The sequence below is a fragment of the Eurosta solidaginis genome, chromosome 4 (genome assembly GCF_040869045.1).
Source record: "Eurosta solidaginis isolate ZX-2024a chromosome 4, ASM4086904v1, whole genome shotgun sequence".
Lineage (NCBI taxonomy): Eukaryota > Metazoa > Arthropoda > Insecta > Diptera > Tephritidae > Eurosta > Eurosta solidaginis.
The window spans coordinates 140,664,372-141,817,804 of NC_090322.1; the positions used below are offsets into that span (position 1 = coordinate 140,664,372).

The 1,153,433-nt window shown below is 39.1% G+C and overlaps 15 protein-coding genes and 1 pseudogene across 34 annotated transcripts in view; 9 read left to right on the forward strand and 7 right to left on the reverse strand.

Annotated features, from left to right (window-relative positions):
* Positions 1-1,233: 1,233 nt before the first annotated feature.
* On the reverse strand, positions 1,234-687,498 carry LOC137250407 (uncharacterized). The gene is made up of 5 exons (XM_067783140.1): positions 686,514-687,498; positions 677,452-678,069; positions 188,233-188,287; positions 5,970-7,803; positions 1,234-2,173 (listed from the first exon to the last, which is right to left on the reverse strand). The coding sequence occupies exons 4-5, from the start codon at positions 6,122-6,124 to the stop codon at positions 1,984-1,986; spliced, it is 345 nt and encodes a 114-aa protein (XP_067639241.1). The 5' UTR covers positions 6,125-7,803; positions 188,233-188,287; positions 677,452-678,069; positions 686,514-687,498; the 3' UTR covers positions 1,234-1,983.
* LOC137248690 (uncharacterized) lies at positions 85,867-153,615 on the forward strand. Its single transcript, XM_067779605.1, has 14 exons — positions 85,867-85,887; positions 89,840-89,928; positions 90,026-90,464; positions 90,528-90,685; positions 90,753-90,839; positions 93,450-93,649; positions 93,701-94,048; positions 94,108-94,264; positions 94,365-95,364; positions 132,462-133,009; positions 146,244-146,365; positions 149,086-149,161; positions 152,785-153,163; positions 153,256-153,615. Exons 1-14 carry the CDS (start codon positions 85,867-85,869, stop codon positions 153,493-153,495), a joined length of 3,864 nt encoding a protein of 1,287 aa, XP_067635706.1. The 3' UTR covers positions 153,496-153,615.
* Positions 171,683-174,198, forward strand: LOC137248213 (toll-like receptor Tollo). Its single transcript, XM_067779085.1, has one exon. It carries the CDS (start codon positions 171,799-171,801, stop codon positions 174,037-174,039), a length of 2,241 nt encoding a protein of 746 aa, XP_067635186.1. The 5' UTR covers positions 171,683-171,798; the 3' UTR covers positions 174,040-174,198.
* Positions 687,499-719,890: 32,392 nt separating the features above from the next.
* Positions 719,891-721,241, reverse strand: scu (scully). Its single transcript, XM_067779086.1, has 2 exons — positions 721,070-721,241; positions 719,891-720,879 (listed from the first exon to the last, which is right to left on the reverse strand). The coding sequence occupies exons 1-2, from the start codon at positions 721,076-721,078 to the stop codon at positions 720,121-720,123; spliced, it is 768 nt and encodes a 255-aa protein (XP_067635187.1). The 5' UTR covers positions 721,079-721,241; the 3' UTR covers positions 719,891-720,120.
* A 4,828-nt stretch (positions 721,242-726,069) lies between these two features.
* On the forward strand, positions 726,070-730,856 carry Swt1 (Swt1 RNA endoribonuclease). Its single transcript, XM_067779088.1, has 6 exons — positions 726,070-726,409; positions 726,470-727,399; positions 727,462-727,632; positions 729,414-729,704; positions 729,888-730,043; positions 730,240-730,856. The coding sequence occupies exons 1-6, from the start codon at positions 726,208-726,210 to the stop codon at positions 730,437-730,439; spliced, it is 1,950 nt and encodes a 649-aa protein (XP_067635189.1). The 5' UTR covers positions 726,070-726,207; the 3' UTR covers positions 730,440-730,856.
* A 17,368-nt stretch (positions 730,857-748,224) lies between these two features.
* Positions 748,225-757,939, forward strand: LOC137250401 (tRNA (guanine(26)-N(2))-dimethyltransferase-like). Of its 7 annotated transcripts, XM_067783127.1 has the most exons (8): positions 748,225-748,289; positions 748,532-749,209; positions 749,266-749,699; positions 749,764-750,108; positions 750,179-750,285; positions 750,432-751,095; positions 756,537-756,892; positions 756,952-757,938. In XM_067783127.1, the coding sequence occupies exons 2-6, from the start codon at positions 749,180-749,182 to the stop codon at positions 750,515-750,517; spliced, it is 1,002 nt and encodes a 333-aa protein (XP_067639228.1). In that variant the 5' UTR covers positions 748,225-748,289; positions 748,532-749,179; the 3' UTR covers positions 750,518-751,095; positions 756,537-756,892; positions 756,952-757,938. The 7 variants fall into 7 exon arrangements, with proteins under 7 accessions (XP_067639228.1, XP_067639233.1, XP_067639232.1 ...); XM_067783132.1 differs by lacking the exon at positions 748,225-748,289 and having other exon boundaries at positions 748,417-749,209; positions 750,179-750,340; positions 750,397-751,095; positions 756,952-757,939; XM_067783131.1 differs by lacking the exon at positions 748,225-748,289 and having other exon boundaries at positions 748,417-749,209; positions 750,179-750,340; positions 756,952-757,939.
* A 1,067-nt stretch (positions 757,940-759,006) lies between these two features.
* On the forward strand, positions 759,007-763,677 carry LOC137250400 (uncharacterized; annotated as a pseudogene).
* Positions 763,678-830,439: 66,762 nt separating this feature from the next.
* LOC137248216 (uncharacterized) lies at positions 830,440-832,349 on the forward strand. 3 transcript variants are annotated; one of them, XM_067779091.1, is made up of 3 exons: positions 830,440-830,709; positions 831,038-831,257; positions 831,320-832,349. In XM_067779091.1, exons 2-3 carry the CDS (start codon positions 831,194-831,196, stop codon positions 832,249-832,251), a joined length of 996 nt encoding a protein of 331 aa, XP_067635192.1. In that variant the 5' UTR covers positions 830,440-830,709; positions 831,038-831,193; the 3' UTR covers positions 832,252-832,349. The 3 variants fall into 3 exon arrangements, with proteins under 3 accessions (XP_067635192.1, XP_067635191.1, XP_067635190.1); XM_067779090.1 differs by lacking the exon at positions 830,440-830,709 and adding an exon at positions 830,814-830,968; XM_067779089.1 differs by lacking the exon at positions 830,440-830,709 and adding an exon at positions 830,830-830,980.
* Positions 832,350-833,543: 1,194 nt separating this feature from the next.
* On the reverse strand, positions 833,544-835,361 carry LOC137248217 (uncharacterized). Its single transcript, XM_067779092.1, has 4 exons — positions 835,206-835,361; positions 834,992-835,145; positions 834,416-834,928; positions 833,544-834,352 (listed from the first exon to the last, which is right to left on the reverse strand). The coding sequence occupies exons 1-4, from the start codon at positions 835,214-835,216 to the stop codon at positions 833,765-833,767; spliced, it is 1,266 nt and encodes a 421-aa protein (XP_067635193.1). The 5' UTR covers positions 835,217-835,361; the 3' UTR covers positions 833,544-833,764.
* Positions 835,362-836,759: 1,398 nt separating this feature from the next.
* On the forward strand, positions 836,760-933,192 carry LOC137250408 (solute carrier family 53 member 1-like). Of its 5 annotated transcripts, none has more exons than XM_067783142.1 (10): positions 858,509-858,658; positions 858,737-858,846; positions 916,095-916,186; positions 916,256-916,651; positions 924,389-924,650; positions 927,360-927,730; positions 927,803-928,145; positions 930,923-931,089; positions 931,152-931,285; positions 931,362-933,192. In XM_067783142.1, the coding sequence occupies exons 3-10, from the start codon at positions 916,118-916,120 to the stop codon at positions 931,639-931,641; spliced, it is 2,022 nt and encodes a 673-aa protein (XP_067639243.1). In that variant the 5' UTR covers positions 858,509-858,658; positions 858,737-858,846; positions 916,095-916,117; the 3' UTR covers positions 931,642-933,192. The 5 variants fall into 5 exon arrangements, with proteins under 5 accessions (XP_067639246.1, XP_067639242.1, XP_067639243.1 ...); XM_067783144.1 differs by having other exon boundaries at positions 858,519-858,652; XM_067783145.1 differs by lacking the exons at positions 858,509-858,658; positions 858,737-858,846 and adding an exon at positions 836,760-836,870.
* On the reverse strand, positions 848,299-850,048 carry Ada3 (transcriptional adaptor 3). Of its 2 annotated transcripts, XM_067779094.1 has the most exons (2): positions 849,838-850,048; positions 848,299-849,771 (listed from the first exon to the last, which is right to left on the reverse strand). In XM_067779094.1, exons 1-2 carry the CDS (start codon positions 849,965-849,967, stop codon positions 848,513-848,515), a joined length of 1,389 nt encoding a protein of 462 aa, XP_067635195.1. In that variant the 5' UTR covers positions 849,968-850,048; the 3' UTR covers positions 848,299-848,512. The 2 variants fall into 2 exon arrangements, with proteins under 2 accessions (XP_067635195.1, XP_067635194.1); XM_067779093.1 differs by having other exon boundaries at positions 848,299-850,047.
* An 18,975-nt stretch (positions 933,193-952,167) lies between the features above and the next one.
* On the forward strand, positions 952,168-1,024,582 carry LOC137248219 (solute carrier family 53 member 1-like). 2 transcript variants are annotated; one of them, XM_067779095.1, is made up of 9 exons: positions 952,168-952,283; positions 965,935-966,119; positions 966,203-966,625; positions 982,552-982,813; positions 984,346-984,713; positions 984,782-985,124; positions 1,023,509-1,023,675; positions 1,023,736-1,023,869; positions 1,023,947-1,024,582. In XM_067779095.1, the coding sequence occupies exons 2-9, from the start codon at positions 966,051-966,053 to the stop codon at positions 1,024,170-1,024,172; spliced, it is 1,992 nt and encodes a 663-aa protein (XP_067635196.1). In that variant the 5' UTR covers positions 952,168-952,283; positions 965,935-966,050; the 3' UTR covers positions 1,024,173-1,024,582. The 2 variants fall into 2 exon arrangements, with proteins under 2 accessions (XP_067635196.1, XP_067635197.1); XM_067779096.1 differs by lacking the exon at positions 952,168-952,283 and adding an exon at positions 959,088-959,233.
* A 14,558-nt stretch (positions 1,024,583-1,039,140) lies between these two features.
* LOC137248220 (solute carrier family 53 member 1-like) lies at positions 1,039,141-1,047,075 on the forward strand. Its single transcript, XM_067779097.1, has 8 exons — positions 1,039,141-1,039,209; positions 1,039,289-1,039,681; positions 1,039,762-1,040,023; positions 1,040,092-1,040,462; positions 1,043,385-1,043,727; positions 1,043,795-1,043,961; positions 1,046,687-1,046,820; positions 1,046,874-1,047,075. The coding sequence occupies exons 1-8, from the start codon at positions 1,039,141-1,039,143 to the stop codon at positions 1,047,073-1,047,075; spliced, it is 1,941 nt and encodes a 646-aa protein (XP_067635198.1).
* Positions 1,047,076-1,049,067: 1,992 nt separating this feature from the next.
* Dhc16F (Dynein heavy chain at 16F) lies at positions 1,049,068-1,126,601 on the reverse strand. Its single transcript, XM_067779606.1, has 39 exons — positions 1,126,297-1,126,601; positions 1,112,827-1,113,173; positions 1,110,828-1,110,935; positions 1,110,605-1,110,749; positions 1,107,752-1,107,935; positions 1,107,627-1,107,688; positions 1,107,459-1,107,563; positions 1,099,118-1,099,213; positions 1,098,154-1,098,284; positions 1,097,708-1,097,882; positions 1,089,138-1,089,537; positions 1,088,956-1,089,066; positions 1,088,591-1,088,890; positions 1,078,211-1,078,598; positions 1,077,414-1,077,690; positions 1,077,018-1,077,361; positions 1,076,683-1,076,956; positions 1,070,448-1,070,900; positions 1,069,565-1,070,388; positions 1,068,916-1,069,510; positions 1,068,706-1,068,855; positions 1,066,517-1,066,828; positions 1,066,321-1,066,443; positions 1,066,181-1,066,264; positions 1,064,226-1,064,943; positions 1,063,982-1,064,158; positions 1,063,657-1,063,923; positions 1,062,138-1,062,323; positions 1,061,729-1,062,078; positions 1,061,512-1,061,653; positions 1,061,108-1,061,449; positions 1,059,869-1,060,171; positions 1,059,445-1,059,803; positions 1,055,275-1,055,455; positions 1,054,652-1,055,212; positions 1,054,396-1,054,589; positions 1,053,247-1,054,315; positions 1,049,507-1,049,977; positions 1,049,068-1,049,424 (listed from the first exon to the last, which is right to left on the reverse strand). The coding sequence occupies exons 1-39, from the start codon at positions 1,126,599-1,126,601 to the stop codon at positions 1,049,068-1,049,070; spliced, it is 11,970 nt and encodes a 3,989-aa protein (XP_067635707.1).
* A 9,049-nt stretch (positions 1,126,602-1,135,650) lies between these two features.
* Positions 1,135,651-1,153,433, reverse strand: part of LOC137250409 (uncharacterized) — a 224,014-nt gene continuing 206,231 nt past the window's right edge. For 5 of the 6 annotated variants that reach the window (XM_067783150.1, XM_067783149.1, XM_067783148.1 and 2 more), the window contains exons 9-12: positions 1,147,028-1,147,129; positions 1,146,815-1,146,973; positions 1,140,301-1,140,368; positions 1,135,651-1,140,231 (exon numbers count right to left, since the gene is read on the reverse strand). In XM_067783150.1, coding sequence (XP_067639251.1) covers positions 1,140,116-1,140,231; positions 1,140,301-1,140,368; positions 1,146,815-1,146,973; positions 1,147,028-1,147,129 — 445 coding nt within the window. In that variant the 3' untranslated portion in view covers positions 1,135,651-1,140,115. Of the gene's footprint in view, positions 1,140,232-1,140,300; positions 1,140,369-1,146,814; positions 1,146,974-1,147,027; positions 1,147,130-1,153,433 lie in introns of those variants that run through there. The other variant, XR_010952937.1, reaches the window with a different exon arrangement.
* Positions 1,140,434-1,146,036, reverse strand: LOC137247726 (uncharacterized). The gene is made up of 3 exons (XM_067778686.1): positions 1,146,017-1,146,036; positions 1,145,008-1,145,914; positions 1,140,434-1,140,451 (listed from the first exon to the last, which is right to left on the reverse strand). Exons 1-3 carry the CDS (start codon positions 1,146,034-1,146,036, stop codon positions 1,140,434-1,140,436), a joined length of 945 nt encoding a protein of 314 aa, XP_067634787.1.

Consider the following 1,153,433-nt stretch of genomic DNA (forward strand, 5'->3'; position numbering starts at 1 on the left):
ATGCATATTTTTGAATTTTCACATACTACATTTTAGCAGTTAAGAAAAGGGCGACCCCTTTCTTACATTTTTATTTACGAAGCACTGGCGTGCGGAAATTTCTAGCGGTAGTAGCAAAAATTTTTGAATATAAAGATATTGCATGCGCAAACTTCGGTGGAAAGCAGCGGAGCGTAACACAATTCTAGTAGGTCACTTTCACCACACCAACAACTTTAACACAATTTTTAACATAATTTAAGCACAGAAATACACTGATTGGAGTTTTAGTGAGTAAAAGTTAAAATTCTGAACACATTAGCTGAATAAAAAGTGTACAAATAATTATTAAATAACAAATACAGACAGTGGTAGCTTAACAAATTCTGCTGTGGTAAGTGGTGAGTGTGACCTACTAGAATTTTGGGAAGCTTGCCTCACACGATTTTTCGTCTATGCAATGTCTCTATATTATATTGTTTCTGGTAGTAGTCACATAGAAGTAAAGTTTGTAAAATAACATAAGAATACGAAGCAAAGTATAAGAGGAAATATTCTTGCATATATGTAAATATGTATGTACACATATTTGTAGAGTAGGAGAAACCTTTTTTTGTTTTTTTTTACGTTTCCAGCTCTTCGACGCAGCTCACCAGTCGCCTGCTGACATCGTTCGAGACAATGTAAGTGCTCTTAATTTTCATACTCTTTACCTATTATATTGATATCAAGAGAAAAGCAATGCGATTGCAAAAAAGTGCATAACTATGTACATTTGTATGTATGTTTGTTTACATTCTTAAATTAATCAGCACAATCACGTAATCCATCGTAGACTGTTTTTTCGGGATTCGTACCATTGCTATGATGGATTGCGTGATTGGGCTGTTTATTTTAAATATTTTTCGCGTTTCGTAAATTTTCTCCGTTGGCAGGAGCTTGTCGTAGAAAATTACAAATAAACGTCAAAAGTTTACGTTCCGAGTGAATTCAGTGATGCCACTGTACGAATTTCGAATTTACTTATTTTCTTTCGGAGACGTTCGGAAACACGGTCGAATTGCATGATAGCAATTTCGTAACTTTCCCGAAAAAACAGTCTACGATGGATTGCGTGATTGAGCTGATACAGCCCTATTCTTGAATCCATCGTAGAAAATCTACGAATACAACCCTCCGCTACGAATACGAAGAATTTGCTATCACTGAACTCATGTGAAACCGAAAAAAGTGCTGCCAACATAAAATGTCAAATTTTGGCTATTCAAAGTCAGCTGAGCGATTGTAAATAAAAAATTTCAACTTAAATTTTAGTTTAAAATTGCATTATATCATTTATAATAAAACTTTAGTGCTTAAAATGGATTCCATATCATTTGCAGCTTTGTTAGAAGAAAATGAGCAAGAAAGGCGTGATTTTAAAATTGCGAGGAGTCTTGAAATTAGAAGAGGCTATGTATGTGAAAGGATCCGTGTTTTATGAACTAATAAAGGTTTTAAAAAATTGTGTTTTATAAAAACTTTCCACCTAAACAAGGCTGTGTTTACCTACGTGCTCGGTGTTATAAATGAAGGAAGTACATCGTTGGGTGGGTCATCTTCAATGACTCCTATAATACGCTTAGCATCGGTATTACGTTTTTTTTTTTTGCGGAAGGTAGCTATTAGCACGGAGTTGGAAAAAATTTTGACTCTCCGATGTGTCAGACCACATTTTCCAAAGTTTTGAAAGATGCCTTATTAATTTTCCAAACGCGGCTATGTCCACAAATGATACACTTAGATATGAGCAACGAAGAGAAACGTAGCGTAAAAAGGGATTTCTACGAAAAATATAGGTTTCAGGGTGTAATCATGTTTTATAGTTTTTGTAATAATTGTCATTATTATAAGACCCTTAAAAATTTAAATAAATATTTTAGTAATTTAATTTTAATTTAATTCTTTTAAGCTTTCTTCCAAATCTGTGAAGCTCTGTTGCCGATATGCATACATGCATACATATTACAAACCCATTACTTTTTTCCAGGTAGTTGCATCTTTTGTTGGTGGCGCAATACTATTTGCAATGTTTTCCCAAAATTTGTTAACCGCCTCCTTTGGGCACTTTGTAAAGCCTAGCACCATTTCAGGGGGCTGCTGAAATAGGTCAAGTAAGCGGGAACATTGTTGGCGAGTTGTGACAATTTTTGACCTATTATAACAATAGATTGTAATTAAATTAGTATGCATATCACTTTTAATAATACCTATACTTATATTTTATTTGTTTAATATCCCTTTTTATTCTAAATTTTTAATGATTTTACTTTTTCCCGCAAACTGATACGCGTCGTAGAAAATTTGTACGAAACTCTACGATTTCACAGTTCGAGTGTGTACAGTGAAGGCTTTCTACGAATTTCGAACTTACGATGGATTCAGTACACGTACTTTCGTAGAACTTACGAAAATCGAGTATACGATGGATTCAAGAATTGGGCTGATAATTAAATTTACGTTCAAAAAATATAAAATGTTACTCTGAATGAGGTAACATATGTTACATTAGGGTGTCCTAAATAGTTGTGAGCTTACTGCAGAATATACTTACATATGTTGCTTAAAAGAAAATTGTAGAATAGGGCTGATAGGCGTAATTAAGATTTGAAAAATGTACAAAATTTTAAATTTAATTAATAAATGAAATATTGTCAGCGTTTAATATGAAAAGATAGAATTGTTCTTTAGTGGGATGATTGCGCCGTAAATCTGTGGATATGGTTGGGATTGGTGATACGGAAAGTATCTCTGTTGGGTAGGGGAGATTGGAGAAGCGGCTATATTGCGGATTTGAGCTTGGAGTTTTCTTTGCTATGGAGTTTTCTTTGCTATGGAGTTCGTCTGTTGAATAGAAAAAGGGTTGTTTTTTGGGGAATTCATTTCATTTTTTTTTTTTTTGGTCTGGCTATACTTAGCTACATTCTGCATGAATATTTTTTTATTGTACGGTCGTTTGTTTGCACAAAAGTAGTGAGCAAGAACGCAACCCAATCCGACGAGCTTTTATCCCGGCTAAAGCCAGCATGCACAGCTCGACTACTAGCAAGCTGGGTGATTGCATTGAAGCTAAAAATAGCTCCCAGGTACGACATTATGACAACTATAAACAAAACCAATATATTTATCACATCTATTTCCTGTTTTTGTTACTTGACATGCTTAATGTATATAAGTGCATTTAAAATTGTATGACATACGACAACTGTATTCTTAACAAAATAAATCATCAATTTGAATATAAAAATGTCGTATATTCGTTATTTGTTTTAAAAGGAAGAAACTAATGGTACCGTTCGATATAGCATGAGGAGTATACTATGAAATTGCATTAATCCTAAAATCGAAAATTTTCACATTCGACATCGGTATTCTCAGGTAGCGATATGTAAATGTCAACACTATTGCCGCAAAATCCTGCAAGGAGAAAGTGCTGATTTGACATACATACATACATACGTCAGCATGCATTTTAAATTACAGCTCTCAATTGATTTCGTGTTGGAAATAGCAAATCATCTCGTTAATTTTATTACAACATACAAGGGATTTGAATTAATATTACAACGTATGATTTATATTCCGTTTCTAGAGATGAGAAATCATTCGCTTGGGAAAGGCAAATTCCCCAGCTAATTAATATTTTTAATGACCCAACATCTTAAGTGTGGTGTGGTTCTAGAATCGCAATTATGTTACAATTCTTGTAAGTATAGCCAAAATACTTGATATCCAGTTTGTCACGTATCTCAAAACCGTAATTACTTAGAGGAGAAGAGATAGACCCACCAATAAGTACACCGAATTGATCAGGTTGACAATCTGGTTTGATTAAGCCATGTCCGTATGTCTGCTTGAACGCAAATTAGTCCCAAAATGTTTGAGATATTTTGATAAAATTTGGTGGGTGAGTGGGTATATTTAGGTGTCCGATTAGATATTTGTCGGAACCGGCCTGATCGGACCACTATAACGTATATTCACTATATTCACTATACAACCGATTTTTCAGAAAAAAAGGTTTTGGTCATTTCTTCCCCAATTCATGAGATATCAGCTCAAAACTTCACCAGATGCTTTCCTATATGGCATGTATCAGATCAGAAAATTATCCTAACTTCTGCCGCATCTAAGCAGCTATACACTTAAAATTTTACCAAATGATTACGTATACGGTATATAGTTTTGTCCAAAAAAAATTTTAAAGATCGGTCATATAGATAGCATATATCCCCTACAACGATAGCTCGCATCATAAGTTTTTCATAGTTTCCGCCACATTTTAGCAGCTAGAAGCTTCAAATGACACCGTAGAGATCAGTCGTATGTTCATCTAGATGTATACCTTCTTCTATAAATCTTTTAAAATGAAGTCGCTAAATATCGTTGTACGCCCATCACCTCACACAGAATGCTCAGATTTTAAATAGTTTTTTGCATTTGAGAGCAAAGCTACGTGAGAAGACATTTTTAATAGGTATAAATTGATGATATTATTTATAGGGGTGTGGCAAATTGACCAAATGTAGTTAAAGGTCATACAATTTTTGTTTCAGCTGCTATAAATTCAAAACGGATGGATCGATTTTAATATTTCTTCTTCACAGAAAAACTTTGAAATATTTACCTTCATTCTGCATGAAAAAAACATAGGTCCTCTCCAAAATGAGCAAAATTGTTTAAACAAAATTAACGTTTTTTCAACAAAAAGGGTGAGCGTGTGTTTTTTTGCTGTGAACTGTAAGAGTGAACTTGCTTTGAGTGGTACTTTCACCACATCACATTATGTACAACATTCATGTTGAATTAGAATGAATGGTGAAAAAAGCAAACATTCGCTAGCGTTGTTTAACCTCGGAAGTGCATTTATAGGTATGCATGCATGCATGTATGTATGTATTTTCAATTAATGTGTGTTGCAAAGTGAGTGCACCATAAATGGTTAAGAATACGCACATTTCGCATACCCTTTCATTAAAAATTTAAAATATTTCTTTAAAATTCTTAAACAAAAGTTATATTTGTTGGTATGTTTGTATGTAAATGCTTGAAGAAAGGAAAGAGCAAGGCAGAGGGAGAAGGGAATAAAAGGATAAAGAAAGGAGGGAGATTAAGAGGTAAAAAACATCTTAAAATTTATGTAAAAAGACCAAAGTGCAAAGGGCAGCACAACGTCTGACGGGTCTGCTAGTATATTATATATCCCATACAACTGATTTTTCAGGAAATAAGCTTTTCATAGCTTTTATCCCATTTTAACACCTATCAGCTACAAATTTCACCAAATGTTTAGGTACATGGCATATATTGAATGGTCGTATATGTAAAACATATCCCATATAACCTCATGTTTACATAAGAGATTCATAGTTATAGCCATCTCATGCAGAGAACACGAAATGCTAGATTTTATGCGATAATTACCGGCCTAATATTAATTTCATATATATTGAAAATGCTTATGTAGTTTTGTCCTCTACATTATTATTCGGATATTACGAATTAGATTGTTTTCATGGCTCACAGAGGTACCAGAAAGTATAAAAATTAAAAAAAGATTGCCAGGCGCTGGCGTGACATAGTCGTTATTTCAATTCATTCCTTGTACTCTCCAGATGATCCTACACACACTGATGCCATAGAAACAAGAGTAACAAGTAAGAAGGGGACTGTATTCAGCAGTGTCTTTCATGAATGGAGCTGAGCCATAATCTTATTCCATTCGCAATACCCGAATAATCGGTTTTATAAGATGTGTGACATATAGAGAAAAGATGTACATTATAAACATGAAAGAAAAACTAAAAAAGGAGTAAAGTAAAATCTCTTGCCACTGTATTCTCCTAAACTGTTCCCTAAATTGATCAAATTTTATTGCTGCATATAGATTAGTCTAACTTCAGCTATTAATTCAATAAGTAAATATTTTTTAAACTTTTGTTTGTACTCACTGATTTAAATTCCGTTCGTTTGAGCCACTTTGCGATTGAACATTTTCTGCATGTCGACGCTCCTTATGAACGATGCCCATTAATTTCATCCATGGATTATTCTGGGAGCCATGGCCACCACCGCCACCCATGCCGCCACTCTGCCACATCGTCATTTTGCTGGCTGTTGTTGTTGTTGACGGTGAATTTGTACAATGACAAAAATGTAATTCAACAAACAACAAACAACCTGAAAATTGGTGGTAATGGCGAGTTCAGTGCGTTGATTTTTAAGTAGAATTAGAAGTACGAAAACAACGAAAAAAATTAAAAAAAAAAAAAAACAAACGAACTTAATTCACTTTATATGCGACGCTAGCATGCTAGAATTTAAAAATCCCATTTAACAAGGTTGCATTTTTTTTTATTTTTTTTTTTCACTTTATATCCGTTGTTAGTGTGATGAAATTTGAGGTCGTAGATTTTAGTTGTTATAGCGAGTTTTGGTACAATTTGCAGGAATCAGTGAGAATGCGTAACGATTTTTCTTTAGACTTTTGGTAGAGCTCTTGGTTTTAGCTTTAATTTAGCTTATTGATCTTAAAGGAAGCAACTGTTATAAGGCAACTAATAAATTTGGCCGCGAAACAAAATTAACCGATTCCTTCTGAGAGAAAATTTGCGTTGTCTCTTTGACAGTCGTTAGTTTTTTTTAATTTTTATTTATATGCAGAAGCAGTGCTTTAAACTCTCTTAATAGCTTGAGAAACTTTGATTTGTTTGAATGACCTTCGATTTTAAAAACCAACGCTTATTTCATATATTAGCTCCTGGTTCTCTGCTGCAGCCGAGTTGTCTCAAGTAAGCGCTTCACGTGCATTTTGTATTAGCTGATTCCATATATTATTAATTATGTTATTATAATTTATTTTCGTTTAAGTAGTTGAGATATTCCATTTGATGTATATGTATGATATACATATGTATATATATATATATTTTTTTTTTTGTATGTTGGGAAGTATTTGGATTTATGATATATTTTTATTCTTTTATTTTTATTTTTGAATTATTATTATTTTTTTTTTTTCAATTAACTACGAAGCAGAGGCATATAATATACGGGCGGCTGACGTTACGCTGGATAAATTTTTTTAATTTCAAGCATTACTCTAAAAATTTAGTTTTATCATTCCGAAGCCAAATAAAAACATATTTTTAGTTTGATTAAACGAATTTTACTGTTGCTTAGTACGTTTTTTATTTATACTTTTTTATAATTTTTTTTTTTTTAATTTGCACCGACGTATTTGCTACTAATTGATATCTTTTCCCAAGACTTACGCTATTCTTTGTTTCAGATATTAAGTTTTGTATGATGATTTTACGAAATGTTAGCATAACGAAGTTCGATAAATTTCTGCGCAATTTTTTTTAATAATATACTTAGCTCTTTATTATAATAATTTTATTGCTTTCCATAAATTTTTTTCTTAAATTTTTTTTTTTTCGTTTACACTTAATTAGATATTATTATTTTTTACTTTTATTAAGTTAAGAATCACAATGTCATATATTATCTACGTTAAATTACGTAAATTAAAAATTATTTCTAATTTGTTTCCTTATTACGACTCTTTTTTATTAAAATTTTTTTTCGTTTTGTATAATTATAATTATATAACAATAAATTATTCTAGCTAAGTTAATCTCACTATTTTTAATTGCTTGACTTTCATCTGACTTCCATAAACTACACAAATTCATAATTGATTAACCGCGGTTTTGCGTAATTTTCCATTGCCTTTTTGTTGCACTAAAATTAATTGGTGTTGTTGTTTTAAAGATCCTTAAACTGCAAAAAATAGGTAAAAAAAAATATTGCTTTAGATTATGTTTTACTATATTTTTAAATTGTATAAAATGTATAATTTTAAATAAATGCATAAAAAATTTTGAATAGAGGCAGTCAGGTTATTTTACAAAAAAAAAAATAACTTTCTATTTAGTTTTTAGATAATAACTAATAATTATATCTTACTTTGTCCTGTCCAAGATATAGATAAATTCTTGGACGTGACAAGTGCAACATTCTCCTGCCTGATAATATTTTGGCCACTTAAACGCCGTTTGGAAAAATTCAACATCTACGATCTAAAATCTCCCAACGTGGTGAGGCTGATGGACTTCGCTACGGTTCGAAGTATTGTCATCTGCCGTACCAGGTTCCAGTAAAAAAAGATACATCAAGCTACTTGGCAGCTGCTAAATCGAAAAACACGAAATCAACTCGATGATATCGTGCTCACCCTACGAGGTCCCAATATCGACTTGGATCATTACTGTATGGCAGGCAAAAAATTATTGCCACTGCCAAAAGGGGGTACTGGTCTGAAGTAGTTGACATTGGTAGTACTATAGTTCAAAATTCCTTAAGACGCAATAGTTTCGAAATGATACACAAACAACCTAAACAAGTAAGGAAGGTTAAGTTCGCGTGTAACCGAACATTACATACTCAGTTGAGAGCTATGGTGACAACATAAGGGAAAATAACCATGTAGGAAAATGAACCGAGGGAAACCCTGGAATGTGTTTGTATGACATGTGTATCAAATGGAAGGTATTAAAGAGTATTTTATGAGGGAGTGGGCCATAGTTCTATAGGTGGACGCCATTTAGGGATATAGCCATAAAGGTGGACCAGGGGTGTCCCTAGAATTTGTTTGTACAATATGGGTATCAAAGGGTTTAAAGGGAGTGGTGGTTGTTGTATAGGTGGACGCCGTTTCGAAATATCGCCATAAAGGTGGACCAGGGGTGACCCTAGAATTTGTTTGTACAATATGGGCATCAAACGAAAGGTGTTAATGAGTATTTTAAAAGGGAGTGGGCCTTAGTTCTATAGGTGGACGCCGTTTCGAAATATCGCCATAAAGGTGGACCAGGGGTGACTCTAGAATGTGTTTGTATGATATGGGTATCAAATTAAAGGTATTAATTAGGGTTTTAAAAGGGAGTGGTGGTTGTTGTATAGGTGGTCGCATTTTCGAGATATCGCCATAAAGGTGGACCAGGGGTGACCCTAGAATTTGTTTGTACAATATGGGCATCAAACGAAAGGTGTTAATGAGTATTTTAAAAGGGAGGGGCCTTAGTTCTATAGGTGTTCGCCTTTTCGAGATATCGCCATAAAGGTGGACCAGGGGTGACTTTAGAATATTTTTGTACGATATGGGTATCAAATTAAAGGTATTAATGAGAGTTTTAAAAGGGAGTGGTGGTAGTTGTATATGTGAAAGCGTTTTCCAGATATCGACCAAAATGTGGACCAGGGTGACCCAGAACAGCATCTGTTGGATACCGCTAATTTATTTATATATGTAATACCTGTCAAGATTTTAAGGGTTTTTTATTTCGCCCTGCAGAACTTTTTCATTTTCTTCTACTTAATATGGTAGGTGTCACAATTTATAAAGTTTTTTCTAAAGTTTTTTCTAAATTTATATTTCGCGTCAATAAACCAATCCAATTACCTCACCATGTTTCATCCCTTTTTTCGCATTTGGTATAGAATTATGGCATTTTTTTAATTTTTCGTAATTTTCGATATCGGAAAAGTGTGCGTGGTCATTGTCGGATTTCGTTCGTTTTTCATACCAAGATAAAGTGAGTTCAGATAAGTACGTGAACTGAGTTTAGTAAAGATATGTCGATTTTTGCTCAAGTTATCGTGTTAACGGCCAAGCGGAAGGACAGACGAACGACTGTGTATAAAAACTGGGCGTGGCATTAACCGATTTCGCCCGTTGCAACAGACAACAGTTAGCATCATAAATTCTATGCCCCTACCAAATTTCAAAAGGATTGGTTAATTTTTGTTCGACTTATGGCGTTAAAAGTATCCTAGACAAATTAAATGAAAAAGGGCGGAGCCACGCCCATTTTGAAATTTTATTTTATTTTTGTATTTTGTTGCACCATATCATTACTGGAGTTGAATGTTGACATAATTTACTTATATACTGTAAAGATATTAAATTTTTTGTTAAAATTTTACTTAAAAAAAAATTTTTTTTTAAAAGTGGGCGTGGTCCTTCTCCGATTTTGCTAATTTTTATTGAGTGTACATATAATAATTGGAGTAACGTTCCTGCCAAATTTCATCATGATATCTTCAATGACTGCCAAATTACAGCTTGCAAAACTACTAAATTACCTTCTTTTAGAAGTGAGCGGTGCCACTCCCATTGTCCAAAATTTTACTAACTTTCTATTCTGCGTCATCAGCTCAACTCACCTACCAAGTTTCATCGCTTTATCGGTCTTTGGTAATGAATTATCGCACTTTTTCGGTTTTTCGAAACTTTCGATATAGAAAAAGTGGGCGTGGTTATAGTCCGATATCGTTCATTTTAAACAGCGATCTGAGATGAGTGCTCAGGAACCTACGTACCAAAATTTACTCAAGTTATCGTGTTAACGGACGGACGGACGGATATGGCTCAATCAAATTTTTTTCGATCCTCATTATTTTGATATATGGAAGTCCATATCTATCTCGATTCCTTTATATATGTACAACCAACCGTTATCAAATCAAACTTAATATACTCTGTGAGCTCTGATCAACTGAGTATAATAATACAAAAAATTTAAAAACCGAAAAGCTATAAGAGGTAAAGAACCTCATATTAGAAAAAGCAAACAAGCAACCAAAAATATATAGAAGCTAGCTCTTCTTATGAAAAAACAGTGTACACGATATAACACCACTTATGAACCTAGTGGTGCTGTAAATATAGAACTTAACCAATAATTATACTCAATAATTATACCGAAAGAACTTTGTATCAGATCATCTTTCCTATGACGAAATCATGGTTGAATACTTCGGCAGCCATAGTTGCAAACAGCTCAAAAGAGGAAAGCCTGTTGTTGTTGTTGTTGTTGTAGCGATAAGGTTGCTCCCCGAAGGCTTTGGGGGAGTGTTATCGATGTGATGGTCCTTTGCCGGATACAGATCCGGTACGCTCCGGTACCACAGCACCATTAAGGTGCTAGCCCGACCATCTCGGGAACGATTTATGTGGCCACATTAAACCTTCAGGCCATTCCCTCCCTCCCCACCCCCAAGTTCCATGAGGAGCTTGGGGTCGCCAGAGCCTCGTCTCTTAGTGAAACAGGATTCGGCGCGGATAAGTGAGGTTGAAAATTGGGTTTGGAGAAGCTGTCCACGGCGCAAATTTAAAGATAAAGCCAGAACACATCGACCAACGGCACCGTTCTTTTGTATGGACGGCAAATTTTATGAAGAGATCAAACATTATCTTTTTCAATCCATTTCAACAAATTCTTTACGAATTTAAACGTTCTTGAGGACTGAAGTATAGAAGCTACAAAAGTACAGGAGCAATTCGTAAAAACTATATTCTGAAATCGTATAATCTTCTATTCAAAAAGGAACTCATGAAGATGAAAGGTGAAGGTGGGCGTCTAAAATATATTGCATTCATCCTATAGCTACTATCCCAAGATACTACCGTGAAGTCCATAAATAAAATAATTTAAACAAGTAAGGAAGGTTAAGTTCGGGTGTAACCGAACATTACATACTCAGTTGAGAGCTATAGTGACAACATAAGGGAAAATAACCGAGAAAATGAACCGAGAGAAACCCTGGAATGTGTATCAAATGAAAGGCATTAAAGAGTATTTTATGAGGGAGTGGGCCATAGTTCTATAGGTGGACGCCATTTAGGGATATAACCATAAAGGTGGATCAGGGTTGACTCTAGAATGCGTTTGTACGATATGGGTATCAAATGAAAGGTGTTAATGAGCATTTTAAAAGGGAGTAATCCTTAGTTCCATAGGTGGACGCCGTTTCGAGATATCGCCATAAAGGTGGGCCAGGGGTGACTCTAGAATTCGTTTGTGCAGTGAGTGGGCCTTAGTTCTATAGGTGGACGCCGTTTCGAGATATCGCCATAAAGGTGGACCAGGGGTGGCCCTATAATTTGTTTGCACAATATGGGCATCAAACGAAAGGTGTTAATGAGTATTTTAAAAGGGAGCGGGCCTTAGTTCTATAGGTGGACGCCGTTTCGAGATTTCGCCATAAAGGTGGATCAGGGTTGACTCTAGAATGCGTTTGTACGATATGGGTATCAAATGAAAGGTATTAATGAGTATTTTAAAAGGGAGTGGGCCATAGTTCTATAGGTGGACGCCATTTAGGGATATAACCATAAAGGTGGATCAGGGTTGACTCTAGAATGCGTTTGTACGATATGGGTATCAAATGAAAGGTGTTAATGAGCATTTTAAAAGGGAGTAATCCTTAGTTCCATAGGTGGACGCCGTTTCGAGATATCGCCATAAAGGTGGACCAGGGGTGGCCCTATAATTTGTTTGCACAATATGGGCATCAAACGAAAGGTGTTAATGAGTATTTTAAAAGGGAGTGGGCCTTAGCTCTATAGGTGGACGCCCTTTCGAGATATCGCCATAAAGGTGGGCCAGGGGTGACTCTAGAATTCGTTTGTGCAATATGGGTATCAAATGAAAGGTGTTAATGAGTATTTTTAAAAGGGAGTGGGCCTTCGTTCTATAGGTGTTCGCATTTTCGAAATATCGCCATAAAGGTGGACCAGGGGTGCCTCTAGAATGAGTTTGTACGATATGGGTATCAAATTAAAGGTATTAACGAGAGTTTTAAAAGGGAGTGGTGGTAGTTGTATATGTGAAGCCGTTTTCCAGATATCGACCAAAATGTGGACCAGGGTGACCCAGAACATCATCTGTTGGATACCGCTAATTTATTTATATATGTAATACCTGCCAAGATTTTAAGGGTTTTTTATTTCGCCCTGCAGAACTTTTCATTTTCTTCTACTTAATATGGTAGGTGTCACAACCATTTTATAAAGTTTTTTCTAAAGTTATATTTCACGTCAAGGAAACAATCCAAGTACTTTACCATTTTTCATCCCTTTTTTCGTATTTGGTATAGAATTATGGCATTTTTTTCATTTTTCGTAATTTTCGATATCGAAAAAGTGGGCGTGGTCATAGTCGGATTTCGTTCGTTTTTCATACCAAGATAAAGTGAGATCAGATAAGTACGTGAACTGAGTTTAGTAAAGATATATCGATTTTTGCTCAAGTTATCGTGTTAACAGCCATGCGGAAGGACAGACGGACGACTGTGTATAAAAACTGGCCGTGACATCAACCGATTTCGCCCATTTTCACAGAAAACAATTAATGCCATAAAATATATGCCCCTACCAAATTTCAAAAGGATTGGTTAATTTTTGTTCGACTTATGGCGTTAAAAGTATCCTAGACAAATTAAATGAAAAAGGGCGGAGCCACACCCATTTTTAAATTTTCTTTTATTTTTGTATTTTGTTGCACCATATCATTACTGGAGTTGAATCTTGACATAATTTACTTATATACTGTAAAGATATTAAATTTTTTGTTAAAATTTTACTTTAAAAAAAATTTTTTTTTAAAAGTGGGCGTGGTCCTTCTCCGATTTTGCTAATTTTTATTAAGCGTACATATAGTAATAAGAGTAACGTTCCTGCCAAATTTCATCATGATATCTTCAACAACTGCCAAATTACAGCTTGCAAAATTTTAAATTACCTTCTTTTAAAAGTGGGCGGTGCCACGCCCATTGTCCAAAATTTTACTAATTTTCTATTTTGCGTCATAAGTTCAACTCATCTACCAAGTTTCGTCGCTTTATCGGTCTTTTGTAATGAATTATCGCACTTTTTCGGTTTTTCGAAATTTTCGATATCGAAAAAGTGGGCGTGGTTATAGTCCGATATCGTTCGTTTTAAATAGCGATCTGAGATGAGTGCTCAGGAACCTACATACCAAATTTCATCAAGATACCTCAAAATTTACTCAAGTTATCGTGTTAACGGACGGACAGACGGACGGACGGACGGTCATGGCTCAATCTAATTTTTTTTCGATCCTGATTATTTTGATATATGGAAGTCTATATCTATCTCGATTCCTTTATATATGTACAACCAACCGTTATCCAATCAAACTTAATATACTCTGTGAGCTCTGCTCAACTGAGTATAAAAAAAATTTTAAGTTAAACGGTTTTATTGAAAACAATACTTACATGAAATAATAATAATACGAGAAGCTAGAAAATAATTAGGTAGGTCCCAGGTACTAGTCATCACACTCCTCATCAATCTAGGGCGTTGATCCGACAATTAAATAAAAGCATTGGGCGCGTGAAATTTCTAAAAATGTGAGGCGTAGCATAACCTTAAGGTTCAGTTGGTTTTACTTTATGACTATCAATAGAAATATGACGCGTCCAACGCTTTTATTTAGTTGTCGGATCAACGCCCTAGATTGATGAGGAGTGTGATGACTAGTACCTGGGACCTACCTAATTATTTTCTAGCTTCTCGTTTTATTATTATTTCATGTAAGTATTGTTTTCAATAAAACCGTTTAACTTAAAAATTTTTTTTTAATTATTTTATTTTCAAGTTTTTAGTCTTTATTTAATTGCCTATTCTTTCTCATTCTATTTAGTTCATTTAGTGACTCATTATCACAAGGACTCTTTCCTGACAATTTGTTACAAACTAAGTCCTCAATACATAATCCTTCCAAAGACTTTACTCGACTCTGCGCCACGTATGCTTGTCCCTCCTCCAACTACAAAATATTTTGATGTCACTTCTACTGGACTGTATGCAATATTTGTTCCAAATTGGAGCCAAATCGGGCATCATAGGTCGCTTTCTATTCATGTATGTATTATGTGTTCCAAATATGGACCAAATCAAATCGGACCACAAATACGATTTTTGTGAATATTTCGATCCTTGCGCCACCTAGCGGCGATTTTTTTTGATAGGTCGCTTTCTATTCTTGTATGTATTATGTGTTCCAAGCATGAGCCAAGTCGCACCACAAATACGATTTTTGTGAATATCTCAATCCTTGCGCCACCCAGTGGCGATTTTTTTTTTTTCATAAGTCGCTTTTTATTCTTGCATGTATTATGTCTTGCAAATATGAAACAAATCGGACCACAAATACGATTTTTGTGAATATCTCGATCCATGCGCCACCTAGCGACGACAAATGCGAATTTTCATCGGGTTCTGAACTATATTCCAAGTTTCAAGCTTATAGCTTATCGGGAAGTTACTTAAATTTCAATTACAAGATTCGTTCACAACGGCCGTGCAGCCTGTCAACTCAAGCTAAATAAAACCGTTTAAAAATAGATGATCCACGCCCCTGAGAAATCAGTCGTTATAATAGCTTCATGCGCGGAACAGACTGAATTGACCAAAACGTGATCGGTGGTACCTATTCGGCGAAGCGCTGCTACAACAACAACAATCAAAACGTAACTACTCAATGCATATCAGCCAAAGTAAGAGAAAAGTTTCACTGCCAGGCAGATTTCATTGCAGTGTAACGAACTTACTGCAATTCCCCTTATTTGCAACCTTCTTCTAACGTTCGAATCGCTAAACTGTTGAATAAATAACTCCACTGTTCAATAATGCAAAATAGTCTCTATTAAAGTACTTCAGAATGACACTATTATTGCTCGCCAGATAGCATTTTAAATCAAACTGATTGTCGTGCCTCTACTGTCGCTGCCTTTTATACTCTGTGATTTCTCTTCGCATACTTCAGGCACTTCCAGAATTTACTAAGTTATTGCTATAAAATTATAACTACAGATGCACGTATATAGCATATGCGCGTGGATTTGTGACCGACACTTCCACAATTATAACTGCCTACTTTTGGGAGCATCTCAGATAAGATATCTGCATGTATTTGTGCGTCTCTTCTCCGCTGCGTGCACGTACATAATGATTGATTTATTGATGTGCATACAAGTCACTGCTTAGCATCGGCTTAGAGATGATAGTATCCCTAAGTGTTGCTAATATTCGTCACAGTAGGTTTCACAAGAAAAAAAAACGAAAAAGTTACAAAAGCTTTTTATACATTAAATCACAGCACGTTATGCAAGACCTGGAAGGCTTTCCCCTTCCTCCCATTCTCAAAAGGTAGACTTCAAATTATCTGTCTGGTCGGCAAGCATCGGTGTAATTCAAGAACGTAACAGCTAAACCCAGAAAAATTAAACAAGGAATGCCACAGGGTGTGTCCTATCCCCGCTTCGCCAAGGAGCAATTGGTCGGCCTTTTGCATGCTACGCGCCCCAATATGAACATCGGGCCTAAAGGATACACACGGGAAAAAACTGCAAACCTATCAAAGCAACGCTCTCTGAATCGCCACGGGTTGCCTTCTTATTTCCCCAGGACACCATTTACACAATGAGGAGGGGTAGTACTTCCCATAAGGGAGAGAAATGAAATGCTGAACTAACAGTTTCTACTGAGTTCCCAGAAAACTGGGCACCCGAACAGACATCTGATTGAAGAGCCCCAGCTGCCCAGGTACTTAAGAAGTCATCTCCGCAAGTATTATTAGGAAATACGGCATGTGAGAACTAAGCCGTATGTAGAAAAAATAGCAGAGAGGTCCCCAGAGATTTGCAAAGCCTGCGATAGTAGACTCACAAAGGGGCTCGTATCTCTGAAGAGAGAAGAATTAAGGCTCACAAATGGCATACTGACTGGACTCTTCCTTCTGGCGTCACATACTTATAAGTTAGGTCTCATCAGTAACAGCAAGTGCGGGAAGTGTGAACTGCAGGAAGAAACGATTGAGCACGTTCTGTGTTCATGTCTTGCGCTCGCCAGGTCAAGGCTCCGGCTATTAGCGGCGGTAGAGTTGTCAAATCTCGAGGCAATAATTAAGCTGGGTCCTAGAAAACTGCTAGTATTTTCCAAGAGGATGGAGCTATTATATAACATATGTCCTGGCACCTGATTGGGGTTCTTCCGTTTGGTCGTCAACCAAATTCTGGTAACGCTATGGACACATTTAGTCTATGTGAGGTCTTTGTTGACCGGCCAGTTCCACCTAACCTAACCTCAGAGGTATCCAACAAAACCCGTAGAACCTCTATGCCAGGAATTTTCCGGCGAACCCAGTTTTTAAAGTCAAATACCTCAAACCTGAAGTAAAGGAAAACAACCTCCCTAGGGAGACACGCGTCACTCCAGCTCAATCTCCATCTGAATACTGTAACAGTTTAAGCTCTTACCTATCCAGAATCAACTCCGACATACATATAATGTAATTCCTCCTTGTAGCGTGTACCCACATGACTCCAACCATCTTTTCAATTGCAATGTGGAACTAACGCCTCTAACACTCCTTTCTCTCTCGTACACCATTGCTAAAACTGTAAGTTTCGTCGAAGTCCGGTTAGAGGATATTGATAACAATATCTGAGTATTGTATTGTATTTTCGAAGAGCTACTTTGCCCACTCGGTTCTTGCATGTGCTCACTGAGAGCAATCTTCACACCACATTTCTTTCGCATTACTTACAATCACTACTGACACCATATGTTTCTAGCGAGCCCGCAAAATTACTGGTGGACTAATATGCTCACATATGTGGAATTAGGGGAAGGGCGGGCTTCACTTAGAGGTAGGTGGAAGAGGACTTGATCTCCTTTGGTGTCCCTTATTGGCGTAAATTGTTATGCAACGGTCAAAGTAGCCTGTGCGGTTAAACGACAACAACAACGTAGGCACTATATATCTAAACTATATAACCAAAAGAATTCAGTTCAAATCAATATGGAATGTAAGAATATCATATAAGTACACAAATTTTAGTGTGACATCCATATATAGAAAAGTACTTTGCTTTAAAATGCTTGTAAAAAATTCCTTTAATCAATTTATGGCAAATATCTGCGGAAAAGTCATGTAAATACTTAAATTTTTTTGCATCATATTTTCCGCACTGCCACTTCCGATTCGTAACATAAATAAATAAATGTAAGGCGTTATAACCTCCGAAGGGATTTTAGACCGACCATCTCTTTTAATTTGCGTAGTGCTCCTTTTTTAATTCGCCCTACAAATTGGCGGGATGGGACCTACTTGTTTTATGCCGACTCCGAACGGCATCTGCGAGGCGGATGAGTTTTTACTGAGAAGCTTTTCATGGCAGATATACACTCGGAGTGCTTACCAAACACTGCCGAGGGGCGACCCCGCTTAGAAAAATGTTCTTCTAATTGAAAAAACTAGTTTCTAAAATTTTGACGTTGCTTTGCCCGGGGCATGAACCTAGGATCTTTGGTGTGGTAGGCGGAGCACGCTACGTACTTTAAGTAACAAAACGGCAATGGAGAGTAAGATAATAATCTGTCAAAGTCAAATATGTACAATTTCTAGCAATGTAAGTGACATATGTTATTATTTCATATGTTTGTGGTAGAAATGTGCTAGACAGACTTACAAACTTTGTGGTTACTCTTAAATATTTTTGCAAAACTTTTCAGTACACTTGACAGTGACAAGTGCAACAACAACTATATATGCTCTTTAACAAATTTGGAACATTCTAGAATCTATATTATCTTGTAAGAGCTAATGACAAATTGTGGTTGAAGAAAAAGAATTTTAAGGATTTATCATTGAATTTTTTCAAGTAAAAAAAACCACAATCTCGTCTAATTTTCGACAACAAAACATACAAAGCTTGTTTGAGTGAGATTATTTTCTCCGGAAAATTACTACGTCCACCAAAAAATATGAATAACCTGAAAGGTATTAATAATGGGCAATTAAAGGGTGGTTTCCAATTTCCATCCGGTTTCCGAGATATCGACCAAAATATCGATCAATAAAACTAAATTTCGTAACTAATACTAATAGGATTTGGTTGGTTCGTGTCCCGCCCAAATACCAAAGACAACCCAAGTAGCGCGCGGGGCATCATTTTTTTGCACATTTCTCCTGGAATCAATTTCTTTATTTTAGTGCTCCGTTCAAACCAATTGGCGCGGAAAATTAATTTTCTGATATCTCTTGCAGAGGCTTTGGCTAATTTTTGAAGTTCCGGCAGCATATAACTGCTTATAGTTAAATACCAAGTGTAAACGGTGGCTGAGCATTTACACAGGTAGTGCGCGACTGTGTCTTTGCTGCCTTCCTCGCCGCAGCTCCTGCAAATGCTATTGAAAAGGTTTCCCATTGTCTCATTACATTTACATTGTCACAGCTGTCAAAACCTAAAACTGGTGTGTAATAATCTGATAACAGATCCATACCGGGAAGCCTTCTGAGGATACTACTGTAGCAACTGGTTTAGGAGCATATTGATTGCATCATTTCGAACCGACCTTAGTGCACCAATTACCCTTTAGAAGGCTTCCCCCTGTACTCCAAGGATGACTTTTAATATTGTAGTGCTAATCCATCATGCTATTGCTTCATATGTCAGTATGGGTCTGACGACGGCCTTATTTAGTCACATCACAAGTTTGGATTTTAGACCCCAGTTTCCACATACATAACCATCGTTGACAGAGTACGGGCATTACCATTAAGAGAGCAGTCGATACTGTGGTATTTTGTTCTTGTTAATAAACAGTATCAGCTCCGCTTTTGGCTGCCCATAAGTAAGGCCTTTGAAGCGCCTATTCTAGTATTTCACCTAAAGTCAAGGGGAACGGAACTACTACACTGATTACGTCTGCTTATGCTACTACTTTCACTTCATTTTTATTGAGTTGCAGTTGAATCACATTCAGCGCGACCACCCATAAAAGCGGTGAGATAGCTCCACCCTGGCGAGCTCCTCTGCTCACGAGCGAGTAGTTCCAACCGAACCCATGTTGGTGTTCATACAACTCAATTTAACATACACAAAAGTAATTGACAGCTGGTGCTGTTTGAATTTAAAATTTATTTATGAAAAAATAATAACAATAATTTTAAAAATATGGAAAATTCTAAACGTGTGTTGCTGTTTAAAGCCATAGAATCAAGTTTGGATTCACGATTTGCTTTTAAAATTTCAAATTTACTCACCATTTATACTATGTACAAACACACACCAAATTGGCAATTTATAACGCAATTTTTCATATAGTAAAATGTAATAATAAATTGCAAATTTAAAAAAAAATTGCGTAATCAATTGATTCAAACTGCAAATGCAACCTTCTAAAGTATGTTTATTGAGTAGGTTTAAACGTCAGTTTTACGCATGGCTGAACTATATGGTTGGCTCTTCTCATCAGCTGATTTTATTTTTTTCATTTCACTGTAGTAGGGATTGTCAAAAGAAGATGGAAAACTCAAAATGAAACCAAACATTAAACACATTTTCTTACAACACACAAACATTTCAAAGTTTTATGTTTTCATTCCATTCCATTCCATTCGCCATTTTGACATTTTGACAGTCTGAACAAAAGTATGTGGTTGCTGTCTAGATGCGCCAACCAGCTATCAAATTACTATTGTGTAAACTAAATTGAGTTGTATGAACACCACTCAATTTAAACCGAAATTGCCTCAATTTATTTTTCTGTTCGAACATAGTATTACGTTGTTCGCCGTCATTTTTAACAAAATTTTGATTTATTTTGTTTTTATTTGACGTTTTTTTTGCTTTCGACATTTGGGTTTTTTCGTAAAACTGGCCTTTAAATCTACTCAAAAAACGTACTTTACAAGGTTGCATTTGCAATTCGAGACAATTTATTACGCATTTTTTTTTTTTTAAATTGGCAATTTATTATTACATTTTATTATATGATAAATTGCATAATAAATTACCCAAATGATATAAATTGCCAATTTGGTGTGTGTTTTAAAGACTTAATTCAATTTACAAAACTCGATGGTGGTACTTTAGCTGCTCGACAGGCTTAGCAGATATCAACTTTAAACCCTCCTTTATAGATCAATTAGCAAAGATCAAATGTTCCTACTTGAAGAAAAATTTTAAAAGGTAACTTAAAATAATACAAGTAAGGACGGGACTATCTGTCTTCAGCTGTGCCACGAACTACTTATCTGAACAATATATGACGTATACATAAGTATTTGAGGAAATTTAAAGTTTCTGGCTGTTAAATGGCGAAAATCTCCTTATCTCAGCAATCGGTTTGTATAGGGTATATACTTTACATACGACCAAATCTCTACGACTTTGCAACCAACAATAAAGGCTGTATATGAAAGCATTTGGTGAAATTTTAAGCTTCTATCTATTAAAATGGGGTAGAAATTACGAAAGATTCTAATCTGACGATCGATTGTATGGGATATATGCTGTATATACAACCGATTTTGTGATTTTTCCGAACAACCATATGAGTCATATGCGAACTCATTTGGTGAAATATTGAGCTTCTAATTGATAAATTGAGGGAGATATGACAAAAAACCTCTTTTCTGAAAAATCGGTTGCATGAGGTGCTGTAGTGGTCCGATCTGGTCGGTTCCGACAAAATTTAATGTCTAATCCGACACCATATCGGGTAAGACACAATTTCATTAAGATATCTGAATTTAGGGACTAGTTTGCGTTCAAAAAGACAGACGGACTTAACTAACTCAACTCAACTTGTTATTCTGATCATTTCAGTATACTTATTGGGGAATTAATCTCCTCTCTTTTAAGGACTTACAATTTTGGGATTCGTAACTAACGTAATATACTATTTCATTTTCATGAAAGGTGTAAAAATGGCGCACTAGAACTAAATTCTTAACAATCTGCCTTTTTTGGGCGTGCACGTGTGCGAATTTATTTAGTGAGTTTCAATTACAGTTATTTATCGCAATACGTAGTATGACACTTGAACCCCAACAAATGCCTTATTGACTTATTGCTATAATAAAATAACAATTAATGTTCTTTTCGCCAACAACAATTGCTGAGTCGCATGTCTACACATTTATAAATAACGAACAATTGGCAAGAAAACACTACAATCGCATTGAATTTTAAATTAACGTGACAACAAGAAATTACTTCATTGCATTAGCTTGCTTTTTGCAACGAAAATTGCATGCCAGCATTTGTACACATTAGGGTGTATGTATAGTAAAAATATTCTTCAGGTCACCAAAAAAAATGTCTTGTAAAAATTCCAGCTTTCTATTTTAGTGTGTAGAGGTGCCTTATCGCGACCTAAAGTTTTTCAATACCGCGAGAAAAGTTGTTCACACCTCCAAAATACATGTGATAGTTTCGACTCAATTCCTACAGTAGGAGAGCAAATTTGACTTATGGATAAAATTTAATTTGAACGACTAAATCTATGAAGATTTTTCTCTCATTTTCAATTCATAGAACTAACTAGGGAAACTTTCTTAAGACATAAACATGTTGTCCCAAATACATACATTTCAAGGTGTTAGAGAAACTCCGTACCACGCGTTCTTGTCTCTGAACACAAATACTGCTCCCTCTTTCAAAGCCACAATGCTTAGGCTGACGCATGGTGCAATTAAACCAAGCAGATGAAGTCAGTACTACAGCAACACAAATTTGAAGGTACTCAAAATCCGGCCACGAGTTTAAAAGAAGTAAAGAAAAAATCTTTGGAAATATTTTTCTACTTTTTTCTACTTTACACTGAAAGAAAAATACTGGTAAAATCAACCGGAATACGAGTCAATTCAACCGAAATTTCAGTAAATTTTTATCCATCTCAACAAGATGTTGAATCAACTGCGCACAAATCGTTGATTCGTAATTGACCGTTTTAGTAGTCAAATGAACAAAAAACTGTTGCCATATACATACATACGTAGGTAGGTTGAACTGGCCGGTCCATGAGGACCACACATAGACTGATTGAGTCCGTAGTGTTACCAGAAGTTTGTTTTAACGACCAAACCGAAAAACCCTATCAAAAACCAGGTCCTATGTTATAAAATAACTCCGTCCTCTTGGCAAATACTAGAAGCTTCCTAGGACTTAAGCCACTTGCTGCTTCTAGATCTGACAGCTGTATCACTCCTAATAGCTGGAGTCTTAGCCTGGCAAGTGCAGGGCACGAGCACAGAACGTGCTCGATCGTTTCCTCCTCCAACCCGCACTTCCTACATCTGCTATCACTGACCAAGCCTAATTTAAAGGCATGTGACGCGAGAAGGCAGTGTCCAGTCAGAATACCCGTCATGAGTCTACAGTCCTCTCTTTTTAATGATAGGAGCAACTGTGTTAGTCTAAGGTTGTAAGACCTACACATAATCTTCGACACTTTACAGCCCCGCGCTTGAACCCACGCCTTTCCCGCTTGGTCGATCATGTGCACCTCTCACCTTCGCTTAATCTCGCCCAATTTAATTGGGACATCTACGGAACAAGCTTCAAGGGATGCGCCCTTTTTAGCTAGTTCGTCCGCTTTTTCATTCCTATCTATTCCCATATGCCCTGGAACCCAATATAGATGTATGCTTCTCCCTGTCCCGATTCTCTCCAGAGACTGCTTACACTCTAACACGCATTTAGATGATGTGCTATGCGAGATTATTGCCTTAATTGCTGCTTGACTGTCAATATAAAAGTTAACACGGTTGCAGCTTAAGCTATTCTCTTCCAGGGTTTCTACTGCTTTGGTTACGGCTAATATTTCCGCTTGGAAAACGCTACAGTAATCCGGCAGCCTGTAGGATCTGCTTATTTCCGGATCAGCGCAGTATACCGCAGACCCTACTCCTTCCACTACTTTGGAACCATCGGTGTACACACGTATCGCCTCGTCCGCCATTTGCGCACCCTTGCGCCAACCGTCCACCTCTATTGTGGCCTTAAGATCTCCCTCGAAGCGCAGATAGGGAATCATGTAGTCTGTTCGTCTTGTGATTGATGACGCTATACTACTATGGCCATATGGTCGGCGCTCAAGCTGCCCCGAAGCACCGAGCCTGGTTGCGGTCGTTAACGCTTTGTTCTTTGCTCATACATACGTAAATATGTGAATATATAAATACGCATGCTTGCTACATATACATACATATGTACGCACTTACTAACCGAACTTTAATTGGGCTTACATCAAATATGCTGGCACACATTAAATATTATATACTTTTTTATTTTGTTTTATTAAACGCACTTTCACCAATTTTGTATATTTTATAATATATTTAATTTATAGTTTTGAACTTCGCTTTGCAAATAGAAACGAAAATAGTAGTCACAAAACTGATTCTCAATTCTTTCAGTTGCAGCTAAGCTCATTCTCAATTTCTTCTCTCGCATGTAGTTGCCACACTTGTAATATAAATGTTTGACGTAACATTTTAAAAAGAGAACTTGTAAGTTATAGAAAAGTAAAGAATCAAATCGCAGGAAGGTAATTCATCACTGGAGTAACTTAACATGTAATTCGGCAAGTTTAATTTTCATAACATTTTAAGTTGAAAGGATTCCAAGACAACTCAAACTTTTATGTTGTCGGAAACATCAACATTAAAAAAGGATGTTTTTTATTATCTTATTAGACTCGTTCGCGTAAGTGAAAATTCGTAAACTGTAAATTCGTAATTGTCCCGGCATCTCATAATTTTTTGCACAGTAAATTCAAAAAGGGTTTTTAATTTTGTATTGATAACTGAAAAACTAGTTTTTTGTTGTTTTCCCATTTTGTGTGTGTTTTCGATTTGGTGGTTTTCTTATTTTAGTGGTTTTTTTAACAAGTGACACCATTGTCATAAGTACAAAGTAGAGAGCGCAGTGGGCATAAAATTCTCTTTGAAATTTGCTCATGTATTGACTGTTGATCGCTGTAAAAATGACCAGTGAAATCAGTTGTGTTAACAGAAAAATCAGTTAGATTGATTAGGAATCTGTCAATTTTACAGAATTTTGTTAACTTAAGAGCGACAATTTCTCTTCTGTTGAAATGACTAAACTAATTTGTTCGCTTGACAAAGAACTCGGTCGAATTAACCATAATTCGATCAATTTCACTGGATCTGCGTTAAGTCAAGAACAACAAACCCGGTTTTTGATTTTACTAGCACCATTTCTTTCAGTGTAGTAATGCGATGCGTAAAAAAAACAATGCTCGATATATCTCCACGTTGGAGAAGGGAAATCGAGAAAAATTAAAATAAACAAGTAAGGAAGGTTAAGTTCGGGTGTAACCGAACATTACATACTCAGTTGAGAGCTATGGTGACAACATAAGGGAAAATAACCATGTAGGAAAATGAACCGAGGGAAACCCTGGAATGTGTTTGTATGACATGTGTATCAAATGAAAGGCATTAAAGAGTATTTTATGAGGGAGTGCTCCATAGTTCTATAGGTGGAAGCCATTTAGGGATATAGCCATAAAGGTGGATCAGGGTTGACTTTAGAATTTGTTTGTACAATATGGGCATCAAAAGAAAGGTGATAATGAGTATTTTAAAAGGGAGTATTCCTTAGTTCCATAGGTGGACGCCTTTTCGAGATATCGCCATAAAGGTGGACCAGGGGTGACTCTAGAATGAGTTTGTACGATATGGGTATCAAATTAAAGGTATTAATGAGAGTTTTAAAAGGGAGTGGTGGTAGTTGTATATGTGAAGGCGTTTTCCAGATATCGACCAAAATGTGGACTAGGTTGACCCAGAACATTATCGGTTGGATACCGCTAATTTATTTATATATGTAATACCTGGCAAGATTTTAAGGGTGTTTTATTTTGCCCTGCAGAACTTTTTCAATTTCTTCTACTTAATATGGTAGGTGTCACAACCATTTTATAAAGTTTTTTCTAAAGTTATATTTCGCGTCAATAAAACAATCCAATTACCTTACCATGTTTCATCCCTTTTTTCGTATTTGGTATAGAATTATGGCATTTTTTTAATTTTTCGCAATTTTCGATATCGAAAAAGTGGGCGTGGTCATAGTCGGATTTCGTTCATTTTTCATACCAAGGTAAAGTGGGTTCAGATAAGTACGTGAATTGAGTTTAGTAAAGATATATCGATTTTTGCTCAAGTTATCGTGTTAACGGCCATGCGGAAGGACAGACGGACGACTGTGTATAAAAACTGGGCGTGGCATCAACCGATTTCGCCCATTTTCACAGAAAACAGTTAACGCCATAAAATCTATGCCCCTACCAAATTTCAAAAGGATTGGTTAATTTTTGTTCGATTTATGGCATTAAAAGTATCCTAGACAAATTAAATGAAAAAGGGCGGAGCCACGCCCATTTTTAAATTTTCTTTTATTTTTGTATTTTGTTGCACCATATCATTACTGGAGTTGAATCTTGACATAATTTACTTATATACTGTAAAGATATTAAATTTTTTGTTAAAATTTTACTTTAAACAAAATTTTTTTTTAAAAGTGGGCGTGGTCCTTCTCCGATTTTGCTAATTTTTATTAAGCGTACATACAGTAATAAGAGTAACGTTCCTGCCAAATTTCATAATGATATCTTCAACGACTGCCAAATTACAGCTTGCAAAAGTTTTAAATTATCTTCTTTAAAAAGTGGGCGGTGCCACGCCCATTGTCCAAAATTTTACTAATTTTATATTTTGCGTCATAAGTTCAACTCATCTACCAAGTTTCGTCGCTTTATCTGTGTTTTGTAATGAATTATCGCACTTTTTCGATTTTTCGAAATTTTCGATATCGAAAAAGTGGGCGTGGTTATAGTCCGATATCGTTCATTTTAAATAGCGATCTGAGATGAGTGCTCAGGAACCTACATACCAAATTTCATCAAGATACCTCAAAATTTACTCAAGTTATGGTGTTAACGGTCCTGATTATTTTGATATATGGAAGTCTATATCTATCTCGATTCCTTTATATATGTACAACCAACCGTTATCCAATCAAACTTAATATACTCTGTGAGCTCTGCTCAACTGAGTATAAAAATAAGAATTGGAGAAGGAAAAGTAGTGATAGTATTTGTTGGCAAGTGGGAAACGCATAGGGAGCAAGAGGAAGAGGGAGAGTGAGCGAAAAACTAGAAATAAGGGTAATGGTTTGAGAAAAAGTAATGCCCTAATGATTAAACCGCCCATCCCCCGCAGCTCGGACTGAGCGGAGGGCGCTGGTATGGCGCGGGTCACCCTTCACCTGGGCTGGACGGCGAGTGTGGTGTCTTCGGACTATCTCCCTCCGTCGCCCACCCAGGTGTCGAGTAGCGCGACGCCGAATGACCAAGCGACCCCTCCCCCTCTGCTCTGGTATAATAAGCTGGTCGGAGCGGGTTTAACCACTCCCATTAGCGAGCTGGGGAGAAGAGGGTGCGGCCGTGGCGCATGTCACCCCCTTGCAACGCCGGATGACGAGAGTGGTGTCTTCGGACTATCTCCCCCCGCCGGTCTGGTCATTCAGGGGATGGCTCGTTGCCCGAACGACCACACGACCTCCTCTCCACAGCTCTGGTTTCGGCCCTGAGCCGATGCGTGTGCACAAGGGGCTACCGCTGTGCCGTTAAGGTGCACTTCCCCTCCGCGCACGGATCGATCCACGGTGTCTCGGCTGGTACAGCCCCGCCCCCTTACGCACCTTCTATTTGCGTGCAAGTAGGAAGGCGGGGGTGTCCAGCTGTGAAACCAGCACAAATCCGAGTCCTCGCAGTTTCTCCCGCATTTGACCGACCCCGCCGACTATCGTGCCTGCCGAAGACGACCGATCAGCCCGATCCTGCCGAAGCCGACCGACCAACACAAGCTCGCCGGTGCGCTCATCCTACGCATCCTACGGAACACGCAGCCGCTGTCCAGGTAAACCCGGTGGCCAGCCTGCTTCCCCTCTCACCGCGGTCCTGGTACGCGCTCCGTAGCCCACCACATTTGCCGTGGCATCGTCGCCCTCTGGTGCCGCCGCTGCTTCCATCCCGCCGGTGCTACGCCGACCGTTGGCCGTCTACAATACTACCGCCGTGCCGATCCCGCCGCTCCGCCCCCTCGCCATCTTGCGACGGAAAGCTGCTGCCCGCATAATACCTCCAGCTGCGTGTGCGTATGTTCGTAACACACAAATATTGTGTCTTTATTCAGTAGCGGTTTGTGGGACTTTTACTCGACCCTGGATTGACTGAGCGTTTCCCCATCCTTAGACAAAACCCACCTCATAAATTGCGGCCGAGGAGAGACCCTCCTCCGCAGATGACAGTGGAAAAACAAATACAACAACCACCAACACTGCCGGGGCGGGTTCGACGAACACACCACCAGAAACAACAAATACACCGGCTCCGAAGGTACGATGCTGAACACAGACTCATTCAACTGGATCTACTTACTGAAAAGGGAGAGGCTGATAGAAGAGTGTAAGAAGCATAGCATTCCCGTGGAAGGCTAAACCGTAGCCGATCTACGCCGCGCACTGAGCACGTACGTGCAAGCAAAACGCACGAGGAAATCAAGCGAAGACCTACTGAAGGAGTTGGAGAAGGAAGTAGAAGAGGACGAAGGGAAACCAGCTAAACTACCAACACCGACACTAAATATCACCCCAAACACAACCGCCCAAGTCAATACCCGCAACCCAGGTACAAAATCGCGAGGGGACATGCGCATGAGAGAGAACGCACGCAACCGAAACGAAACAAAATGAGCACCGGTGAGCTAATGAATACCGTCCGCCACTGGGATCTGCATTTTTCGGGAGAGGAGTCGCTGCAAGAATTTCTGGAGAGGATAGAGTAGCTCGCCGATTGTTACCGCATCCCCGTCGACCGGCTCCTCCTAACGCTGCCGGAACTACTACGTGGCAAAGCACTCCAATGGTACCGCATCCGTAAGCAACAAATCAACCACCGGAGCGATTTTCGAAGGGAGGTGAAAATTTTTTTCCTGCCTAAACATCATCTTCAACATTTAGAAGAGGCCATCCGACAACGCAGGCAACAAGGCCGAGAAAAAGCCAAGGACTACGTCCTCGCATTGGAAACGCTGATCCGCCAGCATCCGACAATACGATGGACTACGCGTTGAATACCGCCTCTTCGTTAAGCGCAGCGAGTTTAAGAAGATCGATGAGCTCCTGGAAATAACGGAGGAATATGAGCTGCTAAAAAGCGAGGAAGCGAAACAGGGCAAGGCGCGATCCACAGTCTGTATCATCTTCAAACGGAGTACGATAGCAAGTAGTGCTGCTGGCGCTGCAAGGAACGCGGACACTGCCGCTTCCAATACAGGGGACGCTGGAGAATGTTCTGCTCCAGGTGTGGACAAGACAACATCCTCTCCACGGACTGCCTATGCCCTTCGACCAACCAATCCACCGACAAAAACACATCCAGGATGCCGTCAAACTGTGTGAGAGGAAGCCGCCAAGCATTATTTGTTCGGCCACAGAAGCCAATGGAACCACCATGCTGCGAGCCCGCTGCCGAAATGCAAGTAGATGACCGTTTCTACATACCGATAACCATCGAGGGCATGAGCGTGCGCGGGCTAGTGAACACCGGCGCCACCCTATCATACGTCGATGAGTCAATACGAAATCACCTGGGAGGAACAACATCAAACCACGTATTAACAAGCGGAGCGTTCAATTGGCAGACCAGACGTGTGTCTATAGTTCGAATTCTTACCCAGCAAGGATTACGTACCTAGGACGAACGACTAACACAATGATGTCCGTCATTCCGAACCTGGCAGAACAGATGATCTTAGGAATGGACTTTCTACGGGAAAGGGGAATCACCCTCACGCTAGATGGCCAGCCGTTAGAAGTCACCCTGACCAGGAGATCAGCCGAGCTAGACACACTATGTGCAATGACCAGCCGAGAACATGTGAACAATGGTCAAAATCCGGAGCAGTACCACAAGCGATTGAGCAAAACCGTTAGCCCAATGACCGCAGCCGAACGTTCGACCATCCGTAAACATAACCGACCGCTGAAACAACGCTTCTATAAAGAGTACCAAAAAAGAGCGCCGAGCGCGATATGCAATGCGCTCTCCTGCTGCCCGTTACAAAACACCGAGCCAGACATATTATACAAAATAAAAAGCGACAGAGAAGAGCCCGGTAATATTATTGGCAACCATGCAATATCCGCAGCCATGGGAAATAGCAACTACCGCCTTCGTGCAACCACTACCACGTTCCAAGCAAAAAAGCGCTTACGTCCTCGCCATTATCTACAAATTGTTCAAGTGGGTGGAGTTAATCCCGGCGCGCCAAGCAAAAACGGCAAGCGTGCTCAAAGCGCTACAAGAAAAGGTCATATACAGACTTGGCTGTCCGAAAACCTTCCTCAACAACAATGGAAAGCAGTTCGGCGGAAAAGCGTTAGCACCGTTCCTGAGCGACCACCGCGCATGGGATTAGGAGATTCCACAAATGGCACTTGCAGTAAATATTGTCAACAAAAAGTGTACAAAGGCATCTTCAGCATACATACACTTAGGTAAAATAAAGCGTCGTCAGAGCGGGTGCACTCGGATGGAGCAGTACCAGTGGCCAATCAACCGAGCGGAAGTTCAAAGGGCATCAATTGTTTTTCGGGGCGCATTTTACCGAACACCTGGTGGTGAAATCACAACCCGAGGAAGATGGAAATGCAGAAGAAGAAGATTATGTATTATAATAAATTGTATGAAATTGAAATATACTCTGTTGGTTGTAAGAACAATGAAATGTAATTATTCTCCGTTATACAACTGAATTAAAAAGGTGACATGTAAACAGTAACTCTGTTTGATATAAGTGCAATGACTCTGTATATTGTTGAGAGAAAAGAAAAATATAATTAATAATGTGCTTCGCCCACACGCACACCGGCATAAGACCTAGGCCTTGCCTGGAGATCCATATTTCCTCATCGCAGCTTTCCGTCAACTGAAGTGGGAGGGGGACTGCTTAGCGTTACAATAACACAACCCCCCTGTACTTCAACTTCTTCACTCAGTTTGAACCCCTCCTCCCCCCCGTACTTCTTTTTCGATAGCATAGCCAACAACCACTATGGTAAATAACCACACGCTACCAACGACTGATGGCAAACCAATGGTGTATTTCGTCAATAAGATCATCACACGAGACAATCGCAATAGTGCCGTATTAATTTCTCAAGCAGTTTGCGGCACCACCCGTATAAAAACGGCGAAATTGAATTTTTAAAGACAAAACTGCCACTCCGGCTAGCTAGCTGAGTGGAAGGGGCGCTGTCATGGTGCTGGTCACCCTCCACCTGGGCTGGACGGCGCGAGTGGTGTCTTCGGACTATCTCCCTCCGTCGTCCACCTAGGTGTTGGGGGGCACAACGCCCTAATTACTAAACCGCCCCTCCCCGCAGCTCGGGCTGAGCGGAGGGGGGCGCTGGTATGGCGCGGGTCACCCTTCACCTGAGCTGGACGGCGAGAGTGGTCACCAACCCAGGTGTCAAGTAGCGCGACGCCGAACGACCAAGCGACCCCTCCCCCTCTGCTCTGTTATAATAAGCTGGTCGGAGCGGGTTTAACCACTCCCACTAGCGAGCTGTGGAGAAGAGGGTGCGGCCGTGGCGCGGGTCACCCCCCTTTCTACGCCCGGAGGGCGAGAGTGGTGTCTTCGGAAAATCTTCCTCCGTCGCCCTGGCCAGGCAGGAGATGGCTCGCCGCCCGAACGACCGATACATGGATCACGAAATGTGCAAAAATTCTTAGTCAAAAAAGGGGCGATGCGACGACAATTTCTAAAAAAATTTATTTTTTTTTTGTCATAAGTTCGATTTATGAGTGAAAAAACATTGATATAAAAATGTTTTTCACAATAATATTGCCTATTTCATTCGCTTAAGATCTCTTTCAAAATGTTTAATTTAAAAGTGGGTGTGGCCATCGTTGCCACTGATGGTCCATTTGGACCAAAAATGGTCCCTTCGAACCCCATTGGGTCCGCTGATTTCTTTTTCGAAATTTTGGTCCTTTTTCGGTACGGTTTTGGCACTTTTATTTCTTTTTTACTGAAACAAAAATTCAAAATACTGCTCATATAGTTTGCCACAATTTATTAACCCCATATATGTAATACCAAAGAGGATAAATATAATAAAAGACGTCACTCGTTAGTTTGTATAATGTTTTCGTTATGGCAGTCGTAGGTTTTTTTTACGAGATGTGCATAAATGTCTTCTATACATTTTCGTGGGGTATCTGTGTTTATTTTTCCGACTGTATTTAATTAATTAATTCTCTTTCCATAAATCACATTTCCATACGGTGCATACACGGCATGGATAAATGCAAGGCAATTGAAAATGTCCCTCTTGGAAAACATTAGGCATAATTTTTTTTAATTTCCAGCGAGTTACTCGCCACTCGTAGCAGACTGGTGGCTCCTATTATATTTTTCTACTTTGGCAATACTCCTATATTTCTACAAAAGGCTACATAGGTACATTCCCAAACATCAGAGTGCCGATATATTGCTGTTTAAACGTTTTTGTTTTTGTATTCAGTAATCGAATGTACGAAAATCGCTCCGTCAATAGAATGTAGCAGAACAATGACATTTCACCTGGAAGATAACTTAGGCGAGGCATTAGAAAGAGAAGTGCTAAATTTTCGGGCAAATACAATGTCATTACTTTTTGAGGAAACAACGGACTTAACAGAAAAATACTTGTTTTAGTGGTTAGATATTTCAATCGGTTATCAAACTCTTTTCGTGATATATTTTTTTGACTAGTCGAGCAAAAAAAAAATGTATCTCAAATACACGTGTGTATCTAAGAAATATGACAATGAGCTGAAAACTAAGTAAAAGAATGAAACTAATTTGTTCCAAACAAACAGTAATACCTTTAAAGTTTTTTACAAAAAAATTCTACGCAAAAATTTTTAAATGGTTACCCTTCGTTTGAAACGTCGATATTTAAGTCTTTCTCACCCTGTTCAAATCAGCTCAGTGGGTTCAAGGAATTCCAGGACTATTGTTGTGTAAAGCCACTTAAGATACTTGAAAACTTAGTACTTGTGCCAAGAAATATTTTAACTGGAAGGCAGAAATACTTTTTGAAAGTGATAGCTTTATAAATGTGGAACGAATTGTGATTAAAAAAATGTATTTTTGAAGCTAATGCAAAAGAGATTTGATTTCGGAAGAAGTTTTTTGTGTGAAATTATTCCCGTAGGTGCTTGCAAAACCCATAAATCCGGTTCGGTTATAACAAAGTTGAAACTTTTAAGACGCTTAATTTTTAGTCTGAAATCCAAACTCACACTTACTGAATCTGGGCTCTGGTATGGAGTTTAAACTCTTAGGGAAAAAGTAAGCATATATAAAAATAGCATCAGCACAATTGCTTAGTTTCATTTACGATTTACTGAGTTTGTCACAACGCAAATTATTTAACCGTTCCTTACTAAAACCTAACTGCCCAACACATTTTATTTCATTGCAATCAAGAAAAACTAGGTTCACAACGTTTGGTTAGTGAAATAAATATATAACATAGACTTAACCTAGAAACGTGAAAATGTAATACCTAAAGGTACACTTTATTTTTGTTTGTGCAGTTTGAAATAAAGGCAAGTGTCTCCTTTCTTAAAGTTTTATATAGGAAACCACGGAAACATCCTAAAATGTTTCCCTTTTACAACGAATACGACACTCTAGTAATTTGCCGAATTGTTTGTATACCAATAAAATAAAACTAAAATTTGGTCCTTTTTTTTCGATGAATTTTGGTCCCAAATGAAAACATCGTGTGGCAACCGTGGGTGTGGCCCTTTACCGCTCTGTGCACTTTGATCAGCTGATTATAAAAACGAGTGATACCTCATTTTTAAATGTTTTCATAATGTTACCTTTCCACAACCAAAATTTCTGTTTTAACAAGTATGACCTCATGGCAAATTTTAGTTCCTTCCCCTAGTACTACTCTGAGCCCGGAAAGCTATCTTCTTGGAGTGTTAACCTGTCGGGCGCAGAACTCGAACACAGGACGTTCTTAACCGTTTTTTTTTTGCAGCCCGCACTTTCTGTTTCCCTTCTTCTAAGAAATTCAAATTGACGCAGTAAATAATTAAAAATCTTTATATTTAATTCTATAATCTATCATCACTTTAGGTAAAATAAAATTTATTTCCTCTTGCCTTTAAATAATTCTGAAAGTTGAAATTATGGAATGGTATATTTTGCGGCCATCATGGTGTGATGGTAGCGTGCTCCGCCTATCACACCGTATGCCCTGGGTTCAACTCCCGGGCAAAGCAACATCAAAATTTTAGAAATAAGATTTTTCAATTAGAAGAAAATTTTTCTAAGCGGGGTCGCCCCTCGGCAGTGTCTGGCAAGCGCTCCGATTGTATTTCTGCCATGAAAAGCTCTCAGTGAAAACTCATCTGCCTTGCAGATGCCGTTCGGAGTCGGCATAAAACATGTAGGTCCCGTCCGGCCAATTTGTAGGGAAAAATCAAGAGGAGCACGACGCAAATTGGAAGAGAAGCTCGGCCTTAGATCTCTTCGGAGGTTATCGCGCCTTACATTTATTTTATTTATTTTTTATTTTTATATTTTTCACATAAATCGAACTTACAGAAATCAAAACTTTTCCATTTGAAGCTGAGCGAAATAAGTGATGTGAGCTCATTAAAACTACAACATCCTTTAACAAGGAAGGCATAAATATTGACTTTGAGTATATGCTTTTTTCCAATATAAATTACTAGCAGCCCGTGTGCAATAGTGGTGGAACGATATTTCGCTACTGGTGATTGCATCGCCGCTATTGACAAATCGCTAATAGATATAGCTATTGCAATCCAAATATAGTGGTGGCGATTTTCCTTCATTCGATTCTTTTGAATGACAATCACCTCTGGCAAAATATCGCTAATAGCGATTGGCGATTTTCCTTCAGCATGAAATTCTAATACTACCCTTCAAAAAACGCGAGTACTCTATAAATAATGTAAGGATTACTCCTTTGGGAGTATAGGACTGCTCCAAATCTAATCTGTATTCATACAAAAAATGTGCTCCAATTAACATTGCGATTTCCTAGGAGAGGAGTAGGTGATCACACTCTCGCTTTGTTTGTGAGTATTCCATAGAGTACATACGTGAGAGTACTTTCCAAAGTACTTTCACTGTAGTGCTCCATGGAGCACCCACAGAGGATCATATTCCAAAGTACTAAAGAGGAATTGTGTCGGAAAGAATTATCGAAGTGAATTTAATTTAAAATGAAAGTAAATGAGGAGGGCAATACAACTTTTATATTTGATAATACGATTATTCTTATGTTATTTAGCATTTGCGTGAATAAAGAAACTAATATTTCTCTATACATACTTTAGTATGTATACATAAAATTTCAATGCAATTTGCATTTTATCAGAGTTGCCAAAGTAAAATTTTATTATTAGTTATTTGCATGCAATATTTTACTTTTGGCAACTCTGTTCGATCGTCATTGTGTCGTGATCACTGTCGTTAAAAAACGAGCAATGATCGGCTGATGGTGGTCCGCAAGCGCACTGCAAAGGAGTATTGTTAGAGTACTCCAACATGAAGAAAATGGAACACGTAATCCAACAATTTTTGCAGGGTAATAGTGATAGCGGGGATACAATCATCAATAGTGAAATATCGTTCATCACTACTCATCTGTGTGCTTTACTTTCCGATTGAGTAAAAAAGTTTATTGGATACAAAAAGGAATAATTTTCTCGAAAATTGGAAAAAATATACTTTTACAAAAGTTTGCCAGCTATTATCGAAAAACGGGGATAGTTGTCTTAAGAACTGCACAACGAAAACAATATCTTGTCAAGAGATAGTGGTAAATAAGGGCGAAAAAAGTGTGCTTTTGGTGCAGAGAAATTGTGGAAACGGCAAACGGAACAAAGCAAACTTGTGCAACAACAATTTCGACGACGAAGTATTGTGCAATAATTGCATAAAATCGGTTGTCAATGGGCGTGGAAGCACATCTGGATCCCAAATTGTTAATCTTTCGGTGAGAGCTAAACATAGGGAAGTCACCCTACATTCTGAAGGTCCACTTGGAGAAACAGTACTAAAATGTTACTCGTGTGGCGTATGTAGGGTATTTGTATTAGGATTCATTCCAGCACAGGCTGATTCTATTGTAGTGTTGTTAAGCCGGTAAGCTGAAAATGGAGTAAATATTAAAAGGTGTATTTAAATGAATAAATTTAAATTTAAGTCAACCATGTGCAGCGCAAAACTCTTTGAAAGATATGAATTGGGATCAAGAACAATGGAAGCTACTTATAACAGATCGTTCGTTTTTCCCGTGGCTGGTTAAGTTGCCTACCGAGCAAGAGCAGTGGCGTGCATGACAAATATCAGCAGCACAAATAAACAAATTAGAAGAATTATGGAAGGAAAATATTGATGCAACATTTCAGGATTTAGAGAAGCCAGGTATATATACTGAACCATTACAAGTGCTATTGCGTTATGAAGATGGTTATCAATACGCGAAAGTTTTTGGTCCACTTGTGCGCCTAGAAACAGAATACGATAAAAAATTAAAAGAATCGCAAACACAGGAAGGTATAGAAATAAGATGGGACGTTGGCCTAAACAAAAAAACAATAGCATATTTTACGCTTGCTAAAACTGATTCGGACATGAAACTAATGCATGCGTTATTCATAAGTTAAATCTTCTAGGCTATAGCCTTAACAGTTTTATAAAATTTGTGTTTTTGATGGAAAAATAAAAGAATTATAGAAACATATATGACTCGTCTTATTGTAAACAGATTAACTAAACATTTAATTTTTTTGGGATAATGCAATTCAAGCTTTGTCATATGGTTTGTATATGGTTGAATTCTCCGTCTAATTTCTAGGGCACTGAAGTGGGTGGCTAATTTTTTGCTAAAGAATATTTTTATAATAGTTTGAAGAATTTGCTACAGTTTTCATTAAAAATTTATTCACTTTACTATAAAAACGTTATGCAGCCAAATACAACTTTCAGAATAAATTCATACGGAGTATTTCTGAATACATCGGTATGGTATAAAAATAATAGTAAATAAAAAATGTTTTCATGGTGTTACATATACAGATTTATTTCGGGTTGATTCATTTTACATTTAAAATTCAAAGCATTTTCAATTAGCAAAATTTATAAAACAAAGATGCATAGACATCTATTTCAGATAGTTTCATCTCATTGAGTGTAATACGAGACGGAACATATTATCGTAAGCCAGTTAATAATATATATCATAACATCTCAGAAAACTAGAATTTCACATTATATCAGTTTACAATAAAAGGTACATATTTTTGTCTTTTTATTCCAATTTTGGTTCATATATTCTGTATACTAAATTAAATTAATATATAACATTCAACCTACTCCGGTAAACAAACTTAAACATTCATTTTTTACATCCAAGTATATAAATAATTGCAGATTCGCTTATCCAAGATAAATGAAAGCGATCGCCATAGCTGTAAAAAATAGCCATATCTGTATTCACTGATAGCTCAAAATCGCTGTATCGCCCATCATATCTTCTGTATAGAATCGCTTGTTAAAATAAAGTGATCGCTATAGCTATAAAAAATAGCCGTGATTCAAAAATAGCCATATCTATTTTCACTGATAGCTCAAAATAGCCATATCGTCCATCACTATTGTGCAACGTTGCTCGCAAAACGTATGTTTATTGTTGTACAAATTAATAACAAATTATACGTGAGATATGTTATTGATATTAGGAAAGAGACTTTCTCTAAATATACATATGTGGTATTTATTTTATTCTATGACTTAAAGTACTTCCAATTGCACTACATTTTTAGTTTTATTATCTGAAGGTAGCAGCATAGTTTGATTCTGAGGGTTCCCAGTTCTCGGTATTGCAAAATACAACTACGCATGGTAAACCATTCTGCACACAAGTCAATACCAACATTGTGGGAAGTTTGGCCTTGTAATTTGTTGATTGTGACTGCAAAGGAAACCTTCACAGCAAATTGTAACCGTTTATATTGGAAAGGCATATCCGTTGGAATCATAGGTATGCGGGATATGAACGATATCTCTCCCGCCGCAGGACCCGTGAGGGTCATTGCCTCGAGGATATTTTATGCATTCGTTGTATTTGTAATCTCGTTCCATTGCATAGAGTTGGTGGCTTGAGGTTACACAGCAAAATAATTGGAATATCATTTTTCAACTTCAAATTATGGGGCGGTATGCCAGAGGGATTAAGCGAATTTAAAAATTGAATCGGATAGTGTACGGCATCTTCATTATTAAAAACATTCGCCAGGAACTCTATCTACAATTGGTTTATTTATTTCGTCTACATTCTTATTCCTTGGTGAAATAATAGCCCGTTCGCATAGCCAAGTATATGGCATGCTGAATAGCTAAACTTCTGATATTGATTCGCTCACGTTATGTACCACATTCCCAAGCCTTGAATCTACTTTAAAATAGCCGCTCTCAGTGAAACTTTTACCATCTCCAAGATCTAATAAATCCTGGGGAAATGTACTAATAGTTCCGTTAAGATGCGCTCTCATGTTTTTTGAGGTGAATTCATAATAACTATGATTTGAAGCACGATTTAACAATATCAGCTCGAGTTCCTTTCGCCACTACTGGCAAAGTCTGACGAAACTCCCCTGCACAAAGGATTGTTGTGTCAGCAAAGGGTTTTTTGTCTGATCTTAGGTCCTTCAATGTACGATCTACTGATTCACTGCCGTTAGTCATTGTGCACTCATCCCATACTATAAGAATTGCATCTTGTGTTATTTTATCCAGTGACCCGTTCTTTCGAATGGCGAAAACCTTTTATTCTTGGAGGGACACGTTTAAGGGTAATTTAAAAGCGGAGTGAGCTGTTCGGCCACCAGATAAAAGAGTGGCTGCAATTCCCCCGATGATGCTACAACCAACGCCACGTGAACTTTACATCTGGCATATGCGAGATGAAGATTAAGTAAAAAGGTTTTTCCACAACCAGCAGGAGTATCTAAGAAAAATTCTCTTTTGTTTTCAAATCTGTCAACGACTTTATCTTATGTCCGCTGCTGATCCGAAACCATTTCATATATATTAGCTTAAAGGTAGTCATTTAAATAACTTAAGTCACACGGGCGCCTCAGAATTGTCTCCAAAGAGCATTCCGGTCATCGCGATTTGGGGAAGGCAACCCAAAACTGGATAAATGTTTTTCGCAAAGGCCTATTACTTTGTCCTCGATGCCAATCAAACCTTAAAAGAAATGTTAACTACGTATTCAATCATTATCGTAATAGTCGTAACATTTTTTTAAACCTTGATTTATTAGATCTTCAGAAATTTGTAGATCGGGATCGTTACGCCTTCTGCGTTCGTTGAAAAGGAAGTCTTCACAGAAGTCATCCTTGAACGTGTTCCACAATAACTCAGCATTTAACGGCTGACAATAAACTTTTAAAATGGAAAATAACTCTTTTAGCCTTGGCGGCGAATGAAAAGAGCTGCCTCAGCTATGGCATTTTTCCAATGGTCGTCGTTTTCCAAAAGTTGTAGTTCTCTGCAAGCGGCTTGAAAAGTTGGGAAAAGTACACCATTTACAGTCCTGAAGCTTTCAAAAGATTGGGGTGTACATTGTAAACTCTACCAAGCGCCGAATCCTTTTTAATCCCTGGGTTACCTTCAAAAGATATTCCGCGCTTCCTTTTGGAAAATTTATTATTACTCCGCGTATAATAAGACGGCACTTCATGATAAAGAAGTGTTTTCGCAAAAGAATCGGTAACGCATAGTTCAAAAATGGCATCAACGTAGTTTTACGGGGGTTTTCCAGAACTCTGTGTACATTATCTTCCGAGAAGTACACTCGTTGCCCATTATCTAAATGCACTGCTAAGTGTACAGCAGTTGGATGTCGCTCATGGATGGGAAAATTAAAAAAAAAAAAGGCTAGAAAGACTCTGCAGTGCTTATATACCGACCGTTGAGATATTTTTGAATCTCATCCGAAGTATTTTGAAAAGAAAATGTAGCTTGATCTGTGCTCTTATTAACATATTTGCAAATGTATTGTTACAAATATTAGCAAAACTAAGGGATGCTGCCATCTCTAAGCCGATGCTAAGCAGTGCCTTGCATTCACATCCATAGATCAATCATTATGTATCTTTTTTTTTTTTTTTTTTTGCGGGGAGGCTGAAAAATGCCTAATGCACCATAATTGCTGCCGTCGCAGCAACCGTGTGTCCGTAGACTAAAAAACAGCCCCGTTCTGGAACCGTCGCCCACCCCGGCACCACTTTCGCATTACTTCAGGGTGGCGTTCCATATTTCTCATTTTTTAAGAGCCTACTGTTGTCCCTGCATCCAGGTTCCCGCTATTTGCTCTGAGTGTCCATTTAATCACCACTGCTTCGCATGCGCATTTCTCTGCGCTCCCTCTCAACATCCATCAGGCGTGTCATTACTATAAATGCCATTTTGCTCACTGCAGTCCAGCATTCTTTCCTGCTGCACATATGTGAAACTAAATTTCTCGTGGTAGGTTCCTCCCCAAAGACTCCATGCAAGGTGAGTCTTTCTTCGTGGAAACGGGGGCAGTAGAACATGACGTGTTCTGCGTTTTCTAACTCTGTGGTACACATTGGGCAATGAGGATCTTCCTCTATCCTACGCTTCCATAAATACTCTTTGAAACCGCCATGTCCACTCATTATTTGCGTGAGATGGTAGTTCAGTTCGCCGTGCTTCCGCTCATTCCATTGAGCTACGTTCCAAACTAGTGTGAAAGTCCAACGCCCTTTACTCGAGGCCTCCCACCGTTCTTGCCACTTAGCTATTGTTTGTGTCCTTGCTCTTTTCTTGTCTTCTTCAGATGGTCGCTCGATATTAGTGTTATACAGATCGGCCATTTCGCTTGCCAGTAAGTCCACTGGGATTTTCCGGGTTAGAACCAGGATCGCGTCGTCGGACACCGTCCGATAAGCACTTGCTATTCTTAAAGAAGCAAGTCGGTACGCTGCTAATATACATTTTTGATGGGTCTGTTTAGATCCATACCACACTGGTGCTGCGTATAGTATTATTGAGCTGGTTACTGTGGACAATAGCTGACGTATAGCTTCGCTCGGACCACCAATGTTAGGCATTATTCGCATAAGTGATCCATTAACTTTGGTAATTTTCTCCCCCACCGCTCTGAAGTGCTCTTTGAAAGTTAACTTAGAGTCAATGTGCACTCCTAAGTATTTTAAGGAATCCTTTGAGGTGATTTGATGATCCCCGACAGTTAAGACTAACTCGTTCGCCGACCGTTTGGAGCTTACTAATAACACTTCCGTCTTTTGGCTAGCCAACTCCAGTCCTGTATTGGTCAGCCATTCCTTTATTCTTGCTACGGCGTCATTACATAATGCTTGAAGCAGGTCCAGTTTCTTGGCCACTACTACCACTGCAATATCATCAGCATATCCCACAATTTGCGTGTTTTCTGGTAGATCAATCTTTAGCACCCCGTCATACATTACATTCCAAAGCGTTGGACCGAGAACAGATCCCTGTGGGACGCCTCCTGTGATTTTGTACTCTTTAGCTCCTTGATCCGTGTCAAAAAGAAGTACTCTGTCTTTAAGATAGCTACCTATAACTCTGCGTAAGTAAGCTGGAGTGCCGAAGCTTTGCAGCGCTGCCATTATCTGCATCCAGTTCGCAGTGTTAAAAGCATTCTTGATGTCCAACATAATCAGTGCACAGAACTTCCTTTTATTTTGGCCTCCAGAGATAGCTTCTCTAGCTATATTGACGACTGTTTGTATTGCATCTACGGTGGATCTTGATTTGCGAAATCCATATTGACTATTCGATAAGCCACCTGGTCTTTCTAGAGTCAGCTGTAGGCGCTCACTAATTATACGCTCGAAAATCTTCCCTAGGGAATCCAGCATACAAAGTGGCCTATATGAGGATGGTTGGTCCGGCTGTTTACCACGTTTCAGCAATAGGACAAGTCTTTGTCGTTTCCACGGGCGAGGGAACACGCCTTCTTGCATACAGGCATTAAAAAGATCATTATGTATCTACATAAACGAATCAATCATTATGACACATATGTAGGTACACGCAGCTGAGAGCAACGCACAAGCACATGGAGATATCTTATCTGAAATGCCCCTAAAGGCATGCAATTGTGATTGGTGAAGTGTCGCTCACACATACAAGCGCATGGGGTATGAGAGAAACTATAAAAATTATACATCTGTAGTTGTAGCTGAGAAATTTATAACTAAATAAGTAAATTGTGGAAGCGCCTAGAAGTTGCCACGAGGAAATCACAGAGTATAAAAGTACCAGCGGTAGGGGCGCTGTAATCAGTTTCAGCTAAGCACGCTATCTGTCGGGCAATAGATCAGTTTCATTTAAGCTATCAGTCAGTTTGGTTGTTAAGCAAGCTAGTTGCAAAGTATAAGTGTTATTGTGAAGTACTTTAATAAAGGTCATTTTTCCATTATTCAATATTGGAGTTACTTATTCAACAGTTTAGTGATATGAACTTAGCAAAAGGGCAAATAAGAGGATTTGCAGTAAATTCGTTACAGTATTTAATAGCTTTAACGGAATGACAGTATTCAATGTTAATATGTGCCGTCTCAGCGCTATAATTTCGAGGAAATCTCTTCCCACACTTACCATCTGATGGGTATTTCAGCACAAATAATGCTATATATTTCGTGTGGTTGAATTTTCGTCTGCAGCCAAAGCATTATATGACAATGAGGTAACCCACGGGGGATTCAAGGGGTTGTGTAGCGCAATATATAGCTTCTCCAACCCAATTGTCAACCTCACTTCGAGCGGCGAATCCCGTTTCAGTAACAGACGAGGCTCTGGCGACCCCAAGCTCCTCATGGAACTTGAGGGTGGGGAGGGAGGGATGGCCTGAATGTTCAATGTGGCCATATAAATCGTTCCCGAGATGGTCGGACCAGCACCTTAATGGTGCTGTGTTACCGGAGCGTATCGGATCTGTATCCGACAAAGGACAATCACATCGATAACACTCCCCCAAAGCCTTCGGGGAGTAACCTAATCGCTACAACAACAACAACAACAGGTAACCCACGTTTTTGCCATTCTACTGAGACCATGTGGCACCTAACTTCTCCAAATATGCATTTTTTGGTTAAAATCAACATTAGCTTTCTTGAGTTATTTCTGGCCATGAGCATAGAAGTGCATGCAAGATATATATTTTGTTTGATCACAATTTGCAATGTTCAAACAGTATCCGTCTTCCCCTTTTACAAACATGGTCGGATACTGAAGAGAATCATACGCTCGATGTAGCTCAGAGACTCGTTCGAGTTGCCCTGTGCGACAGTGCAATACAATATCTCTAGGCCCCTTGTTTTCGCCTATCAAAAGGAGGGCTACTGTATTTACTAACGGTGCATTATATCGTCCTCTGTGATCATTAGCCGGTAATTTGTCCGCATATATAACTAACCGTAAATCATTCGCGGACTCGGGCGTGGACATACGTTCTATATTGCAATTAAAGCTTGAAATTAATGAATTATACATGTGCAATAAATTTTGAAGCATTTCAATAACTTCGACATTTAACGAAGGATTCATGTCTGAGCGAATAGATGTTTGGTCAGCTTCAGAAATAAAATAAATTTTTTAGTATTTAGCAAGTACATCCGGTTCTGGCAATAATGATCCAATGAGATGGTATACCTGCCCTTGAATTTTGTATGTCGGCATGAAATTGCCTTCTCTTATCTCATGTGTACCAAAAGACGTTATTTGAAATAAGCTATTGTACTTTCTGCATTATTTAGAAAATGCTTTGATAATGGGTGATTACCAAGAATTAGTGACTTTAGCGGATCCGATGGCTCCTGGAGATTAGGAATAATAACTTTACCTCCCGCAGAACAAAGACCTGACGACTCGCTACTCCATTTTTTCGCACCGCAATGTACACAAACTACATTCATTCTTACTATTTGAAAGTCTTTTGAATTAGGATAATCCCGAAAATCGCCACAAATTCATCGTCAGGAAATTTCGTAATGTTATCAAAGGTTTCACCGAGATTTGAACCGCGAATCACACGGTGAAACTGCAGTTGCCTTAACCATAACCATTAAAGCAAACAAACATAAATATGCAAAACTGAGCCCGAGTTTACAAAGCTTCCCATTCGCAACGAAAAGAAACTTTACAAAAACAAATCTACATACACACAAAATTAATAGAGGAAGAATGTATCAGTTGTGTTGTTAGTGTGGAAATAAGATAAACTGAATTAAGCAAGGAGACAAATACAAGCACAATAGCCTAGTGGTTAAGGCAACTGCAGTTTCACCGTGTGATTCGCAGTTCGAATCTCGGTGAAACCTTTGATAACATTACGAAATTGCCTGACGATGAATTTGTGGCGATTTTCGAAATGGTACCATCGCAATATGCCAGTAAAAGTTTCTTCCTTTCTTTTCAGTTTCTCTTAGAAAACATAATAGTTGAATATTCAATTATTATAAGCGGGTGTTAAGCTCATGAATTCTTAATAATAAGTATAAATTGAACACACCATTAAAACAAACAAACATAGGATAATCTATATTTGCATGGTAATCAAACGCTCATCTATTGTAAAACAAATAAACCCACACCCGTTCTACTAAACGATATGAAGCAGCCGCTAACGTATAGTGTGGTGTTTTCCGGGATAGTCTCGTTGGCATTTTCGGCATTTTTCAATTCGTAAAAACTAACTTTCACTAATTTTAATTATTTTAAGTTATTTTTCAAATGCACACACATTCGCTACATAATCTTTCACAAAAGTAAAAAAATACTTATACGCAAATATTAACTTTCAAACAAACCGAAAATCGTAACGACTTGTCTAAAACTAAATTCATATTTTTTAAATAACAGCTGATAAAGTGACATTATAGTTAATGATATAACGATTAGAAAGCCAAAAAAAATTGCAATCCCCATCGCAAGTACATAAATGCAGGTGTGCGATTTAACAACTCCTTTCCCGACGCTTTTGATTCCTCTCCCCCCTGCTGCATCCCCTAACTCCCATTCTCATTCTACTCCACCCTCACCCTCACCCTCACCTTCACCCTCATATTTGGATTAATATCCCAAAAAATAAATATTCAAATAAAAACGGGTTTGTATAGATGTAACCGTCAATACCTTTTCTTTGATACCCATAATATTTTGTTATGCACTAAGGGGTACTGCCATCTCTAGGCCTTTGCTAAGCAGTGACGTGAACTCACATCAATAACTCAATCATTATGTCTACACACACGCACAAGCACATGCATATATCTTATCTGAAATGCTCCTAAAGGTATGCAATTGTGATTGTGGAAGTGTCGCTCACACATACAAGCGCATGGGGTATGAGAGAAGCTATAAAAATTATACATCTGTAGTTGTAGCTGAGAAATTTATAACTAACTAGTAAGTTCTGGAATTAGAAAAGCCTAAAAATATGCAACAAGGAGGTCGGACAGTATAAAAGGGCGACAACAGTGGAGACGAAAAATCAGTTTCATTTGAGCTATCAATCAGTTTGGTTGTTAAGCAAGCTAGTTGCAAAGTATAAGTGTTATTGTGAAGTACTTTAATAAAGGCCATTTTTCCATTATTCAATATTGGAGTTATATATTCAACAGTTTAGTGATTCGAACTTAGCAGAAGGGCAAATAAGAGGATTTGCAAGTAAATTCGTTACCATTGGTGTTAGAAGAGGAATTGTTGACATGGACAACAAGGACATGGCAAAGTTCAGTGAATTGAAGATCCAGCAACTGAAGAAAGAGTTGGACAGCCGTGGATTGAATAAAACCGGCAATAAACTCGAACTTCAGGCACGACTACGAGAGGCAATGGAATTAGAGGGAATTAACATGGAAGAGTATGTCTTTCATCTTGATGGCGATGAGACAACAAAAATTGAAGAGAAAAATGAAACATCGAAGACAGTTACCAGCACAGTCTTGAACATGATATTGGCTGTAATAACTGTTCAAACATCGACAGTGGCATCTCAGCTGGAATCGCAGGAGACACGTTTAACATCCAAGATGGAAGAACAGAAGACATATATGACATCCAAGATGGAAACTCAACTGGAAGAACAGAAAACATATATGGCATCCCAACTGGCAGAACAAAAGACAAATATAACATCACAATTCGAAGAACAGAAGACATATTTGGCATCTTAACTGGAAGCACAAGAGACACGTATATCCGAAATGTCGGCACGAATTTCAGCGCAAATATCATCTCATATATCTACACAACTTGAAGAGCAGGAAGTCCGTATATCATCAAAGCTGGAAGCACAGGATACAAAAATCGCTCAATTTCAGGCAGAAGTCGATGATTTGAAAGGTCGTATGGAGCAATTGCAACTTAATCGCCCAGCAGTTTCAGCAAGCAATCCGAAGGTAAAAACACCATCCTTTGACGGTTCTGTTCCTTTCCAGGTCTTTAAGCTACAATTTGAGAAGACCGCAACAGTGAACAACTGGAATGCTGAAGATAAAGTTGCTGCACTCTTCGTAGCATTGAAAGGACCAGCTGCCGAAATCTTACAGACTATTCCAGAGTACGAAAGGAACAGCTATGAAGCATTGATGGCCGCTGTAGAGAGACGTTATGGAAGCGAGCATAGAAAACAGATATTCCAAATTGAGTTGCAAAACCATCACCAAAGAACGAGTGAGACTTTGCAGGAGTTTGCCTCGGATGTTGAAAGGTTGGCACATTTGGCAAATGCGGACGCACCCGTGGAGTACACCGAGAGGGTAAAAATCCAGACTTTTATAAATGGCATACGGGACGTAGAAACGAAGCGAGCGACATATGCAAACCCAAAACCAACTTTCGCAGAAACGGTATCCCATGCACTGACTCAACAAACAGCGTCGCTTTTGAGTAAGCCCGCATACAATGCTCATCGCGTGAAAGTGGAAAGGCCAGACTGGGTAGACACAATTTTGGAAGCATTGAAGGGTACGCCGCAGAAGAATAATGATGCAGTCAAGTGCTTTAAGTGTGGAAAGCCAGGGCACATTGCGCGTTATTGCAAAACCGACCCTAACAGGTCAAACAATGTGGGTGGTCGTAAACGCAGAGTTGAAGGAGATGAGCAGATCTCCAAGACCAATCAATCGTTAAAATAAAGCGAGTCAGCCGCAAGGGGCGACAGCTGGCTCCCTCAATTGAATGCCCCATAATCTCTATCTCGCAAATTGGAAGAAGGTCAAGCAATCTTACTGTCGGAGGACATGTGGATGGAAAGGAACGTTTACTAACTGTAGATACGGGTGCATCCCATTCCATCATTCGATCAGATTTAGTCAACAAGAAGATAAGACCACTGCTTGGACCAAGATTACGTACAGCCACGGGAGAGGACACCCAGGTAATTGGAGAAGTAGAATGTGAAGTAGCAATTGGGAACGCCAAGGTACTTCACAATTTTATAGTGGCAGGTATTGTTGATGGAATCATAATTGGAGTGGACTTCTTAATCAACCAAGGCATCAAGATCGATATGCAAAGCAAGACGATGCGATATAAGAACATGGATGTGCCACTTAATCTCGGCTACGAGAGAGGCTACAGCAGTAAACGAGTGCTGGTGGAAGAGAGTCAGCAAATACCACCAAAATCAGAAGCAGTCATCTGGGCAAAGGTAGATTGAGATTGTGGGACAAACAAATTGTGGGTTGTCGAAGCAGCAAATAAATCAGCACTGAACATACTTGTAGGAAACCCTGGCTATGACAAAACAAGATGGACGTATTCCGGTAAGAGTACTCAATGAGTTCAAGTCACCATTCAATTTGACCAAAGGAGCTATTTTGGACAGATGCCAAGAGGCCGAAGTAGTTATTAACTGTGACATCACGGCATGGAAGCAGGGGCTAGAGGAAGCCTATCAGAGTAAGGCAAAACAATTGCTCCTAAAGTACGCGAACATATTTGACCAGGATGGTGCCAAACCAGGCCGCACAAATGTTGTGAAACATCAAATTGACACTGGAGATGCGAGGCCGATCCGTCAGACTCCACGTAGTGTTCCACTGGCGAAGCGGGAAGTTGTGAGTCAAATCATACAAGAAGTGAGCGACAGCGGCGTCATCGAACCATCAGCTAGTCCATGGACCTCACCGCTAGTACTTGTTAAGAAGAAGGATGGAAAAATGAGGTTTTGCGTGGACTACCGGAAGTTGAATGACGTTACGAAAAAGAATAGCTACCCATTTCCAAGAATTGACGACACTCTGGACTCGCTATCTGGTACGAAATGGTTTTCTACGCTGGATTTGAAAAGCAGCTACAAGTTGAGGTGAAGGAGGAAGATAAATAGAAAACAGCCTTCAGTGTAAGTGATGGTCTTTGGCAATTTACAGTGATGCCTTTTGGACTTTGTAATGCACCAGCTACTTTTGAGAGACTCATGGACCAGGTACTGAAAGGACTACATTGGAAAACATGCTTGGTGTACCTGGACGACATCATCGTATTGGGCAAGTTTTTTGATGGACATCTTAAGAACTTGGAGGAAGTTTTCCAGAGAGTAGCTGGCGCTGGTTTGAAGCTAAGTCCCAAAAAGTGTGCGCTGTTTAAAAAGGAAGTAAATTAGTTGGGTCACAAGGTAGCGACAGAGGGCATCTGCACTGCGAACGAAAAGATAGAGACTGTAAAGGATTGGCCAAGACCACAGAATCTACATGAATTCAGAAGTTTCCTTGGGCTGAGCACATATTACCGCCGATTTGTACCAAATTTTTCCAGCGTAGCCCATAGCCTCCATGAGCTTACAAGAAAAAATAAAGCTTTTAAATGGAAGAAGGAGCAAGAAGTGGCTTTCCAAATATTGAAGGAGCGTTTGTGCACTGCCCCAATGTTAGCATATCCGATTCCAGGAGCAACATTTATTCTAGATACAGATATGCTATAGGAGGCGTTTTATCACAACTGGTCGATGGACAGGAGAAGGTAGTTGTATATTACAGCCGTTCGATTGGAAAACCAGAGAGGAACTACTGTGTTACGCGGAGAGAGCTGTTGGCATTGGTAGAGTGCATTAAACATTTTCACAAATACCGTAGAGCAGCGATTCCGTGTCAGGACAGCTCACGCAGCGTTAAAATGGCTTCTTCAGTTCCGTAATCCGGAAGGACAATTGGCACGTTGGATCGAGCGACTACAAAGCTATGACTTTTCCATTGAGCATCGAAAAGGTAGTACCCATGGAAATGCCGATGCAATGTCACGAAGACCATGTAGTTTGGAATGCAAGCACTGTTCAAAGGCCGAGGCTAAAGAAGATATTATAAATGTCCGGCTAATGACTATAACGTGTACGGATGAATGGGACGGGGAACAACTAAGAAAGTGTCAGCTAGAAGATACAGATCTGTCACATGTTATGCAAGGGCTCGAAAGAAACGAAAGACTAAGCAGAGAGGAGATGTCAGCAGAGAGTCCCATTGCGAAGTCATATTGGGCACAGTGGAACAGTTTAGAATCGATATCCGGTTGCTTGCATCGAGTATGGGAGAGTGAGGATGGTAAAAAAAAAAAGAAACTGATAGTTGTTCCCAGAAGGATTCCTGACGTGCTCAGCGAGCTGCATAATGGTCCAAGCGGAGGTCATCTTGGAATCACGAAGACGCTCGAGAAGATTAAACAGAGATTATATTGGGTTGGCTGCCATCAGTCGGTCACTGAGTTGATTGAGAACTGCGAGGTTTGCAGCAGAGCGAAAGGGCCCAAAACCCGAAGTCATGGCCAGATGAAGCAATATAACTCAGGTGCGCCATTTGAAAGGATCGCTATGGATGTCGCAGGTCCCTTTCCTACTAGCAACTGCGGAAACAAATATGTACTGGTGGTTATGGATTATTTTAGCAAATGGCCAGAGGTATACCCAATCCCAAATCAATAAGCGGAAACAGTAGCAGATGTGTTTATAAACAATTGGGTTGCAAGGTATGGTGTACCAATAGAGTTACATTCTGACCAAGGCAGGGATTTCGAATCAGCTGTGTTCCAGGAAATGTATAAATCATTGGGCATTCGAAAAACACGGACAACTGCATTGCATCCTCAATCAGATGGTATTGTAGAACGATTCAATAGAACATTGGAGGAGCACTTAAGGAAAGCAGCAGACAAGTACCATAAAGAGTGGGATACCCGCATACCATTATTCTTGATGGCTTACCGATCAGCAGTGCATGAGACAACGGGCCAAACCCCTGCAAAAGTAATTTTTAGCCATGACCCTAGACTGCCAGCTGATTTGAAATTTGGGATAGATGCCAATGCTGAGAGAAATGTCAGGAAATCCACTGGTGATTTGAAAGAAGAGCTAAGAGAAATACATGATCTGATAAGGCAACGAACAAAGATGAAAGCCAGATACGATAAAGGAATTAATTCGGAAGGTTTTCAGGAAGGAGATTTGGTGCTGTTATACAACCCACAACGTAAAAAAGGTTTGTCCCCGAAATGGTAGTGTAATTGGGAAGGCCCATACAAAGTTGTAAAACGGATCAACGATGTAGTGTACCGCATACAAACCATTGGCAAACCACGAACCAAAATGAAAGTGGTTCATTTGGAGAGGCTAGCAGCGTTTATATCGAGAGATTTGTCTGATCGGGACGAAATATGCAACAAGGAGGTCGGACAGTATAAAAGGGCGACAACAGTGGAGCCGAAAAATCAATTTCATTTGAGCTATCAATCAGTTTGGTTGTTAAGCAAGCTAGTTGCAAAGTATAAGTGCTATTGTGAAGTACTTTAATAAAGGCCATTTTTCTATTATTCAATATTGGAGTTCTATATTCAACAGTTTAGTGATTCGAATTTAGCAGAAGGGCAAATAAGAGGATTTGCAAGTAAATTCGTTACAATATGTATATAAACCTTCTGAGGTTACCCCTGAGGTCCACATTTCCGATTTCTCCCAAACCAACTAAGGTAACAGAATTAAAACTACCTTGCACTAATATCCTCGTCAATACCTATCGTTTGATACCCTTATAGATAGATGTTAAGTTATATCTATCTATGGTAAGTTATATCTTAGCGTATCAATAATACTTCACTTACAAAGTTTTATTGTAAGAGGAAATTAGGAGACATTGTTTTTTAAAAGGCCGTGCAACGGCTATATTACGACCAAGCATTACACAACATTTCTGGAGCCTCAAAAAAACGAAATCCGTTGTAACAAAAATCTTAAATGAACTGTACAATTGAAACTCACGCTGAGTATATAATGTTCGGTTACACCCAAACTTGACAGCTTTACTTGCTTTTTATTTTACCTTAGCAATACGGCTTATTTGTAGCATAAATTAGCCTAAAACAAGGCTTTACTATAAAGCGTATGATGTACTCTTGTTGCCTTATTCTGAGGTTTATGTGTCAGGGATGAAACCAGTGTTACTCATTGCTTACCACCGCCTGTGCCAGTTTTTGCTGGGTAGCTTTGTATCCATAAAATAACATTATTCACAAACCGCATGTACACAAGACCTAAAAATATGCGGGGCTGCGGTCGGAATACAAAATGGGCCTCTTTTTTGCTTAACTAAATTAAGTACAAGGTTCGGTATACCTCTGAAAGGAGTTTGGACCGAGCTTCTTTTCCAATATGCGTCGTGCTCATTTTAATTTTTCAGTCAAGTTAGCGGGGCGGGACGTCAACTCCGAAAATATCCCTTATCTGTGTTCCGGAACATAAGGGAATCAATGGAAATGAGATGACTGATGAGCTTGGGCTAAACGAAAAGAAGTGAGGGAATAATTGGCGTCAAAATAGGCATACTTCTGAGGGGGGCCATGGGGGAAATATGAAATTTTTACCTGAACAGAGAATCGCAAACGCGGAAGAGCACAACGATCCCTACAATTTCAACTGATACATGGCCAGAGTACAATTAATGGAGGAGACCAAGTCTACAGGGCAGATTTAAGGCCGACATTGACTGTCTACACGCACTTTTCTTTCTTAATCTCTGCAAATGGCGCACCACGCCGTCATGGCGTTAAGAAAAAAAATGCCATGTCATCATAGCGAATGCGCTATGAGGAAAAACAGTTATATGGCCTGATTTAACTGTGGCTGCCGTTATTGCATGGCTGAAAAATATGGTTGGCTCATCTCTACCGCAACACATACCTTGTTCAGATTGTCAAAATCTTCGTGCTGATGTTAGGTGAAAGGAATGGAGAAAAAGCATACATCTTGCAACTCTTGTGTGTTGTGGGAAAATTATGTGCTAATTTAGCTGAATTTACTTAAAGGAATGACTTAAAAGTGCTGTGAAACTATTTCTTCAATAAACAAGTAAGGAAGGCTAAGTTCGGGTGTAACCGAACATTACATACTCAGTTGAGAGCTATGGAGATAAAATAAGGGAAAATCACCTCGTAGTAAAATTAACCTAGGGTAACCCTGGAATGTGTTTGTATGACATGTGAATCAAACGAAAGGTGCTAATGAGTATTTTAAAAGGGAGTGGGCCTTAGTTCAATGGGTGGACGCCTTTTCGAGATATCGCCATAAAGGTGGACCAGGGGTGACTCTAGAATTTGTTTGTACGATATGGGTATCAAATGAAAGGTGTTAATGAGTATTTTAAAAGGGAGTGGGCCTTAGTTCTATAGGTGGATGACTTTTCGAGATATCGCCATAAAGGTGGGCCAGGGGTGACTCTAGAATTTTTTTGTACGATATGGGTATCAAATGAAAGGTGTTAATGAGTATTTGAAAAAAAAGTGGGTCTTAGTTCTATATGTGGACGCCTTTTCGAGATATCGCCATAAACGTGGACCAGGGGTGACTCTAGAATTTGTTTGTACGACATGGGTATCAAATTAAAGGTATTAATGAGGGTTTTAAAAGAGAGTGGCCCTTAGTTGTATATGTGAAAGCGTTTTCGAGATATCGACCAAAATGTGGAGCAGGGTGACCCAGAACATCATCTGTCGGGTACCGCTAATTTATTTATATATGTAATACCACGAACTGTATTCCTTCCAAGATTCCGAGGGCTTTTGATTTCGCCCTGCAAAACTTTTTCATTTTCTTCTACTTAGTATGGTAGGTGTCACTCCCATTTTACAAAGTTTTTTTCTAAAGTTATATTTTGCGTCAATAGGCCAATCCAATTACCATGTTTCATCCCTTTTTTCGTATTTGGTATATTATTATGGCATTTTTTTCATTTTTAGTAATTTCGATATCGAAAAAGTGGGGTGGTCACAGTCGGATTTCGGCCATTTTTTACACCAATATAAAATGAGTTCAGATAAGTACGTGAACTGAGCTTAGTAAAGATATATCGATTTTTGCTCAAGTTATCGTGTTAATGGCCGAGCGGAAGGACAGGCGGTCGACTGTGTATAAAAACTGGGTGTGGCTTCAACCGTTGTCGCCCTTTTTCACAGAAAACAGTTATCGTCCTAGAATCTAAGCCTCTACCAAATTTCACAAGGATTGGTAATGTTTTGTTCGACATATGGCATTAAAAGTATCCTAGCCAATTAAATGAAAAAGGGCAGAGCCACGCCCATTTTGAAAATTTCTTTTATTTTTGTATTTTGTTGCACCATATCATGACTGGAGTTGAATGTTGACATAATTTACTTATATACTGTAGAGATATTAACTTTTCTTTTAAAATTTGACTTAAAAAAAATTTTTTTTTAAAGTGGGCGTGGTCGTTCTCCGATTTTGCTAATTTTTATTAAGCATACATATAGTAACAAGAGTAACGTTCCTGCCAAATTTCATCATGATATCTTCAACCACTGCCAAATTACAGCTTGCAAAACTTCTAAATTACCTTCTTTTAAAAGTGGGCGGTGCCACGCCCATTGTCCAAAATTTTACTAGTTTTCAATTCTGCGTCGTAGGTTCAATTCACTTACCAAGTTCCATCGCTTTGTCTGCATTTGGTAATGAATTATCGGACTTTTTCGATTTTTCGAAATTTTCGATATCGAAAAAGTGGGCGTGGTTATAGTCCGATATCGTTCATTTTAAACAGCGATCTGAGATGAGTGCCCAGGAACCTACGTGCCATCAAGATACCTCAAAATTTACTCAAGTTATCGCGTTAACGGACGGACGCACGGAAGGACGGACATGGCTCAATCGAATTTTTTTCGATACTGATGATTTTGATATATGGAAGTCTATATCTATCTCGATTCCTTTAAACCTGTACAACCAACCATTATCCAATCAAAGTTAATATACTCTGTGAGCTCTGCTCAACTGAGTATAAAAAATGTACCACCACGCAGTAAATAATTGTCAATATGTTGGCTACATTTTGCGTTTGCCATCTCCTTTTGACAATCCCTATGCCAGTGAAATAAAAAGAAATAAACTCAGCTGATGAGATGAGCCACCTATAAAATTGAGCCATGTGTTATTGAAAGTTTGCAGGCGGAGGATATTTTGTACACGCAGCTTGGTAAAATGTCCTTTGGCACTGGCAAAATTTACATGCGACTCAGGAAAAGAAGTCCCGAGGATAAAAACCCTAACACGCTAGAGGTGGGCGAAGTCGAAAAGGACCTCAAAAGCCTAAGGGAAAAAAGACAGGTGAAGGTCCCCGACGTCACCACGAACGTGCTAGAAGAGGACCAACCGCTAAATGGTGCTGTGACTCGCACAGAGGAACACACTTCACAACAGTCACGAGAGGCTGAAGGGGGCCTCGAATACTCTAAACCAAAAGGGCAAGGGGAGGACGACGACGTCAAGACGAAGGTGCTGGAGGGGGACAAACAGCCCAATGGTGCTGCGAGTCCTACAGATAAACCTCCAACACAGTAAAGTGGCGTCGAGCGAACTCCTCCTAACCCTGGAGGGGCGTGGCGCTGATCCAGGAGCCGTGGCTCTCATCGGGAGGAAAGGTTTCTGGACTTAGTGCGCGCGGGTTTAGCGTTTACTACTCGAAAACGGAAGGACGGGTGCGAGCTGTAGTAATGGTAAGGAAACAGCTGCATTCATATATGCTGCCTAATTACACCACTGAGGATCTCGTAGTGGTGGCCGTTGAGCAAAAGAATAAGCAGGCATTTATCCTGGCGTCCTGCTACATGGCCCATGCTGCGGAGGTCCCACCGATGGAGTGCAAAAGGCTAGTACAGGAGGAAGGGCGCAAAGGGCGGTTAGTCATAGGCGCAGATGCAAATGCGCACCACAATGCGTGGGGAAGAGCAGATACTCTCACCAGATCTCTGTTTTGTTACATCCTGCAAACCAATTTGCAGATAGCCAACAGGGGAAATGTCCCTACATACATTGGTCCAACATCCAGCAAGTTTCTGGATATTACATTGAGCTCCGAGCGTGATATATCAAGGTATGATTGGATGGTTCTTGATAGACCATCCTTCTCCGACTATGCGTATATCAGCTTCAACGTCCCCCTAAAGAGGGTAGAGAAGGGAGGAACCTTTAGAAACCCTAGTTCAACGAACTGGACTAAATTCCAGAAACATATAGAAACAAAACTGGGACAACCCAAAGAGGTTGCTAATGTAGAGGAACTGGAGGAGTCGAATGAATTCCTAACAAGGACGCTTATGACTGCGTATAACAAAGCTTGCCCTCTAAGAAGATTCAGAGGAAAAGCAAAGACGCCATGGTGGAGCAATAAGCTGAGTCTTCTAAGAAGCCAGGTTAAAGAAATGTTTAAGCTCGCAAAGACCGCGGAAAGCGAAGCGTGTCGGGACGAGTACAGGGATCTACTGAGGATCTACAAGCGTGAAATTACCAGGGCGAAGAGAAACTCGGACATAGAGTGCTCCAGCAAAACAGCACGGTTGAAAAAAGTCCTAGCAAAGGGAAACATAGTCCAGGGACTAATAAACAAAGAGAACGGGGAATGGTTACGGAATATTGAGGAATGCCTTGAGGTGCTTCTCGATACACATTTACCATCGGGAGACGGTTTAGAGGAGCCAGCAGACATCACTCACACTTCGATCACGGAGCTAGTAGTGCCGGGCCCAGATGGTATATTCCCGGCCATGCTACAAGTCTCAAGTAGGGCGGTCGTGGAATGGTTTAAAATAATATTCGATGGGTGCATACGACTGAATCATGTACCGCACTCTTGGAGAACTGCTCGTGTAGATTTTCTACCAAAGGCGGGGAAGATCGGTCACATGTATTCCAAAGACTATAGACCCATTAGCTTAACATCATTTCTGCTCAAAACCTTTGAGAGGCTGATAGATGTGTACATAAAGTCCAATGTGGATGAAAAGCTGCTCTCCACAACACAGCATGCGTACACCAAAGGCAAGTCGGTAGACACCGCATTGCATAGGGTGGTAATAAGCATAGAGAAATCCCTGGAATATAAGGAGTATGATCTAGGAGTCTTCTTGGACATTGCCGGGGCTTTCAATAATGTTGCAAAATGGGCAATTATGGATGGTCTTAATTACATTAAAGTACATCCTGCCTTAATCAGATGGATCGGCTGCATGTTAAATTGCAGAAACATTACATCACAATGGGGATTCTACGAGGCCACGAAATCAGTGGACAGGGGTACGCCGCAGGGAGGGGTGCTATCACCTCTGCTGTGGACGCTGGTCATCAACCAACTGCTCAGGCAATTCGATGAGGAACCCGTAAAACTTACGGCTTACGCAGATGACGTTGCAATTGTCATAAGTGGAAAGTGCCTTCCAACGATCAGTTCTTTGATGGATCGGGCGCTACGCAATATTCGTACCTGGGCATCTAATGTCGGGTTGAAAGTCAATGCGGAGAAGACAGATATGGTCTTGTTTACAAAGAGGTACAAGGTCCCAAATTGGACCAGGCCTAAGTTAGGAGGGGTGACCTTACAGGAGAAACCTTGCACAAAATATTTAGGAATCATCCTAGACAGTAAGCTGTCATGGAAGCTCAAGGTGGAGGAGAGGGTCAAGAAGGCCTCAACGGCACTCTACGCATGTAAAAGAATGCTGGGGTGTACGTGGGGCCTATCGCCCTCTCTTTCTGATTGGGTTTTTACGGCGATTGTAAGCCCTATTCTATACTATGGAGTTCTTGTTTGGTGGAAAGCCACACAAAAAACAACATACCTAAAAAAATTAGAGGGGGTATGCAGACTATCGATGCTTAGCTTACGGGAGCCCTGAAAACAACCCCGACGGCTGCACTGTATGCCATTTTTCACATCCCACCTGTAGACCTGGTAGCAAAGAACAAAGCGTTAACGACCGCAACCAGGCTCGGTGCTTCGGGGCAGCTTGAGCGCCGACCATATGGCCATAGAAGTAGAGCGTCATCAATCACAAGACGAACAGACTACATGATTCCCTATCTGCGCTTCGAGGGAGATCTTAAGGCCACAATAGAGGTGGACGGTTGGCGCAAGGGTGCGCAAATGGCGGGCGAGGCGATACATGTGTACACCGATGGTTCCAAAGTAGTGGAAGGAGTAGGGTCTGCGGTATACTGCGCTGATCCGGAAATAAGCAGATCCTACAGGCTGCCGGATTACTGTAGCGTTTTTCAAGCGAAAATATTAGCCGTAACCAAAGCAGTAGAAACCCTGGAAGAGAATAGCTTAAGCTGCAACCGTGTTAACTTTTATATTGACAGTCAAGCAGCAATTAAGGCAATAATCTCGCATAGCACAGCATCTAAATGCGTGTTAGAGTGTAAGCAGTCTCTGGAGAGAATATGGACAGGGAGAAGCATACATCTATATTGGGTCCCAGGGCATATGGGAATAGATGGGAATGAAAAAGCGGACGAACTAGCTAAAAAGGGCGCATCCCTTGAAGCTTGCTCCGTGGATGTCCCAATTAGATTGGGCGAGATTAAGCGAAGGCGAGAGGTGCACATGATCGACCAAGCGGGAAAGGCGTGGGTTCGAGCGCGGGGCTGTAAAGTGTCGAAGATTATGTGTAGGTCTTACAACCTTAGACTAACACAGTTGCTCCTATCATTAAAAAGAGAGGATTGTAGACTCATGACGGGTATTCTGACTGGACACTGCCTTCTGGCGTCACATTCCTTTAAACTAGGCTTGGTCAGTGATAGCAGATGTAGGAAGTGCGGGTTGGAGGAGGAAACGATCGAGCACGTTCTGTGCTCGTGCCCTGCACTTGCCAGGCTAAGACTCTAGTTATTAGGAGTGATACAGCTGTCAGATCTAGAAGCAGCAAGTGGCTTAAGACCTAGGAAGCTTCTAGTATTTGCCAAGAGGACGGAGTTATTTTATAACATAGGTCCAGGTTTTTGATAGGGTTTTTCAGTTTGATCGTTAAAACAAACTTCTGGTAAAACTACGGACTCAATCAGTCTATGTGAGGTCCTCAAGGACCGGCCAGTTCAACCTACCTACCTATTGAAAGTTTGTCAATGACATTGGAATCCTTGGCGATTCCACCCGCACCAAATTAAAATAAATTGTTTAACCACCCTAGGCAGACCATGAGTGAGGGTGAATCCTAACCCGTTCACCTATTAACTAACTAACCAATAACAGTCATCCGAACATGCAAAATGAGAACCTCACAAGTAAACCATAATACAATTGAACTACAACGTACGTAAGCAAGAGGGATTGGCTAGAACGTCTAAACGTAAATAACTTCATACATATGACAGCACAACGAGCACTAACGAGCTAAAGAACAAATCGAAAAACAAAGTAATTCACAAAAAGTAGGCAAAATCATATGCCGATGAATACGCGGCGGACCCCATTCTCAATATCAAATACCAGGAACTCGCAATAGATAAAAGTAGACTTCCCATAGAGACGAGAGTCACCTTAGCACAACTTTGGTCTGGATACTGTAATATGTTAAACTCTTTCTTAACCAGAAGCAATACCGACATTCGTATACAATACGTCCTGCATGTGATAAGTTCCCACATGAACCGAAGATATTTTCAATTGTAATGTGGAACGAACGCTTCTAATACTATTTCTTTGGTTCTATCCTTCTGAAGCTGCAAGTTTCCTTGAACTCTCTCTAGTGTTCTGAAATAAGTGTCATTTTACGAACCAAAGTTAATGTGTTCATATTCACTCTGGTAGCATGAAATGTCATCATGTCAGCTAAATTCAAACGGTTAAGATGGATGTCTACGTCAAAGAGTGAATTTCCATCGTATCCTTATACCATATGTTTTCCTGCATAAATGTTACAATAAAAACAGGCGTGTGGCACTATACACTATAGAAGATGACTTGTAAAAATTACGGACAATACCTCACATATAACTTGTTACATAGAAATAAAACACACTCCATTTTTATACTCATCGCGCTTTCCACACAGTGTATATTAACTTTTATTGCATAACGGTTGGTTGTACAAGTATAAAGGAATCGAGATAGATATAGACTTCCGTATATCAAAATCATCAGTATCGAAAAAAAATTCGATTGAGCCATGTCCGTCCGTCCGTCCGTCCGTCCGTTAGCACGATAACTTGAGTAAATATTGAGATATCTTCACCAATCTTGGTACACAAGCTTATCTGGACCCGGAATAGATTGGCATTGAAAATGAGCGAAATCGGATGATAAACACGCCCACTTTTTATGTATATAAACTTTTTGAAAACACAAAAAAATTTAGTAAATAATACACCTAGAATGTTAAAATTTGACATGTGGGCTGATATTGAGACTCTTGATACAAATTTTGAAAAGTTTTTCAAAATGGGCGTTGCACCGCCCACTTATGATAAAATCAATTTTACAAATATTTTTAATCATAAATCAAAAATCGTTAAACCTATCGTAACAAAATTCGGCAGAGAGGTTGCCTTTACTATAAGGAATTATCTGAAGAAAAACTAACGGAATCGGGTTAAGGAACCCGCCCACTTTTATACAAAATATTTTAAAAAGGGTCGTGGACGAATAAAATAAGCTATATCTTTGCAAAAAAGAGCTTTATATCAATGGTATTTAATTTCGCAAGTGGATTTATAACGGTAAATAGGAAAAACTTAAAATTTAAAAAAATGGGCGTGGCACCACCTCTTTTATTACTAAGCAATTTTCTATGTTTCGGGAGCCATAACTCGAAGAAAAATTAACGGATCGTAGTAAAATTGGGTACACAAATTTTCCCTATAGCAGGAAATATTTCTAGGGAAAATGGACGAGATCGGTTAAAGACCACGCCCACTTTTATATAAAAAAAAGTTTAAAAGGGTCGTAGACTAGAATAATGAGTTATAACTTAGCAAAAAAAATAGTTTTGAATCAATGATGTTTCACTTATCAAGTTTTATTGTAAGAGCAAATGGGGTGACATTTTTTTTAAACAGGCGTTGCCACGTGTTATGTAGAAAAGTAATTTATCTGAAATGAAATGTACAATTGAACTCACGCTGCGTATATAATGTTCGGTTACACTCGAACTTAGACACCTTTACTTGTTTAATTATGCTTACTAACTTTTCTTTGCTACTCATATTGTATGCAAATGATTATATTTTAATGCAACCATATATGACAGATATTTCACATATCGGTTGAGATTTAGAAATTAAATCTCTCAAACAATGGAGGTCAAGTCTTCCCCCACCTACCTCTCCCAACTCAGTGGAGGCCTACCTCTTCCTACGACTTCAAACTGCAGTGCCGACTGAAATACTCCCTTTCTTAATGCATGTACAGTAGACTGGGTTGGTTCACATACAAAAAAAAAGTTGCTGATGTCCGCCCCTAAATTTGAAGATTATGTTGAGAGGGTTTCGGAAAATTTTTTTTAAATTTTTTTGATCCTTCGAAATACAGCCAAAAAGGGTTTTTCGTTGTAACTTGGTTATTTGAAGTCCGATTTTAAAAATTGATATGTCATTATTTTGGCCTTGAGAAGCTTCACATTTCCGTTTAATTTCCTTTTAAGCTATGAAGTCGTTTTCACATGTATGTAAACAAAGTACTATCTCCGTACTATCCCCCCCCCCCCCCCCCCCACCTAATGTATGTAAACAAAGTACTATCTCCGTTTTTCGAAGTTAGCCTCCAAAAAAATAGATATCGGCTTACGAAGTTTGAAGTTCGAAATTCTACATTTCGAAATTTTATTTTATTGTTTTGTTAACGCGTTCAGCAAATTGAACAAGCAAAAATGTGGGCGTGGTCCGCCCTTTTCCCTTATTAGAAGTGCTGGATTATTTTTTTGAGAAATTTAGTATAACAGCTGTTATACGAGGTGAAAAGTCAGACTCTGACTTCTGAATACAGTCAGACTCTGACTTCTGACTTTTCACCTTTACTTTTTCAATTTGCTGAACGCGTTAACAAAAAAATAAAATTTCGGCTCAAAACACGGAGATAGTACTTTGTTTACTTAAGGCTCAATCTCTACAAAAAAGTGGGTTTTGTCCAATACCCAGAAAAAAAGTTGATTTTGTCGCATAGCGTTATTATTATAAATACGAAACTACAGGTTTGACTCACTTATTTACTTTAATTTCCCCTATTCCTGATATTTGGCATATCTTTATTAACTTTTCAATGCAAACTCTGCAATCTTTCATCCAAAAATATCATGAGTTTCAGGTCTAAGTATAATAAGAATCAGGTAAAATAACAGTTGCAATAAATATTGAAAGTGCTATAAAATTTTGTTAGCTGACCTAATCATGTGAAAACGACTTCATAGCTTAAAAGGACATTAAACGGAAATGTGAAGCTTCTCAAGGCCAAAATAATGACATATCAATTTTAAAAATCGGTCGGAAAATAACCAAGTTACAACGAAAAAACCTTTTTGGCTGTATTTCGAAGGATCAAAAAAAAATTAAAAAAAAATTTCCGAAACCCTCTCAACATAATCTTCAAATTTAGGGGCGGACATTAGCAACTCTTTTTTCGACCCAGTCTAATGTACAGTCAAGTATAAACAAAATTAACAATATATCTAACAACAAACAATAAGAACAAATTTCCAAATCATCTTCTTGCTATTTTTGTTGTTGTCGCCAAGTATGAGGGTAGCGGGATGTTCGCTGTCGTATCATGAACACTGCTCAATTCACATTGTATGTTGTTGTTGTTTCAGCACTAAATTTCGATAGACGTGCGCACAGCCTTCTATGTCAGATTTATAATTCATTCGCTTCTCATTAGGGGTGTTCATAATATGTAGCATTTCTAAAATAAAACGCTTCTTATAAAATTTTTCCTTGCCCAGATTGACGACATTTTCAAAATCAGGGAAATATCCAGTATCATTGCAATGGGATGACAAGGCCGTGTTATTGTCCGAGACGTTGTTCCTTAACCTTAGACCTGTTGAAAGGTACTAAAATAAAAGAAGTGAAGACTTTGGTTGTCCAACATTAAAATCTCGCTTTATTAATTAATTTCTCGTCTTTTATAGTAATTTGCTTAACCTATACATTCATAAATATCTTAATACTAATAACTAAAAATAAGTACATAGGAAATGGGTTATGCATACATGTACGTTTGTATGTAGTTTTGTATGTATGTAGTATGTAGTTTTGTATGCATAACTCCATACATGTAGTTTTGTACATTTAGCAGCGTCAGCAAATCAATTTGAGTGTTTTGATATTTTCCCACCATGGGTTGTATGTTTGTATGTATAGTTTATTAACTGTGAATGGATATGGGTCTCATATTCGGCATTCCATTGATGTTGGTTAGCCGTCTGGGTTAGTTCAATAATTTATGTTGGAAAATATTGTAATATGATTATTACTAAAATATATTTGGGATTTGTTATGCGTAATGCCGCAAGTATGTTACAGTGGGTGTGACGTATAATGATACAATACAGTGGGTGTGACGTATAATGCTATACTGTGTTCGGAAATCCTTGTCTTTAATTTTCGTTTAGTTGTCCCAACATATACCTTTTTGCATACGTTGGACCCGTCGCCATTGCATGAAATTTGGTAGATTATGTCGGATCTCTCATATTTTGGGATTCAGTCTTTCGTATTGCTGTAAATTTGTCTCAATGTGTTGCTATATGAGAAAGAGATTTAATACTTTTCCCGGACGTATAAATTAGATATTTTTATCCTCTCTGCTATTCCTGGAATATATGTGACAGATTTGTATATTTTGGCATTTCTATTGCTAGTACTTTCTTGCGAGATTGTCTTATAAAAGTTTCGGATCAGATTGTCCAGGGTTGCCTTGATGAAAGCAATGTTTTTCTTGTGATATATTTTATCGCTTATTTTAAGTACTCAGGATATAAAATTCTTCGCGGTTTTCAAAATGGTTCTTTTTTCGTGCTTCGAGTTGTAGTTAATTAGCTTTCCGGACGCTGTAGTCTTCTTATACCAGTCGATAAATCACTTATTATCATTTGTGATTATCAGGGTGTCCAAATATGGCAAGCACTCATCTTTTTCGACCTCTGTTGTAAATTGTATGAACTTGTTGTAACTATTGAGCTTCGTGAGCATGTTGTCGATTTCATCCGTTCTGACAACAGCGAAAAGTGAAATGTTTGGAGAAAATGAAAAGAAGTTACGACTTCGATGTGCAAACATTAAATCTCTGTTTATTCAATAAATTCTTTGTCTTATATAGTAATTTACTTAACCTATACATTCACAAATATCTTAATACTAATAACTAAAAATATGTACATTTAAAATGGGGTATGAGTACATGTAAGTTTGTATACAATCTTTGTATACATGTAGTTTTGTATGCATGACTCTATACATGTAGTTTTGTATATGTTATTTAGCTACGTCAGCAGATCAATGTGAGTACTTTGGTTAATGCTATGCATACACGTAAGTTTGTAAGTTTGTATGCCTGTTCGCAACGTTGGAATATCGATGTGAGTATTTTAGTTAGTTCCCATAATGGGTTGTATGTAATAAGTAATTTATTAGCTGTGAACGGATAAGGGTTTCATATTCGGCATTCCATTGATGTTAGTTAACCGTCTGGGTTAGTTCAATAATTTATGTTGGAAAATATTGTAATACGATTATTACTAAAATATACTTAGAGTTCATGATACGTATTATTGCAAGTGTGTTACAGTGGGTATGAAGCATAATGCTACATTACAGTTGGTATGACGTATAATGCTACACCATCCGCCTTAGAAAAAAGAGTGTTATATAGTTGTTTTGTGGACAATTGTATAAGACTCTTTGTCGTATTTTCAATGATTTTGATATTTTATTGTTACTTGATATTGTAGTGAAAGAGGTTGTTTGCTTTGCTTTTGATCTGCTGACCTTGATGTTTTTATTGTTTATATTTTAATGCATATCCCTTTTTTTCAAAATTTTTTTGTTTTTGTGTACGTCCTTTTTTCAAAATTTTAAATTTTTAGATATAGAATTTTTAAATTTTACTTATTTTATTTATTTAGTTTATTTTATTTATTTTATTATTTTATTGCCGGATTTTAAATGTGTCGACCCATCAAAACTCGCTTGTTTTTAGAATTTACTTTTAATATTTGTATGGAAATATGAAGCAGAAGAAAAAAAAATTGTTTTCAATTGTTTAGATATAAATTATTAAGAAATTGAATAAATTGGAATATTTCTTTTTAGATTCTTTCTAAGAGATAGTTAAGTGGACTATTAATTATTTTTATTGTTCCTACAATTTTTATCATGCAACCTATTTTCCTATCGAAATATTTTCCTATTAATATTTTCTAATTTATTGAGAAATTTGAAGTAAGAATATTTCTTACTACTATTCAATTCTATTTAGCGTAAAAGATATTTCCTATTATTATTTCCTATTCTATTTTATCGGATTTAAGAAAAAAAATATTTTTCCTAAAATTATGGTTTCTATAAAAGCGAGTTTTTATAGCTGAAACACCTCATATTTATATATATTTCTTTAATTATTTTTATTAAATAACACCTTTTCATAGTTATATCATTTTATTAGGGTTACATTAAACTTAAAACCAATAAAAAATTGTATAGCTAATTATTTGGAAAATTTAGTAGCTGTAGTTGTTGGAAGAGCGAGGTAGCTATGTATCGATAGTAGTTCTATTAACGGATGAGTGGAAGGTACAGTGGGTGCAAAGAAAAATGTTTCGTATCTTTTAAATGTTATTTTTATATTTTTTCGATAATTTCCCTATTGTCCAGCAACATTTTTGATCTTATGTGTCATGCGATTTCTGCGGCGGCCACCAAGACAGAATCGTTATAACATTTATGAAGAATATTTTTATTTATATACCGGGATTGTCACATGCACAACTTCTTTGGTTAGTGCAATTATTTGATCTTAGACAACTTGGGTACCAATTATTATTTTATAAATTCGCCTACTGCAGTAAATATTCAATTATTTTCACCAATTTGTCCCTCAGGACAACTGTGTTTTCCTTTTTTAAATTTCAAGTCCAGGATTGCCGGCATTTCTTTTATGCCTGGTCGAATATTGTCCTAAGTCAATAACTTCCTCAACAATCTGGTTGCTTGAAAATTTTTCTACGCTACCATTTTTCTATCCTAAGATGAAAATGAGCGCGACTAGTCTTTTATTGCAAATTTATATAGCGCTTTATTATATATATATGTTCTCTTTGTGACTTTTTCTTCATGCTTGTTGTTATGGGCTGGTTGTAAAATATTAGTATTTTTTTTTTTAAGCTTTTATTTAGTTTCACTTTTGTTGTCTGTAATGGAATCTTGCAAGTTAAATTTGATACACTTCCCGGTGTCCGATTGAGCTGAAATTTTGCACACATGTATAACTCCGATGACAATGCAATATTACTTTGTTAGAATTCGATAAATTAATCGATAACACAGTTATCGGTAAAGATTTGTATTTACTTTGGCATAACAGCCTAAGTCCCATACAAACCCGCCGGTACCTATCCGTGGATTGTGATATTTGGACGTGGTGAATCACGCGTATCACGCGTGGTGAATCTCAACGCTTGCGAAAAGCGGAGACACAACTCTCTGTTGTATTTCTGTGTATAACCAACATAGCTGAATTTTTAAGGCTGTTTAACTCTGTAATCTTTTCTGTAATTTATTTTGCTTTTGGAAAAATTACGTATTTGAAAAAAACTGGCAGAAAAATATTGGCATGACAGCTTAAGTTAAATCAAGAATGGAAAAACTTGGAAAAATTGAGCAGATGTGGCAATTACGCGTGCCCGTTGTACGAAATATTGACAATCTATTGATAATCGCTAGGAAATTAGCGACATTCCATCAACTTAGCAGCACTTTAGCAATACTACTGTTATTATTTGGCCGCTCAAACACACCCATATTAATTGTGCATTAAATTTAAAATATACAACTCAAAAGCTGAACTACCAGCGCTACCGCCATCAGCTCTTTGTCATCATTGCCAGTAACGCCAATAACACCAAACTCGTGCCTGACACACAAAACTCGTTTCACTCAATAGCGCAAGTGAAATGTACTACGCACTCACTACTAAGTAACGTCAAATATTCGATTGGAGTCATTTCGTCAATGAGCTACTATTGAGCTGGCACCGCATTGGCGCTGGCGCCATGCAATTTACATCACTAAAATTGCACGAATGTCCAGGCTCATGACTTTGTTAATCCATATGGTGAAAACGAAGACTCAAAGGAATGCAACCTTGCAAACAACAGCCGTCATTTTCAAAGTGTAAAAATTCTGTGATACAACGAACGCTAACGCCGTTAGGCTGTTATCGGTAAGTGTTGCATACTTTTCTGCGCACTTAATTTTGTTTTACAGATTTTTGGCGATGGAATTTTAGCTAAGCGAAAGTAGAATTTTATTTTAAAACAGATTTAACCCACAGATGAGAGATCTGCAATAAGTAGTTGTAAACTGAACGCGGCATAGGCAAAGTTAAGTTATTTAACACTGTTTGACATAATTTTATATGTGCTCTCTGTCAAAAATGCTTCAACTAACTTAGTCACATTTTATTTCGATTATGAATATGCCCCAATATATTCGGATTATGATATAATAAAATTAAAGAAAAAAATAAAATTAAAGAAAAAAAAACTTTTTTAAAAATAAGCTTTTATTATTGGCTAATAAAATTAACTAAAAAGTAAGTTGATGCATTAAAAGAAATGGATAGAATGAGAAGCGTTACAAATAACTAAGTAAAGATTACGTAACTAATTTAAACAATATTTTACCCTACCAAAAATTTAAAAAAATTCCTATTTAAATTTAGGAAAAAGGCTTTTCTAAGAACAAGCTTCTATTACTTGTTAATAAAACGAACTAAAAAGTAAAAAATAAAATTAAAGAAAAAAATACTTTTTTAAAAATAAGCTTTTATTATTGGTTAATAAAATTAACTAAAAAGTAAACAATAAATTGACTCTAAAGAAATATAACACTTTATAAGTTCATTGTAAGCTTTAACGATGATTAGGCTTTTTCGTCTGCGACAAAAGAATTCTATATTGTGCATAATTATATATTTTTAACATTAAAACTTTACACCTAAATTATTAAAGCTTACAGTTTATATCACAGTCCTAATTGTTCTAATAAAAGCGTGTTACATTGCGATAGCAAGAAAAGGAGATCCTAAATGTTCTTAATTATACCATCAAAATTCAACACGTTTTTTATTAGAACAATTAGAACTGTGATATAAACTGTAAGGTTTAATAATTTAGGTGTAAAGTTTTAATGTTAAAAATATATATTTATGTACAATATAGAATTCTTTTGTCGCAGACGAAAAAGCCTAATTATCGTTAAAGCTTACAATGAACTTATAAAGTGTTATATTTCTTTAGAGTCAATTTATTGTTTACTTTTTAGTTAATTTTATTAACCAATAATAAAAGCTTATTTTTAAAAAAGTATTTTTTTCTTTAATTTTATTTTCGTTAGGTCTTGCTTACTTCCACTGTCCTAGAATTTCCTATTGCTTCATGACCATGTTTGTCAGGAGCATTCACAGGAATTATGCAAGTTTTTTATTTGCTATTTATTTTAGGCAGAACTCTCGAAGCTGCGTTTGCTGTCGATTTTTACATTTTGAAATTTATGTGAAGTATTTATTGCTCTTCCCCGGTTTTAAGTTTGGAAATTTGGGTAGAAAAAATTTTAGACGCGCTGTTGCACGTTATTCATTTGCCTATATCTGATGTTCATATATTTTCTTAGTATTGTTGCCATTGCAATGATCAATAGCCCGACTACGCAAATCATTGCGCCTAGCCCAACATCTGGAATTTTTGGGGTGCTTTTTGTTTCTACCTCGGCTGGTGGTTCATATTTTGTTATCCTGTTCTCTGACGTTTCAGAGTTTCCTTTTCCTACCTCGTAGCCAGCTATGGCTATCATAATGCCTTGGGCTATTTTTGTCCACCAAGACATTTTGAAATATAATTATTTTCCTGCTTCTATGAGTAATGAACTAAATTTAATTTTTAATAAAATTTTTCGGTTTTATTCTCTTATCCTATGCGTTCCATTTTACTCTTGATATTGATAAATTTATCTTATTTAATTAATTGATATTTTAACAATTTACTTCTAAAATTGTAATTTTTGTTTTACTTTAGAATTATTCATTTCCGATTTAAGTATTTTACATTTTTCCTTAAAGAAAATTTTAAAATTTTAATTTTCTTTTGTTTACATAATTTTACAAAGTAACTAATATTTTTCTTTAATTTTTAGAAATAGTAATTTTTCTTCAAAATATTTTAAAATTAAATTTTGTTGATTTAGTTTTCTTGATTTAAATTTAATATTTTTGACATTTCTTAAAATTGAAAGGAAAAAAAATTTCCAAGTATTATTTATTGTTATTATTTTTTTTTCTCTATGTCACATTGGGTTTCAATCTTTTTCCTAAATTTAGGTTGAAAACGAGCTTTTTTTTTTCAGATGCTACTTAGCATTTGGCATTGTTGGGGAACACTCTCCTCATCATACGCATTATTTCTTCCACCGTGGTAGTGGGGTTTAAAATGTTCTCAATTGTGGGTTCCCTTTTCATACCTATTATCTTCCACAATTTCTTTAAACCCTCTAATTCTGTGGGTACGTCCCTAGTGTGTCGGGTATTTTCGTCCACCAATAGAGAGGAATGTCCGAGGAGTCTCTTTGCATTTTTATTTATTATTAACAGAGTAATTTTATTTTTAAATCTATAAAAATATCCTATAGGCTTTCTCCAAAGGAAAGGTGAAACTTAACTGACTATTTTAAAGAAGTGTCCTAAACATTTACTTTAACATTTAAAAAATTTAAGTAAAGTTTTTTTTTTGAATTTAAGAAATTTTAATTTTCCTGCTACTTCTTTTTTTCCATAAAAAAATTTTGCTTTAAATTTTAACAAGGTAAATCCCTCACTAGGGTAGGCACCTTGTCGTTGGTGTGAGGGCTTAGCCGAACTCCATAGCGCCCGACTATGAGGCGGAGCTGTTTAGGACTGACATCTACGCCATTTCGCCTCATAGGAGGGCGGCGGGATGTCGGTGACCAAGAACTGCCAACCCCCTAATCCAGGGTGTTATGCGGACCGTGCCTATTGGACGATTTGCAGCCAGGGGATAAATTCGGCTGTATTCGAACGGAGCCTTCCCGATACCGAGCCATCTCGGGAAGTAGTTATGGCCTTACCGCAGTAAGGGGCGCTGCTGTGGCGGACGGTTCTTTCCCCGTATATAATACTGGACCGCTGAGCCCGCCTTGTCGGGCAGGTGGTCGTACGACCAAGATGAACAACTCATTACCTGAATGTAATAAGGAGGATGTAAAGAGGAGGACTGAGTCGCAATCCAAGGACGACAAATACGAATTAAGCGATGCGTCGGACTCGGGGAGCGAGAGTAGTGCTGATTCAATGAACTCCGTGTTGGAGAAGCACACAAATGAAAACGGAGTAGAAGAGTGGAGAAGGGTACGGAGCAGAGGAAGTAAAAGAGCTCTCTCGCAGTACCGTGCAGCACTAAGAATTGTACAACGCTTGGGAGCAGTGGTCGACCCAACAGAAGTGGAGATCGAGCGCTTGGAATGGGCCCATGAAGCGGTAGAAGTAGGTCGAAGGCAGTTCAAAAGGTTTGCTGCGAGAAACCCTCGGTTCTGCAACCGGTACGAGGAGGAAGAAGCGTCGAATGGCAGAATGAAGAGGCAACGTTCGGCAGAAGGCGACAAGCCTGCTTTCAAGAGGCAGAAAGGACCCAGTCCTAGAGCCGCGAGGCAGGGCAGTCGCATAGACAAGACAAGTAGGCCCAAAGCTGTAAGACAGATGGGTTCCAATAGCGAGGTAGCAACTACCTCGAAAGCTGCCAGTCAGAGGGAAGTTCCAACTACGGAAGTAGGAGATAAGCCAAAGGGAGATAACGCTAAGACTCCGGCTTTCTCGGAGGCGCTAAAGGGAGTTAACGCGAAGACTCCGGTGTTCTCGGAGGTTCCAAAGGGAGATAACACTAAGACTCCTGCTTTTCCCGAGAAGATGAGTGATGTGGCAAAGCAGTCACTGACTGTGGCACTGGTTGATCGTAGCAGTCCGTTCGGACAAATGACTACTGAAAGGTGGAGATCTGTGGAAAGGGAGCTTATTAGCTTAATGCTTAAGATGATGCGGGAACAACCAATTAAGCCCCTTCCAACCTTTGATTCGGGGGGATGGTATAATGGTGTGAAGATGATAGCGTGCGACAACATCGCGAGCTTGCGGTGGCTGGAGGAAGTCGTTCCAAACCTCCAAAGGCAAGGCACGAACGCGCGGTTTGAGGTGGTGGATAAAGCGCAAATCCCCACGGTACCAAAAGTTAAGGTATGGATACCATGCGTGATGAAGTCGGAGGATACACTGCGACTTCTGCAGAATCAGAATCCGAACATACCGACACAGGATTGGAAGGTACTTACTGTATCTCGGCCTACCGAGGATGGTCAGTTCTACATCTTCCAAATAAACAAGCAGGCGGAGGATATTTTGTACACGCAGCTTGGCAAAATGTCCTTTGGCACTGGCAAAATTTACATGCGACTCAGGAAAAGAAGTCCCGAGGATAAAAATCCTAACACGCTGGAAGTGGGCGAAGTCGAAAAGGACCTCAGAAGCCTAAGGGAAAAAAGACAGGTGGAGGTCCCCGACGTCACCACGAACGTGCTAGAAGAGGACCAACCGCTAAATGGTGCTGTGACTCGCACAGAGGAACACACAGCACAACATTCACGAGGGACTGAAGGGGGCCTCGAATACTCTAAACCAAAAGGGCAAGAGGAGGACGACGACGTCAAGACGAAGGTGCTGGAGGGGGACAAACAGCCCAATGGTGCTGCGAGTCCTACAGATAAACCTCCAACACAGTAAAGTGGCGTCGAGCGAACTCCTCCTAACCCTTGAGGAGGGTTCGTTTGACGTGGCGCTGATCCAGGAGCCGTGGCTCTCATCGGGAGGAAAGGTTTCTGGACTTAGCGCGCGCGGGCTTGGCGTTTACTACGCACAAACGGAAGGACGGGTGCGAGCTGTAGTAATGGTAAGGAAACAGCTGCATTCATATATGCTGCCTAATTACACCACCGAGGATCTCGTAGCGGTGGCCGTTGAGCAAAAGAATAAGCAGGCATTTATCCTGGCGTCCTGCTACATGGCCCATGCTGCGGAGGTTCCACCGATGGAGTGCAAAGGGCTAGTACAGGAGGAAGGGCGCAAAGGGCGGTTGGTCATAGGCGCAGATGCAAATGCGCACCACAATGCGTGGGGAGGAGCAGATACGAACGAGAGAGGCGAATCTCTATTTTGTTACATCCTGCAAACCAATTTGCAGAAAGCCAACAGGGGAAATGTTCCTACATACATTGGTCCAACATCCAGCAATGTTCTGGATATTACATTGAGCTCCTAGCGTGATATATCAAGGTATGATTGGATGGTTCTCGATAGACCATCCTTCTCCGACCATGCGTATATAAGCTTCAGCATCCCACTAAAGAGGGTAGAGAAGGGAGGAACCTTTAGAAACCCTAGGGCAACGAATTGGACTAAATTCCAGAAACATGTAGAAACGAAACTGGGACAACCCAAAGAGGTTGCTAATGTAGAGGAACTGGAGGAGTCGAATGAATTCCTAACAAGGACGCTTATGACTGCGTATAACAAAGCTTGCCCTCTAAGAAGATTCAGAGGAAAAGCAAAGCCGCCATGGTGGAGCAATGAGCTGAGTCTTCTAAGAAGAGAGGTAAAAGAAATGTTTAAACTCGCGAAGACCGCGGAAAGCGAAGCGTGTCGGGACGAGTACAGGGATCTACTGAGGATCTACAAGCGTGAAATTACCAGGGCGAAGAGAAACTCATGGAAAAGTTTCTGTACGGACATAGAGTGCTCCAGTGAAACAGCACGGTTGAAAAAAGTCCTAGCAAAGGGAAACATAGTCCAGGGACTAATAAAGAAAGAGAACGGGGAATGGTCACGTGAAAGTGAGGAATCCCTTGAGGTGCTTCTCGATACACATTTCCCATCGGGAGACGGTTTAGAAGAACCAGCAGACATCACTCACACTTCGATCACGGAGCTAGTGGTGCCGGGCTTGGTGACCGATACCAAGATCGAGTGGGCAGTGAAGACGTTTTCTAAGTTTAAATCGCCGGGCCCAGATGGTATATTCCCGGCCATGCTACAAGTCTCAAGTAGGGCGGTCGTGGAATGGCTTAAAATAATATTCGATGGGTGCATAAGACTGAATCATGTACCGCACTCTTGGAGAACTGCTCGTGTAGCTTTTCTACCAAAGGCGGGGAAGATCGGTCACGTGTATCCCAAAGACTATAGACCCATTAGCTTAACATCATTTCTGCTCAAAACCTTTGAGAGGCTGATAGATGTGTACATAAAGTCCAACGTGGATGAAAAGCTACTCTCCACAACACAGCATGCGTACACCAGAGGCAAGTCGGTAGACACCGTATTGCATAGGGTGGTAATAAGCATAGAGAAATCCCTGGAATATAAGGAGTATGCTCTAGGAGTCTTCTTGGACATTTCCGGGGCTTTCAATAATGTTGCAAAATGGGCGATTATGGATGGTCTTAATTACATTAAAGTACATCCTGCCTTAATCAGATGGATCGGCTGCATGTTAAATTGCAGAAAGATTACATCACAATGGGGATTGTACGAGGCCACGAAATCAGTGGACAGGGGCACGCCGCAGGGAGGGGTGCTATCACCTCTGCTGTGGACACTGGTCATCAACCAACTGCTCAGGCAATTCGATGAGGGACCCGTAAAACTTACGGCTTACGCAGATGACGTTGCAATTGTCATAAGTGGAAAATGCCTTCCAACGATTAGTTCTTTGATGGATCGGGCGCTTCGGGATATTCATACCTGGGCATCTAATGTCGGGCTGAAAGTCAATGCGGAGAAGACGGATATGGTCTTGTTTACAAAGAGGTACAAGGTCCCAAATTGGACCAGGCCTAAGTTAGGAGCGGTGACCTTACAGGAGAAACCTTGCACAAAATATCTAGGAATCATCCTAGACAGTAAGCTGTCATGGAAGCTCAACTTGGAGGAGAGGGTCAAGAAGGCCTCAACGGCACTCTATGCATGTAAAAGAATGCTGGGGTGTACGTGGGGCCTATCGCCCTCTCTTTCTCATTGGGTTTTTACAGCGATTGTAAGCCCTATTCTATACTATGGAGTTCTTGTTTGGTGGAAAGCCACACAAAAAACAACATACCTCAAAAAATTAGAGGGGGTATGCAGACTATCGATGCTTTGCATTACGGGAGCCCTGAAAACAACCCCGACGGCTGCACTGTATGCCATTCTGCACATTCCACCTGTAGACCTGGTAGCAAAGAACAAAGCGTTAACGAGCGCAACCAGGCTCGATGCTTCGGGGCAGCTTGAGCGCCGACCATATGGCCATAGTAGTATAGCGTCCTCAGTCACAAGACGAACAGACTACATGATTCCCTACCTGCACTTTGAGGGAGATCTTAAGGCCACAATAGAGGTGGACGGTTGGCGCAAGGGTGCGCAAATGGCGGACGAGGCGATACATGTGTACACCGATGGTTCCAAAATAGTGGAAGGAGTAGGGTCTGCGGTATACTGCACTGATCCGGAATTAAGCAGATCCTACAGGCTGCCGGATTACTGTAGCGTTTTCCAAGCGGAAATATTAGCCGTAACCAAAGCAGTAGAAACCCTGGAAGAGAATAGCTTAAGCTGCAACCGTGTTAACTTTTATATTGACAGTCAAGCAGCAATTAAGGCAATAATCTCGCATAGCACAGCATCTAAATGCGTGTTAGAGTGTAAGCAGTCTCTGGAGAGAATCGGGACAGGGAGAAGCATACATCTATATTGGGTCCCAGGGCATATGGGAATAGATGGGAATGAAAAAGCGGACGAATTAGCTAAAAAGGGCGCATCCCTTGAAGCTTGCTCCGTAGACGTCCCAATTAGATTGGGCGAGATTAAGCGAATGCGAGAGGTGCACATGATCGACCAAGCAGAAAAGGCGTGGGTTCAAGCGCGGGGCTGTAAAGTGTCGAAGATTATGTGTAGGTCTTACAACCTTAGACTAACACAGTTGCTTCTATCATTAAAAAGAGAGGACTGTAGACTCATGACGGGTATTCTGACTGGACACTGCCTTCTGGCGTCACATGCCTTTAAATTAGGCTTGGTCAGTGATAGCAGGTGTAGGAAGTGCGGGTTGGAGGAGGAAACGATCGAGCACGTTCTGTGCTTGTGCCCTGCACTTGCCAGGCTAAGACTCCAGATATTAGGAGTGATACAGCTGTCAGATCTAGAAGCAGCAAGTGGCTTAAGTCCTAGGAAGCTTCTAGTATTTGCCAAGAGGACGGAGTTATTTTATAACATAGGTCCTGGTTTTTGATAGGGTTTTTCAGTTTGGTCGTTAAAACAAACTTCTGGTAACACTACGGACTCAATCAGTCTATGTGAGGTCCTCATGGACCGGCCAGTTCAACCTACCTACCTAACAAGGTAAATTATATATATTTTTTTTTTTAAATTTTTTTTTTTTTTAAATTTGTTCAATGTTTAATACAAATGTGTTTCTAAAAACTTTTATTTTTTATTTTTTAACTAATTTTCTTTCATATCTCAATTCCTACTTAAAGAGGACAAAAAAAAATCCTAAGCAAAAACTTTAGTTTTTGCTCATTGTTTAGCATCCATAAAGGCCGCCCAATTTGTTTCTAAATTTTATACCTACTAATATTTATATAGCCTTTTCGAGATATCGCCATAAAGGTGGACTAGAGGTGACTCTAGAATGTGCTTGTACGATATACATTGGTATCAAATGAAAGGTGATAATGAGTATTTTAAAAGGGAATGGGCCTTAGTTTTATAGGTGAACGCCTTTTCGAGATATCGCCATAAAGGTGGACCAGAGGTGACTCTATAATGTGTTTGTACGATATGGGTATCAAATGAAAGGTGATAATGAGTATTTTCAAAGGGAATGGACCTTATTTCTATAGGTGAACGCCTTTTCGAGATATCGCCATAAAGGTGGACCAGAGGTGACTCTATAATGTGTTTGTACGATATGGGTATCAAATGAAAGGTGATAATGAGTATTTTAAAAGGGCATGGGCCTTAGTTCTATAGGTGAACGCCTTTTCGAGATATCGCCATAAAGGTGGACCAGAGGTGACTCTATAATGTGCTTGTACGATATGGGTATCAAATGAAAGGTATAATGAGTATTTTAAAAGGGCATGGGCCTTAGTTCTATATGTGAACGCCTTTTCGAGATATCGCCATAAAGGTGGACCAGGGGTGACTAGAATGTGTTTGTACGATATGGTTATCAAATGAAAGGTGATAATGAGTATTTTAAAAGGGCATGGGCCTTAGTTCTATAGGTGAACGCCTTTTCGAGATATCGCCATAAAGGTGGACCAGAGGTGACTCTATAATGTGTTTGTACGATATGGGTATCAAATGAAAGGTATAATGAGTATTTTAAAAGGGCATGGGCCTTAGTTCTATATGTGAACGCCTTTTCGAGATATCGCCATAAAGGTGGACCAGGGGTGACTAGAATGTGTTTGTACGATATGGGTATCAAATGAAAGGTGATAATGAGTATTTTAAAGGGGCATGGCCTTAGTTCTATAGGTGAACGCCTTTTCGAGATATCGCCATAAAGGTGGACCAGAGGTGACTCTAGAATGTGCTCAAATGAAAGGTGATAATGAAAGGTGATAATGAGTATTTTAAAAGGGAATGGGCCTTAGTTTTATAGGTGAACGCCTTTTCGAGATATCGCCATAAAGGTGGACCAGAGGTGACTCTATAATGTGTTTGTACGATATGGGTATCAAATGAAAGGTATAATGAGTATTTTAAAAGGGCATGGGCCTTAGCTCTATATGTGAACGCCTTTTCGAGATATCGCCATAAAGGTGGACCAGGGGTGACTAGAATGTGTTTGTACGATATGGGTATCAAATGAAAGGTGATAATGAGTATTTTAAAGGGGCATGGGCCTTAGTTCTATAGGTGAACGCCTTTTCGAGATATCGCCATAAAGGTGGACCAGAGGTGACTCTAGAATGTGCTTGTACGATATACATTGGTATCAAATGAAAGGTGATAATGAGTATTTTAAAAGGGAATGGGCCTTAGTTCTATATGTGAACGCCTTTTCGAGACATCGCCATAAAGGTGGACCAGAGGTGACTCTAGAATGTGTTTGTACGATATGGGTATCAAATGAAAGGTGATAATGAGTATTTTAAAAGGGCATGGGCCTTAGTTCTATAGGTGAACGTCTTTTCGAGATATCGCCATAAAGGTGGACCAGGGGTGACTAGAATGTGTTTGTACGATATGGGTATCAAATGAAAGGTGATAATGAGTATTTTAAAAGGGAATGGGCCGTAGTTCTATAGGTGAACGCCTTTTCGAGATATCGCCATAAAGGTGGACCAGAGGTGGCTCTAGAATGTTTGTACGATATGGGTATCAAAAGAAAGGTGTTACTGAGCATTTTAAGAGGGAGTGGGCATTAGGTCTATAGGTGGACGCCTTTTCGAAATATCGGCATTAGGGTGGACTAGGGGTGACTCTAGAATGTGTTTGTACGATATGGGTATCAAATGAAAGGTGGTAATGAGTATCTTAAAAGGGAGTAATCCTTAGTTCTATAGGTGGAAGCCTTTTCGAGATATCGCCACAAAGGTGGACCAAGGGTGACTCTAGAATGTTTGTACGATATGGGTATCAAAAGAAAGGTGTTACTGAGCATTTTAAGAGGGAGTGGGCATTAGGTCTATAGGTGGACGCCTTTTTGAGATATCGCCATTAGGGTGGACCAGGGGTGACTCTAGAATGTGTTTGTACGATATGGGTACCAAACGAAAGGTGTTACTGAGCATTTTAAGTGGGAGTGGGCATTAGGTCTATAGGTGGACGCCTTTTCGAGATATCGCCATTAGGGTGGCCAGGGGTGACTCTAGAATGTTTGGACGATATGGGTATCAAACGAAAGGTGTTACTGAGCATTTTAAGAGGGAGTGGGCATTAGGTCTATAGGTGGACGCCTTTTCGAAATATCGCCATTAGGGTGGGCCAGGGGTGACTCTAGAATGTGTTTGTACGATATGGGTATCAAATGAAAGGTGGTAATGGGTATCTTAAAAGGGAGTAATCCTTAGTTCTATAGGTGGAAGCCTTTTCGAGATATCGCCATAAAGGTGGACCAAGGGTAACTCTAGAATGTTTGTACGATATGGGTACCAAACGAAAGGTGTTACTGAGCATTTTAAGAGGGAGTGGGCATTAGGTCTATATGTGGACGCCTTTTCGAGATATCGCCATTAGGGTGGGCCAGGGGTGACTCTAGAATGTGTTTGTACGATATGGGTACCAAACGAAAGGTGTTACTGAGCATTTTAAGAGGGAGTGGGCATTAGGTCTATATGTGGACGCCTTTTCGAGATATCGCCATTAGGGTGGGCAGGGGTGACTCTAGAATGTGTTTGTACGATATGAATATCAAATTAAAGGTATTAGTGAGGGTTTTAAAAACGAGTGGCCTTTAGATGTATATGTGAAGGCGTTTTCGCGATATCGACCAAAATGTGGACCAGGTGATCCAGAAAATCATCTGTCTTGTACTGCTAATTTATTTATATATGCAATACCACTAACAGTATTCCTGCCAAGATTCCAAACGCTGTTGATTTCGCCTTGCAGAACTTTTTCATTTTCTTCTACTTAATATGGTAGGTGTCACAACCATTTTACAAAGTTTTTTCCAAAGTAATATTTTGCGTCAATAAACCAATCCAATTACCATGTTTCATCACTTTTTTCGTATTTGGTATAGAATTATGGCATTTTTTTTATTTTTCGTAATTTTCGATATCGATAAAGTGGGCGTGGTTATGGTCGGATTTCGGCCATTTTTTATACCAAGATAAAGTGAGTTCAGATAAGTACGTGGACTAAGTTTAGTAAAGATATATCGGTTTTCGCTCAAGTTATTGTGTTAACGGCCGAGCGGAAGGCCAGACGGACGACTGTGTATAAAAACTGGGCGCGGCTTCCACCGATTTCGCCCATTTTCACAGAAAACAGTTACCGTCATAGAGTCTATGCCCCTATCAAATTTAAGAAGGATTGGTATATTTTTGTTCGACTTATGGCATTAAAACAATTCTAGACAAACTAAATGAAAATGGGCGGAGCCCCGCCCATTTTGAAATTTTCTTTTATTTTTGTATTTTGTTGCATCATATCATTACTGGAGTTGAATTTTGACTTAATTTACTTATATACAGTAAAGAAATTAAATTTTTTGTTAAAATTTGAATTTAAAAAATTTTTTTTTTAAAAGTGGGCGTGTTCTTCATCCTATTTTGCTAATTTTTAGTTAGCACATATATAGTAATGGTAGTAACGTTCCTGCCAAATTTCATTATGATATCTTTAACGGCTGCCAAATTACAGCTTGCAAAACTTTTAAATTACCTTCTTATAAAAGTGGGCGGTGCCACGCCCATTGTCCAAAATCTTACTAATTTTCTATTCTTCGTCATAACGTCAACTCACCTACCAAGTTTCATCGCTTTATCCGGCTTTGGCAATGAATTATCTAATTTTTTCTGTTTTTCGAAATTTTCGATATGGAAAAAATGGGCGTGGTTATAGTCCGATATTGTTCATTTTAAATAGCGATCTGAGATGAGTGCCCAGGAATCTACATACCAAATTTCATCAAGATACCTCAAAATTTACTCAAGTTATCGTGTTAAGGGACAGACAGACGGACGGACGGACATGGCTCAATCAAATTTTTTTTCGATACTGATGATTTTGATATATGGAAGTCTATATCTATCTCGATTCCTTTATACCTGTAATACCAACCGTTATCCAATCAAAGTTAATATACTCTGTGAGCTCTGCTCAACTGAGTATAAAAAGCCTCGGTCACCTGTTCAATCGCTGTTCGATTACTTAAATCTTTTGCTCAATAGTTGCAGTCTTTCAGTGAGTTTTACAGCTCCGGCTCACGCTCAATTCTCACGAGAATGCTCTGGATCATTGAGAGACTTGAGAAACAGATGTCGTGAAATTTTCGCACACGTGAAATGTGATAGGCAGATGTCGCCGCTGTTTTTCATTTAACTCATACGGCGAAAGGCTGAGCAGCGATATCTATTTTTGAATATTTGGCCGCGTTGCCAACCTAAAAAGAAGTAATTAACAAATTATCTGGCTCACAAATTGACCCAGACTTCTATCTGGATTTATCTGGCTCAAATCGTTGTTGTTGCATTTACATGCAAAATTATTTATCTGGCTCAGGATTTTGCCACCGGATGATAGCTAGTGTCTTTCAAAAATTTTTGTAAACGACTGGTATATTGCATTATTTACATATTTTAAAATGTTTGCTTAACTGGTTGCTCACATTTAATCTATTAACTAGATTTTAGAAGTTAATATTAATATGTGGTCTGATTCTCTGTATACACATTTAAAAGAAAAGCTGATTTGAAAAACAAATGAGCAATTCATGGCACTTCAATTTAATAACCGCGAGCAAAAAACAAACCTTTCTTCCATTCTCTGGCCATTCGCGACATCCGTTCTCCCTGTCAGTTATTATTTGACACGTAGGTATGGCAATGGAGGAATAGAAAGATTTTTCACTTGTATGTATTCACAATGCAGGCAATTAAGCAGAAAAAAATTTTTTATTTTTTTTTATTTTAACTTATATTTTATTTGCAATCTATCTTACATGAGACATTCAGCAAATTGGATCTTATAAGATAATGACAGCGGTAGGTTTGCCTTGTACAAATCTACATAGAGAAATATGTATAAAATTTGATATATTTACATACATTCTTAAGTTGAATTAATTTCAAAATTACTTCAAAGTTGCTTAGCTTCATTGTTGAATTCATTTCTTAGTTAAAATAAAAAGAAAAAAAAAGGTTCTTACTTATATTTAACTTAAGTTTTCTAGCTTTTTATTATAGTTATTAAAACTTTTTAGTTTATTTTTGTATATAAGTATATATATATAATATATATATGTATATAAATATATAAACATCTATATATATATATATGTTTATACATTTATATATATATATATCTTTATTCTTAGAGAGATTTCAAATTTAGAAGAATGGCAGGTCTACGATATGGCGGCGCTTTAGCCGTATAGTTTCGTTAGTGGTGTCTAATAAACAAATAGCAGTTGGGTTTATGTGGTTAGATAGGCGTGTAAGATATCTAGCACTGTATTTTGATATTTCACACTTTATGAAAGAAATGCTTAGATCATTGTGAATAGCTTCATTAGTGACAAACCAAGGCGCATTAACCATTGATCGTAATGTTTTAGATTGATACCGTTGCAGGATCTCCACATTGGATTTGCTAGCAGTACCCCAAAGCTGTATGCCGTAGGTCCAAATAGGTTTAAGTATAGCTTTGTAAAGCCGTACTTTGTTTTCTAGACTTAGTTGAGATTTGCGACCCAAGAGCCAGTACATCCGTTTTGTTTTTATTTTTAGCTGTTGTTGCTTAGCCTTAATATGGGGTTTCCAGGTAAGGCGTCGATCAAGATGCATTCCTAAATGTTTGACCTTATCACTAGTAGGAATCTGATTATTGTTTAGAAATACAGCGGGACATGGATTTCTTCTTAATGTAAAAGTGACATGTGTGGATTTTTCTGTGTTAACTTTAATTTTCCATTTTATAAGCCAAGATTCGAAAAGGTCAAGTTGATTTTGAAGAATAGAAGAAGCTTCTACAGGGGACTCACTACAAGCGATAAAAGCGGTATCATCAGCAAAAGTCGCCACTTCTACTTCTTCTGATGTTGGCATATCCGATGTAAATATAGTATATAGGACGGGACCTAAAACACTACCCTGAGGTACACCAGCATAAATTCCGTGAATTTGTGATGTCGCATCCTGGTGACTTACGTAAAAGTGTCTGTAACTTAAATAGGACTTGAGTATTAAGTAGAAATGTGCTGGCAAAAGCTTTTTTATCTTAAAAAGAAGTCCCGGATGCCATACTTTGTCAAAGGCTTGTTGAATATCTAGAAAAGCTGCAGAACAGTATTTTTTCCCCTCAAGTGCATCTGTTATAACATTTGCAATTCTATGGTATTGCTCTGGTGTACCATGCTTCACTCTAAACCCAAACTGATGTTCAGGTATGATGTTGTGATCCTCAATTACTGGCAACATTCTTTGCAAAAATATTCTTTCGAATATTTTCGAAAATGTTGCCAGCAGACTAATAGGACGGTAAGACTTGAGACAGTTTTCGGGTTTATTCGGTTTAGGTACCATGATAACAGCAGCACATTTCCACTGAGTTGGGTAGTGGTTTGTATTAAGAATAGCATTGTAAATAATAGTTAGAAATTCGATAGCTTTCTCAGGAAGAGCCATCACAACTTTGCTATCAATATAGTCGTATCCAGGCGATTTGCCATTACTTAATTTAAACACTTCTGCCGAAACTTCACTATTTAATATCTTACTGATTGGCAAGTCCATTTGACATGGACATTCTAGAAAACTTAGTACCTCTGTAGCGTCGCTGTTGCTATTCAAAGAATTAGGCTGGAATGTTTGATATAGATGTTTAGCAAAAGCCTCTGCTTTGGTTTCATCACTCCTACACCATACACCATCTAAATCCCTTACGGCGGCGTTACGCTTGGTTGGCCGTTTTAAGTACTTTGTAGCTCTCCAGAAACTGTGTTCGTCATTTTTAGTGGGCTCAAGGTTTTTAATGAATGAACTGAAAGACTTATTTTTAAAATCAGATAGCTTTAACTTTAGTTGCTTCGTCGCTCTATTCAGAGCTCTCTTTTCTGCAGGATATCTATTTTCCTGCCAGGCTTTTCTTAATCTTCTCTTGGAAGCAATAAGCTGAAATATTTCAGCTGGGAGTTGAAAGTTATCATTAGACGTAGGTTGATCCTTAGGGCTTTATAGATGTGCAGCCTCATGGATAAGATTTGTAAAAGATTCTATTGCTTCGTCCAGGTCAACGCCTGTTTCCACCGATACATTTAAGTCAATATGTTCAGTAATCCACTGTTGGAAGTATTCGATGTTAGTTTTTGGGGTAAGGATCTTATATTTCTTAGAAATGTTATGAACATTGCCACAAAATCAAGAAGATCCGGGATTTTTCTGGGATCACTTGGCCAGTACGTTGGCGTGCCTGTTGATAAAATGTCATAATTTCTTTTACTGATGCATCTTTGAAGCTCTCTGCCTTTAGGGTTAACGAGCCTAGATCCCCACCATGGGTGCTTAGCATTAAAGTCCCCACCTACAAAGAATTTGGAGCCAAAATTTTTAAAGATGTCATCATACTGATCAGTTTTTATACTGAATCGTGGTGGAAAGTATACTGAGTATATGGGTAAATCGTAAGCATCACATTTAATTTTAACACCGGCCGCTTGTAAATATTCTTCCCTCACTTCTTCCAAAACTTCATATTTGATGGTAGTTCTGATTAAGATAGCAGAGCCGCCATGAGCTCTGTCGTGGGGATGATTGGCGCAAATAAGGTTGTAACCTATAACTTTAAAGTAGAATTTACTAGTGAAATGAGTTTCGGACACTAAGAAAATATCAATATTGTTTGAATTGAGAAACATTTTTACTTCATCTAAATGGCTGTTCAAGCCGTTGGCGTTCCAAATCGCTATTCGCAGGTTTACTTGCATAATTTTTCCAACAACAGGGACATAATTTTAAATAAACTTTGAGTCATTTCAAGTTGTTTAGAAAGTAAGTTTTCAATCTTTTCAAGGAGATTATTATTTTGATTGGAATTATTTTGAACACATTGTGCATAAGACATATTTGGGTTGGAATTAACATTTTCTCTTTGTGTAGAGTTATGCAATTGAGGGAAATGTTGATCTGCATGAGAATAAGTTAAAACATTTCGTCTTTTGTCGGAAAAAGCTGGTTTTTTGGCAAGGCTCTGATACACCTTACATCCCTTATAGTTCGCTGGGTGGTTTTGAAAGCAATTAATGCATTTGGCTGGTGTATCTTTGCTTTTACCACATTCCACTGTTGCGTGATCTAGACCACATTTAACACATCTATACGGTTTTGTGCAATATGATTTAGTATGACCGAACTCTTGGCATCGATGACACTGTACAATATCAGTTACCCTCTTTGGTGGGTCAACCTTTACAATAGCATTACCGAGATATTTTAATTCAAATATATTTTTATTGTTATTGTTTGGTTCTAGGTCAACGAAATGCATACATAAAGGCATGTTTGTGAATCTACTTCGTATGTTACTCACATTTCTTACCTGAAAACCCAACGCTTCTATTTCTTTTTTTATTTCGTCTACTGGAGTAGAGAAGTGTAAATTTTTTAACACAATTATATACGCACGCTCCTGCTTAAGTTGATATGTATGGAAGTTAATTTCTTTTTCTTTAATAGCTTTTATCAAAGTTCTGTATGAATCTATAGACTTCACCATTATTCGAATTTGACCATCTCTCAGAGACTTATAACTAAACTCGGATTTATTTATAACACTTTCAAAATACTTAATCATACCGCTAATGTCTGTAATATTTGGTATAATAATTGGTGGTGGTTTTGGTGTAGTCTCTTCGAAGTTCTGTTGATTTCCATTATTACCATCTGACTCGTCTTGTAAGCCGGCAAACATGTTTGTGCTGCTGGAATTGCTGATTATGTTATTGTTGTTGTTGTTATTTGGAATATTGTTAATATTTTCTGCTAAGTTTTTATTGTTGGCTATCTTAGTTCTCTTATGATCAATAGTGGGAGAGCCTAACTGGCGTCTTTTGTTTGTCACAGTTTGCCATTCCACTTTGCTGTCATTTTCGTTGCTCATATCAAAGTCCACGATAGCAGCATTATCATTAGTTGTGCTCAAAGATGTCATATTGATTGAGTTGCCTTGCAACGCAGCATTGAGGTTTGTTGTTTGTGCTGAGTATTGGTTAATTGGAGACGCAGTTTCATCGGTTGTTGATGTTAACATTGGGCTGCCACAAGGCTCAGTACTTGCTCCGATATTGTTTATAATTTACATCAATGATATAAAAACTTGCTTGAGAAATTTTAAAATAAGTCTTTTTGCGGATGATGCATTAGTTAGCATTAGTGACAAAAATGTAGATTGCGCTGTCATGAAAATACAAGAAGACTTAAATAATTTATTTAAGTGGCTATGCAGTAGAAAGCTAAAACTTAATATTGATAAAACTAAGTATATGATATTTAACAAGAACCATAATAACTTAATCCAGTCTAGTCTGAAAATAAAAACCAATGCAATTGAAAGAGTAGGTCAAATGAAGTACCTAGGTGTAATAATTGATGAGAAACTAAGCTTCACAGAACACATGAATCATTTAGAAAAGAAAATTGCACAGAAAATAGGATTTATGTATCGAACATGTAAGCATATTAGCCAGCATCATTAAATATTTGTATATAGATCAATTGTAGAACCACATTTTATTTACTGCCCATCAATACTACTAGTAACAAATGATACGTTAATTAATAAGCTCCAAATACAGCAAAACAAAGCAATGCGTTTGATACTAAAATGCTCTTATAGAACATCAAAAAGTATTATGCTTCCTATGTTAAATTGGCTTAGTATTAAGCAATTAATCTGTTATTACTCTTTGAAGTTTATACATTACATAACACAGGGAATGTTACCAAATTATCTGAGTGATAGGATACAGTACAATTATGAGATCCATAACTATGGAACTAGGAGTAGCAGAAATTTAAGACTGCCCAAAGTAAGAACCGAGTTCGCAAAAAAGACCTTAGAATACGTAGGCTATAAAATGTATAATGAACTACCAGCAGAGACAAAAGACTGTGAAAACGTTGTTAAGTTTAAAGAAAAACTATTTCTATATTGTAAAAATTTAAATATTTAATACTAGTTAAATAATAAATTTACTCATTTCTTTTTAATGAAATAGTCTTAAGAAAAAATTATGAATTTTGTAAATTGTACTATACAATGAATTAGGCTTTTTTGGCCGTAATAAATAAAATAATAATAATAATAATAATAATTAAAGCATTTAACTCATTGACTATGTCTGCTGATCTCTGCACAGTGTGACCTTGCTCAGAAGGTGAGCGTTGGTCACTCATTTGTTCACGTGTTAATTTTTATTGTGATAGTTTTATTAACAAAACTTTACTTTGGAATAATAACACTCTTGAACTTAAATATGTTAAGCTTTAAATAGATATTGTCTATTGTTTTTATATTGTAATATTTATTTGGTTATTGTTGTAACAATAACTATTTCGAAACACTTAAAGTTTCTGATCCACATGTGCACTTGTTCACTACCTCAACGCGACCATAAGCAGAAAAAATGAATGCGAACATATTTAAGGCATAAAAATATGGAGCATGATGTTCAAAAGGTTCGTGCATAAAAATTCACATCCAGCTACATGGCTGTCCCCCGAACGAAATACATGTAATCAGATCGACCACGTTATGATAAACGGACGGCATACCGCCAGTGTTTAACCGGGGACCTAACATCGACTCGTCGCAGCCAAAATACGTGCCCGCCTCTGAAAGGCAGGAAGAAAAAAGCACAGGCTGTAAGAACGAAAACGGCGATTTTGTAGCCTACGTCCAGAGAGAACTTAGATTACGGAGGGAACACTTCTAAATGGAGACAGCGATTTGCTGCACAGCAATGACGAACCCGATTCCACAATCGATAATGATGGAATTAATGTAACCCACCTGATTATTAGGAAGTCGGAATAGCAAAAATCAGATTAAACACAACAAGGCCACGGGCGCTGATGATTTTCTGCGGGGCTATTCAAATAATGCGACCAGGAATTGGTAAGACGCATGCATCAGCTTTTTGCAAAATGTTACAGGACGAGTGCATGCCTCACGATTAGATTCTAAGTGTTCTTTGCGCAGTCTACAAAAAAAGGGAAGTCCTGAAAACTGCGACAACTAAAGCGGAATCAGCCTTCTTCATATTGTATATAAGGTCCTATCAAGCGTTGTGCGAAAGATTGAAGCCCACCCTGAATCGTCTGATTGGACCTTAACAGTGCGGCTTCAGACCTGGTAAATCTACAATCGACCAGATATTCACAATCCTCCAAATCTTGGAAACACCCGCGAAAAAAGAATTTACACACATCACCTCTTCGTCGATTTTAAAGCCGCCTTCGACAGCACGAAAAGGAGCTGCTTATATGCCGCTATGTCTGAATTTGGTTTTCCCGCAAAATGTATACGGCTGTGCAAAATGACGTTGAGCAACACTATCAGCTCACTCAGAATTGGGAAGGACCTCTCCGAGCCGTTCGAAACTAAACGAGGTTGCAAACGGATTGACCCCCTATCGTGCGATTTCTCTAAGTCGATGCTGGAGAAAATGTTCTGGAACAATATTTTATAAAAGCGTGCTATTACTGACGTATGCTGATGAAGTTGATATCATCGGCCTGAACAACCGCGCCGTAAGTTCTGGTTACTCCAAATAGGTAGGCAGTTAAAAGTAAAGTCCTCTCTCGGCAAACGAAAATCATACTCTCCAAGTCAATTATAGTATTCGTCCTGCGATATGATGTAGAAGCATGGGCCATGACAAAAACAGATGAAGCGGCTCTGGGAGTGTTCGGGAGAAACGTTGTTCGAAAGATTTATGGACTTCTACGCGCTGGCGACGGCGAGTACTGAAAGAGATTTTATGATGAGCTGTACGAGCTTTACGCACACATCAACATAATCCAGCGAATTAAAGCGCAGCGGTTATGCAGGCTAGGCCATGTTATGCGAATGAAAGATGACGCTCCGGCTAAGAAAGTATTTTTATTGCAACTCGCCTATAGAATCAGAGAAAGAGGGCGGCCCCACTGGCGTTCGATAATGGCCTGCATTTTGGGGAGTATGCATCCGCAATTGCACTTAAATATCTAAGCCTAAACAAAATCCTCAAGTCCCTCTCTGGCAGTAGTTGGGGCAAAAACAAAGAAACAGTCATATTTATTTTTGAACTGGCTAGCTGTTTCTGTTAGAAAACTTTACCACGGCAAGTAACAATGCCTCTCGTCTGTCCTGTCCGATCAATAATTACAATTGTACGTACAAGCCGCGCTGGTGGCCTGATTCTCTTGACAACATTAGTGAGTCCAGAAGGCGACTCTTCAATAGAGCCAGGGCTAGGAGCTTTATATGGAGAGTCTAGGAATTTATAAATATGAAGTAAAGATAGCCAAGCGAGTTTAGAAAAATACTTTCAAAAAAATCCTGCCTTATTAGGGCATCTGTGGGTTGATAATGGGGCTGATCGGTGAGTAGCGAGGAATTTCAAAGGCATTATTGAGTAATCATTTCCCCGATTTCCCAGTTGTGCAGGAATCTCCGCCTGCGAAGTCGGTGATTGTTGGCTATGCAGGAATGCCTGCCCCATCCCCTACCAGAAAGTCATATTGCCCTATAAGACTCCGTGCCGGGTTGGCATCATTCTTGCGCACCTTCAAAGTTATTTAGGGATTTACTGCCGCTGGTTAGCCTAAACTAACTGCCTTAGGCTTAGCTATATTCCAAGTCAAGGTGATATTTTAAAGGTTGTCAGAAGTTTTCATGTATCACCTTAGGATTTCAGGCCAATCCGTCTCCGTCCTTTCTTCTTGAAACGTTGGACCTATTATAAAATTAGATCAAAGGAAACAGCTTTCCGTTCGATTGTAAAGCAAATAGAGGGGTATCTAGAATACAACGAGTGTGCTCTGGGTACCTTCCTAGATATTGAAGGTTGGTTTAAAAATGCCTTACCTGGAGCCAACGAAAGTGCTCTGGTTGGTTTAATAGACGAAGGGGTTCTGGTTGAATTCGTTGACAAACTTCTTTTCAGCAGAACTGTTGCATGGAGGGGCCGTAATCAAGAAAAATGTGTGGATTGGCAGGGCACACGGGGGTGTTCTATTTTCTTTGCTTTGGGTTGTGGTAGTCAGCGAGTCTGGCTGTCCTAGTCAAGGTCAAATTTCTGGCATGCTGTGCGATATTCTGCAGGGCTACTTGGACACTGGTTAGGTGGGCTGAATGATGTAGGCTTTCGCCAAAGTAGTACACTGGCATTACGAGGTGGCAGTCGAAACGATTCTGCTCTATGAGGTGCTGGTCTGTTGGAATTCCTTGGACACGCGAACACCACCAAATTATTTGTCAGTACAACGAACGGCAGCGGCGCTCGTAGAACAACACCTACCTATGGGCTTCCTGACTACTGGCACTTCAGCCTTCTTACCAGGTTCGAATTTATCCCTAAGAGGACGGACTATTGTGTGCCAGTAATTGCTCCCTGTGCAACCTTCATCTCAGTTATTCCACCGAGAGAGGAAGGGGACTCATCTGGGGCAGGGGCCAGCTAACTTTTGCAAAAGTCAAATGTAAGCCGCAAGTTTAAGATGGCTGATCACTGCATGGTAGAAAGATCCTTCTGGCCGGAAGTGGTTGCCAGGAGATCTGCCGAAATGATTGGGTTCTCTAAGGCTCATCTATCAATGGTGAATGGGGTTTTTACAGGGCACTGTTCAATGGAAAAGCATGCGGTACGCCTCAGTATACTGGAAACCCCATCCTTCATCTGCTGTATGGAGGATGATGATCTGGAATCATCGGGTCATTTTATGCTTGATTGCCCCTCCAGAACTATATCGAGGCTACGCAATGATTCTCTAATTAGCTATAGCTACGTGACCGTAATTTTATGTAGTCTCACAACGGACCTTTATTATATCAAAGTGAGCTTCCCCTACCAGAGCAGCTACCACTAAGCCTTGCCTAACCAAGGTTAAGCAAAAGAAAGCAAACTATTTGCTAGTTTTAGGCTTAGAGAACAAAACTTTAAGCAATTGGTAATTTTTTTTTTTTATAGGTAAGTCATTACTTATGCCTACAGTGAATGTAAGTCAAGTATTATTATAGCACAGCATGAACAAGAATCAGCATTACTATTAAGGCAGCTCGTTATTCACAGTAAAAATGTTAGTTTTGCAACGGAAGCGGAAGTACTTGGTAACGGCTTAAATGGATGGTATGGGAATGCATGGAAGTGTGAACGTGAAGTAATTACAAATGAATACAAATTGTTTAAACATACATATGTATGTATGTATATAAATATGTACCCGGCTCCCTAAATAAGCTGTAACAAAGCAACACGGTCGCTATGGACAGCCCAGCGGTTAGCGTTGGATCGATATGAGTGCCAGAGGTCATACTTAAGAGAAATTTTATTCAGATAATACAACACAAGTTTGAACTTAAAGGATGGTAAGTAAAATTAGAACAATGAATATAAATGAATAGAAAATTACGCCCTTTTAATTACAGCCACCAAAAAAGAAACTTTCCAAGAAGGAAAAAGCGCGCTTGGAAGCTGAACAGGCGGAATTGCTACGCATCGAAATGGAGAAAGAGAGGTAATTTAATTATTTAATTATAGGAACATTGTTGCAAACAAACGTAAGGCCCAATATCCTCTATGGTATCCAATTAATTTCTATTTTGCTTTAAAAGGCAGCGAAAACTGGAGGAGGAACGCCAACGCCGACAAATTGAACATGAACAAGCCAAAAGGCGACAACAAGTTGAAATCCAAGAGAATAAAAAGCGCCGCGCTCAGTTACGCAATAGCATGACCTTTTTCGCAGAGGTGCGCGATTTGACAGCAAGCATAAGAGCGCTCGAACAAGAGGAACGTGATTGGGAGCGTTTTATGCGTTGCAATGGTTTGCCCAGCGCTAATACCCCAAGCGACTTGCGTCGCTATATACATCAATGGCGTAGCGATATGGAACGGCGTGAACGTGAAGCACGTAATTGGCTATTGGACACTGATGAACGTACACTGCTAACACAAGATCTTGATGCGCCGAATTTATCACGTAAGAGTTTACGTTTGCGTCAGGGTAATGCTGGTGATATGTATGCACGACGTATACGCGAGGTGTTGGGTGTGAGTTGCAAGACAATTTTAGAAATATGGAAATGAAATAAATTAGCGTTTCTTCATCTTCAGGTGCTTTCCGAACTAGATGAGGCTGTTACCGACAAAAAGAAGCCACCTTATATTATAGCTGATCTCATGAGTCTTAAAATGGAAATACGTATGCTTTTGAGTGAACATTTAGATGAGTTTACGTATAAGACGATGTCGCACATCGATCGTGATATGGAGTACGTATTGTGCTTTATATTTTGGTCGTGAATATCGTTGTAATATTTTGATAATTATTTCTTTCAGAAACGATCGCCCAGGAGTTTTCAAACATATTTACGAATCAGAAGTTTTCAAAAGTCACTTTTGGACCTTCTCAAAAGATACACAAATGTGAGTTTAAATCAATCGGGTAGACAACCCAGGTTAGGTTAGGTTGAATTGGACGGTCAATGACTGAATGAGTCCGTAGTGTTACCAGAAGTTTGTTTTAACGACCAAACTGACAAACCCCATCAAAAACCAGGACCTATGTTATAAAATAACTCCGTCCTCTTGCCAATTACTAGAAGCTTTCTAAGACTTAAGCCACTTGCTGCTCCTAGATCTGACATCTGTATCACTCCTAATAACTGGACATTAGCCTGGCAGGCGCAGGGCACGAGCACAAAACGTTCTCGATCGTTTCCTCCTCCAACCCGCACTTCCTACATCTGCTATCACTGACCAAGTTTAATTTAAAGGCATGTGACGCCAAAAGGGAGTGTCCAGTCAGAATACCCGTCATAAGTCTACAGTCCTCTCTTTTTCATGATAGAAACAACTTTGTTAGTCTAAGGTTGTAAGATCTACACATAATGTTTGACACTTTACAGCCCCGGCAGACCATAGTCCTTCCACTACTTTGGAACCATCTGTGCACACATGTATCACCTCGTCCGCCACTTGGGCACACTTGGGTCAACCATCCACTTCTATTGCGCCCTTAAGATCTCCCTCGAATCGCAGATAGGGGATTAGGTAATCTGTTCGTTTTGTGATTGACGACGCTATACTACTGTGTCCGTATGGTCGGCGCTCAAGGTATCCCGAAGCACCGAGCCTGGTTGCAGTTGTTAACGCTATGTTTTTTGCTACCACATGGAATGTGCAAAATGGCATACAGTGCAGCCGTCGGGGATGTTTACAGGGCTCCCGTAATGCTAAGCGTTGATAGTCTGCATGCCCCCTCTAATTTTTTGAGGTAGGTTGTTTTTTGAGTGGGTTTCCACCAAACAAGAACTCCATAGTATAGAATAGGGTTTACAATCGTTGTAAAAATCCAATGAGAAAGAGAGGGCGATAAGCCCACATACACCCCAGCATTCTTTTACATGCACAAAGTGTCGTTGAGGCCTTCTTCACTCTCTCCTCCACATTGAGCTTTCGTGACAGCTTACTGTCTAGGATGATTCCTAGACATTTTGTGCAAGATTTCTCCTGTAGGGTCACCCTCCTAACTTAGGCCTGGTCCACTTTCGGACCTTGTACCTCTTTGTAAACAAGACCATATCCGTCTTCTCCGCGTTGGCTTCCAACCCAATATTAGATGCCCTTGCCACGAAAACTTACCAAACAGCTGACTTTTGTTTACACTGTTTACTTGGAATTAACTGAGACGCGAAGCTTCAGTTAGCAGGGTATAACGAAAATATCGATAACTTATAGATACGTGACTAACTGAAGAAACTCACGGAGATCTTAGCTCCCACTACCGAGGGTCAACAAATTTGTATGAGTTTTAGGAAATAATTGTAAGACTTAACATATGGCAAAGCTCTAAGACTAGTCCATACAGGACCATAGAACAAATAGTTTTTACATGAAAAGCGATTCCACCAAGGCACTGGAGGGATGGCGATCCCATGTCTACGGAAATGATGTCTGTTATCATAACCAGAGAAGCACTTGCAATTAAATTCCACATGCAAGTAATTAATCGTCCTCCTGCTTGGCCACTTTCCGAGATAGAGTCACATAGTGATGCATAGTTGAAAACAGAAAATTTAAATGTCAAACAGCTTTCCGCAAGGGTATTAGGGAAGTTTTTTAACATGTCACAGTGCCAATATCGGTTGAACCTCTCGTGTGTTCCACATGGCATGCGTAAGAATCCTATATACCAAGAAGGAAGGCAATATTGTGCGAATTCACTCTGAGCTTTGGAACAGGTCACATTTTTAGACTATGTTTTTTTTTTTTGGCTGAGGGTAAGGTTGCACACTGAGCCAATTTAGGTTGCAGAAGTGGTAGCAAAAGTCGCCACTGAATCAAAACCCAGAATTAATCTAGTTATATCGAATAAACAATTACAAAAACAACCAGCATGAATGCAGCAGGTTTCTAGCGGAGTAGTTGAGGATGGACAGCATCAAACATTACTCCTTACTGTTGCCGAAGCGAGTGCCGGTGTGCTCAAAAGGGACAATTATTCCCTCCCACTTATAGTCCTTATGACAAAGTTAGAGCTAAGGTGAGAAGGCCACCTTATCCTAGAGAAGGCCACCACGTCGTGGAGAAGGCGGGCGCTTTCATACCTAGCTGGGGTCGTCTTTATCCATTTAAGGGTAATACACCGCGTGACAGCGCCTTTCATATGTCTAAAAGTGACAAACAACTGCGAGTAAGTTTCCTACCTGGTGATATCCCGCCAATCTCCTTCCTGCTCATTCAGTAGTTTTCAGCCTTCACAGACTTAACCTGTTTCGGCTAAACTTCGAAAGAGTCAACATCAAGTCAATACAGATTCCTTCGTATTAACGACTCTATCCTGAAAGCTTCTCTTTGCTTTGATATCTCTGAGCACTCTAGGGAAAGTCTTCCAAGGTTTCTTCTTTTTCGAAAATACATAAGTTCGACATCTGGGATAAAGAAATCCGTACGTCAGAATCCTGCATGTTACTAGCCAACAAAAATATAAAACTTGGATATCCAGGACAATAAACGAAACATTTTCATCCACAGATCTGCCAATCCCAAACCACGCATCGGTGAGCAGGCCACTAGCAATAACATCGATTTTCCTGCCTTGGCACTTCAAATCTCTCTTCCGATTTCAGTTGAACTGCCAAACTCTGCAATCCGTGGACTCTGGTTGAATTACGACCATTTTAGCGACTACTGCGCAAGCTTTAATCCGAAAAGACAAATGCCGGAGAACATAAGTAAAAACGTTTTTTTGAAACAAAAAAAATCCTTATTTTCTTTGCTTCTAGGCATTCTGCGTTACACTAAAAAAGAATGGCGTAAACGAAAAGATATTCTACAAAACATGCTTGAGGACTGTACCAAAGATAGTCCATTGTCCACTGGTGTAGCTGATCAGGATAGCTCAGTCATCACAAAGCGTGAGTCTACATCCGATGTGGATAGAATCTATGCAGAATACGAGGAGGAAGTAAATAAAGCACGTCGTCGTGTAATCGGACCCGAAAGTTATGGTTTAGCCGACACCGATGTAAATTTACGTAAATATCGCATTATAGGTGGCGTCTATCGCATTGATTATCTGGAAACACCACAACAGGATAAGAGACTTAATGAGCGTTGCTTTATTCGAACTAGTAAGTTGAAAGTTTTTACAAAGGGAACATTTGTGCAAAAATATATCAAACATTTACAGTTCTCTCACCTGATCATCTAAGTTACAAGGTATTTTACCAAAGCTATAAGCCACCACCACCACCAAAGCCCGGTGTACGTCGTTTGCCAGAGGAAATTGAAGCAGAAATGCGCATGGTTGAGGCGGCGCTTGACAAATTGGCACTGGTCGGCTTGAGGTAAGTGCAGGAACAATCTATCAATTCTGCACTAAATCAATATTAAACGGTTTTACAATCTCTACTTTCCTTTGCGCACTTCATCTAACTCACCGCTTAGTTTGCCTGACTCAGTCATTTGGTTTGAGCCGCCCATTGTTTGCCGCTGGGAGACGCAATTAGAAACGTTGGAATCAAATTTGACTAATGGCACAAAGCTGCCACTTGGGCATACCACAAAAGACGCGCCCATCACGTCCACTGAAGTAACACCACTTTCAACCACAGCCAACACTAGTCCACTTAAAGGCTCACCACGTTTTCCAGCAAAGTTACGTAAAAGCAACTCCCAAAAGTCGCAGCTTACAGAATCAGAATTTTTGAGCGGTACAGCAAAAGTAGAGGGTGCTGTGCGTGAGGTTACAGACTTTGATCTATTTAACATACCACGCGGTACCGACATCTATGGTTTGTTAAAAGATTTTGTTGTGCCACGTTTGCCGCCGGGCTTCTGTTTGCACTGGGAAAAGTCAGCACCGGCATTGAGTAGCAAAGTGATAGCACGTCGACAACGCAAACAAAGGAAAAGACGTCAACGTGAGGGCTGTGGGCAACGTTTAGTTTTGCTAGCTCGACATGAAAGTGTCAATAGAGCAGACGAAATAGACATTTGGTCTGAGGATAGAGTAACGGAAGTTAAAAGCATTGAGGGCGCATTTCAAAAGCGTCAGGAATACATCACAAATGAATTTTTAGATTGGGATGAGCCGCGTGAACTTTTTCCACAAATTGAACCGAAAAGATTGATTAAGTTTCGAGCGCACACAACAGACAAAGGCGAGACTGATTTTGTGTGTGAAGATGGCAAATCAACAAATGCTGGCAATAAAAAGGATAATCTAAATAAGGAGAATGCGAATGGTAACAATGCTGCTGAAGCAAAACGTGTGAGCATAAATGGTGCTTGTTTACGAAATTGTACAACAACATATAAGGACAATGACAGTGTAAATGGAAAGAATCGATGCAATGGTAGCACGTCCAGACGCAGCTCCAAGGAGGCGACAGAAACAAACATAGAGCCAGAAAATAGAAGTTATATGTTTTCCAAGTTACTTGAAGTGAGTATGCTCAAACGATATTCCTAAGGAAAATTTTGACATAAGCATAGTCAAACAAATTCAATTGCAGTGACGTAGCCAGAATTCCTCAGCGTGATGATGCATTTTTTTACTTTCTTTATATTAGTGGCCAGATTATGTATGCCAAAAATTTTCACAAATGCATCCAGGTTTACTTTCACTCACTGAAAAGAATGAATGGTCTCAAATCATAGGAGCTTTGTTTCATACGAGAAATAAAATAATTAAAAAAAATTAAACAGTTTTATTGAAAACAATACTTACATTAAGTAATAATAAATAAAATTAAAGAAAAACAAGTAAGGAAGGCTAAGTTCGGGTGTAACCGAACATTACATACTCAGTTGAGAGCTGTGGAGACAAAGTAAGGGAAAATTACCATGTTGTAAAAAGAACCTAGGGTAACCCTGGAATGTGTTTGTATGACATGTGTATCAAATGGAAGGTATTAAAGTGTATTTTAAGAGGAAGTGGGCCATAGTTCTATAGATGGACGCCATTTAGGGATATCGCCATAAAGGGTATCAAATGAAAGGTGGACCAGGGGTGACTCTAGAATTTGTTTGTACTATATGGGTATCAAATGAAAGGTGTTAATGAGTATTTTAAGAGGGCGTGGGCCTTAGTTCTATAGGTGGACGCCTTTTCAAGATATCGCCATAAAGATGGACCAGGGGTGACTCTAGAATTTGTTTGTAAGATATGGGTATCAAATGAAAGGTGTTAATGAGTATTTTAAAAGGGAGTGGGCCTTAGTTCTATATGTGGACGCCTTTTCGAGATATCGCCATAAAGGTGGACCAGGGGTGACTCTAGAATTTGTTTGTAAGATATGGGTATCAAATGAAAGGTGTTAATGAGTATTTTAAAAGGGAGTGGGCCTTAGTTCTATAGGTGGACGCCTTTTCAAGATATCGCCATAAAGGTGGACCAGGGGTGACTCTAGAATTTGTTTGTACGATATGGGTATCAAATGAAAGGTGTTAATGAGTATTTGAAAAAAAAGTGGGCCTTAGTTCTATATGTGGACGCCTTTTCGAGATATCGCCATAAACGTGGACCAGGGGTGACTCTAGAATTTGTTTGTAAGATATGGGTATCAAATGAAAGGTGTTAATGAGTATTTTAAAAGGGAGTGGGCCTTAGTTCTATATGTGGACGCCTTTTCGAGATATCGCCATAAAGGTGGACCAGGGGTGACTCTAGAATTTGTTTGTAAGATATGGGTATCAAATGAAAGGTGTTAATGAGTATTTTAAAAGGGAGTGGGCCTTAGTTCTATATGTGGACGCCTTTTCGAGATATCGCCATAAAGGTGGACCAGGGGTGACTCTAGAATTTGTTTGTAAGATATGGGTATCAAATGAAAGGTGTTAATGAGTATTTTAAAAGGGAGTGGGCCTTAGTTCTATATGTGGACGCCTTTTCGAGATATCGCCATAAAGGTGGACCAGGGGTGACTCTAGAATTTGTTTGTAAGATATGGGTATCAAATGAAAGGTGTTAATGAGTATTTTAAAAGGGAGTGGGCCTTAGTTCTATAGGTGGACGCCTTTTCAAGATATCGCCATAAAGGTGGACCAGGGGTGACTCTAGAATTTGTTTGTACGATATGGGTAACAAATGAAAGGTGTTAATGAGTATTTGAAAAAAAAGTGGGCCTTAGTTCTATATGTGGACGCCTTTTCGAGATATCGCCATAAACGTGGACCAGGGGTGACTCTAGAATTTGTTTGTACAATAGGGGTATCAAACGAAAGGTGTTAATAAGTGTTTTAAAAGAGAGTGGGCCTTAGTTCTATGGGTGGGCGCCTTTTCGAGATATCGCCATAAAGGTGGACCAGGGGTGACTCTAGAATGTATTTATACTATATGGGTATCAAATGAAAGGTGCTAATGAGTATTTTAAAAGAGAGTGGGCCTTAGTTCTATGGGTGGGCGCCTTTTCGAGATATCGCCATAAAGGTGGACCAGGGGTGACTCTAGAATGTATTTATACTATATGGGTATCAAATGAAAGGTGTTAATGAGTATTTTAAAAGGGCGTGGGCCTTAGTTCTAAAGGTGGACGCCTTTTCGAGATATCGCCATAAACGTGGACCAGGGGTGACTCTAGAATTTGTTTGTACAATAGGGGTATCAAACGAAAGGTGTTAATAAGTGTTTTAAAAGGGAGTGGGCCTTAGTTCTATGGGTGGGCGCCTTTTCGAGATATCGCCATAAAGGTGGACCAGGGGTGACTCTAGAATGTATTTATACTATATGGGTATCAAATGAAAGGTGCTAATGAGTATTTTAAAAGAGAGTGGGCCTTAGTTCTATGGGTGGGCGCCTTTTCGAGATATCGCCATAAAGGTGGACCAGGGGTGACTCTAGAATGTATTTATACTATATGGGTATCAAATGAAAGGTGTTAATGAGTATTTTAAAAGGGCGTGGGCCTTAGTTCTAAAGGTGGACGCCTTTTCGAGATATCGCCATAAACGTGGACCAGGGGTGACTCTAGAATTTGTTTGTACAATAGGGGTATCAAACGAAAGGTGTTAATAAGTGTTTTAAAAGGGAGTGGGCCTTAGTTCTATGGGTGGGCGCCTTTTCGAGATATCGCCATAAAGGTGGACCAGGGGTGACTCTAGAATGTATTTATACTATATGGGTATCAAATGAAAGGTGTTAATGAGTATTTTAAAAGGGCGTGGGCCTTAGTTCTAAAGGTGGACGCCTTTTCGAGATATCGCCATAAACGTGGACCAGGGGTGACTCTAGAATTTGTTTGTACAATAGGGGTATCAAACGAAAGGTGTTAATAAGTGTTTTAAAAGGGAGTGGGCCTTAGTTCTATGGGTGGGCGCCTTTTCGAGATATCGCCATAAAGGTGGACCAGGGGTGACTCTAGAATGTATTTATACTATATGGGTATCAAATGAAAGGTGTTAATGAGTATTTTAAAAGGGCGTGGGCCTTAGTTCTAAAGGTGGACGCCTTTTCAAGATATCGCCATAAAGGTGGACCAGGGGTGACTCTAGAATTTGTTTGTACGATATGGGTATCAAATGAAAGGTGTTAATGAGTATTTTAAAAGGGAGTGGGCCTTAGTTCTATATGTGGACGCCTTTTCGAGATATCGCCATAAAGGTGGACCAGGGGTGACTCTAGAATGTATTTATACTATATGGGTATCAAACGAAAGGTGTTAATGAGTATTTTAAAAGGGCGTGGGCCTTAGTTCTAAAGGTGGACGCCTTTTCAAGATATCGCCATAAAGGTGGACCAGGGGTGACTCTAGAATTTGTTTGTACGATATGGGTATCAAATGAAAGGTGTTAATGAGTATTTTAAAAGGGAGTGGGCCTTAGTTCTATAGGTGGATGACTTTTCGAGATATCGCCATAAAGGTGGGCCAGGGGTGACTCTAGAATTTTTTTGTACGATATGGGTATCAAATGAAAGGTGTTAATGAGTATTTGAAAAAAAGTGGGTCTTAGTTCTATATGTGGACGCCTTTTCGAGATATCGCCATAAACGTGGACCAGGGGTGACTCTAGAATTTGTTTGTACGACATGGGTATCAAATTAAAGGTATTAATGAGGGTTTTAAAAGGGAGTGGCCCTTAGTTGTATATGTGAAAGCGTTTTCGAGATATCGACCAAAATGTGGACCAGGGTGATCCAGAACATCATCTGTTGGGCACCGCTAATTTATTTATATATGTAATACCACGAACAGTATTCCTTCCAAGATTCCAAGGGCTTTTGATTTCGCCCAGCAAAACTTTTTCATTTTCTTCTACTTAATATGGTAGGTGTCACTCCCATTTTACCAAGTTTTTTTCTAAAGTTATATTTTGCGTTAATAGACCAATACAATTACCATGTTTCGTCCCTTTTTTCGTATTTGGTATATAATTATGGCATTTTTTTCATTACACTTAGTTGAGCAGAGCTCACAGAGTATATTAAGTTTGATTGGATAACGGTTGGTTGTACATATATAAAGGAATCGAGATAGATATAGACTTCCATATATCAAAATAATCAGGATCGAAAAAAAATTTGATTGAGCCATGTCCGTCCGTCCGTCCGTTAACACGATAACTTGAGTAAATTTTGAGCTATCTTGATGAAATTTGGTATGTAGATTCCTGGGCACTCATCTCAGATCGCTATTTAAAATGAACGATATCGGAATATAACCACGCCCACTTTTTCGATATCGAAAATTTCGAAAAACCGAAAAAATGCGATAATTCATTGCCAAAGGCAATTAAAGCGATGAAACTTGGCAGATGGGTTGACGTTATGACGCAGAATAGAAAATTAGTAAGATTTGGGACAATGGGCGTGGCACCGCCCACTTTTACAAGAAGGTAATTTAAAAGTTTTGCAAGCTGTAATTTGGCAGTCGTTGAAGATATCATGATGAAATTTGGCAGGAACGCTGCTACTATTACTATATATGTGCTAAATAAAAATTAGCAAAATTGGATGAAGAACACGCCCACTTTTTAAAAAAAAAAATGTTTAAATTCAAATTTTAACAAAAAATTTAATATCTTTACTGTATATAAGTAAATTAAGTCAAAATTCAACTCCTGTAATGATATGATGCAACAAAATACAAAAATAAAAGAAAATTTCAAAATGGGCGTGGCTCCGCCCATTTTCATTTAGTTTGTCTAGAATACTTTTAATGCCATAAGTCGAACAAAAATTTACCAATCCTTCTCAAATTTGGTAGGTACATAGATTCTATGACGGTAACTGTTCTCTGTGAAAATGGCCGAAATCGGTGGAAGCCACGCCCAGTTTTTATACACAGTCCACCGTCTGTCCTTCCGCTCGGCTGTTAACACAATAACTTGAGCAAAAACCGATATATCTTTACTAAACTTAGCCCACCTACTTATCTGAACTCACTTTATCTCGGTATAAAAAATAGCCGAAATCCGACCATAACCACGCCCACTTTATCGATATCGAAAATTACGAAAAATGAAAAAAATGCCATAATTCTATACCAAATACGAAAAAAGGGATGAAACATGGTAACTGGATTGGTTTATTGACGCAAAATATAACTTTGGAAAAAATTTTGTAAAATGGGTGTGACACCTACCATATTAAGTAGAAGAAAATGAAATGGTTCTACAAGGCAAAATCAACAGCCCTTGGAATCTTGGCAGGAATACTGTTAGTGGTATTGAATATATAAATAAATTAGCAGTACCCGACAGATGATTTTCTGGATCACCTGGTCCACATTTTGGTCGATATCGCGAGAACACCTTCACATATACATCTAAGGGCCACTCGCTTTTAAAACCGTCATTAATACCTTTAATTTGATATCCATATCGTACAAACACATTCTAGAGTCACCCCTGGCCCACCCTAATGGCGATATCTCGAAAAGGCGTCCACCTATAGACCTAATGCCCACTCCCTCTTAAAATGCTCAGTAACACCTTTCGTTTGATACCCATATCGTACAAACATTCTAGAGTCACCTCTGGCCCACCCTAATGGCGATATCTCGAAAAGGCGTCCACCTATAGACCTAATGTCCACTCCCTCTTAAAATGCTCAGTAACACCTTTCGTTTGATACCCATATCGTAAAAACATTCTAGAGTCACCCCTGGCCCACCCTATTGGCGATGTCTCGAAAAGGCCACCTATAGACCTAATGCCCACTCCCTCTTAAAATGCTCAGTAACACATTTCGTTTGATACCCATATCGTACAAACATTCTAGAGTCCCCCTGGCCCACCCTAATGGCGATATCTCGAAAAGGCGTCCACCTATAGACCTAATGCCCACTCCCTCTTAAAATGCTCAGTCACACCTTTCGTTTGATACCCATATCGTACAAACATTCTAGAGTCACCCTTGGTCCACCTTTATGGCGATATCTCGAAAAGGCGTCCACCTATAGACCTAATGCCCACTCCCTCTTAAAATGCTCAGTAACACCTTTCGTTTGATACCCATATCGTACAAACATTCTAGAGTCACCCTTGGTCCACCTTTATGGCGATATCTCGAAAAGGCGTCCACATATAGAACTAAGGATTACTCCCTTTTAAAATACTCATTACCACCTTTCATTTGATACCCATATCGTACAAACACATTCTAGAGTCACCACTGGCCCACCCTAATGGCGATATCTCGAAAAGGCGTCCACCTATAGACCTAATGCCCACTCCCTCTCAAAATGCTCAGTAACACCTTTCGTTTGATACCCATATCGCACAAACATTATAGAGTCACCCCTGGCCCACACTAATGGCGATATCTCGAAAAGACGTCCACCTATAGACCTAATGCCCACTCCCTCTTAAAATGCTCAGTAACACCTTTCGTTTGATACCCATATCGTACAAACACATTCTAGAGTCACCCCTGGCCCACCCTAATGACGATATCTCGAAAAGGCGTCCACTTATAGACCTAATGCCCACTCCCTCTTAAAATGCTCAGTAACACCTTTCGTTTGATACCCATATCGTACAAACATTCTAGAGTCACCCTTGGTCCACCTTTATGGCGATATATCGAAAAGGCGTCCACCTATAGAACTAAGGATTACTCCCTTTTAAGATACTCATTACCATCTTTCATTTGATACCCATATCATACAAACACATTCTAGAGTCACCCCTGGCCCACCCTAATGGCGACATTTCGAAAAGGCGTCCACCTATAGACCTATTGCCCACTCCCTCTTAAAATGCTCAGTAACACTTTTCGTTTTATACCCATATCGTACAAACATTCTAGAGTCACCCCTGGCCCACCCTAATGGCAATATCTCGAAAAGGCGTCCACCTATAGACCTAATGCCCACTCCCTCTTAAAATGCTCAGTAACACCTTTCATTTGATTCCCATATCGTACAAACACATTCTAGAGACACCCCTGGTCCACCTTTATGGCGATATCTCGAAAGGGCGGCCACCTATGGACTAATGATCACTCCTTTTCAAAATACTCATTAACAGCTTTCCTTTGATACCCATATCGTACAAACATATTCTAGAGTCACCCCTGGTCCACCTTTATGGCGATTTCTCGAAAAGGCGTTCACCTATAGAACTAAAGCCCATTCCCTTTTAAAATACTCATTACCACCTTTCATTTGATACCCATATCGTACAAACACATTCTAGAGTCACCCCTGGTCCACCTTAATGGCGATATCTCGAAAGGGCGTCCACCGATAGACCTAAGGCCCACTCCCTCTTAAAATGCTCAGTAACACCTTTCATTTGATACCCATATCGTACAAACAAATTCTAGAGTCAGCCCTGGTCCACCTTTATGGCGATATTCCTAAATGGCGTCCATCCATAGAACTATGGCCTACTCTCTCTTAAAATACTCTTTAATACCTTCCATTTGATACACATGTCATACAACCACATTCCAAGGTTACCCTAGGTTCATTTTCCTACATGGTGATTTTCCTTATTTTGTCTCCATAGCTCTCAACTGAGTATGTAATGTTCGGTTACACCCGAACTTAGCCTTCCTTACTTGTTTTTCGTAATTTTCGATATCGAAAAAGTGGGCGTGGTCATAGTCGGATTTCGGCCATTTTTTACACCAATACAAAGTGAGTTCAGATAAGTACGTGAACTAAGTTTAGTAAAGACATATCGATTTTTGCTGAAGTTATCGTGTTAACGGCCGAGCAGAAGGACAGACGGTCGACTGTGTATAAAAACTGTGCGTGGCTTCCACCGATTTCGCCCTTTTTCACAGAAAACAGTTATCGTCCTAGAATCTAAGCCTCTACCAAATTTCACAAGGATTGGTAAATTTTTGTTCGACTTATGGCGTTAAAAGTATCCTAGACAAATTAAATGAAAAAGGGCGGAGCCACGCCCATTTTGAAATTTTCTTTTATTTTTGTATTTTGTTGCAACATATCATTACTGGAGTTGAATGTTGACATAATTTACATATATACTGTAAAGATATTCAATTTTTTGTTAACATTTGACTTAAAATTTTTTTTTTTTAAAGTGGGCGTGTTCGTCATACGTTTTTGCTAATTTTTATTAAGCATACATATAGTAATAGGAGTAACGTTCCTGCCAAATTTCATCATGATATCTTCAACGACTGCCAAATTACAGCTTGCAAAACTTTTAAATTACCTTCTTTTAAAAGTGGGCGGTGCCACGCGCATTGTCCAAAATTTTACTAGTTTTCTATTCTGCGTCATAAGTTCAACTCACCTACCAAGTTTCATCGCTTAATCCGTATTTGGTAATGAATTATCGAACTTTTTCGATTTTTCGAAATTTTCGATATCGAAAAAGTGGCCGATATCGTTCATTTTAAATAGCGATCTGAGATGAGTGCCCAGGAACCTAAATACCAAATTTCATCAAGATAACTCAAAATTTACTCAAGTTATCGTGTTAACGGACAGACGGACGGACAGACGGACGGACGGACATGGCTCAATCTAATTTTTTTTCGATACTGATGATTTTGATATATGGAAGTCTATATCTATCTCGATTCCTTTATACCTGTACAACCAACCGTTATCCAATCAAAGTTAATATACTCTGTGAGCTCTGCTCAACTGAGTATAAAAAAACTTTTTTAAAAATAAGCTTTTATTATTGGTTAATAAAATTAACTAAAAATTTAAAAATAAATTGACATAACACTTTATAAGTTCATTGTAACCTTTGACAATAATTAGGCTTCGTCGTCTGCGACAAAAAATTCCATATTGCTAATAATTATATATTTTTAGCATTAAAACTTTACACCTAAATTATTAAATTTTACAGTTTATATCCCAGTCCTAATTGTCCTAATAAAAAGCGTGTTAAATCTTGATGGTATAATTAGGAACATTTAGGACCTCCTTTTCTTGCTATCACAACGTAACCCGCTTTTTATTAGAAGCATTAAGACTGTGATATAAACTGTAGGTAGGTTGAACTGGCCGGTCCATGAGGACCTCACATAGACTGATTGAGTCCGTAGTGTTACCAGAAGTTTGTTTTAACGACCAAACTGAAAAACCCTATCAAAAACCAGGACCTATGTTATAAAATAACTCCGTCCTCTTGCCAAATACTAGAAGCTTCCTAGGACTTAAGCCACTTGCTGCTTCTAGATCTGACAGCTGTATCACTCCTAATAGCTGGAGTCTTAGCCTGGCAAGTGCAGGGTAAGAGCACAGAACGTGCTCGATCGTTTCCTCCTCCAACCCGCACTTCCTACCTCTGCTATCACTGACCAAGCTTCAAGGGATGCGCCCTTTTTAGCTAGTTCGTCCGCTTTTTCATTCCCATCTATTCCCATGTGCCCTGGGACCCAATATAGATGTATGCTTCTCCCTGTCCCGATTCTCTCCAGAGACTGCTTACACTCTAACACGCATTTAGATGCTGTGTTATGTGAGATTATTACCTTAATTGCTGCTTGACTGTCAATATAAAAGTTAACACGGTTGCAGCTTAAGCTATTCTCTTCCAGGGTTTCTACTGCTTTGGTTGCGGTTAATATTTTCGCTTGGAAAACGCTACAGCAATCCGGCAGCCTGTAGGATCTGCTTATTTCCGGATCAGCGCAGTATACCGCAGAATCTACTCCTTCCACTACTTTGGAACCATCGGTGTACACATATATCGCCTCGGATATAAACTGTAAGATTTTATAATTTAGGTGTAAAGTTTTAATGTTAAAAATATATAATTATGTAAAATATGGAATTTTTTGTCGCAGACGACAAAGCCTAATTATCGTTAAAGGTTACGATGAACTTATAAAGTGTTATGTCAATTTATTTTTTAATTTTTAGTTAATTTTATTAACCAATAATAAAAGCTTATTTTTGAAAAAGTTTTTTTTGCTTTAATTTTATTTTTTACTTTTTAGTTCGTTTTATTAACAAGTAATAGAAGCTTGTTCTTATAAAAACTTTTTCCTTAAATTTAATTTAAATATAAATTTTTTTAAATTTTTAGTATGGTAAAATATTGTTTAAATTAGTTATGTAATCTTTAGTTACTTATTTGTAACGTTTCTCATCCTATCCATTTCTTTTAATGCGTCAACATTACAAGGTTTCTTCGAAGTCAACTTTGAGCAGTCAAGTTCTTCGATTCGAGTGTTAACTAACTTAAAATCATATTTTGTTGTGACTTTGGCTATGTCGCGTTCAGTCTACAACTACTGATTCCACATCTCTGCTCTGTTTTAACAGAGAATTTAAACACAATGAGAAGGCGTTTTTTTGGCATCCACTGCTTACGATCCATTTGCATGTGACACGTCTTGCACTTCACCACTATTCCTCAAATTCATGTTAACTTAACAGGGTGCAAGACGTAACAGAAAATTCTCTTACCGATTTTCTCTGTTCGTCTGTTACCAAAAAATTCTCTGATAGGAGCAAGTATATTGCAAATTTAATTCTCTGATTTTTTGTAAATAAATTATGATGGTTGGAAGGTTGAAGTCTTCGGCACAGCCGAAGACAGTTCTGTCCTTACTTGTTTTTTTTTATACTCAAAGTGTGAATTTGAATCTGTGCCTATGATTCAGGGCGAAACAAAAACAAAAGTGCTACAAGTGTATAGGGGTTGAGCAGCTCCGATGTAAAGAAATATTTTGACAAGTATAAAATACATTATTCAGTCAACAAATATAGTCAAAAAAGATTCAGAAAGCTGAATTAAAAATTATTATAAATTTATGATCTCCTAAAGTAAACACATTTGATTCAAATATGATTCCAAAATGTGGTTGAAAAAATATATTCAGTGTTTGATCATCTAAAGTATTCATATTTGATTATTTATTTTGTTCAATTGTATGGTAACTCATTATTTTGTCAGAAAGAGTAATCAAATTATATTGATATGTAGGGAAATTGAAAATTTAATCACCTAAATGGTGAGTGGGTATAAACAAATCTAGATTGGTATATATGTACACACATATATTCCTAAACTAAAGATCAGCCTACACCCCCATTTCCCACCCACTTCATTGATACCAATATATCCATGCATAAGCTAACAAATGTTTGTACATTCACATGTTCAAATAAAAGACAAACTGTTTCAATCAACCACTTCCAACAAAAATTATTCTTACGCACAAGCATATGTACAAATCTATGTTCATATGTAAGCTAAGAAATATTTTTATATTCGCATGTTGACAAAGAAAACAAAATTCACTTCAACCATCCAACCATACGCACAAGCACACATACATATTTACATATGTATGCTCATGTTTTGTATGTAAATAAATCACAAAATCCTGAAAACTAGCTTCCTCTTGATTTTTCATTCATAAATTCTTCTTCTTAAGTTGTCCAAATTGATGATAGAATTTTGCAATTCGGCAACATGGCATTTGATAAAATCGTCAAAAGATAAATTTTTGCGATTTTATAAATTCCAACTTCGATGCATATTGGGGGTATTCATTATGACGAGCATAACTACTTTCATAACCCCGCACTTTTCCTTTGAAATAATACCAAACTATTTATAAGCCTGTATGAAAGTACTAATATGGTAGTAAACAAGTAAGGAAGGCTAAGTTCGGGTGTAACCGAACATTACATACTCAGTTGAGAGCTATGGAGACAAAATAAGGAAAATCACCATGTAGGAAAATGAACCTAGGGTAACCTTGGAATGTGGTTGTATGACATGTGTATCAAATGGAAGGTATTAAAGAGTATTTTAAGAGAGAGTAGGTCATAGTTCTATGGATGGACGCCATTTAGGAATATCGCCATAAAGGTGGACCAGGGCTGACTCTAGAATTTGTTTGTACGATATGGGTATCAAATGAAAGGTGTTACTGAGCATTATAAGAGGGAGTGGGCCTTAGGTCTATCGGTGGACGCCCTTTCGAGATATCGCCATTAAGGTGGACCAGGGGTGACTCTAGAATGTGTTTGTACGATATGGGTATCAAATGAAAGGTGGTAATGAGTATTTTAAAAGGGAATGGGCTTTAGTTCTATAGGTGAACGCCTTTTCGAGAAATCGCCATAAAGGTGGACCAGGGGTGACTCTAGAATATGTTTGTACGATATGGGTATCAAAGGAAAGCTGTTAATGAGTATTTTGTAAAGGAGTGATCCTTAGTCCATAGGTGGCCGCCCTTTCGAGATATCGCCATAAAGGTGGACCAGGGGTGTCTCTAGAATGTGTTTGTACGATATGGGAATCAAATGAAAGGTGTTACTGAGCATTTTAAGAGGGAGTGGGCATTAGGTCTATAGGTGGACGCCTTTTCGAGATATTGCCATTAGGGTGGGCCAGGGGTGACTCTAGAATGTTTGTACGATATGGGTATAAAACGAAAAGTGTTACTGAGCATTTTAAGAGGGAGTGGGCAATAGGTCTATAGGTGGACGCCTTTTCGAAATGTCGCCATTAGGGTGGGCCAGGGGTGACTCTAGAATGTGTTTGTATGATATGGGTATCAAATGAAAGATGGTAATGAGTATCTTAAAAGGGAGTAATCCTTAGTTCTATAGGTGGACGCCTTTTCGATATATCGCCATAAAGGTGGACCAAGGGTGACTCTAGAATGTTTGTACGATATGGGTATCAAACGAAAGGTGTTACTGAGCATTTTAAGAGGGAGTGGGCATTAGGTCTATAAGTGGACGCCTTTTCGAGATATCGTCATTAGGGTGGGCCAGGGGTGACTCTAGAATGTGTTTGTACGATATGGGTATCAAACGAAAGGTGTTACTGAGCATTTTAAGAGGGAGTGGGCATTAGGTCTATAGGTGGACGTCTTTTCGAGATATCGCCATTAGTGTGGGCCAGGGGTGACTCTATAATGTTTGTGCGATATGGGTATCAAACGAAAGGTGTTACTGAGCATTTTAAGAGGGAGTGGGCATTAGGTCTATAGGTGGACGCCTTTTCGAGATATCGCCATTAGGGTGGGCCAGTGGTGACTCTAGAATGTGTTTGTACGATATGGGTATCAAATGAAAGGTGGTAATGAGTATTTTAAAAGGGAGTAATCCTTAGTTCTATATGTGGACGCCTTTTCGAGATATCGCCATAAAGGTGGACCAAGGGTGACTCTAGAATGTTTGTACGATATGGGTGGACCAAGGGTGACTCTAGAATGTTTGTACGATATGGGTATCAAACGAAAGGTGTTACTGAGCATTTTAAGAGGGAGTGGGCATTAGGTCTATAGGTGGACGCCTTTTCGAGATATCGCCATAAAGGTGGACCAAGGGTGACTCTAGAATGTTTGTACGATATGGGTATCAAACGAAAGGTGTGACTGAGCATTTTAAGAGGGAGTGGGCATTAGGTCTATAGGTGGACGCCTTTTCGAGATATCGCCATTAGGGTGGGCCAGGGGGACTCTAGAATGTTTGTACGATATGGGTATCAAACGAAATGTGTTACTGAGCATTTTAAGAGGGAGTGGGCATTAGGTCTATAGGTGGCCTTTTCGAGACATCGCCAATAGGGTGGGCCAGGGGTGACTCTAGAATGTTTTTACGATATGGGTATCAAACGAAAGGTGTTACTGAGCATTTTAAGAGGGAGTGGACATTAGGTCTATAGGTGGACGCCTTTTCGAGATATCGCCATTAGGGTGGGCCAGAGGTGACTCTAGAATGTTTGTACGATATGGGTATCAAACGAAAGGTGTTACTGAGCATTTTAAGAGGGAGTGGGCATTAGGTCTATAGGTGGACGCCTTTTCGAGATATCGCCATTAGGGTGGGCCAGGGGTGACTCTAGAATGTGTTTGTACGATATGGATATCAAATTAAAGGTATTAATGACGGTTTTAAAAGCGAGTGGCCCTTAGATGTATATGTGAAGGTGTTCTCGCGATATCGACCAAAATGTGGACCAGGTGATCCAGAAAATCATCTGTCGGGTACTGCTAATTTATTTATATATTCAATACCACTAACAGTATTCCTGCCAAGATTCCAAGGGCTGTTGATTTTGCCTTGTAGAACTTTTTCATTTTCTTCTACTTAATATGGTAGGTGTCACACCCATTTTACAAAATTTTTTCCAAAGTTATATTTTGCGTCAATAAACCAATCCAGTTACCATGTTTCATCCCTTTTTTCGTATTTGGTATAGAATTATGGCATTTTTTTTCATTTTTCGTAATTTTCGATATCGATAAAGTGGGCGTGGTTATGGTCGGATTTCGGCTATTTTTTATACCGAGATAAAGTGAGTTCAGATAAGTAGGTGGGCTAAGTTTAGTAAAGATATATCGGTTTTTGCTCAAGTTATTGTGTTAACAGCCGAGCGGAAGGACAGACGGTGGACTGTGTATAAAAACTGGGCGTGGCTTCCACCGATTTCGGCCATTTTCACAGAGAACAGTTACCGTCATAGAATCTATGTACCTACCAAATTTGAGAAGGATTGGTAAATTTTTGTTCGACTTATGGCATTAAAAGTATTCTAGACAAACTAAATGAAAATGGGCGGAGCCACGCCCATTTTGAAATTTTCTTTTATTTTTGTATTTTGTTGCATCATATCATTACAGGAGTTGAATTTTGACTTAATTTACTTATATACAGTAAAGATATTAAATTTTTTGTTAAAATTTGAATTTAAACATTTTTTTTTTTTAAAAAGTGGGCGTGTTCTTCATCCAATTTTGCTAATTTTTATTTAGCACATATATAGTAATAGTAGCAGCGTTCCTGCCAAATTTCATCATGATATCTTCAACGACTGCCAAATTACAGCTTGCAAAACTTTTAAATTACCTTCTTGTAAAAGTGGGCGGTGCCACGCCCATTGTCCAAAATCTTACTAATTTTCTATTCTGCGTCATAACGTCAACCCATCTGCCAAGTTTCATCGCTTTAATTGCCTTTGGCAATGAATTATCGCATTTTTTCGGTTTTTCGAAATTTTCGATATCGAAAAAGTGGGCGTGGTTATAGTCCGATATCGTTCATTTTAAATAGCGATCTGAGATGAGTGCCCAGGAATCTACATCCAAATTACATCAAGATAGCTCAAAATTTACTCAAGTTATCGTGTTAACGGACGGACGGACGGACGGACGGACGGACGGACGGACATGGCTCAATCAAATTTTTTTTCGATCCTGATTATTTTGATATATGGAAGTCTATATCTATCTCGATTCCTTTATATATGTACAACCAACCGTTATCCAATCAAACTTAATATACTCTGTGAGCTCTGCTCAACTGAGTATAAAAATGCAAATAAACATTCACAGATATTGCCTAGTAAATGTCCACTAACATATTAGCAATATAATCTAAAAATTTCCATCCATTGTTCATATAAATTATTGCAAATAATTTTCTCATATCCTGAATTGCCGAGTTGTCACAGCTTATGGACATTTTTATTTGCTATTTGAAATCCCCTATGATATTCTGCCGAAAAATTGTGTTTAAATTCTCTGGTTTTAAAATAAAATTCCAACTTTCGCTTAGCTAAAATTCCATCGCCAAAAATCTGTAAAACAAAATCAAGTGCGCAGAAAAGTATGCAACATTTAGCGATAACAGCCTAACTTCTACGTTCGTTGTATACAAAAACAAAGCGAAATTACCTGCATTCCTAAGCCGCTGTAGGTTATTCATGGCATGGAATTGCTACAGCGGTTCGTGTCCGTGGTTCTCGCAGTTCGTTAATATTCAATATAAATATCTATGGTTACAAGCAACAATCTCCTAAGTCTCAGACTCCACGGATAGGTACCGCTATAGCTAGGCCGGGTTTGTCTGGGACTTTTATTGCTTGTGAGCACATAAGTTTACCGATAACTCTGTTATCGATTTATTTATCGAATTCTCACAAAGTAATATTGCATTGTCATCGGAGTTATACATGTGTGCCAATTTTCAGCTCAATCGGACACCGGGAAGTGTATCAAATTTAACTTGCAAGATTTGATTACAGACAACAGTCAAGTGAAACTAAATAAAAGCTTATAAATTAGAAAATAATTAGGTAGGTCCTAGGTACTAGTCATCACACTCCTCATCAATCTAGGACATTGATCAGAAAATTAAATAAAAGCGTCGGACGCGTAAAATTTCTATTGATAGTCATAAGTAGACCAACTGAACCTTAATCAGCTTATGTTACGCCTCACATTTTAAGAAAATTCACACGCCCACCGCCTTGAAAGCGCATTTAAAGATTCAGTCCTGATGATGACTTCAGAGTGAAGTCGAAATATTGACGATTAATTAAAATAAAACAACTTAAATAAAAAGTGTTTTATTTAATCCGGCCTTGAGCACAAAAATATAAAATAATGTATGTATTATTTTCAATAAAACCGTTTAACTTAAACATTTTTTTTTAATTATTTTATTTTCAAGTTTAGTTTCTCCTTCCATTAAGTTCATTTAGTGACTCATTATTACAAGGACTCCTTCCTAACAATTTCCTACAATATAAGTCCTCAATACATAATCCTTCCAAAGACTTTACTCGACTCGGCGCCACGTATGCTTGTCCTCGAACTCCAAAGTATTTTGATGTCACTTCTACCGGACTGTATGTAATATTTATTCCAAATGTGAGCCTAATCGGAGCACAAATACGGCTTTTGAAATATTTCGATCCGTGCGTCACCTATCAGAGTTTTTGTTTCTTATTATTGCATTGTCATCGGGTTCCGAACTACATATATTCCAAGATTAAGGCTTGTGGCTTATCGGGAAGTTACTTAAATTTGAATTACAAAATTCGTGTCGGCCGGCCGCACAGCGGTGTGGATATGACTTTCAATGGACTTAGGGAAATGAAAAAAATATTAGTTAATAACACAAAAACTTTGATGGGGTCCGATTTAAAATCTCATTACATGACGTTTTTACAAATGAGTATTTTTTCATAAAGTCTTAAACAAAAAAGTTATAGCAAATAAAAAAATTTAATATATGGGAAAAATCACATTTTTACCGTTAACTCATTTTCCTCACATTTCCTCAAAACTAGAATAATTTATTTATATAGTTTGGTTATATACTATGCAATGTACTAGGTTTCATGGTTCGAAGGGGTTCGCGTTTTTTTATTTTTTGTTTTTTTTTTGTTTGTTTTTTTATTTTAGTTTTGCGAATCACTTTTTAATTATGGGTAGAATTTAAAAACAAAAATATTTTTTTTTGTTCTTTGTTTTTTTTTTTTTTATTGCTTTTTTTAATGTTAGTATTGCAAAACACTTTTTAATGCTGGGTAATATTTAAAAACAAACATATTTGATAATTCATATTATACATTTAATTTTTTATATTGAGTTTACATTTAACAATCCAAAAAAGGTTCAATAAAAAATTTTACTATTCCAGCTTGATCGTTAAGACCAAAATATTAATTAAAAGCAAAATTTTTTCGATCGGTCCATGAAATCTCCAAATATACATATAGGTAGATGACAAAACAAAAAAAAAAAAACTAAAAAAACCATTTTTATTATTTTAAGTAAATATTGCGTTTCATATGTAGTATGTATATTCGTACCCAATTAAAATTGAGAAACTAAAATATTTAGTTTTCTGTATCATAGTCGAAGTTTTGCGGTAGGAGTAGTAGAGACTTCACTTCTTCGGATATTTCCTCATGCTTACTAGGTAATTTCTATCTCCTTGATGAAATAAATGGGTCAGAAGTAACTAACAAATTATATAAAATGTCCTCGTTTATGGCTTTGCGGCTAATTTTTCTTGCATTAAGATGTATAAAAATATTTTATTGCCACATTCTTTAAATTTTTCAAATGAATCAGAATTTGTCACAAATCACAATCCATTTCGAAAACAGCGAGTCGTCGATAGTAAATTAATAAGGTAGCCTTAAGCTAATGACTAATAATTGATTTGATTCTCTGTAGCAAAAAAATATATGTCGCAGGATTAGGATCCTTTATTGCAATTTAAGTTAGTTTGACGCGCACTGCTTACTTTTGCTTCCACTTCCACAAACTTAATGCCCAAAAACTTCAATAATTTTCTCAACTTTTGTTTCATGGCTCTCTTTGTAACCTTTTTTATAGCAAGTAAATTTAAGCGTCACTTTGATTTCGAGCCCAACTATTAACTCTGTATAACCTTTAAGATTCGTTGAGTTTTCGCGAATTTCGCACACATTTTTAAAATAAAATTGAAAGCTTCTGGGTTTGACCTTGATACATATTTTTATTGAGCAAGAGTAAAAATTATTTTAGTGAAGCCAACATTGCTGGAAATTGGAAAAAATGTCGATATGAAACCCGGTTACTAAAAGTGTCATAACTTTTTATACCTTTCATGAAAATGAAATGGTATATTAATTTCGTCACGAAACCGAAAATTGTAAGTCCTTAAAGGAAAATAGATAGACCCACCATTAAGTATACCGAAATAATCAGGTTGAAGAGCTGAGTTGATTTAGCCATGTCCGTCTGTCCGTCTGTCTGTTTGTATGCAAACTAGTCCCTCAATTTTTGAGATATCTTGATAAAATTTGGTGAGCGGGTGTATTTGGGTGTCCGATTAGACATTTGTCGGAACCGACCGGATCGGACCACTACAGCATATATCCTCCATACAACCGATTTTTCAGAAAAAGAGGATTTTTGTAATATCTTACCCAATTTAACAGATTGAAGCTTCAAACTTCACCATATACTTTCGTATATTGCACATATTGTTGCCTGAAAAAATTGATGAGATCGGTCGTATATATAGTATATATCCCCCACAACCGATTGTTCAGATAAGGAACTTTTCGTAATTACTGCCCCATTTTAAGAGCTAGAGGCTTCAAATTTCATCGAATGCTTATGTATATAGCATATATTTTTGTCTGAAAAAATCATAAAGATCGGTGGTATATATAGTATATATATGGTGGTATATATAGTATATATATATATATATTTTCGCAAATTTTAGCCCCATTTTAACAGCTAGAAGCTTAAAATTTCACCGAATACTTACGTATATAGCATATATTGTTGTCTGAAAAAATCATAGAGATCGGTTGTATATATAGTATATATCTCATACAACCGATTGTTCAGATAAGAAACTTTTCACAATTTCTACCCCATTTTAACAGCTATAAGCTTCAAATTTCACCGATTGCTTACGTATATAGCATATATTGTTGTCTGAAAAAATCATAGAGAACGGTTGTATATATAGTATATATCTCATACAACCGATTGTTCAGATAAGAAACTTTTCGCAATTTCTACCCCATTTTAACAGCTATAAGCTTCAAATTTCACCGATTGCTTACGAATATAGCATATATTGTTGTCTGAAAAAATCATAGAGATCGGTTGTATATATAGTATATATCTCATACAACCGATTGTTCAGATAAGAAACTTTTCGCAATTTCTACCCCATTTTAACAGCTAGAAGCTTCAAATTTCACCAAATGCTTAAGTATGTAGCATACATTGTTGTCTGAAAAAATCATAGAGATCGGTTGTATAAATAGTATATATCTCATACAACCGATTGTTCAGATAAGAAACTTTGCGCAATTTCTGCCCCGTTTTAACAGTTAGAAGCTTCAAATTTCACAAAATGCTTACGTATATAGCATATATTGTTGTCTGAAAAAATCATAGAGATCGGTGGTATATATATTATATACTTCATATAAACTGTCATTTTTGCCCCTTTTTTACGGCTAGAAGCTTCAAAATTCATAACATTTCATCAAATAGTTACGTTTACGTCATATATTGTTGAAATACGTGATTCGTAGTCATAGTTTTTACACGCAGACCACAAAAAACCTGAAACTGCATCCTCACACAAAGTACCTACCTATTTTTTATTTTATATTTATCTTAAAAATCGTTAAGGTATGCAGATCTGTTCACTATATATTTCTTATCTTATACATCCGATTATTCGGAGATTACGAACGGGATAAGATTATTGTTCAGCCCCATTCATGAAAGGTATGAAGTCTTCGGCACAGCCGAAGACAGTCCCGTTCTTACTTGTTTAAATTAGGTTTTAAGAAAAAATGTTATATAACAATAAATTATGGAAAAGATCAAAGAACACGAAAATGTACATTTAAAGTCCTAAGTCCCAACTTTTCAATTTCGGTCCACTGTGGGCCAGCCGGCATGTCTAGTCAAGCTAAATGAAACCGTTTAAAAATTACTCGTTTTGTTATATATATTATAACTAGCCTTTACCCGCGGCCCCGTCCGCAAGGAGATAATGAAATGTGTGGGCTATTCACGTTAGCCTGCTTATAAAGTTATATGTTTAAAAATTTTTTTTTCTGTCTAATGCATTTTATTTTTGTAATTGAGTAAAAAAAAGAACTTTATGAGCTGATAACCTGATAGGATCCCAAAATGATAACGAAATTATCCAGAAAAAGCCACGAAATGACCCCGACGCTATCGCGGACGGATCCCGAAAACCATCCAGAAACGCCCCGTAAGTGTCTCCAAAAGTTCCCGAAGTAGTCCCAAAAAACCTGAAATGACAACGACACGATTCTAGACTTATACAGAGAACCACACAGAAATGATCCCTGAAGGGTACCAAATTGATCCCGAAATAGTCCCGAAAAAGTTCCGAAATTACCCTGACGGGCTCCCAGACGGATCTCAAAACCCATCCTGGAAGGGTTCCTAAATTATCCCGACATAGTCCAGAAAAAGCTCCGAAAAAGTTCCGAAATGACCCCGAGGGATCCACAACGGATAGCGAAAACCATAAAGAAATGATTCCGGAAGGGTCCCAAAATGATTCCAAAATAGGCCGAAAATGACCCCGATGGAATCCCGCACGGATCCAAATGTGATCCCGGAAGGGTTTCAAAACTATCCCGAAAAATTAACAAAAAAATCTCAAAATGAATCTTACGGCATCCTGGACGGATCCAGAAATGATCCCAACATGGTCCCGAAATGACCCTGATGGATCCGGCAAACGATCAAGAATTGATGCCGGCAGGTCCTCAAATGATCCCGAAATAATACAGATAAAGTCATGGAATGACCCCTAAATGGTCCCCAAATGATCCCGAAATAGTCCCGAAAAAGTCCCGAAATTACCCTGATGGGTTCCCGTACAGATCCCAAAATCCATCCAGAAGTGATGCCGGAAGGGTCCAAAAATGATCCCGTATTGTACCCGAAAAAGCCCCTAAATGACCCCGACGGGATCCCGGACGGATCCCCAAAACTATCTAGAAATGATGAAGGAAGGTACCCAAAATGATTCCGAAAAAGTCGTGAAATAACCCCGACGGAATTCCGGACGGATCCCGAAAACCATCCAGAAATGATCCCGAAGAAGTACCGAAATTTCCCTGACGGGATCTCAAACGGCCCCCTAACTGACCCCGCCGGGATCCCGGACAGATCCCGAAATCCATTCAGGAATAATTAGGGCCCAAAATGATTCTGAAATAGTTTCGGAAAAGTCCACAAATTACCCTGACGGGATCCGGACGAATCCTGAAAACCATGCTTAAATGATCCCGAAAAAGTTCCGAAATGACCCCGACGGGATCTCGGACGGATCCCCAAAACTATCTAGTAATGATGATGGAAGGTACCCAAAATTATTCCGAAAAAGTCCTGAAATAACCCCGACCTGATTCCGGACGGATCCCGAAAACCATCCAGAAATGATGTCGAAAGGTACACCAAATGATCCCGAAATGATCCCGACGGGATCCCTTACGGATTCCGAAAACCATGCAGAAATGATGCCGGAAAGGTCCTCAAATGATCCCCTAATAGTCACGAAATTACCCTGATGGGATTCCGGACGGATCCCGAAAACCATCCAGAAATGATGCCGAAAGGGTTCCCAAATGATCCCGTATTAGTCGCGAAAAAGTCCCGAAATGACCCCGACGGGATCCCGGACGGATTCCTGATAGGATCCCAAAATGATAACGAAATTATCCAGAAAAAGCCACGAAATGACCCCGACGCTATCGCGGACGGATCCCGAAAACCATCCAGAAACGCCCCGTAAGTGTCTCCAAAAGTTCCCGAAGTAGTCCCAAAAAAACCTGAAATGACAACGACACGATTCTAGACTTATACAGAGAACCACACAGAAATTATCCCTGAAGGGTACCAAATTGATCCCGAAATAGTCCCGAAAAAGTTCCGAAATTACCCTGACGGGCTCCCAGAAGGATCTCAAAAACCATCCTGGAAGGGTTCCTAAATTATCCCGACATAGTCCAGAAAAAGCTCCGAAAAAGTTCCGAAATGACCCCGAGGGATCCACAACGGATAGCGAAAACCATAAAGAAATGATTCCGGAAGGGTCCCAAAATGATTCCGAAATAGGCCGAAAATGACCCATTTGGAATCCCGCACGGATCCAAATGTGATCCCGGAAGGGTTTCAAAACTATTCCGAAAAATTAACAAAAAAATCTCAAAATGAATCTTACGGCATCCTGGACGGATCCAGAAATGATCCCAACATGGTCCCGAAATGACCCTGATGGATCCGGCAAACGATCAAGAATTGATGCCGGCAGGGTCCTCAAATGATCCCGAAATAATACAGATAAAGTCATGGAATGACCCCTAAATGGTCCCCAAATGATCCCGAAATAATCCCGAAAAAGTCCCGAAATTACCCTGATGGGTTCCCGTACAGATCCCGAAATCCATCCAGAAGTGATGCCGGAAGGGTCCAAAAATGATCCCGTATTGTCCCCGAAAAAGCCCCTAAATGACCCCGACGGGATCCCGGACGGATCCCCAAAACCAGCCGGAAATGATGCCGAAAGGGTTCCCAAATGTTCCCCTATTAGTCGCGAAAAAGTCCCGAAATGAACCCGACGGGATCCCGGACGGATCCCGAAAAACATCCAGAAATGATGCCGGAAGAGCCCCCAAATGATCCCGAAAAAGTCCCCAAATTACCCCGACGAGATCCGGGACGGATCCCGAAAACCATCCAGAAATGTTGCCGGAAGAGCCCCCAAATGATCCCGAAAAAGTCCCCAAATGACCCCGACGAGATCCCGGACGGATCCCGAAAACCATCGAGAATTGATGCCGAAAGGGTTCCCAAATGATCCCGTATTAGTCGCGAAAAAGTCCCGAAATGACCCCGACGGGATCCCGGACGGATCCCGAAAACCATCCAGAAATGATGCCGGAAGAGCCCCCGAATGATCCCGAAAAAGTCCCCAAATGACCCCGACGAGATCCCGGACGGATCCCGAAAACCATTCAGAAATGATGCCGGAAGAGCCCCCAAATGATCCCGAAAAAGTCCCCAAATTACCCTGACGAGATCCCGGACGGATCCCGAAAACCATCCAGAAATGTTGCCGAAAGGGTCTCCAAATGATCCCGTATTAGTCGCGAAAAAGTCTCGAAATGACCCCGACGGGATGCCGGACGAATCCCGAAGATCATCCAGAAATGATGCCTAAAGGGACTCAAAATAACCCCGAAAAAGGTCCCGTAATGATCCCGGAAACCATCAAGAATTTATCTCTCGAAGGTACGCAAATGATCCCGAAAGTACCCCGACGGGATCCCGGACGAATCCCGAAAACCATCCAGAAATGATGCCGGAAGGGTCCCCAAATGATCGCGAAATAGTCCCGAAATGATTCCGGAATAGTCCCGAAAATGTCTCAAAATAACCCCGACGGGATCACGGATGGATCCCGAACACTATACAGAAATGATTCCGGAGGGGTCCCAAAATGATCCCGAAATAGTCCCGAAAAAGCCCCGAAATTACCCCGGCGGGATCCCGGAACGATCCCGAAAACCATCCAGAAATGATCCTGGAAGAGCCTCGATATAAGGGTTATACAATAAGGTGAAGCTAATTATAAAACCATGTTAATAAGGCAGCAGGCGCATTGGAGCGAATAAAAAGTTAGATAGAAACATACAGGTAAAGCTAGTAAAAGCGTGCTAATAAAAACAATTGATGGAGGGCGGATGGCGGGAGTAGAGGAGAGGACCACTGATCGTTCCTCCAAAATTGTCTAGATCTCGTTCTGTATGTACCAGATACCAAAAACTATTGATTTAGGAGAAAATTTTGATTGAGTTATAACAATTTATGGATTTTACACCAGAGGGGGAGATAAAGGAGGGCGGGCGGAGGGTGTCACTGCTTACTTTGTAAGCCCTCGACTTATTTGACCCCTTGAGTCTGTGATATTGGTGAAGGCCAGTATACGTAAAGTTATAATGTGTAAAAATTATGAAAAATAATTTCTCGAAGGGGTCGTGGGACCCCCACCCCTCTTTCCATGTTCGAAAAAAATTTCGCTAGTAGACTACTGTCTGTGTCCCAAATTTCATCAAAATCCGTGTAGCCATTCTGGCGTGATTCAGTCGCAAAGACGAAAAAATATAATAATTAAATTATAACTGTTCCTAGAGGGCGGAGACCACGCCCCGTTTGAAAAATATATAGCTAGTAGATCCTTCTAGACTATTGGCTATATGTGTGCAAAATTTCATCCAAATCGGTCCAGCCGTTCTTGCGTTATTGAGTCACAAAGACAAACGTCTGGACAAACATCCAAACATCCAAACATCCAAACATCCAAACATCCAAACATCCAAACATCTTAACATCCAAACTTTCCCATTTATAATATACTAGCCTTTACCCGCGGCCCAGTCCGCAAGGAGAAAATAAAATATATGTGCTATTCACGTTAGCCTGCTTATCAAGTTGTCTGTTTAAAAATTTTTTCTGTCAATGTATTTTATTTTTTAATACAGTAAAAAAAAAAGAACTAACTGAGCTGATGGGCACGCTTACATGAATAGTACAATACACTTTTTTCGAATTAAAAAAAATACATTTTGTTTCTAAGTTAAATTAATTGATATGACAGGGGTGAAAGAATTACTACTCATAGAACAAAGGAGTGAAACTACAATTAGCTAAAACCAAAAAGAAGTTTTTAAATGAAAGCAGTGTTGCTTTTTCGGGTATTTAGTTGGTTAAAATATTACAAAATTTTAATTATAGTTGTAATAGTTCGTTACAGGATTCATTTAAAAATAGAACGAAAAAGCTGTGATATATTAAAGATAAAACATACCGAATTTTAATTACGAATAATTTGCCGTAAATCCACGGCCATGTGTGCTGAATTACCGGTTTCGAAGAGACCTAAAATGTTCCCTGAAGTGTCCCTAAATGACACCAAATAGTCACGAAATGATGCCGACGGGATCTTGGACAAATCTCGAAAACTATGCAGAAATGATGCCGGAAGGGTCCCAACATAATCCCGAAGTAGTCACGAAAAGTCCCGAAATGACCCTGACGGGATCCCGGACGGATCCCGATAACCATCCAGATTTGATTCCTGAACGGTCCGCAAATGATCCCGATATAGTCCGAAAAAGTCCCGAAAAAACTCTGACGGGATCCCGGACAAATCCCGAAAATCGCCCAGAAATTATCCCGGAGGAGTCTCAAAAAGATTCCGAAATAGTAGTCACGAAAAAGGCCCGAAATGACCCTGACGGGATCCCGAAAACCATCCAGAAATGCCTCTGGAGGGATCCCCAAATGATCCCGGAAAAGTCCACAAACCATCCAGAATTGATCTCTGAAGGTTCCGCAAATGATCCCGAAATAGTCCCGAAAGTCACGAAAAACTCAGACCCATCCCGAAAATCATGAAGAAATCATCCTGGAAGGGTTCCAAAATTACCCCGAAATAACTCTGACGGGATCCCGGACAGATCCCGAAAATCATCCAGAACTGAGCTCTGAAACATCCCCAAATAATCCAGAAATAGTCCGGAAAAAGTCCCGAAAAAACTCCGTCGGGATTCCGGACAGATCCCGAAATTCACCCAGAAATTATGCCGGAGGGGTCCCAAAATGATTCCGAAAAATTCCCGAAATTCCCCCGATGGGATCCCGGACGGATTCCGGACCAACCAGAAATGATGCCGGTTGGTACCCCAAAATGATCCCGAAATAGGCCAGAAATGACCCCGTCGGGATCCCGGACGGATCCCCAAAAGTATACAGAAATTATGCTGGAAGGTGAAATGATCCCCTTAAAGAAAGCTGAAAAATGAAATGATCCTCTTATAGTTCCGAAATGATCCTGACGGGATTCCCGACGGATCCCGGAAACTATCTAGAAATGATGCCGGAAAGGTTCCCAAGTTATCCCCAAATAGTCCCGAAATTACCCTGACGGTATCCCGGACGGATCACGAAAACCGTCCGGATATGATGGCGAAAGGGTCCCCAAATGAACCCGCATTAGTCGCGGGTTCCGAAATGACCCTGACGGGATCCCCGAAGGATCCCGGAAACTATCCAGAAATGATGCCGGAAAGGTTCCCAAGTTATCCCCAAATAGTCCCGAAATTACCCTGATGGTATCCCGGACGGATACCGAAAACAATCTAGAAAAGTGGCCGGAAGATACCCCAAATGATCACGAAAAAGTCCTGAAATGATCCAGACGGGATCCCGGACGAATCCCGAAAACTATCCATCTAGGTACCACAAATGATCCCGAAATAGTCTCCGCCGGGATCACGGGCGGATCCCGAAAAAGTCCTGAAATGACCCCGACGGGATCCCGTACGGGTCCCGTAAACCATCCAGAAATGATGCCGAAAGGGTCCCCAAATGATCCTGTATTAGTCGAGAAAAAGTTCCGAAATGACTCCGACGGGATCCCGGATGGATCCCGAAAACCATCTAGAAATGATGCCGGAAGAGACCCCAAATGATCCCGCAAAGGTCCCAAAATGACCCCGATAGGATCCCGGACGGATCCCGAAAATCATCCAGAAATGATGAAGGTAGGTACCCAAATGATCCCGCTAAAGTCACAAAATGACCCCGACAGGGTCCCGGACGGATCCCGTAAACCATCCAGAAATGATGCCGGTAGGTACCCCAAATGGTCCCGATATGACCCTGTCGGGATCCCGAACGGATCCCTAAAACTATCCAGAAATGATGCCGAAAGGGTCCCCAAATGATCCTGTATTAGTCGAGAAAAAGTTCCGAAATGACTCCGACGGGATCCCGTACGGGTCCCGTAAACCATCCAGAAATGATGCCGAAAGGGTCCCCAAATGATCCTGTATTAGTCGAGAAAAAGTTCCGAAATGACTCCGACGGGATCCCGGATGGATCCCGAAAACCATCTAGAAATGATGCCGGAAGAGACCCCAAATGATCCCGCAAAAGTCCCAAAATGACCCCGACAGGATCCCGGACGGATCCCGTAAACCATCCAGAAATGATGCCGGAAGAGAACCCAAATAATCCTGCAAAAGGCCCAAAATGACCCCGACTGTATCCCGGACGGATCCCGTAAACCATCCAGAAATGATGCCGGAAGAGACCAAAAATGATCCCGCAAAAGTCCCAAAATGACCCCGACAGGATCCCGGACGGATCCCGAAAATCATACAGAAATGATGCCGGAAGAGACCCCAAATGATCCCGCAAAAGTCTCAAAATGACCCCGACAGGATCCCGGACGGATCCTGTAAACCATCCAGAAATGATGCCGGAAGAGACCCCAAATGATCCCGCAAAAGTCCCAAAATGACCCCGACAGGATCCCGGACGGATCCCGAAAACCATCCAGAAATGATTCCGGAAGAGACCCCAAATGATCCCGCAAAAGTCCCAAAATGACCCCGACAGGATCCCGGACGGATCCCGAAAACCATCCAGAAATGATGCCGGAATGGACCCCAAATGACACCGACGGGATCCCGGACGGATACCGAAAACCATCCAGAAATGATGCCGGCAGGTACCCCAAATTATCCCGAAAGAATCCCGAAATGACCCTGACGGGATCGCGGACGGATTCCGAAAACCACCCAGAAATGATGCCGATAAGGTCCCCAAATGATCCTGTATTAGTCAAGAAAAAATTCCGAAATGACTCCGACGGGATCCCGGACGGATCCCGAAAACCATCTAGAATTGATACCGGAAGGTACCCCAAATGATGCCGAAATAGTCCCGAAATGACATTGACGGGATCCCGGACGGATCCCGAAAACCATCCAGAAACGATGCCGGAGGAGACCCCAAATGATCCCGCTAAAGACCCAAAATGACCCCGACAGGGTCCCGGACGGATCCCGTAAACCATCCAGAAATGATGCCGGAAGAGACCCCAAATGATCCCGCAAAAGTCCCAAAATGACCCCGACAGGATCCCGGACGGATCCCGTAAACCATCCAGAAATGATGTCGGAAGAGACCCCAAATGATCCCGCGAAAGTCCCTAAATGACCCCGACAGGATCCCGGACGGATCCTGAAAACCATCCAGAAATGATGCCGGGAGAGACCCCAATTGATCCCGCAAAAGTCCCAAAATGACCCCGACAGGATCCCGGACGGATCCCGTAAGCCATACAGAAATGATGCCTCAGGAGACCCCAAATGATCCCGCTAAAGTCCCAAAATGACCCCGACAGGGTCCCGGACGGATCCCGTAAACCATCCAGAAATGATGCCGGAAGAGACCCCAAATGATCCCGCAAAAGTCCCAAAATGACCCCGACAGGATCCCGGACGGATCCCGTAAACCATCCAGAAATGATGCCGGAAGAGACCCCAAATGATCCCGCAAAAGTCCCAAAATGACCGAAAACCATCCAGAAATGATGCTGGAAGAGACCCCAAATGATCCCGCAAAAGTCCCAAAATTACCCCGACAGGATCCCGGAGGGATGCCGTAAACCATCCAGAAATGATGCCGGAAGAGACCCCAAATGATCCCGCAAAAGTCCCAAAATGACGCCGACGGGATCCCGGACGGATCCCGTAAACCATCCAGAAATGATGCCGGAGGAGACCCCAAATGATCCCGCAAAAGTTTCAAAATGACCCCGAGAGGATCCCGGACGGATCCCGAAAACCATCCAGAAATGATGCTGGAAGAGACACCAAATGATCCCGCAAAAGTCCCAAAATGACCCCGACAGGATCCCGGACGGATCCCGTAAACCATCCAGAAATGATGCCGGAAGAGACCCCAAATGATCCCGCAAAAGTCCCAAAATTACCGCGACAGGATCCCGGACGGATCCCGTAAAGCATCCAGAAATGATGCCGGAAGAGACCCCAAATGATCCCGCAAAAGCCCCAAAATGACCCCGACAGGATCCCGGACGGATCCCGTAAACCATCCAGAAATGATGCCGGAGGAGACCCCAAATGATCCCGCAAAAGTCCCAAAATGACCCCGACAGGATCCCGGACGGATCCCGTAAACCATCCAGAAATGATGCCGGAAGAGACCCCAAATGATCCCGCAAAAGTCCCAAAATGACCGCGACAGGATCCCGGGCGGATCCCGTAAACCATCCAGAAATGATGCCGGAAGAGACCCCAAATGATCCCGCAAAAGTCCCAAAATGACCCCGACAGGATCCCGGACGGATCCAGTAAACCATCCAGAAATGATGCCGGAAGAGACCCCAAATGATCCCGCAAAGGTCCCAAAATGACCCCGACAGGATCCCGGACGGATCCCGAAAACCATCCGGAAATGATGCTGGAAGAGACCCCAAATGATCCCGCAAAAGTCCCAAAATGACCCCGACAGGATCCCGAACGGATCCCTAAAACTATCCAGAAATGATGCCGGAGGAGACCCCAAATGATCCCGCTAAAGTCCCAAAATGACCCCAACAGGGTCCCGGACGGAGCCCGTAAACCATCCAGAAATGATGCCGGAAGAGACCCCAAATGATCCCGCAAAAGTCCCAAAATGACCCCGACAGGATCCCGGACGGATCCCGTAAACCATCCAGAAATGATGCCGGAAGAGACCCCAAATGATCCCGCAAAAGTCCCAAAATGACGCCGACGGGATCCCGGACGGATCCCGTAAACCATCCAGAAATGATGCCGGAAGAGACCCCAAATGGTCCCGCAAAAGTCCCAAAATGACCCCGACAGGATCCCGGACGGATCCCGTAAACCATCCAGAAATGATGCCGGACGAGACCTCAAATGATCCCGCAAAAGTCCCAAAATGACCCCGACAGGATCCCGGACGGATCCCGTAAACCATCCAGAAATGATGCCGGAAGAGACCCCAAATGATCCCGCAAAAGTCCCAAAATGACCCCGACAGGATCCCGGACGGATCCCGTAAACCATCCAGAAATGATGCCGGAAGAGACCCCAAATGATCCCGCAAAAGTCCCAAAATGACGCCGACGGGATCCCGGACGGATCCCGTAAACCATCCAGAAATGATGCCGGAAGAGACCCCAAATGGTCCCGCAAAAGTCCCAAAATGACCCCGACAGGATCCCGGACGGATCCCGTAAACCATCCAGAAATGATGCCGGACGAGACCTCAAATGATCCCGCAAAAGTCCCAAAATGACCCCGACAGGATCCCGGACGGATCCCGTAAACCATCCAGAAATGATGCCGGAAGAGACCCCAAATGATCCCGCAAAAGTCCCAAAATGACGCCGACGGGATCCCGGACGGATCCCGTAAACCATCCAGAAATGATGCCGGAAGAGACCCCAAATGATCCCGCAAAAGTCCCAAAATGACGCCGACGGGATCCCGGACGGATCCCTAAAACCGTCCAGGAATGATTACGGAAAGGACCCAAACTGACCCCGAAAAAGTCCCGTAATGATCCCGGAAACCATCAAGAATTTATCTCTCGAAGGTACGCAAATGATCCCGAAAGTACCCCGACGGGATCCCGGACGGATCCCGAAAACCATCCAGAAATGATGCCGGAAGGGTCCCCAAATGATCGCGAAATAGTCCCGAAATGATTCCGGAATAGTCCCGAAAATGTCCCAAAATAACCCCGACGGGATCCCGGACGGATCCCGAAAACTATACAGAAATGATCCCGGAAGGGTCCCAAAATGATCCCGAAATAGTCCCGAAAAAGTCCCGAAATTACCCCGGCATAATCCCGGACCGATCCCGAAAACCATCCAGAAATGATCCCGGAGGGTCTCGATATGACCCTTACGGGATTACAAATAAGGTGAAGCTAATTATAAAACCATGTTAATAAGGCAGCAGGCGCATTGGAGCGAATAAAAAGTTACATAGAAACATACAGGTAAAGCTAATAAAAGCGTGCTAATAAAAACAATTGATGGAGGGCGTATGGCGGGAGTAGAGGAGAGGACCACTGATCGTTCCTCCAAAATTGTCTAGATCTCGTTTTGTATGTACCAGATACCAAAAACTATTGATTTTGGAGAAAATTTATATTGAGTTATAACAATTTATAGATTTTACACCAGAGGGGGAGATAAAGGGGGGGTGGGCGGGCGGAGGGTGTCACTGCTTACTTTGTAAGCCCTCGACTTATTTGACCCCTTGAGTCTGTGATATTGGTGAAGGCCAGTATACGTAAAGTTATAATGTGTAAAAATTATTGAAAAATAATTTCTCGAAGGGGTCGTGGGACCCCCACCCCTCTTTCCATGTTCGAAAAAAATTTCGCTAGTAGACTACTGTCTGTGTCCCAAATTTCATCAAAATCCGTGTAGCCATTCTGGCGTGATTCAGTCGCAAAAACGAAAAAATATAATAATTAAATTATAACTGTTCCTAGGGGGCAGGGACCACGCCCCTTTTCAAAAATATATAGTTAGTAGATCCTTCTAGACTATTGGCTATATGTGTGCAAAATTTCATCCAAATCGGTCCAGCCGTTCTTGCGTGATTGAGTCACAAAGACAAACGTCTGGACAAACATCCAAACATCCAAACATCCAAACATCTTCACATCCAAACTTTGCCATTTATAATATATATTAGATATTAGATATTAGATGTAATTTACCGCTAAGTCGCGTTTATGTTTACCCATAAAACCTTTATTAAAATAGTAAACTCCATAATCCCATAACAATGCAAGATAAGGCAAAAACCTATAGCTTGGTGGCGTAGCTGTCGCGATATAATTTCGTCGTGAAGTTTTAAGTAACTTTATGATAACCTTTGGACCTTAAAGTTTGAACAAAGCATAGTTCCCTATGAAACTTCTATATTTAGAATAAGAATTGTTTCAATAAGTACGACCACATCTAAGAGTTTCAATAGAGTTGGACTAGAGAAATGCTGCTGTTAAAAACTAGGTTGCATTTAAAAGATTGTTTGTTGCCAAGGACAAGTAAGAGTTTAACCTGTTACATTATCCACAAGGAAGTTGGAGCAAAGTTACCCGTGTCTCCCTTTCTGCTTTCTAGTCTGCTTTCTTCCCGTGCTAGTAACGGATAGTGTTTACTGATGAACACGCAAAGGGTCACCAGCGGGTTAAGAGGCTTAGAATATAACCGCGGCAGGTATACCAAATTTATTCAAGGGGCTGCCAGCGCAATATATAGCTTCTCCAACGCAATTGTCAATCTCACCTACCCGCGGCGTATCCTGTTTCTTTAACAGCCGAAGAACTGACGACCCAAATTTCCTCATGTATCCAGGGGATGGGAGGACGTTATGGCCTAGAAGGTTTCATGTGGTCATACCTAATCGTTCCCGAGATGGTCGGCCTAGTCCTTTAATGGTGCTTGTTACCGGAATGTACCGGATTTGCAACTGGCAAAGGACCATCAAAATCAATTCCCGAAGGCCTTGTGGTATATCCTTATCGCTACAAAAGCAACAACAACCTAGCAAAGGTGTTTACCGATCCAGTGTGGACTATGCAGAGAGTCTCCACAGGCTAGTGGGTACGTGGCGCATGTCACCATTGTGCTTGCGGATATGTCTTTGTTATCACCCTTTGAGGCAACGCTAGGTCGAGAGGTTTTTGCTGGGATGACCAGGTTTTTGGCAATTCAGCAAAAACTGTCTCTTCAGCATTTCATTATACTCTTTTATTTTGCCTTTTGCCTCACTACGTAAATGATATTCAGGTGTCATAAGAAAACATCCCGTGGCATTACCATTTCTTCATCCGTCGGCTTCCGGCAGCGTCTTAAGGATTTTGTTGCGGCGTTGTACTTAAGATACAATACGAAATGTGACTTGAGCGTAAAGGTGCTGTCGAACATTACAACTAAGATATTTGGATTACTGATGCTGGGTAGAGTATGCATCGAAGTGAACGTCCAATATTTGCGTCAGCTGTAACTTCCACGGCGTAAAAAGAGTGGCCATGGACTTGGTCAGTATAAGTGTCAGATCGCGCAATGTGAAATAAACAGAAAGACTGGGTGGGTAACTATTTACTTTGGAAACCAATTCTTCTATTGAAGGGCCAGATCCTGCCGCCCTTGTCGTACAGCTGTCTGCATAGGAAATGGTGGGCAAGGCAGCTTTGATATTGTAACAAATTTACTGCAATTCCTCTTATTTGCAACCTTCTACTAACGTTCGTGTCGCTAAACTGTTGAATAAATAACTCCAATATTTAATAATACCAAATGGACTTTATTAAAGTACTTCACAATAACACTGATACTTCACAACCAATAACTTGCTTAAATGAAACTGATTGTCGTGCCTCTACTGTTGCGGCCTTTTATACTCTGTGATTTCTCCTTTGCATACTTTCAGGCTATTCCAGAATTTACTTAGTTACTGCTATATAATTATAACTACAGATGCACGTGTATAGCTCTCATATGCGTGTATTTGTGAGTGACACTTTCACAATTATAATTGCATACTTTTGGGAGCATCTCAGATAAGATATCTGCATGTGTTTGTGCGTTGATTCTCCGCTGCCTCTACGCGCATAAATGTATAGACATAATGACTGAATTATTGATGTGCATACAAGTCACAACTTAGCATCAGCTTAGAGATGATAATATGCCTTAGTGCTGCTAATATTCGTTACAATATGAAGAAATTAAACAGAAGTGGAGATGAGACACCACACTTCCCCTCCCCTGTTTTATTCCCCTAGTTTTTTGATACAACCAGGAATGAGTGAACCTGTTATGTCTTGGAGTAGTGTGCCATGGTTCACTGTGTCAAAAGCTTTTGAAAGGTCAAGTCCCACGAGCATTGTTCTACGATAGCATTTCGGTTTCAGTTAATAATTTATCTGGGTGTTAATCGCGTTTACAGTGTTGGTAATGCTGTGCATTTTGCAGAAGATTCGCAGTAGAATGCGGAAGAAAGACGATTTCCTACGTCTTTGCTACTGGCGAAAGGAGTGAGACCGGTCGGTATGGCTCACCATAGGCATGAATGAGAAGGGACTTCAACAAAAAATACCGCTTAAGCTGGATAAGCAGCAAAATGTTTAGTTATCGTGCAAAGTGGCAAGGTTGAAATCTAGTCAACGTTAACTGGAGTTTAAACTCACACCACAAATCGGGGCACTGATTTGACACCGGCTTTACCGCGGGTACGAAAGGGCAGGAGAAATCTTCACTTAGAAACAGGAGATGTAAGTACAAAGTCCGTGGCTTTTGGAGCTTGAAATGCTGGCTGATCCAATCTTTGCCAAAAATTCACCAGAAAGTACTACCAATTCTATTCAAATATGTAGGCGAAGACTACATTATGCACCAAATGCTTTTTGATTCAAACTCAATTAAGATCTGATCTGCTTATTCCCAAATGGGAATACACTAGTTCCGAAAGATTATCATCAGTAGTCATAAATTACAAGCTACTATGGGAGTCTCTTTTTGAGTAGAAGACTTTACAGACATTAAATGCGTTTGGCAACAAAAAAAGTTACGGTTAAATGTTGGATCTATCTCCTAGAGCGATCAACACCTCTATCGTCAAATCCCAATCAAACAATGAACACTGTGATGTACAGTAGCTTTCTCTACAATGCCCGGTAAAGCTCTGAATGTAATGCGGTAACTCCTTCTCTTTGGCGAGATTAATACTTCTGGAGACTGCAATATAGACACCTGTGTCTTATCAGTGCCACAAGATTATATGCAACTATTTATTTTACTAAGCAGAATCTTTAATGTTGAGGGCCCTGAGGTACAATGATCACACATTCCAGAATTTTTACTAAAGTCTTCAAAACTTTTGTTTGAAGTAATATACTTCAGTTCTACAGGCAGGAAGAATAGATAGATAGACAGCAGTATATTCGCCTGCAGTGACAACCAAACTAAAGGCGTTGCCGCTCTAACCACCTTAAAACTGATTCGTAATTATGCTAAACTCTGTCCGGCTACGTAAGGCTCTGAACAGGCATGACTGTATCCACATATTGTTAGCTTAATACCTGATAGTGCCATCGAAGCGAACGGAATAAATGGTTCCATGTCTGAGCTTCGAAAGAGATATTGGGCCACAATTGAACCGGTGGGTTGGTGCCGGGGGGCAGAAATGGCAGAACATGCTATACACTTGTATATGGATGGTTCTAAATTAATGGAAGGGGTTGGGTCTGCTGCTTACTGTGTCGATCCAGAAATAAGTAGAACCTTCGGGCTGCCATATTACTGCAGCTTTTTCAAGCGGAAATTATGGCAGTGAAGAAAGCAGCAGAAATTCTGGAGGAAGTGTGTTTAAGCTGCAGTCGCGTCAATTTATATATTGATAGTCAGGCTGCGATTAAGGCAATAATCTCACACAGTACTTCATCAAGAAGTGTTCTGGAAAAACTTCGCTCAAGCTGGACCATACATCTCTACTGCGTTCCCCGTCATAAAGAGATAGAAGGTAACAAAAAGGCCGATGAGTTGGCAAAGGAGGATGCAACACTCGCTGAGGCGAAGATAGACCTCCCAATACATTTGGGAGAAATCAAAAGGAGACAGGAGTAGCATATGATCCATCAAGCAGGAATGGCATGGACAAAAGCGTGGGGCTGTCAAATTTCTAAGATCATGTACAAAACCTACGATATTAGATTCACAAAGTGGCTCATATCTCTGAAGAGAGGGCTTACTGATTGGACACTGCCTTGCTGGCGTCACATGCTTATAAGTTAGGTCTCGTCAGTAACAGCAAGTGTAGGAAGTGTCAGCTGCAGTAAGAAACGGTTGAGCACGTTCTGTGTTCATGTCCTGTGCTCGTCAGGTCAAGTCTTCAGCTATTAGGGGCGGCAGAGTACCCAAATCTTGAGGCAGCAATTAAGCTGGGTCCTAGAAAACGACTAGTATTTGCAGAGAGGGCGGAGTTATTCTATAACATATGTCCTGGCACCTGATTGGGTTCTTCAGCTTGGTCGTCAAACAAATTCTGGTAACACTATGGACACATTCAGTCTATGTGAGGTCCTTTATTCTTTTTTCAACCGAACCTAGGCATAGAATCCAAGGTCAAAAACTTTGAAAATATTGTGATAGCAGAGGTTGATACTAGGTAGCACAGATACGCTACAGTTTGGAAAACTAATGATGCCATAAACATCGTATCAGAAGATGGGGCTTCACATCTGCTCTAATTAAGTTGAAAGATTGCAGAAAACTTTTTAGATTGCTGATAGATGTAACATGTTGAGACGGCTAATCATTTTTTGTGCTGCCTTCTCGTATTTGCCTAGAATACAAGGCTTTCAGAATAGAAGTACTAGGAGAGGAACAACGGAGCTCTTTGGCAACCGAAAATATTTTTTAATTTATGTATTGCTATTCCACCCAAAGGCGTTAGCTGACATCTGCAGAAGGCCAACGAAGTTAATGATGTCCCTTTTGAATTACGAGTTAGTTCATTGCAGGTTAGCCAGGGGCACCTTCCTTCCGCATAAGCCTTCAAAGTGTCATGCAAAATACGTACGTGTCGATAAACTTGTAACATTTTTCAGCCTCTTTTCTGGCTACCTGTAAATTTCTATTCTAGGCATGTGAAGATAAATTCTTTGCGTAAAAAATCAGCAGCCTTCTGACCAAATTTGAATAACAACCAACCAGTTGACATATTACAATTTTTGCCAGTTCGAGCTTGTTTCCTTAATTAACACTAGTCAAATTATATTCTAAATTAGTCAAATTATCTTCTAAATGCCAGCTGGGTTTCCTCAAAAACTAAAGTTTTGTTCGCATATGCCAAAGATATGCATGCCTTTTGTTATATTTATATTTGGCTTTACGTACGTGTCATCTTTTATTATATTCTAAGGATTTAGATCGACTTGGCGAACTAAAACTCTCACTGCGAACAGAAGCATTGGAACAAATTTCAGCGAAGCTCTCCTCTCCACCCACTAGTGGTTCAGCTGACACACAGGATGCCGAAGCTGTGGCTGCTGGAGCAAAAGCTGATGCTAATGTGGAAAACGCTGGCGTTCAAGCGGAAGCACAACAACCCGCTTACACATACTACCCAGGATTTTCATTTCTACGTGATCTGGATGTTAAAAATTGTGCAGAAAATAAAGACGAAGTTGGTGAAATTGAAGAAGAGGACGACGATGAAGAAAGTACTACAGATGAATTTGATGATGATGATGAGTATGATAGCGATAGCTGGGATGATGAAGCATTTTTAGAAGATATTCAAGGAAGTATTAGAATTGGTGATGTGTCCGCGGTAAATTTGAATTCACTGCTAAGTGGCGATGGCAAGTCTTTGAAAAAAGTTCAGTCAAATATTGGCGCTGCATTAGGCGGTCTGCAACATATGCTTGGGAAGGAAACTATGAGTGAGAGAGGAGACAGCATTGAAAGGTGAGTGGCATACGAATTTTTGCGTTCTTCACTAATAACTGTAGTCTCAAGCGCTAGCAACTTAAGTCTACTTTGTGACTGTGCACTTATACAAATACTCTTTTCATGAGCTTTTGAACAAATTTTGCTGGCCTTATCTGTGAAAATTGACTACAAAAATAACAGCAAAGCCAAGAGCGAAGAAAATATTTCATATACATATAATCAACAACTAAAAGCGAAGAAGAAAGAGAAACAGTCGCACATTATGTAATCACCAAATAAAAGCGCAGAAGTTTTACTCACACATATACACGCATATAACTAGAAGACATTAATATCAGATACAGAAATGAGAAATAAATAATATTTTTTCGAGAAGGCTGTTCTTGAATAGTCTAGATCCTAGCAGAAATAGGCAAATGACGCAAATAAGAGTATAAAAGCAGCGCAAGCTGAGGAAGAACCCATTAGTTCGATTTTGACACGCCATAAGTGAAGTACGCGAGTAAATTTAGTGTGTAATACTACTACCATATTAGTGTTGTAAATAAAGAACAATTTGCTATACTGAATATTTGAGTTATTTGTGCGACAGTTTAGCTATCCGAACGATAACAGAAGTTGCAGAGTAATCAAGAATTTCTGAAATTCGTTACATTATAATAACTGTAAGGCATTATAGATGGTTATAGCCTAACTTAATTTTCGGCTTAAATTTGTTGACTAGTAGCTAGGTGATTAATAATGTCATTGTATATAGAAGTAGTTAGCTTTTTCACAGAATCTAAATAGATAAAAATGCACATTAGTTTATTGGTAACCTACTTATAGTTAGCTCGTAGTTAGCATAGTTAGCTGACAAATTTTTCATGACGATGGCCGAAAAAAGTCAAAGTTGTTCACCCCTACATAACATGACAACCAAAATGTGGTGAGCGAAGGTTCATTTTGTGGCAACTCTGCATAACTTTACACCCAACAGCTTACTTTTTTTGAATTAACTGATAGTGCATTATTTAATTATTCTTGTTATAAGTCAACGACTGATAGCTTGTTTTTAGCTTTTTTCTATAGGGAAACTATGGAGTGTAGGGAAACTGGTATTGTAGTTGCATACCATAAACAAATTGCATATTTTGCTAAGATTACGACTTTGAGCAACTTTTTTTTAAGTAAGCATGGCCGTCAAACGGTTTTGTTCTTTATAAATATAATTCCACGAGCACACATTCTGTCAGTTTGCAAAATCAGATCAACGGCTTTTAGTTTACGGCTTCTAAAATTTAGAAATTGTTTTGTCATAAATGTGGCCGTTTCCACACTAATTTTCCAAAATTTTACTAAATTTATATCAGTATTTGTTAATGCATTATCCTATTGCACTTTGTTACTTTTCGAAATTTTTTCCATCGAAGAAGTGAGCGTGTTTAACGTTTTAGTTGGCTCATTTTCAACACCAATCTATATAATTTAATACTATTAAGGCTATTTACACCTAAAACTTAAACTACTAAATATTATAACGAATTTCGGGGAATTCCGATTATTGTTCACCTTCTGCTAATGTTCGAATCGCTACACTATTCAACAAATCACTCCAATATTCAGTATTGCAGAATAGTCCTTATTTGTATTACTTTGGGAGTAGTACTTCACAATTATACTTCACAACCAATAGCGTGCGTAAATCAAAACTGATTCTTTATTACTCAGCTTGCGCTGCTCTTATACTCTCTGTTGCCTCGTCCTCATATTTCTCCAAAAGTCTAGACGATTCACCTTCTAGAATTGTTGTATCTTCTGTAAGAACCTCGGCTCATGACAACATGTGTATGTGCGAGATACCTCTTCACTTCGAGCTGTGGGTTATGTGTGTGCATGTACTTCTCGTCGCCTTCCATGTATGTGTGTAAATGATGATTGAAGTGTTCATGTACACAAGTGTGGCTTGTTTTAATGTTTTTGTTGTTGCGTGATTATTTACTAACAGCCTAGTGATGTCAATATTCGCCACAATATAAGTCATTATTAAAACTCATAACATAATTTGATTGAATATGCTGTTGAGATGCCAATTGATTCCAATCCGCATATTGACTAGCATAACAAGCCGACGAGCTTAGGAGCCATTTTTTCTAGGGAGGTAGAAAAGGACGCGATTCCGTTCCTCTATTGCTCCCAGATTAAGGTAACAAAATTTGGAACATTTCAGCATATGTTGGAAGTATAGAAAGAACATGTTTCCAATCCTCACCTGCTCTTGTTTTTGTTTGGCCTTTAATTCGATTTTGCGTTATATTATTTCAATACTGTCGTAAGTCAAATTATACCTATCAGAACAGCAAATATGGGCTGAAAATGCCAAAATAAAACTAAAATAGCTGTTGGAAGGCGCTAGTTTCCAATCTAACTCTATGAAAGACAGCTGGCGACTAATTTTCTTTTCTTTTTTGTTGGAACCTAATATATTGCGCTTCGCTGCTTCTGCGATAAGTGTTCCCGCCTTGCGCTCCAGTATCGGATGTCATGCAAAAATAAAGAAAAAGTTGTTTATTTCTATAATGGGTCTACATCAGATACCTAAATTTTTACTCAAGCCATCGTGTTAACGTAAGAACCAACGGGAATGGCCAAATCAAAATCTCTCTCGATGCTGATAATTTTAATATAAGGAAGTCTACATCTATATCGCTTTATTTATGCCCTTACATACAACCGTTGGCGGCCACGATGGTGTGATGGAAGCGTGCTCCGCCTACCACACCGTATGCCCCAGGTTCACACCCCGGGCAAAGCAAAAATTTTAGAAATAAGGTTTTTCACTTAGAAGAAAATTTTTATAAGCGGGGTCGCCCCTCGGCAGTGTTTTGCAAGCGCTCCGGGTGTATTTCTACCATGAAAAGCTCTCAGTGAAAACTCATCTGCCTTGCAGATGCCGTTCGGAGTCGGCATAAAACATGTAGGTCCCGTCCGGCCAATTTGTAGGGAAAATCAAGGGGAGCACGACGCAAATTGGAAGAGAAGCTCGGCCTTAGATCTCTTCGGAGATTATCACGCCTTACATTTATTTATTTTATTTTACATACAACCGTTATCAAAATTAGTAATAGGCGTTTTAGATCACGACTCTGACAAATTCCTGCCTCTATAGTACTTGGCGCCATGCGGATGCGCTCGTGTCGTCTCAGCGGGATATGTGATCTGTTGGGTATTATCTGTCTTATTTTAACGGTAGACAAGCAAACTCGGCAGACGTTGCTCTGCCCTAATTTTGGTCTATATGCATGAGTTTTAAGAAGCTTTTACCTCTTATTCTTTTTCCTCCTCTCTCCCCCTTTTCCTAATCCTTTTATTCACTCCTTTCTCTGCCTTTCTCCTTCTCTGCCTCTCTTTCTCACTCTCCGTCTTTGCCCTCACTTTTTCCGCTCTATCTACCCCTATCTCTCTATCTTCGTCTAACTATATACCTTTCTCTCTCTCCTTCCCTCTTTTCTCTTCTCTCTAGTTCTTTTTATTATACTCAGCTGAGCAGAGCTCACAGAGTATATTAATTTTGTTCGCATAACGGTACCCCGTAGCGGCATAAACTAATCGAGATAGATATAGATTTCCATATATCAAAATGATCTGGGCGAAAAAAGAAATTCATTTAGCCATGTCCGTCCGTCCGTCCGACCGTCCGTCTGCCCGTAAACACGATAACTTGAGTAAATTTTGAGGTAACTAAATGAAATTTGGTATGTAAGTTCCTGGACACTCATCTCAGATCGCTATTTAAAATGAACGAAATCGGACTGTAACCACACCCACAAAAAGTGCGCTAATTCATTACCAAAGACGGATAAAGCGATGAAACCTGGTAGGTGGGTTGACCTTATGACGCAGAATTGAAAATTAATAAAATTTTGGACAACGGGCGTGATATCGCCCACTTTTAAAAGAAGGTAATTTAAAAGTTTTTCAAGCTATAATTTGGCAGTAGTTGAAGATATCATCATGAAATTTGGCAGGAACGTTACTCCTATTAGTGTATGTGTTCTAGATAAAAATTTGCTAAATCTGCTGACGAACACGCCTACTTAAAAAAAAAATTTAAAAGTAAAATTTTTACAAAAAATTGAATATATTTACAGTATAAAAGTAAATCATGTCAAAATTCAACTACAGTAATGATACGGTGCAACAAAATACAAAAATAAAAGAAAATTTCAAAATGGGCGTGGCTCCGCCCTTTTTCATTTAATTTGTCTAGAATACTCTTAATGCCATAAGTTGAACAAAAATTTACCAATCCTTGTGAAATTTGATAAGGTCATAGCTTCTATGACGATAACTATTTTCAGTGAAAATAGGAGCAATCTGTTTAAGGCACGCCCAGTTTTTATACACAGTCAACCGTTAACTCGAGCAAAAATCGATATATCTTTGCTAAACTTAGTTCACGTACTTATCTGAACTCACTTTGCTTGGTATTAAAAATGGGCGAAATCCGACTGTGACCACGCCCAATTTCTCGAAATTTCGAAAAATCGAAAAATGCCATAATTCTATATGAAAAAGGGATGAAACATGGTGATTGGATTGTTTTTTGACGTAAAACATAATTATAGAAAAAACTTTGTAAAATGGTTGTGACACCTACCATATTAAGTAGAAGAAAATGAAAAAGTTCTTCAAGCCCTTGGAATCATATATATATTACATATATAAATAAATTAGCGGTACGCGACAGATGATGTTCTGTGTCACCCTGGTCTAAATTTTGGTCGATATCTCGAAAACGCCTTCACATATACGACTAAGGGCCACTCCCTTTTAAAACCCTCATTAATACCTTTCAAACACATTCTAGAGTCACCCTTGGTCCACCTTCACGGCGATATCTCGAAAAGGCGTCCACCTAAAGAACTATGGCCCACTCCCTTTTAAAATACTCTTCAATACCTTCCATTTGGTATGTGATATAGAATTAAAATCCACTTATAAACTATCTACGAGACCCTACGAAACCAACGCAGTAAAGCTCTCAGCTGAGTATGTACTGTTCGGTTACACCCGAGCTTAGCCTTCCTTACTTGTTTTTCTTTATCCCTTATTCCCACTCCCAGTTCCAGTTACAGTCCCAGTCGGTCCCTGGTGCATTTCCCGAAAAAAATTTCTTAAATACTAATCTATACTAATATGTATATACCAAGTCTCAGGCAAATCTAACCATGACTAGAATTTGATCGAAAAGATCGGTCCCTGGACCGTAAATACTAATCTAGGAAAAGGACTACCCACACATCAAATTTCAGGTAAAAAGAATCGGGAATAGAACTTGTTCGAAAAGATAGGTCCGTGGACCACTTCCCTGATAGAAGCTTAACAGGAACAATCTCCTTGTTTTTTTTATATTTAACTCCTTTTCCCGGTCTCCAGTTCAAATATATTGATGCTTTCAATGAATAAATATGTTCACCTTTGCTTTCTAATGTTAGTTTTATTGTTGGATATTCATTGCTTTGTGTTGACTCATTGAACTAAATTGACTAAAAACCAAAACCTCTACCATTTAACGTACCCACTTCACCCGCTATGTTTTATCGCCTTTGTAATATCTTGCACAAAGATTTGCTAAATGTTCGTAAATGACAGCTGTTCTAGATTATTTCATTCATCTCATTTTCCTATTCCTTTTCCTATCATCCTTTTTATTTCATTATTCATATGCCTAAGTCAACAATGGTCGTTAAACCATCATTATATTTGATTTGTAACAAACTGCCGTCCTTTCACTAAAAATGGTGCTTGCTTGAATTTTATAAATAAAATTTAAGGGACGAAAAAGGGGGTTAGGAAAAGGGTAAATGTAAAAGGCACTTCTAAAACATGAATGCTCAACTCCTATGTTAATAATGTTGGTAAACATTTGGCAATTGACGCCAATTGACTTTTAGTTATTAAAAGTGTCAGCCTCCATTCATTGCTTATTTCGGTCACTTTTGATGTGCTTTAGTTATTTTCTGATTTGAAATTACTAAGATTTGATGTTTGTGTCATCCTTTTGACTTTTAACATATTTGAATAAATTTATGCATGGTATAAGTATACAGGGTAAGCTTAAGGGCCCATTACTACTGATACTTAGCACAGACTTGACTTGACTTGAGAACTGTCATTTACAGTTATGTTAAATGCACATTGCATGTTACTGATTACTCAAAACTTAGCAACACTTAACTTGGCTTAGAAGTCTGTTGAATTTTGATTTTCTATGTAAGTTCTAAGTGACTTTACACATGAGATGCCATTTGTTTGTTTCCATTTCATTTTGACATTTTGTCATACAAATTGACATTTATTGATTATGATGCCAGATTGCATGCGCTAAGTGGAGTATAATCGTGACTAAGTTGCCAAGTTTACACCAAGTCAAGTCAAGTCTATGCTAAGTATAAGTAATGGGCACTTTACTCTTTGACGTAGGCAGCCATCTTAATTGTTTGACTTTAGCTGGAATGATGACATTTTATGCTACCAGAGTGAATACCAACACATTAATATTGGTTCGTACATTGATGTTAGGTGCTAGGTTGAACTGACCGGTAACAAACACGTTTCTATTATGTCACACTACTGACTCAAGGTCGATAAAGCAGTGCTTGAACAAACCCACGCTGAAATTTTGTTTCACTTTATTATTTCCCATTGCCAGGCCCGACGAGAGGGGAGGGGGAATGGGGGATTCCCCCGGGCCCGTGGTCTGGGGGGCCCGCGATTTAGAAGTATTAAGAAATTTTTTTTAATTCAGGAGAGTCTTTAGTTGTTCAATTGTGGAATTTTTAAGCCGAATTTCAAAAGCAACGAATATTTGCGTTTCGTTTTAATATTATAGTGAAATGTGAAAAATCAAAATGTATATATTGTAACGAATTTACTGCAAATCCTCTTATTTGCAACCATCTGCTAAGTTCGAATCACTAAACTGTTGAATAAATAACTCCAATATTTAATAATGCAAAATGGCCTTTATTAAAGTACTTCACAATAAATAACTCTACTATTGCCCGACAGATAGCGTGCTTAATCGAAAACTGATTGTAGCGCCTATATTATTGAGCCCTTTTATACTCTTTGATTTCCTCGTTACATCTTCTAGGCGCTTCTGTTCTAGAATCCACTAGTTGGTTATATGTTATAATTATAACTACGGATGTACGTGTATAGCTCTCATATGCGCGTGTGTTTGTGAGCGACACTTCCACAATTATAATTGCACATCTCAGATAATATATCTGCATGTGTTTGTTGCTTCTCCGCTGCGTGTACGTACATATTTGCAGGCAAAATGATTGAATAATTGATGTGCATTCACTTCACTGCTTATCATCGGCTTAGAGATGGCAGTACCCCTTAGTGTTGCTAATATTCGTAACAATATATAAAAAGAAAGGCTAAAATGTGTGTTAGTTGGTTGCCGGTGTTTGTACAGATGCGTAGGTTGATTTTATTTAAACTTTCACATAAGTTGCGCATAACTCACGCAATGGTTATTACATAGGTTTGGTTGCGATCGACGTACAGGGTCTCGAGATATAGGCCGAAATGTGGACCCGGGTACCCCTAGAATGTGTTTATAGAATATGGATAACAAATGAAAGCTGTTGATGAGTGCTTTAGTACAGGATATTTTCATACCTATTGGTGACTAGGGTCTCGAGATATAGGCCAAAGCGTGGATCAGGGTAACACTAGGATGTATTTTTACATTATGGGTATCAAATTGAAGCTGTTGATGTGTGCTTTAGTACAGAGTAATATATTATAACGATGGGTGACTAACGTCTCGAGATATAGACCAAAACGTGCACCCGGATACCCCTAGAATGTGTGGGTAATATGGATATCAAATTAAAACTTTTGCTGAGAGCTCCAAAGTAATTTTCATTGTGATATTCGATTTAGTCGCATCAACCTGGCAAAACTGATAAATATGCATGCGAAGCCAAAATAAAGACATGAATTAATATTACCCACATACCTATTTACATACGTCCTATTCGATTTGCCTGAAATTTGGTATATAAATTTTCCTATATTAGTATTTACGATCCTTTTTTCCGGGAAGTAGACCAGAGGCGGACTGATACTGGGATTAGGACTAGGACTGGGACTAAGACCCGGAGTGAGACTGTGACTGGAACATAATACATACCACCCTCTGGGACAGGCAATAAGGGATGAAGAAGAATGAGATGAACTTGAGAGAAGAGAAAATAGAGAAGGAGACTGAGTAAGAGATAGAATGAGACGAAGATGGAGATAGATTAAGCGTGATCGTTATGACGAGGCATGCCAGTAGCAATTCTTTTTATTGCCTACCATGTCGTCTGTTAAGCACCAATACTTTAAATCGACCTAAAATTTGTTGCCCTGGCGGATATTCGAAATTGCAGGTGTGAAAGAAGCTATACGATATACTGCCAGCACACGAAAATAATCAAAATCACATTAAATGTTATATTCAATGGAGATCTCTACAAAAACCAAATTCAAAAGGAGGCTACAACTGACACACTTATCAATGAACAGCTAAATACTGAAACTCAAAAGTGGAAAGAAATTTTATATAGAATTTTGGACACTATTTTATTTTTGGGTGAAAGAGGCATAGCTTTCTGAGGCGAAAGTATATATATTGGTGAACGAAACAATGGAAATTTGTTGGGCATCTTAGAACTCATAAGCCATTATAATCAGATACTTAGAGATCATTTGGAGAAAGTTAGGATTTCAAAACAGCAGCACAAACGTTTACAAGTTCACTATCTTTCCCCAGACATTCATAACGAGTTTATAGAAATGTGTGCATAACACGTGAGGGAAACTATATTAGATCAACGCAAGAAAGCCAAGTATTTTGCCATTATCGTTGATGCTACGAATGATGCTAGTCACTTTGAACACACTACGTTCATTTTACGCTACCACCATTTCAATTCGAAATCAACAAATTTTACAATTCAAGAACGGTTTTTGGCTTTCGTGGATTGTAACAAAAACCTGGTCAAGAAATCGCTAATTTAGTTTGCCATACTCTAGGTAAACATGAAATCCCATTAAAAGATTTTCGTGCACAAGGTTACGATAACGGTGCCAATATGAAAGGAGCTTACAACAGAGCACAACGTCGCATTATCGACAAAAACTCGAGTATTGATTACTCGCCTTGTGCAACCCACATTCTGAATTTATGTGGTGTTGATGCTGCAGAATTTTGTACGGCTGCAGAATTTTGTACTGCTTTTTCGGCAGCAGTCTACAACGATGGAATATCCTCAAAAAGGTACCCAGCTCTATTCACAGTATTTCAGAACTAGGAGGTCGGCTAGAATTGAGGCACTCAGACCATTCGCAAACCATGTTCCTAGATTAACGCAAGCACTAAACGCATTACTTAAGCTAAATTTGACTGCACAAGCACACGGAGATATTCCCGGAATTAAGTAAATCAACAATTTCGAATGTATCTTGCTGTCCTCAATTTGGTTCAAAATACTGACTACCATTGATGAAAGAAACATCATACTCCAAGATAGAGACGCCACCATAATTGTCGAGGTCAAAATTCAGAAATAAAAATTCAGAAATTAATATTCAGAAGTCAAAATTAAGAAGTCTAATTTCAGAAGTCGAAATTCAGAAAATAATCAGAGAGCAAAAAAACATTAAATTTTGCACAAAATTTTATGTTTTTTTGCTCTCTGATTACTTTCTGAAATTTGACTTCTGAATTTTGACTTCTGAATTTCGACTTCTGAAATTTGACTTCTGAATTTTGACTTCTGAATTTTGACTTCTGATATTTGACTTCTGAATTTTGATTTCTGAACTTTTGTATCGGAGTTGTAACTTCTTGGCTTTCTAAAAAAATTTCGACCCATAAAAACCGCGGGCAACTATCATACAAATAGAGCCTTTGATACTGTATAACTCTGGATTTAGTAATGGTAGACGTGAAGTCCTAACAGCACCAGTAGGGTACGTAGGCTATTTTAACACCCAAAGTTTGACTGCAGAGTTGGGGTTGGCTGCAATTTCTTTTAAACGTATAGAAATCTTTTGGGGTTTATAATCTTTAGGGTTGATGTTTGGAATGTGCCTGGGAAACCAGAAAAACAAGCTTAATTTAAATCTCCTGATGTAAGAGCAAAGATAGAAATCGCTGTGGCAGTTGCTTCCGCAGAAATCGTGGAAATCCTATTTTGTCGTGGACTTTCAGCTCACTGCGCACTTGAATTACCACTGTCTCTGCAAACATCTCATACATCGATGTGCAAAATAAACAAAAGGTCAGACCAAATAGAAGTTCTATATACATGTAAGCTTATCGTGTTGGATGAGTGCTCCATGGCTCATAAAAAGTCGCTGGGAGCTTTAGAACGAACGCTTAAAGAATTGAGAGGTAATGATCCTCCCATTAGTGATGCTTTCCTTTTATTTGTTGGATACTTCCGACAAATTCCAAAAGTTATTCCGAAAGGAACACCCGCAGATGAAGCGAATGCGTGTTTAAAATCGTCTTATGTATGGCATTACCTACAAAAATTAGCTCTCTCTACATAAATAAAACCGCATTTGGGCGCGGGGACACTTCTAAAAACCCTTGAAATTGGTGATGGCTCTTTGTACCCATCAGAAGGTCTTCCTAATCGATTACGGGTCAAAAATAATTATGCTTCATAATTTGGATCTTCGGCGCTTATGTAGTGGGGCAAGGCTTATCATCACAACACTTTTAACCAATGTCATTGAAGCAATTAATTTTATCGGGAAACTTCGAAAACAAAAAAGGTTTCCATACCAAGGATTCCAGTAATACCTACATATATGCCCTTCCATCTTAAACGTCTCTAATTTTCTCTTCCTATCAATAAAGCTTAAGGACAGTCATTAGCTGTAGCAGAAGTCAACCTTAGTAACTCATGTTTCACTCATGGCCAATTATACGTAGCCTAATCTAGAGTTGACTCATCCAAAAATCTTTTTATTTGTACTACAAATAATATTACAAAAAATTTCGTGTATCCTTTATTTTTCAGCAATTTGCGATTAAATAACCTTAAAAAGTTTAAAATTTGTTTTTTTATTTTTCATATTTTTGTACAAAATTGCGGTAGAACCCACGGACATAAGTGCTTTATAAGTACCATATGATAGTCTCTTCTAATTTAGATTTTTATCAGGCCAAAACAATTGACAAAACCTTGCAAAAATAAGCTGAGATATTACTAAAAGTTTAGCTATCCAAATATTTATTATGCTGACAAGAAATGTTAGTCAGATTTTTCTAACGCCTGGTTTTCACTAGGTAAAATTTGACCACAAATTTGGCCATATCAATTAAAACCGCTTGTCATACAACATCAAATGCGTTTGCTGACCGCTTTGACTACAAAGTAACAATGAAATAGAGCAAAGTGAAAACGTCAATTGCCCAATGATAAGGAAAGTTTTAATATTCAAATTTCATTTGGTAACATGCTGGTAATCTATTTTCGTTTGCCAACTAGCGTCCCATTAATCAACAATGTCACACCGAATGAAGCAATGGGCAGGGCCGTAGAGAGAAAATCCGGGCCCGGGACTAAACAATTTACGAGCCCCCTATAAAAAATCCACGAATTCATTTGATTAATTTGAAGTAATAACGTCTCATTAATGACTCATTATTGATGGATTACATCAAAAAACATTTTTGCCGCAACAACTAAATGATGTTGGACTAAGAGCTGAAAATAAATTTAACACAGAATATTTACTATTTATCATATATGTCATACTCCTATATTTTTACAACATGCTACACTCACAAACATCAGAGTGCCGATATATTGATTCCACCCATAAATTCAGAAAACAAAAATTCAGAAATACGTTCTTTCAGAAAACATTAGTCAGCGCTCTTTTTTTAGAAAGCCAAAATTCAGATCCGTAATCGATTAGGAAGAGCTTCTGATGGGTACAAAGAGCCATCACCAATTTCAAGAAGTTTTTTAGAAAAATCTTACGCTGAAGTGTCTCTGCGCCCAAATGCGGTTTTATTTATGTAGAGAGAGCTAATTTTTGTAGGTAATGCCATACATAAGACGATTTTAAACACGCATTCGCTTCATCTGCGGGTGTTCCTTTCGGAATAACTTTTGGAATTTGTCGGAAGTATCCAACAAATAAAAGGAAAGCATCACTAATGGGAGGATCATTACCTCTCAATTCTTTAAGCGTTCGTTCTAAAGCTCCCAGCGACTTTTTATGAGCCATGGAGCACTCATCCAACACGATAAGCTTACATGTATATAGAACTTCTATTTGGTCTGACCTTTTGTTTATTTTGCACATCGATGTATGAGATGTTTGCAGAGACAGTGGTAATTCAAGTGCGGAGTGAGCTGTAAGTCCACGACAAAATAGGATTTCCACGATTTCTGTGGAAGCAACTGCCACAGCGATTTCTATCTTTGCTCTTACATCAGGAGATATTAAATTAAGCTTGTTTTTCTGGTTTCCCAGGCACATTCCAAACATCAACCCTAAAGATTATAAACCCCAAACGATTTCTATACGTTCAAAAGGAATTGCAGCCAACCCCAACTCTGCAGTCAAACTTTAGGTGTTAAAATAACCTAAGTTTGTACGGCAGCCATACTTTCGTATTTTACTGGTGCTGTTAGGACTTCACGTCTACCATTACTACATCCAGAGTTATGCAGTATCAAAGACTCTATTTGTATGATAGGTGCCACGCCCTTTTTATGGGTCGAAATTATTTTAATCCTGTGACCATCCTTGGCAGGTTCCTAGTCGGTGTTTTAAATTTGGTTGTGATCGGTCGTTCCGTTAAGGATGCAACTTGATCTATACCTACATACATATGTACATACATAACTTGAATTTTATATATATAGAAGATTGCTGCGCTTACTTAAACAGTACCATACCTAAACTAAAACGAGCTTTATCTGATTATACATTTCCATTCTATATAGTAAATGAATCAAAAAATTGAGCAAATACCATGAACTCAAATTCGGTACAAACACATATCGGAAACATATTTGTGTTTACCTTTAAAATGTTTTTCAGTACAACTGAGTCAACAAAACACACAGTAATATCTACAAAACTTGTTTTCAATCCAGTAAACTCAACTTTATTTATTTAGTTAACACTTTTGTGTACACATTTTTGTTTGGTTTTCTATGTTTTACAGCAAAAAGTACAAAGAGTTGAATCAAATTGGACTAACCCAAGGCAAATGGAGTACACGGGATGTTCACGATACTAAATTTAATGAGGAAAAACTATCATTACAATTCCGTACGGGTCGTTTAGGTCAGTATTACGTTATACATTAGAGTATTCCTTAAAAATCATGCTGAGCAAAGCTCACATATACCCCGTAACAGCATAAACTAATCGAGATAGATAAACTTCTATATATCAAGATGATCTGGGCGAAAAATGAAATTCATTTAGCTATATCCGTCCGTCCGTTCGTCCGTCCGTCTGCCCGTGAACACGATAACTTGAGTAAATTTTGAGTTATCTTAATGAAATTCGGTATGTAAATTAGACGCAGAATAGAAAATTAGTAAAATTTTGGAAAATGGGCGTGGCACCGCCCACTTTTAAAAGAAGGTAATTTAAAAATTTTGCAAGCTGTAATTTGGCAGTCGGTGAACATATCATGATGAAATTTGGCAGGATCGTTACTACTGTTACTATATATGTGCTAAATAAAAACTAGCAAAATCGGATGAAGAACACGCCCACTTTTTAAAAAAAATTGTTTTAAGTTTAACAAAGAATTTTATTTCTGTATAGTACTTATATAAGTAAATTATATTCAACTCCAGTAATGATATGGTGCAACAAAATACAAAAATAAATGAAAATTTCAAAATGAGCGTGGCTCCGTCCTTTTTCATTTAATTTGTCTAGAATACTTTTAATGCCATATGTCGAACAAAAATTTACCAATCACTATGAAATTTGGTTAGGGCATAGCTTCTATGGCGATAACTATTTTCTGTGAAAATGGGCGAAATAGGTTGAAGCCACGCCCAGCTTTTATACACAGTCGACCGCGTGTCCTTCCGCTCGGCCGTTAACACGATAACTTGAGCAAAAATCGATATATCTTTACTAAACTTAGTTCACGTACTTATCCGAACTCACTTTGTATTGGTATAAAAATGGCCGAAATCCGACTATGACCACGACCACTTTTTCGATATCAAAAATTACGAAAAATTAAAAAAAAATCAATAATTCTATACCAAATACGAAAAAAGGGATGAAACATTGTCCAATACACTGTTTTTTGGCGCAAGATATAACTTTAGAAAAAACTTTGTAAAACGGATGTGACACCTACCATATTAAGTAGAAGAAAATGAAAAATTTGTGCAGGGCGAAATCAAAAGACCTTGGAATCTTGGAAGTAATACTGTTCGTGGTATTACATATGTATATAAATAAATTAGCGGTACCCGACAGATGATATCTCGAAAACGCCTTCACATATATAACTAAAGGAAATCCCTTTTAAAACCCTCATTAATACCTTTAATTTGATACACGTATCATACAAACACATTATAGAGTCACCACTGGTCCAACTTTATGGCGATATCTCGAAAAGGCGTCCACCTATAAAACTAAGGCCGACTCCCTTTTAAAATACACCTTAATGCCTTTAATTTGATACTCATGTCAAACAAACACGTTCCAGACTTACCCTAGGTTCATTTTCGTACATGGTGATTTTCCCTTATTTGACAAAAGATGAAGGAAAATCGTTCCAAAAAACGTCACCCTTGGTCTACAATTTCGGATTCTTATCGGACTCATAATTAAGAGCGCTTCGAAAATATTTCAGGGGTGATTTAAAAAGAATTATAAAGAAATGCGTTCAAATTTAACCAAATTTTCCTATTTAAAAAAAATATTCAAATAAAACGAATTGATAGCTGAAGAAAGATAGCAAAGGCAAGTCGCTCCACTTTTTAGTATTAACATTTTTATGTATCCACGAAAAAGACAATTTTCTTTCTAAAGCTCTCAGCTGAGTATGTAAAATTCGGTTACACCTGAACTTAACCTTCCTTAATTGTTTTCACTTTCTGTTAAGTTTTTCGCATTTATATAGCAAATTGTTAAATTTCTCGCAGCTTTTGACAGTAGGCCGCCTACTTAAACCCCATTTTAAAGAATAAAAATCGAGCTCACGCCAATTTTAATTTAAATTGCATTTTAGGAGATAAATTAGTGTTTAATTTGACTATCATTCCTCGCGTTCCAATGAAACGTGATCTATATACCCATAGAGATTTAACATGCAAATGCAACAACAATGTGATCCATATTAGTCGAGCTTCTCTTCCGATTTCCGTCATGCTCCTTTAAATTTTTCCTACAAGTTGGCGGAACGGGACCTACTTGTTTTTTTATGCCGACTCCGAACGGCATCTGCAAGGCAGATGAGTTTTCACTGAGAGCTTTTCATGGCAGAAATACACTCAAAGTGCTTGCCAAACGCTGCTGAGGGGCGACCCCGATTAGAAAAACTTCCTTCTAATTGAAAAAACTTGTTTCTAAAATTTTGATGTTGCTTTGCCCGGGGCGTGAACCCAGGATCTTGATAAATAGATTTGGGGTGTTAAATAAAAAATTTATATGAATTTTTTATTAGTTCATGTAGCTAAAACTTCATTTTGACATCTTATTTGTTTATTTTATATCTTTGTCCGTGGTATGATTATTTGATGGATTAAGACTGAAAAAGCTTATTCATTTGATTTTTTAAAGACCACCCTCATGCACATAAATATTTCTGGCACTATTAAATAACCTTTCGTATTTTCGCCTTTTTTTTTGTAACCACCGAAATGATTTGCAAATGATTAACAAATGCAAATGAATGAACTCCAATTTGCAAATGGCATGATGGGCTTTTACAATCGGCCTACATTGATCCATGTGGGCATACCCAATTCACGATGTGACTAAGCCATGGCGGGCATGATTAATAATTTCGTTTTCGAATGAAGGCATATTTGGGCTAGCACTAAATCGCTATAGCAATATGCCTTATCAGACTTGGGAAATAAAACCGGACTTTAAAAGGTAGGTAAGGTACATAAATAAATTTGTACATATGTATGTTTGAAATCAAAATTCTATGGTGATTCGTAAACGCTGAAAAATGCTGAAACAACCTAAATGATTGCTGTTCAAGAGCTAAGGGTTGCAGATATTGTTATAATCAAATTGTTTGAAAAGAGAAGATGGATGTTATTTTGTTTCGAAATTTATCACGGCAACCTTTTACTTAGTTCATAAATATTAAATATCAATTCGCTTACTAAGACCCGATTTTTCAGTGCAAGCCTTAACTCCAGTCAACGTTGACTAGAGTTTACCTTACCACTTTGTTCGATGACATAAAATTTTGCCGCTCATCTCAGCTTAATCGGCCGAAATGACAGGGTTAATCTCTAATCACCTAGAGTTAAAGCTTGCACTGAAAAACAGAATCTTAATATAAAAAAAATTGGTCTTCAACTGTGGTTTGACAACGAATTTTCGTTTAGGGCCAGGTTATGTATGACGCTTTGACTCTTTGCGTTGCAGTCCCCCTATATATACCAAAAATTTCATAGAGGCATTCAGGTTTACTGTCACTCACTGAAGTGAATGAACGCTCTTATAGGAATTTCGGTTCACACGAAAAAAAATTTATCACTGCTTTATACATAAGTCGCCCCTTAGTATTAAAGGCACCTCACATACAATTTTTGATACAGCATCGTGCACTGACAGATAAAAATATTTCACAAAATCTTGCGCGATTGTGACGACGTTCGCTTCTGCATCAAATTTCATGACCCTAAGAAATTTCATTGTGCCACGGTCATTATGACACTCATTCAGTGCATACAGTGAATTTAGATAATATTGCAACGAATTTACTGCAATTCCGCTTATTTGCAACCTTCTGCTAACGTTCGAATCACTAAACTGTAGAATAAGTAACTGTACTAATCAATAATGCAAAATGGCCTTCTTAAAGTACTTCACAATAATACTTCTATTGCTCGCCAGAGAGCGTCTTAAATCAAACTGATTGTCGTGTCTCTACTGTTGCTGCCTTTTATACTGTCTGGTTTCCTCGTTACATATTTCTAGGCTTTTCTATTCTAGAATTTATCAACTATAAAATTACTAGCTATACTACGTTTATAGCTACTCATATGCGCGTGTGTATGTGAGTAATACTTGCACAAATTATTGCCGTCTTTTGCGAGCATCTCAGATAAGATATATGCATGTGTTTGTGCGTCTCTTCTCCGCTGCTCGCATGGACATATGGGTAGACATAATGATTGATTTAATGATATGCATACAAGTCACTGCTTAGCATCGGCTTAGAGATGATAGTATCCTTAGTGTTGCTAATATTCGCCACTTTGCCCTCCACCTAAGTCTGATGGTCCCGATCAGACAAATTTCCTGATCTAAACGCCGCTAGCATCTCCAAATGTACCACTCTTCTACTTCTTGGTTTCCCAATGGTTTGTATGCGGTAGATGGTATCACTGATCTTCTTCACAACTTTGTATGGGCCTTCCCAACTGCACTGAAATTTGGATGGAACACCTTTCTGCCGGTGAGGTTTGTATAACAGTACCAAATCTCCCTCCAAGAAACCTTCCGAATTATTGTTCTCATCGTACCTGCGTTTCATTTTACTACTCATTATCCTGGATCGTTCCCTCGCACTCTGTTGTGTGGCCAATGAAGAACTACTTCGCAGAGCTTGATCTTGACGGATTGACTTTGCATCATCAGTATCGTCTTGACGTTTCACAACAGTAGTGCGCGCTGGCTTGAAACCACCCTTGCATTCTGTTGGCAACCCTTAATTGTAGATTAAATTCCGAAAATGTTCACTTGTCAAATGTATTTGTATAAGTATCTACTATTGTATTGTGCCGTTCATTTAAATATGTATGTGACAACGCTAATGTATAAATAAGTGTCAAAGGACATAACGTTACATATTCCTTTTCTGTCTGCCGAACATCCAACCAATGGTAATTAAATACGCGGTAAGACTTTATATATTTATTTGTTTTTTATGTAATTATGACCTGTAAATTGTATGTTATTTTATGTTTAATAAAGATTGAGCTACGGCTAACACCCGACAAACATAACACATTCTTTTTGGAAAATTCCTTCAGTCGTTTTAGTGCGTCCCTTAGGGTTTGTCAATGCAGTGTTTTTCTCGCAGGTACCTTTTGTTTTGATTTGTTTGGCCCATTCCTTCCATCAACCCTTGCCCAATCTGCTGCCTTTGACTTTTGTGGTTTTTGTCGAATCTCTTTCACCAGCACTCGATTACTGCTGAACCCTTTTTCCAAACTGAAGTTAAGTGGCACATCTTGATTCTCATAGCGAATAATCCTTCTCCGCATATCGATCCTGATGTCTTGATCAACTAAGAAGTCCACTCCCAATATGACTTCATCAACAAAGAACAGCTCTCCGAGCCACTCGTGACTAAACTATACTACAGAATAGGCCATTCAATTTCGTGTGATTTCTTTAACCTGCTGCTGGATAATTCTAACAGCACTTAACTAATTTGCTGGCCTATGCTAATTATATTGATTTCATTGACCTTTACAAACGAACCGTGAGTTCCACCTTCCCTGGATAAGATAAAGAGAGAGGGTTTTGCTGTAAATAACAACGAGACGAGCATGTCACTATTGGCGGATATAAATTTGAGGCTGTGAAGGATTTCGTCTATGTGGGAACCAGCATTACCAGCAAAAGCAATGTCAGGTTAGAAATCAAACGGAATATAACTTTTGCCAACAAGTACTACTTTGAACTGAGTAGGTAATTGAAAAGTAAAGTTCCCTCTCGACGAACAAAAATCACGCTCTACACGTCTCCCATCATCCCTGTTCTGATGCATGGCTCGGATTCATGGGCGGTGTTGAGAGACAACTATTACACTCCAGAAAATTTCACCCAGTTGGCATGACGCAATAAAACCCACCAGGTGAAGTCAGTAAAATGTGAGGGTCCTCATAATCCGGTCATGCATTTTAAAGTAGTAGGGAAGGAAAATTGTTGGTACAATTTTACTACCTTTGCAATGGAATGTGCGAAAAAGAGTCAAACTCGATATATCTTCACATTGGAAACAGCAAAATGAAAACAAAAGACCTCAGAAACCACAGGAAATAGGAAGAAACAGCAGAGGAAACTGGAGCGAAGACGAAAAAGTAAAGAGAACAAGAGGAAGATGGAGAGTAAGAGTAAACGTAAGAATATGGGTAATGGCTTTAGGCAAAATAGTAAAAAGAGGCTAACAGTAAGATATAAAAAATGGATAACATTAAGAGTTATAGTGAGAGTTGGACTTGCATAGGAGCAAGAGCGGGAAGAGCTAGAGGAATATCGGGCAGATTTATGAAAGAACGAATGGGACCATTAAGGTAAACTAGAAAGTACAGACGGGAGAGGAAATAAGAGGAAGAAGGCTAGACGGAAGAGAGGCGGGTGGAAAAGTATAAAAAATATGAGTGAGAGGATTGTCAAATGCGACCACATTTCGAAATATTGACTTCAGCTGTCTGGTTTATTGCATCATGCCCAATTGAGATATCATGATATTTATTTTCTGTATTTATAATTAAATTTTTTGTTTTTTTTTGTTTTTTCATTCACAGCCGCCCTGGAACTATTTTCTTTAGCTTCACAGCTTCCATTATCAGTTTGGATTTGAACATAACTGCTTCGGGTTATTGTGTAAATAACTTTCAAGGTGGCAGTACACCTGCACTTGATGGCATGATCGGCAAAACCTTATCATTGGCCGAACTTAAAGCGATACTTATTGCAGCAGCCGTTGACATTTTCCCAGAGCCAGATACATTTTGCTACACTGAGGGCACTTGTGAGAAAAATTTCGTCATGGAAATGCATTTATACGCATGTATGTCGACTTTGGTACAGTCGCACAATTTCAGTTGGTCACGTTGGAATTTGCTGGCGGGTAGCAGGACTATTGTTTTGCTGATGCGCGAGCTAATCGAGGGCAAGAAAGTGGTTAGTTCACAAAAGAAATATGCAGTTGTTTAATTTTTCAAACATATTCATAAATTATCTATATCGTTCTCTTTCTTAACGTACATATCTAGCCATATCACTCTACTTTACACGTGACTCCTCTGAAGACCGCCATAATAGAATGCACCGAAGTTTCACCCAGTTTAAACTCAGCAGGCATTGCTGGTATGGATTATTATGCTGATTTATATCAACTTTCGCAGGTATACGCGCTTCCTAGCAGTCTAAAAAAGCAGCGAAATATGGACCCAATTCTACGTGAAAATGTGGCTCGCATTTTGATGGCTATAAGACCATTGAGTTTTTGTTGAAAAAGAATCGTAAGATATTAAAACAAAAACAAAAATTGCAACGATTTCTTGCAACAATAATAGTTTTTTAAATAAAGTTTTTTAATTTTCTCGAACTTAAAAACGAACTACATATGTGGTTATGGGAAATTCAAAAAAAAATATTTTTAAATAATAAATTGTAATTTACAAATAACAAATTGTAAATTGTATACAAAAACTAACAAACCCGGCATACATTGTTCTGCCCTAACTTGGGTGTATCTGCATGGCTTTTAAGCGGTCTATATCTCTAACCCTATTCCCTCCCTTTCCCCTCTTAAGTTAAAAGATTCAACAAAAGGGTGTGTTTCAAAAGATGTAATCGGCCTAAGTCTTTTATCATATATATGTATGGAAGTCTGAATACAAGACGAATGTTCAATGTTTGTTTTACGACGAACAAGCGCACAAACTTTTTCTTTTTATTTATTTTTTTTTTTTGGTAAAATTTAATTTTTTAAACAATTTTAGTTGTACTACATAGAAAGTTATCACTTTTTTATCGATAATATTTCAAACTTTATTTTTAGGTAAAAAATATTCTAATGGAGTGATTTGTTTTTGATTTATAGCTATAGATCCTACGTTCAGATTGGGGTTTTGCCCTTTGGCAAACATTCCGAGTGTATTTTTGACGTGAACAACTTCTCAATGAAAATTTATTTGCATTGCAGATATCATTCGGTTATGTTAGATTATGTTGAACTGGCCGGTCCGTGAGGACCTCACATAGACTGAATAAGTTCGTACTGTTACGAGAAGTTTAACGACTAAACTGAAAACCCCTATCAAAAAGCAGGGCCTATGTCATAAAATAACTGCGTCCATTTGGCAAATACTAGAAGATTTCTAGGACAAATGTATCTTGGTGCTTCTAGATCTGATAGCTGTATCACTCATGATAACTGGATTCTTAGCCTGGCAAGCGCTGAACACGAGAAAAAAACGTGTTGGATGGTTTCCTCCACCATCCCACTACATCTGCTTTCACTGATTTCTGACACACGTCTTTCCCGTTTGGTCGAACATGTGCACATCTCGCCTTCTCTTAATCTCGCCCAATTATGGACATATGCGTAGGCAGATTCAAGGGATGCGCCCTTTTTACCAACTTCATCCGCTCTCTTATTCCTATATATTTCCATATTCCCATATATTTCAATATGACCCAATATAGATGTATGTTTCTCCCTATCCCGATTCTCTCTTGGGTTTGCTACACATTCCAAAACACTTTTAGATACTGTGCTATTCGATATTATTGCCTTAATTGCTGCTTGGCTGTCAATATAAAAGCTGACGCGGATAAGATTTTTTTCCAGCGTTTCTTCTGCATTGTTTACGGCTACTAATTCCGCCTGCAAAATACCTTAGTCTTCTGGTAGCTTGTAGGATCTGTTTATTTCCGGATGAGCACAGTAGCCCGCAGACCTTACTCCTTTGGAACCATCGGTGCACACGCGTATATCCTTTGCCATGTGAGCATCCTTTCGCTAAACATCCTTCTCCATTGCGGCTCTAAGAGCCCCTCCGAAGCGCAGATACGGACATAGGTAATCTGTTCATCCAATAATTGATGATGTTTTACTACTACGACCGTATGGTCTGCGTTCAAGGTGCTCCGAGGCAGTTGTTATCGCCATGGTCTTTGCCACCAGGTCAATAGGTGGGATGTGAAGAATGTCAGGGCTCTTATTAGCATTAATAACCTGCATACCCCTCTTATTAGACAGGTTCTCTTTTGGGTGGCTGTCCACCAAACAAGGACTCCATAGTATAGGATAGGCTTGAAAATCGCTGTAAATCACCAATGATAGAGAGGGCGATAAAACCTACGTACACCTCAGAATTATTTTACATGCATGAAGTGCCGTCGATGGTCGCTATCTCCTCGTTCGGATTCGGCGTTATACGCGTAGATCTCGTTCAGCAAAAATTGTATTGTCATCGGACATTTGCACTTTGGTGATACCAAAGCACAAAAATTGACGTCAATACCCAAGGGTTATTTTAATATTCATTTCATCAAAGGGAAGTCCAATGAACACAAAAAATACAGCTTTTTCGATTATACTTTGTAAATTTCTTTAAAGCCTCTGCTGCCTGGAAAGGCATTCGGACACGCACTTCTGCTGTGATCGATCTGTTGACAAACAAGTTCGTCCAAAACCACGTCTTGTTGTTATACAAGGTTTTTCCAATTGCCTTCCTGCTCTAAATATTCGTACTCTCATAGAGAACATAATTCGTTAGTATACTTGTGTGAAAGACATGAAGACCTGGGCAAATATACATGGTTAGTTATTTATATTCTCAACAAGATAGTATTACTTGAATCATTTTAGCCTTATAAAATTGCCAATTTCTTTTCAGTTCTCCCCCATTACTTCTCTTCAGATTTCCCTTTGAAGATTCAAAAAGCTGATCTTACATTTTTAGCTAATGCCTAAAATCGATAGTAGTTTACCCGGCGGTGTCGATTAAGATGTACCTTTATGGGGTAGTCAGAATTTCGGGCTTTGTCCATAATGATTTAACACTCATCAATCATCAAAGATCAAAAGTTGTGTGTGATTTTCTTTACAGTCTAATGCTCGGTTTTTCAGTACGAGTTTGAACTACAGATAAATTTGACTAGAGTTTAACCTTGCCACTTTGTTCGATAACATACAATTTTTGCTGCTCATCTCAGCTTAAGCGTCCGAAGTGGCTGGGTTAAACTCTAGTCAACATTTGCTGTAGTTTAAACTCGCACTGAAAAACCGGGCATAACTGTTTGATAAGAATGAAAACGTCTCGCATTTAACTTTTTAATGACCACCCTTATATGCATACACCACGACAACATTGAGCCACGTTTATAGCTGTGCAAGATGGCAATCTCTTCTCATTCATTCTGCAATTTCGCGTAACGTGACTTCCTAGCGTAGAATTTGGCACAGCTGCGACACTTAATTGCTGGCCTTCTATGTTTGGTCTGATGTGATTGCCATTGCAACTGTCTATTATAGTTAACTAACTAATACTTATTTTTGGTCGTTGCTTCTTCTATGAGTTCAGCTTAAAGCTGTCAATGTGGTTTAGATAGCTAGCAAGGGTTTAGTTATGGATATGAAAGGTAAAAGCGGCTGGCACGCGACATGCAGACATAACGTGAATGCATAATTAATTCCACCTAAAATGCTTTCGTTATTGTTGGTGTCATTATAGCTACTGTTGTCGCCTTAGTTAACATATAGCCCACAATATCTATAGCTACACACTATAAGCTTTCGTGTCACTTGATTTGCTATGTTTTTAACATCATTTAAATTTGAAGCGCTGCGCTATCTGGGTGTGTTTTCATAGCTAAATATATAAGAAAACCCAGAAACTAAAAGGTACAACGGGACAGGCATTCGCTTTTAATTCGTTTTTAATATTGGGTCTTAGATATCTGCTGTCAATCAGTTGTCTGTGCGAAAGACTGAATCGTCTGAGTGTACCTTATCCGTACGACTTCAGATCTAGTAAATCTACCATCGAACAGACTTTCAAAATGCGCCAAATCTTGCAAAAAACCCACGAAAAAAGAATTTACACACATCTCTCTTTGTCGATTTTAAATCCGCTTTTGCCTCATACAAACATAGAAATATATATACATACAAATATACATACATACATACATCCTATTTTATATATATAGATAACAAGTATATTTGTTACAAGTAGATAACTCTACATATACTCCATAAATAGGTAACTCTACACCGTTACCAAATTTCACAAGGATTGGTAAATTTTTATTGGATTTATGGCATTGAAAGTATTCTAGATAAATTAAATGAAAAAGGGCGGAGCCACGCCCATTTTGAAATTTTCTTTTATTTTTGTATTTTGTTGAACCATAACATTACTGGAGTTGAATGTTGACATATTTTACATATATACTATAAAGATATTAAATTTTTTGTTGAAATTTGACTTAAAAATTTTTTTTTTTTTAAGTGGGCGTGCTCGTCATCCGATTTTGCTCATTTTTTATTTCTGTCTTAGGACAGGCTTTGATTGACCTAATATTGCTTTTAGTGCAAGTAAAACTTCACTCTTGCGTCCCAAGGTTTCGCTAAACACCTTAGCTTCCTCAATGGAGAAACTGCATTTATTTATATATTTTTTCCAATTAACCAACGTAAATTGACATGAAATTATAAAAATTATTGTTTGAAATTTCAATAATGCCCAAAATTGAAAAACAAACCAAAACCAATAAACGAAAATGGACTTACATACATATACATATATATATATATATATATATATATTCAATTTCTTGGTCTAAAAACATATCGCTGATACCATCTATATGTGGTACAATTGTCAACTAAACAATAGAATTTAAAGGCATAACAAATAAGCCGCGGAAATGCAATCCGTGTCTTCTTTTGTGTTTACTGTTTTGTCCCTTTTCTCCATTATTCGTAAACTCTCTATGGTGTATCTAATCTTTGTTCGTTTCTCTTTGTCTAATATTTTGACATTTTGCATATCAGCTGAGTGGCCGCTTGATGTGGTGTGTTGCGATAGCGCTGTGCTGATTTTCTTTTTCCTTATGTCTGCTTCGTGCCCATTTAGGCGTACTCCTAGGCTTCGCTTAATCGTGCCTATGTATATTTTATAGCAGATTTCGTTTTCTGTACCTTTGCATGGTATTTCATAAACAATATTAGCCGTGTTTTTTTTTTACATCTATAGATTTTTACGCTTAAACTTTATATGGACTGCTAAGCGTCAAACTTTAAATACACCTCTGAAATTGCTGCGCATAAAATTTGTCCTACTAAATTTCAATACGCATTATACTCAGATGTAACTGAAATATGTGTCTATTTTTCACCTCTAAAAATTGTGTGTATCCACTATTCATCGCAACTGATTCAGCTATATGTTATACATTTTGGCCACCAGAGGTTTGTATCTCCGATTTTAGGTACACCCTGTTCTGTAGCTAGTTATTTAACCACTGCCACTAGATGGGTCTCCTAACCATTATCTTAGCGAGCATAAGCGTTTTTTTACGCGCAAACGTAAACGTATATGCGTGCAAAAAAAAAACACGGCTATTATTTTGTTGTGAAGTTTTGAGAGGGGTTTGGTTTTATTGAATATGCTAGATAATGTATTGTAACGGATTTAGGGAAACTCCGCTTATTTTACACCTTCTACTAACGTTGGTATCGCTAAATTGTTGATTAAATAACTCCAATATTCAATAATGCAAAATGGCTTTATTAGACTACTTTGAAAATACTTCACAATAACACTTATACTTCGCGCCCGATAGCGTGCTTAAATCAAACTGTTTGGTCATGCCTCAGCTGGTGCTGCTTTTATACTCTTCGGTTTCCTCGTTGGCATATTTCTAGGCGTTTCTATTTCCAGAATTTACTACTTATTTACCAGCTATAAACTCACCAACTATAAACTACAGATGCATGTTTATACCTTCTCATGTGCACGTGTATATGTGAGTGATACTTGCGCAAATAATTGCCTACTTTTGTGAGCATCTCAGATATATGTATGTGTATGTGTGAGAAATACTTTGCTGATGATTGAATACTTTTGTGAGCATCTTTCCGCTGCTGGCATGTACACATGTGTAGACAATGATTGATTTGTTTATGTACATACAAGTCACTGCTCAGTATCGGCTTAGAGATGCTATTATCGCTTAGTGGTGCCAATATTCGTCACAGTATTATTCGATATGTATGCTAAACATATGTTACTGTTGTTAGACGTGATGTGTTTTTCGAAGTATTCGGTTAATCTAGGTATGCACCTAACATTGTAATACTGTTTGAGTTGATCAGTTGTAGTTCTTGTTGTATTTGTATTGATATAATTTTCAATATTTAACATTTTCCCTCGAATTAGGCTGTCTATAAGTGTTTTTGGAAAGTTATTGGTTCTAAGAATTTGTTTAATTTTTCGTATGTTTGCTTCCCAAAAGTTTCGATGGCTAATAGCTAAAACTTTGTTGATCCCATTTTTTGCGGTATTCATTTTATATTTGAAAGGTTGGGCTGACAAGAAGTTTATCAGGCGGCCAAACGAGGTGGGCTTTGTGTACCAATCCAGTTTTTCTCCCCAAACGAAGTAGTTGTTGTCCTTAAGACAGAACTCTAGCATTTGTTGGAAATTTCTCTTTTGTATGTTTGTTGGTTTTTCTATTTCCCCCCACTTTTTATACCTTTGATGAAAATGAAATGATATTGTAACGAATTTGAGGAAATTCCGCTTATTTGCAACCTTCTGCTAACGTTCGAAACACTAAATAACTCCAATATTCAATAATGCAAAATGGTCTTTATTAGACTACCTTCACAATAACACTTCTACTTCTCAACAGATAGCGTGCTTAAGTCAAACTAATTCCATGATTGCTCAGCTTGTGCACTTTTATACTCTTCGATTTCCTCGTTCGCATACTTCTAGGCGTTTCTAGAATTTACTACTTAGTTACCAGCTATAAACTACGTTTGTATATGTGAGTGATACTTGCACAAACGATTGCCCACTTTTGTGGGCTTCTCAGATAAGATATATGCATGTGTTTGTGCGTTTCTCTCCGCTGCGTGCACGTACATATGTGTAGACATAATGATTGATTTGTTTATGTAGATACAAGTGACTGTTTAGTATCGGCTTAGAGATGATAGTATCCCTTAGTGTTGCTAATATTCGTCACACTGCCCTCTAAGTCTGATCGTCCCGATCAGACAAATTTCCGGATCTAAACGCCGCTAGCCGCTCCAAATGAACCACCCTTCTATTTCGTGGTTTCCCAATGATTTGTATGCTGTAGATGGTATCACTGATCCTTTTCACAACTTTGTATGAGCCCTCCCAACTGCACAAAAATTATGGAACACCTTTCCGCCGGTGAAGGTTGTATAATAGTACCAAATCTCCCTTCAAGAAATCTTCCGAATTTTTGTTCTCCTCGTACCTGTGTTTCATCTTACTTCTCATTACCCTAGGCCGTTCCCTCACACTCTTTTCTTTGGCCAATGAACTACTTTACAGAGCTTGCGATTGACGGATTGGCTTCGCATAAACAGTATCGTTCCGACGTTTCACAACAGTAGTGCGCCCTGGCTTGAAACCACCTTCGCATTTATTCTGGGAAATTCTTTCCTTCGTTTTTGTGTGTCCATTTGGTTTTGTCAATGTCAGTGTTTCTCTCGCAGGTATTCTTGATTTCGCTTTATTTGACCCATTCGATTCATCAACTTTTACCTTTGACTTTCGTGGTATTTGTCGAGCCTTCTACACCAGCACTCGCTTTCTGCTAAACCCTTTGTCGAAACTGACGTTAACGTGGCACTGCCTGGTTCTTATAATGCATCACCTTTCTCTGCATATCGATCTTGATGTCATGGTTAACTAAGAAGTCCACTCCAATTATGATTTCATCAACAATCTCTGCCACAACGAATTTGTGTTGAACCATGACCTTCCCAATTAAGACTTCGCAGATCACTTCTCACCGCGCTTGTTTATACTCGCCAGTGACCGTACGCAACCTTGCTCCAGGTAATGGCTTTACTCTCCTGTTGACCAAATCAGATCGAATCGAGGAATGAGATGCGCCCGTATCTACAGTCAGTACACGTTCTTTACCATCCACATGCCCTCAGACGGTAAGACTGCTTGATTTCCTTCCAATTTGCGACACAGATATCACAGGATATTCAATAGTTGGGGCAAGTTTTCGATCTTTACATCTCGCACGCTCTTGCTCTTCTCCTCCAGCTTTGCGTTTACGGCCACCCAAGTTGGAACTACCAGGACCAAGATCGCAATGACGTGCAATGTGACCGGGCTTCCCGCATTTGAAGCATTTGATAACTCTCTCCGCTTTTGCGATCTCTTCAGCGCCTCCAATATTGTGTTCACCCAGTCTGGCCTTTCTACCTCCACACGGCGTGCTTTGAACGCTGGCTTACACAGAAGCGACGCTGTTTCCTGAATCAGAGCTTGCTAACCCGTTTCTGCGAATGCTGACTTTGGGTTTGCGTATGTAGCTCGCTTTGTTTCACTGTCCCGTATGCCATTTGTAAAGCTATCGGTGTATACGACGGGTGCGTCCGCATTCGCTAAATGTGCGAGCCTTTCAACGTCCGACGCAAACTCTTGCAATGTTTCACTAGCCATATGGAAGCGGGTCTCCTATGATCGGTTCCGTATCGTCTCTCTAGAGCGCCCATCAATGCTTCATAACAGTTCCGTTCGCCCTCTGGAATGGTTTGTAAGATCTCAGTTGCAGGCCCTTTCAATGCCACGAACAGAGCTGCAACTTTATTTTCAGCATTCCAGTTGTTCACTGCGACCACCGTGGTGTGATGGTAGCGTGCTCCGCCTATCACTCCGTATGCCCTGGGTTCAACTCCCGGGCAAAGCAACATCAAAATTTTAGAAATAAGATTTTTCAATTAGAAGAAAATTTTTCTAAGCGGGGTCGCCCCTCGGCAGTGTCTGGCAAGCGCTCCGATTGTATTTCTGCCATGAAAAGCTCTCAGTGAAAACTCATCTGCCTTGCAGATGCCGTTCGGAGTCGGCATAAAACATGTAGGACCCGTCCGGCCAATTTGTAGGGAAAAATCAAGAGGAGCACGACGCAAATTGGAAGAGAAGCTCGGCCTTAGATCTCTTCGGAGGTTATCGCGCCTTACATTTTTTAGTTGTTCACTGCTGCGGTCTTCTCAAACTGTAGCTTAAAGACCTGAAAAGGAACAGAGCCGTCAAAAGATGGAGTTTTTAAATTCGTATTGCTTGCTGGAACAGCTGGGCGATTTAATTGCAACTCCTGCATACGACCTCTCATAGCATCCACCTCTGCTTCGATTTTTTCCTCAAACTGCGTTATTTCCTCGTCCATACGCGCTTCGGGTTTTTATGATATACGCGCTTCGAGTTGTACTGTTATTCGTGCCTCTTGTTCTTTCAGTTGTGTTTCGATCTTTGATGTTATACGTGTCTCCTGTGAATTAAAAAATACTGCAACGTGACCCCAATGGATGTAGAGCCTAGTATTCAACCAACCCCGCAACGGAATATTTGGCGGTAGTATCGGGGGAAAATTGTACTTAGACGGTAGTAGGCTTAGTGCGGTTAAAGACCCACACTGACCATAAAGCTTTCAATGCTTCCCCCTCGACAAAAAAAAACATATCATAACACAAAAAAACCGTCAGAAAGACTTCATTCATCACTTCGCAAGGAAGTAAGTCTTCGTTTCCTCTAAAACGATAACATTTAACTTGCTGACCTCTCAGTTTAGTTACACGTCAGCTTTAACCCACTTTCACCTTATTCACCTCATTATCATCATTGACGTTCTCCACGGCATTTGCTTTCACATTGACGTTGATGCTAATGACATCTGGCATTAGTTGATATTTGACTTATCGTTAACCGTTCATACTTTGGCTTCCTCCATTGAGCTTGTTGTTGTTGCATACTGCTGCGTCTGTGCATTTTAATAAGACAGCAACAGCCTATTTCCGCGAACGGAATGTGTAAACGCCTTCGTATGCAAAATACGTAATATTATGCTAATTATATTCTTAATAGAGCGTTCCTCATACATACCTTCAAGCCTTCACAATAGTCGACCACTTGTCCTCAATGTCACCTTCTTCTTACACTTACTTCTTCTTCTTACACTTACTATCTCTCTCTCGTTTTAATCATTTTTTTTTTTTTTGTAAGAATGTCGCAGTTAAGCCCACTTGTCTTTTGGCATTAAAATGAATTGGAATTCCTAATAAGAACTAGTGAAAGAAGAAACTTGAAAGTGAATGTGAAAGAAAGTGGGTGTTAGATTTTTTTATTCGCCTACATGATTTTTGAACACACGAACTTTGTTTTATTAGCTGCGGTTCTAACGGGCAAATGTTGTTCAACAGTTAAGGCTTCAGATCCAGAATAAGGATTTGACAGAACCATTTTTACTATGTCTGCTTGATACAATTAGATACATAGCAATATTAATGGTTTCGGAATCGATGCAACCTGTCTACACCACTAGACGATACTGCAACGTGCAGTGTGTGATGAATACTAAAACACCAACATTTCTCCTTCCTTAACATTTCTGGCGGTCCTTATACGCGGTAGAAGGTAGGGTATCCTAACTGAGCTTTTTGTTTGGATTGCGACAGTGTGAACGTTGTGCTGAGTTCTATGATATAGGAATATGAGATAAAAACGAAGCATGAAAGGCGTGGAAGCAACACGAGGGGCTGCAACGTATCGAACAGTATGCGCAAGTTTATAACATTATGCTAACAAAGTTAGTCGTTGTGATATTTAATATATAAATCACTATTTAATAATAAGCACTATTTATTTTTATAAAATATTTTTATTTAACCGCTCCTAAAAGTATGTTACAAAACGTTTTTAAATATTTCAACCGAATGAAAATTTTTGAAAGACAATATTTTACATTTGAAAAATAAAAATTAACAAGAACAAAAAAATTCAATTTATTTAAAGTAGGTACATTTAAAGTTGAATATAAATATAACCCTACAATACTCCCCCTTCCGGAGATTTAATGTTAAATAAATTAAAAGTAACTTTCTTTTTTGTTTTTGTGTTAGGTATCTGTATTTTATCAATCATTGCTGGTTTTAAACGATCAATAGGAATAGATTTAATTTCATTGTTTATTTCAATTTTAAAGTTTTTAATATCTTTTTCAATAACTCTATAAGGACCTTCATACGGATGTTGCAAGGAATGTTTGTTTATTACACGTACAAAAACAAAATGACAATCTTTTAAATCTTTTGGAACAAAAATACCACTAGAATTTTGATGATGTTCCAAATTTGATTTAAAATTTTTAAAATGTTCACGCAAACTACTTAAAACATCCGTTGAAGTTATATTCTCTGTAGTTGAAACAAATAATTCACCAGGTAATCTTAAATTTTGTCCATAAACCATTTCAGCCGGTGTTGCTGAAATATCTTCTTTAAAAATCGATCGCAAACCCATAAGTACTATTGGTAACTCTTCATACCAATCTCTGGATCCATTCCTAGCCATTATTGAAGATTTAAGCTGTCTATGAAAACGTTCTATCATTCCATTAGCTTGGGGATGATAAGGAGAAGTTGTTATTTGATGACTTCCAAGAAGTTTCGTTAATTCTCAAAACAAGTTTGAAGTAAATTGAGATCCCTGATCTGTTGTTATTTCTAATGGAACTCCAAAACGTGAAATATATTCTTTAAAAAATTTATTTACAATCGTAACTGCAGAAATATCTCTTAGTGCGAATGCCTCTGGCCAACGTGTAAATCTATCAATTATAGTTAATATGTAACGATATCCTTTTGAAACAGGTAAGGGTCCAACAATATCTAAGTGAATGTGTTCAAATCTAGATTTTGGAATTGGAATTTTCATAACTGGAGATTTTGTATGACGATGTACTTTCGATTTTTGACAACTTATACATTCTTTAGACCAAGTATTAATATCTTTATTCATTTTAGGCCAAAAATATTTCTTAACTATCAAACGATGTGTAGCTCTACTACCAGGATGTGAAATCCCATGTAACATATCAAATATTATTTTTCTTAAATTGTTTGGAATGAAAGGCCTAGGATTTTCTCCTGACACTTCGCACCATATATTAAAGTTAAGAACAGGAATTTTTATTAGTTTCAAATTTAAAAATGTTTGCTCTGAGGTAAGTTTGCTTAATTCACTGTCTTGTTGTTGTTCACATTGTAAAATTTTTAAATTAATGTCCGAATTATTAATTGCTTCTACTTCAAACGCACGAGATAATGTATCAGCTACAACATTTTCTTGTCCTTTAATATACCTAATGTCATTCATAAACTGAGCAATGAATTCCATATGTCTAGTCCGTCTTGGACTGCGTTCTGTTTTTGAATTTAACGCAAATACAAGAGGCTTGTGATCTGTGAAAACTGTAAATTCACGTCCTTCTAGAAGGTAACGAAAATGTTTAATGTTCAAATAAATAGCTAATAGTTCCCTATCAAATGCACTATATTTAATTTCGGATGGAGACAATTTCTTTGAAAAGAATGCAAGTGGTTCTGACTTATTATTAAACGTTTGATGTATGACACCACCTATTGCCGTATTGGATGCATCTACATTTAAAGAAAGTTTTGCATCTTTGTTAAAATGTTTTAACAATGTCGCAGATGCAAACTTTTCTTTAATGCATTCGAAAGCTTTATTAGATGTATCGTCCCAAATTAAAATCTTGTCTCGTTTCTTATTTGTTCTATTAATTAAATCATAGATAACTGTCGTAAACTCTGCTAATTTTGGTATATATCGATGGTAATAATTAACCATACCAATAAATTTTTGTGCCTGCTTAATAGATTTTGGACGATCAAAATTTCGAATGGCTAAAACTTTTTCTTCTGAGGGTCTAATTCCCGTTTCAGAAATATTATGTCCTAAAAAGTCAACATTTGTTACGCCAAAAGTACATTTACTTGGTTTTATATTTAAACCGTACTCCGTTAGGCGCTGAAATAGTACGCGAAGATCTTTGAAATGTTGTTCTTCATTTTCGCTTGCCACTAAGAGATCATCAATATACGTAAAAACAAAGTCTAAATCATTAACTACTTCATTAAAAAATCGTTGAAAAGTTTGCGCGGAGTTCCTAAGCCCGAAAGGCATTCGTACAAATTCAAACATGCCAAAAGGCGTAGTGATTGCAGTTTTACAGATATCCTCTTCTGCCATTGGAATTTGGTGATAAGCTCTTACCAAATCTAATTTAAAAAAAAAATATTTTCTTATTTCTTAGATTCATGTTGAAGTCATGAACATGGGGCAAAGGATAACGATCAGGAACTGTTACGACATTTAATCTTCTAAAATATCCACAAGGACGCCAGTCATTTAACTCCTTCTTGGGTACAAGATGTAAAGGAGATGCTACTGCTGAATTAGAAGGTCTACATATCCCTGTCTTTACTAAAAAATCGAACTCAGTTTTAGCTACTTTGAATTTAATGGGGTCTAAACGTCTTGGTTTAGAAAATGGCAAATTTCCTTCAGTGACTAATCTGTGAACTGTTGTATGTCTAACTGGTTGTGAATAATCTGGTTCAGAAAATAAAGAAAGAAATTCTTTTAGTAACTTTGTAAATTTGTTATCAACAGCGAAAACTTTTGGTAGCGAAACATTACAAACACATGAAATTGTGTTAACTGAAAGACTTGTTATCGGATCTACTAAGCATTTGCGTTTAACATCAACTAAGAGACAATATTTACACAAAAAATCAGCACCGATAATTGGTTTAGCTATATCCGCTATTAAAAACGTGAACGGAAATTCGCGACGCAGTCCTAAATTAATATTTAAAAGTTTTTTACCGTATGTCGAAATCGTTTAACCGTTAGCTGCAGTTAGATTTAGAAACCGGAAGCACTGAAATTTCTGCTCCACTATCTATTAAAAAATTAAGTTTGTTTGTTTTATCAAAAATAAATAAGCGACGTGTAAAGGTGTCTAAATGTCCGTTGTTTGTCGCCGTAACAACGGATAACTTTAGTTTGACGAACTATTATTTTTAAAAGCGCATGGTTGTTCGCACTTCAAAGCCTGATTACCAAACTTATAATGATTCCTACAGAGCCAATTTGGGTTGTCACGAGACTTTGATCGATATCTAGAAGGACTTCTAAAACGATTCCTACTAAAAGATCGGGACCTTGAATAATTTTGACTCATCTGATTTTTAATTTCACTGATCTCTAATGACAATTTTTCAAAATTTTTGCACATCATGTTAGTTGTTTGATCCAAATTTGAAATAACTGCATTTTCGCTTTTAGAATTTGGAAAATTACTAACTGAGGCTATTTCATTTTTATTATAAACTTCCCAAACATTATCGGCTAATTTAACTAATTCACTTATTTCATTCAAATTCGAACTAGTAAGAATAATACTTAAATTTTTGGGCAACTTCCTTATCCAAAGCTTTTTAAGAATTTCTTTGCTAAAATTGTTTCCAGAGAGTAGCACTAGAGACCAATAAAACTCAGAAGGTTTACGATCTCCCATTTCTGAATCGGATAACACTCGATCTAATTTGGCATTCTCACTTAATGAGTGCCGTTCAATTAAAATTTTCTTTAATGCAGAAACTTTGTCATTTTCAGGAGGATTTTGAATAAAATCAAGAATTGTCATAATTACATCCTGTGGAAGTGCAGTTATGACATATTCATATTTTGTCCCTTCCTGAGTAATGTTCTTTCGACTAAATTGCATTTCAGCATGGATGAACCATGCTTCAGGGCAATTAGTCCAAAATTGGGGAAGTTTTACCGATGTAGCAAAAATTTCATTATTTTGATTCACATATGGATTTGGTAAATCATTTTGATAATTTTCATTATCCAAATCAATAAGTGAATCGTTTACTTGATTTCGTGGTGTAGATGTACGTATATTATTTGATGGTGAATGAAACATTGTTAATAGAAATAACTACAAAAATTATATTATAGGAAGAAATAAAAATGTCCGGAAAGGAGCGTTTACAAAACCCAAATTATTAATCTATTTTGATACATATACAGATACATATAAATAATATTAATACTAGATGCAGCGGCCACCGTGGTGTGATGGTAGCGTGCTCCGCCTATCACACCGTATGCCCTGGGTTCAACTCCCGGGCAAAGCAACATCAAAATTTTAGAAATAAGATTTTTCAATTAGAAGAAATTTTTCTAAGCGGGGTCGCCCCTCGGCAGTGTCTGGCAAGCGCTCCGATTGTATTTCTGCCATGAAAAGCTCTCAGTGAAAACTCATCTGCCTTGCAGATGCCGTTCGGAGTCGGCATAAAACATGTAGGTCCCGTCCGGCCAATTTGTAGGGAAAAATCAAGAGGAGCACGACGCAAATTGGAAGAGAAGCTCGGCCTTAGATCTCTTCGGAGGTTATCGCGCCTTACATTTATTTATTTTTTTTTTAGATGCAGCTCACCAAATATTTGTCGCAATGGTTTTAAAATTGATTGATGAATTTGGACAATGTATTGTGCAATGGCTTTAAAATTGATTGATGAAATTAGACAATGTATTGTGCAATGGCTTTAATTGTTTTGTATTTGTAGCTTTTGTTGTTGTTGCTCTTGCAATGTTTGATTGAAAGGCTGATGTTAATGATGCAGCGGTAACGTCTGAAATAATGACAATCCAAAAATACGACGAAGACGACGTCGTGCAGTTGAAAATAAACTAATTTTATAGAAGTGAATCTAGTTTTTGGACCACCACGTATACGTCAAATACGCGTTAGAGAGGGCTCTTGTGATGTTCACGATATATTTGGTATATATTTTCAACTTGTTTTTCAGATAATTCTTCGAGTAGTGAGGACACTTCACACTAGTTTAAAGGTACGAATTACAAAACTTTTAGCGAGTTAGAGCTGGACGTTGCAAGATGTTACGCACTTTATTTGAAAGTGAATTTAAATAAATCTCTTCACTGGTCTTTTGTAAATCAATTAAAGTTTGTTCAAGTGCACCACCTTTAACAATTTGTTTAAGAATTTGCTGATAAAAAACGTAATAAGTTGGATATAGTAAACAGAACTATGGTATCGTTTTCGGAAGTCAATATGGTTTCCACTCGCATAATATATAACTAGGAAGAGAATAAATCGATTTTTGCTGAACATCAACTGGTGGCGTTATTATTTCATACAGCATACAAGAATTAAAATTTGATTCGTTGTTTTTGAAGGACGGTTTTTATGTTTGGCTGGCTAGATCGCCAATGTGGTATTTAATATATAAATCACTATTTAATAATAAGCACTATTTATTTCTATAAAATATTTTTATTGTACCGCTCCTAAAAGTATGTTACAAAACGTTTTTAAATATTTCAACCGAATGAAAATTTTTGAAAGACAATATTTTACAATTGAAAAATAAAAATTAACAACAACAAAAAAATTCAATTTATTTAAAGTAGGTACATTTAAAGTTGAATATAAATATAACCCTACAGTCGCATCACTAAAAATAGAACACTGATGGATTCTTATAGAGTTGTGCACCGCCCTCCCCCCATCGCATTGACATCATGCGCAAAAAAATAGGTTGAATTAGGATTAAATATACCTAAGGCTTCAGCTATTGGGAGAACTACAGCTGCCAGGTTTGGAAGCAGCCATATCGCTGTAGGTTGAGTTGAACGGACCAGTTCATGAGTACCTCACACAGACTGATTAAGTCTATAGACGCATAGACCAAACTGAAGTAATATATAAAAATCTGAACCTATGTTATAAAAAAGTTCGTCCTCTGGAGTCTTATCCTGGCGAGCGCAGACCATGACTACAGTACTTGCTGTATAATTTCCTCCTGCAATCTGCACCTCCTACATCTCTTATCACTGACGAGGACTATTTTAAAAGCATATGACGGCAGAATTTAATGTCAAGTTAGAACAATAATCCTGATCCTATAGTCCTTTTTTTTAGTGATAAGAGTAATTTTGTTAGTCCTAGGTTGTAAGACCACAACAATATCAGATGAAGCGGCTCTGTACTCGTGAGAAAAGTTCTTCGAAAGATTTACGGAACTCTACGCGTTGACGACGCCGAGGACCGAAGAAGATTTAATGATGAGCTATATGAGCTTTACGCAGACATCAACATAGTCCAGCGAATTAAAAATCAGCGGCTACTCTGGCTAGGCCATGATATGCGAATGAATGATGACGCTCCGGCTAAGAAAATATTTTTATTTTTATCAAAACCTGCCTATGGATGCAGAGGAAGACGACGGCCCCCACTACACTGGAAGGACCATGTGGAAAACGATTGAAATTCCCTTGACGTAACCAATTGGTGTCAGTTAACTCAGAAAAGAAGCGAATGGTACGCTTTATTGGACGGATATAACTGCTTATGGGATCGCTCGTTTGTGGCCCGCTTAGCTTGGTCCCAATCGATGATGTGAGTGAACATACCATCACCTTGGTGGTGCTGGAGGCCTATCTAACACCTCTTCCATTCTAACGATCATGGCAGCCAATTGCAATGCATCTCCACATTCGAGCTAACCATTTCCTACTGCATTCGGATATCAACCACAGCCACCACTTCTTCTGAAGGGTCTACCGTGAATGAGCAGAAACGGAGCAAGCTCGGTAGGTTATCTGCTCCCCAAGTGCCACCTTCGAGTCTCGGTCTGATTTCCGCAGTCGCGTATCCACGTAGTCCGGACCGGCCGCCTAGGATCCATAGAGCAGTTTTGGAACCTTCCTATCGATTTTTGCGTTACTTACCATTGAGCAAGGAACATAGTTAATAGCGCACAAATTTCCGCTAGGTGGTGCTCACAGTAAGGTAATCTAACATTGACAATTGTTTTCAAGAAAGCACTTGCAATTTATTTACTAATTTGGGAAAAACTTAAACAACGTGACAAGACGACAACTGTTTCGATTATACCTTGTAAATCTCTTCAAAGCCTTTTCTAACGGGAGTGGGATTTGAACCCGCACTCCTGCGATGGCTGAAGTGTTACAAACGCATTCAGCCACGTCATAACTTAGTAGTTGCAAAACTTATCCCAATTGCCTTCCTTGCATATTTTATTCTCTTGCACAGTACATACTTTGTATGTAATCATGTGTTAAAGTTATGCTTGTTGTTTGTGGCGGTTTCGAAGAAACTGGTATTTTTTCTGTTGTTCTATTTATAGAACTACAAAGAATTAACCAATGTTGTCTATTTATATATTTAAAAAAACACATTTCTACTTTGAGGCACAACTGATCTTAGTATGATATTAGTTCCACCCGAACGTAAATTTCCCTACCTAACACATTGTGCTTTTCTATGTGTATTTGAATAGACATTTTAGTTGATTTAATGCAACGGGATCGTCTCAATCAATCAACTGCCCCATCAGTCACGCAAAGATGATAATAATTTAATATCAGAAAAATGTATATAAACGCAATTAGTCAATGGGCGTTGTGAGGAATCTAGCATCACAGCGCCAAGCACGGCAGCACTTTGTACATCAATGGGATTGCTTTAAAAGCATCTATACAAAAATAATCATTGTACTGTATGGAACTAGGCTGAGACGTTTTAAAATGTGATCAGAGACATTCAGTTTATTGTTAAGCTGTGTAGAGATTAGTAAAACGCATTCACCGTCACAGAGAATGGGCTTGTCAAAACTTTATAAAAAATTCTTCGGTATCCGTATGTTAGCTCTTATGTGCTTTCCGTTTATTGTGTATTTACCATGCACGCGCGCTGACGTCATGGATGAGTATCCACCTGAAGTGGGTAAATTCAACACTGAAGATTGCACACAAATTGCAACAAATGGCAGCTGCAGCTGTAAACATCAATCAAGCAACAATGCGACACTAATTGAATGTGCTTCCGGCAAAGTGCATATAACTCTTAACAATGAAAATGGTGTCGAGATCACTTGTAAAGATCACTTGGAGCCGCATGTGCTAGCGACCTTACCGCAACTTGGTGCACTACGAGAAACCAACTACATTGCCACCTTCAAGTGTAAGTCTATTACAGAGATATTCGCACAAATGGCTTTGACACCACGTCATACACTTCAAATCCATGGGCTAGAGGCGTTGGATGGAATAACACCCCAAACATTTGGACACGATCTTGAACGCTTGAAAAAGGTTATTGTGCTAGAACTGCGCGCCAAGCACAAGACAACAGCGGAAAACTATACACAGCATAAAACGCAGCAGCTATGCTCGGATATACTGCAATCGATGCCATCGCTTTTTCGCCTTACCGTTGATTTGAAGTTCACAGAATTACCTGCTGACCTATTCAAACCCGTAGTAGACGTTAACGACGTCAGCCTTATAGGCGATCTCGTTGCATTTCCCCGCTCAACATTTCGTGTTCTACGACGGCTACGCGAGCTCAGCATGCGCCAACATCGATTTTTTAATAATTTACGCAATGATGATTTCCAAGTTTTGACTACGATTAGAGGACTTTATCTAGCGAATTGTAGCATAACAGAACTACCGCCGCATATATTTGCACCTTTGAAAATGTTACAAAGACTCAATTTGATGGACAATAACCTGCGCCTGCTGCCAGTCACGCTGTTGGCAAAACAACAACGGCTGCAGATTTTAAACTTGAGCGGCAATCTACTGGAATCATTGCCTATTGGTCTCTTCGCAGTAACTACTAAACTGCTGAAGTTAATTTTAAGTCGCAATCGTTTGCGTCATTTAGATTCAAAAATACTACCGCCACTAACTGCCATGATCGAGCTATCCGCGTACAGCAATGAATTACGTACGATTGCTTTAGGTACGTTTGCCCAAGCCAATCGCTTGCAGGGTCTCGACTTGCGCAACAACAAACTTGATTGGGCATCAGCTGACGATTGTGACATCTTTGAAGGTTTGAAACGTTTGGAGCGCCTACTGTTAAGCAATAATTCCCTACATTATCTCTGCGATAAATTGGGCTCTGGTAATCATTCGACCAGCGCACTTTCCTACATAGATGTTCGTCAAAATAAATTGAAATTGGTCAGTACACAATTGATCAAAACTCTTAATACGAGCGCGACAATGGCAATTGCTTATTTATCTGAAAATCCCTGGGCTTGCAACTGCAGCGCCCAACCATTACTCAATTTCGTTAAGAACAATCGCAAAAGGTTGAAGGATGAACGTGACATGCGTTGCGCAAATACTAGGTTGCCTCGTCTCAGAGAACTGTCCTTTCGCGATTTTTGCCTGCCGGAGATTGGTGTACAAACAGTGGTGGTGGTCATACTTGTTTGCGCAAGCGTTTTGGGTTTATTATTAACCACAACCGCACTTTGCTACTACAAATACAACATTGAGTTGAAGATATGGCTTTATGCACATCAATTGGGTTTGTGTTGTGTGAGTGAGAGAGATGTTGATCGTGATCGTAAATGGGATGCTTTTATTTCTTATTCGCATCATGACGAAAAATTCGTAGAGAAGGAGTTGGTGCCTGGCTTGGAGCAGGGTTCACCGTCGTTTAAGGTCTGCATTCATGTGCGTGATTGGTTGGCTGGCGCTTATATACCCGAGCAAATTATTGATTCTGTAGAGCAATCGCGTCGTACAATTATTGTTTTATCACAACATTTCATTGTATCGGATTGGGCACAAATGGAGTTTCGCACGGCTCATCAATGTGCCGTAAATGAGGGACGTTCGCGTATTATTATTGTGGTCTACGGTGAAATTAAAGATACTGAACTGCTAGATCAAGAATTGACGGCATATTTAAAGACAAATACTTATTTGAAGTGGGATGATCCATGGTTTTGGAGGAAGCTACGCTATGCCATGCCTCATGAGCAACGCGATATGTGGGCGCGCAAAAGGAACACCAGCGACATAGAGAACAATGTATAAGTTTCAGCGGTTGTGCCTTCAATAACAAAAAAACAATAATAAGTTATTATAACGACCTATTCGGTATACGTTTTTTCATTAACACTTTTATAAACCACAAGACTTCTTAACAAACAACTGTCTTTCAATGTACTAACTACTGGGGAAAAATAAATTTATAAGTACAGACAAATTCTACCACTTAATTGCATTTTTAAGGAGAGCTGTTTTCAGCTTGTTAATTAAATTAAAAATCATATATGTATATACATATATTCAGCTGGGTCGATTTATTAACCAATATCGCGCCATCGATTTTTCGATATGTTTTGGGCTCAGAAAAAAAATTTCCACTAAGCATACCCAAAAAAATAATTTTCGAGCCTGCAAAATTTGAGTTTTTTGACTTTTTTCTTTGATATTTAATGTTTTTTTCATGACCTACTTAAAAAATTTTCATTTGATTTTAAAATTTCCATGAATACCCTGTCCGACTCAAAATTATCCGCTAAAAACTTTGGCGATAACAGTTTTTTGAAAAAAAAAAATATTTTTTGGGTTTTGAGGAGCGTTTTGGTGAAAAAATTTATTTTTCGCATTCTTTTTTAAGGGTTTCTTCAGAAACGTGCCAAAGTGTTGCCGATGGAAACGATTTTGTCTTATAGTTCTTATCCCACTTAAAATTATGCGATAAAAACGTTGGCATTAACAGTTTTTTTTAAAAATTTTTTTTTTGGTTTTTGGGACTTGTTTTGGTCGAAATCGATTTTTTTCATTTTCAAGGCTTTTATGTATATGTTTTCGTTAGAACCACCAATAAGTATCCCTAAATGATCATCAAGATATCTCAAAAATTGAGGGACTAGTTTGCGTTCAAACAAACAGACAGACGGACGGACGGACGGACAGACGGACAGACGTACATGGTTAAATCAACTCAGCTCGTCCCCTGATCATTTTGGTATACTTATTGGTGGGTCTAACGGAAACATATACATAAAAAATGATTTGGAGCCTTAAAAATGAAAAAAATCGATTTCGACCAAAACAAGTCTAAAAAACCAAAAAAAAAATTTTTTTTTTAAACGGTTAATGCCAAAGTTTTTATACTCAGTTGAGCAGAGCTCACAGAGTATATTAACTTTGGTTGGAAAACGGTTGGTTGTACAGTTATAAAGGAATCGAGATAGATATAGACTTCCATATATCAAAATCATCAGTATCGAAAAAAAATTCGATTGAGCCGTGTCCGTCCGTCTGTCCGTTAACACGATAACTTGAGTAAATTTTGAGGTATCCTGCTGAAGTTTGGTATGTAGGTTCCTGGACACTCACCTCAGACGGCTACTTAAAATGAACGATATCGGACTATAACCACGCCCACTTTTTCGATATCGAAAATTTCAAAAAATCGAAAAAGTGCGATAACTCATTACCAAATACGGATAGAGCGATGAAACTTGGCAGCTGAGTTGAACTTATGGCGCAGAATAGAAAACTAGTAAAATTTTGGACAACGGGCGTGGCACCGCCCACTTTTAAAAGAAGGTAATTTAGAAGTTTTGCAAGCTGTAATTTGGCAGTCGTTGAAGATATCATGATGAAATTTGGCAGGAACGTTACTCTTATTACTATTTGTATGCTTAATAAAAATTAGCAAAATCGTCGAACGACCACGCCCACTTTTTTAAAAAAAATTTTTTTTAAGTCAAATTTTAAAAGAAAAGTTAGTATCTTTACAGTATATAAGTAAATTATGTCAACATTGAACTCCAGTAATGGTATGGTGCAACAAAATACAAAACTAAAAGAAATTTTCAAAATGGCGTGGCTCCGCCCTTTTTCATTTAATTTGTCTAGGATACTTTTAATGCCATATGTCGAACAAAACATTACCAATCCTTGTGAAATTTTGTAGAGGCTTAGATTCTAGGACGATAACTGTTTTCTGTGAAAACGGGCGTAATCGGTTGAAGCCACGCCCAGTTTTATACACAGTCGACCGTCTATCCTTCCGCTCGGCTGTTAACACGATAACTTGAGCAAAAATCGATATATCTTTACTAAACTCAGTTCACGTATTTATCTGAACTTACTTTGTATTGGTGTAAAAAATGGCCGAAATCCGACTAAGACAAAAAATGCCATAATTATATACCAAATATCAAAAAAGGGATGAAACATGGTGAGGTAATTGGATTGGTTTATTGACGCGAAATATAACTTTAGAAAAAACTTTATAAAATGGTTGTGACACCTACCATATTAAGTAGAAGAAAATGAAAATGTTATGCAGGGCGAAATATAAAACCCTTAAAATCTTGACAGGTATTACATATATAAATAAATTAGCGGTATCCAACAGATGATGTTCTAGGTCACCCTGGGCCACATTTTGGTCGATATCTCGAAAACGCCTTCACATATACAACTACCACCACTCCCTTTTAAAACCCTCATTAATACCTTTAATTTGATACTCATATCGTACAAACGCTTTATAGAGTAACCCCTGGTCCACCTTTATGGCGATATCTCGAAAAGGCGTCCACTTATAGATTTAAGGCCCACTCCCTTTTAAAATACTCATTAACACCTTTCATTTGATACCCATATCGTACATAAAAATTCTAGAGTCACCCCTGGTCCACATTTATGGCAATATCTCGAAAAGGCGTCCACCTATAGAACTAAGGCCCACGCCCGATTAAAATACTCATTAACACCTTTCATTTGATATCCATATTGTACAAACGCATTCTAGAGTCACCCCTGGTCCGCGTTTATTTTGATATCTCGAAAAGGCGTCCACGAATAGAACTAAGGCGAATTCCCTTTTAAAATACTTATTAACACCTTTCGTTTGATACCCATATTGTACAAAAGCATTCTAGAGTCACCCCTGGTCCACGTTTATGGCAATATCTCGAAAAGGCGTCCACCTATAGAACTAAGGCCCACGCCCTTTTAAGATACTCATTAACACCTTTCATTTGATACCAATATTGTACAAACGCATTCTAGAGTCACCCCTGGTCCACCTTTATGGCAATATCTCGAAAAGGCGTCCACCTATAGAACTAAGGCCCACGCCCTTTTAAGATACTCATTAACACCTTTCATTTGATACCCATATTGTACAAACGCATTCTAGAGTCACCCCTGGTCCACCTTTATGGCAATATCTCGAAAAGGTGTCCACCTATAGAACTAAGGCCCACTCCCTTTTAAAATACTCATTAACACTTTTTATTTGATACCCATATCGTACAAACAAATTCTAGAGTCACCCCTGGTCCACCCTTATGGCAATATCTCGAAAAGGTGTCCACTTATAGAACTAAGGCCCACTCCCTTTTAAAATACTCATTAACACTTTCTATTTAATACCCGTATCGTACAAACAAATTCTAGAGTCACCCGTGGTCCACCTTTATGGCGATATCTTGAAAAGCCGTCCACCTATAGAACTAAGGCCCACGCCCTTTTAAAATACTCATTAACACCTTTCATTTGATACCCATATTGTACAAACGCATTCTAGAGTCACCGATGGTCCACCTTTATGGCAATATCTCGAAAAGGCGTCCACCTATAGAACTAAGGCCCACTCCCTTTTAAAATACTCATTAACACTTTTTATTTGATACCCATATCGTACAAACAAATTCTAGAGTCACCCCTGGTCCACCCTTATGGCAATATCTCGAAAAGGTGTCCACCTATAGAACTAAGGCCCACGCCCTTTTAAGATACTCATTAACACCTTTCGTTTGATACCCATATTGTACAAACGCATTGTAGAATCACCCCTGGTCCACCTTTATGGCAATATCTCGAAAAGGCGTCCACCTATAGAACTAAGGCCCACGCCCTTTTAAGATACTCATTAACACCTTTCATTTGATACCAATATTGTACAAACGCATTCTAGAGTCACCCCTGGTCCACCTTTATGGCAATATCTCGAAAAGGCGTCCACCTATAGAACTAAGGCCCACGCCCTTTTAAGATACTCATTAACACCTTTCGTTTGATACCCATATTGTACAAACGCATTGTAGAGTCACCCCTGGTCCACCTTTATGGCAATATCTCGAAAAGGCGTCCACCTATAGAACTGAGGCCCACGCCCTTTTAAAATACTCTTTAACACCTTTCATTTGAATTCCATATTGTACAAACGCATTCTAGAGTCACCCCTGGTCCACGTTTATTTTGATATCTCGAAAAGGCGTCCACGAATAGAACTAAGGCGAATTCCCTTTTAAAATACTTATTAACACCTTTCGTTTGATACCCATATTGTACAAAAGCATTCTAGAGTCACCCCTGGTCCACCTTTATGGCAATATCTCGAAAAGGCGTCCACCTATAGAACTAAGGCCCACGCCCTTTTAAGATACTCACTAACACCTTTCATTTGATACCAATATTGTACAAACGCATTCTAGAGTCACCCCTGGTCCACCTTTATGGCAATATCTCGAAAAGGCGTCCACCTATAGAACTAAGGCCCACGCCCTTTTAAGATACTCATTAACACCTTTCATTTGATACCCATATTGTACAAACGCATTCTAGAGTCACCCCTGGTCCACCTTTATGGCAATATCTCGAAAAGGTGTCCACCTATAGAACTAAGGCCCACTCCCTTTTAAAATACTCTTTACACTTTTTATTTGATACCCATATCGTACAAACAAATTCTAGAGTCACCTCTGGTCCACCCTTATGGCAATATCTCGAAAACGTGTCCACCTATAGAACTAAGGCCCACTCCCTTTTAAAATACTCATTAACACTTTTTATTTGATACCCGTATCGTACAAACAAATTCTAGAGTCACCTCTGGTCCACCTTTATGGCGATATCTTGAAAAGCCGTCCACCTATAGAACTAAGGCCCACGCCCTTTTAAAATACTCATTAACACCTTTCATTTGATATCCATATTGTACAAACGCATTCTAGAGTCACCGATGGTCCACCTTTATGGCAATATCTCGAAAAGGCGTCCACCTATAGAACTAAGGCCCACTCCCTTTTAAAATACTCATTACCACTTTTCATTTGATACCCATATCGTACACACAAATTCTAGAGTCACCCCTGGTCCACCTTTATGGCGATATCTCGAAAAGGCGTCCACCTATAGAACTAAGGCCCACGCCCTTTTAAGATACTCATTAACACCTTTCATTTGATACCAATATTGTACAAACGCATTCTAGAGTCACCCCTGGTCCACGTTTATGGCGACATCCCGAAAAAGGCGTCCACCCATAGAACTATGCCCCATTCCCTTTTAAAATACTCATCAACACCTTTCATTTGATACCCATATTGTACAAAGGCATTCTAGAGTCACCCCTGGTCCACTTTTATGGCAATATCTCGAAAAGGTGTCCACCTATAGAACTAAGGCCCACTCCCTTTTAAAATACTCATTAACACTTTTCATTTGATACCCATATCGTACACACAAATTCTAGAGTCACCCCTGGTCCACGTTTATGGCGATATCTCGAAAAGGCGTCCACCTATAGAACTAAGGCCCACTCCCTTTTAAAATACTCATTAACACTTTTCATTTGATACCCATATCGTACACACAAATTCTAGAGTCACCCCTGGTCCACGTTTATGGCGATATCTCGAAAAGGTGTCCACCTATAGAACTAAGGCCCACTCCCTTTTAAAATATTCATTAACACTTTTTATTTGATACCCATATTGTACAAACGCATTGTAGAGTCACCCCTGGTTCACCTTTATGGCAATATCTCGAAAAGGCGTCCACCTATAGAACTGAGGCCCACGCCCTTTTAAAATACTCTTTAACACCTTTCATTTGATACCCATATTGTACAAAGGCATTCTAGAGTCACCCCTGGTCCACTTTTATGGCAATATCTCGAAAAGGTGTCCACCTATAGAACTAAGGCCCACTCCCTTTTAAAATACTCATTAACACTTTTCATTTGATACCCATATCGTACACACAAATTCTAGAGTCACCCCTGGTCCACCTTTATGGCGATATCTCGAAAAGGCGTCCACCTATAGAACTAAGGCCCACTCCCTTTTAAAATACTCATTAACACTTTTCATTTGATACCCATATCGTACACACAAATTCTAGAGTCACCCCTGGTCCACGTTTATGGCGATATCTCGAAAAGGTGTCCACCTATAGAACTAAGGCCCACGCCCTTTTAAAATACTCATTAACACCTTTCATTTGATACCCATATTGTACAAAGGCATTCTAGAGTCACCCCTGGTCCACCTTTATGGCAATATCTCGAAAAGGTGTCCACCTATAGAACTAAGGCCCACTCCCTTTTAAAATATTCATTAACACTTTTTATTTGATACCCATATCGTACACACAAATTCTAGAGTCACCCCTGGTCCACGTTTATGGCGATATCCCGAAAAAGGCGTCCACCTATAGAACTAAGGCCCACTCCCTTTTAAAATACTCATTAACACTTTTCATTTGATACCCATATCGTACACACAAATTCTAGAGTCACCCCTGGTCCACGTTTATGGCGATATCTCGAAAAGGCGTCCACCTATAGAACTAAGGCCCACGCCCTTTTAAAATACTCATTAACACCTTTCATTTGATACCCATATTGTACAAAGCCATTCTAGAGTCACCCCTGGTCCACCTTTATGGCAATATCTCGAAAAGGTGTCCACCTATAGAACTAAGGCCCACTCCCTTTTAAAATATTCATTAACACTTTTCATTTGATACCCATATCGTACACACAAATTCTAGAGTCACCCCTGGTCCACGTTTATGGCGATATCCCGAAAAAGGCGTCCACCCATAGAACCATGCCCCATTCCCTTTTAAAATACTCATCAACACCTTTCGTTTGATACCCATATTGTACAAAGGCATTCTAGAGTCACCCCTGGTCCACGTTTATGGCGATATCCCGAAAAAGGCGTCCACCCATAGAACTATGCCCCATTCCCTTTTAAAATACTCTTTAACACCTTTCATTTGATACCCATATTGTACAAACGCATTCTAGAGTCACCCCTGGTCTACCTTTATGGTAATATCTCGAAAAGGCGTCCACCTATAGAACTAAGGCCCACGCCCTTTTAAAATACTCATTAACACCTTTCGTTTGATACCCATATTGTACAAACACATTCTAGAGTCACCCCTGGTCCACCTTTATGGCAATATCTCGAAAAGGTGTCCACCTATAGAACTAAGGCCCACTCCCTTTTAAAATACTCATTAACGCCTTTCATTTGATACCCATATTGTACAAACGCATTCTAGAGTCACCGATGGTCCACCTTTATGGCAATATCTCGAAAAGGCGTCCACCTATAGAACTAAGGCCCACTCCCTTTTAAAATACTCATTAACACTTTTCATTTGATACCCATATCGTACACACAAATTCTAGAGTCACCCCTGGTCCACCTTTATGGCGATATCTCGAAAATGCGTCCACCTATAGAACTAAGGCCCACGCCCTTTTAAGATACTCATTAACACCTTTCGTTTGATACCCATATTGTACAAACACATTCTAGAGTCACCCCTGGTCCACCTTTATGGCAATATCTCGAAAAGGTGTCCACCTATAGAACTAAGGCCCACTCCCTTTTAAAATACTCATTAACGCCTTTCATTTGATACCCATATTGTACAAACGCATTCTAGAGTCACCCCTGGTCTACCTTTATGGTAATATCTCGAAAAGGCGTCCACCTATAGAACTAAGGCCCACGCCCTTTTAAAATACTCATTAACACCTTTCATTTGATACCCATATTGTACAAACGCATTCTAGAGTCACCGATGGTCCACCTTTATGGCAATATCTCGAAAAGGCGTCCACCTATAGAACTAAGGCCCACTCCCTTTTAAAATACTCATTAACACTTTTCATTTGATACCCATATCGTACACACAAATTCTAGAGTCACCCCTGGTCCACCTTTATGGCGATATCTCGAAAATGCGTCCACCTATAGAACTAAGGCCCACGCCCTTTTAAGATACTCATTAACACCTTTCATTTGATACCAATATTGTACAAACGCATTCTAGAGTCACCCCTGGTCCACGTTTATGGCGATATCCCGAAAAAGGCGTCCACCCATAGAACTATGCCCCATTCCCTTTTAAAATACTCATCAACACCTTTCGTTTGATTCCCATATTGTACAAACGCATTGTAGAGTCAGCCCTGGTCCACCTTTATGGCAATATCTCGAAAAGGCGTCCACCTATAGAACTGAGGCCCACGCCCTTTTAAAATACTCTTTAACACCTTTCATTTGATACCCATATTGTACAAAGGCATTCTAGAGTCACCCCTGGTCCACCTTTATGGCAATATCTCGAAAAGGTGTCCACCTATAGAACTAAGGCCCACTCCCTTTTAAAATACTCATTAACACTTTTCATTTAATACCCATATCGTACACACAAATTCTAGAGTCACCCCTGGTCCACCTTTATGGCGATATCTCGAAAAGGCGTCCACCTATAGAACTAAGGCCCACGCCCTTTTAAAATACTCATTAACACCTTTCATTTGATACCCATATTGTACAAACGCATTCTAGAGTCACCGATGGTCCACCTTTATGGCAATATCTCGAAAAGGCGTCCACCTATAGAACTAAGGCCTACTCCCTTTTAAAATACTCATTAACACTTTTCATTTGATACCCATATCGTACACACAAATTCTAGAGTCACCCCTGGTCCACCTTTATGGCGATATCTCGAAAAGGCGTCCACCTATAGAACTAAGGCCCACGCCCTTTTAAAATACTCATTAACACCTTTCATTTCATACCCATATTGTACAAAGGCATTCTAGAGTCACCCCTGGTCCACCTTTATGGCAATATCTCGAAAAGGTGTCCACCTATAGAACTAAGGCCCACTCCCTTTTAAAATACTCATTAACACTTTTCATTTGATACCCATATCGTACACACAAATTCTAGAGTCACCCCTGGTCCACCTTTATGGCGATATCTCGAAAAGGCGTCCACCTATAGAACTAAGGCCCACGCCCTTTTAAAATACTCATTAACACCTTTCATTTGATACCCATATTGTACAAACGCATTCTAGAGTCACCGATGGTCCACCTTTATGGCAATATCTCGAAAAGGCGTCCACCTATAGAACTAAGGCCCACTCCCTTTTAAAATACTCATTAACACTTTTCATTTGATACCCATATCGTACACACAAATTCTAGAGTCACCCCTGGTCCACCTTTATGGCGATATCTCGAAAAGGCGTCCACCTATAGAACTAAGGCCCACGCCCTTTTAAAATACTCATTAACACCTTTCATTTGATACCCATATTGTACAAAGGCATTCTAGAGTCACCCCTGGTCCACCTTTATGGCAATATCTCGAAAAGGTGTCCACCTATAGAACTAAGGCCCACTCCCTTTTAAAATACTCATTAACACTTTTCATTTGATACCCATATCGTACACACAAATTCTAGAGTCCTCCCTGGTCCACGTTTATGGCGATATCCCGAAAAAGGCGTCCACCCATAGAACTATGCCCCATTCCCTTTTAAAATACTCATCAACACCTTTCGTTTGATACCCATATTGTACAAACGCATTGTAGAGTCACCCCTGGTCCACCTTTATGGCAATATCTCGAAAAGGCGTCCACCTATAGAACTGAGGCCCACGCCCTTTTAAAATACTCTTTAACACCTTTCATTTGATACCCATATTGTACAAAGGCATTCTAGAGTCACCCCTGGTCCACCTTTATGGCAATATCTCGAAAAGGTGTCCACCTATAGAACTAAGGCCCACTCCCCTTTAAAACACTCATTAACACTTTTCATTTGATACCCATATCGTACGCACAAATTCTAGAGTCACCCCTGGTCCACCTTTATGGCGATATCTCGAAAAGTCGTCCACCTATAGAACTAAGGCCCACGCCCTTTTAAAATACTCATTAACACCTTTCATTTCATACCCATATTGTACAAACGCATTGTAGAGTCACCCCTGGTCCACTTTTATGGCAATATCTCGAAAAGGCGTCCACCTATAGAACTGAGGCCCACGCCCTTTTAAAATACTCTTTAACACCTTTCATTTGATACCCATATTGTACAAAGGCATTCTAGAGTCACCCCTGGTCCACCTTTATGGCAATATCTCGAAAAGGCGTCCACCTATAGAACTGAGGCCCACGCCCTTTTAAAATACTTTTTAACACCTTTCATTTGATACCCATATTGTACAAAGGCATTCTAGATTCACCCCTGGTCCACCTTTATGGCAATATCTCGAAAAGGTGTCCACCTATAGAACTAAGGCCCACTCCCTTTTAAAATACTCATTAACACTTTTTATTTGATACCCATATCGTACAAACAAATTCTAGAGTCACCCCATGGTCCACCTTTTTGGCGATATCTTGAAAAGCCGTCCACCTATAGAACTAAGGCCCACGCCCTTTTAAAATACTCATTAACGCCTTTAATTTGATACCCATATTGTACAAACGCATTCTAGAGTCACCCCTGGTCTACCTTTATGGTAATATCTCGAAAAGGCGTCCACCTATAGAACTAAGGCGCACGCCCTTTTAAAATACTCATTAACACCTTTCATTTGATACCCATATTGTACAAACGCATTCTAGAGTCACCGATGGTCCACCTTTATGGCAATATCTCGAAAAGGCGTCCACCTATAGAACTAAGGCCCACTCCCTTTTAAAATACTCATTAACACTTCTCATTTGATACCCATATCGTACACACAAATTCTAGAGTCACCCCTGGTCCACCTTTATGGCGATATCTCGAAAAGGCGTCCACCTATAGAACTAAGGCCCACGCCCTTTTAAAATACTCATTAACACCTTTCATTTGATACCCATATTGTACAAACGCATTCTAGAGTCACCGCTGGTCCACCTTTATGGCAATATCTCGAAAAGGCGTCCACCTATAGAACTAAGGCCCACTCCCTTTTAAGATACTCATTAACACTTTTCATTTTATACCCATATCGTACAAACAAATTCTAGAGTCACCCCTGGTCCACCTTTATGGCGATATCTCGAAAAGGCGTCCACCTATAGAACTAAGGCCCACGCCCTTTTAAAATACTTATTAACACCTTTCATTTGATACCCATATTGTACAAACAAATTCTAGAGTCACCCCTGGTCCATTTTTATGGCGATATCTCGAAAAGGCGTCCACCTATAGAACTAAGGCCCACTCCCTTTTAAAATACTCATTAACACTTTTCATTTGATACCCATATCGTACAAACAAATTCTAGAGTCACCCCTGGTCCACCTTTGTGGCGATATTTCGAAAAGGCGTCCACCTATAGCACTAAATCCCACGCTCTTTTAAAATACTCATTAACACCTTTCATTTGATACCCATATTGTACAAACGCATTCTAGAGTCATCCCTGGTCCACCTTTATGGCAATATTTCGAAAAGGCGTCCACCTATAGAACTAAGACCCACTCCCTTTTAAAATACTCATTAACACTTTTCATTTGATACCCATATCGTACACACAAATTCTAGAGTCACCCCTGGTCCACCTTTATGGCGATATCTCGAAATGGCGTCCACCTATAGAACTAAGGCCCACGCCCTTTTAAAATACTCATTAACACCTTTCATTTGATACCCATATTGTACAAACAAATTCTAGAGTCACCCCTGGTCCACCTTTATGGCGATATCTCGAAAAGGCGTCCACCTATAGAACTAAGGCCCACTCCCTTTTAAAATACTCATTAACACTTTTCATTTGATACCCATATCGTACACACAAATTCTAGAGTCACCCCTGGTCCACCTTTATGGCGATATCTCGAAAAGGCGTCCACCTATAGAACTAAGGCCCACGCCCTTTTAAAATACTCATTAACACCTTTCATTTGATACCCATATTGTACAAACAAATTCTAGAGTCACCCCTGGTCCACCTTTATGGCGATATCTCGAAAAGGCGTCCACCTATAGAACTAAGGCCCACTCCCTTTTAAAATACTCATTAACACTTTTCATTTGATACCCATATCGTACAAACGCATTCTAGAGTCACCCCTGGTCCACCTTTATGGCAATGTCTCGAAAAGGCGTCCACCTATAGAACTAATGCCCACGCCCTTTTAAAATACTCATTAACACCTTTCATTTGATACCCATATTGTACAAACAAATTCTAGAGTCACCCCTGGTCCACCTTTATGGCGATATCTCGAAAAGGCGTCCACCTATAGAACTAAGGCCCACTCCCTTTTAAAATACTCACTAACACTTTTCATTTTTTTTTTTTTTTTTTTTTTTTTTTAATGGACGTTGTGGCAGCGCGCTGCACTCAAGTGGCCCAATGAAACCAGGCTAATCCTGTTCACGCGATCGATTTATATATATATATAATAACTTTTTTTTTTTTTTTTTTTTTATTTTGCCGAGGCTTTGATGGGCAGCGGTTTGTCAAGCGTCACGATCTGAGACTGCTCAGCTACAGAAGAAATTTCATCAGCCAAGCGTAATACTTAAAGAGAACAGAAGCAAATGATACCCATATCGTACAAACAAATTCTAGAGTCACCCCTGGTCCACCTTTATGGCGATATTTCGAAAAGGCGTCCACCTATAGAACTAAGTCCCACGCTCTTTTAAAATACTCATTAACACCTTTCATTTGATACCCATATCGTACAAACAAATTCTAGAGTCATCCCTGGTCCACCTTTATGGCGATATCTCGAAAAGGCGTCCTCCTATAGAACTAAGGCCCACTCCCTTTTAAAATACTCATTCACACTTTTCGTTTGATACCCATATCGTACAAACAAATTCTAGAGTCACCCCTGGTCCACCTTTATGGCGATATCTCGAAAAGGCGTCCACCTATAGAACTAAGGCCCACGCCCTTTTAAAATACTCATTAACACCTTTCATTTGATACCCATATTGTACAAACGCATTCTAGAGTCACCCCCCTGGTCCACCTTTATGGCGATATCTCGAAAAGGCGTCCTCCTATAGAACTAAGGCCCACTCCCTTTTAAAATACTCATTAACACTTTTCATTTGATACCCATATCGTAGAAACAAATTCTAGAGTCACCCCTGGTCCACCTTTATGGCGATATCTCGAAAAGGCGTCCACCTATAGAACTAAGGTTCACGCTTTTTAAAATACTCATTAACACCTTTCATTTGATACCCATATCGTACAAACAAATTCTAGTGTCAGCCCTGGTCCACCGTTATGAAGATATCCCTAAATGGCGTCCATCTATAGAACTATGGCCCACTCCCTCTTAAAATACTATTGAACACCTTCCATTTGATACACATGTCATACAAATACATTCCAGGGTTACCCTAGGCTCATTTTACTACGAGGTGATTTTCCCTTATTTTGTCTCCAAAGCTCTCAACTGAGTATGTAATGTTCGGTTACACCCGAACTTAGCCTTCCTTACTTGTTATTGCATAATTTTAAGTGGGATAGGAACTATGAGACAAACTCGTTTTCATCGGCAACACTCTTGCACGTTTCTGAAAAAACCCTTAAAAAAAATGGCCTCAAAACTCAAAAAAAAATTTTTTTTTTTTTCAAAAAACTGTTATCGCCAAAGTTTTTAACGGACAATTTTGAGTCGGACAGGGTATACATGAAAATTTTAAAATCAAATGAAAATTGTTTAAGTAGGTCATGAAAAAAATCTTAAAAATCAAAGAAAAAAGTGAAAAAACTCAAATTTTGCAGGCTCGAGAATAATATTTTTGGGTATGCTTAGTGGAACTTTTTTTTCCTGAGCCCAAAACGTATCGAAAAATCGATGGCGCGATATGGGTTAACTTTCAGCCATGCAAATCAACCCAGCTTAATATATATAGAGGTAGAAATTGAGGGAGAATTAGAGTGGAGTGGGAGGTAGAGGAGTAGGGAGAGTGGTAGGGAAAGGAAAAGGAATAGGGAAAGAGAGATGGAGATGGAGAGTGCGATGAAATAGCAGAAGGAGAGGAGGGAGACGAGCAGGAGGGGGAGGAAGAGAAGAAGGGAAAAACGGAAAGGGGAAGGGACACAGAGAGTGAAAAGCAGAGGGACAGAGAAAGTGATAGAGATTAAGAACTTTCACGATATCAGATGTAAAATAGTACCTGCAAAAAAGATGTTATGACGCTGAAGATCGGAACAAAACAATTTTGCGCGTACCTGAAAAGAGGAAAAATATTTACCTTATTAATAGTTAATATGACTATTTGTACATTAGAAATTTTTCTAAGCCAAAAATCATTTTTATACTCAGTTGAGCAGAGCTCACAGAGTATATTAACTTTGATTGGATAACGGTTGGTTGTACAGGTATAAAGGAATCGAGATAGATATAGACTTCCATTTATCAAAATCATCAGGATCGAAAAAAAATTTGATTGAGCCATGTCCGTGCGTGCGTCCGTCCGTCCGTCCGTCTGTCCGTTAACATGGTAACTTCAGTAAATTTTCAGGTATCTTGATGAAATTTGGTATGTAGGTTCATGAGCACTCATCTCAGATCGCTATTTAAAAAGAACAATATCGGACTATAACCACACCCACTTTTTCGATATCGAAAATTTCGAAAAACCGAAAAAGTGCGATAATTCATTACCAAAGACCGATAAAGCGATAAAACTTGGTAGGTGAGTTGAGCTGATGACGCAGAATAGAAAATTAGTAAAATTTTGGACAATGGGCGTAGCACCGCCCACTTTTAAAAGAAGGTAATTTAGAAGTTTTGCAAGCTGTAATTTGGCAGTCATTGAAGACATCATGATGAAATTTGGCACGAACGTTACTCCTATTACTATATGTATGCTTAATAAAAATTAGCAAAATCGGAGGACGACCACGCCCACTTTTAAAAAAAAATTTTTTTAAGTCAAATTTTAACAAAAAATTTAATATCTTTACAGTATATAAGTAAATTATGTCAACATTGAACTCCAGTAATGATATAGTGCAACAAAATGCAAAAATAAAAGAAAATTTCAAAATGGGCGTGGCTCCGCCCTTTTTCATTTGATTTGTCTAGGATACTTTTAATGCCATAAGTCGAACAAAAATATACCAATCTTTGTGAAATTTGGTAGGGGCTTAGATTCTAGGACGATAACTTATTTCTGTGAAAAAGGGCGAAATCGGTTGAAGCCACGCCCAGTTTTATACACAGTCGACCGTCTGTCCTTCCGCTCGGCTGTTAACACGATAACTTGAGCAAAAATCGATATATCTTTACTAAGCTCAGTTTACGTACATATCTGAACTCACTTTATATTGATATAAAAAATGGCCGAAATCCGACTATGACCACGCCCACTTTTTCGATATCGAAAATTACCAAAAACGAAAAAAATGCCATAATTCTATACCAAATGCGAAAAAAGGGATGAAACATGGTATTTGGATTGGTTTATTGACGCAAAATATAAATTTAGAAAAAAACTTTGTAAAATTGGTGTGACACCTACCATATTAAGTAGAATGAAATGAAAAAGTTCTGCAGGGCGAAATAAAAAGCCCTTGAAATCTTGGCAGGAATACTGTTCTTAATATTATATATATAATTAAATTAGCGGTATCCAACAGATGATGTTCTGGGTCACCCTGGTCCACATTTTGGTCGATATCTGGAAAACGCCTTCACATATGCAACTACCACCACTCCCTTTTAAAAGCCTCATTAATACCTCTAGTTTGATACCCATATCGTACAAACACATTATATAGTCACCCCTGGTCCACATTTATGGCGATATATCGAAAAGGCGTCCACCTATAGAACTAAGTCCCACTCCCTTTTAAAATACTCATTAACACCTTTCATTTGATACCCATATTGTACAAACAGTTTCTAGAGTCACCCCTGGTCCACCTTTATGGCGATATCTCGAAAAGGCGACCACCTATACAACTACCACCACTCCCTTTTAAAACCCTCATTAATACCTTTAATTTGATACCGATATCGTACAAACACATTCTAGAGTCACTCCTGGTCCACCTTTATGGCGATATCTCGAAAAGGCACCCACCTATAGAACTACGCCCCACGCCCTTTTGAAATACTCATTAACACCTTTCGTTTGATACCCATATTGTACAAACGCATTCTAGAGTCACTCCTGGTCCACCTTTATGGCGATATCCCGAAAAGGCGTCCACCTATAGAACTAAGGCCCACTCCCTTTTAAAACCCTCACTAATACCTTTAATTTGATACCCATATCGTACAAACATTTTCTAGAGTCACCCCTGCTCCACCTTTATGGCGATATCTCGAAAAGGCGTCCACGTATAGAACTGAGCCCCACGCCCTTTTAAAATACTCATTAACACCTTTCGTTTGATACCCATATTGTACAAACACATTCTATAGTCACCCCTGGCCCACCTTTGTGGCGATATCTCGAAAAGGCGCCCACCTATAGAACTAAGCCCCACGTCCTTTTAAAATACTCACTAACACCTTTCGTTTGATACCCATATTGTACAAACGCATTCTAGCGTCACCCCTGTTCCACCTTTATGCCGATATCTCGAAAAGGCGACCACCTATACAACTACCACCACTCCCTTTTAAACCCCTCATTATTACCTTTAATTTGATACCCATATCGTACAAACACATTCTAGAGTCACCCCTGGTCAACCTTCATGGCGATATCCCTAAATGGCGTCCATCTATAGAACTATTGCCCACTCCCTCATAAAATACTCTTTTAACACCTTTCATTTGATAAACATCTCATACAAACACATTCCAGGGTTACCCTAGGTTCATTTTACTACACGGTTATTTTCCCTTATGTTGTCACCATAGCTCTCAACTGAGTATGTAATGTTCGGTTACACCCGAACTTAACCTCCCTTACTTGTTTTTGTTAAAAAAGTTTTTGCGTCTGTTCGCTGTGAACCAAACTTTCAAACATGCTTTCAGTATTCAGAGTATTCCACTGCATCACACACATATTGATTTAGATACATTGGTGACTAAAGCTAACTAAAAGTGTTCAGAACCATTGAGAGCTTGTCATGCTGCTCTTTTTCAAAATTGTGTTAATAACTTACGTGAATGGAGCATCAAGAACAAACTACGCTGAATTCAAGACTAAGGGATTCCAGGGGCTGATAAGCGCAGTTCAGAGATTCAGCAACACAATGGTCTACTTCACCTACGCGAAGGGGATCCTGTTACAAAATGAATGTATCATACACATATTAAGCAGGCGAGGCTCTGGCGATACTAAATTGCTCATGGAATTAGTGGATGTACGGACGGTATGGCCTAGAAGATTCAATGCGCCATAGTAAATGTTTCCCGAGATGGTCCCACTAGTAAATTAGTTGTGGTTGTTACCGGAACGTACCGGATCTATATCCGGCAAAGGACTATGGCAACAACAACGCTTGAATATCAAGAAGTGTTTTCATATGAAGCTTCTTGAGGTAGAGTTTGGTTCGGGCTATACTATTAAATTTTCCTTTTTCGAAATCCGCTTTATTCCATGTATACAACAGTGCCTAGATGAGTTCAGAAAAGTTCCGTTTGATTTGCTCTTTAACTCCTTTACTTTTCTGAGCTCATGCCATCTTCATAGTGCTCGTTGTGCCCTCATATGCATGAAGTTACTTACGTTTTGCGTTCTAGCCAATCTCTCTTTATACTCAGCTGAGCAGAGCCCACAGAGTATATTAATTTTGTTCGCATAACGGTACCACATAACGACATAAACTAATCGAGATAGATATAGACTTCTATATATCAAAATGATCTGGGCGAAAAAAGAAATTCATTTAGCTATGTCCGTCCGTCCGCAAACACGATAACTTGAGTAAATTTTATTTATTAATGAAATTTCGTATGTAAGTTCCTGGGCACTCATCTCGGATCGCTATTTATTTAAATGAACGAAATCGGGCCACGTCCACTTTCCGATATCGAAATTTTCAAAAAACCGAAAAAGTGCCATAATTCATTACAAAACACGGATAAAGCGATTAAACTTGGTAGGTGGGCTGACCTTATGACGCAGAATAGAAAATTAGTAAAATTTTGGACGATGGGCATGGCACCGCACACTTTTAAAAGAAGGTAATTTAAAAGTTTTGCAAGCTGTAATTTGGCAGTCGTTGAAGATATTATGTGCTTTGAACACAGAGTATATCATCTTTGATCGGATAACGGTTGGTTGTAGATATAGATATAGACTTCGATGTACCAAAATCATCAGTATCGAAAAAAAATTTGATTGAGCCATGTCCGTCCGTCCGTCCGTCTGCCCGCTAACATGATAACTTGCGTAAATATTGAGATATCTTCACCAAATTTGGTACGCGAGCTTATATGGACCCAGAATAGATTGGTATTGAAAATGAGCGAAATCGGATGATAACCACGCCTAGTTTTTATATATATGACATTTTGGAAAACACAAAAAACCTAATTATTTAGTAACTAATACACCTCGAATGTTGAAATTTGACGTGTGGACTGATATTGAGACTCTTGATAAAAATTTGAAAACAATATGGGCCTGACACCGCCCACTTGTGATAAAATCAATTTTACAAATATAATTAACCATAAATCAAAAATCGTTAAACCTATCGTAACAAAATTTGGCGGAGAGGTTGCCTTTACTATAAGTAATGCTGCGAAGAAAAATTAACGAAATCGGTTAGGGACCACGCCCACTTTTATATAAAAAGGACGTGTGGCACTCGGGGACTGCCGCGGTAAAACTATTGCATATTATCAACTTATGCAATTATAATATTTATGCAACATTTTGTTTTCTTTGATATTAATTCAAGTTTTGTCTTTGATATTAATTCAAGTTACACTTTTTAAGCGTGGTGTCCGATAAGAAAACAAATTTTTTACTTTTATTGAATAAATGAGAAGTTAATATTGGTTAAAAAATGTTTATTATTATCTTACAAGATATGTACATACATAGGTTATTCAGGAATATTTATAATTGAAATTATAGGTTTTGGTAACTGAAATAGGAAACATACGTTTGACACTTGATCTCCTCTAAATATCTTGAAAATATCGCGTCAATGGTGGTCCCATATTTTGTTGTGGATTCTTTTGGATCATTATTTATTTTCAAATTGAATTTTTCAAAAAGAAAACTTGTCAACCCCTCTGATTTTTAAACGGTTTTATTATCAGCGAAATTGATGTTGAAATCGCCGGCCAAGATAACTAACGAAACTTTCACTTTAACTTTAACTTTCATTTTAACTTTAACTTTAACTTTAAATTTAACTTTATTTTTAACTTTAACTTTAACTTGAACTTTAACTTTAACTTTAACTTTATCTTTAACTTTAACTTTAACTTTAACTTTAACTTTAACTTTAACTTTAACTTTAACTTTAACTTTAACTTTAACTTTAACTTTAACTTTAACTTTAACTTTAACTTTAACTTTAACTTTAACTTTAACTTTAACTTTAACTTTAACTTTAACTTAAACTTAAACTTAAACTTAAACTTTAACTTTAACTTTCACTTTCACTTTACTTTTTTTGTTTTTTGCGGGGAGGCTGAAAATTCCTAATGCACCATAATTGCTGCCGTCGCAGCAACCGTGTGTCCGTAGACTAAAAAACAACCCCGTTCTGGAACCGTGGCCCACCCCGGCACCACTTTCGCATTAATTCAGGGTGGCGTTCCATATTTCTCATTTTTTAAGGGCCTACTGTTGTCCCTGCGTCCAGGTTCCCGCTATTTGCTCTGAGTGTCCATTTAATCGCCACTGCTTCGCATGCACATTTGTCTGCGCTCCCTCTCAGCATCCATCAGGCGTGTCATTACTATAAATGCCATTTTGCTCACTGCAGTCCAGCACTCTTTCCTGTTGCACATATGTGATACTAAATTTCTTGTGGTAGGTTCCTCCCCAAAGATTCCATGCAAGGTGGGTCTTTCTTCGTGGAAACGGGGGCAGTGGGACATGACGTGTTCTGCGTTTTCTAACTCCGTGGTCCACATTGGGCAATGAGGATCTTCCTCTATCCTACGCTTCCATAAATACTCTTTGAAACCGCCATGTCCACTCATTATCTGCGTGAGATGGTAGTTCAGTTCGCCGTGCTTCCGCTCATTCCATTGAGCTACGTTCCAAACTAGTGTGAAAGTCCAACGCCCTTTACTCGAGGCCTCCCACCGTTCTTGCCATTTAGCTATTGTTTGTGTCCTTGCTCTTTTCTTGTCTTCTTCAGATGGTCGCTCGATATTACTGTTAATCAGATCGGCCATTTCGCTTGCCAGTAAGTCCACTGGGATTTTCCGGGTTAGAACCAGGATCCCGTCGTCGGACACCGTCCGATAAGCACTTGCTATTGTTAAAGAAGCAAGTCGGCACGCTGCTAATATATATTTTTGATGGGTCTGTTTAGATCCATACCACACTGGTGCTGCGTATAATATTATTGAGCTGGTTACTGTGGACAATAGCTGACCTGTAGCTTCGCTCGGACCACCAATGTTAGGCATTATTCGCATAAGTGATCCATTAACTTTGGTAATTTTCTCCCCCACCGCTCTGCAGTGCTCTTTGAAAGTTAACTTAGAGTCAGTGTGCACTCCTAAGTATTTTAAGGAATCCTTTGAGGTGATTTGATGATCCCCGACAGTTAAGACTAACTCGTTCGCCGACCGTTTGGAGCGTACTAATACCACTTCCGTCTTTTGGCTAGCCAACTCCAGTCCCGTATTGGTCAGCCATTCCTTTATTCTTGCTACGGCGTCATTACATAATGCTTGAAGCAGGTCCAGTTTCTTGGCCACTACTACCACTGCAATATCATCGGCATATCCCACAATTTGCATGTTTTCTGGTAGATCAATCTTTAGCACCCCGTCATACATTACATTCGAAAGCGTTGGACCGAGAACAGCTCCCTGTGGGACGCCTCCTATGGTTTTGTACTCTTTTGCTTCTTGATCCGTGTCAAAACGAAGTACTCTGTCTTTAAGATAGCTACCTATTATTCTGCGTAAGTAAGCTGGAGTGCCGAAGCTTTGAAGCGCTGCCATTATCTGCATCCAGTTCGCAGTGTTAAAAGCATTCTTGATGTCCAACATAATCAGTGCACAGAACTTCCTTTCATTGTGGCCTCCAGAGATAGCTTCTCTAGCTATATTGACGGCTGTTTGTATTGCATCTACGGTGGATCTTGATTTGCGAAATCCATATTGACTATTCGATAAGCCACCTGGTATTTCTAGAGTCAGCTGTAGGCGCTCACTAATTATACGCTCGAAAGTCTTCCCTAGGGAATCCAGCATACAAAGTGGCCTATATGAGGATAGTTGGTCCGGCTGTTTACCACGTTTCAGCAATAGGACAAGTCTTTGTCGTTTCCACTGGCGAGGGAATACGCCTTCTTGCATACAGGCATTAAAAAGATCAGTAAATAGTGTAGCCCTAGTTGTGATCGCTGCTTTAAGGGCTACGTTTGTTACTTCGTCGGGTCCTCTTATCAGCAACGGGGATTTCTTATCAGCAACTCTTTTTGCAGCGTCCAGCACCTCTTGCTCTGTAATTTGCGGAATTTCCGTACTTTCTAGATCCTCGCTTGGATAAGTCCAGCGATCTTGCGCCGGAAAAAGTGTTTCAACAATAATATTCATTAGTATCGGGCACGTAGGTTGCTGTGATATCGGTCCTTTAACTTTGGCCATCACAGTTCTGTAGGCTGGTCCCCGAGGATCTAGGTCGACATTATCCAGCAGTTCCCTAAAGAATAACTTCTTGCTCTTTTTTATGGCATTTTTAAGTGCGTTTCTTTGTGCGACATAGGTGCTGTGTAACTCCGCATATCGTGGTGATGAGCGTGCTCTCTGCGCTATTATTCGTGCTTTGTGACATTTTCTACGCTCTTCCGCAATTTCGTCATTCCACCAATATACCGGAGTGCGCTGTGCTTTTCCGCGACTTCTGGGCATGGCAGCATCACATGCCATACATAGCAACTTAGTGATTTGAACCGACTGGTCTTCCGCATGCGATTCTCGTACTATGGCGTCCTTCCAGATAATTTCAAATATTTGTGGGTCGAAAAGGTGCTCTTTCCATTTCCTACTTTGTCGATGTCTTGCTGCTACCGTTCGTGGAGTTTCAAACAGCTCTACGCTAATAGCTTTATGGTCGCTGTGTGTGTAGACGTTGCTTATGGACCAATTTGCTCGTCTTGCTATTTCGCTGCTAGCGATGGTGAGATCTATAATGGATCGTCTGGTACCTGTATCGAAGGTATATATCCCTGGTTCATTTAGGAGTTCTAGCCTCAAAGAAGTAAGGCTTTCGAGAAGAACTCTCCCTCTTTCGTTGGTTTGTCTACTTCCCCACACAGATGGCCATGCATTGAAGTCTCCACACACTAAAAGCGGGTGTTTACCTCGTGCTTCAATGGTGATCCCGTATATCATGTCTTCGAACTCGGCGATGGTCATGCTCGGAGGGGCATAGCAACTGAAGACGTATATACCGTTGATTTTTGCCAACGTGAATCCTGCTACCGTTGGCGTCATATTTTCCTGTCGGGGAAATTTCCCTGGTGCCCAAATTGAGGCTTTCCCTGCTGAATCTGAGTGCCAACCCTGCTCCTGGCGATTTTTGTATTATTCAGAGAGTACCACTATGTCATATCCTCCTTCATAGACTGTTTGGGATAATAGCTCTGGGGCTGCCTCGCAATGGTTTAAATTGAGCTGCATGAGACAGTCATTTTGCTGCCCTCTCGTTGTGGGCATTTAAAACTGCCTGCTGAATGTTGTCCCCCACATAGCGCGCATTTCGGTGCGTTTTCGCAACTTGCAGCCTTATGACCTTCCTGGCCGCATTTTCTGCATAGGCTAGACCTATCTACAGTCTCCTTACATTTCTGAGCTATATGCCCGTAGCCCCAGCACCTATAACAGCGTTTCTCTTGCTTGAGCTCTCTAGTTCGCCAGGAAACACATACTACCCGCATTCTTTGCGTATTAAGAACCGCCTTGGCATCATCCGCTGTAAGGCTTATAAGTGCCGACCTCGTGCGACTGTAGCCTGTGCGTATGCTTTTAATGGCAGCCACATGTGGAAGTTTGATGTTGCATTGAAGTTTAACTTTAAATTTAACTTGAACTTTAACTTTAACTTTAACTTGAACTTTAACTTTAACTTTAACTTTAACTTTAACTTTAACTTTAACTTTAACTTTAACTTTAACTTTAACTTTAACTTTAACTTTAACTTTAACTTTAACTTAAACTTAAACTTTAACTTTAAATTTAACTTTAACTTTATTTTTAACTTTCACTTTAACTTTAAAATTCACTTTAACTTTAACTTTAACTTTAACTTGAACTTTAACTTTAACTTTAACTTTAAATTTAACTTTAACTTTATTTTTAACTTTCACTTTAACTTTAAAATTCACTTTAACTTTATGATAGAGATCCAATTTTATGTATTTGGCCTGTTGTTAACACCGAACCTTTTTCGAACCTTTTTTCACAAATATCCGTTACGGTTTTTGATTTAGTCGCCAATCCCGCGATAAAATCTATGCAATAGCTTAAAAATATTTAAAAGTGTCGTCGACAAATAAAATAAGCTATTACTTTGCAAAAATGAGCTTTATATCAATGGTATTTCATTTCCCAAATGGATTTATAACAATAAATAGGAAGAACTTCAAATTTTAAATAAATAAAAAATGGACGTGGCACCACCCCTTTTATGACTAAGCAATTTTCTATGTTTCGGTAGCCATAACTCGAAGAAAAATTAACGATCGTAATAAAATTGGGTACACAGATTGTCCCTATAGCAGGAAATATTTCTAGAAAATGGACGGGATCGGTTAAAGATCACGCCCACTTTTATATAAAACAAGTTTAAAAGGGTCGTCTAGAGTAATAAGCTATAATTTAGCAAAAAAATAGTTTTGGAATCAATGATTTTTCACTTATCAAGTTTTATTTTAAGAGGAAATGGGGAGACATTTTTTTAAACGGGCGCACAGTGTTTCGTGTAGAACAAGCTAGCTGGACAAAAACGAAGTTCTTATTCCAAGAAAAGTGTAATGATAAATGAAAGAAAACAAACAAAATAACGGGATTTTTGCTTTTTTTTGATATTTTTTCTCATATATATTGAGTAATTGAAGTAAGAAGGTAGGAGTGGCCGTAAAATGCATTGATTAATTTGAAAAATTCTTGTTGAATATTAAGCTTCATATTTCTTTTAAGTGAACACTTTTATATAACTTTTTTAATGTATTCTAAGCTCGAAGGTAAGTAAAAATTTTTAATAGTAGTTCTTTCGCAATTAGAGTATTTTCAATATATTTAACATTCCGTTATTAAGAATTTTTTCTCTATATTTTTAAATTTAGGGACAAAAAGTTACATACATCCGCCGACATCCGGGCTAAATTTTTCATATGTTATAGCCGCAAGTATTCTCTAATAGTCCAAAGAAAAAATCATTGCGAATTCTTTGCACATCTATTTTTAATTTTTTTTTTGTAGATTTAGTTATCTCTACATATAAAATAGGATGTATGTACGTACCAGCTCCGACGAGATATTTGAACCTTTAAAGCTGATCTACAAACGGCAAAACCAATCCCCAGGTACAGGGAACAAACACGTAGCCATAAAACACACAAAAATATACGCGCAAGGTCAACAAGAGCACACCAAAAGCAAAAAGGCGAAGATCACTGACTTCAACCTGCCACAACCTACCGCACCAGTCACCAAGGCATAAAAACAGGTACATACAATGGATTGATGAAGATAAACCAAAACCAGGTTTCGGCAATACCAATGACGGCAACACTGCTCGTAGGTTTTTCGAAAATTCTGAGGCTAGTGCTGAGATTACGGGATTGGATGTAACGCTCATCAAAAGATTCGACACACTCCTTCGCGCATTAGCATCTGGGTACAATATAAATATCCGAAGATTGGAAAAATTTGCGGTCGAGACTAAAAAACTATACATAGATATCTATCCATGGTTTAATATGCCTGTTACAGTTCATAAATTCTTAGTGCATAGTACTGAAATTATAAAATCACCAATTTTACCTATTGGTCAACTTTCCGAGGAAGCACAGGAAGCCCGTAACAAAGATTTGAGACGATTCAGGGATTATAACACACAAAAGCAGACGCGTGAAGCCACGAATAGAGATCTTATGAATATGTTGCTTATAACATCGGATCCTTTAGTTAATAGTTTTAGGGAGATACCTAAGAAAAAATTTAAAAGTCCGACTTCAGAAGTCTTAAATTTACTGTCCCCCGATAATGTTGAGGAGTCAATAAATACCCCAGTTGTTTCAAGCTTTCAGAGTAGTGTTGCTGATGTTCATGACTATTCAACAAGTGACTCATCCAATGAAAGTGATGATAGCGAATAATAACATAAATATAAAAGATAACCTACCCTATAACTTTTTGTTGGATAAGGTTTTATTCAATTTAAATCTATTGTCTTTTCTATTTTGTATGACACTTTAATTTTAAGTTTTTGTAATAAGTAATTTTGACATAATTAATTTAATTATTTACATTGTTATTATTATTATTGTAATTCACTTTTACATTCCTGACTGGTACTATAAAATAATTCTGTAAAAATTGTAGTGCCAGGAAAAATACTCAAATAAATACAAAATATGTATGTACAGTCACGCACATAAATAAGTAGACACCCCTTTTTGGATAATTCTTACAATTTTCGCAAATTTATTTTAACTAATTTCCCATAAGAAAATTTGTCAAAAACTAAATTATATTTAAAAAATTCGACGAATTTTCATAAAAAATTTTAATTTTTTTTTCCGAATTTTTAGAATTTTTTAGGGTATTGAGATTTGTATTCCATTCAATTTAAGTACAATAAAGTAATATTCTTAAGTCCTTTAAATTTTATTAATTACACGTGTTATGTAGTAAAATAATTTATCTGAAATGAAATGTGCAATTGAAGCTCACGCTGAGTATATAATGTTCGGTTACACCCGACACACGACATACTTAGACACCTTTACTTGTTTGTTATGAGATTTAAAAGGTATAATCAAAGCAGCTGTCGCCTTGTCCGTCCTGATGTCACGTTGTTTAAATTTTTTCCAAATTATTAAATAAAATACTCTTTAATACCTTTCACTTGATACCCATGTCATACAAACACATTCCAGGGTTGCCCTAGGTTCATTTTCCTACATGGTGATTTTCCCTTATTTGACAAAGGATGAAGGAAAATCGTTCCAAAAAACGTCACCCTTGGCCCACAATATGGTAGATATTTCCCAAACGTATGTGATATGGAATTAAAAACCACTTAAAAACCATCTACACAACCCTACTAAACCAACGTAGCTATAAATATACTCAGATGAGCAGAGCTCACAGAGTGTACTAATTTTGTTTGCATAACGGTATTCTGTAACGGTATAAACCAATCGAGATAACTTTAGACTTCCATATATCAAAATTATCAGGGAGAAAAAGAAATTCATTAAGCTATGTTCGTCCGTCCGTTCGTCCGTAAACACGATTACTTGAGTAAATTTTGAGGTATCTTAATGAAATTTGGTATGTAGACCCTTGACACTAATCTCAGATCGCTATTTAAAATGAACGAAATTAATTATGAATAAACAAAATAATTAAGAGCGCTTCGAAAATATTTCAGGGGTGATTTAAGAGCAACTTAGGGTGTAACCGAACATTACATACTCCGCTGCCAAAATACAGCTTGGAAAACTTTAAATTACCTTATTTTAAAAGTGGGCGGTGCCACGCCCATTGTCTAACAGTTTACTAGTTTTCTATTCTGCGTCATAAATTCAACCCACCTACCAAGTTTCATCGCTTTATCCGTCTTTGGTAATGAATTATCGGAATTTTTCAGTTTTTCGAAATTTTCGATATCGAAAAACTGGGCGTGATTATGGTCCGATTTCGTTAATTTTAAAAAGCGACCTGAGATGAATACCCAGAAACTTACATACCATATTTCATTAAGATACCTCAAAATTTACTCAAGTTATCGTCTTTACGGACAGACGGACGGACATGGCTAAATTAATTTTTTTTTTCGCCCAGATCACTTTGATATATAGAAGTTTATATGTACTCGTATTTCGATTAGTTTATGCCGTTATGGGATACCGTTATGCGAACAAAATTAATATACTCTATGAGCTTTGCTCAGCTGAGTATAAAAAATGATAAAGAAATGCGTTCAAATTTAACCAAATTTTCATATTAAAAAAAATTATTCAAATAAAACGAATTGATAGCTGAAGACAGATAGCAAAAGCAAGTTGCTCCACTTTTTAGTATTAGCATTTGTATGTATCTGTGGTTTGGGCGGCAGCTGTCAATACTGACGTCACTAGGTGCTATGGGTATAGAAAATCGACCGCTATATTCCGTAGTCAAAAATAGACTAACTCTTTATTCACATTCCTTCTTACTATCTATATGTAATTACAGCTAGGTATAATGTATGTAAGTTTGTGTTATGTGGTGGCCTGATTTAACAGGGAAATTCCAAGAGAGTTTGTATTCAGTATTTATGTAAATTTGTATGTGAGAGCATATAGAGTAAAGTTAATATAATACAGTGTTGCATTAAAGCGTATGTACTATACCTAAGATAAGCTGTATACATTCTTCGGGATTAGGTACATGTATTTCCTGTTATGCGCGCCACATATCCATGAAAAAGAAAATTTTGTCTCCAAAGCTCTCAGCTGACTATGTAATATTCGGTTACACCCAACTTAGCCTTCCTTACTTGTTTTTGCTTGGAAATCGATCCAACGATCCACCTGCCGTGACCACCGACTCACAGGAATCCCCCGGTCATATTCACCAACCCGCCGTAATCCGCCAACTTGTCAACCAGGGACTTGTATCGGTTTCACCGACCCAACGATCCACCAGCCATATCCACCGTCCCGCTGAAATCCACCAGCTGCCCACTTGTGACGTGCATCGATTCCACCGACCTCCGGTCATTTGGGGAAATCCATCCACCGATTCACCAACCTTCGGTTACAGTCCACCTTCCATTCCTCGGCCTGGTCTTCCTCTCTGCTATGGTGTGTGTGCGTTTTACCAAAATGCCAACAACAAATCGACGTGTGTTCATTTCAAAAGGAAATAGGTGTCCTGTTCGACTCTGGATTGGCTGAGGGCTACCCCAGTCTTCGACGAAACCACTTTACAAATGGCGTTGTAGTTCAATTAACTGCCCGGAACTTTTAGGGAAAAATAAGTTTCAATGCTTCATGCACAACAGTTCGTGCGCAATATATTTATTTTATATCAAATTAATAAGAGATCAAATTGAATGTCGAGAAGCTTGTGAGCTTTACGAGTATTACGAACTCTCCTAGAAAATTTATGTTTTAGAAAAGTAATAGGGCTTGTCTATGTATTGTGTTTTATACAGCGTGTAGACTCCAAAGCCACTCCGCTGATTTTAATCACATTTGAAGGTAGGTAGGTAGGTTGAACTGGCCGGTCCATGAGGACCTCACATAGACTGATTGAGTCCGTAGTGTTACCAGAAGTTTGTTTTAACGTCCAAACTGAAAAACCCTATCAAAAACAAGGAGCTATGTTATAAAATAACTCCGTCCTCTTGGCAAATACTAGAAGCTTCCTAGGACTTAAGCCACTTGCTGCTTTTAGATCTGACAGCCGTATCACTCCTAATAGCTGGGGTCTTAGCCTGGCAAGTGCAGGGCACGAGCTCAGAACGTGCTAGATCGTTTCCTCCTCCAACCCGCACTTCCTACATCTGCTATCACTGACCAAGCCTAATTTAAAGACAAGTGACGCCAGAAGGCAGTGTCCAGTCAGAATACCCGTCATGAGTCTACAGTCCTCTCTTTTTAATAATAAAAGCAACTGTGTTAGTCTAAGGTTGTAAGACCTACACAAAATCTTCGACACTTTACAGCCCCGCGCTTGAACCTACGCCTTTCCCGCTTGGTTGATCATGTGCACCTCTCGCCTTCGCTTAATCTCGCCCAATCTAATTTACACATCTACGGAGCAAGCTTCAAGGGATGCGCCCTTTTTAGCTAGTTCGTCCGCTTTTTCATTCCCATCTATTCCCATATGCCCTGGGACCCAATATAGATGTATGCTTCTCCCTGTCCCGATTCTCTCCAGAGACTGCTTACACTCTAACACGCATTTAGATGCTGTGCTATGCGAGATTATTGCCTTAATTGCTGCTTGACTATCAATATAAAAGTTAACACGGTTGCAGCTTAAGTTATTCTCCACCAGGGTTTCTACTGCTTTGGTTACGGCTAATATTTCCGCCTGGAAAACGCTACAGTAATCCGGCAGCCTGTAGGATCTGCTTATTTCCGGATCAGCGCAGTATACCGCAGACCCTACTCCTTCCACTAATTTGGAACCATCGGTGTACACATGTATCGCCTCCTCCGCCATTTGCGCACCCTTGCGCCAACCGTCCACCTCTATTGTGGTCTCGAAGCGCAGATAGGGAATCATGTAGTCTGTCTGAAAAGCACCTAAAGGGATTCCCCCCTATTACGTGACCATTCCCCGATCTCTTTCTTTATTAGTCCCTGGACTATGTTTCCCTTTGCTAGGACTTTTTTCAACCGTTCTGTTTCGCTGGAGCACTCTATGTCCGTACAGAAACTTTTCCATGAGTTTCTCTTCGCCCTAGTAATTTCACGCTTGTAGATCCTCAGTAGATCCCTGTACTCGTCCCGACACGCCTCGCTTTCCGCGGTCTTTGCGAGCTTAAACATTTCTTTTACCTGTCTCCACCATGGCGGCTTTGCTTTTCCTCTGAACCTTCTTAGAGGGCAAGCTTTGTTATACGAAGTCATAAGCGTCCTTGTTAGGAATTCATTCGACTCCTCCAGTTCCTCTACATTAGCAACCTCTTTGGGTTGTCCCAGTTTTTTTTCCACATGTTTCTGGAATTTAGTCCAGTTCGTTGACCTGGGGTTTCTAAAGGTTCCTCCCTTCTCTACCCTCTTTGGGGGATGCTGAAGCTGATATACGCATGGTCGGAGAAGGATGGTCTGTCAAGAACCAACCAATCATACCTTGATATATCACGCTCGGAGCTCAATGTAATATCCAGAACATTGCTGGATGTTGGACCAATGTATGTAGGGACATTTCCCCTGTTGGCTATCTGCAAATTGATTTGCAGGATGTAACAAAACAGATATTTACCTCTCTCGTTCGTATCTGCTCCTCCCCACGCATTGTGGTGCGCATTTACATCTGCCCAACCGCCCTTTGCACCCTTCCTCCTGTACAAGCCTTTTGCACTCCATCGGTGGAACCTCCGAAGAATGGGCCATGAAGCAGGATGCCAGGATAAATGCCTGCTTATTCTTTTGCTCAACGGCCACCGCTACGAGATCCTCAGTGGTGTAATTAGACAGCATATATGAATGCAGCTATTTCCTTACCATTACTATAGCTCTCACCCGTCCTTCCGTTTGCGCGTAGTAAACGCCAAATCCCCGCGCGCTAAGTCCAGAAACCTTTCCTCCCGATGAGAGCCACGGCGCCACGTCAAACGAACCCTCCTCAAGGGTTAGGAGGAGTTCGCTCGACGCCACTTTACTGTGTTGGAGGTTTATCTGTAGGACTCGCAGCGCCATTGTGCTGTTTGTCCCCCTCCAGCACCTTCGTCTTGACGTCGTCATCCTCCCCTTGCCCTTTCGGTTTAAAGTATTCGAGGCCCCCTTCAGCCTCTTGTGACTGTTGTGCCCGGTGTTCCTCTGTGCGAGTCACAGCACCATTTAGCGGTTGGTCCTCTTCTAGCACGTTCGTGGTGACGTCGGGGACCCCCATCTGTCTTTTTTCCCTTAGGCTTTTGAGGTCCTTTTCGACTTCGCCCACCTCTAGCGTGTTAGGGCTTCTATCCTCCGGACTTCTTTTCCTGAGTCAGATGTAGATTTTGCCAGTGCCAAAAAACATTTTGCCAAGCTGCGTGTACAAAATATCCTCAACCTGCTTGTTTATTTGGAAGATGTAGAACTGACCATCCTCGGTAGGCCGAGATACAGTAAGTACCTTCCAATCCTGTGTCGGTATGTTCGGATTCTGATTCTGCAGAATTCGCAGTGTATCGTCCGACTTCATCACGCATGGTATCCATACCTTAACTTTTGGTACCGTGGGGATTTGCGCTTTATCCACCACCTCAAACCGCGCGTTCGTGCCTTGCCTGTGGAGGTTTGGAACCACTTCCTCCAGCCACCGCAAGGCGGGCTCAGCGGTCCAGTAATATATACAGGAAAGAACCGTCTACCACAGCAGCGCCCCTTACTGTGGTAAGGCCATTAATACTTCCCGAGGTGGCCCGGTATCGGGAAGGCTCCGTTCGAATACAGCCGAATTTATCCCTTGGCTGCAAATCGTCCAATAGGCACGGTCCGCATAACACCCTGGATTAGGATGAAGGTAGCTTCACATCAACTCGGAGAGTGTTCCTGTGACCAAATTCTATTCATTGTTCGATTTGTCTGAAATTTGATATAAAGGTAGCCCTTTACTTTGATTAGTATTCATGACTTAGAAAGCTGTAGAGATAGAGATAAATTTACCGGAAAAGAAGTGAGGAAAAAGACGCAGAGGGAGAAAGAAACACAGAGAAAAAGAAAGGCAGAGTGAGAGGCGAACAAAGGATAAGGAAAAGGGGGAGGGGGATGACGAGTAAAAGGTAAAAACTTCCTAAAAGTTATGGAAATAGACCTAACTTAGGGCAGAGCAGCTACTGTCTGTCAATAAAACAAAAGCTATTGAAATTGGTATTTATTACAAACTTTTGTAACTTAATCAATGAGGTCGGTTTTTTACGTTATATTAACATCAGCATTTCTGCAGCCACAAAAACACAGATCCATCGTCTAAATCTCCATGTTTATAGTACAAAAAATTTGTCCCATTCAAATAATAAAAAACATATATACACAAATATATATGTATGTATGTTCACATTCTCTTTTGAAACTCATATCTCTTTTGAAGCTCAGGCACGGGACCATATATTCCGTTTGCCCGATATTAGATGGCGCTGCACTGCTATGGCCATAAGGCCAGTACGTAGACTGCCCCGAAGACTTAAGCCTTGTTGTAGTTGCATACGCGATATATTTCGCCATTACTTCTGCAGTCGGGATGTGACGAATGGCATGCAAAGCTGCTTTTGGGGTAGTTTTAGGGCTTCCGATATTCTAATCAACGATTATCTGCATACCCCCTCAAGTTTATTGGCATACGTACTTTTTTGTGTAGTTGTCCACCAATTTTGCCGTAAATACCCAATGAGAGAGTGGGTGATAGGCGTTTCGTGCATTCTGGCATCTTCTTGCATGCATACAATGCCGTGGAGGCTTTCATCGCACTGTATTCCACATGGAGTTTCACACGAAAACTTAATATTTAGTATAACTCCTAGATACTTTGTGCTATATCTTTCTTGTGAGGTTATCCCTACAAGCTTAGGCTTAATCCAATAAGCTACCTTATACGACCTACTTAGTATTAGTAAAACGGCGTTTTCTGCGTTGGCGGTTAGCTATGTTTACATTTGATTTTTTTGTTTTCCGTAAAACTTTCACTTGCGTTCCTTGCATGTATACACATCTTTTTACGGCTAAGAGTCTTAAAGTGATTTATATTCGAAATACGAATTTCCCGTACGCTGCATTACAGAAACCTCCTCCTTTAATTTTTGCCACAACAAGGTGCCATACTTCGACCTTACAGCGTGCGAGAGACCAATTGCAAAGCGAGCAGAGGGGCATTCATAAGGCATCTGCCTTTACACTAGTACGAATGTTGGAGATTCGGGTTCAATTCTAAGCTCCCGAGAAGCTAGCTGTTGAAGAAGTGAAATTCAGAAACATGTCTTAGTAACCATCGCCGCTTGTAAACTTTGCAATTTTTTTCCCTAATATCAAGTGCGCTATTTATTTATGCACTTTCGAAATGATTTAAAAGAGAAGTCTCGGTAAACGGAGAATTAAAATTTTTTTTTATAATAGATGGGCTAAATTCGTTTATGGGATGAACATTGATGTGTTGATTCGAAACATGAAGATTAAGCCGTATTGATGAGAGTAAAATCTTCATAAGAGTGCTAAATTGAAACTGTGACATAAAATAGAGCCTGTTGCAATTTATTTAGTTTTTCAGATAAGTGATTCATGGTCATAGCCTTTTCATACAGACCACAAAAAATGTGAAACTTTGTTTCCTCTTAAAAAGTACCGATCTTTTTTTATTTTATATTTATCGAAAATGTCGCTTAAGTTTGTATATATGTTCTCCATATATAACATATTTTATGTAGCCAATTACTCGGATATTACGAATAGAATAAGATCATTGCTCGGCTACATACACGAAAGGTATGAAGTCTTCGGAACAGCTGAAGGCAGTTCTTCTTCTTTTTTTTGTCTAGTGAAAATTGAGACTTCTATGAATTAAAATTGAAACCCAGTTCTGCACACCTTTTTTCACGGAAATAGGTGCAATCTAAATTTTAAACCAAATTTTCTTTGCTGCTCAAAAAAGTTTAAGATTTAGGCTCAAACTTTTAACCATGTATTTCAATTAGCACACTCATTTTAATTTTCACAAATCGTATGGCAGAACATCAACCTTATTGAAAAAGTTAAATCAGCGCCTTATTTTAAAAAGAATGAAAGAAATTGAAAATTGTTAAAAGGTTAAATTCAATTTTTTGTATACCTAGTGTAGGGTACTTTTATTGTATTGTTTTTGCTATTTTAAATTTAATACAACTTAACTCATGTTTCACTTTGTACTGTTTTAATGTTTGTCAAGTTGTTTAAATATTTATTTTTCAAATTATTCTTTCAAAAATTTTAATTTTAACATATGGAAAAAATAAAAATAACATAATTTTAGGAGTTGTAAAATAAAAATTTCTTTTTATTGAAATAAAAATAGTGGTAAATTTATTAATTACTACACCCAGTTTTATAAGATAAATTTTTCTTGCACCAAAGTTCACTTTCTCATGGAACCTCCCTTCAGTATTTTATTCCGCCCTATATCAGTTTAAATGAAATATATTTTGACGTGAGCTGAAACGTTTATGAAATAAAACTAAAAGTGTTCAGCCGAGATAGAGTAATAATTTACTAAGCACTAATACAACTTGGAAACTTATTTTTAACCAATCCTTTTATGAAACGCCGAACTTTTTTGTCAGCGGCATTTACATAAATGTGCAGACTTTCTATGCCCACATCAGCCGTAAATATTTGCACCCCACAAAGTTCTCCATTCACTACGCCCGGTGCTCCAATATCCGTTTCATAAATTCCACAGGAATCTTTAGCACAATACATATTATCATTTATATCGTATCTCGCACATTCCCGTGATTGTACTATAGTTACTTCAGTTTCTGTGAGTTGAAAAGGATATGGCGTTTGTGGCCCGTGTAATTGTGGTCTCCATACACTAGTTTTCATCTTTTCGTCCTCTGAAAGTTGTTCGTTGTAAAGTGGTATTGGCTTCACTCCCTCATTTTCGTTAAAGGGTCCATCTAGTTCAATTCCAATTATATCCGTAAATTTATGTACTTTATTCACTCCTCGACGTGGTCCGCAGAAAGTTGGGGCATTAGCTACATTAGCTGCAACGTTGATTGAAGCCCGAGTTTTACTTGCCAGGCATAACTCAGCTGTGATCACTATTTGCCAACTGACTAATGAACCAACGCAAATATATCTTTCTTTCAAAAGTAATGCTACCAAATAACGCCGATCGTCAGTTTGTGAATTTATATTGGTCATAAGACAGCAAAGGACGAACACCAGGATCACGATATGATTTTGTAAGTTCATTTTTTATTTTTTGACTTTATGCTGCTTGTTAAAACGTATAAAATAACTAAAGCAAGAAAGGTTTTGTGGGCGCAATTTATATACAGTGGTGAAGCTTGATAAAATTTTCGGGTGCAAGTACACGGTTAGAAATCTGAGTCCATATTTTTAACCATTCATCGGTTTAAACAATTTTTGAAAATTTTTGCTACTAAATTGGAAACCTCTCAATTTGCTATAGTCCCTTTTAATTTTATTTCAATTTAAAACTTGTTTAAACAATATTTTTAAAATATTAAAATTGTTTCAAAAAAACCAGTGGCTCGATTTGCATTAACTTTTCTATAGTACCGGACTAGATATAAATTTCTACTTTAGAACTAGTTGGTTTATTGGAGCCATTTCGGTAGTTTTAAACTAGTGTAAATAATATACTAACGTTATTTCCGAACCGAAAAGGAATTCTAGATGCTGCTTCTGGTTCGATATTAGAGCATTTATCGATACCTCCGAGCCAGTGGGAAAGTTTGGGTAAAGAAATCATACTCATAGTCGAAGTTACTTAAAGCTGGCAGCTCTTTTGAAGATAGCATATATCTCAAATTAAATATTAACTACTTGTACTTATTTTGCAATTTAGGTCTGGTTCCGAACCAGAAATGTGTATCACAAGAATTTCAGGGAACAGTCCACTATTTTTTTTTATAACTCTAAGTGTAAACATTTTCAGTTTCAAATTGAAACCCAGTTCTATGCCCTCCATTTCAGTAAGACCGGTATAATCTATATTTTATACAAAATTTGGTTTGGTCATTTGTCTTAAATGTTTCAGATTTAGGCTCAAACTTTTAACCGTGTACCTGCCAAAATCTCAAACCACTTATTGATAAAAAGTGGCCGCCGTGGTATGGTGCGAGCGTGCTGCGCCTACCACACCGTAGGTCTTGAGTTCAATTGCCGGCCAAAGCAACATGAAAAATTCAAAACAAATTCTTCAATTGGAAAAAAGTTTGTCTTAGAGCGGTCGCCCCTCGGCAATGGTTTGGCATGCACTTCAAGCGTATTTCTACTATGAAAAGCCTTTTGGTTAAAATACGTCTTCCTTGCCACAGCTTCCGCTTAGAATTGGCACAAATCATGTATGTCGGAACATCCAGTTTGTATGGAAAATCAAAAGGGAGCAAGACGCATATTCGAAGAAAAGTTCGGCCTAAATCGTCTTCTTTACAGGGAAAATCAAAGTGAGCAATACGCAAATTCGAAGAGAAGTTCGGCCTAAATCTTCTCGGAGTTAATTCCCCCCAAGCATTAATTCATTTGTTTTTCTTTTTAACTTGTTATGGCTAATGCGTCAAGCGTAATGTAAATTCTGAAACAGTTAAACAAACAGCTTTTGCTTTACCAAAATAACAAATTAAAGGTTGTTATGTTTGTTCCAGCTAAATGAAATTAGTGCGTATTTGGTTAAGTATTTTTCTATTCTTTTTATACTCAGTTGAGCAGAGCTCACAGAGTATATTAACTTTGATTGGATAACGGTTGGTTGTACAGTTATAAAGGAATCGAGATAGATATAGACTTCCATATATCAAAATCATCAGTATCGAAAAAAAATTTGATTGAGCCATGTCCGTCCGTCTGTCCGTTAACACGATAACTTGAGTAAATTTTGAGGTATCCTGGGCACTCATCTCAGATCGCTATTTAAAATGAACGATATCGAACTATAACCACGCCCACTTTTTCGATATCGAAAATTTCGAAAAACCGAAAAAATGCGATAATTCATTGCCAAAGGCGGTTAAAGCGATGAAACTTGGTAGATGGGTTGACGTTATGACGCAGAATAGAAAATTAGTAAGATTTTGGACAATGGGCGTGGCACCGCTCACTTTTACAAGAAGGCAATTTAAAAGTTTTGCAAGCTGTAATTTGGCAGTCGTTTGAAGATATCATGACGAAATTTGGCAGGAACATTACTACTATTACTATATATGTGCTAAATAAAAATTAGCAAAATTGGATGAAGAACACGCCCACTTTTTAAAAAAAATTTTTTTAAATTCAAATTTTAACAAAAAGTTTAATATCTTTACTGTATATAAGTAAATTAAGTCAAAACTTAACTCCAGTAATGATATGATGCAACAAAATACAAAACTAAAAGAAAATTTCAAATTGGGCGTGGCTCCGCCCATTTTCATTTAGTTTGTCTAGAATACTTTTAATGCCATAAGTCGAACAAAAAAATCCTTCTCAAATTTGGTAGGGGCATAGATTCTATGACGGTAACTGTTCTCTGTGAAAATGGGCGAAATCGGTGGAAGCCACGCCCAGTTTTTATACACAGCCCACCGTCTGTCCTTCCGCTCGGACGTTAACACAATAACTTGAGCAAAAACCGATATATCTTTACTAAACTTAGCCCACGAACTTATCTGAACTCACTTTATCTTGGTATAAAAAATGGCCGAAATCCGACCATAACCACGCCCACTTTATCGATATCGAAAATTACGAAAAATGAAAAAAATGCCATAATTCTATACCAAATACGAAAAAAGGGATGAAACATGGTAACTGGATTGATTTATTGACGCAAAATATAACTTTGGAAAAAACTTTGTAAAATGGGTGTGACACCTACCATATTAAGTAGAAGAAAATGAAAAAGTTCTACAAGGCGAAATCAACAGCACTTGGAATCTTGGCAGGAATACTGTTAGTGATATTGCATATATAAATAAATTAGCAGTACCCGACAGATGATTTTCTGGATCACCTGGTCCACATTTTGGTCGATATCGCGAGAACACCTTCACATATACATCTAAGGGCCACTCGCTTTAAAACCGTCATTAATACCTTTAATTTGATATCCATATCGTACAAACACATTCTAGAGTCACCCCTGGCCCACCCTAATGGCGATATCTCGAAAAGGCGTCCACCTATAGACCTAATGCCCACTCCCTCTTAAAATGCTCAGTAACACCTTTCGTTTGATACCCATATCGTACAAACATTTTAGAGTCACCCCTGGCCCACCCTAATGGCGATATCTCGAAAAGGCGTCCACCTATCGACCTAATGCCCACTCCCTCTTAAAATGCTCAGTAACACTTTTCTTTTGATACCCATATCGTACAAACATTCTAGAGTCAACCCTGGCCCACCCTAATGGCGATATCTCGAAAAGGCATCCACCTATAGACCTAATGCCCACTCCCTCTTAAAATGCTCAGTAACACCTTTCGTTTGATACCCATATCGTACAAACATTCTAGAGTCTCCCCTGGCCCACCCTAATGACGATATCTCGAAAAGGCGTCCACCTATAGACCTAATGCCCACTCCCTCTTAAAATGCTCAGTAACACCTTTCGTTTGATATCCATATCGTACAAACATTCTAGAGTCACCCTTTGTCCACCTTTATGGCGATATCTCGAAAAGGCGTCCACCTATAGACCTAATGCCCACTCCCTCTTAAAATGCTCAGTAACACTTTTCGTTTGATACCCATATCGTACAAACATTCTAGAGTCACCCCTGGCCCACCCTAATGGCGATATCTCGAAAAGGCGTCCACCTATAGACCTAATGCCCACTCCCTCTTAAAATGCTCAGTAACACTTTTCGTTTGATACCCATATCGTACAAACATTCTAGAGTCACCCCTAGCCCACCCTAATGGCGATATCTCGAAAAGGCATCCACCTATAGACCTAATGCCCACTCCCTCTTAAAATGCTCAGTAACACCTTTCGTTTGATACCCATATCGTACAAACATTCTAGAGTCACCCCTGGCCGACCCTAATGACGATATCTCGAAAAGGCGTCCACCTATAGACCTAATGCCCACTCCCTCTTAAAATGCTCAGTAACACCTTTCGTTTGATACCCATATCGTACAAACATTCTAGAGTCACCCCTGGCCCACCCTAATGGCTGTAACGAACTTTCTCCTAAATTCAGCTGCTTAGAAAAATATTCAGGGATTAGGGTAGGTGCTTTTACTCGAGGCGGGTCTGCATACTTTGCTGTGCTACAACTTAGCTCAGGGAAAAGGGGTGGGCTTGCCTCGGTACTTACAGCGAAAGCGTTACTAAAAATTTAAATGTATGCAGAGAGAGATAATTCAACAAAACAAAAGAAAACCAGCGAAATAAAAAAAATTACCGCAGCCTTGTACACAATTGTATACCTATCATCATGGGATACGTCTACACTGGCGAGGAATCACGCAGCAACAACAATAATCGAAAGAGGGAGGTGAAAGGTGGAATTTCCCCCTCTGTCTTTACCCACCCAACCTGTTAATGAATTACGTAAATTTTTGTTCATTAACCCAATATCATACTTACTCAGTTTACCATGACCTAACCCTACATTTCGTCATTCAATAAAGGCAACTCAGCAATTCATTTTGGAAATTGTATACAAAAACTTTAATAATTTCATAATAGTAATACTTTACATATAATTGTGATTACGACTACCCTAATAGAGAATTCTTATCCCTCTTTTTTTTCTTTCTTCATCTCAATAATAACTTACAAGGATACGGTATCATTTATTTTGTTCTTATTCTATTAATTACGTATATATCAAAATCCTTAAGCCAAGTTTTGTTTTCTACTCTAAACAAAAGTCTAAAAAAAAAAAATCCAACCCGTTGAAATCCGTTTCCCAACTTTTGACTCAGGATAAGAATCAAATCAAAAAAAATAATTTCAAAATTATGTAATTATAATTACTTCCACCTATGTATATGTATCATTAAACAAAAATAAAAGTTCCAATTAGGTATATTTACATAGGTAAGGATGCTAAAATCCATAACAAAAGCTATATAAAAAGAATATATGCATGTAATTGTAAATAAACATTTACGTTATAATCTGCTGCATCGATGCGACGATGGGCCCAGCGACATCGATGAAGTTCGATGTTGCGTTGCGTTTATGATGTTGCTGTTGGCAAAATTTAGCGAGTATATGTTTGATGCGCGGCAAAAGAAAAAACACCAACAAAAACCGTTTGATATAATCAAAGGGAGTATATGTAACCATTTGTATGCTTCAACCAAATGTGGCAAAAATTTGCTGTTCAGATAACAACAAGCCAGAGTTTAAGCCTTCTGAGGCCATCCAAATGGTAAAACGATGTTCGAAGACTTTGTTTACACATATGTACATATTTGAATGAAATTATTTAGTTTAAAGTTTATTGGTGTTGTGCTTTTAACTATAAAGTGATTCCATTCAAAAACATTCGGAAAATGATAATTACGACAAAAAAATAAAAGGTTAACAATATTGAAAAATTTTAATTAATTTTTTTTTTTTGTCATAAAGAAAAATAAGTATAAAAACAAAATTCTATGCGTATTTGAACATAGCCAAAAATATTTCTAATTCCAATTCATTTGTAGAAATAAAATTTTTTTATTTTTTTCTTTTTTTTCCTACCGATCACCCTTTTTAACTTATTTTAGATAACCTAATCTACACTAATCCGCCTTCGGAAGGTTTCTCGGGAACGGGAACTGGGCCTGAATCCTCTGCTCATAATGAAGCTGCAACGATGCGCGTGGAACAGGATTTTATTTTGATTTGGCTGCACAGCACTATGCAACTATTTGTGGCATATAGGAGATGATAAAACGTGGATTTCGTTTTAAATTCCTATTTCTTCGTTTATTCATTCAAAATTAAATTTATAATCGTAAAAAAATCAAATTTTTTTTTTCACTTGCGAAAATTAATTGTAATTATTTTACGGTGATAATTATATGACGTAACAGTCCTTCTATATTTTTAACATCCTTAGTAATTTCACCCCTTTTCTTTTGTGGTTTATTCAGCAAAAATTCGAATTTTCGGACTTTTTCGAAACGTTTTAATTTTTGTAGGTTTTCTAACAGTTTTTTTTTTCTAGGTATAAAATTTGAAATTTTTATTCGAGTTTTTTTTTTTTTTTTTTTTTTTTTTAAAGCATTCACGTCCTTTCGACTTTTTTGCGAAATTTTTAAACATTATTCAGATGTTCCTTTTTTTTTTTTTGAAAACGTTATGCAATTCGCATAATATGTATAATTTTCGTCTTGTACATTTTTTTTGTACATCGAAATTTTTATGAGAGATTTTAGAATTCAGTAAATTAAACAACCTGTCCAACATATAATCACGATTTTTAATTCTTTTCCAGTTTTTGGCATTCCTTCGAAAACGTTTTTGAAAATTTGGAACTTTTAATGAATATTATTTTTCGCTACGAATTTTCAAATTTTTTTTTGTTTCCAACAAAACACTTGGGACTACATCTTTTTTGTTTTTGGTTTTTTCTTTTGAAACATTGCACAATTTTAATTTCTCCCTTTTTTTCGCAGTTCTTAAAGATTTTTGAAACTTTTTAGCTCTTTCAACTATGAAGCATTTTTCAACTCAAAAAACAGAATTTTAGCGTTTTTTTTTTTTTTTGGAAATTTCTATTTTTTTACTTTTTTTTTTAACTTTCAAAATTTGTTTAGTTTTTTTTTCGTAACTTTTAAATAATTTGTTCGTTTTCTTTTTAAACAGCTCATATAATCAATGGGCCTTTGCCAACAGTTGCATAAAAACTTGTGTTTTTTTTTTATACTCAGTTGAGCAGAGCTCACAGAGTATATTAAGTTTGATTGGATAACGGTTGGTTGTACATATATAAAGGAATCGAGATAGATATAGACTTCCATATATCAGAATATTCAGGATCGAAAAAAAATTTGATTGAGCCATGTCCGTCCGTCCGTCCGTTAACACGATAACTTGAGTAAATTTTGAGGTATCTTGATGAAATTTGGTATGTAGGTTCCTGAGAACTCATCTCAGATCGCTATTTAAAATGAACGATATCGGACTATAACCACGCCTACTTTTTCGATATCGAAAATTTCGAAAAACCGAAAAAGTGCGATAATTCATTATAAAAGACAGATAAAGCGACGAAACTTAGTAGATGAGTTGAACTTACGACGCAGAATAGAAAATTAGTAAAATTTTGGACAATGGGCGTGGCACCGCCCACTTTTAAAAGAAGGTAATTTAAAATTTTGCAAGCTGTAATTTGGTAGTCGTTGAAGATATCATAATGAAATTTGGCAGGAACGTTACTCCTATTACTATATATACGCTTAATCAAAATTAGCAAAATCGGAGAAGGACCACGCCCACTTTTAAAAAAAAAATTTTTTTAAAGTAAAATTTTAACAAAAAATTTAATATATTTACAGTATATAAGTAAATTATGTCAACATTCAACTCCAGTAATGATGTGGTGCAACAAAATACAAAAATAAAAGAAAATTTCAAAATGGGCGTGGCTCCGCCCTTTTTCATTTAATTTGTCTAGGATACTTTTAACGCCATAAGTCGAACAAAAATCAACCAATCCTTTTGAAATTTAGTAGGGGCATAGATTTTATGACGTTAAATGTTTTCTGTGAAAATGGGCGGAATCGGTTGATGCCACGCCCAGTTTTTATACACAGTCGTCCGTCTGTCCTTCCGCATGGCCGTTAACACGATAACTTGAGCAAAAATCGATATATCTTTACTAAACTCAGTTCACGTACTTAACTGAACCCACTTTATCTTGGTATGAAAAATGAACGAAATCCGACTATGACCACGCCCACTTTTTCGATATCGAAAATTACGAAAAATGAAAAAAATGCCATAATTATATACCAAATACGAAAAAAGGGATGAAACATGGTAAGGTAATTGGATTGTTTTATTGAAGTGAAATATAACTTTAGAAAAAACTTTATAAAATGGTTGTGACACCTATCATATTATGTAGAAGAAAATGAAAAAGTTCTGCAAGGCGAAATAAAAAACCGTTAAAATCTTGGTAGGTATTAGATATATAAATAAATTAGCGGTATCCCACAGATAATGTTCTGGGTCACCCTGGTCCACATTTTGGTCGATATCTGGAAAACGCCTTCACATATACAACTACCACCACTCTCTTTTAAAACCCTCATTAATACCTTTAATTTGATACCCATATCGTACAAACACATTCTAGAGTCACCCCTGGTCCACCTTTGTGGCGATATTTCGAAACGGTGTCCACCTATAGAACTAAGGCCCACTCCCTTTTAAAATACACATTAACACCTTTCGTTTGATGCCCATATTGTACAAACAAATTCTAGGGTCACCCCTGGTCCACCTTTATGGCGATATCTCGAAACGGCGTCCACCTATGGAACTAAGGATTACTCCCTTTTAAAATACTCATTAACACCTTTCTTTTGATACCCATATTGTACAAACAAATTCTAGGGTCACCCCTGGTCCACCTTTATGGCGATATCTCGAAACGGCGTCCACCTATGGAACTAAGGATTACGCCCTTTTAAAATACTCATTAACACCTTTCATTTGATACACATATTGTACAAACAAATTCTAGGGTCACCCCTGGTCCACCTTTATGGCGATATCTCGAAACGGCGTCCACCTATGGAACTAAGGATTACTCCCTTTTAAAATACTCATTAACACCTTTCTTTTGATACCCATATTGTACATACAAATTCTAGGGTCACCCCTGGTCCACCTTTATGGCGATATCTCGAAACGGCGTCCACCTATGGAACTAAGGATTACTCCCTTTTAAAATACTCATTAACACCTTTCATTTGATACCCATATCGTACAAACGCATTCTAAAGTCACCCCAGGTCCACCTTTATGGCGATATCTCGAAAAGGCGACCACCTATACAACAACCACCACTCCCTTTTAAAACCATCATTAATACCTTTAATTTGATACCCATATCGTACAAACACATTTTAGAGTCACCCCTGGTCCACTTTTATGACGATATTTCGAAACGGCATCCACCTATAGAATTAAGGCCCACTCCCTTTTAAAATACTCATTAACACCATTCGTTTGATGCCCATATTGTACAAACAAATTCTAGGGTCACCCCTGGTCCACCTTTATGGCGATATCTCGAAACGGCGTCCACCTATGGAACTAAGGATTACTCCCTTTTAAAATACTCATTAACACCTTTCATTTGATACCCATATTGTACAAACAAATTCTAGGGTCACCCCTGGTCCACCTTTATGGCGATATCTCGAAACGGCGTCCACCTATGGAACTAAGGATTACTCCCTTTTAAAATACTCATTAACACCTTTCTTTTGATACCCATATTGTACATACAAATTCTAGGGTCACCCCTGGTCCACCTTTATGGCGATATCTCGAAACGGCGTCCACCTATGGAACTAAGGATTACTCCCTTTTAAAATACTCATTAACACCTTTCATTTGATACCCATATCGTACAAACGCATTCTAGAGTCACCCCTGGTCCACCTTTACGGCGATATCTCGAAAAGGCGACCACCTATACAACAACCACCACTCCCTTTTAAAACCATCATGAATACCTTTAATTTGATACCCATATCGTACAAACACATTTTAGAGTCACCCCTGGTCCACTTTTATGACGATATTTCGAAACGGCATCCACCTATAGAACTAAGGCCCACTCCCTTTTAAAATACTCATTAACACCATTCGTTTGATGCCCATATTGTACAAACAAATTCTAGGGTCACCCCTGGTCCACCTTTATGGCGATATCTCGAAACGGCGTCCACCTATGGAACTAAGGATTACTCCCTTTTAAAATACTCATTAACACCTTTCATTTGATACCCATATCGTACAAACGCATTCTAAGTCACCCCTGGTCCACCTTTATGACGATATCTCGAAAAGGCGACCACCTATACAACAACCACCACTCCCTTTTAAAACCATCATTAATACCTTTAATTTGATACCCATATCGTACAAACACATTTTAGAGTCACCCCTGGTCCACCTTTATGACGATATTTCGAAACGGCATCCACCTATAGAACTAAGGCCCACTCCCTTTTAAAATACTCATTAACACCATTCGTTTGATGCCCATATTGTACAAACAAATTCTAGGGTCACCCCTGGTCCACCTTTATGGCGATATCTCGAAACGGCGTCCACCTATGGAACTAAGGATTACTCCCTTTTAAAATACTCATTAACACCTTTCATTTGATACCCATATTGTACAAACAAATTCTAGGGTCACCCCTGGTCCACCTTTATGGCGATATCTCGAAACGGCATCCACCTATGGAACTAAGGATTACTCCCTTTTAAAATACTCATTAACACCTTTCTTTTGATACCCATATTGTACAAACAAATTCTAGGGTCACCCCTGGTCCACCTTTATGGCGATATCTCGAAACGGCGTCCACCTATGGAACTAAGGATTACTCCCTTTTAAAATACTCATTAACATCTTTCATTTGATACCCATATCGTACAAACGCATTCTAGAGTCAACCCTGATCCACCTTTATGGCTATATCCCTAAATGGCGTCCACCTATAGAACTATGGCCCACTCCCTCATAATATACTCTTTAATGCCTTTCATTTGATACCCATGCCATACAAACACATTCCAGGGTTTCCCTCGGTTCATTTTCCTACATGGTTATTTTCCCTTATGTTGTCACCATAGCTCTCAACTGAGTATGTAATGTTCGGTTACACCCGAACTTAACCTTCCTTACTTGTTTTATAATTGTTCCACAATTAGTTATCTTATTTCAATTTTGTCATTTTAATTTGTCCACCTTTTTAATTTAATTTTCGGACGAATATGCTTAATACAGCGGAACTGATATACCGCGACATACTTTATATTTGGCTCTAGCCACAGACACGACCATCCTCAATCAACATCATCGAAAAACTGCCTTTTTCCCAAAACGACTCATCGCGCTCTACCCTTTTGTTAGCTATAGCCTCCTCATATCATACTTGATCAACGGGATAATCGGATGATCAATAAGCCGTTAAAATTGGTCACCTGATCTGCATTTTAAGCCTTTGCTAATTCACTCTTTTTTTTTGTACGGGCGAAGAAAAGAAAAGCATAAAGAACATTATGAAATTCGACGTCGGAATAAGCTGCGGTAGGGACTCCAATCCCGAAAATCCTAAGTCCCGGAAATCCTTGATTTGCCTATCAGTTGAGATGAACTTAGCCCTGCCTCGGCTTGCTGGTTGAAGGCGGGCTGTTGCAGCTGAGCTTTGAAGAAGATGACAAACAAATTCTTATATATTGTTGACTTAAGACCCGTTCGAGCTTTTCACGGAGATAGCGTCGCCTTCAATGGTTTCGGCGTTAAGCAAATTAAAGTTAAAAAAAACAAATATAATGCTCATATTATAGTATTGTAAACATATTTTTTCAAATAAAATGTACGAAACTTTGAGAGCTAAACTGTTGAAAGAAAAACAAAATTCCTAAATCTCGGGACTAATCCCGATCTTGGGATTAAAATTAGATTGGATCTATATCACTGATCACCTGATATTACGGTTGAGCTTGGCTTAGCATATATAAGTAGGTATGCGTGGTACATACATAGTGGATGTTGTGTTATCATCCCGTCTTATGGGATATGGTAATGAGCTGATCGAGACTCGAACTTCCCAGTGGTAAATTCATCTGGTCATCATCATAAACTCCCCCACCCCAGACAAATGCAACGATGCTATGCGGAAGTTACATTTGAAAATATATATGTGTAGGCACCAGCATCCGATCCGTTTGACAGTATATCCATGGTCCTTATGGTTATTGCCAAATATCTTTTGCGTGATATCTTCCTTTATGATTGCCGTCAATGTCTTCCAGCTCGTAATATGCGTTTCCTATCCTCTTTATTACTCTGGCCTTAATACCCCTAGCAGCTAATTTAGCATTAAAATGTTTTACTAAATTGCTTTGTACGAAATTTCGACGTATCACTTCTTGACCAGGCTGAAATTCTCTCATACGTGATCGCAAGTTATACGTGCGTGTATTCTTTTCGTGATCTGCCTTAATTTTATTTTTGGTGCATTCACGGATAACGGCAAACTGATCTTCCCTTAAAGGTTTAACACTGCCTTCCGCCAATAAACCTAAATTCTTCAATAACTTATAGTCTCCACCGTGGGTGATCATGTGTTGGCCAAAAACTATGTAATATGGTGCGTTTCCGATTGTATGATGTAAACTGTTCCTCAGAGAGCAATTTATACTGCTTATGTACTTATCCCAATCTCTTTGATCTTTTCAAATAAAGGATCTTAGCGCCTCATTTATAGCACGGTTAACACGCTCAGATGCATCAGACTGTGATGAATAAACTGCTGTCCTCACATGACTGATGCCGTGGTTTTTCAAAAAGTTCGTAAACTCTTTGCAGGTGAACTGGGTGCCGTTGTCGGAAACAATAGTTTCTGGTACACCAAAACAGTCGAAAATATTTTCCTTAAGGTATTGAATAAGGAGATTTGCACTGAATTTCTTCACAGGTTTTAGAAAAGTAAATTTTGAGAAATGGTCCAAGATAATAAATACTCCAATATTCCCCGCTTTGGATCTAGGAAAAGGTCCAATTAGGTCAACATATAGGCGTTGAAATGGCCGGTCAGTTTCAATAAGTTCACCCATGGGCGGTCTTAATATATAAGTCGGTGTCTTAGATGTTTTGCACAAATCACATGTCACTACATAATTGCGTATATCCGTAACCATTCCAGGCCAATATAAATTCCTTCGTACACGTTCAATGGTTTTCGCTATTCCCCCATGTGCAGACGTAGGCGTGTTATGAGCGGCATATATCACACTTTTTCGCAATTCCCTTGGTACGAATAGCTTCCAGACATCATCGTTGTCATTATGCTCATTTTCAAATGAAGACCGATAGTAAATATATTTATCTATTACCTTATAATCTGGAATTGAGCTGGCTAGAAATTTTTCCCTTAGCGCTTTATATTCATCCGAATCGAAATACTCTGACTCTAAATCTATTTCTACCATACTTCCTTGTTCTATCTCGGCGATGTGTGCGTCTTCGCCATCGTAGACCCTCGACAATGCATCTGCCACTTTATTTTCACTACCTTTACGATGCTCTATCAAGAAATTAAATCCTTGCAACTTCAGTGCCCACCTCGCTAACCTTCCATTCAAATCTTTTTGGTGCATAAGCCACTTAAGACTGGCATGATCTGTAACGACCTTAAATTCATGCCCTTCGATATATGGCCTAAACTTTTTAATGGCTAAAACCACCGCTAAACAGTCGAGTTCAGTCACTGTATAGTTCCTCTGAGCTCTGTTCAATTTATGAGACATGTACGCTATAGGTTTTTCAATTCCCTCTTCATCTGCCTGTGCCAAGAGAGCCCCTACCATATACTGGCTTGCATCGCATTGCACTACGAAAGGCTTCGAGTAGTTGGGATGAATTAGTAAAGGAGCTGTCGTAAGTTTCACTTTAATCGCATCAAACGCTTGTTGAGCATCCGAGTTCCACTCAAACTTACGTTTCTTAGTGAGCAATTCGGTCAACGGAAAGGTCAGGCTAGCATAATCGGAGATAAATCGACGATACCATCCTGTCATACCAAGGAATTGTCTAATGTGGCGGACATTTTTGGGTATCGGATACTCCGTAATAGCTTTAACTTTCTCGTCATCGACTGCTAACGATCCATTTCCAACAATAAATCCTAAATACTTGACTCTGTCGAGACCAAATTTACGTTTGCTAATATTTATAGTTAAACCAGCCTTCCTTAGTTGGGCGGCCACTTCCAATAGATGAGTAAGGTGTTCTTCAAACGTTTGCGACATTATCAATAGATCATCAAGGTAGACGAATACATGAAATTTGAGGTGGTATGGAATCACTTTATCCATTAGTCGGCACATGGTTTGGGGAGCATTGCATAACCCAAAAGGCATACGCTTAAACTGATATAAAGGACGATTGGGAACCGTGAAAGCTGTTTTAGGGCGAGACTCTGGAGAGAGGCTTATTTGCCAAAAGGCATCCTTTAAATCAATTTTAGATATACATCGCACTGGCGGAAGTCGTGAAAGTAGACCTTCAATATTCGGCAAAGGATACGCATTCTTGACTGTCACTTCATTCAACTTTCTAGAGTCTAAACAAAATCTAGCTTTACCTGGCTTAACCACTAACACACCTGGAGAAGACCAGCGCGAACCTTCAGCTTCTTCAATCACTCCTAGCTCGAGCATCCTATCAATCTCTTGGCAAAGAACTTTTTCCATTGCTGGAGAAATTGGGTAATATCTCTGTTTAATAGGGATGGCAGTGCCGGTATCTATAGTATGCTCTATCAATTTAGTTGATCCTAGCCCTTCTTTCTCGAATGATGGGAAGGCAACTAGAACATTTTCTAAGCGAGATCTCTGAGGTGACGTCAGCGCATCAAAATCTACTTCAGAAGACAATGTATTAATATTAGGTTCTGGTGTCACTTTTAACCCAAAAGCTTGCCAAAAGTCCATTCCACATATTACATCATTCACCACTGTCGGCACTAACAAAAATTCAAACTCCTTCTCGCAGTGGTTAAACGATAATAATATCGAAATAGAACCTAGAATATTTTGTTTCTTACCATCTGCGGTCCTAACGCTACCTAAAACTTTTCTATATCCGTACTTACGACCATCAATAATTGATTTGGCTAAATTTGACCCTATACAGCTCTTATTAGCTCCACTGTCCAATAGAGCCAGATAATTGTTTCCGAAAATATTTAGGTTGGCATATGGACGTATGTCAGCCCGTTTGTAAACGATGGCTGAAATAACCATTTTTCGTAACTTTCTCTTCAGCTGCCAATAGTCATGCATACGCCTCGCTGATCTACTTTGTAAGGATTTCCTAGTAGTATCTGAAAATATTCTTGCCCGAACACGTTGATAGTCGGCTAACCTAACATGGTAAGGTCGATAGCGAGGTGATGGGTGTATGGATTGCTTTGCAAGGTTATGAGGACCTCGAATCTCCATCTCGTTTGGCGCTAGTCTAGGTGTTTCGTTACGTTTCAACAATTTAGGTGGAATATTATCAATCGATTTAGTTGGTAATGGGTTTAGTTCCGAGGCGGGTTCGATGGACGTCCGTCCAATGTACGACGAACATCCCTCGTCCTGTTTTCCGACGGTTGGTTACACTTAGCACAATTCGGTTTGTAAGTGTTTACTTCCCCGCAACCATAACAAAAAATTCTCCTGCTCTTTAGGCAGTCATGATACCGATGGCCAATTTCTTCACAGTTCCAACATTTAAGGGAATTGATTGCTAACGCATCGATATCGGTCGTTATCTCTTCAATTTCTACATTCACATTACTTGTATCGCCGATGTTGTGTACCACTTCATAAAGATTTTTGCGGACTGGGTTCGCCCGAGGTACAGACGCTTGTAAGTCTCTGAAAAACTTTTCGTATTTTCGAACTTCTTTACGCAACGTGTGTATGTCCTCTATTTCCAAATGTAATAACTCATGTCGCAATTCCGGTTTCAGGTTTCGTAATAGAATTTCGACAAGCTCAGATTCGCTTATTTGAAATCTTAAGCGATCGCTCATCATCATTACGGCATCAAAGAATTCGTCAAATAACTCTGTCGGTTTTTGCTTTCGTCTCCTAATCTCATCTCGAATTTCTGAATCGGTTGAGTAATCTTTGAACTGACGGCACAGAGCGTCGCATAACTCAAACCATTCGAGATTATCTACGTGCTGCCTATACCTCCAAAACCATTTAAGTGCTTTTCCATCAAATATGGAGTGTATATGTTTACATAAAACCTCAAAATTACCATTCAGATGTAAAGACGTTAGGGTATTGATACGATAGATGAACTGGTCCGTCGTCATACTATCCGTTGAACCATTAAATCTTGTTTGCCAATTTCTAATAAGATTCGATATTTTTTCGTTTGCCAAAGTAATATTACCTATGCCGATCGAATCCGTTCTTCGTGGGTTAGTAAATAGACGTCTCGAGTTTCTTTCTTCGTAAGGAACTTCCCGTGGCCATTCGACTGCTTCCTCATGTCGACGCTGGACTGGAGAAGGTGTTCTACTGCGATTTAAATTGATATTATGTAGCAAGGTTTGCATTTCATTCGTGATGGTACTAGTTATTTCATTACGAAAATCACTCAAAGACTGACTAATAATTTCCTGTACTCTACGTTCATTGACACTACCTACATGATTCGCTGAGGTCATACGAGGATTTCTCGGACTCTGCGATTGACCACCGACGTGAGTGCTCGCAGAAGTAACTCGAGGTTGAGGATTTTCTAGGCCCTGCCTACGTGTATTTCGTCGCACTCGAGGTACAGTTCCCGTTCCTCGACTGTTCGAATCTCCGATCGTTTTAAGATCTGAGAGGGCGCATGTTTGCCTACAAACCGGGCATGTTTGGGTGCTATCTAACCAGGTACTAATACACGATAAATGAAACTTATGCTTGCATGCCGTTTCGACTTTTTCGGCATTAGTCAGAAAATTGTCACTACATACGGTGCAAATAGTGTTATTCATACTATGGGCTCCTCCGCTGGCCGAAGCCCTATCTGGACTATGAGTAATAGGCATATCGGTTGATTTATACGCAAAAAAAAATAAAATAAAAATTAGCTAGTTAGTCAGTTCGGCAATATCAACTATATATCTTTCGCAAAAAAAAAGTTATTATGAATTAAAGTTAGTTTTGTATCTTATAGGCTTACAATCAAAAATAAATAATAATAGAAAGACTACTCTGTAGGGTATGTCATGGCGGATAACCTACTGAGAAAGGAAAATGTTTGTTAATAAGACGTTGTTGTTGTTGCTTCGCTTATCCCTGCCATGCTGGTATAAAATTACTAATTTACCAATTTACTTCTTCGGTTTGATAACCCTATTTGGTCTATGAGGATTGATCAACATCCTCAGGAGAAGTATTTAGGTGAAACCCGATTTTACATAACGATATATGTATATAAAACCTTTTTAAATTTTATTATTATTTTTTTTTTCAATATGAAACGAAGGGTAAGATTAAGCGAACAGCTAAATCAGAATTATCCTCTAAGTTCGACTGAAAAAATAGTATTAATATCGTATTATCTATGGAAACGTTAAACCAACGGTATGAAATCAGGTATTCCCCGAATTAAAAAAATCCTGTTTTATAACCTTTCCACTTCAAGTATAAAAAGAAACTAGAAAAATCCTTAGTAAAATCCGCGGAAAGAATTCGAAATGATACAAATTCAATAAGTCCTCCTTCTTTTACTAAGGCAAAAAAAAAATTTTCAAAAATATAGGAGCTTAGACAAGGGTGTGATGATTTTAATTTTTACACTACATAGGTAGGTTGATTTCGGGTGAAAACCAACTTACTCAGAGATAAACTTTCAACCGAAATTTGCAATTCCTGAAAGATTGTTTAAACACCTTGTCTGGCCCCACGTTGGGCGCCAAAATTTTCTGTAACGAACTTTCTCCTAACTTCAGCTGCTTAGAAAAATATTCAGGGATTAGGGTAGGTGCTTGTACTCGAGGCGGGTCTGCATACCTTGCTGTGCTACAACTTAGCTCAGGGAAAAGGGGTGGGCTTGCCTCGGTACTTACAGCGAAAGCGTTACTAAAAATTTAAATGTATGCAGAGAGAGATAATTCAACAAAACAAAAGAAAACCAGCGAAATAAAAAAAATTACCGCAGCCTTGTACACAATTGTATACCTATCATCATGGGATACGTCTACACTGGCGAGGAATCACGCAGCAACAACAATAATCGAAAGAGGGAGGTGAAAGGTGGCATTTCCCCCTCTGTCTTTACCCACCCAACCTGTTAATGAATTACGTAAATTTTTGTTCATTAACCCAATATCATACTTACTCAGTTTACCATGACCTAACCATACATTTCGTCATTCAATAAAGGCAACTCAGCAATTCATTTTGGAAATTGTATACAAAAACTTTAATAATTTCATAATAGTAATACTTTACATATAATACTTTACATACTTTACATATAATTATCCCTCTTTTTTTTCTTTCTTCATCTCAATAATAACTTACAAGGATACGGTATCATTTATTTTGTTCTTATTCTATTAATTACGCTTATATCAAAATCCTTAAACCAAGTTTTGTTTTCTACTCTAAACAAAAGTCTAAAAAAAAATTATCCAACCCGTTGAAATCCGTTTCCCAACTTTTGACTCAGGATAAGAATCAAATCAAAAAAAAAGAATTTCAAAATTATGTAATTATAATTACTTCCACCTATGTATATGTATCATTAAACAAAAATAAAAGTTCCAATTAGGTATATTTACATAGGTAAGGATGCTAAAATCCATAACAAAAGCTATATAAAAAGAATATATGCATGTAATTGTAAATAAACATTTACGTTATAATCTGCTGCATCGATGCGACGATGGGCCCAGCGACATCGATGAAGTTCGATGTTGCGTTGCGTTTATGATGTTGCTGTTGGCAAAATTTAGCGAGTATATGTTTGATGCGCGGCAAAAGAAAAAACACCAACAAAAACCGATTTGATATAATCAAAGGGAGTATATGTAACCATTTGTATGCTTCAACCAAATGTGGCAAAAATTTGCTGTTCAGATAACAACAAGCCAGAGTTTAAGCCTTCTGAGGCCATCCAAATGGTAAAACGATGTTCGAAGACTTTGTTTACACATATGTACATATTTGAATGAAATTATTTAGTTTAAAGTTTATTGGTGTTGTGCTTTTAACTATAAAGTGATTCCATTCAAAAACATTCGGAAAATGATAATTACGACAAAAAAATAAAAGGTTAACAATATTGAAAAATTTTAATTAATTTTTTTTTTGTCATAAAGAAAAATAAGTATAAAAACAAAATTCTATGCGTATTTGAACATAGCCAAAAATATTTCTAATTCCAATTCATTTGTAGAAATAAAATTTTTTTATTTTTTTCTTTTTTTTCCTACCGATCACCCTTTTTAACTTATTTTAGATAACCTAATCTACACTAATCCGCCTTCGGAAGGTTTCTCGGGAACGGGAACTGGGCCTGAATCCTCTGCTCATAATGAAGCTGCAACGATGCGCGTGGAACAGGATTTTATTTTGATTTGGCTGCACAGCACTATGCAACTATTTGTGGCATATAGGAGATGATAAAACGTGGATTTCGTTTTAAATTCCTATTTCTTCGTTTATTCATTCAAAATTAAATTTATAATCGTAAAAAAATCAAATTTTTTTTTTCACTTGCGAAAATTAATTGTAATTATTTTACGGTGATAATTATATGACGTAACAGTCCTTCTATATTTTTAACATCCTTAGTAATTTCACCCCTTTTCTTTTGTGGTTTATTCAGCAAAAATTCGAATTTTCGGACTTTTTCGAAACGTTTTAATTTTTGTAGGTTTTCTAACAGTTTTTTTTTCTAGGTATAAAATTTGAAATTTTTATTCGAGTTTTTTTTTTTTTTTTTTTTTTTTTTTTTTAAAGCATTCACGTCCTTTCGACTTTTTTGCGAAATTTTTAAACAATATTCAGATGTTCCTTTTTTTTTTTTTTTTGAAAACGTTATGCAATTCGCATAATCTGTATAATTTTCGTCTTGTACATTTTTTTTATACATCGAAATTTTTATGAGAGATTTTAGAATTCAGTAAATTAAACAACCTGTCCAACATATAATCACGATTTTTAATTCTTTTCCAGTTTATGGCATTCTTTCGAAAACGTTTTTGAAAATTTGGAACTTTTAATGAATATTATTTTTCGCTACGAATTTTCAAATTTTTTTTTGTTTCCAACAAAACACTTGGGACTACATCTTCTTTGTTTTTGGTTTTTTCTTTTGAAACATTGCACAATTTTAATTTCTCCCTTTTTTTCGCAGTTCTTAAAGATTTTTGAAACTTTTTAGCTCTTTCAACTATGGAGCATTTTTCAACTCAAAAAACAGAATTTTAGCGTTTTTTTTTTTTTTTGGAAATTTCTATTTTTTTACTTTTTTTTTAACTTTCAAAATTTGTTTAGTTTTTTTTTTCGTAACTTTTAAATAATTTGTTCGTTTTTTTTTTTTAAACAGCTCATATAATCAATGGGCCTTTGCCAACAGTTGCATAAAAACTTGTGTTTTTTTTTTTTTTATAATTGTTCCACAATTAGTTATCTTATTTCAATTTTGTCATTTTAATTTGTCCACCTTTTTAATTTAATTTCCGGACGAATATGCTTAATACAGCGGAACTGATATACCGCGACATACTTTATATTTGGCTCTAGCCACAGACACGACCATCCTCAATCAACATCATCGAAAAACTGCCTTTTTCCCAAAACGACTCATCGCGCTCTACCCTTTTGTTAGCTATAGCCTCCTCATATCATACTTGATCAACGGGATAATCGGATGATCAATAAGCCGTTAAAATTGGTCACCTGATCTGCATTTTAAGCCTTTGCTAATTCACTCTTTTTTTTTTTGTACGAGCGAAGAAAAAAAAAGCATAAAGAACATTATGAAATTCGACGTCTGAATAAGCTGCGGTAGGGACTCCAATCCCGAAAATCCTAAGTCCCGGAAATCCTTGATTTGCCTATCAGTTGAGATGAACTTAGCCCTGCCTCGGCTTGCTGGTTGAAGGCGGGCTGTTGCAGCTGAGCTTTGAAGAAGATGACAAACAAATTCTTATATATTGTTGACTTAAGACCCGTTCGAGCTTTTCACGGAGATAGCGTCGCCTTCAATGGTTCCGGCGTTAAGCAAATTAAAGTTAAAAAAAAACAAATATAATGCTCATATTATAGTATTGTAAACATATTTTTTCAAATAAAATGTACGAAACTTTGAGAGCTAAACTGTTGAAAGAAAAACAAAATTCCTAAATCTCGGGACTAATCCCGATCTTGGGATTAAAATTAGATTGGATCTATATCACTGATCACCTGATATTACGGTTGAGCTTGGCTTAGCATATATAAGTAGGTATGCGTGGTACATACATAGTGGATGTTGTGTTATCATCCCGTCTTATGGGATATGGTAATGAGCGGATCGAGACTCGAACTTCCCAGTGGTAAATTCATCTGGTCATCATCATATGGCGATATCTCGAAAAGGCATCCACCTATAGACCTAATGCCCACTCCCTCTTAAAATGCTCAGTAACACCTTTCGTTTGATATCCATATCGTACAAACATGCTAGAGTCACCCTTGATCCACCTTTATGGCGATATCTCGAAAAGGCGTCCACCTATAGACCTAATGCCCACTCCCTCTTAAAATGCTCAGTAACACTTTTCGTTTGATACCCATATCGTACAAACTTTCTAAAGTCACCCCTGGCCCACCCTAATGGCGATATCTCGAAAAGGCATCCACCTATAGACCTAATGCCTACTCCCTCTTAAAATGCTCAGTAACACCTTTCGTTTGATACCCATATCGTACAAACACATTCTAGAGTCAACCCTGGCCCACCCTAATGACGATATCTCGAAAAGGCGTCCACCTATAGACCTCATGCCCACTCCCTCTTAAAATGCTCAGTAACACCTTTCGTTTGATATCCATATCGTACAAACATTCTAGAGTCACCCATGGTCCACCTTTATGGCGATATCTCGAAAAGGCGTCCACCTATAGACCTAATGCCCACTCCCTCTTAAAATGCTCAGTAACACTTTTCGTTTGATACCCATATCGTACAAACATTCTAGAGTCACCCCTGGCCCACCCTAATGGCGATATCTCGAAAAGGCATCCACCTATAGACCTAATGCCTACTCCCTCTTAAAATGCTCAGTAACACCTTTCGTTTGATACCCATATCGTACAAACATTCTAGAGTCACCCCTGGCCCACCCTAATGACGATATCTCGAAAAGGCGTCCACCTATAGACCTAATGCCCACTCCCTCTTAAAATGCTCAGTAACACTTTTCGTTTGATACCCATATTGTACAAACATTCTAGAGTCACCCCTGGCCCACCCTAATGGCGATATCTCGAAAAGGCATCCACCTATAGACCTAATGCCTACTCCCTCTTAAAATGCTCAGTAACACCTTTCGTTTGATACCCATATCGACAAACATTCTGGAGTCACCCCTGGCCCACTCTAATGACGATATCTCGAAAAGGCGTCCACCTATAGACCTAATGCCCACTCCCTATTAAAATGCTCAGTAACACCTTTCGTTTGATATCCATATCGTACAAACATTCTAGAGTCACCCTTGGTCCACCTTTATGGCGATATCTCGAAAAGGCGTCCACCTGTAGACCTAATGCCCACTCCCTCTTAAAATACTCAGTAACACTTTTCGTTTGATACCCATATCGTACAAACATTCTAGAGTCACCCCTGGCCCACCCTAATGGCGATATCTCGAAAAGGCGTCCACCTATAGCTAATGCCCACTCCCTCTTAAAATGCTCAGTAACACTTTTCGTTTGATACCCATATCGTACAAACATTCTAGAGTCACCCCTGGCCCACCCTAATGGCGATATCTCGAAAAGGCATCCACCTATAGACCTAATGCCCACTCCCTCTTAAAATGCTCAGTAACACCTTTCGTTTGATACCCATATCGTACAAACATTCTAGAGTCACCCCTGGCCCACCCTAATGACGATATCTCGAAAAGGCGTCCACCTATAGGCCTAATGCCCACTCCCTCTTAAAATGCTCAGTAACACCTTTCGTTTGATACCCATATCGTACAAACATTCTAGATTCACCCCTGGCCCACCCTAATGACGATATCTCGAAAAGGCGTCCACCTATAGACCTAATGCCCACTCCCTCTTAAAATGCTCAGTAACACCTTTCGTTTGATACCCATATCGTACAAACATTCTAGAGTCACCCCTGGCCCACCCTAATGGCGATATCTCGAAAAGGCATCCACCTATATACCTAATGCCCACTCCCTCTTAAAATGCTCAGTAACACCTTTCGTTTGATACCCATATCGTACAAACATTCTAGAGTCACCCCTGGCCCACCCTAATGGCGATATCTTGAAAAGGCGTCCACCTATAGACCTAATGCCCACTCCCTCTTAAAATGCTCAGTAACACCTTTCATTTGATACCCATATCGTACAAACACATTCTAGAGTCAATCCTGGCCCACCCTAATGACGATATCTCGAAAAGGCGTCCACCTATAGACCTCATGCCCACTACCTCTTAAAATGCTCAGTAACACATTTCGTTTGATATCCATATCGTACAAACATTCTAGAGTCACCCTTGGTCCACCTTAATGGCGATATCTCGAAAAGGCGTCCACCTATAGAACTAAGGATTACTCCCTTTTAAAATACTCATTACCACCTTTCATTTGATACCCATATCGTACAAACACATTCTAGAGTCACCCCTGGCCCACCCTAATGGCGATATCTCGAAAAAGCATCCACCTATAGACCTAATGCCCACTTCCTCTTAAAATGCTCAGTAACACCTTTCGTTTGATACCCATAACGTACAAACATTCTAGAGTCACCCCTGGCCCACCCTAATGGCGATATCTCGAAAAGGCGCCCACCTATAGACCTAATGCCCACTCCCTCTTAAAATGCTCAGTAACACCTTTCGTTTGATACCCATATCGTACAAACACATTCTAGAGTCAACCCTGGCCCACCCTAATGACGATATCTCGAAAAGGCGTCCACCTATAGACCTCATGCCCACTCCCTCTTAAAATGCTCAGTAACACCTTTCGTTTGATATCCATATCGTACAAACATTCTAGAGTCACCCTTGGTCCACCTTTATGGCGATATCTCGAAAAGGCGTCCACCTATAGACCTAATGCCCACTCCCTCTTAAAATGCTCAGTAACACTTTTCGTTTGATACCCATATCGTACAAACATTCTAGAGTCACCCCTGGCCCACCCTAATGGCGATATCTCGAAAAGGCGTCCACCTATAGACCTAATGCCCACTCCCTCTTAAAATGCTCAGTAACACTTTTCGTTTGATACCCATATCGTACAAACATTCTAGAGTCACCCCTGGCCCACCCTAATGGCGATATCTCGAAAAGGCGTCCACCTATAGACCTAATGCCCACTCCCTCTTAAAATGCTCAGTAACACCTTTCATTTGATTCCCATATCGTACAAACACATTCTAGAGACACCCCTGGTCCACCTTTATGGCGATATCTCGAAACGTCGTCCACCTATGGAACTAAGGATCACTCCTTTTCAAAATACTCATTAACAGCTTTCATTTGATACCCATATCGTACAAACATATTCTAGAGTCACCCCTGGTCCACCTTTATGGCGATTTCTCGAAAAGGCGTTCACCTATAGAACTAAAGCCCATTCCCTTTTGAAATACTCATTACCACCTTTCATTTGATACCCATATCTTACAAACACATTCTAGAGTCACCCCTGGTCCACCTTAATGGCGATATCTCGAAAAGGCGTCCACCGATAGACCTAAGGCCCACTTCCTCTTAAAATGCTCAGTAACACCTTTCATTTGATACCCATATCGTACAAACAAATTCTAGAGTCAGCCCTGGTCCACCTTTATGGCGATATCCCTAAATGGCGTCCATCCATAGAACTATGGCCTACTCTCTCTTAAAATACTCTTTAATACCTTCCAGTTGATACACATGTCATACAACCACATTCCAGGGTTACCCTAGGTTCATTTTCCTACATGGTGATTTTCCTTATTTTGTCTCCATAGCTCTCAACTGAGTATGTAATGTTCGGTTACACCCGAACTTAGCCTTCCTTAATTGTTCAATGTAATATTTAATTGTGCTTGCTCCTTTCTATATTTGTACAGTTGAATTGTGTTATTAAGTTCAGATAGGTTAATTGATACGTGTACAATATGACCGTATTTTTAAACCTTTCCCGCATATGGGACACCGCAAGAAGGCTAGCAATATTTTACTAGTTTTTTCGTTATAAATTGCTTAATCTTATCTCAATGTATACATCCGAACCGATTTTAATTTAAAGTGTTTATCTGGCAACTCTGCCGCCTCTAATAGCTAGAGCCTTGATCTGGCGCCCGCGGGACACAGAACGTGGTTCTTCTTGCAGCTCGCACTTTCTACATCTGCTGTTACTGATGAGGCCTGACTTATAAGCATGGGACGCCAGGAGCCATTGTCCGGTAAGTATGCCCGTCGTGAGCCTTAAGTCTTCTGTAATCAGAGATATGAACCACATTGTAAGTCTAATATAGTAGGATTTGCAAATGATCTTATAAACTTTGCAGCCTCGCTGCACGTCCACGCCTTACCTCTTTTTGATTCCTTCCAAAGGAAAAGGGATGTTTTCCGTCGATAAACGAGTGTTGCACCCTCCTTTACAAACTCATTGGCCTTTCCCTTACCTTTCATCCTTTTATCCCCGGAAACCCAGTACAGATGTATGGTTCGGCCTGAGCGTAGTGTTTCCAATGCTTATTTGCACAAATGTATAAAGCAGTTGTTCGGCCAATGGCTAAAATACAAGGGTAAACTAAGGACCTACAAAAAAGTCCTGAGACAAGCGAAAAGAGGTAGGTAGGTAGGTGAAATGGCTGCGACCCTTGTCGCCCAAGTAGCTATTTAAAGCCGTCTTGATGCCATATAACTCGTCTAAAACCTACGGAATGTTAGGTTAGATTAGGTTGGGTGGTAGCTTCCCTGATAGGGGAAGCTCACTTGTAAATCATGAAGGTCCGTTGTGATACCACGTAGATATAACTACTTAGAGAATCGTTGGGTAGCAACGATAAACTTCCTAATGATCCCGATCTCAACCTTGGATAGCTCCTCGGGAGATGCAAGTGAGTCGCGACCGAAATACTTTCGCCTAGTTCTGGCAAATCAAGCATAAAGTGATTTGGTGATTCCACCTCATCATCCTCCATACAGCTGCAGCAGGATGGAGTTTCCAATATATTGAGACGTACCGCATGGATACCCATGGGACAGTGCCCTGTCAAAACCCCAATGACCATTGATAGGTAAGCCTTAGTGAACCCAATTATTTCAGCAGACCTCCTGCCATCCACTTTCGGCCAGAAAGTTCCTTCTACCCTGCAAGACGTAGTGTCCGCCCAACGTTTGCTGAGCTGACTCGAGGCCCAGCTATGGAAGAGCAATCCACAGGTGGCCAGCGGAATCCCGAAATCCCTACAGCCATCTTCATCCGGTTCAGTTGTACCGTTTCGGGCTAAGAGATCCGCTTGACAGTTACCCGGAATATCACTATGGCCAGGGACCCAGATAATCTTAATTTTAAAATAATTCGATGCAATCGCAAGTGAGGTCAGATACTCCCAGACCACCCTCGATCGCACTGTAGTTGAGCTCAAGGCCTTTGTAGCCGCTTGGCTATCAGAGTAGATGTTAAGCTACCTAACCGTAGTAGATCTGGATAGCATTTCATCCACCACATCCTTAATCGCAGCAACTTCCGCTTGGAATACACTGCAGTGATCAGCCAACTTAAACTTGCGGCTTAGATTTAGCTCTTGACAAAAGACCCGCCAACCTTTCCGTCCAACTTCGACCCATCCGTGAACATGTTAACCGGTCCCATGCCCCGGATAATTCCTCTTCCCCACTCCTCCCTCGGGGGAAGGACTGGGGTGAAGGTTGCATAAGGAGCGGCCATCAGCATGCAATAGTCCGTCCTGTCCGGGATAAAGTCGAAACTAGTAAGAAGGCTAGAGTGTCCGAAATCAGAAAGTATATAACCCATATCACGAAGCCTGACCAACGACCGGGCCGCGGCTGCCTTTCCCGCAATATCTACAGGATGTATATTCACCTTGAAATTCAGCGCCAAGGTAGGTGTTGTTCTCAGAGCGCCACTGATACCAATAAGCGCCGTCCGTTGCACTGACACTAATATTTTGGAGGTGCTCGCCGTGTCAAGTGCTTTCCACCAGACCAGCACCCCATAGAGCAGAATCGGTTTGACCACCATCTCATAAATCCATGTGCTACTCCTGACGAGAGCCCCCATCCCTTTCCGATAGCCCCCCTGCAGCAGTACAAGGCAACGGCGGCCTTCCTGGCCCTATCTTCCCTATTGGGCCTCCAGGACAGCTTCTTGTCCAGAACAATTCCCAAATATTTAACCCTGTCAGTAAGTACCAACGGTACCCCTCCATTTGAAGGAGTTCTGGAGTCGGGTATCTTATGTCTCCTTGTAAAAAGAACCAATTCTGTTTTTCCCGGGTTGACCGGCAATCCACATGATTTAGCCCATCTAGCCACAGTATCCAGGAAGCCCTGCAAAACATCGCCCAGAAATTTGCCTCTGACTAGGATAGTGAGGTCATCTGCATAGGCAACCACCCGACAACCATTGGCTTCCAGCTCCACAAGAAGCTCGTTGACTACCACAACCTAGAGCAGAGGAGATAGGACACCTCCCTGTGGCGTGCCCCTGCACACCTTCTTCTTAATTATGGCCCCTCCCCACTCCGCTGCGACAATTCTGCCGCATTAGAAGTTTGCTAATAAATTCAACCAGAGCCGTTTCGACTCCTAAACCCACCAGAGCTCTTTCGATTGCCCTCGGTAAGACATTGTTAAAAGCCTCCTCGATGTCTAGAAAGGCACCCAGAGCATACTCTTTGTGTTCTAGGGACCCCTCTATTTGCTTTACAATCGAATGCAGCGCCGTTTCCGTCGATCAGCCCTTGCAGTACGCATGCTGTGAAGCTGACAGTAACCCCCAGGTATCGTTTCCCGTAGGTACAGGTCAATCAGCCGCTCAAACGTCTTAAGAAGAAACGACGAGAGACTGATTGGCCTGAAATGCGGAATGTTACGGTCAATGTATTACAACCAGCCAGAGTTGTTGATAAAATTAAGAATATTCGGGATTGCTATCACAGATAGACCTCTGAGGTCTTCTAGAAACGGGGTTCCAAGGAACATTAGTCGGGCTCTAGCTAGAGCCTTGGCACTTGGATTTTTGCAGCTTCTGCAGTAGTCGTTATACGGAATGCCCATCTTTTCTGCATGCGTGCCTACTGCCCAATGACCGGTGCATACTCCTATCAGTTTGCGTGTGTTGGCCCTGGATTTGTTCAGAAGACTATTCGTACTCCTTCCATCATAGTTTGGCCAAATGGATTTTTATATTGCACAGGGGGTGATGTTATTCCACTTTGTTTGTGCTTTCTTCAAGTAGAAGCTTTGGATATTCCCCTTGGCTACTGCTAAGGGTATGCCTACTTCAACACTCGTGATTTCCTCGCTCATCTCCGATGAGCCCCTGAGTGCCAGCTCGTCGGCCTTCTCGTTACCCTCTATCACCCTATGACCCGGGACCCAGATAGCGCATAGTTCTAGATTGGTGGATAACTGGAATATGAGTCGCTTACAAGCCCACACTAATTTTAAGTTAATGTGTGGCGAGGAAAGCGCTTTTATCGCTACTTGGCTATCCGACAGGATGCAAACTTTACCAGCTACATTCAAGCCCTCCAGTGATTTGCAGGCTTGCCAAATCGCGAGGATTTCTGCTTGAAACACGCTGCAGTGCGATGGGAGTCTGAATGATGCAGACAAATCTAGGGACTCAGAGTAGACTCCGGCCCCACCCCAGATTCCATCTTGGAGCCGTCAGTGTAGATTTGGATGTCGTCGACCCTTATGCCCGGGTTTCTCTTCCACTCGTTCCTGCTTAGAATGGCGGTATTACAACCGTACTCAAACTTCAGTTTGCGAGGGTAGTAATCTGTCGCGGTACTACATGTACCATCCGGTAGTTTATTTAGGATACTACTATGCCCTTGCTGAGTATCCTTCCAACACCCAGACTCCCTGAGTCTCAGTGCGGTTTGTGACGATGTACAAAGTATATGCAAGTCGATCGGAAGCAGGTGCTTGGGTCTACAGCAGCTGTGGGGCAAGTGCGTCCGGCGCTATGGCACCAGCAAACGCAGTGCGCTAGAATTTTTGCAGGCTGGTGAGATTGTAGCTCTTACTTAGAGCTTCCCACCAGACTATGGAACCATGGGTAAGCACCGGTCGCACCACCGCCTCGTACATCCAAAGTATCATGCTTGGCTTGAGTCCCCATTTCTTACCAAACATTAATTTGCAGGCATAGAAGGCGATGCAGGCCTTCCGTACCCGCTCTTCGATGCATACTTTCCAATTCAACTTGCAGTCAATTGTTAGTCCCAGATACTTGGTACTCGATGACAGGGTTAGTTGCTGGCCGTTTAAGAATGGTAGTCTGAAGGCAGGTGGCTTGTACTTCCTCGTGAAGAGAAGCAGGTCCGTCTTGTCGGGATTTAACCTAAGGCCACATCCCTGTGCCCACCTGCTGAGTTTAGCCAAGGCCCTTTCCATGTTTTGCTCATTACTGAGGGGAAAGGACCAGAGACCAAGATCGCCACGTCGTCAGCATACGCCACGATATTAACCCCCCCTGCGTTAAGTTTTCCTAGGATTTCATTTATGGTGATCAACCAAAGCAGAGGTGAAAGCACCCCACTTTGTGGTGTGCCTCTGCATACCTGCTTGCCGACACTAGCTCTGCCTAGCTCTGCTGTTATTTCAAAGTTGCGAAGCAGGGTCGAAATCCAAGGATGTAGTGGTTATTCAACCCCTGCCCTACCGAGGGCAGTCTCAATCCCGTCAGCTCTTAAATTGTTAAACGCGCCTTCCACATCAACAAACGCAGCCAGAGTGAACTGCTTGTGATGAAGGGACTTTTCCCCCGTTCCAACTACCTCATGTAGCACGCTTCCTATGGATTTCCCTCTCAGGTATGCGTGCTGTGCCCTGGAAAGTGGAGCCTCGCCTAGAAGCTCCCGTATATGTATATCTAGTAGTCTTTCGAATGTTTTCGGAACAATGGACTTGAGACTTATTGGCGAAAAGTCTTTGGCTACTTCATGCCCCCTTCTGCCGGCCTTAGGGGTGAAAACCACCCTTGTTTTCGTCCACGAGACCGGAATGTGGTTGAGACGAATGCATGCCTCGAAGATCTCCTTTAGTTCCTTAACCAAAGATTTCTGAATCTTCTGCAGCATAATAGGTAGAATACCATCCACGCCCGGTGATTTATATGGAGAGAAGCTATCTATTGCCCAGGCAATTTTGTTCTCCGCTAAAAGGTTGTTTATGAGGCCAGCAGGTACTTCCTGATGTGCCGTCTTTGTATCGCGTACTCCCTCCACCGATCCATCAGGGAAGTGAGCATCTACAAGGATGTTTAGAGTCTCAGCCGCCGATTCTACCCATGTTCCATCGGCGCGCTTGACAAATGTCTTGTTTGAATGACTCTTGGCAAGAATCTTTCCCAGCCTGGTTGAATCCTTCGTGGACTCAATCGACTCGCAGTATTCTCGCCAGGAGCTTGATTTTGCTGTCCAAAGGGCTTTCTTATACTCCCTCAGAGCCGTCCTGTACTCCTGAAAATCGTTCATGAAGTGACAGTCGTTGAAGACCCTCCTCAGCTTTGACCTCAGGTCGCTGAGATTTTTGTCCCAACACGGCCTTTTTGCTCATCGAAATTGAACAGGCGACTTTAAAGGCCACCTGAAAACTTTTCTCCAGAGACCGAACTCGGCCGTCAAGACTGTCTGTATATTGTATAAGCGTCCTACTTCTATGGAGCCTATCGCTGACTATCTTGTCAAATAGGCTCCAGGACATCCGTTTAGGGTTTCTGTGCGGCTGACTTATTTCTTTTTCCCAGTCTATGTTGAAAAGGATCAACCGGTGATCCGACAGGGAAAGTTTTTTCGAAACCTCCCAGTTTCTTACCGTAAGCTCCCGGGAGTCAGATGTTAGTGTTATATCAAGGACTTCCTCCCACCCTGGATAGTTCGCCGTACTCGGAAAACTAAAAGTGGGAGAGCTGCCCTTGTTACATATGTAAAGGTTGTTAGCTAATATAAATTCAAACAGAGACTCACCCCGTTCGTTTATCTCGCTGCTACCCCAAACCGCGTGCCTTGCGTTGGCGTCGCAACCCATCACGACCGTTTCCTTCTTGTTTATTTGTGCTATCATTTGCGCGATCTCCTCTAGAGGAGCGGGTCGATCGTGGGCCATATAAGCCGAGGCGACCGTCATGCTTCGGCCGTTTCTTGACTCGACCTTGACCACAGCAATGTCGTTACTATTGAAATTAGGTAAAAAGAACGCATTAATAGTATTCCTAACGAGGATACAAGCCCTCGGTTTACCTTCTCCATGTGTGTAAAAGAGGTTATAGTTTCGAGTCTTTAGGCCCATAATCTGTGACCGCCAGACCCATGGTTCTTGCACTAGGCAGACATCAATGTCCTCCTCCCTGAGGAGGACCAGCAGGTTATCCGAGGTGACTTTTGAGTGCTGCAGGTGAAGAGAACTTCGTGGGGAAATTTTTGCACTGGGGTCGAAAGTGTTTCCGACACATCAAGGCTGCTGTGCGTGCTTTCAAAGACGCAAGCAGCTATTAGCTTCCTGTGGAGACCAAATTGTACCTGGACCAGCACAGAAGGAGAAACCCTAGAGCTGCCCCTGGACACACATTTCCCGGGAAACATGACCAACGCACCGGAAGTACCTGCAGCAAACCAAGCTGTGAAAATACCCATCACTGAGGAGAAGGTTAGGTGGGCAGTTAAAAGTTTTAAACCTTTTAAGGCTGCTGGACCAGACGGGACTGTCCCCGCTCAACTTATCTACTCTTTGGAATTATCAGCCAACTGGCTGCGGCACATATGTACCACTTGTTTGGCTCTAAACTATATTCCGTGTGCATGGAGGAGCACCATGGCCATACTCATTCCTAAGACAAAGCCTCTCACTACGAGCCGAAGGACTACAGACCTATCAGTCTTTCATCCTACGTACTCAAGACCCTAGAGAGAATAATTAGCGATTTTCTCACTACCATCATTGATAGGAACCTCATTTCGGGCTATCAACACGCGTACACCAAAGGGAAATATGCGGAGACTACGCTACGCAGCCTAGTCTCTACTATCAAAACATCCTTGTTCTAAAAGGATTATTGTCTTGTGGGTCTCCTAGATACTGAAAGAGCATTCGACAATATAAAGCCAGACGCCGTTAACAATGCCTTAACTGGTCTGGACGTAAATTGATCCCTAGTGGGAATGATTGATCAACTGCTCAGGGGAAGGAAAGAGCTTTCCTCACTGGGGAAGGTTGATATAACACGATTTGGCGCAAGGGACACGCCCAATGGTGGGCCATCCCATGTGGACTCAGCGTTAATTCCGATAAAGCCAAGTTTGTCTTATATACCAAGCGATACAGAATACCATCGTTAAACCTACCAGAACTAAATGGGGTGCGCCTAAGCCTGGCAGATAAGGCCAAATTTCTAGGCGTGGTTTTAGGCAAAAAGCTGAACTGGAAGGACGACTTAATTCAGTTACAAAAGAAAGCGTACATTGCATTATATACATGTAAAAGAGCCATTGGCAAAAAATGAGGACTTACCCCCAACACATGCAGATGGATTTATACCGCGATTATCCGACCCATTCTGCTATGTGCGATAGTCGTATGGTGGCCAGCCTTGAGCAAGGCGTCAAACATAAACTTCTTGGGTAAAGTCCACAGATCTAGCATGAAAAGCATAAGTGGGGCTCTAAGAACAACGCCTAGCGAAGCCCTTCAGGCCATTCTTGACGTCCTCCCATTGGATCTAGCTGGTTATCGAGCGGCGGCAACGTCAGTCCTGCGACTAAGGGAGTTGTCGTGTTGGAACAATAAGACCACAGGACACTCAAGTATACTAAACAAATACAGTTTTCTTCCTCCTAGCACGGATCGCTGTGCGACCACAACAGTTGCGGAAACCAACTTTAAGATAAACATCCCCAGCAGGGATGACTGGACGGAGTCAGATAGGTGCCTTGTTTTTAACAGCAGCATTTCCATATACACGGACGGCTCTAAGCTTGGAGGTGGACTATACTCATTCTACCTTGACATCCAGCTCTCTTTCAGACTATCCGACCACTGCAGTGTATTCCTGGCAGATGGTGCAGCCATAATGGAAGCCGCAGCTAGGATAGGGACACACGCCGTCGGCAAAGAAATTTTTATTTTCAGCGACAGCCAAATTGCCATAAAATCCCTTGGCTCCTACTCATTCAATTCTGAACTAGCACTAAACTGTCGCCGATTTCTTCAAGAGATGGCTCATCAGAACCGCGTACACCTCACATGGGTCCTTGGACATAGGGACATCGAGGGAAACTACATTGCAGATGATCTCGCTGGGCAGGGTACAACCAGGCAGGTTCTTCCTGGCCAAAAACGCTTAGGTGTGCGCCTGTCCACAAGCAAGCTAATGCTAAAAGAGCACATCCACCGTCAAGCCCACGAAAGATGGCTACAAACACCGGGGTGTCGAACAGCGAAAGAAGCCTGGCTTAAATGGGATCGTAAAAGATCCCGACACGTGTACAACCTAAGAAGGGGTACAATTTCCTCACTTGTGGGGGCACTAACTGGTCTTTGCCTCATAGGTAGGCATGCAGAAAGGTTAGGAGCGCCTTATCGTCGATGCTGTAGGAGTTGCAAAGAGGTTGAGGAGGAGGAAACGGTAGTTCACCTCATTTTCAACTGCCCAGCACTAAGCGGAGCACGGCAATGCTTTCTGGGAGCTCCATTTCTTGATAATCTGAGCCAGGTTGTGGAGCATGACGTCGAGGACCTGGTAGTTTTCATCAGGTCCTCAAAATGGTTCGAAGAGGAAAGGTAACGGTGTTTTTTCGTGGTATTACAACGGGCCTAATACTACTGGCCTAAGTGTGCCCTCGGGCAGCCACCTCAACCTAACCTAACCTAACCTAATTTACTTGATAAACCAAATGCAATAATATCATGTTCAAGTATATGTGATAAAGTGGATTCAGATGATATAGAAGGATTTGTTTCATCCATTTTAAATTTAAATACAAAAATCTGTAAAGAAAAAAGTTTCAATAAGAAATTTGTTAAAAATTATAATATAGTAGCTAAAAGTTAATTTTAGGCTAATTTGTCATAATTTAAGCCTGATATCTCTACAAAAAATCAAAAACACTATAGATATTAATACAGATTTTAAAATGTACGTAAAATACCTTTAAAGTAAGCCCAATATATTTTTCCTATAATTCTATCAGAAGCTATGAAGATTTTTTGGCCAAACCCACATTCATATGGTAAAATATCTATTTTTCAAAAAAGTGCGACTCGTAATCCGACTTAGAGCTATGGTCTATTCAGCAATTTTTCTTAGAATCATCTGTAGATTACGTGTTTGCTATACTCCTGGTGGAAAAAAAATTTGACCCGCTCTAATATATATGTATATATGTATACAACTCAAAGGTTAAAATATAAATACATCAAAATTTCAACAATGTTATATTAGAAATATAGAAATATATTATTTAAAAATACAACTTAATTTCAGAATACAATAGTAAGAAATAAGAGCAATAATAAGATCATATACTGGCGGAATGCATCAGATTCCAATCGACTTGCTGTTGGAATGCAATAAGATTCCAGTCAGCATGTCGTGCGAATGCGGCAGAACTCCGAGTAGTGTAATGTGTTATGCCATCACAATACATAAAAAAGTAATATGACTTGCTTTGTCGGAAAGCACCGGATACCAATCAACTCGATGCCTGACCTATAAAATTATACTGCCGGAATGCATACGATTCCGGTCATTATCTCGTGAGGAAATATGTTTTTAACGTTGTTGGATTGCACCAGATTCCAATCAACACAGTACCGTCTTGTTTCTTTTTAATGATTCAGGTTGAAGAACCCATGTATCCAATCCATCCTTATACGATATCGTGCCTGTTTTTTACGGAAGAAATAATGCCGGCATATCAAACAATAAATTAGCTTGTATCTCTTAGTTTGGATGGGCGAGTATTGCATTACGTATAGTGGCAAAAGTACATTCCAGACTGATACAGCTATACAAGTCATTGTAATGCGAGCATCAGATAAGCATAGAGCTGCAAAAGTATCGATATTCGGCTTACTCGATATTTTCGATATTTAAGAGGGAGGGTATGGATATATCGCGATATATATCGATTTTTTTTTGTAGTGAAAAGCGCTTACTCAATTTAAAAGCAATATCAGGTATATATCAAACATTTATGTAAATACAATATGTACATGTATATATGGGGTATTCCATCCCATTTCGACCAATTTTGAACCAGACCCCTTTAGAATTGGCTGAAAGTTTTTCTTCTTTTTCTAGCTTACGAAAGACGTTTTTCAGAATTTTTTCATCCAACTCAAAAAAAGTTATGAATTTTTAAAAAAAACACCGTTTTTGTTTTCACAATGCTATAACTTTTTCAAAAATTGACCATTTGGGATCTTTTTTTTTTTAATTTGTTTTTAAATGTACTTTTCGGAAAAAATACAAACAAATTTTTAAAGTTTTTTTTTTTAATTTTTCAGTTTTTCGAGATTTTTCGAATTTCGCCATTTTTTTTCTCATAAAAAACTTCAATCAATTCTGCAATCATCCCCACTAATCCCGGAGTGGGCCGATTTTTTTTTATATTTTTTTTTATTTAATTGAAAAAAAAATTTTCTAAAATAAATTTTTTTTTATCAATTTTATGTATATAACAAAAAAATGTAAGAAAATGATTTTTAAGTATTCTTTTCTTTATATATTATGGTAATCTACGATTAAAATGACTCGCTTTCGCTATCCAGCAACTGCATTAGGCCGGTATACACATACATTCGTAATCTATACTTATCTACGTATCATTTTCTTCCATTTTTTTGTTATATAAATAAAATTGATAAAAAAAAATTATTTTAGAAAATTTTTTTTTCAATTAAATAAAAAAAAATATAAAAATAAATCGGCCCACTACGGGATTAGTGGGGATGATTGCAGAATTGATTGAAGTTTTTTATGAGAAAAAAAATGGCGAAATTCGAAAAATCTCGAAAAACTGAAAAATTACAAAAAAAAACTTTAAACATTTTTTTGTATTTTTTCCGAAAAGTACATTCAAAAACAAATTTAAAAAAAAAAAGATCCCAAACGGTCAGTTTTTGAAAAAGTTATAGCATTTTGAAAACAAAAACGGTGTTTTTTTTAAAATTCATAACTTTTTTTGAGTTGGATTAAAAAATTCTGAAAAACGTCTTTCGTAAGCTAGAAAAAGAAGAAAAACTTTCAGCCAATTCTAAAGGGTTCGGGTTCAAAATTGGTCGAAATAGGATGAAATACCCCATATATATGTAATATTTTCTTCATAACTTCGAAACGATCATAAAACACATTCTGCAAAGTCGTCCGCGATGTTAGCTTATACGCGAGGGTATATACGAAGTTACAACACCCTTTGTCATCCACTGTGGGAAAAGGTCGAACGTCTGCGGTGACTAAACCCTAGTAGGGTGCTGTCAAAAGCCTTCTTACGTGATGGTGGATCTTCATATGATTTTTTCATATAAAAATCAATCTTATTTGGCGAGCTATGTTAATCTAAATTTGCATTTGTATGCGGTCGTTCTAGATGGTGAAACAAATTGGACGTATTACCACTAGTTTTATAACATTTTTTGCAATAGTGGCATATTGCAAAAACATTACTGATTTTGTCAAAATGGATCCAAATGCTTGAGTTTGTACTTCGTAGCTTTTTGGCAGCACAATTTTCGTCTTTCAACTCTATGATATCTTCTATATCTACATATATGAATACATTTATACATATATGTGTATATAATATGAAAAAATAAGGAACCTTTCACAATGAACTTTTGTAAGAATTTTCCAATGTTCAGAGCCCCCAACTTGTTAGGTATTCATCTAAAATAAACACAAATCTGACATAATGTAGGTAATTTCATTTATTCATGTTTTATTTGTCTTACCAAAGTTTTAGACGCTGGTAATTCTGCCGCTAGGAAAAGGAATAAGAAATGGGAATATAGTACTCGATATTTAGAAAAAAGCATTGATAATCGCACCATGAACCCAGTGCTCGATGTACCGATATTTATATCAATACTTTTGCAGCTCTAGATAAGCAGAGGATTATTTTTAGCAAATTTTCGACGACGAAGGGGTAAATAAAAAGGAATATAGTGTCTGGAAACCCTAGCAGGAACCACAAAAAACAATCGGCTGAGAAGGGCAGCAGAATCAATTTCTCCAATAATGAGCTTATGGATGAACAATACCCCCAGTAATATTCTCCTGTTTTCCAGAGTGGGTAAGCTTATAAGAAGAAGTCTACTCCTGTATGGAGGAAGGTGGAGTTTTGAGTCCCAATTAAGGCAACGTAATGCAAATATCAAAAATTGATTTTGAACTGACTCAATACGCTTTATATGATTTTGAGAAACAGGGCACCAAACGCATGAGCAATACTCGAGTATTGGACGGACCAGCGATGTGTACAGAATTTAAGCGAGGTACGTATTATTGAACTCTTAGCCCATCTTTTAACAAATCCAAGTACACCCAACGCTTTGCTGCCAGTAGATGAAATATGCATGTTAAAACTCAGTTTTGGATCAAAAATGACTCCTAGATCACTTTCAATAGATATACGCTCCAAAGGGATACTATCTATTACACAAGGTTTCAAAACTGGCTTCACTCTGGCAATGTCATATGCTTACATTTAGAGCAATTTGAAGCTAGTGAATTTGTTGTGCACCAACATTGGAGCGAGTCCATATCGGCCTGAAGAAGATCCCAGGAAATCAAATTGGTAGGTTATTAAGTGTAGCAAAGTCTTACATCATCCGCATACCTTATAGTATGGGCAAGTCATTTATCAATAGGGTAAGGAGCAAAGGGCCTAGATGACTTCCCTGAGGTACACCGGAGGAAACTACGTACGATTCTGAGGGATTGCACTTGAACAGGACTTTCTGGGTCCGGTTAGAAGGATAGCTTTTCAGTCACATTAATAGGTGAAACGCAAAGCCCAATAAATCAAGCTTATTAATAAGTACTAGTATCGCCTGTGGTCGAAATTCGACCAATTTGTATTTTTTTCAATTTTCGATTCATTCAGGTTGCATTTAAATAATAATAAACTAAGTTGAAATAAAAGAATATATAATAAAATAAAATAAGACATAAAATAAATTGGCATAAATGACAATATACAAATTTTAATGTAATATCTTTTTAGCAAATTTATTTATTTTTTATTTTTTTTCAGTATATCTAAAATGATGCAAAAAACATTTTGGGTCAAATTTGCAATTAATTGGTATAAATAAATAAATTTAGTGAGTTTGAACAAAAGCTGACTCATTATTTGTGATTTCATGTTTTTTTAAAAGCAACTAAAATAAAAAACAAAGAATCTGTGAAATAAAGACCTATGCTTTTACATGTAAGTAAAATTTGTCCAAAAAATATGCTGGTTAAGATATTACTTCTCTTTAAAGTTTTTTTGTGCGCTAACAATTATTTTAGAACAATTCTTTAAGGATTTTGGTACAGACCAATATAGGAAAGTGGCAACAATGGGAAACAATATTTTATTTGAACTGAAAATGAGTGAGGCAGTAGTTCTCTCACCGTTTGCCGCGTACGAATATGTACATATGTAGATGAGCAACGCGACTATAGTGTTAACTACTTTGTACTCTTTACTTTAATTATACTCAGTTGAGCAGAGCTTGATTGTATAACGGTTGGTTGTACAGGTATAAAGGAATCGAGATAGATATAGACTTCCATATATCAAAATCATCAGTATCGAAAAAAAATTCGATTGAGCCATGTCCGTCCGTCCGTCCGTCCGTTAACACGATAACTTGAGTAAATTTTGAAATATCTAGATGAAATTTGGTATGTAGGTTCCTGAGCACTCGTCTCAGATCGCTATTTAAAATGAAAGATATCGGACTATAACCACGCCCACTTTTTCGATATCAAAAATTTCGAAAAATCGAAAAAGTGCGATAATTCATTACCAAATACGGTTTAAGCTATGAAACTTGGTAGGTGAGTTGACCTTATGACGCAGAATAGAAAACTAGTCAAATTTTGGACAATGGGCGTGGCACCGCCCACTTTTAAAAGAAGGTAATTTAGAAGTTTTGCAAGCTGTAATTTGGCAGTCGTTGAAGATATCATGATGAAATTTGGCAGGAACGTTACCTTATTACTATATGTATGCTTAATAAAAATTAGCAAAATCGGAGAACGACCACGCCCACTTTTTAAAAAAAAATTTTTTTGAAGTCAAATTCTAAAAGAAAAGTTAATATCTTTACAGCATATAAGTAAATTATATCAACATTCAACTCCAATAATGATATGGTGCAACAAAATAAAAAAATAAAAGAAAATTTAAAAATGGGCGTGGCTCCGCCCTTTTTCATTTAATTTGTTTAGGATACTTTTAATGCCATAAGTCGAACAAAAATTTACCAATCCTTGTGAAATTTGGTAGAGGCTTAGATTCTAGGACGAGAACTGTTTTCTGTGAAAAAGGTCGAAATCGGTGGAAGCCACGCCCAGTTTTTATACACAGTCGACCGTCTGTCCTTCCGCTCGGCCGTTAACACGATAACTTGAGCAAAAATCGATATATATTTACTAAACTCAGTTCACGTACTTATCTGAACTCACTTTGTATTGGTGTAAAAAATGGCCGATATCCGACTATGACCACGCCCACTTTTTCTATATCGAAAATTACGAAAAATGAAAAAATGCCATAGTTATATACCAAATACGAAAAAAGGGATGAAACATGGTAGTTGTATTGGTCTATTGACGCAAAATATAACTTTAGAAAAAAACTTCGTAAAATGGGTATGACACCTACCATATTAAGTAGAAGAAAATTAAAAAGTTTTGCAGGGCGAAATCAAAAGCCTTTGGAATCTTGGCAGGAATACTGTTCGTGGTATTTCATATATAAATAAATTATCGGTACCCGACAGATGATGTTCTGGGTCACCTTGGTCCACATTTTGGTCGATATCTCGAAAACGCCTTCACATATACAACTACCACCACTCCCTTTTAAAACCCTCATTAATACCTTTAATTTAATACCCATATCGTACAAAAAAATTCTAGAGTCACCCCTAGCCCACCTTTATGGCGATATCTCGAAAAGGCGTCCACTTATAGAACTAAGGTCCACTCCCTTTTAAAATACTCATTAACACCTTTCATTTCATACCCATATTGAACAAACAAATTCTAGAGTCACCCCTGGTCCACCTTTATGGCAATATCTCGAAAAGGCGTCCACCTATAGAACTAAGGCCCACTCCCTTTTAAAATACTCATTAACACCTTTCATTTGATACCCATATCGTACAAACAAATTCTAGAGTCACCCCTGGTCCACCTTTATGGCGATATATCGAAAAGGCATCCACCTATAGAACTAAGGCCCACTCCCTTTTAAAATACTCATTAACACCTTTCATTTGATACCCATATCGTACAAAAAAATTCTAGAGTCACCCTGGCCCACCTTTATGGCGATATCTCGAAAAGGTGTCCATCTATAGAACTAAGGCCCACTCCCTTTTAAAATACTCATTACCACCTTTCATTTGATACCCATATCGTACAAACAAATTCTAGAGTCACCCCTGGTCCACCTTTATGGCGATATCTCGAAAAGGCGTCCACCTATAGAACTAAGGCCCACTCCCTTTTAAAATACTCATTAACACCTTTCATTTGATACCCATATCGTACAAAAAAATTCTAGAGGCACCCCTGGCCCACCTTTACGGCGATATCTCGAAAAGGCGTCCACCTGTAGAACTAAGGCCCACTCCCATTCATTTGATACCCATATCGTATAAACAAATTCTAGAGTCACCCCTGGTCCACCTTTATGGCGATATCTCGAAAAGGCGTCCACATATAGAACTAAGGCCCACTCCCTTTTAAAATATTCATTAACACCTTTCATTTGATTCCCATATCATACAAACACATTCTAGAGTCACCCCTGGTCCACATTTATAGCGATATCTCGAAAACGCGTCCACATATAGAACTAAGGCCCACTCCCTTTTAAAAAACTCATTAACACCTTTCATTTGATACCCATATAGTACAAACAAATTCTAGAGTCACCCCTGGTCCGCCTTTATGGCGATATCTCGAAAAGGCGTCCACCTATAGAACTAAGGACCACGCCCTTTTAAAATACTCATTAACACCTTTCATTTTATACCCATATTGTACAAACTCATTCTAGATACTCATATCGTACAAAAAAATTCTAGAGTCACCCCTGGCCCACCTTTATGGCGATATCTCGAAAAGGCGTCCATCTATAGAACTAAGGCCCACTCCCTTTTAAAATACTCATTACCACCTTTCATTTGATACCCATATCGTACAAACAAATTCTAGAGTCACCCCTGGTCCACCTTTATGGCGATATCTCGAAAAGGCGTCCACCTATAGAACTAAGGCCCACTCCCTTTTAAAATACTCATTAACACCTTTCATTTGATACCCATATCGTACAAAAAAATTCTAGAGTCACCCCTGGCCCACCTTTATGGCGATATCTCGAAAAGGCGTCCACCTGTAGAACTAAGGCCCACTCCCTTTTAAAATACTCACTAACACCTTTCATTTGATACCCATATCGTATACAAAATTCTAGAGTCACCCCTGGTGCACCTTTATGGCGATATCTCGAAAAGGCGTCTACATATAGAACTAAGGCCCACTCCCTTTTAAAATACTCATTAACACCTCTCATTTGATTCCCATATCATACAAACACATTTTAGAGTCACCCCTGGTCCACATTTATAGCGATATCTCGAAAACGCGTCCACATATAGAACTAAGGCCCACTCCATTTTAAAAAACTCATTAACACCTTTCATTTGATACCCATATAGTACAAACAAATTCTAGAGTCACCCCTGGTCCGCCTTAATGGCGATATCTCGAAAAGGCGTCCACATATAGAAATAAGGACCACGCCCTTTTAAAATACTCATTAAAACCTTTCATTTTATACCCATATTGTACAAACTCATTCTAGAGTACCCCTGGTCCACGTTTATGGCGATATCCCGAAAAGGCGTCTACTCATAGAAATAAGGCCCACTCCCCTTTAAAATACTCATTAACACCTCTCATTTGATTCCCATATCATACAAACACATTTTAGAGTCACCCCTGGTCCACATTTATAGCGATATCTCGAAAACGCGTCCACATATAGAACTAAGGCCCACTCCTTTTAAAAAACTCATTAACACCTTTCATTTGATACCCTTATCGTACAAACAAATTCTAGAGTCACCCCTGGGTCACCTTTATGGCGATATCTCGAAAAGGCGTCCACCTATAGAACTAAGGCCCACGCCCTTTTAAAATACTCATTAACACCTTTCATTTGATACCCATATCGTACAAACAAATTCTAGAGTCACCCCTGGTCCATCATTATGGCGATATCTCGAAAAGGCGTGCGCCTATAAAGCTTAGGCCTACGACCTTTTAAAATACTCATTAATACCTTTACAAACCCATTCTAGAGTTACCTCTGGTCCACCTTTATGGCGATATCCCTAAATGGCGTCCATCCATAGAACTATGGCCCACTCCCTCTTAAAATACTCTTTAATGCCTTCCATTTGATACACATGTCATACAAACACATTCCAGGGTTACCCTAGTTTCTTTTTACTACATGGTGATTTTCCCTTATTTTGTCTCCACAGCTCTCAACTGAGTATGTAATGTTCGGTTACACCCGAACTTAGCCTTCCTTACTTGTTTTTAAAATAATTTTTAATTAAGTTTTCGTGTAACTTAAAATTTTTAAATATCTTCAAAAAAAGAAAATTCTAATTAGTTTGAAAATATGTAAACTCAAAAATAAATAAAATAATATTTTTAAAAAATAAATATTTAAATATTTGGTTAACCACCAATATATTGGCGATCTTACCAACGATCCTACGAACCTAAGTGGTAGTTTGCATATTTAAAACAAAAGAAAAATAAATACGAAAAAATTAAAATCTGCGAACAGATGAACTGCTTTAACAGTGTTGTAACAAACTAGAAAAGTGGCGAGACTAATGTAATTTTATCCTGCGATCCTACATTTTCAAACTTACAAAAAACATATAAAATATAAAAAAGTTTTGGTGACCTTTTTATCAGCATATTAAATATATATTGAAAAATATAGACTTGAGAATTGAATTGAAAGTGACTAAATTTTTTTTTTGCTTATATTGCAATTTTTTTTTTGTGTGGTTATTTGATTGACTTTTTAACTGCAACATTATATTTTAAATTAATATTCCTGTGCTACGATAATTTGTGTACCACGACAAATTTTAACGACTCAATTTTAAAATAAACATTTTTAGTTAAAATAAACTGCATCGTGCAAATTACTTACTTGAATATACATTATATATCGTGCACATACATTATACATTGTTCTAAATTTTTCAAGTGAATTTAACAAACTGTATTATTATCGATATTGACGCCTTATTCGAAGATTTTGAAATACAACAACAAATATTCAACTACAAGAAATTTTAAATATATCAACATAATGTAGCGACAATACAACAGAATATCAACCATCAATTATAACAACGTTATAGCATCAACAACAGATTTTTTTTTTCGACCTTTTTACAATAACATCAATGTCCATTAAAGAAAAGAGCAATAAAAACTCTAAAAAACAACATACTACGCTTAAAAACAATGGTTGAGTTATCCGCTTCACTACAACAAGAGCTATTACAACAATTTTACGCACAATACACACAAGAACGGATTTAAAGTATAAGGCATGACGATGAAAATGAAGAGATTTATAAAGAAAACAACAAAGCCATTGCATAAATAACAACAACGATGTATTTAATTGTTATCACATCCAAAAAACGCAATTTATTCCCTTAAAATCTCTACAATCATCAATCAACTACTTATTAATTTTAATATTTTTTATTAAATTTAATTTTATGTAAGTATAATTTTTATTTTAATATTAAATTAAAAATTTTTCAATTATAATTTAAATTAAAATTTTAAACCTTTTAAATTTTCAAATTTATTTTAAGATTATTTTATAAATTATGAAGTACCATACTACACGTCAGACAAAGCAGACGTGTTAATAAAATTGCTACAATCCTGAAGATGATTGCCGTTGAGCAATCGAAATATATCGATTTAAAAGAAGAATCAAAGGGTGTTTTTAATTTTTCAATTATAAAACACGGACCTAAAGCGAGCTATAGATACATATTTTAGATTATTTTTATATTTTAACAATTTTAATATAATTTATTTAAATTTATTATTTTTTTTTATATAAAAATAAATATTTTATCTAAATTGTTAACTCCCTTTCCAAAAAAAATTCTTAAATATTTTCTAATTTTCAAATTTTTCATAAAAAAAATTTTTTTTTTCATATGGTTCTACGTTCACCAATACGAACCCGTAAATTTAAAAATTCGGAAAATCAAAACAACAACTATACAAATAACATAATGACTCACAATACAACTCAAAATTCTAACATTAATACAACACAAAACAACATCTCTAATATAACACAAGATACTTCAACACAAAATAACTTTACAAATATTTCTTCTACTAAATCTATTAAATTACCACAATTTTGGCAAGAATCTCCCGATGCCTGGTTTTTAGTTGTTGAAGGACAATTTGAAATTAACAATATCAATGATGATAATTTAAAATTTCAAAATGTTCTAATTACTCTTCAACGAGATACTATATCTAAAATTTTAGATGTTATTAACCCTCCTCCTCTTTTTAATAAATATGATACAATCAAAAAAATTCTATGTGAAAGATTTTCTCTTAGCGAAGAAAAACGATTAGAACAATTATTTTCATAAACTGAACTTGGTGATCGTTCACCATCTGAATTAATCAGATTTATGAAATCACTTATAGGTTCTGACTCCATAGTTAGCCAAGAATTACTCTGTAAATTGTGGATTCGTAAATTACCACAAGAAATACAAATTCATTTGACTTCCAATAATAATCAAAACAGAGATGAAATTATTATTTTAGCTGACAAACTTTTTGATTTAATCAATAAACCTCATTCTTCCAAATCTCCTGTAGTCTCAAGTATAAATAATAATATTTTAGAACAATACGTTAAAAATTTAACTAAATTAACTACGGATATTTATCAAAATTTAAATAAAATTTCTAATGATATTAATCAATTGCAAATCCGTTCAAGATCTAAAGATAGAAATAGATCTAAATCTCGAAATTTTTCAAGATCAAGAAATTTTTCAAACAATCGTAATTTTAGTTCACAAACAACTATTTGTTGGTATCACAAAAAATTTAAGAATAACGCTGTTAAATGTATACCCCCATCCAATTTTAATCAAAATCATAATTCAAATTACCAACAAAATTTAAACTGAAACGATCCATTATGACGGTGACGGATGATGGAACTATTATTAAACCTACTCGTCGCCTATTCATATTTGATAAAGTCAATAAACTTAATTTTCTTATCGATACCGGCGCAGTTGTATCAGTTATTCCTTTTTCTAAATTTAAAATTTATAAAAGAAATTCGGATCTTACTTTGACTGCAGCAAACGAAATATAGTTTTCGAAAATAAGTTTTCAAAATTACTTAATGAATTTCCATCTATTACCTGCGAACCAGATTATACTAAAAAAGTTAAACACCATACGGTTCACAGGATAGAAACAAAAGGTATTTTACCATTTTCGAAACCCAGACGTCTTGATCCAATCAAACTTAAAATTGCGAAAGCTGAATTTGAATTTTTAGTTAAAACGGGTATATTCAGACCCTCAAATTCTCCTATTGCATCTCCACTTCATCTCGTTCCTAAAAAAGAACCAAATGATTGGAGACCTTGCGGACACTATCGAACACTTAATTTTATTACTACACCAGATCGGTATCCTTTACCACATATTCACGATTTAACAATTGATTTAAAAAACAAACAATTTTTTTCCAAAATTGATCTTGTGCGTGCTTACCACCAAATTCCAATGGCAGAAGAAGACATTCATAAAACTGCAATAACTACCCCTTTTGGAATGTTTGAATTTGTAAGAATGCCTTTCGGGTTACGAAACAGTGCTCAAACTTTCCAACGCTTTATTAATGAAGTATTTTCTGATTTCGATTTTGTATTTACATACATTGATGACATTCTTATTGCCAGTGATAATGAAGATCAACATATAAATCATTTAAAATCAGTTTTCAAAAGAATTGAAGAATATAATTTAAATATCAAACCTTCAAAATGTACTCTCGGTGTAAATAAATTAAATTTTTTAAGTTACGAAATTTCAGGCGAAGGTATTAAACCATCTTTAGCTAGAATTGAAATCATAACAAATTTTGAAAAACCAATTTCTATAAGAAAATTACAAAAATTTTTAGGTATGATAAATTACTATCACAGATATATTAAAATGTTAGCAACAGAACTTAGTCCTCTGCATGAAATGTTAACACATGCAATTAAAAACAAACTCAAACAATTAAATTGGACAAATGAAATCACAACAGCTTTCGAAAATGTTAAAAAAATGTTTGCTAAAAATATTTTACTTACACATTACGACAAAAATGGTACTTTATCATTAGCAGTAGATGCATCAAATGTTGCTATTGGAGCAGTTCTTCAACAAACTAGCAATAATATACTAGAACCCTTAGCTTATTTTTCAAGAAAATTAACTACAACAGAAACTAAATATTGAACATTTGATCGTGAACTTTTGGCAATTTATAATTCAATTAAACATTTTAAACATTTTCTTGAAGGTAGAACTTTTACAATTTATACTGATCATAAACCTTTAATTCATGTTCTAAATTCTAAAGTAGATAGATATCCTCATCAACTACGTCATCTTGAATATATTGCTCAATTTACAAATGATATTCAATATATACGTGGAAAAGACAACATAGTTGCCGACACACTTTCCCGTATTCCAGAAATAAATGCAATTTCAACTCAAGATATAAATTTAGAAACTTTATATAAAGAACAGCAAACTGATACATTTTTACAAAAAACCATTTCTGATCCAAATTCTAAAAAATAATTTAAAAGAAATTCATATTCCAGTTATTAATTTAAACATATGGTGTGATGTTTCTCTGCAACCTTTTCGACCTTATGTTCCACATTTTATGAGAAGAATTATATTTGACAAAATTCACTCATTATCTCATCCAAGTATAAGAACAACTAGAAAATTAATTCAAAATAAATATTATTGGCCTAACATGCGTAAAGAAATTAACGATTAGACTTCACCTTGCATCAATTGTCAAAAATCCAAAATTTCAAGACATACTAAATCTCCTATCCAAAAAATTCAAATACCATCAGGCCGTTTTGAACATATTCATATGGATATTGTTGTACCTCTTCCAGTTTCAAATGAAAATTGTTATATTTTAACAATTATTGACAGATTTTCACGTTGGCCTGAAGCTTATCCGCTTAAAGATATTTCACAAATACTATAGTAAAAACTTTTATTCAAAATTATATACCACGATTTGGTATACCACTAAATATTACAGTAGATCAAGGTTCACAATTCACTTCAAAATTTTTTACGGAATTAACTAAACTTTTAGGTCATAAAATTCATACATCTCCTTACCATCCCCAAGCAAATGGCATGATGGAGAGATTTCATCGAACTTTAAAAGCAGCAATTATAGCATCAAACGACTCGGTTCGTTGGTCTGACATTTTACCATTCATTCTACTTGGTTTACGAAATTCTATTAAAGAAGATTTAAAATGTTCATCTGCTGAACTTGTTTATGGCCAAACACTTAGAATACCTGGTGAATTAGTTATTTCAAATAGTAATAAAAAACATGATTTTTCTAATGACGCTCTTCATAAAATAAGAGATTATTTTTCGCTTGTTCGTTCTAAAGTTTTTCATCATAACAAACAAAATTTGTTCGTTCCTAAACAATTAGAAAATTGTGAGTATGTTTTTGTTAAAGTTCTTCGTAAATCTAATTTAGAATCACCTCATGAAGGACCTTTTAAAGTTATCTCTAAGAAACAAAAAACATTTACAATTTAATACAAAAATACTATTAAAAATATTTCAATTGATTTACTTAAACCAGCAAACATACTTATTAACACTAATTTAAATACAAATACATTAAACAACAAAAAACAAAAAAAGGTTACATTTAATATTAATTAATAATTTGTTTGTTTCAAATTTTCTTGGAGGGGGAGTATATATAGTGTTAACTACTTTGTACTCTTTACTTAAATTTTTAAAATAATTTTTAATTGAGTTTTCGTGTAACTTAAAATTTTTGAATATCTTCAAAAAAGAAAATTCTAATTAGTTTGAAAATATCTAAACTCAAAAATAAATAAAATAATATTTTTAAAAAATAAATATTTAAATATTTGGTTAACCACCAAAGCGACAATGCAATTTTTGGAATTTCGAATTCAGGGGGATTTGTGAACATAATGGGTCCTACAGATGGCAATTTGATATTTGCACAGATTTTCGAATTTACAAAAAAATTGTCTATTAATTATAAACAAATAGAGTAATATTTGTTAACAAAAATAGGCCTATGCACTGCGGCTGATCAAAACGAATCGATTCATATAACTTTTATATGATTTTACGTATGGTAAGTATGCGAAACAGCCTGTCAATTGATTGTATGGAGATTCTGTTAGCGTATTAATATATAGATAAGAAAATGGTTGGTTGTACAGGTGTAAAGGAATCGAGATAGATATAGAATTCCATATATCAAAATCATCAGTATCGAATGCTTAAGCCATGTCCGCCCGTTTATCTGTCCTTCCGTTAACACGATGACTTGAGCAAATAAAAAAAAACAAATTTTATTTGTGAATAGTGCTGCAAGTTTTCGAATCTTTTCCAATAAATTGTGTTATAGATATAAGGTGTTATGAAATGATTTCTTACACGGTAGAGCACCGCTGTAGGAAAAACTCTCTAGTTCAAAACTGGTGCGTTTCTATTATATTCGGAATCTCTACTAGTTCGTCCTCTATATCTTTTATATGCTTCCAATTGGCGAATTTAACATGGCGATGTCCTAGTTGGTTCGAGTTGTTTAACTTTTCTATAGTTCCAGACTAGATACACATTTCCACTTTAAACTAGTTGTTTTATTGGAACTATCTCGGTAGTTCCAAACTAGTGTAAAAATTACAGATAAATTGTTTTCTTGGGCCTAATACGTTGGCTTCGAATCGAAAAGAAATTCTAAATGCTGCTTCTAGTACGATATTAGAGGATATTTCCCAAATTAAATATGAAAAATAAGGACCCAAGCTGTCGACTGTATAACTGGGTAAAATGTAGTTAGTACCGAATTTGTATTTATTTGTCAATTTAGGACTAGTTCCGAACCATAAATGTTTATCACATGTTACTGACTAAAAGGATTTCAGGGAACCCCCACTATTTTTTTACAACTCTTTGATTTGGTCATATGTCTTAAATGTTTCAGATCTAGGCTTTTACCCGTGTACCTTCCAAAATCTCAAACCACTTACTGATAAAAAAGCGACCGCCGTGGTGTGGTGCGAGCGTACTGCGCATACCACACCGATGGTCTTGAGTACAAGTGCCGGCCAAAGAAACATGAAAAATACAAAACAAATTCTTCAATTTGAAAAAAATTTACCTAAGCGCGGTCGCCCCTCGACATTGATTTGGCATACACTGCAGACGACGATTTCTATATGAAAAGCTTTTCAGTGAAAATGAATCTTCCTTGCCACAGCTTCCGCTTGGAATCGGCGTAAATCATGTAGGTCCGATCCCGCCACTTTGTAGGGAAACCAAAAAGGGACCAAGATGCAAATTCGAAGACAGGTTCGGCCTAAATCCCGCCAAGCATTAATTTATTTGTTTTTCTTTTTATGGTTAATGCGTCAAGCGTAATGTAAATTCTAAAACAGTTAAACAAACAACTTTTGCTCAACCAAAATAACAAATTCAAGGTTGTTATGTTTGTTCCAGCTAAATGAAATTAGTGCGTATTTGGTAAAATATTTTTCTATTCTTTTTCAATGGAAAATTTAATTGTGCTTAATTGCTCGTTTCTATATTTGTACAGTTGAATTGTGGTATTAAGTTCAGATAGGTTAAGTGATACGTGTACAATATGACCATATTTTTTAACCTTTTCACGCATATGGGACACCGGTCCCAAAAATATTTCCTTGTACAGCAAAAAGTCTAGCAATATTTTACTAGTTTTTTCGTTATAAGTTCCTAAATCTTATCTGAATGGATACATCTGAACAGATTTCCAATTAAAGTGTTTATTAACAAAAGGAAAGTTCATGGCTATTTACTAAATATCTAGGAAAATTACCAATGAAATACCATTTCGAAAAGTCCTTCATATTACGAGTTTAAGCTACATAGGGAATCGTAGATATCTTACTAATTAAAATTTTAAATTTTTTTAAGCTGAAGTATTTCATTTAAAGACTGGTACAGAAAGTGCTGCAAATTTAGAACTCCCTATATATTTTTTAGTAATGACATGGTAGGTTAGGTTAGGTTGACCTGGCCGGTCAATAAAGACCTCACATAGAATGTGAATGTGTCCATAGTATTACCAGAATGTTTTTGACGACCAAAGAACCCCAATCAGGTGCCAGGACATATGTTATAGAATAACTCTGTCCTCTTGGCAAATACTACAAATTTTCTAGGACCCAGCTTAATTGGAGCCTCAAGATTTGGCAACTCTGCCGCCCCTAATAGCTGGAGCCTTGAACTGGCGAATGCAGGAGATGAACACAGAACGGGCTCAACCGTTTCTTCCTGCAGCTCGCACTTTCTACATCTGCTGTTACGCCAGAAGGCAGTGTCCAGTAAAGCGTTATCTCTTCATAGATATGAGCCACTTTGTAAGTCCAATATCGTAGGATTTGCAAATGATCTTATAAATTTTGCAGCCCCACGCTTCTGTCCACGTCTTATCTACTTGATGGATCATATGCAACTCCAGCCTATTTTTGATTTCTCCCAAACGACCGTCGACTTAGCGAGCGTTGCACACTCCTTTGTCAACTAATTGGCCCTTTCCTTACCTTACATCCCTTTATAACCGGAAACCGAGTGCAGATGTATGGTTCGGCCTGAGCGAAGTGTTTCCAATGCTTTTTTGCACGAATGTATAAAGCATTTGTTCGACCAATACCAACATCCATGTACCACGGATGTAATTGGAACACAATACTTAATGTCGCAGCTGATATCTCTCAAGGGAAAATTTTTTTTGTTTCTGTAATTTTCCATTTTGCGTTTGTTTTCTCCACTCTAGATAAAATGGATCCTTGTAAAATTTAAATAAAAACATATTATGTTTTTACCGCTTATCGTTTATTATTTTTTATGGTTTTCATTGTTTCATTGAGTCAAGTGTCTGAAGCAATAAAAGTGTCTGGGCATTATTTATGGAGACTAGCTAGAATAACGAAGCCATGGTTTAGGACAATAAAAAGAGTTAAGTAAGACAAAGTTCTTTTTTCGTGTATATGATAGCGAATCAGTGAGGTACGGTACTTGGAAAGGTCAAAGTAATATCCTTAGTATACTTCTGGCGAGCACAATTAGTTCCGAAATATATTGTTATTAGCTTCCACACTATCCTCCTTAGTAGGAATGACTGGAAGAAGGGTACGGTCTTAGTCTTCAACTTACCTACTTTACTAAATTAACTGTCGCTTAATCGTTCAAACGGTTTTGACTCTCCAACAACTCGCCAGCCGCTTCTTCGCTGTGCTAAGCGACGTCAATTGATAACACAAAAGTAATTTAAATCGTTTTCCAACGGCTAATTCCAGCGGAGTGTATATGCGCCCCGCGTCGTTTGCTTCTTCAGGCGGTTTCCGGACCGCTTGTATACCCGTTGAGTAAAGCAGATGCCTATCACTTGTCGATAACAATTGGCAGTTGGAAGAGTTGGGTTAGTGCCCACTCTTCTTTTTGAGATGTTTGAAACTGCTTCAGGCTATTCAGAAATTGTTGCGTCGAATTTTGAAAATATGACTAGTAGGTGATCAGTTGCGCGGTAGACGTAAAAGAACATTTTGATTCGATGTGACGAAAAGGTTGCAGTAACATCCCTCAATTGTAACTCGGCAGTGATTTGGCATACACTCCAAACGTGTTTCCACAATGAAAAGATTTTCAGTGAAAATGCATCTTCCGTGCCACAGCTTCCGCTTGGAATCGGCATAAATCATATATGTAGGTCCCGTACCGCCAATTTGTAGGAAAAATCAAAAGGGAGCAAGACGCAAATTCGAAGAGAAGTTCGGCCTAAATCTTCTCGGAGTTAAATCCCGCCAAGCATTAATTAATTTGTTTTTCTTTTTATTTTTTTATGGCTAATGCGACAAGCGTTACGCAAATTCTAAATTAGTTAAACAAACCACTTTTGCTCTACGAAAATAACAAATTCAAGGTTGTTATGTTTGTTCCAGCTAAATGAAATTAGTGCGTATTTGGTAAAGTATTTTTCTATTCTTTTTCAATGGAAAATTTAATTGTGCGTAATTTCTCGTTTCTATATTTGTACAGCTGATTTGTGGTATTAAGTTCAGATAGGTTAAGTGATACGTGTACAATATGACCGTATTTTTAACACTTTCCCGCATATCGGACACCGGTGTCCCAAAAATATTTCCTTGTACAGCAAGAAGGCTAGCAATATTTTACTAATTTTTTTATTATAAGTTGCTTAATCTTAAATGAATATATACATCCGAACCGATTTTCATTTGAAGTGTTTGTCTGGCAACTCTGCCGCCTCTAATAGCTACAGCCTTGATTTGGAGGCCGCAGGACACAGAACGTAGTCAAGCATTTCTTCCTGCAGCTCTCACTTTCTACATCTGCTGTTAGTGATGAGGTCTAACTTAAAGGAATGTGACGCCAGAAGCCAGTGTCCAGTAAGTATGCCCGTCGTGAGCCTTAAGTCTTCTATCTTCAGAGATATGAGCCACTTTGTAAGTCTAATATCGTAGGATTTGCAAATGATCTAATAAGTTTTGCAGCCCCGCGCTTCTGTCCACGCCTGACCTACTTGATGGATCATATGCAACTCGAGTCTCTTTTTGATTTCTCCCAAACCGATTTGGTCGTTTACCGGCGATTTAGCGAGTGTTGCACCCTCCTTTGCCAACTCATTGCCCTTTTCCTTACCCTTCATCCCTTTATGACCGGAAACCTAGTAAAGATATATGTTTCGGCCTGAGCGAAGGTTTCCAATGCCTCTTTGCACGAATGCATAAAGCAGTTGTTCGACCGATACCAACATCCATGTACCACGGATGTAAATGAAACACAATACTTTATGTCGCAGCTGATATCTCCCGGGAGCGGGGTAAAACTTTTTTTTTGTAATTTTCTAGTTCGCATTTGTTATACCTAGCTGTACTTGTACACAGGGTGTTATAACTTTGATTGGATAACGGTTGGTTGTACAGGTATAAAGGAATCGAAATAGATATATATATCAGTAGCGAAAAAAATTTGATTGAGCCATATCCGCCCGTCCGTCTGTCCGTCTGCCCGTTAACACGATAACTTGAGTAAATATTGAGATATTTTTACCAAATTTGGTACACGAGCTTATCTGGACCCAGAATAGATTGGTATTGAAAATGAGCGAAATCGGATTATAACCATGCCCACTGTTTGTATATATAACATTTTTGAAAACACAAAAAACCTGATTATTTAGTAAACAATACACCCAGAATGTTGAAATTCGACGTGTGGACTGATATTGACACTCTTAATAAAAATGTGAAAAAAAAATTTTTAAATGGGCGTGGCACCGCCCACTTGTGATAAAATTAATTTTGCAAATATTATTAATCATAAATCGAAAATCGGTGTATTTTCTTGCTATAGACAAATTCAGCTGTATGTAAATAATGATGTGTATATATATTTGTTGAGTACATTTGTTACTCGAGTTCTGTCATATTACGAGATCTCTTTTATGATACAAAAAATAAAGTCGTAAGCACTTAGCAAATAAGAAAGAAGATTCACTTGAATAAACGAAATAGCAACTTAAACATCGCGGGAAGTGTGTTTTTCTTTGGCTGCAACAATTTGGCGACCGTGACAGGACAAGTCAAAGGTAATACTTGTCGATAATAAAGCCAAAGAAAACACATTCCATTACTGGACATTAACCAAGCGGAATTTCAATCATCGCTCCTGGAACTCCAAACACCACTTGTGCATAGTCAACATTATTCGACTAGCTGCTGTGTTACTGGAGTACTAACTCGCTAATCATCGTTCGTTCTTTTGTCGCTGTTACTCCAAATATCAACTTGGCAGAACTATCATTATTCGACCAGCGGTTGGAAGCATACTGGAGCATATACCAACTGCACATCATCAACTCTCGCAAACTATCGGCCATCAACATTCAAAAAGCATCAACACTCGTAAGCGTAGCATCAAATTTTGATATATCATCGATTTTTTGTAAAGTATATATTAACTTTAATACACAATTGTCGTCTAGGCTCAACTGCCGGTACATAAGTTAGCAATCGTACTTACTATTGTCAGTCAAAATAAACGCCTAAATAAAATAGGAATATTTTTGTGATTCATCCACATTTACAATACTTACTATCGTTGCTTCAAAGTTTATGACCTATCAAACATTGAGGCCTTAGTCCCTACCGATATTTCGAGAGCGGAAATTGAAGAAACTTATATTTCAACCAAGTCAAAAATCTTGTCGCTAATCAACTCTAGAAACCGCGTCAGTGACTTGAACACTAGTCTTTTTAATGCTACATCATTGGGACTCAATCCTAACCATAAACGTCTACCCACACTAAAACTACCAAATTCGATGGAAAGTATGCGGAATATAAGCGTTTTATCAGCACATTTTCCAATATGGTGCACGAAGACCCATTAATACCAAAAGTTGATAAATTTAACTACCTTTTGAACTATCTATCAGGACCTGCCTTAAGTGTTATTGAGCCTTCCCAGGTAACCGCCGAAAATTATCCGAAGGCGTTGCAACGACTTAGGGAGCGGTATGATAACAACGTTCTAATTTTTCCCGATTATATCGCATCACTTTTCAGCATTCCAGTAATGAAAAGTTCAGAGGCCGTAAGCTTGCGACACGTTATCGAAACCGTTGCTGCACTTCGGGGTTCCCTTCTTCCGTTAGGCTCTGAAAAAGACATAATAAACTCGATTCTTATATATATCGTTTTATCCAAAATATATTCAGATTCGAAGGCAGCTTATAATCAGAAGCAAGGATTTGAAACTGTACCATCATGGAATAATTCCTACAAATGGTAAAGTCGTCATTGCCAATATTTAGAAACCTGTTCCAAAAAAGAAAATTTGAAGGTATCCCCTCTAGAAAGCAACCCAAATGATAAGCGAACTGCTAATTCTTTTGTTAGTGCTAAATCTAGCTGTCTGCGTAGCAAAAACGTTGACCACCATGTCAACCGGTGTCCATCATTTATAGCCTTGTCACCTAAGCAACGGTTTGATTTTGGGAAGCAATCCCGAGCTTGTATCAATTGTTTGCGTAACGGACACATCGTGTCTAAATGTACATCAAACTCTCCTTGCCGTGTATGCCAACAGTTACATCACTCTAATTTACACTTTCCCTCGGTTTCAGCAACAACTTCAGAATCGACGCAATTAACAACAACAAATCAATCCACACCATTATCAACTTCAACCAAGTCGTCAGACAAATCCGGAACCAGTTCAGCAATTTCATTAATTGCTCGCTCACATAAAACAGCTATAATACCCACCGCTTTAATCTACATCCAAGACAAATTTGGTAAAATGCAACCTGCTCGTGTTCTTTTGGATTCCTGCTCAGAACTGAACTTCATTATAGAAGAGACGGCTAGACGTTTGCAACTCAAAAGGATCACATCATCTGTGGAATTGTCAGGTATATTCGATATACAAACTAATCTAAAATTTGAACTAAACGCAACCATCAAATCTCGTATTGGAGATATTATCTGGTCATGAAATTTTGCGATAACAAAACATATTTCGTCGCAACAACCATACGAGTCCTTTGATACATCTCAATGGCGTATACCCCCAGGAATCCAGCTTGCAGACCCATTGTTCCACAAACCGCAACGTATCGATCTTTAATTGAACACCGAACTATTTTTTTAATGTCTACAAGATGGCACTTGTACGCGCTCTTAATTCTCGTCCTCTCGCATGCAATGTTGCATTACGCTCGAAGCCATCTAACATCTACTCATTTCTACAGCGATTTTGGGAGATCGAGGAATTTGCCAAACCGTCATCTACATTGTCAGAAGAACACCGTTTAAGTGAGCAGCATTTCAGTGAAACCGTCAAGGTAGAAAACAATGGACGCGTTCAGCTGAGGTTACCATTTAAATGTTCGCCAAACAGTTTAGGAAATTCTTTCGATAACGCAAAACAGCGTTTTTTCTCCCTTAAACGTCGCTTATTACGCGACAAAACTTTAAAGAGCGTGTACTCGGAATTTATAAAGGAATATGTGGAACTTGTCCACGTGTCTCCCAATGATCTCCTTCGAATTTTCCTGAAGCACTGAGACTCTATTTGCTACAAAGCAATTTAAAGTTGACGAGAGTGTTTGAAGCCATTGAAGCACTATCTCGGAATCTGTCCAGAAATAAACTTTAGAAGCGTATTGTATTAATTTATTTTGAACTTGGAGTGCGACTAAATAAAAGCGCTACACATAACTCCAGTCGTGGAAGTGATTGTGCCTTAATGGGGGCTACCTTGGATTTAGATATAAGCAATATTGTTTTGTATATGCCCCTACGCTTGAACGGGCATAAATACAACATCCATATGCCCGAGTAGAAGCGCCTGCAAACCCATGCAATTCCCTAAACGAATGTGTTGATGTGAAAACGTGACGAGGTATTTCTATTTTATTTATAAATTGTAGGTCAGATTTGATTTGCAGCCAAGTGTTTTGCAAATCTGTGGAAGAGTTTCATCTCTCCAGAGGATAAGTTGATAGCGCCGGTCTTTCTCGGCAACTAAAAACTGTCGATACATTTTAGACACATCCGCCGTTAGTACATACCTATGTAAACGAAATGATAAAAGTGTAATTATTATCTCTGGTTGGATGATAGGTCCAACCATAAGTATATCATTCAATGAATAGTTTGATGTGGTACGTGCAGAAGCGTCAAAAACTACACGAAGTTTGGTAGTTATACTCTGTTGTCTGAGAACACAGTGATGTGGAATAATATAATGCGAATTTTTAAAATCGAAATCATTAATTCCGACCAAGGATAACCCTACTGACATTGTTTCGCATGGGTCAAGTGCCATCAATCTTTTGGAAACCATATATATAGTTCACAGGACCAACTTTTTTATATAAAGAATACACAGATCGGCCTGTTAAACGTCGGAAAGTGGTATCGTTTAAGGTAGTAGTAGCAGCACCGAGGGAGTCATCATTAATGCAATAATCAATCGTAGCTCATCATATTATCGTCTACTTCGCACAACATCATACGTCTATCGTGTTTTCAACAAGGTTCCAGCTGACAAGCATCTTCGCGCAACCCCATTCATTCATGAAATGAAAGTGGGCGATCTTACGATTCCCATTTTAAGAGTTGGAGGTCGTCTATCTAAGGCACCAATACCTTTTCAGACAAAGTTTCCAGCTATACTGCCTAAGGAACATCGTTTCACTACACTTTTTGTTGAATACCTTCATCGCAAGAATCTACACGCCGGCCCACTGGTATTGTTGAATTTAATGCGTGAAAGGGTCTGGGCAACAAACGCTAGACAAATCGTAAGGAAGACAGTAAGGCACTGTGTCCATTGCTTCCATTATAAGCCAAGGCTTGTGAATCAAATACTGGCAGATCTTTCTGCCGATCGTCCACATGGGCAAACACCCTTTGTCATAACTGGGGTAGATTTTTGTGACCCATTCGCTACAACTTATCGCATTCGAGGAAAACCCCCTTATAAAACTTACATAGCAATTTTTGTCTGTTTTGCATCGAAGAGAATTCATGCCGAGCTCGTATACGGTCTATCTACTAATAACTTTTGCTTTGTTTGAAACGTTTTATAGGTCGGCGAGGCATTCCTCAACACCTTTATTGTGATAATGCAACCAATTTCATTGGAGCTCAGGCCAAATTGAAAGAACTTCAACAATAATTTTTCTCTACGACAGCAGTCGAAACATCGTCAGCTACAGTAACACCACTGGTTTCGAATTTTGTTTCATTCCACCTCGCGCCCCTCATTTCGGTGGATTATGGGAGGCACCAGTGAAATCTATGAAAACAATTCTGATCAAAAACATTAGCAAAGCTAACCTTACGTATGAAGAATTTCTAACCGTCATAATAGAAATCGAAGCGATTCTTAATTCTCGACCGTTAACCACTCTATCTACCGATCTCAATGATATGAATCCATTGACACCAGGTCATCTTCTGATTGGCAAACCTTTACTATCAACTATGGGTAAGCATATTGAGGCCCAAAGCATGACCTCTTTAACACAGTGGCAGCGAGTATCATACTTGAAACAACGATGATAGGAAGTCTGGGTGCGCGACTGTATTAGCTGTGTTTTTTTTTTTGACATCTTTATACGTTTACGCTTAAACTTTATACGGACTGCTAAGCGACAAACTTTAAATACACCTCTGAAATTGCTACGCATAAAATTAGTACTACTAAATTTCAATACGCATTATACTCAGACGTAACTGAAATATGTGTCTATAGCCATCATCCGGTGGCCAAATCCTGAGCCAGATAAATAATTTTGCATGTAAATGCAACAACAACGATTTGAGCCAGATAAATCCAGAGAGAAGTCTGGTTCAATTTGTGAGCAGCTTTGTTTAATAGGTTTTTCGATGTTCACTTGGCTGTTTTGAGAGGTAGAACTGTCAGTTTGATGTATGCATAAACAATCTGTTAGCCATATTTAAAAGCAATTTGTTCAACTAGAAAAGAGAAAATGGACAACTTTAATAAAATGTATGTATAAAAAAATAAAATTTATAAAATTTTAACATATATTAACTATGTAAACTGTTTTAGTGAAAGAAGAACTTGGTCTAGAGAGGAGACAAGAGCTTTTTTAAATGCGTACCTTGCTAGGAAGGAAAAGTTTGCCAGCATTAGGAGAAAAAAATATGCCATGGAGAATGTGCTGATGGATTTGGAGAGCCAAGGTGTATTGGTGAGTTTGATGTTAGCCCACGATAGATGTTTACAAAGTTTATTAATAATTTCTTCTTGCTATATCTGTATCTTAACACAGAGTCAACCAACGACGGTGGAGATGCTTTCGGCAAAACTAAAAAATTTAATAAGGGCATATAAACAGAGTGTGGACAATAATGGCAGGACAGGAGCAACGCCATGCAATGCTCCGTTTGCTGATTTGATGGAGGAAATATTTGGTGATTATCCAGTTATATCCAATAACCACTCCATAAATTTATTCGGCCAGCCTCTAAATCTTCCACCACAGGATGGCACACCTAGCTGTTCCAACGAAGGCGGAAACCAAAAAAAATTGCCAAAATGTTATAGAAAACAAAGAAGCTATAGACCTCCATTGAAAGAAAAAATAATGGAAATGAAAATTCAGTGCAGAAAGGAGCTTGCTGCCAACAAAATAAAGGTCTTCGAAGAGTATGCTGCAAAAAAAAATTTAAAAGATGGAGCAGGCGCAACAATTAAAGCAAAAGCGGCATGAAGAAAAAATGACCATGCTCAAAGCGTTTATGGATGCAAAAAAAACAATGTGATATATTTATTATTAGTATTTATTATGAATTACCTTTTGTTCAACATGTGCTATTTTAAGCATGTATGTATAGTTATAGTTAGGAATATGAGTGAAGTCTGTATATATTTATAAACCTAGATTAGTTGTAAGTAGGAATGAACTTTGGAGTATTTTCGCGACACTTTTTAGTTTGAAAAATGTGAAGTCAACTTCTTTGTGATATTTTATAAGTACTTTTAACAATGGAGTGTTTTTTTGTTTTTGAATATATAATGATGTAGCCTAGATTTAAGAAATATAATAGACGAATTTTCCTTACACCTGTACCTGGATTGGATGTTAGTGTTTTTTAATTTATCTGAAACAACAAATAATAAATAAATAAATTTATATGAATATAGGAACTTCAATCCAAATAAAATTTTTATTTCGAAGAAAATTTCAGTTCGACAAGTATTTTAGAACTAGAAACCTAAGCGTATAAGTAAGTATAACCTACGACGGCGTGCTAGCAACATTTGTATCGATTATGTTTTGTAGAACAATACCACGCCTACTTCTAGAAGCCGCTTTGCTCCCTTGCAGATGCATATTGCTTACATGTTCTTCATCCTCTATCAAATTCTCGTCTTCAATGCTGTCGTGTTCCAAACAACAAATGTTATGAAGAATGCATCCACATATAATAATCCGAACGATCGATTGCAGGTCTGTATTTTCAGTGAAATGAAGCAGTCGTCTGAATCTCATTTTCAATAATCCAAAAGCATTTTCAACGACAATTCTGCGAATGTAAATAATTGAATTGCCTCGGGGCTGATGTCAAAAATCCATTATCTCGAAATGGACTTATCAACCATTCAGTATTTGCGTAAGCTGAGTCTCCAAGCAAACATGAGTTGAATGTCATATCATCTAACGCTCGTTGGTATAAACTTGATCGTCTCAAAACTCAACTGTCATGTAACGAGCCCGGTTCACAAGCGAATATATCTATAAACATTTTATCTGCGTCTACAACAGCTTGCAATTGCAGGCTATAAAAATTGTTCCGATTGAAATACGCTTCTTTGTTTGATACTGGGGCTTTAATTTTTATGTGCGAGCAGTCGATACAACCAATCGCATTTGGAATGCTCTTCATGGCATAAAACTTGCGTATATTGTCCCTTGCTTTGGACAGAGAAGGCCACTGAACATATTCATGGCCAATTGACAATAGCCATTCAATCACTCGCCTTATTATTCTCCATGCAGTTGACTCAGCCATGTTGAAACGATTCGCTATTTCACGAAACGTACTGGTATTTGCCATGTACCACAAAAGCATATATATCTCTTTTGCAGCTCCAACTTTGCAAAATCCTCCATGTTCCTTTTTAGAATAAAGTGCGCTTGTATTATACCGTTCTACAAAATGGTAAAAGACATATTTTTATAAACGACTAAGAAGGGTTAATTGATGTGAAATTCTTACCAATTAAAATAAGCGCAGTGGACCGATTCATTCTAAAATGTTTTCTGAAGTCCTGATCTTGGAACATGTTCCTCTTCATTTTCCGAAGTGCTTCCAGATAAATTCTTGAATTCTTCAGTCAAGCCGCTTGTATTTGCCGATTCCGATGACGATTCATACATAAACTGCAATATATTTAAATGATAGACATGAAGGAAAACACTAAAAAACAGCAATGAGTTCAAAAAATGTGTAAACTTACTTCAAACAAATGTTCATTCATGTTTTTCGTTTAATTTTTCACAACGCTTTAATTATATCGGTTTGTTTACCTTTCTTCTTCGTACAACGAAAATGACGCTTTTGGTAGTACTGCCGACTCTCACAACAATGATCCGGACCATTCCCGTGAGAATTGAGCGTGATCCGGAGCTGTAAAACTCACTGGATGACCACATATGTTTCACTCTAATTCCATGTATTCTATGCGCGTCCACTATTTATCTCAACTGATTCAGCTATATATTATACACAGAAATACAACAGAGGGTTGTGTCTCCGCTTTTCGGTACACCATGTTGCTGTAGCTAGTTGTTTAACCACAGCCGCTAGATGGGTCTCCTAAGCATTATCTAAGCGAGGATAGGCGTGTTTTTCACGCCCAAACGAAACGTATACGCGTATAAAAAAAAACACGGCTATTATTAGTTTACAACATCGGTCCAAATGGATAAAACCAGAAACTAACATAAAGGTCGGAGAAATGGTCATTATACACGAAGAAAATTTGCCCCCGCAGCAGTGGCTTCTTGGAAAAATTGTAAACACCGTTCCAGGTTCTGATGGCAAGGTTCGAGTTGTAGACATCAAAACCACAAAGGGTACCATACATCGCCCAATACGCAAAATAGCACTATTACAAATTTCAGACTGAAACGCAAGCATTTCAATGTGGGGAGCATGCTTGGTCAGATTCAGCCCACTGTGTCAGCGCATCATACTTATTTCCATATCTACATACATTATCTCCAATTTAATCATTTACTTACGCTGGCTAATTACATAGCTATGCTCAATCGCATCATATATATACTTAGGTTAGGTTAGGTGGTAGCTTCCCTGATAGGGGAAGCTCACTTGGACAACATGAAGGTCCGTTGTGATACAACATATAATAAACTAAAATAACGGTGACGTAGATATAACTACTTAGAGAATCGTTGGGTAGCAACGATAAAGTTCCGAATGATCCCGATCTCAACCTTGGATAGCTCATCGGGAGATCCAAGTGAGTCGCGACCGAAATACTTTCGCCTAGTTTCGGCAAAAGCTGGGCAATCAAGCATAAAGTGATTTGGTGATTCCACCACACAGCTGCAGCAGGATGGAGTTTCCAATGTATTCAATGTTCCAATGTACCGCGTAGATACTCATGGGACAGTGCCCTGTGAAAACCAATGACCATTGATAGATTAGCCTTAGTGAAAACAATTATTTCAGCAGACCTCCTGCCATCCAGTTTCGGCCAGAAAGATCTTGCTACCATGCAAGACGTAGTGTCCGCCCAACGTTTGCTGAGCTGACTCGAGGCCCAGCTATGGAAGAGCAATCCACAGGTGGCTAGCGGGATCCCGAAATCCCTACAGCCATCTTCATCCGGTTCAGTTATACCGATTCGAGCTAAGAGATCTGCTTGACAGTTACTCGGAATATCACCATGGCCCGGGACCCAGATAATCTTAATTGTAAAATAATTCGATGCAATCGCAAGTGGTCAGACACTCCCAGACCACCCTCGATCGCCCTGTAGCTGACCTCAAGGCCTTTATAGCCGCTTGGCTATCAGAGTAGATGTAGTAGCATTTCATCCACCGCATCCTTAATCGCAGCAACTTCCGCTTGGAATACACTGCAGTGATCAGCAAACTTAAACTTGCGGCTTACATTTAGCTCTTGACAAAATACCCCCCCCCCTCCCCCCCAAAAATCCCTTCCATCCAACTTCGACGCATCCGTGAACAAGTTAACCGGTCGCATGCCCCAGATAATTCCTCTTCCCCACTCCTCCCTCGGGAGAATGACTGGGGTGAAGGTTGCATAGGGAGCGGTTATCGGCATGCAATAGTCCGTCCTGTACGGGATAAAGTCGTAACTAGTAAGAAGGCTAGAGTGTCCGAAATCAGAAAGCATATAACCCATATCACGAAGCCTGATCAACGACCGGGCCGCGGCTGCCTTTCCCGCAATATCAACTGGATGTATATTCAGCATGACATTCAGTTCTCAGAGCGCCACTGAATCCAATCAGCGCCGTCCGTTGCACTGACACTAACATTTTGGAGGTGCTCGTCGTGTCCAGTGCTTTCCACCAGACCAGCACCTCATAGAGCAGAATCGGTTTGACCACCATCTCATAAAGACAGTGTACTACTCCTGGCGAGAGCCCCCATCTCTTTCCGATAGCCCCCCTGCAGCAGTAAAAGGCAACCGCGGCCTTCCTGGTCCTATCTTCCACATTGGGCCTCCAGGACAGCTTCTTGTCCAGAGCAACCCCAAATATTTAACCCTGTCAGTAAGTACCAACGGTGCCCCTCCAATCGAAGGAGTTCTGAAGTCGGGTATCTTATATTTCCTTGTAAAAAGAACCAATCCTCTTTTTCCCGGGTTGACCGCCAATCCACATGATTCAGCCCACCTAGCCATAGTTTCCAGGTAGCCATGCAGAACATCGCGAAGGGTGCCCAAAAATTTGCCTCTGACTAGGATAGCGAGGTCATCTGCATAGGCAACCACCCGACAACCATTGGCTTCCAGCCCCACAAGAAGCTCGTTGACTACCACAACCCAGAGCAGAGGAGATAGGACACCTCCCTGTTGCGTGCCTCTGCACACCTTCCTCTTAATTATGGCTCCTCCCTCTGCGACCATTATGCCGCATAGAAGTTTGCTAATAAATTCAACCAGAGCCGCTTCGACTCCTAAACCCACCTGAGCTTTTTCGATTGCCCCCGGTAATACATCTTTAAAAGCCCCCTCGGTATTCTATGGACCGTCGATCTGCCCTTGCAGTACGCATGATGTGAAGCCGACAGTAACCCCCGAGGTATCCTTTCCCGTAGGTACAGGTCAATCAACCGCTCAAACATGTTAAGAAGAAACGACGAGAGAGTGATTGGCCTGAAATCCTTGGGTGATACATGAGAGTTCCTGCCGGCCTTCGGAATGAAGATGACCCTAACCGTGTGCCACGACTTAGGGATATAGTTAAGCCTGAGGCAGTTAGCATAGATGATGGCCAACCAACGGCAGGAAATCCCTAAAGACTTTTGAAGTTGCGCAGGAATGATGCCATCCAGGTCGGGAGACTTATAGGGCTTGAACGAATTTATAGCCCAGGATATTTGACTTTCCCGTAGTGGAATGGCAGGCATTTCTGCATGGCCAGCGACCGCCGACCATGCAAGCGAAGATTCTTGCGCAACTGGGACAACGGGAAAATGATTGTCCAGTAAAAGTCTTAGGGACTCCTCGCTACTCATCGACCAGTCCCCACCATAATCTCTCAGATACCCCCCAGGGGCGGGATTCCTAGAGAGTATTTTTCTAAGCCTCGCGGATTCATTGCAGCCTTCCCGTTTTCGCAGAAGCTTCGCTTGGCTATCTCTATTTTATATTTATAAATCCCCAGACTCGCCTTATAGAGCTCCCATTCCGAGGGTAATTTACTCCTCCTGGCTCTGTTAAATACCCGCCTACTAGACGCCCTTAGGTCGTCAAGAGAATCAGACTACCAGGGCGATTTGCCCTTCCCCCTGTAAGTTTTCAATGAGCAGGACAGTTGAAAGGAGCTATTGCTTGCCGAGGTGAAGTTTTCCACCAGACCTTCTATCTCAGATTCGGACAAGTCCGAACCAACGATAAGCGCCACAGGCAAGAGCTCTCCCAGCTTCCTACAATACAAGCACCAGTTGGTACTTTTAGGGTTCCTAAAAGATATTTTACCGGGACGTTCTTCGTTCACCGAGAACTGAATATATCGGTGATCAGAGAAGGAGTGCTCGTTGAGAACCCTCCAGCCAGATATCCGATCTTCCAGTTCTCTGCTAACCCCCTATTACATATACAAAGTCCCTCATTTACAATAAAAGTAAATAAAGACTCACCTCTGGTGTTCGTATCCGAGCTACCCCATATGCTATGGTGTGCATTAGCATCGGTACCTATGATTACGCCAACGCTCCGCCTTGCTTCAGCGGTGATTTCGCCCAGTATCACAGGTGGTGGTCCCGTTACGTCCCCATGGGGCATGTACGCTTAGACCACCCACATTTCGTTACTTCCTCGCTCGAGGCAGACCGTGGTTATTTCAGCATTACTGAAATTAGAGAGAATAAAAGCTTTAAATCGTTTTTAATAAGCACACAGGATCTAGGCCTACCTGCCTCCCCATGCACCAAGGTGTTGTATTTTCCCGTCTTTAATCCAGAAATTTTTCCGCCGTTACTACTCAGCAGCGGCTCCTGGACAAGGACTATATCCGCTCCGCCTTTTTCAAGACAGAGCACTTCTTCTGCACCCCATCCTTGGCGGATTCGCCCTCGGAGACTAGGAGATCCTCTTCCCCCAAACAGACGATTTACACTGATGACGGATCCCGCTATCGATGATTCGCCCTCGGAGGCTAGGAGCATCTCCTCTGCCCAATCAGCCAGACGACTAGCACTGATGACAGATCCCGCTATTGACGGGTCGTCAACAGTGCTTTCGCTGTACAAATTAGCGGGGTCAGCATCCACAACCATGGGTACTGGCTCCCCTGCGGACGCCTCCACCTCCCGAACAATCTCTTTCTCTTTTGAGAATCACATGCTCGAGACCATAGGAGATAAACCCCTCGTGTCAGAGAGAGGACCGGTGGACTCTGGGTTTAGCAGAATCAGCACTTGCCGACGTGGCCCAACAGCCTCCTCTACTCTGAGAACCCTCCAGTTATGCGTCGGAAAGTTCGGGTTGCAATAACGCATCAACTCCAGTATTTCCTCCGGCTGAGAGGGCCCGGGTGGCAAACACACTCGAGCCCTCGGTTGAAGGGGGAGATCCCTCCGTTCCACGGCCTCGAGCCAGGCTCCCCTCTAAACCTCACCAACCAAATAAATTATTGTCTTAAAGATACAGGCCGACCGCTCGTCAGCACAAATAATCAGTCTAAATCCATGATACCACCCCGAGTATTCGAAGCATGGCCGCGGACCTGGGCTCTCCATAACAGCGGTCATATAGGCCGCTAATAGGGCGCTGGCGACCCACGGCCACTCCTCTCGGGAGATGGCACCACCCTCCCTACTCCTATCCAGGATCCCGAGGTTGATGTAGCCCGCTCGTTTAGAAATTTCGCTAAACGCAATTGCGTCCCCTCCTCCTCGGGCCCTCTTTGTCGTTGAGGTATTCCGCTCATCCACCTTTGCCGCTTCCTAGCCCCCAGACCCTGCTGCTCACCAGCATCGTTCGGGGTGAGTTCGTCGCAAGCTACGGCTCTTCTGGCCCACTTCAGCGTCCGGGAATTCTTCTCAGAAATCTGAGCTGCATCCCTTCCGCCGTAGCGCTCTAAGATCTTCTCAGCCAGGCGCCGATCACCCAGAGCTTTCCTACGCGGCGTCGATCGTCTACCTTTCCTGGCAGGCTTCGACTTCAGGGCTCCCGTTAGGAAAGCTCCTCGCGACAGGGCTTCCTTACTGGTACTGGGCTGGTCCGTCGCATTCGCCGGATCTCTACCTTTCGCAGTCACAGCCCCATATGGGCCTGCATTGGGTATCGGTTTCGACACCCCTCCACTACCCGAACTACGCGTACCTACGGGGTTTGAAACCAAACTCCTGCGCTGAGCCGTCTGATCAGCCCTTTTGATCCGCCAGCTACCTGCTTCGAAGCGCTCTCCGCACCTGTCGCGTCCCTCGCATCATGACGACCTTCGCCGTCGCTGCTACCCTCCTTTTTGTTTGTGTTCGTGTCCATTCTAAGAAGTCCCCCCTCAAGGTAGCTATCCGGGGCCGATTGTGTAGTCGCCCTTCAACGGTCCCGTGGTTATCTATGCTGCGCAGGGAGGCCACGTGTGGGTTGGCGCGTTACCTTATGGGTAATGCGTTCAGAGCCAGATAGGACGCAAAGCGGGAAAATCTTCAACCGCAGCTACACCACCAACTTAACGGCGACGGAGCCGGAACGTACCTTGAGGCCCCCCACGGTTTTAACGGGAAGTGGGCAGGTGCAGCATTAGCCTACCAGCCGTTTCGATAGGGTTTCACCCCGACCTACTAAGGTGGCAGAATACCGCACCAACAAGCCCACAGTCATCAATTCCCAAACAAAGTCAAAATCAAAGTCCCTAACAATCCAGTTCGTCACCGTTGTGTACCGATCTTGACCCTTAACAGGGTCCTCCCACCCCTGAGCTGGGCACAATGACTCAGGGGTGCGGGTTTTATCTAGTTGTCCTCTCTAGATCAGCCATTATCAGTAGAAGCAGGGACACCTCGTGCAGGACGTGATAACTAATCACGTGTGACAATTCGTCACTGTGGTCGGTCTTAGACTGATACCAGTCCCTGATCCAGAACCTGGAACCACGTATGATATCCAAGCCAAGTATCTTACCCCCATTATGTACTGACGCGTCCAACGCTTTTATTTAATTGTCTGATCAACGCCCTAGATTGATGAGGAGTGTGATGACTAGTAGGTACCTAGGACCTACCTAATTATTTTCTAGCTTTTAGTATCATTATTCAGTATGTAATATTTGTTCCAAATATGGACCAAATCGGACCACAAATACGATTTTTTTGAATATCTCGATCTTTGCGCCACCTAGCGGCTATTTTTTTCATAGGTCGCTTTCTATTCTTGTATGTATTACGTGTTCCAAATATGAGCCAAATCGGACCACAAATACGATTTTTTGAATATCTCGAGACTACACCTAAAATATTAAATCTTACATTTTATATCACAGTCCTAATTGTTCTAATAAAAGCGCGTTAAATTTTGATGATATAATTAAAAACATTTAGGACCTCCTCTTCTTGCTATCGCAATGTAACACGCTTTTATTAGAACAATTAGGACTGTGATATAAACTGTAAGATTTAATAATTTAGGTGTAAAGTTTTAATGTTAAAAATATATAATTATGTACAGTATGGAATTTTTTTGTCGCAGACGAAGAAGCCTAATTATCGTTAAAGGTTACAATGAACTTATAAAGTGATATATTTCTTTACAGTCAATTTATTTTTTACTTTTTAGTTAATTTTATTAACCAATAATAAAAGCTTATTTTTAGAAAAGTTTTTTTTTCTTTAATTTTATTTTTTACTTCTTAGTTCGTTTTATTAACAAGTAATAGAAGCTTGTTCTTAGAAAAGCTTTTTTCTTAAATTTAATTTAAATATGAATTTTTATTTTTATTTTTAGTAGGGTAAAATATTGTTTAAATTAATTATGTAATTTTCACTTAGTTATTTGTACGGTTTCTCATCCTATCCATTTCTTTTAATGCATCAACATTACAAGGTTTCTTCGAAGTCAACTAGAACACTCCATTTCTTCTGTTCGAATGTTAACTAACGTAAAATCATATTTTATTTTGATTTTGCATATGACGCCTTCAGTTTACAACTACTCATTGCAGATCTCTGCTCTTTTCTATCGCCAAAAATCTGTAAAACAAAATCAAGTGCGCAGAAAAGTATGCAACAAAAAGTATGCAACATTTAGCGACAACAGCCTAGCTTCTACGTTTGTTGCACACACAAATAAAGCGAAGTTACCTGCGTTCTTGAGGACTTAGGATTTTATTCCCTTATGAATACAATCTTTACCGATAAATCTGTTATCGATTAATTTATCTAATTCACGCAAAGTAATATTGCATTGTCATCGGAGTTATACATGCGTGTAAAGTTTCAACTCAATCGGACACCGGGAAGTGCATCAAATTTAACTTGCAAGATTTGATTACAGACAACAGCCAAGTGAAAGTAAATAAAAGTTTATAATAAATATAATAAAAAATAAGAAAGAAGATTCACTTGAATAAATGAAATAGCCACTTAAACATCGAGGGAAATGTGTTTCTCTTTGGCTGCAACATTATGTGTTTATAGCTTATTGTTTTTTTTTTATACTCAGCGTGCTTTGCACACAATCAATTAGATATGTTATTAATCATAAATCAAAAATCGTTAACCTATCGTAACAAAATTCGGCAGAGAGGTTGCCTTTACTATAAGTAATGCTTTGAAGACAATTTAAGGAAATCGGCTAGGGACCACGCTCACTTTTATATAAAAGATTTTTAAAAGGTCGCGGACGAAAATAATAAGCTATATCTTAGCAAAAAGAGCTTTGTATCAATAGAATTTTACTTTCTAAATTGAATTATAACATTAAATTGGAAAACACTAAAATTTTTGAAAATGGGTGTGGCACCACCCCTTTTATGACTAAGCTATTTTCTATGTTTCGGGAGCCATAACTCGAAGAAAAATTAACGGATCGTAATGAAATTTTGTACACATATTTTCCTTATAGCAGAAAATATTTCTAGAAAAATGGACGGGATCGGTTAAAGACCACGGCAACTTAGATATAAAACAAGTTTAAAAGGGTCGTAGAATAGAATAATAGGCTATAAATTAGCAAAAAATAGTTTTGAATCAATGATAATTTACTCATCAACTTTTACTGTAAGAGGAAATGGGGAGACATTTTTGTTTTAAACGGGCGGTGCCACGCGTTATGTAGAAAAGTAATTTATCTGAAATGAAATATACAACTGAAGCTCACGCTGAGTATATAATGTTTGGTTACACCCGAACTTAGACACCTTTACTTGTTTTTTATTATTTTTTATGAGTTTCATTGTTTACTTCTTTCAGATGTGAACAGGCTGTAATGAGATTATGTTGTTGGAAAATGTTAATGACGAATTTTTATGATTCAAGTATCTGAAGCAATAAAATATGAAAGTGTCTGGGCATTATTTATCGAGACTAGCTAGAACAATGAGCCAATGGTTTAGGACAATAAAAGGAGATAAGATAAGAAATTGGTGAGAAAAGTAATTTTTACGTTTATATGATAGCGAATCAGTGAGGTGCGGTACTTGAAAAAGTCCAAGTAGTATTCTTAGTACACTTCTGGCGAGCACAATAAGTTCCCAAATATATTAGATATTATTAGCTTTCACACTATCCTCCTAAGTAGGAATGACTAGAAGAAGGGTGCGGTCCTAGTCTTCAACTTACCTACTTTACTAATTTAACTGTCGCCTAATCGTTCAAACGGTTTTGACTCTCCAACAACTCGCCCAGCCGCTTCTTCGCTGTGCTAACGGATGTCAATTGATAACACAAAAGTAATTTAAATCGTTTTCCAACGGCTAATTCCAGCGCAGTGTATGCGCCGTGCTTCCTCTGCTTCTGCAGGCGGATTCCGGTAAGAAAACCTTCCCGACCGGATTACAATCCTTCATTCACTTAACATGACTTAGCCGGTTTATGTCTACATAAAGCTCGTACAGCTCATGACAAAGGCTTTCTCGGTACTCTCTGTTGACAACTCGTAGGGGTTTGTAATTCTTTCGAAGCATTTTTCTCTTGAAAACTCCCAGAGCCGCCTAATCACATGTTGCCTGTGTCCATGCCGGACGGGTACGATAAGTGACTTGTGGAGCATCGTTTTGGTTGATAAATCAGTAACTTCATTTTTTCTGGGTATGCTTGAACTGTGCTATTGAAGGGTTCATCGCATCCCTAAATTGTGACCGCTTGTATACCCGTTGAGTAAAGCAGATGCCTATCACTTGTCGATAACAATTGACAGTTGGAAGAGTTGGGTCAGTGCCCACCCTTCTTTTTGAGATGTTTGAAACTGCTTCAGGCTATGCAGAAATTGTTGCATCGAATTTTGTAAATATGACTAGTAGGTGATCAGTTGTGCGGTAGACGCAAAAGAACATTTTGATTCGATGTGACGAAAAAGTTGTACTAACATCCCTCAATTGTAACTCGGCAGTGATTTGGCATACACTCCAAGCGTGTTTCCATAATGAAAAGATTTTCAATGAATATGCATCTTCTTGCAACAGCATCCGCTTGAAATCGGCATAAATCATGTAGGTCCCGTCCCGCAAATTTGAAGGGAAAATCAAAAAGGAGCAACACCGAAATTCGAAGAGAAGTTCGGCCTATATCCCGCCAAGCATTAATTAATTTGTGTTTCTTTTTAACTTTTTATGGTTAATGCGTCAAGCGTAATGTAAATTCTAAAACAGTTAAACAAACAGCTTTTGCTCTACCAAAATAACAAATTCAGGGTTAAATTTTAAACCAAATTTTCTTTGCTGGACAAAAAAGTTTAAGATTTAGGCTCAAACTTTCAACCGTATATTTAAATTAGCTTCATTAAATACAAATGAGTTAAGTTAGTTATTTTTCCTATTAAATCACAAATCGTATGACAGAGCATCAACCTTATTGAAAAAGTTAAATCAGCACTTTATTTTAAAAAGAATAAAAGAAATTGAACTTCAAAGAAGACGTCGACAACATAAACTGAGCTTATGCTACAACGATCACAGTCAATGCAAAAGATTGACGAATAAATATGCGTCGAAACGCGTTGATTGAAACAAAAAAGTAGATGTTTGAGATAAACCGGCCGAAAAGCTCCAAATAAAACAACAAGAAATTGAAAATTGTTAAAAGGTTACATTTAATTTTTTGTATACCTAATGTAGGGTACTTTTATTATATTGTTCTTGTTATTTTAACTTTAATGCAACTTAACAAATGTTTCACTTTGAACTGTTTTAATATTTACTATATCAAGTTTTAAAATTTAATATATCAAGTTGTTTAAATATTTATTTTTCAAGTTATTCTTTCAAAAACAACTTCGAGATTTTTTCTTTTTAATCAATCCTTCTATGAAGTGCAGAACTTCTTGATCAGCTACATTTGCATAAAGGTGCAGACTTTCCTCGGGCTCATCAACCGAAAATATTTCCACCGCACAAAGTTCTCTATCCACGACGCCTGGTGCCCCAAGACCTCCATTACAGTTTCCATGTAAACCTTTAGCACAATACATATTCTCTTCTTTTTTTTTCGTAATTCACACATTCCTCTAGTGTTACTATAACTGCTTCCCCTTTTACGAGCTCAAAACGATGTGGGCTTTGTACTTGTGGACTCCATCCACTAGTTTCTATCTTCTCGTTCACCGAAAGCTGTTTTTTGCAAAGTCGTATTGCATTAGCTGCAACTTTGATTAAATTTTTATTTACATCTTTCAGGCATATCTCTGCTGTGATGACTATTGTCATACTGACTAATGAACCACAACATTTATATTGTTCTTTTGTAAGTAATGCTACCAAATAACGCCGGTCGTCAGTTTGTAAATTTATATTGGTCATAAGACAGCAAAGGGCGACAACAAATATCGCGATATAATTATGTAAGTTCATTTTAATTTCTGAATTTACGCTGCTTGCTAAAAAGAATAAAGTAACTAAAGCAAGAAAGGTTTTGTGGGCGCTATTTATATACAGTGGTGAAGTTTGATAAAACTTTCGGGTGCAAGTACACTGTTAGAAATCTGAGTCAAAATTTTTAACCAATCGCCGCACAGGATGCCAAAAATCCAAAAAACAATGTTCTCCAATCTCAAAAATATTTTGGCATGCAACAGATTAATAACCAACTGTTAAGAAAATGTATAAAGAGCAAAGTAAAAACCCACGATCACCATGATAAGCATTGTGAAACTTGGATAATTGAAACAAGTGTAAAAATCATTTCACAGTCCAAAATTTGTGGCCACGTGGTGGATTTTTCGATAACTGTTTTGACTTCAAACTATTTTATTTAACATACTTGGATAGTTTATAACGGCATTGGTAAATTTCAGCCACATAGGCATTTTTTAAATTTTTTTTTTTTTAGACAGCCACTGAAAGTTTGGTCAATAGAATAAAACTTGCATGATTCCGCCCAATTCCATTGAACGAATACATACACATTAAAGGGAATTTCATATAATTTCAGATAAAACAAGTAAGGAAGGCTAAGTTCGGGTGCTACCAAACATTATATACTCAGCTGAGAGCTTTGGAGACAAAATAAGGGAAAATCACCATGTAGGAAAATGAACCCTGTATAGGTGGAAGCCTTTTCGACATATCGCCATAAAGTTGGACCAGGTGTGACTTTAGAATTTGTACGATATGGGTATCAAATGAAAGGCGTTAATGAGTATTTTAGAACGCAGTGGGCCCTAGTTATATAGGCGGACGCTTTCCAAGATATCGCCATAAAGGTAAACCAGGGGTGACTCTAGAATGTGTTTGTACGATATGGGTATCAAATGAAAGGTGTTAATGAGTATTTTAAAAGGGAGTGGGCTTTAGTTCTACTGGTGGACGCCTTTCGAGATATCGCAACAAAGGTGGACCAGGGGTGCCTCTAGAATTTGTTTGTACGATATGGGTATCAAACGAAAAGTGTTACTGAGCATTTTAAGAGGGAGTGGGCATTAGGTCTATAGGTGGACGCCTTTTCGAGATATCGCCATAAAGGTGGATCAAGGGTGACTCTAGCATGTTTGTACGATATGGGTATCAAACGAAAGGTGTTACTGAGCATTTTAAGAGGGAGTGGGCATTAGGTCTATAGGTGGACGCCTTTTCGAGATATCGCCATAAAGGTGGATCAAGGGTGACTCTAGCATGTTTGTACGATATGGGTATCAAACAAAAGGTGTTAATGAGTATTTTAAAAGGGAGTGGGCCTTAGTTCTATTGGGGGACGCCTTTTCGAGATATCGCCATAAAGGTGGACCAGGTGTGACTTTAGAATTTTTACGATATGGGTATCAAATGAAAGGTGTTAATGAGTATTTTAGAACGCAGTGGGCCCTAGTTCTATAGGTGCACGCCTTTTCCAGATATCGCCATAAAGGTGGACCAGGGGTGACTCTAGACTTTGTTTGTATGATATGGGTATCAAATGAAAGGTGTTAATGAGTATTTTAAAAGGGAGTGGGCCTTAGTTCTATAGGTGGACGCCTTTTCGAGATATCGCAATAAAGGTGGACCAGGGGTGCCGCTAGAATGTGTTTGTACGATATGGGAATCAAATGAAAGGTGTTAATGAGTATTTTAAAAGGGAGTGGGCCTTAGTTCTATTGGTGTACGCCTTTTCGAGATATCGCATTAAAGGTGGACCAGGTGTGACTTTAGAATTTGTTTGTACGATATGGGTATCAAATGAAAGGCGTTAATGAGTATTTTAGAACGCAGTGGGCCCTAGTTCTATAGGCGGACGCTTTCCAAGATATCGCCATAAAGGTAGACCAGGGGTGACTCTAGAATTTGTTTGTACGATATGAGTATCAAATGAAAGGTGTTAATGAGTATTTTAAAAGGGAGTGGGCCCTAGTTCTATAGGTGGACGCCTTTTCGAGATATCGCAATAAAGGGGACCAGGATTGGAATAAAATGAAAGGCGTTAATGAGTATTTTAAAAGGGAGTGGGCCTTAGTTCTATAGGTGGACGCCTTTTCGAGATATCGCCATAAAGGTGGACCAGGGGTGACTCTAGAAATTGTTTGTACGATATGGGTATCAAACGAAAGGCGTTAATGAGTATTTTAAAACGCAGTGGGCCTTAGCTCCATAGGTGGACGCCTTTTCGAGATATCGCAATAAAGGTGGACCAGGGGTGCCTCTATAATGTGTTTGTACGATATGGGAATCAAGTTAAAGGTATTACTGAGTATTTTAAAAGGGAGTGGGCTTTAGTTCTATAGGTGGACGCCTTTCCAAGATATCGCCATAAAGGTGGACCAGGGGTGACTCTAGAATTTGTTTGTACGATATGAGTATCAAATGAAAGGCGTTAATGAGTATTTTAAAAGGGAGTGGACGCCTTTTCGAGATATCGCCATAAAGGTCGACCAGGGGTGACCCTAGAATTTGTTTGTACAATATGGGTATCAAAAGAAAGGTGTTAATAAGTATTTTAAAAGGAGTAATCCTTAGTCTCATATGTGGACGCCGTTTCGAGATATCTCCATAAATGTGTACCAGGGGTGACCCTAGAATTTGTTTGTACAATATGGGTATCAAATTAAAGGTATTAATGATGGTTTTAAAGGGAGTGGTGGTTGTTGTATAGATGGCCGCATTTTCGAAATATCGCCATAAAGGTGGACCAGGGGTAACTCTAGAATTTTTTTTTTACGATATGGGTACCAAATGAAAGGCGTTAATGTGTGTCATAAAATTGAGTGGGCCTTAGTTCTATTGGTGGACGCCTTTTCGAGATACCGCAATAAATGTGGACCAGGGGTGACTCAAGAATATATTTATACGATATGAGTATCAAATGAAAGGTGTTAATGAGTATTTTAAAAGGTAGTGGGCCTTAATTCTATAGGTGAACGCCTTTTCGAGATATCGCCATAAAGGTGGACTAGGGGTGACTCTAGAATCTCTTTGTACGATATGGGTATCAAATGAAAGGTGTTAATGAGTATTTTAAAAGGGCGTGGGCCTTAGTTCTATAGGTGGCCGCCTTTCCAATATATCGCCATAAAGGTTGACCAGAGGTGACTCTGGAATGTGTTTATACGATATGGGTATCAAATGAAAAGCCTTAATAAGTATTTTAAAAGGGAATGGACGCCTTTTCGAGATATCGCCATAAAGGTGGACCAGGGGTGACTCTAGAATTTTTTTTTTACGATATGGGTACCAAATGAAAGGCGTTAATGAGTGTCCTAAAACTGAGTGGGCCTTAGTTCTATTGGTGGACGCCTTTTCGTGATACCGCAATAAATGTGGGCCAGGGGTGACTCTAGAATTTGTTTGTACGATATGGGTATCAAATGAAAGGTGTTAATGAATATTTTAAAAGGGAGTGGGCCTTAGTTCTATAGGTGCACGCCTTTTCGAGATATCGCCTTAAAGGTGGACCAGGGGTGACTCTAGAATGCGTTTGTACAATATGGGTATCAAACGAAAGGTGTTAATGAGCATTTTAAAATGGAGTGGGGCTTTGTTCTATAGGTGAACGCCTTTTCAAGATATCGCCATAAAGGTGGGCCAGGGGTGATTATAATGTGTTTGTACGATATGAGTATCAAATGACAGGTGTTAATAAGTTTTTAAAAGGGCGTGGGCCTTTGTTCTATAGGTGGACGCCTTTTCGAGATATCGCTATAAAGGTGGACCAGGGGTGAATCTAGAATTTGTTTGTACGATATGGGTATCAAATGAAAGGTGTTAATGAATATTTTAAAAGGGAGTGGGCCTTAGTTCTATAGGTGCACGCCTTTTCGAGATATCGCCTTAAAGGTGGACCAGGGGTGACTCTGGAATGCGTTTGTACAATATGGGTATCAAACGAAAGGTGTTAATGAGCATTTTAAAATGGAGTGGGCCTTTGTTCTATAGGTGGACGCCTTTTCAAGATATCGCCATAAAGGTGGGCCAGGGGTGATTATAATGTGTTTGTACGATATGAGTATCAAATGACAGGTGTTAATAAGTTTTTTAAAAGGGCGTGGGCCTTTGTTCTATAGGTGGACGCCTTTTCGAGATATCGCTATAAAGGTGGACCAGGGGTGAACCTAGAATTTGTTTGTACGATATGGGTATCAAATGAATGGTGTTAATGAATATTTTAAAAGGGAGTGGGCCTTAGTTCTATGGGTATCAAACGAAAGGTGTTAATGAGCATTTTAAATTGGAGTGGGCCTTTGTTCTATAGGTGGACGCCTTTTCAAGATATCGCCATAAAGGTGGGCCAGGGGTGATTATAATGTGTTTGTACGATATGAGTATCAAATGACAGGTGTTAATAAGTTTTTTAAAAGGGCGTGGGCCTTTGTTCTATAGGTGGACGCCTTTTCGAGATATCGCTATAAAGGTGGACCAGGGGTGAATCTAGAATTTGTTTGTACGATATGGGTATCAAATGAAAGGTGTTAATGAATATTTTAAAAGGGAGTGGGCCTTAGTTCTATAGGTGCACGCCTTTTCGAGATATCGCCTTAAAGGTGGACCAGGGGTGACTCTAGAATGCGTTTGTACAATATGGGTATCAAACGAAAGGTGTTAATGAGCATTTTAAAATGGAGTGGGCCTTTGTTCTATAGGTGGACGCCTTTTCAAGATATCGCCATAAAGGTGGGACAGGGGTGATTATAATGTGTTTGTACGATATGGGTATCAAATTAAAGGTATTAATGGGGGTTTTAAAATTGAGTGGTGGTAGTTGTATATGTGAAGGCGTTTTCGAGATATCGACCAAAATGTGGACCAGGGTGACCCAGACCATCATCTGTCGGGTGCCGCTAATTTATTTATATATGTAATACCACGAACAGTATTCCTGCCAAGATTCCAAGGGCTTTTGATTTCGCCCTGCAGAACTTTTTCATTTTCTTCTACTAAATATGGCAAGTGTCACACCCATTTTACAAAGTTTTTTTCTAAAGTTATATTTTGCGTCAATAAACCAAGCCAATTACCATGTTTCATCCCTTTTTTCGTATTTGGTATAGAATTATGGCATTTTTTTCATTTTTCGAAATTTTCGATATCGAAAATGTGGGCGTGGTCATAGTCGGATTTCGGCCATTTTTTATACCAATACAAAATGAGTTCAGATAATTACGTGAACTGAGTTTAGTAAATATATATCGATTTTTGCTCAAGTTATCGTGTTAAAGGCCGAGCGGAAGGACAGACGGAAGACTGTGTATAAAAACTGGGCGTGGCTTCAACCGATTTCGATCATTTTTACAGAAAACAGTTACCGTCATAGAGTCCATGCCCCTGCCAAATTTCACAAGGATTGGTAAATTTTTGTTCGACTTATGGCATTAAAAGTATTCTAGACAAATTAATTGAAAAAGGGCGGAGCCTCGCCCATTTTGAAATTTTCTTTTATTTATGTATTTTGTTGCACCATATCATTACTGGAGTTGAATGTTGACATAATTTACTTATATGCTGTAAAGATATTAAATTTTTTGTTAAAATTTGACTTTTAAAAAAATTTTTTTTTAAATGTGGGCGTGTTCGTAACCCGATTTTGCTAATTTTTATTTAGCACATATATAGTAATAGGAATAACGTTCCTGCCGAATTCCATCATGATATCTTCAACGACTGCCAAGTTAGAGCTTGCTAATCTTTGAAATTATCTTCTTTTAAAAGTGGGCGTTGCCACACCCATTGTCCAAAATTTTACTAATTTTCTATTCTGCGTCATAAGGTCAACCCACCTACCAAGTTTAATCGCTTTAGCCGTCTTTTGTAATGAATTATCGCACTTTTTGGGTTTTTCGAAATTATCGATATCGAAAAAGTGGTTGTGGTTATGTTCCGAATTCGTTCATTTTAAATAGCGATCTGAGATGAGTGCCCAGGAAACTACACACCAAATTTCATCAAGATACCTCAAAATTTCCTCAAGTTATCGTGTTTACGGACGGACGGACATGGCTAAATGAATTTTTTTTTTGCCCAGATCATCTAATATATAAAATTCTTGTGTCACGGTGTTAGAGGCTTAACTCCTCCGAAACGGCTGAACCGATTCTCATGAAATTTTGTGAGCATATTGGGTAGGTCTGAGAATCGGCCAGCATTTACCTTTTTTCGCTACGTGCTTAGGGTCTTGAGATCACAATGTGGACCCGGGTACCCCTAGAATGTGTTTATACAATATGGATATCAAATGAAAACTGTTGATGAGTGCTATAGTACAGGATAATTTTCATACAACTGGGAGGCTAGGGTCTCGAGATATAGCCCAAAACGTGGACCCGGTTACCCCTAGAATGTGTTTATACAATATGGATATCAAATGAAAGCTGTTGATGAGTGCTTTAGTAGAGGGTAATTTTCATACCCCTGGGTGACTAGGGTCTGGAGATATAGGCCAAACTTTGGCCCGTGAATGCCTAGACAATATTTTTACATTGTGGGTATCAAATTGAAGCTGTTGATGAGTGCTTTAGTACAGGGTAGTTTTCATACCTATTGGTGACTAGGGTCTCGAGACATAGACCAAAACGTGGATCAGGGTAACACTAGGATGTGTTTTTACATTATGGGTATCAAATTGAAGTTGTTGATGTGTGCTTTAGTACAGAGTAAGTTTTACACCGCTGAGTGACTAGGGTCTCGAGGTATAGGCCAAAAGATGGACCCGGATACCCCTAGAATGTGTGTGTATTATGGATATCAAATGAAAGCTGTTGCCGAGAGCCCTAAAATTCATTGTGATATTCGATTTAGTCGCATCAACCTGGCAAAACTGATAAATATGCATGCGAAGCCGAACTAAAGACAAGAATTAATAATACCCACATACCTATTACATACGTACTATTCGATTTGCATGAAATTTCGTATATAAATATGCCTATATTAGTATTTGCGATGCTTTTTTCCGGGAAGTATACCAGAGACCGACTGGGACTTGGATTAAGACTAAAACTGGGACTGAGGCTGAGACTCGGAATGGGACTGGAACAAAATACATACCGCCCTCTGGGACTAGCAATAAGAGATGAAGAATAATGAGAAAAAATTGAGAGAAGAGAAAAGGAGACTAAGAAAGGAGAAGGAGAGAAGGATACTGAGGAAGAGATAGAATGAGACGAAGATGGAGATAGATGAAGCGAAAAAGACGGAGGGAGGAGTGAATAAAAAGATTAGGAAAAAGTGTAGAGGGGTAGGGCAGAGCTAGACGGAAAAAGCTTATTAAAATGTATGCAGATAGACCAAATTTAGAGCAGAACAACGTCTGCCGGGTCTGCTAGTTTTGATATATGGAAATCTATATCTATCTCGATTAGTTTATGCCGTGACGGATTACCGTTATGCGAACAAAATTAATATACTCTGTGAGCTGTGCTCAGCTAAGTATAAAAACAAGCCATTGCGAAATTTTGCGTATTTCTTTGTAATCGCCAACTTAAGGTCCCTATGCCCTCGCTCACGTATGAAGCGCAGTGACCTAACAATGGAATGTCCTCAATTCAAGTCTACAAAACTAGATTCCAAAAAAGACAGTTATAGGTGAAATGGTAAAACCCCAGAAAAAGGATACTTGTGCACTGAACAGCCTTCATTGTTTGCCATATGAGTTTTCCCATAGTTAACTAGTTGTGCACTTATCCCATCAATTTATGTTATGTATGCTCGCCTACCTGAGGGTCGTCTATTATGGATGATACTTCTAAGCAATTGAGTGCTTCGGGAATATACATATGTATGTATACATCACATAAACGTCTACCTAACGCTCTGTCGGCATATACATGATCGCAAAAGTGCTACATATGTGGGGCTTCTCCAAAAGATATGAACAATATGCGAGCCCGTCAGAGTGAAATGTTGACAAAAGCATGCTTGCTTTCGGAATTTCCCTTTTACATTCTTGGATACGATGCATGGAATGTATGCTACACATCGCTTATCGAATTGAAATGAAGACCTGGTGTGTACGGGGCGAAGAAAATAAGGAAAAGATGAAAAAGAAGGAAGAACATATCCAAAATAGATTCAGGAAAGAAGTTGGTCTTTTGGTTGATATGCCAAAATAAAAAAACCGGCAACACAAATGATGACAACACTGCGAGAAGATTCTTTGGAGATCCTGAAATAACATTAGGCATAACCGGCATAAACATCAATCTTTTGAAAAGGTTTCATACAATACTTTCATGCATAGGCTGTGGGTTTCAAATAAATTCTGAAGCTTTTGACCACTATGTGACAGAGACAAGGGTACTTTATTTATCGGAATTTGCTTGGTTCAATATTGTGGAAGTTTTAGTGGAAATTATATTAAAACACGTCTTACTAAGTTGAATAGTTTGCCAAGAAGAAAGATTTATTTAAGAAGAACAGACAAAGTGCACACAAAAGAAAAAGGGTTGCCAAGTGTGTAAATTGTATCTCTCACTCTCAAAGTTATATTACAACACACTCACTAGAGATTCAATTAATTTTTCTTTTCAATTAACAATTTCAAAATTCATTAATAATGCTAACAATTCGATATTACATTAAGTATATGTATGTAAGTGATTCAAATAGTAATGTATGATAAATTAAGTTTTGCCTAAACCATATTGTTTAGTGAATTTAGATAATTTTGAAGAGCTTATTGGCTTAGTCATTATGTCAGCAATCATTTCATTTAATTAGCGAGCTTTGCTCATATTGCTTTATAAAATGGTTTTTGTAATTGATATTAGAGAAAAATTGTAAGTTTACAAACGGCGATGGTTACTAGGACATGCTTCTGAATTTCACTTCTTCATCAACTAGCTTTTCGGGAGCTGAGCGTTGATCTCCAACATTCAAATCAGTGCAGGCCTCTTAGCTGCTAAGCCATATGAATGTCCCGTTGTTCGCTGTACAATTGGTCTCTAAGAGTTGCCTTTTTGTTTATATTCCTTTTGATCACCATGTAGGCACATACCCTCTGTATGTAGTTTATTCCTAATGGTGTGGATATGATTTTTAGGCGCGCTTTTGAAAGCTTAGTAACATTTGTTCGGATTTTTTCAGTATATGTTTTTAATACTTCCGCTGTTACTATTATATCAATATGATCATATGTATTTAATTAGCGAGCTTTGCTCATATTGCTTTATACAATGGTTTTTGTAATTGATATTAGAGAAAAATTGTAAGTTTACAAACAGCGATGGTTACTAGGACATGTTTCTGAATTTCACTTCTTCATCAGCTAGCTTTTCAAGAGCTGAGAGTTGAACTCGAATCTCCAACATTCATATCGGTGCAAGCCTTTTAGCTGCTAAGCCATATGAATATGATCATATTGATATAATAGTAACAGCGGAGGTATTAAAAACAAATACTGAAAAAATCCGAGCAAATGTTACTAAGCTTTCAAAAGCGCGCCTAAAAATCATATCCACACCATTAGGAATAAACTACATACAGAGTGTATGTGCCTACATGGTGATCAAAAGGAATATAAACAAAAAGGCAACTCTTAGAGACCAATTGTACAGCGAACAACGGGACATTCATATGGCTTAGCAGCTAAGAGGCTTGAACTGATTTGAATGTTGGAGATTCGAGTTCAACGCTCAGCTCCCGAAAAGCTAGCTGATGAAGAAGTGAAATTCAGAAACATGTCCTAGTAACCATCGCCGTTTGTAAATTTACAATTTTTCTCTAATATCAATTACAAAAACCATTGTATAAAGCAATATGAGCAAAGATCGCTAATGAAATACATATGATCATATTGATATTGTAACGAATTTGCTTGTAAATCCTCTTATTTGTAATCCTCTGCTAAGTTCGAATCACTAAACTGTTGAATAAATAACTCCAATTTGTAATAATGCAAAATGGCCTTTATTAAAGTACTTCACAATAACAAACTGTGCAACGAATAGCTTGCTTAATAACCACACTGATTGATAGCTCAATGAAACTCTACTATTCAAAATAGCACTGCTATTGCTCGCTAGATATCGTCTTAATCAAACTGCTTGACAACTCAAATCAAACTGAATTACTTCTTACTCGCTGGCGCCGCTTTTATAGTTTACGCTGCATACTTCTAGGCTCTTCGATTTCCAGAACTTACTAGTTGTTTCGGCTACAAAATCGCCAGCCACAACTACGTGCACAAATTATTGCTCACTCTTGTGACAACTCAGATAAGGTATATGCATGTGTTTGTAGTTTACAGTCTCCCGCACACACATAAGCGTATAAGTAAATTCATCGGTGTGTGACATCTCATCTCTTGCTGCCTTGTATGTAAATGTTGCTCGACGGAATGTGTACATATGTGTAGACGCAATTATTTATTCCTTTATGTAGATACATAATGATTGAATTATTGATGTGCATTCACGTCACTGCTTAGATCGGCTTAGAGCTGGCAGCACTCATTAGTTTTGCTAATATTCGTAACACTGCCCTCCACCTAAGTCTGATCGTCCCGATCAGACAAATCTCCCAATCTAAACGCCGCTAGCATCTCCAAATGTACCACTCTTCTAATCCGTGGTTTCCCAGTGGTTTGTATGCGGTAGATGGTATCACTGATCTTCTTCACAACTTTGTACGGGCCTTCCCAACTGCACCGAAATTTGGCTGGAACACCTTTCCACCGGTGAGGGTTGTTTAGCAGTACCAAATCTCCCGCCAAGAAACCTTCCGAATTAGAGTTCTTGTCATGCCAGTGTTTCATCTTACTACTCATTACCCTGGGCCGTTCCTTCACACTCTGTTGTTTGGTCAATGAACCACTTCGTAGAGCTTGCGCTGGACGGATTTGCTTTGCATAATCGGTATCGTTCCCACATTTCACAAGAGTAGTGCGCTCCGGCTTGAAACTACCCTCGCATTCTTTCTCGGAAATTCGTTGCTTCGTTTTCCTGCGTCTTTTAGGTTTTGTCAATGCCAGTGTTTCTCTCGCAGGTACTTTTGATTTTGATTTATTTGGCCCATTCGATCTATCAACCTTTGCCTTTGACTTCCGTGGTCTTTGTCGAGTCTTTTCCACCAGTACCCGATTACTGCTGAACCCTTTTTCCAAACTAAAGTTAAGTGGTATGTCCTGGTTCTTATAGCGCATAATTTTCCTCCGCATATAGATCCTGACGTCATGGTCAACCAAGAAGTCCACTCCCAATATGACTTCATCAACGATCTCCGCCACAACGAATTTGTGTAGAACCATGACTTTTCCAATTAATACCTCACATACCACTTCGCCTTGGACTTGATTATATTCGCCTGTTACCGTACGCAACCTTGCTCCAGGTAATGACTTTACTCTCCTGTAGACCAAATCAGATCGAATCAAGGAATGAGATGCCCCCGTATCTACAGTCAGTACACGCTCTTTACCATCCACATTCCCTCTGACGGTAAGACTGCTTGATTTCCTTCCAATTTGCGACACAGCTATCACAGGACATTCAATAGCCGGGGCAAGTTTTCGTTCTTTACATTCGACACGCTCTTGCTCATTTCTGCCAGCTTTGCGTTTACGGCCACCCACATTGTTGGAACTATTAGGACCAAGATCGCAATGACGTGCAATGTGACCTGGGTTGCCGCACTTGAAACATTTAATAACTCCGGCATTTTTCTGTTGTGATCCCTTCAGTGCTTCCAAAATAGTGTCTACCCAATCTGGTCTTTCCACTTCTACACGATGAGCTTTGTATGCTGGTTTACTCAATAGTGAGGCCGTTTCCTGAGTCAATGCATGTGATACCGTTTCAGCAAATGTCAGTTTTGGGTTCGCGTATGTAGCTCGCTTCGTTTCTACGTCTCGTATGCCATTTATAAAACTCTGGATTTTTACCCTTTCGGTGTATTCCACGGGTGCGTCCGCATTTGCGAGATGAGCCAACCTTTCAACATCTGAAGCAAATTCCTGCAATGTCTCATTTGCTTTTTGGTAGCGGTTTTGCAACTCAATTTGGAATATCTGTTTTCTATGCTCGCTTCCATAACGTCGTTCTACAGCAGCCATCAATGCGTCATAACTGTTCCGTTCGTACTCTGGAATAGTCTGTAAGATTTCGGCAGCTGGTCCTTTCAATGCTACGAAGAGCGCGGCAACTTTATCTTCCACATTCCAGTTGTTCACTGCTGCGGTCTTCTCAAACTGTAGCTTAAAGACCTGGAAAGGAACAGAACCGTCAAAGGATGGTGTTTTTACCTTTGGATTACTCGCTGAAACTGCTGGACGATTTAATTGTAACTGCTCCATACGACCCTTCAAATCATCGACTTCTGCCTGAAATTGAGCGATTTTTGCATCCTGCGCTTCCAGCTTTGATGTTACCCTTGCTTCCTGTGCTTCTAACTGTGAAGACATTTGTGCCACCTGTAATGATAAGCGCTCTTCTTGTTCTTCCATCTTTGATGTTATGCGTATCTCCTGCGATTCCAGTTGGGATGCCATATATGTCTTCTGTTCGTCCAATTGCGTTTCCATCTTGGATGTTATACGGGTTTCCTGCGACTCCAGTTGGGATACCATATACGTCTTCTGTTCTTCAAGTTGTGCTTCAATCTTCGATGTTAGTCGGCTCTCCTGCGATTCCATATATGTTTGCTGTTCTGCCAGTTGAGATGACACTGTCGATGTTTGAGCAGATATTGCAGCTAAAATCATGTTCAAGTCTGTACTGGTAACCGTCTGCGATGTTTCGTTTTTCTCTTCAATTTTTGTTGTCTCCTCGCTATCAAGATGAAAGACATGCTCTTCCACATCAATTCCTTCTGCTTCCATTGCCTCTCGTAGCCGGGCCTGAAGTTCAAGTTTAACGCCGCTTGTATTCAATCCACGGGTCTCCAACTCCTTCTTTAGTTGCTGGATCTTCAATTCACCGAACTTTGCCATGTCCTTGTTGTCCTTTGGAATTTATTCAACAATTCCTCTTCTGACACCAAGTGTAACGAATTTGCTTGTTAATCCTCTTATTTGTAATCCTCTGCTAAGTTCGAATCACTAAACTGTTGAATAAATAACTCCAATTTGTAATAATGCAAAATGGCCTTTATTAAAGTACTTCACAATAACAAACTGTGCAACGAATAGCTTGCTTAATAACCACACTGATTGATAGCTCAATGAAACTCTACTATTCAAAATAGCACTGCTATTGCTCGCTAGATATCGTCTTAATCAAACTGCTTGACAACTCAAATCAAACTGAATTACTTCTTACTCGCTGGCGCCGCTTTTATAGTTTACGCTGCATACTTCTAGGCTCTTCGATTTCCAGAACTTACTAGTTGTTTCGGCTACAAAATCGCCAGCCACAACTACGTGCACAAATTATTGCTCACTCTTGTGACAACTCAGATAAGGTATATGCATGTGTTTGTAGTTTACAGTCTCCCGCACACACATAAGCGTATAAGTAAATTCATCGGTGTGTGACATCTCATCTCTTGCTGCCTTGTATGTAAATGTTGCTCGTCGGAATGTGTACATATGTGTAGACGCAATTATTTATTCCTTTATGTAGATACATAATGATTGAATTATTGATGTGCATTCACGTCACTGCTTAGATCGGCTTAGAGCTGGCAGCACTCATTAGTTTTGCTAATATTCGTAACAATATTATATCATATAGATTATAGTAACAGGGGGAGTATTAAAAACAAATACTGAAAAAATCCGAACAAATGTTACTAAGCTTTCAAAAGCGCGCCTAAAAATCATATCCACATCATTAGGAATAAACTATATACAGAGTGTATGTGCCTACATGGTGATCAAAAGGAATATAAACAAAAAGGCAACTCTTAGAGACCAATTGTACAGCGAACAACGGGACATTCATATGGCTTAGCAGCTAAAAGGCTTGCACTGATATGAATGTTGGAGATTCGAGTTCAACGTACAGCTCCCGAAAAGCTAGCTGATGAAAAAGTGAAATTCAGAAACATGTCCTAGTAGCCATCGCCGGTTGTAAACTTACAATTTTTCTCTAATATCAATTACAAAAACCATTGTATAAAGCAATATGAGCAAAGCTCGCTAATTAAATATATATGATCATATTGATATAATAGTAACAGCGGAAGTATTAAAAACAAATACTGAAAAAATCCGAGCAAATGTTACTAAGCTTTCAAAAGCGCGCCTAAAAATCATATCCACACCATTAGGAATAAACTACATACAGAGTGTATGTGCCTACATGGTGATCAAAAAGAATATAAACAAAAAGGAAACTCTTAGAGACCAATTGTACAGCGAATAACGGGACATTCATATGGCTTAGCAGCTAAAAGGCTTGCACTGATATGAATGTTGGAGATTCGAGTTCAACGCTCAGCTCCCGAAAAGCTAGCTGCTGAAGAAATAAAATTCAGAAACATGTCCTAGTAACCATCGCCGTTTGTAAACTTACAATTTTTCTCTAATATCAATTACAAAAACCATTGTATAAAGCAATATGACCAAAGCTCGCTAATTAAATACATATGATCATATTGATATAATAGTAACAGCGGAAGTATTAAAAACAAATACTGAAAAAATCCGAACAAATGTTACTAAGCTTTCAAAAGCGCGCCTAAAAATCATATCCACACCATTAGGAATAAACTACATACAGAGGGTATGTGCCTACATGGTGATCAAAAGGAATATAAACAAAAAGGCAACTCTTAGAGACCAATTGTACAGCGAACAACGGGACATTCATATGGCTTAGCAGCTAAAAGGCTTGCACTGATATGAATGTTGGAGATTCGAGTTCAACGTACAGCTCCCGAAAAGCTAGCTGATGAAGAAATAAAATTCAGAAACATGTCCTAGTAACCATCGCCGTTTGTAAACTTACAATTTTTCTCTAATATCAATTACAAAAACCATTGTATAAAGCAATATGAGCAAAGCTCGCTAGTTAAATACATATGATCATATTGATATAATAGTAACAGCGGAAGTATAAAAACAAATACTGAAAAAATCCGAACAAATGTTACTAAGCTTTCAAAAGCGCGCCTAAAAATCATATCCACACAATTTTTTTTCTCTAATATCAATTACAAAAACCATTGTATAAAGCAATATGAGCAAAGCTCGCTAATTAAATACATATGATCATATTGATATAATAGTAACAGCGGAAGTATTAAAAACAAATACTGAAAAAATCCGAGCAAATGTTACTAAGCTTTCAAAAGCGCGCCTAAAAATCATATCCACACCATTAGGAATAAACTACATACAGAGTGTATGTGCCTACATGGTGATCAAAAGGAACATAAACAAAAAGGCAACTCTTAGAGACCAATTGTACAGCGAACAACGGGACATTCATATGGCTTAGCAGCCAAAAGGCTTGCACTGATATGAATGTTGAAGATTCGAGTTCAACGTACAGCTCCCGAAAAGCTAGCTGATGAAGAAGTGAAATTCAGAAACATGTCCTAGTAACCATCGCCGTTTGTAAACTTACAATTTTTCTCTAATATCAATTACAAAAATCATTTCATTTCTACTTATATAATTTAGTTTAATTATTCCATCAGCGAGCTTTTCACGAATAAAATAATTCTTCACATCAATGTGTTTAGTGCGAGCATGATAGTTGTTGTTTGAGGCTAATTTGATTGCTCCTTGATTGTCGCAGTAAAGTTGCATTGAAGTTGCTGCAGTCTCAAAAAGTTCGTTTTCAAAGCGTTTCAGCCAAAGTGCTTCTTGTATTGCAGCTACCATTGACATAAACTCTGCCTCTGTCGATGACAATGCCACAGTGGGTTGCTTACGTGTGGCCCACGAAATTGCACCACTTTGCAAGACAAACACGTAACCGGTGGTAGAACGGCGTTCATCTTGGTCGCCTGCCCAATCCGCATCACAAAATCCCACCATTTGATCATTATACATCTTCTTGTATGTTAATTTAAAATCTAAAGTACCTTTCAAATAGCGAAGAACTCTTTTCACGGCGGTCCAATGAGCTTTGCCGTAATTTGAATTAAAACAACTTAATGTACTCACGGTGTAACTAATGTCCGGGCGACTAATTTGTGCAGCATATATGAGGCAGCCTATGGCTTCTTGATATGGAATCGAAGACATTTCTTGTCGCTCTTCATTTGACTTCGGACTCATATTCTTTGATAAATGCTGATTTGGGTCCACCGGCGAGCCCACAGGAGTACATTCAGTCATGTTAAATCGCTGTAACACATCCAGTATATACTGCTTCTGATCTATAGAGATCGATCCATCATTGTTGCGCGTGACATTCATGCCAAGTACCGATGTGGCGGGTCCCAAGTCCTTCATTTTGAATTGGCTTCTTGATATGGAATCGAAGACATTTCTTGTCGCTCTTCATTTGACTTTGGACTCATATTCTTTGATAAATGCTGATTTGGGTCCACCGGCGAGCCCACAGGAGTACATTCACTCATGTTAAATCGCTGTAACACATCCAGTATATACTGCTTCTGATCTATAGAGATCGATCCATCATTGTTGCGCGTGACATTCATGCCAAGTACCGATGTGGCGGGTCCCAAGTCCTTCATTTTGAATTGGGTAGATAAATCATCTTTAAGTTTCTTAATTATTACAATATTGCTTCCAAAAATCAAAATATCATCAACGTATACAGCCAGTATCAGGATATTTTGCGCTGAGTTCTTGAAATAAATGCATTGATCAAAGTTTGACCTTTTAAACCCAAGTTTGCTTATCAAGACCGAATTCAGCTTCATGTTCCACATCCGACTGGACTGGTTTAGTCCATATAGGGATTTGCGAAGTCAACATACCCTAGTAGTTTGATCTTTAAAGCATTGTGGTTGGCGCATGTAGATTTGCTCATCTAATTTGCCCTGTAGGAAAGCTGATACTGCATTCATCTGATGCACAATCAGGTCACATTTAACGGCGGTAGCCAAAAGAAAGCGGATCGAAGAATATCGCGCGACTGGAGAGTACGTCTCATCGTAGTCGATGCCTTTAACTTGCGAGTAGCCTTTCACGACTAGACGTGCCTTGTATCGGTTAACTACACCATCCGAGTTCTTTTTGATCTTAAAAACCCACTTAGACTCAATAGGCTTTCTTCCAGGTGGAAGATCTGTTAGCTCCCAAGTGCTGTTTTGTATCAAAGCATTATATTCGCTTACCATAGCATCTTTCCATTCTTTACTATCTGCGCCATCCAGCGCCTCCCGAACGGTCAATGGCTCGTTACCGCAACCTGCTGTTGCTAATAGCACTAGTTGCGTTTCTGCATCGTTCGCCACGTTGCTTTCACCGTCAGATATTTGAATAGTGGATATCTCACCTGGTGATTGATGTTGAGGATTCGCCACCTCACTGCTATCGTCATCACCCTCACTGAATCCGATAAAATCAGATTGATCACCAGATATATTATACTCAGGATAGTTCAATACTTCTTGTCGTTGTTGTATTGCGCCCCTCTGATTTGTTCTGGGATTCGTATCCCTCAAGGCGAGATAAGCCCTCACTTATTCCAATAGATTAATCTTCATCCGAATAGTCCGTGTCTTCGTTATCATTGATGATTTCGATCCGTTCAGCATTTTTATTTCGTGTTACTGGTTTCTGTGCATATTGATCATCGGTATAACTATTTACATTTGATGTTGGATCTTCAAAAAATATAACGTTACGACTTACCACAGTCTTCTTTGTATATCTGTTATACAATTTGTAAGCTTTTGCTGTGTCACAGTAGCCCAACAAAATGCAATTTTGTGACTTTGAATCTAGCTTGCGCCGCTTTTCTTTTGGTATATTGTAACGACAGCCTTTGAGAATTTCTCTGACGACACGCAAGCGGGTATATGAACAGATGTATAAGCAACCGCTAACCAAATCTCCTTCTCCGCTTTACGATATTAACAAAGCGGATGTTTGATTGTGTGAGTGGGTTGAACTGTTGCTAGTTATATATTATCGTTGTTGTAAGCCGCTCTCACATTATTAGATTTAATTTCATTTCGTACCTTTCTTATATTTTAAGCTTTATACTGTTTTCACACAGACGGCTTATTGAATAATAAAGGCAGTTTTCTACATTAAGACGCTTATTGAGCTCAATCTTCCCTACACAATTCGAATCTATTATTTAGGGGACTCATGTAACCGTATAAATGCCTTATAAAGTGTGTAAACGTATAAATTTATCTAGTTTACGCACGAGCTGTCAAATTTTGTATGAAAAATCATTTACACAATTTGTATAAATTTACGCGCACATTTCATTGTGAAAACGCGATAAACTCAAAGGAATGCAACCTTGCAGACATTACAGCAGGCATTTTCATCAGAAATCTCCAACACCAGCAAGTAATTTACAAGAATATCTTAGTAAAGACGTTTTAGTTTTGATTTTTCACTTAATCTTGGTATTTTTTAATTTGTATAACAATCAAAAAAATTTTTTTGGAAATAATACAGCTGAAAAACAATCAAGTTTATCAAGAGTATTACTAGGTGCGTTCATATAACCGCGTGTGTAAATGGATATAATTTTACACCTTATAAGTTTATATGCTATCATGAGTCCCCCTATTATTTCATTAGTAGCTAATCGAATGCCTAATGAAGTCAAAAGCACAATGCAACTCTGTTGGCAGCGTTCCGCTTCCGTTTCTGTTTCTTAGTTTTCAAAGCAAATGTCATTGTCTGCATGGCGGAACGATACAAGGTGGCCGCATCGAACAGCTGATTATAACTTTTTTATTTGATTTAATACATCAACTACCGGCGCAGTACGATTTTGACATTTGTCCATCGAATTTACAAGTACATGGAATTTTTTTTTTTTGTAGGTATGTCACCATGCTCCCACCTTGTATCGTTCCGCCATGATTGTCTGTATCATCCTTCATACTAATCGAGCAGTTACTTCTGTGTGAAAGCAAAAAATTTACGATTTCATTAGCAGGTGAAATGAGATCATTAAGTTTCTGTGTGAAAACAGCATTAGTTTAAGATAACGTGATTGTTAAAAATTAGTCTTAAGTTGACAGCTTGAAGCGCAAGTAAAGAATCCTAAAATTAAATCAAGTGGAATTTAAACAAAAAGTCTTCAGAGTATTCTTTATGCATTAAAAATATTAGTGGCGACGAGGATGGGATACGCATAGTATTTATATCGTATCCAGTGAGCGAACATTTCGCGTGTAACACAAATACTTTTCGTATAAGAAAAGAAAATTAAATACTAAGTAAATTTTTTCTTAATAAGTTCCTATTACAACAAATAAACATTCTATTAAAATTAACTTTTGCGGCTGTGATGTTCGTTTAAAAACTGATCAAAAAAATAAATAAAAGAGGATTAGAACGTACGTATGTGAGTGAGATCCAGTGTGCAAAATAAAATTATAAGAAAAACAAATTAAAAACTTAATTGATTTGACCAATTAAATGGTGAAATAAAAATAACAGAAAAAATTACATATTTTTTTTCACTATCCCGTGAACATTTTTTTCATTATACCGTTTATTACAAAAATTACAAAAAATTCCACTCTGAGAACAAAATTAATTGAGAGATAATACATTTTTCATACGATCAAAAACAAATGGAATCGAAACCAACATTTTAACGCCATGACAGTGCAGCACAAGAACTACAAAAATTATATATAGTATAAGTGTTCTCGTTCAAATTGAAGTGATACGCACTAAAAGACAAAAAAAAAAAAAAACATAATAATAATAATGAAACAAAGTGAGTGAAAGAACTTATTACATACATCTTTGTAAACTTACACAAAAACGAGAAAAACAGCAACAAACACACATTTCTGAATTCTCAATTACTCAATAACATAGTAAAAACTAGAGTAATACGATTGCTACAACAACAACATCTATTGGACAATTTGGTGCTGCTTAATAAGACGACTACGATTTTACAACAACAACACTATGGCCCTAACATTATTCGAAAGCTTGCGTGAGGCAAGAAGCTTACCAGCATTTACTGGAACTAGTGAATATAGTTTAAGCAATTATTTGAGAGACGTTCGTACTGTGTTGCAGTTTACACCTGCTGAACATCTAGTTACGCTACAACTTGTATTGAGCAATAGGATTCAAGGTAAAGCTTTAAGAGCAGTGGAAACTCTAGTCAACCCAAGTTGGGAGAAGTTATTAAATAAGCTTATAGAAGAGTTTGGAGTAAAGAGAACTTATTTTAATTTAAGAAGCGATGCAATGAACGTTGATGTTAAGAGCATTGATGAATTACACGAAAAGTTAAGAAAAATATTAAGCCAAATGAATATTAAATATAGTTTAGGACCAGATAAGTTGTATACTCCCGACAATAATGAAAAGATGATATTTGATATTTATGTAAACTTTTTGCCTCTTTATATTAAATCTTTATTATTACAAAATCACATAAACTCAATTAATACTGCGTATACATATTACATAGAACATAATATACTAAAAGACATAATATTAGTGAATAGAAGACAAGTGCATAATTTTCCATATAACAATTTGCAAAACAATTTGCATTTTCCAAATGAAAGTAAATCGTTTAATAATAATAATTTTACTATGAATAAGTCTCAAAATAAAAATAATTTTGCAAGTGGGAATACAAATTTTAAAAGAAATTTTCAAAATTCAAATAATCGTTACAGCAACAGTTTTCGCAATTATGATTATCAATATAACAACATTAATAGAGGAAATAACTATGCTCAGAATAATATAAATAATAGCGAAAACTACAGATCTCCCCTTCTAAGAGGCCATCCAGATAGTTATAATGGAAATAATAATAATTTACTTCTTTTGTTGGTTTTTTGGCCTTTAGTTTGTAAAAATGTTTGTAAATTGTCGAGCTCGAGGCCATACAATATTAAATAACAAACAAATAAAACTGTTTATTTGTATATGTTATATATTGTCGTTTTTTATTTATCGATATTTCGACTTCAATTAGAAGTCATCTTCAGGACTAGAAATACAAAAATACAAGTATTATAATAAAAAACATAAAAGTACATGTATACATTTGACTTACATCGTTGGATGTACCAGATCGACTAATTTAAAATTTGATATGACAAAAACGAAAATAAACATAAAAAGTAAACAAATAAAGAACCGTAATTATAAACAAAATTCTTAACTAACAACAATATAGCATAAAAAGTTAAACTGTGAGCGACACCCATAGCATAAGTATTTATGAAATTCCCACCAGGTAAATGTTGTTGTATAACACTCTCAGCATTAATTTTTGCAATTTTGCTTTACCAATTGTCGGTATGCGTGAGCGCATTGGTCTGTGTCTGACTTAAAATTCATTCTTTTATCGTTGGGTGTGCCGATGATGTGAAGCATCTCCAAAATATAGCGTTTCGTATAATGTTTTTCTTGTTGTAGAATTTCTACCTCATCAAAATCCGGAGAGTGTCCAGTTGTTTTGCAATGCTGAGTGAGGGCCGTTTTGTTATCATTAGTGTGGTCCCTATTTTTTATGTTTGATTTGTGAGCGGAAATCCTTGTCTTTAGTTTGGATTTAGTTGTCCCCACATATACCTTATTGCATACGTGGGACCCGTCGCCGTTGCATTTAATTTTATATATAACGTCAGATTTCTCATATTTTCCGATTTTGCTTTTTGTATTTGTAAATATTTTTTGTAAAGTGTTATTATATTTGAAGGCAATTTGAAATTTTTCCCTGTCGTACAAATTCGAATGCTTTATCCTATTCGACAAACCTGGTACAAAAGTGGTGGATTTATATATTTTATCTGGTTTGGCTTTCTTGTCTCTAGTCGTCTTGAAATGGCTATGTATGAATTGTTTTGTAAGTTGAGCAGGAAATTCATTATTTTCAAGAACTTTTTGAATTATTTCAACATTTTTCTTATGGTACATCGCGTCACTAATTGTGAGAACACGTCTTACGAAATTTTTGGCCGTATTTACAATTGCAGACTTGTCGTGTTTCGAATAAAAGTTTAATAATCTACCGGAGGCAGTAGGCTTTCTATACCAATCGAACGTGAGGTGGTTGTTGTTTTTTATTACCAGAGTGTCCAGAAATGGCAATTCTCCATCTTTCTCAACTTCTAACGTAAATTTTATAGATCTGTTGTATTCATTTAAGTTAGCCAGCATTTTCTCAATATGGTCCGTTCTTGCAATGGCAAACAGATCGTCTACATATTTAGTGAGGAGGCGTGGTTTATATGGTGTATCTTCCTCAAATTTAGTTAGCAGTTCTTCCATCACAATATCTGCTATGACCGGAGATGCCGGTGACCCCATAGGCATTCCTGCACGTTGTTCCTAAATCTTATTGTTGTAGTTGAAGTACCTGTTTTCTTTAATACAAAATCGTACTACCTCAAGGAAGAGATCTTTGGTTAGATTTGTATGCTTTTTAATTTGGTTCCATTTCGACGAAATGATTTCCAAAGCATGGTCTACTGGAATGCTAGGGAATAATGAGACAACATCGAACGAAACTAGGCTCTCATCATCAAAGACATATGTATCCTTAATTTTATTTTTAAACTCAACGGAATCTTTTACATTGTATTTTGATTCTTTGGTTACATTCATCAAAATATTTACAACGAATTTACATAGGTTGTACGAAGGCGAATTGATGGAAGAACATATAGGCCTCAATGGGATACCTTCTTTATGAATCTTCGGTAGACCATACAGTCTTGGTGCATTAGCGGTCTTACTCAAGAGTCGGTATTTTTCTTTCAAGTCTATCATATTGTTTTTAAAGAGCTTTTCCACGATCGCATTGTTTCTGTCTTGGAGCTTGGTAGTTGGATCTCGTTTTAATACTCGATATGTGGAAATGTCATTGACGATGCGTTGTAATTTTGTTTCGTAATCGTCCCTTTGCATTAAAACTGTCGCACTTCCTTTGTCCGCGTTTAGAACTAACAATTCTTTATTATTTCTAAGAAATATTTTTGTCGACTGTAGGGTATCTAGAACAAACCTGTCCCTCGCGCTAATGTCTGCTTTGTTTTGGTGATCTCGTATAATTGTTGTAAAATTATTTCTCTCTATTTCTTGCTGTTCTTTGTCTTTGATTGTATGTATGCAATCTTCGCCATCTGCTATAATTTGAAAAAGGGGGAGGCTATTCTTTGTTGTTGGTAAAGAGTATTTTGGGCCTAGTGAGAGAATCCACTGAACGTCTGGTGGTATGGTAGTACTTGTTGTATTATGAAACCACTGCGGTACGTTTTTTATGTTAAGTAATTGTTTTTGTTTTTCCCTAAGCTTCTCATATTTGTTCGTTTGTGTTTTCTTTATTTTTGCGGTAATATTTTGAGCTAACACTTTTTCGCTCTCGAAAAATATGTTGGAATCATCCTCACTAAGTTTTTGTTGTAATTTATAATTTAATGTATTTACCTCTTTTATTTTTTGTTGGTGCAGTTCATGTTTTATTTGTATTATGAGATTCAGGAGCTTCTTACGCACATTTTCTAAATACCTCGATGTTGAGTTGGTGATTTTCTTTGATATTCTATTTTTGCCGATGTTGCAGTTGACAATATAAGAAATAGTCTTAGTAGCGTTGCTGATAAAACTTGGTATAACTCCACTCTTTCTACATCTCATTAAATTCCTTGGGAGATGTAGAAAGAGTGGAGTTATACCAAGTTTTATCAGCAACGCTACTAAGACTATTTCTTATATTGTCAACTGCAACATCGGCAAAAATAGAATATCAAAGAAAATCACCAACTCAACATCGAGGTATTTAGAAAATGTGCGTAAGAAGCTCCTGAATCTCATAATACAAATAAAACATTAACTGCACCAACAAAAAATAAAAGAGGTAAATACATTAAATTATAAATTACAACAAAAACTTAGTGAGGATGATTCCAACATATTTTTCGAGAGCGAAAAAGTGTTAGCTCAAAATATTACCGCAAAAATAAAGAAAACACAAACGAACAAATATGAGAAGCTTAGGGAAAAACAAAAACAATTACTTAACATAAAAAACGTACCGCAGTGGTTTCATAATACAACAAGTACTACCATACCACCAGACGTTCAGTGGATTCTCTCACTAGGCCCAAAATACTCTTTACCAACAACAAAGAATAGCCTCCCCCTTTTTCAAATTATAGCAGATGGCGAAGATTGCATACATACAATCAAAGACAAAGAACAGCAAGAAATAGAGAGAAATAATTTTACAACAATTATACGAGATCACCAAAACAAAGCAGACATTAGCGCGAGGGACAGGTTTGTTCTAGATACCCTACAGTCGACAAAAATATTTCTTAGAAATAATAAAGAATTGTTAGTTCTAAACGCGGACAAAGGAAGTGCGACAGTTTTAATGCAAAGGGACGATTACGAAACAAAATTACAACGCATCGTCAATGACATTTCCACATATCGAGTATTAAAACGAGATCCAACTACCAAGCTCCAAGACAGAAACAATGCGATCGTGGAAAAGCTCTTTAAAAACAATATGATAGACTTGAAAGAAAAATACCGACTCTTGAGTAAGACCGCTAATGCACCAAGACTGTATGGTCTACCGAAGATTCATAAAGAAGGTATCCCATTGAGGCCTATATGTTCTTCCATCAATTCGCCTTCGTACAACCTATGTAAATTCGTTGTAAATATTTTGATGAATGTAACCAAAGAATCAAAATACAATGTAAAAGATTCCGTTGAGTTTAAAAATAAAATTAAGGATACATATGTCTTTGATGATGAGAGCCTAGTTTCGTTCGATGTTGTATCATTATTCCCTAGCATTCCAGTAGACCATGCTTTGGAAATCATTTCGTCGAAATGGAACCAAATTAAAAAGCATACAAATCTAACCAAAGATCTCTTCCTTGAGGTAGTACGATTTTGTATTAAAGAAAACAGGTACTTCAACTACAACAATAAGATTTATGAACAACGTGCAGGAATGCCTATGGGGTCACCGGCATCTCCGGTCATAGCAGATATTGTGATGGAAGAACTGCTAACTAAATTTGAGGAAGATACACCATATAAACCACGCCTCCTTACTAAATATGTAGACGATCTGTTTGCCATTGCAAGAACGGACCATATTGAGAAAATGCTGGCTAACTTAAATGAATACAACAGATCTATAAAATTTACGTTAGAAGTTGAGAAAGATGGAGAATTGCCATTTCTGGACACTCTGGTAATAAAAAACAACAACCACCTCACGTTCGATTGGTATAGAAAGCCTACTGCCTCCGGTAGATTATTAAACTTTTATTCGAAACACGACAAGTCTGCAATTGTAAATACGGCCAAAAATTTCGTAAGACGTGTTCTCACAATTAGTGACGCGATGTACCATAAGAAAAATGTTGAAATAATTCAAAAAGTTCTTGAAAATAATGAATTTCCTGCTCCACTTATAAAACAATTCATACATAGCCATTTCAAGACGACTAGAGACAAGAAAGCCAAACCAGATAAAATATATAAATCCACCACTTTTGTACCAGGTTTGTCGAATAGGATAAAGCATTCGAATTTGTACGACAGGGAAAAATTTCAAATTGCCTTCAAATATAATAACACTTTACAAAAAATATTTACAAATACAAAAAGCAAAATCGGAAAATATGAGAAATCTGACGTTATATATAAAATTAAATGCAACGGCGACGGGTCCCACGTATGCAATAAGGTATATGTGGGGACAACTAAATCCAAACTAAAGACAAGGATTTCCGCTCACAAATCAAACATAAAAAATAGGGACCACACTAATGATAACAAAACGGCCCTCACTCAGCATTGCAAAACAACTGGACACTCTCCGGATTTTGATGAGGTAGAAATTCTACAACAAGAAAAACATTATACGAAACGCTATATTTTGGAGATGCTTCACATCATCGGCACACCCAACGATAAAAGAATGAATTTTAAGTCAGACACAGACCAATGCGCTCACGCATACCGACAATTGGTAAAGCAAAATTGCAAAAATTAATGCTGAGAGTGTTATACAACAACATTTACCTGGTGGGAATTTAATAAATACTTATGCTATGGGTGTCGCTCACAGTTTAACTTTTTATGCTATATTGTTGTTAGTTAAGAATTTTGTTTATAATTACGGTTCTTTATTTGTTTACTTTTTATGTTTATTTTCGTTTTTGTCATATCAAATTTTAAATTAGTCGATCTGGTACATCCAACGATGTAAGTCAAATGTATACATGTACTTTTATGTTTTTTATTATAATACTTGTATTTTTGTATTTCTAGTCCTGAAGATGACTTCTAATTGAAGTCGAAATATCGATAAATAAAAAACGACAATATATAACATATACAAATAAACAGTTTTATTTGTTTGTTATTTAATATTGTATGGCCTCGAGCTCGACAATTTACAAACAATAATAATTTACAAAATCCAAATATGGATCTACAACAAAATCAGAAAATAAGTTTTAATGATGTCCCATATCTTGAACCAATGGATATTGGAGCTATTAATACCACCCAAAATTTTCATTTACCGCCTCTGGAACCACATTACCCATAATAATTTTAACAATAAATAACATAAAACCTAGGTGCCTTGTAGATAGCGGGGCTGCTACAACGCTAGGAAGTTATGTTTTTTCTCTAATATAGGCGTAAAAAGAAATCTGAAAAAACCCATCTTATTAAATACACTAATAGGAAATAATATTATAACAGAAGAAGTAATTGTAAATGTGCCAAGTGAGTTTAATGCAAAAGACGAAACAATGTCTGTTAAATTAACTCACTTTATTGATAAGTCATTTGATTGCATATTAGGCATCAATGTTTTATACCCGATGAGCTCAATAATTAATTTCAAAACCAAAATAATGACAGTTAATAATAATGATATTCCGCTTTTTAATCCTATTTTTAATCCTGCGTATGAGGAAATCAACTACTTAGAAAAGGCTGAAGTTGCAGAATTTACAAATCTATTTCCTCCTGATTTGAATGAAGAAGAACATAAAATTTTTAAAAAATTCCTTTATAAAAATAAAAGAACATTTTACATTGAAGGCTTAAATCTGACTACAACCGATTGTGTGAAACACAAAATAATTACTACATCGCATAAGCCTATATACTGTAAAAATTATAGGCACCCTCAAATTTTAGAAAGCGAAATAAATCGTCAAATAAACGAAATGCTAAGAGAAAATATAATCAGACATAGCAAGTCGCCGTATAATTCACCGTTGTGGATTGTTGAAAAAAAATCAACTTCTCCAAGCGAGAAAAAATGGCCTTTAGTCATTGATTTTAGAAAGTTGAACGAAATCACGGTAGACGATAAGTTTCCACTTCCGAATATTAAAGCATTATTCGACAAGTTGGGAGAGCGCAATACTTTTCATCATTAGACCTTGCAAAAGGTTTTCATCAGATACTAATGGATGAAAATGATATAGAAAAGACAGCCTTTTTAACATCTCAAGGGCATTTTGAATTTATTAGAATGCCGTTTGGCCAAAAAAACGCACCATCTACGTTTCAGAGGATGATGAACTGCGTATTGTCCGATTTTATTAACAACATTTGTATCATTTATATGGACGACATATTAGTTTTTTCAACTTCTCTTACTGAGCACATGGAAAGTTTGCAAAAAATATTCACAAGGCTCGATAATTATAATTTGAAAGTGCAAATAGATAAGTGTAAATTCTTATCAAAAGAAACCCATTTCTTGGGTCACATCATAACCAATAAAGGCATAAAGCCAAACCCAGATAAAATTAATGTAATACAAATTTACAACTTCCTTTTTAGGCTTGACCGGATACTACCGGAAATTTATAAAAAATTATTCTCTCATAGCCAGCCCTATAATAAAGTATTTGAAAAAAGACTCAAAAATAAATCTTCATGGTCAGCTTTACATAGAATCATTTCAAAAATTAAAAAATATTTTAACGAACCCGCCCCTGCTTAGTTACCCAGACTTCAAGAAAAAGTTTATTTTAACTACTGATGCCAGCAATGTAGCCATAGGAGCTGTTCTGAGTCAAGAGGGTAAGCCAGTGTGTTATGCTAGCCGAACCCTTAATGGACATAAAAAAACTACTCAACCCTGGAAAAGGAATTGCTGGCAATAGTGTGGTCTATAAAATACTTTCGTCCGTACCTTTACGGGAGAAAGTTTTTAGTACAAACTGACCACCAACCATTGAAATGGTTGTACTCGATGAAAGACCCTAACTCAAGAATAATTCGATGGAAGATACTACTGGACAAGTTTCAGTTTGATATTGAATTTCTTAAGGGTAAAGTGAGTAAAGTGGCTGACTATTTATCAAAATTCGGTAAATAGGATTCAGTGTGAGAAAGAAAACCTAGGTAATAAATTTCATATCTCGGACAGGATATTAAATAAATATATAACTTAAATAAGGATAGTAAAAAATAAAAACAAAGAAACTGATTTACTATTCAGAAAATATAAAATAATTTATGTCGCAGAAAATGATTTGAACAGTTCGCATTATTTGAATGATTTATTTAGACGAGAAATTAAGAAAGGCACTATTGGCATATTATCCGAGCTTCCAGATGATAAATATGAGCAAATAGAGAAAAAGCTATTTGAACTTTTTTCCGTTAACGTTAGTTTAAAATTTATTAAATGTACAAAAATAGCCACTGATATAGAATCTGAGGAGGCTTTGCTGAATATTATTGATGATACTCACGTAAAAGGAAACCATAGGGGTATTCATGAAAATTATGACCAATTAAAAGAATTGTATTTTAATCCTAAATTGTTCAAGTATGTAAATAAATACTGCAATAATTGTAGAACATGTATTGAAAATAAATACGATAGAAACCCAATTAAAAAAAAATTTGAAAACACGTATACTCCCGGGAAGCCAAACGAAGTGGTACACTTAGATATATTTCATATTCATAAAGCCTATTTTCTTACTACAATAGATAAATTTACTAAGCTTGGATCGGCCCATAAATTAACAGATAAAAATATGATAACAATTAAATTGAAATTAGAGGAAAGAATTGCACATTTAGGTAAACCATGTAAATTAATAATGGATAATGAATTCAATAATGCTTTAATTCAATTATTCTGTCAAGAAAATAACATAGATACGCATTTTACGACGCCGCATTCTCATACGGGTAATTCCGATATTGAGCGATTACACTCCACACTTCTCGAGCATATCCGAATATTGAAAAACTCAGATAATATTGAAAACGTAGAGGAACTTGTTTTGAAAGCAATTACCTTTTATAATAATTCGATACATCGAACAAGTGGCTTCATATTGCGTCGTTTTTGCCATCCGTTACAGAGGAAAATATTATTGAATACGTCTCTAAGTATTCTGGGATACGAAGAGAGTTGCTTTCTTGTCACGGGCTTATTAGGAAAGGTACTGCCGTTGAATCATTGAAGCGAATTACATTCAAGCTTGGTGTTCCCGATTCTTGGTTTGATAAGATGCTCAACCCTGAGCTTTGGCCTGTCGGTGTAACGGTTTGCCCTTTTCGGTTTGGCCGAAAAAGGTTCGAACCGAAGACATAGTCGCTAGTTCTTACTTAGAAATTAGTAGATCCATTAATAGATCAAAATCGAGTTATGCGATTTATTATCAAAATGTTAGTGGTATGCGTACCAAATCGTCACAATTCTATTGTAACGTTAGTTCACACGAATATGATATATTAGCTCTGTCAGAGACCTGGTTGAATGAAAATTTTTCATCTAACGAATTTTTCGACGGCTATTATAACGTATTTCGCAATGATCGGTGCCCGAACGCCACCGGTCTTGAGAGGGGTGGTGGTATTTTAATTGCTATTAGAGCAGATCTATGTAGTAAACTGATTACTAATGATTTGATAGATGGTGGCGTTGAACAAATCTGTGTAAGCGTTAAGTTTAATGACAATAAAACAATAATAATCGTTTTGTCTTATATTCCGCCAAGTAGTGAAATTGCTGTCTATCGAAAACATTTAGATAATATAAATAGTGTCATAAGTACTGCTAATCCGTCTGATGAGATTATATATCTAGGCGACTTTAACTTAAGTAATATCTCCTGGTCAAGTGGCTGTAATAATTTACCCACAAATATCAGATCCGATATCGATGTGCTTGTTGTTAGCACCTTGTTCTCGTATGGCTTAAAACAATATAATACTCAACCAAACAGTAATGGTAGGTTCCTTGATCTCTTTTTTGGATCTGATGATTTAAGAATATCTTGCCTGGAGTGTCTATCTCCAATCTTGGAAAACAGTTTACATCACAATGCTTTGATTGCAAATTTCGAGTTTTATAGCTTTGATAAAAACCCAGTTGTAAATATTTCAGAATATAACTATTTCAAGGCTGATGCTCCAGCGATAAACGAGTTTATCCTCGACACTGATTGGTCCTTCTTGGACTCCGCTAATGGGCCTGAGGCTTCTTATGAACTCTTAAAGCAAAGGCTTTCATTAGTAGTCTCGAACTTTGTTCCGCGAAAACGGAAAATTCTGAACAACAGGCCACCCTGGTTCAATACTAAACTTAATAATATTAAAAATAAAAAACGTAAGGCCTTTAAGAAACAAAAAAGGAGCAGGAGTGAATCTGATCGTCTTACCTTTGTCAGGCTTAAATCGAATTTTAACTGTCTCAATAAGTTCTTGTTTAGACAATATATGAATAATCTGGAATCAAAACTGAAGACGAATCCATCTAGTTTCTGGTCGGTGATTAATTCCAAGAGGCAGACTAACGGATTTCCGACGTGCATGGAGTATGACGGTGTATCGTCCAGTAATACGGTAGATATTTGTAACTTATTTGCCAAATTATTTCAGAAGGTATACTCAGATCCTACCTCTTCACCTAGTCCGACATTCTACTCTGGTTCTCTGCGTCAAATTTCTTCTTTTGATATTACAGCCGAAGATGTATTTCTGTCAATTTCAAAATTGAATAATAGTCCGAAATCAGATAGCGAGGGATTTTCTCCGTTATTCTTCAAACTAAGTTCAAATACAATTTCTGAACCCCTGGCAATTCTTTTCCAAGGATGCTTGAACCATGGGATATTTTTAGACTCTTGGAAGTTATGCTCCATAAATCCGGTATTTAAGTCTGGTGACCGCAATGATATTCGCAACTACAGACCTATTGTTAAGCAGAGTACTCTGGCAAAACTATTCGATAGTATCCTTCATAGCAAATTGTTTCACTACATAGTCAAGGCTATTGTTGAGTGTCAGCATGGGTTTTTTCCTGGCAGGTCTACTTCTACCAATCTGGCTTTAGTCACTAGCCAAATTGTAGATTCCTTTGAGAACCATGCGCAACTAGACGTCATCTATACTGACTTCTCGAAAGCATTTGACAAGGTCGACCACTCTATACTCTTGCAAAAACTGGGGATGTACGGAGTGACCGGAAGTTTGCTGAAGTTCTTCTCAAGTTTCTTATCGAATAGAAAGCTTTTTGTGTCAATCGGAGCCAACCAGTCTACTGCGCTTATTAACGCTTGGTCTGGAATCCCACAACTGTGGCCCTCTGTTTTTCCTAATTTTTATTAATGATCTACCTCAAAAATTCAAATTTGCTAAATGTTTAATGTTTGCAGACGACGTCAAACTCTTTCTAACCGTACGGGATACTTCTGACTGCATTAACTTGCAATATGATCTCGATTCTTTTAATGAATGGTGTTCAAGTAATAACCTACTTTTAAATACTAACAAATGCTGCGTGGTTTCCTATTCTAAAAGGGTCACTACCACCTTTTTCAACTACAAATTAAATGCTGGATCTTTAAACCGTTGTCGAGAGATAAAAGATCTGGGTGTAATGTTTGACAACCAACTTTCTTTTTCTGGTCACATCGACTTTATTATTTCCAAATCTTTTGCAATGGTTGGGTTTATTAGACGTAATTCCAGGGACTTCAAGGATCCGATGACTTTGAAGGCACTTTTTACGGCATTGGTAAGAAGTCGTCTGGAATATTGCTCGATTATATGGAGTCCATTCTATGAAGGTAGCTCACATAAAATTGAGAGAGTTCAAAGAATTTTCACCAAAATTGCTTTGCGTATGCTTCACTGGCCCGATGGCCTCCCATCATATATCAGCAGGCGTAAATTGCTCGGACTCCAGGCTTTGTATGACCGTAGAACTTGTATTTCACTCATGCTTGCCTATAACGTTATCAACGGTAATATAAACTGCCCTGATTTATCTAATTTATTCGTTTCATATATTCCACCACGTGATCTAAGGCACACCAGACTATTTGTTGAAGTAACTCATCGAACGAATTACGCGTTGAATGAACCCATATCCAAGGCTTTACACCTAGCAAATCGATATAGTGGTCTTCTTAACTTTAATAATAGCATTTATAAATTTAAGCTTGAACTTTTCTCTATTTTTAACTAGTCTGTAAGGAAGTTTGTACTTTTTAGACTGAAATATAAATATAAATAAATAAATAAATAAACAAATTTAAAACCAATCGATTTTATAAACAAGCTAGATATAAGTTGCGAAGAAATAAAAAATAGAGCTGAATTAAATAAACAAAACGCTATTAACAAGGCAAATTTTAACAGAGAAAATATAAAAATTGGCTTTGATATAATTATCATATTTTACATTTAAATAAATAAAAGGTTAATTATGCGCAAACATTTCTATGGATTAAGAAATATATTTGGGGTATACACAAAAAAAAAAAAAATTTATTTACTACTTTTATTTTATTGATAAATTAGGGGCATCATAATAATTATGAACATATCTAGATAATTCGATGGGACTCGAATTTTAAGGAGGAGCGAGTTATATATTATCGTTGTTGTAAGCCGCTCTCACATTATTAGATTTAATTTCATTTCGTACCTTTCTTATATTTAAAGCTTTAGTTTAAGATAACGGAATTGTTAAAAATTAGTCTTAAGTTGACAGCTTGAAGAGCAAGTAAAGAATACTAAAATTAAATCAAGTGGAATTTAAACAAAAAGTCTTCAGAGTTTTCTTTATGCATAAAAAATATTAGTTGCTTGCAAATATGTGTATATACGTGCCGCTCAAGGGGCGTATGCGGATTGGTTCAACCAAAGCAGGAAGGCGATTCGTGACTTACGGTGTCCTAAATGCCGCAAGGCTTAGTGGGTATACAAGCGGGTCCCGCTGATCAACAGCGTTTAAAATCGAATAGTCGCGGTCTTAACTAGTGCCAAAAGTGAAGTGAAAAGTTCTATATTCAAAGTGCGTTTTGTTCACCTTAAAGTGTGGGTGCGCGAGTGACAAAGTTTTTTTTCTAAAGAGCGGTTTCACGCCAAAAGTCAACGCGAGCGAATAAAATAAAAGTGAACGTGGATACCGAGGAAGGAGTACCGCCACCACTGGGCGTGGAAAAATCCCTTCAAGAAAGCAGCAAAGTCACAGTAAGCCAAAGTGTGAGATTTGAAATTCCTTTTTTTTTTGAGAAACCTTTGTGTTTTTTTACCCGCGATTTTTTTACACCTTTTTTCTTTTATTAGAACATCTTTTTTTATTTTTTTTTTGAACCTTGGTTTAAATAATTATGTTTGAAATGTACATTTTTTTTTGGTAAATTTTGTGAAACAGGAGAGTCGTTAGTGAACCATTTTTTTTTTTTGAGAATTTTTTTTTATAAAAAAAAAAAAATTAATTGAGTTCAAAATAGTTTCGAATCGTTAGATCGGATCAACCTAAAGTCCACTTTGCGAAGGTAGAGTCTTTCATAAATTTTTCTTTGGCGCCTTTACGCAAAAATCATTCCTCTGTTATCAAGCTAAACATTTTTGACCCAAAATTCCCTTTGAAATTTTGAACGTTTTCGTTGTGAAAAATATTTTTCATTGTATTCCCGTCAAAATATTTGTTGTGAACTTTTATTTTATTGGATTTTTATTCGATCGAATTTGGTGTGAATTTATAATTCATTAATATTAAAATATGCATAAGTGCACTTACATGTACATATGTATATACATATATATGTACACGAGCACATATGCAAACAAAAAGGTAGATTAAAAGAAGAAGAGGAAGAAAATATCGGAGATAATTGAAATAGTTTTTGTTAAATCATTTTAAATTGTGAAGAGAAATAGCTAACTTTAATTTTTAATACAAAAAAAAATGTTTAAGCAAAAATTCTTAAAAATAAAAATATTTAAAATAATATATACGTTCTCTTGTTACAGCGCAAGAAGCCAGCCGAAGGCCGCGACTTCTTATCACATAAAATTTACACAAAATCACATGGAAAAACATACAAAAAGATACAAATTATTTGGTCGAAGAAAACACGCAAAACAACAACAAACACCAACCACACATACAAAAGGGGTCAATTGTCAAATTAAGGGATTGGGTTCTGGCCAAAAGGGCAGCCAACGAGGCTATATTGGCCAAGAGCATCCGAACGAATTCGCGCCAGAATTTCGCAAACACATACACAAACACGATTTAAGTTTCGGGTTTCTGGCTTTATGTCGGAAATGAAACTATTTTAATTTTAAGGTCAATTCTTTAATTAAGAACATTATGTATTTATTATCAAATATTCAGCTTTTTGATCTTTATCCACATTTACTTTAAAAGTCACATAAAAATAGCAATAGCACTTGTTACATATATTAAACAAAAACAATACATTATTTGCACTTGTTTTATTAATTATTATTTAAATGTTGACATCGACTTATTCCGACAAAGTTAGACAAAGACTGACTCGACTTGTGAGTCTCTAGCATTCTCTAAGCGAATGATTTATTTTTATTACATTGAGAGTGAGAATGAGTAGATATAAAATAAGTAGATTGAAACCCAATATATTTAGAGTACACTAATGAGCTGTTTAGTAGCATAAGAGGATAATACATAACTCGCCCTCCACATAAATTAAATCGAGTCCCTGCGATTTATCTTAGGGTGTAAAATTATATACATGTATACGAAAATTTTAAATATTAGTTACATGAATAAATGAAAAATGAACAATGCTTGTGCATTAAATGAACGTAGATACTACATTGATACTACATTAAAAATTATAATTTTTTTTTTTTGTTTTTGTTTTTCTTATAACTCAAATCAATACTTGCTGTTTACATACGTAATATGTTTTAAACATTTTGCATTTGGGTTTATGTACGTATATGTCAGTTGTAATAAAATATATATTATTTGTATTATAATATTTAAGAAAACTTCGGAAGGTATATTTATGTTAAGTTTAAAAACTATATATACATATGTATACATAAAATTATGTAAAATTGTTTATTTTTCAAGTTTGTACGCTGAAGCCACCAGTGATAAATTTTACCATTAGATACATTTTTTTTTTTTTTTTCAAATATTGAAAATTCACACTTTGTACTTTTAATTTGTAATTTATGAGTAAATGTTAAAATCTTTTATAAAATTCGCATAAGCACATTTACGTTATTTTATGCGGCCTCTTGATATTTGCCATGTCAACTTTATTAGGAAAACTTTTTGGCAATTGTACAAACCTTTTTGCAACTTTATTTCTATCAGCAACAGGATTCTTCATGTAAACTTTGCTGTTGTTGAAGTATGGAACCCTTTCTGTATGAACCTTTTCCGCTACCTCTAAAATTTCCTCCTCTGTTTTCAAATCTAAAGCTTTGTTACAGCATTTAGTAAATTTAATGTTATTGTCGTAAAAAAATAAACTAAGCTTTTCTTGTACAACATTGTACGCACTGTCAGGCAACTCTGAATGAATTCCTGTTGTTCCTTTTTTAATATATTTCCCAAAAAGATCTGTAAGATAAATGCTATTTTGTAAGTCGCCTTCGGCTACATAGACTATTCTATATTTGTTATATAATATTTCGCTTTCGATGAGTTTGTTCCTTACTATACGAATTTGAGTGGTGTATCTGTTTACTATGGACTCGGATATAAGAAAGTGTTCATTTAGGTTTTCGCATGCTGAATGCACCGTTTCTAAAGAATTTTCGAACAAGGATTTTATATCGATGTTTTCTTCCTTATCCATAAAGTAATTATTATCGTTTTGTCGGTTTAAAAAAAAAATCAGCGACATTGTTTTCCCTACCTTTAATATATTCCGCAACAAATTCGTATTCGCCTAGTAAGGTTTTCCATATTGTTTAAATTATTTTGCAATAACAAAATTTTACATGAAATGGCAAAAATTGTAAATAAACTTCAAAAATTAATTTTGTATTATTTTGTGGGGTGTATAAAACATCAATACTCCCTTCTAAAATATATTTCGTATTCATTTTCTGTAAAATGGATCCTAGTTTATTATGCAAATTTTCAATATTTGAGGCCCTAACATTCATAGCTTCGTTTCTTAGATTCAAATATGTGGACTTAACACCAAATTCCTCTTTTAACCTATTTAATATAACATCGAAACTCGGCTCGTTGAGATGTTGTATAACGTGTAATGCTCGTCCTTTCAATTTGTTACATAAGACATTGGATATAATAGGCCTTTGTTCTTCAATTGTCAGCGACAAAATTGTAGATACATCTCGCAAGTAATGTGTTATGGTGTACTCACTTTGACCATCAAAAAAGGGAATACTCCGTGCCTCCCTCAACCCCTCTGCTAATGTTAGTGCCATTTTGTGTTATTTCTTTGTGTTTTGATTAGTTTACGTTTTCGTTTATATTTTTAATTTTTAATTTTTTTGTTGTCATAAACATTTATATTTTGAGATTTTCTGTCACGCAACATGTGCTAAAAATTTCTAACTTGCTACAGTCAACATTTACTTTAACACAACATGTTTGATATGAACGCAGCACAGTTGGGCAACTTTTACCGCGAGATGGCTTTGTTTCGCAGCAATTTTTCGTTGGCAACAATGTATATAAACTTCATGTCTGTTAGTAGTTTTGTTCAGCACCATTTATCTGGCGCAACATATACACTATATCTATACACTTAACAACAATCTCGCTGTATGTTTTGGCAGAGTTGAGAGCGAAAAGAGTGTGCTTTAATTTTTAGAACTGTTTCTCAGATTTTGTGTTGCTTTTCTTTGACTTGATTTTAAGTACAGCTATAGCAGGTCATAACTTTTTCGTTTTGAAGTCAAGTGCACTTTTAAACGATTTTTTAGTTGTTGTAATTTATGAGCACTTAAGTGATTTGCGGTATATTTTTGAAAGTATGTTATGCGTACGTATGTAATACCACTAATTTCGGTATAATATTAAGTTTTTATTTTCGTCTTCACAATTTTTCGAGATTTTCGCTTTAATGTAAAAACTATATCCACTGAGGTTTAAATATTTTTGAAAGTCAAGGTTGCTTAGTTAAATTTTTTGCACATTTAACATATATTTACTTATATCACGCATAGTTTTAGGGCCTAAGAGGCTTTATCCAATTTCGATTTCATAAAATTTTTTTACTTTTTAAATGTTTTTTATTTTCACGCATGTAAAGGACTTAACAAGATCTTAATGTTCTTATTTTTTGCCGATTTTTTCCCTCGTCGCCATTTAAGTTTCGGGTTTCTGGCTTTATGAAATGAAACTATTTTAATTTTAAGGTCAATTCTTTAATTAAGAATATTATGTATTTATTATCAAATATTCAGCTTTTTGATCTTTATCCACATTTACTTTAAAAGTCACATAAAAATAGCAATAGCACTTGTTACATATATTAAACAAAAACAATACATTATTTGCACTTGTTTTATTAATTATTATTTAAATGTTGACATCGACTTATTCCGACAAAGTTAGACAAAGACTGACTCGACTTGTGAGTCTCTAGCATTCTCTAAGCGAATGATTTATTTTTATTACATTGAGAGTGAGAATGAGTAGATATAAAATAAGTAGATTGAAACCCAATATATTTAGAGTACACTAATGAGCTGTTTAGTAGCATAAGAGGATAATACATAACTCACGCACACACAACATAATCAAAAAGTCACCAATATCACACCAACAAGAAAATAAGACCAAACCCGAACATCAAAGACAATGCACGCAACATCAAACCACCACACAAAAAGGTAACAGAACCTAGTTAACACCGACTTCGCAACCGAGGTCAGCCTGATGTAGATAGCAGCAGAAATAACATTGCACGCAACCGCAGCAACATACAACGTGTTGCTAAACATTTAGTGGCGCAACCACCCCACGCACTTGGCAACATTTGTTTAAAGCAAGCACGGCTACACAAACAGCACTCATCAACATTTGCTTACCCCACCTCCACACGCCAACTCAAAACACAAAAATACCACGATCACAACACTGATAAAAGGAGAGAGAGAGAGCAGTAAAGCGCGGCTTACTGGAAGCGCGCTCACCAACTTGAAATCTTATCTCTTGTCACCACCACCACTTACACTTTTTATAATATTAGGGTACCCCACCCGAAAATTTTTGTCGAAAAGTTTTTAATAATTTTTGAAACGCTAGCCTTGCCGTTCCGAAGATTATAGCTCATAGGATTGGCAGGGCCAACAATTCCTTATTTTTGTTGTAGCGACCGCGTCTACTCTTCCAAATGGACCTGTCCAATAATTAGGACGACAGTCGCACACAGAATTGTAGACAATCGAATAAAAACGCGTGTACTAATATTTCGTTTGTATGTATGCTTTATTAATGCTAGTTGACCCAAGCAATATTGGACGAACTAACATGTAAGGCAGTCAAACGAGAATCACCCTCAATTACATTACTTACACAGTATTTATAGGCGATCATGACGATGCTGATCGTCAGTGATGCATTTTTAAGGTATTACTGTGCGCAGCACAGAGTGGTATTTTCACAAAACATTACATCGAGTATACATGTAAAACATTGAACATAGCATTTATGGTATACTACAAGTAAAATGAAACAGATATCATTGATGACATTAATCGTGGTTGTTACAGTCTTATCATGTTTACCGGAGCTTCGGGAACGTTGTCAGAACTACGATGTGGTGTCAGTGATGATGCATGGTATGTACCCAGTTGTCGCTGGTTATTCGTCTAGGGACTCCATAGCGTAGGAATACCTCGTCTATAAGCGTTTTTGCGCAGCTCTCGGCAGAAGCTTCTTTTAGTGGAAAGAGCTCCACCCAACGGCTAGCGACATCTTCCACAATATAAATCCACTGCATTCCGTTCGCATCCGGTGGTAATGGTCCAAACAGATCAATGGCTACGGCTTCAAAACGTTGTTTACTGGAGTTTGTTTGGTATAGGCCCATTGGCTTCAGGTTCGTTATCTTATAGCGCTGGCATTCAATGCATTTTTTGACATGATTCTCAATATCCTTCCGCATACCTGGCCAATAATAACGCGATGATACCTTTGACATAGTCCGGTCGATTTCATAATGACCAGCAGTGTCTTTGTTGTGATACGTATTTAAAATATCTGGAACTTCGGACTTCGGAACAACCAGCTGTGCATCCTCGCTATCTTCGTCGCTGTAGCAATAGAGCACGCCATCGTTCATCGTGTATCCTCTCTTGGCCCAATGTACCGCATCATCAGTCTCACCCTCGAAACAATCAATAATACAATTACCTCAATGGCAAATGAGCATATATGACACAGTTCTTTGGTTTCGTGTCTATCTTCACAAGGTGGCCTTGACAACATGTCTGCCACAACATTTATATTTCCAGGCTTATAGTCAATATTTAAATTGTATGGTTGGAGGAGTAATGCCCATCGGGCTAGGCGTCCAGTTGGTGACTTTAGCGTCAGTAACCATTTAAGCGGCCGATGGTCCGTGATGAGTTTTACCTCTGATCCTTCAATGCTATACTTTTTGACAGCCCACACTATGGCAAGAGCTTCCCTCTCAATGGTAGAGTAATTTTGCTCTGCTTTTGTTAAGAGTCTACTCGCGTATTCTACGGGGTGTTCATCCGGACCCTCCCCCTGGATCAAAACTGCTCCTAATGCGTAGCCGCTAGCGTCGGTTTTTATGATATATGGCATGTTTTCGTCCATTTGTTTTAGGATAGGCGATGTTATCAACAGCTGCTTTAGCTTGTCAAACGCAGCTTGTTGTTCATCTGTCCATACCCAAGATGCATTCTTTTTAATCAGCTGTGAAAGTGGTTTTGCAACATCCGCGAATTGGGGTACGAAACACCTGTACCATGAACACGCTTGGAGGAACGATAGTAGCCATTTTACATTTTTAGGAGGATTACGCAGAGATATTGCGGCGACCTTTTCTGGATCTACTCGTATGCCATCTGACGTTAAGATGTGCCCTAGGTACTTAACTTCGCGGCAGGCAAACCGGCACTTCCTTTTATTGACCTTAAGACCAAATTGCTTAATTCGATCGAAAAGCATATTGAGCTCTCGAAGATGCTCTTCGAAACTGACCGAGCATAGAATTATATCGTCCAAGTATGCAAATAAAGTTACGTTGTTTAAAGACGTTTTGACTCGATCAATCAACCGCTGAAACGTTGCTGGCGCATTTCGTAAATCAAAAGGCATGCGTGTGAACTTGTACATACCAAACTGCGTAACGAACGCGGTCTTGTCCTGGTCTTCTTTCTTCACACCGATTTGCCAATAGCCAACCTGTAGATCCAACCTTGACATAAAATTGGTAGCTTTTGCTTCATGCAGCAAGTCGTCAACCCGTGGAAGAGGATACCGATCCGGCTTGGTAATGGCGTTTAACTCTCGGTAATCGATGCAAATACGTATGTCGCCTGATTTCTTGGGCACGATAACCACAGGTGCTGCCTATGGCGATTCGCACTCTACGATAACACCAACCCTCAGCATTTCGGCTATCTCTTTCTTTAATAGAGCCTTTCGGTGCGGTGCCAATCGATATGGTGGCAAAGCGATTGGCAGATATTCGCCTGTATCGATGCTGTGCACGGCAAATTGTGTTGCGCATGTTGACTCTTCGAATACTTCATTATGCTGAGATAGTACCTTTTCAAGCTCAACGCTCTGTTGCATAGTTAGATCGCAAACATCTATCTTACTTTTCACACTCAATTCACCTTTATCGGAGGTGCAAATAGACGAGATGTATTCTCGGGCGTAGATTCGCCAACTGGGAGTGAATTCTGAAATATTCGCTGTACTAAACGTGGAGAGTAGTCGTTGGAATTTGAACGTTTCTCTTTTACTGATGGCCCATAGCTTACTTCTGGACATATTTCTGGAGAATCGGCATCGTCGATGTTAGTATCACGCCTTATGACGTAGCTTACGAAATTTGAATATTCGTTTAGAGCCTTGGTTCGAGGCGATTGCCGATTGCTCGTTACCACATGCGCACCAGCTATGTCTATAGCAAACGGTAGACTACTCCCACTTGGAGCGGCGAAATCATATTTTGTTCTGGGTTCATCTTCGAAATACCAGTATCGTTGTGCCATATTCAGCACAATGTGTGCTTGTTCCAAAAAGTCCGATCCGATTAAGGTCCGATTCTTTGTAGCATTTGGAAGCGATATCATTCGAATTTTCCGAACCCTGTTGCCGATAGTAATGTCGCAAATGGTTGATAACACTTTTTGCGTGGTCGTGCTTCCATCTGCCAATATGACGTCAGCCAAGACATCTTGGAAAACACACCCCTTGCTCGATAATACTTTCTTTAAATTAGCGCTGGCAACAGAAGTTTTCGCTCCAGTGTCGAAGAGAGCTTCACCTGTCATCCCAAACATCTCTATGTGAACTAGCGGACTGGATCTTCCAACAATGGTAGTGTTCACCGTATTAAACGCTAGATATTGAGGACTGTCTTTACTGTGCCCGCTATATTTTGTGCAATTCGCGCGGTACACTCCCGGTGCTCCAAAGCCGTAGCATGCAAACGCAGGTGTACGTTTGATTTGCGGCGCTGTTCCGCTTGAGCTTGCCACTGTTGATTGTTGCTGAGCCTGCTGCTCCTTTTTCTTTTTTAAACACACCTCCACTGTATGCCCGCGTAATCGGCAGAAAGAGGACCTCTTGGGCCCATACGCGCGTTCCGCCTTCTCACCTGGTGCCGTCGGAAGTTGATTGGATTCGGCCGGAAACAATTCCGCATCACGGCAACGCGATATAAGTTGACCAAATGTCGAGAATGCATCACGATGCACACGATTTCTAATTTTCATGGATAAGAGGCCGTAGATCATATTCAACTGCACCACTTCGCTGATGCTATCTTTGAGTTGAGAGAACAACAGCCGCTTTTTGCAGATAAAGCTGTCGGTAGCTTCGCGTACTTGCTGCTTATGCTCAAAAATATTTAAGTAAATCTTCCAGTCGGGTGTTGGAGGAGAAAATGTTGCTCGTATCAATTGCATGGCGTCGTCGAATGTTGAAACGGATTCTTTTATTCCCATCCACCAAGTTGCTGCATAGTCTTCGAGCAATAGCGGCATCCCACGAAATGCATCGGCGTCAGAAATTTTTTCTATATCTTTGTATACTGTTACAGCAGCAACAAATTCCTCTACCGTTGCTGGATCCCGTTGCCCTTTAAAGCGTTATGTACACTTTGTAAAAGAACCGCTTTTACCGCCGCTTGAAATCGCCTCCAGTATTTGGGAAAATTGTTCGGGTGAAAATGTTCCATTTTGTGCACGCTAGTCGGTTCGTTGTCGAGATTCGAGGCCACTAAGTTGGGCGCAATGAAACGCTGGCCTTGCCGTTCCGAAGATTATAGCTCATAGGATTGGCAGAGCCACCAATTCCTTATTTTTGTTGTAGCGACCGCGTCTACTCTTCCAAATGGACCTGTCCAATAATTAGGACGAGAGTCGCACACAGAATTGTAGACAATCGAATAAAAACGCGTGTACTAATATTTCGTTTGTATGTATGCTTTATTAATGCTAGTTGACCAAAGCAATATTGGACGAACTAACATGTAAGGCAGTCAAACGAGAATCTTCCTCAATTACATTGCTTACACAGTATTTATAGGCGATCATGACGATGCTGATCGTCAGTGATGCATTTTTAAGGTATTACTGTGCGCAGCACAGAGTGGTATTTTCACAAATCATTACATCGAGTCTACATGTAAAACATTGAATATAGCATTTATGGTATACTACAAGTAAAAAGAAACAGATATCATTGATGACATTAATCGTGGTTGTTACATTTTTAATTTGAACTTTTTTAATTTTGGATTTATTAATTCCCTTTGCTTTGCCTAGTTATGAAATCAGTTTTATTATTTAATTAGCATAAGTTTACGGAATTACGGATTTCCTTATATTCTGAATATTTTCCTTACCTTTAAGTTTTTTTAACATTTTTTTTTTTTTGCATTCGGGCCTACACGTATACAGGCATATGCATAACCAGAAGGGTGTATGCTGCCACTCTCAAAATTAAATCCTAGTTGTGGATTTTTCTGGCTGTCTTAGCCCGTACACACTATCCACATCACATTTTATAATCCTTTTGTTCTAGGACTGAAAAATTTCCTTTTTTGATCTTTCCTTAAATCTACACTTCACTTCCACTTTTTTCTTTACGCGCCGCGATCCGGTTTAGTTCCGTTAATTTTTAATTTTTATATTTAATTTAATTTATATTTAATTTTTACTAAACACATAATTTTTTTGCATATGCATGAAATAATGCACATGCACCGAACCGCCGCGTTAAACTAACATTAAAAGACATTAGCTCCTAATAATTAGCCTTGACCACGGTCAAGCGGCCAAAGCCCGTAACAGTATCAGGGATAACTCATTGATCTACATACATATGTTGTTTGGGTGTTGTTTTTGGTACCAAAATCATACGGATAAGCGAGGTAAGTTTTTTTTGAAGAAAACATATGCACATACCTTTATTTATGTAGAGTGGTTCTCTGAGTAAGGGCACATCTTCCTATACAGATATTTCTGTTGACATATTTTTGAGAGTGAAAGCACACACGTACGTGCATTTTTACATATGTTTATACGTGTGCTTGTGCATAAATGATTAGATAGACATTAGGCCGTTGTTGAATTTTTAATGTTTCTTTGTAATAATAATTATTAATATTCCTTTGTAAATTTTCCTTTCAAACAAAAATTAAAAGTTTGAGATTTGGATTAGGGAAGAAGTAATGAAACAGGAGTTATAATTTTTGATTAGCTGTAAGGAGTCATTTATAAATTATTTTAATAAATATTGTTTATTAATTTGAAGTTGGAATTCCTTGGAATCAGGCTCTTTATATTGTGTTATATGGGTTGAGGAGTATTATTTTTCATACATAGGTAATTTCAGCAACAACATGTCTGGCTAAAGGCAATTTCTTTGTTGGTGTAGGTGTTGCCCTTGCGGCAACTGATGGTAAGTTTGGGTAGTTGAGGGGAAAGATAGAAGATACGTAGGTACCTAAAGACGGACATTAGTCAGGTTCAAGGGGACTCTACTCGGGAAACGAAGCCATAGTAGAGTCCAAGGGCTGTTCATATCTCGTGAGCAGGAGGGGTGGGAAGGCTCCACCTGACTCGGACAGGTTTTCTCCCGCATTCCTATATTTATTTTTCTTTAGTTTGTTTAGATACTTTCCCTCCAGGCATGAACTCAATTTTGCTATGTAACTGTTGGGAAAGGAGAAGTGGCAAGAACCGCGCCTCAAAGCCGACGAGCCTCAGCCTGGCTACTACCATGCCACTCCGCCACTCCTCCACTCCCGCACCAGGCAGTTACGTAACAATATGTACCATGACCTTGCATCCAAAGACCCTAACATACGACAAGTTTTGTTTTTGTTTTGTCCAAATTTCTTCTGGAGTGGTAGATTTCATATCTCTACAGGGAATTCGATTTATTAAATACGCTGCAGTGGCTGCTGCCTCTGCCCAAAATTGTTTATTTAAATTCGCATCGAATAACATACATCGTACTTTTTCTATTAACGTTCTATTCATACGCTCGGCGACACCATTTTGCTCAGGCGTATAAGGCGACGTATGCTGATGTATAATTCCATGCTTTTTGATAAATGTTTCAAACCTCCCATTACAGAATTCCCTGCCATTGTCAGATCGCAATATTTTTATAGTCGCGTTTTGTTGATTTTCAACTAATTTCTTGAAATTTGTAAATATATCGAAAACCTCATCTTTACTTTTCATTGGATAAACAAATACTTTGCAACTGAAGTCATCAACGAATGTCAGCATATATCTCGAACCCCCGAGTGATTTTGTTGACATGGGCCCACATACATCTGTATGTATAATTTGTAAAACTTCAGTGGCACGGTTACCCTTCTCTTTAAATGAAGCACGAGTTTGCTTACCTTGCGTACATACCGTGCACGAATCCAATTTTTCATTTTGTAACTCAAAACCTTCGGTCGACTCTTTTATACGATTCAAATTTGATTCACACGCATGTCCCATGCGTCTATGCCACAAGTTGCGAGTCGGCGCTGTCAACGCCGTTGCACGTTGTTCCGTAGTACAGCTTATGCGGCAATTACCCACCGACGTGTGCCGTACGTACGGCCGTTTGTCGTACGAAGCACGTTTGACCGAACTCTCAAGCCCGTAGGAATCATTGTGTGCGTCTGTGTACATGTACATAACATATTTGTGTGTGTATTGTTTACAGATAAGCACTGTTGCCATTGACCATTTTGCATGCATGTTTATGGAAACATCAACTTTTTCCAATTTAATTTTTGATGTTGTAAAAGGCTGGAATTAATATTAATTAAATATAAATAGATTACATATTTGTAATCTGCACTTTTACATAATTATTTCGAACTATTTTCACAATTTTTCAAACTTTAATTACGTGTTTTTGTATAAGACTGCAAACGGTCAAAAATTAGCGCACAAAAGTTTACTGGGCAACCCTGTCTAGTGAGAGAGCGATCAGCTGACACGTTCTTACGGAAAAAATCAAAATTGTTTTGATTTCTACGTTCCGGGCTACGTACGTGCGGGCGTTGCACATCGGTGAGTTTTCGTTTACATTGCACACTCATAAGATAGGTCGTGTCAGCTGACACGTTTTTTCTACGTACGTTCGTGAGTAACCACGGCTTTAGTCGATATAAATCGTCGACTAGCGGAGCAGTAGCCAATAATTTTCCATTTTGGTCGAAAATACGACAGTTTGCACTATTAAAAATCAATGTTTTACCTTGCTTGGCCATTTGACTTAAAGATTAAAGATTAAAATATGCAAAAAGAAGGCAATTGGGAAAAACTTTACACAGCTAAGGCATGACGTAGCTGAATGCGTTTATAACCATTTCAACTATCGTAGGAGTGCGAGTTCGACTCCCACTCCCGGGAGAAAAGGCTTTGAAGAGATTTACACGGTATAATCGAAACAGCTGTCGCCTTGTCCGTCCCGATGTCACGTTGTTTAAATTTTTCCCAAATTATTAAATAAAATATAAAATTAAAAAATTTCTTCATCTTTAAAAAATCAATATGGGCAATCCTCGATTATTAAACTCATATAAACAATTTTTATTTATATTGGCACCGGAAAATGCTTTTAAAGTAGAAAATATGATTATGTGAAATTTCACCTTATATGAGGGCAAGGAGAAAAACTGGGCGGATCACGCCCATTTTTGTTCTCAAATCAGATTTAGATATCCGCAACCACAATGCAAAATTTCAAATGAATTGCCGCATTGGTTTGGCTGTTATTAATTTTGGCATCCTAAAAGTGGAAAAAGTTACACTGAGCGTCGGTTTGAACACTCTTTGAAACATTTTGCTACTAAATTGGAAACATCTCAATTTACTATTGCATTTTTTAATTATATTAAATTTCAAATTAAAACTTGTTTAAACAATAAGTTTAAAATATTAAAATTGTTTAAAACAAAACCAAAAAATTTATAAATTCCAAAAATACAAACTTGTTGTTACTTCTGGGTTTGAAACAAAAGCAAAAGGTTTCAAAAATCTGAAAATAGAAACTGGAATAGAAATGTCTGGTTTTAAAACTTATCCTAAGAGTTTAAATTGGTTCTAAAAATTCAAAAATAATAAACTTTATTTGTGAATAGTGCTGCAAATTATCGAATCTTTTTCAAAAACTCAAACTTTTAACCGTGTGCCTGACAAAATCTCAAACCATTATTGATAAGAAAGTCGCCGCCGTGGTGTGGTGCGAGCATACTGTGCCTACAACACCGAAGGTCTTAAGTTCAAGCGCCAAGTTCAAGCAATATCGAAAATTTAAAACAATTTCTTCAATTGGAAAAAGGTTTGTCCAAGCGCGGTCGCCCCTCGGTCATGATTTGGCATACACTCCAAGCGTCATTCCACTATGAAACGCTTTTTCGTGAAAATGCATCTTCCTTGCCACAGCTTCCGCTGGGAATCGGCATAAATCATGTAGGTCCCGTCCGGCTAATTTGTAGGAAAATCAAAAGGGAGCAAAACGCAAATTCGAAGAGAAGTTCGGTCTAAATCTTCTCGGAGATAAATCCCGCCAAGCATTAGTTAATTTGTTTTTCTTTCTAACTTTTTATGGCTAATACGTCAAGCGTAATATAAATTCTAAAACAGTTAAACAAACAGCCTTTGCTCTACCAAAATAACAAATTCAAGGTTGCTATGTTTATTCTAGCGAAATGAAATTAGTGCGTATTTGGTAAAGTATTTTTCTATTCTTTTTCAATGGAAAATTTAATTGTGCGTAATTTCTCATTTCTATATTTGTACAGCTGATTTGTGGTATTAAGTTCAGATAGGTTAAGTGATACGTGTACAATGTGACCGTATTTTTAACCCTTTCACGCATATGGGACACCGGAGTCCCACAATATTTTCTTGTACAGCAAGAAGGCTAGCAATGTTTTACTAGTTTTTTCATTATAAGTTCCTAAATCTTATCTGAATATATACATCTGAACAAATTTCCAATTAAAGTGTTTATTAACAAAAGGAAAGCTCATGGCTATTTATTAAATATCAAGGAAAATTACCAATGAAATACCATTTAGAAAAGTCCTTCATATTACGAGTTTAAGCTACATAGGGAATATCTTATCTAATTAAAATTTTAATTTTTTTAAGCTGAAGTATTTCATTTAAAGACTGGTACAGAAAGTGCTGCAAATTTAGAACTCCCTACACATTTTTTAGTAATGATATGGTAGGTTAGGTTAGGTTGAACTGGCCGGTCAATAAAGACCTCACATAGACTGAATTAGGGTTACCAGAATGTGTTTGACGACCAAAGAACCCCAATCAGGTGCCAGGACATATGTTATAGAATAACTCTGTCCTCTTGGCAAATACTACAAGTTTTCTAGGACCCAGCTTAATTAGTGCCTCAGGATTTGGCAACTCTGCCGCCCCTAACAGCTGGAGCCTTGACCTGGCGAGCGCAGGAGATGAACACAGAACGTGCTCAACCGTTTCTTCCTGCAGCTCGCACTTTCAACATCTGTTGTTACTGATGAGGCCTAACTTATAAGCATGTGACGCCAGAAGGCAGTGTCCAGTAAGGCGTTATCTCTTCATAGATATGAGCCACTTTGTAAGTCCAATATCGTAGGATTTGCAAATGATCTTATAAATTTTGCAGCCCCACGCTTCTGTACACGTCTTACCTACTTGATGGATCATATGGAACTCCAGTCTCTTTTTGATTTCTCCCAAACGGAGTGGGACGTTTACCGTCGACTTAGCGAGTGTTGCAGCCTCCTTTGCCAACTAATTGGCCCTTTCCTTACCTTACATCCCTTTATAACCGGAAACCGAGTGCAGATGTATGGTTCGGCCTGAGCGAAGTGTTTCCAATGCTTTTTTGCACGAATGTATAAAGCATTTGTTCGACCAATACCAACATCCATGTACCACGGATGTAATTGGAACACAATACTTAATGTCGCAGCTGATATCTCTCAAGGGAAAATTTTTTTTGTTTTTGTAATTTTCCATTTTGCATTTGTTTTCTCCACTCTAGATAAAATGGATCCTTGTAAAATTTCCTTTTGTTTTACCACATATTATGATTTTACCGCTTATCGTTTATTATTTTTTATGATTTTCATTGTTTTCATTGTTTACTTCTTACACGCTGTAATGTGATAATGTTGTTGGGGGATGCTGATGACCAATTTTTATAAGTCAAGTATCTGAAGCAATAAAATATGAAAGTGGTTGGGCTTATTTATGGAGACTAGCTAGATCAATGAACCAATGGTTTAGGACAATAAAAAGAGTTAAGTAAGATAAAGTTCTTTTTGCGTTTATACGATAGCGAATCAGTGAGGTACGGTACTTGGAATGGTCAAAGTAATATCCTTAGTGTACTTCTGGCGAGCACAATTAGTTCCGAAATATATTATTATTAGCTTCCACATTATCCTCCTTAGTAGGAATGACTGGAAGAAGGGTACGGGCTTAGTCTTCAACTTACCTACTTTACTAAATTAAGTGTCGCTTCATCGTTCAAACGGTTTTGACTCTCCAACAACTCGCCAGCCGCTTCTTCGCTGTGCTAAGCGACGTCAATTGATAACACAAAAGTAATTTAAATCGTTTTCCAACGGCTAATTCCAGCGGAGTGTATATGCGCCCCGCGTCGTCTGCTTCTCGAGGCGGGTTCCGGTAAGAAAACCTTCCCGACCGGATTACAATCCTTCATTCACTTAACATGACTTAGCCGGTTTATGTCTACATAAAGCTCGTACAGCTCATCACTAAATCTTCTACGGTGCTCTCTGTTGTCAACTCGAAGGGGCTTGTAATTCTGTCGAAGCATTTTTCTCTTGAAAACTCCCAGAGCCGCCTAATCACATGTTGCCTGTGTCCATGCCGGACGGGTACGATAAGTGATTTGTGGAGCGGCGTTTTGGTTGATAAATCAGTAACTTCATTTTTTTTGGGTATGCTTAAACTGTGCTATTGAAGGGTTGATCGCATCCCTAAATTGTGACCGCTTGTATACCCGTTGAGTAAAGCAGATGCCTATCACTTGTCGATAACAATTGGCAGTTGGAAGAGTTGGATTAGTGCCCACTCTTCTTTTTGAGATGTTTGAAACTGCTTCAGGCTATGCAGAAATTGTTGCGTCGAATTTTGAAAATATGACTAGTAGGTGATCAGTTGTGCGGTAGATGCAAAAGAAAATTTTGATTCGATGTGACAAAAAGTTTGTAGTAACATCCCTCAATTGTAACTCGGCAGTGATTTGGCATACACTCCAAGCGTATTTCTACTATGAAAAGCTTTTCAAAATGCGTCTTCGTTGCAACAGCTTCCGCTTGGAATCGGCATAAATCATGTAGGTCCCGTCCCGCCAATTTGTAGGGAAAATCAAAAGGGAGCAAGGCGCAAATTCGAAGAGAAGTTCGCCCTAAATCTTCTCGGAGTTAAATCCCGCCAAGCATTAATTTATTTGTTTTTATACTCAGTTAAGCAGAGCTCACAGAGTATATTAACTTTGATTGGATAACGGTTGGTTGTACAGGTATAAAGGAATCGAGATAGATATAGACTTCCATATATCAAAATCATCAGGATCGAAAAAAAATGTGATTGATCCATGTCCGTCCGTCCGTCCGTCCGTCGGTACGTACGTTAACACGATAGGTTGAACTGGCCGGTCTGTCCTTCCGCTCGGCCGTTAACACGATAACTTGAGCAAAAATCGATATATCTTTACTAAACCAAGTTCACGTACTTATCTGAACTCACCTTGTATTGGTATACAAAATGGCCGAAATCCGACTATGACCACGCCCACTTTTTCGATATCGAAAATTACGAAAAATGAAAAAAATGCCATAATTCTATTCCAAATATGAAAAAAGAGATGAAACATGGTAACTGGATTGGTTTATTGAGGCAAAATATAACTTTAGAAAAAACTTTTTAAATGGGTGTGACACCTACCATATTAAGTAGAATAAAATGAAAAAGTTCTGCAGGGCGAAATAAAAAAACCCTTGAAATCTAGGCAGGAATACTGTTAGTGGTATTATATATATAAATAAATTAGCGGTACCCGACAGATGATGTTCTGGGTCACCCTTGTCCAGATTTTAGTCGATATCTCGAAAACGCTTTCACATATACAACTCAAGGCCACTCCCTTTTAAAACCCTCATTAGTACCTTTAATTTGATACGCATATCGTACAAACACATTCTAGAGTCACCCCTGGTCCACCTTTATGGCGATATCTCGAAAAGGCGACCACCTATAGAACTAAGGCCCACTCCCTTTGAAAAAGACTCATTATCACCTTTCATTTGATACCCTTTTCGTGCACACAAAGTCGAGAGTCACACCTGGTCCACCTTTATGGAGATATCTCGAAAAGGCGACCACCTATAGAACTAAGGCCCACTCCCTTTGAAAAAGACTCATTAACACCTTTCATTTGATACCCTTTTCGTGCAAACAAAGTCGAGAGTCACACCTGGTCCACCTTTATGGAGATATCTCGAAAAGGCGTCCACCTATAGAACTAAGGCCCACTCCCTTTTAAAATGCTCATTAACCCCTTTCATTTGATACCCATACCGTACAAACAAATTCTAGGGTCAACCCTGGTCCGCCTTTATGGCGATATCTCGAAAAGGCGACCACCTATAGAACTAAGGCCCACTCCCTTTTAAAATACTCATTAACGCCTTTAATTTGATACCCTTTCCGTACAAACAAAGTCTAGAGTCACCCCTGGTCCACCTTTATGGCGATATCTCGAAAAGGCGTCCACCTATAGAACTAAGGCCCAATCCCTTATAAAATGCTAATTAACCCCTTTCATTTGATACCCATATCGTACAAACAAATTCTAGGGTCAACCCTGGTCCGCCTTTATGGCGATATCTCGAACAGGCGACCACCTATAGAACTAAGGCCGACTCCCTTTTAAAATACTTATTAACACCTTTCATTTGATACCCTTTTCGTACAAACAAAGTCTAGAGTCACCCCTGGTCCACCTTTATGACGATATCTCGAAAAGGCGCCCACCTATAGAACTAAGGCCCACTCCCTTTTAAAATGCTCATTAACACCTTTCATTTGATACCCTTTTCGTACAAACAAAGTCTAGAGTCACCCCTGGTCCACCTTTATGGCGATATATCGAAAAGCCGTATATAGAACTAAGGCCCAATCCCTTTTAAAATGCTCATTAACACCTTTCATTTGATACCCTTTTCGTATAAACAAAGTCTAGAGTCACCCCTGGTCCACCTTTATGGCGATATCTCGAAAAGGAGTCCACCTATAGAACTCAGGCCCACTCCTTTTAAAATACTCATTAACACCTTTCATTTGATACCCTTTTCGTACAAACAAAGTCTAGAGTCACCCCTGGTCCACCTTTATGGCGATATCTCGAAAAGGCGTCCACCTATAGAACTAAGGCCCACTCCCTTTTAAAATGCTCATTAACACCTTTCATTTGATACCCTTTTCGTACGAACAAAGTCTAGAGTCACCCCTGGTCCACCTTTATGGCGATATCTAGAAAAGGCGTCCACCTATATAACTAAGGCCCACTCCCTTTTAAAATGCTCATTAACCCCTTTCATTTGATACCCATATCGTACAAACAAATTCTAGGGTCAACCCTGGTCCGCCTTTATGGCGATATCTCGAAAAGGCGACCACCTATAGAACTAAGGCCCACTCCATTTTAAAATACTCATTAACACCTTTCATTTGATACCCTTTTCGTACAAACAAAGTCTAGAGTCACCCCTGGTCCACCTTTATGACGATATCTCGAAAAGGCGCCCACCTATAGAACTAAGGCCCACTCCCTTTTAAAATGCTCATTAACACCTTTCATTTGATACCCATATCGTACAAACATATTCTAGAGTCAACCCTGGTCCGCTTTTATGGCGATATCTTGAAAAGGCGAACACCTATAGAACTAAGACCCACTCCCTTTGAAAAAGACTCATTAACACCTTTCATTTAATACCCTTTTCGTATAAACAAAGTCTAGAGTCACCCCTGGTCCACCTTTATGGCGATGTCTCGAAAAGGCGTCCACCTATAGCACTAAGCCCCACGCCCTTTTAAAATACTAATTAACACCTTTAATTTGATACCCATATCGTACAAACATATTCTAGAGTCAACCCTGGTCCGCTTTTATGGCGATATCTTGAAAAGGCGAACACCTATAGAACTAAGGCCCACTCCCTTTGAAAAATACTCATTAACACCTTTCATTTGATACCCTTTTCGTATAAACAAAGTCTAGAGTCACCCCTGGTCCACCTTTATGGCGATATCTCGAAAAGGAGTCCACCTATAGAACTCAGGCCCACTCCTTTTAAAATACTCATTAACACCTTTCATTTGATACCCTTTTCGTACAAACAAAGTCTAGAGTCACCCCTGGTCCACCTTTATGGCGATATCTCGAAAAGGCGTCCACCTATAGAACTAAGGCCCACTCCCTTTTAAAATGCTCATTAACACCTTTCATTTGATACCCTTTTCGTACGAACAAAGTCTAGAGTCACCCCTGGTCCACCTTTATGGCGATATCTAGAAAAGGCGTCCACCTATATAACTAAGGCCCACTCCCTTTTAAAATGCTCATTAACCCCTTTCATTTGATACCCATATCGTACAAACAAATTCTAGGGTCAACCCTGGTCCGCCTTTATGGCGATATCTCGAAAAGGCGACCACCTATAGAACTAAGGCCCACTCCATTTTAAAATACTCATTAACACCTTTCATTTGATACCCTTTTCGTACAAACAAAGTCTAGAGTCACCCCTGGTCCACCTTTATGGCGATATCTCGAAAAGGCGTCCACCTATAGAACTAAGGCCCACTCCCTTTTAAAATGCTCATTAACCCCTTTCATTTGATACCCATATCGTACAAACAAATTCTAGGGTCAACCCTGGTCCGCCTTTATGGTGATATCTCGAAAAGGCGACCACCTATAGAACTAAGGCCCACTCCCTTTTAAAATACTCATTAACACCTTTCATTTGATACCCTTTCCGTACAAACAAAGTCTAGAGTCACCCCTGGTCCACATTTATGGCGATATCTCGAAAAGGCGTTCACCTATAGAACTAAGGCCCAATCCCTTTTAACCCATATCGTACATACAAATTCTAGGGTCAACCCTGGTCCGCTTTTATGGCGATATCTCGAAAAGGCGACCACCTATAGAACAAAGGCCCACTCCCTTTTAAAACACTCATTAACACCTTTCATTTGATACTCTTTTCGTACAAACAAAGTCTAGAGTCACCCCTGGTCCACCTTTATGACGATATCTCGAAAAGGCGTCCACCTATAGAACTAAGGCCCACTCCCTTTTAAAATGCTCATTAACACCTTTCATTTGATACCCTTTTCGTACAAACAAAGTCTAGAGTCACCCCTGGTCCACCTTTATGGCGATATCTCGAAAAGGCGCGTACCTATAGAACTAAGGCTCAATCCCTTTTAAAATGCTCATTAACACCTTTCATTTGATACCCTTTTCGTACAAACAAAGTCTAGAGTCACCCCTGGTCCACCTTTATGGCGATATCTCGAAAAGGCGACCACCTATAGAACTAAGGCCCACTCCCTTTTAAAATACTCATTAACACCTTTCATTTGATACCCTTTCGGTACAAGCAAAGTCTAGAGTCACCCCTGGTCCACCTTTATGGCGATATCTCGAAAAGGCGTCCACCTATAGAACTAAGGCCCAATCCCTTTTAAAATGCTCATTAACCCCTTTCATTTGATACCCTTTTCGTACAAACAAATTCTAGGGTCAACCCTCATCCACCTTTATGGCGATATCTCGAAACAGCGTCCACCTATGGAACTAAGGAACACTCCCTTTTAAAATCTATATATTAATATGCTAACAAAATTTCCATACAATCAATTGACAGGCTGTTTCGCATACTTAGCATACGTAAAATCATATAAAAGTTATATAAATCGATTCGTATTGATCAGCCGCAGTGCATAGGCCTAAGTTTGTTAACAAATATTACTCTATTTGTTTATAATTAATAGAAGAAGTTTTTTGTAAATTCGAACAATTCATACAAATATCGTAAGTCATTTTCGTGCACAAGCGCGCCATCTTTAGGAACAATTATCTAAATGTTCTAATGCGAATTTCAAAGATCTAAACCTTTATGCACAAGCGCGCCGTCTTTTGGAACAATTATCTAAGCTTTCTAATGTGAATTTCAAATTTTATGTATACTCGCTACATTCGAAAGCACAAATGTTTCACCTACATACAAATATGGTTCCCCATTGTTGCCGCTTACCTATAATAGTCTCTACCAAAATCCTAAAAAATTGTTCCAAAATAATTTGTAGCGTACCAAAAAATCTTAAATAGAATTAATTTTCGACCGGCCCATTTTTTGTGGCAAATTTCACTTAAACGTAAATACATAAGTCTTTATTCTTTGTTTTTTATTTTAGTTGTTTTCAAAAAAACATGAAATCACAAATAATGAGTTAACTTTTGTTGAAACTAACTAATTTATTTATAACAATTAATGTCAAATTTGCCCGAAAATGTTTTTGCATTTGCAGATTTAATCCTTATTTTAGATAAAGTACGCCGTATACTGAACAAAAAAAAAGTTACAAAAATATAACATTAAATTTTTTATATTGCCTTTTATGCTAATTTATTTTAGTTCTTATTTTATTTTATTATATATTCTCTTATTTCAAATTGGTTTATTATTATTTAACTGCAAATTGACTGAATCGGAAAATTTCACGTTGTATACTAAACGAAACAAAAAAATGTCCCAAAAACGTCTTTGATTTTAGGTGAAAACGGCAACCGTTATCCATAGCGTGCATAGTGAGTATATTACCCACTATCTATATATTAATACGCTAACAAAATTTCCATACAATCAATTGACAGGCTGTTTCGCATACTTAGCATACGTAAAATCATATAAAAGTTATATAAATCGATTCGTATTGATCAGCCGCAGTGCATAGGCCTATTTTTGTTAACAAATATTACTATATTTGTTTATAATTAATAGAAGAAGTTTTTTGTAAATTCGAACAATTCATACAAATATCGTAAGTCATTTTTATGCACAAGCGCGTCATCTTTAGGAACAATTATCTAAGCTTTCTAATGTGAATTTCAAATTTTATGTATACTCGCTACATTCGAAAGCACAAATGTTTCACCTACATACAAATATGGTTCCCCATTGTTGCCGCTTACCTATAATAGTCTCTACCAAAATCCTAAAAAATTGTTCCAAAATAATTTGTAGCGTACCAAAAAATCTTAAATAGAATTAATTTTGGACCGGCCCATTTTTTGTGGCAAATTTCACTTAAACGTAAATACATAAGTCTTTATTTAACAGATTCTTTGTTTTTTATTTTAGTTGTTTTCAAAAAAAACATGAAATCACAAATAATGAGTTAACTTTTGTTGAAACTAACTAATTTATTTATAACAATTAATGTCAAATTTGCCCGAAAATGTTTTTGCATTTGCAGATTTAATCCTTATTTTATATAAAGTACGTCGTATACTGAACAAAAAAAAAGTTACAAAAATATAACATTAAATTTTTTATATTGCCTTTTATGCTAATTTATTTTGGTTCTTATTTTATTTTATTATATGTTCTCTTATTTCAAATTGGTTTATTATTATTTAACTGCAAATTGACTGAATCGGAAAATTTCACGTTGTATACTAAACGAAACAAAAAATTTTCCCAAAAACGTCTTTGATTTTAGGTGAAAACGGCAACCGGCATCATAGCGTGCATAGTCAGTATATTACCCACTATATTTATTATTAGGCTAACTTTATTGGATTATATATCCATTAATCGGATGCTTACATCCCATAACCCTAATTTTTTTATGTCGCTTAAAGTTATGAAATCAATTTTATTTTAGTAAATATGTTTCCGAGAATAAATTTTATGTTTTTGTTTGTTCTTCTTTTCTTTCTAATTTATTCTGCTTTGTTATATCTTAGTATTGTATTGTTCACAGACGATATTTTATGGTAGATATGGTCATATATATTCATGAAACGGAGTGTTAACAAATTTAATACAAATTAATTACGTACATGGATCTCAATGGGAATCCCAACATTAAATATCCGAACATTAGAATCTTCATATTTCCACAATAATCACATTAAACCCCGGAAAAGTCTAAGTGCACTTATTGCGTTTTTATATGGAACTGTTTGTTCACTTCACTTAATTTTTTCGCAATTTAAGAACTTTATTTTTTTCTTTAATTAAAAATTTTTTAGTAAACTCTGCTTTCTTTCTCATTGCATAATTTTTTTATATTTTTATTTTATTTTTTATGAAGGTATCCTCTATTCTACTCGAAATTTTTGTTTTGTGTCGCACTTACATATTATATATGTATTTATACAAAATTAAACGGGTGGCGTGAAATAGGCTAAATTCCTTTAGCAAAATTCTTCGTTTTTAACTAAAAGTTCGTGATTTTTGAATTATGACACTATTGAAGTAAATGGGCGATATATGTATATGGGTTATATAGGCCTACTGGGGAACCGAGCTCCCAAAACTAACTTCGGTAGCGCGCCAACGGGGAACTTCCGGGTGGTATGGAAAAGCCTATTTTTTAATTCAATTTCAAGTAATTTCACCATAATTCTATGTCAATTTCATTTTATTTTACATAATTTTTATATTTTTGTTTAAGGAGCTCCAATTTGCCCGAAAATGTTTTTGCATTTCCAGATTTAATCCTTATTTTAGATAAAGAGCGTCGTATACTGAACAAAAAAAAGTTACAAAAATATAACATTACATTTTTTATATTGCCTTTTATGCTAATTACGGAACAAAAAAATGTTCCAAAAACGTGTTTGATTTTAGGTCAAAGCGGCAACCGGCATCATAGCGGCCGTCTTGCATAGGCAGTATATTACCCATTATCTATATATTAATACGCTGACCGGCCCATTTTTTGTGGCAAATTTCACTTAAACGTAAATACATAAGTCTTTATTCTTTGTTTTTTATTTTAGTTGTTTTCAAAAAAACATGAAATCACAAATAATTAGTTAACTTTTGTTGAAACTAACTAATTTATTTATAACAATTAATGGCAAATTTGCCCGAAAATGTTTTTGCATTTGCAGATTTAATCCTTATTTTATATAAAGTACGTCGTGTACTGAACAAAAAAAATGTTACAAAAATATAACATTACATTTTTTATATTGCCTTTTATGCAAATTGATTTTAGTTCTTATTTTATTTTATTATTATTCTCTTATTTCAAACTGGTTTATTATTATTTAACTGCAACTTGACTGAATCGGAAAATTTCACGTTGTATACTAAACGAAACAAAAAAACGTCCCAAAAACGTCTTTGATTTTAGGTGAAAACGGCAACCGGCATCATAGCGTGCATAGTCAGTATATTACCCACTATATTTATTATTAGGCTAACTTTGTTGGATTATATATCCATTAATCGGATGCTTACATCCCATAACCCTAATTTTTTTATATCGCTTAAAGTTATGAAATCAATTTTATTTTAGTAAATATGTTTCCGTGAATAAATTTTATGTTTTTTGTTTGTTCTTCTTTTCTTTCTAATTTATTCTGCTTTGTTATATCTTAGTATTGTATTGTTCACAGACGATATTTTATGGTAGATATGGTCATATATATTCATGAAACGGAGTGTTAACAAATTTAATACAAATTAATTACGTACATGGATCTCAATGGGAATCCCAACATTAAATATCCGAACATTAGAATCTTCATATTTCTACAATGATCACATTAAACCCCGGAAAAAGTCCAAGTGCACTTATTGCGTTTTTATATGGAACTGTTTGTTCACTTCACTTAATTTTTTCGCAATTTAAGTACTTTATTTTTTTTCTTTAGTTAAACATTTTTTAGTAAACTCTGCTTTCTTTCTCATTACATAATTTTTTATATTTTTATTTAATTTTTTATGAAGGTATCCTCTATTCTACTCGAAATTTTTGTTTTGTGACACACTTACATATTATATATGTATTTATACAAAATTAAACGGGTGGCATGAAATAGGCTAAATTCCTTTAGCAAATTTCTTCGTTTTTAACTAAAAGTTCGTGTTTTTTGAATTATGACACTATTGAAGTAAATGGGCGATATATGTATATGGGTTATATAGGCCTACTGGGGAACCGAGCTCCCAAAACTAACTTCGGTAGCGCGCCAACGGGGAACTTCCGGGTGGTGTGGAAAAGCCTATTTTTCAATTCAATTTCAAGTAATTTCACCATAATTCTATGTCAATTTCATTTGATTTTACATAATTTTTATATTTTTGTTTAAGGAGCTCCATACCAATACGTTATAATTACACGTGAAAAGTTTGTAGAAAATTTAAGAAAATACAATCAAAAAGTACAAAGTCTTAGATCAAATTCAAAATTTTAAAGAAAAAGTTAAGTATGTTAGACCAGTTTGCTACATTTCCAACACCTTTCATTTGATACCCTTTCCGTACAAACAAAGTCTAGAGTCACCCCTGGTCCACCTTTATGGCGATATCTCGAAAAGGCGACCACCTATAGAACTAAGGCCCACTCCCTTTTAAAATACTCATTAACACCTTTCATTTGATACCCTTTTCGTACAAACAAATTCTAGGGTCAACCCTCATCCATCTTTATGGCGATATCTCGAAACGGCGTCCACCTATGGAACTAAGGAACACTCCCTTTTAAAATACTCATTAACACCTTTCATTTGATACACAAGTCATACAAACACATTCCAGGGTTACCCTCGGTTCATTTTCCTACATGGTTATTTTCCCTTATGTTGTCACCATAGCTCTCAACTGATTATGCAATGTTCGGTTGCACCAGAACTTAACCTTCCTTACTTGTCCTTTTTAATTTTTATGGCTAATGCTTCAAGCGTAATGTAAATTCTAAACTGATTTAGCTCTTTTTCTCTCACAAAATAACAAATTCAACGTTGTTATTTTTATTCAAGCTAAATATAATTAGTGCGTATTTGGTAAAATATTTTTCTATTCTTTTTCAATGGAAAATTTAATTGTGCTTAATTGCTCGTTTCTATATTTGTACAGTTAAATTGTGGTATTACGTTCAGATAGGTTAAGTGATACGTGTACAATATGACCGTATCTTTAACCCATTCACGCATATGGGACACCGGTGTCCCAAAAATATTTCCTTTTACGACAAGAAGGCTAGCAATATGGTAGGCTTTGAATTTATTATTTCTCACTTAGTGTTTTATAGCCTTTTTATACCCAGCTGCACTTTGATGGGACAATTTATTTATTTATTTTTATTTTTTTATTTCAATTTCAATTTCAACAATGTTATATTAGAAACATAGAAATATATTAATTAACACTACAACTTCATTTCAGAATACAATAGTAAGAAATAAGAGCAATAGTAAGATCAGATACTGGCGGAATGCGTCACATTCCGCTCAGCATGATTTCGGAATGCCCTGGTTTCCAATCGACTTGCTGTTGGAATTCAACAAGACTCCAATCAGCATGTCGTGGGAATGCGGCAGTACTCCGAGTAGTGTAATGTGGTATGCCATCACAATACATAAAAAAGTAATATGACTTGCGTTATTGGAAAGCACCGGATTCCAATCAACTCGATGCCTGACCCATAAAATTAAACTGCCGGAATGCATACGATTCCGGTCATTATCTCGTGAGGAATAATGTTTTTAACATTGTTGTAATGCACCAGACTCCAATCAACACAGTACTGTTATGCTTGTTTTTAATGATTCAAGTTGAAGAATCCATGTAGCCAATCCATCCTTATACGATATCGTGCCTGTTTTTTACGGAAGAAATAATGCCGGCATAGTGAATCCAAGTACACACAACGTTTTGTTGGCAATAGATGAAATAGTTATGCATGTTAAAACTCAATTTCGGATCACAAATGACTCCTAGATCACTTTCAAAAGATATACGCTCCAAAGGGGTACCATCTATTACATAAGGTTTCAAAACTGGCTTCACTCGGTGAAATGTCATATGCTTACACTAGAGCAATTTAGAGCTAGTAAATTTGTTGTACACCATCATTGGAACGAGTCCAAATCGGCATGAAGAAGATTCAAGGAACTCAAATCGGTTTGACAGTAAGTGTAGCAAAGTCTTACATCATCCGCATACATTATAGTATGGGAATGTGATATTATCTTTGCCATTAATGAATAGGGTAAAGAGCAAAGGACCTAGATGACTTCCATGAGGTACAACGGAGAAATCTTCCAACGATTCCAAAAGATTGCCCTTGAACACGACTTTTTGAGTCCGAAAAATAGGCTTTCAGTCACATTAATAGGTGAAACGGAAATCCCAGTAAAACAAGCTAATGAATAATTATTAGATAATGGCTGGTTGTACAGGTATAAAGGAATCGAGATCGATATAGAATTAAATATATCAAAACCATCAGTATCGAATGATTAAGCCGTGTCCGCCCTTCCATCTGTCCGTCCACTAACACGATGACTTGAACAAATAAAAAAAAAAAATTTTATTTGTGAATAGTGCTGCAAGATATCGAACCTTTTTCAAGAAATTTTGTTATACATATAAGGTGTTATGAAATGATTTCTTACACAGTAGGTAGAGCAACGCTGTAGGAAAAACTATTTAGTTCAAAACTGGTGCGTTTCTAGTACATTCGGAACATCTTCTAGTTCGCCCTCTATATCTTTTACATGCTTCTAATTGGCGAATTTAACATGGAGATGTCTTAGTTGCTTCGAGTTGCTTAACTTTTCTATAGTCCCGGACTAAATAGATATTTTCACTTTAGAACTTTTTGGTTTATTGCAGCTATTTCGATAAATATAAAAATAAAAAAAAAAAATTACACTTTAGTTGTTTTTTTTTTTTGGACTAATACGTTGGTTCCGAACCAAAAAGAAATTCTAGATGCTGCTTCTAGTACGATATTAGAGCATTTATCGATACCTCCGAGCCAGTGGGAAAGTTTGGGTAAAGAAATCATACGAAGTTACTTAAGGTTGCAGCAGTTCTTTTGTAGATAGCCTATTTCTCAAATTAAATATAAAAAACTTGTACTTATTTTGCAATTTAGGTGTAGTTCCGAACCAGAAATGTGTATCACAAGGATTTCAGGGAACAGCCCACTATTTTTTTTTATAAATCTAAGTGTAGACATTTCCAGTTTCAAACTGAAACCCAGTTCTATGCATTCCATTTCAGGAAAACCGGTATAATCTATATTTTATACAAAATTTGGTTTGGTCATATGTCTTAAATGTTTCAGATTAAGCTCAAACTTTTAACCGTGTACCTGCCAAATCTCAAACCACTTATTGATAAAACAGCGGCCGCCGTCATCTATTTTTGTATTTTGTTGCACCATATCATTACTGGAGTTGAATGTTCACATAATTTACTTATATACTGTAAAGATATTATGATGTATATTGGAATGATTTTCCGTCATCCCTTGTCAAATTTGGTTTTGAGACAAACCGGTTTCGGCGTTGTGCCATCATCAGTGTCGATTTTCGTTCTGATCTGTTGTTGTCGTTTGTCCTGTATTTATAGTTCGTAGGTATATGAGCAGGTATTGTCAAATTGATGCTTGTGTATATTTAGTTATGTGTATGTGCTGTGTGTTCATTCAGAACCGAGGGTGGTTTACTAATCGATTTGTGTGGCTGACTGGGGTAGGTAGAAATCTGTGATTTTAGTCGTTTGACCTTCTTTGTCGGTTTTTTGTTTTGGTGTGTTAATTATTTTGTGTTAATTTGTTGTTGTGTGTTTGTCTGTTGTACCTGTGTGATTAAGTTGTTTCCTGTAAACAATTTTTAAAGGCTCGAATATTGTGTCAGAAATTGTGTTTATCTGCTCGTTTATTATTCTACCGTCGAATGTTTTCTGTTTGTAGATTTCCATGTTTTCGAGTACGTTGAGACATTGGCCCTTTTCCTGTATGTGAAGAACCCTAACTGTTTTATTGATGTTTGCTGGGGAACATTCATTCTCGACCATGTGACTCGCGTAGTTAGACTCGGGTATAATGTTTGGATTCAATATTTTTTTTTTGTAATCTCTAATATGTTCTCTGAACCTCGTTCTTATTTGCCGTCCTTTTTGTCCTATGTAACTATGCTGGCATCCGCAGGTAAGCTTGTATACGCCGTGGCTGCTAAACGGATCCTCTGAGTTAATGTTAGTTCTTAGTTTTCGCCCTAGATTGTTCGATGTTTCGAATGCTATGTTAATCTTGTATTTTTTAAAGAAGTTTGTCAATTTATATGTTGCTTTCCCAGTATATGTCATAGTCGTCCAGCTATTATTTTCCTTTTCATTATTTCTTTTTGGTTCTCCATTTGTCCTTCTGAGCTTATCTACTAGTGCTTTTTTATATCCGTTGTTTGCAGCGATATTATATATGACCTCAAGTTCTCTCTTATATGCCTCTTGTGTAAGAGGTGTTCTTTCAAGTCTATGTACCAAGTGCCTTAATGCTGCATTTTTATGCTGTTGAGGGTGATTTGAGGTATTGTGTATTATTGTGTCGGAGAACGTTGACTTTCTATATATGTCATAGTTAAATCTTTTGGCTTCTTTATCAATATTTATCGTGAGGTCTAGATAGTTGATTCCTCCGTCTTTATTGGTTTCCATTGTAAATTTTATATTTCCGTGCTGCTTGTTGAGGTACTCCAGTACAAGCTCTTTGTTATTATACTCAGTTGAGCAGAGCTCACAGAGTATATTAAGTTTGATTGGATAACGGTTGGTTGTACATATATAAAGGAATCGAGATATATATAGACTTCCATATATCAAAATAATCAGGATCGAAAAAAAATTTGATTGAGCCATGTCCGTCCGTCCGTCCGTCCGTCCGTCCGTTAACACGATAACTTGAGTAAATTTTGAGGTATATTGATGAAATTTGGTATGTAGGTTCCTGAGCACTCATCTCAGATCGCTATTTAAAATGAACGATATCGGACTATAACCACGCCCACTTTTTCGATATCGAAAATTTCGAAAAACCGAAAAAGTGCGATAATTCATTACAAAAGACCGATAAAGCGACGAAACTTGGTAGATGAGTTGAACTTATGACGCAAAATAGAAAATTAGTAAAATTTTGGACAATGGGCGTGGCACCGCCCACTTTTAAAAGAAGGTAATTTAAAATTTTGCAAGCTGTAATTTGGCAGTCGTTGAACATATCATGATGAAATTTGGCAGCAATGTTACCCTTATTACTATATGTACGCTTAATAAAAATTAGCAAAATCGGAGAAGGACCACGCCCACTTAAAAAAAAATTTTTTTTAAAGTAAAATTTTAACAAAAAATTTAATATCTTTACAGTACATAAGTAAATTATGTCAAGATTCAACTCCAGTAATTATATGGTGCAACAAAATACAAAAATAAAAGAAAATTTAAAAATGGGTGTGGCTCCGCCCTTTTTCATTTAATTTGTCTAGGATACTTTTAACGCCATAAGTCGAACAAAAATTAACCATTACTTTTTGAAATTTGGTAGGAGCATAGATTTTATGGCGTTAACTGTTTTCTGTGAAAATGGGCGAAATCGGTTGATGCCACGCCCAGTTTTTATACACAGTCGTCCGTCTGTCCTTCCGCATGGCCGTTAACACGATAACTTGAGCAAAAATCGATATATCTTTACTAAACTCAGTTCACGTACTTAACTGAACCCACTTTATCTTGGTATGAAAAATGAACGAAATCCGACTATGACCACGCCCACTTTTTCGATATCGAAAATTGCGAAAAATGAAAAAAATGCCATAATTCTATACCAAATACGAAAAAAGGGATGAAACATGGTAAGGTAAGGATTGTTTTATTGACGCGAAATATAACTTTAGAAAAAACTTTATAAAATGGTTGTGACACCTACCATATTAAGTAGAAGAAAATGAAAAAGTTCTGCAGGGCGAAATAAAAAACCGTTAAAATCTTGGCAGGTATTACATATATAAATAAATTAGTGGTATCCAACAGATGATGTTCTGGGTCACCCTGGTCCACATTTTGGGCGATATCTGGAAAACGCCTTCACATATACAACTACCACCACTCCCTTTTAAAACTCTCATTAACACCTTTCATTTGATACCCATATTGCACAAACGAATTCTAGAGTCAGCCCTGGTCCACCTTTATGGCGATATCTCGAAAAGGCGTCCACCTATAGAACTAAGGCCCACTCCCTCTTAAAATACTCATTAACTCCTTTCGTTTGATACCCATATTGCACAAACGAATTCTAGAGTCAGCCCTGGTCCACCTTTATGGCGATATCTCGAAAAGGCGTCCACCTATAGAACTAAGGCCCACTCCCTCTTAAAATACTCATTAACTCCTTTCGTTTGATACCCATATTGCACAACCGAATTCTAGAGTCAGCCCTGGTCCACCTTTATGGCGATATCTCGAAAAGGGGTCCACCTATAGAACTAAGCCCCACGCCCTTTTAAAATAATCATTAACACCTTTCATTTGATACCCATATCATACAAAAAAATTCTAAAGTCACCCCTGGTCCACCTTTATGGCGATATCTCGAAAAGGCGAATACCTATAAAACGAAGGCCCACTCCCTTTTAAAAATACTCATTAACACCTTTCATTTGATACCCATATCGTACAAACTCATTCTAGAGTCACCCCTGGTCCACCTTTATTGCGATACCTCTAAAATGCGTTCACCTATAGAACTAAGGCCCACTCCCTCTTAAAATACTCATTAACTCCTTTCGTTTGATACCCATATTGCACAAACGAATTCTAGAGTCACCCCTGGCCCACCTTTATGGCGATATCTCGAAACGGCGTCCACCTATAGAACTAAGGCCCACTCCCTTTTAAAATACTCATTAACACCTTTCGTTTGATGCCCATATTGTGCAAACAAATTCTAGGGTCACCCCTGGCCCACCTTTATGGCGATATCTCGAAACGGCGTCCATCTATAGAACTTAGGTCCACGCCCTTTTAAAATACTCATTAATACCTTTCATTTGATACCCATATCGTACAAACGCATTCTAGAGTCAACCCTGATCCACCTTTATGGCTATATCCCTAAATGGTGTCCACCTATAGAGCTATGGCCCACTCCCTCATAAAATACTCTTTAATGCCTTTCATTTGATACACATGTCATACAAACACATTCCAGGGCTTCCCTCGGTTCATTTTCCTACATGGTTATTTTCCCTTATGTTGTCACCATAGCTCTCAACTGAGTATGTTATTGTATGTATTACTCTTGTTACTATATGTCTGCTTACTAAAAATTAGCAAAATCGGAGAACGACCACGCCCACTTTTTAAAAAAAAAAATTTTTTAATTCGAATTTTAAAAGAAAAGTTAATATCTTTAGAGTATATAAGTAAATTATGCCAACATTCAACTCCAGTAATGATATGGTACAACAAAATACAAAAATAAAAGAATATTTCAAAATGGGCGTGGCTCCGCCCTTTTTCATTTAATTTGTCTAGGATTCTTTTAATGCCATAAGTCGAACAAAAATTTACCAATCCTTGTGAAATTTGTTAGAGGCTTAGATTCTAGGACGTTAACTGTTTTCTGTGAAAAAAGGCGAAATCGGTTGAAGCCGCGCCCAGTTTTTATACACAGTCGGCCGTCTGTCCTTCCGCTCGGCCTTTAACACGATAACTTGAGCAAAAATCGATATATCTTTACTAAACTCAGTTCACGTACTTATCTGAACTCACTTTGTATTGGTGTAAAAACGCCCACTTTTTCGATATCGAAAATTACGAAAATTGAAAAAAATGCCATAATTATTTACCAAATACGAAAAAAGGGAGGAAACATGGTAATTGTATTGGTCTATTGACGCAAAATATAAAAAAAAAAAAAAATGTAATGCGCGATAACCTCCGAAGAGATCTAAGGCCGAGCTTCTCTTCCAAGTTGCGTCGTGCTCTTCTTGATTTTTTCTACAAATTGGCCGGACCTACATGTTTTATGCCGACTCCGAACAGCATCTGCAAGGCAGATGAGTTTTCACTGAGAGCTTTTCATGGCAGAAATACCAAACACTACCGAGGAGCGACCCCGCTTAGAAAGTTTCTTCTAATTTAAAAACCTTATTTCTAAAATTTTGATGTTGCTTTGCCCGGGGTTCGAGCCCAGGGCATACGGTGTGGTAGGCGGAGCACGCTACCATCACACCACGGTGGCCGACAATATGGACGCAAAATATAACTTTAGAAAAAAACTTGGTAAAATGGGTGTGACACCTACCATATTAAGTAGAAGAAAAAGAAAAAGTTTTGCAGGGCGAAATCAAAAGCCCTTGGAATCTTGGAAGGAATACTGTGCGTGGTATTACATATATAAATAAATTAGCGGTACCCGACAGATGAAGTTCTGGATCACCCTGGTCCACATTTTGGTCGATATCTCGAAAACGCCTTCACATATACAACTAAGGGCCACTCCTTTTTAAAATACTCATTAACACCTTTCATTTGATACCCATATCGTACAAAAAAAATTCTAGAGTCACCCCTGGTCCACGTTTATGGCGATATCTCGAAAAGGCGTCCACATATAGAACTAAGGCCCACTCCTTTTTAAAATACTCATTAACACCTTTCATTTGATACCCATATCGTACAAAAAAAATTCTAGAGTCACCCCTGGTCCACCTTTATGGCGATATCTCGAAAAGGCGTCCACCTATAGAACTAAGGCCCACGCCCTTTTAAAATACTCATTAACACCTTACAACTAAGGGCCACTCCCTTTTAAAACCCTCATTAGTACCTTTAGTTTGATACCCATATCATACAAACACATTCTAGAGTCACCCCTGGTCCACGGTTATGGCGATATCTCGAAAAGGCGTCCACATATAGAACTAATACTCATTAACACCTTTCATTTGATACCCATATCGTACACAAAAATTCTAGAGTCACCCCTGGCCCACCTTTATGGCGATATCTCGAAAAGGCACCCACCTATGGAACTAAGGCCCACTCCCTTTTAAAATACTCATTAACACCTTTCATTTGATACCCATATCGTACAAACGCATTCTAGAGTCACCCCTGGTCCACGTTTATGGCGATATCCCGAAAAGGCGTCCACCCATAGAACTAACGCCCACTCCCTTTTACAACACTTATTAACACCATTCGTTTGATACCCATATTGTATAAACGCATTCTAGAGTCAACCCTAGTCCACTTTTATAACGATATTGAGAAAAGGCGTCCACCTATAGAACTAGGGTCCACTGCGTTCTAAAATACTCATTAGCACCTTTCATTTGATACCCATATAGTACAAACAAATTCTAGAGTCACCCCTGGTCCACCTTTATGGCGATATCTCGAAAAGGCGTCCACATATAGAACTAAGGCCCACGCCCTCTTAAAATACTCATTAATACCTTTCGTTTGACACCCATAGTGTACAAACGCATTCTAGAGTCACCCCTGGTTGAGGCTGAGCTCAGGCCAAGGGGGTCACTGCTGGCGGACAGTGAACGGCCTATTAATTAGGTTAGCTGCGAATATCAAATAAGCAGCCCTCGATCAAGAGCGGCTGGTGAGGAGGGTTTGGCTTAAAAGGCCTAAAGCACCCTGAGAACCTCCAGTGACAGGGCGAGTAGATGCCGCCCTGAATTAAGCATCCACAGCCTAGTGCGGGGTTGCTTCGAGGGAATACCTACCCAAGATAGGGAGGCAACTATACGACGTGGGATACACACTCAGGAAGGTAAAGAGGTAAATTATTTGTAAATTTAAGGTGATTGTCACATTAAGACTGAGCCCAGTAAGGTCTTAATTAAGGTATACTGGAATCAACGACTCGGATATGTTTGTTAAGGGCTGGCGAATGTGGCATTCGGAAATCTCAGTACACGGCTTGACACACCGTCGAAATGACTTTCCGGTTAATGTCCCATTCGTCTCCGTCCCGTTAAAACCTTGGCAGGCCTTGGGGTACGTTCAAAGTCCGTCATCATTAAGTTGGTGGTGCAGGTTCGGTTGAGATCCTCCCGATTAATACTGATCTGGCTCTGAACGCAGTCTTCATGAGGGACTGCGTCAACCTTCACGTGGCCTCCCTGCCTTCGCATAGACAACCACGGGATCTATATAGGTAACTGCACACTCGGACCAAGATAGCGGCCTCAAGTGGGGACCCAATTAAATAAATGATGAGCAACAACAATACTAAAATAAAAAACCAAACACAGGAGAATGAAATGGCGTTCAATCCATTTGTAGGAAGGAAGCTAGCTCGCTCTCCAGAAGGGCGTGGCCCATCGGTTGGGGGCCTTAACATTTCGTCGCAAGTGGTAACGAAACCCAAAGGAGCGGAGGCCGAAAGCAAGCAAGGAGCGTTGTCGCCGGGTGCTACACCGAAGCTTTGCAAAAAGAACTCCGACAGCAAGGCTCGAACGGGCACACCATTATTAAGTGAGCTAATTAAGCAGGCGTCAGCTGCGTTAAATCAGCAAAACCCCCCTGGAGAGAAAAAGATGACGAAGCTAGGCAAGGCGATTGAGGACTTGATGCAGTTCTTCATAGGGCGTAATAATATACACGCGGAAATCAAGCGCTTGGCCTCCGTAATAAAAGTGCTGTACATCGAGTCGGCCCTAGAGGTAAAGAATTTAGAACATAAATTGCGTGCAAGCGAATGCGCCAAGGATAGAAGTCCATCACCCCCAGGAAAGCGACCGAGGAATAATTCGTACTCGACCAAGGAGAACAACGTGGTAAAACCCACTACTACTCTAAAAGATGTCTTACCAGGGCACGTGGGTGGACACAAACGACGGCAAGAAACGCAAGGGAAGACGGAGCGGAAAGAGGAAACTGCAGCCCAAAAGACGGGAGAGTGGCAGTTAGCCAAAAAGAAGAGCAAGAAAAAATCACTTAAGGCTAGGCCGGATGCAATCATCATTTCCAAGGCGGGGGATGCGACGTACGCCGACATATTACGTAAAGTGAGAAGATGCGACGAATTAAAATCCCTGGGTGATGACGTCAAAACGATTAGAAGAACGGCGAAAGGAGAGCTGTTACTAGAGCTGAAAAAATCGCAAGATGGGAAAACAAGCGCGTACCAAGCAGAAATTGAAGCGGTACTAAAGGACTCGGCTAAAGTTATAACAAAGTCCCAAATGGTCACGCTACAGTGCAGAGATCTCGATGAGATTACTACGCCCGAGGAGATTTGCAACGCCCTCCACCAGCAATGCAACATCAAACTTCCAGATGTGGCTGCCATAAAAAGCATACGCACAGGGTACAGTGGCACGAAGTCGGCACTTATAAGCCTTACAGCGGATGATGCCAAGGCGGTTCTTAATAAGCAAAGAATCCGGGTAGGATGGGTTTCCTGCCGAATTAGAGAGCTCAAGCAAGAAAAACGCTGTTATAGGTGCTGGGGCTACGGGCATATAGCTCAGAAATGTAAGGAGACTGTAGATAGGTCTAGCCTATGCAGGAAATGCGGCCAGGAAGGTCATAAGGCTGCAAGTTGCGAAAATGCACCGAAATGCGCGCTATGTGGGGGACAACATTCAGCAGGCAGTTTTAAATGCCCACAACGAGAGGGCAGCAAAATGACTGTCTCATGAGGGTATTGCAGCTCAATTTAAACCATTGCGAGGCAGCCCAAGAGCTATTATCCCAAACAGTCTATGAAGGAGGATATGACATAGTGGTACTCTCTGAACAATACAAAAATCGCCAGGAGCAGGGTTGGCTCTCAGATTCAGCAGGGAAAGCCTCAATTTGGGCACCAGGGAAATTTCTCCCACAGGAAATTATGACGCCAACGGTAGCAGGATTCACGTGGGCAAAAATCAACGGTATATACGTCTGCAGTTGCTATGCCCCTCCGAGCATGACCATCGCCGAGTTCGAAGACATGATATACGGGATCACCATTGAAGCACGAGGTAAACACCCGCTTTTAGTGTGTGGAGACTTCAATGCATGGTCATCTGTGTGGGGAAGTAGACGAACCAACGAAAGAGGGAGAGTTCTCCTCGAAAGTCTTACTTCTTTGAGGCTAGAACTCCTAAATGAACCAGGGATATATACCTTCGATACAGGTACCAGACGATCCATTATAGATCTCACCTTCGCTAGCAGCGAAATAGCAAGACGAGCAAAATGGTCCATAAGCAACGTCTACACACACAGCGACCATAAAGCTATTAGCGTAGAGCTGCTCGAAACTCCACGAACGGTAGCAGCAAGACATCGACAAAGTAGGAAATGGAAACAGCACCTTTTCGACCCACAAATATTTGACATTATCTGGAAGGACGCCATAGTACGAGAATCGCATGCGGAAGACCAGTCGGTTCAAATCACTAAGTTGCTATGTATGGCATGTGATGCTGCCATGCCCAGAAGTCGCGGAAAAGCACAGCGCACTCCGGTATATTGGTGGAATGACGAAATTGCGGAAGAGCGTAGAAAATGCCACAAAGCACGAAGAATAGCGCAGAGGGCACGCTCATCACCACGATATGCAGAGCTACACAGAACCTATGTCGCACAAAGAAAGGCACTTAAAAATGCCATAAAAAAGAGCAAGAAGTTATGCTTTAGGGAACTGCTGGATAATGTCGACCTAGATCCTTGGGGATCAGCCTACAGAACTGTGATGGCCAAAGTTAAAGGACCGATATCACAGCAACCTACGTGCCCGATACTGATGAATATTATTGTTGAAACACTTTTCCCGGCGCAAGATCGCTGGACTTATCCAAGCGAGGATCTAGAAAGTACGGAAATTCCGCAAATTACAGAGCAAGAGGTGCTGGACGCTGCAAAAAGAGTTGCTGATAACAAATCCCCAGGACCCGACGAAGTACCAAACATAGCCCTTAAAGCCGCGATTACAACTAGGGCTACATTATTTACTGATCTTTTTAATGCCTGTATGCAAGAAGGCGTGTTCCCTCGCCCGTGGAAACGACAAAGACTTGTCCTATTGCTGAAACGTGGTAAACAGCCGGACCAACCATCCTCATATAGGCCACTTTGTATGCTGGATTCCCTAGGGAAGATTTTCGAGCGTATAATTAGTGAGCGCCTACAGCTGACTCTAGAAAGACCAGGTGGCTTATCGAATAGTCAATATGGATTTCGAAAATCAAGATCCACCGTAGATGCAATACAAACAGTCGTCAATATAGCTAGAGAAGCTATCTCTGGAGGCCAAAATAAAAGGAAGTTCTGTGCACTGATTATGTTGGACATCAAGAATGCTTTTAACACTGCGAACTGGATGCAGATAATGGCAGCGCTGCAAAGCTTCGGCACTCCAGCTTACTTACGCAGAATTATAGGTAGCTATCTTAAAGACAGAGTACTTCTTTTGGACACGGATCAAGGAGCTAAAGAGTACAAAATCACAGGAGGCGTCCCACAGGGATCTGTTCTCGGTCCAACGCTTTGGAATGTAATGTATGACGGGGTGCTAAAGATTGATCTACCAGAAAACACGCAAATTGTGGGATATGCTGATGATATTGCAGTGGTAGTAGTGGCCAAGAAACTGGACCTGCTTCAAGCATTATGTAATGACGCCGTAGCAAGAATAAAGGAATGGCTGACCAATACAGGACTGGAGTTGGCTAGCCAAAAGACGGAAGTGGTATTAGTAAGCTCCAAACGGTCGGCGAACGAGTTAGTCTTAACTGTCGGGGATCATCAAATCACCTCAAAGGATTCCTTAAAATACTTAGGAGTGCACATTGACTCTAAGTTAACTTTCAAAGAGCACTTCAGAGCGGTGGGGGAGAAAATTACCAAAGTTAATGGATCACTTATGCGAATAATGCCTAACATTGGTGGTCCGAGCGAAGCTATACGTCAGCTATTGTCCACAGTAACCAGCTCAATAATACTATACGCAGCACCAGTGTGGTATGGATCTAAACAGACCCATCAAAAATATATATCAGCAGCGTACCGACTTGCTTCTTTAAGAATAGCAAGTGCTTATCGGACGGTGTCCGACGACGCGATCCTGGTTCTAACGCGGAAAATCACAGTGGACTTACTGGCAAGCGAAATGGCCGATCTGTATAACACTAATATCGAGCGACCATCTGAAGAAGACAAGAAAAGAGCAAGGACACAAACAATAGCTAAGTGGCAAGAACGGTGGGAGGCCTCGAGTAAAGGGCGTTGGACTTTCACACTAGTTTGGAACGTAGCTCAATGGAATGAGCGGAAGCACGGCGAACTGAACTACCATCTCACGCAAATAATGAGTGGACATGGCGGTTTCAAAGAGTATTTATGGAAGCGTAGGATAGAGGAAGATCCTCATTGCCCAATGTGTACCACAGAGTTAGAAAACGCAGAACACGTCATGTTCTACTGCCCCCGTTTCCACGAAGAAAGACTCACCTTGCATGGAGTCTTTGGGGAGGAACCTACCACGAGAAATTTAGTTTCACATATGTGCAGCAGGAAAGAATGCTGGACTGCAGTGAGCAAAATGGCATTTATAGTAATGACACGCCTGATGGATGTTGAGAGGGAGCGCAGAGAAATGCGCATGCGAAGCAGTGGTGATTAAATGGACACTCAGAGCAAATAGCGGGAACCTGGACGCAGGGACAACAGTAGGCTCTTAAAAAATGAGAAATATGGAACGCCACCCTGAAGTAATGCGAAAGTGGTGCCGGGGTGGGCGACGGTTCCAGAACGGGGCTGTTTTTTAGTCTACGGACACACGGTTGCTGCGACGGCAGCAATTATGGTGCATTAGGCATTTTTCAGCCTCCCCGCAAAAAAAAAAAAAAAAAAAAAAAAAAAGAGTCACCCCTGGTCCCCTTTATAGCGATATCACGAAACGGCGTCCACCTATGGAAATAAGGATCACTCCCTTTTAAAATACTCACTAACACCTTTCATTTGATAAACATGTCCTACAAACACATTCCAGGGTTACCCTCGGTTCATTTTCCTACATGGTTATTTTCCCTTATGTTGCCACCATAGCTCTCAACTGAGTATGTAATGTTCGGTTACACCCGAACTTAACCTTCCTTACTTGTTCTGTTTAACTTTTTATGGTTAATGCGTCAAGCGTAATGTAAATTCTAAAACAGTTAAACAAACAAATAGGTTGCTATGTTTAGTCTAGCGAAATGAAATTAGTGCGCATTTGGTAAAATATTTTTCTATTATTTTTCAATGGAAAATTTAATTGTGCTTAATTTCCCGTTTCCATATTTGTACAGTTGAATTGTGGTATTAAGTTAAGATAGGTATCTTTAACCCTTTCACGCATATGGGACACCGGTGTCCCAAAATATTTCCTTGTACAGCGAAAAGGCTGGCAATATTTTACTACTTTTTTCGTTATAGAATGCTTAATCTTAACTTTATGTATACATCCGAACCGATTTTCATTTAAAGTGTTTTTTATTATAACAAAAGGAAATCTCATGGCAATTTATTAAATATCAAGGAAAATCACCAGTGAAATACCGTAACGAAAAGTCCCGTAAATTACAAGTTTAGACTACATAGGGACCAGATTTCTTATTGGATCTGTAAGATATTTAATTAGACTTTTAAATTTTTTTAAGCTGAAGTATTTCATTTAAGGACTGGTACAGATAGTTCTGCAAATTAAGAATTCCCTATAAATTTTTTAGTAATGACTTGGTAGGCTTTGAATTAATTATTTCTCAATTGGTGTTTCATAGCATTTTTATACCCAGCTGCACTTGTAAATAGGATATTATCACCCTTATCGCCCTTGTTGCTTTTTAGATGTATGAAAACATTTATTTGAAGCAATTTTTAATTTATTAGTTTAGTTAGGTTCGTTGGCGGGTCAATAAAGACCTCATATAGGCTTAAAGTGCCCATTGTGTTACCAGAATTTGTTTGATGACCAAACGTTAGAACTCCAAGTTGTAGTTGCTGGGCATGATTTATGGAGACTAGCTAGAACAATGAGCCAATGGTTTAGGACAATAAAAGGAGATAAGATAAGAAATTGGTGAGAAAAGTATATTTTACATTTATACAATAGCGAATCAGTGAGGTACGGTACTTCGAAAGGTGATAGTAGTATCCTTAGTATACATACTTCTGGGGAGCAAATTAGTTCCGAAATAGATTATTATTAGCTTTCACACTATCCTCCTAAGTAGGAATGACTGGAAGAAGGGTACGGTACTAGTCTTAAACTTACCTACTTTACTAACTTAACTGTCGCTTAATCGTTCAATCGGTTTTGACTATCCAACAACTCGCCCAGCCCCTTCCTCGCTGTGCTAACGGACGTCAATTGATAACACTTAAGTAACTTAAATCACTTCCGACCGGATACTTCCAGCGGAGCGTATGCGGCTTGCTTCCTCTGCTTCTGTATGCGGGTTCCGGTAAGAAAGCCTTCCAGGCCAGATCACACTCTTTCATTTACTTAACATGGCCTAGCCAGTTTATGTCTATGACTCTCTGTTGTCAATTCGTAGCGAATTGTAATTCTTTCGAAGGATTTTTCCCTTGAAAACTCCCAGAGCTGCCTCATCAGATGTTGCCAGTATCCAAGCCGGTAAGTGACTTGTGGATCATGATTTTGATTGGTAATAAAGCTTTCCCTTAGCCGCCTACAAGGATAAAGAAGTAGCTTTCTCTTTTCTGGTTATGCTTAAATTGTGCAACTGAAAATGTTGATCGCATCCCTAAATTGTGGCCGCTTGTATACCCGTTGAGTAAAGCAGATGCCTATTGCGGATAGCAATTGATAGTTGGAAGAGTTGTGTTGGTTCCTGTCTTTTGTTTTTGAGATGTTTGAAACTGCTTCAAACTATGCAGAAATGTTGGCATCGAATTTTGTAAATGTGATTAGTAGCTGATCAATACCGGTTTGAGGTATAGACTAGTTATCGAAGTGTCGTAACCTTACTGTCGATTACAAGGCCTATCGATAATTTATCGATTTATTATCCAAAAACCATAGAATATTTTTCGAAAAAATCTCTATAAGTTATCAAAAAATTATCTATGTTTGACCTAAAATATATCGTATTTTTATTGGAAGTTTTTCCATTATTTATAGAAAAGTCATCGATATGTTATCAGAAAGTTATCGATTTATTATGGAGAATGTATCGGTTTGTAATCGAAAAGAGTTTGACCACGAACGCCTTACACTTTAGTGCCTTCTCGATATCTCCAAGGCGTTTGACAACCATAGCCTTCTCTGTGTAAAACTTCTAGACTACTTTGGATTTGATGAAGGTAAGTACTGTAACGCTCCTAAGTGACAGAATGCAAAAAGTTAAAGTCGGCAACATATATCCAGATGAAGGGCACTCTAATTCCGTAGTGCCACATAGCTCCGTCCTAGATTCTTCTCTTTAGTATGTTTTTAAATGATATTTTAAACACCTGCTCTCACGTTGGATTACACGCATATGCTGATGATGTACAATTATACTTATCGAATCATATTGGTATGGTAGAAGATTTAGCTTCCAGGCTAAATGAGGACTTGCGACTGATTCTTGAGTGATCCACCGTAAGCCTCCTGTCTCTAAATCCAAAAAAATCTTTTATGCTTCCAATATACAAAGATAAGATCCAGCTTTCTGATACCGTTCACCTTTATGTTGGTTCTGAAAAGCTCCAGGTGGTAGAGAAAATAAGAAATATGGGTTTCATTATCAATTCGAAGCTGCCCTGTGAGGACCACGTCAATGAAGTTGTGGGAAAAATTTACCTTACTTTGCGGTGCTCAAGAACCTCCTCGCTTTTTGTACCCTCTGACACGAAAAAGAAACTTGTTTTGAACTTGATTGTTCCTCTTATTACTTACTTCGAGGTAGTATACAGTAAAGTCGATTTACGTTCTCTCCACAAATTCAATGCTGCATTCAACCTTGCCACTAGGTTTGTTCAATGCTTAAAGAAATTCGATCACTTATCCAAGTTGACAAACTCCATTCTTGGATGTGACCTAATAACCTTCACTAATGCTCGTAATTGTATTTTTATGTTTAAATTGCTTGTCCACAAAAAACCGGAATATCTATATGAAAAGCTTAGGTTTTCGCTCCTCGAATTTATTGTTGCCAAAATTCAATTACTTGAGCTGTTCTAGGCTTTTTTTGTAATCTGTGTTAGATTATGAAACTCCATTCCACAGCCTTTAAGAAATTCGCGATAAAAGTTTTAAGAACATCATATAAAATATTTTATAGATAAAACAGCATAAGACGGTGGTTATAAATTTTCTTCGGAGGTTTTCTAAGTTCTATGTTTTAAGTACTTTTTAAATACATATTTGTAATATAGCAATAGATAGGTTTATTCATAACTGCGATGTATCCACTCATTTTTGTTTATTTGAATTGTGATACGCGTTCAAATGTTCTTTTTGCAATTTTTACCTTATTTTAAATCCTAGATATACCATATCAACTAAACTATACTGTACTATATTATACTGTGACGAATATTAGTAACACTTAGGGATACTATCATCTTTAAACCGATGCTAAGCAGTGACTTGTACGCACATCAATAAATCAATCATTATGTCTACATATATGTACGTACACGCAGCGGAGAAGAGACGCACAAACACAATATATAATCTTATCTGAGATGCTCCCAAACGTAGGCAATTATAATTGTGCAAGTATCAGTCACATCTACACGCGCATATGAGATGCTATAAACGTAGTAATTTTATAGCTGATAACTAACTAGTAAATTCTAGAAATGGAAGCGCCTAGAATTATGCGAACGAGAAATCACAGAGTATAAAAGGCAGCAACAGTAGAGGCACTACAATCAGTTTGGTTTAAGCAGTTGCGAAGTATAAGTGTTATTGTGAAGTACTTTAATAAAGGCCATTTTTGCATTATTCAATATTGGAGTTATTTATTTACCAGTTTAGTGATTCGAACGTTAGCAGAAGATTTGGAATAAACGGAATTTCAGTAAATTCGTTACAATACTACACATATTACATATTTAAGTCTGCTGCTTGTATTGTACAATAAAAGACTAAGCCTTAATGCGCTAATGTATCTTAAATAATAAATAAATTGAAATTGAATTAAAATTGAAAAGTTACCAATTACCCATTTTGATGAAAATAAAAATAAACAATTGCAGGGATTTATCTCTGAAAAGATTTAGACCGAGCTTCTCTTCCAATTTGCGTAACACTCCTTTTAATTTTCCTACTAATTGACTTCAATTAAAATAAATGCAAGGCGCGATATACGTCGTGTTCCTTTTAATTTTTCCTACAGATCGGCGGGACGGGACCTACATGTTTTACGCCGACTCCGAACGGCATCTGCAAGATGAGCTTTCACTGAGAAGCTTTTCATGGCAGAACTACACTCGGAGTACTTGCCAAATTACTGCCAAGGGGAGACCCCGTGAAATTTTCTTCAAAATGAAAAGGCCTTTTTGGCACTTTGTTGTGTGGTAGGCGGAAAACGCTACTACAAGACATGATAATAAGACGATTATAGATCAAATCAAGTCGGTATCTGTTACTATCGTTAAGAAGCCAACGAAGCTCTTGTCAAATAGCCCAAAATTATTTGTTTCCCATAAAGTTACCTATGTTGTAGTTTAACTTCAACGCATGGCCATGCCCTTGTATATTTAAAAACTATAATGTTTAATATGTTCACCTGTGATTTTACACATTGATCTTCGCAAAGTACTTGGTACCCAGCCAACCCACCTTAGGCAATTATAGGTTTAATATCCCTCGACAGGACCATATACCCTGTTTTCTTAGAATTTTAATGCAGAATCCAGATCTAATCCACCACCTGTAGTTGATAGTGTAATTTATACGATGTTGCATGACCAGTAGATCAAGTGCAGTGGAACAGACAACACATATGCTCTTGTATGTAAAGAGGTAACTAATCCCAGCAGTGTTTTTAATAAGTACACTTCGGTGCCAAACGTAAAGGATTGTATAAAAAAAATTTAAGTATCCTACGCTGTTGTACATAAGACTTGCGCTGCAAAAAGCAAAGATGCTTCAGGAATATTTTACAGATCCCTCTTGGTATATGTAGTTGGCTTTCATCAGATATGAATAAGCGATTCCTTGTGCTTAGTTATAGTCTCACGTACTCTTATCTAGTACTGCTTTCAGCGAATGTTGTTTAGTTTAAGATTTCACACCAAGTAAAACTGGGCTTTATTTTATTCTTACTTGTACTATGTATTTGCCAAGAGGACGGAGTCGTTCTACAACATATGTCCTGACACCCGATTGCGCTTCTTCCGTTTGGTCGTCAAACAAATTCTGGTAACACTATGGACACATTCAGTCTATGCGAGGTCTTTATTGACCGGCCAGTTCGACCTAACCTATACTATGTATTGAAATGATGTTTGTAATATGTAAATTTTCCTTTTGGGTTTACAAGGACGCAGACTTTGTTGTTGCCTCCATAGTTTATGTAGAATTGCAAATCAGACTTATGTCGCTAGTGCATCAGCCATTCTGTGTCATGTGACCTTGTGTATCTGTAATACAGTAAACTGACTTATGAGATTAAATATTTTTCTCTAGCGTAAAGCTGTTATAGTTTTCTAACATAAGCCACTACATAAGTAGCACAGAAAATATAGTATTAGCTAGTGAGTCATATATATATGCATATACCTACTTTAAAGGCATCTGCAATGAGATACAACTAAATTCCCTTTTAGTACATTACCATTTATTTAATGCAAAGTTAATGTAAATTCATGGAAACATTATTTCAAGGCAGCCAGAAAAAGTGGTAAGTACTTTTACTGAGTTAACGTATCAGATAGTAGCTTGAGTATACTCACTGTCTGTAAACTACAAAGGAATAATCGAAAGCATCGTACATAGTTTTCGAATAAACTCCCTTTATGCAGTAGATGTACTTTTTACCGATGTATATTGGAACGATTTTCCGTCATCCCTTGTCAAATGTGGTCTCGAGACAAACCGGTTTCGGCGTTGTGCTATCATCAGTGTCGATTTTCGTTCTCTCTCTTTTTACCCCCAAGGTTACTCTAGTTAAATATTCTGTAAGGAGAAGAGCCTAGCACTCTTTGGCAAAGTACAGTTATTTCAGCACAACAAAATTTTGGAAAGATAATAATAAAGAAGCAATATATTAGAGCATCGTCAATCACTCCTTTGACTTTTTGTCCATATAAATTCCTTGAAAACAATGGGCAGGAAGCATTTCAAAAACATGAGATTTTGAGCTATGATAAATAGTAGGGCTCTTAAAAATATTCGATTAAGTCGATTAATCGAACATCCGTTTATTCGATTTTGGAGTTTTGTACGTTTATGAAACGAATTTCACTATTCGAATAGTTGATTTATTTCAGTTATTCGAATAATCGCAACTCAGCGATTATTGAATTTTCAAAATCGAACGTCCATTTTGTATTAAATGTTTTTTTGGGATTTGGTTTCGTGGATGGGTCTATATATAATAGTCTCAGTTCCAGGTTATTATCAATAGTAAACGGTGTTGTTTAATTAGTGGATTAAATTTCCAGTGTTGTACTGAAGAACGTTGAGCTCCACCAGTACACAATGGTAATACCAATGAGGCCAGAAGCATGTGTAGTAGCTTGCTACTAAGTTTTTACATTTTATTGTTTTTGTAATATTTATTTAAAGATTATAAAAATATGTCAAAGATTTTGAATCTCTATTTGCCAGGTTATTACAAGATGAAATTAGTGAAGTTCTAAATTTTTTGGAGTTATTATTATGATGAATGAAAATTGCATTTAATTGATGGTAGATAGGTAGGTAGGTGAAATGGCTGCGACCCTGGTCGCCCAAGTAGCTATTTAAAGCCGTTTCGATGCCATGTAACACGTCCAAAAACTTACGGAATGTTGCGGTCAATGTATTACAACTAGCCAGAGTTGTTGATAAAATTAAGAATATTCGGGATTGCTATCACAGATAACCCTCTGAGGTCTTCTAGAAACGGGGTTCCAAGGAACGTTAGCCGGGCTCTAGCTAGAGCTGGGCACTTACACATAAAGTGTTCTACTGTCTCCCTGGCATTTGGATCTTGCAGCTTTTGCAGTAGTCGTTATACGGAATGCCCATCTATTCCGCATGCGTACCTACTGCCCAATAATCGGTGCAGACTGCTATCAATTTGCGTATGTTAGCCCTGGATTTGTTCAGAAGACTTCTCGTCCTCTTTCCATCATAGTTTGGCCAAACGGATTTTGATATTGCACTGGTGGTGATGTTATTCCACTTTGTTTGTGCTTTCTTCAAGTAGAAGCTTTGGATATTCCCCTTGGCTACTGCTAAGGGTATGCCTACTTCGACACTGGTTATTTCCTCGTTCATCTGCGATGAGCCCCTGCGTGCTAGCTCGCCGGCCTTCTCGTTACCCTCTATCCCCCTATGATCCGGGACCCAGATAACGCGTAGTTCTAGGTTGGTGGATAACTGGGATATGAGTCGCTTACAAGCCCAAACTAATTTGGAGTTAATGTGTGGCGAGGAAAGCACTTTTATCGCTGCTTGCCTATCCGACTGGATGCAAGCTTTACCAGCTACATTCAAGCCCTCCAGTGATTTGCGGGCTTTCCAAATCGCGAGGATTTCTGCTTGAAACACGCTGCAGTGCGATGGGAGTCTGAATGATGCAGACAAATCTAGGGACTCAAAGAAGACTCCGGCCCCACTTCCGATTCCATCTTGGAGCCATCAGTGTAGATTTGGATGTCGTCGACCCTTAAGCTCGGGTTTCTCTTCCACACGTTCCTGCTTGGAATGGCGGTATTACAACCGTACTCAAACTTCAGTTTGCGAGGGTAGTAATCTATCTCGGTACTACATGTACCATCCGAAAGTTCCTTTAGGATAATACTATGCTGAGTATCCTTCTAACACCCAGACTCCCTGAATCTCAGTGCGGTTTGTGACGATGTACAAAGTATATGCAAGTCGATCGGAGGCAGGTGCAAAATGGGGTCTAAAGCAGCTGTGGGGCAAGTGCGTCCGGCTCCTATTGCAATTGTTAGTCCCAGATACTTGGTACTCGATGAACCTGTCATTTATTTGATGATTACAATAAAAACTGCAGTTTGATGTATGCAATGAGAATTGAAGAGTATATAAAACGATCTGCTTTTCAGCATAAAATATATATTTGCAATCAAATATCTTTTATACGCCGTTAATTTGTCCGTTAGTTTGCGTTACAATTATGAAAACTTTCTTTTATTATAGTATATAAATGTATGTTAAATTTCAATATGTAGATTGTCGCCATGTGTTTTTCACTGTCACGTTACATTCCGTTAAGTATACAAAACGAGTTTGGTTTTTAAATGGCACCACGTCAGTTTTTAAATCGCCCTGATTCCTGTTAGGAGTGGAAAAAACTAGAGGTCAGGGAAGCATTGATCTCCCAACTCCGCCAAAACACCAGAATGGAGCACGGAACCCAACCTTGAGGATGAGCCGATGATGACAATGCATATCCACTCAGCCGAAGAGAGCGGAAGAACGGAATGTGTATGAAATGTTCTTCTTCTTTGTTAAAACTTTGGTAATTTGATCGATTAGTATTGAAATTTTTGAATACTGCGTCTAAAAATTAAGTCCTTGAGTAAAATCTTCCGATCTTTTCGATTCTGATGAGAACAACAAAAGTAACGCTACAAAAATTTCATAAAAAATCAGTATTTTGGTAAGAATGTAAAAAAAATTGTCAAAAATCGGTTTTGGACTGAGAACTATTTGGGGTCCTTAAAAAACCATTTCATCATTATTTGAGGGTCCGAAACAGAATTCACAGTCATCGTAAAATTACTCTGGGCGAACCCCGAAATAAACCGAAAGATCATCCAAAAAGAACCAAAAATAGACCTCGAAGTGATTCCGAAATTACTTTCAAAGGATCTCGAAGTAACCCTGGAAATGCCTTGAAATAATTCCCAAAGATCATAACGAAATGACCACAAACTTATCCCGAAATAAGCTCGTAAGAGTTCTGAAAAAACACCGAAGTGATCCCTAAATAACCTCGGGAGAATCCTGCAACGGTTCCTAAGATTATCAGGAAATTACCACAAATTGACCTCGAAATTACTCCGGAAAAACCACGAAATAGTCCCTAAGGTTAGGTTAGGTTGAACTGGCCGGTCCATGAGGACCTCGCATAGTCCCCAAACTATCCCCAAAATGAACCACAAATTACCACAGATTGATCTCGAAACAGACCCAAAAATGATCCCGACAGTCCCTACAAACATACCGATATGACCCCAGATGACTCCAAAAAGAATACCGAAATGAAAACGAGAAGTTCCTAAAGCTTTCTGGCAGTGATCAAAATGATCCCGAAATAACCACGTAAGGCAATTCCCTGCCGCTCTGCTATAAAAAGCTTATCGTTCGTAGATAATATTTTGCTATTTTCTGCGCTCTAAAACACGACGTAGCTCATAGTAGAGGTTTACGCAGATCACTTTATCGGTGGTGGCGGCGTTCTTTATCGGCGGTGACGGCATTCTTACTTTTAAAAGCGTAATTTTTCTATTTCAAAAAGGTTTTGTTTGTATGTATTTAAGGAAATCAATGTTTTGGTAATTTCGGAAAGATCCTGGGTTTTTTCCTCAAAGTCGCGTGGATTGTTCCAAAAATTTCAGGAGTAGCTCCTTGCGGAGAGACTGTTCTTCGTCCATTTACTTCAGGGAGCCTTCGAACCTAACCCCGGTCTAAGGGACTGGTACTGCTGCGTCTGCTGAAAAAATTCAAGTACTTAAAATGGTCACACTTTTTCTGTATGGCTCGTGCAAAGCGTAGTTTCACCGAAGGAGATGTTCTGGGCTAGTTGCTAACGCTCGTTGTTGGCACGATTTCTTTACATCATTTGCGGCTCCTTGCTAGTCACGCACAAAGGGGACTTACGGTTGCTATTAATGGTCTTTCAATACTCATGACTTTCGTGGCACATTTTTAACGATTAGCTCCAACGCTGGCCTATTGATGAACGCTCCAAACTATTTTTTCGGCTGTTTTAAGAACTATAAATCCCGATGTGCGAACAGTAGCAATCCTGTCTACTACCAGTCGCTACCACGCCTCCTGGCCCTCACATAACATGCCATCGCAGAAGCTATAGGACTACGACTTCGAACTCATACCTTCGCCGACCTCACTTTCCTAGAAACTCTAGGTGTAGCTCCGAAGACTTTCTAACGATTTTTTTTCGCGCTATGCTGCCGAGCTCTACCAGAGAAACACCTTGAAACGTTAGGGAGTAACTATTCGGCCAAGGATGCCGCCCTCGAAAGCATAAGCAGTCCAAGTGGATGTCATTGCTTAACTCGTGGGTGAAAATATTATAATCCTACATAATTTAAATAAACGGATAAATTTTTTTAAATGCAGACCAAAATTTGCAGATGTTTGCGTTTGAAACATTGATCTCAACAGCCTTCGTTAAACCAAAACGTCATTTTAGAATGAAAGTTGAAAGGAGTTAAGGATAAATGCCCAGTCCAAACTGTTGTTTTCCGGCCTTTTGATACAAAGATTCATTAACAGTGTAGCTTCAGTTTTTAGACTAGTTCGACTATCCTCTACATTAAGGTAGTAGAACACCACTTTGAGTTTCTTGCGAAGGACAAAGCCTCACCTGGAAAAATTTATTGTGGCGAATGTTGACATCACTAGGCTGTTAGTAAATAATCGCAACAACAAAACACAGCAGGCAGCGACACTTATGTAGAAGGCAGCGAAGAGATATCTCACCCACACAGACGTAGTCATCAGTAGTTACTCACACATACACACGCATATGGCTATAAGAAAAGCATCAACTACAAATATACATGTATATAGCTGGTAACTAAGTATGGGATACAAATGTTCTCGAACTGTTCGCGAAATGACTAGACCTTAGGAAAATGAGTGAACGAGAAAACCGAGAGTATAAAAGCAGCGCAAGCTGTGGAATTAGTAACCAGTTTGATTTAAACACGCTATTAGATTGCGAATTGAAGTATAATTGTAGTACTCCCAAATAGGATAATAAAGACCATTTTGCAATACAGAATATTGGAGTTATTTATTCGACAGTTCAGCAATTCGAAGGTTAGCAGAAGGTTTCAGATAAGCTGAATTTCCCAAAATTCTTTACAATTTATACCTACGTATTCACATTTGGCGGCCACCGTGGTGTGATGGTAGTGTGCTCCGCCTACCACACCGAATGTCCTGGGTTCACACCCCGTGCAAAGCAACATCAAAATTTTAGAAATAAGGTTTTTCAATTAGAAGAAAATTTTTCTAAGCGGGGTCGCCCCTCGGCAGTGTTTGGCAAGCGCTCCGAGTGTATTTCTACCATGAAGAGCTCTCAGTGAAAACTCATCTGCCTTGCAGATGCCGTTCGGAGTCGGCATAAAACAAGGAGCACGACACAAATTGGAAGAGAAGCTCGGCCTAAAATCTCTTCGGAGGTTATCGCGCCTTACATTTATTTATTTTTTTTATTCACATTTGCAACAGGAGCCGTGTCGTGAAGGTGATATTTAAACTTGGTTGATAGGCTAGAATCAATGTGATTCACTCCAAGTGACTAGTTGGGATAGGGCCGCCAACTTTAGAAAATGTCAAACCGGGAGACTTGGGTGTTGAATGATGAAGTGTTAAAATCAAAATTAACATTTCAGACGCTTTTTCAAAGTTTCGCAAATAAACAACAGATTTTTGAATATAAGGCCAAGTGTTTTTTCAAACCCTTCTCATACGTGCATATATCTTCAACTTAAGTTTGAGGTGGGAATCATTCCAAAAGAGCGTTTAAGCCCCTGGAACCTACTAAAGGATTTTGCATTACTGATTTCGCTTATTCTTTCAGCCAATTGCAATATACAATTTTTTTTAAAAATCGGCACCTTCTTTGGGTAATTTGCTTTTTTAACACCTTGAGGACAATTTGAAAACATGTTCGCTTGGGTCATTTTATTTGAATTCAATGTTCATTATTAATTTTTTGAAAAAAAAATATGCAAAGTGAGCATATAAATCTAATATATAAAATTCTTCTGTCACGGTGTTAGAAGCTTAACTCCTCCGAAACAGCTGAACCGATTCTCATGAAATTTCATGAGCATATTGGGTAGGTCTGAGAATCGGCCAACGTCTACCCTCTTTTTCGCTACGTGCATAGGATCTTGAGATCAAAACGTGGACCCGGGTACCCCTAGAATGTGTTTATACAATATGGATATCGAATAAAATCTGTTGATGAGTGCTATAGTAAAGGATAATTTTCATACCCCTGGGTGACTAGGGTCTCGAGATATAGGCCAAAACGTGGACCCGGGTACCCCTAGAATGTGTTTATAAAACATGGATATCAAATGAAAGCTGTTGATGAGTGCTATAGTAGAGGATAATTTTCATACAACTGGGAGGCTAGGGTCTCGAGATATAGCCCAAAACGTGGAAAAGGGTACCCTTAGAACTGGGAGACTAGGGTTTCGAGATATAGCCCAAAACATGGAAAAGGGTACCCCTAGAATGTATTTATACAATATGGATATCAAATGAAAGCTGTTGATGAGTGCTATAGTACAGGATAATTTTCATACAACTGGGTGGCTAGAGTCTCGAGATATAGCCCAAAATGTGGAAAAGGGTACCCCTAGAATGTGTTTATACAATATGGATATCAAATGAAAGCTGTTGATGAGTGCTATAGTACAGGATAATTTTCATACATCTGGGAAGCTAGGGTCTCGAGATATAGCCCAAAACGCGGAAAAGGGTACCCTTAGAACTGGGAGACTAGGGTCTCGAGATATAGCCCAAAACATGGAAAAGGGTACCCCTAGAATGTGTTTATTCAATATGGATATCAAATGAAAGCTGTTGATGAGTGCTATAGTACAGGATAATTTTCATACAACTGGGAGGATAGGGTCTCGAGATATAGCCCAAAGCGTGGACCCGGATACACCTAGAATGTGTGTGTATTATGGATACCAAATGAAAGCTGTTGCTGAGAGCGTTAAAGTAATTTTCACTGTGATATTCGATTTAGTCGCATCAACCTGGCAAAAGTGATAAATATGCATGCGAAGCCGAAATAAAGACAACTAATAATACCCATATACCTATTTACATACGTCCTATTCGATTTGCCTGAAATTTCATATATAAATTTGCCTATATTAGTATTTACGATGCTTTTTTCCGGGAAGTATACCAGCGACGGACTGGGACTGGGATTAGGACTAGGACTGGGACTGAGACATACATACCACCCTCTGAGACTGGCAATAAGAGATGAAGAAGAAGGAGAAAACCTTGAGAGAAGAGAAAAGAGAGAGGGAGACTGAGAAAGGGATAGAATGAGACGAAGATGGAGATGAAGCGAAAAAGGCGGGGGGAGGAGTGAATAAAAAGATTAGGAAAAAGTGTAGAGGGGTAGGGCAGAGTTAGACGGAAAAAGCTTATTAAAATGTATGCAGATAGACCAAATTTAGGGTAAAACAACGTCTGCCGGGACTGCTAGTTTATTATATAACTTTTCTTTTAGTGTTTTCTTTTATTAACTTGGTGAATTGGGTGATGCAAAATCCGTGATAAGCCTGCATGGAAAGCGCCCGTTTTTTTAAATAACTTTTAAATGGTTAGAACGAGTTAAGTTTCGCAATTGGATTCTTATAACTGGCAGTGATGCGCATCCGTTGATACCCATTTCGACTATATCGGACCAATTTTCGACATGAACAATAAACGGCCTAGACAGTCTTAAATGAATAGAAAATATAGTAAAGCGCCGGACGCCGCCGCCGTCACCGCCGCGCCGCCACCGCCGCGCCGATACTTTCGACGGCGGCATGCGAAAATCGGCGGCGTATATCTCTACCTCATAGCACTGAGAGAGCATTGCTACCACTTTTTATGCAATGGCTCTACTCTATAATCTGGAGTAGCAAATGTAAACATTGGTTTAAAATGAGAAATATTCAGTTTTTATGCTCAAGGTTTAACTATGTATATTTGAACATTCGAATAATCGTTCAGCAGCGACCAGTTTTTTTAAAAAATATGGGTTTTCCCTACTTCCTAAATTTATTTATATATATTTAAAATCATAGAGATCGTTCGTATATATAGCATATATCCCGTACAACCAAGAAGCTTGAAATTTCACCGAGTGCTCACGTGTACGGCATACATCATTGTCTGAAAAAATTTTATAGATCGGTTGTATACATGACATAAGTATGTACATACATATATCCCATATAACCCATTGTTCAGATATAATACTCATCGTCAAAGCTATCTCCTGTAGACAACAAGAAACGTGAAACTTCGTGTGGGGATTACCTATCTATTATTTATGTGATATTGATCGTAGATTTCGTTTATATATATCTATTCTCCATACATTTCACATCTTATACAACCGATTATTCGAATATAACGCATGAGATAAGAATATTGCTCAGCTCTATCCATGAATGGTATCAGGTATTCGATGCAGATGAAGACGGTCACGTCCTTTTTTGTTTTAATGATGTTATTATAGTGAGTTTTACGCAGACATGAAAGTTGTTCAGTGACAAAAAGGGAGTATTTCAGTCGGCACTGCAGTTTGAAGTCGTAGGAAGCGGTAGGCCTCCACTGAGTTTGGAGAGGTATGTGGTGGAAGACTTTACCTCCCTTGTTTGAGAGATTTAATTTCTAAATCTCAACCGACATGTGAAATATATGTCATATATGGTTGCACTAAAACGTAATTATTTACATACAATATGAGTAGCAAAGAAAAGTTAGTGAACATAATTCAAAAATGGAGTATGTTTTATTTCTATGAATCAAGTTATATGTGAGGTATTGTCCATAATTTTTACAAGTCATCTTCGAACGTGTACCGTGCCACACGCCTGCCTTTATACTCAGCTGAGCAGAGCTCACAGAATATATTAATTTTGTTCGCATAACGGTACCCTGATAGATATAGACATATCAAAATGATCTGGGCGAAAAAATGAATTCATTTAGCCTTGTCCGTCCGTCCGTCCGTAAACACGATAACTTGAGTAAATTTTGAGGTATCTTGAAATGATGATGAAATTTGGTATGTACGTTCCTGGGCACACATCTCAGATCACTATTTAAAATGAACGAAATCAAACTATAACCACGCCCACTTTTTAGACATCAAAAATTTTGAAAAACCGAAAAAGTGCGATAATTCATTACCAAAGACGGAAAAAGCGATGAAACTTGACAGGTGGGTTGAACTTATGACGCAGAATAGAAAATTAGTACAATTTTGGACAATGGGCGTGGCACCGCCCACTTTTAAAAGAAGGTAATTTAGAAGTTTTGCAAGCTGTAATTTGGCAGTCGTAGATATCATGACGAAATATCATGACGAAATTTGGCAGGAACGTTACTCGTATTACTATATGTGGTCTAAATAAGAATTAGCAAAATCGGATGACGAACACGCCCACACTTTAAAAAAAAATAATTTTTTAAAGTCAAATTTTAACAAAAATTGAATATCTTTACAGCATATAAGTAAATTATGTAAACATTCAACGCCAGTAATGATATGGTGCAACAAAATAAAAAAAGAAAAAACATTTCAAAATGGGCGTGGCTCCGGCCTGACCCCCTATCGTGCGATTTCTTTAATTTGGTGCTGGAGAAAATTATACTAGCTGCAGAACTTAACAGCACTGGAACAATATACTATAAAAGCGTGCAATTACTGGCATATGATGATTTAATTGATATCATCGGCCTAAACACCCGCGCTGTGAGCTCTGCTTACTCCAAGCTGGAAAAAGAAGCGGTAAAAATGGGTTTGATGGTGAATGAGGACAAAACGAAGTACCTGCTGTCATCGAGCAAAGAGTCAGCGCATATGCGCCTTGGCAACCACGCTACTGTTGGCAGCCATAATTTCGAAATAGTAAAAGACTTCGTTTATTTGGGAACCAGCATCAATACTAGCAACAACATCAGCACTGAAATCGAGCGAAGAATCAATCTTGCCAATAAATGCTACTTTGGACTAGGTAGGCAACTGAAAAGTAAAGTCCTCTCTCGGCGAACGAAAATCATACTCTACAAGTCATGTATCGTACCCGTCCTGCTATATGGGGCAGAAGCATGGACCATGACAACAGCAGATGAAGCGACTTTGGGAGTGTTCGAGAGAAAAGTTCTTCGAAAGATTTATGGACCTCTACGCGTGGGCGATCGCGAGTACCGAAGAAGGTTTAACGATGATATACGCAGACATCATTATAGTCCAGCTAATTAAAACGCAGCGGCTGCGCTGGATAGGCCATGTTATGCGAATGAAAGATGATTCTCCGGCCAAAAAGTGTTTCTATCGGAACCCGCCTATGGAAGCAGAGGTAGAGGGCGGCCCCCACTCCGTTGGAAGGACCAGGTGTAAAACGATTTAAACTCCCTTGGTGTGACCAATTGGCGCCAGTTGGCGGAGCGAAGGAGCGACTAGCGCGCCTTGTTGGACGGCCATAACCGTTTAGACGGTTAAGCGCCAATTAAGTAAGTAAGTAAGGAATCATGACAGGAATACTGTTCGTGGTATTACATATATAAATAAATTAGCGATACCCGACAGATGATGTTCTGGGTCACCCTGGTCCACATTTTGGTCGATATCTCGAAAACGCCATCAGATATAAAACTAAGGGCCACTCCCTTTTAAAACTTTCATTAATACCTTTAATTTGATACCCATATCCTACAAACACATTTTAGACTCACCCCTGGTCCACCTTTATGGCGATATCTCGAAAAGGGGTCCACCTAAAGAGCTAAGGCCCACTCCCTTTTAAAATACTCATTACCACCTTTCATTTGATATCCATATCATGCAAACACATTCCAGGGTTACACTAGGTTCATTTTCCTACATGGCGATTTTCCCTTATTTTGTCTCAAAGCTCTCAACTGAGTACGTAATGTTCGGTTACACCCGAACTTAGCCTTCCTTACTTGTTATTGTAACATTTATAAAGGAAACTCTATGGTATAAGAATACGAGGGAAATTCACAATTTGACATAGGCATTCATCTTAACCGTTTGACTTTAGCTGACATGATGACATTTTATGCTACCAGAATGAATATGAACACAGTAACTACTCATCGGCATATGACTTTGCCGTCTTTTTGTGAATGACCCTGTCGTTCGATTTGCTCTTTAACTCCTTTACTTTTCTGAGCTCATGCCATCCTATAGCTCTCGTTGTGCTCTCATATGCATAAGTTACTTACGTTTAGATGTTCTATCCAATCCCTCTTGCTTACGTATGTTGTAGCTCAATTGACTGCCCGGAACTCTTAGGGAAAATAAGCTTCAATTCTACATACAGAACAGTTCGTGCGCAATATATTTATTTTATGTCAAAGTAATAAGAGATTAAATTGAATATCGACAAGCTCGTGAGCTTTACGAGTATTACGAGCTCTACTAGAAAATTTATGTTTTAGAAAAGTAATAGGGCTTGTCTATAAATTGAAAGAAGGATATGTTTTTTATACAGCGTGTGGACTCCAAAGGCACTATGCCGATTTTATTCAAACTTGCAGGATAGCCTCACAGCAACCCGGAGAGTTTTTCTGTGACCAAATTCTATTCATTGTTCAATTTGTCTGAAATTTGATATATAGTTAAAAACTTCTTAAAAGTTATGAAAATAGACCGAACTTAGAGCAGAGCAACATCTGCCTGGTCTGTTAGCAAATAAAATAAAAGCTACCGAAACTGGTATTTATTACAAACTTATGCCACTTAATTAATGAGGCCGGTTTTTAGGCTATATATTAACATCTTTGGTGTCAGTCAGCATTTCTGCAGCCGCAAAGACAAAGATCCTTCGTTTAAATATCCATGTTTATAGTACGAGAAATTAGTCGTTTTCCAGTAATAAAAAACATATATACATAAATATATATGTATGCATGTTCACATTCTCTTTTGAAGCTCAGATCTCTTTTGAAGCTCAGGCGCGGGACCATATATTCCGTTTTCCCAATATTAGGCGGCGCTACACTGCACGCAGACTGCCACAAGGCCTTAAGCCTTGTTGCAGTTGCTAAAGCGATATATTTCGCTATTACTTCTGCAGTCGGGATGTGACAAATGGCATGCAATGCTGCTGTCGGGGTAGTTTTAGGGCTACCGATATTCTAATCAATGATTATCTGCATACCCCGTCAAGTTTTTTGGTGTAAGTACTATTTTGTGTGGTTGTCCGCCAAGCAGGGACCACATAGTAAAGTACGAGTTTGACAATTGTCGTAAATACTCCATCAGAGAGTGGGTGATAGACGCTAGGTGCATTATAGCATCTTCTTGCATGCATACAATGCCGCGGGGCTTTCCTCGCACTGTCTTCCACATGGAGTTTCACACGACAACTTAGTATCTAGTATAACTCCTAGATACTTTGTGCTATATTTTTCTTGTGAGGTTACCCCTCCAACCACTATCTGCGCTTCGAAGGAGATCTTATGGCCACAATAGAGGTGGACGTTTGGCGAAAGGGTGCGCACATGGCAGACGAGGCGATACATGTTTACACAGATGGTTCCAAAGTAGTGGAAGGAGTAAGGTCTGCGCTATACTGTGCTGATCCGGAAATAAGCAGATCCTACAGGCTGCCGGATTGCTGTAGCGTTTTCCAAGCGAAAATATTAACCGTAACCAAAGCAGTAGAAACCCTGGAAGAGAATAGCAACCGTGTTAACTTTTATACTGGCATTCAAGCAGAAATTAAGGCAATAATCTCGCATAGCGCAGCATCTATATGATTGTGTAACGAATTTTACTTGCAAATCCTCTTGTTTGCAATCCTCTACTAAGTTCGAATCACTAAACTGTTGAATAAATAACTCCAATATTGGATAATGGAAAAATGACCTTTATTAAAGTACTTCACAATACACTCAACTGTGCAACGAATAGCTTGCTTAATAACCACACTGATTGATAGCTCAATGAAACTCTACTATTCAAAATTATACTGCTATTGCTCGCTAGATATCGTCTTAATCGCAACTGCTTGACAACTCAAATCAAACTGAGTTACTTCTTACTCGCTCGCCCCGCTTTTATAGTTTACGCTGCATACTTCTAGGCTCTTCGATTTCCAGAACTTACTAGTTGTTTCGGCTACAAAATCGCCAGCCACAACTACGTGCACAAATTATTGCTCTCTCTTGTGACAACTCAGATAAGATATATGCATGTGTTTGTGCATTGCCGCTCCGCTGCTCGTATACGTACATATGTGTAGACGTAATTATTTATTCGTTTATGTAGATACATAAAGATTGAATTATTGATGTGAATGTTTGTAGTTTACAGTCTCTCGCGAGCACATAGGCATATAAGTAAATGCATCTGTGTGTGACATCTCTCTGGGCTGCCTTATATATTTGTATACTTGATTTAATTATTAACGTATATACTGCATGGCCTTAGCATCGCCTTAGTGATGGGATAATTTAGTGATGCTAATATCCGTGACACTGCCCTCCACCTAAGTCTGATCGTCCCGATCAGACAAATCTCTCGATCTAAACGTTGCTAGCCTTTCCAAATGGACCACCTTCATTTTGGTTCGTGGTTTACCGATGGTTTGTATGCGGTACACTACATCGTTGACCCTTTTTACAACTTTGCATGGGCCTTCCCAATTACACTGCAATTTCGGGAAAAATCTTTTTTACGTTGTGGGTTGTATAACAGCACCAAATCTCGTTCCTGAAAACCTTCCGAATTAATTGCTTTATCGTATCTGGCTTTCATCTTGTCACTCATAATCTTTGTTCGTTGCCTTATCAGATCATGTATTTCTCTTAGCTCTTCTTCCAAATCACTAGTGGATTTCTTGACATTTCTCTCCGCATTGGCATCTATCCCAAACTTCAAATCAGCTGGCAGTCTAAGGTCATTGCCAAAAATTACTTTTGCAGGGGTTTGGCCCGTTGTCTCATGCACTGCTGATCGGTAAGCCATCAAGAATAATGGTATGCGGGTAATCCATTCTTTATGGTACTTGTCCACTACTTTCCTTAAGTGCTCCTCCAATGTTCTATTGAATCGTTCTACCATACCATCGGATTGAGGATGCAATGCAGTTGTCCATGTTTTTCGAATGCCCAATGACTTGCACATTTCCTGGAGCACAGCTGATTCGAAATTCCTGCCTTGGTCAGAATGTAACTCCATTGGTACACCATACCTTGCAACCCAATTGTTTATAAACACTTCTGCTACCGTTCCGCTTCTTGATTTGGGATTGGGTATACCTCTGGCCATTTGCTGAAATAATCCATAACTACCAGTACATATTTGTTTCCGCCGTTGCTAGTAGGAAATGGACCGGCGACATCCATAGCGATCCTTTCAAATGGCGCACCTGAGTTATATTGCTTCATCTGGCCATGACTTCGGGTTTTGGGCCCTTTCGCTCTGCTGCAAACCTCGCAGTTCTCAATCTACTCAGTGACCGACTGACGGCAGCCAACCCAATAGAATCTCTGTTTAATCTTCTCGAGCGTCTTCGTGATTCCAAGATGACCTCCGCTTGGACCATTATGCAGCTCGCTGAGCACGTCAGGAATCCTCTTTCTGGGAACAATGATCAGTTTCTTTTTTTTTGACCATCCTCACTCTCCCATACTCGATGCGAGCAACCGGATATCAATTCTAAACTGTTCCACTGTGCCCAATATGACTTCGCAATGGAAATCTCTGCTGACATCTCCTCTCTGCCTGGTCTTTCGTTTCTTTCGAGCCCTTGCATAACATGTGACAGATCTGTATCTTCTAGCTGACACTTTCTTAGTTGTTCCCTGTCCCATTCATCCGTACACGTTATAGTCATTAGCCGGACATCTATAATGTCTTCTTTAGCCTCGGCCTTTGAACAGTGCTTGCATTCCAAACTACACGGTCTTCGTGACATTGCATCGGCATTTCCATGGGTACTACCTTTTCGATGCTCAATGGAAAATTCATAGCTTTGTAGTCGCTCGATCCACCGTGCCAATTGTCCTTCCGAATTACGGAACTGCAGAAGCCATTTCAACGCTGCGTGATCTGTCCTGACACGGAATCGCTGGCCGTAGAGGTATTTGTGAAAATGTTTAATGCACTCTACCAATGCCAACAGCTCTCTCCGCGTAACACAGTAGTTCCTCTCTGGTTTTCCAATCGAACGGCTGTTATATGCAACTACCTTCTCCTGTCCATCGACCAGTTGTGATAAAACGCCTCCTATAGCATATCCACTCGCATCTGTATCTAGAATAAATGTTGCTCCTGGAATCGGATATGCTAACATTGGGGCAGTGCACAAACGCTCCTTCAATGTTTGGAAAGCCACTTCTTGCTCCTTCTTCCATTCAAAAGCTTTATTTTTTCTTGTAAGCTCATGGAGGCTATGGGCTACGCTGGAAAAATTTTGTACAAATCGGCGGTAATATGTGCACAGCCCAAGGAAACTTCTTAATTCATGTAGGTTCTGTGGTCTTGGCCAATCCTTTACAGCCTCTATCTTTTCGTTCGCTGTGCAGATGACCTCTGTCGTTACCTTGTGACCCAAATAATTTACTTCCTTTTTAAACAGCGCACACTTTTTGGGACTTAACTTCAGACCAGCGCCAGCTATTCTTTGGAAAACTTCCTCCAAGTTCTTAAGATGTTCATCGAAATTCTTGCCCAATACGATGATGTCGTCCAGGTACACCAAGCATGTTTTCCAATGTAGTCCTTTCAATACCTGATCCATGAGTCTCTCGAAAGTAGCTGGTGCATTACATAGTCCAAAGGGCATTACTGTAAATTGCCAAAGACCATCTCCGACGCTGAAGGCTGTTTTCTCTTTGTCTTCCTCCTTTACCTCCACTTGCCAGTAGCCGCTTTTCAAGTCCAGTGTGGAAAACCATTTCGTACCAGAGAGCGAGTCCAGAGTGTCGTCAATTCTTGGCAATGGGTAGCTATCCTTTTTCGTAACGTCATTCAACTTCCGGTAGTCCACGCAAAACCTCATTTTTCCATCCTTCTTCTTTACAAGTACTACCGGTGAGCTCCAGGGACTAGCTGATGGTTCGATGACGCCGCTGTCGCTCATTTCTTGTATAATTTGACTCACAACTTCCCGCTTCGCCAGTGGAACACTACGTGGAGCTTGACGGATCGGCCTCGCATCTCCAGTGTCAATTTGATGTTTCACAACGTTGGTGCGGCCTGGTTTAGAACCATCCTGGTCAAATATGTTCGCGTATTTTATGAGCAGTTGTTTTGCCTTACTCTGATACGCTTCCTCTAGCCCATGCGTCCATGCCGTGATATCATTTGAAAGATCAGTATTACTAGATGAAACGTGTTCCTGGAGCTATTCACAGTTAATAACTACTTCGGCCTCTTGGCATCTTCCCAAAATAGCTCCTTTGGTCAAATTGAATGGTGACTTGAACTCATTGAGTACTCTTACCGGAATGCGTCCATCTTGTTTTGTTATAGCCAGGGTTTTTCCTACAAGAATGTTCAGTGCTGATTTATTTGCTGCTTCGACAACCCACAATTTGTTTGTCCCACAATCTCCATCAACCTTTGCCCAGATGACTGCTTCTGATTTTGGTGGTATTTGCTGACTCTCTTCCACCAGCACTCGTTTACTGCTGTAGCCTCTCTCGTAGCCGAAATTAAGTGGCATATCCATGTTCTTATATCGCATCGTCTTGCTTTGCATATCGATTTTGATGCCTTGGTTGTTTAAGAAGTCCACTCCAATTATGATTTCATCAACAATACCTGCCACTATAAAATTGTGTAGTACCGTGACGTTTCCAATTGCTACTTCACATTCTACTTCTCCAATTACCTGGGTGTCTTCTCCAGTGGCTGTACGCAATATTGCTCCATGCAATGGTCTGATCTGCTTGTTGACTAAATCCGCTCGCATTATGGAATGAGATGCACCCGTATCTACAGTCAGTAAACGTTCTTTTCCATCCACATGTCCTCCGACAGTAAGATTGCTCGACCTTCTTCCAATTTGTGAGATAGAGATTATGGGGCATTCAATTGAGGGAGTCAGCTGTCGCCCCTTGCTGCGGACTCGCTTTAGTTTAACGTCCTCCGACAGTAAGATTGCTCGACCTTCTTCCAATTTGTGAGATAGAGATTATGGGGCATTCAATTGAGGGAGTCAGCTGTCGCCCCTTGCTGCTGACTCGCTTTAGTTTAACGATTGAGTGGATTTGGAGATTTGCTCGTCTCCTTCAGCTCTGCGTTTACGGCCACCCACATTGTTGGAACTATTGGAATTGCTAATGCAATGACGTGCAATGTGACCTGGGTTACCGCACTTGAAACATTTCATAACTCCGGCATTTTTCTGTTGTGATCCCTTCAGAGCTTCCAAAATTGTATCTACCCACTCTGGCCTTTCTACTTCCACACGATGAGCTTTGTATGCTGGTTTACTCAATAATGACGCCGTTTCCTGAGTCAATGCATGGGATACCGTTTCAGAAAATGTTTGCTTTGGGTTCGCGTATGTGGCTCGCTTCGTTTCGACGTCCCGTATGCCATTTATAAAGCTTTGAATCTTCACTCTTTCCGTGTATTCCACGGGTGCGTCCGCATTTGCAAGATGAGCCAATCTTTCAATATCTGAAGCAAACTCCTGCAATGTCTCATTTGCTTTTTGGTAGCGGTTTTGCAACTCAATTTGGAATATCTGTTTCCTATGCTCGCTTCCATAACGTCGTTCTACAGCAGCCATCAATGTTTCATAACTGTTCCGTTCGTACTCTGGAATAGTCTGTAAGATTTCGGCAGCTGGTCCTTTCAATGCTACGAAGAGTGCGGCAACTTTATCTTCCACATTCCAGTTGTTCACTGCTGCGGTCTTCTCAAACTGTAGCTTAAAGACCTGGAAAGGAACAGAACCGTCAAAGGATGGTGTTTTTACCTTTGGATTACTCGCTGAAACTGCTGGACGATTTAATTGTAACTGCTCCATACGACCCTTCAAATCATCGACTTATGCCTGAAATTGAGCGATTTTTGCATCCTGCGCTTCCAGCTTTGATGTTACCCTTGCTTCCTGTGCTTCTAACTGTGAAGACATTTGTGCCACCTGCAATGATAAGCGCTCCTCTTGTTCTTCCATCTTTGATGTTATGCGTGTCTCCTGCGATTCCAGTTGGGATGCCATATATGTCTTCTGTTCTTCCAATTGCGTTTCCATCTTGGATGTAATCTGTGTCGACATTTCTGACATTCGCGTTTCTTGTGCTTCAATCTTCGATGTTATTCGTGTCTCTTGGGATTCCATCTGTGATGACATATACGTTTTCTGTTCTTCCAATTGTGATGACATGTTGGTAGATATTTGTGATGACATTTCGGACATTTGTGCCGATATTGCAACCAATATCATGTTCAGGTCTGTGTTCGCCATTGTCTGCGGTGTTTCATTTTTCTCTTCAATTTTTGTTGTTGTCTCGTCCTCATCAGGATAAAAAACATACTCGTCCACATCAATTCCTTCTGCTTCCATTGCCTCTCGTAGCCGTGCCTGAAGTTCGAGTTTAACGCCGCTTGTATTCATCCCACGGGCTTCCAACTCCTTCTTTAGTTGCTGGATCTTCAATTCACTGAACTTTGCCATGTCCTTGTTGTCCTCTGGAATTTATTCAACAATTCCTCTTCTGACACCAATTGTAACGAATTTTACTTACAAATCCTCTTAATTGCAATCCTCTGCTAAGTTCGAATCACTAAACTGTTGAATAAATAACTCCAATATTGGATAATGGAAAAATGCCCTTTATTAAAGTACTTCACAATAACAAACTGTGCAACGAATAGCTTGCTTAATAACCACACTGATTGATAGCTCAATGAAACTCTACTATTCAAAATTATACTGCTATTGCTCGCTAGATATCGTCTTAATCGCAACTGCTTGACAACTCAAATCAAACTGAGTTACTCCTTACTCGCTTGCCCCGCTTTTATAGTTTACGCTGCATACTTCTAGGCTCTTCGATTTCCAGAACTTATTAGTTGTTTCGGCTACAAAATCGCCAGCCACAACTACAACTAAAACTACAACTACAAATTATTGCTATCTCTTGTGACAACTCAGATAAGATATATGCATGTGTTTGTGCATTGTTGTTGTTGTTGTTGTTGTAGCGATACGGTTGCTCCCCGAAGGTTTAGGGAGTGATCGATGTGATGGTCCTTTGCCGTTTACAGATCCGGTACGCTCCGGTAACACAGCATCATTAAGGTGCTGGCCCGACCATCTCGGGAACGATTTATATGGCCACATTAAACCTTCAGGCCAATCCGGTATTTTAGTCGCCTCTTACGACAGGCATACCTACCGCGGGTATATTCTAACCCCCTGACCCGCTGGGTTGTGTTTGTGCATTGCCGCTCCGCTGCTCGTATACGTACATATGTGTAGACGCAATTATTTATTCGTTTATGTAGATACATAAAGATTGAATTATTGATGTGAATGTTTGTAGTTTACATTCTCTCGCGCGCACATAGGCATATAAGTAAATGCATCTGTGTGTGACATCTCTCTGGGCTGCCTTATATATGTGTATACTTGATTTAATTATTAACGTAAATACTGCTTGGCATGGCCTTAGCATCGCCTTAGTGATGGGATAATTTAGTGATGCTAATATCCGTGACACTTGTTAGAGTGTAAGCAGTTTCTGGAGAGAATGGGGACAAGTGGATGCATACATATATATTGGGTCCCAGGGAATATGGAAATAAATGGGAATGAAAAAGCGGACGAACTAGCTAAAAAGGGCGCTTTCCTTGAAACTTGCTCCGTAGACGTCCCAATAAGACTTGGCGAGATTAAGCGAAGGCGATAGGTGCACATGATCGACCAAGCGGGAAAGACGTGGGTTCAAGCGCGGGGCTGTAAAGTGTCGAAGATTATGTGTAGGTCTTACAACCTTAGACTAACAAAGTTGCTTCTATCATTAAAAGGAGAGGACTGTAGGCTCATGACGGTTATTCTGACTGTACACCGCCTTCTGGCGTCACATGCCTTTAAATTAGGCTTGGTCAGTGATAGCAGATGTAGGAAGTGCGGGTTGGAGGAGGAAACGGTCGACCACATTCTGTGCTCGTGCCCTGCACTTGCCAGGCTAAGTCTCCAGCTATTAGGAGTGAAACAGGTGTCAGATCTAGAAGCAGCAAGTGGCTTAAGTCCTAGGAAGCTTTTAGTATTTGCCAAGATGACGGAGTTATTTTATAACATAGGTCCGCGTTTTTGATAGGGTTTTTCAGTTTGGTCGTTAAAACAAACTTCTGGTAACACTACGGACTCAATCAGTCTATGTGAGGTCCTCATGGACCGGCCAGTTCAACCTAACCTAACCTACCCCTCCAAGCTTAGGCTTAACCTTATAAGGTACCTTATACGACCCTCTTAGTATTAGTAAAACGACGTTTTTTGCGTTGGCGGTTAACCTGGTTTCCATTTGAATTTTTTGTTTTCTGTGAAACTTTCACTTGCGTTCCTTGCATGTATACACATATTTATACGGCTAAGAGTCTTAAAGTCATTTATATTCGAAATACGAATTTCCCATACGCTGCATTACAGAAACCTCCTCCTTAAATTTTTGCCACAACAAGGTGTCATATTTCGACCTTATAGCGTGCGAGAGACCAATTGGAAAGAGAGCAGCGGGACATTTATAAGGCTGAGTGGTTAAAGGCATCTGCCTTTACACTAGTACGAATGTTGGAGATTCGAATTCAATACTCAGCTCCCGAGAAGCTAGCTGATGAAGAAGTGAAATTCAAAAACATGTCCTAGTAACCATCGCCGTTTGTAAAGTTTGCAATTTTTTCCCTAATATCAAGTGCGCTATTTATTTATGCACTTTCGAAATGATTTAAAAGAGAAGTCTCGGTAAACGGAGAATTAAAATTTTTTTTATAATAGATGGGCTAAATTCGTTTATGGGATGAACATTGATGTGTTGATTCGAAACATGAAGATTAAGCCGTATTGATGAGAGTAAAATCTTCATAAGAGTGCTAAATTGAAACTGTGACATAAAATAGAGCCTGTTGCAATTTATTTAGTTTTTCAGATAAGTGACTCATGGTCATAGCCTTTTCATACAGACCACAAAAAATGTGAAACTTTGTTTCCTCTTAAAAAGTACCGATCTTTTTTTATTTTTTATTTTTCGAAAATGTCGCTTAAGTTTGTATATATGTTCTCCATATATAACATATTTTATGTAGCCAATTACTCGGATATTACGATAAGAATAAGATAATTACTCGGCTACATTCATGAAAGGTATGAAGTCTTCGGATCAGCTGAAGACAGTCCTGGCCTTTCTTCTTCTTTTTTTCTAGTGCAAATTGAGACTTCTCTGACTTAAAATTGAAACCCAGGTCTGGGCACCTTTTTTTACGAAAATAGATGCAATCTAAATTTTAAAACAAATTTTCTTTGCTGTACAAAAAAGTTTAAGATTTAGTCTCAAACTGTCAACCGTATATTTAAATTAGCTTCATTAAATACAAATGAGTTAAGCTAGTTATTTTTCCTTTTAAATCACAAGTCGTATGACAGAACATCAACCTTATTGAAAAAGTTAAATCAGCACTTTATTTTAAAAAGAATAAAAGAAATTGAAAATTGTTAAAAGGTTAAATTTAATTTTTTGTATACCTAATGTTGGGTACTTTTATTGTATTGTTCTTGTTATTTTAACTTTAATGCAACTTAACTCATGTTTCACTTTGAACTGTTTTAATATTTACTATATCAAGTTTTAAAATTTAATATATCAAGTTGTTTAAATATTTATTTTTCAAATTATTCTTTCAAAAACAACTTCGAGATTTTTTCTTTTTAATCAATCCTTCTATGAAATGCAGAACTTCTTGATCAGCTACATTTGCATAAAGGTGCAGACTTTCCTCGGGCTCATCAACCGAAAATATTTCCACCGCACAAAGTTCTCTATCCACGACGCCTGGTGCCCCAAGACCTCCATTACAGTTTCCATGTAAACCTTTAGCACAATACATATTCTCTTCTTTTTTTTTTTCATAATTCACACATTCCTCTAGTGTTGCTATAACTGCTTCCCCTTTTACGAGCTCAAAACGATGTGGGCTTTGTACTTGTGGACTCCATCCACTAGTTTCTATCTTCTCGTTCATCCAAAGTTGTTTTTTGCAAAGTCGTATTGACTCCACTCCATCATTTTCTTTAAAGGATTCCTTCAGTTCAATTCCTGCTATATCCCTATTGCTAAATTTGGTTTTTGAACTATCTTGATAAAATACTTTCTTCACCTTGCGAGGTCGTCCGCGGAAAGTTTCTGCATTAGCTGCAACTTTGATTAAATTTTTATTTACATCTTTCAGGCACATCTCCGCTGTGATGACTATTGTCATACTGACTAATGAACCACAACATTTATATTGTTCTTTTATAAGTAATGCTACCAAATAACGCCGATCGTCAGTTTGTGAATTTATATTGGTCATAAGACAGCAAAAGACGACAACAAATATCGCGATATAATTATGTAAGTTCATTTTAATTTCTGACTTTACGCTGCTTACTAAAAAGTATAAAGTAACTAAAGCAGGAACGGTTTTGTGGGCGCTATTTATATACAGTGGTGAAGTTTGATAAAACTTTCGGGTGCAAGTACACGGTTAGAAATCTAAGTCAAAATTGTTAACCAATCGTCGCACAGTGTAACTTTTTTCACTTTTAGGATGACAAAAATCCAAAAAACAATGTTCTCCAATTTCAAAAATATTTTGGCATGCAACAGATTAATAACCAACTGTTAAGAAAATGTATAAACAGCAAAGTAAACAAGTAAGGAAGGTTAAGTTCGGGTGTAACCGAACATTATATACTCAGTTGAGAGCTATGGTGACAACATAAGGGAAAATAACCATGTAGGAAAATGAACCGAGGGAAACCCTGGAATGTGTTTGTATGATATGTGTATCAAATGAAAGGCATTAAAGAGTATTTTATGAGGGAGTGGGCCATAGTTTTACAGGTGGACGCCATTTAGGGATATAGCCATAAAGGTGGATATGGGTATCAAATTAAAGGTATTAATGAGGGTTTTAAAAGGGAATGGTGGTTGTTGTATAGGTGGTCGCCTTTTCGAGATATCGCCATAAAGGTGGACCAGGGGTGACTCTAGAATGCGTTTGTATGATATGGGTATCAAATGAAAGGTGTTAATGAGTATTTTAAAAGGGAGTAATCCTTAGTTCCATAGGTGGACGCCGTTTCGAGATATCGCCATAAAGGTGGACCAAGTGTGACCCTAGAATTTGTTTGTTCAATATGGGTATCAAAAGAAAGGTGTTAATAAGTATTTTAAAAGGGAGTATCAAATGAAAGGCATTGAAGAGTATTTTATGAAGGAGTGGGCCATAGTTTTATAGGTGGACGCCATTTAGGGATATAGCCATAAAGGTGGAACAGGGTTGAGTCTAGAATGCGTTTGTACGATATGGGTATCAAATTAAAGGTGTTAATGAGTATTTTAAAAGGGAGTAATCCTTAGTTCCATAGGTCGACGCCGTTTCGAGATATCGCCATAAAGGTGGACCAGGGGTGACCCTAGAATTTGTTTGTACAATATGGGCATCAAACGAAAGGTGTTAATGAGTATTTTAAAAGGGAGTGGGCCTTAGTTCTATAGGTGGACGCCGTTTCGAAATATCGCCATAAAGGTGGACCAGGGGTGACTCTAGAATGTGTTTGTACGATATGGGTATCAAATTAAAGGTATTAATGAGAGTTTTAAAAGGGAGTGGTGGTTGTTGTATAGGTGGTCGAATTTTCGAAATATCGCCATAATGGTGGACCAGGGGTGACTCTAGAATTTGTTTGTACAATATGGGAATCAAAAGAAAGGTGTTAATGAGTATTTTAAAAGGGAGTAATCCTTAGTTCCATAGGTGGAAGCCGTTTCGAGATATCGCCATAAAGGTGGGCCAGGGGTGACTTTAGAATTCGTTTGTGCAAGATGGGTATCAAATGAAAGGTGTTAATGAGTATTTTTAAAAGGGAGTGGGCCTTCGTTCTATAGGTGTTCGGCTTTTCGATATATCGCCATAAAGGTGGACCAGGGGTGACTTTATAATATGTTTGTACGATATGGGTATCAAATGAAAGGTGTTAATGAGTATTTTAAAAGGGAGTGGGCCTTAGTTCTATAGGTGGACGCCGTTTCGAAATATCGCCATAAAGTGGACCAGGGGTGACTCTAGAATTTGTTTGTACGATATGTGTATCAAATTAAAGGTATTAATAAGAGTTTTAAAAGGGAGTGGTGGTAGTTGTATATGTGAAGGCATTTTCCAGATATCGACCAAAATGTGGACCAGGGTAACCCAGAACATCATCTGTTGGATACCGCTAATTTATTTATATATGTAATACCTGCCAAGATTTTAAGCGTTTTTTATTTCGCCCTGCAGAACTTTTTCATTTCCTTCTACTTAATATGGTAGGTGTCACAACCATTTTATAAAGTTTTTTCTAAAGTTATATTTCGCTTCAATAAAACAATCCAATTACCTTACCTTGTTTCATCCCTTTTTTCGTATTTGGTATAGAATTACGGCATTTTTTTCATTTTTCGTAATTTTCGATATCGAAAAAGTGGGCGTGGTCATAGTTGGATTTCGCTCATTTTTCATACCAAGATAAAGTGAGTTCAAGTAAGCACGTTAACTAAGTTCATTAAAGATATGTCGATTTTAGCTCAAGTTATCGTGTTAACGGCCATGCGGAAGGACAGACGGACGACTGTGTGTAAAAACTGGGCGTGACATCAACCGATTTCGCCCATTTTCACAGAAAAGAGTTAACGCCATAAAATCTATGCCCCTACCAAATCTCAAAAGGATTGCTTAATTTTTGTTCGACTTATGGCGTTAAAAGTATCCTAGACAAATTAAATAAAAAAGGGCGGAGCCATGCCCATTTTGAAATTTTCTTTTATTTTTGTATTTTGTTGCACTATATCATTACTGGAGTTGAATGTTGACATAATTTACTTATATACTGTAAAGATATTAAATTTTTTGTTAAAATTTTACTTTAAAAAAAAATTTTTTTTTTGAAAGTGGGCGTGGTCCTTCTCCGATTTTGCTAATTTTTATTAAGCATATATATAGTAACAGAAGTAACGTTCCTGCCAAATTTCATCATGATATCTTCAACGACTGCCAAATTACAGCTTGCAAAACTTCTAAATTACCTTCTTTTAAAAGTGGGCGGTGCCACGCGCATTGTCCAAAATTTTACTAATTTGCTATTCTGCGTCATAAGTTCAACTCATCTACCAAGTTTCGTCTCTTTATCTCTCTTTTGTAATGAATTATCGCAATTTTTCGGTTTTTCGAAACTTTCGATATCGAAAAAGTGGGCGTGGTTATAGTCCGATATCGTTCACTTTAAATAGCGATCTGAGATGAGTTCTCAGGAACCTACAGACCAAATTTCATCGAGATACCTCAAAATTTACTCAAGTTATCGTGTTAACGGACGGACGGACGGACGGACGGACGGATGGACATGGCTCAATCAAATTTTTTTTCCATCCTGCTTATTTTGATATATGGAAGTCTATATCTATCTCGATTCCTTTATATATGTACAACCAACCGTTATCCAATCAAACTTAATATACTCTGTGAGCTCTGCTCAACTGAGTATAAAAAAATCCGTTAGGTGGCGCACAGATCGAAAAAATTAGGTAATAACTTGGAAATTTGAAACAGGGTTTTGAGTAACTTTTCGATGAGCTAGAGATTAAAAATTTAGAGGTTAATTCAGAGGTCGATGACAGCCGATGACACAATACAAAAAATTCGCTAGGGGAGCACTGACTGAGATATTTAGAAAAATCAATCTGAACGGAGCGAATTTTGGGATTGATTTCTCATTGAGCTACAAGCATAAAACTTATCAGATAGGTTAAGACACCGAGAAAATGTAAGAAAAGGAGGAAATAAAAATAAAATAAAAAAATTTTAAACATTTCCTTTATATAAATGGACGAAAATCAGCAAAAAATGTTTCCTTATATAAAGACATATTCTTGCTAAACTTTGATTTTTAAATTTTGATATAGAAATTGCACAACTGTTTAAGAGAAGTAAAAAGAAGGCAGTCGATTCTATGTATCGGAGCGACTAGGGATTTTTCCCGACCAAGGACTGTCATCTCAGTGTAACCCCATTTAATTTGTTGCGTCCCTCCCACAAATTGTCATCCTCCCAGCATCTCCTTGCGGCGGGATTGCTCCATATTCTCTTGCTCCGGGAAGGTATCGAACCCAATCGGGGTCCGTCTCCTGACCACGGTCCTGACAAATGGTTTTGCTGCCTCTGGCGGAAAAGTATCTTTTTAGGACTGTCATACTCTTGTCAGTGTGTCTCGTGTAAGGGATGGTGGCATCGGACAGGTAGTTCTGGGCTAGATCCCAAACCAGACGTCTACGTAACTTCTAAAAATATTTTGTGGCTCCCTGCTGTTCACGGCCAAGGGCGTTCCGTAGTCTACGCCTTAGTGCCCCACTACCTTCCAGCAGCCCCGCTGCTCAGAAGGCCACAACAAGTACCCGCTGCTGCTCGCGCCTCACTGCGCCAACAACTCATACGTCTGCTCCCACTCACACCTATAATCTCCATAGTAGAGTCGGTAGCAATGCCGAACATCAGCCCCTGCCCCCGTCTTCTCCCCCTCTTTTCCGCCAGCAATTGTGTAGGTCAGGGAAACAGACTCTTAGTCCCTACCTTCTTTTGCACCGTTTGCCAGCACAGAATATATATGTTTGCGACATACACCCAATGCAGTTCCTGCCTTGGACGGTTCCACTTTCCTATATGTTCTGGTCTCCGCGACGGCAACCCCCCGACGGGTTTCATTGCGCCTTGTTGCCAGGCCGCAAACCCAAATACCCCGGGTAGACCAATTCTTACCCAAGGACGTCCAGTCCCAGAGCCACAGCAGCAGTTGCGTCATAGCCTTTCACAACCCAGGCGTAGTCACCCGTCACTTACTCCTAAAGTGACGACGTCTCCCCCGTTGCACTTCAGAATTCTGTAATTAAACTGTAATGGATTATCTGGGAAAATTACGGAGATAGTCGATTTCATTAAGCGGCACAACATCCGCATTGCTGCGATTCAAGAGACATAACTCACAGCAAGATCTGCTCTGCAGACCTGTTCTGGGTATAATGTCCACAGAAAAGATCGCGAGAGCGGAAATGGAGGCGGCCTCGCGTTTGTCATACACCACTCTGTGCAATATCATATATTTGATCCCGACATCGGCCGCAGGGACAGTGTCTTAGAACGTCAAGGCCTATCTGTCCGGTCAGGCGATACAAACCTAGAACTCATCAACATCTACATCCCTCCTGCCACCTGTTGCCCCAATGGATTCCGCCCTAATATTAGCGCCTTACTCACTGGCAATAATCGCATTATTTTAGGCGATTTCAATGCCCATCACGATTTATGGCATTCAAACTTGCAGGCAGACAGTCAGGGCGAGATGGTGGCGGATCAAATAGAAGAAACGACGTGATGCACAATAAACGGAGACGCCCGCACACGTATGGCAGGAAGCTGTCACAGTTCGCCGGATATACATATTTCGCTCGAGCGTACCGCCGACTTTATCGTCACAGAAAAACGCACTTTAATAAACTTTAAAAAAGGAAAGTGGGACGAATACAAATCCTTTACAGACAACCGCTTTGCTGTCCTCCCTATCCCTATCAATGGGAGCGTGGTTTCCGCAAGGTCGTCGAATCCGTCTCGGCTCGCTTCATTCCCGCCAGTAGAATTCCAGAAATTCGGCCTCACTTTACGGCGGAGACCGCAAATTTAGCGAGAGAATGTGACCTTATAAGACAGCTCGATCCCGGCGACCTCCAAATGAGGGACATAAACCAACGCATCAGATTGCTTATGGATGAACACAAGCGGGCGAAATGGGAGGAGCACCTAAGCGGTTGTAACCTCTCTGCCGGTGTTGGTAAACTTTGTTCCACCGTAAAGTCCCTATCGAATCCATCTAAGCACAGTGACAAAATTTACATCGCTTTTGGCGATAAAGTGCTGTCGGATGCGAAAAAATGCGCGAGCGCTTTCTGCCGACAATATATAATGTATTCTACTGTCTACGAATATAGACTGAGAGCCAACAGACGTGCACATAAACATAAATTCAGCGCGTCTCCAATTACCATCGCCGCCGAAGAGGTTGAAGACGCCATCGGTCATGCTAAACCATCCAAAACAGTGGGCCGAGACGGCATAGCCATGCCGATGCTTAAAAGCTTAGGGAAAGAGGTTTCAAATATTTAGCGCATGAAATGGAAAACGGCCAAGGTGGTTCCGCTACTAAAGCCTGGGAAACCAGCCAACATGGGAGAGTCATATCGCCCGATATCTCTCCCACCGCCAGTAGCCAAGACGCTTGAATCCATCTTTCTACCCTACATCAAAGCAAATTTGCAGTAGCCTGTCATCAGCATGGCTTCAGAAAACTCCATAGCACCACCACGGCGCTAAATGCCATTAGCACCCGGATAAATTGCGGTTTAAATCAAAATCCCCACCACAGAACAGTACTCGTTGCGGTAGACCTATCAAAAGCTTTTGATACGGTCAACCATGGCACGCTGCAAGACCTGGAAGGGTCTACCCTTCCCCCATGTCTTAAAAGATGGACCGCAAATTATCTGGGTGGTCGGCAGGCATCGGTGCAATTCAGAAACGAAACATCAATACCAAGAAAAATTAAACAAGGGGTGCCACAGGGTGGTGTCCTATCCCCACTTTTGTTTAGCTTCTACATATCAAAACTACCTTCGCCACCAGAAAGAGTTACTAACGTTTCCTACGCCGATGACTGCACAATAATGGTCACAAGCCCACGCTCACAGATCGATGAGCTTTGCAATAGAATAAACGGCTACTTCCCTGTCCTCTCCAGTTCTATCGCCTCGCGAAGCCTGGCATTATCGCCGAGTAAATCCTCCGCGACCTTATTTACAACATGAGCGTCCCAAATGTCGACCATTTTGGACATCCACTTCGGTGGCACTATGCTCCCGACTGTCCCACACCCCAAAATCTTGGGTGTTACATTTTATCAGGATCTACGCTTTGGTGAGCATGCAGCCGCAATTGCACCGAAAATCCAGACCCGTAATAAAATGGTCAAATCTCTTGCTGGTAGTACTTGGGGAAAAGACAAAGAAAAGCTCATTACCACTTACAACGCAATTGGCCAGCCGATTGCATGCTACGCGTCCCCTATATGGTCGCCAAGCCTAAAAACTACTCACTGGTAGAAGCTACAGGCCTGCCAAAATACTGCTCTCAGAACCGCCACGGGCTGTCTTCTTATGTCCCCAGAACACCGTCTACTTAATGAGGCGAGAATACTCCGCATCAGGGAGAGAAATGAGATGCTAACCAAACAGTTCCTGTTAAATACCCAGAAACCTGGGCATCCCAACAGCCATCTGCTTGATTAGCCAACACCGCTTAGGGACTTAAGGAGCCATCTCCGTACGTATTACGAGGAAATACGGCACCTGAGAGCTCAGCCGTATGAAACCAAAAAACACAAGCAAGTCCTCGGCGAACTCCACAAACAGGCGTCGGACCTTCATGCCAGGAATTACTCGGTGAACCCAGTACTCAAAGAACAGTATCCAAAACTTTCGGAAGAGGAACGCATATTCCCCAGGGAAACGTGAGTCACTCTAGCTCAACTTCGATCTGGATACTGTAACAGGTTAAACTCTTACCTATCCAGAATCAACCCCGACATACAAAATGTATGGCCCGCTTGCAATGTGTCCCCACATGACACCAACCATCTCTTTAATTGTAGTGTGGAACCAAGGCCTCTAACACCCATCTCATTATGATCCACCCCTGTTGAAACTGCAAGTTTCCTTGGACTCCCGTTAGAGGATATTGATGACAATTTGTGATCGGTAGCAGCCTTTGTATGGGGCGAAGCACTGCTACAACAACAACATAAGTAAAAATATAAAGGTGGAGCCAATTGATTGACTAATAATATCTCCTTTCCAACGCACTTTCCAATAATGTGCGCTCCACTTTTATATTTTTACTATGTCAAAAATTAAAAATCAAAGTTTAGCAAGAATATATCTTTATATAAGGAGACAATTTTCGCTGATTTTTGTCCATTTATATAAAAGAAGTGCTTAACATTTTTTTTTTTTTCAAAAATGTAATTCATATGTAAAAAGTAAAAGTAAGAATAGGACTTGTAAAATAAAATTTTCTTTTTATTAAAATAAAAATAGTGGTAAATTTATTAACCACTACACCCAGTTTATAAGATAAATTTTGCTCGCACCAAAGTTTACTTTATCATGGAACTTCCTTTCAGTATTTTATTCCGCCTTTTATCAGCTTAAATTCGATATATTTTGGTCTGAGCTGAGACGTTTATGAAATAAAACTGAAATGGAGCGTTCAACCGTGATAGAGTAATAATTCACTCAGCACGAGTAATAATTCACTTAGTACAAAAACAATTTAGAGATTTCTTATTAGAGATTTTCTTATTAATCAATTCTTCTATGAAACGCAGAACTTCTGGATCAGCCGCATTTACATAAAAGCGCAAACTTTCGTCGTGCTCATCAATCGAAAATATTTCCACCCCACAAAGTTGTCCACCCACGACGCCCGGTGCTCCAAAATCTCCATCACAAACTCCACTTAAACCTTTAGCACAATACATATTTTGTTTTATTGGTTGTTGGTAATTCGCACATTCCTCTGCTGTTACTATAGTTACGTCTTTTTCTACGAGTTTAAAACGATATTGGCTTTCTTCTTGTGGACTCCATCCACTAGTTTCCATCTTTTCGCCCACCGAAAGTTGTTTTTTGCAAAGTGATATTGGCCACACTCCATCATTTTCGTTAAAGGATTTAACCAGTTCAATTCCTGCTATATCCGTACTGCAAAATACTTCTTTTACTTTGCGATGTGGTCCGCGGAAAGTTTCTGCATTAGCTACATTAGCTGCAACTTTGATTAAATCCATGTCTAAACCTTTCAGACATATCTCAGCTGTGATCACCATTTGCATACTGACTAATGACCCGGCGCAATAATATTTTTCTTGCCAAAGTAATGCTACCATATAACGCCGATCGTCGGTACTTGAAGGTTCGCCATTATAAAGTCGAAATTGCGAATTTATATTGGTCGTAAGACAGCAAAGGACGGTAACCAGGATCGCGATATAATTGTGTAAGTTCATTTTAATTTCTGACTTAACGCTGCTTATTAAAACGTATAACTAAAGCAGGAGAGGTTTTGTGGGCGCTATTTATATACAGTGGTGAAGCTTGATAAAATTTTCGGGTGCAAGTACACGGTTAGAAAACTGAGTCCAAATTTTTAACCATTCATCGGTTTAAACTCTTTTTGATTTGCTAGTAAATTGTAAACATCACAATTTACTATTGTCATCTTAACTTTATTCGATTTCAATTTAAAACTTTTTAAAAAAATCAGTTTAAAATATTAAAATTGTTTTAAAACAAAACCAAAAAAGTTTAAAAAAAAATATAAAGGTACAAACTTGTAGTCACTTCTGTGTTTGAAACAAAAGCAACAGGTTTCAAAAATCTAAAACTGGAATAGAAATGTCTGGTTTAAATCTTATCCTAAGAGTTTAAATTGGTTCTGAAAATTCAAAAATAATAATTTTATTTGTGAATAGTGCTGCAAGTTATCAAATCTTTTCCAAGAAGGTAGAGCAACGCTATAGGAAAAATCTCTTTTTCAAAACTGGTCCGTTTGCAGTACATTCGGAACCTCTAATAGTTCGTTCGAGGTAGTTGCTGCCCTGCCTCGCGGGTCTGCTTCTTGAAAGCAGGCTCGTCGTCTTCCGCCGAACTTTTCCTCTTCATTCTGACATTCGACGCGTATTCCTCCTCGTACCGGTTGCTGTACCGAGGTCTTATCGCAACAAACCTTTTGAACTGTCTTCGGCCTACTTCTACCACTTCATGAGCCTAATCCAAGTGCTTGATCTCCACTTCTGTTGGGTCGACCACTGCTCCCAAGCATTGGACCGTTCTTAGTGCTGGCGGTACAGCGATAGAGCTTTATTACTTCCTCTCCTCCATACCCTTCTCCCCTCTACTACTCCGTTTTTATACTCTGCTAAGCAGAGCTCACAGGGTATATTAATTTTGTTCTAAAAATGGTACCCCGTAACGGCATAGACTAATCGAGATAGAAATGGACTTCTATATATAAAAATGATCTGGGCTGTAAATTTAGCCATGTCCGTCCGTCCGTCCGTCCGTCTGTCTGTCCGTTAACACGATAACTTGAGTAAGTTTTGAGGTATCTTGATGAAATTTGGTATATAGGTTACTGGGCACTCATCTCAGATCGCTATTTAAAATGAACGAAATCGGACTACAACCACTCCCCCTTTTTCGATATCGAGAATTTCGAAAAACCGAAAAAGGGCGATAATTCATTACCAAAGACGGATAAAGCGATGAAACTTGGTAGGTGGTTTAACCTTTTGACGCAAAACAGAAAGTTAGTAAAATTTTGGACAATGGGCGTGGCACCGCCCACTTTTAAAAGAAAGTAATTTAAAAGTTTTGCAAGCTGTAATTTGGCAGTCGTTGAAGATATCATAACGAAATTTGGCAGGAACGTTACTACTATTACTATATGTGTGCTACATAAAAATTACCAAAATCGGATACGAACAAACCCACTTAAAAAAAAAAAAAATTTAAGTGATAGGGGGGGGGGGGAGGGGAATAGGGGGCATTACCCCTCCCAAAAGGTCGAGAAATTTTATTTTTCAAATACTTTACAGAACGAAAATGAAATAGGTTTGGAAATGAAAATATCTAGCATGAATATTGCGGGCCATTTTTTTCTCAACGGAATATCATAGAGAGTAAAATTTGGCGTATGTGGTTTTCCTTTCGTGCAAAAATGTGCTCCAGAACAATTTTTTTGCACGGTTTTTGCAACAATTTTAAAAATAGAAATTTATTTCACAGAAATAAAAAATGGCGGCCACCGTGGTGTGATGGTAGCCTGCTCCGCCTATCACACCGAATGCCCTGGGTTCACACCCCGGGCAAAGCAACATCAAAATTTTAGAAATAAGGTTTTTCAATTAGAAGAAAATTTTTCTAAGCGTGGTCGCCCCTCGGCAGTATTTGGCAAGCACTCCGAGTGTATTTCTGCCATGAAAAGCTCTCAGTGAAAACTCATCTGCCACGCAGATGCTGTCCGGAGTCGGAATAAAACAAATAGGTCCCGTCCCGCCAATTTGTAGGAAAAATTAAAAAAGGAGTACGACACAAATTGGAAGAGAAGCTCGGCCTAAAATCTCTTCGGAGGTAATCGCGCCTTACATTTATTTATTTATTTTTTATAAAAAATGTGCTCTTAAAGAGTTTTTAGTTACAAGCAAATTGGTGTTTGATTTGTCGGTAATAGTCTTGTTGACGCGTATTGCCTCGACAAGAATAATCCGAAGGCGGAAAAGAAAAATTGTATCTCTGCCGGGAGATATTTGCAGTTGAAGTTGGCTATTTTCATGTGGTTGTTTTAATGTTGTTGTACCCACAAAAACAAAAATGTAAACATAAGTGTTTTGCGCGGATATAGTTTTGATCTCCAAGCCGGTGTTGGACCCACCCAGGGTAATTTTTTATAAGGTCTGTGTATGAGGTCATATACGCGTCGTATGACACCTCTCTGGATATTTTGGTAGCGTATTAGCAATCGACCCCTCAACTAAACCTTTTCCATTTTAAGTTCACAAATTTACAATTCAAGTACAGAAAATAACAATTCAAGTTCAGAATTTCCAATTTAAATACAGAAATTTACAATTCAAATTCAGAAATTTACAATTTAAGTTCCGATTTTCCAATTCAAGTTCAGAAAATTACAATTCAAGTTCAGAATTTCCAATTTAAATACAGAAAAATACAATTCAAGTTCAGAAAATTACAATTCAAGTTCAGAAAATTACATTTCAAGTTTAGAAAATTACAGTTCGAATTTAGAAATTTTTAAGCAGGGTGTTAATTTTCAAAAGTTATTTTAATTAATTAGATTTATACTTATATGTTACTTGCGGAAGTGTTGATGCTTCGTTGACCATGTTGCCAAAATGGTGGCTGTGGTATAGTGTACCCCAAGTTTTCTTCAAGGTCTGTACATCCCGAACCTTGAAATCAAATGGAGGATAATTCTTTCCAACAAGTGCATGATGACGCTACGGCCAAGAAAGTACTTCAGTCGAAACAACAGTGGAAGGGAGAGACCTCCACAGAGTTGCGAAGGTGGAGGAAGACTTGACCTCTAATTGTGCTACCAATCACCATCAGTTACCGTGAAACAGGGAAAGCTGGCATGATTTGTTACGAAACTGCCAAAATCGCGATTAAGTGCCAATTCATGATGAATGATGGTGTTGGCAGATAAGTTGAGATATTTTGACATTTGGCGCCAAGATCTATGCAGACAGTACCTATACGTTACTTCCGGGAGTGTGGACGCTCCGTTGACTGTTCAAGTGGTCATATCTTCGTCATCACTGATGTCATACTCAGTGCAGATCAATGGTTGTGACGCTAAGAATATAGCTGGATGGCATTGCAATTGCTTCTTATGAGCGAGAGTTTTTTCTTCGCTATCTCGCAAAATTGATTTAAATGAGTTAAGATGTCCAATGCTTCCTTAACACATAAATACCATCTTACATACCTTTATTTCCATTGGATGAAAAAAAAATACCCGACAAATTTTCTGAACTTGAATTGTAATTTTCTGAACTTGAATTGCCATTTTCTGAATTTGAATTGTAATTTTCTGAACTTGAATTGTAATTTTCTGAACTTAAACTGAAAAATGTGTATACCTTTACCGAACTGTCAAAATCGTTGGAGCCTATCGGCTGCTGGTCAACTTTAAAAGAAAAAGGATAATATTTGTATGTTTAATGGCGTGTTCAATTTTACTTAAGATTTTTTAAGAATTAATGAGCTTAACACCGATAAATGATAATTATTATCCAATTATTCCTTCTTTTCAGTTTTTCCGAACAAAACCAAAATAATAATTGAATAACAATTATCGTTTATCGGTGTTAGGCTCATTAATTCTTAAAAAGTCTTAAGAAAAAGGACAAAGAAAATTCAAATGGCGATAATTAAGGATACAGTATTTTTTGGAAAAATAGAAGACGAGCATTTGTTTGTATTATCGATAGCTATCAAATAATATCTTTGTTGCTCAAAAATAAATTACGACGTTTTTCGGTGATCACTTTCAGAAATCTTCACTCTGTGTCTTTAAACATAACATTTATTTACATTGTTATTATTACATTGTTTTATTAAAATTATATAAGTATGGCATGTGCACACCCAGTGATGAAAAAAGAACCAAATAAAAAAAATACAAAAAGTATTTAAAAACAGAATACATACATACTTTGGAAAATACTTTGAAATCGAAAGCTTACAATTTGGTATTATTAAGCGCTATACGCAGATCAAAAGCAAACATTCAGGAAAATTTTTGCATTTTTCTTGAGCATGAAAATAGCAGTAGGCACAAAATTTTGGTATTTCACGATGCATGGCAATTTATACATGAATACCGCTTTTATAAAAATAAAACAAAATTTACGAAACTTTTTGATATCACTTCCTCCCACCACAGCCAAGCTCACGATCCGCCACTGAATGTAGTTCACGTACTTATGCGAACTCACTTTATCTTAGTATACAAAATGGCCGAAATCCGACTATGACCACGCCCACTTTTTCTATATCGAAAATTACGAAAAATCAAAAAACTGTCATAATTCTATACCAAATATGAAAAAAGGGATGAAACATGGTAATTGGATTGGTTTATTGACGCAAAATATAACTTTAACAAAAACTTTGTGAAATGGGTGTGACACCTACCAAATTAAGTAGAAGACAACGAAAAAGTTCTGCAGGGCAAAATCAAAAGCCCTTGGATTCATGGCAGTAATACTGGTCCACCTTTATAGCGATATCTCGAAAAGGCGTCCACCTATAGAACTAAGGATCACTCCCTTTTAAAACACTCTTTAATATCTTCCATTTGATACCCATATCATACAAACACATTCCAGGGTTACCCTAGATTCATTTTCCTACATGGTGATTTTCACTTATTTTTTCTCCAAAGCTCTCAGCTGAGTATGTAATGTTCGGTTACACCCGAACTTAGCCTTCCTTACTTGGTATTTGTATGTTTTTCCAACACGCAGTTCATTGAATCAGCACTACTCTCGCTCACCGAGTCCGACGCATCGCTAATCCTTTTTTGTCGTCCTTGGCTTGCGACTGAGTCCTCCCCTTGTCATCGTCCTTACTAAAATTAGATATAAAGTCGTTCGTCTTTGCCGCACGACCACTTGCCCGACAAGGCAGGCTCGGCTGTCCAGTATTAAACACGTGGAAAGAACCGTCCACCACAGCAGAGCCCCTTACTGTGGTATGGCCATCAATACTTCTAGAGGTCGCCCAGTATCGGGAAGGCTCAATAAGGCGAATACAGCCGAATACATCCCCTGCCTGCAAATCGCCCAATAGGCACGGTCCGCATAACACCCTGGATTAGGGGGTTGGCAGTTCTTGTTCACCGATACCCCCTGCCCTACTGTGAGGCGAAATGGCGTAGATGCTAGCCCTAAACTGCTCCGCATCATAGTCGGGCGCTATGAGTTCGGCTAAGCCCTCACACCAACGACAAGTTGCTTACCCTAGTGAGGAAACATTTACTTAAATGGATATCTTCCCACGAATGGGATGTCCTGTTGGTTCGAGTGCATTAAGTTTCCTATAGTTCCGGACTAGATACATTTTTCCACTTTAGAACTAGTTGGTTTATTGGAACTATATCAGTAGTTCCAAACTAGTGTACAGATTACAGATAAGTTGTTTTCTTGGAACTATCTCGTTGATTCTCCCTGCTTCTTGTACGATATTAGAGCATTTATCGATACCTCAGAGCCAGTGGGAAAGTTTGGATAAAGAAATCAAGCTCGTAGTCGAAGTTACTTAAGGTTGCAGCAGTTCTTTTGTAGATAGCATATTTCTCAAATTAAATATAAAAAACTTGTACTTATTTTGCAATTTAGGTGCAGTTCCGACTCAGAAATGTTTATCACCAGGATTTCAGGGAACAGCCCACTATTTTTTTTTAAGTGTAAACATTTCCAGTTTCAAATTGAAACCCAGTTCTATGCACTCCATTTCAGTAAGACCGGTAAAATTTATATTTTATACAAAATTTGGTTTGGCCATATGTCTTAAATGTTTCAGATTTAGGCTCAAACTTTTAACCGTGTACCTGCCAAAATCTCAAACCACTTATTGATAAAAAAAAGCGGCCGCCGTGGTGTGGTGCGAGCATACTGCGCTTACCACACCGAAGGTCTTGAGTTCAAGCAACATTAAAAATGCAAAACAAGTTCTTCAATTGGAAGAAAAGTTTGTCTAAGTGCGGTCACCCCTCGGCCATGATTTGGCATACACTCCAAGCGTATTTCTACTATGAAAAGCTTTTCCCATGAAAACGCATTTTCCCTGCCACAGCTTCCGCTTGGAATTGACATAAATCATGCCAATTTGTAGGAAAAATCAAAAGTGAGCAATACTCAAATTCGAAGAGAAGTTCGACCTAAATCTTCTCGGAGTTAAATACCGCAAAGCAATAATTAATTTGTTTTTCTTTTTAACTTTTTATGGCTAATGCATCAAGCGTAATGTAAATTCTAAAACAGTTAAACAAACAATTTTTGCTCTACCAAAATAACAAATTCATGGTTGTTATGTTTGTTCCAGCTAAATGAAATTAGTGCGTATTTGGTAAAATATTTTTCTATTCTTTTTCAATGGAAAATTTAACTGTACTTAATTGCTCGTACAGTTGAATTGTGGTATTAAGTTCAGATAGGTTAAGTGACAGGTGTACAATATGACCGTATTTTTAACCCATTCCCACAAATGGGACATGGGTGTCCCAAAAATATTTCCTTGTACAGCAAGAAGGCCAGCAATATTTTACTAAGTTTTTTGTTATAGGTTTCTTGATCTTATCTGAATGTATACATACGAGCCGATTTTCATTTAAAATGTTTATTATTATAACACAAGGAAAGCGCATGGCAATTTATTAAATATCAAGGAAAATTACCAGTGAAATACCATAACGAAAAGTCCCGTATATTACGAGTTTAAACTGTATCTGTTTACTGGATCTGTAAGATATCTAATTAGAGTTTTAAATTTTTTTAAGATCAAGTATTTCATTTATGGACTGGTAGAGAGAGTTCTGCAAATTTAGAACTCCTTATAAATTTTTTAGTAATGACATGGTAGGCTTTGAATTAATTATTTCTCAATTGGTGTTTTATAGCATTTTTATACCCAGCTGCACTTTTACATAGGGTATTATCAGTTTGATTGGATAATTGTGGCTTGTACAGATTTAAAGGAATCGATATACATATAGAATTCCATATATCAAAATCATCAGTATCGAATTATTAAGCCGTGTCCGTCCGTTAAAACGGTGACATGAGCAAATATAGAGATATATTCACCAAATTCGGTAAACGGGCTTATCTGGTATCACAGGTTACATACTCCGTTTACTTAACAGAAATTTGGTTATAGTAGAGACCTACGCGGGAGGGGAATGAATGGGCAGATAATGCAAGAATTAGTAAAATTCCCAAGAAGTTAAATGGCTAGGAATATTTCCGCGGTAAGCATACCTATCGTACGAGGCGAGTTAAATAAAAATCCCGAAGGTTCTATCAGTCGCAACCATCGTTAGCATTTACACTAGAACTAGAACGTTTTTGATTCAAACAGGCAAAGGACTGCCCATATTGGTCAGAGCAAAAATTTAATTAGCTTATCATCTGTTAATGGGTATGAACACTTTCAAAAAGTCCTAAATATCTACAATTGTTTCGAAGGTGAACACACAACATAGAATGTATGCTTAGTAAGCATTGCCATCTCCCCACGGACATTTTTTTTTTGTTTTTGTAATTTTCCATTTTGCATTTGTTCTCGACTCGATTTTTTATGAACAGGCTGTAATGTGATAATGTTGTTGGGGGATGTTAATGACCAATTTTTATAAGTCAAGTATCTGAAGCAATAAAATATGAAAGTGGCTGGGCATTATTTATGGAGACTAGCTAGAACAATGAACCAATTGCTTAGGACAATAAAAAGAGTTAAAATAAGATAAAGTTCTTTTTGTGTTTATACGATAGCGAATCAGTGAGGTACGGTACTTGGAAAGGTCAAAGTAATATCCTTAGTATACTTCTGGCGAGCACAATTAGTTCCGAAATAGATTATTATTAGCTTTCACACTATCCTCCTAAGTAGGAATGACTGGAAGAAGGGTACGGTCCTAGTCTTCAACTTACCTACTTTAGTAACTTAACTGTCGCTTAATCGTTCAAACGGTTTTGACTCTCCATCAACTCGCCAGCTGCTTCTTCGCTGTGCTAACCGACGTCAATTGATAACACAAAAGTAATTTAAATCGTTTTCCAACGGCTAATTCCAGCGCAGTGTATATGCGCCCTGCATCCTCTGCTGCTGCAGGCGGGTTCCGGTAAGAAAACCTTCCCGTCCGGATTAGAATCTTTCATTTACTTAACATGATCTAGCCGGTTTATGTCTACATGAAGCTCGTACAGCTCATCACTAAGGCTTCTTCAGTACTCTCTGTTGTCCAATCGCAGAGGTTTGTAATTCTTTCGAAGCATTTTTCTCTTGAAAACTCCTAGATCCCCCTAATCACATGTTGCCTGTGTCCATTCCGGACGGGTACGATAAGTGTGGAGCATGATTTTGATTGCAAATAAAACTTTCCTTTAGCTGCCTATAAGGATGAAGCAGTAACTTCATCTTTTCTGGTTATGCTTAAATTGTGCCACTGAAAAGGTTGATCGCATCCCTAAATTGTGACCGCTTGTATATCCGTTGAGTAAAAGATCTTTATCACTTGTGGATAACAATTGACAGTTGGAAGAGTTGGGTTGGTGCCCACTCTTCTTTTTGAGACGTTTGAAGTTGCTTCAGGCTATGCAGAAATGGTGGCATCGAATTTTGTAAATGTGATTAGTAGCTGATCAATTGTGCGGTAGACGCGAGCGAACATTTTGATTCGATGTGACGAAAAAGTTGTAGTAACATCCCTCAATTGTTACTCGGCTGTGATTTGGCATACACTCCAATCGTATTTCTACAATGAAAAGCTTTCCAGTGAACATGCATCTTCCGTGCCACAGCTTCCGCTTTGAATCGGCATAAATCATATATGTAGGTCCCGTCCCGCCAATTTGTAGGGAAAATCAAAAGGGAGCAAGACGCAAATTCGCAGAGAAGTTCGGCCTAAATTCCGCCAAGCATTAATTAATTTGTTTTTCTTTTTAACTTTTTATGGTTAATGCGTCAAGCGTAACGCAAATTCTAAAAGAGCTAAACAAACAGCTTTTGTTCTACCAAATAATAAATTCAAGGTTTTTATGTTTGTTCCAGCTAAATAAAATTAGTGCATATTTGGTAAAGTATTTTTTTATTCTTTTTCAATGGAAAATTTAATTGTGCCCGTGTACCTAAAATATTTCCTTGTACAGCAAGAAGGCTAACAACATTTTATTAGTTTTTTCGTTATAAAATGCTTAATTTTATCTGAATGTATACATCCGTGTTTATTATAATAACAAAAGGTAAGCTCATGGCAATTTATTAAATATCAGGGGAAATTATGAGTGAAATAGCATATCGAATAGTCCGTTATATTACGAGTTTAAACTACATAGGAACCCGATTTCTTATTGGATCTGTAAGATATCTAATTAGAGTTTTAAATTAAGGACTGGTAGAGAAGTCCTATAAATTTTTTAGTAATGACATGGTAGGCTTTGAATTGTTTATTTCTCACTTGGTGTTTTATAGCATTTTTATACCCAGCTGCACTTGTACACAATAACTTTGATGGGATAATTAATTAATTATGCCCCTATTACAATTTGGTATTATAGATTACAACTCAACCTGTCAAAAAAATGTCGGTTGAGTTGTTTAGTCTAATAACTTTTTGTGGCATTACCGTTTACAACATTGTGTTGGTGTAGTAGTCAAAGACGTGAAAATCTTACAACTGATTACGAGCAGTTGTCTCATACAATTTTGCAGTTGTTTTGCAAAAAAGGTAACGTTTTACAAGACGGTTCACCACCTAATTTTTAACAAAAATTCTCAAAGGTGGTATCAAAAGACACATTTCTACCTCCGATTTTAGAATCCGAAAACAAAAATTAAAAGTTTAGTTTCTGTCATATTACTTCGGTTCAAATTTTCACGTGGTTGCTGTATTTTGCCAGATTTTTTGTACACACTAATGCAGAAAGGCGTTGGATGCACCAGGGTTATTTTTACAAATCGCGGCCGAAGGCCCCCAACGCAGGAAGATGTTCTGTGCAAAAATACTATGGATCGGGCTTCATATTTCGGACCCTCTCGGGCCATTTTGTGGGCTTTTGTAAATATTTTTCGACAGAAATAAAATTTTTAATTTCCGCTTTCGAATCCTAAAAACGGAGATCACGTCTTTTGATACCACCTGTGATAAGAGTTAGATGGTGCACGGTGTCATAAAACGTTTCCGAAAAAAAAAACGAAAAATTGAAAGCCGGTAGTTAAACCCTTTTTAATCAAACAATAATCAACACAACACAATAATGTACACATTTATAAAAAAGCAACGTTTAAACGAAGGATTTCATTGAATAATTTTTTGACTTTATGGAGCGTGTGAGGACCAAATATAACACCATTAATTTGGCCCAGACAAAACGACCCCACATCATATTCGATAGAGCACTAACACAACAGCCAGTCACAAAAGGCTATAGCAACAGACCAACCAACAAGTTCAATACAGCATACATCATATTCGATAAAGCACTAATACAACAGCCAGTCACAAAAGGCTATAGCAACAGACCAACCAACAAGTTCAATACAGCATACGTCATACTCGATACAGCACTAACACAACAGCCAGTCACAAAAGGCCATAGCAACAGACCAACCAACAAGTTCAATACAGCATACATCATATTCGATACAACACTAACACAACAGCCAGTCACAAAAGGCTATAGCAACAGACCAACCAACAAGTTCAATACAGCATTGACACAACAGCCAGTCACAAAAGGCTATAGCAGCAGACCAACCAACAAGTCTCAGCAACACAACGGGCAAGCACAACACTTTAATGCCAACACAACAAACTAACAAATCTCAGCAACGCAACGAGCGTTCGCAACATCGAACAGCAACCATGGCAACGCAACCATTTGAGCCAGCAATACCAAACAAAGCAATAAAAGGAACAACACAGTAGGACAGAAGTTAGTTAGCACGCAGCTGTGGCCGTAACCAGAGCTACTTGTGGAGCGTCCCTTGCAGTTGTCGGTTCTACCATGCGGACAGGTCGTTTCACAGGAGTAAGTCGTGGCCTCAAGTGGTGAATGTGTCGGTTATACCACCAAACACCGCTTGAGACTTCGCCAGCAACGGCACTACCACAATAACGCACACCCGCGAACAGGCAGCGTCCGACCGCCTGCGCCGACAGTGACAGCGCTACGCAAGCACGTACGTTGGCCGCAGCAACACTACATACAACGCTAGCCGCAACAGCACCATAGCTAATATATACTCTGGCCATACCATTACGCCAATCTACTACGCTGGCCGCAACAGCACCATAGCTAATACACTACGTTGGCTTCAGTACCTCGCCGATCTACTACGCCGACCACGACAGCGCCCCGATAATATACTGCGTTGACACAGCAAAGTTACGCAAACCTGCTATGTCAACTGTACCAGAGTTACCCTCGTGCCGAAGCACGGAGCTGTGGTCGTGACCAGAGCTACTTGTGGAGCGTCCCTTGAAGTTGTCAGTTCTACCATGCGGACAGGTCGCTTCACAGGAGTGAGTCGTGGCCTCAAGTGGTGAATGTGTCGGTTATACCACCAAACACCGCTTGAGACCTCGTGAGCAACGGCACCACCACAGTGACGCGCCCCGCGAGCAGGTGACATTCGCCAGCCAAACTACCACGCTGGTCACAATCGCAAACTTACTACTTTGGCCATAGCATTACGCCAATCCACTACCCCGGCCACAATCGCACACACACTACGTCAGCCACAGCGTTACGCCAGCCACTACGCTGACCGCAACCGCACCACGCTAACGTATTACGTGGACCACATCACTACGCAAACATACGACGTTGGCCACAGCATTGCGCCAACCCACTACGCTTACCGCAAGCGCCAACATACGACGCGGGCCACAACAGCGCTACGCAAGCACATTACGTTGGTCACAGCACCACGCTGGCCACAACAGCACTACGCACACATACTACTGACCACAGCAGAGTCACGGAAATACACGACGTCAACTATACTAGTGTTGCGTACATACACGCCAACGCAAGGCGTCACCGAAACACGTTTTACACCACTCAGGCAACGACCAGCCGGGCGTCCTAACGGGACGTTCCTAACGGGACACGCACGCCGACGCAGGGCGTCACAGAACACATTTACACACACAAGCAACGACCATCGAGGCGTCATAACGGGACACGAGTACCGTTGGCCCACCACGTAGTATAGAGCAAGCATACAGTGAAACGAAAACAACAAATATTTCTTCTTTTGATTACGTAGAATTTTTCATTTTAATTATAGTGTACATACATATATAGAATTAGAGAAATAAAGTGAATTTATATGAAAGCGATTTGCACGGTGTCCCAAATCTACAAATCTATTGTAAGCGAACCTTGGACACGGCGAGTATACCCCTAGCACTTATTGAAGAAGCGTCGGGACGGAAAAAAGCTTCGTTACGATTGGCGCCCGATCAGGGACCCTGCAAATCGTTACCACGTCAGAAGGAACATTCCTGACGAGAAACCTAACCACAAAATGGTCGACCAGATCGATACCACGTGGTTAGACATAATTTCAAAGGAGCAGCTGATATCCACCGCACAGGAATTGGGTATTGAGCAGACAGGTACCACCCGAGAAATCCGAAAGCGCATAGCAGCACTGGCCTCAAAGGCAAATACGGACTCGGAAATTCACGAAAAATTTTTATCCCTACAAGCCACCTACAAGGAAACTACGCACACGAGCAACAACAACAACAACGTAAATGAGGTTAAGACACCGACTCCGTCGAACGGAGGAGGCACACCGAAGGTTGCCGCTACAACAGTAGAACAAACTCAATTCGCGTTTCCTCTCAGGAATACAGTACCCACACAACAGTACTTACCATCAGGAATAGCGGTACCACCCAACGGTACATCTCAGGCACCTCCCAGGAGTACAGTACCCACACAACAACACGTACCATCAGAAATTACGGCATCATCAACCGACACATCTCAACCCACGCAACCGTACTTATCAGCGGGAATGACGGCACCAGCCATGAACTATACATGCCAGGTAACTCAAACACCGACCGTGGTGTTCGCGCCCATCATCGACCAGGTAAGAAAGTGGTCCGTAAAGTATGGAGGTGGACGGGACCCGTTAGCGTTCATCGAACGGTTAGAGGAGTTAGCCGAAGTATACGCGCTAAACGTGGACCTTCTGCCAAAAACCATGCCCGAGCTAATAGGGGGCGCCGCGCTACAATGGTACCGCAATAACAATGCGCACTGGGGAGAGTGGACAAGCTTCAAAAAGGATTTTTTACGTTTCTTCCTACCAGTCAGGTACTTCGAGCGGCTCGACGACGACATACGCCAACGAAGGCAGCACAACAAGGAGAGGTATAAGGACTACGTACTAGGTATCCAGAGCTTGATGAGACGCGCAGGGTACACCAGCGAACAGCGGCTGGAACGAATCTTCCGTAACAGCCACCCCGATTACCAACTTTACATCCGACGGAGGGACTTCACTAATCTCGCAGAGCTCCTGACACTTGCCGAAGAATACGAGAACATACGCGAGGACTATCGAAGATCATCAGGCAGACATCACCGCGAAGTTACGCGACACATCGCCAGTGATACAACCCGGGTGTCACCATCAAAACCTGTAACACAGCCACCACCACCACCGAACCTAACGAACCGCACGCCTCCAGGCAATCAGAGATACGACCCCAACGGCGTATGCAGGAGATACGGCGAACGAGGACATGACACCAATAGGTGCCGAAACTCACAGAAAATTTTTTGCTGGGAATATGGCCGCAACGATATACGAACCATCGAATGCTGCCGCCGACGTCAGGGAAACGACAGAGGGCTCCACGAAGAAGAAGGCGCCGTGAGCCCAAGGGACCTAGCGCCGAAACGGCAGTAACGATACCCAAGGAACCCAGCGCTGAAACGGCAGTAACAATGTACCAAGAGCATGGTCGCCTCTACGCCGTAGCCAAGCTCGGCGCGGAATCAGCCGAGGCGGTCATCGACACAGGGGCATCAAGGAGTTTCGTCTCGAGCAGCTTAGCAGAACGTGTGGTGAACTCGGGAAGCGGAGAAATGGTGAGAGTGGCCATCAAAATAACGATGACAAACTGGACTAGCACTACCATCTTCGACGCCATAAGGACTGAGGTACGCCTCAGAGAAGCGTCACTCCAAACAATTTTACACGTCATGCCCGGAGCGATCGACGACATAATACTGGGTCTATATACGCTAGGAAGCATGGGAGCCACCATATCATGTGGAGAAGGCCACCTCGTGCTAACCAGACCCCTTGCCCAGCACACACCGCATCCTGGAGCCGCGCCAGAAACTATTCAGAGAACAACACCAGCAAGAACGAATATCGCCAGGTACGACAGCCCTGGGACTTTCAATATCATCAAGAAAGGATATCGCCAGGTACGACAGCCCTGGGACTATTCAAAGTACACCATCAGCCAGAACGGATATCGCCAGGTACGACAGCCCTGGGACTATTCAAAATTCAACATTATCAAGAACGGATATCGCCAGGTACGACACCCCGGGGACTAATCAGAGTATAACACGAGCGATAAAGGGTAGCGCCAGGTACGACACCCCTGGAGCCCCATCTGGAACCATTCAGAGTGTAATAGCACCGAGCAGTAGTAACTTCAAGCACGACGGCATTATGCAAAACAACGACGACGACATACAAGAAGAAGCGGACCGAGTGCGCGGTTTTCTGGCAAAGGAACTCCGAAAATTCGATAGCACGAGTGGAGTGACGACAATAGCCGAGCACAAGATTGTCCTGACGAACGAACGCCCCATCAAGCAACGTTACTTCCCACGCAACCCAGCCATGCAGACAATCATCAACAGCGAAGTTGACGAATTGCTCCAGAAAGGATGCATCGAGCCATCCTGTAGCCCACACAGCGCACCGATCGTACTGGCCAAGAAGAAAAACGGGAAGTGGAGGTTATGCGTGGACTATCGGCAGCTCAACGCCCGATCCGTACCCGACGCATACCCCTTACCCAGAATACAACACATCCTGGACAAGCTACAACGAGCGAAGTACATCAGCAGCTTAGACTTGAAGAACGGCTACTGGCAAATACCACTGGAGCCCAAGAGCCGGCCCTACACAGCTTTCACAATACCGGGACACGGATTATTCCAGTGGCGCGTTATGCCTTTCGGCCTACACTCTGCACCCGCAACGTTTCAAAGAGCACTAGATCAGGTTATTGGGCCTGAAATGGAACCCCACGATTCACACCGACCCCGAGAAAGTCACGGTCATCAAAGACTTGAAGCCACCAACGAACGTGAAAGAGGTACGCCAATATCTCGGTATAGCATCCTGGTACCGACGTTTCGTACCCGACTTCGCCAAGATCAGCCAACCACTCACAACCCTGCTGAAAAAGGGCAAACACTGGAAGTGGGGGGCCGAACAACAGGAGGCCTTCGAGGTCTTAAAACAAAAACTCACGGAAGCACCGATACTTGCCTGCCCGGACTTCACCAAGACTTTCACCTTACAAACGGACGCCAGCAATTTCGGGCTGGGTGCCGTATTGATACAGGACCCGGAAGGCGGAGAACGCGTGACGCCTACGCCAGCAGGAAACTCAACAAGGCGGAAACCAAATACTCGCCCACCGAGAACGAGTGCCTCGCGATAGTCTGGGGAATACGCAAGATGAGGCCATACTTGGAAGGATACCGATTCAAGGTAATCACGGACCATATGTCTCTAAAGTGGTTCAACTCCATCGAAAGCCCTTCAGGCCGTATAGCACGATGGGCCTTGGAGCTTCAACAACACACTTTCGACATCGAGTACAGGAAAGGGAAGCTGAACCTGGTAGCGGACGCACTATCACGGCAGCCACTAGCAACGACAACAGAGCCACAATGCAAGTGGTGGCACAAGGGCGTCGGCGAAGTACGCACTAACCCCGAGAAATTTTCTGACTACATGATACAAGATGGGCAACCGTACCGCCATATTCCCTGCCGGTCAAACGATGAGGAAACGGTCCCTGTTTGTGTACCAACACCACTGCGACAACGAGTGTTAGAAGAAAACCACAACATCCCAAGCGCTGGACACATGGGCATCCGCCGAACGGTAGCACGGATTGCCAACCGGTATTACTGGCCCGGCATGTTTCGGGACATCAGTCGATATGTACGGCAGTGCGTGTCTTGCCAGAAATACAAGGAGGCACAGCAAAAACCAGCAGGAAAGATGCTCACACAGGTGGCCCACGAACCATTCGCCACGGTATGCGTCGATTTCGTCGGACCACTCCCACGATCCACACACGGGAACACGATGTTATTAGTATTTTTCGACCGCTTCAACAAATGGGTGGAATTGGCCCCCATGAGGCGTGCGAAAGCAGAGCGCCTTCGCCGCGCGTTCAGAGAACGCATCCTAGCAAGATTTGGTGCTCCCAAGATACTGATATCAGACAACGGCGTTCAGTTCACCAGCACAATGTGGCAGCGTTACCTCAAGGAAATGGGGATACGACAACAATTCACGGCGCCCTACACACCGCAAGAAAATCCGACGGAACGGGCGAACAGAACGGTAAATAGGATCATAGCGCAACTCACCAAATCACAACACAACAAATGGGACGACTTTCTCCCAGAGATCGAGCTGGCCATCAACACCAGTGTAACCGCGTCCACAGGGTACAGTCCAGCCTTCCTCGTAGAAGGACGGGAACCGCGATTACCAGGGGCATTGTTTGACGAGGTCAACCGGGGGACGGGCACAGCCACCACCACGGCAGAAGAAAAATCCGACAGAATGCAAGAGGCATTCAGAATAGTGAGGCAGAACATGGAACGAGCAGCGGCAGACCAAGCACGGCATTACAATGTACGGCGGAGAAAATGGACCCCCGTAGTCGGCGAACTAGTGCTCGCAAAGGAACACCATCTCCCCAAGGCCGGGGAAAATTTCGCGGCAAAGTTGGCCTCCAAATATGACGGACCCTACCAAATCCTAGGATATGTATCCACAGTGATACTCAAAATACGAAAACCCAACGGAGGAAAGGAAAAAACTGTCAACATCGCGGAACTAAAAGCATATCATACAGCAGAGATCATCGCGTGAAACCAAACAAATTCAGGGAGAACAATTTTTTATATTATTAATTAATATCAAGGACAATCAAGCGCCAGTCATTCCAACGCAAACCACCGAGGTGACGACATCGTTTTCTTTTGCTACGAATTTTTTTCACAAACCAATAATCTACAATGCAGAGCTATAACGCTAGACTAACCAACAGCGTCAAGCGTATGCGCCAGCGCTACTAGGAGGGGGAAGCAAAACGCCCGAGGGCCGTATTGCTGGAAGGAGTTACAGGCGCCGACGTCAGCCACACGCATGCAACTATACGCGCAAACAGGTACCCTGACGTCGAACACATCATTACACCATTAAACACTACTGGGGCCGACGTCAGCCACACGCGTGCAACTATACGCGCAAACAGGTACGCTGACGTCGTACACGGCATTACACCATTAAATACTACAGGCGACGACGTCAACAACACGCGTGGAACTATACGCGCAAACAGGTACGCTGATGTCGCACACATCATTAAACTACCACACATCACGGGCACCAATGACAACACCACGAACACCGAACCAGTCACGGCCAAGGCCCACAATAGAACCGGAGCATCGCCGATAACATTCACACTCGGTAGGATAGAAGTGAAGGCAGGGCAGTTGCCGGCAGCCATCGAGTTCCCCTCCAATGAGGACACAGCTCCACCGGAAAAGCCACAGTCGCCGAAAATTATCGAGCTCTCCTCGGATGAGGACACAGCCCCACCGCCGAGAGACACGCCTAAAATAATATTCCCGGCAGGACCAGGCGGCATACCCCTCTATACGACTGACCTCGACACTCTCAGAGAATCGAAATGGTTGACCGACATCGTCATTGACGCTGGGCAAAGGGACTAGAAGAGCAATTTGAGCAACAAAATACGACTCTCAGTCCGTTCGTGATCTGGCAGCTGACCCAGAAGAGTAACACGGAGGAAGACTACCAACGCATACGCCGATGGGTCCGGAACGTCGACCTGTTTGGCAAGAGTGTGGTCCTAGCACCCCACAACACAGCTAACCACTGGTTCCTGCTCGGTCTGGCAAACGCAGCAGTCACCCACCACGTCACCGACACGGAATGCTGGCAGGAACGATATATATGGGTAGCAGACTCAATGCACAGGGCCAGAGTCCCCCACGCAACCCAGGTTTGGGCAGATTTCCTCCGGTGGGAATACATACAGCGGTACGGACACGACGGTTTTAAACCGCAGGAACTAATACTCGAGGTGCCCCAACAACTCAACAACAACGACTGTGGCGTCTACGTAGCCGAGAATATGGAGAGGGTTTTATGATACACAGGGAGCGGAGAAGGAATGCCCGGACTGTGTAAACAGTTGTTCACGGAGGAAATGGCGAGCAAGAAGCGCACAGAAATGCTGGAACGGTTCCTACGAGACGGCCGAAAGCCCAAGGAAACCATACAAAACACTACCACCACATACCACTCTCACGCAGCTCCACAACTAAGCACCGAGGACAACACCCACCCCATAATACCGTACACCAAAACGAAGCCACACACGACAACAGAAGACCTCCAAGTAATAACCATCGAGGCTAAAGACGCAGATGGACCGATTCCCGGAGATAGCAGGGGAGGTACGGGACAAACTCCGACGCATCGCCGAAGGCAGAACCTACTCCCGAACACGATTCGTGACAGAGAAATACCGGGTCACCGTAATGAAAAGCAAGGCGCGCATACGACTACTGAATACAAGTCTCAGCAACACAACGGGAAAGCACAACACTTTAATGCCAACACAACAAACTAACAAATCTCAGCAACGCAACGAGCGTTCACAACATCGAACAGCAACCATGGCAACGCAACCATTTGAGCCAGCACTACCAAACAAAGCAATAAAAGGAGCAACACATCAGGACAGAAGTTAGTTAGCACGGAGCTGTGGCCGTGACCAGAGCTAATTGTGGAGCGTCCCTTGAAGTTGTCGGTTCTACCATGCGGACAGGTCGTTTTACAGAGTAAGTCGTGGCCTCAAGTGGTGAATGTGTCGGTTATACCACCAAACACCGCTTGAGACTTCGCCAGCAACGGCACTACCACAGTAACGCGCACCCGCGAACAGGCAGCGTCCGAACGCCTGCGCCGACAGTGACAGCGCCACAAACAGCGCTACGCAAGCACATACGTTGGCCGCAGCAACACTACATACAACGCTAGCCGCAACAGCACCATAGCTAATATATACGCTGGCCATACCATTACGCCAATCTACTGCGCTGGCCGCAACAGCACCATAGCTAATACACTACGTTGGCTTCAGTACCGCGCCGATCTACTACGCTGATCACGACAGCGCCCCGATAATATACTGCGTTGACACAGCAAATTTACGCAAACCTACTACGTCAACTGTACCACAGTTACCCTCGTGCCGAAGCACGGAGCTGTGGTCGTGACCAGAGCTACTTGTGGAGCGTCCCTTGAAGTTGTCGGTTCGACCATGCGGACAGGTCGCTTCACAGGAGTGAGTCGTGGCCTCAAGTGGTGAATGTGTCGGTTATACCACCAAACACCGCTTGAGACCTCGTGAGCAACGGCACCACCACAGTGACGCGCCACGCGAGCAGGTGACATTCGCCAGCCAAACTACCACGCTGGTCACAATCGCAAACATACTACGTTGACCATAGCATTACGCCAATCCACTACCCCGGCCACCATCGCACACACACTACGTCGGCCACAGCGTTACGCCAGCCACTACGCTGACCGCAACCGCACTACGCAAACATACGACGTTGGCCACAGCATTGCGCCAACCCACTACGCTGACCGCAAGCGCCAACATACGACGCGGGCCACAACAGCGCTACGCAAGCACCTTATGTTGGTCACAGCACCACGCTGGCCACAACAGCACTACGCACACATACTACGGTGACCACAGCAGAGTCACGAAAATACACGACGTCAACCACACTAGGGTTGCGTACATACACGCCAACGCAAGGCGTCACCGAAACACGTTTTACACGCACTCAGGCAACGACCAGCCGGGCGTCCTAACGGGACGTTCCTAACGGGACACGCACGCCGACGCAGGGCGTCACAAAACACATTTACACACACACAAGCAACGACCATCGAGGCGTCATAACGGGACACGAGTACCGTTGGCCCACCACGCAGTATAGAGCAAGCATACAGTGAAACGAAAACAACAAATATTTCTTCTTTTGATTACGTAGAATTTGTCATTTTAATTATAGTGTACATACATATATAGAATTAGAGATATAAAGTGAATTTATATGAAAGCGATTTGCACGGTGTCCCAAATCTACAAATCTATTGTAAGCGAACCTTGGACACGGCGAGTATATCCCTAGCACTTATTGAAGAAGCGTCGGGATGGAAAAAAGCTTCATTACAAGCGACATTCCGAACTTGGACGAGGCTGGCCGCAGTTCGGATACATCCAAAATAGTTGAAATTTTGCAAACGTGAGTCCCGTTGATGCTGTAAGGAATTTAATGCAATTGCTCTTATTTTCAACCTTATACTAACGTTCGAATCACTAAACTGTTGAATTAATAACTCCACTATTCAATAATGCAAAATGGCCTTTATTAAAGTACTTCACAATAACACTTCTACTGCTCGACAGATAGCGTGCTTAAATCAAACTGAATCGTCGTGCCTCAGCTGCTGGTGCTTTTATACTTTTTGGTTTCCTCGTTTACATATTTATAAGCGTTTCTGTTTCTAAAATTTGCTACCAGCTAAAACATAACTACAGATGCAGGTTATAGCTTCTCATATGCGCGTGTATATATGAGTGATACTTCCACAGATAATTGCCTACTTTTTGAATCATCTCAGATAAGATATATGCATGTGTTTGTGCATCTCTATCCGCTGCGTGTACGTACATATGTGTAGACATAATAATTGATTCGTTTATGTAGATACAAGCGACTGCCTGCTTTATTGTTGTTGTAGCTTCATTTACTTAGCATCAGACTAGTGATGTGAGTATCAATTAGTGTCACTAATATTCGTCACAATACTAATCACTACTCCTGGGAATCCTGTTTTATAGTAGAGGGTTTTAATCCACTTCGCACAAATATGCTCCTCAATAATATCTAAAACCAGAACAACACCAAAATCATTTCTACAGCATTTTCGATAGCTGCCATCAGCAAGGAATTTGAGTGTGGCGCATAATTTTAAAATAATTGTGTTTAGTAATGAGCAAAATGCTCATCATTTGTCACTTAAACATTTTCTTACTTGATGCTTGGTAGTTCCAAGGGATTTGAATGATCACGCGAATGTTTTTAGTATTCGCGACATATCAATCGCCAACATTTTCGCCATTATAAAATAGATTTCATATAATATCCGTTTTGCTTTAATAACAAAATCACTTTTGCAAATGCTTAAATTTCGGCCACAAATTGATCAGCTGTTCATTTATCTGTCAAATCAACACTTTCTTAGGTTGGCAACATCAATTCAACTTCAACTGAAATAAGTTTTAATTCGTAATACCAAACAGGAGTTGAGTTGTCTTAAAGTTGAGTTGTTTTAATTACAACCCAACTAAGTTGAGTTGTAAACGGTAATAGGGGCATTAGTTTATTATACTCAGTTGAGCAGAGCTCACAGAGTATATTAAGTTTGATTGGACAACGGTTGGTTTTACATATATAAAGGAATCGAGATAGATATAGACTTCCATATATCAAAATAATCAGGATCCAGAAAAAATTTGATTGAGCCATGTCCGTCCGTCCGTCCGTCCGTTAACACGATAACTTGAGTAAATTTTGAGGTATCTTGATGAAATTTGGTATGTAGGTTTCTGAGCACTCATCTCAGATCGCTATTTAAAATGAACGATATCGGACTATAACCACGCCCACTTTTTCGATATCGAAAATTTCGAAAAACCGAAAAAATGCGATAATTCATTGCCAAAGGCGGTTAAAGCGATGAAACTTGGTAGATGGGTTGACGTTATGACGCAGAATAGAAAATTAGTAAGATTTTGGACAATGGGCGTGGCACCGCCCACTTTTACAAGAAGGTCATTTAAAAGTTTTGCAAGCTGTAATTTCGCAGTCGTTGAAGATATCATGATGAAATTTGGCAGGAACGTTACTACTATTACTTTATATGTGCTAAATAAAAATTAGCAAAATTGGATGAAGAACAAATCAAATTCAAATTTTAACAAAAAATTTAATATCTTTACTGTATATAAGTAAATTAAGTCAAAATTCAACTCCAGTAATGATATGATGCAACAAAATACAAAAATAAAAGAAAATTTCAAAATGGGCGTGGCTCCGCCCATTTTCATTTAGTGTGTCTAGAATACTTTTAATGCCATAAGTCGAACAAAAATTTACCAATCCTTTTGAAATTTGGTAGGAGCATAGATTCTATGACGTTAACTGTTCTCTGTGAAAATGGGCGAAATCGGTGGAAGCCACGCCCAGTTTTTATACACAGTCCTCCGTCTGTCCTTCCGCTCGGCCGTTAACACAATAACTTGAGCAAAAACCGATATATCTTTACTAAACTTAGCCCACGTACTTATCTGAACTCACTTTATCTTGGTATAAAAAATGGCCGAAATCCGACCATAACCACGCCCACTTTATCGATATCGAAAATTACGAAAAATTAAAAAAATGCCATAATTCTATACCAAATACGAAAAAAGGGATGAAGCATGGTAACTGGATTGGTTTATTGGCGCAAAATATAACTTTGGAAAAAACTTTGTAAAATGGGTGTGACACCTACCATATTAAGTAGAAGAAAATGAAAAAGTTCTACAAGGCGAAATCAACAGCCCTTGGAATCTTGGCAGGAATACTGTTAGTGTTATTGAATATATAAATAAATTAGCAGTACCCGACAGATGATTTTCTGGATCACCTGATCCACATTTGGTCGATATCGCGAGAACGCCTTCACATATACATCTAAGGGCCACTCGCTTTTAAAACCCTCATCAATACCTTTAATTTGATATCCATATCGTACAAACACATTCTAGAGTCAACCCTGGTCCACCCTAATGGCGATATCTCGAAAAGGCGTGCACCTATAGACCTAATGCCCACTCCCTCTTAAAATGCTCAGTAACACCTTTCGTTTGATACCCATATCGTAAAAACATTCTAGAGTCACCCCTGGCCCACCCTAATGGCGATATCTCGAAAAGGCGTCCACCTATAGACCTAATGTCCACTCCCTCTTAAAATGCTCAGTAACACCTTTCCTTTGATACCCATATCGTACAAACATTCTAGAGTCACCCCTGGCCCACCCTAATGGCGATATCTCGAAAAGGCGTCCACCTATAGACCTAATGCCCACTCCCTCTTAAAATGCTCAGTAACACCTTTCGTTTGATACCCATATCGTACAAACATTCTAGAGTCACCCCTGGCCCACCCTAATGGCGATATCTCGAAAAGGCGTCCACCTATAGACCTAATGCCCACTCCCTCTTAAAATGCTCAGTAACACCTTTCGTTTGATACCCATATCGTACAAACATTCTAGAGTCACCCTTGGTCAACCTTTATGGCGATATCTCGAAAAGGCGTCCACCTATAGAACTGAGGATTACTCCCTTTTAAAATATTCATTACCACCTTTCATTTGATACCCATATCGTACAAACACATTCTAGAGTCACCCTGGCCCACCCTAATGGCGATATCTCGAAAAGGCGCCCACCTATAGACCTAATGCCCACTTTCTCTTAAAATGCTCAGTAACATCTTTCGTTTGATACCCATATCGTACAAACATTCTAGAGTCACCCCTGGCCCACCCTAATGACGATATCTCGAAAAGGCGTCCACCTATAGACCTAGTGCCCACTCCCTCTTAAAATGCTCAGTACCACCTTTCGTTTGATACCCATATCGTAAAAACATTCTAGAGTCACCCTTGGTCCACCTTTATGGCGATATCTCGAAAAGGCGTCCACCTATAGAACTAAGGATTGCTCCCTTTTAAAATACTCATTACCACCTTTCATTTGATACCCATATCGTACAAACACATTCCAGAGTCACCCCTGGCCCACCCTAATGGCGATATCTCGAAAAGGCGTCCACCCTCTTAAAATGCTCAGTAACACCTTTCGTTTGATACCCATATCGTACAAACACATTCTAGAGTCACCCCTGGCCCACCCTAATGGCGACATTTCGAAAAGGCGTCCACCTATAGACCTAATGCCCACTCCCTCTTAAAATGCTCAGTAACACCTTTCATTTGATTCACATATCGTACAACTAGAGACACCCCTGGTCCACCTTTATGGCGATATCTCGAAACGGCGTCCAACTAGGGAACTAAGGATCACTCCTTTTCAAAATACTCATTAACAGCTTTCATTTGATACCCATATCGTACAAACATATTCTAGAGTCACCCCTGGTCCACCTTTATGGGGATTTCTCGAAAAGGCGTTCACCTATAGAACTAAAGCCCATTCCCTTTTAAAATACTCATTATCACCTTTCATTTGATACCCATATCGTACAAACACATTCTAGAGTCAGCCCTGGTCCACCTTTATGGCGATATCCCTAAATGGCGTCCATCCATAGAACTATGGCCTACTCTCTCTTAAAATACTCTTTAATACCTTCCATTTGATACACATGTCATACAACCACATTCCAGGGTTACGCTAGGTTCATTTTCCTACATGGTGATTTTCCTTATTTTGTCTCCATAGCTCTCAACTGAGTATGTAATGTTCGGTTACACCCGAACTTAGCCTTCCTTACTTGTTTTTTTATTTATTTATTTAAAGTCGACAACAAACTTAAAATGATCGACTATATGATATAAAAGATATATATATATATATATATATATATATATATATATTGCAACGAATTTACTGCAATTCCCCTTATTTGAAATCTTCTGCCAACGTTCGTATCGCTAAACTGTTGAATAAATAACTCCAATATTTAATAATGCAAAATGGCCTTCATTAAAGTACTTCACAATAACACTCAAACTTTGCAACGAATAGCTTGCTTAATAACCAAACTGATTGATAGCTCAAATGAAACTCTGCTATTCAAAATAATACTGCTCTTGCTCGCTAGATAGCGTCTTAATCGAAATCTCAAATCAAGCTGAATTCCAGCGCCTCTACAATTGCCGCCTTTTATACTCTCGGATTTCCACGTTCGCATCTTCTAGGCGCTTCCAGAATCTACTAGTCCAGCAGCTCTCAAACTTCTCAGCTGTAACTACAATTGCATGATTTTATAGTTTCTCATTGCATACTTTCAGGAGTATCTCAGATATATGCATGTGTTTGTGCATTGACTCTCCGCAACTCGTATACGTACATGGTACATATGTGTAGACGCAATTATTGTTTCGTTTATGTAGATACATAATGATTGAATTATTGATGTGAATTCACGTCACTGCTTAGCATTGGCTTAGAGATAGCAGGACCCCTTAGTTTTGCTAATATTCGTAACACTGCCCTCCACCTAAGTCTGATCGTCCCGATCAGACAAATCTCTCGATCTAAACGCTGCTAGCCTCTCCAAATGAACCACTTTCATTTTGGTTCGTGATTTGGTAATGGTTTGTAGGCGGTACACTACATCGTTGATACGTTTTACAACTTTGTATGGGCCTTCCTAGTTACACTGCAATTTCGGGGACAAACCTTTTTTCGTTGTGGGTTGTATAGCAGCACCAAATCTCCTTCCTGGAACCCTTCCGAATTAATTGCTTTATCGTACCTCGTTTTATCTTGTCACTCATAATCTTTGCTCGTTGCCTTACCAGACCGTGTATCTCTCTCAGCTCTTCTTCCAAGACACCAGTGGATTTCTTGGCATTCCTCTCCGCATCGACATCTATCCGATACTTCAAATCATCTGGCAGTCGAAGGTCATTGCCAAAAATTACCTTTGCGGGAGTTTGGCCCGTTGTGTCATGTATTGCCGATCGGTAGGCCATCAAGAATATTGATATGTGTGTATCCGTCCTTATGGTACTTGTCTACTACTTTCCTTAAATGCTCCTCCAATGTTCTATTGAAACGTTCTACCATACCATCGGACTGAGGATGCAATGCAATTGTCCGTGTTTTTCGAATGCCCAACTTCTTGCACATTCCTTGGAACACAGCTGATTCAAAATGTCTGAGTACGTCGCCGTGAACAGTTGTGTTTTTTCCGTGCTCTGAGTTTTTCTTCTATTTTTAATTTAATTTTTGAGTTTTTAACTTTTTTAGTTAATGCTGCTTAACAATCAATAATTGTGTTAGAGACATTGACTCTTGTTTGCCTTTTTTTCTGTGCATATCATATTTTAACATTTGATTTAATATGCCTTGTTTCTGTGGCCACAGAGTTGAGCGCGCTCAAACTTCAGTGCAGTGTGAAAATTGCAGAGAAATTTATCATATGAATTGTTTTGTTGGTAACATGCCTGCCGAGTTCAATCATCTTAATAATGCTGATAATATATACATCTGTGGTTTGTGTGCTCCCGCTCAGCAAGACGAGTCGTCGTTACAACAACAACAAGCCACACAAGTGCAAATGCCAATTCCGCGCTCTGATTATTTTGCTGAGTTAAAAATTGTCAATACTCAACTTCTTTCTGCTGTGACTGCTTTGCGTGAAGATAATGAGTGCTTACGTCATAAAACCGATTCTCTTCAAGCTGAAGTTAGTGACTTGCACTGTAAGCTCAACGAAAATAATTCTTTATTATCTCAATTGCTCACGCAATTTGAAAGTTTTTGTAGTGTAAACAAAAAAAACTTTGCTACATCAATGCAGCCAGCCTCTGCGTGCGCCACAACGGTTGCTACTGGCTCTGTCGACGTCGCTGCTATTGCCGACGTATTATCCGCTGGTATTTGTAATGCTGCTCAACCATCGTTGTTGTTGTTGCCTAATGATGCTGCTGTTGTTAACAATGTTTCAACTGTGACGCCAATTTCTAACGCCATTGCTTTGCAATCTCCTTCGCCTTCTTCGTCTCCTGCAGTTGTTGGTAATCAAAACGAATGGAAGACAGTGCAAAATAAAAAAAATTCAAACGAAGAAATAAAACTCAACATAACAAATAAAGTGCTTCTAACAATGATAATGCTGATGCAGGTACCACAAGTACTAGTTTATTGCCGGATAGTGCTGAAAACAACAATAATGCTGGCATTGCTAATGTTAACATTAGACCCAGTCCCAGTAATGATAATTCTGATGCAGGTACCACAGGTACTAGTTCAATTCCGAATAATGCTGTAAGCAACAATAATGCTGCCAATGCTATTGATAACATTAGACCCTCCCCCAATTATGGTAATAAAATTAATTCGCGCTTGCTAGCGCCACCTTTAGTTGTTGGGTCGGGCATTAATAGTGACTTAAGTGCTGTTTCTAAAAGGAAGTGGTTGCATATTTCGCCTTTCTCTGCCTCGGTCACATCCGATAAAATAAAACTTCATATTTCTCAACATACTGGCATTGATGTTAACTCCATTGTTTGTTTTCCGTTGGTGAAGATTGGCGTGGATCCTAATTCTATGCGTTATATTAATTTTAAATTGGGTGTTGAGGAAAGTGTACTACCTAAGCTATTGGTGCCTGACTTATGGCCTTCAAACATTGCCGTGCGTCCTTTTAATTTTCGTTCAAAAAACGACGAGGTCCAATCGATGTCCAATGGCAATCGGTTGGGTCAGATGGTACAAAGAACCGTTTAAACATTTCTATACAAACCTCGACGCGGGATGTAGCTAATATTCATTCTTACAAGGATCTTAAAATTTATTTTCAAAACGTATCTGGCCTAAGAACCAAGTCTGACTCACTATATACGATGAGTTCAAACTTGGATTTTGACATCTTTGTTATTGTCGAGACCTGGCTAAATGACACTTTTATGGATGGTGAATTTTTCGATGAAAATTTATTCTGCGTTTTTCGAAAAAATCGCGATGCATTAAAACTGGTCTGTCTAGAGGAGGAGGCGTTTTAATTGCGATTCGGCGAAAATATCGAGCGACTCTGGTGCCATTGCCGAATGCTGATTCTCTTTTAGATATGCTTTGCGTTTCTGTACATGGAGTTTCTAAACTTTTAATTTGTGTTTCTTATGTACCGCCTACTAGTAGCGATTTACTTTATAAAGAGCATGTTGATAATATTTTATAATATTTTGGGGCTCTTGAACTCTCGTTAGATGATATTGAACTTGGGATTCGTCAAATCAACATGTCGTCACAGACTGATGTCGATGGGTTGTCTTCTCACCTTTTTAAAAACTGCGCAGCTCTCGCCTACCCGATCTGGCTGCTTTTCAATAAATCCCTTGAGCAAGGCGTCTTCATTGATGCATGGAAAATCTCCTTTATTACGCCAGTTTTTAAATCTGGCAATAAAAACGATATTTCCAATTATCGCCCTATTTCTAAAATTTCCACTGGCTCAAAACTTTTTGAATGCATAGTGAAAAATAAAATTCTTTTCTCCATTCATCGTCTCATCTCTGTTGATCAGCATGGATTCATGTCTGGGAGATCAACCACTTCTAATTTAGCAGTTTTCTCCGAATACTGCATTGAAGCCTTTAGTAACCGCGCCCAAGTTGACACAGTGTATACGGATTTTTCGAAAGCGTTTGATAAAGTTAACCATCGTATTTTGTTATCAAAGTTACAAAGTTTTGGTTTTCATTCAAATTTTTTAAATTGGATTAAATCATATCTTTCTAATAGATCATGTGAAGTTGTAGTTGATGGGGTGTCCTCGTATTCTTTTATTCAAATGTATTCAAATGTCTAGTTGTGAGCCACCAATAAAATATGAAGTAGGGATAAGAGTACGGGACTTGGAATAGGAGACATGGGAGCATTTTTTAATATTAAAGGGAAGCATATTTTTGTGACACCAAGCTACAACATTGTCAAGATCACTCTGAAGTTTCGTCGAGTCAGAGGAACACGTTATTTTTCTAAAAATCTTCATGTCATCAGCATACAAGAGAAATTTTGAATATTTAAAACAAGTAGTAATATCATTGATGAACATCACAAAAAGAATCGGACCCAATATACTTCCCTGAGGAACCCCAGAGGAGGCAATAAAAGAATACGAGGACACCCCATCAACTACAACTTCACATGATCTATTAGAAAGATATGATTTAATCCAATTTAAAAAATTTGAATGAAAACCAAAACTTTGTAACTTTGATAACAAAATACGATGGTTAACTTTATCAAACGCTTTCGAAAAATCCGTATACACTGTGTCAACTTGGGCGCGGTTACTAAAGGCTTCAATGCAGTATTCGGAGAAAACTGCTAAATTAGAAGTGGTTGATCTCCCAGACATGAATCCATGCTGATCAGCAGAGATGAGACGATGAATGGAGAAAAGAATTTTATTTTTCACTATGCATTCAAAAAGTTTTGAGCCAGTGGAAATTTTAGAAATAGGGCGATAATTGGAAATATCGTTTTTATTGCCAGATTTAAAAACTGGCGTAATAAAGGAGATTTTCCATGCATCAATTTGGACTGCCCCTTTTTACTTGAACGTATTTTCTTTGTTATTCCTAATATTTGTTTAAGGAATCATGCCACATTTTATGTGGGGCTGGCGAGGACTAATTATGCTGCCAATGCTCCTGTTGTCAGAGCTCTTAAAGAGTTTAATTTGCTTCCGAAATCTTCAGTTTTGGATTACTCCTTTTGTGAAAATAGGTTTAAAATGCTACTTAATGACCAGTTAAGTTAGTTGGTATTTGCATACATTTGTAATTAGTCTGTAAGAAATGTAACAATCTCAAGATTAAATAAATAAATAGATTAAATAAAAAAAAAAAAAAATTCCTGCCTTGGTCAGAATGTAACTCCATTGGTACACCATACCTTGTAACCCATTCGTTTTTAACCACTTCTGCTACTGTTTCTGCTTCTTGGTTTGGGATTGGGTATATCTCTGGCCATTTACTGAAATAATCCATAACCACCAGTACGTATTTTTTTCCGCGGTTGCTAGTAGGAAATGGACCTGCGACATCCATGGCGATCCTTTCAAATGGTGCACCTGAAATATACTGCTTCATCTGACCATGACTTCGGGTTTTGCGCCCTTTCGCTCTGTTGCATACCTCGCAGTTGGCAATCCACTCGGTGACCGGCTGACGGTAACCAACCCAATAGAATCTCTGCTTACTTTTCTCGAGTGTCTTCGTGATTCCAAGATGACCTCCACTTGGACCATTGTGCAGCTCGCTGAGCACGTCAGGAATCCTCTTTCTGGGAACAACTATCAGTTTCTTCTTGCGTTAACCATCCTCACACTCCCATACTCGATGCAAGCAACCGGATTTCTAAACTGTTCCACTGTGCCCAATATGACTTCGCAATGGGACTTTCTGCTGACATCTCCTCTCTGCTTGGTGTTCCGTTTCGTTCGAACCTTTGCATAACATGTGACAGATCTGTATCTTCTAACTGACACTTTCTTAGTTGTTGCTTGTCCCATTCATCCGCACACATTATAGTCATTAGCCGGACATCTATAATGTCTTCTTTAGCCTCGGCCTTTGAACAGTGCTTGCATTCCAAACTACACGGTCTTCGTGACATTGCATCGGCATTTCCATGGGTACTACCTTTTCGATGCTCAATGGAAAATTCATAGCTTTGTAGTCGCTCGATCCACCGTGCCAATTGTCCTTCCGAATTACGGAACTGCAGAAGCCATTTCAACGCTGCGTGATCTGTCCTGACACGGAATCGCTGGCCGTAGAGGTATTTGTGAAAATGTTTAATGCACTCTACCAATGCCAACAGCTCTTTCCGCATAACACAGGAGTTCCTCTCTGGTTTTCCAATCGAACGGCTGTAATATGCAACTACCTTCTCCTGTCCATCGACCAGTTGTGATAAAACGCCTCCTATAGCATATCCACTCGCATCTGTATCTAGAATAAACGTTGCTCCTGGAATCGGATATGCTAACATTGGGGCAGTGCACAAACGCTCCTTCAATGTTTTGAAAGCCACCTTTTGCTCCTTCTTCCATTCAAAAGCTTTGTTTTTTCTTGTAAGCTCATGGAGGCTATGGGCTACGTTGGAAAAATTTTGTACATATCGGCGGTAATATGTGCACAGCCCAAGGAAACTTCTCAACTCATGTAGGTTCTGTGGCCTTGGTCAATCCTTTACAGCCTCTATTTTTTCGTTCGCAGTGCAGATGCCCTCTGTCGTTACCTTATGACCCAAATAATTTACTTCCTTTTTAAACAGCGCTCACTTTTTGGGACTTAACTCCAGACCAGCGTCAGCTATTCTCTGGAACACTTCCTCCAAGTTCTTAAGATGTTCATCAAAGTTCTTGCCCAATACGATGATGTCGTCCAGGTACACCAAGCATGTTTTCCAATGTATTCCTTTCAGTACCTGGTCCATGAGTCTCTCAAAAGTAGCTGGTGCATTACAAAGTCCAAAAGGCATCACTGTAAATTGCCACAGACCATCACCGACACTGAAGGCTGTTTTCTCTTTATCTTCCTCCTTCACCTCAACTTGCCAATAACCGCTTTTCAAGTCCAGTGTGGAAAATTATTTCGTACCAGATAGCGAGTCCAGAGTGTCGTCAATTCTTGGCAATGGGTACCTATCCTTTTTCGTAACGTCATCCAACTTCCGGTAGTCCACGCAAAACCTCATTTTTCCATCCTTCTTCTTTACAAGTACTACCGGTGAGCTCCATGGACTAGCTGATGGTTCAATGACGCCGCTGTCGCTCATTTCTTGTATAATTTGACTCACAACTTCCCGCTTCGCCAGTGGAACACTACGTGGAGTTTGACGGATCGGCCTCGCATCTCAAGTGTCAATTTGATGTTTCACAACATTAGTTTGGCCTGGTTTGGAACCATCCTGGTCAAATATGTTCGCGTACTTTAGGAGCAGTTGTTTTGCCTTACTCTGATAGGCTTCCTCTAGCCCCTGCGTCCATGCCGTGATGTCATTTGAAAGATCAGTATTACTAGATGAAACGTGTTCCTGGATCTGTTCACAGTTAATAACTATTTCGGCCTCTTGGCATCTTCCCAAAATAGCTCCTTTGGTCAAACTAAATGGTGACTTGAACTCATTGAGTACTCTTACCGGAATACGTCCATCTTGTTTTGTCATAGCCAGGGTTTTTCCTACAAGCATGTTCAGTGCTGATTTATTTGCTGCTTCGACAACCCACAATTTGTTTGTCCCACAATCTCCATCAACCTTTGCCCAGATGACTGCTTCTGATTTTGGTGGTATTTGCTGACTCTCTTTCACCAGCACTCCTTTACTGCTGTAGCCTCTTTCGTAGCCGAAATTAAGTGGCACACCCATGTTCTTATATCGCATCGTCTTGCTTTGCATATCGATCTTGATGCCTTGGTTGATTAAGAAGTCCACTCCAATTATGATTTCATCTACAATACCTGCCACTATAAAATTTGGAGTACCGTGACATTCCCAATTGCTAATTCACATTCTACTTCTCCAATTACCTGGGTGTCCTCTCCCGTGGCTGTACGTAATCTTGCTCCAAGCAATGGTCTTATCTTCTTGTTGACTAAATCTGATCGAATGATGGAATGGGATGCACCCGTATCTACAGTCAGTAAACGTTCCTTTCCATCCACATATCCTCCGACAGTAAGATTGCTTGAACTTCTTCCAATTTGCGAGATAGAGATTATGGGGCATTCAAATGAGTTTAACGATTGAGTGGATTTGGAAATTTGCTCATCTCCTTCAGCTTTGCGTTTACGGCCACCCACATTGCTGGAATTGTTAGGATTGGTACTGCAATAACGTGCAATGTGCCCTGGCTTCCCACACTTGAAGCATTTGACGGCACCATCGTTTTTCTGCTGCGTTCCTTTTAATGCTTCCGAAACTGTGTCTATCCAGTCTGGCCTTTCCACTTCCACGCGATGAGCTTTGTATGCGGGCTTACTCAAAAGTGACGCTGTTTCCTGAGTCAGTGCGTGGGATACCGTTTCAGCAAATGTTAGTTTTGGATTCGCATATGTAGCCCGCTTCGTTTCCACATCTCGTGTGCCATTTATGAAGCTCTATTTTTACCCTTTCAGTGTATTCCACGGGTGCGTCCGCATTTGCCAAATGAGCCAACCTTTCAACATCCGAAGCAAACTCTTGCAAAGTCTTATTAGCTTTTTGGTAACGGTTTTGCAATTCTATTTGAAATATCTGTTTCTGTGTTCGCTTCCGTATCGCCGTTCTACAGCAGCCATCAATTCGTCATAACTGTTCCGTCCGTACTCTGGAATAGTCTGCAATATTTCGGCAGCTGGTCCTTTCAATGCTACGAAGAGTGCGGCAACTTTAACTTCCACATTCCAGTTGTTCACTGCTGCGGTATTCTCAAACTATAGCTTAGAGACCTGTAAAGGAACAAAACCGTCAAAGGATGGTGTTTTTACCTTCGTATTGCTTGCTGAAAGAACTGGGCGATTTAGTTGCAGCTCCTGTATACGACCTTTTAAAGCATCTACCTCAGCCTCGATTTTGTTCTCAAACTTCATTATTTTTTCGTCCATACGGGCTTCTAGTTGTACAGAGATCTGCGATGATACCTGTGCTGAAATTTGTCCCGACATTTCGGATATACGTGCCTCCTGTGCTTCAATCCTGGATGCTATTTGTGACGACATTTCGGATATACGTGCTTCCTGTGTTTCAATCCTGGATGTTATTTGTGACGACATTTCGGATATACGTGTCTCCTGTGATTCAATCTTCGCTGTTGTACGGTTCTCCTGCGATTCTAGTTGTGATGCCATATATGTCTTCTGCTCTTCCAGTTGTGATGACATTTGTGACGACATTTCTGACATTTGCGACGACATTGATGCTACTGTCGATGTTTGTGCAGATATTGCAGCCAACATCATGTTCAAGTCTGTGCTGGTAACCGTCTGCGATGTTTCGTTTTTCTCTTCAATTTTTGTTATCTCCTCGCCATCAAGATGAAAGACATACTCTTCCACATCAATTCCTTCTGCTTCCATTGCCTCTCGTAGCTGTGCCTGAAGTTCAAGTTTAACGCCGCTTGTATTCAATCCACGGCTCTCCAACTCCTTCTTTAGTTGCTGGATCTTCAATTCACTGAACTTTGCCATGTCCTTTTTGTCCTCTGGAATTTATTCAACAATCCCACTTCTGACACCAATTGTAATGAATTTACTGCAATTCCCCTTATTTGAAATCTTCTGCCAACGTTCGTATCGCTAAACTGTTGAATAAATAACTCCAATATTTAATAATGCAAAATGGCCTTTATTAAAGTACTTCACAATAACACTCAAACTTTGCAATGAATAGCTTGCTTAATAACCAAACTGATTGATAGCTCAAATGAAACTCTGCTATTCAAAATAATACTGCTCTTGCTCGCTAGATAGCGTCTTAATCGAAATCTCAAATCAAGCTGAATTCCAGCGCCTCTACAATTGCCGCCTTTTATACTCTCGGATTTCAACGTTCGCATCTTCTAGGCGCTTCCAGAATTTACTAGTCCAGCAGCTCTCAAACTTCTCAGCTGTAACTACAATTGCATGATTTTATAGTTTCTCATTGCATACTTTCAGGAGTATCTCAGATATATGCATGTGTTTGTGCACTGACTCTCCGCTGCTCGTATACGTACATGGTACATATGTGTAGGCGCAATTATTGTTTCGTTTATGTAGATACATAATGATTGAATTATTGATGTGAATTCACGTCACTGCTTAGCATCGGCTTAGAGATAGCATTATTAGTTTTGCTAATATTCGTAGCAATATATACATATATCTACAACTCACAGGTTAAAATTTAAATACATCAAAATTTCAACAATGTTATATTAGAAACATATGTAGAAATATATTATTTAACATTACAACTTAATTTCGGAATATAATAGTAAGAAATAAGAGCAATAATAAGATCATACACTGGCGGAATGCATCAGATTCCGCTCAGCATGATTTCGGAATGTCCTGGATTCCAGTCGATTTGCTGTTGAAATTCAACAAGATTCCAATCAGCATGTCGTGAGAATGCGGCAGAACTCCGAGTAGTGTAATGTGGTATGCCATCACAATACATAAAAAAGTAATATGACTTGCGTTGTTGGAAAGCACCCGCTTCCAATCAACTCGATGCCTGACCTATAAAATAATACTGCCGGAATGCATACGATTCCGGTCATTATCTTGTGAGGAATCATGTTTTTTAACGTTATTGGAATGCACCAGATTCCAGTCAACACAGCACTGTCTTTGTAGTGAACCGACATGATAGGCTTCAACTCGTGCGCGCTGAAATCATGAACAATATATGTACACACTTCTTTTTCTTCGCTCGAAAAGTTCTTTTTGGATTTGGCGATCGGGAGCAGTTCATCTTTAAGTATATCTCTGCCGATAAAGTATTTTTTTCAAAGTTTAAACTTAAATAAAGTAAACTTTTGAAATAACTAAGTTTTAAAGAAATAAAGCTGATACGTTTCAATTATTGTGAATCAAAATTATTACCAATTGCACAACGTATGTATTCGAGGAGGCAGGTGGAGGATTTCGCTTTTTAGCCTATAATCAAAAATATTTGCATCGCAAATAACATTTTTCTGCTCCAGAGAAGGAATATATATATATACCTAATTTATAGCTCTTTTCGAAGAGAACACTAAAGAATGCAGGAAGTTTGACATTTCAAAAAACAAAAATGTCTATCAAAAAAAGAAAACCAACTTTTTGCAACAATTTTGAGAGTCAGCCAAAGTTTCCGAACTAAACTATGAATTAATTAATACATAAATAATATTAAAAGTGAAGTGAGGAATATATTAAGAAATAAATAAGTAAAAAAAGGGTATTTGAATGAGAAAAAAAATCTTATTGTTAAGTATTTTCAAACAAAACAAAATTATTAATATAAGAAAAGTTTTGCGTAATCAACGAAAAGAAAAATTAAAGTTAAAGAAAGAAATTCCCTAAATAAATACAGTATTATAATACAGTCTTAGAAAAAAAAGAGAGAGGGAAAAGTCAAACGAGAGGAAGTTAAAAGATTAATTGTGTGCGGGTTTGTTTTTAACTAAATGTGCACGAATTATTTAATCGACTTGATAAAATCAAAATAGGTGCTACTATCAAAAATCTTAACTCATCGACATACGCTTAATATGCTTAAAATAGCATATCTACACTGTGCGGAATCTACGAAGGCCTTCGACAGATCCAGTATCTCTGTAAGTATTAATCATTGTTTATTTATTTATAAGAGCTTTTTGGTCGTTCAATTTAAAGCAAAAACATTAGTTTTTTTCTCCGACGCGTTTCGACACGTTATTGTGTCTTCTTCAGGGAGACTATGTACTTATTTTGAGAAGAAACATAATTAGAAAATATTTTCTAAATTATAGTACATACAAAACCATAACATAAATTGCAGACTGCGAATTAACTACACTTTTTTACAAAAATATATACACTTAACATAAACAAAATTTTTTTACATTAAAAAACCTCTACACTCTATCCCAGCTGTTCGTCAATTGTTAGTTATCACACATTTGTATGCACAGCTGATATTATCTACATCCTCTTTGTAGTTCATTGCATTATTTATCTGCTGTTGGATTCGAAGCCCTTCCAACGTTTACCTTTTCTTTATTTTGCTTTCCACAACTATTATTCGTGCATTGTCGAAATCAGCTGAGTGATCGAATTTGTTGATGTGCTGCGCCAAGGCTGTTGTCATCTTTCTATTTTTTGTGTCTGCTTTATGTTCGCCTATTCTCAATCCCAAAGCTCGCTTCGTTATTCCTATATATATTTTATCGCTGGGCTCGCCTTCTTTTCCATTACATTTAATTTCATAAATAACGTTGTGTTGTTGTTCCTTTTTATACTCAGTTGAGCAGAGCTCACAGAGTATATTAACTTTGATTGGATAACGGTTGGTTGTACAGGTATAAAGGAATCGAGATAGATATAGACTTCCATATATCAAAATCATCAGTATCGAAAAAAAAATCCGATTGAGCCATGTCCGTCCGTCCGTCCGTCCGTCCGTCCGTCCGTCCGTCCGTCTGTCCGTTAACACGATAACTTGAGTAAATTTTGAGGTATCTTGATGAAATTTGGTATGTAGGTTCCTGGGCACTCATCTCAGATCGCTATTTAAAATAAACGATATCGGACAATAACCACGCCCACTTTTTCGATATCAAAAATTTCGAAAAAGTGCGATAATTCATTACCAAATACGGATTAAGCGATGAAACTTGGTAAGTTAGTTGAACTTATGATGCAGAATAGAAAAATAGTAAAATTTTGGACAATGGGCGTGGCACCGCCCACTTTTAAAAGAAGGTAATTTAGAAGTTTCGCAAGCTGTTATTTGGCAGTCGTTGAAGATATCATGATGACAGGAACGTTACTCTTATTACTATATGTCTGCTTACTAAAAATTAGCAAAATCGGAGAACGACCACACCCACTTTTTAAAAAAAAAAATTTTTAATTCAAATTTTAAAAGAAAATTTAATATCTTTACAGTATATAAGTAAATTATGCCAACATTCAACTCCAGTAATGATATGTTGCAACAAAATACAAAAATAAAAGAAAATTTCAAAATGGGCGTGGCTCAGCCCTTTTTCATTTAATTTGTCTAGGATACTTTTAATGCCATAAGTCGAACAAAAATTTACCAATCCTTGGAAATTTGGTAGAGGCTTAGATTCTAGGACGATAACTGTTTTCTGTGAAAAAGGGCGAAATCGGTTGAAGCCACGCCCAGTTTTTATACACAGTCGACCGTCTGTCCTTCCGCTCGGCCTTTAACACGATAACTTGAGCAAAAATCGATATATCTTTAATAACTCAGTTCACGTACTTATCTGAACTCACTTTGTATTGGTGTAAAAAATGGCCGAAATCCGACTATGACCACGCTCACTCTTTCGATATCGAAAATTACGAAAAATGAAAAAATGCCATAATTATATACCAAATACGAAAAAAGGGATGAAACATGGTAATTGTATTGGTCTATTGAAGCAAAATATAACTTTAGAAAAAAACTTGGTAAAATGGGTGTGACACCTACCATATTAAGTAGAAGAAAATGAAAAAGTTTTGCAGGGCGAAATCAAAAGCCCTTGGAATCTTGGAAGGAATACTGTTCGTGGTATTACATATATAAATAAATTAGCGGTACCCGACAGATGAAGTTCTGGATCACCCTCGTCCACATTTTGGTCAATATCTCGAAAACGCCTTCACATATACAACTATGGGCCACTCCCTTTTAAAATACTCATTAACACCTTTCATTTGATACCCATATCGTACAAACAAATTCTAGAGTCACCCCTGGTCCACCTTTTTGGCGATATCTCGAAAAGGCGTCCACCTATAGAACTAAGGCCCGCGCCCTTTTAAAATACTCATTAACACCTTTCATTTGATACCCATATCGTACAAACAAATTCTAGAGTCACCCCTGCGTCCACCTATAGAACTAAGGCCCTCGCCCTTTTAAAATACTCATTAACACCTTTCATTTGATATCCATATTGTACAAACGCATTCTAGAGTCACCCCTGGTCTACGTTTATGGCGATATCCCGAAAAGGCGTCCACCCATAGTACTAAGGCCCACTCCCTTTTGAAATACTCTTAAAATACTCATTAATACCTTTCGTTTTACACCCATATTGTGCAAACGCATTCCAGAGTCACCCTTGGTCCCCTTTATGGCGATATCACGAAACGGCGTCCACCTGTGGAAATAAGGAGCACTCCCTTTTAAAATACTTATTAACACCTTTCATTTGATACCCATATCGTACAAACAAATTCTAGAGTCAACCCTGATCCACCTTTATGGCGATATCCCTAAATGGCATCCACCTATAGAACTATGGCCCACTCCCTCATAAAATACTCTTTAATGCCCTTCATTTGATACACATGTCATACCAGGCATGCTTAACCAACGAAACGATATCATTTCGTTACGATAATCAACGCTAATAAACGAAACGAAGTCATTTCGTTTCGTTTATTAACGTTAAGATCGTCAAATTAACGAAATGATTTCGTTTCGTTTTCTGCCATATCAAAACGAAATCAAATCGTTTATGTTGATTATTAATTTCAAACTATGCTGGCAAAGCTGATTGATGGCGGAGTCATTAAAGGTGAAAGCATTAGCCAAGCTGATTGCAACTTTTCTCATGAATTTTGACAGTACAAACATTTCTCAGAGTATTTTTGACATTACCACCAACGAATTACACAAACAAATTACATAGAGTTTGTGTGTGTATGTGCGCTCGTTGTTGCCACCTTACGGCTTCACAATGGCTATAGCATTGCCAGCACAATTCAAACATAAAGTATCACGTTTTTGTTAACGTTTTTAACGTTAACGAAAGCTTTTCGTTTCGGTTAAAAACGAGATACAATTTATCTTGATAATTTCTTTATCGATAATATTTCGAAGTGTTTCAACGGAAACGGTGGAAATTTTTTGATAAACGATTAGCTTAACGTTAAGGTGCATCCCTGTGTCATACAAACACATTCCAGGGTTACCCTCGGTTCATTTTCCTACATGGTTATTTTCCCTTATCTTGCCACAATAGCTCTCTACTGAGTATGTAATGTTCGGTTACACCCGAACTTAACCTTCCTTACTTGTTTGTTCTATCTTTAGTTTTTGTAAATATTGTATTAAGTGTTTGATGTGGTCGATGAGCAAAAGCTATAGTGTTGTTGGGTATGTATGTGCCTAACGTTTTCATGTCTGTTAGTCCTGGTACATATGCTATGCTGGTATATATTTTCTTTTGGTTATGTGTTTTTGTGTTCTGATTTGAATGTTTGCTATTGTTCATTTTTTTTTGTGATCCATTTTTGTATTAGAGTGCTCGGAAATCCGTTTTTATATATAATGTACTTGATTTTGACATTGTTTTCTTTTCTGAAATCCTGGTCGCTGAGATTATAAATTTTTTCAATCAGGTTCAACGCAGTGTTTCCTTTTTGAGTCCAGGGATGATTCGAGTTAAAATTAATCGTCCTGGACGAGGCTACAGACTTGGCATACCAGTTTGTTTTTATGCCATTGTTGAATCTGTGGAGTTGAATATCCAAAAACGCCAACTTTTTATTTTCTTCTTCTTCACAAGTAAATTTGATTTTTGTATGTTGGTTATTGAGGGTTTTCAATACCATTTCTACGTCCGTTTTCTTAATTATAGCAAATGTGTCGTCTACATATTTCTTTATGTATTTTATATAGATTCATTTTGATCTTAATTCAGTATTTTGTCTAAGACAATGTCCGCTACAGTCGGGGATAGAGGATTCCCCATTGGCATTCCAAATATTTGTTGGTATATTATTTCGTCGCTAACAAAGTAGTTGTTGTCTCTCAAACAAAATTCTAGGACCGCTTTTTACGAACATCCCAATCCACTTAGCAATCCGAACAATTATGCAAAAGTGGCCAACTCCAGAGAACCAAACAACTCTTACGAGGAAGCAATTTTTATCGGTCATAGAATTTTGTTTGAGAGACAACAACTACTTTGTTAGCGACGAAATAATATACCAACAAATATTTGGAATGCCAATGGGAAATCCTCTATCCCCGACTGTAGCGGACATTGTCTTAGACAAAATACTGAATTAAGATCAAAATGAATCTATATAAAATACATAAAGAAATATGTAGACGACACATTTGCCTAATTAAGAAAACGGACGTAGAAATGATATTGAAAACCCTCAATAACCAACATACAAAAATCAAATTTACTTGTGAAGAAGAAGAAAATAAAAAGTTGGCGTTTTTGGATATTCAACTCCACAGATTCAACAATGGCATAAAAACAAACTGGTATGCCAAGTCTGTAGCCTCGTCCAGGATGATTAATTTTAACTCGAATCATCCCTGGACTCAAAAAAGAAACACTGCGTTGAACCTGATTGAAAAAATGTATAATCTCAGCGACCAGGAGTTCAGAAAAGAAAACAATGTTAAAATCAAGAACATTTTATATAAAAACGGATTTCCGAGCACCCTAATACAAAAATGGATCACAACAAAAATGAACAATCAAATGAACATTCAAATCAGAATACAAAAACAGATAACCAAAAGAAAATATATACCAGCATAGCATATGTACCAGGACTAACAGACATGAAAACGTTAGGCACATACATACCCAACAACACTATAGCTTTTGCTCATCGACCACATCAAACACTTAATACAATATTTACAAAAACTAAAGACCCCTGCAGTCAAACCAACTAGTTGTATAGTAGAAGAATACTAGTTCGCCAAAAATCCCAACTAGTATGAGTTCTGTGTTTTTTCCATATTAGAAACTGGTATTTTTAATACGGCGATGTCCTACGAAATATCAATTACCAGTCTCTGCATCAGCATCATACCAGATGGCATACTAGTCAGTGTATTCAACATCAACATACCAGTTGGCACACTACTCAGTCTATGCATCATTGTAATAACACTTGACATACTATTCGATATTTGCATCAGCATCCTACTATTTAATATACTAGTCTCAGTTGGGTTGAAAAATTACTTGAAAATTGATAAATTAGCTCAAATTTATGTTAATCATTATATTTCATATATATAAAAGGGATGTATATATATACGTATGTATATAACTTTAAAATTTATCATTTCAATACATTATATATAATTATATATATGAAAAATAAAAAGTAACGGAATAACACATGAATGTGACGCAATCTCAAGACGCAGGGCTAAGTTTGTGGGTTCACCATGGCCAGAACATTCCCACATTAAATCCCTCAAGCCAAGAGAACTGCTAGGGTTTATCATTGAAGTCGGATGGGATGAGGTGCTGACCAATGGTCGCAGTGCAATCCTCAATAAATTATCTATCTATCTAACGGAGAAGGAACAAACCAGTCGTGGTTGACTGTGTCAAAATAGGCCAAGCTGCACTAGCGCCGTCCTGTTATGAGTGTAAATGGAGTTCAGAATGGTGGTAGTGATGTGCACTTTACGGAAGTCATGCTGATGGCTGGATGACCGAACAATTTCATTTAATTGAGGGAATCATAACGGCTTTAAACGTTTTCGTTACTGACTAAAGGGATAATATCGGTAGATACCGGCTGGGTTTCCGGTCTTTCTCTGTTATTCTGGAAAGGCATAGGCTTTTAACGACAAGTAGAAAAAATGTCCTAGGCTAATGATGCCCTCATGGCCAAGGTGTTTTGGCATCGGTATAGGTCTTCCTTCTGGGACTGTTGATATGGAAGGCTTGGCCTTTTCAATAATTTCTTTAACCTCTGTTGAGGTAACGGTGAGGGTTGACTCGTCATGCTTGTGTTTATGTGCCCGTTGATTTGGACGATATCTAGCATTGTCAACTGAAGCATGCATTGCAAATTGGCTACAGAAAGCACTCGCGCATTTCCTCGAGCCGACAGACGAAATTCTAGTCAAATGAATTATTTAAATACTAACTTGTATGAATAACACCACAAAATTTAGTCAATGAACTAGAATGTTTGCTGACTACTTTGGCTTTTGACTGCAGGGATGCATTCACACTGTTAGCAACAACAGAGGCAAACGATTGAGCACCAGTCGAAGCAATAACAGTCCCATCGGCAGAAGGTACGTTGCTTACGATAGCATTATTAGCAGACATTGCATGACCCTTAGTAACATCTGTTAAAGAACACATTTGACAGTACGGATGGCGAAGTGCCGTTGACATTGCAAAAAATAGGTGATGACATTGTAGGTATAGGGTAAACAGAAGATGTAAAAGACAACGGCAAAGAGGAAAGCGCAGCTGCAGCAGACCCGTGGTTATTGTTGTTTGCATTTTCCATCACACTAACACAAGATGGACTGACAGCACTATGTAAGAATTGTTGGCCATTGGCATTGTTGATGTTATCATTGTTAAAATTTTGAGGTTGGTTATCTGATTTGATAAGCGATTTCAGCCCCTCAACTTCCTTCATCAAATCCTCGAATTTAGAGCTGAACAGATCTTTTAAAAAATCTATGCCAAGCTTTTGCGAAGCAGCAATAGAGTCTAAAGAAGATATAAAGCGTTCAGGCAGGATACACACCCTTGACATAAGTATACGATGTTACGATAAATTGGAACACAATACTTCATGTAATAGGTTATACCTCCCGGGAGCGGGTGACAACTTTTTTTTGTAATTTTCTATTTTGCAGTTGTTTTCTCTACTCTAGACAAAATGGACCCTTGTAAATTTTTCTTTTGCTTTATCACACAAAAAATGTGATAATGTTGTAGTGGCTGGGCATTATTTATGGAGACTAGCTAGAACAATGAGCCAATGGTTTAGGACAATAGAAAGAGCTAAGATAAGAAATTGACGAGAAAAGTACCTTTTACGTTTAAACGACAGCGAATCAGTGAGGTACGGTATTTCGAAAGGTCATAGTAGTATCCTTATACTTCTGGCGAACACAATTAGTTCCGAAATAGATTATTATTAGATTTCACACTATCCTAAGTAGGAATGACTGGAATAAGGATACGGCCCTAGTTTTCAACTTACCTACTTTACTGACTTAATTGTCCTTAATCGTTCAAACGGTGTTGACTCTACAACCACTCGCACAGCCGATTCTTCGCTAACGGACGTCAATTGATAACACTTAAGTAATTTAAATGGTTTTCCACCGGCTAATTCCTCTGTTTCTGCAGGCTGGTTCCGGCAAGAAAACCTTCCCGTCCGGATTAGAATCTTTCATTTACTTAACATGATCCAGCCGGCTTATGTCTACATAAAGCTCGCACAGCTCATCACTAAGGCTTCTTCAGTACTCTCTATTGTCCACTCGCAGGGGTTTGTAATTCTTTCGAAGCATTTTTCTCTTGAAAACCCCTAGAGCTGCCTAATCACATGTTGCCGGTGTCGATGCCGGACGGGTACGATAAGTGACTTGTGCAGCATGATTTTGATTGCAAATAAAGCTTTCCTTTACCTGGCTACAAGAATGAAACAGTAGCTTCATCTTTTCTGGTTATGCTTAAATTGTGCCACTGAAAAGGTTGCTCGAATTCCTAAATTGTGACCGCTTGTATTCCCGTTGAGTAAAGCAGATGCCTATCACTTGTGGATAACAATTGATAGTTGGAGGAGTTGGGTTAGTGCCCACTCTTCTTTTTGAGACGTGTGAAACTGCTTCAGGCTATGCAGAAGTCGTGGCATCGAATTTTGTAAATGGTAAAACAAAGGAACAAAAAACACTAGGAAAGCTAGACGTCGAAAAGCTTCAATCACAACAGACTGCCAATGATGTCGCAACTCGACTCTCACACCTGCTCTCTGAGAGCACAACTCATCCTGAAGGAATACAGGAGTAGTGGGAGCATATTTCCAAAGCACTTCGTACTGCCGCCGAGGAAAAAATTGGTTACTGGCGGCCACGAAAAAATAACTGGTACGATGAAGAATGCCGCGTTGCAACCGAAAGAAAAGACGCTGCCTACAGGGCTACGTTAAAAGCGAGCTCGACAAGAGGTGTGTGTGAACGCTATCGCGAGTTGAAAAGGGAAGTGAGACGCCTTTTCAGGGAGAAAAAAGCAGAAGCACAAAGGCGTGAGTGCGAGGAGCTTGAGCTGCTAGCCACCAGGAATAACGCCCGAAAATTTTACCAAAAAATACGGTGACAGATGGAAGGTTTTAAGACCGGGGCAAACTCCTGTAGGAACGAAAACGGCGACCTTGTAACTGATGTCCAGAGAGTGCTTAGATTATGGAGGGAATACTTCTCTGCTCTCCTAAATGGAGGCAGCAATTCATCGCGCAGAGATGAAGAACCCGATCCCGCAATCGATGATGACGGAATATATGTCCCCCCGCCCGATTATGACGAAGTTAGAATAGCAATAACCAGATTGAAAACAGCAAGACCGTGGGCGGTGATGGATTGCCTGCGGAGCTATTCAAGTACCGCGGAGAGGAGTTGGTAAGGCGCATGCAGCAGCTTTTTAGAAAAATATGGGCGCACGAGTGCATGCCCGACGGTTGGAATCTAAGTGTTCTTTGTCCAGTCCACAAGAAGGGGGATACTGCAAAATACACCAACTATCGTGGAATCAGCCTTCTTAATATCGCGTATAAGGTCCTTTCAAGTGTATTGTGCGAATGATTGAAGCCCACCGTGAACCGGCTGATTGGCCTTATCAGTGCGGCTTGAGACCTGGTAAATCTACCATCGACCAGATTTTCACAATGCGCCAAATCTTGGAAAAAATCCGTGAAAAGAGAATCAACACACATCACCTCTTCGTCGACTTTAAAGCTGCCTTCGACAGCACGAAAAGGAGCTGCCTATATGCCGCTATGTCTGAATTTGGTTTCCCCGCAAAACTTATACGGCTGTGCAAAATGACGTTGAGCAACACCATCAGCTCAGTCAGAATTGGGAAGGACCTCTCCGAGCCGTTCGAAACTAAACGAGGTTTCAGACAGGGTGACCCCCTATCGTGCGATTTCTTTAATTTGATGCTGGAGAAAATTATACTAGCTGCAGAAATTAACCGCACTGGAACAATATACTATAAAAGCGTGCAATTACTGGCATATGCTGATGACATTGATATCATCGGCCTAAACACCCGCGCTGTTAGTTCTGCTTACTCCAAGCTGGAAAAAGAAGCGGTAAAGATGGGTTTGATGGTGAATGAGGACAAAACGAAGTACCTGCTGTCATCGAGCAAAGAGTCAGCGCATATGCGCCTTGGCAACCACGCTACTGTTGGCAGCCATAATTTCGAAATAGTAAAAGACTTCGTTTATTTGGGAACCAGCATCAACACTAGCAACAACATCAGCACTGAAATCCAGCGAAGAATCAATCTTGCCAATAAATGCTACTTTGGACTAGGTAGGCAATTGAAAAGTAAAGTCCTCTCTCGGCGAACGAAAATCATACTCTACAAGTCACTTATCGTACCCGTCCTGCTATATGGGGCAGAAGCATGGACCATGACAACAGCAGATGAAGCGGCTTTGGGAGTGTTCGAGAGAAAAGTTCTTCGAAAGATTTATGGACCTCTACGCGTTGGCGATGGCGAGTACCGAAGAAAGCTTAATGATGAGCTGTACGAGCTATACGCTTACATCAACATGGTCCAGCGAATTAAAACGCAACGGCTGCGCTGGCTAGGCCATGTTATGCGAATGAAAGATGATGCTCCGGCCAAGAAAGTGTTTCTATCGGAACCCGCCTATGGAGGCAGAGGTAGAGGGCGGCCCCCACTCCGTTGGAAGGACCAGGTGGAAAACGATTTAAACTCAATTGGTGTGACCAATTGGCGCGGGTTGGCGGAGCGAAGGAGCGACTGGCGCGCCTTGTTGGACGGTCATAACCGTTTATACGGTTAAGCGCCAATTAAGTAAGTAAGTAAGATCTGCGATAGACGCGAAAGAACGTTTTGATTCGATGTGACGAAAAGGTTGTAGTCAATTGTAATTCGACAGTGATTTGGCATACACTGCAATCGTAATTCTACAATGAAAAGCGTTTTGGTTAAAATGCATCATGTATGTAGTTCCCGTCCCGCTAATTTGTAGGGTAATCAAAAGGGAGCAAGACGCAAATTCGAAGAGAAGTTCGGGTTAAATCTTCTCGGAAAAAAATCCCGCCAAGCATTAATTAATTTGTTTTTCTTTTTAACTTTTTATGGTAACATCAATTATGGTAATGCGTCAAGCGTAATGTAAATTCTAAACCAATTATTATTTATTTGTTATCCATAATTAAAGTTATAAAATAACTCATAAGCACAAGCTACCAAGGCTATCGGCTTAGTCATAATCTAGAATACTTATGTTTATGTGTGCGTATCTATTGGTAAATATTTAAATTAAGTGAAATATGTTAATGCCTTTTAAGAATTTTCCAATTAGATTTACATTTGTTTCGGAAGGATTCGGGAGGATAAGTTGAAGTGGATTTTGTCCTTGAAACGATTGAGTGCGATGAGCGTGCAGAGCTGGGCAATCTACTAGAATATGTTAAATAGTTAGGTTGTAGTTGTTGCAATAATGGCATATGGGCTGAGATGTTGATTGAAGAAGGTGTTCATGAGTTATAAGTGTATAGCCTAGTCTAAGGCGTACAAAGCATTTGTTGGCCCAAGTAGATGTGTTAGTTGGCAGTTTGATCGGAACACCGAGGGGGTTTATATCTTTGTATGGGTGTCTGTACGTTGACCATTCCTCTTTAAGACTTTTATGAAGAGCGTTAGAAAAGTAGTTTTTTATTGATTTTACACTAAATGGCATGTGGAAATGAAGACAGTCTTTAAAAGCGGATTTTACAGCTTGGTCCCCTTTTTCATTACCCGGGATACCTGAGTGAGATGGGATCCACATCAATTTTATTTTCGGTGACATACTCATAAGTAGCTGTTGGATTGAGTTAAGGGGGCTCTCCCTTAATTTGAACTTTTTTGTAGCTGTAAATACTGATTTACTGTCTGTGCATATCACATGTTTTTTGTTTGTTTCTTTGGCTAGTTGTAGTGCCGAAAGTAATCCCTGTAGTTCAGCGTCAAATATGTTTGCATACTGAGGTAGTAAGTCGTGGGCCTGCGTTAGACCGTTATCGTCTGTCACAGCAAATGAGACGCCCACATTTTGTTTGGATCCGTCAGTAAACAGAAATTTCCAGCCTTCCTGTTTCAGTGGAGAAACGATGCTTGTATATAGTTTTTGAAAGGCCGATTGCGATGTACTGCCCTTACGTCGGAGTGTCAGCTCGTTGATAAATATATTGCTGTGAAGTTTCCATGGTGGTATTTTAGTTTTGGAAAGTTTTGGTGGAGAAAACTTAGGTTGAGATATTCTGCAAGTTCTTTTACCTTGCACAGAGCCGATTTCCTTTTTATGACAGTTTTCCTTTTATTCAGAAGCTGAATTTCATGGTTTAGAATGTTGGGTGAGTAGGAATAAAGCTTGTAACTTATACGCCTTCTAAGATATTTTATTCTAGGTTCGATCGCCAGAAAGCCTCCTTCGACTAGCAGGTTCTTAATCGGGGTAGTCCTAAATGCTCTTAGGCTCCTTTTTATGGCGGCGTGATAAGGGCCCTGAATCATCTTGAGGTGATTTTTTGCACAGTTTCCATAGATTTGAAGCCCGTAATCAATTTTGCTCTGAATTGTTAGTTTAGTAATATCAATTAAGGTGTTAGTATGTACAAAGCTTTTTTTGAGGATAAATATTTGATGATGTTCAGCCTGGTAGCTAGGTCATTTTTTAAATTAGAACAATGGTACTTAAAACTATGTTTACAATCGAATGTTAGACCTAAAAATTTCATGTTATTTACATTAGATATAGTATAATTATTATTTTTTACATTTATATCGTTGCAATTATGTTTATTGCAGATATGCAAGTGTTTACTTTTATCTAAAGAAATAAGGGCCCCTGAATGCTGTGGCCAGGTGTTTATAGTATTTATAGCATTGTTGAATGACTCTGCAATTTCTGAGTTGTTTTTATTAGTGCCAATAAGGTAAAGGTCATCGGCATATAACCAATATTTAATATTATTTTGTTTGCTCATGAGTCTGCTAATGTCGTCAAATGCTATCAGAAAAAGTGTGACAGATAGTGGGGAACCTTGGGGAATTCCATTGTGTAGGGGAAACGTGTTAGAAAATGTGTCGTTTATTTTGCATCGAAATTTTCTGTTTGTAAGGAATGATTTAATATATTCAAAAATTTTAGGGCCAATTCGCCATTCCTGTAATTTTTTCAAGACCAGGTGTGCCCCGATTTTGTCAAATGCTTTAGCAAAATCGATCGAAAGGATGGGGATGTGATTTTTGTTTGACAGAGTTTTACATATGTGATGATCAAGGAAAAGAAGAGCATCTAAAGTGCTCGTACCAGATTGAAATCCTACTTGGAATGGGGATAGGAGCTTTTTATTGTGTAAAAACCACATCAGCCTGGTAGCGATTATTTTCTTCATTATTTTGCTCATGCAGGGAATAAGTGATATAGGTCGAAAGCTTTTTAAATCGTCTGGCTCTTTATGTGGTTTAAGTATTGGGATGATAGTTGCTGTCTTGAAACTCTGAGGAATTACACCGGATTCGAATATGGCATTGTAAAGCTTAAGTAGCATCAGTTTCATGGATTTTGGGGTTTGTTTTAGCATTTGGTAGTTAATTTTATCAAAACCCGGAGTGGTACCTTTGACAGAGTGTAAGGCATGCTCCAACTCCATGTAATTAATATCGATTTCTAGATGTTTTGCTAGACAATCTGTGTTATCGTTTGCTCGAAGAAAGGGCAGATTGCTTGATGCCTGAATGAATTGCGGTGGAAAATTGGACGTTTCAGAGGATTTTGTAAAATGTTGGGCAAACTGGAAAGATATATCGCTACTGTTAGTTATGATGGAGTTGTTGATATTAAGGGATAGAATTATATTTGGATTGTAGGTGCCTGTAAGGGTTTTAATTCTTTTCCAAATGGCCGCTGTTGAGGAACTCGGGCTAATTTCTTTGGTGAAGCTTTCTAGGCACTTACGTTTAGCAAACTTTTTTTCCCTATTAAATAGTGCATTCCTTTTTTAAAGTTAATTTAAGAGTCGATACTCCTTAATCGTTGATATTCCCTCCAAGCAGTCACTTTTTCCTTGCGGAGATTACTTAAGACTGGGTTCCACCATGGGACTTGTCTTGATCTTTTATGGTGGAATGTTGTTGGTATAGCTAGATTTGCTGCCTGTCTAATAGCTTTGGATAGTGTAGCTGCTTCTTTGTTAGTGTTGCCTTGCATGAACTGCTCTAACTCGATGGAATTAAGCGTCGCTTGGTACTTTTCCCAATTGGCCTTAGCAGTGTTGAATATCACAGGTTTGGGATTTTTATAAGTATTATTTGAGGGGAATGAAATTGTACAAATTATTGGGTAATGGTCGCTGTTATGTAAGTCTTCCAGCGTGTACCAAGATGCAAGGGGAAGTAGTTGGGGAGATACCATTGTTACATCTACGTGAGTGAAAGTGTTGTGTGTAGAGAAGTGTGTTGGATTATTGTTGTTAAGTACACATAGGCTAGATTTTAATATAAAATCTTCCAATATTATACCCCTGGGGTTAGATTTTGGTGATCCCCAGAGAGGGATCCAGCTGTTAAAATCGCCAGCTAGAATTATGTGTGTGTTAATAGAGGAAGTGATTGTTTCTAAGTCCGAAGCGGAAAATTTTTGAAGTGGTGGAATGTATATTGATACAATAGTAATTGGATACTTAAAATTAATTTCAATTGCAACAGCTGATATACATATTTGAGGTGATGTTTATAAACTTATGTGGGATACTATTGTGTACTAGTATCCCACAGCCTTGCTTTGAGTTGTTTATGTGAGTGAAATTATGAAAGCGAGCTGAGTATTGTTTAGGTGGATGGGGTGAATAATTGTGTTTAAGGTGGCTTTCTTGAATGCATATAATGTACGGTTTGCGATCTTTTATTAGGATTTCTAGTTCTGAATAATTATTATGATATCCATTAATATTCCATTGTAGAATATTAAGAATCATAATGTGTTACTATATTAATTTTAATCACTATTAAAGCTGTTTTATGGAAAAAGAGCTTATAGTGCAGGCTCGTCGTGATCTATTTCTAGATCGTCGACTTGCGTTTGAGAAAATGCCGATGAGTGAAGTTGATTGTGTACATATTTCATAAGGTTATTGTAGTCTGTTGGTATTTGAGAATTTGAGAGTATGACTGATGCGTTGGCAGCAGCCATATTATGATCAAGTTGATCAGCAGTTGATGATGAGAGGTTTAAGTTATGTCGTTGGCTATACGCTGTGAATGTATGGGAATTGACATCGGAGTTGTTTAGTGAGGATGAGTGAGAATTTTGTGTTGATACAATAGGAGAAGTTGCAGAAGGAGAGAGAGTAGTAATTGAATGTGGAACGGTTAACTTTTGTACTGCAGTGGTTTTGAGATTATTTTGGATATCGAGAGAAAGAGGTGCGGAAGGTAAAGTGTAATTAGGTGAAAAAGCAGATTGCAGCTCAAAGGAGGGCCTTGGTGAAGGGAGAGTTGGAGGGTTGAGGCAGGGAGAGTTATCAGGCCGGTTCTGAATTCCGACTCGGAATGAAAAGTAAAACGACATTGATTTCGATTCGGTTTCTATTTGGTGTTCTCAATTCCGATTGTAAAAAATCGATTCGAAGTCGATTTCGAATCGTTTTCATTCCGATTCGGTAACCAGTTTAATCAGCTGTTTTTGTTTATGTGTTTTGGTTTAAGTATCATGAAATTTTATTTTAAATAAAAAATGCCTGCAGATATGGGTTTTGATGCGCAGACGCAAGAATACGTGCTATTGTGCGTGCGAATCTTAAAAATGCGCTGGATCGAAATTCAGAACAGGTCGACTTCATTTCGATCAGCATCGATTTGTTTGCCTAATAGATTTCTTGATAGAAGTTTTTAAAGAAAGATTTATTATGCAAATTTAACTCAAATTTAAACAAAAAATACACACAACTCTTCCAAATAAAATGAAGAATTTAAAAAAAATTATTTGAAAGACAATTATCGCAACATTTGTGTATAATCTGCCAATTAATTTTCATTCCGACTGCTCAGAGGCAATACTTTTCAAACCGATAATTTTTGGTCGGAATCGAAATTGAGAACACCAATCCATTTCGATTCCGAATAAATTGGTCGGAATCGAAATCCAGAACAGGCCCGTATTGTTGGTTTTGTTTATAATATTGTCAGGAGGAAGGCGCGGAGTGTATTGCAGATGCGTATGTTAGCTTCTCATTTATGGAAAACGGGTTTTGTATTTTGAATAGCCGTTTGGCTTCGCTGAAGGTACACTTGTTTTGAGTTTTTATTTTAAGTATTTCTTTTTGTTCTAGGTATTTAGGGCAGTCTCTTTGTGGTGCGGGGTCTTGTCCGAAACAACTGGCACACATTGTGCGTTGACATGGTTCGGGGGTATGGGGAGGAAGGTTGCAGGTCTCACACGTGGTGTTGCTGTTGCATTTTTTGATGGTATGTCCGAGAAGCTGACATTTACGACAACGCATAGGTGTGGGGAAATATTCTTCAACTTTGAGGGAGTACCATGCGATGTCGATATTGGCGGGAACTTTGTATAAATTAAATGTAAGGACCATTCTATCGGTTGGCATGGGTTTACCATTTACTATTTTTGTAAATTTGTAAACATCGACAACTCCTTGTGATTTGAGGCCTTCGAGGAGTTCCTCTACGTCGGTATCGGCAAGGTTTTTGTCATAAATTGTGCCTTTGCATGTGTTTAGCGTTTCATGGAGGGACACGGATATTGGGCATAAGCCACCAATATTTTTACATTTTAAGAATTTCTCAGCCACTTTTTTTGTATTTGTGAGTACTAACAGGCTGCCGTCACGAAGAGTACTTAAAGAATTGTACTCCGTACTTATTCCGTCAAGGGCCTTCTTTTTCGCGAACACACTATGTTTGGCAATTTGGTTGCTTTCGTCGGTCGATTTTATAATGATGAATTTTGGATCATTATTGTAAACACTTTTACTAACATGTGGCGGTAGGGGAGGGTAAAGATCTTTTTTTGAGTTAGTTGCTTTTTTTCGTTTTGATTTGGGGTGAATTAACATACTATCAGATAGTATATCAAATCGGTTCCCCGAAAGGAACAAAATATTATTTTCCATGAGGAACTAACACTTCAAGTTTTTTTTTTTTTACTTTGCAATAAGTAAAGTTAAAAATAAAGAAAACGCACTGCACGTTAAGTACCAGAGCTCTCTGAGAGAGAATTAACATAGCGAAATTAAACACAACTATACGGTTTGGAGTTCAGTCAACGACTGCTAAACCAATTAAACAAACAGCTTTTGCTCTACCAAAATAACAAATTCAACGTTCTTATGTTTGTTCCAGCTAAATGAAATTAGTGCGTATTTGGTAAAATATTTTTCTGTTCTTTTTCAAAAGAAAATTTAATTGTGCCTAATTGCTCGTTTCTATATTTGTACAGTTAAATTATGGTATTAAGTTCAGATAGGTTAAGTGATACGTGCACAATATGACCGTATTTTTAACCCTTTCGCGCAAATGGGACACCGGTGTCCCAAAAATATTTCCTTGTACAGCAAGAAGGCCAGCAATATTTTACTAGTTTTTTGTTATAAGTTTCTTTATCTTATCTGAATGTATACATCCGAACCGATTTTCATTTAAAGTGTTTATTATTATAACAAAAGGAAAGCTCGTTGCAATTTATTAAACGACATAGGGACCCGAATTCTTATTTGATCTGTAAGATATCTTAATTAGATCAAGTATTTCATTGAGGACTGCTAGAAAAATTCAATAAATTTTTTAGTAATGGCATGGTAGGCTTTGAATTGATTATTTCTCACTTGGTGTTTTATAGAATTTTTATACCCAGCTGCACTTGTACACAATTAATTTGAAATGATAATTTATTTATTAATTAATTTATTTATTCTTTTATTTATTTATTTATTTAAAGTCTACAACAAACTTAAAATGGTCGACTACGTGATATAATATATATATATATATATATATATTGGAGCGGGACAAATTGTATGGATGATTTTTTTTTTCATCAGAGGTATAGCAAAACCGTAATCTACAGATGATTCTAAGAAAAATTTCTGGAGACACCATAGCTCTAAGCCCGATTTCGAGTCCCCCACTTATCATATTGGTCTTACTTTAAAAGTATTGTACGTACCTTTCAGAATCTGTATTAATATCTATAGTGTTTTTGAATTTTAGTATAGATATCAGGCTTAAATTATGAGAAATTAGCCTAAAATGAACTTTTAACTACTATATTATCATTTTTAATAAATTTCTTATGGTAAATTTTTCCACCAGATACTTCCAGCGGAGTGTATGCGACCGGCTTGCACTGCTTCTGTAGAGAGGTTGCAGTAAGAAAACGTTCTCGGCCGGATCATCATCTTTCATTCGCTTAACATGATCTAGCCAGTGGGTGTTTGCATAAAGTTTGTACAGCTCATCATTAAATCTTCTCCGCTACCCCTGTTGCCAACGTGTAGGCTCTGCTGAATCTTTGAAAGCATTTTTCTTTTGAAAACTCCCAGAGCCGCCTTATCAGATGTTACCAGTGTCCACGCCGGACGGATACGATAAGTGCCTTGTGGAGCATGGTTTTCTTTCGCCGAGAGAGGAATTCACTTCTCAATTTCCTACTCAGTTCAATGGAGCATTTATTGGCAAGAGTAATTCATCGCTGGACTTCAAATCTGTGTTGTTGAAGTCTTTTACTATTTCGTAATTATGGCTGCCAACAGTTGCGTGCTTTCCCAGGCACAAATGCGCTGACTCTTTGCTTGCTGATAGCTGGTAAAAGGCGACTAAGATACTATTACTATCCAATTCAGAGTGATGTTTTACGCTCTGTATGGCTTTCGCGGTCCTATCGCGGGTGTAAAAACTGCACCGCGGTGATCTGTATTCGAAGTACACATCTCAATTCTTGGCCTTGGGCTCGGCCCCTAGTGGGAGAATCGCGGGGGCTGTGGTTTGGCATTAAATGCGAGAATGGTTTATCTTTTATCTATTCTGGGTCCAGATAAACGCTTATACCGAATTTAGTGAAGATATCTCAATATTTGCTCAGGTCATCGTGTTCACGGACGGACGGACAGAGAAGGTTTTATCAAATTTTTTTTTCCATACTGATGATATGGGAGTCCATATCTATCTCGATTTCTTTATACCTTTTATCCAAACAAAGTTAATATGCTATGTGTGCAAAGTACGTTGAGTACAATAAAAAATAAATGTTAATGCAATACAGTAAAAAACAAGTAAAGTTGTCTAAGTTCGTGTGTAACCGAACAGTATATACTCAGCGTGAGCTTCGTTTCATTTCAAATAAATTACTTTTCTACACACGTGCCACGTCCGTTAAAAAAAATTTTTACTATTTTCTGTTACAATAAAACTTGATAAGTGAAATATCATTCATTCAAAACTATTTTTTGCTCAGTTATAGCTTATTATTCTAGTCTACGACCCTTTTAGAAATATTTTATACTAGCCTTTACCCGCGGCCCCGTCCGCAAGGAAAATTTTAAATATATGGGCTATTCGCGTTAGCCTGCTTATTATCTGTTTAAAATTTTGTTTTCTGTCTAATGCATTTTATTTTTGTAATTGAGTAAAAAAAGAACTAAATGAGCTGATAACCTGATAGGATCCCAAATGATCCCGAAATTATCCAGAAAAAGCTACGATATGACCCCAACGCTATCGCGGACGGATCCCGAAAACCATCCATAAATGCCCCGAAAGGGTCTCCAAAAGTTCCCCGAATAGTCCCAAAAAAACCCGAAATGAGAGCGACACGATTCTAGACGTATCCAGAGAACCACACAGAAATGATCCCTGAAGGTGTTCCAAAATGATCCCGAAAAGGTTCCGAAATGACCCTGACGGGCTCCCGGGCGGATCTCAAAAATATCCAGGAAGCGTCCCTAAATTATCCCGACTAACTCCAGAAAAAGTTCCGAAATGGCTCCGAGGGGATCCACGATGGATCGCGAAAACCATATAGAAATGATTCCGGAAGGATTCCAAAATTATCCCGAAATAGTCCGGAATTGACCCAGATGGGATCCCGCACAGATCCAGAAATGATCCCGGAAGGGTGCAAAAACTATCCCGGAAAAGTAACAAAAAATCCCGAAATGGCTCCTACGGCATCCCGGACGGATCCAGAAATGATCTCGGAAGGGTCCCCAAATGATCCCAAAATGGTCCCGAAATGACCATATGGATCCGGCAAACCAATAAGAAATTATGCCGAAAGGGTCCCAAAATGATCCCGAAATAATATAGAAAAAGTCACGAAACGACCCCTAGAGGATCCCCAAATGATCCCGTATTAGCCCCGAAAAGGTCCCGAAATAACCCCGACGGTATCCCGGACAAATCCCGAAAACCATCCAGAAATGATGCCGGAAGGAATCCCAAATGATTCCGTAAAAGTCCCGCATTGATTCCGACGGGATCCCGAACGGATACCGAAAATCATCCAGAAGTGATGCCGGAAAGGTCCTCAAATGATCACCTAATAGTCCCGAAATGACCCTTAAGGGGTCATGGACGGATCCCATAAACCATCCAGAAATGATCCCGATATAGTCCCGAAGAAGTCCCGAAATGACCCTGACGGGATCTCGAACGCACCCCTAAATGACCCTGACGGTATCCCGGACAGATCCCGAAATCCATCCAGAAATGATCTTGGGAGGGACCCCAAATGATCCCGAAAAAGTCCCGCAATGATTCCGAGGGGATCCTGATCGGATACCGAAAACCATCCAGAAGTGATGCCGGAAAGGTCCTCAAATGATCACCTAATACCAAAATGACCCTGACGGCATCCCGGACTGATCCCAAAGTCCATCCAGAAATGATCTTGGGAAGGTCCCAAAATTATCCCGAAATAGTCTCGGAAAAGTTTAGAAATTACCCTGACGGGTCCCGGACGAATCTTGAAAGCCATCTCTAAACGATCCCGAAAAAGTCCCGAAATGACCCTGACTGGACCCCGAAAGGATCCCGAAAACTATCCAGAAATGATGCCGGAAATGTCCTCAAATGATCACCTAATAGTTCCGAAAAGACCCTGACGGGATCCCGAACGGATCCCGACAACTATCTAGAAATGATGCCGAAAGGGCCCGCAAATGATCCCGTATTAGTCGGGAAAAAGTCCCGAAATGAACCCGACGGGATGCCGGACGACCATCCAGAAATGATGCCGGAAGGGACACCAAATGATCCCGAAAAAGTCACGCAATAATTCCGACGGGATCTTGAGCGGATACCGAAAACCATCCAGAAGTGATGCCGAAAAGGTCCTCAAATGATCACCTAATAGTCCCAAAATGACCCTGACGGCATCCCGGACAGATCCCGAAATCCATCCAGAAATGATCTTGGGAGGGTCCCAAAATTATCCCGAAATAGTCTGGGAAAAGTCCAGAAATTACCCTGACGGATCCCGGACGAATCCTGAAAACCAATCTTAAATGATGCCGAAAAAGTCCCGAAATGACCCTGATGGGACCCGGAAAGGATCCCGAAAATTAACCAGAAATGATGCCGGAAAGGTCCTCAAATGATCTCCCAATAGTTCCGAAAAGACCCTGACGGGATCCCGAACGGATCCCGACAACTATCCAGAAATGATACCGAAAGGGCCCGCAAATGATCCCGTATTAGTCGAGAGAAAGTCCCGAAATGACCCCGACGGGATGCCGGACGAATCCCAAAAACCATCCAGAAATGATGTCGGAAGGGACCCCAATGATCCCGAAAAAGTCCCGCAATTATTCCGACGGGAATCTGAACGGATACCGAAAACCATCCAGAAGTGATGCCGGAACGGTCCTCAAATGCTCACCTAATAGTCCCAAAATGACCCTGAGGGCATCCCGGACAAATCCCGAAATCCATCCAGAAATGATCTTGGGAAGGTCCCAAAATGATCCCGAAATAGTCTCGGAAAAGTCCAGAAATTACCCTGACGGGCTCCCGGACGAATCCTGAAAGCCATCCTTAAATGATCCCGAAAAAAAACAGAAATGACCCTGACGGGATCCCGAAAGGATTCCAAAAACTATCCAGAAATGATGCCGGAAAGGTCATCAAATGATCCCCTAATAGTCCCGAAATTACCCTGATGGGATCCCGGACGGATCCAAAAACCATCCAGAAATGATGCCGGTAGGTATCCCAAATGATCCCGAAATAATCCCGAAATGACCTCGTCGGCATCCCGGACGGATACCGAAAATTATCCAGAAATGATGCCGGAAAGGTCCACAAATGATCCCCTAATAGTCCCGAAATTACCCTGATGGGATCCCGGACGGATCCAAAAACCATCCAGAAATGATGCCGGAAGAGCCCCCAAATGATCCCGAAAAAGTCCCCAAATGATCCCGACGATATCCCGGACGGATCCCGAAAACCATCCAGAAATGATGCCGGAAGAGCCCCCAAATGATCCCGAAAAATTCCACAAATGACCCCGACGAGATCCCGCACGGATCCCGAAAACCATCCAGAAATGATGCCGGAAGAGCCCCAAATGATCCCGAAAAAGTCCCCAAATGACCCCGACATACTCCAGAAAAGGTTCCGAAATGGCTCCGAGGGAATCAACGACGGATCGCGAAAACCATACAGAAATGATTCCGGAAGGATCCCAAAATGATCCCGCAATAGTCCGGAAATGACCCAGATGGGATCCCGCACAGATCCAGAAATGATCCCGGAAGGGTCCAAAAACTATCCCGGAAAAGTAACAAAAAATCCCGAAATGGCTCCTACGGCATCCCGGACGGATCCAGAAATGATCTCGGAAGGGTCCCCAAATGATCCCAAAATGGTCCCGAAATGACCCTGATGGATCCGGCAAACCATCAAGAAATTATGCCGGAAGGGTCCCCAAATGATCCCGAAATAAAACAGAAAAAGTCACGAAACGACCCCTAGAGGATCCCCAAATGATCCCGTATTAGCCCCGAAAAAGTCCCAAAATGACCCTGACGGGATCCCGAAAGGATTCCGGAAACAATACAGAAATGATGCCGGAAAGGTCCTCAAATGATCCCCTAATAGTCCCGAAATGACTGTGACGGGATCCCGACAACTATCCAGAAATGATGCCGAAAGGGTCCGCAAATGATCCCGTATTAGTCGAAAAAAAGTCCCGAAAGGACCACGACGGGATCCCGAACGAATCCCAAAAACCATCCAGAAATGATGCCGGTAGGTATCCCAAATGATCCCGAAATAGTCCCGAAATGACCTCGTCGGCATCCCGGACGGATCCCGAAAATTATCCAGAAATGATGCCGGAAAGGTTCCCAAATGATCCCCTAATAGTCCCGAAATTACCCTAATGGGATCCCGGACGGATCCCGAAAACCATCCAGAAATGATGCCGAAAGGGTTCCCAAATGATCCCGTATTAGTCGCGAAAAAGTCCCGAAATGACCCCGACGGGATCCCGAACGGATCCCGAAAACCATCCAGAAATGATGCCGAAAGGGTTCCCAAATGATCCCGTATTAGTCGCGAAAAAGTCCCGAAATGACCCCGACGGGATCCCGGACGGATCCCGAAAACCATCCAGAAATGATGCCGGATGAGCCCCAAAATGATCCCGAAAAAGTCCCCAAATGACCCCGACGAGATCCCGGACAGATTCCGAAAACCATCCAGAAATGATGCCGGAAGAGCCCCTAAATGATACCGAAAAAGTCCCCAAATGACCCCGACGATATCCCGGACGGATCCCGAAAACCATCCAGAAATGATGCCGGAAGAGCCCCTAAATGATCCCGAAAAAGTCCCCATATGACCCCGACGAGATCCCGCACGGATCCCGAAAACCATCCAGAAATGATGCCGGAAGGGTCCCCAAATGATCGCGAAATAGTCCCGAAATTATTCCGGAATAGTCCCGAAAATGTTCCAAAATAACCCCGACGGGATCCCGGACGGATCCCGTAAACTATACAGAAATGATCCCGGAAGGGTCCCAAAATGATCCCGAAATAGTCCCGAAAAAGTCCCGAAATTACCCCGGCGTGGGCGTGGTTCTTAGCCGATTTCGTTAATTTTTCTTCAAATCATTCCTTATAGTAAAGGCAAACACTCTCCCGAATTTTGTTAAGATAGGTTTAACGATTTTTGATTTACGATTAATAATATTTGTAAAACTTATTTTATCAGAAATGGGCGGTGCCACGCCTATTTTAAAAAGTTTTTTAAAATTTTTATCAAGAGTCTCAATATCAGTCCACACGACAAATTTCAACATTCCATGTGTATTATTTGCTAAATAATATATAATAGCGTCTGAAATGTTAATTCTGATTTTCACACTTCATCCTTCAAGACCCAAGTCTCCCGTTTTGACATTTCCTAAAGTTGGCGGCCCTAACCAAAACTAGTACCTTGGAGTGAATCCCATTGATTATAGCCTGTCAACCAAGTTTAAATATCACCTACACGATACGGCTCCTTTTACAGATGTGAAGGCACATATATTTACCAGATCAGGCTTTGTCCTTCGCAAGAACACTCAAAGTGGTGAACAAAAGCCCAAAACAGTCGAACTAATAACCGTGTGTGCTACTACCCCCACGTAGTGGACAGTCGAACTAGTCTGAAAAATTAAGCTACGCGACCATCCACAATGAGCTCATATATCATAAAGCCGGAAAACAGCAGTTAACATCTTTCAAATTAAAATCGGTTGACTTTCATTCTAAAATATCGTTTTGATTTAACGAAGACTATTGAAATCAATGTTGTGAACACAATGTCTGCAAACTTTAGTCTACATTTAAAGAATTTTATTCAGAGTCCTTGTAAATTTTTAATTATATAGATGCGCCGAGGATTATACGATTTTCACCTATGAGTTACGCAATGACATCCAACTAGACTGCTTATGATTTCGATGGCGGAATTCTTGGCCGAATAGTCATTCCCTAACGTTTCAAGGTGTTTTTCTGTGCTGACATATGGTGTGAGGGTCAGTGGTAGCGACTGGTGGTCGGGATTGCTACTGTTTGCACATCGGTAATTGTAGCTCTTAATCATCGGGGATTGTAGCTCGAAAAAACTGGATTCGCACTGTGCCACGAGAGTCATGAGTATTAATAGACCATTAATAGCAACCGTACGTCACCTTTGTGCGTGACCGCCAAACAGACAAATGATTTAAAGAAATTGTGTTCGCGACGATTATTAGGAGTTAACCCCAGGTGAAACTACGCTTTGCAGGAGATATACAGACAAAAGTGTGACCATTTTATGTATCTATTTCTCTTCAGCAGACGCAGCAGTACCAATTCCAAAGACCGGGGTTAGATTCGAAGTCTCTCTGGAGTAGGTGAACGAGGGACAATCCTTCCGCAAGGAGCTACTCCTGAAAATTTTTGAACGGCTTGTGAGATCTTGAGGCAAAACCCCCGGATCTTTCCGAAATGGCCAACACGTTGATTTCCTTAAATATTTACAAACAAAACCTTTCTTAAATATTATTTTTTTATATAGAAAAAATCAAGCTCTTTAAAGTAAGAACACCGGCGTATGCCGGCGCGCCGCCGCCGCCGGTATGTAATAGAGTCTACGCCGGCGCCGCCGATAAAGTAATCGGCGTAAACCTCTAGTCACTATACACATACAAAATTATATGTACACTGAAACTTTTTTAAATTAAAAAAAAACATAATTATTTATGAATGAATAAATTTTGAATTAAATTTTTTCTCAGTGCTAAATGAACCGAATTTATATGTGAGGGCATATGGGAGTGCTATGAAAATGTTTGTTTATATTCAAAGTATGAATTTGTATCTGTGCCAATTCTTCAGGGCAAAACAAAAACAAAAGTAAACTTAATGCCTAATGACATAAGTACATAAAAGTATTATAAGGAATACGCCATACAACTAATATTCCTTATAGAACTAAGGCCTGAAGCCATGCGCCTTCTGGCGTATGCAATGAACCTTATATAAGGTTAGATTTTTTTGCTGGGTTATGTACCAATAACCAAAGAGCTCAGCTGTGGTTAATCTTTTGATGTTGTTGCGGTATGTTCAACAATATTTTTGGTACAGCGTGTATGCCCTAAATCTAATGTGATTTTTGTATTGTGAGAGTTTAGGTATATTAGGTTTCCTTATGCAATGCATAAAATAAATGTTTATTGTAAGTAGAAGTTCAAAAAGGCAAAAAAAATATAGTTCTGGTATATAACTTCAGCATTTTGTCAGACACTAGTTTGTATGAATACTTGTCACAAACAATATTCTCGGAAGTTAGTACAGTAGAATCGCGTAAAAGTTAACCAAAACGTCCCAAGGGTAGTTTACTTTTTCGAAATATTAACTTTTCCAAGCGGTTTTCAAATTTGAAAAAATGCAATAATAAACATAGTTTTTGGAATATAGCACATTGGCGCATAGCCATAGTCAAAATAAAATAGGTTTTAAATTTAGTTGCAGTTTTTTTGACAGAAAGCTCATAGAAAATTATGTCAAAAAGCTGCACCTAAATTTAAAATCTATTTTATTTTAACTATGACTATGCGCCATTGAATTTATAATGAAGCTACGGGACTAAGCCTGATGCACACGAGTAGTTATGATAAGCCTCCCCTCATCAGAAAAAGTAAAATCTTTAAAACCCAAAAAAGTAACCCAGTAAGAAGAGTTACATAACTAACATCTTGTTTCTTTTTAATGACCAGGTTGAAGAATCTATGTATCCAATCCATCCTTATACGATACCGTGGTTGTTTTTTGCAGAAGAAATGACGACGGCATGTCAAACAATAAATTAGCTTGTATTTCTTAGTTTGGTTGGGAGAGTATTACATTACGTATAGTGGCAGAAGTACATTCAAGACTGATACATCTATACAAGTCATTTTAAGGCGGGTACCAGATAACGAGAGGATTATTTTTAGAAAAGTTTCGACGCCAAAGAGGTAAATAAAAAGGAACGTAGTGTCTGAAAACCCTAGGAGAAACTGCAAGAAACAATCGGCTGAGGTCAGTAGAATCAATTTATCCAATAATGAGCCTATGGATGAACAATACCCCCAGTAATATTCTCCGGTTTTCCAGAGTGGGTATGCTTATAAGAAGACGTATACTTCTGTATGGAGGAAGGTGGAGACTTGAGGCTCAATTAAGGCAACGTAATGAGAATATCAAAAATTGCTTTTGAACTGACTCAAGACACTTTATATGATTTTGACAAACAAGGCACCAAACGCATGAGCAATACTCGAGTATTGGACGGACCAGCGATGTGTAAAGAATCTAAGTGAGGTACGGATTATCGAATTCTTTAGCCCATCTTTTAACAAATCCAAGTACACCCAACGCTTTGTTGGCAATAGATGAAATATGCATGTTAAAACTCAGTTTCGGATCAAAAAGGACACCTAGATCACTTGCAATAGATATACGCTCGAAAGGGGTACCATCTATTACATAAGGTTTCAAAGCTGGCTTCACTCGGTGAAATGTCATATGCTTACACTAGAGCAATTTAGAGCTAGTAAATTTCTTGTGCACCAACATAGGAACGAGTCCAAATCGGCCTGAAAAAGATCCAAATAACTCAAATCGGTAGGACGGTAAGTGTAGCAAAGTCTTACATTATGCGCAAACATTATAGTATGGGAATGTAATATTATCTGTCGCAAGTCAATTATAAATAGGGTAATGAGCAAAAGGCCGAGATGACTTCCCTGAGGTACACCGGAGGAAACTCCGAACAATTTCGAGAGATTGCCCTTGAACACGACTTTTTGGATCCGGTTAGAAAGATAGCCTTTCAGTCACATTAATAGGTGAAACGGAAAGCCCAGTAAATCAAGCTTATGAATAAGTAAAAGATAATGGTTGGTTCCACAGGTATAAAGGAATCGAGACATAAAAATCATCAGTGTCGAATGATTAAGCCGTATCCGTCCGTCCATCTGTCCGTCCGTTAACACGATGACTTGAGAAAATAAAAAAATAACAAATTTTATTTGTGAATAGTGCTGCAAGATATCGAACCTTTTTCAAGAAATTTTGTTATACATATAAGTGTTATGAAATGATTTCTTACACAATAGGTAGAGCAACGCTGCAGGAAAAACTCTTTAGTTCAAAACTGGTGCGTTTCTAATACATTCGGAACCTCTACTAGTTCGCCATCTATATATTTTACATGCTTCTAATTGGGGAATTTAACATGGCGATGTCCTAGTTGGTTCGAGTTGCTTAACTTTACTATAGTTCCGGACTAGATACATATTGGCACTTTAGAACTTTTTGGTTTATTGCAGATATTTCGATAAATATAAACAAGTGTAAAAATTACACTTTAGTTGTTTTCTTGGGACTAATACGTCAGTTCCGAACCGAAAGGAATTCTAGATGCTGCTTCTAGTACGATCTTAGAGCATTTATCGATACCTCCGTTCCAGAGAGAAAGTTTGGGTAAAGAAATCATACTCATGGTCGAACTTACTTAAAGCTGGCAGCCGTTCTTTTATAGATAGCATATTTCTCAAATTAAATATGAAAAATAAGGACCCAAGCTGTCGATTTTATAACTGGGTTAAATCTTGTTAGTACCGAACTTGTAGTTATTTGGCAATTTAGAATGTGTATCACAAATGTGTATCACAAGTTTTCCCGACTGAAAAGATTTCAGGGAACCGCCCACTATTTTTTTTATTACTCTAAGTGTAGATATCTCCAGTTTCAACTTCAAACCCAGTTCTATGCACTCCATTTCAGGAAGACCGATATAAGCTATATTTTGTACAAAATTTTGTTTTGTCATATGTCTCAAATGTTTCAGATTTAGGCTCAAACTTTTAGCCGTGTGACTTACAAAATCTCAAAACACTTATTGATAAAAAACGCGGCCGCCGTGGTGTGGTGCGAGCGTACTGCGCATACCACACAGAAAATCTTAATTTCAAGTGCCGGCCAAAGCAACATCAAACATTCAAAACAAGTTCTTCAATTGGAAAAAAGGTTTGTCTAACGCGGTCACCCCTTGGCCATGATTTGGCATACACTCCAAGCGTATTTCTACTATGAAAAGCTTTGTAGTCAAAATGCATCTTCCTTACCAAAGCTTCCGCTTTGAATCGCATAAATTATGTAGGTTCCGTCCCGCCAATTTGCAGGGAAACCAAAAGGGAGCAAGACGCCAATTCGAAGAGAAGTTCGGGATAAATCTTCTCGGAAATAAATCCCGCCAAGCGTTAATTAATTTGTTTTTCGTTTTAACTTTTTATGGTAAATGCATCAAGCGTAATGTGGATTCTAAAACAGTTAAACAAATAGCTTTTGCTATACCAAAATAACAAATTCAAGGTTGCTATGTTTATTCCAGCTAAATAAAATTAGTGCGAATTTGGTAAAGTATTGCAACGAATTTACTTTAATTCCCCTTATTTGCAATCTTCTGCTAACGTTCGAATCAATAAACTGTTGAATAAATAACTCCACTATTCAATAATGCAAAATGGCCTTTATTAAAGTACTTTCAAAATAACACTACTATTGCTCACCAGATAGTGTCTTAAATCAAACTGATTGGGGAGCCTCTACTGTTGCTGCCTTTTATACTCTGTGATTTCTCGTTCGCACACTTCTAGGCGCTTCCAGAATTTACCTAGTTACTGCTATAAAATTATAACTACAGATGCACGTGTATAGCTTCTCATATGCGCTTGTATTTGTGAGCGACACTTCCACAATTATAATTGCCTACTTTTGGCAGCATCTCAGATAAGTTGTCTGCATGTGTTTGTACGTCTCTTTTCCGCTGCGTGTACGTACATAATGATTGATTTATTGATGTTCGTACAAGTCGCTGCTTAGCATCGGCTTAGATATGATAGTATCCCTTAGTGTTGCTAATATTCGTCACAGTATTTTTCTACCTTTTTTTTCAATGGAAAATTTAACTGTACTTAATTGTTCGTTTCTATATTTGTACAGTTGAATTGTGGTATTAAGTTCAGATAGGTTAAGTGACACGTGTACAATATGACCTTATTTTTAACCCTTTCCTGCAAATGGGACACCGGTGTCCCAAAAATATTTCCTTGTACAGCAAGAAGGCCAGCAATATTTTACTAGTTTTTTGTTATAAGTTTCTTAATCTTAGCTGAATGTATACATCCGAACCGATCTTCATTTAAAGTGTTTATTATTATAACAAAAGGAAAGCTCGTGGCAATTTATTAAATATCAAGGAAAATTACCAATGAAATAACAAAGTCGGCAAAGAAGCGACAGGAGTGCCTTGTTGGACGGCCATAACCGTTTTAACGGTTAAGCGCCAATTAAATTTGTAAGTAGTTGTACTTTCCCACAAATAATTTTTTGAACTTAATGGAATTTAAAATTACCTTTGCTCGGGACGAAAAAAAGTCCGCCTTATCAGTTTCCCATCATGCCTGTCTTGATAAATGGCTCAGAGTCGCGGACGGTATAGGGGATTATGAGATGGCTTTTGGAGTCTTCGTGTGAAAAGTTCGGTGGAAGATTTATTTACCTACTCGTGATGACAGCGGTGTGTATGGAAGGGGGGTAAACTGTAAGCCCTTCTATTTCGCGGTTTCCCAATTGTTTGTATGCGGTAGATGGTATCACTGATCCTCTTCACAACTTTGTACGGGCTTTCCCAACTGCACCAAAATTTGGATGGAACACCTTTCCGCTAGTGAGGGTTGTATAGCAGTACCAAATCTCCCTCAAATAAACTTTCCGAATTATTGTTCTTGTCGTACCTGTGTTTCATCCTACTACTCATTATCCTTGACCGTTCCCTCAAACTCCGTTGTTTGGCCAATGAACTGCTTCGTAGAGCTTGCGCTTTACGGATTGGCTTCGCATAATTAGAACCGTTCCGAAGTTTCCCAACAGTAGTACGCCCTGGCTTGAAACCACCTTTGCATCCAGTCTGGGAGATTGTTCGTTCATTTTAGTGCATTCATTAGTTTCTCAATGCCAGTATTTTTCTCGCATGTATCTTTGATTCGCTTACTGCTGAACCCTTTCTCCAAACTGAAGTTAAGTGGTATATCCTGGTTCTTTTGGCGCCTCCTTCTTTGCATGTCGATCCTTATGTCATGGTCAACTAAGAAGTCCACTCCCAATATGACTTCATCCACGATCTTCGCCACAACGAATTTGTGTAGAATCGCGACATTTCCAATTAAGACCTCATATACCTATTAGCTACCTTCCTCCGCAATCTGACCTACAGTTATACAACAAACTCGCTTTGATTTTAATGTCTGTGACTTCTTTGGCTACTTCTTCTGACTTGATTGTAGTTTTTATACTCAGTTGAGCAGAGCTCACAGAGTATATTAACTTTGATTGCATAACGGTTGGTTGTACAGGTATAAAGGAATCGAGATAGATATAGACTTCCATATATCAAAATCATCAGTATCGAAAAAAAATTCGATTGAGCCATGTCCGTCCGTCCGTCCGTCTGTTCGTTAACACGATAACTTGAGTAAATTTTGAGGTATATTGATGAAATTTGGTATGTAGGTTCCTGGACACTCATCTCAGATCGCTATTTAAAATGAACGATATCGGACAATAACCACGCCCACTTTTTCGATATCGAAAATTTCGAAAAATCGAAGAAGTGCGACAATTCATTACCAAATACCCATTAAGCGATGAAACTTGGTGGGTGAGTTGAGCTTATGACGCAGAATAGAAAACTAGTAAAATTTTGGACAATGGGCGTGGCACCGCCCACTTTTAAATGAAGGTAATTTAGAAGTTTTGCAAGCTGTAATTTGGCAGTCGTTGAAGATATCATGATGAAATTTGGCAGGAACGTTACTCTTATTACTTTATGTCTGCTTAAAAAAAATAGCAAAATCGGAAAACGACCACGCCCACTTTTTAAAAAAATTTTTTTTTAATTCAAATTTTAAAAGAAAAGTTAATATCTTTACAGCATATAAGTAAATTATGCCAACATTCAACTCCAGTAATGATATGGTGCAACAAAATACAAAAATAAAAGAAAATTTCAAAATGGGCGTGGCTCCGCCCTTTTTCATTTAATTTGTCTAGGATGCTTTTAATGCCATAAGTCGAACAAAAATTAACCAGTCCTTGTGAAATTTGGTAGAGACTTAGCTTCTAGGACGATAACTGTTTTCTGTGAAAAAGGGCGAAATCGGTTAAAGCCACGCCCAGTTTTTATACATAGTCGACCGTCTGTCCTTCCGCTCGGCCGTTAACACGATAACTTGAGCAAAAATCGATATATCTTTACTAAACTCAGTTCAGGTACTTATCTGAACTCACTTTGTATTGGCGTAAAAAATGGCCGAAATCCGACTATGACCACGCCCACTTTTTCGATATCGAAAATTACGAAAAATGAAAAAAATGCCATAATTATATACCAAATACGAAAAAAGGGATGAAACATGGTAATTGTATTGGTCTATTGACGCAAAATATAACTTTAGAAAAAAACTTGGTAAAATGGGTGGGACACCTACCATATTAAGTAGAAGAAAATGAAAAAGTTTTGCAGGGCGAAATCAAAAGCCCTTGGAATCTTGGAAGGAATACTGTACGTGGTATTACATATATAAATAAATTAGCGGTACCCGACAGATGATGTTCTGGATCACCCTGGTCCACATTTTGGTAGATATTTCGAAAATGCACATATACAACTAAAGGGGCACTCCCTTTTAAAACCCTCATTAATACCTTTAATTTGATACCCATATCGTACAAACAAATTCTAGAGTCACCCCTGGTCCACCTTTATATTGATATCTCGAAAAGGCATCCACCTATAGAACTAAGACCCACACCCTTTTAAAATACTCATTAACACCTTTCATTTGATACCCATATCGTATAAACAAATTCTAGAGTCACCCCTGGCCCACCTTTATGGCGATATCTCGAAAAGGCATCCACCTATAGAACTAAGGCCCACTCCCTTTTAAAATACTCTTTAACACCTTTCATTTGATACCCATATCGTATAAACAAATTCTAGAGTCACCCCTGGCCCACCTTTATGGCGATATCTCGAAAAGGCATCCACCTATAGAACTAAGGCCCACACCCTTTTAAAATACTCATTAGCACCTTTCATTTGATACACATATCGTACACAAAAACTCTAGAGTCACCCCTGGCCCACCTTTATGGCGATATTTCGAAAAGGCATCCACCTATAGAACTAAGGCCCACTCCCTTTTAAAATACTCATTAACACCTTTCATTTGATACCCATATCGTACAAACAAATTCTAGAGTCACCCCTGGTCTACCTTTATGGAGATATCTCGAAAAGGCATCCACCTATAGAACTAAGGCCCACTCCCTTTTAAAATACTCTTTAACACCTTTCATTTGATACCCATATCGTATAAACAAATTCTAGAGTCACCCCTGGCCCACCTTTATGGCGATATCTCGAAAAGGCATCCACCTATAGAACTAAGGCCCACACCCTTTTAAAATACTCATTAGCACCTTTCATTTGATACACATATCGTACACAAAAACTCTAGAGTCACCCCTGGCCCACCTTTATGGCGATATTTCGAAAAGGCATCCACCTATAGAACTAAGGCCCACTCCCTTTTAAAATACTCATTAACACCTTTCATTTGATACCCATATCGTACAAACAAATTCTAGAGTCACCCCTGGTCCACCTTTATGTCGATATCTCGAAAAGGCGTCCACCTATAGAACTAAGGCCCACGCCTTTTTAAAATACCCATTAACACCTTTCATTTGATACCCATATCGTACAAACAAATTCTAGTGTCACCCCTGGTCCACCTTTATGGCGATATCTCGAAAAGGCGTCCACCTATAGAACTAAGACACACGCTCTTTTAAAATACTCATTAACGACTTTCATTTGATACCCATATCGTACAAACAAATTCTAGAGTCACCCCTGGTCCACTTTATGACGATATCTCGAAAAGGCGTCCACCTATAGAAGTAAGACCCACGCCCTTTTAAAATACTTATTAACACCTTTCATTTGATACCCATATCGTACAAACAAATTCTAGAGTCACCCCTGGTCCACGTTTATGGCGATATCTCGAAAAGGCGTCCACCTATAGAACTAAGGCCCACTCCTTTTTAAAATACTCATTACACTTTTCGTTTGACACCCATATTGTACAAACGCATTCTAGAGTCAACCCAGGTCCACTTTTATAACGATATTCCGAAAAGGCGTCCACCTATAGAGCTAAGGCCCACTCCCTTCTAAAATACTCATTAACACCTTTCATTTGATACCCATATAGTACAAATAAATTCTCAAGTCAGGCCTGGTCCACCTTTATGGCGATATCCCTAAATGGCGTCCATCTATAGATCTATGGCCCACTTCCTCTTAAAATACTCTTTAATACCTTCCATTTGATATACATGTCATACAAACAAATTCCAGGGTTACCCTAGGTTCCTTTTACAACATGGTGATTTCCCTTACTTTGTCTCCACAGTTATCAACTGAGTATGTAATGTTCGGTTACACCCGAACTTAGCCTTCCTTACTTGTTGATTTTAATTTACCGTGTGTAACGTGGAATAAAATTGATGGTTGCTTTGTTCCCTGTTCTTCTCGAGAAACCTTTAACGAGTTCTTAAACAATCTTGCAGATAGTGGGATTTTCATGTTAACGGCATTCCGAATAAGTTTGGTAAATGCTTGGACATAATATATATCAGTGATAATACTAGATTCTTTTTAGTCCGAACTGACAAGTTGGTACTGCCTGAAGATGTATGTCACCCTACATTGGAGTTAATTGCTGAAACTTTTAGCCTTCCAAAACAACGTAACACCTATAATAATTTGTCTGCTGCTAGGATTTTTTATAGGAAAACTGACTTCAGGAAGTTAAGAAATGAGCTTTCCGTTATAGTTTGGCCCGATTATAGTGGAGATGTTGACGAGAGCGTTCATCATTTTTCAAGTGCTTTACACCTCATATTCCGTGCTTGTACCCCCAAGCTAATAGCGTTAGAGTTTCAGTAAATACTGGTTGCTGCACCAAGGAACTAAACTGCTTAAAAAATCAGAAAACGCGTTGGTTTAAGATATATAAAAAATCTGGACTTCCAAATGACTATAGCAGATATTCTATTCTACGTCATAAATATAATTCTTTGAACAAAAAGTGTTACAAAGACTACACTAATAAAATTAATTAATTAAGGACATCGCATTGTTAATTGGACCATATTTTTTGTATGAATTGTGGTTAATTTTGGAGCAATCGGTTGGTCCATAACGAGTACTCCATACATGCATGCATGGAGTACTTGCGAATTTTTAAGGGCTGTAACGACGTGTTTTTACACCAGAAAACCTAAAAACTTCTTATGCTAGTGGTCCCGACAGCATTCCTTCTATTGTTCTAAAAAGTTGCGCGGAATATTTGTATTGACCCTTAACGAATATTTTTAATGCTTCTCTAAAGCAAGGTTTTTGTTTTTTTAAAGCAAGGTGTATTTCCCTGTTTCTGGAAAGAGTCTTTTATTATACCACTGTACGAAAGTGGCAGTAAATCATGTGTTGCAAACTATAGAGGCATTGCAAAACTTAGCCAAAATACCTAAACTTTTCGAATCCATTATAACTAAACAACTAGCTCATTCAGTTTCTCCTATCATTAACCCAGCTCAGCATGGCTTCTGCAAAGGCAAGTCAACTGAGTCGAACCTGTTGGAATTTACTACTAATGTCTCCAGAAACTTTAGAAAAAACCTACATACCGATGTAATTTACACGGATTTCAGCAAAGCTTTCGATAAGGTTTCCCACACTATTCTCACCTATAAACTTAATGTTTTAGGGTTTCCACCTCAACTTCTGAGTTGGACATCCTCTTACTTAAAAGGAAGGAAACAAAAGGTGTTATTTAAAAACAGCGAATCTCAATTCATTAGGGTTACTTCTGGCGTACCGCAAGATAGTCACCTTGGTCCTTTGCTATTTTTGCTATTTATTAATGATATTCCAAGCACGTTAACTCATTCCAATATTTTGATGTATGCTGACGATGTAAAGCTTTTTAAACCTTTACTCACTCCGGAAGACAGATTGCTCCTTCAAGAAGATCTCGATACTTTAGTCAAGTGGTGCAATATTAATGGTATGAGCCTCAACCTAAATAAATTTAAATTCATGGGTTTTGGTAGAAAATCATTTCAAGTGCACAATTACAATTACTACCGGCTGAAGCAAGTCACTAGATTTATTGACCTGGGTGTTACATTGGACCCAAAACTTGACTTTAAATTTCATATTGAAACTTGCGTGACCCGATCGAAAGGAGTTCTTGCTTTTGTTAAACCATGGTCTAAGGAATTTAATGACCCCTACGTTACAAAATCTCTCTTTACTGCTTTAGTGAGACCTATATTGGAGTATGCATCAATCATTTGGAACCCGCGGTATCGTGACAAGCTTGAATCGGTCCAAACACAATTCTCACTTTTTGCTTTAAGTTATTTGGCGTGGGATCCAACAAGAAATCTTCCCTCTTACAACAGTCGGTTAAAGCTTATAAACCTACCTTCTCTCGAGGGTCGCAGGCAAATGCTTGGTATGTCGTTTATGGTGAAATTATCGAGAGGAACGGTGACCAGCCCGTTTTTACTTAGCGAAATCAAATTTAATGTTCCCATAAGGATATCAAGGCATTTCCATCCGCTTTTTTTAAGCACATGTAGGTCCAATTTCGAAATGCACGAAGCACTTCGTTGTTTGTGCCTGGATTTTAACAAGCTTTTCAAAATAAAAACGTGTATTTTATTTGAGTTAAATTAGTATATATGTATACATATTTCAAATAACAAATAACTAACTATAACTTACTGTTTCTCCATTTGATGTATGTATAATATAGCAGCTCTTTTTGAGCGGTTCGCGTCAGCTCCCTTCTGAGCACCTCTCGTTGGCCCCTACTCGGCAATCAGCTTCATTCTGAGCACTTCGCGTCAGCTCCCTTCTGAGCACCTTCGCCCGCCACTTACTGGGCATACGTATACAAAACTCAAACCATCTTGTAAAGTTAAGTTATTTATTTGAATTATCGCGCATATAATTATACATGTCACTTCTTAATATCAAATATGTAACTATATCTCTTAAGATTGTTTACTTAATATTTTACACTGTACATTCGTTTTGTATAAGACATACTATTTTTAAATGTACTGCTATTTGCTATTTAGTCTGTTTAAATTGCTCAATTTGTAGACTATTAAATAAATAAATAAATAAATTAACAATTTTTGTTGTTATATCGGCCTACTGATTTTTTAAGAATAAAATAAATAAATACCACTTCTCCTTGGACTTGGTTATACTCGCCAGTGACCGTACGCAATCTTGCTCCAGAATGAGATGCGCCCGTATCTACAATCAGTACAAGTTCTTTGCCATCCACATTCCCTCTTACGGTAAGACTGCTTGATTTCCTTCCAATTTGCGACAGAGATATCACAGGACATTCAATAGCTGGAGCTAGCTCTCGATCTCTACATCTGACTCTCTCTTGCTTATCCCCTCCAGCTTTGTTATTAAGACCACCCATGCTGTTGAAACCACTAGGATCAAGATCGCAATGGCGTGCAATGTGGCAGGGCTTCCCGCATTTGAAGCATTTCATAACTCTTTCACTCCGCTTTTGCGATCCTTTCAGCGCCTCCAATATTGTGTTCACCCAGTCTGGCCTTTCTACCTCCACACGACGTGCTTTGAACGCTGGTTTACACAGAAGCGATACTGTTTCCTGAATCAGAGCATGTGATACCGTTTCTGTGAATGTAGGTTTTGGATTTGCGTATTTCGCTCGCTTCGTTTTGATATCCCGTATTCTATTAATAAAGCTCTGGATTTTTACCCTTTCGGTGTATTCCACGGGTGCGTCCGCATTTGCTAAATGTGCCAGCCTTTCAACATCCGGCGCAAACTTTTGCAATGTTTCACCAGGTCTCTGGAAGCGGTTCAGTAACTCCATTTGGTATATCTTTAGCATTTCGGTTGGTCGCTGCTGACACCTTCTCAAATTGGAGCTTAAATACCTGGAAAAGAACAGAATCATCACACGTTGGGGATCTTACCTTCATAGTAGACGTTGAAGTGATTGGACGGTTCATTTGTAACTCCTGAATACGATCTTTTAAAGCGTCTATCTCCGCCTCCATTTTATCTTGTCCACCACTGAACCCTTCCTGAAACTGCGTTAGTTTCTCTTCCATTCGCGCTTCCAGTTGTGCAGAGATCTGCGATGATACCGTTGCTGAAATTTGTGCCAACAGTTCTGATATACGTGCCTCTTGTGCTTCAATTTTGGATGTTATTTCTGACGACATCTCTGAGATATGTGTCTCCTGTGATTCCAGTTGGGATGATATTTGAGACGACATTTCTGAAATACGCGTTTCTTGTGCTTCAATCTTGGATGTTATACGTGTCTCCTGTGATTCCAGTTGAGATGACACTGTCGATGTTTGAGCAGATATTGCAGCCAAAATCGTGTTCAAGTCTGTGCTCGTAACTGTCTGCGATGTTTCGTTTTTCTCTTAAATTTTTGTTATCTCATCGCAATCAAGATGAAAGACATACTCTTCCACGTTAAATCCTTCTGAATCCATTGCCTCTCGTAGTCGTGCATGAAGTTCGAGTTTATTGCCGGTTGTATTCAATCCACGGCTCTCCCACTCCTTCTTCAGTTGCTGGATCTTCAATTCACTCCACTTTGCCATGCTCTTTTTGTATTCGAAATCTTCTGAATTTATTCAACAATTCCTCTGCTAACACCAATTGTAACGAATTTAGGGTATTTCTGCTTATTTGCAACCTTCTACTAACTATCGCTAAATTGTCGAATAAATAACCCCAATATTCAATAATGCAAACAGGTCTTTATTATACTACTTTGAAAGCACTTCACAGTAACACTTATAGTTCGCAACCAATAGCGTGCTTAAATGAAACTGTATACGGACTACTCAGCTTGCGCTCTTTTATATTCTCTGCTGCTTCATTCGCATATTTCTACTACAACTTAGACGGTTCGCCTGCTAGAACTGCTGTACATATCCCCTACTTAGCTATATACATGTATATTTGTAGTTTATGCGTTTCTCTTAATCATATTCGTGTGCGTGTGTAGTAACTCTTCAGCTGATGACTACAAGTGTGTGCGCATAATATCTCTTCGTTCCTTATATATATGAGTGTAAATGATGTACACAGTGTGGCTCCCCTGCAAAAATCGCGAGTACTCCATGCATGCATGTATGGAGACTCGCTATGGACCAAGCGAGTGCTCCAAAATTAACCACAATTCATACAAAAAATATGGTCCAATTAACATTGCGATGTCCTAGGAGCGGACCATATTCTCCAGCTCCGCATTACATCAGAGTAATCCATGGAGTACCCACAGTCCAATAAACATCGTGTAGTGATTACAATCGTTAAAAACGAGCAATGATCGGCTTACAACATGTTCGTGTAGAAAAATGAGTTGGTCCATCGCTGCATTACAGTGGAGTAGAATGGTAAGTACTCCAGTGGACCACATGGTCCAACGATTTTTGCAGGGTCGCTTCATGTTTTTGTGTTAAGACTTTATTACTAGTGATGGTAATATTCGTCACAATATATATATTGGAGCGAGTCAAATTGTATGGATGAATTTTTTTTTCATCAGGAGTATAGCAAAAGCGTAATCTGCAGATGATTTTATGAAAAATTGCTGAAGACACCATAGCTCTAAGTCCGATTTCGATATATATTTTGCCATATGAATGTAGGGTTTGGCCAAAAAATCTTCATAGCTTCTGATAGCATTATTCGTATTGGGCTTAGCTTAAAGGTATTGTACGTACATTTCCGAATCTGTATTAATATCTATAGTTTTTTTGAATTTTAGTATAGATATCAGGCTTAAATTATGAGAAATTAGCCTAAAATGAACTTGTAACTACTATATTATTATGAATATTAGCAAAACTAAGGGGTACTGTAATCTCTAAGCGATGCTAAGCAGTGACTTCTATGCACATCAATAGATCAATCATTATGTCTACACATATGTACGTACACGCAGCGGAAAAGAGACGCACAAACAAATGCAGATATATTATCTCAGATGCTCCCAAAACTATGCAATTATAATTGTGGAAGTGTCGCTCACAAATACACGCGCATATGAGAAGCTATACACGTGCATCCGTAGTTATAATTTTATAGCAGTAACTAAGTAAATTCTGGAAGCGCCTAGAAGATCCAACGAGGAAAACACAGAGTATAAAAGGCAGCAACAGTAGAGGCGCGACAATCAGTTTCATTTAAGCAAGCTATTGGTTGTGAAGTATCAGTGTTATTGTGAAGTACTTTAATAAAGGCCATTTTGCATTATTAAATATTGGAGTTATTTTTTCAACAGTTCAGCGATACGAACGTTAGCAGAGGGTTGCAAATAAGAGGAATTTCAGTAAATTCGTTACAATTGCATACTTTTGGGAGCATCTCAGATAAGATATCTGCATGTGTTTGTGCGTCTCTTCTCCGCTGCGTGTAGGTACATATGTGTAGACATAATGATTGATCTATTGATGTGCATACAAGTCACTGCTTAGCATCGCTTAGAGATGGCAGTACCCCTTAGTGTTGCTTATATTCGTAACACTGCCCACCACCTAAGTCTGATTGTCCCGATCAAACAAATCTCTCGATCTAACCGCTGCTAGTCTCTCCAAATGAACCACCCTTCTATTTCGTGGTTTCCCAATTGTTTGTGTGCAGTAAATGACATCACTGATCCTCTTCACAACTCCGTACGGGCCTTCCCAACTGCACCGATATTTAGATGGAACACCTTTCCGCCGGTGAGGGTTGTATAGCAGTACCAAATCTCCCACCAAGAAAGCTTCCGAATTAAAGTTCTTGTCATGCCAGTGTTTCATCTTACTACTCATTACGCTGGACCGTTCCCTCACACTCTGTTCTTTGGCCAATGAAGAACTACTTCGCAGAGCTTGACCTTGACGGATTGAATTTGTATCATCAGTATCGTCTTGAGGTTTCACAACAGTAGTACGCGCTGGCCTGAAACCACCCATGCATTCTTTCTGGAAAATTCGTTCCTTCCTTTTTGTGCGTCCATTTGTTTTTGTCAATGCCAGTGTTTCTCTCGCAGGTACTTTTGATTTCGCTTTATTTGGCCCATTCGATCCATCAACCTTTGCTTTTGACTTTCGTGGTCTTTGCCGAGTCTTCTCCACCAGCACTCCATTACTACTGAACCCTTTCGCCAAACTGAAGTTAAGTGGTATATCCTGGTTCTTATAACGCATAATTCTTCTCTGCATGTCCATCCTGATGACATGGTCAATTAAGAAGTCCACTCCCAATATGACTTGATCAATAATCTCCGCTACAACGAATTTGTGTAGAACCATGACCTCCCCAATTAAGACTTCACATACCACTTCTCCCTGGGCTTGGTTACACTCGCCAGTAATCGTACGCAATCTCGCTCCAGCTAATGGCTTTACTCTCCTGTTGACCAAATCAGATCTGATCAAGGAATGAGATGCGCCCGTATCGACAGTCAGTACACGTTGTTTGCCATCCACATTTCCTCTGACGTTAAGACTTCTCGATTTTTTCCAATTTGCGAGACAGGTATCACAGGACATTCAACAGGTGGAGCTAGCTCTCATTTTTAAATCTGGCATGCTGTTGCTTATCTAATCCTACGTGCAATGTGACTTGGGTTACCGCACTTGCAACACTTCATAACTCCGGCATTTTTCTGTTGTAAACCCTTCAGTGTATGTCAGTAGCTCGAAATTTCGCTTTGCGTAAACGTCTTTAATTTTTGCTGCAGGGAAATTGTTTTCATCCCAGTTAACAGGTTACTTTTCTTGCCATATATTATGAATCTAATTTCATTTTCATTATAATTTTGTTTTGCCGCTGTCTTAATATTCCAGATTAATTGTGAATTTTATATCCTCTATCCGATCAAAGGAAGAAACTTATTTGCAAAGTGGGATGATTTCGTCCCCCTAATATCCAGCTATTATAAAATATACATAAAGGACAAATCCTCCCGAGAAAAACTTACGATACTCGAAAACGAAAAATTAAATACAGGTAATGTACTATATGTATATTTATTTATTTTAACACACACGTACACTTACATATAATTTCAGGCTCTAAAGACTACATAATTTCTCTACTACTGAATGCAGTTATTACACCAGTCGCCAGATTTAAAAGCAAAAAGGCGATAAAAAGGGTAACCATTCAGGAAGGGATGGACAGTTACTGGTAGTACTATTAAATCAATAGATAATTATTTTGTTTATATAGACGGAACTAAGCTCAAGTTCTTTTTCCCCAGCACTAGACATATGCTTTAAAATTTTTCAAGTTTTCGATTTACAATATCCCTTATATTGCAAAGGTGTTTGGCTTTTTATTCAAAAGCTTTTTTTTTGAAATTGAAACAAAATACGACGAACATCAGCCAAAAGTTAGTAGGCTTATATCTCATTTGAATTCGTTATTAAATAAAAATAAAAATGTATTTCTTCTCCCTTTACAAATACAGCATTGAAACGGTTAAGAAGTTAATATCTCACTTTAAGGACAAACATAAATTGGAAAATTTTGGTGTACAAATGTGCGCAGAAAAATTGTTTCCAGCATTTTTCAAGCAAATGGTCATTTGCAAAACATCTTAATAGACATGAAAAAGATGCCCGTGACGATAACTTGAGCTTTAGTTCTGTTAAACCAAAATCGGTAAATTCTAGCAACACAGCCCTATCATTGAATAATAGTCAAGATATTCAAACAAAATATACAAATTGTAAAATGCAAAGTGATCCAAAAGATGAAATTATCGAAACTGCCTTGCTGTTTTCATCTGAACTCTGTTCAAAAAATAATCTAAATCGTAAGGATGCTCTTAGTCTTCAAAAAAGTGTCAGGAATATATGTAAAGTTGTAGTTACTAATATCAAAGACTTACTTAAAAATGAAATGAATTTTTCCTTCACAACCAAATTAAATGAGTGTTTTGAAATTAGTTGAGATCCATTACAACATGTAAACACGGAATATAAATTTTGTAAATACATTCAAAACAAAAACTTGTTTAAAACTTTTCGGGAGCATACTATAAACAATGAAAATGTACCACGAATCCGACTTGGAAATCCCTCTTTGGCGGAAAGTAGTTCTAAAGCTTATATAATGCCATTACGCTTCCAATTTCAAAAAATATTCGAGAAGCATTGAAAAACACACAATTTTTACAAAACCAGTTGATTATACCATATTTTCTTACTCCGATGACTTTGAAACAAACAATCCCTTAGGAAGCCATACAAATAAAGATTCAATATGCGTTATCTATAATTCTTGTCCGACTATGCCGCAACATTTACTATCTAGTTTAAAATTTATTTTCGTGGCAGCACTTATCAAAAGTTGTTACGTGAAAGATTTTGGTAGTAACTCAGCTTTATATGGTCTCGTCGATGAAATTAAAATTTTAGAAGAAAGGGGCATTGAAATATGTAAATGACAATGGATATATTTATCATGTTTTTTTACATTAGGACTTGTTCTAGGAGATAACTTAGGGATGAATACAATACTTGGAATTTGTAAATCATTTTGTTCTGAAAAATTACGTCGTCTTTGTAGAAGATCTAAGGCAGATATACGAAAATATTGTATCGAAGTAAAAGATTACATTAGAAATATGCAGAATTATTCAGAAGACCTTGAGTTAAATAATTACAAAGTTACTGGAATAGTAGGAAACACCTTTCATGTTACTAATAACTTTAGCGTTGTTGTGATGGATGACATTTTTGAGGGAATTTGTCGATATGAAATAAGCAAATCACTATTATACTTCATTGAAAAAAAAATATTTTTCTTTTAAGTTTTTTAATATACGCAAACAAAATTTTATGTACGGGGAAATCGAAGTAGGTAATTTCTCGTGTCAGTTGAAAATGTTCTGCCTTCGTAAGTCAAATTTAAAAATGACAGCAAGTGAAACTCGTACATTCGCACATTTCCTACCATTAATTATAGCAGATAAAATACCAAGAACTGATGAAGTATGGAAGCTTATCATTTTATTAATTAAAGTAATTGATATTTGCCTGTATCCTACTGTCACTGTAAAAGATATTGAACTTTTAATAGAAATCATATCTCGTCATCACGAATTATACTTAAAATTATGTGGACATCTTATGCCAAAGCATCATTTCTTGGTTCACTATGGCTCAGCAATCAAAGCAGCTGGACCTTTGAAATATACTTGGCGTTTAAGGTTTGAGGCGAAACATAAAGAATTAAAAAAATACATGTCGGTTAGTTATTCTCGGAAGAATATTTCTTATTCACTGGCAATGAAAATATCTTATCGGTTTTTAAACATTCTTTTGAAATATAATGATTCAACAACATATTTAGTATATATTGAAGATAGAGTACACGAAAATGATACTATTGATTCTTTCTTTATGACTAGTAATTTAACCGCAGAGGGATTTGTTTTTGCTAAATCAGTGACATTTAAAGGTAGTGTCTATAAAAAAAGTTTTATCTAACGAGTTTTTCATAAAATTTAAATTTACACAAAATTAAGGGATTACTAATCGACAAAGAAAATAATTTTTTTATAATTTCTTCTAAAATCCACTTGAAAGAATTTGATGTACATTACCAGTCATTTGTTGTTGGAGCTAATACTCAAGAAATCCGTTTGAATGTAATTGAATTTTTTACTAGTCCGCCGATGCATATATACAGTATGGCTGACGGTTCAACATATCTAAGAAATAAAATGCTGTAAAAACTTCAGTTTTATCATTATTAACGGGTTATTTAATGCAATAGTGCAAATGCAGTCTATTAAAAACTTATTATTTATTTAAGTATTCTAAATCTAAAATGAAATTTTAAAATTAATACAAGTTTTTTGTAACTATTGACCCATTGTGTATAAGTTATTTTAAACATAGTTTTGCATTATTTTTAAATATAAATATTTAATAACTAAAAATATATAAAATAAATGAGTGAAATAAAAGTTAACAAATATATCCATCCCGTTTTTTTTAATTATTTTGGAAACTAAATTGTTTATGAAAAGAACCAGTTTTGACTTTCCACAAAAACACATTTTCTCTTACTGAACTGCATTTTGTGGCAAAATAACCGTCTAAACTGTTAACAATTACCAGATGAACTGTTGAACCAACTAGTTACAAAAAAGGTAAGTGGACAGTAAATTTGTGAATTCAACAGTAAAATGGTTGAAGAAATATGGTAAATCAACTGTCGCGTTCGTTAACAGTTAACAGAAAACTTGTTGAACCAACGAATTAATAAAAGTTGATTGAACAGAAATGTTGAAAATTCAACAGCGAAACTGTTGTGCTGTGGGCAGCCGATAAGAATCTGTTGTTTTAACAAATAAATCCTTTGGATGTAATTTACCTGTGAAATCTGTTGTCTCAACCCCTAATTTGGTTAATATTACAGTATTGTTTCTCTGAGTGTACATGCCCCTGCTTCATGTACACAGCCTGCGGTACATGAAGTTGTCCACAAGGTGAAGTAAGCTCTTTAGAACAAAGAGGTGTTAACTCTGCTAAAACATAGAGGAAGCCCTTGAACGGCTCAATGGAACAAAAGGCTCCATATATACCCTTGCCTTTGGTGATCCTATTGCAAACTGGATACAATATTCTCTACAGTTTTCAATGATTGGCACTAAGATGGCCGCTACTGAGGGCATATAACATGCTTTGAAGGATGCTCCACAGGATGGTGCCCAGTCACCAATGCTCTTGCTTTATGTCTTATTTAGTTCCTATCACAATCTGTTCTTTTCTGTATATAACTGTTGTAGGTATGCATAGAGAGATAGCCTATGAAATGGAGCCAGGCACTTTCGAAATGATTTAAAATAGAAGTCTTGGTAATAGGAGAATTTAATATTTTTATAATAGATAGGCTAGGTTCGTTTATGGAATGAACATTGATGTGTTGATTCGAAACATAAAGGTTAAGCCGTATTGCTGAGAGTAAAATCTTCATAAGAGTAATAAATTGAAACTGTGACATAAAATTGAGCCTGTTGGAATTTATTTACTTTTTCAGATAAGATTCATGGTCATAGCCTTCTCATACAGACCACAAAAAGTGTGAAACTTTGTTTCCTCTTAAAAAGTACCGATCTATTTTTATTTTATATTTATCGATAAATCGCTTAAGTTTGTTGTTGATTTTGTTGTTGTAGCAGTGTTTTGCCCTATCCAATAGGTGCGACCGATCAAAAATTTTCATCAATATCCTCTAACTGGAGTCCAAGGTATCTTGCTGATTCAACAGTGGTGGACCATAATGAGTGGGGTGTTAGAGGCGTTGGTTCCACTATACAGTTGAAGAGATAGTTGGTGTCATATGGGGACACGTTACAAGCAGAACATCAGCCCAATTCTAAACGAAAATTCCGTGCGAGTTTTTTCCCTTCTCCCATTCCTCGTATTCTAAATAAAAATTCCTTGTGAGTTTTTTCACTTCTCCCTTTCCTCCTATTCTGAACAATGTTAGAAAAAGCAGTAACCGGTTATGGGAGAAAAGTAGGTATTATGAATGTGAGGGAGAGGGAGATTTCTCTGCCATTTCATAGGAGTTTTTTCACTAGTTAAATTAAAGGGAATGTATCAAAATAGTTAAAGGAAATTGGTTATTTTAAGAAAGGACACTTATTTGTACAAATTTGTGCTAAAATATGTATCTACATTCTACCACAATATTCTCACTGTTAATACAACAACAACAACAACCACAATATTCTTTAAGTCGAAAAATATATCATAAGCAACGGAAGAGCTCTTCGCATATTTGATGCAGCCATCCAGAAATTGCGCAAGGACTTTTTAAGAAGGCTTAAATAGATTTTGGCATTTGGCGAAAGGCGAACTCAACTCGACTTGGCCGCCAGAAAATTGCTTTGCAGGATGAATGCAGGCAACTCCGGCGGATTTGTGTTATCCCGCCGGTCTTCTTCTTATGCTCCTCTGCTGATGTTGCTGTGGCACCAATTCATGACTCATTTCAGTGAATACCACATGAAATGCAATAATGTGCATTGTTTATACCTTATTTCTTAATTTAAAACAAATTGGCAACAATAATTAAACTTTAAAATTTTTTAAACTAAATAAGAAATGCGCAACGAAATTTCAATTGACAAAACAGCTAACTTCGAAAATTCGAAATTCATATTCCCCAATTATTCTTCTCCCTAGGAGAAAAGAATTGGAGGAATTTTTCCGCGGGAATAAAAAAATCCGCGAGAATATTTAGAATTGGTCTGCATATGTTTTGTATATCGGGGTTTATTCTGGATAGGTAAGAGTTTAACCTGTTACAACATCCAGATCGAAGTTGAGCTAGAGTGACTCGCGTTTCCCTAGGGAGTGTGCGTTCCTCTTCTGCTAGTTTAGGGTATTTTCTTTAACTACAGAATTCACCGGACAATTCCCGGTATAGAGGTCCGACGCATGTTTGTGGGGTTCAACGAGGACCTGCTTGTGTTTTTTGGCTTCATACGGCTGTGCCAATTACTGGCAGCAGGAGATTTGAGGATTTTATTACGACTCTAGATTTTCGGTACAATTGCGGCTGCATGCTTACCAAAATATAGGTCCTGATCAAATGTCACACACAATATTTTGGGGTGTAAGACAGTCAGTAGCATAGTGGCATTGACGTGGATGTTCAAAATGGTAGACATTTGGGACAAGCATGTTGTAAATAAGGTCGCTGATGATTTAAAAAAAAATGTAAGGCGCGATAACTTCCGAAGAGGTCTTAGGCCGAGCTTCTCTTCCAATTTGGGTCGTGCTCCTTTTAATTTTTCCTACAAATTGGCCGGACGGGACCTACTTGTTTTATGCCGACTCCGAACGGCATATAAGTTTTCACTGAGAGCTTTTCATGGCAGAAATACACTCGGAGTGCTTTCCAAACACTGCCGAGGGGTGACCCCGCTTCAAAAAATGTTATTTAATTGAAAAAACTTATTTCTAAAATTTTGATGTTCCTTTTCCCGGGGCGTGAACCCAGGATCGTCGGTGTGGTAGGCGGAGCACGCTACCATCACACCACGGCGGCCGCCGATGATTTAGTCGGTGATAATGTCAGGTTTCGCCAGGCGAAAAAACTGGAGATATCAGGGAGCTAGCCGTTTATTTTGTGGCCATTGTTGCGCAGTCATCGGCGTATGAAATGATAGTAACTCCTTCTGGTGGCGAAGGTAGCTTTGATATGTAGAAGTTAAATAAAAGTGGGGACATGACACCACCCTGTGGCACTCTTTGTTTAATTCTTTTTGGTTTTGATGTTGTGTTTCTAAATTGCACCGATGCCTGCCGACCAACCAGATAATTTGCGGTCCTCCTTTTAAGACATGGGGGAAGGGTAGACCCTTCCAAGTATTGCAGTAACGTGCCTTGGTTGACCGTATCAAAAGCTTTTGATAGGTCTAGCGCAACGAGTACTGTTCTATGGTGGGGGTTTTGATTTAAACCACAATTTATCTGGGTGCTAATGGCATTTAGCGCGGTGGTTGTGCAATGAAGTTTTCTAAAGCCATGCTCATGACAGGCTAATTGCAAATTTGCTTTGAAATAGGGGAGCAAAATGGCTTCAAGTGTCTTGGCTACTGCCGATAGCAGAGATATCGGATGATATGAATCTCCTATGTTAGCTGGTTTCCCATGCTTTAGTAGTGGGACCACCTTGGCCATTTTTCATTTTTCGGGAATAACAAAGATGTAAAGGGACAGGTTGAAGACATGTGCTAAATATTTGAAACCCTCTTTTCCTAGGATTTTAAGAATCGGCTTGGCTATGCCGTCTAGGCCCACTGTTTTAGATGGTTTAGCATAACCGATGGCATCCTCAACCTCTTTGGCGGGGATGGTAATTGGGGACGCGCTGAATTTATGTTTATGTGCGCTTCTGTTGGCCCTCCCTCTAACTTTGTCAACCGTAGAATGCATTATATATTGTCGGCAAAAAGCGCTCGCGTATTTTTTCGCATCCAACACGAAATGCGATGGAAAATTTGTCATTGTGCATATACGGATTCGATAGGGACTTTACGGTGGACCAAAGATTACCCATACCGGCAGAGAGGATAAAACTACTTAGATGCTCCTCCCATTTCGCCCGCTTGTGTTCATCCACAAGCAATCTGATGCGTTGGTTTATATCTCTTATTTGGGGGTCGAGCTGTCTTATAAGGTCACGTTCTCTCGCTAAATTTTCGGCCTCCGCCGGAAAATGAGGCCGAATTTCGGGAATTCTTCCAGCGGAAATAAAGCGAGCCGAGGCGGATTCAATGACTTTGCGGAAAGCACGCTCCCCTTGGCGATCATCAGTCGGGATAGGGAGCGGAAGCAAAGCGGCTGTTTGTAAAGGATTTTTATTCATCCCACTTCCCTTTTTTAAGTTTATGTAAGTGCGTTTTTCGGTGACGATGAAGTCGGCGGTACGCTCGAGTGAAATAAGTATTGGCAGGTGGACGGATGCCAATGTTACCATCGGCTGCCAGTTGACGCAGTTTACGAGTCCTGCGTTCGCGATTGATATATCTGACAAACTGTGACAGCTTCCTACCCAACGAGTGGGGGCGTCTTCTATTTTTTTTTTGAATGTCATAGATCGTGATGGGCATTGAAATCGGCTAAGATAATGTGATTATCGCCAGTGAGTAAGGGGCTGATATAAGGGCGGTATCCACTGGGGCAACAGGTGGCAGGACGGATGTAGATGTTGATGATTTCTAAGTTTATATCTGAACACAATTGGCGCGAATGAAGCCAATTGTGGTTTGCGAAAAGAAATAAAAACACAATAATTAGTAATTGTACATAGAAATATGTAGATATAGTAATTATAAAATGTCTTTATTTCGTCAACTATGGATTAATAAAATATCACAATAAAAGTATTGCAGGAACTTACGTTTTTGGTTTTATGAAATGCTCCAAAATCGAGCCCTGGATCAGTTGGTGATTCGTTGGCAGGCAAACTAAATCAGTCCCGACGGCAACTTCCAAATCGCCACCGAACCTCAAATTTTCTCCCTTAACGAAAAAAATTCTGGATCAAGAGGACGATTGGAAGTTAGCCGTTGCTTGCTGACTAACGTAAAAATAGTTAAGTCGAGGGTGGCTACCTGGTAGGAAATTAATTAGGCCACTGGCCTAAACATGCCTGCCCCTTGCCATAGGCAATATTAGAAATGCCAACACCAGCCGGTTCAACGTTTGACTTGAAATGATGCAATAAACATTAAATTGAAAAAATGAAAAATCTACCATACGAAGTTATGAAATGAACATTTGCATAAATTAAAATTTAACAATTTGAAAATTTGAAAACAGCAAACTTGACTTATACTATGTTCAAACAGAAAAATAAATTGAGGAAATTTCGATTTGAATTGAGTGCTGTTCATACAACTCGATTTAGCTTACACAATAGTAATTTGATAGCTGGTTGGCTCATCTCTGCAGCAAGAACATACCTTTGTTCAGACTGTCAAAATGTGCGTGTTGGTATTAGGCGAATGAAATGGAATGAAAACATAAAACTTTGAAATTTTTGTGTGTTGTAAGAAATTGTGTTCAATGTTTTGGTTTCATTTTGAGTTTGCCATCTTCTTTTGCCAATCCCTACTCCAGTGAAATGAAAGACATAAAATCAGCTGATGAGATGAGCCAACCATATAGTTCAGCCGTGCGTAGCTGACGTTTAAATATACTCAATAAACACACTTTACAATGTTGCATTTGCAGTTTGAAACAATTTATTACGCAATTTTTTTTAAATTGGCAATTTATTATTACAATTTATTATATGACAAATTGCGTAATAAATTGCCCAAATAGTATAAATTGCCAATTTGGTGTGTGTTTGAACATAGTATTACGAAACTAGTCAACTAAAATTTGTACATATTTAAGTATTTGAAATTTAAATAACAAATTTAAAAAGACAATTCGTAAAAAATGAAAGATGTTGGTGTTGGGGACTCTGTAATGATTGCGACGTTTGGATGGTCGGAAAGTATTTGATGTCGAGCCGCCCTGTCGACAATTTTTCTGCGGAGCAGAACGAGATACTGAGCTTCCCAAACGTTGGAGGACTGGTGTGCAAAAGCCTCTACCTGTAAGGTTTCGTGGAATCGGCGATTGGCAAGTTTTTAATGTCAAGGCGCACGACCGCCTTTCGTGTTGGAGCAGCGGGCGGAAAGTATTTAATGCCGCGCCACTGCCTTCTATTGTAAGAATGCCAACTGCCTCATTTTGCCTCAGTTCTTCTTCCTCAACCTGCTGAGCCCACGATTTGGCTTCCTCGGTGAAATGTATCGACAGTGCGTCATCGGACTCGTCGTCGTGGCGGTTTGACTGCTCCGTTGGAGCCGATATGGTACCCGTTTCACCCTCTATATGTAGCGTGGTGATGTTTCTCACCACAATATAGGCAGCGAGCGGAGCTCGAACAGATCTCCATACGGTGGAAGGGCGACAGACAATTCGGGCAGTACTTCTGTATCAATACAACACACAATCTTTCTTCTGGTAGCTTTGCTAGGTATCGGGGGCAAAGCCTGATGCCGTTATGGTTGTTGCAGATGCGGTATGATATTGGAAAAGCGTCTGAACCATTTTCGGACCTCTTGCGTGCTGCGACAAAGCGAGACCTTCTGTAATGAAAAGAAGTCGTTTTAATCGAGTAAAAAATGTATTTGAAAGTAGAGGCGACGGGTGGGTGATGAGCATTGAGGCGAAGTATTTTGTAAACTAATTTCCGGTTTCGTTCGATGGTAGTGGGACCAGTTTCACGATTGGTCTGGTGACTAGTCCTTTCTCGGTCCGAACTTTCACTACTCGGACGCGATTGCCCAAACCGCGATGTATATCGACGACTCGGCCAAGTCGCCATTCGTTTGGAAGCACGTTATCTGCACGGATCACGACGAAATCATCCGCTTTCATGTCCGGCTGCTGTCGCTTCCACTTAGTCCTCTTCTGCAGCTCCGTAAGGTATTCTTCTTCCATCGTTCACGGAATTAATGATGCAATGCTTTCATCTTTTGCCATCGGTTGATCACTGATGCTGGATTCTCGCTAACCTCAATCTCCGGGGCGACTATAAGAATTTCCCATGGTTCTAAGCTCGATGGGTCATTTGAACCGGGAATTAGGGGTCTTGAGTTAAGACAAGCCTCAATTCTACATAAAAGTGTCGAAAACTCCTCAAACATATATTTGAGTCCAGATGCTTCTTTTCGAAAATGGGTTTTAAAACTCTTCACGCCAGCCTCTCATAAGCCCCCCCATGTGAGGAGCTGATGTGGGTATGAAATGCCAAGAAAGCTCTTGATAGAAGTACGTCGAAAGAAGTACAGTACGAGAATCAGATAGAAAAGCCTTAAATTCAGACTTAAAAGATCTTGAGGCTCCATCGAAATAAGTTCCGTTGTCTAAATATATGTTTTAAGGACATCACCTAAGCGAAATAAATCTAGAAAAGGATGCTAGAAAGGTGGCAGTGCTAAGGTCATTTATGGGTTCTAGATGAATGGCCTTCGTTGCGAAGCAGACGAAAAGACATACGTACCCCTTTGTAATAACACAAGCCCTACCTCTATAGTTTTTATCTCGAAAGGTCCGGCGAATTCAACGCCGGTTATTGTAAAGGCCCTAGAGAAAGTCGTGCGTTCTGAAGGAAGGGACGCCCTGATTTGAGATTGCGTTTGCTTTTTGTATATAATGCATACCTTGCAATTGTGAATGACTGACTTGATCATAACCTTGATCCGAGGGATCCAATATTGTGCTCGAATAAGTCGCAACATTAATTGATGTTCTCCATGAAGTGATATTTTATGGATAAACTTCCCTAACAAGCGTGAATAATGGCAGTTATACGGCAGAAGGATTGGGTGCTTTTCCTTGTAACTGAGGTCTCGCGATGCTCCGAGACGACCTCCGATTCTTAGAACTCTGCTTGAGACGATAAATGGGTCTAAGGTTAGAATTTCGCTTTTAGGGCTTATCGCAAGTCCAGATTTTAACTTCGAAACCTCCGCGGATAGCCGGGTCAAAAATGTTGTTGCTGGCAGAGGGCAAATATTCGCTGCGGTGTACCTTTTATTTCCTCCGGAGGGATAGATACAGAAGCTGCTTGGAACATTGATTTCTGAGAGGGGTGGGTCCTTTGGATGAAACGAAAGACTTACGATAGAACTCGTAGAGCCCTTGGAAGCGAAGAGAAGCGTTGGAGTATATCCGACACTTCAACGACTTTCGTTGCGTGGGAGAGCACGCGCTTTCCCTCTTCGTCGGTTTGGAAGACTGACTCTTGTTTTGGCCATTCTGACTTGCCTTCTTGCAGCCAAAAAGGACCCTGCCACCACAAAGAATTGTCAATTAAATCCAGAGCTGTTACTCCACGGCTGGCTAAATCGGCTGGATTCGAGGATGAGTCCACGTGATACCAGTGATGCTGCCCCACCTCGTCGATGATTTTGGTAACCCTGTGGGATACAAAGGTTGACAGGAGCATGGTGGTTTTCTCAGCCAAGCGAGCACGAGATTGGAGTCAGTCCAGAGATAAACCTGCAGGAATCGAAGATCGAGTTTAGTGACGACTAATTCCATCATTTCGGCCAAGAGTACTGCTCCGCACAATTCCAAGCGCGGAAGAGATATCGTTTTCACTGGAGCTACTCGAGTCTTGGCTAACAGCAGATTTATGTGGACCTCCTCGCCTTCTTCCACGCGCATATAAATGGCGTCACAAAACCCGTGGAGTTCTATTTTGTAGGATGGAGAGAACTGGATCCATCGTGGGTACAGATGTTGTCAATTGCAGAATACTCCGTGGAGAATTTATGCCAACACTTTAATGTGGTCGAAGACACTTGTTCATCCCAAGCTGTTCCCTCTAACCAGACATTTTGCATCAACATTTTCGCTACTATAATTATAGTTTCGCGATGGCCGACAGAATCTTGCGTTTTGTCACTTCTTTGCATTGATCGGCGTCTGAAGCGGTGAAATAGAACTGGTCTTGAACAGGCATTCCACCGGATGCCAAGGGCTTTAACGCCGCTTGCATTTTCGAAATCCAAAAAATTTTGGTTAAGTAAGTGGGCAACAGGAATGTCGCGCAAAACTTGCTTGCAATTGGCAGTCCACTTTCTAAGTGGGAAACCTGCCGAACTTAAAGCCCCGGAAATTTGATCCCGAGCTTTAATGGTGGATTCTAAGTCGTGCCCACCTGCAAGTACGTCGTCGATGTACATATGTCGCGTTAAAATGGTGGAGGCGACCGGATGTGAGCCTTGAACATCGTCCGCCAATTGAAGCAATGTTCTTATTGCTAGGTGGGGAGCGCAACTTACGCCGAAGTTGACCGTATTTAATTGGAATTGACGGATAGGTTCATCTGTGGACTCACGTAAAAGAATCATTTGAAAGTTCCTCTATTGATGATGGACAAATATTTGGCGATACATCTTCTCGATGTCGCTACAAAAGATGAATTTAAACAGTCTTCATCTAAGAATCAAGATCATAAGATCGCTTTGAAGGATGGGACCGGGTTCGTTCAAACTCACACCATTGTCCGAGGGACACGAAGCATTACTCGGACGGATTTTCGGACAGGCTTGGTTGGATTTCAGACATATGACCTAACTGATCATAAATGATCATATTCTTTAAGAACTCTCGTATACTCCTTTCGTAAAGAGGGGTTTTTGGCGAGAACGCAGTTTTACGTGAACACCCTAAGGAAATATCTGCTGGGAAATTCTTTCGAAAGGGTAGAGAGACCATTTACCTCCTCGTATCCGTTCGCGTCGTAGTTGCTTTGTAAATCTCCTCAGCGGCCGTACGGATCGCCTTCCTTGGGATATCTTCCAATTCCCAAAATGCTGCCAGTTGTTGATCTAAAGAGATTTCATTGTAGAAAGAGACACACGATGTCGCCTCTTTGTTGGGGTTGGTCCGTGCCGTAAGTATCCATCCGAATACCGCTTCCTGGGCGAGAAGATTACTCGTAAATTCCTTCCGAATACCCTCCAACATGATTTGCGGATAGACATCACCTCCAAGCACAAGATCAACTGGTTCGTTCGCAAAGAATCTGCTGCCTGCTAGTTTAATTCCCGGGAAGCTTCGTTGGATAGCCGGGTCAATATCGACGGTTGGCAGATTGCCTGTTAATTGAGGTAACACTAAAGCCGTATTGCTGATGGACACCGTTGTGTCAAGGGGTGAGCCTATATGGATAGGGCAAGCTAGGGTGGAATGAGCAGACACCGCATTGTTGATACCTGACACTGTAGCGTTCACTTTTTTAGCTGGCAGCACGATACGTCGGCGAAGCCGTTCCGTAATAAATGAACACTGGGAGCCGGAGTCTATTAAGGCTCGGACCGAGTATATGGCATCACTATATCGAAGGTGGATTTAAGCAGTTCCCAGTAGGATCACTTTATGTGTGTTCGAAAAACACCATTGGACTTGGCTCGGAGAGTAACTGTTGGCCTGATTGCGACTATATTCAGAAGTGGACCGTTTGGAAGTAGTTCCGGTACCACTCCACGTTGAACTCGAAGAGTCCTGTTTGGGCGAGAAGGTTGCCTGAACTGGATTCAAATGCAGGATATAGTGATATCGCGCGTGGCAAGTTGAACAGTTGTAGGCGCTGTTGCATGTCGCCACACCATGTCCGGAAGACAAACAGTTCAGACACAAATTGTTTCTTCTCATATGCTTACTGCGGTCAGACGGAGTCATCTTTAGGAAGCATGAGCAGGATCGAATATGGTGAGCGTCTCGACTGTAGAATTTGCATTTCGCATTTGATACGCTTGTCTGAAAAGTATTCAATTTCTTGCTGTTCCCCTCGTTATGTGATTTGGTGGGTTGAGATTTGGTCGGCTGTGAGCTTCGCAAATCAAAAACAGTTTCCACAGTCTGGAACCGACTTGTCAGAAACTTGTCCATGTCACTCCACTTTGGGATCTCGGTTTTATATTGAACACATTGCTCCCACAAGGAAAGCGCAGCTTCCGGAAGTTTCGTGGAGCAGAGGTACGTAATGATTGCATCACAATGTGATATGTCAACTTTATGAATCTGGAGTGCCGAAATGCAATTATTTATTCCCCGCTGAAGCTGTTTGATTTTACTTCCAGATTCAGTTCCTAGGGGGGGTGGGGGGGGGTTTGAAGAGGATCTTCAATTGGCTATTAACTAGAATTAGTTTATTCTCGTAGCGATCGGCCAGGTTTTTCCAAGCGGTTTCAAAACCTTCATTTGTAAGAGGACATTTGCTTACTATTTCTCTTGCTTCACCCTCAGTTTTTTTTTTTTATTAAATGGCATAATTCTTCTACTGAGGCGACCCCTTGATTCTTTATGTAAATGGCCGTGAATAAGTCACGGAATGTTGGCCATGACAAATAATCTCCCTTAAAAACTTCGGTCTCACAAGGCGGACGCCTAATATTGCGTGCCCTAACCGACTCTTCGCTTGATTTTTCAGGGGCTTTAACCTTTTGCTTTGTAGCTAGGTCACCTATCAACTCTATGCACTTCGTATAAGTCGCGTACGCTAACTTATACTTTTTCCTCGCTGCACTAGCGTCTTTAGAAGATGTTGTAGCCTCTGACCCCTGAAACTCACTACAGCTGCGTTTTGTTTTGTTCCACAGCTCTTTAGCCTCCTCCCTTTGGGTTTAGATGACGGACTGATTGGTGTTTTGATTTCACAAAAGCCCGACTCGAGATCTATCAAAGACTCAACCAATTGATTGAAACTTGCGATTTCTTAATAGTTTGTTGGATGAAAAAATTTACTTTGGATTATTAAAGACTTGGACGAAATCCGAAAAATGCACGTAGTGCTGAAGTTTTTTTATACTCAGCGTGCTTTGCACACAGAGTATATTAACTTTGATTGGATAACGGTTGGTTGTACAGGTATAAAGGAATCGAGATAGATATAGACTTCCATATATCAAAATCATCAGTATCGAAAAAAAAATTGATTGAGCCATGACCGTCCGTCTGCCCGTTACCACGATAACTTGAATAAATTTTGAGGTATCTGCCATGAAAAGCTCTCAGTGAAAACTCATCTGCCTTGCAGATGCCGTTCGGAGTCGGCATAAAACATGTAGGTCCCGTCCGGCCAATTTGTAGGGAAAAATCAAGAGGAGCACGACGCAAATTGGAAGAGAAGCTCGGCCTTAGATCTCTTCGGAGGTTATCGCGCCTTACATTTATTTTTTTATTGATGATGAAATTTGGTATGTGGGCTCCTGAGCACTTATCTCAGATCGCTATTTAAAATGAACGATATCGGACTATAACCACCCCCACTTTTTCGATATCGAAAATTTCGAAAAACCGAAAAAATGCGATAATTCATTGCCAAAATCCGGATAAAGCGATCAAACTTGGTAGGTGGGTTGACCTTATTACGCAGAATAGAAAATTAGTAAAATTTTGTGCAATGGGAGTGGCACCGCCCACTTTTAAAACAAGGTAATTTAAAAGTTTTTCAAGCTGTAATTTCGCAGTCGTTGAAGATATCATTATGAAATTTGGCAGGAACGTTCCTAATACTACTACCACTCCCTTTTAAAACCCTCATTAATACCTTTAATTTGATACCCATATCGTACAAACACATTCTCGAGTCACCCCTGGTCCACCTTTATGGCGATATCTCGAAAAGGCGTCCACCTATAGAACTAAGCCCCACGTCCTTTTAAAATTCTCATTAACAACTTTCGTTTGATACCCATATTGTACAAACGCATTCTAGAGTCACCCCTGGTCCACCTTTATGGCGATATCTCGAAAAGGCGACCACCTGTAAAACTAAGGCCTACTTCTTTTTAAAAATATTCATTAACACCTTTCTTTTGGTCCAAATTTTTTCCGATATTTGGAAAACGCCATTACATATAAAAATACCACCACTCCCTTTTAAAACCCTCATTAATACCTTTAATTTGATACCCGTCTCTTACAAACTCATTATGGAGACACCCCTGGTCCACCTTTATGGCGTTATCCCTAAATGGCGTCCACCTATAGAACTATGGAACACTCCCTCTTAAAATACTCTTTAATACCTGCCATTTGATACGCATGTCATACAAACACATTCCAGGCTTACCCTCGGTTCATTTTCCTACATGGTTATTTTCCCTTATGTTGTCACCATAGCTCTCAACTGAGTATGTAATATTCGGTTACACCCGAACTTAACCTTCCTTACTTGTTTTAATTCAGGAGAGTCTTTAGTTGTTCCATGTGCAATTTTTAAGCCGAATTTCAAAAGCAACGAAAATCTGCATTTCGTTTTAATATTATAGTGAAGTGTGAAAAATAAAAATCTATATATATATAACAAGTAAGGAAGGCTAAGTTCGGGTGTGACCGACCATTACATACTCAGTTGAGAGCTTTGGAGACAAAATAAGGGAAAATCACCATTTAGCAAAATTAACCTAGGGTAACCCTGGAACGTGTTTGTATGACATGTGTATCAAACGAAAGGTGTTAATGATTATTTAAAACGTAGTGGGCCTTAGTTCTATTGATGTACGCTATTTCGAGATATCGCAATAAGGGTGGACCAGGGGTGACTCTAGAATGTGTTTGTACGATATGGGTATCAAATTAAAGGTAGTCGTGAGGGTTTTAAAACGGAGTGGCCCTTAGTTGTTATGTGAAGGCGTTTTCGAGATATCGGCCAAAATGTGGACCAGGGTGACCCAGAACATCTTCTGTCGGGTACCGCTAATTTATTTATATATGTCATACCACGAACAGTATTCCTGCCAAAATTCCAAGGGCTTTTGATTTCGCCCTGCAGAACTTTTTCATTATCTTCTACTTAATATGGTAGGTGTCACACCCATTTTACAAAGTTTCTTCTAAAGCTATATTTTGCGTCAATAAACCAATCCAATTACCATGTTTCATCTCTTTTTTCATATTTGGTACAGAATTATAGAATTTTTTTTTTTTTTCATTTTTCGTAATTTTCGATATCGGAAAAGTGGGCGTGGTCTTAGCCGGATTTCGGCCATATTTTATACCAAGATAAAGTGACTTCAGATAAGTACGTGAACTAAGTTTAGTAAAAATATATCGTTTGTTGCGCATGTTATCGTGTTAACGGCCGAGCGGAAGGACAGACGATCGACTGTGTATAAAAACTGGGCGTGGCTTCAACCGAATTCGCCTATTTTCACAGAAAACAGTTATCGTCATAGAATCTATGTCCCTACCAAATTTCAGAAGGATTGGTATATTTTTGTTCGATTTGTGGCATTAAAAGTATTCTAGACAAACTAAATGAAAAAGGGCGGCCCACGCCCATTTTGAAATTTTCTTTTTTTTTTTTGTATTTTGTTGCACCATATCATTAATTGAGTTGAATGTTGGCATAATTTACTTATACACTGTAAGATATTAAATTTTTTGTTAAAATTTGACTTTAAAACAAAAAAAAAATTTTTAAGTGGGCGTGTTCGTCATCCGATTTCGCAAATTTTTTTTTAAGAATTCATGAGCTTAACACCGGCTTATAATAATTGAATTTCAATTATTATGTTTTCTAAGAGAAACTGAAAAGAGACAAACATTTACTGGCATATTGCGATGGAACCATTTCGAAACCCGCCAACGTAATCATCATCAGGCAATTTTGTAATGTTATCAAAGGTTTCACCGGGATTCGAACCGTGAATCACATGGTGGAACTGCAGTTGTCTTTAACCACTAGGCTATCCTGCTGGTATTTGTTTTCATGCTTAATTCAGTTTTTCTCATTTCTACACTAACAACACAATTGAAACATTTTGCCTCTATATTAATTTGTTTGCCATGTAGATTTGTTTTTGTAAATTTATTCTTCGTTGCGAATGAGAAGCTTTGTAAACTCGGGATCAGAGCTAATTTTTATTTAGCACACATATAGTAATAGGAGTAACGTGCCTACCAAATTTCATCATGATATTTCAACGACTGCGAAATTGCAGCTTGCAAAACTTTTAAATTACCTTCTTTTAAAAGCGGGCGGTGCCACGCCCATAGTCCAAAATTTTTCTAATTTTCTATTTGGCGTCATAAGGTGAACGCACCTACCAAGTTTCATCGCTTTATCCGTCTTTGGTAATGAATTATTGCACTTTTTCGAAATTTTCGATATCGAAAAAGTGGGCGTGGTTGTAGTCCGATTTTGTTCATTTTAAAAAGCGATCTGAGACGAGAGCCCAGTAACCCACATACCAAATTTCATCAAGATACCTCAAAATTTAATCAAGTTATCGTATCACCCAGATCATTTTGATATATAGGAGTCTATATCTATCTCGATTAGTTTATGCCGTTACGGATTACCGTTGTGCGAACAAGGTTAATATACTCTGTGAGCTCTGCTCAGCTGAGTATAAAAAGAAAGGCTAAAATGTGTGTTAGTTGGTCGCCGGTGTTTGAAGAGATGCATTGGTCGATTTTGTTCAAGCTTTCACACAAGTTGCGTAAACCTCACGCGGAGGTTACTACAAAGGTTTGGTTGCGATCGACGTACAGGGTCTCGAGATATAGGCCAAAACGTGGACCCGAGTACCCCTAGAATGTGTTTATAGAATATGGATATCAAATGAAAGCTGTTGATGAGTGCTTTAGTACAGAGTATTATATTATCCAGAGACGGACTGGGACTGGGATTAGGACAAGGACTGGGACTGAGACTCGGAGTGGGACTGGGACTGGGACTGGAATAAAATAAATACCGCCCTCTGGGACAGGCAATAAGGGATGCAGAAGAATGAGAAGGAATTGAGAGAAGAGAAGAGAGAGAAGGAGATTGAGAAAGAGATAGAGCGAGACGAAGATGGAGATAGATGAAGCGTAAAAGACGGAGGGAGGACTGAATAAAAGGATTAGGAAAAAGTGAAGAGGGGGGAGGGCAGAGTAAGACGGAAAAAGCTTATTAAAATGTATGCAGATAGGCCAAATTTAGGGCAGGACAACGTCTTTCGGGTCTTCAAGTATATAAATAAATTAGCGGACCCGACAGATGATGTTCTGGGTCACTCTGGTTCACATTTTGGTTGATATATCGAAAACGCCTTTACATATACAACTAAGGGCCACTCCCATTTAAAACCCTCATTAATACCTTTAATTTGATACCCATCTCTTACAAACGCATTCTAGAGTCACCCCTGGTCCAACTTTATGGCGATATCTGGAAAAGGCGTCCACATATAGAACTAAGGCCCACTCCCTTTTAAAATACTCAATAACACCTTTCACTTCATACCCATATCGTACAAGCACATTCTAAAGTCACCCCTGGCCAACCTTTATGGCGATATCTCGAAAAGGCGTCCGCCTATAGACCACTGCCTTTTAAAATACTCATTAGCACTTTTCATTTGATACCCATATCGTACAAACACATTCTAGAGCCACCTTTATGGCGATATCTCGAAAAGGCGTCCACCTATAGAACTAAGGCCCACTCCCTTTTAAAATAGTCATTAACACCTTTCATTTGATACCCATATCGTACAAACCCATTCTAGAGTCACCCCTGGTCCACCTTTATGGCGATATCCCGAAATGGCGTCCAGCTATAGAACTATGGCCCACTCCCTTTTAAAATACTCTTTAATACATTCCATTTGATACCCATGTCATACAAACACATTCTAGGGTTACCCTAGGTTTATTTTCCTACATGGTGATTTTCCCTTATTTCGTCTCCAAAGCTCTCAGCTGAGTATGTAATGTTCGGTTACACCCGAACTTAGCCTTCCTTACTTGTTATAATCCAAATTTACTAAAAATGGCGTAAAACTTAAGTAGCCTACAGGTATCGTAAACTTTTTGCCGCTAAAAATTTCAAACTTGTTAACGAAATAGCATTGCGGTGCTCGAAACTCCCTTTTTCTTTTTGTAAATGGGGTGAATTTGAAAGAACCTATGAATTTCACTAAGAATACCAACCATAATCCCAAAAAACTCACCAAAATCTAGAAATATTAGTATAATACAACAAAATAAGTGAGGAGAAAAATGAAAAACCTGAAATTTAGGTACAAAAATATTTATTTATTATTTCAAAAAAGACCAAAAATTATTTAAAAAAAATTGCACACTTTAATTAAAATAAATACCAGTAAAAATGTATATTTAAACTTCCTTTTTGTGGTTTCGGGATTCGCAGTACTAATTTCGGGATTTGCACTCCTATATCGAAGTTGCTCACCACCCACCCGTATAATGCATGTAGATACGCAAATTCGCCGTGTTTTGTTTTCTTCTTTCCTTTGCTTTTCTTTACACATGTTTTTAGTAATGCAATCGCAAATCGCTATTATTTTTAACTTAAATTGTTTTTTCAACAATAATAATTACAGAAATAAACTCGATGGGAGTGATTTTGGTGTTTTTTTTAACTAAGTGGTAATAAATTAATTCAATTGAAATGAATAGTGCAGTGCTGTGTTGTTGGAAAACAGTGTCCAATGGGCGATTTAGGCCGTATGTTGGCGCCGCCAAAAAAACGTAATTGGCAAACAATGCAGCGCGTTAAAACGATTATGAAAACTATTAATTTGGACACTTGTTCACATATTTAATTGAATTAATTTGGAAAAATCCTATAAGCACTCACTACAAAATAATTAATTACCACGTTTTGTTTTGTTTATGTCCGTTCGGACGGACACTATAAAGATGGCGCTAGCCGAAGTTCTTTACATACGAATTGGTATTGGAAGGCAAAAAAACAAAAAACACCAAATCACTCGCGCACAATTTGAAAAGATATTTTTTGGAAAATCCAAGGAAATAACTTAAACACCTTTTATTTCGTTTTCTCATTTTATTCAATTATACAATAAAACAGAAAAACTCACCTGTATTTTAATTTTTTGTTGTATGTGGGTGTAGGATGGATGGGTATGTATATATGTATTTTGTATGTTTGGCACCTGCTGGCTTGGCTTTTCTTGACATTATTTTTTCGTCAATTATGGATTAATAAAATATCACAATAAAAGGATTGCAGGATCTTACGTTTTTGGTTTTATGAAATGCTCCAAAATCGAATGCTGGATCAGTTGGTGATGCGTTGGCAGGCAAACTAAATCAGTCCCGACGGCAACTTCCAAATCGCCACCGAACCTCGAATTTTCTCCCTTAACGAAAGAAAATGCTGGATCAAGAGGACGATTGGAAGTTAGCCGTTGCTTGCTGAAAAACTTAAAAATAGTTAAGTCGAGGGTGGCTACCCGGTAGGAAATTAATTAGGCCACTGGCCTACACAACATCGCCTGACCGGACAGATAAGCCGTGACGTTCTAAGACACTGTCCCTGCGGCCGATGTTGGGATCAAATATATGATATTGCAATGAGTGGTGTATGATAAACGCGAGGCGTCCTCCATTTACGCTCTCGCGATCTTTTCTGTGAACATTGTATCCAGAACAGGTCTGGAGAGCAGATCTTGCTGTGAGTTTAGTCTCTTGAATCGCTGCAATGCGGATTTTGTGCCGCTTCATGAAATCGACTATCTCCGTGATCTTCCCAGTTAATCCATTATAGTTTAACTGCAGAATTCTGAAGTGCAGCAGGGGAGACGTCGTCGCTCTAGGAGTAAGTGACGGGTGACTACGCCTGAGTTGTGGAAGGCTAGGACGCAACTGCTGTTGTGGCCCTGAGACTGGACGTCCTTGGGTAAGCATTTGGGTACCCGGTGTATTTGGGTATGCGGCCTGGCAACATGGCCCAATGAAGCCCGTCGGGGGGTCGCCGTCGCGGAGACCAGAACATCTAGGAAAGTGGCACCATCCAAGGCAGGAGTTGCATTGGGCGAATGTCGCAAACATATACATATATTCTGTGCTGGCAAACGGTGCAAAAGGTGGTAGGGACTAAGAGTCTGTATCCCTGATCTACACGATTCCTGCCGGAAAAGAGGGGGAAGAAGACGGGGGCGGGGGCTGATGCTCGACATTGCTACCGACTCTACTACGGAGATTGTAGTTATGAGTGGGAGCGGCCGTATGAGCTGGTTGCGCTGTAGGGCCAGTCTCTATATATATATTAGACTGGGTCGATTTATTAACCGATATCGCGCCATCGATTTTTCGATAGGATTTGGGCTCAGGAAAAAAAGTTCCACTACGCATACCCAAAAAAAAATAACTTTCGAGCCTGCGAAATTTAATTTTTTACCTTTTTTTTAAAGGTCATGAAAAAACCCATAAAAATTCAAGTCGAAAAAAAGTAAAAAAATGAAATTTCGCAGGCTCGAAAATTATTTTTTTGCATATGCGTAGTGGAACTTTTTTCCAGAGCCCAAATCCTATCGAAAAATCGATGGCGCGATATCGGTTAACTTTCGTCCATACAAATCGACCCACTAATATATATATATATCTATATATATATATATATGTTCTCCATATATAACATATTTGATGTAGCCGATTTTTCGCATATTATGAATAGAATATGATTATTGCTCAGCTACATTCATGAAAGGTATGAAGTCCTCGTAACAGCTGAAGACAGTCCCGGCCTTTCTTCTTCTTTGTTTTTTAGTGCAAAGCTTAAGCTTAGGATTAAGGTTTAGGCTCAAACTTTTAACCGTGTATTTAAATTAGCTTCATTAAATACAAATGAGTTAAAGTAGTTATTTTTCCTATTAAATCACAAATCGTATGACAGAATATCAACCTTATTGAAAAAGTTAAATCAGCACTTTATTTTAATAAGAATAAAAGAAATTGAAAATTGTTAAAAGGTTAAATTTCATTTTTTGTATACCCAGTGTAGGGTACTTTTATTGTATTGTTCTTGTTATTTTAACTTTAATACAACTTAACTCATGTTTCACCTTGAACTGTTTCAATATTTATTTTTCAAATTATTCTTTCAAAAATTTAATTCATATGTAAAAACTAAAAATAAAAATAACATAATTTTAGGAGTTGTAAAATAAAAATTTCTTTTTATTAAAATAAAAATAGAGGTAAATTTATTAACCACTACACACAGTTTTATAAGATAAATTTTTCTTGCACCAAAGTTTACTTTCTCATGGAACCTCCCTTTACTATCTTATTCCGCCCTATATCATTTTAAATGCAATATATTTTGAAGTGAACTGAGATGTTTATGAAATAAATGTGAAATGGAGCGTTCAGCCGAGATAGAATAATAATTCACTCAGCACGAGTAATAATTCACTTAGTACGAAAACAATTTAGAAGTTTGTTATTATTAATCAATCCTTCTATGAAATTCAGAACTTCTTCATCAGCTGCATTTACATAAAGGCGCAGACTATCGAGGCCCACATCAACCGAATTTATTTCCACCGCACAAAGTTGTCCCCCCACGACGCCTGGTGCTCCAAAATCTCCCTTACAAACTCCACGTAAACCTTTACCACAATACATATTTGTTCCTATTGGTTTTTGTATCTTCTCACATTGCACTGGTGTTACTACAGTTACCACACTTTCTACGAGCTTAAAAGGATGTGGCCCGCTTAATTGTGGAGCCCATGCACTAGTTTTCATCTCCGCGAGCACCGAAAGTTGTTTTTTGCAAAGTGGTATTACCTTCACTCCATCATTTTTATTAAAGGATTTTTTCAGTTTAACTCCAATTATATGCGTATTGCCATATATTTCCTTCACTTCGCGACTTGGTCCGCCGAAAGTTTCTGCATTACCTACATTAGCTGCAACTTTGATTAAATCTTTATTTACATCTTTCAGGCATATCTCCGCTGTGATCGCTATTTTCATACTGACTAATGAACCAGTGCATTTATATTGTTCTTTTATAAGTAATGCTACCAAATAACGCCGTTCGTCAGTACTTGCAAGTTGACCACAGCTAAGGACGAACAGCAGGATCGCTATATGATTTTGTAAGTTCATTTTAATTTCTGACTATACGCTGCTTTTTAAAACGTATAACTAAAGCAGGAGAGGTTTTGTGGGCGCTATTTATATACAGTTGTGAAACTTGATAAAACTTTCGGGTGCAAGTACACGGTTAGAAATCTGAGTCCATATTTTTAACCATTCATCGGTTTAAACACTTTTTGAAAATTTTTGCTATTAAATTGGAAACCTCTCAATTTCCTATAGTCCTTTTTAATTTTATTCGATTTCAAATTAAAACTGGTTTAAACAATAAGTTTAAAATATTAAAATTGTTTCAAAACAACCAAAAAAGTTTCAATAAATTAGAAAATACAAAATTGTAGTCACTTCTGGGAACAAAAGCAACAGGTTTCAAAAATTTTAAAATAGAAACTGGAAGAGAAATGTCTTGTTTAAAAGTTATCCTAAGAATTTAAATTGGTTCTGAAAATTCAAAAATAACAGACTTTATTTGTGAAAAGTGCTGCAAGTTATCGAATCTTTTTCGAGAAATTTTGTTATACATATAAGGTGTTATGAAATAATTTCTTACACAGTAGGTAGAGCAACGCTGCAACGCTGCAAGAAAAACTCTGTAGTTCAAAACTGGTGTGTTTCTAGTATATTCGGAACCTCTACTGGTTCGCCCTCTATACCTTTTACAAGCTTCCAATTGGCGAATTTAAAATGGCGATGGCCTAGTTGGCTCGACTGGCATTAACTTTTCTATAGTTCCGGACTAGATACAAATTTCTAGTTTAGAACTAGTTGGTTTATTGGAGCTATTTCGGTAGTTCTAAACTAGTGTAACGTTATTTCCGAACAGAAACGAAATTCTAGATGCTGTTTCTAGTTCGATATTAGAGCATTTATAGAAACCTCCGAGCCAGTGTAAAAGTTTGGGTAAAGAAATCATACTCATAGTCGAAGTTACTTAAAGCTGACAGCATTCTTTTGTAGATAGCCTATTTCTCAAATTAAATATAAAAAACTTGCACTTATTTCGCAACTTAGGTGTAGTTCCGAACCAGAAATGTGTATCACAAGGATTTCAGGGAACAGCCCACTATTTTTTTTATAATTCTAAGTGTAAACATTTCCAGCTTCAAATTGAAACCCAGTTCTATGCCCTCCATTTCAGTAAGACCGGTATAATCTATATTTTATACAAAATTTGGTTTGGTCATATGTCTTAAATGTTTCAGATTTAGGCTCAAACTTTTAACAGTGTACCTGCCAAAATCTCATACCACTTATTTATAACAAAGTGGTCGCCGTGGTGTGGTGCGAGCGTGCTGCGCCTACCACACCGAAGGTCTTGAGTTTAATTGCCGGCCAAAGCAACATGAAAAATTCAAAACAAGTTCTTCAATTGGAAAAAAGTTTGTCGGCCCTCGGCAGTGGTTTGGCATAGACTTCAAGCGCATTTCTACTACGAAAAGCTTTTCAGTTAAAATTCATCTTCCTTGCCACAGCTCCCGCTTGGAATCGGCATACATTATGTAGGTTCGGTCCCGCCAGTTTGTAGGGAAAATCAAAAAGAAGCAAGACGCAAATTCGAAATCGTCTTTTTTATAGGGAAAAGCAAAGTGAGCAATACGCAAATTCGAAGAGAAGTTCGGCCTAAATAAATCCCGCCAAGCATTAATTAATTTGTTTTTCTTTTTAACTTTTTATGGTTAATGCGTCAACCGTAATGTAAATTATAAAACAGTTAAACAAACAGCTTCTGCTCTAACAAAATAACAAATTCATGGTTGTTATGTTTGTTCCAGCTAAATAAAATTAGTGCGTATTTGGTTAAGTATTTTTCTATTCTAATGGAATATTTATTTGTGCTTAATTGCTCCTTTCTATATTTGTACAGCTGATTTGTGGAATTAAGTTCAGATAGGTTAAGTGATACGTGTACAATATGACCGAATTTTTAACCCTTTCCCGCATATGGGACACCGCAAGAAGGCTAGCAATATTTTACTAGTTTTTTCGTTATAAATTGCTTAATCTTATCTGAATGTATACATCCGAACCGATTTTCATTTAAAGTGTTTATCTGGCAACTCTGTTGCCTCTAATAGCTAGAGCATTGACCTGGCGGCTGCAGGACACAGAACGTGGTCAAGAATTTCTTCTTGCAGCTCTCACTTTCTACATCTGCTGTTACTGATGAGGCCTGACTTATAAGCATGTGTCGCCAAGAGCCAGAGTCCGGTAAGTATCCCCGTCGTGGGCCTTAAATCTTCTGTAATCAGAGATATGAACCACTTTGTAAGTCTAATATCGTAGGATTTGCAAATGATCTTATAAATTTTACTGCCCCGCGCTTCTGTCCGCGCCTTACCTACTTGATGGATCATATGCAACTCCAGGCTCTTTTTGATTTCTTCCAAAGAAAAAGGGATATTTACCGTCGATAAACGAGTGTTACATCCTCCTTTGCCAACTCAATGGCCTTTCCCTTACCTTTCATCCCTTTGTCCCCGGAAATCCAGTACAGATGGTTGGGTCGGCCTGAGCGAAGTGTTTCCAATGCTTCTTTTTACGAATGTATAAAGCAGTTGTTCGGCCAATATCAATATCCATGTACCACGGATGTAATTGGAACACAATACTTAATGTCGGAGATGATATCTCCCGGGAGCGGGGGAAAACTTTTTTTTGAAATTTTCCATTTTGCATTTGTTTTCTCCACTGTAGACAAAATGGATCCTTGTAAAATTTCCTTTTGTTTTACCACATATTATGTTTTTACCGCTTATCGCTTTTTATTTTTTATGATTTTCATTGTTTACTTCTTTCAGATGTGAACAGGCTGTAATGAGATTATGTTGTTGGGGGATGTTAATGACCAATTTTTATAAGTCAAGTATCTGAAGCAATAAAATATGAAAGTGGCTGGGCATTATTTATGGAGATTAGCTAAAACAATGAACCAATTGTTTCGGACAATAAAAAGAGTTAAAATAAGATAAAGTTCTTTTTGCGTTTATACGATAGCGGTACTTGGAAAAGTCAAAGTAAAATCCTTAGTATACTTCTGGCGAGCACAATTAGTTCCGAAATAGATTATTATTAGCTTTCACACTATCCACCTAAGTAGGAGTGACTAGAAGAAGGGTACGGTCCTAGTTTTAAACTTACCTACTTTACTAACTTAACTGTCGCTTAATCGTTCAAACGGTTTTGACTCTCCAACAACTCGCCCAGCCGCTTCTTCGCTGTGCTAACGGACGTCAATTGATAACACAAAATTGTAACATCGGCTAATTCCAGCGGAGTGTATGCGCCCTGCTTCTTCTGCTTCTGCAGGCGGATTCCGGTTAGAAAACCTTCCCGACCGGATTACAATCTTTCATTCACTTAACATGACTTAGCCGGTTTATGTCTACATAAAGCTCGTACAGCTCATCTCAAAGGCTTCCTCGGCACTCTCTGTTGACAACTCGTAGGGGTTGTAATTCTTTCGAAGCATTTTTCTCTTTAAAACTCCCAGAGCCGCCTAATCACATATTGCCTTGTGGAGCATCGCTTTGGTTGATACAGCAGTAACTTAATTTTTTCCGGTTATGCTTGAACTGTGCCACTGAAAAGTTGATCGCATCCCTAAATTGTGACCGCTTGTATACCCGCTGAGTAAAGCAGATGGCTATCACTTGTGGATAACAATTGATTGTTGGAAGAGTTGAGTTAGTGCCCACTGTTCTTTTTGAGATGTTTGAAACTGCTTCAGGCTATGCAGAAATAGCGGCATCGAATTTTGTAAATGTGATTAGTAGCTGATCAATTGTGTGGTAGACGCAAAAGAACATTTTGATTCGATGTGACGAAAAGGTTGTACTAACATCCCTCAATTGTAACTCGGCAGTGATTTGGCATATACTCCAAACGTATTTCTAGGATGAAAAGATTTTCAGTGCAAATGCATCTTCTTGCAACAGCATCCGCTTGGAATCGGTAGAAATCATGTAGGTCCCGTCTCGCCAATTTGAAGGGCAAATCACAAGGGAGCAAGACGCAAATTCGAAGAGAAGTTCGGCCTAAATCCCGCCAAGCATTAATTAATTTGTTTTTCTTTTTAATTTTTTTATAGCTACTGCGTCAAGCATTATGTGAATCCTAAAACAGCTAAACAAACAGCTTTTGCTCTACCAAAATAACAAACTCAATGATCTTACCTGAATGTATACATTCGAACGGATTTTCATTTAAGGTGTTTATTATAATAACAAAAGGAAAGCTCCCTATCGAAAAGTTCTCTATATTACGAGTTTAAACTACATAGGGATCCTATGTCTTATTGGATCTGTAAGATATCTAATTAGAGTTTTAAAATTTTTTTAAGATCAAGTGTTTCATTTAAGGACTGGTAGAGAAAGACGTATAAATTGTTTAGTGATGACATGGTAGGCTTTGAATTGATTATTTCTCACTTGGTGTTTTATAACGTTTTCATACACAGCTGCACTTGTACACAATAACTTTGATGGGATAATTTAATTATTTATTTATTTAAAGACGACAACAAACGTAAAATGGTCGACTACATGATATAAAAGATATACCTACAACTCAAACGTTAAAATTTAAATACATCAAAATTTCAACAATGTTATATTAGGGGGCTAAGATTCTTGACTTGGATATCATACGTGGTTCCAGGCTCCGGATCAGGGACTGTTATCAGTCTTAGGCCGGCCATAGTGACAAATTGTCAGTGATCAGTTATTACGTCCTGCACTATGTGCCCCTGCTTCTACTGATAATGGCGGATCTAGAGAGGACGACTAGATAAAAGCCGCACCCCTGAGTCATTGTGCCGAGCTCAGGGGAGGGGGACCCTGTTAATTGTCAAGATCGGTACACAATGGCGACGACCTGGATTATTAGGGTTTTTGATTTAGACATTGTTTTTCGACTTGATGAGCTGGTAGGTGCGGTATTCTGCCACGTTAGTAGGTCGGTGCTGCACCTGCCAACGTCCCGTTAAAACAGTCTCGGACCTCCAGGTATGTTCTCGCTCCGTCGCCGTTAACTTGATGGTGTAGGTATGGTTGCAAATTTTCCCTCTTTGCGCCCGGTCTGGCTCTGAACGCATTACTCCCTGCCTAGCACAGATAACCACGGGACCGTTGAAGGGCGACTACACAATCGGCTCCGGAAAGCTGCCTTGAGGGGGGACTTCTTAGAATGGACACGACCAACAAAAATAAAAAGGAGGGTAGGAGTGACGGCGAAAGTCGTCATGGTGCGAGGGACGCGACAGGCGCAGACAGCGCTCCGAAGCAGGTCGCTGGCAGCAGGGATAACTCCCGGTAGATGAAAAGGGCTGATCAGACGGATGAGCGCAGTGGTTTGGGTTCAAACCACGTAGGTACGGGTAGTTCGGGTAGTGGAGCGGGTTCGAAACCGACACCCAATGCAGACCCATATGTGGCTGAAACTGGGAAAGGGAGAGATCCGGCGAATGCCACGGATGAGCCCAGTACCAGTAAGGAGGCCCTGTTGCGAGGAGCTTTCCCAAAGGGAGCCCTTGGGTCGAAGCCATGAAATGTAGACGATCGACGCGCATTGGAAAGCTCTGAGTGATCGGCGCCTAGCCGAGAAGATCTTGTAGCTTACGGTGGAAGGGATGCAGCTCAGATTTCTGAGAAGCATGTCCGGACGAGCCCAGGAGCATCGTACCTGCCAACGATCACACAACGATGTCGAACGATGCGGGTGAGCATTTGTCAAGAGCTAAATGTAAACCGCAAATTTAAGTTGGCTGATCACTGCAGTGTATTCCAAGCGGAGGTTGCTGCGATTAAGGATGCGGTGGATAAAATGCTATCCAATGTTACTACGGTTAGGGAATTCAACATCTACTCTGATAGCCAAGCGGCTATCAAGGCCTTGAATTCAACTACAGTGAGATCGAGGGTGGTCTGGGAGTGCCTGACCTCGCTTGCGATTGCATCGAACTATTTTGTAATTAAGATTATCTGGGTCTCGAGCCATAGTGATATCCCGGGAAATGGTTAAGCAGATCTCTTAGCCCGCATCGGTACATCTGAAACGGCCGAAAATGGCTGTAGAGATCTTGGGATTCCGCTGGTCACCTGTGGTTTGCTCCTCCATAACTGGGCCTCGAGTCAGCTCAGCAAATGTTTGGCGGACACCACTTCTGGCATGGTAGCAAGATCTTTCTGGCCGAAAGTGGAAGGCAGGCGGTCTGCCGAAGTACTTGGGTTCACTAAGGTTCACCTATCAATGGTCATTGGAGTTTAGACAGGGCACTGTCCCATGGGTATCCATGCGGTACGTCTCAATATACTGCAAACTCCATCATTCTGCAGCTGTATGGAGGATGATGAGGTGGAATCATCACACCACTTTATGCTTAATTGCCCAGCTTTTGCCATAACAAGGCGAAGGTACTTCGGTCGCGACTCACTTGGATCTGCCGAGGATTTATCCAAGGTTGAGATCGGTATTATTCGGAACTTTATCGTTGCTACCTAACGATTCTCTAAGTAGCTATATATACGTCACCGTAATTTTATTTTATTTTATTGTATGTGGTATTACAACGGACCTTCATGTTTTCCAATCAGGGTAGCTACCACCAAACCTAAGCTAACATATATTAGAAACATAGAAATATATTATTTAACATTACAACTTAATTCCAGAATACAATAGTAAGAAATAAGAGCAATAATAAGATCAGATACTGGCGGCATGCATCAGGTTCCGCTCAGCATGATTTCGAAATGCCCTGGATTCCAATCGACTTGCTGTTGAAATTCAACAAGACTCCAATCAGCATGTCGTGGGAATGCGACAGAACTCCGAGTAGTGTAATGTGGTATGCCATCACAATACATAAAAAAGTAATATGACTTGCGTTTTTGGAAAGCACCGGATTCCAATCAACTCGATGCCTGACCCATAAAATTATACTGCCGGAATGCATACGAATCCGGTCATTATCTCGTGAGGAATAATGTTTTTAACATTGTTGGAATGCACCAGACTCCAATCAACACAGTACTGTCATGCTTCTTTTTAATGATTCAGGTTGAAGAACCCATGTATCCAATCCATCCTTATACGATATCGTGCCTGTTTTTTACGGAAGAAATAATGGCGGCATAGTGAATCCAAGTACACCCAACGCTTTTCTGGCAATAGATGAAATATGCATGTTAGAACTCAATTTCGGATCAAACAGGACACCTAGATCACTTGCAATAGATATACGCTCCGAAGGGGTACCATATATTACATAAGATTTCAAAACTGGCTTCACTCGGTGAAATGTCATATGCTTACATCAAGAGCAATTTAAAACTAGTAAATTTGTTGTGCACCAACATTGGAACAAGTCCAAATCGGCCTGAAGAAGATTCAAGAAACTCAAATCGGTAGGACAGTAAGTGTAGCAAAGTCTTGCATCATCCGCATACATTATACTATGGGAATGTGATATTACCTGTGGCAAATTATTAATGAATAGGGTAAAGACCTAGATGACTTCCCTGATGTACACCGGAGGAAACTTCCAACGATTCCGAGAGATTGCCCTTGAACACGACTTTCTGGGTCCGGTTAGAAAGATAGCCTTTCAGTCACATTAATAGGTGAAACGGAAAGCCCAGTAAATCAAGCTTATGAATAAGTAAAAGATAATGGTTGGTTCCACAGGTATAAAGGAATCGAGACAGATATAGAATTCCATATATCAAAATCATCAATATCGAATGATTAAGCCGTGTCCGCCCGTCCATCTGTCCGTCCGCTAACACAATGACTTGAGCAAATAAAAAAAAATAACAAATTTTATTTGTGAATAGTGCTGCAAGATATCGAACCTTTTTCAAGAAATTTTGTTATACATATAAGGTGTTATGAAATAATTTCTTACACAATAGGTAGAGCAACGCTGCAGGAAAAAATCTTTAGTTCAAAACTGGCGCGTTTCTTTACATTCGGATCCTCTACTAGTTCGCCCTCTATATCTTTTACATGATTCTAATTGGCGAATTTAACATGGCGATGTCCTAGTTGGTTCGAGTTGCTTAACTTCTCTATAGTTCCGGACTAGATATTGGCACTTTAGAACTAGTCGGTTTATTGGAGCTATTTCGATAAATATAAACTAGTGTAAAAATTACAGTTTAGTAGTTTTTTTTTTTTTTACTAATACGTTGGTTCCGAACCGAAAAGAATTTCTAGATGCTGTTTTTAGTACGATATTAGAGCATTTATCGATACCTCCGAGCTAGCGGGAACGTTTGGGTAAAGAAATCATACTCATAGTTGAACTTACTTAAAGCTGGCAGCCGTTCTTTTATAGATAGCATATTTCTCAAATTAAATATGAAAAATAAGGACCCAAGCTGTCGATTTTATGATCTTGTTAGTGCTGAACTTGTACTTATTTTGCAATTTAGGTGTAACTCCGACTCAGAAATGTTTATCACAAGGATTTCAGAGAACAGCCCACTATTTTTCTTTATAACTCTAAGTTTAGACATCTCCAGTTTTAATTTCAAGAAGACCAGTATAATCTATATGTTATACAAAATTTAGTTTGGTCATATGTCTTAAATGTTTCACATTTAGGCTCAAACTTTTAGCCGTGTGCCTGACAAAATCTCAAACCACTTATTGATAAAAAAAAGCGGCCGCCGTGGTGTGGTGCGAGCATACTGCGCTTACCACACCGAAGGTCTGCTGGCCAAAGCAACATCAAAAATTCAAAATAAGTTCTTTAATTGGAAAAAATTTGTCTAAGCGCGGTTACGCCGCGGCCATGATTTGGCATACACCCAAGCGTGTTTCTACTATGAAAAGCTTTTCAGTGAAAATGCACCTTCCTTGCCACAGCTTCCGCTTGGAATCGGCATAAATCATGTAGGCAAAATCAAAAGGAAGCAAGACACAAATTCGAAGAGAAGTTCGGCCTAAATTTTCTCGGAGTAAAATCCCGCGAAGCATTAATTCATTTGTCTTTCTTTTTAACTTTTTATGGCTAATGCGTCAAGCGTAATGCAAATTCTAAAACAGTTAAACAAACAACTTTTGCTCTACTAAAATAACAAATTCAAGGTTGTTATGTTTGTTCCAGCGAAATGAAATTAGTGCGTATTTGGTAAAGTATTTGTTTATTCTTTTTCAATAGAAAATTTAACTGTACTTAATTGCTCGTTTCTTTATTTGCACAGTTGAATTGTAGCATTCAGTTCAGATAGGTTAAGTGATACGTGTACAATATGACCGTATCTTTAACCCTTTCACGCATATGGAACACCAATGTCCCAAAAATATTTCCTTGTACAGCAAGAAGGCTATATTTTACTAGTTTTTTCGTTATAAGTTCCTTAATCTTATCTGAATGTATACATCCGAACCGATTTTCATTTAAAGTGTTTCTTATAATAACAAAAGGAAAGCTCATGGCAATTTACTAAATATCAAGGAAAATCACCAGTGAAATACCATATCGAAAAGTCCTTTATATTACGAGTTTAAACTACATAGGGACCCGATTTCTTTTGGATCTGTACGATATCTAATTAGAGTTTAAAATTTTCATTAAATTGAAGTATTCCATTTAAGGACTGGTACAGAAATTTTTGCAAATTAAGAATTCCCTATAAATTTTTTTAGTAATGACATGGTAGGCTTTGAATTAATTATTTCTTAATTGGTGTTTTATAGCATTTTTATACCCAGCTGCACTTGTGCACAGGGTATTATAACCTTGATTGCATTATGGTTTGTTCTACAGGTATAAAGGAAGGTTGGTTGTACAGGTATAAAGGAATCGAGATAGATATAGAATTCCATATATCAAAATCATCAGCATCGAATGATTAAGCCGTATCGCCCTTATTGCGTTTTAAATGTGTGAAAACATTTATTTGAAGAAATTTTTAATTTATAATTTATTAGTTTAGTTAGGTTCGTTGGCCGGTCAATAAAGACCTCATATAACTTAATGTGTCCATTGTGTTACCAGAATTTGCTTGATGACCAAACGTTAGAGCTCCAAGTTGTAGTGGATGGGCATGATTTATGGAGACTAGCTAGAACAAAGTCCCAATGGTTTAGGACAATAAAAGGAGTTAAGATAAGAAATTGGTGAGAAAAGTACATTTTACGTTTATACGATAGCGAATCAGTGAGGTACGGTACTTCGAAAGGTAATAGTAGTAGTTTCTCTTGGAAACTCCCAGAGTTGCCTCATCAGATGTTGTCAGTGTCCATGCCGGTAAGTGACTTATGGAGCATGATTTTGATTGGTAATAAAGCTTTCCCTTAGCTGCCTACAAGGATAAAGCAGTAGCTTCCTCTTTTCTGGTTATGCTTAAATTGTACAACTGAAAAGGTTGATCGCATTCCTAAATTGTGACCGCTTGTATACCCGTTGAGTAAAGCAGATGCCTATTGTGGATAACAATTGATAGTTGGAAGAGTTGGGTTAGTGCCCACTCTTCTTGTTGTGATGTTTGAAACTGCTTCAGGCTATGCAGAAATGTTGGCATCGAATTTTGTAAATGTGATTAGCAGCTGATCAATTGTGCGGTAGACGCGAGCGAACATTTTGATTCGATGTGACGAAAAAGTTGTAGTAACATCCCTCAATTGTTACTCGGCTGTGATTTGGCATACACTCCAAGCGTATTTCTACTATGAAAAGCTTTTCAAAATGCATCTTCCTTGCCACAGCTTCCGCTGGGAATTGGCATAAATCATGTAGGGCCCAATTTGAAGTGAAAATCAAAGGGGAGCAAGTTACAAATTTGGAGAGAAATTCGGCCGAAATCCCGCCAGGCATTAATTAATTTGTTTTTCTTTTTAATTGTTTATGATTAATGCGTCAAGCGTAATGCAAATTCTAAAACAGTTAAACAAACAGCTTTTGCTCTACCAAAATAACAAATTCAACATTGTTATGTTTATTCTAAATGAAATTAGTGCGTATTTGCTAAAATATTTTTCTATTCTTTTTCAAAGGAAAATTTAATTGTACTTAATTGCTCGTTTCTATATTTGTACAGTTGAATTCCTCTATTACGTTCAGATAGGTTAAGTGATACGTATTAATTATGACCTTATTTTTAACCCTTTCATGCATATGGGACACCAGTGTCCCAAAAATATTTCCTTGTACAGCAAGAAGGCTACATTTTACTAGTTTCTTCGTTATAAGTTGCTTGATCTTATCTGAATGTACACATCCGAACCGATTTTCAATTAAAGTGTTTATTATAATAACAAAAGGAAAGCTCCCTATCGAAAAGTCCTTTATATTACGTGTTTAAACTACATAGGGACCCGATTTTTTATAGAATCATCTTACAGATCTAATTAGAGTTTTAAATTTTTTTAAACTGAATATTTCATTTAAGGACTGGTACAGAAAGTTCTGCAAATTAAGAACTCCCAATAAATTTTTTAGTAATGACATGGTAGGCTTTGAATTTATTATTTCTCACTTGGTGTTTTTAGCGTTTTTATACCCCCGAAATAAACCTAAAGATCATCCAAAAAGAACCAAAAATAGACCTCGAAGTGATTCCGAAATTACTCTCAAAGGATCTCGAAATAACAGTGCCTTGAAATAATTCCCAAAGATCATAACGAAATGACCACAAACTTATCCCGACGTAAGTTCGTAAGAGCTCTGAAATTACCCCGAAGTAATCCCTAAAGGACCTCGGGAGAATCCTGAAACGGTCCCTAAGATTATCAGGAAATTACCACAAATTGACCTCGAAATTACTCCGGAAAACCACGAAATAGTCCCCAAACTATCCCCAAAATGAACTAGAAATTACCACAGATTGATCTCGAAACAGACCCAAAAATGATCCCGACAGTCCCTACAAACATACCGATATGACCCCGGATGACTCCAAAAAGTATCCCGAAATGACAACGAAATAGTCCCTAAAGCTTTCTGGCAGTCATCAAAATGAGCGATTCGAACGTTGGCAGAAGGTTTCAAATAAGGGGAATTTCCCAAAATTCTTTACAATTTATACCTACGTATTCACATTTGCTCCGCCTACCACACCGAATGCCCTGGGTTCGCACACCGGGCAAAGCAACATCAAAATTTTAGAAATAAGGTTTTTCAATTAGAAGAACATTTTTCTAAGTGGGTCGCCCATCGGCAGTGTTTGGCAAGCACTCCGAGCGCATTTCTGCCATGAAAGGCTCTCAGTGAAAACTCATCTGTCTCGCAGATGCCGTTCGGGGTCGGCATAAAACAAGTAGGTTCCGTCCCGCCAATTTGTAGGAAAAATTAAAAAAGAGCACGACGCAAATTGGAAGAGAAGCTCGGCCTAAAATCTCTTCGGAGGTTGTCGCGCCTTACATTTATTTATTTTTTTTATTCACATTTGCAACATGAGCCGTAACGTGTAGGTGATATTTAAACTTGGTTGATAGGCTAGAATCAATTTGATTCACTCCAAGTGACTAGTTGGGATAGGGCCGCAAACTTTAGGATATGTCAAACCGGGAGACTTGGGTGCTGAATAATGAAGTGTTAAAATTAACATTTCAGACGCTATTGTACAGTTTCGCAAATAAACAACGGATTTTTGAATATAAGGCCAAGTGTTTTTTCAAACCCTTCTCATACGTACATATATCTTCAACTTAAGTTTGAGGTGGGAATCATTCCAAAGGAGCGTTTAAGCCCCTGGAACCTACTAGAGGATTTTGCATTACTGATTTCGCTTATTATTTGAGGCAATAGGAATATAAAATTTTTTGTGAAAATCTGTGCTTTTTTGGAGTAACTTGCTTTTTTAACAACTTAAGGAAAATTTGAAAACATGCTCGACTTGGGTCATTTTATTTGAATTCATTGTCCTCTATTCATTTTTTGAAAACAATTATACAAAGGGATCATTTACATTTTTTATATAACTTTTCTTTTAGTGTTTTGTTTTAATAAATAACTGAATTTGGTGATGCAAAATCCGTGATAAGCCGGCATGGAAAGCGCCTGTTTTTTTTTTATATAACTTTTAAACGGTTAGAAAGAGTTAAGTTTCGCAATTGGATTCTTATAACGATGCGCATCCGCTGATTTCCTTTTCGACTATATCGAACCAATTTTCGATATGAACAATAAATGGCCTGAGTAGAAAATATAATACCGCGCCGGACGCCGCCGCCGCCGCGCCAATACTTTTGACATCCGGCGGCGGCGTATATCTCTAGCTCATAGCACTGACAGAGCATTGGAACCACTTTTTATGCAATGTCTTTATAATCTATTCATTTATAGAGCAGCAGCAGAGCATATTTTTCGTTGCAACTGCTGCTCTGTAGTAGCAAATACAAACATTGGTTTAAAATGATAAATATTCAGTTTTTATGCTCAAAGTTTACCTATGTATATTTGAACATTCGAATCATCGTTCAGCAGCGACCAGTTTTTATACTCAGTTGAGCAGAGCTCACAGAGTATATTAACTTTGATTGAATAACGGTTGGTTGTACAGGTATAAAGGAATCGAGATAGATATAGACTTCCATATATCAAAATCATCAGTATCGAAAAAAAAATGTGATTGGGCCATGTCCGTCCGTCCGCCCGTCATCGATAACTTGAGTATATTTGGAGGTATCTTGACGACATTTGGTATGTAGGTTCCTGGGCACACATCTCAGATCGCTGTTTAAAATGAACGATATCGGACTATAACCACGCCCACTTTTTCGATATCGAAAATTTCGAAAAATCGAAAAAGTGCGATAATTCATTACTAAAGACCGATAAAGCGACGAAACTCGGTAGATGAGTTGAACTTATGACGCAGAATAGAAAATTAGTAAAATTTTGGACAATAGGCGTGGCACCGCCCACTTTTAAAAGAAGGTAATTTAGAAGTTTTGCAAGCTGTAATTTGGCAGTCGTAATTCTCCAGTCTCTTTTTGATTTCTTCCAAATGGATAGGGATGTTTACCGTCGATTTAGCGAGTGTAGCACCCTCCTTTGGCAACTCATTGGCCTTTTCCTTACCTTTCATCCTTTTATGGCCGGAAACCCAGTACAGATGTATGGTTCGGCCTGAGCGAAGTGTTTCCAATGCTTCTTTGCACGAATATATAAAGCAGTTGTTCTACCAATCCATGTACCATGGATGTAATTGGAAAATACGTACAATTTTTTTGTTTTTCTAATTTTCCATTTTGCATTTGTTTTCTCCACTCTAGACAAAATGGATCCTTGTAAAATTTCCTTTTGTTTTACCAAATATTATGTTTTTACTGCTTATCGTTTATTATTTTTTATGATTTTCATTGTTTACTTCTTTCAGATGTGAACAGGCTGTAATGTGATAATGTTGTTGGGGGATGTTAATGACCAATTTTTATAAGTCAAGTATAAAATATGAAAGTGGCTGGGCATTATTTATGGAGACTAGCTAGATTAATGAACCAATGGTTTAGGACAATAAAAAGAGTTAAGATAAGATAAAGTTCTTTTTGCTTTTATACGATAGCGAATCAGTGAGGTACGGTACTTGGAAAAGTCAAAGTAATATCCTTAGTATACTTCTGGCGAGCACAATTAGTTCCGAAATAGATTACTATTAGCTTTCACACTATCCTCCTAAGTAGGAATGACTGGAAGAAGGGTACGGTCCTAGTCTTCAACTTACCTACATTAGTAGCTTAACTGTCGCTTAATCGTTCAACCGGTTTTGACTCTGCAAGAACTCGCCAGCTGCTTCTTCGCTGTGCTAACCGACGTCAATTGATAACATATAAGTAATTTAAGTCGTTTTCCAACGGCTAATTCCAGCGGAGTGTATAAGTTAACCCAAGCTAATGCTTCTCAATAATTCTGTCCGCGCATGGCCTGTGTCAGCGAATATCCATTCTCACGCTGACGGAGAAGCCACAACGATTGCATAACATGAGCAGTGCTATGAAACAGCAATTTGGCCTGTGTCAGCGAATATCCATTCTCACGCTAGCAGGTGCAGCTCAACGCTGGCAGCGATTAAGAACGCAAGCGTTTGTGTCGCTTTGGCTGCCTTCAAGACTAAGGTGCAGGGTTTTTAAGTAGGCACTTTAGAATGTAAGTTCAGTTAGTTTTTGGCATGACAATGAATAAAACGTATTATTGTAATAAACTCTAAACTGCAAATGACTTTTAATGGATTACCATGAAACAGTAAAACTTATATGCGCCCTGCATCCTCTGCTTCTGCAGGCGGGTTCCGGTAAGAAAACCTTCCCGTCCAGATTACAATCTTTCATTTACTTAACATGATCTAGCCGGTTTATGTCTACATGAAGCTCGTACAACTCATCACTAAGGCTTCTTCAGTACTCTCTGTTGTCCAATCGCAGAGGTTTGTAATTCTTTCGAAGCATTTTTCTCTTGAAAACTCCAAGATCCCCCTAATCACATGTTGCCTGTGTCCATTCCGGACGGGTACGATAAGTGTGGAGCATGATTTTGATTGCAAATAAAACTTTCCTTTAGCTGCCTATAAGGATGAAGCAGTAACTTCATCTTTTCTGGTTATGCTTAAATTGTGCCACTGAAAAGGTTGATCGCATCCCTAAATTGTGACCGCTTGTATATCCGTTGAGTAAAAGATCTTTATCACTTGTGGATAACAATTGACAGTTGGAAGAGTTGGGTTGGTGCCCACTCTTCTTTTTGAGACGTTTGAAGTTGCTTCAGGCTATGCAGAAATGGTGGCATCGAATTTTGTAAATGTGATTAGTAGCTGATCAATTGTGCGGTAGACGCGAGCGAACATTTTGATTCGATGTGACGAAAAAGTTGTAGTAACATCCCTCAATTGTTACTCGGCTGTGATTTGGCATACACTCCAATCGTATTTCTACAATGAAAAGCTTTCCAGTGAACATGCATCTTCCGTGCCACAGCTTCCGCTTTGAATCGGCATAAATCATATATGTAGGTCCCGTCCCGCCAATTTGTAGGAAAATCAAAAGGGAGCAAGACGCAAATTCGCAGAGAAGTTCGGCCTAAATTCCGCCAAGCATTAATTAATTTGTTTTTCTTTTTAACTTTTTATGGTTAATGCGTCAAGCGTAGTGTAAATTCTAAAACAGCTAAACAAACAGCTTTTGCTCTACCAAATAATAAATTCAAGGTTGTTATGTTTATTCCAGCTAAATGAAATTAGTGCGTATTTGGTAAAGTATTTGTTTATTCTTTTTCAATGGAAAATTTAGTTGTGCTTAATTGCTCGTTTCTATATTTGCGCACTTGAATTGTGGTGTTAAGTTCAGATATTGGACACCGGTGTACCTAAAATATTTCCTTGTACAGCAAGAAAGCTAGCAATATTTTACTAGTTTTTTCTTTATAAAATGCTTAATCTTATCCGAATGTATACATCCGAACCCATTTACTTTTAAAGTGTTTATTATACTCAGCGAGGTTTGCAATCAGAGTATATTAACTTTGATTGGATAACGGTTGGTTGTACATGTATAAAGGAATCGAGCTAGATATAGACTGCCATATATCAAAACCATCAGTATCGAAAAGAAATTTGATTGAGCCATGTCCGTCCGTCCGTCCGTCCGTTAGCACGATAACTTGAGTAAATATTGAGATATATTCACCAAATTTGGTACACTAGCTTATCTGAACCCAGAATAGATTGGTATTGAAAATGAGCGAAATCGGATGATGACCACGCCCACTTTTTATATATATAAAATTTTGGAAAACACACAAAACCTGATACACATAGAATGTTGAAATTTGAAGTGTGGACTAGCGTTGCCAAATGTCCCGTATTAGCCGGGACATCCCGTATTTTTCACAAATTTTAAAGTGTCCCGGCGGGAAATGTTATGTGCCGGAATTTTCACAATACCAAAATTAATAAATTATAACCTGCTACGAAACATGGCCATATTTGCGGCTTCGATTGTATTCAGCTCATTAGCATATTACATGCAACTCTGTAAAGAAGAAAAATTCATCCCTACTGTGGTTCTGAATATTGTCAATGTTTGACATTTCGCACACCTAAATATTAATTTTGTATGGGGAAGTGTTGTGTTGAACTTATGACGCAGAATAGAAAACTAGTAAAATTTTGGACAATGGGCGTGGCACCGCCCACTTTTAAAAGAAGGTAATTTAGAAGTTTTGCAAGCTGTAATTTGGCAGTCGTTGAAGATATCATGATGAAATTTGGCAGAAACGTTACCCTTGTTACTATATGATTGCTTAATAAAAATTAGCGAAATCGGAGAACGACCACGCCCACTTTTTAAAAAAAAAATGTTTTTAATCCAAATTTTAAAAGAAAAGTTAATATCTTTACAGCATATAAGTAAATTATGCCAACATTCAACTCCAGCAATGATATGGTGCAACAAAATACAAAAATAAAACAAAATTTCAAAATGGGCGTGGCTCCGCCCTTTTTCATTTAATTTGTCTAGGATGCTTTTAATGCCATAAGTCGAAAAAAAATTTACCAATCCCTGTGAAATTTGGTAGCGGCTTAGATCCTAGGACGATAACTATTTTCTGTGAAAAGGGCGAAATCGGTTGAAGCCACACCCAGTTTTTATACACAGTCGGCCGTTAACACGATAATATGAGCAAAAATCGATATATCTTTACTAAACTCAGTTCACGTACTTATCTGAACTCACTTTGTATTGGTGTAAAAAATGGCGGAAATCCGGCTATGACCACGCCCACTTATCGATATCGAAAATTACGAAAAATGAAAAAATGCCATAATTGTATACTAAATACGAAAAAAGGGATGAAACATGGTAATTGTATTGGTCTATTGACGCAAAATATAACTTTAGAAAAAAACTTGGTAAAATGGGTGTGACACCTACCATATTAAGTAGAAGAAAATGAAAAAGTTTTGCAGGGCGAAATCAAAAGCCCTTGGAATCTTGGAATGAATACTGTTCGTGGTATTACATATATAAATAAATTAGCGGTACCCGACAGATGATGTTCTGGATCACCCTGGTCCACATCTTGGTAGATATTTCGAAAATGCACATATACAACTAAGGGTAACTCCCTTTTAAAACCCTCATTAATACCTTTAATTTGATACCCATATCGTACAAACAGATTCTAGAGTCACCCCTGGTCCACCTTTATGGCGATATCTCGAAAAGGCGTCCACCTATAGAACTAAGGCCCACACCCTTTTAAAATACTCATTAACACCTTTCATTTGATACCCTTATCGTACAAAAAAATTCTAGAGTCACCCCTGGCCCAGCTCTATGGCGATATCTCGAAAAGGCATCCACCTATAGAACTAAGGCCCACTCCCTTTTAAAATACTCATTAACACCTTTCATTTGATACCCATATCGTACAAACAAATTCTAGAGTAACCCCTGGTCCACCTTTATGGCGATATCTCGAAAAGGCGTCCACCTATAGAACTAAGGCCCACACCCTTTTAAAATACTCATTAACACCTTTCATTTGATACTCATATCGTACAAACAAATTCTAGTCACCCCTGGTCCATCTTTATGGTGATATCTCGAAAAGGCTTCCATCTATAGAACTTAGGACCACGCTCTTTTAAAATTCTCATTAATACCTTTCATTTGATACCCATATCCTACAAAATAAATTATAGAGTCACCTCTGGTCCACCTTTATGGCGATATCCCGAAAAGGCGTCCACCCATAGAACTAAGGCCAACTCCCTTTTAAAACACTTATTAAGACCTTTTATTTGATACCCACATAATACAAACAAATTCTAGAGTCACCCCTGGTCCATCTTTATAGCGATATCTCGAAAATGCGTCCATCTATAGAACTTTGGACCACGCCCTTTTAAAATACTCATTAACACCTTTCATTTGATACCCATATCGTACAAACAAATTCTAGAGTCACCCCTGGTCCACCTTTATGGCGATATCTCGAAAAGGCGTCCACCTATAGAACTAAGGCCCACACTCTTTTAAAATACTCATTAATACCTTTCATTTGCTAACCATATTGTACAAACGCATTCTAGAGTCACCCCTGGTCCACGGTTATGGCGATATCCCGAAAAGGCGTCCACCCATAGAACTAAGGCCCACTCCCTTTTAAAACACTTATTAACACCTTTCATTTGATACCCATATCGTACAAACAAATTCTAGGGTCACCCCTGGTCCACCTTTATGGCGATATCTCGAAAAGGCGTCCATATATAGAACTAAGGCCCACGCCCTCTTAAAATACTCATTAACACCTTTCATTTGATACTCATATCGTACAAACAAATTCTAGTCACCCCTGGTCCATCTTTATGGTGATATCTCGAAAAGGCTTCCATCTATAGAACTTAGGACCACGCTCTTTTAAAATTCTCATTAATACCTTTCATTTGATACCCATATCCTACAAAATAAATTATAGAGTCACCTCTGGTCCACCTTTATGGCGATATCCCGAAAAGGCGTCCACCCATAGAACTAAGGCCAACTCCCTTTTAAAACACTTATTAAGACCTTTTATTTGATACCCACATAATACAAACAAATTCTAGAGTCAACCCTGGTCCATCTTTATAGCGATATCTCGAAAATGCGTCCATCTATAGAACTTTGGACCACGCCCTTTTAAAATACTCATTAACACCTTTCATTTGATACCCATATCGTACAAACAAATTCTAGAGTCACCCCTGGTCCACCTATATGGCGATATCTCGAAAAGGCGCCCACCTATTAAATTAAGGCCCACACCCTTTTAAAATACTCATTAACACTCATTGATACCCATATTGTACAAACGCATTCTAGAGTCAACCCAGGTCCACTTTTATAACGATATTCCGAAAAGGCGTCCACCTATAGAACTAAGGCCCACTCCCTTTTAAAATACTCATTAACACCTTTCATTTGATACTCATATAGTACAAACAAATTCTAGAGTCACCCCTGGTCCATCTTTATGGCGATATCTCGAAAAAGCGTCCATCTATAGAACTTTGGACCACGCCCTTTTAAAATACTCATTAACACCTTTCATTTGATACCCATATCGTACAAACAAATTCTAGAGTCACCCCTGGTCCACCTTTATGGCGATATCTCGAAAAGGCGTCCACCTATAGAACTAAGGCCCACACTCTTTTAAAATACTCATTAATACCTTTCATTTGCTAACCATATTGTACAAACGCATTCTAGAGTCACCCCTGGTCCACGGTTATGGCGATATCCCGAAAAGGCGTCCACCCATAGAACTAAGGCCCACTCCCTTTTAAAACACTTATTAACACCTTTCATTTGATACCCATATCGTACAAACAAATTCTAGGGTCACCCCTGGTCCACCTTTATGGCGATATCTCGAAAAGGCGTCCATATATAGAACTAAGGCCCACGCCCTCTTAAAATACTCATTAACACCTTTCATTTGATACTCATATCGTACAAACAAATTCTAGTCACCCCTGGTCCATCTTTATGGTGATATCTCGAAAAGGCTTCCATCTATAGAACTTAGGACCACGCTCTTTTAAAATTCTCATTAATACCTTTCATTTGATACCCATATCCTACAAAATAAATTATAGAGTCACCTCTGGTCCACCTTTATGGCGATATCCCGAAAAGGCGTCCACCCATAGAACTAAGGCCAACTCCCTTTTAAAACACTTATTAAGACCTTTTATTTGATACCCACATAATACAAACAAATTCTAGAGTCACCCCTGGTCCATCTTTATGGCGATATCTCGAAAAGGCGTCCATCTATAGAACTTTGGACCACGCCCTTTTAAAATACTCATTAACACCTTTCATTTGATACCCATATCGTACAAACAAATTCTAGAGTCGCCCCTGGTCCACCTTTATGGCGATATCTCGAAAAGGCGCCCACCTATAAAATTAAGGCCCACACCCTTTTAAAATACTCATTAACACTCATTGATACCCATATTGTACAAACGCATTCTAGAGTCAACCCAGGTCCACTTTTATAACGATATTCCGAAAAGGCGTCCACCTATAGAACTAAGGCCCACTCCCTTTTAAAATACTCATTAACACCTTTCATTTGATACCCATATCGTACAAACGCATTCTAGAGTCACCCCTGGTCCACTTTAATAACGATATTCCGAAAAGGCGTCCACCTATAGAACTATGGCCCACTTTCTCTTAAAATACCTTCCATTTGATACACATGTCATACAAACACATTCCAGGGTTACCCTAGGTTCCTTTTACAACATGGTGATTTTCCCTTACTTTGTCTCCACAGCTCTCAACTGAGTATGTAATGTTCGGTTACACCTTACGCACGAACTTAGCCTTCCTTACTTGTTTTTGCTGCAATTGATTCGAGTTTTTCTGATTTTCGTATTCATTGCTTTATTTTTCTGATTTCGGATAGTCATATATCGCGTATCACAACCACAAGCGGTACAAGTATTACGATCAATTGAAATTCCATTCCGATATTTATCAATTCGATCATTAAGAAAATAAGTTTGCGTGTAAAAAGTGAGGTTATCTTCTAGAACTGTGATCACATATTGCGATACATTCATTCCGTAAGTATTTTTTTTTAAGAATTTTCTTTTTAATAGGATTAGTAAAAAATTACTTTATTGCATTTTAGCTAGAGTTATTTGCTTGACTAATGCCTCCTATTAGACGATCAAACCTTGGACGACGTACACGCCGTGCAATAATTAGAATGTCCGTGATAATCAAACGCAAGAGGGACGTGCAGAAGAAAATGAATGGAGACGTTCCCATATTGCACAAGTTCGCGCTGTACAATCACCACCACAAATTCAACAAAATGTTGTTAGAACACCAGTCATAAATGCAGGCTTTAATCGCGCTGCTTTCGAATACGATTCCGCAATAGCATACAAAGATCTTCGCTGCGTTTCAATCAGAAACCCCAGGCTTACGCTGCACTGGTGGCAAAGTGAAATTACCCGTTTTAACCCACCCGCCAGAGCCATTGTATTCGTTACTCTATGGAAATACAATCCAATGAAAACATTTTCTAGAGAATACACAAAAATATAACGGATGCTTTCAAATGACATCATTTGGAGCCCAAGTTTTTGATGTACCCGGATACAATCCCACCTTTAAGGTAATGATGTCCCATTATTATCAAAATGAGGAACTATTGTTATATTTTTTCGAAATTGCTTCCAAACATTCAGATTGAAGGGCAAATTCACCATCGAGCGGGCGCTTTGTTACCACTACCGAACGAAGATCATAAGTTCCTTCAGATCTATTTCGTTGGTGATTCGGCAATTGAACTAGATCAGCGTTGTGCAATTTTTACTGCGACTAAACGTGAAATTATCGAACAATTACAAAATCTTCTGCATGAGTATAATGGATTGGTCAGATTGTTCAAAACAGCATTGGATATGATGCCTTCAGAAGACCACAAAATCATTATTAGAGCAGACAAAAGACCCGCTGGAGGCCATGCAAGACAATTCAATTCTCCCAATATCAATGAATTCGCAGTCGTGATTGTTGGCGAGAATAAGGAATCACGCGATATTGTTCTTTACCGTCGGGATGGTGGACAATTGAAGCGCGTTTACGAGACGCATCGGTCATATGATGCACTTCAATACCCGTTGATGTTCTGTCGTGGAGAGGATGGATATCACTTCAATATAAAGATGGTTAATCCAACGACAGGTTTGTTTACAAGTCATCAATTCTATTTTATTTTGCAACCGAGTTCGAGTTCATATTTCAGGAGAAGAAACGAATAAGAAGGTCAGCTCAATGAATTTTTATGCGTATCGTTTGATGATTCGGCGCGATGTTGACAATCATCTGTTGAGATATCGCCGGTTGTTTCACCAGTACTTCGTTGACATGTACGTCAAGGTCGAAACGGAGCGCCTCAGTTTCATTCGTTTCAATCAGTCCAAGTTACGATCAGATGAATACATACACTTGCGTGATGCCATGGCTACTGAAGAAGACGCAACCAACATCGGTTGTTTGACCATTCTTCCAGCTACTTACGTTGGAAGCCCCCGCCACATTCATGAGTACGCTCAGGATGCGATGACGTATGTGCTGAATTACGGACGGCCGGATTTATTGATCACGTTCACTTGCAATCCGAAATGCCCTGAAATTACGAATCTCTTGCTGACAGTGGTGGCTGACACTATCTCTGGATATCCATTGTATCGGCGTCGTTCTCCAGATGACAATGGCAGATCAATCGTGATGAAAGTGATAACCGTTGGATCGTTCCATATTGTCCGCTTTTGTCGAAAACGTTCCCAACTCTCTGCAATGTTGAGTACTGCAATTCCATTAAATAAATCAAATACGTTTGCAAATATGTGAACAAAGGCAGCGAATGCAAACGACGAGGTAACGAAATTTCAACTTGAACCTTACGTGAGTTGTAACGAGGCAATTTGGCGGCTGTTTTCGTTTCCGATTCATGAACGTCACCCGACTGTGGTACGTTTGGCAGTACACTTGGAGAACGGCCAGCGTGTCTACTTTATGGACGCAAGTGCAGTGCAAAGAGCAGAACACCCACCAGCTACAACGTTGACAAATTTCTTTTCGACATGCGTCCGTTCGCAAGGACTTTACTATATTCGGAAATGCCACGCTATTATACATTTAACGCTGCTTCAAAGAGGTTTCAACGCCGGAAAAAAGGTATATGTTGTTGCCGGCTTTACTGATTTCTATTCCACCGATGCTCTCGGACGAATATACACAGTTCATCCACGCCGAGACGAATGCTTCTATCTTCGCTTGCTTTTGGTTACCTTAGAGGCCCTACATCCTTCGATTCCCCGCGTACTGTGGATGGTGTGCTATGTGCCACTTTTCGAGAGGCTTGCCAACGTTTGAATTTGCTTGAAAACGATAGACATTGGGACTCCACTCTCGCCGATGCAACTGTTTCTTCGCCAGCGAATCAAATTCGTACATTGCTTGCGATCATCATAGCCGCATGTCATCCATCGAACCCGACCGCATTGTGGGGAAAATATAAGGACGAGATTGCTGACGACATTTTACGCAGATTTCGCGTGACAACTTTGAATTTCGATTTTCAAATTAATGACGAGATGCGCAGCGAAGCGTTACTTCTGATCGAAGACATGTGCATCCTCATATGCGGCAGTCTGGTGTCGACATTGGGAATGCCAGCGCCAAATCGTTCGATAAACGATGCATACAATCGGGAACTGCAACGGGAGCAAGCCTGTGATCGAGATGAGCTCGCCGAAATAGTTCGAGCAAATGTGCAGCTGTTGAATGCACAGCAGAAGAACGTGTACGAACTCCTGATGAAGGCTGTTGACGATGCAACGGGAAGCATTTACTTTCTCAATGCTCCCGGTGGGACAGGAAAAACATTCGTCATTTATTTGATTCTGGCTACAATTCGGGCAAGATATCAAATTTCGTTGGCTGTTGCTTCCTCTGGCATTGCTGCCACATTGTTGGAAGGCGGTCGAACTGCACATTCAGCTTTAAAACTGCCGATGAATCTACTCACGGTAGACAAGCCAACGTGCACAATGACCAAGAATTCAGCGACAGCGAAATTGATGCGGGAATGCAAAATCATTATTTGGAATGAATGCACGATGTCCCATAAACGAGCTTTTGAGGCAGTTGACCGAACGATGAAGGATTTACGAGGTGATTCGAGACAATTTGGTGGGGCTATGATATTGCTCTCCGGAAATTTTCGCCAAACACTACCTGTCATCCCGAAATATACTGCTGCCGATGAACTTAATGCATGCCTAAAATCGTCGTCTTTGTGGCGGCATGTCAAGAAGTTGAAATTGACCACGAACATAAGAGTTGCGTTGCAGAACGACTCATTGGCTCTTGAATTCTCGAGACAACTGCTGGCGCTTGGCAATGGTCAAATACCCGTTGATGTTTCCACTGGATAAATATCGTTCCCGGCAAATTTTTGCGAGTTCACATCGTCGAAAGAAGAACTCATCACCAAAGTGTTCCCCGGCATTGCACAAAATTATAAAAATCTCGATTGGATTAGTGAATGGGAATACTTGCAGCGAAGAATAAGGACGTCGATAGCTTGAATTTGATTATTCAAAGTCCAATAGCTGGAGAACTGCATTCGTACAAATCCGTTGACAGCGTGCCCGACGAGGATGAAGCGACAAACTATCGGACAGAATTTTTTAACTCGCTTGATGTGCCAGGAACTCCGCCGCATAGTTTACAGTTGAAAGAGGGATCGATAATAATCATGTTGCGGAATCTGAATCATCCGAAATTGTGCAAGGGTACGCGGTTGTCCGTCAAGAAACTGATGAACAATGTGATTCAAGCTACGATCATCAAGGGCAAATTCAAGGGAGATGAAGTCCTTATCCCACGAATTCCGATTATTCCATCTGATCTTCCATTCCAATTCAAGCGGATTCAATTTCCCGTTCGATTGGCTTTTGCGATGACAATCAATAAATCGCAAGGCCAATCGTTGGAAGTCTGTGGGATTGATCTCGAATTTCCCTGTTTTTCGCACGGTCAGCTGTACGTTGCCTCTTCGCGTGTTGGGAAACCGTCTTCGTTCTTTGTTTTTGCGCCGGAAAACAAAACAAAAAACATTGTTCATCATATGGCTCTCTACTGATTTCGACTCCGTTGAAATAAATAACATTGAAATTTGAAGTATTTGTGTTTTATTATCCTTGAAGTTTATCTGAAGGCGTTAAATTGGGGGGTTCCACACTGTTTTCTAAATGTAAGGAAAAGGGAAAGGAAAAGGGGGAAAAAGGGAAAGAGGAGGGGAAATGGAAAAGGAAATGAATAGGAAGGGGAAAGAGAAAGGAAAAATAAAGAAATATTTAAAGGGAAAAGAGGGAGAAAGCGAACGGAGAGGTAAAGCTTGAGATAGGAAGCGCGGTGCGGAATTTGTTATAGTGGCTTATAAATGACAAATGCTTCCGTTTCCAGGAAAAGTTTGTAAACCACTGGAAGGAATATTACCGGGCAGGATAACATATGCCGGGCCAGCTATTACATATATGTATATATGTGTCTACAGCTCAAAGGTTAAAATTTAAATACATCAAAATTTCAACAATGTTAGATTAGAAACATAGAAATATATTATTTAACATTACAACTTATTTTCGGAATATAATAGTAACAAATAAGAGCAATAATAAGACCAGATACTGGCGGAATGCATCAGATTCCGCTCAGCATGATTTCGGAATGCCCTGGATTCCAATCGACTTGCTGTTGAAATGCAACAAGATTCCAATCAGCATGTCGTGGGAATGCGGCAGAACTCCGAGTAGTGTAATGTGGTATGCCATCACAATAAATAAAAAAGTATGATTTTATCATGGCGGCCACCGTGGTGTGATGGTAGCGTGCTCCGCCTATCATGCCGTATGCCCTGGGTTCAACTCCCAGGCAAAGCAACATCAAAATTTTAGAAATAAGATTTTTCAATTAGAAGAAAATTTTTCTAAGCGGGGTCGCCCCTCAGCAGTGTCTGGCAAGCGCTCCGATTGTATTTCTGCCATGAAAAGCTCTCAGTGAAAACTCATCTGCCTTGCAGATGCCGTTCGGAGTCGGCATAAAACATGTAGGTCCCGTCCGGCCAATTTGTAGGGAAAAATCAAGAGGAGCACGACGCAAATTGGAAGAGAAGCTCGGCCTTAGATCTCTTCGGAGGTTATCGCGCCTTACATTTATTTTTTTATTTTTATGATTTTATCATTTTTCTATTTATTTAAGCCTGCTGTAATTTCGTATTTCGGTTGGCAATGTGTTTTTTTATGAAGATTTCTCGTTAACTATTGTAAAATAATTAATCTATTAATTGGATAGTAATTAAACATAAATCTAGTTTTGGTTTTCATAGAATTTCTTTCTTGTCATGCAATATATTTATACAATGAGAATAACATAAATTTGCCTACTCAGAAACTCATTTGCGATCCGTGTCTCTTTGACTTTTCTTGTACACACCTACATCAGTGTTGCCAGAAAAAAAGTCTTTGGGGCTAGAATCTAAAAAAAGAGCTAAAAGTATATGTATACTTTTATACTCAGTTGAGCAGAGCTCACAGAGTATATTAACTTTGATTGGATAACGGTTGGTTGTACAGGTATAAAGGAATCGAGATAGATATAGACTTCCATATATCAAAATCATCAGTATCGAAAAAAAATTTGATTGAGCCATGTCCGTCCGTCCGTCCGTCTGTCCGTTAACACGATAACTTGAGTAAATTTTGAGGTATCTTGATGAAATTTGGTACGTAGATTCCTGGGCATTCATCCCATATCGCTATTTAAAATGAACGATATCGGACTATAACCACCCCCACTTTTTCGATATCGAAAATTTCGAAAAACCGAAAAAATGCGATAATTCATTGCCAAAGGCGGTTAAAGCGATGAAACTCGGTAGATGGATTGACGTTATGACGCAGAGTAGAAAATTAGTAAGATTTTGGACAATGGGCGTGGCACCGCCCACTTTTACAAGAAGGTAATTTTAAAGTTTTGCAAGCTGTAATTTGGCAGTCGTTGAAGATATCATGATGACATTTTGCAGGAACGTTACTACTATTACTATATATGTGCCAAATAAAAATTAGCAAAATTGGATGAAGAACACGCCCACTTTTTAAACAAAATTTTTTTAAATTCAAATTTTAACAAAAAATTTAATATCTTTACTGTATATAAGTAAATTAAGTCAAAATTCAACTCCAGTAATGATATGATGCAACAAAATACAAAAACAAAAGAAAATTTCAAAATGGGCGTGGCTCCGCCCATTTTCATTTAGTTTGTCTAGAATACTTTTAATGCCATAAATCGAACAAAAATTGACCAATCCTTCTCAAATTTGTTAGGGGCATAGACTCTATGACGGTAACTGTTCTCTGTGAAAATGGGCGAAATCGGTGGAAGCCCCGCCCAGTTTTATACACAGTCCACCGTCTGTCCTTCCGCTCGGCCGTTAACACAATAACTTGAGCAAAAACCGATATATCTTTACTAAACTTAGACCACGTACTTATCTGAACTCACTTTATCTTGGTATAAAAAATGGTCGAAATCCGACCATAACCACGCCCACTTTATCGATATCGAAAATTACGAAAAATGAAAAAAATGCTATAATTCTATACCAAATACGAAAAAAGGGATGAAACATGATAACTGGATTGGTTTATTGACGCAAAATATAACTTTGGAAAAAACTTTGTAAAATGGATGTGACACCTACCATATTAAGTAGAAGAAAATGAAAAAGTTCTACAAGGGAAATCAACAGCCCTTGGAATCTTTGAAGGAATACTGTTAGTGGTATTGCATATATAAATAAATTAGCAGCACCCGACAGATGATTTTCTGGATCACATGGTCCACATTTTGGTCGATATCGCGAGAACGCCTTCACATATACATCTAAGGGCCACTCGCTTTTAAAACCCTCATTAATACCTTTAATTTGATATCCATATCGTACAAACACATTCTAGAGTCACCCCTAGCCCACCCTAATGGCGATATCTCGAAAAGGCGTCCACCTATAGACCTAATGCCCACTCCCTCTTAAAATGCTCAGTAACACCTTTCGTTTGATACACATATCGTACAAACATTCTAGAGTCACCCCTGGCCCACCCTAATGGTGATATCTCGAAAAGGCGTCCACCTATAGACCTAATGTCCAATCCCTCTTAAAATGCTCAGTAACACCTTTCGTTTGATACCCATATCGTACAAACATTCTAGAGTCACCCCTGGCCCACCCTAATGGCGATATCTCGAAAAGGCGTCCACCTATAGACCTAATGCCCACTCCATCTTAAAATGCTCAGTAACACCTTTCGTTTGATACCAATATCGTACAAACATTCTAGAGTCACCCCTGGCCACCCTAATGTCGATATCTCGAAAAGGCGTCCACCTATAGACCTAATGCCCACTCCCTCTTAAAATGCTCAGTAACACCTTTCGTTTGATACCCATATCGTACAAACATTGTAGAGTCAACCCTGGCCCACCCTAATGGCGATATCTCGAGAAGGCGTCCACCTATAGAACTAAGGATTACTCCCTTTTAAAATACTCATTACCACCTTTCATTTGATACCCATATCGTACAAACACATTCTAGAGTCACCCTGGCCCACCCTAATGGCGATATCTCGAAAAGGCGTCCACCTATAGACCTAATGCCCACTCCCTCTTAAAATGCTCAGTAACACCTTTCGTTTGATACCCATATCGTACAAATATTCTAGTCACCCTTGGTCCACCTTTATGGCGATATCTCGAAAAGGCGTCCACCTATAGAACTAAGGATTACTCCCTTTTAAAATACTCATTACCACCTTTCATTTGATACCCATATCGTACAAACATATTCTAGAGTCACCCCTGGCCCACACTAATGGCGATATCCCGAAAAGGCGTCCACCTATAGACCTAATGCCCACTCCCTCTTAAAATGCTCAGTAACACCTTTCGTTTGATACCCATATCGTACAAACATTCTAGAGTCACCCCTGGCCCACCCTAATGACGATATCTCGAAAACGCGTCCAACTATAGACCTCATGCCCACTCCCTCTTAAAATGCTCAGTAACACCTTTCGTTTGATACCCATATAATACAAACATTCTAGAGTCACCCTTGGTCCACCTTTATGGCGATATCTCGAAAAGACGTCCACCTATAGGACTAAGGATTACTCCCTTTTAAAATACTCATTACCATCTTTCATTTGATACCCAAATCATACAAACACATTCTACAGTCACCCCTGGCCCACCCTAATGGCGACATTTCGAAAAGGCGTCCACCTATAGACCTAATGCCCACTCCCTCTTAAAATGCTCAGTAACACTTTTCGTTTGATACCCATATCGTACAAACATTCTAGAGTCACCCCTGGCCCACCCTAATGGCGATATCTCGAAAAGGCGTCCACCTATAGACCTAATGCCCACTCCCTCTTAAAATGCTCAGTAACACCTTTCATTTGATTCCCATATCGTACAAACACATTCTAGAGACACCCCTGGTCCACCTTTATGGTGATATCTCGAAACGGCGTCCACCTATGGAACTAAGGATCACTCCTTTTCAAAATACTCATTAACAGCTTTCATTTGATACCCATATCGTACAAACATATTCTAGAGTCACCCCTGGTCCACCTTTATGGCGATTTCTCGAAAAGGCGTTCACCTATAGAACTAAAGCCCATTCCCTTTTAAAATACTCATTACCACCTTTCATTTGATACCCATATCGTACAAACACATTCTAGAGTCACCCCTGGTCCACCTTAATGGCGATATCTCGAAAAGGCGTCCACCGATAGACCTAAGGCCCACTCCCTCTTAAAATGCTCAGTAACACCTTTCATTTGATACCCATATCGTACAAACAAATTCTAGAGTCAGCCCTGGTCCACCTTTATGGCGATATCCCTAAATGGCGTACATCCATAGAACTATGGCCTACTCTCTCTTAAAATACTCTTTAATACCTTCCATTTGATACATTTGTCATACAACCACATTCCAGGGTTACCCTAGGTTCATTTTCCTACATGGTGATTTTCCTTATTTTGTCTCCATAGCTCTCAACTGAGTATGTAATGTTCGGTTACACCCGAACTTAGCCTTCCTTACTTGTTGAGTGTAAGTTTTCACATTTATTTCAAATCAAATTTAAACTAAGTTATAACAAGAAGGAAGGTTAAGTTCGGGTGTAACCGAACATTACATACTCAGTTGAGAGCTAAGGGAAATATACCATATAAAATAACCATGTAGGAAAATGAACCGAGGGTAACCCTGGAATGTGTTTGTATGACATGTGTATAAAATGAAAGGTATTAAAGAGTATTTTATGACGGAGTGGGCCATAGTTCTATAGGTGGACGCCATTTAGAGATATCGCCATAAAGGTGGATCAGGGTTGACTCTAGAATGCGTTTGTACAATATGGGTATCAAAGAAAGATGTTAATTAGTATTTTAAAAGGGCGTGGGGCTTAGTTCTATAGGTGGACAGACGGTGGACTGTGTATAAAAGCTGGGCGTTGCTTCAACCGATTTCGCCCTTTTTCACAGAAATAAATTATTGTCGTAGAATCTGAGCCCCTACCAAATTTCACAAAGATTGGTAAATTTTTGTTTGACCATTTTGAAATTTTATTTTATTTTTGTATTTTGTTGCACCATATCATTACTGAAGTTGAATGTTGACATAATTTACATATATACTGTAAAGATATTAAATTTTTTGTTAAAATTTGACTTAAAAAAAATTTTTTTTTAAGTGGGCGTGGTCGTTCTCCAATTTTTCTAATTTTTATTAAGCATACATATAGTAATAGGAGTAACGTTCCTGCCAAATTTCATCATGATATCTTCAACGACTGCCAAATTACAGCTTGCAAAACTTTTAAATTACCTTATTTTAAAAGTGGGCGGTGCCACGCCCATTGTCCAAAATTTTGCTAATTTTCTATACGGCGTCATATGTTCAACTCACCTACCAAGTTTCATCGCTTTGCCCGTCTTTGGTAATGAATTATCGCACTTTTTCGGTTTTTCGAAATTTTCGATATCGAAGAGTGGGCGTTCATTTTAAATAGCGATCTGAGATGAGTGCTAAGAACCTACATACCATATTTCATCAAGATACCTCAAAATTTACTCAAGTTATCGTTATATATGGAAGTCTATATCTATCTCGATTCCTTTATACCTGTACCACCAACCGTTATCCAATCAAAGTTAATATACTCTGTGAGCTCTGCTCAACTGAGTATAAAAAAGGTACAGTTAAATAAACAAAAAAAATAAGGTAGAAAAGTGGTACATAAATAATACTGTTTTTATATCTTTCATGAACATGAAATGGTATACATATTAACTTTGGTCCGATGTTTGTAACGTTGAGAAATATAGAAGATAGACTCGCCATTAAGTATACCGAATTGATCAGGGCGACGAACTGAGTTGATATAGCCAAGTCCGTCTGTCCGTCCGTCTATCTGTTTGAACGCAAACTAGTCCCTCAAATTTTGAGATATCTCAATAAAATTTGGCACAAGGACGTATTTTTGTATTATATTAGACATTTGTCGGATCCGTAGGATCGGACCACTATAACACATACATATCTCCCATACAACAGATCGTTCAGATAAGACGATTTTGGTCATTCCTGCCGCAATTTAGAAAGTATAAACGTGAAACTTGGTGATATTAATTCCAATACATCATAGAAGATATCCTGAAAAAATCACTTTGATCGGAGCTATATATAGTATATATCCCATACAACCGATCGTTCAGATAGAAAGATTTTTGGTCATATCTCCCTTAATTTAGAAAGTATAAACGTGAAACTCGGTGATATATATTTTAATATATCATAGAAGATTTCATGAAAAATTATTTCGATCGGAGCTATATAATATATATCCCATACAACCGATCGTTCAGATAAGGGGGTTTTTTGCCATATTTTATTTTATATTTATCTTAAAAATTGTTTAGGTATGTACATCTGTTCACTATATATTTCTTATTCTATACGTCCGATTATTTGGAGACTACGAACGGGATAAGATTATTGTTCAGCCCCATTCATGAAAGGTATGAAGTCTTCGGCAGAATACGTTTTTTTTATAAATTTAGTTTTGCTATTTTGCGGTAAGGTATCCTTAAAATGTAAGAAGTATTTTTCACACTACTACAATGACGGCACGGCGAAAAATACGACTTTCCAAAATTTTGGCCGGTGAAAATTAATTTAAATTTTTTTATTAAATTTTTAACGTCATACGGGTGTACGAATCACTATTAAAATACACGTGCGCGATATTCAAGTTTTGTTGGGACGAAAAATGTTTGAAGGGCCTTAGACTTCAAAATCTATGATTTCGTCCTCAGAAGATGAATTAGTATTTTTGCTACACTCATAGATATTTTTTGTGTTCATTAACTTTAAGAGATCGTTGTTTATTTCAAGGTTATGACAGCATTTATTCAGCCGTTTAAGACCACTTCTTATTGTCAGAAGCGAACTCGACATAACTAAATTCATTTTGTTTCTGTATTTTCTTCTAATTAATCTCATGCTTGAAAACGTTCTTGCAACTTCAGCATTACTTAGTGGCAGCGCAAAATCTACAAGCTTTTGGAATTATACTGTTTAACATCAAACCAAAAACTTTATGTTGAAGTCACATTTTCCAATTTTGGAGATAGATATTTTTCCAATGCATTTGTAATCTCGTTATTTCATCAGTGCTATACTTTTTTTTTTCATTTGTGAAATATGAAAACCTTTGAGGTTTTACAATTCTCAATGTGTTTTGAACCGAAGAGAAATCTATTTTGCTAAGCGTTTTTATATTGTGCGGCAAGCGTTGCCTTAATTGCTCTATTAATTTAATTATGAAGTCGCGACATATATCTTTCTTTCAATGAATTCGTCTATACATTTCCCTTATTTTTTAATTCGTATAATGAAATAAGGTACGGGAGACAAAATTTTATTATAATCTGAAGTTAAAGGGTAGAAACCCTTAGAATGTACTACTATGCTGTTGCACAAGCTGGAAAGCAAATATACAACCTCATTACACAGTTAATCGATTAAAGTTTTTGTTATCAGTTGAGTACCGAGTTGCCACATCATACTTAACAAAACAAATAAAATAAAACTTCGACACACATAAAACACATTACAAATTTCACAATACGTATTGCCGAAATAGATTTGGAGCCAAAAATGGGCAAACATTTTAAAGAAGGCCAAAAAAGAGCTAGGGGCTAAACCGGAATTTTTGGAGCTAAACGCAAAAAAAGGGATAGATCTGGCTCCAAAAGCACCAAAATGGCGACACTGACCTACATACATAAGTATGAAAATCTCTCATTACATTTGCTTCTCTCGCATGCGACTAATTAATAATATGCATTCTTTCATTAGACTATGATTCTCTCCTGTTTTAACGAGTAGTTAAGAAATCTAATTTGGTCGGGAATTTAATGGAAATATATTATAAGTATAATAAAAATGTAGAAATATATATTCATGCTATATGATAATGAAATAAAGAAATGAATTGTTAGATAAGGCATATCTGCAAATCAGTTGTTATTTATTGGGACTTTTAAGAGCATCAACAAAAGTCATGGAGGGAGGGTATACAGCGGCTAAGGGAACGCAGAGTATAGCCGCCAATCTTGGAGAGTTTTCTTTGTTGTTTTCTTCGAATACGAATATCTAAGTACGGTAATGTAAATCAGTGCGATAGTGTTTAACCCTAGTGTGCATACACATTTTTCTGATTTAAACTCACTGGTCTTTTAAAGTGATGAGAATATCATAGTTACTTTTTATGAATTCACGACAACTGAAGCTACGGGACTAAGTCTGATGCAAACGAGTAGTTATGATAAGCCTTCCTCTCATCAAAAAAAGTAAAATCTTTAAAACCCAAAAAAATAAGCCAGTAAGAAGAATTACATAACTAACATCTTGTTTCTTTTTAATGATTCAGGTTGAAGAACCCATGTATCCAATCCATCCTTATACGATAACGTGCCTGTTTTTTGCGGAAGACATAATGGCGGCATATCAAACAATAAATTAGCTTGTATCTCTTAGTTTGGATGGGCGAGTGTTGCATAACGTATAGTGGCAAAGGTACATTCAAGACTGATACGGCTATACAAGTCATTGTAATGCGAGGACCAGATAAGCAGAGGATTATTTTTAGAAAAGTTTCGACGACAAAGGTGTAAATAAAAAGGAACGCAGTGTCTGGAAACCCTAGGAGGAACCGCAAAAAACAATCGGCTGAGAAGGTCAGCAGAATCATTTCTCCAATAATGAGCTTAAGGATGAGCAATATCCCCAGTAATAATCTCCGGTTTTCCAAAGTGGGTAAGGTCATAAGAAGAAGTCTACAACGTAATACAAATATCAAAAATTGATTTTGAACTGACTCAATACGCTTTATATGATTTTGAGAAACAGGACACCAAACGCATGAGCAATACTCGAGTATTGGACGGATCAGCGATGTGTAAAGAATCTAAGTGGGGTAGAGATTATCGAACTCTTCAGCCCATTTTTTAACAAATCCAAGTACATCCAACGCTTTGCTGCCAGTAGATGAAATATGCGTGTTAAAACTCTGTTTCGGAGCAAAAAGGACACCTAGATCACTTGCAATAGATATACGCTCCAAAGGGGTACCATCTATTACATAAGGTTTCAAAACTGGCTTCACTCTGTGAAATGTCATATGCTCACATTAAGAGCAATTTAAAGCTAGTAAATTTTTTGTGCACCAACATTGGAACGAGTCCAAATCGGCCTGAAAAAGATCCAAGGAACTCAAATCGGTAGGACAGTAAGTGTAGCAAGGTCTTACATCATCCGCATACATTATAGTATGGGAATGTAATATTATCTGTCGCAAGTCAATTATAAATAGAGTAATGAGCAAAAGGCCGAGATTACTTCCCTGAGGTTTACCGGAGGAAACTCCGAACGATTTCGAGAGTTGGCACTTGAACATGGCTTTTTTGGTCCGGTTAGAAAGATAGCCTTTCAGCCACATTAATAGGTGGAACGGAAAGCCCAGTAAATAAAGCTTATGAATAAGTAAAAGGTAATGGATGGTTGCACAGGTATAAAGGAATCGAGATAGATATAGAATTCCATATATCAAACTCATCAGTATCGAATGATTAAGCCATGTCCGCCCGTCCATCTGTCCGTCCGCTAACACGATGACTTGAGCAAATAAAAAAAATAACGAATTTTATTTTTGAATAGTGCTGCAAGATATCGAACCTTTTTCAAGAACTTTTGTTATACATATGAGGTGTTATGAAATGATTTCTTACACAGTAGGTAGAGCAACGCTGTAGGAAAAACTCTTTAGTTCAAAACTGGTGCGTTTCTAGTACATTCGGAACCACTACTAGTTCGCCCTCTATATATTTTACATGCTTCTAATTGGCGAATTTAACATGGCAATGTCCTAGTTGGTTCGAGATGCTTAACTTTTCTATAGTTCCGGACTAGATACATATTTCCACTTTAAAACGTTGAGCAACACCATCAGCTCAGTCAGAATTGGAAAGGACCTCTCCGAGCCGTTCGAAACTAAACGAGGTTTCAGGCAGGGTGACCCCTATCGTGCGATTTCTTTAATTTGATGCTGGAGAAAATTATACTAGCTGCAGAACTTAACCGCACTGGAACAATATACTATAATCGCGTGAAATTACTGGCATATGCTGATGACATTTATATCATCGGCCTAAACACCCGCGCTGTTAGTTCTGCTTACTCCAAGCTGGAAAAACAAGCGGTAAAGATGGGTTTGATGGTGAATGAGGACAAAACGAAGTACCTGCTGTCATCGAGCAAAGAGTCAGCGCATATGCGCCTTGGCAACCACGCTACTGTTGGCAGCCATAATTTCGAAATAGTAAAAGACTTCGTTTATTTGGGAACCAGCATCAATAGTAACAACAACAACAGCACTAAAATCCAGCGAAGAATCAATCTCGCCAATAAATGCTACTTTGAACTAGGTAGGCAATTGAAAAGTAAAGTCCTCTCTCGGCGAAAGAAAATCATACTCTACAAGTCACTTATCGTACCCGTCCTGCTATATGGGGCAGAAGCATGGACCATGACATCAGCAGATGAAGCGGCTTTAGGAGTGTTCGAGAGAAAAGTTCTTCGAAAGATTTATCGACCTCTACGCGTTGGCGATGGCGAGTACCGAAGAAGATTTAATGATGAGCTGTACGAGCTATACGCAGACATCAACATAGTCCAGCGAATTAAAACGCAGCGGCTGTGCTGGCTAGGCCATGTTATGCGAATGAAAGATGATGCTCCGGCCAAGAAAGCAGAGGCAGAGGGCGGCCCCCACTCCGTTGGAAGGACCAGGTGGAAAACGATTTAAACTACCTTGGTGTGACCAATTGGCGCCGGTTGGCGGAGCGAAGGAGCGACTGGCGCGCCTTGTTGGACGGCCATAACCGTTTAGACGGTTAAGCGCCAATTAAGTAAGTAAGTAAGTTAGACGCAAATTCGAAGAGAAGTTCGGCCTATTTTTCGGAGATAAACCGCGACAAGCATTAATTAATTTGTTTTTCTTTTTAATTGTTTATCATTAATGCGTCAAGCGTAATGTAAATTATAAAACAGTTAAACAAACAGCTTTTGTTCTACCAAAATAAAAAACTCAAGGTTGTTATGTTTGTTCCAGCGAAATGAAATTATTGCGTATTTGGTAAAGTATTGTTACGAATACACTGGTCGACGGCCAAAATTTACCAGAGACGCCGTTATGAAATTCGTATGTAAAACCAGCCCCTGATTTCGAAAATCGAGTTCATTTTTGATTCTATGGTACCGTTTTTGAGATATTTACAATTTACCGTTATTCGAAAAAACCAAAAAGATGGCTCCATTTAATTACGTATATCTCATGAACGGGCAAAGCAATTGCATAATTTGCTATAAATGCATCATACATTGTTTTTTGCTCAACCATATAGTTTTCGAGATATTAGCTCATCATTTCAGATTTTTGTTTTTTTTTATGAAAAAATATGAAAAAAATTACTCTTTGCGAAGGCAGCATTCCAAAACCACAACTTTTTTTCCAGATATTTTTTCTTTGCATAAAGCTCTGTTTAATAAGGAAAAAGATAAGCTATCACTGAAGAAAATCGATGTAAAACTACGTAGGTTATAAACGATCAAATAAAAATACCCAGGTTGCGCAACTTCAAAATATGTATACATACATATATAAAAGGTATAAAGTGCAAATGGGATATTATCCGGATAAACGGATAACACCATAGCAATGATAATACTTTTTCTTTAAATAAATCAAATAGTACTTTTAATACTCGAATTGTTTTATAGTAGGTAGAGTGGTTGCATCGAAAGGAAGAGTGGCTGGGTTCGAAACCTGCTGTAGGCATGTAGTTATAAACATGTATTTCCGTCACTTATAGGTAAATATGCAGGTAGATTTTCAAAATTATTAGACACAGAAAGTTTTTAAAGCCTACATCTAAAGCAGGTAGTATTTTCTTTTCCCGACTTCGTATAAAAAGGAACCTTTCTGTCTAGGTAAGATTTAATTTTTTCAATTTTATTCTTGTTCCGAGTATAAATATGAGTTAATGCGCCTTTAAACTTCATAACATCTGCAAGGCTCGCCGGAGATAGTTCAGTTCATAAGTCAAATTACAAAACCGTGATTTATTAAAAAAAATAAATAAAATGAGTAAAAGGACGCGAGAATTTGAGTGTAATAACGATCCAGATATGTTCTGTTTCATGTGTGGCCAATATACTATCATAAGGCGACGACGAGTGTTCTCAGATCATATCAAAATTTTATACTCCAAGTATTTTGCCATTGAGCCTAAAAATGCTGAAAAACCATGGACACCGAACACTTTGTGTACATAGTGTCGAGTAGAATTGATTCAGTCGGAATCAGGACAACAAATAAAATTTGACACACCAATGATATGGAGAGAACCTACTTGCCATTCAATAGAGTGTTATATTTGTCAAACAAAAGTACTTGGCGTTGGAAGATCAAGAAGAGTAACCTATGCCAGCGTACCTACAGTGACATTACCAGTACTACATTCAACGGCAGTTGCGGATCCAGTTCCATTGTCAACATTAATATCTGAGTGCGGGGAATCAAGTTGTACTGAATTTCGCATGGGAAACGAGAGAAACGTTCTGTCACAAGCACAACTTAATGATTGGATAAGAGATTTGGAACTATTCAAGGAAAAGGCCGAGATCCACACTTCTCGTATGCAACAATTTAAATTTGTGTCATCCGATGTTAAGGTGATATATTGTAGAACTCGTCACGAACCATTTTCCAAACACTATACCAAGAAAGACAGTATATGCTACTGCAACGACATTCCTGGTTTATTCAAAGAGTTTGGTCAAATATATGATTCAAAAGAGTGGCGATTGTTCATAGACAGAAATAAACTGAGTTTGAAATTGCATATTGGTAACAAAAAGCCTTCTATCCCGATCGCACATGCAGTAAATACAAAGGAATCCTACGAGGAAATGCAAAAACTACTCAAATTTATCAAATATGAAGAGCATGATTGGAAAATATGTTCTGATCTCAAAGTCGTTGCAATGCTATGCGGTCTACAAAGTGGCTACACCAAGCACAGCTGCTTCCTCTGCAAGTGCGATAGCCGAGCTCGTAAGGACCACTACGTCAGAAAGGATTGGCCGGAAAGAGTCGAGTTTACCGTTGGTGTGGATAACATCAAATACACCCCTCTTGTCAAGAAAGAGAAAATCATACTTCCACCCTTACACATCAAGCTCGGTCTCATTAAAAACTTTGTTAAGGCTTTGGACAAAGAAGGCGAAGCATTCGACTATTTGAAAACAATTTTTCCAGATATTTCTCAAGCCAAGATAAAGGAAGGTATTTTTGTTGGACCACCAATAAAAAAGTTGATCAACAATAATCAATTCAAAGGACTACTCTCATCAGTTGAGGCAGCAGCGTGGGAATCCTTTGAAAAGTCGTTGCTTCTTTTCTCGGTAGACACAGAAGCCCTAACTACGAGCAGATAGTGAATGACTTAATCAATAATTATGCGAAAATGGGTAAATATTAAAGGCCTATTAAAATTAATTTCCCAAAATTCTATAACTTGTTTACCTAACTAATATTTTCTTTCCAGGCGTAAATATGTCGTTAAAAATTCACTTTCTGCACTCACATTTGAGCGTTTTTCCGGCAAATCTTGGCGACGAAAGTGACGAACATGGCGAAAGGTTTCATCAGCAAATGAAATTAATTGAAAATCAATATCAAGGATTCTGGGACGTCGCAATGATGGGTGATTACTGCTGGTTTCTCATAAGAGAAACCGATTCTAAACTGAATAAGCGTCAAAGTCGAACACATAATTATTTCGACTACATAGTAAAATAAAATTAAGATAAAGATTGTTAGAATATAGTACAAACATAAATAAATTTAAAAAAAAAAGTTAAAAATATGGGTAATTTCATTCATAAATTGAACTTTTAACTAAATAGAAACAGAGCATAGCTAGATATTTCACTCTTCTTATACCATACATACGTTTTGAGGTATACGTTGAAATTGCGCAACCTGGGTATTTTTATTTGATCGCTTCTAACTTACGTAGTTTTGCATCGCTTTTCTTCGATGATAGCTTATCTTTTTTCTAATTAAACAGAGCTTTACGTAAATAAAAAATATTTGGAAAAAAAGTTGTGGTTTTGGAATGCTGCCCTCGCAAAAAGTAAATTTGTTCATATTTTTTCATAAAAAAAAAACAAAGATATGAAATGATAAGCTAATATCTCGAAAACTATCTGGTTGAGCAAAAAACAATGTATGATGCATTTATAGCAAATTTTATCGTCTTTCCGACTATTTAAACTTATTTGCAATTGCTTGGCCCGTTCGTGAGATATACGTAATTAAATGGAGCCATCTTTTTGGTTTTTTCGAATAACGGTAAATTGCAAATATCTCAAAAACGGTACCATAGAATCAAAAATGAACTCGATTTTCGAAATCAGGGGGTGGTTCTACATACGAATTTCATAACGGCGTTTCTGGTAAAGAGAAAAAGTTGAAATTCGTGGTCCAGTGATATTAGCAAAACTAAGGGGTACTGCCATCTCTAAGCCGATGCTAAGCAGCGCCTTGTATGCACATCCATAAATCAATCATTATGTATCTACATATACGAATCAATCATTATGTCTACACATATGTACGTATACGAGCAGCCGAGAATCAATGCACAAACACATGCATATATCTGAGATACTCCTGAAAGTATGCAATGAGAGAGCTATAAAATCGTGCAATTGTAGTTACAGCTGAGAAGTTTGAGAGATGATGGCAAATAGTAGATTCTGAAAGCGCCTAGAAGATGCGAACGTTGAAACCAGAGAGTATAAAAGGCAGCAAATGTAGAGGCGCTGGAATTCAGTTTGAGTTGAGCTATCAAGCAGTTATTGATTAAGCACGCAATCTGGCGGGCAATAGTAGAGTTTCATTTGAACTATCGATCAGTTTGGTTGTTAAGCAAGCTAGTTGCAAAGTATAAGTGTTATTGTGAAGTACTTTAATAAAGGCCATTTTTCCATTATTCAATATTGGAGTTATTTATTCAACAGTTTAGCGATACGAACTTAGCAAAAGGGCAAATAGGAGGATTTGCAAGTAAAATCGTTACAGTATGTTATTTCCTTTATATTAGGTCGGTTGAATGTTTGTCCGCTTTTCATACAAATTATGGAATCGATTTTTAAGTAACATCTCATTGAGCTACAAACTGGAAACTGTACACATAGATTAGAACACCGTGATAATACAACAAAGGGAAAACAATACGTTAGGTGGCGCACGGATCGAAATAATTAGATAAGAATTTAAAAATTTTCAAACCAGCTTTTAAGTAACTTCCCAATGAGCTAGAGACTTGAAATTTCAAACTTAATTCAGAGATCGATACGGGATGAGATATTTTGAAAAATCGTACGAAACGGAGGGAATTTCGGGATTGATTTTTATGTAAGTTCTAATTGAGCTACAATTGTAAAACTTCAGAGATAGGATAAGACGCTGAGAAAATTTAAGAAAAGGAGAAAAAATTCCTTTAAGTGACGCACGGATCGATATATTTAGATAAGAATTTGGAAATTTGAAACTGGGTTTTAAGTAAATTCTCCATGAGCTAGAGGCTAAAAATTTAGAGCTTAATGCAGAAGTCGACACAAAAAAAAAACGGAGGGAATTTTGGGATTGATTTTTATGTAAGTTCTTATTGAGCTACAACCGTAACACTTATCAGATAGGTTAAGATACCGAGAAAATGTAAGAAGAGGAGAAAATAAAAATAAAATAAAACATTTTAAGCACTTCCTTTATATAAATGGACAAAAATCAGCGCAAAATGTCTCCTTATGTAAAGACATATTCTTGCTAAACTTTGATTTTTAAATTATATCATAGAAATTGCTAAAATATTTATGAGAAGTAAAAATATAAAAGTGAAGCGCAATTGATTGACTAATAATATTGTCTTGGCCGATCCACAGCTCAGGGATGGTGCCGGTCAAGATATAGTGTAGAAAATAACAAGAAAAGTTGGTATTAGTATTGATAATCACAAATAGTCTTTATTGAAGATAAAGATTAAACACAAAAATTTATATATATATATATTTGCAGGTTACCTTTTGGTTGAAGCTGGAAACTGCGGCGGGATACGTCCTTTCTCCTTGATGTGTGAAAACAAGTAAAGTAAAAGAACATAACAGGTCAATACCGCTTGCCAGTCAAACTGTTTATTTATTCCAGCGATGTTCATTTGTATGGTTAACATAAACAATTGGACTGGCACTGTTAACTAATATAAGAAAAATGCGAGGGCGACCTTTTATATATGTTTGGAGTTTGGGCTGTCGGCCTAAACATGCCGGCCCCCTTGCGACACGCAAGATCTATTTGGACATATTCCGCCGCTGGTTCGCAGAATTTTCTTAAATTAAGTTTAAAACTATTTTCAGATTAGGTTCCGCATGAGCCACCTAAAAGAGAAAATTGCAAAATAATAAATGAAGGTACACATGGTTCTAATTCAGTGGCACATTTATTTTCAAGTTTCATGTATGTATGTAGGTATAAAAATATATCATTGCTTATGTATATGCATAAGCAGTATTTAAAATTCATTTTTTTTCTTGTAAAAAGTATATGTAAAAAAGTATATATGTATAAAAAGTATTTACACTTCATCATTTTGCAAAACATATTTATTTATATAAAAAAGTATTCAAATTTACTATAAATTCAATTATGTTTTTTGTGTAAGAAAAGTATAGTATGTATAGTATGAAATGCAATTTAGCAGGCGCCAGACAACACCCACCCAAAGATGGTATTCTGTGCCAACAGGGGCCCCAAAGTTCCGGCCGGTAATTTTTATTTCGATAAAAATGGGTGTATGCAATGGAATTGGCAGCGATTTTGTTAAATTTAAGTAACGTTGCATTTGCATTTGTACTATCCTTTTCTTCGTTTCTTCGCAACAAAAATAAAAATTATGTTTATGTGAGCACCCTTATATATAATGCATTAGGCAAAAAGAACAAAGGAAATATTTATTTGAGGGAAATTTCATGATTGAATATGTGGTGTGCGAACCCATGATTTTTTTTTTTTCTTTTTTTTGATTGCCTAAGCAGACCCGAAAATTTTTCCTTCATGATTCCATGCACTCCAATGCATTTAGTCATTATGTACATGTTTGTGCACATGTTTTCGGTGGAGACTACTCAGATATAACTTCACTTTGTAGTGAGTGTGTAAAAACGCATTAAAAATTGAACATTTAATAATAAAATGTGTTCATCAATTTTAGCAAAATATTGTTGCCTTTGTAAATGTAAACCATACCACCCATGTGCGCAAGCATGCACATGTACGTATGTAACATTAGGCTGGATCAAAAAGGATATTTTTGTTTCCACTATGAGTTTTGTTGAAGTTGATTAGTTTTGGTTAGAAGTTTTTTTTTTTTTATGTGTGGAGATTTTGTAACTCCGATTGTAGCGTTACTGCTGAATATTAGGGTCTGTCGTGTTGTCGGTTTCCGCGGTATATGGTGGTAGTAATATTAGTTTGACAGGTGGTCTTGTGACTTGCCCCCTCTCAGTTCTTATATCCACATTATAACCCGGTTGTCTGATCCAGGGTGTAACCTTATCACACGCCCCAATCTCCATTCGTTGGGAGGAATATTGTCTTCACGTATAACCACCATATCTCCGACTTGCATATTTGATTTAGGATGCTTCCATTTTATCCGTATCTCTAGTTCCGAAAGATATTCTGATTTCCATCTTCTGCAGAAGTTTTGATGTAATGCCTTGAGTTTCTGCCAGCGATTGACTATTGAGGCAGTATTTTCATCAACGCTGATTTCCGCTGGTGGTAATAGGTGTCCTCCAATTAGAAAGTGTCCTGGTGTTAGAGGCTCAAGGTCAGATGGTTCACTTGAAGCGGGGCTAAGAGGACGAGAATTGAGACATGACTCAATTCTACATAACAATGTGTTAAATTCCTCAAAAGTGAATTTGTTGATTAAGGCCACTTTTCTGAAGTGGCTTTTAAAGCTTTTTACTCCCGCTTCCCATAGTCCTCCCATGTGTGGAGCTCCTTCTGGAATGAAATGCCAATTTAATGCCTGATGGGAATATTTTGACAGGGTTTGGTTTCTTGCATCCTTAAATTCAGTTTTTAATGCACGTGATGCCCCGACAAAGTTTGTTCCATTGTCCGAATAAATGTTTCTTGGACATCCTCGTCTAGCTACGAGTCTTGAAAGAGCGGCTAGAAATGAGGAAGTGCTCAAATCACTAGTGGCTTCTAAATGTATGGCCTTAGTAGAAAAGCAAACGAACAGACAAACGTAACCCTTTGAGGTACGACACCCGCGCCCACTGTAACTCTTAATATCGAAAGGCCCTGCGAAATCTACCCCTGTATTGGTAAATGCACGCGAGAATGTGGTGCGTTCTTGAGGTAGAATTCCCATGAGCTGATTTTGAGATCGTTTCTTGAAGATCGTGCAGATCTTACAATTATGAATTACGGATCGTATCATGGTTTTAACTTTTGGAATCCAGTATTGAGTTCTAATGATGCGCAGCATTAATTGGTTTTCACCATGGAGAGACATTTCATGGACAAACTGAACATACAGACGTGTAAACCTACAATTGTACGGAAGTGTTATGGGATGGCGTTCAGATTCGGTAGTATCTTTGGATGCACCAAGTCGTCCACCCGTTTTCACTACTTCGTCTTCATCAAGATATGGAGTGAGCGAAATTATTTCGCTTTTAGATCCAATTGGTGTTTTGGATTGCAAACTTGAAATTTCTGATCCGTAATATTGCTTCTGAGCAAGTTTTATTAAACGGGTTGTTGTAGCTTTAATTTCATCTGAGTAAATTAAATAAGATTCATGTTGACTACAATCTTTCGTTTTAGAATGCGTTCTATGAAAAAACCTGAGTATATATGAGATAACTCTTAAAGCCCTAGGAAGATTTGAAAACCTATCGAGAATATCATTAATATTGCTTGAAATTGCGGTTGCATGTGCTTGTACGCGTTTTTCTTCAATATTCGTGTTAAAAGCCAAATCTTGTGTTGGCCACTTTTCCTTCTCTTCTTGGAGCCAAGAAGGACCCTGCCACCAGAGAGAATTGTTGACTAAATCCTCGGCTAGTATTCCTCTACTGGCTAAATCTGCTGGGTTTGTACCTGAATCCACATGATACCATGAGGAACTTCCAACTTTGTCGATGATTTTTGTAATTCGATGCGCAACGAAAGTTGACCATGAGCACGGAGGTTTTCGTATCCAGGCCAGCACGATTGTCGAATCTGTCCACAGGTGAATGTTTTGTTGACCTAAATCAAGGTTAGCGCAGATAGATTCGGTTATCTCCGCTAATAATACAGCACCGCAAAGTTCCAGTCGAGGAAGTGAGATGGTTTTGACTGGAGCTACTCTTGTTTTTGCCAAAAGCAGATTCACAAATATGCCGTCGTTGGTTTTCACTCTCAAATACACGGCTGCACCATACGCTTTCTCGGAGGCGTCGCAGAATCCGTGGATTTCGAACTTTTCTGTTGGAGAAAAGGCTACCCATTGCAGTATTCGAATTTTGTCGATCTCCTTGTACGTATTGGTAAAATTTTTCCACCTGTCTAATGTTGAAGACGAAACGGCTTCATCCCAGCCAGTACCCTCTAACCAGATATTTTGCATGATCATTTTTGCCACGATAATTGTTGGAGCTAGCCACCCTAATGGGTCAAAGAGTTTTGCGATAGTAGATAGTATCGCTCTTTTTGTGGGCTCGGTGTTTTCTTCTATAGGGTTTGCTATGAAGTAAAACTGATCGGAATGAGCATTCCACCTAATACCGAGCGCCTTTACACTACTTGAATCTTCAAATTCTAAGAAATCTTCGCTCAGTAGATGAGCTTTGGGAATACCCTGTAATATTTTACTGGAATTTGAAGTCCATTTTCGTAATGGAAAACCAGCTGAACTTAAAACCCTGGAAATTTCATCTCTTGCTCTGATCGCAGATGCAATAGTATGCCCTCCCGAAAGAACGTCGTCGACATACATATTTTTTCGTAGGATGTTTGAACCGATTGGATGAGATTTTTCGGAATCATCAGCCAGTTTAAGTAAAGTCCTTATTGCTAGATAAGGAGCACAATTGATACCAAATGTCACTGTTTTGAGCTCATACAGACTGAATTGATCATCTGGACTTGAGCGGAAAACTGTTCTTTGGTATCTTGTATGATTATGATCTACTAGGATTTGCCTATACATCTTCGCAATATCGCTATTGAAGACGTATCTGAAAAGTCGCCAGCGAAGAATTAATGTTGGTAGATCAGCCTGAAGCACAGGACCAGGAAGAAGAACATCGTTCAGGCTGACACCATTCGAAGAGCGTGATGAAGCATTGAAAACAACTCTAACTTTGGTAGAGATGCTTTCTTCTTTTATTACTGCATGATGTGGTAAATAGTAATTATCGACCGCATTGGCCGATTGAATTGAATCTAATTTTGACATATGCCCCATAGTCTCGTATTCTAGTATGACTCTATTGTACTCCTTCTGTAAATCGAGATTTTTTCTAAGTCGGGTTTCATTTTCATAGAATTGAGAGCACGCTATTCTTTATGATGGACCTAGATTTATCTCTCCTGGGAATTCTGACCTGAACGGAAGCGACACAATGTATCTTCCGTCAGAATTCCGCTGCGTTGTACGTTGATACAATTCCTCACAAAATGAATCTTCTAATGTGGAGGCTTTAGCTTTCGGCGTGTCTTCGAGCTCCCAAAATGACCTTAGCTGCTTGTCTAAAGCCACTTCATTGTGAAAGGATACCCGATTATGATTGGTTGGACTGGCTGCATCAGCACGACCAGTCAGTATCCAACCAAAGACAGTTTCTGGAGCTAAAAGAGTGCTAAGAATATTTTTTTTGATACCGTCTAATATGATTTGCGGATAAATATCCCCGCCCAGAACAAGATCAACTGGCTCATTCACGAAGAAACGTTTATCCGCAAGCACTAGATCAGGGAATGATTGTTGTGTTAATGCACTAACATCGCATGTTGGCCAATTAAATTACCTGTCAAATGTGGTAGAACTAAAACTAAAGCGTCAATAGAAATTAGTGGGTCAACTGGGGAGCGCAACTGAATGGCGCATGCCTCTTTTACCTGCGCAGAAACTGAATTATTGATACCCGAAACTTGAGCATGCATCTTTCGAGTTGGCAGGTTGATTCTTCGTCTGAGTCTTTCAGTGATAAAAGAGCATTCAGATCCCGAATCTATGAGAGCTCTAGCCGAAAAATCTGTACCATTATAATGAATGGTGACGCGAGCTGTGCCTAGTAAAACCCCTTTACTGGTATTAATAAAATTAGATTTTACAGTAGTTTTATTTTGCTGCTTTTTTTGTTTTGCAGATTCATTTTGAGATTGAGCTTGCTTTGAAGTGCACGGTTGCTCATCCGATAAATCTGCAGAATTATTAGCCTGTTTGGGTTTTTCCTTACTTGTCTGTAAATGCAGAAGGGTATTATGTCTTAAATGGCAGTTGCTGCAATTGTGCGCACTTGTGCATTTTGACACTGAATGCCCCGATGATAGACAGTTTAGGCAGAAGTGATTTCTTTTTATGAAAGCAAGTCTTTCATTGATGTTCAAATTTTTGAACTTTGAACACGCATAAATTTTGTGGTCATTGCTTTGACACATTTTACAAGTGCCTTTAGCTACACTTGCTTGGAAAGCGCCAAGTTTCTTTGGGGGATGTTCAGAGGCCTGCTTTAAGTTTTGTACCTTTTGAGGTTTTGTACTCTTTGTACCTCTTAAACCTGAGACTGATTCTAACGTTTGAAAACGATTTGTCAGAAATCGGTCCATATCCGCCCACTAGGAAGTTTCTGTCTTGTTTTCTACGGACTGTTCCCATAGCGAAAGGGTCACATCAGGAAGCTTAGTTGAACATAAGTATGTAATAATTGGATCCCAATTAGATATGTCAATATGATGACTTACTAACGAGGATATGCAATTATTTATGTCCCTTTGTAATCTTTTTTTTAATGAATTGCCGCATTCAGTTTCGACTGATTGAAGGTTGAAAAGAATCTTTAATTGAGTGTTGACTAATATTCTTTTATTTTCATACCTGTCGCACAAATTTTTCCAAGCTATATCAAAACCATCATTCGTCAGTTCGCATTTCTTAACGATTTCTCTGGCTTCACCTTGGGTTTTTTGTATGAGATAATATAATTTTTGTACTGGCGACAGGCTTCTTTTTAGAATATAAATGGCCGTGAACATGTCACGAAAAGTTGGCCATGACAAATAATCACCTTTGAATATATCAGTATCACAAGGTGCTAAATGCAAATTGCGTGGCGTGAAGGCAGCATCGTTCTCCTTCTCTGCCTTCTCAAATTTTTCCGACAGGTCATTAATTTTTGTTATGCACCGCACAAAAACGGTATAGCATGATTTATTTTTCTTTCTAATTGCAGTAACGTCTTTAGCGGTAATGTCCTCGGCCACTAGCAGATCATCGAAAGCAGCTTTGGCTTTATCCCACATGGACTTCAACTCCTGCTGCTGAATTTTCAGCGAATTTTTGGAGTACTCGCTTGTGGGTTTGCTTAAGAATTCGATGTCGAATTCAATTACGGTGTCTGCTAGGCGGTTATATGCTTCCATATTGAAAATATTTTAAATATTACAAACAATGAATATTTTCAAAAATATTAAATGCACAGAGTCAGTGTCTGTGGAATTACCCAATTTGCTAATATAAATTAGTTAACGCTTTCCACCAACAAAATCAACCCAACAAATTAAATTAATTTCTGACAAATGTTGTGTAAAATTACAAACGTAAATATTTATTTTGAAACGAGTAAACTGAAATTTAATAATTTTCAGAGTAAAAAACCAGTGGACTGTATATACGTGTTAAAAAAAAATTATTGCTCGCCAACCAAATATATTTATGTATGTGCGTGTATATATGTATGTAGCACAGTATATTCAAATCAAACGCAAGTGAAAAACTGAGCAAAGTTGGAGGAAAAATGTTCCGTCCACTAAATAAACGCTCAAATTATATTTTATTTGATTTAAAAAAGTGAATTTAATTAAAAACCGAGTGACTTTTGTGAAATTAATTTTTCTCAAATTCAACTGTGACGAACCAAACCCAAAGTGAGGTTAATTACACAGCGCAGTGTTGTTGTTGTGGGCTGTTAATAACAGAGAAGTGCAAGTCATATAAATGTGAATTGAATTAATTAAATTTTGAAAAATTACTTGCACTTTCCTATTAAAATATTCCCAAACACTGTTTGTACAAATATTTGTGTGCAATAATGCAACCGCGATGACCCTTAAGCCGTGTCAAATATTATTTACCGTCGGCGGCAAGCAATATTTGATGGTCAAAAAGGCTATTTGTACAAATCAAATTTAATTTTGTATTTTATTTTTCACAAAATCCCTCACGCACTTTCCACTTTCACTAATTTATAATTAAATTGTGCACACTGAATAACCACGTACCTTTTTATAACTTGTAGAATTTCCAAACTGATGAAATCAATATGAAGTTGTTGTTGCTTGTAGCACAAAAAAATCTCCGCAAATCAAATACTATAATTGTTGATGGAATTCACGTTTTAGTCCTCGCAAAAATGAAAATCCGCTGCTATTGGCACGCAATCTAATATTTACACAGTGAGTTGTTGGTTCGCAAAATCCGCTTCTTTAATAATATATAAACAGTGGAATTGATGTGGTTCGCAAAATGGTCGCTGGATGAAAAAACGGTTTAAGGACCAATGTCTTGGCCGGGCCACAGCTCAGGGATGGTGCCGGTCAAGATATAGTGCAGAAAAGAACAAAAAAAGTTGGTATTAGTATTGATAATCACAAATAGCCTTTATTGAAGATAAAGATTAAACACACAAATTTATATATATATATTTGCAGGTTACCTTTTGGTTGAAGCTGGAAACTGCGGCGGGATACGTCCTTTCTCCTTGATGTGTGAAAACAAGTGAAGTAGAAGAACATAACAGGTCAATACCGCTTGCCAGTAAAACTGTTTATTTATTCCAGCGATGATCATTTGTATGGTTAACATAAACAATTTGACTGGCACTGTTAACCAATATAAGAAAAATGCGAGGGCGACCTTTTATGTTTGGAGTTTGGGCTGTCGGCCTAAACAGCGGCTACAATTTCCTTTTTGCAAAACAGGAAATCCCTCTATCCAGGGCCCTGATCAACGCAAGGCCTACATATACTGCCTGAGAGACTGTCCGCCTCTACATGCATGCGTTTTAAAGCTGTAGCAAGCACACATTGCGATAGTGTTGATATGAAGATATGTATTTTTTGTTTTTTATTTGTTGTTGTTACCACATTGGACACATTACATGCATTTGATTTCCGTTGCTGATACTTGGTACTGTTGCGGCTTTTGCCAACAATAATTCAAAACGTTTGTCTACGCATGAATTTTCTCACAGAAATTATTTGTAATTTTTGTTTTTGTTTTTTTTTTCTTTTTTTCTAAGTTCAACTCAACTGCATTAGAGGAACAATCTGTGGTTGAAGAACTTTGCAATTAGAATGACTGCAGATGTGTGTGAGAGAAATTATTGCTGTTTTATGCTGCAACAGCACAAACAGCCGAGAGCCCCATGAAACGTAGATTTCACAGCTGAATTCCTGTGTGAAACTGCAAAATATGAGGGGGTCACCAACTTACGTAAGGCCTATAGATAAAATATAGTGTGCGCCAAAACACGCCTGAAGAACTTTTGCCATTAAACACGAGCCATGTGGAACCACATCTGGAACCATCAAACTGCAAATATATGTCTAGAGGTAACACTGCGTATGTAGAATGCATGTCTTAGGGAACGAATATTCCCAGATATTTTAAAAGCAACAGTTTAAGTTAATTGTGAAAGGCAAAGGGGGAATGTATTCGATAACACCATCGCCTCCGTTATACATGCTCGACACAGCCGGAAAGTTTCCTAAGACAACGTGGTGCTTACGCCATAGGACAGACTGGAGGACTATCACACAAGAAACCCTGGTTCAGAACTGTAAAATGTATTCTAGGTTTAATCGAAAATGGGCCTTTTTGCACTATCACTAAAATGCACTAACCGCTAAAAATTTAGTGATAGAGACTAGAAGATAAGGCGTAGGAAACGTATTTCAGATAGGCGGACATCTTGGCTGCCTTAGAGTAGCAATTTCTTATATACCAAACCTCAAATGGTCCGAAAACTATTAAAGTCACATCCATGCAGAGTGAGCAGAACGATAACAGAAAAAAAGTCGCATAATTTTAGAAGTTGGATTTTAAACCTTTAGAATAAAGATTTCTACGAAAATAATCAACTATTTAGGCGTAGAACTAGATTCCGGACTAACGTACTGGATATAATAATCTGGTGGTATTATTTTTACGCTTAAAGTATTACCAAAATATTAGTGCCAGTGGTTGGTATTAGGAGAGCTCTTAGAAAATAAATTGACTTGGCTAATGGCTAGACGGCAGCACCCCTAACACTGATCACGCTTCGCGAAACGACTTTAACCCTTCTACTCAAGCAACAACTACCCCTATGCAACCGTCAGAGTTATCGCAGCCTTGAGAGAGGAAAGAAATTAATGTGGGCAGTGGCTGATTAGCTAGTTTAGGGATAGATCCAAGTTGGACGTAAGAGTTTGAGGAGATATTTTCTGTCAGGAACTTAATGTAAGTCACGCGTTTAGGTTTCCCGATAATTCCAAGCGGAATTGCCGTTAAGAATGGAGCGGGGTTTGATTATAAGGAATAGAGAACTCAACATCTACTCCGATAGCCAAGAGCCTATTAAACTGTGATGCGATCGAGGGTTGTATGTGAATGCTTGACCTAGCTTGCGGTTGCTTCGAGCTACTTAAGATCATCTGTGTCTCGGGTCATAGCAATATTCTTGGACATTTTCACTCAGATCTCCTAGCGTGCATGAGTACAACTGAGCCGAATATATATGGTAGGAAATTTGGAGTACACCCTGCCACCAAGTTCAAGTAAGCTCACCCTTCCGGGTGGCTATTATAATATCTAACCCAGCAGGTTAGGAGGCTTAGAATATACCCGTGGCCATTATGCCAGTCGTAAGAGGCGACGGGAAAACCCAATTGATTGGAGGGGTTGTGTAGCGCAATCAACCAACCCAATTTTCAGCCTCACCTACCAATAGCGAATCCTGTTTCTTCCGCAGCCGAGGTTCTGGCGACCCAAAACTCCTTATGGAACTGGCGGAGTGGGTTTCGGGATGGCTTAGAGGGTTAAATGTGTTCATCGTTGCCGAGATGGTCAGGTTTATACCATTATGGTGCTTGTTACCGGAATGTACTGCATCCATATCCGGAAAAGGACCATCAACCATCAACCTTCAGGGAGTGTCGTGAACGCTACACAAATAACATCACATTATCCACGTACGCCATCACGGCTCCAAACTGCTGTATGCTCTTATCTTTTGTACAGCGAGCAACAGCTCTGAGATAAGTAAGTACCGGAACAACCCCCATCGACCCATTGGGAGACAGACAAGAAGAAGGAAAAAACATGAGTAGGCTGTGGCAAGTCCTAGCTTTGGTGAGTTAAAAAGGATAAAAAAATTAAAAGAGTCGAAGATCCAAACTGTATTTACGACAACGTAGAAGAGAACGATGCTGAACTCATCTGCTTGAAATGCTTGCAATAGATACATAATGGAGAACCAGGTTGGCCAAGTCACTGTCGAATATGGTACATAAAAATGTGGAGCAACTCAGAGTAATGACAACTTAGTAGAAATTACACTCAGAGAAATAACACAAAACTAGACGGAAAGACAACTTAAGGCTTTTAAAAAATAAGAAATATGGAGCAGCACTGAAAAGTGATGGAAAAGATGTGACAGGATAGGCGACAGTTCCAAAATGGAGTCGCTTTTAGTAGAAAGATACACGGTAGCAGATCAATTTAAAGGAGCAGAATGATATTATGACCAAACAGCTTTCGCTGAACTTTCACAAACTGAGACTTCTTAGCAAGCAACTGCTAGATACAGCCCTGCCTCCTAAGGGAATAAGAGAACATCTCCGTAAGCATTACGATGGAATTCTGCACTTACCAACTCAGCCGTTGGATCCATATAAGCACATATATAAGCACAAGAGTCCGGGTGGCACCTGGTGAACCCCGATTATAATATACGTTGCCCAACAGACTACCAGGGAGACCCGAGCCACTCTAGCCTCACTTCGTTTTGGGTATTCTAGACGGTTAATTTCTTACTTATACAGCAACAGCCCCGACATACGTAATGTATGCTCTACATGCGATGTGTGCCCACATGATATCAATCAATTCCAGTTGAATCAGTTCCATTTGTAATGTGGAACCAACGCATGTAACAGCAGCATCCCTATAGTCCAGCTCAATTGAAACTGTGGAGTTTTATCGATGTTGATGTTCTTTACCATATATCTATCGTTTACGTTCCGAAAAAATAGCACCAATAAGGTACTAGCCCGACCATTTGGAAACACATGGATATGACCATGTAAACCTTCTAGGTCATCCAAACCCCTCCTTCCGTGAGTAACTTCAGATTCCCAGAGACCCGCCTGCAATTGAGGCTGGTCTCAAATCTGGAGCCCCAAACCGACGAGAGCATGACCGAACACAGGGCATGCTTAACAGTTTCTTCCGGGAACCCGCACTTTCATTATCTGCTCTCACAGGCAAGCCCTAATGATGATTATTAACATCACCAGCCTGCGACCCTTTCTTTTTAGAGAAAGTTTGATAATCGAATATCTTTAACCTTGCACATGACATTAGAGTTTCTACAGTTCCGCAAATAATCAAACTTTCCTGCTCCATTGATCATATACAACTCATGTGTTCTTTGTCATTCTCCCAAAGGATTTGTATCGGCTATCATATGTATGTATGTCAAGTGATGCGCCCCTTGCTAACTCATCATCCTTTGAATTACCTGCAGTACCGTTGTGAGCTGATGATGAATACACCTTCCTCTCTGAGCAAGTTCTTTTTTAAGTGGCTGCGTATTTATTTTTAAACGTTTTTATTTAGGCTGACTTGGCAGGCTGCACGGCTGCACGGCCTGCCATTGTGAACGAATTTTGTAATTAAAATTTAAGTAACTTCCCGATAAGCTACAAGGTTGAAACTTGGAATATAGTTTAGAACCCGATGACAATGCATTAATACGAAAAAATCGTCGCTAGGTGGCGCAAGGATCGAGATATTCACAAAAATCGTATTTGTGGTCCGATTTGGCTCATATTTGGAACTTATAATACATACAAGAATAGAAAGAGACCTATGAAAAAAATCACCGCTAGGTGGCACAAGGATCGAGATATTCAAAAAATTGAATTTGTAATCCGATTTGGTCCATATATGGAACACCTAATACATACATGAATAGAAAGCGACCTACATGTGATGCCCGATTTGGCTCATATTTGGAACAAATATTACATACCGTCCGGTAGAAGTGACATCAAAATATTTTGGAGTTCGAGGAGGGACAAGCATACGTGGCGCAGATTCGAGTAAAGTCTTTGGAGGGATTATGTATTGAGGACCTAGATTGTAACAAATTGTCAGGAAAGAGTCCTTGTAATAATGAGTCACTAAATGAACTAAATAGAAAGACAAATAATAGGCAATTAATGAAGACTAAAAACTTGAAAATAAAATAATAAAAAAAAATGTTTAAGTTAAACGGTTTTATTGAAAACAATTCTTACATTAAATAATAATAATACTAAAAGCTAGAAAATAATTAGGTAGGTCCTAGGTACTAGCAATCACACTCCTCATCAATCTAGGGCGTTGATCAGACAATTAAATAAAAACGTTGGACGCGTAACTGAACCTTAATCAGGTTAAGCTACGCCTCACATTTTTAGAAATTTCACGCGCCCAACGCTTTTATTTAATTGTCTGATGAACGCCCCAGATTGATGAGGAGTGCCTAGTACCTAGTAGAGATATACGCCGCCGATTCACGCCGCCGCCGCTGATTTGAGACGTTTTTCGCACGCCGCCGCCGAATGTCAAATATATCGGCGCGGCGGCGGCGGCGTTCGGCGTATTACTATATTTTCAACTGTTGTTGTTGTAGCAGTGCTATTTTCAACTCTTTTAAATTTGTCTAGGCCATTTATTGTTCATCTCGAAAATTGGTCCGCTATGGGCGAAAGGGGTATCAAGGGATGCGCATCACTGCCAGTTATAAAAATCTAATTGCGAAATTTAACACTTTCTAACCGTTCAAAAGTTATTTGAGAAAGCAGGCGATTTCAATGCCAGCTTAACACGGATTTTGTATTTTCGAATTCACCAAGTTATTAAAACAAAACACTTAAAAAAAGTTATATAATAAATTTAAATGCTCACTTTGCATAATTTTTTTTTAAATTAATAGAGTACAATGAATTTTAATAAAATGTCTCAAGTCGAACATATTTTCAAATTGTCCTCAAGTTGTTAAAAAAGCAAGTTACGCGAAAAAGGTGCCGAATTTTATATCCTGATTGGCTGAAAGAATAAGCGAAATTAGTGATGCAAAATCCTTTAGTAGGCTCCAGTGGTTTAAATTCTCCTTTGAAATGATTCTCAGCTCACACTTAAGTTGCATATATCTTCAACACGTATGAGAAAGGTTTGAAAAATCACTTTACATATTTGCTTAATTATAAAATAGCATCTGAAATCTTAATTTTGATTTTCACACTTCATCATTCAACACCCAAGTCTCCCGGTTTGGCATTTCCTAAAGTTGGCGGCCCTATCCCCAAATAGTCCCTGGAGTGAACCACATTAGATATAGCCTATCAAACATGCTTAAATACGACCTACACCTGACGGCTCCAGTTACAAATGTGAATACGTAGGTGCATTTTTTAACCAGGTTAGGCTTTGTCCTTCGCAAGAACACTCAAAGCTTTCTCAAGACAGTCGACCAAATTACCAGTTGTTCTCCTTTCCTAACGTAGGGGATAATCGAACTTGTCTGAAAACTGAAGGCGCTCATCCATAATGAGCTCTTATATCATCAGGCCAGAAACGAAGACTATTGAGGTCAATGTATCGAACACAAAAGTCTGCAAATTTTGGTCTACATTTATAAACTTTTATCCACGGTCCTTGTAAAGTTTATATTATATAGATGCGCCAAGTATTATACGATTTTCACCCATGAGTTAGGTAATGATATCCATTTAGACTGCTTATGATTTCGAGGGTGGCTTCCTTGACCGAATAGTTATTCCCTGACGTTTCAAGATTTTTTTTTTTTAATGCAACTCGGAAGCATAGCGCAACAAAAACATCCGTCAGAATGTCTACGGAGTTACACCTAGAGCTTCTAGGAAAGTGACGTCGACGAAGGTATGAGTTCGAAGTCGCAGTCCTATGGTTTCTGTGATGGCATATGGTATAAGAGCCAGGGTGCGTGGTAGCGACTGGTGGTCGGGATTGCTACTGTTCGCACGTCGAGAATTGTAGCTCTTAATAACAGCCGAAAAAACTGAAGGCGCCCTTTGGCACGATCAACAATGAGCCAGCATTGGTGCTGATCGTTGAAACTGTGCCACGAGAGTCACGACTATTAGTAGATAATTGATAGCAACCGTAAGTCGCCTTAGTGCGTGACCAGCATGTAGCCATGAATGATTTAAAGAAATCGTGGCGACGTCGGGTATTAGAGTTAGCCCAGAACATCTCATTCGGTGAAACTACGCTAAAAAATTGTGACCATTTTAAGTATTTCCCCTCTCTCCGCTAGCATAGCTCCCGAACTTTTTTGAACGATCCACGAGATTTTGAGGCAAAAACCGCGGATCTTTCCGAAATGGCCGAAACATCGACTTCGTTAAATACATATAAACAAAACCTTTCTAAGTATTATTTTTTTTAATTTTCGCTTTACAAGACTCCCAGATACTCATCCGCAAGTTAATGATATAGTTCCAGATCGTCAAATATACCACTGACGACAGCAGTTTGTTTCCATATTCATAAGTTGTGCATAATATGATACTCTGAAATCCAGTCATTCAATTCAGAGGTTTACGCCGATCACTTTGTCGGCGCGCCGGCCACGCCGCCGCCGGTATATAATAGAACCTACGTCGCTGCCGCCGATTAAGTGACCAGCGTAAACTTCTAGTACCTAGGACCTATCTAATTATTTTCTAGATTTTAGTATTATTATTCAGCCCAATCACACAATCCATCGTAGACTGTTTTTTCGGGATTCGTAACATTGATACGATGGATTGCGTGATTGGGCTGATTATTTCATGTAGGTATTGTTTTCAATAAAACCGTTTAACTTAAAAAAAATTTTTTTTAATTATTTTTTTTTTTTCAGCTTAATTCAACTATATCAATTTTGTATCAGAGTTTTCCACCATCCAGTTATGGAATGATGATATCTTTACATAGCCATCTGGGTTTGGAGAACCGCATCCGTCAACAACGAAATTGGCAACACCTACCAATGTATTATTATAAACGCCAGGACCACCAGAATCACCTTGACACGAGCCATTACCTCTTCGGTGAGCCAAGCACAGCAGCGATGACGGCACAATGGTGATACTACGTCTGCACTGTTCGTTGCTGATGGTACGTAATATATTGGACTTCAATTGTTTGGTTAAGGTCCCACCATTACGTGTACGACCCCAACCCGATATAGTGACTGCCACACCGACGGGCAGTGCTTGCTAATGTTATGGCTTTAATACGATTGGAAAAAGTAAAAGGCGAGTTAAATCGCAACAAAGCAATCTCATTTTCAAATTTCACGTACTGTGAATGCCGAATAATTTCCGAGATCCGTTTAACCACACCGCCAGCGTTGCCTTACTTGGAGTGAGACTTGATAAGGAAATTGGCCTTCGATAGCATATTTACCACCAATAATACGTGCAGAGGGCAAATCTTTCAGCGATCCTATCCTCCCTCGTTACGCTGCGTTAGCACGACCTAAACAAATTAAGTCAAAAACTAGCCACACTAAGGATACTATCATCTCTAAGCCGATGCTAAGCAGTGACTTGTATGCACATCAATAAATCAATCATTATGTCTACACATATGTACGTACACGCAGCGGATAAGAGACGCACAAACACATGCAGATATCTTATCTGAGATGCTCCCAAAAGTATGCAATTATAATTGTGGAAGTGTCGCTCACAAATACACGCGCGTATGAGAAGCCATAAACGTAGTAATTCTGGAAATGGAAGCACCTAGAAGATGCGAACGAGGAAATCACAGAGTATAAGAGGCAGCAACAGTAGAGGCGCGAGAATCAGTTTGATTTAACACGCTATCTGGCGAGCAATAGTAATGTTATTTTGAGTAGTCTAATAAAGACCATTTTGCATTATTGAATACTGGAGTTATTTATTCAACAGTTTAGTGATTCGAACGTTAGTAGAAGATTGCGAATAAGAGGAGTTCTAGTAAATTCGTTACAATTGGTGTCAGAAGAGAAATTGTTGAATAAATTCCGTAGACTTCGAATACAACTTGGACATGGCAAAGTGGAGTGAATTGAAGATTCAGCAACTGAAGAAGGAGTTGGAGAGCCGTGGATTGAATACAACCGGCATTAAACTCGAACTTCAGAGGCAATGGCATTAGAGTATGTCTTTCATCTTGATGGCGATAAGACAACAAAATTGGAGGAGAAAAATGAAACACCGCAGACAATGGCGAACACAGACCTGAACACGATATGGGCTGCAATATCGGCACAAATGACCGAAATGTCATCACAAAATCCACCAACATGTCATCGCAACTGGAATCATAAGAGACACTCATAACATCCAAGGTGGAATCACAAGAAGCGCGTATTACAGAAATGTCGACACAGATTACATCCAAGAGGGAAGCACAAGAGGAGCGCTTATCATTGCAGGTAGCACAAATTTCTTCGTAGTTAGAAGCACAGGAAGCAAGGGTAACATCAAAGCTGGAAGCGCAGGATGCAAAAATCGCTCAATTTCAGGCAGAAGTCGATGATTTAAAAGGTCGTATGGAGCAGTTGCAACTAAATCGGGCAGCAGTTTCAGGGAGTTATCCAAAGGTAAAAATACCATCCTTTGACGGTTCTGTTCCTTTCCAGATCTTTAAGCTACAGTTTGAGAAGACCGCAGCAGTGAACAACTGGAATGCTGAAGATAAAGTTGCAGCTCTATTCGTAGCATTGAAGGGGCCAGCAGCCGAAATCCTATAGACTATTTCCGAAGGAGAGCGGAACAACTATGAAGCATTGATGGCCGCTGTCGAGAGACGTTATGGAAGCGAGCACAGAAAACAGATATATCAAATAGAATTGCAAAACCGCTACCAAAAAGCTAATGCGACTTTGCAGGAGTTTGCGTCAGATGTCGAAAGGCTTGCATATTTGGCAAATAAAAAAAAATAAATAAATAGACAGTCGGAGTCAACCAATTATTGAATTAGTTTTGTTTTAAGAAGAAAACCAAAAAAAACTCCAAAAACAAAAGAACCAAAAAAAAAAAAAACCACAAATCTAATTACCAACGCTAAGAAGAACGAAACTTTAAATATCTATCGTATTTTGCTGCAACGAAAAACAAAACAAAAGTTGTTTAATGTCCCAGTTTTGTTGATATTAAAAGAGTGCCACTATTTATTATAATTTGTATATAATAACAATAAGTAAGAAATTATAATTGTTGCAGAACGAATGTTGCTAAACTGTTGTTGCTAATTCTACATATATATATTCAACAGCTCAGCAGTTATCATGTAAGGCCTTTCTTCATGCTGCCGAAAATGTTGCCGTAAGTTTAAAACTTGAGTACATAAGTAATTATTTATAAACATACATATATATATAATTTCATTCTCTTTCTAGTAGTTTTATATTTTTGTATGATTTTTTTGGTTGAGTAAGAAAAAGCGAGAGCGCGAAATTTGAAGTTACCATTCGAGTTCTCTCTCTTTCTCTTGTTCTCGATGGCAAAACAATTTACTATGGATTCTTCTTGTTTTGCCAATAAGCATTCTCAATGAACTTTAGGCATATAAACAGTAAATATTAATTACTTCTAGCTTTAGATTTTTTGTTGTAAACACCAGTTCTTTTTAAGTGAAGAAGGTGTAATTCCAATGGCTGTGATCTCGCCATATTCTTTAAACCTTGAAAACTCTTAAAGAATTTTTTTGTGTAAATAAATCAAAAAAATATGGAGTAAAAATTTTGTTTCCTTTTGCGATGGGAGATGTAGAAGTTTTATGTGTACATGGGATCCTCATTTTAGCGCCCTAGAGGATAAATAGAGGGTGGGCTTGGTCCCTGCAATTGCGCTAACATCAACACCATATCCATAGCATGCATGTGAAGGAGATCATAGAAGAGGTTTAGGGGGTATCTAAATTTTTTTTGTCTTCATTCGTTAGGAATGATATATTCTAGTCCTCATTTTTTTTTTTGCCTAACATTGTAGTTGTCTTCTTCAGCAACTCCGCAGGAACTCGATTAAAGTTATGGACCAATTATAAGGCGTAGTTGTATAGTTAAATAAACCTCCCCCCCCCCCCCACAGGCTGATTGCTAGCTGCTACCAGGAGTTCCGCCCAACTATCAAACTAGCCACAAGCAGGCATGCAAAATAAAAGCTTTGCTACTTTGAATGTTGGTTACACAGTCTTGCCGTGAAAGGAAAGCTGGATGGCAAGGAGCGTGTACTGACTGTAGATACGGGCGCATCTCACTCCTTAATCCGATCTGATTTGGTTAATAGGAGAGTAAAGTCATTACCTAGAGCAAAGTTGCGTACGGTCAGAGGCGAGTATAACCAAGTCCAGGGAGAAGTAATATGTGAAGTCTTAATTGGGAGGTCATGGTTCTACACAAATTCATTGTGGCGGAGATTGTTGATGAAGTCATATTGGGAGTGGACTTCTTAGTTGACCATGACATCAAGATCGATATGCAGAGAAGGGTTATGCGTTATGAGAACCAGGATGTACCACTTAATATTAGTTTGGAGGAATGGTTCAGCAGTAATCGAGTACTGGTGGAAAAGACTCGACAAAGACCATGGAAGTCAACGGTAAAGGTTGATGGATCGAATGGGCTAAATAAAGCGAAATCAAAAATACCTGCGAGAGAAACACTGGCATTGACAAAACCAAAGGGACGCACGAAAACGAAGGAAAGAATTTCCCAGAAGGAATGCGATTGTAGTTTCATGCCAGCGCGCACTACTGTTGTGAAACGTCTAGACGATACTGATGATGCAAAGTCAGTACGTCAAGATCAAGCTCTGCGAAGTAGTTCTTCATTGGCCAAACAACAGAGTGAGACACAGGTACGACGAGAAAAAAAAATTCGGAAGGTTTCTTGGAGGGAGATTTGGTACTGCTATACAACCCTCACCGGCGGAAAGGTGTTCCATCCAAATTTTGCTGCAGTTGGGAAGGCCCGTGCAGAGTTATGAAGAGGATCAGTGATGTCATCTACCGCATACAAACCATTGGGAAACCACGAAATAGAAGAGTGGTACATTTGGAGATGCTAACGGCGTTTAGGTCGAGAGATTTTTCTGATCGGGACGATCAGACTTAGGTGGAGGGCAGTGTAATGAATATTGGCCACACTAAGGGATACTATCATCTCTAAGTCGATGCTAAGCAGCGACTTGTATGCACATCAATAAATCAATCATTATGTCTACACATATGTACGTGCACGCAGCGGAGAAGAGACTGACAAACACATGCATATATCTTATCTGAGATGCTCCCAAAAGTATGCAATTATAATTGTGGAAGTGTGGCTCACAAACACACGCGCGTATTAGAAACTATAAACGTAATAATTTTATAGCTGATGGCCAACTACTAGATTCTGGAAATGGAAGCGCCTAGAAGGTGCAAACGAGGAAATCACAGAGTATAAAAGGAAGCAACAGTAGATACGCGAGAATCAGTTTGATTTAAGTCGCTATCTGGCGAGCAATAGTAGTGTTATTTTGAAAGTAGTCTAATAAAGACCATTTTGCATTATTGAATACTGGAGTTATTTATTCAACAGTTTAGTGATTCGAACGTTAGTAGAAGATTGCAACTAAGAGGAATTCTAGTAAATTTGTTACAATAGTCTGAGCAATCGCCGTTTGAAGGTGACACTTAAATACTATGTATTATAAACTTTCTGGGTAGTTTTTTTGTTATCACGTAGCGATCTTACCAGGAGAGGGTTGTTTTGAAACAATGTAGAAAGCTTTCTATGGGCCATGCGTTCGTTGCAGCTAATAAGTGAGGGGTCTGCCGATGGATTGTGAAACGGTGAGTAGTTGATTAATGCTAATGTTCTCCGAAATGGTTGATTGGTGACTGCTAATCTGATGCCCAAAAACCCGTTGGGTAGTTGAGCTTCCAGCCGATGTCATATTTACCGATGGTAATGATCGGCCGAAACCCAAAAGAGCCTGGAGATTGGATTCACGGTGTAAATAACCGCAGGAATGGCATGCAAATAAAAGATAGATCAATATCAAAATAAACCAGAGGGTCACTGAGCTCACATCACCAGAGAATGTAGAGAGCGGAGTAATATCGCTTACACTCTCTGGAAGGATGAATATCTCGATATTTTACTTAAGAGGAAGTTGTTCTAAACAATCTTTTAAAGATCTATTTGTCAGACGCTTCTGAGGAAGAGCTTATAACTAACATTTAGTACTGCCAAGATGTTGGGAACCTGGCTTTCGAGAAGTTCTAGGTGGAGTCATCGGGCAGTAGAAATGGTACGCACAGAGGACGTGCCACGGGGTTTTATTAGCATAAGTTTATCGACTTGGTCTATTAACTTAAGGACTACAGGCACAGCGCAATTCGCACGGCAGGGAGAATGGCACAAGGAATGTAGCAAACCAACAATGAATGGCGAAAAAGGATTCCAATATGAGTCAGTTTTTGGTTCATCCCTCCAAAAGCTCATCACTGTCCGGCCAGTAAAGCTTGCTTTTACTATCTTCCAAACTTTCAAACGTACCTACCATAGAGGAGTAGAGTAGAGAACTTCTTTGAATCATGTATTTGTGATTTACGGAGACGTGAGTGCTGGACAAAAGCGTTAGTGGAAGGGTTATATTCGTTTTAATCTAGTCAGCTGAGGAAGCCTGGCCTGAAAACATCTATTGTAACGTAATAACGTTCCTCTTTGCCCTATGTCGTCATAGGCTCTTAGACAAATTACTTAGGTTCACAATGGTGCTTCCCTTATGACAGTCTGCAGTCTTATTTGAAGCTATTGTAACTAATCAATCAAGATATTCACGACACGCATAAACTGTGAGACGGTTCACCGAAGGGGTTCCACTTGAGACCATCGAAGGAGCTCTTTAGAACCACTTTCCTTCAAAAACTTAAACGGCGGTGCCAAGTTTTTTATTGTTAATATTATTTTGAGCAACTTCTAAATTGACCAATTCCACTCATGGTCTCATCAATTACTCAACTTATTTACTTGTACTATTGGATAATTATATCTATCCAAAGCTTTTTTCCTAATTGTGCCTGAGTTCAAGAAAAAAAATTCCCAACTCATAAGTACTTATTTACATAAATGCAACGGAAGTAAATGACTCGGTGACTATCATAACTGGTCTAGCGCTTCAACTTTTAAAAACCCTTTCAGTTGGGTTTTTTCGCTCATTCAGTAGTGATGACATTTGAATAAATATATACGACTAGCTTATGCCAGTAGAAATGTGTAACACAACCCCACCCCACTAGCTTATGCCCGTGGGTTTCACCCCACATTTTTATAAATATATAAATAAAACAAACTTTAAACTTCATTTAAGATTGTGTATTTGCGAGTTTAGATATTTCGACGATATCGCGGTTTTGTTAAAATTACCTAAGTTTGTATGACAATCATAGCTCTGAAAACTCTCATTTGTAGGGAAGGTGCCACGCCTACTTTTACCCAATTTCTCATTTTAGTGGAGGGTTTAGGACTTAACGCCATATAGCTCCCTACCAATTTTCATTATTCTACCATTTCTTCATCTAGAGATATACAATAGGAAATATTAAATTTGTATGGGAGGTACTGAATTTCAATTTTCGAGCATGAATACTATCAGAGCTATGCAGTATTAGAGATTCCATTTTTATGGGAAATTCTATGCCCCTTCTTTGTCTCGAAATTATTTTTAGCCTACGACTATCCTCGGAAGGTTTATAGTGAGTGTTTCAAATATGGATGTGATTGGTTCATACGTTTAGGACGCAACCACATCTATACCTACATGCATAGTTTGAATTTTATAAATAAAGAGTTCCTATAGAATATAGGTCTGCAACAGAAGAACGAATAGGAAACGGAAAATGATGAGCAAGATGAGCGGAAGAGGAATACGAATCGCTTAGCAAATTTTTTTGACGGTGGGGCAGCCACTGAGGTGTTCGAAAATGTGACACACGTAGATTTTACGGTGCGACTGAACAGGTATTAAGAAGCTGAGACGACTGTGTTCGAAAGTATGGCTCAGACTTTGAATGATTTTTGTTATGGTAGTTGAGTCCGCAAAAACTCTTTGTAAATTATTACTTCCGTGAGTTAAGCGAAAATGTTTAGGCGCAGGAACGAGGCTGAGTGTTGATGCTCCCAACTGCCTGATTTGACGCGCTGGGGATTTGTCTGCGTTTTGGCAAAACGCATAGATAAGCAGTTTTGACCGGTTCTATAAATTCACCACGATCAACCCAGTTACGGAATTTTTTGAAGCCGCGGCACAATGATATTTTTCATATAAATGCGTTTAACACAAGCTTATGCATTCCAGTAACATCGCCAGTATCAACCAAGATATTGCGTTTATAAATATGAAGGAACTTCAGACTTGGCAATTGAAGTTCATTTCGTCTTGCCAATTCACATACAAAATTTAGCGAAGCACTGTTATAAACATTCTTCCTATATAACCAAAATACTTTCTAACATATTTTGTGTCGTATTCATTTGTTTTACTGAGGTTTTTAATTGTGAAAAATGTTATAAAAGTTAGAAACGTGTGGGAAAAATAATTTCACTTGCAAAGTGTGTCAGCACCCTTGTTCAAATTCTTCTTCTTATGCTTTGCTTGCAACAAAAGTTGAAAGTTGGCTGCTTTTTCAAATCAGATGGCGCCAGTGTCGCTAAATCTACCGTTCTCCACAAATATACGTGCAATCTACTCATTATGCAAAGGATTGCGTTAAACGCATCTATATAAAAAACTGCTTATGTGACGGGCCTTTAATCCGTAGCATGAATTTAACGTAGTCTTAAAGCATCATATGGACGCTTCCAACGAACACAAGTGTTGATCAATCGCGAGTGATAATTTTCCGCACGCACCGTTGAGGATTTTACATCCACTCAATGGTTAAGACTTTACGTTAAATTTGTTCACTACATTCCGACAGTGCTTTGACTGCTTAAAGCGTTGGTTATGAACAAAATGTGTCCTCTTAATATTATAGTGTGAACAATAATTGAAGAAATCCTTTCACTTGAAAATTTTGGTATAATTATTTCATTTGGCATTTGACTCAACTCGCCGTTTAGAAAAAAAAGTTTTTATCACCCGACTGATGGAAATGTGTTTGTACCGTATCAACAAAAATAGTATTCGCTTAGAAAATTAAATTAACTTTAAAAAAAAAATGCTCATAGATAAATCTCTACAATTATACACACACAAAATATTCTGACAAATTGTTTATCGATTATCATTTCAGCATATCACATTTTATTACATAAAATGTTCATAAATTCGAAAATTTTGCGATTTCATAAATAATTTATTATTTCATAATCTACTCAGTGAGTGACCCACTCTGTACGAATCGCGTGTTGCAATCTACTATCTGCAGCTAAAAATCGAAACCAAATAATTTTCCACTAACTTCTCGGCTATGTGTGTGTGTTCTTTTGCAGCTAAAAAGCTTTTAATGCAATTAAAAACTAAAATTAAATATTGAAATGACCAAGGCGGCTGAATAAAAAAATTCTAAAATTTGCCTACGACCTAGTCATGTTTTTTATCTGATTGAGCAATATTTATAGACATACATCACATTTGTACATAGTACATTAGGGAGGGTCGATTTAAAAATCGCCCATTGCTCTGTGAAAATCATATTCTGGGGATCAAAATAAGAAACTTTGCCGAAGGAACCATACCTCTAAAACGAATTCTGATGTCCCCCCCTTTGGGGCGAACTTTTGGGTAGGGCAATTTCAATTCTACCTGCTGTGTCTTGTGTTGGCTTAAAAAAAACAACACAAGCAATTTTACGATCTGCAATTGTGTCACAGTGATGCCTTGGTTTTAAAAGGGGGGTTGTAAAAACGCTAATTTCTAATAATTTTTTTTTTATTTCTTTTCTATTACTAAGTAAAATTCATTTTTTTATTTACATATGTTCTGACTAAATAAATTTCTAAAGAGAAAAATAAACTCCAAAAAGAAAAAAACATAGGCATTTCAAAGTGGGATTTTTCAAAATTTGCCCCTACGACCCAAAGGAGGGACATCAGAATTCGTTTTAGAGGTATGGTTCCTTCGGAAAAGTTTCTTATTTTAATCCCTAGAATATGATTTTCACAGAGCAATGGGCGATTATTTTACCTCCCCACAAATCGACCCGGCCTATAGTACATGCATATGTATATTCAAATATATATGTATGAATATCGTCAATTTGGAGTGTACACCTGCTTAGTCCAATTTTAATCAAACTCCCGTTTTGATGCCGATCTAAAACCAGGAGACCTTGAATCGTCCAAACAAGAAGGTTTCATCCATACTAGTCTTTCAAAAAAGTAAACCCACTTAATGTTAAGCTAACTTCCTAATATTTTAATGGTAAATTTATGTAGTATTTGTGCCCAGTGTGAAATTTATTTATTTTAACTTAGGAGCTTTTGCACTATTAAGAGATGATATAGTAATTATACTCAGTTGAGCAGAGCTCACAGAGTATATTAACTTTGATTGGATAACGGTTGGTTGTACAGGTATAAAGGAATCGAGATAGATATAGACTTCCATATATCAAAATCATCAGGATCGAAAAAAAATTTGATTGAGCCATGTCCGTCCGTCCGTCCGTCCGTCCGTTCGTCCGTCTGTCCGTTAACACGATAACTTGAGTAAATTTTGAGGTATCTTGATGAAATTTGGTATGTAGATTCCTGGGCACTCATCTCAGATCGCTATTTAAAATGAACTATATCGGACTATAACCACGCCCATTTTTTCGATATCGAAAATTTCGAAAAACCGAAAAAATGCGATAATTCATTGCCAAAGGCGGATAAAGCGATGAAACTTGGTAAATGGGTTGACGTTATGACCCACAATAGAAAATTAGTAAGATTTTGGACAATGGGCGTGGCACTGCCCATTTTTACAAGAAGGTAATTTAAAAGTTTTGCAAGCTGTAATTTGGCAGTCGTTGAAGATATCATGATGAAATTTTGCAGGAACGTTACTACTATTACTATATATGCGCTTAATAAAAATTAGCAAAATTGGATGAAGAACACGCCCACTTTTTAAAAAAATTTGTTTAAATTCAAATTTTAACAAAAAATTTAATATCTTTACTGTATATAAGTAAATTAAGTCAAAATTCAACTCCAGTAATGATATGGTGCAACAAAATGCAAAAATAAAAGAAAATTTCAAAATGGGCGTGGCTCCGCCCATTTTCATTTAGTTTGTCTAGAATACTTTTAATGCCATAAGTCGAATAAAAATTTACCAATCCTCCTTAAATTTGGTAGGGGCATAGATTCTATGACATTAATTGTTTTCTGTGAAAATGGGCGAAATCGGTGGAAGCCACGCTCAGTTTTTATACACAGTCCACCGTCTGGCCTTCCGCTCGGCCGTTAACACAATAACTTGAGCAAAAACCGATATATCTTTACTAAACTTAGGCCACGTACTTATCTGAACTCACCTTATCTTGGTATAAAAAATGGCCGAAATCCGACCATAACCACGCCCACTTTATCGATATCGAAAATTACGAAAAATGAAAAAAATACCATAATTCTATACCAAATACGAAAAAAGGGATGCAAAATGGTAATTGGATTGGTTTATTGATGCAAGATATAACTTTGGAAAAAACTTTGTAAAATGGGTGTGACACCTACCATATTAAGTAGAAGAAAATGAAAAAGTTCTACAAGGCGAAATCAACAGCGTTTGGAATCTTGGCAGGAATACTGTTAGTGGTATTGCATGTATAAATAAATTAGCAGTACCCGACAGATGATTTTCTGTATCACCTGGTCCACATTTTGGTCGATATCGCGAAAACGCCTTCACATATACATCTAAGGGCCACTCGCTTTTAAAACCCTCATTAATACCTTTAGTTTGATATCCATATCGTACAAACACATTCTAGAGTCACCCCTGGCCCACCCTAATGGCGATACTCGAAAAGGCGTCCACCTATAGACCTAATGCCCACTACCTCTTAAAATGCTCAGTAACACCTTTCGTTATTTACCCATATCGTACAAACATTCTAGAGTCACCCCTGGCCCACCCTAATGGCGACATCTCAAAAAGGCGTCCACCTATAGACCTAATGCCTACTCCCTCTTAAAATGCTCAGTAACACCTTTCGTTTGATACCCATATCGTACAAACATTCTAGAGTCACCCCTGGCCCACCCTAATGGCGATATCTCGAAAAGGCGTCCACCTGTAGACCTAATGCCCACTCCATCCTAAAACGCTCAGAAACACCTTTCGTTTAATACCCATATCGTACAAACATTCTAGAGTCACCCCTGGCCCACCCTAATAGCGATATCTCGAAAAGGTGTCCACCTATAGACCTAATGCCCACTCCCTCTTAAAATGCTCAGTAACACCTTTCGTTTGATACCCATATCGTACAAACATTCTAGAGTCATCCTTGGTCCACCTTTATGGCGATATCTCGAAAAGGCGTCCACCTATAGAACTAAGGATTACTCCCTTTTAAAATACTCATTACCACCTTTCATTTGATACCCATATCGTACAAACACATTCTAGAGTCACCCCTGCCCACCCTAATGGCGATATCTCGAAAAGGCGTCCACCTATAGACCCAATGCCCACTCCCTCTTAAAATTCTCAGTAACACCTTTCGTTTGGTACCCATATCGTACAAACATTCTAGAGTCACCCCTGGCCCACCCTAATAACGATATCTCGAAAAGGCGTCCACCTATAGACCTAATGCCCACTCCATCTTAAAATGCTCAGTAACACCTTTCGTTTGATACCCATATCGTACAAACACATTCTAGAGTCACCCCTGGCCCACCTTTATGGCGATATCTCGAAAAGGCTTCCACCTATAGAACTAAGGATTACTCCCTTTTAAAATACCCATTACCACCTTTCATTTGATATCCATATCGTACAAACACATTCTAGAGTCACCCCTGGCCCACCCTAATGGCGATATTTCGAAAAGGCGTCCATCTATAGACCTAATGCCCACTCCCTTTTAAAATGCTCAGTAACACCTTTTTTTTTCTTTTTTTTTTTTTTTGCGGGGAGGCTGAAAAATGCCTAATGCACCATAATTGCTGCCGTCGCAGCAACCGTGTGTCCGTAGACTAAAAAACAGCCCCGTTCTGGAACCGTCGCCCACCCCGGCACCACTTTCGCATTACTTCAGGGTGGCGTTCCATATTTCTCATTTTTTAAGAGCCTACTGTTGTCCCCGCGTCCAGGTTCCCGCTATTTGCTCTGAGTGTCCATTTAATCGCCACTGCTTCGCATGCGCATTTCTCTGCGCTCCCTCTCAGCATCCATCAGGCGTGTCATTAATATAAATGCCATTTTGCTCACTGCAGTCCAGCATTCTTTCCTGCTGCACATATGTGAAACTAAATTTCTCGTGGTAGGTTCCTCCCCAAAGACTCCATGCAAGGTGAGTCTTTCTTCGTGGAAACGGGGGCAGTAGAACATGACGTGTTCTGCGTTTTCTAACTCTGTGGTACACATTGGGCAATGAGGATCTTCCTCTATCCTACGCTTCCATAAATACTCTTTGAAACCGCCATGTCCACTCATTATCTGCGTGAGATGGTAGTTCAGTTCGCCGTGCTTCCGCTCATTCCATTGAGCTACGTTCCAAACTAGTGTGAAAGTCCAACGCCCTTTACTCGAGGCCTCCCACCGTTCTTGCCACTTAGCTATTGTTTGTGTCCTTGCTCTTTTCTTGTCTTCTTCAGATGGTCGCTCGATATTAGTGTTATACAGATCGGCCATTTCGCTTGCCAGTAAGTCCACTGGGATTTTCCGGGTTAGAACCAGGATCGCGTCGTCGGACACCGTCCGATAAGCACTTGCTATTCTTAAAGAAGCAAGTCGGTACGCTGCTAATATATATTTTTGATGGGTCTGTTTAGATCCATACCACACTGGTGCTGCGTATAGTATTATTGAGCTGGTTACTGTGGACAATAGCTGACGTATAGCTTCGCTCGGACCACCAATGTTAGGCATTATTCGCATAAGTGATCCATTAACTTTGGTAATTTTCTCCCCCACCGCTCTGAAGTGCTCTTTGAAAGTTAACTTAGAGTCAATGTGCACTCCTAAGTATTTTAAGGAATCCTTTGAGGTGATTTGATGATCCCCGACAGTTAAGACTAACTCGTTCGCCGACCGTTTGGAGCTTACTAATACCACTTCCGTCTTTTGGCTAGCCAACTCCAGTCCTGTATTGGTCAGCCATTCCTTTATTCTTGCTACGGCGTCATTACATAATGCTTGAAGCAGGTCCAGTTTCTTGGCCACTACTACCACTGCAATATCATCAGCATATCCCACAATTTGCGTGTTTTCTGGTAGATCAATCTTTAGCACCCCGTCATACATTACATTCCAAAGCGTTGGACCGAGAACAGATCCCTGTGGGACGCCTCCTGTGATTTTGTACTCTTTAGCTCCTTGATCCCTCTCAAAAAGAAGTACTCTGTCTTTAAGATAGCTACCTATAATTCTGCGTAAGTAAGCTGGAGTGCCGAAGCTTTGCAGCGCTGCCATTATCTGCATCCAGTTCGCAGTGTTAAAAGCATTCTTGATGTCCAACATAATCAGTGCACAGAACTTCCTTTTATTTTGGCCTCCAGAGATAGCTTCTCTAGCTATGTTGACGACTGTTTGTCTTGCATCTACGGTGGATCTTGATTTGCGAAATCCATATTGACTATTCGATAAGCCACCTGGTCTTTCTAGAGTCAGCTGTAGGCGCTCACTAATTATACGCTCGAAAATCTTCCCTAGGGAATCCAGCATACAAAGTGGCCTATATGAGGATGGTTGGTCCGGCTGTTTACCACGTTTCAGCAATAGGACAAGTCTTTGTCGTTTCCACGGGCGAGGGAACACGCCTTCTTGCATACAGGCATTAAAAAGATCAGTAAATAATGTAGCCCTAGTTGTAATCGCGGCTTTAAGGGCTATGTTTGGTACTTCGTCGGGTCCTGGGGATTTGTTATCAGCAACTCTTTTTGCAGCGTCCAGCACCTCTTGCTCTGTAATTTGCGGAATTTCCGTACTTTCTAGATCCTCGCTTGGATAAGTCCAGCGATCTTGCGCCGGGAAAAGTGTTTCAACAATAACATTCATCAGTATCGGGCACGTAGGTTGCTGTGATATCGGTCCTTTAACTTTGGCCATCACAGTTCTGTAGGCTGATCCCCAAGGATCTAGGTCGACATTATCCAGCAGTTCCCTAAAGCATAACTTCTTGCTCTTTTTTATGGCATTTTTAAGTGCCTTTCTTTGTGCGACATAGGTGCTGTGTAGCTCTGCATATCGTGGTGATGAGCGTGCCCTCTGCGCTGTTCTTCGTGCTTTGTGGCATTTTCTACGCTCTTCCGCAATTTCATCATTCCACCAATATACCGGAGTGCGCTGTGCTTTTCCGCGACTTCTGGGCATGGCAGAATCACATGCCATACATAGCAACTTAGTGATTTGAACCGACTGGTCTTCCGCATGCAATTCTCGTACTATGGCGTCCTTCCAGATAATGTCAAATATTTGTGGGTCGAAAAGGTGCTGTTTCCATTTCCTACTTTGTCGATGTCTTGCTGCTACCGTTCGTGGAGTTTCGAGCAGCTCTACGCTAATAGCTTTATGGTCGCTGTGTGTGTAGACGTTGCTTATGGACCATTTTGCTCGTCTTGCTATTTCGCTGCTAGCGAAGGTGAGATCTATAATGGATCGTCTGGTACCTGTATCGAAGGTATATATCCCTGGTTCATTTAGGAGTTCTAGCCTCAAAGAAGCAAGACTTTCGAGGAGAACTCTCCCTCTTTCGTTGGTTCGTCTACTTCCCCACACAGATGACCATGCATTGAAGTCTCTTCACACTAAAAGCGGGTGTTTACCTCGTGCTTCAATGGTGATCCCGTATATCATGTCTTCGAACTCGGCGATGGTCATGCTCGGAGGGGCATAGCAACTGAAGACGTATATACCGTTGATTTTTGCCCACGTGAATCCTGCTACCGTTGGCGTCATAATTTCCTGTGGGAGAAATTTCCCTGGTGCCCAAATTGAGGCTTTCCCTGCTGAATCTGAGAACCAACCCTGCTCCTGGCGATTTTTGTATTGCTCAGAGAGTACCACTATGTCATATCCTCCTTCATATACTGTTTGGGATAATAGCTCTTGGGCTGCCTCGCAATGGTTTAAATTGAGCTGCAATACCCTCATGAGACAGTAATTTTGCTGCCCTCTCGTTGTGGGCATTTAAAACTGCCTGCTGAATGTTGTCCCCCACATAGCGCGTATTTCGGTGCATTTTCGCAACTTGCAGCCTTATGACCTTCCTGGCCGCATTTCCTGCATAGGCTAGACCTATCTACAGTCTCCTTACATTTCTGAGCTATATGCCCTTAGACCCAGCACCTATAACAGCGTTTTTCTTGCTTGAGCTCTCTAATTCGGCAGGAAACCCATCCTACCCGGATTCTTTGCGTATTAAGAACCGCCGTGGCATCATCCGCTGTAAGGCTTATAAGTGCCGACTTCGTGCCACTGTACCCTGTGCGTATGCTTTTTATGGCAGCCACATCTGGAAGTTTGATGTTGCATTGCTGGTGGAGGGCGTTGCAAATCTCCTCGGGCGTAGTAATCTCATCGAGATCTCTGCACTGTAGCATGACCATTTGGGACTTTGTTATAACTTTAGCCGAGTCCTTTAGTACCGCTTCAATTTCTACTTGGTACGCGCTTGTTTTCCCATCTTGCGATTTTTTCAGCTCTAGTAACAGCTCTCCTTTCGCCGTTCTTCTAATCGTTTTGACGTCATCACCCAGGGATTTTAATTCGTCGCATCTTCTCACTTTACGCAATATGTCGGCGTACGTCGCATCCCCCGCCTTGGAAATGATGATTGCATCCGGCCTAGCCTTAAGTGATTTTTTCTTGCTCTTCTTTTTGGCTAACTGCCACTCTCCCGTCTTTTGGGCTGCAGTTTCCTCTTTCCGCTCCGTCTTCTCTTGCGTTTCTTCCCGTCGTTTGTGACAACCCACGTGCCCTGGTAAGACATCTTTTAGAGTAGTAGAGGGTTTTACCACGTTGTTCTCCTTGGTCGAGTACGAATTATTCCTCGGTCGCTTTCCTGGAGGTGATGGACTTCTATCCTTGGCGCATTCGCTTGCACGCAATTTATGTTCTAAATTCTTTACCTCTAGGGCCGACTCGATGTACAGCACTTTTATTACGGAGGACAAGCGCTTGATTTCCGCGTGTATATTATTACGCCCTATGAAGAACTGCATCAAGTCCTCAATCGCCTTGCCTAGCTTCGTCATCTTTTTCTCTCCAGGGGGGTTTTGCTGATTTAACGCAGCTGACGCCTGCTTAATTAGCTCACTTAATAATGGTGTGCCCGTTTGAGCCTTGCTGTCGGAGTTCTTTTTGCAAAGCTTCGGTGTAGCACCCGGCGACAACGCTCCTTGCTTGCTTTCGGCCTCCGCTCCTTTGGGTTTCGTTACCACTTGCGACGAAATGTTAAGGCCCCCAGCCGATGGGCCACGCCCTTCTGGGGAGCGAGCTAGCTTCCTTCCTACAAATGGATTGAACGCCATTTCATTCTCCTGTGTTTGGTTTTTTATTTTAGTATTCAGTAACACCTTTCCTTTGATACCCATATCGTACAAACATTCTAGAGTCACCCCTGGCACACCCTAATGGCGACATCTCGAAAAGGCGTCCACCTATAGACCTAATGCCCACTCCCTCTTAAAATGCTCAGTAACACCTTTAATTTGATTCCCATATCGTACAAACACATCTACAGTTACCCTGGCCCACCCTAATGGCGATATTTCGAAAAGGCGTCTACCTATAGACCTAATTCCCACTCCCTTTTAAAATGCTCAGTAACACCTTTCATTTGATTCCCATATCGTACAAACACATTCTAGAGTCACCCCTGGTCCACCTTTATGGCGATTTCTCGAAAAGGCGTTCACCTATAGAAGTAAAGCCCATTCCCTTTTAAAATACTCATTACCACCTTTCATTTGATACCCATATCGTACAAACACATCTACAGTCACCCTGGCCCACCCTAATGGCGATATTTCGAAAAGGCGTCCACCTATAGACCTAATGCCCACTCCCTTTTAAAATGCTCAGTAACACCTTTCATTTGATTCCCATATCGTACAAACACATTCTAGAGTCACCCCTGGTCCACCTTAATGGCGATATCTCGAAAAGGCGTCCACCGATAGACCTAAGGCCCACTCCCTCTTAAAATGCTCAGTAACACCTTTCATTTGATACCCATATCGTCCAAACAAATTCTAGAGTCAGCCCTGGTCCACCTTTATGGCGATATCCCTAAATGGCGTCCATCCATAGAACTATGGCCCTACTCTCTTTTAAAATACTCTTTAATACCTTCTATTTGATACACATGTCATACAACCACATTCCAGGGTTACCCTAGGTCCATTTTCCTACATGGTGATTTTCCTTATTTTGTCTCCATAGCTCTCAACTGAGTATGTAATGTTCGGTTACACCCGAACTTAGCCTTCCTTACTTGTTATACCTTTCATGAAAATGAAATGGTATATTAATTTCGTCACGAAACCGAAAATTGTAAGTGCTTAAAGGAAAATAGATAGACCCACCATTAAGTATACCGAAATAATCAGGTTGAAGAGCTGAGTTGATTTAGCCATGTCCGTCTGTCCGTCTGTCTGTTTGTATGCAAACTAGTCCCTCAATTTTTGAGATATCTTGATAAAATTTGGTGAGCGGGTGTATTTGGGTGTCCGATTAGACATTTGTCGGAACCGACCGGATCGGACCACTATAGCATATATTCTCCATACAACCGATTTTTCAGAAAAAGAGGATTTTTGTAATATCTTACCCAATTTAACAGATTGAAGCTTCAAACTTCACCATCTTCTTTCTTATATTGCACATATTGTTGCCTGAAAAAATTTATGAGATCGGTCGTATATATAGTATATATCCCCCACAACCGATTGTTCAGATAAGGAACTTTTCGTAATTACTGCCCTATTTTAAGAGCTAGAGGCTTCAAATTTCAACGAATGCTTACGTATATAGCATATATTGTTGTCTAAAAAAATCGTAAAGATCGGTGGTATATATAGTATATATATGGTGGTATATATAGTATATATATATAGTATATATATATATATTTTCGCAAATTTTAGCCCCATTTTAATAGCTAGAAGCTTTAAATTTCACCGAATACTTACGTATATAGCATATATTGTTGTCTGAAAAAATCATAGAGATCGGTTGTATATATAGTATATATCTCATACAACCGATTGTTCAGATAAGAAACTTTTCGCAATTTCTACCCCATTTTAACAGCTATAAGCTTCAAATTTCACCGATTGCTTACGTATATAGCATATATTGTTGTCTGAAAAAATCATAGAGATCGGTTGTATATATAGTATATATCTCATACAACCGATTGTTCAGATAAGAAACTTTTCGCAATTTCTACCCCATTTTAACAGCTATAAGCTTCAAATTTCACCGATTGCTTACGTATATAGCATATATTGTTGTCTGAAAAAATCATAGAGATCGGTCGTATATATAGTATATATCCCCCACAACCGATTGTTCAGATAAGGAACTTTTCGTAATTACTGCCCTATTTTAAGAGCTAGAGGCTTCAAATTTCACCGATTGCTTACGTATATAGTATGTATTGTTGTGTCAAAAAATCATAGAGATCGGTGATATATATAATATATATATGATGGTATATATAGTGTATATATATAGTATATATATATTTTTTTTTACGATTTCGGCCCCATTTTAACAGCTAGAAGCTTCAAATTTCACCAAATGCTTACGTGTATAGCATATATTGTTGTCTGAAAAAATCATAGAGATCGGTTGTATATATAGTATATATCTCATACAACCGATTGTTCAGATAAGAAACTTTTCGCAATTTCTACCCCATTTTAACAGCTATAAGCTTCAAATTTCACCGATTGCTTACGTATATAGCATATATTGTTGTCTGAAAAAATCATAGAGATCGGTTGTATATATAGTATATATCTCATACAACCGATTGTTCAGATAAGAAACTTTTCGCAATTTCTACCCCATTTTAACAGCTATAAGCTTCAAATTTCACTGATTGCTTACGTATATAGCATATATTGTTGTCTGAAAAAATCGTAGAGATCGGTTGTATATATAGTATATATCTCATACAACCGATTGTTCAGATAAGAAACTTTTCGCAGTTTCTACCCCATTTTAACAACTATAAGCTTCAAATTTCACCGATTGCTTACGTATATAGTATGTATTGTTGTGTCAAAAAATCATAGAGATCGGTGATATATATAATATATATATGATGGTATATATAGTATATATATATAGTATATATATATTTTTTTTTACGATTTCGGCCCCATTTTAACAGCTAGAAGCTTCAAATTTCACCAAATGCTTACGTGTATAGCATATATTGTTGTCTGAAAAAATCATAGAGATCGGTTGTATATATAGTATATATCTCATACAACCGATTGTTCAGATAAGAAACTTTTCGCAATTTCTACCCCATTTTAACAGCTATAAGCTTCAAATTTCACCGATTGCTTACGTATATAGCATATATTGTTGTCTAAAAAAATCATAGAGATCGGTTGTATATATAGTATATATCTCATACAACGGATTGTTCAGATAAGAAACTTTGCGCAATTTCTGCCCCGTTTTAACAGCTGCAAGCTTCAAATTTCACAAAATGCTTACGTATATAGCATATATTGTTGTCTGAAAAAATCATAGAGATCGGTGGTATATATATTATATACTTCATATAAACTGTCATTTTTGCCCCTTTTTTACGGCTAGAAGCTTCAAAATTCATCAAATTTCATCAAATAGTTACGTTTACGTCATACATTTTTGAAAGACGTGATTCGTACTCATAGTTTTTACATGCAGACCACAAAAAACGTGAAGCTTTGCATCCTCACACAGATTACCTACCTATTTTTATACTCAGTTGAGCAGAGCTCACAGAGTATATTAAGTTTGATTGGATAACGGTTGGTTGTACATATATAAAGGAATCGAGATAGATATAGACTTCCATATATCAAAATAATCAGGATCGAAAAAAAATTTGATTGAGCCATGTCCGTCCGTCCGTCCGTCCGTCCGTCCGTTAACACGATAACTTGAGTAAATTTTGAGGTATCTTGATGAAATTTGGTATGTGGATTCCTGGGCACTCATCTCAGATCGCTATTTAAAATGAACGATATCGGACTATAACCACGCCCACTTTTTCGATATCGAAAATTTCGAAAAACCGAAAAAATGCGATAATTCATTGCCAAAGGCGGTTAAAGCGATGAAACTTGGCAGATGGGTTGACATTATGACACAGAATAGAAAATTAGTAAGATTTTGGACAATGGGCGTGGCACCGCCCACTTTTACAAGAAGGTAATTTAAAAGTTTTGCAAGCTGTAATTTGGCAGTCGTTGAAGATATCATGATGAAATTTGGCAGGAACGCTACTACTATTACTATATATGTGCTAAATAAAAATTAGCAAAATTGGATGAAGAACACGCCCACTTTTTAAAAAATTTTTTTTTTAAATTCAAATTTTAACAAAAAATTTAATATCTTTACTGTATATAAGTAAATTATGTCAAAATTCAACTCATGTAATGATATGATGCAACAAAATACAAAAATAAAAGAAAATTTCAAAACGGGCGTGGCTCCGCCCAGTTTCATTTAGTTTGTCTAGAATACTTTTAATGCCATAAGTCGAACAAAAATGTACCAATCCTTCTCAAATTTGGTACGGACATAGACTCTATGACGGTAACTGTTCTCTGTGAAAATGGGCGAAATCGGTGGAAGCCACGCCCAGTTTTTATACACAGTCCACCGTCTGTCCTTCCGCTCGGCCGTTAACACAATAACTTGAGCAAACAACGATATATCTTTACTAAACTTAGCCCACCTACTTATCTGAACTCACTTTATCTTGGTATAAAAAATGGCTGAAATCCGACCATAACCACGCCCACTTTATCGATATCGAAAATTACGAAAAATGAAAAAAATGCCATAATTCTATACCAAATACGAAAAAAGGGATGAAACATGGTAAATGGATTGGTTTATTGACGCAAAATATAACTTTGGAAAAAACTTTGTAAAATGGGTGTGACACCTACCATATTAAGTAGAAGAAAATGAAAAAGTTCTACAAGGCGAAATCAACAGCCCTTGGAATCTTGGCAGGAATACTGTTAGTGGTATTGCATATATAAATAAATTAGCAGTACCCGACAGATGATTTTCTGGATCACCTGGTCCACATTTTGGTCGATATCGCGAGAACACCTTCACATATACATCTAAGGGCCACTCGCTTTTAAAACCCTCATTAATACCTTTAATTTGATATCCATATCGTACAAACACATTCTAGAGTCACCCCTGGCCCAACCTAATGGCGATATCTCGAAAAGGCGTCCACCTATAGACCTAATTCCCACTCCCTCTTAAAATGCTCAGTAACACCTTTCGTTTGATACCCATATCGTACAAACATTCTAGAGTCACCTCTGGCCCACCCTAATGGCGATATCTCGAAAAGGCGTCCACCTATATACCTAATGTCCACTCCCTCTTAAAATGCTCAGTAACACCTTTCGTTTGATACCCATATCGTACAAACATTCTAGAGTCACCCCTGGCCCACCCTATTGGCGATGTCTCGAAAAGGCCTCCACCTATAGACCTAATGCCTACTCCCTCTTAAAATGCTCAGTAACACATTTCGTTTGATACCCATATCGTACAAACATTCTAGAGTCACCCCTGGCCCACCCTAATGGCGATATCTCGAAAAGGCGTCCACCTATAGACCTAATGCCCACTCCCTCTTAAAATGCTCAGTAACACCTTTCGTTTGATACCCATATCGTACAAACATTCTAGAGTCACCCTTGGTCCACCTTTATGGCGATATCTCGAAAAGGCGTCCACCTATAGAACTGAGGATTACTCCCTTTTAAAATACTCATTACCACCTTTCATTTAATACCCATATCGTACAAACACATTCTAGAGTCACCCTGGCCCACCCTAATGGCGATATCTCTAAAAGGCGTCCACCTATAGACCTAATGCCCACTCCCTCCTAAAATGCTCAGTAACACCTTTCGTTTGATACCCATATCGTACAAACATTCTAGAGTCACCCTTGGTCCACCTTTATGGCGATATCTCGAAAAGGCGTCCACATATAGAACTAAGGATTATTCCCTTTTAAAATACTCATTACCACCTTTCATTTGATACCCATATCGTACAAACACATTCTAGAGTCACCCCTGGCCCACCCTAATGGCGATATCTCGAAAAGGCGTCCACCTATAGACCTAATGCCCACTCACTCTTAAAATGCTCAGTAACACCTTTCGTTTGATACCCATATCGTACAAACATTATAGAGTCACCCCTGGCCCACACTAATGGCGATATCTCGAAAAGACGTCCACCAATAGACCTAATGCCCACTCCCTCTTAAAATGCTCAGTAACACCTTTCGTTTGATACCCATATCGTACAAACACATTCTAGAGTCACCCCTGGCCCACCCTAATGACGATATCTCGAAAAGGCGTCCACTTATAGACCTAATGCCCACTCCCTCTTAAAATGCTCAGTAACACCTTTCGTTTGATACCCATATCGTACAAACATTCTAGAGTCACCCTTGGTCCACCTTTATGGCGATATCTCGAAAAGGCGTCCACCTATAGAACTAAGGATTACTCCCTTTTAAAATACTCATTACCATTTTTCATTTGATACCCATATCATACAAACACATTCTAGAGTCACCCCTGGCCCACCCTAATGGCGACATTTCGAAAAGGCGTCCACCTATAGACCTATTGCCCACTCCCTCTTAAAATGCTCAGTAACACTTTTCGTTTGATACCCATATCGTACAAACAAATTCTAGAGTCAGCCCTGGTCCACCTTTATGGCGATATCCCTAAATGGCGTCCATCCATAGAACTATGGCCTACTCTCTCTTAAAATACTCTTTAATACCTTCCATTTGATACACACGTCATACAACCACATTCCAGGGTTCCCTAGGTTCATTTTCCTACATGGTGATTTTCCTTATTTTGTCTCCATAGCTCTCAACTGAGTATGTAATGTTCGGTTGCACCCGAACTTAGCCTTCCCTACTTGTTTATTTTATATTTATCTTAAAAATCGTTTAGATATGTTCAAATTTCACCAAATGCTTACGTGTATAGCATATATTGTTGTCTGAGAAAATCATAGATACCGGTGGTATATATAGTATATATCTCATACAACCGATTGTTCAGATAAGAAACTTTGCGCAATTTCTTCCCCATTTCAACAGCTAGAAGCTTCAAATTTCACCAAATGCTTACGTGTATAGCATATATTGTTGTCTGAAAAAATCATTGAGATCGGTGGTATATATAATATATATCTCATACAACCGATTGTTCAGATAAGAAACTGTGCGCAATTTCTGCCCCTTTTTAACAGCTAGACGCTTCAAATTTCACCATATGCTTACGTATATAGCAGATATTGTTGTCTGAAAAAATCATAGAGATCGGTGGTATATATATTATATACCCCATATAAACTCTAATTTTTACCCCCTTTTTACGGCTAGAAGCTTCAAAATTCATCAAATTTCATCAAATAGTTACGTTTACGTCATATATTTTTGAAAGACGTGATTCGTACTCATAGTTTTTACATGCAGACCACAAAAAACGTGAAGCTTTGCATCCTCACACAGATTACCTACCTATTTTTTATTTTATATTTATCTTAAAAATCGTTAAGGTATGTAGATCTGTTCACTATATATTTCTTATCTTATACATCCGATTATTCGGAGATTACGAACGGGATAAGATTATTGTTCAGCCCCATTCATGAAAGGTATGAAGTCTTCGGCACAGCCGAAGACAGTCCCGTTCTTACTTGTTTTTATAATAACTTGTGTTCTGTTGACATATTGCCTGCGAAAACTTATCATTGTGGACAAAACAAGTGCGATATCTTAAGGGCTAATTAAACTTCCTTAACCCTAACGCCATAGTCGTAATCATACCCACATCCGTAACCATCTCCAATGTGATCGATTAATGGTGCCTTAACCTAAAAATCTTGAAAATTTCCTAAAAATAAAGAAAACGAAAAAATTACAAACATATTCCACAAAAAATAAGCCTCTTAGTCATAACGTATGCAAAACAATGAATAAAATATACAAAAAGTTATTAAATCCACCAACTCAAATATTTTTAGGTTATGGATATGGCGAGAAACCAAAAACCAATTGGTTGGCTATGGAATGGTTATGGCGTTAGCGTTATTGTATGGCACCATTATTCGATTACATTGATTTCCATAAGGTAGGTTCGATCAGCTGTTTCATCTGGTCATGGCTTTATGGTTATAAGTGACCATTAATTGGCCCTTTATCCTTCAACTGCCTGACAGGATGTTCAATATGGCGACGCACATGGTCGGTTATCTTCAGTGGGTGATAGAAAGAGATACAGGATAAAATCACGATGGTCAATTTATAAATCAGGTGATCCATTCTATTTGAATTTTGCGTCTATGCAGAAGATATCACACTTGTCTTATCCACAATGAAACTTATGTTAAGCGGATAAAAAAGGAACATATGTACAAATATGTGTATAAGTGGCGGCCGCCGTATTGTGGTGGTAGCGTGCTCCGTCTGCCACCCCGAGAATGCTGACTTCAGTTCACGGGCAAAGGAGTATTAAAAATTTAGAAACAAGTTTTTGAATTATAAAAAAATGTTTCTAAGTGAGGCCGCCCATCGGCAGTGTTTTGTCAAACATTCCGAAAATATTTCTGCCATAAAAGGTTTCTCAGTGGAAAATCATCTGCTTTGCAGGTGCATTTCGGAGTCGGCGTAAAACATATAGGTCCCGTAACACCAATTTGTAGGAAAAACTAAACGAGCACGCCGTAAATTGGAGAAGAAACTTGTCTCATAATCTCTTCGAAGGTTATTTGACCACCAAACGGAAGAACCGCAAAGAGAAGGCAGGACTTATTTTATAGGATAACTCAATCCTCTTAGCTAATACTAGAAGATTCCTAGTACCTAACTTAATTGCTGCCTCGAGATCTGTCAGTTCTGGCGAGCGCAGGACAAGAACACAGAACATGGTCAACCGTTTCTTTCTGCAGCTCGCACTTCCTACATCTCCTGTTACTGACGAGGCCTAACTTATAAGCATGTGACGCCAGAAGTCAGTGTCCAGTTAGTGTGCCCATCGTCAGCCTAAAGTCTACTCTTTTCAGACATATGAGCCAGTTTGTGAGTGTAATATCGTAAGCTTTGCACATGATATTAGAGGTTTTTCAGCCCCGCGCTTTTGTCCACGCCTTTCCTGCTTGATGGATCATATGCAAGGCCTATCCCTTTTGATTTCTCCCAAACTGATTGGGACGTCTATCGTCGTTTCAGCAAGGGTGCATTATTGGCCAACACATCGGAATTTTCGTTACTTTCTATCCCTAATCCTATCCTTCACCGGGAACCCAGTATAGATGTAAGGTTCGGCCTAAGCGAAGTTTTTCCAATGCTTCTTTGCATTCCAGAACTCTTCCTGATGAAGTACTGTGTGAGATTATTGCCTTATTCGCCGCCTGACTATCAATATATTGTAACGATTTTACTTGCAAATCCTCTTATTTGCAATCCTCTGCTAAGTTCGAATCACTAAACTGTTGAATAAATAACTCCAATATTGAATAATGGAAAAATGGCCTTTATTAAAGTACTTCACAATAACACTTATACTTTGCTACTCGCTGGCTTAATAACCAAACTGATTGATAACTCAAATGAAATTCTACTATTGACCGCCAGATCGCGTGCTTAATCAAACTGATTGATAGCTCAACTCAAACTGAATTACAGCGCCTCTACATCTGTTACCTTTTATACCCTTTGGTTTCCTCGTTCGCATTTTTCCAGAATGTACTAGCATTGTCCATGAGCTCTCAAACTTCTCAGATATATGCATGTGTTTGGGTGATCGGCGCTTAGCTGAGAAGATCTTGGAGCGCTACGGCGGAAGGGATGCAGCTCAGATGTCTGAGAAGCATTCCCGGACGCTGGAGTGGGCCAGGAGCGTCGTAGCTTGCGACGACCACACACCGGTGTCGAACGATGCGGGTGAGCAGCAGGGTTTGGGGGCTATGAAGCGGCAAAGGTCGGATGAGCGGAATGCCTCAACGACAAAAAGGGCCCGAGGAGGTGGGGACGCAATTTCGTTTAGCGAAATCGCTAAACGTGCAGGCTCCATCACCCTCGGGGTCCTGGATAGGAGTAGGGAGGATGGTGCCATCTCCCGAGAGGAGTGGCCGTGGGTCGCCAGCGCCATATCAGCGGCCTATATGACCGCTGTTATGGAGAGCCCAGGTACGCGGCCATGCTTCGAATACTCGGGGTGGTATCATGGTTTTAGACTGATTACTTGTGCTGACGAGCGGTCGGCCTGTATCTTTAAGAAAATAATTTCTTTGGTAGGGGAGGTCTGGAGGGGGGCCAGACTCGAGGCCGTGGAACGGAGGGATCTCCCCCTTCGACCGAGGGCTCGGGTGTGGTTGCCTGCCGGGCCATCTCAGCCGGAGAAAATACTCGAACTAATGCGTTACTGCAACCCGAACCTTCCGACGCATAACTGGAGGGTCCTCAGAGTAGAGGAGGCTGTTGGGCCACGTCGGCAAGTGCTGATTCTGCTAAACGCAGAGTCCACCGGTCCTCTCTCTGACACGAGGGGAGTTATCTCCTATGGCCTCGAGCGTGTGGTTCTTAAAATCTACCACGCCGATTCCAGGGGGGATGGTTCCTCTCCCACAGAGACTGTTCGGGAGGTGGAGGCGTCCGCAGGGGAGCCAGTGCCCATGGTTGTGGATGCTGACTCCGCTAATTTGGACAGCGAAAGCACTGTTGACGTCCCGTCAATAGCGAGATCTGTCATCAGTGCTAGTCGTCTGGATGATAGGGCCGAGGAGGAGCTCCTGGCCACCGAGGGCGAATCATCGATGGCGGGATCCGTCATCAGTGTAAGTCGTCTGTTGGGGGAGGAGGAGGACCTCCTAGTCTCCGAGGGCGAAGCCGCCAAGGATGGGGTGCAGAAGAAGAAGAGTGGTGTTGATGGAAATCCGTCAAATCAATCTTCAGCATTCTAAGGCGGCTTCCGCAAACTTGTTGCTCTGTCTTGAGAAAGGCGGAGTGGATATTGTCCTTGTCCAGGAGCCGTGGCTGAGTAGTAACGGCATAAAAATTTCTGGATTAAGGACGGGAAAATTCAACACCTTGGTGCATGGGGAGGCAGGTAGGCCTAGATCCTGTGTGCTTATTAAAAAGGAATTTAAAGCTTTTATTCTCTCTAATTTCAGCAATGCTGACGTAACCACGGTCTGCCTCGAGCGAGGCAGTAGCGAATTGTGGGTGGTCTCAGCGTATATGCCCCATGGGGACGTAACGGGACCACCGCCTGTGATACTGGGCGAAATCACCGCTGAAGCAAGGCGGAGAGGTGTTGGCGTAATCATAGGTGCCGATGCTAATGCACACCATAGCATATGGGGGAGCTCGGATACGAACACCAGAGGTGAGTCTTTATTTACTTTTATTGTAGATGAGGGACTTTGTATATGTAATAGGGGGAATGACCCGACTTTTATTACTGCGGTAAGGGAGGAGGTCTTGGACCTCACCCTGGTTAGCAGAGAACTGGAAGATCGGATATCTGGATGGAGGGTTCTCAACGAGCACTCTTTCTCTGATCACCGATATATTCAGTTCTCGGTGAATGAAGAACGTCCCAGTAAAATATCTTTTAGGAACCCTAAAAGTACCAACTGGGACTTGTATTGTAGGAAGTTGGGAGAGCTATTGCCTGAGGCGCCTATCGCTGGCTCGGACTTGTCCGAATCTGAAATAGACGATCTGGTGGAAAACTTCACCTTGGCAGGCAATAGCGCCTTTCAACAGTCCTGCCCACTGAAAACTTACAGGGGGAAGGGCAAGCCGCCCTGGTGGTCTGATTCCCTTGACGACCTAAGAGCGTCCAGTAGGCGGCTCTTTAATAGAGCCAGGAGGAGTAGTCTACCCTCGGACTGGGAGCTCTATAAGGTGAGTCTGGGGATTTATAAATATGAAATAAGGTTAGCCAAGCGGGATTCATGGCGAAGCTTCTGTGAAAACGTGGAGGGCTGCAATGAATCCGCGAGGCTTAGAAAAATACTCTCTAGGAATCCCGCCCCTCGGGGGTATCTGAGAGATGATGGTGGGGACTGGTCGATGAGTAGCGAGGAGTCCCTGAGACTTTTACTGGACAATCATTTTCCCGATGTCCCAGTTGCGCAGGGATCTTCGCTTGCGTGGTCGGCGGTTGCTGGCCATGCAGAAATGCCTGCCATCCCACTACGGGAAAGTCAAATATCCTGGGCTATAAATTCGTTCAAGCCCTATAAGTCACCCGGTCCGGATGGCATCATTCCTGCGCAACTTCAAAGGTCTTTAGGGATTTCCTGCCGCTGGTTGGCCATCATCTACACTAACTGCCTCAGGCTTAACTATATCCCTAGGTCGTGGCACACGGTTAGGGTCATCTTCATTCCGAAGGCCGGCAGGGGCTCTCATGTAACACCTAAGGATTTCAGGCCAATCAGTCTCTCGTCGTTTCTTCTTAAGACGCTTGAGCGGCTGATTGACCTGTACCTACGAGAAAGGATACCTGGGGGGTTACTGTCGGCTTCACAGCATGCGTACTGCAAAGGCAGATCGACGGAAACGGCTCTCCATTCGATTGTAAAGCAAATAGAGGGGTCTCTAGAACATAAAGAATATGCTCTGGGTGCCTTTCTAGACATCGAGGGGGCTTTTAACAATGTTCTACCGGAGGCAATCGAAAGAGCTCTGGTGGGTTTAGGAGTCGAAGCGGCTCTGGTTGAATTTATTAGCAAACTTCTATGCGGCAGAATTGTCGCAGCGGAGTGGGGAGGAGCCATAATAAGGAGGAAGGTGTGCAGGGGCACGCCACAGGGAGGTGTCCTATCTCCTCTGCTCTGGGTTGTGGTAGTCAACGAGCTTCTTGTGGAGCTGGAAGCCAATGGCTGTCGGGTGGTTGCCTATGCAGATGACCTCGCTATCCTAGTCAGGGGCAAATTTCTGGGCACCCTGCGCGATGTTCTGCAGGGATACCTGGATACTGTGGCTAGGTGGGCTGAATCATGTGGAGTGGCGGTCAACCCGGGAAAAACAGAATTGGTTCTTTTTACAAGGAGATATAAGATACCCGACTTCAGAACTCCTTCGATTGGAGGGGTACCGTTGGTACTTACTGACAGGGTTAAATATTTGGGAATTGTTCTGGACAAGAAGCTGTCCTGGAGGCCCAATGTGGAAGATAGGGCCAGGAAGGCCGCGGTTGCCTTGTACTGCTGCAGGGGGGCTATCGGAAAGAGATGGGGGCTCTCGCCAGGAGTAGTACACTGGCTTTATGAGATGGTTGTCAAACCGATTCTGCTATATGGGGTGCTGGTCTGGTGGAAAGCACTGGACACGGCGAGCACCTCCAAAATGCTAGTGTCAGTGCAACGGACGGCGCTTATCGGCATCAGTGGCGCTATGAGAACAACACCTACCTTGGCACTGAATGTCATGCTGAATATACATCCAGTAGATATTGCGGGAAAGGCAGCCGCGGCCCGGTCGTTGGTCAGGCTTCGTGATATGGGTTATATGCTTTCTGATTTCGGACACTCTAGCCTTCTTACTAGTTTCGACTTTATCCCGGACAGGACGGACTATTGCATGCCGGTGGCCGCTCCCTATACAACCTTCACCCCAGTCATTCCCCCGAGGGAGGAGTGGAGAAGAGGAATTATCTGGGGCATGGGACCGGTTAACTTGTTCACGGATGGGTCGAAGTTGGACGGAAAGGTTGGCGGGGGGGTCTTTTGTCAAGAGCTAAATGTAAGCCGCAAGTTTAAGTTGGCTGATCACTGCAGTGTATTCCAAGCGGAAGTTGCTGCGATTAAGGATGCGGTGGATGAAATGCTATCCAGCGCTACTACGGTTAGGGAATTTAACATCTACTCTGATAGCCAAGCGGCTATAAAGGCCTTGAGCTCAACTACAGTGCGATCGAGGGTGGTCTGGGAGTGCCTGACCACACTTGCGATTGCATCGAATTATTTTACAATTAAGATTATCTGGGTCCCGGGCCATAGTGATATTCCGGGTAACTGTCAAGCGGATCTCTTAGCCCGAATCGGTACAACTGAACCGGATGAAGATGGCTGTAGGGATTTCGGGATTCCGCTAGCCACCTGTGGATTGCTCTTCCATAGCTGGGCCTCGAGTCAGCTCAGCAAACGTTGGGCGGACACTACGTCTTGTAGGATATCAAGATCTTTCTGGCCGAAAGTGGATGGCAGGAGGTCTGCTGAAATAATTGGGTTCACTAAGGCTCACCTATCAATGGTCATTGGGGTTTTGACAGGGCACTGTCCCATGGGTATCCATGCGGTACGTCTCAATATATTGGAAACTTCATCCTGCTGCAGCTGTATGGAGGATGATGAGGTGGAATCACCAAATCACTTTATGCTTGACTGCCCAGCTTTTGCCAGAACTAGGCGAAAGTATTTTGGTCGTGACTCACTTGGATCTCCCGAGGAGCTATCCAAGGTTGAGATCGGGATCATTCGGAACTTTATCGTTGCTACCCAACGATTCTCTAAGTAGTTATATCTACGTCACCGTTAGTTTAGTTTATTATATGTGGTATCACAACGGACCGTCATGTTGTCCAAGTGAGCTTCCTCTCATCAGGGAAGCTACCACCCAACCTGACCTGACCTGTGTTTGCGCATTGACTCTCCGCTGCTCGTATTCGTACATGGTACATATGTGTAAACGCAATTATTTATTCGTTTCTGTAGATACATAGAGATTGAATTATTGATGTGAATGTTTGTAGTTTACAGTCTCTCGCGCGCACATAGGCGTATAAGTAAATGCATCTGTGTGTGACATCTCTCTGGGCTGCCTTATATATGTGTATACTTCATTTGATTATTAACGTAAATATCGCTTAGCATCGCCTTAGTGATGGTATAGATTAGTGATGCTAATATCCGTGACACTGCCCTCCACCTAAGTCTGATCGTCCCGATCAGACAAATCTCTCGATCTAAACGCTGCTAGCATCGCCAAATGTACCACTCTTCTACTCCGCGGTTTCTCAATGCTTTGTATGCGGTAGATGGTATCACTGATCTTCTTCGCAACCTTGTACGGGCCTTCCCAACTGCACCGAAATTAGGATGGAACACCTTTTCGCCGGTGAGGGTTGTATAACAGTACCAAATTTCCCTCCCGGAAACCTTCGGAATTATTTTCCTTGTCGTACCTGTGTTTCATCTTACTACTCATTATCCTCGATCGTTCCCTCGCACTCTGTTGCTCGGCCAATGAAGAACTACTTCGCAGAGCTTGCGCTGGACGGATTTGCTTTGCATAATCAGTATCGTTCCGATGCTTCACAACAGTAGTGTGCCTTGGCTTGAAACCACCCTTGCATTCTTTCTTCGTTTTAGTACGTCCGTTAGGGCTTTTCAATGCCAGTGTTTCTCTCACAGGTACTTTCGGTTTTGATTTGTTTGGCCCATTTGTTCCATCAACCTTTACCTTTGAATTTCGTGGCCTTCGTCGAGTCTTCTCCACCAGTACCCTATTATTGCTGAACCCTTTTTCCAAACTAAAGTTAAGTGGCACATCTTGGTTCTCATAACGTATCACCCTTCTCTGCATATCGATCTTGATGTCATGGTCAACCAAGAAATCCACTCCCAATATAACTTCATCAACAATCTTCGCCACAACAAATTTGTGTAGAACCATGACCTTCCCAATCAATACTTCACATATCACTTCTCTGAACTTGGTTATACTCGCCAGTGACCGTACGCAACTTTGCTCCAGGTAACGGTTTTACTCTCCTGTTGACCAAGTCAGATCGGACCAAGGAATGAGATGCGCCCGTATCTACAGTCAGTATTCGTTCGTTGCCATCCACATTCCCTCTGACGGTAAGACTGCTCGATTTTCTACCAATTTGCGACACAGATATCACAGGGCATTCAATAGCTGGATCTAGCTCTCTACCTCTTACTCGCTCTTGCTCATCTCCTCCAGCTTTGCGTTTACGCCCACCCACGTTGTTGGAACTATTAAGGCCAAGATCGCAATGACGTGCACTGTGACCGGACTTCCCGCATTTGAAGCATTTGATAACTTTTTCACTCCGCTTTTGCGATCCCTTCAGCGCCTCCAATATTGCGTCTACCCACTCTGGCCTTTCTACTTCCACACGGCGTGCTTTGAAAACTGGCTTACACAGAAGCGACGCTGTTTCCTGAATCAGGGCTTCTGACACCGTTTCTGCGAATGTTGGCTTTGGGTTTGCGTATGTAGCCCGCTTCGTTTCCACATCTCGTATGCCATTTATGAAGCTCTGGATTTTTACCCTTTCAGTGTATTCCACGGGTGCGTCCGCATTCGCTAAATGTGCTAGCCTTTCAATATCCGACGCAAACTCTTGCAATGTTTCACCAGGCCTCTGGAAGCGGTTCAGCAACTCCATTTGGTATATCTGTTTCCTATGCTCGCTTCCATAACGTCGTTCTACAGCAGCCATCAATGTTTCATAACTGTTACGTTCGTACTCTGGAATCGTCTGTAAGATTTCCGCTGCAGGCCCTTTCAATGCCACGAACAGTGCAGCAACTTTGTCTTCAGCATTCCAGTTGTTCGCTGCTGCGGTCTTCTCAAACTGTAGCTCAAAGACCTGGAAAGGAACAGAACCGTCAAAGGATGGTGTTTTTACCTTTAGATTACTCGCTGAAACTGCTGGACGATTTAATTGTAACTGCTCCATATGACCCTTCAAATCATCGACTTCTGCCTGAAATTTTTCGATTTTTGCATCCTGCGCTTCCAGCTTTGATGTTACCCTTGCTTCCTGTGCTTCTAACTGTGAAGACATTTGTGCCACCTGCAATGATAAGCGCTCCTCTTGTTCTTCCATCTTTGATGTTATCGGGTTTCCTGCGATTCCAGTTGTGAAGAAATTTGTGTCGACATTTCTGAAATACGTGCTTCTTGTGCTTCAATCTTCGATGTTATTCGTGTCTCTTGGGATTCCATCTGTGATGACATATACGTTTTCTGTTCTTCTAGTTGAGATGACATATACGTTTTCTGTTCTTCTAGTTGAGATGCCAGTTGAGATGTTATATCTGTCTTTTGCGATTCCAATTGAGAAGCCACTGTCGATGTTTGAGCAGATATTGCAGCCAAAATCATGTTCAAGTCTGTGCTGGTAACCGTCTGCGATGTTTCGTTTTTCTCTTCAATTTTTGTTGTCTCCTCGCCATCAAGGTGAAAGACATACTCTTCCACATCAATTCCTTCTGCTTCCATTGCCTCTCGTAGCCGTGCCTGAAGTTCGAGTTTAACGCCGCTTGTATTCAATCCACGGCTCTCCAACTCCTTCTTCAGTTGCTGGATCTTTAATTCACTGAACTTTGCCATATCCTTGTTGTCTTCTGGAATTTATTCAACAATTCCTCTTCTGACACCAATTGTAACGATTTTACTTGCAAATCCTCTTATTTGCAATCCTCTGCTAAGTTCGAATCACTAAACCGTTGAATAAATAACTCCAATATTGAATAATGGAAAAATGGCCTTTATTAAAGTACTTCACAATAACACTTATACTTTGCTACTCGCTGGCTTAATAACCAAACTGATTGATAACTCAAATGAAATTCTACTATTGACCGCCAGATCGCGTGCTTAATCAAACTGATTGATAGCTCAACTCAAACTGAATTACAGCGCCTCTACATCTGTTGCCTTTTATACCCTTTGGTTTCCTCGTTCGCATTTTTCCAGAATGTACTAGCATTGTCCATGAGCTCTCAAACTTCTCAGATATATGCACCCAACCTGACCTGACCTGTGTTTGCGCATTGACTCTCCGCTGCTCGTATTCGTACATGGTACATATGTGTAAACGCAATTATTTATTCGTTTCTGTAGATACATAGAGATTGAATTATTGATGTGAATGTTTGTAGTTTACAGTTTCTCGCGCGCACATAGGCGTATAAGTAAATGCATCTGTGTGTGACATCTCTCTGGGCTGCCTTATATATGTGTATACTTGATTTGATTATTAACGTAAATATCGCTTAGCATCGCCTTAGTGATGGTATAGATTAGTGATGCTAATATCCGTGACAATATAATTTGATGCGACTGCAGCTTAAGCAAGCTTCCTTCAGAATTGCTGCTGCTTTCTTCACGGCTATGATTTCCGCCTGAAAGATGCTGCAAAAATATGGCAGCCAGTCGAAACTTCTTATTTCTGGATTGACACAGTAAACAGCAGATCCGAGCCTTTCCATTAATTTGGAACCATCCGTATCTTACATACATATATATATAAAATTCTCGTGACACTATGTTTTGTGGTTGAACTCGTTCGAAACAACTCTACCTATTATCATGAAATTTTGTGAGCATAGTGGGAGGCTGATCTTATCTATTTTTCATAACCCAAAATGATAAGGACGGTCAAAAGAAAAAAAATGTGCATGTAACAGCATTCAAAAATACATACAACTCTCTGGGACTGGTTCTGGAAGTGGGGCAAATAGGAGATGGAGAAGAATAAAAGGAACAAGAGAGATAAAAAACATGGAAAAAGAAAGAGACTGATAAAGAGATAAAGAGTTAGTCGAAGATAGAGACATAAGGGTAGATGAAGTGAAAAAAGTGAGGGAAAACACGGAAAGGGAAACAAGGGACGCGGAGAAGGAGAAATGCATAGAGATAAGTGAATAAAAAATTAAGGAAACGTGGAAAGGGTGTGGAGGGGGAGTAAGACCGGGGACAAAAGCTTCCTAAAATGTTTGCAGAAAGACCAAATTTAGGGCAGGACAACGTCTGTCGGGTCTGCTTGATTTAGATAACCCATTACACCCTGAATGTATTTAGTTTTAAAAATTTTCAAATGCAACGTGGCAGTTTTAAGAGATTTTCAATTTGGCTAAAGTTTTGCCCGGGTTATTTTTAGACCATAAGTTATTATATTCTGCCAGGCTAACCAAACTTTTTTTGACGGGCAGCTTAATGTGAATAATACATATGTAGTATTGTTCCTTATAGCTTATAGTTACAGTTTTTGTCAACAAAATGAAATTTGGCGAGCGTTTAATCAAATGCCAAAAGCTATTTATATGCGTTGATACTTTGATTCTATCTTGGTATTTCGTTTATTTTTTAACATAATAAATAATAGAAAGCGCATAAATACCAAGTAAGGAAAGCTAAGTTCGGGTGTAACAGAACATTACATACTCAGCTGAGAGCTTTTGAGACAAACTTGTCTTTTTCGTGGATACATACAAATGGTAATACTAAAAAGTGGAGCAACTTGCCCTTGTTATCTTTCTTCAGCTATCAATTCGTTTTATTTAAATATTTTTTTTTTTTTTAAATATGACAATATGGCTAAATTTTAACGCATTTCTTTATCTTTTTTTTTAAATCACCCCTGAAATATTTTCGAAGCGCTCTTAATTAAGAGTCCGAAATATGTGCCTCGAGAAAATCTAAATTTATAATCATAAAAGACTCAGATATGACTCCTATAAGGTGGAAATAAGGAAATAAGTGAAAATCACCATGCAGGAAAATGAACCTTGGGTAACCCTGGAATGTGTTTGTATGACATGGTTATCAAATGGAAGATAGTAAAGAGTATTTTAAAAGGGAGTGGGCCATAGTTCTATAGGTTGACGCTTTTCCGAGATATAGCCATAAAGATGGACCAGGGGTGAATCTATAATGCCTTTGTACGATATGGGTATCAAATTAAAGGTATTAATGAGGGTTTTAAAAGGGAGTGGTGGTAGTTGTATATGTGAAGGCGTTTTCGAGATATCGACCAAAATGTGGGTGACCCAGAATATCATCTGTCGGGTACCGCTAATTTATTTATATATGTAATACCACCGTGGTGTGATGGTAGCGTGCTCCGCCTACCACACCGTATGCCCTGTGTTCACACCCCGGGCAAAACAACGTCAAAATTTTAGAAATAAGGTTTTTCAATTAGAAGAAAATTTTTCTAAGCGGGGTCGCCCCTCTGCAGTGTTTGGAAAGCGCTTCGGGTGTATTTCTGCCATGAAAAGCTCTCAATAAAACTCATCTGCCTTGCAGACGCCGTTCGGAGCCGGCAAAAAACATGTAGGTCCCGTCCGGCCAATTTGTAGGGAAAACTAAGAGGAGCACGGCGCAAATTGGAAGAGAAGCCCGGCCTTAGATCTATTCGGAGGTTATCGCGCCTTACATTTATTTATTTTTTTTTAATACCACGAAGAGTATTACTTCCATGAATCCAAGGGCTTTTGATTTTACCCTGCAGAACTTTTTCGTTTTCTTCTACTTAATATAGTAGGTGTCACACCCATTTTACAAAGTTTTTTCTAAAGTTATATTTTGCGTCAAAAAACCAATCCAATCACCATATGTCATCCCCTTTTTCGTATTTGGTATAGAATTATGGCATTTTTTTAATTTTTAGAAATTTTCGATATCGAAAAAGTGGGCGCGGTCATAGTCGGATTTCGCCAATTCTTAATACCAATTTAAAGTGAGTTCAGATAAGTACGTGAACTAAGTTTAGATATATATCGATTTTTGCTCAAGTTATCGTTCTAACGGACGAGCGGAAGGGCAGACGGTCTACTGTGTATAAAAACTAGGCGGGGCTTCGCCCATTCTCACAGAAAAAAGTTATCGTCATATAAGCTATGTATGCCCTTACCAAATTTCACAAGGATTGTTAAATTTTTGTTCGACTTATGGCATTAAAAGTATTCTAGACAAATTAAATGAAAAAAGGCGGAACCACGCCCATTTTGAAATTTTCTTCTATTTTTTTATTTTGTTGCACCATATCATTACTGGAGTTGAATGTTGACATAATTTACTTATATACTGTAAAGATATTAAATTTTTTGTTAAAAGTTGACTTTTAAGTTTTTTTTCAAGTGGGCATGTTTGTCATCCGATTTTGCTAATTTTTATTTGGAACACATATAGTATTAGGAGCAACGTTCCTGCCAAATTTTATCATGATAACTTCAACGACTGCCAAATTACAGCTTGCAAAACTTTTAAATTACCTTCTTTTAAAAGTGGTCGGTGCCACGCCCATCGTCCAAAATTTTACTAAGTTTCTATTCTGCGTCATAAGGTCAACCCACCTACAGAGTTTTATCGCTTTATCCGTCTTTGGTAATGAATTATCGCCCTTTCCGGTTTTACGAAATTTTCGATATCGAAAAAGTGGGCGTGGTTATAGTCCCATTTCTTTCATGTTAAATAGCGATTTGAGGTGAGTACCTAGGAACTTACATACCAAATTTCATTAAGATACCTTAAAATTTACTCAAGTTAGCGTGTTTTCGGACGTACGGACATGGCTTAATGAATTTCTTTTTTCGCCCAGATCATTTTGATATATAGAAGTCTATATATCGATTAGTTTATGCCGTTACAGGGTACTGTTATGCGAACAAAATTAATATATTATGTAAGCTCTGCTAAGCTGAGTATAAATATGTTGAATTTAGATTGTATTGGCTGACAGCAAATAAACAAACACAAAGTCGGCTACTTAAATAATTTGTTTGTGTATTTTCTTATATTTGATTATGACTGATGCAAAGATATGTAAATGTGAGATGTCTTTTTTGGTTTTGATTAAAAAATTGAGCTTTTGCTTAAGAAATACATATTGTAACGAATTTACTGCAATTCCCCTTATTTGCAATCTTCTGCTAGCGTTCGAATCACTAAACTGTTGAATAAATAACTCCAATATTGAATAATGGAAAAATGGCCTTTATTAAAGTACTTCACAGTAAATAATACTACTATTGCTCGCCATGGTTGCCTTTTATACTCTTTGATTTCCTCGTTGCATCTTCTAGGCGCTTCCATTTCTAGAATTTACTAGTTGGTTATCTGTTATAATTATAACTAGAGATGTCGTGTATATCTACCATATGCGCGTGTGTTTGTGAGCGACACTTCCTCAATTATATTGCATATCTCAGATAAGATATCTGCATGTGTTTGTGCGTTGTTTCTCCCTGCGTATATGTGTAGTCATAATGATTGAATTACTGATGTGACTTGAATCACTGCTTAGCATCGGCTTTGGGATGATAGAATCCCTTAGTTCGTTACAATATTTATATTTAAATAGCTGTCATAGTTGGATATGAAAATACCAATAAGTAGATCGAATGTCCCAATCAGATGAGTAGAATTTTGTGAACACTCCACATGTAGTCTTAATGGCCAGCAACATACGGTCATAATAGTATAGCGTCATCTTAAGTGGACAGATTACCTAATTACGTGTCTGCCCATCTATGGAGATATCAGAGCCATAAAACGGGTAGAAGGTTGGCTCTAGGGTACGGAAATGATACAAGACATGATAAATGTGTGTACCGATGGTTCGATGAAGGAAGATGAGTCCCCATCTGGGGATGGGTCGAAACTGGACGTAAAGGTTGGTGGGGGGTCTTTTGTCAAGAGCTGAATGTAAGCCGCAAGTTTAAGTTGTCTGATCACTGCAGCGTCTTCCAAGCGAAAGTGGCTGCGGTTAAGGGTGCGGTTATGAAATGATATCCAGTGCTTCTATCGTTATTGAATTTAACATCAATTCGGATCGCCAAGTGGCTATCAAGGCCTTGAGTTGAACTATAGTGCGATAGAGGGTGGTTCTGGAGTGGCTGACCTCGCTTGCGATTACCCTGAACTATTTTATGATTAAGATTATCTGGGCCCCGGGCCATAGTGATATGCCGGGCAACTGTGAAGCGGATCTCTTAGCCCGCATCGGTACAATTGAACCGGATGAAGATGGCTGTAAAGATTTCGAGATTCCGCTGACCAGCCGTGGTCTACTCCTGCATAGATGGGCCGCGAGTGAGCACAGCAAACGTTGGGTGTACACCACCTCTTGCAGGGTAGCATGATCGTTCTTGCCGGAAGTGGATGGCATGAGGCATGCCGAAATGATTCAGTACACTAAGACTCATATATCAATGGTCATTGGGGTTTCAACAGGGCACTGTCCAATGGGAGTCCATGCGGTACGTCTAAATATACTGGAAACCCCATCCTACTGCAGCTGCATTGAGGATGATGAGTCACTCTATGCTTGATTGCCCAACTTTTCCCAGAACAAGGTGAAAGTACTTCGGTCGCGACACACTTGGATATCCGGAGAATTAATCCGAGCTTAAGATCGATATTAGAAACTATATCGTTGCTCTACGCAACGATATTTTAAGATGCTATAGCTACGTCACCGTTATTTTATGGTAAGTGAGCTTCCCCTACAAGGGCAGCTAACACCTAATCTAACCTAACTATCTTTCATTGCTCAAATATCAATACCTTGGTTTGCGATAAGTTGAAAAATTTACAAGAAACTCTAATAATTATGAATTCCTTTTTTTTTGCCTTTTTTGAAAAGTGATGCTGATAATCTAGATAAACGTAAATCATTATCTCTCTTGATACGTTTCTGCTACTAAAATCTACGATTGGCCTGCCAAAGTTATAATAGTTCGCGAAGTAATGACAAGAGGGCAGAATTGCGAACGGAAATTGCAATAAAAAGCTCATATGCAAAAGCTAACACCATTTCATGCTGATATACTTACATATGCGAAGCACATTAGGGTGTTCGTTTTGTTGTATGGAGAGAAAGAATTAAAAAAAAAAATACGAATGACGCAAAAGTGAATATATACAAAGTATTACGGCAAATCTAAAAAGATTTAGAGGTTGCGCAAGGAACTTGAAGTCCTGAAAAAGGACGAATTTTAACCATGTGTCCATATTCCTTTAACCAAGAAACGTTTACTCCTTTTCAAAGCAATTTTCAACTTCTTTGCTTTGTAAAAAGTACTACAATTTTATAAATACGTTCATAAATAACAGAGCCACATACCAAAATATAATACAAACAAAAATATATTTTTTTATTGATTTTATAAAACGAATGACCAACCCCCATCACAAAAAAACATTCTCAACATTAAACGGAAGTAGATAGCATTTTTAAACTTAAAAGTCGTTAATGAACTCTTGGCACTTCTTCTATTTTATAAATTTTAGATATGTTTGAAAGCAAAATCTGTAGAAGTTATTATTCACAGTCGATTCCGCCTACAGTAAATGAATTAAGTTGATCCAAAGAAATGTAAAACATTGCCCTTTTTACGATTTCAGGCTCCTTGCGGAACCCCTAAATCTTTTTTATTGGTCTAAAACGTTGCGCAGACACATTTAAGGCATATTCGAATATATCTGGGGGCGAGATCGAGAATCGAAATACTTTACATGCCACCCTAATGTACGTGTGTAGAATGTTGTTAACAAAAAATGCTCGATAATAGGCGTGTTGATAATAGTAAACACATGCATATAATTTCCAATATTTCATATTTTTTTTTGCATAAATCAACGAACCTTCACAAACACGCAAGTACAATAGTAGAAGAGACGTGACACATATGTATGTATACATCGAGACACAAAAGTAACCGACTCCAAAAAGTTCGTCATTCTTAATAATTCGATATGACTTTTGTACCTTAAACAACATTTCGTGACTTGTTACTTTAAGCAACAGCACTTCAAGTTTCTTAGCAAAACATGAAAAAACCCGATGAATTATTATAAAAAAGTCAAAGATATCGGAGGTGTTGCCAACTTGCATTTAACAGGAATTTAAACGCTTTTAGTTACCCAATTCCACTGTGCTTGTTGACAGTCAAAAAAAATAACCATACAGCTTATGCATATTGCATACATTTTGGCGCGTTACCATGCCCAACCCGCATTTTTTAAAAGCCAAACACGCAGAGTTAAACATTTTTGGAATGTCTGTCAGATGATATATGGTATTTGTTTTTTATATTAAGTAACACAGCGACAGAAAGGATTAATATTTCTTTTGGAACTCGATAGAATTGCAAAGAAATTAATGTTTGAATGCTCAAAAACGGCCTTGAAATATATTTTTGCAACAAAGAAACTAAATGACCTCAAGTGGAAATAAAACAGCAGAGTAAATTTCTGTTATTATAAAAACTTAATTGCATGCTCTCTCTAAAAGCGCTGTAAGGGGCTTTAATTTTTTAGAGCTACAAACTCTGTATGTAGGAAGAGCACAATCAACTTTATTGAATGGTTTTCGCCACTCTGGTATCCTCAATTTCCTAGATTGTGAATTATGAACGAAAACGGCTAAAGTCCAACATTTAACTATTACAACCTGGCAACAACGGGCTAGGGAGCATCGACAATCGTTTTGCTGCTTTCCCTATCGCGACTGATGCCCGTCAAGGAAGGGTGCTTTCCTCAAGGTCATCGAATCCGCGTCGGCTCGTTTCATTCCCGCCGGAAGAATCTCGGAAATCCGGCCACATTTTCCAGCAGGGGCCGTAACTCTAGCGAAAAACGTGACCTTATAAGACAGCATGACACCGGCAATCTCTAAATAAGGCACGTCAACCAACGCATCTGATTGCTTGTGGATCATTGCAAATGAGTGAAATGGAGAACGATATGGTCGCCAAGCCTAAAGGGTACTGACTGGAAGAAAATTCAGTCCCCAGAACACGACTTACACAATGAGACGAGAGTCTTCCCTCTTAAGGAGAGAAATGAAATGCTGAATAAACAGTTTCTGTTGAATACCCAGAAGCCTGGGCATCCCAACAGACATCTGATTGAAGAGGTCACACATCACAGGAGCTTAAGAAGTCATATCCGCAAGCATTATGAGGAAATACGGCTCCGGAGAACACAGCCGTATGAAGTAATAAAAAACAGGTCCTGAGTGATATCCAAAAACAGGCGTCAGACCTCCATGTCAGGAACTGTCCGAAAAACGCGGTTCCTAAAGAAAAATACCCAGAACTCGCAGAAGAGGAACGCGCTATCCCTAGGAAGACGTGCGTCACTCTAGCTCAACTTCGATCTGCGTACTGTAACACATTAAACTCTGATATATCCAGAATCAACCCCGAGATACAAAATGTATGCCCTGCTTGCAATGTTTTCCCATATGACACCAACCATCTCTTCAATTGCAATATGAAACCAACGCCTCTAACACCCCTCTCACTATCGCCCACCCCTGTAGAAACTTCAAATTTGCTTGGACTCCCGTTAGAAGATATTGATGACAATATGGCGAAGCACTGCTACAACAACAACAACAACATGCAATCGCAAGCGAGGTCAGAAACTCCAGGACCACCCTCCATCGCAATATATTTGAACTCAAGACCTTTATAGTCGCTTGACTATTTGAGTAGATGTTAAATTCCCTGACCGCAGTAGCACTGGATAGCATTTCATCCACCGCATCCTTAAACGCGGCAACTTCCGCTTGAAAGACGGTGCAGTGATCGGCCCACTTAAACATGCGGCTTCAATTTCGCTCTTGACAAAAGACCACTCCCCACCAAACTTTCCATCCAACTTCGACCCATCCGTGAACAATTTAACTGGTTCACTGCCCCAGATGAGGTTCATTCTCCATTCATCCCTCGGGGGATTGGGGTTGCACAAGGAGCAGTTATCGGCACATAATAATCCCTCCTGTCAGTGATAAAGTCGAGCCTGGTAAGAAGGCTAGAGTACCCGAAGTAATAAAGCTCATGGTCCATATTACGAAGCCTGAAGAACGACTGGGCCGTGGCAGACTAAACGGAAGCTCGCAAATAATTGCCAATCCTGTCCTTTATTTTTTAATATGCATAACGGCACTGCAATAAAACAGCAAACAAACCATTTTGTACAAATGTCATTTGCTACTCTTCGGACAGCCACAAAAACAACAATGTCAACACATATCATACCATAACGACAGATATTTCCTTTCAATTAGGAGAAAGTACATAAAAATACTGAGGAACAATTCAGGGAGAATATGAAATGTGTGGCAGCATCTTTAAGATTAAAAAGAATAACTTTCTAACGACTCGATTGACACTTTTCCACACACTGAAAGTTCTATTTGCTTGTCATCTCGTTTGTTTATTTGTTTTGTTTACACGCTTTACTTGCTATTTTATGTAACCTCTGTGTAGTGATAGAACGATACGAGTACTCAGCAAGTAGTATCGATACTTATCCAAAATATACTCAAGTATTTCGTACTCGATACTTTTTTCCAAGTACTGAGTTAATTATCGATACTTTACCTCGATCCTTTTCCCCGATACTTTACCTAGTGCCAATGGTCTACATGTTTAAGATCAACAAAGTTCAGTCCATTAACACCATAACGTGAGCATAAAATGAGACGCCGATAATGCGGTAAAAGCTCTGCACTCAATTTAAACCAACTTTTTGATAATGGTTGAATGGGGTATGATTTCTGCATACCGTGGTAAAAGGAAAGTACGTGTTTATTGTCCAGAATCACTAGCCCAACAAAATAATTAAAAGCTGCTAATTCCATAAAATTTCAATACATTTAAAATTGTCATGCAATAGAGCTTTTTCATTCTTCTACGAAACTTTAGTGGATGGAGTTAGCCGCTTTTACAGCATCTTCGACGATATATTGGTATTGAAAATGGCCAAAATCAGATTATATCCACGCCCACTTTGACAAATGGAAACAGGGAACAATACTTTACCAAATATTGATGAAGTGGGGGAACTTGACGAATGGATAAAAAAAGTTACGGGATACAATATAAGTTTATTACAATTTTGTAAAATGGAAGTGGCGCCGCTCTCATTAAGCAGAAGAAAATTTAAAAGTTTTGTAAGCCGTAAATCAAAATCTATTGATACCTTTTTGCAATATGGCGGAAATATGGTTCTTGCTATTATAAATAGATCCGATCAAAAGCGGATAAGGACCACGCCTACTTCAAAGAAAAGGGGCTTGATGTTTTAATCTTAACAAATTTTTCAATATATATGTGGTACCTAAAAATACTACCAGAAGAGATAGACTTATCAAAAGCTTTTGATATAGTCAACCACTTTACGTTAGTGAAAGACTTGTAAGGGTCCCATCGTCCTCCTAGTTTCAATAGGACGACCGCATATTATCTGCCTGGTCGGCAGGCATCGGTGCAATTCAGGAACGTAACATCTAAACCCAGACGAATTAAACCCGATGGTGTTCTATCGCCGCTTTTGTTTGACTCTACATATCGAAGCTTTCTTAATCGCCAGAAGGAGGTAGGGATTATTTCCTATGCCCAGGACTGACAATAATGGCTACAGGTACCGGCCTAACCATCGATGACCTATGTAGTAAAAAAACAACTATCGCCTCGCCAGACCTAACATTGTCGCCGGCCAAATTATAGACGACCTTATTTACAACACACACAAAACAAATGTCGACCATATTGGACATACTGACTACCAAAAATACTGGGGGCAACATTCGATCAGGATCTACATTTTGCGGCATGCATCCGCTATTGTACCTAGAACGTAACAAAATCCTCAAATCTCTTGCAGGTAGCACTTGGGGTAAAGATAAAGAGACACTCATTACCACTTAAAAATCGATTGGCCGGCCGTTAAGGTTACTCACTGGAAAAAAATATAGACCTGTCAAAACACCGCTCTCAGAACCGATACGAGCTGTCTTCATATGCCCCCAGATCCCCAGCTACATAGTGAGGCGAGAGTACTCCCCATTAGGGCGAGAAATGAAATGCTGAACAAACAGTTTCTGTTGAATACATAGAAACCTGGGTATCCCAACAGACATCTAATTAAAGAACTCGGCCCCAGGGTCAAATGCCATAAAAACATAAAAAGCTCCTCATTGAAATCCACGAAAAGGCGGAGGGCCTATATGCCAGGAACTGCCCTGAGCTCGCAGAAGAGGGAAGCGATCTCCCTAGCGAAATGCGCGTCACTTTAGGTCAACTTTGATCTCGATACTGTAACAGGCTAAACTCTTACCTATCCAGATCAACCACATGACACCAACCATCTTTTCAACTGCAATGTGGAATCAATGCATTTAACACCCCTTTCTCTGTGGTCCACCCCTGTTGTTAGAGGATATTGATGACTATTTGTGAGTGGTCGCACCTATTGGACGGGTAGAAGCACTCTTACAACAACAACAACAACAGTATAGACATGACAGTGCAATGTACATAAGTTCTATCTGAAGTTCTAGTTAGTTAATCTCTCCACAAAACGTTTAATGACATAAAAATATACTTGACGCGATTTACCTTCGAGGAGATTTAGACCCGGCTTCTCTTCCAATTTGCCTCGTGCTACATATTTCATGACGATTCCGAACGGCATCTGCAAGGCAGATGAATTTTCACTGGAAAGCTTTTCATTGGAGGAACACACTCGGAGTGCTTGCCAAACCACTGCGGAGGGCGACTGTTGTTAGAAAAAAATTGTTCTAATTGAAAGTTTTGTTTTTAAGCGCTATAAGTCGCTCAAAAATCTTTCAAATCATTTAATGTTCGTAATTTTCTCTTTAAAGGTATACTTAAAATATATGTAAGAGCATACAAATGGGTATATAATGTTCGGTTTTGTCTAACCTTTTAACTTCCTTACTTGTTTTCTACTAAATTCAAAACATACGATATCGTTTTAGAAAAAAGTTTCTTCACTTTTGGTAAAAATTCCGAAGTAGTCACTTGGATCGAGTATACTCGATACCTTTTATTGAGTATGAGTACTAGCATCGATACTTTGATCCGAGTATTTTATACGAGTACCGGTATCGATACTTTTTCTTAAAGATCTAACACTACCTCTGTGACGTGCGTTAACTCGGTGCGTTTGCATATTTCAACAAAACAAAAAAAAAATTACTCATACGACATGACAAACAAACAACTCACAAGCTGTCCACCCACCATGTCAAAGCGCATAAATGTTTATGCGAATTTTATATATTTTTTATATCATTAATGCGAAAGTATGTACGCATGTGAGGAGGTATGTACACACATTAGGGTGGTTAAAAAAATGCACTTTTTGGAAAATTCGCAAACGTTACACCACAATATTACTCCTTGTGAAAATAGTTTTTTTTTTTTTGTAAAAATGTTATTTTAGAGGTCGCGCTCGTCGTTTTTATAAAAATCGAGATGCTCCAAATTTTCATATTTTCTTTACAAACAATTTTTTTTGCATTTTAGAATTCGTGTTTCATACGGAAATATCCTGAAAGTTCACAACTACTTTGGATGCTTAGAATGGACTTAACCCCTAAAAATATGTTGCGAAATTTATATTGGTGCAACTTTAACGATAATTCTGACAACATCGCGTATTATTTTGGACCCAAATTCATCATTACGGGGTACATCATATCGCTGGTGATGAATTCGATGTCAGTTTTTTAAAATTCAAAACCGCGAACCCAATATGACGGTAAATTTTTTTTCAAAGTGTTTTTATTCCCTTGAAACTCTGTATACGGGGTTTTTGATATTGATTTCGAATTCGATGTCAAAACGTATCTAATTAGTTGCTTCTTGGCGATGTACGATAAAATTATCTGAAAATTTCTGATGCAGACCCTATTTTCTGAATTTAATATAATAACCGCCGTTTTCTCATATGAACTTTAAAATTATTCCACTTGGGAAAAGAAATAACATATATATAAAGCTCTTTCTTGCAAAAATATGACTGATTTTATTCGTCCACGACGCTTTTAAAGATCTTTTATATAAACATGAGCGGGGACGTCACACTGCCCTCCACCTAAGTCTGATCGTCCCGATCAGACAAATCTCTCGATCTAACCGCTACTAGCCATTCCAAATGAACCACCACCCTTCTATTTCGTGGTTTCCCAATTGTTTGTATGCGGTAGATGACATCACTGATCCTCTTCACAACTCTGCACGGGCCTTCCCAACTGCACCAACATTTGAATGGAACACCTTTCCGCCGGTGAAGGTTATATAGCAGTACCAAATCTCCCTCCAAGAAACCTTCCGAATTATTGTTCTTTTCCTACCTGTGTTTCATCCTACTACTCATTCTCCTGGTTCGTTCCCTCACACTCTGTTGTTTGGCCAATGAACTATTTCGTAGCGCTTGCGCTTGCCGGATTGGCTTCGCATAATCAGTATCGTTCCGACGTTTCACAACAGTAGTGCGCCCGGGCTTGAAACTACCTTCGTTTTAGTGCGTCCATTTGGTTTCGCCAATGCCAGTGTTTCTCTCGCAGGTATCTTTGATTTTGCTTTGTTTGGCCGATTCGTTCCATCAACCTTTGCTCGATATACTGCCTTTGACTTTGGTAGTCTTTGTCGAATCGCCTCCACAAGCACTCGCTTACTGCTGAACCCTTTCTCCAAACTGAAGTTAAGTGATATATCCTGGTTCTTTAAGCGCATAATCCTCCTCTGCATATCGATCCTGATGTCATGGCCAACTATGAAGTCCATTCCCATTATGACTTCATCAACAATCTCTGCCACACCTAATTTGTGTAGAATCGTGACCTTTCCAATTAAGACCTCACATACCCCTTCTCCTTGGACTTTATTATACTCACCAGTGACCGTACGCAACCTTGCTCCAGATAATGGCTTTACTCTCCTGTTGACCAAATCAGATCGGATTAAGGAATGAGATGCGCCCGTATCTACAGTCAGCAAATGCTCCTTGCCATCCACATTTCCTCTGACGGTAAGATTGCTGGATTTTCTTCCAATTTGCGAGATAGATATCACAGGACATTCTATAGCTGGAGCAAGTTGTCGATCTTTACATCTGACTCGCCCTTGCTTATCTCCTCCAGCTTTGCGTTTACGACCAGCCAAGTTGGAACTACAAGGACCGGTGCTGGAATGACGAGCAATGTGAACTGGGTTACCGCACTTGAAACACTTCATAACTCCGTCATTGTTCTGTTGTGATCCCTTCAGCGCCTCCAATATTGTGTTCACCCAGTCTGGCCTTTCCACTTCCACACGGCGTGCTTTGAACGCTGGCTTACACACAAACGATGCTGTTTCCTGAATCAGAGCATGTGATACCGTTTCTGTGAATGTAGGTTTTGGGTTTGCGTATGTCGCTCGCTTCGTTTCGATATCCCGTATTCCATTAATAAAGCTCTGGATTTTTACCCTTTCGGTATATTTCACGGGTGCGTCCGCACTCGCTAAATGTGCCAGCCTCTCAACATCCGACGCAAACTCTTGCAATGTTTCACCAGACCTCTGGAAGCGGTTCAGTTGATATATCTGTCTCCTATGCTCGGTTCCGTATCGTCTCTCTAGAGCGCCCATCAATGCTTCATAACAGTTCCATTCTCCCTCTGGAATGGTTTGTAAGATCTCAGCTGCAGGCCCTTTCAATGCCATGAACAGTACGGCAACTTTATTTTCAGCGTTCCAATGGTTCACTGTTGACGTCTTCTCAAATTGAATCTTAAATACCCGGAAAGGAACAGAACCGTCAAAGGATGGAGTTTTACCTTCGTATTACTCGCTGAAGCAGCCGGGCGATTAAGTTGCAACTGCTCGATACGTCCTCTCAAAGCATCCACCTCGGCCTCGATTTTTTCCTCAAACTGTAAAATTTTTGTATCCTGGGCCTCCAGCTTCGATGATATCCTTATCTCCTGTGCCTCCAGCTGCGAGGATATGCGGGCCTCCTGTGCTTTCGACTGCTCAGCCAACTGAGATGTCATATATGTCTTCTGCTCTTCCAGTTGAAATGCCATATATGTCTTCTGTTCTTCCAACTTGGATGTTATACGGTTCTCCTGCGATTCCAGTTGAGATGACATTTCTGTTGGTATTTGTGACGACATTTGCTTCAACACTGCTAGTATCGCGTTAGTGTCAACACTTGCCAATGTATTCGGAGTCTCTATCTTCTCCTCCATTTTAGTCGCTGGCTCTTCCACATCAGGACAAAAGCCATACTCGTCCACATTAATTCCTTCCAACTCCAATAGCTCTCGTATCCGTGCTTGAAGTTCGATCTTATTGCCGGTTGTATTCAATCCACGGTTCTCCAACTTCTTTTTCAGTTGCTGGATCCTTAATTGACTTAACTTTGCGATGTCCATGTTGTATTCGAAATCTCCAGAACTTATTCAACAATTCCTCTTCTGACACCGATTGTAAAGAATTTAGTGAAATTCCGCCTATTTGCAACCTTCTGCTTACGTTCGTATCGCTAAATTGTTGAATAAAACACTCCAATATTCGTATTACAAAATGGCCTTTATTAGACTACATTGAAAGTACTTCGCAATTAAACTTCACTTCGCAACTGATAGCGTGGTTAAATCAAACTGAATACGGACTACTCAGCTTCTGCTGCTTTTATACTCTCTGCCCAAATGTCTAGACGTTTCTTCTTCTAGAATCCTCTACTTGGTCACCAGCGATACGAGCGTGCATTTGTAGTGTGATATGCGTGTGTATATGTGAGCAAAGTTGTAGCTGATGATGACATGCGTTTGTGATTATCTCTCTGCTGCTTTTATGTATGTATATTAGGGCGGGTCGATTTGTGGGGAGGCAACAAAATCGCCCATTGCTCTGTGAAAATCATATTCTATGGATCAAAATAAGAAACTTTGCCGAAGGAACCATACCTCTAAAACGAATTCTGAAGCCCCCCCTCCCCCTTTTTGGTCGTACTTTTGGGTAGGGGCAAATTTTGAAAAATCCCACTTTGACCCATTTAGAGTGCTCCAATCGAGTCCAAATGTATGACCGACCCCCACTAACTTTGGAGGCCCGACCCACCGATGCCAGTGGCACACCCCCTGGAACCCCCCTGGGGGTTCACCATACAAACATCCCTAGAATACGATTTTCACAGAGCAATGAGCGATTTTTAAATCGACCCGCCCTAATGTGTATACATGATGATTAATTTGTTTGCGTACATACAAGTGCGGCAGCTTGTTTTTTTGTTGTTGTGGCGTTATTTACTTAGTATAAGCTTAGTGATGTGAGTATCACTTAGTGTTACTAATATTCGTCACAATATATAGCGATGAAAGATGAGTGCCAAGGAACCCATAGACTAAATTTCAATAAGATATCTAAATATTTACTTCAGTTTTCGTGTGCACAGACAGATCAACGGACAAACGGACGGGCGGACGGACATGGCTAAATCACTTCCTTTTTTCATCCTGAGCATTTTGGTATATGGAAGTCTATATTTATCTCGATCCGTTTATGCCGTTACGATATCAAAGTTAATATACTTTGTGTACAAAACACGCTGAGTATAAAAATATGAAAATTCAGAGTATCTCTATTTATTTTATAAAAATTTCCAAAAACACAAATTTTTTAACCACCCTACATACATACATACATACATACGCACACTCTACAAAAATATTACGTGTGGCATAAAATTGTCGCAGCATTTCGTTAATTTAATGTGTTGTTAAAAATAGCTGCCGCTGTCTTTAGTTTCGTAACGAGTTGCAATCGCGTCCCATTAAAAGAGACTGCAGCATAACCACACACACATACACTAACATAGATATACGCACTAGCCCACATTCATACAAAACTACGCGTGTGTTTACCAGCAACGCGTCAAAGCATTAGAGCAGCAAAAAAATTTTTATCTACAACAAATTCTATAAAAATAGCTTACTGTAACGCATTTCAACGTCAATACAACAAAGTTGAAGCAATTGCAATAAATATGCTAACAACAACTGCATTTCATATGTGTTTTGTCCAAATTTATTTGCTGCATTTTAAATGAAAATGTCTTTAATCATCTCACTGCTGCATAGTGGGCGATTTGATATCCCTAGCGGCGTTAAACTAATAAGTCAGTTGTTTCTTGTCGGATCAAAATAAAACTTGGCAGGATAGAAGTATTCATAAAAGGGAAGGTGCAAAATGCAAAAGTGTATACATTTTTGGAAATAAAAGTGACACCGCCTGTTTTATAAATATATCTCCGGGAAAATCCATTATATATTTAGATATTTTTACAAAACAAAATTTTAAAAATTAATATTCACAGACCAAAATATCATTATTCTGAATCTGAGCTATCAGAGTCAGATAAATCTGTTTCAGGATTCTCTATTAATGGCAAGTTCATAACATCCTCGTCAAACATACTATTTTTTGCAGAGGAAACTAAAAAGCTATTGGACAGTGAAGTTATTAAAGGATCGGAAGAAACTAGACGTGCATTAATGGAATCCTCCATTGTGTTTTTCCTGGAGTTTTTTCTTGTGCTGTGCTCACGTATATATCGGTAGTTTTTGTTTCTGCCTTCAAGGGCTTCCTCTGACATCATACCAAGTGGAAGAGATAAATGGGATATAATGTCTTTTCCATGAATCAAAATTCTATGAACAGAGGAAGGCATGTAAAACCAGGGGTACAATCGAACAAAATGTTCGGCAGTGTCCAACGCGTATGACCCAAATGCTTCCGGGTTAATGTCACTCCCGCAGACCAATGCAGGTAGGATTACACTGAATTGGCGAATCAAAAGTTCGTCCACTCCTGTTGTACGAGCAGCCAAATGTGGTTGTTGGAAAAATCTTCTTGCGGTGTTTCCATTCTTGGTATTACCAGAACTAGGCAACGATATGTCCACCAATAGGCCCATTTCTTTTCGTATGTTTTCCTGTCCGCGTTTTTTATTTTCTTCAACAACATTTTTGTCAGTACCGCGAACTTGCCACTTTTTAGTGGAAGCCTATAAGAAATGTGCAAGACACACTCGAAAAACCTAATCCAGGCATGAAGACTTGATAATCCATATTCAAGGAGACTACAATGAATTGGAAAATTTTGAACCAAATTCAAGTCATTCATATTTTTTGGTGTGGCTCTGCATATTCCGCATGTTTGGGAAGAAGACTTCAAGATAACGCTAAAAGTTTTTCCATCCAGCATAGTCATGTGAAACTGGTGATGAATACTTAAAAAGTTTATTTGTGTTGGTACAATATATAAAATCTGGCTTTTAATATTTTCAATTTCTCTACGAGTCAAGTCAGCCGTTTCTTTTTCGCAGAGAATTTTTATTGGTCCTCAATATCTAGTTGAGGAAAGTCGGTTGATTATCCGTAGAATTTTCAATCGCTGCTTTATTTGCAGTGGTACAATACAAACTGAAAATAAATACTGATCGATCATATTTCCTTCACAATCGCTGAATTTTTGCCTATACGTTGAATGTCCGCTGCTGCCATCACAGCCCCATTTGTAAACGGCAATTATATTAGTATTGTTATTTCCAGTCTGCTTTTCAAAAATTTGTAGATAGGCTTGAATGATCCTACCAACAGTATGGTCCACTAAACTTTGCAATGACACTTCAGCGGAATAATCAGTGACCGTTATTTCACTCGGATAGCAATCTTTTTTCGCAGAGCGTAGTTTATCGTAGCCTGGGTATATATCGGCGTCTTGACTTTTCGCAGATTTCTTTGACAAATTCCACGTATATTTAGTATGACCTATATCTATATATAACGCTATTGCTTTTTCAGCTGAATATTTTATTGGAAGGAGCGGGGGGTTTTTTATCGATTTCATAACTTGTCCGCAAAATTTACTTTCAGAATTAAGCATGGATACAACCTTTGAAGCACTGCGTTGTCCAGCTTTGTACAAACTAGAGCTTGCAGCTACCAGCAACGCTTCGGATAATACTTCCTGTACAAGGTCAGACACTTTGTCAACTTGTGTCTTACTAGAAAGTTCTGCAAAATCTTTTTTTGTACGACCAACATTTACTTTAATTAACGATAGTGGCGTATCTAACCATTCCTGGTGTCGTTTCTCAAAATACATTTTATTTTGAGCACAACTCTTCCACCTTTCAACAAGCCTGCTATTAAAATTTCGTAGTTTCCTACCAACTTCGCAACGCTGCTGAATACTTAGGTTATTATTTTTAAGAACTGTGCTGAAGGTGTAGTTTTCGATAGCAAGAAACTTCTTCCTGGGTATTTTTTCGTCTAGCCATACTAAGTAAAAATTGCGTTTTGGTACTGAGGTCATTGTGTCTAAAAAATGATAAATTGATGGGTAGTGGGTAATAGCGACTAAACTAAGACATTTTGAACACACAATAAAACACGCTTTCACAAAATTTTAAACTTAACTTGAATACGCTTGAATTTTATTAATTTCTAATCAACGAAATACAGGTGTTGGCTACCAATATCATGTTGTTAATACAATTAAATTCAACTGAGTTTTATAAGTAACACATACATAAACAGATCAACTAAACATATTGTCACGGATATTAGCATCACTAAGTTATCCCATCACTAAGGCGATGCTAAGGCCATACCAAGCAGTATTTACGTTAATAATCAAATCAAGTATACACATATATAAGGCAGCCCAGAGAAATGTCACACACAGATACATTTACTTATACGCCTATGTGCGCGCGAGAGACTGTAAACTACAAACATTCACATCAATAATTCAATCTTTATGTATCTACATAAACGAATAAATAATTGCGTCTACACATATGTACCATGTACGAATACGAGCAGCGGAGAGTCAATGCGCAAACACATGCATATATCTGAGAAGTTTGAGAGCTACTGGACTAGTAGATTCTGGAAGCGCCTAAAAGATGTATAAAATTGTGCAATTTTAGTTATAGCTGAGAAGTTTGAGAGCTCATGGACAATGCTAGTACATTCTGGAAAAATGCGAACGAGGAAACCAAAGGGTATAAAAGGCAACAGATGTAGAGGCGCTGCAATTCAGTTTGAGTTGAGCAATCAATCAGTTATTGATTAAGCACGCGATCTGGCGGCCAATAGTAGAGTTTAATTTGAGTTATCAATCAGTTTGGTTATTAAGCCAGCGAGTAGCAAAGTATAAGTGCTATTGTGAAGTACTTTAATAAATGCCATTTTTCTATTATTCAATATTGGAGTTATTTATTCAACAGTTTAGTGATTCGAACTTAGCAGAGGATTGCAAATAAGAGGATTTGCAAGTAAATTCGTTACAATATTCTACATATAGTACTTACCTTGATGTAAGCTATAAAGTAAACTTTTAATAGGAAAAAATGTTATTATTTACAGCGAAATTAAAAGAACATTCTATAAGGCAAAAAAAAATCGTAAAGCTAAAAAATATGTTGTGTTTGATAGGTAACAGCTGTTCGTATTTGCTTGGAAGTGGTAATTAACTATCGATTATTAACTAATTGAAGTATGCGTTATCGATAGGAAATGCAAAATTTCTGCATTATTAAACTTGAAAATTCCAAAATTCTTAAGGAAAGCGTTCATTCTCCGCATGAAATCGAAAATTTATAACTGAAAGATTTTTTATTTCTTTTCGAAATATTTCCGCTAAGAAGATTTTGTTTATAAGCCTTGATATTGTCGTTATAAAATATACGGATTCGGAACGTATTACATATAATTATAAAGAAAACAAATTAGAAAGTCTAAGTTCGAACAGTATGTACCCAGTTGCGTGGTGTCTATGTTTGAAGGGTGGATTCATGTGTAGCAGTCCACGTAAGTGCACCGTTCTCCTGGGACTCTTTTGCACGCAGTTCAAGCAGCTCACTACTTCCGGTCAATTTCGGCCAAGTATCACCTGGATAGCCACTGAACATCCTTTTGGTGGTGAGCATATCGAAGCAGGTGAAAACCTCGCTAACATCATCGGTCTAAGGGATAGCTGGTGGGTTTCATCGATATCATCTGATCACCATAAGGGGCGGCTGCAAGCAGGGCAGTCTTGAATCAAGCTGTTCGCTATACAAACGTGTACAATTCCCTCCGAGCGGGAGTTGTGCGCTGAGCTAGAGACCCCACACATGAAATGACACTCTAATAGAAACTCCAACAACGCTTGCGATAATTAGACAGTCCTTTTACAATGAGGACCGTGGCACACGTTCAAATGATAATAATTTTAGGGGATTCACTGGAATATCCATTGCTTAATGGGATTGGTGCAGCTGGTTCATTTCCTCGTGGAAGCAAAAACTGGCATCACAGCAAAGCTAGAGTTGCGATGGACGAAGCATGGAAAAAGACAATTAAAATTTGTGACAAGTCGTGGTGGCAGAGAGACTTCGTCGCCAAGTACTGCTATTCACGCATGCGGAAAAACGTCTCGCCGATATCCGCATAAAAACGAAATTCTTTTGTACATCATTCATCAACCATACGCCAAAACAGGAGAGACACCATGAGGTGTAAACGCATTCTACAAGCGCCTACAATGCACATACGAGCCCTCGCCATGATACAAAAGCCGTGATAAGCAACTTCAACGCGAAAGTTGTCATGGACCATTAGACTCGCTGGGGGGCTCGGAGCGGGCGTGCATGCTAGCATTATCCAGGCTATGCCAGTCGGAAATGTCGTGGTTCTTGCTCCTTGCACCCTAGTTATGGTACATCTACATAAAACAAAATTCATGCACTGTATCAACAAATGAAAATAAATTGCACTAGACCGAAACCGAAACCGGATCTAATATTCAAAAGAATAAATTCGTGGCTGCACCAATTGCTATTCTTATACCTGCTCGGACGGACATACCATAATGGGTATTCCGCAGTATGAGGCGGACGGACTTCATTGACAAACAAACGAATAAAATAAGAACATAATCTCTTCAAAGATCTATTAATGATCATCATAATCTCTTTATACCGCGTGACAACCTACAAGCATATGATAACAACTAATGAACGTTACTATAAGTGGAGAATATTGCTGGTGTTATATCTCCATGTCGCTCTCGTTCCCGTCCCTACCATTAGTATTCGAGAGTCTAACTTAAGCTCTCCCATACCCAACCAAAATGAACCCATCACTTCATATAGCTAACAAGATTTTATTAATTACTTTAAACTCTATTCATTGTTATAAGTACAACAATTCCATTTCAAATATAAGAGAGCATAGTATGCTCTTATTCGCTTTCTGTTTTTATGAATGAATAATTGAGCGTGTTTAGCTTCTTACATAATGCTCATATTTATGAAAGCCAATTTAACAACAACAAAAAATAATAGCAAAAATGTTCTGCGTGAACGTATACATACTTATATATGATATAATTTAATAAAATACTATAATAAAGAAAAGTGCAGGGAAGTTACTTACATTTCAATAGGGTGTCCAACGATGTTTGCGCAAACAGCGGAGAACGCAGATGATTTCGATTGACAATTTTCCATTTCTTATGGTTGTGCATGCATATTAGTTTGTTTAATATTTAGGGAAATTTAGTTTTCACCTCTTCATACAAATAAATTTAACTTATATAATGCCTCAAAGGTCTTTTTTTTCTCTTACGTTACGCGAATTAAAAAACATTCACATGATTCTCTTTACTTCAAGCGAGAACATTTTACCAATACTATGTTTGATTTAAATTATAAACATTAATTCATTATTTGTTTTAATTTTATATTCCTTTTTTTTTTCTGGTTATTTAACTTTACTTTACTAGGTCTTCTGCCGGATGCATAAGTATATATATTTATATATACATATGTAAATTAATGCATATGCATTTATATGTATGTATACTTATATATATAAGTCTGGCCTTTATTCGCGCGCTTAAGCGTAGGAATGCTGTCCAAAAACAATGATCAATGTAATTTTGGAAAAAAAAGAATTATATTCCCTGATGCAATGGTCGAAATCTTATGACGCGTTGAGATTCTCGACTTAATTTGGGAACTCTGCCGGACGTTCTACTTTGGCCAGGTAACCTCCGCTTCGCTGGGAACTTTTTTAGATTTCTTGCAAACGCTGGTTTCGACATGCTATGTTAAGCGGGTGTGAGGCCTATGGTAGGCTACGAAGGTCAGCTAATCCTTGGGCTGGTGGTTCAACCATGTGGAATCGTAAGATGATTTAAGTTAAAATTGTTAAAATTGTTTCTGCTCAAATATGTCGCGTTCAGAGATAACCATTAAATTCGTCACGAAATTGCTTTTAAGCTAGAACCGCGTACATTTTTAATAAAAACTTTTACGGATTTCAATTATATTTTCCGATTTAAGATCTTCCACGAGGATGTAATTACGGGTACCTTTTTAAGGGTTTTTTTTTTTTTTCAAAGTTACACTTGTAGCTCACTCTCGATCCCAAAATGAAATGCCAGAGCCAATCTAAAAGTCAGACGGCGAGCAGCCAGTTCCGGTTTTTCTCTCTCATACTACAGTGTTTGGAATCTCAAAAGAAGAAGAAAATTGAAAACTTGTATCAGCTGTATGTAATCCGTGGTGAATTTGAGTTATGTAGTAGAGTGCTCCCTCTGAGATGCATTAATACTACGGACTTTTTGATCGCCGTCACAAAGTCCGCAAAGAAGGTATTTTTGGCCCCACAGACCGACAATGAAATTTTCCCTAATGGACTGAAGCTCAGCATAAAAATGTACATCAAGTTACATGGCTGTCCGATCGGAATACACGCAATCAGATTAACCAGAAATAGATGGGCGGATGGCTTAGAGCATAGGTATCCTTTAAAGTGATTGCCCTTTCGCTTGCGCATTAAGAGCACTATTGTTTTCTACTAGCCTCAACTCACCTTGCTTGTCTGATTTCCAGGGCTTGTTTGAGGTTACAGTGCTAACGGACGTTAATTCATGCAGGAGATTGATAATGTAAGGCAACAGTCAACAGATAAACCAAAGAGTTTGGGTCACTTACATTTGATTGCTAGGAAATGTGTATATCGATTTAAGTTTTCCGAGAAATTCGCTAACCTCAACCGAGGAAATATCGATGGGATTTGCCTTAACTTGACCAGTTTTGAGCATATCAGTAAAAGGTTGTTGTTGTTGTTGTTGTAAAAGGTCATTCATAGTAGTATTATATCGTAACTATTTGAGACATTCCACCGATATAAGGAAGGAAGAAACTTGTTTGTGTTTACAAATCGTCTTTTCTGAGCTCGCGTTGCTCTTTGAATGAAGCGGAGAAAGCCCGCCCAGTCCAAATCGATATGTATGTAAGTTTAGTTCAAGAAAGTTTGCAAAGCCATAAAGATTTTTCTTAGAAGCCAAATTTAGATATGTATAAGCAGCTCAACTTTAAAAACGTCTCTGGAGATCTAATTAAAACATAATTCATATTGAGGTGCTGTTCGTAGATCCTCTTCAATATTTAAAAGTTTCGTGAAAATCTGATTTATATCTTAGGCTTATCGAGGCAAGTCCATTGATTTTGCGCCTAGGCATTTCGCAAAGCACGCTAGATAGAACAATATATGTGACATTTTGGAGACCGAATCCACCACTGTCATACAATTTAGGATATTTTCCCTCTTGGGGCTCTTAGGAAAAAGGTTCATAGTCTCTCTCTCTCAATGTAGTATTGATGCTTAGCAGTAGCCACGAATTTCTGTCTTTTCTTTCTCTCCTATTCGTCAAGATACTTACTTACTTACTCAATTGTCTTTTACCCCTTTAGACGGTTATGGTCGTCCAACAAGGAGCGTCAGTTGCTTCTTCGCTGTGCTAGCTGGCGCCAATTGGTCAAGATAACACTGAGATAAACTGCGCGCTGTGATCATAGTATTCATTAGAAGCAAACCCCAGCGGGTTAGGGGGCTTGGAATATATCCGCGGCAGGTATGTCTGTCGTAAAAGGCGACTAAAATACCAAATTTATTCAAGGGTTTGCCAGCGAAATATATAGCTTCTCCAACCCAATTGTCAACCTCACCTACCCGTGGCGAATCCTGTTTCTTTAACAGCCGAGGCTCTGGCGTCCCCAAGTGCCTTATGGATCTAGAGGGTGGAAGGGTGGTATGGCCTAGAAGGTTTCATGTGGTCATACCAAATCGTTCCCGAGATGGTCGGGCTAGTAACTTAATGGTGCTTGTTACCGGAACGTACCGGATCTGCTCCCGGCAAAGGACCATCAACATCGATAACACTCCTCAAAGCCTTCGGGGATTATCCTTTTGTATTGGAATTTTTTTGTGTAAAGAGTTGACTTTACAGAAACCCTTGGTGGATTTGCTGTTCTTGTAATAATTAACATAATCCTTCTCTTTTAGTCTTTGTAAATATTTTAAATTTTAGTGTTTGCGGTTTTGGCTTCGCTTAAATTATGAAATCATTTTTTTCTTATATTTTATGTTAAAAACGAATCTATCACACACATACATTTGCATTTTTTTTTAAGTTTCATCTACTTTGCAATTTTCTGAAATTTCCCGTGATTTACAGCCAATTTGCTTTTCCACGAAATGTCAGCGATAGAAAATAAGAGATAAAATGAAAAGAATATATGGCACGGTATGTTGTTATTGGCTTCGCTTCTGTACTTTCACTTGTAAGATAGGAAGAACATTGCATTTCATAATTCATTGAATTTGTTTTTGTTGTAGACTTGCAAATTTGCAAGAAAGTGTTGCAGAAACGATAATGCAGTAAATTTTATATGAGAAAGAACTATTGGAATTTGAAATAAATTGCAAAAAAATGGAAAGATAATTAAAACAAGTAAGGACGGGACTAAGACTTCATACCTTTCATGAATTGGGCTGAATAATAATCTTATCCCGTTCGTAATCTCCAAATAATCGGATGTATAAGATAAGAAATATAGCGTGAACGGATGTACATACCTTAACGATTTTTAAGATAAATATAAAATAAAAAATAGGTAGGTACTTTGTGTGAGGATGCAAAGCTTCACGTTTTTTGTGGTCTGCATGTAAAAACTATGACTACGAATCACGTATTTCAAAAATATATGACGTAAACGTAACTATTTGATGAAATTTGGTGAAATTTGAAGCTTCTAGCTGTTAAAATGGGGCTGAAATTGTGAAAATAAATATATATACTATATATATATACTATATATACCACCATATATATACTATATATACCACCGACCTTTATGATTTTTTCAGAAAACAATATATGCTATATACGTAAGCATTTGTTGAAATTTGAAGCCATGAAAGGTATAATGAATTGAAAGAAACTAGAAAAATAAATAACTTAAAGGCAGTGGCGCATAACAACCGAAAAAGTAATTGCGAAAAAATTGGTTGTAACCATTAATATTGAAGTACTTCTTAGAATGGTTATAATTAATCTTTATCAAGAGAGATATTGCAGTTTAGATAAATACTGTAAGACCAGTAGAGGTTGTTCTGCCCTAATTTTGGTTCAACAGCATAACTTTTAAGAAGTTTTTACCTCTTACTCTCCCTTCGCCTCTTTTCCACTCTTCCTTATCGCTTCATTAACTCCTACTTCTGCCTTTTTCTTTCTCTGTGTCTCCTTCTCCCTCTCCGTCTTTTCCGTCGCTTATTTTCCACTTAGTCCCACTCAAAGCAAGTTTGCTTGTACAGTTCAAAGCGAGCAAACAAACGAACAACATTTTTTGGAAAAAATGTTACAGCGGCCGCCGTGGTGTGATGGTAACGTGCTCCGCATACCACGCCGAGGATCCTGGGTTCTCGCCCCGGCCAAAGCAATATCAAAATTTTAGTAGCAAGCAATTATAAGAAAATTTGTCTAAGCGAGGTCGCCCCTCGGCAGTGTTTGGCAAACACTCCGAGTTATTTCTGCCATGGCGATTTGCCACGCCCGTACATTATATACTGTGGCGGATCTTGACATCACTAAATACATGCACAACAACAAAAACATTAAAGCAAGCTACATAAACACATTAATGATCATTTACCAAATACATACTAGGCAACGAAGAGATAACTCACACACTGATGTAATCATCAGCCGAAGTAGTACTAACATATACACACGCATATGGCTAAAACTACAAATATACATGTATATATATGGCTAGTAACCAAGCATGAATTTCGAGAAGTTACTAGACCTTAGGAGAAATGGGTGGACGAGACAACAAGAGTATAAAAGCAGCGAAAGCTGAGTAGTCAGGAATCAGTTCGATTTAAGCACGCTATTGGTTGTGAAGTAGAAGTGTTATTGTGAAGTACTTTCAAGGTAGTCCAATAAAGTCCATTTGGCGTTATTGAATATTGGAGTTATTTATTCAACAGTTTAGCGATTCGAACGTTAGCAGAAGGATTGGAATAAGCGGAATTTCCCTAAATTCGTTACAATACCTTCATATTATATTGAAAATTACCATCTCACGAAGCTAAGCTTACAAATCCAAAAAACCGTCTCAATATCGAAGCATTCTATGTGACGTTATGCCATTTTAATTGTATTTACCGACTTTCTTTTATAAGTTTTATATATATAGATATAGATTTTCCTTTCCTCCTTTCTCTTCTCTCTAGTTTTTCTTTTCAATCCCTTATTCCTAGTACCAGTTTCAGTCCCAGTCCCAATTCCAATCCCAGTCCCAGTTCCAATCCCAGTCCCAGTACCGGTCCCAGTCCCCGTCTCAGTCTCATTCCCAGTCCCAGTCGGTCCCTGTTCCACTACCCGGAAAGAAATGTGAAGCTATCCTGCAAATTTGAAGAAAGTCGCCGAAGTGGTTTCGGAACACATAAGCTACATACAAACCCTCATCCTTCTTTATTTATATAAATAGATATTTTATGAAAGTAATCTTTCGCTGAATCCCTACTGACTTTCGTTAAATGACGTTGTTGGGCAAAACAAATTTAATCATTTCCGCGATACTTATACACACGCACAAAATATATTTGTATTCTCATAAATTGAACTCAAGGAAATTAATGTCACAACTAGCCTGAATTAGGGTTTTGTTGTGGTGATTTTTTTATTAAATATTAATTGCTATTCTAAATTGTATCAGCAGTAAATAATTGTTTTCAACTCGCTGCAAATAAGCCAAACAAATTCAAGCGATATTAACAGGGGCATAATCGTTGCTTCAAAATAATAACTATTCCCATATCTAAGTAATTATTTCGGATTTGCGATTGAATGTTCTCATTTCTATATTACTTATTCCCATTTCAAAAGCCTATTCTCTATCGAAACTCGCCTATGGAAGCAGGGGTAGAGGGCGGCCCCACTCCGCAGGAAGGACCAGGTGGAAATTGGCGCCGGTTGACAGAGATAATAAGCGACTGGGCGCCTTGTTGCACGGCCACAACCGTTTCGACGGTATAGCGCCAATTAAGTAAGTAAGTAAAAGCCTATTCTCATTTACAACTTACTTAATTCTAAAATACAATTGATGCTTTCTAATAACAAGTGACTGACAATTTTTCGAAGAGCTTTTCTCTCGAGCATTCCCAGAGTCATCTTATCTTCTCCCGACACAGTGTATAATTCCGTGACATATATTAGGACAGGTCAGATGAGTGGCTTGTAGAGCGTGATTTTGCTCGCCAAGAAACGATTTTAATATTCAATTGCCTACTCAGTTCCAAGTTATCGACGGGAATGCGCCGATTCATTCTTCTTCGTCTTTTCCCCATCTACCGCAAGACCAGCCTTTTTTGCTTATAGTTAACAGGAGGCAGAACTCACGGCGTGTATATAAATATTTTGCTGTTGAATTTATTCGTTTCGATAGGCATCTCTACAAAAATTACATTCGCTACGCTGAGGCGAGCATACACATTTTCTTGATTATCAGCTTGCGGAAGGTATCATAGACATAGCTAATCTCTTCGGCGGTAGACCTTTTTTCGAGCTACATCTCTCATCTAAATTTTGACTCTGAAGATATTACGATGGAGCTGAACTCGCTAAAGCCCTCATCTGTAACAGATATTGACGCAGTATCGGCCACCCTTCTGAAGAAATATCCTCATCTTTTAACTTTTATCAATGATTGGAAAGCATCGATCTTAAAACCTGGTAGAAAAAATTTTGTCCGGAACTATATGCCCAAATCGAAGCTCTCTATAGTTTCTATACTCGTTAAGTGCGTCGTTGATTATAACTGTAAGAGCAAGTCACTTATTTGTCATAACCAACATGGGTTTGTAACTGGCCTGTCAACAGCCTCGAATTTAGCGATGTTTACAGACTACTACAATACTGCCTTCCCGGCTGAACTGCAGGAGGTTGATTGTGTGTACACAAACTTCTCGAAAGCGTTTAGTAAAATTTGTTATAGAGTTCTACTAGCATAACTACTATCCCTGGGTTTCTATTCCAGATATTTGGAGTGGTTAAATTCTTATCTATCTGATAGGCGTTGATTAGTAAACAATTATGGAATATTCTATGAACCGTTTATTCATCTTCATCTAGGGTCCGGCAAGGTAGCATTTTAGGTCATCTGTTATTTATTAGGCCGTATGATCAACTTTTGATAGAAAAAAATTGTACGTCATATACAGAGGGTAATCCTTAATAGTCCCATTCCATCGCGTGCTTCCAGCCTCATGCTAATTAACTTACAAACTCTGGAAATGCGTAGGTCCATCTTGTCTATAACCTTAATGAATTATGTGATGCAAGGTGTTATATAAAATATCTAGGAATCATACTAGACAGTAAGCTGTCATGGAAGCTCAACGTGGAGGAGAGGGTCAAGAAGGCCTCACGGCACTCTATGCATGTAAAAGAATGCTGGGGTGTACGTGGGGCTTATCGCCCCCCTTTCTCATTGGGTTCTTACAGCGATTGTAAGCCCTATTCTATACTATGGAGTTCTTGTTTGGTGGAAATCTACACTAAAAACAACATACCCCAAAAAATTAGAGGGGTATGCAGACTATCGATGCTTAGCATTACGGGAGACCTGAAAACAACCCCGACGGCTGCACTGTATGCCATTCTGCACATTCCACCTGTAGACCTGGTAGCAAAGAACATAGCATTAACAACCGCAACCAGGCTCGATGCCTCGGGGCAGCTTAAGCACCGCCCATATGGCCATAGTAGTATAGCGTCATCAATCACAAGACGAACAGACTACCTGATTCCCTATCTGCGCAAAGGTGCGCAAATGGCGGACGAGGCGATACATGTGTACACAGATGGTTCCAAAGTAGTGGAAGGAGTAGGGTATGCGGTATACTGTGCTGATCCGGAAATAAATAGATCCTACAGGCTTCCGGATTACTGTAGCGTTTTCTAAGCGGTAATATTAGCCGTAACCAAAGCAGTGGGAACCCTGGAAGAGAATAGCTTAAACTGCAACCGTGTTAACTTTTATATTGATAGTCAAGCAGCAATTAAGGCAATAATCTTGCATAGCACAGCATCTAACTGCGAGTTAGAGTGTAAGCAGTCTCTGGAGAGAATCGGGTCAGGAAGAAGGATACATCTATATGGGGTCACAGGGCATATGGGAATAGATGGGAATGAAAAAGCGGACGAACTAGCTAAAAAGGACGCATCCCTTGAAGCCTGTTCCGTAGACGTCCCAAATAGACTGGACGAAATTAAGTGAAGGCGAGAGGTGCACATGGTCTACCAAGCGGGAAAGGCGTGGGTTCAAGCGCGGGGCTGTAAGTGTCGAAGATTATGTGTAGGTCTTACAACCTTAGACCAACAAAGTTGCTTCTATCATTAAAGAGAGAGGGCTGTAGACTCATGACGGGTATTCTGACTGGACACTGCCTTCTGGCGTCACATGCCTTTAAATTAGGCTTGGCCAGTGATAGCAGATGTAGGAAATGCGGGTTGGAGGAGGAAATGATCGAGTACGTTCTGTGCTCGTGCCCTGCACTTGCCAGGCTACGATTCCAGCTATTAGGAGTGATACAGCTGTCAGATCTAGAAGCAGCAAGTGTCTTAAGTCCTAGGAAGCTTCTAGTATTTGCCAAGAGAACGGAGTTATTTTATAAAAGAGGTCCTGGTTTTTGATAGGGTCTTTCAGTTTGGGCGTTAAAACAAACTTCTGGTAACACTACGGACTCAATCAGTCTATGTGAGGTCCTCATTGACCGGCCAGTTCAACCTAACCTAAGGTGTTATAGAAGGTCCTTATGTTCTGGAAATAATTACGTTCAAATTGCCCAGACGCAATATTCGCGTCTCTTACCTTTTTAATTGCAAAAACATTCGTCTGTACACACAGGTAGCTACATATGTAGTTTGTAACTCGAATACAATGCGAAAAAGAGACGATAATCATCTAAAATAGACCAAAGCTTACTAGTTATTGTCATGATGTTGCTGCAGAATTTTCGTAGTTTTGAGGAAAAGTACAGCATTTAAATCTTTAAATTATTTTTATTTTTGGCCTCTTTTAACAATTATGTCAATATGACTCAGTGTTAACAGAGATATGGATTGGAATGCATGTTCCAGTTTATTATAAAGAAGCTATTAACTAGTTTTGTTCTTTGTTCCGAAATTTGCTATGAATCTAAAAAGAATACTTCTTAGCAGCATACTTAATGCGCCGTGTGAATAAAAAAACGCGAAATCTTTATCTTCGGGATTTCAAAAATTTTACACAAACAAATTTGTATGAGAGAAACTACGAAATTTTATTCAATTTCCATCAAATGTGGTCGCGCTATCGTTCCCTCTTCGACCTTGTGAATTGCCTAAATATCTTTGTTAACTTTTAAGCAAATTTTAAAAGCCCCCAAAGTTGCCACTTCATATTAAAAATCAGAAAGTCAAACAAAAATATGAGGAAACCCCTTCATAAAAAAATATAAATATTCATCCGGCAGCTTTGTCTTGTCTGTTATTAGCATAATGTGGACGATAGCAACGTAAGAGATGAACGACAGGGATACATGATGGCAATTCGTTCATCTAAGCTATCGTTCGAGATACACAATTAGGCTGTAAATTTGCCAGCAATGCTTGGTCTATGCGTGAATTTAATATTCTATCTAAAAGTGCTACCTTTGACTTTTCAATGACTAAACAAGCTTTTTTGAATCGTTAACACTATTTTAATTTAGATATGTTGTTGCACTTTATTACACATCTACATTTGCGAGTAAAAGAATACGCTTATCATTACTTACATAACGGTTTAGGGAAACCCATCTAGCGACAATTATGAAGACTCGCGCCAGTGGTAAATAGCTCGCTACAAAACGGGTTGTGCTTAATGGCGAGGACACGAACCTCTGTTCGGCATTGTGTATAACCTTTAGCTCAATCGGTTGCGATCAATCGTGGATACACACGTTTTCCAGTTATAGGAGTGGAGCAGAGTGTAGATACAAAATGGAGAGACGCATTTCAGTTGTAACTGGGTATAATGCGTACTGAAACTTAGGCCCGGTTTTTCATTAGTTGGTTAAGCTAAGCTTAAACTAATTTTGCTTAAACTCTAGTCAAATTTAAACTCCATTTAAACTGATGAGCAGTTTTTCAGTTACTGTTTAAGGCCGCCTTTGAGGTATACTTTTTTGTACGGCAACATTGGTTTTTTATTATCTAGATAATTTGTAAATACGACAACAGCTGGATTTTGCTTACCCTACAAACATTTAAAAGATATTGCTTCATCGAAATATATATATATCTAGTTCCGGAGGTGATATCCAACATCATTATCTAGTTATTCTTAAACAGATAGTTCTCAAGTTGATATCAAACTTCATTCTCCAATCACTATCCAACCTTTGAGACTTTTTGTAAAGTTCTCGAGTTGATCTCCAACGTCATTAGCATTTTCAAATTATTATCCAACCTTTGAGAGATTTTGTGAAATGTACAGTTATCAAATGATTATTGAACACGTTTTTCCTCTTGGATATCGAGTTGAGGTGAAGTTGAAAAAAATTTCTTGTGAGAAATAAACACTTGATTGATAGCAGTAACGAAGTGTAATTTATCAAACATAAATTATATATATTTTATTTTATTGTCGTGAAGCTTGAACTTCAGTTAAAGTAGACTGAAAAACTACAGAATAAGTTTAAGCGTAGTTTAACTAACAAACTGAGTTGAACTTGTACTTAGCTGTACTAATTTTCTGCGCAACAATTTCATAAGTGTGGATAAAGTTACACACATAACAGTACATATAAAAGATATTACGATACAATATTTGCTCTAGAAGCATTCGTATGATATTTCGTCGTACACACATAAAAATGGAATGTTAATTTACGCCCTTGTACAAATTAAAGTTAATGTTCGCCATTAATTTTTGCTTATCATGAATGTTATTATGTTTATTATACTCAGTTGAGCAGAGCTCACAGAGTATATTAACTTTGATTGGATAACGGTTGGTTGTACAGGTATAAAGGAATCGAGATAGATATAGACTTCCATATATCAAAATCATCAGTATCGAAAAAAAATTTGATTGAGCCATGTCCGTCCGTCCGCCCGTCCGCCCGTCCGTTCGTCCATCTGTCCGTTAACACGAGCACTCATCTCAGATCGCTATTTAAAATGAACAATATCGGACTATAACCACGCCCACTTTTTCGATATCGAAAATTTCGAAAAACGAAAAAGTGCGATAATTCATTACCAAAGACGAATAAAGCGATGAAACTTGGTAGGTGAGTTAAACTTATGACGCAGAATAGAAAATTAGTAAAATTTTGGACAATGGGTGTGGGACCGCCCACTTTTAAAAGAAGGTAATTTAAAAGTTTTACAAGCAGTAATTTGGCATTCGTTGAAGATATCATGATGAAATTTGGCAGGAACGTTACTCCTATTACTATATGTATGCTTAATAGAAATTAGCAAAATCGGAGAACGACCACACCCACTTTTAAAAAAAAATTTTTTTTAAGTCAAATTTTAACAAAAAATTTAATATCTTTACAGTATATAAGTAAATTATGTCAACTTTCAACTCCAGTAATGATATGGTGAAACAAAATGCAAAAATAAAAGAAAATTTCAAAATGGGCGTCGCTCCGCGCTTTGTCTAGGATACTTTTAATACCATAAGTCGAACAAAAATTTACCAATCCTTGTGAAATTTGATAGGGGCTTAGATTCTGGGACGATAACTTATTCCTGTGAAAAAGGGCGAAATCGGTTGAAGCCACGCCCAGTTTTTATACACAGTCGACCGTCTGTCCGTCCGCTCGGCCGTTAACACGATAACTTGAGCAAAAATCGATATATCTTTACCAAACTCAGTTCACGTACTTATCTGCACTCACTTTGTATTGGTATAAAAAATGGCCGAAATCCGACTATGAACACGCCCACTTTTTCGATATCGAAAATTACCAAAAACAAAAAAATGGCTTAATTCTATACCAAATACGAAAAAGGGGATGAAACATGGTATTTTGATTGGTTTATTGACGCAAACTATAACTTTAGAAAAAAACTTTGTAAAATGGGTGTGACACCTACCATATTAAGTAGAATGAAATGAAAAAGTCCTGCATGGCGAAATAAAAAACCCTTCAAATCTTGGCAGGAATACTGTTCGTGGTAATATATATATAAATAAATTAGCGGTATCCAACAGATGATGTTCTGGGTCACCCTGGTCCACATTTTGGTCGATATCTGGAAAACGCCTTCACATATACAACTACTACCACTCCCATTTAAAAGCCTCATTAATACCTTTAATTTGATACCCATATCGTACAAACAAAGTCTAGAGTGCCCCTGGTCCACCTTTATGGCGATATCTCGATGCGGCGTCCACCTCTGGAGCTAAGGATCACTCCCTTTTAAAATACTCATTAAACCCTTTCATTTGATACACATATCGTACAAACAAATTCTGGAGTCACCCCTGGTCCACCTTTATGCCGATATCTCGAAAAGGCGACCACCTATACAACTACCACCACTCCCTTTTAAACCCTTATTAATACCTTTAATTTGATACCCATATCGTACAAACAAATTCTAGAGTCACCCCTGGCCCACCTTTATGCCGATATCTCGAAAAGGCGACCACCTATACAACTACCACCACTCCCTTTTAAACCCTCATTAATACCTTTAATTTGTTACCCATATCGTACAAACAAATTCTAGGGTCACCCCTGGTCCACCTTTATGGCGATATCTCGAAGCGGCGTCCACCTCTGGAGCTAAGGATCACTCCCTTTTAAAATACTCATTAAACCCTTTCATTTGATACCCATATCGTACAAACAAATTCTGGAGTCACCCCTGGTCCACCTTTATGCCGATATCTCGAAAAGGCGACCACCTATACAACTACCACCACTCCCTTTTAAACCCTTATTAATACCTTTAATTTGATACCCATATCGTACAAACATGGTCCCATGGTCCACCTTTATGGCGATATCTCGAAAAGGCGTACACCTATAGAACTAAGGCCCACTCCCTTTTAAAATACTTATTAACACCTTTCATTTGATACCATATCGTACAAACAAATTCTAGAGTCACCCCTGGCCCACCTTTATGCCGATATCTCGAAAAGGCGACCACCTATACAACTACCACCACTCCCTTTTAAACCCTCATTAATACCTTTAATTTGTTACCCATATCGTACAAACAAATTCTAGGGTCACCCCTGGTCCACCTTTATGGCGATATCTCGAAGCGGCGTCCACCTCTGGAGCTAAGGATCACTCCCTTTTAAAATACTCATTAAACCCTTTCATTTGATACCCATATCGTACAAACAAATTCTGGAGTCACCCCTGGTCCACCTTTATGCCGATATCTCGAAAAGGCGACCACCTATACAACTACCACCACTCCCTTTTAAACCCTTATTAATACCTTTAATTTGATACCCATATCGTACAAACATGGTCCCATGGTCCACCTTTATGGCGATATCTCGAAAAGCGTACACCTATAGAACTAAGGCCCACTCCCTTTTAAAATACTTATTAACACCTTTCATTTGATACCATATCGTACAAACAAATTCTAGAGTCACCCCTGGCCCACCTTTATGCCGATATCTCGAAAAGGCGACCACCTATACAACTACCACCACTCCCTTTTAAACCCTCATTAATACCTTTAATTTGTTAATTCTAGAGTCACCCCTGGCCCACCTTTATGCCGATATCTCGAAAAGGCGACCACCTATACAACTACCACCACTCCATTTTAAACCCTCATTAATACCTTTAATTTGTTACCCATATCGTACAAACGCATTCTAGAGTCACCCCTGGTCCACTTTTATGGCGATATCTCGAAAAGGCGTAAGCCCCACGCCCTTTTAAAATACTCATTAACACCTTTCGTTTGATACCCATATTGTACAAACGCATTCTAGAGTCACCCCTGGTCCACCTTTATGGCGATATTTTGGAAAGGGTCCACCTATAGAACTAAGGCCCACTCCCTTTTAAAATAATCATTAACACCTTTCGTTTGATACCCATATTGTACAAACGCATCCTAGAGTCACCCCTGCACCACCTTTATGGCGATCTCTCGAAAAGGCGTCCACCTATAGAACTAAGCCTCACTCCCTTTTAAAATAATCATTAACACCTTTCGTTTGATACCCATATTGCACAAACGCATTCTAGAGTCACCCCTGGTCCACCTTTATGGCGATATCTCGAAAAGGCGTCCACCTATAGACCTAAGCCCCACGCCCTTTTAAAGTACTCATTAACACCTTTAGTTTGATACCCATATTGTACAAACACATTCTAGAGTCGCCCCTTGTCCACCTTTATGGCGATATCTCGAAAAGGCGTCAACCTATTGAACTAAGGCCCACTCCCTTTTAAAATAATCATTAACACCTTTCGTTTGATACCCATATTGTACAAACGCATCCTAGAGTCACCCCTGCTCCACCTTTATGGCGATCTCTCGAAAAGGCGTCCACCTATAGAACTAAGCCTCACTCCCTTTTAAAATAATCATTAACACCTTTCGTTTGATACCCATATTGTACAAACGCATTCTAGAGTCACCCCTGGTCCACCTTTATGGCGATATCTCGAAAAGGCGTCCACCTATAGACCTTAGCCACATGCCCTTTTAAAGTACTCATTAACACCTTTCGTTTGATACCCATATCGTACAAACACATTCTAGAGTCACCCCTGGTCCACCTTTATGGCGATCTCTCGAAAAGGCGTCCACCTATAGAACTAAGCCTCACTCCCTTTTAAAATAATCATTAACACCTTTCGTTTGATACCCATATTGTACAAACGCATTCTAGAGTCACCCCTGATCCACCTTTATGGCGATATCTCGAAAAGGCGTCCACCTATAGACCTAAGCCCCACGCCCTTTTAAAGTACTCATTAACACCTTTCGTTTGATACCCATATTGTACAAACACATTCTAGAGTCACCCCTGGTCCACCTTTATGGCGATTTCTCGAAAAGGCGTCAACCTATTGAACTAAGGCCCACTCCCTTTTAAAATAATCATTAACACCTTTCGTTTGATACCCATATTGTACAAACGCATTCTAGAGTCACCCCTGGTCCACCTTTATGGCGATATCTCGAAAAGGCGTCCACCTATAGAACTAAGCCCCACGCCCTTTTAAAATACTCATTAACACCTTTCGTTTGATATCCATATTGTACAAATGCATTCTAGAGTCACCCCTGGTCCACCTTTATGCCGATATCTCGAAAAGGCGACCACCTATACAACTACCACCACTCCCTTTTAAAACCCTCATTAATACCTTTAATTTGATACCCATATCGTACAAACACATTCTAGAGTCACCCCTGGTCCACCTTTATGGCGATATCTCGAAAAGGCGACCACCTATACAACTACCACCACTCCCTTTTAAAACCCTCATTAATACCTTTAATTTGATACCCATATCGTACAAACACATTCTAGAGTCACCCCTGGTCCACCTTTATGCCGATATCTCGAAAAGGCGACCACCTATACAACTACCACCACTCCCTTTTAAAACCCTCATTAATACCTTTAATTTGATACCCATATCGTACAAACACATTCTAGAGTCACCCCTGGTCCACCTTTATGGCGATATCTCGAAAAGGCGTCCACCTGTATAACTAAGGCCCACTCCCTTTTAAAATACTCATTAACACCTTTCGTTTGATATCCATATTGTACAAATGCATTCTAGAGTCACCCCTGGTCCACCTTTATGCCGATATCTCGAAAAGGCGACCACCTATACAACTACCACCACTCCCTTTTAAAACCCTCATTAATACCTTTAATTTGATACCCATATCGTACAAATACATTCTAGAGTCACCCCTGGTCCACCTTTATGGCGATATCTCGAAAAGGACTAAGAACTAAGCCCCACGCCATTTCAAAATACTCATTAACACCTTTCGTTTGATATCCATATTGTACAAATGCATTCTAGAGTCACCCCTGGTCCACCTTTATGCCGATATCTCGAAAAGGCGACCACCTATACAACTACCACCACTCCCTTTTAAAACCCTCATTAATACCTTTAATTTGATACCCATATCGTACAAACACATTCTAGAGTCACCCCTGGTCCACCTTTATGGCGATATCTCGAAAAGGCGTCCACCTATAGAACTAAGCCCCACGCCCTTTTAAAATGCTCATTAACACCTTTCGTTTGATATCCATATTGTACAAATGCATTCTAGAGTCACCCCTGGTCCACCTTTATGCCGATATCTCGAAAAGGCGACCACCTATACAACTACCACCACTCCCTTTTAAAACCCTCATTAATACCTTTAATTTGATACCCATATCGTACAAACACATTCTAGAGTCACCCCTGGTCCACCTTTATGGCGATATCTCGAAAAGGCGTCCACCTGTATAACTAAGACCCACTCCCTTTTAAAATACTCATTAACACCTTTCGTTTGATATCCATATTGTACAAATGCATTCTAGAGTCACCCCTGGTCCACCTTTATGCCGATATCTCGAAAAGGCGACCACCTATACAACTACCACCACTCCCTTTTAAAACCCTCATTAATACCTTTAATTTGATACCCATATCGTACAAACACATTCTAGAGTCACCCCTGGTCCACCTTTATGGCGATATCTCGAAAAGGCGTCCACCTATAGAACTAAGCCCCACGCCCTTTTAAATACTCATTAACACCTTTCGTTTGATATCCATATTGTACAAATGCATTCTAGAGTCACCCCTGGTCCACCTTTATGCCGATATCTCGAAAAGGCGACCACCTATACAACTACCACCACTCCCTTTTAAAACCCTCATTAATACCTTTAATTTGATACCCATATCGTACAAACACATTCTAGAGTCACCCCTGGTCCACCTTTATGGCGATATCTCGAAAAGACGTCCACCTGTATAACTAAGGCCCACTCCCTTTTAAAATACTCATTAACACCTTTCGTTTGATATCCATATTGTACAAATGCATTCTAGAGTCACCCCTGGTCCACCTTTATGCCGATATCTCGAAAAGGCGACCACCTATACAACTACCACCACTCCCTTTTAAAACCCTCATTAATACCTTTAATTTGATACCCATATCGTACAAACACATTCTAGAGTCACCCTTGGTCCACCTTTATGGCGATATCTCGAAAAGGCGTCCACCTATAGAACTAAGGCCCACTCCCTTTTAAAATAATCATTAACACCTTTCGTTTGATACACATATTGTACAAACACATTCTAGAGTCACCCCTGGTCCACCTTTATGGCGATATCTCGAAAAGGCGTCCACCTATAGAACTAAGCCTCACTCCCTTTTAAAATAATCATTAACACCTTTCGTTTGATACCCATATTGTACAAACGCATTCTAGAGTCACCCGTGGTCCACCTTTATGGCGATATCTCGAAAAGGCGTCCACCTATAGAACTAAGCCTCACTCCCTTTTAAAATAATCATTAACACCTTTCGTTTGATACCCATATTGTACAAACGCATTCTAGAGTCACCCCTGGTCCACCTTTATGGCGATATCTCGAAAAGGCGTCCACCTATAGAACTAAGCCTCACTCCCTTTTAAAATAATCATTAACACCTTTCGTTTGATACCCATATTGTACAAACGCATTCTAGAGTCACCCCTGGTCCACCTTTATGGCCATATCTCGAAAAGGCGTCCACCTATAGAACTAAGCCTCACTCCCTTTTAAAATAATCATTAACACCTTTCGTTTGATACCCATATTGTACAAACGCATTCTAGAGTCACCCCTGGTCCACCTTTATGGCGATATCTCGAAAAGGCGTCCACCTATAGAACTAAGCCTCACTCCCTTTTAAAATAATCATTAACACCTTTCGTTTGATACCCATATTGTACAAACGCATTCTAGAGTCACCCCTGGTCCACCTTTATGGCGATATCTCGAAAAGGCGTCCACCTATAGAACTAAGCCTCACTCCCTTTTAAAATAATCATTAACACCTTTCGTTTGATACCCATATTGTACAAACGCATTCTAGAGTCACCCCTGGTCAACCTTTATGGCGATATCTCGAAAAGGCGTCCACCTATAGAACTAAGCCTCACTCCCTTTTAAAATAATCATTAACACCTTTCGTTTGATACCCATATTGTACAAACGCATTCTAGAGTCACCCCTGGTCCACCTTTATGGCGATATCTCGAAAAGGCGTCCACCTATAGAACTAAGCCTCACTCCCTTTTAAAATAATCATTAACACCTTTCGTTTGATACCCATATTGTACAAACGCATTCTAGAGTCACCCCTGGTCCACCTTTATGGCGATATCCCTAAATGGCGTCCATCCATAGAACTATGGCCCTACTCTCTCATATAATTCTCATTAATACCTTCCATTTGATACACATGTCATACAAACACATTCCAGGATTACCCTCGGTTCATTTTCCTACATGGTTATTTTCCCTTATGTTCTCACCATAGCTCTCAACTGAGTATGTAATGTTCGGTTACACCCGAACTTAACCTTCCTTACTTGTTTTATTTATATAGTCATATACTAAAAGTACGTAAACAATTCTTGTATTTATCATACCACTTATGTAATATTGTTTTGTTAATACTAATTTAGGCAGCCCTATTTTTATTTCATATCCTTGGATGCAATGAATTCCCATAATAAGCAAAAGATGACTGAGCAAGAAAATGGGAAATTTCCCGAGAACTAATTTAATTTAATTTTAATTGAAAGTCAGGTGAATTTTCGGCTGAGAAAATAAGTGAACTTATAAGTTAGAATAATTAAAATAGGTGCGGATTTAACTGCGTTTATTTTGTTTGTGGTGTGCCAGCTAATTTTTGATGATATTTTGAAGTTTGTACAAAAGTTGGAGTATGTAGAATTATAGGCTGGGCGAGACCTGCAACGTAGCTGATCCTCCAACAGTAAAGTCCTCTCCCGCAAACGAAAATCATGCTCTTCAAGTCACTTATTGTACCGAGAGTGTTCGAGAGATTTACGGGCCTCTACGCATTGGAGACGGCGTGTACCGAAGAAATTTTAATGATGAACCTTACGAGCTTTACGCGACATCAACATAGCTAGGCCATGTTGTGCGAATGAAAGATGACGCTCCGGCTTAGAAAAAATTTTTATCGGAACCCGCCTATGTAAGCAGAGAAAGAGCCTTTTTGACAGTTGCAGTAAAATGAAGGTTAAAGTTAATTTTGCTGTCCGTATTAATCGCAAGCTCTATGAAATTGTATACCTGTTCAAGATTATAATTGTAGAGAGTGTAGGAAGCACATAAATTTGTATTTTTGAATATTAAATGGCATTTAGTTAATATCCCACCAGTTAGCCATGTGTCCAAGTCGGACAGTAGAAGGAACCTTTTTCCGGAATTTACATAAATGACATCGGACAACGCATTTCGGGGTAGAAAATTTTCCAAACATGTGCCGATTACATACTTGGGCATCTAATGTTAGGCTGACCGCTAACGCGGAGAAGACGGATATGATTTTCTTACCTTAGTTAGTTGTCGTGGAAGCTTAATGTGGAAGAGAGAGTGAAAAAGGCCTTCATGGCACTTTATGGTTATAAAACAATGATGGGATGTACGTGGGGTCTATCGTCCTCTCTCTCTCTCTCATTGGGTATTATTAAGGGTGCACACCGATGGCTCCAAAGTAATGGAAGTTGTAGGGCCTGCAGTATGCTGCGCTCATCCGGAAATAAACAGGTACTACAAGCTGCCAGATCATTACTATAGCATTTTTCAGGTGAAAGTAGTAGCCGTAAATAAAGCAGTGGAATCACGGGCTGAAACAAGCTTAAACTGCAACCGCGTCAACTTTTGTATTTACAACTAGGCAGCAATTAAAGCAATCTTAAAGTGTGTTATAGTGCAAGCAAACCCTGGAGAGAATCAACATAGCGAGAAGCATTCATCAATACTGGGTCCGAGTGCATATAGTTATGGATGGGAAAGAAAAAGCGGTTGAACTAGCTAAAAAGGGCGCATCCTTCGAAGCTTGCGTCGTAGGCGTCACATTAAATTGGACAAGAGTAAAAAAAGCGAGAGCTGCACATGATCCACCAAGCGGGAGAAAAGTGGGCCCAAGCGTGGAGCTGTAAAGTGACGAAAATCATGTGTATTCTGACTGAACACTGCCTTCTGGCGTGACATGCCTTTAAATTAGACTTTGTCAGTTATAGCCCGTTTTGTGCTGTTGTTGTAAAGATAAAAACATTGCCCGAAGGTTTTGGGAGTATTATCGATGTTGATGGACATTTTTCGGATATAAATCCGGTACGCTCTAGTTACAAGCCCGACCAACTCGGAAACGATTAACACATTGAACCTTCTAGGCCATCCCGCTCCACCCCCTACTCGACTGCTAAAGAAACAGGATTCGCCACGGGAAGGTGAGGTTGGTAATTCAGTTGGAGAAGCTAAAAATTGCGCTGGCAACCCTTTCAAAAGGTTGCACTGCACAATCATACCAGCCTCAGTTATATTCGAAGCCTACCAATCCGCTGGAGGTCACTATTGCAGGCACCTTGTCGTTGATGTGATGACCAAGAACTGCCAACCCCCTAATCCAGGGTGTTATGCGGACCGTGCCTAAAGGACGATTTGCAGCCAGGGGATATGTTCAGAAGATCGCCAATTAAATAACTTTCTGTAAAACTAAATTGCACAAGCAGTACTTTTCTATATATAGTTACACTTACTACGCTTTCAGTTGACCTTTCACCTTAAAATAGGTTTTGGTATATGTATGTATGTATGTAAATGTTTACTTATATCACTGTTTGCTTTCACTCATTTCTTTGCGCAGAAACTTCAACCGCTGTCACAGGCCTTTATTGTTTGTTTGTTTTGTGTTTTGTTTTCGCAAAGGCCTCCGCTTCACCAGAACGACCATTAAGTGCACCCCCATTCTGTTTTGCTTTCAAGCTCATAAAATATTCAATACTAGCCGAGTAAAATAAATAAACAAAAGAAATGTTGAATTGGGAAAATATTAAAGTAGCAAAATTATGCAAACTTAAGAGGTCCTGGCTTGGAAATAAATTGAAGCTAACGAAATTTTTTTTTTAATTTATTCTACTGCTTGTTTTGAAATGTATCTTATTATTGAAGTAGTTTTTATCAGCATAATTTAATTAGATTTAAGATTTTAAGCAATTTTTAGTGCACGTTGAGAGTTCAGTAACTACGTCATTATTCGAAAAAAATAACCAATATTTAACGTTGACAAAGCACTTCCCTTCTCAGAAACTTTCGTCGTAGGGTACCAAACAGGTCTTTAGTGGAACTCTTCGAGATGCTGTTAGTGGGCTGTTTCTTGAGCAGCCTCACGACGCCAATTTTCCTTGCATGACTATGTTCACTTACTTCACTCACAAGAGGTTTACGCGAGGCGATTTTTAGGCCTTCGTAGAGTCTGCTTATCCAGTACGTCAACGGTAGGCCAATCGTCGATGATGATGATGGGTTAGGCTAGGTTGAACTGGCCGGTCAATCAAGACCTTACATAGGCTGAATGTGTTCATAGTGTTATCAAAATTTGTTTGACAAACAAACGGAACAACCCAAATCAGGTTCCAGGAATTATGTAAGAGAATAACTCCGTCCCCTTGGTAAATACTAGATGTTTTCTAGGACCTCGCATAATTGCTGCCTCGATATTTGGCGGCTATGCCGCACTCCTCCCACATCTGCTATTACTTACGAGCCCTAACTTATAAGCATGCCACGCCAGAAGGCGTTATTATGCCCATCGTGTACCTTCGGTATACTCTCTTCAGAGATAAGGCCATTGAGTTTTGAATTTTGCAGCCGCGCGCTTCTGGATATGGTCTTCTATCGTCAATTCTGCGAGTTCTGCACCCTCCTTTGCCAACTTGTCGCCCCTTTGTTTATCTTCTATCCCTTTATGCCCGGGAACCCAGTAAAGACGTATGGTCCGGTCTGAGCGAACTCTTTCCAATGCTGCTTTTCATTCCAGGACACTTCTTAATAAAGTATTGTGTGAGGTTATTGCCTTAATCGCCGTCTGGCTATAAATATATAAATTGACGCGACTGCAACTGAGCCACGCTTCATTTTATATCCGCCTAAAAGACTTTGCATTTATCTGGCAGCCTATAGGATCTACATATTTCTGGATGTACACAGTAAATAGCAGACCCAACCCCTTCCGTTAATTAAAAACAATAAATCATCAGGCAAATTTTACTCTGTAATCACTGTGATGAGATCCTACATCTTATGGATTTCGTGCAGGTTCCAAACTCCATCCATTGCCATCGAAGCCAATTTCCTATAATTGTAGAAGAGGGCAGCTCACACTCCTTGGGAAGTGGAAAAAAACAGATACAAGAAGGAAAAGAAGACGAAGATGTGCCGCATGTGGTGAGTCTCCACACGTCAGAAATTATCTTTTCAATTACAATGCAGAACAAATGTCTCTAACAGCTATTTCCCAACAACTCAACCCTGTTGGAACTGATATTTTTCTTTGTCTTTGGTTAGAATATTTTTCGTTTTTATTTTTATTTAAGGGATACTGTTACAACAACAACAACAATAGTAACAATAGTATATGTGAGAGTAGTTGCCAGCCAGCTAGCAGGGAGGCACATTTAGGCCAGCTGGCCCATTGTGTCAGAACAGGATGAGCTAAATCCACCCCATTTGAAATATGTCTCATTTAGCGCATATCATCGCTGATTTCAGTTAAACTAATCTCCGCTAGACGTTCAAAAAAGCGCCTATTCAAACAATTATGTCTGGACATCTATCGGTGAAAACATCTTTATCGGTGAAAACATCTTTATCGGTGAAAATAGAACTCAGCCAGTATTTTCGCGCAGCTAAAGAAGGCACAATAACGCTCAGCTAGTTAAACTGGATATGTTCAGTAGTCTTTCTCGCTAGTTCCTCGGTAGAACGGTTCCTACCCTACATAGGAAACGGAAAGTGTTGACTAAAAGCACTACCAGGGGACAGAATTAGAGCTAGTACCGTTGTTGTTGTTGCTGTTGTTGTTGTAGCAGTGCTTCGCCCCACCTAACAGCTGCGACCGATCACAAATTGTCATCAATATCCTCTAACGGGAGTCCAAGGAAACTTGCTGTTTCAACAGGGGTGGACCATAATGAAAGGGGTGTTAGAGGCGTTGGTTCCACATTACAATTAAAGAGATGGTTGGTGTCATGTGGGGACACATTGCAAGCGGGGCATACATTTTGTATGTCGGGGTTGATTCTGGATAGGTAAGAGTTTAACCTGTTACAGTATCCAGAACGAAGTTGAGCTAGAGTGACTCGCGCTTCCCTGGGGAGTAAGCGTTCCTCTTCCGCAAGTTTTGGGTACTGTTCTTTGAGTACTGGATTCATCGGGCAATTCCCGGCATAAAGGTCCGACGCCTGTTTCTGAAGTTCACGAAGGACCTGCTTGTGTTTTTTTTGCTTCATACGGCTGAGTTCTCAGGTGCTGCATTTCTTCAAAATGCTTACGGAGATGACTCCTTAAGCCCCTAGGCGGTGTTGGCTCATCAGTCAGATGTCTGTTGGCATGCCTAGGCTTCTGGGTATTCAACAGGAACTGTTTGGTTAGCATTTCATTTCTCTCCCTGATGGAGAGTATTCTCGCCTCATTATGTATATGGTGTTCTGGGGACATAAGAAGACAGCCCGTGGCGATTCTGAGAGCAGTATTTTGGCAGGCCTGTAGCTTCTTCCAGTGGGTAATTTTTAGGCTTGGCGACCATATAGGGGATGCGTAGCACGCAATCGGCTGGCCAATTGCTTTGTATGTGGTAATGAGCGTTTCTTTGTCTTTTCTCCAAGTACTGTCAGCAATGGATTTGAGGATTTTATCACGGCTCTGGATTTTGGGAACAATTGCGGCTGCGTGCTCACCAAAATATAGATCCTGATCAAACGTCACACCCAAGATTTTGGGGTGCAAGACAGTCGGTAGCGTAGTGCCATCGACGTGGATGTTCAAAATGGTCGACATTTGGGACGTCCATGTTGTAAATAAGGTCGCGGAGGCCTTAGTCGGTGATAATGCCAGGTTTCGCGAGGCAAAAGAACTGGAGAGATCAGTCTAATATTACAATAGATTCACGCTAGTTCGGAACCAATGCGATTTCTTCGAGGATAGTTCGTTTATACACCATTTGTAGCCTATTGTTAGGCTGTCAGAGTAAGTTACCATGGATGTGATTTTTTTTCATAGCAGCCAACGAGCGGGCTGCTTTATGGTTGTTGATTCCACCTGAAAGACGCTACAATGTATCGGAAACTTTATAGTTGCCATTATTAAGGGTCTTAAGTCGAGACATCGTCCCACTAGTGCCTGTTTGGGAGTTATTGCCTTGAGAAAGGTTCAGTGTAGCATGAACTACAAACATTTTCAACATCAACCTCCCTGGCAGGGCATGTTCTGTAAGACACTGACATTGCAACAAACGTTTGCCATGATTGTCGTTAGAAGATAGAGGCATTGTCCGAGGCTTTGCATATTTAACTTTCATTGGAGGTATTTTTTAGTCGCTTGTCTCACTCACTTCAAGACAGACACCACAAATATCAGTAAAGCTGGCTTTGCCGAAATGGAACAATCAAGGTTACATTTCTTCCTGTCCTTATCTACGGGTTGGTTAACGCTTTTTTTAGCTATTTTTCTTAGGTTTACCACGAAACGAAATTCGCTTAAGATATAGCAGATTTTGCTCAATTTATTACTAACAGATGAACAGATAGCAGTTCGACGACTACTTTTCTAATGCTAATAATTTCAATGTAGGGGAGTCTATAGTTCAATTAAAACTGTTTAGTGGAACCGTTGTACGCTGCTTGGTTTTCTCTACTGCAAGTTCAAAACTTGCTCTTAGACCTAAAAACCCCTATTAGCCTACAATATGAGGACTTCTACGTATGTTCCATGTACTCGCAAGTTTGCCGGTACAAAATTTAAGAAAAATCGATTTATTTACCACTTAAACTGGGGAGTAGGCGGAATACAATTAACAATGTCGCAACTTGCAATGTTTTTTTTTTTTGGTGTTGAAAAAGCTTTTAAGTCGCAATGCGTGAAAACTTCATCCAATCAACTTCCGTAATAACGCATTCAGTCAATGAATATGTATTTGAGTGGCACTGATTGCTTTAATTTACATACATACATACAATACAAATGTAGATGAACTTTTGAACCAAAATAAAACGAGACTTTGTGTCAAGTGTTTGCTTAAAGTCAAAAAAAATATTGATTACGCTCGTTAAGAATTTCAAGTACGTTTCAAATTTTATAAATAAACTTCTGCTATTTCGTCTACTATTATTTTTGTTTTATTTTCTATTATTTATTTTAACGGCCTTTTAGTCATCTCTATCCCTTTATGACCTGGAACTCAGTATAGATATATGATTTGCCCTAAGCGAAGTCTCTCCAATGGATGTTTGAATTTCAAAACACTTCTTGATGAAGTATATATTGACGCGACTGCTGCTTTCTTCACGGCTACATATCAAATCTACTTATTTCTGGATCGACACAGTAAAAAGCAGACTTGATCCCTACCGTTAACATGATATAGTGGTGTATAGTATGTGGTGCCAAGGCCTTAAGTATTGTTGCAATTGTTAACGCTATATTCTTGGTTATTAAGTCTGCAAATGCAGATGTGCAGACAAATCGGAAAGTTATCAAAAATGTATAGAAAAATTATAGCTTTGTTGCAAAAACGTTATCAACGGCTTATTTGTCTGCTACCAATTTTTTATCGGTCTATCATTGATTTGTTATCGTCGAGGTATTGTTTTAAGAGAGATATCGCGAAAACTTCAATATAAAATTGTTATTCGTCCATCGATAAGCCAATAGGAAACTCATAAGATGTCGATGACTCACGATAAGAAGCCGATAACAAACCGATAACACGAGGACAATAATTCGCTGTCGATAATAAGCCGATAATAAAATAACAATTTCTCAGTATCAGTTGCTACCGATAAGAAACCTACGAAGTTCTGCTCAATAATAGCGAAATTATTTATTTCTGATTATGCTACCATTTTTTATACTCAGTTGAGCAGAGCTCACAGAGTATATTAAGTTTGATTGGATAACGGTTGGTTGTACATATATAAAGGAATCGAGATAGATATAGACTTCCATATATCAAAATAATCAGGATCGAAAAAAAATTTGATTGAGCCATGTCCGTCCGTCCGTCCGTTAACACGATAACTTGAGTAAATTTTGAGGTATCTTGATGAAATTTGGTATGTAGGTTCCTGAGCACTCATCTCAGATCGCTATTTAAAATGAACGATATCGGACTATAACCACGCCCACTTTTTCGATATCGAAAATTTCGAAAAACCGAAAAAGTGCGATAATTCATTACAAAAGACAGATAAAGCGACGAAACTTGGTAGATGGGTTGAACTTATGACGCAGAATAGAAAATTAGTAAAATTTTGGACAATGGGCGTGGCACCGCCCACTTTTAAAAGAAGGTAGTTTAAAACTTTTGCAAGCTGTAATTTGGCAGTCGTTGAAGATATCATGATGAAATTTGGCAGGAACGTTACTCCTATTACTATATGTACGCTTAATAAAAATTAGCAAAATCGGAGAAGGACCACGCCCACTTTTAAAAAAAATTTTTTTTTAAGTAATATTTTAACAAAAAATGTAATATCTTTACAGTATATAAGTAAATTATGTCAACATTCAACTCCAGTAATGATATGGTGCAACAAAATACAAAAATAAAAGAAAATTTCAAAATGGGCGTGGCTCCGCCCTTTTTCATTTAATTTGTCTAGGATACTTTTAACGCCATAAGTCGAACAAAAATTAACCAATCCTTTTGAAATTTGGTGGGGGCATAGATTTTATGACGTTAACTGTTTTCTGTGAAAATGGGCGCAATCGGTTGATGCCACGTCCAGTTTTTATACACAGTCGTTCGTCTGTCCTTCCGCTCGGCCGTTAACACGATAACTTGAGCAAAAATCAATATATCTTTACTAAACTCAGTTCACGTACTTATCTGAACACACTTTGTATTGGTATAAAAAATGGCCGAAACCCGACTATGACCACGCCCACTTTTTCGATATCGAAAATTACCAAAAATGAAAAAAATGCCATAATTCTATACCAAATACGAAAAAAAGGATGAAACATGGTAAGGTAATTGGATTGCTTTATTGACGCGAAATATAACTTTAGAAAAAAACTTTATAAAATGGTTGTAACACCTACCATATTAAGTAGAAGAAAATGAAAAAGTTCTGCAGGGCGAAATAAAAAACCATTAAAATCTTGGCAGATATTACATATATAAATAAATTAGCAGTATCCAACAGAAGATGTTCTGGGTCACCCTGGTCCACATTTTGGTCGATATCTGGAAAACGCCTTCACATATACAACTACCACCACTCCCTTTTAAAACTCTCATTAATACCTTTAATTTTATACCCGTATCGTACAAACTCATTCTAGAGTCACCCCTGGTCCACCTTTATGGCGATATCTCGTAAAGGCGTCCACCTATAGAACTAAGCCCCACGCCCTTTTAAAATACTCATTAACACCTTTCATTTGATACCCATATCGTACAAACATATTCTAAAGTCACCCCTGGTCCATCTTTATTCCGATATCTCGAAAAGGCGAACACCTATAGAACGAAGGCCCACTCCCTTTTAAAAATACTCATTAGCACCTTTCGTTTGATACCATATCATACAAACAAAGTCTAGAGTCACCTCTGGTGCACCTTTATTGCGATACCTCGAAAAGGCGTCCACGTATAGAACTAAGGCCCACTCCCTTTTAAAATACTCATTAACTCCTTTCGTTTGATACCCATATTGCACAAACGAATTCTAGAGTCACCCCTGGCCCACCTTTATGGCGCTATCTCGAAACGGCGTCCACCTATGGAACTAAAGATTACTCCCTTTTAAAATACTCATTAACACCTTTCTTTTGATACCCATATTGTACAAACACATTCTAGAGTCACCCCTGGTCCACCTTTATGGCGATATCTCGAAAAGGCGACCACCTATACAACAACCACCACTCCCTTTTAAAATACTCATTAATACCTTTAATTTGATACCCATATCGTACAAACACATTCTAGAGTCACCCCTGGTCCACCTTTATGGCGATATTTCGAAACGGCATCCACCTATAGAACTAAGGCCCACTCCTTTTTAAAATACTCATTAACACCATTCGTTTGATGCCCATATTGTACAAACAAATTCTAGGGTCACCCCTGGTACACCTTTGTGGCAATATCTCGAAACGGCGTCCACCTATGGAACTAAGGATTACTCCCTTTGAAAATACTCATTAACACCTTTCTTTTGATAACCATATTGTACAAACAAATTCTAGGGTCACCCCTGGTCCACCTTTATGGCGATATCTCGAAACGGCGTCCACCTATGGAACTAAGGATTACTCCCTTTTAAAATACTCATTAACTCCTTTCGTTTGATACCCATATTGCACAAACGCATTCTAGAGTCACCCCTGGTCCACCTTTATGGCGATATCTCGAAAAGGCGACCACCTATACAACAACCACCACTCCCTTTTAAAACCCTCATTAATACCTTTAACTTTATACCCATATCGTACAAACTCATTCTAGAGTCACCCCTGGTCCACCTTTATGGCGATATCTCGAAAAGGCGTCCACCTATAGAACTATGGCCCACTCCCTCATAAAATACTCTTTAATGCCTTTCATTTGATACACATGTCATATAAACACATTCCAGGGTTTCCCTCGGTTCATTTTCCTACATGGTTATTTTCCCTTGTGTTGTCACCATAGCTCTCAACTGAGTATGTAATGTTCGGTTACACCCGAACTTAACCTTCCTTACTTGTTTGGTTTGATTTCAACTCCTGCTCGAGCTTTAGTTTACCTAAAGAAATTCCTTTCTAGACGTACTTACTCCACTATCTAAACACATCCAAACTCAAGGTGTTCATAGTTAAATGCGATTTCTTATGAAAACAAGTATATAACTAAGTATGTATGTCTGTAATGTACATCTGAAAAACACTAAATGAATTTACTACGCACAGGTGTTAATTAATACTTTCACGTTTAACTAAGCAGACCTTTCTTGAGTTTGAAGTACTAATTAATTGATGATGTCTATGCATTCAACTAATTTAGTTTACTCGCAAGCACTCTATGCATCTACAACAAATAACTGGTGAAGTGCCAAAATTTCATTTGAATTTATGTCATTATCAATTAATAGGTTACTCATACCCGCCTGTGCAAAGCAAATAATAGATTGACCCACTTAGTGTGTAGACGGCGTAGAAGGTATCGAGTGTTAACTTTTCATTATACGATAATCTCACAACTAATTAATGGTCTGCTAAATTAAATTACAATTGTACTACCCAAGAACGCATTAATTATAAAGAGCAACTGATTTAAATGATACTGTGACGAATATTAGCAACACTAAGGGATACTATCATCTCTAATCCGATACTAAGCAGTCTTTTTTATCTACATAAACAAATTAATCATTATGTCTACACATATGTACGTACACGCAGCCGAGAGAAACGCACAAACACATGCATATATCTTATCTGAGATGCTCACAAAAGTAGGCAATCATTTGTGCAAGTATCACTCACATATACACGCGCATATGAGAAGCTATAAACGTGCATCTGTAGTTATAAAAAATAATATAGCTGGTAATTTTAAAGCTGGTAACTAAGAAGTAAATTCTAGAAACGCCTAGAAGTATGCGAACGAGGAAATCGAAGAGGAATAAAAGAGCGCAAGCTGAGCAATAATGGAATCAGTTTGATTTAAGCAAGCTATCAGTTGCGAAGTATAAGTGTTATTGTGAAGTACTTAAATAAAGGCCATTTTGCATTATTGAATATTAGAGTTATTTATTCAACAGTTTAGCGATACGAACGTTAGTAGAAGGTGTAAAATAAGCGGAATTTCACTAATACAGTGAAGCTGAAGTGAAAGAAATTTAAATAAAGAGCTGAGAAGTGTGGGAACAATTGATCCAAATAAAGATAAAAGCTGTTGTATGCAGTAAAACTTGTATTAAAATTTGTGAGTTTTCTTGGTAAATGGTTTTAACAATTTGCTTCTACAAAAAAAATGAATGTCTCCCTCTCATAGCCCAAATATCTAACGAATCAAATCCTTAAGCAATTTTAACCTTTATCTTATTTCAATAAGATAACCAAATATTTCAAAAAAATTTAAGTAAAATTTTGACATAAATTTAATATCATGGTGACTTAATTTTTTTTTTTTGCATTGGGTGTTGGCTAATTTTTGTTGCTTTCCGTTTGAGTGTGGTTTGGCGTAGCGTGCCCAAGCCCAGTGCACAACCCACGCAGCGGGGATGAAAATATAATTTTTCCACGTTTATAAAGTTAGCCGCTTAATCCACTAGAGGTGCCCGCTTACAGCCCCACTTCGTGGTGGACAGACACTGCCGATGGAAAATCCCCTAACCCTTAAACCGAGTAAGCCAGAGTGGCCCAGCCAGGCTGTCGCTTTCTCACATTAGCTAAACGGATGGTTCAATGGCTACCCAGAGGATACTTGGCCGCAAACGCCCGGAAGTATTGAGCTACTTCAACCGTAAGAAAACGAATCGCTCTGGTCATTCCCAGGTGAATGGCGGTTAGAAGCTTTCCCCAATTTCGTGGGCTTCTAAACACGACTCCATCCTACTATATGATGCAGAAACATGAACCATAACAACATCAGATGAAGCGGTTCTAGGAGTGTTCGAGAGAAAAGTTCTTCGAAAGATTTATGGACCTATACGCGTGGGCGATGGCGAGTACCGAAGAAGATTTAACGATAATATACGCAGACATCATTATGGTCCAGCGAATTAAAACGCAGCGGCTGCGCTGGCTAGGCCATGTTATGCGAATGAAAGATAACGCTCCGGCCAAGAAAGTGTTTCTATCGGAATCCGCCTATGGAAGCAGAGATAAAGGGCGGCTCCCACTCCGTTGGAAGGACCAGGTGGAAAACGATTTAAACTACCTTGGTGTGACCAATTGGCGCCGGTTGGCGGAGCGAAGGAGCGACTGGCGCGCCTTGTTGGACGGCCATAACCGTTTAGACGGTTAAGCGCCAATTAAGTAAGTAAGTAAGTTAGACGCAAATTCGAAGAGAAGTTCGTCCTATCAAAAGTGGTGCCGTTATAAAGCAGTCGTAATATAGCGGTGAAGTGAAGTGTAAAAATATGTAGCCACGGTAAAGGACTTGTCGCAATTAAGAAAACTGTAAAGTTGGCCGGAATGTAATATAGCGGTAAGCCATGATGATACAAAATCTGGCATCAATGTTTTTTTTCACCGTCATATTCAAAACGGTGAATAATTATACAAATATTTGAATTTTATCTATAAAAATATTGAAAATAAAACATTAAAAACAAAAAAGGAAAAAACTGAAAATAAAAACCAAGTTTACAGAAACGACGTTCTGCCAATCACGCTGTAAATAGCACCCACTCTTTTGTTGCCGTAATATAGCGGCACCGTTTTCCGAGGATACCAAACCTTAAGTGGACCCAAATATACTACCGCTAATATTTAGTTGCATCAAAAAAATGTGAAATGTCATGACCCATGATGCAATAAATCAGACAGATGAAATCAATATTACAAAATGGAGTCGCGTTTGACAACACTCGCCCTATTTTTGGTGTTGTAGCGATAAGTACACTCCCAAAGAGTTAACACAACAACAACAAGAACTTGAGGAGTGTTACGTGTGTGTAGTACGTTCCGGTAACAAGCACCATTAAGGAACTTGGGATGGCCAGAGCCTCGACTGTTAAAGCACAGGATTCGCCACGGGAAGGTGAGGTTAACAATTGGGTTGTAGAAGGTATATATTGCACTGGCAACCCCTTGAAACAGTTGTGCTACACAACCGCTTGAATGAATTTGGTATTTTAGTCTATTCTAAGCCCCCCACCCGCTGGGGTTCGCCGTCTGGTTGGATTTCGTCATGATCATGACCTAAATTTTATAAAATTGTCAGGACACTAGCGATGAAGGCGCCTCAACCACAAAATTTGTCTCAAAGTCGCGAAAAAATCATTTTTTTAGATTTAAAAACCAATTTGATATTTTTTTAATTTTTTTAATTAAATTATTTTTAAAACGAAATTGATTGAATAGCTGATAAGGAACTGCAAACGTTTAGAAAAACCGATAGCACTTCTATACCAAACCGACAACAAGTCGATAAAACACACATATCCCTTCTATAAAAAGAATATAATGATAAGACGCCAACGTCGATAAGAAACCGATGATTCGTCGGTGTTGGTTGTTATCAATAATAATCGATAGCAGATCGTAAGAAGCTAGTCGATAACAAATCGATATCTTATCAAGAACAAACTACAAAACTTCGATTAGAAACCAATAACAAACTGATAACTCAGCAATATCGGTTGTTACTGATAACAAGCGCCAAAATCGTCCTTATTGGATGCGAGAGAGTCCCACAGTAGTTCCGAAATTGCACTAAGTGGTTCTGAAATTATCCCGAAATGGTTCCAAATTATAACTGAAATAAGCTCGCAAATATCCGAACTGATCCCGAAGTAGTACCCACACATTACAAAATTTCCCGGTTTCCCCAAAGTCATTCAAAAAAGATCGCAAAATAATCCCAAAACAGTAAAAAATTATAATTATTTGGAGCTTTTCGGCCGATAAAATAAAGACAAAACACAAGGTTTCTCTTTTTCTTTCTTATTCCGAAAATATCTCCAACTGTTCTCTTAGGCATCCAGACATCATTCTAAGCAGCTAGAATATATTCATAAACTCATGAAGTAATAGTCTCCTCATTTAGAAAACGCCACCGAAACGTTTGCGTACCCTCCAACTATTTTCTTCCCTACATTTCACCGTCTGTTTCGCTTATTTCAGTATATAGTGCAGGTTTAGTACAGTGTAAAAATCAAAAAACAATAACCAACAAACGTGCCGAAGTATTTTACTATTATGTGTTGTATGTTTTGTATGAATCTTAACTTTAGCTACGCCCAACCCTGTTCCAAAGCACAGATTGCTTATGTATATTTCTAGTACTTTCTAACCGACATACTTTGAAGTTATCAGCACAGCCTGGGAGAGTACAGAAGGAAAAAGTTAAAAATAACAAATAGAAAGAAAAATGAAAATACTAAATGGACCGCAAAAAACCACAAAACCAATGAAAGTAATTTACTGCCTGTAGAAAAAAAGTAATTCAGGCAGAAAACTCCTAAAACTGATGTGACTTCTGCGCCAAATGCAGCCAAAAGAATGTAAATATTTTTACAGCTACGAACATACATATAAACGTATTTTTAATATAAATAAAATACTTCGGCAAACATATATTAAGATTTGGCTTTATTTACTACGTATACATGACATTACAAGGGGTTACCCTTAACTGGTATTTATTTTGTTTTATTTCATATATATTTTTACACTGTTATTGCAACTTACGACAGAGCAAGGATTTGTGTCAACATTAGCGGGATCATAGATAGATATTACACGAATTACGGAGGTCGATTTTTTCTTCTTAACTACAATGCCGGGATCCCGAATTGCAACAGTGCGATAAAGATTTATCATTATTCAACAATTTAATTATCGATCATATACTCGTGGGATTGGTAGGACCTCCTTGTGAAGCAAATGAACTTGCATTTCGGCAGGTTTAGTGAAATTACATTTGCGTTACACCATTCAACTAGGCTATTCAAATCTTTCCACTCGTGAGCGGATATGCATAACGAGTTTGACATCATCAACGTAACTTAGCGTCTTGCAGTACCTCAAAACATTTGGAAGATCGTTAATGTACATCAGAAAAACAAAAACACGGGACCAAGGTGGCTGTTCTGAGGAACACCAAACATCAATTGATTCTGATCTACAATTATTAAATATAACTGTTTGTTTTCTTTTCTTCAAATATGAAGAAACCCAGGATAGTAACAAAAGCGGGAAGCCAAATTGATCGAGTTTGAACAGAGGAAGTGAATGGGACACTTTATCGAAAGCTTTACTAAAATCAGTATAAATGACATCAAGTTCGCTGTTAGCCTTAAATCCGTCCTGTACATGAGATGTGAACTCTAGCAAGTTAGTCACAGTAAATTTACCCATGCAAAAACCATGTTGATACAAGTCAATGGTTGAGGATATCCTATGATCTAGTTGCTTTGTGACGATCGATTCAAAGTGCTTGGGAATAGCACTAAGCTTTGCTACTCCTCTAACCTAAAACACCATTTTTTAAAGTGATATTATAAATGACTCTTTCCTATTCCCGGAAAATATGCCTTGCTATAAGGATGCGTTAAAAAGTTATGTAAGAGGTCTACATGGGAATTCAGCGCACATTTGTAGCACAATAGATGAAATTTCGTCAGGCCCGCTAGAATAGGAAATTTTTCGATTTTCCAGATGTCTTGTATGAATATACGCTGAATTCAGATAAGTAAATAAAGGGACGTTAGCTTGAAGGCTGCTACGCACACGAAATGCAACTTTGATAAGTTGGAACGCGTTTTCGGACTTAACTTCGAATTTTCATAGATTTACGTGCGAGTACGTGGATGCCTATGCAGTCCATACCGTAAGAATATTGTGGCAAATATTAGCATCAATATGCTGTTAGGAAATAATCACAACAACACAAACAGCAAGCAGCCACTCTTATGTACATGTACACATTCAAGGCGACGAAGAATATCTCACATACACGTATGTAGTCATCAGCTAAGAGCAGAAGTTATTACTCACACATACGCGCGCATATAGCTAAATTACCAAGCAGGAGATACAACCGTTTTAGAAGGTGAAACGTCTAGACCTTAGGACAAATATGCAGACGAGGCAACAGAGAGTATTAAAGCAGCGCAAGTTGAGGAATAACTAATCAGTTCGATTTAAACACGCTATTAGTTGTGAAGTATAAGTGTGAAGTACTACTCCCAAAGTAGTCTAATTAAAGACCATTTTGCAATACTGAATATTGGGGTTATTTATTCGACAATTCAACAATTCGAACGTTAGCATAAGGTTTAAAATAAGCGGAATTTCCCAAAATTCATTCTCATGCTATGACAGTTCACCTTAATTTATTTCACGTTCACGTGCGTTACAAACTACTGATTTATTTACAGACAACGCAACACTTAATAAAATTATAACTTGACAAAATATATTTCAAGGGAGAGTATGACCGAGTTTTTGCAAACTTGAGCCGCAGAAGAGATTTTGCTAAGAAGTTTTTTGTTGCTACCTACCCTGGAATCATAGACTTACTAAAATAATTAAGGTTTATAAAATTCTTATAATTGAAAATTTTTATGTAAATTCATGCTATCAGCTTTATAAATCTTTTTTTTTTTTTTTGAATAAGGGGGTAAATATACAAATACATATTGTGGAGAGTATTAGGAAGTCCCCCAGCGGATTAGTGGCTTAGAATATACCCGCGGCAGCTTCTTCGTCCCAATTGTTAACCTCACCTATACGAACCTGGCGAATACTGTTTCTTTAGCTGCCGAGACTCTGGCGACCGCAAGTTTCTTATGAAACTAGGGGGTGGTGGGCGGAATGGCCTAGAAAGTTCAATGTGGTAAAATTAAATCGTTCCCGAGATGGTCGGGCCTGTACCTTAATGGTGCTTGCTACCGAAACGTACCGTATCTATATCCAGCAAACATCGATAACACCGCCAAAAACATTCGAGGAGTGTCTTTATCGCTACAACAACAACAACAATATGTGCAAGTTGGGCACATCAGAATGCCGCTAATAAACAAACAATAACAATCTATGAGGGCGCAATACTAAGAGCTACACACACATCCACACTGCAGCGATGCCATGCATGTACACAACATCAACAAGCGCAACTAGTTTCCCTGCAAAAAATGCAATTAGTTTAGGATGAATCCGGAAAGAGTCGCAATGGAGTGTGCGACTACAGCCCGATTTGATATCTTTATATGGGTTGAAGTGATTGTTTGAACGTATCCTATAGAAGAACCAATTTTACCTGTTAATGCCTGAACGGGTAGTTTCGGACTGGTCCTCTTCTCCATTTTCTACTCTCGAGAGCTGAGAGTAACATGACCCAATATTGGCTGCCGTTTCGAAGATGCCGTATCTATGAAAACTTTTGTAGAATGCAGAATTTGTTCCAAGAACGTCCTGTCTGAGTTTAAATAAAATATATTTTGACACTAGCTAAGGTGTTTATAAAAAAATTCTGAGATAGGGCGTTTTCGAAACGACAGCCGAGATAAGGTGATATTCCACACAGCAGTCGATACGGTAATAGTATTTTAGTCTCCGTAAAGGGTTTTTCTTAACTGATTCGTTTCAATTCAATTGTTTTTTTAATTTTGTTTAAATTTCAAACTGACAAGTCACAATTGTACCTAAGGGGCTAGAGGCGAACAATTGTAACCCAGTGTAAGCAAAAAAGATCAATTGCAGGCTACTTCCTTTAGAGACTAATCGCACGATTTGTTGCAGTATTAAGACGACAAAATACCCACACGCGCATGCATTCCGACAAGTAATAAAAAATACATACATATACATAGAAGACAAGAGCGAATATGAGAGGTAAATAAGCAAACGTTCGGGAAGGCGAAAGACCTAAACCCTGATAAATATAAATTAATATATTTAATTATATATTTCCTAGCTTAGCATTAAATCATCTTCGGTACATATATGTAGGTACTCCTGAAAGTATGCAATGATAGAAGCTATAAAATCGTGCAATTGTAGTTACAGCTGAGAAATTTGAGAGCTCATGGACAACTAGTAGATTCTGGAAATGGAAGCGCCTAGAAGATGCGAACGTTGAAAGATAAAGAGACAAAGAAAGAGAGTATAAAAGGCAGCAAATGTAGAGGCGCTGGAATTCAGTTTGATTTGAGCTTTCGAGCAGTTTTGATTAAGCACGCAATCTGTCGGGCTATAGAGGAGTTTCATTTCGTTTCAAGCTATTCGTTGCAAAGTATAAGTGTTATTGTGAAGTACTTTAATAAAGGCCATTTTTCCATTATTCAATATTGGAGTTATTTATTCAACAGTCTAGCGATACGAACGTTGGCAGAGGATTGCAAATAAAGGGAATTTCAGTAAAATCGTTACAATATGAAAGAACTTCAGACTTGGCAATTGAAGTTTATTTCGCTTTGCCCATTCACATAAAAAATTTCGCAAAGCACTGGTATAAATATTATCCCTATACAACAAAAATACTTGCTAACATTTTTTGTGTCGTATTCATTTGTTATATTACAGTTTTTACTTGCGAAAAATGTTAGAAAATTTACCAACCAGTGGGAAAAATAATTTCACTTGCAAAGTGTGTCAACACCTTTAACCAAAACAAATGTCACATTCTTCTAATGCTTTGCTTGTAACAAAATTTGGGAGATGGCTACTTTTCAATATCAGGTGGCGCCAGTGTCGCTCATTTTACCGTTCTCCATAAAAATGCGTGCAATCTACTCATAATGCATAAGCTTGTGTTAAACTCATCTATATGAAAAAGTGCTTATATGTCGGGCTTTTCAAGGCTTTGACTAAGAGTGGGAGAATTATCAGATATCGATGCAACAATGGAACAGTCATATGCGAGGTCTGTTTTGACCAACCAGTTCAACTTAACCTAACATACCAAAATGGTAATGGTGGGCGCAACCAGTAAATAAGTTTACGCCTGTATATCAAACAATAATGATATCAAACGGTATTTCCATCTTTAAATATAAAATCAAGATTCAGGTCGTGCACAAGTAATACTACTAAAGAAGCCCTTCCGACGCTGTGCACATTTGATATAAACGTATGCCACCTATGCCATCTTTATTTGGCTTTCACGAAATGCCACAAGAATATATTATAATTTATTCAAGAGCAAAGTTATGTACTCCTAAGCACTGAAGTTTTCTCATGCTTTAAGTCCTCCACAATCCTTTCCTTTACACACTTCGAGTTGAACATTCTACACATCATACAACATCAAATTTAAATATATTATTGCCTTATGTTGTATTTGTATGTACTATGTTGCTCAAAATTTGCAACACCGAGCATAATATGTAGCTTTGTCTTGTCAACAATTAAAGGACGAAACGCCAAAACATATTTACATATAAATTATAGTAAAGCCTTTAACAGATGCACTGGGATGTTCTACCAAAAAGTTGACCCCCGCGGGTGAGGGGACTTAGAATATACCGTGGCAGGAATGCCTGTCGTGAGGGGCGACTAAAATACACAAACGATTCAAGAGATTGTGTAGCGCAACCCTTTTCAAGGGTTGTCAGCACAAATTATAGTCAACCTCACCTACACGTGGCGAATCCTGTTTAGCAGCCGAGGCTCTGGCACCCCAAGTTCCATGGAACTAAGGGGTGGGGGACGGATGGCCTTGAAGCTTCATTGTGGACACATTAAATCGTTACCGCGATGGTCGGTCTTGTACCTTAATGTTGCTTGTTACCAGAACATACCGGATCTATATTCGGCAAAGGACCATCAGCATCAATAATACACCCCAAAACCTTTGTGGAGTGTCTTTATCGTTACAACAACAACAATAACAAAAAAAATTGACTTTGCAACGTACCGGTACTCATACCAATCGAATTAAAAAGACTCGATACTAAAAGTATCAATGCTGACCTGACAAGGCAGGTGTGCGGATCAATAATGCACCTTAAAATGAAATCTCATTAAATCTTTGGATGCATAAAATACATGTTTCAATAAGGCCATATATTAAAGAAATGCTCTTCCAAGAGCTTCAACTTTGTCAAAAGAGCTCTTAATTTTTAAACGGTTTTATTTAGGTTGACTTGACAGGCTGGCTGGTTGGATGCCTAGCACGAATTTTGTAATTGAAATTTAAGTAACTTCCCGATAAGCTACAAGCTTGAAACTTGGAATATAGTTCAGAACCCGATGACAATGCAATAATAAGAAAAAATCGCCGCTAGATGGCGCAAGGATCGAGATATTCACAAAAATCGTATTTGTTGTCCGATTTGGCTCATATTTGGAACACATAATAAATAAGAGAATAGAAAGCGACCTATGAAAACAATCGCCACTAGGTGGCGCTAGGATCGAGATATTCACAAAAATCGAATGTGTGGTCCGCTTTGGCTCATATTTGGAACACATAATAAATAAGAAAATATAAAGAGACCTATGAAAAAAATCGCCGCTAGGTGGCGCAAGGATCGAGATATTCACAAAAATCATATTTGTAGTCCGATTTGGCTCATATTTGGAACACAAAATAAATACGAGAATAGAAAGCGACTTATAAAAAAAATCGTCGCTAGGTAGCGCAAGGATCGAGATATTCACAAAAATCGTATTTGTGGTCCGATTTGACTCATATTTGGAACACATAATACATACAAGAATAGAAAGAGACCCATGGAAAAAATCGCCGATAGGTGGTGCAAGGATCGAGATATTCACAAAAATCGTATTTGTAGTCCGATTTGGCTCATATTTGGAACAAATATTATATACAGTCCGGTAGAAATGACATCAAAATATCTTGGAGTTGGAGGGGGGTTAAGCATACGTGGCGCAGAGTCGAGGAACGCTTTTATTTAATTGTCTGATCAACGCCCTAGGTTGATGAGGAGTGTGATGACTAGCACCTATTACCTACCTAATTATTTTCTAGCTTTTAGTATTATTATTACTTCATATGTAAGTACTGTTTTCAAAAAACCGTTTAACTTAAAAAAAATTTTTTTTTATTATTTTATTAACTCATATGTCAAAGCAAAGCACTACGTAAGCGTTTTATGTAGTTTCGGGTTTACATAGAATGCTTTGTTCGCCTTATATGTAGATGAGTTGAATGTATGGCCGCATGTGTATCCTGCTGCACAAAGTTTTTGGAAGTTAAAGCGAGGCGAAAGGTCAAGATGTTCCTTCTTATGGCGCTATAAAAGCAAAGCAACGCCGCTTGAGTTCTATGTTAATCCGGCAAAGGAATAATCAATGAAAATTTTAATTGTGTAATAAACCGTGGTGGAACATCGAATGCTACACATAATAAAGACCTAAAATGTATTATTTTCAGTATTATAAGGTCTTGATACACTATTTACACCTATTTTGTTTGACCTTCGAGCCTCTTACTTCATGTCTAGGCTTTTGATGTATTTATGATACTGCCTTGCCAGACCGGCGCATTCGTTGTGAACGTGAACTAGCGTTTCATCCTTCAGCTCACAAAAACGACTGGTTTGGGTATCCAATGGATTTAATTTACTTAGGTTATATATCGTAGACCACAGTGTATCGTATAGTACCAAGTGAGAGTTCGTAGGTGCGCTCTAAACTGTATGAACTGTTTTGTTGCCCAGTTACTTATGATTTACCCAGTGTGTGCTCTTATGAGTCCACAGATCGGCTCAGGACTATAAAGTGTGCCTGATTACAATTTTTTTTTTTTGGTTCCCAGATTATTTTAGACTCGAATGCATTCATCAACTACACTGAAAGAAATGGTGCTAGTAAAATCAACAAAGCGGTTCTGTTGTTCTTGACTTAACGGAGATTCGGTGAAATTGATCGAATTAGGTTTAACTCGACCGAGTTCTTTGTCAAGCGTACAAATTAGTTTAATCGTTTACACAGAAGAGAAATTGTGTCTCTTAAGTTAACAAAATTCTGTAAAATTGACAGATTCCTAATCAATCTAACTGATTTTTATGTTAACACAACTGATCTCACTGGTCATTTCAACAGCGAACAACAGTCAATGCATGAGCAAATTTCAAAGAGAGATTTACGCCCACTGCACTTTGTACTTATGACGATGGTGCCCTTGTTAAAAAAAACACCAAAATAAGAAAACCACCAAATCAAAAAAACACACAAGTTGGGAAAACAACAAAAAGACTAGTTTTTCAGTTATCAATACATAACGAAAAACCCTTTTTTTAATTTACCGTGCATTACACTGCAAAAAGTTATGCGATACCGGGACACCTAGTTATCGCGTACAATTTTGCAACTTCTCCTCCAAGCGAAATGCAAAATTGCGCCCTCTTGTTGCAAAAGTTTTGTTTGAACGAACAGGATTTTTCTAAAGTTAGTACATTTTGTTCAAGTTTTTACGAATTTTCACTCATGTGAACGAATCTAATAATATAATAAAAAAACATCCTATTTATAAGCTTTTATTTAGTTTCACTTGGCTGTTGTCTCTAATCAAATCTTGCAAGTTAAATTTGATACACTTCCCGGTGTCCGATTGAGCTGAATATTTGCACACATGTATAACTCCGATGGCAATGCAATATTACTTTGTGAGAATTCGATAAATTGATCGATAACAGAGTTATCGGTAAAGATTTGTGTTCATGAGGGAATAAAAGCGTAAGTCCTCAAGAACGCAGGTAACTTCGCTTTATTTGTGTATGCAACAAACGTAGAAGCTAGGCTGTTGTCGATAAATGTTGCATACTTTTTGTTGCATACTTTTCTGCGTATTTGATTTTGTTTTACAGATTTTTGGCGATGGAACAGAGCAGAGATCTGCAATAAGTAGTTGTAACCTGAACGCGGCATAGGCAAAGTCACAATAAAATATAATTTTAAGTTAGTTAACACTCGAATAGAAGAACTTGACTGTTCAAAGTTGACTTCGAAGAAACCTTGTAATGTTGATGCATTAAAAGAAATGGATAGGATAAGAAACGTTACAAATAACTAAGTAAAGATTACATAACTAATTTAAACAATATTTTACCCTACTAAAAATTAAAAAAAATTCATATTTAAATTAAATTTAAGAAAAAAGCTTTTCTAAGAACCAACTTCTATTACGAACTAAAAAGTAAAAAATAAAATTAAGGAAAAAAAACTTTTTTAAAAATAAGCTTTTATTATTGGTTAATAAAATTAACTATAAATAAAAAATAAATTGAGTGTAAAGAAATATAACACTTTATAAGTTCATTTTAACCTTTAATGATAATTAGGCTTTTTCGTCTGCGACAACAAAATTCCATATTGTACATAATTACATATTTTTAACATTAAAATTTTACACCTAAATTATTAAATCTTACAGTTTATATCACAGTCCTAATTGTTCTAGTAAAAGCGTGTTACATTGCGATAGCAAGAAAAGGAGGTCCTAAATGTTCTTAATTATACCATCAAAATTTAACATTTTATATCAAATGTGCGTACACAAATATAACTATAATTATAATATAATAATATGTGAAAATGTTTGAAGAAAAAGTTGAAATAAAGTTCTTGAAACCAACGCCAATGTGGTTCGCTAGAGCATGTACTAACGCGTGTAAGAATATGTATGTAGCAAATATCTATACATGTAGCAATCATGCGTACTTATGTATTCACATATTCGCGTATATATATGGCAACATACTTTCGTACAAAGCTGTCGATAGTAATTCGGAACAAGTTTTGTTTATTTGAATTCAGATATAAGTTTTATTAGGTGTTTTTTTTTGTGCAAGCGAGCTTGAAAAAAACGCTTAACTAGTCAAACAGTTTCATTATGGCAAAACCATACAGATGGTTACTTTTTTTAGCTGCTTTGACATTTCTACCTCTAGGGCAGTATGTTTTTGATACTCAACCAGAGAATTACAAAAACAAAATACATGAAATGCGTGTGTTTGTTTGTATGTATGTCACCCTGCCGCCACGCTGTTATTTTGTTATTTTTGTTTATCTGCACATTCGTATGTTCATTTCGTTCGCTCGTTCACGATAGTGCCCTATTTTTGAATATGCAACACTAGACAACACTATCAATCAGGTCGACAATTACCTAAGCAGTTTCAGTTGAAACCGCTTAGCCAACTCAACTCGATTACTTCTTATTGTTGCTTTCCATGCAATTCGGTAAGCTAGCTAGTGTTTTAATTGTAATAGTTTGCAACGAAATACTGCTATTATTTTAATTAATATTACTAAATATAGCAATAAAATTATTAGAAATGAAATGTTCTTATGTGCAATTTATACAAATAAAAAAACTATGTAAGTATAAATATATATTTATCCGGCTTTTATTTTAATGTCATATGAACAGAAAACTCTGTTGATGTAAAAGTTTACGCTATTAATCTAGAAAAAACAGAAATATCTCTTATTTCAATAGATTTCACTGGTAGTGTCATTTCGACAATAAACTCTGTTAGTTTAACAGTTCGCATTGGTAATTTCAAAAGAACAGAAATCCCTTTCATATTAACAGTTTTGATTGGTATTCCTAGAGCGACAGTAATAATTGTTAATTTAACAAAACTATGGGTAAAGTATAATGAAACAACTTTTTTTGTTTATTTGACTACTAAAGCGGTCAAATACGGATCAACGATTTGTGCGCAGTTGATTCAACATCTTGCTGCGATGGATAAAAATTGACAGAAATTTCGGTTGAATTGACCCGTATTTCGGTTGATTTTACCAGTATTTTTCTTTCAGTGTAACTTAAAAGTAGTTGCGTAAGACTTCAAGGTGCGCAAGACTACCTGGCTGTGTCATATAATAATGAGCATACTCCTGGAGGATAAGCCTCTCAGTGGACATTTTCTACTGCAAACTTTTATTGCATGGATTTCTACCTGAAAACAATTTTCATAAATTTCAAGTTCGGCCAATAGAAACTAATTCCCACTTATTCGTCATCTAATTTTGATCTATTCGTGAACCAGACCTTTGAATCAGGCTCAGTATATGGATTCCCTGTTTCCTAATGAGTTTTATGCACAATGTACACCTCGACTATCCATGAGTTCTGAGGGTAGGAGCCATTGCAACTCGAAGGCATAAGATTGAGTTTTTACAATTTTTCTTAGTTTAATAAGATTTTACCGCTCTGTACTTCTAGTGCTATTTGTAGGTACATATGTATGTACATTAATTTAATTACGATATACAAAACTGTTTTTTTGTACACTCTTATACAGTTATCCAGTATTGTCATTAGTATATAGATATATGTATGTACATATATACATACATATATAGAAACATTCGACCCTTTTTATGTGTACAGCACATTCGCATGCAAAAAATATCTTGTTGCTTCATTTGAGTGTAAGCTCCTTTTGGCCCGAAAGTAAAACACGCCCAGATAAAATCACAATCTTGCATCCTTCAACAGTAATTTTTCTTTTTTCGTCTACTTAGAGCAATGAATGTGCTTAAGGATTCGAGATATACGCCGCCGATAAACGACGCCGCTGCCGCCCATTATTGTCGTTTTGCGCACGCCGCCGCCGAATGTCAAAAATATCGGAACGGCGGCGGTGTCCGGCGCGTTATTATATTTTCTACTAGTTTAAGACTGTTTAGGCCGTTTACTGTTGATGTCAAAAATTGGTCGGATATGGTCGAAGGTAGTATCAACGGATGCGCATCACTGCCAGTTATAAGAAACTAATAAAATTTAACTATTTCTAATTGTTCAAAAGTTATTTAAGAAAAACAGGCGGTTTCGATGTCAGCTTAAGACGGACTTTGCATCACCTAATTCACCAAGTTATTAAAAGAAAAGTTGTATAATATATTTATGTGCTCACTTTGCATATATTTAAAAAAAAATTAATAATGAACAATGAATTCAAATAAAATGACCCAAGGCGAACATGTTTTCAAATTGTCCTCAAGTTCTTAAAAAAAAGCAAATTACCCAAAAACGATGCCGATTTTTTTTAAATTTTATATTGCGATTGGCTGTAAGAATAAGCGCATTTAGTGATACAAAATCCTTTAGTAGGATCTAGGGGCATAAACACTCCTTTGAAATGATTCTTACCTCATACTTAAGTTGAAGATATCTGTACGTATGAGAAGGGTTTGAAAAATCACTTCGGCTTACATTCAAACATCTGTTGTTTATTTGCGAAACTGTACAATAGCGTCTGAAATGCAAATTTTGATTTTCACACTTCATCCTTCAATACCCAAGTCTCCCGGTTTAACATTTCCTAAAGTTGGCAGCCGTATCCAAAACTAGTCGCTTGGAGTGAATCACATTGATTATAGCCTATCAACAAAGTTTAAACATCAACTACACGTTACGGCTCCTTTTACAAATGTGAATACGTAGGCATATATATTTACCAGGTGAGGCTTTGTCCTTCGCAAGAACACTCACAGTGGTGAAGCAAAAGCTTTCCCTAGACAATCGAACTAATGACCGTGTGTGCTACTACCCTAATGTAGTGGACAGTCGAACTAGTCTGAAAACTGAAGTCACGCGGTAATCCATAATGAGCACTTATACCATAAGGCCGGAAAACAGCAGTTAACATATTTCAACTTAAAATCGGTCGACTTTCATTCTAAATTATCGTTTTGATTTAACGAAGACTATTGAAATCAATGTTGTGAACACAAACGTCTGCAAACTTTGGTCTACATTTTAAAAATTTTATCCAGGGTCCTTGTAAAATTTTAATTATGTAGATGCGCCGAGGATTATACGATTTTCACCCATGAGTTACGCAATGATATCCACTTAGACTGCTTATTGTTTCGAGGGCGGCATCCTTGGCCAAATAGTCATTCCCTAACATTTGAAGGTGTTACTCTGGTGTAGCTCGGTAGCATAGCGCGACAAAAACATCCACTAGACAATTTTCGGAGCTACACCTAGAGCTTCTAGGGAAGTGACGTCGACGAAGGTATGAGTTCGAATTCGCAGTCCTATAGCTTCTGTGCTGGCATATGGTGTGAGGGGCAGGAGGCGTGGTAGCAACTTGCGGTCGGGATTGCTACTGTTCGCACATTGAGAATTGTAGCTCTTAAAAGCAGCCGAAAAATCTGGAGGCGCCCTGTGCCACGAGTGTCAAGAGTATTAATAGAGCATTAATAGCAACCGTAAGTCGCCTTTGTGCGTGACCGCCAAGGAGGCAAAAATAATTTAAAGAAATTGTGTTCACGACGATTATTAGGATTTAACCCTAGGTGGAACCACACTTTGTTACAACATATGTAACTATAACAAATAGACATGGAACTCAGCTAAACGCCCTTTGAGACCTGACACACTTAGGTTCTATGGCAATTTTTTTCTTATTTCATTTTCATATTTGCTTTTTGGTTTTTTTTTTTCTCCTTCCTTTGACTGTTTTTATTCATAGCTTTAGCTTTGAATTTATTTTACTTAATGTAATTCGTTAAAGCGGCAACATTTTTCTCTTATTTTTGTTTGTTTTTCTCCCACCCACACAACCTTTCCCCGATCATACCGTTAAAGCAGCATTTTGCACCTTTCGGCAATGTCGCATTTATCTATTAGCTTTGGTATGTCTACCTTAATGCTATTATTATTCTATTTAGTTTGCTTTTAGCCCCAGAGTTGAAAGCAATTACGAATCTAAGATATTATTCTCGACTATCAACTAATTTTCTCCCCAGCCAGCCTTGTCTCTACTCTGTCGACTTTCATTAGATGCCTACAGCTTGTTGTTGGCATCTTTACCTGGATTTGCACGTTTGTATGTATGTATGTATGTATGCATTTGTGTTACCACAAGGTCAATTTATTTCCGCTTGACTGCTGTTGAGTTGTTGCGAATTTAGTAGTTTAGCCTGCCATGGAAACTCGTCCGTTTTAAATTTCTTAGTTGTACAGGAGCAAAAATAGCACGTTTATGCAAGTATGCGCACATAACAAAGTGTATACTTTATTATTGTTTATATTTGGTAGATGCTGCATCTGTTGACAACCAAAACAAGACACACGTAAGGTCACTTTGGGGATGTTTATATTTTACTTTTTATTTATTTGTATATTCGTGCAGCGTTTGTGCTAGTTTATAGCAGCATAGCTACGTTTAGTCTGGAAAAGTAGTTGTATGTAAATTTGGTATTTTATACACCCATACAGTGAGGAAAGTTTGGAAAACACAACTCGGCCATAAAAATGCTCTAAGTTCAAACATGGTCAAAAATGTCAACGATTTTACACCTGCTCGAAAAATCTTTTATCTGCAGGTTAGAGTTGCTAGCAGCCGATATTTTAACGTTAATGAGATGTGTGATCTTAAATAAATTGGTTACAACCTGGGCGTATTAAAGAAATTTAATGATAAAGTTGTTGATACGAATATCTAGCCAGTCAAATATCCCCAGCCAGCCAAATTATCCCTCTCCGGTTTTGGATGTGTAACCATCTTTCTTCAGGATATGCGGAATCCAGAATGTAAGTGTAAGCGTAATGTCTGTAGGTGGTATGATGTATGGAGAAATGTGGGAATGGCAAGGAAAAAAAAAGAGAGAAGAAAGGAAACGTGGAAACCAAAACCGAGACCGGAACCGAAACCTGACGACGTGCTAAAAAAAAAAACAAAATAGCAAGGCTCGATATACCGAGCTTATCTTCCAATTTGCGTCGTGCTTCTTTTAATTTTCCCTGCAAATTGGCGGGACGGGTCCTACATGTTTTACACCGACGCCAAACGAAATCTGCAAGGCAGAAGAGTTTTCACTGCCAAGCATTTCATGGCAGAAATACACTCGGATTGTTTGCCGCATCATTGCCGAAGGGTGACATCGCTTTCATTCTTCTAATTGAAAACAATATGTCTAAATCTTTAATGTTTCTTTGGCCGGGACTTCAACCCATGATCTTCGGCGTGGTTGGCGGAGCATGCTAACGTCACACCATCGCGGCCGCAACGGCGTGTTATCGATTTGTTATCGAAGGGTAAACGATTAGCCATACTTGACAACCGTTATCGAAAAGTTAATGGTATGTTATCGATGTTATCGAAGAATTGATAAATACTAATAAATATTTGTTGATACATTCATACTTGCCATCGAAAGTTATCGATGAAATGTGCTATCAACAACGATCGATATCGATGAACTATCATTTTTTATCTACAGTGCATCAATAGTGATGACTTGATTTTTATCCGAAAAAGTATCGAAAAGTAATCGATTTGTTATCGAAGTGCTACCGGTTTGTTGTCGACGCTTTATCAGCGTGTTATCAATCTGTTATTTACAGTTTATTAATTTTTTTTTACAGATGGGTTGTCCGTGTGTACCGATGTCAACGTTATTGAGTGCTAATCTCTTTGTACTCAAACAGATACGTAAAACTTTCCAAAACATAACCATTGATGATCCCTTAATGGCACCCCAGCGGGTTAGGGGTTAGAATATACCCGCGGTAAGTATGCTTGTCGAAAAAGGCGACTAAAGTACCAAATAGATTCAAGGGGTTACCAGGGCAATATATAGCTTCTCCAACCCAATGGTCAACCTCACCTATCCGTGGCAAATCCTGTTTCATTAGCAGTGGAGACTCTGGCGACCCCGAAATCCTCATGGATCTAGAGAGTGGCGCGGGATGGCTTTGAAGGTCGCATGTGGTCATACCAAACCGTTCCCGAGATGGTCGGGCTTGGTACCGGAACGTACCGGATCTGCATCCGGCAAAGTATCATCAACATCGATAACACTCCCCAAGACCTTCGGGGAGTGTCCTTACCGCTACAACAACAACAACATCCTTTAATAGCTCAGACAACATTACGAAAAGATCCTATACGAACCTCGAATAAGACAAATGAACTTTACCAAAAACCTATACTATTCCCTCTCTCACATATTCTGACATACAATTCAAGTTTTAGCGGTTTCGTACAAAGTACAAACAGTGTAGCTCAACGGGGTGGGGAACACTTATGGCATGGGGACCCAGTAACGATGAACAGCTAGCCGCTGGGCACGGTCTTTTGGGGAAAAAAAATTAAGATTAGCTATCAATATCCTTGCCTCCCCTGTCGATTAAGTGGCTTAGCATAGCTTTGAGGTCATGGCGGAGGCAGTGGGCAAATGTATTTCTTGTTTTATATCATAGAAGGAGGTCCTTATCCTTGTCGGTCACAAATCTACGCTTACATATTTTGTTGTGCTTTTCTTTTTAATGAGTTTCCTTCGTCTTGGCCACTATTTCCTCACTGGCGGTGATATCCGCAACTATTTTCATTCTTTGCAACATCAAACACTCGGCACTTTCGTTTAAAAGGATCCGAATATATATATACATATGTATATAGCACATACGGAATTGAGACGTTACTAATTTATAAAGCAAGACAGATGCTTGATTTTGGCCGCACTTCCTTATTTACAGACGCTGCAAACCGCAGTGAGCTCTTAAAGCAAATATGCAGAAGAAGCCCCACTGAGGCCCGCTCTTTTGCATCTGGTGGCAAACGTTGTAATTTGTTGACTTATAAAAAAAAATGCACTTTGTATTTTCAATACCAGAATGGTTTGTTTGCTAAATAACACGTAAGCCAAATTTCGTGGTAATATCTCAACGGAAATGGTGTAAATTGTTCTCATTTCAATCCTTTTAATGTAAATATATATGAATGTAAGGACTCGCCGGATAAACCTAACCTACTGTCTGTCAATTGTCTTTTAAATAGGCTTGGTCATGAATTTACGACACTTCAATCTCATTACGTATTCTAATGAGATAATCTCATCAACCAGTTTGGGTTCATCATCAAATCTTTAAAAATGAAAACTTTTCGTTACATTTGTTCAAATCATTTCGAAAACAAGTCATCGCTCAGTTCCTAGACGTTGTTTTTTTATGTGTGGTATACATATTTCCATCAACCGCTATTTAGCCATTATTGCAGATTATTTCATTCGCCCCATAGAAAGGAATGTTGTCTGCAGGCATGTTTTTTCCAGCTGCGTGACACCACAATATCTACTTTCGCACTAACCCAGTCAACACGGTTTACCAAAAGAATCCTCATCATCATGCTTAATGCGAATTTATTGCTTCTCATTATCACCAACAGTTGTCATCAAAATGTTTGGTAATTCAATTTATTGCAAAGCTGTAGGCAAAAGCAATGCTAAATTTCTCTAGTTTCTTCTTCTTTATTGTTAATGTAAATATGTATGACTTTATGCAATAAATACATCGTTGTACATACATATAGCTTTACCTTTCTGTTTAGGTTATCTTTGTTTTTTTTTTGTTTTTTTTTTTTGAAAGTTTACAGGTACTTATGTACGAAAAAGCTGCCGTGTATATATACCGACACACATATATAGCGATGTGGCTGTTTACCAATGTTGGCTTCGCTCAACCGATCTCTGTTTGAGAGACATAAAAACGCGAACTTTATGCACAGGTAAGAGGTACAACCAACACCGCTTTATCCGATGCTTGGAAATCTGACCCCTGAATCTAAACATCATCACTCTCTTGTGAGAGCCAGCATCATTACACAATTTGCCCGACTGTCACCGCTACTAGTTCCGCTGTCATGACTCTCTGGTGAGGACCAACGTCGTTAATATCCCCTCTCGGAGCGTTCTCGTTACTAACAGTAATCCGTCATCGCTATCCGAAGCAATAGCGTTAGATACTAATTCCGCCGTCGTCGTTCAATCCTTTATTTTGCTGTATATTTATTCAGGTGGGGGAAGTGAGACCTCCAACAGACTCTGGATCGACTGAGCATACCTCCTGCTAGATCATTTGTACAAAATCCTGAACTCCCCTATAGTGTTTTCAAATAAAACTATCAGACTCCCTGATGAAGACGTGAAAGCATCCAAACGCGTAGGACAGCAAAGCCAAATTTAAAATAAAAATAAATAAATGTAAGGCGCGATAACCTCCGAAGAGATCTAAGGCCGAGCTTCTCTTCCAATTTGCGTCGTGCTCCTCTTGATTTTCCCTACAAATTGGCCGGACGGGACCTACATGTTTTATGCCGACTCCGAACGGCATCTGCAAGGCAGATGAGTTTTCACTGAGAGCTTTTCATGGCAGAAATACACCCGGAGCGCTTGCCAAACACTGCCGAGGGGTGACCCCGCTTAGAAAAATTTTCTTCTAATTGAAAAACCTTATTTCTAAAATTTTGATGTTGCTTTGCCCGGGAGTTGAACCCAGGGCATACGGTGTGATAGGCGGAGCACGCTACCATCACACCACGGTGGCCGCCAGAAAGCCAAATTTACCGTTTCCTTATTAATTCTCGGGCGAAAAGCAAAGTCAAATTATTGGATTTAAATTTAATTGGCATATTTTAATGCTCTTAATGCTTTTCAATGAGTACGAGGTTGCTATATGTTTTGAGATCTTCAAGAATGTTTTGCTTGAAAAATGTGGCGATTTTGTACCAGCTAAGAAAGAAGCTTTTGGCTGAGTTTCAGGGTTCATAAAGAAGTTGAAGAAATTGAACAATTTGAGAACCAAATTTAACAAAAATTTTAAGTCTTCAAATTTCTCTTGTTTTAAGGAAATGTATTTGAGGTATGCAAAAAAGGTCGTGTCCCCCAACAAACCTCTTTACAGAAATTACGTTCACATATTTGAACGCGATTTTAAAAAGTCTTTTTGCCGATATGTTAACGCGAAGAAAGCTCGATCAAGTATTCCTTCGCGCGTGTTTTATAAAGAGAGTAAGGCGTATTCGATGTCTGGAAGATCCATTGTTTCAAGTCTGGCGGTCTTCTCCGATTATTGTACGTCCGCTTTCAATAATCAGCTTTCGGTTGACACTGTCTATACCGACTTCACAAAAGCTTTTGACAAAGTTTGTTCTGCATGAAATCGTCTTTTACGCTACGAAAGTGTGTAGTTGTTGTTGATGATTGTGGGTCCGTTCCTTTGATTGCCTTCTCAGGATTGCCGCATCTTAGGCAATCTTCGCAGTCTTTATTAACGAAATTACCTCTTGTTTTGTCTCCTCTAAGTTCTGGTGTATGCAGATCACTTGTAAATTTTCTCAAAAGTCTCCTGTACAACTGATGCGACAAGCCTTCAAAAAAAATCTAAATAGGATTGCTGGTTGGTACAAAAAACATCACCTGCATCTGAATATTAGTACATTTTTATACTCAGTTGGGCAGAGCTCACAGAGTATATTAAGTTTGATTGGATAGCGGTTGGTTGTACATATATAAAGGAATTGAGATAGATATAGACTTCCATATATCAAAATAATCAGGATCGAAAAAAAATTTGATTGAGCCATGTCCGTCCGTCCGTCCGTCCGTCCGTTAACACGATAACTTGAGTAAATTTTGAGGTATCTTGATGAAATTTGGTATGTAGGTTCCTGAGCACTCATCTCAGATCGCTATTTAAAATGAACGATATCGAACTATAACCACGCCCACTTTTTCGATATCGAAAATTTCGAAAAACCGAAAAAGTGCGATAATTCATTACAAAAGACAGACAAAGCGACGAAACTTGATAGATGAGTTGAACTTATGACGCAAAATAGAAAATTAGTAAAATTTTGGACAATGGGCGTGGCACCGCCCTCTTTTAAAAGAAGGTAATTTAAAATTTTTGCAAGCTGTAATTTGGCAGTCGTTGAAGATATCATGATGAAATTTGGCAGGAGCGTTACTCCTATTACTATATGTACGCTTAATAAAAATTAGCAAAATCGGAGAAGAACCACGCCCACTTTAAAAAAAAAATGTTTTTAAGTAAAATTTTAACAAAAATTTAATATCTTTACAGTATATAAGTAAATTATGTCAACATTCAACTCAAGTAATTATGTGGTGCAACAAAATACAAAAACAAAAGAAAATTTCAAAATGGGAGTGGTTCCGCCCCTTTTCATTTAATTTGTCTAGGATACTTTTAACGCCATAAGTCGAACAAAAATTAACCAATCCTTTTTAAATTTGGTAGGGGCATAGATTTCATGACGTTAACTGTTTTCTGTGAAAATGGGCGGAATCGGTTGATGCCACGCACAGTTTTTATACACAGTCGTCCGTCTGTCCTTCCGCATGGCCGTTAACACGATAACTTGAGCAAAAATCGACATATCTTTAATGAACTTAGTTCTCGTGCTTTCTTGAACTCACTTTATCTTGGTATGAAAAATGAACGAAATCCGACTATGACCACGCCCACTTTTTCGATATCGAAAATTACGAAAAATGAAAAAAATGCCATAATTCTATACCAAATACGAAAAAAGGGATGAAACATGGTAAGGTAATTGGATTGTTTTATTGACGCGAAATATAACTTTAGAAAAAACTTTATAAAATGGTTGTGACACCTACCATATTATGTAGAAGAAAATGAAAAGGTTCTGCAGGGCGAAATAAAAAACCCTTAAAATCTTGGCAGGTATTACATATATAAATAAATTAGCGGTATCCAACAGATAATGTTCTGGGTCATCCTGGTCCACATTTTGGTCGATATCTGGAAAACGCCTTCACATATACAACTACCAACACTCCCTTTTAAAACTCTCATTAATGCCTTTGTTTTGATACCCATATCGTACAAACTCATTCTAGAGTCACCCCTGGTCCACCTTTATGGCGATATCTCGAAACGGCGTCCACCTATGGAACTAAGGATTACTCCCTTTTAAAATACTCATTAACACCTTTCATTTGATACCCATATCGTACAAACAAATTCTAGGGTCACCCCTGGTCCACCTTTATGGCGATATCTCGAAACGGCGTCCACCTATGGAACTAAGGATTACTCCCTTTTAAAATACTCATTAACACCTTTCTTTTGATACCCATATTGTACAAACAAATTCTAGGGTCACCCCTGGTCCACCTTTATGGCGATATCTCGAAACGGCGTCCACCTATGGAATTAAGGATTACTCCCTTTTAAAATACTCATTAACACCTTTCATTTGATACCCATATCGTACAAACACATTCTAGTCACCCCTGGTCCACTTTTATGGCGATATTTCGAAACGGCGTCCACCTATAGAACTAAGGCCCACTCCCTTTTAAAATACTCATTAACACCTTTCGTTTGATACCCATATTGTACAAACAAATTCTAGGGTCACCCCTGGTCCACCTTTATGGCGATATCTCGAAACGGCGTCCACCTATGGAACTAAGGATTACTCCCTTTTAAAATACTCATTAACACCTTTCATTTGATACCCATATCGTACAAACACATTCTAGAGTCACCCCTGGTCCACTTTTATGGCGATATTTCGAAACGGCGTCCACCTATAGAACTAAGGCCCACTCCCTTTTAAAATACTCATTAACACCTTTCGTTTGATACCCATATTGTACAAACAAATTCTAGGGTCACCCCTGGTCCACCTTTATGGCGATATCTCGAAACGGCGTCCACCTATGGAACTAAGGATTACTCCCTTTTAAAATACTCATTAACACCTTTCTTTTGATACCCATATCGTACAAACACATTCTAGAGTCACCCCTGGTCCACTCTTATGGCGATATTTCGAAACGGCGACCACCTATACAACAACCACCACTCCCTTTTAAAACCCTCATTAATACCTTTAATTTGATACCCATATCGTACAAACACATTCTAGAGTCACCCCTGGTCCACCTTTGTGGCGATATCTCGAAACGGCGTCCACCTATGGAACTAGGGATTACTCCCTTTTAAAATACTCATTAACACCTTTCTTTTGATACCCATATTGTACAAACAAATTCTAGGGTCACCCCTGGTCCACCTTTATGGCGATATCTCGAAACGGCGTCCACCTATAGAACTAAGGCCCACTCCCTTTTAAAATACTCATTAACACCTTTCTTTTGATACCCATATTGTACAAACAAATTCTAGGGTCACCCCTGGTCCACCTTTATGGCGAAATCTCGAAACGGCGTCCACCTATGGAACTAAGGACTACTCCCTTTTAAAATACTCATTAACACCTTTCATTTGATACCCATATCGTACAAACACATTCTAGAGTCACCCCTGGTCCACTTTTATGGCGATATTTCGAAACGGCATCCACCTATAGAACTAAGGCCCACTCCCTTTTAAAATACTCATTAACACCTTTCGTTTGATACCCATATTGTACAAACAAATTCTAGGGTCACCCCTGGTCCACCTTTATGGCGATATCTCGAAACGGCGTCCACCTATGGAACTAAGGATTACTCCCTTTTAAAATACTCATTAACACCTTTCATTTGATACCCATATCGTACAAACACATTCTAGAGTCACCCCTGGTCCACTTTTATGGCGATATTTCGAAACGGCGTCCACCTATAGAACTAAGGCCCACTCCCTTTTAAAATACTCATTAACACCTTTCTTTGGATACCCATATTGTACAAACACATTCTAGAGTCACCCCTGGTCCACTTTTATGGCGATATTTCGAAACGGCGTCCACCTATAGAACTAAGGCCCACTCCCTTTTAAAATACTCATTAACACCTTTCATTTGATACCTATATCGTACAAACACATTCTAGAGTCACCCCTGGTCCACTTTTATGGCGATATTTCGAAACGGCATCCACCTATAGAACTAAGGCCCACTCCCTTTTAAAATACTCATTAACACCTTTCATTTGATACCTATATCGTACAAACACATTCTAGAGTCACCCCTGGTCCACTTTTATGGCGATATTTCGAAACGGCATCCACCTATAGAACTAAGGCCCACTCCCTTTTAAAATACTCATTAACACCTTTCGTTTGATACCCATATTGTACAAACAAATTCTAGGGTCACCCCTGGTCCACCTTTATGGCGAAATCTCGAAACGGCGTCCACCTATGGAACTAAGGATTACTCCCTTTTAAAATACTCATTAACACCTTTCATTTGATACCCATATCGTACAAACACATTCTAGAGTCACCCCTGGTCCACTTTTATGGCGATATTTCGAAACGGCATCCACCTATAGAACTAAGGCCCACTCCCTTTTAAAATACTCATTAACACCTTTCGTTTGATACCCATATTGTACAAACAAATTCTAGGGTCACCCCTGGTCCACCTTTATGGCGATATCTCGAAACGGCGTCCACCTATGGAACTAAGGATTACTCCCTTTTAAAATACTCATTAACACCTTTCATTTGATACCCATATCGTACAAACACATTCTAGAGTCACCCCTGGTCCACTTTTATGGCGATATTTCGAAACGGCGTCCACCTATAGAACTAAGGCCCACTCCCTTTTAAAATACTCATTAACACCTTTCATTTGATACCTATATTGTACAAACACATTCTAGAGTCAGCCCTGGTCCACTTTTATGGCGATATTTCGAAACGGCATCCACCTATAGAACTAAGGCCCACTCCCTTTTAAAATACTCATTAACACCTTTCGTTTGATACCCATATTGTACAAATTCTAGGGTCACCCCTGGTCCACCTTTATGGCGATATTTCGAAACGGCGTCCACCTATGGAACTAAGGATTACTCCCTTTTAAAATACTCATTAACACCTTTCATTTGATACCCATATCGTACAAACACATTCTAGAGTCACCCCTGGTCCACTTTTATGGCGATATTTCGAAACAGGGTCCACCTATAGAACTAAGGCCCACTCCCTTTTAAAATACTCATTAACACCTTTCTTTTGATACCCATATCGTACAAACACATTCTAGAGTCACCCCTGGTCCACCTTTATGGCGATATCTCGAAACGGCGTCCACCTATGGAACCTAGGGATTACTCCCTTTTAAAATACTCATTAACACCTTTCATTTGATACCCATATCGTACAAACACATTCTACAGTCACCCCTGGTCCACTTTTATGGCGATATTTCGAAACGGCATACACCTATAGAACTAAGGCCCACTCCTTTTTAAAATACTCATTAACACCTTTCATTTGATACCCATATCGTACAAACACATTCTAGAGTCACCCCTGGTCCACTTTTATGGCGATATTTCGAAACGGCGTCCACCTATAGAACTAAGGCCCACTCCCTTTTAAAATACTCATTAACACCTTTCTTTTGATACCCATATCGTACAAACACATTCTAGAGTCACCCCTGGTCCACCTTTATGGCGATATCTCGAAACGGCGTCCACCTATGGAACTAGGGATTACTCCCTTTTAAAATACTCATTAACACCTTTCATTTGATACCCATATCGTACAAACACATTCTACAGTCACCCCTGGTCCACTTTTATGGTGATATTTCGAAACGGCATCCACCTATAGAACTAAGGCCCACTCCTTTTTAAAATACTCATTAACACCTTTCATTTGATACCCATATCGTACAAACACATTCTAGGGTCACCCCTGGTCCACTTTTATGGCGATATTTCGAAACGGCGTCCACCTATAGAACTAAGGCCCACTCCCTTTTAAAATACTCATTAACACCTTTCGTTTGATACCCATATTGTACAAACAAATTCTAGGGTCACCCCTGGTCCACCTTTATGGCGATATCTCGAAACGGCGTCCACCTATGGAACTAAGGATTACTCCCTTTTAAAATACTCATTAACACCTTTCATTTGATACCCATATCGTACAAACACATTCTAGAGTCACCCCTGGTCCACTTTTATGGCGATATTTCGAAACGGCGTCCACCTATAGAACTAAGGCCCACTCCCTTTTAAAATACTCATTAACACCTTTCTTTTGATACCCATATCGTACAAACACATTCTAGAGTCACCCCTGGTCCACCTTTATGGCGATATCTCGAAACGGCGTCCACCTATGGAACTAGGGATTACTCCCTTTTAAAATACTCATTAACACCTTTCATTTGATACCCATATCGTACAAACACATTCTACAGTCACCCCTGGTCCACTTTTATGGCGATATTTCGAAACGGCATCCACCTATAGAACTAAGGCCCACTCCTTTTTAAAATACTCATTAACACCATTCGTTTGGTGCACATATTGTACAAACACATTCTAGAGTCACCCCTGGTCCACTTTTATGGCGATATTTCGAAACGGCATCCACCTATAGAACTAAGGCCCACTCCTTTTTAAAATACTCATTAACACCTTTCATTTGATACCCATATCGTAAACAAATTCTAAAGTCACCCCTGGTCCACCTTTATGGCGATATCTCGAAACGGCGTCCACCTATGGAACTAGGGATTACTCCCTTTTAAAATACTCATTAACACCTTTCTTTTGATACCCATATCGTACAAACACATTCTACTGTCACCCCTGGCCCACTTTTATGGCGATATTTCGAAACGGCATCCACCTATAGAACTAAGGCCCACTCTATTTTAAAATACTCATTAACACCTTTCGTTTGATGCCCATATTGTACAAACAAATTCTAGTGTCACCCCTGGTCCACCTTTATGGCGATATCTCGAAACGGCGTCCACCTATGGAACTAGGGATTACTCCCTTTTAAAATACTCATTAACACCTTTCTTTTGATACCCATATTGTACAAACAAATTCTAGGTTCACCCCTGGTCCACCTTTATGGCGATATCTCGAAACGGCGTCCACCTATGGAACTAAGGATTACTCCCTTATAAAATACTCATTAACACCTTTCGTTTGATGCCCATATTGTACAAACAAATTCTAGTGTCACCCCTGGTCCACCTTTATGGCGATATCTCGAAACGGCGTCCACCTATGGAACTAGGGATTACGCCCTTTTAAAATACTCATTAACACCTTTCTTTTGATACCCATATTGTGCAAACAAATTCTAGGGTCACCCCTGGTCCACCTTCATGGCGATATCTCGAAACGGCGTCCACCTATGGAACTAAGGCCCACTCCCTTTTAAAATACTCATTAACACCATTCGTTTGATGCACATATTGTACAAACACATTCTAGAGTCACCCCTGGTCCACCTTTGTGGCGATATTTCGAAACGGCGTCCACCTATAGAACTAAGGCCCACTCCCTTTTAAAATACTCATTAACACCTTTCGTTTGATGCCCATATTGTACAAACAAATTCTAGTGTCACCCCTGGTCCACCTTTATGGCGATATCTCGAAACGGCGTCCACCTATGGAACTAGGGATTACTCCCTTTTAAAATACTCATTAACACCTTTCTTTTGATACCCATATCGTACAAACGCATTCTAGGGTCACCCCTGATCCACCTTTATGGATATATCTCTAAATGGCGTCCACCTATAGAACTATGGCCCACTACCTCATAAAATACTCTTTAATGCCTTTCATTTGATACGCATGTTATACAAACACATTCCAGGGTTTCCCTCGGTTCATTTTCCCACATGGTTATTTTCCCTTATGTTGTCACCATAGTTCTCAACTGTGTATGTAATGTTCGGTTACACCCGAACTTAACCTTCCTTACTTGTTTTACATAATTTTTTCTAAATCCCCTACTTTAATCTCCACATTCTATTATATTAACGATCCTGGACTGACTACGCAGCCTGAAATTCGAGATTTAGAAGTAATCTTTGACTCCAAGTTCATGTCTCCATCTTAATCTATACATATATTTCTTCTGTACGTGTGTTTGTGACTGAGCTCCTCCCAAGCGACTGACCCGATTTTGATAACATTTTGTGTGTGTATTCAAGGGGATTTGAAAATCCTTTAGATTCACAATTTAGTTCGGGAGGTCGAACAGGTACCGACCTATGACAAAAAATCTATACTATGGTGCGATTCACTTAAAATTCCATACAGTTGACCAAGATAATATTTGGGAAACTTTTCATTCCGGGTAGTGAATCAGGGGACTATCTATTCTAAATAAAAATAGTGTAAAGTGCAATTCAGGAGAAAAGGAAGGTGGAGATGAAGAAAGTGGAAGTAGGGAATTGAGATACAACTAGAGAAAAACGAGAGAAAGATATGAAGATAATAAGAAGAAAAATGGAAGATAAAGTGGAAAAGAACGGAATAGAGAGTGAAGAAGAGAAGCTGAGTCCACTTTTTAAATGTAGGCAAACCAAATTTTCGGGCACAAAGACTGTTGCGTACTCTACTATCATACAAATAATACAATTTCTAAATCTTATTCAATGCTTGCTTTCATCCGTCGCTGCAGTACAGACTTTACTGACCCAAACACTTTAAAGCTTCTATATATGTACTTCTTTAGTGCGTTCTAAGCTAGGATACGCAGTTTTTATATGGAGGCCATATTACGATTGCCATATAAACAGACTAGAGAGGATGCAAAATACTTTCGACTCATTGTCTGCCTTAGATGCAATTAAGAACCTATCCAACAGTGACTACTACCCTTATACTATAAGAGAATCTCTTTACAAACACTCGCCAAAAATTATCCTAATATGGTTACCGAGCCACAATGGTATTGCAGGAGATGAATTAGCTGACGAAACTGCCAAATACGCATCTTTAGCTCCTCTTATTATGCATACGAACTTTCACACAATGGACATAAAAAATATGTAAATAACCGATGCAAAACAAACTCAACAAATCATACATGGAACTTGTCGTCACACTGGTACAATTTAACTAATCCACACAAGCAACCAATTACAAACTTTTTCAAAACAACAAAGAATATTGAGAAATGTCCAAATAGATTAGATCTAGTGAAATATGAAAGACTTCGCCTAGGTCATAGCCGTCTTACCCACGAACATCTTCTTGATTGCAGCCTTAGCAACAACTGTCAATACTGTAGTAACAATACAATTAGTATTAGCCATGTTTTAACTGAATGCCCGGCATTCAGTGCTCATAGAAATATCCTTTTCCCCAACAACTTCATAATGCAATCCCTTTCTAACCCTACCACAGAAAACACAGAAAACATTATTTCATTTTTGAAACTAACAAAACTTTATTCAACAATATAATTTGAAAGTACCTGTATAGTAAAAACATACATTATGGTTAAAAAAAAAAAAACAAATCTAATTGTAAAACTAATAATAACAGTAACCCTGGCCCTGGCAGCCATAGCTCCTACCAAGTCTATAATTTTAAATTATTAGGCGAAGGTTTACAAAAAAAAATAAACAAGTAAGGAAGGTTATGTTCGGGTGTAACCGAACATTACATACTCAGTTGAGAGCTATGGTGACAACATAAGGGAAAATAACCATGTAGGAAAATGAACCGAGGGAAGCCCTGGAATGTGTTTGTATGACATGTGTATCAAATGAAAGGCATTAAAGAGTATTTTATGAGGGAGTGGGCCATAGTTCTATAGGTGGACGCCATTTAGAGATATATCCATAAAGGTGGATCAGGGGTGACCCTAGAATGCGTTTGTACGATATGGGTATCAAAAGAAAGGTGTTAATGAGTATTTTAAAAGGGAGTGGGCCTTAGTTTTATAGGTGGACGCCGTTTCGAAATATCGCCATAATAGTGGACCAGGGGTGATTTTAGAATGTGTTTGTACGATATGGATATCAAATTAAAGGTATTAATGAGGGTTTTAAAAGGGAGTGGTGGTAGTTGTATAGGTGGTCGCCTTTTCGAGATATCGCCATAAAGGTGGACCAGGCGTGACTCTAGAATACGTTTGTACAATATGGGTATCAAACGAAAGGTGTTAATGAGTATTTTAAAAGGAAGTGGGCCTTAGTTCTATAGGTGGACGCCTTTTCTAGGTATCGCAATAAAGGTGGACCAGGGGTGACTCTAGGCTTTGTTTGTACGATATGGGTATCAAATGAAAGGTGTTAATGAGTATTTTTAAAAGGGAGTGGGCCTTCGTTCTATAGGTGGTCGCCTTTTCGAGATATCGCCATAAAGGTGGACCAGGGGTGACTCTAGAATATGTTTGTACGATATGGGTATCAAATGAAAGGTGTTAGTGAGTATTTTAAAAGAGCGTGGGGCTTAGCTCTATAGGTGGACGCCTTTTCGATATATCGCCATAAAGGTGGACCAGGGGTGACTCTAGAACCTGTTTTTACGATATTAGTATCAAATTAAAGGTATTAATGAGAGTTTTAGAAGGGAGTGGTGGTAGTTGTATATGTAAGGCGTTTTTCAGATATCGACCAAAATGTGGACCGGGATGACCCAGGACATCATCTGTTGGATACCGCTAATTTATTTATGTATGTAATACCTGCCAAGATTTCAAGGGTTTCTTATTTCGCCCTGCAGAACTTTTTCATTTTCTTCTACTTAATATGGGAGGTGTCACAACCATTTTACAGAGTTTTTCTAAAGTTATATATCGCGTCAATAAACCAATCCAATTACCATGTTTCATCCCTTTTTTCGTATTTGGTATAGAATTATGGCATTTTTTTCATTTTTCGTAATTTTCGGTATCGAAAAAGTGAGCGTGGACATAGTCGGATTTCGTTCATTTTTTATACCAAGATAAAGTGAGTTCAGATAAGTACGTGAACTAAGTTCAGTAAAGATATGTCGATTTTTGCTCAAGTTATCGTGTCAACCGCCATGCGGAAGGACAGGCGGACGACTGTGTATAAAAACTGGGCGTGGCTTCAACCGATTTTGCCCATTTTCACATAAAACAGTTAGCGTCATAAAATCTATGCCCTACCAAATTTCAAAAGGATTGGTAAATTTTTGTTCGACTTATGGCATTAAAAGTATCCTAGACAAATTAAATGAAAAAGGGCGGAGACACGCCCATTTTGAAATTTTCTTTTATTTTTGTATTTTGTTGCACCATATCATTACTGGAGTTGAATTTTGACATAATTTACTTTTATACTGTAAAGATATTAAATTTTTTGTTAACATTTGACTTTAAAAAAAAATTTTTTTTTAAATGGGCGTGGTCCTTCTCCGATTTTGCTAATTTTTATTAAGCGTACATATAGTAATAGGGGTAACGTTCCTGCCAAATTTCATCATAATATCTTCAACGACTGCCAAATTACAGCAAGTTTTAAATTACCTTCTTTTAAAAGTGGGCGGTGCCACGCCCATTGTGAAAATTTTACTAATTTTCTATTCTGCGTCATAAGTTCAACGCATGTAATGGTAATGAATTATTTCACTTTTTCGATTTTTCGAAATTTTCGATACCGAAAAAGTGGGCGTGGTTATAGTCCGATATCGTTCATTTTAAATAGCGATCTGAGATGAGTGCTCAGGAACCTACATACCAAATTTCATCTAGATATCTCAAAATTTACTCAAGTTATCGTGTTAACGGACGGACGGACGGACGGACGGACATGGCTCAATCAAAATTTTTTTCGATCCTGATGATTTTGATATATGGAAGTCTATATCTATCTCGATTCCTTTATACCTGTACAACAAACCGTTATCCAATCAAACTTAATATACTCTGTGAGCTCTGCTCAACTGAGTATAAAAAGGACGTGTGGCACTCGGGGACTGCCGCGGTAAAGCTATTGCATATTATCAACTTATGCAATTATAATATTTATGCAACATTTTGTTTTCTTTGATATAATTCAAGTTTTGTCTTTGATATTAATTCAAGTTAACCTTTTTAAGCGTGGTGACCGATAAGAAAACAAATTTTTTACTTTTATTGAATAAATGAGAAGTTAACATTTAACTTTCACTTTAACTTCAACTTTAACTTTCACTTTAACTTTAACATTCACTTTAACTTTAACTTTAACTTTAACATTCACTTTAACTTTAACTTTAACTTTAACCTTAACTTTAACTTTACCTTTAACTTTAACTCTTACTTTAACTGTAACTTTAACTTTAAATTTAACTTTAACTTTAACCTTAACTTTAACTTTAACCTTAACTTTAACTTTAACTTTAACTTTAACTTTGACTTTAACTTTAACTTTAACTTTAACCTTAACTTTAACTTTAAAAAAAAAACTTTAACTTTAACTTTTACTTTAACTTTAACTTTAACCTTAACTTTAACTTTAATTTTGACTTTAACTTTAACCTTAACTTTAACTTTTACTTTAACTTTAACTTAATTTTTTACTTTAACTCTACCTTTAACATTCACTTTAACTTTAACTTTAAGTTTAACTTTAACTTTCACTTTAACTTTAACTTTATTTTTAACTTTAACTTTAACTTTCGCTTTAACTTTAACATTCACTTTAACTTTAACTTTAACTTTAACTTTAACCTTAACTTTAACTTTAACTTTAACTTTTACTTTAACTTTAACTTTATTTTTAACTTTAACTTTCGCTTTAACTTTAACATTCACTTTAACTTTAACTTTATGATCCTAATATAAACGCACGCAAGTCATTTTCTGTCAAAAATGTCTCATGCACATATAACTTATATGAGAGCAACTCAAATTGAATTTGCTGCGTGAAAACCTAACTCGATTTCCAATTTTTGTTCTGCGTGACATTTAGATTTGACGTTTGCACACATGCTTTACATTGTCGCAACGCATGCTTATTTGGGTTAGAGCATAGCGGAATGATACAGGTGGCAGCATGGTGACATACCTACAAACATAAATAAAAATTCCATGTACTTTGTTTTTGTAAATTCGATGGACAAATGTCAAAATCGTACTGCGCCGGAAGTTGACGTATCAAATCAAATAAAAAAAGTTTATAATCAGCTGTTCCATGCTGCCACCTTGTATCGTTGCGCCATGGGTTAGGGCAAAAAACGCCGGTTGTTTGCGTCATAGATGACTTGATACGAAACATTTGTTTACGCTCTCAATTTTTTCGCTCTCACGAGGGATTTAGCTCAAATTTGAGCTGGCAACAATCACAGATAAATCCCTCGCGCCAGCTGAAGCGGGTGCCAGAACAAAAAATGTGCCAGCTAAAATGAAAAACGGGCCAAAAATTTCGGTAAAATATAGTTTGACCTACAAATGTAGAATAGCGTTCAAAAATTATGGGAAAAAGATAAAAATACTTATTTTAGTATAAATATTATAAGTTCGAAGCGGAGGGTAAATATTATTTCCCATTCAGAAGTTATCACTAAAAACAGGTTTGGTAAATATGAAGTCCCGATGCAACCAGTCCATTTCGATTACAGAACCTAAAGTTAACTATTATGTCTTAGGTCCGATTTACTGAAATTTCAAAAGAATATATGGTTTTCACTTTGAGTTAAATGCGTTACAATATTTGACTAATTAATTTAATCAAAATGTAAATTTTACTTAGATTTGTTTATATTTGACTTTATCTAGTCGTATTATTGAAAAATAAGTTTAAAGAAATGAATATCTTACGGGTATCATTTTATTAAATGATTGAAACTATAATCGCCGAAATGTATGTTTAAAATCCCCATATTCAGATCTATTCATTTTTGTTTGGAGTGGCATCATTGACAAATGTTATAAAAAATGTGCATTTTGACAGCGCTCTCTGCAAACAAAGAATTGCAAATCCATTCACCTATGGTTTGCGTCCACTAAAAAAACGCAGTGCGGTTTTATTAGGTTGGCTTGTAAGCGACCATATATGTATACGATAAGCGATAGCACAATGGCTACTTCGTGAAAATCAACGACAGCTCTTTTGGTTTGATTTCGATGGTCGTACGGTGAGGAAGTGTCGCACGCGCGCTTAAAACAGAGTACCCGAGAGTGCGTGTGACACGTGTTCACAATTCAAGCATTGAAATCAAACTAAATAAATAATTGATTTTGCTTTCGTGCTCGTTCGTGTTTACTAACCCATTCTCAATTTGGTAACCGTGTAAATGTAGTGGTGCCCACCGCTGTTTATGATAGAGATCCAATTTTATGTATTTGGCCTGTTGCCAACACCGAACCTTTACGAATCTTTTCGAACCTTTTCGAGCTTTTTCGGATCTTTTTTGACAAATATCCGTTACGGTTTTTTTTGATTTAGTCGCCAAGCCCGCGATAAAATCTATGCAATAGCTTAAAAACTTTCGTAAATTTTTCCGTTTGCACTTTAAACTTTGTGGATCATATTTCTCCATATAATTCAAGATGCCTCCTTATTATTATTAGCATTAACAGCAGCCAAAAAATATCAGCGTAGAAACCAAACGGAGAATAACAATAACAAGTGCTACTTTGGACTGAGTATGCAATTGAAAAGTAAAGTTCTATCTCCAGGAACAAAAAATACTCTCTGCAACTCGCTCATCATGCCAGTCCTGATGTATGGCCCGGAATCATGGACGGTGTCGAGAAAAGATGAGATGGCTCTTAGAGCGTTCGAAAGAAAGGTTCACCGGAAGATTTAATGGTCTGTTCGTGACGCCGGCGGCGAGTATGAAAGGAGGTATAATGATGAGCAGTATGAGCTCTACGCAAATATGACGTTGGTGCAGCAAAGGGCAGACCTCCACTGAGTTAGGAGAGGCAGGTGGAGGAAGACTTGACCCCACTTGGTGCTCCCAATTGGCGTCAACTATCGCGAAACAGAAATAGTTGGCGTGACTTGTTACGAATCGGCCAAACCCGTTTGGCGGTTAAGCACCAATTAATGATGATGATGATGTTATAACGGATTAACTTCTTGCTTCTTCACAGGAACCTTAAAAATAATGACATATTTTTCCTTGAGCGCATGAGCACCAACTACGCATATCATGCCCCTCTCATTAGCACGTTACGAGAGTTCAATTTTCAACACAATAAGTCCGACTTTAAATTACAACTTAATGAAGTTTTAACTTAAACTATAGTGGTAATTGTACTTAATTTGTTACGGAGTCTGTAAAAATACGTGTATTTCATAGGTTACAATATTGGAGTAAATAAATAAATAAATAAATAAATAATAAATTATGTATTTCGTCACTCACCTTAAACCGCAATTTAATGTCTATGTATTAATACGCGTGTATGTACGTTGTTGTAATAATATATGTATGTTCGATATGCCGTTAAGATAATTTATGAATTCGAAATTTGTAATTATTTTGTAATAACTTTTAGTTTTACTTTATTTTTTTTATTTACATATTTTATGCAGACTAACTAATTTGCACAGAGTTTTTTGTTGTTATTGACACTATTTGAGTAGAGATATTATTTTTAGCTAAATTGATTCACCATCGCGAATTATTGCAATTAACTTTTAAGTTACCAAATATTTATTATTTAATATATATTTTTTATAATTTTTTATTCAAATTTACTATTCCGATTTGGTAAACACTTTTTTTTATTGCTTTTGCATACAATTTCTCACAATTTCACTTTTTACTTTTGCACTGTGCTTGCGCGCTTCTTTTTTTTGTTGATATGCCTTGTTGCAATGATTAAGGTATTTGATTTTATTTACATACATAAGTTATACAAATAGACTATTTAGGGTTATAACTAACACTTCGTCGCGTTTAGCTAGTGGTTACAAATTATTTATCTTTATTGTTATCAAGTTGTGTGGAATTTTTAACACCCACGACGTTGGCGTTGCACTGCAAAGAAAAGAAAATAAAAAACGGATTAAAGAAAGTTCTGGAATATTATGTAATAAACGGAAAAATAAACTTTATAAGCACAACATTTTTGCCTCAAAATACATAATCACAAGTCTTCTTACTTTCTTTTATTTCACATATTTCTGCTGCAACATTTTCTCTTTCTGCATTATTCAAGCCTTTTTTTATTTTTTTATTTGTAAATACATACATACATACAAAACATGGAAGGAAGGCTAAGTTCGGGTGTAACCGAACATTACATACTCAGCTGCCAAATTAAAGTTTGCAAAAAACTTTTAAAATGCCTTCTTTTAAAAGTGGGCGGTACCACGCCCACTGTCCAAAACTTTACTAATATTCTATTCTGCGTCATAAGGTCAACCCACCTACCAAGTATCATCGCTTTATCCATCTTTGGTAATGAATTATCGCACTTTTTCGGTTTTTCGAAATTTTCGATATCGAAAAAGTGGGCGTGGTTATAGTCAAGTTATCGTGTTTACGGGCAGATGGACGGACGGAGGGACATGGCTAAATGAATTTCTTTTTTCGCCTAGATCATTTTGATATATTGGAGTCTATATCTATCTCGATTAGTTTATGCCGTTACGGGGTACCGTTATGCGAACAAAATTAATATACCTTGTGAGCTCTGTTCAGCTGAGTATAAAAAACAGTGACAAACACTTGGCATTGCCGGCAGATAATAAAAACCTTTGAGAATTGGAAAAGTTCTCAAATGAATGTTTTGCCACACCCACTCGACCCGGAAACCACTACACGTTCAGTTGGCGCAATTGCAGATACTTCACACTTACGCTTCTCAAGTTATTCTTAGTCTTGTGGATTGCACAAAAAGCTGCACAACATAAACATATTTGTTTTTGTATGTACTTGTATTCATATGTACATATGTATGTAGCATCTAGCTTGTATTAAGTATACTCTTATGTATTTATACATATGTATATCTTTGAGCAAATAGATTTTTATAAGTTCTTGTAAAATAGATGCATGTGATTTTTATGTAAGGCATTCTAACTAACTTCCGTTTGCTTGCACTTGGATTTTGTTTTACGAAAGAATCAGCACGATTTCGGTAAAACACCAGAATTAAAAAAATAAAAAAATTAGGACTCCAAGTTCAAAGGGGTACTATTTTCATTAAGGACGCCAATGACCCATCGATTTACTAGTTTCTTTGAAATGATATACTGAAAAGATATAGCGACATTTATATGGTGTGTGTGGCCCCAGCAAAACCTATGTACTCATATGGGAACTTAAGTTTCACAAACTACTCGATGTAAGAACTCTATAAATCTATTTTTCGGTACAGTCTCGCCCTTTGACCCGAAGATATTGGTCAAAGTAAGCATATGAGTGACTTTTATTCAAAAAATCATATCTCCAATACTAATAACGCTAGGGTGATCAAATAGACGGCATGCTTTTTGGCATTTTGCAGGCCGTATTATCATATTTTTTTTTTTATTAAAACGAAACTACTTGTCGACACGGCTGTAACAAATAGGGTAACGTACTCATAAAACGGTACACACTCTTTTTTAAACGTTAACCCCACCCTCCCCTCCCTCTTTCTAACACACTGCCGTTTGACACTGACCGAATTGAACCCAGTGGAACCTGCGTGGAACACGAGTTTGGCACTGAACGAATTGTCCTGGTATGAATAATCTAAAGGTGAAAATGTATTCGGATTACTGAAACCGTGCCCAAAACGCGCCTAGTAATGTCTCAAGCGACGGTTTTGGTAGTATTTTAGCAATGGTCCCCGGCAAAAAATTACCACAATTTGATAACTAAAATTGTCCAAAACATATGGATTTTAAAGAGTGCTCGTTTGAAAGCAAATAAGGGTATATCATTATAATTTTACAATCAAATTTTTACGCAGTTTTCGTTAGCAGCTACTACACTTTTTTTGGACCGAAGAAGTACAACAGTGCCTTGACTAATTGTTTCATTAACTCTCTGTATGAAATTGGTATGAGATAATTTTTACCATAAACTATGTTTATCGGCCTTCAAAAATTTTAAGCATAGCTGCAAAGAAACTATTATGACTTCTGAAACCCAAATGGAACTTAGTCAGGAAATCGTTCTTTTTGAAGTGTCAGGAGATTTGTGGAGCCAAGCACCGTTATTTGATTTATAATATCTATTGTGCATGTATAGCTGGGTATTGAGAATACAGCTAATTTGTTTTAGGTTTAGACTATGAAAACTGTTTATGAAATAATGTTCTTGCTTTGTGGCAATTGTATTAGGTGAGAGGCTAGAGTTCGTAGAATAACGGCACCGTTTACATTACTAAGGTTAAAATCACCTAGACGGACAGATATGGCTTTTAGTCTGGTTAAGATAAAGCGCCATTACATTATCATTCCTTTAGATTAGGTTGAACTGACTGGTCAAGAAAGACCTCACATAGACTGAATATGTTCATAGTGTTACCAGAATGTGATCGACGACAAAACGGAAGAGACACAATTAGGTGCCACGCCCCAGCTAAAGAACAACTCCATCCTCTTGGCAAATATCAGAATCTTTCTAGAACCTAGCCCAATTGCCGCCTCGAGAACCAGCAACTTTGCCGCCCCTTATATCTGGAGCCTAGATATGGAGAAAATTGCAGGACACAAACCGTTTCTTCCTGCAGCTCGAACTTCCTACATCTGATGTTACTGACGATGCTTAGATTATAAGCATGCGACCCCAGAAGCCAGTGTCCAGTTAGTATACCCATTATGAGCCTTAAGTCTTCTCTCTTCAGAGATAGGAGATATTTTGTTAGTATAACATCATAGGATTTGCACATGAGCTTAGACATTTCGTAGCCCCTCGCTTTTGCCCACACTTTTCGTGCTTGACAGACCATATGCAGCTCCTGTCTCTTTTTGATTCCTCATGTTGATTCAACGAGTGCTGCACCCTCCTTTGCCCACTCAGCAGACTTTTCGTTACCTTCTATCCCTTTATGACCGGGAAGCCAGTATAGATGTATGGTTCGGCCTGAGTGAAGTTTTTCCAATGCTTTTTTGCATTCAAAGTCATTTCTTGATGAAGTACTGTGTGAGATTATTGCCTTAATCGCTGCCTTGCTATCTATGTATATCTGTTGATCGATTGCAGCTTAAACAATCTTCCTCAAAAATCTCTGCTGCTTTCTTCACGCTTCACGGCAGTAATTTCTACATGGAAGACGCTGCAGTAATCTTACAGCCTGTATATCATTCCTTTGATTCAAACACAATTTTAAAAGAGCAAAGGGTCTTCCTCACTAAGGATCATAAAAGAAGCCCCCAATTTTCAGCTAATAGCAATTAGAAAACGAATTAGCAAATGTGAAAGATTTCAAAAAATTCTCATGATTTCAGGAAAATTTTTTTGCGAAAGATGTTTTAGACTTTCTTCCTTAGGTACGAAAAAGTCATCTATATGGGCAGACATTGGAAATAACAAGAAATCTGATTATCTGCATGGTTTGTTTTCCGTCAGCAGATGGAAGACATATTCTTGATCTTAGATACTGTAATATTTCACAGCCCTAAAGTCTGGATTTCTATTCAGAGATACGCTCATATCTCGTTAGTCCGTGCACATACCTAAAGACTTTATTGAGCACCGCTTCAATTTTATAAGCAGATGGAGAGTTCAGCTTGCTTTTGATGAGCTTGGGATAAGTTGGTTGTATAGCTAATTATTTTCTAATATTAACTGGAGTGTATGAAACTGAAAATCGTAGCTTACGTAAGACACAATAAACTTAACTTGTCGTGGAATTGAGATGGCTAGTACATTTTAGGCTAGAAGTAATGATACAACCAAGATTTGTAGCCTTTGATGCAAATAGTATTTTTTTAGTATACGCGTCTGTTACATACGAGTACGGGAGCACATAGGACTTGGTGCAGTTCAGACTCTTTAGAACGCCATTATGCGAAGCCCACGCTGCGGTAGAACACAGGTCACAGCCCACTTTTACTTATTTTTCTTTTTATTTTCTAACTCTTGATTGAACAACACAGAAATAATCTGCATTCAACAGGGAAGCTCTGAACCAGAGCGCCATTCATTTTGCACATTACCCGAAGTCTGGTCGAATAAAATAAAAAATAAATGTAAGGCGCGGTAACCTCCGAAGAGATTTTAGGCTGAGCTTCTATTCCAATTTTCGTCGTGCTCCTTTTTACTTTTTCCTACAAATTGAAGGGACGGGACCTACTTGTTTTATGCCGACTCCGAACGGCATCTGCGAGGCAGATGAGTTTTCGCTGAGAGCTTTTCATGGCAGAAATACACCCGGAGCGCTTGCCAAACACTGCCGAGGGGCGACCCCGCTTAGAAAAATTTTCTTCTAATTTAAAAACCTTATTTCGAAAATTTTGATGTTGCTTTGCCCGGGGTGTGAGCCCAGGGCATTCGGTGTGGTAGGCGGAGCACGCTACCATCACACCACGGTGGCCGGTGGTCATATACTTAGGCAATTTAAAAGACCTCTTATTCGTCGCGCGTGTTATGTTTTATTCAAATTTTATATTTATGAAAACAGCTTAAAACATAAGACTTTGCAATGAATTCGACACTGTTGTGAACTGTCTAAATGTACAGCAGCATAGAGAATAATAGCAGTGGCAATTTTTGTTAAATTTCGTCAGTTAAATTCCTCTTTTATTTCCATATTTTAAGAAAAACCGTTTATGAATTTTTTAAAGGTTTAATGTGGTCAAATTAACTCATTTCAGATATGGTCCGGCTTGTACCTTTATGGTACTTGTTACCGAAACGTACCGTATCTATATCCAGCAAAGGACCTTTAACAACGATAACACTGCCCAAAACCTTCGGCGAGTGTCTTTATCGTTTCAACAACAAGAACAGGGCAATCACCTATTATTAATAGATAATAAATAGATATTATTTAATAATTCTGTGTGTTTTCACAAATAGAAAAAAGCAAACCAGTTCTTAAAATGAGCTGCCAACAACAAAGCGTAGCTTTGGTACAAGCTAACATACAAAGTATGGCTATCCAATGAAGAAATCTATTCAAAGGATACTATTGGAAAAAGTTTCACAACAACAAAGCCATGACTTTGGCTGAATGTGTTTGCCAACAATTCAATTAGCGGGTTCATATGCCACTCCCGGAAGAAAAGGCTTTAAAGATATTTTCAATGTATAATCGAAACAGCTGTTGCCTTACCCGTCCTGATGTAACGTTCTTTAAATATTTCCTAAATCAGCAGGTCAATCTCGAAAACGTTGTAGCCCAATCAATTTAAGACTAACAGAATGATGCAATAAAACCAGACAAGTGAAGTCAGTCGTACAACAAAAATTTGACGGCCCTCATAATCCGGCCATGAATGTTAGAGTAGTAGACAGGGAAAATTTTTGTAACAAATTCGCTACTCTTTTAGTTACTACTTCAGTAATGAAGTAATCTAAATAAAGACCAGTTGGCAATACTGAATATTGGAGTGATTTATTCAACAGTGCTTCGAACGTTAGCAGAAGATTTGGAATAAGCGGAATTCCCCCAAAATTCGTTACAATACATATATTGGAAAAAGTAAATCGTAGACCAGTAGAGAAAGTTGGAGGAAAGTCGGAAAAGTAAATGGAAAAGGAAACAAGAGGAAAGGGAGAGTGAGAGTAAATGTAAAAAAATGGATAATTAGTTGACGAAAACTACGAATACATTTCTTAGTTGTGGGCAATGAGATTCCCCAAAGATCTAGCCACTACGTTTCGCTGCCCAAAACCTTTTAATTGTCTTTAAGGAGCTTCGTAATTCTGATGATCCTGGAGTCTGGGGCCTTATTTTATGTACGAAAATAAAATATCGCAGGTCGACAAAAGGAAATACAGACCGCAGGCGGTATTTTCCTGCACGTTACTTCAATGTCTCAGATAGACATGAATGTAGTAAAATCAACATTGGAGACAGGTCATGAAGCAACACTTTAATTTATAAGGGAAGTAATGTCAAATGCAACTCCATTGTGTAATATTGACTTGAGCTGTCTGGTTGATTTTTGACAATTTTTTATGCAAACTCAGATTTTCTTCCATATAAAGAAATAAATATTCACACTTTGTATGGAGGGAGATTTTTAAGTTGACAAAAGTAGCGGAAAGCGATGAGTGCTGGGACGAATACAGAGATCTGTTGAGCATTTATAAACGTAAAATCACCAGGTCGAAGAGCGTTTCATGTAAAATTTCGGCGCGGATATAGAATGCTTCAGAGACACGCTGAGGCTGGGAAAAGTCTTATCCAAGGGTGATGCCGTCCACGGACTGACAGACGGAGAATGGTCTCACGAAAGACATCTGCATCCTAAAGACTAGTTTAATATCTTTTCTGTTTACACCGAAGGCAAGTCAGTCGATACTGCATTGCATAGGGTAGTCATGAATATAGCGCAAGCCCTGTAACACCAGGAGTATGCCTTAGGTGTTTTTCTGGACACTGCCAGAGCTTTCAACAATGTCTCGGAAAGAGCAATAATGACCAAACTCGACTGAAGTTCATCCAGCCTTAAAAAATTGGATCGGTTCCATGCTAAGCTGCAGAATAAACACGTCGCAATGGGGTCTATGCGATGCAACAAAGTCTGTAAACAGAGGAACGCCACAGTGATAAAACACTAATGCTGTGGACGCTGTTTATCAGCCAATTGCTTAGGAGGTTCGACGGAGGACCAGTCAAACTTACGGCATATGCAGATGACGTTTCAGTCATCATAAGCGGCAGATGGCTAACAACAATCAGCCCTCTAATGGATGAGGCACTTACCTGGGCATTTAGAGTTGGATTAACAGCCAACGCGGAAAAACCCGATCTAATCTTATTAGCTTGGAAATATAAAGTCCCTTTTTTAACAAAGCCCAAGCTTCGAGAGGTAACCCTAAAACAAAAATAAAGCATAAATATCTAGGAGTCATCCTAGATAAACAGTTGTCTTGGAAACTCCATGTGGATGCTAGGATGCACGCGGAGCCTATCACCCAAATTCTCTCATTGGGTATTAACCGTGATTGTTACTTTACTATGGGGTCCTTGTTTGGTGGACACCCACACAAAAAATTATATATATATATATATATATGTAAGGCGTGATAACCTCCGAAGGGATCTAAGGCCGAAAAAATTAAGTCTGCTAAAAAGCTATAGGGGGTTTGCAGACTATCAATAATTAGCATAAAGGGAGCCCTAAGAGCCCCCATTTCTTTGAAGAGATAAGATTTAAGGCTCGATATGGGCATACCAACTGGACATTGCCCACTACTTATAAGTTAGGCCTCGTCAGTAACAGCAGATATAGGAAGTGCGAGCTGCAGGAAGAAATGGTTGAGCACATTCTGTGTTCGTGTCCTGCGCTAGCCAAGTCAGCTCGCACTCGCTGTTAGGGGAGGCAAAGTTACTAGGTCTCGAGGCAGCCATTAAGCTAGGTCATAGAAGGGACCTAAAACTTGTATTCCAGTTGTTGTTAAATTTTTTGTGATTTAAAAGCTCTGAAATGCTGAACCAGATTAAAGACATATGTTAACAAGTGACTACTCGTCCTCATTACATCTATAATTCATTATCACTTTTAAGTTTGACGGATTCATATTTAGCGTTTAAGTGAAATTTTTATTCGATACGTGATTGTAAAACACAATTCGGGCCCAGGGAGCATCAAATAAAAAGTTCGAAATTTCGTAAAGTTACCTCAAAAACGTTTTTGAGATTAGTTTGCACAGCTTCAGTTACAAAATTCCAAGAAGTTTTTTTTAAATATCGAAAATAAATAAGAAGAATTTAATTGGCGTAATTTGATAAAAATTACCACTGATATTTTTCTGTTCGCTGCTGATGTTTCTAGCAGCCCTATTCTGTGCACTTGACAAATTCACCATCTTGCTTATTTGTCAAGTTTGACAATTTATCAAGTAATTGCTATTCTATGTAAAAAATAAAAAGCTTTTTCGCTGACAATTTGTCAATAAGTCAAACGCTCTTGATAATTTAGTTTATACGGATAAATTTAAATTAGAATTCTGTTATACTGTAAATAGTATCGATATTATTTTTTGCTTTTGAAAAATTTTTAATATATGTACTTTTTTTTTATTTCACGCGCATCTCTCTAATTCATGTCCTTTGAAGTTGAAATGCACAAAAAGTAAAAATAAAACAGTAGTGCACATACACACACGCAAATTTACCTGTCGAGCACAAAACATCTGAGCACTTCAAGGACATTGTCAAAAGCGAACTGACTGAAATACGCTAAACACACACACTCTCACACACATTGACTCGAATGCATAACTAACGAAGTGAAGAAATTTACGTTTTGGTTTTTCTTAAACTTTTAAACGAACAACTTAAACACTTTTCTAACAATTGGCTTAATTACCTCAAGCAATCAAACGCACCAACTGCCGGAACACGAAATATTGCGAATCAAAGTAAACGAGTTGTCAGTGACGGAGGAAGTAGTACTGGAGTATTACGTTTAGACAATCACTTATTTTTCAAACACTGCGTAATACAGACATTTGGACTATGAAAAGTATAAAGGGGTGTTGCTAATTGCTATTGAAAAGAATTAACGAAGCATTACGATTTTTTGTAGATATGTATGTATGCATATTCTAATAGATTTTACTATTAACACCAAAATTTTTAAGTTTCACACTTTTGACCTTGTTTAAAGGTTTTGCCCACTGATTCTTAATGAACGATCCACATACGAAATCATTTTCCCACTTATATTTCATGGTAAGAGTCAACGAAACTGCACACACACCCGCACAAAAGAGGATGCCTGCTGCAGTGCGCAGCGACGCACTGCACCGTTGCTTAAAACAACAATTAATGGTGCATTGATAAATTTTTTTCACTGCTGATCGAAAAAGTGATATTTGATAGAATTCACAACACTTTTTGGCTCAGCTAATCTCACCAAAACTGAGTCTTTTTTCGTATTAAAAGCGCAACCCCCAATCCCTGTTTAGTATCGCATCGTGTGAACTAAGTGGTCACACACTGCAGAGGGTGGGAAATCAAAAGTGGCTCGTAGCCTTAATTTCACTTCCACTTTCATATGAAACTGCACAATTTCGCACTTGATTTAACTGCCTTGTTTTCCTTGATTCCTTCTTTTTCTATTTTCCGTTTTTATAACTTCCGTTATTTCGTGTTTCGTTTGCACCACTACGTTTAAAGTGTCGGAATTGCCAAAGGTGACGACGAAGTCGTTGAAAGCGAATACAACAACAACGACAAAAAAAATAACGACAGCGACAACGACAATAGCTGCGGCGACAAATTCATTAGCGTACGCGGTCCTTAGCATCGCGGCGTATACCCAGCGACTATCGGCCTAAAGCACGCTGAGATTTCTGGAGACCGACCAACCAAACAGAGCAACTAAAAACGAAACAACCACCGAGTAATGTCGAATCTAATGCTGTACGCTGTTTGCTTCTATTTTTTTATTCATTCAACACGAGGAAAAAACGAACTCGCCTAAAATGCAATTGACTGTGGATATTGTTTGATTTAAAAAATCGCTTTGGCATTGTTGATACAGTTCGTGTAGTGATTCGGGAGATGTGTTTACCTTGAGCTTTTTTTAATCGACGCAGCTTCTGTTGGATGCCTGCACAAAGAAGCATAGGAATAATTGAAGAGCAACCGAAGAACTTCGAGAGTAGGCGAGCGACTTTTCATTCTCTTGACTTTGTAGCAACATCTTTAGTTGAAGGTAGAGAGCACAATGTTTTTGTGTACTTCGCTTTGTAAGAGCGCGCAAAATTACTAGAGCAAGCTTAGTGTTAACGAGGGCGACATGCCTAATTTTGGGGGTCAAGCAGCCAGGACGTCATTGTGCGTAAAACGTCATCACTTGCAAAAGCAATTTGTATACAGTGGAACGAAGCAAGCAAATACATCAAGAGAGCACTTCAAACTTCAGACTCTTAAAATTCAGACAAGATGGAATACGATTGTTGTTTAAAAACCTAAAAAATTAATTAGAACCACCTTTGAGGATAAGACTTCCTTAAGCTGCAGACATTGGTGCTTTATCGGTAACCTTATAACAGCTGATTCGACCAACCTTATGGGAATCAATGCAATCGATTATTGGTGCCGCTAAGGTCGTAACAGTATCGTAGCCAACCAATTGGTTTTTGGTTTACCGTCGTAACGATAAACAGCTGATTACGTTAGGGATACGACTACAGCGATACAACATACGGCACCAATGATTCCCGCTTTACATATATTAAAACTACCAGCATCGAAAAAGGGTTTAAAATTTTCCCGTGGTAGGCATGCCGTTCGTAATCGGTGACTTAAATCCACAGACCTAGAAGGTTCGACATAGTCATATCAAATCGTAACTGAGATGGTCGGACTAATGATGCAAGTCATGTATCACCTAAGGATTTGCGGTCAACCAGTCTCTCGTCATTTCTTCTTAAAAAGTTGGAGTGCCTGATTGATCTGTACCTACGGGAAAGGATTCCTCGAGGGTTACTGTCGGCTTCAAAACATGCCAGGTAGATCAACGGAAATGGCTCTCCATTCGATTGTGAAGCAAATAGAAGAGTATGTATAACACAAAGAGTTGATTCTGGATGCCCTCCTAGACATCGAAAGGCGTTTATCAATGTGTTCGCTGGGGCCATTCATTAACTGTCTGAATTCATTAAAAAACTACTCCGCAGCAGAGCTGTCGCAGCGAAGTGGGGGAAGGTGTGCAGAGGCACGTCACAGGCGGTCGTTCTAGCTCCTCTGCTCTGGGTTGTAGTAGTCAACGAGCTTTTTGGAGAGCTGGCAGCCACTGGGTGTTTGTCTACGCAGATGACCTAGCTATCCTAGTGAGGGCTAAATTGTTGGGCACCCTGTGTGATGTTTTGCAGCGCTACTTGAACACTGTGGCTAAGTGGGCTGAATCCTGTGGACTGGTGGTCAACCCGGGAAAACGGAACTGGGTCTTTTTACAAGGGGATATGAGACGCCCGCTTTCAGAAATTCCTCGACTGTGCGGTACCGTTGGTACTTTCTGATAAAGTTAAATATTTTGAGATTATTTTTGACAAGAAACTGTCTGGAAACCCAATGTGGAAGATTTTACTGCTGTAGGTGGTCTATCGGCAAGAGATGAAAGCTCGCGCCAAGCGTAGTACGCTGGCTTTATAAGATGGTAGTCAAACCGATTCTGGTCTATGGCGTGCTAGTCTGCTGGTTGCTACCAGCGGCGCTCTTAGAACAACACCTACCTTGGCATTAAATGTCATGCTGAACATACTTTCAGTAGATATTGCGGGAAAGGCGGTAACGGTCGGCTATGTGCTTTTTGACTTTGGCCACTCTAAAATTCGTACCATGTTCGACTATATCCCTGACAGGACAGCCTATTGTGTGCCGATAACTGCTGCCTGTGCAAGCTTCACCCCAGTCATTCCCCCGAGAGACAAATTCTACCAAAGTTGATTCGGCTCCCAGTGTTGAGAGAGCGTTTTCAATGTCCGATGATAGGACTTGGTTGGAGGTTCCTATGTCAAGAAAGGCACCCAGCAAATATTCTTTGTTCTCGATTGACAACCGAATAAAGAGCTGCTTCTGTAGACCTTTACAATTGCCGTGTTGAGATGGTTTCAAATTCCGGAATAATAATAACAGCAAAAATTCAGAAACTTGTTTTAATTAGAAAAGTTTTTCTAAGCGGAATCGCCCTCGGTAGTGCTTTAGCAAACATCCCGAGTGTATATTTGCATTTATGAAAAGCTTCTCAGTGAAAATTCTTCCAGATTCTGTTCGAAGTCGACATGACGCCAATTTGCAGGAAAAATAAAAAAGGAGCGCGACGCAAATAGGAAGAGAAGTTCGGCCTTAATCTCCTCGGAGGTAAATCGCAGCAAAGCGTTCAAGTCGCTTTTAAATGGGTGCTACTTGCTTTCGGTGTTTGAAAGTGGCAATTACCTCCTCAATTCTCATCAATTCAAATACTTCAACTCACATAGGTACTATATTTAAAAAGCTAAAGGAATCTACTTTTGCAACTTACAAAAGCTACACCAACAACAAAAAGAGAAGCTTTAGAAGAATCGCAGAAAGCACTGAGCAAAAAATGTGCGTTACTCAACAAGCACTCAATGAATTGTACGAGAGTTTTGGAGAAACTGCTACATGTCGGGAGTTCTCTAGAATGAACTTGTGCTCAATTTCATATTACGCTTTGTCTTTGTATTTAAATGGCACTGTTGCTATTCTATGCAAATTTATCGCAGCTTCTAGGTACTGCTCTCGTATCCTTGAATGCCAGGATTTCATTGGGAAACTCGTAAATCTGCTACGTTAAAAATGTAGGGCAGTGATAGCATACGAATGAAAGCTTGAATAAACAAACAAACGATTTTCAATTTTTACTACATAGTACTTTTCTTCTCTGCAAGCAGATAATATGCTGCTAAAGTGTTGGTCAAAAAGAATGCCGAAAGTTTTACAATGCAAACTTTTCGACTGTTAGTTAAAGTTATGCTAAGGTACAAATTTTCGGGAACTCGATTTGGTCGTCTAATATTTATTCACGTATTTTGCTTGCTTGTGTATGAGTGTTTGACACTACACAGTACATTTGATGAATTTGCGTACGGCTTGTGGTTTTGCGATGATACCAAAGCGGCTTTCCGCTCTGGGGATTGTGGGTGTGTAAAGCAACAACAGCTATATCAACACCAAGTTATGTATGTATGTACATTAGGATGGTTGGAATTTGAGTAAAAGATATTTTTAGCGCCACCCTTCAAATGGTAGTACTTCGATCAAATATATCACATCTAAATGTTGGTCTTGATTGGCGACCCCTTAACTTCGTACTACACAATGATTACACAACTCGCCTACAGTCGGGACCAAAATGGACATGTGATACCTTCGGCGTTTTTATTACTCTATTCAAACCACTTATGAAAATTGGAGTAAACAAATTTATTTGAAGAGATTGATCTACAAGCAAACAATATTTGTGGATCCATTTTGCATGCATTTTGATTGGGCTAAATCCGGATCCGCTATCAGAACTGCACCAGTGGGTCCTGGTTCGACCTTAACCTCAAAAAACGCTCAATTTTTTTATGTAGCTTTGTAATTCATTATTTTTTCGAAGATCTGGCTTTTGGCTTATTACAACACCTGTTATAAGCAAAAGATTATACAGTGCAAATAAGAAAAGAAGGCAGATCGCGCCTACATTTTCACTTTTTTTAACTTTCTAAACACAATAAATAAAATAATGTATATTAAGGTGGGTCCAATTTTGAACTTCGCAAGCCAATATTTATGTTTTGGAGGCTATCTTCGATAACGAGGAAATCACTTTTTTAAATTTGTTTGTCTCAATACCAAGAAAAAAGTGATTTTGTCTTTGTGGTCGTCGATTTTAGTGGTTAGATACATATAAAACATTCTTTATTTTTCGAGTCTCCATTGCTAAATGTGATCTTCCTATATGATACGAAAGCACTGTGGCGTAATGGTAGCGTAGAAGAGAAGCTCGGCCTGAAGCTCCTCGAAGACACATACATATATATATCGCGCTTTGTATTATTTTGTTTTCATACGACACGCCTTAACCGTCTTAGATCGGGACCAAAAGTTATATGTTATATCCATACCATGATATTGCCATTTGAAGGAGTGAGAAATATTTCATATTTACGGACCACCCTAATGTACAAATGTATGTATGTGTGTGTATGTATGTATATAAGCGAAAACCCTTAAAATAAAAGGAAATTAAAGTAAGAGCTACCGTGAACATCAGCATTTCAACTAAAACGAAAATATCGATGAACTGGAATAACCGAGAATATCTGCAATCAATGCGAATTAGGTAGCAAGAAACCATACACACTCATACTAACTAATTAACAATCATACGTACATATACATGTATCTATAGAAATTCACATACTAACAAGCAATGGTGGGAAATTTATTACAATTTGAAATGAGTTTGTGGGAGAAAGCTCGAAATTTGCAATCTCAAGTGCAAGCTTTGTACTTTACTCTACACATACTATTACATTTCAGATGGCTTTGTGATCAGTGTTGCCAGGTTAGCCTTTTCGAGGCTAGATTTAGCCTTTTTTTTTTTTGCCTTTAGCCTCGAAATTTTGTGTTTAGCTTCGAGCCTTTTTTCTAGCCTTTTTTACTCCGAATGTATTTTTAAAAATTTCTAAAATAAAATAATTTCAATAGTTCCTGTGAACACCTAATACCTAATAATATGAGTTCTCTACAAAAGATTAATTCTTTTTCTGCTTAAAATTCGTTGAAAATTTCAAAGCCAGATGTATTTTCTTACTTTGAAAGAGAGAAGTATAGTTATTCTTCAAGTCAAATAGCATTAATAGAGCTGCAGTGGCGAAAACTTATAACTATACAATGGAAAAATGTAGACTACACCATGGAATTTACATAAAAATGCATTAAACGAACCTCCTTTTTTAGAACTTGTCGCATTCATATTTAGTTTTTTAGTATTACCACTCAGTAACACGGAGGTGAAAGAGTTTTTAGTGGCATGAAAATTCTGAAAACTAAATTAAGGAACAAACTAAAAATTAAAATGCTTAATGCGCTGCTTAATATTAGACGCTCGTTAAAACGATTATTTAAATGTTGTAATGACTTTGAAATTACCGATGATCTCATATCTATGGTAGATAGCCAAACTTTATACCCAGACTTAAGCTCTTCTGATTCTTCAGACGGGGAATATTTTATATAAATAATTAGTTTGTAATATTTTTTTTATGTATATACACATATGCAATGATTTAAAGTAATTCCATGTGCTAGTCAAAGAAAATGTGACTGATATGTTTTGAAACAGGAAGTTATGCTTAAGTTATGTTTATAAGTTTTTATTTACAAATGTGTAAACTAAAATATAAAAAAAATTTTATGAATTAACCAAAAAATTTCTGGCCTTTTTTTAGCTTCTTTTTTTTCTAAATTTAGCCTTTTCTAACCTTTTTTTTTGCGCCAATCTAGCTTCTTTTTTTTTGCATCACCTGGCAACACTGTTTGTGATACGTCTGGCTAAAATCTATTTACGACATTTTTGAATGTGTGTGTTTTCAAGACAAAAATATAGCTCAACCACTTGTCTATGCTCTTGTTTAAACCAATTAGATTTAATTAATACAGCGGGTAATGGATAAATATTGGTCTTTCACGAGCTATTTCTAAATTATTGTAAATAGAAGGCATGTTAAGCTCATTCCTCCACACTTTGTCTCTTAAGCGAGTGCTTAGCCGAAGCCCTTAGCGTCCAAGTATATAATTAAGTTGTTTACCCTTGCGGGACATTTGAAAGTGCTGGAAGCTCAGTGGTCATGAATTGCTACCTGGGGCATAACAAATTGTGCCTATTGAATGTTTTCTAGCCGGTGGGTATATTTAGCATCATTTGAACGGAGCCTTCCTGACACTGTGAGGTAATTCTGTAACACCGGTCTTCCTCGAAGAGGATTAGCGATGAGAGGAAGAAGTTGCTAACTGTGGCAACAATATATCGCATCAATCCTTTTGGGCGGATGTATTCTGTCAAAGTTCTGGGAACCCTCGTTAACCTGAAATTGCCGGACAAAAAGCAATTGGAATAAGAAGTGCAATATACTAAAGTATTGTAACGAATTCACTTGCAAATCTTCTTATTTGCAATCCTCTGCTAAGTTCGAATCACTAAACTGTTGAATAAATAACTCCAATATTGAATGATGGAAAAGTGGCCTTTATTAAAGTACTTCACAATAACACTTATACTTTGCTACTCGCTGGCTTAATAACCAAACTGATTAATAACTCAAATGAAACTCTACTATTGGCCGCCAGATCGCGTGCTTAAGCAAACTGATTGATAGCTCAACTCAAACTGAATTACTTCTTACTCGCCTGCCCCGCTTTTATAGTTTACGCTGCATACTTCTAGGCTCTTCGATTTCCAGAACTTACTAGTTTGTTTCGGCTACAAAATCGCCAGCCACAACTCCGTGCACAAATTATTGCTCTCTCTTGTGACAACTCAGATAAGATATATGCATGTGTTTGTGCATTGCCGCTCCGCTGCTCGTATACGTACATATGTGTAGACGCAATTATTTATTCGTTTATGTAGATACATAATGATTGAATTATTGATGTGAATGTTTGTAGTTTACAGTCTCTCGAGTACATATAGGCGTATAAGTAAATGCATCTGTGTGTGACATCTCTCTGGGCTGCCTTATATATGTGTATACTTGATTTGATTATTGACGTAAATACTGCTTGGCATGGCCTTAGCATCGCCTTAGTGATGGTATAGCTTAGTGATGCTAATATCCGTGACACTGCCCTCCACATCTCTCGATCTAAACGCTGCTAGCATCCCCAAATGTACCACTCTTCTACTCCGTGGTTTCTCAATACTTTGTATGCGGTAGATGGTATCACTGATCTTCTTCACAACCTTGTACGGGCCTTCCCAACTGCACCGAAATTTGGATGGAACACCTTTCCGCCGGTGAGGGTTGTATAATAGTACCAAATCTCCCTCCCGGAAACCTTCCGAATTATTTTCCTTGTCGTACCTGTGTTTCATCTTACTACTCATTATCCTGGATCGTTCCCTCGCACTCTGTTGCTCGGCCAATGAAGAACCACTTCGCAGAGCTTGCGCTGGACGGATTTGCTTTGCATAATCAGTATCGTTCCGACGCTTCACAACAGTAGTGTGCCTTGGCTTGAAACCACCCTTGCATTCTTTCTTCGTTTTAGTACGTCCGTTAGGGCTTTTCAATGCCAGTGTTTCTCTCACAGGTACCTTTGGTTTTGATTTGTTTGGCCCATTTTTTCCATCAACCTTTACCTTTGAATTTCGTGGCCTTCGTCGAGTCTTCTCCACCAGTACCCGATTACTGCTGAACCCTTTTTCCAAACTAAAGTTAAGTGGCACATCTTGGTTCTCATAACGCATCACCCTTCTCTGCATATCGATCTTGATGTCATGGTCAACCAAGAAATCCACTCCCAATATAACTTCATCAACAATCTCCGCCACAACAAATTTGTGTAGAACCATGACCTTCCCAATCAATACTTCACATATCACTTCTCCCTGAACTTGGTTATACTCGCCAGTGACCGTACGCAACTTTGCTCCAGGTAACGGTTTTACTCTCCTGTTGAGCAAGTCAGATAGGTTCAAGGAATGAGATGCGCCCGTATCTAGAGTCAGTATTCGTTCTTTGCCATCCACATTCCCTCTGACGGTAAGACTGCTCGATTTTCTTCCAATTTGCGACACAGATATCACAGGGCATTCAATAGCTGGATCTAGCTCTCTACCTCTTATTCGCTCTTGCTCATCTCCTCCAGCTTTGCGTTTACGCCCACCCACATTGTTGGAACTATTAAGGCCAAGATCGCAGTGACGTGCAATGTGATCGAACTTCCCGCATTTGAAGCATTTGATAACTTTTTCACTCCGCTTTTGCGATTCTTTCAGCGCCTCCAATATTGCGTCTACCCACTCTGGCCTTTCTACTTCCACACGGCGTGCTTTGAAAACTGGCTTACACAGAAGCGACGCTGTTTCCTGAATCAGGGCTTGTGACACCGTTTCTGCGAATGTTGGCTTTGGGTTTGCGTATGTAGCCCGCTTCGTTTCCACATCTCGTATGCCATTTATAAAACTCTGGATTTTTACCCTCTCGGTGTATTCCACGGGTGCGTCCGCATTTGCGAGATGAGCCAACCTTTCAACATCTGAAGCAAACTCCTGCAATGTCTCATTTGCTTTTTGGTAGCGGTTTTGCAACTCAATTTGGAAGATCTGTTTTCTATGCTCGCTTCGATAACGTCGTTCTACAGCAGCCATCAATGCTTCATAATTGTTCCGCTCTCCTTCGGGAATCGTCTGTAGGATTTCCGCTGCTGGCCCCTTCAATGCCACGAACAATGCAGCAACTTTATCTTCCGCATTCCAGTTGTTCACTGTTGCGGTCTTCTCAAATTGTAGCTTAAAGACCTGGAAAGGAACAGAACCGTCAAAGGATGGTGTTTTACCTTTGGATTACTCGTTGAAACTGCTGGGCGATTTAGTTGCAACTGCTCGATACGTCCTCTCAAAGCATCCACCTCGGCCTCGATTTTTTCTTCAAACTGTAAAATTTTTGTATCTTGCGCCTCCAACTTCGAGGAAATACGTTCTTCTTGCTCTTCCAGTTGAGCAGAGATCTGCGATGATATCTGTGCTGAAATTTGCGCCGACATTTTGGATATCCGTGTTTCTTGTGCTTCAATCTTTGATGTTATACGTGTCTCTTGGGCTTCAATCTTCGCTGTTATACGGCTCTCCTGCGATTCCAGCTGAGTTTCCATCTTGGATGTAATCTGTGTCGACATTTCTGACATACGCGTTTCTTATGCTTCAATCTTCGATGTTATGCGTGTCTCCTGCGATTCGAGTTGAGATGACATTTGTGACGACATTTCTGACATACGCGTTTCTTGTGCTTCAATCTTCGATGTTATGCGTGTCTCCTGCGATTCCAGTTGAGATGACATTTGTGACGACATTTCTGAAATGCGTGCCTCCTGTGCTTCCATCTTGGATGTTACTGTCGATGTTTGAGCAGTTATTGCAGCCAATATCATGTTCAAGTCTGTGCTCGTAACTGTCTGGGATGTTTCGTTTTTCTCTTCAATTTTTGTTGTTGTCTCGTCCCCATCAGGATAAAAGACAAACTCGTCCACATCAATTCCTTGCGATTCCATTACCTCCCGTAGCCGTGCTTGAAGTTCGATCTTATTGCCAGTTGTATTTAACCCACGGTTCTCCAACTCCTTTTTCAGTTGCTGGATCTTCAATTCACTGAACTTTGCCATGTCTTTGTTGTTTGCTGGAATTTATTCAACAATTCCTCTTCTGACACCAATTGTAACGAATTCACTTGCAAATCCTCTTATTTGCAATCCTCTGCTAAGTTCGAATCACTAAACTGTTGAATAAAAACCTCCAATATTGAATGATGGAAAAATGGCCTTTATTAAAGTACTTCACAATAACACTTATACTTTGCTACTCGCTGGCTTAATAACCAAACTGATTAATAACTCAAATGAAACTCTACTATTGGCCGCCAGATCGCGTGCTTAAGCAAACTGATTGATAGCTCAACTCAAACTGAATTACTTCTTACTCGCCTGCCCCGCTTTTATAGTTTACGCTGCATACTTCTAGGCTCTTCGATTTCCAGAACTTACTAGTTTGTTTCGGCTACAAAATCGCCAACCACAACTACGTGCACAAATTATTGCTCTCTCTTGTGACAACTCAGATAAGCTACATGCATGTGTTTGTGCATTGCCGCTCCGCTGCTCGTATACGTACATATGTTTAGACGCAATTATTTATTCGTTTATGTAGATACATAATGATTGAATTATTGATGTGAATGTTTGTAGTTTACAGTCTCTCGAGTACACATAGGCGTATAAGTAAGTGCATCTGTGTGTGACATCTCTCTGGGCTGCCTTATATATGTGTATACTTGATTTGATTATTGACGTAAATACTGCTTGGCATGGCCTTAGCATCGCCTTAGTGATGGTATAGCTTAGTGATGCTAATATCCGTGACAGTATGTATTTTGGTGGTAATTGCCCCATCGCTCGTGCCGTGGAGTAGTGATAAATTAGGCCAGCACACTACGACTACATGACGGTTGCCCCCCATCTGCCAGAGGCGGGATATATCAGTTATTTTTACTCCAAAGACTACAGGTGCTTTCTCCCAACATCTATTCAAAACTTTGGAAAGACAAATAGATGTGCAATGAGAAAGGTCTGAACCAGATGGGGCAAACCTTCAGGATGCGCATAGAATAATATGTCTAGAAATATTTCTAGCAGCATATTCTCATAGGAGAGAGTGAAGAACGTTCTTGCGGTGCTGTATGCAAGTTAAGGAATGCTGGGGTGTACATAAGGCCTATTTACATTTTGAATTTATTGCAATTGAGAATCGTATGCTTTCCGATACTGTCCTTCTTCGGTGTATCGCTACACAAAAAATAAGGTATACTACAGCTTCAGCGCAGGCTGTTCGTCCCGTGCCTGCGCATCATTGATGGTAATCTTGACACACAATAAAGTTAAAGAAACCGGTATCCATTGCGTTCCTTGTCGTATGTGCATTGATGGTAAAGAAAGGGCGGATGCGCTCTCAAAAGAGGGTGCAAAATGATGGCATTGATGGTTGCACATTATCACGCAATGGCGTGGAATCTAGCGCGTGGCTGCAACATGTCAAAGATCATATGCAAATCTTGTGATATTAGATGAATAAAGTCAGTCTTATCACTAAAAAAGATTGTTCCGTATGCTCATGGTGGCATTTCTTAAAGGGGACTACATATTTTATCTTCATGATTCACTCATCTCTACGAGAACAGAAAAGAAGACTTGGGCATTTGTATTTCAGTCGCTCCTATCTACATAAGAGCTCATGTTGCATGTTCCACACGAAGGTACTTCTATAGAACGTCGATTAGACTGCTGCAGGACAGTACAGTTTCATAACATAAAGATCCTTGTCGACAGCCTTAAAGGCATCACAACTCATTTTCAAATTAACTTTTCAGTGGCCATGCCAAAACTCTACGAGCCTTAAAGAACAAAATTTTTCTTTTTCAGTTGGTGCCCACACCGAGTTTCCACGATAGTTTAATTTGCAGGTTGACATTACATATCTATGCATGTATGCATGTGTATTAGATTGCAGCATTTAATTGTAGTAACAATTCCAATTACATACTGAAAGTGATGTAAAGCTATGCTCGTTGACGTATTTGTTGACATTAGACTTATGTGTAGTCTTAAGTTAGCAATAAGGTGACATGCTGTGTAACATAGGCATAAAAATGAGTGGCATATTGATTAGGGCTCTTAAGAGTATTCGAATAATTCGACTAATCAAGTATTCGATTTTTGATTTTTGTACGTTTATTAATGTTTTTGTTGTTGCTACCGAAGGCTTTGGGGAGTGTTATCGATGTGATGGTCCTTTGCCGGATAAAAATCCGGTACGCAGCATTAAGGTGCTAGCCCGACCATCTCGGGAACGATTTATGTGGCCACATTAAACCTTCAGGCCATTCCCTCCCTCCTTACCGCCAAGTTCCATGAGGAGCTTGGGGTCGCCAGCGCCTCGTCTGTTAGTGAAACAGGATTCGCCGCGGATGGGTGAGGTTGACAATTGGGTTTGGAGAAGCTATATATTGCGCTGGCAACCTGAAAGGTTGCGCTACACAGCCCCTTGAATCTGGTATTTTAGTCGCCTCTTACGACAGGCATACCTACCGCGGGTATATTCTGATCCCCTAACCCGCTGGGTGATACGTTTATTAATCGAATTTCACTATGCGAAAAGTTGATTAAATTAGATTATTCGAATAACCGCAACTCATTATTCTATTTTCAGAATCGAACTTCGATTTTGTACGAAGTGTTTACATCAAAAAACAAGTGATGTGTGTTCAAACTTCAAGAATTCATAAACTCTGAACAATCAGTTGTATGGTATATACATTATATATACGACCGATCTTAACGATTTTTTCAGACAACAATGTATTCCTTATATGTAAACATCCTGTGAAATTTCAATCTTCTAGCAGCTAAATTGAGGAATAGATGACAAAGACCCTCTATTTCGAGAAATCGGTTTTATGGGGGATATATGCTATAGTTAGCCGAACCGGTCTGTTCCGATAAATGATTAAGCGGGCATCCAAATATACAAGCTCACCGAATTTCATCAAGGTATCTCAGAAATCGGGGGACTAGTTTGCGTTCAAAGAGACAGACAGACGGACAAAGCTAAATCAACTCAGCTCGTCATTCTGATAATTTCGGTATGCTTATTGGTGGGTCTGTCTCTTCTCTTTTAAGGACTTTCAATTCGTAACAAATTAATGTACCATTTAATTTTCATGAAAAGTATAATTATGTATACGCCATGTATGTACCACATACTTCTTCTCTGTTAAATCTTTGTTAGTTTGATCGATTAGTAGATATCGATAGAAATCTTGGAATGGTATGTCTTAAAAATGGTGTCCCCAAGTAAAATGTTCCAATCCTTCCGATCCCGGTGAGAAGACCACAAGTAAGCACACAAAGGTTAGGTTAGGTTGAACTGACCGGTCCATGAGGACCTTACATACACTGAATGAGTCCGTAGTGTTACCAGAAGTTTGTTTAATGACCAAACTGAAAAAACCCTATCAAAACCCAGGACCTATGTTTTAAAATAACTTCGCCATCTTGGCAAATACTAGCTTTCTAGGGCCTATACCACTTGCTGCTTCTAGATCTGAAAGTTGTACCACTCCTAATAGCTGGAGTCTTAGCTTGGCAAGCGCAGGGCACGAGCACAAAACGTGCTCGATCGTTACCTCCCACAACCTGCACATCCTACACATCCTACATCACTTGCCAAGCCTAATTTAATGGAATGTGACGCCAGAAGGCAGTGCCCTGTCAGAATACCCGTCATGAGTCTACTGTCCTCTCTTGTTAATGAAAGGAGCACCTTTGCTAGTCTAAGGTGGTACGAGCTACACATAATCTTCGATACTTTACAGCCCCTAGCTTGGACCCACGCCTTGGTCGATCATATGCACCTCTCGCCTTCTGTTAATTTCGCCCAATCTCCTTGGGACGTCTACGTAGCAAGCTTCAAGGGATGCGCCCTGTTTAGCTACTTCATCCGCTTTTTCATTCCCATCTGTTACCATATCCCATGGTACCCAATATATATGTATGCTTCTCCCTGTGCCGATTCTTTCCAGGGATTTCTTACACTCTAACACACTTTTAGGTGCTGTGCTATGCGAGTTTTTGCCTTAATTGCTGCTTGGCTGTCAATATAAAAGTTGACGCGGCTGCAGTTCTTCTTCCAGTGTTTCTACTGCTTTGGTTACGGCTACCACTTACGCCTGCAAAACGCTACAGTGATCTTACAGCCTGTAGGACCTGTTAGTTTCCGGTAAGAAAGTCAAAAAATGGTCAAAAATGGTAATTTTTAACAATGTTTGGGAACCTATTTGTGATCATTGCAAACATCTTTCTTTCTTTGCTTTCAAAATAAGAAAGACGTCCGTACTTTTACAACGTGTCCTGATCTTAATTAATTTAACTTTTCAAAGTTTGATAAAGCAACTGCTGTACTATGTGGGTATAAAAATGTGACACTGTCGTTAGTTCGTCGTTTGGTTCACACAAAATATTGCGTTATCCCTAGAAGATGATGCAAATTTGTTTAAATTTAAAGAAACTGCGCGTAACTCTCTCTTCGATAAATTCTATATGGGTTGCGTTATATGACATGAAATTTGAGTTCCCTTAAATGCAACACTCCTATATCCTCGATTTAAGAAAGTACTTATAAAGACTTCGGTGTAAATTCGTGATGATAATGGGAAATATTTTTGGTTCCTGACGGGGCCGTTTCTTGATCATATGAAATTCCCGGCAGTCATCTTAAAACTACTACGGGAGGACCCTGAAATTAACCTCAAATTCATCGAAAAATTACCACAAATTCATCCCGAAGTGATCAAGGAAGAACCACAAAATATTCTCCAAAACCATCCCGAAATTACCCCAAGTTGAGCCCTAAATATCCTCGGGAGAATCCTAAAATAGTGTCCATGAGCATCGAGGAAATCGCCACAAATTTACCTCGGAATGACAGCGGAGGAATCACGAAATATTCCCCAAATCATACCGAAATAGCCCAAAAATGATCCAGAGATGACCTAGAAATAGTCTCCAAAACCATCCCGAAACTATCCCGAAGTGACTCCTTATGACCTCAGGAGAATAGGAGAATTATGAAATAGTCAGCAAGACCATCGGGAAATTACTACAAATTGGCTTCGAAATGGCCCCGGAAGAGTCCCGAAAAAGTCTCCAAATGCCGCTGACAGTACATCCGATATGACCCCGAATTGCTTCTAACATAATACCGAAATGACAACAAAATGGTCTCTAAAGCCTTCTGGGAGTGACCGAAATGACCACGGAAGCCAATCCTTATCATATCGTTCGTAGCGTATTATTTTGTTATTTTCTGCGCTCTAAAACACGACGTCGGTCATGGGACTTCCATAGCATTACTATCACTTCTTATGCAATAGATCTACTCTATAATCTATTCATATATTTAGAGCCGGAGCAGTAGCAAGCAGGCGAAGGAAATACTGTACACGTAGCTTGGGAAAATTTTTCGGGGAACAGACAAAATTTATATGCGACTCAGGAAAAGAAGTCCCAAGGATAAAAATCGACCTCGAAACCCAGGGCGAGAGGAGAAAGTAGATTCCACCACGAAGGTGGGAGAAAAGGTTTCTGGTCTCAGCGCGAGCGGATTTGGCGTTTACTGCGCGCAAACGAAAGGAAGGGTGCGAGCTGCAGTCATGGTAAGGAAGTAGCTGCATTCATATACGCTGCCTAAATATACTACCAAGGACGTTGCAGTTGTGGCCGTCCAGCAGAAGAATAAGTAGGCATTTAACCTGACAAAGACTACGGAGGCACCATCGCGAGATTAAGAGAAGGCGAGAGTTCCACATGATCGACAAAGCGGGAAAAACGTGGGCCCAAGCGCGGGGCTGCAAAGTGTCGAAGATCGTGTGTAGGTCTTACAATCTTAGACTAACAAATTACTTCTATCATTACAAAGAGAGGACTCTAGACGCCTGACGGGTATTCTGACTGGACACTGCGTTCTGGCATTAGGCTTGGTCAGTGATAGATGTAGGAAGTGTGGGTTGAGGGAGAAAACGATGTAGCACGTTTTGTGTCCGTAGCCTGCGTTTGTAAGGCTAACACTCCAGCTATTAGGAGTGATAGAGCTGTCAGATCTAGTATTTGCCAAGAGAACGTAGTTGTTTTATAATATTGGTCGTGGTTTTTGATAGGGGTTTTCAATTTGGTCTTTAAGCAAACTGCTGGTAACACTACGGCCTTACTCAACCTATATGAGGTCCTCGTAGACCTAACCTAAGCTAACCTAGCTTACAATTTACCAATTGAACCTCAATTTATATTTTGAACCTTATGGTCAGTAGGGTCTTGATACCAACAAAATAAAAATAAAATACTAAAAGGAATATTGGCACATGCGTATTCGATTGTGGGAAAATTAAACGATTTGATTTCCCATAAATTTCAATTAAATTTTGGCTTTGAACTCTACAAAACCAACAAAAAAAATTCGACTTGTTGCTTCGTAACGCAATATAAAAAAAAACACATTTTCCATTCCATGGCTATAACAACGTCGTTAAATTTCCACAACAAAGCAATTTGCCATCAAAATAGTGGCGTCATAAAACAGTCATAACTAAAGACATTTTTTATGACATTGATTGTTTTGAAAATTTGCCAACAATGAATTTTTGTTTAGGCAGCTAAGAAACTGGCACGCGACAACGAATTCAACAAGTTTCCGACTGGGTGTTGCGTTTATTGGGCAACTGCCAGTTGCTAATACACCTCATTAAGGGGGAAACGCCTCTAAAAAATAAAAATGATAAAATAATAAAAAGAAAATTTTTAATTAAATAAAAGCGTTGGGCGCGTGAAATTTCTAAAAATGTGAGGCGTAGCATAACCTCATTAAGGTTCAGTTGGTATTATATATAATTATCAATAGAAATTTGACGCGTCCAACGCTTTTATTTAATTGTCTGATCAACGCACTAGATTGATGAGGAGTGTGATTACTAGTACCTAGGACCTACCTAATTATTTTCTAGCTTTTAGTATTATTATTACTTCATGTGAGTATTGTTTTCAATAAAACCGTTTAACCTAAAAAAAGCTTTTTAATTATTCTATTTTCAAGTTTATTTAATTGCCTATTATTTCTCATTCTATTTAGTTCATTTAGTGACTCATTATTATCTAAGTCCTCAATAAATAATCCTGCCACGTATGCTTGTCCCTCGAACTCCAAAATATTTTGATGTCACTTCTACCGGACTGTATGTAATATTTGTTCCAAATATGAGCCAAATCGGACATCATAGGTCGCTTTCTATTCATGTATGTATTATGTGTTCCAAAAATACGATTTTTTTTAATATCTTGATCCTTGCGCCACCTAGCGGCGTTTTTTATAGGTCGCATTCTATTCATGTATGTATTATGTGTTCCAAATATGAGCCATATCGGACAATAAATACAATTTTTTTGAATATCTCGATTCTTGCGCCACCAAGCGGCGATTTTTTGCATAGGTCTCTTTCTATTCTTGTATGTATTATGTGTTCCAAATATGAGCCATATCGGACCACAAATACGATTTTTTTGAATATATCGATCCCTGCGCCACCTAGCGGCGATTTTTTCATAGGTCGTTGTCTATTCATGTATTATGTGTTCCAGATATGAAAAAAATCGGACCAAAAATACGATTTTTTGAAATATTTCGATCCATGCGCCACCTATCAGGGTTTTTTTCTTATTATTGGGAAGTTACTTAAGTTTCAATTACAAAATTCGTGCCAGCCAGCCAGCCAACCAACCAGCCTGTCAAGTCAAGCTAAATAAAACCGTTTAAAAATAACTGCATCGCGCGATTTACCTTCGAGGAGATTTAGGCCGAGCTAACAGTTAACAACACGGACTCATTCAGTCTATGTGAGGTCCTCACAGACCAGCCAGTTCAACCTTCTCTTCTAATTTGCGTCGTGCTCCTTTTTAGTTTTTCCTTCAAATTGGCTGGACGGGACCTATAAGTTTTTTACGGTAGTTACCATGCGAAAGAGTTTTCTGAGAGACTTTGTATGCTGAAATACATACATTCGGATTGCTTGCCACTGCCGATGGTTGACCCTTATTAGAAAAGCTTGTTTCTAATTAAAAAAAACTTTTTTTTTTAATGTTGCTTGGCGCAGCACTTGAACCTAGGACCTTCGGTGTGGTAGGCTGATCGCGCTACCACCACACCATGGTGGTAGCCAAAGAAGGAGGAAAACGCTTCTAAGTTGTTTATATTTCGATTTCGACATGCGGCAGCTAGCCCTTGATGGAACAGTCATTACTTACTTACTTAATTGGCGCTTAACCATCTAAACGGTTATGTTTGTCCAACAAGGCGTGCCAGTCGCTCCTTCGCTCCGCCAACCGTCGCCAATTGGTCACACCAAGTGAGTTTTGTTTCCCACCTGGTCTTTCCAACGGAGTGGGGGCCGCCCTCTGCCTCTGCTTCCATAGGCGGGTTCCGATAGAAACACTTTCTTGGCTGGAACAGTCATAGCAGGAGGAAATTCGGTTAGAGGGATCGTTAAGATCGCTAGTTCACCAAGGGGTGTGGACGCAAACAGGCGTCTGATTTGGAACAGAAATATATTTCGACCCCACAGCCTGAACTGTGTCTGCATACCACCACGTAAAATCCCTTCGACTAAAATTTAAAATAAAAAGGTCTTTAATAAAAGTCTGTTTCTTTTCTGACCATGGGTTGAAGGATTGTAATTTGACCGTACAGGTACCCATTTGTTTGTTTTGCTCGGTGAATAAACATAAATGCTGTTGCATGGCGGGGTTGGTAGAAATGCAACAGACGAGGCAGGGAAAGCACTAATGAAGCCTTGGCGCGTCTTCTATATTGTACATGTAAAAACCAAAAAAGCGAAGTAATTTCTGCACTTAGATATTCGCGGGAAAGAGACTACGCCTTTAAGATCTGTAATTCAAGCCTGTGAAGAAGCGTATCACCACATCTATACGTAGTTCTTGAATAGAGGCCACTGCCTCCGGAATGAAGTTGCATTTCTTCTAACGGTAGGAAAATTCAGTATACACTAACACTAACTATGGAAGACTGATTGAATTCAAAATTAATGTAGTACCAGGTTCCATCCTCTCACTAGGTTAAGCACCTCGTCAAAGTTTTGAGGGCTTAACCTAACTCCAAAGCGCCCGACTACGTGGCTGAGCGGTAAGGTGCGTGCGGCTACTACCGTTTAGCTTCATAAGAGGGCGGCGGGATGTCGGATACCAATGACTGCCGACCTCCCATTACAGGGTGCGGGATGGTTTGCAACCAGGGGTCATAGGCCGTTGTATTCCAACGGAGGCGTGATAGAAAGGCAGGTAAATCCGAACGGAGAAGTAGAGTGGAGATGGCTACGAAATGGAGAGAGTAAGAGAGCATTTTTACAGTAGAGTGCGGCACTAAGATTTGTCCAACGCTTAGGAGCAGTGCTCGCCCCAAAATACGTGAAGAATGAGCAGTTAGAATGGCCACATTTCTCTCTCCGTATTTTCCCTCACTTCATTCTATCCCTATCTCTCTACCTTCGTCTAAATCTATCCCTTTCTCCCTACCTTTTTTCTCTTCTCTCTAGTTCTTATTCTTCTCCCTATCTTATTGCCAGTCCTAGTTACAGGGATTCAAGGGGTTGATAAGCGCAATACAAAGCTTTATAGCTTCAAAGCTTCAGCAACCCAATTGTCAACCTCACCTACGCGAGGGGAATCTTGTTACAAATATGAATGTATCATACACAATTTTAGCAGGAGATATTCTGGCGACCCCAAGTTCCACATGGCCTAGAAGGTTTAATGTGGTCCAGTTTTGTTTATAAATTTTCCTGGAATTTGGTCGAGTTCGTTGACCTAGTGTGCTCCTCTGTGGTTATTCTCAGCATATTTTCTGAAACCCTACTGATTAATGGCAAGCCGTATATTTGCAGTAAAATTACGGAGCGTGTCGGTTTCCAGTGTTTTTGTTGAAACGAAAAAGCACTCCACGAAGCTCTATGGATAGTTGAGCTTCTATATAAACACTTTCCGACTGCCTCTTAAACGAACCCTCACCCCTCGAACCCTCTTTAACCTGCGGAGGGCCCGGTTTTCAGTGTATTCTGTCTACTGGCTACAAGGGGTGCCAAGGGTGGTGTCCTATCCCCACTTTTGTTTACCTTCTACATATCACAGCTACCTTCTCCACCAGAAGGAGTTACTATCGTTTCCTATGCCGATGACTGCACAATAATGGCCACAGGCCCAGGCCCATAGATCGATGAGCTCTACAACAAAATAAACGGCTACCTCCCTGATCTCTCCAGTTTTTTCACCTCGCGAAACCTGACATTATCACAGACTAAATCATCGGCGAAATTATTTACAACATGGACGTCCGAAATGTCGTCCATTTTGAACATCCACGTCAATGGCACTACGCTACCGGCTGTCTTACACCCCACAATCTTGGGTGTGACGTTCGATCAGGATCTACATTTTGGTGAGCACGCAGCCGCAATTGTACCGAAAATTCAGAGCCGTAATAAAGTCCTCAAATCCTTTGCTGGCAGTACTTGGGGAAGAGATAAAGAAACGGTCATTACCACTTACAAAGCAATTGGCCAGCCGATTACATGCTACGCGTCCCCGATATGGTCGCCAAGTCTAAAGACTACTCACTGGAAGAAGGTACAGGCCTGCCCTCAGAACCGCCACGGGTTGTCTTCGTATGTCCCCAGAACACCATCTACATAATGACGCGAGAATACTCCCCATTAGGGAGAGAAATGAAATGCTAACCAAACAGTTCCTGCTGAATACCCAGAAACCTGGGCATCCCAACAGACATCTGATTGATGAGCCAACACCGCTTAAGGAGTCATCTCCGTAAGCATTATGAGGAAATACGGCACCTGAGAACACAACCATATGAAGCCAAAATATACGAGCAGGTCCTCAGTGAACTCCACAAACAGGCATCGGACCTCTATGTCAGGAATTGCCCGGTGAATCCTGTACTCAAAGAACAATACCCTAAACTTGCAGAAGAGGAACGCACACTCCCTAGGGAAACGCGAGTCACTCTAGCTCAACTTCGATCTGGATACTGTAGCAGGTTAAACTCTTACCTATCCAGAATCAACCCCGGCATACAAAACGTATGCCCTGCTTGCAATGTGTCCCCACATGACACCAACCATCTCTCCAATTGTACTGTGGAACCAACGCCTCTAACACCCTCTCTCGTTATCGTTGAAACAGCAAGTTTCCTTGGACTCCCGTTAGAGGGTATTAATGACAATTTGTGATCGGTCGCACCTATTGGATGGGGCGAAGCACTGCTACAACAATAACAACAGGGGAGATCGCTTTATATGACTCTCCTTGGTTAGATGGCTTCCCTGGCTGGAGCCATTAGATGGCTTTAGGAGCAATACCACTCAGTAGCCATTTTCCAGAGATGACGATAAGGACTTTCCCTGAAGGCCTTGGGGAGTGGTATCGCTGTTGATGGTCCTTCGCCGGATGCAGATCAGGAACGTTCCGGTACCAAACCCGACCATCTCGGGAACGATTTGTTATGACCACATGCGACCATCTAGGCCATCCCGCCCTCCCACCTCCTAGATCCATGAGGAGTTTGGGGTCGCCAGAGCCTCGGCTGTTAATGAAACAGGATTTGCCACGGATAGGTGAGGTTGACAATTGGGTTTGGAAAGGTTATATATTGCGCTGGCAACCTGAAAGGGTTGCGCTACACAATCCCTTGAATCTGTTTGGTATTTTCGTAGCCTCTTACGACAGGCATATCTACCGCGGGTATATTCTAACCTCCCTAACCCCGTGGGGTCCATTTTTAAACTCTTTACCGGTTATGCTACCGAAAGACGCACTACGTTTGTGATTATACGCGGGTCTGTTGACTCACCATCTTGATATGTGCATTACATATTGTCCCCAGAAAGCGCTTGGGAATTTTTTTGAATCCGAGAGAATTTTTTCGCGATTGGATATTTTATTTACCCATTCTTGCCACTGGTGTTCACCATTCGATGATATCTATTTTGACTTTCCTTTGAGACTCTCCAGGGTCGAGCTGTCTCGCCAGCCGATGTTCTCTCGCTAGGGCTGCAGCTTCGACCGGGAAATGAGGTCTGATTTCGGAAATCCTACCAACCAACATAAAGCGAGCCTAAGCAATGATATTGCAAATGCGCCCTCGCACTGCCGGACATCAGTTATGACAAGAATATCACAGTCAAAAATAAATTATCATCTTGAAAATACAGTGGTTGTTCTAGAATGAAGGGCCAGAGATGAATTTATGCTGCTAACAACTTATAGAACAGTTCGTGTTGTTGTCGTGGTTGTAGCCGCAAAACAGAACAGAACCTTCTGGTACTAGCTTCAATACCTCGGTTTTTTACCCCTGGAACCGTTTTTTTTTTTTGTGACACATGCAATAGGCGGGATCACTCTCAAACTGTCATCGACATCCTTTAACGGAAGTCCTAGAAAACTTTTAGTTTCTATAGAGTTGAACCAAAGAGTCATGGAGTCGGGGTTCATTCTAGATAAGTTAGAGTTTAAGTTATAACAGTGTCCTGATCGAGTTCCTGCCAGTGTGGCGCACGTCTCCCTGGGACGTCTGCTTTCCTCTGAAACATTTGGGTTGGAAGATAATTCCTTTGCCGAGTTATGCCCGGTTCTCAGAGTACAATACCCAATTCTTGGAGTGGAGAGAAGAAAATTTTCGAAGGGCTCGCGCGTTATTCTAGGTCGACTTCCTACTGAAAGTTTCAATAGGTTAAAATCTTCAGTTCCCAACCCCGACATATGCAATACAGGTCCCGCATCTAATAAGGACTCAAATGCAAGTTCTTTTCAGTTAAGGGGAGTGTTATCGATCTTGGTGGTCCTTTGCCGGAATAGATCCGGTAACAAACGCCATTAAGGTACTATACCGATCATCTTGGGAACGATTTAATATAACCACATTGAACCTTCTAGGCCATCCCGCCCGCACCTCCTAGTTCCATAACGAACCTGCGGCCGGCACAGCCTCGCCTGCGCTTCGCAAGGCAGTCGGTTCTATGTACCGGAGCGACTCGGGATTTTTCCCGACCAAGAACTGTCAATTCAGTGTAACCCAGCAGCTCCTTGCAGCGGGGCTGCTCCATATTCTCTTGCTCCGGGTAGGTATCGAACCCAATCCGGGTCCGTCTCCTCACCCCGGTCCTGAGAAATGGTTTTGCTGCGTCTGCCGGAAAAGAATCTTTTTAGGACGTCATACTCTTGTCAGTGTGTCTCGTGTAAGGGATGGTTGCATCGGACAGGTTGTTCTGGGCTAAATCCCAAAACCAGACGTCCACGTAACTTCCATAAATCTTTTGTGGCTCCTTGCTGTTCACGCCCTAGGACGTCCCGTAGTCTGCGCCTTAGCGCCCCCCCCCCTACCTTCCAGCAGCCCCGCTGCTCAGCAAGCCACAACAAGTACCCGCTGCTGTTCGTGCCCCACGGCGCCACCAACTCATACGGCTGCTCCCACTCATACCTACAATCTCCGTAGTAGAGTGGGGAGCAATGCCGAGGATCAGCCCCTGCCCCGTCTTCTCCCCCTCTTTTCCGGCAGCAATTGTGTAGGTCATGGAAACAGACTCTTAGTCCCTACCTCCCTTTGCACCGTCTGCCAGCACAGAATATATATGTTTCCGACATCCGCCTAATGCAGCTCCTGTCATCGACGATGCCACTTTCCTAGATGTTCTGGTTTCCGCGACGGCAACCCCTGACGGGTTTCATGCCAGGCCGCATACCCAAATACACAGGGTACCCCAATGCTTTCCCAAGGACGCAAGTCACAAGGCCACAACAGCAGTTGCGTCCTTGCCTTCCACAATCCAGGCGTAGTCACCCGTCACTTACTCCCAGAGTGACGACGTCTCGCCCTATGCACTTCAGAATTCTGCAGTTGAACTGTAATGGATTAACTGGGAAGATCACGCAGATAGTCGATTTGATGAAGCGGCACAACATCCGCATTGCTGCGATTCAAGAGACTAAACTCACAGCAAGATCTGCTCTGCAGACCTGTTCTGGGTAAATGTCCACAGAGAAGATCGCGAGAGCGGAAATTGAGGCGGCCACGCGTTTATCATACACCACTCTGTGCAATATCATATATTTCATCCCGACAGGGACAGTGTCTTAGAACGTCAAGGCTCATCTGTCCGGCCAAGCGATGCAAACCTAGAAATCATCAACATCTACATCCCTTCTGCCACCTGTTGCCCCAGTGGATACCGCCCTAATATCAGCGCCTTACTCACTGGCAATAATCGCATTATCTTAGGCGATTTCAATGCCCATCACGATCTATGGCATTGAAACTTGCGGGCGGACAGCAGGGGTGAGATGTTGGCGGATCAAATAGAAGAAACGACGTTCTGCACAATAAACGGAAACCCCCCACACGTATGGCAGGAAGCTGTCACAGCTCGCCGGATATTTCAATCGTGAGCGCAGAACTCGTAAACTGCGTAAAGTGGCAGCCGATGCACAGTGTTTCGTGTAGAACAAGCTAGCTGGACAAAATTATTTTATGAGATTTTCCGTTTCATATGCAGTCATTTATTACAACTACGTCATTTTATTCAGCCATATGTTCTTTTTTTTATTTTTTTCCAAAATTTTACTTCATATGCATACATTTGCTTATTTCATATACAGTAACTCATGTGAATAAGTGACATAGATCCCAAAAAATTTAAAGGACTTAAGAATATTTCTTTATTATACTTAAATTGAATTGACTACAAATCTCAATACTCTAAAAAATTCTAAAAATTCGGAAAAAAAATTAAAATTTTTTATGAAAATTCGTCGAATTTTTCAAACATTTTTTAAATATAATTTAGTTTTTGTTACAGATCGTGACAAATTTTCTTATGGGAAATTAGTTAAAATATGAAAATTCGTCGAATTTTTCAAACATTATTTAAATATAATTTAGTTTTTGTTATAGATCGTGACAAATATTCTTATGGGAATTAGTTAAAATAAATTTGCGAAAGCGAAAATTGTAAGAATTGTCCAAAAAGGGGTGTCTACTTATTTGTGTGAGTGACTGTACATATGTACATACATATTTTGTATTTATTTGAGTATTTATCCTGGCACTACAATTTTTACAAAATTATTTTATAGTACCAGTCAGGAATGTAAAAGTGAATTACAATAATAATAATAACAATGTAAATAATTAAATTAATTATGTGAAAATTACTTATTACAAAAACTTAAAAGTAAAGTATTATCCAAAGTAGAAAAGACAATAGATTTAAATTAAATAAAACCTGCTCCAACAAAAAGTTATAGGGTAAGTTTTCTTTTATAATTATGTTATTATTCGCTATCGTCACTTTCATTCTATGAGTCACTTGTTGAATAGTCATGAGCATCAGCAACACTACTGTGAAAGCTTGAAACAACTGGGGTGTTTATTGACTCCTCAACATTATCGGGGACAGTAAATTTAAGACTGCTGAAGTCAGACTTTAAAATTTTTTCTTAGGTATCTCCCTAAAACTGTTAACTAAAGGATCCGATGTTATAAGCAACATATTCATAAGATCTCTGTTTGTGGCTTCACGCGACTGCTTTTGTGTGTTATCATACCTGAATCGTCTCAAATCTTTGTTACGGGCTTCCTGTGCTTCCTCAGAAAGTTGACCAATAGGTAAAATTGCTGATTTTATAATATCAGTACTATGCACTAAGATTTTATGAACTGTAACAGACATATTTAACCATGGATAGAGATCTATGTATAGTTTTTTAGTCTCGACCGCAAATTTTTCCAATCTTTGGATATTTATATTGCACCCAGATGCTAATGCGCGAAGGAGTGTCGAATCTTTTGATGAGCGTTACAACCAATCCCGTAATCTCAGCACTAACCTCAGAATTTTCGAAAAACCTACGAGCAGTGTTGCCGTCATTGGTATTGCCGAAACCTGGTTTTGGTTTATCTACTATCAATCCGAGTACACTATTAAATTTATTCTGGATTTCGTTGGAACGTTGCTTTACACTCTCTTTATCTGCCTCATTCCTAAGCTGCCATTTTTTTACCTCGAGGCGATAACTTATGTGAAGCAAGCATTCAAAACATCTTATCCATGCATGGAGAGTAGACAAACCAAAACCAAGATTATCTCGGTTAGGCGTAAAGTCCCGTAACAGATTATTCATATCTTTTGGAGTGGCACCACAAATATAACACTTTTGTGCGGAAGAAGTTTCAGTCAAAGCATTACAAACTTTTCCGTCAATCATTGTTAGAAGCATATTGTGATTTACGGAAACTTCGTATTCTTCGAGCATGTACTTTGTTGGCAACAACGCATTTATCTCCTCTAAAACTTTGTTCGTTTCAAAAACAATAAAATCTCTTGTTTCTTTAGAAAAAATAAATTTAATTTGACGACAATACATGGTAGAAGAAGGTCGAGGATTCTGCCAAACAATGTTACCTTTTTCATCCTGTAATTGAAGAGGAACGAAAGAAAATATAAACAAAAACTCAGTGTCAGAACTACATGTGCTATGGCCAGAGCTTCCATCGCAACCCCACTTGCTGATTAAAGTATACGTCAAGTTTTTAGGTAATAAACTAACAAAAACTTCTTGATTTGCTAAAACTAAACGCTCAACAGTTGTATCTAATACGGACTTGACTTTAATTTCCACACGTGTTTCACCCACATCAATTTCATTTGGATAGCATTCTGCCTTAGCTTTTCTTTGACTATAAAATGATGGATAAACCTTATGGCCTGCCTTGATGCTCCACTCCCGAGTCGTTTTGTACCCATGAGTCGTCGACTTGCTATCTACGTACTATGCTAAAGCTTCTACATTGCTCAAGCATCTTGCATCTGGCTCACATGCCATCTTTTTGCCGGATATTTGAGTGGTCTCCTGTGATTTTTTTATAATGTTAGCAACATTTCTGTTGCCGGACATACGCGTTGATACTTCTGCCGCATAAAGTAACTCACCAGGACTTCTAGATTGCAAGAGGTCATCCACTCGACGCCGTTTGGTTTTTTCACTGCAGCTAACAAAGTCCTTCTTTCGTCTTCCGGGGCCGGGGTTACCTGAAGAAATGGTTGGTTGGTCTGATGGCAACTTCGAATCCACCGTTATTGTAAATGTGAAGTCTGGACCCGAAAGCCACTCCGAGTTTTTATTCAAAAATCGCTCCTTATGTCTTCCAGAAGTGTTCCACTTTTGATCCAGCTTCGACGAATATGCCGATATTTGTAAGCTTAAACTTTTTATCGAATACTCGGCTGCTTCGCTTAAATCGTACTTAATTACAAAAAACTCAATAATTCTTTATATCTGGTTTCCTTTGAATGTTGAACCCAAATGTCAAAAAAATCCGTTCTTTGTACGGTTATAACTGCTTTGTGTTGTTGATTTTCCGACAGGGTGAATAGTTGATGATTGTTGTGCTGCCATCTTAAGTGTCGTTGATCATTCTGATTTGTTATCAGTTGTGCAGTATTTATATTATATTCAGGTATTGGCGTAGATGCTACCAAATGGGGTTGCTTTGTGTAGCGTTCCTGTGTGGTTATACCTGCATTAGGATTGCTTTGTATGTACCTGTCTTGGTGACTGGTGCGGTAGGTTGTGGCAGGTTGAAGTCAGTGATCTTCGCCTTTTTGCTTTTGGTGTGCTCTTGTTGACCTTGCGTGTTTATTTTTATGTGTTTTATGGCTACGTGTTTGTTCCCTGTACCTGGAAATTGGTTTTGCCGTTTGTAGATCAGCTTTAAAGGTTCAAATATCTCGTCGGAGCTGGTACGTACGTACGTCCTATTTTATATGTAGAGATAACTAAATCTACAAAAAAAATTAAAAATAGATGTGCAAAGAATTTGCAATGGTTTTTTCTTTCGACTATTAGAGAATACTTGCGACTATAACATATGTAAAATTTAGCCCGGATGTCCGCGGATGTATGTAACTTTTTTGTCCCTAAAGTTAAAAATATAGAGAAAAAATGCATTTTCTTCTTAATAATATATTGAAAATACTTAAATATATTGAAAATACTCTAATTGCGAAATAATTACTATTAAAAAATTTTACTTACCTTCGAGCTTAGAATCCATCGAAAAAAATTATATAAAAGTGTTCACTCAAAAGAAATATGAAGCTTAATATTCAACAAGAATTTTGCAAATTAATCAATGCATTTTACGGCCACTCCTGCCTTCTTACTTCAGTTACTCAATATATATGAGCAAAAATATCAAAAAAAATGCAAACATCCCGTTATTTTGCTTGTTTTCTTTCATTTCTCATTACACTTTTCTTGGAATAAGAACTTTGTCCAGCTAGCTTGTTCTACACGAAACACTGTGCGATGGTAACATTGGCATCCGACCACGTGCCTATACTTATTTCGCTCGAGCGTACCGCCGACTTCATCGTCACAGAAAAACGCACTTTCATAAACTTTAAAAAAGGAAAGTGGAACGATTACAAATCCTTTACAGATGCCCGCAAGGGGAGCGTGCTTTCCGCAAGGTCATTGAATCCGCCTCGGCTCGTTTCGTTCCCGCCGGTAGAATTCCCGAAATTCGGCCTACTTCCCGGTGGAGGCCGCAAGTTTAGCGAGAGAACGTGACGTTATAAGACAGCTCGATCCCGGCGACCCCCACCATATAAATTGCGGTTTAAATCAAAACCCCCACCATAGAACAGTACTCGGTGCGCTAGACCTATCAAAAACTTTTGATACGGTCAACCATGGCACGCTACTGCAAGACCTGGAAGGGTCTACCCTTCCCCCATGTCTTAAAAGGTGGACCGCAAATTATCTGGGTGGTCGGCAGGCATCGGTGCAATTTATAAATGAAACATTAAAACCAAGAAGAATTGAACAAGGGGTGCTACAGGGTGCTGTCCTATCCTCACTTTTGTTTAATTTTTACATATCTAAGCTACCTTCGCCACCAGAAGGAGTTACTATCGTTTACTACGCCGATGACTGCACAATAATGGCCACAGGCCCAGGCCCACAGATCGAAGAGCTTTGCAACAAAATAAACGGCTACCTCCCTGATCTCTCCAGTTTTTTTGCCTCGCGAAACCTGGCATTATCGCCGACTAAATCCTCCGCGACCTTATTTACAACATGGACGTCCCAAATGTCAACCATTTTGAACATCCACGTCGATGGCACTACGCTACCGACTGTCCTACACCCCAAAATCTTGGGTGTGACGTTTGATCAGGATCTACATTTTGGTGAGCATGCAGCCGCAATTGTACCGAAAATCCAGAGCCGTAATAAAATCCTCAAATCCCTTGCTGGCAGTACTTGGGGAAAAGAAGAAGAAACGCTCATTACCACATACAAAGCAATTGGCCAGCCGATTGCATGCTGCGCGTCCCCTATATGGTCGCCAAGCCCAAAAACTACCCACTGGAAGAAGCTACAGGCCTGCAAAAACACTCTCAGGTTTTCGTTTATATCTCGAGACCCTAGTTACCCGCGGGTACGAAAAATACCCCGTATAAAAGTACTCATAAGCAGCTTCCATTTGATACCCATATTGTACAAACATATCACAGGATTACTCAGATTCACGTTTTGATCTCAAGACCCTATCCAGAACGGGATAAAAATTATCCTATGTCTGTCTCCTGGTTCTAAGCTACCCCTCCACCAATTTTCAGCCAAATATGTGCATCCGTTACTTCCTCTTCAATCACTCTTTATCTATAAAAAAAAAGCGCATCAAAATCCGTTGCGTATTTTTAAAGGTTTAAGCAATCAAAGGGACATAGGGACAGAAAAGGCGACTTTGTTTTATACTATGTAGTGATGTACATCCATACATACCTATAAACCTACGCCCGAAGTTAAATAACGCAGCGAATGCTATATATGTACGTATGTATGTCGCATCAAGCCTCCCTCAAAAGCAGGCATGCTTAACGAACGAAACGATATCATTTCGTTACGATAATCAACGCTAATAAACGAAACGAAGTCACTTCGTTTCGTTTATTAACGTTAAGATCGTCAAATTAACGTTAATTTGTCGTTCTTAACGTTAATAAACGAAACGAAATGACTTCGTTTCGTTTATTAACGTTGATTATCGTAACGAAATGATATCGTTTCGTTCGTTAAGCATGCCTGCTCAAAAGCAATTAGCGCGGACGGTTCACAGCAAACAAACACACATACGCATTTTTTGATGAAAATGTAACTTTTGTTTAAACAATTTGGCTGATATAAGAAAGGAATCAAGTATTTTTTTTGATGCAAATCGAAGGTAAATATTTCAAAGTTTTACTGAAAAGTAGAATTTTTGAAATCCATCCATCCGTTTATGAGTTATAGCTGTGTAAACAAAAATTTTATGATTTTTTACTACATTTTGTCAATTTGCCACGCCCATATAATATATATCCTCAAATTATATTAACTGTACCATCTCACGTAGCTAAGCTTTCAAATGCAAAAAACCGTTTTAAAATCGGAGTATTCTATGTGAAGTTATGTGCATACATGGCATTTAGCGACTTTATTTTAAAAGATTTGTAGATTTTCGTTTTATAAGCAGCTTATGAGGATTCATGTCCATCATGCTTTGCTTTATTAAAGACCGCCCTACATGACGTCCTAAGCTTATCAAGATTGGACGACCACCCTGGTGGTTTGAGTTTCCAAAACTTTTTTAGTCGGGCAAGCCCTATCTAAAGCATTCCTACATTTTTGACTGAAATTATTTACAAACACGTCTAGCTCCTCCTCGCTTTCTGGGGCTCGCACCTCTTCAGATAGCTTTTTACCTATTATCTTCTTATAGTAGCCCCAGTTCGTTCTTCTAATATTTTGTATGTACTTAGGAGTTGTGTGCGCCTGTGATATAGAAAAGCTTATATATCTATGGTCAGAAAAGGAGTGCTCCTTTAGAACTATCGATGAAACGATCCGGTCACTGAAAGAGTTCTCACGAACTCTCTGAAATTATCCGGTGGTAATGAGCCTTGGTGATCGTGCGCTAGGTAGAAGGAAGGAAGTTTAAAGTTCCTTCCTAGCACCTCGACGCTAACCGCTGTCAGATCCCCATCGCTAAAATTGGGCAGACGAAAAACATTAAGAGTAGACTTAGCCAATATACATGTGCGAGGCTTACCCTTTTTCAACCACCTCCGTACGAATCGCAAGGTTTACCAAGGCTTCAACGTCAGCCATATAGACGTTAAGGCTTATATTCTTGAAGCCGTAGCTTACCATGAAATCCTGCCTTTTCAGCGCTTCGACGCTTGCGCTGTCGAGCAGCAGGTCTATCTGCATCGTGGCCCGTTCACTCTTCTCCACGTTAACCACCTTCCAGTTTTGGGTCGGTAGACCCGGGTTGTACTCCTGGAGCAGCTCCAGGATATCAGCTGGGTCCGTTGGCGTCACTTCAACCCAGGCTCTCGCCCTTAGTTGTGAGGGGATATCACACGCCTCCACTACCTTAAGGCGCGCGCCCGGATACACCTCACCTATCAGCGAGACGGCGGCTTTGTAAAGCTTCACCGACCTGGCGTTGTCACATGCAATTACTTTAATATTGCCCTGGAACCACCCCGCATCGGTATTAGAAGGCGGTGGACCGGGGTTGTCTTTTTTGACTTTACGGCCACAGTAGCGAGCGCTGCCTCAATCCACTTCCACTGCTGCTTCGGGATCCTGCCATCTTCGTTGCTCTAGTTTATAACGCCAATGATCTGCCGATCCTTGGCTATTTCGGCGAAAGACCGCGTCCAGCCTCCCTGCGTCTTGGCCCTTTTCGGCGCCGTAGGGTTGGATTCATCCATAGAGCGCTGGCGCTTTGAGGCTTCATCGCTCTCGACCCAGTCCAGCCTGAAGTGCGGCAACATCTGTTTCGCCCAAGCAAGGCCACGCTGCGCCTTCGCCTAGTCCTCCGAAGAAACTTCCTCCTTTCTCCCCATACTAAACATCCCAAGAGTACCGGAGAAGCGTCCACCCGGACAGAGATCCGCGATGTCCGGGTAAGGCTTAATAGCATCGAAGGTCGCCCGGTATTCGATGTACTCAGTTAGCGACTGTGCTATTTATGGGCCCCAGCTAGGCTGATCCTCGGCACGGGTCGTATAACACCTTGATCCAGCCCATTAAGGAGGAAGGGAAGAGAAAAAGGAAAGGAAGATAGTGTTAAGGGGGGTGGGAAAAAAGGTCGCCGCTCGAATTAGCCGCCGAAGCGTTACCAGGTGCCACCACGAGGCTCCGCCCCTACATGAGGGAGGGAGGGTGTAAAAACACCTACGAGTCGACGATTTGGGGTGACGCCGGTGAGTGCCAGGCGCAACACCCCCATGAAAGGCGACTAAAATACCAGATTCAAGGGGTTGTGTAGATCAACCTTTGCAGGTTGCCAGCGCAAAATATAGCTTATCCAAACCCAATTGTCGACCTCACCTATCCGTGGCGAATCCTGCTTCATTAACAGCCGAGGCTCTGGCGACCCCGAACTCCTCATGGATCTAGGGGGTGGGAGGGCAGGATGGCCTAGAAGGTCGCATGTGGTCATAACAAATCGTTCCCGAGATGGTCGGGCTTGGTACCGGAACGGATCCGGTAGATCTACATCCGGCAAAGGACCATCAACTCGATAACACTCCCCAAGGCCTTCGGGGAGTGTCCTTATCGCTACAACAACGACAACGCAAGCAAATTTGTCTGTATTAACAATCTTATCAGTAATGTCCACGGAATAAACTTATTTTTTATTTGACCGGGGCAACTGATAAGATGAATGAAAGCCATACAAACCTTTGTTTAAATGCATATACAATGGTGTTTAAAAACATATCTTCACTTTATTGTTATTCTTAAAACTCTACTTCTATTATAACTTGTATGTATGTACATATGTTTGTACGGTGAAATCTTTTTATGCTTGCAAAATTTCGAATTAATTACTATGTAAATGTAAAAAAATTAGTTTAAATTTTAATTCAGCAACTCTGCAGGTTATATAATAATAGTGAATGTCTTCATTATGCAACAAAAAAAATAAAAAGAACAAATTAAGGCTGCATACGGAGGGCGCCATCGAGACGAATAGTTTCTCCGTTCATCAACGGATTTTCATAAATTGCCTGCACCATGTGAGCAAATTCTGATGGCTCTCCCAAGCGTTGTGGAAATGGGATTGATTTAGCTAAAAATGTGCGCACTTTCTCGGGCAATGCTTGTAACATTGGAGTATTGAAAAGACCTGGTGCTATGGTGCATACACGAATGCCTTGAGTACTGAGGTCACGTGCAATTGGCAAAGTCATACCAACTACAGCAGCCTTTGATGCCGAATACGCCGCCTGACCAATTTGACCATCATAAGCAGCTACAGATGCTGTATTCACGATAACGCCGCGTTGTCCATCTTTGTTTGGTTCATTGGTGCCCATTAAACCGGCCGCAAGACGAATAACATTGAATGTACCGATAGTATTGATAGTAACTACGCGAGCAAAGTCATCTAAACGATGTGGAACATCCTTGTTAAAATTATAAGTTTTTACTGCTGTAGCTGTGCCTGCACAATTTACAAGTAAATCAAGACGACCAAACTTTTCCTTTGCAGTATTGACCGCGGTTTGTACATCCTTCTCAGAGGTAACATCGACTGGCACAAAAATCACATTATCACCGATTTCTCTTGCTACGTCGCTACCTTTGGAGCTGCTTAGGTCGGCTAAGACAACCCGGGCGCCTTGGCGTGCTAGTCTTTCAACTGTAGCGCGGCCCAGGCCAGAGGCTCCGCCAGTAACAAGGGATACAGCGTTCTGGAATAAGAACAATAAACATTTACTTACAGTAACTCTCCTTATTTAAGATTACTGATTACATATGTATATGCATTTATAACATTTCATTTTATTATATTCGAATACATTCAACTTTTCCAGAATTGAACTTTGGACTTTGGAAGCCGGCACTGCTTCAGCCGAATACCCTTATGTTAATTGTTCCTACCTTTATCATGTTCTCCGGCTGTTTAAATATTGAAACTGAATAATTTATTAAAATAACGGGGGTCACCAAAAGTATTTGCAACAAATAAAAATAAATATAGTTTATTCAGACAATCGAGCAAGTCTAGTTGAAAAAATAATGATGCAGCAACCATAGTGTACCTATACCAAGTGTGTTCACTAAGCGATAAACGTCAAAACTACAAACAGCCTCGCTCACCTGATGGAAATCTCAGGTCTAGAGTCGCATTTTTAGTCTCAACGACAACATTTTTGACTACCAATCGTATGGACTTTTTCAATTTTTCAATCATTCGGAGCATTCGGTAATGGTATCCATTTTGAATTCGCTGTCATTCCGAATCCAGCGAGTGCCTGTCAGAATGCTTGACAGATAAGTCAACACACTTGTACTTGTACACTATGGCAGCAACGAAACTTCCAATTAGCAGCACAATAGAGCAGGATTTCGATTCGAATCTTAATCGATTTAATCGATCTTTTTTTTTTTAGTAATGTAGAATCGATTTTTTAAAAAAATTGTTCGATTCTTTAGGCATCGAAATTTTCATCACATTGTACTTTACGGACGCTTGAGGAAATACTTATTCTGTAGTTTTTGCTTTTATAAATTTAAGAGCGGTACGCAGATCACAACTAATTGCTCAAGAAAAATTTAGCCTTTTTCTTGCGTGAAAAATAGTAGTATCGAAGTAATTTTGACGTTTCAAAATCCATGGTGAATAGTGAATCAAGCAAGAAGAAGAGCACGTAAACAAAAGAAATGTAAGGAATGTGACTTCTCTTATGAGTGCCCGTTTCTCCACCGCCGTGAAGTCACTATGAGCTTTTTGCGTTTTGGTGCTGCAGCTATTGCTATTTCCATTTCTGAAATAAAATAATAATTATTTATTGCAGAAAAATTAAAAAACCATGTGTTTACTAATTTTTCTAGTTTGTTTACCTTTTTTCTTCAAGAAATATAACACCCCTATTATGAATTTTCATACGATAGACGAGAAACGCTTGCTAGCGTATCGTAAAAAATCAGCTTTCATATTGCGATTTCCACACGCCCGATAGATGTGCTATTGTGAATGACGTCAGTTTTATTTAAAAATTTTTGTGAATCTATACGAAACAGATAGCAAAACAAAACGTAAATACTAACAATTCAATTGTCTTGTAGGTAAAAGTGGCAAAAAATTTTAAAAGCTGTAATAATAAAATATTTTCTGCTACCTATGTATGTTGCCTTTTATATAAACTCAAATGAACAAGTTGACAAAACTTGCATAGAGCCAGAGAAAAAAGAAAATTGAGAGATGCTTCCAATCTTCTTGAAATGAACTCTATGTAAACCCTGTAAGTTCTCGACATACTAAGAGTAAAAAAAGTTTAATAAACAAAATAGATTTCTGTGTATGTCTTAACAGAGGTAGAAGGCAGTTTGCGCGCCAATAAAAATAAGTCATCCATCCCAAATATTTTGAAGGTTTGTACCACTTTAAGGCTTCTTGCCCAGGGTGTTGCAACAGAGTGTTGGGAATGAGGCATTAGTTGGGTCCTTTAGATTTTGTAATAATTTTATATTTACTTTTATTTAAATAGCTCCCAACGTATCGTGCAAAAATTTATCAACGATCGCTAACGTAGAAAATTGAACAGTTGATGCGATAGTTAGCGTATGGCAATACCACGATAAACGATAAACGCTAACGATCGGGCTTCACACGCTAGTATTTATTTCATAATATGGTATAACCAAAGAGTATATATTTGTCAAGAGGCGTCACTCGATACTTTTGTTGTTGCCAAAGCAAATTACTCGATGTTTTCTCAAGGTAGTCGTTGGTTTTTTTTATCAGATGTATTTATAAAAACGCCTTCTATACATTTTCGTGGGGTATTTGTGTTTATTTTACTGATTGTATTAAATTAATTAATTAATTCTCTTTCCAAAAATCGTAATTATGCAAAGTCACTTTACCGCATAACTATATAGGATTCAATTAAAAAAAAACTAAACAAAACTTCCTTGAGAATCACATTCGACATGACAGGGTTGCTTTGGCAACAACAAAGTATCGAGTGACGCCTCTTGACAAATATATACTCTTTGGTATAACAGATTGCAAGCGTTTATCGTGTATCGTATGAGTTCATAATAGGGGTGTAAGGCACTTGACATATTTCTTGCGGAAACCGGTGTTACCGTATGCAAATTTGGTTTTAAATACTTTTTTCCAGTACGTACGCCTAGCGACCAGCATTCCTGTAGGCTCAGCTCGAAGAAGTTTACATGTTGTGTAACTTTCGTGTAACTGACGCCTCTTGTGCAGTTCTTTATTCAAATACAGCTGTTGTTTTTAATATGTATATACATATGCACCGGCGGCCACCGTGGTGTGATGGTAGCGTGCTCCGCCTATCACACCGTATGCCCTGGGTTCAACTCCCGGGCAAAGCAACATCAAAATTTTTAGAAATAAGGTTTTTCAATTAGAGGAAAAATTTTCTAAGCGGGGTCGCCCCTCGGCAGTGTTTGGCAAGCGCTCCGGGTGTATTTCTGCCATGAAAAGCTCTCAGTGAAAACTCATCTGCCTTGCAGATGCCGTTCGGAGTCGACATAAAGCATGTAGGTCCCGTCCGGCCAATTTGTAGGGTAAATCAAGAGGAGCACGACGCAAATTGGAAGAGAAGCTCGGCCTTAGATCTCTTCGGAGGTTATCGCGCCTTACATTTATTTATTTTTATACATATGCACTAAAAACCGGACTTTAGTAGCTGTAATGCCTTTTGAGTATTTTTAAAAGACATACTGGCAGCCCTAATTTGTTGTCAAACCGATATCAATTATTTTCGATAGTTACCGCTTTTCCGCTTATCGTTGCCATTCTTGCAGCTATCGCTCAGTACTTGCAGTTGCCACACCAGTTTTTCCTCATAACCAAAAGTAATAATGAAAAATAACGAAAATATTTTCCAAAATCTATTTAATAGCATATCTCTACCTAGAGCTTTAACTGTTAAGATTTATTACACCTCATATTTTATAATGCAAAAACTATTGACATCAGCATGCGTAAAGTTTTTCAGCCACAAAAAAATACATTTTCGAATAAAACATATACATTTTCATATGTTCTACAAAACCAGAACCTGTCTGAATATTCTATTTTGATATATTTTTTTATTTTAATCAAGTTCGGCAATAAAAATCTAAACTTGAAAATCTTGAAAAAACATCTGACATATGAATTTAAAGACAACTCCTAACTTAAAATATTTTCCTTTCAAAAAATTACATGACATATGAACTGTAGGTTTTCATACCTGATACGTTGTAATGATTGAAAATTACATTTGCATTAACTTTAATCTTCTGGAGCATAGTCATAGTAAAAATAAAATGGCGCATAGTCATAGTCCAAATAAAATAGGGTTTAAATTAAGTAGCAGCTTTTTAATATAATTATCTATGAGCTACCTGTCAAGAAAGCTGCAATCATTGTGAATTCATACAAATGGCGAATGTTGGTAAAAACGTTCACAGTAGTAAACAACCTCGATCACTTGTTTAATCGCTGTGCGATAACTTAAATCATTTGCTCAATAGTGTTTTTCAAACATTTTTGTAGACGACTGGTATATTGCATTATTTACATATTTTAAAATATTTGCTTAGCTGGCTGCTCACATTTAATCTATTAACTAGATTTTAGAAATAAATATTAATATGTACTCTGATTTTCTGTATACAAATTTAAAAGAAAAGCTGATTTGAAACACAAATAGGCAATTCATGGCACTTCAATTTAATAACCGCAAGCAAAAAAACAAACCTTTATTCCATTTTCTGGCCATTCGCGACAGCCGTTCTCTCTGCCATCTATTATTAGACAGGTAGGTATGGCAATGGAGGAATAGCATGATTTTTCACTTGTATGAATTCACAATGGCTGCAATTAAATTTAAAACCTAGTTTATTTCGACTATGACTATGCGCCAATGTGTATAAAGACCACGTAATCATCATCAAGCAATTTCTTAATGCTATCAATGGTTTCACCGAGATTCGAACCACGAATCACACGGTAAAACTTCAGTTGCTCGAAAATGTTTTATTTGCTCTGAATGTATTAAAAACGAACGCGTTTTATTTGTATGAAAATGTTGTGAAATTCCTTCCTATCTTGATTTTACTCCACCACATGTAACAAGTCCCAAATATTCATGTGATTGTGCTGCAAAGAATTTACTATATACGCCAATTACACGGCACAAGTATCCTAGTGCCAATTACCAATTTGCACAAGGATTGCTCGGTGTGTGCAATTTCTATTGATAGTCATAAGTAAAACCAACTGAACCTTAAACAGGTTATGCTACGCCTCACATTTTTAGAAATTTCACTCGCCCAACGCTTTTATTTAATTGTCTGATCAACGCCCTAGATTGATAAAGAGTGTGATGACTAGTACCTAGGACCTACCTAATTATTTTCTAGCTTTTCGTATTATTATTATTTCATGTAAGTATTGTTTTCAATAAAACCGTTAATCTTAAAAATTTTTTTAAATTATTTTATTTATAAGCGTAGTCGAAATGTGTTCTGCGCAAAAACACTATGGATCTCACCCCGGCTTAGGAGGGGCCATGGGTAATTTTTCGGTTTTTCGCTAATAGTTGACATTTTTATTTTCCTCCTTCGTATTATTGTTTTCGAGGTCAGCTCGCGTCTTTTAGCACCTCTCTCGATACGGCTGGACGCATATTAGCAGTCGATCCGTATTCTTGTTTTATCCATTATACAACAACAACAACAACCAGTGTCCTAAACTTTTACCACAAATATAAAAGGCCTTTTCTTGCTTTCAATGTATGTTGAAACATAACTTCCTCCTGTGGCAAAGGGACGCCAAAGCCAAATCGAACAAATGTGTAATGCAAATGGGGCTTTATTATTCAATCAATCTGCATGTCGAGATGAAGGGTTAAGTAAATTGTGTCAGCTGGTGAATGTTGTCAAAAATAAAAAAAATGAAATATTTCCTTGAAGAAGCGAGGAAATTCACAGGTTTATATTTTTGAAATTTCATTTGTGCAAATTTGGCTCTCAAGGACTGGTGTTAAGAAATGGAAAAGCTACAATTGCGAGGAAGCACGGCCAAATCCGATGATTGGATAAAATACCAGTCAAAGAAGAGACCAAACCAATTTTACATGTTCAATAAAGCAACAGGAGAAACCAAATGGTGCGGTGAAATGAAAAATGATCGGTTAATGTCAACAAACGAGCTTGATAGGAAACCTCCACCTTTACCACCAATTTGCACATGTAGGTAATTTTTATAAGAAATAAATGCCTGTTAATTTTAAAGAAATATTTAATTTACAGCTGCAAAATCCACGCGTACTCCGGCACAGGACCGTCTTAAACGTCTGCAAAGCAATCTGAAAAAGGAACATAAAGACAAAGTTCTTCAAAAGCAAATAAATGTACCACGATATCGAAGTCAAGACAAAGAAGCTATCACTAAAAGAGAAATCGAAAATGCCAACCCAAAGGTACCGGATATGCAAAAGAATAAAAAATCTAACATCCAGCTTGCACCAAACACTACTTCCAAACATATGGATAAAGACGCTATACCGTCAACAAGTAAAAGTTCATTGCGAATCAAAACTGAAATGGAAGCAAAGATGCCAGAAAATACAACACAAAAAGGCGGGGTTTCCAAAAAGTCATATAATAATTCTCCAAGAAAAGAACCAAAAAAGCGAGCTGCGTGTAACTCAACAAATGATACAACACTAAAGCCTCAAAAGCGTCCCAAACAGGATTTTCCACTACAAGAAAAAGATCTATCAAATACTGACGAGGCGAAGAAGGAATCCAACACTAATCAGTCCACATCAACTACACTTGGTATTGGTAGTGGCTTTGTGAATAAAATTAAAGACATATGCAAGAGAACCTTAAATAGTTATCGTAACGCTAAGAAAGCGCTAAGCCAGAGACCTCTAGAGCCATGTATCAAGAAAACGAACTTTAAAATACCTAAGAAAGATTATATTTCTCAACATTCAACCACACAATTAGCACCACAAAGAAAGGAAAAATTGGAAAAGGAATCCAATACTGAAGACAGAGCTGCCATAAATTCTATGACAAGAACGGCGCCAATGGCAATTGTGATGACCACTGCCACGCCTAACCATGGACAAGCCACAGTGGATTTTAAAGAAATCGCCTTAACAGCATCGCCATCTCACATATTTGGAACACCAAATAATTTTTTCGTACCTGCATATGAACGAGGTAGTGGTAAGTATTTGATTTTAAACCATTTCTGGTATAGCAAACTTTATTAATAATTTTATATTTAGCTAACACACGGTTAGAACGCCTACGTCAATCTTTACACCAACAAGCAGTGTCGACTAATGAAGAAATTATTACTTCAACACGACTCTGTGCCTCTGCCACCTCTTCAGCGTTAGCCTGTGTCATACGTGATAGTAATGTGTTTGACAATAATCTAAAAAACGAAGATGATGGTAAGTTGCTCACACTTCGGAGAAAAGTATGGAAAGCATTTGTCATCTTTAAAATTGTTAATTGTGTAAGCTAAAATTTTACAAGGGCCTTGAAAGCCCTTTTCGGATCTAGGCAGGGTACCGACAAATAGAAAGCTTAGTACAAAGAACAATAGCAAATGTTTCGTTAGGATAACCTAGTAATGGTCCGAGAAGGCCGGCTGAAGAAAATGCCTTTTAATATCAACGGAAGAAGTGCTACGGTACGATATAAATGAGTGTTTTCGTAGTATCGATATACCCACTCAGTAACTCACACGGACTACGATTAAAGAAGGTCTAGAACTTTCCGAAAGTAAGCCATAACGGAGGTTTTGGGAAGGGTTATTGGTGTTGATGCCATGGAACTTGGGTCGCCAGGCCTCGGCTGCGAATGAAATAGGATTTGCCACGGGTAAGTGAGGTTGACAATTGCATTTGAGAAGCAATAAATTGCACAGGCAACCCCTTCAAAGGGTTGCGCTACACCATCCCTTGAATCATTTGGGTATTTAAGTCGCCACTAACGACCTGCCGCTGGTATATTCTGTGCCTCATAACCCGCTAGGGGTTCAAAAAGGCTTTCGAAAATATCTCTAAACAAAATTTGGCAAGTCCAAATATCAAGACGAGTAAGGCCGATAATTCTACACTTTAAATTTCTTACACTTTGGGTGGATATTTTCTTTTATTATGCTATGACTCACCTCAGCACTTCGCACAGACCTATAAACCTTCCTAAGAAGTTTTTACTAGAACTATAACTCAGGAATGTAAACATTACAACACATAAAGTAATATGAAACGCGGCTCATCTTCCCTCTGGGTATTCAACAATGAGAAGAAAGGCTTCCTCCAAAACTATAGTTCTTTCTGAAACTTCTCGATTTTTACCAGAGCAAGGCCTATAACCCAAAGTTCCCTGGTTTCGTTGTTGTAGCGATAAGGACAGTCCCGAACGCCTTGGGGAATGTTATCATGTTGGTGGTCCTTTGCCGGATACAGGTCCGGTACGGTCCTGTATTAAGGCACCAGCCCGACCATCTCGGGAACGATTTAGTATGACCACATTAAGTCTTCGAGGGCATATATACCGCCCTCCCACCCCTAGATCCATGAGGAACTGGGAGTCGCCAGAGCCTCGGCTGTTAAAGTAACAGGATTTACCACGGGTAGGTGAGGTTGACAATTGGGTTTGAGAAGCTTGAAAGGGCTGCGCTACACAACCCCTTGAATCAATTTGGCTTTTTTATCGTCTCTTACGACAGGCATACCTGCCGCGGATATATTCTAAGCCCCATAACCTGCTGGAGAGAAAGTTCTTTGTAGGCAATGTTTGTGATATATAAGGCAACAAAATTTCACCAGAAGAGTACGTGTGGATTGTTTCTTCACTATAAAAATAGATTATATGTATCTCCAAGCAACACTGTCCTTATAAATCTTCCGAGAGCTAATTGAAAATGTTAATATGTAACCCGTTCCGAAAGAAATTTCTTTCTAATTTGAAAAAAATTGTGTGTAATTCTAACACTTTTCAAACACATTTTCTTTCTAATCGAGTTAAAAATAAGGCGCCATTGCTTTATTAGAAATCTGTAGTTCTTCGGGTTCGATTCTCAACTCGCGGAGAGCAAATTCCTAATAGTCAAAATGAAAATATTTTTATGCGTGCCTTTGACATTGCCAAAATTGCTATAAAGCAGCGGATTTAAACCGTCTATGAAATGTAAATTACTAACAGTTACTTTTTGTCATAATAGAACCAATGGATTGGATGCCAACTGACGATATAAAAACCGAAACAATTGAATTATCCAGTAATGAGTCTAGTAGTGCTGCGCCTAGTGTACGAAGCGAAGAAGTGGAGAGTATGGGAGAATATTATGGTACCGTAAATAAAAATTTATTGCGTTGCGCTGTTGAACAGAGGCTGGATTCCTCGACAGCGACTGAAAAATGGCTTAATGATTGCTATTACTTTGTATTGGACACAAACGTATTGCTGCGACATCTCACATTCATAGAAGATCTAAGCCATATGAAGCTATGTGGTTAGTAAATAAAATTATGCGTAATATAACATATGACGAGCTCATGCCAAAAAAGTCGAACCCTTAGTAGTCAGAACTATTTAATATGACTAATCACTGGCAAAAATGCCGCCTGAGGTCCGTCATGTGTATGTACCGTATGTCCATCTAATATTATATGTTCTTTGCACCTTTTGTTCGTAGATACCAACGGTACAGTACTATATTTACCGTATTCTGTATTACAAGAACTCGACAAATTGAAGCAATTTGCTGTAGGAGATGGTACGAAAGTCTTAGCAGTGCGCGCTATAAAATACCTCAATTCCAAATTCGAATCGAAAAACAAACACCTACAAGGTAAATAATACACCCTTCAAACATTTTCTGAGCGCTCATAATTGTGAGTCCAGGAGTCATATAAGGAGATGAGTTCTTTATGAACCTATTAAGAGTCATATCGGACTTGGAGTTTTTATGAGTCCGAATATTTGCTGGATATTGTTGCGCTATGCATTCAATTAAATTATTTTTTTTATTCATTTGTATTCTGCAGCACAAAGTGCGGTCAGCGAATTGGAACATCTTGTGGAAGTCACGTCACCGGATGACCGTATAATCAATTGTTGTTTGCAAGTCAAACATCATGTTGAACACGTTATCTTGTTGACGGAGGATATCAATCTGCGCACAAAAGCGATTTGTAATAGTATATTAGTATCTACTAAATCAGATCTTCTAGCCAATAATACGTAAAAAAATTTGCAGAGAATTTTTAAATTTTTATGTATTATGTCATACCAAATTTTAGATTTGGCTAAATCGTTTAAATGTGCCAATCTGAAGGTTGAACTGTCACCATCGTTTTCAAATGCCTTTCGCGCATACATACAATCTCATTGCAAATCATATTATATTTCTCTAACACATAAAAAAAAATTGTGATATGAAAACAGCAATTCCGATGCTGTTCAAAAACTTAATATGTTTTTGTGAATATTCATTAAAAAAAATTAGTGGTAAATATTGTAGTTTGTAATTTCAGTATAATGAAGTCTTATTTTATTTGAAGTAAATACTTATTTGTTACAAGTATTTGTTATTTTTATAACATCAGGGAATATTGCTAGTAATAGCTATTATATTTTCCCGTCATTTAAATAAATCTAATGAATTTTTCCATAAAACTGTGAATAAATTTTATTACAAACTAGTGAACTCGATATGCCCAAACTTTCTTCACTCTTTTTCCCACCCCCTTTTATCTCCTTAGCATTTCCACTCCCTCTTCTATATTTGCTCTACTCTCGACCACTCCCACACGCACAATATGCATATTGATGAAACGACGCGTCTTGACATCAGTATTAATAATCCGAAGCCTGAAAATAAAAATTTTAAATCGTTCAAAAGATATTAACGAAAAGCCTGTTATGGAATCGCATTTTCTAAGGGAAGCAGTAAGGAAGGCGGTCGGCATGATGTGTTGGTGCACAGTGGCTAGTCATTGTCGGCTGGGGCGGGCCCTTGCCAACCTTACTGTTCCTGCGCCATAAACAGAAAAAAAGTTCCTATCATGCCTATCAAAACGAGCAGCTGTCAAATTCAAAACAAACTGACAGAAGCGCAGAGACCGACCCAAAACGCTTATAATTCAAATCAAAACGACACCCGGTCGAACCGGATGCCACGGACAACCCGTTAACATTCCAAAATTTAAAAATTCAAAAATTCAAAAAAAAATTACCGCAAAAAAATTTACCGAACCGGACATGGCCGGTTACCAACGCTGAAAATCGAAAATAAAAAAGCTGAAAATTAAAATACAACAAAAGAGGGAAAAAACAAAAAGGGCCGAATATATCTTGGGGGCGCCGCGGGTGTTGTTGCGACGCCCGGTGCTAGACCCACCCTCAAAATCCATGCCCACCGACGCACCTATTTTTCGGTGGCCCCTTACCTGTAAACCCTACGTGCCTTCTAAATAAATGGCGACGCCAGCATTCCCATTTTAAATATTAATTTATTTATAATTCATTTCTATTAACGTATGTAAGCAACAAAAAAAATAAGATAATGCAGGTTTCTTAACCAGGGCTACAGCATTGTTGAAGTACGAATAGCTAATTACACTATGAAAATGTAAGTAACTGTGTGTAGTGCATAAGTGAGAGAAAAAAAAATGATCCAACAGATCACACTTTATTGGGCCGAAATCGAAACGAAATCTAATATGAATACTTAAGTCTGACTAAGCTTGTTATGTTGGGGGTTCTTTTCTTTTCTCTTACTTTTGCTCGTAATATTTTAAATTATACAATTATTTACGTCTCCCCCTTTTTTTTTATAATCATTATAAACGCTATGCGTGAGATAAATATGTAATTAAATGTACTTATGTATAGTAAATATACTACATACAACGTAAGAATTTGGTCGAGTACCCCTTTTCTGTTTTCCCTTCACAAAACATATTTTAGGGCTATAAAGTTGGGATACAAATTCCGATAATTGGGGCTCTCTTACAAAATTATTATGTTGTTGTAGTAGAACTTATTTTTGAGTTTAACAAAATATCAATTTGGTATAACGCATAGTATAATGACACTAACATGTAATATGTACCAAGAAAACTTGTTATAAAAGCAATAAAGATTAAATTTGTATAGCGCTATGTATTATATGCACGTATATTATTTGCTTCTGGTTGTTCGAACGATATTGCTAGCAATAGTGAGTCATATGTATAGATATATATATATTTATATATTGTATTTGAATGATATAAGAAAAGAAAGTTTAAATCTTCTAGCCAATTCGTGCATAATTTTTTTTCTAACAACCCACGGTTGAGCTCCAAAAATGGATCGTTAAAACGTTTCACGTGATAAGGACGGCTTATTATCAATAAAATTTATAGAGCTAACTTCAAACATTTTAAAGCAACAAAATATATTATTAAAATGATATAAAAAAAAGGATGTATGTCCTTTGCTGTAAAGCTAACAATTTCAAGTATTCAATAATAAAATTTGACGGGAAAAATCGACCCTTGTTAAATGGTTCAACCGGACTGTATAAAACCCTCTAAGTACCACTTAGAAGTTTCTTTAACTACCCTGCAAAAACGCTCTCGTCATTCCACGTCATTTGACTAGCTATTATACAGTCATAGGTTATATTCCTAGTCACATTTGCATGGGCGTGGGTAAGTTTTATGACCAAATTTTTTTGTAGGGTAATTATTTTGAAGTTCATACATGGCTGGTACTTACATGGCCGCCAGAGTACGTACCGTGGGCCTCTGCCGGCGTGGTTACTGGTGATGTTGTTGTTGCTGGTGAAGTTGTCGCTGTTGTTGGTTATGGCGCGCGGTCTTGGGCGCGCTGTGTTGGTACTGTTGGTGGTTGTTGCGCTCTGGTCCGAGGTGATCAAGTGAACCTGGTGGCAATAAAACTTCGTGTTGACCTTTACGATCTGCAGTGTACTGCTAGCCTTGGAAGCGGAGGTGGTGTTGGACGCTTATCCAAAGGTGGTGGTGTACGTCGTAAACGTAGAGAAAGGAATTTATCTTTGGATACCAAGGGTTTCTCATCTACAATTTGTTTAGTGCCGTCCAAATCCGAATCGGAATCACTAGAACTTTCCTCACTAGGTGTGACTGTGAAACGCCGACCTACTACTTCAACTGGATATTCTTTACACAACCGGTGTAAGGTTTATTACCACCCAAAATAGACGAGTAAACACGAGGTTTGTCGGAATGGACTGGTCGGTACTTTGCGCTACCGACTCTCTCCTAGTTTCTGGGCATTTTCCCGTTTGTTATTTTGGTAGTTGGGTGAAGGAATCGGCCTGCAATTCCTCGTTGCGGTCTTGTGGTTCTTCACAATACTCTCTTGAATATGTGCACCGCACGGCGAGGGTGTTTTGCGATGAGTTGAATATAGTCGGGGATGTGCAGTTGATGTAAGCAATAGTACTAATGAAGCAGGAGCTGTGCTTGACGCCTTTGCCTCTTTGGTTTATAAAATTTTCCGATTAACTGCGCAAAAGAAAAGCCAACTCTTGCTTTTTCCCGGCCGGAAAAACTTTTTGCTTTTCTTTTTCTAAATTTTTCCACGTCTTCTTCGTTTTACTTGCGGCCGGAAACTCATGGCAATTTTCGCTAGTGATCACCGGTCTTTCTTTCTTGTTTTTCGATACTTTTGTATCGCAACTTTCGCCCTATCCCCAGTCACTAGGTGTATTCGCACGAAAGCGCTCCCAAGTGGATCGTAGCCGTAGACCGTAGCAGCAGACTGTAACAAACCTGCTTCGCTTTGGAGACCTGACGATGAAGCGATCAGGAAACCGAATCATCTGTGGGAAGCTACTGCCAGGGATCTTCGACGACAAGCAACGTGGGGCACGACTCACCCCTGAGATAAGAGTCTCAAAGTCCTACTACGAAGCTAGCCGGGCAACATAGGTCCATCAAAAAAACTAAGTCAGGTTGGGAATTAATTCTGTTTCCTAGTTTAAAAGGGCCTTGCGGCAATTAGACATTTGTTATGGAGAACTCGTCAAAACTCCGAAAGATGATTTCTAGTGGGTATCGCTCCCACAGGAATGCAAAACAAACAGTGTAGACATTTTGATCTTGAGAACTCGTCCAAACTCCGAAAGGCTAGTCCAACCTAAGCGTGGACTGCCAGGGTGTTCACGGTCCTCGGTGAGTACGCGTGTGAACATCCTATGAGGTCAGTGCTCGGGGAGAATACTGGGCGAGATGTCCCCGACCGCCAAAACGCCCAGACAAAAAAAGTCCAATTGGTAGGTATAGAAAAAAAAATCAAATTGTAATTTGGCAAGGAAACGTTTTCTGGTTCATTGCGGACGAATGTCCGAAGCGTGAAAGCGACCTATCAATTTCCCGTTTAGGTCTTCGAGCTCATACAGTGCATTGCCTATTTTTCGAAGCACGCGACACTTCAGGTATTTGGGTAGGAATTTGGCGTTAATGCCCTGTTTGAAATTACTTAAGGCAAAGTTTCTCCGAAAAACTTCCTGACCTTCCTTATAGTTGACTTGTCTATAGCGCTTGTTATAGGTGGTTACTCCCCTATCCTTGACCTGATCTAAATTTCTACGGATCTGCTCACGAATATTAGTCAAGTTGTCAGCTCGGCTTACTACCGTAACCTGGTCTTCCCGAAGGCTGCCGAGTTTCCCTAAAATGTTGTACGTTGAGGCATGCTGGACCATATTTTGCCCATATAATGCAAAGTATGGAGAACACTGAATCGCCGTATGAAAATCACTTCTCAAAGCTGATGAAATCTCGGGTATATGCTTATCCCAATCGGTATGGTCAGGTTTATCTTTCAGGAAAATCCTAATCTTCGAAACAATCTCTCTATTAACGCGCTCGGATGCGTTTGCTTGGGGAGAATATAAATCAGCCCTGCGTCTCTCAAACATTGGGCCACTTCCGCTAGCAATTTCAGGTGATCCTCAAAATTAGTGCTACATACCATCAGATCGTCCAGGTAGACAAAGACGTTCTCTCGCAGACGCGAAGGGATTGCCTTGTCCATCAGCCTACTCATAGTCTGCGGTCCATTGCACAGACCAAATGGCATTACTTTGAAGTGGTACAGAGGCCTCCCCGGAACTGCGAATGCTGTTTTTTCCTTAGAGGACTCTGTCAATTTGATCTGGAAGAACGCGTCCTTCAGATCAATGCCACTAATAAAATGCGTATCTTTCAGTCTGCTCAATAAGCCGTTGATATGAGGCAGGGGGTATGAGTCCTTCTTAGTCACCGCGTTGACCTTCCTCGAATCTATGCACAGCCTAACTTTACCTGGTTTCCAGACCAGTACTACAGGACTACACCACGGGGAGTTGGATTCTTCTATAACTCCTAATTCGAGTAACCTGTCTAGTTCTCTATAAGCTTCGGCTTGCCTCGGTGGCGAAAGAGGGAAATGTTTGCTTTTTATAGGTACAGCATCACCGGTGTCGATGTGATGCTCCACTAATTTGGTTTGCCCTAGGCCTAATTTCTCGTATGAAGGAAACGTCTCGATGACCTTTTGTAATTCTAATTTCCGGTCTGGTGACAATTCATGGAGGTTAAGTTCCTCTTCCTTTTCGAGCCTAATCTCTAAACACTCTACGCTTGGGAATATTTCGGGAGCTAACGCAAATGCTCTCCAAAAATCTACCCCGAAGTATGCTTCTTGGAGCAATGAGGGAACAAGGTAAAAACGAATAATCTTTGTGATATTTTTGAAGGTGACTGGTAGGGATACTGAGCCTAAAATTTTTTGCTTGTTGCCGCCCGCGGTATATACGAACGCGTGTAAGGGCTGATATTCGAAGCCGTTATCCTCTAGGAATTCTACTCCATTTTTCCCTAAGATGGAGACGTTGGCTCCCGAGTCCAACAACCCTACAAGAAAACTATCTTTAATTTTAGCCTTTACTAAAGGCCTTTTGTCCTCTGTAAGCGTTAACGTGGTGGCTTGCAGCAGTCTACGCTCCTGTACTCTCCTGTGGTATCTCTTCCTACACTTCAAAATATTTTCCGATACCGGGTAGTGTTCAAAAATGGTATGTCTTATTTGTTCATACTTATGTTCCCTTTCTTCTAGGTTTGGTGAAAGTTGCGTCTGGCAAGCGACATCCCTATGCCGGCGTCGCAGAATTTTAGTCGGCTCGCCCATCGCGGATGAAGACGTTTGACTCTCGGCTTCAGAACTGTTCGAACTGTCCGTACTGTCAGGGTAAGTTATTATCACTTTTGAGGGCTCTTCTGCCAGGGTACTACTGCACCTCGGAAGCGTATCACCTCCATGCAGAGATTCACCCTCTGGTTCAGCGCACGGGACGACTCCTCGAGCACTGGATGATGTGGGAGCTATGAAGCCGAACGGTGTTCCCCCGCCTTCTCGCTCGGGTACTGGTTTCCCTGCCTGCGATGGTCCCTAGGGCATTTAGGAGTAAATACACCCTTATACCCACATTTAAAACAAAAAGGATTTTTTATGGGTTCCTCACAATATATATAGGAGTGCCCCATTCCCTGGCAATTCCAGCATTGGATTCCCGAATAGTCCGGTCTTCTGTTGCGTCGATATTCCAGCGCCTCTATCTGCGGATCCATCTCGCCGTCTACGTTTTCCATCCTCATGTCCGGGGTTGTCACGCGTGCTTCGCTTACATGCCGTCCTGGGTAAGTGGCTCCCAGCAGCTTGCTTTCTTTCAGCACTTGTTCACCTCTGCGTGCTACCTCGCGTAGATCATGAAGGGTCCTTACGTCCGCATTAAAAATCATTAGCTTAAGGCTACTGTTGACGTTCCTTTTTATTATGTCAATCAGTAAAAGCTCCGACATTGGCTCTCTTAAGCGCGCGTTCAAGGAGATTATGTCCGTGTGAAACACGTCATAACACTCACTTGCTTTTTGCTTCCGCATGGAGATCTCCATCATGATCTCGTGGTCAGTTTTCAAATTGCCAAACTCTCTTTTCAATGAGTAGCACAAAAAGGCATAGGTCGCGTTTGGGTTTTGTTTAGTGAAAAGCCAGTACCATTCTTCGGCCCGCCCGGAAAGAAACAGGTGGAAACTAGCCATTATTTGATCGTCCGTGCATTGTGTGCGCTCACACAAGGTGTTCAGTTTAAAAAGGAAATCGGCTACACTTCCAGTGCCGTCGAACGAGATTTTCCACTCCTGCGGCTTCACTACTATATTGCTCGGAGCAGGGTATATTGGCGGTACCCCCGTTGGAAATGGGTTACGGTCCATCCTACTTGCGTTCCTGTTTTGCTGATTTGATTGCTGCGCGGATTCGAGAGCGGCGTTGAGCTGGTCCATATTGGTTCTAATTGACCCCATCTCTCTCCGCATTTCCTCCTGCGAAGCCTGGAACAGCTGGTGTAGCACGTCCACCCACGAGCCTCCACGAGTAGCTTCGTTCTGGATCCCTGGATAATTCGTCCGGTCACTTGTAGCGTCCCCAAAATTTCCCGTCTCCTGATTTGGTGGTAAAGCACCAGCTCCTTCGGGTGCATAGATCGATGCATTGGTTATTAGCCCCGAGATATCATGCGCGTTTAATAGGGGCGCGTTCAATTGACTGTTGCTTCCCGGTCTGTCCAATTTTTCGCGAGGGTCAGTCAGGTTCGGGCCCATATTCGGCCCCGCGGGATCTACATATGGTCCACCTACTGGGGTGTGCACCACCAAGGGACGCCTAGCCTTGGGGAAAGCCCCCCTATTACTACCGCCCCGGTTCTGGTTTCCCCGATAATTCCCTGCACTTCCAAACGGAGTGTTCCGGCCCGGTTGCCCGAAAGACTGGTCGCGCGACATAATTAAAAAAAATGGTCAAGTCGTAGGTCAAAAAAAAACTTTTGCCACGTAAGGCAGTTAAGGATTCAAAAAAAAGGTTTATGTATATAAATTTATATGCAAAAAAAAGAACTTCCAAAAGCTGGAAAAAGAAAAGCGATTAAGTAATTTAAATATATCGTGAAATCAATGGGAATGCTGACATCCCCTTCCCGAAGGCACTCGGCTACCGGCGAAAAAAAAGGATTACATAAACTCATTCATACTTGTCCTTAGTGCTCCCAACCGCAGTGCGAGGGGGTCTTAAGGCCCCCTCCGAGACTGGTTGGGGCCACTAGGGTCACTCCAGGCACACACGGGTTGGTCTCAACACGCCCAGCCGCAACGCAGGGGCAGTCTCCAGGGGCTTGCCCCTGGGACTGGTTGGGGGTGTTGAGACCTCCCGTCCATTCTCGCTGGACACCCCTTCTGCCTCCGCCGCAATGGGTGGAGCGGTTTCGGAACCGCTCCCCAGTCTGGTGGGACAGGAAGGGGTGTCACTCTGAATCCCAGCTCACCCCGTCACAATCCAGGTGGCACTATGGGTTGCCACCTGAGACGTGGGATGAGCTGGGGTCCTTGCAATTCACACACACACTCACACCAGACATCACAAATTCGGCAAAAAGACGGAAACTAAAAAAAACTATAAAAATTTAAACATTGCAAAAAAAATATTAATAAACCCCAATTAGCGGACACATATTTCCAAGCCGACTACCAGACAACTTCCGGTAACAAAACCCCAATTACAAAAAAAACTAAGTGCGTGCAGCACTGCCTCACCGGGTGAATACAAAAATCCGGAGGACACGACGTTCAGTCTCGTGGCTCCTTCGGCCACTGCCCCCGATGACCACTCCGGACAACTTGATCCGTCAACCATCCCACCGCAACGCAGGTGGCTGCTCCTTCGGCTGCCCACCTCGGACTGGTGGAATGGTAAACTTCCCAAGTTGACCCGGAATGACCCTCGCGAACAGCGCCTCAGGCGCCACGTTGGGCGCCATCTGTTATGGAATCGCATTTTCTAAGGGAAGCAGTAAGGAAGGCGGTCGGCATGATGTGTTGGTGCACAGTGGCTAGTCATTGTCGGCTGGGGCGGGTCCTTGCCAACCTTACTGTTTCTGCGCCATAAACAGAAAAAAAGTTCCTATCATGCCTATCAAAACGAGCAGCTGTCCAATTCAAAACAAACTGACAGAAGCGCAGAGACCGACTCAAAACGCTTATAATTCAAATCAAAACGACATCCGGTCGAACCGGATGCCACGGACAACCCGTTAACATTCCAAAATTTAAAAATTCAAAAATTCAAAAAAAAATTACCGCAAAAAAATTTACCGAACCGGACATGGCCGGTTACCAACGCTGAAAATCGAAAATAAAAAAGCTGAAAATTAAAATACAACAAAAGGGGGAAAAAACAAAAAGGGCCGAATATATCTTGGGGGCGCCGCGGGTGTTGTTGCGACGCCCGGTGCTAGACCCACCCTCAAAATCCATGCCCACCGACGCACCTATTTTTCGGTGGCCCCTTACCTGTAAACCCTACGTGCCTTCTAAATAAATGGCGACGCCAGCATTCCCATTTTAAATATTAATTTATTTATAATTCATTTCTATTAACGTATGTAAGCAACAAAAAAAATAAGATAATGCAGGTTTCTTAACCAGGGCTACAGCATTGTTGAACTACGAATAGCTAATTACACTATGAAAATGTAAGTAAGTGTGTGTAGTGCATAAGTGAGAGAAAAAAAAAATGATCCAACAGATCACACTTTATTGGGCCGAAATCGAAACGAAATCTAATATGAATACTTAAGTCTGACTAAGCTTGTTATGTTGGGGGTTCTTTTCTTTTCTCTTACTTTTGCTCGTAATATTTTAAATTATACAATTATTTACTTCTCCCCCCTTTTTTTTTTTATAATCATTATAAACGCTATGCGTGAGAAAAATATGTAATTAAATGTACTTAATGTATAGTAAATATACTACATACAACGTAAGAATTTGGTCGAGTACCCCTTTTCTGTTTTCCCTTCACAAAACATATTTTAGGGCTATAAAGTTGGGATACAAATTCCGATAATTGGGGCTCTCTTACAAAATTATTATGTTGTTGTAGTAGAACTTATTTTTGAGTTTAACAAAATATCAATTTGGTATAACGCATAGTATAATGACACTAACATGTAATATGTACCAAGAAAACTTGTTATAAAAGCAATAAAGATTAAATTTGTATAGCGCTATGTATTATATGCACGTATATTATTTGCTTCTGGTTGTTCGAACGATATTGCTAGCAATAGTGAGTCATATGTATAGATATATATATATTTATATATTGTATTTGAATGATATAAGAAAAGAAAGTTTAAATCTTCTAGCCAATTCGTGCATAATTATACTCAGTTGAGCAGAGCTCACAGAGTATATTAAGTTTGATTGGATAACGGTTGGTTGTACATATATAAAGGAATCGAGATAGATATAGACTTCCATATATCAAAATAATCAGGATCGAAAAAAAATTTGATTGAGCCATGTCCGTCCGTCCGTCCGTCCGTCCGTCCGTCCGTCCGTCCGTTAACACGATAACTTGAGTAAATTTTGAGGTATCTTGATGAAATTTGGTATGTAGGTTCCTGAGCACTCATCTCAGATCGCTATTTAAAATGAACGATATCGGACTATAACCACGCCCACTTTTTCGATATCGAAAATTTCGAAAAACAGAAAAAGTGCGATAACTCATTACAAAAGACAGATAAAGCGACGAAACTTGGTAGATGGGTTGACGCTATGACGCAGAATAGAAAATTAGTAAGATTTTGGACAATGGGCGTGGCCCCGCCCACTTTTACAAGAAGGTAATTTAAAAGTTTTGCAAGCTGTAATTTGGCAGTCGTTGAAGATATCATGATGAAATTTGGCAGGAACGTTACTACTATTACTCTATATGTGCTAAATAAAAATTAGCAAAATTGGATTAAGAACACGCCCGCTTTTTAAAAAAAAAATTTTTTTAAATTCAAATTTTAACAAAAAATTTAATATCTTTACTGTATATAAGTAAATTAAGTCAAAATTCAACTCCAGTAATGATATGATGCAACAAAATACAAAAATAAAAGAAAATTTCAAAATGGGCGTGGCTCCGCCCATTTTCATTTAGTTTGTCTAGAATACTTTTATTGCCATAAGTCGAACAAAAATTTACCAATCCTTCTCAAATTTGGTAGGAGCATAGATTCTATGACGGTAACTGTTCTCTGTGAAAATGGGCGAAATCGGTGGAAGCCACGCCCAGTTTTTATACACAGTCCACCGTCTGTCCTTCCGCTCGGCCATTAACACAATAACTTGAGCAAAATCCGATATATCTTTACTAAACTTAGCCCACGTACTTACCTGAGCTCACTTTTTCTTGGTATAAAAAATGGGCGAAATCTGGCCATAACCACGCCCACTTTATCGATATCGAAAATTACGAAAAATGAAAAAAATGCCATAATTCTATACCAAATACGAAAAAAGGGATGAAACATGGTAACTGGATTGGTTTGTTGACGCAAAATATAACTTTGGAAAAATCTTTGTAAAATGGGTGTGACACCTACCATATTAAGTAGAAGAAAATGAAAAAGTTCTACAAGGCGAAATCAACAGCCCTTGGAATCTTGGCAGGAATACTGTTAGTGGTATTGCATATATAAATAAATTAGCAGTACCCGACAGATGATTTTCTGGATCACCTGGTCCACATTTTGGTGGATATCACGAGAACGCCTTCACATATACATCTAAGGGCCACTCGCTTTTAAAACCCTCATTAATACCTTTAATTTGATATCCATATCGTACAAAAACATACCAGAGTCACCCCTGTCCCACCCTAATGGCGATATCTCGAAAAGGCGTCCACCTATAGAACTAATGCCCCCTCTCTCTTAAAATGCTAGTAACACCTTTCGTTTGATACCCATATCGTACAAACATTCTAGAGTAACCCCTGGCCCACCCTAATGGCGATATCTCGAAAAGGCGTCCACCTATAGACCTAGTGTCCACTCCCTCTTAAAATGCTCAGTAACACCTTTCGTTTGATACCCATATCGTACAAACATTCTAGAGTCACCCCTGGCCCACCCTAATGGCAATATCTCGAAAAGGCGTCCACCTATACACCTAATGCCCACTCCCTCTTAAAATGCTCAGTAACAGCTTTCGTTTGATACCCATATCGTACAAACATTCTAGAGTCACACCTGGCCCACCCTAATGGCGATATTTCGAAAAGGCATCCACCTATAGAACTAAGGATTACTCCCTTTTAAAATACTCATTACCACCTTTCATTTGATACCCATATCGTACAAACACATTCTAGAGTCACCCTGGCCCACCCTAATGGCGATATCTCGAAAAGGCGTCCACCTATAGACCTAATGTCCACTCCCTCTTAAAATGCTCAGTAACACCTTTCGTTTGATACCCATATCCTACAAACATTCTAGAGTCACCCCTGGCCCACCCTAATGGCGATATCTCGAAAAGGCGTCCACCTATAGACCTAATGTACACTCCCTCTTAAAATGCTCAGTAACACCTTTCGTTTGATACCCATATCGTACAAACATTCTAGAGTCACACCTGTCCCACCCTAATCGCGATATCTCGAAAAGGCGTCCACCTATAGACCTAATGCCCACTCCCTCTTAAAATGCTCAGTAACACCTTTCGTTTGATACCCATATCGTACAAACATTCTAGAGTCACACCTGGCCCACCCTAATGGCGATATCTCGAAAAGGCGTCCACCTATAGAACTAAGGATTACTCCCTTTTAAAATACTCATTACCACCTTTCATTTGATACCCATATCGTACAAACACATTCTAGAGTCACCCTGGCCCACCCTAATGGCGATATCTCGAAAAGGCGTCCACCTATAGACCTAATGCCCACTCCCTCTTAAAGTGCTCAGTAACACCTTTCGTTTGATACCCATACCGTACAAACATTCTAGAGTCACCCTTGGTCCAGCTTTATGGCGACATCTCGAAAAGGCGTCCACCTATAGAACTAAGGATTACTCCCTTTTAAAATACTCATTACCACCTTTCATTTGATACCCATATCGTACAAACACATTCTAGAGTCACCCTGACCCACCCTATTGGCGATATCTCGAAAAGGCGTCCACCTATAGACCTAATGCCCACTCCCTCTTAAAATGCTCAGTAACACCTTTCGTTTGATACCCATATCGTACAAACATTCTAGAGTCACCCTTGGTCCACCTTTATGGCGATATCTCGAAAAGGCGTCCACCTATAGAACTAAGGATTACTCCCTTTTAAAATACTCCTTACCACCTTTCATTTGATACCCATATCGTACAAACACATTCTAGAGTCACCCCTGGCCCACCCTAATGGCGATATCTCGAAAAGGCGTCCACCTATAGACCTAATGCCCACTCCCTCTTAAAATACTCAGTAACACCTTTCGTTTGATACCCATATCGTACAAACATTCTAGAGTCACCCCTGGCCCACCCTAATGGCGATATCTCGAAAGGGCGTCCACCTATAGACCTAATGCCCACTCCCTCTTAAAATGCTCAGTAACACCTTTCGTTTGATGCACATATCGTACAAACACATTCTAGAGTCACCCCTGGCCCACCCTAATGACGATATCTCGAAAAGGCGTCCACCTATAGACCTCATGCCCACTCCCTCTTAAAATGCTCAGTAACACCTTTCGTTTGATACCCATACCGTACAAACATTCTAGAGTCACCCCTGGCCCACCCTAATGGCGATATCTCGAAAAGGCGTCCACCTATAGACCTAATGCCCACTCCCTCTTAAAATGCTCAGTAACACCTTTCATTTGATTCCCATATCGTACAAACACATTCTAGAGACACCCCTGGTCCACCTTTATGGCGATATCTCGAAACGGCGTCCACCTATGGAACTAAGGATCACTCCTTTTCAAAATACTCATTAACAGCTTTCATTTGATACCCATATCGTACAAACACATTATAGAATCACCCCTGGTCCACCTTAATGGGGACATCTCGAAAAGGCGTCCACCGATAGACCTAAGGCCCACTCCCTCTTAAAATGCTCAGTAACACCTTTCATTTGATACCCATATCGTACAAACAAATTCTAGAGTCAGCCCTGGTCTACCTTTATGGCGATATCCCTAAATGGCGTTCATCCATAGAACTATGGCCTATTCTCTCTTAAAATACTCTTTAATACCTTTCATTTGATACACATGTTATACAACCACATTCCAGGGTTACCCCAGATTGATTTTCCTTATTTTGTCTCCATAGCTCTCAACTGAGTATGTTATGTTCGGTTACACCCGAACTTAGCCTTCCTTACTTGTTTTTTTTCTAACAACCCACGGTTGAGCTCCAAAAATGGATCGTTAAAACCTTTCACGTGATAAGGACGGCTTATTATCAATAAAATTTATACAGCTAACTTCAAACATTTTAAAGCGACAAAATATATTATTAAAATGATATAAAAAAAAAGGATGTATGTCCTTTGCTGTAAAGCTAACAATTTCAAGTATTCAATAATAAAATTTGACGGGAAAAATCGACCCTTGTTAAATGGTTCAACCGGACTGTATAAAACCCTCTAAGTACCACTTAGAAGTTTCTTTAACTACCCTGCAAAAACGCTCTCGTCATTCCACGTCATTTGACTAGCTATTATACAGTCATAGGTTATATTCCTAGTCACATTTGCATGGGCGTGGGTAAGTTTTATGACCAAATTTTTTTGTAGGGTAATTATTTTGAAGTTCATACATGGCTGGTACTTACATGGCCGCCAGAGTACGTACCGTGGGCCTCTGCCGGCGTGGTTACTGGTGATGTTGTTGTTGCTGGTGAAGTTGTCGCTGTTGTTGGTTATGGCGCGCGGTCTTGGGCGCGCTGTGTTGGTACTGTTGGTGGTTATTGCGCTCTGGTCCGAGGTGATCAAGTGAACCTGGTGGCAATAAAACTTCGTGTTGACCTTTACGATCTGCAGTGTACTGCTGGCCCTGGAAGCGGAGGTGGTGTTGGACGCTTATCCAAAGGTGGTGTACGTCGTAAACGTAGAGAAAGGAATTTATCTTCGGATACCAAGGGTTTCTCATCAACAATTTGTTTAGTGCCGTCCAAATCCGAATCGGAATCACTAGAACTTTCCTCACTAGGTGTGACTGTGAAACGCCGACCTACTACTTCAACTGGATATTCTTTACGTTGAGCTTGTGTTCACACAACACAACCGGTGTAAGGTTTATTACCACCCAAAATAGACGAGTAAAAACGAGGTTTGTCGGAATGAACTGGTCGGTACTTTGCGCTATCGACTCTTTCCTAGTTTCTGGGCATTTTCCCGTTTGTTATTTTGGTAGTTGGGTGAAGGAATCGGCCTGCAATTCCTCGTTGCGGTCTTGTGGTTCTTCACAATACTCTCTTGAATATGTGCACCGCACGGCGAGGGTGTTTTGCGATGAGTTGAATATAGTCGGGGATGTGCAGTTGATGTAAGCAATAGTGTTAATGAAGCAGGAGCTGTGCTTGACGCCTTTGCCTCTTTGGTTTATAAAATTTTCCGATTAACTGCGCAAAAGAAAAGCCAACTCTTGCTTTTTCCCGGCCGGAAAAACTTTTTGCTTTTCTTTTTCTAAATTTTTCCACGTCTTCTTCGTTTTACTTGCGGCCGGAAACTCACGGCATTTTCGCTAGTGATCGCCGGTCTTTCTTTCTTGTTTTTCGATACTTTTGTATCGCAACTTTCGCCCTATCCCTAGTCACTAGGTGTGTTCGCACGAAAACACTCCCAAGTGGATCGTAGCCGTAGACCGTAGCAGCAGACCGTAACAAGCCGAAAGAGATCCGGGGTCCCTCCGAAACCGCGAGTGGGATCCCTAGTAGACGTTTACGCCGATAGCTTTATCGGCGGCGGCGGCGTAGGCGGCGCGCCGACGTACGCCGGTGTTCTTACTTTAAAAAGCTTCATTTTCTATTTAAAAAATAATATTTATGAATGGTTTTGTTTGTATGTATTTAAGGAAATCAACGTGTTGGCTATTTCGAATTGATCCGGGGTTTTGCCTCAAGATCTCGCAGACCGTTCAAAAATTTTCAGGAGTAGCTCCCTGCGGAGGGATTGTCCCTCGTTCACTTACTCCAGAGAGGCTTCGAACCTAACCCCGGTCTTTGGAATTGGTACTGCTGCGTCTGCTGAAAATAAATAGAGATACATAAAAAAGCCGCACTTTTGTCTGCATATCTCGTGCAAAGCGTAGTTTCACCTAGGGTTAACTCCTAATAATCGTCGCGAACACAATTTCTTTAAATCATTTGTGGCTCCTTGGCGGTCACGCACAAAAGCGACTTACGGTTGCTATTAATGGTCTATTAATACTCATGACTCTCGTAGCACAGGGTGCCACCAGTGTTTTCGGCTGTTTTTAAGAGCTACAATTCCCGATGTGCGAACAGTAGCAATCTCTACAACCAGTCGCTACCGCGCCTCCTGACCCTCACACCATATGCCAGTACAGAAGCTATAGGACTGCGAATTCGAACTCATACCTTCGTCGACTTCACTTTCCTAGAAGCTCTAGGTGTAGCCCCGAAGACTTTCCCACGGATGCTTTTGTCGCGCTATGCTGCCGAGCTACACCAGAGAAACGCCATGAAACGTTAGGGAGTGACTATTCGGCCTAGGATGCCGCCTTCGAAATCAAAAGCAATCTAAGTGGAAGTCATTGCGTAATGGGTGAAAATCATATAATCCTCGGCGTATCTGCATGATTAAAATTTTACAAGGACCCTGTATAAAATTTTTAAAATGTAGACCAAAGTTTGCAGACGTTTGTGTTCGCAACATTGTATTGAAATCAAAAAGATATTTTAGAATGAAAGTCGACCGATTTTAAGTTGAAAGATGTTTACTGCTGTTTTCCGGCCTTATGATATAGCTTCTGTTTACAGACTTGTTCGAATGTCCACTACGTTAGGGTAGTAGCACACACGGTCATTAGTTCGACTGTCTTCGGAAAGCTTTTGCTTCACCACTTTGAGTGTTCTTGCAAAGGAAAAAGCCTCACCTGGTAAATATATATGCCTACGTATTCACATTTGTAAAAGGAGCCGTAACGTGTAGTTGATGTTTAAACTTTGTTTATAGGCTATAATCAATGTAATTCACTCCAAGGGACTAGTTTTGGATAGGGCCGCCAACTTTAGGAAATGTCAAACCGGGAGACTTGGGTGTTGAAGGATGAAGTGTGAAAATCAAAATTAACATTTCACACGCTATTGTATAATTTCGCAAATAAACAACAGATGTTTGAATGTAAGCCCAAGCGATTTTTCAAACCCTACATATATCCTCAACTTAAGTATGAGGTAAGAATCATTTCAATGGACTGTTTATGTCCCTAGAACCTTCTAAAGATTTTGCATCACTGATTTCGATTATTTTTTCAGCCAATCGCAATATAATATTAAAAAAAAATCGGCAACTTTTTTGGGTATTTTGGTTTTTTTTTTAACTTGAGGATAATTTGAAAACAATTTAAAACGCCTTGGGTCATTTTATTTGAATTCATAGTTCATTATTAATTTTTTGAAAAAAATATGCAAAGTGAGCATATAAATTTATTATATAACTTTTCTTTTAGTGTTTTGTTTTAATAACTTGGTGATTTGGGTGATGCAAAGTCCGTGTTATGCTGACATCGAAAACGCCTTTTTTTACATAACTTTTGAACAGTTAGAAAGAGTTAGATTTCGCAAATAGTCTTTATAAGTGGCAGTTATGCGCATCCGTTGATACCACTTTCGACCATATCCGACCAATTTTCGACATGAACAATAAAGGCTCCATTACTGATACTTATAGCATAGACTTGACTTGACTTGGCAACTTAGCCACGATTTACTCCCCTTAGCGCATACAATCTGGCATCATAATCAATAAATGTCAATTTGTATGACAAAATGTCAAAATGAAATGGAAACAAACGAATGGCATCTCAAAATATAAACGTCACTTAGAACTTACATAGAAAATCAAAATACAACACCCCTGCAAAAATCGTGTGACCAAAAACGTACACAGCCACACGAATTTTTGACAGGGGTGACGATTTGGAATGAAAAATTGTGCAAATGAAATAGCATGCTGACAAATTTTGCTTTCCCACAATGTAACGTGCTCTCTCGCACCTATTATTTTCATAGGGATAGCAAAATACGTCATTTTTGCGTGTAAAAAAATCCGCCATTTCTAATTCAGCAGAGACAGCAAGACAAATCGATTTTTTGGTTAATTTTTTCAACCTGTATTTACTACATTTCGCAGAAATTAATATACGCATTCTTTAATATTTTTTGGTCTACTAAAGTGTGTTTTAGCAAAAAAACTCATATCAATGTGTGCATGTTTATAAAGAAAGAAAGTGAAATATGTAATTGGATAGTATGAATAATCGTGTGTTGTTGTTGTTGTCGTGAGCAATTCTAATGCAGAATAGTAAATTTTGATTTCCACATACAAGAAAAAAAATTCTTGTTACAGTGCTTATATGGATCTACTTAAAAAAACATACCATTAAGATTTATTATCCAAAATTGAAAAAAATGATTAGAAAATTCGGTGTAAAAAACGGCTGTGTGCAATAAAATAGCCCCTCTTGTTGAGATACTCATCTATGGTCTCCATTAAATATTGTGACGGAGGTGTGTTTGCAGCAGCAAAGTGAACCCAAACAGTGTAGGTCGTGGCAATGACGCCACATCCAGTTATACCAAGGTATATACCACAACAGCATCCAGGTAATGCAATACCACGATAGCAGCAGTAGCAACCTCCCCAGGCTGGCTATCATCGTTGATTTATAAAAAAACAGTGTCATGCATCTGTAATACTTAAATATATTCGTCTGTTGAAACAGTTTCCACGATTCACTGTTCAACGAAAGCAGCAGCTCAGCGTATGCCACCACCGAACAGCTGATAACAAAAACGTGGATGCACAGCAGTTTAAGGCCAAAATGGAAGTTGGAGAAATAGCTGAAAATAAGGTAAATATATGTTTCGCGTTATTAACAAAATCGCCCTAAATTTTATGAATTAACAGATCGCTACGGACGACAAAGCACCCGAACGTGTGATCAAAGAAAGCACTACAGAAATTATTGCCGGCGGGGCCGTATTCTACAATCCAGTACAAGAATTTAATCGTGATTTAAGTATTTCAGTACTTAATGTATATTCAAAGCGGTTGATAAGAGAGCGGGAAGCGGCGACGCATAAAAATGCACAAAATACAAACGAAAGCAATGCTAATGACAAGAAACCATACACCGCTAGTGTAAAATACGACGATGGACTGCGAATATTGGAAGCGCTTTTTGCAACAGGTTTACGTAGCATACGTTATGCAAAAGAAGTAGCAGGCGTTCGTGAAATTGTTGCAAATGATCTATCTAAGGTGGCAGTAGATTCCATTTGCGTAAATATGCTACACAATGGAGTGGAACATTTAATTGTGCCAAGCGAAGGGTATGCAATGTAGGTTTGATATACGAATCAATAGCTAGTGATTTAACTGTAATAATAATAAAATTCGCAATAGGATTCTCATGTACCTTCCAACTTCATATGAGAAGCGTTTCGATGTTATAAACCTAGATCCTTATGGTTGTCTGAATCGCTTTCTGGATGGCGCTATACAATCACTGACGAGTGGGGGTTTATTACTTGTAACTGCGACTGATATGGCTGTGCTGGCTGGCAATACGCCTTTGCGTATGAAATGCTGCCATGAGATGGGATTGCGTATACTATTGCATTGCATTGAAACGCACGCTAATCGTTATGGAAAATATATTGAGCCACTTTTGAGCATTTCTGCCGATGTTTATATACGCGTATTTGTGTATGTGCGTAGGAGTCAAGCGAAGTGTAAATATAGCATGAGGTTGGTATACAGCATTTTGGCCTTTTACCACAATCCAATTACGTACCATATCTTTATATTATGAACACAGCAAACAATCAATGATATTTCAATGCACTGGTGATACCTATACGCTACAGCCTATGGGTATTGTTAAAAGCAAGATCTCAGATAAAGACAATGCGGAAGTAAAATGCGGTATATATGCGGTAATATATACCTATTATTAAAAATTAAAATAGCTGAAAATAAGGTAAATATATGTTTCGCGTTATTAACAAAATCGCCCTAAATTTTATGAATTAACAGATCAACATTTTTTCTCGATTTACGAACACATTTAGAAAGGCTACAATTGGGCTACAAAGGGAAAATTGCGAAGATCAGTCTAATAATTCTTTGGGTGGTGATGATGTATCATCACACATAAGCTTTCAAAGCACTCAAAAAGGCAGTGAAGCTTCAGCGACAACAAGCTGTTATGAAACAGCACATGACACTACAGGCGCAAGTGCACCCAGGAAAGTTTCACATTATACCCAAAGCGAGTCCTCCGAAGAATCGCATGAACTGGAAAAAGGTATAATATTGATAAACCTAGATAACACACTAGAGCCGCCAGCAAGTGAGCATGCAACTGTGACTAAACTTATCACCAATGATAATAAAAATATGCATGGCAGTGAAAAACTATCTTCCAGCGCGTCATTTGATGATTCTTTAGGAGTAATTGAGTTGTCGGATGATGAGTCAGATGAAACGGGCGGATTTTAAACAAAAGTGTCTTTATTAAAGAGGAGAAAGAACAACAACAGAAGGAACTTGCAATAGAGCCAATAGCACGAAATGCGGAAAACATGCTCAGTAATTCCCATAACAAAAGTTCTATTGACTTTGAAGAATCATTTGAAAATGATAAAGAAAATCGTAGTTTGTTCAATAAGAGTACCGAAAAATCATTGCACGTCAATGATACCATGGAAGAAGTTGAGTACATGATGAAAAAAGGTATGCAGTATATGCAAGCCGCTGAACCTACAACAAAACTGGGTAATCTATCGCCAACCGATAGAGAGGGCGGAATGGCCTCGAAGGTTTCATGCTGCTACTTTTAGTTTTGCCTGTTACTTTTAGCTCATCTTGATTGGATTGCCATTTGGAGGCGATAGTTTTTGAGCACAGTAGAGAATGAGGGCATACCCCACGCTTCCCAAGGCAGTCGGTTCTATGTACCGGAGCGACTCGGGATTCTTCCCGACCAAGGACTGTCATTTCAGTGTGACCCCATTTAATTTGTTTCGTCCCTCCCACAAATTGTCATCCTCCCAGCAGCTGGACTGCTACATATTCTCTTACTCCGGGAAGGTATCGAACCCAATCCGGGTCCGTCTCCTGACCCCGGTCCTGAGAAATGGTTTTGCTGCATTTGCCAGAAAAGAATCTTTTTAGGACGGTCATACTCTCTTCAGTGTGTCTCGTGCAAGGGATGGTTGCATCGGACAGGTTGTTCTGGGCTTGATCCCCAAACCCGACGTCCACGTAACTTTTATAAATCTTTTGTGGCTCCTTGCTGCTCACGCCCAAGGGCGTCCCGTAGTCTACGCCTAAGCGCCCCACCCCCCCACTACCTTCCAGCAGCCTCGCTGCTCAGCAAGCCACAACAAGTACCCGCTGCTGCTCGCGCCCCACGGCGCCAACAACTCAAACAGCTGTAACCACTCATAACTACTACCTTCGTAGTAGAGCTGGTAGCAATGCTGAGCATCAGCCCCTTCCCCCGTCTTCTTCTCCCCCCCCCCTCTTTTCTGGCAGCAATCATGCAGGTCAGGGAAACAGACTCTTAATCCCTACCTCCGTTTGCACCGTCTGCCAGCACAGAATATATAGGTTTGCGACATCCGCTCAATGCAGCTCCTGCCTTGGGTGGTGCCACTTTCCTAGATGTTCTGGTCTCCGCGACGGCAACCCCTCGACGGGTTTCATTGCGTCATGTTGCCAGGTCGCAAAACCAAATCATCCGGGTACCCCAATGCTTGCCCAAGGGCGCCCTGTCCCAAGGCCACACCAGCAATTGCGTCCTGGCCTTCTACAACCTAGGCGTAGTCACCCGTCACTTACCCCTAGAGTGGCGGCGTCACCCCTCATGCACTTCAGAATTCTGCAGTTAAACTGTAATGGACTAACTGGGAAGATTACGGAGATAGTCGATTTCATGAAGCGGCACAACATCCGCATTGCTGCGATTCAAGAGACTAAACTCACAGCAAGATCTGCATTGCAGACCTGCTCTGGGTATAATGTCCACAGGAAAGACCGCGAGAGCGGAAATGGAGGCGGCCTCGCGTTTATTATACACCACTCTGTGCAATATTATATATTTGATCCTGGCATCGACCGCAGGGACAATGTCTTAGAACGTCAAGGCCTATCTGTTCGGTCAGGCGATACAAATCTAGAAATCATCAACATCTACATCCCTCCTGTCACCTGTTGCCCCAGTGGATATCGCCCTAATATCGAGGCCTTACTCACTGGCAACAATCGCATTATCTTAGGCGATTTCAATGCCCATCACGACCTATGGCATTCAAACTTGCGGGCGGACAGTAGGGGTGAGATGTTGGCGGATCAAATAGAAGAAACGACGTTCTGCACAATAAACGGAGGCGCCCCCACACGTATGGTAGGAAGCTGTCATAGCTCGCCAGATATCTCAATCGTGAGCGAAGAACTCGTAAGCTGCGTCAACTGGCAGCCGATGGTAACATTGGCATCCGACCACCTGCCCATACTTATTTCGTTCGAGCGTACCGCCGTCTTCATCGTCACCGAAAAACGCACTTTCATAAACTTCAAAAAAGGAAAGTGGGAAGAATATAAATCTGCAACAGACAGCAGCTTTGCTGCCCTCCCTATCCCGACTGATGCCCGCCAAGGGGAGCGTGCCTTCCGTAAGGTCATTGAATCCGCCTCGGCACATTTCATTCCCGCCGGGAGAATTCCCGAAATCCGGCCCCACTTCCCGGCGGAGGCCGCGAGCTTAGCGAGGGAACGCGACCTTATAAGACAGCTTGATCCAGGCGACCCCCAAATAAGGAATATAAACCAACGCATCAGATTGCTTGTGGACGAACACAAGCGGGCGAAATGGGAAGAGCACCTAAGAGGTTGTAACCTCTCTACCGGTGTAGGTAAACTTTGGTCCACCGTAAAGTCCCTATCGAATCCGACTAAGCACAAAGACAAAGTTTCCATGGGATTCAAGGGGTTGTGTAGCGCAATATATAGCTTCTCCAACCCAATTGTCAACCTCACCTTCGAGCGGCGAATCCCGTTTCACTAACAGACGAGGCTCTGGCGACCCCAAGCTCCTCATGGAACTTGGGGGTGGGGAGGGAGGGATGGCCTGAAGGTTTAATGTGGCCATATAAATCGTTCCCGAGATGGTCGGGCCAGCACCTTAATGGTGCTGTGTTACCGGAGCGTATCGGATCTGTATCCGACAAAGGACCATCACATCGATAACACTCCCCAAAGCCTTCGGGGAGTAACCTAATCACTACAACAACAACAACAACAAAGTTTCCATCGCCTTTGGCGATAAGGTGCTGTCGGATGCGAAAAAATGCGCGAGCGCTTTCTGCCGACAATATATAATGCATCCTACGGTTGACAAAGATAGACGGAGAGCCAATAGACACGCACATAAACACAAATTCAGCGCGTCACCAGTCACCATCACCGCTAGAGAGGTTGAGGACGCCATTGGTCGCGCTAAACCATCCAAAGCAGTGGGCTCAGACGGCATAGCCATGCCGATGCTTAAAAACCCAGGGAAAGAGGGTTTCAAATATTTAGCACATGTCTTCAACCTGTCTCTTTCCACCTTTGTCATACCCGAGAAATGGAAAATGGCCAAGGTGGTCCCGCTACTAAAGCCTGGGAAACCAGCTAACATAGGTGAGTCATATCGTCCAATATCTCTCCTATCGCCAGTGGCAAAGACGCTTGAAGCCATTTTGCTCCCTTATTTCCAAGCACATTTGCAGCTAGCCCCTCATCAGCATGGCTTCAGAAAACTCCACAGCACTACCTCCGCGCTAAATGTCATTAGCACCCAGATAAATTGCGGTTTGAATCAATACCCCCACCATAGAACAGTACTCGTAGCGCTAGACCTATCAAAAGCCTTTGATACGGTCAACCATGGCTCGTTACTGCAAGACCTGGAAGGGTCTACCCTTCCCCCATGTCTTAAAAGGTGGACCGCAAATTATCTGGGTGGTCGGCAGGCATCGGTGCAATTCAGAAACGACACATCAAAACCAAGGAGAATTAAACAGGGGGTGCCATAGGGTGGTGTCCTATCCCCACTTTTGTTTAATTTCTACATATCTAAGCTACCTTCACCACCGGAAGGAGTCTCAATCGTTTCCTACGCCGATGACTGGACAATAATGGCCACAGGCCCAGGCCCAAAGATCGATGAGCTATGCAATAAAATAAACGGCTATCTCCCTGATCTCTCCAGTTTTTTCACCTCGCGAAACCTGGCATTGTCACCGACTAAATCTTCCGCGACCTTATTTACAACATGGACGCCCCAAATGTCGACCATATTGAACATCCACGTCGATGGCACTACGCTACCGACTGTCCTACACCCCAAAATCTTGGGTGTGACGTTTGATCAGGATCTACATTTTGGTGCGCACGCAACCGCAATTGTTCCGAGAATTCAGAGCCGTAATAAAATCCTCAAATCCCTTGCTGGCAGTACCTGGGAAAAGATAAAGAAACGCTCATGACCACATACAAAGCAATTAGCCAGCCGATTACGTGCTACGCGTCACCCATATGGTCGCCAAGCCTAAAAACTACCCACTGGAAGAAACTACAGGCCTGCCAAAATACTGCTCTCAGAATCGCCATGTCGGGAATTGCCCGGTGAATCCAGTACTTGAAGAAAAATATCCAGAACTCGCGGAAGAGGAACGCATACTCCCCAGGGAAACGCGTGTCACTCTTGCTCAACTTCGTTCTGGATACTGTAACAGGTTAAACTCTTACCTATCCAGAATCAACCCCGACATACAAAATGTATGCCCCGCTTGCAATGTGTCCCCACATGACACCAACCATCTCTTTAATTGTAATGTGGAACCAACGCCTCTAACCCCCCTTTCCTTATGGTCCACCCCTGTTGAAACGGCAAGTTTCCTTGGACTCCCGTTAGAGGATATTGATGACAATTTGTGATCGGTCGCGGCTATTAGGTGGGGCGAGCATTGCTACAACAACAACAACAGGGCATACCCCAACTGCAAGTAATTAAAATAAAATCAACTTTAGCACTGGTTGTTGTTGTTGTTGTAACAGTGCTTCGCCCCATCCAATAGGTCTGACTAATCACAAATTGTCATCAATATCTTCTAACGGGATTCCAAGGAAACTTGCTGTTTCAACAGGGGTGGACCATAAGGAAAGGGGTGTTAGAGGCGTTGGTTCCACATTACAATTAAAGAGATGATTGGTGTCATGTGGGGCCACATTGCAAGCGGGGCATACATTTTGTATGTCGGGGTTGATTCTGGACAGGTAAGAGTTTAATCTGTTACAGTATCCAGAACGAAGTTGAACTAAAGTGACTCGCTTTTCTCTGGGGAGTACGCGATCTTCCACAAGTTTTGGGTACTATTCTTTGAGTACTGGATTCACCGGGCAATTTCTAGCATAAAGGTCCGACGCCTGTTTGTGGGGCAGCATTTTGGCAGGCCTGTATTTTCTTCCAGTGAGTAACCTTTAGGCTTGGCGACCATATCGGAGACGCGTACCATGCAAACGTCTATTTATATTTACCCCAAATACTGCCGATTTATCGAATTATATTAAATGTTTGTTACAGCTCTGGATTTTCGTTACTAGTATTCGTGCTAGTGCATGCTCTCCAAGATGTAGATCCTGATCGAAAGTCACACCCAAAATTTTAAGGTGTAAGACAGTCGGTAGGGTAATGTCATATGGTCGACATTTGGCGCGGCCATGTCTTAAATAAGATCATCGATGATTTGGTTGGTTACAATATCAGGTTTGGCGAGGCGAAAAAACTGGAGAGATTGGGGAGATAGCTGTTTATTTTATTACAAAGCTCATCGGTGTAGGAAACAATAGCATAGGCGTAGAAGCAATAGTGACTCCTGGTGGTAAAGGTAGCTATTGATATGTAGAAGTTAAGCAGAAGTTTGAATATGAGTTTTTTTTAAGTTATTGCAAAAAAGCGTTGAGGATTTTTAATATCTTACGAGGTACCTTCGTACATGTTTCTAAGAATGAAGAAAAAAACCTATTCAAACTTCGCTATACTTTAACATACAATAATTTACCCCATTTTGACACAACTATCATTTTTTGATTTTATTAAATTTTATAAAATGTTTCTTCCTCTACAGTTCAATTTACTTATTAGATGGTAAAGATGGCTTCGCATTATCTCCATCAGTAACTGTGACAAGGTGGCCACAGCGTGACTCGGAGCGTCTCTTCAATAGCTCTCTAGTGGTGATGGTAACAGCAGAGAAACCCTACTGTTTATAAATGTTACACTTCAAAAAGAATCAAAATATCTGCCATTGCGTCTACGGCTCAAATACCCACAGTATATGAATGAATCGAACGCACCTAATTGTCTGCCTAACGGATAGTATACATAATTAAATCGAAAATATTGCACCAAACGGACTAGGTCTGAATACTGAAACAGTACACATATTCAAAATCGATGAGAAGGCTGTGATGATGGTAAAGGGTGAGTTGTTGAATACCATACGAAAACCACTTTAACCCATCTATATATTTGCATTACAGCTAAAGCTTCACAAACAGCAAAAATTGCTGGCGCCAAGCAATTGGAAAAGGCAGTGAAGCATTCATCACACTGTACGGATGGTGCAAAGTTAGAAACTGCTGTTGTAACTGCTGCCACCGACACAACGGTCATCTCTACATCGCCGAGTAGCGGCTCGTCCGACTATCTATCGAAGGCAGTATAATCATATCTTTTGCCAACAGAGGTTAGCGATGTGCTTGCACAGGAAAAGATTTCAATTAAACCCAATTAAGAGAGTTTATTTATTATTAAAGTACTTACTTTTCTTTATATCAACAGTATTAATCTAAGTTGCAATTTCATGTACATATATAATAAGGAATGTGATACGATTGCTGTCGGAATTAGATTTGAAACCAATCAATACTCCTGCTATGGGTTGCAGAGTTATTGCTTGAATGATTAGATTTAAAACAATAATAAGTCTGACTCAATTACTAGTCGTACATTTTTAAGTTCATCAATTACGACAGCAATCGGATTCCACGACACCTTTGAATATTCTTGATCTGAAAAAAAGAGTAAATCTAATCTGAATTTCTACTTAGCTTTAAGTTGTAGACTTAAATTGATTCAAATAACTGGAGTTTTTTCTAAAGCTTAAAATTATTTTCTGTTCGCTTGGAAAAGATTTCAATTGGAAAACAAAAACCAATAAGACGAGTTTATTTATTATTAAAATAATTACTTTTCTTTATATGAACTGTATTAATATAAGTTCCAATTTCATGTACATATATAAGAATATTGAAATTAATAATTATTGAAAATTTAATTTTTTGGTTGATATTTTATTCATGTGGCTGCTCCAGGTAAAGTAAATCGGCAGGTAAAATTCAAGTTATATGGCGGTTATATAAAGGTTAAAACCGCAGTAAACTTTATTTTCAAAAGACTCGAAAATGTAGAGTGAAATGACTGAAGAAATGACCGCCATTTGACGAGAATTGTGCCGTGTGTGAGCAGAACAGTGCTATGCTCAATTTTATAAGTGGGAGCGGAATGCACGATCACATTAATAGGAACGAAACGGAAAATTTGGTCACAAAAGTCCATCACGCACAATGACCGTAAAATGACTAGTCAAATGACGTGGAGCGTTTTTGCAGGGAGACTTCTAAGTCAAGTTAGGCAAGGTGCACACGAGCCTACGCGTCATAGACGCTGCAGGCGAAATTTATACGCTTTGATGCCGAACACATGTATTTGAATGGAGAGCGGCATACGAGGCGTCAGCTGCATGAACGCGACAGAGCATGCAATTTTCGTGTAGCTAAGCGTACAGCAATGTTGGTCGCTGAGCGAACGTACGCTTGAAAAAAAGGAAGAACAAGATGTTTGTTTACATTTTTTTGTATGCAAATTTGTGTAATTAGTTAAAAAATGTTGCTTTAGTTAATAAAAGTGCGTGAAAGGTATATTACCAAAGCGAAAAGGATTATTAAACACCACAACAGCTTGGTTAGACATTGTTGAAGCGTTTAAAAGGCTAAAAAGTGTTGGAAACTAGAAATCACTCTTTTCTCTAGTCCGCGGTGGTTTAAAATTGCCTTTCATAATTTACAAAGGCACGAGGATGCAAATAACGCTTAATACCCATTTTCCTTTGGTTTCGGGGACGGATATAGCTGAAGAAATTAAATTCTTTATTTAATTCTTTATATTTTCAATAATTGTTTGCTTTTTGTAGCGACGCTCGAAAGTAGCTTCGTGTGCAGATCTTGAGGCGTAGAGAAATTGTAGCTATATAAAATATCTTGTACGCGTCTATGACGCGTAGCCTCGTGTGCACCTTGCCTTACCCTGCAAAAATCGTGTGACCAAAAACGCACACAGCCACACGAATTTTTGACAGGGGTAACGATTTAGAATGAAAAATTGTACAAATGAAATAGCATGCTGACAAATTTTGCTTTCCCACAATGTATCGTGCTCTCTCGCACCTATTATTTTCATAGGGATAGCAAAATACGTAATTTTTGGGTTAATTTTTTCAACCTGTATTTACTACATTTTGCAGAAATTAATATACGCATTCTTTAATATTTTTTGGTCTACTAAAGTGTGTTTTAGCAAAAAAACTCATATCAATGTGTGCATGTTTATAAAGAAAGAAAGTGAAATATGTAATTGCATAGTATAAATAATCGTGAGCAAATCTAATGCAGAATAGTAAATTTTGATTTCCACATACATACAAGAAAAAAATTCTTGTTACAGTGCTTATATGGATCTACTTACAAAATACATACCATTAAGATTTATTATCCAAAATTGAAAAAAATGATTAGAAAATTCGGTGTAAAAAACGGCTATGTGTGCAATAAAATAGCCTCTCTTGTTGAGATACACATCCATGGTCTCCATTAATTATTGTGACGGAGGTGTATTTGCAGCAGCAAAGTGAACCCAAACAGTGTAGGTCGTGGTGGTTGTTGTTCGTGGCCCGCATCAACTGGACCAGGTGGGGCAATGACGCCACATCCAGTTATACCAAGGTATATACCACAACAGCAACCAGGTAATGCAAAAAATACAAACGAAAGCAATGCTAATGACAAGAACCATACACGGCTGGTGTAAAATACGACGATGCACTGCGAATATTGGAAGCGCTTGCTGCAACAGGTTTACGTAGCATACGTTATGCAAAAGAAGTAGCAGGCGTGCGTGAAATTGTTGCAAATGATCTATCTAAGGTGGCAGTAGATTCCATTAGCGTAAACATGCGACACAATGGAGTAGAACATTTAATTGTGCCAAGCGAAGGGTATGCAATGTAGGTTTGATATACGAATCAATAGCTAGTGATTTAACTGTAATAATAATAAAATTCGCAATAGGACTCTCATGTACCTTTCAACTTCATATGAGAAGCGTTTCGAAGTTATATACCTAGATCCTTATGGTTGTCCGAATCGCTTTCTGGATGGCGCTATACAATCACTGACAAGTGGGGGTTTATTACTTGTAACTGCGACTGATATGGCTGTGCTGGCTGGCAATACGCCTGAAGCCTGCTATGCCAAATGTAGTTCTATGCCTTTGCTGCCATGAGATGGGATTGCGTATACTATTGCATTGCATTGAAACGCACGCTAATCGTTATGGAAAATATATTGAGCCACTTTTGAGCATTTCTGCCGATGTTTATATACGCGTATTTGTGCGTGTGCATAGTAGTTAAGCGAAGTGTAAATATAGCATGAGGTTGGTATACAGCATTTTGGCCTTTTACCACAATCCAATTACTTACAATATCTTTATATTATGAACACAGCAAACAATCAATGATATTTCAATGCACCGGTTGTGATACCTATACGCTACAGCCTATGGGTATTGTTAAAAGCAAGATCTCAGATAAAGGCAATGCGGAAGTAAAATGCGGTATATATGCGGTAATATATACCTATTATCAAAAATTAATACAAACAATATTTTCAAAATTTTTTTCTCGATTTACGAACACATTTAGAAAGGCTACAACGCCTGCTAAAGAGCCGGTATCTTGCCAACGCTTTAGCTTGGATTTAGAGGAGGATCTACAAACTTTGCCAGAAGCACGCGCAGCTCCTCGTGTAGCGAATATGGATCAACACGAAAGTAACGTTGCTGTTAGCGGAAATGCAATGAACAAAATATTTGAAATGGAGGATGATGAAAATAAATCCAACAATGCAAACACTATAAAGAGGATTCCTTATAATTTTTCAACGAAGGCATATTGTGACGAAACTATATTCGAATGCCAACAGCAACGTACGTCTGATGAAAGTTTTATGGCTTTGGAAAAAATGTGTGATAAAACAGCATCCGATCCTGACAGTACACTATTTAAGTACATACATAGCGAGAACAAGGATATGATTATAGAAGATGCTAAAAAGCGCAGCGCCGATGGAAAGTATTTTAAAACCCCTTGTAAACAAGGTAAGTGAATATACAACATATTGAAAGTTGATAAGATTGTGTGGTTTAAATTTAATAATATAATTTTAGAACTACAAGAAATAGATGAAGAAGCACAATCATTGCAACGTCTATTGCATGACTTATGCGTACAGGGGCAGCATCAATTGGATAATGAAACTCCTTTAAAAAGTATTGATGTAACACTCCTAGAAGATATTGAAGCGCCATCTAAAATGTGGGACTCCACAATAGTGGGCGATACCACTTTACAAACTTCACCTTTGAAAATGGTGAGACTTCTCAGACCATCTACTATACTAGAGGAAAATTTCGAAGATCAGTCTAATAGTTCTTTGGGTGGTGATGATGTATCATCACACATAAGCTTTCAAAGCGCTCAAAAAGGCAGTGAAACTTCAGCGACAACAAGCTGTTATGAAACAGCACATGACACCACAGGCGCAAGTGCACACAGGAATGTTTCACAGATAACACACAAGAGCCGCCAGCAAATGAGCATGCAACTGTGACTGAACTTATCACCAATGATAATAAAAATATGCATGGCTGTGAAAAACTATCTTCCAGCGCGTCCTTTGATGATTCTTTAGGAGTAATTGAGTTGTCGGATGATGAGTCAGATGAAACGGGCGGAAATTTAAACAAAAGTGTCTTTATTAAAGAGGAGAAAGAACAACAACAGAAGGAAATTGCAATAGAGCCAATAGAACGAAATGCGGAAAGCATGCTCAGTAATTACCATAACAAAAGTTCTATTGACTTTGAAGAATCATTTGAAAATGATAAAGAAAATCGTAGTTTGTTCAATGAGAGTACCGAAAAATCATTGCACGTCAATGATACCATGGAAGAAGTTGAGTACATGATGAAAAAAGGTATGCAGTATATGCAAGCCGCTGAACCTACAACAAAACTGGGTAATCTATCGCCAACCGTAAATGAAACCCAAATGGTGGTGAAACCATTACAGGAACGTGAAAAAAACATTTACGTATTCGCCGAAAAAAGCAAAAAGCAATTGTGGCTCGCCAGCTAAAAAGTTTATCAATGGAAAACCTACAGCTGTTGTAACAGGCACTAAAGTATGCAGGCAAGATTTTTTATTTTTATACTCATTTGTTGGAATAATCCTAAAGACCTTGTGAAGTCATACCATATCTCATTAAAGATGTTGATGTTGTAGCGATAAACACACTCGAAGGTTTTAGGGTGTGTTAACGATGTAGATGGTCCTTTTTCGGATATAGATGCGTACACTCGGGTAACAAGCACTATTATCCCCAGTGCATTAGGGGGCTTAGAATATAGACGCGGCAGGTGTGCCTGTTGGAGGAGGCGACTAAAATACCAAATTGATTCGAGGGGTTGCCAGCGCAATATATAGATACTACAACCCAATTGTCAACTTCCCCTAAGCATGGTGCATCCTGTTTCTTTAACAACTGGAGATCTGGCGACTTCATAGCTTTTGGGGGGGGGGGGGGGCGGAATGGCCCCGAAGGTTTCATGCTGCTACTTTTAGCTTTGCCTGTTACTTTTAGCTCATCTTGATTGGATTGCCATTTGGAGGCGATAGTTTTTGAGCACAGTAGAGAATGAGGGCATACCCCACGCTTCCCAAGGCAGTCGGTTCTATGTACCGGAGCGACTCGGGATTCTTCCCGACCAAGGACTGTCATTTCAGTGTGACCCCATTTAATTTGTTTCGTCCCCCCCACAAATTGTCATCCTCCCAGCAGCTCCTTGCAGCAGGACTGCTACATATTCTCTTACTCCGGGAAGGTATCGAACCCAATCCGGGTCCGTCTCCTGACCCCGGTCCTGAGAAATGGTTTTGCTGCATTTGCCAGAAAAGAATCTTTTTAGGACGGTCATACTCTGTTCAGTGTGTCTCGTGCAAGAGATGGTTGCATCGGACAGGTTGTTCTGGGCTTGATCCCAAAACCCGACGTCCACGTAACTTTTATAAATCTTTTGTGGCTCCTTGCTGCTCACGCCCAAGGGCGTCCCGTAGTCTACGCCTAACCGCCCCCACACTACCTTCCAGCAGCAACAATAATAAGTCTGACTTAATTATAAGTCGTACATTTTTAAGTTCATCAATTACGACAGCAATCGGATTCCACGACACCTTTGAATATTCTTGATCTGAAAAAAGAGTAAACCTAATCTGAATTTCTACTAAGCTTTAAGTTGTAGATTATTCAAATAATTGGAGTTTTTTCTACAGCTTAAAATTATTTTCTGCTCGCTTAGAAAAGATTTCAATTGGAAAACAAAAACCAATTAAGAGAGTTTATTTATTATTAAAATACTTATTTTTCTTTATATCAACTGTATTAATTTAAGTTACAATTTCATGTACATATATAATAAGGTATGTCGTGATACGATTGCTGTTGGAATTAGATTTGAAACCAATCAATACTGCTAAGGTTTGCAGAATTATTTCTTGAATGATTAGATTTAGAACAATAATAAGTCTGACTCAATTACTAGTCGTACATTTTTAAGTTCATCAAGTACGACAGCAATCGGATTCCACAACACCTTTGAATATTCTTGATCTGAAAAAAGAGTAAACCACCATGGAAACAACTCAAATTTTACATGAATATAACACACTTCTGAATTGTCCAAATATAAAGTTAGCTGCTGCAGCAATATAGCTCAAAGCAATTAATATATTTTTTATGTTATTATTAAATTACTTACTTCTTTTTATATTAAATGTATTAATTTGCAATTCATGTACATATGAGGCTCCAAGATGCAAAACCAGATAAATGCTTATATTATATGTTATGTTTGGTTGTTATAATTAAAAATAAATATTGAAAATTAAATTTTTTGTTGATATTTTATTCATGTGGCTGCTCCAGGTAAAGTAAATCGGCAGGTAAAATTCAAGTTATATGGCGGTTATATAAATGGTAAAACCGCAGTAAACTTTATTGTCAAAAGACTCGAAAATGTAGAGTGAAATGACTGAAAAAAATAACGCCATTTGACGAGCATTGTGCCGTGTGTGAGCAGAACAGTGCTATGCTCACATCCTATAAGTGGGAGCGGAATGCACGATCACATTAATAGGAACGAAACGGAAAATTTGGTCACAAAAGTTCATCACGCCCATGCAAACGTGACTATGAATATAACCGCTGCAGAAAGTCACACTGACCGTAAAATGACTAGTCAAATGACGTGGAGTGTTTTTGTAGGGTAAGTGTTGCTAAGTCTGTTTTGAGAAGAGGTAATCTAAAATTATTCAGCCCAATTCTAAACGAAAATTCCGTGCGAGTTTTTTTCCCTTCTCCCATTCCTCGTATTCTAAATAAAAATTCCTTGTGAGTTTTTCCACTTCTCCCTTTCCTCCTATTCTGAACAATGTTCGAAAAAGCGGAAACCGGTTAAGGGAGAAAAGTAGGTATTATGAATGTGAGGGAGTGGGAGATTTCTCTGCCATTTCATAGGAGTTTTTTTCACTTGTTAAATTAAAAGGAATGCATCAAAATAGTTAAAGGAAATTGGTTCTTTTAAGAAAGAACACTTATTTGTACAAATTTGTGCTAAAATATGTATTTATATTCTACCACAATATGCCTACTGTTAATACAACAACAACTACAACCACAATATTCTTTATTTTAAGTCGAAAAGTATATCATAAGCAACGGTAGAGGTCTTGGTATACAAATTTGATGCAGCCATCCAGAAATTGCGCAAGGATTTTTTAATAAGGCTTAAATAGATTTTGGCATATGACGAAGGACGAATTCATCTCAACTTGGCCGCCAGAAAATTGCTTTGCTGAATGAAAGCAGGCAACTCCAGCAGATTTGTGTTATCCCGCCGTCTTCTTCTTATGTTCCGCTGTTGATGTTGCTGTGGCACCAATTCATTACTCATTTCAGTGAATGCCACATGAAATGCAATAAATACTGTGCATTGTTTATATTTTATTTCTTAATTTCCAACAAATTTCGAACAATAATTAAACTTTTCAATTTTTCAAACAAAATAAGAAATGTGCAACGAAATTTCAATTGACAAAACAGCTGACTTCGAAAATTCGAAATTCCTATTCCCAAATTATTGTTCTCCCTAGGACAACAGAATTGGAGGAATTTTTCCGCGGGAATAAAAAAATCCGCGAGAACAAAATTCCGCGAGAATATTTAGAATTGGTCTGATTATTTTCCCTGATTATGTAAGAATGGGTTTCATTCACATAAACAAGTTTTTCACTTAGGTAGGCTGGTAATTTACCACGCTTGATATAAAATACAAATTTCATACTATGGTAAAATATCAACTGTTTCACGCTCAGCCAGTTTAGTGCATCAAGCATACTCTTTATGGAAGTGTCGTACCTCACTTTCAATATAAATCTCATAGCTTTGTTTTGCATAATTTGTAACCTGTCTACTTGTGTTTCATTGGCAATAAAGGATATTGTAGGGCAATATAAGAAGTGCGGTTCTATGATGGATCTATAAACTTTCAACTTATATTTCTTACTAATAAGTTTACACGATCTCTTCCAAAATCCAATTTTTTTGCCCATTTTGGCAACAATATAATCAATATGATCTGTAAACCTCAGTTTTTTGTCAATCAGGATCCATAAGTACTTAAATATTTTGACATCCTCAATGCTCGTATTCATTATTTTTAAATTAAAATTAAGTGATTCTCTATTGGTCGTCCTAGATAAAACCATGAACTTAGTTTTGTTAACGTTAAGCTTGAGTTTATTAGTGCAAAGCCATCTATACAATGAGTCCAAATCTTCTTGCATTTTGCTCCTTGCTATTGAAATGTCCGTTTCATTTACTTCAAGTAGCGCATCATCTGCAAACAACCTGACTTTACTATATTTCAGTGCCGATGATATGTCGCTTATGTAAATGTTGAACAGGATTGGTGCTAATACCGACCCTTGTGGTAAACCTATGTCCACTTGTGCCTCGGATGAGACTACTGACTCGATGGTTGTTCTTTGTTTCCGGTCTGATAAGAAGCTTCTAAACCACTGCAATTCATTTTCCCTAATACCAATTTTTTGTAGTTTATCGAGCAGTATATTCCTATCAATTGTTTCGAACGCTCTTTTCAGGTCAATGAAAACTGCTACTATATGTTTTTTTAGGCTCAGCTCTTCCTTCCAGCTAGATATGACGTAATTTAACGCCGTCTCGCAAGAGTGCCTTTCTCGTAAACCGGATTGTTCCTTTATAAGGATTTTATTATTTTCTAAGTAATTAAGCAGTTGATTTTTTATTACAATTTCCAGAATTTTTTCTATGTTCGGCAATGTATTTATCGGCCTTAGTTCTTCTGCCATTATTGAATCTTTTACTTTCCTAATTGGTACTATTGTCGAAATTTTCCACATGTCTGGAACTATTCCAGTAGTCATGGATTTGTTTATAGCGGTTGCATAGAAGAAACCCATGTACGATACCGAATCTTTAATTACGCCTTCTGAAAGTAAATTTTTCCCCCCAGTTTTATTTTTGAACCTTTTTTCTATACGTATAACATCCTCAACCGTAATTTCTTCGAATTTTAAACATGACCTAGTTGTAAATTGGAAGTCGTTCTGACTCTGAACAACTTCAATTTCCCTGTTTATATCAACAATGCTATCTATAAAGAAGGAGTTCAATGCTTCAGCAATATCGCGGGGTGTATCATATGTCACACCTTTTACGATCACCGTCAAGATCTTTTCTTTTGGCCCCGTTAAGTTTACAGCATGCTTAAGATACTTCCACATTAGCCTGCTATCTGAACAATTGATATCAATATTATTCTCCATGTATTTAATCTTTTTAAATTTGATTAGTTTTTTGTAGTACTTCGTTGCTCTAGCTTGTGAGTGCAACCGGTATTTTAGTTTATTCAATTCTGTCAATTCTTAGTCATACCATTTATTTCTTAACTTTACCGTACTGTTTTTTTCAAACGTTAGTACTCCCATACAATCTAGTAAACAAGTATTTATATAGTTGACCATGTCGTTGACATTCATGCTTCTTATTAAACTGAGATCGTAATTCCTCAGTAGAGTCGTCAAGTTATCGGCCGAATAATTCTCCCAGGATGTTGATGAAATGACTCTTCGTAACGGGTTTGAATTACATACTTTTATAGCAAATGAAATAGTTTCGTGATCGGATATTCTGTGGTCTTCAAGATTTACACAAGACAGTATATCAGCGTTTGCATATAATAAATATATTTTTGTTTGAGAAGTTTCCGCGACTCTTGTATTGAAATTTATTTTTTGTTTTATTGCGCTACGTGCACAAATTTCATTGAGTTTGTAGCTACTCGAAGAGTTAATATTTAAGTTTATATTGAAATCTCCAACTAGAAGGGAATTCGTACCTGATTCTGATGATATACTACTGATAAAATACTCTCTACGTGATTTAAAAATTCACTGTCACTAGCACTTGGGGAATGGTACAACACACCTATTTGCCACTTAATGTCCACTTGCTTTAATTTTACTATAGCACACCATACATTTCTATCAATTGATCGATTAAACTTGACTTTGTACTTGATTTCCTTTTTCAGTAATAAAACGACCCCTCCCGTATGTCTACTATGAGAGTCGCAGCGAATTAATGTATACGATGCAATATTAATTTCAGAATCAAGAATATCTGAAGTTATACGTGTTTCTGAGCATAAAACAATGTCCGGATCCACTTCTTCTATAATTTTTTCGAGCTCTGCTTTATTTGCTAACAAACTACAAATATTCAAGTAGACACATTTCAAATCAAAAACATTTATTACTGGGCCTGTACGTCTTGGTTGCTAAAAACCAAATCGTTGTCTTTCCAGTTTAAGCTTCCTTTGATAAACTGGGCAGTCATGGCTCATTATGTATACTATCCGTTAGGCAGACAATTAGGTGCAATCGATTCATTCATATACTGTGGGTATTTGAGCCGTAGACGTAATGGCAGATATTTTGATTCTTTTTGAAGTGTAACCTTTGTAAACAGTTGGGTTTCTCTGCTGTCACCATCACCACTAGAGAGCTATTGAAGAAGCGCTCGACCAAGATAATATGTGAGATCTACAAGCATAAATGCGAAAGCCATATTTAGCATCCAATACCGAAATAGAACTGTAGAGGAAGAAACATTTTATAAAATTTAATAAAATCAAAAAATGATAGTTGTGCTAAAATGGGGTAACGTATTGTATGTTAAAGTATAGCGAAGTCTCAGCGGCTTTGTCCTGGTGAAAATTGAATTTGAATAGGTTTTATGCTTCATTCTTAGAAACATGTACGAAGGTAGCTGGTAAGATATTAAAAACCCTCAACGCTTTTTTTGCTATAACTTAAAAAACATAAAACAACAAAGTAACGTGGTATACCAAATAGAGTGCAAAGGAAATGAAACTGAACATTGCAACAAAATATATATTGGCACTACGAAGAGGGCGCTAAACACACGACTTGCAGAGCACCAAGCCGATATCAACAAAGAAAAACACAGCACGACGTTATCACAGCACGCGGTAAACAACAAACACACAGTAGATTTCACAACAACAAAAATAATAGACAAAGAGACGAGAGAAAGAACAAAGTACACACTCGAGAGCCTAAGAATAATGCAAAACAGAGAAAAGGCAATGAACAAGAAAGAAGATACACAAGACATAGCCGCGACTTACTTATTATGCCTATGACACAGATAATTAGTTTTAGTTTGACAAGTTTACCATATAGTGATGGTAGCATTTAATTTTTTTGTAAAGTAATAATAAAATCGTTTTTTAAATACCAATGTGAGTGAATATAAATAATTGTTTGTGAAGTAATATTTCATGTAAAATTCAAATTTATAATTGTGCAAAACTTTGTTTGAAACTATGTAATTTAGATCGTGTAATTTTATTTCTAATGTTGTTTTTGTCTTTTGTATTTTGTTATAAACAAATATAGACCACCCCTGAAGAAGATAAGGATAATTATCGAAACGTTGGGCTAAATGGTGGAATAAATCACATTTTATTTGCACTTGACCCTAATAGATCAGTAAAGCTGAAAAACTACATATAAATTAATAAAACTGATCGGAAATTACCATTAAATAGTTACTCCCGGAAAGCCTACCAGTAAAAACAAAGTTTATAGCAACTAACAACAAAAGCAACAAAGAAAGGAGAAAAATTAAACACTTCTACAAACACATGAAATTCAAATACGGTGATCATATCTGTATGACACTCAAACACTTGACGAACACTGTAAAATACATAAAAATACAAACAACGTCCGAAAGAGTAAAAACAAAAATTGAAAAGACCAAACAGAAATTTCTCTCGAAAATATTAAACATAGAACTTACATAAACCAACATCAACATCAAAACAACAAAAGATCTAATTTTTCACGCACAACAACAATTAAAACATGCATTAGGCGAACAGGAATTTGACCAGTTCATCACCAAACAAAAAATTCTGAGTAAGAAGATAACAAAAGAGAAAGAAGCAACACTAGAAGCGAAAATGAAGAAACTTAAATACGAAAAAATAAGAAAACTAGGAATCAACATAAACATCAATTGGTTTGTGAACAAAACCAACATCGAATTTCCCGAAGATGTGATGTGGCTGTTATCCCTGGGACGAAAATTCACACTACCTACAACAAATACTAATTTTTCACCCATACATACAATTGCAGAAATAGAACAAGTAATTCAAACTATAGATAACGAAAAAGATAAAGAAGTCGCGAGAAGCCAAGTTAGCCACAGAATCTTACAGTTCAAAAGTAATATAAAACAAAACTCAGCCGAAAAATTTATCATAGAGACATACAACAAAACTAGAACATTTTTACATTCACACAGAGACAACATAGTTATTACGGATGCGGATAAAGGAAATAGAACTGTTGCGCTATACAAGACAGACTATATGGAGAAAATGAACCAACTACTAGGCGACAAGAACACATACAAAGTCGTCAGAGTCGATCCCACAACAAAACTGCAAAAGAAAAACAATAGCATTGTGAACGAATTATACAAAGGAAAGCACATAAACTACAGAGAAAAACAACAGCTCGCAAGCTCGGCAGCAACCGCACCGAGACTTTATGGTTTACCCAAAATCCACAAACCCGAATGCCCCTTACGTCCAATTTCGTCTTCTATAAATGTTCCATGTTATGAATTGCCCATATATTTAGGAAAAATCTTGACGCCACTAATATCAGAAGACTACAACATTAAAAATTCATTTGACTTGAAAAATAGATTAGCTGATGTAAATGTATGCAATCATGATGTGTTAGTATCGTTCGATGTCGTCTCGCTCTTCACCAACATACCGACGGCTTTAGCAATAAAGATAGTCATGAAAAAATGGGAAAAAGTCCAAAAACACACAAACATACCGAAAAACAAATTTTTAACCATATTAGAGTTCTGCTTAAAATAAAATAACTATTTCATGTACAATAACAATATTTACCAACAAACATTTGGAATGCCGATGGGTAACCCACTTTCCCCCACCATAGCGGACATTGTGATGGACGACCTTATACACAATATGTACTCTGAGCTGAACCAACAACAAAACACTGGTATCAAATTTCTTGTCAAATACGTAGACGACGTATTTGCAATAATAAAACGAAGCGACACGGAAATTATCTTAAGTACACTGAACAAATACCACAATAGACTGCAATTTACCATTGAAATGGAAAAAAACAACAACATCCCCTTCTTAGACACCCGCATATATAGAGCTAACAATAAAATTATACTTGACTGGTACACAAAACCTACATCGTCTGGTCGCCTAATAAATTTCTTTTCATCACAAGGTATCATTAAGTATAAATTAAATACCGCCAAAAATTTTATACATAAAGTACTGACCATCAGCAATCAATGTTTTCATAACGCTAATATAGAACAAATCAAAATGACGCTAAGAAGTAACAATTATCCCAATAAATTAATATGTAATCTAATTGACCGTAAACAACAAGTATTAATAAATATTTCCACACAAACCACAACGAAAGAGTCGCCGAATGAGCCAAAACAATATTTTAGTACGACCTATATTCCCAGGCTCTCAGAAAATCTAGCACAACACATAACAAAAAACCCAAAAGTAACACTGGCTTACAAATCTAACCACACTCTATCAACATTCTTTACAAAAACAAAAAGCCCGATCGACATACAACAACAAAGTAACGTGGTATACCAAATAGAGTGCAAAGGAAATGAAACTGAACATTGCAACAAAATATATATTGGCACTACGAAGAGGGCGCTAAACACACGACTTGCAGAGCACCAAGCCGATATCAACAAAGAAAAACACAGCACGCGGTAAACAACAAACACACAGTAGATTTCACAACAACAAAAATAATAGACAAAGAGACGAGAGAAAGAACAAGGTACACACTCGAGAGCCTAAGAATAATGCAAAACAGAGAAAAGGCAATGAACAAGAAAGAAGATACACAAGACATAGCCGCGACTTACTTATTATGCCTATGACACAGATAATTAGTTTTAGTTTGACAAGTTTACCATATAGTGATGGTAGCATTTAATTTTTTTGTAAAGTAATAATAAAATCGTTTTTTAAATACCAATGTGAGTGAATATAAGTAATTGTTTGTGAAGTAATATTTCATGTAAAATTCAAATTTATAATTGTGCAAAACTTTGTTTGAAACTATGTAATTTAGATCGTGTAATTTTATTTCTAATGTTGTTTTTGTCTTTTGTATTTTGTTATAAACAAATATAGACCGCCCCTGAAGAAGATAAGGATAATTATCGAAACGTTGGGCTAAATGGTGGAATAAATCACATTTTATTTTCACTTGACCCTAATAGATCAGTAAAGCTGAAAAACTACATATAAATTAATAAAACTGATCGGAAATTACCATAAAAAAAAACTCATATTCAAACTTCTGCTTAACTTCTACATATCAATAGCTACCTTCACCACCAGGTGTCACTATTGCTTCTACGCCTATGCTATTGTTTCCTACATCGATGAGCTTTGTAATAAAATAAACAGCTATCTCCCCAATCTCTCCAGTTTTGTTGTTTGCTGTTCATGTGCAAAATACTGTGTAGCAACATCACCAATTGGTAATTTAGAAAACACAACATTGGCGCCTTACTTAGCTAGTTTATTCTACAGAATACGCCATTCAGCATCAAAAATTTTCTGATACTCTTGGACATTGGAGGATATTGCTGTGGCAGATCATTTTTCCAATAAAGCACTATGTTTCTCCTTTGATTGGCGCTTCGACATGTACAGCCACGTCATATTTTAGCATGCATAATTGTAATGCTTTACGTATAGCTTTAATGATGATACGTGCATGCACGCCTTCCCCAACATCTGGCTTAACTTGTTTTAAGATTTCTGATGCTGAAAATACTACTGAAGTGGTGCCATCGCTGACCTGATAAGAGAAACATTTTTATTCTTCACATTCTAATATAACAAAAAACTTACCTCAGCATTTTGAAATTTGGCGATGTCTACTAGAGTTTTACGGCTGGATTCACAATATCCAATAGTTTCATAATGGTTGCCCCATCATTTGAAATTGTGGCCTTACCACTGGAATCAACAATATGCTTGTCCATACTACGTGAACCCAATGTAGTGCGTACAGTGCCACAATTGAATGCGAGGCATTGATGTTGGATATGAGTTGAGGTTTACCATGAGAGCTATCGGTACCCAAGCATTTTTTACACAAATACTCATGTACCCAATACAAGTTCAGGATGTTCATATTTATCGACGCGCTGTCCGGTATGGCCCAAATGTTGGAAATATGCAGTTGGCACTGTTGAGAAAAAATATGGATCAATGAACACAAGTAAAAGTGAAAGATTTTTTTTACCATCTTGTTACTTTACACATTAGACATTGGAAATGACGACCAGCATCTACAAGTTGCTATTGAGCCTTGCAACGATTACATCTAATTGCACCCAATTCACCAAAATTTACAATGGGTGGCTCATATTCACCCTCAACCGTGCGTGCCATTGGTCAGACGGTAAGTGTAATGGACAAAGCTGTTGTTTTTAATAAATCAGCTGTTGCAGGTATGCAATACAAAGACGACCTGCAAAGAAGAAAGACCAATGTAATTGCCAAACAAAACATTAACTTCGATTATCGATACCCAATGTAACGTGGCGAGGAGTTACCCTGATCTTCTACTACATATTTTGTGGTCACCAATGGTGGTAATAAACCCTGTTCATTAGTAATAAAAGCACCACCAGCGCTATTTTGATTTTCAATGATAACGCTTATCGGATTTGGCATCTGATCGGGATCTAAACGGCGTTGGGCTTGATCATACTGTTGCGGCTGTTGATATTTACCAGTTACAGGTGCAGGTGGTTGCTAAAGAAAATAACACAAAAATAATCATCAGCAAATTTGTAAATTATTAGTTGTATTAGCATACATTATAACCAGGACGTCCGGACGTGTCCGGGTATTGGGGGTTGACCCGGCGTGGGTGGTTGACTGAGCATTGACGTCTGTCCAGGTTGTGTTGGTGGCATCATAAAAGCCATCAATACCAAGTGCCAAGAATATATCCGCGGCATACTTGCCGACCAAAATGATTCAAGGGGTTGTGATTGCCAACCTCACCTACCCGTGGCGAATCCTGTACCTAACAATTTGGTCTGAGCAATTGGTGCCAGTTAACCCTCTGAAATAATCGGCGCAATTGTACGCCATTGTATTGCCATTAATTTGGCAAAATGCAAAAACTTTTCATCCTCCTCCCGTGACCATTCTGTCTTCTTTATGCTAGGATCAAGCCATTCGTACCAGCGTGTAAGCAATGTAAGGCTGGGCAGATTTGTGGTGCAGCACTGATGCAATACGTGACCACTGGTTTTTGCCATATTTCATTACAGCTGCTTTGAGGATTTCATCCTGAAAGTTATCAATTTAGTTAATAAACGGCCAAGAGTAACCAGTCGCGTCAAATGCTTACCGCAGTGTTTCTCCACACACCACCTTTTATCATAATTCGCGGCATGGTGCTATATAATTGTGAATTCTTTCGATGAGCACAAAAATCAAATCAAAAGTTTTTGTCGAAATAAACAGCAAAAATCATTGTATATTAAAGACTTTGGGAAATTTTGGAATAGCACCCCCGAGTTCGGGGTAAAACTTGGTATCAAATGAAAGAGGGAGTTCTCCCGATCCCAAATATATATATTTTAAAGTGCGCAAACATATAATTTAAAAGTTATTTGTTGTTAAAGTTTGCAAATTTAGCAAATTTCTATAGCACTTTAAATTACAATTTACACATCTTTCAAAACCTTAATCCACATACATATCTATATAAATTGGTAACGATAAACTTAAATTGCATTTTTGTATATTTCACATTTCATTTTTGCATTGTTTTCACTTATTATAAATGTTTTTATTAAATCAATCGCGCTTTTGTAGCAACATGCACATATATATAACTTAACAAGGGGGCAGACACACTTACTTGTAAGAATGTGCTGACACCACACTTCAACAAACACAAGCAAAGCCAACGATCCGATATCATATTGTGTAAGCAGACAAAATGCAATCCATGGGAACTGCAGCGTAAGCGATATGATATGCGGACAAAATGCAAGCCGTGTGATTCGCCACACAAGCGAAAAATATTATTTTGGCCAACCGTGGGAAGTGCAGTGTCAGCAATTATGAAATCACTTAGATTAATGTAGAAGCTTAGAGCTTAGGTTAAGTGAATGATAGAGTCAGTCTGTTCTTGACATTGAGGAAGAATAAATGGTAAATATCGTTAAGCGGAAAAAGCTATTTTTATTTGGATCTTTTCAGGTTGCAATGGGGCCGCGGGGCGGCCCCCAACTTTAACTTTTTGGAGCCCTAGTCCTTGGGCTCCTTAACTGGCGCCCGAGCAGGGACCCACTGGCAAGTGGGTCCTTCAAAAAGGACCTCCTTAAATGTGAGGTCCATAGTGATTAGTGACAAAGTGATAGTGATAGTGGAGTGCTAAGAAAAAAATAATAATAGAAATTTTACCGATAAAGGAATAAAAAAATATAGAGAGGCAAGACCTCAGCTTAGATAATTTAAGGCTTGTACAGCCAATAACGAAAATACCAAAACCGAGATTCACCTTCGAGGGGACCCTCCGGTTATAACGATAGCTTAACTCTGCGATTCCCTTCGGGACCCTCCAGGGTATAAAAGCTCCTCTCCCCAGGAGAGGTAAAACGAATAATAAAAAAAAAAAAAAAAAAACAAGTGAATAACAAAAAGTTGAGTGAAAAGTGATGCTACACGCAGTAAATTACTACGTCCAATCCTAAAAGCCCGTCAGAGGGCTATACAGGAATAATATTAAAAGAAGCGAGCCTGTGACCCCTAAGATCCTCTGGCGCGCGAATAAAATTCAACACGAAAATTGAAACATTTTATAAGTGAATTATCCTACGGCCCCACTATTGCTATTCCAAGTGCACGTATAATCACACTGGCTGGGTGAGTCCGTATACCTATACTTCTAGGACGGACCTCACCATACCAAAGCCGAAAAATGGTTAACGACTCCTGTGACCGTATCATGTACACAAAAAATTTTTTTTTTGCAATATGCAACTTGCCGCTCCCTTCAGGATACGGCAAAAATTTCCTTCTGAAAAAGTTAACCCGAGCGTACACATAAGAACACACTTGGGCCGGCTTTAAAAGTTAACCCGAGCGTACACATAAGAACACACTTGGGCCGGCTTATCCTTTTGTGAAGTTTCCAGGGTGCATATCAGCGCACACTGGAAACGGTCACTCGTTACTTGCGATACTTTCAGCGTACCCATAAGAACACGCTAAAGATTCGCAATATGTCCAGGGCGTTGTGGAGCAACTGTGCCTTAGTAGGTTGCCTTCAATCTGATTGTCGACGACTAAAAAGGAGTGACACAGCCTCCCCTGACCAAAACCATAATTATTTAAAGACTAATGTACTGTGAAACGCCAACTTGGTACATGTCGCCGTTGCCATAAGAACACGGTAAAAGTTTCACAAATGTAACTAAAGTCCTCTCTTTCTTTGCAGGAAACTGTCAAAGTGTAAGGACAACCTTAAAGCTAAAACAAAAAACAAATAAATCGTCTGTGCTATAAGGACTATCCCGTCAGGTGATCGCGAACGCCAGTAAGTAACACAAAAAAAATAATAAAAAACAATTTTTAAAGAGCCACCGTGTGCCAAATTAAAATTTAAAAATATATTTTTTAATCTCAAACTAAAATTTTTTTTCTGAAATGGACGCTTTAGCCACGAAAGTTAATGAACTTAATGGGGGCATTAATGCCCTCCTCGAGCAGATTAGGCGGCTTGAGACACGCCTTGGGGGTATAGAAAGCAACGGTGTTGCTCTGAACTCTAGGCTAGGGGAAATTGAATGCAATAACGCGAGTTTAGAACAAAATCTTGCCAGAATCAATGAGCAATTGGGAAGAGTAGAACAGGGTGGCGTAAGAACGCAGCCACAGGGGGTATTGGCAGCGGTGCGAACACCACTGTCGGTGCAAGACCTAAAGGATATCGGCAGACTCCCCGACTGCGTGAAGGAGCTGCAAGTTTTTGAAGGCAGCCCTTCTCAATACATCTCTTGGGTTCACAGCGTTGAAGGAATTCTGTCGGACTACGATTTCGTCAAGGAAAGGCCCCTGTATCGTGCCATCCTGCAACATATAAGGCAGAAAATCCGTGGCTTTGCCGATGCAGCACTGGTGGCGTATAATGTTTTCGATAGCGATTGGGTAGAAATAAAAAGGGTATTATCACTGCATTACGCAGACAAAAGGGACATTAGGACTTTAGAGCACCAACTGAATCAGCTAGCTCAGAGAGGTTCAAAACTAGATGATTTCTACGCAACGGTCAATCATCAGTTGTCTCTAATAGTGAACAAAATCAAGTGCGATGACTATAGCCAGGAAACCGTGTCGGTCCTTGTGGAAACGTACCGTAACAGGGCACTCGATGTTTTCATACGGGGCCTCAGTCCAGAATTGTCACGTATGCTTATAGTGCAGAAGCCAAAAACACTGCCAGAAGCGTACACGGCCTGCCTTGACATCCAGAACCTAACGTTAAGGAACACAATAGTCCATGCAAACACTCCAAATAGAGTAGTTGTCCCCACCAATACCCTGTCGCATGTTACTCAGAGACCACCGTTACCTCCTCGATCACGGTCTACCTACAACTGGACGAATCGGAACAATACTCAAGGGAATGGCCGGTCATCCTACAACAGATTCCAAGGCAATCAAGGGACGAACACCGCACCTCCTGCTAGACCCGCAGCCCCAAGACCTGCGGAAAGAATGGATGTCGACAACAGTGTTCAAACCAGACAGGTGAACTACATGAACCGACCGACGAATTACAACGCCTTCAAAAGGGGCCTGCATCATCGATTGAAAAGATGCCCAAACAGCAGAGGCTCTACAACATGGAAGCCAACAGCGCAGATGTAGAAAGCGGACCTTCGACGTATGCTGAATCGACAGAAGACAACCTCCAGCAGGTAAATTTTATGGCGGACGGGCCACCAGCCTATTTCATATGAGCACTACCGCGCAATCCAGTATACCCTATCTCACTTGTTTGACACCAAACAAAGTAGCCCTAAAGTTCTTAGTTGACACAGGGGCAAATAAAAATTTTATAAAACCCGAATTGGCAACTAATACAGTCCCAGTCAATCCACCTTTCTCAGTAACCACCGTAGCCGGACCTGTAGTAATAAACAAAAAAATCAGTGGGAGATTTTTCCAAAATGCGGGTAACGAAGCTATGGTGACCTTTTACGCACTTCCTGGTTTAAGCTCGTTTGATGGGATAATAGGCGATGACACCCTCAAAGAACTGGGTGCCGTCATAGACAGGAAAAAACATGTCCTTACAATAGATCCCAATATAAGAATTCCGCTCAAAAACAAAGTCGTAGGAAGCCTAAATTTTTTCGAAACTGACGATATACCCGACGCAATTCTCCCAAGCCTAAAAGCCATGATAGAAAAGTATTCTCATTTGTTCGGTCCACTTAACATCAAATCAAATATTAAAACCACAGTTCGAGCTGAGATAAAGACTACCACGAATGAGCCCATATACACGAAAAGTTACCCATATCCTGCAAACATGAGGGAAGAGGTAGAAAAACAAATTACTGTGTTGCTTGAAGAAGGAATTATACGACCATCCAAAAGCCCGTACAATTCTCCTATTTGGGTAGTTCCGAAAAAACCCAAACCCTCTGGTGAAAAGCAGTATAGAATGGTAGTGGACTTCAAACGTCTGAATGCAGTCACCGTGCCAGACGCCTATCCTATCCCAGATATTAATGCAACGCTGGCCAGTTTAGGGAACGCAAAATATTTCACAACTATAGATCTGACTTCAGGCTTTCACCAAATTACAATGAAAGAAACAGATATACCCAAAACAGCGTTTTCAACAATGAATGGAAAGTACGAATTTCTGAGATTACCTTTTGGGTTAAAAAACGCTCCGGCTATATTCCAGCGAATGATTGATGACGTTCTTAAAGAGTATATAGGGAGGATATGCTACGTGTATATCGACGACATTATTGTCTTTGGAAAAAGTACCGACGAACATTTAGTAAATTTAGAGATAGTGTTTAAACGGCTTGCGGATGCTAATTTGAGAGTGAATTTGGAAAAAACTAAGTTTATGAGAACGGAAGTAGAATTTCTGGGATATGTAATAACATCCGACGGGATGAAGGCAGATCCTTCAAAGGTCCAAGCTATAGAGAACCTCTCACCCCCAGAAACGCTTAAGGAACTAAAAAGCTTTTTGGGAATGACGTCGTATTACCGAAAGTTCATTCGAGATTACGCTAAGGTTGCTAAACCCTTGACCAATCTCACACGCGGTGAGAATTCGCAGGTCAAGGCAAACCAATCTAGAAGGGTGCGTATAAAAATGAATTCCGAGGCCCTTCAGGCCTTCGATACTCTAAAAAAACTACTCGTTTCCTCAGATATTCTCGCATTTCCAGATTTCGAAAAACCGTTCAACCTTACAACCGACGCCTCAAACTATGCCATTGGTGGGGTGCTATCCCAAGGAGAAACAGGGAAAGATCGACCCATCGCCTACATCTCAAGATCTTTAAGCAGAACAGAGGAAAACTATGCACAAACGAGAAGGAAATGTTGGCTATAGTTTGGGCTCTAGACAACTTGAGATCCTACCTCTATGGGGCGAAAAAAGTTAGAATTTTCACTGACCACCAGCCTCTCACTTTTGCGTTAGGAAGTCGAAACTATAACGCCAAGTTGAAGAGGTGGAAGGCTAGAATAGAAGAGTATAACCACGAATTGATTTACACTCCTGGTAAATCGAATGTCGTGGCGGATGCTCTCTCCAGAATTCCATGCCAGGCAAACCATTTGACAGCACCATCGGAACCCAACGATGCACCAACACAACAATACACTCTGTAACAAAGAGGAAGCCTAGCGACATATTTTTCAACAGAACCGAAAGAATTAACTACCAAGGCCTAACCAACTTCAAAAGTAGGGTCCACAAGGAGATCAGGGAACAAATCAAGAGAAACCAGGAGTTAAGAAATCTCCGATTGAATAAAAAGAGGAAAAGAGCTAAGGAATTTAGGCCAGGAGATGAGATTAACGTCAGGGATAAACAGATAAAATCAAAACAAAAGGCACTTTACAAAAACGAAACGGTTGGTAAAGACAATACAGTGACATTGCTCACAGACACTGGCAAAAGGATTCATAAAGCGCAGATAAAAAATACGCCAACATAAACAAAAAAAAAAAAAAAAAAAAGAGAAAATGAGATAAAAAGGTCACCACGGGAAGTCAACAACAAAAAGATGTCCCAATAAGGGACCCAAAGATTTGGAATTCTATAGCACAGACGACGCGAAAAAGGCGTCAATTTCAAGATCAAAGATCTTTTCTATAACAAACCACATAAGCGACTAAAGAGGCAACATAAAATATTGCAAAAAAAAAAAAAAAAATGAAGCAATATCTGCCCACAAGAATATTAATTACACGCTTAATAAAAGAGGCAAAATAAAAAATAAATTTTTTTCTTAAGAAATCTGCCCACAACAAAAAAATAATTATGCGCTTACTAAAAAAGGCAAATTACACAAAAAAAAAAAAAAAACAAAAAAAAAAAAAAACATAAAAAACTTTAAAGGGGGTAAAGAGAAAACATTTCAGTAATTCTTAGAAATATTATCCTCTTTCCTCAGCTTCTTTACCACGAGTTTTTGTAAGGCGGCAGGATCCAAGGGTAGTAGCCTTTAACGCTACCTTTCAAACAAAAGTAAAGAATTACAAACTACCTCCCTTTCATATCCATGCTCTCGGATCCTGTGGACCTTCCAAGTACCACGATGGGTAGCCGGGGACGGTGGTAGGATATAGGAATACATTTAAACGCAACAAAAAACACATAAATAAAATAATAAACTTCAAAAAAGCACACAAAATTTTTTTTTTTTTAACTCTTCCCTTAGTGTGGAAAGATTTTTTTATTATACAATAGAATGTTCTTTAAATAATAATAATAAAAGGAAAAAATACAAAAGAAAACAAGATTTACATTATGTAACCATTTATTATTAGTTCACCGTCCCTGGGATAAATAATAAAAGTGCCAAAAAAACAAAAAATGGTCAATACTAATCTTACCAACACTAATGAGTTTTTTTTCTCTCCATAATGGAACACAGTTTATTTTTAATATCTGGCGTGTACGGCCTCAACATCTACAATTATGGCTCCCCAATAGTAACTATTGATCACGGGCGTGGTTGGATCCTGAACGGACACTTCAGTTTAGACCATGTGGTCGACCTAAACTACTTCAACACGGCTTTGGTCAAATTGATGGAGTCAACAGAGCACGATATTACAAGAAGGGCTGTGCGGACTGTGCTACAATTCCACCTAAATCAAACTAAGCTGCGTCTCGACGAACTACAAATAAGCAAATCACGAAGGGTACGTTCCATTGACTGGATTGGTTCAGCATGGAAGTGGATAGCTGGGTCTCTAGATGCAGCGGATTGGGACTATATTCTGCGAAGCATGAATGACGTGATAATAAACAACAATCACCAGTACCGGGTCAACGAAAAACTATTCAACGGTACCCGCGAGGCAATCGAGAAAGCAAACGAAGCGATGCTCCACATTAACGCTATAAGCAAAAACATTAGCGAGGAGAATACCGAACTACTTGACCTAAGCAAAGTCCTTATCTTGAAGGAACAGGTGTCAGAAGTCGTCCAAGCGTGCCAAATGGCGAAATCTGGCGTAATCAACACAAATCTTCTTGATCGAGACGAGATTGGAAGGCTCATAATGGAGGAAGATTCCCTACCATATCAGAACACCATTGAAGCCATAGAGTGCGGGTCGGCCTCCGTGTATTCAAACGGTAGCACACTTTTGTACGTACTCTCAATGCCAAAGGTAAAACCAGATGGCTACCGACTCCTAATAACACGGGCCGCTGTTATAAAAGGACAACACGTTGACCTCAGCTATAAAAAAATGCTAATAAACGAAGTTGAAACGTTCGGGGTGACCGAGGATTGCCCTTCGATCAGCAACACAACAATTTGCTCTCCAAAATCCCTGACTAAACTACGGGAAAACGGGTGCCTAGCTAGGCTAGTTAAAGGTGGCGATGCCAAATGCCGCTTTGAACCAGACAACACCAAAACCGTCGAGATGATCACAGACTCAACAATATTTGTTACAAACTTTGAAGGCCTATTACAAGGGAAGAACTACTCCACAACCCTAAATGGAACGTACGTCATTATTTTGAACAACGAAACAGTCACGGTGGGAAATCAAACATTCACCAGCAGATCAGTACGCACAGCGCAGGCCCTGCCACCGCCCTTGGTAAACATCACGAGCGAAGGACTAAAATTGAACCTTAACTACATTCACGGCCTGAGCATGGAAAATATTAATCAGCTTAAACAACTTGGCAACAATTTTCACTTTTCGCTAATTTTTGACGCACTTGCCTTGGCCGTTCTAGCAGCCGTATGCTACATTATCTGGAGAAAACTCACTACTACAATCAACTTTCCTAGACTAAATCAGACCACAGATCAGGACCAGCCAAGCCATGAAAGGATCCTTCTGAAAAAGGAGCTCATCTGCGGGACGCAGATGTTTAAAGGGGGGGTACTTAACAAGGGGGCAGACACACTTACTTGTAAGAATGTGCTGACACCACACTTCAACAAATACAAGCAAAGCCAACGATCCGATATCATATTGTGTAAGCAGACAAAATGCAATCCATGGGAACTGCAGCGTAAGCGATATGATATGCGGACAAAATGCAAGCCGTGTGATTCGCCACACAAGCGAAAAATATTATTTTGGCCAACCGTGGGAAGTGCAGTGTCAGCAATTATGAAATCACTTAGATTAATGTAGAAGCTTAGAGCTATATATATATATATATATATATATATATTTTATTGATGACATTACAAGGATGTGCTGCCACATATATATACGTATACACATATAAAATTTGTATAGAAATTTGCAAACTTTAACACCAAATAACTTTTAAATTATAAGTTTGCGCACTTTAAAATATATATATTTGTGATCTGGAGAACTCCCTCTTAATTTTAAATCTTTCCGGAGATATTCCACTTAAAACTCTCAAAATTGAAAAAATTTTCCACCACCAAATATTTTGCTGTCTCTGCTGAATTAGAAATGACGGATTTTTTGCACGCAAAAATGACGTATTTTGCTATCCCTCTAAAAATAATAGGTGCGAGAGAGCACGATACATTGTGGGAAAGCTAAATTTGTCAGCATGCTATTTCATTTGGAGAATTTTTCATTCCAAATCGTCACCCCTGTCAAAAATTTGTGTGGCTGTGTGCGTTTTTGGTCACACGATTTTTGCAGGGTTTGAAACGGAGAAAAAATAGCATTGTTTACAACGAAAAATATCTTGTGCTTTTAGTTGTGACATGTGACGGAAATTTAAAATTTTGTTGCAGAGAACACCTTTTTGCGTTGGCGGCCTTCGCCCAAAATAATATTAAGTTAATTTTAGTTGTGACATGTGACGGAAATTAAAAATTTTGTTGCAGAGACCATCCTTTTGCGTTGGCGTTCGCCCAAAATAATATTAAGGGTAACGTTTAACAAGACGGGTGCACCACGTAATTTAAAAATATCAAATAATAATAAAAACGGAGCTCGAGGCGCGTCTTCTGATTCCTCGTTTGATAATTTTTGATAAAAATTAGGTGGTGCACCGTCTTTTAAATCGTTACCATATTAAGTCGTATAGAATCGACGGGATGGCCTACAAGGTTTCATGTCATACTAAATCGCTCTCGATATGGTCGGGCTAGTACCTTAATTGTTCCCGGAACGTACCCGATCTGCATCCGGCAAAGGACCAACAAAGTCGATAACGGGGAGTGTCCTTATCGCTACAACAACAACAACATTATTTACTGTGGTAATAGTGCAGTTTACGGTACCCACCGAAATTTGGGCCAAAATTTTCGAGTGAGGTATCAAAAGACGCGTATTCACGTCTAGATCAAGAATCCGAAAGCGGAAGTTAACTTTTTTTTACCCGTTCAAAAGATATTAGCGAAAAACCGAAAAAAGACCCGCGGTTCCTTCCGAAACCAGGAATGGAATCCATAGTATTTTTGCGCAGAACACCTTTCTATGTTGGCGGCCTTCACCCGCGCTTATAAAAAAGGTAATAGTCTAGTTGAGGGGTCGACTGCTAATACGCTACCAAAAATATCGAGTGAGGTGTCAAAAGACGCATATTAATCTCGAGAACAATAACACTGGTCGACGGCCAAAATTTACCAGAGACGCCGTTATGAAATTCGTATGTAAAACCACCCCCTGATTTCGAAAATCGAGTTCATTTTTGATTCTATATTACCGTTTTTGAGATATTTGCAATTTACCGTTATTCGAAAAAATCAAAAAGATGGCTCCCTTTAATTACGTATATCTCAAGAACGGGTCAAACAATTGCAAATAAATAAGTTTACGGAAAGACGATAAAATTTGCTATAAATGCATCATACATTGTTTTTTGCTCAACCATATAGTTTTCGAGATATTAGCTCATTATTTCAGATTTTTGTTTTTTTTATGAAAAAATATGAAAAAAATTACTATTTGCGAGGGCAGCATTCCAAAACCACAACTTTTTTTCCAAATATTTTTTATTTACGTAAAGCTCTGTTTAATTAGAAAAAAGATAAGCTATCACCGAAGAAAATCGATGCAAAACTACGTAAGTTATAAGCGATCAAATAAAAATACCCAGGTTGCGCAATTTCAACGTATACCTCAAAACGTATGTATGGTATAAAGAAGAGTGAAATATCTAGCTATGCTCTGTTTCTATTTAGTTAAAAGTTCAATTTATGAATGAAATTACCCATATTTTTAACTTTTTTTTTTATGGTTGAGCAAAAAACAATGTATGATGTATATAGCAAATTTTATCGTCTTTCCGATTCTGTAAACTTATTTGCAGTTGCTTGACCCGTTCGTGAGATATACGAAACGGTACCATAGAATCAAAAATGAACTCAATTTTCGAAATCAGGGGGTGATTTTACATACGAATTTCATAACGGCGTTTCTTGTAAAGAAAAAAAGTTAAAATTCGTGGTCCAGTGTAATCCGAAGGCGGAAAGGAAAATTTTATCTCTGTCCGGAGATATTTGCAGTTGAAGTTGGCGATTTCCATGTGGTTGTTGTTATGTTCATACCCACAAACCCCACGGTTATACACCACACACCCGGACTTGGCATGGCGTAGCCCAGGGTTATTTTTTATAAGCGCGGCCGAAGGCCTCCAATGCGGGAAAGTGTTCTGCGCAAAAATACTATGGATCCCACCCCGGTTTCGGAGGCACCCGCGGGTCTTTTTTCGGTTTTTCGTTAATATCTTGTGAACGAGTTAATCTTTTTATTTTCCGCCTTCGGATTATTAATACTGATGTCAAGACGCGTCGTTTGACACCTCTCTCGATATTTTTGGTAGCGTATTAGCAGTGGCTAGGCCACTCTGACATAATCGGTTTAAGGGCTAGCCGGGGGAGATTTCATCGGCAGCGTCTGTACACCTCTAGGTGCGGCTGCAAGCGGGCGTCTGTCTTGGAGCAAGCGGCTCGCTATATAAACGTGCCAAGTAATATTTTCACCCCCGCTGAGCGGGTTGTGCGCTGGGCTTGGGACCCGCCACATAAAACCATACTCCAATGAAATATAACAACAAGCCTCGGATAAATACACTCCCTATTGATGACGACCATGGCAAACGTTTGAAGGACAATGAATTGAGGGCATGCACCTGGAACGTCCGCTCCCTGAATGGGATTGGTGCAGATGCCCGGCTGGTTGATGTCCTCGTCAAAGCAAAATCTGACATCACCGCCATCCAAGAAATGCGTTGGACGAAGCAAGGAAGAAAGAAGATCAAAAATTGTGACATATATTGGAGTGGCCATGCGAATAAGCGCAGTTTCGGCGTCGGATTCGATGTGGGAGAGAGACTTTGTCGCCAAGTGCTGGCGTTCACGCCTGTGGACGAGCGTCTCGCCGCTATTCGAATAAAAGCAAAATTTTTTAATATATCATTCATCTGCGCCCATGCGCCGACAGAGGAGAAAGACGATGAGGTGAAAGACACTTTTTATGAACAATTAGAACGCACATACGAGCGCTGCTCCCGTCATGATATAAAAGTCGTGCTTGGCGACTTTAACGCCAGGGTGGGCAAAGAAGGTGTTTTTGGCCCTACAGTCGGAAAGTTCAGCCTACACAATGAAACTTCTCCTAACGGACTGAGGCTGATTGACTTTGCCGGTGCTCGAAACATGGTCATATCAAGCACGAGGTTCATGCATAAAAAGATACATCAAGCTACATGGCTGTCTCCTGATCGAAATACTCGCAATCAGATCGATCACGTTGTGATAGACGGACGGCATGCCTCCAGTGTTTTAGATGTGCGAACGATCCGAGGACCTAACATCGATTCGGACCATTATCTCGTTGCAGCCAAAATACGCACCCGCCTCAACGCGGCTAAAAACAAGGAACAAAAAACACAAGGAAAGCTAGACGTCGAAAAGCTTCAATCACAACAGACTGCCAATGATTTCGCAACTCGACTCTCACACCTGCTCTCTGAGGGCACAACTCATCCTGAAGGAATACAGGAGCAGTGGGAGCATATCTCCAAAGCACTTCATACTGCCGCCGAGGAAAAAATTGGTTACCGGCGGCCACGAAAAAACAACTGGTATGATGAAGAATGCCGCGTTGCAACCGAAAGAAAAGACGCTGCTTACAGGGCTACGTTAAAAGCGAGCGCGACAAGAGGAGTGTGTGAACGCTATCGTGAGTTGAAAAGGGAAGCGAGACGCCTTTTCAGGAAGAAAAAAGCAGAAGCAGAAAGGCGTGAGTGCGAGGAGTTTGAGCTGCTAGCCACCAGGAATAACGCCCGAAAATTCTACCAAAAAATACGGCGACAGACGGAAGGTTTTAAGACCGGGGCAAACTCCTGTAGGAATGAAAACGGCGACCTTGTAACTGATGTCCAGAGAGTGCTTAGATTATGGAGGAAACACTTCTCTGCTCTCCTAAATGGAGGCAGCAATTCACCGCGCAGAGATGAAGAACCCGATCCCGCAATCGATGATGATGGAATATATGTCCCCCGCCCGATTATGACGAAGTTAGAATAGCAATAACCAGATTGAAAAAGAACAAGGCCGTGGGCGCTGATGGATTGCCTGCGGAGCTATTCAAGTTCGGCGGCGAGGAGTTGGTAAGGCGCATGCAGCAGCTTCTTAGCAAAATATGGGCGGACGAAAGCATGCCCGACGGTTGGAATCTAAGTGTTCTTTGCCCAGGCCACAAGAAGGGGGATACTGCAAAATGCACCAACTATCGTGGAATCAGCCTTCTTAATATCGCATATAAGGTCCTTTCAAGTGTATTGTGCGAAAGATTGAAGCCCACCGTGAACCGGCTGATTGGACCTTATCAGTGCGGCTTCAGACCTGGTAAATCTACAATCGACCAGATTTTCACAATGCGCCAAATCTTGGAAAAAACCCGTGAAAAGAGAATCGACACACATCACCTCTTCGTCGACTTTAAAGCCGCCTTCGACAGCACGAAAAGGAGCTGCCTATATGCCGCTATGTCTGAATTTGGTTTCCCCGCAAAACTTATAGGGCTGTGCAAAATGACGTTGAGCAACACCATCAGCTCAGTCAGAATTGGGAAGGACCTCTCCGAGCCGTTCGAAACTAAACGAGGTTTCAGACAGGGTGACCCCCTATCGTGCGATTTCTTTAATTTGATGCTGGAGAAAATTATACTAGCTGCAGAACTTAACCGCACTGGAACAATATACTATAAAAGCTTGCAATAACTGGCATATGCTGATGGCATTGATATCATCGGCCTAAACACCCGCGCTGTTAGTTCTGCTTACTCCAAGCTGGAAAAAGAAGCGGTAAAGATGGGTTTGATGGTGAATGAGGACAAAACGAAGTACCTGCTGTCATCGAGCAAAGAGTCAGCGCATATGCGCCTTGACAACCACGCTACTGTTGGCAGCCATAATTTCGAAATAGTAAAAGACTTCGTTTATTTGGGAACCAGCATCAACACTAGCAACAACATCAGCACTGAAATCCAGCGAAGAATCAATCTTGCCAATAAATGATACTTTGGACTAGGTAGGCAATTGAAAAGTAAAGTCCTCTCTCGGCGAACGAAAATCATACTCTACAAGTCACTTATCGTACCCGTCCTGCTATATGGGGCAGAAGCATGGACCATGACAACAGCAGATGAAGCGGCTTTGGGAGTGTTCGAGAAAAAAGTTCTTCGAAAGATTTATGGACCTCTACGCGTTGGCGATGGCGAGTACCGAAGAAGATTTAATGATGAGCTGTACAAGCTATACGCAGACATCAACATAGTCCAGCGAATTAAAACGCAGCGGCTGCGCTGGCTAGGCCATGTTATGCGAATGAAAGATGATGCTCCGGCCAAGAAAGTGTTTCTATCGGAACCCGCCTATGGAAGCAGAGGTAGAGGCCGGCCCCCACTCCGTTGGAAGGACCAGGTGGAAAACGATTTAAACTCCCTTGGTGTGACCAATTGGCGCCGGTTGGCGGAGCGAAGGAACGACTGGCGCGCCTTGTTGGACGGCCATAACCGTTTAGACGGTTAAGCGCCAATTAAGTAAGTAAGTAAGTATTAGCAGTCGACCCCTCAACTAGACTATTACCATAAAAAATAACCCTGGGCTACGCCATGCCAAGTCCGGGTGTGTGGTATAACCGTGGCTACCGCCACGGTGATGCACAATTTTTTTTGTGGGTACAAACCAGGCATGCTTAACGAACGAAACGATATCATTTCGTTACGATAATCAACGCTAATAAACGGAACGAAGTCACTTCGTTTCGTTTATTAACGTTAAGATCTTCAAATTAACGTTAATTTGACGTGCTTAACGTTAATAAACGAAACGAAGTGACTTCGTTTCGTTTATTAGCGTTGATTATTGTAACGAAATGATATCGTTTCGTTCGTTAAGCATGCCTGGTACAAACAACAACAACCACATTAAAATCGCCAAATTCAACTGCAAATATCTCCGGACAGAGATACAATTTTTCTTTTCCGCCTTCGGATTATTGTTCTCGAGATTAATACGCGTCTTTTGCTACCTCACTCGAAAATCTTGGCCCAACTTTAGGGTGGGTACCGTAAACTGCACTACTACCTTTACTTTCTGATTTTCATTCATACGTATGTGCATTTTTAAATAATAAAAAAATGTTATATTATTCTAATAGATAGCATCTCCGCCGGGTTGCGATGCAGCTCAGAATATGCCAAAATCAGAGGTAATCTACAACTAAATGCAGATTCACGTGTCATTTGCCAAGGATACAAGGTACTTTACAACCAACATGCTTTGGAATACGGTACCAAACTGGTTGGATGTATTTCCCTAAAAAAGGGGGGAACTACGCATCTTGGTTTGCCAGTATTTGCTTCGGTAATTTATATTGATTTGTATTGATTAAAAATTGCAATAGTAGATAATGTAATGTGAATTAAAATTGAATAGGTAGCCAGAGAAAAAAGGCAACTGTTATTTATGTGGCGCCACCGGGAGCTGCTGCTGCTATTCTAGAAGCATTAGAAGCAGAAATGTCTGATTGTTTGCATCACCAAAGGTGTGCCATAAAATGATATGGTTCGCGTTAAGCACACTCTCTTAAGGCAAAAAAAATCGCGTCTAGTCAGGCCCGATTGTCCAGGAATCATCTCACCAGAAAGGGTAAGTAAATTTGCTACCATATTAAATATGTAAGTAACATGTTTGCATTTTTTAGTGACAATTTGTCATGCTTTTGTTGATAATCAACTGAAGAAGGCAAATACGACAGAGTTCCAAGTTCATGTGAAAACCAATTAATTTTTTTAATTAGCGTTTGGAGAGAAGAATACAAATGTATGTATGCATAGAACTGCATAGAAGGGGAGGAATTAATTAATTATTATCAGTAGATTTACAAGATTTTTGTCATTTTCCCTGCATCGCAGTTGTCATTAAATTGCGTCGCATTCTAGAAGGATATGGTCCGCCGTCTGCTGATCCATCACAAAATCGGCATGTGTTGTTCGATATTATACCCAGCTTTTGCATGTGACTGTTCAGTCTACAGTGTCCTGTAAGAATAGCCGTTAGGATTCTTAGGTTATCTTTCGAGAGGCCTATTAATGCCCTATATGTTGTTGTTGTTGGTGTAGCAATGCTCGCCCCACCTAATAGCCGCGACCGATCACAAATTGTCATCAATATCCTCTAACGGGAGTCCAAGGAAACTTGCCGTTTCAACAGGGGTGGACCAAAAGGAAAGGGGTGTTAGAGGCGTTGGTTCCACATTACAATTAAAGAGATGGTTGTTGTCATGTTGGGACACATTGCAAGCGGGGCATACATTTTGTATGTCGGGGTTGATTCTGGATAGGTAAGAGTTTAACCTGTTACAGTATCCAGAACGAAATTGAGCAAGAGTGACACGCGTTTCCCTGGGGAGTATGCGTTCCTCTTCCGCGAGTTTTGGATAATTTTCTTTAAGTACTGGATTCGCCGGGCAATTCCCGGCATAAAGGTCCGACGCCTGTTTATGGAGTTCACCAAGGACCTGCTTGTGCTTTTTCACTTCATACGGCTGGGTTCTCAAGTGCCGTATTTCCTCAAAATGCTTACGGAGATGACTCCTTAAGCCCCTAGGCGGTGCTGGTTCATCAATCAGATGTTATTATTATTATTATTATTTATTTATTATTACGGCGTTTTAAGCCTAAAACTTAGATTATTACAAATTTTTAAATACATTTTAATAATAATAGGATTTCTAGCGTTTGGGGTGGCGTAATGCATGAGATTCCGATCAGCACGGGAACTGGTGGTCCCAACGGGCGTGTCTTGGAGTCATATCATTGGGAGGTTGGAAGGACGTGTTCTCAATCCTGCCCTACTCCAAGACGTATGATTACCCAGTTTTATTATTTATGCTGTCGGAATGCATTTGATTCCGGTCAACCCAAAAGCTAGCAGCTCAGCAGAATAAGCCACTCTTATCGGACGGTTGGAAAGGACGTGTTTCCAATCCTCCCTGTACCAGCTTTTATGTAAACATAATTAATTATAACATATCATTGTTTTAGGAATATACGTGATTCACATGAATACTCCAACTGTTTGTCTGGGACGATATTTTCAGAAATTCTTTCCTAATTTGATTGCGAGCAATATATGTATTTGACCTGATGCATAAGGTTCCTCTGTGTCTATTTGGATTGCCGTGTACGCTCAAAGATCAGTAACATGAAATACAGATACAAAATATTTTATCTTATTGGAAGGGTTTTGCAATATTCTAATAAACTTTTTTTGAAGGTGTTTAAGTTTTTACAATTTTTAACATGATTAGGTAGTTCATTAAAACATTGCAGGCCTTTGTAAAATATATTTTGCTTGTCCATTTCTGTTTTGAGAAGAGGTAATCTAAAATTATTATTTTCCCTGATTATGTAAGAATGGGTTTCATTCACATAAACAAGTTTTTCACTTAGGTAGGCTGGTAATTTACCATGCTTGATATAAAATACAAATTTCATACTATGGTAAAATATCAACTGTTTCACGCTCAGCCAGTTTAGTGCATCAAGCATACTCTTTATGGAAGTGTCGTACCTCACTTTCAATATAAATCTCATAGCTTTGTTTTGCATAATTTGTAACCTGTCTACTTGTGTTTCATTGGCAATAAAGGATATTGTAGGGCAATATAAGAAGTGCGGTTCTATGATGGATCTATAAACTTTCAACTTATATTTCTTACTAATAAGTTTACACGATCTCTTCCAAAATCCAATTTTTTTGCCCATTTTGGCAACAATATAATCAATATGATCTGTAAACCTCAGTTTTTTGTCAATCAGGATCCATAAGTACTTAAATATTTTGACATCCTCAATGCTCGTATTCATTATTTTTAAATTAAAATTAAGTGATTCTCTATTGGTCGTCCTAGATAAAACCATGAACTTAGTTTTGTTAACGTTAAGCTTGAGTTTATTAGTGCAAAGCCATCTATACAATGAGTCCAAATTTTCTTGCATTTTGCTCCTTGCTATTGAAATGTCCGTTTCATTTACTTCAAGTAGCGCAAACAAGCTGATTTTACTATATTTCAGTGCCGATGATATGTCGTTTATGTAAATGTTGAACAGGATTGGTGCTAATACCGACCCTTGTGGTAAACCTATGTCCACTTGTGCCTCGGATGAGACTACTGACTCGATGGTTGTTCTTTGTTTCCGGTCTGATAAGAAGCTTCTAAACCACTGCAATTCATTTTCCCTAATACCAATTTTTTGTCAGATGTCTGTTGGGATGCCCAGGTTTCTGGTTATTCAACAGGAACTGTTTGGTCAGCATCTCATTTCTCTCCCTGATGGGGAGTATTCTCGCCTCATTATGCAGATGGTTGTAGTAATGCTCGCCCCACCTGATAGCCGCGACCGATCACAAATTGTCATCAATATCCTCTAACAGGAGTCCAAGGAAACTTGCCGTTTCAACAGGGGTGGACCATAAGGAAAGGGGTGTTAGAGGCGTTGGTTCCACATTACAATTAAAGAGATGGTTGGTGTCATGTGGGGACACATTGCAAGCGGGGCATACATTTTGTATGTCGGGGTTGATTCTGGATAGGTAAGAGTTTAACCTGTTACAGTATCCAGAACGAAGTTGAGCAAGAGTGACACGCGTTTCCCTGGGGAGTATGCGTTCCTCTTCCGAGAGTTCTGGATATTTTTCTTCAAGTACTGGATTCACCGGGCAATTCCCGACATAAAGGTCCGACGCCTGTCTATGGAGTTCACCAAGGACCTGCTTGTGTTTTTTCGCTTCATACGGCTGGGTTCTCAGGTGCCGTATTTCCTCAAAATGCTTACGGAGATGACTCCTTAGGCCCCTAGGCGGTGCTGGTTCGTCAATCAGATGTCTGTTGGGATGCCCAGGTTTCTGGGTATTCAACAGAAACTGTTTGGTCAGCATCTCATTTCTCTCCCTGATGGGGAGTATTCTCGCCTCATTATGCAGATGGTGTTCTGGGGACATAAGAAGACAGCCCGTGGCGATTCTGAGAGCAGTATTTTGGCAGGCCTGTAGTTTCTTCCAGTGGGTGGTTTTTAGGCTTGGCGACCATATGGGTGACGCGTAGCACGTAAACGGCTGGCTAATTGCTTTGTATGTGGTCAAGAGCGTTTCTTTATCTTTCCCCAAGTACTGCCAGCAAGGGATTTGATGATTTTATTACGGCTCTGAATTCTCGGAACAATTGCGGTTGCGTGCGCACCAAAATATAGATCCTGATCAAACGTCACACCCAAGATTTTGGGGTGTAGGACAGTCGGTAGCGTAGTGCCATCGACGTGGATGTTCAATATGGTCGACATTTGGGGCGTCCATGTTGTAAATAAGGTCGCGGAAGATTTAGTTGGTGACAATGCCAGGTTTCGCGAGGCGAAAAAACTGGAGAGATCAGGGAGATAGCCGTTTATTTTATTGCATAGCTCATCGATCTCTGGGCCTGGGCCTGTGGCCATTATTGTGCAGTCATCGGCGTAGGAAACGATTGTGACTCCTTCCGGTGGTGAAGGTAGCTTAGATATGTAGAAATTAAACAAAAGTGGGGATAGGACACCACCCTGTGGCACCCCTTGTTTAATTCTCCTTGGTTTTGATGTTTCGTTTCTGAATTGCACCGATGCCTGCCGACCACCCAGATAATTTGCGGTCCACCTTTTAAGACATGGGGGAAGGGTAGACCCTTCCAGGTCTTGCAGTAATGAGCCATGGTTGACCGTATCAAAGGCTTTTGATAGGTCTAGCGCTACGAGTACTGTTCTATGGTGGGGGTATTGATTCAAACCGCAATTTATCTGGGTGCTAATGACATTTAGCGCGGAGGTAGTGCTATAGAGTTTTCTGAAGCCATGCTGATGAGGGGCTAGCTGCAAATGTGCTTGGAAATAAGGGAGCAAAATGGCTTCAAGCGTCTTTGCTACTGGCGATAGGAGAGATATCGGACGATATGTCTCACCTACGTTAGCTGGTTTCCCAGGCTTTAGTAGCGGGACCACCTTGGCCATTTTCCATTTCTCGGGTATGGCAAAGGTGGAGAGAGACAGGTTGAAGACATGCGCTAAATATTTGAAACCCTCTTTCCCTATGTTTTTAAGCATCGGCATGGCTATACCTACCATATTAAGTAGAAGAAAATGAAAAAGTTCTACAAGGCGAAATCAACAGCCCTTGGAATCTTGGAAGGAATGCTGTTAGTGGTATTGCATATATAAATAAATTAGCAGTACCCGACAGATGATTTTCTGGATCACCTGGTCTACATTTTGGTCGATATCGCGAGAACGCCCCACATATACATCTAAGGACCACTCGCTTTTAAAACCCTCATTAATACCTTTAATTTGATATCCATATCGTACAAACACATTCTAGAGTCACCCGTAATGGCGATATCTCGAAAAGGCGTCCACCTATAGACCTAATGCCCACTCCCTCTTAAAATGCTTAGTAACACCTTTCGTTTGATACCCATATCGTACAAACATTCTAGAGTCACCCCTGGCCCACCCTAATGGCGATATCTCGAAAAGGCGTCCACCTATAGACCTAATGTCCACTCCCTCTTAAAATGCTCAGTAACACCTTTCGTTTGATACCCATATCGTACAAACCTTCTAGAGTCACCCCTGGCCAACCCTAATGGCGATATCTCGAAAAGGCGTCCACCTATAGACCTAATGCCCACTCCCTCTTAAAATGCTCAGTAACACCTTTCGTTGGATACCCATATCGAACAAACATTCTAGAGTCACCCCTGGCCCACCCTAATGGCGATATCTCGAAAAGGCGTTCACCTATAGACCTAATGCTCACTCCCTCTTAAAATGCTCAGTAACACCTTTCGTTTGATACCCATATCGTACAAACATTCTAGAGTTACCCTTGGTCCACCTTTATGGCGATTCTCTAAAAGGCGTCCACCTATAGAACTAAGGATTACTCCCTTTTAAAATACTCATTACCACCTTTCATTTGATACCCATATCGTACAAACACATTCTAGAGTCACCCTGGCCCACCCTAATGGCGATATCTCGAAAAGGCGTCCACCTATAGACCTAATGCCCACTCCCTCTTAAAATGCTCAGTAACACCTTTCGTTTGATACCCATATCGTACAAACATTCTAGAGTCACCCTTGGTCCACCTTTATGGCGATATCTCGAAAAGGCGTCCACCTATAGAATTAAGGATAACTCCCTATTAAAATACTCATTACCACCTTTCATTTGATACCCATATTGTACAAACACATTCTAGAGTCACCCCTGGCCCACCCTAATGGCGATATCTCGAAAAGGCGTCCACCTATAGACCTAATGCCCACTCCCTCTTAAAATGCTCAGTAACACCTTTCGTTTGATACCCATATCGTACAAACATTCTAGAGTCACCCCTGGCCCACCCTAATGGCGATATCTCGAAAAGGCGTCCACCTATAGACCTAATGCCCACTCCCTCTTAAAATGCTCAGTAACACCTTTCGTTTGATACCCATATCGTACAAACACATTCTAGAGTCACCCCTGGCCCACCCTAATGACGATGTCTCGAAAAGGCGTCCACCTATAGACCTCATGCCCACTCCCTCTTAAAGTGCTCAGTAACACCTTTCGTTTGATACCCATATCGTACAAACATTCTAGAGTCACCCTTGGTCCACCTTTATGGCGATATCTCGAAAAGGCGTCCACCTATAGAACTAAGGAATACTCCCTTTTAAAATACTCATTACCATCTTTCATTTGATACCAATATCATACAAACACATTCTAGAGTCACCCCTGGCCCACCCTAATGACGACATTTCGAAAAGGCGTCCACCTATAGACCTAATGCCCACTCCCTCTTAAAATGCTCAGTAACACTTTTCGTTTGATACCCGTATCGTACAAACATTCTAGAGTCACCCCTGGCCCACCCTAATGGCGATATCTCGAAAAGGCGTCCACCTATAGACCTAATGCCCACTCCCTCTTAAAATGTTCAGTAACACCTTTTATTTGATTCCCATATCGTACAAACACATTCTAGAGACACCCCTGGTCCACCTTTATGGCGATATCTCGAAACAGCGTCCACCTATGGAACTAAGGATCCCTCCTTTTCAAAATACTCATTAACAGCTTTCATTTGATACCAATATCGTACAAACATATTCTAGAGTCACCCCTGGTCCACCTTTATGGCGATTTCTCGAAAAGGCGTTCACCTATAGAACTAAAGCCCATTCCCTTTTAAAATACTCATTACCACCTTTCATTTGATACCCATATCGTACAAACATATTCTAGAGTCACCCCTGGTCCACCTTTATGGCGATATCTCGAAAAGGCGTCCACCGATAGACCTAAGGCCCACTCCCTCTTAAAATGCTCAGTAACACCTTTCATTTGATACCCATATCGTACAAACAAATTCTAGAGTCAGCCCTGGTCCACCTTTATGGCGATATCCCTAAATGGCGTCCATCCATAGAACTATGGCCTACTCTCTCTTAAAATACTCTTTAATACCTTCCATTTGATACACATTTCATACAACCACATTCCAGGGTTACACTAGGTTCATTTTCCTACATGGTGATTTTCCTTATTTTGTCTCCATAGCTCTCAACTGAGTATGTAATGTTCGGTTACACCCGAACTTAGCCTTCCTTACTTGTTATTCTTTAGTATTAACTCAACACATTTTATATTGAAATGTTCATATTCGCTCATATTAAATAAACTGAGTAAAAATACATATACAAAAGTGGTGTCAAAAGTGGGATTAAAAAGATGAGCCTCACACCGGAAGATTTGAAGAGGGTGATGGATGCATTGGCAGGGTCAATTCGCGTGGCTGTAGAGGGGGCGTCCCACTGTGCTGGGGCAAATGCAAATCAGCGGGCAGCAACCAAACCGCCACCGTTTAGTATTGCAGAATACAAGTCAGAAGACAAATCCTCAGTGCAGGATTTTTTCACACGCGTAGATTGGGCCTTACAGCTGAGTAAAGTTCCAGAAGAGGAACAACACAAATTCGTACTCGTGCATATGGGGCAGAGCTGAACGCCGCACTAAAAATACTTGTTAGCCCAAAGACGCCTGACTCGCTGAAATACAATGAAATAAAAACCGTGTTAATTCGCCATTTTGATGGCTCACGGAACAAGTATGCTGAAAGTATCAAATTTAGACAAAGTAAGCAAGAAAAAGGCGAATCGAATGCTGAGTAAGCACTTCGTTTAACCCTCATTTGTACTGATGGGTCCAGCCAGACCTTTTTGAACTTTAATTCACTATTTCTATGCCAGGAGATGATTTTATATTTTAGCGGTTCTTGACAACCTTCATTATGTATTTTAGCATAGTTTTATTCATGCATATATATATATAAACATTTGTAAATAGCTATTAAATTTAATTTTTCAGTGACAAAGTCATATTGACTACTGATGGGTCTGGCCAGACCCATAAGTAAATAGCGTAGTGTTTAAATACGTTCGTATGCAACGGGCAACTTTATTGTCGGTTTGTGCGTGGCTTGCTGTGCTGTTTTGAATTCGAAGTCCCGTTATCCAAAATATTTTTGTTTTCTCCCGTTGCACGTGTCATTTAGAATAGTAAACTGGTGTTCGCGTTCAAGTAAAGAAGTATCGGTGTTATCAGTGAAAACGTGTATTTATTTAGTAAAAATGAGTAAAATAGATTTTATTTATGATAATGTGCCACGTAGTGATCCCAATGTTTATGAACTGGTTGCAAATTGTGACGGACTTATTCCTGCTGAGGTATGCCCAGTCCGTCCAGGGTTCCTATATTTGGTGGGAGAACCTATTCCGATGAAAATAAATAGACAAAGGAGTTCTGAAAAACGTTATAAAGTTTATTTAAAAAATTTCAATGCCCTTAAGAGCTACTCCTATTCTTTGTCCCTGTCTAAATAAGAGTAGCTGAGGTAGAACCCCTCTGCTAGCTCTCCGTCAGTTGGAGTTGAAACCTCCTACTGAATATAAAATAATTCACGAAATGAAGTAGAAACCTTCAGGTCGTGTTGGTCAGTGGTAGAAGCCCACTGACTCGTATGCCTATCTCCTAGCTTCTGATCTTACAAGCTAATTTGCCGCCCTTATATACGATTTTGTACGCCCGTGGACAATTATTTCCTAAAAACAATTCATTGTAATAATTCCTCAATTATAAAATTATGTAGGACTGCACGCAGGCAGTCAGTAATTTTACAATAACAATTATAAAAGTTGGAAATGCAAAAATCGAATTCTAGTTTAACGCTACTTTCGCTGTATTCTATTGGTACATACATACGCTTACATGCTAACATGCGTTTTCCCTCTTTCCATTATCATACATATGGTTGTACATCTGTATATATACATATATGCATATTTTCGATCATGTATGACAATCCGCTATCCCGGCATTTCATATCCCAATTTTAGGGATCCCTAATATACATAGCGAACAATGTGCCAAATCTCGTACGTACGCTTGTTGTATGCCTGCCGTGTTAGTGTTTGCTTTACCTATCGAATTCGATCATTTGTGTTTATGCGTATGTTCGCTGTCACTTGGTTTTGATGGTGCGTTGGCCTCGTTTGATGCTTTCGGCTTCTGCTTGGGGCGTGCGTTGGTGTGTCGTATGCTGTTACGTAAGTATGTAGAGAAAAGTCCCAATTAGTAGCGGCGCTTAGTTTGGCCAAAGAGGATAAATACAATAAGAGCCGTCACTCGTTATTTTTTTGGCATTTACTCGATGTATACTGAGAGGTAGTCGCTACTTTTTTTTTGGGAGAGATGTTTATAAATGTCTTCTATACATTTTCGTGGGGTATTTGTGTTTATTTTTCGACTGTATTTAATTAATTTATTTAATTCTCTTTCCAAAAATCACAGTTGCACACGGGGCCTACACGGCATGGATAAATGCGAGACAATTAAAAATGTCCCTCTCAGAAAACATTCGGCATCAATTTTTTCAATTTCTAGCGAGATACTCGCCACAAAATAACGAGTGGCGGCTCTTATTGTATTTATCCTCTTTGGTTTGGCGACTTTTACTGCTGATCTTTGTTTATCCAAATTATTATGTATGTTGTATTTGTGGCTGAGTGCATTGGATGCGCAAAGGGTTGGTTGACCGGCATAATTTTATGTTTTGTGTGTTTCCATTTTCCTTCCAAATGTTTTAGTGTATGTTAGGGTGACCTATATTTGAACCCTATGTGGGCGAAAATTTTAAATATTTTGCTTGCGTGCAAAAGTATGCAAGTCTGGTTTATCCTTCAATTTAGTAAATAATAATTCAATATGCAACCGCATGTATGTGTTTTGACGTGTAATTCATAAAGATATAATTCATGTTATAAAAATGTACAAATGTTAAATTCGGAGTTAAGTTCAATCATTGTATAACATGTAAAAAATGAGAAAATAGATATATGTTGTGAGAGTACAAAACTCTCGGTTTTGGGGTCCTCACAAAATGCTTTGGCCGAGGAAATTGAAAACGACAATGACAATGACGATAATAATTGTGCCTCAGAAGTGGAAAATGATTCGGAATTTCAAGCTTCAGATATTGAAGCTGAACATGAAATTGAAGTCGCTGAAGAATATAGCAGCTCAGACAGCGACAATGTATTGAACACTGATGAAAGTAACTAATTTTTTGGTAAGGATGGGACCGTTTGGAGTAAGACAGCGCCGCAAAGTGGTCTTATGTACTACGTTCTTCCGGTGGATCGACTATCAAATCGACTTCACCTGTTGAAGTTTTCGATGAGTTTTTTACACCAAACATATCATACATTATAATAAGTGAAACAAACAAATACGGTATGGAAAACACAAATGAATGGAACTTGAAAAATTCTACCAATTTGAAAAATGACAAAACCTTACAGAAGCAGACCTGAGAGGTTTTCTTGGCATTCTTATTGCAGCAGGAGTCAGCAATAGCAATAACCAGGCGGCGTCAGTTTTATGGAATACGAATCAATTGCCAATTTTCAGAGCAACAATGTCTTACCATCGTTTTTTGACAATATCCCATTATATACGATTCGATGACGGGCGCACTAGATCCTTTCGCTCAGAAGATGATAAAGCTGCACCTATACGAGATATGTGGAACTTTCTAAATGAAAACCTTCAAAGGAATTTTCGTCCGTATAGTGACATAACTGTTGACGAGCAACTCTTTCCTTATCGAGGAAGAACAAAATTTACTCAATACATACCTTCAAAACCGGCTAAGTACGGTATAAAGGTATGGAGGGCATGTGACGCAAACACTCATTATCCTTTGGTTGGAAATATTTATTCTGGGAAAATAGCCAATGAAGAAAGAGCAAATAACCAAGGAGAAAATGAGCTAATACGTTTGGTTTCAAAATATGCAAACTCAGGGCGCACAGTAGTTGCCGATAACTTATTTTCTAGTTTCAATTTATGTAAGCGTCTAATGATCTTGGGTTTGTCCTACGTTGGAACTCTTCGAAGCAATAAAGCATGCATCCCACCCGAAATGAAAAAACAGAAGAATAGGGCAGTTCTTTCCTCTAAGTTTGGATTCCACAAAGACAACATTGCCATTTGTTCATACGTTCCTAAGAAAAACAAAGCAGTGATATTGCTATCAACGGTGCATTACGATAAGGAAGTTGAAGGCGCCAAGCAAAAACCAGCAGCAATAATGTATTATAACAAAAATAAAGTGGGTGTTGATGCTATGGACCAAATGCTAACCCGATACACTACAAAAAGGAAGACAAAGAGATGGACTCTTGCCTTTTTTTTATAACATTGTGGATTTGATGGCGTTAGCAAGTTTTATTATATGCAAAGAAAATAATAACTACACTAAATTAGACGCACGTAGAAAGTTTTTATTTGATTTATTCGAAATGTTAGCACTCCCACAAATCGAATGCAGACGCAACAATATACATGTTATGAAGAATTCCGTTTGCCGTTCTGCAATTGAAGCTATTTTGGGAGAATCTGAGGTATGTATGCAATAAATTTAATGGGAATAAATATATATAGCAAACATATTTTACAGAAACTACGAAAAGAACTAAGAGAAACCAAAAGTGACACTTTAGAGAAGAAAAGGTACTGCAGCTTATGCTATTCTCAAGATAAACATCGTAGAAAAACAAGATTCTTTTGCCAGGAGTGTGAAGAAGCTGTTTGCCAGCAACACTCAAAATGCTATTACATATGTTTTAAGTGCACAAAAACAAACAAATTTTTATTTAAATATTTTATTTTATTGATAGAATGCCTTATTTAAGTTTTCAAGATGTTATTAAAAAAAAATAAAGTGCAGTTTCAACAAATTGATTTCAAATTTTCTTTGGGGTCCAGCCAGAACCATGGGTACTCAATATGACAATACAGGTATCCCTCAAAATGAGGGTTAAAAAAGGGCGCTGCATATTGTGAATATGGCGACTTTTTGGATAGGATGTTAGCAGAGCAGTTACTGTATGGCGTGGAGTCACGCTATATTTGCAATGAGGTTATAAGTAAAAAACCAAACAATTTTACTGAGGCATACGAAATTGCGCACACAATCGAACTAACACAAAGTGCAACTACAGATCTGAAGTGTACAGAGTGGGAACAACCAAGTGAACCAACGTTTAAACTGGCATACGAACCAGTCAAAACAAAAAGAAATGCAAATGCTGAAAAGTTGACCAAGAAGCCAAAAGAAAAATCCGCAAATTGTTACGGATGTGGGGGCCAACACAGCAGAAAAGACTGCAAATTCAGTAGCTCCAAATGTTTTTCGTGTGGAAAATTGGGCCACATTGCAAAAGTGTGCAAGGCAAAACTAGACCAGATTTCAGAGGATGAGCTCGAACCAGTTCAGCAGCTGAACAGCATTAATGTATGTAAAGCAGTAGACAGAAAAATGCTTCACGTAAATATCGATGGAAAGCAAATACAGATGGAGCTTGATACGGGTGCCCCATGCGCCATTATTAATTATAAAACTCTTCGCACTATAAAACCGAATTTTAGATTATTAAAAACAGATAGACGATTTACAAGCTACACGGGGCATAGAGTGAACTGCATGGGTAGGGTTGTAGTAACCGCATCAATGGGGAGGACTAAGCGGCGCCTGAATCTGTATGTTGTCCAAGAAGATTTCGATTCACTTTGCGGCAGAGAATGGATCTCACAATTCGCACGTGAAATTAACTTTTCGGAGCTATTTTCGTCAGCCAGGCAAATTACCTCTATAAGTTCAACCTCGCCAAAACTTTCAGAAAATCAACGATAACGGCTGCAACATCTCCTTGCAAGTTACGTAGACTTCTTTGACACGACAGCGGGTAAGTTGAGAGGGCCGCCTGCAAAAGTGAAGCTGAAGGCGGGAGCCACACCAGTGTTCGCACGAGCACGCGAAATACCAATGGCATTGAGAGAGGCGTATGCCAAGGAAATATATCGCAAAATCCAGTCTGGCTTTTACGTGAGAGTAGAGCATTCGGAATGGGCTTCAGCGACACATGTAGTCGCGAAAAAAAATGGAGATATTCGCATCACTGGCAATTACAAGCCAACGGTTAATCCAAGAATGATTATTGACGAACATCCGATTCCTAAAGCGGAAGACTTGTTCAATAAAATGAAAAAAGCGGCGATATTTTGTCACTTGGATATAACCGACGCATATACACACCTTACGATCGACGATGATTTCGCACATGTTTTGACATTAAACACAGCTACACACGGACTAGTACGACCGACTCGTGCGGTATATGGGGCAGCAAATATTCCAGCTATTTGGCAAAGAAAAATGGAGACGCTCCTGCAAGGAGTGCCAAACGTTTTAAATTTCTTTGATGACATCTTGGTGTTCGCGGAAAATTTTGAAGAGCTGCTGAGGGTTTTGGCGACAACGCTAAATCGCATCAAATGCAATTGTCTACGCTTAAATAAGTTAAAGTGTGTTTTTGCTGCTCCATCGGTGGAGTTTTTAGGCCATCGCATCGACGCACAGGGGGTGCATAAATCTGACAAACACATTGAAGCTGTACTGAATAGCCCCAAACCAACGAATGTGGAGGAGCTACAGCTGTTTTTAGGAAAAGCTACTTACTATAGTGCATTTATCCCAGACCTGACGACGAGAGCGCGACCATTGCGCGATATGCTGAAAAGCGAAAAATTTCACTGGTCCAAAGAGGAAAATTCAGCCTTTGAACAGCGATGCCCACAGATGGACAAAGAGGCACTGGCAATAGTATGGACAGTTCAGAAATTTGTACGCGCGTCATTTCACGCTAATCGCAGATCATAAACCGTTGTCACAAATTTTACAACCAGACAAGTCTCTACCAGTACTTTGCATTAGCAGAATGGCTAATTACGCAGACTTTCTGAGTAGATTCGATTTCGAAGTGGTGTATAAAAATTCAAAGGCAAACGCTAACGCCGACTATCTTTCACGGGCCCACCCTCTACGACAGCAACCATTACAGGTGGGACAGGTGCGGCAGGCATATACGGATAATCCAGACGAATACGACGAGTTCGACAACTTTGTGATTCGCCAAATCAACCAATTACCATTAAGATCCAACAAAATTGCAAACGAATCCAGAAAAGATGAGCGACTGGGTAAAATAATTAAACTGCTGGAAACAGGTCAATGCTTGAAGAGAACAGGATACAAGTCCCCAGAAGTGAGTTACAAGCTATCGTCAGGATGTTTGATGTTCGAGCATCGCGTCGTCATTCCACCAAAGTACAGAGCCAAACTGTTTGACAATTTACACACATCACACCTAGGGATTGTCAAGATGAAAGGAATCGCCCGCTCATTCATATACTGGCCGGGCATTGACAATGATATCGAGAACATGGCGAACAAATGCGAATCATGTGCAAAACAGGCAAACAAACCCGGGAAAAGTGGCGATCATCATTGGGAGTATCCCAAGGGACCGTGGGAACGCATTCATATTGACTATGCGGGGCCGTTCGAAGGAGCAATGCTACTGATAATCTCGGATGCGTATAGCAAGTAGTTAGAGGTGAAAATCACTAAATCAATTACGGCGGCCGCGACAATTACTTTGCTGGACGACGTATTTGCGGTTGTATCTGATAATGGAACAAATTTCACGTCCGCGGAATTTAACAACTTCCTGACTACAGTCGGTGTTAAATATCACAAATACTCAGCACCATATCACCCGGCAACTAATGGACAAGCAGAGCGAAGCGTACAGACGGTCAAGCACGCATTGAAAGCAATGGGTACCACGAATAGTTCTTTGCAGGAAAACATAAACGAATTCTTGAGACAGTACAAAAATGCACCACATTCGACAACAGGCACCTCGCCAGCACTATTGTTTATGGGGCGGCAGCTACAAACACGATTGGACTTGATTCGACCAGAGGAAAGTAGAAACAATACATGCATCTCAAGAAAAAGGGAAAAGAGTTCAAGGTAAATCAAAACGTATACTTCCTGTCGGGTAACCCGCGAATTGCTAAGTGGTTCAAAGGAACAATACACGCCCGTGTAGGGGATCTTCACTATCAAATACAATTCAATGGGAAAATGATAAAAAGACATGTAGACCAAATACGGAAGTCACACGCGGGGCCCGATAAAGCAACACCGGAAGTGAATCATCATGAAACGAGGGTTGCAGCTAAAGAGAACGGCACAGCTGCATCGGGTATAGTAGAAAACCACGAAGAAGTCGAAGCACCCATAGAATCACCACAAAATATATCATTGGGATCAGAAGAAGATTTGGAAGGGTTCTCTACTCCCAACACTACAATAATATAGGACGATACACCGCCATCGCATTCAACACCAGCACGGCAGGCGACACCGGAAAAAGAGCCGGAACTAAGTGAGACGCCGGCAGCCCCTCGGCGGTCGACCAGACAAAGGAAACCGAGAGTTCCATTCTCACCTTAACTCCTGCAGAGGAAGGAAAAATGTTATGTATGAAACGAAGTGGTAACGCCACACACTGAATTAATTGACTATCATTTTGGCAACTCTGTTTTTGCTTATTCTTTTTTGGTCTTTTTTATTCTTTAGTATTAACTCAACACATTTTATATTGAAATGTTCATATTCGCTCATATTAAATAAACTGAGTAAATATACATATACAAAACCGATGCAAGGAGCTGCTGGGAGGATGACAATTTGTGGGAGGGACGAAACAAATTAAATGGGGTCACACTGAAATGGCAGTCCTTGGTCGGGAAAAATCCCGAGTCGCTCCGGTACATAGAACCGACTGCCTTGGGAATGCTCTATATCGAGTTGTGCTGTAACCCCCTAACAGTAACTTAGATTGACTCAGGCCTGGCATATTGCGCCAGTGTTCTTCTCTCTTTTCCCTCCCTTCTACTAATAGGGGCATTTATTGAGTGAGCCAACTGCCAGGAACGGCTCGGGATCGATGGGTCATGCAGTTGCTGCCTCTCTTTGCGGGTTGTCCGCCTGCTGTTGTTGTTGTAGCAGTGCTTCGCCCCATCCAATAGGTGCGACCGATCACAAATTGTCATCAATGTCCTCTAACGGGAGTCCAAGGAAACTTTCTGTTTCAACAGGGGTGGACCATAATGAGAGGAGTGTTAGAGGCGTTGGTTCCACAATACAGTTAAAGAGATGGTTTGTGTCATGTGGGGACACATTACGAGCAGGACAATGTTTTGTATGTCGGGGTTGATTCTGGATAGCTAAGAGTTTAACCTGTTACGTTATCCAGCTCGAAGTTGAGCTAGAGTGACTACTCGCGTCTCCCTAGGGAGAGTGCGTTCCTCCTCTGCTAGTTTTGTTCTTTGAGTACAGGAATCACCGGCATAGAGGTGCGACGCCTGTTTGTGGAGTTCAATGAAGACATGCTTGTGTTTATAAGCTTCATACGGCTGTGTTCTCAGGTGCCGTATTTCCTCAAAATGCTTACGGAGATGACTCCTTAAGCCCCTAGGCGGTGATGGTTCATCAATCAGATGTCTGTTGGGATGCTCAGGTTTGTGGGTATTCAACAGGAACTGTTTGGTCAGCATCTCATTTCTCTCCCTGATGGGGAGTATTCTCGCCTCATTATGCAGATGGTGTTCTGGGGACATAAGAAGACAGCCCGTGGCAATTCTGAGAGCAGTATTTTGGCAGGCCTGTAGCTTCTTCCAGTGGGTAATTTTTAGGCTTGGCGACCATATGGGTGACGCGTAGCACGTAATCGGCTGGCTAATTGCTTTGTATGTAGTCATGAGCGTTTCTTTATCTTTTCCCCAGCTACCGCCAGCGAGGGATTTGAGGATTTTGTTACGGCTCTGAATTCTCGGAACAATTGCGGCTGCGTGCTCACCAATATGTAGATCCTGATCAAACGTCACAACCAAGATTTTGGGTTGTAGGACAGTCGGTAGCGTAGTGCCATCGACGTGGATGTTCAAAATGGTCGACATTTGGGACGTCCATGTTGTAAATAAGGTCGCGGAAGATTTAGTCGGTGATAGTGCCAGGTTTCGCGAGGCGAAAAAGCTGGAGAGATCAGGGATGTAGCCGTTTATTTTATTGCATAGCTCATCGATCTTTGGGCCTGGGCCTGTGGCCATTATTGTGCAGTCATCGGTGTAGGAAACGATTGTGACTCCTTCCGGTGGTGAAGGTAGCTTAGATATGTAGAAATTAAACAAAAGTGGGGATAGGACACCACTCTGTAGCACCCCTTGTTTAATTCTCCTTGGTTTTGATGTTTCGTTTCTGAATTGCACCGATGCCTGCCGACCACCCAGATAATTTGCGGTCCACCTTTTAAGACATGGGGGAAGGGTAGACCCTTCCAGGTCTTGCAGTAATGCAGCCATGGTTGACCGTATCAAAAGCTTTTGATAGGTCTAGCGCTACGAGTACTGTGGTGGGGGTATTGATTTAAACCGCAATTTATCTGGGTGCTAATGGCATTTAGCGCGGTGGTAGTGCTATAGAGTTTTCTGAAGCCATGCTGATGAGAGGCTAGCTGCAAATTTGCTTGGAAATAAGGAGCAAAAAGGCTTCAAGCGTCTTTGCTACTGGCGATAGGAGAGATATCGGACGATACGACTCTCCCATGTTAGCTGGTTTCCCAGGCTTTAGTAGCGGGACCACCTTGACCATTTTCCATTTCTCGGGTATGACAAAGGTGGAAAGAGACAGGTTGAAGACATGCGCTAAATATTTGAAACCCTCTTTCCCTAGGTTTTTAAGCATCGGCATGGCTATGCCGTCTGGGCCCACTGCTTTGGATGGTTTAGCGCGACCAATGGCGTCCTCAACCTCTTTAGCGGTGATGGTGATTGGTGACGCGCTGAATTTGTGTTTATGTGCGTGTCTATTGGCTCTCCGTCTATCTTTGTCGACCGTAGGATGCGTTATATATTGTCGGCAGAAAGCGCTCGCGCATTTTTTCGCATCCGACAGCACTTTGTCGCCAAAGGCGATGGAAACTTTGTCTTTGTGCTTAGTCGGATTCGAAAGGGACTTTACGGTGGACCAAAGTTTACCCACACCGGTAGAGAGGTTACAAACTCTTGTGTGCTCCTCCCATTTCGCCCGCTTGTGTTCGTCCACAAGCAATCTGATGCGTTGGTTTATATCCCTTATTTGGGGGTCGCCTGGATCAAGCTGTCTTATAAGGTCACGTTCTCTAGCTAAGTTTGCGGCCTCCGCCGGGAAGTGGGGCCGGATTTCGGGAATTCTCCCTGCGGGAATGAAACGTGCCGAGGCGGATTCAATGACCTTACGGAAGGCACGCTCCCCTTGGCGGGCATCAGTCGGGATAGGGAGGGAAGCAAAGCGGTTGTCTGTAAAAGATTTATATTCTTCCCACTTTCCTTTTTTGAAGTTTATGAAAGTGCGTTTTTCGGTGACGATGAAGTCGGCGGTACGCTCGAGCGAAATAAGTATAGGCAGGTGGTCGGATGCCAATGTTACCATCGGCTGCCAGTTGACGCAGTTTACGAGTTCTGCGCTCACGATTGAGATATCTGGCGAACTGTGACAACTTCCTGCCATACGTGTGGGGGCGTCTCCGTTTATTGTGCAGAACGTCGTTTCTTCTATTTGATCCGCCAACATCTCACCCCTACTGTCCGCCCGCAAGTTTGAGTGCCATAGATCGTGATGGGCATTGAAATCGCCTAAGATAATGTGATTGTTGCCAGTGATCAAGGCTCTGATATTAGGGCGGTATCCACTGGGGCAACAGGTGGCAGGAGGGATGTAGATGTTGATGATTTCTAGGTTTGCATCGCCTGACCGGACAGATAGGCCTTGACGTTCTAAGACATTTTCCCTGCGGTCGATGCCAGAATCAAATATATAATATTGCACAGAGTGGTGTATGATAAACGCGAGGCCGCCTCCATTTCCGCTCTCGCGGTCTTTCCTGTGGACATTATACCCAGGGCAGGTCTGCAATGCAGAACTTGCTGTGAGTTTAGTCTCTTGAATCGCAGCAATGCGGATGTTGTGCCGCTTCATGAAATCGACTATCTCCGTAATCTTCCCAGTTAGTCCATTACAGTTTAACTGCAGAATTCTGAAGTGCATAAGGGGAGACGCCGCCACTCTGGGGGTAAGTGACGCGTGACTACGCCTGGGTTGTAGAAGGCCAGGACGCAATTGCTGTTTTGGCCCTGGGACTGGGCGTCCTTGGGCAAGCATTGGGGCAGGAGCTGCATTGGGCGGATGTCGCAAACATATATATTCTGTGCTGGCAAACGGTGCAAACGGAGGTAGGGACTAAGAGTCTGTTTCCCTGACCTACACGATTGCTGTCGGAAAAGAGGGGGGAGAAGACGGGGGCAGGGGCTGATGCTCAGCATTGCTACCGACTCTACTAAGAAGGTAGTAGTTATGAGTGGTAGCAGCTGTTTGAGTTGTTAGCGCCGTGTGGCGCGAGCAGCAGCGGGTACTTGTTGTGGCTTGCTGAGCAGCGGGGCTGCTGGAAGGAAGGGGGGGGGGGAGGGGGGGGGGGGCGCTTAGGCGTAGACTACGGGACGCCCTTGGGCGTGAACAGCAAGGAGCCACAAAAGATTTATAAAAGTTACGTGGACGTCGGGTTTTGGGATCAAGCCCAGAACAACCTGTCCGATGCATCCATCCCTTACACGAGACACACTGAACAGAGTATGACCGTCCTAAAAAGATTCTTTTCCGGCAGATGCAGTAAAACCATTTCTCAGGACCGGGGTCAGGAGACGGACCCGGATTGGATTCGATGCCTTCCCGGAGTAAGAGAATATGGAGCAGTCCTGCTGCAAGGAGCTGCTGGGAGGATGACAATTTGCGGGAGGGACGCAACAAAATAAATGGGGTCACACTGAAAAGGGAAAGGGTCAAGACCAAAGGCTCAATATCACCTGTAAATCGACTTTGATAGCACGAATTGGGCTTCCGGTATTATCCCGACAAAACTCATATGGCTCTGCAAACTGATGTTGAACAACACCACCACCGCAGGCAAAATTGGCCATCATCACTGAGCTTCCAAAGTTTCAGAAAGGGCACAGCTATAAATAGACGTTAATGTACTTAATTAGCTTGTACATATCAATATACACATATGTAAAGTTCACTAGAGTAATAAGGGAATAATACTAATTTCACACAGACGGCTTATTGAATAATAAAGGCAATTTTCTACATTAAGACGCTTATTAAGCTCAATCTTCCCTACAAAATTCGAATCTATTATTATTTCATTAGTAGCTAATCGAATGCCTAATGAAGTCAAAAGCACAATGCAACTCTGTTGGCAGCGTTCCGCTTCCGTTTCCGCTTCTTAGTTTTCAAAGCAAATGTCATTGTCTGCATGGCGGAACGATACAAGGTGGCCGCATCGAACAGCTGATTATAACCTTTTTTATTTGATTTGATACATCAACTGCCGGCGCAGTACGATTTTGACATTTGTCCATCGAATTTACAAGAACATGGAATTTTTTTTGTTTGTTGGTATGTCACCATGCTCCCACCTTGTATCGTTTCGCCGTGATTGTCCTTCATACGAATCGAGCAGTTACTTCTGTGTGAAAGCAAAAAATTGACGATTTCATTAGCAGGTGAAATGAGAATCATTAAGTTTCTGTGTGAAAGCAGTATAATTTAAATTGTAAAAAAACATTGTATATATGAATTATTTATAATTAAATATCTGAACATAAAGGACGCGTTTCATTCATGGAAAAAGCGATTTGTCAAAAGGTAGCCGGTACGGGTAACCGAGAGCCCAGTTACACGTGTTGTTGTTGTTGCATATTTTTTGGTTAGCGATAACGAAAACATACCTAATGAAGTAACTTAGAAATGTAAATAACATCGAGCGAGAAGTAATGTCGAAAACACAATAGGTAAGAGCGAGAAAGCGGGTCACACGTACACTATTTTGAGAGAGCGACTGCGTTACCTCCACGCTCCACGCCATTTTACTAGTCATTTTACGGTCATTGTAACTTTCTGCAGCGGGTATATTCATAGTCACGTTTGCATGGGCGTGATTAACTTTTGTGACCAAATTTTCCGTTTCGTTCCTATTAATGTGATCGTGCATTCCGCTCCCACTTATAGGATGTGAGCATAGCACTGTGCTACTCACACACGTCACAATGCTCGTCAAATGGCGGTCATTTTTTCGTCATTTCACTCTACATTTTCGAGCCATTTGACAATCAATTTTACTGCGGTTTCACCATTTATATAACCGCCATATAACGTGAATTTTACCTGCAGATTTACTTTACCTGGAGCAGCCATATGAATAAAATATGAACCAAAAAAATTGAATTTTCAATATTTATTATTTTCAATATTATTATATATGTACATGAAATTGGAACTTATATTAATCCAGTTCATATAAAACGGAAGAACTTTAATAATAAATAAACTCGCTTAATTGGTTTTTGTTTTCCAATGTCTTCTAAGCGAGCAAAATATAATATTAAGCTTTAGAAAAAACTCCAATTATTTGAATAATCTACAACTTAAAGCTTAGTAGAAATCCAGATTAGGTTTACTCTTTTTTCAGATCATGAATATTCAAAGGTGTCGTAGAATCCGATTGCTGTCGTAATTGATGAATTTAAAAATGTACGACTAGTAATTGAGTCAGACTTATTATTGTTCTAAATCTAATCATTCAAGCAATAATTCTGCAACCCTTAGCAGGAGTATTGATTGGTTTCAAATCTAATTCCGACAGCAATCGTATTACGACATCCCTTATTATATATGAACATGAAATTGCAACTTAAATTAATACAGTTGATATAAAGAAAAGTAATTATTTTAATAGTAAACAAACTCGCCTTATTGGTTTTTGTTTTCCAATTGAAATCTTTTCCAAGCGAACAGAAAATAATTTTGAGCTTTAGAAAAAACTCCAATTATTTGAATCAATTTAAATCTACAACTAAAAGCTAATTAGAAATTCAGATTAGATTTACTCTTTTTTTTCAGATCAAGAATATTCAAAGGTGTCGTGGAATCCGATTGCTGTCGTAATTGATGAACTTAAAAATGTACGACTAGTAATTGAGTCAGACTTATTATTGTTCTAAATCTAATCATTCAAGCAATAATTCTGCAACCCATAGCAGGAGTATTGATTGGTTTCAAATCTAATTCCGTCAGCAATCGTATCACATCCCTTATTTTATATATACGTGATATTGCAACTTAAATTAATACAATTGATATAAAGAAAAGTAAGTACTTTAATAATAACATAAACTCTCTTAATTGGTTTTTGTTTTCCAATTGAAATCTTTTCTAAGCGAGTAGAAAATAATTTTAAGCTTTAGAAAAAACTCCAATTATTTGAATAATCTACAACTGAAAGCTTAGTAGAAATTCAGATTAGGTATACTCTTTTTTCAGATCAAGAATATTCAGAGGTGTCGTAGAATCCGATTGCTGTCGTAATTGATGAATTTAAAAATGTACGACTTGTAATTAAGTCAGACTTATTATTGTTCTAAATCTAATTATTCAAGCAATAATTCTACAACCCTTAGCAGGAGTATTGATTGGTTTCAAATCTAATTCCGACATCAATCGTATCACATCCCTTATTATATATGTACGTGATATTGCAACTTAAATTAATACTGTTGATATAAAGAAAAGTAAATACTTTAATAATAAATAAACTCTCTTAATTGGTTTTTGTTTTCCAATTGAAATCTTTTCCTGTGCAAGCACATCGCTAACCTGTGTTGGCAAAAGATATGATTATACTGTCTTCGATAGATAGTCGGACGAGCCGTTACTCGGCGAAGTAGAGATGACCGTTGTGTCGGTGGCAGCTGTTCAACAGCAGTTTCTAACTTTACACCATCCGTACAGTGTGATGAATGCTTCACTGCCTTTTCCAATTGCTTGGCGCCAGCGATTTTTGCTGTTTGTAAAGCTTTAGCTGTAATGCAAATATATAGATGGGTTAAAGTGGTTTTCGTATGTTATTCAACAACTCACCCTATACCATCATCACAGCCTCCTCATCGATTTTGAATATGTGTACTGTTTCAGTATTCAGACCCAGTTCGTTTGATGCAATATTTTCGATTTGATGAATATGTATACTATCCGTTAGGCAGACAATTAGGTGCGTTCGATTCATTCATATACTGTGGGTATTTGAGCCGTAGACGCAATTGATATATTGTAACATTTGTAAACAGTTGGGTTTTTCTGCTGTCACCATCACCACTAGAGAGCTATTGAAGAAACGCTCGACCAAGATATGTTGCGATTTACGCGCATAGATTTTTTCCACCTTGTCAGTTATTGATGGAGAAAATGCGAAAGCCATATTTACCATCCAATACGGAAATGCAACTGTGGAGGAAGAAACATTTTATAAAATTTAATAAAATCAATAAATGATAGTTGTGTTAAAATGGGGTAAAGTATCGTATGTTAAAGTATAGCGAAGTTTGAATAGGTCTCATTCTTCATTCTTAGAAACATGTACGAAGGTACCTCGTAAGATATTAAAAATCCTCAACGCTTTTTTGCAATAACTTAAAAAAAACTCATATTCATCAAATTTCTGTTTAACTTCTACATATCAATAGCTACGTTTACCACCAGAAAGAGTCACTATTGCTTCTACACCTATGCTATTGTTTCCTACACCGATGAGCTTTGTAATAAAATAAACAGCTATCTCCCCAATCTCTCCAGTTTTGTCGCCTCGCGAAACCTGATATTGCAACCAACCAAATCATCGGTGATCCTTTTTAAAACATGGCCGCGCCAAATGTCGACCATATGACATTACCCTACCGACTGTCTTACACCTTAAAATTTTGGGTGTGACTTTCATCAGGATCTACATTTTGGTGAGCACGCAGCCGCAATTGTTCCGAGAAATCAGAGCCGTATCAAAATCCTCAAATCCCTCGCTGGCAGTACCTGGGGAAAGGATAAAGAAACGCTCATGACTACACACAAAGCAATTAGCCAGCCGGTTAAGTGCTATGCGTCACCCATATAGTCGCCAAGCCTAAAAATTACCCACAGAAGAAGCCAAAATACTGCTCTCAGAATTGCCACGGGCTGTCTTCTTATGTCCCCAGAACACCATCTGCATAATGAGGCGAGAATACTCCCCATCAGGGAGAGAAATGATATGCTGACCAAACAGTTCCTGTTGAATACCCAGAAACCTGAGCATCCCAACAGACATCTGATTGGTCAACCAGCACCGCCTAGGGGCCTAAGGAGTCATCTCCGTAAGCATTTTGAGGAAATACGGCTCCTGAGAACCCAGCCGTATGAAGCGAGAAAACACAAGCAGGTCCTTGGTGAATTCCATAAACAAGCGTCGGACCGTTATGCTAGGAATTGCCCGGTGAATCCAGTACTGAAAGAAAAGTATCCAAACCTCGCGGAAGAGGAACGCATACTCCCCAGAGAAAAGCGAGTCACTCTAGCTCAACTTCGTTCTGGATACTGTAACAGGTTAAACTCTTACCTATCCAGAATCAACCCCGACATACAAAATGTATGCCCCGCTTGCAATGTGTCCCCACATGACACCAACCATCTCTTTAATTGTAATGTGGAATCAACGCCTCTAACACCGCTTTCATTATGGTCCCCCCTGTCGAAACAGCAAGTTTCCTTGGACTCCCGTTAGAGGATATTGATGATAATTTCTGATCGGTCGCACCTATTGGATGGGGCGAAGCACTGCTACAATAACAACGTGTGAAAGATGGTTGCATCATTCGTTTGTTGCTCCCTGTTGCTTTGCTTATATTTTTTTTTCTCAATTTTAAACAAATTCGCAACAATAACTAAACTTCTAATTTGTTAACAAAAATAGAAATGCGCAACAAAATTTCAATTGGCAAATCGGCGGACTTCGAAGATTTGAAATTCCTATTCCCCAATTATTGTTCTCTCTAGGAGAAAAGAATTGGAGGAATTTTTCTGCGGTGCTATTAAGGCAATGACCTTTGACCTCGAGCAGTTGGAATCTAAGTGTTCTTTGCCCAGTCCACAAGAAGGGGGATACTGCAAAATGCACCAACTATCGTGGAATCAGCCTTCTTAATATCGCATATAAGGTCCTTTCAAGTGTATTGTGCGAAAGATTGAAGCCCACCGTGAACCGGCTGATTGGACCTTATCAGTGCGGCTTCAGACCTGGTAAATCTACCATCGACCAGATTTTCACAATGCGCCAAATCTTGGAAAAAACCCGTGAAAAGAGAATCGACACACATCACCTCTTCGTCGACTTTAAAGCCGCCTTCGACAGCACGAAAAGGAGCTGCCTATATGCCGCTATGTCTGAATTTGGTTTCCCCGCAAAACTTATACGGCTGTGCAAAATGACGTTGAGCAACACCATCAGCTCAGTCAGAATTGGGAAGGACCTCTCCGAGCCGTTCGAAACTAAACGAGGTTTCAGACAGGGTGACCCCCTATCGTGCGATTTCTTTAATTTGATGCTGGATAAAATTATACTAGCTGCAGAACTTAACCGCACTGGAACAATATACTATAAAAGCGTGCAATTACTGGCATATGCTGATGACATTGATATCATCGGCCTAAACACCCGCGCTGTTAGTTCTGCTTACTCCAAGCTGGAAAAAGAAGCGGTAAAGATGGGTTTGATGGTGAATGAGGACAAAACGAAGTACCTGCTGTCATCAAGCAAAGAGTCAGCGCATATGCGCCTTGGCAACCACGCTACTGTTGGCAGCCATAATTTCGAAATAGTAAAAGACTTCGTTTATTTGGGAACCAGCATCAACACTAGCAACAACATCAGCACTGAAATCCAGCGAAGAATCAATCTTGCCAATAAATGCTACTTTGGACTAGGTAGGCAATTGAAAAGTAAAGTCCTCTCTCGGCAAACGAAAATCATACTCTACAAGTCACTTATCGTACCCGTCCTGCTATATGGGGCAGAAGCATGGACCATGACAACAGCAGATGAAGCGGCTTTGGGAGTGTTCGAGAGAAAAGTTCTTCGAAAGATTTATGGACCTCTACGCGTTGGCGATGGCGAGTACCGAAGAAGAGCTGTACGAGCTATACGCAGACATCAAGATAGTCCAGCGAATTAAAACGCAGCGGCTGCGCTAGGCCATGTTATGCGAATGAAAGATGATGCTCCGGCCAAGAAAGTGTTTCTATCGGAACCCGCCTATGGAAGCAGAGGTAGAGGGCGGCCCCCACTCCGTTGGAAGGACCAGGTGGAAAACGATTTAAACTCCCTTGGTGTGACCAATTGGCGCCGGTTGGCGGAGTGAAGGAGCGACTGGCGCGCCTTGTTGGACGGCCATAACCGTTTAGACGGTTAAGCACCAATTAAGTAAGTAAGTAAGTAAGTTATGGGTGCATAAACTGAATCATGTACCGCACTCTTGGAGAACTGCTCGTGTAGCTTTCCTACCAAAGGCGGGGAAGATCGGTCACGTGTATCCCAAAGATTATAGACCCATAATTTCTGCTCAAAACCTTTGAGAGGCTGATGGCTGATGTATACATAAAGTCCAACGTGGATGAAAAGCTGCTCTCCACAACACAACAGGCGTACACCAAAGGCAAGTCAGTAGACACCGCGTTGCATAGGGTGGTAATAAGCATAGAAAAAGCCCTGGAATATAAGGAATATGCTCTAGAAGCATTGCCGGGGCTTTCTAAATGGGCGATTATTGATGGTCTTAATTACGTTAAAGTACATCCAGCCTTACCCAGATGGATCGACTGCATGTTAAACTGCAGTAAGATTACATCGCAATGGGGATTGTACGCGGCCACGAAATTAGTGGACAGGGGCACTCCGGGTGCTATCACCTCTGCTGTGGACGCTGGTCATTAACCAACTGCTTAGGGGATTCTACGAGAGACCAGAAAAACGTACGGTTTACGCAGATGACGTTGCATATGGTCTTGTTTTCAAAGAGGTACAAGGTCCCTAATTGGACCAGGCCTAAGTTAGGAGGGGCGACCCTACGGGGAAACCTTGCACAAAATATCTAGGAATGATCCTAGACAGTAAGCTGTCATGGAAGCTCAACGTGGAGGAGAGGGTGAGGAAGGCTTAAACGGCACTTTATGCATGTAAAAGAATGCAAAAGAACCGGCATATACGATCAGAAGGAACTCGATGACGATGCCTCAAAATAACAACCAAAAGCAATAATTATCATTTCACTGACACAAATTTTATAGTTTTTTCTTCCGGAGTTGGACACAATCTTTTCATAATTTTACTTATCAATTTAAGATTAGAAATTATTTTCAATTTGTATTTTGACTTACCAGCAACAACAGAATCATGTTTAATTGTACGCCGCACAATCATTATAGCATCATGTAACGAAGCTCAGTTTCTTTCAAAAATTGTTCGGCACCGCGACGTAAAATCAATGTATATGTTCTAGCATTAACGCAACCTTTAAATAATTATAAACTATAAAAATGAAGTTAATGTCAAACCCACTATCAAACCTTGGAAAATGTTGAAATGTTCACCACCAACTTGACGTTCTTCAAAGTAATCACATTGACCCAAAACACTTGAATTAATATCATTAGCTGTAGTCATAACAGCTCCACCACAAGCTTTCATTGTACGTTTCAAATCTTCTTCTGGTACACTAACAGAACATTTCACGGTCTGCAAAATACTGTGTACCAACATCACCAATTGGTAGTTTAGAAAACACAACATTGGCGCCTTACTTACCTATTTTATTGTACAGGAGACGCCATTCAGCATTAACAATTTTCTGATACTCTTGGACATTGGAGGAAATTGCTGTGGCAGAGCATTTTCCCAATAAAGCACTTTGCTGTTCCTTTGATTGACGCTTCCACATGTACAGCCATGTCATATTTTGGTCATGCATAATTATAATGCTTTGCGTATAACTTTAATGATGATACGTGCATGCACGCCTTCCTCAACATATGGTTTAACTTGTTTTAAGATTTCACCTGCTTAAAGTACAACTGAAGTGGTGCCATCGCCGACCTGATAAGAGAAACATTTTTATTCTACACATTCTAATATAACAAAAAACTTACCTCAGCATTTTGAAATTTGGCGATGTCTACTAGAGTTTTACGGCTGGATTCACAATATCCAATAGTTTCATAATGGTTGCCCCATCATTTGAAATTGTGGCCTTACCACTGGAATCAACAATATGCTTGTCCATACTACGTGAACCCAATTGAATGCGAGGCATTGATGTGGATATGAGTTGAGGTTTACCATGAGAGCTATCGGTACCCAAGCATTTTTTACACAAATACTCATGTACCCAATACAAGTTCAGGACGTTCATATTTATCAACACGCTGTCCGGTATGCCTCAACTGTTGGAAATATGCAGTTGGCACTGTTGAGAAAAAATATGGATCAATGAACACAAGTAGAAGTGAAAGATTTTTTTTACCATCTCTTGTTACTTTACACATTAGACATTGGAAACGACGACCAGCATCTACAAGTTGCTATTGAGCCTTGCAACGATTAGATCTAATTGCACCCAATTCACCAAAATTTACAATGGGTGGCTCATATTCACCCTCAACCGTTCGTGCCATTGGCGAGGCGGTAAGTGTAATGGACAAAGCTGTTGTTTTTAATAAATCAGCTGTTGCATGTATGCAATACAAAGACGACCTGCAAAGAAGAAAGATCAATGTAATTGCCAAACAAAACATTAATTTCGATTATCGATACCTAACGTAACGTGGCGATGAGTTACCCTGATCTTCTACCACATATTTTGTGGTCACCAATGGTGGTAATAAACCCTGAGCATTAGTAATAAAAGCACCACCAGCGCTATTTTGATTTTCAATGATAACGCTTATCGGATTTGGCATCTGATCGGGATCTAAACGGCGTTGGGCTTGGTCATACTGTTGCGGCTGTTGATATTTACCAGTAACAGGTTCAGGTGGTTGCTAAAGAAAATAACACAAAAATAATCATCAGCAAATTTGTAAATTATTAGTTGTATTAGCATACATTATAACCAGGACGTCCGGACGTGTCCGGGTATTGGGGGTTAACTGAGCATTGGCGTCTGTCCAGGTTGTGTTGGTGGCATCATAAAAGCCATCAATAACAAGTGCCAAGAATATATCCGCGGCATACCTGCCGACCAAAATGATTCAAGAGGTTGTGATTGCCAACCTCACCTACCCGTGGCGAATCCTGTACCTAACAATTTGGTGTGAACAATTGGTGCCAGTTAACCCTCTGAAATAATCGGCGCAATTGTACGCCATTGTGTTGGCATTAATTAGGCAAAATGCAAAAACTTTTCATCCTCCTCGCGTGACCATTCTGTCTTCTTTAAGCTAGGATCAAGCCATTCGTAACAGCGTGCCTTACATTGCTTGGCAGATTTGCGATGCAGCAGTGATACAATACGTGACCACTGGTTTTTGCCATATTTCATTACAGCTACTTTGAGGATTTCATCCTGAAAGTTATCAATTTAGTTAATAAACGGCCAAGAGTAACCAGTCGCGTCAAATGCTTACCTCAGTGTTTCTCCACACACCACCTTTTATCATTATTCGCGGCATGGTGCTATATAATTGTGAATTCTTTCGATGAGCACAAAAATCAAATCAAAAATTTTTGTCGAAATAAACAGCAAAAATCATTGTATATTAAAGACTTTGGGAAAATTTTAGAATAGCACCCCCGAGTTCGGGGTAAAACTTGGTATCAAATGAAAGAGGGAGTTCTCCCGATCACAAATATATTGTTACGAATATTAGCAAAACTAAGGAGTGCTGCCAGCTCTAAGCCGATCTAAGCAGTGACGTGAATGCACATCAATAATTCAATCATTATGTATCTACATAAACGAATCAATAATTGCGTCTACACATATGTACACATTCCGACGAGCAACATTTACATACAAGGCAGCGAGAGATGAGATGTCACACACCGATGAATTTACTTATACGCTTATGTGTGTGCGGGAGACTGTAAACTACAAACACATGCATATACCTTATCTGAGTTGTCACAAGAGAGAGCAATAATTTGTGCACGTAGTTGTGGCTGGCGATTTTGTAGCCGAAACAACTAGTAACTTCTGGAAATCGAAGAGCCTAGAAGTATGCAGCGTAAACTATAAAAGCGATGCAGGCGAGTAAGAAGTAATTCAGTTTGATTTGAGTTGTCAAGCAGTTGCGATTAAGACGATATCTAGCGAGCAATAGCAGTACTATTTTGAATAGTAGAGTTTCATTGAGCTATCAGTCAGTGTGGTTATTAAGCAAGCTATTCGTTGCACAGTTTGAGTGTATTGTGAAGTACTTTAATAAAGGCCATTTTGCATTATTACAAATTGGAGTTATTTATTCAACAGTTTAGTGATTCGAACTTAGCAGAGGATTGCAAATAAGAGGATTTGCAAATAAAAATTCGTTACAATTAGTGTCAGAAGAGGAATTGTTGAATAAATTCCAGAGGACAACAACGACATGGCAAAGTTCAGTGAATTGAAGATCCAGCAACTAAAGAAGGAGTTGGAGAGCCGTGGATTGAATACAAGCGGCGTTAAACTTGAACTTCAGGCACGGCTACGAGAGGCAATGGAAGCGGAAGGAATTGATGTGGAAAAGTATGACTTTCATCTTGATGGCGAGGAAGTAACAAAAGTTGAAGAGAAAAACGAAACATCGCAGACAGTTACGAGCACAGACTTGAACATGATTTTGGCTGCAATATCTGCTCAAACATCGACAATGTCATCACAACTAGAATCGCAGGAGACACGCATAACATCCAAGATTGAAGCACAAGAAACGCGTATGTCAGAAATGTCGACACAGATTACATCGAAGATTGAAGCACAAGAAACGCGTATGGCAGAAATGTCGACACAGATTACATCGAAGATTGAAGCACAAGAAACGCGTATGGCAGAAATGTCGACACAGATTACATCAAAGATGGAGACACAATTGGAAGAACAGAAGACATATTTGGCATCTCAACTGGAAGCGCAAGAGGCACGTATATCTGAAATGTCGGCACAAATTTCGGAACAGGTATCAGCGCAGCTCTTTGTGAAACTGGAAGAGCAGGATGCAAAAATTTTACAACTCGAGGACAAAATTGATGCCGAAATAGAAGCGTTAAAAGGTCGTATGGAGCAGTTACAACTAAACCGCCCAGCTGTTTCAGCGAGTAATCCAAAGGTAAAGACACCATCCTTTGACGGTTCTGTTCCTTTTCAGGTCTTTAAGCTACAGTTTGAGAAGACCGCAGCAGTGAACCAATGGAATGCTGAAGATAAAGTTGCAGCTCTGTTCGTGGCACTGAAAGGGCCTGCCGCGGAAATCTTACAGACCATCCCAGAGTACGAGCGAAACCACTACGAAACATTGATGAGCGCTTTAGAGAGACGTTACGGAAGCGAGCATAGGAAACAGATATTCCAAATTGAGTTGCAAAACCGCTACCAAAAAGCAAATGAAACATTGCAGGAGTTTGCTTCAGATATTGAAAGATTGGCTCATCTTGCAAATGCGGACGCACCCATGGAATACACTGAAAGGGTAAAAATCCAGAGTTTCATAAATGGCATACGGGACGTGGAAACGAAGCGAGCTACATACGCAAACCCAAAGCTGACATTTTCTGAAACGGTATCACATGCATTGACTCAGGAAACGGTCTCACTATTGAGTAAACCAGCATACAAAGCTCATCGTGTAGAAGTGGAAAGACCAGATTGGGTAGACACTATTTTGGAAGCACTGAAGGGATCACAACAGAAAAATGCCGGAGTTATTAAATGTTTCAAGTGCGGCAACCCAGGTCATATTGCACGACATTGCAGCAGCGGTCCCAATAGCTCCAACAATGTGGGTGGTCGTAAACGCAGAGCAGAAGGTGATGAGCAAATATCCAAGACCACTCAATCGTTAAACTAAATCGAGTCAGCCGCAAGGGGCGACAGCTGGCTCCCGCAATTGAATGCCCCATAATCTCTATCTCGCAGATTGGAAGAAGATCGAGCAACCTTACTGTTGGAGGACATGTGGACGGAAAGGAACGGTTATTGACTGTAGATACGGGTGCATCTCATTCCATCATTCGAGCGGATTTAGTCAACAAAAAGATAAGACCATTGCTTGGAGCAAGATTACGTACAGCCACGGGAGAGGACACCCAGGTAATTTGAGAAGTAGAATGTGAAGTCGCAATTGGGAACGTCATGGTAGTACACAATTTTATAGTGGCAGAAATTGTTGATGAAATCATAATTGGAGTGGACTTCTTAATCGACCAGGGCATCAAGATCGACATGCAAAGCAAGACGATGCGATATAAAAACATGGATGTACCACTTAATTTCGGCTACGAGAGAGGCTACAGCAGTAAACGAGTGCTGGTGGAAGAGAGTCAGCAAATACCACCAAAATCCGAAGCAGTCATCTGGGCAAAGGTTGATGGAGATTGTGGGACAAACAAATTGTGGGTTGTCGAAGCAGCAAACAAATCAGCACTAAACATACTTGTAGGAAAAACCCTGGCTATGACAAAACAAGATGGACGTATTCCGGTAAGAGTACTCAATGAGTTCAAGTCACCACTCAAACTGACCAAAGGAGCTATTTTGGGAAGATGCCAAGAGGCTGAAGTGGTTATTAACTGTGAATAGCTCCAGGAACACGTTTCAGCTAGTAATACTGATCTTTCAAATGACATCACGGCATGGATGCAGGGACTAGAGGAAGCATATCAGAGTAAGGCAAAACAACTGCTCCTAAAGTACGCGAACATATTTGACCAGGATGATTCTAAACCAGGCCGCACCAACGTTGTGAAACATCAAATTGACACTGGAGATGCGAGACCGATCCGTCAAGCTCCACGTAGTGTTCCACTGGCGAAGCGGGAAGTTGTGAGTCAAATCATTCAAGAAATGAACGACAGCGGCGTCATCGAACCATCAGCTAGTCCATGGAGCTCACCGGTAGTACTTGTAAAAAAAAAGGATGGAAAAATGAGGTTTTGCGTGGACTACCGGAAGTTGAATGACGTAACGAAAAAGGATAGCTACCCATTGCCAAGAATTGACGACACTCTGGACTCGCTATCTGGTACGAAATGGTTTTCCACGCTGGACTTGAAAAGCGGCTACTGGCAAGTGGAGGTGAAGGAGGAAGATAAAGAGAAAACAGCCTTCAGTGTCGGTGATGGTCTTTGGCAATTTACAGTGATGCCTTTTGGACTTTGTAATGCACCAGCTACTTTTGAGAGACTCATGGACCAGGTACTGAAAGGACTACATTGGAAAACATGCTTGGTGTACCTGGACGACATCATCGTATTGGGCAAGAACTTTGATGAACATCTTAAGAACTTGGAGGAAGTTTTCCAGAGAATAGCTGGCGCTGGTCTGAAGTTAAGTCCCAAAAAGTGTGCGCTGTTTAAAAAAAGTCAATTATTTGGGTCACAAGGTAACGACAGAGGGCATCTGCACTGCGAACGAAAAAATAGAGGCTGTACAGGATTGGCCAAGACCACAGAATCTACATGAATTGAGAAGTTTTCTTGGGCTGTGCACATATTACCGCCGATTTGTACCAAATTTTTCCAGCGTAGCCCATAGCCTCCATGAGCTTACAAGAAAAAACAAAGCTTTTGAATGGAAGAAGGAGCAAGAAGTGGCTTTCCAAACATTGAAGGAGCGTTTGTGCACTGCCCCAATGTTAGCATATCCGATTCCAGGAGCAACATTTATTCTAGATACAGATGCAAGTGGATATGCTATAGGAGGCGTTTTATCACAACTGGTCGATGGACAGGAGAAGGTAGTTGCATATTACAGCCGTTCGATTGGAAAACCAGAGAGGAACTACTGTGTTATGCGGAGAGAGCTGTTGGCATTGGTAGAGTGCATTAAACATTTTCACAAATACCTCTACGGCCAGCGATTCCATGTCAGGACAGATCACGCAGCATTGAAATGGCTTCTGCAGTTCCGTAATCCGGAAGGACAATTGGCACGGTGGATCGAGCGACTTCAAAGCTATGACTTTTCCATTGAGCATCGAAAAGGTAGTACCCATGGAAATGCCGATGCAATGTCACGAAGGCCATGTAGTTTGGAATGCAAGCACTGTTCAAAGGCCGAGGCTAAAGAAGACATTATAGATGTCCGGCTAATGACTATAACGTGTACGGATGAATGGGACAAGGAACAACTAAGAAAGTGTCAGCTAGAAGATACAGATCTGTCACATGTTATGCAAGGGCTCGAACGAAATGAAAGACCAAGCAGAGAGGATATGTCAGCAGAGAGTCCCATTGCGAAGTCATATTGGGCACAGTGGAACAGTTTGGAATTGATATCCGGTTGCTTGCATCGAGTATGGGAGAGTGAGGATGGTCAGTGCAAGAAGAAACTTATAGTTGTTCCCAGAAAGAGGATTCCTGACGTGCTCAGCGAGTTGCACAATGGTCCCAGTGGAGGCCATCTTGGAATCACGAAGACACTCGAGAAAATTAAGCAGAGATTCTATTGGGTTGGTTGCCGTCAGTCGGTCACCGAGTGGATTGCCAATTGCGAGGTATGCAACAGAGCGAAAGGGCTCATAACCCGAAGTCGTGGCCAGATGAAGCAGTATATTTCAGGTGCACCATTTGAAAGGATCGCCATGGATGTCGCAGGTCCATTTCCTACTAGCAACCGCGGAAACAAATACGTACTGGTGGTTATGGATTATTTCAGTAAATGGCCAGAGGTATACCCAATCCCAAACCAAGAAGCAGAAACAGTAGCAGAAGTGGTTAAAAACGAATGGGTTGCAAGGTATGGTGTACCAATGGAGTTACATTCTGACCAAGGCAGGAATTTTGAATCAGCTGTGTTCCAAGAACTGTGCAAGAAGTTGGGCATTCGAAAAACACGGACAACTGCATTGCATCCTCAGTCCGATGGTATGGTGGAACGTTTCAATAGAACATTGGAGGAGCATTTAAGGAAAGTAGTCGACAAGTACCATAAGGACTGGGATACACACATATCATTATTCTTGATGGCCTACCGATCGGCAGTACATGACACAACGGGCCAAACTCCCGCAAAGGTAATTTTTGGCAATGACCTTCGACTGTCAGCTGATTTGAAGTATGGGATAGATGCCGATGCGGAGAGGAATGTCAAGAAATCCTCTGATGTCTTAGAAGAAGAGCTGAGAGAGATACACGATCTGGTAAGGCAACGAGCAAAGATTATGAGTGACAAGATGAAAGCGAGGTACGATAAAGCAATTAATTCGGAAGGGTTTCAGGAAGGAGATTTGGTGCTGCTATACAACCCACAACGAAAAAAAGGTTTGTCCCCGAAATTGCAGTGTAACTGGGAAGGCCCATACAAAGTTGTAAAACGGATCAACGATGTAGTGTACCGCATACAAACCACTACCAAACCACGAACCAAAATGAAAGTGGTTCATTTGGAGAGATTAGCAGCGTTTAGATCGAGAGATTTGTCTGATCGGGACGATCAGACTTAGGTGGAGGGCAGTGTTACGAATATTAGCAAAACTAAGGAGTGCTGCCAGCTCTAAGCCGATCTAAGCAGTGACGTGAATGCACATCAATAATTCAATCATTATGTATCTACATAAACGAATCAATAATTGCGTCTACACATATGTACACATTCCGACGAGCAACATTTACATACAAGGCAGCGAGAGATGAGATGTCACACACCGATGAATTTACTTATACGCTTATGTGTGTGCGGGAGACTGTAAACTACAAACACATGCATATACCTTATCTGAGTTGTCACAAGAGAGAGCAATAATTTGTGCACGTAGTTGTGGCTGGCGATTTTGTAGCCGAAACAACTAGTAACTTCTGGAAATCGAAGAGCCTAGAAGTATGCAGCGTAAACTATAAAAGCGATGCAGGCGAGTAAGAAGTAATTCAGTTTGATTTGAGTTGTCAAGCAGTTGCGATTAAGACGATATCTAGCGAGCAATAGCAGTACTATTTTGAATAGTAGAGTTTCATTGAGCTATCAGTCAGTGTGGTTATTAAGCAAGCTATTCGTTGCACAGTTTGAGTGTATTGTGAAGTACTTTAATAAAGGCCATTTTGCATTATTACAAATTGGAGTTATTTATTCAACAGTTTAGTGATTCGAACTTAGCAGAGGATTGCAAATAAGAGGATTTGCAAATAAAAATTCGTTACAATATATATTTTAAAGTGCGCAATCTTATAATTTAAAAGTTATTTGTTGTTAAAGTTTGCAAATTTAACAAATTTCTATAGAACTTTAAATTACAATTTACACATCTTTCAAAACCTTAATCCACATACATATCTATATAAATTGGCAACGATAAACTTAAATTGCATTTTAGTATATTTCACATTTCATTTTTGCATTGTTTTCACTTATTATACTCAGTTGAGCAGAGCTCACAGAGTATATTAAGTTTGATTGGATAACGGTTGGTTGTACATATATAAAGGAATCGAGATAGATATAGACTTCCATATATCAAAATAATCAGGATCGAAAAAAAATTTGATTGAGCCATGTCCGTCCGTCCGTCCGTCCGTCCGTCCGTCCGTTAACACGATAACTTGAGTAAATTTTGAGGTATCTTGATGAAATTTGGTATGTAGGTTCCTGAGCACTCATCTCAGATCGCTATTTAAAATGAACGATATCGGACTATAACCACGCCCACTTTTTCGATATCGAAAATTTCGAAAAACCGAAAAAGTGCGATAACTCATTACAAAAGACAAAGCGACGAAACTTCGTAGATGGGTTGACGTTATGACGCAGAATAGAAAATTAGTAAGATTTTGGACAATGGGCGTGGCACCGCCCACTTTTACAAGAAGGTAATTTAAAAGTTTTGCAAGCTGTAATTTGGCAGTCTTTGAAGATATCATGATGAAATTTGGCAGGAACGTTACTACTATTACTCTATATGTGCTAAATAAAAATTAGCAAAATTGGATGAAGAACACGCCCACTTTTTAAAAAAAAAATTTTTTAAATTCAAATTTTAACAAACAATTTAATATCTTTACTGTATATAAGTAAATTAATTAAAAATTCAACTCCAGTAATGATATGATGCAACAAAATACAAAAATAAAAGAAAATTTCAAAATGGGCGTGGCTCCGCCCATTTTCATTTAGTTTGTCTAGAATACTTTTATTGCCATAAGTCGAACAAAAATTTACCAATCCTTCTCAAATTTGGTAGGAGCATAGATTCTATGACGGTAACTGTTCTCTGTGAAAATGGGCGAAATCGGTGGAAGCCACGCCCAGTTTTTATACACAGTCCACCGTCTGTCCTTCCGCTCGGCCATTAACACAATAACTTGAGCAAAATCCGATATATCTTTACTAAACTTAGCCCACGTACTTACCTGAGCTCACTTTTTCTTGGTATAAAAAATGGGCGAAATCTGACCATAACCACGCCCACTTCATCGATATCGAAAATTACGAAAAATGAAAAAAATGCCATAATTCTATACCAAATACGAAAAAAGTGATGAAACATGGTAACTGGATTGGTTTATTGACGCAAAATATAACTTTGGAAAAAACTTTGTAAAATGGGTGTGACACCTACCATATTAAGTAGAAGAAAATGAAAAAGTTCTACAAGGCGAAATCAACAGCCCTTGGAATCTTGGCAGGAATACTGTTAGTGGTATTGCATATATAAATAAATTAGCAGTACCCGACAGATGATTTTCTGGATCACCTGGTCCACATTTTGGTCGATATCGCGAGAACGCCTTCACATATACATCTAAGGGCCACTCGCTTTTAAAACCCTCATTAATACCTTTAATTTGATATCCGTATCGTACAAAAACATACCAGAGTCACCCCTGTCCCACCCTAATGGCGATATCTCGAAAAGGCGTCCACCTATAGACCTAATGCCCCCTCCCTCTTAAAATGCTCAGTAACACCTTTCGTTTGATACCCATATCGTACAAACATTCTAGAGTCACCCCTGGCCCACCCTAATGGCGATATCTCGAGAAGGCGTCCACCTATAGACCTAGTGTCCACTCCCTCTTAAAATGCTCAGTAACACCTTTCGTTTGATACCCATATCGTACAAACATTCTAGAGTCACCCCTGGCCCACCCTAATGGCGATATCTCGAAAAGGCGTCCACCTATAGACCTAATGCCCACTCCCTCTTAAAATGCTCAGTAACAGCTTTCGTTTGATACCCATATCGTACAAACATTTTAGAGTCATACCTGGCCCACCCTAATGGCGATATTTCGAAAAGGCGTCCACCTATAGAACTAAGGATTACTCCCTTTTAAAATACTCATTACCACCTTTCATTTGATACCCATATCGTACAAACATTCTAGAGTCATACCTGGCCCACCCTAATGGCGATATTTCGAAAAGGCGTCCACCTATAGAACTAAGGATTACTCCCTTTTAAAATACTCATTACCACCTTTCATTTGATACCCATATCGTACAAACACATTCTAGAGTCACCCTGGCCCACCCTAATGGCGATATCTCGAAAAGGCGTCCACCTATAGACCTAATGTCCACTCCCTCTTAAAATGCTCAGTAACACCTTTCGTTTGATACCCATATCGTACAAACATTCTAGAGTCACCCCTGTCCCACCCCAATGGCGATATCTCGAAAAGGCGTCCACCTATAGACCTAATGCCCACTCCCTCTTAAAATGCTCAGTAACACCTTTCGTTTGATACCCATATCGTACAAACATTCTAGAGTCACACCTGGCCCACCCTAATGGCGATATCTCGAAAAGGCGTCCACCTATAGAACTAAGGATTACTCCCTTTTAAAATACTCATTACCACCTTTCATTTGATACCCATATCGTACAAACACATTCTAGAGTCACCCTGGCCCACCCTAATGGCGATATCTCGAAAAGGCGTCCACATATAGACCTAATGCCCACTCCCTCTTAAAATGCTCAGTAACACCTTTCGTTTGATACCCATACCGTACAAACATTCTAGAGTCACCCTTGGTCCAGCTTTATGGCGATATCTCGAAAAGGCGTCCACCTATAGAACTAAGGATGACTCCCTTTTAAAATACTCATTACCACCTTTCATTTGATACCCATATCGTACAAACACATTCTAGAGTCACCCTGGCCCACCCTAATGGCGATATCTCGAAAAGGCGTCCACCTATAGACCTAATGCCCACTCCCTCTTAAAATGCTCAGTAACACCTTTCGTTTGATACCCATATCGTACAAACATTCTAGAGTCACCCTTGGTCCACCTTTATGGCGATATCTCAAAAAGGCGTCCACCTATAGAACTAAGGATTACTCCCTTTTAAAATACTCCTTACCACCTTTCATTTGATACCCATATCGTACAAACACATTCTAGAGTCACCCCTGGCCCACCCTAATGGCGATATCTCGAAAAGGCGTCCACCTATAGACCTAATGCCCACTCCCTCTTAAAATGCTCAGTAACACCTTTCGTTTGATACCCATATCGTACAAACATTCTAGAGTCACCCCTGGCCCACCCTAATGGCGATATCTCGAAAGGGCGTCCACCTATAGACCTAATGCCCACTCCCTCTTAAAATGCTCAGTAACACCTTTCGTTTGATGCACATATCGTACAAACACATTCTAGAGTCACCCCTGGCCCACCCTAATGACGATATCTCGAAAAGGCGTCCACCTATAGACCTCATGCCCACTCCCTCTTAAAATGCTCAGTAACACCTTTCGTTTGATACCCATACCGTACAAACATTCTAGAGTCACCCCTGGCCCACCCTAATGGCGATATCTCGAAAAGGCGTCCACCTATAGACCTAATGCCCACTCCCTCTTAAAATGCTCAGTAACACCTTTCATTTGATTCCCATATCGTACAAACACATTCTAGAGACACCCCTGGTCCACCTTTATGGCGATATCTCGAAACGGCGTCCACCTATGGAACTAAGGATCACTCCTTTTCAAAATACTCATTAACAGCTTTCATTTGATACCCATATCGTACAAACACATTATAGAATCACCCCTGGTCCACCTTAATGGGGACATCTCGAAATGGCGTCCATCGATAGACCTAAGGCCCACTCCCTCTTAAAATGCTCAGTAACACCTTTCATTTGATACCCATATCGTACAAACAAATTCTAGAGTCAGCCCTGGTCTACCTTTATGGCGATATCCCTAAATGGTGTTCATCCATAGAACTATGGCCTACTCTCTCTTAAAATACTCTTTAATACCTTTCATTTGATACACATGTTATACAACCACATTCCAGGGTTACCCCAGATTGATTTTCCTTATTTTGTCTCCATAGCTCTCAACTGAGTATGTTATGTTCGGTTACACCCGAACTTAGCCTTCCTTACTTGTTATAAATGTTTTTATTAAATCAATCGCGCTTTTGTAGCAACATGCACATATATATATATATACATATATTTTATTGATGACATTACAAAGCTGTGCTGCCACATATATATACGTATACACATATAAAATTTGTATAGAAATTTGCAAACTTTAACACCAAATTACTTTTAAATTATAAGTCTGCGAGCTTTAAAATATATATATATGTGATCTGGAGAACTCCCTGTTAATTTTAAATATTTCCGGAGATATTCCATTTAAAACTCTCAAAATTGAAAAAATTTTCGACCACCAAATGTTTTGCTGTCTCTGCTGAATTAGAAATGGCGAATTTTTTTGCACGCAAAAATTACGTATTTTGCTATATGAAAATAATAGGTGCGAGAGGACACGATACATTGTGGGAAAGCTAAATTTGTCAACATGCTATTTCATTTGAAGAATTTTTCATTCCAAATCGTCACCCCTGTCAAAAATTCCTGTGTTTGTGTGCGTTTTTGGTCACACGATTTTTGCAGGGCTTTTTCACGACAGCAATTTAAAAGTCATTAAGACGATAATTGGTGACACAGTTATTGGGGACGATTAAGTAATCGATTAGGTAACGGGTACCTGTCTTGTAGGGTACTTACCGTCTTTCAGTGAGTTTTACAGTTCCTGCTCACGCTCAATTCTCACGGGAATGCTCTGGATCATTGAGAGAGTTGAGAAGCAAAAGTCGTGAAATTTCCGCACACGTGAAATGTGATAGGCAGATGTCGCCGCTGTTTTTCATTTAACTCATGAGGCGAAAGGCTAAGCAGCGACATCTATTTTTGAAAAAGTAGGTATATTAAAGGCCGCGTTGCCAACCTAAAAAAAAGTAATTAACAAATTATCTGGCTCACAAATTGAACCAGACTTCTATCTGGATTTATCTGGCTCAAATCGTTGTTGCTGCATTTAACGTAGTGTACCAATACTGGTACACTATGGCATTTACATGCAAAATTATTTATCTGGCTCAGGATTTTGCCACCGGATGATAGCTACTCTGTGCATGTAAAGTTCAAAAAAAGAAACGCCAAACAATGAGCAATCCTGTAGATAATTTTGTAAAAATTTGAATTTAATTGAAAATTTTAAATAATAAGTATTTATACTTTTTCCAGTTTGTTTCTCCCGTTGACCAACAAAATGATTTGAGCGAAATTGTGACCGAAATATTGGATGCCATATATGCCAGCTCAAGTTCATCTTCCGAAGATTCGGAAAGCGAAAATGAACAACATGGGAAGAGTTACAATTTCGAAGTCACACTCGATGAAATGGGCGACATGGACTTTAAAGCGCACATGAGACTGCAGCGTGAGACAGTCGTGTACCTTACCAGTAATAGCCAAAGTTTTTTTAATCCAAAAATTTATAAATTAACGAAATTTTTATTCTTTTAGCAAGGTATTCCACATCATCGTTTGGTGTTGACCAGGCTGGTGGTGGTAGATCACGTATCACACCCAAGAAATCAGTGTACATGTATATTTGGTATATAAGCAACACCGTGACATTTAGGCAACTAGGAAATTTGTTTGGTGTAGCCAAATCAAGCGCATGGTCTGTTGTCAAGCGAGTCTCTTGCTTTTTGATATCTATTAGTGATGAATATATCAAGTGGCCAGAAGGCGTTCACCTACAAAAAAACTCAGAAAAGTTTTACCGAAAACAACGTATCCCTGGCGTAATTGGAGCTATAGGTTGTACGCACATTGCTATTAAAGCCCCGAAGGGTCAACAAGAAATGTACCTGGATCGAAAAAAAACGTATAGTATAGTGCTGCAAGCTGTAGTGGATGCCGATAAAAAGTTTATTGATGTTACTTGTGGCGAGCCTGGGTCACTTCATGACCACAGAGTTCTGAGAAGATCTAAACTCTTTGACGATGCGGACAGACTATACGAAGAAATGTTTGCAGGCTCATATTTTTTAATTGGGGACTCGGCTTATCCGACAACAAAATGGTTGGTCCCCTCATATAAAGACTATGGAAACTTGACTCAAGGTCAGCTTAAATTTAATGAAATTCATTCTTCAACGCGAATGGTTGTTCAATATACATTTGGACTTTTAAAAGGACGTTTTCGACGACTTTTGAAGTTTACCGAACTCACGGATTTGGAGATGATTACCAACATCGTTGTAAGTGCGTGTGTTTTGCATAATATTTGCATCACGCAAAACGATTTCTGTGATGTTGGTGAAGAAAATGAAATGGACGATTCTGCTCCCTTTGTCCTTGAAGAGGAAATAAAGGAGTCGAATTCAAATGCAAACTTAAACAGAAGGCAAAATCTGTTTAATTATTTAAGACAACATAATTTAATTTAAAATAACTTTGGACTGGTAAATTATTCTAGAAATAAGTTTTCCATATACATAGGTATAAAAACTAATAAAATAAGTATAAAAATCTGAAGCTAAAACAATTAATCTTTATAAATTGCTAGTGAAGATAAGTCATTAAGCTTTTCATGAACATGAATGAAATCGTATACGTAAATTTTTTCTTTAACCAATGAGACGCCATAATAATTCCCTCATTCACCAAGGTGCTGCAAAATTCTATGTAGTCAAGGCCTATGGATTTGTTTGCTTTCGCTTTATCAACGGCAACGTCAGTAGTAGAGCGCAGAGGATTAAGCATTGTGATCGGTGATTAATTCAAGAATGCTCGCTCGGTCTTTCTAACAACGCTTTTGTGAAAGTTTAGAGGTCGGTCCTGTCATTTATTTTGTATCCGTTTTATAGTCTGCTAACTCCAGGCTTTTCCAATAAGTCCGTTACAATTGAGCTGTATACTCTTTACGTACGACCGGGAATGCTCGTCCCACTGTGAATTAGGAACAGAAGAGGGAGCCTTCGTGGTATGAATCCTAATGATCTTCGTTGAAAAGCACCATAGTTCTCTCTTATTTAAATAAGAACTAATGGGCCATTCACATTCCATGGCTTAAATATAAAATTTTATTAGAACATTGCACAAATACATATAAAGCAATTGGCCGGCCGCGTGTATGTTACGCGTCCCCAACATGGTCGACACGCCTAAAAGAAACAAACTAGAAAAAACGTCGGGCCTTTCAAAACACCGCGCTCAGAACTGCCATGGGATGTTTTCTTATGTACACAGAACATCACCTACACAATGAAGCAAGAATACCCCCATAAAGGAGAGAAACAAATGCTGCAAAAACAGGTTGTGCTAAATACCCAGAAATATGGGCATCCTAACAGACATATGGTTGAAGAGGCGCCGCCTCCCAGGATTTTAAGAGGACATCTCCATATCACTATGAAGAAATCCGGTACTTGAGAGCTCAGGCGTCGGACCACTATGCTAGTGATATTTATCATTTTCTTAAATCTTTGCAATATTAAATTTAGAGAGAATCAATATAATTTTTTAAACTATTTTTAATATCTAAATGACGCTTTCTAAATTACAGCATAAAGCGCGGTAGCAGCACTAAAAACACTTAGATGAATTCTTAAAATAAGTGAATCGCATTAATTAAACCAGTAATTCAGTAATTTTTGATGAAATGAGCCTTGAGAAATGAAGGACTTCGGAAAAACTGTCTCGAAATCTTATTTTTAGCAACAGTTAAAAAAAATTCCAATTATTAAAATGGGTTTATTTTTTCATAATTTTATTGTAGGCACACTCTCTTCTGAAAGGAAAGATGTTCTGCGCAGAAATACTGTGCTTGCTTGCTTTTCATGAATATCTCTTGACAGAAACACAATTTTTAATTTCCACTTTGGGACACATAATGCAAAGTTTTACCAATATTGTTCACTAATTCTAACTAACAAAACTGTATTCAAAAATATCACACGTTCACTTATTCGCCCATTTTTCCATTAACTCCAATTTCCTCTGCTCAATCTGCGCATCCCTCTCAAACTTTTCTTTCAGCAACTCTTTAAAGTACTGCAGGGCTTCGGCTCGCGATTTTCTTTTTTCTTCCATCTCTATTTTCTTCAGTTCTAGTTTCTTCTCATAATACAACTGCCGGGCGGAAGGTTTTTTGCGTATCGTTGAAGTTGTGTTAGCTGAAGCAGATGGCACTGGCGATGGCGGTGGCGATATATGTGGAGAGTTTTGTGTTGGTGGTAACATTGGTGATGGCGATATCGTATGCAGTAGTGATGACGTTGGTGATGGAGGCGATGACGACGAAAACATCGGAGAATTACACGTTAATGATGGTGACAGTGGTTCTTTTTTAACCGGCCTGGAGCCAACGTGGATGGTGTGGGTGTTGGAAATTGTTGGGCTCTTTCCAAATATGTCGTTCATAATTTTCATATATGGAGAAAAATATGGAGTAACGCCAGCTCTGCGGATGTTGTCATTTGCTGCTTTGTACGCGTGAAGCAGCGTTCGCATTTTCGATTCCAAGCATGTTGGTGTCATATCCGCAGCCTAAAACAGAAGTTGATCAATTGCGTATAAATACTTATATGATAAATATGTCTCGTAACATACCCCAATACCGATGGATACCATATCCTTCAATACGTTGGAGAACGCCTCTCTTTTTTTTTTTGGTTGCAGAAACTCTTCCTTCCGTGCAAGGTAGCATCTCAAAAATCCTTCGGTTTCTTCCCGGCTCCACTTTCTCCGCAAAATCTTTTCTTCTTCCGCCTCTATTTCCTCTATTTCCTTCCGCTCTAATTTAACTGACACAGATGACATTGGTGATGGCGATGGCGACAACATTCGTAATAATGATGGCGTTGGTGATGGTGACGATAACAACGGCGACTGACACGTTGATGATGGTGACAATGGCTCGTTTTTAACCGTCCTGGCGTCACTGTCGACGTCGTGGTTATTGGAAATTTTTGTGCTCTTTCCAAATATTTCGTCCATAATTTCCATATATGGAGCAAAGCTTAAAGCAGCTGCAGTTCTGCTGTTGTAGTCCTTTGCCGCTTTATACGCGTGAAGCAGCGTTCGCATTTTCCCTTCCAAGCATAATGGTGTCATACCCGCAGTCTAAAGTGCAAGTTAATTAATTAGATATTAATATTTCTATGATTAGTATGTTTCCTAACATACCCCAATACCAATTGATACCATATCTTCCAATACGTTTGAGAACGCCAACCTCTTTTTTTTTGGGTGTTTGAACTCTTCCTTTCGCGCAAGGTAGCATCTCAAAAATCCTGTGGTTTGTTCCTGGTTCCACCTTCTACGTTTTTTCTGTTGAAATCTATAAAATAATTACTCTTTTATATTTTTATTTACAAAAAACTAGCGCATATTTACTTACGATTTCTCCATTTTATTTCACTTTGTTTTGCTGTTGGCCATTGTGAATTCACAATGGGCGAATGTTTGAAAAAAACCGGTCACAATAGCATACAGCTTGGATCACCTGTTAAATCACTACCCTTCAAAAACGCGAGTACTCCATAAATAAAGTAATGAATACTCCCTTGGGAGTATAAGAGTGTTCCAAAACTAATCTGTATTCATACAAAAAATGTGCTCCAATTAACATTGCGATGTCCTAGGAGAGGAGTAGGTGATCCCACTCTCGCTTTGTTTGTGAGTATGCCATAGAGTACATACGTGAGAGTACTTTCCAAAGTACATTCACTGTAGTACCCTATTGAGCACCCACAGAGGATCATATGCCAGAGTTCTAAAGAGGAATTGTGTCGGAAAGAATTATCGGAGTGAATTTAATTTAAAATGAAAGTAAATGAAGAGGGGCAATACAACTTTTATATTTTTTACTACGAATATTCTTATGTTATTTAGCATTTGCGTGAATAAAGAAACTAATATTTCTCTATACTATAGTATGTATACATAAAACCAGTGCGCGGTTGCATTTTATCAGAGTTGCCATAGTAAAATTTTATTATCAGTTATTTGTATGAAATATTTTACTTTTGGCAACTCTGTTCGATCGTCATCGTGTCGTGATCACGGTCGTTAAAAAACGAGCAATGGTCGGCTGATGGTGGTCCGCAAACGCATTGCAAAGCAGTATTGTAAGAGTACTCAAACATGAAGAAAATGGAACACGTAATCCAACAATTTTTCCAGGGTATCCGTTTACTTAAGGGCCAATTAAGGGTGACTTATAACCATAAAGCCATAACCAGATAAAACAGCTGATTGATCCTGCTTTATGGAAATCAATGTAATCGATTAATGGTGCCATACCATAACGCTACCGCCATAACCATACCATAGCCAACCAATTGGTCTTTGGTTTCTCGCCATATCCATAACCTAAAAATATTTGAGCTGGTGAATTTAATAACTTTTTGTAGATTTTATTCATTGTTTTGGATACGTTATGACTAAGAGACTTATTTTTTGTGGAATATATTTGAAATTTTTTGCGTTTTCTTCATTTTTATGAAAATTTCACGATTTTTAGGTTAAGGCACCATTAATCGATCACATTGGAGATGGTTATGGATATGGGTATGGTTACGACTATGGCGTTAGGAAGTTTAATTTGGCCCTTAAATAACTTGCTCATAAAAGACTGGTATATTGCATTACCTATATATGTATTTTAAAATGGGTAACGTTTTACAAGACGGTGCACCACCTAATTTTTATACTCAGTTGAGCAGAGCTCACAGAGTATATTAACTTTGATTGGATAACGGTTGGTTGTACAGGTATAAAGGAATCGAGATAGATATAGACTTTCATATATCAAAATCATCAGGATCGAAAAAAAATTTGATTGAGCCATGTCCGTCCGTCCGTCCGTCCGTCTGTCCGTTAACACGATAACTTGAGTAAATTTTGAGGTATCTTGATGAAATTTGGTATGTAGGTTCCTGAGCACTCATTTCAGGTCTTTATTTAAAATGAACAATATCGGACTATAACCGGAAAATTTCGAAAAACCGAAAAAGTGCGATAATTCATTACCAAAGAAGGATAAAGCGATGAAACTTGGTAGGTGAGTTGAACTGATGACGCAGAATAGAAAATTAATAAAACTTTGGACAATGGGCGTGACACCGCCCACTTTTAGAAGAAGGTAATCTAAAAGTTTTGCAAGCTGTAATTTGGCAGTCGTTGAAGATATCATGATGAAATTTGGCAGGAACTTTACTCCTGTTATTATAGATATGCATAATAAATTAGCAAAATCGGAGAACGACCACGCCCACTTTTAAAAACAAATTTTTTTTAATTTTTAAATTTAAATTTATTTATTATTACGGCTGTTTAGGCCTAAAACTTAAACTACTAAGTACAATTCATTATTATATCATTTATTTCTATTGAATATGCTGTTGGAATGCCATGTGATTCCGATCAGCATATTTACTGGCGTAACAAACGGACGAGTCTGGGAGCCAGTCATTTAAGGAAGGTTGGAAAGGGCGCGTTTCCAATCCTCCAGGGCTCCTAGCTTAAGGCAACACAATTTGGAACTTATATTTTTCAATTATATTTGTATTTTAAGCTGTCAGAATGTATTGGTCTCCGATCAACACAGCTAAACATGTCTTTGGATGTTGGAAATTGAAGTGTACCCAATCACCCCTCAACTTTGTTTAGTAAAGACGCTGTCGGAACGCATGAAGATTCCGATCAGCACATATCAAAATATATTGGGAGGTTGAAAAGGACGTGTTTCCAATCCCCCCTGCTCCAACTTTTGTTTGACCTTATTTTGGTTACACATCATATAATTTTATTGTTATATTAATGCTGTCGGAATGCGAGTGATCCCGATCAGCAACAGTAAATATAGGCTGAAAATACCGAATTCCAGCGAAATTTGTTGTTGGAACTGTCTGGAGTTACAGGTGGCGACTGATTTTCTTTTCCTTAGGGCCGGGTGCATTGTATTTTGCTGCTACCAGTATTACCATTCCCTTTTCGCGCTCCAGTATCGGTATGTCATGTAAAAAATAAAAGAAAAAAAAAAACTTTATCTTATTGGAAGGGTTTTACAATGCTCCAATAAACTTTTTTTTAAAAGTATTGAAGTTATTACTACTTTTTATGTAATTAGGAAGTTCATTGAAATATTTCAGGCCCTTATAAAATATATTTTGCTTGTCCACTTCTGTTTTGAAAAGAGGTAATCTAAAATTATTGTTTTCTCTAATTACGTATGAATGTGCATCATTTACATATCTAAGCTTTTCGCTGAGGTATGTTGGTAATTTACCGTGCTTAATATTAAATACAAATTTCATACTGTGGTAGAATATGAGCTGTTTGATACTCAACCAGTTTAGTGCTTCTATCATGTTATTAATGGCAGTATCATACCTCATGTTTAATATAAATCTCATAGCTTTATTTTGCATAACTTGTAGCTTATCTACCTGAGTTACATTGGCCATAAAGAATATTGTGGGGCAATATATGAAATGCGGCTTTATGATGGATTTATACACTTTCAGTTTGTATTTTCTACTGATAAATTTGCATGACCTTTTCCAAAAACCAATTTTCTTGCCTATTTTGGCAACTATATAATCAATATTATCATTAAATTTTAATTTATTATCAATCTGAACCCCTAAGTACTTGAAAGTTTTAACTTCGTTAATGTTTGAGTTCATTATTTTTAGCTAGATATTACAAGATTCCTTATTCATCGCTCTAGATATGACCATAAAATGGGTTTTATTAACATTAAGTTTAAGCTTATTGTTACAAAGCCACCTGTATAGGGTGTTCAAGTCTTCCTGCATTTTGCTCCTAGCTAACATGATATCAAGTTCACTTACTTCGAGCAGTGCGTCATCCGCAAACAGCCTTATTTTACTATATTTTAGCGCCGAAGATATATCATTTATATATATGTTAAATAGGACCGGTGCCAAAACCGATCCTTGTGGCAATCCAATTCCTGTCAATACCTCTTCCGAGACAACCGACTCAATGGCTGTTTTTTGTCTTCGGTTACCTAAAAAGCTCTGAAACCACTGCAGCTCGTTGCCCCTAATTCCAATTTTTTCTAATTTTTTAATCATTATATTTCTGTCTATAGTTTCAAATGCTCTCTTTAAGTCGATAAAAACCGCAAGTATACTTTTCTTTTGATTTAGTTCTTCTTTCCAACTCGATATTACATAATTTAAAGCCGTTTCACAAGAGTGGCCTTCTCTGAAACCGGATTGTTCTTTAATTAGTATTTTATTTATTTCCAAGTAACTTATAAGCTGATCTTTTACTACTGTTTCTAGAATTTTTTCGATATTCGGCAACGCGTTGATCGGTCTCAGATCTTCTGCCTTTAATGAATTTTTTACATTCTTTATTGGCACTATTGTTGATATTTTACATGCGTCGGGCACTATTCCCTCTACTAATGATTTATTTATGATATCCGCATAGAAATGTCCCATGTATGACACCGAATCCTTAATTACTCCTTCTGATAGTAAATTTGTTCCTCCGATTTTATTTTTTAACCTTTTAACTACCAATATGACATCAACCGTAACTTCTTGGAATTTCAGACATGTGCTAACCGTGTATTGCACACTGTCGCCACTGTCTAAAGTTTCGATTTCTCGATTTATGTCACCAATACTATTAAAAAAGATGGAGTTCAATGCTTGAGCTATATCCTCGCGTGTTTCATAACTTATACTATTTACAATCACTGTCAGGAAATTGTCACGCACCTCAGTTAAGTTTACTGCTTGAGCTGTTTCCACATTAATTTCCTATCAGAAGAATTTAAGGCAATATTTTTCTCCATATACTTAATCTTTTTAATTTTGATTAGTTTCTTATAATACTTCGCAACCGTATTATATTCCGAAAATTCACCAGATCTTCTGGCTTGTGAGTGCAATTGGATTTTTAATTTGTTAATTTCGGTCAGTTCATGATCGTACCACTTATTTCTCAACCTCACTATCCTGTATTGTTCTGATGTTAATAAACCCATGCAGTGTGATAAGCAGGTATTTATATATTCAACCGAGTCATTGAGATGCATATTTTTAATACGCTGAAATCATAGTTTCTTAATAAGTAAATGAGGTTATCAGCAGAATAATTCTTCCAACACATTGTGGGTATCATTCTCCGCAGAGGATTTGAATTACACACTTTGAAAGAAAATGAAATGGTTTCGTGATCAGAAATTCTGTGATTTTCAAGATTAGTACAGGACAGTACATCAGCATTTGCATATAATAGATCTATTCTCGTTTGGGACCTCTCAGCAATCCTTGTATTGCAATTCACCATTTGAAAATATCTCATTGAGCTTAGAACTCGTTGCGGTATTAACATTCATGTTAATGTTAAAATCCCCAATTATTAAGGAGTTTGTACCACTCTCCAGTTCCTCAGAAAGTATAGCTTCCAAGTGATTTAAAAATTCGATATCACTAGAGCTTGGAGAATGGTACAACACACCTATTTGCCATTTAATGTCGAACTTTTTTAATTTAATTATAGCACACCAAACATTTAAATCAATAGATCTATTATACCTGACTTTGTACTCGATACATTTTTTTAATAGTAAGACTACACCTCCTGTGTGTCTACTATGAGAATCGCAACGAACCATTGTATAATAAGGAATGTTTATTTCCGCATCACTAACATCCGGTGTTATACATGCTTCTGAACATAGAACGATGTCCGGATCTAACTCTTCTATAATTCTTTTGAGTTCAGGTTTGTTGGCTAGAAAACTACAAATATTTAGGTAAATGCACTGTAAGTTAAAAGCTTTTATCCCCCGATCAGCTAGTTTTGGTGGCTAAAAGCCCACGCGTTGTCTTTCCAGCTTAAGTTTCCTTAAATAAACTGGGCATTCATGACTCATGATGTTGTGTTCTGTATTAATATTTAAACCTAACCGATTATTACTATCTATACAATTACCACATTTATTTAGGGGTGCACTCTCTGTGCATTCTTCGACTTTATGTTCCCCGCTGCATTTACTACACCTCTGTTTAAGTGTACAAGTAGCCGCTATATGGTTAAACCCTAAGCATTTATAACATCTTTTTACAGTTTGAGCATCGTAAACTGGACAGCGGTCCCAACCAATATTGATTTTCTTGCATTTCAACACGTCTTCATAGTATTTGTGCTCAATCTCAATGACTGCATTGATATATGAGGCTCTGTTTTCCTTCCTTGATTTAATAACTCTTACACATTTCATTTTAGCATCTCGCAAAAACTCATTTTGGTTGGTGATCTTACCAACTATTTCCTCTTCAGGATGCTCAGTACTAATGTTAGTCACCATGATTTTAGGAAAATATATTTTCGGTTCAGCTATGTTGTATTTACTTTTATCTAGCATTTCTGTTAGAGTGTCCTTAATTTTATCCTTATCACTAGCTGACTTCGCACTAATAATTATTGTACCATTGTTTCTATTTTGTACCCTACCTATATTCAAATTGGTTGGATCTATTTTATTCAAGTCCGTTTTTGTTTTCTCTAATGCTTGTTTAACCTTGGGTTTAATTACTATCGGAGGAATTCCCTTAGTAATATTGGCATATGAATTGACTTCCTTAGCAGTAACAGCTTTATTTTGGTTTGCAACCTTTTTAACCTCTCTTATAATTTCCTCCTTTTGCTTATTAAACGCTTCATTTGGGGTATTGATCTTATTCAGCATTTCTTTGTTTGCTTTGCAAAGACTCTCTACATGTTTAATCAACTCTAATTTTTCCGTGTTCACCCTGTTTATATTATCCACAATTCTTTTCATCTCTCTTTCGCTGTGCGTTATGGATGCGCTTATCTCCCTTTTGTGTTCATTCAACATTTTTTCAACTTCACCCTTTTGCTCCCTTAAATTTACTTTGTTAATTTCTAAAATAGAAAGTATTTCTCTGAGGGCATCATCTACATTGGGGATATATGTCATACAACCATCGCACATAAATCTTAAAAATTGGCAGCCTTGCAAGCAGTTCATGCTATATTCGTCCATAGATGCACATGCAATTGTTTTGTGATACACTTTACCACACACACCCTCACATCGTACACCTGTCTCCCCCTTTATTTTTTTGTGGCATTTTTCGCACACCTTCATTCTCTTTTATTTTTCTGTTTTCACTGTTACATACATATATATATATATATGTCGAACTGAACAAGCAAAATATATTTTAGCACAATACCAATTAAAGTCAAATTTTAACAAAAAATTTAATATCTTTACAGTATATAAGTAAATTATGTCAGCATTCAAATCCAGTAATGATATGGTGCTACAAAATGCAAAAATAAAAGAAAATTTCAAAATGGGCGTGGCTCCGCCCTTTTTCATTTAATTTGTCTAGGATACCTTTAATGCCATAAGTCGAACAAAAATTTACCAATCCTTGTGAAAATTAGTAGGGGCTTAGATTCTGGGACGATAACTTATTTCTGTGAAAAAGGGCGAAATCGGATGAAGCCACGCCCAGTTTTTATACACAGTCGACCGTCTGTCCTTCCGCTCGGCCGTTAACACGATAACTTGAGCAAAAATCGATATATCTTTACTAAACTCAGTTCACGTACTTATCTGAACTCACTTTGCATTGGTATAAAAAATGGCGGAAATCCGACTATGACCACGCCCACTTTTTCGATTTCGAAAATTACCAAAAACGAAAAAAATGCCATAATTCAGGGCGAAATAAAAAACCCTTGAAATCTTGGCAGAAATACTGTTCGTGGTATTATATATATAAATAAATTAGCGGTATCCAACAGATGATGTTCTGGGTCACCCTGGTCCACATTTTGGTCGATATCTGGAAAACGCCTTCACATATACAACTACCACCACTCCCTTTTAAAATCCTCATTAATACCTTTAATTTGATACCCATATCGTACAAACACATTCTAGAGTCACCCCTGCTCCACCTTTATGGCGATATCTCGAAAAGGCGTCCACCTATAGAACTAAGCCCACGCCCTTTTAAAATACTCATTAACACCTTTCGTTTGATACCCATATTGTACAAACACATTCTAGAGTCACCCCTGGTCCACCTTTATGGCGATATCTCGAAAAGGCGTCCACCTATAGAACTAAGCCCACGCCCTTTTAAAATACTCATTAAGACCTTTCGTTTGATACCCATATTGTAAAAACGCATTCTAGAGTCACACCTGGTCCACCTTTATGCCGATATCTCGAAAAGGCGACCACCTATACAACTACCACGACTCCCTTTTAAAACCCTCATTAATACCTTTAATTTAATACACATATCGTACAAACACATTCTAGAGTCACCCCTGGTCCACCTTTATGGCGAGATCTCGAAAAGGCGTCCACCTATAGAACTAAGCCCCACTCCCTTTTAAAACCCTCATTAATACCTTTAATTTGATACCCATATCGTACAAACACATTCTGGAGTCACCCCTGGTCCACCTTTATGGCGATATCTCGAAAAGGCGTCCACCTATAGAACTAAGCCCACGCCCTTTTAAAATACTCATTAATACCTTTAATTTGATACCCATATTGTACAAACACATTCTAGAGTCACCCCTGGTCCACCTTTATGGCGATATCTCGAAAAGGCGTCCACCTATAGAACTAAGCCCACGCCCTTTTAAAATACTCATTAAGACCTTTCGTTTGATACCCATATTGTAAAAACGCATTCTAGAGTCACACCTGGTCCACCTTTATGCCGATATCTCGAAAAGGCGACCACCTATACAACTACCACGACTCCCTTTTAAAACCCTCATTAATACCTTTAATTTAATACACATATCGTACAAACACATTCTAGAGTCACCCCTGGTCCACCTTTATGGCGAGATCTCGAAAAGGCGTCCACCTATAGAACTAAGCCCCACTCCCTTTTAAAACCCTCATTAATACCTTTAATTTGATACCCATATCGTACAAACACATTCTGGAGTCACCCCTGGTCCACCTTTATGGCGATATCTCGAAAAGGCGTCCACCTATAGAACTAAGCCCACGCCCTTTTAAAATACTCATTAATACCTTTAATTTGATACCCATATTGTACAAACACATTCTAGAGTCACCCCTGCTCCACCTTTATGGCGATATCTCGAAAAGGCGTCCACCTATAGAACTAAGCCCCACGCCCTTTTAAAATACTCATTAATACCTTTAATTTGATACCCATATTGTACAAACACATTCTAGAGTCACCCCTGGTCCACCTTTATGGCGATATCTCGAAAAGGCGTCCACCTATAGAACTAAGCCCACGCCCTTTTAAAATACTCATTAAGACCTTTCGTTTGATACCCATATTGTAAAAACGCATTCTAGAGTCACACCTGGTCCACCTTTATGCCGATATCTCGAAAAGGCGACCACCTATACAACTACCACGACTCCCTTTTAAAACCCTCATTAATACCTTTAATTTAATACACATATCGTACAAACACATTCTAGAGTCACCCCTGGTCCACCTTTATGGCGAGATCTCGAAAAGGCGTCCACCTATAGAACTAAGCCCCACTCCCTTTTAAAACCCTCATTAATACCTTTAATTTGATACCCATATCGTACAAACACATTCTGGAGTCACCCCTGGTCCACCTTAATGGTGATATCTCGAAAGGCGTCCACCTATAGAACTAAACCCTTTTTTTTTTGAAATACTTTTTTTTTTTGAAATACTCATTAACACCTTTCGTTTGATACCCATATTGTACAAACGCATTCTAGAGTCATCCCTGGTTGTTGTTGTTGTTGTTGTAGCGATTAGTTACTCCCCGAAGGCTTTGGGGAGTGTTATCGATGTGATGGTCCTTTGTCGGATACAGATCCGATACGCTCCGGTAACACAGCACCATTAAGGTGCTGGCCCGACCATCTCGGGAACGATTTATATGGCCACATTAAACCTTCAGGCCATCCCTCCCTCCCCACCACCAAGTTCCATGAGGAGCTTGGGGTCGCCAGAGCCTCGTCTGTTAGTGAAACGGGATTCGCCGCTCGAAGGTGAGGTTGACAATTGGGTTGGAGAAGCTATATATTGCGCTACACAACCCCTTGAATCCCCCCTTGAGTCATCCCTGGTCCACCTTTATGGCGATATCTCGAAAAGGCGTACACCTATAGAACTAAGGCCCACTCCCTTTTAAAATGTTCATTAACCCCTTTCATTTGATACCCATATCGTACAAACAAATTCTAGGGTCACCCCTGGTACACCTTTATGGCGATATCACGAAACGGCGTCTACCTATGGAACTAAGGATCACTCCCTTTTAAAATACTCATTAACACATTTCATTTGATACCCATATCGTACAAACAAATTCTAGAGTCAACCCTGATCCACCTTTATGGCGATATTCCTAAATGGCGTCCACCTATAGAATTAAGGGCCACTACCTCATAAAATACTCTTTAATACCTTTCATTTGACACACATGTCATACAAACACATTCCAGGATTACCCTCGGTTCATTTTCCTACATGGTTATTTTCCCTTATGTTGTCACCATAGCTCTCAACTGAGTATGTAATGTTCGGTTACACCCGAACTTAACCTTCCTTATTTGTTATCAATAATTATGTTGTTGTAGCGATAAGGACACTCCCCGAAGGCCTTGGGAGCTGTTATCGATGTTGATGGTCCTTTGCCGGATGCTGATCCGGTACGATCCGGTAACAAGCACCATAAGGGTACTAGGCCGACCATCTCGGGAACGATTTGGTATGACCACATGAAACCTTCTAGGCCATCCCGTCCTCCCACCCCATAGATCCATCAGGAGTTCGGGGTCGCCAGAGCCTCGGCTGTTAATAAAACAGGATTCGCCCCGGGTAGGTGGGATTGACAATTGGGCTGGAGAAGCTATATATTCCGCTGGCAACCCCTTGAATCAATTTGGTATTTTAGTCGCCTCTAACGGCAGGCATACCTACCGCGGGTATATTCTAAGCCCCCTAACCCGCTGCAGGGTATCAAGAATTATCAAAGGTGGTATCAAAAACGCGTTCCACCTCCGTTTTTAGAATCCGAAAGCGGAAATTAAAGATCTTATTTCTGTCGAAAAACGGCTTGGGGATCATAATTAAAAACAACGTGGATAAGACAAATTCGACCATATTGGACATACACGCCGATGGCATTACGCTACCGACTGTCTTACATTCAAAAATACTACGTGTGACGTTCGATCAGGATTTACATTTTGATGACCACGCATCTTTCATTGTGCCTTAAATCCAGGGCCGTAAGAAAATCTTCAAATCTCTTAACGGCAGCACTTGTAAATCTCTTACCGGCAGCCCTTGTGGTAGAGATACAAAAAAAAACGCTCATTACCACTTACAAAGCAATTGGCTGGCGAGCCTAAGGGATACACCCTGGAAGAAACTACAGGCCTATAAAGCACGGCTCTCAGAATTGTTGCGGGCTGTCTTATGACCCAAGGCCTTACAAGAGTACTCCCCATAAGAGAGAGAAATTAAATGATGAGCAGTGTCTCTTGAATTCTTAGAAACCTGAGCAAACCAACAGACATCTGATTGACGAGGCCCCACTTCGCACGGACTTAAGAAGTCATCTCAGAAATACGGCACCTGAGAATTCGCCTGCATGTACAAGAAAATCATAAAGAGACTCCTCAGTGAGATCTAAAAAAAAGGCGTCGAACCCCGTTCTTACATTCAAATAACCTGAGCTCGAAGAAGAGGGAAGCAACATCTACAGGGAGACGCGTGTCACTCTAGCTCAACTTCGATCTGGATACCCTATGCCCTGCTTGAACCGTGACCTACATACACCAACGCCTCTAGCATCCCTTGGTCCACCCCGATTGAAACTGTAAGTTTCCTCCGACTTCCGTTATTGATGACATTTTGTAGGTGGTGACACTTATTGGATGAGGCGAAGCACTACTATAAAAACAACAACAACATGAGGATGCAGCATGGATTAAGAATGTAAAGCGGATCTCACATGGCTAACTAAAAGGTAAAAGTCTAGAACAGAAGTCGACTGCTAATACGCGTGCAAGAATCTGGGAAGGGGTGTCAAAAGACGCATTTTGATCTCAGTATCACCACTGGCGGCCACCGTGGTGTGATGGTAGCGTGCTCCGCCTGCCACACCGTATGCCCTGGGTTCGCACCTCGGGCAAAGCAACATCAAAATTTTAGAAATAAGGTTTTTCAATTAGAAGAAAATTTTTCTAAGTGGGGTCGCCCCTCGGAAGTGTTTGGCAAGCGCTCCGGGTGTATTTCTGCCATGAAAAGCTCTCAGTGAAAGCTCATCTGCCTTGCAGATGCCGTTCGGAGTCGGCATAAAACATGTAGGTCCCGTCCGGCCAATTTGTAGGGAAAATCAAGAGGAGCACGACGCAAATTGGAAGAGAAGCTCGGCCTTAGATCTCTTCGGAGGTTATCGCGCCTTACATTTTTTTTTTATCAATAGCAGAAGGCGAAAAATAAAAATATTTAAAAGATATTCACTAAAAATTATCCCGTACTCCTCCGAAACCGGATGGTATCGATAAAATGTTTGCGCTGAACACGTTTCTGCGTTGACGGCCTTCAGCCACGCTTATAAAAAAAAACCCTGGCCGGTCCACCAGTGTACAACAATATTACAACCACCTGAAAATTGTCAACTTCAACTGCAAATATCTCCGGAGATACAATTTTTCTTATTATTGTTGTCGAGGGCAATAATCATCCCCCAGCGGGTTAGTGGGTTAGAATATACCCGCGGTAGGCATGCCTGTCGTAAGAGGTGACTAAAATACCAGATTCAAGGGGCTGTGTTACGCAACCCTTCAGGTTGCCATCGCAATATACAGCTTCTCCAAACCCAATTGTCAAGCTCACCTATCCGCGGCGAATCCTGTTTCACTAACAGACGAGTCTCTGGCGACCCCAAGCTCCTCATGGAACTTGGGGTGGGGAGGGAGGGATGGCCTGAAGATTTAATGTGGACATATAAATCGTTCCCGAGATGGTCGGGCTAGCACCTTAATGTCGATGTCTTACCGGAGCATACCGGATCGGTATCCGGACCATCACAACGATAACACTCCCCAAAGCCTTCGGGGAGCAACCTTACCGCTACAGCACCAACAACAACAGGGCAATACGCCTCGTTTGACACCTCTCCCGCGGCGTATTAGTAGTCGACTTGTGGGTCAGACTTTCACCATCTAAAGTTTGAAGTGTCGAAAGTCACGGACCATTAGTGGGGCTTGTTTCATGCCCCTGGTATGCATGCCTATCGTGAGATGCCACCAAAATCCATACGGGAAGATTCAAAGAAAACTCGACTGTCCGGTCAATGGCGCACTTACTCTATAAGAACTATACTTCTCCAGTAATATATTATCGTTAATATTACGTTTTGTTTCCGGGTTATTAAAGAATACGCCTTGTAACTTCCATTCTGTAAGTGGATTAATATTTTATATTTAAAAGAAAATTTTGAAATGAAATATGTATGCATTTTTTCATAAACTAAGCTCTTCATGAGGTATAGTATAAGCTGCAATTATTTTTCATTCAATAGCGCCACTAGTATTGAGCGTTCAGGTAATGCACTAATGACGCGCGTATCTGATTGTTCTTGCACCCCACCAGTGGTAGCCAAAAACTATTCATACAAAAAACAGGTAGCCTGTATGCGTTCGAGTTGATCGGATAGCACCTTTTGTTCCGAAGTTAGTCGATAAATTTCTTGTTGATCTTCAATACTTAATGGTTTGCGTTTAGCTTTATTTAACATGGAGCGTTTGTAGGCTTCGAGTATTTCTTGATCGACTGAATCGAGTTTGCGTTTGATTTCTAAACGTTTAATTTCTTCAGCAGCAGATTCATGAAGCCGCTTCAATGCAGCACCATTATATTCTGCAATTGACGAAAGTTCAGATATCAAGCGTTTTATTTCTGCATGTATTTCGTCATCTTCGTTATTTGGAAAATCATTCAAATCTAGAATTCCCTGCTCGATGAGTTCCTTCTTAACGCGCTTCTCAATATCGATGCAGTTTCTTAATAGTGATAAGGAACGGAAATTCATTTGCGCAGATGAGTGTGTGTTTTCACTGCTACTGTTGCTACTGTCAGCCACTGTTGCTGCTGTGAGTTCGCTGGGGTTTTGTATTAGTTGCTCTTCAAGTAATGCAGACACTAAACGTTGAGTCAAAGGACCTGTTACACACTCGTCCATCATGGACTCGGCTTTTTTAAGTAATCCAGCGGCACCAGAATTTTGTGGCTTTAGACGGTTTGAATTTGTATTTGGATTCGAAGCTTGTTGTATATCTTTTAGATCTTCACCAGCCCAAATTGAAGAGTAATGCGGTCCAAGTTCGGGTATTGGTGGAACCAAGGGTCCAGAGTACTGTTCTAGGAGGTCATCAAGCAAACGTATGTCTTCATTTGTTAATGGCATACAATATGGTTCGACGGAAAGCCAAAATTTATTTGGTGTGTCATTCTTTGGCAAGATGACTTTTTGAAGATGATGGTCGCGATTTTGGCCATGGCTATGGGGTCCTGTTGGAGGCACATAATCCATGCTATCATCTGTATTTGGTGCAACTGGACTATTTTTAGCATGTTTTGTATGCTTCAAAGAGGCGGGTGTATGTTTGGGTTTGCGTACGCTTGAGGTTTCATCGCGCTTTCGCTTGCCGCTAGAGGATGCCCCAACATTTGGAGTTAATGTTTCTCCGCTAGCGCCATGCTTACTTCGTCGTTCGTTGCGTCGATCATCTTTATCCAAACTTTCATACTCCGATTTTAGCACACGATAGCGCAGTGCCACATTTGAAAGGAGAGTTTCGAGTTCTAGCTGTATGCTATCCAAATCTTCGGCAGCTAAATAATCCTCAGCGGTACGTTGTAGTGCTGAATGGTAGGTAGGTAAAAGTTTCGCGTTGTCTTTGGATTTTATAATAGGAATGTTTACATTACCAACGACATCCGCGTCGGGCTGAGTCGCAGTTAAGATCGGTCCAGATTTTCCACCAGTTCGGTTACCTCCACTCAATGAACTTCCACCAAAAGCAGAAGCTTTTACGTTCTTATTATTATTTGTAGCCATGGAACAGGACAAAAAACGCAGCCAAGTGCTTTTTACAACTCAACACGATTTTGCACAAAAATGGCACCCTAGTAAATATATCAGCTGGCCTGGCCCACCTGTCACAAGTCGCGTTGCCAAGCTTTTATTGTTTTAAAATTTAACATCGAAACACAACAAAAATTTTCGTTTTGTAACGTCGTCGGGTCAAGTTCGATTTTCCCCACAACTCAACCGCGTGTTATTAAAGGACTATATTCATGCGGTTGAGAATAAAATGGCGGATAGTGTGGGAAACGAAATGGCAAAAATCTAATTAAAAATATTCAAAAATACTAAATAATTGAATCAGAAAGTATAAGTGAAAGCATTTGAAAAATTGGAATTTTTAACCTGGCGTGGGCCACATAATACCAAATCGATTTACATATAACTTAATATTGGAAAAATGGCGTGGTGCCAATAAAAAACCTAACCTTAAATTTGAACAAATACATAAACTAACGGAATATCTGGCATAACGCCATAAAAATTAAATTGAATTTTCAAATATACATATATTAATAATATTGTGGCTGGCGTGGTGCCAAGGAAAAAAAACCAAAAAATTAACTGTTATACAAATAACGAAATTGAAAGATAACTTGGCAGTATAAGGGCTCTTTAAAGCACCTTGCCAACCGACGCTTGCGTATGCGGTGTCAATTAAAACCAAAAAAAAAAAAAACAACAAAATCGTGCTGTCGGAAAGTCTAAACGGCCCTTTTTTATAAGCAGTTTTTCATATAGACAAAGAAAAAAACGGAAAAACGTTCGAGAAGTATCGAGTCGGAATTATTTTACTTGCAAACTCCAAAAGTACTCATAGCCAAAGAAAAGTTTCAAATTCTTCTTCTTACGCTTTGCTTCCAACAAAAGCTAAAACTAGGCTACTTTAAAATAATCAACAAATGAGATTTTCAATGCATTATCGTGCGTTGACAGCTGATCTATTTGTTGCTTCCTCCCCGTACAAACACTTGCAATCAACTTTTCTGTCAGCGCACGATGCTGCATAAAACATCTTATGTGTTCGGGCATTGAGCAGTACTATTACTTGAGAAATTAATATTATTTTGAAGATAAAATTCACAATTAAATTGCTAAATATATTGTCGTCAGCCAGCAGTTATGTGCTGTCAACGGACGCCATGAAGAAGACGGATTATATCTGCCGAGCACTTTAAAGTCTGATAAAAAGATGTTGTTGTTGTCGAGGTTCCGGTAACAAAGCGCCATTAAGGTACTAGCGCGACCATCTCGGGAACCAGTATTATGACCACGTTAAACTTTGTAGCCCATTGAAAAATACTCGTCCTTGCAAACTAACTATTGCAATCAAATATATATTTATAAAATTATTACAAATATTATAAAGCGTTGACTGTAACATACCTTTGCGTTTTTCTTCTAAGATTGTAAATGTCAAGCAGCGCGCCAAAGTTTTATCAGACGTTGGCGCATAGTCATAGTCAAAATAAAATAGGTTTTGAACTTAGTTTCAGCATTTTAGGGCCCATTACTGATATTTAGCATAGACTTGACTTGACTTGGCGTAAACTTGGCAACTTAGCCACAATTATACTCCACTTAGCGCATACAATCTGGCATCATAATCCAAAAATGTCAATTTTTGTGACAAAATTGTCGTCATCCGGTGGAAAAATCCTGAGCCAGATAAATAATTTTGCATGTGAATGCAACAACAACGATTTGAGTCAGATAAATCCAGATAGAAGACTGGTTTAATTTGTGAGCCAGATAATTTGTTAATTACTTCTTTTTAGGTTGGCAACGCGGCTTTTAATACGCCTACTTTTTCAAAAACAGATGTCGCTGCTTAGCCTTTCGCCATATGAGTTAAATGAAAAACAGCGGCGACATCTGCCTATCACATTTCACGTGTGCGAAAATTTCACGGGCTTCTCAAGTCTTTCATTGATCCAGAGCATTCCCGTGAGAATTGAGCGTGAGCCGGAGCTGTAAAACTCACTGAAATACGGCAAATGTCAAAATGAAATGGAAACAAACAAATGGCATCTCAAAATGTAAACGTCACTTAGAACTTACATAGAAAATCTAAATTCGACAGACTTCTTAAGGGCCCATTACTGATACTTAGCATAGACTTAACTTGACTTGAGAACTGTCACTTACAGTTTTGTTAAATGAACATTGCATGTTACTGATTACTCAAAACTTAGCAACACTTAAATTGACTTAAGGCTCCATTACTGATACCTAGCATAGGCTTGACTTGACTTGGCGTAAATTTGGCAACTTAGCCACGATTATACTCCACTTAGCGCATACAATCTGGCATCATAATCAGGTTTGAATTTTATTTTTAAATAAATGCCAATTTGTATGGCAAAATGTCAAAATGAAAGGGAAACAAACAAATGGCATCTCAAAATGTAAATGTCACTTAGAACTTACATAGAAAATCAAAATTCAACAGACTTCTAAGTCAAGTTAAGTGTTGCCTAGTTTTGAGTAATCAGTAACATGCAATGTTCATTTAACAGAACTGTAAGTGACAGTTCTCAAGACAAGTGAAGTCTATGCTAAGTATGAGTAATGGGCTCTTAAGTCTCAGTAATGGGCCCTTTTGACAGCTAGCTCATAGAAAATTGTAGTTACGTTCCAATGACGGGTGAACCAGATACGGAGAGAAATTTAACATGCAAATGCAACAACACCGTTGTGAACCTGATATTTATCTGGTTCAATAGCTGTATGGAAAGCAACAATAAAAAGTAATCGAGTTAAGTTGGCTAAGCGCTTTCAGTTGAAACCGCTTAGGTAATTGTCGACCTGATTGATAGTGTTGTATAGTGTTGCATATTCAAAAATAGGGCACTATTGTGAACGAGCGAATGAAATGAACATACGAATGTGCAGATAAACAAAAATAACAAAATAACAGCGTGGCGGCGGGGTGAAATGCGTACAAACAAACACACACATTTCATGTATTTTGTTTTTGTAATTCTCTGGTTGAGTGTCAAAAAATATGTTGCGCTAGAAGTTGAAATGTCATAGCAGCGAAAAAAAGTAACAATTAGCTGATAAACCTCCACCATCTGTATGATTTTGGCATAATGCAACTGTTTAGCTAGTTGAAGCGTTTTCTTCAAGCTCGCTTGAAAAAAAATACACCTAATATCTGATCCGTATAGCAGTTCTGTTCGTTTCGTTTTCTGTAGTAGATTTTTTGACAGCTAACCACTTTTGAGGTGGTGGCACTCATGGCTCATCTATATCGTTGGCTCATCTCTACAGCAACAACATAACTTTGCTCACATTGTCAAAATCAGCGTGTTGGTGTTAGACGAATGTAATGGAATGAAAACATAAGATTTAGCAGCTTTTGTGTGTATTAAGGAAATGTTGTCAATGTGCCGGTTTCATTTTGAGTTTGCCATATCCTTCTGGCAATCTGAAATGAAAAAAATAAAATCAGCTGGTGAGATGAGCCAACCATATACTTGAGCCATGGTAGAAATAAAATATATATGTGTACATATGTGCATACATAAAAAATTTCGCCATATTTAAAAGCAAAAATACGGAAAGAGTAAACAACTTGAAGAAAATGTAAGGAAAATAAATAGTTTGTATACGTGTGAAACTATTTAAATGTTAATATTTATTTATTTATTCAAAAGCTAAAATTATAATATGAAATTATAATATAGCTATAAAGCCATAGAGAGTGTATTTATCCGAGGCTTGTTGTTATATTTCATTGGAGTATGGTTTTATGTGGCGGGTCCCAAGCCCAGCGCACAACCCGCTCAGCGGGGGTGAAAATATTACTTGGTACGTTTATATAGCGAGCCGCTTGCTCCAAGACAGACGCCCGCTTGCAGCCGCACCTAGAGGTGTACAGACGCTGCCGATGAAATCTCCCCCGGCTAGCCCTTAAACCGGTTATGTCCGAGTGGCCTAGCCAGGTTGTCGCCTTCTCACATTAGCTCACCGCTAAACGGGTGTTTAGCGGCTACCCAGAGGATACTTGGCCGCAAGCAACCGGCAGTAGTGAGCTGCTTGAACCGCATGCAAAAGAATCGCTCTGGCCATTCCCAGGTGAATGGCGGTCAGAAGCTTTCCCCACTTTCGTGGACTTCTACACACGGCCCCAACCTCCAGCATCAACACCAGCAACAACATCAGCACTGAAATCCAGCGAAGAATCAATCTTGCCAATAAATGCTACTTTGGACTAGGTAGGCAATTGAAAAGTAAAGTCCTCTCTCGGCGAACGAAAATCATACTCTACAAGTCACTTATCGTACCCGTCCTGCTATATGGGCAGAAGCATGGACCATGACAACAGCATATGAAGCGGCTTTGGGAGTGTTCGAGAGAAAAGTTCTTCGAAAGATTTATGGACCTCTACGCGTTGGCGATGGCGAGTACCGAAGAAGATTTAATGATGAGCTGTACGAGCTACACGCAGACATCAACATAGTCCAGCGAATTAAAACGCAGCGGCTGCGCTGGCTAGGCCATGTTATGCGAATGAAAGATGATGCTCCGGCCAAGAAAGTGTTTCTATCGGAACCCGCCTATGGAAGCAGAGGTAGAGGGCGGCCCCCACTCCGTTGGAAGGGCCAGGTGGAAAACGATTTAAACTCCCTTGGTGTGACCAATTGGCGCCGGTTGGCGGAGCGAAGGAGCGACTGGCGCGCCTTGTTGGACGGCCATAACCGTTTAGACGGTTAAGCGCCAATTAAGTAAGTATAAAGCCATAGGCTAACTAATGCCTCTATAACGGTATACAACTCATTGTAAATTTTACCAAGTAGCGCAACTAACAGCTGATCGGTGAAAATTCGCACATTCACACGCACAGTTCTCGACCCAGTTTCAAAAAAAAACTTTAGATTATTTAATTCAAATTTTAAAGTGAGATAATCCTTACAAATTTATGTATACATAATATATATGGCGTTTTTGTTGTTATTAAAACAATAGTTTTATTTATATTAAAGCTTTTATCATTTTTTTTTTAACTTCGAAAAATCTCCGAACACCATTCCTTCATTATATGACATTCAACTGCCTAGTCCACTGCCTTCCACTCTATTCGCAACATAACCTCTACTTAAGCTGCCAAACTATATAGTAAACAATGATACAACTCAACTTAGTTGGGTTGTAACTAAAACAACTCAACTTTCAGACAACTCAACTCCTGTTTGGTATTACGAATTACAACTTATTTCAGTTGAAGTTGAATTGGTGCTGCCAACCGAGGAAAGTGATGATTTGACAGATAAATGAACAGCTGATCAATTTTTGGCGGAAATTTAAGCATTTGCAAAAGTGCTTTTGTATTACAAGATATTATATGATATGAAATCTATTTTATAATGGCGAAAATGTTGGCGATTGACATGTCGCGAATACGGAAAACATTCATTCCAATCCCTTGGAACTACCAAGCACCAAGTAAGAAAATGTTTAATTGACAAATGATGAGCTTCAAATGAAGTTATTTTGCAGATTTGAAAGAAAGTATTTTGCTCATTACTAAACAAAATTAAGGACCATTTCCGCAAACGCTTTCGAGGGAAGGCTGTACCCCTATTTTAAAATTATCCACCACACTCAGACTCCTTGGTGATGGCAGCTATCAAAAATGATTTTGGAGTTGGACTGGTTTTACATATTATTGAGGAGCATATTTGTGCGAAGTGGATTAAAACCCAAAGAGCAAAAATTGTATTTTACTCTAAAACAGGATTCCCAGGAGTAGTACTGTTGTTGTTGTAGCGATAAGGTTGCTACCCGAATGCTCTGGGGAGTGTTATCGACGTGATGGTCCTTTGCCGGATACAGATCTGGTATGCTCCGGTAACACAGCACCATTAAGGTGCTAGCCCGACCACCTCGGGAACGATTTATGTGGCCACATTAAACCTACAGGCCATCCCTCCCTCCCTACCCCCAAGTTACATGAGGAGCTTGGGGTTGCCAGAGCCTCGTCTGTTAGTGAAACAGGATTTGCCGCGGATAAATGAGGTTAACAATTGGGTTTGTATTTTCGTCGCCTCTTAAGACAGGCATACCTACCGCGGGTATATTCTGACCCCCTACGCTGGGGGATCCCAGGAGTAGTGATTAGTATCAATGGGACTCACGTTCGCCTAATTTCACCTATATTGGCTGCATCCGAACTGCTGCCAGCTTCGTCCGACTTCGGAATGTCGCTCCATAAAGTCAAAAAGTTACTCAATGTAATCCTTCGTTTAAACGTTGTTTTTTCTATAAATGTGTACAGAATTGTTGATTATTGTTTGATTAAAAAAGTTTAAATACCGGCTTTAATTTTTTTGTTTTCTTTTGTAACTTTTTATGAGCCCGTGCACCATCTAACTCTTATTTACCAAAGGTGGTATCAAAAGATGCGTTTTGGTCTCCGTTTTTAGGATTAGAAAGCGGAAATTAAAAATTTTATTTCTGTAGAAAAATATTTACAAAAATCCACAAAATGGCCCCAGGGTTCGAAATATGAGGCCCGATCCACATTTTTTTTGCACAGAACATCTTTCTGCGTTGGCGGTCTTTGGCCGCGATTTGTAAAAATTTATGGGTAAGTCCCCATTAAGGGCCAATTAAACTTCCTTAACCCTAACGCCATAGTCGTAACCATACCCATATCCATAACCATCTCCATCTGATTGATTAATGGTATCTTAACCTAAAAAACGTAAAAATTTCAAAAAAATGAAGAAAACGCAAAAAATTACAAACATGTTCCACAAAAAATAAGTCTCTTAGTCATAAAGTTTCCAAAACAATGAATAAAACCTACAAAAAGTTATTAAATTCACCAACTCAATTATTTTTAGGTTATGGATATGGCGAGAAACCAAAAACCAATGGGTGGCTATGGTATGGTTATGGCGTTAACGTTATGGTATGGCACCAATAATCGGTTACATTGATTTCTAGAAGGTAGGTTCGATCTGCAGTTTTATCTTGTTATCGTTTTATGGTTATAAGTCACCTTTAATTGGGTCTTAAAGGGTAATTAAACATCCTTAGCCTTAACGCCATAGTTGTAACCATACCTATATCCATAACCATCTCCAATGTTATCGATTAATGGTGCCTTAACCTAAAAATCGTGAAAATTTCATAAAACTGGAAAAAATACAAAAGATTAGAAACATATTCCACAAAAAATAAGTCTCTTAGTCATAACGTATCCAAAGCAATGAATAAAATCTACAAAAACATATTAAATTTATCAACTCAAATATTTTTAGGTTGTGGATATGGCGAGAAACCGAAACCCAATTGGTTGGCTATGGTATGGTTACGGCGTTAGCGTTATGGTATGGCACCATTAATCGATTACATTGATTTCCATAATGTAGGTTCGATCAGGTGTTTTATATGGTTATGGTTTTATGGTTATACGTGACCATTATTTGGCTCTTTATATTGTACAACCCATGGCGGAACGATACAAGGTGGCAGCATGGTGACATAGCAAGAAACATAAATAAAAATTCCATGTACTTTGATTTTAGGGGGACTCATGAAAGCATATAAACTTATAAGATGTAAAATTATATCCATTTACACACGCTGTTATATATGAACGCACCTAATAATACTCTTGATAAACTTGATTGTTTATCAGCTGTATTATTGCCGAACAAAATTTTTTTGTTATACATATTAAAAAATGCCAAGACTAAGTGAAAAATCAAAACTAAAATGCATTTACTTGCTGATGTTGGAGATTTCTGATGAAAATACCTGCTGCAATGTCTGCAAGGTTGCATTCCTTTAAGTTTACCGCGTTTACACAACGAAATGTGCGCGTAAATTTATGCAAAATGTGTAAATGATTTTTCATACAAAATTTGACAGCTCGTTTACGCACTAGATAAATTTATACGTTTACACACTTTATAAGGCATTTATACGGTTACATGAGTCCCCCTTTTGTAAATTTGATGGACAAATGTCAAAATAGTACTGCGACGGAAGTTTATGTATCAAATCAAATAAAAAAAGTTTATAATCAGCAGTCCCATGCTACCAACTTGTATCGTTCCGCTATGGTACAACCCTGCAGTTGCGGCGAATTACAGTTCTGTTATTTCGCGGTCAGCTGTTCTTTGTTTAGTCGCCGTTGGGAATTCGTGGCCATTGTTTACTATATAGTTTGGCAGCTTAAGTAGAGGTTATGTTGCGAATAGAGTGGAAGGCAGTGGACTAGGCAGTCGAATGTCATATAATGAAGGAATGGTGTTCGGAGTTTTTTCAAAGTTAAAAAAAAAAATGATAAAAGCTTTAATATAAATAAAACTATTGTTTTAATAACAACAAAAACGCCGTATATATTCTGTATGCATAAATTTGTAAGGATTATCCCAGTTTAAAATTTGAATTAAATAATCTAAAGTTTTGTTTTGAAACTGAGTCGAGAACTGTGCGTGTGAATGTGCGAATTTTCACCGATCAGCTGTTAGTTGCGCTACTTGGTAAAATTTACAATGTTCGTGGCGTTTGGTAAATTCTAAACTATTTTGTGCAAAATTATTAATCCGTTGTGATAAACGAAACTAGTGCTTAGCTTTTGTTTGGTTTAAAACTATCTAATACAAGTTATAATAGTTTGGGGGTGTAATTGTTTTAGTACGTGTATGTATGTAAATTAATTAAATATAAAAGCAGGCACTTGGCAGTTGGAAACGTGAATTGTAAAGTTTTTGCTTTCAGTTTTTAATTAGGAGCAAAAGTGTAATCAATTTAATCAAATACTACCACGACGACGACGACGACGACCATCAACACAGCTTCCATCGCGGCGAAAATATTCAATGCAAAGGGTAAATTTTAAAATTTTCTATTTACATTAGATATATCACATATATTAAATGGTGTCTTGAAAGTGCACATCATAAAAAAAAACTTGGTGTTATCGTAAATTTTCAATTATCAAAAGGTCGCGTGATAACCAGTTGCAGTGATTATTTCAGTGGTAATTCTATACGACAGCATGACACTCTTAATACACGTCCTAAAATATCAAGGAGCCAAAGGGGGGGGGGGGGGGGGGGGATATCAAAAGATGCGATCCAGGATCGCGAATCCGAAAGCGGAGGTCAAACATTTTTGGTATATCAAAACATACTAACGAAAAATCGAAAAATGACCCCGGAGTGCTCAGAAACCGGGGGTGGGATCCATAATATTTTTGCACAGAACACCTTTCTGCATCGGCGGCCATTGTTGTTGTTGGTGTAGCAATAAGGTTGCTCCCCGAAGGATTTTGGGAGTGTTATCGATGTGATAGTCCTTTGCCGAATACAGATCCGGTACGCTCCGGTAACAGCTCCATAAACCGTCCTGTTCATGACTAATTTTTCTTCTTAGTTCGCATGACTGGATACACGGATACCACAGGGCAGTTCATACGTGAGAACTACTAGTGGTACCCGCTTCCCAAGGCAGTTTGTTCTATGTACCGGAGCGACTCGGGATTTTTCCAACCAAGGACTGTCATTTCAGTGTAACCCCATTCAATTTGTTGCACCCCTCCCACAAATTGTCATCCACCCAGTAGCTCCTTGCAGCGGGACTGCTCCATATTCTCTTGCTCGGGGAAGGTATCGAATCCAATCCGGGTCTGTCTCCTGACCCCAGTCCTGAGAAATGGTTTTGCTAAATCTACCGGAAAATAATCTGTTTAGGACGGTCATGCTGTTGTTGTTGTTGTAGCAATGCTCGCCCCACCTAATAGCCGCGACCGATCACAAATTGTCATCAATATCCTCTAACGGGAGCCCAAGGAAACTTGCCGTTTCAACAGGGGTGGACCATAAGGAAAGGGGTGTTAGAGGCGTTGGTTCCACATTACAGTTGAAGAGATGGTTGGTGTCATGTGGGGACGCATTGCAAGCGGGGCATACATTTTGTATGTCGGGGTTGATTCTGGATAGGTAAGAGTTTAACCTGTTACAGTATCCAGAACGAAGTTGAGCAAGAGTGACACGCGTTTCCCTGGGGAGTATGCGTTCCTCTTCCGCAAGTTTTGGATAATTTTCGCTAAGTACTGGATTCACCGGGCAATTCCCGGCATAAAGGTCTGACGCCTGTTTATGGAGTTCACCAAGGACCTGCTTGTGTTTTTTCACTTCATACGGCTGGGTTCTCAGGTGCCGTATTTGCTCGAAATGCTTACGGAGATGACTCCTTAAGCCCCTAGGCGGTGCTGGTTCATCAATCAGATGTCTGTTGGGATGCCCAGGTTTCTGGGTATTTAACAGGATTTGTTTGGTCAGCATCTCATTTCTCTCCCTGATGGGGAGTATTCTCGCCTCATTATGCAGATGGTGTTCTGGGGACATAAGAAGACAGCCCGTGGCGATTCTGAGAGCAGTATTTTGGCAGGCCTGTAGTTTCTTCCAGTGGGTGATTTTTAGGCTTGGCGACCATATGGGTGACGCGTAGCACGTAATCGGCTGGCTAATTACTTTGTATGTAGTCATGAGCGTTTCTTTATCTTTTCCCCAAGTACTGCCAGCCAGGGATTTGAGGATTTTGTTACGGCTCTGAATTCTCGGAACAATTGCGGTCATGCTCTGTTCAGTGTGTCTCGTGTAAGGGATGGTTGCATCGGACAGGTTGTTCTGGGCTTGACCCCAAAACCCGAATATTTTGTGGCTCCTTGCTGTTCACGCCCAAGGGCGTCCCGTAGTCTACGCCTAAGCCGCCCCCCCCCCCCCCCCCCCCCCCCCCCCCCCTCCACCTTTGTCATACCCGAAAAATGGTAAATAGCCAAGGTGGTCCTGGGAAACCAGCTAACATAGGAGAGTCGTATCGTCAGATATCTCTCCTATCGCCAGTAGCAAAGACGCTTGAATCCATTTTGCTCCCCTATTTCCAAGCAAATTTGCAGCTAGCCTGTCATCAGCATGGCTTCAGAAAACTCCATAGCACTACCACCGCGCTAAATGCCATTAGCACCCAGATAAATTGCGGTTTAAATCAAAACCCCCACCATAGAACAGTACTCGTAGCGCTAGACCTATTATCAAAAGCTTTTGATACGGTCAACCATGGCTCGTTACTGCAAGACCTGGAAGGGTCAAACCTTCCCCCATGTCTTAAAAGGTGGACCGCATATTATCTGGGTGGTCGGCAGGCATCGGTGCAATTTAGAAACGAAACATCAAAACCAAGAAGAATTAAACAGGGGTGCCTCAGGGTGGTGTCCTGTCCCCCCTTTTGTTTAATTTCTACATATCTAAGATACCTTCCCCACCGGAAGGAGTCACAATCGTTTCCTACGTCGATGACTGCACATGACGGCACTACGCTACCGACTGTCCTACACCCCAAAATCTTGGGTGTGACGTTTGATCAGGATACACATTTTGGTGAGCACGTAGCCGCAATTGTTCCGAGAATTCAGAGCCGTAACAAAATCCTCAAATCCCTCGCTGGCAGTACTTGGGGAAAAGATAAAGAAAACGCTCATGACTACATACAAAGCAATTAGCCAGCCGATTACGTGCTACGCGGCACCCATATGGTCGCCAAGCCTAAAAATTACCCACTAGAAGAAGCTACAGGCCAGCCAAAAAAAACTGCTCTCAGAATCGCCACGGGATGTCTTCTTATGTCCCCGGAACACCATCTACATAATGAGGCGAGAATACTCCCCATCAGGGAGAGAAATGAGATGCTGACCAAACAGTTCCTGTTGAATACCCAGAAACCTGAGCATCCCAACAGACATCTGACTGATGAGCCAGCACCGCCTAGGGGGCTTAAAGAGTCATCTCCGTAAGCAATTTGAGGAAATACGGCACCTGAGAACCCAGCCGTATGAAGCGAAAAAAACACAAGCAGGTCCTTGGTGAACTCCACAAACAGGCGTCGGACTTTTATGCCGGGAATTGCCCGGTGAATCTAGTACTCAAAGAAAAGTATCCAAAACTCGCGGAAGAGGAACGCATACTCCCCAGGGAAACGCGTGTCACTCTTGACACCAACCATCTCTTTAATTGTAATGTGGAACCAACGCCTTTAACACACCTTTCCATATGGTCCACCCCTGTTGAAACAGCAAGTTTCCTTGGAATCCCGTTAGAGGATATTGATGACAATTTGTGATCGGTCGCGGCTGTTAGGTGGGGCGAAGCACTGCTACAACAACAACAACCCCTGCGACCCCCAAATAAGGGATATAAACTAATGCATCAGATTGCTTGTGGATGGAAACAAGCGGGGCGAAATGGGAGGAGCACCTAAGCGGTTGTAACCTCTCTGCCGGTGTAGGTAAACTTTGGTCCACCGTAAAGTCCCTATCGAATCCGTCTAGGCACAATGATAAAGTTTCCATCGCCTTTGGCGATAAAGTGCTGTCGGATGCGAAAGAATGCGCGAGCGCTTTCTGCCGGACAATATATAATGCATTCTACGGAAGGCCAACAGACACGCACATAAACATAAATTCAGCGCGTCACCAATTGCCATCACCCCCAAAGAGGTTGAGGATGCCATCGGTCATGCTAAACCATGAAGGAGAGTTTTCAAATATATATCACTTGTCTTCAACCTGTCTCTTTCCACCTTTGTCATTCCCGAAAAATGGAAAATGGCCAAGGTGGTCCCGCTACTAAAGCCTGGAAGCCAGCTGTGGAGATTGAAACCACGTTTTTATTTATAACAAAAATTTAAATTATATTTTTTTAAACACGCCTAAAAGTATGCGTCAAATTCTTTCTTTATTTTTCACAACAATGAAAATTTTTGAAAATTGAAAATCATATTGAAACTTAAAATATTGATAATACATTTAAAAATTAAAAAGTTCAAAGTAACTAAAATACAAAGTAAAATAAAAATAATAAGAACCCTACACCAGCTAACATAGGAGAGTTGTTGTTGTTGTTGTTGTTGTAGCGATTAGGTTACTCCCCGAAGGCTTTGGGGAGTGTTATCGATGTGATGGTCCTTTGTCGGATACAGATCCGATACGCTCCGGTAACACAACACCATTAAGGTGCTGGCCCGACCATCTCGGGAACGATTTATATGTCCACATTAAACCTTCAGGCCATCCCTCCCTCCCCACCCCCAAGTTCCATGAGGAGCTTGGGGTCGCCAGAGCCTCGTCTGTTAGTGAAACGGGATTCGCCGCTCGAAGGTGAGGTTGACAATTGGGTTGGAGAAGCTATATATTGCGCTACACAACCCCTTGAATCCCAACATAGGAGAGTCATATCGCCCGATATCTCTCCTATCGCCAGTAGCCAAGACGTTTGAAGCCATTTTGCTCCCCTACTTCAAAGCAAATTTGCAGCTAGCCTGTCATCAGCATGGCTTCAGAAAACTACATAGCCTCACCACCGCGCTAAATGCCATTAGACCTGGAAGGTTCTACCTTCCCCCCATGTCTTAAAAGGTGGACCGTAAATTATCTCGGTGGTCGGCAGGCATCGGTGCAATTTAGAAACGAAACATCAAAACCAAGAAGAATTAAACAAGGGGTGCCACAGGGTGGTGTCCTATCCCCACTTTTCTTTAATTTCTTCATATCTAAGCTACCTTCGCCACCAGAAGGAGTTACTATCGTTTCCTACGCCGATGACTGCACAATAATGGCCACAGGCCCAGGCCCACAGATCGATGAGCTTTGCAACAGAATAAACGGCACCTCCCTAATCTCTCCAGTTTTTTCGTCTCGCGAAACCTGGCATTATCACCGACTAAATCCTTCGCGACCTTATTTACAACATGGACGTCCCAAATGTCGACCATTTTGAACATCCACGTCGATGGCACTACGCTACCGACTGTCCTACATCTCAAAATCTTGGGTGTGACGTTTGATCACGATCTACATTTTGGTGAGCATGCAGCCGCAATTGTACCGAAAATTCAGAGCCGTAATAAAATCCCCAAATCCTTTGCTGGGAGTACTTGGGGAAAAGACAAAGAAACGCTCATTACCATATAAAAAGCAATTGGCCAGCCGATTGCATGCTACGCGTCCCCTATATGGTCGTCAAGCCTAAAAACTACTCACTGGAAGAAGCTGCAGGACTGCCAAAATACTGCTCTCAGAACCGCCACGGACTGTCTTCTTATGCCCCCAGAACACCATCTACATAATGAGGAGAGAAATTAAGGAAATACGGCACCTGAGAACTCAGCCGTATGAAGCAAAAAAACACAAGCAGGTCCTCAGTGAACTCCACAAACAGGCGTTGGACCTTTATGTCAGGAATTGCGCGGTGAATCCAGTACTCAAAGAACAGTACCCAAAACTTGCGGAAAAGGGACGCACACTCCCCAGGGAAACGCGAGTCACTTTAGCTCAACTTCGATCTGGATACTGTAACAGGTTAAACTTTTACCTATCCAGAATCAACCCCGACATACTAAATGTATGCCCTGCTGCAATGTGTCCTCACATGACACCAGCCATCTCTTTAATCGTCATGTGGAACCAACGCCTCTAACACCCTTCACATTATGGTCCACCCCTGTTGAAACAGCAAGCTTCCTTGGACTCCCGTTAGAGGATATTGATTACAATTTGTGATCGGTCGCACCTATTGGATGGGGCGAAGCACTGCTACAACAACAGCAACAACTCCCTCCCCACCCCCAAGTTCCATGAGGAGTTCGGGTCGCCAGAGCCTCGTCTGTTAGTGAAACGGGATTCCCCGCTCGAAGGTGAGGTTGACAATTGAGTTTTGAGAAGCTATATATTGCGCTGGAAACCTGAAAAGGTTGCGCTACACAACCCCTTCAAACCGTTATTTTAGTCGCCTCTTACGACAAGCATACCTACCGCGAGTATATTCTAACCCCCTAACCCGCTGGGGGTATCGGCGGTTCGTGAACATTTTTTGATAGACATAGTTTTTTTTTCGCCTCCGGATTATTATTATATTATACAGAGGTCGAAGGTACACCTTTGATTCCTCTACCGACATTTTCAAATGTATATTAGCAATTCACCCCTGTTGTATTTGATTTCCAAAGTTTTTCTAAATTTATTGAAAGAAACCAAAAGAAGAAAGTAATTTATAAAATTTTATAAACATTTTGAATATAAAAACCTATTTTTACAGGTAACTCAAAACTTTGGAATTGTTTTTGGAAAATTAGGATTCTTGTTTCGACGATACCATTGCTCAATTATTTGGTTGGCTCATTTCATCAGCTGATTTTATTTTTTTTCATTTCATTGGCATAGGGTTTGTCAAAAGGAGACACACATTGACAATAATTTACTGCTATGGTGTAGAGGTTTACGCCGGTCACTTAATCGACGGCGGCGGCGTGACCGGCGAGCCGACAAAGTGATCAGCGTAAATCTCTGAATTGAATCGCTGGACTTCAAAGTATCACATTGTCCACAACTAATGAATATGGAAACATACTGCTGACGTCAATGGTATATTTGACGATCTGGAACAATATCATTTACTTGTGGATGAATATCTGGGAGGCTTGTAAAGCGAAAATTTAAAAAAATAATATTGGGAAAGGTTTTGTTTATATTTATTTAAGGAAATTGTTTCGGAAAGATCCGCGGGGTTTGCCTCAAAATCTCGTGGATCGTTCAAAAAATTTCGGTAGTAGCTCCTTGCGGTGAGAGGGAGAAACACTTTGAATGGTCACACTTTTTTAGCATAGTTTCCCCGAAGGATATGATCTGGGCTAACTCTAATATCCGTCGTCGGCACGATTTCTTTAAATCATGTGTGGCTACATGCTGGTCACGCACAAAGGCGACTTACGGTTGCTATAAATTATCTACTAATTAATAGTCATGACTCTCGTGGCACAGTTTTAACGATTAGCATCAGTGCTGGCTTATTGTTGATCGCGCCAAAGGGCGCCTTGAGTTTTTTTTGGCTGTTTTTAAGAGCTGCAATTCCCGACATGCGAATAGTAGCATTCCCGACCACCAGTCGCTACCACGCATCCTGGCCCTTATACCATATGCCATCACAGAATAAATAGGACTGCGACTTTGAACTCATACCTTCGTCGACGTTACTTTCCTAGAAGGTCTAGGTATAGCTCCGAAGACTTTCTGACGGATGTTTTTGTCGCGCTATGCTTCCGAGATAGACAAAAAAAAAAACACATTGAAACGTTAGGGAGTAACTATTCGGCCAAGGATGCCGTCCTCGAAATCATAAGCAGTCTAAGTGGATATCATTGCGTAACTCATGGGTGATGGTGGACATCTACATAATTTAAACTTTACAAGGACGTGGATAAAAGTTTTAAAATGTAGACCAAAATTTGCAGACGTTTGTGTCCGATATATTGACCTCAACACTCTTTCGTTTCCGGCCTTATGATAAAAGAGTTTATTATGTATGACCGCCTTCAGTTTTCAGACTAGTTCGACTATCCCCTACGTCAGGCTAGTAGAACACCTGGTTATTTGGACAAGGTTGAAAAATGTGCCTACGTATTCACATTTGTAACAGAAGCCGTCACGTGTTGGTCATATTTAAATATGGTTGATAGGCTATATCCAATGTGATTCACTCCAAGGGACTAGTTGGGATTGGGCCCCCAACTTTAGCAAATGTCAAACCGAGAGACTTGGATGTTGAATGATGAAGTGTGAAAATAAAAATTAAGATTTCAGACGTTATAAAATAGCAAATAAATTGATTTTTCAAACCCTTCTCATACGCGTTGAAGACATATGCAACTTAAGTGTGAGCTGAGAATCATTTCAAAGGAGAAGAACCGGGAAATAAAATTCGGAACCTTTTTCGGGTAACTTGCTTTTTTAACAACTTGTTAATCTGGCATTAAAAGTTTTCTCAAATAACTTTAGAACGGTTAGAAAGTGTTAAATTTCGCAATTAGATTTTTATAACTGGCAGTGATACGCATCCCTTGATACCACTTTCGACCATATCGGATTTTCGAGATGAACAATAAATGCCGCCGCCGCCGCGCCGATATTTTTGACATTCGGCGGCGGCGTGCGAAAAACGTCGCTAATCGGCGGCGTATATCTCTACTATGGTGGCCAATTTTTTATTAAAAGATAGTTTCACAACACATTAGATACATTTTTAGTAAATGTATCTAATTTAGCGTAAAAATGTCTCTCCATTCCTTTCACCGTATACCAACACGCAGATTTTGACAATCTGAACAAAGGTATGTTGTTGCTGTAGAGATTAACCAACTATATAGTTGAGCCTACAAAAATAACAGCCTCAATTCCCAAATATCTTTACTTATGTCTTTTTGTAGCACTCAGGTGTGCTCCATAAGAGATTCTTTGCCGCCAGTACTGGAAAACTGGTATTTATTAATTACGAAAATTTCTCGATATATCGATAGTGCCCTTCGATACTATCGCCGTATATGGAGAGTCCGGACTATCGAAAGTTTTCCACCTCTAAGTAAACCTACTACCGATATTCCAAATCAAAGAGTCAAGATGAGAGACATTTTCTGAATACTTATGTATGTATGTATGTATGTATTTATTTGAAAATTTGTTCCTAGCACAACAATTTTGACAAATTATTTAACAGTGCTAGTCATGAATAGCATGAGCTATAAAAATTGAACATTTATAATAATAATAAATTAGATTAATCAAATTAAATTAAATATAACGGATAATAGTGAGTCAGGCCCGTTAAAATGCTGTTGTCAGAACTGCCACCGGATGTCTCCTTATGACCCCCGAACACGACCTACATAGTGAGGCCAAAGAGCACAACGAAATACTGAACAGGCAGTTTTTGCTAAATTGTCATAAAACAGGTCATTCTAGCAAACAACTGCCTGATCTAGCCTCGCCTTCACGGGGGTTAAGGGAACATCTCCATAAGCACTAGACGAGGTCCGGTACCAGCCAACACAGACGTTTGATCAGACAAGTATAAACAGGCTCTAAGTTAAATCCACACAGAATCGGTAAACGCTTTTGCCAGGACGCGACGAATGAACCCTGTTATTAATATGCAATATCCTACCCTTGCAGAAGAAGAAAGCACTCTACCAAGGGAGACACGTGTCACCCTGGCCCAGGCATGCTTAACGAACGAAACGATATCATTTCGTTACGATAATCAACGTTAATAAACGAAACGAAGTCATTTCGTTTCGTTTATTAACGTTAAGAACGCCAAATTAACGTTAATTTGACGATCTTAACGTTAATAAACGAAACGAAGTGACTTCGTTTCGTTTATTAACGTTGATTATCGTAACGAAATGATATCGTTTCGTTCGTTAAGCATGCCTGCCCTGGCCCAACTTCGTTCTGGATACTGTAACAGGTTAAACTCTTACTTGCCCAGAATCAACCCCGACATACAAAATCTATGTTCTGCTTGCAATGTGTCCCCTAGGCCGGGTCGATTTGTGGGGAGGCAAAAAAATCGCCCATTGCTCTGTGAAAATCATATTCTAGGGATCAAAATAAGAAACTTTTCCGAAGGAACCATACCTCTAAAACAAATTCTGACCCCCCCCCCCCCCCCCTTTGGGTCGTAGGGGCAAATTTTGAAAAATCCCACTTTGAAATACCTATGTTTTTTTCTTTTTAAAACTTTAAAACCAAGGCATCACTGTGATGCATTTGCATGTCGTAAACATAGTTGTGTGGGTTTTTTATTCAACCGTTTTAAAAAATGAAGGTATCACTGTGAAACAATTGCAAATCGTAAAATTGCTTGTGTTGTTTTTTTTAAGCCACCACAAGACACAGCAGGTAGAATTGAATTTGCCCCTACCCAAAAGTTCGCCCCAAAGGGGGGGGGGGGGGAAATCAGAATTCGTTTTAGAGGTATGGTTCCTTCGGCAAAGTTTCTTACTTTGATCCCTAGAATACGATTTTCACAGAGGATTTTTAAATCGACCCGCCCTAGTGTCCCCACATGACACCAACCATCTTTTCAATTGTAATGTGGAACCTACGCTCTAACACCAATCTTCTGTGATCTGTCGCTGTTGAAACTGCCCGTGTCCTTGTACTCCCGTTAGACGACCTTGATGGCTATTTGTAAGTGGTCGTACCCATTGAATGGGGCGAAGCACTTTTAACACAACAACAACAACAACAACAAATTCGTTTATTGGAATGCCAGGTCCCGTTGCCTTTATCGTGCAGTCGTTGATTTAGGATCCAAAACTCATTGCAGGAATAGTGCACTCTCAATATACAGAGGAGTACTACATACAAGTTAATCTCTCGTGTCCTGAGAGATATAAAAAATTAAAGGTGCGGCGAACCCACTGTTCGCCGATACTGATTTAAGAGTAAAACACGAACAACTTCAATTTAAATTAATCACAATTTATTACGTGCCACTTGCACGTCCCAAAATTAACTGAACTAAACATCCAAATTAACTTATTAGCTAACCTATTACTGCTAACTATTTATGCTGCGGTTGCAGTTCCCATATTTCGCAAGTCGAACGCTTGCGCGTGTAGACAGGAATTGCTTATATTGCATTTCCCATGATTTCAATAATTTCGATACCTGACCTGATCGTTGGTTGCGCGTGTGCTGCGTCAGCGAAGTTAGTAAGTGGAACAATATGATCACATGCCTGGCAACGTGAGTAAAGGGTGCGCCATTAGTTAGTATTGGGATTACAGGTGACATAACTTACATATATGGAGTTATAGCTTTATTCGAGTTTTAGGCATCTCAAAGGATTTAACATTAAATCTTGCAAGTCTTATCATACAATATTAAATCTCGAAACGCCGAAGATTTAAGCTAAATCTTCAATTATTTGTTCAATTATGACAATTTTCAGGTATGGCATACTACAATTCATATATCGTTAGCTTAATGTGAAAATGTGCCAAGTCACTTTTTTTGAAAAATTGTATTTTAATGCAGTTTTAAAACTGAATTCTAAATACATCTATCACAAGAAAAAAATATTTTAGTTTTTAATTTTTACGTGCTGTTTGCAATGATGTGTAAATGTGCTAAGTCGTCAACTGTTCAAACAAATGTGCTAAGTCAACCAGTTAATAATATCAATCTGAATTACTAGTCAGTTCTTTGTGCGCGCATTTTATTTACTTATTTAATTCATTCAGTCTAAAAGTACATGCTTTGTTGTTGTTGTATTAACGATAAAGACACTCCCCGAAGGCTTTGGGGCGATGTTGATGGTCCTTTGCCGCATATAGATCCGGTACGTTCCGGTAATAAAGCACTATTAAGGTACTAGTCCGATCATCTCGGGAACGATTTATATGAACACATTACACCTTCTAGGCCATCCCGTCCTCTCCACCCCCTAGTTCCATGAGGAACTTGGGCTTGCCAGAGCTTCGGCTGTCAATGAAACAGAATTCGCCACGGGTAGGTGAGGTTGGCAATTGGGTTGGAGAAGCTATATATTGCGCTGGGAACCCCTTGAGAGGGTTGCCTACACAACCCCTTCTAATTGGATTCACCCAATTGAGACATACCTTTGGTGCTTGGTAAATGCTTTGCGCTGACCATAATCTACTTCAATTCTTACATGTCGATAACTACATGCTTTGTTACAGACAAGTTAAAAATAGAAAACAATTCAAGCTTAAACTTATATAAGCTGTTATTAAAATTAAGAACACTACTGAATCGATTTGCTAGATGTATAGCCCTAGTTATAGGTTCATTCATAGCATAATTCGTTTTATTAGTTATTTAGATAAATAATCTATTATGCCGAAGATCACGCATTGGAATATATGGAACGAACAAATTAGATAAATCAGAGCAATTCGTGCTAGCGTTTATTACAATATAGGCAAGCATGAGTGAGATTCAAGTTGTTCTGTCATGCAAAGTCTGAAGACCAAGCAATTTGCACCTGCTGGTATATGATGGTAGGCCGTCTGGCCAGTGAAGCATACGTAAAGCAATTTTTGTAAACATTTTTTAAACTCTCTCAGTTTTATAGGAGTCAGATTCAGTAAAAAGTGCTAAGTCAGGAGAAAAAATTTGTTATGAGTGCGGAAATTGTGCTAAGTCATAAAATAGCTGCTGGGTTGGCAGACATGATTTTTATTTATCTTTTTCAAAGCTTCTACACTCAAAAGCATTGCAATTAAGGTATCCTCATTCTCAGTTTTGAAAAAAGGTTATTTCAAAAGTTATTCATTTTTTTCGTCTCCTGTAAAATTTGTAAAAGTTGACTTAGCATATTTTCACATTAAGCTAACGACATACATATCCCACTCAGCATTTAGGTGATTCAATTTTGAATTTCCCTACATATCAATACAATTTGATTACTCTTTCTTACTAAATAATGAGTTATCATACAATTGAACAAAAGAAATAATCAAATATGAATACTTTTGATGTGAAAAACTAAAAAGCATTTTTCAATCACATTTTGGAATCATATTTGAATCAAATGTGTTTACTTTAGGTGATCAAAATTGTATAATAACTTTTCATTCAGCTTTCTGAATCTTTTATGAATATATTTGTTGACTGAATAAAGAATTTTATACTTGTTGAAATTTTACATTTCATTAAAAATTTTTATTTTTTTCACATACACATATTTTTTCAATCATGAAGCTAAGAAAAAATATATAAAAATTTTATTTATGTATGCTTGTTTAATGGTGTGTTCAGTTTATACTTATATTTAAGAATTCATGAGCTTAACACCGGCTTATAATAATTGAATTTCAATTATTATGTTTTTTCTAAGAGAAACTGAAAAGAAAGAAACATTTACTGGCATATTGCGATGGACCATTTCGAAAACCGCCAACGTAATCATCATCAGGCAATTTTTTTTTTTTGAAATTCAATTATTATAAGCCGGTGTTAAGCTCATGAATTCTTAAATATAAGTATAAAAATTTTATTATTTATGCAAAAGATACTCTTCAAGACAAAAATAATGTAATGCTGCTCGTGAACGAAGATTTCCCCAACCATTTCTCCCCTTCAGCTTCCCAGAAAATACATAATGATTGGACAATACATAGGTTGTGAGCTATTTGAACCCCAGGTAAGTGAAACTACCTTGACATACCTGGATACGGCTTCAACATCCCGTATCGTATCCGTATTTTAAGATGCAGACAATAATGCTGATGTTGGATGTTGTAGTCGCAGGTGTATATCGGTCAAGTTTGTTTGCAAGTTAGCTGTGGTTCGAAAACTCACTTTCACATGCTTTCTTCCCCTGATGAAATAAGATTATTATGTAGTATCCTATTTTGAATGAGATATGAAGAATAAATGCATTATAATGGCATTCAAAAATGATTCAAAAATCTCAACCAAAACGATTGAAATATATTCACGAATATGATCAGAAAATGACTGTGAAAAGCAGTCAAATATTACTCTAAAACTATTCAAGCTCAATTTTACAATGATATCAAATATGAATAAAAAGCGTTCCGAAATAGGAATCATAAATGGTTATTCAAGAATAATCACATTTATGGTACATTTTTCTACCGACGATACGTTAATTTTCGAACAGAAAATGCTTTTACATTTGAACGTTTCTAATCATCTTGTGGTATGATATTTAAATATTTTTTGATCAAAATTTTCAAAAAATGCTGGCTGGGATGTATGTCATGTAATTTTTGATAGGAAAATATTTTAAGGTAGGAGCACTTTTTAAATTTATGGAACAAATTTATTCTTTGAATATTTTCAAGTTTAGATTTTTATTTTCAGACGTGAGTAAAATAATTATAAATTTATCATAACAGTATATTGAGATGTTGTTGTTGTTGTATTAACGATAAAGACACTCCCTGAAGGCTTTGGGGAGCTTCGTCTGCTAAATATGTGTATGATACATTCATATTTGTTACAGGATTCCCCTCGCTTAGGTGAGGTTGACAATTGGGTTGCGGAAGATTTGAAGCTATAATGCTTGTATTGCGCTTATCAACCCCTTGAATCCCAGAATATTGAGATAGTATTTGCTTGTAGAAGATGTGAAAATGTAAGTGTTCAAGTCAAAAATGTAATTTTTTTGTGCCTGAATAGCTTTATAAATTTTTCAATATGAAAAATAGGTAAGTTCTCTCAGTCTAGGAAACGCAATAAACGTAGAAAATATTCCACATTTTCTAGACCAAGTAGTTATAGAAAAACGCACCACTTACACAACTAATATCCTTTCCATCTGATCCTGCATGTTGCGCCAAAAGTTAAATATGAAATGTATTTATTATACACTAGCAGACCCGGCAGACGTTGTTCTGCCCTAAATTTGGTCTATCTACATACATTTTAATAAGCTTTTTCCGTCTTACTCTGCCCTCCCCCCTCTTCACTTTTTCCTAATCCTTTTATTCACTCCTCCCTCCGTCTTTTTCGCTTCATCTATCTCCATCTTGTTGTTGTAGCAATGCTCATCCCACCTAATAGCCGCGACCGATCACAAATTGTCATCAATATCCTCTAACGGGAGTCCAAGGAAACTTGTCGTTTCAACAGGGGTGGACCATAAGAAAAGGGGTGTTAGAGGCGTTGGTTCCACATTACAATAAAGAGATGGTTGGTGTCATGTGGGGACACATTGCAAGCGGGGCATACATTTTGTATGTCGGGGTTGATTCTGGATAGGTAAGAGTTTAACCTGTTACAGTATCCAGAACGAAGTTGAGCAAGAGTGACACGCGTTTCTCTGGGGAGTATGCGTTCCTCTTCCGCGAGTTTTGGATAATTTTCTTTAAGTACTGGATTCACCGGGCAATTCCCGGCATAAAGGTCCGACGCCTGTCTATGGAGTTCACCAAGGACCTGCTTGTGTTTTTTCACTTCATACGGCTGGGTTCTCAGGTGCCGTATTTCCTCAAAATGCTTACGGAGATGACTCCTTAAGCCCCTAGGCGGTGCTGGTTCATCAATCAGATGTCTGTTGGGATGCCCAGGTTTCTGGGTATTCAACAGGAACTGTTTGGTCAGCATCTCATTTCTCTCTCTGATGGCGAGTATTCTCGCCTCATTATGCAGATGGTGTTCTGGGGACATAAGAAGACAGCCCGTGGCGATTCTGAGAGCAGTATTTTTGCAGGCCTGTAGTTTCTTCCAGTGGGTAATTTTTAGGCTTGGCGACCATATGGGTGACGCGTAGCACGTAATCGGTTGGCTAATTGCTTTGAATGTAGTCATGAGCGTTTCTTTATCTTTTCCCCAGGTACTGCCAGCGAGGGATTTGAGGATTTTGTTACGGCTCTGAATTCTCGGAACAATTGCGGCTGCGTGCTCACCAAAATGTAGATCCTGATCAAACGTCACACCCAAGATTTTGGGGTGTAGGACAGTCGGTAGCGTAGTGCCATCGAAGTGGATGTTCAAAATGGTCGACATTTGGGACGTCCATGTTGTAAATAAGGTCGCGGAAGATTTAGTCGGTGATAATGCCAGGTTTCGCGAGGCGAAAAAACTGGAGAGATCAGGGGGGTAGCCGTTTATTTTATTGCATAGCGCATCGATCTTTGGGCCTGGGCCTGTGGCCATTATTGTGCAGTCATCGGCGTAGGAAACGATTGTGACTCCTTCCGGTGGTGAAGGTAGCTTAGATATGTAGAAATTAAACAAAAGTGGGGATAGGACACCACCCTGTGGCACCCCTTGTTTAATTCTCCTTGGTTTTGATGTTTCGTTTCTAAATTGCACCGATGCCTACCGACCACCCAGATAATTTGCGGTTCACGTTTTAAGACATGGGGGAAGGGTAGGCCCTTCCAGGTCTTGCAGTAACGAGCCATGGTTGACCGTATCAAAAGCTTTTGATAGGTCTAGCCCTACGAGTACTGTTCTCTGGTGGGGGTATTGATTTAAACCGCAATTTATCTGGGTGCTAATGGCATTTAGCGCGGTGGTAGTGCTATGGAGTTTTCTAAAGCCATGCTGATGAGGGGCTAGCTGCAAATTTGCTTGGAAATAAGGGAGAAAAATGGCTTCAAGCGTCTTTGCCACTGGCGATAGGAGAGATATCGGACGATACGACTCACCTATGTTAGCTGGTTTCCCAGGCCTTAGTAGCGGGACCACCTTGGCCATTTTCCATTTCTCGGGTATGACAAAGGTGGAAAGAGACAGGTTGAAGACATGCGCTAAAACGAAACCCTCTTTCCCTAGGCTTTTAAGCATCGGCATGGCTATGCCGTCTGGGCCCACTGCTTTTGATGGTTTAGCACGACCAATGGCGTCCTCAACCTCTTTAGCGGTGATGGTGATTGGTGACGCGCTGAATTTGTGCTTATGTGCGTGTCTATTGGCTCTCCGTCTATCTTTGTCGACCGTAGGATGCATTATATATTGTCGGCAGAAAGCGCTCGCGCATTTTTTCGCATCCGACAGCACTTTGTCGCCAAAGGCGATGGAAACTCTGTCTTTGTGCTTAGTCGGATTCGATAGGGACTTTACGGTGGACCAAAATTTAACCACACCGGTAGAGAGGTTACAACCTCTTAGGTGCTCCTGCCATTTCGCCCGCTTGTGTTCATCCACAAGCAATCTGATGCGTTGGTTTATGTCCCTTATTTGGGGGTCGCCTGGATCAAGCTGTCTTATAAGGTCACGTTCTCTCGCTAAGTTCCGGCCTCCGCCGGGAAGTGGGGCCGGATTTCGGGAATTCTCCCGGCGGGAATGAAACGTGCCGAAGCGGATTCAATGACCTTACGGAAGGCACGCCCCCATTTGGCGGGCATCAGTCGGGATAGGGAGGGCAGCAAAGCGGTTGTCTGTAAAGGATTTATATTCTTCCCACTTTCCTTTTTTGAAGTTTATGAAAGTGCGTTTTTCAGTGACGATGAAGTTGGCGGTACGCTCGAGCGAAATAAGTATGGGCAGGTGGTCGGATGCCAATGTTACCATCGGTTGCCAGTTGACGCAGTTTACGAGTTCTGCGCTCACGATTGAGATATCTGGCGAGCTGTGACAGCTTCCTACCATACGTGTGGGGGCATCTCCGTTTATTGTGCAGAACGTCGTTTCTTCCATTTGATCCGCCAACATCGCACCCCTACTGTCCGCCCGCAAGTTTGAATGCCATAGATCATGATGGGCATTGAAATCGCCTAAGATAATGCGATTGTTGCCAGTGAGTAAGGCCCTGATATTAGGGCGTATCCACTGGGGCAACAGGTGGCAGGAGGGATGTAGATGTTGATGATTTCTAGGTTTGCATCGCCTGACCGAACAGATAGGCCTTGACGTTCTAAGACATTGTCCCTGCGGTCGATGCCAGGATCAAATATATAATATTGCACAGAGTGGTGTATGATAAACGCGAGACCGCCTCCATTTCCGCTCTCGCGGTCTTTCCTGTGGACATTATACCCAGAGCAGGTCTGCAATGTAGATCTTGCTGTGAGTTTAGTCTCTTGAATCGCAGCAATGCGGATGTTGTACCGCTTCATGAAATCGACTATCTCCGTAATCTTCCCAGTTAGTCTATTACAGTTTAACTGCAGAATTCTGAAGTGCATAAGGGGAGACGCCGCCACTCTGGGGGTAAGTGACGGGTGACTACGCCTGGGTTGTGGAAGGCCAGGACGCAATTGCTGTTGTGGCCCTGGGACTCGGCGTCCTTGGGCAAGCATTGGGGTACCCGGATGATTTGGGTTTGCGACCTGGCAACATGGCGCGATGAAACCCTCGGGGGGTTGCCGTCGCGGAGACCAGAACATCTAGGAAAGTGGCACCACCCAAGGCAGGAGCTGCATTGGGCGGATGTCGCAAACCTATATATTCTGTGCTGGCAGAAGGTGCAAACGGAGGTAGGGACTAAGAGTCTGTTTCCTTGACCTGCACGATTGCTGCCGGAAAAAAGGGGGGAGAAGACGGGAGCAGGGGCTGATGCTCAGCATTGCTACCAACTCTACTACGAAGGTAGTAGTTATGAGTCAGCTGTTATCAGCTGTTTGAGTTGTTGGCGCCGTGGGGCGCGAGCAGCAGTGGGTACTTGTTGTGGCTTGCTGAGCAGCGGGGCTGCTGGAAGGTAGTGGGGGGCGCTTAGGCGTAGACTACGGGACGCCCTTGGGCGTGAACAGCAAGGAGCCACAAAAGATTTATAAAAGTTACGTGGACGTCGGGTTTTGGGATCAAGCCCAGAACAACCTGTCCGATGCAACCATCCCTTGCACGAGACACACTGAACAGAGTATGACCGTCCTAAAAAGATTCTTTTCCGGCAGATGCAGCAAAACCATTTCTCAGGACCGGGGTCAGGAGACGGACCCGGATTGGATTCGATGCCTTCCCGGAGTAAGAAAGTATGGAGCAGTCCTGCTGCAAGGAGCTGCTGGGAGGATGATAATTTGTGGGAGGGACGAAACAAATTAAATGGGGTCACACTGAAATGACAGTGCTTGGTCGGGAAAAATCCCGAGTCGCTCCGGTACATAGAACCGACTCCATCTTCGTCTCATTCTATCTCTTTCTCAGTCTCCTTCTCTCTTTTCTCTTCTCTCAAGTTCTTCTCATTCTTCTTCATCCCTTATTGCCTGTCCCAGAGGGTAGTATGTATTTTGTTCCAGTCCCAGTGCCAGTCCCACTCCGAGTCTCAGTCCCAGTCCTAGTCCTAATCCCAGTCCCAGTCCGTGTCTGGTCAACTTCCCGGAAAAAAGGATCGTAAATACTAATATACGCAAATTTATATACCAAATTTCAGGCAAATCGAATAAGACGTATGTAAATAGGTATGTGGGTATTATTAATTCATGTCTTTATTTCGGCTTCGCATGCATATTTATCAGTTTTGCCAGGTTGATGCGAGTAAATCGAATATCACAATTAAAATTACTTTAAAGCTCTCAGTAACAGCTTTCATTTGATATCCATATTACACACACATTCTAGGGATATCCGGGTCCACGTTCTGACCTATATCTCGAGACCCTAGTCACCCAGCGGTATAAAAAGTACTCTGTACTAAAGCACTGATCAACAGCTTCAGTTTGATACCCGTAATGCAAAACACATGCTAGTGTTACCCTGATCCACGTTTCGGCCTATATCTCGAGATCCTAGTCACAGATAGGTATGAAAATTACCCTGTACTAAAGCACTCATCAACAGCTTCCATTTGATACACATATTGTGCAAACACACCCCAGGATTACCCAGGTCCACGTTTTGATCTCAAGACCCTAGCCAGAACGGGATAACAAGTATCCTGTGTAAGTCTCCTGGTTCTAAGCTAACTCTCCACAAATTTTCAGCCAAATCGTTTCATCCGTTCTTGATTTATAAATAGTGTAACTAACACCACTTTCTTTTATATACATTAAGCTGGGTCGATTTATTAACCTATATCGCGCCATCGATTTTTCGATAGGTTTTGGGCTCAGAAAAAAAAGTTCCAGTAAGCATACCCAAAAAAAAATTTTCGAGCCTGCAAAATTTGAGTTTTTTTACTTTTTTCTTTGATTTTTAAGGTTCTTTTCATGACCTACTTAAAAAATTTTCATTTCATTTTAAAATTTTCATGTATACCCTGTCCGACTCAAAATTTTCCGCTAAAAACTTTGGCGATAACAGTTTTTTGAAAAAAAAAAAATATATTTTTTGGGTTCTGAGGAGTGTTTTTTCGCCATTTTTTAAAGGTTTCTTCAGAAGCGTGCAAAAGTGTGACGATGAAAACGAATTTGTCTTATAGTTCCTATCCCACTTAAAATTATGCGATAGAAACGTTGGCATTAACAGTTTAAAAAAAATTTTTTTTTTTGGTTTTTGGGACTTGTTTTGGTCGAAATCGGTTTTTTTTCATTTTCAAGGCCCGCGATTTAGAGGTACTATGACATTTTTTTTAACTCAGGAGAGTCTTTGGTTGTGTAGAGGGTAAGAATGAGAAGAAGTTGAGAGAAGAGAAAAGAGAGAAGGAGATTGAGAAAGAGATAGAATGAGACGAAGATGGAGAGAGATGAAGCGAAAAAGACGGAGACAGGAGTGAATAAAAGGATTAGGAAAAAGTGAAGAGGGGGGCGGGGAGGGCAGAGTCAGACGGAAAAAGCTTATTACAATGTATGCAGATAGGCCAAATGTAGAGCAGGACAACGTCTGCCGGGTCTTCTAGTCTTAATATATAAAAAACACGTGTCCAAAATTTTTGGGCGCGATGGACTCCTAAACTACTGAACCGATTTTGAATTTGTTTTGCACCCCGTGTGTAGTTTGATCTAACTTGAGAGATAGGATAGGTTATATCTCAGTTTATAGTCGAAATACTATTTTATTGCAATTTTTTTTATTTGTTTATACGTAATAATAAATCCCGCGATTTAGAGGTACTATTACATTTTTTTTAATTCAGGAGAGTCTTTAGTTGTGTAGAGGGGCCCCCTCATACCCCTGGGTGACTAGGGTCTCGAGATATAGGCCAACACGTGGGCCAGTGAATGTCTAGACAGTGTTTATACAATATGGATATCAAATGAAAGCTGTTGATGAGTGCTTTAGTACAGAGTAATATATTATCCAGAGACGGACTGGGACTGGGATAAGGACTAGGACTGGGACTGAGACTCGGAGTTGGACTGGGACTGGGTCTGGAATAAAATACATACCACCCTCTGGGACAGGCAATAAGGGATGCAGAAGAATGAGAAGAAATTGAAAGAAGAGAAAAGAGAGAAGGAGATTGAGAGGGATAGAATGAGACGAAGATGGAGATAGATGAAGCGAAAAAGACGGAGGGAGGAGTGAATAAAAGGATTAGGAAAAAGTGAAGAGAGGGAGGGCAGAGTCAGACGGAAAAAGATTATTAAAATGTATGCAGATAGGTCAAATTTAGGGCAGGATAACGTCTGCCGGGTCTTCTAGTATATTATAAATATGTCCGATCTTGACGATTTTTTCAGACAACCATCTATGACCAATGCGTAAGCTTGTGGTAAAATTTGATGTTGCTAGCTGTTAAAATGGCAGAAATGGGGAAGAAATGGCGAAAACCCTCTTATTGAACAATCGGTTGTATGGGAGGTATATGCTATAGTGGCCCGATCCGGTCGATTCCGACAAATGTCAAATCCCCCATCAAAATATGCCTGCTTACCAAATTTCATCAAGATATCTCAAAAAATTGAGGGACTAGTTTGCGTTCAAACAAACGGACAGACGGAGAGACGGACGGACGGACGGGCAGACGGACATGCCTAAATCAACTCCGTTCGTCCCCTGATCATTTTGGTATACTTGTTGGTGGGTCTAACGGAAACATATACATAAAAAATGATCTGGAGCCTTGAAAATGAAAAAAATCGATTTCGACCAAAACAAGTCCCGAAAACAAAAAAAAAAAAAATTTTTTTAAAAAACTGTTAATGCCAACGTTTTCACCAAAACACTTCTCAAAACCCAAAAAATATTTTTTTTTCAAAAAGCTGTTATCGCCAAAGTTTTTAGCGGACAATTTTGAGTCGGACAGGGTACACATGAAAATTTTAAAATCAAATGAAAATTTTTTAAGTAGGTCATGAAAAAAACCTGAAAATCAAAGAAAAAAGTCAAAAAACTCAAATTTTGCAGGCTCGAAAATTATTTTTTTGGGTATCCTTAAAAAATAAAATAAATGTAAGGCGCGATAACCTCCGAAGAGATCTAAGGCCGAGCTTCTCTTCCAATTTGCGTCGTGCTCCTCTTGATTTTTCCCTACAAATTGGCCGGACGGGACCTACATGTTTTATGCCGACTCCGAACGGCATCTGCAAGGCAGATGAGTTTTCACTGAGAGCTTTTCATGGCAGCAATACAATCGGAGCGCTTGCCAGACACTGCCGAGGGGCGACCCCGCTTAGAAAAATTTTCTTCTAATTGAAAAATCTTATTTCTAAAATTTTGATGTTGCTTTGCCCGGGAGTTGAACCCAGGGCATACGGCGTGATAGGCGGAGCACGCTACCATCACACCACGGTGGCCGCCTTAGTGAAACTTTTTTTCCTGAGCCCAAAACCCATCGAAAAATCGATGGCGCGATATGGGTTAACTTTCGTCCATGCAAATCAACCCAGCTTAATATACATATAGAGATGTAATTTTACGACATCACATTAGAAACTTCAAAAATAACAGTATTTCTCTACTATTTAATGGATGTTATTATACAATCTTCAATCACTCTATATATATGAAAAAAAGCGCATCAAAATCCGTTGCGTAGTTTTAAAGGTTTAAGCATTCAAACGGACATAGGGACAGAAAAAGCGACTCTGTTTTATACTATGTAGTGCCGCGCACAGAAAATTTTTTGTTTTTTTTTTTCAATTGACATTTCAGCCTCAACTTTCTTGTCACATTTATAAATTTTCCATTCAAATATACATGAGTTTGGGTATAGAAAATATAGAAAGCGTAGAAAATTTTTCACAAATGTATTTTGTTATTGCCAGTAAAATAGAAAACCTTCTACGTTTTCTATGGATTCTAGACAGAGAGAATACCCCTAATATAACGTCAAATAAAACCACAGTGAAGACAGTGTATGGGATCAAGACGCCCTGTCGTCTTTGTAGTTGCTGTTGTTGTAGGAGTGCATTCCTTCCCAGTGCAATCCCATTTAGTTTGTTGTCATCCTTGTCCTTCCTTTTGTTGTGTGTTGTTTATTTTTTGTTCCCAAAATTTAATATAATAAAAATTGCTTTCGTTTATACTTCAGGACATGAGTAGATAGCTAATACCCGTCGAAAAATGACTTTTTTTTGCAAATATCTTTCGACGTAAGTAAAATCTTTACTTTCTGGCTATTAATACCGTCGAAAAACATTCATAGTTGATTTATTTATTATAAAATTGCATTTAAATCAAGCTGCATGCACGGCTATGCTTCCTATCATTATTGAAAAAGTATGAATTTAAGTACTTTTTCAAAAAGGGGACCTTCTTTTATGCCCCCTTTTATGGTCGCTTCGAAAATACGACCTGGAGCTAAAAGCGTTCAATTTGACCGCTGTTAAAACATCACCTATCTCCTAGCATTACATTATGAAAAAATAGGTACATTTTCGAATTAAACACACACCTTTTCAAATATTATACAAAATTAAAATAATTCTATTTTGATACATTTTTTGTTCGTTTTACTCATGTTTGGCAATAAAAGCCTTAACCTGAAAATCTTCAGAAAACATCTGTCATCCATGATTTTAAAAACTGTCTAAAATATTTTCCTATCATACAGTAACATGACTTATGAATTGTAGGTAGCCATATCAGAAATATTCATGATAAAAGCACCTACAAAGTAAAATATTCAAGTCTGTTTTTGTTTGAGAAATAATATAAATATTTATGTGTGCACTTGAGAAATTTGACATTTTTTCCATTACGGAAAAATGTCAATAATGTCAAAAACGGTTATACCTTGCCGGTGTTTTTATCATGAAACAAATCATTGTGGATAAGACAAGTATGATATCTTGAATTACAAATTGAACTGGTCACCCGATTTTTAAAGTGATTGTCGTGGCTTCATCCTTTATCTCATTCTATCACCCGCTGAAGATAGCCGGCCGTAGGCGCCACCATATTGAACATCCTGTCAAAACTCTGCCAAAACACGAAAAAGTAGCCATCTTGAACATACTGTCAGGCATTGACAGACAAGATAGCACACTTGTTTTGTTCACAATGATTGAAGATTTAATAAAAATTTAACTTAATGCTGCGTTTCGAGATTTAATGTTTTATGATTAATCTAGCAACCCTCACAGATTCCTCAATCTCGAATAAAGCTATAGATCGAAATATACAGGCATGTGCTGCATGTCTCCTTCACTCGAACTCGTGTGCTGTATTAGGAAAGTTTATGCCGATTTCGCACAGAGGCTTAATGAAATAATTAGTCAAGTTTTCTACATTAAAGCCCTACAAAACACAAATCCTTAATTATCTCATTATTGCTTTATTGAATGCCTAATCGAATGAAAAATCCAGTCGGCTTTGCTTGGTGCTTCGAATTTTATTGTCAATGTAACAAATGACAATCAAAAATAAATTATTTTCAATAATTCACGAAAAATAGAAAAACACGAAAAATTCTAAATCTAATTTTCGCTGCATTTGCCGCAAAAGATAATATGGCTTTTTTCAAAAATAGGTACATATTTGGTTAGGTGCAACATTCATGGGTAGTTGCGCATGCATTAAGAAGGAAACGGCTGATTTTCATTTTAACTATTTTGTGTAAAAACGAAATATTTTTTTGGGGCTGCTGACAGATGCTTGCTTAATGAAGCAAAAGGCCCTTTATGAAAAGGGAAGTTTAATTATTTCATTAAATATAATTGTGATTCGATTAAGTTTCTGTGTGAAAACGGTATTAAGTAGGCTTAACATCCAATTTTACTCAAAAGTGAATTTCAGCACATGTCCATGATGCAATGAACCAGGCAGGTGATGTTAGTTAGTATTACAAAATTTAGTCGCATTTGAAAAAACGAGCCCTCACAAATTTAAGTGTTGCTTCTTGACTTATCTGCAGCATTTATTTTTTTATTATCATAACATTACATTAATGTCTTTCTAAAATAAGAAGTAACGTACAGAAAAATAACGTCTGCGGTCTGTTTTTTCATTTATCTCATTTTCCTGAGAGGAAGTTGGTAAGGCGCATGCATCAGCTTCTTCGCAAAATATGGGCGGACGAGTGCATGCCCGACGAATCTAAGTGTTCTTTGCCCAGTCCACAAGAAAGGGGATACTGCAAACCGCGGAATCAGCCTTCTTAATATCGCATATAAGGTCCTGTCAAGTGTATTGTCCGAAAGATTGAAGCCCACCGTGAATCGGCTGATTGAACCTTATCATTGCGGCTTCAGACCTGGTAAATCTACCATCGAACAGATTTTCACAATGCGCCAAATCTTGGAAAAACCCCGCGAAAAAAGAGTCGACACACATCACCTCTTCGCTGATTTTAAAGCCGCCTTCGACAGCACCAAAAGCAGCTGCCTATATGCCGCTATGTCTGAATTTTGTTTCCGCGCAAAACTTATACGGCTGTGCAAGATTACGTTGAGCAACACCATCAGCTCAGTCAGAATTGGGAAGGACCTCTCCGAGCCGTTCGAACCTAAACGAGGTTTCAGACAGGGTGACCCCCTATCGTGCGATTTCTTTAATTTGATGCTGGAAAAAATTATACTAGCTGCAGAACTTAACCGTACTGGAACAATCTATATATATCTTATCTTCTTAAATCTTATAAAATAAAGTCGCTAAATGCCATGTATGCACATAACTTCACACAGAATACTCCGATTTTAAACCGGGTTTTTGCAGTTGAAAGCTTAGCTACGTGAGATGGTACAGTTAATATAATTTGAAGATATATATTATAGGGGCGTGGAAAATTGCCAAAATGTAGCAAAAAACATAAAATTTTTGTTTACACAGCTATAACTCATAAACGGATGGATGGATTTCAAAAATTCTACTTTTCACTAAAACTTTGAAATATTTACCTTCGATCTGCATCAAAAAAAAAAACTTTTCCTTTCTTATATCAGCCAAATTGTTTAAACAAAAATAACATTTTTATCAAAAAATGCGTATGTGTGTTTATTCGCTGTGAACTGTCCGCGCTAATTGCTTTTGAGTGAGGATTGATGCGTACATATATAGCATTCGCTGCGTTATTTAACTTCGGGCGTAGGTTTATAGGTATGTATGGATGTACATCACTACATAGTATAAAACAAAGTCGCTTTTTCTTAGTGTTGGGAACTATCGAATGAATTCAACTATCGATAGTTAGTTACTGAATGATTTTAACTATCGAACGAATATCTTCATTCATTTATTCATTCATTTAATTTGTTCTTTAGCTTGCCAGAAGCCAAAAGAACAATTTCTGGATTGTTTTAGTTACCCCTCGGGGTAGCTAAAGAACAAACATATATAAGACAAAAAACGTCGTGTTCCAATGAAACAAGATCCAGATACGGCTAGAGATTTAACATGCAAATGCGACAACAATGTGAACCATATGGATCAATTTGTTGTTGCATTTGTATGTTAAATTTCTATCCGTATCTGGATCACGCTACATTGGAACGTAACAAAAACGTTAAATATGACTAAAATGGTGTAAATTGTGCTTCAAGTAAATAATGAAAATATTCAATTTAAATGCCTTTGTTACATGTTATGCAAAGCGCATGAATGATATGCAAATGACCTTGGTTCGCAACCCACAGTTTTTTGGGCTCCCCAAATCTGTGGGGAGATTTTATGCCTCTACAACAACAACAACAACAACAGGAAATAAGGTTACTTAAAATGGATTTTTATCTGTATTATTCAAATCTGTTTCAGAGGCATTATTGATTGCCTTAACTTATACATAAGTTACTGTTTTTTTTTTTTTTCAAAATTCAGGTCACGTTTAATTAATATAAAAATTGCACATTAAATTTCACTTATAAAAGAAACATAAAACAAATATTTCAAGCACTTAAATACTAAAAGTCGCTATGGTTGTTCTAGCCAAAATCGGATAGTGCATGAGGGTCTATATTAAATTTTCGCCGCAGAGATGGCAACTGATTGTGTTATTAAACCCCTAAAAAATTGATTGTAAAGTAAATAATACAAGTATGTACATTGAGTTGACATGAAAAATACCTTCAATGTTTAAATTGCTGTTCAAAAATATTATCATATCTAGTTTATCTCGAGAAAACTCGTTCTGACGGAACCGATGTTGCGGGTATACATAAATATTTTTTCGAAAGCATATATAGTTCCGGAAATGTTGGCTGGCTACGATTCCAATAGTCTAGGGGATTATTTGAGCGATCAACAAAATTTTGCCTTAGATATCGCTCCAACTGAATATTTGCATTGACATTGGGCGCGTTTTGACAAATTGTTTTTGCTTCAGCAACTTTTTCATCGAGAAGGTCCCAGAGAGATACTTCGCTTTTATCGACCGATACTTCTCTTGGGGTGTTGGTAGAAACACTTGTGTTTTGTTGCCGTATTAGGGAAGTTACTTCTTCCACTAGCCATTTTGTTGTATTGTTTGCATTAATTTCGTTACCGAACACAATTTTTTTAAACCAAGGATCTAGGAATGTTGATTTGGCGAACATTTTGTTAGACTCCAACTGCCCTAATCGTCTCCAAACTACCTCTAACAATCTGCTCTTCAAACTTTCTCCCTCTACAGTTTTCATTTTGCGATTTCGTACTGCGTATTGAAGCCTCTGATTAGGGGCACTACCAGTGACATCGTGGGATAATTTTCTCCTGACAATTCGGATGTCATGGCCTCTACGGGCTTGAAAAGATTAGTGTAGTCCAACAATGTTTCCCATTCTGATGAATTGAGGAAATCAGGAGCATTTGGTAAAGAAGTTATTATGGCAGAGAGTGGTTCTTTTACCAAGCATATGCGCTCCATCATTATAAGGGTGGAATTCCACCGGGTAGGGACATCTTGTTTTAACCTCAGTTCAGTAACGCCCATTTGCTTTTGCATATTTTTTAATTTTTCCGTCGCTTAAGAACTATGGTTAAAGTAAGTGACTATGGCACGACACTTGTTTATGAGCACAGTAACTTGTGGAACAGCTTTGATGGCATCAATTACACATAAATTTAATGTATGCGCTACACATGGGTGGTGGTGCTTCTGTAGCATTTCAATTATATCCTTTTTAATATTAGCCCCGTTATCACATACTACAGTAACTATTTTGTCAAAAACGGACCACTCATCAAATATTAACTTCAATTCTGTAGCTATATTTTGGGAGGTATGATTTCCTAAGATTTCCTTTGTTGATAAAACTGCAGAAATCATTTTGTTATCCCGAACGAAATGACTAGTAACTGACAAAAAAGATTTTTGACTATCAGAAGTCCACATATCAGTTGTAACTGAAATATGTGTTACAATGTTGAGCAAGTCATGCAGTTTCTTTCTTACTTCATTGTATTTAAAAGGTAGCATTGTATTTGATAAAACTTTTCTGTTTGGCAAGGAATATAATGGCTGAACGTTTTTTGTATATTCTACAAATCCTACATTGTCAACGATGGAAAGCGGCTGCAAGTCTTTTGTAATCATCTTTAAAAGAGATTCATCAATATTATTTTTTTCTTGCTCTGAGAGCTCAGAACGTGTGCTGGTAACAAATAATTTTGTTTGAACAGTCCTTCTCAAACATCCACTATTGGAAATGTCTTCGGTAGGTACTGTTAACGAACTGCGCGCTGCACTCCCTGCAGTAGTTGACGAAAGAGAAGTGGAACTACGTTCCTCTTCTGAAATTACTGGCGCTATTTCTCCTGAAGTTAGATTCCTATGTTCTGAGGAAGACGGATGCTTACGGCGTAGATGGTCATTTAAATTTGATGTGTTGCCAGAAAATTTAAAAATTTTTTTGCATATATGGCATTTAACTTCATTGCCATTTTTGGTAAAAAACTCCCAAACAGAAGATCTCTTCAATCCAGGCCGCATTATAAATATCTACACAAATTAAATCGTTAAAATCACTTCCTCAGTTAAAAATATTTAACAATTACCACGCTTAAAACGTTTGTCGATTAGGTTGACGTATGCTAAATTTATTTTAATATCTTTTTAACACTGATATATGCACAGCAAAAATTTAAATAGAACGAATGATTCGAAGAAATAGTAATGAGCGAATCATTCATACCAAAAACTAGTAGTTCGATAAAATAGTAATGAACGAATCATTCATACATAAAACTAGTAATTCGAAAAAATAGTAGTGAACGAATCATTCATGCCTAAAACTAGTAATTCGAAAAAATAGTAATGAACGAATCATTCATACCTAAAACTAGTAACTCGAAAAAATAGTAGTGAACGAATCATTCATACCTAAAACTAGTAATTCGAAAAAATAGTAATGAACGAATCATTCATACCTATAACTAGTAACTCGAAAAAATAGTAGTGAACGAATCATTCATTCCTAAAACTAGTAATTCGAAAAAATAGTAATGAACGAATTTCAAATGACTATCGAATGAATGAAAATTATTGAACTATCGAATAACTCGATAGTTTTCATTCGATAGTTCCCAACACTACTTTTTCTGTCCCTATGTCCCTTTGAATGCTTAAACCTTTAAAAATACGCAACGGATTTTGATGCGCTTTTTTTTAAAAGATAAAGAGTGATTGAAGAGGAAGTAACGGATGAACATATTTGGCTGAAAATTGGTGGAGGGGTAGCTTAGAACCAGGAGACAGGCATAGGCTAATTTTTATCCCGTTCTGAATAGGGTCTTGAGATCAAAACGTGGACGTGGGTAATCCTGGGATATGTTTGTACAATATGGGTATCGAATGAGTACTTTGATACGGGGTATTTTTCGTACCCGCGGTTAACTAGGGTCTCGAGATATAAGCGAACACGTGAACGCGGGTACCCCTAGAATGTGTTTATAGAATATGAATAACGAATGAAAGCTGTTGATGAGTGCTTTAGTACAGGGTAGTTTTCATACCTATTTGTGAAGGGTCTCGAGATATAGGCCAAAACGTGCATCAGGGTAACACTAGGATGTGTTTTTACATTATACGTATCAAATTGAAGCTGTTGATGAGTGCTTTAGTACAGAGTAATTTTTATACCGCTGGGTGACTAGGGTCTCAAGATATGGGCAAAACCTGAACCCGGATACCCCTAGAACGTGTGTGTAATATGGATATCAAATGAGAGTTGTTGCTGAGAGCTTTAAAGTAATTTTCATTGTGATATTCGATTTAGTTGCATTAACCTGGCAAAACTGATAAATGTGCATGTGAAGCCGAAATAAAGACATGAATTAATAATACCCACATAACTATTTACATACGTCCTATTCGATTTGCCTGGCAATAAGGGATGAAGAAGAATGGGAAAAACTTTAAAGAAGAGAAACGAGAGAAGAAGACTGAGAAAGAGATAGAGCGAGACGAAAATAGAGATAGATGTAGCGAAAATACGGAGGGAGGAGTGAATAAAAGGATTAAGAAAAAGTGAGGAGGGGGGGGGGGGGTAGAGCTAGACGGAAAAAGCTTATTAAAATGTATGGAGATGGACCAAATTTAGGGCAGAACAACGTCTGACGGGTCTGCTAGTAAATTTTATAAAATAAAGTCGCTAAATGCCATGTATGCACATAACTTCACACAGAATATTCCGATTTTAAAACGCTTTTTTGCATTTGAAAGCTTAGCTACGTGAGATGGTACAGTTAATATAATTTGAAGATATATATTATAGGGGCGTGGCAAATTGCCAAAATTTAGTAAAAAATCATAAAATTTTTGTTTACACAGCTATAACTCACAAACGGATGGATGGATTTAAAAAATTCTACTTTTCATTAAAACTTTGAAATATTTACCTTCGATCTGCATCAAAAAAAAAAAATACTTGATTCCTTTTTATATCAGCCAAATTGTTTAAACAAAAGTAACATTTTTACCAAAAAATGTGTTTGTGTGGTTTTCGCTGTGAACTGTCCGCGCTAATTGCTTTTGAGTGAGGATGATGCGACACATACATACGTACATATACAGCATTCGCTGCGTTATTTAACTTCGGGCGTAGGTTTATAGGTATGTATGGATGTACATCACTACATAGTATAAAACAAAGTCGCTATTTCTGTCGCTATGTCCCTTGGAATGTTTAAAGTTTAAACCTTTAAAAATACGCAACGGATTTTGATGCGCTTTTTTTTAATAGATAAAGAGTGATTGAAGAGAAAGGAACGGATGAACATATTTGGCTAAAAATTGGTGGAGTGGTAGCTTAGAACCAGGAGACAGACATAGGATAATTTTTATCCCGTTCTGGCTAGGGTCTTGAGCTCAAAACGTGAATCTGAGTAATCCTGTGATATGTTTGTACAATATGGGTATCAAATGGAAGCTGCTTATGAGTACTTTGATACGGGGTATTTTTCGTACCCGCGGGTAACTAGGGTCTCGAGATATAAACGAAAACCTGGCCGCGGGTACCCCTAAAATGTTTTTATGGATAACAAATGAAAGCTGTTGATGAGTGCTTTAGTACAGGGTAATTTGCATACCCCTGGGTGACTAGGGTCTCGAGATATAGGTACCCCTAGACAGAGTTTATACAATATGGATATCAAATGAAAGCTGTTGATGAGTGCTTTAGTAAAGGGTAGTTTTTATATCTATTGGTGACTAGGGTCTCGAGGTATAGGCCAAAACGTGGGCCCGGGTACCCATAAATTTGTGTTTATACAATATGGATAACAAGTGAAAGCTGTTGATGAGTGCTTTAGTAGAGGGTAATTTGCATACCCCTGGGTGACTAGGGTCTCGAGATATAGGTACCCCTAGACAGAGTTTATACAATATGGATATCAAATGAAAGCTGTTGATGAGTGCTTTAGTACAGGGTAAGTTTCATACCTATCTGTGACTAGCGTCTCGAGATATATGCCACAACGTGGATCAAGGTAACACTAGGATGTGTTTTTACATTATGGGTATCAAATTGAAGCTGTTGATGTGTGCTTTAGTACAGGGTAGTTTTCATACCTACTGGTGACTATTGTCTCGATATATAGGCCAAAACGTGGACGCGGATATCCCTAAAATGTGGGTGTAATATGGATATCAAATGAAAGCTGTTACTGAGAGCTTTAAAGTAATTTTAATTGTGATATTCGATTTAGTTGCATCAACCTGGCAAAACTGAAAAATATGCATGCGAAGCCGAAATAAAGAAATTAATAATACCCACATACCTATTTACATACGTACTATTTGATTTGCCTGAAATTTGGTATATAAATTTGCCTATATTAGTATTTACGATCCTTTTTTCCGGGAAGTAGACCAGAGGCGGACTGGGACTGAAACTCGGAGTGGGACTGGGACTCGGAATGCGACTGGAACAAAATAGATACCACCCTCTTGGACTGTCACTAAATGATGAAGAAGAATGAGAAGAATTTAAGATAAGAGAAAAGATGAAAGGAGAAGGAGACTGAGAAAGAGATAGAGTGAGACGAAGATAGAGATCGATGAAGCGAAAAAGACGGAGGGAGGAGTGAATAAAAGGATTAAGAAAAAGTCAAGAGGGAGAGGGCAGAGTTAGACATAAAAAGCTTATTAAAATGTATGCAGATAGACCAAATTTAGGGCAGAACAATGTCTGCCGGGTCTGCTAGTATTCTATAAAAGCGTGCAATTACTGGTATATGCTGATGATATCATCGGCCTAAACACCCGCGCCGTTAGCTCTGCTTACTTCAAACTGGAAAAATTAGCGGTAAAGATGGGTTTGATGGTGAATGAGGACAAAACGAAGTACCTGCTGTGCCTTGGCAACCACGCTACTGTTGGCAGCCATAATTTCAAAATAGTAAAAGATTTCGTTTGTTTGGGAACCACAATCAACACTAGCAACAACATCAGCTCTGAAATCCAGCGAAGAATCATTCTTGCCAATAAATGCTACATTGGACTAGGTAGGCAATTGAAAAGTAAAGTCCTCTCTCAGCAAACGAAAATCATACTCTACAAGTCACTTATCGTACCCGTCCTGCTATATGGTGCGGAAGCATGGACCATGACAACATCAGATGAAGCGGCTCTGGAAGTGTTCGAGAGAAAAGTTCTTCGAAAGATTTATGAACCTCTACGCGTTGGCGATGGCGAGTACGGAAGAAGATTTAACGATGAGCTGTACGAGCTATACGCAGACATCAACATAGTCCAGCGAATTAAAAGCAGCGGCTGAGCTGGCTAGGCCATGTTATGCGAATAAAAGATGGCGCTCCGGCCAAGAAAGTGTTTCTATCGGAACCCGCCTATGGAAGCAGAGATAGAGGGCGGCAGCCACTCCGATGGAAGGACCAGGTGGAAAACCATTTAAACTCCTGTGGTGTGACCAATTGGCGCCGGTTGGCAGAGAGAAGGTGCGCCTTGTTGGACGGCCATAACCGTTTAAACGGTTAAGCGCCAATAAAGTAAAGTAAGTAAGAGAGGAAATGGAAAATTGTTAGTCAACGGAACTCTATAGCAGGATCTTTGGAGTATCATTTTGTCTACAACTAAGGAATATGGAAACATGCTGCTGAAGTCAATGAGATGATTGGCGATCTGGAACAATACCATGAAGTTGCGAATGAGTACCTGGGAGGCTTCTAATACGAAAACTCATGATTGATAGTATACGCCGTATACTATAGGGTGCCAAGACCCAATAATATCTATGTAAACCATGCGTTGAGGTAGGCTCATTAAGCGCAAGAGGAGGTGGCTGGTGTAAAAATATATATCGGCAGGAGTTTTACAGCAAAGATGCTACAACAAATTTGAGCTTATAGATTTACCTTATGGCGAACAAAACTTCGGCTTATCAGAACTTTTTATAAACAGCTCTGGAAACATTTAGACAAACATGAAATACTCCCAGCCATATGATAAAGCCCGACAAACATTGTTCTGACTTTCTCTATTTATCCGCCTGCCTCTCCTCGGGCTAACCAGCTTCCTCTCTTATTTCCTCTCACCTCTGCATTTTCTAGTTTACCTAAATGTGCTCACTTAATTTCCCCATTTTTTATATTCTGCCGTAAATCTTCCCGCTTTTCCTCTTACTCTTCCCGCTCTTGCTCTATACAAATCTAACTCTTACTATTACTCTTAATCTTATTCTTATAGTTAATTTTTCTGTTAACCTGTTTTACTACTTTGTCTCAAACCATTACCCTTATTCTTACTTTGACTCTCGCTCTTCATATTTCTCTTGTTCTTTTTACTTTTCCGGGTCTTCAATGAATATAAAATGAATAAATACAAGGCGCGATAACTTCAAATCAATAAAATAAAAATAGCAAAGCCAGAAAGCGAAATAAGAGAAAAGAAAGCAAGGGAAAAGAAAGGAAAGGAGAGAAGTAAGGAAGGAAAAGGAAAGGGTAGGAAAAGAATATAAAGAAAAGTAGAGGGAAGGAAGGGAAAGGAAAGGAAAGGAGAGGAAAGGAAAGGAAAGGATTGGAAAGGGAAAAAAAGGAAAGGAAAAGAAACAAAAGGGGGTAAAAGGAAAATGAAAAAAAAAGAAAGTAAAGGATTATGGTGTATAATTGTTCTATGTGTTGTAATTAGTGACCACTCCAGGGGTTGAATTTCAACCACTGGGCGAACTCTAGTTTGTTTTAAATTTCAAACACAACTGGAAGAAAATGAAAGAATATGAATAAAACTCAATTCAGTTTTAAATTAAAACCTTACAACTTCAAATAATAATCCAAAAGAAAAAAATTACAATATTTGTTTCAATTACAACCGAATAGTTTTGAATGGAACTCGAAATCATAAATCAGAACATAACAAGACGAAAAAAGTTCAAATCATATATGTATGTAATACTTGTTTGTTGCTATTACAGTCTGGGCACGCTCACAAACGTCAGAGTGCCGATATATTGCTGTTTAAATGTTATTGTTCTTGTATTCAATAATCGAATGAACCTAAATTTAAATTTTCTTTTGTCACAATTATGCTGCTACAGTCGAAAACATTTTGTAGGTTGTGTTATTTTGATTTCAAATTCAAAACTAATTTCGAGCATATTGCATATTGTATTAGCAATATACTAGGAGTGAACACGTGTATATGGTTCAAATTATATTCTATTTAAAAGAAAATAAATAAGGGTTGATGGAAATTTTTCTGGAAGAATAAGAGTGAGTATTTGTTCGCAATTTAAAACCTCAACTCACATTTAGTTCATACATACATATAAGCATTAGTATATAAATATTTTTTGAATTGTGGAATAAAAAATAAATACAGCAATATTTGCAGCTGTTTCGAAACCTCAATATTTTTTTATATTAAGTATAAGTACAATTGAAACTAAATTTCAATAGAAACATGTTGAATTTTAAAACTTGACAGTTTTACTTTAAAACTTAATGGGTTCTATTTAAAAAAAGTTGTAGGTTTGAAAAGCAAAAATAATGGTGTCTCAATTTGAAACCGTAAGGATTGCAATCCAAATCGAGTTCAGAACTCTTATTTTCATGAGTGTTTCAAACGTTTTATTTTTAAACCCAAATTAGTTTGGTCATATATGAAGTGAAGGAAAAAGTTTCAAATCTACGCTCAAACTTTTAACCATGTAAATACTTAGTAAATAAGAAAGTCGTTATTCCGAATAAGGGAATGTTAGAATTAAAATTTTTCATATACATACATATATGGGCAAATCCCAAAAACTTTTACTTTTTTGGATACTCGGGTTTTACACACGGGTAATAAACTTAAGGCCAGAAAAAAGCACAAGGACATTAAGTTTGACCTTTTGACTATCCGATCTGATGATTTTAAAAAACAAGAAAGTTGATAGTAAGTTTTTGCAGAACTTCGAAACGTAAAAAACGTCGGTTATTACACTTTTTCAAGCGATACCATTAATTTTTTTGTTTTTGAATTTTTTCGGTAAAATTTTGAGGCATTGCTGAAACGCTATGTAATTTAAACTGAATGTTGTTTTTGAGACGGAGATTCTAAAAGTATGAGCAAAATTAATGTGCCCCTCTAGTTTTTTGCTTATAGCTTTTTGAGGCCACTGAGTATTGAAATTTGGATTATGCACGATAATAGCCTATCAGGGACTAAAAATACCTGGCGCTTCAAATTCGATGTGCCGCTTTCAGTTTTGAAGGTAGAGGCAGAAAAGTGGAAGCACTTGGTTGCGTAAATTTTTTTCAGGAGCATGTTTTTTTGTGGGCACAGCTAGAATTTTACTTTTACCACTTCATACCCGTTTGTTAATTTTTTCTCTACACCACAGTACTATACCATCAATTGCCTTCTCTTGGAATATTCACGCAAGGAAAGTTATTGATGTTTGTACATGGGGCAAATATACGAAATTTCCGACAAAAATTGGCCATCGTCAACGACTGCATTCCTTTAAAAGTGGGCGGATCCACGCCCATTGCCCAAAATTTTAGTAATTTTCTATTCTGCGTCATAAGTTCAACTCACCTACCAAGTTTCATCGCTTTATCTGTCTTTGGTAATGAATTATCGCACTTTTTCGGTTTTTCGAAATTTTCGATATCGAAAAAGTGGGCGTGGTTATAGTCTGATATCGTTCATTTTAAATAGCGATCTGAGATGAGTGCTCAGGAACCTACATACCAAATTTCATCAAGATACCTCAAAATTTACTCAAGTTATCGTGTTAACGGACGGACGGACGGAGGGACATGGCTCAATCAAATTTTTTTTCGATCCTGATGATTTTGATATATGGAAGTCTATATCTATCTCGATTCCTTTATACCTGTATAACCAACCGTTATCCAATCAAACTTAATATACTCTGTGAGCTCTGCTCAACTGAGTATAAAAAAAGAAAGAAATCTGTAGGCCAATACTATATAAATATGCCTCAAACTAACTTTGGGGTAAACTAGAAATTTTTTGTATCTAATTTTCTTCAGTTTGGTTTGATTGATATCACTAATTATGTGCTTTTGTTTCAAAATATTTTAGATTAAGGAAAGAAAGTTAGTGTGTCATTGTTGCAATGTGTATCGCCGCAGCATAAGAAGAGTCTTGTAAGCCTGGATACTGGCGCATTTTTTGTGGTCTTGACACCATGACACCAACGCCAAGGCAGGTGTCAACTCAGTGAGTTAGCACTATAATTCCAAGCGAATCTTTGACGCTGCTTATTAGTGAGTTGTTGGCGTTACATGCTTCATAGAGTCGATTGTTAATTTTCTGTCAGGCACAAATTTGGTGTTCTTGGCGCTACTGCGTTGATGACGGAACTGCTGGTAATTCAGCATGTGAACAATAATCGCCTGAGTTCTATGTTATTGGTTGTGATTTCAACTATGGAGCCGCTTTTTTATATCTTGTTACCAGACGCTCCTTATGTTGTATTGCTGGTAAATAAGGTTTTGAGGAGACAGATAAACTCATAACGGACAGAGTTAATTACGAGTAATCTCCGAATAGAGCTGTTAACACAACAGATGTCAAGTGATGTTACTCCTAGGATTTTGCTCGCACGTTTTCAAGCATCCCTTTTATATGAGCAACATGTACTCCCTTACTCACTGCTTATTATTCGGAATTGCTCGAGTTTGCGCACGAGCATTTCGAGCTTTTTCGATTTGTATTGACTTTTTGTCAGAACATCTATGCGAATCGCAAGGGCTCATATACGTCATGTGTGCTATGCTCTGACCAACTTTTGTATTGGAAACTATGAAAACAACTTAAAACTTAAGGCTTTACAATGAATACGACACTCTAGTGTCATACATTTCGAAAACCGCCACGTATTCATTGTTTCTCAGCTTAACCACTATCTACTTTGTACTTATTATCTCGGTAACTTCAGCATTATCCCATTTTTATGCTGCTAACAACAAAGTCTTATTAGCTGTGTTTTTTAAACGGTTTTATGTAGCTGGACTCTGTGTAGCGACCGTTACGAATTTTGTAATTGAAATTTAAGTAACTTCCGGATAAGCTACACGCATGAAACTTAGAATATAGTTGAGAACCCGATGACAATGCAATAATAAGAAAAAAAATCGCCGTTAGTGGGCACAATGATCAAAATAGTCAAAAAATCGCATTTGTGCTCCGACTAGGCTCATATTTGGAACACATATTATATACATGAATAGAAAGCAACATATGAAAAAAAATCGCCGCCAGGTGGCGCAGGTCCGCTCCCTTAACAAAATTTGTTTTGTTAATTTGTATTTTTATTTGTAGATAAGCAAAAAATTAATTTAATGAAAAATTTGTTTGTAAATATTTGCTCAGTGCTAATTACCTATTATTAATTTTTGAATGTTTGTTTCTTTCGTTTTTGTCGTCTACGTACGGCCCCACAAATTTGCTCCAGTGCCAAGCAGAAATATGTATGTACCTCCTCAACACCATTATCAGCTGCGTGGAACGTTTGTTTATATATCTTAAGTTGAAATTAAATTGATTCTGAATATATGTAGGTGTTTATTTTTTCAGAATGCTTTAAACCACTGAGCTGACGTCAAGTTCAATAGTGATAAGAAACCAATCGTGGTAAAACCACATTAATGAACAGAATTAAAAGCTGGTTGGTTGTTTGCTTCTGCTTATCCGACGCTTTGTGAATTTTTTAATTGGAGTGTGGTTTGACGTGGCGGGTCCCAAACCCAACGCACAACCCGCTCAGAGGGGATGAAAATATTATTTGCAGGTTTATATAGCGAACCGCTTGATCGAAGACAGACGCCCGCTTGCAGCCGCACCTTGTGGTGGACAGACGCTGCCGATGAAAATCCACCAGCTAGCTCTTAAACCGAGTATGTCAGAGTGGCCTAGCCAGGTTGTCGCCTACTCACATTAGCGGATGTTCAGTGGCTACACAGAGGATACTTGACCGCAAGTGACGAAACCTGGCCAGGGTAAAAACTACCCAACTGCGAGTTGTAGTACATACACTTACGGTAAAAGAAAAAAAACCGACGACAATTTTTTTCCTGTTTAGGTATTTCTTCGGTTACAACAGCTACATAACTAAGGTCTTCAGTTTTTTTGTTGTAAACATTGATAATTTCTTAGCTTAATTACTTACTTAATTGGCGCTTAACCGTTTAAACGGTTATAGCCGTACAACACGGCGCGCCAGTTGCTTCTTTGCTTGGTTAACTGGCGCCAATTGCTCACACAAAGAGACTTTAAATTATTTTCCACCTGATACTTCCACCGGAGTGGGAGCCGCTATATTCCTCTGCTTCCATACGCGGGCTCCGATAAAAATATTTTCTTTGCCGGAGCATCATCTTTCATTCGCATAACATGTCCTTGGCAGTGTAGCCGTTGTGTTTTAATTCGCTGGACTACATTGATGTCTGCGTAAAGCTCGTACAGCTCATCATTAAATCTTCTTTGGTACTCGCCACCGCCAATGCGTAGAGGTCCGTAAGTCTTTCGAAGAACTTTTCTCTCGATCATTTTCAGAGCCGCTTTATCTGAAGTTTTCATTGTTCATGCTTCTGCACCATATATCAGGATGGGAACGATAAGTGACTTGTAGAGTATGATTTTCGTTTGCCGAGAGAGGACTTTACTTTTCAATTGCCTACCTAGTTCAAAGTAGCTTTTAATAGCAAGAGTGATTCTTCGCTGCATTACTGGTTACCAAATAAACGAAATCTTTTACTGTTTTGAAATTATGGCTGCCAACAGTGGCGTGGTTGCCAAGGAGCAAATGCACTGACTCCTTTGCTCGATGGCAGCACGTACTTCGTTCTGCTCTCTTTCACCATCAAACCCATCTTTGCCGCTTCTTTGTTCCAGTTTGGAGTAAGCAGAATTTACGGCGCGGGTGTTCAGGCCGATGATATCAATGTCATCAGAACAGGTCAGTAATTGCATGCTTTTATAGAATATTGTTCGTGAGCGGTTAAGTTCTGCAGCTAGTATAATTTTCTCCAGCATCAAGTTAAAGAAATCGCACGGGGGTCTCCCTGTCTGAAATCTCGTTTATTTTCGAACGGCTCGGAGAACTCCTTCCCAATTCTCACTGAGGGGATGGTGTTGCTCAACGTCATTTTGTACAGCCGTATACGTTTTGCGGGGAAACCAAATTCAGATATAGCAGCATATAGGCAGCTCCTTCAGGTGCTGTCGAAGCCGGCTTTAACATCGCGGGTTTTATCCAGGTCTGAAGCCGCACTGATACGGTCCAATCAGCCAATTCACAGTGGGCTTCAATCTTTCGCACAATACGCTTGCCACGACCTTATATGCGATATTAAGAAGGCTGATTCCGCGATAGTTGGCGCAGTTTGCGGGATCCCTATTCTTGTGTACTGGGCAAAGAACACTGATTCAATCGTGACAATAGGTGTTACTAATTTCGTTTTTTGAACTGCATTACTTGTTCTGAACCACAAAATATGGCCACAAGAAATTGGTTTTCCTAGAGGGTAGATATGTAGGAATATGTACATCTGTATGACGTACTGTGTGTATACTTAAGAATGCAAATGTTTGTTTGTTTACAACTCAGACCACTTATGTAGTTGTCACTTTGTTATCATCAAGCTTGATTAATTGCTTGGGAAGGCCTTTCTCAAATAGATAAAAGATACCATCTTGTCGGTATTAAATTGTTGATTAAATAGAGCAATTAAATTAATAAAGTTCAAAAAAAATACCACTATTTATAAATGCCGTAAATTAACAACTTTTACTTTAAATATGCCGTTAGACTTGTTGTCTTTCTATTTCGTAACATATGCTATATAACAATATAAAGTACCATGTTCCAGCATATCGTCGATGAAAATGCAAAATCGCGCATAGGAATTTTTGCAAAACCGCGTAAACGACATTTGTGTCAAAAAGGAGATACGCTCACCAGAGTCTCCCTATTCGAAAGTAAAACAAATTCAGCGTTATTGCAAAACAGCGTATAAAGAGTAGCATAAAATGTGACTGGAGAGAGATGGTGAAGTTGCTCTCACACGAAAGTTCAGCCGCATTCCTTAAACTGGACTTGATTGTGTAACTGTAAGTAATTTCAGTACATGCACATATGACAGGAACACGTAAGCGTACCCGTTTTTAATCGTGTTTTTCTTTCAATTCTGCTTACCGAAATGTAAGACTACAGTTCGTTTAATGAGTTGGCTTAGCTTATGCCAGGTTGAAATATCCGAAATAATTATGTTTAATGAAAAACGTTCACCACGAGTCTGCTCGAAATAAACTAGAGCAATCTAAATTTCTGTACCAACTTTTTTCTCAGAGCAGAGAACTAATTGCCAATTGTCAAAACCAAAATTATAATCCTTATTATAATTTTTCAACCCAAAATTTAAATATTTGAACATGATACAAAAAATGGAGGTAGTTCCATTTAGTGTGACGTTAGCCACTTGACTTTTGCGGGGACAATGACAATTTCACAAAAAACAAGCTACCAAATTGAAAAATGTAACGAATTTTTCTAATTTTGAAGGATTTCATATTAACAGATACGAGTAAATTACTTTCACAGTTATTTTAAATAAAAAAGAAAAAAAAATGTGCCGCATGCGTTGGAGATATTTTAATACGAACTATCAGCCTAGAAAAGAAGGTTTTTAATAAGTTATTCTAGCTCCCGAAAATTGCTTTGGTGGAAGAAACATGGAGCGAAGTATACAAAGCAAGGGAATATAGCCCACTTAAGCGTCCGTACGTTTGCTCAGAACATGTTGACAAAACAAACACTTTTGTCAATGGATTGCTCAAAGGAGGTGCTTATAAACCGACACCGTAGTTTCTAAAGAGTTCAGCATAGTTAGTTGTATTCCTGGATAGAATTGAACATCTAGTTGACAATCGCAAAAGTTAAAACTAATACCATAGCCATCCAGAAGCACAACTTATCGCTCCTAGTCGGAGCATAGGGCGGAGACGAACGCTCTCCAGCGACTTCTATCAGTCGCTAAACGTCTTATTTCATTCCAGGTGGCGGTGGAAGAGCTCTCATTGAGAAGCGTACGCATCCAAGTTTGTCGAGGGCGCCCCCTGCGCCGGCTTCCCTGTGGGTTCCATTGGAAGGCCATTTTGGCAACGTTGTCATCTTCTCTGCGGAGAGTGTGACCGATACAACCCCACTTACGTTTTTTAATTTCAGTGTAGATTGGGGTGTTGTTCGTGAGTGGCAGTAGATCGGCGTTGCTTATTGTTCTTGGCCAGAAGATACGGCAGACTATTCTCAGACACTTGTTTATAAACGTTTGCAGTCGTCGGTTAATGCGGTCAGAGACAAGCCAGGTTTCGGACCCTTATAACAGAACTGATTTCACGCTGGTGTTAAAAATCCTCAGTTTTGTTTTCATGGACAATATGCGAGAGCGCCATACTCGGCCTAACCTGTGGAATGCAGTTCGTCCCTTGCAGATCCTTGCAGATACATCCGATTCTGCGCCGCCATCTTTAGTAATTTGGCTGCCAAGGTAGCAGAATTCTTCTACATCCTCAATGACGGTAGTGCTGCCATTTGATACAAGTTGGAGAGGAGATATGTTCATTGTTTGCAGTCTCATTAGCTTAGTTTTTGCGTAGTTAATTTTCAAACCGACTGCGCGGGCGTTGATTTCGAGTCGCTGGAGTTTTGCGGCAGTAGTGAAGACGATATCATCAGCGTAGTCTAAATCACTTAGTTTCTGATTCAGCCTCCATTGTAACCCATCTGGGGCTTCTGCGTTTGTGCGTTTCAGGACATCGTCCAGCACTACTATGAAAAGCAGCGGTGATAGGACGCACCCTTGTCGTACGACTTTGTTTATGCTAAATTTGTTGCTGTTTTTTCCTTTGAAGCGTACACTGATCATTGAATCTTTGTAGAGGGCCTTAATCATGTCGATGACTTTCCCTGGGACCCCGCAGTTTTGTAGCGCACTCCATATCGCGCACGGAAGATTGTGTCAAACGCACGCTCAAAGTCAACGAAGAGAAGATATAGTGGCGAACTCCATTCATTAGACTGTTCTATGATTATTCGTAGGGTATTGATGTGGTCCACGGAAGATCCATTTGGTATAAAGCCGTTCTGTTCTTTACGTAATTGTGCGTTAAGCGTGGGCGATATTCTTGCCAGTATGATGAAAGCTAGAACCTTGTGGATTGAGTTAAGCAATGTAATGCCGCGCCAGTTTTTGCATTGGCTGAGATCGCCTTTTTTTGGGATAGTGATTATAACCCCTTCTTTCCATTCACCAGGAATTGTGGATCCTATCCACGCTCACTGTATAATAGGATGTAGGGCACGGGCAGTGACGTCTGCACCATACTTGAGAAGTTCTGCTGGAAGGTCATCGGGACCGGGAGATTTATTGTTTTTCAATTTGGTTATCGCCTCTAGAATCTCTTCGTATGACGGCGGATCTGTTGGAATATTTCTGTTGGGGTTTCTTCTCTGCATTATTCGTGAGTTTGACGCCACTTCTTCGCCGGGGGCGTTGTCCTTAAAGAACTCCTCCCATCGGTTCAGTTGGTCCTCATCTGAGGTTAAAATGGTGCCATTTTCTGCTTTGATGGGGGGCACGTTGGGCTTTGAGATTGTTAGCTTCTTAATGGCAGTGTACACGCCGCGTAGGTTATTGCTGTTTGCTGCTATTTCTGCTTCGTTTGCTATGCTTTCGGCAAAGTTTCGTTTATCCCTCCTTACTGCATTTCTGACTTGTCGATGGGCCGCATTATAGGTTTGCAGGATGCGGTCGCGCTCAGGAACCGATGAGATGTTGAGTTGAGCTTTCAATTGTTTGCGTTCTTCTATCAGCTGCCAGGTACTGCCGCTCATCCAAGGCTTTCTCTTGCATTCGTTTTTGCCGACAGTCTTTTCTGCAGCTTGGCAGCATGCAGTTGCGATTTGCTTCATAGTCAAAGTATCATTTTCAGGGAGAGAGTTGCTTAGCTCTTGCTGGTATAGTTGGGCAATATCCGGGCTTTTTAGCTTCTCAATATTAAAGAATTTTTTACGAGCTTCTTGTTTTCTAATGCCTTCTGGGTGGAGGCGGAGTTCGCCGACAACCAGATTGTGGTCGCTGTATACGTCTGTACCTCTGCGTGTGCGCACATCGATGAGGGAGTTGTGAAATCGTCTGCTAATCAATAGATGGTCAATTTGGTTGCGGGTATGGCCGTCGGGAGACTGCCATGTATATTTGTGTCTGTAGATGAAATAGTGGCCAGCAAGGGTGGTGAATTCTCCTTGCCCAGTCCATCTGGTTTCTGATACACCTAAGATTTTAATATTGTAAAGCTCCATCTCTCTGCAGACTTGCGCTAGTTTTGATGATTCAGAGAGAGTGCGTACGTTCCATGTTCCAATTCGAGTCATATGTTTGAAGCCAAAGGTCGTCGTCGATAGGGAGGTGTTATATCCGAGGCGTGTTTCCGTTTCTTGAGTGAGGTTTTTTTACGGCCGGGGTACTAACCCAACGCAACCTTCTAGAATGAGAAGGACATGGCATGGCAGCGGCATTTCCTCCGTAGCTTGATGTAAGGGTTATAACCGCCCAAGCTCGGTCGTCAGAGCCTCGTCAGCGAAAACAGAGTTCACCGCGGGAAGGTGAGGTTGACAATTGAGTAGGAGAGGCTATGTATTCGCAAATCACTACCCCATTAGAACTCCAAAGAGTTCAGCATACTTAACGCAATTTTTACGAAATCGAATGGTGATAAATTGGCTACAAGTCCACATTTTTTAATTATTAGCTCTGTTTTTTTTACATCTATGTATATACATACACACTTGAACTTTATATGGACTGCTAAGCGTTAAACTTTATGTGCACTTCTGAACTTGCTGCGCAGAAAATTAGTACTCCTAAATTTCTATGCGCATTATACTCAGATGCAACTGAAATGTGTGCCATGTTTTACCTCTACACTACCTCTATGTATTGCCACTAAAAATGGTGTGTGTCCACTATTCATCGCAACCGATTCAGCTATAAGTTATACCCTATGGCCAACAGAGGTGTGTGTCTTCGCTTTTCGGTAAAACCCGTTCTGTAGCTAGTTATTTAACCACTGCCGCTAGATGGGTCTCCCAAAATTATCTATGTGAGGATAGGCGTTTTTTATACCCGCAAACGTAGACGTATGCATGTAAAAAACACGGCTTTGTATAATTCAAGGATAGTGCTTGAGGAGGGAATTGTTAAACCATTTTTTAGGGAGAACATTGTCCTGTAGCTTTGCAGGTTAGCCAGTGGTTATGAGAGTTCGTTTGCCCGTTGTACCAGGGGTCACCTTGGGGCAAGCCCCGACTATACACATTCTGTACCCTTTTAGCATTGACATGGATGTGGCGGTTCATAAACGTAACAAATTAAATACCATGCCTTGAAAAATATCCACTGTAAAGGCATAATAGGAGAACAACAAGACTTTTCGTTTATTTTTTTTTTCTGTTTAGGGGTCAGGCTGCCATAAAGATATGAGTTATTTACCAATGGTTGAGTCATTATCCACTATTTTTCAATAAAACTGCATGTCTTACTGTCGTGTTAAAGCATATTATTACTGTCTCAGATGACCATTGCGTTATCATTCTGAAGAAATTTCCACCCCGAAAAACCACAATTTCGCCTTAAACAGTAACGATATGGCAACGCTTTCAGCAAAACAACAAACATTATGAAACTTCAAAAATCCCCAAATACATAAAAAAATTTTGAGTGGAACTACCTTCTTTTTTATACCATGTATTTGAAACAAAAATAAATAAAATCTTAAAAATAAACAATTTATTAAGGGTTTTTTTTTGTAATTCGGGCATATGTCTTTGCCATATTTTGGCTATATGCAATTTATGCATTAAAGTGAATAAAAATTGCAAATTATGATGCAATAAATTGGAATATCTCAGTTGTTTACACACTTCTCATCAAAACTAAAAACTTTTACCTTTGTTGGAATTTATCCCTTAAAAAGTCGGGGTCTTGCAAATGTGCGTTGCACGATCAACCTGTTTCTCACCCACGGTTGCAACTATGGTTCCCTCCAACCCCATTTGGTCCGCTGGTCCCTTTTTCTCAATTTTGGTCCTTTTTCGGCACGGTTTTGGTACTTTTTTTTTCACTGAAACAAAAATTCAAAATACAACTAATAAAAATTTCCACACATTTAATAACCCACATATAATTTTCAATTTACTTCAATGGAATTCTTACCACGAAAATTGCTCTATCAATAAAATGTAGCAGAACAATGACATTTGACCTGGGAGATAATTTAGGCGAGGCATTAAAAAGAGAAGTGTTGAATGTTCGGGCAAACACATTGTCATTAATTTTTTATGAAACAACGGACTTATCAGGAAAAATAGTTGTTTTAGTGGTTAGATATTTCGATTGGTTATCAAACACTTTTCGTGATATATTTTTGTGACTAGTCGAGCAAAAAAAATTGATCTCAAATACACGTGTGTCTCTACGAAATATGACAATGAACTGAAAACTAAGTAAAAGAATGAAGCTAATTTGTTCCAAACAAACAGTAATACCTTTCAAATTTTTTACAAAAAAATTCTATGCAAAAATTTTGAAATCGTTACCTTAGTTTGGAACGTTGATATTTAAGTCTTTCTCACCCTGTTCCAAGCAGCTCAGTGAGTTCAAGGAATTTCAGGACTATTGTGGTGTAAAGCCACTGAAGATACTTGAAAACTTAGTACTTGTGCCAAGTAATATTTTAACTGGAATTAAGGCAGAAATAATTTTTGAAACTGATAGCTTCATAAATGTGGAAGGAATTGTGATTAAAAAATTTATTTTTATATTAAGTTTTTGAAGCAAATTCAAAAGAGATTTGATTTCGGAAGAAGTGTTTTGTGTAAAATTATTCCCGTAGGTGCTTGCAAAACCCCATAAACTTCAATCACAACACTGTTAACTAGTTTCTCGTACCTAATTATATGTGCACAGTTGAAACTTTTGAGACGCTTGATTTTTAGTCGGAGTTCAAAAATCACACTTACTGAATCTAGGCTCTGGTATGAAGTTTAAACTGCTAGGGAAAATTAAGCGTCTATAAAAGTAGCATCAACACAATTGCTTAGTTTCATTTACGATTTACTGAGTTTGCCACAACGCAAATTTTTTAGCCGTTCCTTACTAAAACCCAACTGCGCTATACATTTTATTTCATTGCAATCAAGCAAAACTAGGTTCACAACGTTTGGTTCGTGAAAGACATAGACTTAACCTAGAAATGTGAAAATGTAATACCTGAAGGTACACTTTATTTTTGTTTGTGCAGTTTGATTAAAGCCAAGTGTCTCCTTTATTAAAATTTTATATAGGAAAACATGGAAACATCCTAACATTTTTGCTTCTTACAACGAATACGACACTAGTAATTTGCCGAATTGTTTGTATACCAAAAAAATAAAACTAAAATTTGGTCCTTTTTATGAGGTCTGGTCCTTTTTTCGATGAATTTTGCTCTCAAATGAAAACATGTGGCAACCGTGTTCTCACCTACGCGGTTAAACGTTTGAGCTTGAATGCGAAAACAAACCAAATTTGGGTTATAGTTTCGTGATTTCGTGGAAAAAGAGTGAAAAGAGCTTGGTTCCAATTTTAAACCAGAGAAGGCTACATTTATATTTAAAAAAAAAAAAAATATATAAAAAATGCGTTTGCAACCTTTCGACGTTAATCTTCCTTTTGTTTTTTGTTCCTTGGTTTTAGGTGCACAGCCTATGAAAAGCGCGTTATTGGTTCTAACTCCAGATTTTGAAAGTAAACTTTAAACTCTGGTTATACAGTTTTTCTATACTCGGCTCCACTACGTCGTGTAAAAAATGCTTTAAATTATTTTATCACACAGTGACAATATTTTTCCATTAACATGTTAGTTTCACGACAAGCAAACATATTTATATTTACATGGTGTCCATAAAGTTTGAATACAAATATTGTAATTTAATTTAAAACTAAGCTTAAAATACTGCAAACTCAAATCTTTGCTAAACGCATAATAGTTGTTGCCCACAATGAAGTACGAGCGCCAGTAGACTTTCAACATATTGTAAAGAATTTTGGAAAATTCTGATTATTTATACACCTTCTGCTAATGTTCGAATCGCTGAACTGTCGAATAAATAACTCAATATTCAGTATTGCAAAATGCTCTTTATTAGACTACTTTGGGAGTAGGGCAGTTATACTTCAATATCACGTACTTCACAAAAGCATGTTTAAATCAAAACTAATTGCTGATTCCTCTCGGTTTTCTCGTTCACCCATTTCTCCTAAGGTCTAGTCGTTTTGCGAAAATCTGTTCGAGAACAATTGTATCTCAGGCTTGGTTACCAGCTATATACATGTATATTTGTAGTTTATGCTTTTCTTATAGCCATATGCGCGTGTATATGTGAGTAACTACTTCGGATGATGACTACATGTGTGTGTGTGAGATATCTCTTCGTTGCGTTGTATGTAAAACTGTGGTTTGCTTTAGTGTTTTTGTTGTTGTTATTACTAACATAGTGCGTAGCATAGTGATGCTAATATTCGCCACAGTATTTTACAAGGCGGACGACTTCTTGTATAAGGACGAATGGACACCCAGCGGTCTTGATATCAATTCATTGGGTTGTTTGAATGGGTTTCATGATGTGGAAGTGATATCTTTTGCTTTAAAACAGCAGTACTCATTTAGTGAAATAATTATTGGCGCCAATTCACACGTATTCTTATTCTATTTCTTCTTTATTCGTCTTTAGTTGTCGCTGAACAAGCAGAGAGTAGCAACATCGGATGAGGCTGTTGTTTATTTGCGCATTTGCGAAAACATATTTTGCAAACAAACGCTCATGCGCAGAATGTTTTCATTGTTTAATGTTAGCAATTTATTTGGGTTGAATTTTTCCTTAGACTCAAGCAATAAAGTTGTATTTATATGGCATATTTACGAATTACTTTTTGCGTGTTAACAAACATGCGTGCATACGTCCTACCTCATTGATTTTTCATCAACAACTAAACCACTACCAATAATATGATTTTAGTTTTACTCACACAGCCACAGTTTTGATTTTGGGGACCACTGCTTTAAAAGGACTTCAGTTTTGTATTCGAACTTTTTGGGCACCGTGTATAGAAATCGTTATAAACTTTGTTAACTAACTCAATTTACGCTTGTTTAAGTTGATTAGTTAGCACAACTGTGCCTTTTGGTGACAATTACCGGTAACGAATAAGCTATCATGAATTTGTTTACAATCTGATGTGAGCTTTAATACTTTGCACATTCTAGAGATATCGAACAAAATGTTAGCCAAACTTTTGTGAGCAACAGGGCTTAGCCGAACTCCATAGCAACCGATTATGTGGCTTAGTAGTTTAGGGGCTTGCATGTACGCCGTTCTACCTCATAGGAGAGTGGCGGGATGGCGGTGGCCAAGAACTGCCAACCCCCCTAATCCAGGGTGCTATGCTGACCGTGCCTATTGGATGATTTGCAGCCAGGGAACATATATTCGGCTGAAGTCGAAAAGCCTACTTCCATGAGGCAGAAAGGAAGCGAATCTAAAGCTGTAACACAGATAGGCCCTAATATCGAGGTAGCACCTATTTCGCAAGCAACCACCTCGAAAGCTGGGAGTCAGAGAGAGGCCGTGATGATTTGCTAAGTGGTGATTTGCTAAGAACCAATTTTGAAGGAGGAGATAAGGCAAAGAGAAAGAACACTAAAACTCCGGCTGTTCCGAAGATAATGAGTGATGTGGCGAAGCATTCACTGACTCTGGCGCTTGTTAATCCTAGCAATAATTTCGGAAATATGTATAGTGTAAGATGGAAATGTGTAGAAAAGGAGCTTACTTATCAGCTCAAGATGATGCGGGAAGAACCAAGTCAGCCCCATCCAACATTTTATTGCCGGGTGGTACAGTGAAGTAAAGAAGATAGCGTGCAACAACATCGCGAGCTTGCGGTGGCTATATGAATTTGCTGAAAACCTGCAAAGGCATGCGTGATAAAGTGGGAGAATCGCTATATCTTCCAAATAAACAAGAACGCGGAGGGTATGCTTCCGCACAGCTTGGGAAAATGTCCGGGGTCACAGACAAAATTTATCTGCGACTCAGGAAGAGAAGTCCCAAGGATAACTATCCTAACACACTTAAAGCGGGGGATATTGAAAAGGACCTCGAAAGCCCCAAAACAAGGGGAGAGGAAGAGACGCAGACGGCGGAACGAAGGGGTTAGAGGGGAAAACAGGCAAACCATGCTGCGAGTCTTGCAGAGGAAACTCCAACACAGAATTTTTCCTCAGAAAGAGAAGTCTCTAGGATAACATCGTAACATGCAAGAAGCGGTAGAAGTTGAATACCTCATGTCTATCTCAAAGACGACAGACTCTTTGTTTATATAATTGCTCAAATTTCAATCAGTTTCTTCAACCCTTCTGTAGTTTCAGACTCCCTCATAGAACTTGGGGTGGGGAGGGAGGGTTGGCTTGGCCATATAAATCGTATCCGAGATGGCCGGCGTAGCACCTTAATGGTGGTATGTTACCGGAGCCTACCGGATCTGTATCCGGCAAAGGACCATCACATAGATAACACTCCACAAAGCCTTCGAGGAGAAGACCCTTATCTTAACATCATTTCTGCTCAAAATTTTTGCGAGATGATAGATATGTATATAAAGCCGAAAATGGACGAAAAACTGTTCCCCACAATACAACATGCGTAGACCAAAGGCAAGTCGGTAGACACGGCACTGCATAGGGTGGTTATATACATTGAGACAGGCATGCTTAACCAACGAACCGATATCGTTTCGTTACGATAATTAACGTTAATAAACGAAACAAAGTCATTTTGTTTCGTTTATTAACGTTAAGAACGTCAAACTAACGAAAATATTTTGTTTCGTTTTCTGCCATATCAAAACGAAATCAAATCGTTTATGTTGATTATTAATTTCAAACTATGCTGGCAAAGCTGATTGATGGCGGAGTTATTAAAGGTGAAAGCATTAGCCAAGCTGATTGCAACTTTTCTCATGAATTTTGACAGTACGAACATTTCTCAGAGTATTTTTATAGTCAGTTGAGCAGAGCTCACAGAGTATATTAACTTTGATTGGATAACGGTTGGTTGTAAAGGTATAAAGGAATCGAGATAGATATAGACTTCCATATATCAAAATCATCAGTATCGAAAAAAAATTTGATTGAGCCATGTCCGTCCGTCCGTCCGTCTGTCCGTTAACACGATAACTTGAGTAAATTTTGAGGTATCTTGATGAAATTTGGTTTGTAGATTCCTGGGCACTCATCTCAGATCGCTATTTAAAATGAACGATATCGGACTATAACCACGCCCACTTTTTCGATATCGAAAATTTCGAAAAACCGAAAAAATGCGATAATTCATTGCCAAAGGCGGTTAAAGCGATGGAACTTGGTAGATGGGTTGGCGTTATGACGCAGAATAGAAAATTAGTAAGATTTTGGACAATGGGCGTGGCACCGCCCACTTTTACAAGAAGGTAATTTAAAAGTTTTGCAAGCTGTAATTTGACAGTCGTTAAAGATATCATGATGGAATTTGGCAGGAACGTTACTACTATTACTATATATGTGCTCAATAAAAATTAGCAAAAATGGAGACTTTTTAAAAAATTTTTTTTTTTAAATTCAAATTTTAACAAAAAATTTAATATCTTTACTGTATATAAGTAAATTAAGTCAAAATTCAACTCCAGTAATTATATGATGCAACAAAATACAAAAATAAAAGAAAATTTCAAAATGGGCGTGGCTCCGCCCATTTTCATTTAGTTTGTCTAGAATACTTTTAATGCCATAAGTCGAACAAAAATTTACCAATCCTTCTCAAATTTGGTAGGGGCATAGATACTATGACGGTAACTGTTCTCTGTGAAAATGGGCGAAATCGGTGGAAGCCACGCCCAGTTTTTATACACAGTCCACCGTCTGTCCTTCCGCTCGGCCGTTAACACAATAACTTGAGCAAAAACCGATATATCTTTACTAAACTTAGCCCACGTACTTATCTGAACTCACTTTATCTTGGTATAAAAAATGGCCGAAATCCGACCATAACCACGCCCACTTTATCGATATCGAAAATTACGAAAAATGAAAAAATGCCATAATTCTATACCAAATACGAAAAAAGGGATGAAACATGGTAACTGGATTGGTTTATTGACACAAAATATAACTTTGGAAAAAACTTTGTAAAATGGGTGTGACACCTACCATATTAAGTAGAAAATGAAAAAGTTCTACAAGGCGAAATCAACAGCCCTTGGAATCTTGGCAGGAATACTGTTAGTGGTATTGCATATATAAATAAATTAGCAGTACCCGACAGATGATTTTCTGGATCACCTGGTCCACATTTTGGTCGATATCGCGAGAACGCCCTCACATATACATCTAAGGGCCACTCGCTTTTAAAACCCTCATTAATACCTTTAATTTGATATCCATATCGTACAAACACATTCTAGAGTCACCCCTGGCCCACCCTAATGGCGATATCTCGAAAAGGCATCCACCTATAGACCTAATGGCCACTCCCTCTTAAAATGCTCAGTAACACCTTTCGTTTGATACCCATATCGTACAAACATTCTAGAGTCACCCTGGGCCACCCTAATGGCGATATCTCGAAAAGGCGTCCACCTATAGACCTAATGTCCACTCCCTCTTTAAATGCTCAGTAACACCTTTCGTTTGATACCCATATCGTACAAACATTCTAGAGTCACCCCTGGCCCACCCTAATGGCGATATCTCGAAAAGGCGTCCACCTATAGACCTAATGCCCACTCCCTCTTAAAATGCTCAGTAACACCTTTCGTTTGATACCCATATCGTACAAACATTTTAGAGTGACCCCTGGCCCACCCTAATGGCGATATCTCGATAAGGCGTCCACCTATAGATCTAATGCCCACTCCCTCTTAAAATGCTCAGTAACACCTTTCGTTTGATACCCATATCGTACAAACATTCTAGAGTCACCCTTGGTCCACCTTTATGGCGATATCTCTAAAAGGCGTCCACCTATAGAACTAAGGATTACTTCCTTTTAAAATACTCATTACCACCTTTCATTTGATACCCATATCGTACCAACACATTCTAGAGTCACCCCTGGCCCACCCTAATGGCGATATCTCGAAAAGGCGTCCACCTATAGACCTAATGCCCACTCCCTCTTAAAATGCTCAGTAACACCTTTCGTTTGATACCCATATCGTACAAACATTCTAGAGTCACCCCTGGCCCACCCTAATGGCGATATCTCGAAAAGGCGTCCACCTATAGACCTAATGCCCACTCCCTCTTAAAATGCTCAGTAACACCTTTCGTTTGATACCCATATCGTACAAACACATTCTAGAGTCACCCCTGGCCCACCCTAATGACGATATATCGAAAAGGCGTCCACCTATAGACCTCATGCCCACTCCCTCTTAAAATGCTCAGTAACACCTTTCGTTTGATACCCATATCGTACAAACATTCTAGAGTCACCCTTGGTCCACCTTTATAGCGATATCTCGAAAAGGCGTCCACCTATAGAACTAAGGATTACTCCCTTTTAAAATACTCATTACCATCTTTCATTTGATACCCATATCATACAAACACATTCTAGAGTCACCCCTGGCCCACCCTAATGGAAACATTTCGAAAAGGCGTCCACCTATAGACCTAATGCCCACTCCCTCTTAAAATGCTCAGTAACACTTTTCGTTTGATACCCATATCGTACAAACATTCTAGAGTCACCCCTGGCCCACCCTAATGGCGATATCTCGAAAAGGCGTCCACCTATAGACCTAATGCCCACTCCCTCTTAAAATGCTCAGTAACACCTTTCATTTGATTCCCATATCGTACAAACACATTCTAGAGACACCCCTGGTCCACCTTTATGGCGATATCTCGAAACGGCGTCCACCTATGGAACTAAGGATCACTCCTTTTCAAAATACTCATTAACAGCTTTCATTTGATACCCATATCGTACAAACATATTCTAGAGTCACCCCTGGTCCACCTTTATGGCGATTTCTCGAAAAGGCGTTCACCTATAGAACTAAAGCCCATTCCCTTTTAAAATACTCATTACCACCTTTCATTTGATTCCCATATCGTACAAACACATTCTAGAGTCACCCCTGGTCCACCTTAATGGCGATATCTCGAAAAGGCGTCCACCGATAGACGTAAGGCCCACTCCCTCTTAAAATGCTCAGTAACACCTTTCATTTGATACCCATATCGTACAAACAAATTCTAGAGTCAGCCCTGGTCCACCTTTATGGCGATATCCCTAAATGGCGTCCATCCATAGAACTATGGCCCTACTCTCTCTTAAAATACTCTTTAATACCTTCCATTTGATACACATGTCATACAACCACATTCCAGGGTTACCCTAGGTTCATTTTCCTACATGGTGATTTTCCTTATTTTGTCTCCATAGCTCTCCACTGAGTATGTAATGTTCGGTTACACCCGAACTTAGCCTTCCTTACTTGTTTTTACTAATCTTATCATATTTTTACTACGACAATTGCGACGGTATTATTCAATCTTTGCTTTGGAGTCAATATTAATTTTAATCTCTTAATTAGACTTAAGCGAAGTGAATTTTGCAAAAAAAAAAAAAACTTCTCATTATAACGCTTGTTAGCAAGAGATATCCTCCGTTCGGTTTCTGTGGCTGATACTGGCATAGTTCCTCACAGTGTCAAATTTGTAGCAAACAGTCGATTGTGGCTGCAAAGTAAGTACTTAGTCTTCTCTAATAAATACCGGTAGGCAGATATTATTCGCCTTTCTTTCAGTCCGGAGAAAACAGAATTTGTTTTCAACAACGTTCCCAATATCAGGAACACATGTCAGCGAATTCAAGTACTTGTAATACATATTATTCTTTTGATGGTCTAGTTCTTCCACTTAAATAATCCTTACATTTAAGTTGAGGCTAGTTAAATGTTCGGTTCTCAGCGGCCTTCTCATTTCCAATTTTTTTTTTATTTTTTTTTTATTTCGAGTGAAGAGACTCATGCTTCTCCCTAGTTGGAGCACCCATTAGCTATAGCTATGTATATCTCCTCTGGAGTTATGAAGCAACGAATAATCGCTCACATTTCCTCTTATGGTGGCAATAGCTTGCATATTCTGGAATCTTAAGCTTTTGGCTGAAGCGCCCTATGCGTTGTACTGGAAAAGTTCAACTTAATTGGCAAAATGCAAATTAATTCAGGACATGTCCAATAAACTACGGACGGCTTTTTCTAAATATTATTATTATATTTAATCACTTAATTGCTAATTTATTAACAGTCAGTTGATTACTTAGTGTCTGTTCGAGCACGGCACCTGTTTATTTTACTAGTCGTGTATTATAGATTGGTGTACATATTTACATATTTCTACATACATACATATTTGTAGAACATAGATACATATTAAATAAATTGACTTGAAACGTGATACGGTTTTTACAATTGACAATTTAGAGGCCGCAGATACGCATGGTATAGTCACTTGAAAATTTTGTTCAATGAGTTTTGACTAATACTTGCGAAGTTGACAAATTCAAAATCGGTTCAGTAGTTTAGGAGTCCATTGGGAACAAACATAGTGACACGTGAGTTTTATATATTAAGATAATAAAAGCTTATTTTTAAAAAAGTTTTTTTTTTAAATTTTATTTATATCATTTTCGAAATAAAATGTGACTAAGTTAGTTGAAGCATTTTTGACAGAGAGCACATATAAAATTGTGTCGAACAGTGTTAACTAACTTTAAATCATAATAAGGGGACTCATGTAACCTTATAAATGCCTTATAAAGTGTGTAAACGTATAAATTTATCTAGTGCGTAAACGAGCTGTCAAATTTTGTATGAAAAATGATTTACACAATTTGTATAAATTTACGCGCACATTTCATTGTGTAAACGCGGTAAACTCAAGGAATGCAACCTTGCAGACATTACAGCAGGCATTTTCATCAGAAATCTCCAACATCAGCAAGTCATTTACAAGTATATCTTAGTAAAGACGTTTTAGATTTGATTTCTCACTTAATCTTGGTATTTTTTAATTTGTATAACAATCAAAAAATTTTTTTTTGGCAATAATACAGCTGATAAACAATTAAGTTTATCAAGAATATTACTAGGTGCGTTCATATAACAGCGTGTGTAAATGGATATAATTTTACACCTTATAAGTTTATATGCTTTCATGAGTCCCCCTATTTTATTGTGGCTTTGCCACTCAACAACTCATTGCAGATCTCTGCTATGTGGGTTAAATCTGGTTTAAAATAAAATTCCAACTTTCGCTTAGCTAAAATTCCATCGCCAAAAATCTGTAAAACAAAATCAATAATCAGCATAAGTGGACAGCGCCACGCCTCTTTTCAGAAACATTTTGGTTGCTTTATCTTTTGCTCAAATACAACTATATTAAACAACTTTCAATATTTTTATTCAGTTGTTAATAAAATATTTTTTTTTGAATTTTTCAAAAATATGTAAATTTTACCATGAACTTTCAAGCACCTTCTTATTGTGGCACCCTACTATTTTGGCAACCTCTATAAATATTCGTTCTTAAAAATGGGCATTTGACTTTTATAGTATAATATTTAAAAGAAGCGATGCGTCTATCGAGTTTGGTAGAGATTGGTAACGTAGCTACTAACATAAAACCGTTTATCATAAGGGGGCGGTGCCACGCCATTTTCAACAAACTCATTAACTTATATGGGTTTATGCTTAAATACATCTTTTGGGCAAATTTCATTTATTTCCTTCAATTGGCTTTGAGGTTGCGTTTAAATCTTAATAATATCCTCAATGGTTCAAAAGATATGACTTTTGCACAGAAAAACATGCTGACAAATTTTCCGGTCTTGAAACCTTCCTTCATCCGCCGGAACAACTACTTAGTAGAATTTTTAGAATTTTCGGGTATTATTCCTGTGCAATTTTTGGGGAAATTTGTCGGCTTACTCATTAAGCGCTGTTTGCAAATATACAACTTATTTATAAAGTTCAAATGTGTATTCATGTTCTTACAACTGAATGAATTGTTCTCAATATGTATACACTTCGTTGATGTTGTTGCTATACCTGCAAGAATATTTGCATATTCAGTTACAAACATAAATTTATTATTAAAAATCGGTTATTTTCGGTTACCAGCAGGTTTTGGTAAAATAATATTGCAATGATGATTGATCAAACAAATCACGTGACGACAAAGACCGACATTGAAAAAAATGCATACGAAATGATTTATAAATTTGAAAGAACTGGTCGCGATTAATCATAATTTATCAACATTTCAGTGATAGGCTCTTATAAGAATGCATACAAATTTATTTGATTGATAGAGGAGCGTCAGCGCATTGCATTTTTTTGCGGAATACTTTGCTTTTATTTGATTTAATTACCTGAAGCCACGCGCAATTTTTATAAGTATTTATTACTTAATTTTTGATAAGCTAAATATTTTAACTTTTTTAATTTCAGCTGTGGACCAGTGAGAAAACAAGATGAAATTTGCCGAGCATCTATCGGCGCATATAACGCCCGAATGGCGCAAACAGTATATTAATTATGAGGTAAAAGATATTTTTTTTAGAAAATAAAAAGTGAGAATATTCCTCGACTAAAATTTTAATTTCTTTTAGGAAATGAAGGCCATGCTTTATATGGCCGTCGAAGAAGCCCCATCCGTTGAAAGCGTTGAAGATGAAGTACTTAAAAGACATTTCGCGAATTTCGATGAGAATTTTTTTCATTATTGTGATAAAGAATTAAAGAAAATCAATACATTCTATTCGGAAAAATTAGCAGAGGCAACACGTAAATTTGCCACACTTAATGCTGAACTAAAAACATGCATTGATGAATCTGAACGTTCTGCGAAAAAATCGAAATCATTGAAAAAACCCGGCTTATCACATCGTAAAGCTGCTGAATTGAAATTAGCTTTCAGTGAATTTTATTTGAGTTTGATTCTATTACAAAACTATCAGAATTTAAATCATACAGGTTTTCGCAAAATTCTCAAGAAACATGACAAGGTATGTTTGAAATTAGCATGCACGTTAGGCTGACCCTTATTTCCCAAAGTGTTCCGATTCTCGATATCACCCTCAAGAAATATTGAAATAGCCTTACAATTTGTTTGTGCAAAATTTTAGCCCAATCAAAAACTATTTAGAGGTTGCGGAATGAGCTTGAAATGTTAAAAGGACGATTTTTAACATTTCTTTGGTCCATCCTAAAACATTTATTGTCGGCAGAACTTTCCCTAAATTGTTATCAATAACCTCTACAGATTTTGCTTACAAACGCATTTAAAATTACAAAAATTAGTCAAATAGTAAAAAAATTATAAAATAGAAGAGGTGGCAAGATTTCAGTTGCCCGCAAAATTTTCAACTTCTTATTATAAATTTTTAGAAGTTTTTGCGAGCACGCAGGTTTGTAGCTCATTAAATTTGACCTTAACGAAGAGCAAGTTTCAAAACGCTATCGACTTCTGTTTAATTTTGGTAATTTTTTTCGTGACGGGTGTTTATAATTTTTTCTATACAAGGAATGAAGAAAAACTGCCCAGCAAACATTCTGAGTCAAAAAAGAGTCAGAAAGGAGTCCTAATTCGGATCATTTACTCTCATTATGAGCTCATTAATGAGTCCGGAATGAAGGTTTTTCCCTTCTTGCGATGGTCGCCCGATATTAGCCTTATTTCTTATACTTTATGAGTCTGAATAGAAGTCATATATGACATCTATTGGCCTCATAAACAGATCATTTTCTACACTTATCGGACTCTGGGAAAATACTCTTATAAGACGGTTTTTAGAGCCATATATAAATTTTCCAACTCTTATACACCATAGGTAAATGACTTTTATTTGACATTGGAATTGCAAACTGAACATTTAGGGGGAAGCCCTTAAAATAAATAGATTAAGAAGCAATATAGATGCTCCATATGTAGGGCATTACTGCCAGTACAGCAGCACTAAATGCATACATAACTTCGCGTTATACACATTCTGTCCTATCACCCAAATATACTGTTACGAATATTAACTAAGGGGTGCTGCCAACTCTAAGCCGATGCTAAACAGTGATATCATGCACATCCATAGATCAATCATTATGTATCTACTACATAAACGAATCAATAATTGCGTCTACACATATGTTCGTATACGAGCAGCGGAGAAGCAATGCACAAACACATGCATATATCTTATCTGAATTGCTCACAAGAGAGGGCAATAATTTGTGCAAGTATTACTCAAATGAGAAGTTATAAACGTAGTTGTGGCTGGCGTTTTTGTAGCTGAAACTAACTAGTAAGTTCTGGAATGGAAAAGCCATCTTTTGACGGCTTTGAGAAGACCGCAGCAGTGAACAACTGGAGTGCTGAAGATAAAGTTGCTGCACTATTCGTGGCATTGAAAGGATCTGCTGCTGAAATCCTACAGACTATTCCCGAGGCAGAGCGGAACAACTACGAAACATTGAAGAGCGCTCTAGAGAGGCGATACGGAAGCGTGAAATACACCGAAAGAGTAAAAATTCAGAGCTTTATGAATGGAATACGGGACGTCGAAACGAAGCGAGCCACATACGCAAACCCAAAGCCAACATTTGCAGAGACGGTATCACATGCACTGACTCAGGAAACTGCCTCACTATTGAGTAAACCAGCATACAAAGCTCATCGTGTGGAAGTGGAAAGACCAGATTGGGTAGACACAATTTTGGAAGCACTGAAGGGATCACAACAGAAAAATGCCGGAGTTATTAAATGTTTCAAGTGCGGCAACCCAGGTCATATTGCATGACATTGCAACACCAACCCTAACAGTTCCAACAATGTGGGTGGTCGTAAACGCAGAGCTGAAGGAGATGAGCAAATCTGCAAGTCCACTCAATAGTTAAACTAAAGAGAGTCAGCCGCAAGGGGCGGCAGCTGGCTCCCTCAATTGAATGCCCCATAATCTCTATCTCGCAAATTGGAAGAAGGTCAAGCAATCTTACTGTCGGAGGACATGTGGATGGAAAGGAACGGTTACTGACTATAGATACGGGTGCATCCCATTCCATCATTCGATCAGATTTAGTCAACAAGAAGATAAGACCATTGCTTGGAGGAAGATTACGTACAGCCACGGGAGAGGACACCCAGGTAATTGGAGAAGTAGAATGTGAAGTAGCAATTGGGAACGTCACGGTAGTACACAATTTTATAGTGGCAGGTATTGTTGATGAAATCATAATTGGACTGGACTTCTTAATCAACCAAGGCATCAAAATCGATATGCAAAGCAAGACGATGCGATATAAGAACATGGATGTGCCACTTAATTTCGGCTACGAGAGAGGCTACAGCAGTAAACGAGTGCTGCTCAGAAGCAGTCATCTGGGCAAAGGTTGATGGAGATTGTGGGACAAACAAATTGTGGGTTGTCGAAGCAGAAAATAAATCAGCACTGAACATACTTGTAGGAAAAACCCTGGCTATGACAAAACAAGATGGACGTATTCCGGTAAGAGTACTCAATGAGTTCAAGTCACCTTTCAATTTGACCAAAGGAGACCAAAGTAGTTATTAACTGTGAACAGCTCCAGAAACACGTTTCATCTAGTAATACTGATCTTTCAAATGACATCACGGCATGGACGCAGGGGCTAGAGGAAGCCTATCAGAGCAAGGCAAAACAACTGCTCCTAAAGTACGCGAACATATTTGACCAGGATGGTTCCAAACCAGGCCGCACCAATGTTGTGAAACATCAAATTGACACTGGAGATGCGAGGCCGATCCGTCAAGCTCCACGTAGTGTTCCACTGGCGAAGCGGGAAGTTGTGAGTCAAATCATACAAGAAATGAGCGACAGCGGCGTCATCGAACCATCAGCTAGTCCATGGAGCTCACCGGTAGTACATGTAAAGAAGAAGGATGGAAAAATGAGGTTTTGCTCGGACTACCGGAAGTTGAATGACGTTACGAAAAAGGATAGCTACCCATTGCCAAGAATTAACGACACTCTGGACTCGCTATCTGGTACGAAATGGTTTTCCACACTGGACTTGAAAATCGGCTAGTGGCAAGTTGAGGTGAAGGAGGAAGATAAAGAGAAAACAGCCTTCAGTGTCGGTGATGGTCTTTGGCAATTTACAGTGATGCCTTTTGGACTTTGTAATGCACCAGCTACTTTTGAGATACTCATGGACCAGGTACTGAAAGGACTACATTGGAAAACATGCTTGGTGTACCTGGACGACATCATCGTATTGGGCAAGAATTTTGATGAACATCTTAAGAACTTGGAGGAAGTTTTCCAGAGAATTGCTGGCGCTGGTCTGAAGTTAAGTCCCAAAAAGTGTGCGCTGTTTAAAAAGGAAGTAAATTATTTGGGTCACAAGGTAACGACAGAAGGCATCTGCACTGCGAACGAAAAAAAAGAGGCTGTAAAGGATTGGCCAAGACCACAGAACCTACATGAATTGAGAAGTTTCCTTGGGCTGTGCACATATTACCGCCGATTTCTATCAAATTTTTCCAGCGTAGCCCATAGCCTCCATGAGCTTACAAGAAAGAATAAAGCTTTTGAATGGAAGAAGGAGCAAGAAGCGGCTTTCCAAACATTGAATGAGCGTTTGTGCACTGCCCCCCATGTTAGCATATCCGATTCCAGCAGCAACATTTATTCTAGATACAGATGCGAGTGGATATGCTATAGGAGGCTTTTTATCACAACTGGTCGATGGACAGGAGAAGGTAGTTGCATATTACAGCCCTTCGATTGGAAAACCAGAGAGGAACTACTGCGTTACGCAGAGAGAGCTGTTGGCATTGGTAGAGTGCATTAAACATTTTCACAAATACCTGTACGACCAGCAATTCCGTGTCAGGACAGATCACGCAGAGTTAAAATGGCTTCTGCAGTTCCGTAATCCGGAAGGACAATTGGCACGGTGGATCGAGCGACTACAAAGCTATGACTTTTCCATTGAGCATCGAAAAGGTAGTACCCATGGAAATGCCGATGCAATGTCACGAAGACCATGTAGTTTGGAATGCAAGCACTTTTCAAAGGCCGAGGCTAAAGAAGACATTATAGATGTCCGGCTAATGACTATAACGTGTACGGATGAATGGGACAGGGAACAACTAAGAAAGTGTCAGCTAGAAGATACAGATCTGTCACATGTTATGCAAGGGCTCGAACGACAAGAAAGACCAAGCAGAGAGGAGATGTCAGCAGAGAGTCCCACTGCGAAGTCATATTGGGCACAGTGGAACAGTTTAGAATTGATATCCGGTTGCTTGCATCGAGTATGGGAGAGTGAGGATGGTCAAAGAAAAAAAACTGATAGTTGTTCCCAGAAAGAGGATTCCTGACGTGCTCAGTGAGCTGCATAATGGTCCAAGCGGAGGTCATCTTGGAATCACGAAGACGCTCGAGAAGATTAAACAGAGATTCTATTGGGTTGGTTGCCGTCAGTCGGTCACTGTGTGGATTGCGAACTGCGAGGTTTGCAGCAGAGCGAAAGGGCCCAGAACCCGAAGTCATGGTCAAATGAAGCAATATAACTCAGGTGCGCCATTTGAAAGGATCGCTATGGATGTCGCCGGTCCATTTCCTACTAGCAACGGCGGAAACAAATATGTACTGGTGGTTATGGATTATTTCAGCAAATGGCCAGAGGTATACCCAATCCCAAATCAAGAAGCGGAAACAGTAGCAGAAGTGTTTATAAACAATTGGGTTGCAAGGTAAGGTGTACCAATGGAGTTACATTCTGACCAAGGCAGGAATTTCGAATCAGCTGTGTTCCAGGAAATGTGTAAATCATTGGGCATTCGAAAAACACGGACAACTGCATTGCATCCTCAATCCGATGGTATGGTAGAACGGTTCAATAGAACATTGGAGGAGCACTTAAGGAAAGTAGTAGACAAGTACCATAAAGAGTGGGATACCCGCATACCATTATTCTTGATGGCTTACCGATCAGCAGTGCATGACAACGGGCCAAACCCCTGCAAAAGTAATTTTTGGCAATGACCTTAGACTGCCAGCTGATTTGAAGTTTGGGATAGATGCCAATGCGGAGAGAAATGTCAAGAAATCCACTAGTGATTTGGAAGAAGAGCTAAGAGAAATACATGATCTGATAAGGCAACGAACAAAGATTATGAGTGACAAGATGAAAGCCAGATACGATAAAGCAATTAATTCGGAAGGTTTTCAGGAACGAGATTTGGTGCTGTTATACAACCCACAACGTAAAAAAGATTTTTCCCGAAATTGCAGTGTAATTGGGAAGGCCCATGCAAAGTTGTAAAAAGGGTCAACGATGTAGTGTACCGCATACAAGCCATCGGTAAACTACGAACCAAAATGAAAGTGGTCCATTTGGAAAGGCTGGCAACGTTTAGATCGGGAGATTTGTCTGATCGGGACGATCAGACTTAGGTGGAGGGCAGTGTTACGAATATTAGCAAAACTAAGGGGTGCTGCCAACTCTAAGCCGATGCTAAACAGTGATATCATGCACATCCATAGATCAATCATTATGTATCTACTACATAAACGAATCAATAATTGCGTCTACACGTACATATGTGTGTGTATACGAGCAGCGGAGAAGCAATGCACAAATACATGCATATATCTTATCTGAATTGCTCACAAGAGAGGGCAATAATTTGTGCAAGTATTACTCAAATGAGAAGTTATAAACGTAGTTGTGGCTGGCGTTTTTGTAGCTGAAACTAACTAGTAAGTTCTGGAATGGAAAAGCCTGGAAGTATGCAATGAGAAATCAAAAAGTATAAAAGGCGCGACAGCAGAGGCGAAGAGTGAGTGTCATTTGAGCTATCGATCAGTTTGGTTGTTAAGCAATCTAGTTGGAAAGTATAAGTGTTATTGTGAAGTACTTTAATAAAGGCAACTTTTTCCATTATTCAATATTGGAGTTATTTATTCAACAGTTTAGTGATTCGAACTTAGCAGAAGGGCAAATAAGAGGATTTGCAAGTAAAATCGTTACAAAGTAAAATCGTGTATTTTCATGTACACGGCAGAATTTTTTTATGTATAAAGTATAAAGCTCGTAGTGTCTGTCTGTCCGCCTGTGTGAAAGGCTTTGGATCGGTTTTTAACCCTTTTTCCGTGATCCAAACGAGCTGAATTTTTGCAGGCAGACTCGTGGAAATGTCTGTATCAAATAAATTTAAAAAATATATATATTTTTATCAATTCTCAGATTTTCCTGAGTTTTTTTTCACTGTTTTCGGCATAACTCGTAGGGACTCCAAATTTTTAAACTACTAAAGGGTTCCAAAAAAAAAAAAAAAATTGTTTTTCGACCCATCCTACTCCATATATTTGTAGTTTATCAATAGTAACTTTCTAGCACTAAACTGTTTATGACTTTTACAACACTTACAACTGGTATGACAGATGAAACATTGAATTGCACAATCAATATTAGCCGTGTTTTTTTTTACACGTAAACGTCTATACGCTTAAACTTTATAAGGAGTGCTAAGCGACAAACTTTAAATACACCTGCTTTTCGGTACACCCTGTGGATGTAGCTAGTTATTTAACCACTGCCGCTAGATGGGTCTCCTAAGCATTATCTAAGCGAGGATAGGCGTTTTTTCACGCGCAAACGTAAACGTATACGCGTGTATAAAAAAACACGTATATTGCATCATTTAAATTCGTTTAATTTATTGTTTGATACAACACACTCTGTGCCGTTTGTATGTTTGTTCCGATCAGCTGACAGTTGCGCTACTAGCAGACCTATACTTTGACAATTGTTTTAAGTTCTGTTGTGCGAAAACCTATTTCTATATATTTCATCTGAGAAAAAATGCAGTGCCCGGCTCGAAATAACTTTTGTTACGTTTGTGGCTTATTCGCACCAAGTAAAAATTTTAAAAATATTACGAAAACAGTCGTTTCAGAAAAATTCTGACGTGTACATGACAATCGCCGATACACGTGTATTTTTATTTTTTCTCCCCTTTCCCTAAAAGTATATTGGGTTCATAGGACAGAACTAAAGCTCGTTTTTGTAATGCAGTGTAAGGGATTGGATGGCATGCCAGATATTAACGCGAAGGTCACAATCACGTAATGTCCAAAATACTTATATAATAGAAGAAAGGAAACGGAAGGTAGATCATAACAGAAGCAACCAGCTTTTCCATCGCTGTTTGAAATCAAGTCCACTACATTTGAAATTTCATATAAAATGAAATGTCTGAAATGAAAATTTGTGAAATTCTCTTATGAAGCTACCTAGTTTAATGATTTGTATAATTTTCGTTTGCTCATAATTTTCACATATTTCGGACTCATATCGGATTCCTAAATTATGAGCGCTCCGAGAATGTTTGAGAGGTGTTTTCATTTATATTTCATTTTAGTCTGTGACTGTGTTATTTATTGACCGATCTCTACGGTTGTAGCGATTTTAAAAAAGCGAGGAAATAAAGACATTGATAAAATTGCTTTAAAAAGGATTACACGTTTCTAGGATATAGAAATAGGAACACTTGAAATGTTTGAAATTCGTTCTTTTTCAGGACTTCAAGTTCCTTGGGCAACCTCTAAATCTTTACAGATTGGAAAGATACTTTTTATATATTCGTTTTTGCGCTATTCGAATTTTTCTAGGGGTGACAACGAAGGGACACCCTAATGTGCATACATATGTATGTATGAAGGGAAAGAAATCCAATACTTTGAAAACTTTTTGTTTTACAGCTCTTACGAGTCGATACAGGTGCAAAGTGGCGTGAGGAATATGTTGAAGCATCACATTTCTTCATTAACAAAGATATCGACAATCTTATCAATGAAACTGAAACTACTGTGACGACAGAGCTGGAGGGTGGCGATCGTACACGTGCTATGAAACGTTTACGTGTGCCACCACTTGGCGAACAACAAAGTCCATGGACTACTTTTAAAGTAGGCCTATTCTCGGGCAGTTTTATTGTGCTCGCAATTGTTGTGGTGCTATCGGGTGAGATGGAAATGCTTTACGGATTTTAACAGTCTTAAGGAACGCAATATATTGTCCGGTTTAGTCTTTATACTTAACTCAGCTGATTAAGTTAGATAAAATAATACCAGTATAAGAATAACGTTTATTATGTATAGTGGTACTACCACATGGTGTTATTCCTTGCTTAAAAATTATTCATATCAACATCCCTGTTGGCAGTATAGGAAGACGACGGCGCGCTGAAGTTGATAAGCTTGCCATGGGTTTCTTTCTAAATGGCGATACTTATTTGATATTAATTCGGCACACATGAAATCAGATTTGGTTATAGGAGATGAAACATTTAATTGCTTATATGTACTCAATTTTTTTTAAAATTGCTAATCCCCAAAAAAAATTTTAAAATATTTTTTTTTTACAAATTATTTCGGTTTTCTTTCTAAATGAAATTTCGAAAGCGTCAATTGTAATTGAGAAGTCAGTTTTAAATGAGAATAGTGAATCGTAAATGCGAAAGCGTCATTTGAAAATTAGAATAGTCAAGTTTAAATGGGAAAGCGTCACATGGAAATGCGAATAGTCAGTTGTAAATGAGAATAGTGAATTGTAAATCCGAAAGCGTCATTTGGAAATGAGAGTAGTCAATTGTAAATGTGAAAGCATTACATGGAAACGCTAATAGTCACTTGTAAATGAGAAGGCGTCATTTGAAAATTAGAAAGCGTCAGTTGTAAATACGAATAGTCGATTGTAAATGCGAAAGCGTCATATGGAAATGAGAATAGCCACTTGTAAATGAGAAAGCATCACATGAAAATGCGAAAGCGTTATTTGTAGTTGAGAATACGTACTCAGTTATAAATCAGAGGGTATTACTTGAAAATGCGAAAGCGCCATATGGAAATGAGAACAGTCACTTGTAAATGAGAAAGCAGATCCAAGCTAATTGCTTAAATAACATAAAGCCGTGGTTAGCTTTTAGGATGGTATTTAACCACTACTTACTTCACTAAAATAACAATAGGTATTAATAAGGCTTTGTTGATTATTCCCGTTGTGTCCCACGGACTTCGGACTCCTTATGCATTTTTTGAAGAAAAGTCCAAGTTCTTTTACAGTGCTGGGAAATGGGTAATGAGAGGGGACCATTACATTATACTTTTACATAAACCAATTTACGATTAAAAAGTGTATGCACCAAGTAAGTTAATTGTGCTGTGCAAAGGAAGTCCGTTGTTCGCCTATTACCATGTGGGCATCTCTTTCATGGGCAGTGCATTGAACCCATAACAATATATAGTTATTGTCATTACTCGATGTACTATCTATTACACGTTTATTTAAAGTCAATGTTAAAAGTACTCAATAAAATGAATTTCGCATTTTCAATTGACAGTTCTTATTCTTAATAACAAATAAGTCTTTCGCACTTTCACTTAATGCATTTAGAGTTGACTATTCTCATTTCCATATGGCTTTCGTATTTTAAAGTGATACTTTCTTATTTATAGTTGACTACGTATTCTCAATTAGAAATGATGCTTCCGCATTTTCATTTGATACCTTCTCATTTACAAGTGACTATTCTCATTTACATATGACGATTTCGCATTTACAATTGACTATTCTCATTTATAACTGACTATTCTCAATTACAATTGACGCTCTCGTATCTTCAAATGACGCTTTCTCATTTGCAAGTGACTGTTCTCATTTCCATGTGACGCTTTCGCATTTACAATTGACTAATCTCATTTCCAAATGACGCTTTCGCATTTACAATTCGATATTCTTATTTACAACTCACTATTCTCAATTACAAATGACGCTTTCACATTTGCAATTGACTATTCTCATTTACAAGTGAATATTCTCATGTCGAAGTGATGCTTTCGCATTTACAATTGACTATTCTCAATTACGTATAACGCTTTCGCATTTACATTTGACGCTTTCTAATCTACAACTGACTAATCTCGTTTACAATCTTATTTTAAAATTACGCTTTCTCATTTTCAAGTAACTATTCTCATTTTCAATTGACGCTTTCTCATTTACAACTGGAAATCGTGTAGAAGTGAGCTACTTTCCGAAATACTAATTAGTCAATAATTAGCCAGCTTTTTTTTTAGCAATTGATACATTTTTTCAGTGGTTACAATGATGTACAGCTAGCAGAATGTATATGTACCTTCCTTTTGAAAATTAGGAAAGTCATGGAAAAAACCGAATTTAAGTTTCTTGTTGTTGTTGTTGTAGCGATAAGGTTGCTCCCCGAAGGCTTTGGGGAGTGTTATCGATGTGATGGTCCTTTGCCGGATACAGATCCGGTACGCTCCGGTACCACAGCACCATTAAGGTGCTGGCCCGACCATCTCGGGAACGATTTATGTGGCCACATTAAACCTTCAGGCCATCCCCTCCCTCCCCAACCCCAAGTTCCATAAGGAGCTTAGGATCGCCAGAGCCTCGTCTGTTAGTGAAACAGGATTCGCCGCGGATAAGTGAGGTTGACAATTGGGTTTGGAGAAGCTATATGTTGCGCTGGCAACCTGCAGGGTTGCGCTACACAGCCCCTTGAATCTGGTATTTTAGTCACCTCTTACGACAGGCATACCTACCGCGGGTATATTCTGACCCCCCCCTAACCCGCTGGGGGGAATTTAAGTTTCTTCCGCTTTTCTTCTACTTCCAAATAGATAATAATTTTTTGTATTTTCATTTTAGCTATTTTTCACGATATTTCCGGCGATAATCTTAAAGTCACTTTCCGTCTGTATCGCGGGCCGTTGCTTATTGTCGAATTTCTTTTCTTAATCGGTGTCAATATATATGGCTGGCGTTCGTCAGGTGTCAATCATGTACTTATCTTCGAATTAGATCCACGCAATCATCTTTCCGAACAACATCTAATGGAACTCTCGGCAATATTTGGTGTCATATGGACATTGAGTATGCTTAGCTTTCTGTATAGCGCCAGTTTAAGTATACCAGCATTTATAAATCCACTCACATTGACCATTATGATGGTGGTATTTTTGGTCAATCCATTCCATGTGTTCCATCATGATGCGCGATTTTGGCTGTTGCGTATAACTGTAAGTGCTAACTGTGATTTTGGAAAATAATTGATCATGGGAAATTATATAAAAAAATGTCTATACTTTTAGGGTCGTATGGTAGCTGCACCATTTTTCCACGTTGGTTTTGCTGATTTCTGGCTCGGCGATCAATTGAATTCTCTCGTTACGGCCTTACTGGACTTTGAATATTTGACATGCTTCTATTTTACAAATGGAAATTGGTTTGAAGCACAAGATGCCACCGTTTGTATGGAAAAGGACTTCCTTATACGTCCGATATTTAATTGCTTACCAGCGTGGTTTCGTTTTGCACAGTGTTTGCGTCGTTATCGCGATACGCGTGAAGCATTTCCTCACTTAGTCAACGCTGGCAAGTATTCGACTACTTTTGCTGTCGTGATATTTTCAACACTGAGAAGTTTTAATAATCGTAAGTATTTATGTTAAGGAGATGTTTAATTTGGTTGCGGTGCTAAAAATGTACCAAGATATTGCTCTTCATTAGCCGTCCCCCACAGTTTTTCAAATTAGGAAGTCAAAAAATAATACAGAGAAAATTAAAAAGCTTAGCAGAGCAGAATGCAAAAGAACAAGTTTTGGCAAGTTTTTAGAATTCTACAAAAAGTTTTTGGATGATCAAAGAGTGGCAGCTAGTTTTTTTTTTGGTATCATAAACATAAAAGCAGGTGAATAATTTCGCTTGGGACTTGGTAAAATACTTTAAATCAAGTGCAGCGAAATCGAATGTTGATAGAAAAATATATATGTGAAATGGCGTGAGCGCGAAGAGCTGGGTAGTAGCCAACAGAAAAGGGGGTCGAAAATATCAAAAAATGAATCCGTAAGACAGAAGGTTTCAAACCTGAATTTCTGATAAAAAATAAATGCTGACTTAGCAGCCAATGGTCTGAAAACTTATCTGCCCTTTAAACAGAGCTAGCGATGCAGCATCCTTCCTTGATGCATAATCGAGGCTTTATTATGACAAAATCGACCCAACCGGCTATGTTGATACGGTAGCGAGAAGTTAGTAGCATGCATCACCTTCTACACAGACCAAAGCATGTCTTACGATTACAATCATTTCCTTTGTCCAAGCCACAAGAAATGAGATTTCGCACCAGCGATCGTGAAAAGAGCCTTGCAAGTATCACAAATTAGATTATATCACGCATATTGAAGATTGAAGCGCACCTTGGATTTCTGATAGGCCCTTTCAGTGCGCATTCAGAATTGGTAAATATTATATCTACCATGTTTTCACTATTAGTCCAAAAAGGCGAAAAATATGTTTGGTGACAAAAGAGGATACAGCGAAATACATACATACTGAAACGAATTTAGGGAAAGTCCGCTTATTTTACACCTTCTATTAAAGATCGTATCGCTATACTGGTGAATAAATAACTCCAATATTTAATAATGCAAAACGGTCTTTATTAAACTACAATAACACTTATACTCCGCAACTGATAGCGTGATTAAATCAAACTGATTGATTATGCCTCATCTGGTGCCGCTTTTATACTCTTCGGTTTCCTCGTTCACATATTTGTAGCGTTTCTCCTTCTAGAATTTACTAGTTCGCTGAAGATTGCATACTTTTGTGAGTATCTCTCCGCTGCTGTATGTACATATGTGTAGACATAATGATTGATTTGTTTATGTAGATACAAGTGACTGCTTAGTATCGGCTTAGAGATGATTGTTGTTGTTGTAGCAATGTTTCGCCCCACCTAATAGCTTCGACCGATCACAAATTGTCATCAATATCCTCTAACGGTAGTCCAAGGAAACTTGCTGTTTCAACAGGGGTGGACCATAATGAAAGGGGTGTTAGAGGCGTTGGTTCCACATTACAATTAAAGAGATGGTTGGAGTCTTGTGGGGACACATTGCAAGCGGGGCATACATTTTGTATATCGGGGTTGATTCTGGATATGTAAGAGTTTAACCTTTTACAATATCCAGAACGAAGTTGAGCCAGAGTGACTCGCGTTTCCCTGGGAGTATGCGTTCCTCTTCCGCAAGTTTTGGGTACTGTTCTTTGAGTACTGGATTCACCGGGCAATTCCTGGCATAAAGGTCCGCCGCCTGTTTGTGGAGGTCACCAAGGACCTGCTTGTTTTTTTGCTTCATACGGCTGAGTTCTCAGTTGCCGTATTTCCTCAAAATGCTTACGGAGATGACTCCTTAAGTCCCTAGGCGGTGTTGGCTCATAAATCAGGTGTCTGTTGGAATGCCCAGGTTTCTGGGTATTCAACAGAAACTGTTTGGTTAGCATCTTATTTCTCTCCCTGATGGGGAGTATTCTCGCCTCATTATGTAGATGGTGCCCTTGGGACATAAGAAGACAGCCCATGGCGGTTCTGAGCGCAGTATTTTGGCAGGCCTGTAGCTTCTTCCAGTGGGTAGTTTTTAGGCTTGGCGACCATATAGGGGACGCGTAGCACGCAAACGTCAGGCCAATTGCTTTGTATGTGGTAATGAGCGTTTCTTTGTCTTTTCTCCAAGTACTGCCAGCAAGGGATTTGAGGATTTTATTACGGCTCTGGATTTGCGGGACCACCTTGGCCATTTTCCATTTTTCGGGTATAACAAAGGTGGAAAGAGACAGGTTGAAAACATGTGCTAAATATTTGAAAATATTTGAAACCCTCTTTCCTTAGGCTTTTAAGCATCGGCATGGCTATGCCGTCTGGGCTCACTTAGAGATGATAGTATCCCTTAGTCTTGCTAATATTCGTCACAATACCATTATCAGGTGTAGCGTCATCGCATTTGCATTTTGTAAACCACGCCACCGTGGGCAGCGATAACTTCGAAATAGAGGGTCTTTGGGAACTAGCATTAATACATATAAAATAATAATACCAAAGCGAGATATAATTTAGAAAATATTTAGGCCTAGATACTCTTCCAAGGTTTAGCTTCCACCAGTTGTGGTCACTACAAACCAATGTTTTGTGCCAACTCCGAATGGTCTCTGCAAGGTGTCAACCTCACCTACGCAATCCTGATAAACATTTCAATGCTTTTCGCTAAAACTAAAAGCAATTATACTGAACATTTCTGTGAATGTAGATTGTACTTTGGGATAGTAAACTACTTTATTTAAGCGACTTTTTATATGCTCTAGCTATAAGTTTTTTTTTTTAAATATAAAATTTTAATGAAGAAATTAAAACAAAAATTATATTTTAACAGGTTATTACTCAAGCACATTTGATAATCCTTACACTTGGCTTTGGATTATCTCTTCCGTCATTTCCTCGTGCTACGCTTATACTTGGGACATTAAAATGGATTGGGGTTTGTTCGATAAGAACGCGGGTGAGAACACGTTTTTGCGGGAAGAAATTGTCTACTCAACGGTAAGTGCATAAAAATTGCATAAACTAGAAAAGATTTTTCCCAATTCACCTTTTTCCTACAGGGCTTTTACTACTTTGCTATAGTCGAAGATTTGGTATTACGTTTCTTCTGGGCCTTATCATTTTATCTAACAGAAATGAAAATTGTAAGTGGTGATATTATGACGTCTATTACAGGTATTTCGGAAGTATTCAGGTATGTGTGAATGCATTTATTTTATAATCTATATTTCATGATATTCACAAACTTTTTACTTCATAACATAAAATAGACGCTTCGTTTGGAACTTTTTCCGTTTGGAGAACGAACATCTCAATAACTGTGGTAAATTCCGTGCCGTTCGTGATATTTCTATAGCACCGATTGACTCATCCGATCAAACGCAAATATTACGCATGATGGACGAGCCAGATGGTGTAATTAATCGTTATACCAAAACTAATCGTCCAAAGCCGAAGAAAATAAAAGATCCTGAAAAGCGTGGCTTATTGCCGAATCGTAGTTCGTTACAGGACTTGACTATCGATGTAGATGGCACGAAAAAATTGTAAACTTTCACATGCAAAATGTGTGTATGCATGTTTAAATACATGAAATATCATAAAAGAAAAAGGAGCGGTTAAGTGTCCTAAAGTGATGATAACAGTAAAATGTATGCTTCCAAAATCAAAAAACAGCAAAAATAAGAAAAATTGCTGAACGTTTCAAACTTAGCCAATAAGATACATATTTTTATATTTGTTTGTCATCAATTTTATATGTAAACATAAATATAAATAAGTAGTTGAATTTTCTTTTTGGTATTAAATTAATTACTTAAAGTCAGTGCAGATTATATATTTTTTTGACCATTACTTTTCCCGCCAAATGTTCAGTTAAGGTTATATAAAAAGTTTATTTACAATGTATTTTGAATATTAATTTTTTAAGCCATAGCCACATAATATACATACATACTAATAAACACATTTGGCAGTATTATGTACTTATGTTATTACAAATAATTTTTCGTACTTACATATTTAGTTAATAATAATTTCTAAAACTAGCAAATTCAAAGTGATTGTGGTAACTAATTGGAAAGAAAAGACAGCAAAACATTTTAGACTTAGTATACACGCATATATACTTAAATATATCTAAATACCCAAAATTAACTAATCGATATTGACATAACTTTTTTGTTAACCTCAAACATTCCCCAAATCGCATTCATAACTGATTCAAAAATTAATAAAAATTTTGAAGTAAAAATTTTTGTTATTGGCGCATATTTATAACTCCTCGAAAAGCTCGCCATCAACAAAATAAACAATAATATTGTGTAAATATATTGAATATACGCTGATATATTGGAACATAATGCTGCACGAGTTATTGGCTTTTATACCTATATGAAGATGCTCGTACACTATTGCGTACACAAACATTATTATAATTGTAAACATATCATGGCCAGTTTAGTGTCTTCAAGAACAATTCACCTCACAGAGATCTTTACAGTGACGTTAAAGCCAGTGTTAGTAAAGTGCGCCTATGTTTTTTTGGAGCATATGATAGTTTCTTAAGATTAGGCATCATTGTGGATAAAACAAGTGTGATAACTTCTGCATAGACGTCAAAATTACAAATACAATGGATCACCTGATTTTTATTTGACTATCGCTTTCTCATTCTGTGTCTCCTATCAACCGCTGAAGATAGCTGGCCTTTGCGCCGCCATATTGAACACCCTGTCAAGCAGTTGACGGATAAGATATCACACTTGTTTTATCCACAATGTTAGGTATATGAATATGCTCCAATGATTTTTTGTTTTGCAGTAGGCCCTAGGCACACTTTGAAAAAAAAAAAAAAAAAAATACTGAAAACATTAATATCAAATTGTGTGCACTCGTTTTATTGATGAGCGGTTTTTAAGCGTTATTATAAGTCAACGAATAATTGTAATACTAATATTAACTAATATTACCGATATATGTACAAGAAAATGCCACTTACATATATAAATAACATGATACATATTATGTACATATAACTATAAGAAATAGAAAATATGATATACAATAAAATAAACTTTATCTACATATTCCCATAAACAATATGTGTTTTAATTGTTAGTTGATGTGATGAAGCGGTCAGGAAAGATGTTGGACCGAAGCCTTCAATCGAAGATGATGGAACTCATCTCGACCTTCATTCCCAAAATGACGCGGTACGACGCTCTGCAAGGTCCCCAGCGGGTTAGGGGGTCAGAATATACCCGCGTTAGGTATGCCTGTCGTAAGAGGCGACTAAAATACCAGATTCAAGGGGCTGTGTAGCGCAACCCTTTAGGTTGCCAGCGCAATATATAGCTTCTCCAAACCCAATTGTCAACCTCAGCTATCCGCGGCGAATCCTGTTTCACTAACAGACGAGGCTCTGGCGACCCCAAGCTCCTCATGGAACTTGGGGGTGGGGAGGGAGGGGATGGCCTGAAGGTTTAATGTGGCCACATAAATCGTTCCCGAGATGGTCGGACTAGGCTTAATGGTGCTGTGGTACCGGAGCGCACCGGATCTGTATCCGGCAAAGGACCATCACATCGATAAACCCCTAAGCCTTCGGGGAGCAACCTTATCGCTACAACAACAACAACAACAACAACGCTCTGCGAGGCACATATCGTACCAATATTGATATATCTGTTGCTGGAAGGTCAAAAGTGATAACTCCACTTTCGGTACAAATGGGGTTAAACTTTACCTGTCTTCTTGTCTTTCTGGCAAAAGATTGTAACTCAGATGTTGCATCTCCATGTATCATTGAAGTTAAGATTTAATTTGTTTCGGTCATTTCTCAACATGTACTCTTCCTGGACAGCTACAGATTTGGTGTAGACCCCTGGACGCTGATAACATCAGAAAAGACAAGGGAGGTAGGTGCCTATCATTGTTTCGCGATAACTGACACCAATTGAGAGCTCAAGTCTTTCTCAACCTGCCTCTCTAACTCAGTGGATGTCCCCTGGACCTTCTTTCTCTGAAATACTTCATTTCCTTCATTTTATAACATTAATGATGCTGTGCAGTACATCAGAACGATGTGATCAACGACTTATAGAGCGCACTTTTTGTTGTTCTCCTCAGCCCATTAAACGCTGGACATGAAAAACGGTAGTTCTGATTGATCATTGCCTGTTATACGAATCGCGCATATAAAATTACGTAAGTCGCTACGTAAGCCAGCACGATCTCGAAATAAGAACATAAATTGGGAAAAAGGGAACTGATGGTACAACATGAAGATATATGTAGAATCAGAACCGAAGTAGTGGGAGACCGTTTTAAGCGATTGATTCTACATCCTCCGGCAATGAATTAAAAAATTAGATATTCACACAGAATACCAATCTCCAAGCCATTTCCACCTCAGAAACTCGGGAAGCTATCTAGAACCCGTGGACATTGGAGCTCAGACAACATCTTTAGTCATTCTGTCCATTTTTATTACTGTTATGAAAGACTGGCCTACAGTATAAATTGAAGGAACCAACAAACCACTCCTCCACCAGTGGCTCATGCAGAAAGCTCATATTGTGCAAAGCAGGAATGTAAAAATCCTTCGGAGAATCGCGTTACTCGTCCAAATGATACGAACACTTCTTCTCAAGTCCCACCATACAAGGTTGACGTGATCGTTAATTAAAAAAATCTAACTCCTCGTCTCAATTTAATTATGAGGTACAATTGGGGTATAAGAGTTCAGATTGTAGCTAAATTCTTGAAGACTTAAAGTTTAGAATGAAAACAATGTAATCAAGTGCAATGTGACATTCAGCTCTATTTTGAAGGCTAAATATGGAATTTATAAATGGGAGTTTCCATTGTTACGGTCGCGACTATTTTGTGTAAAACTTTTATAATTTAAATAAAAATATCAGAGAAATGATTGAATTATTATATGCAAAAAAAAACTTCAAGAAGTAAAAAATATAGTAAGATAAATTACAGTTTAAATAATTAATTAGTAGTACTCAGGGAAAGGTGAACGAAGAGCGTAGCGTTCGCGCCATTATAAATTTCATAAATTGTGTGGAACTCATTTTCATAACTTACACTGTAAAATTTCCCCACTAAATTTACTAAACCCATTTACCATATCTAAATTTCATCTATCGATACTGCAATCAAGGCAAACGCACTTCTTAATCCTTTCTGGCAATTCTTTACTTTAGCTCACAACTGCTAAAACTGGTCCAAAAATATCTGGAGAGGTGTGGAAATTCAAATTTTATTTCTGTCAGAAGATATTTCCAAAAAACAGAAAAATGGCTTCGGAGCACTCGGAAACCGGGGGTGGGATCTATAGAATTTTTGCGCAGAATACCTTTCTGCATAGGGGGCCTTCGACCGCGATTATAAAAAAGGAAAAAGTCTAGTTGAGGGGTCGACTGCTAATACGCATCAAAAAATATCGAGAGTTATCAAAAGACGCATATTGACCTCGACAACAATAATCCGAAGGCGGAAAAGAAACATTTCATCTCTTTCCGGAGATATTTGCAGTTGAAGGTGGCAATTTTCATGTGGTTGTTGTAATGTTTTACCCATAAAAAAAAATTATGAACATATGTAAGTGTTTTGCGGGGATATAGTTTTGGTCTCCAAACCGGTGTTGGACCCACCCAGGGTAATCTTTTATAAGCGCGGCCGAAGGGCGCCAATGCAGAAAGGTGTTCAAAAATACAATGGATCCCACCCCCGGTTTCGGAGGGACCCGCAGGTAATTTTCGGGTTTCTCGTTAATATCCTTTGAACGAGTTAAACTTTTTATTTTCCGCCTTCGGATTACTAATGCTGATGTCAAGACGCGTCGTTTGACACCTCTCTCGATATTTTTGGAAGCGTATTAGCAGTCGACCCCTCAACTAGACTTTTACCATAAAAAATTACCCTGGGTAGGTCCAATTCCCGCTTTCGGATTCGTGGTCCTGGGTCCCAAGCGCGTCTTTTGACACCTCTCCCGATATTTTTGGACAAGTTTTAGCAGTTGTGAGCTAATGTAAAGAATAAACGGCGATATCTCCACAACCAGTGCCAAGTTATCTCATCAGATGATTGCTTCTTCTTTATATTTTCCATACAACGTCTTTGTACGACAGTTTACTCCATGGTTAAAAAATTTAGGTTAAATTCATTTGGAAATTTTTGACGGAAACACAATTTTTTTTTTTGAATACATTACGTCTAACCTTGCCATGTAGGTTAAATTGAAAAATGGGAATTTTAAGTAATTTTTGTGGGAGTTTTACTTCTTTGTCGCGTAGTCGTCAAAAAACACAATCATAGCTTTCAAAAAGTCCATCGCACCGCCACAACACTATAAGTCATTAATACTCAAATAAATTGCGGGCTGAACCAAGAATCCCACCATATAATCGAGGAGCCAGACCTGGCAAAAACTTTCGACAATGTCAATCACAAGCTACTGCAAGACTTGGAAGGGTCTACCCTTCCACCTAGTATCGAAAGGTGGACAGGAAGCTACCTCACGGTGAAATTCTATCCCCACTTTTGTTTAATTTTTATATCTCGAAGCGCCCATCGCCAATAAAAGCGGTTACTATTGGTTTTACGGGGATAATTGAATGATAATGGCCTTTCCATATATAAGCAATGCTGTAAAATTAACAACTACCTCCCTACTATTTGAAGTTTTTTCGTCACTCTTACTTACGAGGCAAATTCTGCAATATTGGAAATCCATGTTTATGGCACTATGCTACCAATTGTCCGACATCCAAACGGTATGAGTATGACGTTCGATAATTGCCTGTATTTCGGCGGGCATGCAACCGCAATTACAGCCAAAGTCCAGAGCCGTTACAAAAAGTTCAACTCCCTCACTGGCGGTACTTGGGAGAAAGACAAAGAAACGCTCAAAGCTGTTGTTACGATCGCCGACCTTAAAAAACATACGGGGGGAAGCTGTCAGAGCGCCGCTATCAGAAATCACGAGATGCATTCTTATGACGTCCGAACATCATTTACACAATAAGACGGAAATACCGCCCATAAAGGAGTTAAATGAAATACTGAAGAAACAGTTCCTGTTAAAATATTTAGAGAACTGGGCATCCTATCAAACAGCTGATCAGGCCCGGCTCTCTGGTATATAAGGAGACATCTCCGGAAGCACTACGAAAAGATTTGGCACACAGGAGCTCAGATGAGTGGCCCTCAGCCTCATCTACAAAGAGCTGGTTAATTCCCGGAGAAGCCCGTTTTCAGATCGCAACACCGGAAATTCTCGGTAGAGGAAAGCCGACTTCCCAAGGATACGCGCGTCACTGGGCACAACTTTTATTTGGATATTGTAATATACTAAACTCTTACTTAGCCCGGATCAACCACGACCTAGGCAAAATATGTCCCCATAAGACACCAACCATTTTCAACTATATCATCGAGCCACCGTCTGTAACATCTTCATGTCTCACCACTCTATTGAAACTGCAAATTTCCTTGGACTTAAAGTATATCGAAAACGAAACAAATTTTGTGAGTAATCGTGGTGAGTAATTTTGTGGTGCGTTCTCTGAGTGTAGTATATTTTATCTAGAAAACGTGGAATATTTTCTATTTATACTACGTTTCCTAGACTGAGAAAATTGCCCTTTGGTTTTTCTTTAAGTTTTTCAGCAACAACAATTTTTTTATTTATATGCAACTATGATTTTGAAAATATTTGCCTATCAAAAGCTGGTAAAAGTCTAGTTGAGGGGTCGACTGCTAATACGCGTCGAAAAATATCGAGAGAAGTGTCAAAAGGCGCGTATTAATCTCGAGAACAATAATCCGAAGGTGGAAAAGAAAATTTTATCTCTGTCCGGAGATATTTGCAGTTGAAGTTGGCGATTTTCATGTGGTTGTTGTTGTGTTTGTACCTACAAAAAAAATCTGTTCATCAACGTGGCGGTAGCCACGGTTATACCACACACCCGGACTTGGCATGGCGTAGCCTAGGGTTATTTTTTATAAGCGCGGCCGAAGGCCGCCAACGCAGAAAGGTGTTCTGCGCAAAAATACTATGGATTCCACCCCCGGTTTCGGAGGTACCCGCGGGTCTTTTTTCGGGTTTTCGTTAATATCTTTTGAACGAGTTAAAATTTTTATTTTCCGCCTTCGGATTATTAATACTGATGTCATGACGCGTCGTTTGACACCTCTCTCGATAGCGATAACGTATTAGCAGTCGACCCCTCAACTAGACTATTACCCAAAAGCTAACAAGATTCACTGTTACGGGATAAAGAATATCAAAGTATATGATATATAGTAAATGAAATAGTTAAAACATACGAACAAGCTTAAAATTCAACTCATTTCTTGCTTATATCTATTTGACACTACTTTATTTTTTCTTGGATTCAAAGCTAGAAAAACTGACGAAACTTTATCGGAACTTCAAAATACAAAGCAATTTCTACCATAAGAAAGCGTGACCACTATTCCGCAAAAATTAGTGAGTTTGACATGTTTTTGTTTATGTTTTAAATTTTTTTTTTACATTAACATTTTTAACAATAAAAACAATGGAAATAACAGGGGGAAATTATTTCGGTCTATGATGGTTTACATTTTTCACGAAAATTGTTAAATTAGTCTTGCCTGTACGCATGTAAAGGTTTTTGGATAGTGCAAGCCGGAATTTGTTTATTAATTCAGAAGGGTCTGATTTGGTGGAAACTCCCAAATGTGTATTAGAGTGGTCATTAAAAGTTAAAGCCTTCTGTAGATTAAAAAGCGTAGGGGTTTTCTTCTACAATTGCACGTGTCGCTATGTTGTAAAGTTTGGAAAGTGAACTTTATTCATGCTAAAATCGTATGTCTCGAGAACGAGGAAATAAAACGATTTTCAAAGATTTTCAGATGGAGAATTTAGACAAAAAAAAATTGCAAAATTTCCACACAATTAGGATTAAATAACATACAGAATTTGTATGTACCTAAATGGTGAATAAAAGGAATAGCAACAAAAAGGTAATATTTATTTTTCATTTTATTTTATTTTATTTTATTTATTTGTTTAAGTTTATGAATTTTAATCCTTATAGACCATATATGTAATCTCCTATATTGCTAATAGACAATGCTCGCAATGTGTTTTGAATTCGAAATCAAAACAAGACAGCCTATAAAATGTTTGTGATTATAGCAGCATAAGTGTGACAATAAAAAATTTAAATTTAGGTACATTCGATTATTGAATACAAAAACAAAAACGTTTAAACAGCAATATATCGGCACTCTGATGTTTGGGAATGTACCTAGCCTTTTGTAGCAATATATGAGTGTTACATATATGTTACAGACATGGTACAATGAAAATTTAAAAAATATTTATGCCTAAAAGTAATCGGTGTACCTAGAAAGCAAACTTCAAAATATTCATAAATTCAGCCCTTCGTATAGAAAAATCAAGAGCAGCGGAGTTACTTATTGAGTTAAGCTCCCGAATAGCACGCGTAATGGGAGCATTACCAGCGTAATTCGTTCTGAAATAATAGTAATGAAATGGAAAGGAATTTCTGAGAAATATCTGCGGAACATTAAATCGAATCCTTTCCAGCAAATATGGGCAATCAATTTCGCCATTAAAAATATTATACATGAATGTCAAGCACAGCATAGATCTACGATTTCCAAAGACTTGAGGTTTAAAGTAAAAGACGCGCAGAGTAGGAAGGAATCGGCTCCGAAAAGTTTAACGACCGAAGGGCATATTTAAGGAAAAATTTTTGAATTCTCTCAATTCTACAAATGGCTTGGTCTCCAAATGAAGACAGCATATTCAAGATGGGATCTAACGTATGACGTGTAGTGCAGCTTAAAGCTATAGGGGTCTGAGAATTTTGAGGCATTGCGCCGTACAAATCCGAGCTTAGAATATGCTTTCGATGTTACGTAGTTAATGTGATTAATGAAAGAAAACCTTTTGTCGAAGACGACACCCAGGTATTTAATCTCATCAACACATTGAAGTTCATAGTTAGATTTACTGTATTTTGTACACAAAATGTTAGTTGATTTTGATTAAATAATTTGAAAGCATTTATGCGTATTTAAAGAGAGACAGGAATTCAAGCACCACTGGTGAAGCTTATTTACATCATCCTGCAGCTTTATGGCATCTTCTGGCGATTTAATAGCTGAGAATATTTTTAAGTCATCTGCATAAAGTGAACACTTTGCAAACGAAAAACAACTGCTCATGTCATTAATAAATAATATGAATAAAAGTGGGCCTTGTATACTTCTCTGGGGAACGTCGGAAGTGGCAGCAAACGGACTAGACATTTTCCCATCAATGGTAACAACGTAGTGTCTACGTATCCACAAAAGAAACGTTGAATGAAAACCGAGACAGCTTAATTTTTTTATCAGAACTATGTGAGGAACTCTATCAAAAGCTTTGAAAAAGTCAGTGTAAATGCAATCAACCTGTAGTCCAGCAGAGAAAGACTCTACACTGTATTCGCTAAAAACAGCAAGATTTGAAACCGTAGACCTATCAGCAACAAACCCGTGCTGGTGGGGGGATATAAGGGATTTAACAGTAAAACTCAACTTGGCGTTCACAGCATGCTGAAAATTTTTAGAGATTACGCACATCGTTCTTATTTCTACTTAGAGATCAATAGCAAAGCCATCAGCGGGGCATTCGTATGGCTGAGTGGACGAAGGCATCTGTCTTTACACCAGTATGAAGTATGAATGTTGGATATTCGAGTTCAATACTCAGCACCCGAGAAGCTAGCTGATGAAGAAATGAAACTCAGAAACATGTCCTAGTAACCATCGCAGTTTGTAAACTTTGCAATTTTTCTCTAATATCAATAACAAAAACAATTCTTTAAAGCAATATGAGCATGACTCGATAATTAAATACACATGAATAATTTAGGATAAATGGTGATTTTTGTTAGTAAAGTTATATTGATCTGTTATACTATTTCTCCACTTAAAACTTTAGCTGCTGGGATATTTTTTTTGCCTTTATTCATTGGATATACGTATACAATAATACATATGCATTCTCAAAAAAAATTAAATTTTTGTGTGAGAATTTAACTCAGATAATTAACAATTTCTACGCATACCGTCATGCAGTTGCTATTCGATTATATGTAGAGAAAAAATAAAAATAAAAATAAAAGATATTTAATGGTATATAAAAATGCAAAATTGATAAATACAGTAGAGTTAGTATAAAATATAAGGTTTTGGTTTCTTTTAATGTTTGATTAAAAGATAAAAGAGAAAGAAAGGATTTTTAGCACAGTTAATTAAATGCCTTGTATCATGAATATTGGTCGATACTGAAATCGTGTCTTTGAAGTAACAACAGAATCACTTCACGTTTAAAAGTGATAATGTTGTGAGATGTTTTAACATACTCTGGTAGTTTGTTGAACAGTTTCACACCATAATTGCGTAATGAATTTGCACTTTTTCCTGTTCGAAAGAACGTGGATCTGATACTCATTACCTGACGCAGACTATATACTGAACGATCTATTGTATTGAGCTTGAGGTTATGCTTTATAAGATTATTTTTGATCTTGAAAACCACTAATAGTGTTTGCAGAATACATATTTGTTTAATATCAAGCCTATTTTCATACAGACTTGTAGTGGAAGTTCGTATTGGAAGCGAGAGAATATTCTTTATTACTTTATTTTGCAAACGCTGAAGTTCATTTATTTTATGTTCTGCACACCGACTCCACATTGGATTTAAATAACTGATCTTGGACATAAAATATGCATTATATAAGAGCCACAATTGCTTACGTGGAATGATGCCCCTATTTCTGTATAGAGCAAAGTTAAAAGGAATCAATTTCAGTTTAATGTTATTTATTTGTTCGCTCCAATTTAAATTGGAGTCGAACCAGATACCTAGGTACTTTAGCTTTTCTACTCTAGAAATCTTTACATTATTAAACATTATTCCAGAAAACTCATTAATGTCCGGTAGAGGTTTGTAATTTTTGAAAACAATAAAATTGGTCTTCAAAAGGTTAATTTTCAGCATCTTTTTGTCAAACCACTGACTAATTTTTTCCAAGTCTAGTTTTATGTTTGTAATTAAATTTTCGAATGATTCTTCTGCATACATAAAGCTACCGTCATCCGCATAGAACTGCGGAGTCCCGTGAAGATTGAGTTTTAGCGCGTTGTTTATATATATGAGAAACAAGGTGGCTGCTAATTTAGAACCTTGGGAAACTCCCGTCTTTACCTGCCTTTTCGCAATTTTAACGTTGTTTAACTCAACTTATTGCTCTCTATCTAATAAAAAACTTTCAAAGATTTTGAGTTACTTATCGTTTAAACCTAACTCAGCCAGTTTTCTAATCATTATATATAAGTTTACCGAGTCAAATGCTTTTGAAAGATCGATTGCCAGTAATGCTACATATTTCTTCCTGTCTAAGTTTTCATAAATATATTCAGTACACGATATGCAAGCAGACAGCGTGTTCGAATTTTCCATGAAACCAAATTGATTTTTGTCAATGGTTTTATTTTCAAGGAGAAAGGATTTCAACCTATTGAGCAAAACACTTTCAAAAATCTTGTCGATCGTGCTTAATTTTGTGATGGGTCTGTAGTTTGCACACATTTCTTTACTTCCAGATTTGTGCACTGGCACAACTGCGCCTATTTTCAATTCTTTAGGATACTCACCTTTTCGGAAGCACTCATTAATAATTTGGCATAAGGTGTGGCTAAAATACTCTCTATATTCATTCATAAGACGCGCTGAAATGCCATCAGGCCCGTTGGCAGATTTTACGTTTAAGTTTCTTATGACTAACTCGATTTCTAATGGATCACATTCACTTAGGGTAAAAGGTGTATTGATATTCGTTGCTGGCTCGTCAACGTACTGAATATTTGAGGGAGAATCTATAACAGTCGTGAAATATTCGTTAAAGCAGTCTGCTATTCTTATAGGGTCTGTTACAATTTCTCCTTTGTACGATAACTGACTGATTTCCGTAACACTGTCAGGTATTTTGCCATAAATTAGTTCTTTAAGAATAGACCAAGTTCTGTTTGCAGAGTAAAGGTTTTGCTGGATTTTTTTCCCAAAGTAGTTTTTCTTTTGGAAATGTGTTAAGTTTCTGACCTGAGTTTTGAGTCTTTTAAATTCCGTTTCAAAGTAAATGTTATTTCTATACTTAGTTTTTAATTTGTATAGCCGGTTTCTTTTCCCAATTAGATTTAAAAGTTCACTACTCATCCACGGACGATTATACTTTTCACTGGACTTTTTAATAGATTTTGTTGCTTTACATATTCTAGAGCACAAGGATGCGTGAAAATCACAGAAGGTCCTACTGCGTATAATGTCATTGATATAACCGTTTCTCTCAAAAGCATTATAATCCAATATATCCATGTAATTGCTTCTCCCAGGCTGATTTATATTTTTATTTAAATTTACAGTTAGATGTATAATTCTATGATCAGATATAGGGTGATCTTCCAACGCAAAAACATATTTGTAGTTTACTTTGTCAGTTATAATATGATCAATTATGGTACTTGAACTATTGCCCTTCCTTGTATGCATTTCCTGACTCAGCTCATTTAGACAACAGAACCCGTTGCTATATAAACTGTTTAGATAATTTATCGTATCGTTGTTAGCATTAAGAAGGTTTATGTTAAAGTCACCCATAATAATACAACTTTTTATTTGCAATACATGACCTTCAAAGGCATTTAGAAATGACGGAATATCAGAAGAGCAATTTCTATATACGCAAGCAAGATGAATATCAAGTTTGATTAATTTGACTATTAAAAAACTACTTTTGTCAAATTCCTTACAAGACACTTGTGAAGAGCTAATAGATTTGTGTACAAAAAGTATGCAACCACCAGCTCTATTTAGTTCTCGATTGGCAAAATATGCATTGTAATTGGGGAGATTATAATAATTATTTTCATTTTCATAGATCCATACTTCAGTTAAAGCTACCACATGAACAATGCCTTTCTTTTTCTTATTTTCCTCAATAAAAGTTTTTAAATCTTGAAGCTTATTTCGTATACTTTGTATGTTTAAATAAAGAATATTAAGGTTAGTTTCATCAATTTTACAATTTAACTCATTGTATTTATATTGAACGTTTTTTTTAGGTATTTGATTATCAAAACAATCCATAGATAATAATATATATTAGCTCACTATGTAAAAATAAAAAGTTTTGGATTTTTCTATTTCAACTTATTTAAATCTTCCAGAGAATCTATTTCTATAATTGCTGAATTTTCCTCCTTTACACTAAAATTTGAACCTACACTGCGTCCATTGCAGTTTTTTTTTCTCATATTAGGGGTATTCTCTCTGTCTAGAATCCATAGAAAATGTAAGAAGTTTTTTAAACGCAAGAACGAAATACATTTGTGAAAAACTTTTCATTACTCAAACCCATGTACATATATTTGAATAGGAAAGTTATTAATATGACAAGAATATTGAAATTCAATTTTAAAATAGAAAAGAACAAACATTTTCTGTGCGCTTTAGTTTTGTAAACTTTTTAAATGCATAAAATAAAAATTTTGTTTTTAACTGTTGGCGTTAAATGCCGGATCAGATCGAAAGAAAATTTCTTGGGTAAGTGGTGCGTTCTCTGAGTGTAGTATATTTTATCTAGAAAACGTGGAATATTTTCTACTTATACTACGTTTCCTAGACTGAGAAAATTGCCCTTTGGTTTTTCTTTAAGTTTTTCAGCAACAAAAAATTTTTATTTATATGCAACTATGAAAATATTGAAATATTTTCCTATCAAAAGCTAACAATACGTATAATTGTAGGTTGTCATACCTGAATTATTCTAATTTTTGAACAAATAATAGAAGATTTAATGATGATTTAACTAAAATCTTCTGCATTTCGGATTTAATTTCGTATGATAAAATGCAAAATTTCTCGTGAAATCATTGCAGCGGCATAAATCTCAAATAAAGATCTTAATGCAAACATGGTACTTTCGAAACTATTGTGTTGGACCTTATATACTATAACGAGATTATCTTCCTTCTCCTACTTAACTTCTTATCGTTAATTTTATAATTAGATTTCCCATATAAATTTTTCCTCTCGATAATCGGTAGTTATGAACAAATTTTAGAGATGCGGATTTATTTTCATAGAAAAAGTTCCACCTCTATAGTGTAATCTCTAATTGGAGCAAAAAGTAAAAGAAAAGCGTAAAAATTTTACATAAAATAATCTACTTCCCAGGATGGAACATAAGTAAACGCGTATATTATCTATTAACGATTTATTGTAGATTAAGACACGTATAAACGTGGTCTACACTTTTTTACAACCCTTATATTAGGTCCTTTTCTACTCCTTTCTTGTCAAAAGTGATAATTTTTGCCATCGACTTCTCAGTAACTTTATAGCGTTTCCTGCTTTACTGTTCAATATAGATATGGGCTTTGTTCTTTTTATCGCTGGTTACCATGTCAAACCATTCCTGCTATCTCAATGAGGTAAGTGGTCCAGATATTTTTCGATGGATTTTCACCGCATAATGGCCTCCTTCATATGCCGTACATATGGAGATTTGAGCAAGTTCTGAAAAACCATTTGTCCAAACAATGTGAAAACCAATTTTTCCAAACTTATGCGAAGCTTACGCAATTTCAATACCCTTTCCCCAATCAATATCCCTTCAAAAAACGCGAGTACTCTATAAATAATGTAAGGAATACTCCTTTGGGAGTATAGGACTGCTCCAAATCTAATCTGTATTCATACAAAAAATGTGCTCCAATTAACATTGCGATGTCCTAGGAGAGGAGTAGGTGACCCCACTCTCGCTTTGTTTGTGAGTATTCCATAGAGTACATACGTGAGAGTACTTTCCAAAGTACTTTCACTGTAGTACTCCATGGAGCACCCACAGAGGATCATATGCCAAATTACTAAAGAGGAATTGTGTCGGAAAGAATTATCGAAGTAAATTTAATTTAAAATGAAAGTAAATGAAGAGAGGCAATACAACTTTTATATTTTATACTACGAATATTCTTATGTTATTTAGCATTTGCGTGAATAAACTAATATTTCTCTATACATACTATAGTTGCATTTTATCAGAGTTGCCAAAGTAAAATTTTATTATTAGTTATTTGCATGCAATATTTTACTTTTGGCAACTCTGTTCGATCGTCATCGTATCGTGATCACGGTCGTTAAAAAACGAGCAATGATCGGCTGATGGTGGTCCGCAAACGCATTGCAAAGGAGTATTGTTAGAGTACTCCAACATGAAGAAAATGGAACACGTAATCCAACAATTTTTGCAGGGACGTTCAGAAATAGCATAACTATATATATGACGCTCCTAGAATGGTTTTGTCGAAAAGATTAACGTAACTTTGTGTTCGCCAAAAGAATAAAGAAAAAATTTTGCAGGTAACACATTTTTTTGGGGAATTTTGTACGAAATGAAGAAATCGAGATTTAATACTTTTGTAACACAAGTAAATACTGGAAAATAGAGCTACCGAAAAAGGGAGCTACCGAAATGATTTTTTTTTAGAAAAAATGCAAAATTTGAAAAAAAAGTTTACATTTCGGTCCGACCTAACGAAAAAAATCGATCCAACCTATTACAAGTTAATTTCATTGACACCATACAAATGTTAAACAGATGAACCTGTCCAAATGCAAATGTTTATCAATCACGTATCGTGAAGCATGCGAGCATTTAGGTTTGCTTGAAAATGATGCGCATTGGGATTTAACGCTTCACGATGCATCAATTGCTTCTTCTCCACATCAAATACGTATTTTATATGCCATAATCGTGTCAACATGTTTTCCATCAAATCCTCTTGAATTGTGGAATAAATACAAAGATTTTGTGGCAGAAGAATATTTGATTCGAATGCGTCATCACACAAGAAACACTGATTTGCTGATTTCATTGGAAATGTATAATGAGGCATTGATAGCGATTGAAGATATGTGCCTTACGATTGCAAATAAAGGATTAGGGCAATTAGGTGTGTCACCACCCAATCGTCCAATGCATAATTTATTTGATCAAGAATTGCAACGTGAACAACAGTATGATCCCAATGAATTGCAAACATTTGTAAATTTGAATGTTCCTAAATTAAATGACCATCAAAAACATGTCTATGATACCATCATCCAAGCGGTACAAATGAAGTATTCTTTGGATGCGCCTGGTGGTACGGGAAAAACATTTGTGATATCACTCAGCCATTCGATCGCAACGAAAAATTGCATTGGCACTTGCTTCGTCGGGAATCGCTGCTACTCTATTGGATGGTGGACGAACAGTTCACTCTGCATTAAAATTGCCGTTGAATGTGCAGGTATGCTTATATTTATTGATTGATCACTTTAAAATTTAATCGATATTAATTAAAATGTAATTATTTTCAAATTAACAGGTGATTGAACATCCCACGTGCAATATTTCAAGAAATTCTGCGATGGCAAAAGTTTTGCAACAAGCAGCAATTATTCTATTGGATGAATGTACAATGAAGCATAAAAAATCGCTGGAAGCATTACACCGTACAATGCAAGATCTACGTCAGAATCAAGAAACTTTTGGTGGTGCATTAATATTATTGTCAGGGGATTTTCCTGTGGTTCCACGATCAATACCGGCGGATGAGATCAACGCATATTTAAAGTCTTCTCTTCTGTGGCGTCATGTGCAAAAATTGACATTGAACATAAATATGCGCGTTCAATTCCACAACGACCAATCTGCAGATCGGTTCTCGAAGCAATTTTTAGATATTGGCAATGGAAAAGTTCGAGTCGATAATACAAATGGATTGATTACATTGCCGAACAATTTCTGTACCATTCTCTAATCAACAGAAGAGTTGATTGAAAATGTGTTTCCAAATATTGTTCAAAATTACAGAAATCACAATTGGTTGAGAAGACGCGCAATACTGGCACCAAAAAATTTACACGTCAATGCAATCAATTATCAGATTCAAGAAAAATTGCCAGGTACAGTGACATCATATAAATCTGTTGATAGCGGAATGAATGCAGATGATGCAGTGAATTATCCAATTGAATTTTTGAATTCATTGGAACCACCTGGTATGCCACCGCATTATTTGAATTTAAAGGTTGGCTCATCAATTATTTTACTGCAGAATTTAAATGTACCAAAACTGTGCAATGGCACAAGATTAGTAGTAAAAAAATTGATGCCGAATTTAATTGAAGCGACAATATTGACCGGAACAACGAAAAATGAAATTGTACTCATACCACGTATTCCACTGATTCCAACAGACATGCCATTTGAATTTAAGCGTTTGCAATTCCCAGTGCGTCTATCATTTGTCATGTCCGTCAATAAGGCACAAGGACAAACGCTTCAAATATGCGGATTAAATTTGGAGGGGCCGTGCTTTTCACATGGACAGCTATACGTGGCCTGCTCAAGAGTTGGAACTCCAAATTGTTTGTTTGTGCTCGCTTCCAATGGGCAAACTAAAAATATTGTATATCCAAACGTTTTGGATTGAAATTAATAATTTTGAAATACAATGCATTCATTTCATAAAAAAAATTTATAATCTTTCATTTCTTTTTTTGGTTGGTTGCTACGAAGTGTAACGGGCTCCGCTAGTGTTTTATATTTTTTATGAAAAAGGGAGTAGATGTTGAGTAATCGCATTTCTATTGCGAAGTGATGGAATTCCCCACGATATGGGATTCGAAAATTCAGTTTAGATATGAAAAAAATGAGCAGAAACTACTTAATGCATCTTAAGTAAGGTACTAACGAGTATGATTAGCTGTATATTGTCTCCACAGATTAGGGACCTCCTTGCCTACTGGGCTAAAGCATTAATCGCCTTATAAAGGATTATCATTATTCCAAAAACAGCTTTGACTGCCTGACGTCAATATGTAACGCGATCCGAAAGAAATTTTTTTCGAATTTGAAAACAAGTAAGGCTAAATTCGGGTGTAACCGAACATTACATAGTCAGCTGAGAGCTTTGGAGACAAAATAAGGGAAAATCACCATGTAGGAAAATGAACCTAGGGTAACCCTGGAATGTGTTTGTATGACTTGGGTATCAAATGGAAGGTATTAAAGAGTATTTTAAAAGGGAGTGGGCCATAGTTCTATAGGTGGACGCCATTTCGGAATGTCGCCATAAAGGTGGACCAGGGTGACTCTAGAATGCGTTTGTACGATATGGATATCAAATGAAAGGTGTTAGTGAGTATTTTAAAAGGGAGTGGGCCTTAGTTCTATAGGTGGACACCTTTTCGAGATATCGCCATAAAGGTGGACCAGGGGTGACTCTAGAATTTGTTTGTACGATATGGGTATCAAATGAAAGGTGTTAATTAGTATTTTAAAAGGGAGTGAGCCTTAGTTCTATAGGTGGACGCCATTTCAAGATATAGCCGTAAAGGTGGACCAGGGGTGACTCTAGAATGTGTTTGTACGATATGGATATCAAATTAAAGGTACTAATGAGGGTTTTAAAAGGGAGTGTCCCTTAGTTGTTTATGTGAAAGCGTTTTTGAGATATCGATCAAAATGTGGACCATGGTGACCCAGAACATACATTACATATATGTAATACCACGATACTGTTCCTGCCAAAATTCCAAGGGCTTTTGATTTCGCCCTGCATAACTTTTTTATTTTCTGCTACTTAATGGGTGTGAAACCCATTTTACACTCAAAGAAAAACGCCGTTCTAAAATCCAGCACCACCGGACTTAATTCAAGTTTTTCATGTTCTTACTTTTTTGTTCTTGAAAAACGAACGAACTGTTCTTAAAACAACAACCTTGTTATTGAACTGACACCATTTTCTTTAAAAGAGAACGGCTGGTCTTAAATTATGAACAAATGTTCTATTAATGAGAAGGAATGTTCTTAAATTAAGAACAATGTTCTTAAAATAAGTTCAAGAAAAAAGAAACGGTATAATTCGTGTGCACTACAATGTTAAATACAACATTTGGCACAAATTACCAAGCAGTTGTAGTGGCCCAGCGGCTATGTTGTTGCGGTTGCGATCGTGTCGCGCGAGTTCGATCGCCGTCAAACTCTGAAGTTTTCTAAAACATTTTTTTATATTCTATTTTTTTAACTCTTATTTCATCGTTCAGTTCCATTCAATTAATTCTCAAACTTGTTATGAAATGTTTTAAATATATATTCAGATTGCATCATCAAATAATAAAGATTTCTCTTATTGAGAAATCTATGAAAAAATGCGTATTATGCGTTTTTCAAACCTTTTTGGCATTTAATAATATTTTTTGTTATCAATATTTCTTATTAATAACAAAAAAATTATTTATTAATAAATAAATAAATGGGTAATAATTAAAAAATTATCTTCCTCCCACCAAAGCACAAACCGTTCTTTAATTGAGACCGAAAACTGTTAAATCGACCACAAATCTTTCTCGAAGCGTGAGAACGAAAAATCTTAAATCAAGCCCGAGTAGTGTTTGAAATGAGCACAGAAGGTTCAAAAATCAATACCAAAGTGGTAAAAAATACGAACGGTGTGCTTGGAAAAACTGTTCTTAAAATAAGCCCATCGGTCACGAGTTAAGAAAAAACGTACTTAACAGACTTTTGTCAACGAATGTTCTTAATTTTGAACTTGTTTCATTCGTTTTAGAACGATTTTTTCTCTGAGTGTACAAAGTTTTTTCCAAAGTTATGTTTTGCGTCAATGAACTAATCCAATTACCATGTTTCATCCCTCTTTTGATATTTGGTATAGAATTATGGCATTTTTTAAATTTTTCGTAATTTTCGATATCTTAAAAGTGGGCGTGGTCATAGTCGGATTTCGGCCATTTTTTATACCAAGGTAAGGTGAGTTCAGATAAGTACGTGAACTAAGTTTAGTAAAGAAATATCGATTTTTGCTCAAGTTATCGTGTTAACGGCCGAAACTGGGCCTGGCTTCAACCGATTTCGCCCATTTTCACAGAAAACAGTTATCTAGAATCTATACCCCTACCAAATTTCACAAGGATTGCTAAATTTTTGTTCGACTTATGGCATTAAAATTATTCTAGACAAATTAAATGAAAAAGGGTGGAGCCACGCCCATTTTGAATTTTTCTTTTATTTTTGTATTTTGTTGCACCATATCATTACTGGAGTTGAATGTTGACATAATTTACTTATATACAGTAAAGATATTCAATTTTTTGTAAACATTTTTTTTTTAAAGTGGGCGTTTTCGTAATCCGATTTTGCTCATTTTTATTTAGCACACATATAGTAATAGGATTAACGTTCCTGCCAAATTTCATCATGATATCTTCAACGACTGCCAAATTACAGCTTGCAAAACTTTGAAATTACCTTCATTTAAAATTGGGCGGTGCCACGCCCATTGTCCAAAATTTTACAAATTTTCTATTCTGCGTCATAAGGACAACCTACCTACCAAGTTTCATCGCTTTAACCGTCTTTGGTAATGAAATTCGGTTTTTCGGTTTTTCGAAATTTTCGATATCGAAAAAGTGGGCGTGGTTGTAGTCCCATTTCGTTCATTTTTAATATCGATCTGAGATGAGCGCCCAGGAAGTTACATACCAAATTTCATCAAGATACCTCAAAATTTACTCAAGTTATCGTGTTTACGGACGGACGGACAGACGGACGGACATGGCTAAATGAAGTATGTTTATTTATTTATTTTATTTATTTAAAACCTTAAATTTCCACACAAGACCATTCAAATAACACGGAAATGCTGAACTTGAATTACCCCCCATTCGCTTTTTCTCCAAATTTAAGGCGGATAGAAAAATATTTTTTTTCTACCCAGCAGTCTAATGTTCATGCGTTTATGTTTCATAGTATAAACGCATATATACATAAGTAGAATATATATTAATTTTCTAGATTTTAGAAAGATCAAATAAATGCGTGGAGTTTGCAGTGACTGAAATGCATTTCGTTCGTTTGGTACTAAAAAAGTTCGGTGCACACAATTTAGAAAAAAAAAAAATAAAAATAAGAATAGCAATTAAAATTACGATGTGTGTGCTTTCAAATCGAAATAAAAACATCCTCCATTTTATAAGTGAAGTAAAATGTCTAACTTCAGAGCATAACTTCAGAACGTATACGTTTACGGTTTACTGAAAATAATATTTCTATAGCCATTTAATTCACAATAAAGTGTTTCACGTGTTTCACAGAATACACTATGGTCCAACAAACCTGCTTTTGCTCTAAAATTGAGCAAAGCACCGAAAGCAGAAATGTAACAGTTGTGAATCTTGTTTTGAAAATTCCTTTTGGTTTTGTTTCTCGATCGGAAAATGGTGCAGAATTTGTGTAACTTACATCAGGAAATTGGCTTGGCCCATATAACCCATATTTAGGGTCCTATGCACATATATAACGAGATTATCTTCATTTTCATATTTAACTCCTAACCGTTAATTATAACTAGATTTCCCGTATGAATATTTCTTACGATAATCGATAATTATGATCAAATTTTAGAGATGCGGATTTTTTTTTGAAGTTCCACACCTAAAGTGTAATCTCTAATTGGAAGCACAAAATAAACGAGAAACGTGAAAATGTGACAGAAAATAATCTAGTTTCTTGGGATGGAACATGTGTAAACACGTAGATTATCTATTTAATAATTTAAGCGACAGCTGTTTCGTTTATACCTTGTAAATCTCTTCAAAGCCTTTTCTCCCGGGAGTGGGAGTCGAACCCGTACTCCTACGATAGTTGAAATGGTTACAAACGCATTCATACGATCGGAGTAGATTTTACTATACGTTTAGAAATATTATAACTATAAAAAGCCGTTACTAGAATTTTTTAGCCAAAAAGATTAATGTAACTTTGTATTCCCTTACAGAATATAGACAAAATTTTGCAGAAAACTAATTTGTTTGAAGAACTTGTACGAAAAACTAAACAATCCAAATTTTAGTGAGGTTATGTTGTTGACATCAGCTTTTTGATTACATCGTGATTCATTTCATCATGATTACTCCGAAATAATTTGGAAAAAAAAACCTTAATCATTCAGGGCTGTCATGGAATCCAATTGTTGTCGGAATCGGATTTGAAAACGACAAAAAAATTACTTTGGTGTCATGGAATCCAATGTTATCGGGTTAATGTTCGAATTGAAATTAGTGTCGGTTTTAGGTGTCACAGAATCCGATAATATCGATTTTGCCATCGGAAAAAATCATCAGTTAAATGCTGTTGGATTTAATTTTTTCATAGTTGTTTTTCTCTTGCAGTTGAATATTTTCTAAAAATGTAAGTAAATAAAGGTTTATTTTATAAAAATAAATGTAAGTGTACATATATTTTCACTCTTAATAGGGGAAAGCATAAAAATTCAATGCAAAACAGTTTTGATTGAATTTATGGAGAAACATGCAGATATTGCGAAGGGCTTCACGAAGCACATCATCTAAAATCGTTGACACAGTGCTTCTTCCTATACTATGCTAGAATCCTTGCCAACTGATCTTTGATAGGATCCTTCAGCTAAAAATCGTAAGGCAGCAGCTACCCTGCAAAAATCGCGATTACTCCATGCATGCATGTATGGAGTACTCGCTACGGACCAGCCGAGTGCTCCAAAATTAATCACAATTCATACAAAAAATATGGTCCAATTAACGTTGCGATGTCCTAGGACTGGACCATATACTCCAGCTCCGCATTACATCAGAGTAATCCATGGAGTACCCACAGTCCAATAAACATCGTGTAGTGATTACAATCGTTAAAAACGAGCAATGACCGGCTTATAATATGTTCGTGTAGTAACATGAGTTGGTCCATTGCTGCATTACAGTGGTGTATAATGGTAAGTACTCCAGTGGAACACATGATCCAACGATTTTTGCAGGGTAATTGCAGCACTGGCAGAACTTTAGAGCAGGTTAAGCGTCTTTCGATGGTGTCCAATACCATTCGGAAAGCCTCTTTGTTTATGCAATATTATTCAGTACAACTGCAAATACACTAAAAATATTTAGAAACCCACATTAAGAAATATTTTTAATTACGCTGTCTCTGGCAACTCAAATGGATTGCTACGATCTCTCACAATTTTGCTTTTGACCTTCTCGCAAATTTCTTCTTCCAATAACATAAATGCTACAACTGCTGATGCCATTTTAATGTCAATACATTTTGTTTATTTCTGTTTATATGCACAAAACAATTATTTTATAAAATTTTGCCCAAAAAATTAACATCAAAATTACTCGTGCACCGATAACACTGCAAAACAGCTGATTCGAACATCGCTTTTATTTATATTCGAAAACAGCAAAACCAATACGGTTTTATGACACCAATTTAAATCAGTATTGGTTTGCAATTCATACAAAACGCAAAACCGACTTGGATTCCATGACAGCCCTGATTATACCGTTGAAGGAATAACGACTAATTACTCATATTTTATTCCGATGTTTATTCACTGGATTGCAAACATTGGATTAAAATACTGAATGGAATACATTCCAACATCCAACATCATTTTCCAATATTCTCCATTTTTGAATAATTTTGAGACCGTCTCGCTTCTGCCGTTTCGAAAATGTCATATCTTAGTAGACTTTTGAAAATAGCTCAGTGTCAGAATTGATGTGAAGAACTCCCTACTTCAGAACAAGTTGGTTGAATTAAATTATTAAGAATACAAATGAAAAAAATACAAATATCAATATAATCATGGCTTTATAAATAAAAATTTATATTATTATATTCAGGGATGTCATGGAATCCAAGTCGGTTTTGCGTTTTGTTGGAATTGCAAACCAATATTGATTTAAATTGGTGTCATAAAACAGTATTGGTTTTGCTATTTTCGAATGTAAATAAAAGCGATGTTCGAATCAGCTGATTTGAGTGTTATCGGTGCATCGGCAATTTTGATGTTAATTTTTTTGGCAAAATTTTTTAAAATTAATTGTTTTCTGCATTTAAACAGAAATAAACAAATTTATTGAGTGCAAAATGGCATCAGCAGTTGTAGAATTTATGTTATTGGGAGGTGAAAGTTGTGAGAAGGTCAAAAGGAAAATTTTGAGAGATCGCAGCAAACCATTGGAGCTGCCAGAGACAGCGTAAGTAAAAATATTCCTTAATGTGCGCTTCGAAATATTTATAGTGTACTTGCAGTTTCATTGCGTACTATCGCATAAACACAGAGGCTTTCCGAATGGTATTGAACACCATTGAAGGACACTTAACTCGTTTGAAAGTTCTGCCAGTGCTGAAACTAGCAGCTACGTTACGATTTTTAGCTGAAGGATCATATCAAAGATCAGGGTGCAAGGATTCTAGCATAAGTGTGGATAGAAGCACGGTGTCAACGCTTTTAGATGATGTGCTCAACGTTATGAATCAGTTAGTTTGCCCACAGTGGGTGAAATTAGAAATGGACGAACCCGAACTACGGAGATCAAGGCACTATTTTTATACAAAGTACGAAATTCCCTCCATAATTGGATGTATTGACGGGACACATATAAAAATCGTCAAGCCGAGTACTGACGAACATTTATGAATGCCATGATTGTAAGTAGTCTTTAATATTAATTTTATTTTTTGCTTATAAAACTGGATTGTACAAGTACATGCATTTAGATTTCTGATGCTGACATGAAAATTCGAACGGTCGATGCTCGGTATCCCGGCTCTAGCCATGACTCTTTCGTATGGAACGTTAGTAGGGCCAGAAAACATTTCCTTAGGAGGTATGAGTCAGGTGACCGGACATCTAAATTGTTAGGAGATTGTGGATATGGCATAGAACCTTTTTTATTAACACCATACAGAGATCCAAGCTACAACTCCAAAGAATATAAATTTAATTTGGCGCATTCATCAGGTCGAAATATTGTAGAGCGAACAATAGGAGTGCTAAAAAGCAGATTTCGATGCTTATTAGGCACCTTGCACTACAGGCCAGAAAAAGTGGTGAAAATTGTTAACGTCTGTTGTGCGCTTCATAAAATCTGCAGAAGGTACAACGTGGAATATAACGAAGGCAGCATTACTTTACCATCAAATAATATCGAGGAAAATGTTGAATCTCCACCTAGCGCTACACTGCAGAGTGAAGGCAAGAGAATCAGGGATGAAATATCAAACAGTTTATAGCAAAAATATGCAATGCTTGATAGGGCATGTTTAAACAAAATTTTATTTCTTTATTTAAAAGAAAAATGGATATATAAGTATATATATTAACTAAAACAAAACCAAATATATATTCATTAAAACTAAAATAATATCTATTCAACGCTTTCTAATTGATTAAATAAGGTAATATTTAAGAGGTAATACATTTAATTTAATAAGGTACGAATAAGGCACATTTTAAGGTACTACGGTCAAAACCAACATTTTGGAAAATGGGAAATTTCTGTTTTTCGTAATCAAACTTTTGGCGCTCGAGTTCGAGTTGCTGCTTTTTTATCTCATTTTTTTCCTGCAATGCTCGCAAAATACCTGCATTATTACGGACAAGTTCATCCTTCAGCGCAGTTACAGAGTTAGCCACAGATTCGTTGCCTTTTTCTATGGCTCTGTAGACTCGCCTGAAGCTGCTGGCATTTTCCTTCTCAATTTTTATAAGCTCGTCCAATTTTTCATTTATTTCGAGCTTTCTCTCGTTGTCTTCATCTAAAAATTTTTTTAAACGCTCCCCAATACTTTCAGTCCGGTGCCTTTTAGGAGTGCTGGTAACTGGAGACATTGGCCGCTTCGTTGACTTTCGCTGGGGCCAAGCTCATTGCCAGCTCCACCTTCCACAGACTTTGTCATGCCACAAATGCGCACTATTGTCTCTTCCGTTTGAAAAAGTTGGTGCTTGGTGAAGGGTCCTCCACCAGTTGCTCGGGACTCGGTTTGATTTTGTGCGAGCTTTCTTTTTATGTCGCTTTTCCACTCAGTCCATGTCTGTAAGTATACAGGAAGCAATTTAAAGTTATATTACGTTTAAGTACCAACTATATTTTACCTTTCTCCATCCATTCACATCCTTTTGTGGTAGACCGGCACTGTTTAGCGACGTAACTAACTGTTGCCAAAGATCGTCAACAGTTGGCTTATCCCGCTTCGTAAAGCCCTTCGCAATATCTTGATATTTCTCCACAAATTCAATCAAAATACTGTTTTGCATTAAATTTTTATGCTTTCCCCTATTAAGAATGAAAATATATGTAAATTTACATTTATTTTTATAAAATAAACCTTTATTTACTTACATTTTTAGAAAATATTCAACTGCAACAGAAAAACAACTATGAAAAATTGAAATCCAACGGCATTTAACTGATTGGTTTGTTTCCGATAGCAAAATCGATATTATTGGATTCTGTGACACCTAAAACCGACACTAATTCCAATTCGAACCGATAACATTGGATTTCATGACACCAAAGTAATTTTTTGTCGTTTTTAAATCCGATTCCGACAGTCCTGATTAATTTGTTGTCTTTAAGACCAAGTTTGTTATTTTTGTAAAATGCATATTTTATACGTTATGTTATATTAAATTATTATACATAGAAAATGACTAGAATTAAAAAAAACAAGTAAGGACGGGACTGTTTTCGGCTGTGCCGAAGACTTCATACCTTTCATGAATGGCGCTGAACAATAATCTTATCTTATAAGAAATATATAGTGAACAGATGTACATACCTAAACGATTTTTAAGATAAATTTAAAATAAAAAATGGCAAAAAACCCCTTTATTTGAACGATCGGTTGTATGGGATATATATTATATATAGCTCCGATCGAAATGATTTTACAGGAAATTTTCTATGATATATTAGAATAAATATCACCAAGTTTAACTTTTTTATATTTGGAAATTTAGGGAGGAATGGCTAAAAATCTTTCTATCTGAACGATCGGTTGTATGGGGGATATATGTTATAGTGGTCCGATCCTACCGGATTCGACAAATGTCTAATATAATACAAAAATACATCCTTTTGCCAAATTTCATTGAGATATCTCAAAATTTGAGGGACTAGTTTGCGTTCAAACAGACAGACGGACGGACGGACAGACGGACATGGCTATATCAACTCAGTTCGTCGCCCTGATCAATTCAGTATACTTAATAGGGAGTCTATCTTCTATATTTCTCAACGTTACAAACATCGGACCAAAGTTAATATACCATTTCATGTTCATGAAAGGTATAAAAAACAGAGTTCATAGACCGTATAGCCGACACATTGAATTCTAACAAAAAGCAAGAGCTTAAAGAAAAACCACATGGGATGCAATAGCACCTGATTGGCGCCTCAATTGACGGTGGTTAAGAATAAAAACAACAAACGTAGAAAACGAGTTACAAATAGAAATTTGCAAAGTGCATTGATGGCTTCATGCGCCAAACGTCATTCAGTCTATGTGAGGTCTTCGTGAACCGGCCAGTTCAACCTAACCTAACCTAATACATATTTACCTCGTCGGATGTTTACCCAGCATAAGTACCTGAATGTGTATATTAGCCACGTATGTATGTGCATATTATATAGAATGTGACTCTTATAATTGCGATATCTCAAGAACGGTGATACTCACAGAAAAAAAAATAGGACCACTTTTGTAGAGAGAATTTTGAAATCTACAACTTTCGTTTGAGGTTTTCGACCAAACTCAAAAACTGGAAGTTTTGACCTTTGACCCCGAATAACTTTTCATATTGCATCCGTTATTTTGTGGTTATTTTTTCCATACACCGAATTTAGCCAGTTTCAACTATTTATTTTGATCAGAAACGCAGTTTTGGAGTCCCATAGTGCAATGCAGTAAGGAAAAACAAAATCACATTAATTTGCACAACAGCACGGGCTGTATAAAAATAAATATTTATTTGCATATAAATTTGTATAAATACATATAAATATTTCCGTGTTGGTATAAAATCAAAACGAAGGCATTTAGTCTGGGACACATCGTGGAAAGTTTAAATTCAACACTGAAACTTAGGTTTCTATATAAAAAATGTGCAGTTTAAAGTGTATTTACATATTTATATATATTGTTACGAATATTAGCAAAACTAAGGAGTGCTGCCAGCTCTAAGCCGATCTAAGCAGTGACGTGAATGCACATCAATAATTCAATCATTATGTATCTACATAAACGAATCAATAATTGCGTCTACACATATGTACACATTCCGACGAGCAACATTTACATACAAGGCAGCGAGAGATGAGATGTCACACACCGATGAATTTACTTATACGCTTATGTGTGTGCGGGAGACTGTAAACTACAAACACATGCATATACCTTATCTGAGTTGTCACAAGGGAGAGCAATAATTTGTGCACGTAGTTGTGGCTGGCGATTTTGTAGCCGAAACAACTAGTAACTTCTGGAAATCGAAGAGCCTAGAAGTATGCAGCGTAAACTATAAAAGCGATGCAGGCGAGTAAGAAGTAATTCAGTTTGATTTGAATTGTCAAGCAGTTACGAGTAAGACGATATCTAGCGAGCAATAGCACTATTATTTTGAAAGTCAGTTTCCTTTAAGATATCAGTTTGGTTATTAAGCTATTCGTTGCACAGTTTGAGTGTTATTGTGAAGTATTTTAATAAAGGCCATCTTTTTTTTTCCATTATCCAATATTGGAGTTATTTATTCAACAGTTTAGCGATACGAACCTAGCAAAAGGCAAATAAGAAGATTTGCAGCAAATTCGTTACAATTGGTGTCAGAAGTCGGATTGTTGAATAAATTGCAGAGGACAACAAGGACATGGCAAAGTTCGGTGAATTGAAGATCCAGCAACTGAAAAAGGAGTTGGAGAACCGTGGATTAAATACAACCGGCAATAAGATCGAACTTCAAGCACGGCTACGAGAGGTAATGGAGTCGCAAGGAATTGATGTGGACGAGTTTGTCTTTTATCCTGATGGGGACGAAACAACAACAAAAATTGAAGAGAAAAACGAAACATCGCAGACAGTTACGAGCACAGACTTGAACATGATATTGGCTGCAATATCTGCACAAACATCGACAGTAGCATCAATGTCGTCGCAATTGGCATCCCAACTGGAAGCGCAAGAGACACGAATAACATCGAAGATGGAAGAACAGAAGACGTATATGATATCCCAACTGGAATCGCAGGAAACTCGTATAACATCACAATTGGAAGAGCAGAAGACATATATGGCATCCCAGCTGGAATCACATGAGACACGTATTTCAGAAATGTCGACACAGATTACATCAAAGATGGAAACACAACTGAAAGAACAAGAGGCGCGTATATCATCAAAACTCGAAGCGCGTATGGACGAGAAAATAACGCAGTTTGAAGAAAAATTCGAGGCAGAGGTGGATGCGTTGAGAGGTCGTATACAGGAATTGCAACTTAATCGGCCGGCTGCTTCAGCGAGTAATCCAAAGGTAAAGACACCATCCTTTGACGGTTCTGTTCCTTTTCAGGTCTTTAAGCTACAGTTTGAGAAGACCGCAGCAGTGAACCAATGGAATGCTGAAGATAAAGTTGCAGCTCTGTTCGTGGCACTGAAAGGTCCTGCTGCCGAAATCTTACAGACTATTCCAGAGTACGAACGGAACAGTTATGACGCATTGATGGCTGCTGTAGAACGGCGATACGGAAGCGAACACAGGAAACAGATATTTCAAATAGAATTGCAAAACCGCTACCAAAAAGCTAACGAGACTTTGCAGGAGTTTGCTTCGGACATTGAAAGATTGGCTCATCTTGCAAATGCGGATGCACCCGTGGAATACACGGAAAGAGTGAAGATTCAGAGCTTTATAAATGGCATAAGGGACGTCGAAACGAAGCGAGCCACATACGCGAACCCAAAGCAAACATTTTCTGAAACGGTATCCCATGCATTGACTCAGGAAACGGCGTCATTATTGAGTAAACCAGCATACAAAGGTCATCGTGTGGAAGTAGAAAGGCCAGAGTGGGTAGATACAATTTTGGAAGCTCTGAAGGGATCACAACAGAAAAATGCCGGAGTTATGAAATGTTTCAAGTGCGGTAACCCAGGTCACATTGCACGTGATTGCAGTAGCAATTCCAATAGTTCCAACAATGTGGGTGGCCGTAAACGCAGAGCTGAAGGAGACGAGCAAATCTCCAAATCCACTCAATCGTTAAACTAAAGCGAGTCAGCCGCAAGGGGCGACAGCTGGCTCCCTCAATTGAATGCCCCATAATCTCTATCTCGCAAATTGGAAGAAGGTCAAGCAATCTTACTGTCGGAGGACATGTGGATGGAAAGGAACGTTTACTGACTGTAGATACGGGTGCATCCCATTCCATCATTCGATCAGATTTAGTCAACAAGAAGATAAGACCATTGCTTGGAGCAAGATTACGTACAGCCACGGGAGAGGACACCCAGGTAATTGGAGAAGTAGAATGTGAAGTAGCAATTGGGAACGTCTCGGTACTTCACAATTTTATAGTGGCAGGTATTGTTGATGAAATCATAATTGGAGTGGACTTCTTAATCAACCAAGGCATCAAGATCGATATGCAAAGCAAGATGATGCGATATAAGAACATGGATGTGCCACTTAATTTCGGCTACGAGAGAGGCTACAGCAGTAAACGAGTGCTGGTGGAAGAGAGTCAGCGAATACCACCAAAATCCGAAGCAGTCATCTGGGCAAAGGTTGATGGAGATTGTGGGACAAACAAATTGTGGGTTGTCGAAGCAGCAAACAAATCAGCACTAAACATACTTGTAGGAAAAACCCTGGCTATGGCAAAACAAGATGGACGTATTCCGGTAAGAGTACTCAATGAGTTCAAGTCACCACTCAAACTGACTAAAGGAGCTATTTTGGGAAGATGCCAAGAGGCTGAAGTAGTTATTAACTGTGAACAGCTCCAGGAACACGTTTCAGCTAGTAATACTGATCTTTCAAATGACATCTCGGCATGGACACAGGGGCTAGAGGAAGCATTTAAGAGTAAGGCAAAACAACTGCTCCTAAAGTACGCGAACATATTTGACCAGGATGATTCTAAACCAGGCCGCACCAACGTTGTGAAGCATCAAATTGACACTGGAGATGCGAGGCCGATCCGTCAAGCTCCACGTAGTGTTCCACTGGCGAAGCGGGAAGTTGTGAGTCAAATCATTCAAGAAATGAGCGACAGCGGCGTCATCGAACCATCAGCTAGTCCATGGAGCTCACCGGTAGTACTTGTAAAAAAGAAGGATGGGCAAATGAGGTTTTGCGTGGACTACCGGAAGTTGAATGACGTAACGAAAAAGGATAGCTACCCATTGCCAAGAATTGATGACACTCTGGACTCGCTATCTGGTACGAAATGGTTTTCCACGCTGGACTTGAAAAGCGGCTACTGGCAAGTGGAGGTGAAGGAGGAAGATAAAGAGAAAACAGCCTTCAGTGTCGGTGATGGTCTTTGGCAATTTACAGTGATGCCTTTTGGACTTTGTAATGCACCAGCTACTTTTGAGAGACTCATGGACCAGGTACTGAAAGGACTACATTGGAAAACATGCTTGGTGTACCTGGACGACATCATCGTATTGGGCAAGAACTTTGATGAACATCTTAAGAACTTAGAGGAAGTTTTCCAGAGAATAGCTGCCGCTGGTCTGAAGTTGAGTCCCAAAAAGTGTGCGCTGTTTAAAAAGGAAGTCAATTATTTGGGTCACAAGGTAACGACAGAGGGCATCTGCACTGCGAACGAAAAAATAGATGCTGTACAGGATTGGCCAAGACCACAGAACCTACATGAATTGAGAAGTTTTCTTGGGCTGTGCACATATTACCGCCGATTTTTACCAAATTTTGCCAGCGTAGCCCATAGTCTCCACGAGCTAACAAGAAAAAACAAAGCTTTTGAATGGAAGAAGGAGCAAGAAGTGGCTTTCCAAACATTGAAGGAGCGTTTGTGCACTGCCCCAATGTTAGCATATCCGATTCCAGGAGCAACATTTATTCTTGATACAGATGCAAGTGGATATGCTATAGGAGACGTTTTATCACAACTGGTCGATGGACAGGAGAAGGTAGTTGCATATTACAGCCGTTCGATTGGAAAACCAGAGAGGAACTACTGTGTTACGCGGAGAGAGCTGTTGGCATTGGTAGAGTGCATTAAACATTTTCACAAATACCTCTACGGCCAGCGATTCCGTGTGAGGACAGATCACGCAGCGTTGAAATGGCTTCTGCAGTTCCGTAATCCGGAAGACCAATTGGCACGGTGGATCGAGCGACTACAAAGCTATGACTTTTCCATTGAGCATCGAAAAGGTAGTACCCATGGAAATGCTGATGCAATGTCACGAAGACCATGTAGTTTAGAATGCAAGCACTGTTCAAAGGCCGAGGCTAGAGAAGACATTATAGATGTCCGGCTAATGACTATAACGTGTACGGATGAATGGGACAAGGAACAACTAAGAAAGTGTCAGCTAGAAGATACAGATCTGTCACATGTTATGCAAGGGCTCGAACGAAACGAAAGACCAAGCAGAGAGGATATGTCAGCAGAGAGTCCCATTGCGAAGTCATATTGGGCACAGTGGAACAGTTTGGAATTGATATCCGGTTGCTTGCATCGAGTATGGGAGAGTGAGGATGGTCAATGCAAGAAGAAACTGATAGTTGTTCCCAGAAAGAGGATTCCTGACGTGCTCAGCGAGTTGCACAATGGTCCAAGTGGAGGCCATCTTGGAATCACGAAGACACTCGAGAAAATTAAGCAGAGATTCTATTGGGTTGGTTGCCGTCAGTCGGTCACCGAGTGGATTGCCAATTGCGAGGTATGCAACAGAGCGAAAGGGCCCAAAACCCGAAGTCGTGGCCAGATGAAGCAGTATATTTCAGGTGCACCATTTGAAAGGATCGCCATGGATGTCGCAGGTCCATTTCCTACTAGCAACCGCGGAAACAAATACATACTGGTGGTTATGGATTATTTCAGTAAATGGCCAGAGGTATACCCAATCTCAAACCAGGAAGCAGAAACAGTAGCAGAAGTGGTTAAAAACGAATGGGTTGCAAGGTATGGTGTACCAATGGAGTTACATTCTGACCAAGGCAGGAATTTTGAATCAGCTGTGTTCCAAGAACTGTGCAAGAAGTTGGGCATTCGAAAAACACGGACAACTGCATTGCATCCTCAGTCCGATGGTATGGTGGAACGTTTCAATAGAACATTGGAGGAGCATTTAAGGAAAGTAGTCGACAAGTACCATAAGGACTGGGATACACACATATCATTATTCTTGATGGCCTACCGATCGGCAGTACATGACACAACGGGCCAAACTCCTGCAAAGGTAATTTTTGGCAATGACCTTCGACTGCCAGCTGATTTGAAGTATGGGATAGATGCCGATGCGGAGAGGAATGTCAAGAAATCCACTGATGTCTTAGAAGAAGAGCTGAGAGAGATACACGATCTGGTAAGGCAACGAGCAAAGATTATGAGTGACAAGATGAAAGCGAGGTACGATAAAGCAATTAATTCGGAAGGGTTTCAGGAAGGAGATTTGGTGCTGCTATACAACCCACAACGAAAAAAAGGTTTGTCCCCGAAATTGCAGTGTAACTGGGAAGGCCCATACAAAGTTGTAAAACGGATCAACGATGTAGTGTACCGCATACAAACCACTACCAAACCACGAACCAAAATGAAAGTGGTTCATTTGGAGAGATTAGCAGCGTTTAGATCGAGAGATTTGTCTGATCGGGACGATCAGACTTAGGTGGAGGGCAGTGTTACGAATATTAGCAAAACTAAGGAGTGCTGCCAGCTCTAAGCCGATCTAAGCAGTGACGTGAATGCACATCAATAATTCAATCATTATGTATCTACATAAACGAATCAATAATTGCGTCTACACATATGTACACATTCCGACGAGCAACATTTACATACAAGGCAGCGAGAGATGAGATGTCACACACCGATGAATTTACTTATACGCTTATGTGTGTGCGGGAGACTGTAAACTACAAACACATGCATATACCTTATCTGAGTTGTCACAAGGGAGAGCAATAATTTGTGCACGTAGTTGTGGCTGGCGATTTTGTAGCCGAAACAACTAGTAACTTCTGGAAATCGAAGAGCCTAGAAGTATGCAGCGTAAACTATAAAAGCGATGCAGGCGAGTAAGAAGTAATTCAGTTTGATTTGAATTGTCAAGCAGTTACGGGTAAGACGATATCTAGCGAGCAATAGCACTATTATTTTGAAAGTCAGTTTCCTTTAAGATATCAGTTTGGTTATTAAGCTATTCGTTGCACAGTTTGAGTGTTATTGTGAAGTATTTTAATAAAGGCCATCTTTTTTTTTCCATTATCCAATATTGGAGTTATTTATTCAACAGTTTAGCGATACGAACCTAGCAAAAGGCAAATAAGAAGATTTGCAGCAAATTCGTTACAATATGTTCATAAGATAATTTTTTAATAAATTAATGTGAAATTATGTATATAATACATATAAATATGTAAAAAAATAATGTTATAATGCAACATAAATGGAACCCTACCATAGGAGTATTTTCAATTAACAAAAATAAATATTTGGCATTCCGGTTAAATAGAAAAAGGCAAACGAAATATTTCAAATAAAAAAGATAAAAATCGGATAGGGAAGAAAACAGCATAATTTCAAATAACTTTTTATTTTGATTCTAAGTTTAGCATTCGCTAGAGTTACAACTACTAAGAGGATTTTTTAAATTAATAAAACCGGATGTGTCTTAATGAAAAAGAAAACAAATTCTTTTTAAAGTAATTTCAAAGTGATCTCAAACTAAATGAAATTTCAACAAAATCTCCAAACTCATCTTTCGCCAGAATGGCGCTCACAATACATCGATTATGGCGTAAGTTGGTGTAAATGACAACATGAATATTTGACATGTATTTTAATATATTATCTCTACAAATTATTTCATATGCGCCATAGTCACTTAAAGATATGATTAGCGATGCTGTAGCCCATGCACCACCTGCAGATACTTTGGCGTACGCCGAACATTTAGCTAAATTCAAGCAGAAATTCTTCGAGTTATGCGATAAAGAATTGGAGAAAATTGATATATTTTACGAAGCCAAACTGTCAGAAATAAATCACAAATATACAGTGCTGAAGCATGAACTGCGGTTAGTTAAAGATATGACTAGACTTAGCGTAATTTTGCGTTCAACAATGTATGTTAAAAGCGATCGCCGAAGTAAAATGTTTGATATGACACGAATATTAACGCGTGATGAGAAACACGATTTCAAGGCTGCATTCAGTGAAGTTTATTTAAATGTGATCCTGCTTCGTAACTATCAGATCTTGAATCACACTGGATTTCGAAAAATTCTCAAGAAATATGATAAGGTGAAGAATTTAATTTGGTATTATTGTATTGTAGTCAGGCATCTAGCGTTTCCATCTCATGATATGCTCTTCAACAATGCGAGCCAGTTTGCAATTAAAAAATTGGATACGCAAAATAACGAGATCTTGAATTTTAGGAATTCCATTCCGTTGTTGCGAAGGGTGCTACATTGCGAGAAAATTTTGCCATTTTAGTTAATCGGCCGTTAGGCAGCTTAAGTTACTAAATCAATATAAAGGTGGGCGTCATGGTAGTCCGTTTTGGTAGCAAACATTACTTTATTTTATTTTATTATATTATATTTTATTTTGATTTTTTACTTTGATTTATTTTATTTAATGTTTTTATTATATTTTATTTTGATTTTTTGCTTTGATTTATTTTATTGATTTATTTTATAATCTTATGATTTTGATTTTCTACTTTGATGTATTTAATTTAAGTTTATCTTCTTTTATTTCCCTTAGTTTCATTTCACTTTATTTTATTTTACTTTGTTTTATTTTATTTTATTTTATTTTATTTTATTTTATGTTTGTTTGTTTAATGGTGTGTTCAATTTATACTTATTATTTAAGAATTCATGAGCTTAACACCGGCTTATAATAATTGAATATTCAATTATTATGTTTTTCTAAGAGAAACTGAAAAGAAAGAAAGAAACATTTACTGGCATATTGCGATGGTACCACATTATTTTATTTAATTTAATTTAATTTAATTAAACTCTATTTTATTTATATTGATTTTTTATTTTGATTCATTTTATTTAAGTTTATCTTATTTTATTTCATTTAATTTCATTTTATTTTATTTTATTTTATTTTATTTTATTTTATTTTATTTTATTTTAGTTTATTTTATTTAATTTTATTATATTTTTTATTTTGAGTTATTTTATTTAGATTTTCTTATTTTATTTCATTTAATTTCATTTCATTTTATTTTATTTTATTTTATTTTACTTTATTTTAATTAATTTAATTTAATTTTATTTTTTTTGTTTTAATTTATATTATTTTATTTTATTTCATACTGTTTTTTTAGTTTTGATTTATTTAATTTAAGTTTATCTTACATTATTTCATCTAATTTAACTTTATTTTATTTTGTTTTATTTTGATTTTGATTTTGATTTTTTACTTTGATTTATTTTGTTTAAGTTTATCTTATTTTATTTCATTTTTTTCATTAAATTTTACTTTATTTTATTTTGTTTTGTTCTATTTTATTTTCTTTTATTTTATTTTATTTAGATTTCTTTTTTACTTTGATTTATTTATGTTATTTAAGTTTGTCTTATTTTATTTCACTTAATTTCATTTGACTTTATTTTATTTTGTTTTATTCTTTGCATACTTTATTTTTTACACAACAAAAAAATTCTTAATTTAATTTAAAGAAATTTAATTTAATTTTTAAATTTTCTTTTATAGATTCAAGGTCCGATTCGAGCTTAAGACCGGAACAATAATTTTTATGAATTTTTTTTTAACAAAAACAATTGTTAATAAACCAAGAGCACATGAGAATGTAAAGAAAGTAATTTACAATAAACAAAAAATCTAGTATTATCAGTGATTTGCAAAAGATTGCGCAACGCTGACTAGATATAGTTGATAAAGAGGAATAGACGTTGCAATTTATCAGTAAAAGAAACCACCGCTGTAAAGCTAAATGGTTAGCTAGCGTGCCTAAAGCATACTGATGATGAAGGTTTAGCACATTTCGAAATGGATCTATCTGAGCAGCTATGGCAGGTTGTTTGAAAAATTGTCTACCTACTATTCCAAAAACAAAATACAATTTTCCAATTATACCCTTTTTCAGTTTAAGTTCGGAAAATTACAATTCAAGTTCAGAAAATTACAATTCAAGTTCAGAAAGTTTGTCAGAAATTTTTTCTTTCATGCAATGGAAATAAAAGTATGTAAGATGGTAAATGTTAGCGCTAATAACTTGATACAAGGATATGAAGGCCTACTGTCTTTAAGGAAGCATTGGACTTCTTACCTCACTTAAATCAATTTTGTTCACATGAAGGGGATAGCGAACACAAACCGTTTCCTCTCTCCTCCTCTCATAGGAGGACATCCAGCTATATTCTAAAAGTCACAAGCATTGATCTGCATTAAGTGTGACAGCAGTGATGACGAAACCAACGGAGCGTCCACAATCCCGTAGGTAACGTATAAGTACTGTGTGCACAGATCAAGTCTTCCTAGCAACTCTGTGGAGGTCTCCCCCTTCCACTGCCACCAAACTGCGTTATCGACTGAAGTACTTTCATGGCCGGAGCGTCCCCTTCCACTTGTTGCAAAGAGAGATTTTCTCAATTTAAATTGCAATTTCTGAACTCGAATTGGAATTTTCTGAACTTGCATTGGAAATTCTGATCATGAATTGTAATTTTCTGAACTTGAATTGGAAATTCTGAACTTGAATTGTAATTTTCTGAACTTGAGTTGTAAATTTTTGAACTTAAACTGGAAAGAAATATTAAAAAAGAACAAGTAAGGAAGTCTAAGTTCGGGTGAAACCGATCATTACATACCCAGCTGTACACTTGAAATGCTGCTGTTGTTTGTTTTGTGTGCTTAATAGTGTTACAAGGCTGCGCAATAATACATATGTATACATATTGTAACGAATTTTGGGAAATTTCGCTTATTTTCAACCTTCTGCTAACATTCGTATCACTGAACTGTCGAATAAATAACTTCAATATTCTGTATTGCAAAATGGTCTTTATTAGATTACTTTGGGAGTAGTACAATTATACTTCACAATTATAATTCGCAACTGATAGCGTGTTTAAATCAAACTGATTAGATATGCCTTGGCGACTTTAACGCCAGGGTGGCAAAGACGGTGTTTTGGCCCTACAGTCGGAAAGTTCAGCCTACACAATGAAACTTCTCCTAACGGACTGAGGCTGATTGACTTTGCCGGTGCTCGAAACATGGTCATATCCAGCACGAGGTTCATGCATAAAAAGATACATCAAGCCACATGGCTGTCTCCTGATCGAAATACCCGCAATCAGATTGATCACGTTGTGATAGACGGACGGCATGCATCCAGTGTTTTAGATGTGCGCACGATCCGAGGACCTAACATCGACTCGGACCATTATCTCGTTGCAGCCAAAATACGCACCCGCCTCAACGCGCCTAAAACCAAGGAACAAAAAACACAAGGAAAGCTAGACGTCGAAAAGCTTCAATCACAACAGACTGCCAATGATTTCGCAACTCGACTCTCACACCTGCTCTCTGAGAGCACAACTCATCCTGAAGGAATATAGGAGCAGTGGAAGCATATCTCCAAAGCACTTCGCACTGCCGCCGAGGAAAAAATTGGTTACCGGCGGCCACGAAAAAACAACTGGTACGATGAAGAATGCCGCGTTGCAACCGAAAGAAAAGACGCTGCCTACAGGGCTACGTTAAAAGCGAGCGCGACAAGAGGAGTGTGTGAACGCTATCGTGAGTTGAAAAGGGAAGCGAGACGCCTTTTCAGGAAGAAAAAAGAAAAACGCAGAAGCAGAAAGGCGTGAGTGCGAGGAGCTTGAGCTGCTAGCCACCAGGAATAACGCCCGAAAATTCTACCAAAAAATACGGCGACAGTCGGAAGGTTTTAAGACCGGGGCAAACTCCTGTAGGAATGAAAACAGCGACCTTGTAACTGATGTCCAGAGAGTGCTTAGATTATGGATGGAATACTTCTCTGCTCTCCTAAATGGAGGCAGCAATTCACCGCGCAGAGATGAAGAACCCGATCCCGCAATCGATGATGATGGAATATACGTCCCTACGTCCGATTATGACGAAGTTAGAATAGCAATAACCAGATTGAAAAACAACAAGGCCGTGGGCGCTGATGGATTGCCTGCGGAGCTATTCAAGTTCGGCGGCGAGGAGTTGGTAAGGCGCATGCAGCAGCTTCTTAGCAAAATATGGGCGTACGAAAGCATGCCCGACTGTTGGAATCTAAGTGTTCTTTGCCCAGTCCACAAGAAGGGGGATACTGCAAAATGCACCAACTATCGTGGAATCAGCCTTCTTAATATCGCATATAAGGTCCTTTCAAGTGTATTGTGCGAGAGATTGAAGCCAACCGTGAACCGGCTGATTGGACCTTATCAGTGCGGCTTCAGACCTGGTAAATCTACCATCGACCAGATTTTCACAATGCGCCAAATCTTGGAAAAACCCGTGAAAAGAGAATCGACACACATCGCCTCTTCGTCGACTTTAAAGCCGCCTTCGACAGCACGAAAGGAGCTGCCTATATGCCGCTATGTCTGAATTTGGTTTCCCTGCAAAACTTATACGGCTGAGCAAAATGACGTTGAGGAACACCATCAGCTCAGTCAGAATTGGGCCGAGCCGTTCGAAACTAAACGAGGTTTCAGACAGGGTGACCCCCTATCGTGCGATTTCTTTAATTTGATGCTGGAGAAAATTATACTAGCTGCAGAACTTAACCGCACTGGAACAATATACTATAAAAGCGTGAAATTACTGGCATATGCTGATGACATTGATATCATCGGCCTAAACACCCGCGCTGTTAGTTCTGCTTACTCCAAACTGGAAAAAGAAGCGGTAAAGATGGGTTTGATGGAAGGACCAGGTGGAAAACGATTTAAACTCCCTTGGTGTGACCAATTGGCGCCGGTTGGCGGAGCGAAGGAGCGACTGGCGCGCCTTGTTGGACGGCCATAACCGTTTAGACGGTTAAGCGCCAATTAAGTAAGTAAGTAAGATATGCCTCGGCTTGTGCTGCTTTTATACTCTCGGTTTCCTCGTTCACCCATTTCTCCTAAGGTATAGTAATTTCGTGAACTTCATGCTTGTTTACCAGCAATATATGTACATGTATTTGTAGTTTGTATCCATATGCGTGTGTATATGAGAGTACTATTTCGGCTGATGATGACATGCGTTTGTGAGTATCTCTCTTGTATGTATGTGGATAAATGATGATTAATGTGTTTATGTAACTTGCTTTAATGTTTTTGTTGTCGTGCATTTATTTAGTGATGTGAAATTCGCCACACTGCCATCCATCTAAGTCGGATCGTCCCGAGCAGACAAATTTCCTGATATAAAAGCTGCCAGTATATCCAAATGAACTACTTTCATTTTGGTTCGTGGTTTCCCAATTGTTTGTATGCGGTAAACTACATCATTAATCCGTTTTACAACTTTGTACGGACCTTCCCAATTATACTGCAATTTCGGTGACAAACCTTTTTTTCGTTGTGGGTTGTATAGCAGCACCAAATATGCTTCCCGAAAACCTTCCCCTCATGCAATGCCGATCGGTAAGCCATCAATAATAATGTTATGCGTGTATCCCACTCTTTAGGGAACTTGTCCACTACTTTCCTTAAGTGCTCCTCCAATGTTCTATTGTATCGTTCCACCATACCATCGGACTGAGGATGTAATGCAGTTGTCCATGTTTTTCCAATGCCCAATGTTTTACACATTTCTTGGAACACAGCTGATTCAGAATTTCTCCCTTGGTCAGAATGTAACTCCATTGGTATACCATGCCTTGCAACCCAATTGTTTATGAACACTTCTGCTACTGTTTCCGCTTCTTGATTTGAGATTGGGTATACCTCTGGCCATTTGCTGAAATAATCTATAACCACCAGTACATATCTGTTTCCGCAGTTGCTGGTAGGAAATGGACCTGCGACATCCATATCGATCCTTTCAAATGGCGCACTTGAGTTATATTGCTTCAACTGGCCATGACTTCGGGTTTTGGGCCCTTTTGCTCTGCTGCAAACCTCGCAGTTGGCAATCAACTCAGTGACCAACTGACGGCAACCAACCCAATAGAATCTCTGCTTAATCTTCTCGAGCGTCTTCGTAATTCCAAGATGACCTCCACTTGGACCGTTAAGTAGCTCACTGAGAACGTCGGGAATCCTTTTCCTCGGAACAGCTATCAGTTTCCTCTTACTTTGACCATCCTCACTCTCCTATACTCGATGTAGACAACCAGATATCAATTCTGAACTGTTCCACTGTGCCCAATATGACTTCGCAATGGGACTCTCTGCTGACATCTCTCTATTTGGTCTTTCGTTTCGTTCGAGCCATTGCATAACATGTGTATCTTCTAGCTGACACTTCCTTAGTTGTTTCCTGTCCCATTCATCTGTACACGTTATAGTCATTAGCCGGACATCTATAATATCTTCTTTAGCCTCAGCTTTTGAACAGCGTTTGAATTCCAAGACCAGGTGACATTGTATCAGCATTTCCATGAGCACTACCTTTTCGATGCTCAATGGAAAAGTCATAGCTTTGGTCGCTCGATCCACCGTGTCAATTGACCTTCCGGATTACGGAACTGAAGGAGCCATTTCAACGCTGCGTGATCTGTCCTGACGCGGAATCGCTGCCCGTAGAGGTACTTCTGTTTAATGTGCACTCTACCAATGCCAACAGCTCTCTCCGTGTAACGCAATAGTTCCTCTCTGGTTTTCCAATTTTATCGGCTCTAATATGCAACTACCTTCTACTGTCCATCGACCAGTTGTGATCAAACGTCTCCTATAGCATATCCACTCGCAGCTGTATCTAGAATAAAAGTTGCTCCTGGAATCAGATATGCCAACATTGGGGCAGTGCACAAACGCTCTTTCAATGTTTGGAAAGCCACTTCTTGCTCCTTCTTCCATTCAAAAGCTAAATTTTTTCTTGTAAGCTCGTGGAGGCTATGGGCTACGCTGGAAAAGTTTGGTACAAATCGGCGGTAATATGTGCACAGCCCAAGGAAACTTCTGAATTCATGCAGGTTCCGTGGTCTTGGCCAGTCCTTTACAGCCTATATCTTTTCATTCGCAGTGAAGATGCCCTCTGTCGTTACCTTGTGACCCAAGTAACTTACTTCCTTTTTAAACAGCGAACACTTTGGGACTTAGTTTCAGACCAGCGCCAGCTATTCTCTGGAAAATTTCCTCTAAGTTCTTAAGGTGTTCTTCAAAGTTCTTTCCCAATACGATGATGTCGTCTAGGTACACTAAGCATGTTTTCCAATGTAGTCCTTTCAGTACATGATCCATGAGTCTCTCAAAAGTAGTTGGTGCATTACATAATCCAAAGGGCATTACTGTAAACTGCCAAAGACTATCTCCGACATTGAAGGCTGTTTTCTTCTTGTCTTCCTCCTTCACTTCCACTTGCCAGTAGCCAATTTTTAAGTCCAGTGTGGAAAACCATTTTGTACAAGATAGCGAGTCCAGAGTGTCGTCAATTCTTGGCAATAGGTAGCTATCCTTTTTGTAACGTCATTCAACTTCCGCAAAACCTAATTTTTCCATCCTTCTTCTTCACCAGTACCACCGGTGAGCTCAGTTACGCCGCTGTCGCTCATTTCTGGTACGATTTGACTCACCACTTCCCGCTTCGCCAGTGAAACACTACACGAGGAGCTTGACGGATCGGCCTCGCATCTCCAGTATCAATTTGATATTTCACAATGTTGGTGCGGCCTAGTTTGGAGCCTTCTTGGTCAAATATGTTTGCGTACTTTACTATCAGCTGCTTTGCCTTACTCTGATAGTCGTCCTTACGCCCCTCCGTCATTGCCGTGATATCGCTTGAAAGATTAATCTTGCTAGTTGAAACGTTTTGCTGGAGCTCTTCACAGTTAATAACTATTTCAGCCTCTTGGCATCTACCCAATATAGCTCCTTTGGTCAGTTTGAGTGGTGACTTGAACGCATTGAGTACTCTTACCGGAATATGTCCATCTTGTTTTGTCATAGCCAGGGTCTTTCCTACAAGTACATTCGGTGTTGATTTGTTCGCTGCTTCGACAACCCACAATTTGTTTGTCCCACAATCTCCATCAACCTTTGCCCAGATGATTGCTTCTGATTTTGGTGGTATTTGCTGACTCTCTTCCACCAGCACTCGTTTACTGCTGTAGCCTCCCTCGTACCCGAAATTAAGTGGCACATCCATGTTCTTATATCGCATCGTCTTGCTTTGCATATCTATCTTGATGCCTTGGTCGATTAAGAAGTCCACTCCAATTATGATTTCATCACCAATCTCTGCTACTATAATATTATGTACCACAGTGACGTTCCCAATTGCGACTTCACATGCTACTTCTCCTAGAACCGTGGTGTTTTCTCCAGTGGCTGTACGCAATCTTGCTCCATGCAAAGGTCTTATCTTCTTGTTTACTAAATCCGCTCGAATGAGGGAATGAGATGCACCCGTATCTACAGTCAGTAAACGTTCCTTTCCATCCACATATCCTCCGACAGTAAGATTGACCTTCTTCCAATTTGCGAGATAGAGATTACGGGGCATCCTTCAGCTCTGCATTTACGGCCACCCACATTATCGGAACTATTGGGACCGGGGCTGCAATGACGTGCAATGTGGCCTGGGTTGCCGCACTTGAAACACTTCATAACTCCGGCATTTTTCTGTTGTGATTCCTTCAGGGCGCTCAAAATTGTGTTTACCCAATCTGGCCTTTGCACATCCACATGATGAGCTTTGTATGCTGGTTACTCAATAGTGAGGTAGTTTCCTGAGTCAGTGCATGTGATAACGTTTCTGCGAATGTTGGCTTTGGGTTTGCGTATGTGGCTCGCTTCGTTTCGACGTTCCGTATGCCGCTCTGAATTTTTACCCTTTCGGTGTATTCCACGGGTGCGTCGGCCTTCGCCAAATGTGCAAGCCTTTCGACATCTGACGCAAACTCCTGCAAAGCCTCATTAGCTTTTTGGTAGCAGTTTTGCAACTATTTGGTATATCTGCTTCCTGTGTTCGCTTCCGCATCGCCTCTCTAGAGCACCCATCAAAGTTTCGTAGTTGTTCCGCTCTCCCTCGGGAATTGTCTGTAGGATTTCAGCAGCAGATCCTTTCAATGCCACGAATAGTGCTGCAACTTTATCTTCAGCATTCCAGTTGTTCCCTGTTGCTGTATTATCAAACTGGAGCTTAAATACCTGGAAAGGAACAGAGCCGTCAAAAGATGGAGTTTATACCTTCGTATTGCTTGCCGAAACAGCTGGGCGATTTAGTTGCAACTCCTGTATACGACCTCTCAAAGCATCCACCTCAGCCTCGATTTTTTCCTCAAAGTGCGTTATTTTCTCGTCCATACGCGCTTCGAGTCTTGATGATATACGCGCCTCTGACGCTTCGAGTTGTACTGTTATGCATGTCTCTTGTTATTTCAGTTGTGTTTCCATCTTTCATGTAATCTGTGTCGACATTTCTGAAATACGCGTTTCTTTTGCTTCAATCTTTGATTTTATGCGTGTCTCCTGCGATTCCAGTTGGGATGACATTTGCTACAACATTTCTGAAATGGGTGCCTCCTGTGCTTCCATTTTGGATGTTACTGTCGATGTTTGTGCAGATATTGAAGCCAATATCATGTTCAAGTCTGTGCTCGTAACTGTCTGTGATATTTCATTTTTTTCCTCCAATTTTTTTGTCTCTCTCAACGCCAGCAAAATGAAAGACATACTCTTCCACGTTAAATCATTCTGATTCCATTGCCTCTCGTAGTCGTGCCTGAAGTTCGAGTTTATTGCCGGTTGTATTCAACCCACGGCTCTCCAACTCCTTCTTCAGTTGCTGGATCTTCAATTCCCTCCACTTTGCCATGTCCCTCTTTTAGTCTGTAACTCTGGAATTTATTCAAAAATTCGTCTTCTGACACCAATTGTAACGAATTATGAGAAATTCCGCTTATTTATAACCTTCTGCTAATGTTCGTATCACTGAACTGTCGAATAAATAACTCCAATATTCTGTATTGCAAAATGCTCTTTATTAGATTACTTTGGGAGTAGTACAATTATACTTCACAATTATACTTCACAATTATACTTCGCAACTGATAGCGTGTTTAAATCAAACTGATTATTTATGCCTCAGCTTGTGCTGCTTTTATACTCTCGGTTTCCTCGTTCACCCATTTCTCCTAAGATCTAGTAATTTCGTGAACTTCGTGTTTGTTTACCGGCTATATACATGTATATTTGAATGCATATGCATGTGTGTATATGAGTACTATTTCGGCTGATGATGACATGCGTTTGTGAGTATCTCTCTTAGTTGCCTTGTATGTATGTGGGTAAATGATGATTAATGTGTTTATGTAGCTTGCTTTAATGTTTTTGTTGTTGTGCATTCACTTAGTGATGTTAAATTCGCCACAATATGCTTCTATTCTGAACAAATTTGTTTTTCGAGTTATGGCTCCCGAAATATAGAAAATTGCTTAGTCATAAAAGGGGAGGTGCCACGCCCATTCTTTAAAATTTGAAGTTTTTCTCATTTATTGTTATAAATCCACTTGGGAATGAAATACTATTGATATAAAGCCCTTTTTTCCAAAGATACAGCTTATTTTGTTCGTCCACGACCATTTTAAAAATCTTTTATATAAAATTGGGCGTGGTCTTTAACCGATTTCGTTAATTTTTCTTCAAAGCATTCCTTATAGTAAAGGCAACCTCTCTGCCGCATTTTGATACGATAGGTTTAACGATTTTTGATTTATGATTAATAATATTTGTAATTTTTCAAATTTTTATCAAGAGTCTCAACATCAGTCCACACGTCAAATTTCAACAATCTAGGTGTATTATTTACTAAATAATCAGTTTTTTTGTGTTTTCCAAAATGTTATAAATATAAAAAGTGGGCGTGGTTATCATCCGATTTCGCTTATTTTCAATACCAATCTATTCTGAGTCCAGATAAATTTGTGTACCAAATTTGGTGAAGATATCTCAATATTTACTCAAGTTATCGTGTTAACGGACACACGGACGGACGAGCAGACGGACCCACGGACGGACATGGTTCAATCAAATTTTTTTTCGATACTGATGATTGTGATATATGGAAGTCTATATCTATCTCGATTCCTTTATACCTGTACAACCAACCGTTATCCAATAAAAATTATAATACCCTGTGTACAAGTACACCTGGGTATAAAAGAAAAAAAAAAAAACAAGTAAGAAAGGGCCTTAGTTCTATAGGTGGACGCCTTTTCGAGATATCACCATAAAGGTGGACCAGGGGTGACTCTAGAATGCGTTTGTACGATATGGGTATCAAATGAAAGGTGCTAATGAGTATTTCAAAACAGCGTGGGGCTTAGTTCTATAGGTGGACGCCTTTTCGAAATATCGCCATAAAAATGGACCAGGGGTGACTTTAGAATGTGTTTGTACGATATGGGTATCAAATGAAAGGTATTAATGAGGGTTTTAAAAGGGAGTGGTGGTAGTTGTATAGGTGGCCGCCTTTTCGAGATATCGGCATAAAGGTGGACCAGGGGTGACCCTAGAATTAGTTTGTACAATATGGGTATCAAACGAAAGGTGTTAATGAGCATTTTAAAAGGGAGTGATCCTTAGTTCCATAGGTGGGCGCCGTTTCGAGATATCGGCATAAAGGTGGACCAGGTGTGACTAGAATTTGTTTGTAGGATATGGGTATATAGGAATTTGTTCGTAGGTAAGGGGTTAATGAGCATTTTAAAGAGGAGTGGGCCTTTGTTCTATAGGTGGACACCTTTGCGAGATATCGCCATAAAGGTGGACCAGGGGTGACTCTAGAATGCGTTTGTACAATATGGGTATCAAACGAAAGGTGTTAATGAGTATTTTAAAAGGGCGTGGGGCTTAGTTCTATAGGTGGACGCCTTTTCGAGATATCGCCATAAGGGTGGACCAGGGGTGACTCTAGAATGTGTTTGTACGATATGGGTATCACATTAAAGGTATTAATGAGGGTTTTAAAAGGGAATGGTGGTAGTTGTATAGGTGGCCGCCTTTTCGAGATATCGGCATAAAGGTGAACCAGGGGTGACCCTAGATTTGTTTGTACAATATGGGTATCAAACGAAAGGTGTTAATGAGCATTTTAAAAGGGAGTGATCCTTAGTTCCATAGGTGGACGCCTTTTCGAGATATCGCCATAAAAGTGGACCAGGGGTGACTCTAGACTTTGTTTGTACGAAATGGGTATCAAATGAATGGTGTTAATGAGTCTTTTTAAAAGGGAGTGGGCCTTAGTTCTATAGGTGGTCGCCTTTTCGAGATATCGCCATAAAGGTGGACCAGGGGTGACTAGAATGTGTTTGTACGATATGGGTATCAAATTAAAGGTATTAATAAGGATTTTAAAAGGGAGTGGTGGTAGGTGTATATGTGAAGACGTTTTCCAGATATCGACCCAAATGTGGACCAGGGTGACCCAGAACATCATCTGCTAGATACCGCTAATTTATTTATATATATAATACCACGAACAGTATTCCTGCCAAGATTTCAAGGGTTTTTTATTTCGCCCTGCAGAACTTTTTCATTTTATTCTACATAATATGGTAGGTGTCACACCCATTTTACAAAGTTTTTTTCTAAAGTTATATTTTGCGTCAATAAACCAATCCAATTACCAGGTTTCATCCCTTTTTTCGTATTTGGTATAGAATTATGGCATTTTTTTCATTTTTCGTAATTTTCGATATCGAAAAAGTGGGCGTGGTCATAGTCGGATTTCGGTCATTTTTTATACCAATACAAAGTGAATGCAGATAAGTACGTGAACTGAGTTTAGTAAAGATATATCGATTTTTGCTCAAGTTATCGTGTTAACGGCCGAGCGGAAGGACAGACGGTCGACTGTGTATAAAATCTGGGTGTGACTTCAACCGATTTCGCTCTTTTTCACAGAAATAAGTTACCGTCCCAGAATCTAAGCCCCTAACAAATTTCACAAGGATTGGTACATGTTTGTTCGACTTATGGCATTAAAAGTATCCTAGACAAATTAAATGAAAAAGGGCGGAGCCACGCCCATTTTAAAATTTTCTTTTATTTTTGCATTTTGTTGCACCATATCATTACTGGATTTGAATGTTGGCATAATTTACTTATGTACTGTAAAGATATTAAATTTTTTGTTAAAATTTGACTTTAAAAAAATTTTTTTAAGTGGGCGTGGTCGTTCTCCGATTTTGCTAATTTTTATTAAGCATACATATAGAAATAGGAGTAACGTTCCTGCCAAATTTCATCATGATATCTTCAACGACTGCCAAATTACAGTTTGCAAAATTTTTAAATTACATTCTTTTAAAAGTGGGCGGTGCCACTCCCATTGTCCAAAATTTTACTAATTTTCAATTCTGCGTCATATGTTCAACTCACCTACCAAGTTTCATTGCTTTATCCGTCTTTGGTAATGAATTGTCGCACTTTTTCGGTTTTTCGAAATTTTCGATATCGAAAAAGTGGGCGTGGTTATAGTCTGATATTGTTCATTTTATACAGCGATCTCAGAGGAGTTCTCAGGAACCTACATACCAAATTTCATCAAGATACCTCAAAATTTACTCAAGTTATCGTGTTAACGGAGGACGGACGGACGGACGGACATGGCTCAATCAAATTTTTTTTCGATCCTGATGATTTTGATATATATAAAAAAAGAATTATTATCATAAAAATTATTGTTCTGGCTTGAACTCGAATAGGACCTTGAACCCTTTATCAATAGGCCGATAAAACAAAAATAATTGTTTTTTAATTTATTTAATAATTTGGGAAAAATTTAAACAACGTGACATCAGGACGGACAAGGCGACAGCTGTTTCGATTATACCTTGTAAATCTCTTCAAAGCCTTTTCTCCCGGGAGTGGGAGTTGAACCCGCACTCCTACGATAGTTGAGATGGTTATAAACGCATTCAGCTACGTCATGCCTTAGTTGTTGTAAAGTTTTTCCCAATTGCCTTCTTTTTGCATATTTTAATCTTTTACACATTGCATACTTCGTATGCAATTATGTGTTAAAACTATGCTTGGTACGGCGGTTTTCAAAGAAACTTTGGTTTTGTTGCTGTTTTGTTTTTTATTTTATTCTGTTTTATTTTGTTACATTTTTTTAATTTTATTTAATGGCTGCAGCCGTGGTGGGATTGTAGCGTGCTCCGTATGCCGGGTCTGGGCAAAGCAACACCGAAAATTTACAAGCATTTTTTTTCAATTAGATAAAAGTTTTCCTAAGCAGATTCGCCCCTCGGCAGTGATTTGCAAACGCTCCGAATGTATTTTCGACATTAAAAGCTTCTCAGTCAAAATTCATATTCTTTGTAGATACCGTTTGGACTCGGCATAAAACATGTAAGACTCGTCCCACCAATATGTAGGAAAAATTTAAAGGAGGACAACGCCAATTAGAAGAAAAGCTCGTCCTCAATCTCTTAGGAGGTAGGTCCAGCCAAGCCTTTTTCACTTTTTTAATTCATTTTTTTTTTACTTCACTTTGTTTTAATTTAATTTATATTTATTGTTATTCAATTTAAGTTTATTTTTTAGTTTGATTATATTTAATTAAATCGTATTTTTATTTTACTTTAATTTCAAAAATACTGATTTATCGACCTTTTCTTCTTAATTCCCAATTTGCTGCATTATATTATACTCCACGTTAAGCAGTACAAACGTGTAAATAAATTTTGTCCTGAAGACGATTACCGACGGTAATTCGAAATATATTGGCAGAACGAAAAACTCGTGTTTTATTAGTTCTTGCAAGAAGAACATAGACCTCGAGCCAGCAAATTGGAAAAAATATTACTTTAATTTATTTTATTTCATTTTGTGTAATTTTATTTAATTTCATTTTATTTAACTTAATTTAATTTAATTGAGTTTAATTAAATTTTTTGCAGTTTATTTTATATTATTTACTGTTTAATTTATTTTATTGTGTAATTTTATCTAATTAATATTTACTTAATTTTTTTTAAGCTTTTTTATTATTAAACAGGGAAATATCGCCTGCGATTTTAATTTCTTTTACACAGGGGTTATTTTTTGTTGTTGTTGTTGTAGCAATGCTTCACCCCATCCAATAGAGGCGTTGGTTCCACAATAACGTTGAAGAGATGGTTGGATTCAACGTTACAAGCAGGGCATACGTTTTGTATATCGGGGTTGATTCTGGATAGGTAAGAGTTTAACCTGTTACAGTGACTCGCGTTTCCCTAGGAAGTGTGCGTTCCTCTTCTGCAAGTTTTGGGTATTGCTCTTTGAGTATAGGATTCATCGGGAAATTCCTGGCATAGAGGTCCGACGCCTGTTTGTGGAGTTCACTGAGGACCTGCTTGTGTTTTTTGGCTTCATACGGCTGTGTTCTCAGGTGCCGTATTTCCTCATAATGGCTCCTTAAGCCACTGGTCGGTATTGGCTCATCGATCAGATGTCTGTTGGGATGCCCAGGTTTCTGGGTATTCAACAGGAACTGTTTGGCTAGCATTTCATTTCTCTCCCTAATGGGGAGTATTATCGCCTCATTTTTTAGATTGTGTTCTGAGGACATAAGAAGACAACCCGTGGCGGTTCTGAGGACAGTATTTTGGCAGGCCTCTAGCTTCTTCTAGTGAGTAGTCTTTAGGCTTGGCGACCAAATCGGGGACGCGTAGCATGCAATCGGCTGGCCAATTGCTTTGTAAGTGGTAAGGGGTTATTTAATGGGGCGTTATTACACTGCACCCCAACATTTATTTTCGAAAAATCATCAAGCGATCCTTTGGTAGACTTGCAAAAGCACCAGACTAGCAGACCATTTTTCTCTTGCATAAATAATTTTTAATCTGGGTCTATTTACTTTTTTCTTCGTCTCCGCCTTTTTCTTTCAATTTTCCTCCTTATAGGCTGAACATTATAAACACCTAATCCCTTGATCCTTCTTTTTCGAGACAGGACTTTATTTCTATTGCCTTTGGACGTTGGCAAGCTACTGTGGGGTGGGGTGCCTGACTTTAATATTAGGTGATACTATATCTGCATTTTAAGGTACACTCGGGAACTTCATTGAATAATTCGTATTTATAGCGCACTCGTACCAAATATGGTCAGGAGTATTTTGAATTGAATGTGGATAATGCACCGTTCCATACGAATGTTGACACAAAGACTCTATTGCACAAAATCGAAGATATTATGACATATAATTTGGAACATGGTGACCGGCATAAAGCTATGGAAAGATTGCGAGTGCCACCATTAGCCGATCTATCACATCCATGGACTTCGTTTCGCACGGGTTTCTCTTTTGGCGCCCTTTTAGTTTTAGCAATCATGGTTGTATTGTCATGTAAGTAAAGTAAATGAACTGCTAAATGGATTTATGACCTGAGACTATACGCAACTAATATTACGTCCATACGACAAACAACTCAATTTACGTTATACGAGAGTTTAACGCACAAGAGATCTTGAAACCCTTATTTAGGTGGATGGTTGACGAAATTGTGCGAAAATGGCGGACAGGTTGATAAACTTGTACATCGATGGTTCCACATTAACGAATTTGAGGAGCCTGCAGTAAAGTGTGCAATATTACACTATTACACAGCAAGTTTCAAGAAGTGAGAGTACAAACAAGCATCAGAGAAAATTCGCACAAGCTGGAGCGTACATTTATACGGGGTTTCTGGTCATTAGGAGATGGAACATACCGAAAAGGCGGATGAGTTAGGTAAGGAGAGTGCGGATATATGGCATGGCAGAGTTGGCAGCAGCAAGGAATTTGTGTCCTAAACAACTTCTATAGTTTTTTTCCAAGGGGACTGAGTTATTTTAAACATAGGGCTTGACAAATTGTAGTAACACTATGGATACAGTTTATGTGAAGTTTTATGTACCGGCCGGTTCAAGCTTATCCAGCGTCAGTTGGCGGAGCCGCACAAGCGTTGCAGAGATTTAAATTTAGAAAGAAAATTCCTCTTCGCGGACAGGAAGCTCTTGTCAAAAACTTCTTCAAATTCATCAAAGAAATGGCGAGTATCGAATCTCTCCGTAGCCTGACTACGGTGCAACTAATCATGATTAACTCTAGAGTCTAGACTATGAGTCCAAAAAGTTGAAGCGATTGTCCGTTAGCATACGCGATGATAGCAAAATTGCGCTGTGGAATGCAAACCCCTGCTTAAGATACCTGCCGTCCAGTTGCATAAGAATGGTTGATCCAGTATTTTGAGTTGTTGTTGTTCTTGTAGCGATAAGGGCACTCCTCGAAGGTTCTTTGCCGGATATATATCCGGTACGTTAAGGTATCAAGCACCATTAAGGTACAAGTCCGACCATCTCGGGAACGATTTAATATGACCATATTGAACCGTATTGAAATCAGCATGGCTTCGCCTTGGAGAGTTCCCATTCATAGCCCCAATAATCTGGTATAAACAAGTCGCGCAATTGTGGTCCATATATGGGCTGCAAAAGTCGTCGTCTTGTTAGTTACTCCAATTTGAGGGAGTATTTCAACCGAATGCTCTTCTTTTTTGAAGGCCTAGCGAATTCTGCCGATAATTAGCATCCGTTCATGCCCGGAATGTTCAGAGATGAGAGACTTCTGTATTATGAAAACTTAGGTCATTCCTTTCTTTAAGGATTAGAAACTAGTAGCGTCTTTTGCTAATGGTGCATGGGGCATGATATCGGACTGTAAAAGTTCACCTAGTTGGAGCAGCGAGCATCTAACCTGAGTATGATTAGTTGAAGATCCTACCAATAATAAGGGTGGAATATTTTTGACAGTATCACTAACGTACAAAAACTAAATAAAACATGAAACGCAAGTATACTTTATTTCCGTAATATAAATATTTCTTAATTTTTTTTTAGTTACAATGACTATTATCGATGTAGATGTCACGACGTGTGTTTTACTCTTTCGTGGGCCCTTCACTATGATCCTTTTTCTAGGATTGTTAAGCCTGAATGTTTACGTTTGGCGCTTTGTGGGTGTCAATCACGTACTGATATTCGAATTAAATCCACGCAACTATTTGGCTGCCGTGCAAATTCTCGAGTTGTCCGTCGTATTTGGCTGCATACTCTCGTTGCTGACACTGGCGTTCTTGCATTCTCAGTACCTTAACACGCCGCCATATGTGTTTTCACTTGCTATGCCTTTAATTATGATTACATTTCTCATCAATCCTTTGCGAATATTCCATTACCAATCGCGTATGTGGCTGCTACGACATTTGGTAAGAGACATTTTGTACAAATATGCTTAACTAAACACAAAAAATATACATATTTAATTTTTCCCAAGGGACGTATCGCCTGTGCGCCATTTTTCACTGTTGTATTTGCGGATTTCTGGCTTGCAGATCAATTTAACTCGCTTATGGCACTCTTCGTCGATTATACCCATATTATCTGTTATTACACTACATCTTTTGATTGGTATCATGCCAAAGAGGGGAACACTTGTGATCGTAATCAACGTTATTTCGCAATAATGAGGGTGCTGCCGGCTTGGTTTAGATTTGCTCAGTGCTTGCGGCGTTATCAGGATGATCGTACAAATGCTAAAAAATATTTAATTAATGCCGGAAAATATTCAACTACGTTTTTTGTGGTCTTTTTTGACTTTATGAGAAGTAACTATGCTGGTTCGTATTTGTTATTCACTAGAGATTAAACTATATTAGGTTAGCATAATATGTACATTAGGGTAGCCCAATTTTTCTATGCGAAAGGCAGTTGTCATACCCGTAGAAAAAAAGCCTACTATTTGCTAACTATATTACGGAATTTTGGAAAGAAATCCACTTTTAGTTAATTACAAAAGGTAATTTAATAACTGGTTGAGGAGTCATGCATAGAGATGGGATTCTTATCCGTCAAATGCCTGACAGGATGACACTTTTAAGCGTTTTGATAGGGTGTTTAATATGGGGCTCATAGCGCCAGCTATCTTTAGCGGGTGATAGAAAGAGATACAGAATGAGACAGCGATAGTCAACAAAAAATCAGGTGATCCAATCTATTTGTAGTTTTGACGTCTATGCAGAAGTTATCACACTTGTCTTATCCACAATGATTTTTGGGCTTCATTCTCTATTGCGAACGATAGCTCAGACGAACGATTCACCTCCAAACAATTTCTTTTAGCAGTGGTATTCTCTATCATTTTCGTTCGGCCTTTAGGTTTTTTACTTTATGTCAAACATGAAGGCGAAAGCAATTGTCAAATTATATGTTGCCATCGTTTCACATAGTGCAAATACACTAGCGATTCATCTATGAGGCGAAACGAACGTTCGTTTCGTTATAGAGAATGAGGCCCTTTGTTTTGATTTTAAACAAGCAACCCAGCAGACATTCGAACTGAGCAATTAGTCCGAACTCATTTAGGAGCGTGAAGTAAATACGATATGACTTCTAGCAGGCGCTCTTATATTACCGTTAATATGACTCCTACACAGGCCTCCTTCCGATATCATTTATCAGCCTCATAAACTGCTTATTTAGAGTTCTATAATGACATAATTCAGGGCTTTTAGGAAGAATTATTGACATACATATATCCGAAGCGGAAAATATGGAAAACAATTTTTGTAATAAAACTCCCCTGAAATTATCCTGTTAATAGAAATGAAATAAGTTTTAATTGAATTCAAATTTTATTTAGAATAAATTGTCACAGAAAAATTTCTGAATTTTTGTTCCGTAGCTGTCTAGTTTACCTATTTAAATATTTTTCGTTTGTTCATAATTTCATCAAATTTGAGCCATAACAGACTCTTGGGTGATAAAATTTCTGAGGCTCATATTTTTCACATATTATTAGACTCCGAAATTTTAGGTGCTTCGAGAATGTTTATGGGGTACATAAGCTACCCCTTAAACATGCTCATGGCGCTCATAATTTAAGAATCCAAAATGGCGGCCAACGTGGTGTGATGGTAGCGTGCTCCGCCTACCACACCGGATGCCCTGGGTTCAAACCCCGGGCAAAGCAACATCAAACATTTTAGATATAAGGTTTTTCAATTAGAAGAAAATTTTTCTAAGCGGGGTCGCCCCTCGGCAGTGTTTGGCAAGCGCTCCGGGTGTATTTCTGCCATGAAAAGCTCTCAGTGAAAACTCATCTGCCTTGCAGATGCCGTTCGGAGTCGGCATAAAATCATATAGGTCCCGTCCGGCCAATTTGTAGGGAAAATCAAGAGGAGCACGACGCAAATTTGAAGAGAAGCTCGGCCTTAGATCTCTTCGGAGGTTATCGCGCCTTACATTTTTTTTTTATACCTTTCATGAAAATGAAATGGTATATTCATTTCGTCACGAAACCCAAAATTGTAAGTCCTTAAAGGAAAATAGATAGACCCACCATTAAGTATACCGAAATAATCAGAATGAAGAGCTGAGTTGATTTAGCCATGACCGTCTGTCTGTCTGTCCGTCTGTCCGTCTGTCTGTTTGTATGCAAACTAGTCCCTCAATTTTTGAGATATCTTGATAAAATTTGGTGAGCAGGTGTATTTGGGTGTCCGGTTAGACATTTGTCGGAACCGGCCGGATCGGACCACTATAGCATATATCCTCAATACAACCGATTTTTCAGAAAAAAGAGGATTTTTGTAATATCTTACTCAATTTAACAGATTGAAGCTTCAAACTTCACCATATACTTTCGTATATTGCACATATTGTTGCCTGAAAAAATTGATGAGATCGGTAGTATATATAGTATATATCCCCCACAACCGTTTGTTCAGATAAGAAACTTTTCGTAATTACTGCCCTATTTTAAGAGGTAGAGGCTTCAAATTTCAACGAATACTTACGTATATAGCATATATTGTTGTCTGAAAAAATCATACAGATCGGTGGTATATATAGTATATATATAGTATATATATATATTTTCGCAATTTTAGCCCCATTTTAACAGCTAGAAGCTTCAAATTTCACCGAACGCTTACGTATATGGCATATATTGTTGTCTGAAAAAATCATAGAGATCGGTTGTATATATAGTATATATCTCATACAACGGATTGTTCAGATAAGAAACTTTTCGCAATTTCTTCCCCATTTTAACAGCTATAAGCTTCAAATTTCACCGATTGCTTACGTATATAGTATATATTGTTGTGTCAAAAAATCATAGAGATCGGTGATATATATAATATATATATGATGGTATATATAGTATATATATAATTTTTTTTTGCGATTTCGGCCACATTTTAACAGCTAGAAGCTTCAAATTTCACCAAATGCTTACGTGTATAGCATATATTGATGTCTGAAAAAATCATTGAGATCGGGTGTATACATAGTATATATCTCATACAACCGATTGTTCAGATAAGAAACTTTGCGCAATTTCTGCCCCCTTTTAACAGCTAGAAGCTTCAAATTTCACCAAATGCTTACGTATATAGCATATATTGTTGTCTGAAAAAATTATAGAGATCGGTGGTATATATATTATATACTTCATACAAACTGTCATTTTTGCCCCTTTTTTACGGATAGAAGCTTCAAAATTCATCAAGTTTCATAAAATAGTTACGTTTACTTCATATATTTTTGAAATACGTGATTCGTAGTCGTAGTTTTTACATGCAGACCACAAAAAACGTGAAGCTTTGCATCCTCACACAAAGTACCTACCTATTTTTATACCTTTCATGAAAATGAAATGGTATATTAATTTCGTCACGAAACCCAAAATTGTAAGTCCTTAAAGGAAAATAGATAGACCCACCATTAAGTATACCGAAATAATCAGAATGAAGAGCTGAGTTGATTTAGACATGTCCGTCTGTCTGTCTGTCCGTCTGTCCTTCTGTCCGTCTGTCCGTCTGTCCGTCTGTCTGTTTGTATGCAAAGTAGTCCCTCAATTTTTGAGATATCTTGATAAAATTTGGTGAGCAGGTGTATTTGGGTGTCCGATTAGACATTTGTCGGAACCGGCCGGATCGGACCACTATAGCATATATCCTCCATACAACCGATTTTTCAGAAAAAAGAGGATTTTTGTAATATCTTACTCAATTTAACAGAATGAAGCTTCAAACTTCACCATATACTTTCGTATATTGCACATATTGTTGCCTGAAAAAATTTATGAGATCGGTCGTATATATAGTATATATCCCCCACAACCGATTGTTCAGATAAGAAACTTTTCGTAATTACTGCCCTATTTTAAGAGCTAGAGGCTTAAAATTTCAACGAATGCTTACGTATATAGCATATATTGTTGTCTGAAAAAATCATACAGATCGGTGGTATATATAGTATATATATGGTGGTATATATAATATATATATATAGTACTAGCCTTTACCCGCGGCCCCGTCCGCAAGGAGAAAATGAAATATGTAGACTATTCACGTTAGCCTGCTTATAAAGTTATCTGTTTAAAATTTTTTTTCTGTCTAATGCATTTTATTTTTGTAATAAAGTAAAAAAAAGAACTTTATGAGCTGATAACCTGATAGGATCCCAAAATGATAACGAAATTATCCAGAAAAAGCCACGAAATGACCCCGACGCTATCGAGGATGGATCCCGAAAACCATCCAGAAACGCCCCGGAAGTGTTTCCAAAAGTTCCCGAAGTAGTCCCAAAAAAAAACCCGAAATGACAACCACACGATTCTAGACTTATCCAGAGAATCACACAGATATGATGCCTGAAGTGTACCAAATTGATCCCGAAATAGTCCCGAAAAAGTTCCGAAATTACCCTGACGGGCTCCCGGACGGATCTCAAAAACCATCCAGGAAGGGTTCCTAAATTATCCAGACATAGTCCAGAAAAAGCTCCGAAAAAGTTCCGAAATGACCCCGAGGGATCCACAACGGATAACGAAAACCATAAAGAAAGGAAGGGTCCCAAAATGATTCCGAAATAGGCCGAAAATGACCCCGATGGAATCCCGTACGGATCCAAATGTGATCCCGGAAGGGTTTCAAAACTATCCAGAAAAAGTAACAAAAAAAATCTCAAAATGAATCTTACGGCATCCTGGACGGATCCAGAAATGACCCCAACATGGTCCCGAAATGACCCTGATGGATCCGGCAAACGATCAAGAATTGATGCCGGAAGGGTCTTCAAATGATCCCGAAATAATACAGATAAAGTCATGGAATGACCCCTAAGTGGTCCCCAACTGATCCCGAAATAGTCCCGAAAAAGTCCCGAAATTACCCTGATGGGTTCCCGTACAGATCCCGAAATCCATCCAGAAGTGTTGCCGGAAGGGTCCAAAAATGATCCCGTATTGTCCCCGAAAAAGTCCCTAAATGACCCCGACGGGATCCCGGACGGACCCCAAAACTATCTAGAAATAATGAAGGAAGGCACCCAAAATGATTCCGAAAAAGTCGTGAAATAACCCCGACGGAATTCCGGACGGATCCCGAAAACCATCCAGAAATGATCCCGAAATAGTTCCGAAGGAGTCCCGAAATGTCCATGACGGGATCTCAAGCGGCCCCCCAACTGACCCCGCCGGGATCCCGGACAGATCCCGAAATCCATCCAGGAATCATTTTGGCCCAAAATGATTCCGAAATAGTTTCGGAAAAGTCCTCAAATTACCCTGACGGGATCCCGAACGAATCCTGAAAACCACGCTTAAATGATCCCGAAAAAGTCCCGAAATGACCCAGACGGGATCTCGGACGGATCCCCAAAACTATCTAGAAATGATGAAAGAAGGTACCCAAAATGATTCCGAAAAAGTCCTGGAATAACCCCGACCGGATCCCGGACGGATCCCGAAAACCATCAAGAAATGATGCCGAAAGGTACACCAAATGATCCCGAAATGATCCCGACGGGATCCCTTACGGATCCCGAAAACCATTCAGAAATGATGCCGGAAAGTTCCTCAAATGATCTCTTAATAGTCCCGAAATGACCCTGAAGGGATCCCAGACGGATCCCGGAAACTATCCAGAAATGATCCCCAAATAGTGCCGATATGACCATGACGAGATCCCGGACGGATCCCGAAATCCATCCAGAAATGATGGCGAAAGGGCCCCCAAATGATCCCGTATTAGTGGCGAAATAGTCCTGAAATGACCCCGACGGGATCCCGGACGAATTTCGAAAACCATCCAAATGATGCCGAAAGGGAACCCAAATGATCCCGAAAAACTCCCGAAATGACCCCGACGGGATCCCGAACGTATACCGAAAACAATCCAGAAATGATGCCGGAAAGGTCCTCAAATGATCCCTTAATAGTCCCGAAATGACCCTGAAGGGATCCCCGACTGATCCATGAAACTATCCAGAAATGATGCCGGAAAGGTTCCCAAATGATCCCCAAATAGTGCCGAAATGACCATGACGGGATCCCGGACCGATCCCGAAAACCATCCAGAAATGATGGCGAAACGGCCCCCAAACGATCCCGTATTAGTGGCGAAAAAGTCCTGAAATGACCCCGACGGGATCCCGGACGAATCTCGAAAACCATCCAGAAATGATGCCGGAAGGGAACCCAAATTATCCCGAAAAAGTCCCGAAATGACGCCGACGGGATCCCGGACGGATCCCCAAAACCATCCAGAAATGATGCCGGAAGGGTTCCCAAATGATCCCGAAATATTCCCGAAATGACCCCGTCCGGATCCCGGACGGATCCCGAAAACTATCCAAAAATGATGCCGAAAGGGTCCCCAAATGATCCCGTATTAGTCGAGAAAAATTCCCGGAATGACCCCGATGGGATCCCGAACGGATCCCGAAAACCATCCAGAAATGATGCCGGTAGGTATCCCAAATGATCCCGAAATAGTCCCGAAATGTCCTCGTCGGCATCCCGGATGGATCCCGAAAATTATCCAGAAATGATGCCGGAAAGGTCCCCAAATGATCCCCTAATAGTCCCGCAATTACCCTGATGGGATCCCGGACGGATCCCGAAAACCATCCGGAAATGATGCCGAAAGGGTTCCCAAATGATTCCGTATTAGTCGCGAAAAAGTCCCGAAATGACCCCGACAGGATCCCGGACGGATCCCGAAAACCATTCAGAAATGATGCCGGTAGGTACCCCAAATGATCCCGAAATATTCCCGAAATGACCCCGTCCGGATCCCGGACGGATCCCGAAAACTATCCAAAAATGATGCCGAAAGGGTCCCCAAATGATCCCGTATTAGTCGAGAAAAATTCCCGGAATGACCCCGATGGGATCCCGAACGGATCCCGAAAACCATCCAGAAATGATGCCGGTAGGTATCCCAAATGATCCCGAAATAGTCCCGAAATGTCCTCGTCGGCATCCCGGATGGATCCCGAAAATTATCCAGAAATGATGCCGGAAAGGTCCCCAAATGATCCCCTAATAGTCCCGCAATTACCCTGATGGGATCCCGGACGGATCCCGAAAACCATCCGGAAATGATGCCGAAAGGGTTCCCAAATGATTCCGTATTAGTCGCGAAAAAGTCCCGAAATGACCCCGACAGGATCCCGGACGGATCCCGAAAACCATCCAGAAATGATGCCGGAAGAGCCCCCAAATGATCCCGAAAAGGTCCCCAAATGACCCCGACGAGATCCCTGACGGATACCGAAAACCATGCAGAAATGATGCCGGAAGAGCCCCCAAATGATCCCGAAAAAGTCTCCAAATGACCCCGACGAGATCCCGGACGGATCCCGAAAACCATCCTGAAAGCCATCCTTAAATGATTCCGAAAAAGTCCCGAAGTGACACTGACGGGATCCCTAAAGGATTCCGAAAATTATCCAGAAATGATGCCGGAAAGGTCCTCAAATAATCTCCTAATAGTCCCGAAATGACCGTGACGGAATCCCGAACGGATCCCGACAACTATGCAGAAATGATGCCGAAAGGGTCTGCAAATGATCCCGTATTAGTCGAGAAAAAGTCCCGAAATGACCCCGACGGGATCCCGGACGAATCCCAAAAACCATTCAGAAATGATGCCGGTAGGTATCCCAAATGATCCCGAAATAGTCCCGAAATGACCTCGTCGGCATCCCGGACGGATCCCGAAAATTATCCATAAATGATGCCGGAAAGGTCCCCAAATGATCCCCTAATAGTCCCGAAATTACCCTGATGTGATCCCGGACGGATCCCGAAAACCATCCAGAAATGATGCCGAACGGGTTCTCAAATGATCCCGTATTAGTCGCGAAAAAGTCCCGAAATGATCCCGACGGGATCCCGAACGGATTCCGAAAACCAGCCAGAAATGATGCCGAAAGGGTTCCCAAATGATCCCGTATTAGTCGCGAAAAAGTCCCGAAATGACCGCGACGGGATCCCGGACGGATCCCGAAAACCATCCAGAAATGATGCCGGAAGAGCCCTAAATGATCCCGAAAAAGTCCCCAAATTACCCCGACGAGATCCGGGACGGATCCCGAAAACCATACAGAAATGATGCCGGAAGAGCCCCCAAATGATCCCGAAAAAGTCCCCAAATGACCCCGACGAGATCCCGGACCGATCCCGAAAACCATCGAGAATTGATGCCGAAAGGGTTCCCAAATGATCCCGTATTAGTCGCGAAAAAGTCCCGAAATGACCCCGACGGATCCCGGACGGATCCAGAAATGATGCCGGAAGAGCCCCCAAATGATCCCGAAAAAGTCTCCAAATGACCCCGACGAGATCCCGGACGGATCCTGAAAACCATCCAGAAATGATGCCGGAAGAACCCCCAAATGATCCCGAAAAAGTCCCCAAATTACCCTGACGAGATCCCGGGCGGATCCCGAAAACCATCCAGAAATGATGCCGAAGGGTCCCCAAATGATCCCGTATTAGTCGCGAAAAAGTCCCGAAATGACCCCGACGGGATGCCGGACGAATCCCGAAGACCATCCAGAAATGATGCCTAAAGGGACTCCAAATAACCCCGAAAAAGTCCCGTAATGATCCCGGAAACCATCAAGAATTTATTTCTCGAAGGTACGCAAATGATCTCGAAAGTACCCCGACGGGATCCCGGACGGATCCCGAAAACCATCCAGATATGATGCCGGAAGGGTCCCCAAATGATTGCGAAATAGTTCCGAAATGATTCCGGAATAGTCCCGAAAATGTCTCAAAATAACCCCGCCGGAATCCCGAACGGATCCCGAAAACTATACAGAAATGATCCCGGAAGGGTCCTAAAATGATCCCGAAAAAGTCCCGAAATTATCCCGGCGGGATCCCGGACGAAACCATCCAGAAATGATCCCGGAAGGGCCTCGATATGACCCTTACGGGATTACAAATAAGGTGAAGCTAACCCACATAACATAAACCCACGTTAATAAGGCAGCAGGTGCATTGGAGCGAATGAAAAGTTACATAGAAATATACAGGTAAAGCTAATAAAAGCTTGCTAATAAAAACAATTGAAGGAGGGCGGATGGCGGGTGTAGAAGGAGAGGGCTACTGATCGTTCCTCTAAAATTGTCTAGATCTCGATCTGTATGTGCCAGATACCAAAAACTATTGAAGTAGGAGAAAATTTATATTGAGTTATAACAATTTATAGATTTTACACCAGAGGGATGATAAAGGAGGGAGGGGGCGGCGGAGTGTTTCACTGCTTACTTTGTAAGCCCTCGACTTATTTGACCCCTTGAGTCTGTGCTCTTGGTGAAGGCCAATATACGTAAAGTTATAATGTGTAAAAATTATTAAAAAGTAATTGCTCGAAAGGGTCGTGGGACCCCCACCCCTCTTTCCATGTTCGAAAAAAAAATGGCTAGTAGACTACTGTCTGTGTCCCAAATTTCATCAAAATCCGTGTAGCCATTCTGGCGTGATTCAGTCGCAAAGACGAAAAAATATAATAATTAAATTATAACTGTTCCTAGGGGGCGGGGACCACGCCCCTTTAAAAAATATATAGCTAGTGGATCCTTCTAGACTATTGGCTATATGTGTGCAAAATTTCATCCAAATCGGACCAGCCGTTCTTGCGTTATTGAGCCACAAAGACAAACGTCTGGACAAACATCCAAACATCCAAACATACAGACATCCAAACTTTCCCATTTATAATATATACTAGCCTTTACCCGCGGCCTCGTCCGCAAGGAGAAAATAAAATATATGTGCTATTCACGTTAGCCTGCTTATCAAGTTGTCTGTTTAAAAATTGTTTCTGTCAATGTATTTTATTTTTAATATAGTAAAAAAAAGACTAAGTGAGCTGATAGGCACGCTTACATGAATAGTACAATACACTTTTTTCGAATTAAAAAAAATATATTTTGTTTTTAAGTTAAATTAATTGATATGACAGGGGTGAAAGAATTACTACTCATAGAACAAAGGAGTGAAACTACAATTAGCTAAAACCAAAAAGAATTTTTTAAATGAAAGCAGTGTTGCTTTTTCGGGTATTTAGTTGGTTAAAATATTACAAAAATTGTAATTATAGTTGTAACAGTTCGTTATAGGATTCATTTAAAAATAGAACGAAAAAGCTGTGTTAGATATTAAAGACAAAACACACCGAATTTTAATTACGAATAATTTACCGTAAATCCACGGCCATGTGTGCTGAATTGCCGGTTTCGAAGAGACCTAAAATGATCCCGGAAGTGTCCCTAAATGACACCAAAATAGTCACGAAATGATGCCGACGGGATCCTGGACAAATCCCGAAAACTATCCAGAAATGATGCCGAAAGGGTCCAAAATAATCCCGAAGTAGTCACGAAAAGTCCCGAAATGACCCTGACGGGATTCCGGACGGCTCCCGAACACCATCCAGATTTGATTCCTGAACGGTACGCAAATGATCCCGAAATAGTCCGGAAAAAGTCCCGAAAAACTCTGACGGGATCCCGGACAAATCCCGAAAATCACCCAAAAATTATCCCTGAAGGTGTTCCAAAATGATCCCGAAAAGGTTTCGAAATGACCCTGACGGGCTCCCGTGCGGATCTCAAAAACCATCCAGAAAATATCCAGGAAGGGTCCCTAAATTATCCCGACATACTCCAGAAAAAGTTCCGAAATGGCTCCGAGGGTATCCACGACGGATCGCGAAAACCATACAGAAATGATTCCGGAAGGATCCCAAAATGATCCCGAAATAGTGCGGAATTGACCCAGATGGGATCCCGCACAGATCCAGAAATGATCCCGGAAGGGTCCAAAAACTATCCCGGAAAAATTACAAAAAATCCCGAAATGGCTCCTACGGCATCCCGGACGGATCCAGAAATGATCTCGGAAGGGTCCCCAAATGATCCCAAAATGGTCCCCAAATGACCCTGATGGATCCGGCAAACCATCATGAAATTATGCCGGAAGGGTCCCCAAATGATCCCGAAATAAAACATAAAAAGTCACTAACGACCCATAGAGGATCCCCAAATGATCCCGTATTAGCCTCGAAAAGGTCCCGAAATAAGCCCGACGTGATCCCGGACAAATCCCGAAAATCATCCAGAAATGATTCCGGAAGGGATCCCAAATGATTCCGAAAAAGTCCCGCAATGATTCCGACGGGATCCCGAACGGATACCGAAAATCATCCAGAAGTGATGCCGGAAAGGTCCTCAAATTATCACCTAATATTCCCGAAATTACCCTTAAGGGATCCTGGACGGATCCCGTAAACCATCCAGAAATGATCCCGATATAGTCCCGAAGAAGTCCCGAAAGGACCCTGACGGGATCTCGAACGCATCCCTAAATGACCCTGACGGGATCCTGGACAGATCCCGAAATCTATCCAGAAATGATCTAGGGAGGGACCCCAAATGATCCCGAAAACGTCTCGGAAAAGTCCAGAAATTACCCTGACGGGTTCCCGGATGAATCCTGAAAGCCATCCTTAAAGATCCCGAAAAAGTCCCGAAATGACCCTGACGGGACCCCGAAAGGATCCCGAAAACTATCCAGAAATGATGTCGGAAAGGTCCTCAAATGATCTCCTAATAGTTCCGAAAAGACACTGACGGGATCCCGAACGGATCCCGACAACTATCTAGAAATGATGCCGAAAGGGCCCGCAAATGATCCCGTATTAGTCGAGAAAAAGTCCCGAAATGACCCCGACGGGATGCCGGATGAATCCCAAAAACCATTCAGAAATGATGCCGGAAGGGACCCCAAATGATCCCGAAAAAGTCCCGCAATTATTCCGACGGGATCCTGAACGGATACCGAAAACCATGCAGACGTGATGCCGGAAAGGTCCTCAAATGATCACATAATAGTCCCAAAATGACCCTGACGGCATCCCGAACAGATCCTGAAATCCATCCAGAAATGATCTTGGGAAGGTCCCAAAATGATCCCGAAATAGTTCCGAAATGACCGTGACGGGACCACGAAAGGATCCCAAAAACTATCCAGAAATGATGTCGGAAATGTCCTCAAATGATCTCCTAATAGTTCCAAAAAGACACTGATGGGATCCCGAACGGATCCCGACAACTATCTAGATTTGATGCCGAAAGGGCCCGCAAATGATCCCGTATTAGTCGAGAAAAAGTCCCGAAATGACCCCGACGGGATGCCGGATGAATCCCAAAAACCATCCAGAAATGATGCCGGAAGGGACCCCAAATGATCCCGAAAAAGTCCCGCAATTATTCCGACGGGATCCTAAACGGATACCGAAAACCATCCAGAAGTGATGCCGGAAAGGTGCTCAAATGATCACCTAATAGTCCCAAAATGACCCCGACGGCATCCCGGACTGATCCCGAAATCCATCCAGAAATGATCTTGGGAAGGTCCCAAAATGATCCCGAAATAATCTAGGAAAAGTCCAGAAATTACCCTGACGGGTTCCCGGATGAATCCTGAAAGCCATCTTTAAATGATGCCGAAAAAGTCCCGAAATGACCCTGACGGGACCCCGAAAGGATCCCGAAAACTATCCAGAAATGATGTCGGAAAGGTCCTCAAATGATCTCCTAATAGTTCCGAAAAGACACTGACGGGATCCCGAACGGATCCCGACAACTATCTAGAAATGATGCCGAAAGGGCCCGCAAATGATCCCGTATTAGTCGAGAAAAAGTCCCGAAATGACCCCGACGGGATGCCGGCTGAATCCCAAAAACGATCCAGAAATGATGCCGGAAAGGACCCCAAATGATCCCGAAAAAGTCCCGCAATTATTCCGACGGGATCCTGAACGGATACCGAAAACCATGCAGAAGTGATGCCGGAAAGGTCCTCAAATGATCACCTAATAGTCCCAAAATGACCCTGACGGCATCCCGGACAGATCCCGAAATCCATCCAGAAATGATCTTGGGAAGGTCCCAAAATGATCCCGAAATAGTTCCGAAATGACCGTGACGGGACCCCGAAAGGATCCCGAAAACTTTCCAGAAATGATGTCGGAAAGGTCCTCAAATGATCTCCTAATAGTTCCGAAAAGACACTGACGTTCGGGATCCCGACAACTATCTAGTAATGATGCCGAAAGGGCCCGCAAATCATCCCGTATTAGTCGAGAAAAAGTCCCGAAATGACCCCGACGGGATGCCGGATGAAACCCAAAAACCATGCAGAAATGATGCCGGAAGGGACCCCAAATGATCCCGAAAAAGTCCTGCAATTATTCCGACGGGATCCTGAACGGATACCGAAAACCATGCAGAAGTGATGCCGGAAAGGTCCTCAAATGATCACCTAATATTCCCAAAATGACCCTGACGGCATCCCGGACAGTTCCCGAAATCCATGCAGAAATGATCTTGGGAAGGTCCCAAAATGATCCCGAAATAGTCCCGAAATGACCGTGACGGGATCCCGAACGGATCCCGACAACTATCCAGAAATGATGTCGAAAGGGTCCGCAAATGATCCCGAAAATGTCCCCAAATGACTCCGACGAGATCTCGGACGGATCCCGAAAACCATCCAGAAATGATGCCGAAAGGGTCCCCAAATGATCCCGTATTAGTCCCGATATTACCCTGATGGGATCCCGGACGGATCCCGAAAACCATGCCGAAAGGGTTCCCAAATGATCCCGTATTAGTCGCTAAAGAGTCCCGAAATGACCCCGACGGGATCCCGGACGGATCCCGAAAACCATCCAGAAATGATGCCGGAAGAGCCCCCAAATGATCCCGAAAAGTCCCCAAATGACCCCGACGAGATCCCGGACTGATCCCGAAAACCATCCAGAAATGATGCCGGAAGAGTCCCCAAATGATCCCGAAAAAGTCCCCAAATGACCCCGACGAGATCCGGGACGGATCCCGAAAACCACCCAGAAATGATGCCGACAGGGTTCCCAAATTATCCCGTATTAGTCGCCAAAAAGTCCCGAAATGACCCCGACTGATCCCGGACGGATCCCGAAAACCATCCAGAAATGATGCCGGAAGAGCCCCCAAATGATCCCGAAAATGTCCCCAAATGACTCCGACGAGATCTCGGACGGATCCCGAAAACCATCCAGAAATGATGCCGAAAGGGTCCCCAAATGATCCCGTATTAGTCGCGAAAAAGTCCCGAAATGACCGTGACGGGACCCCGAAAGGATCCCGAAAACCATCCAGAAATGATGCCGGAAGAGCCCCCAAATGATCCCGAAAAGTCCCCAAATGACCCCGACGAGATCCCGGACTGATCCCGAAAACCATCCAGAAATGATGCCGGAAGAGCCCCCAAATGATCCCGAAAATGTCCCCAAATGACCCCGACGGGATGCCGGACGAATCCCGAAAACCATCCAGAAATGATGCCTAAAGGGACCCAAAATAACCCCGAAAAAGTCCCGTAATGATCCCGGCAACCATCAAGAATTTATCTCTCGGAGGTACGCAAATGATCCCGAAAGTACTCCGACGGGATACCGGACGGATCCCGAAAACCATCCAGAAATGATGCCGGAAGGGTCCTCAAATGATCGCGAAATAATCCCGAAATGATTCCGGAATAGTCCCAAAAATGTCCCAAAATAACCCCGACGGGATCCCGGACGGATCCCGAAAACTATACAGAAATGATCCCGGAAGGGTCCCAAAATGATCCCGAAATAGTCCCGAAAAAGTCCCGAAATAACCCCGGCGGGATCCCGGACCGATCCCGAAAACCATCCAGAAATGATCCCGGAAGGGTCTCCATATGAGGTGAAGCTAATTATAAAACCATGTTAATAAGGCAGCAGGAGCATTGGAGCGAATGAAAAGTTACATAGAAACATACAGGTAAAGCTAATAAAAGCGTGCTAATAAAAACAATTGAAGGAGGGCGGATGGCGGGAGTAAAAGGAGAGGACCACTGATCGTTCCTCCAATATTGTCTAGATCCCGATCTGTATGTGACAGATACCAAAAAATATTGATTTAGGAGAAAATTTATATTGAGTTATAACAATTTATAGATTTTACACCAGAGAGGTAGATAAAGGGGGGCGGAGGGTGTCACTGCTTACTTTGTAAGCCCTCGACTTATTTGACCCCTTGAGTCTGTGATATTGGTGAAGGCCAGTATACGTAAAGTTATAATGTGTAAAAATTATTAAAAAGTAATTGCTCGAAGGGGTCTTGGGACCCCCACCCCTCTCTCCATGTTCGAAAAAAATTTCGCTAGTAGACTACTGTCTGTGTCCCAAATTTCATCAAAATCCGTGTAGCCATTCTGGCGTGATTCAGTCGCAAAGACGAAAAAATATAATAATTAAATTATAACTGTTCCTAAGGGGCGGGGACCACGCCCCTTTTGAAAAATATATAGCTAGTAGATCCTTTTAGAATATTGGCTATATGTGTGCAAAATTTCATCCAAATCGGTCCAGCCGTTCTTGCGTTATTGAGTCACAAAGACAAACGTCTGGACAAACATCCAAACATCCAAACATCTTCACATCCAAACTTTGCCATTTATAATATAACTAGCCTTTACCCGCGGCCCCGTCCGCAAGGAAAATTTTAAATATATGGGCTATTCGCGTTAGCCTGCTTATTATCTGTTTACAATTTTGTTTTCTGTCTAATGCATTTTATTTTTGTAATTGAGTAAAAAAAAAGAACTAAATGAGCTGATAACCTGATAGGATCCCAAATGATCCCGAAATTATCCAGAAAAAGCTACGAAATGACCCCAACGCTATCGCGGACGGATCCCGAAAACCATCCAGAAATGCCCCGAAAGGGTCTCCAAAAGTTCCCCGAATAGTCCCAAAAAAAACCCGAAATGAGAGCGACACGATTCTAGACGTATGTAGAGAACCACACAGAAATGATCCCTGAAGGTGTTCCAAAATGATCCCGAAAAGGTTCCGAAATGACCCTGACGGGCTCCAGGGCGGATCTCAAAAACCATCCAGAAAATATCCAGGAAGGGTCCCTAAATTATCCCGACTAACTCCAGAAAAAGTTCCGAAATGGCTCCGAGGGGATCCACGATGGATCGCGAAAACCATACAGAAATGATTCCGGAAGGATTCCAAAATGATCCCGAAATAGTCCGGAATTGACCCAGATGGGATCCCGCACAGATCCAGAAATGATCCCGGAAGGGTGCAAAAACTATTCCGGAAAAGTAACAAAAAATCCCAAAATGGCTCCGACGGCATCCCGGCCGGATCCAGAAATGATCTCGGAAGGGTCCCCAAATGATCCCAAAATGGTCCCGAAATGACCCTGATGGATCCGGCAAACCATCAAGAAATTATGCCGAAAGGGTCCCAAAATGATCCCGAAATAATACAGAAAAAGTCACGAATCGACCCCTAGAGGATCCCCAAATGATCCCGTATTAGCCCGAAATGGTCCCGAAATAACCCCGACGGGATCCCGGACAAATCCCGAAAACCATCCAGAAATGATGCCGGAAGGAATCCCAAATGATTCCGTAAAAGTCCGGCATTGATTCCGACGGGATCCCGAACGGATACCGAAAATCATCCAGAAGTGATGCCGGAAAGGTCCTCAAATGATCACCTAATAGTCCCGAAATGACCCTTAAGGGGTCATGGACGGATCCCATAAACCATCCAGAAATGATCCCGATATAGTCCCGAAGAAGTCCCGAAATGACCCTGACGGGATCTCGAACGCAACCCTAAATGACCCTGACGGGATCCCGGAAAGATCCCGAAATCCATCCAGAAATGATCTTGGGAGGGACCCGAAATGATCCCGAAAAAGTCCCGCAATGATTCCGAGGGGATCCTGATCGGATACCGAAAACCAACCAGAAGTGATGCCGGAAAGGTCCTCAAATGATCACCTAATACCAAAATGACCCTGACGGCATCCCGGACTGATCCCAAAATCCATCCAGAAATGATCTTGGGAAGGTCCCAAAATTATCCCGAAATAGTCTCGGAAAAGTTCAGAAATTACCCTGACGGGTTCCCGGACGAATCCTGAAAGCCATCTCTAAATGATCCCGAAAAAGTCCCGAAATGACCCTGACTGGACCCCGAAAGGATCCCGAAAACTATCCAGAAATGATGCCGGAAATGTCCTCAAATGATCACCTAATAGTTCCGAAAAGACCCTGACGGGATCCCGAACGGATCCCGACAACTATCTAGAAATGATGCCGAAAGGGCCCGCAAATGATCCGGATTAGTCGAGAAAAAGTCCCGAAATGAACCCGACGGGATGCCGGACGAATCCCAAAAACCATCCAGAAATGATGCCGGAAGGGACACCAAATGATCCCGAAAAAGTCCCGCAATAATTCCGACGGGATCCTGAGCGGATACCGAAAACCATCCAGAAGTGATGCCGAAAAGGTCCTCAAATGATCACCTAATAGTCCCAAAATGACCCTGACGGCATCCCGGACAGATCCCGAAATCCATCCAGAAATGATCTTGGGAGGGTCCCAAAATTATTTCGAAATAGTCTGGGAAAAGTCCAGAAATTACCCTGACGGATCCCGGACGAATCCTGAAAACCAATCTTAAATGATGCCGAAAAAGTCCCGAAATGACCCTGATGGGACCCGGAAAGGATCCCGAAAACTAACCAGAAATGATGCCGGAAAGGTCCTCAAATGATCTCCCAATAGTTCCGAAAAGACCCTGACGGGATCCCGAACGGATCCCGACAACTATCCAGAAATGATACCGAAAGGGCCCGCAAATGATCCCGTATTAGTCGAGAAAAAGTCCCGAAATGACCCCGACGGGATGCCGGACGAATCCCAAAAACCATCCAGAAATGATGTCGGAAGGGACCCCAATGATCCCGAAAAAGTCCCGCAATTATTCCGACGGGAATCTGAACGGATACCGAAAACCATCCAGAAGTGATGACGGAACGGTCCTCAAATGCTCACCTAATAGTCTCAAAATGACCCTGAGGGCATCCCGGACAAATCCCGAAATCCATCCAGAAATGATCTTGGGAAGGTCCCAAAATGATCCCGAAATAGTCTCGGAAAAGTCCAGAAATTACCCTGACGCGTTCCTGAACGAATCCTGAAAGCCATCCTTAAATGATCCCGAAAAAGCCCCGAAATGACCCTGACGGGATCCCGAAAGGATTCCAAAAACTATCCAGAAATGATGCCGGAAAGGTCCTCAAATGATCCCCTAATAGTTCCGAAATGACCGTGACGAGATCCCGAACTGATCCCGACAACTATCCAGAAATTATGCCGAAAGGGTCCGCAAATGATCCCGTATTAGTCGAGAAAAAGTCCCGAAATGACCCCGACGGGATCCCGGACGAATGCCAAAAACCATCCAGAAATGATGCCGGTAGGTATCCCAAATGATCCCGAAATGACCTCGTCGGCATCCCGGACGGATACCGAAAATTATCCAGAAATGATGCCGGAAAGGTCCACAAATGATCCCCTAATAGTCCCGAAATTACCCTAATGGGATCCCGGACGGATCCCGAAAACCATCCAGAAATGATGCCGGAAGAGCCCCCAAATGATCCCGAAAAAGTCCCCAAATGACCCCGACGATATCCCGGACGGATCCCGAAAACCATCCAGAAATGATGCCGGAAGAGCCCCCAACTGATCCCGAAAAAGTCCCCAAATGACCCCGACGAGATCCCGCACGGATCCCGAAAACCGTCCAGAAATGATGCCGGAAGAGCCCCAAATGATCCCGAAAAAGTCCCCAAATGACCCCGACATACTCCAGAAAAGGTTCCGAAATGGCTCCGAGGGAATCAACGACGGATCGCGAAAACCATACAGAAATGTTTCCGGAAGGATCCCAAAATGATCCCGAAATAGTCCGGAAATGACCCAGATGGGATCCCGCACAGATCCAGAAATGATCCCGGAAGGGTCCAAAAACTATCCCGGAAAAGTAACAAAAAATCCCGAAATGGCTCCTACGGCATCCCGGACGGATCCAGAAATGATCTCGGAAGGGTCCCCAAATGATCCTAAAATGGTCCCAAAATGACCCTGACGGGATCCCGAAAACAATACAGGAATGATGCCGGAAAGGTCCTCAAATGATCCCCTAATACTCCCGAAATGACCGTGACGGGATCCCGACAACTATCCAGAAATGATGCCGAAAGGGTCCGCAAATGATCCCGTATTAGTCGAAAAAAAGTCCCGAAAGGACCACGACGGGATCCCGGACGAATCCCAAAAACCATCCAGAAATGATGCCGGTAGGTATCCCAAATGATCCCGAAATAGTCCCGAAATGACCTCGTCGGCATCCCGGACGGATCCCGAAAACCATCCAGAAATGATGCCGAAAGGGTTCCCAAATGATCCCGTATTAGTCGCGAAAAAGTCCCGAAATGACCCCGACGGGATCCCGGACGGATCCCGAAAACCATCCAGAAATGATGCCGGATGAGCCCCAAAATGATTCCGAAAAATTCCCCAAATGACGCCGACGAGATCCCGGACGGATCCCGAAAACCATCCAGAAATGATGCCGGAAGAGCCCCCAAATAATCCCGAAAAAGTCCCCAAATGACCCCGACGATATCCCGGACGGATCCCGAAAATCATCCAGAAATGATGCCGGAAGAGCCCCCAAATGATCCCGAAAAAGTCCCCAAATGACCCCGACGAGATCCCGCACGGATCCCGAAAACCATCCAGAAATGATGCCGGAAGGGTCACCAAATGATCGCGAAATAGTCCCGAATTGATTCCGGAATAGTCCCGAAAATGTTCCAAAATAACCCCGACGGGATCCCGGATGGATCCCGTAAACTATACAGAAATGATCCCGGAAGGGTCCCAAAATGATCCCGAAATAGTCCCAAAAAAGTCCCGAAATTACCCCGGCGTAATCCCGGACCGATCCCGAAAACCATCCAGAAATGATCCCGGAAGGGTCTCGATATGACCCTTACGGGATTACAAATAAGGTGAAGCTAATTATAAAACCATGTTAATAAGGCAGCAGGCGCATTGGAGCGAATAAAAAGTTAGATAGAAACATACAGGTAAAGCTAATAAAAGCGTGCTAATAAAAACAATAGATGGATGGCGGATGGCGGGAGTAGAGGAGAGGACCACTGATCGTTCCTCCAAAATTGTCTAGATCTCGTTCTGTATGTACCAGATACCAAAAACTATTGATTTAGGAGAAAATTTAGATTGAGTTATAACAATTTATGGATTTTACACCACAGGGGGAGATAAAGGGGCGGGCGGAGGGTTTCACTGCTTACTTTGTAAGCCCTCGACTTATTTGACCCCTTGAGTCTGTGATATTGGTGAAGGCCAGTATACGTAAAGTTATAATGTGTAAAAATTATGAAAAATAATTTCTCGAAGGGGTCGTGGGACCCCCACCCCTCTTTCCATGTTCGAAGAAAATTTCGCTAGTAGACTACTGTCTGTGTCCCAAATTTCATCAAAATCCGTGTAGCCATTCTGGCGTGATTCAGTCGCAAAGACGAAAAAATATAATTATTAAATTATAACTGTTCCTAGGGGGCGGGGACCACGCCCCTTTTGAAAAATATATAGCTAGTAGATCCTTCTAGACTATTGGCTATATGTGTGCAAAATTTCATACAAATCGGTCCAGCCGTTCTTGCGTTATTGAGTCACAAAGACAAACGTCTGGACAAACATCCAAACATCCAAACATCCAAACATCCAAACATCTTAACATCCAAACTTTCCCATTTATAATATATATTAGATTAGATATTAGATTAGAATTAGATTAGATATATATATATTTTCGCAATTTTAGCCCCATTTTAACAGCTAGAAGCTTCAAATTTCACCAAATGCTTACGAATATAGCATATATTGTTGTCTGAAAAAATCATAGAGATCGGTGGTATATATATTATATACTTCATACAAACTGTCATTTTTGCCCCTTTTTTACGGATAGAAGCTTCAAAATTCATCAAGTTTCATAAAATAGTTACGTTTACTTCATATATTTTTGAAATGCGTGATTCGTAATCGTAGTTTTTACATGCAGACCACAAAAAACGTGAAGCTTTGCATCGTCACACAAAGTACCTACCTATTTTTATACCTTTCATGAAAATGAAATGGTATATTAATTTCGTCACGAAACCCAAAATTGTACGTCCTTAAAGGAAAATAGATAGACCCACCATTAAGTATACCGAAATAATCAGAATGAAGAGCTGAGTTGATTTAGCCATGTCCGTCTGTCTGTCTGTCCGTCTGTCCGTCTGTCTGTTTGTATGCAAACTAGTCCCTCAATTTTTGAGATATATTGATAAAATTTGGTGAGCAGGTGTATTTGGGTGTCCGATTAGACATTTGTCGGAACCGGCCGGATCGGACCACTATAGCATATATCCTCCATACAACCGATTTTTCAGAAAAAAGAGGATTTTTGTAATATCTTACTCAATTTAACAGAATGAAGCTTCAAACTTCACCATATACTTTCGTATATTGCACATATTGTTGCCTGAAAAAATTTATGAGATCGGTCGTATATATAGTATATATCCCCCACAACCGATTGTTCAGATAAGAAACTTTTCGTAATTACTGCCCTATTTTAAGAGCTAGAGGCTTCAAATTTCAACGAATGCTTACGTATATAGCATATATTGTTGTCTGAAAAAATCATACAGATCGGTGGTATATATAGTATATATATGGTGGTATATATAGTATATATATGGTGGTATATATAGTATATATATATAGTATATATACATATATATATTTTCGCAATTTTAGCCCCATTTTAACAGCTAGAAGCTTGAAATTTCACCGAACGCTTACGTATATGACATATATTGTTGTCTGAAAAAATTATAGAGACCGGTTGTATATATAGTATGTATCTCATACAACCGATTGTTCAGATAAGAAACTTTTCGCAATTTCTACCCCATTTTAACAGCTATAAGCTTCAAATTTCACCGATTGCTTACGTATATTGTATATATTGTTGTGTCAAAAAATCATAGAGATAGGTGATATATATAATATATATATGATGGTATATATAGTATATATATAGTATTGTAACGACAGCCTGTCTCCATACTGGCTTGAATGGGTGAGAGCGTGTATATGTGTTTATGTGTTTTGTGTCCAGGCCGTGCCTTAGCCACAATGTTGCCATTAACATAATATTAACATAATAACATTAACATTGACAACATTGTACCGATAGTGAACACAATGTTGCAGCGAAATAAGATGTTGCGCTTGGCATCATGCTGTTATAATAAGTAAAATGTCACCATGCTGCTAACAACTTAGCAACATTGATGAATGCCATGCACCTATGTGTTTGTTTTGGTCTGGACTATGTATGTGGATGTGTATGTGTGCAGGGCTATAAGCGTGTGAAGGCATCAGTGCGAGCGATCAAGGCACGAACCAAATGTATCTGTGTAGGTGTTCGGTTTGTGGAACGGTAAGCGTATGAATGTATGAGTGCATGATTGTATAGATGGAAAATACGGGAAAGGCGAAAAGAAAGCTTGGCATGTAATGGTAAAAATTTTCCGTTTCTGGGTAACGTTCCTTACCACGGCGGTGGCTATAAAAGGGCACAACGTTAGGCAACGGGCCAAAGTATTATTTTATCAGTGCCAGTGAGTGTAAGGGAAAGTGGTTAACAAAAAAAAGAAAAAACAATTGTTAAAATCTTTAAATAATCCAAGTTTTTAGTGCGCGCCTCAAAACGAAGTAATAGCCTGTTTACTAAATTTTGTAACCAATTAGCTTCTTTTTAATTGTGTAGTGCGCGGCGAAAAGTGTCTCGCGACCGCTAGAACCAGGCAAATCTGGTTTGCCAGCTAGCCCCCGATCCTGACCGTTGCAGCAGAAATAAATTAGATCACAAAGGCTATCGCCACCGCTCAATTCAATCGATTCTGAATTCAATTCAATACAAAATACTTACGACTAATAGACCAAGTGTCTGAACTCAAATAGAAAAAAATTAAAACTTTTAGGGCCACCCTAATGCAGTATTATTAATAGGAGCTAATTCTAAATCCTAAAGATACAAATTCAAACAAAATAAAATAAGAGGGCGAACAAAAAAATTCAATTACCCTAATCCTTGACCTATCGCCACCGCTCAAGTAAATATAAGATCAATTTTGTAAAAAACAAGTAAGGAAGGTTAAGTTCGGGTGTAACCGAACATTACATACTCAGTTGAGAGCTATGGTGACAACATAAGGGAAAATAACCATGTAGGAAAATGAACCGAGGGAAACCCTGGAATGTGTTTGTATGACATGTGTATCAAATGAAAGGCATTAAAGAGTATTTTATGAGGGAGTGGGCCATAGTTCTATAGGTGGACGCCATTTAGGGATATAGCCATAAAGGTGGATCAGGGTTGACTCTAGAATGCGTTTGTACGGTATGGGTATCAAATGAAAGGTATTAATGAGTATTTTAAAAGGGCGTGGACCTAAGTACTATAGATGGACGCCTTTTCGAGATATCGCCGTAAAGATGGACCAGGGGTGACTCTAGAATGCGTTTGTACGATATGGGTATCAAATGAAAGGTGTTAATGAGCATTTTAAAAGGGAGTAATCCTTAGTTCCATAGGTGGACGCCGTTTCGAGATATCGCCATAAAGGTGGACCAGGGGTGACCCTAGAATTTGTTTGCACAATATGGGCATCAAACGAAAGGTGTTAATGAGTATTTTAAAAGGGAGTGGGCCTTAGTTCTATAGGTGGACGCCGTTTCGAGATATCGCCATAAAGGTGGGCCAAGGGTGACTCTAGAATTCGTTTGTGCAATATGGGTATCAAACGAAAGGAGATAATGAGTATTTTAAGAGGGAGTGGGCCTTAGTTCTATAGGTGGACGCATTTTTGAGGTATCGCAATAAAGGTGGACCAGGGGTGACTCTAGACTTTGTTTGTACGATATGGGTATGAAATGAAAGGTGTTAATGAGTATTTTTAAAAGGGAGTGGGCCTTCGTTTTACAGGTGTTCGCCTTTTGGAGATATCGCCATAAAGGTGGACCAGGGGTGACTTTAGAATTTGTTTGTATGATATGGGTATCAAATGAAAGGTGTTAATGATTATTTTTAAAGGGCGTGGGGCTTAGTTCTATAGGTGGACGCCTTTTCGAGATATTGCCATTAGGGTGGGCCAGGGGTGACTCTAGAATGTGTTTGTACGATATGGATATCAAATTAAAGGTATTAATGAGGATTTTAAAAGCGAGTGGCCCTTAGATGTATATGTGAGGGCGTTCTCGCGATATCGACCAAAATGTGGACCAGGTGATCCAGAAAATCATCTGTCGGGTACTGCTAATTTATTTATATATGCAATACCACTAACAGTATTCCTGCCAAGATTTTAAGGGTTTTTTATTTCGCCCTGCAGAACTTTTTCATTTTCTTCTACTTAATATGGTAGGTGTCACAACCATTTTATAAAGTTTTTTCTAAAGTTATATTTCGCCTCAATAAAACAATCCAATTACCTTACCATATTTCATCCCTTTTTTCGTATTTGGTATAGAATTATGGCATTTTTTTCATTTTTCGTAATTTTCGATATGGAAAAAGTGGGCGTGGTCATAGTCGGATTTCGTTCATTTTTCATACAAAGATAAAGTGAGTTCAGATAAGTACGTGAACTGAGTTTAGTAAAGATATATCGATTTTTGCTCAAGTTATCGTGTTAACGGCCATGCGGAAGGACAGACGGACGACTGTGTATAAAAACTGGGCGTGGCATCAACCGATTTCGCCCATTTTCACAGAAAACAGTTACCGCCATAAAATCTATGCCTCTACCAAATTTCAAAAGGATTGGTTAATTTTTGTTCGACTTATGGCGTTAAAAGTATCCTAGACAAATTAAATGAAAAAGGGCGGAGCCACTCCCATTTTTAAATTTTCTTTTATTTTTGTATTTTGTTGCACCATATCATTACTGGAGTTGAATCTTGACATAATTTACTTATATACTGTAAAGATATAAAATTTTTTGTAAAAATTTTACTTTTAAAAAATTTTTTTTTTAAAAGTGGGCGTGGTCCTTCTCCGATTTTGCTAATTTTTATTAAGCGTACATATAGTAATAAGAGTAACGTTCCTGCCAAATTTCATCATGATATCTTCACCGACTGCCAAATTACAGCTTGCAAAAGTTTTAAATTACCTTCTTTTAAAAGTAGGCGGTGCCACGCCCATTGTCCAAAATTTTATTAATTTTCTATTTTGCGTCATAAGCTCAACTCATCTACCAAGTTTCGTCGCTTTATCGGTCTTTTGTAATGTATTATCGCACTTTTTCGGTTTTTCGAAATTTTCGATATCGAAAAAGTGGGCATGGTTATAGTCCGATATCGTTCATTTTAAATAGCGATCTGAGATGAGTGCTCAGGAACCTACATACCAAATTTCATCAAGATACCTCAAAATTTACTCAAGTTATCGTGTTAACGGACGGACGGACGGACGGACGGACGGACATGGCTCAATCAAATTTTTTTTCGATCCTGATTATTTTGATATATGGAAGTCTATATCTATCTCGATTCATTTATATATGTACAACCAACCGTTATCCAATCAAACTTAATATACTCTGTGAGCTCTGCTCAACTGAGTATAAAAAAAGTAGGTCACCAAAGTAAAGCAAAAAAAAAAAGACCAGTTTGGCCTATTATAAACAAAAGGTGTGTATGTTTGTAGTTATGTATGTACATATATTCCTTAAGTTTAGGTTTCCTTCTTATATTTTCTCAAGAAGATCAGGCATCATATGTTAATATATGTACATACATTCAAATAGGTGTATTAGCAAAAGTATTGTGCTGAAATTTCACTCACCCATATACTCGTACTCCAACGGCGCCGGTGCAGTTGAGTGGATGTGCTGAATTTGCTGAAAAAAACTCATAACATGCATACGTACGCTCACGGTAGCCACCCTCAATCACTCAACCAAGAGCACTCGCTAGTGATCTTTGGTAATGAGTGCTTTGGTAGTATCAAATCTACCAGCGTGATGATTAAATGCGAAAATAAAAAAAATTAATATTCGACAGAAAAAAAATGTCTTTAGTGCTGAAGGCACAAAATCATGTGTAATCTCGGGGTGTAATGTTGCGATTGATTTTGCCAATAATAAAGGTAAGTACAAGAAAAAAATAACAAAAAAAATATGGCAGAAAAAATTCAAAATTGGAAGATTTTGAGTTGATACTACCATAAGTAGCAGTAAACATGTGCAAAAAAAATTGTGTATATGGTAGAAGATAATGATATGAAAATATCTACAATAATTAAACTTCAAACCGAAGAAGAAAAGTAAAAAAGGAGAAAATGAAGAAACGAAAAGGAAAAAAATGATGGAGGCAAAAGTGCCACCATTAACTTATAAAATATGTGTCCGAATTTTATATTTGAACAAAAAGATGCTTAGCCCCGGAAATAGAATGTCCCCCTTTTTTCCCGTTTCCTATGAACTAATTATGCCCCTCGTGACAATATACAGATAATACAGGTAATATTATTGTTACGTGGTTGACTGTTTCGGTGGTGAGGACCGGCGGCAAGCAGGCATGCTTGCGGGCCCAGGCTAGCTCGTCGTCTTGGGCGGGGTATTGCACCACCGACCTCACCCGCAGCCACATGAACAAAAAGAGGGTCCATACCTGCATGTGTATAGAAAGGAGAGAAAAAGCTGAAAAAGATAGAAATAAACGTGAGGGGTAAAGTAAGAAGGGGAAAGCATAAGGGACAGAAAAAGCTGGTGGGCGCCTTTTCGAGATATCGTCATTAGGGTGGGCCAGGGGTGACTCTAGAATGTTTGTACGATATGGGTATCAAACGAAAGGTGTTACTGAGCATTTTAAGAGGGAGTGGGCATGAGGTCTATAGGTGGACGCCTTTTCGAGATATCGTCATTAGGGTGGGCCAGGGGTGACTCTAGAATGTGTTTGTACGATATGGGTATCAAACGAAAGGTGTTACTGAGCATTTTAAGAGGGAGTGGGCATTAGGTCTATAGGTGGACGCCTTTTCGAGATATCGCCATTAGGGTGGGCCAGGGGTGACTCTAGAATGTTTGTACGATATGGGTATCAAACGAAAGGTGTTACTGAGTATTTTGAAAAGGAGTGATCCTTAGTTCCATAGGTGGACGCCGTTTCGAGATATCGCCATAAAGGTGGACCAGGGGTGTCTCTAGAATGTGTTTGTACGATATGGGAATCAAATGGTAGGTGTTACTGAGCATTTTAAGAGGGAGTGGGCATTAGGTCTATAGGTGGACGCCTTTTCGAGATATAGCCATTAGGGTGGGCAAGGGGTGACTCTAGAATGTTTGTACGATATGGGTATCAAATGAAAGGTGGTAATGAGTATTTTAAAAGGGATTAATCCTTAGTTCTATAGGTGGACGCCTTTTCGAGATATCGCCATAAAGGTGGACCAAGGGTGACTCTAGAATGTTTGTACGATATGGGTATAAAACGAAAGGTGTTACTGAGCATTTTAAGAGGGAGTGGGCATTAGGTCTATAGGTGGACGCCTTTTCGAGAGATCGCCATTAGGGTGGGCCAGGATGACTCTAGAATGTGTTTGTACGATATGGGTATCAAATGAAAGGTGGTAATGAGTATTTTAAAAGGAGTAATCCTTATTTCTATAGGTGGACGCCTTTTCGAGATATCGCCATAAAGGTGGACCAAGGGTGACTCTAGAATGTTTGTACGATATGGGTATCAAACGAAAGGTGTTACTGAGCATTTTAAGAGGGAGTGGGCATTAGGTCTATATGTGGACGCCTTTTTGAGATATCGCCATTAGGGTGGGCCAGGCGTGACTCTAGAATGTTTGTACGATATGGGTATCAAACGAAAGGTGTTACTGAGCATTTTAAGAGGGAGTGGGCATTAGGTCTATAGGTGGACGCCTTTTCGAGATATCGCCATTAGGGTGGGCCAGGGATGACTCTAGAATGTTTGTACGATATGGGTATCAAACGAAAGGTGTTACTGAGCATTTTAAGAGGGAGTGGACATTAGGTCTATAGGTGGACGCCTTTTCGAGATATCGCCATTAGGGTGGGCCAGGGGTGACTCTAGAATGTTTCTACGATATGGGTATCAAACGAAAGGTGTTACTGAGCATTTTAAGAGGGAGCGGGCATCAGGTCTATAGGTGGACGCCTTTTCGAGATATCGCCATTAGGGTGGGCCAGGGGTGACTCCAGAATGTGTTTGTACGATATGGATATCAAATTAAAGGTATTAATGAGAGTTTTAAAAGCGAGTGGCCCTTAAATGTATATGTGAAGGCGTTCTCGCGATATCGACCAAAATGTGAACCAGGTGATCCAGAAAATCATCTGTCGGGTACTGCTAATTTATTTATATATGCAATACCACTAACAGTATTCCTGCCAAGATTCCAAGGGCTGTTGATTTCGCCTTGTAGAACTTTTTCATTTTCTTCTACTTAATATGGTAGGTGTCACACCCATTTTACAAAGTTTTTTCCAAAGTTATATTTTGCGTCAATAAATCAATCCAGTTACCATGTTTCATCCCTTTTTTCGTATTTGGTATAGAATTATGGCATTTTTTTCATTTTTCGTAATTTTCGATATCGATAAAGTGGGCGCGGTTATGGTCGGATTTCGGCCATTTTTTATACCAAGATAAAGTGAGTTCATATAAGTACGTGGGCTAAGTTTAGTAAAGATATATCGGTTTTTGCTCAAGTTATTGTGTTAACGGCCGAGCGGAAGGACATACGGTGGACTGTGTATAAAAACTGGGCGTGGCTTCCACCGATTTCGCCCATTTTCACAGAGACCAGTTACCGTCATAGAATCTATGCCCCTACCAAATTTGAGAAGGATTGGTAAATTTTTGTTCGACTTATGGCATTAAAAGTATTCTAGACAAACTAAATGAAAATGGGCGGAGCCACGCCCATTTTGAAATTTTCTTTTATTTTTGTATTTTGTTGCATCATATCATTACTGGAGTTGAATTTTGACTTAATTTACTTATATACAGTAAAGATATTAAATTTTTTGTTAAAATTTGAATTAAAAAAAAATTTTTTTAAAAAGTGGGCGTGTTCTTCATCCAATTTCGATGATTTTTATTTAGCACATATATAGTAACAGTAGTAACGTTCCTGCCAAATTTCATCGTGAGACCTTCAACGACTGCCAAATTACAGCTTTTAAAACTTTTAAATTACCTTCTTGTAAAAGTGGGCGGTGCCACGCCCATTGTCCAAAATCTTACTAATTTTCTATTCTGCGTCATACCGTCAACTCATCTACCAAGTTTTATCGCTTTAACCGCCTTTGGCAATGAATTATCGCATTTTTTCGGTTTTTAGAAATTTTCGATATCGAAAAAGTGGGCGTGGTTATAGTCCGATATCGTTCATTTTAAATAGCAATCTGAGATGAGTGCCCAGGAATCTACATACCAAATTTCATCAAGATACCTCAAAACTTACTCAAGTTATCGTGTTAACGGGCAGACGGACGGACGGACGGGCGGACGGACGGACATGGCTCAATCAAATTTTTTTTCGATACTGATGATTTTGATATATGGAAGTCTATATCTATCTCGATTCCTTTATACCTGTACAACCAACCGTTATCCAATCAAAGTTAATATACTCTGTGAGCTCTGCTCAACTGAGTATAAAAATAGTTCAGTTCCCGTTTCTGTCGGAAAGTCTGGAATTTTTCAATAATTTCTTTTATATATCCTTCAAGCTTTTTCTCTAGTTGAATTTATTTTTTTATTTTTTTTACCTTCTTATTTTCATCTTGGTTTTAAATAGCCATTTTTGTATATTGCATTAAAATTTTTATATTTTTAATTTATCGTGAAAATTATCATTTTTCTCACATACACACATACATACTTACACACACATCCTTAGCATTGAATTTTCGTACACGTCTTATACATACATGCATTACCTGTTATTCCATTTATTAATTTTGTTTATTTTGCAATTTTAAATCGTAGGGTTTTCGATAGATTTTTTTTTATATACCCCCTGTCCATGCATACAACCTCAATGCATTGCTTATATATTTAGGTATTCCACAAACACAAAAATATTTAAGTTTTCATTTTTGGTTTTGGGTTCATAGACATTTAAGGCAATTAACGGAATTCTTTCTTATCTCTAAGATACATATATATATATACATTGCCTGGATTTTTACACACATTCACACATATTTGAACTACACATCCATTTGCTAACACACATTATTTACAATAAATAACTTATTTATATATAATTTTTTTTTCTTGCTAAATTTTGTCCATTCTTCTATCACCTAACACTAAAATATATAGATTAACATATCTTTTTCATATTTTTATCGCGTGTTACTCGGTTAGTTGTGGGGTTTTACTTTCCTTGGATACATTACACGTAAAATTTTGAGTCTTGACCTTTTTTTTTCTCGTTTGGACTTTTGCTTAAACGTCTTTTTTGCTGCTGCAGACAGTGAATGTCTGACCAAGACCAGGGCAAACATACCGAGGAAAAACCTTTTGGGGGTTTGGGGATCTTAGATCCTAAGAGGCGCTTAACTAGGAGCGTGCGCGAGCCCTAGAAAACCAGATCGCTGGTTCCGTGTTCAATCAAATCGACACTGGTATTCCCAGGGCTGTCGACTTTGTCCCTACGGACTATTTTACTAGGTGCGCGTCGCGGATTTTTGGAACTGTTTGGCCCTGAACGTCTGCTTAAGGTCTCTTTCGCGAACGGAGTGTCGTTTAACGAGACAGAGGACGGTGGTGAAATACGAGCTAGCCTGGGCCCGCAAGCATACCTGCTTGCCGCCGCTCCTCACCACCCAAACAGTCAGCCACGTAACAGTATATGTATATATATTTTTTTTTTTGCGATTTCGGCCCCATTTTAACAGCTAGAAGCTTCAAATTTCACCAAATGCTTACGTGTATAGTATATATTGTTGTCTGAAAAAATCATTGAGATCGGTGGTATATATGTATCTCATACAACCGATTTTTCAGATAAGAAACTTTCCGCAATTTCTGCCCCGTTTTAACAGCTAGAAGCTTCAAATTTCACGAAATGCTTACGTATATAGCATATATTGTTGTCTGAAAAAATCATAGAGATCGGTGGTACATATATTATATACCCCATATAAACTGTATTTTTTTGCCCCTTTTTTACGGCTAGAAGCTTCAAAATTCAAAACATTTCATCAAATAGTTACGTTTACGTCATATATTGTTGAAATACGTGATTCGTAGTCATAGCTTTTACACGCAGACCATAAAAAACCTGAAACTTTGCATCCTCACACAAAGTACCTACCTATTTTTTATTTTATATTTATCTTAAAAATCGTTTAGGTATGTAGATCTGTTCACTAGATATTAAGGATTCACGAAAAGGATCATATAGGAATCAATTTTTTATTAAAAAAAAAAAGAATCACATTTCTACATTATTGCTACCCTTGTCGTTCAATTCTTTGTATTAGAACACCATGTGAGTTGTCTAAATGTCAAGCCTCTTTAAATTTAAACGCGATATTCCCCCTTTCCGCACGATCAATTTTCTAAATACCTTGATTTGAAGCCTCCAGCTGTCCGGGAAATTGCACAACAATTTATTGGAAAGGTTAAAATCTCGTATTGTGTTTTTTACTATCCAGACTTGTGCACTGCCTATCGTAGCTTTTGTCTCCTTGTTCCTAGGAGCGATGTGTGAGATTTAAACTTTGTAGATCAATGAGAAGTTTCTTAAAACTTCATCGAAAACTTCCATTCTTTTAGTACAAACTTTTCTAAAAATATCGCGCGAGGCGCCAACTATCGACATTTTATTTACTTAACGCTTTGCCATCGCATTCTAAACTGCGTATCAGGTGTTAAAGTTGCAGCTAAATGGAAAGCCTCCCAAACATTGATCGCAAGAATCCATCCGATCGGTACAGTTTTCCTCAATATCCTTGCTGCACCTACATAGCTCATCGGGAGGTTATTTTAAAAGCAATACTGATTATTGGAACCTATGCACCATTTTGCGGAAATTTTTCTGCTATTGTTGCAATGTCGAAGTACGCTCAACCAAGGGAAAAATTAGAAATTTTTACATGAACAAATCTCAGCAGAAGTGGCTACAAACTATAATGAAAGAAGGACAATTAGTCGTCAGAGTGAATTATTGGGCCGTAGGAACGTGTGCGGAGAATATTTGTACTCCGCATGATCGCCTACTCCCATGATTCGCTGATCCCCCACGTGCTAGCTCATCAGCTATCTCATTTCCTTCAGTTCCACTATGACCCGAAACCCACATTATAGATATCTTTGGAGTTTCAGTTAACGCAGCTAAAAGTCGCTGCATAAGCCTACTAGCTGGCGCAGCTAGAACTTTTATTGGTGCTTGGCTGTCAGAAAAAGACAAACTACAAACCGGGGACTTCTATTCACAGATGCACTAACCCACAATGATTTATATAGGCGTTTACATATCTACTTACCGTAATATAAAGGTCGTAACCTAAAAGTTTCGTTAAAAAGGACGTATCTTAAACATTCTGTTAATAAGGTTGTCTCCAATGCGAATTCAGTTCCAGGTCTTGTTATCCCAACAACTTATTGCTTCTTCTTGAACATTTTCCATGCAACACATTGTGCGACAATATGTCAGTTGATGGAAATCAATGGAACCTTTCTTTTGACTTGACCTTTCTTGCTTATTTAATTGGCGCTTAACCGTTTAAACACTTATGGCCGTCCAGCAAGGCGCGCCAGTCGCTTCTTCGCTCTGCCAACGGGCGCCAATTGGTCACACCAAGGGAGTTTAAATCGTTTTACATTAAACCTTCCAGCGGAGTGGGGGCCGTCCTCCTCCTCTGCATCCATAGGCGGGTACCGACTAAATACTTTCTTAGCCGGAGCGTCATCTTTCATTCGCATAACATGGCGGAGCCAACGTAGCCACTGCGTTTTAATCCGCTGGACTATGTTGATGTCTGTAAAGCTCGTATAGTTCATCATTAAATCTTCTTCGGTACCCGCCAACGCGTAGAGGTCCGTAAATCTTTCGAAGAACTTTTCTCTCAACTACTCCCAGAGCCGTTCCATCTGATGTTGTGGTGGTCCATGCTTCTGCACCATATAGCAGCACGGGTACGATAAGTGACTTGTAGGGCATGATTTTCGTTTGTCGAGAGATGAATTTACTTTTCAATTACCTACCTGGTGCAAAGTAGCATTTATTTGCAACAGTTATTCTTCGTTGGATTTCAGAGTTGATGTTGTTGTTAGTGTTAAAGCTGGTTCCCAAATAAACGAAGTTTTTTACTATTACGAAATTACGAAAAACGCCAACAGTAGCGTGGTTGCCAAGGCGCATATGCGCTCACTCTTTACTCGGTGACAGCAGGTACTTTGTATTGTGCTCATACACCATCAAATCCATCTTTTCCGCTTCTTTTTCCAGTTTGGAGTAAGCAAAATTTACGGCATGAGTGTTCAGGCCAATGATATCAATGTCATCAGCATATGCCAGTAATTGCCAGCTTTTATAGAATATTGTTCCAGAGCATTCATGTTTCGAGCACCCGAAAAGTCAATCAGCCTCAGTCCAATAAGAGAAGGGGGCTAAACTTTCCGAGTGAGGGACCAAAACACCTTCTTTGCCCACCCTGGCGTTAAAGTCGCCAAGCACGACTTTTATATCATAGCGGTGGCAGCGCTCGTATGTGCGTTCTAAACGTTCATAGAAAGCGTCTTTTCCCTCATTGTCTTTCTGCTCTGTCGGTGCATGGGCGCAGTTGAATGATATATTAAAAAAAGGCGTTCAGGCCAGTACTTGGCGACAAAGTCTCTCTCCCACCATGACTCCGACGCCGCAACTGCGCTTATTTGTATAGCAACTCCAAAAGTTGCAATTTTTTAATATTCCTTCTCCCTTGCTTCACCCGACGCATTTATTCGATGGCGGTGATGCCAGATTTCGCTTTGACGAGGACATCAACCAGCCGGGAATCTGCACCAATCCCATTTAGACCATGGTTGTCAACAGTAAAGGGTTGTTTTCTTATCCGAGTCTTGTTGTTGCCTTTCATTGGAGTGTGGTTTAATGTGGCGGGTCCCAACCCAGCGCACGACCCGCTCAGCGGGGATCAAAATATTATTTGGACATTTATTTATCGAGCCGCTTGATTCAAGACAGACTGGCACCTCGTGTTGCACGGACGCTGCCGATCTAAGATCCCCCAGCTATCCCTAAAATCGAGTATGTCAGAGTGGCCTATCCAGGTTGTCGCCTTCTCACATTAGCTCACCACTAAACGGATGTTCAATGGCTACCCAGAGGATACTTGGCCGCAAGCGACCGGAAGTAGGAAGCTGCTTGAACCGCATGTAAAAGAATCGCCCTGGCAATTCTCAGCTGAAGGGCGGTCTGAAGCTTTACCCACTTTCGTGGACTTATATACACGGCTCCAACCTCCTTCCTACTTGACTTGACATTCTGCAATGGCCATGTCTCGGCGAAGTCGTTATTAAAGTCGTATCGCAGCAGGCCGATTAAAAGCGTTCTAATTTTTTGACAGAAAGCATATGAACTAAGTTTAGTTCAATTTGCTTTAACAATTCGTTAACGTCTTAAAATGGTAAACTGTACTATAGAAGACACATGAATCTATATTCTAGTTTATCAACTTATGTATTTTGCGAATTGTGAATAGGAAATAAATTAAGTTAAACTCCAAAGCTTTTCAATTTTATTAACGGGTTCGTTCATATACGGCCTTATTAACAGAATGACTGAGATACGTCCTTCTAAACAAAAATTTAAAAATACGACTTTCTATGAGGAAAGGTCGATATATCTCACCACTAGGAACTAGATTATTAGCTGTCAAATTTTCTTTCACTTGGTGTTTCTATTTAGAGATGGTAACCTAAAGATCCTAAAGATAGTTCCAGGTCTAGGAAAAAAAAGTCGACCCTTCTAAGATTTCTTCATAATTACTGATAACACTGGTCGACGGCCAAAATTTACCAGAGACGCCGTTATGAAATGCGTATGTAAAACCACCACCTGATTTCGAAAATCGAGTTCATTTTTGATTCTATGGTACCGTTTTGAGATATTTGCAATTTACCGTTATTCGAAAAAACCAAAAAGATGGCTCCCTTTAATTACGTATATCTCACGAACGGGTCAAGTAATTACAAATACGTTTACAGAATCGGAAAGACGATAAAATTTGCTATAAATGCATCATACATTGGTTTTTGCTCAACCAGATAGTTTTCGAGATATTAGCTTATCATTTCATATCTTTGTTTTTTTTATGAAAAAATATGAAAAAAATTACTTTTTGCGAGGGCAGCATTCCAAGACCACAACTTTTTTTCCAAATATTTTTTATTTACGTAAAGCTCTATTTAATTAGAAAAAAGATAAGCTATCATCGAAGAAAATCGATGCAAAACTACGTAAGTTATAAGCGATCAATTAAAAATACCCAGGTTGCGTATAAAGAAGAGTGAAATATCTAGCTATGCTCTGTTTCTATTTAGTTAAAAGTTCAATTTATGAATGAAATTACCCATATTTTTAACTTTTTTTTTTAAATTTATTTATGTTTGTACTATATTCTAACAATCTTTATCTTAATTTTATTTTACTATGTAGTCGAAATAATTATGTGTTCGACTTTGACGCTTATTCAGTTTAGGATCGGTTTCTCTTATGAGAAACCAGCAGTAATCACCCATCATTGCGACGTCCCAGAATCCTTGATATCGATTTTCAATTAATTTCATTTGCTGATGAAACCTTTCGCCATGTTCGTCACTTTCGTCGTCAAGATTTGCCGGAAAAAAGCTCAAATGTGAGTGCAGAAAGTGAATTTTTAACGACATATTTACGCCTGGAAAGAAAATATTAGTTAGGTAAACAAGTTATAGAATTTTGGGAAATTAATTTTAATAAGCCTTTAATATTTACACATTTTCGCATAATTATTGATTAAGTCGTTCACTATCTGCTCGTAGTTAGGGCTTTTGTGTCTACCGAGAAAAGAAGCAACGACGTTTTCAAAGGATTCCCACGCTGCTGCCTCAACTGATGAGAGTAGTCCTTTGAATTAATTATTGTTGATCAACTTTTTTATTTGTGGTCCGACAAAAATACCTTCCTTTATCTTGGCTTGAGAAATATCTGGAAAAATTGTTTTCAAATAGTCGAATGCTTCGCCTTCTTTGTCCAAAGCCTTAACAAAGTTTTTAATGAGACCGAGCTTGATGTGTAAGGGTGGAAGTATGATTTTCTCTTTCTTGACGAGAGGGGTGTATTTGATGTTATCCACACCAACGGTAAACTCGACTCTTTCCGGCCAATCCTTTCTGACGTAGTGGTCCTTACGAGCTCGGCTATCCCACTTGCAGAGGAAGCAGCAGTGCTTGGTGTAGCCACTTTGTAGACCGCATAGCATTGCAACGACTTTGAGATCAGAACATATTTTCCAATCATGCTCTTCATATTTGATAAATTTGAGTAGTTTTTGCATTTCCTCGTAGGTTTCCTTTGTATTTACTGCATGTGCGAGCGGGATAGAAGGCTTTTTGTTACCAATATGCAATAATACAGCCTTTAAACTCAGTTTATTGCTGTCTATGAACAATCGCCACTCTTTTGAATCATATGTTTGACCAAACTCTTTGAATAAACCAGGAATGTCGTTGCAGTAGCATATACTGTCTTTCTTGGTATAGTGTTTGGAAAATGGTTCGTGACGAGTTCTACAATATATCACCTTAACATCGGATGATACAAATTTAAATTGTTGGATACGAGAAGTGTGGATCTCGGCCTTTTCCTTGGATAGTTCCATCATTAAGTTGTGCTTGTGATAGAACGTTTCTCTCCTTTCCCATGCGAAATTCAGTACAACTTGATTCCCCGCACTCAGATTTTACTGTTGACAATGGAACTGGATCCGCAACTGCCGTTGAATGTAGTACTGGTAATGTCACTGTAGGTACGCTGGCATAGGTTACTCTTCTTGATCTTCCAATGCCAAGTACTTTTGTTTGACAAATATAACACTCTATTGAATGGAAAGTAGGTTCTCTCCATATCATTGGTGTATCAAATTTTATTTGTTGTCCGGATTCCGACTGAATCAATTCTACTCGACACGATGTACACAAAGTGTTCGGTGTCCATGGTTTTTCAGCATTTTTAGGCTCAATGCCAAAATACTTGGAGTATAAAGTTTTGATATGATCTGAGAACACTCGTCGTCGCCTTATGATAGTATATTGGCCACACATGAAACGGAACATATCTGGATCGTTATTACACTCAAATTCTCGCGTCCTTTTACTCATTTTATTTTTTTTACTAAATCACGGTTTTGAAATTTGACTTATGAACTGAACTATCTCCGGCGAGCCTTGCAGATGTTATGAAGTTTAAAGGCGCATTATCTCATATTTATACTCGGAACAAGAATAAAATTTAAAAAATCAAATCTTAGCTAGACAGAAAGGTTCCTTTTTATACGAAGCGGGGAAAAGAAAATACTACCTGCTTTAGATGTAGGCTTTAAAAATTTTCTGTGTCTTATAATTTTGAAAATCTACCTGCATACTTACCCATAAGTGACGGAAATACATGTTTATAACTACATGCCTACAGCAGGTTTCGAACCCAACCACTCTTCCTTTCGATGCAACCACTCTACCTACTATAAAACAATTCGAGTATTAAAAGTACTATTTGATTTATTTAAAGAAAAAGTATTATCATTGTTATGGTGTTATTCGTTTATCCGGATAATATCCCATTTGCACTTTATACCTTTAATATATGTATGCATACATACATTGAAGTTGCGCAACCTGGGTATTTTTATTTGATCGCTTATAACTTACGTAGTTTTGCATCGATTTTCTTCAATGATAGCTTATCTTTTTTCTAATTAAACAGAGCTTTACGTAGACAAAAAATATTTGGAAAAAAAGTTGTGGTTTTGGAATGCTGCTCTCGCAAAAAGTAATTTTTTCCATATTTTTTCATAAAAAAAACAAAAATCTGAAATGATGAGCTAATATCTCGAAAACTATATGGTTGAGCAAAAAACAATGTATGATGCATTTATAGCAAATATTATCGTCTTTCCGATTCTGTAAACTTGTTTGCAATTGCTTGACCCGTTCGTGAGATATACGTAATTAAAGGGAGCCATCTTTTTGGTTTTTTCGAATAACGATAAATCGCAAATATCTCAAAAACGGTACCATAGCATCAAAAATGAACTCGATTTTCGAAATCAGGGGATGGTTTTACATACGAATTTCATAACGGCGTTTCTGGTAAAGAGAAAAAGTTGAAATTCGTGGTCCAGTGTAATCGAAAGGAAAATTTATATGAAATCTAGTTATTTAATTACCGATTAAGAGTTAAGTACGAAAAATAAGATAATCCCGTTATACATATGAAAACTAGGTTTAATGTAAATATGTAAATCAAACCATGTTTGTATTAGCTATTATTTCGATTTATGTAAAAACTTTTATTTCAATTTTTATTTGTTATTTAATATTTTTTTTCGTTCTCGACTTCAGACTCATTTAATAGCCACTGGAGTAATCCTTTTACTTATTTCTGGTTAATAGCTGCAACCGTTTCATCATCATATGGCATGGCATGGGATTATCTTATGGATTGGGGTCTCTTCAAAAAGGATTGTGGCCCAAATAAATTTTTACGTCGTCAACTCCTCTATCGACCGGTGAGTGATTCACTGAAAAATTTATACAAACGGTCTATATAAATCGTTTGAACGTTTTAGGGTTTCTACTACTTTTTGGTTGTAGAAAATTTCTTTCTACGCTTTCTGTGGGTTTTTGTTTTTGTATTAAGCGAATCGAAGATGGCCAGTAAGCGAATAATGGCGCCTATAGCCGATATATTGGAGGCAATAAGGTACATTCGTTTCATAGATATTTAATTTTAATCAGCAAGCATTTATTTAATTATTTTTGTTTTTTTCACACAAAAAGACGTTTTCTATGGAACTTCATACGTTTGGAGAATGAACATTTATACAATTGTGGAAAGTTTCGTGCAGTACGTGATATTGCAGTTACTGTCCTGGAACAACCGTTACGCGGCTCAGACACCTCTGTTAGCGATTCACCGAAAAAGAGTTTGAAGATGTGGAAAAAAGCTCGAAAAATTGGTTTCGAAAATTATTCGGGAAAGCCTTTACATGTCATAAAGTTATAGATGGCTAAAACACAAGAGTGTCGTATTCATATACAACTTTAAGATTTGAGTTTTTCCATGGTTTCCAATACGAAATTTGATTAAAGCATAGCACATATGGGGCAAAGGAGACCTTGTGAATTGCCTAAGAGTGTTCAGTTTATAAGATTTCAATTATTTTTCTTTGCACGTGATGCAAAAGTATCTTAAGAATGGAAAGTGAATATTTTATGAATGAATGTGTGTTTGTAGGTTGAAATTAAATATTAAATTAAGTGTACTTATTTTGTAAAATGAAACACCCTATTTTCGTACCCGCTGAACAATTTGACCGCATCTCATGCAATTTTAAACAAATATATCAAGGCCAATGCGAATTCAGTGCCAGATGTTGTTATCCCAACAGCTGATTGCTTCTTTGATTGATTATTTTCCATACAGCGCCTTGTACTTTAATATGTCAGTTAATTGAAATCAATTAAAATTTTCTTTTGACTTGACATTCTTCTGCACGGCGAATTGGTTAAATTCGCTTTGCTATCACCTGGTATGGATTCGCCTTGACCACTTGAATGTCAAGTCGGAAGGAATTTGGGTTGATTTCGTTTAACTGACACCATGGTTCAACTATATGGTTGGCTCATCTCTACACCAAGGCGAATTCATTACAGGTGGTGTTATGCCATCAGCTGATTGCTTCTTCTTGATAACTTTCCATACAAAGCCTTGTACAACAAAATGTCAGTTAATCGAAATCTACGAAAATTTTCTTTTGACTTGACATTCATCTGTACGGCGAATTGATTGAATTCGCTTTGCCACCACCTGGTATAGATTCGCCTTGTCTCTACACAAACAATATACCTTTGTTCAGATTGTCAAATTCTGCGTGTTGGTGTTAGGCGAATGGAATGGAATGAAAGCATAACACTTTGCAATTCTTGTGTGTTTTAAGAAAATATTGTCAATGTGTGGTTGAATTTTGTGATTGCCGTCTCATTTGACAATCCCTACTCCAGTGAAATGAAAAAAAATAAAATCAGCTGATGAGATGAGCCAACCATATAGTTGAGCCATGAACTGACACATTGTTGTACCGAGGCGTAGTATGAAAAATAATCAAGAAGAAGCTATCAGCTGTTGGAATACCAACACCTGCAAGTCGAATCAATACTAGGTGGTGGCAAAGCGAATGCAACGCATTCGCCGTACAGAAGAATGTCAAGTCAGAAGAAAATTTTCATTGATTTCGATTAACTGACATGTTGCAGTACAAGGCGTTGTATGGAAAATTATCAAGAAGAAGCAATCAGCTGATGGGATAACACCACCTGTAATGAATTCGCCTTAAAATATATGTACATACGTATCGTTCCTATGATTCGTAAAACTCTGGATCCCGATCACCTGGTATGGATTCGCCTTGACCACTTGAATGTCAAGTCGGAAGGAATTTGAGTTGATTTCGTTTAACTGACACCATGGTTCAACTATATGGTTGGCTCATCTCTACACAAACAATATACCTTCGTTCAGATTGTCAAATTCTGCGTGTTGGTGTTAGGCGAATGGAATGGAATGAAAGCATAACACTTTGCAATTCTTGTGTGTTTTAAGAAAATATTGTCAATGTGTGGTTGAATTTTGTGGTTGCCGTCTCGTTTGACAATGCCTACTCCAGTGAAATGAAAAAAAATAAAATCAGCTGATGAGATGATCCAAACATATAGTTGAGCCATGAACTGACACATTGTTGTACCGAGGCGTAGTATGAAAAATAATCAAGAAGAAGCTTTCAGCTGTTGGAATACCAACACCTGCAAGTCGAATCAATACTAGGTTGTGGCAAAGCGAATTCAACCCATTCGCCGTACAGAAGAATGTCAAGTCAAAAGAAAATTTTCATTGATTTCGATTAACTGACATGTTGCAGTACAAGGCGTTGTATGGAAATCTATCAAGATGAAGCAATCAGCTGATGGGATACACCACCTGAAATGAATTCGCCTTGAAATATATGTACATACGTATCGTTCCATTGAGTCGTAAAACTCTGGATCCCGATCAAATCTCATTGGAACCATCCGGATCAGTATGTTAGGGTCTGCTGCTACGGTCTACGGTTACGGTCCACTTGGGAGCGTGTTCGCGCGAGCACACCTAGTGATGGGGCGAAAGTTGCGATAAAAAGTATCGAAAAACAAGGAAAAAAACAGACCGGCCATCACTAGCGAAAAAAGCCATGAGTTTCCGGCAAGAAAAAAAGGGAGGAAGGTTGGTAAATTGCTTGAGCAAAATTTTTGGCGGCCCTGCAATTATATATAAGGGATCATATAACGCTTAGGGACACAACTTCAACAGCAAAGGCGTCAAGCTCAGTTAATATACTGCTTCAGTAACTTTATTGCTCACTTCAACTGCGCCTCCCCAACGATACTCAACTAATCACAAAACACCCTCGCCGGCTGTGCGCGTAAACAGGTAAATGCCCAGAAACTAGGAAGGAGTCGATAGCACAAAGTACCGAAACCGTTCATTCCGACAAACCTCGCTTCTATGCGTCTAATTTTGGGTGGTAATAAACCTTACACCGGTTGTGTTGTGTTGACCCAAGATCCAGTTGAAGTAGGTCGGCGTTCACAGTCACACCTAGTGAGATAAACCCCTTCCTCTACGTTTACGAAGAACACTACCACCTGCGGAAAAGCGTCCGACACCACCTCCGCCTCCAGGGCCAGCAGTACGCTGCCGCGTAATACAACTAACGTCGAAATGTCCAAGTCATCCGGCTCGTAAAGGCCAGCACGAAGCTTTATCGCCACCCGTGTCATTCGGTTACCTCGGATCAAAGCGCCAACCACCACCAACGGCGCCTACTATTACCACGGCCATCACCAACGGTAGTGCCTCCCCCAACCCCTTCATTAGCGCCAACCACGAGCGCAACAACCACTAGACGTACCGCCACACCAGTTGCAACGCACGTAGCGGGGCCGCGACGATAGGCCTGCGGCCACTAATGTTAACACCAACAGCAGGCGGTACCACCGACAACAATACTAGCCGCAACCTTATCAGCTACGGCCATACCGGCTACAACAATACTAGCCGCAACATTATCAGCTACGACCATACCGGCTACAACAATACTAGCCGCAACATTATCAGCTACGACCATACCGGCTACAAAAATACTAGCCGCAACCTTATCAGCCACGACCATTCAGGCTACAACGATACCAGCGTAACAATACCAGCTACAACAACAACCGCCGGGCAGCGAACCTAGGCCTGCGGCCATCCCGATTACGACCACGAATATCAGCGGTTAAAGCGGTGAGTTCGTTCCGATACTGACTAAATATACGTATTTGTAACCTCAACCTTGTTCTTTTATTTTTTTTATGACTGCAACAACATATAGTATTAATATACCAACATATTCAAATTTAAGGCTACAACCCTAGTATAGAATCTTAACATGTAATACATACATACATGCATATACCTAAGTTAAAGAGAGCAAGCAGCATCCACTTGTAGTTAAGTTAAAAAAAGTAGACGTAACGTAATGTTAAATTAAAGAGGTTTAATTAACTTAGAAGAAAAAAAAAAAAAACATAACAATACCAGCACTGACTGGTAAATGCAAAACAGTTTACGTTTTACTTGAACATGTAAAACGATTTCGTTAATTTTACTATAAATTTAAAAGTTCACGTTTTACTTGAACATGTAAAACGATTTCGTTAATTTTACTATAAATTTAAAAGTTCACGTTTTACCTGAGCATGTAAAACGATTCCGTTAAATTTACTATGAATTTAAAAGTTTACGTTTTACTTGAATATGTGAAACGATTTTTTCGAGGAGTATGATTTACCCCAAATTCAATCTTAATTGCGTTTATAACAAATTTTCTTAGCACATATTAGATATTAGTGTCATTATACTATGCGTTATACCAATTTGCTATTTTGTTAAACTCAAAATAAGTTCTACTACAATAACATAATAATTTTGTAAGGGGGCCCCAATTATCGGAATTTGTATCCAAACTTTATAGCCTTAAAATATGTTTTGTGAATGTGAATGAAAAAGAAAAAAAATTCAACCAAATTCTTACGTTGTAGGTAGTATATTTACAATACATAAGTATATTTAATTACATATTTTTCTAACACATAACGTTTATAATGATTATCAAAAAAAAAAAAGGGGAGACATAAATAATTGTATAATTTAAAATATTACGAGCAAAAGTAAGAGAAAAGAAAAGAACCCCCAACAGAACAAGCTTAGTCAGACTTAAGTATTCATATTAGATTTCGTTTCAATTTCGGCCCAATAAAGTGGGAAACTGTTGGATCATTTTTTTTCTCTCCCTTTATATGCTACACGCACTTACATACATTTTCATAGCGTAAATAGCTGCTCGTAGTTCAACATTTTTTTTGTTCTGAAGTTGTCCTGGTTAAGAAACCTGTACTACCGTAAAATTTTTTTTGTAGCATACATACATTAATAATAATGAAATTTGAATAAACTTTGTAATTAAAATGGGAATGCTGGTGTTCTGGCTCATTTAGAAGGCACGTGGGTTACCAGGTAAGGGGCCACCGAAATATAGGTGCGTCGGTAGCCATGGATTTTGAGGGTGGGAAATGCACCGGGTGTCGCAACAACACCCGCGGCGCCCCCAAGATATATTCGGCCCTTTTCCCTTTCTTTTACTTTCCAGCTTTTTTTTTGTTCTTTTGAATTTCAGCTTTAGTAACCGGCCGTGTCCGGTTCGGTAATTTTTTTTGCGTTTGATTTTTTTTTTGAAGTTTAAATTTTTTGAATGTTAACGGTCTGTCCGTGACATCCGGTTCGGCCGGATGTTGTTTTATTTTGAATTATAAGCGTTTTGAGTCGTCTCTGCGCTTCTGTCAGTTTATTTTAAATTTGACAGCTGCTAGTTTGATAGGCATGATATGACTTTTTTTCTGTTTATGGCGCAGGAACAGTAAGGTTGGCAAGGACCCGCCCCAGCCGACAATGACTAGTCACTGTGCACCAACACATCATGCCGACCGCCTTCCTTACTGCTCCCTTAGTAAATGCGAATCCATAACAAGTACTATGAGAGTTGGCAGTTATTCAGTTTAAAACGCTTCTTTTCTTACCTCGCCTGACATTTTTGGACGTGTTTTAACCGCCGACCCTTTTGTTAAACATTAATGATCTAGCTTTTTTTAAGTGCAAAATCCGATACAATTTTATATGGAAAATATATCGCATTTTTGCCACTATGTAATTATTAGTTTGATAATTTGTTTTAACTTTTTAAGTAAAATTGTTAGGAGCGATCCGAGAAAAAAGGTTGAAAATAACAGGCACCATATCATGTGAACACATTAGTTGAATGCTGATATTAAACATTTTACTTCTGTTGTGGTTCTTGTAATTTTTAAATAAAAAATGTATAGTTTTTGTATCATGATTTAAATGAATATAAGTAATTATTTAATGTCCATAACAATTTGTTTTTAGACTTAAAGCTAAAAAGTATGGGTTGTAGAGTGGAAAAAATATGTTAAACATCGGGTGCCCTAGTGCATATGCCTGTAAGTGCTACCAAGTACAGAGGGTCAAACATTTTCAACAAAAAACCAAATCAACCGTCGTCCCGTTGATCCAGATTGATATCAGGACCACGGCGTTGTTGGTGCATTTGCATGTTAAATTTTTATCGTTATATGGATCAGGCCTCATTGGAACGCAACTATTTATTTATTTTTATTTATTTATTTATTTATTACGGCTTTCCTAAGCCTAACTTAAATCTATTTTACATGTTAATAATTGTCTTCTGGACCATGCAATCTAGAATATTTACATCTATGTCCTACCTTGGAGTACTATAGATCAAGGCGAATCTATACCTGGTGGTGGCAAAGCGAATTCAATCAATTCGCCGTGCAGATGAATGTCAAGTCAAAAGAAAATTTTCATAGATTTCGATTAACTGATATTTTGTTGTACAAGGCTCTGTATGGAAATTTGTCAAGAAGAAGCAATCAGCTGATGGGATAACACAACCTTAATGAATTCGCCTTGACTATGGATGGGAGACTTCCAGATCATGCGAACAAAGTGTTGTGCTAGTGTAGTATGCATGCATTTTACGCATGTTAGTAAACCGCGAAGGCAACATCTGCACGGCGATGCACTTAGTAATCGAGTAATGCGTTTCAGTATGTGCTTCGGCAACCTTTTTTGGATGCGTGCAAGAGCTTGGAAGTCTTGGCGCTACATAGCAGAATAGTTCCGCTGCACTTCTATCGATGCTATGGAAGCCCGCCTGTCCAGCACTAAATTGGTAGTGTTCTACAATAATTGTACAATTTTTGTTTAAATTTATTGGAATGACATGATTTAATATCATTCGGTAGTTCATTATAGGATTTAAGACCTTTATAATACAGATTACATTTGTCTGCTTCAGTTTTATAAGCCGGCAGATTAAAATCATTTTTATTACGAGTATTTGCAGAGTGCATATCTTTTACATATTTTATATCAGTCCTCAAATACGCAGGCAAAGTTCCTTCTATTATGTTTTTAATAAATTTCGTGGTATAATAAAAAAGTTGCTGTCTAATACTAAGCCAATTAAGAGAGCATAGCATGTCTCTGATAGGTGTGTCATACCGTTTTTTGAGAATGAACCCCTTAGCTCGGTTCTGTTGCTTTTGTAGCTTGTAGATCTGACTATCTCGCAAGATAAAAAATATAGTTGGGCAATAAATAAAATGAGGTTCGATTACAGATCTATAGACGATGATTTTATACCCTCTATTTAAATACTTGCAGGTTCGTTTTGTAAAATATAACTTGTTCGCTATTTTTCCTACCGTATAATCCACGTGCTCGTTGAAATTCAGATTATAATCTATTTTTATTCCCAAGTATTTTTTAAATCCAAAAACACAGCTAATATGTGTTTTTTCCTGCTTAAGTCTTCTTTCCATTTAGCTACATCCAAATTCAAAGCACTTTCACAGGAATGTTTCTTTCGAAAACCAGATTGTTGAAGTATAATAATTATATTATCTTCTAAATATTTTACAAGCTGATTTTTACCACTGTTTCCAAAAATTTTTCATCACATTGTAACGTGTTAATAGGTCTTATCTCCTCAGCTTTGATGGTATTTTTAACTTTTTCTAATGGCACAACTATAGAAGATTTCCATAAACTAGGAACGAGACCTTTATCTAAGCTCTCATTAACGAGTTGAGAATAGAAAAAACCTGTTTACGTTATGGTGTATTTAACGACTCCTTCCGATACACTTTCTTCTCTCCAATTTTATTTTTAAACTTACTTATAGTACCTTCATTACTAAAAGAAGTAGGCATATTCATGCTAATCTCCAATATACTATCAATGAAATAGTTATTGAAAGACTGCGCTATTTCCTTTTGCTCTGTGTAGAGTTGGTTGTTTATTTTAATTTTTTTAATACCATTGTTTTCTTTAGCCATGCTTATGGATTTTCAAGTTTTTCCACATGACCTTACTATCACCAACACTATGGTTGATTTTGTTTTCTATGTACTTCGCTTTTTTATCTTAATTAGCCGTTTATATTTGCGTTTCGTACTATAATATTCACTCCATTTTCCAGTGGATAGACTGATCTTGTAAAGATTTAGCTTACGTTTATTTAAGTTAGCCAGCTCAAAATCATACCACTTGTTCACAAGTTTGACACTGACTTCTTTAGAGTATGTCAGGGTGGTCATTGCGCTTGTTAGCGTATTATATAGCAATGTTGCCTTATTTTCGATACTCAGATTTTCAAAGTCAGTGTAGTAAAGCTGGCGTAACTCATTAACAAGGCTGTCGCTTGTATAATTTTCCCAGGAAATTATTGTTCTCTTCGTTCTCATCTGAAATAGTTTATGTAATTTGATTTTAAATTTAATCGTTTCATGATCTGAAATCTGAAACTCTTCTAATTTTAAACATGATATAGAGCTACTATCTGTAAATAACAAGTCGATCAATGTATCAGTGTTATCGCCCTTTCGTGTATAAAAATCTATTTTTTGCTCCATTGCAAAGGATCGAAATAAATCAACTAACTGTTTACTATAAGTTGTGCTTTTGTAAAGGTTTATATTGAAATTGCCCACAAAGATAATATTATCCTGTGTTACGCAGTTATTATTTAAAATGTCGTATAAGTACGTTATAAATTCTGCATCACTAGAGCTCGGTGAGTAATATATCAGAGCTATTTGGTATTGGGGGAAAATATTTTTAACTTTTAGTATAATACACCAGATGTACTTGTTTAATGTTCTGTTTTGATTTATTGAGTATTCAATTGTTTCATTTATATATATTAGCACACCGCCTGCGTGCCTGCTGTGGGAATCGAACCGTACAAGTTTATATGTTTGTATCTGTAGCTCTTGATTCGTTATTTCTTCAGTCGAACAAGTCTCCGAACAAAATATTAAATGTGGTTTATGTACATCTATCAGACGCTCTAGTTCAGCTTTATTGGCGACGAAACTGCTAATATTTAAATACTTATATACAACTTAGCTCCTCTGCTATTTGTTGCTAAATTCGTGCCTTATTTCTTGGCTGCGAATATTTTTTATACGCAGGACAATCTTTGCTGAAAGCGTAATGGCTAACATCGACGTCAATAACTTTTTTTTTAACAAGTTCGCTACAGTTTACACATTTAATAATGTTGCACTTTTTGCTATCATGAGGTCCAGCACATTTGCTGCAAGCTACTTTATTCGTGCACTCAGCTGCTTTGTGCTTAAATTCCAGACATTTAAAACACCTCAAATCACTTATATGCTCGTAAGCGACGCAAGTATCCCACTCTATATATAGTTTCTTTTGTTCCAACACATTATCGAATGTTACTGCATCTGTTTCCACTAACGCAATGTAGCTTAAATCTCTATGATTGGTATTTTCATACAGTTTTAACACTTTAAAATCCTTTCCGTTACATGAGTCTTTTTGTTTACGCTCATTGCTAATTTTTACAGTTAAACCAGCAATTTTTATTTTCGTTTTTATTTCATTCTTATTTTTTGTTTTCTCTGTAATCGCTTCCAATACCTTCTCTTACCTTTGGCTGGACTTTTTCACAGGCATCTTTATTTTTACATTCTACAATAATGGCACCACTATTTACTTCTTTAACATTTTTAACAAGGCCTTCGGTAGGTCCGACACCTTTTTTTAGAGCTTCCTTGGTTTCCTTAGCTTTTTTGCCTTTCTTTTTCGGTTTAATGACAATTTTATTCTCATTTACTGAAGCGACCTGAGCATAAGATAGTTTTTCTGGCTGTTCATTTGCTACGCGTAAATCGTTAAGCAATTCTTTGCTCTTTTTTAGTTCTTTGGATAAATCTTTTACTATCTCATTCTTCATTGCAATCAATTTTACTTCTATGTTATGCTCTAAAAGGGAGTTGAAGTCCGTAATAATGCTACTTTTAATCTGGGAGAATTTATTACAAAATATCTGCTCGACTATCCGTTTAATATCAAAGGCTTTCATTTTTGTTTCTTCACATTTATTAATCAAATGTTTAATTTCAACAAATTTTGTATTGGTATCCGATAATGCATATACAATACAGAATCATTTTATGTTCATATTTTCTTCTATTATCTTTTTTTCATTTCTTTTAATATTACTGCATTTCAAGCAGAAATTATAGTCACATCCACATAGTTTTCAATCATAAGACGCTCCACACAAAACTAAGAAAGTGGTCCCAATGTTATTATTATTCTTAGGCCTCTATGCAACCTTCATTTAGATCTATAGTGTTTGACCTTTCAGCGGATTATTTAATGAATACATTGAAGTACGTACCTCTGCAAACCTTTGACTCTATATCACGAGGGTGTCAGGAGTCACGTTACCTAGATGGGAGAGTGTCTGCGTAGCCAGAGTGGCGTATTTCAATCCCTCTCACAAAACAGACAGATTTGTGTATCCGAAATATTTAACTTACTTAGGTGCTACCGTAGGCTACAGTGTCTCGTATAGTACGCAGTGAAAGTTCGTAGGTCCTCTCAGCTTAGACCAATGGGTTTGGCTGATACTCTCGTTTCTGAGGGTATAAACAAATTTTGGCCTGTCTTTCCCCTTGGCATTCAATCCACTGTTGTCGGAACGACTATGTTTCCCAGTTACTTATGGTTTTCCTGGTGTGTACCTTTGTGAGTCCACGGAAGGGCTCTGGTCTCCCTCTTGGCTCCCAGATTATTGAAGACGCAAATATGTTCATCCACTAGCTTAGAAGTAATTGTGATAGACTGCAAGGAACGTGAAGCTGCCTCTTCGTAGACATTCTCTCTCTCCCCCATACTTCTGGTGCATGACTTTTTGACTGAAAAAAGTTTTGTAGCATACCAGTAGTATCGATTTCTATTGAAGTTCCACCCATAGAAGCTAGCTCCCATTTTTTTCACCTTAAAATTTTAGTACATCCGTGACCCTACCTCTTCATTCATTCATTCAGACATTATCGTCTTAATGGTCGCCTGACCGGCAATATTTATATTAACTTGGCTGTAATACAAGTAAGCTTCCCTCAGTGCACCTTTCTATTATTGATAATATTGATACCCCGTTTAGCTTTTATGCTCAGCTGAGCAGAGCTCACTAAAGCGTCAAATACACGACACGAACATTTCCGCGAACATTCCGCAATCATGTTCGCAGCTTTGGCCGAACATTAGTTCTCTTTCAGACAGCGATGAATACGGACAACAATTGTGCTGCAGCAATATTGCCCGCTGTGGCAATTAAGCGTAAAAAAAATTTATACATTTCAATAAATTCACTCAGAAATTTTTTATTGTCCATTTTACTTTCCGCGCACGTCTGTTCCGTTCAGAAATTACTACGATTATGAGCTATTTCACCATACACGCACGGACAGTTCGCGCAAATGTTCGCCAAAAATTAAAGTATTTTGATTTTTGGCGAACATTTCCGCGAACTGGCAAACACCACCATACACGACAGAAAAGGTCGCAGAAACATGACATAACGTGAATGTTCGCGGAAATGTTCGTGTCGTGTATTTGGCGCTTAAGTTTGTTCGCATAACGGTACCCCGTAACGGCATAAACTAATCGAGATAGATATAGACTTCTATATATCAAAATGATCTAGGGGAAAAAATAAATTCATTTAGCCATGTCCGTCCGTCCGATAACTTGAGTAAATTTTGAGGTATCTTAATGAAATTTGGTATGTAAGTTCCTGGGACTCATCTCAGATCGCTATTTAAAATGAACGAAATCGAACTATAACCACGCCCACTTTTTCGATATCGAAAATTTCGAAAAACCGAAAAAGTGCGATAATTCATTACCAAAGACGGATAAGGCGATGAAATTTGGTAGGTGGGTTGACCATTTGACGCAGAATAGAAAATTAGTAAGGTACTTTAAAAGTGTTGCAAGCTGTAATTTGGCAGTCGTTGAAGATATCATGATGAAATTGGCAGAAACATTGCTCCTATTACTATATGTGTTAATAAAAATAAGCAAAATCGGATGACGAATACGCCCACTTAAAAAAAAATAAAAAAATTTTACGCCAATTGAATATCTTTACAGTATATAAGTAAGTTATGTCAACATTCAACTCCAGTAATGATATGGTGCAACAAAATACAAAAATAAAATAAAAATTCAAAATGGTCGTGGCTCCGCCCTTTTTAATTTAATTTGTCTAGAATACTTTTAATGCCATAGGTCGAACAAAAATTTATACATCCTTGTGAAATTTGGTAAGGGCATAGCTTCTATGACGATAACTGTTTTCTGTGAAAATGTGCGAAATCGGTTAAAGCCACGCCTAGTTTTTATACACAGTCCACCGTCTGTCCTTCCGCTCGGCCGTTAACACGATAACTTGGGCAAAAGTCGATATATCTTTACTAAACTTAGTTCACGCACTTATCTGAACTCACTTTATCTTGGTACTAAAAATGGGCGAAATCCGACTATGGCCACGACCACTTTTTCCATGTCGAAAATTTCAAAAAATGCCATAATTATATACCAAATACGAAAAAAGGGATGAAACATGGTGATTGGATTGGTTTTTTGACGCAAAATACAACTTTAGAAAAAACGTTGTAAAATGGGTGTGACACCTACCATATTAAGTAGAAGAAAATGAAAGAGTTCAAAAGCCCTTGGAATCATGGCAGGAATAATGTTCGTGGTATTACATATATAAACAAATTAGCGGTACACGGCAGATGATATTCTGGGTCACCCTGGTCCACATTTTGGTCGATATCTCGAAAACGCCTTCACATATACAACTAAAGGCCACTCCCTTTTAAAACACTCTTTTAATACCTTTAATTTGATGCTCATATCGTATGAACACATTATAGAGTCACCCCTGGTCCACTTTTATGGCGATGTCTCGAAAAGGTGTCCACCTATAGAACTCAGGCCCACTCCCTTTTAAAATACTCTTTAATACCTTTCATTTGATACCCACGTCATACAAACACATTCCAGGGTTACCCTAGGATCATTTTCCTATATAATAAGGGAAAATTATTTGACAAAGGATGCAGGAATATCGTTCCAAAAGACGTCACCCTTGGTCTACAATTTGGTCGATATTTCCCAAACGTATGTGATATGGAATTAAAAACCACTTATAAACCATCTACGAAACCTACGATACCAAAGCAGCTAAGCTCGCAGCTGAGTACGTAGTGTTCGGTTACACCCGAACTTAGCCTTCCTTACTTATTTTACATAAGTACATTTTTGTGTGGCTGTGCGATCACTCAGATCACGTGCATCAAGCACACATATCCACGGCGACTTTCTACAACTTCCACTTCAGTGGTAGTGCCCATACCAATTTCCTGTATAGTAGGATTTCCAGATCTACTACGGTCTAGCTTACCTCAAGCTTACCAAACTTATATTTACTAGCAAACAACTAGATCTGTCTTAGCGGTCAACCCGATCTCAGATGTACGTGCATGTACGTTCCCAAGCATTTAATCTATCAAAAAACTAACAATTGCTGAAACGCCATCAGCATGGGTCTATGACTAATATCCACAGCCGACCAGCATCCCGCCCTGCGGCTTGCCGATTTGAACTGATATCATGCGTTCCTATAGACTACATTGCGAAGGAATGTTCCTGCAGCTTAGCATGCAGCAGTGCGAGGTACCTAACTACCAGTTTAAAAGCATGGTTTAATGATACACCTATCGATGTTCTAAAACTATAGAGATATCAGTATAGTGGGCCATGGTCCTTCAGCTACATATGCCTGATCTTTCCCACCTTTGTTAGCAAAACAGTAAAGAGAATTTCACTGTGTTCAAGTACTCCAACACATTCGTTGATACGCCTCGTCTTTTTCAGGTTTGATTTAAGATTTAAGACCATTTTATGTTATGGCTGTTTTAGTCCTAGGACTTCTCTTCCTGAGGTGCTGATAAATACTAGCAATACTTCAGGAAATTTTCTCACGATCCGCGTACAATATTTGCTTCGTTTGCTTAGTTATTTGGAGAATGTAGTGCTCACCACCCTAATATTCGAAGGACTTTCCAATTTTATGTGATTATGTTCAGATTCTTCGACGCCACCACACATCTGATCCATACCTTGAACTTTAGTAAAGTGACTATACGTATTCTACCCAGCATTTGAAACCATGAGCATTCAGAGGTTCCTTTAGACAATTCAAGGTCACATTATTCCTGCTTCTCATATATTGATTTAACAAATTTTACCACTGCCCTGAATCCAAGCATGTAGGAGTTTTTTCGATTCTTACCGCACCATCCTATCATGACACCAAACAGATAACTATGATTAATTAGCGCCACAGTGAGGAAGTGTCACTCATCCTATCGGGAAAATACGGAGCCTCAATGTTGCCGCTTTTAGGCTTATTAATAACTTCACTTTCTTTTCTTTTCTCTTTGAAGACATACTACCATTTTCCTTTCGAGGTAATTGTTTCCCTCGGCCTTCCACTAGGTATTTATAAATTTTAAAAGCATACTATCGATTGAACACTGAAAACTGTTGCAGTATCGAGGCTTTGGTATCGCAAAATTTTTGTCAGCAAATAACAATACGGCACCGGTCCCAGTCGACAAGGTCTACGATAGCTCGCTAGCGCCGCTACTTTGTCTGCTTCGCTACCTTTACCGTACTTCTTCTCTGTTTGGAATCGCTTGCTACACATACTCTAGCGCTATAGAGCTCCGCAAAGCCCTCGCACCAGCGACAAGGTGCATGAAGTGCCTGGCACCAGCGGGTTAGGGGCAGGTATGCCTGTCGTAAGAGGCGACTAAAATACCAAATTGATTCAAGGGGTTGTGTAGCGCAACCCTCTAAAGGGTTGCCAGTGCAATATATAGCCTCTCCAACCCAATTGTCAACCTCACATACTCTTGACGAATCCTGTTTAATTAACAGCCGAGGCTCTGGCGACCCCGAACTCCTGATGGATGTAGGAGGTGGCAGGACGGGATGGCCTAGAAGGTTTCATGTGGTCATACCAAATCGTTTCCGAGATGGTCGGGCTAGTACCTTTATGGTGCTTGATACCGGAACCTACCGCATCTGTATCCGCCAAAGTACCATCAACATCGATAACACTCCCCAAGGCCTTCGGGGAGTGTGCTTATCGCTACAAAAACAACAACAACATGTAGTGCCTCGTAAAATCATCTTCTTTGTTTTCAAACTTCAAAGACTCTTTGACGTCGTGAAAACCTTCTTTATTTGTAGTATACATTCAATCATATCCGTCAACCTCCTTTTGACTTTCTGGGTGTGATGAATCTAATTCTAAACCACCCCTTTTTCACTAAAATATTTCTACATAGTAGAACTGGAGGAAATCGCCAATTTCTTTTATTATCTAACAAAAATGAGATTTTCTGAGAAGCTTTCAACTTTTTTAACACCGGAATGGCGAAGCCAATACATTAACTATGAGGTAAGTTAGCAATCCACAGATGCACAGAGGTAAACTCTATAAGGTTCCGTATACGACAAAAGCTTTTTTAAACCTTCAGCAACTGAAAGATATGCTCATGACGGCTGCCGATAATGTACCAACAGATCAATCAGATTTGCGCGCCATTCAGTCATATTACGCGGTCTTCGACGATAAGTTCTTTGAACGCTGTGACATGGAGCTACAGAAGGTGAATACATTTTATGCCGAGAAACTAGCAGAGGCTAAACGCAAATATGTGGCGTTGAAAGCAGAACTAAAAAAGTCCATAGACGATGCTGAGCAACGGGGTCGCATGTCGGTTTTCAATTTTGCCGCAATACTACCGAGACGCAGAACCAAGGATTTTCGTTTTGCATTTAGCGAATTGTACCTAAGTATGGTTTTATTGCAGAATTATCAATCTCTTAATCATACAGGTTTTAGAAAAATTTTGAAGAAGCGCGATAAGGTGAGCACGGACAATCAGAAATATAATGTGTTTTATCTTGCGGCTTGTAACAGAGGCGAACGGACTTAATTTTCTTTCAGCTACTGCGTAATTCGAAAGGCAAAGAATGGTTCGAATCTAATGTGGACACCGCTCTATTCTATACCAATCGTGAGATATTGAATTTGATATATCAAACTGAAGATTTAGTAACAAATAATTTGGAGGGTGGCGATCGTCCGCGTGCTATGAAACGTTTACGCGTGCCGCCATTTGAAGAAATACATCATCCATGGACTTCGTTTCGTGTGGGCGTTTATTTAGGTGCTTTAGTGGTGCTACTTACCGCACTTGGCCTATCGCGTAAGTACTTTGGATACATATTCAGCATTAAACATCGAACATATGCCATATTTATTTCATATTTACAGTCTACATGACCAAACTAAGCGGAAATAATTTGGAAGCTTGCATCCGCCTTTTTCGTGCTCCCTTCTCTATGGTATTTTATCTTGCGCTCATCAGTTTTAATATTCACGGCTGGCGCAAAGCGGGTGTTAATCATGTACTAATTTTTGAATTGGATCCTCGTCAATATTTGACCTCTGCGCATGTTATGGAGATGGCTGCGGCGTTATTAGTAGTCGTTACGATTGCTATGTTGGCTTTCATCCATTCACCTTATTTGAATTTACCACGTTATACCTTTCCTTTGGCGCTCTTAATCTTAATGGTGGGTTTCTTAGTCAATCCGTTTCCTGTTTTCAATTATAGTGCACGGAAGTGGTTTCTAAAAGTTTCCGTAAGTATACTTACATGCCTATTTTGGGGCTGCCCATTAAGTACGAGAATGATATCGCGTCGAGTTCTATGCCCGGGTAACTAAATTTTCGTGAAATATTTTTTTTATTTGACTCCACTTATGTATCCCTTTTGGTTTGAAAGAAATGCCTCTACTTTTATATTTGTCCCGCAATTCTTTTAAAAACAAACAAATTCTATTTGCCAACTTTTTTTTGATAAATTCACCGTAATTGCTGCCACCACAGTGCATTTGTTTGTCCTTGTGGAAACGTCGCCCACCCCGGAACCGCGTTTGCAGTACTTAAGAAGGGCTTTCACTCTTCTCATTTTTTAAGAGCCATATGTTGTCCCTGCTCAGCATTTTCGCTGTAACATTTGACCGACTCTTTGCTGGAGCATTTGTCGGTTCTGGTTCCATCGCGACCATTTGAGGGTGTGTTCAGCATCGTTCTCGCAGGCACTCCCGATCCGTCTGTTTTTTTGCTTTTCATAACCGTTTCCTGTCCAGCTGTCATAGGTCGATGGGGATTGTTCTGGTGATCACTTCGACGGGAGTATGTTAATCGGGAGTCTAACCTAACACCTAAATAGTTGACTACCTTTTTATAGGTTATATTACCAGAGAAAATTTAAAAGCGAACTTCTACCGGTATGTGATTTTTAGTCAGGACCACACAAAACGTCCTGGGTTAAGGAAAAAAAGTTATATGGCAAACACTCCGACTGTATTTGTGCCATGGAAAGCTTCTCAAAAAAGAAGAAAGTAGCACAACTCAAATTGGAGGAGAACTTCGGTCTAATATTTAACCATCGGACATTTCAAGAAAATTTCATCATAATTGATTTTCCATGCGGCAGCATTGAAAATAGATACATGCTCTGCGTGTGATTTTCAGAGACCGCGATACTTCGAATCTTTTATGTATAAAGATGGCATCACATAGGATTTGGACAACTTTAACGTGGTCGTCAAGTTTGCCCATGTCGCGCTGTTAAAAACGTTTCTTACGTCCAAGGCTGTATGGGGAACAACTCGTTGGATTTGGTATTACCTTGCTGTGCTAGTTCTACGCTAGTAAGGAATGCCCAAAGTTCTTGAGCCATTCCTGAAGCCATTCGACCCTTAGACATTCTCTATAGTTCATTCAGCATGATCTCTGGACACTTCTCGCTATTTCCTTAATGGCTTCTGTCGGTATTCCGTCGGTCGTTACTGTTTTTCAAGCTTCTTGATGCAAGTTGTAGCTCTATTGTGGTGGCGGAGGTTTTTCAAGCGTACTGGCCGGGCTTTCACGATCATCCCTTATTTACAGTGTAGAGAAAAGTGCGTGAACACTGTTATCCATTATGGCTATATCAGCCACAAAGTCCCTGTTGATATCTTCTTGAAGCTCCTCCCATCTCTGCTTCTTGCTGTTCATAATTGCGACCTTAAATTGCGTTTCTTCTTCTTATATGACTCTGCTTCGACAATAACTTGTTTCAAGCTTCTAGCCCTTGTATTTACTCGTTTTAAGCGGGAACAGTTTTGTCCTGTCTCGGTTACTTCTTCTGGCCACCAGCTAACTAACATTTTGCAGTGTTAATTAATAATACGGCTTAACGAGGCGGGATGAGGCGAGATTGCTTAGCGGCTATATATCAAGGGCAGCAATTAGGGCTCACTGTTTAGTTTCAACGCGAGTGATTCTAATGACCTTCGCTTTTTGTGGCTTCACTAGGAAGAAGAGGTATGATTGATCACTGAGTGTAAAGTCTACAAGCATTTTCTACTCTTACCCTCTCTGGACTCCGCAGATGCTTTCAGTAGCCTATCCGCCATATCCAGTACCCGTCATTCTCGGTTAATCTTTCAAATTTTCTACTCAATGCCTCTTGAGTCAAAGTCACCTGCCATGATTATCCCTCCCTACATCTATTCTCGATCTTATCCTCGATATCATTGAGCTTCTGAAATCATCGAGCGTGCAGAAATTAGGTCCAACGCATGACCGGCTTCACTTAGTTTTTATTGTTGTAGAGGCCCTATTTCCTGGCGAGAGCCGAAGAACAGCAGTTTCAGCGCGGCATTTCAGTCAGATTCGGTGTCTCTTCATTGCCAGCTATAGCTTAAAATGAGACTATTCGAATTGCCAAAAGGCTTAAGTTATAAGCTATAAGGCATATTCGCCAATCACCCAAAATCATAAACCACCTTGGAACTGAAAGGGCCAAAAACTGCAATCGCCAAATAACTAAAATCCCAGAAATACGGGTTTGGGTTTGTGGAAACTTATTTCATTGAATGGAATTCTCCAGATTAGTGACGAGCTCGAGGAAAGCCCGAGAAAATCTATTTCCGAAAACGGCCGTTTTCCTTCGTTCTTTTATTTTTTACTTGGGCTCTTATATCGACTGTTGAGTGGAATATCACCCTATCTTGGCTACCATTTGGAAAACGACCTATGTATCTCAGAAAACGTTTGGATAACTCTCTTTTACAGAATTGGTCAAAATCGCACTATCTCCGTACATTTCGACAAAAGCTGGCGCGTTCTTGAAAATAAATTCTGAAATAAGGCGTAATTCAAAAGTTTTCTGAAATAGGGCGTTTTCGAAACGGCGGCGAGATGAGGTGGTATTCCACTCAGCAGTGGATATGTACTTTTTTGTTTGAACGAGAATATTGGTCAGCGAGAAAGCAAAAATATTCGAATTGCAAATTAGTTAAATACTCGTTGACAATTCACGAACGATCCGATCGCTAATAATTGGTGTCATGCCTGGAAATTCGTATTAGCCTAACCAACTTCGCAAAGTATCGCCGCTATAATCTTATCATGGCAACCAAGTTCGCTGTGAACTCGAGGCGCGCTCGTTCTGCTTAATCGGCTTCCACCAAGCTACACATCTGTTTGTTTAGTATTTTTATATTTGACAGGGTCGTGTGATGGGTGCGCCATTTTTTCATGTCGGCTTCGCTGACTTTTGGCTTGGCGATCAACTCAACTCACTCTGCTATTGTATGGTGGATTATGCGTACACAATTTGTTTCTATTGCACCAATATGGATATGGACGATGCAATTGAACCACATGCATGTGTAGGTCGTAATAAGATTTTATTTCCACTGGTGCTTATATTACCCGCTTGGTTTCGTTTTGCTCAATGTTTGAGACGCTATCGTGACACGCGTCAAGTTTTTCCATTTATTGTCAATGCTGGCAAGTATTCGATGTCATTTCTTGTATCACTTTTTGGCTTTTTAATGGCTAGTACCCGTTGTAAGTACACAAATGTTATTTACTCCAAACCCTACTACCTCTTATGGGATCTCTTATTTATTTGCAGACTCATATGAATATTTCTTTGACAATCCGTTTGCGTGGTTTTTTATTATCTCGAATGTTATACAGTCTGTTTATTGCATTACTTGGGATATGATAATGGATTTTGGTGTTTTCCAAAAGTTTTCCGGAGAAAACATTTTCCTCAGAGATGAGTTACTGTATCCGGCGGTAAGTATTCTTCTTAAACTTCTTAGGCCCACTTGCAGTTATTTTTTTAGCTCAGAGTTAATTTAAAAAAATTGTAAATTATATCTGTCAGTTTAGCTTTGAGCTAAAAAGATAACTTGTCGTTCTGCAAGTGGTCCTTAGTGTGCTTGGCGAGTGCAATATAGTGCACAACTGACACCTTCTCAATGCAGCGGGTGACTCAATTTTCCTTTGCTTCCGGCGATGGGGTTCTATAGAAATATTTTAAGGTTAACATGTTCCCACGAAACCCTCTCTATGCACTGGAATTCCTCAACCTTCTTGTTACGATAAAGAAACTCTCCGAAGGTTTCGAGCTCAATGTCTCAAGAAGCAAACAGTTACAATTTTGATGCAATGCACTACGCAAGTTTTTTGGATAAATAGAAAGAACTCAGTTTGCTTTGAAGTATAAAAACGGATGTTTTTTACCCTCTTAAAATAAGAAGGTTTTTTATATTAAAAACTAACCAGTTACATCAACCTTTGGTTAAAGGCGCAGACGCAAATGCGCATTACAATGCATGGGAAGGATACAGTACAAATGATAGAGGCGAATCTCTATTTTGTTACATCCGGTAAAGCGATTTGCAGATAGCCAACAGGAAGTACCCCTACACAGGCTGATCCAACATCCAGCAAAGTTCTTCATATTAGATTGAGCTCTGAACGTGATATATCAAGTATGATTGGAAGGTTCCTGATTGGGCATCCTTCCCAGACCATGAGTATATCAGCTTTAGAAACTAAACTAAGACTACCCAAAGAAGTTGCCACCATAGAAGAATTGGAGGAATCCAATAAGAGCCAGCAGACAACACCTATATTTCGATCACTGATTGGGCAGTGACGGGCTTGGTGACCGATACCAAGATCGAATAGTGAAGCAGTGAAAGCTTGTTCTAAGTTTAAATCACCGAGTTCAGTTATTATATTCATTGCCATGAAACAAATCCCCAGTAGAGCGACCGTGGATTGGCTTAGTACAATATTCGACTCGTGCATATGACTGAATCATATACCCAACTCTTGCAGAACTGCTAGTGTCGTTTTCCTACCAAAGACGGGGAATATCAGTCACATGTATCCCAAAGACTACACATCAATTAGCTTAATATTATTTCTACTCCAAGCCTTTTAGAGGCTGATATATGTATGTGCATTATTAGACAGGGTAGCAAAAGTCTGCCCCTAAGTCTTCTTAGGCATTGCCGAGGCTTTCAACAATATCTATGGGTGACCGTGAATGGTCTTAAATACATTAAAAAACATTCAGCCAAAACCAGATGGACCGGCTGAATTTTAAATTGCAGAAAGATTACTTGACAATGGCGATTGTATGAGGCCACTATATTAGTGGACAGAGGCGGGGTGCTATCACCTCTGCTGTGGAAGATCGCTATCAACCAACTACTCCGGCGCTTTGATGAGGGACCCGTCAAATTTACCGCTTACGCAGATGACGTTGCAATTATCAAAAGTGGAAAGTGTCTCTCAAAAATCAGCTCTTTAATGTATCGCGCGCTTCGGGATATACATACCTGTACATTTAAAGTCGGATTGACCGCCATCGTGAAAGGACGGACATAGTCTTATTTGCTTAGAGGTACAAGGTCCCAAATTTGACCGTGCCTAAGCTCGAAGGGGGAGGTGACCCTGCAGGTGATACCTTGTACCAAAAATTGTGGAATCATTCCAGACAGTAAGTTGCCGTCGAAGCTCAACGTGGAGAGCGCGAAGAAGGCTACGAATGCTGGGGTGTACGTGGGGTTTTTCGCCTTCTCTCTCTCATTGGGTATTTACAGCAATTGGTTCCGATTAAATACTACAGAGTCCTTGTTTGGTGGACGAACAGACTGCCTGATTTCGTATCTGCGCTTCACAAGGGTGCCCAAATTGATGAAGCGATACGCGTATACACCGATGGTTCCAAAGTAGTGGAAGGAGTAGGGTCTGTGGTATAGATACTGTGCTGACAGATCACTGTAGCGTTTTTCAGGCGGAAGTAGTAGCCGTAACCAAAGCAGTAGAATCACTGGGAGAAAATAGCTTAAACTGCAACCGAGTCAACTTTTATATTGACGGCCAAGCAGCAATTAAGGCAGTAATCTCGCATACGACAGCATACTAAAGTATGTTATAGTGTAAGTAATCCCTGGAAAGAATCGCGACATATATGTGTCTGCATCTTTGTAGGGTCCCAGCGCATATGCGAATGGATGGGAACGAAAAAGCGGATGCGCTAGCTTAAAAGGGCGCATCCCTCGAAATTGCTGCTTAGACATCCAAATTAGATATGGCTGGACTAAGAGAAGGAAAAAGTTGCACTTGATCGACCAAGCGGGAAAGGCATGGGCCCAAGCGCGGGGCTGTAAAGTGTCGAAAATCATGTGCAGACCTGACAACCTTATATTTACAAAGTTGCTCTCACCATTGTAGGCTCATGATGGATATTCTGACTGGACACTGCCTTCTGGCGTCAAATTCTTGTTAAATAAGACCTTACCTGTGATAGCAGTGATAGCCTGCGCTCACAAGGCTAAGACTGTATTAGGAGTATCAACTATCAGACCTAGAAGCATTAAGTAGCATAGGCACAGCCGAAGACATTCCCATCCTTATATGCTTTTCATTGTTTTGACGATAAAAAAATTTGCTACCCTCGCACAAACTCTCACTTAAATGAAATATTCTTCTGTCTTTCCAGAGTTTCTATTACTTTGCAATAATTGAAAACTTTTTCTGTCGCATCTTTTGGGCATTCAAACTGTATATATATCAGAAAAACTATTTGACAGTGTTCCATAGCAATACAATAGCCAGTGGTTTGGAGATGTTCAGGTAAATTGCATAGGATGAACATTATTTTAGTCGGAATGGGTCCACTTTTTCAGGCGCTATATTTGGAATTACTTTCGTTTGGAAAACGAGCACCTTTTCAATGCGGGAAAGTTTCGTGCGGTACGCGATATTTTTGTAACGCCAATTGATCCCGATGATGAGATACAATTACAACGCATCATGGATGGTGTTAACGGCACTGTTAATAGGTCATCCAATTCAACTGGAGATATTATTGATATGAAGGAAGACTAATTTTGAGTATTAAGAGTTTTTTTACACATCACTTGTTGTATGTATGGAATTTTACGTTGATATAAATGCCAAGATCATATAAGTGCTATGTGAATTTTATTTGAAGTATTACTGGAAGTTCAAGGTACTTAACTAATCAGGGAGTTGATTCCTGATTTGAGTGTTTCACATTACTTAAAGGAAGGAAAATTGTATAATACAAAACTAACAATTTAAGATATACTTACAGACGATAAAGCAGGGCTGGAAACCCTACCAAATTGTCCCTGTTGGATCTCAAAACTGTCGCTGACATAACTGTCCTATCAAAAACCAGGAACTATGTTATAAAATAACTCCGTCCTGTAGGCGAAAACTAGAAGTTTTCTAGGATCTATGCCACTTGCTGCTTCTAGATCTGACAGCTGTATCACTCCTAAAAGCTGGAGTCTAAGGTTGGTAAGTGCAGGGCAATCGTTTTCTCCTACAATTCGCCTCCAATTCGAAGTGTCGACTCAGAATACCCATCATCAGTCTACAGTCCTGTTTTTTTAATAATACGAGTAACTTTATTAGTCCAAGGTTGTAAGACCTACACATGATCTTCGACACCTTGCAGACCCGTACTTGGGTCCACACGTTTCCGGATGGTCTATCATGTGCAACTATCGCCTTCTCTAAATCTCGCCAAATCTAATTGGGACGTTCACGGAGCAAGCTTCGATGGATGCGCGCTTTTTAACTAGCTTTTTCATTCCCATCTATTCCAATGTGCCCAGGGACCCAATAAAGATGTATGCTCTTCCCTATCCCGATTCTTTCCAGGGATTGCTTACTTACTTTAAAATGTCGTGCTATGCAAAATTTTTGCCTTATTTGCTGCTTGGCTGTCAATATAAAAGTTGACACGGCTGCAGTTTAACCTATTTGTTTCCAGTGTTTCTACTGCTCTAGTTACGGCTACTAGTTCTACCTGAAAAACGATACAGTGATCTGACAGCTTGTAGGATCTGTTTCGGTATCGGCAAAGTAGACCAAAGACCCTACTCCCTCTACTACTTTGGAAACATCGGTGTACAGGTATATCGCCGTGCCCGCCATTTGAGCACCCTTGCCTAAACTATTAAACTCTATTGTGGGGTCTCTTCGAAGCGCAGATACAGAATCAGGTAGTCTGTTCGTCCTATAATTGATGAGCTTTACCACTTTGGCCGTATGGTCTTCGCTCAAGCTGCCCCAAGGCACTGAGCTCCGTTGCAGTTGTTAAGGTTATGTTCTTTGTCACCAGGGTGACAGTAATAATTGTTAACAGAGTTATGGCCTACATATGATGAATTTTATTGGTTGATTTGAATGTTGAAACCGTCAATTCAGAAGTAAATATTTGTACAAAGCTAATTAAATTGCGATGAATTGACATATATTTCGGTTGATTTGACCCGTAATCATGTACCAAGCCTCCGATAGTAGACTCATATCTCTGAAGAGAGGACTTAAAGCTCACGATGGGCATACTCACTGAACACTGCCTTCTGGCGTCACATGCTTATAAGTTAGGCCTCGTCAGTAATAGCAAGTGTGACCTGCAGGAAGAAACGGTTGAGCATGTTCTGTATTCATGTCCTGCGCTCGCCCGGTCAAGGCTCCACCTGTTAGGGGCGGTAGAGTTGCCAGATCTCGAGGCAGCAATTAAGCTGGGCCTTAGAAAACTGCTAGTAGTTGCCAAGAGGACGGATTTATTCTATAACATATGTCCTGGCACCTGAATGGGGTTCTTCCGGTTTGGTCGGCAAACACATTCTGGTAACACTATGGACACATTCAGTATATGTGAGGTCTTTATTGACCGACCAACCTAACCTAACCCGTAATTCGATTAATTTCTCGAGCTTTTTTCTTTCACTGTACATACATATTGTAAACGTTTAAGTAATTATCTAACTCAAATATTTATTTTATTGTAATATTCGATGTGCTAGAGTGTATAAAAGTGGTTAAAAGAAATTCATTCATTTACGAAATATTATCCGCTACACCCGAAACTAATGCTGTACCACGCAAAATCCAAAAGTCAGGTGGATTCTTGCTTTCCAATAATATTGACAATATAAAATTCGTAGAATGCCCTGTCGTCGACAGTACACCAGAACGTGCTTGTGTTTTATAAAGTGGCGCCTCATAACGTTCACCCGGATTCAGTGAAAGACACGGTATAAAGCGGACAACCGGTAGACGACTAAACAGTTCACCATGGTCCGCATCGCAGAGTCCACCGCCACGTGAGTCCCAACGAGCTGCCTCTATGAAAATGCCATGCACATTGATGCCAGCTTCACTCGACTCGGGTAGACTCCCGAATAAACTTTGATACTAAAAGAAAATTAAAAAAAAAAAAAGAATGAAATATACAAACCCAATAAATCAAATATTTAATATTTTTTTGAAGGCTTACATCTTTTCCGCTAGTGCGACGCTCAAAAATCGACTGTTGTATGATGACCAAATCAAAAACTTTGAAATCGATTTTCAGCGAATCAATGGGTAGCACACGTTTGCGCGCATGCGTTTGTAACATGCCGGTGAGAAAAGATTGTGGAAAGTAAAAACCGCTTATCCAATATGAACGTGGACCACCCATGCGTGCCCAATTTTGTATGAATTCCACACGACGTTGGAAATCGACAATGTAATTGGGTAAAGGTTTGATGGAGAGAAAGCTTTTCTTTGCCCACAAATTAGGCACTACATTAGTAAGTAAAGCTTTGAATACTTCTTCGAGTTGTTCCGACATCACGACGAGACCTTTAATGGCTTTGGCGAGATTAACAAGACTGTCGTGTACTATGCGTAAACTAATGTTATAACGATCGATCTCTTGTACCAGTACAGTAGTCAAGGATGGTAGTTGACCTTTGACATCCAACTGAAATGGAGTTCAAAGCAAACAAAAGTTAACATTGGCGAGAAAATGTCGAGTTTAGTTAAAGAATTATGTTGAAAGAAGCCCAGTCTCACATTAATTCATTATAAGGGTGTTCCAACCGAGATAGACCTGTTGCCTGTGTGTGTGTGTTAGGAAGCCTTAGCCTTCAATACGGAAAATAATATATTTTTTTATCCCCGTTTTTTTTTTTAAGGTGCATTCCACCAATCCAGTGTCAATTAGAATCATTTATTGGTGTTGCTTGAGTTAGTCACACTCACATCAGGACGATTACTAAGCGCTAGGCTTGTGGTAGGTAGTATCGTTCAGTAAAAGCACTGGTGGAATGCGAAAACCAGTTGATGGATACTCAAAACTATCGGTAGAATTCAATGCACGCTGGGATGATGTCCAAATCAAATGGTGGAGTTAGGCGATAATGAATTGTGAAACGTTAAGTGGTGGATGGTGAATGGTGGAACCGGCAGTGGTTGATCGTTGCCAAAGTTATCAGTAGAAGTAGAGCGAACTGGTTATCGAAATTACCGCCGATTATTCGAATGGTTGATGCCAAAGCAACCTGTGAATCGGCCAAAGTACAACACAGAAACTTATTCAGTGGACTAGTGTATACGGTTGCAACTGATTCAGCGTTCCTTGAGGCACCACAAAAGTAGGTTACAGAAATCATTAGCAGAAATAAATATCCAGAGTGGATGATCGTATCGTGCGATTTCTTTAATTTGATGCTGGAGAAAATTATACTAGCTGCAGAATGTAACCTCTCTGGAATAATATTCTATAAAAGCGTGCTGATGACATTGATATCATCGGCCTAAACACCCGTGCCGGTAGTTCTGCTCACTCCAAACTGGAAAAAGAAGCGGTAAAGATGGGTTTGATGGTGAATGAGGACAAAACGAAGTACCTGCTGTCATCGAGCAAAGAGTCAGCGCATATGCGCCTTGGCAACCACGCTACTGTTGGCAGCCATAATTTCGAAATAGTAAAAGACTTCGTTTATTTGGGAACCAGCATCAACACCAGCAACAACATCATCTCTGAAACACAGCGAAGAATCACAGCTATGTCCCTACCAAATTTTAAAAGGATTCGTTAATTTTTGTTCGACTTATGGCGTTAAAAGTATCCTAGACAAATTAAATGAAAAAGGGCGGAGCCACGCCCATTTTGAAATTTTCTTTTATTTTTGTATTTTGTTGCACCATATCATTACTGGAGTTGAATGTTGACATAATTTACTTATATACTGAAAAGATATTAAATTTTTTGTTAAAATTTTACTTAAAAAATTTTTTTTTTTAAAAGTGGGCGTGGTCCTTCTCCGATTTTGCTAATTTTTATTAAGCGTACATATAGTAATAGGAGTAACGTTCCTGCCAAATTTCATCATGATATCTTCAACGACTGCCAAATTACAGCTTGCAAAATTTTTAAATTACCTTCTTTTAAAAGTGGGCGGTGCCACGCCCATTGTCCAAAATTTTACTAATTTTCTATTCTGCGTCATAAGTTCAACTCATCTACCGAGTTTCGTCGCTTTATCGGTCTTTTGTAATGAATTATCGCACTTTTTCGGTTTTTCGAAATTTTCGATATCGAAAAAGTGGGCGTGGTTATAGTCCGATATCGTTCATTTTAAATAGCGATCTGAGATGAGTGCTCAGGAACCTACGTACCAAATTTCATCAAGATACCTCAAAATTTACTCAAGTTATCGTGTTAACGGACGGACGGACGGACATGGCTCAATCAAATTTTTTTTCGATCCTGATTATTTTGATATATGGAAGTCTATATCTATCTCGATTCCTTTATATATGTACAACCAACCGTTATCCAATCAAACTTAATATACTCTGTGAGCTCTGCTCAACTGTGTATAAAAAGTGTTGTAAGCTATCCGGTTATGGAAAATTAAAAAGCCCTTTGGGGTAAAAAGCAAGTGTCCGCGTCCTGTTATGGGAGGGTTGTCCGCTCAAAAGGAAAAAACTTAAAAAATGCTTTAGGATTTTTTGGTACTGAAAAAATTGTCCGTTTATGAGAGGTGTCCGCTTAAGAGAGGTGTCCGTTAGGAGAGAGTACACTGTATATATATATATATTCAGTAGAATCCCCAACACCAGTTTTTTTTACAAGAGCAGGAAGATTTAAACTAGAGCCATCCATGGCCAGTCAGTAGTACCTAATATGCCAGCTGTGAAATATATTGCGAGTAAGAGTGGCGGCTGGACAGTAAACAACGAAGCAACAATACACAAAGACGGCTTATAATTTAGTTTAATATCAAAAGGCTAAGCTTTACCATGATGTTGTACTTCTTGTTGCAAAAATACTCTCCGAAGGATTGAATCCGGTGTGCTCCGGTGCTTGCACATTCTGGCCCGACAATCTCGGTAAATTTTTTTTTTACCACTCGAACTTTCGGAGCTGTGGATAGTGGAGACCGCAAACATTTTAAACCCTCGCTGGGGTGCTGTCACATTTGAAGTATATTTGAACTCCTAGCAAATAAAATCAATCCCTGGAAAGAATCAGGACGGGGAGAAGCATACATCTATATTGAGTTCCAGGAAATATGGGAGTAGATAGGAATAAAAGCGGATGAATTAGCTAAAAAGGCGAATCCCTCGAAGCTTGCTCCGCAGACGTCCCAATTAGATTGGCGATATTAAGAGAACGCGAGAGATGCACATGATCGACCAAGCGGGAAAGGCGTTGACCCAGGTGCGGGCTGCAATGTGTAGAAGATCATGTGTCCGACATTGAGTCCACATAACATAACTATGTTACATTAAAATATTATAACAAATAACTTTGAACCAATTTCTTTTCTCATTTCAGATTCACCTCTGGATATTGGAAGCAACATCCAAACCCCGGCTAATACCAAAATATATTTCTAGGGGTTTCGAGGCAAAATCACATACTTGGCTAAGTATCATTACATATCTATTACTGGATGGAATATCACCATATCTCGGCTGCCGTTTCGGAAACGATTCGCCGTTTTTCGGAAGTTGTTTAAAAAAAGGTCTATTTCATAATTCGGTTGAAGAACGCCCTATCAGAGCTAACATTCAATATATTTTGACATTATGGGGTATTTATGAAGAAATTTTGAGATAGGGCGTTTTTGAAAAAAATTCTTAAATATGGCGTTATCCCAAAGTTTTCTGAGATAGGGCGTTTTCGAAACGGCAGCCGAGATAGGGTGATATTCCACTCAGCAGTCAATATATACTTACCACTGTCAACGACTCATGCAAATCATCACGTTTGATCTTGGTTATTAGAACGCTTTGTATATATTGAATAACCTGTAGGGCAGTTTCATTTTCAGCAGCCTGACCTTCATCTGCCGCCGCACGTGGCTGTCCAAGCAACAAAGTCGAAATGAAGAAATTTGTTTCCTGAGTTTGAAATACAATATTCGCATTTTGATTCATGCCAAAAATTTCTGGATCTTCTATGGTTGGGAACTTTTGTACATATTGTATATATTCGCTTATAGTTAGCTTCTGCGGATCACAGTAGTATGGATCACCACGTGAATATTTATAACCAGGCACAATGATTCTGGGTGACGAAAATGTTTTCAATACAGTTTTCAAGCAACGCTGATCCCAATAATCGGTGACACGTCCACCCCAAGTGATCTCACCATTTATATAGAATATTGCGTCCCATGGAATTTCTTCCACTTGTTCACGATTGATAAAGAATTCCAATGTTTTCAAACCACAATCACGATCACTTTCATTGAACTCATACATAATATTCCAGCCGAGTGGCCCAAATTTGCGGCGCTCCAAAAGCACGGCATGAAACATGCAAAGACCAAAAACTATGGCGCGCCATTTCTCGCGTAGTGCGTGCTTTTCGAAAAAGTTTCTCTCTAAATCATTTAATGCGCCGAGTACATTAGCTTTAATGCCTTTTGGCGGCTCATTTGTTAGTTTAACAGAGTTTTGTAGCACGCTTATGGGGAAGTTCTTAGTAGGCATAGAAGAAAGAAATAGGCGGAAATCATCGTGTGCTTTACTGATGCCCAATGTTATGTTGCGTACAATTGTTTCCATTTGGCGCATCCACGATGTGGCTAAATGACAATTCTGCAGAAATACCCAGTGACCTAGACGCAGACTCTTTTCAATCAAACTTTCAGCAATTGGCCCCTGACCTTGCCCGAGAGAAATTGAATAGAATTTATCCATATACTTCATCTCATCAGCAAATTTAAGAAATCCAGCCATTGGATCAGAACCAGTTGATAGAACGAAAACCATGGGTGTGACACTGTTTGTATCGGCAAAGCTAAAACATCAAAGAAAATTATTGGAATTTGTGACAAAGGCGGCGCGATTGGCGGAAGCTATCAAAGCGTAAGTACTTACACAGCTTTCAATTGACTGCCCGTAGCAGACGTCTCTGTGAAATATTTACCCACGGTTGCGGTTAAATACAAGACAACGTGCAGCAGGAAACGTTCGCGTCGAAACACGCGTATGAACATGAGCTTATGAAATATGGTTAGACGTTTGTTCCACGTGTCAAGCGGCTCTGCTTTTGAGTGGGCAAAGTTAAATAGCTGCACGAGAAAAGGGATATATACAAAACCCACAAGCAAATTATTACCGGATTTTTACCCACCTCTTTGGTATTAAGTATCTGCAGAAAGAAAGGCTTAGTTAAAGACGCAGTGAAACCGAAAAAGTGTTCAGGAAATTCTTCTTCCAGAAAAATACATGTTTCCCAATCCTTATCCGATAACCATATTTCATCGGGTTTGTGTTTAAGAGTAACACTACCAACTCTGCCACGCGTCAAGAAGTTCATATCACTTTGTGTTACACGCCCTTCCTGTCTTTCGATAGCCGTCGCCAATAGAAAACTGAAGATGATCTTATGATTTTCAAATAAACCGCGTGACACATTCTCGTAAATTGCCTTCAACTCATCCAGTTTCAATTGAGCTATACGCTCTTCGATAGTTTGTTTAGGATGTTCAAGACGTATTACGTTACAGAAGACTTGTGAAAAATACTTTAAACTATATTGATACATAGGATCCACATCGGCTAGACTGGCGACAACAAAATAAAGTATAGCACCACGCGATGCCAAGGAACGGTACTTTTCACGCGTCGCTGTTATTACTTTTTCTGTTTCTTCTGTTTCGATTAGACGTGTCGCAATAATCAATGAAGTTTCCTAAAGATGGAATTCGGTTCACTTTATCACATAAGATGGAAACGGCAAAGAGAAGTAATTACCTTAGCGTCATTGAGTGTTTCAACAAGTTCCTCATCATCCAAAATGTTTCCTTGCGAATTGTAGAGTAGTTTAAGCACCTTATCCTCTAACGCCAGTAACTGCTGTTTGTCCGAATTGATTTTCACAATAAGTTCGTTACGTTGAATTTCCATGGCAGGCAGTTCAATGGCCACAATATCACTACGGATAACATAAAAAACCGATATTTGTACGAAGGTTTAACGGAAGTATTCGAACCTCAATAGCAAAACAATGGGAAAGAAGATCAAAGGAGTGGATGAGCATTCACCTCAGATGTTAGCGAGTACCATTTGAGATGGATTTTGTAGAATCGTAGCACTCAGTAAACCAGGGTAAAGTAGTAGTCCCATAGGATAGTGGATAGAAAAATGTTTCAAGCTCGAATACACACATGGCTTAACACGTGTCTACAGCAGTTTTCCGCGGGGAACGAAACGGCTTAGCTTGGCAGTATGCGACGGATGTACAGCGGGACGGTTGGTAGACGGCAACCGTTGCGCAGGCAATAGGGGAGCAAGGTTAAAACTAAAGGCGAATGAGGATAGTAGTAAGCAGCGGGAGGTACCAAGACGGCAACAGCTGGGTAGCAGGGTGATAGCGGGTGGTCATTGCTCGTAGGAGCGGGTGCGGCGGTATAATAGCGGGCGACAAAGTATTAGGGGCGGATTTATGGTGCTACACCGGCTTGACAACAGCTAAACGGTGATGTGCTGGAGCGGTCGACAACAGTTGAGTAGTGCGATTAGTTTGAGGTTAGGTGGTAGCTGCCCTGATAATGATAGCTCACTTGGACAACACGAAGGTCCGTTGTGATACCACATACACCAAAAATAACGGTGTCTTAGATCTAGCTACTTAGAGAATCGTTGAGTAGAACGATAAAGCTCCAAATGATACCAATCTCAACTTTGGATAAATCCTCGGGAGATCCAAGTGAGTGGCGACCGAAGTACTTTCGCCTAGTTCTGGCAAAAGCTGGGCACTCAAGCATAAAGTGATTTGGTGATTCCACCTCATCATTCTCCATACAGCTGCAGCAGAATGGAGTTTCCAGTATATTGAGACGTACCGCATGGATACCCATCGGACAGTGCCCTGTCAAAACCCCAATGACCATTGATAGGTGAGCCTTAGTGAACCCAATTATTTCAGCAGACCTCCTGCCATCCACTTTCGGCCAGAAAGGTCTGGCTACCCTGCAAGACATGGTGTCCACCCAACGTTTGCTGAGCTGACTCGAGGCCCAGCTATGGAGGAGCAATCCACAGGTGGCCAACGGAATCCCGAAATCCCTACATCCATCTTCATCCGGTTCAGTTGTACCGATGCGGGCTAAGAGATCCGCTTGACAGTTACCCGGGATATCACTATAGCCCGGGACCCAGATAATCTTAATTGTAAAATAATTCGATGCAATCGCAAGCGAAATCTGGCACTCCCAGACCACCCTCGATCGCACTGTAGTTGAGCTCAAGGCCTTGATAGCCGCTTGGCTATCGGAGTAGATGTTAAATTCCCTAACCGTAGTAGCACTGGATAGCATTCCATCCACCGCAGCAATAATGGCAGCAACTTCCGCTTGGAATACACTGCAGTGATCAGCCAACTTAAACTTGCGGCTTACATTTAGCTATTGACAAAAGACCCCCCCCCCCCCCCCCCCAACCTTTCCGTCCAACCTCGACCCATCCGTGAACAAGTTAACCGGTCCCATGCTCCAGATAATTCCTCTTCCTCACTCCTCGCTCGGGGGAAAGACTGGGGTGAAGGTTGCATAGGGAGCGGTCATCGGCATACAATAGTCCGTCCTGTCCGGGATAAAGGCGAAACTAGTAAGAAGGCTGGAGTGTCCGAAGTCAGAAGGCCCATAACCCATATCACGAAGCCTGACCAACGACCGGGCCGCGGCTGCCTTTCCCGCAATATATACTGGATGTATGTTCAGCATGACATTCAGTGCCAAGGTAGGTGTTGTCCTCAGAGCGCCACTGATACCAATCAGCGCCGTCCGTTGCACTGACACTAACATTTTGGATGTGCTCGCCGTGTCCAGTGCTTTCCACCAGACCAGCACCCCATATAGCAGATCGGTTTGACCACCATCTCATAGAGCCAGTGTACTACTCCTGCCGAGAGTCCCCATCTCTTTCCGATAGCCTCTCTGCAGCAGTACTAGCCAACGGCGGCCTTCCTGGCCCGATCTTCCACATTGGGTATCCAGGACAGTTTCTTGTCCAAAACAATCCCCAAATATTAAACCCTATCAGAAAGTACCAACGGAACCCCTCCAAGCGAAGGAGTTCTGAAATCGGGCATCTTATATCTCCTTGTAAAAAGAACCAATTCCGTTTACCACCAATTCACATGATTCAACCCACCTAGCCACAGTATCCAGGTAGCCCTGCAGAACAACGCGCAGGGTGCCCAGAAATTTGCCTCTGACTAGGATAGCGAGGTCATTTGCATAGGCAACCACCCGACAACCATTGGTCTCCAGCTCCACAAGAAGCTCGTTGACTACCACAACCCAGAGCAGAGAAGATAGGACACTCCCCTGTGCCGTGCCCCTGCACACCTTCCTCTTAATTATGGCCCTCCCCACTCCGCTGCCACAATTCTGCCGCAAAGAAGTTTGCTAATAAATTCAACCAGAGCCGCCTCGACTCCTAAACCCACCAGAGCTCTTTCGATTACTCCCGGTAAGACATTGTTAAAAGCCCCTCGATGTCTAGAAAGGTAGCGCGTAACAAACAGAGGAAATCGGAGTGATTGGAGACAGAGTGAGTGGCGTAGCTGTATTGTCTGAATATTGTAAGAACCCCTTTGGCAAAGGGGACAGTGCACCCTACAGTCACAATCGTAGCCTGTTGTTACCGTTTCTGTAGCGAAGGTTTCGGGATGTTTCGGTCCTTCGCCGGATATAGATTCGGTACGTTCCGGTAACATGCACCATTAAGGCACTAGCTCGACAATCTCGGGAACAGTTTAACATGACCACATTGAACCTTGTAGGCCATCACGTTCACCCAACCCCTAATTCCATGGGGAGCTTGGGGTCGCAAAAGTCTCATGTGTTTGTTGTTGGTTTAGCAGCTCTTCTCCCCATACAACAGGTGCGGCTACTCACAAACTGTCATTCAATATTCATCTTTGTAACAGGATTTTCCATTCATTCGTTAGTTCACGACCAGAGCCAGTTCTCTAAGGAAATCTAGGCACCTTTGCTGGACATCTGCACTTCAGCTGTTATTGCACATTAGCATCGTCAGTGTCAAAAAAAGGGCGTTGAAGTGAGGACTTTTGTTGTGCGGGATGGTTTACAGTGGAGGCGTTATGCACCATAGCAGGTTTTAGGCACAAGTGAATTACAGTTGCACAACAAAGTTACGAGGTATTATGAATGTCAATGGAAAAAATTAGCTTAAACCAGCGATAAAATCAACAAAATCCAGATAGAACTGATCACTAGAATACTCGGAAGAGTATATGCTGGAATGTATAAATTTATATTACAGTATCGCATCATATAATAGTAGGTCCACATTGGGTTTTATATGAGAGGGGTCTCTGGAAGCTTAAAACAAAGTATACCATATTCATTGCCATTCCCATGGCCAAGATAAATGTTTTTATGGGAGACGAATTTTAGGAAGTATATCGGAGGTAACCCTTGAGGCGGAGCTCTCTCCCTACACGTACTTACGCGCGGTAGAACCTAATACAAGCAGTTTAAGATTAGGCACAAAATATTATCTTCGTCTAGCTTCCTAACCTTTACAATCGAAGTGAAGGAACTGTAAAGTTCGACGTAACGACTCAGGAACGTTAGGTCTTTTGACCACAGTGTTATCGGCAATAGACTTCCAAAAGGAAGGAGTGGGTGGCTGTGCTCTGGTTCTCCGAATGTCGCACTCCATTTCTTTCTATAGAATTCGAGTTATGCGTATACTCGGATCAAGTGACAGCGGTTATTGCTATGAATTTTGCAATTACATCCTAGTTGAAAAAAATCCATCAGAAACTGTGAAAAGATGCTATCGTCAACAACTCTGTCACGGGGTCGAGGAGGCGGATGACATGTTACTTTACTTATTTAGGAAAGCCTCGAGGAAGTAAAATTCAATTCAATAAATCATATTACAACTTACGCCAAAAGTTGATCTTCAAGCCCACTTTCAGTCACCAAAAAGTTGACCAACGTTACATTTATACAAATCTCAGGTAGGTAATGTGGATTCGCCAATTTTGTAGTCATATAAAGCTTGAAATGTGCATCATAGTCGATTATGACATCGCCTAGTTTTAAATAGACGCGTCCCTCGTGTACATAAGTCTCTCGTTGTAGTACCGGTCGTATGGATGGATCGATATTTTCATCGATATCCTCCAATAATACTGGATAACCTTGACGTACACCATTTTCCAATATACGTAAGAGATTGCCATCTGTCATCTTGCAGACAATCAATCCATTTGCTTTCTCTTTATTGCGAATCCAGCGATTAGCCTCAATGGAAAAAGAAGAAGTACAAGTTAGTGTAGCTACGTCGTTTTTTACCGTTTGTTATTTACCTGCTCTTGCGGATCTATCATAAGCGGCCAACGTAATGCTCGTGTAGCATAAAGACCATTCTCAATTGATACTGTATCCTTGGGCAAACCATCCATGGTCCATTGACGCATTTCATACGGATCGCCGAGCACTTTTAGTAGCAAAAATTCGCCACTCGATGGTATTTGATGTTCCTGACACTTGGCAACCCACTCCGCACACATTTCATCACGATATTGTGTAGAGAATGCGCCTAAATAAGCGACGCATGCCGCTGATACCAAAACGTCACCGGGAACGCATTGGAGTTCTTGTGTTAGTGTCTAAGCAAGGAAATAGGTTAAGATAAATAATGTTATGGTTTCGAAAAACTGTAAGCTTTAAGCTTACAAAACGCCTAATAAAGGTTTAAGAAATCAGAAGCTAAAAAGGAGGCGAAAAAAAAACTTCAAGGTTCAAACAGCTGTTAAAGCTAACATTTTGAAAAAGCTTGAACTCACAAACTATATACAGGTGCCAGAGCTGCATAAATTTTTATTATTAAAAGTTTAAAAGCTTAAAAGATATTTTATTAGTTATTAAAGCTTTGGGCAACTTTATGTTAAAAAACAAAAAGTTTAAACAAGTTCTGAAGCTTAAAGTTATAGAAGCTTTAAAAAACGAAAAGCTTGAAGCGGCTTATAATAATATTCATAGAGATATCTCAATATTTGTTTAACTTACTCACGGAACGACGAAAAAATGATTACATTTTTCTTTGTTGTAAAAACTGAAACTTTAAAAAGTGTATAGTAGTACTTAGTAGTTTATAAAAAGCTTTAAATTGCGAAAGCTTAGAATTCCAAAAATAAGACCCAAAAAGTGACAATAGTTTTAAAAATCTGAAGTTTTCCTGCACAAAAGCTTTAAACATACATACATACACCGCCTTTAAAACTGAATCTCAAACAGGAGTGCAATCAATCAGTCGCTGTTTATCATGATGATCAAATGATTGAGACTGTCGTCCATTAATTTCGAAATCGAGGCTTTAAAAAGTCCTAAGCGCCTATCAAGATTCAAAAGCTTAAATACCATTATTATAAAAGAATACACTTTTAAGGAGCTTAAAAAGCTAAAAAAGTTTGAAGTGTCGCGGCTTAGAGAGAATGTTGAAGCTCAAACTCTTCAAAGATGAAAAGAGCCTGACGATCACGAATCGATTTCTTTCATGGTTCTTCGCTTTGTTTTTTTTTTTGAGCGATTCATTTCAATTTTACCTTCACAGTTTCCTTCCAGCGTATTTCCTCCTCGGATAGCGCTGATGTTAAACGGCCAGCACGGTTAATACGTCCATAAGTCAAATCGACTGAGTCTTGGATGGTTTTGAATTCACGATTTTTCTCCTCCAAATCTTCTTGCAGTGCTTGAATTTTCGCCTCTACAGCGGCCAATTCTTTTTGCTTTTGCTTCAACACAACCATAATAGCCTTGAGTTCGGCATCTGCTGCTTCTTTGCGTTTCAACTTTGGCTCTACTACTTTATACACCTTTGAGAATTTATCCATTGCTATGACCCACATGCAAACGGATGATGCCACTTTCGATACTTTCTCCAATTTCTGTGGAGAGTTAATTCAGTTTAAGAGAAGGAAGTGCAAATACGAAAAATAGGTATATATACCGAAGGTAAGAAATCCTTATGCTCAATATATTTTTTCAACTTCTTGAGCACATCTTCTTTGATGTGTTCTTTGTCGTACTCAAGTAAGCGTTTCAAAAAATTCACATCAGCCATAATACGCTTAGCGGAAGCCCAATCGGTTCTGAAATTTTTGTAATATATAATTAAAAAGAATTTTTGTTTTTTTTGTTTTTTTAGAAAATTAGCATGTTTATACTTAGTCCCCATTAAAATGCACACAGCTTCCATGGTGAATTGCACCAATGCAGGCGGTGTTGTAAAGGATTTCAGTTCATTGATGTCAGCTTTGGTTAAGTTCTTTAGCGCTTCATCGGCATCACGCAACGCCGGCATAGCTATTTCTAAATCTTTATTAGCATCATCTGAAATCACCTTACACACGGCAGCCTTCTCTTTGGCCACGTTTTCATCGCGCACTACACCTTCCTTAACTTGATCCGCTTGTTTAGTGTCAAAGTTGAGACGATCTACTAATTGTTTCATGATTGCTGACTTCTCGTCCAATTGCGGCACCATTATTTCTAACTCTTTTTGCATAACCGCTATCTGTGAAGTGGTAAGAAATCGCAATGAAAGTATATACAGGGAGTACTAAAAAAACTTACAATGTCATTGGTCTGTAAAAGTTTATTTAAACCATTGGCAATGCGTTTACGTTTTGCTATTATTTCATCCGACTTGACCTTTAGTAAATTCTGATAAAGTTTTAGCAGTTCCAAATAACTACTTGGTGTGGTGTAGTAGTGCCGTTTCATTTCCTTATAAAAGCGTACCGATGCATCTTCTACAGTCTGTGGGATAGAAATCGTGAAAATAGGGACAATAGAAAAAGTAATAGGTAGTCTCGAATGTAACGAGACTAAGGAGACTCATCTTATGAGGTTGTCTCTCTCGCTGGAGAGAACCGCCATCCACCCTCGGATGCTACTTGGTAGCAGTTCGGTTGTGGGCGAAGTTAGACACACGCAACATTACAATGCCTAAGGTTGTAAGGAAGACGTTTCTCCACGATTTGGAGTTAAGTTTTTTGTTACTTATACGTTAATAAAGATGCTATGGAATGCGACTTAAATCTGAAAATAGGCATTCCAGGTAACCAGTTTTTCGTAGAATGGTTGCCGAGGTAGTTAAGAAATTGTTCAGCTGAGCTTGTTAGGTTGCCTACGGCACATTGAACTTTGATTATGGATGATTTGATAAGGTATTGTCAAATCGAAGTCCAGATGTTGCGCTTAAACTAATGTAGAAAGTGTTATAGCAGTACTGTGGAGGACAATAAGGAAGAATCAGCCAACCGCCAACTTTTCCCGCGCAGAGAAGAAATATTCTTCATCTATTTATTCGAGGAGGTGCCGCGAAAGAAGTCCTCCAAGATCTTTGATGACTTGAAGATTACAAATCTTCGTCACCAGACGGCGTGCCCAACAAAATACTTAAATAGGTATTGCGTGCGATGCCAACATTGCAATCACGGTTACGAAAATCGCTGTCACATACCGATTTATAGCTCCACAAGGACGAATGCAGAACTAGCTGCGACAAAATGAGATCTAGATGTCGCAGTAAACTTCTACTGACTGACCGTAATTTGTTTGCTGTGATTAGATTTGTGATTACGATTACGAGTAAGCCGGATTTAGCTCGCGTTGCTCTTCTATTCAGCCACACTTACTGATAAAAATCGCTGCGACTTGGACGACAAAGTCACTAATCACATTGTTCCTCGAAGGTCGCGGGATCTGCAAGCACTTAGGTGAGCTGCAGCATGCAAAATAATCACATTAAAAATGAGGCTTTAACCGTCCAGTTGTATGGCACGAAACAAACCGGCCATGGCTTTCCAACCGAAGAATCAGTCAGGGCAGAACGCACGTTACTATGCATACATACATATACGGGATATAGAGAGAAGTTTTTGTGGGTTTCAACCCCAGATAAATACACGCCGTACCATTGAAAGTATGGCAACATGACGCTAGCAGACGTTGAGCCTCCTACCGACGGAATACTTAATACGAATACGAGGAGGATCTATCCTTGAAATGTAGGAGGTTTAGTTCGTTTAAAGTCGCAAACTGACTTATTTCACTCCGATGTTTTCACTCCATATACATACATACGTACTTTGTGCATAAATACAGTTGTACTAGCTAATGCGATGCGATCTTCCTTGTTACGGGCAATATCTTGAAGCACGCCCAATGCCACCGAATACAGCGCTTCAGTTGGCCAATTCGAGAACCAATCAATGGTGGTGCAATTCACCAAAGAAGGAAACATACGACAACGGCGTCGAAAAGCATCTCCAACTGGACTCATAGAAAGCACAACATGCATATTATTGCGAACACGGTTGATGAAAAATTTATAAATTTCATCACGACTGCAACCCTGTGAAGAAAATAAATAAATTTTATATCATTGCCACAATCATCCACTTAATAATTACGCCAGCCAATGAAGCATTGCAGGCTTCACGTGCATCCAGTATGACCTTCTCATAATCGTCACCTTCAAAAAGATTCGGCACTTCGCCAGAGTTCAACATGTTATTGATGTCCTCCAAGAACTCTTCTTCCACAATTTGTGTGTCAATCATTAAAAAAACTACTGGATTATCTTCAATCTATTTGATGAAAAGGGTTTATTTAGGTTCAGAGAACACACAAAATATCATGAATTTATCAACTAACCCCCGCAAATCTATAGATGATCCTTAAATCTTCATGGAATGCATTTATATCATAGTTTCTTTTTAATTCGATTTGCAAACATTTGTATTCATTGACATGTGCCGCCAAACGTGTCAGCGATTGTTTACCCATACCGGCCACGCCTACCAACAAACCGTAACCACGATCACTACGCAATAAGCGCGCCAAACGTACTGTATGCTCCAGAGCATCCTGAAACAGTATCAAACGCATACTTTTGCCCGTCATTGAGTTGTAATCTTCAATGTAGTCGTTTAAAATGCTCTCCAACTTTTTTTGATCAACGACTTCTTCATAGACTCGCTCATTTTTCGGTTTTCCAAAGATCATGAAATCACCAAAGAGCAAAGGCGGTTCCTCTTGTTTCACTACTTCCCTATTGAAATGTTTGATACAAACTTCATGCATGATAGTGTTGAAGATTGCCTTGTCCTCGTCGTTGATTAGGCGATCGTGAAAAACACGAGTCGTTTCGTGAAAGAAGAGACGCAGAACTTGGATTTCTTGATTGTAATGTGTGTTGGTTGCTTGTAGGATCCCCTGCACGCATTTTGACAGATCGCGCAAGTTGAATATGTAATGAGATTTGTCGGGGGTTGGTAGCATCTCGTTAGCGATCCGTGAGTAGACATCGACACATGCATTGACAATGGGGACTGATAATGGGCGTATGGCGGAAGAAAATGTGTCCAAGAAACTGGAAAGAATATTTGCATATTAAACTAGAACTAAAGAGAATATTTGAATTCATGAAGGAAAAAAATCGTTTAGAAGTTTGGCCACATCTCCCCGAAATGCGAAGCAAATTGAGTGCTACTGAGGTAAAGGGCGGTAACTGTTATAGAATTTTCTACCTACTCAGGTAGTCAGGTAACTACCAAATCGCTAAGCTCTGATACCGAGGTCAAGGGCGGTGAAGGATTGTTTGACATCACTTCTCCTGAGTTTTAAGAAAAATTTAAGTAAAAGAAGTTCCCTTTAGAACTACATGGCTCTGCAAGTCAAATTTGGCTTTGGCTCTATTCCGCAGATAGACGTGCATGCGTAACTCTGGCGCAGCACCGCTTACTTTCCGACATCTACTACATATTGTGCAAATTATGTAAGCGGTGGTTGCCAGCCGTCAAGCCTCCTTTGGCAAGCTGGCAGGGGTGGACGCCCTTAACTGGGTGAAAGGTTATGTTCCCACGGAATTTGCGAAGATAAAGGATCGACGCATTTTAGGCTACTTTTCCCCATGTCGAGGCGAAAGAATACCCGTTATGGCAACATGCCCTTTCCTCTATGTATTCCTATGTGGAATATTTCGGCTCTGCTGATAAATGTATGGATGTTCTCACGGCTCATGCTATCCACCATCTATACAGATTATAGAAGTGGTGGTACTCAGAAAGGAAGAGAGTATCAACGGACGAGTCACCATTGGTAAGCAGGAAAGTGAGAGTGTATTCCTATGTGGAATATTTCGGTGCTGCTACTAGAAGTATGGAAGTTCTCACGGCCTATGCCATCCCCCACTTTACGGAAGGTCTCACTCTCCCTTTCAATACATGAATACTTCCCCTCAGTGCGGCTCCGTTCGTGGGTCGAAGAGGAAGCACAAAACGGTAGCCGTGTTTTTGACACACAACACACAATAAAGTTTGCATTACAATAACTGGCTGACGAAACAAACAGCTGCTGAGCTTTTTCTGGCTTTGGCCAGGTAGTTTTAAACAAATTCATTTTGTTTTGTTGACAAACTGGTTTCGGCGTTGTGCCATTTTCAGAGCTGCCATTTTTCGTTCTTTTTAAAAGATGGTCGCTTCCCTACAGAAACCGAACAGTGTAATACCAATTGATTCGACTCGACAAAGAACCTTGCCACTGGTTAGGAATTTAAGGAGACTGCCCACCGTCCCACATCCTGAGATGAGAGGGGAAGAATTACTTACCCAGTTAATATACCGGCGAAAATGGTAGTCAGCGTTTCATTGTTGGGCTTGGGCAGAGAGAATAGCGCGAAATGGCGAACAAAACTGCAAAATTATTAAAATAGAAAGTTTTCTTTAGAGATCTATACAATCCAACTTACCGTGGCGTTAACGGATTTCGACCACCACCAGGCGGAGCACAAGCGCAACCGAGTACTACGTCCAAAATCTCTTTCCAGAAAAGTTTTTCACGGTCGTACAATCCTTTAAAATCGAGAAATTGCCTGGGAAGCACAAAATTCATCGTCAAAATAAACTAAAATATGTCCATTGATTTGTGTGACAATGTTTTCTTACCTTAAAAGCTCAATAGCTGGTTGACTGCCATACGTATCCAGTTTCGGCATATTTACGTCGTCAATGAACACGATCACCTTTTTACCGAATGGTGCACTTAGTTGTGTGCGTTTGCGTTTTTCTAATTGAGCTTCGATCATTTCCTGCGTACGTGCGCTACTTGTTTGGGCTGAGAAATTCAAGAGCACCGGTACTATGTTGCCTTTTGAGAGTTTCTTCAGCGTTGAAATGGCTAAAACGGATTTGCCGACACCAGTATCGCCCGTAAACATAACGGGGAAACGGCGATTGAAAAGTAATTCCGACACATAGCTGCAGAAGATTAAACAAAATTTGAATAAACCCCACAATCTCTTCAATTTTAAAAATAATGGTCCACCCCTTCTTTTTTTGGTTTGGGACTGGGACTTGGACTGGAACCGAGACTGAGAAAAATGAATGGAGAAGAATAAAAAGAATTGAAAGAACAAAATGAGGAAAGAAGAAAAGGACTGAGAAAGGAATAGAGTTAGACGAAAATAGAGAGATGGGGTTAGATGGAGCGGGTGAGGGAGAACGGGAGGGAGCTAGAGAGAAATTAAGGGTTACCCCAGCGGGTTAGGGGGGCAAAATATACCCGCGGTAGGTATGCCTGTCGTAAGAGGCGACTAAAATACCAGATTCAAGGGGCTGTGTAGCGCAACCCTTCAGGTTGCCAGCGCAATATATAGCTTCTCCAAACCCAATTGTCACCATCACCTATCCGCGGCGAATCCTGTTCCACTAACAGACGAGGCTCTGGCGACCCTAAGCTCCTCATGGAACTTGGGGTTGGGGAGGGAGGGGATGGCCTGAAGGTTTAATGTGGCCACATAAATCGTTCCCGAAATGGTCGGGCTAGCACCTTTTTGGTGCTGTAGTACCGGAGCGTACCGGGTCTGTATCCGGTAAAGGATCATCACATCGATAACACTCCCAAAAACCTTCGGGGAGCAACCTTATCGCTACAATAACAACAACAACAACAGAAAATAAGGGATGAAAAGGACATAAGAGGAGAAATAGACGCAGAGAGATGAGTGAATAAAAAATTAAAGAAAATTGGGAGAGACGGAGAGTAAAAGGTAAAAACTTAATAAGAGTTACATATGCAGCTAGACCAAAGTTAGGGCAGAAGAATGTCTGCCGGATATGCTAGTTGTTGTTGTTTTTGCTAGTCTTAATATACATTTCTTCTATGGGTGTATATTACTGTAGTGAACTGGATCGATTTTGATGATTTGATGATGGATTTGAGGATGCTTTAGATTTACAATTTAGTCCGTTTTCTTAGAACTGACTGAGGTAATAATGTGACAATATTTAATGATGCGACAAATGCAGTTTCTTCTGAAGAGCAGACTTGGCCTCTTAGAGAAACAGCTGTATGCTTTGATTTATGAGGCTTAGGCCTAGATTTCTTGCTGCTCGGAAAACAGCTATTACAAAAATTACATTGATCTCCCAAAGGAATATCTTCCCTACGTCTGGAGATAAAGACTAGGGTTGATGATTTTACCCGGGTACTTGCGTGGCGAAAGCGAAGAGAATCTATACATATATGCATACGTATAAACCCCTGCACGTTTGAAGCGTTTCTGGGTTAGATTTGGACAAATAAGGTTCACCGCGATGGCGATTTCGAAACTTTGCTCCATTCGGGATTGCTAAACAAAATCGGGTTATTTCGAGCCTTCTTTGGGTCCTGTGGGACAACTGCAGATTTTATTTGTGTTCCACAATAGCATCGATTGAGTACCATTTCTGAATCGTTTTCCGGATAATGCCAGGATAATTTGGGGTAGTTTCGAAAATGTTTTCAATACGATTTGTCGAGTATTCCTGGATAGATTCGAGAACGTTTCGGAATTGTTATCAGGTCCGTTTAAGAACAATTTGCAGATCATTTCGAGATCCTTACCAAATTTGGTTCGCGATCATTTCGCGACCATTCCGGGACTCTATTCGGGAAAGAGGTTGCGACCATATCGAGAGTATTCAGAAAAATAAATGATTCCGAATGCGAACGCGGTTCTGAAAAAACTAAGGAAAGACCCGCTTCTAAAAAAGTAAGCGATTACTAATCATCCACTTTAGTTTCATAGAAACATACTTTACTATTTTGATTAGAAAAACAAGTAACACTATAATATACCACACTCAGCACCTACCCATATTTTGTAGTGTCCACAGTCGGTACTTGCATATCGAAATATTTCATTTCAGGATCAAAAATAAATTTGTCAATTATTACATTCCAGTTTTCCCATGTCTTTGTTTCCATATTGATGAAATAGTCCCAGAGTGTGCCACGAGGAAATCTAAATTTATGTATAAGAGGTGAGTGCTTTACTTCTAGAGGTGCTCTAGGCTTAACTTACTCAAAGTTGTGGTCGCCTTCTACAACCTCCCTCAAATGTTTTTCAAAACCATCTTTTTCAGCATCCTTGAAATTGGAGGCGGCCGCCCACAAAACAGACCAACTATACATTTTACTCATCAGTGGTTTGTACTCATCCTCGGTACTCGCCATCCACTTCTTCTGTTCAATCAACGAAGCCAACAACTCGCACAACAGCACCACTTTAGCGCTTGTCACTTGATGGATCATGTAAGCGCCGTACTTAAGTGCGAGCTTCAATTGTTTGTTGAAATATTTGGTAAATAGCTGATAAAGAAAATCCATTTGTTCGGTGGTCAATTTCTTTTGAATATCACTTGTTTTCCATGAATCTACTAGAGGTAGCCAACCAAGATCTTCAGGATCGATATAAACCATACCACAGCGTGATACAGTAGCGGGCGAGGCTTGCGCTAAGTCCTGAACTTCGAAAACCATATGTACCCAAGCAGTCAATTTGATACGTTCAGAGTTTGCCAAACACAACATTTTATTATCATCCAACACAGTATTCAAATTCTCAATCCACACAGCATCCACCGGACCGTCACAAATAATCCATTGATGTATTTCCTCTGTGGAGCAGAAAAAATGAAATCTTGTTTGCACACTATAGGCGCACCACCTACCTTCCACATTTACTGCAGTACGCACAGCTAAGCCCAAGAGGCCGTCTTGCCATTCAAGTGTTTTGGAGTCCACATAACCGTACAACTCATTTATGTGCACCGCCTTTGGATTCATTGTTTGCATGTTGACTGGTCTAAAATTTGGTCCCGGCACATCGTTCTCATATAAGTAATTAAAAGCAAATGCAAGATTGTGTAGCACAGTCGTTTTGCCCCCACCAGTCGGACCGACCAACATAACACCCCAACGCACGCACATCGTCTCATATAACTGTATAACTTTGCGTAAGGTTATAGCAACCGGTTGTAGATTTTTTAAACGCAACCCCTCCAGCATACCTTCTTCCAAACTTGGATGTGAGCTGTCTGGTAATTCCACACCTGGAAACAAATCACTAAGTATACCACGAAAGAGCAAAGCATCATCAGCCAAAAACTTTGGTATATTCGAATCACGTAGTGCTGCAATAAGTGTTATGTCTTCACGCTGATCGGGTGCAGCACGTTTCAGAGTACCTGCCATCACCAAAACAGACTTCACGGCACGCATACCAAAATCATAGTGGTTCTGTTGACTTAGCTGCTCACTGCACAGTTTGTACATTTGCACCATTTTGTGTGCAAGAATTTTCGGATTCTCGAAGCCTTCGGAATATAAAATGACCTCTGAGATGAGCGCATAATCTGGCACCATCATTGACATAGGACGGAAAAGTGCTTTCAGATTGTCTGGCAGCTCGGTACGTCCCGCATAACCGGGATTCATGGTAATGAAAACGGCACAAGATTTATTGAGTTTTATTTCGCGACCTTCAAAAATAAAGCTGAAAAGAAAGAATTTTTTACGGTAATAGCTCAATCTTGAAGCAAACCCTCTACTCACCGCTTCGCATTTATAACTTTAGCATTTCGTATTGTTATCAATTGCTGCGCAATTACAGACAAAACTTCGATATCGATACGATTGAATTCGTCAAAGCAGCACCAGGCGCCACATTGCGCTAAGCCAGAGAAGAATCGTCCCATCATCTTGTAGTCTAAACCCTCAGAGCAATTGAAGACTACGCATTGTTTGGCGACGGCTTTAGCCAAATCTTTAGTGGTCTCAGTTTTTCCTGTACCAGCAGGACCAGCAGGTGCACCACCTAAATCCATTTGTAAGGCGCCCATTAAACAGAGATAGCAACGATCCGTTAACGGTGTTAATACTAATACGCCCCCCGCTCCCAAATACTCATAGTAGTAGGGTATATTGGCCGACGCCATACGTGTGTAGACGGTGTCAGTGTCGATGGCCCAATAGAAGCGTAACATTTTAAGCCAATTAAAGTCATTGCTAGAAATATTTATGGGAGTGAATTAATTTAAGTGAATAAATCGGTGGCTGCTACAAAATGTTGCAAGTTACAATGATGATTAGCTGGTAGATTTTTTTTATTTTTGGTCTCTTTGCCACCTTTATCGTAACTCGCGATAGGTTCTTTTAATCAGTGCTGCAAACCACCTTAAAAATCGGAGTGCTCGTTCATTGGCCCAACTCCGAACCGGTTACGTTCAAGTGGTTTAACCCGCTAAAAGCTAAGAAGCTTGTACCGCAAATGTCCCAATCAGATCAGCAAGAATTTCACCTGATCGACCAAGCAGAAAAGACGTCCACCCAGTAGCGGAACAGCAAATTGTTGAAGATCATCAGCAGGGATTATTGCCTGGAACTAAGGAAGTAGCTCCTCTCATTAAAAAGAGGGCACTTTAGACTCTTGAATTGTATTTTGACTGGCGTCTCATGATTTTAATTTACACCCTCATTAGTGATAGCAGATGTAACAAGTCTGGGAGGAAACGATCGAGTACGAATCTAGGTATTCATAGTGATACAGATATCAGATCTAGAAGCAGCAATTAGGATAGGTAGCACAATGGAGTTCAACCAAACAAAATATTTATTTCAGACTATAATAAAATAATTTAAAAAAAAATTTTAAGTTAAACGGTTATATTGAAAACAATACTTACATGAAGTAATAATAATATTAAAAGCTAGAAAATAATTTGGTAGGTCCTACACTGAAAGAAAAAGACTGGTAAAATCAACCGAAATACGGGCCAATTCAACCGAAATTTTTGTAAATTTTTATCCATCGCAACAAGATGTTGAATCAACTGCGCTCAAATCGTTTATTCGTAATTGACCGTTTTAGTAGTCAAATTAACAAAAAAAGTTGCTGCGACAGCTTTGTACGAAAGTACCTATGTTGCGGCATTTGCAAGGCAGATGCGTTTTCACTCAGATCTTTTCATGACAGAAATACACCCGGAGTGCTTGCCGAACAGTGCCGAGGAGCGACTCCGCTTAGAAAATTTTCTTCTAATTAAAAAACCTTATTTCTAAAATTTTTATGTGGCTTTGTCCGGGGTGTGAACCCAGGGTCTTCGGCGTGGTAGGCGGAGCACGCTACCATCACACCACGGCGGCCACCATATATATACGTAAATATGTGCATACATATAGTACACAGCATACATAAGTACAAAGTAGAGAGCGTAAAATTCTCTTTGAAAGTTGCTCATGTATTGACTGTTGATCGCTGTTGAAATGACCAGTGAGATCTGTGTGTTAACAAAAAAATCAGTTAGATTGATTAGGAATCTGTCAATTTTACAGAATTTTGTTAACTTAAGAGCGAGAATTCTTCTGTTGAAATGACTAAACTAATTTGTCCGCTTGACAAAGAACTCGGTCGAATTAACCAGAATTCGATCAATTTCACCGAATCTCCGTTAAGTCAAGAACAACAGAACCGGTTTGTTGATTTTACTAGCACCATTTCTTTCAGTATAGGTACTAGTCATCACACTCCTCATCAATCTAGGGCGTTGCTCAGATAATTAAATAAAACCGTTGGGCGCGTGAAATTTCTAAAAATGTGAGGCGTAGCATCGCCTGAATAAGGTTCAGTTGGTCTTTTATATATGACTATCAATAGAAATTTGACGCGTCCAACGCTTTTATTTAATTGTCTGATCAACGCCCTAGAATGATGAGGAGTGTGATGACTAATAACTAGAACCAATTATTTTCTATCTTTTAGTTTTATTATTTTTTCATGTAAGTATTCTTTTCAATAAAATCGTTTAACTTAAAAAAAATTTTTTTAATTTTTTTGTTTAAAATTTTTTAGTCTTTATTTAAAAAAAAAATAAAATAAATGTAAGGCGCGATAACCTCCGAAGAGATCTAAGGCCGAGCTTCTCTTCCAATTTGCGTCGTGCTCCTCTTGATTTTTCCCTACAAATTGGCCGGACGGGACCTACATGTTTTATGCCGACTCCGAACGGCATCTGCAAGGCAGATGAGTTTTCACTGAGAGCTTTTCATGGCAGAAATACAACGGAGCGCTTGCCAGACACTGCCGAGGGGCGACCCCGCTTAGAAAAATTTTCTTCTAATTGAAAAATCTTATTTCTAAAATTTTGATGTTGCTTTTCCCGGGAGTTGAACCCAGGGCTTACGGTGTGATAGGCGGAGCACGCTACCATCACACCACGGTGGCCGCTTTATTTAATTGCCTATTATTTCTCATTCTATTTAGTTCATTTAGTGACTCATTACTACAAGTGATCTTTCCTGACAATTTGTTACAATCTAAGTCCTCAATACATAAATAATCCTTCCAAAGACTTTACTTGACTCTACGCCACGTATGCTTGTCCCTCCCCCAACTCCAAAAAATTTTGATGTCACTTCTACCGGACTGTATGTAATATTTGTTCCAAATATGAGCCAAATCGGACATCATAGGTCGCTTTCTATTCATGTATGTATTATGTGTTCCAAATATGGAACATATCGGACCACAAGTACAATTTTTTTGAATATCTCGATCCTTGCGCCACCTAGCGGCGATTTGTTTTCATAGGTCGCTTTCTATTCTTGTATGTATTATGTGCTCCAAATATGAGTTAAATCGGACCACAAATACGATTTTTGTGAATATCTGGATCCTGGCGCCAACTAGCGGCGATTTTTTTCATAGGTCGCTTTCTATTCTTGTATGTATTATGTGTTCCAAATATGAGCCAAATCGGACCACAAATACGATTTTTGTGAATATATCGATCCTTGCGCCACCTAGCGGCGATTTCTTTCTTATTATTGCATTGTCATCGGGTTCTGAACTATATTCCAAATTTCCAGCTTGTAGCTTATCGCGAAGTTACTTAAATTTCAATTACAAAATTCGCGCCAACCAGCCAACCACCCAGCCTTTTAACTCAAGCTAAATAAAACCGTTTAAAAAGACTTTGACCATGCGACAAGCGATTTACTATATATAAAGCATACATGGTGGAATTAAGTTTTGAACCGAACCGACCCTTTTTTGGTGGTTTTTAGTGTGGTTTTCGAATTTTAAAATAAATTCGGCGCAGTCCGAGGTTCGGTTCATAGCCCGTAAATATTGGAAAGTTCGGTTCTTGAACCGGTTCGGCTCGACCCGGTTGTCAGCCCTGCTTTTAACAGCGTTGACGAGTAGTGTTTTGGTTCTTTTGTATTTCGGGTAAGGAGCGTTTTTAAATTTTGTTTAAATAGAAGAAGAAAAGAAAGCTTGGCAACAGTCAATGTGGGGCTCTAGCCCGATCCTTTATTCTATAACCCTGTATTCGTATCTGGGAAGCTACCATCTAATTTGTTTTTGCTCGATTGTAGATCGACGATTACTCAGCTTTTCGAGTTAATTTTCCATAAAGTCGTTCTAATTGTGCAGTTCGAAAGAACTCGTTTTCAGTTTGCACTTTGCTCTTCTGAGTGTTACCTAATCGCGGGGCTACCTCGTCTCCATAATGGTGAGATTAGACATTTTAGAAACTTGGTCAAATAGGAATCCATGTTACCATATATCTGCTCAGCGATGCAAGTAATGTATTTATCGATTTATTGATTTTAACCTATCTATGCTCCCTTCCCCACCAGAAGGAGTTCCCATTGAGTCCTAGAGGGATGACTGCACAATAATGGCAAGAGGTCCTGACTCTTCCATTGATGAGCTATGCTGTAAAATCAACAACTATCCTCCTAGCCACTCGAGTTTTTTTTGACTTACGTAGTCGTTTGTACCAAAAATGCTCAAAAAGGCGCACGCCCCAAACACAAAAATTAATCGGCAACGTGTTAAGCCGATAAATGCCCGGCGAGACTGTTTCCCAGAGTCTAAAACCAGAACCTCTCATTTGAGGAAAGCAGACTTCCCAGGTAGACACGCATCGCTGTGTCATGTGTCCCCACGTGATATCAAACACATTTTCTCTAACACTCTCTGGTCCAACCCAACCCCATTGAAACAGCAATTATCCCAGGACTCCTGTTAGAGAATATCGATGGAAATTTATGCATAATCGCGCATAGTAGATGGAGCGAAGCAGTGCCACAAGAAGATGTCCTCAGTATGCTCAATGCTCCGTCAAAGAAGCATGACGGACATCAGCATGGCTAAACCTTTACCGACTAGGCGAGCCGTAGTGTAACAGGCCACCCTAATTATCTCTGATTCGGAATAACTGACGCCAAGGGGGGCACCAAGGGAGATAAAGTTTCGTTCTCCTTTCCTCTGATGAGCCGAGTGCCATCCTTACATCTCATAACTCGACCTAGTCAGCGAAGCCATTCGGCTTTAATTCATTGCACTATATTCATTTCTGCGAAGTGGTCATACATTTAATCACTAAACGTTCTTCGATACATACCGTTGGCCATAGGGAGAGTCATATATAGTCCGGAGAACTTTCAAATATCAAATATCTACTCTTCACTCTACACCTTTCATGATAGCGAGTTATATGCTGAGCGTTAATATAGAAGGATATATATCTTCGAAGAGGGAGGACTTAATATTTCAATTGCTAGCTGAGCGCATAGAAGTACTTGTTCGCAAGGGAGCCTACGTTGAATTTCTAAGCGACCACATCGCTCACGAAGAGTCCGATGTACAACTGTTGGTATAGCGCAAGATTGAAGACCACCGTGAATCGGCTGACTGTACCAGTGCGGCTTCAGATCTGGTAAATTTACTATCGGCCAGATTGTCACTATGCACCGAGTCTTGGAAAACACCCGGCGAAAAAGAATTGACACACATCATCACTTCGTCGATTTTAAAGCCGCCTTCGACAGCAGGAAAATGTGCTGCCATATGCCGCTATGTCTGAATTAGGTTTCCCCGTGAAACTTGTACGGCTGTGCAAAATTACGTTGAACAACACCATCAGCTCTGTCAGAATTGGGAAGGACCTCCCCGAGCGGTTCGAAACTTAACGAGCTTTCAGACAAGGTGAAACCCCATCGTGCGATTTCTTTAACAAAATTTCTGGAATAATATTTTATAAAATCGTGCAATTATTGGCGTATGTCAAGAACATTGATATCATCGGCCTGAACATCCGCGCCGTTAATTCTGCTTGCTCTAAAGTAAAAAAAGAAGCGCAAAAGTTGGGTTTGATAGTGAATGAGGACAAAGCGAATTAACTGATGACGACAAGGAAAGAATCAGCACATTTGCAGCTTGGAAACCATGCCACTGCTGGTAGCTATAATTTCGAAAAAGTAAAAGACTTCATTTGTTAGGAATCAGCATTAACACTATCAACAAGAGCTTTGAAATCCAGCGAAGAATCACTCTTATCAATAAATGGTACTTTTGAAAATCATACCCTACACGTCAATTACAGTACTCGTCCTGCTATATGGTGTAGAAGCATGGACCATTACAATATCAGAGGAGTCGGCTCGGAGATCTACATATTCCAGCGAATGAAAGATGATGCACCAGCTAAGAAAGTATTTTTATCGGAATCCGCCTATGGAAGCAGAGGTAGAGAGCGAGCATCACTCCGTTGAAGTGTGACCTACTGTTAACCCAACGAAGAAGTAACTGGCGCATCCTGTTGGACGGCCATAACCGTTTTAACGGTTAAGCGCCAACTAAGTTAGTAAGTGTGAGTGATTTAAATTTTAGATTTAAAGTTTTAACTGTGTCTGGTGTTTTCCTTTTGGTGTTTGGAATACTTGACATTTGGTATGTAATTTATGGTATTTCGTTGCTGATTTGGTTCAAGGTCTCACTTACTTTTTCGTTACTTGTTTTTCGATTAAGAGTGTAACGGAATCCTTGGCATGTACATCGATTGTTATTAGAGCGCATAATATTTTACGCAGCAGTGATGTGATATCCTTACGTGTCAGTGCAGCCAAAGCAGCTAAATTTTTAAAGCACTTTTTTTCGAAATCGATCATTTTTTTATGTTTTACGGTTGCATCGGTGCTAGGGTTATCCAATATAATGTGTATATCAGCTGCCCATTGCTGTTGAGATATTGTCAAGACGACCTGATTTGGATGATCTGAAAAACAAAGAAGTTAGTAAAATACCAAGAAGAAATAAATAACAATAAAATTCAATACCCTGAAACCATTCATCGCGCTCCTTTGCCGGATAACATTGATAACCGAAACGCATATACCTTTTTACCGCAATAAACATTGCCTCCTCAACTTTACTTAGCCACTCTTCGACTGCGCCACGTGCTTTCAAACCCTTACCAAACAATAATTTCTCACCCTCGGGCGAAATAAATGCAATAATATCATTTGTGGGTGTCATCTTGCCACCATCGCCACTTTCCTTCTGACCAAATTCCAGTCGATAAATGGCATCGAAACATTTGCGTAAATGTGGCTGCACTGCCTGAGGTACACGAGTTTGCGCCAAAATCTCGAGCAATTCATCGTTGGATAGGAAATAAAATCTAAAAGAGACAGCATGAAAAAATTCTGGTTCTTTTTCAGTGAGAATCTTACCTTGGAAATACCACACGTTTCACCTCCAGATATGCCTCCAAGCCGCGGCTAATCAAGTCTAATAAACGATTATTCTCATTGATTTCATCAAATGTGTTACGATCGGTCATGACTGGCAGCGCTAGTGAAACTTTTTTTGCATGCCGCATAATATTTTTAAAGCTTTTATCGACGGCGAAGAACATTTTTGCTTCTTGTGGCAATTGACGTTGTATATCGGGTGAGGAGAATATCGCTTCCAAATATATCCAAGTCGTTTGACAATTCATCCAAACCTCTGTGAATGAGAAAGTTGTATTAACGCATGTATAGTTTGCCATGGTTTTCATTACTCGGGTACTATTGCCCGGAGAGATCTAGGTTATTCGCCAACCTGGGTGTTATCCCACCTTACCTTTTACTCAAGTTCCCATTGATAAACACCAAAAACTGCATTTTCCGCAGACTTAGAGTTTGAGAACTTCACCCGAGTACTCGGATAATACTCGCCTAGGGGGGAACCGGGTATTTTACTATTGACCCAGATACCCGCTACACAGGTAAAATCATCAGCCCTAAAACAAGTATATCATACTAAGCAGTAAACTAAAGTAAATTTATAGAAAATCTACAGATGGGTATATAATAATCGGTTCTGTCAGAACTTACAATCTATTACTTCATTTCACTAAAACATTCTTCTAACTGCGGTTAACGGGCATAAGAAATGAAGCAAATAAAAGTTTATCCGATGAGGACTACGTTGCTAACTGTTAAAAATAAAAAAATAAAAAATTGATAAAGCAATCAATAAATACCCAGCATCTCATTAAATAATTCCAATTGTTCGATCCATTCTTGTACTTTCGGCTGTATGGGTCCAACGAATTTCGAAGCCGCAATGGTATTAATATTCACATTCGAATCATCAAGTATCACTTGCAGTTCCTCAGTTCCGGCCAATATGAATACGTCCTTCTGATCATGATGATTGACAATTGATAACTCAGTTTCTTTCCATATATTTTCAATATTTTTCAACATAGCTTCGAGCTGTGATTCGCCAGTTGCTTGTGAAGAAATTTCCATCAATTGGTTTGCGTTATCCGGTTCAAAAGCACCAGCTGCCTCGTAGGTTGATATGCGAATGCCTTCCTCTTGGTATACACGTATATTCAGTATAGTTTCGACATCAGTCCAGTGGCGCTGTTGAAAAAATAAATAAATAGAAACATCTTAATACGTGTATACACATTTTCGGAACCGGTTAAATTTTTAAAAACTTTGGCTATTTCAAATGGGTAACTGTTTTGAATCCTCTTACTTTTTGCGGCGAATATTGCAACTTTGGCACATCACTACGACATTAGTAAATAAGTAATGCGCATCAATAACGATGCACGCAGGATAAATAACCTTGCTTTAATACATATACACTTGCCAGAAAAAGTATACGTACATACAGGTGACCAACCATGTGCGAAAATGCAAAATTATTTAATTTTAGCATTTATTCCTTTGATTAGATATTCATTTATTTATTCTTGTTTTATCTTGCTGTATTTTTATCGCTTACTATTAAAGAATAGGAAATTTTACACAAAAAATTTAAGTATGGGAACTATAAGAGCCAGAAAAAGTTTCCGTATACTACAAAAAGGAGAAGTCCCCCATTGAGTAACGACGTATACGCTCTTATTCACGTGTTTATTTTAATGTAATACCGATATTTTACTGGTATACAATAATTTCACTGGACGCGGTTTCGTATTTGGTGTTTAAAATCAGCGATGGCACCCAAAACTAAAGAAATCAGTGTTGACGAGCGACGCATTATCCTAAAACTAAGGAAGGCAAATATTTTCCGCGAAATCGGTCAAATTGTAAAAAGAAGTCACTCTTCTGTGCAGTATGTGGTAAATAAACTCTTTCAAATCAATGGGATCACTTGTATCTAAGTCACGCTCTGGGCGCCTAAGCAAATTGATGGATCGCGAGAGGAAATTTATTTTAAAAGCTGTAAAAAGTAATCCCAGAATAACTGCTTCCCAAATAAGTGGAAACATCAAAGCTGATTTTGGTAAGAGTATTCAAGAAGACACCGTTCGCAAATTCATAAAGAAGAATGGGATGAGGGCCCATGTAGCTCGTCGTAAACCATTCATATCGAGAGTCAACAGAAAAAAATGGATGGCCTTTGCGAATGAGTTCATAAATAAACCAAAAGAGTTTTGGGAACGTATCTTATTTTCAGAAAGAGAGCAAAGAAAGCTTGTTTGGCGAAAAATCGTTACTGCATTCGAAAAATGTAATCTCGTCCCAGCGGAAGTATGTTGGCAAGAGTAGGAAATTTGGTTTTTATTGAGTCGACTATGGATCAGTATGGCTATTTAACTATTATAAAATCTAATTCGAAAGAAAGCAGCCTAAAACTAGAACTAGGAGAGGACTTTTGGTTTCAGCAGGATAATGATCCGAAGCACGCAGCAAACAATGTAAAGCTATGGTTACTTTACAATATAAAAATCAGTTGCGTACGCCTCCACAATCCCCAGACTTTAACCCTATTGAGAATTTGTGGGATTTATTGGAGCGTAGAGTCCGACAGCACAATATAACTTCCAAGCAAATGCTGAAAACTGTTATTTTGGATGAATGGAACAAAATAACTACTGAAGATACATCCAAGCTAGTTCATTCAATGTCAAAGCGTCTTGCGGAAGTCCTAAGCCGCAGGGGTTACCCTACTAGTTACTAAATCGACAATATTTTATCAAAAACATGAAGAGTTTAAGCAAAGTTTGTTATGTACGGATACTTTTTCTATGTAGTTCCACTGAAGCTTTCTTTTTTATAACAAATTTGTGAAATTACTTAAATATAAATAAATTTTATTTTTTAAATAAAATTTTTGAATTGCCTCCCATTTATCCATGCGGTGTTGGCACTTTATGCAAACGTGATTTTTGGAAAGAGAATTAAACAATTAATTAAATACAGTCGGAAAAATAAACAAAAATACCCCATGAAAATGTATAGAAGACATTTATAAACATCTCGCCCAAAAAAAAGTAGCGACTACCTCACAGTCTACATCGAGTAAATGCCTAAAAAATAACGAGTGACGGCTCTTATTATATCTATCCGTTTGCCTAAGTGTTGCCCATAAGAATGCGTTTGCGAGGCTACCACCTACTAGAAATTTTATTTTTTAATTATACGATACATGTCCATTTCGGTATCAAGCGAAAGGTATTTTACTCAATATTTTATTATGAACATTGTTAAACACATATACTAATTTCTATCACGGAAGCCGCTCAACCGATATGAATAAAATTTGTTACACTAATTTTAAGGGCCTTGGAAAAGGACACCGGCTACATGAAGTCTCAATTTCTTAGAGGATTTTAAAGATATGAACAGTAATATGGTACAGAAAGCCTTACAGCCACATTCTGTTTGGCGAACCAGACGCTTAACGAACGAAACCTACGTTGCCGATACCGTCTGCTAATGGTAGTCAGAAGCTTTCGCTGTCGCTTATCGTCCAGCTTTACGTTATGCGTCAACTGCACGAAAGCAATTGTCAAATTTGTTTTCGCTTTCATAGCAGCTGTTCATGATAGGGAATGCCGAAATAACGTAAGAGCCGGCTGTTATGTTAAAGATACTCCCTGGAGGTTTTGAGGAGTGTTATCGATGTTGATGGTCCTTTGCCGGATACAGATCTGGTACGTTCCGGTAACAAAGCACCATAAAGGTACAAGCCGGACCATCTCGGGAACTATTAATATTACCACATTAAACCTTTAAGGCCAACGAGGTAACCGAGAGTATAAAAGCAGCGCAAGCCGAGTAATAATGAATCAATTTGATTTTAACACGCTATTAGTGAAGAATGCGAGTATTGTAATTGTGACGTACTACTGTCACATTAGATTTGTATATAAAGAACGTTTTGCCATACTAAATATTTGAGTTATTTATTCGACAGTTCAGCGATTCGAAAGTTAACAAAAGCTGCAAAATAATCGGGAATTTCCTCAAATTCGTTACATTATGATATTGACGAGGTACCGACGAGTTATCGATGTTAAAAACGTGTTTTTGATCAAAAAAGTGATCGATGAGTTATCTATTTTTTACCGACGACTTATCGAAAAGTTATCGACTTGTTATCGATTTGTTTCCCAAAAGTTTCTATATATTATTGACTTTATAGTTTTGTTTTCTATAAAAGAAGTGACCGATAACTCATTTGTTTTCCACCGACTACTTTTTTTCACACAAGTTTCAAAATACTATCGACGTGTTATACGTGGTTTTTTATCGAAAATTTATTGATTATCTGTTGAAAAATTGTCGATTATATATCGGAAAATTTGATGATATGCTATGAAGAAATTATTGATTTGGTTGTCGAAACTAGCCGGTCTGCTATCAAAAAGTTAACGATTCCTTATCGAATATCGAGTTGGTATTCAAAATTTAGCGATATATTATCGGAAAACTGTTGATTATATATAGAAAATTAATCGATATTTTACCAAAAAGTTATCAATTTGGTTTCGAAAAGCTATCGGTTATCGGAGATATTTGTTGTTAGAGTGTTAGCAGTTTGTTGTTATGGATTTGTTATCGACGACTCATCAGTTGCTATGAAACTGATGCCGAAAGAACTGCAATACAAAATGGATGACACATCTGTAACTCAGAGATAAAAAGCCGATAACAAACCGATAGCTCGTCGATTATTTTGCTTTCAATAAGCAGTTAACAAATCTTTAGCTTGTCGATATCCGATGTCGCTTATAAGAAGTCGACGGAGCTCTTTTCAAATAGACCGAAATTATTTGTTTCTGGTAAAGTTACCTCTGTGGTGAGTAAATTTTAATCTCTGAGCGATGTTTAGTTATAAAAATTTGTTTTCTAGACGAATGTGTGTTTACATATCGAACTTCACGAGATCTTAGTACTCATTGGATAACGGTTGGTTGTACAGATATAAAGGAATCGAGATAGATATAGACTTCCATATATCAAAATCATCAGTATCGAAAAAAAATTTGATTGGGCCATGTCCGTCCGTCCGGCCGTCTGCCGTTAACACGATAACTTGAGTAAATTTTTAGGTATCCTGATGAAATTTGGTATGTAGGTTCCTGGGCACTCATCTCAGCTCGCTATTAATTATGAACGAAATCGGACTATAACAACGCCCACTTTTTCGATATCGAAAATTTCGAAAAACCGAAAAAGTGCGATAATTCATTACCAAAGCCGGACAAAGCGACGAAACTTGGTAGGTTGGTTGACGTTATGACGCAGAATACAAAATTGGTAAAATTTTGGACAATAGGCGTTGCACCTCCCACGTTTAAAAGAATGTAAGTTAAAGTTTTGCAAGCTGTAATTTGGTAGCCGTTGAAGAAATCATGATGAAATTTGGCAGGAACCTTACTACTATTACTGTATGTGTGCTAAATGAAAATTAGCAAATCGGGTAACTAATACACTCACTTTCAAAAAAATTTTTTTTGGAGACAAATTTTAACAAAAAATTTAATATCTTTACAGTATATAAGTAAATTATGTCAAGATTCAACTCCAGTAATCATATGGTGCAACAAAATACAAAAATAAAAGAAAATTTAAAAATGGGCGTGGCTCCGCCCTTTTTCATTTAATTTGTCTAGGATACTTTTAATGCCATAGGTCGAATAAAAAATTACAAATCCTTGTGAAATTTGGTAGGGGCATAGATTCTATGACGATAACTGTTTTCTGTGAAAATGGGCGAAATCTGTTGAAGTCACGCCCAGTTTTTATACACAGTCGACCGGATGTCCTTCCGCTCGGCCGCTAACACGACAACTTGCGCAAAAATCGACATATCTTTACTAAACTTAGTTCTCATACTTATCTGAACTCACTTTATCTTGGAATAAGAAATGGCGGAAATCCGACTGTGACCACGCCCACTTTTTCGATATCGAAAATTACGAAAAATGGAAAAAAAACCATAATTCTATACCAAATATGAAAAAAGGGATGAAACATGGTAATTGGATCGGTTTATTGACGCAAAATATAACTTTAGAAAAAACTTTATAAAATGGGTGTGACACCTACCATACTAAGTAGAAGAAAATGAAAAAGTTCTGCAGGGCGAAATCAAAAGCCCTTGGAATCTTGGCAGGAAATAAATTAGCGGTACCCGACAGATGATGTTCTGGGTCACCCTAGTCCACATTTTGGTCCATATCTCGAAAACGCTTTCACATATACAACTAAGAGCCACTCCATTTTAAAACCCTCATTAATACCTTTAATTTGATACCCATATCGTACAAAAACACTCTAGAGTGACCCCTGGTCCACCTTTATGGCGATATCTCGAAAAGGCGTCCACCTATCGAACTAAGGCCCACTACATTCTTTCATTTCATTTCATTTCATTTTCAGTCAATGGTACAAAACCTTACAGACTAGAAATACAAAATTTCTTAAAGATAAAACTTAATAACACTTAAAAATAATTTAATTGCAAATTAGCCAAAAATATGGATCTGGACTGAGCAAAATCTAGATTGAGAGTTATGAAAATTCGACTAAATTCTGCAAGCGACCTTGTAATGGGTGCGTACAATAAATAGTTAGATCTAAGCGTTTTAACGTGAAACGGAACTTGAGTACGTAGGACCCTTTGAGGCACATTAAAGACAATTTGCTCGAGAAGGTTAGGACAATTTATCATGCCAGAAATTATATCATAAACAAACATGAGAGAATGTATTATGCGCCTCGACTTAAGCGATTTAAGGTTAATTAATAGGCAACGGGCCTCATACGACGGGAATGGCTCAACAAAATGAAGAGGTTGCAGAGAAAACCGTGTAAATCGGCGTTGAATTGTCTCGATCCTATCGGAGTGTAAAGCATAAATAGGGTTACAGATTACTGAGCCATACTCTAACTTAGATCTTACTAGGCAATTACAAAGTGATTTTCTAGTGTATGGGTCTTTAAAATCACGCGCATAATGACGCAAGAAGCCCAAGTTAGAATTTGCCTTAGGTACAATATGATTGATGTGATTGACAAAGGTGAAGCCTGAGTCAAAAACCACACCTAAATCCCGATACTCATGTACATTAGATAGGGGGGTGTTAGAAATAGCGTAAGTAGTGACAATTGGATTTACAATTTTGGCAAAAGTCATTTGGAAGCATTTCTTTGTGTTGAGCGACAGTTTATTTCTCACACTCCAATCAGATAGCTTATTTAGATCGCTTTGCAATGATAATGTATCTGACACGCAGGTTATTTCATTAAACATTTTTAAATCATCCGCATATAGTAAGATTTTGAAGTACTAAAATAAGTTTTAATATCACTAATAAGAAGTAGAAATAGCAATGGGCCACAAATACTACCCTAGGCATACCAGAAGTGGCAACGTACGGGTACGATTTAGTATGACTAATTTCAACATAAGATACTCGATTAGACAGGTAAGAGTTTAATCAAGAAAGACGAGTTGAATGGAATCCAAACTCTTCTAACTTCAATAAGAGAATACTATGTACAACGGCATCGAAAGCTTTCGAAAAGTCTGTATAAACAACATCGACTTGATGACGAGATTTAAAGGCTGAGATGCAATATTGGGAAAATTCAGCAAGGTTTGTAACTGTGGAGCGACCGCAGACAAACCCATGCTGATGCAGATCAATTATTTCTTTTACAAAGAAATACAATTTATCTTTCACCACCTTTTCAAAAAGTTTAGAGCAGGTGGTGAGTTTAAAAATAGGCCTAAAGTTTCGTACATCCTTTTTGTTACCAGATTTGAACATCGGAGAGACTGATGCAACTTTCCACCGATCAATAAAATCACCTTTGGCAAGGGAAAGATTAAAAATATGTTTTAAAGGCAAACTGAGAGAGGAACTGCAATTTTTTAGTAAAAATGGGGAAAAACCATCCAAATCTGTTTTTGTTGAGGGGGCTGTAAAGAAGAAATGCTGTTCATAATATCAAGCTTAGATACCGCCAATGTTCCGAGGTCAAGAGAACTTGGAGAACAACTGGTATTTGAGGCACTTCCACTGTCATGGAAAAAATTTGAACTAAAAAAATCAGCAAATAAATTAGCGGTATCAGATAAACACTGAATATGCTTACCATCGAAAGTCACACAGGTGGGAATGTTTGTGCAACCTTTTTTTGAACGTATGAAATTCCAAAAAGATTTCGGGTTGGATTTAAATTCAACTTCATACCGAGCGATGTATTGATTGTATAACTGTATATCAAGAGCATTAAACTCTCTTGAAAGTCTACAATACTCATCTTTAAAATTACAGTTACCAGTAGATTTGTGCATGTTAAAATATTTGTTTCGCTTATTTTTAAGCCTTTTTAGGTTTTTTGTATACCAGGGGAGTTTGTGTATACGGGTGGGGCGTACGGGTACGATGTTGCAAACTACTTCTAAAACGTTAATAAGAAAAATATCATAACATTCAGCGACTAATTTCGAATTGAAGAGATATTCCCAGTTTACATCCAAAAGCCTATCATTCAAGTCGTCAAAGTTAACTCCTCTAAAGTCATAAGTACGCGGTTCATTGAGAGAAACTGGGCTAAAATTTAGCACTTCTAGAGTTATTGAGAGAGGAACATGGTGCAGGTCCGAGCTACAGAGTGGAAATTCACACTCATCTAAATTGAAACTTAGGTTCTCGTCAACAAAGACAAGATCTAAAATATTATTCAGCCGGTTAGGCGGATAATTAATTTGGATAAGATTGACACTATATAAGCTATCAAGAAAATTGATCTCATGAGAATAATTAATATTAGTAGGAGTGAGTATACTTTTGTCTAAGAAGTTAGACCAAATAATTTTATTAAGGTTAAAGTTACCCAGAATACAGAAATGGCTTTCTAAATTCCTTTCACAGATGTGAACACTATTACCTACATGTGAATATAAAGATTCATCACTATTAGGTGGAATATATGAAACACAGAAAAATACTTTAACAAAATCGCCAAAAACGCAAACACATAAAATGCTCATTAACACCTTTCATTTGATACCCATATAGATACAAACGCATTCTAGAGTCACCCCTGGTCCACCTTTATGGCGATATCTCGAAAAGGCGTCCACCTATAGAACTAAGGCCCACTACCTTTTAAAATACTCATTAACACCTTTTATTTAATACCCATATCGTACAAACGCATTCTAGAGTCACCCCTGGTCCACCTTTATGGCGCTATCTAGAAAAGGCGTCCACCTATAGAACTAAGGCCCACTCCCTTTTAAATAATAATTAACACCTTTCATTTGATACCCATATCGTACAAACGCATTCTAGAGTCACCCCTGGTCCACCTTTATGGCGATATCTCGAAAAGGCGTCCACCTATAGAACTAAGGCCCACTACCTTTTAAAATACTCATTAACACCTTTAATTTAATACCCATATTATACAAACACATTCTAGAGTCACCCCTGGTCCACCTTTATGGCGGTATCTCGAAAAGGCGTCCACCTATAGAAAAAAGACCCCCTCCCGTTTAAAATACTCATTAGCAGCTTTCATTTCATATCCATATCGTACACACACATTCTAGAGTCACCCCTGGTCCACCTTTATGGCGGTATCTCGAAAAGGCGTCCACCTATAGAAATAAGGCCCCCTCACGTTTAAAATACTCATTAACACCTTTCCTTTCATACCCATATCGTACACACACATTCTAGAGTCACCCCTGGTCCCCCTTTATGGCGATATCTCGAAAAGGGGTCCACCTATAGAACTAAGGATCACACCCTTTTAAATATACATTAACACCTTTCATTTGATACCCATATCGTACAAACGCATTCTAGAGTCACCCCTGGTCCACCTTTATGGCGATATCTCGAAAAGGCGTCCACCTATAGAACTAAGGCCCACTACCTTTTAAAATACTCATTAACACCTTTAATTTAATACCCATATTATACAAACACATTCTAGAGTCACCCCTGGTCCACCTTTATGGCGGTATCTCGAAAAGGCGTCCACCTATAGAAATAAGGCCCCCTCACGTTTAAAATACTCATTAACACCTTTCCTTTCATACCCATATCGTACACACACATTCTAGAGTCACCCCTGGTCCACCTTTATGGCGATATCTCGAAAAGGGGTCCACCTATAGAACTAAGGATCACACCCTTTTAAATATACATTAACACCTTTCATTTGATACCCATATCGTACAAACGCATTCTAGAGTCACCCCTGGTCCACCTTTATGGCGCTATCTAGAAAAGGCGTCCACTTATAGAACTAAGGCCCACTCCCTTTTAAATAATAATTAACACCTTTCATTTGATACCCATATCGTACAAACGCATTCTAGAGTCACCCCTGGTCCACCTTTATGGCGATATCTCGAAAAGGCGTCCACCTATAGAACTAAGGCCCACTACCTTTTAAAATACTCATTAACACCTTTAATTTAATACCCATATTATACAAACACATTCTAGAGTCACCCCTGGTCCACCTTTATGGCGGTATCTCGAAAAGGCGTCCACCTATAGAAATAAGGCCCCCTCCCGTTTAAAATACTCATTAACACCTTTCATTTCATACCCATATCGTACACACACATTCTAGAGTCACCCCTGGTCCACCTTTATGGCGATATCTCGAAAAGGGGTCCACCTATAGAACTAAGGATCACACCCTTTTAAATAATCATTAACACCTTTCATTTGATACCCATATCGTACAAACGCATTCTAGAGTCACCCTGGTCCACCTTTATGGCGATATCCCGAAATGGCCTCCACCTATAGAACTATGGCCCACTCCGTTTTAAAATACTCTTTAATAACTTCCATTTGATACCCATTCCACACAAACACATTCCAGGGTTGCCCTAGATTCATTTTCCTACATGGTGATTTTCCCTTATTTTTTCTCCAAAGCTCTGAGCTTAATATGTTATGTTCGGTTACACTTGAATTTAGCCTTCCATACTTGTTTATTTTACACTGTGAAAAAATCTTACTTTGTCCGCAGCCAACAATAAACATGCAGCCTTAGTAAATCTTCGAAAACTTTTTTGACCTCGTTTTGAAACATGCACTCATGAAAACAAAGTATGTGATATTACTTACCCCTTTTAGATTGGGATTACGTAGAAAACCAATTGCAGGTAATTTTTGTCTAAACTCCTCTGCAGAGGCTTTCATTTTTGGCACGATATCATTTTCGGGTAAGTATTTTTCAAACTGCAGGCAATTTTTGATTATTTTCATATTCAAGTTGTTCATATCCTCCACATTGAGATCAGTAAACTCCATATTGAGCCAACTTTCCAAGCCCTCATCCCATTCATCCAGCGACTGCCAAAGATTGTTGCGCAAGCGTATTTCTTGAAATGTGTCTTCCATTTCCAAAAATTGTGATATGTCGATCTTAAAATAAAAATTTTGTTTAGCATTGTATCTCAACACGCAATAATACACTGGCCGAACTATACCTTGAATTCTTTTTGATAGCCAACATATTCGTCCGCTTTCTCCTTACAATTACTCAACCGTCGATGCAAGTCCTGTAACATTGCTTTTGCTTTTTGACTGCCTGTATTGAGCTATGAAAGTAAATAAAAAAAAAAAAGACAAGTTAATATTTATAATTTGTGTCTAAATATAATCGACTTGCTTGTAGTAGTTGTGGATTTTGAACTGATAGCGCAATTTCATGAATCTCCTCATAGAGTACTGCAATATCATCCACCATACGTTTCCCCAAAAGATTAACGAACTCGGGACGTCGCGCCTGCGCTTCCTTTAACATATCACCACCACGATTTACTAAATCCTCACAATCCATGTAATCTTCTCGACGCTCATCGTCAATGGGTATTTCAAATTCTTTTATTACCATAAATACATCGTGCGCATAATCGACTTCTTCGAATAGTTTTTCCAAATCTTCATCGATACGTTCTAGCTGACGTATGTGTTCAACTATTTCCAATGTGGTTTCCGGTTCCACACTGATGACGCTTATAAAATCGTGTGCCTCCTGTGTAATACGATCGACTTCTTCGGTAGCCAGCCTATGGAACCCAGTTGTTAGTTGCGAGTATTATGGAAATTTTGTTTAGCATTGACTAGTAAGACTAAATAAAGATCTGGGAAATAGCGAACTACCCGAAGAGCTATTCAAACAAGGAGGGAAGAGAAGATTAGAAACGAGAGGGATGCGTTCCTGAAATCTCGGCAATGACCGCAGAATAAGTGCGCATAATGTCGTACAAAATGTTTTATCTATCGTATTGTAACGAATTTACTGCAAATGCTCTTATTTGCAACCCTCTGCCAAGTTCGAGTCACTAAACTGTTGAATAAATAACTCCAATCTTCAGTAATGCAAAAATGGCCTTTATTAAAGTACTTCACAATAACACTTATACTTCGCTTACTGATAGCTTGCTTAACTCAAGTGATTAATAGCTTAAATGAAACTGATGTTTCGCTTCTACTGTTGCCGCCCTTTTATACTGTCCGATTTCCTTGTTGCATATTTCTAGGCTTTTCTAATTCCAGAATTTACTAGTTAGTTATAAATTTCTCAGCTACAACTTTATAGCTTCTCTCACACCCCATGCGCTTGTATGTGTGAGCGACACTTCCTCAATTACAATTGCATACCTTTAGAAGCACCTCAGATAAGATATCTGCATGTCTGTGCGTTGCCTCTCTGCTGCGTGTACGTGCATGTGTAGACACAATGATTTAATTATTGATGTGAATTCACATCACTGCCCAGCATCGGCTTAGAAATGGCTGTACCCCTTAGTGTTGCTAATATTCGTAACACTGCTCTCCACCTAAGTCTGATCGTCCTGATCAGACAAATCTCTCGATCTAAACGTTGCCAACTTTTCCATATGGACCACTTTCATTTTGGTTCGTGTTTTACCGATGGTTTGTATGCGGTACACTACATCGTTGATCCGTTTTACAACTTTGTATGGGCCTTCCGAATTACACTGCAATTTCGGGGACAAACCTTTTTTACGTTGTGGGTTATATAACAGCACCAAATCTCCTTCCTGAAAACCTTCCGAATTAATTGCTTTATCGTATCTGGCTTTCATCTTGTCACTCATAATCTTTGTTCGTTGCCTTATCAGATCATGTATTTCCCTTAGCTCTTCTTCCAAATAACCAATGGATTTCTTGACATTTCTCTCCGCATTGGCATCTATCCCAAACTTCAAATCAGCTGGCAGTCTAAGGTCATTGCCAAAAATTACTTTTGTAGGAGTTTGGCCCGTTGTCTCATGCACTGCTGATCGGTATGCCAACAAGAATAATGGTATGCTGGTATCCCACTCTTTATGGTACTTGTCTACTACTTTCCTTAAGTGCTCCTCCAATGTTCTATTGAATCGTTCTACCATACCATCGGATTGAGGATGCAATGCAGTTGTCCGTGGTTTTCGAATGCCCAATCATTTACACATTTCCTGGAACACATCTGATTCGAAATTCCTGCCTTGGTCAGAATGTAACTCCATTGGTACACCATACCTTGCAACCCAATTGTTTATAAACACTTCTGCTACTGTTTCGGCTTCTTGATTTGGGATTGGGTATACCTCTGGCCATTTGCTGAAACAATCCATAACTATCAGTACATATTTGTTTCCGCCGTTGCTAGTAGCGTAGCGATCCTCTCAAATGGCGCACCTGAGTTACATTGCTTCATCTGGCGATGAATTCGGGTTTGGGCCCTTTCGCTCTGCTGCAAACCTCGCAGTTCGCAATCCACTCAGTGACTGACTGACGGAAATCACCCCAATAGAATCTCTGTTTAATCTTCTCGAGCGTCTTCGTGATTCCAAGATGACCTCCGCTTGGACCATTATACAGCTCGCTGAGCACGTCAGGAATTCTTTCTGGGAATAACTATATCAGTTTCTTTTTTCTTTGACCATCCTCACTCTCCCATACTCAATGCAAGCAACCGGATATTAATTCTAAACTGTTCCACTGTGCCCAATATGACTTCGCAATGGGACTCTCTGCTGACATCTCCTCTCTACTTGGTCTTTCGTTTCGTTCGAGCCCTTGCCTAACATGTGACAGATCTGTATATTCTAGCTGACACTTTCTTAGTTGTTCCTTGTCCCATTCATCCGTACACGTTATAGTCATTAGCCGGACATCTATAATGTCTTCTTTAGCCTCGGCCTTTGAACCGTGCTTGCATTCCAAACTACATGGTCTTCGTGACATTGCATCAGCATTTCCATGGGTACTACCTTTATTTTTTCTTGTAAGCTCATGGAGGCTATGGGCTACGCTGGAAAAATTTGGTAAAAATCGGCGGTAATATGAGCACAGCCCAAGGAAACTTCTCAATTCATGTAGGTTCTGTGGTCTTGCTCAATCTTTTACAGCCTCTATCTTTTCGTTTGCAGTGCAGATGCCCTCTGTCGTTAGCTTGTGACCCAAATAATTTACTTCCTTTTTAAACAGCGCACACTTTTTGGGACTTAACTTCAGACCAGCGCCAGCTATTCTCTGGAAAACTTCCTCCAAGTTCTTAAGATGTTCATCAAAGTTCTTGCCCAATACGATGATGTCATCCAGGTACACCAAGCATGTTTTCCAATGTAGACCTTTCAGTATCTGGTCCATGTGTCTCTCAAAAGTAGTTGGTGCATTACAAATTCCAAAAGGCACCACTGTAAATTGCCAAAGACCATCACCGACACTGAAGGCTGTTTTCTCTTTATCTTCCTCCTTCACCTCAACTTGCCAGTAGCCGCTTTTCAAGTCCAGTGTGGAAAACCATTTCATACCAGATAGCAAGTCCAGAGTGTCGTCAATTCTTGGTAATGGGTAGCTATCCTTTTTCGTAAGGTCATTCAACTTTCGGTAGTCCACGCAAAACCTCATTTTTACATCCTTCTTCTTTGCAAGTACTACCGGTGAGCTCCATGGACTAGCTGATGGCTCGATGACGCCGCTGTCGCTCATTTCTTGTAGATTTGACTCACAACTTCCCGTTTCGCCAGTGGAACACTACGAAGAGCTTGACGTATCGGCCTGGCGTCTCCAGTGTCAATTTGATGTTTCACAACATTGATGCGGCCTGGTTTGGAACCATCCTGGTCAAATATGTTCGCGTACTTAGGGAGCAGTTGTTTTGCTTTACTCTGATAGTCTTCCTCTAGCCCCTGCGTCCATGCCGTGATATCATTTGAAATATCAGTATTACTAGATGAAACGTGTTCCTGGAGCTATTCACAGATAATAACTACTTCAGCCTTTTGGCATCTTCCCAAAATAGCTCCTTTGGTCAAATTGAATGGTGACTTGAACACATTGAGTACTCTTACCGGAATACGTACATCTTGTTTTATCATAGCCAGGGTTTTTCCTACAAGTATGTTCAGTGCTAATTTGTTTGCTGCTTCGACAATCCAAAATTTGTTTGTCCCACAATCTCCATCAACCTTTGCCCAGATGACTGCTTCGGATTTTGGTGGCATTTGCTGACTCTATTCTACCAGCACTCGCTTACTGCTATAGCCTCTCTCGTAGCCGAAATTAATTGGCACATCCATGTTCTTATATCGCATCGTCTTGCTTTGCATATCGATCTTGATGCCTTGGTTGATTAAGAAGTCCACTCCAATTATGATTTCATCAACAATCTCTGCCACTATAAAATTGTGTACTACCGTGACGTTCCCAATTGCGACTAGAACCGTGGTGTCTTCTCCAGTGGCTGTATGCAATCTTGCTCCATGCAATGGTCTTACCTTCTTATTGACTAAATCCGATCGAATGATGGAATGAGATGCACCCATATCTACAGTCAGTAAACGTTCCTTTCCATCCACATGTCCTCCGACAGTAAGATTGTTTGACCTTCCAATTTGCGAGATAGAGATTATGGGGCATTCAATTGAGGGAGCCAGCTGTCGCCCCTTGCGGCTAACTCGATTTAGTTTATCGATTGAGAGGTCTTCGAGATTTGCTCATCTCCTTCTGCTCTGCGTTTACGACCACCCACATTGTTGGAACTGTTAGGGTTCGTGTTGCAATAACGCGCAATATGCCTTGGCTTTCCACACTTAAAGCATTTGACTGCATCATTATTCTTCTGCTGCATACCTTTGAATGCTTCCAAAACTGCGTCTACCCAGTCTGGCCTTTCCATTTCCACGCGATGAGCTTTGTACGCTGGCTTACTCAAAAGTGAGGCTGTTTCCTCAGTCAGTGCATGCGATACCGTTTCAGCAAATGTTAGTTTTGGATTCGCATATGTAGCCCGCTTCGTTTCCACATCTCGTATGCCATTTAGAAACTCTGGATTTTGACCCTTTCAGTGTATTCCACGGGTGCGTCCGTATTTGCAACATGAGCCAATCTTTCAATATCTGAAGCAAACTCCTGCAACGTCTCATTTGCTTTTTGGTGAAGGTTTTCCAACTCAATTTGGAATATCTGTTTTCTATGCTCGCTTCCATAACGTCTCTCGACAGCGGCCATCAATGCTTCATAGTTGTTCCGCTCTCCTTCGGGAATTGTCTGTAGGATTTCGGCTGCTGGCCTATTCAATGCTACGAATAGAGCTGCAACTTTATCTTCAGCATTCCAGTTGTTCACTGCTGCGGTCTTCTCAAACTGTAGCTTAAAGACCTGGAAAGGAACAGAACCGTCAAAGGATGGTGTTTTTACCTTTGGATTGCTTACTGAAACAGCTGGGCGATTTAATTGCAACTCTAGTATACGACCTCTCAAAGCATCCACCTCGGCTTCGATTTTTTCCTCAAACTGCGTTATTTTCTCGTCCATACGCGTTCGAGTTTTGATGATATACGCACCTCTTGCGTTTCGAGTTGTACTGTTATGCGTGCCTCTTGTTCTTTCAGTTGTGTTTCCATCTTTGATGTAATCTGTGTCGACATTTCTGACATACGCGTTTCTTGTGCTTCAATCTTCGATGTAATCTGTGTCGACATTTCTGACATACGCGTTTCTTGTGCTTCAATCTTCGATGTTATTTCTGACATTTCTGACATCTGCGACGGTATTGATGTTACTGTCGATGTGTGTGCAGATATTGCAGCCAAAATCATGTTCAAGTCTGTGCTCGTAACTGTGCGATGTTTCGCTTTTCTCTTCAAAATTTGTTGTTGTCTCGTCCCCATCAGGATAAAAGACATACTCGTCCACATCAATTCCTTGCGACTCCATTACCTCTCGTAGCCGTGCTTGAAGTTCGATCTTATTGCCGGTTGTATTCAAACCACGGTTCTCCAACTCCTTTTTCAGTTGCTGGATCCTCAATTCACTCAACTTTGCCATGTCCAAATTGTATTCCCAATCTTCGGAATTTATTCAACAATTCCTCTTCTGACACCAATTTTAACGAATTTACCTCTGCCAAGTTCGAATCACTAAACTATTGAATAAATATCTCCAATCTTCAATAATGCAAAAATGGCCTTTATTAAAGTACTTTACAATAACACTTATACTTCGCTTACTGATAGCTTGCTTAACTCAAGTCATTGATAGCTTAAATGAAACTGATTTTTCGCTTCTACTGTTGCCGCCCTTTTATACTGTCCGATTTCCTTGTTGCATATTTCTAGGCTTTTCTAATTCCAGAACTTACTAGTTAGTTATAAATTTCTCAGCTACAACTACAGATGTATAATTTTTATAGCTCCTCTCACACCCCATGCGCTTGTATGTGTGAGCGACACTTCCGCAATTACAATTGCATACCTTTAGGAGCACCTCAGATAAGATATCTGCATGTGTCTGTGCATTGCCTCTCCGCTGCGTGTACGTGTATGTGTAGACACAATGATTGAATTATTGATGTGAATTCACGTCACTGCCCAGCATCGGCTTAGAGATGGCAGTACCCTAAGGGGTGTTGCTAATATTCGTAACAGTATTGTGCTCAAAGTCGACGTATACAACTTATCAGTGCTGCTTCATACATTTTTCCTAAGAGCTAATTTTATGGGGCATATAAGAGGCTTTTAACTTTTCATCTGGAAAGTTCAGTACAGAAATTTAAAATTTTTTTTCGGTTTTTCATTTTTTTGTTGCTGATTTTATTCATTTTACTTCGTTCTCCTTCAGTTATAAAATTGACTTCTGTTGGATAAATAGCCAGTTCGTATTCCAAATGGTCATCACACTATACATATTACGATGGAATTTATTGCTCCTTCAAATCTTTGAAGTTGTACCGAATTGAATTAAATTGCAGATTTTTCTTCCGCAATATAATTTTAATTGACGAAGCGCACTAATTATCGAACTTCGTTATCTATAATTAATATTTCGGTTGAATTTACGTTCGGGATCATTTCCGGACCCTTCTGGGGACATTTCTGTATGGTGTTCGTGATTCGTCCGGGATCCCGCCAGGGTAATTTTGTGATCATTTGGGGATCATTCCGGTATAATTTCTGGATGGTTTTCGGGATCCCGTAAGGGTCATTTCGGGATTAAAGGTATAGTTAAAAAAAAAAACAAACTAAATAAAAAACTCTTTTTATAGCATATCAAACTAAAAAGTTAAATATAAACTGTATCAAAATAAAATTATAATAAAATCTAACATAGTAACAAACAAATTCAATTCAGAGTAAAAAAGCGTGGAGTGCCTTTTACTACTTTTCATAACTTTCCTCTCATAGATAGTTGCAAATAGAAGGGCTGTTAAATTTTATTTAAAAATATATTAAGCACTCTACGCTTTTAACTCTGAATTGAATTTTTCTGTTAATAATTTAGATTTTATTTTGAGGTGATTAATTATGATTTATTGTTCGATCTTCTACTACTACAATATTTACTATTTGTACCTACTTAAAAAATATTTTTCTATTATCTACATATGTAATTCGGTTAGCTATTAAACCGTGTTTCTTTTTAGTTTTTAAACTGTTAATTAGAAACGTATAATAGCAAAACGAGCCCAAAAGTCTCTTTCCAAAACGGGCTGAAATGTGTATCAATTTTGAAGTTTACAAAGCACCGGCAACACTGCATAGAATAAACGCTCAATATACATTTGTATTTACTAGCTCCGCTCCGCTCATCCCAAGCATACAAAAGTATGTACTTACATATATATGGATGTAGGTAGGCATGCATGCCAGAACACGGTTGCCATTTAAGCTTAGCATGCTTGGTATGCTTACATCTATGATTCAAGGTTCTCTGTACAACATTTTAATACGTACGTATTAAACTTTCGTCTGATCGTATTATTTTTGAACACGGATATATTTAAGCCCCAGTCAAGTAAAAAATATTCATTTTTACTATGCATATTTTCTCTCAGTGTAGGTGTATGGTCACTTAAGTTAGGAGCCTTCGGTTAATAGAGCCAGCAGGCTTCATCTGTACTAAAGATAATCCTATTCCCTATGTTTATCGAAGCCTGAAATAAATGTCGATGGACAGGTTGGCGAGAACTTGGTGATATTGGTAAATCGGGTCTAAGCCCCCTCTTTAATCAGTTTCTATCTCGGTTTTAGGGGATTACACTGAAATGACAGCCCTTGGTTGGGAAAAAACCCAAGACGCTCCAGTAAAAGGAATCGGATGCCGTGGGAAGCGTTTGAAATGCTGAACAATCAGTTTCTGCTGAATACCCGGAAACCTGGGCTTCCCAACAGTCACCCGCAAGAAGAGGCCCCGTTTCCTAGGGACTTAGGGTGTCAGCTCCGCAAGCATTACGAGGAAACACGGAACTTCACAACTCATCCGTATGAAGAAAAGGATCACAAAAATTCTTTCAGATGAATCCACCAAAAAGCGTCGGACCACTACGCCAGGAATTTTCCTACGCTTGCAGTAGAGGGAAGTTACCTCTACATTAATTTAAAAGCATACCCTACAGAAAAATTCAACATTTTGGGCGTAACATTTCTATCTCTGTTTTATTTTAGATAGTCCTAGTGTAAGAGCTTAACTATAAGTTGGGCCAATGATCACATATCCGAAAAATCTTAAAAGAGCTCCTTACATTTTTCCTTAGCATATAACATTTTTATTAAACACCAGAAACAGAAGATATTATCGCTTTATGCAAGCTTTACGGGTGGAGAGTTTACTCTCTGTAGTATGAAATATGACCCTAAAACTTGAAATACTAATAAAAAACGCACATAAATAGCGTAGCCTACTGCTGACTATCCCAACTCAAGCCCATTGTAAAAGAAAACTCACTTTGGTATGTACGTAGCCAGCACATTGGAGAGACTTTGACATATTGGTGTAACGGTCTCTTTGAAACTAGTCTGTGTCAATTTCAAAAGACCCAAATTAACAACAGATAAAATGCCATCCAAAGCGCGCACATTGTTGCAGTAGCGATGACAATAAGCGCGTAATACATCCAAATCTGTAATGAAAAATTTGATTGAGATATTTTCTAAAGCAAACATATATAAAAAAAATCGACCACTGAGTGGAATATCAATCTATCTTGCCGTTTTGAAAAGGTTGAATCTCAGAAAACTGTTGAAAAACATCCCATCTGAACATAAATTCAATACGTTTTTATGTTAGGTAAAGCGTCTATGAAAAACATTCTAAGATAGGGCCTTTTCGAACTGACAGCCGCGATATGGTAATATTCCATACAACCGTCGATATATGGTTTGGATTTATACCTCTTTCTGATTGCAGCGTTTTTGGGTCGGTAGTCATATCAATCTCATAGTTATTACGTATAGTCTCGAATCGTTCTGCATAGGTCATTGCTTTTTCATAAGCATTACGTATGTAGCTGAAGATAAGTTTGCTAAGGAAGGAAACGAAAATAAAAATTTAAGGTAAATATTGTGCCGAATGATGACATCACTAGGCTGTTAGTAAATAATCACGCAACAACAAAAACATTAAAGCGTGTCACACTGGTGTACATGAACACATAAATCATCATTTATGCATATGCATAGAAGGCCACGAAGAGATATCACACACAAACACATGTAGTCATCAGCCGAAGTAGTTACTCACACATACATACGCATATAACTATGATAAACGCATAAACTACAAATATACATGTATATCGCGGGTAACCAAGCAGGAGATTCTAGAAGGTGAAACGTCTAGACCTTTGGAGAAATATGCTGACGAGGCAACAGAGAGTATAAAAGGAGCACAAGCTGAGGAATGACTAATCAGTTTGATTTAAATACGCTATTGTGAAGTGAAGTATAACTGTGAAGTAGAATTGTACTACTCTCAAAGTAGTCTAATAAATACCATTTGCAATACTGAATATTGGAGTTATTTATTCGAGAGTTCGGCGATACGAACGTTAGCAGAGGGTGCGTAATAACCAGGATTTCCGTAAAATCGTTACAATATTTTTTACAAATATATAATATCTTGGAACATACACCCCCTAGTACAAGGTGTTTTTGCAAGTCAGTTTTGAAAACCAAAAGTCAGTTTCTGATTGATTCTAGGCGAGGCGACAATATTTTTGCATTATTTCTGTTTAGGTTAGCTTCGTTGAAATAAATTTGAAAATAAAACCCAATTTTTTCAAAACTCTCTTGCAAATATATTTCATAGCAATGCGAGAAGGCGAGCTTCTGTTTGTTGACATTTAAAAAAATTTACCGATCCCTTTGAAATCCCACATCAGTACGCAGCAGGAAATTCAAATCTGGTGCTGTCATTGCTAAGCGTTCCTCTTGTCGTCCCATAATTGAAGGTCTGCAAAAAAAAAAAAATTTAAATAGATAACAAGTAAGGAAGGTTAAGTTCGGGTGTAACCGAACATTACATACTCAGTTGAGAGCTATGGTGACAACATAAGGGAAAATAACCATGTAGGAAAATGAACCGAGGGAAACCCTGGAATGTGTTTGTATGACATGTGTATCAAATGAAAGGCATTAAAGAGTATTTTATGAGGGAGTGGGCCATAGTTCTATAGGTGGACGCCATTTAGGGATATAGCCATAAAGGTGGATCAGGGTTGACTCTAGAATGCGTTTGTACGATATGGGTATCAAATGAAAGGTGTTAATGAGTATTTTAAAAGGGAGTAATCCTTAGTTCCATAGGTGGACGCCGTTTCGAGATATCGCCACAAAGGTGGGCCAGGGGTGACCCTAGAATTTGTTTGTACAATATGGGCATCAAACGAATGGTGTTAATGAGTACTTTAAAAGGGAGTGGGCCTTAGTTCTATATGTGGATGCCGTTTCGAAATATCGCCATAAAGGTGGACCAGGGGTGACTCTAGAATGTGTTTATACGATATGGGTATCAAATTAAAGGTGCTAATGAGTATTTCAAAAGGGAGTAATCCTTAGTTCCATAGGTGGACGCCGTTTCGAGATATCGCCATAAAGGTGGACCAGGGGTGAACGAAAGGTGTTAATGAGTATTTTAAAAGGGAGTGGGCCTTAGTTCTACAGGTGGACGCCGTTTCGAAATATCGCCATAAAGGTGGACCAGGGGTGACTCTTTTTTTTTTTTTTTTTTTTTTTTTTTTTTGCTGCCGTCGCAGCAACCGTGTGTCCGTAGACTAAAAAACAGCCCCGTTCTGGAACCGTCGCCCACCCCGGCACCACTTTCGCATTACTTCAGGGTGGCGTTCCATATTTCTCATTTTTTAAGAGCCTACTGTTGCCCCTGCGTCCAGGTTCCCGCTATTTGCTCTGAGTGTCCATTTAATCACCACTGCTTCGCATGCGCATTTCTCTGCGCTCCCTCTCAACATCCATCAGGCGTGTCATTACTATAAATGCCATTTTGCTCACTGCAGTCCAGCATTCTTTCCTGCTGCACATATGTGAAACTAAATTTCTCGTGGTAGGTTCCTCCCCAAAGACTCATTTTCATAGATTTCGATTAACTGACATTTTGTTGTACAAGGCTTTGTATGAAAAATTATCAAGAAGAAGCAATCAGCTGTTGGGATAACACCACCTCTACTGAATTCTCCTTGCTTTGTATGGAAAAATATCAAGAAGAAGCAATCAGTTGTTGGGATAACACCACCTCTACTGAATTCGCCTTGAGTCGACATTGGCATAGTCCTGTCACGTGTTTCGCAGCAGCTCATGACCCCAAAATAGGAACGTAATTTAGTCATGAATATCGGATACTTCAATGCCTATCAGTGTTGGGTACGCCAAATGTTGAAACATCAGAAGACTGCGTAAGCTACACTCAATCGGTGTTCTTTGCCAACTGTATGTATTTATATGTATTTAGGCCCGGTTTTTCAGTAGTTGGTTAAGCTAAGCTAAGCTTAAACTAAGTTTGCTTAAACTCTAGTCCAATTTAAACTCCAGTTAAACTACTGAGCAGTTTTTCAGTCAGAGTTTAAGGCCGCTTTTGTACGGCAACATTGGTTTTTTATTATCTAGATAATTTGTAGATACTACAGCTGGATTTTGCTTACCCAACAAACATTTAAAAGATATTTCTCCAGCGAAATATATATGTAATTCCGGAGGTGATATCCAACATCATTATCTTACTTACTTACTTACTTAATTGGCGCTTAACCGTCTAAACGGTTATGGCCGTCCAACAAGGCGCGCCAGTCGCTCCTTCGCTCCGCCAACCGGCGCCCATTGTTCACACCAAGGGAGTTTAAAACGTTTTCCACCTGGTCCATCCAACGGAGTGGGGGCCGCCCTCTACCTCTGCTCCATAGGCGGGTTCCGATAGAAACACTTTCTTGGCCGGAGCATCATCTTTCATTCGCATAACATGGCCTAGCCAGCGCAGCCGCTGCGTTTTAGTTCGCTGGACTATGTTGATGTCTGCGTATAGCTTGTACAGCTCATCATTAAATCTTCTTCGGCACTCGCCATCGCCAACGCGTAGAGGTCCATAAATATTTCGAAGAACTTTTCTCTCGAACACTCACAAAGCCGCTTCATCTGCTGTTGTCATGGTCCATGCTTCTGCCCCATATAGGATTTCAGTGCTGATGTTGTTGCTGCTGTTGATGCTGGTTCCCAAATAAACGAAGTCTTTTACTATTTCGAAATTATGGCTGCCAACAGTAGCGTGGTTGCCAAGGCGAGTATGCGCTGACTCTTTGCTGGATGACAGCAGGTACTTCGTTTTGTCCTCATTCACCATCAAACCCATCTTTACCGCTTCTTTTTCCAGTTTGGAGTAAGCAGAGCTAACAGCGCGGGTGTTTAGACCGATGATATCAATGTCATCAGCATATGCCAGGAATTGCACGCTTTTATAGTATATTGTTCCAGTGCGGTTAAGTTCTGCAGCTAGTATAATTTTCTCCAGCATCAAATTAAAGAAATCGCACGATAGGGGGTCACCCTGTCTGAAACCTCGTTTAGTTTCGAACGGCTCGGAGAGGTCCTTCCCAATTCTGACTGAGCTGATGGTGTTGCTCAACGTCGTTTTGCACAGCCGTATAAGTTTTGCGGGGAAATCAAATTCAGACATAGCGGCATATAGGCAGCTCCTTTTCGTGCTGTCGAAGGCGGCTTTAAAGTCGACGAAGAGGTGATGTGTGTCGATTCTCTTTTCACGGGTTTTTTCCAACATTTGGCGCATTGTGAAAATCTGGTCAATGGTAGATTTACCAGGTCTGAAACCGCACTGATAAAGTCCAATCAGCCGGATCACGGTTGACTTCAATCTTTCGCACAATACACTTGAAATGACCTTATATGCGATATTAAGAAGGCTGATTCCACGATAGTTGGTGCATTTTGCAGTGTCCCCCTTCTTGTGGACTGGGCAAATAACACTTAGATTCCAACCGTCGGGCATGCACTCGTCCGCCCATATTTTGCTAAGAAGCTGCTGCATGCGCCTTACCAACTCCTCGCCGCCGTACTTGAATAGCTCCGCGGGCAATCCATCAGCGCCCACGGCCTTGTTGTTTTTCAATCTGGTTATTGCTATTCTAACTTCGTCATAATCGGGCGGGGGGACATATATTCCATCATTATCGATTGCGGGATCGGGTTCTTCATCTCTGCGCGGTGAATTGCTGCCTCCATTTAGGAGAGCAGAGAAGTATTCCCTCCATAATCTAAGCACTCTCTGGACATCAGTTACAAGGTCGCCGTTTTCATTCCTACAGGAGTTTGCCCCGATCTTAAAACCTTCCGTCTGTCGCCGTATTTTTTGGTAGAATTTTCGGGCGTTATTGCTGGTGGCTAGCAGCTCAAGCTCCTCGCACTCACGCCTTTCTGCTTCTGCTTTTTTCTTCCTGAAAAGACGTCTCGCTTCCCTTTTCAACTCACGATAGCGTTCACACACTCCTCTTGTCGCGCTCGCTTTTAACGTAGCCCTGTAGGCAGCGTCTTTTCTTTCGGTTGTAACGCGGATTCTTCATCGTACCAGTTGTTTTTTCGTGGCCGCCGGTAACCAATTTTTTCCTCGGCGGCAGTACGAAGTGCTTTGGAGATATGCTCCCACTGCTCCTGTATTCCTTCAGGATGAGTTGTGCTCTCAGAGAGCAGGTGTGAGAGTCGAGTTGCGAAATCATTGGCAGTCTGTTGTGATTGAAGCTTTTCGACGTCTAGCTTTCCTTGTGTTTTTTCTTCCTTGGTTTTAGCCGCGTTGAGGCGGGTGCGTATTTTGGCTGCAACGAGATAATGGTCCGAGTCGATGTTAGGTCCTCGGGTCGTGCGCACATCTACAACACTGGAGGCATGTCGTCCGTCTATCATAACGTGATCGATCTGATTGCGAGTATTTCGATCAGGAGACAGCCATGTAGCTTGATGTATCTTTTTATGCATGAACCTCGTGCTGGATATGACCATGTTCCGAGCACCGGCAAAGTCAATCAGCCTCAGTCCGTTAGAAGAAGTTTCATTTCGTAGGCTGAACTTTCCGACTGTAGGGCCAAAAACACCTTATTTGCCCACCCTGGCGTTAAAGTCGCCAAGCGCAGATGAATGATTTATTAAAAAATTTTGCTTTTATTCGAATAGCGGCGAGACGCTCGTCCACAGGCGTGAACGCCAGCACTTGGCGACAAAGTCTCTCTCCCACTACGAATCCGACGCCGAAACTGCGCTTATTCGTATAGCCACTCCAATAGATGTCACAATTTTTGATCTTCTTTCTTCCTTGCTTCGTCCAACGCATTTCTTGGATGGCGGTGATGTCAGATTTTGCTTTGACGAGGACATCAACCAGCCGGGCATCTGCACCAATCCCATTCAGGGAGTGGACGTTCCAGGTGCATGCCCTCAATTCATTGTCCTTCAAACGTTTGTCATGGTCGTCATCAATAGAGAGTGTATTTATCCGAGGCTTGTTGTTATATTTCATTGGAGTATGGTTTTACGTGGCGGGTCCCAAGCCAAGCGCACAACCCGCACAGCGGGGGTGTAAATATTACTTGCACGTTTATATAGCGAGCCGCTTGCTCCAACACAGACGCCCGCTTGCAGCCGCACCTAGAGGTGTACAGATGCTGCCGATGAGATCTCCCCCGGCTAGCCCCTAAACCGATTATGTCAGAGTGGCCTAGCCAGGTTGTCGCCTTCTCACATTAGCTCACCGCTAAACGGATGTTTAGCGGCTACCCAGAGGATACTTGGCTGCAAGCGACCAGCAGTAGTGAGCTGCTTGAACCGCATGCAAAAGAATCGCTCTGGCCATTCCCAGGTGAATAGCGGTCAGAAGCTTTCCCCACTTTCGTGAACTTCTACACACGGCTCCACCCTCCATCATCCCTCCAACATCATTATCTAGTTATTCTTAAACCAGTTAGTTCTCAAGTTGATATCCAACTTCATTCTCCAATCACTATCCAATTTTTGAGAAATTTTGTAAAATATATAGTTCTCGAGTTGATCTCCAACATCGTTCTCAAAGTATTTTCCGACCTTTGAGAGATTTTGAGCAATGTACAGTTCTCAAACGAATATTCAACACGTTTCTCCAGTTATTAGCCTACATTTGATATCGAGTTGAGGTGAAGTTGGAAAAAAATAAAAGAAAGAAAAAAAACTTTTTTAAAAATTATCTTTTATTATTGGTTAATAAAATTAACTAAAAAGTAAAAAATAAATTGACTGTAAAGAAATATAACACTATACGTTCATTGTAACCTTTAACGATAATTAGGCTTTTTCGTCTGCTACAAAAAAATTCCATATTGTACATAATTATATATTTTTAACATTAAAACTTTACACCTAAATTATTAAGTCTTACAGTTTATGTCACAGTTCTAATTGTTCTAATAAAAAGCGTGTTAAATTTTGATGGTATAATTAAGAACATTTAGGACCTCCTTTTCTTGCTATCACAATGTAACACGCTTTTACTAGAACAATTAGAACTGTGATATAAACTGTAAGATTTAATAATTTAGGTGTAAAATTTTAATGTTAAAAATATATAATTATGTACAATATTGAATTTTGTTGTCGCAGACGAAAAAGCCTAATTATCATTAAAGGTTATACTAGGTTCAAACACACACTAAATTGGCAATTTATACTATTTGGGCAATTTGTTACGCAATTTGTCATATAATAAATTGTAATAATAAATTGCCAATTTAAAAAAAATTGCGTAATAAATTGTTTCAAACTGCAAATGCAACATTGTAAAGTGTGTCTATTGAGTATATTTAAACGTCAGCTACGCACGGCTGAACTATATGGTTGGCTCATTTCATCAGCTGATTTTATGTCTTTCATTTCACTGGAGTAGAGATTGTCAAAAGAAGATGGCAAACTCAAAATTAAACCAAAACATTGAACACATTTTCTTACAAAACACAAAAATTTCAAAGTTTTATGTTTTCATTCCATTTCATTCGCCTAATACCAACACGCACATTTTGACAGTCTGAACAAAGGTATGTTCTTGCTGTAGAGATGAGCGAACCAGCTATCAAATTACTATTGTGTAAGCTAAATCGAGTTGTATGAACAGCACTCAATTCAAATCGAAATTTCCTCAATTTATTTTTCTATTTGAACATAGTATTACAATGAACTTATAAAGTGTTATATTTCTTCACAGTCAATTTATTTTTTATTTGTAGTTAATTTTATTAACCAATAATAAAAGCTTGTTTTTAAAAAAGTTTTCTTTTTTCCTTAATTTTATTTTTTACTTTTTAGTTCGTTTTATTAACAAGTAATAGAAGCTTGTTCTTAGAAAAGCTTTTTTCTTAAATTTAATTTAAATATGAATTTTTTTAAATTTTTAGGTGGGTAAAATATTGTTTAAATTAGGTATGTAATCTTTACTTAGTTATTTACAACGTTTCTCATCCTATCCATTTCTTTTAATGCATCAACATTACAAGGTTTCTTCGAAGTCAACTTTGAACAGTAAAGTTCCTCTATTCGAGTGTTAACTAACTTAAAATCATATTTTATTTTGACTTTGCCTATGTCGCGTTCAGTTTACAACTACTTATTGCAGATCTCTGCTCTGTTCCATCGCCAAAAATCTGTAAAACAAAACCAAGTGCGCAGAAAAGTATGCAACAAAAAGTATGCAACTTTTAGCGATAACAGCCTAACTAGCCTAACAGCATACACATACAAAGCGAAGTTACCTGCGTTCTTTAGGACTTAGGCTTTTATTCCCTTGTGAATATAAATCTTTACGGATAACTCTGTTATCGATTAATTTATCGAATTCTCGCAAAGTAATATTGCATTGTCATCGGAGTTATACATGTATGCAAAATTTCAGCTCAATCGGACACCGGGAAGTGTATCCAATTTAACTTGCAAGATTTGATTACAGACAACAGCCAAGTGAAAGTAAATAAAATCTTATAAAAAATCTCTAAGGTGGTACCACCAAAACCCACAGCTATTTATTGTGCAAAATAAAAACCTGATTGATAACAGTAATGAATGAAGCGTAATTTATCAAAAATAAAACATATATATTTTATTTTATTTTCGTGAAAATACTGTAGTATTGGAATCTTACACTTGAGTCCAGTCAAAGAACCACAAGTTGGGAACTATCATTTTTCAACTTAAGTAATAGCATTTTTCGCTTTACAAAAAATTCCCTTTTTTGCTGAGTACAATATGATTCTAAAGTTTAGCCACTGTTTCGTAACAACTCTTGAGATTTTAGAGGTATGCTAGTTATCAACATGAGCTCTAATGGTACTCAATCCCAAATGCTTGTTGGATATATTCGACGCCATTTCGAGCGAAAGCAAATCATCGATAGGTTAACTAGAGTTTAACCCTGCCACATCGGCCACTTAAGCTCAGCTTAAACTTCAGTTAAAGTAGACCGAAAAACCGTAGAATTAAAGGTATTCTCAGTTTAACTGACAAACTGAGTTGAACTTGTACTGAAAAACCGGACCTTAGTTTGAGGATATCATCGGGAAGTGCAAATTCTCCAAAACTAAACATCTGGATGATTTTTTGCACAGAAAATTTTGATTTATCTAAATCTTTTGAGACAATAAGTAACGCTGTAGAGAGAGTTACACTTTAACATTTTAATTTAAAAAATAGACCATAATTTTTTAGAGGCCCCAGCGGGCTAGGTGCCTTAGAATATACCCGCGCCAGGTATGGCTGTCGTAAGAGGCAACTAAAATACCACACGTTGTGTAACACTACCCTTTCAAGGGGATGCCAGCACAGTTTATAGCTTCTACAACCTAATTATCAACCTCATTTATCGTGGCGAATGCTGTTTCTTAAACAGCCGAAGCTCTGGCGACCCCAAGCTCCTCATGTGGGCGGGATGACCTATAATGTTCAATGTGATTAAATCATTCCCGAGATGGTCGGACTTATACCTTAATGGTGCTTATTACCGGAATATGTCGGTTGTATATCCGGCAAAGAACCATCAATTTCTATAACACTCCCTTCGGCGAGTGTCTTTATAGCTACAACAACAATCATGCATTGAAATATTCGAAACGGTTGCACAATTGAAAACTGATCGTTCCTGTGTAGGAGAACTGCCCCTGTTCCCAAAAACTTACTCTGTATATTGATTAAATTTTTTATCATCTGTGTAATTCTCTATTTCCGTTACTGTTTCCAATATCAAAGAACAAATACGTTGGAAAATTTGTTTTAGAACATCCCTAGTGGAAGAAAAATGTAATTATGCCAAATTTTATTTGCTTTAACATCGTAATTAGATTTACTCTGAAGGCTCAACATCTATACGATCCGTTAGCATATAAAGTTCAGCAATGAAAAATGGATTCTGCAAAAACGAAAAAAAAAAAACCATTTAATCTTTATGAACTAAGCTCACTTTCACTCTTACCGTTGGTGAACTTTCTGGCCGTGGTGATTCGATTTGTTGATTTAAGGCTTGATTTTCCTTCAATTCCTCCATTGTTGGGCCGACTGTGTGATGCGCTTCAAATGCCTCGACCAAGCGACGAAAACTGCTGGCCGTCAATTGATGTAACATATGGTACATCATATTATCGCAGAAACTCAGAAAGCTAAAATAGTTAAAATTTATATGGGAAAATTTTCTACCTTTCATAAAATTCGGAAGAGTGTAATTGTCCTGTAAAAGGAAAGTTCGTATTCATGTCCGGGAATTAGGAATTTTATCATGACATCCTATGAGCTGGCGCGTAGCAAAAAAGCAATAAGAAGTACTGTGTTGTATAGGCCCGAGTACAGGAGTTTCGAATGAGTGGGATAACACATTTTGTGAGTACAATATGAAGATGGTTCTAATGAACCAAGCGAACGACTTTTCTCTTGAATTGTATGAGACACAAAGAGAATTGACAAAGAATAGTACTGAAGAACTTCCATCAACCGTCACAGGTGATAAACGAGGACAGGGATTCAAAGCGTTGTCTAGCGCAACCCTTTAAAGAGTTTTCCAGCGTGATTCAAACCTTCTTCTTAGGTACGCCACCTACCCGTATCGAATCGTATTTATTTAGCAGAAGAGGCTCTAGCCATTCCAAGTTTCTCAAGGAAGGAGGGACTTGGATGATCTAGAATCCTCAACTTGACCATATCAAATTGTTCCGAGATGGTCGAGCTAATACTTGAATGGCACTATTTTCAGGAACGTGCCGAATCAATATCCGGCAAAGGGCACCCATTACGTTTTCCAAACCACGCACAGGAGATGCACATGTTGCCAGGAAAACGCAATGTGGAAGCACTATCCTCGTGGAATGGTTAAAATAGCATAGACCTAGAAAAGATGTAGAGCCTGAAACGTTTGCAATAAGCTAAAGGGAAAACCTCTGCCCAAGTCTCCACAACAAATGTCTGGAATAAAGAATATTCCCCACCAAATGGAAGTCAGCCTGACTAGCCCTCATTCCGAAGAGCAGAGGAAACTGCAACTCTCCATTGTCTTTCCGCTCAATGAGCATCTGAAGACAGCAGGAGTGTAGAGCCTCCTGGAGCAACGTCTCATGACGCCTCTCTGAGAGCACACTCTACCATATATGCCATAGCAGAAGTGATAGATTGAGTCAGGAGCCAAGCAATACCGGTAGTTATGCTGATCACGCCGGAACTCAAAAACGCCATTATTTTTGCTGTCAGACCTGCATCTTCTATACGAAATGCCTTACCATCAAAGAAAAGTAAGGATAGCGGCTGACCACCCCAGCATACGTTACTAAGTTCGAATCTCTGCAAATTACTGACAACAGTCTTCGTCGGTTGGATGTTGGATATGCTAGGAAAAATCTTCTTCTTCGATTTTGCTTATGACGTTGCAGTTTAAATTAAACCAGGTTATGCCCAGCGTAAATTAATACAAAGAGTCTCATTTCTCTTCTGTTTCTCTAAAGCGACTCTGAGGGAATTAAAGCATAGGAAAATCCACGTGCAAGAAAGCCATTCTTATGATCTTCAGACATTTGGGATGCAATAAATATTATTATCCTATTATTTAATGTCTGTTGTACTATAAAAGATCATACATGATCTCATTGTGCTAATATTTATTTCTTTTAATAAATGAAATAAATGAAATGAAATAAAACAACGGATGCATTGAGTGGTACTCACCTTGGTTGGATGGATTTCGCGGAACCCACACCGACTTTTCTTCCCGCTGACATATGTATGAAAATGAATATACGAAATCGGGACAGAAGAGAGCAAAGATGCTGTTGCCATACAGATACGATAAGTGGATCAGGGAATTAAATCCAGAGCGACCACATGGATAGGTGGACATGTATTTGATGAAATTTCCATGGCTACTTCGGCAAATATCTCCACAGAATCATAAACTTTGAACACTTTCTACAAATGTGAGCATCTCGCTCAACAGCGAAGGACTTTAAAAGAGATACTTGGCAACTTATCTCTGGGTAGTGTTATCAATATCACAATCTACGGAAGGGACCCGCAGATTCAAAAGGCACAGATTTCTCCTACATTTGGGAAGTAATGAGGCTTAAATAATCTTGGTCAGCACAAAAAGCAATTCCATCTTCTGCGAAACCTATGGAAAAAAAGAACATATACAGGTCGGTGAAGATTGCTACGAAGGCTCCAAAGTTTATATTATGGTGACACATGTCAACTGGAGTTTTATGGGTATTTTCAGGATCATTGGTTTGATTAGTGAAGAATTTTTCGATGGTAGATTTCTAGGCACCTGACTCAGCTGCTGTAAGAAATAACCAGCGTCGAAGTAGGCATAAGTACGCTTTGAAATAACCAAGGGGAACACGCGAATGAAAAGCGAACAACGAGTTTTTTTTTTGGTATGATTATGGAACCGGCGGTTTTGGTAGACAAATACGTGGGGCCACGGCGGCCCACTTTTTCAGTAAAGGGTTGAACTCTTAAATCAAGGGCCCTAAAAAGTTTAGCGTGGTTGTCATTAGCGGCTGTGCTTGTGTTTTTTTTAGCTATAAGTCGCGATTTCTAAGCCGCGGCACGGCGCATGCTACTGTCACGTTTACGGCCTATCCAATTTCTTTCGTCCTTGTGTTACTCAGCTGAATGATCACTGAATGGCGTGACGTAAGATTCAATATGGGTCGTTAATAGATTGCTTCCGATGTATAGTGTGCATATACGAGGTGGGAAGAGGTCGGGATAATCCACTTCAAGAAATATTTGTCTTGCTTAACTATAAAAAATGTTTTCGTGTTAATAAGTATTTACAACTTACTTCGATAGCATTTTGCAAAAATTTCTTTTCTTCGCACGATCCGTAAAGTTCATAGCTTCTTTCATTTTCTTTATTGATGGATAGAAGTTAATTTCGTCCGTGGGAAAAAATCCACGTTGTGTGATGGCCGCAGTGCAGGCATCAACTGCGATGTATTGAAAGAAATTACAAAGATTTGAGTGTCAAACTGGATTTTCGTATGAATTTTCGGTCAATTACTCACACAGCATTTTCCTTGACCGTCCATGAAATTCGCGCAACGTGGCTTTCATGCGTTCATAAATTCGCATGTGGGTCTCCAGAAAATAAAACGGATGCCATTCTTCGATCACTAAACGTACAATGCAAAAGTGATATGATATTGTAACGAATTTACTCACTTCCGCTTATTTCAAATCTTCTGCTAACGGTCGAATCACTAAACTGTTGAATAAATAACTCCACTTTTCAATAATGCAAAATGGCCTTTATTAGACTACTTTCAAAATAACACTTCTATTGCTCGACAGATAGCGTGCTTCTGATTCTCGCGCCTCTACTGTTGGTGCTTTTATACTCTGTGATTTCCTCGTTGCATCTTCTAGGCGCTTCAAAAATTTACTTAGTTACTGCCATATATTTATAACTACAGATGCCCGTGTATAGCTTCTCATACGCGCGTGAGCGACTCTTCCACAATTACAATTGCATAATTTTGGGAGCATCTCAGATAAGATATCTGCATGTGTTTGTGCGTTGCTTCTCCGCTGCGTGTACGTACATATGTGTAGACATAATGATTGATTCGTTTATGTAGATACATAATGATTGATTTATGGATGTGCGTACAAGTCACTCTTAGCATCGGCTTAGAGATGACAGTACCCCTTAATGTTGCTAATATTCGTAACAATATTATAAGCAGGGACTTTAACGGTTATAAGCTTCTATACTTCTATGCATGCGCGGTATTAAATTTAACAAAACACACGGCTTTACTGCTATATTATCTGTATACTGCAGCATTTCAACATCTTCGATCCCTTGTTCGGGTTCGGTATCTTCGTTGTACGCTTCATCGCAGTGTCCGCTTAAGAGTGCTGAGAAATGTACGATCATAATCTAAGCTCTCTCTGGACATCTGTTGGCAGGTTATCGTTTTCCTTTTTCGCGACGTGACCTTATGGGCGGCATTGTTTCTTTCGATTGCAACGCGTGTTTTCTGGACGGAACCAAGTGCTCTAGAGATAAGTTCCCACTTCTCATGCATTGCGTCGGGTTGACTTGTGCTCTCAAAGAGCAGTTGTGAGAGCCGAGTTACAAAATCAATGAAACTTTGTTTCCATTGCACTCTTTCGAAGTCTAAACTTTTTTGTGTCTCTGTTGTTTGCTTTTAGTTGCGCAGAGATGGCCTGCGATAGGATAGTGATCGGAGTAAAGACATAGCATATGTATGTCTCCACATAATTGATCTGAGTGCGTGTATTTCGGTCATGGGACAGCCTCATTGAACACTTCAACTTGGTGCTAGATATGACTCTGTTACGGGCACCGGTGATGTCGATAAAGTCCATTCATTTAGGAGAGATTTCATAGTGGAGGCTGAACTTTCTGACTATGACGCCTTGACGTTGAAATCGGCAAGCTCAATCGTGGGAGCAGCGGTTTTTGAACATTTGTACTTGGCGACGTATTCTCTCTTCCACCAGAAAATGTCACAGGTTTCAATGGTTTTATTGCACTGCCCATCGCATTTTTTTAAGGGCGGTGATGTCAGCTCATGCCTTCACGAAGGAATCAACCACCGGCATCCTCCGAATAATGGCATCGGTCATTCATGAGCATAGTCTACAACTAAAGGTCTTTAAACGATTGAAAGGGTTGTCATCAAAAATGGGTGCCACTACCGCGTCTGGGACTTATGCCTGCTTGTTATACCCAGCTGTACTTGTACACAGGGTATTATAACTTTTATTGGGTAACGGCTCTTTTTAAAATAAGGTTTTATATAGCGGGTTAATGTTTTGTTAACCGCTTGAACAGCAACTCCATTGGTGAAAATAGATATCGTCTTCCATATATCAAAATAATCAGAGTCGAATAAAATTTCGATTGTGCCATGTTCTCCGTGCATTTGTGACACGTTGGCATAATGAAAAAGTGGGATACCCCTGCCAAATTTGGTACACAGGTTTGCTGGTCTTTTTAATTAATTAATATCTAATACTCTCATAAGTTCTTACCTGCAACATTAACGAAAGTAAGCTTCATTAATTGCACAATATCTGCACGAAATCGTAGAATAGCTTTAGCCAATGGTGGTATCGCAATAAATAGATGATCGTGAAGATAAGCGCGAGCTTCGCTTTGCTTGCGCCACTTAACGGTTTTCTCCCAAACCTTGAAACCTTTCCACACGCGAAAAACTGCAAAACTGTGTATCTTTATGATGCTCAAAAATTGTTGGAACTCTTGCTGCCATTGCATGAGTGGCGTGAAGAAGTTCTCGGACAAATGCCAATAGGTAACGCCATGTCGACTCATCGTGAAATAATGATATTTATTTGGAAGTTCTTCATATTTTACTTCCCTGTAAAGAGTCACAGAAATTAAGGAAATTATTCGAATAGCAATTATGAAAATGAGAGTTTATTCTCCTTTAGCAGACATACTGGGACACCAATGCCAAGCCGGTTGTCAGCGCAGTGAGTTGAGTCCGGTTTTTCAGAATTTGATTAAGCTAAGCTTAAACTAAGTTTGTTTAAAATTTAGTCAAATTAAAACTCCAGAGCAGTTTTCAGTCACAGTTTAAGGCCGCCTAACGGCCTTTTTGTACGGAAATATTGGTTTTTTATTATCTCGATAATTTGTAGATACGCCAACAGTTGGATTTTGTTTACCCAACAAACATGAAAGAATATTTCTCCAGCCTAAGAGAAATATATATCTAGTTCTTGAGTTGATATCCAATATCATTCTCTAATTATTCCCAAACCTGATAGTTCTCAAGTTGATATTCAACCTCATACTCCAATAACTATCCAACCTTTGAGAAATTTTAAAAATCTATAGTTTTCGACGTCATTCTCAAATTATTCTCCAACCTTTGAGAGATTTTGAGAAATGTACAGTTATCAAAAGAATATCCAACACATTTCTTCAGTTGATATACTACATTATACATATATAGTCGATCCCATGGTTAGGTTTTTTTTACCTTAGGTCCCTACACGCTAGCCGCGCTTCGAGAAAATGTATTATTTCTTTTCTTGTATCTTTTCATGTACATAACTTGAATTTAAAATTATTATTAATATATACATACATGTGAATATAGTTAGTGATATAATTTTATGAAACAATACTGTCTACAACTGGATGCAGACGTGAGGTTAAATTTCAGGTATTTAACTTAGAATACAGAAATGAATGTTTGTTATTGCAATGAATTAAAGATTTTTAGTGTACTAAATATATTTCTAATAAATTTTTTGAAAGACTCGATCAATTCTTGATTCCGTGAAATATCTATTATGTTGTATGGTTGTATGTTGAGCTCCTTGCAAAGGGTTTCATGAATTCTTCTCGCATTCTGGTACCTGGAACACGAGTAGATTAAGTGACAAATTGACTGTGCTTCTCCTTCGTTGCATGGACATAAGTCTGTATCAATAATATGGAAGCGCTTCAAGTAAGCTTTGCAGAAACTGTGACCAGTTAAGCACTGCGTCACTTCGAATGAAACTACAAATCTTTCACTATATATCTCTGCTTCCTTTGGCGACTGGAAGAACATTTTTGTGGTACTGCCTGTCGTTTCATCTGTGTATTCACGACGCCATGCTTCTTGCGTTTCTTGCTGTATAATTGCTTTAGTATAGCTCATAGGAGACTTTTTGTAAACAGTACTTGTAGGTAGCCCTGCCGCTTCCTTGGCTGCTTTATCTGCTTGCTCATTTCCATCGATGCCAGTATGAGCTTTTACCCAAAAAAAATTTATATGGTTTTTTTGACGTAGAAAGCACAACCGCTTATGTATTGACGCTATTAATGGCGTCGTACTGCTTCTATTTTTGATAGTTTCAAGACATATTGGCTATCACTAAAAATTTGTAGGTTTTGTGTTGCCAAGTACCTTTGAGCCTAGAATAGCGCAGAATCGATTGCGTACGCTTCAGCTTGGAAAACGCTGCATGCATTGTGAAGCTTAAATATTTCTTTTTCAGAAGTTCCATCTGGATGGATGATAACAAAGGCGGATCCGCATTCTTTCGTTTCTAGTTTGCTTCCGTCTGTAAAGATTTGTGTGGTATGATGTGCTATTAAGCTGTCAATTCCGGTCTGTCTGCTGATTTTGCTATATTCAATGGTTTGCCGATCGGCTGGGTGTAGCAAGTCTTTCGGATGTATATCTCTATCTAAATCAACTTCTACTGGTAACCCAGTTTTTCCGCCTTGTTTTTTGATCTCGTATATTTTGCTTATTTCTGCAACTTTAAGATGGAGTGGCGTGAACGTAGCTAGTGCTAGTGCAGAAGTTGCGGACACAGTGTGAAAGCCACGTATCGCCTTTATTAGGGCTGGGACTATCCGCATATTCGAATATCCGGATATCCATACGGATATACGTTGACACGGATAAAAACCGGACAGCATGGATATCCGGTTAATATTCGTTTGTTAAGCTATCCGGATATCCGGATTTATGGAGATCCGGTTAATAACCGTATTTTTGGATATCCAGTGAAAGCAACAAATTGATGTACCATATATGTTTATTTAACATTAATAACAATAAATTCGTGGGGCATTTAAATCAATTAACAACGTTGTTTCACAATATAAACAAATGGCACTGTTCTTATTTTCACTTGTTTGTAAAATTGTGGCTTTTTAATTTTTGACGTTAATTTAATAATCTACAAACATATTTTGTGAATAATTTTTCGATGTTTGCTTCGTTCAATTCTCATATACAGATATTCAACTTAAATATTCCAGTATCCGGACATACGGATCTCCGGATTTTCCGTTTACGTATCCGGATAGACGAACAACGGTTTTTTGCTTAGCTATCCGGTATTCGAATATCCGGTTTATCCGGATAGTTGAAAAATCCGGATGCAGTTCACAGCCCTAGCTCTTATAGCGAAACTTCTTTGAAAAGATCGGAGAAGCTTACGAACGCATTAGTAGTTAGTTGCTCCTCCCCATGTATGTAGGTCTCACATATGTATTTGCATATATTATTAAAAATTCGTTGCGTTTTTCCAATAATATAGCGTGCATGGCTGATAAAATTTAAATTGGTATCTATTCAGCCCTATTCTGTATTTCGACTTGGATTGGAATTTTTTCGATTTGGCAATTTTGGTATTCTGTGTTCCAATCTCTTTGGATCCAACTTCGAATCGTTCGATTTTGTGTATTCTGCATTTCGATCGTAGTTCCGTTTTTCTAAGTTGCAAATTAGTTGGTGGAAAAATATTTTATTTTTATTTTTTTTATTAATTTATAACAGAATTTTAACAAAAATGTAAGTAAAACTTGTTAAGAAACGTAGAAGGCTTGATGATGATTGTTTTTTATATGTTTCCAGGTCAAAAACAACATGTCGACTTCGAAGTCCTTGGACGTATTTGCTCCGCAAAAGTATCTAACACATACTTATTATTAAGTCGACAGTTTTTTTTGAACCTTAATAAGAAAATAAGTCATTAAACTTTACCACTTTTAAGTTCAATTTCTTACAATTCGTCACTCATCTCAAATGGATTACACAAATCTCGCAATATTTGCCTTTCCATTCTCGCCTGGCTATTTTCGTATGTGTTGCTTTTCAACTCCATAAATAATGCCGCGTCTATTGATTCCATTATAATAGACAGCTACAATTTGTGTCTGTTCGTTGGGTCCAGTTATATGCCAAAGCAAGCTGCCAGAGTAGAGGAAGGTGAAGCGAAAACGTAAACAATCCTTGCGTAAAGAATAAATAAATCTTTATAAAGTATTTTAGGCCAGTGCAATGAAATTAGCATCCACAAAATTCAGAAAATATCAACTATATTCGTGCAGGAATCCGTTTTAACAAAACTTGGTGGCCACGGTAGGGAATTGGCCAAAAGAACGACAAAAACACACTTACAATTATGAAAGCACTTCACTCAAAAAAATATAACACTGCTGAAATATATTCTATTGCTTTTTTTTGTACAAACTGGCCTGGATAATAAAATATAAACGTTTTTCAGTGTTTTTTACAAATTTTCTTTAATTTATTTTGTTCCAATTTTCACACATTCCGTACAAACAGCTGATTTCGAAAAATTATTTGCTCTTCCTCTTCTCGTTACGATTCCGTCGTAATGCAGAATACCCAATTTCGATTTAAGCGGAGCGTAGAACGGGAACGTAATAGAAATGCAGAATAGGGGTGATTATAACTCCGAGAAGTTTTATAGACTCTACCAACGGCAAGTTAGTTCCATTTAAGTAAATTTTCGCTTTTCTATTCTTGCGTAAACGCTACTGCCTTCGTTTTGTCATCACCAAATTGTAGTTTGACATCGTTTCCCCATTGATGTGTTTGGCATAAATCAGCATTAGCTATACATTCGAGCTGCGCGCGTGTTTTTGCAGACACGGTAAGGAGCACATCTTCGGCAAATGCTTGAATTTGGCATCCATTTGGTAGTGGCATGGTCAGTAGGCTATCTAAAATTATATTCCAAAACATAGGACCACATATGGAACCTTGGATACACCCTTTTGACATTGATTTTTTGGTAGTGGCATCAGCATATTCTAATCTAACTGATCGGTTATCTAGATACGTTTAATTAAGTTATAAATATTTGATGGAGTACGTTGGCATTCCAGCTGTTGAAAATTATAGGCCACCAAGCATTATCAGAGAGACGCAAATCACCTGGTATTTCTGGCTTCTTCTTTCTTTTATATGATGGATTGCGTTGTATAACGCGTCGGTTGTCGACGTTTGCTGTTTAAAGCCAAATTGCTTATTAGACTACAAGTTATTGCTTTATAAGTGGAAAGTCAACCGCTTAGTGAGTAGTTTTTCCAACACTTCGCCTAATATTGGTAAAAGCCCTATTGGTCTGTATGATGATACATCACCAGCCACTTTATTGGGTTTTGGTATCACTTTGACATACGCTTCTTTCCATGCCTTCGGAAAGTAACCAATCTTTAAAGAAGCGTTGTATAGTTTAGTTATTAAATCAGAATAGTCATTGATTACCTCCAAACATATATCTGATGTCAGGTGATCTAATACAGGAGCTCTATCAGGATTCATTGTATTAATAGCCTCGGCGACCTCGGCTTCTCTCAAGTCTTTATCGTCAGGTGTACTTATGCTATTTTTTACTTAACTGCGGATTTCACGCTGGCGTCTGGGTCGAAGTGCTGCAGTAGAACGTTTGCTGTTTTGATACTGGTCTCTGTGGTACTTCCTGCATGGTGCAGTGTCGTGGGCGGACGCTGTACGGGTGCATCTTTTATGATTCTATTTGTGACCGACCGAACATCTCCTTTACCCTGGTTGTTGCAAAAATCTCTGAAATATTGTATTGAAGCTGCATTCAGTGTTGCTGCATACTCGTGCTTTGCATCGGAATGCATTTTAGCATGGTTAGGTTAGGTTAGGTGATAGCTGCCCTAATAATGGAAGCTCACTTGGACAACATGAAGGTCCATTGTGATACCACATGCAATAAAATATTGGTAACATAGGTATAGTTACTTAGAGAATCGTTGGGTAGCAACGATAAAGCTCCGAATTATACCGATCTCAACTTTGGATAAATCCTCGGGAGATCCAAGTGAGTCGCGACAGAAGTACTTTCGCCTAGTTCTGGAAAAAGCTGGGCAATGAAGCATAAATTTATTTTGTGATTCCACCTCATCATCCTCCATACAGCTGCAGCAGGATGAAGTTTCCAGGATATTGAGACGTGCCGCATGAATACCCATGGTAAAGTGCCCTCTCAAAACCCCAATGACCATTGATAGTTGAGCCTTAGTGAACCACTTTCGGCCAGAAAGATTTTGCTACCCTGCAAGAGGTGGTGTCCGCCCAACGATTGCTGAGCTGACTCGAGGCCCAGCTATGGAGCCATGATAATTCCTCTTCTCCACTCCTCTCTCGGTGGAATGACTGGGGTTAAGGTTGTATAGAGAGCATCGATCCCATGGACGACTAACACATTTCAGCTTCTCGCGTGGAAGACTAACACGTTTCAGGTTCTCGAGAGGAAGACAGTTCATTAAGGAAAGCTTAAGTTCAGGCTTTGCAGGCTCGTGAGAATATTTTTGCAAAGTTATGCAAAAAACATTATGTTATCTATTTTAATCAATATATCGGAAACCATAGGTGGCACATGAAAAGTTTAACACTAGTTTTATTTGTGATATAATTTTCTACATTTTTTCCGTGGTCATCTTTTTATAAAATAAACTCATAAAAAATATTACTGTAAAAATGAATATTTTCATTGTCGGATACACTTTTTCGCGAATATATAGACCCCACTTCATTATTAACGAAAGCCCCACGGGCCATTGCTGGATCTTCAGAGCAATAAGGCTTCTGTCCGGTTTCTACCATAGAAGAACCCGAGATAGCTGCTTTCGCCAGAAAATTGTATCTGACTGATTTAAAAAAAAGTTCCTGCATCAGCCATCACGATCCCTGTTGGGGGTTACCCAGCTGATTAAGGGACCTGGAATAACTTCTTTGGGTGTTAGGAGCGCCTCTCCGTCTATGTACTCAAGGTTGAAGCATTGAATAGCCAATTTCGTGTTTTTGGGATTTTTATATAGTAACTAGAGTAGCCGGAATACTTTGTGAAAGAAAACCGGTTTACCTACGTATCTTTAAAAAGAGATCCTCGCTTTCAGTATTCACTTTCTATCCCATTGAGATTGAGTTTTCCTAGGACTCTGCCGTGAAAGTGCATAATCCTGGCCTATCTCCATACAGCTCCTAGATAGTTAGATTCTGAAAGGTTAAATCAGAGACGTCTTTGGTTAAACCATGATGTAGAGAATATGTAGGTGTAATTAGATGTTTTCGTTTGAGTTTAGCTTTGCTACTTTTTGTTTATTCAAGAGGAAGGGAAGACAAAATTGACTTACAAATACGATTTTAGTTGCAAAACATCGCCGAAATTATTGCCATTTCTCCGAAGCAAGCGAACATTTAACACAGCCAGGAGATGAATTATTTTCCAACAGGGAGGACCAAAGTATTAAGAACTCATAAAATCAGAGAGGCCAGTGGAGTTTGTAAATGAAATTCAGCGATCACGTGCTCCCGAGGCTCAGAAAAATATTGCCTGAAAATCATGCGTATTGGTGATACATCCTTCTTTTTGCCGATGAATATTTACTCATATTTTCCAAATTGGACTGTTTAGGACTGACATCTACGCCGTTTCGCCTCATACGAGGGCGGCGGGATGTCGGTGACCAAGAACTGCCAACCCACTAATCCAGCGTGTTATGCGGACCGTGCCTATTGGACGATTTGCAGCCAGGGGATAAATTCGGCTGTATTCGAACGGAGCCTTCCCGATATCGGTCCACCTCGGGAAGTATTAATGGCCTTATCACAGTAAGGGGCGCTGCTGTGGCGGACGGTTCTTTCCCCGTATATAATACTGGACCGCTGAGCCCGCCTTGTCGGGCAGGTGGTCGTACGACCAAGATGAACGACTTATTACCTGACTGTAATAAGGACGATGTAAAGAGGAGGACTGAGTCGCAATCCAAGGACGACAAATACGAATTAAGCGATGCGTCGGACTCGGGGAGCGAGAGTAGTGCTGATTCAATGAACTCCGTGTTGGAGAAGCACACAAATGAAAACGGAGTAGAAGAGTGGAGAAGGGTACGGAGCAGAGGAAGTAAAAGGGCTCTCCCGCAGTACCGTGCAGCACTAAGAATTGTACAACGCTTGGAAGCAGTGGTCGACCCAACAGAAGCGGAGATCGAGCGCTTGGAATGGGCCCATGAAGCGGTAGAAATAGGTCGAAGGCAATTCGAAAGGTTTGCTGCGAGATACCCTCGGTACTGCAACCGGTACGAGGAGGATGAAGCGTGGAATGGCAGAATGAAGAGACAACGTTCGGCGGAAGGCGACAAGCCTGCTTTCAAGAGGCAGAAAGGACCCAGTGCTATAGCCGCGAGGCAGGGCAGTCGCATAGACAAGACAAGTAGGTCCAAAGCTGTAAGACAGATGGGCTCCAATAGCGAGGTAGCAACTACTTGGAAAGCTGCGAGTCAGAGGGAAGTTCCAATTAAGGAAGTAGGAGATAAGCCAAAGGGAGATAACGCTAAGACTCCGGCTTTCTCGGAAGCGCTAAAGGGAGTTAACGCTAAGACTCCGGCTTTCTCGGAGGTGCCAAAGGGAGATAACACTAAGACTGCTGCTTTTCCCGAGAAGATGAGTGATGTGGCAAAGCAGTCACTGACTGTGGCGCTGGTTGATCGTAGCAGTCCTTTCGGACAAATGACTACTGAAAGGTGGAGATCTGTGGAAAGAAGCTGATTAGCTTAATGCTTAAGATGATGCGGGAACAACCAAGTAAGCCCCTTCCAACCTTTGATTCGGGGGGATGGTATATTGGTGTGAAGTTAATAGCGTGCGACAACATCGCGAGCTTGCGGTGGCTGGAGGAAGTGGTTCCAAACCTCCAAAGGCAAGGCACGAACGCGCGGTTTGAGGTGGTGGATAAAGCGCAAATCCCCACCGTACCAAAAGTTAAGGTATGGATACCATGCGTGATGAAGTCGGAGGATACACTGCGACTTCTGCAGAATCAGAATCCGAACATACCGACACAGGATTGGAAGGTACTTACTGTATCTCGGCCTACCGAGGATGGTCAGTTCTACATCTTCCAAATAAACAAGCAGGCGGGGATATTTTGTACACGCAGCTTGGTAAAATGTCCTTTGGCACCGGCAAAATTTACATGCGACTCAGGAAAAGAAGTCCCGAGGATAAAAACCCTAACACGCTAGAGGTGGGCGAAGTCGAAAAGGACCTAAAAAGCCTAAGGGAAAAAAGACAGGTGGAGGTCCCCGACGTCACCACGAACGTGCTAGAAGAGGACCAACCGCTAAATGGAGCTGTGACTCGCACAGAGGAACACCCTGCACAACAGCCACTAGAGGCTAAAGGGGGCCTCGAATACTCTAAACCAAAAGGGCAAGGGGAGGACGACGACGTCAAGACGAAGGTGCTGGAGGGGGAAAAACAGCCCAATGGTGCTGCGAGTCCTACAGATAAACGTCCAACACATTAAAGTGGCGTCGAGCGAACTCCTCCTAACCCTTGAGGAGGGTTCGTTTGACGTGGCGCTGATCCAGGAGCCGTGGATCTCATCGGGAAGAAAGGTTTCTGGACTTAGCGCGCGCGGGTTTGGCGTTTACTACGCGCAAACGGAAGGACGGGTGCGAGCTGTAGTAATGGTAAGGAAACAGCTGCATTCATATATGCTGTCTAATTACACCACTGAGGATCTCGTAGCGGTGGCCGCTGAGCAAAAGAATAAGCAAGCATTTATCCTGGCGTCCTGCTACATGGCCCATGCTGCGGAGGTCCCACCGATGGAGTGCAAAAAGCTAGTACAGGAGGAAGGGCGCAAAGGGCGGTTGGTCATAGGCGCAGATGCAAATGCGCACCACAATGCGTGGGGAAGAGCAGATACGAACGAGAGAGGCGAATCTCTGTTTTGTTTCATCCTGCAAACCAATTTGCAGATAGCCAACAGGGGAAATGTCCCTACGTACATTGGTCCAACATCCAGCAATGTTCTGGTTATTACGTTTAGCTCCGAGCGTGATATATCAAGGTTTGATTGTATGGTTCTTGACAGACCATCCTTCTCCGACCATGCGTATATCAGCTTCAACATCCCCCTAAAGAGGGTAGAGAAGGGAGGAACCTTTAGAAACCCTAGGTCAACAAACTGGAATAAATTCCAGAAACATGTAGAAACAAAACTGGGACAACCCAAAGAGGTTGCTAATGTAGAGGAACTGGAGGAGTCGAATGAATTCCTAACAAGGACGGTTATGACTGCGTATAACAAAGCTTGCCCTCTAAGAAGATTCAGAGGAAAAGCAAAGCCGCCATGGTGGAGCAATGAGCTGAGTCTTCTAAGAAGACAGGTAAAAGAAATGTTGAAGCTCGCAAAGACCGGGGAAAGCGAAGGGTGTCGGGACGAGTACAGGGACCTACTGAGGATCTACAAGCGTGAAATTACCAGGGCGAAGAGAAACTCATGGACAAGTTTCTCTACGGACATAGAGTGCTCCAGCGAAACAGCACGGTTGAAAAAAGTGCTAGCAAAGGGAAACATAGTCCAGGGACTAAAAAAGAAAGAGAACGGGGAATGGTCACGTAATAGTGAGGAATCCCATGAGGTGATTCTCGATACACATTTCCCAGCGGGAGACGGTTTAGAGGAGCCAGCAGACATCACTCACACTTCGATCACGGAGCTAGTAGTGCCGGGCTTGGTGACCGATACCAAGATCGAGTGGGCAGTGAAGACGTTTTCTAAGTTTAAATCGCCGGGCCCAGATGGTATATTCCCGGCCATGCTTCAAGTCTCAAGTAGGGCGGTCGTGGAATGGCTTAAAGTAATATCCGATGGGTGCATACGAGTGAATCATGTACCGCACTCTTGGAGAACTGCTCGTGTAGCTTTTCTACCAAAGGCGGGGAAGATCGGTCACGTGTATCCCAAAGACTATAGACCCATTAGCTTAACATCATTTCTGCTCAAAACCTTTGAGAGGCTGATAGATGTGTACATAAAGGCCAACGTGGCTGAAAAGCTGCTCTCCACAACACAGCATGCGTACACCAAAGGTAAGTCGGTAGACACCGCATTGCATAGGGTGGTAATAAGCATAGAGAAATCCCTGGAATATAAGGAGTATGCTCTAGGAGTCTTCTTGGACATTGCCGGGGCTTTCAATAATGTTGCAAAATGGGCGATTATGGATGGTCTTAATTACATTAAAGTACATCCTGCCTTAATCATATGGATCGGCTGCATGTTAAATTGCAGAAAGATTACATCACAATGGGGATTGTACGAGGCCACAAAATCAGTGGACAGGGGCACGCCGCAGGGAGGGGTGCTATCACCTCTGCTGTGGACGCTGGTCATCAACCAACTGCTCAGGCAATTCGATGAGGGATCCGTAAAACTTACGGCTTACGCAGATGACGTTGCAATTGTCATAAGTGGAAAGTGCCTTCCAACGATTAGTTCTTTGATAGATCGGGCGCTTCGCGATGTTCATACCTGGGCATCTAATGTCGGATTGAAAGTCAATGCGGAGAAGACGGATATGGTCTTGTTAACAAAGAGGTATAAGGTCCCAAATTGGACCAGGCCTAAGTTAGGAGGGGTGACCTTACAGGAGAAACCTTGCACAAAATATTTAGGAATCATCCTAGACAATAAGCTGTCATGGAAGCTCAACGTGGAGGAGAGGGTCAAGAAGGCCTCAACGGCACTCTATGCATGTAAAAGAATGCTGGGGTGTACGTGGGGCCTATCGCCCTCTCTTTCTCATTGGGTTTTTACAGCGATTGTAAGCCCTATTCTATACTATGGAGTTCTTGTTTGGTGGAAAGCCACACAAAAAACAACATACCTCAAAAAATTAGAGGGGGTATGCAGACTATCGATGCTTAGCATTACGGGAGCCCTGAAAACAACCCCGACGGCTGCACTGTATGTCATTTTGCACATCCCACCTATAGACCTGGTAGCAAAGAACAAAGCGTTAACGACCGCAACCAGGCTCGGTGCTTCGGGCCAGCTTGAGCGCCGACCATATGGCCATAGTAGTATAGCGTCATCAATCGCAAGACGAACAGACTACATGATTCCCTATCTGCGCTTCGAGGGAGATCTTAAGGCCACAATAGAGGTGGACGGTTGGAGCAAGGGTGCGCAAATGGCGGACGACCGATACATGTGTACACCGATGGTTCCAAAGTAGTGGAAGGAGTAGGGTCTGCGGTATACTGCGCTGATCCGGAAATAAGCAGATCCTACAGGCTGTCGGATTACTGTAGCGTTTTCCAAGCAGAAATATTAGCCGTAACCAAAGCAGTAGAAACCCTGGACGAGAATAGCTTAAGCTGCAACCGTGTTAACTTTTATATTGACAGTCAAGCAGCAATTAAGGCAATAATCTCGCATAGCACAGCATCTAAATGCGTGTTAGAGTGTAAGCAGTCTCTGGAGAGAATCGGGACAGGGAGAAGCATACATCTATATTGGGTTCCAGGGCATATGGGAATAGATGGGAATGAAAAAGCGGACGAACTAGCTAAAAAGGGCGCATCCCTTGAAGCTTGCTCCGTAGATATCCCAATTAGATTGGGCGAGATTAAGCGAAGTCGAGAAGTGCACATGATCGACCAAGCGGGAAAGGCGTGGGTTCAATCGCGGGGCTGTAAAGTGTCGAAGATTATGTGTAGGTCCTTAGACTAACACAGTTGCTCCTATCATTAAAAAGAGAGGACTGTAGGCTCATGACGGGTATTCTGACTGGACACTGCCTGCTGGCGTCACATGCCTTTAAACTAAGCTTGGTCAGTGATAGCAGATGTAGGAAGTGCGGGTTGGAGGAGGAAACGATCGAGCACGTTCTGTGCTCGTGCCCTGCGCTTGCCATGCTAAGACTCCAGCTATTAGGAGTGATACAGCTGTCAGATATAGAAGCAGCAAGTGGCTTAAGTCCTAGGAAGCTTCTAGTATTTGCCAAGAGGACGGAGTTATTTTATAACATAAGTCCTGGTTTTTGATAGGGTTTTTCAGTTTGGTCGTTAAAACAAATTTCTGGTAACACTACGGACTCAATCAGTCTATGTGAGGTCCTCATGGTCCGGCCAGTTCAACCTACCTACCTCCCAAATTGGGATACCTGCCAAAGTTATGACATATGGCCAAAGTTAGCTTCATTCAACTTTCATGTTTTTTTAAGGACTTCGGCCTTTTGAACTTTAAATTGATCAGAACATTTGTGACCAACTGCTCTTGGTTTGTGGTCATGAGTAGCTCCACCAATCGCACACCTCTTGGATGTGAGGGATGTTATGCTTTTTATTGCTCTTTTGGCGAGGTTGGTTAATATATACTCCTAAAGATTATCTTCAATTTATTTTGATAAAGGCAGTGCCATATAAAGTATGGTCCGAGAATGTCTGACTTAGCTCTCGAATTATCTATTTATTTGATTATATGAAACTAGCCAGACTTTCAAGGAATAAATAAATCTTGGATCTCTTGGCCCGTATGCGCACTTGCGACCTGGGTTTGATAAGCGATAAAGTTATCTGTTCTCTTCACCAGTTGCAGTCTGTGGTTGGACAGGTGGTCTTAGCTAAGTGAGCTAGTTAAGCTTAGCTAAGACTAGTTTGAAACGGCCTTTCAAGGGATTGCGAAACGTTCAAAGCTAATGAACGGTGCAAAGGCTAATTCATGTTCGAAGATCGGTTTGTTGCAGCTGCATTCAGGATGACGAGGTGGACTTGTTGATTGGACTTGCGTTTGAATGCCCGATGTTTTTATTAAAGGCGTCTTTGTCAATACTGTCTCTCAAGGAGTACAATTTAATTTTAATTAATATACAAAAACCTCAATAATACTTACTTCAAACTGTAGGGTGTGAAATATTCACTAGATTTATCCAGCATGTAAGTAAGGTAAATGAAACGATCATCGGGGAATTCACGCACCCGATTGACCAATTTGTTCAAATCCGGTATGAGTGATGCACCCGTTTTCATTGTAAGTGCAGACAGTTGTTTTCCGGGCTTAGATTCATTTGTGCTGGGTCTTTTACTACCCGGTAAATTGACTCGAAGTGTTGGCCTTCTACCCTTCAAAGGTGCATATCGTATTTCATTCTCTTTTGCTTTTGAACGCAGTTTCTCCATTTTCGAACTTTCCGCCATGGTTTTGCAAGTTTCTCGATTTTCCAACAACAGTTGAATTTACGTTTATCCTTTTTGTAATTTTTTTTTGACAAATATTGGCAACAATTCTTATTTTTTTTTATTTTTCAACAGCTTTCAATGAAAATGTTTTAAAAAATGTTGAATTTATTTTGTTTATGTTTTGTGTTGTCAGAAACATTTCCATGACAACGCTAGTTTGTTCGATTTGAATTTCGTATTCTTTGTGGTGTTAGCTTGCGATGTGCTGCCAGATTAACAGAAGTTCTGAATTGGACAAGTAGATATCGCACGTTTTATTGTAATCAAATTTTAACTTTTTGGGAAAACGGAAACAAAGTTTTATGTTTTCATACAAAGTCAACTTTGGTGGTTATTTTTGTCCCTTCTAGGATTCTGTATTACTTACATATTTAATTGCCGCTTAACCGTTTAAAGGGTTACGGCCGTACAATAAGGCGCGCAAGTCGCTTATTCGCTCTGCCAACTGCCGCCAATTGGTCACACCAAGGGAGTTTCAATTCGTTTTCCACCTGGTCCTACCAGCAGATTGGGGATCAATGTCTTCCTCTGCTCCCATAGGCGGGTTCCGATAAAAATACTTTCTTAGCTGGAGCGTCATCTTTCATCTGCATAACATGGTCTAGCCAGCGTAGCCGCTGCGTTTTAATTCGCTGGACTATGTTGATGTCTGCGTAAAGCTCCTACAGCTCATGATTAAATCGTTTTCGGTACTCGCCATCGCTAATGCGTAGAGATACATAAATATTTCGATGAGCTTTTCTTTCGAACACTCATGGCCCATGCTTCTGCACCATATAGCAGGACGGGTACGATAAGTGACTTGTAGAGTATGATTTTCGTTTGCCGACAGAGGACTTTACGTTTCAATTGCCTACCTAGTCCAAAGTAGCATATATTGGCAACAGTAATTATTCGCTGGATTTCAGAGCTGATGTTGTTGTTAGTGTTAATGCTGGTTCTCAAACAAACGAAGTCTTTTACTATTTCGAAATTATGGCTTCCAACAGTAGCGTTGTTGCCAAGGCGCATATGCGCTGACTATGCTCGATGACAGGAGGTACTTCGTTGCCGGTTTAAGCTCTGCAGCTAGTATAATTTTCTCCAGCATCAAATTAATGAGGCCGTACGATAGGCGGTGGCGCTGTCTGAATTATCGTTAAGTTTTGAAAGGCTCGGAGAGGCCTTTCCCAATTCTGACTGAGCTGATCATGTTATATAAGTTTTGCGGGGAAACCAAATTCAGACATAGCGCATATAGGCAGCTCCTTTTCGTGCTGTTGTTGTTGTTGTTGTAGCGATAACGTTTCTCCCCGAAGGCTTTTGGAAGTGTATCGATGTGATGGTCCTTTGCCGGATACAGATCCGGTAGGCTCCGGTAACACAACACCATTAAGGGGCTCGCCCGACCATCTCGGGAACGATTTATATGGCCATATTAAACCTTCAGGCCATCCCTCCCTCCCAGCCGCCAAGTTCCATGAGGAGCTTGGGGTCGCCAGAGCCTCGTCTGTTAGAGAAACAGGATTCGCGGCGGATAGGTGAGGTTGACAATTGGGTTTGGAAAAGCTGTATATTGCGCTGGCAACCTGAAAGGGTTGCGCTACACAGCCCCTTGAATCTAGTTTTTAGTCGCCACTTACGACAGGCATACCTACCGCGGGTATATTCTGACCCCCTAACCCGCTGGGGCTTTTCGTGCTGTCGAAGGCGACTGTAAAATCAATGAATAAGTGATGTGTTTCGACCCTTTTTTGGCGGGTTTCTTCCAAGATTTGGCGAATTGTGAAAATCTAGTCGATGGTAGATTTACCAGGACTGAAGCCGCACTGACAAGGTCCAATCAGCCGATTCACGGTGAGCTTCACTAATTCGCACAATACATTAGAAGGACCTTATATGCGATATTAGGAAGGCCTATTCCGCGATAGTTGGCGCAGTTTGCAGTATTCCCTTTCTTGTGGACTGGGCAAAGAACACTTAGATTCCAATCGTCGGGCATGCACTCGTCCGACCACATTTTGCAAAGAAGTTGATGCATTAGCCTTACCAACTCCTCGCCGCCGTATTTTAATTGCTCCGCAGGTAATCCATCAACGTCCGTGGCCTTGCTTTTAATCTGGTTATTGCTATTCTGACTTCGTCATAATCAGGTTGGGGACATTTATTCCATCATCATCGATTGCGGGGTCGGGTTGTCATCGCTGTGCAGTAAATCGCAGGCTCTATTTAAGAGAGCAGAGAAATGTTACCTCCATAATCTAAATACTCTCTGGACCCCGGTTACAAGGTCGCCGTTTTCGTTCTTACAAGAGTTTTCCACAGACTTAAAATCAGGGTTGGGCCTGTAAACTGTTTACATTGTTTACAGCTATTGTTTACATGTAAAAAATGTAATTGTTTACGTAAACAATTCATTTTTGTAAACATTTGTAACCAATTCATTTTTTTTTGCTTTTTTTATGAGTCAGAAACAATTTACTACCAATTAAGTATTTTCACTATTTTTCAAAGAGTTATCCAAGATTGTAAAAAAATAATAAAAAAAACGCTTTAATATTTAGTATTTTAATATTTTTTATTCATTTTCACTGTCCGATTCTTCATTGTTTTTTTCAATTTTCATTTTACTATAAAAAAAAAGTAAATTTTTGAACCCTTCATACCTATATGACACTACTTTTTTTCGTGTATTTTTTCTTGTATTTTATCTTAAATTTTTTGTCGCACTCCCTCCTAATACGGCTTCAGTACTGGTGTAAGTGTGTAAACTATATTTAAAAAAAACTAACGAAACACAAGGAAAACAAAATCTAGTTCATTAAAAACAAACGAGTCACTTTGTATTTCGATAGGTTTTTTGACATTCGGCCGTTTTTTCTTTATTTTTTTCTGTTAAATGAAATATTGTTTTTAGTTTGAAAATTTGGTGCATAAAAACACAATTAAAATCAACTTTCTTGTGAAAAAAGTGAACCATTTGAGACCGAAATAATTTTCGCGTGTTATTTGCATTGTTTTTATTGTTAAAAATGTTAATGTAAAACATAAACAAAAAGAAAAACCATGGCTGAATCACTAAATTTGGGGGAATAGTCGTCTCGCTTTTTCATGATATAAATTGTTTTTTATTTTGAAGCTCCGATAAAGTTTCGTCAGTTTTTTTTAGCTTGGAATCCAAGCAAAAATAAAATAGTGTCATATATGCTTCAAATCGATCTGTTTGACTTGACAGTTTACAATATAAGTTGAAATGACATATGCTGGTAAATTTACAATTGTTTACAATTATTTACAATTGTTTACAATGAAAGTGTAAACAATCCAAAAAATGTTGTAAACGCGCAACCCTGCTTAAAACCTTCCGTCTGTTGCCGAATTTTTTGATAAAATTTTCGGGCGTTATTCCAGGTGACTAGCAGCTCAAGCTCCTCGCACTCACGCCTTTCTGCCTCTGCTCTTTTCTTCCTGAAAAGGTGTCTCACTTGCCTTTTCAACTCGCGATAGCGTCCACACACTCCTCTTGTTGCGCTCGCTTTTCACGTTGCCCTGTAGGCAGCGTCTTTTCTTTCGGTTGAAACGCGGCATTCTACATCGTACCAGTTGCTATTCCGTGGCCGCCGGTAACCAATTTTTTCTTCGGCGGCAGTACGAAGTGCTTTGGAGATATACTTCCACTGCTAACCCCAGCGAGTTAAGGGTTTAGAATATACCCGCGGCAGGTATGCCCGCCGTAAGAGGCGACTAAAATACCCAAATGCTTCAAGGGGTTGCGCAATTTGTAGCTTATTCAGCCCAATGGGTAACCTCACCTACCCCTGGGGAATCCTGCTTCTCTAACAGCCGAGGCTCTGGCGACCGTAAGTTCCTCATGAAACGATGTGTGGCGGCGGTATGGCCTAAAAGTTTAAATTTGGGCATATAAAATCATTCCCAAGATGGTCGGGCTTGTCCTTTATGGTGATCCTAATGAAATCTTCACTCAAAAACCTCTCTGAGAACGATCAATGGAATCGACCAGTTGGTAAATGTTTTACACAAATAAAGAAACTATAGGATTTGAGCGATCAAGGAATAACAATTGGGGCTATCTCGGAAGCGACGTACGCAACCGCATTACAAATGGGAAAACAAATCCGTAAAGTAGGTTAGGTTAGGTTGTAGCTGCCTTGGTAGGGGAGCACACTTGGTCAGCATGTAGGTCCGTTGCGTAGCAACGTAATAATTTCCATTGAGACCGATCTCACCCTTGGATAAATCACCCGTAGATCTAAGTGAGTCGAGACCGAGATAATTTCGCCCAGTTCTGGCAAAAGTTGGGCAGCCAAGCATAAAGTGACTCGATGATTCCACCTCATCATCCCCTATACAGCTCTAGCAGGATGAGGTTTAGAGTATATTTAGATGTTCCGCATAGACTCTCATTGGACAGTGTATTGTCAAAACCCCAATGACCACTTAAAGTTAGGCTTAAGCGAATCCAATCTTTCGGCAGACCTCCTGCCATCCACTTCTGGCTAGAAGGATTTTCCTACCCTACAAGAGATGGTGCCCGCTTAACGCTTGTTGAGGTGACTTGAGGCTTATCCATGCAGGAGCAGATCACAGGTGATCAGCGGAAGCCGAAATACTCACAGCCATTTTCACTCCGTTCGGTTATATCGATGCGAGTCGAAGGATCCGCTAGACAGTTGCCCAGGATATCACTAAAGCCCGTGGCCCATATAATCTGAATCATAAAATAGATCGATGTAATCGCAACCACACTCGATCGCACTCTAATTGTAGGCGTTGACAGCCGCTTGGCTATCCAAGTAAATGTTGAATTCCCTGGCCGTAGTAGCACTGGGTAGCATTTCATCCATCGCATCCTTAATCGCGTCAACTTCCGCTTGGAAGACGGTGCAGTGATCAGCCAACTTAAACCTGCTGCCTACACTTATCTCTTGAAAAAGGATCCACACACCAACCTTTCCGTCCAACTTCGACCCATCCGCGAACAACTTAACTCCCATTTCGGGAGAATGATTGCGTTGAAAATTGCATAGGGAGCAGCTGTCGGCACACAATAATCCGCCCGTCAGGGATAAAGTAAAACATGGTAAGAAGGTTAGAGTGCCTAGCCCCTATCACAAAACCTGACCAATAAAGTAGGTCACCTACAGTTTTTAAAAGAAAAGTCGGGTCCAAACTGACGACAAATCCTGGGCAGTCATATCACAATTGGAAAAGTTGAAAACTTGCCTATTTATTACCAAAACATAAGCCCTCGTGCATTCAAAACGAGAAGAAACAGAGAAAATATTAAATAACGGCATAAACGAGGAGAATCCATTAGAAAAATAGGGTTCATATAACTGCGCCTATCCCAGAAGAGGTACATCGAGCAAACTGGCCGAAAGATTAGAACAAGAGTATGTGAACACATAAGGGATTTTAGCAAGAAAATCAAACAAATACATTTCATAAGAAAAAAGTTTCATATGGAGTGCAAAAAAATGTGTTGTAACTTGAAAAGGGTTTCCATTGCTCTGAGTTTTGAAATTTTTTTCTGAAGGCATTTTGCACTTTTTCCTCCACAAAAATAAATCAAAACAAGTAAAGGTGTCTAAGTTCGGGTGTAACCGAACATTATATACTCAGCGTGAGCTTCAATTGTACATTTCATTTCAGATAAATTACTTTTCTACATAACACGGCACCGCCCATTAAAAAAAAATGTCTCCCCATTTCCTCTTACAGTGAAACTTGATAAGTGAAATATCATTGATTCAAAACTATTTCTTGCTAAGTTATAGCTTATTTTAATCGTCCACGACCCTTTTAAAAATCTCTTATATAAAAGTGGGCGTGGTCTTTAAACGAGATCGTCCATTTTCTCTAGAAATATTTTCTGCTATATGGAAAGTTTGTGTACCCAATTTTATTACAATCCGTTAATTTTTCTTCGAGTTGTGGCTGCCGAAACATAGAAAATTGCTTAGTCATAAATTTGATTAAATTTGAAGTTTTTCCTATTTAGTGTTATAAATCCATTTGGGAAATGATATACCATTGATATAAAGCTCTTTTTTTTGCAAAGATATAGTTTATTTTATATATATTGGCGGCCACCGTGGTGTGATGGTAGCGTGCTCCGCCTACCACAACTTATGCCCTGGGTTCACACCCCGGGCAAAGCAACATCAAAATTTTAGCAATAAGGTTTTTCAATTAGAAGAAAATTTTTCTAAGCGGGGTCGCCCCTCGGCGGTGTTTGGCAAGCGCTCCGGGTGTATTTCTGCCATGAAAAGCTCTCAGTGAAAACTCATGCCGTTCGGAGTCGGCATAAAACATGTAGGTCCCGTCCGGCCAATTTGTAGGGAAAATCAAGCGGAGCACGACGCAAATTGGAAGAGAAGCTCGGCCTTAGATCTCTTCGGGGGTTATCTCGCCTTAAATTTTTTTTATAGCTTATTTTATTCGTTCACGGCCCTTTTAAAAATCTTTTATATAAAAGTGGGCGTGGTCCTTAACCGATTTCGTTAATTTTTGTTCAAAACATTCCTTATAGTAAAGGCAACCGCTCTGCCTCATCCGATTTCACTAATTTTCAATACTGATCTATTCTGGGTCCAGACAAAATAGTGTACCAAATTTGGTGAATATATCTCAATATTTACTCAAGTTATCGTGCTAACGTACGGGCGGACGGACGGACATGGTTCAATCAAATTTGTTTTCGATACAGATGATTTTGATATATGGAATATCTATCACGACTCCTTTATACCTGTACAACCAACCGTTATCGAATCAAAGTTATAATACCCTGTCTACAAGTAAAGCTGGGTATAGCAAGTAAGGACGGGGGCACTTTATAGCTTTCATGAATGGAGCTGCGCAAGAATCCTATCTCATTCGTAATATCCTGTATACGATATGTAATATATAAATATACTAGCTTTACCAGGCGCACTTTGTAACGCACGAGATCGAATGGACGTTGCGTTATTTTTTCTGTTTTGTTTGTTGATTCTTGTGATTATGATTCTTTAAATTGAATTGAATTTTGTACGCATATTTGGTGAAATTTTCTGTTAAAACATTTTATTCTTGTATCTTATTGTATCTTATTTTATATTATTGTATTGCTTTTACCGCTGATGATTGTTGCTTTGATTACATTCCGAAGAAGCATGACTGGTGAGCCAATTTTCAAAGTTGATATATGCGCAGGGATTCCTTTTGGTTCTAAGGAGTATAGAAATTCATTTGGATAATTCACAATTTTATCTTCATCTGCAACTGTGTCGATCGATTTACATTTCGTCACTTCACCAGGAAATTGATTTTGAAAGCGATCATTGATTTTGTTAACATGATCATTTTTGGGAGCTAAGATAGTTTATCGCATAGCCAAAAAAACAAAAAACATTTAAATTTAAAATTCTTAATTCTGAAATATGAAAAACTTTCGTCTTGATCGAAGGAACCTCGAGCCAAAATTTGGTGATGATCGAAGTATAGCAAACACGTTTTCATAGGGAACACACACACAGAATTTGATTTTTATAGAAGATGTAGATAGACTGAAGCTAAACAATTTTTTTAACAGCGGCAGATTACTAAACGTCCAAAAGGCATAACAGCTAAACTCAACAATGCAGTCAAACTTTAGGTGTTAAAATAACTTAAGTTTGTACGGCAGCCATAGTTTTTCCCCATTCCAAATTTTACTGGAGGTTTTAGCACTTAACGTCACATAGCTCCTTACCAATTTTAATTATCCTACCATTACGACATCCAGATATATGCAGTATAATATATTCCATTTGTATGGGAGGTGCCACGCCCCCTTTTCCCAATTCCATATTTTCTTGGTGGTGTTAAGGATTGACCTCAAATAAGTCCTTACTGAATTTCAATGTTCTGGCATGTATACCTGCAAAGTTATGCAGTACCAAAGATTCCATTTGAATGGGAGGTTCCACGCCCCCTATTTCCAAATTCCGCATTTTCTTGGTGGTGTTAGGGATTGACCTCATATAACTCCTTACTGAATTTCAATGTTCTGGCATGTATACCTTCAAAGGTATGCAGTACCAAAGATTCGATTTGTATGGGAGGTGCCACGCCCCTTTTATATATCGAAATTATTTTTTAGCCTAAAACCTTCCCGTTGATCGAAGGAACCCATAACCAAAATTTGGTGATGATTGATGTGTGGGAAATACGCTTCCATAGCGAACACACACACACACAGAATTTGATTTTTATATATATATGGCTTAACCGATTTGGGATTTCAAAATCAACTAACCATCATCTCTCCTTCCTGTATCTTTCCTAAAAATTTCATGGCAATCTGTCAAGCCGTTCTCGAGTTATGGAGTGACAATCAAAATGTACACTTCTTTTTATATATATAGATATGGAGCAGATGTACATAAGCGAAATTTTCGCTATATGTCAAATAGATAATGCTTATATCGGTAATCCTCACACGTTTCTTGTTGTATGCATGATATATCTATGACCATGCATCTTTACTGTACGACCGATCTATACAATTTTTTCATGCCGCGGCCGCCATGGTGTAGTGGTAGCATGCTCAGCCTACCACTCCGAGTGTCCTGGGTTCAGCTCCTGTCAAAGTAACATCAAAAATTTAGATAAATTTTATAAATTAGAAAAAGTTTTTCTAATCGGGGTCGCCCCACGGAAGTGATTGCGCAAACTCTCTGAGTGTACTTCTGACATGAAAGACTTTGCAGTCTTGCAGATGCCGTTTGGAGACGGCATAAAACATATAGGTGCCCTGCCACCAATTTGCAGGTAAAATTTAAAGGAGTACGATGCAAATTTTCATGCTGAATGTTTAGCACAAAACACTGATGGATCGTGGTTCGGATCATGAAATATCTAGAAATTATGAAATCCATCGACACGGACCGTAATCCGGTACTGGCAGCATTGCCTCATCGTGTGACACTCGCCTTATGCACCTCTAACAATTAAGCATTTCTTCACAAATCAGTTTGTTTTAAATAAATTTTATTGTATAATTTGTTATATTATTTACACAAGTTTGAATAATTAAATTACGTCTTATATTAATATAAAAGTTTATACAAAAATTAAAGAAATAAAGTAAAAAATTTACTATTGACAAATGCATGCTCATATTAAATTTATTATTTTTTTTAATATTTGAATGGTTGACGCGAATAATGGTGTAGATTAACTTTCAAATTGCTCAAATATCAGCCATGTCATTTACATGGATATACATCTACATTTGCGACTAAAAAAAGCTCATCGAAATCTATACATATTATTAGTGTGTGGACAAATAGTGCAGATACAAATCTTTTAGTACTAATTTTATGCACAACGTTTTTATAAGTGTAGATATAGTTATGCACTTAGCAGTCCATGCAAAGTTTAAGTGCATATGTATATACATGTAAAAAAACACACCTATTATGTTTTATAATGCATAAGAAAGATGTTTGTTCTTTTCTGAAAAATTATAATTTGCGCTTACATCGTTATTCCCGTCAACCATTCAATTGTATGTACAGTTCAATAGAATTTGTCCATATTTCAATATTTTTGTTTGTTTTCTGTAGCGCTACATAATTAATGTTAAATTTGCCGCAAATGGCACACTAATTAACAAATAAATATATATAATTTAAATGAATATCTAGAAATTAATTAACTATGTAAAATATTGCGTTTACTATGCTAACAACTATATAAATAAATTTAAGGTGATGTGTTGGTTGCGTATGGAGATTTATTACAACATTTAGAATGTTTATTCGCTATAGATTAAATATTCATATTTGATCTTTTTGATTAATTTGTATATTATGGACAAATCGATGAAACTTAAATGTAGAAAATATTAAACATCACCAAGCTGTTCATAATTTCTGAAATCAGGAATTGTACTGAAAAGAAAGTGCACAGTTTTAGTTAATTATTTCCCGTCGTGTATGTGTAGAGATCTAAGGACAATCTGTAACTGTCGTGTAAGGGCAAGAAATTCAAAATAAGGCAGGTTCCAAGTAGCGTCTGACAACTTTCTATTGAAATGCATTATTTCGGCTTTATTTATACACAATTTGGTCTTTGCACATTGAGTCAGATCTACCGCAGTACTGTAAAACAAAATCGCGTGAACTGTAACTGAAAAGAGGAAAATCTACCAAACTTCTCAAAATTGCAACGAATGGAACAGTACTCGATGAATGATATGCACAAAATGTCTGGGTAGCTTGAGCTCAGAAACAAATGAGCCCAGATCACGCATTCCGGAATTGTTGTATTTGTAATCGAATTTGGAAAAAAAAGTTTGATGACGTAGCGTTTTGGACTTTATCGATTTTCTAAATTTCTCTAAACTTTCGATACCAGTGCTCGGAGTATTTAAAATTGTTATATGCGATGTGGTTAGAGATAAATTTTCGAAGTATATTTTTTATTTCTTTTTGAAAAGCGGGCGCACAACTAAAACCTGTTTCACACAGAAACGTAATCGCATCACAATATTATTTAATGAAGTAATTAAGCTTTTCTTTGCACACAGGACCACTTGTTTCATTAAGCGAACAACTGTCAGCAGCCCCAAAAGTATATTACGCTTGTCCACAAAAAAAAAAAAAAAATGGATATAGTAACGTTTCCTCCTTAATAAATACAATCAAAATAAAAAGCATGCGCAACTTCTTATAAATGTGCCCACTTTACAAAAACCAAATTATCTTTTGCAGCGAAAATAAAATTCTGAATTTTTATCATGTTTTTCTATTTGTTGTAAATTATTGAAAATAATTTATTTTTAATTATCATTAATTACATTGACAATAACATCCGAAACACCAAGCAAACCCGACTAGATTTTTCACTTCATTAGGCACATAATAAAGCAATAATGGGATTATTAATAATTTGTATTTTGTATATAAGATCGAGTTGAATAAGGGCTTTAATGTAGAAAGCTTGACTAATTATTTCATTAAGCCTCTGTGTGAAATTGGTGTACCATCAATTTTCTTTGGTGGCTTGGTAAACCCTTCGATTGTGTTTCTGCCATGAGAATTTTCTCAGCAAAAAAGTCATCTGTCTTAGCAGATGCCGTCGTAGTCGGTCAAAAATATGTAGGATGACCAATTAATGGGAACAACTAAAAATGGCACACCACATAGTGGAATAGAAACGGGCTCAATCTCAATCGAAAATATATCGGCAAAAAATATTATTATTATTATTTTAAAAAGATGTACAGGATCATACTTAACAGCCAACTAAGCTGCTTGCGGCTTACCATTCAAATTTCATCTTCTTGTAAACGTGTACATGATTGTAGAATTGCATAAATTTTTTTCTGTGAGAAAAATCAAGCTTTTCTGTTTTTAGAAGATCTTTTAATTGAGAAAAAAGAACTCATCTTTTACTATTGACTCAACGTACTTCATTTTTATATAAAACTAATGAAGGGCTGTATATTGAATTTTGGCAGGACTTAGAGGTCGCATCCAGACACTTTTTCTTTTGTTTACATTTAAAACTTCTATTCTCATTCCGTCCGAAAACATACAAAAAACGGTGGGTAAAATGTGAGCAAACATGTCTTAATATACGAACAATGAATTTATGCCAAACAAGATTTTAGCAAATCGTCTTATGTAAACGATCAGCTTTCCATTCGTATGCAATGAGAACTTCGAGGCAACGATATTTGGTGGTATATGATATTAGCCGTGTTTTGTTTTACATAAAAAAGGCTTATCATCACTTAGATAATGTTAAGGAGACTCAATTATTGAAGACTTGCGGCAGTGTTTTAAATAGCTCGCTACAAAACGGGTTGTACAGAGACAAGAACGCCTGTTGGCTATTGGTATAACCTATAGCTGAATCGGTTGCGATGAATCCTGGACACTAGGGTGGCTACAAGGTATATGGTGAATATTAATTTTTATTCTATCTTTCGGGGCACCCTCCTAAAATATGCCAATAGATCAGAAAATGATTGTTGCAAAGTTTCAGGCCGATCAGGGTGGCCGCATTAAGATTAAGATGATCGAATAAATGCCAAATACTGCTAAAAATAACCGTTTTATAAAAGTATTATTCAGCTCAAAGTTAATACAAATAAAATCACCTATCGGATGATATACGAGTGAAGTTCCTGGCATACATATATGGTTTCGCTTTTACTGACGAAACACTAAAATGTTTTCTGAAAAATCGCTGGTTTTCCTAACTTTGACCTTAATGAGGCACGTGTTAACATTATCAGATTGGCCTGAAACTTTGCAATAATCATTTTCTGATCTATTGGCATATTTTAGGAGGGTGCTCCGAAAGATAGAAAAAAAATTTAAAATCACCATATACCTTGTAACCACCCTACTGGACACACACACTTTACGGTCACAGAACTTGGGAATAGTGCAGAGATAAAATGGAGAGACACATCTCAGTTGCTAAGTATAATACATACTGAAATTTAGCAGTACCAATTTTCAGCGCAACAATTATAAGGTTTTCAACTCGGCCCAAGTACATATGTATATCTTTGAGATAAAAAATGTAGTAAGCAATTAACTCTGATTGAAATGAATTCTGAAAACGCGTCAGCAAAGAAACACGTCGTCAAAAGCGTGACGTCACGCTGAGAAAATGTATTTGCTCTCATTTTCTAATTCTAGATCTTGTATAGTTGGTTAATGACTTAAACTTTCCATACCGATAAAAAACTTAAAAAAATATACGAAAAACGAAGATTAAATTTCTTGAAAAAGTATACAAAAGCAGGTCCAAGCTGATAAAAATAAAACTCTGTGCAAATTAAGCTATTAACGTTTCTGCTTCCTTTCTTTAGTCATCAGCTAGTTCAAATATGCTTCTTAAAGTTAGAAGAAAATTGAAGGGGAAAAAGTGCAAGCTCGTCGAATTACAAGCAAAATAAGGTGTGCACTTTCTTTTCGGAACAGTCCTTAACAGAAGAGGAAAATATGTATGTAGCGAATGATAGAAAAGAAACAGAGGCTGCACACAAATATTTCATATTATTTTGATTAGCTTTTGTGCAAAAACTAAAACTAATTAAACTTGAACTACTTTAAAAACTAAAAAAAAATTTTTTAAATATAAATAAAAGCTTCATGTCAACATCTGAATAGTTACAGGACAACCTTTTGACTGCTTGTTTTGTCTATATAAACCATGCAAAACCTATGTAGGTATGTAAGTATGTATTCGAAATCAGTGCAAATAATATCTAACATAAAATTATAAACTTTTTCATAATTTGCATAAAATTTTTACTTAGCTTAAATTGCACACAACAAAACTTTTTATTAACTTCTTATTTTAGTTAATATTTGTAATAACGTTGTTCGTTGTTAGTTTTATAATTTTGTTTTGGATTTGAGCAAATTTGTGTTTGCTTTCCTATTTTACTGCTCCACATTAATGGTTATCACCATAATTGGTCAATAATGTCCCGCATTATGTCTGTGATGTTCTCGCCTGCCAGCTGATTGTTCTCGGTACTCGCCGTTACGCGAGCTACTTTTGTGATGATGATGATGATGGCGTTTCTTTTCGCCTAAGTTATAATTTAAATAAAAAAAAAATTATTTATTATCGTTACACTTTTGATGATTGTTAGTATTACCTTTTAGGCATACATCGGATACCACCATTTCAGAGTTCTCACGCATACCGTAATTATCGCGACCGATGCTAAAAAGAGAAAGAATCAAGTCAATAAATTGGCAAACATTACTTTTGTTTTTTGTATGCATCCATTATGGCAAGTGTGAATTCTAAAAGAAGGTATCGTATACATCATTTATACATATTATATCGAATTTAATTAAGTACCCGTGGTGTGATGGTGCTACGCCTACAACACCGAAGATCCTGGGTTCACGCCCCAGGCAAAGCAACATCAAAAATTTTAGAAATAAGTTTTTTTCTATTAGAAGAAAATTTTCTTAAGCGGGGCTGCCCCTCGGCAGTGTTTAGCAAGCACTCCGTGTGTAGTTCTGCATTGAAAACCTCTCAGTGAGAACTCATATGCCTTGCAGATGGCGTTCGAAGTCGGCATAAAACAAGTAGGTCCCATCCCAAATTGGAAGAGAAGCTCGGCCTTAAATCTCTCCGGAGGTTATCGCGCCTTACATGTATTTATTTTTTTCTGTTAACGTTCGAATCTCTGAACTGTCGAATAAATAACTCAAATATTCAGTATAGCAAAATATTCTTTATTTAGACTACTTTGGTAGAATGTAGTACTTCACAATTATCGCGTACTTCACTTATACACAGTTAAAATCAAACTGATTCATTATTCCCCAGCTTGCGCTGCTTTTAACTGCTCTGTTATATATTTCGAATATCTTTCCTAAGGTCTTTAATTTTTGCGAACAGCTGCTTATTTATTTCTTCTTTATATATCCGGTATTCACACTTGTCTTCTAGTTATGTATGCATATGCGTGTGTGAGTTATAACTTCTGCTCTTAGCTGCTGCCTACATGTATGTATGTGAAATATTCTCTTAGCTGTTAGCTTCGCTGTTTACATGTATCTGTGACTGCTTGCTTTACCGTTGTTGTGCAGCATAGTTATGTATCGAAATGCTAATATTCGCCACAATATAATATTTGAACCTGCCGCTCTTTCTTCATTCATTCATATTGTCAATATATTAGGATAGGTTAGAGCGGTCACCCCAAGCAGTTGAGCACACTTGGGTCGGTTTGCCGATTTTGATGTCATTGAATGAGCTAAAGCTCTTTCTTATCTGTATATATATATAAAAGTAGGTATTGATCGGGTTGCATCCGTAGCGGATCGACTGATAACACCCAAATATGAAACACCCACTAGAAACTATCCAGGGATGGTCATAGGCTGAAAATAAGATACATAAAAAGGGTGTGGCACCGCCCACACAAATGGAATCTTTGATACTGCATAACTCTGGATGTAGGAATGGTAGAATAATGAAAATTGGTAAGGAGCTACATGACATATTAAGTCCTGACAGCATAAGTAAAATGTGGAAAACACGGCTGCCATACAAACACAGGTTATTTTAACACCCACATTTTTACTGCTGAGTTGGATTTAGCTAATATTCCTTTAGGGGGTTTAGTAATCTTTTGGTGTTTATAATCTTTGGGGTTGGTATTTTTGTATGCGCCTCTCTGCTGAATTTGATATTACCTGATGCAAGAGCAAAGAGGAAGATCGCTGTGGCGGTTGCTTCCCCATGAATGACGGATACTCTTTAGTGTGGTGGACGTACAACGTACTCTCACATCTGGTATACCCATGTGCCACATAAGCAGAAAATTAAGGCAAAGTGAGGTTCTAAAGACATCTAAACATACAAACAGTCGCTGGATGCTTAAGGCCGAACCCTTACTTCAAGAAACGGAAATTTGGGCACCTTAAAATGTGGATGTTAATATAATTACGGCCAAAATCAAAGAAAAACTACAAGGGACCGAGTCAACTTATCAATCTTTTGACACAGTCGTGGAATAAGCCCAAGCTGCTCATTATCCGGTTGAGTTTCTTAGCTCCTTGGAGCCATCAGGAATTCCTCCTCATCGATTGACCCTTAAAAAGGGTCCTTAATAATTATACTTCATAACTTGGATCCTCCGCTTTTATGTGGTGGGACAAGGCTTATCATCACAAAGCTTTTACCGAATGTCACTGAAGCAATTAATTTTATCCGCAAATTTCGAAAACTACAAAGTAGTAAGCGCTCCACTGATACCGACAGATATGGCTTTCCATTTTAAATGCCTCCTTTTTCCTATTCCCATCAAGAAAGCCCAAAGACAGTCATTAGCTGTAGCAAGTGTCAATCTTCTCATCAATCAGCTCATGTCCAGAGTAGGCTCATCGAAAAATCTTTTTATTTATACTACAATTAATATATCCGATGGGTTTCAGCTATACTGAATTTCGCAAATGCACAACCTTTAAAGAAGTTAAAAATGTGTTTCGTTTATTATGCACACTTTTATAGAAACATGGGGTAAAACCTAAGGGCATAACGTTGTCAATAATAAATTTACACTCTTGATTTTTTTTAGAAGCTAAAAATGTTTCAATTTTTTTTAAGGTTTCTTAAACTTTTTGCGTTCGTTTTTAAAAGAATTTTTCGGTTTAAAACGTTTCGCTCAATTAAGTTTTAAATTTAAACCCGATGAAATATGGAACCAAAGTTGCAAATTGGGAGTTTTTTAAGTTAGATAAAAAAAGTTTGAGAAATTGCCTTAAATTCTGAATGTTTTAAAGTTTTTTCTACTCATAATAACAACCTTACTCTTTCCCATTGGGTTGTTACAGCGATTGTAAGCCCTATTCTATACTATGGAGTTCTTGTATGGTGGAAAGCCACACAAAAAACCACCTACCTCAAAAAATTGGGGGGGGGGGGGGGGGTATGCAAACTATCAATGCTTAGCATTACGGGAGCCCTGAAAACAACCCCGACGGCTGCACTGTATGCCATTCTGCACATTTCACCTGCAGACCTGGTAGCAAAGAACATAGCATTAACAACTGCTCCAGGCTCGGCGCCTCGGGGCAGCTTGAGCGCCGACCATATGGCCATAGTAGTATAGCGTCATTAATCACAAGACGAACAGACTACCTAATTCCCTATCTGCGCTACGAGGGAGATCTTAAGGTCACAATAGAGGTAGACGGTTAGCGAAAGGGTGCTCAAATGGCGGACGAGGCGATACATCTGTAACCAGATGGTTCCAAGTAGTGGAAGGAGTAGGGTCTGCGGTATATTGTGCTGATCTAGAAATAAATAGATCCTACATGCTGCCGGATTACTATAGCGTTTTCCAAGTGGAAATATTAGCCGTAACCAAAGCAGTAGAAACCCTGGAAGAGAATAGATTAAGCTGCAACCGTGGTAACTTGTATATTGACAGTCAACAGCAATTAAGGCAATAATCTCGCATAGCTTACTTACATACTTACTTAGTTGGCGCTTAACCGTCTAAACGGTTATGGCCGTCCAACAAGGCGCGCCAGTTGCTCCTTCGCTCCGCGAACCGGCGCCAATTGGTCACAGCAAGGGAGTTTAATTCGTTTTCCACCTGGTCCTTCCAACGGAGTGGGGGCCGCCCTCTACCTCTGCTTCCATAGGTGGGTTCCGATAGAAACACTTTCTTCGCCAGAGCATCATCTTTCATTCGCATAACATGGCCTAGCCAGCGCAGCCGCTGCGTTTTAATTCGCTGGACTATGTTGATGTCTGCGTATAGCTCGTACAGCTCATCATTAAATCTTCTTCGGTACTCGCCATCGCCAAGGCGTAGAGGTCCATAAATCTTTCGAAGAACTTTTCTCTCGAACACTCCCAAAGCCGCTTCATCTGCTGTTGTCATGGTCCATGCTTCTGCCCCATATATCAGGACGGGTATGATAAGTGACTTGTAGAGTATGATTTTCGTTCGCCGAGAGAGGACTTTACTTTTCAATTGCCTACCTAGTCCAAAGTAGCATTTATTGCCAAGATTGATTCTTCGCTGGATTTCAGTGCTGATGTTGTTGCTAGTGTTGATGCTGGTTCCCAAATAAACGAAGTCTTTTACTATTTCGAAATTTTGGGTGCCAACAGTAGCGTGGTTGCCAAGGCACATATGCGCTGACTCTTTGCTCGATGACAGCAGGTACTTCGTTTTGTCCTCATTCACCATCAAACCCATCTTTACCGCTTCTTTTTCCAGTTTGGAGTAAGCAGAGCTAACAGCGCGGGTGTTTAGGCCGATGACATCAATATCATCAGCATATGCCAGTAATTGCACGCTTTTATAGTATATTGTTCCAGTGCGGTTAAGTACTGCAGCCAGTATAATTTTCTCCAGCATCAAGTTAAAGAAATCGCACGATAGGGGGTCACCTTGTCTGAAACCTCGTTTAGTTTCGAACGGCTCGGAGAGGACCTTCCCAATTCTGACTGAGCTGATGGTGTTGCTCAACGTCATTTTGCACAGCCATATAAGTTTTGCGGGGAAACCAAATTCAGACATAGCGACATATAGGCAGCTCCTTTTCGTGCTGTCGAAGGCGGCTTTAAAGTCGACGAAGAGGTGATGTGTGTCGATTCTTTTTTCACGGGTTTTTTCCAAGATTTGGCGCATTGTGAAAATCTGGGCAATGGTAGATTTACCAGGTCTGAAGCCGCACTGATAAGGTCCAATCAGCCGGTTCACGGTGGGCTTCAATCATTCGCACAATACACTTGAAAGGACCTTATATGCGATATTGAAAAGGCTGATTCCACGATAGTTGGTGTATTTTCCAGTATCCCCCTTCTTGTGGACTGGGAAAAGAACACTTAGATTCCAACCGTCGGGCATGTACTCTTCCGCCCATATTTTGCTAAGAAGCTGCTGCATGCGCCTTACCAACTCCTCGCCGCCGCACTTGAATAGCTCCGCAGGCAATCCATCAGCGCCCACGGTCTTGTTGTTTTTCAATCTGGTTATTGCTATTCTAACTTCGTCATAATCGGACGGGGGGACATATATTCCATCATCATCGATTGCGGGATCGGGTTCTTCATCTCTGCGCGGTGAATTGCTGCCTCCATTTAGCAGAACAGAGAAGTGTTCCCTCCAAAATCTAAGCACTCTCTGGACATCAGTTACAAGGTCGCCGTTTTCGTTCCTACAGGAGTTTGCCCCGGTCTTAAAACCTTCCGTCTGTCGCCGTATTTTTTGGTAAAATTTTCGGGCGTTATTCCTGGTGGCTAGCAGCTCAAGCTCCTTGCACTCACGCCTTTCTGCTTCTGCTTTTTTTTTCCTGAAAAGGCGTCTCGCTTCCTTTTTCAACTCACGATAGTGTTCACACACTCCTCTTGTAGCGCTCGCTTTTAACGTAGCCTTGTAGGCAGCGTCTTTTCTTTCAGTTGCAACGCGGCATTCTTCATCGTACCAGTTGCAATTCCGTGGTCGCCGGTGACCAATTTTTTTCTCGGCGGCAGTACGAAGTGCTTTGGAAATATGCTCCCACTGCTCCTGTATTCCTTCAGGATGAGTTGTGCTCTCAGAAAGCAGGTGTGAGAGTCGAGTTGTGAAATCATTGGCAGTCTGTTGTGATTGAAGCTTTTCGACGTCTAGCTTCCCTTGCGTTTTTTGTTCCTTGGTTTTAGCCGCGTTGAGGGGGGTGCGTATTTTGTCTGCAACGAGATTATGGTCCGAGTCGATGCTAGGTCCTCGGATCCTGCTCACATCTAAAACACTGGAGGCATGCCGTCCGTCTATCACAACGTGATCGATCTGATTGCGAGCATTTCGATCAGGAGACAGCCATGTAGCTTGATGTATCTTTTTATGTATGAACCTCGTGCTGGATATGACCATGTTTCGAGCACCGGCAAAGTCAATCAGCCTCAGTCCGTTAGCAGAAGTTTCAATCTCGCATAGCACAGCACCTAAATGCGTGTTAGAGTGTAAACAGTCCCTGGAGAGAATATGGACAGGGAGAAACGTACATCTATATTGGGTCCCAAGGCATATGGGAATAGATGGGAATGAAAAAGCGGATGAACTAGCTAAAAAGGGTGCATCCCTTGAAGCTTGCTCCGCAGACGTCCCTATTAGACTGGGCGAGATTAAGCGAAGGCGAGAGGTGCACATGATCGACCAAGCGGGAAAGGCGTGGGTTCAAGCGCGGGGCTGTAAAGTCTCGAAGATTATGTGTAGGTCTTACAACCTTTGACTAACAAAGTTGCTTCTATCATTAAAAACAGAGGACTGTAGACTCATGAGGGGTATTCTAACCGGACACTTTAAATTAGGCTTGGCCAGTGATAGCAGATGTAGGAAGTGCGGGTTGGAGGAGGAAACGATTGAGCACGTTTTCTGCTCGTGCCCTGCGCTTGCCAAGCTAAGACTCCAGCTATTAGGAGTGATACAGCTGTCAGATCTAGAAGCAGCAAGTGGCTTAAGTCCTAGGAAGCTTCTAGTATTTGCCAAGAGGACGGAGTTATTTTATAACATAAGTCCTGGTTTTTGATGGAGTTTTTCAGTGTGGTCGCTAGAACAAAATTCTGGTAACACTACGGACTCATTCAGTCTATGTAAGATCCTCATGGACCAGCCAGTTCAACCTAACCTAATCTAACAACTTAATACTCACCGATCGAGATTATCTCTGGAACGTTGTATATTTTCACGTAAATTATCACGAGAATGCATCGCATTGGGTGCATCCATTGTATCCTTGCGGCGTAAAGCATGTTGTGTGCTACTCTTCGAAGCAGATTCATGAAGATTTTCCCAAGCTTGTCTATAGTAACTGGAAAATATTATAAATAATTTGAACGCCCTAAAAAATTCATATAGTCCTTACCGATTCAAACCGTTACGTGAACCTGAAGTTGAACTATCGAATGAGGCGACTGTATTACAATCGGGTGAGGCGCGATGACGATAATGTTGGGTGGTACGGTTTCTGTTTAAAGAGAAAAGCAAATTAAATTACGAAAATTAGTATTGAATGCATCGCAAGCTCCAAAAAATACACATATAAATATTTATGGAATCACATGTACATATAACAGGACGTGCTGTGACATACAAACAAATCAAAATTAGACACAAAAGTGGGTTGAAGATGTGAACAAAGAAAATTAACAATAGATATGCGGAAAAGAAAAACAACATTTATGTATGTGAGGTGTGCGTGAAATGTGCAATGTTTGTGTGACACAACCCAAGAAAATGTGAGTGATCGAATGGAAGGAAGAAGCGTTGAAATATGGGCGCTAAGAAACCAATAAACATAAACATATACAAGCTATGCGGTTAGGATACAGTGTTGGACATATAATTAGAACTGTAACTGATTTACTTGAGTTTTTATTTTATCATACTTTTTTCCTCAAAGCTTGCCGTCAATATTTAATAAGATATCATTTATTAATTAATTTAATTTTGCTGATAATGATGACCTAATCACTGGTGCATTTTCTATAGATTAGGGTGTGCCAAAAATTACGTTTTTTTCGATGTCACCCCTAAATATCAGATAATATGTAAACAAAAGTTGTGTCAGAGGCGGAGCTGTTGATTTTAATTTTAAGAGGTCCTCCCCGGGAACTCAATTTTTTTTATATCATACTCAGCACTAGGTTAGGTTAGGTTAGGGGGTAGATGCCCTGGAAGGGGAAGCTCACTTAGACAGCATGAAGATTCGTTGTGATAACACATAAATTAACGATGACGTATAGTTATTTAGAGAACCGGTGCGTACCAACGATATAGTTTCTAATGAGACCGATCTCAACCTTTAATAAATTTCCCGGGTGTCGAGGAAAGTCGTGACCGAAATACCTTGGCTTAGTTCTGGGAAAAGCTGGGCTATCAAGCATAAAGTGACTCAATGATTCCACCTCATCAACCTCCATACAGCTGCAACAGGATGGGGTTTCCAGTATATTGAGATGTACCGCATGTACTCTCATTGGAAAATGACCGGCGAAACCCCAATGACCTTTGCTAGATAAACCTTAGTGAGCTCAATCATTTCGGCAGGCCACTTGCTATCTACGTCAGAAAGATCTTGCTACCCTGCCAGAGGCGATGTCCGCCCAACGCTTTCTGAGCTGACTCGAGGCCCGTCTATGCAGGGAAGACCAGAGGTGGTCAGCGGAATCTCGAAATCCTTACAGGCATTTTCATCCGGCTCACTTGTACCGATGCGGGCTAAGAGAACCGCTTGAAAGTTGTCCGGGATATCACTATGGCCCGAGACCAAGAGAATCTTAATCATGAAATAGTTCGTTAGAAATTGCAAGCTAGGTCAGGCACCACCCTCGATCGCACTATAGTTGAAGTCTAGGCCTTGGCTATCAGAGTAGATTTTAAGTTCTCTGACCGTTAGGTTAGGTTGAACTGGCCGGCCCATGAGAACCTCATATAGACTGAATAAGTCCGTAGTGTTACCAGAAGTTTGTTTTAACGACCAAACTGAAAACCCCTATCAAAAACCTGGACCTTTTTATAAAATAACTCCGTCCTCTTGGAAAATTTTAGAAGCTTCCTAGAATTTAAGCCACTTGTTGCTTTTAGATCTGACCGCTGTATCACTCCTAACAGCTGGAGTCTTAGCATGGCAAGCGCAGGGCAAGAGCACAGAACGTGCTCGATCGTTTCCTCCTCCAGCACGCACTTCCTACATCTGCTATCACTGACCAAGCCTAATTTAATTCATGTGACGCCAGAAGGCAGTGTCCAGTCAGAATACCCGTCATGAGTCTACAGTCCTCTCTTTTTAATGATAGAAGCAAATTTGTTAGTCTAAGGTTGTAAAACCTGCACATAATCTTCGACACTTTACAGCCCTGCGATTGAACCCTCGCCTTCCCTGCTTGGTCTATCATATGCACCTCTCGCCTTCGCTTAATCTCGCCCAGTCTAATTGGGACGTCTACGGAGCAAGCTTCAAGGGGCCCTTTTTAGCTAGTTCGTCCGCTTTTTCATACCCATCTATTCCCATATGCCCTGGGACCCAATATAGATGTATGCTTCTCCCTGTCCCGATTTTCTCCAGAGACTGCCTACACTCTAACACGCATTTAGATGCTGTGCTATGCGAGATTATTGCCTTAATTGCTGCTTGACTGTCAATATAAAAGTTAACACGATCGCAGCTTGGGCTATTTTCTTCCAGGGTTTCTACTGCTTTGGTTACGGCTACTATTTCTGCTTGGAAAAGGCTACAGTAATCTGACAGCCGGTAGGATCTGTTTATTTCCGGATCAGCACAGTATACCGCAGACCCTACTGCTTCCACTACTTTGGAACCATCTGTGTACACATGTATCGCCTCGTCCGCCATTTGAACACACTTGCGCCAACCGTCCACCCCTATTGTGGCTTTAAGATTGCCCTCGAAGCGCAGATCGTAGTAGCACTAGATAGCTTTTCATCCACCGCATCATTAGTCGCAGCAATTTCCGCTTTGAGGACGCTGCAGTAGTCAGCCAACCTAAACTTGTGGCTAAAATTTAACTCTTGAAAAAAGGTCTCGATACTTTGCAGGACAAAATAATGTTAGAAACGCGTCTTTAGACGCAAATGGTTCCATGGCTTCCAATGAAACATGTGATTTAAATGTTGGATATACATGAAAAGGGTCCGCATAGATTCCCTAATCGTTTGCAATTGAAGGCCCCTGCAATGAATGGTTGTTGGGCAGTGAAATTCTACTGCTTGAAATATTTTACCATGAAAAGAATTCGTTAAAGCCTATTTTGGTAGGGAACGTCTCCTATACATTATTTCAGAAAGAACGACGTACGTACATTTCGCTACATTATGAGGTAGAACAGCGACTGTATCCCATATTATTCTGCATAAGCGTAGTAAAATTAACTTTAACAGCTCTTTACTTTCATTCTGTTGGTGCTATCTCCCATAAGAGCCGGAATATTGTTATCCACATACAAATTCCGGTTAGTATGAGAATATAGACTCCATCACTATTTCACTCTTTAATAAAGAGAAGAAGCGTAATCTTCATAACGCCATTTCGAATAATGAATCATATTTCTGTGAAACGTTTTCACATTATTCTTTTAAGCTAGCATCTCCAAATCCTTGTTTGCACGTCTTTTTTTTTCTCTTTCAACACGACTTCTGCCGCTTTTAGTACGCTTCGCGCAGGCGGTCTTGTAAAGTAGTTCCTATCCGAGTCAGTGCTTCATTTCTTATCGTATTTGTTGGTTTTTCATGCTCGCTGAGGTTTCATCTCGAATAAGATATATTCGAACATTCCTTTTGATCGCAAACTTTGTTTTAAATCCAGTAAGCACAATCTTCATGTCTTGTTTTTAAGCTGCAGTAAAAGGAATGTTTGCTAGAGAGAGGTAAAAGCCGATATCAGCTATAGAGTTGCGAGTCCCTATCTTCTTCTACTTTTTATAGCGCTGAAGACACTCTTCGAAAGTTTTGTTGAGTGTTATCGATGCTTGTAGAACTTTTCCGGATAAAGACCCTGTAATTTCCGGTACTTTATCACTATCCTATGCACAGTACCACAGTATCTTTGAGGGAGTCGTCTTCAAACAATGCAAAACAATCTGCATGATATGGGTTCCAGATTCAAGCGTATTACTTTATTTAATACTTAAACTTTCACTAATTTTCACATAAATTAATTAATCTTATTTTAAAGAAACCCACCCTGGACCAGTATTAAATCTGAGTTTCCAATAAAATGAGACCGAAATAAAAAATCGCTCGATTTTTGATTCCAAACTCTCTCATAGTAGAGTTAGTCTTTTGATCTCAGAGAGGACCTTATTTAAAAATAAATTAATACTTGGTGCGGCTTACTCCCAAGGATTTTAAGGCCGGTTTCTTTTCTCGAAGAAGGTATTCATAACAGAAAGGCATTCGGTGTGTTTGCCACACCACTGCCGAGGAGCCACCCCGCTTAGAACACGTTAATTTCTTCTAATTCAGAAAGCTTTCTATAAAAGACCTTATGGCCACTGGAGAAAGTATGAGTTCACTCAATAACCAGTGATCATTATATATACCAGCAGCCTACCTATATACGAATAACATGTGCTTATCGGAAAGTGTCCGGCGACGCGATCTTCGTTTTATCTCGAAATAACCTCAGTAGATCTACAGTCGTATGAAATGGCAATGGAATCGGCCGACCATCTGAAGATGGCAAGAAAAATTCAAGGTCAAGAACATTAGTTAAGTGGCAAGAAAGGTGGGAAAGAATTGAAGAAAGCGCGCTGTACTTTCATGTTAGTTCGGAATATAGCAGAATGGTACGAGCGGAAGCACGGCGAACTAACCTACCACCTCACGTAGATATTGAGTTGTCACGGCGGTGTATCTACATAAACGTAGGATAGAGAAGGATTCTTTCTGTTCACACTGTCCCACCAAATTAAAAAAAGCAAAACACATAATATTTTATTGCGCTCGTTTTTACGGCGAAATACTTTCTGTAACAGAGTTTTTGTGAAGGAGCCTTCCATTAGGAATTTAATTCCCCTTATGTGCAGAGACATACAGTGTTGGACTTCTGTGAGTAAAATTGAGTTTCTAGCGATGACGCGATCGATAAATGCCGAAAGCGTGCGCAGAGAAATGCGCATGCGAAATAATGGCGATTTAATCGCCTTTCCCTTCGGCGAAGTTATGCCTAACGGCGGTACCGCCAGATGTGGGTACATAAACAGGATTAGTCTGGTTTCATTGCACCACTTTAGGGCAGTGCGCTGCCTCGACGTCCAAATAAAAAAATAATGATCATAATGGTGGCAAGGTCAATATCGGTGACATTATAACCATTCATAATTCCACGTTGTGGTCATTTCATATTGTATAAGCTTAAATTGACCGTGTGGCCATTTCAAATGGTCATAAGATCAATTGACATTATGGCCCGCGACTTTATGTCACTCCGCCGAAGATAATGCCACAAAATCGTTGTACCTACTTAAGTATTAGGATAAGGGCTATATGGCACGGTGAACAGAGTTCGATGATTTCTATAACTAGAGTGGGTACAGTATAATTATATTCGCGATCCTTGATTCCAAAAAAATAATATGTAAGCGCTGTTTGTGCAATTTAAAGAAATGACACAACACAATTATGGAATTCAAATGGTCTTCTGTTCAGTAAGAAGTTTATATTTCCATAATAAAATGGAGTACGACGCAAATTGGAAAAGAAGCTCGGTTTAAAATTTCTTCAGGGCGGCCACCGTGGTGTGACGGTAGCGTGCTCCGCCTGCCACACCGTATGCCCTGGGTTCGCACCCCGGGCAAAGAAACATCAAAATTTTAGAAATAAGGTTTTTCAATTAGAAGAAAATTTTTCTAAGCGGGGTCGCCCCTCGGCAGTGTTTGGCAAGCGCTCCGAGTGTATTTCTGCCATGAAAAGCTCTCAGTGAAAACTCATCTGCATCGCAGATGCCGTTCGGAGTCGGCATAAAACATGTAGTTCCCGTCCGACCAATTTGTAGGGAAAATCAAGAGGAGAACGACGCAAATTGGAAGGGAAGCTCGCCCTTAGATCTCCTCAGAGGTTATCGCGCCTTACATTTATTTTATTTTTTAATCGCGTCTTATAGTTATTTATTTATTCCTGTAATAATCTAATTATATGACCACCACTGTATAAATGTTCTGTTAGGAAGTCAAAAGCAGTGAGTTTTTTTTTTGTTATTGCTCCGGCTCTGAACATGCACAGAGCATAGAGCAGAGCCGTAGCAGAAAAATTTATAGCATTTTTTATACTCTGCTGCGAGCTACGTTTTGTTTCAGAGCAGAGCAAATAGCAGAATAATGCCCACTTGCAGAACGGCAAGTTCTATTTTTTTGCTCAGGGTTAATTAAAAAAAATTTCAAAAATATATGAGTTTAACGCCTCATGTCAAGTTAACTCTAAGTTAAAACGATAACTTGCCGTTCTGCAAGTGGACATAATAACTCCAAACGAAATGAGAAAAGACAAAGTTCTGCATATCAGCAGAGCAAATGTTAAGCATACACATATTTTTGCTCTCGCTCCACTACAAATAGGATTTCATTTGGAGTTTTTATTCAGCTATTTGCTCTGCTCTAAAACATGACATCGCTCGCAGCAGAGCCTAAAAAATGCTATCAATTTTTTCTTCTACGGCTTTGCTCTATGCTCTCTTCTTTTTCAGATTGAGGGCAGTAGCAGTGCTTTTTTTGTTGCTATTGTTACTCTGAAGTAGCAAATGTAAACACTGCTCA

Excerpts from the sequence above, each read along its gene's own strand:
- LOC137250407 (XM_067783140.1), bottom strand. The coding sequence starts at position 6,124 with ATGACGATGTGGCAGAGTGGCGGCATGGGTGGCGGTGGTGGCCATGGC. Across the intron at positions 2,174-5,969 it reads AACGAACGGAATTTAAATCA|GTCAAAAATTGTCACAACTC; the intron begins GTGAGTACAAAC and ends TTGTTATAATAG.
- LOC137248690 (XM_067779605.1), top strand. The coding sequence starts at position 85,867 with ATGGAGCATGATGTTCAAAAG. Across the intron at positions 89,929-90,025 it reads ATCGAAATGGAGAAAGAGAG|GCAGCGAAAACTGGAGGAGG; the intron begins GTAATTTAATTA and ends TTGCTTTAAAAG. Across the intron at positions 153,164-153,255 it reads TAATCGAGGGCAAGAAAGTG|CCATATCACTCTACTTTACA; the intron begins GTTAGTTCACAA and ends GTACATATCTAG.
- LOC137248213 (XM_067779085.1), top strand. The coding sequence starts at position 171,799 with ATGGGCTTGTCAAAACTTTATAAAAAATTCTTCGGTATCCGTATGTTA.
- Swt1 (XM_067779088.1), top strand. The coding sequence starts at position 726,208 with ATGGAAAAGCTACAATTGCGAGGAAGCACGGCCAAATCCGATGATTGG. Across the intron at positions 727,400-727,461 it reads TGCATATGAACGAGGTAGTG|CTAACACACGGTTAGAACGC; the intron begins GTAAGTATTTGA and ends TTTTATATTTAG. Across the intron at positions 730,044-730,239 it reads GAAAAACAAACACCTACAAG|CACAAAGTGCGGTCAGCGAA; the intron begins GTAAATAATACA and ends TGTATTCTGCAG.
- LOC137250401 (XM_067783127.1), top strand. The coding sequence starts at position 749,180 with ATGGAAGTTGGAGAAATAGCTGAAAATAAG. Across the intron at positions 749,700-749,763 it reads CCAAGCGAAGGGTATGCAAT|GATTCTCATGTACCTTCCAA; the intron begins GTAGGTTTGATA and ends AATTCGCAATAG. Across the intron at positions 750,286-750,431 it reads CAATGCGGAAGTAAAATGCG|AAAGGCTACAATTGGGCTAC; the intron begins GTATATATGCGG and ends GAACACATTTAG.
- LOC137248216 (XM_067779089.1), top strand. The coding sequence starts at position 830,957 with ATGAGCAATCCTGTAGATAATTTT. Across the intron at positions 830,981-831,037 it reads GCAATCCTGTAGATAATTTT|TTTGTTTCTCCCGTTGACCA; the intron begins GTAAAAATTTGA and ends TACTTTTTCCAG. Across the intron at positions 831,258-831,319 it reads GACAGTCGTGTACCTTACCA|CAAGGTATTCCACATCATCG; the intron begins GTAATAGCCAAA and ends TTATTCTTTTAG.
- LOC137248217 (XM_067779092.1), bottom strand. Across the intron at positions 834,929-834,991 it reads TGGTATCAATTGGTATTGGG|ACTGCGGGTATGACACCATT; the intron begins GTATGTTAGGAA and ends CTTGCACTTTAG. Across the intron at positions 834,353-834,415 it reads TGGTATCCATCGGTATTGGG|GCTGCGGATATGACACCAAC; the intron begins GTATGTTACGAG and ends CTTCTGTTTTAG.
- Ada3 (XM_067779093.1), bottom strand. The coding sequence starts at position 849,967 with ATGGCTACAAATAATAATAAGAACGTAAAAGCTTCTGCTTTTGGTGGA.
- LOC137250408 (XM_067783145.1), top strand. The coding sequence starts at position 916,118 with ATGAAATTTGCCGAGCATCTATCGGCGCATATAACGCCCGAATGGCGC. Across the intron at positions 916,187-916,255 it reads AACAGTATATTAATTATGAG|GAAATGAAGGCCATGCTTTA; the intron begins GTAAAAGATATT and ends AATTTCTTTTAG. Across the intron at positions 928,146-930,922 it reads ACTGAGAAGTTTTAATAATC|GTTATTACTCAAGCACATTT; the intron begins GTAAGTATTTAT and ends ATATTTTAACAG.
- LOC137248219 (XM_067779095.1), top strand. The coding sequence starts at position 966,051 with ATGAAATTTCAACAAAATCTCCAAACTCATCTTTCGCCAGAATGGCGC. Across the intron at positions 1,023,676-1,023,735 it reads GTCAACTCCTCTATCGACCG|GGTTTCTACTACTTTTTGGT; the intron begins GTGAGTGATTCA and ends TGAACGTTTTAG. Across the intron at positions 1,023,870-1,023,946 it reads GATATATTGGAGGCAATAAG|ACGTTTTCTATGGAACTTCA; the intron begins GTACATTCGTTT and ends TCACACAAAAAG.
- LOC137248220 (XM_067779097.1), top strand. The coding sequence starts at position 1,039,141 with ATGAGATTTTCTGAGAAGCTTTCAACTTTTTTAACACCGGAATGGCGA. Across the intron at positions 1,039,682-1,039,761 it reads TTTTGAAGAAGCGCGATAAG|CTACTGCGTAATTCGAAAGG; the intron begins GTGAGCACGGAC and ends ATTTTCTTTCAG. Across the intron at positions 1,040,463-1,043,384 it reads AGTGGTTTCTAAAAGTTTCC|GGTCGTGTGATGGGTGCGCC; the intron begins GTAAGTATACTT and ends TATATTTGACAG.
- Dhc16F (XM_067779606.1), bottom strand. The coding sequence starts at position 1,126,601 with ATGGCGGAAAGTTCGAAAATGGAGAAACTGCGTTCAAAAGCAAAAGAG. Across the intron at positions 1,110,750-1,110,827 it reads ACGGTCAAGGAAAATGCTGT|TTGATGCCTGCACTGCGGCC; the intron begins GTGAGTAATTGA and ends AATACATCGCAG. Across the intron at positions 1,078,599-1,088,590 it reads GTAATCCCAATCTAAAAGGG|CGCCACTGGACTGATGTCGA; the intron begins GTAAGTAATATC and ends TTTTTTCAACAG.
- LOC137247726 (XM_067778686.1), bottom strand. The coding sequence starts at position 1,146,036 with ATGGTCATATCCAGCACGAG. Across the intron at positions 1,145,915-1,146,016 it reads ATGGTCATATCCAGCACGAG|TGTTTTAGATGTGAGCAGGA; the intron begins GTTCATACATAA and ends GCATGCCTCCAG.